The sequence below is a fragment of the Narcine bancroftii genome, chromosome 1, assembly GCF_036971445.1.
Source record: "Narcine bancroftii isolate sNarBan1 chromosome 1, sNarBan1.hap1, whole genome shotgun sequence".
Classification (NCBI taxonomy): domain Eukaryota; kingdom Metazoa; phylum Chordata; class Chondrichthyes; order Torpediniformes; family Narcinidae; genus Narcine; species Narcine bancroftii.
In genome coordinates this window covers 271,054,352-272,185,879 of record NC_091469.1, presented here as the reverse complement: position 1 = coordinate 272,185,879, position 1,131,528 = coordinate 271,054,352, and the positions used below count along the sequence as shown (strand labels likewise).

The 1,131,528-nt window shown below is 39.4% G+C and overlaps 2 protein-coding genes and 9 long non-coding RNA genes across 26 annotated transcripts in view; 6 read left to right on the top strand and 5 right to left on the bottom strand.

Moving 5' to 3' along the window:
- The window catches only part of dagla (diacylglycerol lipase, alpha), a 203,050-nt gene extending 32,225 nt beyond the window's left edge, over positions 1-170,825 (top strand). For 3 of the 6 annotated variants that reach the window (XM_069899054.1, XM_069899049.1, XM_069899062.1), the window contains exons 3-23: positions 24,081-24,126; positions 30,347-30,415; positions 43,429-43,564; positions 51,192-51,403; positions 55,050-55,151; positions 64,632-64,770; positions 70,469-70,556; positions 79,443-79,577; positions 82,787-82,864; positions 89,834-89,958; positions 91,066-91,225; positions 102,468-102,551; positions 107,741-107,818; positions 113,914-113,994; positions 118,561-118,703; positions 119,858-119,926; positions 122,518-122,590; positions 127,569-127,762; positions 131,701-131,830; positions 140,597-140,751; positions 160,007-170,825. In XM_069899054.1, the coding sequence (XP_069755155.1) occupies positions 43,470-43,564; positions 51,192-51,403; positions 55,050-55,151; positions 64,632-64,770; positions 70,469-70,556; positions 79,443-79,577; positions 82,787-82,864; positions 89,834-89,958; positions 91,066-91,225; positions 102,468-102,551; positions 107,741-107,818; positions 113,914-113,994; positions 118,561-118,703; positions 119,858-119,926; positions 122,518-122,590; positions 127,569-127,762; positions 131,701-131,830; positions 140,597-140,751; positions 160,007-160,970 (3,105 nt within the window). In that variant the 5' untranslated portion in view covers positions 24,081-24,126; positions 30,347-30,415; positions 43,429-43,469 and the 3' untranslated portion in view covers positions 160,971-170,825. Of the gene's footprint in view, positions 1-24,080; positions 24,127-24,928; positions 25,020-30,346; positions 30,416-43,428; positions 43,565-51,191; positions 51,404-55,049; positions 55,152-64,631; positions 64,771-70,468; positions 70,557-79,442; positions 79,578-82,786; positions 82,865-89,833; positions 89,959-91,065; positions 91,226-102,467; positions 102,552-107,740; positions 107,819-113,913; positions 113,995-118,560; positions 118,704-119,857; positions 119,927-122,517; positions 122,591-127,568; positions 127,763-131,700; positions 131,831-140,596; positions 140,752-160,006 lie in introns of all 6 variants that reach the window. The other 3 variants (XM_069899069.1, XM_069899082.1, XM_069899074.1) reach the window with 3 other exon arrangements.
- A 24,836-nt stretch (positions 170,826-195,661) lies between these two features.
- syt7a (synaptotagmin VIIa) lies at positions 195,662-714,951 on the bottom strand. Of its 2 annotated transcripts, XM_069899030.1 has the most exons (13): positions 714,774-714,951; positions 444,131-444,234; positions 316,371-316,450; positions 289,965-290,096; positions 289,264-289,467; positions 278,178-278,540; positions 257,503-257,625; positions 242,785-242,917; positions 221,800-222,064; positions 216,000-216,169; positions 210,523-210,637; positions 207,977-208,176; positions 195,662-204,616 (listed from the first exon to the last, which is right to left on the bottom strand). In XM_069899030.1, the coding sequence occupies exons 1-13, from the start codon at positions 714,793-714,795 to the stop codon at positions 204,512-204,514; spliced, it is 2,016 nt and encodes a 671-aa protein (XP_069755131.1). In that variant the 5' UTR covers positions 714,796-714,951; the 3' UTR covers positions 195,662-204,511. The 2 variants fall into 2 exon arrangements, with proteins under 2 accessions (XP_069755131.1, XP_069755134.1); XM_069899033.1 differs by lacking the exons at positions 257,503-257,625; positions 278,178-278,540; positions 289,264-289,467; positions 289,965-290,096.
- On the top strand, positions 236,912-241,974 carry LOC138751499 (uncharacterized). Its single transcript, XR_011349993.1, has 3 exons — positions 236,912-237,552; positions 241,133-241,197; positions 241,834-241,974. It is a non-coding gene; the product is annotated as an uncharacterized lncRNA (long non-coding RNA).
- Positions 253,704-259,831, top strand: LOC138743545 (uncharacterized). The gene is made up of 3 exons (XR_011344947.1): positions 253,704-253,830; positions 257,495-257,666; positions 259,767-259,831. It is a non-coding gene; the product is annotated as an uncharacterized lncRNA (long non-coding RNA).
- Positions 714,952-756,923: 41,972 nt separating the features above from the next.
- LOC138743516 (uncharacterized) lies at positions 756,924-851,154 on the bottom strand. Of its 6 annotated transcripts, XR_011344943.1 has the most exons (5): positions 850,811-851,154; positions 847,288-847,347; positions 834,848-834,962; positions 778,490-778,580; positions 756,924-757,303 (listed from the first exon to the last, which is right to left on the bottom strand). It is a non-coding gene; the product is annotated as an uncharacterized lncRNA (long non-coding RNA). The 6 variants fall into 6 exon arrangements; XR_011344942.1 differs by lacking the exons at positions 756,924-757,303; positions 778,490-778,580 and adding an exon at positions 821,734-823,072; XR_011344945.1 differs by lacking the exons at positions 756,924-757,303; positions 778,490-778,580 and adding an exon at positions 821,734-823,072 and having other exon boundaries at positions 834,852-834,962.
- Positions 851,155-851,218: 64 nt separating this feature from the next.
- LOC138751484 (uncharacterized) lies at positions 851,219-929,541 on the top strand. 4 transcript variants are annotated; one of them, XR_011349978.1, is made up of 6 exons: positions 851,219-851,528; positions 852,518-852,573; positions 853,217-853,335; positions 853,658-853,866; positions 855,005-855,115; positions 929,318-929,541. It is a non-coding gene; the product is annotated as an uncharacterized lncRNA (long non-coding RNA). The 4 variants fall into 4 exon arrangements; XR_011349977.1 differs by lacking the exon at positions 929,318-929,541 and having other exon boundaries at positions 855,005-855,289; XR_011349980.1 differs by lacking the exon at positions 929,318-929,541 and having other exon boundaries at positions 851,219-851,540; positions 855,005-855,289.
- LOC138751497 (uncharacterized) lies at positions 915,344-947,513 on the bottom strand. Of its 2 annotated transcripts, none has more exons than XR_011349987.1 (3): positions 947,365-947,513; positions 936,909-937,077; positions 915,344-915,938 (listed from the first exon to the last, which is right to left on the bottom strand). It is a non-coding gene; the product is annotated as an uncharacterized lncRNA (long non-coding RNA). The 2 variants fall into 2 exon arrangements; XR_011349988.1 differs by lacking the exon at positions 915,344-915,938 and adding an exon at positions 935,143-935,488.
- On the top strand, positions 944,968-960,906 carry LOC138751494 (uncharacterized). Its single transcript, XR_011349985.1, has 3 exons — positions 944,968-945,018; positions 945,559-945,655; positions 960,822-960,906. It is a non-coding gene; the product is annotated as an uncharacterized lncRNA (long non-coding RNA).
- Positions 960,907-978,793: 17,887 nt separating this feature from the next.
- Positions 978,794-980,598, bottom strand: LOC138751481 (uncharacterized). The gene is made up of 2 exons (XR_011349974.1): positions 980,417-980,598; positions 978,794-978,936 (listed from the first exon to the last, which is right to left on the bottom strand). It is a non-coding gene; the product is annotated as an uncharacterized lncRNA (long non-coding RNA).
- Positions 980,599-1,006,603: 26,005 nt separating this feature from the next.
- On the top strand, positions 1,006,604-1,011,316 carry LOC138751478 (uncharacterized). Its single transcript, XR_011349973.1, has 3 exons — positions 1,006,604-1,006,640; positions 1,009,664-1,009,744; positions 1,011,052-1,011,316. It is a non-coding gene; the product is annotated as an uncharacterized lncRNA (long non-coding RNA).
- Positions 1,011,317-1,052,801: 41,485 nt separating this feature from the next.
- LOC138743508 (uncharacterized) lies at positions 1,052,802-1,056,958 on the bottom strand. Its single transcript, XR_011344939.1, has 2 exons — positions 1,056,512-1,056,958; positions 1,052,802-1,052,925 (listed from the first exon to the last, which is right to left on the bottom strand). It is a non-coding gene; the product is annotated as an uncharacterized lncRNA (long non-coding RNA).
- Positions 1,056,959-1,131,528: the final 74,570 nt, after the last annotated feature.

Genomic DNA, 1,131,528 nt, shown 5'->3' with positions numbered 1-1,131,528 from the left:
AGCACCTCTTGGATGACTGAAACAAATGTCCCACATACGGTTCTGAATATAGAGCCTGTGGTAAAGCAAACTACTGGACCAAGATGTGTAAGTCTGGTATGAAGAAAATAGTAATTTCAGTGAAGAAAAAAGACAAGAAGAAGAAGAACCATCACAAAAAAGGAAATGACAATGAGGATTCCAACACCTAGATATTGGACTTGGAATCCATACACCTTCACGAGATGAAGAAGGAAGTGAGTTGCACACAAGGATCCAAATACAGAGGACAATCCAGAGCAAGCCTACGATACTTAACCTAAAGGTGAAGCTGGATAGGATCACATCCTTCCACTCAGACTACTGCCAGATGTTCCCAGAGAACATAATAAAAGGGTATCCAAAAGACGGTGCATTTGAACAGCAAATGTCACATTAACGGCCGATGATGGACTCATGATCAAGCAGCTAAGGAGAGCTAAGATCAATGGCTGCCATAAGGGAAAGAACATCCTCTGTACATTCTACATGGTAGATGCAGACAGACCAGCAATTCTAGGTCTGGATAGCTACCAGGAGTTGCAGTTGCTTTCTGTCAATTATGAGATCCAGATGAAGAAGATATCCAAAAACATCAATAGAAACACACAACAATACTTGCCAGGCCATGGCACACAGTGGGAGCAGACTTATTCACTGAGAATCAAGAGTGGTATTTAATAGTAGCCTGTAACTACTCTAAATTTCCATTTGTCAAAAGGATGAAAGACCTGAGAGTGTCAACTATCACCTCCGAAATGAGAGCAGTCTTTGCTGAACAAGGAATACCCGAGCAAGTAATAGGTGACAATGGAACACCGCTCTTGTCACAAGAATTCAGAAAGCTGGCTGCAGAGTATGGGTTTGTTATCACTACATCATCCCCATACTACCCCAAAGGTCATGGGTTAATTGAAAGACTAGCGCAAACTGTGAAACACACACTGGTTAAGTGTCGCGAAACAAAAGAAGACTCAGACCTAGCTCTTCTGTCATTATGAGCAACACCTTTAAGGACTGACATGAAGTCCTTGGCAGAACTTCTAAATGGCAGGAGATGTAAAACAATTCTGCCAAGCAAATTACACCCTCCAGAAGACCAGGAGGAAAGCAGAAGAAGACTGGCTGACACGCAAGAAGGACACCAGCATTATAACGAACATGCACAAACATTAGCAGAACTCTTCAAAGGGCAGTATGTGCATATTCAAGAACCGATATTGAAAACATGGACCCCAACAAAGGTCATCAGAGAAACTGAGACACTAAGATCATACATTGTCGAGACAGACTCTGGCAATCAGCTGAGGAGGAACAGAATTCGCATTTGGCTGACAGAAGATGTGTTGAAGCAGAAAGCTTTAATACCAGCAAAGCCTGCAACCTCAATATCAAGTGAGATATCAAGTGAAGACACTACAGCTACTAATACCGAAACATCAACACAGCAGTTGTCAGGTGAAGCACAAAAAGCTACATCACCTACACGTGTACCAGCAACACAGAGCCCAATGGTCGCAGCTAAATCCACAAGATGGTAAAGCAACATACTGCAGCCAGTGCGATATCAATAAGAACTATTTAAAAATTGTTGTGTAAATAAACTAGTGTACAAGTTCAGTTACTTAAGTTGCACTGGAAAGGAGGTGATAAAGAACACTACATTTTTCTTTATCTTGAGGAGGAATGTTATATAACATAACATAACATAACAATTACAGCACGGAAACAGGCCATTAGGCCCTTCTAGTCCACACCGAACCAAACACCCCTTTCTAGTCCCACCTCCCTGCACAATGCCCATAACCCTCCATCTTCTTCTCATCCATATACCTGTCCAACCTTTTCTTAAATAATACAATTGACTCCTCCGCCACTATTTCTCCCGGAAGCTCATTCCACACGGCTACCACTCTCTGAGTAAAGAAGTTCCCCCTCATGTTACCTCTAAACCTCTGCCCCTTAATTCTTAACTCATGTCCTCTTGTTTTAATCTTTTCTCCTCTTAACGGAAATAGTCTATCCACATCCACTCTGTCTATCCCTTTCATAATCTTAAATACTTCTATCAAATCCCCTCTCAACCTTCTACGCTCCAAAGAATAAAGACCTAATCTGTCCAATCTCTCCCTATACTCTAGATGCTTAAACCCAGGTAACATTCTGGTAAACCTTCTCTGCACTCTCTCCACTCTGTTTATAGAATCAGGATAATGTGAAATATTTTGTATCAACATAAGAATACACTGTACTGGTGCACACGAATATTTATATGTGAGTGTGTGAACAGTTTCCTGTGATGGTTGAAGACATCAGTAAGTAAAATCTCTTCTGATATTTGAATCCTGCATCTCTAGTTATTTAAGAAGCCTCCCAAGTAAAACACAGAGACATAACAGTAAATATTAGAAATATTGCTCTGTTGGTCAACTTCTAAATCTAGTTCTAAATTTCTGGATCAAAATACATTGTTTTATCTGAGTGAATAGAAAATTCTGCAGATTTGTAATAAAAAAAACAAAAATGATTTAAAAAATTTTTAATGGCAACCTTCCTTAAGGTTTGTTTGGATGACTGTAATGAAATATGAAATAATGGTAATGGCATCTGATGGAAGAATAATTTCTCTGACATAAAGAATTTTCACCTGTGATTTCTTTGTATATTAGAGGGGCTTTTAATCAAAGTAATCTAACATTTTGTAGATGAGTTGAACACCTTTTCCACCTTAGAGGAATTAGGGGATATGGGGAGAAGGCAGGTAGGTGGAGTTGGGTCATAAATGAGATCAGCCATGATCGTATTGAATGGTGGAGCAGGCCTGATGGGCCATTTTTGGCCTACTCCTATTCCTACTTCCTATGTTCCTTTCACTTTTTAGTGATGTGACTACATCCTCTTGAGTCCTCCTGTGCTCATGCTCCCCTTTCCTACTTAACCTTCCTTTCTGGAGTTAAAAACAGGAGTTTCTTATTACCCCAAATCTTTCTCTTTCTTTTTAGCCTCTTGTTTTATATATAAAATACAGTTTAGAATTGTAAACTGTATTTTGTAGGACATTGCATCATGAACTCTGTCCAATTAATTAAATTCCTCAATTAAAAATGTAAGCTTGGCATGAAAAAAATAATTAAGTTATGGGTTAACTGTGGTTTTGAATGAGAAGATAAATCTGTTTAATTTAAAATATATATCATTGGAATATTGATTTGAAATAACATTTAATTTAATGATAGAGGTGCTGTGTAAAAATTAATTGAGATGACTCCATGGATGGCATTTGCACACCAAAGCTTGGGTTTTGCACCAACCATGACCTGACGCCACCCACGCTCAACTTGCACTTGTTGGTCCATGTTGGTAATTAGTGGAACCCCAGGGAATCCTTATTTTATAGGTGACAGTGGAAAAACCAGACTCCAGTACCTCCAATTCAGCATAAACGGATGCCAATTTCATTGTAGACAGCTTGACACCTGGATGCCCCCCCATCCCATCTAGCACCATCACAAGCACCATGTCCAGCACCACCACAACCCCCCCCCCCCATCCAGTGACCGATTCAGGAGCTCAGATGGGTGATAGTTTGGGGTGAGGATTTGCAGTCGGGAGTTTGGATAGGTACACGGCTAGGGTGTCACGGGTTTAGATAGGTGGGCAGCCTGGATGTTGGGGGTTCATATGGGCAGCCGTCTGGCGTGAGGATCCACAGACGGGTGCTCAGATGGGTGGGCTGCTGGAGTGTTGGGAGCTCCAGTAAGCGAGCGGCTGGGGCGTTGGGGGCTATGGTCTTTGGATTGCTGGGGCAAGGGTCTGCTGTCAGGGTGTCGGGAGCTCGGATGGCAACCTCAAACACCCAATCGTCCAGTGCTGCTGCAAACGCCCTTGTCCAGCACCACCTCAGCTCACCCTACCGTTCCATCCAGCAACCCTTCTAGTTGGAGTGTGTCTTTGTTTTGTACAAATCTGAAATCAGTGCAATTACTTAAAGTTCTACCGTTATTGTTATTCTATTATCCAAAAAATTACGAATTCTGAAAAGTGTTTGGTCCCAAGAGTTTTGGATAAAGATTCTGTACCTATAGTATAAAAAGAATATTTTCTTTGGTTTGGCTTCGCGGACAAAGATTTATGGAGGAGTATGTCCACGTCTGCTGCAGGCTTGTTGGTGACTGACAATTCCGACGCGGGACAGGCAGGCACGGTTGCAGCGGTTGCAAGGGAAAATTGGTTGGTGGGGGTTGGGTGTTGGGTTTTTCCTCCTTTGTCTTTTGTCAGTGAGGTGGGTTCTGCGGTCTTCTTCAAAGGAGGTTGCTGCCCGCCAAACTGTGAGGTGCAAAGATGCACGGTTGGAGGCAATACCAGCCCACTGGCAGTGGTCAATGTGGCAGGTACCAAGAGATTTCTTTAAGCAGTCCTTGTACCTCTTCTTTGGTGTACCTCTGTCTCGGTGGCCAGTGGAGAGCTCGCCATATAACACGATCTTGGGAAGGCGATGGTCCTCCATTCTGGAGACATGATCCACCCAGCGCAGTTGGGTCTTCAGTTGGGTCTTCAGCAGCATGGATTCGATGCTTGCGGACTCTACCAGCTCGAGTACTTCGATGTTGGTGATGAAGTTATTCCAATGAATGTTGAGGATGGAGCGGAGACAGCGCTGATGTAAGCGTTCTAGGAGCCATAGGTGATGCTGGTAGAGGACCCATGATTTGGAGCTGAACAGGAGCATGGGTATGACAATGGCTCTGTACACGCTGATCTTTGTTTGTTCCTTCAGGTGGTTGTTTTTCCAGACTCTTTTGTGTAGTCTTCCAAAGGCGCTATTTGCCTTGGCGAGTTTGTTGTCTATCTCTTTGTCGATCCTTGCATCAGATGAAATAGTGCAGCCGAGGTAGGTAAACTGGTTGACCGTTTTTAGTTCTGTGTGCCCGATGGAGATGTGGGGAGCTGGCTGATGGAGGACTTCAGTTTTCTTCAGGCTGACTTCCAGGCCAAACATTTTGGCAGTTTCCGCAAAACAGGACATCATGTGCTGGAGACCTGGCTCTGAATGGGCAACTAAAGCGGCATCGTCTGCAAAGAGTAGTTCATGGACAAGTTGCTCTTGCGTCTTGGTGTGAGCTTGCAGGTGCCTCAGATTGAAGAGACTGCCATCCGTTCGGTACCAGATGTAAACAGTGTCTTCATTGTTGAGGTCTTTCATGGCTTGTTTCAGCATCATGCTGAAGAAGATAGTAAAGAGGGTTGGTGCGAGGACGCAGCCTTGCTTCACGCCGTTGTCAATGGAGAAGGGTTCAGAGAGCTCATTGCTGTATTTGATCCGACGTTGGTTTTCGTGCAGTTGGATAACCATGTTGAGGAACTTGGGGGGGCATCCGAGGCGCTCTAGTATTTGCCAAAGCCCTTTCCTGCTCACGGTCTCGAAGGCTTTGGTGAGGTCAACAAAGGTGATGTAGAGTCCTTTGTTTTGTTTTCTGCACTTTTCTTGAAGCTGTCTGAGGGCAAAGACCATGTCAGTAGTTCCTCTGTTTGCGCGAAAGCCGCACTGTGATTCTGGGAGAATATTCTCGGCGACATTAGGTATTATTCTATTTAGGAGAATCCTAGCGAAGATTTTGCCTGCAATGGAGAGCAGCGTGATTCCCCTGTAATTTGAGCAGTCTGATTTCTCGCCTTTGTTTTTGTACAGGGTGATGATGATGGCATCACGAAGGTCCTGAGGCAGCTTTCCTTGGTCCCAGCAGAGCATGAAAAACTCATGCAGTTTGGTATGCAGAGTTTTGCCGCCAGCCTTCCAGACCTCTGGGGGGAATTCCATCCATACCTGCTGCTTTGCCACTTTTCAGTTGTTCATTTGCCTTATATGTATTAGATTGAGAACAAATGCATAGATCTCATAAATATTTTGTTTGTACTTGTACACTTCCCCACATTTTTAGAGGAAATGGTAGAATCAGCGACAGCTGTCTAATTAACATTTCATTAATACAGGTATAGGTATAGGGATAGGAAAGGTTGAGTGTGGGGTTAAATGGGGCAAACATATCTTGGTTGGCATGGGTGGAAGGCCTGTTCCCCTGCTGTGGAACCCTTTGACTATTTTTTAAGTGCAGGTTTTTGCTCAAGAATTGAGCTGAATCTTAGTAAGAAGGGAATTTTCTGCATTCTATTGTTTGTTTAAATATTTAGCAACACCTTTATACATTTATTATTTTACAGAGCTGTGTATTAATGCATACAAACTTTTACTCGTTCAACTTGACTTGTGCTCAAAGTTAAATTTTAGAAAAATAACCTTTGGTTTAATTGTGAGCTTTTTGTAGAATTGGAAGATTCTGGAATAGAAATCCCACTAATTAGTTAGATGACAGACCTAATTATCAGTTAATATCAATTTTTACATTGTTAACTCATGAAAGATTTGAATGACATAATTAGGTGAATGATAGAAGGTAGATGGATTACAGTTAGGAGAGGGAGAGCAGCCCCCCCCCCCCCCCCACACCAGTGGGCATTCCTCTGTAAAAATAAGTATACCATTTTAGATACTGTTGAGGGGGATGACCTACCAGGTACAAGCCATGAGAATCAGGTCTCTGGCATAGAGTGTGGTGCTGTGGCTAAGAAAGGTAGAGGGAAAAAAGAAGCGAGCTGTATTGATAGGGGATTCTATAGTTAGGAAGACAAATGAGAGGTTCTGTGGATGATGGTACGTTGCCTCCCTGGTGTTAGGGTCTGGGATATCTCAGATCGAGTTCACGACATTCTTAGGTGGGAGGATGATCAGCCCGATGTCGTGTTCCATGCAGGGACCAATGACATAGGTAGGAAGGGTGAGGAGGTCCTGCAAGAGTTCAGGTAGTTAGGTGCTAGGTTGAAGAAGAGGACCTCCAGGATAGTGATCTCAGGATTACTTCCTGTACCACGTGCTGGAGAGGTTAGAAATAGGAGGATATGACAGATTAACATATGGCTGAGGATATGGTGTAGTAGGGAGAGCTTCAGGTTTCTAGATCTCTGGGCTCTGTTCCAAGGCAGGTGGGATCTGTACTGATGAGACGGATTGTATCTAAACTGGAAGGGAATTAATAACCTTGTGGTTTATTAGTCTTGCTCTGATGGATTTAACCGGGGGGAGGGGATCTAGAATGTTTCAGCAGTTAGAGAAGGAAGAAGAACTGCATATATAGACAGAAATCAAAGGTTTGTACATGATAGAAATTTTCTCAGGTATATTTATTTTAATGCAAAAAGTATTGTTGGAAAGGCGATGATCTTAGCACGTGGATTGACACGTGGGATTATGACATTATTGCTATTAGTGAAACTTGGTTGTAGGAGGGGCAGGATGGCAGCTTGATGTTCCTGGGTTCCATTGCTTCAGACATTATGGAGGGGGAGGGATGAAAGGGGGAGGAGTGGCATTGATAGGGAAAATATTTCAGCTGTGCGAAGTTAGGACAGCCAAGAAGGTTTGTCTACGAGGACATGTGGGTGGAGTTGAGGAACGGGAAAGGTGTGACCACACTGATAGGGTTGTATTTTCGACTGCCCAATAGTCAGAGAGAATTGGAGAGACAAATCTGTAGAGAGATAGCAGATCGATGTAAGAAGCAGAAAGTTGTAATAATAGGAGATTTTAACTTTACAAATATTGACTGGGGCTCCCATACTGTGAAAGGGCTGGATGGCTTGGACTTTGTGTAATGTGATCAGAATGTTTTCTAAATCAATATATAGAGATACCAATGAGAGAGGATGCAGTACTTCAACTCCTATTAGGGAACAAGGCAGGTCAGTTGACAAATGTATGTGTAGGTGAACATTTTGGGTCCAGTGACCATAATGTCATTAGCTTCCAGTTAATTATGGAAAAGGATAGGTCTGGTTCTTGTGTTGGGATTCTAAATTGGAGGGAGGCCCAGTATTTTAAAGGTGTCTTGAACATCTATTAAATTGTAGTTCAGAAGTGATCATGAAACCTCAAGTTCTTTTAAATTGTTGCTTAAAGTAGTTAACATTGATTCAGTCCTTAGACCGTTTCTAACTCACAAATCTTGTTGAGTTATTTCCCCAGGAAGAGATTTCTTCTTAAATTCTCACTCTGGTCATCTTCAACTCCCTCTTAGCTTCTTAAGAGTTCTGGAGCTCCTTCTCATGACGAGGCTTCCTTCTAGTAACAAAAAGAGACAGTCAGAAGTGGTCTGGCTTACTTTAAAACCACTTGGAACAGCACATCTGCCTTCTTCAGAGAATATTGTCAATCTTCTTTCCTTCTGGTTTCTTATTCTGGATTCTTCTTTTTCTGGTCCTTATGATGCCTCTGCCTTAGACAATTACATCACCATTGAGGTCAGTCTTAATTTCTTTGAAATTATGTGACCATTTACTGGAATCTTTAAAGCTGTTAGCAGCAGTTTATTGGAAATCATGTTATCTTTATACCTCTTGCTTGTAGACGTCATGACTCCAAAAGATGACATAATTTCTGAATGTATTGTATGGATGTCAAAATAAGCCTGTGCCAAACCCACTACATTTCTTGAAACATATTTATAAGAAATAAAGCTGAACCTTAACCAAGTATTAAGATTAACACAGACCCATTGCAGTCTATAGGAGAGAAAGATATATTGCTGACATTTCAGGTCTGAGCCGTTCTTCAAGTAATAAGCCAGAAGCAGGAAATCTCAGGAAGTCTCAGTGGTGCCGGAGTTCACCAGAATGCTGCTCTGGCATCTGATCAGGCTGCTTCTGGCTGCCCCAGCAGCTCGTGGCGACTGCTCAATGTGGGAGAAATGGCCGTCTTCATTACCCATAATCCCCCACGCAGCTGGAACTGTCAGCTTGCACCAGGGAAATGCAGAGCGGCTCCAACTGCGTGGAGGATTATGGGCAACAAAGACGGCCATTGATCCCACATTGAGCCATCATCTGCCACCAGTTTTGTTTTAACAAAATGTGTATGCAAGTTTTAACAGGGGAGGGGAGAGGAGGAGAGGGGGGTGCAATTTCAATGTAAGTGCAAAATGAGTAAGTAAGTTTTAAAGGGGGAAGGGGGAGAGCGTGCAATTTCAGTGCTTGCCATAGGTGCTATGTTCCTTAGATACACACTGGTAATTACTGAATATATAGAGATCTGAGAGAGCTAGCATCATTTTGTTAAGAATAATTAAGACTATATCAAATGTACCAAAACAGACATGCGGGGTCAGCGTCAAGAACTCTCTCGTGGGCTGGGGGGATCCATAGTCACTATTCCCCCTCATTGCACATGTGGCAGCTGGCACTATTTAGGTCCGCGCATGCGCAAGCCAGCACAAATCCTTAATCCGACACAGTCTTGATAAGTGGCAAAAAGAATCAATGGAAAGTTGATGGACGAGAGAAAATACAGACAAATAGCTAACTTAGCGTAGCCATTTAACCTGCCAATTTTGAAAGCTGGGAATAAGCCCAGAGCATTAGGTGGAAATCCAGAGTGCTATTGAGAACCAATGCCTTTATATAGGTACAGTAAAACCCCTGGTATTTAGTACCTTTGGGGATTGGTAGATGGCAGATAAGTGAATTTGCTGGTTGTTTGAGTTTGCATGTTGCGTGATTGGCAAACCTCCTGTTGGGGAAATCGATCTTAAACTTTCATATTTTTAACTTATTTATTTTCCATGATTTTTTTTTTTTGCTGGTTGCATGAGTTGCTGGTGGCTTTAATTCTGGATAACAGGGATTTTACTCTATAATGCATAAATGTGACACAGACAGAATTCAATTCAGGATTGAACATGATGCAGCAGCATCAACTTAGTCCTGTTGAATGGTTCAGGTCTGAAAATTGACAATTTTATTTACTCTCACTGATGCTGCTCGACCTGCTGAGTTCATCTAGCAGATTGTTTGTAGTTCCAGATTCCAGTGCTTGCAGTCTATAAAGTGTCTTTAGCAGGACTAACTGATGTACTACCATTCTGTACAATATTCAACATTGGATTGAAAAGTTTACATTAACACAACAGGCATAGAAATCTTATTTGGACTGAATTATTTTTAACCAAATTATCTTTAATATTCTAGTGTGTAAGAGTCAAAGAATTTGATCTTGATGTTAGTCCTTTCATTTTATAACACGAATGTACAGTAAAATAATATGGAGTTTATTTTGGAAATAGAAAATATGTAAAGAAGAAAGCACTCTCCCTTAACTTCTACCATAGAAATAAAGCATATACAGTAACTCTCCTGTTTCCTAAATTGAAGCAGCTGGTGTCCTCAAGCAACCAGCAAAAAATAAGACATTTTAAAAATTAAATTTGTAAAGTAAATGTTCTCTGAAGTAATACATAAACATTTGATGAAGATGGGAGCAGATATTCAGCCAGCAGATTGCCTTGGTTGTGCTTTGCTCGTAGCAGATGTTTGAATAAAGTTGTGTTTGAATAGAGCTGGTTGATGCCACTCACTGATGGCTGGCTGCTTAGTAAAAGTCTTCCTAAGAGGCTCGCTCCCTACTTCATAAGAGTCTTTACAAGTATATTAGTAAGGCTTTATCTGCACACTTGGGGGGGGGGGGGGGAGGAGGGAGTTAATTATCCATAATGTTATTTTTCGTTTTTCGAGTGGCTTTGTGGGGATGCAGTGAGAGTTAAGTGTTTTCAAAGAATGTGACTGAAAATAAAGTAAAATTCTTTAAGGTTTATATATTCATGCAAGTGATGTTTGTTCAGTGAATACAGTAGAATTTTTTTCTCTTTTATAATGCAGGTGTATTAGGTATTGTAAGAGTGAGTCTCACGTAACCAGGAAATTGCTTATCCAGCATCTACCAATCACTTGTAGGTGTCGTATTACCAGGGGTTTTATTGTATTTTGAAATAATGATCCATTAAAGATTTCTTCTTCAAAAAGTTGCCTTTACAAAATAGGTGGAATTTACATTTTTCAACTTAATTACAACACAGTTTGTACAATTTTAGCCACTTTCAAGCTAGCATATACAAATCCAACAGTTAAAAAAAAATGGATTAAAATAGCCAATGACTTTAAAAAAACATTTCATTTTAGGAAGGCAGCCAGATGGACTTTTCAAAACAATTTAGATACACTGTTTAATGTATCCCAGCCAGAGGAAATAGGAAATTTTATCAACCCTGTCGAGAATTTTTTTTAAGCAACAATTCAGCAGAAAGAGGAATGTATATTGCTTCAACGTTGTACCCATGTTAGTATTGAGACTCCAGCTTCTTTTTGGCCTTGGTGCTCCATCTGAATTGCTGGTTAGAGTTTTACCAGTTAGTGATGACATAGCTGAGGTTTTACTGTGCTACTTTCCAAGTTGTCTGTTATGACTTTCTTAATAATAGATTCCAGCAATTTTCCTACCTCTGTTTCCAATTTCACTGCTTTCTTAAATAGTGGGGTAATATTTGTTACATTTGCTGGGAACTGTTTCAGATATTTTGAATCTTCACTCCCCCCTGCATCATCTCCGTGGCCAGCTCCTTCAAAACCTTGGGAAGCAGGTGATCAGCTATTGGAAATACATTCCTTTTCAGGTTCCTTATTCATTTGATAACTGCAGCACTTTTTTTTTCTGTATGTCAAAACGTTTTTCCTCCTATTTTTTCCTATTCTGATGAAATGTCATGTTATCTCTTGTTTACTTCTTAATTTTCTGAGCATTTGCACCATTTTCTGATTTTTGTTTCACATTTCCAGCATCCACAGAATTTACTTTTGGAACAAAAACCTTTTCATTGTTGCCATGGAAGCCAGACTGCATCTCTGCCTATTTTACTGTGTTGCTTAGAATGTATGCTTTTCTTAAGGAGATGTTCAGTTCCTTCAATACTCCTTTTTAAAATGTAGACATTTCATAAATGGTAAAGCTGAATGCCTCTTTCTACACCCTTCTATTTTCTTTTACATGAATCAAAATTAGTATTGATTTTTTTTGTTAGATTAGAATTACTGGAGAAAGGCATATCAAAAGGGTAAAGATGTAGAATAGGCATGATATAATGAAGGTCCAGAATGGGGAAGAGACCCTTATCACCAAGGCTGGATGACGTATTTCAGCTTGAAATAGCGACCCCTCCTTTCCCCCACTAATGTTGCCGGGCCTGATGTGCTCTTTCAGCAAGTTGTGCTTTGTTTCAGTCTTGTGTATGTCACCATGCTGTAATGTTTTGACGCCCATTTCCCTTTGTTGTTTCAAACTGCTTATTGAAGATTTGACACCAGAGGGTGAATTGAATTTACTGAAGGATAGTATCTGTAATGGTAAGATTGTATTATAATTTATGATAATATTTTGTTGCAATTTGTGGAAATAAAGGGGAAGCATGGTTAGAGTATCAGTTACCACAACACTGTTACAGTGCCAGCGACTGGGGCTGGGATTCAAATCTTGTAAGGAGTTTGTACGTTCTCCCATATTCTGTGTGGGTTTTCACTGGGGCTCCGGTTTCATTCCCACCCTTCAAAATGTACCAGGGCCAAAACTTTTCCACTTTCTCACATCCCAAATTTTGGGAAGATCTAAACCAGGTATTAAATAAAATCACAAAAAGCAACATACCAAAAAAATCCAGAGATCTTTCTTCTAAGTAATATAAGAAGTGAAGAACTTGGACTCGATTTGGATGGAGCACAAAAAAGATTTATTATGATAGCCTTAGCTGTAGCAAAAAAATGTATTATGTCAACCTGGAAATTAGAAGATAGCCTGAGAATACAGCAATGGTACATAGAAATGAATAAACGTATTCCATTAGAAAAAATAACATATAATTTAAGAAATAACATCACAGTATTCGAACAAATTTGGGAACCGTACATTGAATACAACAGAGAAGTCCTACCGCGGACCTCCACCGCCTAAAATGACAGAAGGAGAAGAAGACGAAATGAACTGACCCAGTATGTAAAAGTAGAAGACACAAATTTCTTGTTTATTTTCATTGTGTGATGACATTGTTTAATGGGTTTAATGTATCATATAGGTTGAACATTGAGTGGCTAGGGAGGGGGGGTGAAGGAGGGAGGGAAGGGAGGGGGGAAAAAGGGGAGAAAATGACACTGTGTATATTCAAGAGGGAAATGTTTGTGTGTATTTTGGTTAGTATGATTCATAGTCTGAAAAATAAAAAAAAATTAAAAAAAATGTACCAGGGCCTATAGGTCAATTTAGTGTAAAGTGGGCGGTGTCACATTTGTGGCCCGAAATGTGAAGTTAATAAAATATTAAACACAAATTTTATCAGGTAAACTTCTGAGTGTCTTTATTCTCCGGTTTCCTTTGTTCTCTTGCTTGTGCTCTTATCTCTCTCTCATACCATGTGACTTGCGGGATATCTCATACATATTCATTATCATGACATCCCTCCTTTAATCAGAAATAAACTTTACCTTCAATTACCAATATCCCTCGGAAACATACAAACATCGTAACTAATGGTAATACTATAACTCAACTACATAAAGTTTACTTCCTACAGCACTCATACATGCACTTTATGATAAAAGATTAAATACTGTCCCAAAGTTCTTATTAAAACTATGGCACAAAGTCTTCGTATCGTTTGGGCACTTTCTGGTTTCGTTTCGGCCTGCCTGCGATATTGTCGTCGCTTCTCGGTTGTTTACTCTCGGCGTCGGCAATACTGCTCGCCTCAGCTTCGGGTGTTTCTGGCGCTCTAGTCACTTCATCAGGAGTGCTGGTAACTGCCTCTGGAACATCATCAGGTCTCTCAGTTTCAGCATTTCGTATTGGCCTTTCAACCTCTTCGCTCGATGTATCTCTGGACTGGTACCTTTTTACACTTGATATATTTCTCTTTTACAGGACTCCAGTCGGAGACTTGACTGTCACCATACTGCCACTTCTGGATACGACAGTATAGGGTTGATGGTAATAAGGTGTGTCTAGCTTACCACCAGTTTCATGCCTCACTAGAACATTATCTCCTGGCATGATGTCTGAGTACTTGGCTCCACGTTTCGAATCTGTGTACAGCTTTGCTGCACCTTTCTTTTCAGCATCGTGGTCCCTCATCTCCTGGTCGTCTCGGATTTCCTTTATTTCTGGTATTTTTGTGTGGATTTTTCTCCCAAAAAATGCTTCTGCAGGACTTTTTCCAGTGGTTGCATGAGGCGTTGCTCAATAGACAGCCACATAAGATAGCAATGCTTCTCGCCAATTTTGTCCTTCAGCGTGTGCAATCCTCAATCGTTTTTCAATGGACTGATTTTGTCTCTCTACTTCTCCGTTGGCTTGCGGCCATTTCGGAGTTACTTTATGATGGTGGATACCTGTGGTCCTCATGTATTCCGTAAATGTCTCTGAAATGAATTGTGGACCATTGTCAGAGTATAATGTAACAGGTAATCCATATCTTGCGAATATCTCTGCTAATGCTTGTATTGTTTTTTCAGTGGTTGCGGACTTCAACACCACGTACTCATAGTATCTGCTGTAGTAATCTATCACTACCATAATTGATTCACCCGTCGGTAAAGGACCAAGAAAATCAACAGCTACGTCGATCCATGGTCCTGTCGGAAGTTGCGTACTCCGGATCGGTTCTGGCGGATTACTCCTACTTGTGATTTGACATCCGTGACAAGTTTTAACAAATTTCTCGGCGTCTTTATCACAACTTGGCCACCATACCTTGGTTCTGAGGTTTTGCTTGGTACCAACAATGCCTAGGTGTCCTTCATGCGCTAAGGATACGATCTTCGGTCTCAATCTTTGTGGTATCACCAATCTGCAACCTCTTAATAGACACTGTCCGATGCAACAAAGTTCGTCTCTAATGGGAATGTAAACCTTGTGAGTACACTTGTCCCATTGTCCACTCTGTATGCATTCTCTTACTTCCATGAGTTCTGGATCAAGTTCAGATTCTCTCTCGACTTCCTTCGTAGTCACAGCTTTCGGTGTCGCCTGAATAGCTACGAAGCGTACAAAGCTCTCTGTTTCTGTTCCCAATTCTGACTTGGATTGTGGACCACCATACTTCACCAATCTGGACAGCGGATCAGCAATGTTTGCTTTCCCTGCAATGTGGATTACTTTATATTTGTAGGGTTGTAGTCTGAGTACCCATCTCTCTATTCTGGCACATGGTTTGGATCTAGGTGCATAGATCACCTCTAATGGCTTATGATCTGTGATGAGTTCAAATTCAATGCCGTATAAATATGCATGGAACCTCTCACAGGCCCATACAAGTCCGAGTGCTTCTTTCTCTGTCTGATAGTATCTTCTTTCCACATCTGATAACGATCTGCTGGCATAGGCAATGATTCTTGGTCCTCCATCATGCATCTGGACCAACACGGCTCCTAAACCAACCGGGCTGGCATCCGCTATGACTTTGGTTGATGCCACCGGATCGTAATATCCAAGAGTTTTTGCATCTGTCAGGCTTTGCTTCAGCGCTGTGAACGCTTTCTTCTGCTCAGATCCAAAATGAAATGGTACACCTTTCCTGGTTAGTTTCCTTAGTGGTTCTGCCACTGTAGCGAAATTAGGAATGAACTTTGCACAAAAAATAACCAATCCCAAGAAACTCCTCACCTCTGTTGCGTTCTGAGGTGCACGTGCCTCTGCAATAGCTTTCACCTTGGCCTCTGCAGGGTTTAGTCCTTCCCTTGTAAGTCTGTGTCCCATGAAGTCCATTTCTGACACACCGAACTGGCACTTGTTTCCATTCACGGTAAGGCCTGCCTCCTGTAGTCTAGATAGTACACACCTCAACCGTTTGTCATGCTCTTCCTTCGTTGGTACATGGACTATGATGTCGTCAGAAATGTTGGCAACTCCAGGAATGCCTTGAATCACTCGATGGATTTCATACTGATAGATCTGCGAAGCTGCATTAATTCCAAATGATAGTCTCTTGTAACGATACAATCCACAGTGAGTCACAAATGTAGTTACATCTCGGGAACCTGGATCCAGCTCTAATTGATAATAACCCCATTTCAGATCAATTTTTGAGAATACCTTGCTGGTAGTTAGTTCTTGACGTATTTCCTCCACTGTTGGTATAGGGTGTCGTTCTCTAATTATAGCTTCATTGGCCATTCTCATGTCAACACATAGTCTTATGTCACCCTTTGGTTTGGGCACAATCACTACTGGGCTGACCCATTGTGTTGAATGTTCCACCGGTTCAATAATGTTTTAAATGTTTCCCGAACTGAGGGTCCTGCAGTGAAAAGAAGTAACGCCCTTCTCTGCGCTTTTTGTTCAACCGTACCGGTATCTAGAAATAGGCCACGACTGTCGGCGTAGGATTCAAATTCTTCCAGCCATGCTTTCCACTTCACACTTACAGTGCTTGCATCACCCATTGGGTCAAAATGAGCAATTCCACTATGTGTTAGAAAGTCACAGTTTGCACCAGCCATGAGGAAATATTCCAGCCCCAAAAGTACTGAGACACAGAGAAAATTCTTATCACCTTGAAGTTGTCTGTAAACCTCTGTAATCTTGTTTAGTCTTTAATTTTCTTCAAGCTTCTTTCATCCTCGTCACCAATGTCACATTTGTGGCCCGAAATGTGAAGTTAATAAAACATTAAACACAAATTTTATCAGGTAAACTTCTGAGTGTCTTTATTCTCCGGTTTCCTTTGTTCTCTTGCTTGTGCTCTTATCTCTCTCTCATACCACGTGACTTCCGGTATATCTCATACATATTCATTATCATGACAGGCGGCACAGGCTCATGGGCTGAAAGGGCCTGTTACTGTGTCTACATTTTTTTAAAATTAAAAATTCTATTTGTATTCATATTCTTGATCCTCCATACTCATACAGGAATTTAGTCTCTGTTGTAAGAAGGGAATGGTAGAACCTTCCATTTAATTCACTATCTGAAATTAGTGTAAGACTAATTGCCCAGTCTTAGAAAGGACCTGAATGAAGAGCATGCAATGGAAAATAATGTTTTTTGGGGTAAACATATCCAATAACCTGTGCTGGTCCAATTCCTTGGATATAATGGCCAAGAAAATGCTCCAAGTCCTCTTCTTCCTCTGAAGCCCGAGGAAAAGTGTTATGTACTTATGCCCCTTAACAATTTCTACAAAACTATCCTGTCACAGAAAATCACTGCATGGAATGGACACTGCTCTTCCCAATACTGCAAAAAAAATGTAGACAGTTGTGAATGGAGTTTAGACCATCACACTTTACCCCCCCCCACCCCCCCCGCCCCCATTCAATTCCATCTACGCTTCCTGGTGCTGAAGAAAAGGAAGCAAAATATTTAAAAAAAAACATCCTCATTCCACCCAGCCACACTTTCCTCTCACTCTCCCCATCAAGAAGATTCTGCATTGTAAGATCATGCATTGCCAGATTCAAGGACTGTTTATTTCCCACTGGTATCAGGCTCCTGAACAAACCTCATACTAGAAAAGTAATGTTGCCTTTGCTTTGTCCTCATTGATTGCTTTCTGTAACTGCATTATGTACTGTGTATGGGTTGACTAGCTGGATTGCTCACAAAATGAACTTCCTCACTGTAGAACACGTTGAAAGAACCAAAGACTTGTTGATCAAAACCAAGGCTTTTATTAACTAAAAGACTGGAGCATATCACATGTAGGTTGACCAGTCCAGAATGACCTGGTCTGGCTAGGAACAATCCTTTAATACCTGCCAGTAGATGTGGCTATGCTCTCAGCCAATCACATTCATCCGACAGTACAATCTGAACATATACACATTGGTGATAGAATCTGTACTATCACACTCACTATACTTTGGTATATGTTACAATAAACTTGAACTTGAAAAATAAACAAAATCCTTTCTGATTAGCTATATTATTCATCTAATTTATCTGAAAACTGGCCTGTGAGTGCTGATGTTAGAAGTAGCTTCCTGAAATGCTCTTTTTACGGCATTAACATATGGCAAAAAATGGCAGTGTAATTTCTTTGTTCATTTTTGGCAATTTCAGTTTATGTAACAGTACACTTAAAAGATGCACTGCAGATTTGGTCACTTAACTAAATCTGCTTAACTGAGGAAATGGTACTGCAGCAGCTTGAAAATAAATTTTAATTAGTGATATCTAAAATGTTTTTAATTGTCTGTAGATTTACTGCACCCGGTAAAATATGCTGTCATCATGCAGCCGAAGGCCTTATTGCATCATGATATAAACAAACCATGCTTTTGCATCTTGCTAAGTAGGTTGTCATGGTGACAGTTCTCCTTTAAGAGTACATAACAGATTATGAAGTAGCCTGAATCAGTGCTTGGCATAGGATGCAACTCGTGTGGAGTCTTGAAATACTGTTTGTAGAAAGCATTCCACGAGGCCAGAGTTTGTACTTTGGTACTGTTAAAAGCTAATTGGAGTGAAATGCTGTTAGCTCAACATTCGATGAAATAGTTATCTGAAGAGTCCTCCAAGGAGCAAGATATTTTTCAATTTATATATCCAGCAGTTTGAAGATCCCTTCTACTCTGAAGTTATATCCAATAGCCAATGTTGGCAATATCGTCTGGAAATGCTGAAGTTATTCTTACAACTGAAATTCAAAATCTGATTGGTTGGAATATTATTGCTTTAAGTATCCTCAAAGAGGTCAAATGGTGAGATGTTATCCAGCAGTTTTTTCCTTGTTTTTTGATAGTTTCAATGTCCATGTAAACAATAAATTGGCCGTATTTTTTGGGGGGGGGGGTGGGTATTTGCATATGAAATTGTATCTTTGGAAGCATTGCTAGTGGATAAATAAGGAAGAATCTAGGATCCTGATTCTGTTCTACTGTACTGGAGTTGACTCTTTTGTTTACATGGAGCACTATAATCAATATAATTCTTCTGAAATTTTATTGATTCTGCATTTTCTTTTCAACAGTTTTAGTCCATGACATATAAATATTGTAGATTTTAAAATGTTATAGAAACTATCCAGGTTAAGATAACAAACATGTTGTTTTCTTTCATAAATGCCACAGGCATTATACCTTTGCATTGTCTTCTCACACCGCTCTGAAATTGATATTGTGATTATATAGAATATCAGCTAACTATTTTTATGCAATGTTATAAAAAGAGACAATTACTTAAATATAAAAGGTAAATGTGAATATATGGGAAAATATTTAAATTTAAAGATCCCTTCATTCTGATATTGCTGTACTATTTCCACGATTTCTTTCTGTTGGTTGCTGCTTTTGTTAATGTTACTATTTTCATTTGATCCTTCATTTAAACTTGAAGGAAGAAAAGATTAAAATGAAGGTATAAACTTTGCCATGGGAAAGTTGCAGTGGGGAGGAGAGAGATAGAGAGAGAAAATAAATAGCAATAGCGGACAATTTTTAAATAGCGTGGGAAAGTTGGTAGTGTTATAGCGCACAATTTATAAAGACGGTGGGGGGGAGGGGAAGAAAGCAATGGGAGACCTGACTTCCCAGAATACTGTGCAGCAGAGAAACCCCTCTGTGAATGCTCTGTGCATACAGCTGGACAAACAGCCCTTTCTCTGCTGCATGGAATTCTAGGAGGACAGGTCCGCCATAGCTTTTTCCCACTGTATTTATAAATTGTACGTGATAGTGCTACCAACTATCCCACACTATATAAATTGTGTGCTTATAGCACTACAAACTTTCCCACATTGTATAAATTGAGCCCTATAGCGCTACCAACTTTCCCAACCAGTTTAAAAATTGTCTGCTATTGTTATTCATTGTTCACACTTTCCCACAGTCCCTTTTAAAGGTTTATATGGGTCGACACAACAACAACAGGAGCTGAAGTATGTACATACTGTGCTGTACATAAATTATGTAATAATTATGCTGATTCCTTTTGTTCAAATATAAGATCATAATACATTGATCAGGATTTAGGGCAGGTCCACCATCACTCGATGCATCATGATGTCACCAATAGAATGTAGAACAGTCCTAACCCCAGGGATGGCTCCTTGCAAGTGTGAAAACATTCAGTGTCCCAGTTAGGAATGGTCAAGTGTGAAAAGCCAAACGCCCATTCCTATTCCAGGACACTGAATGGCCAATTTAATGCGATGCAAGTGTGAAAGGGGCTATTGATGTTTCTATCATTTTTATTTCCAGTGTCTTTCAACATACATATGCCCTTAAATTTCCCAGAATATCCCCTACAACTCCCTTCCATCCTACATTTTGTTAACTGTACATTTATAAATACCCAATTCCTCAGTCCTCGAAACAATTAACAATTCGATTTCTCAATCATTGCATCTTTGCCAACTATCTTTGCTAACAATAAAACTTGTATTTTTTTTATCTACTAATTTTCAGTTTTTCCTACTTTCCACGATGAGCTGCCTGAATATTTTGATACCTGTTTAACAGGTCTTGATGCTCGATTTAATTCCAGATTTACCGAAATAATTAAATTTAATTAGATCAACTGCAATGGGAATATACATTTTTATCTTGATCATGAGTACAGGCCTTTGGTTCATAGCTTGCTGTGCTAGATTAATTCTTTTCTTGGGAACTTTTCCCCTTTAACTTTCATGCCTCCAGTTCGCTCTCTTTGTAACACTGGGGCATACATGAGAGCAGACATCCCTCCTGCCCAATCAGCTCCTCATTCCACTTGATCACTTAGTCATCCCAAGTAATGTGGTTAAAGGCTATTAGCCCACTTGTCATCAATTATCTGTGCTCTCTTCACTGTTCATCCCCTTCAGAAATGTTTCCTTTCAAACTCAACACAATCATTTAATAAAATGTTATTCCTAGATTTTGTCGCTAGTGATGGACAAAAGCCAAAGTCTGTTCTTGGACATTCCATCTGCAATTGGCTGAAACTAGCAGTGATGCAATATTAATATCAGAACAATAGGGCCAAGCAACTAAATACCTGGAAATTAGGAATAGAATAATAAAGGTGGTGGTGCTGCCAGAGTTGCAAACCCGGGAGAGTGAAAACACAGTGCTGCTCCAAAAGGTTCAACTACTCTGTCCTAATGCCAGTGATTTTGTACAGGTTTCAAAGGAGCTTATGGTGTTTGTGGCCTCTCCTACATTACTGCATCGATAACAATACCTTCTCATCGGTGTCCCCTGTTTTCACTGAGTTTGCTACGCCATGGTGCAACAGAGTGTCCGGCAGTATAACTGGATGGGTAGGCTGGGCTCATTAGCCTTGTTTGGCAGCCAGCCTCAGAGAAGGAAAACTCTGATTTCAAACTCAGGCAGAAGGGGCTCATTAGCCTTGTCAGGCCATTCATCTAGGAGAAGGACACTCCCATGTAACACCTACGACCCGAGGACCTGGCTATCACCTTAACTTATTAGGCTGCAGCAGATAAACCCTGGGTGTAAAAGGTTTGTCCAGTACTGCACACACTGCATTCTACCTAAAAAATCCATTGTGCAGGCTCGAAGGACATGCCCATGTCTACCGTCCTTCCTACATCTTTGTTCGAAAAGTAAAGCCATAAGGGGTGTTTGTAAGAAAAATCTAGCATCTATGGAAATCTGTGCCTCAAAATGGCGGCTGCTACAAGGGGTTGCAGACTCGGGTAGTAGTGGACTAGTGCATGATACCAGAAACTGGAAGAACACCCCCCCCCCTTACCCCCCATTGAGAATGAGAAACAGAGCAGATGCCCTACAGAGGTGATGACCATGGCAACAAACCAGTAAATGGTTCAGTCGCTGGGGGACCCACACAGGCTGCGGGTGACTTGTAGCTGGGCAAAGGAGTTAAGGGTTATGGGGATAAGGCTGGAAAGGGGTACTGATGGTAGTGATCAGCCATGATCTGTAAAATGGTGGTGCTGGCTCGACGGGCTGAAGGGCCTACTCCAGCTCCTATTGTCTATTGTCTATTGATCCACAAGGGCTGCAAGCTGCTGGAGAACCAGATATCAGAGCCAGGATATGAGAGGGTATTGGGGGCAAGAAGGGCTCCTGAATGGCCTCTGGTGCTGAAGGCTTCCTGAGCTTTTGATTTGCAGTTTGGGTCGCTGATGAATCAAACAGAAGTCTGTGCGGCTACAGAGACTGCAAGTGCTGGAGGGGAATCCACGGACAGTCAGTGATTGAAGTAACTTTCTTTTGCTTCTCTCTCTCGCACTGTAAGTTGGTCGACAGTAATAGCGACTCTTTGTCAACCTCGCAGTGGGCAGAATGTTACATAATCTGTTTTATTACATGACAGTAAAGGAAATTTGATCACAAGATTTAAGAGCAGAAGGAGGCCAATCGGCCCATTGGTTCTACTCTGCCATTTAATCAAGCTGATCCTTATCACTCAGCCCCACCTCCTTGGCTTTCTCCCCATAACACTTGATGCACTAACTACCAGTAATCAAATACCTGTCAACTTTTGTTCTAAATACACGCAATGATCTTGATTCCACTGTGGCAACAAGTTCCACAGACTCACGACCCATCCTTCTGTACGCTAATGAGAACGGTCCTAGAGCTGACAAGCATTCCTCATATACTAACCCTTTCATTCCTGGTATCATTTTAGTACTTCTTCCCTGAACCCTCTCCAATGCTAGCACATCCTTTCTCAAATAAGGCACCCAAAATTGTACACAACACTCCAACTGAGGTCTCACCAGCGCCCTGTAGAGTCTCAATATTACATCCCTGCTCTTGTATGCTATTCCTCTAGAAATAAATGGTAATATTGCATTCACTTTCTTCACTACTGACTCGACCTGGAGGTTACCCTTTAGTGTATTCCCGCATTTGGCAGTCCAAGTACCTTTGGACCGCCAAATTTTGAATTTTCTGTCCATCTATTTCTTGTATCAAGGTGTATAACTGTGCACTTCTGAACATTGTATTTCATTTACTATCTATCTCTTTGACCATTCTTCTAATCTATCCAAGACTCTCTGCAGCCTTCTTGTGTCCTCAGCACCACCAGATCTACCACCTATTTTTGTGTCATCCGCAAATTTAGCCACAAAGCTATCTATTCCATTATCAAAATCATATATATATAACGCAAAACAATTGATTTCTTTAAATTCCTCTAATTTAATTTAAATGCTTTTAATTCTTTGGTGTCCACATTTCTGATGATCTCACTTGGTCCCGGAACTTCTCCATCCTTAACAAAATGATGCAACAGCAACTTTATTTTCCATGGAGCATGAAGAAAGTACACCTCTCTCCCAAGATATTGATGGATTTTTACTGCTGTACCTTTGAGAGCATACGTATCTATGGCATCTCAGTGTGGTATGGCAATTGCCCTGAATTGGACCGTAAGCATGTCAGCAGATTATCAGCATTCAATTGCTCATTATTGAGAACATTTATCAGGAATGATGCATGGGCAGGGCAAAGAGCACCATCAAGGATGCATCACACCCAAATTATGTATCACACCTAAATTATGGATTTTTAACTCTTCTCCCACCTGGTAGGGACTACAGGAGCCTTGCTCTTGAACCAGCAGACTCAAACAGGGCTTTTTTTCCCCCACCAAGGCTGCGATCTTGCTGAACCTTGCTCTCTCCTTCCTGCTCTCCCCTCTTTTCTCTCCCCCACCTTCCCCCTTTAACCCCACATACCCTTGCTTATGTTCCCACTGATACTCCTTCTTCTCCAACCCCCTTCTCCAAACAATTTAAAGATAGCTGAGCAGACACAGTGAGAAGACTTGCAGTTTGGTAGCTTGGCAACTGGGTCTATCAATGCATCATTAAAATGTTGTCTATTTCATATCCACAACGACGAATAAAAATATCCAGCTCGCTTTTGAGAGGGGCTATTGCATTTGGTTTGTGCTAGTTATTTGAATAAGCTATTAAAAAAAATGTTGTCCTTGCTGTTTTCACCCCATAGCATGGAGTTTTGATACATTGAAGGTCTTAAAAGATATGAAAGGCAAATCTCTTCACAATTCCAATACTGTAATACTATTCTGAATTTCATTGATTAATGTTACAATCTCATGTAAAATTTGTTAAGGCTATTTGATTTTTTTTTAGTTTTGCAAACAATATTGCTAAGAGGACAAAATAAAATTACTTATGGAAAATATTTATTTTGCACAGGATCCCTGGAAATAACAGATTGGATTGGAAAAGGAATTTTGAAAGTGTAAGTTTAATATCTCACCCACATTGCCACTTGAGCTTTTAAAATTTTTTGGGGTGTTTCTAAAGACATCCCTATCACTGGCATTTAAATCACAGTGCAATCATTCTATGGCTGCAGCTGGGATTGCTAAAACTTACTATTTAAGACCAATAATTCTGATGGAAGTTATACAAGTTATCATTTATTTAAGACATCGTCATATCTGATCTTTTCCATGTTTTGTAGTTTTTTTGCATTTAACTGTCGTAGTTCAAATTTCAAATTTACGGTCAGAGTTCATACATAACACCACATATAACTCTGAGGTTCCTTTTCCTGTGGGACAGTTAGAATGTCTACTTATCAGTAACTAAACTGACTCAAGAAGAAAGACATAGCAGAGAAAGAGAAATGTAAACAAGGAAATAAATGTAAACAAACTGGGCATTACAGAACAAAATCAGTAATAAATAATGTATAAAGTAAGTCTTTAAATGAATCTCTGATTGAGTCTGTTATTTTTATGTTTTATTTTTTTCCATAAATACACATTAAAGACTATATATGTATAACTTTTTCTTAAAAAACAAAACACAACAGCTCTTTCCCCACCCTTCTCACCCCTTCACATTATAAAAGCATACTCTGTCATGGCTTATAGTGGGTTAAAAAAAAAGAAAGTCTTCATTGGGGAGATCACTTATTTTTTTATCATAGCACCTTTTTTAAAATTTATACTTGGCCCCTATCTAATCCAAATATGGTTGCCATATTTTTAAAATACATCATATTTGTTCTTTAGATTGAGATTTTTTTTCCATAGGTATACAACTGTTCATCTCTGTCTTCCATCTCTGCTATCTGTAGAGGGGAGTTGGATTTCCAAGTAATTGCAATACATTTCCGAGCTACAGGTAAAACTATTTTCACAAATAAAATTTGGAATTTAGTTAGTTTGTTACTTATTTCAATAAAATTGCCCAAAAGGTGAAGGGTCATCCACGAAGGCCATCCCATTATCCTTGTTAGTATTTCAGTAATATCTTTCCAAAATAGTCTCACCTTCACATCTGTGGTATGAGGTATAATTGGTATATAAAATTTAATTGTAATAATCTGTGTCTTGCATTTATAATTGATGTTATACTATTCAAAAACCAATCAGACCAGTTACTACTGCAACTCCTAAATCTGACTTCCATCCCTCTCTTGAGATCTGTCATCCTGGTTTTGCACTTTCATTTTAGAGAGCAAAGGACATCTTAGATATGAATTTAGGTGTATTCCCCAGCCAAATCGATTGTTCCATCTCACTAATTTCAGGTGGGACCAAGTTTGGTCCAGATCTTTCTCTTAATAATGATCTTAACTGGAGAGAGAAAGCAAAATAATGTCCCATTAGCTATACCATACTTATTTCTTAATTGTTCAAAGACATTAAAGATCCTTCTATATAGCAATCATCAACATACCTTATTCCTTTGCCATACCATGAATTCAATATTTTGTTACCCAGATTCATAGGCACTAATACATAATGGTGTCCTCAGTGATATATCTGTTTTTCTTAATATATTAATTTATTTTTTGCCATATTCTAATGATGTGTATTAATGTAGGATTGTCCGTTTTTTGTTATTAACTTGATATTTCAAATAAATAAAGTCCTTCATTGTTTCCTCTTTTATTGAATTCAGTCCATTCAATCCATGAAGTGGGGCTGTTTTCCTCAAAGAAAGATGATAGAAATCTTGCTCGTGCTGATAGATAATACTCCTTAAAATCCTCCCTATTTATAGTCCTATGTTAACCTTTCCAGTGCAATTCTTGTACTTCATTATTTTGTAGGAATTGTCTTATACAATTAAGTAATAATTTAAAGAAATTTTTAGTTAGTGCAATAGGCAACAATTTAAAAATATACTGTAGACTTGGCATTAATTTCATTTTTATACAATTTACCCTTCCTATTAATCGGCAAATCTTTCCATTTCTGTAAATATGTTCTTTTTTTTTCTAATAAAGTGGTATAATTAAGATTATATTAATACTGTAAATTATTATCTGTCATTATTTCTAATTATTTAATTCCATCCTTCTTCCATTGAAATCTACTACCTTTTTGGTATCTTTCATAATCAAATATCCCAATATTCTTCCATCTTTTTCTAATATTGCTTGTAATGTTATCAATGATTCAGCTGGTTCATACATATATAATAGCACCTCATCAGCAAATAAACTGATTCTATATTCTTCCTGTCCAACTTTGAAGCCCTTAATATCAGATCTTTTCTTGTCATCTCTGCTAGAAATTCAATAGCTAGTATAAATGTGCTGGAGATAGGGGACACACCTGTCCACTCAAGGAGAAAATAGATGGCATTTGGTAATTAGTTATAATTTGAGCTTGTGTCTTATGATAGAGTTTTTATCCAATTTATAAATTTTCTACCTATACAGAATTTTTACGATGTTTTATAGAAGACCATTCTAGTCAGTCAAATGCCTTTTTTATATCTGAAGAAATAGTTATGTTTGGATTCAACCTTGGTTTTGCCATATGTATTATACTGAATAATCTACCTAGACTATTTGAAGGATGCCTTCCTTTAACAAATCCTACCTGATCTGGATGTATTAATTTTGGTAAATACTCACCCAATCTATTGGCTAGTACCTTTACTAGAATTTTATAATCTGCATTCAGGAATGATATTGGTCTGTATCATGAGAATTTTAATGGGTATCTACCTTTTTCAGTTGCGCTGTAATTGTAACAGTTGAAAAGGTTACTGGGAGGATGTGGGTTTCCAACACCATGTCTAACATATCCATTAACAGAGGCATCAACAAATCCTAAAATTGTGTATAGAACTCAGGAGGGAACTATTCTTCCCCTGGGGACTTACTAGATTGTAAAGGACCCAGATCTTTATCTATTTTTTTCCCCTTGTAAATGGTGTATGGCATTTTTTTTTTAACCTCTTGCTACTAGTTTAGCAAGTTCAACATTTGTTAAAAATTCTTCCATCTTGTTTTCATCTTCTGTTAATTCTGATTTGTATAGCGTCATATAGTATTGTCTAAATGTACTATTTCTTTCCTTTTGATTATATGTTATAGTTTCTGTTTCTATTGCAGTTATCATTCTGGATGACTCCTCTACTTTAACCTGCCAAGATAACATTTTATGTGTCAGTTTTTGTATTTCATAATATTTTTGTTTAGTTTTTAATACTTTTTCCATTCTATGTTTGTAGTGTGTTAAATTGTCTTATTCTTCTGTAATAATCTATATTTCTTGAGTTCCTAATATCTGATATTTTTTCAAATTTGTTATATCCTCTGCATATTCTCTTAAGATTTTTAGTGTGAGAAACAAATTGTCCCCTCAGATGAGCTTTAAGTGTATCCCATATTAGAAAACTGTTGTCAGTAGAAGGAATATTGTTTTCAAAAATATCTCTATCTGTTTCTTAATAAATTTGCAAAATTCCTTCCTTTTTAATAATGTAGCATTAAGGTGCCATCTGTACATACTTTCTTGCTTTTCCATTATCGAAACACAAATGGCAAGCAGTCTGATAAATGTCTTGCCAAGTACTCCATTTTTACCACTCTATGGTTGGGCAGACATTAAAAATAAGTCAATCCTTGTATGTGAATCATGTACCCTTGAATAGAATGAGTAGTCTCTTTTTAAGCAGTTGAGCTGCCTCCATATATCAATTTAAATCCTTCATAAATGACAATGTCGTTTTTGCAACTTTTACCCCTATTAAAATTCTCACTGATTGGAGTGAGAATATCCAATATTGGATATAAACAAAAATTGAAATCTCCTCCAATCAATATATTTTGTCTTCCCTCTGTGGTTTTTAAAAGATATCCTTCATAAAGACTTCTTCATAATTGTTTGGGGTATAAATATTCATGAACTTCCATGATTCTGCATAAATTTTACAGTGTACCATTACAAATCTTCCAGTTTGATTGGTTAAAGTCTCTTCTATCATTATTGGTATATTTTTATTAATTAAAATCAGTACACCTCTTGCTTTTGATTTAAATGAAGATGATTTTACTTTCCTCACCCATTGCCTTTTTAATTTTGCATGTTCCAATTTGGTAAGACGTGTTTCTTGTGGAGAAGAAAAACTATATTTTCCTTCAGTTTTTTTTAGATATGCCAAGACCTTTTTTCTCTTCACCATCTTGTTATTCCATTAATATTAAGACTAATAAATTTTAGTGGTCTCTCCATATTCTTCTTTAAAACAATATTTTTTCCTTCCCCCTTAAGAAAAACACACAATCTCCCTGCCCTGATGGTGACGTATGTGCAGAGCCCCATAAGCCTGTGGAATCTCTCAAGGAAGAAGAACCCCTCCCTTTGGCGCCGTATTTTTTTTCTACTCCTTTCCAGCCATCATTCTCCCACTTTGACTGAGTTTCCACCCTGATACCAGTCTTCCCAGATTTTTTTTTATTTTTTCTGAGCTCTCCATGAGGATTTCTGTGCACTTTTAAACAATAAATACAAGATGGTTTTCTAAAAATAAAAAAAACAACTTTTCCTTAGTTCCATTATAAATATTTTCAAAATCTTCTCCCTCAGCAACTTTGATTTTTTTTTCCTTTATGAACTTCACAGAAAGTCTTCCACCTTGTTCTTGTTTTTCTTCTTGAAAAATTGTCTGTTCCCTTCTGCTACTTCAACCCTCAAAATCATAGGATATCATTGAGTATTTCAAGTTTTTAGCACGTAGTTCTCTTTTCACATCTTCAGATTCTTTCTTTGCTTAATCAAGGTCGGGCTAAAGTCTTGGGAAAAAAAAGTACCTTTTCATGATCAACCTCGGATGGGCCATTATTCTGCTTAGAGTATGCTGCTCCCAGAATTATCTCCTGTTCTTGATATCTTAAAAGTCTCACCAGAACTGGTCTTGGTCTCTTTAGAAGTGTTTGGTGAGCTCTCTCTTTATAGTTTTTCTCCAAATTTGTTTTCTCCCAATCCTTGTGGGATCCATTTTTGAAATGGGTTTTTTCCCTCGATTCCTTCCGCTAGTCCAATAATTCGGACATTATTTCATTGACTAAAGTTCTCCATATGGTTAATTTTGTCAAGCAGTCCTTGTTTATCCGACCCCCTTTCTTTGGTCTTTTTTTCCAAAGCCGCAAGTTTTTCATGTGATTTCGTCAATTCAAACTCTGCTTGATCCAATCTCTCCATCAGATCTTCAACAATCTTTTTTATTTCAGTCATTTTCTCCATCATATCTCTCATCACTGTTTCAGCACTTATGAATCGGTTGCTCAAGTTCTCCATTTTTCCAGGATGATGCTCATTTCTTGACCAGACCCCAGTTTTACCAGGCTCTGCTGGTCCCGTTGCCATTTTTTCACCATTCCCTTTTTGGATTTTCACCTGATGTTCCCGGTTGAATAGGAGCTTTGTTCTCAGCTGCCTTGGCTTCTTTGAGCTAGTTTTATCCATTTTTGATTAAATAAATCTTGCTTTTCAAGTTTTAACGGTCTGTTTAGTACTCTTCAAAGAGAGCTAAACCAAAACACGTCTGTCTAAGTCCTTCACATGACCACACCCCCGAGTCCGTTATTTAAGTATCTGAGGGTGGAGAAGTAGGAATTGTTCGTGAACCTGGTGGAAAAGCCTTGTGGCACCTGTACCTCATTCCTGAGAAGAGAACATGTCCTGGTGGTGTGGATTGTTGATGATTGCTGCTGCTCTCCGACGGCAGCGTTCAATGTAGATTTCCTCTATGGTGGAAAAAGGTTTAACTGTGATGTACTGGGCTGTTTCCAGCTCCGAGTAATTAGTGCCCCAATGCCAGCCAGTCATCATGTCTGTAGAAGTTTGCTATGGTTTCCATTGTCATACTGAATCTCTGTTAACTCCTGAGGAAATAGAGGTGCTGATGTGCTTTCTTCATGATGCTATTTCTCTGCAAATAGATTATTTTTTGGAAATGTTATTGAAAATTTGCTAAATAAAACTTTATTTTTAGGAACCTCATGAACGATTAATATATTTTTATAAATGCTTTGTAATTTTTTTTCTAAAATTTGTAAATATTGTATAAGAGTTTGAAAGAATGACTGACCCATTGTCTGATATTTTGAATTTTTTTTACTGTGAAGCAATTTCGCTAGCATGTTTTGGAAATTTGTTCATCAGGTTGTCTGCTAATTTTTTTCAATTGTTAATCCTTCTCTACAGTTAAAGGAACATGAGACTCACAAACCTCTTTCAAGCTCATTTGTGAATAAAGTTGCAGAATATTTGCAGGTAGTTATCTGATGTTCTACTTGAATATGACTATCTTGTGTTTCTTTTCCTAATAATATTAACATAGAAATACTTTATCAATGTCTTTGGTTGAAGTGAATATTTGTTAGATAGTGAGAAAAATTGTAATATATTGTAATGAAGCTACTAATTTTAGTGCATTAATAGCTACAAATTATTAAAAAGGAAAGGATTTCAATTTAGAATCTTGTCCAATGGTGGATAAATAGGTCAGATTTTCTTCTTATTTTCAGTTAAATCTGTTGGACAAACAAGAATTCAGCAACATCTTTAAACTTGTGAGAGTTCAGCAGGGATTATCGGACCATATTGGATATTTAATGGGAGGATTTCCCTCTTTTCTGCCCTCAGGGAATTTTTACTTTCCAGGTGCAGTCAATAGGAAAAAGGTCCATTGAAATCCTCATTCCATTATAATCTGTTGCGAGTGTGAAAAAAGAAAAAAAATTGCATTGATACATTGTTTTTCAGGACTTAACAAAGTCCAAGTTAAAACATGCCTGATATTTCATTCTAGGCCTGCACCAGGAATGAATGTGCACAGAACCGTTCTGAGTACAATTGGATTAGTACCTAATATTATTATGGTTCAATAGTTGATTTGAATCCTACAATAGCAAATAGAAAGTGACTGCAGCATCTACAAATTCAGGAATTCATATTCCTAAATCTATGAAGTTGTGGCTATAACTAGTGAGTCATTAGCACGATTCAAATCGTTGTGTCTGTGAACTGACATAAAAATCTTTTCCAATATAAAACTTACTTAGCTAATGAAAGAGTATTCTTAATTTGATAACTTTTCAATGTCTGGAGATGTAATGGATGTAATTCAAGTATAATATGGATAATTAGTGTCTCAAATACCAGACAATGGATCTGTTCTTCGGCATTTGCTCTACTTGTTGAATGGACTCTCTGTATTAAAATTAATTATGATATTCTGAGGTCAATATGCTTCACTAAAATTTAACCAAACATTCTAGCTGTAAAGCCTTAGGGAAGTTGACTATCTAATTTTTGCTTTGAACACAAAAATGCTATCACCTCTGTTCTTTTGATTTTCTGTTTTAGTAACAGCAGCAGGTTCCAGCGGTGGGACTTACAGATTCCCATTGCTTTTGAATGTGTTCTGACATCATTTGCTTTATAAGTTTCAGTTCTGCCTGCTGCCAAGTTTAAACATTGTCCAGAGAAATTTGCAATATTGTTCAGATGTCTACTGTTCCAGTCAGACTTGACAGGTTTCTTTGCTGTTTGAATAATGTATGAAGCTAAAATGTTTCAGTTCTCCCAGCTATAATTGAGTTGACCTCATAACTATGGATAATTGGATTGAAAAGAAACCATGCAAAAGCAGAATGTGTCATAGGGTTTAGAACTGTAGATTTAAAGTATTTAATATAAGCAATATGCAGTCAATTTTTGAAGGAGATGCTGAATGACAACTGTACTTAACAAAGATTTTGAACTTTCTGAACAAATTTTTGAGACTGCACATGTAATACAGAAAGTCAAATCTATAGATTGTCATTCATTCTATTCATTAATAAATTGTGATCACTTTGCCTTCATTTATGATTTGGAGTGTTTTTCAGAAGCGAAAGTATCTTGGGAATTGTTCATTGTTTTGAAAGGGTGTGAAATTTTCTTGGCTCTGATACTCAGGTACAGAGTACAGTATCAAGAAAATTGGATCACATTGCCTTTAAAGAAACTCAAATTCATTTAAAATATAAGAAAAGTAATGCAGATTGCTTTTTAGAATTGCACTCAAATAGACTATTTCTGCCAGACACAGCTTTTAGATGTAGTATATTTTCATTGATCACCACCATTTTCTCCCTTGAAGATCTTAACTAAGTTTTTGGACAGATTTCTCAAAGTAAGTGATGACATTTGAGGCCATTAGGTTACCTAACCCACATCATCCTCTTTGATTCCATTCCCATTCCTGATCCCATTCCACCAATACCTACACTTTTCATCCAATGTATCCCCTTCCATTTCTATCTGGTCCTATCTCGTGCTACCATTATCATTATCAGATTCCAGCAGGGTTAGTCATTGTTCTCGCTGAATACCCTCCACCAACATCTCCTTGCTCTTCTTACCCCATCTAACCTTTTTTACTCCCTCTCTCCTCTCTTCCTCTACCCCCTTTCCAATCAGTCATCTGCTTCTGTATCCCAACTTCACCCCTCTTCCTCTCGATCTGTCCTTTGCTGTTTGTGTAATGTGTGAAGCTAAAATGTTTCAGTTCTCCCAGCTATAATTGAGTCCTTCACTCATCCCTAATTCACCAAACCCATACCAGCCTCTGTCTCACCTCTCCAACCTTCTTCTTGTATTAATTACCCTTTCCACACTCAGTCCTAATGTAAGGTACTAACCTGAAATAACAACAACTTTGCTTCTCCCCACAGGTGTTGCTCGACCTGATGAGATCACACCCACCAGATTTTTTTTTTTTGCTCCACATTTCAGTATCTGCAGTCTTTTGTGTCTCCAGGTTATTTAATATTTCTGCCTTCCTTGCTCTGAATGCCTGTCTATAGTCTCCCTCTGTTGCCTGCTCTCCCTCTCTCTTAGCTGAGACAGAATTAGTTTGCACTTGGTATATGCCTAGATTTTCAAAAAGGATTTGTGGATGGTAAACATGAGTATAAACACAAGTGTTTACAATTACCCTTGGCTCAATAATACTGCTACTTACATGAGATTATGTTGCACATTTCTATGGTTAAAGTTGGTACCTCCCTGGATGTTGTTACCACACTGCAAGATAAGGGTACCTGTTGTAACTCAGAAAAGTACTAATTAACTCCTGATGGTTTTAACCATTAAAACAGTGATTATACACTGGACAACAATTTTTTTCAAAAAGTTTGCTTCCTGAAATAAAATTTGGAATTATGATAGACAACTTCAAGTTGAATAGAAAAATAAGTTCAGATTTGCTGTATCATGTCGGAAGTTGGAAAAACATTAAATTAAATTTAGACATATATACAGCACGGTTACAGGCCCTTTCAGCCCATGAGCCTGTACCTCCCAGTTATGCGGAATTGACCTACAATCCTGGTCCATGTTTGAACAGTGGGAAACACCTGGAGGTAACCCACACAGACATGGGAGGAATGTACAAACTCCTTACAGACAGTGCTGGATTCGAACCTGGATCACTGGTGCTGTAAAAACGTTGCATTAACCACTACGCTAACCATGTCACCCTAATTGAACATTTATTGAATTTAGCATGTTTAATCACATAATGATCACAGGTGCAGCTTAAGGATGTGTGCTGAGCCCTCTGCTCTACTCAGTATACACCTATGACTGTGTGGCCAGGCACAATTCCAATGCTATCTACAAGTTTGCCGATGACACCACAGTTGGCAGAATCACAAATGGCAATGAGAAAGCATACAGGAGGGAGATAGATCAGTTCGTTGAATGGTGTCACGACAACAACCTTATTCTCAATGTCAGCAAAACCAAGGAGATGATTGTAGACTTCAGGAGAGGGTCAAGAACTTCAAATTCCTGGGTGTAACATCTCCAAGGATCTGTCCTGGAGCTTCCACGTTGATGTAATCACAAAGAAGGCTCACCAACAGCTATACTTTGTGAGGTGCCTGAGGAGATTGGGTACACCACCGAAGACTCTTGTAAATTTCTACAGGTGTACCTTGGGGAGCATTCTGGCTGGCTGCATCACTGCCTGGTATGGAGGTGCCAACTCTCAGGACAAGAATAAACTCCAGATAGTTGTTAACTCAGCCTGTAACATCACAGGCACCAGACTTCACTCCATCGAGGACATCTACATGAGATGGTGTCTTAAAAAAGCAACCTCTATCCTCAAAGACCCTCACCACCCAGGCCTCACCTTCTTCACTCTGCTACCATCAGGGAAAAAGGTACAGGAACCTAAAGACGAGCACTCAGCAGCACAAGGACAGTTCCCACTGCCATCAGATTCATGACAATAAATCCTGAATTTTTATGCTGACATATTGAGTTAGTTCAACTGACCTAAATGTTTTGCTACTGATTTTCATTTGTCCTCAGCATCTGATGCCTCTCGCATCAGTGTCCAACAATAGTCAGCCAGCATTGATGGATTCCAGTTGCGATAATGCTTTTCCATGGTTGCAATCTCCTGGTGAAACCTTTCACCCTGTTCATCTCTGACTGCACCAAGATCAGGAGGGAAGGAGTCAAAGTGCGAAAGCAGAAAATGAATTTTCAATGACATGTTGCACTTCATCATTTTGTATGCTTGAAGTAGACTTAAAATATGACAGGAAATCACAAAAAAGACGTTACATCTAAAAAATGGTATGTGATAGGAAAACATTAAGGTGATTTACATGATCAGCAGCCCAAAATCCATGAAGTCCACCTAGAAGTGTTCAGGAAACAAAATCTTCATTGTCCAGTGTAGTAGGAGCATCAATAAATGGGACAATTTTATTATGTCCTTGGTAAAATGTTCAAGAGCCATTTAATTTTTCTGCAAAATAATTCATCTACTATATTTGCACAGGTACTTTGGAAGTGTGTTGTTATTTTAATTGAAGTAGAATTTTCATTGTTTTTTGAATGGCAGTGTGTTGTGTAGGATGTTCACTATTGTGTGGAACAGATCGCATTACTTGAAGCACCCAATTATTTCCTAGTTCTCTTAGCAGAGTGGTCATTATTATTTTAGTAATGGTAAATCTGCAAGTGAACTATCTGTTGTGAAACCATTATTGTATATGTAAATTATATAACCTTTTATGTTTGACCCTGCTCTCTGGCCGGTTCATGATTCCTCCCCTTTCTCCCCCATAAAGGCTATCATGTCACAACCCTGCCCTCATTTTGAACCCGGGTCAGGGAGAACCAGCAACATAAGGAATGCTGCCCATCTCTTGCTAATAAAAGCTTTCAGTTCCACTAACTTTAGTCTTTGCATAATTGATCATGTCATGCATCAATTTTATTAGCAAGACTTTGTTTCTTCAGGACAGACAAGTACTTGATGCTGGACCGTCTAGAAATCAACCTGAAGCAGCCGACAAATTCGCTCTCTTGCACTGTTGTTTTGAACGATTTCTTGCAGCCTCTGAAGCTGCGATCTGGGACAATAAAATCATGCTCCATCTTCTATTTTCTTACATCAGTCTACCAGATGGTATGGGACTGCCAGACCTATGGAGATGCCATGGACACCCTGAAAGACCAGTAGAAGGTACAGGTGAACAAAGTCTGTGCACGGCATGTACTCCACTCATGTAGGCAGTGACTTGGGGGGACATTCAATGATCAGAGACGGCTGTGTAGCAGGCGTCTGCTCCAATTATGTGAGGCAGAGGCTTCTTGAGCAGAAAAGACTGATCCTATCTCAAACAATCGAGCTGGCAAACACTCTGGAAGTAGCCATCCACAACGCAAATCTTTTTCCAGTGAACACTCTTGGGGGACACAGGCTCTGCAATCTTTGGAGACTGGATTGCTAACCCCCCCCTCCCCACCCCAAACTACCTCTGCAGCAGTCAGCGACCACCCAAAGTGTTATTTCTGTGGGCAGGGCAGCATCCGAGGAAACGTTGCCCTGCCAAGCGTGCTGTCTGCTCCAACTGTTGGAAGAAGGGACATTTTGTGAAAGTCTGTAAGTCTAAGCAAACCCCTAAGCCCAGCAGTGCTGCATGCGAATGGGGGCTGCCATCTTATCGGACTGCTGGAAACCAATGGAAATTCTCAGACAATGAGCTGGAACTGGATCAATGTAGACCAGTCCAACTTTCCAGAGCCCTGATGGACATCCAGGTAAACGGTCACCCCACTATTTGCCTGGATCAATGTAGACCAGTCCAACTTTCCAGAGCCATGATGGACATCCAGGTAAACGGTCACTCCACTATTTGCCTATTCGACAGTGGGAGCATGGTGAGCTTCATTCACTCGAACACAGTACAGCATTACTCTCTTGTGGTGCAGCCCAAGAGGCAAAGCATCTCCCTAGCCTCCCAATCCAAATCTGCTAAAGTTCATGGCAGATCTACTGTGAACCTGACTATCCAAGGCATAGTATACCGTGATGCTAAGCTCCTAGTACTGCCTCAGCTCAGCACACCCATCTTATTTGGGTTAGACTTTCAGTGCATCTTAAAGAGCGTCACCATGGAGTACGATGGGCCCCACCCTCTCCTCGCAGTCTGTAACGAACAGTTTATGGACCGCTCGCCCTTCCCTCACCATGTGGTTGACCAGTATCCCCAACCACATGGGGCCAACCAACAGCCCCAAACCCATTCACCGCATTCGATATGTGGCCTCTCCATGCTCTGGATTTCCCCGCCCACCCCCCCACATTCGCTAACTTCACCCTAGATTGTAAGCCCATCGCCACTAAAAGTCAGCAATATAGTGTCGGCGACAGGGCGTTTATTAAGTCTGAGGTGAGATGCCTCCTTGCCGATAGGGTGATAGAGCAGAGAGCCCAAATTGTTGTAGTAAAAAGTGGGGAGAAACACCAGATGGTCATAGACTATTCCCAGACCATCAACAAGTTCACCCATTTTGATGCATACCCCCTACCCCACATATCCTACATGGTAAACTAGATCACCCAATACAGGGTGTTCTCGACCATAGACCTTATCGCTAGCTCCCCATTCGCCCTGAGGACCGGCAGTGCACTGCTTTCGAGGTGGATGGTCAACTGTACCACTTCCTGAGAGTCCCTTTTGGGGTCATGAATTGGGTGTCTGTTTTCTAAAGAGAGATGGATTGGATGGTGGATGAACATGGGCTGCGAGTCACTTTCCCATACCTTGATAATATCACTATCTGTGGCCATGACTAGCAGGACCATGACGAGAACCTCCAAAAAATCCTCCACACCATGAAATGCCTCAATCTGACGCACAGCACAGGGAAGTGTGTCTTCAGTACACATCACCTGGCTATACTAGACTGCATTGTGGCGAATGGGCCATCAGCCCCTATCCTGACCACATGCGCCCCCTGTTAGAACTTCCACTCCCTCACTGCCTCAAGGCCCTGAAAATGTGTCTGGGGGATTTTCTCTTATTACTCTCAGTGGGTTCCCAGCAATGCGGAGAAGGCCCGCCCCTCATCAAGGCCACCGTCTTCCCCCTGTCAGCAGAAGCCCGCGAGGCATTAAACTGTATCAAAGTCAATACGTAGTGGATGATTCCATCCCATTCCAGGTGGAGAGCGATGCATCAGAATTTGCCCTGGCCACCACACTTAACCAGGTGGGCAGGCCCGTGGTGTTTTTTTCGTGCACCCTCTAAGGCTCCAAGATCCAGCATTCCTCCATCGAGAAAGAGGTCCAGGCTATCATCAAAGCGGTACAGCACTGGAGGCATTATCTCGCTGGTAAGCATTTTACCATGCTGACTGACCAATGGGCAGTCGTTTTCATGTACAACAACCAGTAGCAGAGTAAAATCAAAAATGGCAAAATACTGAGGTCCTCAGATACCTACCCCCACCACTTCGGCCAACCCAGCAGCCGACACACACGCTCCCATCCCCCCGGCTCAACCAAGTACCCCAGCTGGGCCAACTGGATGGATCAGCCACAGCCGACGGAGACCACTTCAGATCCCCGGAAGGGGGCATGCCAGTCACAATGCCAAAGGAGGCCACCAGACAGACTGAATTTATGAGGTCCCTCTGCCCTCCAGGAGACTTCTTTTACAAGAGGGGGTGAATGTTGTAAAACCACTATTGTGTGTGTAAATGTCATGACCTTTTATGTTTGACCCTGCTCTCACTGGCGGGCTTGTGACTCCTCTCCTTTATCCCCCACAAAGGCTGTCATTCCACAATCCTGCCCCCAGTTCGAGCCCAGGTCAGGGAGAGCCAGCAACACAAAGATTGCTGTCCATCTCTTGCTAATAAAAGCCTTCAGTTCCAGTAACTTCAGTCTTTGTGTAAATGATCATGCATTACTCTCCAATAACACAGTTAATTGAGATTAATAGAAAGCTTTTCGAGAAAGACTCCCTTATGAAAGATTTTGTACGTAAACTTTATGCAAAGTACAAATTATGATTTTCAGAGAAGCTGGTGGTGGAGTACCGTTAAATTTATACTTTGCAACAGAGTACTTACGGATTTCTGCTTTTGAGACCGATTGCTCTGTACGAAAAATTGGGACTGTCTTTTCAAAAGACTTTGTTGCAATCTCAGAATCTAAAATGTAAAAATTACCTCAATACTAATAGTAAAAGTATGCTATCAGTACCATCAGAGGTAGTTGAGATTTATCATGGTGTTAAAAACATATTTTCCATGACATTTTCTGGCATGTTTACTATTGCAACTTGACACTGTGACAATTTTAAATGCTAAACCTCTCAAAAAGGTAATGTTGGAGTGAAGCATGTGTTGGATGGAAGCTTCTTCATTTTTCACATTTAACTACTTTTGGCAGATGTTGTGATTGAATTTTAGAACTTTTACAACACGGGCCATTTGCGTTCATGCCAGTTGAAAGGTTGCTGCCCTGCCTAATCTCATCTTCCAGCACTTGATCTGTATTCCTGCTGATCAAAACTCTGCATATTTACTTCTAAATATTTTTGTAATAGAATGGAATTTTCTGCTTCTAACTTCTCTTCTAGGCAGAGAGTTCCCTATCTTAAACCTTGTGGATGATGTTTTTCCTCATCTCCCCAGTAAGCTACGCTACCTATTCACTATGGGAAGTATGCCTTTCATCTTGCTCCATCCAGGTTCTTGATAAGTTGATGAAAATGTAAAAAAAAAATATAGGTGATGGAAATGTAAAATAAAACCTGATATACTGTACTGGAATACATTCAACAGATCAGGCAGCCTTTGAATTTCCAACTTCAGGCCAGTCTCTTTGGGCCTTTGTCAGAATTGGTGACTTTTTTTTCAAGGTTTAAATAAAGTAGTTTGAGAATTTTTATGGAAAGGAAAATTAGCAAGAGTAGTGATGCATAAATTGGCCTCGCAGTATGCTTTGGGAGGTTTGCAATTACCTAATTTTTAAAATTATTATGAAGCAGCTCAATTAAGATTTATTAATCATATGTTAGATATTTCGAACCCTCCTAGTTGGGCTAGGGTGGAATTGGCTGCTATAGTGGAACCTTGTCCCCATCAGTTTGTATTTAACTGGAATACTGTCTTACTACAGAAATATAATGTACCAATTTTGAAATATTTATTAGAAATTTGGACTAGAAGGAATATATTAATAGGATCAAAAGGTAGTTTATCAGTTCAAACCCCAATATATCAAAATAAATTGATTCTTTTTCATTGAATAATAGAGTTTTAGAAGATTGGTGGATTAAAGGAATAAAAAGATTGCAGGATTGTTTTGAAGAAGGTGAATGTTTATCATTTAATCAGCTTAAAGAGAAATTTGGGATTTTAGAGAATTCTCTGTTTATTATCAAATTAGGGCATTAATGAAATATAATTTTGAAAGAGAAATGAAAATTTCTAAGTTAACTAAATTTGAATTTATGGTTTAATATTTTTCAGATAAAGGTTTTATATCAGAAATGTATGCATTATTACAAGATACAATGGTTAAAAATAGATTTAGATACATCTAGGATTAAATGGGAGCATGATTTAAATTGTAAGGTAGTCAGGTGGATTGGTAAAATATGTGTTATGATGGGTGGACTAAATTAATTAATGTAAGATATAGTATGGTTAATTATAATTTTTTGCATCAGTTATATTTAACCCCTGAAAAATTGAAAAAATATGGGTTTAGTAATTCAGTTCTGTGTTTGGGGTGTGGATTATGTGTTGGAACATTTCTATATTCTGTCTGGTTTTGTGATAAAGTTCATCCTTTTCTGGTTTAAAATTAGGATTTTTCTTCAGTTTGTTTAAAATTCATTTTCCTTTAGATCCAAAACATTTTTTTGTTAGGTTATGTTACTCCATTAGTGGACTTGGGGTTGGATAAGTTTCAGACAGCGCTTATTTGTTTAACATTGACTGTTGCTCGTAAGTGTATTGCCATGACTTGGAAAGATGAACCAGAGTTAAATGTAGTTCGATGGCAGAACGAGTGGAAGTCGTGTATCTGTATGGAGAAAATAACATATAATTTATATAATAATTATGTTTTTTTTGTTAAGATGTGGACGCCATATATGAAGAATATGAATTTAGTAATACAGGTACATGATCCTTTATCCGGACACCTAAAATCCTGAAAACTCCAAAATCCGGCAAGTGGGAACTGGCGGTCGGGGGAGGCAGCCAAGGGACGGGCGGCCGAGGGGGAGGCGGCCGAGGGGGAGGCGGCCGAGGGGGAGGCGGCCGAGGGGGAGGCGGCCGAGGGGGAGGCGGCCGAGGGGGAGGCGGCCGAGGGGGAGGCGGCCGAGGGGGAGGCGGCCGAGGGGGAGGCGGCCGAGGGGGAGGCGGCCGAGGGGGAGGCGGCCGAGGGGGAGGCGGCCGAGGGGGAGGCGGCCGAGGGGGAGGCGGCCGAGGGGGAGGCGGCCGAGGGGGAGGCGGCCGAGGGGGAGGCGGCCGAGGGACGGGCGGTCAGGAGAGGCGGCCGAGGGACGGGCGGTCGGGGGAGGCGGCCGAGGGACTGGCGGTCGGGGGTGGCGGCCGAGGGCAGAGCGGTCGGGGGAGGCGGCCGAGGGACCGGCGGCCGGGGGAGCCGGCCGAGGGACCAGCGGTTGGAGGGGACTGCCTGGCGACTAGAAGGGGATGGGGGTGGATAGGCAGCACAATTCGGGTGGGCTTTCCGAAATCCGGAAAAATCCAAAATTCAGAACACACTGTCCCCTAAGGGTTCTGCATAAAGGATCGTGTACTTGTATTGTAAATTACTGAATGTTTTTGTTTATTTTTAATGCTTCCCTTCAGGGATCTGTTGTGGGAGAGGGGTGGGGATGGGTTTGTTTTCCTGTTTTATTATTAGACTACTTATTCTGTAAAAGTCTGTTTATTTTTATTGAAAAAATACTAAAGTTTAAAAAAAAGAATTGGTGACTTTTGCTAGATATCCATCTCTCTCCCCATAATATAGCCTGGCCTGTTGTCCTGTTATTAGCAACATAACACAGGCAAAGAGGCATTCCACCTGATAATTTAAGTTGTTTGATCTTTCTCCTTTGTTCGACTTGTTTCTTTCCAACTTTTCTGTTATTGAAAACGTACTTATTAGGTCTCTTTCCCCATCCTGACAAAGGACCATGAAACTGAATTGCTTCCTGACCTCCTGTTTTCCAGCATTTTACTCCGTTACTTCCAGCATGTTTTGATTATAGCCTCTTCATAATTTTATGCATCTTAATTCTGTTTTCCATGAACAGGCTTTGATTTAAAGGAAAAAAAAACGTAGGTTTTTAAAGTTTCCCTCATGGCCACAATTTTTCAGTGATGGCAACAATCGGTTTGACCTTCCTCAGCATCCACTCCAGTAAAATCACATCTTTGTTAGAGTATTATGCTGACCTAACTATACCCAATACTCAAACCATGGACAAACAAGTGTTGAATATAATTAAAACATGTCTGCTCTCACCTTCGATACCTTGATTAATGAAGGAAGGATTTCCATTGACCTTTTGGTCCTGTTGTTAATCTTTTCTTCTGCATTTAGGGATCTAAAAAAATACAGTGGAACCCTGATTTAACGTGACCCAATTTAATGTGAACCTGGATATAACACGATCCATTTTTTTCCTCTTTCTGAATTGAAATTGTTTTCATAGCAAAATAGAATGCTCAGTTAGAAGATGAAAATCTTTTTCGATGAAAGATGAGCTTCATGTACTTGTTGCGATCAAGAATAAAAGTAAAACCCAAGTTGTACACGACCTCCGCATACCTGAATCAACACTTGGTGGCTGTAAATCTCAGGAAGATGAGTTACACATGTTGCTTTCGAAAGTTGAAGAGGTGGGTCTGAAGACAGCTAAAGATGTCAGCCTCAGTGACTCCCTGTATTGAGTGATTCATTCAAGAATGCTCAGAAGACCTTCCAGTTTCCAGACTTATTTTCTAAGCACATGCCGAGAAGTTTAACCAGCTGATCAATAGAGAAACCTCAGTTCAAATCTAGCGATGGATGGCTAGACCAGTTTAAACACTGTCACAGGATTTCTCAAGTGTTAGGCAACTATTTGGTATTGAGAAATTCTATTCTAATTACTTCAAAATCAGGTTCTGTAAGTTGCACACTATCCTTCTTCTCAATGTCAAATTGTAGGGAATATTCTAAAGCATTGATGCCAGTAACTAAATTTGGAGTAATAAAGATGCAGGACCCACCTAAACCTAATCACTTTTGCTCATACCTGATTTTTGTTCTCTATTTTAGGTTGTGTTTTAAAATCTGCCTTTTTTGTTCATATAAATCAGTAAGTTCTCAACGCTTTTCTTTCCACTCACATACCACTTTAAGTAATGTCTATGCCATCGGTGCTCTGTGATTAGTAAGGGATTGATTAAGGTGGTATGTGAGTGAGAATCCTTGCTCTAGACCCAATTGTTACTGAAGTATTTTGCTTGACAAATATTGTCATTGGCCCATTTCCTTTGGAGTTATGAAACCATGCACATAATGAGTCAATTAGGTATGATTCAAACAGTGGTTTCCAAACTTTTTCTTTCCACTAAGCAATCACAGAGCACTGATGGCATGAATATTACTTAAAGTGGTATGTGAATGGAAAGAAAAAGGTTGAGAACCACTGATGTAATTATTCCAGATTCAGCTGGTTGACCACTGATATAATTATTCCAGCTTCAGTTGGTTGAATTGTACAAATAGGACATCGCCAACCTGTAAATATGCCTTGCAGTGAAGGTATTAAATAAACTTGTTCGGCTAATGAATAGTGTAAAGGTGATTCTGCAGTACCAGTAAGATGTTTTTGAAGTCATGAAAACGAATCTGGGATCTGGGAGTCCTCAATTTGTCTTTAAAGATAAGGTTGTTTTATTTCCCATAGGATTTTGGCATTAATGAACAAATTAACTGGTGGCCAGGACCATGCCAGGGATTGTGATCTTCAGGAGGCGCTGGTCAGTAGGGAGTGATGACTTGGTCCTGCCAGGAATCTTCCTTTTCCTCATTCACACTACCTGGTAAGAGCTGTTCTTTTAATTGTGATCAAATTGTTCTTCCTCCTCTAAATTACCTAATTTGTGGGCAGACAATGAAGATGGAACTTGCTTGGCAATTAAGACTTTAAGGAAATGTAATTGTCACAATTATTTGAATGCATCTGGAAGATAAAATAGGTATATTTTACCACAGTCTTCCAATTTGCACAAAACACAATAAAGCATAAACTTCTTCTCTCAGTTATATTGGGCTGTGGTGAGCCACAACTGGCATTCTCTGTAGTTTAAATTCATTTATTTATAATCCGATTTTACAAGTACAGCCTGATGAAACAGCGTTCTCCGGTCCTCAGTGTAAAACCATGGTAAAGCATATAGACGTAGCACACATGTGGACAAATGATACATAAGCACAGTTTGTATATGCAAAATGAAAATAAATAAATATTATTGTGTATGAACAGTTGTTCAGTAGTCTCACTGCCCATGGGAAAAAGGTGTTTCTCAGCTTGGTGGTTCTGGCTCTGATACTCTTGTCTCTCTTTCCCAACTGGAGTAGTTGGAAGATGCTATGTGCGGAGTGGTTGGGGTCCTCACTGATTTTGCGACCCCTCTTCAGACATTGATCCCAATAAATGATGTTGATGGGGGGGGGGTGGGTGGATGTGGTGGTAGGTGGGGAGATGAGCTCTCAGTATGAGAAGCCTTACTGTGACTAGACACCTGACACAAGTTGTCTTAAGAAGAAAGATTGGAAAGGCTAGGCTGTATCCACTGGGGTACAGCAAGAAGGGCCTAGACTGAAATGTGCAAGATTCTCTGGGATCTTGGTAGGGTGGAGGTCGAGAGAATTTATTTTCTCTTGTGGTAGAAGCTAGAACTAGGGGTCATCCATTTAAAGTAGAGACAAGAAAAAATATTTTCTCCCATTGGAAGGGCAGTGAAAGCAGAATCTTTGAACTGTTTTATTAGAGTAGAGATTAGAAATTTAATCATTATCTTTTTGAGGGGCAGAGCAAGGTTGAGCAGATGTGCTCTTGATTTGTATGTATGTCAGAATGTTCCTAAAGGAACCAATCTTTTATTTGTCATTTGCACATTTCAGCTCAATGGATGTGAACTGGGGAGTGCTGAACAATATCTACCAGCTTGAACCAGAATGTCAAGTTGATGGTGATTGGCCTTGCAAAGTTTTAATGTGTAGCACCTGTTAAATGTGTTTAAGATGAACTGCATGAAATTCAATAAAGTAAAATGCAGTGATTTTGTAGTCAGAATTAGCTGTACACAATAATGATCTGAATGACTACACAACCTATTCTTGCAATTTGTGGAGGATTGGTGTCGATCCTTGATCCAGGTTCTGGGATGAGGTCGCACTCAGCAGTTTACTCTCTTGAGGAATGAAGGACTCAGACTATTCTTCAGCCAATTACTTTTATTTGGAACATGAGCTTGTGGGAGGTCTGTCATCTCCGCAGTGGATCGAGCAGCTGTCCAAACATACAAATGCATGGGTTTAAATTCTCCAAAGCTATCTGGTATTAATCAGTCTCAAAACAGTCATCTCCCAGGCAGCACATATTATCTTATCTTCATTAAGCTATGCATTGTCCATCTGCATGATGCACCATATGTAGACCAATCACACAGATGTGTTCACCTCCCCTCAGGTACTTTTACAGTTTTGGTCTCCTAATTCTCATAAAGTCGCATGATTCTAGAGAGAAAGTGGACGGTTGGAAATTTATCAGTTGGTTGGTTTTACCCTGGAGCCTCTGGCTGTCCTTAGTCAAGGCTAGTGGAATTTCACCTTGGCAGTCGTTGCCAGGAAACACATATCTTGGGGCCCCCTCACTGTCCCTGGGTATCTGCACCTGTCTTAGCATAAGCATTAACCAAGTTGTATTTATGCACCTATATTTTGGTTAATTAATGTGCTAATGTATTTGATGTCAACATCAATCTAAACTAGAAAGACCCTTACAATATGGATTGAGGCAAAAATGTTGGTTAAGAATCAGGTGAATTTTCTGCTTTGCTTTCAATAGTTAATCATTTGACATTGGAATAAATAGATAGAATTAAACTCCAATATTGCATTTTAATTGCAAAATAAGATTATGTGCTCAGCTTTTAGTAGTGTGGCTTGAAAAACAGCTGCCTGATTCACAAGTGATGTGGCACCAAATGAAGAAACCCAACATCTAAAAATCAGTTGTAGTAGACTGGGGTAACAGAGTCAAGATAGTTTCACACTTCACTGGGTTATTGGAGGGATTAAAGCAGGATGTTTGCCATTAGTTTATACCACCCCCCACCCCCGCCCTCAGCATTATTTATTTTAATAATTCGTTGTTTCTCTAATTCTTTAAACTTTTTTTGGGGATCTCTAATAACACCAAACATTCTCCAGCAAATGGAGCTTCTATCTTCTCTCTCTATTGGATATGGTGCAGGTTAATTCTAATAGAATACTTAAACCATATTAAATGCCTTTATGACATGTCCAGTCTTACGAATGAAAGGGTATATGCTAAGTTTATGCAACCTGTCTGCTTAATTTAACTTTTTAACATTGGAATCTGTACTTTACAAACTCAAATTCCCAACTTGTGGTATGCAATTTTGGATAGGGTCCTCCAGATGATGACTGCCTGATTTTTGTAACAGAAATATACATTTCACCTATTTGTCTTCCTTTCCAACTGAGGTAATGATAACCTTTTGTACTTTTAAAACCAATTCTTTCAGGTCATTCGTTTACCTGGCTATTCAAATAGTTTACATTTCCATTTGCAATTTGAACAAAAAAAGCTCCAAAATTAGTCATCTCATACTTTCCAAAACATATTTTTGCACACTTGCTTAATCTATGTACATTGCAGTATTTAATACAGGAATATCAACACTTATTGGAAGAGTAACAGGGATGATCAGCATTGCCTGACTGTCCCCAACTGTCAGCATTCATTGTACAAGTCAGATTTGTTTCTTTTTCAATATGGTAACTAGAATATGTTCTCCTTCTCAGATGTGGGTTGGTCTCCCCGTTTTCTGGTGCCCTTCTCCACTCCTCTGCTCCCCTGGAGTCTGCAACCCCTCGTGGCTGATGCCGATCAGAGGTGCTCCTCTAATGGGCCATTCAAAACCTGTGTGGAGCTGATGGCAGTTGGACCCTGTGGGAGCATTGTATCTCCGCTCCTTGCTCCCTGCAGGTCTGCACCAGCGACAGAGCTGCAGTTACAGCAGCTCTGAAAGCGCCACCATAAGCACATACCTTTTTCAATATTTTTATTAATTTCATTGAGCAAATGTTACATGGGTAAATAAACATGAATAGAAAATGATCACATTTATATGATGCTAATAACAGTAATAATAAATCCTACGTTACATGTTAAAAAATAATATATGCAAAAATATATATTAAACTCCCTACCTACAGAGGCTGTTGGCAAAATACATAGTGAAAAGAAAATGAAACAATGCGGCCAAGAATCAAAAATTAGTTAAGCTTACATATTTGGGAAATAATTAAGAAAAGAACCCATAAAGAGATATTCACATTCATTACAGTGGTGGGGCATCTAATTTTTTCAAAAGACAAACATGCCATCACATCAGACAGCCATTTAGTGTGAGTGAGAGGGACAGCATCATTCCATTTCATTAGTATGTCCCTTCTGGCAACTACATGGGATTGTGAAGAATTCAATATCAGATCGATGGGCGCACAAACTCCAAAAGCACATTCCTTAAACCTGCTCTCCAGTGGGGAAATCACTCTGAGAGTCGGGACTTTGGTATTGGTCAAATTGTTTGCAGGAAAATACCAGACTTTGTAACAACCACCCCACTGAGGGTCACAGGATGTCTGGTTGTTAATGGTGTGGGGAAAAGATGGTTGGGGACCATGACCTCCTGGCCTCCCCAAAACAAGACACCAAAACCTACAGAGCTGACAGTTTCTCCCAATGGTCTCTTTAATGTCAAAATGGATCGATGTCAGTGATAGTCCTTCAGTGGTGTGGGCAAGAGTCCTTACACAGATCGAGCAGTGTGATTTCTTTATACCTTGATACCTTCATCATACCTTGATGAAGGACTCAAGTATGAAATGTTAGTTATAAATCTTCATCTTTGCTATATAAAGTACACCGTTTGATCTGTTGAGTTTCCCGAGCTTTGTGTTTTTACTTCAGTCACTGTGTCTGCAGACTTTCAAGTTTTACAGCATTCTGATTTGTTGGCTCTGCTGGCATATTGGTAAGCAACTCTAAGAAATGTGTTGTAGGGTCCCCATCACTTTTGCCAGTATCCACAGATGTGTCCTCCTGTAAAGGAAGACAAACTCACTCGCTCCAGGGTGTGTGTGTGTGTGTGTGTGTGTGTGTGTGTGTGTGTGTGTGTGTGTGTGTGTGTGTGTGTGTGTGTGTGTGTGTGTGTGTGTGTGTGTGTGTGTGTGTGTGGGGGGGGGTGGGGGGGGGAGGGGGGCGGGGGGCAGGTAATTCCTGGAACTCGTGCTACAACCTCTCCCCTTCTAGATGGAGATTATAGACCCCCTCAACCCCAATGGAAATCTGGGATTCCCGATATGTTGGGGTTGCATGGGATCATTGTGTGCTCAGCATTGGTGTGCACAAGTTGGATGTTCCTCTTTCCTCAGTGTATAGCCAATGGGATACAGAGCATCAGGTCTCCTGGTCAGGTCACCAAACAAATCGCCAGGTGACCTGGCCCAAATCCTATGGCTGTGGAGTGGAGGGTCACCATCCACTGCTTGATCTCTGATGACGCTGCATCTCTGCTGTCACTTCCTGCAAGGCTTTGATATCTGAACACGGACAATTTTGCCTGGGGGAGGAGCCGATGGCAGGCTGGGCAAACCTCTGCCTTTTGGGACAAATCCTCTCCTTTAATGGTCCTTTCTTCTCAACCCAAGCACATGCTCCCCTCTTCACACACTCCAACCCTTCTAGCACATGGGTAGTCTCTCTCATTGTCTTCCCAGATGCTGGGCTGATCAAAGACAGAACCATCCCTTTCAGTTGGGATGGGCAATGGCAACTAGATGTCTCACCAATGTGGGCCTATCCCTGAGACTCTGAGGAATCAAGGTTGTGGGGACCCTGTTACTGTCCTCCATTATACCTCAGTCTGCCTGGGACTGTAGATCCTACTCCTGCAAGGAGGGCTACCTCACCCGGACTGTGGGTACCATCTGGTCCCACAGGGATGCATTGCCCTTGATGGCTTCAGGTGACACCCACAGGATAATTCACCTATGTTACCTGCTTCCCTCTGGGACAGGTTCACACCAGTATTGCCCTCATCTCAGTTCTGGAGTAGCCACATGACCAGAGACTCACCCAGTTTCTGCTGGTAGTGATCTCCCAGACTAGTTAACTCTTTAGTGGACACTCCTGGTTCTAGGTGATCTTGCAAGGGCTTGGGGAATGACTACATGTGTCTTCCTGGCCATTCTCTACATTGCTATTTGTAAAGACCGACAGAGTGTCCCCATGTCTGGTACAGTATAGTGTGGTTACTGCTCTGATCTGCACTGCTTCGGGCACATAAGAGGGAGGACATTTGCAATACTGTTGCACATCCTCAATATCCTCGCTAACCATCCAGACGTCCCTATCCCCTCACCACGTCAGCCCCAGCCCCCAATCACATGTCTACATCATTCCCCCCTCAGCATCATAGCTCAGACCTTGACAAGGTCCGGCTGCCCAGCCAGCCTGGTGAGCCACTTTAGCAAATACATTTTGAAGAACCTGCATGTTGGTTCAGTGCTTTTATGTTTTAGTTCTCTGGCCTGACTATGTTTGATCTGGACCGCTTCTCTCATGGTGAAGCATTGCTGCTTTAGCCTCTCCACCTCACCTTTCAACTGGGTGTTCTCCTGTTCTTTTTTCCCCCAGTGTTTCGTGCTGGTGCCCAAGGATATCTGCTCTCAGCCAAAAGGCCTCTCTCTGTCTCCCCTTACTCCTGGGAACCCCGGTCTCTTGAGGAGTGACACAACATTGTGCCCAATCTTCTCCCCTGTGGGTCCAGACTGTCAAATGAATCACTGGTTTACCATGATTTACCAGCAGGCTGGTCAAGTTGCTGAACCCAGCACCATCATCAGTCCACCCGGGATTTTATCCACCCTACCTGTGGAGTCCTTCTTGGTGGCTCTCCTCCAAAACATCACAATTGTGCATTTGTCCAGTTGAAATACCTTAAATCCTGCTTGCAGTGACAATTGTGATGTTGAGAACAAGTTTGACGGGTTCAAGAAGCAACAAACAATGGTCTTTAATTACACTTGGAGGAATTCGTAATTGGGAACACACTCACAGACGCATGTAAAGCAATGACACACAAATCATGCACATCGGACACTGGTTAATCACTGTAAATGGCAATACTTGACTGTGATACAAGGGTTAAACAAATGATACCATCCACCCCCTCTACAACAAGCATGAGCAAAGGAACAAGTATAGTTACCATTTGTAATGGTGAGTCATGACAGTCTCTCCCAGGTGCATGCCACAAATAGCCCCACTCTTTACAGCCAAACACCTCACAACTGGTTCTCCAATATCATCCACAGCTAGCAACCTGGATTGGACTCCTCCCAATTGGTCTTCCAGCATCTCTCATGACTCACAACCTGAAGTGGAGCTTGGGGATCATACCAAGGGGAAAAGAGATCAAGTTGGTCCGTTTGTTGGGCTTAATACTTGAGCCAGCTAGGGGGTCCAGTTCAAGTGTGCCCACGTGACCTAATGTGTAGTGGAGAATCAATTGCGTGGCAGCCTCACCTGTGGCTCCAACCTTGAGTGGCAGATGAGGTGACTTCTGATCTGCTTCCTGCCAGAGAGGACAGGTGACCTTCCATATTATTACTAATGCTAGTATTATTTTCTTACCAGTCTTGTTCATCATGAACCTTTTGTATTACTAGATATACAGAACATGTGGTCAGTAACAGCTACATTTTCTCAAATGACAAAGTTTTAAAAGTTTTCATGCAGAAGTTATTGAATTGAAAAGGTAAAAAGAGTGGTCATATCCACAACATTAGGGCAAGGCCTATCGAACTTTAAGTAAAATAGTACCCAATTCAACATACTTCAAGTATGAATGTTCACGAATATGTCAAGCCACTCATATCCTTAATAATAATTTGTTCAGTGATTCTAATAGATGGAATATCAGAATAAACTGATTCAGCCTATCACATTGAATGGATAGGAACTTGCTGGCATGGGACCATTGCCTACTTTTGGCCACACTACATCCATAATTATTTGATTTACATGCCAAGGGCATCACTTGATTCAGAGCTACTGACCAATTTAAAAAATAGTAAGTGCAGCTCCAAGACCAACAGATGTGTTAATCATAGTTTTAATCATGTTGTTAAATAATCTCTTCCCCCTTATCCCCCCCTCATGTAATGGTCTTTCTCTCTCTCCACCATCTTCCCACTTTCTTGGACTCTCTCCCCCACTGTCCCACTTCCTTTATCTCCTTTCTCCTCCTTCCTCCCCATCCCTTCCCCTTCTCCATCCTCTTCTCTGACCCTATCTCTATTTTTTACCCCCACCTTCACTCTTCCATGGCATCTGTTTTGTGTTCACAGGTTTGTGGTGCTTGCTGTGGTTCTATTTGGCTTGACTTACAGCCCTCAAGAATCATGTTCACTCAACTTAGTAGACCATGGCAGAGGCTATTTAGGCATTCTTATTGCCTGTATGATATCCGAGGCTGCTATAATCTGGTTGAGCATGCGAGGAAGCATTCTTTATACAGAGCCACGTGATTCAATGCAGTACATTCTGTATATTCGAATGGGTAAGAAGTTATAAAATTTTATAGTGTGTTAAAAGTTGTTCTGAGATTTTAATGATAATTCATTGTGATAACAGCCAAATTGATATCTTGGTCCTACCTTGGTATTTGTAAGTTGCCCAAATTGAATTTGCAATTCTTTTCATTCTTACTGCTCCAAATTGTATCAATTTTAGAGCCAGAGTACAAATATCTTTCAAGTGCATGAAACCAGTCAACCATAAGAGTAAATTTAATTGGTTAAAACTTGGAACTGAGCCATCTAGTTCTATAAATGAGTCACTACAGGAAAGCCCTTGCAAGTGTTAATTTAATTTGCTATTAAATTTACCTCTATGTTCTTTATTATACACATTTAATTTGAATTTGCAACATTTTAAAATTATGGCAGGGAACACTTGCCATGAGAGAATGAAAATTAAATTTCTTTCTATATGTGTAAAATATTGGATGACTCGCAGTGATTTAAAGCTCCAGTATGTGCTTCAATAATCATTTTGGATAATGCCCATAATTTGTTGGACTCATTGTTAGGAAAGATCAAAGATGCATTCACGTTGAAATATGCTTCCAAAACACCCAGAGACTGGCTATATCATTGGTAGAGGTCGGAAAGGTTTGTCGGTCTGCTGAATCATGCATTATCTGAAATTGATTTTGTCTCCTCTTCTGAATACGTTTGTTCTCACTGTGTTATGAACTGCTTAATTTGCAAATGTCTTCTTCAGCTGTCCTTTGGGGTCACAGATGACTTGCTTCCACTTTAGTTCTATGGGTTTTAAGGTGACTGATAAGGTTAATACGGTTAGACTCTGTCACAGCTGGGTCAGATAATGTTTGACATGTTTTTTTTTAAATGATGGATTTCTGTGCTTCAGATGATTGGACGATATTCTCGATGCTGTTTCCAATGTACTTTTTCCATTTTATGGCTGGCATTCACATGTCCATGGAGATATTATCAAACAATACCAAGTCATGAGCTTTCAGCTTGTATCAGTGGTGAATGAAATTAATTAATGGAACATTTATGAACTTCAGGTTGAAAATCTTCCTTCATAATGCCTGAAATAAGATGAACAAAGTGAGGTTTGCTAGAGAGGTGTTTGAAAAATCAACATTAAGCTCTCAACTTAAATTTTGTTGTCTACTTAAATTGTAGTATAGAGCAACTATTTTGGTAATTTTTATCAACACGTACATGACATTCCTAAGGCTGTACATTACTTAGACTAATATCTTTCGGAAGATAATGGACTTCGCTTTCAATTTTTGAAGAACATGGTGATATGCATTTCTTACAACTTCAAAATTTTGCTATTTTGATCAACTGCTGGTGGAGGAACACAGTAAATGCTTAAGTTAACTTCATGTGTGACTAGAAGTGATAGTGTTTACAATGTTAGTGTAGTATTTGATTCAGAAGATGTTGGACTGTTGCAGTAATCTTTGATGTTTGACTGTAAGTGGTGGTCAAGTTCAATCGAAGGGTAGCTGATCAAACAGACTGATGGAGTCAGAGGTAGAGTGGAAGGGGGAGCAGTGAAATAGAAAGGGAATGTGGGATCTCACGATGAGTTGATTATTGGATTTTAAAGCCTCTGCATGTCTCTTAATATGACTGACCCAGTCAATGCAAGGAGTATAGCCAAGAGCTTAGAAGAGTAATGAGTGAATATGATTTTTCTTTATAATATGGACTTCTCTATTTGAATTATACTTTTCAGTTTTTAAACCAGAAGAAGTTTTAATAATAACACTGGGCAACAATTTTTTTCAAAAGGTTTGGTTCCTGAAAGAAAATTGTGGATTATGATAGATAACTTCAGACTAAACACAAAGATAATTTCAAATTTGCTGTATCATGTAGGAAGTTGGAGAAACATTAAATTAAGTTTTATTGAATTTAACATGTTTAATCACGTAATGATGCTGACATATTGTGTTAGTTCAACTAACCTAAAAATGTTTTGCTGCTGATTTTCATTTATACTCAGCATCTGATGCCTTTTAGTGTCAGTGTCCAACAATAGTTGGCCAGCATTGATGGATTCTAGTTGCCCTGACACTGCTTTTCCATGGTCGCAATGTCCTGGTGAAACCTTTCACCATGTTTATCATTAACTGTACCAAGATCAGCAGGGAAGTTGTCCAAATGTGGAAAATGAATTTTCAATGACATGTTGCATTTCATGGCTTTGTTCGCTTGAAGTAGACTTAAAATATGACATGAAATTTTAAAAAAATAGGTTATATCTAAATATAGTACATGATAGAAAAATGTTAAGGTGATTTTCATGATCAGCAGCCCAAAATCCATAAAATACCCCCAAACGTGTTCAGGAAGCAAAATTTCCATTTCCCATGTAATTATAATAATGATATGATGAATTTATTTCTTGAACATTGTACATATGCGTCAAAATTCTTACATGCTGCAGTCAAACAGGTATTTTGTTTTAAAAAAAATACAATAACATAAAAAGTTCAATTAAAGAGACAAAAGATGGATAATAAATATTCATAGATATCCAAGTACAAAATATGACTTTGCCAAAATGAGACAGTTCTTTTCTGGTGCCAGAGCAGTCCATTATTAGTGTAAAAACTGAAAGCACCTAAAAAAAAAATGCAGAAGCTGGAAATCTAAAATAAAAAGAGAAAAGATTTAAATTCTGAGCAGATGCAAAGTTTCCATAAGCCATAGGAGCAAAAGTAGGCTATTCAGCTCATCGAGTCTGCCCTTCCATTCAATCATGAGCTGATCCATTTCCCCACTAACTGGCCTTCTCCCCGTGACCTTTGATTACCTGCTAATCAAGAACCTATGAATCTCTCCCTTAAATAAGCCCAACAATTTGGCCTCCACAAGTGCCTGCAGCAAAAAATACCACAGATTTACCACCATTTAGCTAATGAAATTCCTCTGCATCTGTGGATTCCCTTTCATCTTGAAGTTGTGTCTTCTTGTTCTAGACTCTCCCACCATGGAAAACAACTTTTCTAAATCTACTCTGACCATTTGAAATGTTTCAATGAGATTCCCCTTCATGCTTAATTCCAACGAGTACAGGCCAAGAGCCATTAAACACTCCTCATGTGATAGTCCTTTCATTCCTAGAATCATCGTTGTCAACCTCCTCTGAATCCTCTATAACATCAGCACATTCTGTCTTAAATGAGGAACCCAAAACTGCACACATTACTCCAAGTGAGGTCTCACCAGTGACTTACAAAGTCTCAACTTGAACTGTTGACTCTTGTTTCTGTTCTCACAGATGTGGCCTGATCTATTGAACATTTCTAGCATTTTCAGTTTTTATTTAAGCTTTAAGTACACCAAATTTATGATATGGGCAAAGGAAAGGAACAATTCACAAATGTGAATTGAAATGGCAGTGAAAAATCTACAGAAGCAGGTTACTGGTAATTGATAACTTGTTTTGCAGTCTAATATTTAAGAATATCAGAGAATACTTGGACAACCAGGCCACTCATGAAATCCTGCTTGATTTTTAAAAATGAATTAATCCAGTCTTTTATTATCAATTAATCAACAGTACCTGCTCTATATGTCCTCTTAAATTTGATTCATCTGTTTGGAGCAAGAAACATTCTAACCATTGTACTGGGCTTTTTTTTCTTACAGCAATTGTGCTAATAGAATTTGCATATGCAATTATCGGAATTGTCTGGTTAGCACAATACTATCACTCATGCAATGACACCACTGCAAAGAATGTTACCTTGGGTAAGTAATATATGCAATTTAATTGTTAATATTTTGTTTGATTTATAGTTCATACATGGTTAGTGTAGATTTCTGATGATCAGTTCACATGATTAATTCCATCTGAAGTCATTAATACAGTTAGTCTGAGGATGTACAAGAACTTTCCTAGCTTGTGGAATAATGCATGGCATTTGTTATTTAATCTTCAATGTTGATAAGGACTAAGCCATTGCTTCATGATGAATTACAGGATTTATACAACTTTCCTCAAACTTCTGAACTGATATTACAAATGCCAGTCACCTCTGGGCACTTGTCATCATTTCCTACTGTCTTCTATATTTTAAACAACTCCTAAAGTCACCATTTGTTTCGCTGAGCTCCTTCACTCTGTCTGCATCAATGACAGGGTCGCTTCGCTGAGCATTTTCACTCTGATCGCAGAGAGGGAGACCCTCTCTCCCTTATCCACCTATTACATCCTGCTGTGGGACTGGGTTCCTCCCCATGCACCTTCCCCTCACCATTTTGTTCGGGCATCTGCCTACATTTTGCTCATACCTTGATGAAGGCTTCAAACCCAAAATGTTGGTTATGTCTCTTTATATTTGCAACATAAAGTACACTATTTGACTTGTTGAGTTTCTCCAGCATGGTGCTTTTACTTCAATCAAGGTATCTCCATTCTATTAATTATTACTTCACACATTATTTATTATTGAATATTTATTTTCTGTATTGCACAGTCAATTTGTTTGTACTTCCTTCTTTGTTTACATTTCTCTCTTTTGTATTCGATTCTTTTCTTGAGTACAGTTCTTTGAACTACTGATAAAGTAGAAATTCTGCCTGGCCCACAGGAAAAACAATCACAAGATGTTATGTATGTATTCTGACAATAAATTTGATCTTTGAACTTTGGTGTGATTTTAACGTGTCTCTCAATAAATAGAGTTCTGAATTGCCAGCCTAATAACCCAACCCTATGCTATTATATAGATATAGAATTGTTGAAATGATCACTTCACTGTCCTTGTACCTCGTCTTCAAGCAAAGAGTACCCTCCATGATGGTAGTTGAAGTTGGTACTACCGAGTTAAATGGAACAGATTCATTGCAGATATAGCAGTGCTATATGAATTGCAAGGAAACATCAACAGTGCTTTAGATCATACTCTCTACCTCACCACCTGGCACACTTTAACTCTACCATTACCTGAGTTTCTAATCTTGGAACAATTTACTCTCTTAATGAGGGGCTAACCTGAAGAAAATAAGCGGAAAACACAGATATGATTAATGCAGCTAGATTCAAGATTCCTTTATTATCATGTAATGGTACAGAACAATTAATATTACACAAAATTGCCTTCGCATGCCGTAAGGCAGACAGAGTCACCATTAACCCAGCAAAAGCGAGTCCCTTGAGAGTCACTGAATGACTGTGGATTTTCCTCCTGTGCTCCTACTGCAGCCACACAAACACTTGTTCGATTAGTTGGTAACCCGAACTCCAGATCTAAAACTCCAACACAATCCAGAAGCCTTCAGCCCCCAAGGTCCTTTGGATTCCCTTCTTGCCCTCAGCATCCTCTCAAATTCTGGCTCCCATAGCTGGTTCCCATGAGTCAGTCTCCAGCCCGTGTGGTTCCTTAGCCATTGATCCCCTCGATAGTTCGCTGCCATGGTCACCATCCTGCAGGATTGTGTCATCTGCCTTTTTGTATTAACGGGGTTGGAGGGGTTCTTCCCATTTCTGGCGTCCTGCACTGGTCCACTGCTTCTCCGGTGTCTCCAATCCTCGTGGCGTCTGCCTAGCCTAGGCACCACCATCTTGGGCACAGACCCTGCGGTTGTAGGATTTTAAAATAAAACATCATCGGCTCTTTTAACAAGTGATTTAAAATCCTTATTGAGCTGTTGGAATTAGAACCATGCGATTGAACCTTTCAGAGCAGTGCTGTATCTTTGTCCTCCTAGGTCTGCACCAGTGGCAGCACTGCTGATACAGTAGCTCTGAAAGCACCACTATTTTTATTTTCTAACCAATCCCATAAAATAGATGAAAGTTCTGCAGTCTTATCTCATTTAGTTATGCATGATAATGAACAATTAAACAAGAAGGAACCATTATTATTAATTCTAGCAATCATCGTACATAACAAATGCCAAGTAGATGATGCATCTCCACCTCCTCTGGGAAGCTACATTGTCATCCTCTATCAATTCAATAGATTTAATGGATTATCAAGAAATGATTTAATGAACAGGATACAGCAAAGGCCATGTGGCCCAACAACACTTCAGTTATTATTCCTGTAGACTTCTTGTCCAGCTGTATCAATACATTGGTATCTACCCAAGTTTTGGGAAAACTGCCTTGGCAGGTCTTGGCCATAAAATGCATAACAGATTCAGTCCAGCACATATCACCACGTAAATGTTTCCTCAATCATACTTGGAGCAAAGCAAGAAATCATCGAGAGTGTTTGTTGGGTATGACCTCCACCAGAAACATTCAGCTTCAGAACTCATTACAGCTGTGAAACTGGCTGATCAGTAATATATTTTCAGCAGTTTTATTGCAGACACTGGAAGCTTTGCTGTGCTCTCTAATATTTGACTACACTGGCACATTTCAAAATCTAGTATAACTGTCTTTAGATTACTAAGTCTGTTGGCCGACACTATTTTATGTCCTGATATCCTTGGGTAACAGCCAACATTATTGTTAATTACATTATTTGCAATTCAACAATATAGTCAAATCAAACAAAAAAAATACAATTTTTTGAAACAATGTAAACCAAAAACTTATGAACCTAATAATCTACAAATATACCAATAAAAAATACATATAAAACACCAAAGTCAATACAGTCTGCACTGGAAATGGGAACAGAGTTCACCTTTGCTGGATTTCTATCAGCTGCAAGCACTCAGATAACTCCTGGAAAAGAATCAGGCCCATGACAAAAATAAGTAGCAACCTCATTTCAGTATTTCTGTTAAATCCAACTACATTATGGTGAAAGCATACAGAATTTATCTGATTTCATACTAGATATGAAATACGGCATTTGTGTACCAAAATAAACCTGAGTGTAAGGGTTGCTTTTATTTCCCCTGATAGCAGAAATGTGTGGTTGATTTATTTATTTAAGCCTGCAATTTTTCAGCGGCTGATTGTGTCATGTACTGCAATCTGATCTCTGGACAAATTCCACATAAAGCACAAATATTATTGGGAATTACAATTGTAAAGGTCATTGCAGCTCACCACTTTACATCTGTATGCATTATCAACTACTTATTAGTCAGTTAGTCTATCCTCCACTGCATATTACCAGTCGTCAATAATAAAGATCCACAAGGAAAGCAGGAAAACATTGAGAAGCTGGAAATCACCTCCCAATAAAGGCAGATATCAATGACTAAATTTATCACTGCCTTCAGTAAGCCAGAAGAGCCACTGACTGCTTGAATATTCAAAAAAAATAGTGGACGAAAAGTAAGGCAGTGCCTTTGGTTCATTGATTATTCAGGAATCTGATGGCAGTAGGGAAGAAGCTGTCCTTGTGCCAATGAGTGCTCGTCTTTAGGCTCCTGTACCTTTTTCCTGATTGTAGCAGAGTGAAGAGGGCGTGGCCTGGGTGGTGGGGGACTTTGAGGATAGAGGCTGCTTTTTTTAAGACACCACCTCATGTAGATGTCGCAGGCTGAGTTAACAACCCTCTGGAGTTTATTTTTGTCCTGAGAGTTTGCGCCTCCATACCAGGCAGTGATGCAACCAGCCAGAATGCTCTCCATGGTACACTTGTCGAGGTTTACGAGAGTCTTCGGTGACATACCAAATCTCCTCAGACACCTCACAAAGTATAGCTGCTGGCGAGCCTTTATGATTGCATCAATGTGGAGGCTCCAGGACAGATCCTCAGAGACGTAGAAAGCCAGGAATTTGAAGTTCGTGACCCTCTCCACTTCTGAGCTCTCGATGAGGATTGTATCGTATTCCCCTGACTTTGTCCTGAAGTTCACAATCATCTCCTTGGTTTTGCTGATGTTAAGCACAAGGCTGTTTCTGTTACACCATTCAACAAGCTGATCTATGTCCCTCCTGTACGCTTCCTTATTGGCATTTGTGATTCTGCCGATAACTGTGGTGTCATCGACAAACTTGTAGATAGCATTGGAATTGTGCCTGTCTACATAGTCATGGGTATATAATGAGTAGAGCAGTGAGATAAGCACACATCCTTGCAATGTGCCTGTGTTGATAGTCAGTGTGGAGGAGATGTTGTTTCCAATTCATACTGACTGTAGTCTTTCGATGAGAAGTTCAAGGATCCAGTTGCAAGTGGGAGTACAGAAGCCTAGAATTTCTTAATGGTATTGATGGCTGAGACATAGTGGATGAAGAGCAGCTATATTTATGAATTGCTGTTTTCGAGGTGATCCAGACCTAAGTGAAGAGCCAGTGATATTACATCAGTTGTGAAGCGATTGTGATGATAGGTAAATTGCACTGGGTCCAGATCTTTGCTTAGGTACATGTTAATTTTGGCCCTGATCAACCTCTCAAAGTATTTAATCACAGTAGAAGTTAGTGCTACTGGACGGTAGTCATTGAGGCAACTCACACTACTCTTCTTGGATACCAGGATGATTGATGCCCTTTTGAAGAAGGTGGGAACCTCTGACTGTTGCAATGAGAGGTTGAAATGTCCATGTACACTCCCGTCTAGTTGGTTGGCGCAGATTTTCTGTATCCTGCCAGGTATGCCGTCAGGGCCTGATGCCTTGTGAGGGTTCACCCTCTTGAATGATGTTCTGATGTTGCCCTCAGAGACCGATATCACAGGGACCTCAGCCTTTTCAGGGATTCTAGTATTCAGTTCTTCTTAAAGCAGGCCTAGTAGACAACAAATCTATAATATTTGCCCTCGCTTTGTAGGCTGTAATGGCCTGGACTCCCTGCCATAGCTGGCATGCATCTGTCTCTGTCTCTAGCTTCCTCCAGAATTGCCACTTCAGAGATGGCCTTCCACAGGTCATACCTGGAGTTTTTGTAAAGATCCCGATCCTCGGCCTTAAGCACCCTTGTTGTCCCCCTCAGCAGGTTGCGAATTCTCTGATTCATCTAGGGCTTCTGGTTAGGGAACACCCTGTCTCTGCACATGGGCACACACTCATCCATGCAGGTCTTGATGAAGTCAGTGACATCTGTTGCATATTCATTCAAGTCTATGGATGAGTTCTTGAATATGTTCCAGTCCACTAATTTAAAGCAGTCCTGCAGATGCTCCTCCACCTCCCTCAACCATACTTTCACCATCTTCATCTCTGGTGCTGTGGCCTTCAGTCTCTGTTTGTATGCCAGGAGTAGAAGTGTAGCCAGGTGATCAGTCTTGCCAAAGTGCAGTCATAGTATGAACATGAAATAGTTCAGAAGAATATGGGTCCTTCAGCTCATGATGTGTTGACCTATATAATTCTACTCTATCATCAATCTAACCCTTCCCAACTTCACAGTCCATAGCCCCCCTTTTTCTTGCATCCATGTGCCTATATAAGTCTTTTAAATGTCCCTATTGTACCAGATCCATCATTGCCCCTGGCACTCATCATTCTCTGAGTCCAAATAAAAATAACCTTTGATGTCTCCTCTAAAATTTCCTCTGCTCACCTTAAACAGATGTTGTGTTGGCCATTGCTGCCCTGGGTAAAAGGTGCTGGCTGTCCAACTTGTCCAAGCCTCTCATAATCTCATTCACACCTATTAAGTTACCTCTCAGCTATATTGCCCTGAAGAGAAAATTCCTAGCTCTCTCAACCTTTCTTCACAAGACATGTTCTCCAATCCAAGTAACATCCTGGTAAATCTGCTCTCTACCCTCTCTCAAGCATCTTTATTATTCCTATAATGAGGCAGGCAGAACTGAACACAGTACCCTAAGTGTGGTCTCACCAGAATTTTATAGAGTTGCAACATTACCCCAGCAGCTCTTTAGTTCAACCCCCTAACTAATGAAGGCCAGCATACCATACACCTTCTTAACCTCCTTGAGGGATCAATGGACTTGGACCCCAAAATCCCTCTGAACCTCCACACTGTTAATAATATTGCCATTAATTATACTCCACCTTCAAGTTCAACCTTCGAAAGTGTATCACTTCACATTTTTCCAGATTAAACTTAATCTTCCACTTCTTCACTCAACTCTGCATCTTATCCATATCCCTTTGTAACCTATGACAACTTCCCACACTATTCACAACACTACCTACCTTTGTGTCATCTACAAACTTCCTGACCCACCCTTTACTTCTTCATCCAAGTCATTGATAAAAATTTCACAGAGCAGCAGTCCCAGAACAATCCCTGCAGATCACCTCTTGTCACAAACCTCCAGGCCGAATGTGCTCTGACTACTACCACCCTCTGCTTTCTCTGGGCAAGCCACTTTCAAATCCCTGTAACCAAGTTTCCATGGATCCCATGCTTCGTGGCTTTCTGGATGAACCTATCAGGGAAACCTTGTCGAATGCCTCCTCAAATCCATATACACCACATTTACCACCCTACCTTCATCCATTTCTTTTGCCACCTTCTCAAAAAGCTCAATTTTGATTCTGAGGCATGCCTGCCCCTCACAAAGCCATGCTAACTATCCCCAATAAAACTATGCTTCTCTAACTGTTTGTAAATCTTATCCCTAAGAATCCCTTCTAATAGTTTGCCCACTACTGAAATAATATTCACTGGTCTATAATTCCCAGTATTCTACCTATTACCGTTCTTGAACAAGGGAACTACATTTTTTATCCTCCAATCTCTGGTACCACTCCTGTGAGCAACGAGGATGCAAGGATGATCGCCAGTGCTCCAGCAATTTCTTCCCTCACTTCCCGATCTAACCCGGGGTGTATCCCATCTGGTCGGTGGGGGGGGCGCTTATCTATCTGAATGCTTTTCAGAAACTCCAGCATTTCCTCTATTTTAATCTCAACATGCACTTATGCCTGTTCTAAGCTGATCTCACATTCATCAAGGTTCCTTGCCCTGGTGAACACTGAAGCAAAATATTCATTGAGAAGCTCTCCTATATCTTCCAAATACGATAGCTTGTATTCCATTACTTTTCTCTATCTATAGAATATCACAATCAGTAATTGAGTAGTTAAAATCAATACACTTTTTAAAAAATTATGACTATTCATTGTTTTTGCATGCTTGCCAGAAAGTCAGCTCATACACAAGTACAGTAAATAATGTAGCACGGAGATTACAGAGAGCGATCCGTTAGCCCATACACAAGTACAGCAATTAATGTAGCACAGAGATTACAGAGAGCGATCTGTTATCCCATACACAAGTACAGCAAATGATGTAGCACGGAGATTACAGAGAGTGATCCGTTAGCCCATACACAAGTACAGCAAATAATGTAGCACAGAGATTACAGAGAGCGATCCATTAGCCCATACAAAAGTACAGCAAATAATGTAGCACGGAGATTACAGAGAGCGATCCATTAAAATTGAGCAACGTAACATTATTTTATGAGAATGAGATTCATTCAGGAGTCTGATGGTAACGGGAAATAAATTGTTCTTGAATCTGATTTCATACGTCAGAACTTTCTTCCCAACAGGAGGTGGGTGAAGAGAGTGTGGCCATAGTGTGATAAGTTCATTAATATGTTGGTTGCTTTTTCAAGGCAGATGAAGTTGATGGAGGGGAGAAAGGTTTGTGTATGGGTCTGATCAGTGTTCATAACTCTCTGCAATTTTTGGGGAACCTGGGCAAAGCAGATCCTGTACTGTAAAGAGATGGGGGTGTAGGGAAGCAGGACAAAGTAATAGAGAGGGCAGAGACAGAAAATCATAATTCTTAAAGGAAGGCTGAAAATTCTGCAGATTAATTAACTGTGAAGCAGGATCCTGTTGTATTATTTCAATGAGCAGTAAGAAAAGCCCATTAGGACAATAGACAGGCACACAAGTGGCAAACTCAGTCTGCAATGGAAGCAAGCAGTGCACTGGCAAGTGATCCACATTCTGGTACCAACCAGTGCACTGACAAATAACCCTCATTCTGGTACCAATCAATCTTGAAGTACCTGCAAGAATGAGATTCAAGATCTGCTTGGTTGCAATATTGCAGAAAATGCAAGAGTTTGAGAGTAGCATTCTTTGCCAGCAAGGAGAACAAAATAAGTGAATTTAATTTATATCATCCACTTCAGTCACTGTGTGAATCACAAAAGCTACAGATGTTGGAATCTTGAACAACTGGGTGTCTGCTTTGCCCAAACATCTATGCTCTATTTGTGGTCTAAACTTGAACTTCCTGTAGCCAACTGTTTCCATGTCTTCTTTACCTATTCCTGTTCTTTGTTTTTGATCTCTCTAACTTTTCTTCCCACAACTACCACTAGTAGTCTCTACTTCTCACACCTTCTGCCCCCTACCTTATCTCCTCAGGGTACCTTCTTGGCCTCTTTCCCTCTATGATATTTATTTTCATGAAGGGTCCCAGCGTGAAAATGCCTGACTGTATCTATCCATGGATATTATCTAAAGTCCTGAGTTCCCCCAGCAATTCTTGTTTATTTCAGTATGTGTGTTTGCTTCTGCATTAACATTAGCAAGTGTTCAACATGTTATTTCAGTGGCAATTCACAAATAGTGCCTTGTGTATTAACAGTAAAATTGATTGAATTTTCATGTTCACATGCAGATGACTAATGTGGTCAGAAATCTCAGCAATGAGCTTTAAGATAACACCTGTTTACTTGTATAATGAAAAGAGTTCACTCTTCATCTGGTGTTTAATTTGAGGCAGAGTACCAGTGATGTCTCTTGATGAAAAATTTCCCAGTAAATTATATTTATCATATGAAAACTTAGCACTTACAACATACATAATTAATGAGGAAGGAAGGTAGCTTTCCGTTTGTCATAATGGTTCAGAAAGTCCCTACATAATTGCAGAGGAAGCAATTTTTGTTTTCTTGGCAGTAAAATGTTGCTATTCCATTGTATTATTCAATGATTGGGGCAGCACAGTTCGCGCAATGCAGTGCCAGCGACCAGGGTTCAAATCTGGTGCCATCTGTAAGAAGTTTGTAAGTTCTCTCCGTGTCTGTGTGGATTTCCTCTGGGTGGTCTCGATTCCTACCTCCTTCCAGAGACTTGCAGGGTTAGTAGGTTAATTGTGTGTATTTTCTGGTGTGGCCTTGTAGAGCAGAAGGGCCAGTTACCATGTTGTATCTCTACAAAATTATACTTCACCAACAAAACTACATTGTCGGATGTGAACATAACTCTACACTTGGACAATGTAAATAGAAACAGAAACTTAAGCTAAAATGGATGAGTTATATACATCTATTCCAATTTTTAAATTTACATATACATAAGAACCCAAGTAAAAGAATAATTTTTAATTTCATCAATACTTACAGACATATTCTAACTTTCCTTTACTTCTAGGCATTGTAGCCTGTAATTGGGTTGTAATTCTTAGTGTCTGCATAACTGTAATGTGCGTCTTCGACCGAACAGGAAGAACATTTGTGAAACTTCGAGCAACCAAACGACGTCAGCGAAATCTCAGAACATATAATTTACGGTAAATTGCAGCAGTTTATAATCCTCTGAGATTACATTGTGATGTGGTGGTTAGGAAATTGTAATATAAATTGATTATATTTGTATTGAGGTTAAAGGGAACTGTTACTTTGAAACATATTCATATTATCTACTCTCTTACTAAGCTGTAAATCCATGTTACTTTTGTATTGGAAACTTTCCTACAAACCAGTCACTTCATTTCAATATAAAATATTGCATATGAATCACTTTATGGTCAACTGAAAGTCGTGTTTTCTAAATACCAGGTTATACTTTCTGGGAACACTAACTTGCATATTCTCCCCAATGTTGCTGTTATAACAAACTGAGTTGGATAGCTAAACATTATGTAATGCAACCAGAATCTTTTTTCCTGAGTATGCAAAATTCAATTTTTAATGGATTAATATATACTTTTATGACACAGGATATGCATTAAATAACCAATTTATGAAATGGCAGCTAATGTATTTTTTCTTAAATTGTATTCATCTCTGTCCTTTGAAATATTTATCTATGGTTTAAAGACTTAAATTTTGCAAGGGTAACTCATATTGATCAACTCACCATTCAAGGAATTGTTGATGTTGTAGCTTTCTGGGGAGTGTCATCTGCGAAGTGATTGATCGTGAACATTTCGAATACTGTACAATGAATAATATTTGCATTAATAGAGCAGTTTTAACAAAGATAAATGTGTCCTGTAATTTGGAAGACAGAATAACCAAAGGTAGGCAGCAGAATAGAAGAATATCAAGGGGGAGGGGGAGGTGAGGATGCAGAAGACATTAAGATTGAAATTTGAGAACCAAGAGTAGATTAATGGGCACCAGTGAAGTAATTTTCTGGAGCCAAGAAGAGAAGCCATTGCTGGATATGATATCAGTGTGAAAAGGTTAAACATGCAAAGGCACTGCATCTTGATATAGTGGAGGCACGAGGTGATCCTGTTACCTCAACAAAAGGCTAGAGTTGAAACAGTGGTATTAATGTCCACTACAAGAAGATGACCAATAATGTCTTTGGGGCAAATTCTTCCTTTCCCTAAACTAGAGGCATTGATTTTTTTTTCTAATATCTCTCTGACATTTTGACAGAGTCCTGTGTTGATAGCGTAGAATTAGATCACAAGACCTTCTTGATGTAGGAAGCATAGTACCATAGAAATATATGGCACATCAGGAGCCCATTCATGTTCAGCCTTGAAAGGACTAAAGTTACTTCCACATTGCAGCTCATGCATATTACAATTTTTCAAGTGGTTACCCAAGTACATTCCAGACGTGAAGGTTTCTGCCTCCACCCATCTTTTCTGTACTTGGTTTTACATCTCCACTGTCGATTTTTTTCTTCAAGTCTCCTCTAATCTTCTGACGGATTAAGTTCTCTTGTTATTGGTCCTATTAACTTTTATAGCTCAATTATATATTTTTTTCAGTGTCCAATGTTCCCTGTTGCAGCCGTCTAATTAGCCTCTCCTCATAACTATTATCCAGCTTAATCAGAATGGCTGGATGGTCGCTTTTTGCACAGTCAATCTTTGTGACTCTATGAACTCTCCAATCGAAAAGTGCTGATCATCTTATAAAAAGATGATGAATGAGGAACAGCGCCGAATACAGGAAACCTATCTTCAGAGTGCATTTTACATTTTGGTGGTTTCACTCAACCAGAAATGTACTTTTGCATGACAGTCATCATTATATAAGCCAATACGTATTTTTTTCCGAATAGCTCATTGTGCATCACAAACAACAAATGAGAGAAATCGAAAAAAATGTTTTTGATTCCTTGATATCTCACATATATTGATCAGGATATTATAGAATGCATCTTTTTAAACAAAAAACTGGGCCATGTGATCATGCATATCTATTTGAACAATCACTCAAGATCATGTTTAAGGTCAGCATCTCCCTTTTAACAGCTGCCTCTTAAACATACAGTTGTGTCAGTTGAAATTATCTGCCCATGCCTGTAGTGGAGCTTGAACCAGATTCATCTTACACCAGCTGAAACAAACTTAAAATAGCATTTTGACCTTTAAAGACAAGGAAATCCATATGCATAGCAGTAGAGTATATCATAAAGTAAGATCTGGGTTTTCCCTGAATAACTCATTCTGAGTTCATAAGCAAAATTACAAGATCACACAAAATAGTAGTTTGCAGTTTAGTAAAGTGAAAAGCAAAAGCTAAAGTAGAAAAAAATTCTCTGGCCAGAGTTAAGACATCTCCAGCTATGTTTAATTTGTACACTTAATTTAGTGCAATTCCTGTATCTTTCTTTTAAGCTAAACATATTCTCTCAGAAAGATAACTGGTTTGAAAATAAAACTGATGCATGGACAATTAATAATTTTAGATGGTCCAGAAAATCTAACCCCAGGAAGATTCAATAACATTTGTGATCTGATAATAGAACATGGTCAAAAAACAGTTTGCACCTGAGGAAATCCTCCTTGAGTCAAACAGATGGTTGTAACTAGAGCAGAACAAATTTTAGTGAGGAGTGATCAGATAACACCAGAAACCTTGACAATCAAAAGCATTTGGCAGCTGGATTCTGTCAATTTGTAGATGCGACATACAGTCCCCAATCCTGACCTGGGGACTTTGGAATCAACAAAATGTTCTTGGATTGGCATGAAAGGAGTGAGGATAACTGTGAAAACATCTGAGAATTTAGATTTTTGCCCAGTCTTGGGGTCCATGTAAGAGCTCGGCAAACAAGGACTTGAATAGAAGTGTCTGCAGGAACATGTTTACAACATCACTTTATTTGGATTCATCTTAACTGTCATTAATGAGGCTGAAGTGAGTATAAATGAGCAAGTTAGCAAAAAGGATTCCTAACAGTGTAGCAAATCTGGAGCTATTCCTGTTTAATGACAGGTAGCTCTAAACAACTGCTTGAACTTCCTAAAATTATGAGGGTGCATAACATGGTTTAGCTGGTGCCTCTGTGCTCAACAGCCAAGGAAATAATGAACATGAGTTATACAGCACAGAATTGGGCCCTTCAGCCCATCTTAATGGTCACTGACCATAGTGATCATTCACACCATTTCTATTTGCTGAATTTAGATCTATATCAGTGGTTCTTAACCTTTTTCTTTCCACTCATATACCACTTTAAGCATTCCCTATGCCATCGGTGCTCTGTGATTAGTAAGGAATTGCTTAAGGTGGTATGTGGGTGGAATGAAAAAGTTTGAAAACCACAGTTTTAATCATACTTCATTGACTTGTTATGTGCACAGTTTCATAACTCCAAAGGAAATGGGCCAATGACAATTTTCCTCAAGCAAAATATTTCAGTAACAATTGGGTCTAGAGCAGTGATTCTCAACCTTCCCTTCCCACTCACAAACCACCTTAAGCAATCCCTTACTAATCACAGAGCATCAATAGCATGGGGATTACTTAAAGTTGTATGTGAGTGGAAAGGAAAAGGTTGAGAACCACTGCTCTATATCCCTCTACTACGTTATTATCCAGGTACCTATCCAGTTGCTTTTAACATTGTGTCTGGCTCTGTCATTTTGTCTGGCAGCTCATTTCATATAACCACTACATTCTCTATGCAAAAGCTTTCTCCTCAAATCTCTTTCAAATTTTTCGTCTCTTAACTTAAACCCATGCCCTCTCATTTTTAACTCCCTCATCCAACAAAAAGGACTACTCCATCTATACTGCTCATAATTTCATAAACCTTGATATGTCAGACATTAGCTTTTGACTTTTCAGTGAGAATCAGCCTAGATTCTTCTTCTTTTAACTATAATATGGATGACTTATCCTAGAAAGTGGGTTTGGATTCCATAATCTACTTATCAATTTTATTTTCCCATTTGTTCACCAAATAGATAAATATTCCAAAATATAGCAAATGCTAGAACTCTAAAATAAAGATAGAAAATGATGGAAATGTTCAACAGAGTGGGCAGGGAAAAAGTGAGATAATGTGTTAGGGTGATGATTTTTAATCATTGAATTAGAATTGCCAATCTAGTACTCCAATCTAGATGACAAACCATATGCTTTTCTCTGAGGTTTACGATGCAACAGAAATCCTTTAATTAGCTATAAACATATCTGTTGCTTCTGTGTATTCGAAATCCTCTGTGAATAAATTTAGAACTACCAATATGTTTTTACACTAAACAGTGACTATCCCATTTGAAAAAATAACACAGGATTATGATATGGCTGTTTGGCTGTTTCATTACTTGAAATGAAGGTGGGTTGTCTCCTGTCAGCTATCATTAAAATAGGCTTTGCATCATATTTCAGATTTTTTTTTGTCAGTGTACATGACATCACATACAACTCTGAGATTCTTTTTCTTGCGGGCGAGTCAGAATTTACCCACATATTGATATTGCAAAAAAAAAACCTGAACAGCGTATACATATAAACGCAAACAGATGAATATGAACAATATGACTGCAATACAGAGAGAATTTTTAAATAATCCATAAAGTGCACAAGTAAGAGTCCTTAAATAACCCCCTGATTAAGTTTGTTGTTGAGGAGTTTGATGGTTCCTTGACCTGGTGGTTTGAGTCTATACCTCTTTTCTGATGGCAGCAGTGAGAATAGAGCATGTGCTGGGTGGTGTGGATCCTTGATGATTGCTGCTACTCTCCAATAGTCATGTTCCCTGTAGATGTTCTCGATAGTGGGGAGGGTTTTGTCTGTGATGTCCTGGGCTATGTCCAGTACCATTTGGAGGGCTTTATGCTCAGGGGTATTGGTGTTGCCATACTAAAGCATGATAGTCAAAAGGAAAAGGCTCTAAAAGAATCTTGAATCTTCTTTGTGAGGTTAGAACTCTTCAAGATGATCAATGATCAGATATCAGGAGATGTTTTGAGCCAATCAATCTGAAATCCCTATCCCACCTTCTTTGGTCTTCATTTGAACCAAATTTTAATTTGCTGGAATTGCAATTTAGATTTAAGCCAGATATCGTTCATTGGTCAGTAGCCTACTGCTCATTTATAAAAATGTTCACTTACTGAGACCAAAAGGGGGCCTGTGTCTTGTGTATCTGTAATAGTAATAATCCAGAGCAGAGAAGGAAAATGAGAGGAATATTTTGGTGAAAGTAAAAAGTGATAATTTTGTTGAATGAATTTGTAATTTTGAATGAACTCCACATCACTTTTTGAAACTCTTGACAATGGCATGTTTATTGTTGTATAGTAGAATTTGCCAGGATCATTGGGAGTGAAAGGCAATCCAGATAATCCATTTTTCTCTGAGATACTCTTATATTGTTTGCTTTGAGTTTGAAACTGGGGTGCCAGAGTGGTGTTGCTGTCACATGGCTCCAGTGATCTGGGTTCAACTCTGACCTTCAGTGCTCTGTTCGAGTTTTCACATTCTCACCATGGCAGCGTGAGCTCCTCTTCGGTGCTCTAGATTCCTTCCATGTTCCAAAGCCAAACCAATTGTTAGATAAATTGTCCTGAGTATGGGTGGGTGTTTGAAGAATTGTGAGGGGGAAGTTATTCATGGGCATGTGTAAGAAAATAGGTTATAGTGGAATAAATGGCATGGAATCAATAGAATTGTTCAAGGGCTAGCATCAATTCAATGGGCCTAAGGATTCCTATGTTATAAGGAAATATAATTCGAAAGACCTAGTGTATTAAACTTTAAGATTAAATATATGTTTTTTAACTATAGTCATCGTTTGGAAGAAGAACAGGCAAGTAGCTGGAGTCGACGATTGAAATTTTTTCTTTGTTGCACCCGCACACAGGACACCCAGAGTGTAAGTATCATTGATATACTCTGTAAATCAATCTGTGGTTACTACAGATGATTGTAGTTGATACCTGTCTGACATTAGGCCTTGTTTGTACCAAAGTTCTTTTCATTATTATTTAATGAATTTAAATACCTCTGCTAAATCCTTAGTGCAAAAAAAATCTAGATTGTAATGGGAAAGAGATGTGATGTTGAATATTTTGTTATTTAGATGAGACGGAATCTATTCCCTGAAAATTATTTTCACTCAAATGCTGAAACACACACTTTAAATGCAAAAATGAATTTGTTTTCACCAATCTTGCAGGCAGTGAGCTCCATAACTACTCTGCATAAAAGGTTTATCCTTACATCAGTAATAACTAAGATCTATATATCTAGTCTTTTCGCTGCCCACTGCAGGAATAGCTTCTCTTTATATACTGCATCTGACACAGTTATGATCCTTTATGTTCCCATCATCTCCTGAAACTTCATTGTTCCAAATAGAACTAAATGCTGTGTTTAAAAAATACTTGTAGCTGTACTAACTCTTTGAAAGAATTATCCTGTTGGTCAAAGATTAAATTTCTTTCTCCAAAGCCAGATTAATTACTCCTTTGCATGTGTGCACTCATAGAAATTATTATTTAGTTTGGCTCCAGCACTCCCTCAGGAAGTAATTTCTACTTGCAGATCCTTCTGAGTTCATGTCTTGCCCTTAACAAATCTCTTACCATTTTTGTTCAAGTAATTCTGTCATCTGATGATGTAGAAAAGCCCTGCCAGCACATATCATCTGGGCAGTGATTCTTTTCAGCAAATTGACAAAAGATGTGTTGAATTCACTACATAGAAGAGAATGACCAGCTTGCCGCTGCCAGAATTATATGAGTCAATTTTTAAAATAATTTCTGAACAAGTGAATGCAAGGTGTTGTCACCTGTAATTTCATCAACCTGTCTTTGAAGATGGGAGTTGCATATTCCATTTTCCAATGCTCTGAATTTGGCCTGGCTGAAGGAGAATTATTCAAGCCATTTCCCCACATGGAAAGATATAATTTTTAAGAGCCTCAACAACATGTATTTAAATATTTTCACATTATGTCTTGTGATTTAAACCATTTTCAGTATTTACTAGGCTCCATGCCGTAGCATCTCACTTTCACTCTTGTTTATGTGAGCACCAATTGGAGTAAATTCCCTGGCTTCAAAAATTAAAATGTGGAAATACTGGAAATATTCAGGGGACCAGGTAGCATTGGTTAAAAGAAAGAAATTGTTAATTTCTCAGGTGAATAGGCTTTTAGAATTGAAGGGAGGCTAGAGAAAGGAAAAGAACAAAAGGAAGTGAGATTCTGGTTTCTAGCAGAATGTGCAGTTCCTTTTGTTTTAATTATACCAGACATTCTTGATAATATCTTGTGGTGCGCTGTTAGACAGAATCAGACACACACAAGGTAAAGACTGAACAACAGGCTTTAATCCACAAAAACCTCCACAGAGCCAGGCTGGCTGTGGCTGCAGCAATTCAGTGTGAGGCCTCTGGAGGCCGGCACAGGCTTATATCCCAGAGGATGATTGGCTCCCGATCGGGTGGGGCTTGATCCATTCAGGCTGACTGATTGGCAGCCGGCCAGGTGTTGTCTTGTCCCCTTACACTTCTGCAGGTACAGAGATTGCCCCCTGCAGTAGGCTGGTAGTGTACCACCACATATCTTACTCTTTGATTTGCAATGATCTGGCAAATATGAGAAAAAGGAAACTTGTAAATCAAACAAAGCCCTTCAGAACGACAAATAGCTCATGATTTCATTATTCAAACCATAGTTTACAGGGCAAGATAGAAACTACATGGCATTCATAGCACAGTGACCTGCTATTGAATTTATTTGTAGAAATTTGTGACAAAGTTATGAAGGTCAAAATTGATTGGATAAATTGATTATTTTTTGTTTATTTGTCTTTAGAAGAAGTGTGCTGTTAAACCTATTTCTATTCCTACATTTGAAATCTCAAAATAGCATTTGTTGAGCATATAATAAATTAAAGCTCACATTGGTGCTTTTCACTGATGCACTAAATGACAATTAGGTGCAGACTTCCCTTTCTCGATCTCTCGTCTCCATCTTGGGAGACAAATAGTCTACAAACATTTTCTACACACCCACCAATGCCAAGTTACCTCAACTACACCTCTTCACATCCTGTCCTCTGTAAGGATGCCATTCCTTTCTCTCAATTTCTCCAACTCCATCACATCTGTTCCCAGGATGTTTTCCATTCCAGATCATCTGAGACGTCCTCCTTCAAAATATATGGCTTCCCCTTTACTGCCATCAACTCAGTCTGTTCTCGAATCTTCTCTATTTACTGCACATCTGCCCTGGCACCCTCCAGCCCCACGATGCATCAAGGACAGAATTCCTGTTGTCTTCACCTACCTCCCCACCAGCCACCACATCCAACCTATTAATCCTCTGCATTTCTGCCATCTACAATGTGATCCTACCACCAGGCATATCTTCCACTCTTCGCCTTCTGCAGAGACCATTCCCTTCGTGACTCCCTCAACCACTCATCCCTTCCCACTGCAGGAAATGCTACACCTGTGCCAACACCTCCTCCTTCACCATCAATGTGCTTCCAAACAGCCCATCCCAGTGATGAACTCTTCATTTGTGTATTAGGTGCTCCCATTGAGGCCTCTTCAACATCAGCGAGACTGGATGCAGATTTGGAGATTGTTTGGTTGAGTACCTTTGCTCTGTTGCTGCAATAGTGGGGACCACACAGTGGCCTAACATTTCATTTCTGCACTAACTTGTTTCTCCATGACCTCATGCACTGCCAAATTGAGGAAGAACGCCTAATATTCTGTCTAGGCACTCTCCAATCAGATGGCATGAATATTGATTTCTCCAGTTTCCATTAGGTCCCACCCCCGTCTTTCCTTTTCCCTCTGTGTTCTATCCTCCATCTCTCCACTCCCTTCCATCTCTATTCAGAGAGCTATTCTCTTCCCCTTTCACTTCCAGCCCTCCCACCCATATCCACCTATGACCTTTTGCCTATTGGCCTGTTTTCGTCCCCCTGCTCCCTCTTCACTCCTCTCCCCACCTTTTTATTCTGGGACCTGCCTACTTTCTGCACATACCTTGATGAAGGGCTCATGATCAAAATACTGGTCATATATCTTTGGTTTATTTGGCCTGTTGAGATTCACCAGCACTCTGTATTAAACTACATTCAGAGCGATGGCAGACTTTCTCGTTTAACTCATATACTGGAGCTCTGTGCAAAAGAAGTGTGTATTTATTTACAGTTACTAAAATATTGCATCTGTAGTGTACTACATCTGCTATGCAGGATAGGTGAGGTAGTCCTTTAGGGCTATATCTGCCCACCTAGTCTCTTGATGCACCGTGCCTGTTACTTAAGTCGTAGGTACCTCAAATTCTGGGCTCTGCAGGTTTGCCTCAGCTCCTGAAAATGTGTGGGGAGTAGGCGAAGGTTGCAGTTAAAGACCAATGAAAATCAATGGATTTCTATGATTCAGCACTTCTTCTCCCGGCCCACTTCCTACTCTATGTTCAGATCCTTAGGGATCACCCATTGCTGGCCAGCATACCCTACAGGGATTGGAGGCAAGAGGACAGGCTGATATGAACAGGAACCAGACTTTCTCACACCACGTCAAGTTTGGTCTGAGCTTTATTAGCTTAAATTCATATCCTGCTGTAGATCCAACTGCACTCTACCACTTGGTCATAGGACTGTGTCTGGGGTACTGCACTGGCCGACATGTTGCATCAAGGTGAAAGGCACATTGAAGATGTGGAAGATGGACCAGCATGGGGACAGTGACTGGAAAAGTGGGGATGCAACAGGTTTGTAGTGAGAAGAGCAGCAAAAGCTCAACTAAAAATATCAGATACTGGGAATGTAAACTTAAAAATCTGTTTCTTCTGAGTCACTTTTGAAGGGGTTTTGTTTGTAAATCTAATCTCTTGAAAAATAGTTATACTATCAGGTTAAAACAGGCAGATAAAAATATTTGTGGCTAGCACTCAAAATTGCAGGTATTCCTCATGGATTATCAACTGCAATGAGATGAAGCCCTCAAAATGTGAACTTTGCATCTACAATTGGTGAGACAGATCAGAGAACTTGAATATTCAGACTTTTGTTCTGTTTCTCATCCTGCTAAAGTGCCTCAATGAAGACTGAGAATTTGTTTGTAATGGGGTAGAACCGTCCAACAGCAGAGTGCTGTTGTATTAATGTGTTTTGAGCTACCCAGGAGCAGTAGAGTACCCTGGAAGATGCACTCATGGATCTGACATTTTTCCTGGCCTCTGGATTTTGCCTGTAGACTAAGGATGTTCTATATCTTCTGAGATGGGTATACTTTGCAATGGCCACTCAGATTGCAAAATATACATCAACTTTGCTGATGTATATAATGCAACCCAATCATTTGAGTGGAGTTGTTGTCATCAATAAAAGGTAACATTAATTATTTTTCTTTTAATTTCTCTGTAGATTTTTGTTTTTATTAGTTTAACATGGTTTCATGTGCAAAAAGAATACATATAAGAAAAATAGGAGCCCTTCAAGCTTGCCCCTCATTCAATATGAACATGTCTATTCTGATCTTCTCAACGCCTCTTCTGCGCTATAGTTGCCCAATCTTTCAATAATTCATTTGTCTTTTCTTTAAAGAACTTCAGGGACCTAGTTTCCACAACTCTCTAGGGAAGAGAATTACAGAGATTCATAACTAACAGTTAGAAGAAATTCTTGTACACCTGTCTTAAATAATTACTCCTTAAAGTATAACCATATCTCCTTGTTGAAAGCTCTCCCACTAGTTTTGATTTTTTTTGTTGTAATTCTTTATCGCACTATGAACCATATCAACCAATATATTTACAGATGCATCTCTTTAAATATTCACAGTGACATTTTCTCTTTTTTCCCTCCATCCCTCCCTTCCCCCTTCCCACCCCCTCCAAAAACAGTAAATATTGAACATATAAAATATAATAAAACAATATCTTTATACAAAAGGAATACAAACAAAAAAGACGTATCATCTACTTATTCACATTAAATCTGATCGTGTTTATCTTATCATTTTAGGTGCTGGTGGTCCTTGGCCTGCTCTTTCTGTTATGTTCCATATATGGTTCCCAGGTTTTTGCAATCATTGTAACTTTGTCTTTTAAATTATATGTGATTTTTTTTTTCCAATGGGATACACTTAAACTTGATTATATATTCCGTTAATGTTTGTAGTCAAATAGTCCAACGTGGCCATCTTATATCTTTATTTTCACTTCTTTTCCGTCTCTTCACCACCTCCATCCCTTTTTTCCATTACTGTTTTTTAAGTTTTCCTTTTTAATCTCAATATATGACAACGCACTTAAGACATGAAATACTCCAACAATCCCCACAACCCTTTAACCCCAAATGAACCTCTGCTCCTTGGATTGCCCCTTGTCCCTTGACGGCAACCACAACTCCTTTCCATTCGGTTGGCGAACTTACTCGCAAGCGTCAACTGATTTCACAGTGACCATTATTCTCCCCCCCCAGCCCCCCCCCAGAGAACACTATTTTCCTATACTTATAACAAAGCTCTCTCTCTCTTTTTTCCCTTCTTCCCCTACTCTTATCCATCTTTAAATCTTTATATATACATTATCTTTACTTTATATTTTTACATATTTTTGTATATTTTCTTGCCGGTCATCCTTCTTGTCACTCCTCTTCCTCCTCCTCTCTTCTCCTGTCCTGCAAATGTTCAGCAAATTCATGGGCTTTCTTTGGGTTCAAGAACAGTCTATTCCATTCCCCAGGAATGAATACTGTGAGTACTGCTGGATGTCTTAATATAAAGTTATACCCTTTCTTCCATAAAATTGTTTTCGCCATGTTGAATTCCTTCCTCTTCTTTAAAAATTCGAATCTTATGTCCGGGTAAAAAATATTTTTTGTCCCTTATATTCCAATGGCTTATTGTCTTCTCTAACCTTCTTTCTTGCCTGTTCCAGTATGTTTTCTCTTGTCGTATATCTTAGAAATTTTACCAATATGGATCTCGGTTTTTGTTGTGGTGGCGGTTTCGGTACTAGCGCTCTATGCACCCTTTCGATTTCTATTTCTTCATGTGAATCTGACCTTCCCAGCACCTTCGGGATCCATCCTTTTATTTATAAATTCCTTCATATCTGACCCCTTCTTTGCCTTCTTTCAGGCCCACTATTTTTATGTTGTTTCGCCCACTGTAGTTTTCCAATACATCAATTTTTCGTGACAATAAATCTTGTGTCTCTTTAATTTTTTTTTTGCTCTCTTCCAACTTCCCTCTGAAATCATTTATCTCCATTTCTACAACAGCTTCTTGTTCCTCCACATTATCTACTCTTTTCCCTATTTCAGTCATGACCAACTCTAAGCTTTGCATTCTGTCTTCACCTCTTTTCATTTTTCTTTTGATTGAACTAAATTCTAATGATAGCCATTCTTTTAATGACCTAATTTGTTCTTCAAAAAAGGCTTTATCTAAACTTTGTCCTTCTATTTTACCTTCTTCTTTCCTTTGAAATTCTTGGTCTTCTTCCTCTTCTTCTGTGTCTGTATCTATGTCTGTGTCATTTTCATCTCTTCTCTGTATCTGTGTATCTTCATCCTTCTCTGGTGAGCTGTTTCTGTATCTTTGTTCGGCCTCCAGCTGCTGTGTCTCCTGTTGTTGGGCCCCCTGCTGCAAGCCGACCCGCCGCTAGGCCCCGTGCTGCAGGCCGACCCACCGCTGGGCCCCGTGCTTCAGGCCGACCCGCCGCTGGGTCCCCTGCCGCAGGTCGTCTCCCTGCCGCAGGTCGTCTCCCTGCCGCAGGTCGTCTCCCTGCCGATCGCCCTGTTGCCGTTCACCCTCTTCCAGCCCTTCATTCTCTTTCTCACCAGTCTTTTTTTCTTGCTTGCTTCCCCCAGTCAAACGCCCCGATACTGGGCGTCTCTCAGCTGGCCGCACCTCAGCTGAGTCCCCCTCCCGCCAGCGTTAATCTTTTCTTTAACTTGTGCACTGCACGTGCGCAACTCTTCGCACATGCGCAGTTGCGCACCTCTTCTTGGCACCGAGAGCCATTTTTGGAGTCCGCCGGTCAGGAGGACACCGCTCCTCTGGGGACTCACCAACACCGGAGGTCGGCCGCTCCTCTCCACGGTGGCTCTCTGCTCCGACGTGCAGGTAAGGCCTTTTTTCTTCTCCAGTGATTTTCCTTCTTCCCTTTTCTCTGTTATTCTTTCTTTTTCTCTTTTGGGTGTCATCTTCTGTCTCTTCTCTGTGACTTTATCTTTCTCTTCCTGTATTTTATGTTTATTGAGCTCTGTTTTTTCCACACTTTTTTTTTCTTTTCTCTGGAGAGGGCTGTTTCCACCCAACCAGCCACTACTCCATCGCGTGACTCCCTCCCCACTAGTTTTGACTTTAATGTAATTTTTACATTTAATTTCATCTGTTTTTAAATGTCCGTGAATATATGACACCCTTAAAATCAACAATGACTGTACAAACACCAAAAGTAGAGCTGAGGCCTCAGGGTACATTGTCCAAAGGCTTTACCACCACTTATGGTCAATTCTACTCACAGAACAATAGAAAATGAGATTTTCTGATTATTGGCAGCAATGTTGCCAGATTAACAGGCTGGTGGGTTATATGGAATTCAATTTGACCCATTATCCTGGGCCTCTCTATCAGGTAAAACTATTTTCAACTAATGCATGGCAAGATGTTTTACTCAAGCTATTTAGCTCTAATACATTGGAGAATATTCCATAATGCATGCCCTAATATGATTTCCTCTACAGTGATAAGCATAAATAAATTAAAAATTGACATGTTGGTTTGAACCGTTAAGACAAAAACTCTATTAAGAGGTCTTCCTAATTCTCATTTCTTTTTAATATTATCTTTTACATTTTTGTTCCTTTTCTCTTTATATTTTAATTATTCTTCATAGTTATTGACTGAATTTTTTTTATTGTTTTCTTTTGCTAGATTACAAAAAAATGTGCCAGCCTTGGCTCATTGGTAACATTCTTGACTCTTGCACCAGATATTTGTGAATTCAAACTCCATTTCGGATATAAGCAAGGAACTTTATCTCTATGTGCAAATTGCAAGATATTACTGAAAAAGTGCAGGGATTTCTCTAAAAACAAAGATGGAAACTTTAGCATCTCACAGAAAGTACCCATCTTAAGGAATACCAGAAAAAATATATACTTAATGGGATTTACAATTCTGAAACTCAATTAAATCTCTTAGAGAACATTGCAATTGATTGTTTTACCACTACTTACAGGTGTATAATTTGTTGATCAAAAGCCAAATGGAGAATGACCAAACTAGCTTAGATCAGTGGCTCAAGAGACCTTGCTTAAGCACATGTTTTTTTCAGCAATTTTTCCTTGGCTAAGTTCTTTAATGATTTGGAGGTGCCTTTACAGCTCAGTCTGCAATCTTGAAGATGAGAGCTAAAGGTGACCCTGGGAGCAGTTTTACACTGACAGTCTTCAGATGGAAAAATCCAGAAAAATTTCAAGGTTCCTTTTATTGTATTTCTACTTGAGGATGTTCCTTTGAGGAGTTATAGCAGTTGAAAACTAACTGGAAGGTGTCATGCTTTGCATTGCTTTTGTGTAGGATATTTAAGATTATTAAAATTCTTTTGCTCATGAATTCAACATTGGAATAAATCTTTTCAAAATACATGATAATCTCAGAAGTGATGTGTTTGTAATAATTTGTTCCAGTTCTCAGAATAAATAATGTATTAAGCATAGTTTTAAATGAGAGCAGTATTTTGTTTAATCATTTGGCTTTTTCTGTTTTACAGGATGCCTACTCTGAAGTTGCTTTTCTTTTTGCTGAATTCTTCCGAGACTTGGACATTGTACCCTCTGACATAATTGCTGGTCTTGTATTGTTGCGCCAGAGACAGAGGGCTAAACGATTTGCTGTCTTAGATGAGGTAAACAATTTTTAATGAGTTTTGTACTGGAGGCTTTAAGTTCCATGTTTCGATGTAACACAACAACGTAAACAATCGTGTTGTTTTGCTGCAAGGGAGTGTGCAGCATTGTGAATGTGCATCAGATTGTGTTGCTGGTCATTTGGGTTATCTCTGGAAAGGCTTTCGACATGATTCTGAGGGATAGGATCAACTTGCATTTGGAAAGGCAAGAACTGATTAAGAACAGTCATCAGCATGGCTTTGTGTATGGGAAATCGTGCCTCATGAATTTAACAGTTTTTTTGAAGAGAAAACTAAGGAAATTGATGAAGCCAGTGTTAACAAAGGTGTTGATGCCAGATGATCAATGTCACAGCTCTCAGGAATACCATAATGGCAGTCCTTTTCAGTTAATACCTTGTATTCAGTGAATGTAAACTCCCAGCCAGCAGGAGCTGCAAACTTTTAATGGCTGCCCTGATATGTGCCATAATTGGCACCCGTGAAGAGACTGTGAAAGTCATGAGAGCTCACATTATCCCTGATGGAATTCTAAAACATATTAATGAATAGCTGCAGCCACAAATCCCACTATCTCCTCATGAAGAGAAGGGTACACGTCAGAGGGACCTCAGATATGCCATAATTGTGTCCATTTTCAATAATGCAGACCAATTGTGGTAACCTTAGAGGGAAAATTATTGCCAAGGTCCTCCTCAACTGGCTTCTCCCAGCTGCTCCTCCAAATCACAGTGTGGATTCCGTCCATCTTGTGGCTTTCACGGTGCAACGACTCCAAGAAAGATGCAGGTAGCAACCCTACCATTAAATGTGACCTCCTTTGACCTCACTGAAGACTCTCAATTCATCATTTTGGGAGGGATTGTGAAATAGCTTTATCACATTTGATTTCCCATAGAAATTTGTCTCTGTCTAAGATTTGTTCCAGAGCAGCATGAAATAAACTATGGATCTACAATAGAACCAATTTCGGTAGAGACTGAAGTCAAAAAATGCTGTATCATTGACCTAATACTTTTCTGAATCTTTCTTGCACCTCCAACAAACTACCTGTGAGCGTGAAACTAATCTTCGGAACTGACAGAAGACTGCTTAACTCACAATCACAACATTCCAGTCCCAAGGTCATTCAAACCTCAGAATAGAACTGCAGTAGGAAGACAGTGCTTTCATTTGTCCATGCTGAGTGGCCAAGATCCTAAACGATCGTGATTATGTGTGCAAGCATATGGAAGGATAATCCTTACACTCAACATTCACAAACCCAAGGCCCTCTTCTTCACCTTTACCTCCTCAGGAGTTTATGGAGGTTTGATATGACATTAGAAACCCTGATAAATTTCCACAGATGTTTGACTGCATCACGGTCTGATGTGGGAACACCAATACCCCTGAGCATAAAGCCTGGCAAAAGATAGTGGATACAGCCCAGGACATCACAAGCAAAACCCTCCCCACCTTCGAGAACATCTGCAGTGAACACTGCTGTCAGAGAGCAACAGCAATTATCAAGAATCCACATCACACAGCATGTGCTCTGTTCTCACTGCTACCATCAAGAAAGAGGTGTAGGTGCCATAAGACTCAGACCACCAGATTCAGGAACAGCTGCTACCCCTCCACCATCAGACTCCTCAACAAGAAATTCAATCAGGGACTCATTTAAGGAGTCTTACTTTTGCAATTTATTGATTTTTTTTGTTTATTATGTATTGCAGAGTCCATTTGTTTACATTTGGACTTCATGATTAACATAGCAGTTAGCACAATGTTTTTACAGCACCAGCGATTGGGATTGGGAATCAAATCCAGCTCTTATCTGTAAGTTCGTCCATTCTCCCCATGTCTGTATGATTTTCCTCAGTGGCCCCAGTTTCCTCCCACCATTCAAAACATACCAGGGGTGTAGGTTAATGTGGTGTAAATTGGATGGAATTAGCCTGTTACTGTGCTGCATGTCTAAATTTAAAAATGTAAAATTTAAATTTATTTATTTGTTTACATGTGTACATTGAATAGTTTTTTTTTGCACTATGAATAAATGGTAATATTGCATCATCGGGAAGAAGAATCTCAGGGTTGTATGTGATGTCATGTGTGTATTCTGTCAATAAATCTGAAAATCTGCAAATAAAATACCTTCGAATCTTCCCACACTGCCCTCAAGTCATAAATATGCATGTCAGAATCCTCAAACTTCATTCTCTTCCAACATCCTGGGAGCTATATCTTGAAGGCAACTGCCGATGGTGAAATCCATTACCACCTTCAGTGGTTGATTGATGCAAAGCTATTTGAAGATTTGTATCTCAAACTCGCCATGAAACTCACAGCCTAGCAGACAGCGATAATTCCTGCTTTTTACATGTTTTTTGGATTTGGACCCCACAGGAAAACAACACCAATGTTGTCTCTGCAACATCCTTCAAATTCTCTCAAATCAGTATCAGCATTCTCTTCCAAGGTAACCACCCTGGCAATAAGGTCTAAATTGCTTTCCATCAGTTATGTGGAGTAGGGAGATTACCAGCAAACTATCAGAAACTGGAGGAGCTCAGTGGATCAGGAAATGTCAATGCTGAGCAATGATGTCAATGTTTTGGGTCAGAATCCTTTCTGATTTTTAAGGGAGATTACTAGAAGATAGAGAAAAAGATTCAAAACACAAGAATGTGTTCCAAGCTTCCTTGAGGATGTGCAACATAGCCATTGACTATTGCAAGCCTTTGATCTGTGACTGCTTGAAATGGAGAAGGAGCATTTGGAATGGTAATAAGATATGAAGGCTGTATAAGATTAGAGGAAGTTGTGTGGATAAGAAGGGACAAATCAACATGAGGAATTTGAGTATGATGTGAATTCTGTTCTAGATCATTAGCGTTTATAAAGTCAAAATATTTTCCATTAAACTATTCAAGAATTTAGTGTGGTACTTAAAAGAAAAACTAAAACTTTTAAAATCAATTATAAAAAATAATTATGAATAAAGTAATATTTTGGTCAGAGGTCATAATAAGATTAGGAAGGCCAGACATTTCAAAATGTATTTGAAGTGCTGAAAGTGAAAGGTGGGTAATATTTTTTGTCCAGCCCTTCAATGGTACGGGGTAAAAGAAAAGACACAGGAACATAGGGAAAAACCCACAGTATTATAATATTCCAATTAAAACCAAAATCTTACAATTTTATTTTTTCCACACATCTAGGCAAACAATGACATTTTGGCCTTTTTATCGGGAATTCCAGTCACCAGAAATACCAAGTACCTTGACTTGAAGAACGCTGTGAGTGTTTTTTTTTCTTAAACATTATTTGAACACTGGAAGTTCTTGGCGCGGTGCTCGTATATAATTTGGCCAGAGCTAAAGTACGAACAACAAAATATGAGTACCAAGATACAATGATGAATGCCTTCATTCAAAGCATTAGTTCATTTATTAGATCTGCATAATATGTGCAATTTGGCTAAAAGAATGATGTGTTTACCATGAAAGGAGCATTATGAGAATTCACCAAATTGATTCCCAGGCTGTCATTATGAGGAGAGATTGGGGTTGACCAAGCCTGTACTCAATAGTGGTTAGAAGACTGAGAGGGCATCTCATTGAAATGTATTGAATTCTGACAGAGTTGGACAGACTGGATGCAGGGTGGATATCTAGAGCAAGGTTGGAGTTTCAGGATATGGGGTAAATCATTTAAGGACGGAGAGGAGAGGATTTCTTCATGCATAGTGTGGTGAATCTGGAATTCTCTGTATCTACAGAGAATTCACTGTATCTACTTAAGAACAGAGATAGAATTCAAGGGGTATTAGGAGAGAGCAGAAAGAGTACATTGATACTCCATTGATAGAGGTTCAGCCATGATTCCATTGAATGCATAATAGACAATCTTAATAACCTACTCCTGCTCCTGTTTTCATGTTCAAGTTTATTTATCATCTGATTGTACAAGTACAACCTGGTGAAACAGCATTCTCCGGTCCTTGGTGTAAAACACTGCAAATATACATACTGACATAACACATGTGCACAGTATGTATAACAAATATTAAAGTAAATAAATACATATTATTGTTTAAATAAGGAATAGAGTCATGGATAGTTTGTATGAGTTGTTTGTATCATCAGTCTTTAGCAGTTTCACTGCCCATAGGAAGAAGTTGTTTCTCAGCATTGTGGTTCTGGCTCATTCGTAATGGGAATGCTGAATTATGCTGTGTGCAGGGTGGTAAAGGTCCTCACTGATTTTGTGTGCCCTCTTTAGACAACAATCTTGGTAAATCCCATTAATGAAGGGAAGAGAGAGTCCCCATTGATCCTCTCTCCACTCTTATGGTCCTGTGGGTTGACCTCTGATCCAATATTCTATGGCAACCATACCACACTGTGATGTAGCCGTCCAGGACACTCTCGATAGAGCTACTGTAGATAGTTGACAGGATATTGGCCAGTGGCCTTGCCCACCTTAGTTTTCTCAGAAACTGCAGTCGCTGTTGTGCCTTCATGACAAGTGAGGTGTTGGTGGTGTTGATGTTCTACTACCATCCTGGATAGACAGTGGTCTTTCCATGAGGAAGAGCAGAATTCAGTTACAGAGAGGGGTGTTGAGCCCAAGAGAAGACAGCTTCTCCACCAGCCTCTGGGGTATGATCATATTAAACACTGATCTATTTGGGCAAATTCTTTCAATAAGTTAAACTGAAATCAAGCAAATTAGACATTTTGATCTAGGGCAACATTAAACTGTAATACAGAGATTATGCCTTATTTTATATTTCTTTGTATTTGAAGGAAATAATCATATATGTGGTGGTTTTCATAATCTCTTGACACCTGGAAATGCATTTACTTTTGAAATAAAGGAAACGTCGGAACCCCACTTAATCTGTAATTAAAATTAGTATTTCCTACTCAAGTATCATATGATATACTATAACAATTTTAAAGGACCAATTTGGTTTATCAGGGCCATGCTTTCTCCTGGAAAAGCAAACCCATTACCTGTAGTTCCATACAAACTCCTTATCTCCTTGTAACCCTTCGACTCCTCTCACACATGCTCAGCAATTTCCCTTTCAATAGTTTCTGCCATTAACAAATAGGGTAATTTATTGTGGTCAATTAAAAAAGACATTCCCAACAAAATTAACCAGTGTATCTGCCAATAACTCAAATTCAATAAGATTTACTAATTTCTTTCCCTGACCTCAGCCCTTTTCCACCTCATTCTGCTGAGACTAGTTGGAATATGAAAGTTGAGTAATTGGACATTTATTGTCATTTGTTTTCATACATTTTTGACTGCACTTGTCATTTCTATTGAAAATGTACATTGCATTAAAGTGGTATGGAACTGTTCATTCACTGATAGATCCCTAGCAATCTATCTTTATTTATAGATTGAACTCCTTTGATAAAATATATTCCAATTCCCTATTTCTTTCTGCCTCCATGCTGCATTGTAATGGTTGAAAGAACCTGCCAGATACATGTAATTGAAATAAATAAAACTGCTATAATTTTAACTGAGAGGAAGACTTTGTTTTAAATAATACTTTTGGTGTCAGCAGAATGATGTTTATTGAACCATTTCATTGCATTGACAAAATGGTGGATTCTTTATATCCATCAAAGTGGAAATATTTTAAATTATGAACAAAACATTGAACTGGAATTATAAATGCAGCCAAACAGTGCCCTCTGCTGGGAGAGAACAGCCCAGGGCAAAAAGATACACATTTGTTTATTAATTCTCTGGAGCAAACAAATGAAGTTATGGAAATTGTGCTGGCATTCCAAAGAAACTATCCAATTAATTCCCTTTCCCAGGGACCAAGTAAATTTTGACTTTATGGGCATGTTTCTAATGACATTTTGAATGATAGTTCAATCTGATTCCAGCTATCTTGTCAAGGAAAGCATTCTAAATCATTATAATTTGCCATATAATTGAATATCTCATCTCATCACACAAATTTGACCTTGGGTAATCAACCTTCTTACTTGGGAAAATAGTTTAAGAGGCACCATCTAAATTTTTCTTGTTCGCTTGACAGAAGTTTCTCAATCCTGTTACCATTCTAATTATGATATGAATGATTGTACTATTAGAATTTTTTAGCATCTCACTCACATCTTGCACTAAATCTTTTTGTTAACACCAGTCACAAGGAATTGCTTACCTGTTTCCTCCCCATGCCCATGCATACTTGATGTGGATGTGGAAGGCCTAGCTTGCTACTACCAAATACCCTGGATAATTGTGGTGGGGTATGTGAGGTAGTCAGCTCACCTTTTGTGCCCTGAGGAAGCACATGTCTCTTATGTGCTCTAAAACTCTTGACAGTTTTGCCGGCACTCAAAGTTGGAAGATCAGAGTACCGGTAATTTAGTGTTAGATTAAAAAAATTACAATAAAAACATACTTTTGAAAAATTACAAATTACACAACAGTACAATGTATAAAAGTAAAATTACAACAAAAACATACTTTTGAAAAATTACAAATTACACAACAGTACAATGTATAAAAATATAAAAGCCCTTCAAAACAAATAAAAATTGAAAAGTAAACCAAAATAATTTATGAAAATAAAATTGCTCTTTGCTGTGTAACCTCAGCTCTACAATCCCTATTTAAAGTAATGAGTTCAGATTAAATTGTGATCCATCTGGAATCCAACAGATAGCAAAATGATATGCAATCTACGTAATTTAATGGTAAATTCTAATTTATTCATTTTGTAAACATGCTCATAAATCCCAGGGTTGCTTTAATTCACTGGCAATATCTGGGCCAACAACTTATGTATATCAATAACATGCAAAATGAGAACAATGCATTGTGCATGGTCTCTATTCTTCATCCTTGTTGCTTCTATTATCCCCTCAATAGACCTTCCATAATCAGCCTTTCCTGGACCCGATCCACCAGCAGATCGAACGTGTGACAAGCTATAAATTGTTTTATTGCCACTATTACTTTCCCACACCTACTATAAATTGTGCGCGGTTTTTAAATTGTCGCTACTACGTTCCATAGCCTGCTATAAATTGTGTGTTGTTTATTACCGCTATTACTTTTCCACCCCGCTAAAAATTGTGCGCATTGTTATTGCCACTACTATTTCCCCATGCCCGCTATAAATTGTGCACGTTGTTTTATTGCTGCTACTACTTTCCCATGCCCGCTATAAATTGTGTGTGATGTTGATTGCTGCTAGCACTTTTCTATGCCTGCTATTGTTTATTACTGGTGTGACTTTCCCACGCCCACTACAAATTATGCATATTGTTTCAACATGTAAAAAAAAATTCTTGTATAGGCCGCACATGCATGTAACATGTGGTGGGTTACACGGTTTGAAAAAAAATGCATGTAATGCACGTGTTATATCCGTAAAATACATTGAATATTCTCTGCACTCTTTCAATTTATTGATATCTTTCCTAAAGTTGGGTGACAACTGCACATAATGCTTCAGATTTGTACCATTTTTAAAAGTATCTTGCTCAGTGACTAAGTATCCCAGTTGCAAATAAGTAATTTTAAATGAAATAGAATTGGTTGAGTGTGGATTTTGTTTTAACAGAATCTCTGCAACTTTATATAAATATTGCTATGTTCACTGCATATTCACCTTTTTAAATGACTTGCAATGTGGGATTATTTATGATTTAAATCCCAGCATAACCTCAAAATCTTAATGGTCTAAAATGTAAACATTTTAGAGACGAAAGAAAGTGATAATGCATGTTGTCTAAAAATTAGCTCTCTGCTCTACTATATAAAATTATGTTTATTCATTACCTTTGTGTTCACTGACCAATCAAGACTTAAATGTTCTCAATTTTCTTTTCAAACCCCTTCCTGGCCTTGTCTCAAACTGTCTCTGTAATCTTCTCCATCCTATCAATCCTTCATATTTCTGTGCTCCTCCAGTTGTGGCCATGTAAGGCCACAATAATATGCAAGACTTAGGAGTAGAATTAGGCTATTCAGTCCATGCAGGTACCCATGGCTACTCCTTTGATTTGGAGAAAGTGGGATGAGACAAAGGAGAAGTTATTGAGGGTGAGAACAAGTTCTTCCAGATGGAGGAGGGTAGTGGTGAAGGGGGACAGGTTCAGTCTGTTGTTAAGAAAGAAATGAGGGACTTTGAAACCTTCTGTATAATGAATGAAGGTGCAGAGAGATTGGGCATCCATGCTGAAAATGAGATGGTCAAGTTCAGGGAATTAGAAGTAATTGAAAAGATAGAAGGCATGTGAGGATTCGTGGATGTAGGTGGGAAGGACTGGACTAGGTGGGGAAAAAATGGAGTCAAGGAAAGAAGATACAAATTTGGTTGGCCACGAGCATGCGGAAACAATGGGTCTACATGGATAATTGGATTTGTGTATCTTCAGTAGGAGGCAAAACCAGGCAGTGCAGGGATTGGAACCAATGAGGTTGGAGGCAGTGGGAGGGAGATGACCAGAAGTGATGAGGTTAGAGATAGTACGTAAGACGGTGGCTTTATGTTTTTTGGTGAGGTCCTGTTGAAGCAGTTAGTAAGAGGGTGTGATTGAGATCTGTGATCTGGCTTCAGAAAAGTTGAGATCAGTGTGCCAGACCGCAAGAGCACCACTCTTGTTTGTGGGTTTGATAGTGAAACTGGGACTTGTGTGAAGAGAATGGAGGTCAGAACGTTCAGAGGTGCTGAGTTTAGAATAAGAAAAGTGAAGTTGAGATGGTTGATGTCTCAGCGGCAATTGGAAATATAAAGATCCAGGCTGCGGGCCAGGACAAGGTGTTGAAGAGGAAGAAAGGTCAAGGTAGGAGAAGGTATCTTTAGTGGGGATGGAAGAAGTGGGAATAGAGACGAAGACGACAGAAGAAGAATTCAACATCATGATGTGCTCGGAGTTCATTGAGGTGTGGACAAAGGGGGATGAAGGTGAGGCCTCTACTGGGGACACAGTGTTCCATCTCTGAGAGGGGAAAGTCAGAGGAGGTGGTAAAGATTAAGCAGGATCAGAGCCAGTGTGGTGGAAGGTGTTAGGGGGAGGAGGATGGGGGGATCGGGGGTGGAGGTGGAAGGTTGGGGATGCCATGGGGGGAGGTGGAAGGTTGGGGATGCCATGGGGGGAGGTGGCGTGTGGGGGAGGTCAGAGGGTAGAAGTGGAAGGTCTAGTAAATCATAGGGGTAAGTGGAAGTAAGGGGGAATCGGAGGGGTGTCACTGGTGAGTCAAAGGGAGATGAGAGAGTCTGAGGGTTAGAGGGTTTGCTGGCCAGAATCCAAAGGGTTAAACGTTCCATTATTTATGGAAATGCCTTCAGTTGTATGGGGACTAAGAGCTCAAAGATGAGGTTTGAATAGGAGGAGATATGAGGGGATTGGAAAGGGGGTGGTTTGAGCCTGTGGGGTTCAAGTTGTCAGCCTTGCAGAAGCTGAGGTTGGTGTGGTAACTGGAAAGGGAGTTGGCATGGGCATCGGAACGGCAGTGGTCGGGACCAAGATAGGTATCTGCATGTTTAGAGGTGATGGGAGCTGTGGTCTTTGGGCCAGTTTTGGAAATCCGCATTGAAGGCATCTGAAGCTCTGGCCTGTGGGTGGTAAGGGCCGAGGTGAGAGTTCGTGATTGATATTCCAAATGTGTCTGACCAATGCCTTGTAAAGCCTCAGCATTACCTCTTTGCCTTTATATTTTAGTCCTCTCGAAATGAAAGCTGACCTTGCCTATGCCTTCCTACTACTGATTCAACCTGCAAGATATGTACCTATCTGTGGTTTTAACCCTTTGGACTCTGTGACTCTGTTTTCAGGGACTACCAACAAACTTGTATACTCTGTGTCTCCATTTTCCATGACTGGTTTTATACCCAAGCACCAGATGGTTTGTAATCGTGTTCATACTGTAGTTTACACATGGACCCGATCCGGAGTATGGTATATATTAAGAAAGGTTAAAAATGGCCAGAATCCAAATGGTTAAATATTCTATTATTATGGAAATAGCTTCAGTTATATGGGCACTATGATCTTGAAACTATTTTGGACCTCTCAACATCTATGTCTTTCCTTCCTCCTCAAAACCCATGTCTTTGACCTTATATTTGTTAAGTGGGCCTTTCTTGAATTTTGTTTGATAATAATCTAGTGAAGCACTTTGGGATCATCTGCAATTATCCATACTATGCAAATATCTTGTTTACAAAAAGTGTTTTTAATCTTTGTGAAAGGAATTTTTATTTTTTTTTTTAGCAAGAAATGTACATGTATAAAGAGGTGTGCTACTACATGCATTTTGCACTGGCTGCCTACGGTTGGCCCTTGTACTTGATGCGAAACCCAACCTGTGGAATCTGCAAACTAGCCAGCTCTTGCTCGTGAGTAGCATTTGTTTTAGAAATATGGTGAAACTGGTTGAATACTTTGAGGTTTTGAAGCTGTTTAATGGTTATTCAAATAGCGTGAAGAAATGTGCTTAAATAACAAAAATGGTTATCTTTTATTATATCTCTTCATTTTGGATGAGGTATTCATCTTAAAAAAAAAGGCTAATAATTCTGAGACTAATTCTTTATTTACCTTCAATGTTCTATTTTCAATGCTACTGCCCTCCTTCCAGTCCTATTTAATTTGTCCTAATTATCCTCTCTTTTATTTTCTTTGCCAGGCCTATGTCCTCCTTCCATTGCTCTTTCCTGTGTCTACTATTTTTGACTCTGCTTACTGTCCCATTTTCTGTGTCAATGATTTACACACTGTTAATTTTGCAATTTCTCTCAACTCCATGGTGTATCTCATCCGCCGCCATGATCATTTTTGATAAATGGTTTTCCTCACAGTCAAGTGTCTTGACAGTTTAAGAAGAATAATGCAATTGAAAAAGGTGGGAAAGGTCCAAGAATTTAAGAAAAATTGTATGCAAGATGATACTTCAGAATAATGAGCATTATGAATATGAATTCAAACTGCTGATTAACTCACAATTTTGCTCCTTAATAACGTTCAAGATTGCTTGCACTTTAAGATCAATATTTTATTGCCATGTGACAAGCAGCAAATGCAAATTGTGAATATGCATGATGCATTGGGAATATGTGAATATTTATGTTTAGTTATTTTGGATGAATATCAGCATTATGGGTTGTGAACAAATACAATAGCCACCTGGTTTGAATATCAACCAATATGAGTGTGCTTGTTATTAAAAAAAGCTATGTGTGCCTGAGATTTTTTTTGCATGTACTAGTGGAGAACATCCAAAGCACAATGCTGCAGTGAGAAATCATTTACCATCTATTTTTAATTCTTAATTATTTGGGCATGCCTGTTCTAATACACACCATTGTAATCAGTGCACTTTGATTCCTCAGTGGGTGCTGACTGACAGTTTATTCTACAAGTTCAATAGCGTATATGCAACTGAAAAGTAGGTAAATCGTGCTTTATTTAATATTTTTCTTACATCATTTTTGTCCATTTGCCAGATGTTGCTGTTTCTGCCATCCTTTGCGTCCCAGGTATGTGCCAAGTGTGACAGTTGAAGAAGACAACTGTTGCAACTGCAATGTCATTGCCATCAAACGTCACTTTCTGGATGAGAATTTTTCATCAGTAGACATCGTATATACTTCTTGTCATGATGCGGTATGTTATTTAATAGTAATTATTAGGATTGGCCAGAAAATTACTTCTCATGATACTGTTGGATCTTTTGTTTCTCCCTGAGAAGCAAGTGGGACCTTGATTCAACATCCCATGCAAAACATGGCACCTTCGAGTGCAATTTTCCTTGATTACTGAACTGAAGTGACAATTTAGATTAGGTGCTCAAGACTCCTGATTAATTAGCCTTCTATGGAGAGAGAGATTACCTAAGATTTATTTCTTACTATGTGTTTCAAGTGTCTTGGGCATCTGTTACTTCTCTGTGACATAAGCATCTTCATTTGAGTGATTCATAATTTGCTCATTACAGATTATATACAAGGCTGAAATAATCATTCTCACCCAACTCTTTATATCAATCCATTCTTGGGATTTTATAGCATACCTGACAAGGCCATCTCTGATTGGTCATCCCTAATTTACCTTAAACTGAGTGGCTTGCCAGGCTAAATCAGAGAGCAATTAACCAAATTACTGTGCTTGTTGACCCAGGTGTAATGAGTCGAGGATCGTAATTTTTAAGATAATAGAACAGGAGCTGGAATTCTGGACAATTAATCTAGAGTTATGCCTTTGAATCCCTCAATAATGAAATTTAAATTTGAATAATTAAATCAAATCTGGATTTAAGGTAAAAAGGCAGCCTTAATAATTCTAGCCACAAAACTAACAGATTGTTTTTTGAGGGATTGTTGGGGATCTGATTCAGAAGAAGAGAAAGGTATATAGCAGGTATAGGCAACACGGAGAAAATGAGGTACTTGAGGAGTATAATAAATAAAAGAAAAAAACTCAAGAAAGAAATTAGGAAGGCTAAAAGAGGTTGCTTTGGCAGACAATATGAAGGAAAATTCTAAGGGTTTCTACAGGTTTATTAAGATTCCCCAACGGCGTTGTGGACAGTCTGGCCTGAGCTGGTGGGGTGGTGTTGGTCCCTCTGTTCGAGCACATGACCTGGGGGAGAAGGATTTGGGGGAGGTTGGGTTGGAAGCACTGCTGGGCCTGATCCGGCTTGGGTCCCTTACCGAGACTGTGTCCTCTCACCAGTCTGGGTACTCAATGTAAGCATAATGCGGGTTCGCATAGAGCAGAGTCACTTGGTCAACCAAAGGGTCGATGTTTAAGTACCGGATGTGGCGTCGCAGGAGGACCTGCCTGGGAAGCGTGAGTCACGCTGGTATGGTTGTTCCCGATTCGGATTTCTTCAGGAAAGAGAACATCCTTTCATGGGGGGTGGCATTGGTCGCAGTGTATAGGAGGGAGCAGATGGAGTGTAGGGCACTAGTGAGCACATCCTGCCAGCGAGAGGCGGGGAGATCTTTGGATTGGAGGGCAAGCGTGATCGCTTTCCACACGGTGGCATTTTCTTTTTCGACCTGCCCATTACCGCGTGGGTTCTGCTTGAAGCAATACCACGCTCCAGAAGGTTCTGCCGCAGCTCCGCGCTCATAAATCAGGACCCCCTGTCAATGTGGATATAACTGGGGTACCCGAAGATGGCGAAGATGCTGTGCAGGGCCTCTATGACTGAGGAGGCGGTCATAATCGAGCAGGGCACAGTGAATGGGAAGCGGGAGTACTCGTCGATGGCCGTAAGGATGTAGGTATTAAGGTTGGTTGACGGTAGGGGCCCCTTGAAGTTTATGCTGAGACGCTCAAAGGGGTGCGTGGCTTTGATGACATGGGTGTTCTCCGGATGGAAGAAGTGGGGCTTGCACTCAGCGCACACCGGGCAGGATCGGGTCATGGAGTGAATCTCCTCGACCACGTAGGGCAGGTTGCGAGCTTTGACAAACTGTGCGATCCTAGTGACCCCTGGATGACAGAGCTCCTCGTGGAGTCTCTGCTGCCTGTCCAGTTGTATGTTTGGCGCAAGTCCCCCTGGAGAGCGCATCTGGCGGGTCGTTGAGTTTACCAGGCCAATACAGTATGTGATAATTAAAGGTGGAGAGTTCGATTCTGCACCTGGCGATTTTGTCATTCTTGATCTTACCTTGTTAGGTATTGCTAAACATGAAGGAGACCACGCGTTGGTCTTAATAATTGTGTAAAGCGCCTGCCAGTGAGGTAGTGTCTCCAACGATGTACTGCTTCGAATATGGCCTGGGCCTCCTTCTCGTCAGAGGAGTATTGGCTCTCAGGACCCTGGAGGGTTCTGGAGAAGAAGGCTACCGGCTAGCCGGCCTGGTTCAAAGTGGCTACCAGTGCAAAGTCAGATGCATTACTCTCGACTTGGAAAGGGATGGACTCGTCGATGGCATGCAGCGTTGCAGCGACGATGTCCGATTTGATGTGATCGAAGGCCATTCTGGCTTCAGTTGATGGGGAAGGAGGTGGTCTTGATGAGTGGCCGTACCTTGTCGCCATAGTGTGGAACCCATTGGGCATAGTAGGAGAAGAATCCCAGGCAGCGTCTGAGTGCCTTCTGAGTGTGGAGGTGGCGGGGGCAAGCCCATGCGGTCAGGGTCTGGCATTACCACCCCGTTCTCCACCACGTAACCTAGAATTGCGAGCTAAGTGGTCCGGAAGACACACTTGTTGAAATTGTAGGTCAATTTCAGTCGAACTGCAGTCTGAAAAATCTTCTCGAGGTTGGCACCATGATCCTCCGTGTCATGGCCGCAGATGGTGACATTGTCCAGATACGGGAAAGTAGCTGTTAGCCCGTTCTGGTCCACCATCCGGTCCATTTCCCGCTGGAAGACCGTGACGCCATTCGTGACCCCAAAGGGTACTCTGAGGAATTGATACAGCCGCCCATTCGCTTCGAACGCCGTGAAAGGTTGGTCTTCTCGGTGGATTGGGAGCTGGTGATAGGCTTAACGTAAGTCAATGGTGGAGAACACGCGGTATTGGGCGATCTGATTCACCACATCCGTGATCCGTGGGAGGGGGTACGCATCCAGAAGCGTGAAGGGGTTGATTGTCTGGCTGTAGTTAACCACCATCCGGGGCTTCTCCCCGTCTTTAACAACCACCACCTGGGCCCTCCAGGGACTTGAGCTAGGTTTGATAATGCCCTCGTCCAGCAGTCTGTGCGCAGTCTTGTGATGCATTTCCTGTTTTCTTAACTATATTGCCGGCTTTTGGTGGCCACAGGCTTCCAGCCAGGGGTGAGGTTTGCAAAGAGCGCTGGCGGAGCAATTTGGAGGGTGGAGAGGCTACAGGTGAGGCCCTTGGGCGCGGGGGCAGGTGGCTCGGGCTGCCACTGGCAGGAGGCTTCCAAGGTGGTGTGGTTACAGACAGAGAGTGGAGCGTGAGGGCCCCCAAAGTGCAGGGAAATGGTCTGGAACTGGCACTGAAAATCCAGTCCCAGCAATACAGGTGTGCACAGTTGGGGAAGGACTAATAATTTGAAGTCTGTGAACGTGATGCCCTGGACTTTCAAGGTCACCACACAATACCCCTTTACCCCGGTCGAGTGCAGTCTGGTCACCAATGAAATCCTCTGGGCAGTGGGGAGAATAGTTAGTCCGCAACGGCGGGCCAGGTCTGGGCGGATAAAACTGTCAGTTGACCCCGAGTCAAATAAGCAATTGGTACAGTGTCCATGCACTTTAATCAGTTCCATTGCTTTTTTGAGGGGTTGGGGGCAGTTCTGGTCTAGGGCTACTGATGCAGTGACTTGTAATGGGGACAGTGGAGTTCTACGTGATGACGTCACTCAACGTGTGCATGGTGACGTCATGGAAGCAGTCGGGCCGGAGCAGTCAGCGTCAAGGAGTTGGTGCTGCTGCCTGCAGCCTGCTGGGGGTGTCAGCCAGCTAACACTAAGTGCTGGGAGTCGCTGCTTGCTGTCAGCAGTGGGGCAGTCATCGGCGGACGCAGCGGTGGGTACTGGGTCGGTAGCCTCGGTCGCGGTGGCGTGTCCCTGGTCATCAATGTCAGTAGTGGTAGTGGGTACCGGGTCAGTAGCGTTGGTCGCGGCGGTGGGTACCTGGTTTTCTGTCTCGGTGGTGGCGGGTCCCCGGTTAGCAGCGTCGGTAGTGGCGGCGGATGTGGCATGTCCTTGGTTGGCAGCGGCGGCGGGTCCCTGGTCGGCAGCGGCAGTGACCGTTGAAGTCAGGGCTGGGGCCTGGTCGGACATTGCTTCGTGAGGGAGGGTGAAGCAGGCCAACGTCATTGCGGTGAGGGTGAGTTGTACCTTCTGCGCTCAGCGTCTGCCCTGTGACGTCAGGTGCTGCCACGTGGTGGAGCCCTCGGTCTCATTAGATGAGAGCTCAGAGGAAGAAATGTTTGAATGGGAATGTGGCAGTTGGGCTTCACATGAGGCACTGTGTTTACGGTGGCCGTTTTAGAGCAACAGACTACAGCAAAGTGGCAATTTTTAAGGCACTTCTGGCACCTGGCTTTTCTTGCCGGGTACTGGGACCTGCTGTGCTTGTCCCTGCCCCAGAAATAACACTTCAGGGTTGTATCGGGCAGCATAGCGGCAGCTGACAGGCCGTCGGTGTGTCGGGGGGTAGTAGGGTTGAGGGACGGCATCCTACTCACATCATAGCATGGGGTCCAGCCCTGAGAGTACATGTCCATACTTAAGACCGCATCCTCCATTGTCTCTGCGATCTGGATCATGTCCTCTAGGTTTTCTCCCCCATGCTCTAGCAGGTGCTGCCTCACCTCATTCGATCGGACCTCGGCCACATAGGCATCCCGAATGAGATTGTTTGTGGTGTCCGCAGCAGTTCTGTCTGTGCAGGCACAGTCCCTGCCCATTGCCCTCAGTGCTTGAATATAAGCTCTACAGGACTCACCAGGCTTTTGCCTCCTTGTCGCTAGTTTGTACTGAGCATAGACCCTGTTCACCAGTCGCTCGTAGAGCCCTTTCAGCACCTTCATGGCTGCGGCGTAAGTGATCGCACCCTGGATGCTCTGGTAGACTCTTGGCGACACCATGGTCATCAATATTAGTAGTCGATGGCTGTCCTCTATCACGGCAGGGTCAGAGAGTTGTAAGTATGTTTCGAAGCACCTCACCCAGTGCTTAAAGTCATTCGAGGCTGTAGCTGACTGTGGGTCAATGTCAAGGCATTCCAGCCATAGCATACGTTCCATCCCTTCAAAACTTTCTAGTTAATAAAATTGTAGACTGCGTCGAAAGAATCAAAGGCTTTTTGATTCAAACCAAGGCTTTTATTAACTAGAAGACTGGAACGTATCACATGTAGGTCGACCAGTCCAGAATGACCTGGTGTGGCTGAGAGCAACCCTTTAAGACCTGGTAGTAGGCGTGGCTATGCACTCAGCCAATCACAATCATCCTACACTACAATCTGGTGAGAGAATCTGTACTATCACAGAAAGAAATTAGGAAGGCTAAAAGAGATTGCTTTGGCAGACAATGTGAAGGAAAATCCTAAGGGTTTCTACAGGTTTATTAAGAACAAAAGGATAGTAAAGAACAAAATTGGTCCCCTTGAAGATCAGAGGGGTCAGCTATGTATAGAGACAAAAGAAATGGGAGAGATTTTAATGGCTTTTTTTGTGTCAGTATTTACTTAGGAAGTTGGCACAGAATCCAGGGTAGTCAGGAAAACAAGCAATGAGGAGGGTATTCTTGCTGTGTTAAAGTAATTAAGGGTGAATAAATCCCCAGAACCTGACAAGATATTCCATTGGACCTTGAGGGAGGCTAGTGTAGAAATTTCAGGGGCTCTAGCAGAATTATTTAAAATGTCCTGAGCTACAGGTGTGAGGTGCTGGAGAATTGGAGGGGAGCTCACTTTGTTCCATTGTTAAAAAGGGCTTCAAAAGTAACCCTGGAAATTATAGGCCAGTGAGCCTGATGTGAGTTCTAGCTAACTTATTGGAAAGTGTTCTTAGAGATTGGATATTCAAGTATTTGGATAGACAGTGCCTGATTTGGGATAGTCAACATGGCTTTGTGTGTGGTAGGTCATGTTTAACCAATCTTAGAGTTTTTCTAGGAGGTTACCATGAAACGCTGATGAAGGAAAGGCTGTGAGTGTTGTCTACATGGACATTAGTTAGACCTTTGACAAGATCCCACATATGAAGTTAGTAAAAAAGGTTCAGAAGTTTGGTATTCATGGTGAGATAGTAAACTGGATTTGACATTGGCTATACAAATGAAGCCAGGGAGTGGTAGTGGATGATTGCTTCCCAGACTGGAGGCCTGTGATTAGTGGTGTGCCTTAGGGTTTGGTGCTGGGACCATTGTTGTTTGTCATCCATATTAATGATCTGAATGATAATGTGGCAAATTGGATCAGCAAGTTTGCAGATGACATAATGATTGGAGGTATTCTGGGCAGCAAGGAAGAGATTCTAAGCTTGCAGATGCATCTGGAAAATGGGCTGAAAAAATAGCAGTTGAAATTTAATGCAGACATGTATGAAATGTGGCATTTTGGGAGATCAAACCAAAAAAAAGGATTTATTCGGTAAATAGTCTACGCTGCTGAAGATCCAGCTGCGCTGGGTGGGTCACGTCTCCAGAATGGAGGACCATCGCCTTCCCAAGATCGTGTTATATGGCGAGCTCTCCACTGGCCACCGTGACAGAGGTGCACCAAAGAAGAGGTACAAGGACTGCCTAAAGAAATCTCTTGGTGCCTGCCACATTGACCACTGCCAGTGGGCTGATAGCGCCTCAAACCGTACATCTTGGCGCCTCACAGTTCAGCGGGCAGCAACCTCCTTTGAAGAAGACCGCAGAGCCCACCTCACTGACAAAAGACAAAGGAGGAAAAACCCAACATCCAACCCCACCAACCAATTTTCCCCTGCAACCGCTGCAACCGTGTCTGCTTGTCCCGCATCGGACTTGTCAGCCACAAACGAGCCTGCAGCTGACGTGGACATTTACCCCCTCCATAAATCTTCGTCCGCGAAGCCAAGCCAAAGAAAAAAAAGTAGGGCACTGAAGAGTGAGGAAGTACAAAGGGATCTGGGAATACTCCCTGAAAATGGGGTTATAAAGAGACCTTTTGGCATATTGGTCTTCATTAATCAAATTATTGAGTACAGGAGTTGAGATGTTATGATAAAATTGTATAAGACATTGGTGAGGCCAAATTTGGGGTATTGTCTGCAGTTTTGGTCACCTAACTACAGAAAAGATTTCATTAAGATGGAAAGAGTGCAAAGAAGATTTACTAGGATGTTTACTTGGAACTGAGTTACATGGACAGGTTAAACAGGTAAGGACTTAATTCCCTGGAGTGTAGAAGAATGAGGGGAGGTTTAATAGAGGTATTTAAAATTATGAGGGGTATAGACAGAGTAAATGTAGGTAGGCTTTTTTCACTGAGGATAAGTGAGATATAAACCAGAGGACATGTATTAAGAATGAAAGGGGAAAAGTTTAGGGGAAACTTCTTCACAGAGAGTGGTGGGAGTGTGGAATAAGCTGCCAGCTGAAATGGTGTGTGAGTTTAATTTTAATAGAAGAATATGGACAGGTACGTGGATGGGAGGGGTATGGAGGCCTATGGACTTGATGCAGGTCAATTCAATTAGGCGGAATAATTGTTCAGCATAGACTAGAAGGGCTGAAGGGCTTTTTTCTGGGTGCTGTAATGTTCTATGGTTCTCTGGTTCTGTTGTCATAAAAACCTATCTGGTTCACTAATATCTTTGAGGGAATGAAGTTTGCCACCTTTACTAGGTCTGATCTCTCAACTGCCTCTTTAGTTCAAATGCAGTTACAGCTAGGGTTCAAGTGCCTGTGTTGCCAGACGCATAAAGAACATGTTAAGAAATACTATAAAGGACATTAGTGAATTTTTGTAACAATCTTGTAGTTTCATTGTCATTATTGCTGAAAAGTCGTAGTGTACACAATTTTATTTGATCATATTTCTTGCTGTCACTTAGTTTGAGCTCTTGTCTTAAACATACAATACAGTCTTTGATGTCATATGCTTGTACTTCCTTCTATCACCATTACTTAGTTTGCTGATTAATTATTCCCAAGTGGGACACCAGCACATTTTGAAGGTGGACTTCAGTACCCATCCCTAAAAAGAAATAATCACCAGATATTGCACAGTAGAACAACAAATTGATTTTTATTTACTGCAGTAGGAGCACATCTTCAACAGGGAAGATTTTTACCCACCACTCAGCTGCATCAGGAAAATAAGTGCAGAAACCTGGTCTTCTTCAGATGGGGCTATCTTTACTGTCATATAATAATGGCAGAGATACTATGAAATATTTATCTGAATCACTTGTTTTTAATTCCTCCTTTCCTGATACTGCTGACTATTCTGGTCAATCTCCAAAATAAATTCCTAGCCCATAACCCAATAAACCAAACAAACAAACTGAACGTTTTCTCTGTAACTCATTGTACTTAAATAGAGCTCAACTTTCCTGGATAGCACTTTTAACAAGGTTTTTCATTGTATCTCAGTACACGTGACAATAAAAAAAAATTAATTTGGGGAAAAAAAACATGAGACGTCAGGAAAGAAAGGGTTCCTGCCACCCAGAAGCAGTGAAGTTGAAAGTAACTCAAGATATATCATAAATCGTCAGTCATCCTTTCTTTATTATCATAGGCCTCCCGCGTACAGTAAAACTTTGATAACCCATTCACTGATCACAGTGATCCATGCATTTCAGGGAAGTTGTTTTTGGAAAACAATCTGTAATCATGATTTTGCATAACCTGAAGCCTTATAACATGTGCGTGCATCAAGAAATGAGAGTTGAAAGTAAAAATATTTACCTCTTTCCCACATAGAAGTTTCCAAAGACCAAATTTTTATTCTGCATCCTATATGTTTGCTAGTGATTTGTGAATTCTGTCAGAGAAAACTTGTGATAATTTGAGGATCACCAGTATTTGGAAACGCATTGGTTTGGCACCTGGCTTACCTGGTAATTTTCATGTCCTGCATCTCCTTTCAACTCACCAGGTCTTCTGTCCTACTCCCCTTTAAACCTGTTGAGGCTCTGGTTCCTGCACCCTCTTTTAACTCATGTTTGTCCTAGTTCCTGAACTCCCTATCACTCATTGGAGCCTGATCTCTCATTCCTTTACACCTCACCTGGGCCCCATTTCCTGTGCTCTCTTGAAACACATAAGAACAAGAACGTTTATTCTTGCTGCAACCAATTAAGAAAAGTATACATAATTTGAATTAAACTGAGACAAATACAAAAGGTAGAGGATAAATACATGAGGACCCAATTTCTTGTGTTCCCTTTAATCTTACTGATTTCACTAGACAATTTATTATACAGTAAAACACTCAATATCAGGCACCTATGTGGATTTGGAGATGCCGGATAAGTGAATTTTCCAGCTGCTTGTGATTGCTTGTTGCGTGGATTAGCAAACTGACTGTTAGCCCCCCCCCACCCCACCAAATAATGGTCATTTCGCCAATTTACAACGTTCTTATTTTTTACCTATTTATTTTCCACAATTTGTTTGCCAGTTGCTTGAAACTGCTAGTTGCCTGAATGCTGGATAACGGGGATTTTACTGTAGTACTATGGTACATCTTAAAAGTAATTGAACGTGGTTTGGGATAATAATAGGAATTACAGGCAGAAAAACCTGCAGCCCCTGCACCAGTCCTTAATTTAATGGATTATCAGTGTTTTAATCTATTAAGATGTAACATCATTTCAGGTGGAAAACCTCCATATCCTGATTTCTTCTTCCAACCCAACTACGGCTTGCCACCATGCACATAAAAAGAATTGGGTCCAAAACCGTCACATTTAAATTTTTGTCTTATTGGGGAAAAATGTTGAAAGGCATTTAGTGCAGGACACAGGAAAAATTGGAGATAAAAATGTGTAGGTGAGATGTAACAGCAAGTATAATTGTCTGATCAAGCTTGGATTTAAATCTGTAGAAAAGATGCTGCTTCAGTGCAAAATAATGAATATCAAAGTTTTAGAAAAAGTAAGTTGTTTACAGGTAGCACTATTCAAGTCAGTGTATGAAATTTTATTACAGCACAGTACGGGCCCTTCAGCCCACATTTTGCCAAACTATATAAACCCTACTGAACCATCAAATTAACCCTTCCCAATATCGCAGCTCTGTTTTTATTACATCTGTTGGAAAGCATGGCAGCTAATTCACATACAGTCTGGTAAAACAAACAGCCATCAAATAAATCACCAGAAAGCTTTTTTTTGGGTGCTGTTCAGGTGGAAATGTGGGCCATAACACCAGAATACCTCACTGTTGCTCTTTAAGTACTATTGTGAGATATTTGACATCCATGACAAGAGGAATGTTTAATGTTTGATAATGTTGCACAGTGGTTCTCAACCATTTTCTTTCCACTCACATACCACTTTGAGTATTCCCTGTGCCATAGGTGCTCTGTGATTAGTAAGGTTTTGCTTAAGGTGATATGTGAGTGGAATGAAAAAGTTTGAAAACCACTGTTTTAATCGTACCTAATTGACTGGTTATGTGCACAGTTTCTTAACTCCGAAGGAAATGGGCCAAACACAATTTTTCTCAAGCAAACTATTTCAGTAATGGTTGTATCTAGAGCAGTGGTTTTCAACCTTCCCTCCCACTCACATACCACCTTAAGTCATCCCTTACTAATCACAGAGCACTGATGCCATAGGGATTACTTAAAGTGGTACGTGAGTGGAAAGAAAAAGGTTGTGTACCACTGATGCAGCACATCCTTAATTCTGCATGGAAGTATCAGCCTCAATACGTGCTAAGATTTGTAGTTATGCTTGAATGCACAAACTTGTATTGCAGACAAGGACATTAGTATGTGCCAAATTGAAAATCAGAATTATAACAGGAACCTGCAAGAAGATAATTTTAACATCATAAAGATGGATTAGTTGGAAAAACATGGAGAATATTTATTATATTAGAAAGGCCAGCATAGCACATTTAGAACAAGCAAAGATATTTTAATTGAAATAATTTTACTGCAAAGAAGATTCACTCCTGTTTTTAATGCAGGCTCACTTTATTTTTATATTATTGAATAAACTGGAAACTTTTATCCAAATCATTGTAATTAAAAGCCTTAAGAATGTGCAAAATGTAACTAGTTATTACAAATCTAATGAAAGGCGGAGGGTGGGTTACGAGCGGCGCGTTGGGGCTGTGGCCGGGGACAAAGAAAATAAAAATAAATTAAAAAAAATACAAATCTAATCTGGAGTCTTCTGGGAGAATTTCTCAGCTTCTTCCAGTTTTACTTAGAGAAATCAATGTTCATTGGTATTGTATTAATTTTATTCTCTTTAGGTGTTTCAGACACCATTTTATGTGGCTGTAGATCACATGAAGAAAAAAGTGGTGATCAGTATTCGGGGGACCCTTTCACCAAAGGTGAGAAATACTAAATATTTTAAGGACTAAAATATTTAGTCCTTAAGGACTAAAATTCTAACTGGCATCTCAAATTAATCTGCATCCCATCAGCAGCAAATAAATTGCCTGTCTTCCAACTTTCAATATATAGCTGATTTATTATTGTACAAAATCATCTCTTACTCCAAAATATTTTATTTGTGTTTTGTATATTTTTAAACTTTGTTACATGTGAAGCGTTTGTTCAGCCACAATAGGTGTGCACATTCAGGCTCCTAACATATATACACAAATGTGGGAACTCAGGAAGGCTGCCAGGATCCCTTTTGAGTATGTGTGCAAGAAGTGTGTCCAGCTGCAGTGCCTGACAGACCGCATGGAGCATTCGCGATACTGGGAATTTTGTGGACAACACGAGGCATGAGGTGGTTATACTGCAGTACAAGTGCCGAAGGAAAGCTTCCCAATTGGGAATGAGTGGCTGACAGATAGAGCAAGAGCAAGAAGGTTGTGCAAAAGTCTTTCATGGTAATTTCCCTCCAAAACAAATGTATTGTTTTGGATACTGTTTAGGGAGATGGTTCATCAGAGGAAGGCAGCCCTGGCCAAGATCATGGCATTATTTATAGCTCAGATGCATGTGAGGGCAGCAAAAGGAGTGGCAGATCTATCATGGAAGGTTATTCAGAGGTAAAGGAAATAGGCAAATGGAACTCCCAGTTGGTATGTTACCTTTCAGGTGCAAGGATCAGGGATATTTCAGAATGGCTGCAGGGAATTCTGCAGGTTGAAGATGAGCGTGTAGGTTCCACACTATTGGAAAACGCGGGATGAGGTCCTACAAGCGGAATTTAGGGAGCCAAGAGGTAAATTAAAAAAGTATGGCCTTAAAAGTAATAACCTTAGAGTTATTAAAGTTCCAAATGCTGTTCAGAGTAGGAATAGAAAAATAGATAGGATGGATAGTTATGATGAATTCGAGTCTTGTACAGGAGGGAGTGCTTCAGATTTCTGGGGCATTAGAACCAGTACTTTGAGTGGAGGTGAACTCCTGCTGCTCGTGGGTCCGAGGGATGTGTTCGGGCAATCTCGGTTCCGCGCCAACTCCAGGCTGGACGGTGAAGATGGTGTTATAATTTAAGCCCATAAACACTGTGAAATTGTCACGCAATTTTGTGTTATCACTGAGTAAACTGTTAGATTCCAGATGCAAAAGCAGAGGACATCTGTATGTGAGGGAAGGAAAGTTTAGTGGAGACTGTAAGGTAAAAACATCATGAGTTGGGACCGGAGAAGGAGTCATCCAGTACTAAGGAGTAACAGGATGCAGGTGTGACCTTGTACGCTCAAGATAAGTGTGGCAATAACGAGAATGATGTGCAGCAGACTAACAGAGAAGGGTAGCAACAACTTATTCATTGGGCAATGTAATGGTATGATAATTTACTAAGTGCGTGTCCTGGGGTTTAAAAAAAACACCACTTGCTGATATCGTTAGAATGCGCCTTCTCCAACTAACACTGTTAGTTGCAAGTGTTACAATCCGGTAATAAAGAACCTTGATTTCGACTCAGTCTGTTGTCTGACTCACTCATTCTCGAACAAAGCAGACCTAACAAGACGTCAGAGGCAAGTTTTTTTTTCTACACAGAATAGTGTGTGCTTAGAATACCAGGATGGTGGTGCAAGCTGGTACAATAGGGACCTTCAAAAGTCTCTTAGGCACATTGATGCAAGAAAAATAGAGGGTTATGTATGTGAGGTGGGGGATAATTTAGATTGTTGAGTAAGTCAGGACAACATTGTGGGCCAAAGGGCCTGCACTGTGCTGTAATGTTCTATAAAAAGGAAAACTTATAAGCCCTAGGTTGACAGACTTGGGTTTCTTATTAAGGCAACAAAAAAAAAGAACCAGTGCTTTCTTTGTGGCCTTCTTTACATCAGAGAGACCAGTTGCAAATTTGGAGATCACCTCGCTGAGCACCTCTTGCCCTCAGCACCTTCTCGAATCCCAACTCCAGCACCTGAATCCCATGAGCCAGTCCAGCACCTCTGCTCCCTCTGCTACAACAGAGACCTTCCAGTAGCCAACCATTTCAATTCTGAGTCACACTCCCATACTCACATGTCTGTCCATGGCCTTATGTACTGTCCCACCCTGACCATATCTAAATTTGTTGATGACACTAAATTGAGTGGAAAAGCAAATTGTTGAGAGGATGCAGAGAATCTTTAGAGAGATATAGAAAGGTTAAGTGAGTGGGCAAGGGTCTGGTAGATGGAGTACAATGTTGGTAAATGCAAGATCATCCAGTTTTGAAGGAAAACTAGATCATATTATTTACATGGTAAAAGATTGCAGCATTCTGTTGAGTAAATGAACTTGGGCGTGCTTGGGCACGAATTACAAAATGTTGGTTTTCAACTGCAGCAGTAATCAAGGATCCCAATGGAATGTTGGCCTTCACTGCTAGAGGGATTGAATTTAACAGAAGGGAAGTTCTGCTGTAATTGTATAGGATACTGTAAGGCTACACCTGGAGTATTGTGTGCAGTTATGGTTTCTTTACTTGAGAAAAGATATACTGGCCTTGGAGATGGCACAGAGGAGGTTTGTTAGGTTGATTCCAGAGATGAGGCGCTTAGTTTCTTAGGATAGATTGAATCACCTAGGAATATACTTGCTGGAATTCAGAAGAATGAGGGAATCTTAAAGAAACATTACAAATTATGAAAGGGATAGGTAAGATAGAAGAGGTAAAGTTGTTCCACTGGTAGGTGAGTCTAGAACAAGGGCACATAGTCCGGGGGAGTAAAATTTGGACAGGCACAAAGAGGAACTGCTTTTCCTAGAGTGCTGTGAATCTGTAGAATTCAAGCAAACAGAAGAGACTGCCTCATAAATTAAAGTCACAGTTGGATAGATTTTTGCATAGATGTGGAGTTGAGGGTTATGGGGAAATGGAAGATGGATGGAGTTGAATCCACAGCCAGATTAGTCATGACCTTGTTGAATGGCAGAGCAGCCTCAATGGGCACGTAGCCTATTACCTCTCCTTTCTTGCGTTTTTATGAATCTATTCCAATACATAATAAAAAAATATATTGGGTGGTTTAGAAAGAAACCTACTTAGGCATGACCTGAACAGGTGTACTGAGTTACATCTTTTCCAGTCAGATACATGAAAACTACTCCTTTTACGGATGACATTCTGCAAAGATAGTCAAGTACAGCCACGCATGTTTCTGATATGTCCCAGCATGTTTCCAGATGTTTGTCTTCAGTTATATATCATCAGACAAAGCTCACAGAGTTAACTAATATGCTCAAACATTTTTAGTTCAAGATACATTGACAATTTAGTCGCAATCTTTTGTGGAGTACAATGTTTAGTCTGTGATCAAATCCTCTTCTAAATGCATCTTGCACGGAGGACATAAAATATGAAGTGGTTGAGGCTGTTTCATTAAACATATTTAAAATTCACAGATAAATTTTTACATGATAGAGAAATTAGGGGATATTGGGAGAAGACAGGTAGGTGGAGTTAGGTCATAAATTAGATCAGCCGTGATCGTATTGAATGGCGGAGCAGGCTCGATGGGCCATTTTTGGCCTACTCCTGTTCCTACTTCCTATGTTCCTATGGACAGTATTTTTGAACAACATTAAAATTAGTCTGGATAAGAGTGAATATAATCCACACGTTATTTATTATCAGAAAATTATAGGGACTTGTGGTCTTTAGACCTGATCTTCAATTTATTTTTCTTTAATTACTCATTGTTAATTTCAAAATATTCTGATCTATCACAGCATAATGAATTTAATTTGGGTATCTGGGATTGCCATCTTGTGAAAGGCACTGTTGTCAGGCTGAAATATCTCAGATTTGAACTGTGGCTAATTGAATTTAATGAACCCTACTCTTGAGAATAATGTGGTTATTATTGACTGTAATATTCTCAAACTATAAGATTTGTTGATGATGATTTGTGGTTGAAACAGCATATATCATGACATGGGTCATAGGTGGGGAAGTAAAGGAATATTTAATACCTATGGTATCTTTAGATAGTGTCATCATAAATATATTAAGAAATAAGCTTACAATTTTGCTGCATGTGACCTCTTAACCATTTCTTCTCACCAAATGAGTAGGGAATCATGGTTATTGTAACACCTCTGGTAAGAAAACCTGCTGTTAAATTGTTGGGTTAACAACTACAGTATATCTCCTGGTATCCAGCACCTTTGGGGATTGGTTATGCCAAATAAGTGTATTTTCCGGTTGCTTGAGACTTAATCGAACAATGCCTAACTAATACACTTGCATTCAGAATAAACAGTTTAAAGGACAATAATAATGTACTGAACAAACTTCACTTGAATTAATATATAAACCTTAAAGCATTTTAATTTATTTTCAATCACATTTTTTTGAAAATGTTTAACTGTCGCTGGATCTGCAGGTTCCTCCCCCTCCACAGAACTGAACAAAAGACGAACCTAACATTGTGGAAAATTAACTGCTCCTCCAAGTTTACAGTAAAGCCTCTGACTGGGGCAACCCTTACTAAGCAGGCATAAGGAGACACTTTAAGAGAGTCACCCCTACAGCAAGCAGCATTAATGAGCTCTTCTTCCTGGGCTGTTTCGCACAACTTTATTCCAACAGTTGCTATGAGTAAAGCACGACCAAGGCGCTCTGCTGGTTGAATATTTCCTCTCATCTTCACCAAAGGTTTATGTGTTGCTTCAAAGAACATTTACTTTTAGAATTTTAAACTTGTGTATTTTTTACCTATTATTTTATTTTTATTTACTTTAATTTTTAAAATTTATTTTCCTCTTTTTTATACCAGTTACTTGAGGCTGCTGGTTGCTTGAATTCTGGATACCAGACATTTTACTGTAGTTTGATTACGTAAATTAATTGTGATCTATTTATATCAGTGGTTCTCAACATCTTTGCTCCCACTCAAATACCACCTTAAGTAATCCTTTACTAATCACAGAGCACCCATGGTACTCAAGGTGGTGTGTGAGTAGAAAAAAAGGTTGAGAACCACTGATTTATGCCTTTAACTATTCCCCAGAAAGTAAAAGAAAGAAAATAAATGGAGAGTGTAAACTGATTATTAAAAACAACAAAGATCTGCCTTTTATATTGATATGTTCTAAGATGTTTTAATTCTGCTGACAGGATGCTCTGACTGATTTAACTGGAGATGCTGAGCGATTACCAGTGGAAGGGCATCATGGAACTTGGCTTGGTCATAAGGTGAATACAGTTTTTATCTTATTCCTCATTTGAAATAGCCCTGAAGAAAGTACTTGATAACTGATCATTATTGAGTTTTAATGTCTGAACAATTAATTTTATTGAATAACTAAATTATATAGGCAGCACAGTTAGCGTAATGCTGTTACAGCGCCAGTGATGGGGTTAGAATCCGGCACTGACTGTAAGGAGTATGTTCATTCTTCCCCTGTCTGCGTGGGATTCCTCCAGGTGCTCTATGGGTTTCTTCCCACCATTCAAAGATGTACAGGGGTTGTAGGTTAATTGGGTGTAATTGGGCATCATGGGCTCATGGGCCAAAAGGACCTGTTACCATGCCCATAGCCTCTTTTCCCATGTAACCACATTTACTTTTTAACAAATATTGTTACACTGCAAGATTAATATTATTTACATCTTTATAAAATAAGATATGCTTTAATTTATTGTGAGCAATGTTGAAGACTGAGTAAATAGGCATTGTTTTAAGTTTGTGAATTCAATATTATTATAATTGGAACACACTCTAAAGTAGACACCCAATGCATCACATTCCTCAATCAGATACTTCAAACAAAATATGATATTCTCGTATAAGTAGCATTGATGGTATGACTTGTTATGCTGGTTCTTTCAAGAAGAATGACTTTACATGAGTTTAACACTTAACCGACTTTATTTTCCTTGAGCTGCTTCAACTGACTTCCAATGGCAACTCCTGCCATATATCACTTCTGGTTTAAGCCCAACCACATGCATTGCATGCTGGGAAATGTAGTTCTTATTTACATGCATAATAACACATCTTTCCCCTTAAAAAAAATAACAAAAACACAATACTATGTCTGCATAACAAAAGTATCTACATTCCATGGCCAGTCTCTTTCCACTCAGCAGCTTTCAATCTGTCTTTGAGGTTTAATAGTCCTTTTTGGTCTGTTATGTGTTTCCACCAGTGTACTGCTTATATTTGCTGTGTTAGACTTGATGTCTTTCTGTGACCTTGAGCCACATGTTATTTTTCTTCCTGTGCTGGATCCTTTTGTGTACTGACAGGTGACGGGTAATGACTATGGGTTGGAACTTTTGGTCGTAGAGCCATATGGTTCCTTCTCAAAGGTGTCCCTCCCTCTGTCTGGATCTGGTAGGAATGTGGATCTATTTCCTCTTGCACATATCCTGGCAAGGCCGATGTGCCAGAATTGTGATCTTGGATTTGCACTGGAACTCCAGACTTCAGGACTGGTCAGCTTTTCACAGTCTTGTCATGGTACTGTTTCTGTTTTACTTTCTCTTCCACTTTAGCCTGTTTGACCTTGTGTGCTCCTTTGGCATCAACAGATTTTTACGCATTGGAAGTCTGGTCTGTATACATCGACTCATCAGCATTTAGCCAGAAGAAAGGCTATTCTGTAGTGGCGCACTTCTGTGGATCATTGGACTTCTGTGGAAATCCTGTCATCCATCATGCACTTTCTTGATGATGCTCTTCACCACCTTGACAGAATTCTCTGCTAGACAATTAGACTTTGGGTGATCTGGGCATGAAGTTACATGCTAAAACCCCCAAGACTTAAATTCATTGCTCAAAAATTGTGGACCATTTTCTGATACTACTTCACAAGGAACTTCATGCCTTGCAAACACATTTTATGAAAGCAATGACTGCTTTGCTAGATGTTGACTGCAATGTTGTTACCTCTGGGTAATTGTAGAAATAGTCTGGTACTACTATATGACTCTTCCCATTACAGTCAAACAAATCTACCAACTTTGAAATACACCTGTCTGGTATAGGGTGAGGTGTAAGTTGTTCTGCTTGCTGCTTTGGTTTAAAAGTAAAGGATATTTCACTTGAAGCAGTAGTCCGGCTTATGTCTTGATTCATTCTTGGTAAACATCCAAGCCCCTCAAAGACATCTGTATTCTCTTCCATGAGTGTTGTATACTTATCTTCAGTCTGTGAAGCCACTATGAAAACTCTTTTCACCAGATTTAGGTCTTCATATGCACTCAGACCTAATATTGGCTCTGCTCTCCTTTCTAGAACCAGTAGCTGTGACTTTGGATGCCACTTTTTGTGTTTGAAGGTCACCATACGGCCTCTTTTTACTGGAACATTCTCTCCAGTGTAGCCTGTCACTTTTAATTTCACAGGATAAATCTTGCTATTTATTGTGAGGGTCTTGAAATCTTCCATAGATAACAGATTCACCTGGGCTCTGGTGTCAAGCTTAAATGGAATCACTGTCTCATTCACATTCACTGGAACGATCCATTCTCTTTTGCCAGCATCAGTCTGTAGTGAATCCACGAAGAATTCCTCCACTTCTTCATCCACTGTGTATACCTTTGCAACACTTTGCAAAATGATTCTTCCCACATTTATAGCAGAACTTTCCATAGGCAGGACATGCCTTTTGAATATGTTTACCTCTGCACCTGCTGTATTTGCTGTTTGAGCCTACCACTTTGCTTTGTTGCTTTGGGAAACTCCTGATGCTTTGCTTATCTGTTTTCATTGCATGTACTGCTGTGTCTATCTTGTACAGCACCTTAATTGTCTTGTCAATCTTGTGCAGCTCCTTAGCTTGTATTCGTGTAGTCTCTGCTGCCCTACACACATTCACAGCCTCTTCCAGAGTCAGATCTTTTTCATGCAACAGTCTTTTTCTTTCCATTATCTGGGATTCTGCAAACTATTCTGTCTTTAATGAGTGAATTTTTCAAATTTCTAAATTTACAGGACTTACTCAGTGTGTGAAGTTTAGCTAAGTATTTGTTGAAACTCATACCTTGTTTCTGGTCACAGGAGAAAAACTTGAATCTCTCAAATGATGTTTTTACTTGGAACAAAATATTCCTCAAATTTTGTCACCAGAGTATCCAATATGAAAACTGTATCACCAATTTGAAAACTGTTATGTTTCATGTGCTGAAGTGTAGATGCTTTCCATTTTTCATGGGTCTCTCCCATTCCACCAACTTCTAAATAAATGTTGAATCGCTGTTTGAAGCCTTTCCAGTTATCAGCTGGTAAACTGTATTGGTGTGGGAGAACTAAACTTATCCATGCTTTCAAATTATTGTATTCTCTTACTCACTCAGAATCTTCTGACACCAGGTTATGCTTGTTCTTTCATTAAGAATGACTTTACGTGGGTTTAACACTTAACTGACTTTATTTTCCTTGAGCTGCTTCAACCCACATCCAACGACAACCCCCTCACATGTCACTTCTGGTTTCCTCTCAACTGTGTGCATTGCATGCTGAGAAATGTAATTTTTATTTACACTATAATAAAACATGACTGAGAGGAACCTTTGGCTTAAAAATCTAATATATTGCACTGATTATTAATTTACTTTTGTAATGATAGGTACTTTATAATTGAGCAAGTTATTTTGCTTATTATAAATGCAATTCTTCTGGCTAATTTATTTTACATTTTAATGGTATAAAGCTTCTACCTGCATCATATCTGACAGAATATTTCAAATCTATATCCTTTGCAGACATTTCTTCATTATTGACTTCATCACTCTCCTTTCTCCATTTTGGTAATATAGTACGTTTACGATTATCTGAAACGCTCAGGACTGGATGTATATCGGCTAACTGCATTTTCCAGATAGCTGAGAAATGCCTTAAAGCAGCCTAATTTAAGCAGCAAAATACTGCCGATCCCGACCGTCACCAAACCTGCTCAGGCACCTGAGGTCTCCGCTTGGATCCCTGAAACCTCCTCATTGCCATCATGTAACCTGCCCAAGAGCCCAAGGTCACTGCTCTGACCCCAGACAGCTCCCCACGGCCATCAACAATCCTGCCCAGGCGCTCGAGGTCTCTGCTTGGATCCCCAACACCTTCCCACTGCCATCATGGAACCTGCCCTGGAGCCCGAAGTCCCCGCTCCTATCCCAGGAACCTCTCGCCTTCGTCATTTCTGCCCAGGTGCCTAAGGTGCCCACTCGAATCCCCGACACCTCCCCACCGCTGTTGTGGAACTTGCCCGAGATCCCCGCTCCAAACCCAGACACCTTCCCACTGCTGTCACCGATCTTGCCCAGGAGCCTGAGGTCCCCACTCCAATCCCAGCCCAGTTACATCAGAAAAGGATTTTCAAGAAAGAAATGAAGTTTAATTCTTACCTTGCGTACACGAGTGCTCTGTTGGATTCAAAATGGCACTAACAGTGTGTCAGAGTCCCACTTGAGTACACAAGAGCTCCGTTGGATTTAAAATGGCGCTAACAGCATGTGAGAGTTTCCCTTGAGCTTGCCAAGTTTTAAAAAAATCAACATTTTTTCCTGTCTCTACCAAACATTTTCGCAGATAACTGAGAATTTTGGACAAGTGGTTTTTGAATAATCGGAAATGTTCTGTGTACCTTTTTCTGCTGTTTGCTTTTTAGTGTATTTGATATCCCTACAATACAAACTTAAAATACTATTAATTTTTATTTACATTTCTTGATTTTCTATCCTTCATTCTCTTTACTTTTTAATGTGTTATTTTCTCTAGTTATTCCAGTTGGAAAAAAAAACACTTCCATTTACCATCTGTTGTACAGCAATTAATTTGAGAAACCAAGCAAGATTTCATGTTGGGTGTCTGGATCTATTAGCAGATTTGATGATAATCATAAAGATTATGCTTTCCTACAGAGTAACTTTTCACAGTTCCCAGCTCTTTTTGGTAAATTTGAACTCTTTCTTTCTTTGGCTTGGCTTTACAGATGAAGATTTATGGAGGGGTAATGTCCACGTCAGCTGCAGGCTCGTTTGTGGCTGACAAGTCCGATGCGGGACAGGCTGACATGGTTGCAGCGGTTGCAAGGGAAAATTGGTTGGTTGGGGTTGGGTGTTGGGTTTTTCCTCCTTTGTCTTTTGACAGTGAGGTGGGCTCTGCAGTCTTCTTCAAAGGAGGTTGGTGCCCGCCGAACTGTGAGGCGCCAAGATGCACGGTTTGAGGCGATATCAGCCCACTGGCGATGGTCAATGTGGCAGGCACCAAGAGCTTTCTTTAGGCAGTCCTTGTACCTCTTCTTTGGTGCACCTCTGTCTTGGTGGCCGGTGGAGAACTCGCCATATAACACGATCTTGGGAAGGCGATGGTCCTCCATTCTGGAGACGTGACCTACCCAGCGCAGTTTGATCTTCAGCAGCGTGGATTCGATGCTGTCGGCCTCTGCCATCTCGAGTACTTCGATGTTGGAGATGAAGTCGCTCCAATGAATGTTGAGGATGGAGCGGAGACAACGCTGGTGGAAGCGTTCTAGGAACTCTAATGCATTTCAAATGTATCCATTTGTAAGAATGTGGCTCTTCCCTAACCTCCATTTTCCTGAAAGAATAGTTAAACTGCATATTACAGAGTAACTTCTACCCACCACATCTCTGAATGCATAGCCCTTGTATTTCTACTGTGTAATATTTTAAATTTTGCATTTTTCTCTCTGCAGACAGTTTGACATGTTGAAAGTAAATATTGGAGATCAGCAATATGCTATGGAGGACAGTCAGTGGAGAGAGTGCCATCTATTTGTAGTTTTCTGTTATTATAAATGCGACCCAAGAGGCTGAAATAATCAGAATAACACGTTAAACTGTCAAAAAATGCATTATTAGTAAAATAAAATCGGTCATCGAGGTTGGTGCTGATTCATTCTAAATACATTTCAGGATGCTGGCTCACTAATGATAGGAGCTAGTAAGGCTCTGATCCCAACATGGCTTGTCAGAAGTTGAAGTCACTCTCCAAAAACCAAACAAGATATGTAAATATAAAATGCCTTGATATGACAGTAGTCCAAGTCAATGGGGCAGAATTATAAGCTATCATGAAGCATTCCCTTTCCTAACCATGTGCTGTGATGACAGGAACTCATCTATCCTTTACTAGAAATTTACTAGATGACAGTAAAATTGGGAAAGTTTCACTCGAGTCATTCAGCTTTGCGTTTGATTTTAATTGTTTATTTATTTTGATTTTAAACTCTTTCCAGGAGATCATAATCACTTGCTATTAACCAAATTAAAAGTATTTTGCTGTTTTACAATTTATTTTTACCTGAATTTTGCTCTCTTTGCAGGGGATGGTTCTATCTGCAGAATATATTAAAAAGAAACTGGAACAGGAAATGATTCTCTCACAAGCCTTTGGCCGTGACCTGGTATGACACAACTTGACTAGTAATATATGAAGAGAAATAAATACAATGAATAGTGCTATTCTGGAATAAAAGCAATGTGTGATTACAAAAGAGATAAGGGAAGAGTTATTAACAAATTTTAGTTTTAGTTGAATGTCAGATGTGAACCAATTTGAATTATTAAATTTATTCCTTTTCTTGGAACTGGATGATGAATTTCCAGCTACACATCTCCAAGGATTTTTCATTCAAGGCCCATTGCCTATATTCAGATCATAACTTGTGTCTATTAATTTTGTGAGCTTCTTTTACATTGGTCTGGGTAATGTTGGCATTGATTAACTACCCACAGAGTCACCCAGCATCTGGTCATTTGCCAGACTAAAATATCATGGAATTCAGCAAATCCCCTAGCAGTGGCAAGAAAAATTTGTGAAAAATTCCTGAATGCTTCTAAACAATTAAAAACATTAAACTAAACACAAATTGTTTAAATATTAATATATCCCCGCTTAACATACCAGATGTACCATTAGTTGGTGCCTACCAAGATGCAGAAGACTTTAGATCTGAGTATTACACTGAAATAAGAGAAAAGGCATCAACTTTTGTCAGAGCCTGACTACACATTCATGGAAGTCCCAAACCTTACTAGCATTTAGAACTGCAAGCACAGAAATGCAAAAAACCATAGATGCTGGAATATTGAACAAACAATGAGATGCTGGATGAACTCAGCAGGTCAGAGGGTATCCACAAGTAGGAATAGTGAACCTTTTGGGTCAGGACCATTTATCAAGACAAAAGTAAAAAGGGGGGGATATTTCTATATAAAGGGGGAAAGAAGCTGAGAAAGGGGCTGAGTTGATAGGGTATAAGGCAGAAGGTGGAAAGGCAGATAGCTGAAGAGACCACTGGGAAGGCAGGGGTGGGGAGCAGGAAGTTAGAGAGAAGAAAGGTACATGAGTAGGTAAAGATATTGAAACAAATGGAACCAAATGTAGGTGGGGAATTACCTAAAATTGGAAAAAAATGCATGTTTGTGCCATTAGTTTTAAGACGATTCAAGAAGAAAGTGATTTTTCTCAAATTGATGTTTGACCATGACCTGACAATGGATGAGGCCAAGGACAGATAAATCTGTGCAGGAATAGTTGGGAGAGTTGAAATGGTGGGCTATAGGAAGTTCAGTTTTGAACTCTCAGTGCTTCAGTGTTCAGTGAAGTGGTCACCAATCTGTGATTTGGTCTCACTGCTTAGAGAAAACCATACAGAGTGCGCCGAATATATCTCCTAATACACAAAAGTGCTTGATAACCTCAGTAGTTCACACTGAACCACTGTTAACCAGTTCTCTGCGTCCTTTTACACTCACCACTAGGCATCCCCGGGGGGATGGGTGCCTATTCTCACCGGTGACGTCTGAGTGATGCATCCAAATAATCTTGTATTTAAACAAAATTAATCATGCCTAATTCTAACATAATTCTCTTCAGCTCCTGTTGTTGTGCTGACCGATATAAATCTTGATGAATTAATAAAGGTCCAAAGGAAAGTGATACTGGCAATAAAACACATAGGTGCACAATTTATAAAGACCGTGGGAAAGTCGCAGAGAGAAAGAGAGTGATGATGGACCTGCCCTCCCAGAATTCTGTGCAGGAGAGAAAGTGCCGTATGCTTGGAGCATGGAGCACTGAACACTCATGGAGGGGTTTCTCTGCTGCACAGAATTCTGGGAGGGCAGGTCTGCCATCACGCGCTCTCTCTCTGTGACTTTCCCACAGTCTTTATATATTATGCACCTATGTGTTTTATTGTCTTCATAATTTTACATTTCTCTCTTTATGCATTAAATTTTTTAAAATACAAAATTAAGATTTAGTAAATTGAATACAAAGTTTATACCTTTTTAATCTTTTGTTTCCTTCACTTCTTGCACTCACTCAAAAACATTATCAATGCATCACTACTTTGTCCCTGGATAGTCCATGTCCCTTTCATATTGGACTAATTGGCACGTAGGCATCAGATGACCCCGGAGACGATGCATCCTATCTTGGCGGTCCATCCCCAGCGTGGTGTGATGCCTGTGTGCCAATTCCTGGTATTGGGCCGTTAACTACTAGGATAAGGTGCTAGTATGAAAGGGGTTTCAGCATCTATTGAAAGGAAAGGGATATAACCAATGTTTTGGGTCTGAGACTTTCATTGATGTATGAGCAGAAAGCAGGCAGGCACCTGAATATAAAGATGGGAGGAAGGAGGAAAGAGGCAGCAGAGAATCACAGGCCAACAGACAAAAGGTGGATAATGGTGGGAAGGCAGAGTGGGGAAAAAAGCTGAGAAGTGATAGACAGAGGAGGGTTTGCTCTCTTAATGGATAGGGAAGGGGGTGGTAGGGAGCTGGAGGAAAGGAGACAGAGGGATAGGGAAAGAGACAGAAGGATAGGTAGGAAGAGAGAGAGAGAGAGAGAGAGAGAGGCTATAATGGCCATCTGGTTGGAGAGTGCCCAGACAGAATATTAGGTGGTGTCCTCCAATTTTCAGATGGCCTCCATCTGGCAGTGCATGAGGCCGTGGATAAACATGTCAGCGTGGAAGTGGGGAGTGGAATTGAAATGGTGGCCACTGAGAGGTACCCATTATTGCTGTGGACATAGTGGAGGTGCTCAACGAAAGGATCTCCCAGTCTGCATCCAGTCTCTCCAATGGAGAGGAGACCACAATGGGAGCACTAGATACAGTAGATGACCCCTATAGATTCACAACTGAAGTGTTAAACTTAACTTTTCCAGTTTCCATAGGCCATTCCCCTGTCTCTCTCTTTCCCCATCCTGCTGTCACCATCCTCCAGCTCCCCACATCCTTTCCTCTCCAGAAAGCTACCCTTTCCCCATCACTTCAGCTTTTTTTTCTCTTCTGCTCTCCCACCCTTATCCACATTTGACCTCTTGCCTGTTGGCCTGAGCTCCTCCTCCTCCTCCTCCCATCTTTATATTCATGCAACTGCCTGCCTTCTGCTCATATCTTGATGAAGAGCTTGGGCCCAAAACGATGGTTTTATCTCTTTGCTTCCTATAGGCACTGCGTGATCTGCTGAGGTTCTCCAGTACTTTTATATATTGCACTACAGCAGCTGCAGACTTTCCTGTTTAATCCTGAATATATCTTCAGCCCTTTTTAATTTAATCACAATAAAAGTAAAAGCATTTATGGTTTTAAATAAAACTATTTCCATTTACCAGCAGAATTCAGTCCATTGCATTGTTGTTCTGATCTGTTACTCTATTCATGTCAAAAGAACCTAATTTCAGACTGGAGTTCTTTGCACAGCCTTTATCATATAGTTTGATCAAATATTAATTATTCCCTGGTTCTGATATGCTTTTCTTTAAGTATTGCCAGAAATGAAATGACTTAGTAAACACATGCTTTACTAATTATTGATACCATCTCTTTGAATTTTTAAAAATTAATTTCTGTTGTTTCTCAGTTGATAGCACCGCGTTGGATGGGCTGAGTTCAAGGTTTATCTCACAATTAAACTTATATGATTGGAACTTGATGGGAAGTCATTGCGATTTCACATGGAACTGTGGACAATCTAGGGTCCATACCATTTTGTATATTGAATAGAACATTATCATTTTGGATCTTTGAGTGAGTGTCATGTCCCCAGATTGCATGTCATTGTATTTGTGTGTTTCAGTGGTGAGTGTAGCCAATGGGTTACCCTCAGCAAGTTGCTGACCATCCTTCAGGCTGATGGTCAAGCATGATGGTAGGGTGAATGAAGGTCAGAGTTTTCTGCATGAAGAGAGCACCTTCAGGCATACTTGTCCATGCTAACCATGTTGTCCACCTCAAATAGTTCCATTTGCCTGTGTTTGTCCCATGTCCTGCTGAGTTTCTCCAATGCTTTTGTGGAATGCACTTAACTCCCAAATTTTTTTGTTTTGGTCCTTTTTATCTAACTCCAACTGTTCCCATTCACAGAATGACCAGATAACTTTGCTTATCCCCATGGTATCCCTGGTTTTACCCTATCAGAGACATCCCACTCCCATGTCCTTTCCGCAGTTTTACAGACTTCTTTTTATCTCCTTTATCTCCTTTTCCATTCCAGAGGCAATATTTTAGGTGTCCAACCTAAAACATTGCCTCTTCCCACAGATGTGACCTGATCTCATCCAGCATTTCTTGTTTTCGTTTCAGAAGCATTGAGTCAGTTCTGGTTCCTGCCCATTAAACTGAACTAGATCTTGGACCCATTGAAATTTCAAGACTTAATAACAGATAGGGGAAGCTAATTTGTGTCAGTAACTTGTATCCCAAATTCTCCTCAGAATCCAAAGGCAAGGTTTTAATATTTAGTGAATTAAGGAACTTCTTTACACTTGTTCCTCTTTTATATAAATAGAGAGTTGTGAGTGAATTATACAATTAAACAATTCAAATGAAATATGGCCTTTTTCTAAAATGAGAAAATTTACCATTTAGTTACCAGCCTTTTGTGCCCACAGGTTGACAGATGAAATAAAGAAGAAAAAAAATCAACTTTGCATTTCTCTTATGTACCCACAGGGTAAAGGGACAAAACATTATGGATTAGTTGTGGTTGGACATTCCTTAGGAGCTGGAACTGCTGCTATTCTTTCCTTTCTGCTCAGACCACGGTATCCTACTCTACACTGTTATGCTTATTCTCCACCTGGGGGTCTTTTGAGGTAAGTCGGAACAAGGATATTGTTCTGTTTCATACCATTCTTACCCAGTTTAAGATATAGAAAATGGCACCAAAAACATTAATTGTATGCACACATCTTCCTCCAAGCTAATATCTCTTGAACAAGTGGAATAACTGTTTACAAAATAATTTTAGTTTTAAGGGGACATAGCATTCCTGTGGGAACTCTGGACAGTTATATAAGTGCTACACTGGTGCAGCAAGGAGAGCCAGAGCCTTGACAGCATCAGTGACCCAGGTTCAATCCTGATCTCTGGTGCTGTCTGTGCAATTTGGATATTCTCCCTATAATTGTGTAGGATTCCTCCAGGTGCTCTGGTTTTCTTTCACATCCCACAACACATTGGTTGGTGAATTACTTGGCCATTGTAAATTGCCCCGGGGCTGGGGGTCAGAGTAGAGTCGGGGGAGAGTTGATGGGAATAATAAAGTGGGATCATTGTAAAATGAGTGCAGGGTGATGGACCAGACTTGGGAGCTGAAGAAATTGTGTCCAAGCCTTCATGATTCCATTACTCAGCCACTTTCAAAATCACATGCTTCAAACAATATAACATTATTGTTAGGGAAATTGTTACATAAATATTGTTGTCTACATCTGGCTGTTGTTAATTTCATCACAAGAATTTATTGATGATTCCAAATGCCTTCCAGAAGATGGTAAACCACCAAAGTCCTTGTGATGAAGCTGTTCTCACCGTGCAGTATGATGTAATATTATTGTAGACTACCATGCCCCCACTCTAGCCTTGGTTACATGTGCAGACATTCATCTTATATAGATTAGTAAACCTTCATCATAATTCTAATCCACAAAACGTACTAGAAAGTGTGGATATAATATTGATGTTTGCAGTGATTTCTCAAGACCACGTGGTCTGTTGACGCTCACAGTCCACCCTGAAATAATAAATTGAAGTTAACTGCTATGGAATTATATCACAGTATAAATACTTGCTTTCAAAATAGAGCTGAGGAAATGCATGCACATTAGGTCTCCATTTGGATTAATATAATTGTCTCTATTATTCAAACAGACTCCATCTTTTGACATCAAATGTCTTTGAATTATATATTAAAAAAAGCAAATTGAACTGTTGTTCTTATTAATCTCAAAAATCCAATTTCCTTTAGCTGTGATGCCATGGAATATTCCAAGGAGTTTGTGACATCTGTTATCTTGGGGAAGGATCTAGTGCCAAGGCAAGTTGAGAAATATTATTTGATTTCACTAATTGATTAATCTTTTTAATATATTCTCAAATTCTTTATCATTTGATATCTTAATATTCTCCCAAATTTGTTATAAAGTCCAATTTTGAAGAGTTGCAATTGCATGAATCCATTATATTTAATTTATTGTTTTACAGTTTTTCATTTAATGTTCCATATGTGTTATACCTGAAATAATTATTTACCTAGTCAAATGGAAATACTGCAAACATTGGAAATTTGTGGCAGAAGTGAAAATAATTATTCACAATGAAAGCAAAATGATGCCATTTGGGGCATCTAAATCAACTACAGGTGTTTATCCTTTTATCCGAGATCCTTGGGACCGGACACTTCTCGTTATTTGGATTACTCCAGATTATGGAATTAAAATGGCGGTGGTATAGATTCACACAAAACATAAGCCCTTTTTATGGAGCGATGCTGTAGTGAAGCCAGCTCAACAAGCAATGGCTGTCTTCGTTACCCATAATCCCCCGCTGGAACCACTCTGGGAAATGCAGAGCGGTTCCAACTGTGTGGGGGATTCTTCTTTGGCTTGGCTTCGCGGACGAAGATTTATGGAGGGGTAATGTCCACGTCAGCTGCAGGCTCGTTTGTGGCTGACAAGTCCGATGCGGGACAGGCAGACACGGTTGCAGCGGTTGCAAGGGAAAATTGGTTGGTTGGGGTTGGGTGTTGGGTTTTCCTCCTTTGTCTTTTGACAGTGAGGTGGACTCTGCGGTCTTCTTCAAAGGAAGTTGCTGCCTGCTGAACTGTGAGGCGCCAAGATGCATGGTTTGAGGCGATATCAGCCCACTGGCGATGGTCAATGTGGCAGGCACCAAGAGCTTTCTTTAGGCAGTCCTTGTACCTCTTCTTTTGTGCACCTCTGACATGATGGCCAGTGGAGAGCTCGCCATATAACACGATCTTGGGAAGGCGATGGTCCTCCATTCTGGAGACGTGCCCTACCCAGCGCAGTTTGATCTTCAGCAGCGTGGATTCGATGCTAACAAAAATGGCCATTGATCCCACATTAAAACAAGAAGAGGCTCACCCTGCCAGGCTCTGCCATGCCCTTGCCTGCCTTCTTCTGGCCTGGCTTGGCTGCCGTTGGGCTGCTTCCCATCATCTGATCCCTCTGCACTGGTTCAGCAGCTGGGGGCCTTTCTCTCACCTGCTCCACCTTCGGGCCTGGTTCTTGCTGTTGTTCAGGCTTGGCTGCTCCCCGGTATCCCTTTGGCTTCTCTCCCTCTGACACCTCCTTCTCCTTGGCATCAGCTTGCTTCTCTCCTGCTTCCTCCTTGGCCAAGAAACTCAGCACCAGGGTCCCTTCTCAGAGGCTCGGCAGGCTCTGACACCTTGGCTCTGCTGGGCCTCCAAGCTCTTCGAACCACATTCTCTCCCCGCTCGCCTGCCCTAGCCACATTCTCACCTTGTTCTCTCTTCGCTCTCTCTAGAACACCTGAAAATATACTGTACATGCAGTAAAAAAGTTTTGATTTTTGGAGGTTTTTTGGTTTTTGGAATCTTGGATAAAGGTGGTCCTATTTGTTAAAAAATTGAGATATTTCTCAGAAATAAATGGGAATCAAAACACAATTACAAAAAAAGTTACAATATAGAAAATGGGCATTTGATCTTATTAAAACATTTTACAAATTTATTTAGATTTCCCAACAATCATCCAAGTATTCAGATTCATGTTTAAGGATTTAGGCCAATGGAATGTAGTCCAGTAACTCAATTATGACGTTATCAACTTGAAACCCTCTTGTAATGCCAAACATTAATGTAATTTATAATTTATTATTATTACATTATTATATTTTTTAATTTATTTGTGAATGGATCATGCCAGCAGAATTTACAAATTACAAAATAAAATGAATGTGGCCACAGGAGGGATGAAAGAGCAAATAATAGAAATTAATGTGATTAAAATAATGTAGCTGGGAAGTTCTTGCTTTTTTAAAGAAGTATCAGTGTAACTTAGAGTTACGACTAAAAGTAATAAACTTTAAAAGGCAGTACATGGAGTTGGTGGGCCAAAGGATTTGTTTCTACACTGTACATAGAATTGGGCATTTCCACCCTTATCTATGCTTCTCAAAATTTTCTTTTATATCAGGCCTCTCTGCAACCTCTGATGCTTTGGAGAAAACAATTCAACTTTGTCCAACCTCTCTTGAGTTTTCTCCAATCCAAGGCACATCCTGGTTAACCTCTTCTGCACATCTCCTATGTCCTCACATCCTTCCTGCAGTGCAACCACCAGAACTTCACATATACAACACCTAATGGCACTGAGTAGTTAAGCCCAAAACCATTTATTATCCAAAATAGTACCTGCTGATGGAAAACACTTTCTCCTAAATCAACATGGGTTTTTGCTAAAAATCATCACATTGTTCCCATTATTTTGCCCTCCTAGGCCCCACAGTGATATGAAGCGAGCAAACTTACTTGTATGAGTTGCATTAACTCAGTTAATATGCCCATAATGCAAAAATTGTCCACCAATTCTTAAGAGTCAGTTTGAATAAGTTGCTCTTCAACATAATTCTTTGTCCCTGCAGACTTGGGCTATCTCAGCTGGAAGTCTTTCGTAGACACCTACTTGATGTGCTACAAAAGAGCAATAAACCAAAGGTGGGTTTTTCTGGTCATCTTGCTGACAGTTCCACAATTTAAAAAAAAAAAATTCCTGGTACAGTATTTATTATTTACTCATAACATTCAGAGTTTAAATTGATTCCCTTTTTGTCTAAAAAAAAAATGGGAGTATTGCAGATATTATATTGATTAAATGTGGGTTTATCCAGGAGGGATGGAGTAAATGGATTGTAAAATGAGTTAGGACATAGGAAAGAGTTTTGACTTGAATTCTTTCAAGTTACCCATTTTAAGCAAAGAACAAAATAGATCATTGACAGCTGACGTAACTGAAGTTTAAAAATTGCAATTAGTAAGCTTAAATTAAGCAAGTCACGAGGATCTGATGGATTTATGGAAGAGTGGCATAAAGAATTTAAAAATGAGTTAATTCTTGTTTTACTCCCACATTGTACTGGACTTTAAAAAAGGCACAAATGTCATCCAGTTGGAAGGAGGTGATAATCTCAGCTATACGAAAAGAAGGCAAAGATAAAATGAAATGTAGATCATGTAGACCAGTGGTTCCCAACCTTTTTCTTCCAACTCACATACCACTTTAAGTATTCCCTATGCCTTAGGTGTTTTGTGATTAGTAAGGGATTGCTTAAGGTGGGATGTGGGTGGAAAGAAATAAATTTGAAAACCACTGTTTTAATTGTGCCTAATTGACTTGTTATGTGCACGGTTTCATAACTCCAAAGGAAATGGACCAATGACCATTTTTCTCAAGCAAAATATTTTGGTAACAATTGGGTCTAGAGCAGTGGTTCTCAACCTTCCCTTCCCACTCACATACCACCTTAAGCAACCCTTACTAATCACAATGGCATAGAGAATACTTAAAGTGGTATGTTTGTTGGAAGATAAAGGTTGGGAACCACTGATATAGACTAATATCTGTTCTTATTATAGATTATAAATTATTTACCTCCATTATGGCCAAACAATTAAAAGAGTTTTTACCTATATTGATACATAATGATCAGACATGTTTTATACAGGAACTCCAAACACAAGACAATATATGAAGGACACTTCATATTATGGATTATATACAAAAAAATAAAGTAATAATAATAATTAGACACTGAAAAAGCATTGATTCAGTTAAATGGAATTTTCTTTACAGAGTTTCACATAGATTTGGTTTACATGATACTGCTAGGATTAAAATCAATGCAATTTATCAAATAATTTTATACTAGAAAGGGGTATGGGACAGGATTTTGCATGGTCACCACTACTCCGCATTATATTTGGAACCATTAGCTTAATACATCAGGAGGATAAATGGAGAATTACTATCGAAGGGACAGAGCATAAATTGGCCTGTTATGCAGATGACATTTTGATATATTGAGGGCAACCAACATACTGTTTACCTAAATTGATGCAATCCTTTGAACGATATGGTCAATAATCAGGATACAAGATTAACATAGATAAAACCCAATTATTTTCATATACTCTCTAACTATAACCCACCAAGAGAAATTGAAAGTAGATATCTCTGGGCATGGCAAACAGAATCTGTTAAGTATTTGGGCATTGTTGTGCCAAATGATTTGGCAAAATTATTTGAATGCAATTACTTGCCTATATTTAAAAAAAATTAAGGAAGATATTATAAGATGGAACCTAATTCTTTATTTTAATCTCAGTTCAAGGACTGAATACATTAAAATGAATATATTGCTTAGAGTATTATATCTCTTTCAGATCCTACCAATAGATATTAACCAAAACAAATTCAATGAATGGGTAAAATGTTATCAAGATATATATGCCAAGGTAAAAGGCCTAGAGTTAATCTCAAAACTTTACAATTAGCCAAGGAAAAGGGTGGATGGCACAGTTGAGAGCTGTGATACGCTGGTTTAAACTTTCATATGATGCACAATGGAAAAATATTAAGGAGAAGATACTTTCCATCACCATACAGCCAATTTTGGCTGATAACAACCTACAAAGAAAATAATATTGTTAACCCATGGGTGAAATGGACTCTTAAAAAATGGAAAATTTCTATAAAAGAATATAAATTACAGGGAGATATTACAATTCTTAAAGGTGTGCGTATGACTTGGATTTCACCCCAAATGATTTAGGACTGGATAGCTAAGCGAATAACAGTTCTTTCTAATATAATAAAAGAAGGAAGACTATTCAGTTTTGAAATGCTTAAAGAAAAACACATTACAAAAACAAGACTTTTATTGATATTTGCAGATGCGACATTATGTTAATAGGAGAGTTAAGAATGTAACTAAGACAAGTACTTGTTTGATAGAACTGTTTAGAAAAGCATATCATTCACATCATGGTAGTAAAATCATTTCAAGTATATAGATAGATAGATATATATAGCTTTGTCAAATCTTAAAACACACTCAACCATACATTAAAATAAAATGGGAAAATAAGGAGGGAAAACTATATCTGAGGAAGAATGGACAATAATATTGAGGTATCAATGGAAGTGACCAGTTCACAGAAATGGAGGGGGTTTGGGTGGAAAAACCTGATATTTTATTACATCCTCTCAGAAATCTCATTATATTAACCCCACTATTTGCCAGAGATATTGTGGAAATCAAATTGCAAACTATTACCATATTTTGTGGGTCTTCCCCATTATCAAAGATTATTGGAGTGGGATACATAATGCCCTACAAGACATTTTAAAATGTGAAACACCCTTGGAAAGTAAGACCATAGATTTTGGGTATATACCTCAAGAATGGTTGAAAAGAAATAAAAATTTAATGAATATACTGCTGGTGGCTGATAAAAAAGACTTATACCAAGAAATGGTTATCACAGGAGAGCCAACTTTAAATGCATGGAAGGCAATTATAATGGACATTTATAAAATGGAGAAGATAACAGCATCTGTTAATCATAAGTAAGAACAATTTGATTCATACTGGGAAAATGATTTAATTACATAATACTTCATAGACCTGACCTTATTCTTACTAATCAAAGATTATGTTGTTTAAAAAAAAATCACTCCCTAATTATATATAGTTTTCTCCTTTTTCTTGTTCTGTTTTCTTCTTCTCTCTCTAAGTGTACACCTCAGATAAATATTATGTGGAAAATTGTGGCAAATATGAATATATGATATATATGTATAATATCTGAAATGCATCTTACAGAAATGTTTGTTTAAACTTCAACAAATAAATAAATAAATAGATTGATGGAGAGAGTTTTGGGTGACTTTAAATTTAGTGAAGGTTTAATGATGTAGGGAGGTCAAGAGTGTGTTGGAATAGTCGAGTGGTTAGACAACAATGGCAAAGATGGGGGTTCAGCATTAGATATGTTGAGACAGTAAAGATTGAAATAATGTTATGGGAATGGAAATAGGTGGTCTTAGTTATTGCAGTGATATTTTGACCTAAATACACCAGAGCCAAATATAATAAGATTGCAAAGAGTTTAATTTAATTTCAGACACTTTCCTGGTTGAGGTGGTTTTACTGATAAGGGAACAAGGATTCAAGGCAGTATGGTAGGTTGGAGAAAACTTTTACTCATCAACATTGGACATCACAAAATTATAGTTTGGATTGCTGAGAGGACAAGGGAAGTCCTGGCTAGATGGAGCTGGATGTGGTCAGTGTACATGCAAAAACTGAAACAGTGGTTTTAGAGGATGGAGGGACCAATACATTTGAGTGGAAAACACTGCAAAAGATAGTGGACATAGCCCAGTACATCACAGGTAAAACTCACGCCACCATTGAGAAAATCTACATGGAAACGTACCATTGGAGAGCAGCAGCAATCATCAAGGTGCACACCACCCAGGAAATGTTCTGTTCTTGATGCTTTCAGGAAAGAGGTTTAGGTGCTACAAGATTTATACCACCAGGTTCGGGAACAGTTGCTATCTCTCCATCTTCAGACTCCTAAACTCAATCAGAGGCTCATTTAAGGACTCTTACTTTACACCTTATTTATTATTGAATATTTATTTTCTGTATTGCACAGTTTGTTTGCACTTCCTTCTTTGTTTACATTTCTCTCTTTTGTATGTATATCTTTTCTTGAATACATATTTTTTTACTAGCAGTAGTTAAATTCTGCTTCGCCTGCAGGATAAAGAATCTCAGGGTTGTATGTGATGTCATGTATGTATTCTGACAATAAATCTGAATCTTAAATTTGGATGGGGAGATGTGTGTGCATAGAAATGAACACTTGATTTTTAAATGACTTCTCTACTCACTGGATTGTCTCGTTTTATTTGATGGCAAGCACCTGACATACAGTCTATACTCTCAGTTTTGAGGTTGAAATATTCAAAAATTGTCTTCAGCGTGCCATTTTCAATTCTCCTTGTCATAGCAGCACACTTATTAAGTTCTCTAACAGCGTCTATAGTTACATAGAATGACATACAGGTGTATGCTGACCAGATTTTAAAATTAGATATAATGGGATGAGGTAGAATGGTGTAACTTGCTGCCCATGTTTACTCAAGTTTCTGACTTCTTAACATTAGGAAATTGCTGAAAGTATTAGAATGATAACATTGCACAAAAGACATTGAATATATGGAACTTATTGAAACAACCACAAAAAAAAGCATTTAAAAGGATCTTTGGAGAGGAAAAGGAAAGATCAGAGGGAAATTGAGCAAATGCAGGCATATTGGCCAACACACTATGTTAGAAATGTTCAATTTGTGGGTAAATTCATTATCTTTGTGAAAGCCTAAACAAGACTGAGAGCAGTACAAGGATTGTGTTGAGAAGGTAACATTTGGAGTAGAGGTTAAATTGAATCCAGAGCACTAATGTTTCAATGTTTTGTGAAATTTTGCACTCTTTTTGTGGTGAGAGTTTTTAAGATGGAACAGTTGATGATACATGGATAATCTGCTGCTTATTGTAGCCCTGTGTGGTTGATTCTAAAGATGCTCCCAGAGTCTAATGTTCTTTTTTAAATTTTCCCGTAGTGGAGAATTATCATGGGTGGCACTAGATGTATTCCTAAATCAGAACTGTTGGAGGATGAAATACCAACAGATGTTCAGAGCAACAGACTATGTGCCTATCCCAGTGACCTTACGATTGCACTTTCTGCCAGTGTCCCACTCTACCCTCCAGGCCGGATTATTCATGTGGTACACAACCATCCTGAGGAAAAGTGGTAAGTATACAAAAACTTTACTTTTTAAATTCTACCTGGAATTTGTTACTGTATTGAGCTCTAAGTTACCATAAAAAACACATGTTACTATTAGATATAAACAGCAGTGTCTGCAGATGCTGAGATTATAGTGCAACATACAAAAGTGCTGGAGAACCTCAGCAGATAATGCAGCATCTCAATGAAGTAAAGTGTAACCAACATTTTTGGGCCTGAGCCCTTTGTCAAGGTATGACAAAGGGGTCAGGCCTACTACCTATAGATGCTGCATTGCCTGCTGAATTTCTCCACCACTTTGATGTTACTATTACTTCACTTCATACATTTGAGTCAATGAATTAGATCATTTTCCCATACTATTTTGTGCCTCTGTATTGCTAGTCTATGTTCACTTTGATAGAAGAGCTTTTGAGAGGGTTCATCAAATCACTTCTGAATTTCCCTTCCTACTTTTGAATTTCTCTTCCTACTTTGGTGGGGAAACTGCTGCTCACCTAGTTGGCATGCTTCTTCTTGTTATTTCTATCCATGGCAAAGAGAAATGGGAGAGATGATATGCCATAGACCATCAGTCAAGTATCATTCCAATACTGGGCTGTTCCTTGTCTATGGCATATCAATTAACAGATGAAAAGCCACCTCTAAACTAGCCAGTGGGAAAAGGTTCTCCATCTGTTATAGCAGTAGGGTGGAATATCTCTACAGCCATAGCCAATAGCAAGCAGTCAATATAATACACCCCCCCCCCCATTACATCATCACAAATGAGTGTTCAGGTTTTCTTGATATGCCAGTCGGATAATAAAGCTAGTTAGGGGTTCATCTTGTTGGGCAGGTGGTAAAACAAGAAGCAGTACAAGGGGGAGCAAGAAGCCGTGAAGAGATATTTATTAAGGGGGTCAATTCAACGTGGGTAAATGCAAAGACAAAACCGTTTTTCCTATATAGTGAGAAACCATGGTCTGTAGAAGAACAAAGAAATGTAATCCAAATACACATCCATTAAACAGATGGAAAATTGTTATCTCAAGTGGTTTGGAATACCAAGGGAGAAAACGGAGCTTCAGGTTTATAGCAGCCTCTTGAAGAGTAAGTTTGGATGTCACCCCTTAGAAAGTGTAAGTTGGGTTTAAAGTTTGTGGAAAAGAAGTTAAATTAACTTAATTTGTTTCTTGTCGGATATTAAAACCAATTCTGTTCCTAAATAAAAGGAAGAGGGAAAAGATTTAAAAGAGACCTGAGGGACAACTTTTTCCACACAGAAGGTGGTGTGTGTATCGATAAAACTGTCAGAGGAAGCTACAGAAGCAACATTTAAAAGTACATTAATAGGGAAGATTTGGGGCAGTACAGTTGATACAGCAATTAGCACAATGCCTTTACAAAGTCAGGGATCGGGATCAGAGTTCGAATCCCTTACTGACTGTAAGGAGTTTGTTTGTTCTCCCCATGTTTGCGTGGGTTTCCTCCCCAGGAGCTCCAGTTTCCTCCCACCGTTCAAAAAAAAAGTACCAGAGGTGTAGGTTAATTGGGTGTAAATTGGGTAGCATGGCACAGACTCTTGGGCCAAAATTTAGAGGGATATGGGTCAAATGCAAGCAAATTAGTGATAGGCAACGTGGTTGGCATGGATGAGTTGGGATGAAGAGCCTGTTTCTCTGCTGTATTAATCTAATTGATGTGGTAGGAAAGATGCAGATAAATTACTTCTGCTCCAGTAGAAATCAGAAACAAAAAGGCATACATTTAAAATATAGAATTAGGCTATTTTAAGAAAACAAAAAAAACAGAGAAGCATATTTCTACACAAAAGATACAAATTTGGTAATTTTTATAGACAGGGATCATTCTAAATCTGCAAGTAGACATTTTTCTGCAGGAGTATTGATGGTCAAAGAACAAAGATGGAAAATTATGTAGAAGACTACATAATGCATGATGTGAGTGACTTAATTCATAGTGATTCTTTTGCCTGCTAGGTAACACAAACCGGTGCTTAAAAGTTAAGCTCTCTAACAGCATCTACAGTTACATAGAATGACATACAGGTGTATGCTGACCAGATTTTAAAATTAGATATTAATGGGATGAGGTAGAATGGTGTAACTTGCTGCCCATGTTTACTCAAGTTTCTGACTTCGTAATATTAGGAAATTGCTGAAAATATTAGAATGATAGCATTGCACAAAAGACATTGAATATATGGAACTTTTTGAAACAACCACAAAAAAAAGCATTTAAAAGGATCTTTGGAGAGGAAAAGGAAAGATTAGAGGGAAATTGAGCCAATGCAGGCATATTGAGCTACTCAAATGGCCAAATTAGTTGGCATGGACAAGTTGGGCAGAAGCACTTGGTTCCATGCTGTCAATGTTAGAAAGTAAGGAGGATGAGAGAGAGAGGGGGGGGGGGGAAATAAGAAGTAGAAAAAAGTATAGGGAAAAATAAAACTGAAGGGGCTGCATGATTGGGTGTAACACTATTTCAGTGCCAGTGACCCAGATTCAAAACCGTCGAGTTTGTATGTTCTACCTGTGAGCACGTGTGTTTCCACTGAGCATTCCGATTTTCTCCCATGCTCCAAAGACATATAGGCTGAGCAGGTCAGTGGGTCACTTGGGTATATTTGGCAGTGTAGGGTGTGTAGGAATAAGACTTTAGCAAAAAAACTGAAAAAATGAGGCTTCAACCTCAGGACAATTCATTTCCAATGCTAGTGATGTTAACTGGCAGCACTTAACATCTACCTTTCAGTTAAAAGGTATGGGGATTGAAATAAACTGAGTTTAATTTTCACTGATTACTTTTAAATGGTCATATGAGCACATCAGTTATTCAATTTGATATTCCCCTTTGTTGAAAGAGAGACTAGGGTGTCATTTTGGCAAAGTTGAACGATGGGAAATACAATCAGGACATCAGCTTTTGAATATTTTAATTTAACTAGATATTCCCACAGTATGAAGTTTCTTTTGCATTTTCACATAGCCAACTAAAAGCTTTAGTATTACTTGAACTTAAACGGTGGCTCAGTTTTTCAGTATCATTTATTTGATTAGAACTTTTTAAAATTCAGATGTCGAATGAGGGCTCATCACAAAGCTCAGCATGAGGTTTGAAAGGATTATCAGAAAAACAATCCCTTTAAATTAGACTGAATGTTTAATAGCCTGAAGATTTCTTGAGGCTAGAAAACTGAGGAAGGTGAATTTAGAGCAGAATAAGTTAGTTTTATGCATCTTGCATATGTTAATGCTAATAGTGGTTGGCTAATTGGCGCTTTTTTCATTATCATAGTGCTAAGAAGACATGAAAAGAAAAGTTGAGCAAGATTAACAAGCCAATCCATTTCACATCTTGATATCTTGTTTTATTGATTTTTTTGTCTTCCTTGATAAGAATGAAATAGAATGATTCCAGCCCTGTAGTATCTCATTAAATAGTGATTGATAGTATGATAAGGCAAATTTGTAAATCATGGGGCTCAGGGGATGAATGCAGATCAGCATAACACTTGTGGATACACCACAAGTGCGCTAACCAACAAAGACTGCCTTAACTCAGAGATTAAAACTGCAAGCATCAACTAGGAAATGCACATTCCTTCAAATCATGTGGAGTAGAGATTATAAATAGTTGTTTTTTTATTAATGATTATTGTGTTATTCATTCCCATGAATTTTAAAACACTACATTGTATATGGTGGAAATCAGGAATAAAAAGGAAAATCCTGGAAATAAATGACAGAGTATAGAGCTTTGACAAAAACAAAATACTCATTTGATGGCATCTAGGCGAATGCACCAACCATTTTGAACTCATTTATGATTTGTGTAGAAAGGATATGTGGTGTTGGAGTGGGTGGTTGTACCGTTGCATGGGATTCTTGGGTATTTTGATGTAATTCACTAATTCTCTCTAATCCACACTTGTTTAGTTGCTGTGGGCAGGAAGAGTCAACTTATTATGCTATTTGGAGTGACAACAAGACATTGGATGAGGTGATAATTTCTGCTGCCATGCTGAATGAGCACATGCCTCATATTGTCATGGATGGACTTCACAAGGTATTTTATTCCGACTAACTGACCAAACATAATTGGGATTGGTGAAGTGCTTTATATTTTTGATGTTAACTCTAATTTTAAATTTGAACAACGCAAATTGCAAAGGTGAAGATACATTTAGATGTGGTAGATTGGGAAATTAGATTCAAAAGGTATGATGATAAACAACTAATAATCAACATTTAAAGAATAAATGCACAATTTATGCAAAATATATTTGCCTTTAAACAAATGAAAATCACCAGGGAAATTCCAGCCTCGACTCTCCATATTAGTTCAAAGGAAAAGTTGCACTATTGTCAAAAAATTAAGCCAGAGAGTCTGGATTTTTCTTAGAATACAGAAAAGGAGGATTAAGGAAGAAATTGCTAAAGGAAAATAGAATACAAAATAAATCTAGCAAGTAACATAAAAGAAGATAGTAAAACTTTCTGTAGAGAAGTTAAGAAAAAGAGTAGTTTTTTTTACAGAATGAAATCAGAGAATTTATATTAGAAAATGATGAACTTTCATGGAAGAGAACATAGAAAAGTTCAAAATAGTGGAATTAAGAATGAATGAAGACCTCGATGAAATTTGTATGAGAAAAAAAAAGTATTGGTGAAATTGATAGGACTGAATAAAGGGTGTCATTTGGACAGGTAACTTGCATTCCAAAGCTTTGAAGGAGTTGGTTGTGGAGATTGTGGGTGCGCCGATTTATGTAAGCTAAAGTATGTTTGAGAAATCTTCTATTTCATTTTGAGATTATAATGAACAGAATATTAAGGGTGAACCAGTAAATATGGTTCAGAAAGCCTTCAATAATGTGATACAAGGGATGATTAAACATAATACGAGCACAGAAGATTGTGAGTAATATATTGCTGTGGATTGAGGGTTGGTTGGTGAACAAATGTTGCTTCAAATGGGTCCTTTACTGCCAGATGAATTGGTAAATGCTGACTCAATTTTGACATTTGAGAAAAATTTGGGGAGGTACCTGAACAGGAGGGGTATGGAGGGATATGATTCAGGTGCAGATCAGTGGTTAAGGCAGAAAAATATTTTTGCACAGACTAGAAGGACGCAAGGACCTGTTTCTGTGCAGCAATGTTCTATAGTTCTATTGTTTGGGAGGCTATGACCAGTAAGACACCCTGCAGATTGTTGTCAGGCTCCAGGATTTGGATCAAGTGTCATATAAGTGTAAAGTTTGCTGATGAATAAGATGGGATGCTCATATGGGATGTGTGGAGATGAAGAGAGGCTTCAGAGGGATATAGTTAGGAATAAGTGAATGGGTATGGACATGGAAAATCATGTATAAAAATGTGAGAGTGTTCACTTTGGTGGAAAATGGCAATTTTTTTAATGGTGGGAGATTGAAAAGGGCCTGAGAGTTCTTTTATGTTGAAATTCATCAACCAATTAGGGAGATAAACAATTTTATTGCTAGATTTCCATACATAAGTAAATGTCTCACTCCAATTATAAAGGGCCCTGATGAGATATATTTGAAATGTGACCAGGTCTAATGTCCTGATCAAAAGAGGAGGCTTGCAATAGAGGTTGTTCAAAGAAGATACACTAGATTGATAATTAAGATGGTAAGGGAGTTGGGTGACTGCCCTTTGGTGAGAAAAGAAGTAGTATGGGTTTATGCTGACAAGTTCAGAAGATGAGATTATCTAGTTGAAGCAAACAAAATTGAAACAGGGTTAGATCTCTGGATGATGTTTTCCCCAGATGGAGAGGTTAAAAATGAACAGTTGGCTATTCAAGATTGGGATGATAAGACATTTCTTCAATGGATAATCATGAATCTTTCACATTCTCTTCTCAAGAGGGCTGTGGACACTGATAACTGAATATAATGAGAGAGATTAATAGATTTTTGAATATTAAGGGCTCTTAGGGATAGTGTTAGTGTAGGAAAATGGCGCAAAAGTAAACCAACCCTCAACCACAAAGATAATACAGTTGATCAGATCAGCTAACAGTTCCATAGAAGAACAGGTACACAGGTCCTCACATATTTATTCCCTGTTTTTTGAGTTTTCATCTCTGAATTAAAACTGAGATTAGAATTATGGATTGGCAGTCTTGTCTCACTATTGGCCTCAATGAATTTGGGCAATTTCATCAGAAGATGTGTTTAAGAGTACCTCAAAATTTCAGCAGCGGGGCTAAAGCCAGAAAGATGGCTGAAGTGTGCAAAAGTAAAATCATATTTTCTTAGCCTAGTTCCTGAGGGAACCAAAAGTGACTTCACTCTATCACTACCATGTGCACTACCTTAAAGCATAATGTTGAATGATTCAAATTGTTGATGCTTGCTGACTGGTTGAATTCTGTGCTCCAGTGACAAAGTCGGCATTAAACCAATAAACTTTGGGCTTGAGAAAGCAATTAGTAACTGAATCAGGAGATGCTAGAGACTTCAGCTGCTGGAATTTGAAGCAAAAATAAAACAATCTGCCGGAGGAATTCAGCATGACCCAACGAAGGGTTCCAAACAGAAAACTGGCAATTCTTTTTCTCTGACTGATGTTGCTCACACTGTTGAGCTCCTTAAACAGATGGTTTTTTTCACTGTCGATAACTAAATTAAACTAATGCAACTATTTTAGTGTTTAAACCCTCTTGAAATGCACTGACCTCAAGTCAAAATTCTGGCCCACATCATTGAAGAACATTTCTCAAAGCATTTAAATATTCATGCCCAGGATGGTAACAAATGGATATCTAAGTCCTTTTTTAAAAAAAGATAAATCAGTATTACACAAGATTCGGAATGATATCTGTCTCATCATAAGACTCCGAAACATAGGAGCTATTTGGCCCATCCAGTCCACCCCACCATTCCATCATGGCTGATTTACTATCTTTTTCAACCCCATTTTCCTGCCTTCTCCCTGTGACCCTTGATTCCCTTCCTGGTCAAGAATGTACCTACCTCCACCTTAAATATCCCCAATAACTTGACTTCCACAGCCATCCGTGGCATCCATTTCCATAAATTCATCACCCTCTGGGTACAGAAATTCCTCCTCATCTCTGTTCTAAAGAGACACATTTGTATTCTGAGGCTGTTCCCTCTGGTCCCAGATGCCCCCACCATGGGAAAGATTCTCTCCACTTCCACTCTATCTAGGTCTTTCAGTATTTGATAGATTTCAATGAAATCCCCCCGCCCCCCCCATTCTTCTAAACTCTAGAGAATACTATCCCAAAGCCTTCAAATGCTCCTCATATGAAGACCTTTTCATTCTGGGGATCATCCTTGTAAACCTCCTCTGGAACCTCTCCAATATCAACACATCCATCCTTAGATATAAAACACCATGTTCCAAGGGTTCTGAAAGAAATGGCAGAAGTTATAGTTGTTGCATTGGTGGTCATATACCAAAATTCCTTGGATTCTGGGCAGGTCCCGGCAGACTGGAAGACAGCAAATTTCACGCCACTTTTTAAGAAGGGATGTAGGCAGAAGACTGGAAATTATCGGCCGATTAGCTTGACGTCTGTAGTTGGAAAAATGCTTGAAGCCATCATTAAAGATGAAATAGTGAAACTTTTGGAACGTAAGGGTTCAATCGGGCAGACGCAGCATGGTTTTAGAAAGGGAAGATCTTGTTTGACAAACTTGTTAGGATTCTTTGAGGATATAATGGGTGCGGTGGATAGAGGAGAACAGGTTGATGTTGTATATTTGGATTTCCAGAAAGCGTTTGATAAGGTGCCGCACAAGAAAATTATCAGTAAGTTACAGGAAAGTGGAGTCCGGGGAAGTATATTGGCATGGATTGAAAATTGGTTGTCTGACAGGAGGCAGAGAGTCGGGATAAGTGGGAGTTTTTCAGGTTGGCAGAGAGTGGTAAGTGGGGTGCCGCAGGGGTCGGTGCTAGGCCCACAACTGTTCATCATTTACATTGATGACTTGGAGGAGGGGACAAAATGTGGTGTAGCCAAGTTTGTGGATGACACCAAATTGAGTGGAAGAGCAAATTATAATGAGGATGTGGAGAGTCTGCAGAGGGATATAGTTAAGCTGGATGAGTGGGCAAAGGTCTGGCAGATGGAGTACAATGTTAGTAAGTGTGAGGTTATCCTCTTTGGCAAGAAAAATAAAAGAGCTGAATATTATTTAAAGGGTGAAAAACTACAGCATGCTGTTGTGCAGAGGGACTTGGGAGTGCTTGTGCATGAATCGCAAAAAGTTAGGTTGCAGGTGCAGCAGGTTATTAAGAAGGCAAATGGAATGTTGGCCTTCATCGCTAGAAGAATTGAATTCAGGAGTAGGGAAGTAATGTTGCAACTGTACAAGGTACTAGTGAGACCGCACCTGGAGTACTGTGTCAAGTTCTGGTCTCCATATTTGAGGAAGGATATACTGGGTTTGGAGACGGTCCAGAGGAGGTTTACTAGGTTGATCCCTGGGATGAAGGGGTTGACTTATGATGAAAGATTAAATCGTCTAGGATTGTATTCCCTCGAGTTCAGAAGAATGAGAGGAGATCTTATAGAAACATATAGGATTATGAAGGGTATGGATAGGATAGATGTAGGAAGGTTTTTTGAGCTGGCCGGGGAAACTAAAACCAGAGGACACAGTCTCAAGATTCGAGGGAGTAGATTTAGGACAGAGATGAGGAAAAATAGTTTTTCCAAGAGAGTAGTGAATGTTTGGAATTCTCTAACCGGGGAAGTAGTTGAGGCTGCCTCATTAAACATATTTAAAATTCAGTTAGATAAATTTTTACATGATAGAGGAATTAGGGGATATGGGGAGAAGGCAGGTAGGTGGAGTTAGGTCATAAATTAGATCAGCCATGATCGTATTGAATGGTGGAGCAGGCTCGATGGGCCATTTTTGGCCTACTCCTGTTCCTACTTCCTATGTTCCTATGTTAAGTGTGATCCTACCGATGCCCTTACAAAATCTCAACATCACATCCCTGCTTTTATATTCTATCCCTCACAAAGTGAATGCTAACATTCTATTTGCCTTCTTTACCACTGACTCTACATTTAAGTTGACCTTTTGGGAAGTCTTGGACAAGGACTCCCAAGTTTTTCTGCACCTCTGATTTCTGAACTTGTTTCCAGTTTATAAAATAATCTATACCTTTATTCCTTCCACCATAGTGCATATTCAGACACTTTTTTACACTGCACTCCAGCTGCCATTACTTTGCCCAATATCCTCATCTGCCTAGGTCCTTCTGCAGACTCATTGCTTCCTCAACACTACCTTCCCCTCCTCCAATCTTTGCATCATCTACAAACTTACCTAATCCATCATCCAAATCATTGATACATAATGTGAAAAGAAGTGGCCCCAACACCTTCTCCTTGGTAATACCAATTACACACACATCTGCCTGTTGACACTCTTGAACTTATGGCACACTGCCAGTGTCTTTCACAGTGAGAACAGATGTAAAATATTTAAGTTAAATCACCATATCTTTGCACCTCGTTGCTATTTCCCAGTTTCATTTTCCAGTGGTCCAATGTCCATCCTTGCCCCTCTTTTTCTCTTTCTGTACCTGAAGAAACTTTTCACATTATCTTTTATGTTGCTGGCCAGCTTACCTTTATATTTTATCTTTTCTCCCCTTATTTCTTGTTCAGTTGCCTTCAGTTAGCTTTTAAAAAATTTACCAATCCTCTTGCTTCTGTCCTCTCATTCTGATTCTCATCCCCCTGCTAAACTAGTTTAAACCCTCCCCACCAGCTCTAGCAAACCTGCCCACCAAGGTATTGGTTCGCCTTCAGTTTAGATGCAACCTGACCTTTTTGTACAGGTTGTACGTTCCCCAGAAGAGATCCTAATGATCTACAAATCTGAACCCCTGCCCCAACTCTTCAGCCATGCATTCATCTGCCATAACCTCATATTCTTGCCCTCACTGGCCTATGGCACAGGCAGGAATCCTGAGATCACCGCCCTTGAGGTCCTGCTTTTTAGCTTCCTTCCTGACCCCCCATACTTTCTCTTTAGGACTTCATCCCTTTACCTATCGATATTATTAGTACCAATGTGGACCACAACATCTGACTGCTCATCCTCCTGCTTGAGAATACTAGTGACTCGATCTAAGATGTTCCAAACCATGGCACCTGGGAGACAACATACCATCTGGGATTCTAGATCTTGTCCACAGAGCCTTTTTTCTGATTCCTTAATAATTAAATTCCCTATAATTACAACTCTCTTCTGCTCCCTCCTTCCCTTTTGAGTTGAAAGGCTTGACTGTGCTAGAGACCTGACCGCTATGCTTGTCTCTGGTAGATGGTCCCCCTTAACATTATCCAAAACAGTATATTTATTCCTGAGAGGAATGGCCACAGTGCTGCCCTGCAATGACTGCCTATTTCCCTTTCCTCACCTCAGAGTCACACAGTTAACTGCTTCTTGGCTTGTGGATGTGACTGTCTCCCTGTAGCTCCTCTCTATTACCCCATCTGCCTCCCAAATGATCCAGAGTTCATTCAGCTCTATCTCCAGTTCCCTAACATGGTCTCACCTTTGTGTGTCAAACTGAATATGTGATCAGTGCTGCTGAAATAGGTGAATGGACGCCAGGAAATGTTCAAACTGACAGCAGCCTTATTTGGAAAAATAATGGCCCCTCCTTGATAATATGCAAAAGCAGGAGATTTTGCACTGATGAATATCATCCAACTGAGCAGGTTATGACAATACTCAAAGGCATCCATGGAACTCTGCCAAAGGCAGCAGATAAATTATAAATTTTTAAACTTAGCCATACCTTTCAGCCTATGAGCCTGTGTTGTCCAATTACACACAATTGACCTACATTTTGAAGGCAGTAAGGAAGTAATCTGCAGGAAGATCTACACCCTAATGTGCTGCAGGTTCTTCAGTTTTACACAGGATAGTGTTAAGGGTGGGGTGGCGAAGCAAAACCTGAAAATTGATTATTTTATTCAACCACTTCAATCAAATTATATTTCATTACGTAAAAAATATTTTAGGTTACATGATAAGACTACCTGTAATCTAAAAGAGGGTGGAGGGGTGCATACATGCACCTCACAGTTAGGGTCTTTGCAGAGATTGAACGTGGAATATTGTTGACGAGAAAACTGTGGAATCAATGTGGATACAAAAAAAGTTGGGATGCTGATTCAAAGAAAAAATATTATTCATAGGTGGAAGGGAGTTAATGCTTAAAATGAGATCAAATATCAGGAAATCCAGACTAGAATGTACAATCGAAACACCTGAGAATAACAGCTGCTGGAGGAACTCAGCAGGTCAGGCAATAAGGAACAGTAACTGCATTTCCTGATAAGACTGAAGCTACAGGCAAAGCTACTAGCCACCCTCTGTAGCCAACCCTCTGTAGCAGCGGTTCCCAACCTTTTACTTTCCACTCACCTACCACTTTAAGTATTCCCTATGCCCTAAGTGCTCTGTGATTAACAAGGGATGGCTTAAGGTGATATGTGGGTGGAAAGAAAAAGTTTGAAAACCACTGTTTTAATCGTACCTAATGGACTCGCTATGTGCACGGTTTCACAACTCCAAAGGAAATGGGTCAATGACAATTTTTCTCAAGCAAAATATTTCAGTGATAATTGGGTCTAGAGCAGTGATGCTCAACCTTCCCTTCCCACTCACATACCACCTTAAGCAATCCCTTACTAATCACAGAACACTTATGGCATTGGGAATACTTAAAGTGGTATGTGAGTGGAAAGTAAAAAGTTGGGAACCACTGCTCTATAGGAACTCTATCGAGAGTGTCCTGGCTGGCTGCATCACAATGTGGTACGGTTGCTGCCGAGAAATGGATCGGAGGTCAATCCACAGGACAATAAGAATGGCAGAGGATCACTCAAGTCTCCCTATCGATGTGATCTACTGGGATCATTGTCTGGTAAGAGCGTCAAACCATTGAGGACCCCTTCCACCTCACACACAGCATCTTTCAGCTGATCCCATCAGAAAGAGATACAAGAGTATCAGAGCCTGGACCACAAGGATGAGGAACAGCTTCTTCCATGGACAATGAAAATGCTGAACGACCAAAGAAACTGCTCATGCTAACCATCTGAGACTCTTATATTTACAAAACTATTTCTTTACTTGTATATGTGAACACTTATCCTGCATATATGTTGTTTGTCTGTATGTGTGTTATTTCTGGATGTGTGTTTGCGTGTTTTGCATCGAGGACCAGAAAACACTGTATTGTTGAATTGTAATTGTGCAATCAGATGACAATAAACTTGACTATTTTGGGCAAAACCTTGCATCACAACCTGATATGTCAACTTTTTCTTCCTCCACAGATGTTCCTTCAACAGCTTGTATTTTTTTTTGCTCTCAAATATATACCATGGTTCCTGTTGTTGATAAAGATACCCTAAATCTGTACCTTCTTGAAGAAAATCTTTGTATCTCTTGGGTGCAGTTTTTTTTCTCAAACTGAAAATACGACAAAATTCAACAAATTGTGGAAATTCAATGACATACAAGTGTGCTTTGTTATGACATTTTCACTTTCCTATATCAGCTGTCCTTGTGGAATCACTCATTTTTTTTCTTATGTTATTCATGATCATAATAAAATTATATGGAACTTTCCCAATAGACTGATGGTATTTCAACCCACTCTTAGATTGATTTAAAACTCCAATTGCTAATTTGTTTCAGTTGTATTGTTCCAGAAAGGCTGAATTAAACCAGTGTGATCTATTCATTTAATCAGTGGTTCTTCAAAATAACTTGTTTCTTTCTTTAACCAGGTTCTCGAGAATTATAACAAGGGGAAAACAGCTTTACTTGGAGCAGCAAAGGTAATGGTCAGTCCAACAGAGGTGGATTTGAATCCTGATATGATTGTGCGGCAGCAGCCCCAACCAATGGAACATGGAGAGCAAAGGAGGAACAGCAATGTAAAGTAAGAGCACACTTTGGTATATGAGGTGCTAAAGCCACATCACAAGCCTGTTTGGATAGAGGGTACAAAAAGAGTTACTGTTCAATTTCTTATCTTTTGTTACGAGGTTAGAAGCTCAGAACTTTAAATTTGTGTCGCACTCTCATGTTTTGAAATGTTAAATGTTGTACTTTTTCTGTTCAGTTGTCTGTCATTCAAGAGCCATTTGAAAAACAGGACATATTGTCCAAAAGCAAAATGAACAAACAATATGAGATTGTCAGAACAGAGATATGATAGGAGATTGTCAGAACAGAGATATGACGGGAGATCGTCTGAACAGAGATACGACGGGAGATCGTCTGAACAGAGATACGATGGGAGATCGTCTGAACAGAGATACGACGGGAGATCGTCTGAACAGAGATACGACGGGAGATCGTCAGAGCGGAGATCCGACGGGAGATCGTCAGAGCGGAGATCCGACGGGAGATCGTCAGAGCGGAGATCCGACGGGAGATCGTCAGAGCGGAGATCCGACGGGAGATCGTCAGAGCGGAGATCCGACGGGAGATCGTCAGAGCGGAGATCCGACGGGAGATCGTCAGAGCGGAGATCCGACGGGAGATCGTCAGAGCGGAGATCCGACGGGAGATCGTCAGAGCGGAGATCCGACGGGAGATCGTCAGAGCGGAGATCCGACGGGAGATCGTCAGAGCGGAGATCCGACGGGAGATCGTCAGAGCGGAGATCCGACGGGAGATCGTCAGAGCGGAGATCCGACGGGAGATCGTCAGAGCGGAGATCCGACGGGAGATCGTCAGAGCGGAGATCCGACGGGAGATCGTCAGAGCGGAGATCCGACGGGAGATCGTCAGAGCGGAGATCCGACGGGAGATCGTCAGAGCGGAGATCCGACGGGAGATCGTCAGAGCGGAGATACAATTTGAATTTGCTTTGCATCTGGAGTGTATTTATTCAATTATAGCCATTTTTAAAGAATATCTTCCATTCTGCTTTCTTGCCTAGAAATTGGACCCATGCAAGTTGGACTGGGTTCCATTCATTTTAATGCATTTCATTTTCTCATTTTACACAATGGCATCAATCTGTGCAGCCCACTGTAATTTTTTAACTACAGAAATCAGATAATAAGATCACATTCTATAACAGTAGACAATAGGCGCAGGAGTATAATGTTTCAAATATCATCCAGCGGAATTTCTATTGGGAAACAAAATTAATGTCAGCGTGTTTGTTAAGGATGAAGAATTTTATGGACTGATACAGTCACAGGCCTCATAATCTGTCGACATGATGATTGCTTCTGATCACAGTCTTGGGGCCAACTATGATCACAGAGTGCCTTCGAGCTTGCTCAAGAGTCATCTTCTCCCATCTCCATGGAAGTCTGAGAGTAAATGATTTTGGTAGCAACTGTGTTTCTAGTGAGGAGGAGGTGATATTTCCAGTCCCCGCTGATTGGGGTCTGCTAATGAGGAGCAAGCAGAAAAGGGACAATTGAGTCCCAGATCGGAGTTTGATTATTTGTTTTGCTGGTATGATGGTGTTCAATGACATGCTACAGTCAACAACCTAATGTGGGTGTTCTTGCAGTTTAATTGACCTAATGCAGAGTGAAGGGCCAGCGAGATGGCATCCAGCATTTACTGTGTATGTTTTTACATTTATATTGATATACTATTAGCTATATCAGAACAGTTGTCCTGCTACTGGCACAAAAACAAGTATGACACAGCTAGAGGCAAGATGTTTTTCAAACTTAAAAAGAATATCCTTTTAAATCACTGTGGCATGTTTGGTTCAATCCAAGGCTTCCTGGGATTCACTACCTCTTTGCTCTAGGTTAGTACTGTATTATGAACATTTTTAACAGTGATATCATTCTTGAAGCATTGCATTTAGTCTGAAGTAGATTTATGAGACCAGCAAGGATTGGAGTCACCAATAACCATTGATTAGGGACAAATTCAATGCAGGGCATGCTTATCACTGCTGGGGCAGAAAAGAAAAAAGTAGTAGCAACTTATGAAGCTGGGTCTCCAAATCATCCTCTTGCCCCGGGATTTCACAGGTATGAGGAGAGTTTGCATTTTATAAAAATGCAGACAAAAGATAATCATAAATAAATGATGAGGTGCTAAAGTGAATTCTCCACCAAAAGAGGTCAGTGTTTGTCTTGGCTCGACAACCTCCTTACAATGGGGATATCAATGGAAAGCAGTGAACAAGGCAAGTCATTCTAACAAGGCAAATTAAAACTTTTCTTTTACTCTTCACAGAGTGATCTCACAATTTTAGGAGAATAGTCTATAAATGTTTAAGAAATTCTCACAAACTACAAAATGGATTATTGAAAAATGATACAGGTTCAAGACATTGACATCTGAAACTATGAAAACAGATTTAACATATATTTTAAAAAAAACAAGAATTAGACTGCAAATAGAGTGTGATTTGCATAAAAACCTACAAAATGGAAACATGCAAAGGCCATTCAGCTCCTCATGCTTTCCCAATCCTCAGGCTTTCTGTAAGTTTATAAGCCTAATTCTAACTTTAATCTTTCTTTATTCTTGTAATGCAGGTTTAATGCACTGCTAATAAAGGTTATATTCCATCACATTTATAGGTATGCACGAAATACAATTAACAATGGTGTTAAAAATACTAAAAGAGAAAATGGATACTGAAGCCAAAATGTTTTAATCTTCAATTCCCACCATCACTGCTTTCTCAGGAAAACTCTGATGCAAAGTTTAATTTGGCATTTTTATTCAGTATTTTGGAGCCCATATTTTTGCTTTTATTTATGTACTTTAGTCTATCCCTTCTCCCTATGAGTGATAAAGAACTGTTAAATGATGGTTGTATTGCCATCACATTTGATGTTTTTTAAGAGATTAAATATGTCACAAGTTGCACTATAAGGTTTTTGAGGATGTGAAATTTTTTTGAAAAGTTGTGTCTTGCAATTGCTTTCTTTCTTACAACTTTTTAAAGAAACGATATATTCTCAGAAATCAACAGGATATTTTTATTCTGCTTTACGCTGGATACAAAACGCAGTGATCAATTCCATTCCTTGATAATAGTCACAAAGGAGTGCAATTATTTTTTTTGTCTTAAAAAAACAAAGCTTTTTAAAATATGAATGAAAGTGTTTCAGGATACTGGGCACTTTCAAGGTAAGACATTTCTTGCTGAGGAGGTATATATTTGTAATTCAGAAATGTAAGCGAATGCCATTAATTCCAAGAAATATCTACTTAAGGTGCACTCAACCTATTTTTGCTGCATGGGTGTAGAAGACACACGGGAGAAAATTGGCTCCTAAGCGGCTTACGTTATTGTTGAAAATATAAAATATGCTGACTATGTATATTGCTCATGCTACTTAACATAACATTAGTTTCATTCTGCAGCAAAATGTCGGGGAACAACTTTCCTTCAATATGAATAAAGAAAGAAAACCTAAACGAAAAGGAGAAACTGAACAAGTGACAGGTTTGCGTAAACAGTATGGTAAAGACCAGCCTGGAATTTGCCCTTCTTTAGAGTATGAAGATTTACATCCAGCTGGAGAAAAATAATTGCTATACTTCCATAGGATAATGACCCCCAAATAAATCACACCTAAATACCTTGACTCAATGTAATCGGTAACATTCAAAAGTTCTAATTAAGTATGAGGTGGAAGAAAATATTGAAGTGAGGATATTGATATATTTTAAATTTATCAATACTAAATTCAAATGTTAATTCAAAATAAAAATCAGTTAATTCAATCACAAAAAAAAATTTGGCAACTTACATCAATGTAAAAGGTAAACAATATGTTTATCTAAGAGAAAGATTGATCAGCTGCAACAGTTCATTCAAGCTATGTCAATAATGTTTCATAGATTGTGATTAATAATCAAATAATCTATCAAATATTAACTTTCAGAGCTTCAAAACTGAAAATTATCCAGAATAATCTAAAAGTATACAGTGTATTTCAAAAAACTGTCAATTAAGAACAATTGAAGAAAAAGTTCAATAGTGGGCAACTTGCACTGTTATATGAATGCATCGGATAAAAAGTGAGATGTTGCATAATGGAGCAAAAACATTCAACAGAAATGCTAATTATTTGTGTATGCATTTTGACATCATCAAATCTGTACATAGCTATTATGAATGTCCAAAGTGTGGACATTATCCAGATATCTTCTCAATAAATGACTTGGAAAGTGCTTGAAGCAGTAGCTTTCCTGAGATTTATCAATACCAAGCAAAAGGAATTGTGTACAGTGAATCTTTTGCTTGATTATTTTTCCTTATTTATCAATAAGCAGGAAATCAGTTCTTGGGTATCTGAATGGGTTTCCAAGTTATGTTAACAAAAAAGGAAGACAAGTAAAGACCAAGTCAAATCAATGTTCAACAATTGAAAATACTTTTTTGATGATTAAAGATGAAGGCTGAGTTTTTTATTTTCAAACTTGATACAATAGTCTTAAAAAGAATAGAATGTAGGTGACCTTAAATTATTGTCATTTATGAGAAGGGTAAACAGCTACCATACAAAGTTCACGTATTTCAATAAAGATAAAAATGATTTATACAATGTGGGCCAGCTGGGAGTAATAATGAAGACTGAAAGGACACCAGACTGATTATGGAGCTCAAAGTAAATATTTGCACTGATTTTACTTAAATGAAGGGAGAATTTTGCACTCAAAAAAACAACTCACAGTAAATCAAATTGGAAGGTGACTTTTAAATTGAATAATTTAAAAATATCTAACTGGGATGCCACATGGAGGAATTGGAAACTGGTTCGTTATTGATGTTTTCCCTATTCTAGTTCAACAATACTGGTCTCTCACTGACCAATCAAAACACAGAAATGCTGGAGGAACTCAGTCGGTCTCACAGCATCCATAGGAAGTAGATATATTCCCGACATTTTACAGCATTTCTGTGAGACCAGCTGAGTTCTTCCAGCATTTCTGTGGGACGCTGCAAGACTGGCTGAGTTCCTCCCCCATTTCTGTGCATATATTTACCTCTCATTGATCCATACCTTTACATTTCACGAGATTTTCTTTTAATACCGCAAGCACTATATCTCACTTCTTCCAGCTGCGATCACTTATTCCTTTTTGAACAACAAAATCATCTGATGAATTTCTCAAATACTTTGCAATTCTCGTCTTGAATAAATCTTTCTTTCCAGTTTTTCATCTTAGATTTGGCTTAAAGTTGAACCTTAATTATGACTCAAAATTTTCATCAGGACCATAACTATCTCATCTCCAAGGTTACTTTCTCTCATAACTGCAGTTTTTTTTTTTTGCCACTGGATGATAATCCAGTTTTCTATCATTCTACTGCTGGACATTTTCAATTTACTCATCATTATTGCTCATGCACTGCAGATTATGCGATTATACTATTATGCCTTGCCTTATTTTCTCCGTTGCACCAATTTGTTATTATTCCTGGCCTCCTTGTATCCCAAATATTAGACTCTGTTCTCTCTCTTCATAATATGCTCTGGAGCTTTGCATCAGAATAAACCATCAGGTTTTCCTAGTGTAATCTTTTATTTCATTTCAATGTAAGTACTACTTCAGCTTGATAACTTGATTCATACTTAGAATCTAGGTTTGTATCTCCCTTCCTGCATTCAAGATGATTCTCTATTCATCACCTTCACTCTTATTCTTTGGCCAGCTCAACTTGCACTCACTTTCTCATTTTCTTCCCTAAGCTTAAATTTCATATTTTATCCAAAAATGTGTAAAATGTTGGATGGCAATATAAAAATGCAAGCTTTTATTCTTATAATAACAATAGCTGTTTGGGTACTGGAATGTTATGTATACTTTGTTAGGAATTTTATGCACAGAAGAACATTTCCAATGGCAAATGTAAGATTTGTCTCTCTAATATTCTTTGCGACTTAGGAAATATTCTGATTTTCATCAGGTCGGAATCTTTGCTGAAAAAAGATGGCACTTGAGGCCAAATCTATTTACAATCAAGCAAAGGAGCAGGCTTGGCAGAAACAGTAGCATCAACCAGAGAGAACAGGCTATTGTACGAAATTTGGACATTTTTCAAAAGCACCATCTAGAATGTACTTGTATAGAGGTAAAAGGAAAAATCAAAACAATCATGAACAAGAAACTTTGTACCTTTGCTCTGTTTGCTTCAACAGTAAGGACCTCTGCTTCATTTCTATACCCCATTCCCCCACTGACACATCTGTCCATGTACAGCTAAGTTCAGGCTGTCTGTAAATTGAAGGAAAAACGCCTTGTATTCATTCTCCACAATCTCCAACTAGCCACCATCAATAAAGACATCCAATTTCTGTTAACCACTTCCCTTGTCTCTCTCTTTCTTGTCATCCTTCTGACTCTATTCCTCCAGCTGCCCACTCCTTTCCTTCTATTTGAGAGCTATCTTTTTTAGCACTCTGCCCTCTCCCCATCTCTTAGAACAGAATATTGCAGCACAGTCCCTTCAGCTCACAATGTTATTCCACAACAATCTAATCCTTCACTGCCTCATGCTTATAACCCTCTTTTTTTTCTTACATCCCTGTGCTTATCTAAGAGTCTTTTAAGTGTCCCTATTGAACCAACCTCCACCACCCCCAACGATGTATTCTAGGCACTCACTTCACAGAGTAAAAAAAAATTACTTTGACCTATCTCCTAAACTTTCCTCCATTCACCTGAAACAGATGTCCTCTGGTATTTGGTATTCTCATCCTACTCACTCCGAAGAGAAAAGTCCCAGCTTGGTCATCCTTCCTTCATAAAGCATGTTCTCCATTGCAGGCAACATCCTGCAAAATCTCCTCTGCTCCTCCTCTAAAACATTTGCATCCTTCATGCAGAGAGGCAACCAGAACTGAACACCATAATTGTGGTCTAACTAGGTATTTATAGAGATGCAACATTGACTTAGCTTCTTTCTCTTCTTCATCCTCCCACCTGTCTTCTCTCCTTAATTCCCCTCCCCACTTTTTAATTTCAGGCTTTAGCTGATTTTTGGCACTCTTGAAAAAGATATGAGGCCTCTAACGTTGACTGCCTTTCGCTTTCAATAGATGCTTCATGAACTGCTGACATTTTCTAGCACTTATGCGCCCTGCTCAAAATAATTCTAGTCTTCGTTCCCACTTCAAAATACAACTCCCATGGACTCCAACTATGTGGGTGAACTTATGGGTAATAATCAGAATGCATTTAATAATGCTCATGTGAAATATGAGTAGTTATCTTTATGTTGATACATTCTTGGTTAGTATTTAACAGTTTTATAATGATGTCTTTGCATCTGGACAGGCAAGGAGGGATGAATGGACTTGTTGGGCCTAAAGATCATTATTTCCATTTGGAAAGTTATCTTTAGTTTTGAAGAAAGGATGACAAAATCCAATCAAATTAAATTTCCAATTGTTCATATGGTTCTTTGCAGGTTGTTGCTTCTGTAATCCTAAAAGCTCATTCTTTGCTAATGCAAACATATACCTTTTAATCTTTCTGGATGCAAATCAATTTGTTCTTCGGAAAATACGATTGACACAATTTGCTTGGGAAACATTTGTTTTGAAGGTCAGACTTACAGATGATCAAAGGAAACTTGATTTGCTTTTTAATGGCAATTTGAATGAATTTCCCAAATGGAACTTCGTCAAATTCTTTCCTCTTAAACACTCATACCAAGGTTAATAGCCACTGAGCCATGCTGATGAGAAAAAAAGGTTGTAGATGAACAGTATCTCTGCTAGGGCTTAGAAATGTAAAAATTATTCTTAGTGTTTTAGAATTAAAAAAATGTACATACAACTATTAGTTTACTTAATAACTGCTATCTTCTACTGCAATAGTTGGATCTTACTGTAATGGAGGATCTAGACTGAGAAAAAAGTGGTCAAACTTATGTAATGACAACAGCAATTCTCCAGCAACTTCATGCATTAGGGTGGGGATGTTCTGACTGTCAACGAGCCACACCAAGATTGAAACCAAGGTGAAGAGTGTCTTTTATTAACTGAATTAGCAGATATTTTATAGAACCTGCCCTTCTTGGAGATGGATTGCAGTACAATTAAATGTGAAAATGTTGTTTTTCAAAAGTGATTAAATACAATTTCAATGATTATATACATTAATTTTAACATTTTTGGTGTAGGCTGGAACTTTGTAGAACTGCATGTTGAAAATGGGAGTATCTTTTAACCAATAGGACACCTTTCTAAAAATTCAAATACAAATAGATGGTCAGATAAATAAAGCACTAGACAGACCTCCAACACCAAAAACCGTTATTTTGTTACAACCTTAAGGGATGGCTCCCTGAATATATAAACACTCAGAATATTAATTGTTGAAAGAAATAGATCTTGAACAATGTGCTAAGTGTTAGAGATATAGGTACATCTTTAATTCTGCATTATTACATAAATGCTCACTTAATAACAGCTTCTTTGATCTCAGCCTGGTAGTTGATTAACACAAATATTAATTTATTGTCTTCCTTTGCATACTGTATATACTCGTGTTATAGTAGAGTTTTGGTTACCAATTTTTATGGTAAAGTTTAGGGGGTTGACTATTATATGCAAACTACTTCTGACTGCGGGAAGTAGCTGCATCATTCAGGGAGTTGAGAGCTTTGATGGGCGGGAGGCCGAGGTGAGGATCAACGGTCGGTGCATCAGGAGTTCCGGTGGGTAGGCAAACCGGGCAAGGATCCGCGGTTAGGGCATCAGGAGCCCAGATGGGAAGGTACTGGGGCCTCGGCAAGAGATGGTGTTGGGAACTCTCATGGGTGGGCGACCGGAGCCGAGGCGTAAGTCTGCGCTTGAGGCATTAGGAGCTCCAGTCGACGGGTGGCTGTGGCCAAAAATGGAGGAGTCAACTTGTACACACAATACATGTAAAATAACAGATTTTTGGGCCAAAAACAGCGAGTCGACTTTTGCACTGTATCAACTATTACACATGCATTTCTGGTAATTAGTAGTGCCAAATCATAATGCCTGACACACAATGGCTAATTTCATTGCCCTTAAAGTATTAATGAATGCTACATTAGTAAACAGGTGTTTTTGAAGACTGGTTATCATTTATATTAACCAGGTACTACCCTAGTTCTGTAACTCCTGAAAGATGTCCCATGAAGAAATAAATCCCTCCAAAAAGAAAAGTTGGTGAATTGCTTTGGAACAAATTGAAAATTAAATAAGGACTGATCTTAAATAAGGGATATTTGTATTGCTCATTTGCTTTAGTGTTTAAAACTTCAATATTTTTAAAGATGTATTCTCAAAGGCAGATTACTTATTCCAGACTTTATTTTGTGTTCTGTAAAATGTGTAACACTTAAGCTCAAAATTCTGTTTCTCCCCCACCTGCTTTGTTGTGCTCAAATTGATGCAATTGATTGCACAGCCACTTTAAAGCTGTTGCAGTACATGATGATCACTTGAAAAACTGGTGCTTAGAACCATAGAACACAACAACAGTCAAGCAGGCCATTTGGCACATCTAGTCCATGCTGAACTCTTTATTCCATCTAGTCCCATTGACAGCAACCCCCTGTCCCACCTCCAATATGGCCCTCCATAACTCCCACCACCATACACTTGCCTATCTTATCTTTGGCTTGGCTTCGCGGATGAAGATTTATGGAGAGGTATGTCCACGTCTGCTGCAGGCTCATTGGTGACTGACAAGTCCGATGCGGGACAGGCAGGCACGGTTGCAAGGGAAAATTGGTTAGTTGGGGTTGGGTGTTGGGTTTTTCCTCCTTTGTCTTTTGTCAGTGAGGTGGGCTCTGTGGTCTTCTTCAAAGGAGGTTGCTGCCTGCCGAACTGTGAGGCGCCAAGATGCACGGTTGGAGGCGATATCAGCCCACTGGCGGTAGTCAATGTGGAAGGTTCTTAAATGTCATATTTAAACATATTCAGCTCTTCTGCAGCTTGCACGTTTCAATTTCTCACCACCCTTTGAGTGAAGATGTTCACCATAAACATTTCACCTTTAATCCATAAAAATAGGGCAATGAGTACAGGAGGGAGATTGAAAACTTGGCAGAATGGTGTGCCAACATCAACCTTGCAGTCACTGTCAACAAAACTAAGCTGATTGTTGACTTCAGGAAGGGAAAACCAGAGGAGTTCGATCCAGTGATCATTGGAGAATAAGAGGTGGATGGGGTGAGAAAATTTAAGTTAGAACCATTGAACAATTACAGCACAGAAACAGGCCACCTCGGCTCCTCAAGTCAATGCCGAACCATTTTGTGGGACCAAACACACTAATGGCCTTAGGAAAAAAATACGTATTTCCTCAGGAGTTTACAGAGGTTTGGTATGACATCAGAAACACTGGCAAATTTCTATAGATGTGTGGTGGAAAGTGCGCTGACCGGATGAATCATGGTCTGGTATGGGGACACCGATACCCCTGAGCATAAAGCCCTGCAAAAGGTGGTGGATGCCGCCTAGGACACCACAACCAAGCCCCCAACCATCCAGAACATTACAGGGAATATTGCTGTTGGAGAACAGCAGCAATCATCAAGGATCCACATCACCCAGCACACACTCTGTTTTCTTTACTACCATCAGGAAAGCGGTATAGGTGCCAGAAGGCTCGCACCACCAGGTTCAGGAACAGATACTAGCTCTCCACCATCAGACTCCTCAACAACAAACTCAATCAGGGACTCATTTAAGGACTCTTACTTGTGCACTTTATTGATTTTTTTTTTCTTTCTGCATTGCATAGTTTGTTTACATTTCTTTATTTGTTTACTTATGTATGTTGAATGCAGTTTTTTTTGGACTACCAATAAGTGGTAATTGTGCCTTGCCTATGGGAAAAAGAATCTCAGGGTTGTATTTTTTAAATTTTTTTAAATTTTTCACACTATGAACCATACTGACCAAAATACACACAAACATTTCCCTCTTGAATATACACAGTGTCATTTTCTCCCCTTTCTACCCTCCCTTCCCTCCCTCCTTAACCCCCCCCCCACTCACTCAACGTTCAACATATACAATACATCAAACCCATTAAACAATGTCATCACACAATGAAAATATACAAGAAATTTGTGTCTTCTACTTTTACATACTGGGTCGGTTCATTTCATCTTCTCCTTCTGTCATTTTAGGCGGTGGAGGTCCGTGGTAGGCCCTCTCTGTGTGTTCCATGTACAGTTCCCAAATTTGTTTGAATACTGTTATGTTGTTTCTTAAATTATATATTATTTTTTTTCAAATGGAATACATTTATTCATTTCTATGTACCATTGCTGTATTCCCAGGCTATCTTCAAATTTCCAGGTTGACATAATACATTTTTTTGCTACAGTTAAGGCTATCATAATAAATCTCTTTTGTGCTCCATCCAAATTGAGTCCAAGTTCTTTACTTCTTATATTACTTAGAAGAAAGATCTCTGGATTTTTTGGTATGTACTTTTTGTGATTTTATTTAATACCTGGTTTAGATCTTCCTAAAACTTTTCCACTTTCTCACATGCCCAAATTGTATGTACTGTTGTTCTTGTTTCCTTCTTACAGCGAAAACATCTGTCTGATACTGTTGGGTCCCATTTATTTAACTTTTTGGGCGTGGTGTATAGCCTGTGCAACCAATTATATTGTATCATGCGTAGCCTCGTGTTTATTGTATTTCTCATAGTTCCGGAGCATAGCTTTTCCCATGTTTCATTCTTTATCTTTATGTTTAGATCTTGTTCCCATTTTTGTTTGGGTTTACAGCTTGTTTCCTCATTCTCTTTCTCTTGCAGTTTGATCTACATGTTTGTTATAAATCTTTTAATTATCGTGTCTGTAATCACATATTCAAAATTACTTCCTTCTGGTAACCTCAGCCTGCTTCCCAATTCGTCCTTCAAGTAGGTTTTCAGTTGGTGATATGCAAACATTGTACCGTGAGTTATACCATATTTGTCCTTCATTTGTTCAAAAGATAATAATTTATTTCCCGAAAAACAATTTTCTATTCTTTTGATCCCTTTTCTCTTCCATTCTCTAAAGGAAAGATAATCTATTGTGAAAGGGATTAGTTGATTTTGCGTCAATATTAGTTTTGGTAGTTGATAATTTGTTTTATTCCTTTCTACGTGAATCTTCTTCCAAATGTTGAGCAGATGGTGCAGTACTGGTGAATTCTTATATTGCACCATCTTTTCATCCTACTTATATAGTATATGTTCAGGTACCTTCTCCCCTATTTTATCTAGCTCTAATCTGGTCCAATCTGGTTTTTCCCTTGTTTGATAAAAATCTGATAGGTATCTTAATTGTGCTGCTCTATAATAATTCTTAAAGTTTGATAGCTGTAAGCCCCCTTGTTTGTACCATTCTGTTAATTTATCTAGTGCTATCCTCGGTTTCTCCCTTTCCATAAGAATTTCCTTATTATTTTCTTTAGCTCCTTGAAGAATTTCTCTATTAGGTGAATTGGTAACGATTAAAATAGGTATTGTATCCTTGGGAAGATATTCATTTTAATACAATTTACCCTTCCTATCAGTGTTAGTGGTAAGTCTTTCCAATGTTCTAAGTCGTCTTGTAATTTCTTTATTAATGGCTGATAATTTAGTTTGTATAGATGGCCTAGATTATTATCTAGTTGTATACCTAGGTATCGAATTGCTTGTGTTTGCTATCTAAATGGTGATTCTTTCTTAAACTTTGTGAAATCCGGATTATTCATTGGCATTGCTTCACTTTTATTTGTGTTGATCTTGTACCCTGATACTTCTCCATATTCCTTCAATTTCTTATGTAATTCTTTTATTGATATTTCTGGTTCTGTTAAGTATACTATGACGTCATCTGCAAATAGACTGATTTTATATTCCTTCTCTTTTATTTTTGTCCCTCTTATTTTATTTTCTGTTCTTATCAGTTCTGCCAGTGGTTCTATAGCTAATGTGAACAGTGAGGGAGATAGTGGACATCCCTGCCTAGTTGATCTGCTTAATTTAAATTGGTTTGATATATATCCATTTACTGTCACCTCCGCGAATGGTCCCTTATATAATGCTTTAATCCAATTAATATATTTCTCTGGTAGGTTGAACCTCTGTAGTACTTTGAATAAATAATTCCATTCTACTCTGTCAAAGGCTTTCTCTGCGTCTAAGGCAACCGCCACTGTTGGGGTCTTGTTTCCTTGTACTGAATGGATTAAGTTAATGAACTTACAGATATTGTTCATTATTCATCTTTTCTTAATAAATCCAGTTTGATCTAGTTTTACTATTTTTGGTACACAGTCAGCCAATCTGTTTGCTAATAATTTAGCTATTATCTTATAATCTATGTTAAGTAGAGATATTAGTCTATACGATGCTGGTGTTGGTGGATCTTTCCCCGTCTTTGGTATTACTGTAATTATTGCTGTTAGCATGAATCTGGCAAGTTTTGTGTTTCTTCAATCTGGTTCATTACTTCCAGGAGTGGAGGAATTAATAAGTCTTTAAATGTTTTATAGAATTCTATTGGGAGTCCATCCTCTCCTGGCATTTTATTGTTCGGTAGTTTTTTTAATATATCCTGTATTTCCTCTATTTCAAATGATTTTATTAATTTATTTTGCTCCTCTTCTTGCAATTTTGGTAGTTAAATTTTAGCTAGAAACTCCTCTGTTTTGTCTTCTTTCCCTTCGTTCTCAGTTCGATATAGTTGCTCGTAGAATTCCTTGAAATTTTTATTGACCTCCATTGGGTTATATGCAATTTATTTGTCCTTTTTCCTTGATGCCAATACTGTTCTTTTAGTTTGTTCTGTCTTAAGCTGCCAAGCTAGTATTTTGTGTGTTTTTTCTCCTAGCTCATAATACTTCTGTTTTGTCTTCATTATGTTCTTCTCCACCTTGTATGTTTGTAGTGTTTCATATTTTATTTTTTTGTCCACCAATGCTCTTCTTTTTGTTGTATCTTCCCTTATTGCTAATTCTTTTTCTGTACTTGCTATTTCTCTTTCCAGCTGTTCTATTTCCCAATTGTAGTCCTTCTTCATCTTAGTACATAACTTATTATCTGCCCTCTGATGAACGCTGTCGTTGCATCCCATAGTATAAACTTATCTTTCACTGTTTCCGTATTTATTTCAAAGTACATTTTAATTTGTCGCTCAATGAATTCTCTAAAATCCTGTCTTTTAAGTAGCATGGAGTTTAATCTCCATCTATACGTTCTCGGTGGGATGTCCTCCAGCTCTATTGCTAATAACAGGGGTGAGTGATCCGATAACAATCTAGCTTTATATTCCGTTTTCCTAATTCTCCCTTGGATGTGGGCTGATAACAGGAACAGGTCAATCCTTGAGTATGTTTTCTGTCTATCCGAATAATATGAGCATTCCTTCTCCTTTGGGTGTTGTCTCCTCCATATATCCAAAAGTTGCATTTCCTGCATTGATTTAACCATAAATTTGGTTACTTTGTTCTTTCTGCTAGTCTGTTTTCCAGTTTTGTCCATCTTTGAGTCCAAATTAAGGTTAAAGTCCCCTCCTATCAGTATATTCCCCTGCATATCTGCAGTCTTCAAAAAGATATCTTGCATAAATTTTTGATCCTCTTCATTAGGTGCATATACATTGAGTAAATTCCAAAATTCTGAATATATCTGACACTTTATCATTACATACCTCCCTGCTGGATCTACTATTTCCTCCTCTATTTTGATTGGTACATTTTTATTGATTAATATAGCTACTCCTCTGGCTTTTGAATTATATGATGCTGCCGTTACGTGCCCTACCCAGTCTCTCCTTAATTTCTTGTGTTCCACTTCAGTTAGATGTGTTTCTTGCACAAATGCTATATCAATTTTTTCTTTCTTCAGTAAATTTAACAGCCTCTTCCTTTTGATTTGGTTATGTATTCCGTTAATATTTATAGTCATATAGTTCAACATGGCCATTTCATACTTTGTTTACCTTTCATTTCTGCTTTCTCATCACCACCTTTCCTCCTTATCCATTTCTGTTTTCTTTTTTTGAACACATTGTAAGACAACACTTCTAAACACAAAATATTTCCACTATTCCCACATCTAAAATTCCCTTAACCCCAAATGTCCCCCCCACCTCTCTGAGTTCCCCCTTGTCCCTTGCCGGGCAACCAATCTCATGGTTGTATTGATGTCATGTATGTACTCTGACATTAAATCTGAAATATCTTCTGGTTGTTGTCTCACCAACCTCAATGGAAAAAGCCTGTTTGCATTAACCCTATTTATATCACTAATCATTTTTTATACCTCTATCAAACCTCCCCTCATTCTCTGATGCTCCAAACTAACATCCTTGAAATTTTTTTCTCTGCAATCTTTCAATCTTATTGATACTTTTCTTATCAGTAAGTGACCAAAACTGCATATAATACATATTTGGCCTCACTAATGTCTTTTACCTTACTTCAAGATCAGCAATTACCATTACCACATCTGTTAATTTTACTTGCTCAGACTAACCACAAGGCTGGTTATTTCTTCATTAATTATCATAAACAGATTTTCCTTCATATTGATCTTTTTTTGCCAGAGGAATGCAGGAATGGTTGATCCATGAGTTGGAGATTGTTGATGAAATGTTGGCCAATTTTTAATGCCTAAATACCAGAAACTTATCATTCTTATATTTAAAAATCAGTGATATATCATGGACCAATTAGTTTTTGTGACTGATGAAAGCCAGCCTGCCAAATGTGGCCTTCACCTCTTCCAAAGTACTCCTAATTCTCTCTGTTCTACCACATGCCCCAGCACCCTACCATTTTCTCCAGGTCATAGTTTGACTTGCAACATTTTGCACTTATCAATTTTAATGTATATTCCATTGTGAGATATCACTGGATGCTTTGCATGGTTTGATACACTTATGTGATGCAAGTGACAAGGCACAAAAGCTCTTGTTCACTGCTAAATTATGCCAGTCATAACAAACTGATTGTTATAATTTATTTAAGTGAGATATAAAAATGCATTTCAGGCAAAATTTGTGAGAATGCAAGTGCGGATTGAACTGTGAAAAGAGTTTGAGATGGTTGGTGGTACTGTTAAGGAGCAGTTTGTATTTGCATTCCAGCATAACTGCAGTTTTGACAGAGAAGACATATTTCTGAGTGCCTTGGCAATAGCACTCTGCTAGATCTGATGACGAGTGTTTAACCACGAACCTAGGGAGTGGGGTTTTTATGTAGAGTTCACTAGAAGAGCAAGGGGTAGAACAATATGAGACACTTGAAAGAGGAGAAAACACCAGATTTGCAGGGGACTACCAAGGTCTGGTACTATATTAACTGTCACATTGGTACAGAGATGGTTTAGATAAGGTAGACAGCATAGCCACCGAAAGATGCTTCAGTAAAGGAAAGGATACATAAGGTTCATTATTTTCATTCAATAGTACAAGTACAACTGGATGAAACAGCATTCTTCGGTCCTCAGAGTAAAAACATGCAAATGCATGAAGACATAGTACACATATTTATAAGCAATTTATATGCTGCACATATAATAATAAATAAATAATGCGAAAATTAATAAGTCTTGTTAAATAAATAGTAGAGTCTTGAAGGGTTTGTATGAGCAGTTCATCAGTTATTCAGCAGTCTCACTGCCCATGGAAAAAAAGCTGTTTCTCAGCATGGTGTTTCTGGCTCTGATACTTCTGTATCTCTTTCCCAATGGGGGTAGCTAGAAGAAGCAGTGTGTGGGGCTCTCTTCAGACAACCATCCCAGTAGAACATGTCGATGGAGCTGGAGGTCATTGCAGAAATGAACACGTTTATAGTGGTTGATAAAATCAAGTGGAATATTTCAAAACTGCCTCTCAAATTGTCAGTTTTTAAAAAAAAAATTCTTACGCATTTGTGTGCGAGTGGATCAGGATTGAAGTTTGCTTTCTTGAAGAAAGATAACTTAGGGTAAAGTAGCTAATTGTGTGCTTTTAGAACCGACTTCTTCATGAAATTTGTCAGAATGAAAGGCCATAAACTTTAAACATTATTTCTGATCCTCTCTCTATGGATGTTGCTGAGTATTTCCAGGATTCTGTTTTTATTTAATTTTTTCCAGAATTTTAGTTTATCACAAAAAAGTTACCAGGTAAATCACCTCACGGATGTAGCAGAAACCATTAGCAATAACTGGAGTATAAATCATCAACGTTAAGATTGATGAATGTAATCAGATAATGAGGAAATCTGTTGTATAGAAAGAATTTTCTGAAATCTAATAGAACCAATTGAACTTCAATTGAATCACATTTTCGGCAAATATTTAGTCATTAAAACTATTTCATGTAATCAGAGAACCTTGCAAGATGTCTCTATTGTACTTTGAGCTCCCAACCTCACATGTACATTTATTTGATAGTCATTTCCATTACAGACAGATTCTCTTAGAAACTGAAATTTATGTTGAATTAATTGTTCACATGTTAATGTGCCTATGTTTAATAGTGTTAATTGACCAGTTCTTCGGGAATAAATAGATGCCGGTCAAATTGTGTTGTTTTGTACAAGGGTGAGAAATAAGTTGTTTTCCATTGATCACAAGTTCTTAAAGATTTAGAACTTTTGAGTAATCTGGTCTCTTCTGAGGATTGTTAAGATGGTGTACAACAATTTAATATTCACTATGTGTGATAGTACAGGATACTATCACCAATGTATATATTTGTATATAGTTGTAGCCATGTCTACTGGCAGGTCATAAAGGACTGCTCTTAACCAGACCCAGGTCAGTCTGGACTGGTCAACCTCGATGCACTACACTCTAGTCTTATGTTAATAAAAGCCTTGGTTTGAGTTAACAAGTCTTTGAGTCATTCAACGCACTACACTAAGAAAGTGTTGTGATTCTGCAGATTTAATTTATGGTACAGATGCAGTTTATTTTAAATAAAGATTTAGAGCTGTTGAGATATTCATATTTGGTGACAAATTCCTCACTGAAAAATATGGCATTTAGATATTTTCCCATGATGGATTGCAGACATTTGGTTAGATAATTCCTTTGAGTAGATCTGTTTTTTGGGACTGTATCTGGCAGTATTCATCAAACTTCTCTTTCATTTAACTGTTCAAAGGGAACCGATCTGTTTAGTATATTCAAAAATATACAAAGCATGTATTATTAATGTTTATAACTTCAAGTGGTCATAATTTTTGATTATACTTATGTCAGGACCTACAGTGTAAAATTTTTAAGTTGCTCTACATCCAAGCATGTAGTACTGAAGTTGCAAGTACAGGTTGTACTTTCATCCGGTGATGTTGGGATCTGGCCATTGCCGGACCACAGAAAATGCCAGAAAACATAAATTGACCCCTAAGTGATCCCTGTATGTAAATATATCAAAGATAGAACAAAGCTTTAAACAGGAAGTAATACTGTGGGGCGGTACAGTTAGCGTAGCAGTTAGCACAATATCTTTACAGCACCAGCAATTGGGAGTGGAGTTTGAGTCCTGCGCTGTCTGTAAGGAGTTTGTATGAACATTGGCAGATTCAAATGTGCCAGATCATGGGAGTTGCTGGACCACAGAGCGCCAGATAAGAGAGGTACAACCTGTGCTATGTGGCACAGTGATATCTCTTACTTTTCCACCCATCCAAATTCTACTAAATTAGCTACAATGTAAAAATTATTTTCATTGCCTTCAAGATTTATGCTATGTGTTATTATTAATGACACCTCAAAAATTGCTTCACTTCCATTTATCTGCCAGAACTAATGATAAAGCTACTTTTTCAGCCTTTGATTTGCCTTGCTCTCCCCCCACCCCATCTCTCATTCCCAATTTCATATGATTTTTGATTCACTTTTATCTAGTCCATAGATGTCTTATGCTGTATATACTGTGATTTCTTTGTTGTGAAAAAAAATCCATTGACTATGCTGCAGTGGGCATGCTTTTTGTAGAAGGGAGTTGTTTTCTAAACACATCTGAAGTGTTGAGACCTGCAAATTGTCATTTTCAAGTTCTTGTTGGTGGCTTTATAAGAGGGTATTATCACTTGGAACACGTGAATGTAATGTAGAGGGTTAATTTTAAAGCCATTTCTATTTATGTTAAGTAATGAGCAATCTAATATTCTTCTAGGTGATCAAGAGATGACATGATAAACATTTTAGTGGCGATTTAACTTAGTCTGAAATTTGTTTAACTGCTCTTTTTCTCTTTTTAGGAACAAGTCAAAATCTGAACCAAGCTTTGAAGACCTCTATCGGGCAAAAAAGAACATTCAGTGCCAAAATGATCCAGTTGAATTGCTACTGATGAATACAAAAGAGAGGCTGGTAACAGAAATAGAAGAACGTAGGGCCCCACTTGCCACCATGGAAAGTCTTTCTGACAACGAGTCTGTCTATAGTTTTGATTCACGTCGATCTTCTGGATTTCGTAGTATAAGAGGTTCTCCAAGTCTGCATGTTGTAATGGAGAAAGACGAGTCTCATTGCTTCTACATTGATCCAGCAATTCCAGAGGAAAATCCTTCCCTTAGTTCCCGGACTGAGTTACTTGCTGCAGATAGTTTATCTAAACATTCTCAGGAGGTGCAACCATTTGAAGCGCTGCAGAACAGTTGTTATTCTTTGCCTAGCCCCCTGCAAGTGGATTTTGGTGACCAGGAAAACAAGCAAACTGCAGAAGCAGAAGATGATAGTTTCTCAGATAAGTTGCCAATGGAAGATGAAAGTAAAGAATGGATTGGAGGTCTGCGCGAGGTGCCAAGTCCACAAGTGCTTGAATTTGCTGAGTTTATTGACAGTCTTTTCAATTTGGATGGGAAAAGTAGCTCCTTCCAAGATATTTATCATTTGGTACTCGATGATAACTTAGAAGAATATGATGAAATTCCCAAGTCAGTAAGTGAGCATGAGATCTTGATGCGGGCACAATTTGAACCCAATTTAGTGCCAAAACCACCCCGTCTGTTTGTCGGATCGGCAGATGCTGCGACCTCATCTGGGATTTCGATGTCTCCATCATTTCCATTCAGTTCATCAGGAGAATTGATGGACATTACTCCAACCTGCATTAGCAGCCAGGAGTGCCTGACTGTGGATACAAAGTTGAGAACTTCAACTCCAGCAGACAATCAATCCAACTCTAATAAGCCTGCAGAACTCATCATCTCAGCTCTATAGAACCCTAGTGAAATCCTAACAGAGCACACGCATGCTAATTTATAGTGGTGTTTTCCTTGAAGAGTAGGACTGTGAAATTTTAAACCTTTTGAGCCCACAGTAATATAACTGTGGAACTGACCCAATATAGAAGACCCTAGTAGAAAAAGTTGGATCTAACTAGCATGTTGAAGGATTTAAAATAATTAATCTGCACTTTCCCTGTACATTTTTAATCTCTAAAAGAGTCTCATTAATGACTGAGGAATGATCTAAAAACTCCAGTGAGATTAATAGTTTTGATTGACAATTAATTACCATGCAAGGGAGATATTTTTCATTAAATTTTGCGCTGTGGAAGTCTTTGGCAAGGCCACCCTTTATTGTCCATTTCCAATTGTGCAGGAAAAGGTGGTGATGAGCCACAACCTTAAAGCACTACATTCCTTTAATCAACATTATGAGACTGTGGGTTAAAGAATTTGATGACAAAGAAATGCCAGTACATTTCCAAGTCCAAATGTTGCACAAATTTAAGAGGAACTTGTACATGGCAATTTAAGTAAAAGTCAATCTTCTGGAGGAACTCAGTGGGTCAAGTAGCATCAGGCGGAGAGTTAAAAAAAATGGACAGCATTTCAGGCCAGAACCCTTAATCAAAATTGTGCAGAATCATGCTTGATGAAGGGTTCCAGCCCTAAACATTGACTTTTTTCTCCCATTGATTGCTGCTCAATCTGCTGAATTCCTTCATCTGATTGTTTTGCCACACCAGATTTGCACTTCTGTGGTCTTTTGTGTGTCTCTGGAGCAACCATTCTCAACCCTTTTTCTGGCTATTGTCCCCTAAGCAAAGTCCACTTTCCCTGTGAAGTGTCATGTTTTGGTTTCTTCTCTACTTGTCTCCTACATGAGAGTAAAATATTTATGTTATGAGAGTGAGAAGTGAAAAGAAAACAAAAGAGTTTTACTTAAATGTGCTGTGCCCACACCACTGGGGAGCGGATGGGTGTACCCCTGTTAAGTATCACTGCTCTAGAATGTGGTGTTGCTACCCTTGTTAGGTGATGGAAAGTGGAGGTTTGGCAAGATGCCATAATGCATTCTAAAGGCTGACACCAAACACAGTCAAGGTGCAGAGTGCTAGTCAAGCACATTACTTTGTACTGGATTCTGCAAAGCTTCTTGATTGGTTAAAAGGTCATTAGGGGAAAAAAAAATCAGGTGGAGGTGAGATTTTCACTATTCAATATCCAATTATGGAAGCCTCAGTGTGGCTGATTCAGTTAAATTTTGGTGCCTCCAAAATTTAGAAAAGATTTCCTTCAAGAATATGGTTTTATTTTTGAGTTTGATAAATTACACTATGGTACTTCAAAGTCTATATCGATTAGGTTCAGTATTGAAGGACTCTGTAAAATTAGTTGAACCATCTTCCAATGTGTGGTATCAATGCTGCAGTTACCAGTAGTAAAATTGTTAGTGTTTCCAGAATATTGGATATAAATAGAAAACAGTTGTGGAAATCTGATAAAAATTGAAATTCCCAGAAGTTTGGTTAAAATCCAAAAGGACAGAGGGAATCAGTATTTTTGGAGAGATCCTTGAAATTACTGGCTTTATAGTGTTTCAAGAACTAAAAATGCTGGAAATACTCAGAATGTCTGGTAGAATTCAAGGAAAGGTGCAACAGAGCATTTCCAACATCCGGTTTCATTTCAGAATTCCAGCATCTACAGTTTTTTTTATTTGCATCTTGTTCCAATATCAGGATTCCACCAAGATAATTTTTCATTCTGGAAATGATTAACTTGTTAATTTCTAGCATTTTTTCTTATAATTTACAATTATTTTCTTTGTACAGTGAGATATTCACATTTTAATCTAACAAAAATTGCTATTAGACGAGATATTTTGTTGGAAATAATCTTAGAAATTTTAGTTGCATTTTATAAATATTAACAGCTTTCATTTGCATTGCCCCTTGGTATTGAATATTCCAGTTCTTTATTAGAATATGCTCTTTGCTTTTTCTTACAAGATAATCCAAGCATAGAACTCACATTTGACTTTACACAGTCAACAAATGACTTATTTTCACAGAGTATATCAAGCCCAAAACATTGGTTACGTATTTTTTGTGACATAAAAATCACAGCGTCACCTGCTGAGTTTCTCCAGCACTTTTGTGTATTGCACTACATTCACAACATCTGCAGATTTTCTTGTTTAACCCAGTAGAAAAATGGTCGATGTTTCATCTCGATGAAGGATTTCTGCTTGAAACATCAACCAATCTTTTTCTCTCACTGATGTTGCTTGACCTGTAAAGTTCCTCTGACAGATTGTGTTGAGCTCCCTTAATTGATTAATCTATTTTGCACCTTTTCCAGTTTAATTTTCCATTTCAGAGACCTGTGTCCAAGCTTTGCTTCCATAACTTTTACTGATGGTTTTTAATTGTGATAGTGGAAGTAGAATTTAATAGTTGAAGAGGTTAGGCCACAAACATCTGTTATTTCTGAGAGTGGTTGGGCAATTCTAAAAAAAACCCTGCTCCAAAATGTATGTCTTTTCTGTCATGAAATTTCTGCCATCTGTTCTAGTAAAGTGCATCACAGTTTTGAAAAGAATTAGGATTTGAGCAATTTTGCAGAATGAAATTTTAGATGATTAGTAGCACTGTATCTTACTTTTGCCAAAATCTTCACTTAAGTGATACCATAACCAAATACTGATCTACGCACAAGCAGAAAATTCAGAGAACAAACAGTGGGCCATCTGCTAAAGAACCTTTATATGACCTTACCGTATTAAAGTAATGATTACATAGTCTTAGTTCCCACATCAATCCAGTTTCATCTATAAAAGTACTGATCTAGTGCTCAGATTTAGCTTTGGGAACACTAACGTTAAATTTTTTTTTAAGTTCTCCATTAAAAAAAATCTTTGGAGGATTGAATAAATGTAGTTATAGAAATACAAGATAGGCATGATTCACTTGAATTGAACTTAGAATCTCAGTTAATTTACAAGTAACATTCCCACTTGAAACCGTGAACAGACTCATTTCAGAATTCCAGCATCTACAGTTTGATTTTATTTGCATCATGTTCCAATATCAGGATTCCACCCTGCTTCTGTTCCTTTATCTTGTGAAATTACTGGTATAGAAAATGAAAGTCTGTGTGCTGGTACACTAGGTGAGGGTATCCTGCAGGTACTGATGTCTTCTGGTGGAATTTTTACTCTTCACCTATGAGGGTGCTTGAAATCAAAAATGTTTTATTATATGTAATTAGTGCAGGGATTCCATTATCTGGAAGAGCACCATATTTGAAACAAAGAATGAGTTGCTTATTGTAATAAGCTGAATTTGTTCTTTATTTTTATGCATGTGACAGTGAAAACAGAACCAGTAAATGTGAGTAGAGAACTGTTTATTATCTGTACCTTCAAAAGGGTAGTTAATTCTGCATTGGGTGCTTGATGAATTTCAATGTATCTTTCAAGCATATAGTTTCCCCTAAGTATAAAGCCTATATTGTTCATTTGGCACAGGTTACATTGACTGAATCACCTACACTAATGCATTTGAATAAATTTAAAAAAGCACGATAATCTTCACAACATTGCAAATTAGAATATTCTAAAGTTTAGATTATTTGAACAAGTAATGAACATCTCTGGAGTTCACCACCCACAAGATAGGAAATACTTATTGAAGGGCATAGCATGCAAAGAAACATGATTCTTAATGCTCTTTTGTTTTAAAGGTACAACTGAAATTATTGTGCAATGTAACACAGGAAGCAAAAGGGCATTGATTTTGGAAATGCCCACATGGTACAAAAAAATTCATCTCAAGCAGTTATTTGTGAGTTGTTTGATAATAGGAAAGGAATTGAGAATTCAATTTTTCTATTGTATGCACTTTCTTTATTAATGTGGCGTAAAAATATGTTTGCCCTCAAAAATAGATATGGTGAACATTTATTTTACTGAACAATTTCACAGGGGAGTTGGCAGTGTTTCCACTGGCTGTATAATTAGAGTACTCAGTGGGAGCATTCACTCTGCTAATTTCCAGAGTCAAGTAAGTGCAGAGAAATATAAAGTTGCTTGCAGCTTCCCAAGTTGTGTACTTTGATATGAGAATTTAATAGATTTTAAAAATAGGAAATATTATGTGACTAGACTAGGAGATGACAAAACCACAACTTGAATTGATTGGTTTAAGTCCAAGTAAGTCAACCCAAGTTTGTGCCAGTTTTTCCTCTCCCAGGGGGAAGTGCTGCTGTCTTTGAATTGTCATACCTGTACGTTGAATCTCCTCGAAAACAGTTTTCACAACTCATTTTTTTTTAAATGGACAGGGAAACAGTTGGACACCAAGAAACCACGAACAGTGGTTCTGAAGCCACATTATTTCATTCTTTTAACCTTTTGATTAAAAGTAGCAATTTGTTATCATGCATTGTTATTTCCACTTAGTGTTGAGCCCAGAATCAAAACTCCAGATACACTTGCAGTTAATGATCTGATAGCCTCTTAAAATATTTAAAGCTAAAGCATTAAGAGTTGTCATTTTTTGAAGTGCATCTGGGATACAATGCAGCCTTCTCAGTGGGGTTTTTAAGCAGAGGTTGATGGGCTCTTGATGAATGATGGTCCAAAGGATTATAGGGAGAAGGAATTGAAAGGAAAAATATATCAGCCATGATTTGAATGACAGACCAGACTGAATGCCCCACGTTTTACTCCTTATGGTTTTGCACATTTCGTAGCATTTAACAATTGGATCTTTTAAAGCACTTGTCAACATGCAGGCATTGTTGACTAGGTCAGTACTTATTACCTATCTCCAATTACCCTTAAAAAAATCTCATGGTGAGTCAACTTCTGGAGCTATTATAGGCCTTCTAGCAAGGTACTCCCAAAGTGCTGTCAGATAGGATATTGTAGGATCTCACCCTCGCCATGAAAAAAGGATCAGCCATATACTTCCAAGCAACTTGGAGGGAAAGTTGTTGGTAGCGTTAATGCCTACTGACATTTTTGTTCTTGATGGGGAAGGTCAGTAACAGACCCTGGGAGTTGTAATTAAAGTATTCAGCATGAGTAATATCAATTTTATAAAGTATAAACACTGCAGCGATGGTGCAACTCCAAGGTTGGGAATTAACGATGAGGGCGTTACACGATGGTTACTCCGTTCTACTGCATAGTTAAAAGATTTTTTATTTAATTCTCTAAAAAAATCTTTTTTTATTCCCAAGACTGATTTAGCTTCATTTGTACCTATATTACACTTCTCTGAGTTTTTGTATGCAAATGTGCATTTCTTAGCATTACTATTTGTTTAAATGCGAAAAAAAATGCTTTGTACCAGTGGGTTTAAAAAAAAAAGGCATCTTCTATGGCAATCTAGTAAAATGTGTAGCTTATGTGTAAAGAAAAATAATATCTACAAAGTTGCTGAATTTTGTTTTTATACCTCCATTATTTCTAATATTTGCAATTTTAGAGATTAGGATATTGGTTATTCTGAGAAGTTCTCTGCAGATAGCAGAGCTGTTCTAGTTCAGTATTGTTAGATCATGTAATAATTTATTTGTGGAATAGAATTGAGGCATCATTCATATTGTATATTTGTTTCCTGTTTATAATGAGTGTTGGATGATGCAGTCTGGAGTATGTGTCTGCCTTCAACCAAGGCTTGCACCATTCAACAAGACTCTGCAAAGTTTTATTGCACTAACACATCCTTCACCCTCAGCAATACAGGTTATCTGCATCTTAGCCATGACATTTGGGGCATTAAAGTGAATGGCAGCACTTTGAGAATCTTCTTCTCATGGCAGAGGCAACACATATTCCCAAGGTATGTTCCTAGGAGAATTTTATGGAACACATTGTTCAACTGAATTTTATTTCAAGGTAAATCTGAGCTCAAAGCTATGGTTTAAATTGGCAGCTCCTCTGCATCGGAAGACTACTGAGCAAGACAATCAAATTTTAATAGGAAATGCTGAGGTAGGGAGAGGCAAAGTGTTTAAAATCTCTGGTACAAATATCATTAAAAAAGTACCTTTACAATAATTAACCCTAAAAATCATGTGAAAGAATTCACTCTTTTAAGCCATCAGCCTGTAATGATTTTATTTATTTTCTCTCAAATAAGTAATTTTAAAACATTTTCTTTTGGAATATTAATCGAGTTTGCTAAAGTTACACCAACTCGAGTACCAATACTGAATTTCTGCTTTCATAGGTTGTAAGATTCTAAGTCTCAAGTTTGACTAAACCTCTTGTGACTCGTTTATATTATTGTTCAGTGCTTGTCCAATAGTTTTGGAGCTTTGTTTGGAGACATAAAAACTAGATGAGCTCATCAGTTAGCTAACAGTGTTTCTTTAAAATAAAATACAGTAAAATCCCCATTATCCAGGACTACAAGGATCACAGATATGCACATTTTCTGATTGACTGAGACCTTGTTCCTATGCCTAACTAATCCACTTGCATTAAGAATACACTGTTTAAAAGTCAAAAGACAGGGCAAAATATAAAGTAATTTGAAAAGTATCAGTATTGTAGACTTTAATCACGTAAAATTCACATTCAAATCCCGGTCGCTGGCCCTCTAACAGAGTTGCACCAGTGGTGAGTGGCATTGACTGGGTTTTCATCTTGGTGTCTCAGTCAAACCCTCGGCGCAACACGACTCACCTCCATGCAAGTCTCCCGGTCAAGTCCTTTGCGCAACACGACTCACCTCCATGCAAGTGTCCCGGTCAGGCCCTCGGCGCAACCCAACTCACCTCCATGTAAGGGGTAACAACCAAAAAAATGCACATGCATTGAGGGGCATTGCTCATTCAGTGGGGCAAACCTGCCTATGTTCAATGAAGTCTCAGCGCTCCCCAGCAGGGTTCATCTGCCCAGTCTTATTTATTTGAAAATTGATTAATTTCATTTTTTTTTTGCCAGTTGTTTGATTGAATGCTGGATAATGGGTATTTTACTTTTTGTTTATCATTGAGTGTGAGTATAAAAAGGATGCAGGATGATCCACAATATTGCTTTGTGAAATGCTCCTGGAATGATCGCAGACAAAATGCAAGATTGGCTGAGGTGAGAATTTGGACTCAACTTGTTTAAGAAAGATACTGAAGTGAATATTTCTGGATGAGTGATTTATTCACAAATTAATTTTCTTTGGCTCTCTTGGAAGAATTAGCAGAAATTATTGGAGCACTTTTAATTAATTGTCTCAGTTGGAGAATTGTTGTGGCCTTAAAATTTGAATTAGTGAAGAGAACACATCTGAAATTTTTAGCAGCATGAATTTGTTTTTAAGAGGTCTTGTCATGATTTGATTGTGAGCTTCTATTGCAATTTGTTCATTTAATGTTCAAGACAATCATCATGGTTTCAGCCAAAGATTGTTAACAGGATTGGTGACATAGGGTGCTGATGTTCATTGTCTGCATTTGTCATTAACTTTCCAACCAAATGTCGAATTTGTTATGAGTATATTACTTTAATGCTAATGTGCCTTATTTTTTTCAAGCTTTGCAGGTGGAGGAAGGTATAATAAATAGCTTGGAATTTCAATTCTGTTATCCCCTGAAGCTTGAGGGATTTGTTTCAATATGATCCTCAGAATTATTGAGCCAATAAACACGCAAGACCCACAGTCAGAGGCATTTTAAGGCATTAAAATGTTTACTCAACCCTTCACCTACCCTCTCACACTACTCCCAATTTTCCCATGAATTAATTAAGGAATTAGAGAAATGCATAAGATTTGATAATTAATATACTTTGACAAGTTCTATAACTTAAATTCATCCCTTAAGTGAACAAAACGTACAGAAAATAGGAAAACTATCACAAGAGATGAGAAAGAATCAGTTTTGATAAGGACTGAAGAAACTTTGATAAGGACTAAAGTGTACAAGAATATAATTTAAATTTTATAGCCAGGTAAATGCCCTCCATTACAATTTTTCTGGGATTCATCCAATTGTTTTTTAAAGTTCTGTATATAGTTTTTAAAATAGCCACGTTTTCTGATCTGCAGCATACCTCCAGCTTTTTGATGGTTTCATCAAATACTTGCATCTAATGCACCGACATGAAAAATTAGTCAAATGGTGAAACAATAAGCCATAATTTGCTTTAGTATGGCATCTGAATTAGTTAGACTTGTACATGAAAGGTTTTTTAAATTTTTTGTGGCAAGAGTACAAATAAAGGCAAGTGCAATATTAAACAGGAAAAGCAGAGGAGAAACAATATGGAGTAAAAGTAGTTTGTATTTAGATACACCTATTGTAACTTCACAGTTTTAGAGCATCTAAGCAGAGAAGCATGTTTAAGATAAACACTTTCATTTCTGCATCTAGATAGCAAAATTGGCACCTATTAGCCTGTTACTTAGATGGAAAATTATAGCCTTTTGCATTCAGACTGAACATAGGAAAGATAGTATTATGACTTATAAGGTGCATTCTTAATTCTATCAACTATGCTTGAATAGATTGGTGTTAATTTTCAAAACCTGTTGTGATAATGAGATGCTGTGACCATCAAATAGATTGGTGAACTGCAGCAATGAACATTTTTCTTCATATTCTGATTGGTGACATGATTAAAACTTGGTGGTTGTCCACAGTATAATATTCTCAGACAAAAGTGTCTGATACCTGCTGCAGCTTTGTGAAATTTGACATGTAAAGGTAGAGTTTTGCATAAATCACCCTATTGATAGGGCAAGAGCCAGTTGGTGAATAGATACATGTAAAAACAAATCATTTATTCCACTTATCATTTATCGTAAAGGAATGTTGGTTTTTCAAGAAGAATGGCTCTATAAAACACGTTACACGAGTTGGGTTTTCTACAGTCACAGTTCTGAAAACGTGTTTTCATGCCATTTTTGTATAGCTTGTAAAATCTGAATCACATTCAAAATTATGAAATTTAACTTACAATGTTACATTGTATAAAACCCTTTGCCATCTTCTGGCATTAAAGTGTTTTATAAAAGATACTCAAAGAATAGTTATTACTACTTTTTATTTACTTATTTCAAGATGTAGATTTTTTTTGCTGCCCCTTTCAGTACTGTTTTCTGATTGTGTACTATCTCCAGGATACATTTTTGTTAGTGATGAGAAGAATTTTGACATGGGTACAGTCATGGTGATTTTTTTATTACAATGGTGTCCTTGTTGATGAAGTAAGACTAACAGAATAATGGGTTGTGTTACCACCATATTCAATTCATATGACAGGTACTATACCTTATTTAATTTGTATTGTATGCAATAGTAAAACTTGCAAACAACCTAATGTTTATAGGAGGAATGAAGTGTGTCAAACAAGAATAGATTTTTTTTTAAAGAAACAAACCTGTCTGTTTACAGTTGAGGAAAGGGAATTATTTAATTGGAAGAAAATGTATTTGATATTGCAGTCAGGCAAAGTGTGAAAGTCCTTTTGGAATAGATTACCTGTGCTTCAGTGTAGTGCTGTTTTATTCAAACTTACTGTTTTGGGGTCTGTGCCAGTGAACCCAGATAAACTCTGCACTATTGTACCTGCAAAACTACTGATTGTGCAATGCCACTGTATCTTTGATGTATGTAATATGTTAATGTCATAAATAATATCACTATTAATATTCCTATAAGAAAAATCCAGATGAATATAACTTAATTATCAAGGCTTTTAAATAACTAGTGCAAAATATTGCAGATAAAATGTTTAATAGTACAGTTTTTAGCACTTTGTAATAATTTTATCCTGTGTAGATATTTACCTGAACAAAATGAAAAATAAACTGATTCATTTCTTGCTGAAACATTTAACTGCTCATAAAATTGACAGTTCTTGGAGTGTCCTGGTTTTTGACAAATAACATTAGCTATTGTAAGATTAAATTCACTGATCCCATGCTCCCACCTAATGTGGCAAATTTTACTAACAGACACTATCCAGTTATTGGTACATTAGTTTCCATCGTAGTAAATTCAATTTCACTGCATACATTTACTAACTGTATTTAAAAGCAGAATACAGAGGAAAAACTGGGGAATCCTTCTTCAGGCCTTAAAGTCGATGAAACAAGTGCCAAGAGACTCCAACAACTAGCGTTGCAAGCTAACCTCTCCTGCCTATTACAGTAAACCCCTGGTATCCGGCACCTAAGGGGATTGGTAGATGTGGGTAAGTGTATTTTCCGGTTGCTTGAGACTTACTCACACAATGCCTAAGAAATAAGTTTAAAAGACAAATAATACCATACTGTGCTTCCAATGAACAAACTTCATTTGCATGAATATATAAACCTTAAAGCATTTTACTTTATTTTCAGTCATATTCCTTGAAACCATATAACCTTCGTTGCATCTGAAGGTTTCTCTCCTTCCATGGAGCCGCCCAAAAAAATGAACAATAACATTATAGATAATTAATCCCCCTGCCCTAAGTTTACAGATAAAGCCTCTGACTGGGGCAGTTCTTACTAAGTAAGGATAAGAGGACACTTTAAGAGAATCACCCCAACGGTGAGTGGCGTTAACCACCTCTTCATCCTGGGTGATGCCATTGCTGTTTCACACACCTATTCAGACAGCTACTATAAGCAAAGTATGACCAAGGCACTCATCTGGCTGAATATTTGTTCCCATCTTCACCAAAGGTTTAGATGTTATTTCAGAGAACATTTACAATTTTAAACTAATGTATGTTTTTACTGAAGATCCAGCTGCGCTGGATGGGTCACGTCTCCAGAATGGAGGACCATCGCCTTCCCAAGATCGTGTTATATGGCGAGCTCTCCACTGGCCACCGTGACAGAGGTGCATCAAAGAAAAGGTACAAGGACTGCCTAAAGAAATCTCTTGGTGCCTGCCACATTGACCACCGCCAGTGGGCTGATAACGCCTCAAACCGTGCATCTTGGCGCCTCACAGTTTGGCAGGCAGCAACCTCCTTTGAAGAAGACCGCAGAGCCCACCTCACTGACAAAAGGCAAAGGAGGAAAAACCCAACACCCAACCCCAGCCAACCAATTTTCCCCTGCAACCGCTGCAATCGTGTCTGCCTGTCCCACATCGGACTTGTCAGCCACAAACGAGCCTGCAGCTGACGTGGACTTTTTACCCCCTCCATAAATCTTCGTCCGCGAAGCCAAGCCAAAGAAAGAAAGAAAGAATTTTTATAATTTATTTTCTTCATTTTTTTTGCCATTCGCTGGATTTCTGGATATCAGGGGTTTTACCGTACTACTTCAGTCTCTTGGGAGGAACCCATCTGGGTAGTTTTAGATCTAACAAATTAACCTATAGTCTGCCAGTTGATATCAGAAACATACCTACATTTTCATTATTCTGGTTTATTTTTTCAGTTATATAGAGAATATTTCTCATCTTACCACTATAAGAACATGTTTATCTCTGATTTTAAAGTTGTCAGTCTTTTCTCAAATATAAAATAATTTAGACTTCTCTGATAACAATGACTTAGATGCTACTCAAGAAAAGATGGTCCTCATCAGCTTGTAACATCAGGATGTTGAAAGTCATGTGACAACTACTTACTCTCGTTTGGAATGCTATTGACTAGAACTTGCTGTGCAACACATGTTCTCTGCAAGTTAATCCAACACTAATCATTATGACCCTTCTATTTTTAGGATGGCATGGATTAGTCTAGTGACAGAAAAATTGTGAATGGCCCCTTGAATCTTCACAGAAAAAAACTTACTCTCAACGTCATGCCTGAGGGAATGTTATTGAGGCAAGTAAAGACAGGCCACGTTTCACTGTAAAATCCTTATGGTACCCTGGTACAGCTTCCTCCTCATCCACAGAATTGGCAAGAATCTTACAATGTGCTGATGAAGTATCATTTCCTTCGGTTGAAATGGAATGATGAGAAGTGATATTTAAACAATTTTTTAAAGTAGCAGAAAACAACAAATACGATCCAAAGAAACTGCAAGGCAAACTACATCTTATGACAGCTTGCTACTTATGGATAACTGTTCCAATTCAGGATACAATTAATGAGTTTTTGACCAGAAATTAGTTGCAATAAGATTTTATAATCTTATCAATTGATTAAAATGTTTATTTGTATATTTACAAGTTGAGTTGAATCATACTTAGAATAATAAAGTAGTTACAGAAATCTTTCCACTGAAATGCTCCCAAGTCCCCAAACTACATTGATTTTCTAATTGATTTTTGAAATCTTGAGCTGATTTGTAGATATAATTTTCCTCAGAAGAAGAGATTGCTGATTTCAATTTTGGTAACAATTTGGAGCCACATTACAAATGCCAGGTAAATATTCTACATGTAGTGTCCAAGCATTGCAAATTTTAGAGGGAATGCTGTTCACTGTCAACACATGTTGCAAAGAGAGCAGGAGATTGCATGTTAATTTATCAGTGTTTGAGCAAACAACCCTGCAGGTCATCCCCAATCTCCTTACATCATGTTAATGTTTTTTTTTAAATCAGTTCAAGAAAATCCATCACATAACAACAAGGTAAGAAGGTGACAGAGTTCAGCTAGAAGTATTTAAAAATACTGAAGCACAAATCCATACTGGGTTGTTTAATAAACGATGATCCTTCTTGAATGCCACCTTTTCCATTTGAAAGGGAATCTCAGATCTGGTCATACAGTCTTGTATCACACCCAATGTTTAACGATCCATTAAATTAATCTTTGTTTGATCTGTTTAATTTTGCAGATGGTAGAAAGACAGAAATTAATAGTGTGTACCTTAAAAAAAATGATGGCACTTTTGTGTGAAGCTGTCAGATTTCCCCACAGGAGATGAGAGTCTCTCAAACGATTGAGCCCTAGCACTGGTGGAGTATCTGCTTTCTTAGGTTTTGAGGTGAGTGCTGGTTAGTTTTCCAAAGGAGACACCATCAGGAGAGAGGAAGAGCTGAGAAGATTTCAAAAACCAGTCAGAGGTCCCAGCAAGTATAGTCCCAGGCTACTCAGTCTCCTCATAGACTTACACTCTCCATCTCTGGAATCAACCTAGTGAACATCCTCTGCATTGCTTCCAAAGTCAGTACATCTTTTCCCAAGTAAGCATGCAATTCCCCAGACATGACCTCACCACCACCCTATACGGTTGTAGCAGAACCTCCCTGCTCTTAAATTCAATTCTTCTAGCAATGAAGGTCAACATTCCACTTGCCACCTTGAATCCCAATGCATCTGCAAATCAACTTTTTGTGAATCATACACAAGCAGGCCCACTTCACAACATACTGCAAACATCATTTAAATATTCTGATCTTATATTTTTCTTTCCAAAGTAGATGATCTCACATTAACTAACATTGTACTCCAGCTGCCAGACCCTTACCCACTCACTTTATTTGCATTGCTCTGCCACCTCTCTGCATTCTCTGAATTTTCTTTCCTACTCAATTTAACATCAGCAGCAAACATAGATGCACCACACTCTTTCCTACCCTCCTATTCAGCCGAGATACCCACAGAGCCATGATCTCGGCTATTGCAGCCTTCCCCTGATGAGCTCTATCATCTAAAAGTGTCCAAAGTGGCAAATGTTTAAGAGGAAGATGACCAAACTACTCTCCTGCTGTTGTTCTGCCAGTTGTTTGCCCATTCCTCATCTTTCCTTGGATTCTTGAACAACATACTGAACATATTACCCACAGCATCATGCATGGTCCAAAGTGAATCCATGCACAGCTTCATGAGCTACAACACGTCCTACAAATGTACGCACAGTCATGATCAATGGCCCAACACGCGAGTGCCGTAAATCACGTTCATGAATACCAGATGGATGTTCCAACTTCATCAGAGATCTCCTTCACCTTACTCAATGTAATTAAAAAGGAATAGCTTAAAGGGAAAAAGAGAAGTTAGTGACCAGATAACAACTTAAATATTTGCACCTCAAAATTAATTGTCCCTCAAGATAAACTTTCAGTGAGGGTATAATACTTGCATTTAACCTGACAAATGGAAAATTGCCCAGCCATAACCTGCCCATAGAAAGGACCACCAATCCATTCTGGCTAATTACTGCCAATCTATCCTCAACAGCAAACTGATGAAGGAGGTCAGTAATAATGGAATCAAGCAGCAATCACCAATAATCTACTCATTGATTGCCAGTTTTATCTTTTGCCAAGGTCATTTTTCTCCATTTCCAATTATAGCTTTTTCTTAGGGACTTGGAAGTAGTGACACTATTTAAAACCTTAAATGCAAGGATGAAATGTTTTGAGGTGGAGAAATTGTCAGAGTAGATCAGTAATGGCAGAGATGAGATCCTTAGTACTGAAAAAAAGGTGGACACCAAGAATTTGTTTGTATGATGTTTTTTGAATCACAGACCAGGTAAAATAGCATCAGAGAACTTGGATGGGAATAAAAGGAGGAACTTCGTAACTCAGAAGGTGCCAGCTTGGACTCCATTTTGACATTTAAGAAAAAATGGATAGATCTATGGATTGGAGGGGAATGGAGGATTATGGTCCAGATAGGCACAATAGTTTGATATGGATGAGATGAGATAAAGGGCCTGTTTTATGTGCTGTGTTCCATGGTTCTAGCATATCTAGTCTCTCCTTACAACTCAAACCCTCCAGCCCTGGCAAGATTCATTGCACCTTCTCTAACTTAATAACATCATTCTTGTAGCATGGCAATCAGAACTGCACACAGTTCTCCATGTGCAACATGACCAATGCCTTGTATAGCTGCAACATGATATCCTAGCTCTTGCAATCAATACCTGACCAATGAAAATAAACATACCAAACACTGTCTTTACCACTCTTTCAACCCATGTTGTTACTTTAAGGGAACTAAATACTTGTACAACCTGAGTTACCATTTTACTCTTAACACATTTGTAGAATATTTGGGACTCTCCTTTACCTTATTGATCAAGTGCATTTCAAGTCCCCATTTTGTTCTCTTAATTTCATTCTGCAGTATACTCCTGCATCCCTCTCACTCAGGAATCTCAGCTACCCAATATCTGATGCATGTCTCCTTTTGTCCTGAGCAGATCCTCAATATGACTTGTCAATCAGGGTTCCATAATGAATCCAGCCTTTTACTTCATTGACAGGAAGATGTTAACCCTTTCACTATTTTAAAAAGCCTCCCACCTGCCAGGTGTCCCTTTACCTACTAAAGACTCTCCCAACCAACTTTTGCAACTTCCTGGCTAATGCCATCAAAATTACCCTTGCCCAAATTTTGGATGGCAACTTATGAACCATTTCTTTATTTTTCTCAGAACTATTTTGAAACAAACAGAATTATGGTTACTAATTCCAAAATGATTTGCCTCTGATACTTTCCTACCCCCTTTTCTTAAGTGGGAATCGAGTGTAGCCCCCTTCTCTAAATAAAATGTTGCACATCTGGAATACTAAAGCAATCAGCTCTTCTTACACTGATGAATTGCATATCAAACATCAAGGAGGTGAATCGGGAGTTAAACACTAACATTAGAAATGTATAGGGTTTTTAATAGAAAAAAATTGCTTCCCTGACCCATGTTATATTAGAATTGTGTGCCCAATGTGTTCAATGCAGCTGCTGGCAGGTGACAATTGGATTCATTTTGGAATATTCACTGGGCCAGGATAAGTTATTAACAAGTTAGCAGTGAATTCATACATTCACATAATACTCAAGTTACGATTATTTGAGTGAGCAAACATTTTCCTTTCATCTCCATGTTTATCTTAAACGTAGAACCACAGAAAACAGACCATTCAGCTCTTCTAGTCTGTACTGAAACATTATTCCTCTAGTCCCACTGACCTGTATCCAGTCCATAACCCTCTAGATCTCTCCCATACATGTATCCATGCAAATCTTGAGTGAGTCTGCATTTACCACTTCAGATGGCAGCTTGCTCCAAACTCCCATCACTCTGTGAGTGAAGAAGTTCCCCTAAACCTTTCTCTTTCACCTTAAAGCCATGTCCTCTTGTATTTATCTTTCCAAATCTAAGTGGAAAGATCCTATTTGCATTTACTCTATTTCCCTCATAATTTTGTAAACACCTGTCAAATCTCCCCTCATTCTTCTATGCTCCAAGGAATGAAGTTCCAACCTATTTAATCTTTCCCTGTACTCAACTCTTGAAGACCCAGTATCAACCTAGTAAATCTTTTCTGCACTTTTTCAAACTTACTGATATCCTTCCTGTAGTTTGGTGACCAGAACTGCACACAATATTCCAAATTTGGCCTCACCAATGTCTTATACAACCTCACCATAACATCCCAACTCCTGTACTCAATACTTTGATTTATGAAGGCCAAGATGTCAAAAACTTTCTTTACAATCCTGTTTACCTATGATTCCACTTTCATGGAATTATGTATCTGTATACTCAGATTCTTTTGTTTATCTGCACCCCTCAGTGCTCTACCATTTACTATGTATGACCTACCTTGGTTTGTCCTTCCAAAATGTAACACCTCACCCTTGTCTGCATTCAATTCCATCTGCCATTTTTTTCAGTTGGTCCAGATCCCTCTGCAAGCTTTGAAAGCCTTCCTCACTGTCCACAATACCTCCAATCTTAGTGTCAACAACAAACTTGCTGATCCAATTTACCTCATTATCATTCAGATCATTGATATACACAACAAACAACAATGGTCCCAGCACTGATCCTTCAGGCACACCACTAATCACAGGCCTTCAGTTTGAGAAGCAATCATCCATTACCACTCTCTGTCTTCTCCCATTCAGCCAATTTCAAATCTATTTTTTAACCTCTCCATGGATACCTAGTGTCTGAACCTTCTGAACTAACCTCCCAAGAGGGACCTTGTCAAAGGTCTTACTAAAGTCCATGTAGACAACATCCACAGGCATTTAACTTCTTGGTAACCTCAAAAGATTCGTTATACATGACCTGCCATGGACAAAGCCATGCTGACTCTCTTTAATCGACCCTTGGGTGTCCAAATACTTGTATATCTGATCTCTCAGAACATCCTCCATATACCCACTATTAATGTCAGGATCACCAGCCTGTAACTTCCTGGTTTATGTTTGGAGCTATTTTTAAACAATGGAACAAAATGAAGTACCCCCCAATCCTCCATCACCTCACCTGCAATTCATGTCAGGCCCTGGGGATTTATCTTCCTTTATTTGCTGTAAGGCAGCAAGGACCTCCTTCTCTTTAATCTCTACATGTGCCATTGCCACTACTGCTTGTTTCCCTTGTACACCATGTCAGTTTCCTGAGTAAATACTGATGCAAAAACACTGTTTAGAATTTCCCCCAACCCATTAAACTCCACACATAAATGACCATTTTGATCTTCTAGGGGGCCTATTTTGTCCCTGACTATCCTTTTACCCTTAACATATTTGTAGAAACCCTTTGGTTTATCTTTACCTTATTTGCCAAAGCAACCTCATGTCTTCTTTTTACCTTCCTGATTTCCTTCTTAAGTATGTTCTTATATTTTCTATACTCTTCCAGTACCTCATTTTCTCCTTGTTTCTTTTACCTGCTATATTCCTCTCTCTTCCTCTTTAACAGATCACCAATATCCCTTGAAAAACAAGGTTCCCTATGCCTGTTAATTTTAATCCTGACAGGAACATGCAAACTCTGCACTCTCAACATTTCACCTTTGAAAGCCTTCAACTTACCAAACACATTCTTGCCAGAAAACAACTTATCCCAATCCACTCATTCTAGATCCTTTCTCATTTCCACAAAATTGGCCTTTCTCCAATTTAGAATCTCAACTCGAGGACCAGGTCTATCCTTATCCATAATTAACTTGAAACTAATGACATTATGGACACTGGATCCAAAATGTTCACCTATACTTACTTCTGACACTTGATCTGTCTGGTTCCCTAATAGGAGATCAAGTATTGCATCCTCTTGTTGGTATCTCTAAATATTGATTTAGAAAATTTTCCTGAACACATTTGACAAACTCCAAGCCATCCATCCCTTTTACTGTATGGGCGACCCAGTCAATATGATGAAAGTTAAAATCTCCTATGATCACAACTTTCTGTTTTTTATATCAGTCTTCTATCTTTCTACAGATTTGCCCCTCCAATTCTCTCTTTTGGACAGTCTAAAATACAACTCTATCAATGTGGACACACCTTTTCAGTTCCACATCTTCACTCATATGGCCTCTGTAGACTAACCCTCTGGGCTGTCCTAAGCACAACTGTGATATTTTCCCTGACTAGCAATGCCACGCCTCCCCCTTTCATCCCTCCCACTCTATCATGTCTCAAACCACGGAACATTGAGCTGCCAGTCCTGCCCATCCTACAACTGTCTCACTAATAGCAATAACGTTGTAGCTCTTCATGCCAATCCTTGCATTGAAATAAATACACCTGAGAAGATTTCTATCATGTACATACCTTTGATTCTATCTATACGTACAGTCCTCATATGAACTTTATACTCTACTATCTCACACTCTGGTACCCATCCCCCTGCCAATCAAGTATAAACCCCTCCGGAACAGCACTAGAAAGCCTACCTGCAAGGATTATCTTTGACTCATTGATCTGGAGAGACTTAATATTATTGCTGTGTAGCATCTGATTATTTTCAGATGTTTTGTCTTCAGGGTTGATTGGAAAGCTATTCCACAGTGATGACTATACAAAAAACAATGATTAGTTTTAAAAATACCTATCACAAAAGGTCTTCTACTTTTCATTCTTCAATTTAAATATTGTTAACTAGGTTACAATCATGCCTTTCCTCAGATCCTGAAAGTTTTGGATCAGCCTTGTGGCCCTTCTTTGCACTGAAATATTGTTGGCTGCTCAGAAACCAGGGAAAACAATATTCAACTGGATGTCAGAACAGATTGTTTTATCGTTTATCATCCTTAATTAACATATTCCATCAATGGTAATACCCATATTAAAATTTCCATATGTCGTGTTAAATTTCATGTATCCTATTGTGTACACTCTCATAGTCCCTTACTTTTACATGGTTTTTATCCGATAGAAGTCTGAAAATTGCTGAGAACATCTTTCTTCCTTTTAAACAGATTTGAAAATCTAGAAACTAAAATAAGCTTGACAATTTCTTGTCAATACCATTCATTATAAAACAAACATTCCAAAATCCAGATCTATGTGCAAGGAGCTCAAGATCCAAGTGAGTGCCTGTCCAAAATTCTAATTTTATAAATAATATTATACATTATAATGTCATATATAATTTTACAATAAATTTATCAATTATAATAAATTATGCTTCAAAATTGATTCAGTTACAATTTTTAGATTTTGTTAATCCAAACAAGGATTATCAAGCTTTGTGCACACCATTGATAATTTAATATTTTTGGAACAAAATATATATTAGCAATAGCTATTTCTTCACACTGTTGTGCAAATGTTCATTGTTAAACTTTTATTATGGATTTTTATAGTGGGTTAGCCTTATCACTAGCTCTAAAACTATAAACAATGCAGTTTATATATTTTTTAAAAATCTGCTGTGCCTATCTTTTAAAGTTTCTTTAAAATGACCTTGCAGTGGTGTTGCTGGAGAATTCTTCCTTCTTTTCTTCTCTTTTTTTCTTTAGCTTGGCTTCGCGGACGAAGATTTATGGAGGGGGTAAATGTCCACGTCAGCTGCAGGCTTGTTTGTGGCTGACAAGTCCGATGCGGGACAGGCAGACACGGTTGCAGCGATTGCAGGGGAAAATTGGTTGGTTGGGGTTGGGTGTTGGGTTTTTCCTCCGTTGTCTTTTATCTGTGAGGTGGGCTCTGCAGTCTTCTTCAAAGGAGGTTGCTGCCCGCCGAACTGTGAGGCGCCAAGATGCACGGTTTGAGGCGATATCAGCCCACTGGCGGTGGTCAATGTGGCAGGCACCAAGAGATTTCTTTAGGCAGTCCTTGTACCTCTTCTTTGGTGCACCTCTGACACGATGGCCAGTGGAGAGCTCACCATATAACACGATCTTGGGAAGGCGATGGTCCTCCATTCTGGAGACGTGACCTACCCAGCGCAGTTGGATCTTCAACAGCGTGGATTCGATGCTGTCGGCCTCTGCCATCTCGAGTACTTCGATGTTAGGGATGAAGTCACTCCAATGAATGTTAAGGATGGAGCGGAGACAACGCTGGTGGAAGCTTTTTAGGAGCCGTAGGTGATGCCGGTAGAGGACCCATGATTCAGATCCGAACAGGAGTGTGGGTATGACAACGGCTCTGTATACGCTTATCTTTGTGAGGTTTTACAGTTGGTTGTTTTTCCAGACTCTTTTGTGTAGTCTTCCAAAGGCGCTATTTGCCTTGGTGAGTCTGTTGTCTATCTCATTGTCGATCCTTGCATCTGATGAAATGGTGCAGCCGAGATAGGTAAACTGGTTGACCGTTTTGAGTTCTGTGTGCCCGATGGAGATGTGGGGGGCTGGTAGTCATGGTGGGGAGCTGGTTGATGGAGGACCTCAGTTTTCTTCAGGCTGACTTCCAGGCCAAACATTTTGGCAGTTTCCGCAAAACAGGACGTCAAGCGCTGGAGAGCTGGCTCTGAATGGGCAACTAAAGCGGCATCGTCTGCAAAGAGTAGTTCACGGACAAGTTGCTCTTGTGTCTTGGTGTGAGCTTGCAGGCGCCTCAGATTGAAGAAACTGCCATCCGTGCGGTACCGGATGTAAACAGCGTCTTCATTGTTGAGGTCTTTCATGGCTTGGTTCAGCATCATGCTGAAGAAGATTGAAAAGAGGGTTGGTGCGAGAACGCAGCCTTGCTTCACGCCATTGTTAATGGAGAAGGGTTCAGAGAGCTCATTGCTGTATCTGACCCGGCCTTGTTGGTTTTCGTGCAGTTGGATAACCATGTTGAGGAACTTTGGGGGGCATCCGATGCGCTCTAGTATTTGCCAAAGCCCTTTCCTGCTCACGGTGTCGAAGGCTTTGGTGAGGTCAACAAAGGTGATGTAGAGTCCTCTGTTTTGTTCTCTGCACTTGTCTTGGAGCTGTCTGAGGGAAAAGACCATGTCAGTAGTTCCTCTGTTTGCGCGAATGCCGCACTGTGATTCTGGGAGAACATTCTCGGCGACACTAGGTATTATTCTATTTAGGAGAATCCTAGCGAAGATTTTGCCTGCAATGGAGAGCAGCGTGATTCCCCTGTAGTTTGAGCAGTCTGATTTCTCGCCTTTGTTTTTTGTACAGGGTGATGATGATGGCATCACGAAGGTCCTGAGGCAGTTTTCCTTGGTCCCAACAAAGCTTGAAAAACTCATGCAGTTTGGCATGCAGAGTTTTGCCGCCAGCCTTCCAGACCTCTGGGGGGATTCCATCCATACCTGCTGCTTTGCCACTTTTCAGTTGTTGAATTGCCTTATATGTCTCTTCCCGGGTGAGGACCTCATCCAGCTCTAGCCTTAAGGGCTGTTGAGGGAGCTGGAGCAGGGCGGAATCTTGGACTGAGCGGTTGGCACTGAAAAGAGATTGGAAGTGTTCTGACCATCGGTTGAGAATGGAGATCTTGTCGCTGAGGAGGACTTTGCCGTCTGAGCTGCGCAGCGGGCTTTGGACTTGGGGTGAGGGGCCGAACACAGCCTTTAGAGCCTCTTAAAAACCCCTGAAGTCGCCAATGTCCGCGATGAGCTGGGTTCGTTTGGCGAGGCTAGTCCACCACTCATTTTGGATCTCCCGGAGTTTGCGCTGAAGATGGCTGCTTGCGCGACGGAAGGCTTGTTTCTTATCTGGCCAGGACGGCTTTGTAAGATGAGCCTGGTGGGCAGCTCACTTCTTTGCCAGCAGCTCCTGGATTTCCTGGCTGTTTTTGTCAAACCAGTCCTTGTTTTTCCTGGAGGAGAAGCCCAGTACCTCTTCAGTGGATTGCAGTATGGCAGTCTTCAGCTGATCCCAGAGAGTTTCAGGGGACGAGACCGTGAGGCGGATTGCATCCTCGAGCTTTGCTTTGAGGTTTGCCTGGAAGTTTCCTCTCACTTCGTCTGACTGCAGGTTTCCAACATTGAACCTCTTTCTGGGGGCTTTACTGTTCCTGGGCTTTGGCTTGAAGTGAAGGTTGAGCTTGCAGCGAACCAGCCAGTGGTCAGTGTGGAATTCACGCTGGGCATGACCCTGGTGTGGAGCACATCTCGTTTGTCTCTTTCTCGCACCAGGACGTAGTCCAGGAGGTGCCAGTGTTTGGATCGGGGATGCATCCAGGTAGTCTTCAGGCTGTCCCTCTGCTGAAAAAGGGTGTTTGTAATGACAAGCCACTGTTCTGCGCAGAGCTCCAACAGGAGGCACCCATTGTCGTTGCACTTGCCGACGCCATGCTTGCCCAGGATTCCTGGCCAGGTTTCTGAGTCTTTGCCGATGCGAGCGTTGAAGTCGCCAAGGATGACAACCTTGTCGGCTGTAGGGGTGCGTTGAATGAGGTTGCGCAGGTCAATGTAGAACTTGTCCTTTTCTGCTGGTTCCGCCTGGAGGGTTGGAGCATAGACACTGATGAGGGTGATGCGACGCTTATTTTGAAGGGGGAGTTGCATGGACATGATCCGGTCTGAGTGGCCTGTCGGGAGGTTTTCGAGTTTGGAGGCAATGGAGTTCTTGACCATGAAGCCTACACCAGATAGGCGTCGTTCATCCATAGGCTTGCCAGACCAGTAGAGTGTGTAGCCCGCGCCGCGTTCTTGGAGGCTGCCTACATCTGCCAGGCGGACTTCACTGAGAGCGGCTATGTCGATGTCAAGTCTGAGGAGTTCATGTGCAATGAGGGCAAACCGACGTTCAGGTCTGTCGGCCTGGTCTAGCATGGTTCTGATGTTCCAGCATGCTAGCTTGAGTTTGTGAGCATCTTTTGAGGGGGAGGACGTGGACCTGTCCTCAGGCCTGCACAAAGGAGCTTTTAGGTGGAGTGCAGTGCGCGCAGTACTGGGCCCACCCTTTACACCCATGGTTCGTGTGCCGTGGCCAAGCAAGCTGGGACGTGGCAGCGAGGTCCTTGGGTCGTAGGTTTTATATCAGAGTGGCCTTCTCCTATGCAGGTTTCTTACCCGGGCTGGAGGGGCCTGCCTCCCCTCCTAGGTCGGACCATACTGCCCGGACCGGGGCCGAGGCCGCCGCTGCTTTCCCTGTGCCCGGACTGGGGCCGCCGCCTCCTACTTTCTGCCCGGACCGGGGCCTCCGCCTGCCTCACTCGACCGAGGCTGGGGCTGCCGCCTACCCTCTGCCCGGACCGGGGCTGGGGCCGGGGCCGCCACCTTTGGTGAATTCATGGGATTTGTTTTTAATAAATAGTGTTGAGTTTCTGAGTTGCTATGATTGTAGTCATCATATTACATATTTTACAAGTTATATTGATACATGAAAGAATCTGAAGGGACAGGAACCAAATTATTAGTCAAAGTATACAGTCTACATTTTATGGTGTGGATCTGAAGAGTCCAGTTCAGCTTCCTGACAAGGACAGCTTTTAGAATATTGGAAACTTAGACAAACTTTATTATTATTGGTTTTTCTGCTCATGGATTTTAAACTGCCTTGGTGGCCTATGGCATAGATGTTAATCATGTTCTCTCATTGCCTCCTGTGGATTGCTTGAATATCTGAGTTGGAAATCAATTTGCACACTGTCAAATCATTCACAAGCAACCCCATTTCTGACCACCTTTTGGAAGGCTGCAAGCCCAAAATGCGTTCCATGTTCCCTCATCTAACAAATTGCATCTATTTGGCAATGAGATATATCATTACAATGTGTTGATTCAGAAAGATTAAATAATATTAATCTCCACCTTGAATTGGATGACAAATAAAACATTCATCCAGACTGAATGCCAGAAATTTTGGTGGAAAAATGTCAGTAACTATTGTGCATTCGGTGAAATTAATAGAGTAATATTTATATTTGGAACAAAATGCAAAGCATATTGGTCATCTAACAACCACTTAATTAAAATTAAGTGTGACATCTCTTTGGGACATCATCTGAATTTATTATTCTTTAGCCTAAAAAGACAACTTGTTCCACTGTAAATTAGGTATAGCATCCTATATCAGTTACATTCAAAAATAAAAGATGCTGATTAATTTGCTCTTGTGGAAACAAACCATGAATTAGTCCATTCCCCAGTAAGAGGGATATACACACTTCATAAACTTAAATGATTTCTGTTTATTCAATCAAGAATAGTACATACAGGTACACGATCCTTTATCTGGAACCCTTAGAGGACAGTGTGTTCCAAATTTTGGATTTTTCCGGATTTCAGAAAACCCACCCGAGTTGTGCTGCCGTATCCACCCCATTCCGGTCGCCAGGTCGCCTCTCTCCCCACTTACTGGATTTTGGAGCTGTCCGGATGGACATGTTCATCTAAGATTTTTCATATCTAATAGGGCATTTGGAAAAATACCAATGACTATGATAACCAAAATTTTTCCCACCTTTCCATTTCTGCCGCTTTGCATCCTCACTCATCTCTCACCCCAACACTACAAACCCTTCACTCACTTCATCGCACTCCCTTTTATCACACCATCACCTATGTCCTCTCACTCTGTTGATAGGCCCTTATTCTCACAGTCAAGTGCGAAAAGTCTTCTCAACAATAAAGAGAATAATTAGTTCAAAAATGTCAGTAGATTAAACAGAAGAATAACATTCCAGATGTAGGATATCTGTAAAAGAAAACTAAACTTACTGGAGCACAGAATACATCAAAGTACCATCATATTTAGTCATAGAATTCCAAATAGCTTTTAGCCCACTCATTTATTAAATATGCACATGGTGAGCCCAGAGAAATATTCAAAGATTTTGACCAACTGAAACACTTTAAATGGTCTTCAGGCTGATCCCCATAGAAATGATTGTCTGTGATAAAAACAATTCAATTGCTTACATTTAACAATTAATTCAGTGTCATATTAACCATTGTAATGGAGGATTTAAACCATGCTTATGCTAGGCTGAGTATCAGTAACGTACTTTGAGAATAATGTATGAATCAGCAGACATAAGCTAAATTCCACCATGGGGCCCAGAGATGCAGTCATCTGACAAAAAAGACATCTGGTACCAAGAACGTTTAATCTTCCTGCTTGTTAGCCGGTTGCTGTTTGAGATTGATGGGATTGTTGGTCACAGACTGTCAGGCAAGGCCTTGAAGCTAAGTAAGTCATTGTATTCAAAGTGATAAGCAATTTTTGGGTAATATAAGCTGTGGTGCCACTGCTGAAGTTTGAGACTCTCTGAGGGGTGGCAACGTCTCTCAGCAAGAAGAAGAACTTCTAGAGTCCAACCAACGTCCCGGTCGGGGGAGGTGGAGAAGCTGCTACTGGAGCCCCAACAACCTACTACAAGTGTGTGATCGTTGCCTCGCTTCAGCAGTTGGGACCAGTCCAGGTGTTGATAAGTATAATTGGGAAGGGCTTGCATATTGTAGTTTGAAATCAGCTTTAGATTTAGTAATAAAGATTTGTATAAACTGAAGTGCTCTCGGCGTGTGTCTCTGTTTTCTTTCGGTAGTTCAAATACTGTGACCAATCTAAAACGAACAAAGTGAGACGTACAAGTTTACCCAAGACAATTGGCGTAGTCGGCAGGATTGGTCTTGAGATGTTTTGCCGAAAGAAAGAGGTGAGCACTGAGCAGTTCTTGATTCCGGGATGGACTTCCAAAGATGATGGGTTTGGCATGTTGGCCAATACCCATTAGTTGGGATGAAAGGTTAGATCCATCAAGTGTGCCTCTGGGAGAGCGGGTTGCCACTCTCCTTCGAGAAAATAAATTTCCTGTTAAAAAGGGGACGCTGACGGACTGTTTTTGGCTGCTGGCCACAGCCTTATGCCATGCCGTTCAACGAGAAGTAGAATCCCAGCACAAGAGAGAGCAACTAGAGGAGGAGATAGAAGCCAATGTGAGAATGCTGTTCCATGATGAGTGAGATTGTTCGCACCAGTCAGGACTGAGCCAAAGAATAGGAGGATAAGCATGTCCAAACGATCTGCCATAATATTAAACTCCAGCAGCAGCTCTGTTCAGATAAGGAAAAGCAAGGGGTAGAACTCGATCCACATCGTATTCATATCATGAAAAGGAATGGTGACGATCCTGATGTAATTGATGATTTGGATGGGAATATTTGGAATGATGACAATGGTAATAATGCAGATACCCCTCAGCATGTGCCTGACATACTCCCCTCTCCACCCACTGTTCATGCCTGCCCTGCAAGGCAGCGGACTTCCCAAACAGACAGATGGAGAGGGGTGTGATGTAATGCTAGAGATTGAAGGGCTAGATGCCCCAGCCTCCCAAGCAGACCCAGGGAAAGGTACCTGAACCCCTGCTTATGCTCAATGGCCCCCCCTCTATGGGATGGCCTTCTCCCATCCACTGGGTAGAGGGCCCTGTGGGCCAAAGTGGGAACAGGGGTCGGGAGCAGTCAACGATACGTGACTTCTCCATAAAAGAGTTGGCCGCCATTGGAGATCGATTTAGGCAAAAGACGGGAGAAACTCTGGTGGCCTGGCTCCTGCATGTTTGGGAACAAGGAGGGGGTAATGTATATTTAACCCTTGAGGTATTGTTGGGATTAGGAATGTTGTCTACTGATATCAGGGTCACTGCTGAGGTACGTGGTAGAATGAGAGGGGTGGATTATTAACTTGCCACTCTAGGGGATGCCCTGTTACGAGTATACCCTTCACCAGTAGATTGGGATTTACATTTGCAGAACAATTGGGGCACCCCAGAGGAGGGTATAGCAGTAATTCGTCAGCAGGCCCTGGCCTCTACCTTGTATACAGGGGATTTGAGGCTGTGGGTATATGGTGGGAGCCCTGATGAAGAGATGTTCACGGCCGGAATGCATACCTGATTGTTTCGTTCCACCCAACCCACTGTACGGGGACTGGTTCTGTCCGTAACTAGTCCGCTAATTGGGCACCCTGTGTCTGAGGCAGTGCACACCTTATCTGGGTTTCGAGATTTAGAGTTGGGAGGTAAGATCCACTCACGTACAGCCCAGGTTACATCAGACAAGCAGGATGAAAGGAGAGGGGCTGCTGCTCATAACGGACCGACAAGACCGACAAGAAAGGACCTTTTTCTCACCTTGTTAAAGTTAGGTGTACCTAACAGTGATATTGATGGGAAACCTACCGCGGTCCTTTATAAGAGGAAGGAGGGGAACATCATCCTCAGCTGTTGAGTCCTCCTGGCCCAGCTTCTCTTGCTCCAGTTACCCATGATGAGATACAACAATTGGTTAAAAAGGCTCTTATGGATAATAGTATCATGTGGTCCTGGAAGCCCCTGAACCCTACTAAGGCATGAGGGTGCGGGCGGGATAACTGTGTCTACTCCATCGAGATACGGCAGATACACATAGGACCTGCAGCCCTACATACCGGTGACAATCCACTGGGGTGGGGGTAATGACCGCCAATATTTGGCCTTGGTCGAAACCAGTGCGGAGCACTCGGTGATTCCTGGTAACCCCGACCTCTGGACCGACATTTCGAATAGAGGGAATGGGAGGAGCAATCACCCTGGCGAAGTAAATAAAAGTCTGTGCCACGGTGGGTGATGGCCCTTCCCCTGTATGGTTACATGCCCTGGTGGCTGACGAGTGTATCCTGGGTATCAATATGTTGGCCAGTACGGCCCTTAATACTAGCCAAGGGGGATTTGCATTTGGAGTTCGGACTATTACAAAAAGACTAATGGTGGGTCAGGCTAAGTGGGATGCTGTGATGGTGCCTCCCCCCCCAAAACCAGTGTGCATTCCACAATATCGCCTCCCTGGAGGGCAGGAAGAGATTACTGCCACCATCGATGCTTTGCAAGAAGGGGTAGTGAGGCCCGCAACGTCACCCTTTAATAGCCCTGTTTGGCCGGTCCAGAAGCCGGATGGCTCCTGGATAATGACAGTTGATTATCGTTTCTTGAACAAACATGCCCCACCACTTGCTTCAGCAGTTCCAGACATTGTTACCCTTTTTGAAAACATTGCTACTGGGAACTCAGGAACATGGTATGCTGCCATTGATCTCGCTAACACCTTCTTCAGTATTCTTAAAGCTGAGGTCTCACAGGATCAGTTCGCCTTTACCTGGAAGGGGTGCCAGTATACCTTCACCCGCCTCCCTCAGGGCTATGTACACTCTCCCACTATTTGCCACAGCCTAATTGCCTGTGATTTGGAGGTGGTGCCAGTATCGCCTTCTCTCTCGATTCACTATTATATTGATGATGTGATGATCCAAGGGGCCACGGAAGATATGGTACAGGAAGGTATGGAGAGTGTCCAAGATACCCTGATGCAAAGAGGGTGGGCCATTAACCCTCCCAAGATGCAGGGCCCGTCCCAGACGGTTATTTTCCTTGGAATTCAGTGGCATGCTGGAGAACAGGGAGTTCCCGATAAAGTTCACAATAAGATCGCAGTCTTGGCCACTCCTACTAGTAAAAAGGAGACCCAGCGTTTACTAGGGTTATTGGGATACTGGCAATGCCATATTCCACACTTGGCATTGCTTTTACGTCCTCTATACAAGATTACCTGAAAGAAAACAGACTTTTTATGGGGTAATGATCAGGAAAGGGCGTTCCAGTTCACCAAGCAGGCTATTCTTCAGGCCCTGCCCATTTCTCCCCACATCCCAAATACCTCCTATGAACTACAGGTCTCCGTTACTGATCATGTGGCCTCCTGGAGCCTCTGGCAGAAACAAGAGGGCCACCGAGTCCCGCTGGGATTCTGGTCACGAACCATGCCAGAGGCTGCCCTCTCGTTATTCTGCTTTTGAACAACAGTTACTGGCTTGTTACTGGGCCATGCTGGAGACGGAAATAATGACAGGTGATGCAGATGTTCAGTTGCGACCTGCACTTCCATTAATGAACTGGGTCTTGGCTAATGACGCTAATCTAAAGATCGGGCGGGCTCAGCAGTCTTCTATTGTTAAATGGAAGTGGTATATTCAGAGTCGTGCGACCAGAGGGCTTGAAGTGGTGGGCCGCATACACGAACAGGTGGCTGATCTTCCGTCTCGTCATGTGGACATTGAACCCGCCTTGCCCCCTCCCCTAACCCCTTCACCAGTTCAGTGGGGTAAACCATATGATTCGCTCACTCCAGCAAAACAAAAGGATGCCTGGTTTACTGATGGTAGCAGCTGGTGGGTGCAAGGAAAACAGAAGTGGAAGGCGGTGGCTTACCGTCCCAGGTCGGGAACTCATTTATCGGAGAAGGGGGATGGTGGCTCCAGCCAGTATGCTGAGTTGAAGGCGGTCACTTTACCACTAGACCCCCATGATCACCCTCTTCGCCTGTTTACCGATTCCTGGGCTGTGGCTAATGGACTAGTGGTATGGATGCCTGATTGGCAAAAGAACGACTGGCTGATACATGACCGCCCAGTATGTGGCAAACAGTTGTGGCAGCTGTTGTGGGATGCTTCCCACCATCGTGAGATAACCATATATCACGTTGACACCCATACGACGACGAACATGGTACAACATAATGCAGTAGCAGATCAGCTTGCCACTATCAGCTGCGCCAATACCGTCCCCCTGGCTCGATGGGCACATGAACAGAGTGGCCATTTGGGGGAGAAGGGATCAGCTATGTGGGCCCATACACATGCCTTACCCATCCATCAGGATGATGTCCACATGGTCGTGCATACATGCCCAGTATGCCAGCTTGTGAAGCCCCGCACCATTCCTCCTGGCCCGCATGGCCGAATAAGATGGGGAGCTCACTCGGCTGTGGTCTGGAAAATTGATTACATAGGCCCCATGACAGATTGTATGGGTAAACGTTACGTCCTAGTAATGGTTGACACCTTTTCGGGCCTGGTTTTTTGCTTTTCCCACCAATACAGCTGACCAAGCTAGCACTATCCAAGGACTAAATCATTTAATTTCTCATTATGATGTACCAGAGGAAGTTCAGTCTGATAATGGCTCGTACTTCTCCGAGAAGGCAATCTGTGATTGGGCAACTGACAACAGTATCTTATGGGTCCACCATATTCCTTATTACCCGCTGGCTGCCAGATTTGTTGAACGAATGAATGGCTTACTGAAGGAACAAATTTGTTTATTAACACCACTGGGGACCCTGAAGGGGTGGTGCCATGTGCTGCAGCAGGGAGTCGACAATTTGAATCATCGCCCTTTGAAGGGAGGTACATCGTTCCACCGACTTCTTCACGCTTCTGAACTACAGCCTGTTCCAGGGGAAAAACAGTCATTGCCCCCCATTCCCAAGCCAGAGAATGCCAGACAAAAGGTATGGGTGGCACCACCAGGTAGTGGCCCTCCTGTAAAAGGGGAAATAGTGACACCTGCCCAGGGTAACACTCGGTGGGTAGCTATTGAGGGACAGGATGGTTTCGTTTGTTTAAATGCTGAACGCTTACGGCATTGTGAGTGACATATGTCAGGCTTCTTTGTTCCAGGTCCTCTGTCTAGCGCTCCTGCTGATCTGGCTTAACCGCTGTTTTGATGCCAGCAATAGGATTTGTAATGTCGAGGACGTTCCGAGGGAGTTGCCCATGGGGGACACGGCCCAATGTATCCACTAATATTTCTGATATTGTTCAGCATGTTTCAAAATCTGTTCGTGAGCTTCAGCGTCTAGGTATTGCGGCCCACAAGGATAGTTTGAGCCTTGATTGGAATCCTTTTTCATGGTTAAGTGGTACATTTGGGGGATTGGGCCACAATATTCTTCGTTGGTTGCTCACATTATTGCTTATTATTGTAGTTTTGGTTTCTCTTTTTCGCTCCTTCTATACTCAAATGCTTGTTAGGTCTCGTAAGTGACAGGCTGCGACCAAGGGGTGGAATGTAATGGAGGATGTAAACCGTGTTTCTTACATATGCAGCCTTTTGCAAGAACCTGCTTGTTGCATATGAATTAGTAGACATTATCTAAATTTACACTATGGGGCCCAGGGATGCATATGAATCAGTAGTCATTATCCAACTTCCACCATGAGGCCCAGAGATGCAGTTGTCTTTTGTTGGTCGCAGACTGTCAGGAGACCCTGAAGATAATTAAATCATTTGTTCAAAGAAATAAGATCTGAAGTAAACAACTTTTGGGTAATATAAGCCATGGTCCCACTGCTGAAGTTTGAGACTCTCCAAGAGGTGGCAACATCCCTCAGCAAGAAGAAGAACTTCTAGAGTCCAACCAACATCTCGGTCGAGAAAGGTGGAGAAGCTGCTACCGGCACCCAGACAACCTACTACAAGTGTGCTGTCGTTGCCTCGCTTCGGCAGTTGGGACCAGTCCAGGCGTTGATAAAGTATAATTGGGAGGGCTTGCATATTGTAGTTTGAAATCAGCTTTAGATTTAGTAATAAAGATTTGCATAAACTGAAGTGCTCTCGGCGTGTGTCTCTGTTCGTTTTAGATTGGTCACAGTGTTTGAGCTACCGAAAGAAAACAAAGTGCGAGGTACAAGTTTACCCAGGACAACCATCAAAACAAGTGTACCAGAAATAATCTCTTGCATAGTAGACCAGTTGCAATTGGCAAGATACTTTTACTTAAGTATATATTCAAATAGAAGAAATCAGTAATAAATGATCACAGAACAAAACTTCAAAGAAATATGGCAGTGGGTGGAAGCTAGAAACTGTTTCAGATTCACTTGTTAAATCATTTTGATGTTCTTCAATCTATATTTTAAACATTAACACTAGACGCACTTCAAAGCCACTTTTTTTAAAAAAACCTTGAGTTATTGATATTTTTAAAATGCCTTTTTTCAAAAAGGCAGGCAGAATCTAATGACAAAATATACCATTGGTTAATACTGATTTTTATCTCATCTAAAAACAAACAACCTAGCAAATTTTTTTAAGCTTTCATATTCAGAAATTTCCCTTTGCAGTATCCTGTTGTAACTTAAAACAAGTTATTACTGACACCACATTGATTACATTCTATATACTTATAATGGCAGTTAATTTTGGTATATCAGTCAGAGGTTTGCAAATTTCCACACATTGGCACATGATTTCACTTGCATTTTATTTTAGCTCATTTTCTTTTAACAAGGTGAATCTGGGTTCCCCACATTTCTGTTGTTCATTAGTTGGTTGGCTGCAGAGTTCCCTATTACAAATTTATTTTGACCCCTATCAATAAGGATCCATCCTTTATCTTGTCTTATGTTTCATCTTTGTGCTGTCTAAACAAGTTGGTGACAGTCATGTCGATCTCACCACCATATCTTTTATCCTTTGCGTTGTTTGTCCCATATCCAGTATTGGATGTGCTGAACTTTCCAAGAACTCACTTTGAGGAGACAGAAGCCACCATCTTGGGTTCCCATTCAGTTTCTAACCAGACTTCATCCCTCTCCCTTCCAATTTCTCAACTAAACCAGGCTACATGCAGCTTTGGTGTCCCCTGGTTCTGCTATTTCCCATTATAATGTCACCTATCTTAGTCTGTAAAGCAAAGTAACTTTTATTTTCTTTGCTATTGATCAATAGAAACAAAGTTTTTTTTTAATCTTCTTAAGTTACTTTTGTATTCTACTTTTCCTTAAAAATTTCTCAGTTTTTCTTTGCTGAATTCTAAAAGTTTTCCAGTCATAAGGCTTACAACTCTATATAGCCTTTCCCTCTTATTTTCAACTTCTCAAGGGAGCCACAGTGGACCACTTTTCCTACTGCCCTTTGTGCTTTAAAATAGAAATACTTCTATTTGTCTTAACTTAAGTTCCAACTTGTTATCTAATTTTTGCACCAATTGTTCACTGTTTAGAAAGACTACAAGATTAATAAAATGTAATTGTTGAACTAAATTAAACAAATATAAATCTGTATTGTACTTTCTGAAATCCTTGACTCAAAAGTCGTCACTCCATAGACATTGTAAAATGTAATCGGCCCTTCATTTGCAGTGGTGCACAAGTAGTCTGTTAGATAATTAGGTATCAAATTAGAGCTAGTTAAGACAATTGATTAAATGTGTGAGATTTAGGAGTGACTTGTGTGGTTTCAGCTGAGGCCCAAATTGTTTTACCAGATTTCCATCGATATTGCCTGCTGCGTGCACCATATATTGTGCTTGAACACACTGGGTCTTACTCCTACTTTTGTAATTTCCTCCTATCCTTTAACTTTTGGGTTCTTCAAAGCACTACTTAAACCAATCTATAGACCCAAAAAAATTCGAACGTAAAGGCAGAGATTCTCCCCCTCACATCAGAAAACTTACCTTCATGAATGCTCCCCGAACAGCTCCAAGGCGCTGATTCCAATCCTTCTCGGAGGTAGTGTCAGCGGCAGCGCGGACTGATCCACCACACATCATGAATGTACTGCCAGTGCAAGCTAGGAGTGGGCTGATGATGTCACATGGATGGCATCAGCCCGCGCCCCATCTCACTTTTCTCTCTTCCACTCACTCATCCTCTCCCTCGGGGCAGGCTGTAACACCTCACCGGGCCACTTCAGCCTTTGGGGCCGCTCGCTGGCACCAGTAATTTGATACGCAACAGAGTAATGGCCATCTACTCTACCCATAATCTCCCATGCAGCTGGAACCATTGTGGGAAACTCAGACCAGTTCCGGTTGTGTGGGGAATTATGGGTAACAAAGTCGGCCATTGCTCAGTGAGAATGTATGGCATCATGGCACCATTAGCCATGCCTCCTGAACACCGCATCAATGCCCCAGCCACCTCCATGTGACAAACGTTTGGTGATTTACCTTAATCGTTCATGATCAAAGGATCCCATCAAGTACTTTCAGTTTTTCCTTTTACCTGAAGTATGATTTCAATCCCCTGCTTTGCTCACCACCTCAGGACATTACAGAATTTATTTTTTAAAAAAATGCATAGCTGCATTACCTCTGTTCTGGACATTAAAAAGAAACATTCTACTTTACTATATTTAACACGAGACCTATGCTTATATAATCTTCAAAGCAAACATTCAATTTAATATAGCTTTAATGCTTCTGGCTTTCATTTCTCTGAGATAATTTATTATAAAGTATTGGACCAAAACTTGACCCCTATATTGTTAATAAAGACAAAATTCTGAATCTAAAAATACTTATAAGAATAAATCTTGGGAGAGACCAACTGTTGAACAAATGCTAACGAATTTGAGACATGCTTGGATAGTGAGGAAAATTGTCAAAAGGCACGGCAGGATAGAAACTAGTTGGAAAAGGCTTTGAATGATTGATTTGTATATTTTTTTTCAGATAAATGTTTGTTCTCTACAGAACTTGTGTTTCTATGATCAATGTTCCTGTGAACTGTTTTCAAGCTTAAAGATCATCTTAGCAGTTTTCATCCCCAGTCGTCTGAATGTTGACAGGTTGTATTGGATTTTTTAAATGCAAACAATAAGCCTGATTTTTAATAGCTGAATTATATTACTTTCTACTCACATGGTCTTATGATGCATCCTAATTGACAAGGTCTATTACTTTTAATCAATTTTTCATTAATAATAAATAAAACCTTGGAAGACACAACATGAACAATCTTCTATATGGCATCCATCGTCAATATTTAACCATTTTCTTGTTTAGATGGAGTCCCACATTTAAAAAAAAATGTCACAAAAATAAAATGGATGCTTTCCTACTGTTTATTAATCATAACTAGGACTTTTTCCACAAAAAAGAGTAAAATTTCAAAATATATAATCTCAGAAAGAAATACTCTACCATATACATAATATAGATGAAGTCATCTCATACAAAATAATTTACCTTCATGAAGTACATTAGCTACCAAACACAATAAAAATTACAATCTTTATCTATCAGTGTTGTTTGTTGAGGTACCATCTGCACGTTTAATCTGAAATGGGTCAGATTGTTGGGGAAAAAAGAACAGTACAGAGCAACTGGATGACTACAGAAGTTCAAAGACATCATCTACAAAGGCTGGCTGGAGACAGACACAATATCATTAGTAACAGATGGATGTGCTTCTGTATTCAAATATTGCTCAAACTATGAACAAGAATTTTTTTTATATTATGCTAGAGAACTTAAAAACTTTTTGAATCAGAAGTCAACAAGAATAAAGCTCTGTTATTATCCAGATAAAACACATCTGGCTTCAGCCAGTCTGAACTGTTTTTCTATCAATATACCACTTGGCAGCTAAACCTATGCATCATGAATATCCTGTACAAAGTTGGCAAAATGTTACATCGCAATTTGTGATAAAGAAGCCGTTGCAGTCTCTTTAATTCATCTTGTCCAAGAGCATAAAGACACCCAGTCCTCTTTTAAAGAAAGGACCAAAAATACAATAAATTCAGGACTGCATCACCTCATCACCTTGAATTAAGATTAAACAGTCTGTACACAGAATTGTAAAAACCTAACCATATATTCATTTATATGAAACTTCAATTACAGCCAAACTAGCATTCAATGTAAACATAAAATAAATCTGTTTTATGCTATCCTTACCCTGATTGCAGGGAATAGGATGCTTGCCAAGATTATTTATCCACAAAAACTAAGGCTTATGTTTAAAGCTGAGATCCTTTTTTGTTAACCTTTGTAACCTATTTTCAAATCTACCACAAATTATATTGCACATGTCTTTCTTATCTACCCCCTCTCTTCCTACCCCCAACATGCAGACACAAATGAAACAAAGTTACCCTCTAACCTCTCAAAGACCCATTTTGTTTTAGCCAAATTTTTTGGTTTCTCTTCCCTTAGTTACTTGCAGTCATTTTCTTTCAGCACCAACAATTTCTCCAAGAAGCCATGCCCTATTATTTCTACTTCTCATGGTTTGAAAGCTGCAAAAGGATTAATCCTAATTATGGAAATAGCACTCTGACAGTTGATGTACTGCCCAAAGTTTCATGATGATGAAAGTTGCTTGATGTTGTAATTATTACTCTTGGCATTTTCTTTCCAAATCAGAAATTCTTTCCTCTTATGCTTTTCCTAACATTCATTATAGCTTTGATTTGTTTTTTGCTTTTAAATCGTGATTTTTTTTTGCAAGCTGCTTTTTTTTTACATTAGCTGAACCTAGACCATCTTAAAAGAATTATACATCTGGCCCTGACTGTTGGAGTCAAGAGGTGATATGGTGTAATCACTCACGCCAATTAAACTTGCTAAGTGTGAGGTTTTTCCTACAAAATCACATTTGAAGAATTTTCATTTTCTTTCCATCTGTAGGATGCAATATTCCACTGAGCTTTGCTTCACCAATCTGGATATCCAATCAATTGGAGAGGGAGAGTTCAGTGTAAAACTTGATCCTTTTTTGTTTTATTTATTAATCCCACATTTTAGATCTCTTGATGATGAGAATTCTCTGGATATTTGATATGGTCACTTTGGAGGACTTTATAATTTGATTAATTTGCTCAATTAGTTGTCTAATCAGGGGATTAATTCAAGTAAAACATCTCCTGAGCCAGAGTAATGCAATAGCAATCCACTGGGTGGCCTGACCAAAAATGGGACACAGCAAACGGCAACAAATGAGTTTCTGACTTTCCTTTAAACCTCAGAGTGTAGCAGATCACACAACAGCATTGATTTTCAGCAGCTTTGAAAGTTAGACTAGGCAAAACAAAAAGGCATATTAACCATCAAAAATGCAATATCTGGTTTATACAGTGAATATCAACGAAACCATCTATACTGACCTTGCACAGCAACAGGGAGTCACATGTCAAACTTGTGATGCAGAATGAAGTGTCAGCAGAACACACTTGTAATTTAAAATCACACTATGCATTTTTGTTAAAGTAGCGGCCAAACACATTTTATACAAATATAGCTTAATCTGTATGCTGAATATCAGTTCGTATCAGATGATTCCATTGATGTTGAGGGCTCTAGCTACACAATAATCTTTCAGAATTTACTGAACATATATTTAGCACACAGTAATTAGGAATTTAGCAATTATAAAACAGCTAGAGTAACACACCTGAGATTGGTAAATTGGCATTTCACTTTTGTAAGATCATTGGGGTTATATAAGGAGGACCTTCCTCTCTGCATGGACAGAGAAGCCAAACTGTTGCTCAGTTAGGATGAGGAAGAGGGCCATGTGTCATTTAAAAGACAAGCATCTTTGAAGCATGCCATTCTTTTATGGGTGGAATCACTACAATTCCATTTGAAACATGAAAGTCTGCAGATGCTGTGATTATAGTAAAAACACACAGAAATGCTGGAGGAACTCAGGCGGTCTCGCAGCATCCATAGGAGGTAAAGATACATTATCAACGTTTCAGGCCTGAGCTCTTCTTCAATGAATAAGCAAAGAACATGAAGACACAAGAATAAAGAGACTGAACACTGGCTGGGGGAGGAGTCCAGGCTAATAAAAGGTGTTAATTGGACTTGATAAGAGGAGTGTGAGAATTGATTTTGGCTCTGTGAAAGAGAGGGAAAGGGTAGATAATGTTTTTGCTGGTGTGATCTCCACCCAGCCAGTCTCCAGTCTCTATTCTTGTGGCCTTCCTGTTCTTCAGTTATTCCTGAAAGGGGCACTGGCCCAAATTGTCGGTAATATATTTTTGCTTCCTATGGATGCTGAAAAACCAGCTGAGTTCCTCCAGTATTTTGGGTTTATTTTTACTATAATCCTAAGAGGTGTTGTTATGAAATGGTTGTAAAAAGGGTAAGGATATGTTTGTTACCTGGATCAACTGCAGGGTTATTTCTTTTATCTCCTGTCTGACAAGATCAAACCAATCAGTCCAAGACAAAATAGCTTCAAAGTCTTATCCTCCTCAACACCTGTGTGTACCTTATCTAATTGCAAAAACATAGATATAAGCCTGAATCAAAATCAATTATTCAGGGAATGAAAGAACATTCCTTGTTAGAATTACAGAGATCCAGTATGTAGATACATTGGTGTGAACTGAGAACAGAGCAAGAATTTTCCGTGTGATCCTTCATTCTTGTTGGGATATCAGCCGCCATTCAATGATGGCAAGTGTTCTGGACTGTTAGAGGTACCATCTAATCAGATGCTTTGTTGTTCCTATCAATTATAAAATATCTTATGACACTGTTAGAAGAGCAGTTCTGTAACCCAATCAATTTGAATGATCACTCCATCAATGCTGAAACAGACATGCAGATCAAATCTGTGCATTGATGTGAAGAGGAGCTTGTTGAGTGCAGTCTCCTATTTTCCCAAGATTACAACAGCACATTGCAAAAAGTAGTTCATTTAGATGTAAAGAACTTTTGGGATCCTGAGGTCAAGAAAGAAGTTAATACAAGTGCAAGTCTTTCTACTTTCTATCTGAGCAGCATTTTCAGACAACACAGTGGGTTGTGGGAGGTGTGACTGTTGTCTTAGTTACTTGGGCTACCTTCCAAGATTCCTGCTCATCCAGTGCAATTTAAAATCATGCGGAATGTGCAGAAACAGGTCATACTACACAGGTGGTCCATGCTCCAGTATATGCTGCAAGTGAACCTTATCCTATCCAACATCATATATCTCTGATGCAAAACCTTCTATTCATTTATCACATGTACTTGAGTTTTCCCTCAAATGCATTTTATGAAATATAATGCATGGGAAATACAAGTAATCTCTTGGCCAAGGTATTGGAGATCTATTTACAATAGTCTTTGCTCTTACATTTTTAGCATTTCTATTGATTAAAATATTTAACAATAAATAGTTAATAAACTAAATGCCTTAAACAGACAAAACGGTGCTCATACTAGCAACTATTTGGGGGAAAAACCATACTTCCATTTGCTAAATTGAACAGTTGCTAAAGGAGGCAGGTCCACAGTAATTATTGCTAGATTAAACCATGCTGTGATCAGCACAGCTGCAACTGTGGGTCAATGCTACATGCCTCGGCCACACTAAACCATTTTGAATTGAAAGCAATTTATAATTACGATGGAAAGAGAAAACAAAGAGGGAGAAGGGGAAAGAAAAGAGGAAATTGCCACTGGACAATCCTCCAGTGTTCTTTCAGTAATTCTTACCAACTAATTTCAATCACTGAAGCACCCGCTTGTGAGACCTGATAACTGAGCCAATGGCAAAAACTTAGTGTGAAAACAGTTGATTTAAGAGTCAAGACACAGGAGGATTAATCCTACAAGTAAAAACAGAAGATTTTGTTGGCAACAGAGGAAAAAGAAAATCATTTAAATATGAATTACCCTCAATTAAAAACTGTACACTGGATCTTAGCATAGCTACAATTGATTACAATTTTAAGTTATTTTATACATAATTCATATAATTTAGAAATAATTTTGGGAAACTTAAAACTAATGGAATAATTTCTTCAAACCACACATGAACAGTAAGAGGGTCAAAGAAAAACAAATGATCATAGGATTCAAAGGTGAAACCAGATTAAATGAATTCCTGGAAAGAAACATCAACCCTGATAAAAGATTTTTTTAAAAACTTGCAAATGACAAAGCCTGATTGAGTACAATGTAACAAGGGTAGAGAAGTTTCTCTTGACGACGTGCGATTCCCATGAAAGGAAGAATGTTACGTGGTCGGCTTGGAGGCTGGCTCAAGGTTAAGACAAACTATAGAACTGTTTTCACCTGCATTTTACAGAATCACAATATGTGTGCCTTGGCTCAGAATGAAGATAATATATTGTTAATTTTTTTGGAATTGGATTAATTACTCTGGGAACACAGCAAAAAAAAGTTACCAGAAAATTTGTTAATAATCTCCATAAGTTTCACTAATAGCCTTATATTTGAGAAGGAATAATTCTTTATGTGGATGATTTTTCCATTCTTTTGTGTATTAAATAATCTGACTCCTGATAACACTGAACAAATTCAGCTACAAGGAATAGACTTAATCAACCCTACGCTATATATCAGAGGAGACCATTAACGCTATTTAGTTCACACTGGCTCCCAAGGGAGCAATCGCAGTTCCTCTCTCATTTTCCTGATTTTTGTTTGCCACTAATCTACACCAAGGGTAACTAAGCTAACAGCATGACTTTAGGATGTGGGAGGAAATCCATGTCACATTAAGAGAATATACAGATTCAACACATATAGTACACAAGTCGGGATCCAATCTGAGTGTATGGAGCCCTCGAGACATCAGCATAATTGCTGTGTCACTCTGCCAGCCTGCTTTTCCTGATGTATAAATTGTATCCTTTAGCTTTAAGGTGGGAATTCAAGATTATTTTTGCAATTCAAAACAGGATTGTACTATTTTATCAAATGGGGACCAGGCACTGTAATAAATGGCAGCTACTTATTGGTTAAATTACTGTTGGCTCGTATCAGCATGAGAGCATAGAAAATTACGAATTAGCTTAAAGTATTAAATACCAGAACTTATGGCAATTAATCTATTATAATGCTCACAATATCTCTGATGAATTCCTGTATCTCCCTATAATCTTCAAAAGATGATTTAGCAGATATTAGAAATTTGGTAAAGATTCACCACTGAAAAAAGTTTTTATACTGCTGCCCAAGAAGATGTCTTAATTCTTAGATGATTGCTTTTCCAAATGGCTTATTACAATTTGTAAGTTAATTAGTCATTTTAAAGTTTCAATTCTTTTCATCATATTATCAAAACAAAATAATTATTAGAAATGAGAGCAGTAAGAATATATAGTTTTTCTCCTTGGAATTGGGACAGAGGGATCAGCTGGGGAGTGAGCTTTGAGAATGTTTGAATAACTTTGTATCCACAGCCAAGAGAGTCAATTACTGAAAAGGATTCAGTAATTTTTTTAGTAAGTATTTGAAATACAAGCTATATTTGCAAGGACCTGAGATCATAATTATAAAACAGTGAAAATACATTTAAAATGAATCACAGAAATATTTTCACACAAAAGACAATACAAGGTTGGAATTATTTATGGGGTAGTGTATTAGAATTGTTACCCTTGCAGTTATGTCGCTTTTTTTGTTGCATGGATGGAAGGATAATTTAGACAGAATAATATATTTTATGTTCCAACAATGTCCCCACTTCTTTGTATTCTGCCAGCAAGCGAGATTGAATGTCTTGTACTTTTACCATTGTGCTTTTCCTGAGCTTTCAATTAGTCTTGGTACTTTTCTCAGGGAATTTATTGACACTCAGGGATTGAAGAAAGCAAAGAGAAGGCCTATTTATTTAACAATGGTTTTTGTTTACTGCATAGCTCTTTTTCATCCCTGACTTTGTTGTGAATCTTCTTGGTATTTTTCGAATCTTTAACCTAGACCTTTGGTAGTATTTCTGAACAAATAGTGCCCTGCCCCTGAGTCTACTTTGTGTTGAAATGAGGAACATTAGAATGTCTCAGAATGGGGATGTGCTATTATAAAGCCAAGCTATTCTAAATCAGTAGTTCCTTCTTTCCTAAATGGACAGTTAAAGCACCTGTAATACAGTTCAATTGAGAGATGTTTGTAAGTACCTGGATGAAAATCAGAATGTGTGCTGAACATTTTACTAAGGACTTCTGTTTAATATAAAATCTGATATTTATCCATTGAAGAAATGGGGTTGCCTCATGAAGTTTTGCATGTTACTGCTTTCCTGAAGTGTGTTCAGAACAAATTGTGGAACCTTCTTGAATATGCAATGTGGAGGCTTAAAAGGGTTGGGTTGGGATAACTAACGCCATGTTTAAGGTGCCCACACTAAAGGGAGTATTTAGCATTCTGAAATCACGGAGCCTGTTTTCTAAGCATGCCCTGCAAATGTAGAACTTCACTCAGCAGGAGCCAACATAAACCAACATAAATTGTCAACATAAACCTCATGAATCTTTTATCCATCAAAAGGAATGAATATACAATCTGTTCTTTTTGCCCAATGCCCACTCCAATGAATAAATCTTCATCAGGAATGCAGAATTTGCAAACATACCCTTTCTCACTAGGATTCTGTTTCTTTGCACCAATGATCTACATTATTTAGCAGAAAATTCAAAATAGACTGGAAAAAGGATGAACAATCATTTTGATTTTCACTTAATTTTCCCTAACTGTTGGAAAAGTTACTTTGTTAGCAGACCTAATCGTAGCTAGAAATCAAGAGTAGGAAACCTCTTTGCCTTTCATCTCCTTATAAAAACATGTCTCAAATTGGTATCTCACTGTCTAAGGAAATGGAGGACGACTCCAAACCTCTTCAAATAATACTCTGATCTTAATATTCACTGTATTGAGAGGATATCTGCATTGTTTCTCTATGGCTTGCTTTGCAATGAACTATTTTTTGTCTAAGAATAAGATTCTCTGAAAACTGTATATCCAACCAAATCTCTCAGTCTACTGTGACAAGGAATGTAAATCAACAGATTAACTAAGACAGGGATTTTATTATTTTTTGTTAAGGAATCTGGATCTGTGTTCAATGCCTTTAAGGCACTCCCCAAACCCAGCCAATATGAATTCCTCCAAATAACCCAAATGAGGGAATTTTATTTTCCACCAGTATTATCTTTCATGCTCTTGATAATGCCAGAGTGCAAGAAAATGCATGGAAGTGATCTATGATGTTATTCTTCAGGACTTGCAGAGAATATGAAAACAATATTTTACAATCATTATCAGTTGCCTTTTGGAATGCTAGCCCAATACTGTATGCAACATTATAGGATTTTCTGCAGTTAATCCTTAAGGATTTTTGCTTTTTTTCCCCCTAGTATGTTAATTTTGTAAGCCCTGGATAAAGGAGAAGCAAGTTGAAATACTGTACAAACCAGACATTGCCCACTTAAAAACTGTCTTGAAAGTCCCCAAATTCATTCAGAACATTTTCTTATCACCAAATCTGTTCATTGTAAAAAGTGCAGAGAAAATACCCACGCATTAACGGCGTGGCTGAGTACTTCTGTGTGCACGAAAACACACTTTATATAGTTACAGACACACAACACACACAGAGACATACACAGATTTTAAGTTCCTGTTTTTCTCATGATTCCTCCCCTCACTACATTAATTGAGATAAATTTAAAAAAAGGTGTCTTTCGAACCATCAGTATCTACACCTGCACCAGAAAATTAAAATGCCATTTTAGTTTGGAAAAAAGCTACACATTTTTTCCCCAGTGCTATAGACTCCTTCATATGAGAAGAACAATTCACTTTTTTTTGTCACAGGAAAATTAAAACTAAAGTCTAAGCCATGTGACTATTGGTCACAGACACTGAATGAGTTTTGCCATGACCAAAATATGCAAATTTCTTCTGTTGGGGCACGAGGTTGGGGAAGGGGGTGAAGTGTGCGAGGTGGGTGATCATTGGTGAAGCACTAGGAGGGTATGACATTTTCACTTAAAAAATGTTACTGGCAGCTCAATGCTATAAAGTCCATGGCGTATGGATTGGCTGCTGGACTCCCAGAGTGTTGGCTGAGTAATCCATGACTTTAGTCCACGTGCTTCATTGTACATACTTAAAATGTCACGGCTAATTAGATGTTTTTTTCTTCTGTGTCTGTATTCCCCTCTCGTGGATTTGGTGAAAACTCATGCCTTGAGTTGGTGCCACTGAGCCACAGCATGTCGTGGCCTCCCAATCATATCTTTCCAATGCTTGACTTCACCCGGCCCACTCTTCCAAGACAAGTATATCTGAGGAAGACAAAGCCAACAAGACAATTACAATTTAAAAGGATGAGAGGGGATTTTATAGAAATGTATAAATTAAGATAGAGGTAGGCAAGTTGATGGGAGAGATTAGGACTAAGGGACATAGTCTCAAGATTCAGGGTGGAATAATTAGGATGGAGATGAGTGGTAAATCTAAGGAATTTGCTGGTGACCTCAGTAAATATATTTAAGACAAGGTTGGATAGATATTTTACATAGTAAGGGAATTAAGGGATATGGGGAAAAAGCACATAGGTGGAGATGAGCCTATCATCAGATTAGCCATGATCACATTGAATGGCAGAGCACGCTCGACAGGTCAAATGGCCTTCTCCTGCTCTTATTTCTTATGTTCTTGTACAGCATGCAATGTTATATCGATGTGTTCAAATATGATTGCATGTTTTTTTTCTCTCTCAAAATCTTTCCCAATCAGTTCCCATATGTAGGATGGTCAAACAATGAAATACCATAAGAATAGATAAGGTAAAAGCAGGAAGGTTCTTCCTACTGGCAGATGAAACTAGAACTATGGGACGCAGCCTCAAGTTTCAGGAGAAACAGCTTCTTCCAGAGAGTAGAGAATCTCTGCCTAATGAAGCAGTAGAGGTAACTTTATTCAATGTATTTAAGGCACAGAGAGATTTCTGAATAGTAGGGGAATTAAGTGTTGGGGGTATGGGCATCTTAGTGGAACTGAGTCCACAGCCAGTTCAGCAGGCATCCCTTCCTGCTCCTATTTCATGTACAACTGTCATCAGTGTTTCTTGATAGAAGAGAGGATCAGCATTAGCCCACTGAGTATTCTCTGATATTGCTCGACAATAAATTGTTCCATCATTTTGCCTTCCCAAAAGCCAGTGACAATGAGACACATTCAAAGGTCTTCAGGATGCTCATTTTGTAATGGGTCAGGACTTCTTTGCTCTAAAATGCTAATAGATCTTAGTATTCTTAGCATCTCCCAGTGGCCAATTCTGGTCCCCACTACTGCACAAACATGTCAGTCCATGGCCTCAAGTACTGCCAAACCAAGGCCACTCATAAATTGGAGGACCAACACCTAATATTCTGTCTGGGATATCTCCAACTGAATATCATTAATCTCAACTTCTCTGGTTTCTGTTAGGCCACTCCTGTCTCCCTCTCTTCCCTATCCCTCCATCTCATTTCCTCCAGCTCTCCATCCCATTCACTCTCCATTCAGAAATCTATCCCCTCATTTATCACTTCTCAGCCTATATCTCTTGTAGTCTCCAACCCAATTCACAAATGACCTCTTGCATGTGGGCCTGTGCTCCTCCCCCCACTATTTTATTCAGGCACCTTGCCTGCATTTTGCTCATACCTTGATGCAGATCTCAGACCCGAAACATTTGTTATGTATCTTTATCTTCGCTGCATAAAGAACACTGCGTGACCTGCTGAGTTGCTCCAGCATTTTTCTTCAAGCTGCATTGGTGGCCAACCTTTCAGGCAATTTGTAATGAAATTCGGAAGCAGAACACTAGTGCTGTGTGACCATGTGGTTCATCAAGCCCCAATGACAGGCTTTCAGGTTCAAGGCTAGAGGTCTCCAAAGTTGTTGATATTGACCCCCAGGGGGCTAATGAATGCCAGGGGGTCAATAACACCTGGTGGGGGGGGGGGGGGAGAATCAATAGTGTGGAGGGGGATTGATTTAAAATATCACCTCCCTTACCTCCCAGCCCGGTCCAGCACTGGCACTACTTACCTCCCCTCTCCCACCCCCCCCAAGAATGGTGGCAGGGGGAGGCTTACCTGCCATGAACCTTTGTGCGCCACTGTCACGTATCCTCCTCATTGTGCATGTGCCAGCCGGCACTTTGAGAGTCACCGTCACATTTCCCCCTCATCGCACATGGCCTGCAGACCCCGGGACGCTGCATTGAACAGGTAAGTGCCCTTTTTGTCCCTTAATTTGTCCTCCATTTTGGGGTGTAGGCCCTAACCCCCCAAATGGATGAAAAATTAATGTCCAGCTTGAGGTGGTGCCAGATGGAGGGCAGAGAGCTCAAAAGCTGAACTGTCCAGCCTAAAATCAGGCAAATGGCCACCCTTAACCAGCGCCCACCCAAGGGGTCGAATGTCTAAAAAGTTTGGGGATTCTTGGTCTAGGTAATTGACTTATGAATGTACTTACAGCCGTGATTGACTCAATCGGACGAGAGTTTCTGTACAGTGACTAATATTTAAATTGCAACCAATACTGGTGAAATACATTATTCAGTCATTCTTTCTTGGATTCTTGCATGCATTTTCTCTCCACAAACTGCTAAGTAATGTAGGGGATAAATCCTGATCAGTAGAAGTGTGAGAGAAAACATGGCAAGTTTTGTGGTTGCTCAGTTGTATCTACAATGGTAATTGGGACATGAAGGCTGAGATAAAGGCTGAGGATTTCTGTTGTACATGGGTTGAAACAGAAGTTGGCAGATTCTGGAGTATAAAGAACAAGGGTTCAGAAGATTTGCAGAACACGTGAGGGGGACTGGATTACTCTTCTCAGCGTTAAAATAAAGATAACAGTGACCCAAAAATTGTTGGGTATGTAACCTGGCAACACAGAGGCAGTGGAATAATCTAGAGAGATAACGTCCAAGATCCATGTGCAAAAGAGAAACCAGATTTTCAGGTGAAATTAAAAAAGCAACAGTATATTAATGAGGAAGAAGTGGGGAACAAGTCAGATTCCACATGAAGATGGAAGCAGAAGACTCTCCCTGGCTTTCTCAAACAACTACTCTTGGATTTGAACCAATGAGATTGAGGGTGGTGTGTGGTCAATAGAGTCAAAGTCTTCAAAGATGTCAAGGAGAACATGCAAGCAATTACTCAAAGGTCACTGTAACTTCAGTTGTGACAAGAATCTAAACTACATTGGAGGGAGTTAAAAGTGATATTGGGGAAGACAGTCACAGAATTTTAAGAGACAATACCTTAAAGGAAAGGAATGGATGTCTAGTGATCAGGAGATATGTTCTGGAGAATGGAATGATGATGTAGGTTTTGATGTTAGAAATAATAAGTATTTTGCGGGCTAAATTAAGGTTGTGAACAAAAGATGTTTTGCCATCATTCCATCCAGATCATCTCCAGTCAGAGGAAAAAAATATGTGAATTATTAAACTGTTGTCAAACTGTTCAGTAAAATTGGTCAAACTAGCTCAGAGACCTCAATAGCTTTCTCATTATGAGATGAGAAACAACTCATTGGATAAGATTCCCCTCGCGAGGTAAGGCCCAGCCTTTGCTGAGATACTTGGGTTATTGAGAGGGCAAATCCATAGTTAACATCAGGAGGAATATGAGTGTACCAACCTTTCCAATAACATCATTTCTACTCAGCTTGTCTTTATCCATCACAGTGATTATAATAGTTGTCTCTCTCAATATTTCTGTTGGTACATCGAACACAAAAGACTCATTAAAGATGGGGTTTAAACATCTCTTCATCACAACTGTTTTCTTCTTTTCCACTTTCTTGTCTTTGTACATGAGCCAAACTTTAACATAGGGATCTGTGAATAAGGCAAACCACAGAGATTACATTGCAGTTAGATCAAATTATTTGTTCCAGCACTGATCAATAACATGGCAGCCACACTGATTACAAACATTTCTTTCTTGATATGGTAAACGATGAAAACAAATAGGTACAAAAATAGTGCCTTCTCTACATTGCAGGCTAGAAAAGAGCCATCTTATTCAAATGGAAAAACTCTAGACCTCCAACAGTGTTTCAGTGGTCCTCTCATATTATGTCCTGTTTAAGTTTAGAAATTTGAAGATATATGGTGAGCTTTTATGCCTTATTTTCATTTGATGTAAATGTTATTAATGCGATTAGATGTACTCACCCTTCCAGATGAGATATGGTCATACTTTTGTTTTTTTGATTCACAGTATGAATCAAAAGCTACAAAATATATGTAACCCTCAGGATAAGCTGCTCAGATGTTTTTTTGGGTTCATTTTTTTAATAGAGTAAGTTAGGTGGGTTTATATAAAATAATAATAATTTTTTTTGGATGTTTCTTTCTGTCTTCATCCAGTGCACTGGAGGGGGAACCAAGTTTATACTGCTTGAAGTATTTTCTTATACACACATACATGATATTGTATTTTCATTTGCATTCTCTTTTTTCATTGTATTGCATTTATTATAAAAAAAGATTAAAAAGAAAAAAAAGTGCTGAGAAAGTTCTTGCAAATATGAGCAACCTGTTAGCTTGTAAGTGTACACAGGAGGATGCAAAAGATACCTTCTAATGGCACCTGGGCCCCTGCTTAAATCCAGTGGAGATTAATAAAAAAGAAATATCTTTGGCTAATTCGAACTGATCAATATCATTTGAATGGTTCAATAGCAATGTTTGGGCTACATGCAGTTTCAAATAACCACAAATGATAAGCAATTGTTCAAAAGTTAGTATTTGTTTCCACCAATATAAGATATAAACAAGAACTGCTCAATTTTCACCAGTCTAATGAAATGTAAACTTCCCTCGATGCCTCATCCAACATCCAATTAAAGTATTCCAAAATGTCTTCCTTTACTGCTTGAATTTTGTCCAACATCTATTAATAAACTCTCTGATTCTCTTTTATTTTTAAAAAAAGTCTCCGACCTGGTTACCCATTTCACATCTATCTTTTTATTTGTAGGAGGGTGAAAGAAAAAGTTGACAATTCCTCTCCTCCTCTCTCCACAGATGCTGCTCGACCTGCTGAGTTCCTCCAGCAGTTTGTTTTTTTCTCGTGATTCCAGCGTCGACATGCTCTTGTATCTCTTACCTTTTGATTCACCTATTTATACAACCCTCATACAAATACCATTTTTCAAGATCAAATAACCCAATTTTCTCAGAAAAGGGATTGCCTTCCTTGAGCCCTTTTGATGTACACATACATATCTGGTTTCTGTCTTCTCTATTCAGTTTGTTTGCAGTCAAAGTTAAGATTATGCAGCTCACATATCACAAAAGTTGAAAAGTAGCTAATTCTTATAATTAGGAGGTAACCATTCAATTCAAAGAAAGCCAAAGCACTCTCAATCTGATTCTGGATCGTTTATTTCAAATATTCCAGCACTCCATCCAGAAGACAATTGGGTTTGTATTCCTTGGAGTTTTGAAAAATGAAGGATAACTTTATTCAAACATATAAAATCCTTCAGGGGCTTGACAGAGTAGTAGATGTGAAATGTTTCCACTTGTGGGAGAGACACAAGCAAGGGTATAGCTGCAAAACAAGTGGCTGGCCATTTAACACAGAAATTGTCAAAATTTCTCTCAAATGGTAGGGGACTATTTGAAAGATTGAAGAAATGAGGGCTATGGGGAACTGGGACAGAAGAGGAGTTAAGACCAGCTGCGGTCACATTGAAGATGAGGACAGGTTTGAGGGGATTGCTCCCATTTCTTGTGTTCTCATATGGAAAGTATTGCAGCTTATGATCAAAACCAAGGAATTGCATATTACCCATACAGTACAAATGCTACTTTATACTTGAATAATTAATTCTCCATGCAAATGCATTTGGTGAAAGTTATTTATGTCCACAATAAACATGTTAATTTTTATAAATGGCATTCTCACCTTTATGTACAATAATTGTTGGTCATTTAATTACAATGGGTTTCCTTCTTGCATTTTTAAATGTTAAACCTTGTAACCTTGTTACCAATATCCTATTGGTAAATGTGCCCTCTGAACCCTTGCTGTTGATTTTTTGAACCAATGCAACTGGCTTGCATCTTAACTGACTACAAAAGCGAGAACACCTGGTGACAATGGAAAGATACATTCTTATTTATCGTTCAAACTTTGTATCTAATAATCAACAGGAATATTTCTGTTCCTACCTGATGTGCCTCCTATGTCCATGGCTTTCAGATTCCTTGCCTTAATAATGTTCACAGTGATTGTGTTGGCAGTTGGGTTATAGCACAATGACAAGAGAAGTTCTCCTCGACTTCCCTTCAATAAAAATCAAAAGAAACAATTTATTCACATTTCAAGTCATTAATTGTGAGATAATTGCTTCAAGTGATGAGAATGATTTTCCAGATGAAATGATTATGAGTGTGTTTTACCATGCAGTGAATACCGCACAAAACAGCATTGTATGGTGATGGGTGAGACACAGCAAGGGAGATGAAGACCTATTTTGTATTTTTATTTGGTACAAAATTTAATGTGTTCCCCCCCTCCCCCCAATTTCTATTAAAATCTGAGGAAATTAAAATCTATTCTTATGGGCAAAAAGATCAAAAGGATTAATTATCTGGTCATTCTGTTGCAGAAGAGGAGAGATAATAGAAGTGTTATCATTTCAATTATGTTAACCTATATTCACAGAAACCGATATGCAAATACAATTCTACGATGTCATGTTGCGGGCCCAGAATTGAGAAATTACATTTTGATGCAGATTAATAAGAACATTCTTGGATTTAATAGATCAAAACATCAAAAACATTTCCCTTGATTAATTATTTTAATAATGAACAACCATTATTTTGTGGTTGAGTATACCAACAAGGAACGACAAACGGAAATAAATTTAAGGAGCTATAATTATGATTTTTCAGGGAGTGGGGAGGTGGGGGGAGGGAAGGAATTAAATGATATCAATAAAGAATGGAATATTGCTGAAGACACGAAGGGAACATCTGCCTGAAGATCCAGGTACAGCACAAATTTAAAAATTCATTCCAAATTATAACATCTGCCAACAAAACACTCTTTCAGGGCTGCACCAAGCTTATATATTTTTAGGACTGATAGAAATCAGAAACAGAAACAATGCCACATTAGCAAACCTGCTTAGGAATTGGGCACTTAATTACAACTACATTGGAAGAATAATTGTTTTGTGGTTTGGTAGAAAGAATAAAAGGCCAGACTATTATTTGTATGGGGAGAAAATTCAAACTTCAGAGGTGCAAAGGGACTTGAGAATCCTCATGCAAGCTATCCTCCAGGTTGAGTCAGTGGTGAAGAAGGTGAATGCAATGTTAGCATTCATATCTAGAGGAACCTTTAATGGCTCTTGGAAAGTACTACCTGGAATTCAGAAGAATGGAGGGGGGGAGGGGGGAGAACCTCATAGAAGCATTTTGAATGTTGAAAAGCCTGTTCAGAGTAGATGTGGCAAAATTGTTTCCCATAGTAGATGAGTCTAAACCAAGAGGTCACAACTTCAGGAGTGAAAGGTGCCCATTTAAAACTGAGATGTGGAGAAATTCCTTTAGCCAGGGAGTGGTAAACCTTTGGAATTTGCTATCATGGGCAGCTGTGGAGGCCAGGTCGTTGGGTATATTTAAGGCAGAGATGGATAGGTATTTGAATAGTTATGGTATCAAAGGTTATGGCGAGAAGGCAGGGGAGTGGAGCTGAGTGGGAGAATGGATCAGCTCATAATGGAATGGGCCAAATTCCCTCCTTCTGCTCCTATATTTTATAGTACTGTGGTTCTGGTACTCTAATAAACCATAAAAAGCACATGCAACTCATCAAGGATTCAGTCATAGAGTCCCATTAGCACAGAACCAGGTCCACAATGATGTACTGTAAATTTAAAACCTGATTGTATTATTTTTCAGTCATCAATTTTCTCAAGGATTGTTTATTTTTGTTCATTCACTTCTGCCCTTTCCCCCCCACCTCCACCTTCCAATATTACTCTATTCCCAGCCTCAACCTGCTGACATTAAAAGTTAAAATAATTCAGTCTGTTGGTAGAATATTGGATTGTCTTGTTCAAGAGATATTTTACATGTTGCTAAAGGTGTGCTCAGTGATACAATGCTTGGGTAAAATAGTAGTTGATTGTGTAATGTAAAGAAGTAATTCATTTTCAAAACATACGGGGTGTAATTGGGGGTCAAGGGATTGTGGGCCGATAGGGCCTGTTACCATGCTTCATGTCTAAAAATTTTGTTTTTAGTGGAAAGAAATGCCAGAATCTATTATCATTGCAAGTAGAGGTATGAGAGACAGACATGGTTAATATCCTCTTTCAGCTAAGAATAATTTGATTATTTTCTTCACTCGATTCTTTAAAACTCAAACAGAATTCTCAATGTTAACATATTTGCATTCAATCTGTGAGCATCTCAACAGCAATGAATGTGACATAAAAGTCCCACTGAAAATATTTTTCTTAGCAATTCACTATTGAATTACATTTCACATTCCATACATTTTTCTTTCCTGAACTTAAAACCTCGACAGAAAGTTATTAAATATACATTCGCTAAAGATTTTTAAAATTCTACCTGCCTAAACCAATCAATAATCTGCACAATAACATCCATTGCAGAAGGACACAAGACTTGAATTTGGAGAATACTTGTCACTGAGAAAGTTTCTTAGACAATTAATGATTCTGCAAAAAAGTCTATTAATTAAGACAATACATAAAATTCAATTTTAATATTATTTGAAAACATGTACAAGTTTTAAAATTCACCTTTTTAAATATGGGAATGACCACTGAAGTTGCTTAAAGTAAATAGTTTGGGTAAATTGTTCAAAATATATAAGGCATTCTGAAAGTTTCAAGCAGCTCACAATGGTATTTTTAAATATTCACAAGCTTGCCTTTGCCTTGCTTACAATTACAAATCAAATGCAATGAAAAATTTGCATTGCCTGGGTTTTATGAATGTTTCTTTATAGTGGAACCTTGCTTTAACATGATCTTTTTTCCTGTGTCCACAGAATTTAGTTTTGGAAAATCTGACAAAAATATAACTTGGGACATTTATTGGATTTTTGAACTCTCCTTCTTGGTATGTCCAAATAACTATCTATCATAATATTTTATTCAAATACCTAGTATTGAGCTGAAATGACAAAATATTCAATACTATTCATTGCACTGTTTGGTAAACATTCTGCTCAGTTTAATATTTAAATATGCCTGGGCCTCCGGTGAGATTCTAAATTGGAGAAAGGGTAATTTTGATGAAATGAGAAAGGATCTAGAATGCGTGAATTTGGATAAGTTGTTTTTGGGTAAGGATGTGCGAGGTAAGTGGAAGAAATTCAAAAGTGAAATTTTGAGAGTACACAGTTTGTATGTTCCTATCAGGATTAAAGACAAGGTTAGCAGGTATAGGGAACCTTGGTTTTCAAGGGATGTTGGGGATCTGATTTGGAAGCAGGGTGAGGCAACATGGAGCAAATGAGGTTCTTCAGGAGTATACAAAATGCAAGAAAAACTAAGAAAGAAATCAGGAAGGCTAAAAGAAGATGAGATTGCTTTGGCAGACAACGTGAAGGAAAATTCTAAGGGTTTCTAGAGGTGTATTAAGAGCATAAGGATAGTAAGGGACAAAATTGTTGCACTTGAAGATCAGAATGGTCAGCTTTGTATGGAGCCAAAAGAGATGGGGGAGATCTTATTTTTTTTCCATCAGTACAGTATTCACTCAGGAAATGGGAATAGAGTTGTGGGAAGTAAGGAAAACAAACAGTGAGGTCATGGAACCTATAGAGATTAAAGAGAAGGAAGTGTTTGATATCTTAAAGCAAATAAGGGCGGGTAAATCCCCAGGGCCTGACAAGAGATTGGACTTTGAAGGAGGCTAGTGTAGAAATTGTGAGGTTTAGGAGAAATATTTAAAACAGCCTTAGCCATGGATGTAGTGCCGGAGGATTGGAGGGTAGCTCACATTGTTCTGTTGTTTAAAAAGGGCTCTAAAAATAACCCTGGAAATTATATGCCAGTGAGCCTGATGTCAGCAGTAGGTTAATTATAGGAAGCTGTTCTTAGAGATCAGATATACAATTATTTGGATAGCCATAAACTCATTAGGGATAGTCAACATGGACTTGTACGTGGTAGGTCATGTTTAACCAATCTTATAGAGTTTTCTGAGGAGGTTACCAGGAAAGTTGATGAGGAAAGGCTGTGGATGTTGTCTACATGGAGGTTAGTCAGGAAGGTTTATGCACAAGGTAATCATGATGAAGTGGTGAAATGGATTTGACAATGACTGGACAAGAGAATCCAGAGAGGAGTGGTGGATGATTGCTTCTCAGACTGGAGGCCTGTGTCTTTAAAAAAAATAATGTGGTAAATTAGATTAGCAATTTTGAAGTTGACACTGAGATTGGAGGTGTTTTGAACAACGAAGAAGGTTTTCAAAGCTTGCAGAGGTATCCAGACCAGCTTGAAAAATGGGGTGAAAAATGGCACAGATGAATTCAATGCAGGCAAGTGTGAGGTTTTGCATTTTGGAAGGACAAACCAAGGTTGGACAGACATGGTAAATGGTTGGGCACTGAGGAGTGTGATAGAACAGAGAGATCTGGGAATACAGATACATAATTCCCTGAAAGTAGCATCACAGGTGGATAGGGTTGTAAAGAGAGCTTTTGGTACTTTGGCCTTCATAAATCAAAGAATTGAGTATAGGAGTTGGGATATTATGGTAAAGTTGTAGAAGACATTGGTGAGGCCAAATTTGGAGTATTTTATGTAGTTTTGGTCACCTAACTACAGGATCAATAAGACAGAAAGAGCAATGTTGGCCAGATTTCAGGAACTGAGTAACAGGTTAGGTCTTTATTCCCTGGAGTGTAGAAGAATGAGGGGAGATTTAAATTTTAATTTAGACATACAGCACTTTAAGAGGCCATTTCACCCCATGTGTTGGTGCTGCCCAATTTATACCCCAGGTATGTTTTGAACAGTGGGAGGTAACCAGAGCTCCTGGAGAAAACTCACACAGAGAGGGGAAAATGTACAAACTCCTTACAGACAGCGTGGGATTTGAACCCTGGTCTGGTCCCAATCACTGGCCCTGTAAATGTGCTGTGCTAACCACTATGCCAACTGTGCCGCCCTTTGATAGAGGTATTTAAAATTATGAGAGGGGTAGACAGAATAAATGTAATTGGGCTTTTTGCACTAAGGGTAGGTGAGATGCACACCAGAGGACATGGGTTAAGGGTGAAAGAGGAAAAGTTTAGGGGAAACATGAGGGGGCACTTCTTCACACATGAGTGGTGGGAGTGTGGAACATGCTGCCAGATGAGGTGGTGAATGTGGGCTCAATTTTTAAATTGAAGAAGAATTTGGACAGGTACATGAATGGGAGAGGTATGGAGGGCTATGGACTGGGTACATGTCAGTGAGACTAGGCAAAAAAATGGTTCAGCACAGACCAGAAGGGCCGAAGGGGCCTGTTTCTGTGTTGTAGTGTTCTATGGTTCTAAGATGAGAAAGCCACAGAGTTACCTTCATTGGAGCAGTAATGCAGTTACACAACCACTGAGACAATGTGTGCTACAAGGCCAGCATGAAGGAAAACTGAGAGTTGCTTACACTTCCATCACTGCATGGCTTTAGTTCTTTCCAGAATGTTTGTGTTTGTGTCAAGTCCACCTTGTTTAGAGGTAATGATACCTCTCCAATTGGATCATTTCGACTGAAACGATCATAATCGAGGACTTGGAGGTAGAGCACTCTCTGCACCACTTTTTCATAAGGAAAACCTGAGGGTTGAAAATATAGGACAGCTGTATGAGAAGTGAGAATCAGAAACACTTAGTAGCGGTCACAGGCAATTCAGGAGTAATAATTCTTAAAGTACTGTATTGTATCGAGTTATCATGTTGCAAATGTACTTTTTAAATGGTTAAGCAAAAGCATGGACAATAAAGATTCTGTCCCCGGAGTTACAAGATTGTATGTATATCTCAAGGGTAACAGCATCTTGGGACAGGCTTTAGAAGCAACATTGGAGAGTAAAACTAACAATAACAAAGCACACATTATCCTCCGATTGATAGATTATTGGATATACTGGTTTTGATACAATGTGTCAAAATCAAAGCAACAATATACATACAACAGCTTGATTGCTTTCATACAAATTTTCATTGCCCCAATGACAACTGAAACAGACGGTCAAACACCCGAGAAACAACACAACAGAAAACTTGACACGAGTAGTTATTCTGTGGCCAGACAGAGTTTGATAAATTAAAATTTAAAAAAAACAATAGAGGGCAAAATAAATGGCAATAAAATGATTTAATGGCATGTTTTGTTGAGTCTATTGGTTCCATTTTCATAATTATATAAACATCCATCGAACAGCATGTATTCATTGCAAGAATGACAAGACTCCAGACAACTCAAGAGATTTAACATTATTGAAAATGGAGACAAGTTGGTCAGTTCACTCCAGTTTTAAATTACAGGGGATGATATAGCCAGCTTTAGTTTGTTTCAATATTTATGGGAGCATTTTGCAACAATTGCCTTTATAACTAATACTGGAAATGAAAGCTGTTACCAGATGTTTGACTTTACAACTATATATTGATGGATTTTATGATTTCTATTAAATGGGACGCAGAATAGGCGTGAGGGTATCTTTAAGAACCGAGTGTATCATGCAGTACTTTGAAACTAGTGGAGAGTTCCTGCCCTTAATTAAGGGTTTTCTGCTCATAAGTTAGTGTCTTCAATTAGGAATACAAAAGAACCTACAGACACCAATACTTGGTTTTAGATTCTCAAAGAGTTTTCATTGAAGTCCCAGGTGACCATCTGCTAAAAATAAACCACTAATTTGTCATTTGCAAGTCAGAGAATCTAGACCCTTTGAAGGCAGAATGTTCAGATTCCCATACATTACTTTGTCCACTATTTCCATGAAAGCAATAGACAGTTTAAAAGAAGATAATTAATGTTTCCATTAAAGTCCTTTTATTTCAACACTAATTACTGAATATCCTAAAGCTGTGAAGTAGGACAAGGAATGCAATTTACTCTACCCGTTCCAACCTTTTAAAGATATTTTGACATCTCGTACTGAAAAAGCAGGTGCCTGTGTAATTCTTATCACACATAATCAAGTGGGCAAAAAGCAAAATAAAAATTCAGTTGCTTTGGGACTGCATGCCCTATTAGAGACCAGGACCAGGCAGCAAAATTTTACTGAGTCGAGGTTTTCCCCCATGATAGACAACTGAGTGATACTGTCCAGGCTTAAACAGACTGAATGACTACATGGATCAGTGATTGGATCCTGCCAGCAAGTAATTAGATGTTCTGAAAAGGAGGAGAAAAAAACAGGTAGCATGATGGTCAACCTTTTCTTGTAATTGCCATATCAGAAAGGAACAAGTTTCAACCAGTGATTGACATTCTATTTAGAAAAGATGAATGTCTGGAAAATAATCTGTGCAGCATTAGTGGGCAGAGCATTTTTAAAAATGTTTTACAATTGCTATGGTACAATATGGCAAAATATTATTTTTGTTGATCAAACCTGAGGACTTGGTGCAGTATTCATGTATTGCCATTGGATGTCACTACCACATTAGATTTGGAACTCTTCAGAAGATAGAATAACCTGAAATCTGCACTGACCCTGAAAATTAGGCAGTGGAGCCTAAATTTCTGATCCCTCCAACTCTTTATAGATTGTCTAAAAACAGTAAAATCCACTACCATTTCAAAAACATACTCCTACTAATTACTGTTTCACACTAACCCATAAAATACAATAACAGTATTAAAAGGGCAACATTATTTATTCAAAATGTAATTGTTCAAATTCCTGCATGTAGAAACAGGCCATGCAGCCCAACTTGTCCATACCTACTGCCTTAACTCCATTACCTTGCACAGTTCATACCTCTTTATACTGAGACAATTCAAACACTCATCGAGACACTTGTTAAATGCATTCAGCAACCCTGCTTCAAGCACTCTTTCAGGCAGTGCACTCCAAGTCCTTAACATTCCCTGAGTGCAGAAAGCCCCCCCTTATATCCCCTTCTCAACAATTTCCTGCTTATTCTAAATCTATAAGCTTTTGCTTTCTGACAGGGCTAAGTGTTCTGCAGCCAACCCTATCTATGCTCATCATAATTTTGTCCATCTCTGTCATGTCCCTCCTTTACTATTCTTTGCTCCTAATCATCATGTGACACCAGCCTCCAGGATCTGTACTATGAGGTCCCTCTGTTCCTCAATACTCCCCAAGACATCACAATTCAAGATGAATGTCCTGGGCTCAGTAATGCTCCCAAATCCATCACCCATCATTTGTCTGGATTAAACTTCTTCAATCACTTTTCAGCCCATCACTATTGCTTTGCAGCTTAAATCCACTTTCTCCCAGCTTCATGTATGGTTAATCCCTATTCTTTTCCTCAGCATCTTCATTGTATAAAGTTCTGGTCACTCTCTTCAAAATGTTGCCCCTCTGACACTCTGTCCACTTATCTACATTTCCCAAGATAAGGTCCAGTAAAGCTCCATCCTTTGTCTATCTACATACTGCATCAAAATGTTCTCTAGGACACACCTCAAAAGACTTGACCTCCTCTGAGCCTTAAGGCAATCCCAGTTAATGTTCGAGAACTTGAAATCCCCTAGTATGATAATCCTATTTTCACAGCATCTCTCTGATATCTGCCTACGCATCTGTTCCTCTGTTAACTATCAGGAAGCCTGTACTGCACCCCCAGAAAAGTGATGACACCCTTTTTGTTTTTAACCTGTACTTCTACTTTCCCGCAATACTGAAGTAGCACAATCTTGACCAACGGTGCAATACATCCTCTGCTTTTATCTGTCTTGACTGAAAAACTTTATACCATGACACATGGAGTGCCAGTCCTGCCCAGAATTCAACCATGTCTCAGTGATGGGAACAATATTGTAGACTCCCTATTAACTCAAGATTCTTGAGCATCTACTTTCCTTGCATTAAAAAGGATGCACTTTAGCTTTGAATTAACTTGATGTTAATTTATTCATTTGATCTGTCTACATGACTTACTTTTTCTCCTCTGGTTGATTGCACTTTTCCATCTGAACAACTTCCCTGCCATTTCAGTTTAAATTTTCCTCAACAGCACCACCAAATCTCCCAGCAAGAATGTTGATCGCACTCTGGTTAAGGTGCAGTGTCTCTCACTTGGACAGGCCCGACATTCCCCAGAGATGGTCTTCATGATCCAGAAAACTAAACCCCATCCTCATGCACCATCCCTTCAGCCATGCATTCATCTGACCTCCCCTTCTACTCCTACAGGCACTTGTACCAGAAGCAATGCAGAAATTAAAACATTTGAGGCCCTGTTCTTTAAATAACCACCAGTTCCCTCAACTTACGATGCAGGTGTTCATCCCTTCCCCTGCCCATGCCATTGGTACAATCAAGTACCTCACTTGCAGGCTGTTCACCTCCCCTTTTGGAGTGTCCTGAACTAAGATGTCCTTTACTCTTGCATTAGGGAGGCAAAATACCAAGTTGGAGTCTTTTTGTTGCCACAGAAACATCAATCTGACACCCTTACAGAGAAAAAAAAAACTCCTGGCACCATCACTCTCCCAGTCTTGTTTTCCTACCCCTTTCTTTACAACAGTTACTACCATGATGCCAACTTTGCTCTCACCAATTGTAGCTGATGTGGTATATATTTTAACAAGAGAAATGGCCACAGGGAGCACCTGCACTGCCTGGTTGCTATTCCTAGTCATTCCTATCTCCTCTCTTTCTGTACATATGGAGTGACTCAATGTACGATCTACCACTCTCTAAATCATTTATAGTGAGTCCATCTGCAGCTCTGGATGGTCTGTTAAGAGCTTCAGCTGGACTCACCTCCTGTAGATGTAGTCATCAGGGACATTGGAAATATTCCTGATCTCCAATATCCTGCAGGAGAGCTGTAGCCCTGCTCCATCCTCCATAAATATTATGACAACTCCCTTGAAGACAGTAAGATAGAGAAAAAAACCTACCCTGTCACTCCTTACACGGTCGTTAAAGAACGATGTCTCCACAGTCCACACTTTGACTTCAACAGCAACACTTTCACCTCACAGATCCTCCCTCACTCCAAAATGCCCCCAAACTCTCTGAGTTGCTCTCCGAGTTAACAGTTTAATTGCAAGCCTCAGGTCATAAATCAGTATTGAAACCTTGACTACTCATCTGTGGAGAATTTGCCTGGCATTCTCAGCACAGATCCTGATGAATTAACTACCGGGGATGATAATCATTGACCTAATCAGGTTTCAAGAATCCAATGAGAATTTACTTCTCTAGCATCATAAGACATCAAATCTAGCAAAATTACAGAAATAGACTTTTGCATTCAGATAAATAAAATCTTAATCATTTACTATTGATAATGTTTTAAGGATTCGTGTTTTTAGGCAGCTATTATACTCAACAAGAATCTCATTTCCTCATTAAATCATTTCTGATTATTCAAACACCAATCTCACCAAATTATATTACCTTCTTGCAAAGATCATTAATGTAATTTTGGTCTTTCAAGTAGCTTTATTGGCCAACCATCTTTTTCTTTAAGTAAAAAATATGTCCCATCTCTGTGATTTACCAATATTTGTTCAATGGAGCATTGAAACCTTTCACCACTGTGAGCAATCTACAGTTTCAAACTCCTTTGGGTTCAATTGAGCTTGAATTCAGTTAATTTATGCTATTTTCCAATAAAGATCGGACCATGTTTTTGCATTATTGTCAGTAAAATGAGATTCATAATTAACTGTACCTCATTGGCTTTCTGTGTCTGTACCCTCTCTGGTAATAATCCTCACATGATTTAGTGCTTCGATCAGCTTCCAAACTTCCTATAGCTCAAACACTGCTGCCACATAACCTTGTGACTTGCTTCTTGTAGCTTTATACTTCAATATCTTAAGTATGACAGTATTAAAACATGGAATGCTGCCAACACTATCATTATAAAAACTACATGAACAGGAGTTAACACTACATGCTGCTTACATGAGATAGCATTTTGCTGAGATGTTCAAATGCAAATATAAATATCAGTATTTTTAAGTCGAAAGAAACTTGAAATTAATCTGCCTTACATATTCATTATATTCCGTGCATTCACTTGAGTCCTCTGATTATAATATATATTCTTGCTTGCTCATAGGTAATGAATTGCATGAGATTAAGCTAACCTGGTGTACATCCCATATACAGAACTTAGTCCAGATAGACTGGACCATCAATCGATTCCCATGTTCCACATAGCACTTTGTCATCCAGCCTAATAAATGGTAATGAACAATGAATTGAAAAGTACATCAACACATATCCACTAATTGGCCTCACCTTCGAAAAGAAACGTCTCGTTCCAATGTGGATTTAAATTCTTTCTTTTCACTTTAGTTTCCAGCTTGTGTTTTTTGTCAGGGAGCAGGTAGATTTTAACAAATGGATCACTGGTTCCACTGAAGTCCTTTGCTGGCAATTCCACAGCTTTCAATATTTTCACGGTGAAGGTGGACTCCTGGAAGTTGTACCCAACACTAAATTGAATCCGGCCAAGGTTCTCACGTGAACTTCCCTCATGGTCATCCTCAGAACCTGGTGACAGCTAAAACATTGAAAATACACAGTTTCCTGAAAATGAATTATTTAATAAATTCTTTTTGGAACTGTAGAATCATGATGGGTTTTTAATTTCTGGTATGATGTTATAGATATTCAAGTAAATCTGAATATTTACTTGAAGAGTTTATTTTTTTTAAATTTCCTTCCTGACCTCTTTGCTTAACTTGTCCACATAATCTTATGTTTATGTAGATCAATGTCAAATTTTATTTGATTAACTTCCACTGCACCATCTTGGAATGATTTACCACACACAACATACAATTGACAAGAGTCAATTGGAGAAAGGGTAAAAGGGCATTTTAAATGGATGAGCACAGCTTAGATTTGGGTAACCTTAAATCAAGCCTTGAAAAACAAAACAGTAATTGTATTACAGGAGGCCTTAATGTGGAGTTATTTCAGCTGCAGTCCAGGTACATTATTATGGGGAGAAGGATGGGTGGGAAAACTAAGAACAGAGCTCCTGATGGAAGTTCACAATAGAGTAAAACTGAGTATTATAGAAAAAGTTAATACCATTGTGAACTTCCATTCTCTTGGGGTTTTACCCAATTTTATTGCTCAATTTACTGCTTCATGGAATGCCTTAAGCATCACCATCTGCTGAAAGGAACTCAATGATTTTAAGCATGTTTCCAAATGACAACTGAAAGAATGGTGGCTGCTCAGATTTAGTTTGGATGAAGGGTGATTGAGGGAGGGGTGGAGTGATTGGGGGTGGGAAGCATCACATAAAAAAGAGGGAAAAGCTCAAAGTATTTTTTTTAGTTCGAAAGTGCCCTCCTGTAATGAAATGTGGAGACTTCTTCTATCCTTTTCTCTTACCTTGCAGAGTTACTATGGACATGGAACCACAACTGGGCATTTTCACTTTGAGTCTGCAGGTTTCAGTTCGAAGGTGGATTGTGTAATTACCAACTAAGCTTTCAGGATAATGGAGCTTCTTTCCAATTTCAGCAGGGAGAACCTGGTTGTGCACATTTACCTTTCACTGGCGAATGATTCTTTACATATTCGCCATATTTTGCATTGTCATTTTCAAAATTATTAGAATGCCACAGAGAATATTTCATATAAACACATTCTCACTTGTAAAAAAAGTTACACCTGTAAGCTTAAACTTAAGCATACAATTTTTACAAACATACAACTCTACTGTACATTTATAAAAATTGGGTCATTCAGTGACGAGCCCAGAATAAGGATTAAATGTGTTTGCTGATGGGTCAAGTAAAAAAAAAAGGAGATATTTTAATTTTTTTACTGAGGGCTGTACACTTCATTGGCGAGTCAACATTTGTTTAACTGGAAAGAGCACAGGACAGATTCATGAGACTGGAAGGCATGAATTCTAAAGAGAGACTAGGGCATTTAGAAAGGTACATGGACTGGAAAGATTTAGAGGGATATGAGCTGAATGCAAGCAAATGGGACTAGCTTGACAAGTGTGGGTCAAAATCCCTGCTCCCATGCAGTAGAACTCACTTCACATGAACATTTCAAGCAGATTGCGTAGAGATATCTAAGGCCTAATTTGTTGTAGAATGGAAAGGACTGGAGGGACAGAGGAGATGTGGGAGGCAGGGGAATATCAAACTGATATATCAGATGTGCTAAAAGTAGCAGGTACTCTAATTGAGCTGAATAGTCGGTTGCTAGTGCAGTACATTATATGCCCAGTGCCGTGGCTTTATTCTGGATACTCTGGTTCCATCATACTCCAGTCAATTCCAATTAAAGAAACTAGCATAATGGAAGGAAGGCACTGACGCTAAGATTGTTCAAGCAAGAGAAAAGTTTCAATTCCAAGAAACTTGCAAATCTTTAATTTTTAATTTGGCAAAAACTATGAATAAAGTGAGCTGTATTTAATTCAATAAATATTGACAGATTTAATCCTAAAGTTCCTTCACCACTATTTAAGGAATTGCTTTCTTTCAATGGTTGACAGATCACACTCTGGTCAATCACCAGATTGGTATTGGCAATGTTGCTTTCAGTGTTCAGATTTATTGTTAGAGTACATACATGACATCACATACAACACAGATTTTTTTCCCTGTTGTTAAGACAGAATTACCACTTATTGGTAGTGCAAAAAAAACTGTACACAATGAACACAAACAAATAAAGAACTCTAAACAGATAATGAGTGTAAACAAACTGTGCAATACAGAGAGAATTAAAAAAATCAATTAAGTGCAAAAGTAAGAGTCCTTAAATGAGTCCTCAGTGAGTGACTGGTGATAACCAGCAGAAGAAGTGTCACCTTACTGGCTGAGCAGTAATCTGACTGAAATTTGACAGGCAACAAATCAGGAAATTAAAAAATCCCAGAGTTGCAGAATTAATAGCATATACACTGAGAAGACTATACAATTAAGGTAGACAAATTAAATGCTAAGTCGGGAACAAAAAGGGAAGTGGAAAGGAATGGATTAATTGCAAAGAAAAAGAGAACCCAGTAAGAAAAGAAAATTTCCAAAAGAATGAAAATATGTTGTTCTCTTTGTAATTATTAATTTTAGTAGCAGGGTGACTGAGTGGCAGCAATGGAGGAGGAAAGACAATTTCAGCTTGATGAAATTTAATTTAAATTGTCTACCATTCTTATGATAAGCTATTGACTTGAAAGATTAATTTTGTTTCCCTCTCTATTGAGGCTTGCTGACTCAATATGTATTTTCAGCATTTTATTTCAGACTTCCAGCATCTGCAACACTTTGCTTTTGTTATAACCTTTGAACAAATTTGGTTCCTGTCTGCGGCACAAAATAGAGGTTTCAGATCGTTCAATGCATTTCAACAGAGGGTCATAAATGAAATTATATTGGACCAATGAAATTCAAACAGCAACCTGGAAATGTTTGAGTTTAGCCACACATTTATGAATTGCACACAACTCTTGCACCACTTGTCCATGAGGAACCCTACGCCCTATGGTATTTAACTGACTGGGCAAGTCAAGATATACAGTATTAACAAATGGTTTACTTGAAATTCATGAACTTTCAATTATGCTCTCATCTTTGATACAAGTTTCAAATCTTTGTGTGACCTTTTTTATTACTTCAATGGCTTAAACATAAAAAGATTGTGTGTCAATGTAATTGCATTTATTGGAACCTAATTCATCTCGAATGTCTGAGAAAAATATGCTCTTAATATTACCATTTTAAAGGCAGTATAATCCTATAAAGATTTATAAACACATTTTTAGACTATTTTCATTTTATTTTTGTTTGATTTATAACCATGACTTGGAACCCTGATCCATTATATAAAACACAGTTGAGCACTTAAGCAGAATTTCAAGTTTAAAAGTCACTGCAAGGAATTACTCTATAAATGAAACCCTATTAAATGTGAGACAGACATCAACATGACTTCAGCTGTGACCCACTTTTTCCCAGGTTTGTAAAAATGTTATGATCAGAATGTTGCCATGATTTAATAGATTAGTCTGGAATGAAATTCAAGATAGACAGAATACTGCCAACATTATGTTGCTTCAAAGAAAATAGTTGATCACAAGGAGCAAAATTTAGATTAAACTTATTCTTTCACTTTTTCTCCACCGAGTTTCTTCCTGGAAACAAATTGGAAACTCCCCCACTCCCCAGCACTGGAATTTTTGCCATTACGGATGATGGACAAACAGAACATGCTTGAAAATCTGATATACAGCCCTGATTTGGCATTTAATTAAGAGAGTTAAAACAACCATTATCTTGAACTAAAGTCAAATACTTGGCTCTAATTATTTCCTTCTGATACATGGAGTATCCCTTGCTGCTATTATTCATATTCTTGTTTGCTCACCAAAAGAGAATTATAAACCATTATTTTCTATTTTAATGGGGAATATTTAAAAGTTCAGTCACCAAATTAATTCTTTTTTTTGATGAGAGACAGAAAGGCAAGTGGAGCACGTGCCCACTTCTTAGCGCCAAAAGCAAATACAATCCAGGTGTGATGTAATAGGTGATGCTCTAATGGTTTTTTCTCTGGCCAACATATTTTTGCTAAAGGTTCTGTTGTGCATTGAAATATTAGTTTAATTTCCCAGTAAATCAATGTGATATTCAATTATATTGTGTTCATTTCCCCAGACTATGCTTGCAAGAATTATTACTACTTAACCTGGTCTAATTGCACTACTTGATCTGAAATGGGTATTCCCTTGTTAAATTCTCAAATGTAGGCTTCAGATAAGGCCAATTGCAAACTATGGGACAAACAGCACAGGTCCATGTCAGAGCAATAGCCAGTCTACACCAGTGTTTATAATCTATTCCAGTTTTCTTTTGAAATCTCTTGGGAAATAAATTGGTTTGTGTTTTAATAAAATTCAGAACAAAACTTTATTAGTGATCTTATCAATTACCTATGATAATAGATAAAAGTTTGAGCATTACTAATTCTAACGCAGTTGATTCACTAGATTTCTAAATTGAACAATAGCTTGTGTTTCTCAAAGTTAATTATTATAAACTGAACTGAACAAATTATTATATAAAATAAAGTCCAGTCCCTCCTCCCACCATCTTTGCTACTTAAAACTATCTTTCAGTCTTTCTCAGCTTTGTTCTGAAACATTATCCCTATTTTTTTTCCACAGACACTGCAGGACCTGCTGAATGCTTTGAGTATTTCCTGTTCCTATTTCACAATTTATTCCTCTCAGACCACATGTAATAATTCTTTTTATTCTGATATTGGTCAATTTTTCTTCAGTTCCTGCCTTCTCAGCACAAAGTTTTGCATACCATTTAAAAAATGTTCTTCCATTTTGGATTCACACACCAAAGAAGAGTTTCTCTGTCACTATTACTTCAAGTCCCTTTCTAAATTGCCATAAATATTTGTGTATAATGTGAAAAAATTTCCCCTCAAAAATAGGGAGGGGGGGGGGTGTCGCATTATACTCGAGAGTAAAATTTAAAAAAAAATTCTGTAGGCGAGCGGGCGAGCAGTAGACAGCAGCGCGAATTGGGTGGCCAGGCGGGCGAGCGGCAGCACGACTTGGGCAGCCGAGCAGCAGCGCGACTTGGGTGGCTGGGTGGGCGAGCAGATTAGTTAAGGAGCATCTCAAAGTAAGGAAAAAAAGTAAAAGAGATGGAGGAGTTTTTGGAGGAATTTCTGGAGCTTAAGATCTTGGCTGCTTGGCTCCTGATGTTGGGGTAATTAAATATGCAAAGGAGCAGAATTTGAGAAGTGCTGATATGTCAGGTAGTTACACAGCTTAAGGAATTCTAGAAACAAGGAGAGTGAAGGGTCATGAGAGACGGTAGCGCGACCCGGGTGGGTGGCCGGGGAGATGGCAGCACGACTCAGGATGGTGAGGATAGGGGGGGTAGTATTATACACAGGGGTAAAATTATTCCCCCTTTTTCACCTCAAAAATGGGGAGTCGCATTATACTTGGAACGCATTATACACGAATATTTATGGAAAATACTTTTACCAAGTTATGAAACCTGTACTTAAAATACACTTTACTAAATATTCGCACCTTCCTGGTGAATTTTATAACTAACAACAGCCCTGCACACTCACACTCAATAAATCATAGGATGATTTATTCATTCATTCATAACTTATATTTTTATATAAATTAATAAATCATTTTATGAACACAACTTTAGATACCCAGACATCTAATGCAACAACTAACACTTTTTGTTAATTACAATTAAATCTTAAAAGATGAGAGGAAGCTTAATAGAGCACAATTGCAGAATAAACTGCTGTGGTAATAAATTACTGAATGTGCACGGTATTTAACTGAAGACTATTGTCTCTGAGCTAATGTTAATAAAATACAGAAACATAATTTCCCCTCTGCCAGCTATTCATTATAAATATGACAATTATTATTTGAATTTGTCAGCACTTACAATACATTCATCTGTGCACATTTGGAGATCAGGCAGTCCCCGGGTTACAAACAAAATCCATTTCCAAGTCTGTCTTTAAGTCAAATTTGTAGGTAAGTCGGAATAGGTACATACCATTCATATTTAGTGGATTTATGCTTCGGAGGCATAGTTACGAGAGTAAATAAGAGAAAAGTTTAAGCCAAATACAAAGTTACACACTCAACACAGTGTTAACAGCAACGTGATCTGACTTAAAATGACAGACAGCGTTCTCCTACCTCAAGCCGAAAAACCACTGAAGCTGCACATAGTCTGTTTGTAAGTACGAGTTGTTCTTAATTCAGCGACTTACACTTCTGTGTGCAATCCTGGTCATGTAACTAAAGGAGGGATATCATTAAGGGTACAGCAAAAACACACCAGGATGTTCCCGGGGTTCCACGACTTAAGTTATAGGGAGGCTGGATATACTTTATTCCCTGGACTGTTGGAAGCTGAGGGGTGAAATTTGAAATAGTCAATAGGATTGATGATTTAGTCTAGTTCAAGATCGGAAGGGGGCAGCGCAATATATTTCATGTAATTTATTGAAATTTATTTGCCCCTAAGTTTTGAACCATAAAAATCAAATAAATTTCAAAAGGTAAATGTACAAAAACTTGGAAAGAAAAACATACTATGGTAAAGACACAGGCAGTGGGATTAATTGGGTAACCATTTCAAAGATCAAGTGCTGGTACAATAGACTGTGTGGCAATCAGTCACCTAATCTTAGTATTAGGTGGAATGAGAGACAGAGACCCAGTGAGATCCAGGAAGGAATTTACAGATATTTCACTAGGATTGGAAGAAATATGCAGAGGATCGGTAAACAAGTATGAGATGTTATGTAAAAGCTTCAAAGAAATGCTTAGTATTCTGCTTCTCATTCCACTTGAAAGATACTTTTAAAAACCCACTTCAATGACTAATTTGTCACAAGACACTGGAAGCTTTGAGTTGGATGATCGAAAGTTTACACTTGTAGAATGTAAGAGGCCGATGAGATGATCTTGGAATAATCAATACACAATACACCAAGAACCTCACACTGAGCATCCCCCCCCACCCCAACCACCATGGATTTGCCTTCAGCATTGCTGCAAGCCTCGCAGCCCAAGCTCCAGATCCAAACCTCCGACTCAATTATGAAGCCATCAGTGTCCTCGGCACCTTCTCACATTCTGGTTCCAATACCTGGCACCCCTGCAGCCAGTCTCCAGCCATCTGCCACCTGGTGTAAATTCCTCGACTGCAGTGGCCAGCAGCCTGCACGGGATCCTTGACTCAAGTCACCAACAGCTTACCTACCGCCTGTGTATTATTCAGCTGCAAAACACCTCACTGGTCCTCCATCATGGTCACCATCTGGTGGGTCGTCTCCTCTGCTTCTCCTTCTCAAACAGGGGTGGTCGTCTCCTCTGCTTCTCTGGAGTTTGCAACCCCACGTGGCCATTATTGGCTCAAACCCCACGGTTGCAGAATTTTAAAATAAAACTCCTGTTGGCTCCATTAACCGGCTATTTAAAGCCTGTACGGAGCTGATAGCAGTCGGTCTAGGTGGTTCGACTCAGCAGGAGCGCTGTGTCTCTGCTCCCCACTCTCTGCGGGTCTGCCCCAGCAGCAGTGTTGCCGTTAGAGCAGCTCAGGCAGTGCCGCCATATTGATGGTCTCATTTAACATGGTGTTAAAAGAGAAAAATGGGCATGGACTTGTATAGTAACAGCTTGGTGTCAAATTTGAGAGGAGATGTGGATTTGGAATGGGGTTTTATATTATAATGGTGGAGGATATCTATGTGGTCTCATGGACAAGACAACTTTGGAAAGTGGCACAAGAGGAGGTAGGAGACTATTTAAAATTGTTGGAGGAAACTTGGATTATGAAGGTCATATGAAAATATATGATTTGGGGTGGTGCGGTTGGCCTAGTGGTAAGTGCAACGCTGTTATGGCGCCAGCGATTGGGACTGGGGTTTGAATCCCACTCTGTCTGTAAGGAGTTTGTACGTTCTCCCCATGTCTGCGTGGGTTTTCCCTGGAGGCTCTGATTTCTTCCCACCGGAGGAGTAGGTTAATTGGGTGTAAATTGAGCGGCATGGGCTCATGGGCTGAAATGGCCTGTTACCGTGCTGTATATCCAAATGTAAATTTAGATGAAAAGGGTTGCCAGTTTTCAGATATTCAAAATGCACCGAAGTGGGGTGAAAGTTTGATCACTATGTACTGAAACAGAAAGTAAAAACAACAGGCAGCAAAGTAACAGGTTACAATTCTTATGAATCATTAAACTTAATACTGGGCTTTTTTTGCCAGCTCCAATTTTAGTTGGTGCAGAGGGGCTGAGTTTCTTATTGTGTTTTCAGGCACATGCTCTGCCCAAAGCTACCACAAAACTCATTTAGTGCACTTCACTAAATCCTGCCTCTACACTTTGCTAAAGCACATTAATGCTCTGGGTCTCTACTAAAGCTCGTAACGATGTCTGGAAATGCTTTGTCTTGAATACTTTCTTGGTAAAATGACAGAGAAAGAAGCCGGGAGAATAAGTTCCATCAGCAAAGTTTCAGGCAAATATCTCAGATGGAATGATGTTCTTCATCCAGGGTCACAGTGAAGTTAGCAGGAGATGGCCATGGAACCATCTCCATGCAGTGACACAATTACCACCGTTGAGTAGTGCCAGAGGAAATAGCGTGATATCCTAAAATTTGTTGAGGTCAAAGGCCTGACACCTGGAACTGCATCACATGTTCACTGCCTACAGCAGCTGTACTCAGACCACAGCTCAAAATCAGACAGACACACACACCAACACCCACACACCCCGACGTAGGCAGACACTCACATAATAACTGAAGGCTGTGAACTATGCAGAAATAAGTCATTGCTTCATGCTGAAATAATATGCTAGCTTTGCTGGTTAATGGAGACTATAACCACAGCTGTGCCCAATGAACCCAAACTTAGTTATGTGTGAAATATGCGTAAGAACCCATAGCAGATTTTCCTCATGGGACATGGTCATTTTTGTATTATAAGGAGGCTCTTTGTGCATTTCCATTTTTTCCTGCTCATTGTAGAGGAGCCAGAGTCATCTATACTTCTCAGTTAAAGATAGCCACTAGTCTCGTTCAGCCTCTTGCAAACTGGCTAAATATTTCTTGACAGGCAAAATTCAAATCTTTTAGTAGATGAATATAATTCAGTTAAATGAAAGCAAAGCTCTGCTTCAATGACTTCAGCAAGTTATGAGGGATGTCACCTGTAGGCTTGGCTGCTTGGGTCCAGATAGGAAAATCTTCACAACTGTTCACAGGTGAAGGTAAGAGGCTGGGGCTGCTTCCGTTGGAGATCCTGATTCATTGTCACCATTGGTATTGAAAGCCTTGGCTCTGGAGTGATTGATAGGTCTGTGGCACAACAGCTGGACCACCAGAGGAGCAGGAATGCTCAAGAGGTTTTACTGTGCAGGTGACGACAGTGAAGCTCACCTGAAGTCACCGCATCCACAAGGGGCAGGACTCAGTACCAGTATTCAGCCTGCTAACATTTGCACAAAAGGACTGTGCCCCTTTAAATCACACTGCTGCACAGAGAGAGCCACAGTAAGAAAAGATGCCTCTGCTCTGACGATGTGATCCTTTGTGGCCACGTACTAAAGGAAGTTTACACCATGAGTGCCGACACTTTGCGGCCATCCTCAATGGGCTTTGCAGCAGGTCTAATTTTCAAGGTTCCACGATACAGCCAGGAAAGTTCGATTTTCCAAAGCTTGCACGAGTATTGCTGCACCAATACATTTCCAGGAAAATAGTCTCGTACAAGAAAAACAACTCAACTTCTGACGGTTTAACATCTGTAATTATTAGAGCAACCTTCTTGCTTTTATAAACTTGAACTTCATAAGCATAATAAAACAAAAAAATAAGATTTATTTATTTGTGAACATTCTCAAGCATCTCCAAAAATGACCCCTAGATCAAGAGTAGGGAGACTCTTTAAAGCACTGCTGGGACCTCACTTGGAGTACTGTGTACAGTTTGGGGTTCCTGCTTTGTGAAAAAAAGACATGCTGCCATTGGAAAGGGTACAGAGAAGATTTACCAGATTGATACCAGGGATAGTATATGAGGAATGATTGTTGGCTCTTGGGACTGTAAAAACACACCAAAATGCTGACCTTTCGGGCCTGACACCTTGTTAATCCTTGAAGAAGGGCTCAGTCCAAAACATCAGCAATATATCTTTGTCTCCTATGGACAATGAAATACTGGCTGAGTTCCTCCAGCATTTGAATGAGTTTTTACTACAATCTCAGCGTTTGCAGAGTTTTGTGTTTCACTCAGCTCTTGGTCTGTGCTCGTTGGAGTACAGAAGGATGAGGAGGGGCCTCATAGAGGCATTTTGAATGCTGAAAGTCCTGAACAGAACAGATGTGGCAGGGATGTTTCCCGTGATAGGGGATTCTAGGGCATAAATTCAGGATGAAAGGGTGTCAATTTAAAAGAGAGACATGGAAAAAAAATCTTTAGTCAGATGGTCGTGAGTCTTGAACTTATTGCCACAAGTGGCTGTGGAATTGAGGTCGTTGGGTGTATTTAAGGCAGAGATTGACAGGTATTTGATTAGTCAGGGCATCAAGGATTATGGGCATAAAGCTGAGGAGTGGGGCTGAGTGGGAGGATGGATCAGCTCATGATTAGAATGAGGCAGCAGACTTGATGGGCCAATGGGCTCCTGTATCATGTGAACACACCCACTCAAGGCAATTCTTATTGAAGACAATCAGAGAAAGGGGAAGATTTGAAGTTGCCAACACACTCAGCTAACTTAGAGCAAACATTTAAAAAATAGATGAGTATAAACTTGGCTGAAATAAAGATATGAATAAAAAAAGTCAAGATAAAGATAAGCAGATGAGTTATAGCAAAACCTCCATCCAAATCAATAAAACATATCACATGCGACAACTCACATTGCTCTGCCCTCTTTGTAAATTCAAAAGCTAAATTCACGGGAAAATGTGTACCTGGTTGTGCAGATTAAACACAGCACATAATGAATTTATAAAGCTCATTGAAGTTGGCAACAGACCAAACCGCATTATTGTAATGACATTTTATTCCTGCCCAGTAATGCATCAGATTATGCAACTCATTGAACTAAATGTGTTGCATAATTCACACAGCTTTGGGCAAGGGCAAACTGGCTCTGATTAGTCAACCTTGACCAATCCAATATAAAGTGACCTACTGAGAATTACACTGGGATCAATTTACTCTCTCTCTCGCATAGAATATCAATGGCTTTCTCGATAGAGTGTGTGCTTTTCAAACATTAAACACAACAGCTCCATTCCCAATTGAGTGATTCCAAGTCCCCCTTTTATTTTAATGAGATAAAACACTGAACATCCTCTGCATCAACACAATTAGGGTTTAATTAGAAATTATGTAATTAACTGAACATGCCATGAGAATATATTCTGCTCAGTGAATGTGAATTTCAACTGTGACTGTTGCTCATTTCAAATCTATTTATCACTCTCAATTGTACACTGTAATGTACTTTTATAGCCTTGGTCGACGGAAACTGGCAGCTGATTTATCAGGCAGTATTTTCAATGCTATCAAATTCAAGCAAGTTAGAATGAGGACAGTCTTCGATATTACAGATTTTACTCCCCCTAGACTCGGGACAATTTCTGTTTTTGAAAAGAACAAATGGAGGAGGGAAATTAAATCTGCCCCCCCCCCCCCCACCTTCCTCAATTGATACCATTGCTCCATGCAGAAACAGATAATTCAGTACCATCCTCAATAGCTTCATGCTTCTCGAGTGCAGTACACAAAAGCGCTGGAAAAACTTGGGACGTCATGCAGCAGCCACTGGAAGTGAAAACGCATCTACATTTTGGCTTGAGCCTTTCATCAAGGGTGCTGAAAATCAGGAAGATACCGGAATACAAAGGTGGACAAGTGAAGGGGGAGGAACACAGGTTAAAAGGCGAGTGGTTATAGGAGGATACAGGTGGGATGCAGAAGAGAAAGATGCTGAGGAGAGATGGGGAGGGAAGGAAAGAAGGGATGGGAAGCTGGAAGAGTCCAAAGGATGAATGAGAAAGAGACCAGGGGAGGAGGTTGACAGAAATCAGAGACGTCAATATTGATGCTGTCTAGTCGTAGACGAGATAAAGGGAAAGTCCTTTAGGACTGAGATGAGGAAGAATTTTTTTCACTCAGAGGGTGGTGAATTTATGGAATTCTCTGCCACAGGAAGTGATTGAGGCCGGTACCATAGCTATATTTAAGAGGGAGTTAGATTTAATACTTGTGACTAGGGGGATCAGGGTGTATGGAGAGAGAGCAGGAGCAGGGGTACTGAGTGAATGATCAGCCATGATCAAAATGAATGGCGGTGTAGGCTTGAAGGGCCAAATGGCCTACTCCTACACCTATTTTCTATGTTTTTAATACAATATGTTGTTCTGCCAATTTGTGGCTGACCTCAATTTGGCAGCATATGAGGCAATAGACAGAAATGTCAGTGTGGCATTGGGATGTGGAATTCAAGTGAAGACCTCAGGTTTGGAACACTGCCTTTTACTTGCCGTGGATGCTGAGTTTCTCCAGTACCTTTGTGAACTGCGTTCGACCCCAGCCTCTGCAGATTTTATGGTTCACCTCAAAGCTTCATTCAAGCTTTCTGCTTTTCTTCCTCATCTAACTATCTCAGGCTGACACTCTTGTGCATTATTGAGATATTGCAACACCTTTTGGGTGAAATATTAAACCAAGGTTTTTTTTTCTAACAGAAAAGAAAGATCCCAGTGCAAAATTTGGAAAAGGAAAAGGAAGGTTGTCTTCATTTATACTTACCCCTCACGCTAGATGCCTGAGAATCAACATGAACATAGAGAGGCTGATGGCTCTCAATGAGTCAGGCAACATCCATGGAGAGATATGGTCAGTTAACATTTTGGGACCCTTTAGACTTCATAAAAGGTCCAGAATAAAATGTTGGATGACCATGTTGAGTCCCTTTTCTCTTAGTTCACTCAAGATTCCTATGTCTTCAAGTATTGTGTCCCCCATCTCAAACTACCATTTTGCTGGCTTGAAGATTTTCACCCATAAAACTCTCCTCACTCAATGGTCACTGAGTGCTTTTATGTAGAGAATCCAATCCCAAAGGGCAGGCTGGAAATCTTTACAAAACAGAATGACACAAGTGATCATAACCCAGAAAACACAAGAAAATTACCTGGAAGGTACTGGATATCTCTACAATGTTATTCACATCCCATTTACATGCTCCATCCTTTCTTGGATTAGAACTTTCCTGGTTCTAACTGCTGGGCTCCAGAAAATGGATGTTGAACTCAGGTAAGTCAGAAAGCCTGCAGTACCTTTTAGTCTTTTGATTATTTGTAATTCTGTGGGAAGTAGTGAATCCACAGTAGGAAAAAATAATCAATAATCATGTTAAATAGTATATCACATAAACTCAAACTAATTTGGTTTGCTGTCATGGAAAACCACTTAAATTGAATGAAATAACAGGTCTTTAATGATAAGTTTTTCTTTAAACTCAAGGGACAAGACAATCTGGATGTTTGCCTGGTCCTGCAAGAGAGATACTTAGCGCTTAATTTAACACTTCTGTAGGATACGGCATTTTCTCCTGCTATATCCAACAGACTACCATCACCTTGATTTTACACTTCTCCTGCTTCACCAGAGTTGCTTTACCAGATCATGGGATTTCAGTAAACTCTCCATTTGACAAAAAGCCAATGCAGTCTTCCTTCCCTTCACATTATTCTCATTTTTAGAGGTTGACAGTAATTTAAATTAAAAAATCAATATAACAGCAAGGGTTCTGAGATCGGCTATAAAATTTTCACTTCATCATTAATGAGGAATGTAGAGCTAGCGTGCTAGAAGTCCTCCCGACCACTAGAGGGAGTTAGAGACTAGATTGTTGCCGCCCTTGGTTGGATTCAAGATGGATGTCTCCACACAGTTGTGAATAAGTTCTTTATCTAATATAGTTATTTTAAAAGAACCCAAGTTTCTTTATTACAATAAAAGAAACAGTACAAGAAATACATTATATTTTCACCAATGGTAAGCCTGGTGTGGTTTACTACATTTTTCAAAGTACAAAAGACTAATCTATCACAATATTGAGACAGTATAGATAGTTTAGTGATAAAAATTATCACTGAGCTGTAAGGATATATCTTTCAGTAATATCATATAAAACATTTAATATTATTTTATGGTGATTATTTAAATAGGTGGAGGATCTGCTCCTTGCATTCAAATACAGACTTTTTTCTCTAGCAAGCTTAGGTCAATTTTCAAGTTGAACATAGTGCATTGATCAAAGTGAAATTATTAAGTTAACAGAGTGATTTGCAATTTGCTGAGACTATTCCAGTTATTTTCAATGGATGAGAGCCCTGGATCAATTTACTTACTCAGTAACAATCCAATATAATCAAACATAACCTGCATATTTAATTAAGGACTCCTTTTTTTTTCCAGGTAAATCTACCACCTGCTCAGAATTCCAGGTTACATTGAAATCCCATGGGATGACATCATGGTAGGGAATCCACTGAAGCATTTCGGAGAACAGAGACCTTCTGGAAGGCTGAGTTTTGTGCCAGATTGATGGTCTTTGAAGTACTAATTTCCTCAAATGAAGGCCATGATCAATTTCATCTTTGATATCTGCCTTCAGTGAGAGGTAGCTCCTTTGGCAATGACAACTGGCCCAAAAGGTGTCATCATGAACCTTCATTGTTGGTGGGCATTGTGATGCCACCTTGGCAAATAGGTGAAGGATATGTGATATTGAGTGTCATGCACTTTAATAATGAGTTGACAATGAAGGGGCGACCAACCTTCTAATTTTTAATTTAGACCTACAGCATGGTAGCAGGCCATTTTAGCTCATGAGTCCATGCCACCCAATTAACCTACACCCCTGGTATGTATTCTTGGCTGAAATGGCCTGTTAATGTGCTGTAGGTCTAAATTAAAAATTAAAAGGTTGGCCACCCCTGTATTACAGCTTAGCATCTGAGGACGTGCAATCACAAAAAAATACCAACCAATGCTGTTTTCACAAAATCCTCCAAATTCACTGGAAGAATAACCAAACCAACTCGCCCTGAAAAAAAAACCCTAGGCTTAAGTCGGGCAAGCCACATCATTTACAGGCCTGACATCAGTCTCCTGAAATGGGCATTTTCTGTTGAGCACCATCGTGTGAGGTGGACAGAGAACAAGTGCAAAGTTCCCTCAACTCCCGAGTACCTCTGGCTCACGGCTATACAAGGCTAGTTGATGTTGAGGGCTATTGGAGCACATGATGAACAGCTGAAGGATGCCCACCCATCCTCCTCAGTGGGTACCTCTGACTCATCCGAGGAAGAGACTGCAGTTCCCACATTGGACTCAGCAGCCACCACAAAACCTGCAAAATCTGAAGCAAATTATATTCAACCCTAAGGCACTGCATAAAGATAAGAGGTATTCCTACTTAGTGACTTTAGCTGTTTGCTTAAACATTAACCTCAATGATCCTAACCCTATGATTAAAGGTGATTTTCTTATCATCTTCTTGTCCCCAGGGGAACATTTTTTAGGATGCAGGAGGAGGCCAGATACCTGGAGGGTACACATGCAGTCACAGGGAGTAAATGCAATCTCTGCACAAACAGTGCAGGTGGTCAGGATTGAGCTCAAGTCACTGGAGCTATGCAGCAGTTCCATCTGCAGCAGAACTGTGCTGGCCTCCACATTCCCACTTTCTGGACGTACAATAGTTTGAGAGAAAAGCAATTTTCAGTCAACATCTTCATGTAGTGAACTGGACAGCAATATTGATATTTCATTGGTATCCATTGTTTAATGGTAAAACCCCAATGTGGGTTTCAGTGGTCCCACCATCTCTTTTTTTTTTTAAAAAGGATGAAGGCTGACCTTTAAAATGGCAGGGTACAACTTAAGGCCATGCAGATGATCATTTACTCAGAAATTAGATGAAGAATTCAGAAGTCGCTCTGTTACCCAAGCAGTAAGGACACTAACCTACCATCTCAGGGAGTAGTATGGACATGTTTAAGGAGTGGCATGGAAACTTATGAGAGAAAAGGGAAAAGAGGATTGGTTTGATAGAATTAGATAAGGAATTATGAGTTGAATTCCAAGAGGAACCAAAAAAAATAAGACAACATGGGCCACATGGGCTGATACTATTGCATTTATCACTTGTAATTTTTTTAATTAAAGGTGTATCAACATGATTTAGCCCAATTATTAATTAGACAAAAACGTGAAATTCCTGTAACTTTATTGCATTAAATGAATTAAGAGCAGGGGAGACCACTTGGCTCTCAAATCTGCTGCACCATCAAATCAGATTGTAACTGGACTGACTGTAACATCAGCTCTGAACTCCCCGAGGTAGCCTCACACTTCCTGATTATCCACTATCTATCTATATTTGCTTGGAAATTATATACAAACATAAAATGGTTAGCTGCATACAATCTAAGCCATAATCACTACTTGGCAAACTATTTGGTTTCAAAGATGAAATGTAATTCATTCCTATAAATATTTCAACAAACAGAAGATTTGAATCTAACTTTGGCTTATTCTTATTTTTCCCATGATATAGCAGCTTCTACCCTAATCATGTGTGTACTCCAATGTTTATTTAGGATGAGCATTATATGATATGACTGACTGTTGGATTCCACCACCATTTCTGGACTTCAGGGAGCTCTTTCAACTCTTGCTTCTCAGCAACAGAAATCACCAGGTGGTTGTGGGATCCCCTTCAGCCACAAATGAGACTGAGGTCAAACTAATAGATAAAGGAGGATTGTGGTGAAAGTATATGGATAGTATTCAGGATTCTGATCCATTGATAATAAGATGCAAGTTCAAATCCCACAGCTATGGGGCATTTAAATTAAATGCATCTGGATTTTAAAAAAAGGTGACATTATATCTCCATCATTGATTCGTGATTCATTAATATTTTTGAGGAAGGGAGTTTGCCATTCATATCCAGTCTGACCTTTAATGTCACTCTTAACCCAAGATACTTAACTGCCTCTATAAAAGCGTGAAAAGAGATAGGAATAAACACTGTGCTTGTTGGAAAAGTCCACATCCTATTAAAGAATAAAAAAAGTAGTATTCAAAATGTAGCCTGACATGAACATATTTCTGTCAATAAATGGCTAAAAAATTGTCAGTACCAGTGGGAATAAATAAATAAAATTACCAGTCATAAAGGACAATATTTCTTCAATATGTCTCTTGGTCTCAGACTGAAGCTGACAAATTAGTAATGAATTATGGATATCCAATTTTCCCAGCAAAGTACATACAGGTATTGTCGCTAGTTCATTAATGCATTTACGATTTAGTTAGTATTAGTCAATTGTAGAAAAAACAGCAAAATTTCAGTTTTAAAAACAAATATTACTTTTGGGCTTGGAGGGAAAGGCAAACCTTCGAGCCCCCTTTTGTCAACATTCAAAACCCACTCCTTCTGATTTACAGTTTCTCGAGACGTTAGTGACTTGCCAGTGACAAACCAGCTGATGGATTCCAGCGATTTCAGGTTTGAAATAAATGAGGCCTTCAGATGAGACCAAATCCCTTGATTCTTTCAAAGTGGAAGACAGGACAATTTTCTACCTGTCTATCTCCTATTGAATCCATTCTCGCCTCAGAAACACTTCACATCTGTTTGATTAGTCTTTATGGACTTTATCAAAGCATAATAAAACTATCTCATAACAAGGAATATCTCCCCCTGGACTTGCCAAGCCAATTCAGCATATTCAACACTCAATTCACACTATTTGAATTTTGAGCAATATAAAATATATATTTAACTAGGATATTCAGGAACATCAAGATAGCAGTAACTAAGAGATAATGCCAAGAAGAGAAAATCTAACCTGTGAACCACAAGCCACAAATTTCCTGACATAATTTCATATGCAAGCCCACTGAGAAAAAAATACTATATTTATCCTCATTGCCAAATGCTACATGGCAAGCAAAAGATACTTAATTATCTGCAGGCCCATTAGAACATCCAGAGATGAGAATGCAAACATTTCTTTTCTTCTGGTTATGTCAGAAGCCATGGGGATTCAAAGTGAATGTGAAATAGATAAGAAAGTATCTAAAGGGGAAAAGCAACGTGAATGTGTTGGAGAAGTGCGATCAGATGGAAAATCAGCAAGTGGAATACCTCAAGGCTCTGTATTAGAAAATAGTTATAAACAGCACCAAGTCATGTTGTCCCATAACCATATATAACCATATAACCGTTTACAGCACGGAAACAGGCCATGTCGGCCCTTCAAGTCCGTACCGGTTCACTTGAACAACTCCACTAGCTCCATCCTCAAACATCTCCAAGTAGAGCGGCTGGCGAGCCTTTGTGATTGCATCAACATGGAGGCTCCAGGATAGAACCTTGGAGATGTTGACACCCAGGAATTTGAAGTTCTTGAACAAAGCTTAGCTTGTCATTCAAAAGGATCATGACCAATCTTCCAGTTGAACTTACTCAAGACAACTTGCTCTATGCCTTGATTGTCTTGAGAAACACAAACTGCAGATGCTGGAATCTTGAGCAAACAATGATCAGCTGGAGGAACTCAATCAGCCGGGCAGCAGAATCCATGCGCAGAAATGGTCAGTCTTTCAGTTTGGAACCCTTTATCGAAGGGTTAATTACAGTTAAAAAAAAACCCTAGGTATTTGACATCTATGGGGATTGGTGGATGCCGGATAAATAAATTTTCCGTTTGCTTGAGATTGCGTGTTGCATGGATTGGCGAACTAACCACTGGGGTGGGGGTGCTGATTTTAAACCCCTATTTTTTACCTATTTATTTTCTGCAAATTTTTGCCAGTTGCTTGAATTCCCGATAATGGGGATTTTACTGTATTTATGTGTTTATCCCTGATGTTTATTCAATGTTTAATGTGAAATATATTTAAGAACCGTAATCTATTCTACCATCCTTGGTCCTCACTGCAGTTGAACTAACTTCCTTGGTCTCCTTCTCAGTTCTAAAGGATGGTCTTTGACCTGAAATGCTAGATCCCACCAAGCACGACCTGGTTATATGTTACGTAAGTTACCCAGTATTTGAGCTTTTGTTGGTTATCAGATCTTTCAGAGGAACTTCAGGGGTATGGATTCCTCACTTTGCTGAATTATCTGATGCTGTCTGGACCAAGCAGTTGGAGTCTGTGATGCTTAAGTCAGTGGGATCCATATTACAATCAAGTAATTATGTACTGGAAGTGGCAATTCTAGTTAGGGCAATTGAAGCATTAAAACTCTTAGCATTCAGTCAAATCATGACCTAATATTATCGATAGCCCCATTTTAGGGCCACTCATATATGTAATTTACAAGTGACCAGCTTTCAGAAATTCAGCAGTAAATGCAAAGATTATCAGATAATGCAATCCATTTCGGGCAGCATGTGAGAAGCCAACTGACAAATTACAGAACAATTTATCAAAATATCATTTGTAACTAGTTTTGAATCACTAAGAATGAAGGTGAAATAAACCTTGGAGGCTCCGTAATCTTGTACCTCAACATGACTAAACAATGTTGAATAACAATTCAAAAGAAACCAAAGAACATTTGATCATAAAATCAAAATAGTGTAAAATAAATTGGAGAAGGCTGCAGTCAAAATTAATACCACCTCTGCCTGATCTTTCCTTGAAAACTCTGCTGTTTCATTTGCAAAGGATTTCAAGCAGTGAAGACAGTGCAAAGATGACAATAAAACACTAATCCCCTTTATCGGATGTTAGAGATGTTCCAAAGCTGGAGGAGGTGAAGAGTTTCAAGGTGAAAATGTCCAGACATTCTGAAATGTTTTGATCTGAGGAGGTAAGACTGTCAAACGAATTTTTAAAAATGTGAACTTTAAATTGAATTTTGGAGTAAATCCTGGACCCCATTTCAAATTACTGTATGGAAATTTAGAATTGCTACCATCAAGTTCTTCTTCATATAACATGATCAATACATGGCAGGATTGTGTGGCGGAGGTGAAAAGCAGGTCATGAAATGTACTAGTCAGGAGAAGAAGAAGAATAACTTCTTTGTTTTTTCCATCTTCTATATTATTTTTATTGTGTAGATCACAGGAGGCCATCAATGCTCTCCAGCCCTCCTGTTTCTTTTCAAATGCCACCAGTGACACTGGAAACAGGTTTGGCTTTATCTTCTCCAATGAAGCTCCAGAAATCTAGGAGAAATATTTAAGTGTTATGGTGTGGTGTATTTTCCTTTTTTGGTGATCTTTGCATACTAGGAATTGGTGTTTGTTGAAAGAGATACTAGAAAATCATTCTTTTTAAATCAGAACTAATCAAAAGGTCTAAAATTCATGTCACATAGAATTTGAATGATTGTCTAATTATGAACAGCTTCATTACAGTTTTGATCAAGGCAAATCAAATTATATTTAATTACTGACATGTTATGACTATGGTATATCAAGTACAATTATCATAATAAATGGAGATTCAAAAATATTGCAGAAGTTTGTGTTGACAAAATATGTATTTCTTAATATGTGACGACGATTAAAAGTTAAAAACCAAGATCATGTTGCATCTCAAACCTGCAATGCCCAACCATCAAGGAGGAAAATGAAATTTGTGTACCAGCAGCAAGGCATGGTTACTCACCATTAGCATCTCACTTGTGAGGGAATTCACTAGGTCTGAGACTGAGGAACGAGGTTCTGTTCTGTCTGAGTCATCCTGAGGGACCTGACCTTGCACTGGAGTTGTATTCACTGATTTATTTCCAGTGGGTAACCTGTGAATGGAAATACTAGTTAACAATTTAACAACAAACCATGGAGAACTCGGGCGATATTTTGGGCTGTTCTATGAGCAAAGGAGATGGATTCCCATTTTTTTACCTTGCCAAACACGCAAAAGATCATGACACACCTGTTCTGAAACTCAGTTTTCTCAAAATACTCCATGTGGTTCATACAACAAAAATTTAATTTAAATATTAAGCATTTAATGATGACAAATAATTGTGTGATTTGTTACATGACTTTACAAACTGTTTGGAAATGTGAACAGGAAGCTAGATGGCACATAGATTTTTGGAGGATACTTTTTTTAATCTTGTGCCTATGGGGGAATCTCCAACAACACAATGAGCAAATTTGGGCTTTGAGTCTTTGGCAGTAGTGGTTAATGACAATAATTGAGATGAATACCACACACCACACTCCACTGACTGAAATTTATAAAAATAACACCATACATGCTTAATCCTTCAGCCTTCCATCCTGCCCCATGTCTTTGAAATAACAGTCCACTTACTTAAATTAGTTGTATTTGTTTATGTTTATTTCCCAGTTTTAAAATTGTTTTAATGTCCTTTATCAGCTGGGATATTTGAAATGACTGCTTTGCAGGTGTCTCCAAGAGGATAGGAATTTGCCACATTCCAACTTACCCATAGTAGTTTGCACTGTTAACAATCTTGGAAGATTATGCTCTATTCATGGTAAACGGTTATCATTTTAACATAACACCTTACCCATGCTAAGCACAGCAAAAGCACAGCTAATGAAAGAAATGACATTTGAAGCAAATATCTGATTGAAGACGAGCTAACTTCAAAATCCTATTTTCAACAGCCAGCCATTTGTAACTTTTTTTCAACTTACCAGACTTGAATTTAATAAGTGGTGGCAGATGATGTTGGAATCATTTTGCTCTTGCATTTATCACAGTTACTTGTATGTCACACAACAGGAAATAGGTATTTCGACCTACTCAGTCAGAATTAACTATTAATCACTCATCGACAATAATTTTGCATTAATCCATTTTTGATTCTGCCCCCATCAGAAACTGATCGACCACGCTGAAGGTATAATAGTGGGAGAGTCCTGAATTAGAGGGCACAGCCTCAGAATAAAATGACATGAGGATGAGGAGGAATTTCTTCAGCCAGAGAATGGTGGATCTGTGAAATTCATGGCAACAGATGGTGGTGGAGGCCAAGACATTGGGTGTATTTAAAGTTGAGGTTGATAGGCTCTTTATTAGTAAGGGTGTCAAAGGTTTTGGAGAGAAGGAAGGAGAATGAGGTTGAAAGGAAAAATGCTTCAGCCCTGATTTGAATGGCGAATGGATTCAATGGGATGAATGGTCGAATTCTACTCTCGCCTTGTTGCCTTTAGAATTGGAATGTTAGTGGTAATTTCATCATGAAAATATGTGATGGAATGACATATAAATTGTGTTTATAATACGGTAAAGTGGTTGAGTCAAGGACAGTGTGTGCTTTTAATTAATGGTGACAAATGGAAAAAATACCTTAGTTTATGCTTTAAATTTAAATATGTGGAGGTGTGAAAAGTCATCATCTGGTTTATACAGTCAGCAGATGATTGATTCTTGGCAGGCAAAGCTCTTCAGGAAATTTGTTGTCAACTTCATAACAGGCAATTCTGATTTGAAGACGTTGGTGTTTCATATAAGCATAAGGCATTCTGTATGTAGACACTAACTGGAAATTCAGAATAGCTGCATAATTTAGAGTTATTATAAATTGATGTTCTGGAGAGATGTATGCATTTAACATACTGACACATACAGTGGAATGATGGGGCTCATAACAAGCTTATGAAGTGATAATTATAATACAAATGCTACCAGATATCATTTATATATAAATTATCAGATGAAACAATGGGAATCAATCATCCTTGACATGGTCTTTTGCCAGCATTTCTGCCTATCATTCACTAGAAATGGTGGGCAAAAACCTCAAAACCTTTGCATAACATCAAGAGCTGGCAGCAGAATTCAGAGGCCCCCATCCCTAATCATCTAGTCCAGTGGTTTACAAACTGCCCTCCCTAAACTCGCATTCCACCTTAAGCAATACCTATACCATAAGTGCTCTGTGATTAGTAAGAGATTACTTAAGGTGGTATGTGAATAGGGTGTGGGGGGGGGGGGAAGGTTGAGAACCACTGATCTAGACCCAATTGTTACTGAAGTATTTTGCTTGAGAAAAAAATTGGCCCATTTCCTTTGGAGTTATGAAACCATGCACATGACGAGTTATTTAGGTACCATTAAAAAAAAGTGGTTTTCAAATCCTTTTCTTTCCACTCACATGCCACCTTAAGTCTTCTTTTCTTTGGCTTGGCTTCGCGGATGAAGATTTATGGAGGGGGTAAAAGTCCACGTCAGCTGCAGGCTCGATTGTGGCTGACAAGTCCGATGCGGGACAGGCAGACACGGTTGCAGCGGAAAATTGGTTGGTTGGGGTTGGCTGTTGGGTTTTTCCTCCTTTGTCTTTTGTCAGTGAGGTGGGCTCTGCGGTCTTCTTCAAAGGAGGTTGCTGCCCGCCGAACTGTGAGGCGTCAAGATGCACGGTTTGAGGCGATATCAGCCCACTGGCGGTGGTCAATGTGGCAGGCGCCAAGAAATTTCTTTAGGCAGTCCTTGTACCTCTTCTTTGGTGCACCTCTGTCACGGTGGCCAGTGGAGAGCTCGCCATATAACACGATCTTGGGAAGGCGATGGTCCTCCATTCTGGAGACGTGACCCACCCAGCGCAGCTGGATCTTCAGCAGCGTGGACTCAATACTGTCGGCCTCTGCCATCTCGAGTACTTCGATGTTAGGGATGAAGTCGCTTAAGTAATCCCTTACTAATCACAGAGCACTTATGGCACAGGGATTGCTTAAGGTGGAATGTCAGTCTCGTGGTGGGGGGGTGGGGGGCGATAATTTGAAAAACCACTGATTGAGACAGACAAAACAGTGGGGTGCAGGCTTGTTTTGTATTAAAGCTGTCGAAGATAACTTTCCACACAAATAATTGATTTAATACATTTTATTTTTTGAAACTTACATTAATCAAAATTCTCATTAATGCTTGGAGTAATTAAAAGTAAAATACGTAATTTAAAGAATAGTTGCCTTCCCTTTTATGACTAAACTCTCAGGCCTTGAATCACTAAGAAATCCAGAGGTTCTCTGTCCCCATGCAAGTCTGACTTGGCTTTGGACTGCAGAGTTGACTCCAGCAAGGGCTCTGCCATTAGATGCCACATGAAGCACAGTGTTAGGACCCTCATTGGACACTCAGTACAATTTGGATTTCCATGTTCAGCAGCACATGTAGTGAAGTTGGAAACTTTCTACAGCTTCTATAGCTAAAATACGATGGTTTCAGAACTGCCAAATGAGATTTGCTCCATTGTTTCCATTTGATTTGTGAGGTGAGTGTTTGGACTGATAAGTTGCTGCTTTAAGGCAAGGAAAACTTGGAGAAGACCTGCATGGTGACATACTACTGCTAATTCACTGTTCCATTAACTCAATTTGAAGCTGCAACTGGTTGTTGCCAGATATTGTCATCTGCTATGCAGTTTTGTAGCTTGTCACCTCATTAAAAAAAATGCCAATTAACAAGGGGCAGGCAAGCATGGAGGTGAAATTTTCAGAGAAAGGACAGAAAACATTGCATGTTTTAGAATTAACCAGCTAACTCAGCATGACAAACTAATGATAGCTTCAGGCAAGTTTGCACAATTGAATACAAGATTTTGTTATTTCCAAACTGTGTAATATTTCAAAAAGTTAAGAAGGTTACATTATTTCTTTAAAGTTGAACTAGTTACATAAAATAATAAATTCTTGTGACTTTCAATTTTCCTTCACTTCAAGAAGCAAAAGATAGACTGTTCAGAAATCTCTGTCTATTCACCACACTTCTGCAACAGTTTCCCATTTATTTTTTTAAGAAACATGAATACTGCTTGACTATCATATAATTCTCTGTGTAATCAATGGCTAGGCTAGCTTACAGAGACTACTTCATCCCAAGATGGCAGTTGGCACTGTTCAGGGTTCACTTGTCTACCCCCTTCCCTCCCCCCAAAATGCGTTGAGTTAGGCATCTTCTATGAATGGCTTGTCCTCATCCAAGCCACGTGGTTGATAGGATTCCCTCTGACTAATTAGCACACAAGACAATACGACTTCCCCGGCCTTGTCCAGGTGAGGTCTACTTCATCTTCTAATTATCTGGGTTATCTAATCTCCAATTGATTCACCTGAACTCAGGAGGATGTAAAATGCCTCAGTGAGACTTGTTGCTGCACATTTGCTGTCTGCATGACACAAGTTCAATTACTTGAAACTACTCCTGGGAACCTGTGCCTTAGCATTAACTACTTCAATTGGACACTCTCAAAAACAATATTTGTTCGACAAACACTGGCATAATTCTTATTACCTTCTTCAATGTGTCCAAATGTATTCAGATATGGTGGACCTTGAGTTCCACAACTACATTCCTCAGCCTTGTGTCTTTTTATTCTTGTCATCTCATTCTTAATCAGTTTCACTGATAGCTTTTTTTCATAAGGTTCACTATATTGACTGAAATTATCTTTATTACCCATCTTAATTGCAATACTTTGACCTACTGGACCATTTAACACTTCGCATACATGCTAAAACTTTTGGATTGCTTTTAACACTATTTAGCCAAAAGCAATAGTCATACATGCAATATGCTATTGATTCCTCTTGGATCCCAAAAGTCGGTTGTAAAGACGGTAGATCCCAATCCTTTTAGACTTGAGGAAATGTGTGTTACCTGAACTTCAGTTTACAGAATGGTAATTTAGACAATGTAATATAACATACCTTTTACTTACATGTGAATTCTTCAATCTTGTGTGAAGGAATCAAGAGGAATAGGAATAGACCAGAGATACAAAAATAATGCATGTGCTTTAAAATAACTTAAGTATATAAATAATTAACATACCTGAATTAGTTGCAACAACCAGATTCTTCTCGTAGTCAAAAAAAAATCACGAAACTACTTCACCTGCCACATAAAACTATTGTTATGGTTGACTTAAAACTATTTCAAGTTATACTGCATAAGCATCCAGTCCTAGCAAAAACTCACCCTGACATCTTTCTGCACAACACTTCTTCAAAAATGAATGCTGCCATGTTTGGAAAATAGAGGCAGAATCCATGGAAGGCCCAAACTAACCTGAACAGGCACGTGGAAAACAGTGACTACAAGGAGACATGTTCCTTGTTCAATATGCTGTCAGAAGTGCTCCAGAGCAAACAAAAGTGGTTCAGACAGTGAGGTCTCTATAAGAAGAAAGTCTGAATGAGTGCATTAGATGAATGGATGTACTCTGGGGAAGCCTGCTAAGGGCACAAATCTCTGCACCCTCCCTGTCTGCTTCTGGGGTCCAAAATGGATACAATCTCTTTCCTGGAGTAAGAAGTACATGCGATCTTAACAAAATCAACAGAGAGCACTGTGCTGGAGCATTCCTGAGAGTAGGAAACTGGAAGTGATCAAGATTTTCACCTGCAAAGGTAAAGCAGTTCAAGTACATGTATGAGGCTGTATTTGAAGTCATTTTGAGAACTCAAGCTTCTGAACACTGACTGGATAAGTAGGCCTGTTCCCACATGCTTCCCAGGTTTCTATGTTCACCTCCATGTCATCCAGTGAGACAGTGATAAGTGTGCAGAAGGCCCAACGGAAAGCAGTTAGGAATGTAGATCAATGATCAATCAAATGAAGAAAAAGGAAAGCTATGTAAGCAGCAAGACTGAAGTGCGCTGTTGAGCACCTTGACAATTTATGAATATTAAATGTTGGTCTGTTAAACAGTAGAGTTTCAGGGGATAAAGACTGGTAGTAGGTGGTTTTGTTATCAGTAAATGAAGACTGCTATTTTTCAGACCATTGAGTTTGAAAAATCAAAGTGAAGCTAATATTTATGTTGCTTGCTTATTGACACAATGGATAGGAGTTTTATTGTGAAATGGTGCTATCATTGCAAATGAAAGCCATGTCAGAAAGTCAGGGTCAAGTTTCCCACCGCATTTTATGAGGCCCAGAAATTAGCACAATATGACCAGATGAAGCTAGTTTCTCAAAGGCCTCCTTCTACAATGTGAATCCATTGTGAATTCATCCTGAGTACTTTGTAAAACAACAGTGCGATCACTGTGAGGGCTCTGTATTAATTCTGAACTGGTCTTGTGAGTCAAACAAAGTTTTTTTCAAATTATATTTAATATTTAGAAGCCAGTTCTTGACAGAAAGATACTTTATGACACAATTGCTAAATGAAATTTACTGTTCCAATCTTTGAGTGTTCTCAATATTCTACCATTCAATTAAATTCCCTATCGTCTCCCTTCTGACAGCAGAAGCAGACAATACCTCAGGAGCACCTACTAAGGACTTTTATGTTCTGACGAATAACCATGCTACATGCCAGAGTATTGAGGACCTCCTTATTTAGCATTATATACTCCTGTTCAGATTCTCGTACTAACATATACAAAGACATACATGGGTGCACGTGCACACATAGGCACACACACGTTTTCCAGCAAGGGAAGCTAACACATGACACAAAGGTTAGTAAATATTACAATTTATTCAAGTATGATGACTTAGAGGATGAGTGAAAACATACAATGAAGAGAAGGAAAAGAAGACAAGAGAGTCAGGCCGAAGGAGGACTGAATGGAGGAGGAGCTAGCATCAGATAATTAGCATCTATTAACAGACAATGGTGTAAAAAGGATTTGATGTTTGTCCATACAGCTTCTGTTAAGGCAGTGGAAAATCTAGGTCTGAGAGTACAGTCTGCAAGCAAAGCAAAGTGATTTTTTTTTGGAGGGCTGGGAGGTGGAATAAATATACAAAAATAGACACACATACTAGAAACTTGCAGAGTCTGAAACACGGACGAGACACAGACAGTTGCAGCCACACTGCAGCAGCATGTACTGGAAGCTAAGGAAGAGCTGACATTTAGTCACACTTATCACGGACAGCTGGAAGAAGCAGCTACAAATAAAAAGGCAGGATTGAGAAAAAGATTTAGCTTGCAGAATTTGAACAACAGCCAGACATACAGGTTTACAAACAGCTTGAGGGATAAACAAATATCATAACTCTGGACCTAGGACAACTGGAGGAAATGTTACTTTTAGACACAAGATATAAGCAGAACTTGACATTATGTCTGCTGATCAAAAGAATTAAAAATCTAAAAGCATCATTCAGCCTATAAGAAAGAAATAATTCAATAATAAATAAATGCTTGAAAGATAGATAATTACCAGACCAGAGATATTTAATCAGAGATTTAACGGTCTCTCAACCTATTTTTAAACTTACACGGAAATCTGTAGGGAGCAAACAGTGTGGGTCATCAGAAACAAACTGTACATAGCATATACAGCCTGCATTATTTATGTTTTGTAATAAAGCCAAAGTGAAGAACGTCACTTCAAGTAAGAAAATAATTAATTTCTTGTTATCTCTAAGTGTAGATAGCATCAACAGTAGAATCGATCTCACCCTTTGCATTTTTTTAGATCAAAGCAGTCCAAATAACGTAGGCATGAAATTCTTGCTCTCCTGCCTATGTTTCATAATGTTTTGACAATCAAATTGCTGTGTAAATGAGGAATGAACCACATCAACTGTGATACCATAATAGTAAATGTGCATAGAAAGAAACAATATCTCTGTATTGCCAGTCTATATGGTACAAACCATATGACACACATATGCTATCGCATTATGTTCTGGTGAAGAGAAGTGATATACAAATATTTATATAAATATACATATATTATATATTTATATCTCAAATACATGGGGCATAATGCAAGCAGGATGAAGGAAACATAAATGGTCATAAACATTACCAGGCAATAACATATAGAGTGTTAGATACATCAATAACCATTAAATGTTTATGGACACTTACTCCATTCTATGTACAGTATGTGTTATTTCTTACATTTCATGCACCAAGATTCATGAATTTTGTGGAAGTCTGCAGTGAAGGAAAGATGTTGTACAAACAACAGCAATGGGATTATATATCTGTGAAGTGCAACTGTACCACACAAAGCACACATTGTATTCCAACTGACTTTTAAAACAACAAGAATCTATTCCTAGGGCTAAGGAACCCTGGCAGTCTGGACAATAAAATCAGCCACTCTAGGCTCAGCACCCCAAGTCCTCTACTCTCCACTCAATCTTCACTTACCTAACTTTACCATCACACCTGCAGAGCAGGGAGGCACAGTTATGGTCTGGTGTACTGACCTCGCCGCTGCAGAGGTTAGACGTCATCTCTTGGAGACCTCTTAATCTCTACCCCTAGATCAGAATCCCATGATCCATCATATCATTTCCAAGGTCACCACCGACTTCATTACTTAAAACAATCTCCTTGCCTTCACCTCCAACCTGGTACTTCCTCAACCCTCATCGCTTGCTTCTATCTCCTATCCAAAATTCACAAGCATAACTGCCCTGGCAGACCCACTGTTTCTGTGTGTCCCTGCCTCAACAAACTCATCCACTCATACCTTGACACCATTTTGCCTGACTTTCCATCCCACTCATCCCCTCTACCTTTTTTGCAGAATTCTAATTCTCTTGTCCCAAGGTCTCTTCCTCACCATGGTCATACAATCCCTATATATATCCATTCCAAAAATAAGTCTTTCTAAAAAATGAGTCCTAATGGTAAGACTCAAATTCCTATGCAAAATGTACAGAAGTAAGATTTAAATATGTTTCATGTTTGCAGGATAAGGAAAATCAGTGGAGGTTCTTGATTAATCAATTATTTTAATTTGCTAGTAAAATTCAATGTTGGTGTTCAGGGGTTGCACAGAAAGTTTATATTTCTTATTCTCTCCCTTTTAAATAACAAAGATGAGTGTTACTCTAGTGGGACAGTTGTTGGAATAATGGACAGATAGTATGGCTTGTGCAATCACCAGATTACAGATCTCATAAAAATAATGATTTTTTTTAAGATTGAGAAGTGATGCAGAAAATTTATAATACTCTGCAATTAATGTATAATTATGATTGTTTTATTTCCACAGGCTGGCTCCTGTCAACTACCATTCACATGTGGATCTTTAAATCATTTCTGTGTGGAAATTAGCATTTTGTGGACTATACAGCAGTAACTTTTCTGCTTGTGATCTGTATTGTAAAATTCACATTTCATTTGCAGAATGATGTCATGGCACATTACCTGTGTTTGCTGATTAAATGGAGCTTATTTAAAAGAAGAAGATGTTCTCCCTCTTTGAAAATATTCTTGCAACATAGGAGTGATCTTTGTCTTTAGGCCGTGCAAGCTGTACTGTGGTTTGTCATTTCTAACACTGCCGTGTCTATGATGTGGCTGATCAGCAGGCCCAATTCTTGACTTGCAGGTGGTCTAGTGGAATTGTTGTTTGCTGAACTCAGGGAAAAGTAACAGCAAAGGGTGTGATCCAAGTCCATTGTAAGTAAATGATTTTTGTTGTGACTTCCTTCATAGCGACAAGACATTGCTCCTAATATGAGAGCAGTCAAAGTAACAACATGCTTGTGGTTCACCATCATACTAAATATGATTTTTTTCCCTCTTCCAGTCAGCTTGATCTCCCTAGCCTGACATGTTCATTAAGTTGCAAAATGGCACTCACACCTCCTCCTCTTCATTTTGTTCTTCACTTCAACCATGAAGATTCAAATTTCATTGCTATTAAGCAATTCCTAAAGATACTTGGACTGTATTTGTTAAGATAGCCACGAAAAAATAGTGTGGCAATGTTGTGCAACTTCAATTATTCCAACCTTGTCAGAATTAATAATGGAGTAAAGGGCAGGATAGGAGAGGACTTTACAGCATGTGTTCTCGAGATCTTCTGTGAACAGTTATTTCCAAACCAATGAAGAGGAAAATGCTGTTGAAGATGGGTGTGTAGAATGAGGTGTGCCAAACAGACGCAAGGTCAAGGGGAAAGCATTTGGGAAGCAGTGTTTATCTTATCATAAATTTAAAAAAGAAATAGGGAGAAATCCAAATTTGGATTCCAATTATAGGTGGGCTAACCTCAATAGAATGAGAAAGGGTTTGACTTGGATACTGCAGAACCCATTGCTAGTATATACAACTGTAGTGAACAACGTTTCAGGTGGAGAACAGCTGTGTTCCCACAAAGGGGAAGGGTCAATGTAGGAGAACCAAGGGCAGAGCTCCTACACTGGAGATGCAGAAGCTAGAGAAAGAAAAAAAGGGAGTAAGACATGTGCCAGAAAAATAACTGTGAGTGAGAGCCAAGGTGAATACAGAAAACTAAGGGAGGAAAGTGAGAAAGAAAAGAAAATGAACTAAGGGAGAATATGAATAGGGAAAGATAAGTAACTTAAAACAGAGACATTTTGAAGTGTAACAGGGTATAAAGAGGAGGGCTTTGGGGATTAGGAAGAAAGATGATGCAGCATCAGATGGTAAACCTGGAACATCAAATGAGTTTTTTATCAAGGACGAGAATATTGTTAAAATCTCAGTAAAAAAGGGAGATGTAAAGATAATGAATGGAGTTAAAAAAAAGGTGTGAACTATATTTAAAGTAAATAAGTTACCACATCTAGATGGAATACACCCTTAGTTGCTTTGTAAAGTGAAAATGAATGTTACCAAGAGGCTAACATAATTATCCTATCCTCTCTAGATGTAGACAGTACCTGAGGACTAGAAAATGACAAATGTAACACCTTTGATCAAAAAGTGAAGCACTTTGGCAGAAAGAATGAAAAACAATATATACTGAATGTCACAGTTCTAAAAAAATGTTCAGCGCAGAGGTGTGCATATGAAATATCTTTGAAAATGAAATAACATGTTGTGAGAGTGTAGTAAAATGCACAGGATCCTGGGATTCATATATAAATGTTAACTGTGAAATGCAGGGAAAACATAGTTGCACTTAACTGGTACAAAATATTAGTTTTTGAATTCTCGTTACCATTCTAGCAGGAAAATTGTGAAGATCCCAGAAGAGGCAGAGGAAGGATTTACAAAAACCTTTGATGAGAATTTTCAGCTATGAAATTTCTCTGACACAATAATGATTGTTCTGCTTTGAACAAAGGAGTTTGATTGAATCATGTCTGGGTTTCTTAGTAGAGATAAATTGTTCATATTAACAGATGGTTTAAGGTCCATGAACCATCAATAAATATTCAGATAAAAGATATAAAGGAAAGACTTTTATATTTTATGCAGAGGATAGTTTTAATGAAGAATTCATTGCCTGTAAGAGTGTTGGAAGGAGCAAATTTGTGCCTTCAAATGGGAATTCAATTAACTCTTGAGAGAATATAATTTGCAGGGCTCTAGCAAAAGAGCAAGGGAATGGAATTAATGCAGTTCTCATGGGAGCAGACTTAGACCAAGGACAAAACTGTCCTTTTCTCTGCTGCAGCCATTCTATCATTCTAAAGGGAAATCAACTCAAAGCCACAAGTTCTGCCACCCTCTCAGATGGTTGCAACATCCAGGAGGATTGCATCGAAAGAATAGGCAATTTTAGGCATACGCTTCATTGAGATTTGTAGGCCTTGAGGAGAGTAATGTTGCATCATTATAATTGCCCCAAGAAAGACTGTTCATGTTGTCGAAGTGGACCAACTTCATGAAATGGATGAATGGGTTTGCAAAGTCACCTTGTTCTGACTAACCCACTATGAGGGAAAGAGAAGAGGGAGAAAAGCTGCCCTTAGTCACATGGCTTAACAAGCTACATTGTTGCATACTAAAGCTGTAATTTACTCTAAATTATTGCATTTGTCATTCATGACTTGCCCCTAAAGAACTAACATGAAATGTTGAAAACAAAAAAATGCTGATGATGCAAATATGAAGTGGGAATCTCTCCACAGGACGCCGTCTGACATGCTGGATATGACGTCCTTGATTACTTTATTCATCAGTAAACAGGATATCAAATTACCAGTTCCGTGTACCAGTCATGGTAGACTAATTGGACCACTAATTCTTTCCCAACCCCTGGGATAAGGTATGTGATAAACTTATGGTCATACTGGACATAAAAAAAATCTCTAGCAACTTGGCCAATGCTTCAGACTTAATGGTGAATTACACAGATCAAAACGGAAAGCCTCTTTCTGTACTTCAAAGAGAGAAATAATCAATTCAATATACTTAGGACACTCCAAACTGCAAAGCCACAAAGAGCAGGACACCATGAAGGATTTAACTGATATATTCTACAGCAATTTCTGACCACTTTTCCATGAAAATCCATACCAGGAGGCCAATCTGAAAAATCAGAACGGAATGCAAGAAAAAATGTTGCGGGTAGCATTAGTTAAAAAAATGAACCACCACCAAACCAAGGCTTAATCATTTGGGGGAGAACTATAAATAGTTGCTGAGCTATTCATGAGGAAAATATCATGTTTAATAAAATGTCGACCAAAAAGAGTTATAAAGATGGACTGTGTAAAAATGTTGGAATAAGTGTAGATAAATCCACGATGGTTTCTTGCCAATTGAGAGCACCCTAATATTACTTCAGGGCTAGATATAAATTTGTGGTGTTATGGAGCACATTGTGAGCAGATAATTGTTAATAAATGATGGTTAAAGAAAATGTTTGCAATTGTTAGGGGTGGATGGAAAAGACATCAAGTTGTTGGGAAAGGCTATGACTTAGGTGAGGATATATCTTTGATAAAGATGGTGAAATTATGGGAATCAGCACAATTTCTCCAGCAGAATGTAGTGAAAAAAATGTAACGGATCAGAAGAGAAAAGCAGAAAAAGTGAATCAAAGATCAAGTTTCTTGGGAAGAGATTCATTTTAATTATCCCTATCAATGTTAGTGGTAATTCTTTATTTCAATCATTACCAATTCCCTTAACAGAGAAATTCTTTAATGAACTAAAAGAGAACAATAAGGAAATTCTTGTGGAAAGGGGGGAAACCGAGGGTAACGTTAGATAAATTAACAGAGAGGTACAATCAAGGTGGTTTGCAGTTACCAAACGTTAGAAATTAAGGTATTTATCACAATTAAGGTATTTATCAGACAAGGGAAAAACCAGACTGGACTAAGATAGAACTATATAAAATAGGGGAGAAGGTACTGGAACATACACTTTATAAGTGGGATGAAAAGCTGGTACAATATAAAAGCTCACCAGCATTGCATCATTTACTCAATATATGAAAGAAGATTCACTTAGAAAGGAAAAAAAAACAAATTACCAACTACCAAAATTATTATTGACGCAAAATCAGCTAATCCCTTTCACAATAGATAACCTTTCCTTTAGAGAATGGGAGAGAAAAGGAAGTAAAAGAATAGAAAATTGTTTTTTGGGAAATAATTTATTATCTTTTGAACAAATGAAGTACAAATATGGAATAACTCATGGTACAATGTTTGCATATCATCAACTGAAAGCCTACTTGAGGGATAAATTGGGAAACAAACTGAGATTAACAGAAGGAAGCAGCTTTTAAATGTGATTACAGAAACAATGATGTAAAAAGATTTATAACAAACATGTACATCAAGCTGCAAGAGAAAGAAAATGATGAAATAAGCTATAAATCCAAACAAAAGTGGGAAAAAGATGTAAACATAAAAGATAAAAAATGAAACATGGGAAAAGTTATGCTCTGGAATTATGAAGAATAAACACAAGGTAACATATGATACAGTATAACTGGTTACACAGGTTATATATCACACCCCAAGAGTTAAAAAAATGGGATCCAACATTATCAGATAGATGTTTTCGCTGTAAGAAGGAAATGGGAACAATAGAACATACAATTTGGGCATGTGAGAAAGTGAAAAAGTAGGTAGGGGGGAAAAAGGGGAGAAAATGCCACTGTGTAAATTTAAGAGGGAAATGTTTGTATGTATTTTGATTGATATGGTTCACAGTGTGAAAAATAAAAAAATGTAAAAAAAATATCAGGTTCCAAAAAAAATTAAATAGAACATAAAAAGTTAGCTTCCACCCCATTCAAGGTACAGTAGTTTTGCACTTCACAGACATGGTAAGTGAGAATTTTAATGTATAGGATTAGAATTATGGTTGTCTAAAAATTGTCATTTAATGGATTTTTGGGGCTATTTCCTAGATTGACGCAATTTCATTGTTTGTTTTTAAACTGAGCATTAGCTTCTACTTCAGACCTTTAGTAATGCAACTAATACTAATTCAAACCCAGAATGACCGTGTTTGGAAGTTAAAATACTGATCGTGTTTTTGTTTAACACATTTAAGAAAGTATAGACACATAGAACTGTTTCCACATTCTCAAGGCATCCGCACGTACTTCTCATATTACTTGTACCAAAGCTTGCTCTCACACCTATGCACATTCACTGTTTCTCCTTAATTTTCCGACAACACACTCTCATTTTTTTTTGGTTATATGATCGTTTCAATTTAGACTGCAATAATTTCTCTGCTCCTTTTTGTCAGATTCGTACCTTTTGTCTGACTGCGTGCCTTGGTTTTGTTGGCTGTTGCTGGTCTGCAGATCGGGAATATTTGCAAAGTCATCCTGTTCTGTCAAACCCATAACCAGGGAAAGGACCACCATCCGGCCTTCACTGAAGAAACCCATTCAGAGGAATAGGGCAGGGAGAGAAAGGTAGGTAAGACAGAAAGATTCCAATATACAACAGGTAGAGCTAAAACTCTGGTCTGGACATAATTGTACCAAAGGGAATTCGTTTGGAATTAGAATTGCAATGCAGATGAACAACATGGGGAACAGGAATTGGAAATAAGTGTGCATGCCATGAAAACAGTCGGTTGAAGGAATGTGGGCATCCTTTTTAGGCTTAGTTTAAAAAAACGAACATTGCCATTATAGTGCATTTTCAGATGCATGAAGTGACAAAATTAAAATTTTATTCATTGTTATTTTGAATGGATTTGTTCTGAAAATCTGCATGAAACTGCAAATGAAGGTTCTTTCAAATTTTTAAACAAAAAGTGTCTGGTCTCAGCTGGGATGGTAGTAAGGACACTACAATAGGCCTCAGTACCTTGAGCTAAGGAGGGTTCCTGCTTGATTGTTATCCAATAACTCCTGCTGGAAAGTGTGAATGGTTCAAGATCAGTCGAGGACAGAATTGGACTCAGCTGTGATGCTCCGCACAGTCGAATATCTGTCTGCCTCAAATGTCTTGTTTGTTTAAGTTGCAAAAGAATAAATTGCATGTTAGAGATAGATGGTAACTAGAAATAAAGACAATGTATAAAACATTTGGAATAAATAGAATAGGTAATAAAACTTATTGAATTTCTGCTCCCAAAACCTTATTCATTGACCTCTGATTATTGTCACTTGGATGCCTTTCATCAATTTCAGATCTTAAACCTTCAAGTTTATCTTTCCTTCCTTTATAGATGCTGACTTGATATCTGGTGTTTACCATACGCCTCATTCAAGTGCTCATGAGTTGCATGTGATCCTGGATGGTAAATGATGGGGGTGTGGGGTGCACTGCAGTTAAGTCTGATCCTGTCCCTGCACACACACGTTACAGCACGTTAGAGTTCATCAGCATGAACCTGAGATTAATTTTCCTCTTGGTAGCCTAAGGGTGCTGAGGCAAATTGGAGAACTAAAGCTGAGATCAGCCTGGGGATTGAATGTGGGACCTTCCTGATATGCATGACTCAGTTTAACACTTGTTCGTGGTCCTTTTAACTGAGACATCAGGGGAGCCCATCTTCAATTAATTTATTTCAAACTTACTGGGAAATTTATTTTAAAAAAATTCAGGCCCAGATTAAAACCAGGGAAGAATATTACAGGGAAACTTAATCTAGGTAAAAATCAAGAGACCAAATTTGAGGTGGCAAAGGATTTAACAAGCTGTTTTTCACACTCATTCACTTTATGTTCATTGGTTGCATCGATTTATTAGCACATTTAAGACAGGAAAGAAATGCTATAAATTATATTAGACCATCTCGAGGTACTGCTGAAAGAGATAATCAAATTCTCCAACATTCATTAAAAATGATAATCAGATGGGTTAACAATCTGTCAACTTTAAAATGAAATTGTTAAGGTAAACATATATTTTTCATGTTTGGCACAATAGCACAAAAAGTTGCTGAAAACAGGTGAAAGACATTTGTTAAATATTACTCCTTGGTCAGTTCAGTATCACAGAACATCCAGAATCAGGCATCATCAATTTTACAGGTCAAATAATATGGTGCCATTTGGGTTTTTAATGATTACTTTGGTTTTTTTAATATACCTCTTTTCAATATCCTTTTATCGATTTCTATTCTGCCAGTAACCCAGGAAAATTAAAATGGTGTTTTTCCATGAAACTGATGTGCTTCTATTTAAGTACATTTCAATTTTCCTTTTCCCCCCCAATTGAAGGAGAATTCCTCCCATGGGAAACAAAAACTTAATTTACAATCTGGAATTACAAAACTTCAAGGAGTTCAAAGTTGCTTTGAAAATGCTAATACAATAATAAAATATGAATACAGCACCTTAAATTGCAAACACCTCAGTCAGACAATGGTGGCATCACCAAAGTAAACATCTCACAGAATGAAAGGAGAAAGGTTGACCGATAGAGAAGACTGATTGGATGTTATGTGTACTGGCTTCTTGGGTTCACTAAATAATGGAGATTTGGACCAGGAGAAAGAAAAAAGTGATTACAAGTGCGTTCTCAAAAACAACATAAAACTTTTATCTATTACCAAACAGCTTACCCAAAGCTAAATGATATATTTGGACATCCTGGGAGAAAATAACCCTAACTTGATTGACAGGTATGTACTTCATTGCCAATTGTTTTGTCTGTTCTGCTTTTGGTGAAGGGGAGGAGGAATTCATTACAAATCCTGCATTAGTATGGTATAATTATTCACCCAAAAACTTGTTGCAAATAAGTGTATTGCAATTCATAATGTACCCTTGTCCTCTAGTGGAACTAAGAATCTGCTTTTTAGTAGTCTTTATCAGTCTGGAGAATGTCCGACATCTCAGCATTGGTCGTTCACGCGCAAACAACCAAAACTCTGAATCTTTTTTTCTTTACGTGAGTTTAGACAGCATACCATAAGTGCGGTAAGAGGCAGGACTTGCAACGCCACTGCGGAAACGTCCTATTCCCGTTGTTCACGGAACGCCTGCACTTTGCTTTAGACTGCAAGCATTCTGGGAAATTGACAAGGGGTCTAGAAGGTAAAATGTCAAAATGGGATCGGCACCCTCATTCACGTTCCGAGCTTTTTACACAGCATGTGTTCCGGGAAAATGGGAATCATTTCCTGAAACACAGCAGCTGTGTAAAAAAAAACTAACTTCTTCTTCCAGCTGGGAGATTCATGTGCAGTAAGCAGGCAACTCAGACAGTACTTAGATACAATATGAAGTAAAACCATGAATAATTTAGACATTTTTGGTCTCTTTCTCTTTTTAAAAATTTTTTGGACCTAGTTGGTGTCCATCATTTGGCCTCTAAATAGCCCAGTGAAATATTCTGTTAATATTGTTCATAAAACACATTTAGTGAAGGAACTTGACTGTACTACTGAGCCTGATCATATTCTTACTCAATGCCCTACACCCTTGCACTTCTCATACTTTGACTATTCAGCCATGTGATGCTTAGTCCAGTTGCAGAATTCCTACTGCTGGCCCAATAGAAACTTCCTAATTCACAGAGTCAAGCCTATGAACTTTCAGTTCAGTGATATTATGAAGAAATGTTCGAATTTCAAGAGTCCTCATGATCAAGAACTTCATTAAGATTTTCAGGAATACATTTAGGAAAGGAAAATGAATGAAGAAAGCTGGCACTTGTATCAGTATCAGGAAAGAAAGGAGAGTATATGCAAAAATAATTGAAGTGCAGGAATTGTACCACAAATGGTAAGGTGTTACTTGAAGTTATCAGGAAGAGGATTACATAGGAAGAACAAGAATCTTGGAACCTGATTTTTGAACAGGCATTAATTATGGTTTTCAGACTGCAATGTCAAGAAAATCACAGAAAAAAATAACATCATTACTGCCCATGTGATTGTTTATACTGGGCATCTTTTTAGACTGCAAGTACCTGAGTGCAACAGTCCCGGTGGTTGGACGTGCAGTAGAGTGGATAACCGTCAACAAATTTTTCCGGTACGATTTACACTGCAGGCTGCTTCCAAAAAGTTGTAGGGGTCCTGCAGGATAAATTGCAGTGCAGGAATTGACACAAAATTCCTGCACATTCCTTTTTTGACAGCCCATGGAGCAGCAAAATTCCTTGATTGTTCCATTATGTGCCTGCAGTCTAAAAAAACTATGATTGACTCTGTTTTTAATCCAGGGTGAATCTTAAAGAAAGCTTGACATCTCCTTGCTGACGTCCTGCTGTTTCACAGCACATCAAAAGGATCTGTGTCTGAGTGCAGTGGGCAACAGGAAGGCTCAATCTCACAAATGTGATGCAAGGCTTCAAGATCCTTAAAAATAAACATGTTCCATGAAATAGCCAACATGCATGTAGCTTTCCTTTCTATTTCAAGATGATAATAATAATAGTTAAATAGAAACAGAAGCAGTAATTAATAATCAGATAATATGCAGACATTTCCTGTAATGCTGAGATCCTTTAAGAAGTGGGAACAAGTTCCAGTTCTAGCTCTGGAAGGACTTGTTATGGTTTTGGTGTGAAATCACATTTACTCTCAACTAATTAACTACAATGTAATTAAAAATAGATGATTTAGTAGAATTTTGGCAGTTCAAAAGCTTTAAGGTTCAGAAGAATACAATAGTCTGCCCGAAGTATATCTAATGTTGTGGAAAATGCCAAGGCAATTCACAAAACAAATGGATTAGACACTAAGCAGAAGACAACTTGGAAAGATTGATTTTTGAGGATATATATTGATATATTGAGCTGACAAATGACACATACACAGTGGTGGGGAGGTGGAAGTTTAATTTTCAAAGGACAGAAATCTGATAGGAAAGAGTATGAGATAGAATGCAATCCCTGGAACTCTGGACCTTAAATTTTAGTCTTATGGGTCTCAGAACATTGATCTGACAAACTGAAAATGTTGAATCTGTAAATAACTATTACATAAGTTAGAAGCTTTAAAAAAGAGATAATCAGGCAGTGTCAGAGTTATGTTAAAAAGAAAAATGTTTAGAAGAGCAAATGCATTAGAGAATGCTGCACACATTTGAGTGCATTTATGCAGAGAAAACAAAAGTATAAATGGACTGGCTTTTCGGCAAACTACACACCCAGGGCACAGAAAACAGCAATTTGCTATAATTTGTAATTGTGCGAAGAGTATCATGGATTAAATGACAAAATGATGCTGTTGCAAGGCAAAATGAAGTAATGATGAAATCATTGAATCAAATAATGACCCCTGAGGCATCAAGGATAAAATGATATCAGGATCTGGGGGCTGGCAGGGAGAGGAAGCATGAAAGAGAAGTCTTCCTGGGATTGTAAGTGAGCTCAAAGAAAGTCCTCTGCTGAATGGACAGAAGCAGGGAACTCCCTTGTTATTTGTAGTAATAAACTGGAAATGAGACAAATCAACTGTACTGGGCAAGAAGAATCTAAGGCTATGCACCATCTTTATTAAAATCTGTGAGTGCATCTGTTGAAGTTTCAGCATTTCAAATGACAGCACAACTTCCACAGTAGAAGCAAGTGCAAAGGCTTTCATCTTGGTTATTTTAACACCATTTCTTGTCTCATCAAAAATTTGTGGGGACCAGTCGGCTAGCTAACACTAATACTGCCTCAAATGAGGATGGCAGATGAGATGTGCAGCTGAATATTCCAAGCATATAATTGCAAATTGACTCATCAGTGAAGGATAACAGCATCAAAGAACAACATTTCTAAGCAAAACAAGAGGCATCCATGACTGAGAAAGAACTGTGGGGCATACAAACCGACTGTGTCCATATGGGAAATGTGGATCATCTAGATGATTTTGCTAATTATATGGAGATTAAGGACTGCAATTACAAGAGGATTATAGTGACAAGAAGACCCAAGCCTTCAATTAATTAATGCAACTTCACTTTTGACCAACATTTTCTATCCATCAGCAATTAGTTTGAAGTTGTTGGTGAATCACAACTTTATTTGTTGAAGGCACTGCATTGGTTCTGCTAGACAGGCAATTGCAAGTTTTTGACCCAGCGGCAAGAAAGAAATGGCAGTGTACTTCCCGCTGCAATGTGCAAGATGGAGGAGAGCAAGTTAATGGCATTGTCACACATTTGTTTTTTTAGACCGTAGACTTATGAGCTACCGTTGTGGCCTGGATTTGAGTACTCCTCTTTTTTTTTCCTCATTGCAAACAACGTTCTTCCTTGAATGCTGATTCCTACGGTTTTCAAGATGCTGTATCCAGTCCAAAATCACATCTCTGCCTTACACCAATTTAGAACTTTAACTCCAGCCTAATTTCTCCTTAGTTTTGGGAAATCTAACAATCCTGATTGCTTCTTCCAAAAAGCTTTCCTACTCTTCTTCCTCCATGTCCAGTTTAAGTCTGGTACCGCTTTGTCCCTGATTGGGCATGGCTCATTCTGATTAGTTATGTTCTTTTATAACTATTTTATTAATTTTACACCTTCAAATGCTTTTATATTGTCACTGTCCCTGTTAATAATATTAAGTTAGCTGTAATCCTATTTCAGTGCCGAGTTACTTTTACATTTCCAAGAGACCTGCTGCATGTTTTTGCCCCAGCACAGTTTGTGTAATGATATTCCAGCACCAATGACCCAGGATAAAATTCAGCTCTGCCTGTACAGACTTTGTACGTTCTCCTGGTGCCAGTGTGGGTTTTCTCTGTGTGTTCCGGTTTCCACTCACCCTTCCAAACGTATGGTGGTTGTATCCTCATTGGGATATTTTGGAGGCATGAGCTTATTTTATAAATTTTTATATTTTATATTTTATACAAGCATGTGCTTGTTTTATTGTGCTGAATGTCTACATTTATAATATATATGCAGCGAATGTGATTTCCTTTACTTTTGTTCTTCATTTCAACCCATATGCTATGCCATCCCTCCTCACAGATATTAATGAATTCTGAAGCAACAGAGCCCTGTAATTTTTACCTGCCTCTCACTCATCTGCAAATCCTGCAACCAGAAGTGATAAGCAGCTATTCCTGCCCATCCTTGAATCTCATTGCAGTATTAGCCATGGTATCATGCACCCACATGCACATCTTCAACACTCAAACATTGTCTTTCATTTCATGGGTTTTTGCAACTATATAACAGTAAGCACCACAGAACTAATTTTGTTTCCTGTTCCAATTTTTGTTTTCTCTACGTTTACTAAACTCTGACCTTCTGCATCCATTTCTGCGGTCAATTTCTCACCTTGCTGCAATGAAAAACCAAATCTTTTCCAAAGGAATCAGTGTATTTTCCCTGAAGGATATTGATTTATACCTGTTTTGATGCCCTCCCAGAACTATCAAAGTCAAAATGTTTCAGGAATCTAAAATTCTCCCTCCTTCACCACTTTCAGCCACGCTTTTATCCACAATGTGCTTTATGGCACCAAGGTAATTGAGAGGTCATGACCTTTGAGCTCCTGTCTCAAATTCTCATTTACACTTCCCTGTAATCTGCTTTATACCAAGTAGTGCACCGTGAATCAAATTCAGTGGCGCGCTTGATTGTATTAGTTGGAGGAGGATTATTGGCTAAGATACTTCCTGGTCACCTTCAAGAAAAGCTACTGTATATTTTACATTGACTTGAACAGACCACGCTCTTGTATCTCATTGCTGAAATCATATATAATTGCAGGAGAAATTCAAAAAAACATTGACTTTTGTTTCATTTCAAATACGAAACCTGAAACTATCTTTTCTGACCTGTTTATGTGGATTCCTTTTCATGCAATAATCAGGAACTAACATTGTCTATACATTAGGGTTAGGGTTAGGCTTTTGCAAGAGCATGTTTGCTTTCCTTCTTCAGCCTATGTCCCTGAATTCCTTATTACTCTATCTCTAAACTCAACAAATGACCAACCTCAGCCATCTTAGATTACCAACCCTTGTTGGAGACGATAACCATCCTGGGCACTTAGCCTCTCAACATTTACTCTAACAAGATTTTTAAGAATTTTAGAAAGCAAAATTTCCACTGATTCTTTAAAAATTTGAGGGAAGATATTTACCGGTACATTATTCTGGCATGTCAGCCTCCTCACTCAAACATTGCACAGCTTAATTGCATAATTTTAAACCATGAATACAGCTCAATAATATGGTGATCAAATATATACTTAGTAGCATCCTTAATATCACCTTCATTATCCTTGTACCCCAAGCCACAGATTAAATTCTTAATTACGTCCCATCTAAATGTTAACTTTCTGTGATTCTTAAATAATATCAAGCGTCTCACATTTCTAAAAAAAAATTCTACATGCTGTACTTTAAAACACAGTGGCTAATTTCACTTCACCCTACATATTCAATTTGCCAATATCACAATAATCTGAGACATGTTCACAGTTTAATATCTCACCTTGCCTTGCATCATCAGAAAATCAAGACACATTATGCTCAGTTTCTCCCACCCATAACTTCACCACCATCAATATCTAGGCCTGTGGATGAATCTTTGAGATATCCTCCTAATTATTAATCGAGAGTTTGAAAATGACCCATAATTTTCTTCTACTAATAGATTCATGAACAACAGACTCATTCAGAGTCACATTTAAAGACTCTTACTTTGCTCCTTATTTATTACTGGAAATTTATTTTCTGTATTTGTAGTCAGTTTGTTTTTATTTCTTTCTTCTTGAATACAGTTTACAGTTAGAAATTCTGTTTAGCCTAAAGGAAGAAGAATCTCGGGGTTATATGTGATTTAAGTACTCTGACAATAAATTTGAACTTTGAACTAATTCCATGACTCTAATCTTAGTTTGATATTATCTTATATAATATCAGCAATGAAGGTTTTTTTTAGAAATGGAGGTAGCATTATTGTTATGTACTGGATATAAAGACATTTATTTCAAATACAGTATGTATAAATTATTACAAAAGAAAGCTTAGAAGGAAGGGATTCATAAATAAATAGATGGGAAGTAGATTTAAATAAGCAAATAGATGAATATAAATGGACTGAGATATGTAAAGAAAGGTTGAAAAGTACAATAAATGTGAGATATGGGCTAGTTCAGTATAATTTTATTTATCAGTTATATTTGACACCACAAAAGTTACATAAAATGAACCATACTTATTCAGATTTATGTCGTAGATGTGGAAAAGAAGTTGGTACATTTTTACATTCAACTTGCCAGTGTTCCACAGTTAAACCTTTTTGGTTTGAAATAGGTCATTTATAAAATTCGGTAAATTTTCCACAGGATCCAATACTATTTTTAGAGGGGTTAAACCTAAATTAAAATTGAATATGTATCAAGTGAAATTTGTTCAAATTGTTTTGGCAATGGCGAGAAAATGTATTGCTATAACTTGGAAGTCAGAAATTGACTTGGGAATGGATAGATGGCATGCGGATGTCTTGAGTTTATTCCATGAGAAAAATTACTTATAAGAGATAAATACCATATATTTTGGAAAAATATGGTGCTCATATTTACAAAATTTTGGTATTAATTTATATGAATTTAAAACACTTCCTTTCTCTTATAGGTCTCTCTCTCTCATACATAAAAAAAAATTAAAAGATACTGAAAAGTGAGTATTCCTGTTGTAGTTCTCGTGTCCCATTCTTTAACTCTTGCATTTGTAGGGGTTGGAGGGGGCAGGGTGGGCGGTAGAAGGTTTATTCTGTTTTATTTTATACACACACACACACACACACACACATGTATTTGGATTGAATTTGAAAGATTGTAAAATGTCTGTTTTGTGGTTTTAAATCTTAAATAAAGTGTATAAAAACACATTGAAGGTTTTTAGAAATTCTAAATGTTACAGAGTCTTGCAGCAGATAAATAGGCCATTCCGCCTACCTTGTCCTGACAATAGGACACCATCAATCATTATTGAACACTACAGTCCAGAAACAGGGCCTTCAGCCCAACTATTTATTCTGCCTGGTCCCATGAACCTTCCCCCTCACTATAGCCCTTGATAATTCTTCCATCCATATATCTATCCAATCTTCTCTCAAATATCAAAAGTGAACCCACATTCATCCCCTATGCTGACAGCTTGTTCTACGCTCTCACCACCCTCTCATCTTTCACACTTAACCCATGATCTCTATTTGGTGTCTCACCCAATCTCAGTGGGAAAAGCCTGTTTCCATTTATCCAACCTACAACCCTTATAATTTTGAATACCTTTATCAAATCTCCCCTCATTCTCTGATGCTCCAGTGAATAAAGCCCAAACCTATATAACTCAGCTCTTTGTCATGACAATATCCTTGTAAATTTTCTCTGCACTCTATCTATCTTATTGACATCTTTCCTCTAAGTAGTTGAGCAAAAATACACACAATACTTCAAACATGGGCTCACCAATATCTTACATAACTTCAACATAACATCCAACAGCTGTACTCAGTGCTTTGCTTTATGAAGATCAATGTGCCAAAATCTTTCTTGATGACCTTATCTACATGTCACTTTCATGGAATTATATATCTGTACCTCCAGATCCTTCTGCTTTGCTGCACTCTGCAGTTAACGACTCTTAATAGTGCAAGTCTTACCCTAGTTCATCCTCCCAAAATACAACACCTCACACTTGTTGCATGAAATTAAATCTGCCATTTTACACATAATTTCTCCAGATGGATTCTGCTGCAAACTTCTTTAATGTCCACTACACCCCCATTTTTAGTGTCATCTGCAAATTTCGTGATCTATTTCTTCTTCTTTGGCTTGGCTTCGCGGATGAAGATTTAGGGAGGGGGTAAATGTCCACGTCAGCTGCAGGCCCGTTTGTGGCTGACAAGTCCGATGCAGGACAGGCAGACACGGTTGCAGCGGTTGCAGGGGAAAATTTGTTGGTTGGGGTTGGGTGTTATGCACCCTCTATGAAAATAAATTTCTATGTATCTCAGTGTTAAACAACTGGTACTTTATCTTGAAGTTTGCTCAAGATTCTTCTATAGACATACTCTGCTTAGCTTTTCTTGATAGGATAATATTCTAATTTCAGTAATTAGCCTGGTGAACTTCCTTTGGGATTTTGAAGGCTTTACTGAAGTCCTCGTTGAAGATACCATCTGTAATGCATTCATCAATTCATTTTCACAGGTTTTTTGAAACATTCATCTTCTACTTTGTTAGCTGTTACCTCAGTTAACTCTAACAAATTCATCAAAAACTTTACCTTTCATACAATCATCTTTATTTTGTCTAATTGTATTTTAATTTGCACCCCTGTTCATGATCCTAATTTTCTCCCTCTCTTCCTCAAACAGCATGGTTTTATTTGAATTTACAATGACTTCTCCGAAAATAAAGGGCGGGGGTGGGGGGGGGGTTACAGATCAAAACCAATGATTGCATCATCTACACAGCAGTCTCTTTTGAAGTTCTAGGATGTAGGTCATTATATCCTGATGTTTATTTCCTCAATATTTTTTCTTCCTTTATATTAACTACTTTAAATTCCTCACTCTCCTTGATATGTTTATGTGGTATACACATATATGGAGAGAAAGAGAGAGAGAGAGAGAGAGGGAGAGAGAGGAAGAGAGAGAGAGATAATAGAACATCACAACACAGTATAGCCCCTTTGGCCCATGATGTTGTGTCGACCAATAGAAACCTGCTCTACAAATCTTCCCTACTGTATACCCATAACCTTTGATTTTCTTGTATCCATGTGCCTGTCTTTCAAATCTCCCTTTTGTACCAGCCTCCACCACTATCCCTGAAAACCATTCCAAGCACCCACTTCTCTCTGTGTAAAAGACTTACCCCTGATGTTTCCCCTTAATTTTCCTCCCCTCACCTTGTTCAGATGTCCTCTGGTGTTTGCTACTCTCATCCTGGGAAAAAGGTGCTTGCTGTCCACCCTATTTATGCCTCTCATAATTTTGTAGACCTTTATTAAGTCACCTCTCATCTTTCTTTGATCCAAAGAGAAAAACCCTAGCTCTGTTAACCTTGCCTCATGAGATACATTCTCCATTTCAGGCATCATCCTGCTAAGTCTCCTCTGTTCTGTCTCCATAGTTTTCACATCCATTCTGTAATGAGGCAACCAGATCTGAACATAATATTCCAAATGTGGTTGAACCAGAGTTTTATAGATCTGTTGCTTCAACTCAATCCAATGAAGGCCAGTATACCATAAGCCTTCTTAACTATCCAATCAACCTGTGAGACAAACTTGTGAGATCTTTGGATTTGGACACAAGGTCCCTCTGTTTGTCCACACCGTTAAGAATTCTGCCATCAACCTTTACTCTGCCTTCAGGTTTGACCTTCCAAAATGCATCACCTCACACTTATATGGATTTAACTCCATCTGGCACTTTGCTGCCCAACTTTGCATCCTGTAGTAACCAACAACAACCTTCTACACTAACTGCAACATCTCTAACCTCCGTGTCATCTGCAAACTTTCTGACCTATTCCTCTACTTCTTTGCCCAGGTGATTTATAAAAACCAAAAGAGCTGGGGTCCTTGAACAGATCACTGAAGAACTCCACTCATCATTGATTTCCTGGTATAATATGTTCCATCCACAAATACCCTCTGCTTTCTGCAGGAAAGCAAATTCTAAATCCATACAAACAAGGTTCCATGAATCCCATGCTTCATGACTTTCTGATGAGTCTACCATAGGGGACTTTGTCAAATCCCATACACACTACATATATCACCCTATCTTAAACAATTTATTTTATTACTTTTTCATTAAATTCAACTGGGATCATGAGACATACCCTTATAATACTGTGCTGACTATGGCCAAGAAGTCTATATTTCTTTAAATGCTCATAAATCTCATTCCTAAGAATCCTCTCCAATAGTTTTCCCACCACTGACGCAAGACTCACTGGTCTATAATTGCCAGGATTCTCCTTATTAACTTTTATAAACAAGGTGACAATATTTGTCATTCTCCAATCCTCCAGTACCTCCCATGTGGCAAGGGAGGAAGGAAAGATCATTGTTAAAAGCCCAGCAATCTTTTAACTCCTATAGTAACCTGGGGTATATAATGTCCAGTCCCGAGGACAACAATCCTAATGCTTTTAAGAAGATTCAACACTTCCTCCTTCTTAACCTCAACATGATCCAGCATATAAGTGGGCCTACCTTCAATCTCATCATTCTTCTACTCTTCACATATGCATAATTTATGTGAGTGTGTATACACACACACACACCCACACCACACACCCACCCACATCACACACCCACCCATACCACACACAATACACACTACCCACACACCCCATACCCCCCACACACAAAAACACAAACACCACACACACAAAAACACACACACACAACCACACACCACAAACCACACACACTACATACACACACAAAAATACACACACCACACACATGCACCACACACAAAACCACACACACACACACACATTTTGATTCCAACTTCCACAGATTTATGGAATTTTACAACCTTCACTCCTAAATCTTACTCCTGATTATTGTAGCAAGTACTTCAGATTTTGCTTCTGTATTATTTCTATTATCTCAACAGATTTATTCATCGACAACCATAAAATACCTGCCTTCTCCTCATAATAGTGATCGTTTTCCAAATACATTTAAAGCAATTCTTATTTAAAAGTGGTTACCTTTAATATTTACAGCCTGCAAATCAGCTTGATCAAAAATGATTTACAGGACACAATTAAATATAAATGTATGCACATCAATGCTTGTAAGAGGTTTTGTGCTACGGAAGCTCATTGATTGTCTCATGGGAAAATACTGCTAGCTGGAAGAATATAAATGTGAGGATTTCACACTGATAAATTAATTATAATTTATGATTGTGTGAAATTTAAATTCCAGCTAGTCTTCAGTGAATTCATGTATTAAAAAAGACAATATATAGTTGTGTGAGATTTTTTCACATTCCTTGTAATCTAATATTCCTTTTAACCTGTCAACTTAGTCAGGATTCTCCAACTAGGATGTAATACGTCATTCTGCAGTAATAATGGCTTAGGTCAAGCAAACTGTCAGGTTTATTTGCAGTAGACTAGTGAAGCAGACATGAAACATACTCATTGCATAATGCACAGATTCCAGCACAGTCTCATTTTGGGCTCAGGCAGAGATCAGAATTAAATCGCAAATGGTCTCTTCAGTGAAGTTAATTAACTTTAAATTGAGGTAAACAAGACAATCTGCAGTTGCTTGGGTCTCGTGCCGTACACAAAAATGCTGGAGAAATTGCAGGTCACGCACCATCCATTGAATTTAAAGTTCGTGGATGTTTTCCTTTCTTCAGGAGTGCTAAAGATAAGGCAGATACCTGAATAAAAAGGTGGGGGGGGGGTGAGTTTTGAGGAACAGAGGAACACAGGCTAACAGATAAATGGTAACGAGGCCTTCCATATTGGAGAAGCAACACCTTATGTCATGTCTCAGCAATGTCCAACCAGACAACATCAATATCAACTTCTCCAATTTCTGTTTACCACCTTTCCGTCTCTCCTTCATCCCATTATCTCCCTTCCTCCAGCTCCCTATCTTCTTCCCTTCCTTCTCCTATCAGAGCTACCCTATTGCATCTTTCCCTGTTTCATTCCCTCTCACCTGTCTACCTGTTATCTCTTACCTGTTTCCCTGTGCACCTCCTTATTCTCTTCCCATTTGGTAACTGACTCTTTGCTGACTTTTAAAAAAAAACATTAACATAGAGAATGTTCAAGTTTTAAAAAATCTTTAAATCTTGCATTTCTAAATTTTGCACAATATCATTTTGGGTCAATGCAAATACAAGTTTCCAATTCATTAAAAATTCTCTTGTATTCAACCCCTTTTCCAGTTCATTCTTTTCTGTGTGAACATATGCTGCATTGAATAATTCTGTTTAAAATATCCGACTATAAGATGACCTTCCCTTGGCTTTGTCAAAAAATATATCGTCATCAATTTTCTTCCTCTTCACTGTCCTTATTGCTATTTTACCTGGTATCCATTATCTCAATGAGCAATTTAATTAAACTTACTGCCAAGAGAAATTGCTGACAGGTACAATGAAGGGTTTACTATGATGGTACTTGATTAATATGTGACATAAGCTGGAGAAATAGCGAGAGAATGTCTACTGAATTTGTGGGTCTCAGTGGATTTGGCCTAAATTGAGAGATTTATTTGATTGTCAGTTTCAATGACAATTGCATGTTACACTAGTCTTTCAGGTGATGGGTGACGATCAGAGGTTCCATTTCTCATTGACATTTAGTGGTAACATGCTCATCATGGAGGCAATGGAAAGAGTAACCATGATTAAAGACACAAGAGACTGTAGTTGTTGAAATATGGACCAAATAGCAATTTGATGGAGGAATTTAGTAGATTTAGGTGCATCAGTTGAAGGAACTCAGTGGGCCATAACACAAAAAATTGGAGTAGGTATAGGCTTTTTGGCCCATTGAAAATTCACCGCCAATGACCATGGCTGATCTGACCATGAACTCAAATAGGTGCTGTGCCTTCAATATTTTTAATAAGGTAGCCTCAACTTCTTCCTTTGGCAGAGAATTTCACAAATCCTCTACTCTGTGAAAGGCATTTCCTCCATCCTTGTCTCACCTTCCAGTGGAATCAACTTTTCTGCATCTTTCTTATGGCAATCACATAAAATCTCATTGTTTTGAATTCCACCAAGTCTAGTCCCAGGAAACTCAATCTCTTCTCAGAGACTAACCTCTTCATCTCTGGAAGCAACTTGGTGAACGTCCTCTGCAGTGCCTCCAAAGCCAGAACATCTTTTCTCAAATAAGGATATCAGAACTGCCTGAAGTACTCCAGGTGCAGCTTCACCAGTACTCTGTAGAATTGCAGCAGGACCTCCCTGTTCTTAACTTCAATTCCTCCAGCAATGAAGGTCAACGCTTGATTTTCTTCTGTGATAACCAGTTATACCTGCAAGCCAACATTTTGTGATTCATGTACAAGCATTCTCAATTCCTTTTAACAACACCATGCAATTTTTCACCATTTACATAATAATCCAATCTTCTATTTTTCCTTCCAAAGTGGATGACCTTACATTTACGAACACTGTACTCCAGCAGCCTAACCCCATTTCTCTCTGCACACTCTCCACATCCACTGCACTATTTGCTATTTCACTCAATTTAGTGTCCTCAGCAAAATTAAATTCATTACACTCAGTCCCTGCTACCAAATCATTAATGTTTATCGTGAACAGTTGTGGATCAAGCACCGAGCCCTGCTCACCACTGACTGTTAATCAATTAAACAACCATGTATCATAACTTTTTGCCTTCAGATGGTTAACCAATCCTCTAGCATGCTAATGCATTAATTTTAACTCTTTGCATCCTTATTTTATGGATAGGTCTTTTATGCAGCACCTTATCAAATGCCTTCTGGAAATTCAAGTTAACAATATCTACCTCTTCTCCTCTATCCACTGCGCTCATTTTATCCTCAAGGAACTTGAGTAAATTTGCCAAACAGGACTTGCCCTTCCTGAATCCTTTCTGCATCTACCTGATGAAACAATTTGTATCCAGATGTCTTGCTATTTCTTTCTTATTAATAGTGTTAAGCATTTTGCCGACAACTGATGTGAAGCTAACTGGGTTATAGTTACCTGCTCTATGTTTATATCCTTTGTTAAACAGTGGCGTGATATTCATTGTCTTCCAATCTGCCAGGAGTCCACAGAAGTTTGGTAAATGATCACAAATGCCTCCAGGAAAACTTCCACCATTTCCTTCAGTATCCTACAATGCATTCCACTAGGACCAGGGGATAACTATCTTTTGGCCCTCTGCTTCCTCAGCACTAGTTCCTGCAATTGGATTGAGTACCTTGCCTCCCTTCATAATCTTATCATCTCTCTTTGGCCAAGCAGCATCAATGGGAGAAAAAGAATCGTCAACATTTCAGGTTGGACATCACTTGATTAAATTGCCCTTGAAAGTTGATAAGACCATCAATAGCTGGACTTAATTATGAAAATGGGTAGACAGGATGAATGATGGGAAAGATGTCAAAACAAAAGCAAGTAAAAGTTTTTCTTCTATTTACAGTTTCAATTTACATTTAAAACTACATTCAGTAAAATGCCAATATTTCAATACTTGGAGTTATTGACATCTGCAGGTTATTACACTATAACCAGGCATCGTTTCCTCAGAAAATATCTTATTTTTAAGGCATCTTGAATGTGTGGTTTTAAAAAATTCTTGTGCAGATTGATTGGTTTTTTTCATGGTCCTACCCCTGTTGAAGGAACAAAGAGTTATAAAATTGGTCTGATAAAATCATTGCTCCCTCAAATTTGCCTCTAATGCTATGCTTAAGATGAGGCGTCTCAAAGCTTTCTTTGCTTTTTCATTCATATAGCATTTTTTGCTCCTCACTGATCCACCATGTTTCACCAGTATCTTTAAATAAAAGGCCGTATTTTGGTCAATCCATTGGTTAGCAACACTTAATGGGTTTTAAACATAAATTATGAAGAATAACATTTTGATTTATTACTTTTACACCCTAAAAATATCTAAAAAATAGGTATTGGAGTTTGAATGCATCTTCACCAGAAGATTTGAAAGATTGCTCACCTCAAGGTGCTCCAAAAGAAGCGAGGAATTTAATGTAATTTATTGTTAGAGTTTCACAGTGCTCATGTTTGACCAATCTGATTGAATTTTTTGAAGAGGTGACTAGGAATGTGGATGAGGGTAGCGCAGTGAATGTTGTCTATATGGACTTCAGTAAGGCCTTCGATAAGGTACCACATGGAAGGTTAGTTAGGAAGGTGCAGTCTTTAGGTATAAATTTTAAGATAGTCAAATGGATTGAACATTGGCTGAAAGGGAGAGGCCAGAGAGTGGTAGTGGATAATTGTCTGTCAGGTTGGAGGCCGGTGACCAGTGGTGTGCCTCAAGGATCTGTATTGGGCCCATTGTTGTTCGTTATATACATTAATGATCTAGATGATGGGGTGGTGAATTGGATTAGTAAATATGCAGACGATACTAAGATAGGTGGAATAGTGGATAATGAAGAAGGTTTTCAAGGATTGCAGAGGGATTTGGGCTGCTTAGAAAAGTGGGCTGAAAAATGGCAGATGGAATTTAATGCTGATAAGTGTGAGGTGCTTCATTTTGGTAAGAAGAATCAGAATAGGACATATGTGGTAAATGGGAGAGCATTGAGGAATACAGAAGAGCAGAAAGATTTAGGAGTGACGGTACATCGTTCCCTGAAGGTAGAAACTCACGTGAATAGGGTGGTAAAGAAGGCTTTTAGTATGCTGGCCTTTATCAATCATTGCATGGAATATAGGAGTTGGGAGGTGATGTTGAGATTGTATAAGACGTTGGTGCGGCCTAATTTGGAGTTCTGTGTGCAGTTCTGGTCGCCTAATTATAGGAAGGATATAAACAGAGTGGAGAGAGTGCAGAGAAGGTTTACCAAAATGTTGCCTGGGTTTAAGCATCTGGAGTATGGGGAGAGATTGGACAGATTGGGTCTTTATTCTTTGGAGCGTAGAAGGTTGAGAGGGGATTTGATAGAAGTATTTAAGATTATGAAAGGGATAGACAGAGTGGATGTGGATAGACTATTTCCGTTAAGAGGAGGAAAGATTAAAACAAGAGGACATGAGTTAAGAATTAAGGGGCAGAGGTTTAGAGGTAACATGAGGGGGAACTTCTTTACTCAGAGAGTGGTAGCTGTGTGGAATGATCTTCCGGGAGAAATAGTGGCGGCGGAGTCAATTGTATTATTTAAGAAAAGGTTGGACAGGTATATGGATGAGAGGAAGATGGAGGGTTATGGGCATTGTGCAGGGAGGTGGGACTAGAAAGGGGTGTTTGGTTCGGTGCGGACTAGAAGGGCATAATGGCCTGTTTCCGTGCTGTAATTGTTATGTTATGTTAAGATAAAATATTTTCTTGCTTTCTAACTTTCAATTCTGATAAAGAATTCAACATTTCTGACATACTTTTTAAATATTAATCTCTTTTTTTTCAAATAATGGCATCAATAGATGTTTTGAAGACACTGATGCTGCCAGCAGAATTGCAAAGGAACCCATCAGATTCTCCTCCATTTTACTAAATGACAGGAAAATCAGATGGATTTTGTTGCAGAATAGATTTTAAACTATCTTGTTTCCCTATTTCCTCTTCTGATTGTTTTGGATGACACCCATCTCCTGCACACCTCAGTCCAGACATAACTTTCATTATTCACTGGAGACTTTCACTTCCTCTCTTCTATTTCTGCTGCAACATTAAATGTTTTCCAAAATGCCTCTCTTTTCCCAGTTCTGACAAACTCTCGCTGACCTAAAACTTCAAAACAATTTTTCTTCTACTGATGCTACCTGACCGGTGAGTATTTCAAGCATCTTATTTTTAAAAAAAAAACATACTTCTATGAATCCTTTATGAAATAACCCCAACGTGAAAATCAATTTACATTTTAACCCTGATAAATTTTGGGTTTATTCTTTCTAGCTTTAGTGTTATGCTAAAGAAAATACAAAGTATACTTTAGAGCTTAATGAGACTGTGCTCATATATGTGCATATATAAAACAAATTCACAAAAACAATGAGCAAATTCATCGGTTTACGTCATTAGGGGAAATGGAGGCTTTTGTCAAAATGATCACAGCAGATGATAACATTACAGTTCAGGACCACCTTAAGATATTTCTCTGAAACACACACCTACCACACTTTGCTCACTGGAGGAAAACAAATAGTCTGATTATTGTTTTAGTTCGATAATTGTGTCAAACACATGCTTCATTTTTAACTCCGAAAATTTACAAAAAGCCAAATAATTTTCAATTATTCCATATTTGATTCTGGAGATTTTGCCCTTGCATATGTTAAATACATTTGAACTGTTCAGGCGTGCAGATTGGCTTTATCATGACAGACAGTGGTACAACAACTTGTCAGTGAAATCGCACTTGATGCACACATTTTGCATTGCTGTGTGTGCATTAGCAAGACTGAATTTTCTTTTCCCCATTCATTATCTTTGCAATCATACAAATTTTAACAGGTTGCATTTGACACAACACCAGCTAATGTACTTGGAATATTGCACATGATTCTTTTTCTTGTGCTAAACAAAAGATGATTAAAATAGTAATTATTTAAAAATAATGACGGAAAACTTCAGCACTTAAGAGTCTCAGCTTCCAATACGTTCTTCAGAAACACCAATCACCAAAGATTTGAATTTCTATTTGCTGCAGTTATTTATTTTTAAAGGGAAATTAATTTGGGAAATGAACTGAAGGACGTCCACCATCCAGGGTTGCCTGGAAACAGAACATACTGTTCAAGCACATATGCTGTTTCTGTTTGAGTGGTTGTGAATTTATTTGATATACTGGGCTACATTTGTGATTCCAGGCAAGTTGTGCAGCCACACTTGCTTCCCAGCATTAATTATTTTAATGGAAGAGCTTGTAATAGGATGTCATCTCATCTGCAGGTGCAGTTTGCGATACATGCAGGTTATGATTGAGATCACAGTTTTATCTTTTGAATAATAACACCAAAAAATTTTGCATATTTGACTGAAACTCCTCTGACATTGACTGGCAAAAACAGAATCGGCACTTTATATCTGAGACTTGAACTGAAGTTCTCCATCGTTTTCAGTGCAGTTCTCTTCTTAAGATGATCAATACCAGCAGGCCCTGTAATTGAACATAAACCCTACTTCATTATCGACTTCCCTTGCACACACCTACGTTTCATGAATTTTGCACAAAATATGTCAAGCTATCGTGCTGTGGGTAAAGTTCCAGTACTTGATTGCGTATTGAAAGGAATTCTCATATCTTCACAACTTGCGACCAAATAAAATACAAATATTTATTAGAGGGGAGAGGGAAATAATTCTGCTTTGAAGGGAAAGGAGAAAGAATAAAGACTTACAGGAAAGACTTCATATCTAACCCTCGATTACGGAGCTGTCCCATGACGTAATCCCAGCTCCCTGGATTGGAACGACTGCGGCCACCAGCTGTGCGAGTGCGTGAGCCCGCTGTACTGCCTGCCCTGTGCTGGGCTCTGTAGGGAGACCTGCTGCCGGAGGTCGTCTGCTGTTGAAACTGAAGCTGCCCAAGACTCTGGCTGGTGGTGGGCTGGTGGTGGGCAGGTCTATGCTGCTGCAGTGGCTGCTGGAGGCTCTGCTGCCTCTGCAGCGTCCGAGGTCGCGGGCATTTCGGCTGTTGGTCGCCTGGCGGCGTGGATATGTGTTCTAACGTGGAGGCTGTTGACAAGGATGGCTCATCCAAGCTAACAGAACAGCGGGGCAGAAGAAGAGTGGAAAGATAGAGTAAAGAGAAAAAAAAACAAAAAAAAGCAAAGCAGAGTTAGCCAATCTGCAGTGAAGTCCAGCAATGTGTATTGAGTGTGTTGGACACCTGGCTTTGGGCTCATAGATCATTAACACATAGTTACTGACAAGTAATTATCATTCTCTTGTCTCCACACCATTACAACATCATATAATCAACTCTAATTTCATTTTAAGTTTTTCCTGCTCCAGCCCCCATTATGGTGCATTAGAATTGCACTGGTTGTTGGAACAACACGTGAGCAAGATCAAACAAAAATGCACGTTGAAGTAAATGGAACCCAGGATTACTAGAGAGAAAAAAAAACCTATTGGTAGGTAGTAGGAAGAAATTCCAGCATTAAGATCAACATTGTTAGGATGTTAGTTAGTTGAACCTCAGAGTCACAAACAATTGTCTGCAGAAATGACCTGTTAAAACGATTTTTCTACACAGGTTTGGCAATATGAATTAGTGTCTCACGAATCTTACTATTCCACATTATTGCCATTAAACACCTCAAACATGTGGCTTTTCTGTACAATAGAATGGCATCCGTGTTAATGTTACAGAAAATGAGAAAACCCATGAAATTAGGCCAAATTAAAGCATCTCATCTTAATATATTTAGTGTGGCTGTTCAAAGAAAGCAATCATAACATATATATTAGAGAGAAGATGGGAAGGGGTGGGGAAAGAGAGGGTTAAAGATAGAGTTAATATTGTTGTTTTTCGGAGGGTATTTGACCTTTAGTTCTCTACTAATGGAAATACTATTTGTTTACAAAGAAATTGTAGGTGCTTTAATTTTCAAAGGTCTTTTAATACCTGTGGAAGATATAAGGTTTTAAAAAGTCAATGTTTGAACTTGCAGTCTCATTCTTCTGTATGACCAATTCAAGTACTTATTAGAGAAGGTCTTTTGTTCATGAAGAGATTTATCTACAGGGCACTATCTTGTGCTAATGAATGCCACTGAGCTCGAAATGTTCTCTTCTGCTTGTTTGTTCACACAGATTAGTTAGGAAACACCATTATCATTATTGAAAAATGTTGATTGCCAAATTTTAACTCTGAATTACTTTGGCGACTTAGAGTGATGAGGAAAAAAAACACATACCTTTCTAAAACAGGGATGAGTGAAACATGTAAAATCCCAGTTCACTTGACAAGACAAGAACCATACATCAAGTTTAGTAGTAACTCTGGATTTTTAAAAACAGAGTTCAAACCCAGGCATTCTATTGTCACTGTGGTCAAGGATAAGAAATGAAACACTTTCCATTGTGCACTCTCAAATTTGGAGGAACTTTGTAACCTGCAAAGTGAAACTCAGTCAATAAAACCCAATTGCACAAGTGCATCTCCACTACATTAACCTTTTCACTTCTCTCATCAACCATTCTGCATTCTCCTTCAATTAGACCAGCAGCTAACGTTACATCAGGGCAAATCTATGCTAAGTTAATATCAACTGGCAAATAATTTCCAAGTATTGAAAGAAAACAGACAATGCTTCAGAGAAGGAAGACATCTTACCATCTTGAGCATGACTCAAACAAAGGCTTGACGTGGAATCAGTCCAATATGCTCCATCACCTATTTTATTTTTTTTAGTGCCTGTAGTGGCTCAACAGTGTAGGTGGGAACTGACAGGGTGGTTTCCATATTGGAAATATGAATATGTTAAACTAAAATAATGAAATACTGAATTTTAAAAAATCAAAAACTCGTTACACCATTGCTACAAATTGAAGAGGAAACAATCTACCATTTTATTCTGTAAGAAATGCAGACATTTTTGATATCAATTATTGATAATGAAATGTCTAATTCTGTAAAGTCTCTGCCAAACACAAATTTGCTTTTCAATTGTTCAAATCTTTCCTCATACATAAATACTGGTTTTTTAAATAAGATTGCACAATTTGGCGACACAATTTGTTGAAATCCTTCTTTCTTTTCATTTCCCAGAGCTCCTCAACTGCCTAACACCATTGGATAAGTTTAGAAGACATTAAAACATGTATTATCACATTCTTGCACCTTTATTATCACTTTTCATAAGGATGAGAAGGAAACAGTCTTTGAAGCTGTAGCTTGCAGCAAAGTATATTTGCTCAACAAGTGGTATGGGCTGCACAAGTACATAAGACCTCAAGGTGAAGATTACTTCATTTCCAACACACGATTTTAATAACGAGAGAACTGTAAAGTCATATTTCAGTTACATCTGCAGCTTAATGTATTTTCTTGTTTTAAGGTGCCTAATTTTGTCTGTGTTCATGAAGCTTCTTATAATTTCCGAGCCTCAAGGTGAAGTAAACTTCCCTGCCGCACTCCCAAACCAACACTTCATCCAGGGGATGCCCATCCTTCAAATGCTGGCTGTGAAATAGTGTACTGTACATTCATCAACTCAGGGAAAACTTGTTGGTTGCCAGAGCTGCTAAAAGCAGCACAGATAAGAGACAGCTGGGAACAAAGATCACCAAGATTTGTCAGGGGGTAAATGTGGCACTGAATAGTAATTATGCCCTTGGATTAGCTAAAAGGTTAAAAAAAAAATCAAACCCAGGGAACATACATTACATTTCAGACATTGTGTCTAAACATAGCAATAAATAGGTGAAATACTTGACACAAAATAGAAATTAGTGTGCTCGGGTCTTGTCTCAGGATCATATAAATTCACACAAACCCTCACATATCCCATGCACATCAACTTCTGGAGTGCAAAGTTGCTGCTCTTCGTGGTTCACTGCAGATTGCAAAGCTCTGTTTAAATATGCAAGGCCCCAACACAATTGAAAACCACCTTTCTTGCTATTAGAAGCCATTTAAAATATGAAAAAAAACCCCAAGGAAATATAATTCTCAGTGCATAAACTTTCAGGTCAAGACATGTGCAGAAACTAACATCCCAACTTTGAGACAGGTCCCAGGACAGTGTTTCAATCTGAAATAAATACTCCACAAAAGGCAAAGGGATCTCCACCTAATGCCTCAATTATTCATGCTTCCAAGATTATTATCTTTAGAGGGATACCTCACATTTCAATGCAAACCACCAACATTGAATGGATGCTCAAAGTTCTCACATCTTAATTTATCCTTTGAGATTGAATTTTGCATATTTCAAAAATACAGACAATAAAAAATGTGCATAAAGACATCATTAAAATAATCACTCAATCTACTTTTGCAATTTTTTTGGCTACACTATCAACTTGAACTTATTTTGTGTAAGTATCAAAATATGCCAAGGTTCTGAGAAGCAATAGATTTGAGAGATGAATACAAAAATGATTTCAGCAACAAGCTTTCAAAGAAAAAAAAACAAATACTCAGAGAGATGATCTGGAAATCTTACAGGGAATATAAAAATCACAGATCATGGTACCACTATATGATATAGTGACAGAAGGCAGAGAGATTGGAATACAAGGCTGGAGGATGGTGAAGAGAAAGATTCTGCTGAAGATTTGCAAGTATTGGTAAACCACAATATAGATTTTAAATGAGGTTGGTTGGAAGGTAGAAAGAGAATTGGTCCTGCAAGGTCAGTGACAATCGATGAAGATCATCATTCAGAGGGTAAGGAATTTATCGAAGAAGGAGCTTTAGACACTGATAAAAAGTGCATTGAGAAGTTAAAGATAACAAAAGCAGACATCAATAGCTGTAGCTTGAGCCAAGGTTGAATGTATCTCAAGTCACTGAGTTGGATGGAAATAATCTTGACACAGTGTGGAATTGAAGCTCAGCTTTAATAAGTAGGAAGCTCAGCACAATGGAATTGAGAAAAAGTGTGTTTGGAAGCAAAACATACCTTTATTTTTGTCAACATTCTTTCATGACTCAAATGCCAATGACTTATGTGGAGATGGGAGATATAGAGGGACTTATCAAAAAACATAAAGAAGCCTGAACCACATATTATTGATAACTCTGTTGATGGACAATTTGTCACATAAAGGAATAGATTTAAGAATAGAATTTTGGTAAGTTCCTAGATTACTACAGGTAAACACAAGTGTGTGGATGCAAATATATGCTGCATGCACACATTCTAAGAGAAAGGATTGCATCAAAATCAAATATAGAGAACAAACACATTACGATCGATCAGCAGTAAATATTGGCACGTACGCAACTGAATTCTCACAAATCAGCAACAATGGTTTGGAAGCACAAAAGCAGACAAAAACAATCAAGCAAAACCAGATGAACCACCAGAAATATCAAATCAAATCACAACTAGAATTGACGATGAATTTAAAAGGCAAAACTCTTCAAAGATAGAATTTTTTTTTTACTTTGGGCTGGTATGCGCAATGAGGTACGAAAACCCTGGAGGTCAAATTTGGGCCCATCGGATGTCTTGCTTGACCCAAGTCTGCGTTTGGTCAGATTGAGCTGAGGGTTTGAATGCACTTTGCAACAGGCTGACTTGAATGAGCTTGCTAAAATTCCTGAAAAAGAGAAGGGTAGTGGTTTGTTTTTACAAATTTAGTTCAATGGATAATTGTGCATTTAATTCACTTTCATCCTTTAAATGTGTTTTTCGAACGAATTGATCATTTGATCTGTTCATTAATGGTTTTCTTCACTTAATTTTTCTTTGATTTCATCCATTTCCTTGGCTCCCTCTGCTTTTGTCCCAGCAACTGCTGATGTGATCCACTTCACCTTATCGAATGGCCAAGGCAGGAATTCTGTAGCATTGAGAACTGCGCTGCAGTAAATGAATCAGTGGGAATCCATGAGGGATGGGCAGATCATATTCAGTCTAATTTAATCTTCAAGCAAATGCTTTAAGATTTTACTAAATTTTTAATAAAATGCTTTCTTTTGATAAGACAGTTTTAATTGATGAAAGCACTGTATCACTGTAACTTTTACTTCTTCTGTCCTCTAGCTCACTCAGTGGGCTATCTTCCCACTCTGTCTTTAAGCTCATTCCCCTTCTTATAGCACGAATACCTCTGTCCCCTTTCCATGCTTGATATCCTATGCACAGGGTTAAAATAACTTTCAGCCTCCGGCCAACACTTCTTTGTGTTCCAGAAAATGATATAAGCTTTGTTTTATACCTAATCATCTATTTCCCTTCTGTCCCTTTGTTCCTGATGATGAAATCAGGCGTGGAATTTTACATTCTGCGATTAATGAGTGCAAAAGCAACTGCAATCCATGAAACTGTAAATGCAATGGCAAACAAATGATTGCTCTGGCAGCACATTCATCATGCTAATTTGGTTCTGCAGCAATGAATACAAAACTGCCTCTAACAAATTTGAGTGAAATGATGGAATTGGAACTTACCGGACTGCAGTCAGCAGTTCTGACTGGAACCGTTGACTTACAGCCATTTAATTTGTCGCACAGAAGTCTGAATATTAGATGGATAAATTACACTGCGAGGATGAATACACTCTCCTACTGCATATGAATTTCATCACTGGAGTCTAATATTCTTCCTCAGACCTGGTCACAACAGAGTGGGTGCAGAAACGCTACTGATTTAAATATTTGACTTTATTATCAAATTCCATGCCAGCTTTAACAAAATGTAAAGCTTTGCTAACAGCTTCATCCTTCATCAAAGCCTTTCCAGGGAGACAGCTTCAAACTACACCAACTGAAGCCTATTTACTATTGAGACCTCACCACACAGCACAAAGAGTGAGGAATGCCGGAATTAAAATAGATGTTGTGACGAGGATATGGTGATTCTGCAATGGGATATAGATAGATTGACCGGGTGAAAACGTGGCCAATGGAGTTTAATGTGGGTAAGTATGAGGTCATGCAGTGTGGGAAGAGGAATCAATAGATGGATTCACTAGATGGAGAGAGAATGAGAATGTGTGAAGTTCAGAGGGACCTAGGTGTTCTAATACATAAAATGCACTAAGTTAGCAGGCAAGTCCAACAAATAGCTAGGAAGGAAACAGCTTGTGGTCTTTATTGCAAAGGGATTAGAATATAAAAACAGAGAGCTTCTATTACAGGTCTATCAGGGTGTCGATGAGATGTCACCTGGAATAACCCCTGCCAAAAAAGGATATCTTAACATCTGAGGCAGCTTAAAGGAAATTGATCAGGTGAATTCCTGGAATGAAAGGGGAGAGATTCAAGAATTTGTGCTTGTGTTCATTGGAGTTTGAAAGAATGGGTCACGACTTTCTTTAAACATTCAAAAAGAAGTTTCGACAGGATAGTTATTAAGATGTTTTCACCAGTGAAATTATCATAAATCAGGGAGTGCAGTTGTAACATAAGGAATTGGTCATTTAAAATGGATTTTTTTTCTGAGAGTAGTGAATCCTTTGAATTTTGGTTGAATGTATTTAAGGTAGAGCTCAATAAATATTTGAGAGATTGAGGAATGAAGAAATGACACAAAAGAGAAGTTATTACTGGTGCGGATCAGCCATGATCATTTGAATGGCAGGGCCAGCTTTTAAGGCCAGGTGACCTACTTCTGCTCCTGTTTTTGTAATTGGCCCTCCACATTGGGGCTGGGTGAGTTGGAGCATGAGCAGGAATAGAAAGTGGGAAGCCAGATCACAGACAATCTGCCACAATAAAGATGATGATCTTTTCTCATTTTCCAAATCAATGACTTATATTAAATCATCTTTATTCTGCATAGCTAAGCAGAAATAAGCTTCTGTTCTCTATAGTTAAGTAGAAATTTTACTCCTTCAAAATATAATTAAGCAACCTGTGGTTTTTTTTTGTTGGAATCAGATGTCATCTTCAGACTCTCGACTTTAAAGCTCACTTTGGCTTTTGTTTCAATTAAAATAAGTGTGAACTATTACAATGGCTAAAATACTGTGTAACAAAATGCAAAGTGTTTGCACTATTCCACGAGTTGCAGATGACTAAATTCAATACCTAAAACAGGACAGATATAATTTTTTTTAGTTCACTGTGAAAAATGCTTATTGTAGAAAAGAGAAATGAAGAATAAGTGAAGTGGGATTTCAACTGGGCTATTGGCACATTATAAAATATCTAAAAAAAAGCTACATGCTGTTGTAATGGATGCACATGCACAAGTTCACCTCATACAGTTAAAGAATCACTGTTGAGACCCACAAAAACCAGCAGATTTAAATTCTCCAAAATGTGTTTTCTGTAGAATTTAGTCACAACTTAAACCTAATAAACTAGATAAATAGTTTTTTTCTGATAACGAGAACTACACCAAGGAGCTGCATCTTTTATGCCAGACTTTGAGAATGCTTTGTCCCAAGAACCACTTCTAATTGTAATATGCCTTCAATTGCCAAAAAATATCAACCTTATTACCAATAAGAGATAATTTTAATGAAGTGCATTCAAAATGTAAACTTTTGAATTATAAGAATTATTTTGCTTAGTATTCAAATTCATCACCCTATTCTAACATGTGTATCTTGAATAAACTGATAATTTGAACCAAAATGTAAGGCTTCTGTTAAATATAGTGCTCACTCAGCAAGATGCTTCTGGAAAGTTAAGTGATGCAGAACTTCTCTTAACCAAATAAAGGAAAATTTTAACATCAGTATTTGACATCATAAAACAAATTAAATTCAATTTCCAGTGGTGTTTTAAGAGGTAAAAAATGACTGCAAACTCCCATATATCCAGGTGCAGTGTTGCCAGAGCTTACCAGAGCTCCGATCCGGCACCTCATGGGGCTGCTCCAGGCACCTCTTTGTCACTATTTTTGGTGAGCTTTGGCACCTGAAAAATTAGCAATACACCCCTGTATATACCGGTAATTTATGTCCTACAAGTGAATTACTTTAAAATTGCTCCAAACTTTTCCCAACCATGTTTGCTTCCCTGAGAAAACACATTGCAAGAGATAATTTGTCTTCATCAAGCCCACTCTTGATAAATATCACATATAACCAGATCTAAGGTCTGAATCATGTTATGAAGCCATGAATTTTCAAATTAGGATGGTGAGCCAGCTGGATGGGAACTTGAAAGCGGAATCACTCTTGTGTTTCTGTCTTCTGGGTGACAGAGGTCTGGTGGGAAATTTGCTCCTGTACATTTTGCAGAAAATGTATTCTGACTGAAGCTACAAGGTCTGGTGGATAAAATGCATGGTTAAGTTGATGATTAGAGCTGACATGGATATAAACTGTTTTGCACACTTCTTGAGTGTGCTTGGACCCACATTCTTCTATGTGGGTGTGAAATGTTCCATCATGTCACTGATATTTTTTGTTACTCCCATTAATACGGTATTGGACATCTGTGACAGACACATTGGTAAGTGCAAGGCCAAGTAAAGTTTGGTTCTCTTACTAAATACCGCTGGCCCAGTCTGGCTGTCGTGCCCATCAGCACTTGGCCAGCTCGGACAGTGACGATGGTGCTGAGATATACTTAACAACTGAGGTTCCTCCATACAGTTCCTCTACTCCTTCAAAACAGAAACTGGTGATCACCCAAGGGAAGGAATACTAGTGAGACAACATGTTGGAAGTTTGTGCACTTCAGATGCTAATTAAACATGCAGAATGCAGTCACAAGTGAGAACATCAAAATGGATTTGGACATCCAAGGTTCTGGCTGACGATGGCCTCTGTTTCAGGACAAAGCATTTTCTGATGAAACATACTCTAGGCAGCTTCCTTACATAAATAAATCAAATTGAATAACCTCTTCCTGCTGAATTCATACATGGCAGAGATGTTTTGTGTTTCTGCTCAGTGTAGTGTTGAACAATGCAGTGGCTAAAGAGGCATGGTGAGAGATTTAAGAATACCTGAACAGAGAAAGCTAGACAAAACGTGGAGGGAGTTATGATTTCATAATGATAATGTGGAGGACACCACCATCGCAATGGTCTGTTACTGAAGGAATCATCTGAATCACATGCTGGAATGAGGCTTAAAATGCAAATCAAAGACCTATGTTAACATATTACACCCTGTTTAACTGTTTACGATTTTCTTCCCTTCATTAGCTTGTGGTCTTATAAAATAAGAGTACAATATTGATTTTGCTTGTACATGTCTGGCCCAGAGAAACAGTTACCCCTCCAGGCTCTGTAAAAAAAAAAGTCCAGGACTTCATTACACTTCCAATCTGAAAAGAGACCAACACTGACTTCAAACTTTACTGTGTCCCTAATTCTTCCAGTACACTTACACACATTTACAGCTTCAAGTCACCAATTTTTCCTTCTTAAAGCTGAATGGTGTTTAATTTCTGACCAATTAACTCTGCAGCTAAAAGCCTGCTGAAAAATTCCACTGCAGTTTAAAGTCAACTCCATAACACGTTTACCAGGCATATTCCACTATTAATACATTTTATACATCTGGACCCAGGCTGTTTTAGGCCACTGGACGTACATTATTCACTTCAAGGATAAAACTGTCAAAATTCGAAGATGATGGTTTGTCTGCAGAATAAAAGTTCATAATTCATAACAAGGGAGTTTTTTGCCTCCTTTAATGAGAGGTTAATCTTTGTGTAAATTCTCACACAAAGATTCAGGAATATACAACAACAAAACAATCTATACAACAGGTTCCGCCTCACACACAATTCTTCCTTTGGTTAACCAATAGAGGGCAAGGAAAAGTGGACATATTCTCAATATTTTCCCACTGGGGATGAACAGGACACCAGAAATAAATGGACTTGAATGTCCATCTTCACACATTGTATAAATAACACACATGATCCTACTGTAGTGCATTTAGCCACAAATACCAGTCATTATCAAGTTGTAGCATCTAACAAACTTTTGAAAATATGCTGTTACAATGAACTTCTGTGTCAATTGCAAGAAGTTCACGTTAAAAAGGATACATTTCCCTTCAAATACATGACCTACCTTTACTTTCATAAAATATCTAATCCTAGAGTCGCCATATGTTGGTCTAAGCCATATTTTATGCTTATTTCAGTACACTTACTAAACAAAAATCAGGCAAGATTCAATGAACTTTCATATTTCTCCAAATGAAAATGTATTTTGCTGCTTTAAAATTTCTCTTGGCCAAAATCGATTTGATCAAATTTTCTGTTTCTTGTACAGGCTTTCAATTTCTCAAGGCCTTCATTTGAATAACTCAGTAAAAGTAGAAACAGACATTTTCTCCTGTTGAACCTAAATCAATATTGCTGTAAATGCTAATTGTTTTGTTGATAATACATAGCTGCTGCTTCTATTGATAGTAAAACTAGTGAAAGAATACCTGGATGTCAAACTTCATATTTGTTAATTTATTACAATCTGATCACAAAGCTGAACAAATCATTTGGCTTGTCCTTCTTAGCACTTTCCTAATGGAAAAAGAATACTTGTCTCCCACAAAGCAGTCAGTTACAGGGCGAACGTAGGTCCATAAAGTTGCAATGAACATCCATTACTTATTAGATTCACAGCATGCTAAATAAAGTGAGACTTTCAATGGTATTGTGGGCATGATAAGGCAAATGATTTTGATGTTAAGTGAATGAATATAGTCAAAAAGTTTAAATATTCTTAAAACACAAGTGTGAAGGACAAATGATGGGATCCAGTGCTGCGAGGGAGTCATGTTGTGAAGACACTTCTTAATTACCTGCAAAAATTATTTCATTATGAAAGACTGATTTCTTTGGCTGTCATAGTCTCAGTAAGTATGTAACTACTCAGTTAAACTCACTTAGCTTGGTTGAGCTTGCCCGATGCTAGGAGAGTCTGGACTGTGTGCCAGCGCCCACCTTTCCCAACCTTCCCATTGGCAGCTTCACCCCGATTACTGTTGGAAGATCCACTGCTCTTCATGCTGTTGCTGCGGGTTTGCTTCTCGGCCGTGCGTGTTTCTTTTTCAGCTACTGGAGCTTTGTTACCGGACATGAGAGAGCCACTAGTACGGACAGGAAGCAGAGTGGACAGAGAGTAAGTCACCCCAGATTGGAGTAAAGCAGATCTGCCGCTAAAGTGCACACCTATGCAGCCCTTTCTTCCAAAGCTCAAAAAAAAAACATCAACAGGGGATTAAGCAGCCAGAGAAATTCTATCAACACCATTAGACAGCCATTTTTTTTATAAGCAGCATTAAAGAAAAACAAGTTAGTTCTACTACACAGTGTAATGGAGAGAATATTTGTACAGGCCTCAACGAGCAACCCTCAGCTATCCCACACTTGGAAGATGGATCAGATGAGGAAGGATTTTCAGTTGTGAACTTCAAGCAAGGCACATGATCAGGAGGGTTGTTCGTCTCCATGGGGTCAAGTAATCCATGGGGTTGCAAAGGGTTTGGGAGTGGGCATGAGTAGGTGATTGGGTGGATGGGTTAAAAAAAATGGAGGAAGTAAGCTTTACATACCAAAGACAACCAAACCATTGAAAGAAACTCACTTGAGTGAAAGTCGTGGGTCACCATAAGGTGCATAAGGCGAAATGTTTAGAATGAACTCCTTTGGAGGGTAGGAACTCCATTTCTTTTGTACTGTGTTGTCATTATTATTCCAAAAGTCTTTGTCAAGATCACTAGAATAGCAGAGAGAGAAAAGAAGGAAAACACAACAGAAGCTGAAATATGAAAAAATTATGTTTGTTAAAGCTGGATTTATCACTGTTGGTGAATAGTGAGTCAGATGGTGATCAAATTCCCTGGCAGAGAAAACAACATTTCACAACTGGGTTTGACAGGAATCAACCGTTAAATGTTAATTCCCAAGTCTTTGGGAAAGTTATTTTTTTCTCTGTGAGGCTTATCTTAAAGAGAAAACAAGTTTGTTAGTTGAGGGACTTCAGGGTATGTACATCTTGCTGGGTAAAATACACTTCAGAGAGTAAAGTAGCTGAATTGTTAGTCAGGAACAACTGAAAATGGCATCCAACAAGGATTCTTTCAAAACATTCCCAGTTATTAAGTAAAAGCAAAACTGAATGAAGTCACGAGAGGTCAGCAGTACTTTGAATATATTATGTACACCAACCCATAAATCCCACTGCATGACATTTCTACTTCCTCAAGGCAAAGGTAAAGACTGAATGACATTCAGCTTATTTAAGCCGATTTTGAGACTATTCTGTCACTGTGCTTATAAACACCGCTTCTGCTGATCTTTCTTCTAATTTAATAAACAAGCCTTCTCCAACTCCCATTCAAATCAGAAGGAAAACTGGGAACTTCCATAAGGCTGCTTCATGGGTAATTTTTATTGTACATAAACTGCTCAAGTAAAGGAGATTCTTGGCCTAAGAACCTTTACAAGTATGTGAATAAAAGATAGTTAAAGAACTTGGCATAGAAGACCACATGTCCACCTTCTGGCAAATGGGTGTATAGATGGTTGGCATCCCAGTGGGCTGAAGGGTGTATCTCTATATTGGATGGCTCTATGACAATTTGGATTACTTCAAAATGCAGGAAGTCATGAGGGAATAATTGAGATTCTATTTTGCTTCCATTCTTTGACAGGAAAGTGAAAATGAGAGTCAAGGCTTGGTGGTTTAGTGCTGATTTGATGGGCTGAAGAAATTGTGGAAGAGCTTTAATATAGTTACCCGGTATTTTTTTAAAAATAGAAATAATTACAAGACAAAACATGAAATTTAAGAAAAGAAATAGATCTAGAAGTTGAGCTGTAGAGGTGCAATTCATAATTATAGAAATTATGGAACAGCCATTGCTAACTGAGTTATGGATACATTTTGAAACTTCAACTTTTATTTGCCTTTTAGCATTCAGGCACATCACTAGCACATTTAACATATGGCCCCAGTTGAAAAATAATACCTTCCCCTCTCCCAATCCAATCAAAGTCACATAAAGCTTCATTTCATATAGCATCTTCCCAACCTTTTGGATATTCCAAAGCATACCATAAAAAAAATGAGTACTTTAGAAACAAATTGGGTAATAGATTATCAAGCTCTTTCATGTCATTTGAACAATTATCCATGAAATATGATTTACCTCGATCTCATTTCTTTCGATATTTGCAGATTAGGAGTTTCTTAGTTTCGACTTTACCCTCTTTTCCCAATCGGGAGACTACGACTGTTTTAGAGGGTATACTATATTCAAAATTCCCTCCAAAAGGTGTGATATCTAAATTATATAATATAATTACAAAAATAAATTCTGGGACTTTTGAAAAGTTTAAAAATGATTGGGAAAGAGAACTCAACCTTCATATTTCTAATGAAAATTGGAATAAAATTCTGCGACTGGTAAACTCTTCTTCTCTATGTGCAAAACATTCACTAATACAGTTTAAAGTTGTTCATAGAGCTCATATGTCTAAAGATAAACTCCATCGCTTTTATTCTCATATCGATCCTATATGTGATAAATGTCAATTGGAAATAGCTTCCCTTACACATATGTTTTGGTCCTGTCCCTCTTTACAGAATTATTGGAAGGAAATTTTTTCCATTATATCTACTGTTTTGAATATTGATTTACAACCACATCCCATTACTGCAATTTTTGGATTACCTATGATAGATTTGACTTATTTATCTCTTCCTGCGGATCGTATGATTGCTTTTCTTACACTAATGGCTAGAAGATCTATACTATTAAATTGGAAAGAGGTAAATCCTCCCACTGTTTTCCAATGGTTTACCCAAACTATACTATGTTTAAATTTAGAGAAAATTAGAAACAAATTGGGTAATAGATTAAAGTTGGGTTTAGAATATAACCTTGTATATAACTTTATAGACTATAACTATAATAATAAAATTGAATATAGTATGACTTAGATTAATCAAAGCAATCAATGTGGATCTGCTGACCAATTTAATTGCACTTCTGTAAAGATGAAGATGTAGGGAAAATGAGAAAGCAGCAGGTTCTTGGTTGAATGCTTTATATCACCAGGATATCAGGCAATATGAAAAAAAAATTACGGGGTTAGTTAAAAAATAGAAAACAATAGTAAGGAAAGATGCTTTCTGAAGTGTGAAGATGAGAATAGAAATGGGTTCAGAGAACCCTTAATGATTTAACTTAGCAATAATAAAGCTTGATAATAGTTACAACTTTGCAAAAAGTAACATATAAGAAACAATATAGGAGACTGAGACTCAAAGAGTTTTGTGAACCAATACATAGAAAACATTGAGCAAGTGGTTTAGTGACGTGGAATATATGAGATTTTCTATTGCCAATTGCCATAACACGTCACCAAGAAATCTTCATCTCATCAGAGAACTTTGTAACTCAGATTTGGTAAATTTTATATAAAATTCTCAACAAAGTTGACACTCCATTTTCTCTGAAGTACAGGGCAATCCCAGTCCTCACATCAATCAGCCCGATGGAATCTGGAAAATCATTCTGGAGCATCACATTTGATAAAGATTGTCAGGATCTGGGAAATATGCACAAGAGATTTATTAGGAGGAGACATTTCAGTTAGAAAAGCTGGGAGTTGGTCCAAAATTAGAGCGAGGAAAAAACTGTCACGACAGAAGGGCTGACAGTTATATGATACATATTTAAAATCATTAAAAAACATTGAGGAATCTTATGAAAAGTGTTAATAAGGAAAACAGAAAATGTTGGAAACATCTTTCCTCTTTCCCAGTTTTGAGAAAAGGTCACATATCCAAATTGTTAACTATTTCTATCTCTATAGGTGTTGTCTGACCTGTTGAGTGTTTATACAATAAAACCCCCAGTATCCGGCACATGTAGGGTTTAGCAGATGCTAGGTAAGTGAATTTGCCAGTTGCTTGATACAGCATGTTGCATGAATTGCTAGGGTGTGCCAATTTTAAACTTTTGTATTTTTAACCTATTTATTATCCACAATTTTTATGCTATTTGCTTGAGGCTGATGGTTGCTTGAATTCCGATAATGGGGATTTCACTGTATTATCTTCCAGATTTTTATATATATTTCTTGCAAAAGCAATTTTCTGATTTTGCTTTAAAAATTATTATTAAAGGAATGCATTGCTGGAAAGGATGATGGAAAGATTTTCTAAAACATTGACCTTCAAGAGAAGGTAGAGAATCTATCGATGTTTAAAAAATATTTAGATTAAAGGGACTGAAGAAAGAGTAGGGAATTGGGATTAACTAATAACTTCTACTAAAAGGGTGATGCAAGAATAACTTCTGTTTTTATCATTTGACAATTATTACCATTAATTTGTACATCTCAATTAATTTTGGTCCAAGTTAAAACTTTGCATTTAGGATCTTCCTAGCCTCATGGGAAGAGATGGTTCTTTCTTTGCTTTATACTCATGACTTAGATCCCAGTGCAAATACACAACTGAAGTTCCCCTTTCCTTTGGACTATTAATGAACTCAAAGCCTTTGAAATAGGCAAGAAGCAGAACCTTGAGGATACCTTAAATTGTTTGCATTCAGTTAAACTTTTGAACACAGAAGCTAAGAACTCATTGGTGGAAAGGAAAAGGTGACATGAAAGAATATGAGGAATTAAGAATAAGTTATAAGAAATTTAAAAATAGGAAAATAATTGTATTTTTTAAACAGAAAAATGGAATTTATTGTGTCAAACTTCCAGAGGATTATGTTCTGGACTAACACAAGTCCACCATTAAAACACCAAAGGACTCATGCAGCAAATTAAAGCCAAATGACAAATAAAAACTGACTTTGCTGCAATAATTTCCAGGGAAACTAATGTTTCAATAGAAAGATTCAAAAAGACATTAAGATTGGAAGGGAGAAGATAAACCAATCTACTACATGGACTAATGATATTGAACATTTTGAAAATTGCAGACATATTGGAGTCACTGTTAATTAAACTAAAAAAAAATATTAATTGGGATTTTGATGGCAAATTGGCAAACCTTTCTTTTAAACGAGATAAGATTAGTGCAGATTACTTTGCAGTTAAAAAATCTAAGAAGTGAAAATGTAACTAAGTGTAGACAGCAAAGATTTTAAAAAAGGTTTGCTTTCTCAAACACTGCAATATCCGAAGAATGTTCTAAAAATGTCAGGGGATCAGCTGAACCAAAACATAATTTGCCAGAATGAGCACATAATTAAAACATTACATTTTTACACTAGAGTGCCCTTCTTAAGAAAGAAGCATTTTCTGTCTATTGAAAAAAGATTGATTGTTATTTATAAATTTGAATTTACAAATATCTACCTGGCAAGCTTCCTCAGGAAATTATCCTATGAATGCTCCAAATCTTTGGAAGTCCACTTTGAGGAGGAACTGTTATTTTAATCACTTACATTGTTTTTTTTTAACCTCCGAGAGCATCATATAATCTTTAAAAAGTGTGGTGCTGGGGTGTGAAAGAGGGGTAATACACTCTGAGTTTTCTGCATGGCTGAGTAATTATTAATAAAGATATTTCAACCACTTGACTTCATCTTTGCCTTCTCCCAAAGAATCACAGAATTTTGTAGTATATGCACGGAGAAATTATTTTTTATATTTATGTTTACACTGATATTCATACAAGTTAGTGACATTTCACACATGTTCAAATTTCATATTTCAAATATAAATCTTTAAAAAAATATACATTTATAGGTCTGTTTGTTCCTTTATATTTCTGGTATCCCACCAAATTTTCTAACAGTATTCCACCATCCTGTTTTTTCCTTTTGACTCTCATTCCATATCAAGTGGGGGAAAAAAAATCCTAATTTACTTGATCAAAAGCCATCCAAAGTTTGAAAACTAATGGGACATTAGTTCCTGGACTATCCCATATTAAATAGCGAAAAAAAAACATCTTTGTCAGTGACTTGTGGCCTCTCAATGTGGGAGTATGAGCCAGTGGTTCCTTTTATCCAGGCCAGAGTTATCATGTGGAATAATGTGCATGCATACAAATAACATTAAACTGCATATTATACTTTCAACATGAGCTCAAGCTCTCATTTCCTATCAATGTGAGAACAATCCAATGCTTTGCATATTCAGCTTTACAATCACAGCAAGCGTGGACTTCAAAAAAGCCTGTGTGACAGGGAAAATCAGAAGCAGGCACTGCCTCCTGCTGTGTGCTGGCATTCAGTTTACTTCTTTTCCTCCCAATAACAAAAGACAAACATCTCAACAGACCAAGGTACTCATAATCAGATACTAAAGCAATGCCTCATGGTAATATCTTTCTGGGATATTTTATATAAAATTATGTTAGGTGGAAGTGGAACTAATTCTGGATGAAGCAAGCTGCAGGAAATGTCGTGACAAATTACATTCTCTATCTATATTTTCAATTAAAAATGACCTTTTGGTTTTAATTCTATTCTATTAATTCTTGAGAAGTGTCAATTAAAATGAAACGTGTTCATGATTTTGCTATGCCCAGCTCCAATTTTAAATATTTGACTAAGTTTTACCTCCTATTCTTGTCAGTTCCCATTTTGATGTCATTACTCTTCCAGCTCAAACACAAAATATTTTCTGCTCTCCATGCACATTGTGATGGCACGGTTAGCAGAGGGTGGAACAGTTAGGTTAGCGGTTAGCGCACCGCTGTTACAGCACCAGCGACCGGGGTTCAAATCCAGTGCAGAGTGTGTACGTTCTCCCCATATCCTCGTGGGTTTTCTCCCAGTGCTCCAGTTTCCTCTCACCTTTCAAAAGGTACAGGGGTTGTAGATCAATTGGATGTAATTGAGCAGGATGGGCTCAAGGGCTGAAAGAGCCTGTTACCCTGCTGTACAGTATGTAAAGATTCAAACTTTAAAAAAAATTAATATTTCCCCTTCAATCTAATTATGAATGGTAGATCCTCTAAAAGAATAGTTTATTTGCAAAGGTTATGTCTAAATTTGTCATGCTTAGATTTTTGGCTGTATAATGACATAAATATTCCTTCACTAAGGGTGCTCCATAGAAGTTGCATATCTATCCATCAATGAATGACAATCTAAAGTTTCAGTTTAAGTCAGGTGAGATTTTTAAAAAGCATTTTCCAAACAGTTCCATAGTTAATGTGCCCTTTCACAATAACCCATTTGAAGCCCCAAATTTAATTACTTCTTCACGTGGTCTACTTTACCACAATGATCTTTGCTTGAACAATCTGTCCATGTTGTTTCAAAGATCTGGTCATAATGAAATAGAAACAATATCATTAAACATTTTCGGTTTTGATGAGGAGTCACTGAATATATTTCATTTAAGTGAAGGGGGGGCGTGGCAAGATGGCGTAAGGGTCAGACGTGCGCCTTCCAGTCCTCTCCTGACTCTATCTTATTGTTTTGTCTAAAAATGCCCGTTAAAATTCTTTAAAAGTTTAGATAACTTCAGTGCTGTTAATTTAACTTATGATGGTACAATTGGTGGAAAAGAGCAAAAAAAAACGACAACAGATCATCAAAAAACTACATTTTCCAAAAGTTCAAGTTTTGGAGCCTACCTACAGGAAAGACACCGGGACTCAGCGTGAAATGGATCCCAGGAGAGAGGTACAGTGTTCAGATGTAGAGCTCTATGTTACATCGGTAGAACCCCCTAAAGAGGGCGCCAAACAGCCTTTAGAACAAAGAGTTACTCAAAGGCATTTGTCATCTGTAGAGGTGGCACTGCAAACTACATCTCTTGAGATACAAGAACCTATACAACTTGATATACTGGGAGAATTTAATACATTATGGACTGGGGAAAACCCCGGCCAGCGTCCTCCAGTCATTGCTGGAGAGGCTGTGGCTGGGGTTTCCACAGACAGCCATACTACAAGGAAGGCAACCAGAATGAAGGAAGGAATAGAAGATCCTTTGGAGAAGAAGCAGGAATCTGTTGAGCCAAAATCTCTTCCAATTGAAAAGATTTTTGTGAATCTTGAATCTAAATTATCTTATACAATGCAGGGATTATTCAAGATTATGACTGAACTTGGTACTAGGTTTAATACTTTGGTGAGAATACATTCTCAACAGATGGCTGAGTTTGGAGCTTTTAAGCTTGAAGTGAGAGATAAATTTAATTCGTGTGAAGAAGATATAGACGAAATACGGGATCAAGTTTTTGATGTGACCAAAATGGTCGAAGACTTACAAACTCAAAATAAAAATTTGGTGAAAAAGATTGATTATTTGGAAAACCAATCCAGATGGAACAATATAAAGATTATTGGTTTGCCGGAAGGTATGGATGGACCAGACCCAAGAAAACTTTTTACTGAATGGATTCCGCAGGTGCTGGGTGTAGAGCTCGTCGAAAGAACCAAAGACTTGTTGATCCAAACCAAGGCTTTTATTAGCAAAAGACAGGAGCTCTTCACAGGTGGCCGACCAGTCCGGAATGATCCGACCTGGCTAGGGACACAACACTTTAAGGCCCAGTCAATAGGTGTGGCTTAGCTCTCAGCCAATCGCTGTAAGCACAATCTAGATACAGTAACTATATACACTATGTACATTGGTGATAGATCTGTACTATCACATTCACCCCTTCTTGGAGAACTGACCCTGGGAAAAAAAACAAAAACGAGGGAGAGAATGAAAGGAAGGGGTAGGTCAAGGACTGTAGCGGTCAGGGGGTCTGACCATCCGGCGTGACTGCCGTGGTGCCGGGATTGGGGTCGCTGGAGTGGTGTCGCCAGCGGGCTCGTCGGGTGCGACTGCTCCTTCGCTCAATTCTCGAGTCGTGTTGTCGGCAGGGTGGTCCGGGTCATTGGGGTGCTGTTGGTCCTTCTGTTGCGGCATGGGGCCTGGGGAATAAAGAGTTGGGGAAGGTTGGGTTGGGGGGTTTGCTGGATCTACCGCGTCCTGAGCTAGGTCCCGCACCGAAACAGTGTCCTCCCGCCCGTCTGGTAACTCAACGTAGGCGTAATGTGGGTTCGCGTGGAGTAGAGTCACTTGGTCGACCAAGGGGTCGTTCTTTGAGTGCCAGACGTGGCGTCGCAAAAGGACGGGGCCAGGGACGGTGAGCCGTGCCGGTACAGTGGTTCCTGATTCGGATTTCCTCGGGGGGTGGCATTTGTTGCAGCACATAGGAGGGAGCGGATGGAGTGTAAGGCACTAGTGAGAACCTCCAGCCAGTGAGAGGTGGGGAGACCTTTAGACCGGAGAGCCAGTGTAACCGCTCTCCATATGGTGGCATTCTCCCTCTCGACCTGGCCGTTACCGCGTGGGTTATAGCTTGTGGTCCTGCTTGAAGCAAAACCACACTCCAGAAGGTACTGTCGCAGCTCTGCGCTCATGAATGAGGACCCCCTATCACTGTGGATGGAATTGAGGTACCCGAAGATGGTGAAAATACTGTGAAGGGCCTGTATCACTGAGGTGGCAGTGGTGTCTGGGCAGGCCACAATGAATGGGAAGCGGGAGTACTCGTCGATGGCTGTAAGGATGTAGGTATTACGGTTGGTCGACGGTAGGGGCCCCTTAAAGTCTACGCTAAGATGCTCGAAGGGGCGGGTGGCTTTGATAACGTAGGAGTTATCCGGACGGAAGAAGTGGGGCTTGCATTCAGCGCACACCGAACAGGCTCGGGTCATGGAGCGGATCTCCTCGACTGTGTAGGGTAGGTTGCGCGCCTTGACAAAGTGAGCAAACCTAGTGACCCCTGGATGACAGAGCGCCTCATGGAGTTTCCGTAGTCTGTCCATCTGTATGCTGGCGCACGTCCCCCTGGAGAGCGCGTCAGGCGGGTCGTTGAGCTTACCAGGCCGGTACAGGATGTCATAGTTAAAGGTGGAGAGTTCGATTCTCTATCTGGCGATTTTGTCGTTTTTTATCTTACCACGCTGGGTGTTGCTGAACATGAAGGAGACCGCGCGTTGATCAGTCAACAGTGTAAAGCGCCTCCCAGCGAGGTAATGTCTCCAACGACGCACCGCTTCAACTATGGCCTGGGCCTCCTTCTTGATCGAGGAGTGTCTACTCTCCGGACCCTGGAGGGTTCTGGAGAAGAAGGCTACAGGCCGACTGGCCTGGTTCAAGGTGGCTGCCAGGGCGAAGTCGGATGCATTACTCTTGACTTGAAACGGGACAGACTCATCGATCGCGTGCAGTGTCGCAGCAGCGATGTCGGATTTGATTCAATCGAAAGCCGCTGTGGCTTCGGTCGAGAGGGGAAAGGAGGTGGTCTTGATAAGAGGATGTGCCTTGTCGGCGTAGTGTGGAACCCATTGGGTGTAATACGAGAAAAGGCCCAGGCAGCGTTTGAGAGCTTTCTGGGTATGTGGGGGGCGGGGGTAAGTCCATTAGGGGACGCATGCAGTCAGGATCTGGCATGACTATCCCGTTCTCCACCACACAACCTAGAATAGCGAGTCGTGTGGTCTGGAAGACACACTTGTCCAAATTGTAAGTCAGGTTCAGCCGACGGGCAGTTTGAAGAAATTTGTCTAGGTTGGCGTCGTGGTCCTGCATGTCGTGGCCACAGATGGTGATATTGTCCAGATACGGGAAGGTAGCGGTTAGCCCGTTCTGGTCCACCATCCTGTCCATTTCCCGCTGGAAGACCGCGACACCATTCGTGACTCCGAATGATACCCTGAGAAATTGATATAGCCGTCCATTTGCTTCAAAGGCCGTTAATGGTCGGTCCTCACAGCGGATCGGGAGCTGGTGGTAGGCCGAACGTAGGTCAACAGTGGAGAAAATGCGGTATTGGGCGATCTGGTTCACCACATCCGTGATGCGTGGCAGGGGGTACGCATCCAGGAGCGTGAAGCGGCTAATGGTCTGGCTATAGTCGACCACCATCTGTAGTTTTTCCCCGTTCTTGACAACCACCACCTGGGCTCTCCAGGGGCTTGAACTGGGTTCGATGATGCCCTCATCCAGCAATCTACGCACCTCACTCCTAATGAATTGCCTGTTTTCGTAACTATATTGCCGACTTTTGGTGGCCACAGGCTTCCAGCCAGGGGTGAGGTTTGCGAAGAGTGCTGGCGGGGCAATCCGGAGTGTGGAAAGGCCGCAGGATTGGCCCCGGGGCACGGGGGCGGGTTGCTCGGGTGCTTCGGGGGTGGGGCGATGGCAGACCGAGAGGGGGGCATGGGGTCCCCCAAAGTGTAGGGACACCATTTGGAACTGACACTGGAAGTCTAATCCCAGCAACACTGGGGCGCACAATTGGGGAAGGACGAATAATTTGAAGTGGGTGACCGTTACGCCCTGTACTTCCAGCGTGGCGATGCAATACCCCTTTATCCCAGTTGAGTGCGACCTCATCGCTAATGAGATCCTCTGGGTAGTGGGGATAATGTCAAGTCCCCAACGGAGAGCCAGATCTGGCTGGATAAAACTGTCAGTTGACCCAGAGACAAATAAGCAATTGGTGTAGTGTCCATGCACTTTAATCAGTTCCATTGCTCTGGTGAGGGGATGAGAGCATTGCTGGTTTAGTGTTATTGAAGCAGTTGACAGGGGAGTTTTGCGCGATGACATCATGCAACGGGATGACGTCACACAACTGGATGACGTAGTCAACGCTCGAGGAGCAGGTTGGAGGACCTCCCGGAAGTGCTGTTGTGGCGGCGTTGGCGGGTGAATGGTAAGTAGTGGGGTTTGTAGTTGCTCATGATTGGCGGTGGGTAGATCGTTGGTCGCGGCGGTCGGGCCCTGGCGGTCGTCGGCGATGGACGCTAGGGTGAGTACCTGGTTGGCCGCGGGGGTGGCTGTGGCGGCGGCAGCAGCGGCGGTTGCGTCGGCCCCGGGGGTGTCTGTGGCGGCGGCAGCAGCGGCGGTAGAAGCAGCGGCGGTAGCGGCGGTCCCGGGGGTTTCTGTGGCGGCGGCAGCAGCGGCTGTAGCGTTGAGTGTTCCGCACGGGGGCGAGAGGCGGGCCAACACCATGGTTGCGAGGGTGGGCTGCCCCTTCTGGGTTCGGCGTCTCCGTGATGTCAGGCATTGCCGTGCAGGGGAGCCCTCGCTCTCATTGGACGAGAGCTCCGGGGAAGAAGAGTTTGAATGGGATAGTGGCGATTGGGCTTCACACGAGGCACTGTGTTTGCTGGCGGCCATTTTAAACCTAAAGACTGCAGCAAAGTGGCCCTTTTTAAGGCACTTCTGGCATCTGGCTTTTCTTGCTGGGCACTGGGACCTGCTGTGCTTGTCCCTCCCGCAGAAATAATATTTTGGGTTCGCACGGGGCAGAGTAGCAGCAGCCGACAGGCCGTCAGTATCTCGGGGGGTGGTAGGGAAGAAGGGCACTCTACTCACATCAGAACGAGGGGTCCAGTCCCTAGAGAGCTCAGTGGACTTTAAGGCTGCATCCTCCATTGTGATCGCAATCCGGGCCACGTCCTCTAGTTTTTCTACCCCTTGTTCGAGCAAGCGCAGCCTCACTTCATTCGATCGGAGCCCGGCCACATAGGCATCCTGGACGAGATCATTTGTGATCTTGGCAGCAGTTTTGTCCACACAGTTACAGTCCTTGCCCAATGCCTTTAATACTTGTAAATATGTCCTGCTGGACTCGCCGGGCTGTTGCTTCCTCGAAGCAAGCACGAGCCGGGCATGAACTCTGTTCACCGGTTGATTATACAGTTCTTTCAGTACCTTTATGGCTGCGGTGTAAGTGGTCTCATCCTGGATGTTCTCGTAGACTCTCAAGGACACCATAGACAGCAATGCTGTTAGACGCTGGTTATCCTCCTCCACCTCAATGAATCTCAGGAAGTTTTCAAAGTTCAGCAGCCAGAAGTTAAAGGCTTTGAAGGCTGTAGCTGACTGTGGGTCGATATCAAGTTTTTCTGGCCGAGTTAAACGCTCCATCCCTTTCAAAAAAAATTCTTTTTTTGCTAATAAAATTGTAGAGCTCGTCGAAAGAACCAAAGACTTGTTGATCCAAACCAAGGCTTTTATTAGCAAAAGACAGGAGCTCTTCACAGGTGGCCGACCAGTCCGGAATGATCCGACATGGCTAGGGACACAACCCTTTAAGGCCCAGACAATAGGTGTGGCTTAGCTCTCAGCCAATCGCTGTAAGCACAGTCTAGATACAGCAACTATATACACTATGTACATTGGTGATAGATCTGTACTATCACACTGGGTCAAGAACATTTCCTGGAAGGTATAATACTGGAACGTGCTCACAGAGCCTTGCGTAGAAGACCTATTTCAGGTCAAAGTCCAAGACCTGTTTTGGTTCGTTGCTTGAATTATTACGACAGAGAAATAATTTTACGAGTGGCTATTAGAAATGCACAACAGAGAAAATCACCCTTGATGAATCAAAATAATCGAGTTTTCTTCTATGTGGATTTGAGTCAAGAAGTTATGTTCCAACGACGGGAATTCAATCCTGCTAAAGAGTTGTTGTGGAAGAAAGGTTGCAAGGCAACCTTTAGATATCCAGCTGTTTTGAAGGTTTTTCAAGATGGTTGCCAACCAAAGTTCTTTGATTCTCCAAAGGAAGCTATAGCATTTGCTCAAGAGCTGCCAATTACTCAGTTTCAACAGAGACATAGTCCGCCGCGATCTCAAAGGAGACAAGAGATGGAAGAAAAGAGCCGTGCTCCAAGAAGGAATGGTTGTAATGGTGACTCGGCAGTTGGAGCTGATTAAAAGAAGGGTTGTCCTTTTTTTTAAAAATGTTTTTTTTAAAAAAAAGGGATATTAAAAAATGAGGATGTTAGTTTAAGATGAAGTGAGAGTTGGGGGAGAGAACTGGATAGGCACTATTTCCTGAAAGTCATCTGCTACATGTGAGTTATCTCAAACCCATTTGTTTTTGGGAGTTACCACATTGCGTGGTTTAGACAGGAGGGGGTATTTTTAACCTCCTACCCGTTTTTTTTTCTTTTTTTTTGTATTATTAGATTAAAGAGTGAAGGGGTTTTTTTTTGTTTAAATATTAAAAAAAAGCATAAGAAAGTATTTGATTGTTTAAAAAACTAAAAATTGATGTGGTTTTTTTTGTAAAGTTTATTCAGTAGATAAGGAATATTTGAAATTTAAATGTGAATGGGATGGATAAGTTTTTTTAAATATTTTTTCTTTAACTTTAAGGTGAAAGGAGTGGTAATTCTGGTGTATATTATTTTGCTATTTTAGTTATAGAACAAAGGGAATAATGGTGAAAGTTATAAATTGAATTGTACAATTCTTAATGAGGCTTGAATTTTGTTTGTGGTTTATGCTCCATTTGTTGAAGATATAGATTTCGTTGTAGATGTGTTTTTATTATTTGGATATCTGAATTTTAACGTAATGATTGGGGATATTTAAATGTGGTATTGGAGCTTTTATTGGATAACTATTCAAGAGTAAAAGGGAAAAATAGTGGAAGAGTACTAAAATTGAATTGTACTTAATAAGGTTTGAATTTTGTTTTAAGATGGTGGTTTATGTGACTAATATGATGATAGATGTGAAGTTAGTTGATATTTGGTGAAGGTTTATCTCTATAGAGAAAGTTTATTTTTCATCTTTTTTTTCATGCTACAATTTTTTTTAAGAATTGATTATTGTTTAAGAATTTTTGATAGATAATGTTACTAACTTTACTAACTTTTTATATTAAGTTTGAGTTAAATATATGTTTCATCTTAACTCCGTTTGTTAAATATATGCATTTAAGTTTGATTTAAATATGTTTTTTAAGTCTGATATCTTAGTATTAATTACTTTTTTTTGTTAGTATTTTAATCGGTTATGTTTTTGTTTTTTTTTGTAAGTGGGTTTTTTTCTCACATATATTATTAACTTTATTAATTCTTCACTCTTTATTTTGGGGGGAAAGGGGGGGTTGGACTAATTTGAGTTGGGTTATTAATGTGTAATAATTATTGGGGAGGGTATAGTTTATTTAGATTACTGATATTGTATTGTAATTTTATTATTTTATTCTTAATTTTTTTTAAATGTAATCCTATATGTTATTCATGTTATAAAATCTTAAATAAAGTTAAAAAAAAAAGATCTATATAAGTGGTGCTCTCCACTTTTAGCAAAACAGTTGCCCCAATTTAATTGCACCTCTAAGCATTCACTCCATCCATTTTTCTAAGTGTTCCCTCTATTATTCAACGATGGCTACATTCAATATAGCACTTGCTAAGGTGACTCTGACAGGAGTTCCCAAAGTCTCATCCAACAAAGGAGGAGGGGCAGCACAGTTACTACAGTGCCACCAATCAGGACTGGGGTTTTAATCCATCATGGTCTGTAAGGAGTTTGTACTTCCTCCCCGTGTCTGTGTGAGTTTTCCCTGGGGACTCCGGTTTCCTCCTACCCTTCAAAACGTTGGTTGTAGGCCAATTGAGTGTAATTATGCAGGCATGGGCTCATCGGCCGAAAAGGCCTGTTACTGTGTTGTATGTCTAAAATTTAAGGGGAATCAGCCCTGATCCTTCAAGTCACACACAACACATACTATTGCCATTCCTTCATTATCACTGGATGTCAATCTTAAATCTTCCAACATTGTGGGAGTACTTTCACAAGAATGACAGTGGTTCAAGAAAGTGCCCATCAACACCTTATCAATGGGTGTTGACTGCTGTTCTCAGCAGCAACACTGACTTCCTCCAAACAAATACAGTGTCCTCCGTAATGTTTGGGACAAAAACATTTTTTTCCTTTATTTGCCCCTGTGCTTCAAAGTTTTAAATTTGTAATCAAACAAGTTAGGAGTGATTACGGTGCACATTCCAGATTTTATTAAAGGGTATTTGTGTACATTTTGGTTCGACCATATAGAAATACCAGCACTTTTATAGTCCTCTCATTTCAGGGCACCATGATATTTGGGACATTGCAATGGTATGTACATTAAAGTACTCATGTTTAGTACTTTGTTGCATGTTCCTTGCCTGCAATGACCCCTTTGTCTGTGATTAATAGTCACCACCAGGTGCTGAGTATCTTCTCTGGTGATGCTCTGCCAGGCCTCAACTGCAGCCATCTTCAGCTCCTGCTTGTTTTGGGGGATGGTCCCCTGAAGTTTTCTCTTCAGCATATAGAAGGCATGCTCAATTGGATTTAGATCAGGTGACTGACTTGGCCATTCAAGAATTTTCCAGTTTTTTGCTTTCTTGCTTCAGCAGTATGTTTAAGATCATTGCCTTCATGTACGATAAAGTGGCATCCAATGAGTTTGGAGGCATTTTCTTGATCTTGAGAGGATATTACGTTTCTATTACACCTCAGAATTAATTTTGTTACTGCCATCAGCATTACATCATGAATGAAGATAAGTGTGCCAGTACCTGTGGCAGCCATACATGCCCTGGCCATAACACCCCCACCACCACGTTTCAGAGATGAGGTGGTAGGCTATGGATCTTGGGCAGTTCCTTTATGGCTACATAATTTTCTCTTGGCATCACTCCAATACAGGTTAATCTTGCTAACATCTGTCCACAGGACCTTTATTCTTGAATTCTACAGGCTCTTTTAAATACTTCTTAGCAAATTGTTATCCAGTCATCCTGCTTCTCTGGTTAACTTGCAAGGTAGCCTCTGTATTTCTGTTCATGAAGTCTTCTGTGAACAGTAGTCTTTGACATGACTATGTTCATTCTTAAAGATGTTCTAAATAGTTGATTTTGGCAATTCTAAGGTTTGGGTGATGTCTCTTACTGTTTTATTCTTGTTTTATTTCAGCCATATAATGGCTTATTTCCGTTCATTGGCACAACTCTGGTCCTCGTGTTAAAAAATGGAAACTACAGACTCCAAAGGTGATCAAAAGCTTAGAAGCAAGCCTGGCTCTCTGATTCCTGCACCAATGAAGCAGTCAACATACCCGAGTACTCACAAACAGCTTTGAAGCCAAATATCATGCCTTGAAATAGGGGAACTATGAATAAAAAAAGCTGGAATTTCTACACGATGAACCATAAATCTGGAATGTACACTTTAATCATGTGAATTATTTGTTTACAAATTAAAAACTGTGGAGCACAGGAGTAAATAAAGGAAAAAAAAATGTCTGTCCCAAACATTATGACAGGCACTGTAAATTGATCAGTTTTCCAATAAAGGTTCAATTTTCTTAGAACAAATATCATAATTTTTCCCTCAATCTCTGTCTCACATCAAAGCATTTTCCACAATTTTCTGGTACCCCTGTCTTCTTCCATGGCAATGGAATCCTTCCATTCCCCCTCTTAGGCTATTGTTACTGGAATTCCTGTCACTAGTGTCTTGTTTTACTCCATAGTAACCTACCACTGTATTATGGAATTAACTGCCTAACCACCAATTAATATTCCACAATAATTATAGTGAAAAAATAATTGATAGCATTTGGGAACTTCTTGAATATAATTATAATCTGTGGCTGAATTTAAAAAAAATGCATGTCAAACAATGAGTTGGAGATGAGGCCACTCAGTCCAGGCTCAAAGCATACAATCCATTTTACAGCAAGCAGTCAATTTACTCTGAATTGTGCAAGTACAAGTGACAGGAATATCTCTCAATGAAAGCAGGACAATTTTCTGTGAAAGCTCAAAAAACAGGAGAATGAGATATAAAGTCTTATAGCAGTGTAGTCACCAGACTTGATTGAATTGCACAATCATTTCCTCCCTGGTTGGAAATAACCCTCGCAATATGTATGTGCATCTAATTTTTGAATGTAATTCAGTGTACAGAAAGAAAGTGTGATTAAAATATCCTTCATAAATAAAAGATCCCGTCTCTTTCTGGACTAATTCTAACAGAATCTGAATGTAATGCTGATAGAACAGTATTAACCAGTCCTGTTACACTATTTTTTCTGCTAGATTTCTTGTTTTAAATATTCTGTCCATCCACTCCTCCCAAAAAAAGTTAGCTCTGAGAAGTTCATGAATATGGTTTAATAATTTACTCTGTATTATCTCAGTCTTGAGAGTGAAACGTGGCTGAGGATCTGTAATGGAAGATTCTAACCTGTTTTTTTAAACTTGCAGCTCTGGGTTCTGCAAGGCTGAGAACCTGCTTGTGTTTTAGAATCAGCAGACATAAGCTAAATTCCACCAAGGGGCCAGAGATGCTGCTATCTGATGAAAGGACATCTGTGTACCAAGAACATTTAATCTTCCTGTTTGTTTTGGTAACAGACTGTCAGAGGCCTAGCCTTGATGCAAAATAAACCATTGTATTCAAAGTGATAAGCTGAAAATTATGTTATTTGTTAGAAGTCTAGCATGCTAGCTTGCTTGCTTATCTTTCTTGCTGTGCTGGGAATAGGTGCTTGGGTAAGCAGTTTTTGGGTAATATAAGTCATGGTCCCGCTGCTGAAGTTTGAGACTCTCCGAGAGGTGGCAACATTTCTCAGCAAGAAGAAGAACTTCTGGAGTCCAGCCAACATCCCGGTCAGGGGAGGTGGAGAAGCTGCTACCGGTGCCCTGACAACCAACTACAAGTGTGCAGTCGTTGCCTCACTTCGGCAGTTGGGACCAGTCCAAGCGTTGATAAGTATAGTTGGGAAGGGCTTGCATATTGTAGTGTGAAATCAGCTTTTGAATTTGTAATAAACATTTGTATAAACTGAACTGCTCTCGGTGTGTGTGTGTCTATTTTCTTTCGGTAGCTCAAACACTGTGACCAATCTAAAACGAACAAAATGAGAGGTATAAGTTTACCCAAGACAGGATCATACAAAAAAAAACTGGGTTGCAGGACAAAGCAGATGACGTTTTAACCTAGATTCAAACTGGTCCTGGGATGGTGATGAAATTTTCATTTAAACTGATATTGACAAGGCAAAGGGGCTTCATCCTGCACTAAATCATTATGAATTTCCTGTGGGACTTTAGACACTGGACTGAAAATGTTACATGCTTTCTATTCTCTAGCACTGACATCTATTTTTGGTTTAGTTATTTGAAAAGATTGATGCATCAAATAAGTTACTTGCACAAAAAATTCACTTTGTAGAGATCTTTTGTAACTTAATTGAAAATATTATTCCACTCTAATGACCTGAAAATATATCAACACCATACTTTTAGAAAATTACACTTTCAGATTGGCCTAAGGCTTGTGCACAGTTTTGTGCAAGAGGTGAATTGTTAAACATCAATTTTGACATTTTTATACTCTATTTACTCACTGATAAAAACATTTTTCAACTAATTATTTCCAGCTAAACGACTTTCTTTAATCATGAACGTTAGATTTAACTGCTGATTCCTCTCGTTCTTGCCTATAGGGAGTGAGATTTGATAATCAGCCACTTCTGTGATTTGGCACAGCTGAAAACGTCAACAAATCTAGAACATCAGAAATATAGAACATATTGTTCAATAGAAATGTAGGATGTGGCTTTATAATCGTGATCTCTGGTCAAATAACCATAGATCAGTTCCTACACTCTTTAAAGGATTTAATAATTAGTCCACTGAGCAATCTTGAGCTGGTGCTACAATTTATAAATGATTGACATCATAATTTATAAACACCTGTATGAATCTGTCAATCTCAATTTAGTTGATTAAGGACAATAAACTGAGCTCCTCCTAATATAGCCTAATTTAATGCAGACAGGCCTGGTCGCAGTTGTAGACCGGCTGGTGCTCTGCTGAAGAGGAAGAACTTTGATGAAAATCTCCATACTCTTCACCAACTGTGCTCATAAGAACATAATAAGTAGGAGCAGTCCATTGAGCCAATAAGATCATGGCCGATCTAATGATAGGCTCATCTCCAGCTACCTGCCTTTTCCCCATATCCCTTAATTCCCCTACAAACAAAGATCTATCCAATCTTGGGAAAAATATGTTCTCTGAAGTAGCCTCCACTGCTTCCATGGGGAGAGAATTCCATAGATTCACCACCCTCTGGGAAAAGGAGTTCCTCCTCATCGCCATCCTAAATCTACTATCCCGAATCTTGAGGGTAATCCCTCCCATTTCTTGTCTCAACTACCAGTGGGAAAAAAAACTACCTCTATTTTATTTATTTCTTTCATAATTATATATATTTCAAAAGATACTCTCTCATTCTTCTGAATTACTGGGAGTACAGTCCTCGATGATACAATCTCTTACCCCCTTATATCTGGAAACTATCTACTGAATCTCCTTCAAGGCCAGTATATCCTTCCTCACGTAAAGAGATCAGAACTGCCTGCAGTTCTCCAAAAAGAGCCTCACCAGTACCCTGTACAGTTGCAGCATAACCTCCTTGCTCCTAACATTAATCCCTCAAGCAATGAAGGCCAAGATTCCATTTGCCTTCTTGATAACCTGCTGCAACTGCAAACTAACTGTGGTAATATGGCTGTATGCACTGGCTGGCCCACCCTCCAGGGTCTCCCTTGATCCTGGGCCAAAAAGGTCGAGTCTCCTCTCCTTCCCACTCATTCTCCTAGCCTAGACCTGGGCCAACAGACTCTTGCTTAATAAAGCCTATCGTTCCCCTCAGTCTTTGACGGCATCATTATTGGGGCAACCGATAGTGCCCAACAAGAACCTTTTGTGATTCATGCACCAGTAGCTCCATATCCTTCTGCACTGCAGCTTGCTGTGCTTGCCATTTAAGTAATAGAATACTCTGGCCTTCCATTTTCCCTTCCAATATGAATAACCTCAAGTTTACCAACATTGTACAATGATATCCCCATTATCTGGTATTCAATCAACCGGAAACTTAAACAACAGGGAAAAAAAAAATCAAGAAAATAAATAAGTTTTTTTGAAAAATAAATAAGGTTTTAAATAAAAGTTTAAGATTGTAAAAGTAACTGTTCTTTCAAGCAACACACAACCCTTTGGAGCAAACATTCAGCCAGCGGAGTGCCATGGTCATTCTCTGACCTCAGCAGCAGTTTGAATAAAATGGTGGTGCCCAGGATAAAGAGCCAGCCAATGCCGCACGCTGCTGGTGTGACTTTCCCCAAAGTGTCTCCTTATCCCTGTTTGGTAAGGGTCTTTATCTTTATTTGTATTAGGTATATTAGTAAAGCTTTATTTGTAAACTTAAGGTGGGGGGGGGGGGTGTTAATTATGATGGCAGCATTGTAAGTATAGTGGTTAGCACAAAGCTGTTACAATGCCAGTGGCTGGGATTAGAATTTAAAGGCAGGTGCGCTGAGGCCCTGGGTCACTTGTGTGGACGCGAGTCGGGTTGCGCTGAGGGTCTGATTGGGACACTGATGTGGACGGGAGTGGGTTGCTCCAAGGGTCTGATTGGGACAGTGGTGTGGACGTGAGTGCCGGGTTGTGCCGAGTGTCTAACTGGGACACCAGAACGAAGAGCCAGTTGATGCTGCTCACTGCTGGGGGGACTCTCCCAAAGTGTTTCCCTATCCCTGCCTAGTTAGAGTCTATATATTTATTAGTATTAGTTATAGTAATAAACTTTATCTGTAAACTTGGGGGAGGGGAGGTTAATTATGATGGTGACACAGATAGCATAGAAACTGGCACAAAGCTGTTACATTGTCAGTGACCAGGGTTCAAATTTAAATTTTGTAATTTATGGAACTACTTGATTATAGTAAACTGTATCATTAAAGACCACAATACTGATTTTATTTTTCAAATTATTTCATATTTTGCACTGCCTTTTGTCTTTTTAACAGTGTATTCTTAATGCAGTTGATTTAATTAGGCATTGGTAGAGTGAGTCACAGTGTCAACTGCAACATTCGCATTTCTGGCATCTGTGATCCCCATAGATTCTGGATAATGGGATTTTGCTGTACTCCATTTTCCAGACCTTTGCCAACTCATTTAACATGTTCACAACTCTCTGCAGAATCTCCAATTCTCTAGAACATTATTGTGAAGGGTTGCAGGCCCAGAACCGATCCCTGTTGAACCAAACATTTACCACTGATTGCCAGCTAGAAAAGCATCCATGTAACCCAACTCTTATTGGTTAACCAATCCTCTATCCATGTTAATACATCACCCCTTCTCTATGCATCCTTATCTTATGGATCTTATTTGATGTGGCATCTTGTTGAACATCTTGATTAATGTGCCCTGAAATGAAAAACACACCGCTTCCCAGTACAAACATCTGTCACCTTGATGAGAGCAAAAAGAGCACTCCAGCCTAAGAATTATAAATTTGAGAGGTACAACCTCAAAGAAAATAAATAAGAAAATTCAAAGGCCCAATCAACTCCAGAGGATTTTACAAATTTCATGTATGTTACATTCTAAATGTAGTATTAATAGACAATAATGGAACCTTTACTTTTACGTTTTATGCTGTCATGTGGCCATTCAAAACAGACACAGATAGTCCGTAGTCCTTCTTGACAGAAGGAGTCAAATGTGTTAAGAGGTTTTCACTAATTTGATGGAGTCTACTTAGAGATTTGGGAAGTAGTTCTTTGGACGATGGTGGGCGTTAGGAGGAGGTCAGTTGATGATTGATTTAATCATTGTAGCAGACAAGAAACTTGGTCGATGAGCTGTTTCCATGCCATGTATCTCAATGAATTCATTGAATCAAGAAGAGCTCTGTAAATTTTGCAGTCAGTTTTGTCCCACTTTGTGTGCATGGTCACAACTATAGCATTCTAATATCCTTTTGCATGTCTTCCTTTCCCAAATACAGGAGGAGAGATTTTGAATTTGTGATTGAAATTCCTCTTTGACAAGTTTTAGAACTACAGCAAGAATAGTGGCTGCTCCCAAGGATTTGTTACTTTCCAGGCTGCATGTCAGATTTACAAGCCCAAGGTTCTTTTTCCTGCGGGCACGGCAGAATTACCACTTATTGGTCGTGCAAAAAAAACCGGTACACAGTATATACATGTAAACAAATATAGAACTAAAAACAGAAAATGAATATAAACAAACTGTCTGTACAGCACAGAGAGAATAAAAAGGAAAATCAATAAAGTGCACGTGAGAATCCTTAAATGAGTTCCTGATTGAGTTTGTTGTTGAGGAGTTGGATGGTGGAAGGGTAGCAGCTGTTCCTGAACCTGGTGGTGCAAGTCTTATGGCACCTAGACCTCTTTCCTGATGGCAACAGCGAGAACAGAGCATGTCCTGTGTGGTGTAGATCCTTGATAATTGTTGCTGCTCTCTGATTGTAGCGTTCCATGTAGACTTTCTCGATGGTGTTTTGCCTGTGATGTACTGGGATGTGTCTGTTACCTTTTGCAGTGCTTTCCACTCAGGAGAAATTAGTGTCCCTATACCAGACCCTGATGCAACTAGTCAGCACACTTTCCATGACACATCAGTAGAAGTTTGCCAAGGTTTTCATACTAAACCTCTGCAAACTCCTGAGGAAGTAGAGGCGCTTTCTTCATGATGGCATTATTATGTTGTCCAGGAGGGATCCTCTGAGATACTGACTCCCAAGAACTTAAATTTGTTCACCCTCTCCACCTCTGATCCCATAATTATCATTTGATTGTATACCTTTGGCTTTCCTTTCCTGAAATCAACAATCAACTCCTTAGTTTTGGTGTCCTTGAGTGCAAGGTTGTTGTTGATGCACCATTCAGCCAAGTTTTCCGTCTCCCTCCTGTATGCTGACTCATCCCTTCCTTTATACAACCCATTACCGTGGAATTGTCCACAAATTTGTAGATGGTGTTATTGTTGTACCAAGCCACGCTGACGTAGGTGTAAACTGAGTAGATTGGTTTTTCAATATCCTTTGTCAATCAGGAGTAGTGAGGAGGCTGAACGAAATCATTCTTTTATGTGATTGGTTCGAAGATACTCACATCAAGAACATAGTTATGGTTGAAGAGAAACATTCTGTCGAAAGCATTCTGATTATTTCCCTGTCCTTGGTAAATTCTTCTCTCTTCTTAGCAAAGTGGATGACCCTTAGATACTGGGCCATAGGTGGGCTTAACAATGCTGAAGAATTGGCATGCTTTCATCAACAATTCATTGGACCTCTTTCTTTCTTCTGTTTTCATTTGGACCTCAGCCTTTAGATGTCTGTTGATCTGAGATGATTGGCTTTAATTAGTTTCTTGATCTGCTGGTCATTCTCATCAATTGAGTCCTGGTATTTTTAATAGAAGAGGCAAGAGTCTCTCCAGATGTGTTAATTAAGGTAGATATCAAGTTAATTCATGCACTGCACACATCAAGGGTTCCCTTTGTTTGTCATGTTGTCTCAAAAGAGATTTCTTTGCAAGAGTCTTGAGATTCAAAATTTATTTTCTTGTAGTGAAGTTTTTATTCCCATGGTTATTTTGGGACAGGCCAATGGAGAGTGGATGTGGTAGTTGTCAGATCAAGCCATTAATGACCATCACACACAGGTGACAAACATATCCTTGCTGTCTCTCACTTAGTAATGTAACAGCTGCCAATGTTTGCAGATGGGGGCTGTTGCCATGAAATCATGAATTCATCTTCCTGATGTTTCATGACCAGACCCAATTGGAAATGGCTTTCTCTTCTTCCTTCTTGCCAAACATGCCTCACCAGATGCAGGGTGTTTTTTTAAACCAGGTATTAAGGTTGCCCAGGAGAATTCCTCATCCACAGCTCCTTGTCTGCACAGACATTCCCCCTGAGACAGCCCCACTCCTTCCTCATCTTTCAACCTTCCCTCTCCAGTCTCGAGTACATGACAAGTTCCTTCTCTGAGCATTGGCAACAGGCTAAGTGCCAGCTGACGAATGGGGAGAGGATTAACAATATGCAATTGTGGGTAATTTGGCATCAGAATCAAAATCAGTCAGAATTTATTATTATAAACAAGTCATGAGGTTCAGTGTTTTGCAGCAGCATCTGAGTGTAAACATTCATGTTATCACCATCTTATGACATTACTATATTTAAAAAAAAGGAAATTAAGAGAGGAGGTGTAGCCTGAGCAATGAGGTTGCCCTTTTGCCCGTTCTCTTCTCACATGCCCTTGTACCAATCCCTTTCTCATCCTAGCCCTCCCTCACATTCCAGTTGCCTATCGCCTAACACAGGTTCCCAGTCCTGAAGGCTGTTTCAGCAATGGGAAGACATCGGTAACTGGTCCAGACTATTCCAGGACTGCTGTCCCTGCACCTGGCTTCTCAAACATTTAATGGCAGGAAGCCTCTCAACTTAGATGTGGGGTAGAAACAAAAGTGTGAGGAATAAATATCAAGACCATCATATTTACAAATTATAGCCAGAAAGATGACTGGAAATATAAGGTTGACAGCAAATATAACACGAGGCAAAGATGTATTTTTTTCTTTAAGACCACAATTTACACTTCAATATATAGGTCAACAAATTGGATTTAAAATCAAGTGAGTTGCACAGTCATTAGTGAGGATCAGCTTGCTCGCGACTAACTTCTGTGGGCTATGCAAGTGGATTAACAATATTCGTGACACATGCTAGCTTACACGGTAGAACTCACACACACTGTCATCTGCCCTGTCAACAGTAATGTGGTACAGAGTGGAATGAAACAACTTTAAGTAATTTCTTTATTTATTCTGGACAAAATATCCTGCTGCATCTGTAAAGATAGAAATCCTCATATCATGGTTCAGAAATGTGATTATAACCATCAAGCATTTGACAAAGTTGATGAAGATCAGAGGGAAGCAACCCATTTCCCATTGATGCCATTCATTCCAAAAGGCTGAGTCCTATGTGAGTTCCAATGGATGTAAACAGGAGACTGTCATTATACTGTGATTATGGCTGGGAATATTTATACAGCAGACATTGAAGAAATGTATCAATAGGAGAAAATGTGGCCATTGGTGTTAGGCTGGATTGGGGGTTAGGTGGTGAGTGATGAAGCAGCGGGGGAGGGTGGGGTGGGCATGCTTGTGTGTGTGTGTGTGTGTGTGTGTGTGTGTGTGTGTGTGTGTGTATGAGAGATTGTGATTTCCGCATGCACTGATGCATGTCATTGACATTTCAATATAAACAAACTCAATGTGCACTCTTTTTATTTGCTAAAAAGCCAATCAATTATCGGGACCTGTGCCATGGTGGCATTACATAAAACCTATCCACAAATTTGTTGGATTGGTAATTTTGCCATTCAAATATCTGAGATTACAACAATGAAAAACAATGCAATAAGTGTTAAACCAGATGAAAAAGTAAGAGAGAAAATTGAGATTTAACACATTAAAAAAAAATCATAATTTACAATCCACATGCTCAGTTGATAATAACATTTCCAGAGACTTTGTCCTCTGAGCTAAATGAAACTATGAATCAATGAAACTATTTAGTGTGAATTTCAGACACTCGGCAGCATTATAACAAAGGAGTCAGCTTTAGTTTACTTCTCAACCTCAGCTAGAGGTACTTTCTTATGAGTTGCATTACAAACACAATGAAAAAAAGGAAATATTTCAACAGGTTAGAGTGATAGGTACAATTTCATCAAAAATGTCAACAACTCCTTTCTGGCTCCAGAGCTTAAAAAGGGGGAAATAAATGGTTATAATCTAAAAGCTGTGGTAAACACTTTGAAGCTAAAAGAACAAAAATATACTTCCAGCCAACATCATTCTCAAGAATAGTGCAGAGAAATCCTGCTGCCCCTTGTGTTCAACGTCATGCTACATTACAATTTATTCTTGTATTTCTTCTCTAAGTTCCTTCTTTTATGCAGGCTGCAGGAAAAAGTGTCTATTATTTCTGCAGGAGACAATTGCCTCACATACTTCTAATGCTGAGTTTTGTTCTCTACCTCAAATAGAAACACATACTCAGCTCATAAACAATGAAGGAATTAATATTTTCTGAGAATCTGGAAAGATTACATTTTATCTGATCAATATATCTGATGAGACATAGACTTCACGAGGAAAGAAAAGTTGTGAAGATACCATTAGAGTGAATAATATAATCAACATGTGAGACATTGGGAGCACCAATCACTTATTGCATGATCAGTTTAGTCTGAGTGATGTCAATGTAAGAGCTTTACTTTGAGAAATGATTGTGGCGCCAAATCTTAACCTTTCCAAACCCCTCTCATTTCCTGACCACGGCACCTACTTGATGGCTTTCTTCTCATTGCGGCCTCGATTAGAGTCTGGTGTGGTGACTGCTTCCAATGAGCTCTTGTGTCGTTTACCCTATAAAAGAGAGGGTCAAAAGATAGAAATTGTTTAATTACTTTGAAAGCTATTAGTTGCTTTACAGATGTGACAAAGTACAGTACAACTCTGATTATGCAAAATGGTCAGGACTGGGCTTAATTTGGATAAACAGTATTTTGGGATAACTGGTCATTTAAAAAAAAACAGCTCAGTAGCAACAACAAATCACTTGCAACATGTTTAAACAACAACAAACAACAAGGGAAGGATTTTAAAGCATGAAATAATGATTAATTCACACCAAAAAACAACCTGAACAAAATAAGATAAATCCAACACCAAAAACCCAAAATTATGTTCAGAGGTTTTTCCAAAATTCCAAATTTTTAATCAACCTGTGACATCAGTTCTACTCTGAAAAAAATTTGGATAACTGACTGTTATATAGTCAGGATAATGCAAACTATTTTGTATCCGTGTAAGAATACACTGTAGTAACTGTAGTGCACCACTGTGAGCCATATGTATATGAGTGTGCGTGAACTGTTTTCTGAGATTGTGGAAGGCATCAGTAAGTAAAGTCTCTACTGTTATTTGAATCTTGCACCTCTAATTTATTTAAGAAGCCTCCCAAGTAACTCAGAGACATAATATGGTTGCAGTGGTATAAGAGAACAAAAATAATGCCATATAATTGATTGTAAGTCACTGAAATACGAAGGGGAAGAAGAAAAACAAACATCACTGAAAAAAAATGGCTGGAGCAACAGCAGTTCACCCAATGATGGGAGGCTGAAGACATTGTTGAATCATTTAAAAAGTTTCAAAAGAAATGCAATTTAGCATTCAAAAGCTATTTAAAAATACAACAGCAGAGGATAAACTCAGTTATATACTTCTCTGGACAGGGGAGTGAGGCCTTGACTTTTTAAATAACTGGGAGCTTATTGAGGTGGAGAAAAAGGATCCAGAGCAGATATTGCAAAGTTTGCTTCTCACCTTGAATCCAGGTCTAATCATAGAATTAAACACTATGAATTTCAAGGCTTAATGCAAGACACTGATGAAACTGTTGATAACTTCTTCACTAGACTAAAAATTGTTGCTGCAAAATGCAGATTTAAGGCTATAGAGGAAAGATTAGTTGATCAATTAATATGGGGGAGTGTCCATCTTGAAGTGCAAAAGTCTCTTATAGGGAAGGATAGTTTGAAGCTGGCCAAAGCTGTAGACACAGCCAGAGCCTTCAATAGCACGAGGATGCAAATAAAATCCCTACCTATGCAGACCCACCCACAGCAAAGAAAAGGAATGGTTGATGCTATAAAGAACACAATCAGTGCAAGCCCCCAAGACCTGCAGGAAGTGCGGCAGACAACACCCCTTTGATGACCGAAACAAATGCCTCCCAAACGGTTTTGAATGTACAGCCTGTGGTAAAGCAAACCGCTGGGCGAAGATGTGCAAGTCTGGTATGAAGAAAACAGTAATATCAGTGAAGAAAAAAGACAAGGAGAAGATCCATCGCATAAAGGGAAACAGCAATGAGGACTCCGACACCCAGATACTGGACATAGAATACATACGCTTTCACAAGATATCAGGTGAGATGAAAGAAGGAAGCGAGTTACACACAAGGATCCAAATACAGAGGACAATCCATCACAAGCCTATGATACTTAACCTAAAAGTGAAGCTGGATCACAAAGCAACATCTTTCCACTCAGACTCTACCACCAGATGTTCCCAGAGAACATAATAAAAGGGTATCCAAAAGATGGTGCATTGGAAACAGCAAATGTCACATTAACCGCCTATGGTGGACCCATGATTAAGCAACTTTGGAGAGTTAAGATCAATGGCTGCCAAGAGGAAAAGAACATCCTCTGTATGTTCTATGTGGTAGATGCAGATGGACAAGCAATTCTAGGTCTGGATAGCTGCCAGGAGTTGTAATTGATCTCTGTCAATTATGAGATCCAGGTGAAGAAGATATCCAAAAGGATCAAGAGGCATTCCATTAGAGAATGAACCTCCAGTCACAAACAAGGCTGAGCTCATGAGCATGTACCCGGAATGCTTTGATGATTAAGTTGGATACTTTGGAGACTTAGATCAAAACTGCAAACTGGTAGTCCACGCTCCAAGGAACGTACCACTGGAGGTTAAGAAGAAGCTGGAGCAAGATCTAAAGGACACGGAAAGGATGCAAGTCAGAGCCAACGTGACTGAGCCGACTGACTGGGTAAATTCCATAGTGGTCAAAAAAAAACCAAATGGCCACTTGAGAATATGTCTGAATCCTAAAAACTTAAATCAGCAATAAAAAGGGGTCACTACCCAACACTGACACTAGAAGACATCAGCAAAACTACCAGGATCCAAAATCTTTAGCAAGGTATATGCTAAGAATGGATACTGGAATGTGAAACAAGATGAGGAGTCAACACTACCAACAATGTTCAAAACTCCATTTGGTTGTTACAAGTTCCTGAAACTACCTTTCAACCAAAAGGTGAACCGGACGGGTTCCAACAGAAGATCGATGAGACCTACATCGCAGATGACATCCAGGTTTTTGGCAGAGTTGGAAAAGCTCATGATCTTCATCTATGTGAGGCCATGGAGAGAACAAGAGGAGCTGGAATTAAACTTAATGCAGACAAATGCATTATAAAAGAGAAGGAATGCCAATTCTTCAGAATGGTGTATACTTCTGATGGGGTAAAGACAAGCCCAGAGAAGGTTAAAGCCATTGCCAAGATGGAGCACCCAAAGGACAAAAGGGAACTCAGAAGTTTCCTTTGATTGGTCCAGTACATGAGTTCCTTCATACCACATATGTCAGACTACACAGCAAACATCAGAGAGTTACTGGAATTCCAGTAGTCACCATCACAACAGAGAAGTTTTGATATGAAGAGAAGTGATAGAAAAAAAGCCCTCACTCTGCAAGTAGATGCATCTAACAGAGGCCTTGGTGCAGCATTAGTACAAGAATGAAAACCAATAGCTTTTGCCTCAAAAGCATTAACAATAGCAGAGACCAGATATACCAATATTGAGAGAGAGAGAGCTGTTCGGAGTCATATACAGATGCGAGAAATTTCACAAATTTCTGTATGGAAGAAAGTTTATAGTAGAAAGTGATCATCGCCCACTGGAACACATCCGGAGAAAGAACATAAACAAGGTACCAGCTAGACTGCAGAGATTACTTCTGCGACTACAATGCTATGACCTTGACTTAAAATACAGACCAGATAAAGAGATGATGCTTGCTGATACCTTGTCACGGCTTTCTCTGAATGAAAAATATGAAATGGAAGACATGGGGATCAAGATGCATCATCTCATCAGTGTGACCAGTAATAAATTAAAGCAGATCAGAGAAGAAACCAGTAAGGACAATGTATTGCAAATGCTTTCTCAATGAGTAATACATGAATGGACAGAGAGAATAAGCAGATACAGCTTTCAATAATTCAATATTGGTCTATCAGAGACGACATATCGTTGGTCAATGTGTTCTGCTGGTTGAATCAAAACTGATTATACCTGAAACAATGCAGAAAGTGATTCTTCAGAAAATACATGATGGTCACATGGGAATGGAAAAATGCAAACTCAGACTGGAGTCAGCCATGTACTGGAGTGGAATGTACAAAGACAATGAAAATATGGTGGCTACATGTCAAATATGCCAAAAGTACAAACACACACAACAAAAGGAGGAAATGATTTCCACAGGAGTGCCTGCCAGACCATGGCACACAGTGGGAGCAGACTTGTTCAATGAGAATCAAGAGTAGTATTTAATAGTAGCCTGTAACTACTCTGTTTCCATTCGTCAAATGGGTGAAAGACTTGAGAGCGTCAACTATCACCTCAGAAATGTTCTTTGCTGAACAAGGAATACTGAGTAAGTAATAGGTGACAATGGAACACAATTCACGTCACAAGAATTCAGAAAGCTGGCTGCAGAGTACGGGCTTGTTATCACTACATCATCCCTATTCTACCCCAAAGGTCATGGGTTCATTGAATGACAAGTGCAAACTGTGAAACACACATTAGTTAAGTGTCACGAAACAAAAGAAGACCCAGACCTAGCTCTTCTGTCATTATGAGCAACACCTTTAGGGCTGACATGAAGTCACCGGTAGAACTTCTAAATGGCAGGAGATATAAAACAACTCTGCAAAGCAAAATACATCCTCCAGAAGACCAGGAGGAAACCAGAAGACTGGCTGACATGCCAGAAGAATGCCAGCATTATAACAAACAGGCACAAACATTGCCAGTACTCTTCAGAGGGCAGCATGTGCATATTCAAGAACCAATATTGAAAACATGGATCCCAGCAAAGGTCACCAGAGAAGCTGAGACAACAAGATCGTACATTGTCGAGACAGACTCTGGCAGTCAGCTAAGGAGGAACAGAGTTCACATCTGGCCGACACAAGATGTGATGAGGCAGAAAGCTTTAATACCAGGAAAGCCTGCAACACCAATATCAAGCAAGAGAAGAGACCACAATCACTAATACCGAAACATCAACACAGCAGTTGTCAGGTGAAGCAATATCACCTACACGTGTACCAGCAATACAGAGTCCAATGATCACAGCTAAATCCACAAGATGGCGAAGCAACATACTGCCTCCAGTGCGATATCAATAAGAACTATTTAAAAATAGTTATGTAAATAAACTAGTGTACAAGTTCAGTTACTTAAGTTGCACTGGTAAGAAAGTGATAAAAAAACACTAATTTTTTCTTTATCTTGAGAAGGAGGGATGTTATATAGTCAGGATAATGTGAACTATTTTGTAATCACTTAAGAATACACCCTTCTCACCCTTCTAACTTTAGTGCAGCACTGTGGGGCGTATGTATATGTAGATGCGTGTGTGTGAACAGTTTCCTGAGATGGTGGAAGGCATCAGTAAGTAAAATCTCTTCTGCTATTTGAATCTTGCATCTCTAAGTGATTTAAGAAACCTCCCAAGTAACTCACTGAGGATTTCTGATTGTTTCGGTTATTCCTCATTTATCAAAATTTTTTAGATAAATGAAGATTTCTGATTTTTCTGAAATCCTCAATTATCCAAAACTTTTTTTTGGACCCAAACAGACATCACTTCCAGGTCCAAAATTTTTCAGATAACAAGATTTCAGCTAATTGGAGTTGTACTGTATTTCTTTTGATGGACTAAAATTGAGTGGAGAAAATGTAACAAATGCAAAGATTAAGATATAGTTCCTTACATTTTTTAAAAAATTATAGATTCTGTTGTTTGATTATGGTCAGGGAAGGTTGAGAACCCACATCAAAGATGCGTGGATAAATATTTAGCTCACTTGAGATTCATACTGGTACACCCAATACTTATTTCAGTGTTTGTGAAAATACAAAAACCATCTATGTCTCTATGACTGACTACAAGGATGAAGCTTAAATTGTCAGTGGGTATCAGTTATGTATTTATGCCTTCAAAACAACCACTCAGCCAGAATATCATTTCACAGCCTAAATGAATTCTTCTTATGCCTTAATTTCTATGGCAAGTCAGAAATGCAATAAAAGGCACACAAAAGTTTCCCAGAAAGGCAATTGAGCCATATTGTTATGATTGTACACCATGCTGCTTTGTAAACATTTACATAAATTTCACAAAGCCTCTCTTCTCTAATTCCTGACAATTTAAATACTTGTTTGAATTTCCAAGAATCATAAGGACATGGTTTAATGCAGAACTGTCAGATGCTGTCCTCATAGATCAGTCCATTTGACTCGTGTTCTTGTGTGTTGAAACTTGAAAGTCAGGGATAAGTTAAAATCTGACTTCCTCTAGTGGACATAGCACTGAAACTAATAGTGTAATGTAAATATTTGAACCGATGAAGAGTTGGACGCACTTTTCACCTGGCTCCTCTATTTTACCTTGAACAGAAAATAGTAAGAACAGTTAACAATTTTTTAACTTCTTGTTTTATGAATTTCTAGTCACTGAAGTATAAGTTTAATTATAATTTTATTTTAAAATATATGCAAACATTCATTTCCAACTGGTCTTTCTATAGCATTCCACTTTCATTTATCAAGTAATTTGTCAGTGAAGATATTATAAGAATCTACTCCAAGGATAGCTTGTGGCATTTTCTCTGCAGAGCGAAAAAGGGAGAGAAACAAATCTATCTTCATGGACTTGATAATATTGACAAACAGTAACTGTTATTCAAAATATAAATGTACATTGCCATCCACTTGTGGAGATCTTCTTCAGGTCTAAACATAGAAGGCACAACTCAATGAGCAAATTTTAAATTTACCATCGATGAATATCAAGAATTCCCTTTCTCAATTGCACAAGTGAGTTTCAAATAAATAAATGGGAGCTCTGTGCAATAGCACTCTCATACAGGCACCATTACTTCAAAGTAAAAGATATTTTTTTCTTTGCAGTGGAGAATATTGATGGATAATTGGAAGTTATACAATTGGAACTTAAGAACTGAGAATAGCAATATCCTAACAACATATTTTGCACTAATGATGGTTGTGTTTTTTGGGGAAAGAGACAATATTGGCAAATTCTTAATTTGTGTGATGCCCTATTTCCAGTAATTTCTGTTTTTATTTTAATTGTACCTTTTCCTTTCACACAAAAATTCTAACCATAATCAGTGAACAGTGGGCCACGTGAAAGATAGGGAGAGGGACAATGTTCAATGAACATTGAATAGTGGGACTGACTTGAGGCTCTTGCTATCTTAGTCAAAAGGGAGAGAAGGAAACCAGGTGATCCAGATTCTGAACTGTGGAGGGTTCTGAATAATAGGGGAATAGTTATCAGATAATTCCATTCAAAAGCATGAGCTCCATTGATGAATGACTTTCTGACAAGTTGCAAAACCATAATGAAATCAGATGATTATGAACTCAGTCTCTGGATTGGAGCATGAATTTGGAATTCAACAACTAGACCAATTCTGACCCTTTTAAGCCCTAACAATTTTCATGAATGAGGTGAGCAAGAACAGCACCAATGCATATCAATGAAATGGAAGGATATAGATTGGTGGTGCCTGCAATCAACCTTTGAGTGGATTTTGGAAGGGAACCAAGAAATAGCCAATGGTACGCACTAGGGATACTGAGAAAAGCACAGAAATAAAATTTCTGAAATATGAAAAATATGAATATGCAAACATTTAGTCACGGGACTTAATTAGAAATGAAATCATCTGTACTTGGTTTTTGATGTTAATTATACACCAAAAACATATTTCATCTATTTTGAAGAATTTCTGCCCATTTTACCAGCTATCAAAATATTGGATAGGCAACTTGTATCAATTGATCAAATCACATACATCTTTTCCCAGTGTATTTCATTTTTGTGATAATGTAATTATCTACAGAAATTAGGCAAAATTGTCACAACTCATGACCTTTACAGTTCACTCACAATAAATAAAAAGGAAAGCATGTAGGGGTCAGGAACTGTAAATGAACTGACATTTTTGCAAGACCATCATTTTTATTTTCACAGACTTTTATATTAATTTACCAGAACTTCTTTTGGCAGACAGGGCACTCTGATAATCAATAGAGTATTTGTTGAAGAGGTGCTATGATCTGTGGCTTTTATGATCTTGTGTGACAGAGGCCCAATTATTTACCCATTGTTCAGGGGATAGATATCATTACTTGACTCTGCAGCATTTATTCTTTCCTAGTCCTAATGCTTCCTCATCCTCCTGGGCTTTCCTTCCCCCCAGTTTCCCCCCTTTCTTTCTCAGTGTTTTACTCACTTCATGGCAGTCTGTGTTTCCAATACTTTTATCTGAGAGAGAAGCATGATAAAGTCTGCTCTCAGTGTGATTTATATTAGTTGAATAAGGTTTGTTTTTAATGGTGGTATCTGATTTTGCTTAATGAATTCTGGTAGTGGTCTTAAAGTGGACCAAATTCATTCTCTTAGCTCAAATATTAAAGTGGGCTTTGTGACTATCAGGTGTAGACAAGATTTGGAATAGAAATTTCTCTGCTGACCAAACTGCAGAGCAAAAGCAGCATTCACAGCCTATTCAATCTTTTCACCCGTTGAGAGGCAGCTGTGACCAAGTTGACATATTTAGCACAGAAATAGCCATTAATACCAACTTTTGGAATAACAGGCAAAAACAAAAACTGCACATGTTGGAATGTTGAGCAAACAAAATTATGCTGGGGGAATCACTGCATGATCAGAAATGGTCAGTCAACATTTGGAGACTAAATTGATTTACCAGGCTGTGGTGCAACCAGTCAGTATACTTCCCACAGCGGAAGCTTGACAGAGTATTCAATGACATGACAAATTTCATCAGACTTCTTAGAAAGTAAAGGCATGATTGTCTCATTGTGCTGGCTCCAGGAGAGGTATTCTGACAATGTGGACTCCCAGGGACATAGGTACTAACCCTCTCACCTCCGTCCCACCAGTGCAGGCAGATGGTCCTTCAGTCTCCCTTTCCTTAAATCAACCACAGGCTCCTTTGTCTTGGTGACCTTGGATGCAAGATTGTTGTTCTGGCACCACCCAACCAGATTCTTTATCTCCATCCTGTATTCTGATTCATCATTTCCAGTTATACAAAATTAGTGTCAATTATCGCACTTTGGTCTTCCAACTCTTTTGTCACTTGACTGGGAGTACAGCATTCAATGTTGGTTCACATTTTAGCTGTGACTTGCTTGGGCTTAAGTATCCTTTAATACAATTTAGACTGGATACTCTAAGACAGACAAAGGTAATCCAGATTGACATCTTAGAAATAAATGGAATATTACCAACAAAACTCTGATGTTAAATTTTAAGAAATTGAATAAAGATTTTAGTCATGGTCTTTGAAAAATACTTCACTAGTATTTTCAAAAATAATGAAGTGGAACAGTTGATGCAGACCTGCATTGTTACACAGAGCTTAAACTGAGTGTTTAAAAGAAGCAACAGGCCCAGTTAAAAATAATGAATGTAATCAATCAGCAGAATCCTCCATTAGTGGGGAAGTTGCAGTAGCTTTGATGCTGGAGATCTATTATCTGGGAACTTGAAAGAGGTGCCTCAAACTCCTTCCACATTCTTGTGCAATTTTAGCTTTAATTATTCCTGTCAAAATATCCACCAGGTGCAAAACTAAAACTATATTGAAGGTCATTTGAAACGGGTTATGAGAAGTATTTTCAACAAATTGACTTTATGATGAACAGCAACTCAATAAAATAATACAGCAGTGCCTATCCCACAATGTAAATCTTGTTGCAACATCCTCTGACCTGTAAACAAGATCATGATTGACTGTCTCCCAGACCTATTCACCCAGACTTGAACATTTTCACTAATATTTAATAATGTAGTAAATTAGACCAAATACTGTAGAATGATGAAGCAGTTAATACTGTAGAATGATGAAGCAGTTAATACTGTAGAATGATGAAGCAGTTAAGTCATAATGATAAAGACCCTTTCAAATCTTCTTTCTGACGATGATAGTAGATTTAATCATATGCATTCTGCATAGTAATAATTTTCTTACTGCAGAGGAATAGGTAATTCATTAAAAAAAAGACAATTGTGTGCATAATTCAATTAACAATTGTCAATATGTATAAAAAAAGAGATAATAAATAATTACAGATAGCCTAGTGCAAAAAAAGTGACTTTGCAATAATGCAGACAGTCCTTTTGTGGTCTTGGAGTAATCCATGATTGATGTAATAAAGGTATGTTTAAGAGCCAGATAGCTGTTGGAAAGAAACGGTCTTGAACCTAGAAGTGCTGGGCTTCAGGCATCTGCATCTACTCAAAGGAGCAGTGAGAAGATGTAGTGAACAGGGTGATAGGGTTTCTTTTATGATAATGGCTGCCTTCTTGAAGCAGTGCCTCATATGGATGGGAGGTTGCAGCCTGTGATGGATCTGATTCTGTTCGCCACCTTCTGCAGCCTTCTGTGTTTCTGGACATTTGTATTACCAAACCAAACAATATTCTGATGGCAGAAACTTGATTGATGGGATTCAAACATGACAGCCTTTCACTCAAGTATCTTGAATCTCAGAGACAACGACCTACAAGAGGATCTTTGGGAAGTGACATGAATGATAGACAAAGGATAGAAGAATTTATTAGTTGTGTTTTCTTTTAAAGGGAGCTAAAAGATTGTAACATGATTTGCAATGGTTGAACAACACATAGCTAGGGCAGGAAAGCTCTCTCAATAAAGCTACACCCTCTTGTATTGGAGATTTTTACCTTGGGAAAAAGACTTTGATCATCTACGTCTGATAATTTTATATGCTTCTATCCTCCCTCCAGTCGATGATGCTTCAGAACAGGGATGGCCAACCTTTTAATATTTAATTGAGACACATAACATGTAACAAGCCATTTCAGCCCAAGAATCTTTGCCTCCCAATTAACCTACATCTCCGGTATGTACTCATGGGTCAAAATGGCTTGTTACCATGCTGTATGTCTCAATTAAAAATTAAAAGGTTGGCCACCCCTGCTAAAGTAAACTATCCAAGCTTATCCAAACTCTCCTATGGCTAATATTTTCTAATCCAGGCAATGAAGCTGTTCTGCACCTTTCCCAGAATCTCCACATCATTCCTGCAAATTACCATAACTGCATACAATACTCCAAATGTGGCCTAACCAAACTTTATACAATTGAAACATGATTTTCCTACTTTTATATTTCACTCCCCGACTGATGGAAGGACAGCATGCTGCACGCTTAATTTTCCACTTGCGCAGCCATTTCCAGGGAGCTATAAAATTGCACACAGGATCATTGCTTATAATGATCCTGACATTTACTGTGGGCATTCCCTTTTCATTTGACCTCTCAAAGTGCAACAGCTCAGGTTTGTTGAATTGAACTCCATCTGACATTTTTTCTGCCCATATTTCCATCTGGACAATATTCTGCTAAAACTTCTGATAATCATCCTCACTACTCACTACACACTACTCTTGTGCAACGCCACTGGTCACAGATCTCCACGTGTCCATAAAGCTAAAAGAACCTGTAGTACATTACTTCAACAGATTCAATGTTTACAGAAGGAGGAGAATACAGATAAAAACCAATGATACTTATGCTACATGGTCATTCCATGGAATTTTCATTATTAAATATAATTTGAGAACAAATTACTGTTGATAAAATGAAGGTGAAGATAAATAAAAATGATGAATATATTCAGGCAGCATCTACGAAGACTGTTACGAATGAATAAATTTTGTTATGAGCTAACAAAGGAACAACAATAGAAAATTCATCAGACAATGGTAAATTCAAAATAGTTTTTATTGAACTATTAATAACACAACAGTTCTTACTTATCTTTAAAGTTAACTCTAACTTAATTCCCACTGTGTGTGTGTGTGTATGTGACATTTGGAGCTTGTCTGAAAAGTCCATTTAAACTTCAGCATCAAACATCTCGTGTTGCTTGAAGATTTTTAAAATCGCAGTTCAGAAGTAATTATGAAGCACTTTTTAACATCATGTCTTCAGATCTCTTTAAACTCACAAGTCTTTTGATGAATTGTCTTTCAGAGAGATATTCTTCATATGAGTGTGTCACAAGTTTCCCCGTATCTTGTTAGGGTTACAGAACTGTGATCGTGTGGTGGTCCACCACTGGCCTACTGCAGGGGGAAACCTCTGTACCTGCAGAAGAGCATGGGGACAAGACAACACCCGGCCGACTGTCAATCAGCTGACCTGATTGGGTGTCAGTCACCTTCTGGGATATAAGCCTGAGTCGGCCCTTCGAAGTCACTGTCAGAGCACACTCTCACAGCTGGCTCTGTGGAGTTTTATGTTGAATAAAGCCTGTTGTACAGTCTTTTGGTTTTGTGTGTTTGGTTCTGACCGACAGCGCACCACAGATGGTCATGGTGATTTCTTTCTTAATCAAGAGTGAAGTAGTCCTACTCATTTAAAGCCACTCATTTCAAGTCAAGTCACCTTCATTTGTTGTTCAGACCATCCTCACACAGTAAAGATGATACTGTTTCTCCAGGACCATGGAGCATATTTACATAAATATAGGTTAGAATTGAAGTTCAACACATTTAACATATTAAGACATACATCAAACCCCAAATGTTCTGGGAGTTCAGGAGTCTGGATGTAAGGGCCTGAGCACTTCAGTACCTCCAACCAGATGCAGAAAGGAAAACAGTTTACATGAGGGGTGTGTGGAGTCCTTCACAAAGTTTATTGCCTTTCACCTGCATCGAGTATTATAGATGTCCTTCATGGTAGGAAGAAAGCCCCCAATGATCTTTTCCACTGACTTCACTATCCTCTGTAGGGTCTTGTGGTCCAAGGAGATACAGCTTCCAAACTAGGTGGTGATGGAGTTACACAGGATGCTCTTGATACACCCTCCATAGAAATGTAGTGAGGAAGGAGGGTGGGAGATGGACTTCTTGTTGTCTTCACAGGAAGTAGAAGCGATGCTGGGTATGGAGCTGGTGTTAAGGGACCATGTGAGGTTCTCCACCAAGTGCACTGCAAGGAATTTGATACTTTTGATGACCTCAACAGTAGAGGCATCAATGATCAGCTGAGCGTGGTCCCCCCAAGGCCCTCTTGAAGTCAACAACTATCTCTTTTTTTGATGTTCAGATACAGGTTGTTGGCTGTGTACCAGTTCGTTAGTGACTGCACTTCATCTCTGTATGCTAACTCATCAATCTTACTGATTCAGCCCACCTACAGTTGTGTCTTTTGAGTATCTCCTATGATAAGGATAATACAATATAGAACAGCACCTCCATCTCTTTCTAGGGACTACTGTTTTACCCTTATATCTTTCACAGGATGGTCAATCTCCAGTCTGGTTTCAAAATGTCTCTCTCTGCTTTCAGTTATATATTTCCCTGAAATAACGTGACATGAGATCACCATTGTTTCAGTTTCATTTCTTCAAAACAAAAATCATGGTAAGTGACCGTTTGTCTTCCTTCACATTATCACTCCTCATCCATAAAAACATCTGACCTCATCTCTGTCCAAGAGATTGAAGTGGTTAAGAGTCTGCTAAGTCTGAGCATGTCATTTAAGGAAGAACTTGCTTAAATGACCAGCTGCAAGCAGAATGCTGTCTCTACATCCATTGTCCCTGGAATCAATTAAGACCCACTTTAGTTCCATTATGGTCTGCTTCTTCCAGATTCGGCAATTCTGAAATGAACTCTTTCTCTGAGTGAAATGGTGCCTCTGTAAGTACGATGTGACTTGGTGTGACCCTGTCCACCAGAATAACTTAACAAAGACATATATGAAATATAGTTTAACTTTAAAGCTCAACACAAATCCATTACAAAGACGAACACTTCTAATCAATGTTGTTGCACCATCAAAAGGTTCTGAATGCAGTGTCCATTAATCATTATAAGAATATTTAATTAAAAACGCAAGTATTTAGAAATGGAGGATATGGAAATCCAAAAGATTTTGTATGAACTTTATAAGTTGATGTTATGATCTTAATTGGAGCATTATGGATAAATCTGTATCCTATATTTCAGAAGACACAAAAGCCTTGGAGAATGAGAGGTGAATGAATGGGAATATAACAGGGGAGATGTTGTGTTTGGATGTTGGAAAATATACAGCTGTTTTCCTTGCAGTGATGAAATGTTGCAAAATGATGGGTGGTTTTAATGGACAAAATAAAGTAAGTCTCTGTTGAATGATTCAAACGAAAGACCAGAGATATAAAATCAATGACATATGTTAAAGAGGGGAGCTACTGGGATCTAAAATGATCTGTCTAAACAGATGTGAAAGATGATTCTACAATTTGTTATTAAAAGAGGACAGATGGGTGAAAAGTCTGGTCACAGACCAAAGTGAGCAAGTCGGACAAGGCACAAATCTATTTTTGACAATTTAGTATAGCCAACAGCTTCCTCTATTGAAAACCCATCAGAAATTACAAAAAAGTTATTGTATGTGTTTGAAAATACTGCACCATTTCAGTGGATTGATTTTTAATAGTTCCTTACAGACAATGCATAATGCATGACCTCTGGTATTTATTTCTAGAGCCAAATAAAGACAGAATTCATATCTTGAAAAATTATTTCAAAGAGAACATTTTCTGCCAAAGTATAGTATGCTTAGTACTAGTAAGAACTGAAATTTTTGAATTTGTTTATTTTAGTTCTCTTGTGAATTGTGACTTTTGCATTGTGGATTTCCTCAATTTAATCACTATGTACGAGTACTGTACTTGAAAACGCTCAAGAGAACATAAGAAAAAGGAGCATGAGCAGCTGACTCCTAAAACCTTTATTATTCAAGAAAATCATGACTGATCCAAATTGGCCTCAAAAACTGCTTTCCCTTTCCCATGCACTTTGATTCCATTGCAATTTAAATGTGTCACAATCTCTGTTCAATTAATATGCCTCCGCAAATCCCTGGGTGGAGAATTCCAAGCATCATCAAATCTTTTAAGAAGAAATTCGGTCTCATCTTCTGAATAGGTGACGATTCTTCCCAAAACTATACACCCTAACTCTCGATATCTTGTATGACAAACATCATTTTAGCACTTCACGCAAGAATTTTATTTGTTTCAATAAAATCACTACTTATTCCTTTGCACTCCATTAGGTATCAGGTCAATCTGCTCAATCTCTTCCATCAATCTCACTTCAACTGCAGTGCCCCCTTTGCCTGGTCCTCATTCCTTAACTATGGAAACCAAATTGCAAGCTGCACTTCAGGTATAGTTTCTCCAGCACCCTGTAAAATTACATCAAAATTTCGTAATGCTTATATACCTCACCTCTTGCTAAAGAGGCCAACATTTGATTAGCCTTACAATTAGTTACTGTACCTGTGTGATAACTTTTCCTGTTTCATGCACTGAACCCAAGATCCTTCTGTTTTGCATCATTTTGTAATAACTTGCTTTGTCTTTCTTCTTTGTATAGTGTGAGTAACTTCACATTTTCCCACATTATTTTGCAGTTGGCAACTTTTTGCCCACTTAACCTATCTAAATATCTTTTCAGGCTCTTTGTGTTATCATAATTCTCTTATTTTTGTACCATTTCTATCCAGTTTATTAATATCGATCAAATAGTTGAAGTATCAGCACCATTGTTCACAAGTTACTGATTTTCTCAAGTGAAAATGACCCAATTATCCCAACTTTGTGTTTTCAATTAGTTGCTTCTCTATCAAGGCTGATAAAACCCAACACTGTAAACTTGTTGGGTGATGATGTGATAACTTATCATGCCTTCTGGAAATCCAAATAATGTACATCTTTTGGTTCCTTTTTACTCACCTTGTGTGTTATATCCCCCCCAAAATCGCCAGAAAATTTGTCCAAAAAATTTCCCTTTCAAAAATGACAGTGACTTTGCTCAATTTTCTCATGCCTTTCTATTACCTCCTTAATAATGGATCCCAGCATTTTCCATTGAAATGGTTTGGGTCAGGTCCACAGCCAGGCAGTCTGGTTTGGATAAAATAGTATAAGAACTGTTGATTTTCATCTTTCAAGTTAGTTTGAAGTGTATATGAGGTGTTGGTGCAAGAAGGTAAAACAGGACAATTTTTATTGCAAGTTACAATCCTCAAGAAAATGGAATTAGAGAGCTCCACTGTTTATAATTGCAATTATATATATATATATATATATATATATATATATATATCTATGACTGTGAGTTTATAATGATCAAAGCCCATTAATCTTGACTTCTGGTCTGTCAGGTCTACTTGATAGCGTAACACTTTGAATAACCTAAAAAATATATGGAACCCTGATTGTTAAAAATTTTAATTAACTAAGCTACTGAGGGACTTTCTTGGGGAGAGGTGATCATTGTAAGGTAAAACATCATGAGATGGGAATGTGTAAGGAGTTACCCTGTACAGGGCTGTAACAAGATGTGAATGCATCCTTGTACTTACAAGATAAGAGAGACATTGATGGATTGAGAGGCAGGAAGCTAGCAGGGAAAGGATAGCAACAGTTTTAGTCATTGGACAAGTAATGATATGATGATGTTCTAAGCATGTATCCAAGGGTATAAAAAATCACCATTTTGCTGATAACGGCAGAATGCATTCTCCGACTAACATTGTTAGTCGCAAGTGTTACAATCCGGTAATAAAGAACAAAGAACCCTGATTTCGACTCAGTCTGGTGTTTGTCTCACTCATTCATGAACAAAGCAGACCTAACATCATGGAGGAAGCTATTAAACCATAGAACAATACAGAATGGAAGCAGGCCCTTTGGTGAATTGAATGCATTTGAAATACATTTCATTGTCTAGTGATATGAATCCTACACAATTCAATTTGATTCTCGCTGCACTCCTATCAACTCCCTCAGATTCCACCACCCACTTGTGGGAGGAAAATGGAGTACCCTGAGAGAACCCTGAAATCACTGGGAGAACACGTAAACACTATACAGTCACAACAGAGGATGGAACCAGGGTCACTGGAACAATGAGGCATTAGCTTTACTAGCCCCACCACTGTCCCACTTGGGAGGCTGGGAGTTTGCCAATTATCACTAGTCTTTTGTGTGAAGAAATATTTCCCACTACTTTTGTATATATTGGATTTAATGTCACTGGTGGGAAATGTTTCTCTTTCTCTACACCCATTTATCATTTTAAATATCTCAGATTTTATTGATTCAAGAGCATGCAACACAAACCTATTCAAACTTCTTTATTCCTGTGCTGAGCTCACACAGTGATAACTGGTGATGAGGCCAGTAATGTAATTATTATTGTTTCTATGTCATTAATATTTAGAAACACAGTTTGTTTTTTTGCTGCTGTGAGAGATGGGAAAACTGATCTAAAATTATGAACATGAAGGAAACTAAAATTCATACATCAGTTAATGGCTGTAACCAGTACAAACAGGATGAGCTTGGGGATTAGGATGCAGGAAAGCAGAGTCAGCACGATTAACATAAGAATCTTCTACTGTTTGTGACAAGAGCCACCATAAGACTAAGATAAGGAGTGGTAAGGAACAATAGAATGTAGGAAGTTGAGGTAGTCTGGATCAGATAAGGGTCTCCTAGCCCTGGACAGAAGTACCAAGTCCTACATATCTAATTAGCTAACCTTACACAGATTTATACATATTAAATTAGCCAACCCTAGACAGGATGAGCCAACTCTGCATACCAAGAGACTGTAGCCCCGAGAATCAGGAAGGTGTGAATAAGGACAATAACATGAAGGGACACCGACAGGATACCCCCTGGTCCTCCAAGTATACTGAAACTGCACATAGGCAGGAAGGATTGCCTAATGCCAAACCTCTCCAGCAGGAGGCAGAAGAATGTAAGGGGGAGGGTATTCCTATACTGAAATCAACTGTATAAAAGTTGGGTGAGCCCCAGTATATGTGTGTATTCCCAGGGTAAGGGGAAGCACCCAACTTTGCATTGTTGTTGTAATAAATGTTCTTTGTTCTCAATTTTTGTCTCGAGCAATTTCTTTAAAGGTACTTTAATTTCTAACACTGCTGTTATTGAAATGGCACCAACCAAAGTGGTGCAGCAATTTCACAAGGTGGGAAAATACTTGCACAAATTGGTAATCCCTGTTCAGAGAAAACTGCACAAAATCGGCTGGATCAGAAAATAAGGCACAAAACAATCTGCTTGAAAAACGTAGGCAACCAAGAAGCATCAGTGGGAGGGGGTGGGGGGTGGGGAGGGAATTGTCAACATTTTCATTTGAAACTCTTCATCAAGACGACTGATGCTGCTTGACCCGCCAAGTTCTTCCAGGAGACTGTTTTGCCTCAAATCCTAGCATCTGCAGTCTCTTGAGTCTCCAGATCAGAAAATAACTGGTCTTTGCTACCTTTGTTTCACAGAGATTGTCACAGAGCTGTACCATCTGCTGCAGACAGATCTGCAGATAATGCTTGGATTGTGAACAATTCTTCCTGTTGAAGTGAAGGTCATCACATAATTAAGCTGTCATGTGAACATTTGCAAAGCTGAACACAAATTGACTAACAGAAACAATCAACTTTGAACACTGGCACAAAGTGCCTGCAAGAACACTGACTGTCTGATGTTTTGGTACATTTGATTCCTTATAAATTTGTGGATAATATCCTTGTCTGAATTTAAAAATAAGCAGACAAAACAGTCTCAATCCTATTTTTACAAGTGATCTTCATGGAATAAAAATTCATTCAGCATGTTTTCATTAAATTACCAGGATAGTTGGAGAAGGGTCATCCACTGGATATCTAAGGAGGAATCAATGTTTAAACTAAGGCCGTACCAGCATGCAGTGACATAGAGACCCTTATTCGAAGGGGGAAACACACAGAAGTTCACCTCACCAATGTAGTTCTTGCTCCAAGCATAAGGACCTAAATCAGTTCTTCACAAATCAAGGCAGAGGTGGGAGTCAGACTTAGGAATAACAATTGATGAGTGGTGCTGGCCCGACTTGTGTCAGACTGGCATGACTGCAATTATTAATGTGTGATATAGGTTGGTACAATACAATTTCCTACACCAGCTGTACCTAATGCTGCAAAAATTGGACAGATCTAAATCAAAATGATCAGTCTAATGCGATAGGAACCTTTGTGCACATAACCTGGACATTTACCAAGATGCGACCCTTCTAGGTGGAACTGGGCCAAGCCCTGGAAAAAAAATCATGGTAAAGAATTCCCACAGGACCCAGAGTTGTCTCTGTTGGGAAACATAATGGACATAAGACTTACAATGAACCTGTCCAAATTTCAAATCCAATTCATAATGATCGCTTTGACAGTGGCCAGGAAGTGCATAGCGGCTCCCTAGAACTTCGACTCCTCGCCACCCTGCCTTCCCCGTCCACCCCTCAAATGCAGGGGGGGGGGGGGGGCGGTGGCCCATCCCATCCCAACAAGGAAAAAGTCAAGAAAAAGAAAGCAGCCTGAGCACTGGCGACTGTGATGTGACAAGCCCATAAACCCCCGATATATGTTTCATATCTTTGATGTAAACGTCCTTATTGATGTGTGTAACTGTGGATGTCCTTGTTTTTCCTGGAGGAGAAGCCCAGTACCTCTTCAGTGGATTGCAGTATGGTAGTCTTCAACTGATCCCAGAGGGTTTCAGGGGACGGGTCCGTGAGGCGGGTTGCAACGTCGAGCTTTGCTTTGAGGTTTGCCTGGAAGTTTCCTCTCGCTTGACGAAAACAGCCAGGAAATCCAGGAGCTGCTGGCAAAGAAGCGAGCTGCCCACCAGGCTCACCTTACAAAGCCGTCCTGTCCAGAGAAGAAACAAGCCTTCCGTCGCGCATGCAGCCATCTTCAGCGCAAACTCCGGGAGATCCAAAATGAGTGGTGGACTAGCCTCGCCAAACGAACACAGCTCAGCGCGGACATTGGCGACTTCAGGGGTTTCTACGAGGCTCTAAAGGCTGTGTACGGCCCCTCACCCCAAGTCCAAAGCCCGCTGCGCAGCTCAGACGGCAAAGTCCTCCTCAGCGACAAGATCTCCATCCTCAACCGATGGTCAGAACACTTCCAATCTCTTTTCAGTACCAACCGCTCAGTCCAAGATTCCGCCCTGCTCCAGCTCCCTCAACAGCCCCTAAGGCTAGAGCTGGATGAGGTTCCCACCCTGGATGAGACATATAAGGCAATCGAACAACTGAAAAGTGGCAAAGCAGCAGGTATGGATGGAATCCCCCCAGAAGTCTGGAAGGCTGGCGGCAAAACTCTGCATGCCAAACTGCATGAGTTTTTCAAGCTTTGTTGGGACCAAGGTAAACTGCCTCAGGATCTTCGTGATGCCACCATCATCACCCTGTACAAAAACAAAGGCGAGAAATCAGACTGCTCAAACTACAGGGGAATCACGTTGCTCTCCATTGCAGGCAAAATCTTCGCTAGGATTCTACTAAATAGAATAATACCTAGTGTCGCTGAGAATATTCTCCCAGAATCACAGTGCGGCTTTCGCGCTAACAGAGGAACCACTGACATGGTCTTTGCCCTCAGACAGCTCCAAGAAAAGTGTAGAGAACAAAACAAAGGACTCTACATCACCTTTGTTGACCTCACCAAAGCCTTCGACACCGTGAGCAGGAAAGGGCTTTGGCAAATACTAGAGCGCATCGGATGTCCCCCAAAGTTCCTCAACATGATTATCCAACTGCACGAAAACCAACAAGGTCGGGTCAGATACAGCAATGAGCTCTCTGAACCCTTCTCCATTAACAATGGCGTGAAGCAAGGCTGTGTTCTCGCACCAACCCTCTTTTCAATCTTCTTCAGCATGATGCTGAACCAAGCCATGAAAGACCCCAACAATGAAGACGCTGTTTACATCCGGTACCGCACGGATGGCAGTCTCTTCAATCTGAGGCGCCTGCAAGCTCACACCAAGACACAAGAGAAACTTGTCCGTGAACTACTCTTTGCAGATGATGCCGCTTTAGTTGCCCATTCAGAGCCAGCTCTTCAGCGCTTGACGTCCTGCTTTGCGGAAACTGCCAAAATGTTTGGCCTGGAAGTCAGCCTGAAGAAAACTGAGGTCCTCCATCAGCCAGCTCCCCACCATGACTACCAGCCCCCCCACATCTCCATCGGGCACACAAAACTCAAAACGGTCAACCAGTTTACCTATCTCGGCTGCACCATTTCATCAGATGCAAGGATCGACAATGAGATAGACAACAGACTCGCCAAGGCAAATAGCGCCTTTGGAAGACTACACAAAAGAGTCTGGAAAAACAACCAACTGAAAAACCTCACAAAGATAAGCGTATACAGAGCCGTTGTCATACCCACACTCCTGTTCGGCTCCGAATCATGGGTCCTCTACCGGCACCACCTACGGCTCCTAGAACGCTTCCACCAGCGTTGTCTCCACTCCATCCTCAACATCCATTGGAGCGCTCACACCCCTAACGTCGAGGTACTCGAGATGGCAGAGGTCGACAGCATCGAGTCCACGCTGCTGAAGATCCAGCTGCGCTGGATGGGTCACGTCTCCAGAATGGAGGACCATCGCCTTCCCAAGATCGTATTATATGGCGAGCTCTCCACTGGCCACCGTGACAGAGGTGCACCAAAGAAAAGGTACAAGGACTGCCTAAAGAAATCTCTTGGTGCCTGCCACATTGACCACCGCCAGTGGGCTGATAACGCCTCAAACCGTGCATCTTGGCGCCTCACAGTTTGGCGGGCAGCAGCCTCCTTTGAAGAAGACCGCAGAGCCCACCTCACTGACAAAAGGCAAAGGAGGAAAAACCCAACACCCAACCCCAACCAACCAATTTTCCCTTGCAACCGCTGCAATCGTGTCTGCCTGTCCCGCATCGGACTGGTCAGCCACAAACGAGCCTGCAGCTGACGTGGACTTTTCGCCCCCTCCATAAATCTTCGTCCGCGAAGCCAAGCCAAAGAAAAAGAACTGTGGATGGCTAAGTGTTAAATGTGAAGTGGTGGGGGATGGAGGGGGAGGGAAGGGGATAGTAAAAGTTTGAATAGAGAAAATCTTGTACAGTACAGAATTGATAATTGTAAAAAGTTATCAATGTTAATATTGTCAACATTAATATCAATAAAATTGATAACAGAGTTTGGAAAAATCAGAAATAAAATATTCAAAAAAAAGGAATCAATGTTCCCCATTAACTCTAGACTTGATGACCAAATATGAACTCCACCAACTTTTAGTGCTATTATATTTCAGAAAGATCATAACCTAAATCAGTGGTCACAACCGAAAATAATCATTACACATTTCTTAGATGTCAACTGGATAATTTTTATGCATTGCAAAATGTAATGCAGTGGCAGCACAATTTTCACCTCAAATCTACAGGGTGTTACTGATGGCAATGCTGAATTACTTGTCAGCATTTCTGTTACCACAGTGAAAGTAATTTATATGGCTTGGAGAAAATGGGTATTGGAGCTTTTGCAGAATAAAACTGAAAGACCGATGATGCTTTCCATGCTGGATCCAAGTTGCAGCTTTATCTCACCACTTACATTTGTGTCATAACTTATATTTACCCAGGCTTGCAACCTAAATTTCCAAATGCTTTCCCAATTCTGAGAGACACATTGCACACGTGCACGTCACTACCTGTGCTACATTCATGCAAACAGGTTAAACATACCTTGATGAAGGGCTCAAGCGGGAAATGTTGGTTATGTATTTTTATCTTGCTATATAAAGTCCACTGTTTGGCCTGCTGAGTTTCTCCAGCATTGTGTTTTTACCAAACCAGCTTAAACTCTTGCTTTCAAAAAAGGGGACAATCTTAACGTAGCTTGATATTTCTGCTCCATGTGTGGGCACATCCCTGGAAATTTATTTACAAAATTCTTTCTAATTAAGTTTTATTAAACATTAATTTATTATATTTATAAACTATTAAATATAAACAAATGCACTTCAAGCAACTCTCAAGCTAACAGACTTCATGCCTTATTTGGCCACTGTAAATTATTCTTAATATGGAGGCAAGTGGTAAAATCTGGGTGAGAAATCTAGGATTAATGTAGGATTCGTGCAAATGGGTGGCTTACAGTCAAGATGGATTTAATGGGTTGAAGAGCCTCTTTTTGTGCTGTACTTCATCATGCACCTGATAACTGCACTTAGGGACTTGGTATCAGATATCTCACACAAGAGCCCAATGGAATGGCTTGTGTGGTGGATGAGAGTCAGCAAGCACTGTAAAGAGGTCCTATCCAGAGAGGCTATAGAATCTCTCACAGGTGGTAAAACTGGTAAAGGAACTTTACCAACATTAAAGGTTGGAACTGATTTTACATTTTTATGTAAAATTTATTAACATTAAATAATTTATCAAATAATGAGAAACCAAACTATTTCAGTTTGGAAACTCATTTAGCTGAAGGCAGCACATCAGCAGAGCTATTTGGCACATTCAGATTTCAGAAAATGCCGAACTTCTGGAGTTACAAAAATTCAGGGTTAAGTTCAGTTTCAAAAGCTGAAAGCCAGTGTATTTGATCTGAAAAGTTCACACAAACTGGTCCAATGACAAAGGACAATGACAAACTATAATCTACAAAGCTTGCACTGATAAAACCTGCATTTAAAAGGAACCACTATGTCTTTCTGGGTTAAATTTATCTCTGAATAAGACAAATCTATTGGTTTTGTGGTTCTGGGGTGTGAATCATGCATAAAATTCATGAAATTAGTGTCTCCAAAATAGACACGCTGTCAAAATAATGATGAGTCTGAAGGTATTTGCCATTACACATGTGTAAATGGTGCAGTAACTTTTGACAAGTTAAATGACAACATTCACAAGTTGCTGTCTGTGGTGTGATTTTTTTAACTATAACGTTCACATAATGGTATCTTGCTATTTGCCTCAATATCAAGATCCATAGATTGACATGAAGCTGTGTAAATGCACAGCAGGAATGAAGATAAAACTCATCACCAAAGAATATTTTTACTTCAGAGATTAAGTAATAGTCGAATACAACCAACAAAGTTTTATTATACAGAATATAAAGAATAGAATTGTATTCCTGTGATATTACTTGTGATTGGAAAATTGGAAAGTGGTAATAGATGCCACAAGACTCACACCACCAAGTTCAGGAACAGCTGATAGCCCTCCATCAGGCACCTCAATAACAAACACAATCAGTAACTCATTTAAGGACTTAATTTTGCGCTTTATTGATTTTTTTTCACTCTATATTGCACCATCAGCTTTTTAAAAAACATTTCTTTATTTGTTTACATGTGTACATTGAATACCTCTTTTTTGCATTACGAGCAAGTGGTAATTCTGCCCCACCCACAAGATAAAGAATCTCACGGTTGGATGGGCAGAATTACCATGGAACCACTGCAATTCGCTGATCGTTGCAATCGCTCCACGGCAGATGGAATATCATTGGATCTCCACTCAGCTCTCGATCACCTTGAAAACAGCAATTCATACATACGGCTGATTTTCATTGACTACAGCTCAGCCTTCAATACCATTATTACCTCAATGCTAGTCAAAAAGCTACAATCTCTAGGCCTCTGTGCCCACCCCTGTAACTGGATCCTTGACTTTCTCATCGGAAGACCTCAGACAGTATGAATTAGAAACAATGTCTCCTCCTCACTGATCATCAACACAGGCACACTACCCAAGGATATGTGCTAAGCCCACTGCTCTACTCATTATACACCCACGACTGTGTGGCCAGGCACAATTCCAATGCCATCTACAAGTTAGCTGATGACACCACAGTTGTCAGCAGAATCACAGACACCAGTGAACAGAAGGGAGACAGATCACATCTTTGACCGGTGTAACGACAACAAGCATGGTCAACATCAGCAAAACCAAGGAGATGATTGTGGACTACAGGAGGAAATCAGAGGAATATGGGCCAGTCCTCATCAAGGGGTCAGCAGTGGAGAGGGTCAAGAACTTCAAATTCCTGGGTGTCAACATCCCTGAGGATCTGTCCTGGAGCCACCACGTTGATGCAATCACAAAGAAGGCTCGCCAGTGGCTATACATTGTGAGGTGTCTGAGGAGATTCGGTATGTCACCAAAGATTCTCATAAACTTCTACAGGTGTACAATGGAGAGCATCCTGGCTGGTTGCATCACTGCCTGGTATGGAGGTGCCAATTCTCAGGACAAGAATAATCTCCAGAGGGTTGTTAACTCGGTCTGCAACATCACAGGCACCAAACTTCACTCCATCAAGGACATCTACATGAGGCAGTGTCTTAAAAAAGCAGCCTCTATCCTTAAAAAACCCACTATGCAGACCATGCCCTCTTCACTCTGCTACCTTCAGGGAAAAGATGAGCACTCGGCAGCACAAGGACAGTTTCTTCCCCGCTGCCATTACATTCCTGAATAATCAATGATCCAAAGACACCCTCTTACTTTTCATGCACTATCATTATTATTATTATTTTATTTTTTATAGTAATGTCGTAAGAAGGTTATAATATGAATGTTTGCACCATGATGCTGTCGCAGAACATTGAATTTCATGATTTGTTCATGACAATAAGTCCTGATTCTGATGTCATAAATCAAAAATATTGACAATTAATAAAATCTTTTATTCTTCTAGTTCATTCCAAGTTCACTCCATTGCTTTTCTGTGCATTTGATATTGAATCACTCACTCAGTTTAATCTCAAGGTTAGTATGTTGCAATCCTTACATTTGCTTAGTGATGTGATTATACGAAGCTTATGATCTTGTTTTCTCGGATCTTGTTGCCCTGCATCCATCACTGAACTATTTTCAGAATTGGCCTTTCATCAACTTGAAACAAAAGGTTTTGAAACTTAATAGTGTATGAACAATTTCAACTGTAAATACTTTTACCGCATAATTTAGGCTACAGTATTATATACCTACATTCGATTCTAACCCCTCCTCAAAGCTGGAAAATTATATTCAAATTATGTATTTGAGTCATGTTGATTAGGCAGTCTTATTTATTTTGTGCTCCAGAAAGATGGAAGGCCAAGAGAATATTTATAATTTATATTCCTGTGCCAGTCTTCCACTGAAACAGTAAATTAACATTCATTTATATGAGTTGGTGAAGCATTGGTGATTTGCAATCACTATTACAAAGAGGGTAGTGTGGCAAACAATTAATACACACAAAAAAAAATTCCTAACAGCTTCAGAATGACCAGATTAGGGCTCAGAATAGTGAAAAAAAATAGCATGATGCTGAAAATCTGAAATAAAATCAGAAAATGCTATAAATACTCAGCAGGTCAGGCAATATCTGTGGGAAGAGAGACCGAGTTAATGTTTCAGAATGAAAACCTTGAGTCAGAACTGTCAATGCAGTCTCTCTTAGTCCCAATTCATCTATTACTTCCTAAAACAGTGGTGAGAATTTTACCAACTGAGTGATAGCTGACAAATCAACAATGGCTGGCTGAGTTTAACTTTACAGAGATTAACTGAAGACAGAAATATCTCTTTGCTGCCTTCTTGTACTTCCTGACTGGAAGTTGGTGTGGATGTCATCATGAAACGTAAGATACGGACTTGAGTTTTGGGATTAAGTCAAACAATGTGGCTGGAATTAGATTCATCAATTTGATAAAACTTGGAAGAAAGAAACTATTTTAAATGCAACACCAATGTATTTGAGTAATGTGTAAAATTCAATTGCATGAATTGATTGAAATATTAGTTGTAATCTGTTGATACAGGTTATTTATGTTTAACTTAATTAGATTAATTATTCAGAGATTAGGATTTTCATAATATTGGTGTATAAGATAATAGTGGAAAATTGAATTAATTTGCAATTTTCAAATACATAAGCAAATTAATTTGTTTGTCATTATCTATTACTGCAGCACCATGATGTATATTCATAAGAGAAACAGTCAAACAACCAATAAAAACGCAGTACAAATTATCAGTCCTGGAAAGGGGATTGACATCTTGAATAACAATTTTTAAAAAATTCTCACTGTACTCTGTCGCATGATCTCAATAGTGGAGGTTACAAGGGCAGCTCACTAGGTGCAAACTGTAAATTGGTCATTGGGACCATTTAATGGAGGTTAATTATGTACACCATTTGCGAAGTTCTCCATCCATGTCAACAGAGTTAAGTTTGGAATGGAGATGATGTATGTAGTGCGCGTCAAAAGAACCAAAGACTTGTTGATCCAAACCAAGGCTTTTATTAACTAAAAGACTGGAGTATATCACAAGTAGGTCGACCAGTCCAGAATGACCTGGTCTGGCTTGGAGCAATCCTTTATGACCTGCCAGTAGGTGTGGCTACACTCTCAGCCAATCGCAGTCATCCTACACTACCATCTGTACCTAGACACATTGGTGATAGAATGTGTACTCTCATAATGCACTATCTTTATTCTAAGTGCACATTTAGGATCAGCAATCATCACCAGGTTTCTACCCTATTTCATGTACTCTCAGACCACTTTCCTTCAGCTCCCTGTTTCTAGATATTATTTAATACAGCTTGCTTCTCCACAATAACATTCCAAAAGTAGTTTTTATTCATATTTGAAAAGTTATAGCATTATAGTAACTGCTCATCCACAAAATGGAGATCATGTCCCCTTCACATAATCCATATCTCAGAAGACCTTTCCTGGAGCCAACACGTTGAGGCAACTATAAAGAAGGCATAGCAACACCTCTTCAAAGACATTGGAAATTTGGCAAATCATCAGATACTCTTTCAAACTTTACAGCTGCATCATGGAAAGCATATGGGTTGTTTTCATCACAGCATTGTTTGGCACATAGAAGGCAGCAAACATGGCTAGATCTATCATAGGCTCTGACCTCCCATTCACTGCAGACATCTATGTGAGATGCTGCCTCAAATAGACAGCCAACATTGAAAAGAACCTGTATCACTCTGGTCGCAGCCTCTTCTCACTGCTGCCTTCAGGCAGAAGGTACAGAAGCCTGGTGACCAGCATCCTTAGGTTCAAGAAGAGTTTCTTTCCAAAAAGCTATCAGATTTTTGAGCATCTCCTTGGCAGACTAATCAAGGACTGTGTGCATTATTGTACTTTTTTTTGAAACACAACTTCAGTTTTAAAAATATACACAATTTATACTTGCACTTTTGACTGACCCTTGACATCGGAAAATCATGTATATGCTATTACCATCAAGACAATGAAGGGAAAGTCAAGTGGTACTTTCTGTCCCATCCCAATGGGATTTGAATAATTGAACCTTGAATCTTACATTTTGAAGCTCAAAGACTGACTGAATAAACCAACTGAACTCCTCAGGCTGAATGAAGATTAAATGAGAGAGAAGATCTTAGAAACAATGTCATTCTGCTTGCAAACTTATCATTGTTTGAGCTTGGTTAAAAAAGCAGTGTGCATAGAAATACAACATGCTCAAAACAAGTGTTTAAAAAAAAATTCAACTGCCATCATGTCTTCCCTCAAAAGCAAATATTCAGGCAAACTTTTTAAAATTAAAATTACATCAATCCATTATTATCATGCTTATAGGTTTCTTTATTAAGAAATATATTGGCTGGTAGATAGGTTAATCAGTTAGCCATACGTTTTCAGGCAGTATTCTCCATCTTTCTTTTCCACTCAGAGACCATGTCAAGTATTCCTTTACTTATTGCAGAGCACATGTAACCTTCATGGACCATCAGTGGGGACCAGAAGCCAGTGAGCTCAAGCCCCTTCCCAGACCTCCAACAGGACTTTTGCTCTGTTTTGGATAATTTTTTGAGAATTCCAAATTTTTGTCATCAAATTTATAAATTATTGTTGATTATTTGTGACATCTGCTTTTGCTGTAGACCACAGATAACATATGTTACAGCATGCTGATTTAATAGATCTATAAGGAGGCATGTTTCTTTTTTTAAACCAAACTCAATCACTATGCCTAGAGTACTAATCTGCACCAACCAAAATGCCTTGCAATCGTGACCATCGACAATCACTCCATACTCTATTGACTTTAATTTGAACATCTTCTTTCGTCAGCATTCTTTATCCAATTCCACTCTTGATTATGGTTACTTGATCTTTTGTGACGACCTTGTGTTTCAGGATCATTATTGCCAGAATCTTCCAGAATTTATCTTTGGATATATTAAAATTATTAAAAGCCATTATTAGTCTAAAAAAAACATTGGTCTTTTTTTCTTGCTGTTGTTTGCCAAGCCTACCAGCGAACATGATGTAATCTAGTTATGATATTCAGTGTTGGGCCTTCCATTACTTCTGTATTGATAGACAACTTGATTAACAACTATTCTAGAAGAGCTGAATAGTCTCCAATGCGAAGGCTGAGGCAGATCTAAACATGCCACAAAATTATTGCTCTTAGCTTTCATTGTGGAGAAACTCAGCAGGTCGAACAGCATCCAAAGGAAGAAAAGAATACCCAACATTTCAGGGTTGGCCCTTCATCGAGTATAAGAAATAAACAGGCAGATGCCTGAATAAAAAAGGGTGCGGGAGGAAAGAAGAGGAGAGAAGAAGGGAAAGGGGAGGTCCACAGGCTAACAGGTAATGGTAATTGATGGATACAGGTGGGAGTGCAGAAGAGAAAGAAGCTGAGAAGTGGGGGAGAGAGCAGAGAGTAGCTCTCTTATAGTAGAAGGAAGGTAAGGGGGTGGGGAATGGGAGGAAAAGAGACAGAGGGGTAGGGAAAGAGAGAGACATGGGCAAGGGGGTTAACAGAAATTGGAGGTTGATGTTAACGTCGTCTGGTTGGAGACTGCCGAGATGTTGTTTTTCCTCCAATTTGCAGGTGGCCATGGCTTGGCAGTGCTTAAGGGTCTGGAAAGACATGGTGTGTGGAATTAAAATGGTTGGCCACTGGGAGGTCCTTGCTGTTGCAGCAGACAGTATGGAGATGGTCAATGAATTAACCTTCCAGACTCCGTTCAGTGTCCCCAATGTAGTGGAGGTCATATGGAGAGCTCCAGATGCAGTAAGTGAATCCTACAGATTCACAAATGAGGTGTTGCTTCATTTGGAAGGACTGATTGAAGCTCCAAATGGTGGCGGGGAAGAGGTGTAAGCACAAGTGTAACATTTTATCCAGTCACAGGAGTAGGGACCAAGGAGGCAATTTGTTGGAAGTGATGAGTGGACAAAGGAATCTCAGACAGTGCAGTTCCTAAGAAAATTGGAGAAGAGAGGGGAGGGGAAGATGTGCCTGGTAATGGGATCATGTTGTACGTGGCAGAAATTGCAGAGGATAAGATGATAATACGGAGGCTGGTGAGGTAGAAGGTATTGTGGTGGAAGTGGAAGCACCTTACACTGGACAATGAAGATTTTGCTTCCTGAACACTTTTAGGTGTATTTTATGGATTTTGAGCTGCTGATCACAAAATTACCTAAGATTTTTGCTATTACGTACTGTACTATTTTTAGATATACTCTATTTTTGTGATTTCCTGTCATATTTTAAGTCTTCTAGTATATTGCCCACAAAGCAAGCTGCTTTGGTCAGTACAAGCATGCTTGGGCATCCACTCATTGCAGGTGCTATGCAAATATTGTCTTGGGCCTGGGCATGCTTAGTCAGAATATATGGAGATAGACTATAAAAGCTGCTCACATAGATAGATGTTATGCATTATGAAGCATGCAAAACCATGATGTGCATCATATCATTGGAACTTCATTTTCTGTATTTGCACTTCCCTTTGATCTTGGTGCAGTTAGTGATGAACATGGTGCAAGGTTCCACTGGGACAATGTGACCAAAGAAATGGGGCATCAGGGCAACTGGAATCCATCAATGCTGGCCGACTGTTGTTGGACACTGACACAAGAGGCATCAGATGCCGAGTACAAATGAAAATCAGCAGCAAAACATTTTTAAATCTGTTGAACTAACGCAACGTGTCAGCATCATTGCGCAATTAAACATGTTCAATTCAATAAAATTCGGAAATTATCTTGGTGCTCAGCTTGAAGTTGTCCGTCATAATTCTGAATGCTTTTTCAGGAAGCAAACCTTTTGAAAAAAATTGTTGTCCAGTGTTATCGTCACCTTCTGGAAATCCAAGAAGTCACCATTCACCTGTTCCCCTCTATCCACTGTACTTGTTATGTCCTAAAAGAACTGCAGTGAACTTGTCAAGCAGGACTTGTCCTTCCTGAATCCATGCTGTGCCTGACTGATGGAACAATTTATATCCAGATGTCTTGCCATTTCTTCCTTAATGATTGTTTCAAGCATTTTCCTGACTGCCGACATGAAACTAACTGGGCTGTAGTTTCCTGCCTTTTGCCAACATCCTTTTTTAAACAGTGGCATGGCATTTGCTCTCTTCCAATCTGCTTGGAAGTGCCCTGAGTCCAGAGAATTTGGGTAAATTAATCACAACCATCTCTACTATAAATTCCCCCATGTCTTTCCATTGCATCCTTTGGCCAGTATTCCACTGTGTAGACCAACACATAATAGTTGTTCAAGATCTCTGCCATTTCCGCATTACCCAATATTAATTTCCCCCTTCTAATCTTTCAGTGGTCAACCTTTCGATTTACTTTTGTTCACTGAAGTGTTGCTGAACTCCAAAAATATGCAGTATGTTACATTGTCCTCTTTAACCATCTGAACATTGAATGGGTTTTGATGCTTATAATTACAGTGGATAGAGGGGAACAGGTGATCTATCACTAACGGCATCACATCAATGGGAACATTCATGTTGTTTTGCCTTTTACCTTAATCGCTTGCTGTGATTTTTCAAATAATTTACAGAGGTGCTTATATTAAAAATTAGAGTAGATAAGCTCAGAGTTCAAATTCAAAAGCATAATTTTCCAAATTACTCCACAATATTTCATTTTGAACCTCACTTCTCTCCTTGGAAATCAGCCACTGGTGAGAACACTACAAATAAATCTGTGCTGCCAAAAGTGAGAAAACATTAGTCAACATACTTGTGGAGTCTCTTCTGCAAAGTAATTTTGCAAATGAGATCATCCTGTTTTTGGTTTGTTAGACTTTACAAAAATAGCCATGTGAGGATGTGTATAATTGCAAAATAAGTTATCAGCTTTTAAACTGAGAAATCGCATTCACTCTGCTTGAAATGTTTCCATTTTATTTTCAAAGCTGCTTCTCAGTGCCACCTACTCACCAGCTGTGCATGTACATGAACAATATTCAAAGAGCAGCACAAGATGCTTCACACACCTAAAATGTTAGCCTGAGTTGCAGTATAATTTGACAAAAATGGCAGGAGGGACTTATCTGAAAACTTGAGGAGAACAGCTATTACAAAGTTTGCAGAGATGATCAGGGCACCCAGGAATATTACCCAGATTCCACCAGACCCTGTCTCTGGCAACATTAATCGGATGGTTCTGAAATTGTGCCACAGGAACCCAACTATATTTCTGCTCAGGATTGTCAGAGATGTTGATCTAAGATTGACCATTTGATTGAAATAGTTAATGAGTTTCCAGAATTTGCCACGCACAAGCTGAAGATGAATTTACCTTCTCTCTTTCTGTGTACTTCTATCAGACAATATTGGCAGGATATTTTGCTCTACATTCTACTTAACTTTACTTGCATATTCTCCACAAGTTGTTATGCTAATGGAAAAATTATTTTGCTATGCTGCACTTGCTATTAGTACAGCACGGTTATCTGTAGCGGTTGGCATAAAACTATTACAGTACGAGCAATCCAGGTTCCAATGTGGCACTGCATGTAAGGAATTTGTACGTTCTCCCCATGATGGCGTGGGTTTCCTCCAGGTGCACCAGTTTCTTTCCACTCTTCAAAATGAATAGGGGTTGTAGGTTATTGGGGTACCTGGGTAGCATGGGCTCATGAATCGATAGGCCTGTTACTGTACTGTATGTGTAAATTTTTAAAAATTAAAAAAATTAAATAAAGGGAATCAGAGGAACAAAGAGCACAGTTGGACTGGGAATTGTATTTTATTTTTCAAGAGAATGACGTGGTTATGGATGCAGGACAGAAACAGACTCTTTACTCCACTATATTCACAATGGCCATCAACCATCTATCTTCCCTAGTTCTACATTCCCATTGTTATTATTCTCTTCGCATCAGCTCCTCTCAGATTCCACTGCTAACCTGCTCTTGAAAGGCAAATTTCAGTGGCCATTTAACCTCCCAAGCAGCACTCCTTTGGGATGTATGGGGGGAAACCAGAGTCCCTAGAGGAAACCCACCCACTTTGGGCGAGCACGTGCAAACTTTGGATTGAACCTGGGACTCTGGTTCTGTGATGCATTGGCTCAATGAGGTGGGTTATGGTGCCTTCCAACCCACCAGTTGAGATACCCCAAATAACAAAGCTTCAATATACTAAGCAATGATCTGGAATTTCAGATAGAGGAAGACTGGACAATGCCACTTCTGGCACTGATCAACACCCAATCAGGGTTTGAAGGTTAATTATTTTGTCTTGCAACCCCTTTACTTGTTCTGTGATGCTGGAGAATTACATTATTTCTGTGTCAATCTGGTGAATAGTGCAGATATGCATCTTCCAATAAACTAGTTCGTAACTGTGGGTAAACACATCATTGAACAAGAACCATTTGCTTGTTAATTATCCTCTGCAACCTACTCTCATTTCCCAAACAGTCACACAAACAACTGTAAACTCCACAAAGAAAACAGAAAACCTCCATGTGGTCAGGGATTTGGGATAGTGCTTCCATTTTGGATTTCTTGACTCAGAGTTGAAAGAGCTATCATTCAGCAAACACATTCTATGCAACCTGTTTATCTTCACCTCATTATTTTTTGCAGTTTTACAGTATTTGTTGTAAGATAGTTGCACCTTTTTTAAAACTAATCTCCCAACTGGGCAGGACAATAGCATGGTCAAGAGGAACTTGATCACTTTTCGAAGAGAAGAAATCAAAGCAAGTTCAAATGGAGGGAAATGATTTGAATGTTGTAGAGGGCAGAAAGAGACTTTTCTGAAAGATGGACCTTCCCACAGAGCATCAGCTCCATCTTTGGAGCAAATCCTTCAATATACACACTTGGATTTGGGACTCATTTAAGGACTCTTACTTTTGCACTTCATTGTTTGTTTTTCTCCTCTCTGTGTTGCACATTTATTTATTTGTTTACATGTGTTCATTAGGTACAGTTTTTTTTTGCACTTCCAATAATTGTTAATTCTTCCTGGCCCGCAGGAAAAAAAATCTCACGGTTGTATCCGATGTCATGCATGTACTCTGATAATAAATTGGAATATGAAATCTGAATGCAACTCTATTATAAATGAGCCATGGCTAGCAAAAGTGCTGTAACTGAAGGTGAGTTTTATGTTGAAAGTTATACTTCCCCACCTATTGATAAGTAACCACTAGATCTTTGGTTCGGTAGGAGAACATTTATATTTCCCCTCCTGATTGGTGCAGAAGACCACGTTGTGAATGCACCATAATAAGCTGAAAGGAGTTGAAATGAATTACTGTTCATCAGGAGGAATGGCTTGGTGTGCTGGAGGGGACATTTGTATCCCCACATTTGTATCTCCACTGTAGAGGACAGTGAATTTATGCACTTTTAGTTTAGGTTAAGTTTATTGGTCATAAAATACCAGGTACAATGAGAAGGGTTCTTCTGTGATTAGACTAATTGGCTATCTCTAACATTTATAGAGCCAGTAAGGAACAGAATCAGTGCTGGATTGCAGTGAAACGACCAATTAGCTAAAGCAGGGGTAGCATGATAGCACTGTTTTAGGGTTCATTCAGGATCCTGATGGCTGCAGGAAGAAACTATTGTTGCGTGCTTTCACACTCCTAAGAGAGGATGGGGAAGAGAGTGTCTCCAGATGTTTTGTAATGTGGTGTAATTGTCTTACAGGCTGGAACTTTCTCTTCATAAATGCTGTCCAGCTGATTTTTGTCTATTATCTGTTATGATCATCTGCTATATTCACCCTTTCTAATAACCTTCCTTGGATTGACATGAATAGAGTTACAATTAATGATTTGTAAAAATAATAGATTATTTGCTGTTACTATTGCGCTACACAAAACCAACAAGTGCTGGAAACTCTCAGCAGACCAGAGAGTTTCTATGGAAAAAGAAACAGTTAATGATTTGGGTCTGATCCTTTATTAGAACTTGATGGTCATTAGCCTCTGCATTTTTTGATTTGCAGGCTGATTTGCTTGTTGTATCTCTGGCAGAACCACAAATTCTTTTCCTTTTTCCTTTCCTTTTAAAGTCAAGTAATAGGTAATCCCTAATTGAAACAGACCAGGGAGGTCATCAAGTACAATAAACAAAATCTTCATCAACATTCAGATTATTGCATACCTGGCAACGCAAGATTAATCTTTACAATGGACGAGAGACATGCACATTTACAGAACCTTTTCACATCTCTCAGAAAAAGTCTGCAAGTATTTCTCAGGCAATGAAATCATTCTGAAGTTTAATGAATTTTATATATAATCGCACTTTTGACACTTTGGATTTTGTAAGAACTGACAAAAAGAAGGGAAATAAATGTCATTTCCTAAAATATGGTTCTTCATCTGTGTTAAGGAATTACTCGAATTAAGCAGGGTTTCCCATCTGAACTTGTTCTGTTTTTACCTGGAGAAGTTCACAGATTTTTTTTCAGAAATATAAAAGTTAAATATTTGTCATGTGAAATCTGCATATTGGAATAGACTAAACCCCAAATCTAGAAAGTTTCCATGGAATATTCAGGCAAATTGTATTCATATTTTCAGTGTCTATGGTGACACGGTTGCCATAGTGGTTAGTGCAATGCCTTACAGTGCTAGCGATCGGGATTGGACCAGGGTGCTAGTCCTGTGCTGTCTGTGAGGAGTTTGTGTTCTCCCCATATCTGCGTGGGCTCTGGTTTCTTCCTACAATTGAAAAACATACCGGGGTGTAGGTTAATGTGGTGTAAATTGGGCAGCATGGACTCGTGGGCCGAAATGGCCTGTTACTGTGCTAAATGTCTAAATTTAAAATGAAAAAAAAAATTAAATTTAGAACCAGAAAAAAGTATTGGCTCAGTCCACATGACTGGTCATTATTTAAGAATTTGTGCTGGAAAGCATCACTATACATGTTTAGCAAGCACTGAAGTGGAGCAGGTTTGATGGTTGTGCAAGACCAAATGGTTTCTTGTCACCATAAGGAAACATGCAAATATTCTGAGTTTCAGAATCCAAGGCATCTGGCAATCAAAGAGGTGAAGAAATAAGAATGGAGGAGGAAGAAAATTAAAAAAAGAGTGGTGATAATATATTAAAAACTAGCCATTAGGAAAGCTGAGCCACAGGAATATGATGATGTTTGTAATTTTATTATTTGTCGGTACATAAAAATTATACAAATTGTTGTAAATATTATGTACAATTATTGCTTCAGAGATAATAATATACATGGATCTTGTGCTGTGTGGTGGAGACAAACCAACAGCTGATAATATTATACCTTATTGGTCTATCTTAGTCTTATTAACATCCTGCTCCTAGTTACCAAAATATGAACTCCTTTTCCTCACTGTCATATCAGCAATATGGCACATCCATAAAACTGAAAATTAATACAAGTTTTGAAGTTGAAATTAAATTTACAAAAAGAACCATGATTTATTTCAGAATTGTATGGTTAAAATACTTGCAAATAACTGATGGTTGGAAATGTATAGGCAAAGTCAAGCTTTCATCTCTGATCTCTTGGCATAATCTTTAATATATTGGTATTGCACAGTATTTTACCATCACCTTCAAAAATTATAAAATCAATTCCCAATTTGTTAACTTTCTTGCTCAACCCACCCATGTTTTGGTAATATCTGGTTTGAGACAGGTACATCCATACAATTTACAAAGTGTGGTTCTGGCCAAAAGATGATCTGTTGGTCCATCAAAATTGCACCGAATAATTTGGTTTGGTACTTTTCTACTTTCATACACTTTATAACGGTAACATTGGTCCTGTCAAAAGTTATTCTCTCTTATCTTTCTTTATTAAATTTCAGCTATCAAGTGTCCTTATTAAGGTTACACTTTCCAAGTTGTAAATTAGCTGCAAATTTTAGAAATGTGCCCTTTCAATTCCAATCCAAAGCATTAGCTTTTAGCAACTACAAAAGGCATTCCTGGTACTGACCACTCCAGAACAAGATCTCTGCTGTCAGAAAAATTGAATCTCCCTTCTGGCTCACAATCATTGTGCCAGCTACAGTATAGCTAAAGCCCTGTATCGCAATGGTGAACCCAACATCAGCCTTCAAATGCAGCCATCTCACATCAAGCCATGGGTGCCAGTGAGGAGCAGGGTTCACACCTGTTCCTGGCACAACAATGGGCAGCGTGAGCGGTCGTGCTTTTTAAACTGCAGCAGTTTGTTTCCGTGACCATTTCATGCACTCTAACAGTGCTATGCAGAGTACCTGTGAATGTTATACTTTAATCATTTACTTTTTAAAGCCCACTAACATAATCTTAACTATTTCATCCTCATTCAGCCTGTTTTCACATTAGCAAAAACTTTAATCAAGTTGGTCAAATGTGATTTTATCTCTTCACAAATCCAGTTGGCACTCTTGTTAACCTATAACAATTCAAATTGTTGTTAATGCTTTTGTCCAAAATTATTGTAATTAAAAGCTATACCATGACAGATATTAAACCTCCTACTGTTAGTTTGCCTGATTTATTCTGTTCACCTTTAAACAAGAATTTGCATCAGTCAGATGTCACCATCCTTGTATCTACATATTGTGGCGAGCACCTCTGCAATTTGTGTCCCTATTTCCTCACCAGCTGAATCCATCCAGTCCTGGGAACTGTTCCACCTTGATTATTGTCATCTTCTATCTAGTTTTAGTTTAGATAATAACCTATCACCACAAAAACATTTTGCAAAGCTCTTTTTATTGATATTCTGAAAGAAATACGTGCATTTAGTGTTTTTGCTTTACCTGCAATCTCAATCAATACACCAACATTTTAATTCTGAGAATTTCTCATCTGCACATGATTTCTCCAATGCAGAGGAGACCCATTGTGAACACTCGACACACTAGATTGGAAGAACTGCAAATGCTGCTTCACCTTTTTTGCTATCGACTTTGCTTCAATTGTTAAAAATAGCAGCAGGTCATTATGATGTTTCTTTTTATTGTAATAAAGTTCTTTTAAAACATTTATACTTTATTAGCTATAGACTCATGTCCATGAGGAGGTATCCATTTTGAATACAATCCAAGCTGCTGCAAACTAGTTTCTGACTCCCTCGAGTGATCAGGAGGATCATTAGCATTCTATCATTACATCCCCTTTCCTTGATATATTTAAAATAACGACATGACACACTAATACAGCATTCCTTTTAATTTAAAGTTCAACACAAACGTCAACACAAACATCAGCAGCATAAATTTTTAAGTGTACAGTTCATTTTCTTTTAGAGATTCAGCCAGTCAGATGCCTTGATAACATGTGTGGATCTTCTTAACACAGGTGTTGGCTTGTGTTGGTTCTGCTGGTCCACTACTGTCTAGCACTGGTGGTATTTCCTCTCTTGCTGTGCAGGTTGGATTATCTGCATTTGATTATTCCTGCAGTGTGTTTTGCGTTTTCAGCAGGCTCTTTCGATTCCTCCCCAGTATTTGACCATTCTCTGTTCTGAAAGTGTAGGATCTGGGATTTACTTCCTACAGAACAGTAGCCTTTTTATCCCAAATGTTGGAATGTCTGAGTCTCACTGTGTCATGTTGTGCCAGTGGCCCTAAGCTTCTTGCTGACTTGTCATAATATGTTTTGTGTCTCCATTGCAGAAGCTTTTGTTCCTCTTTGACATCTCTTCTCTTGTTTCGGTCTGAAGTGTAGGGAAGCATGGTATGTAGTCTACGTCTCATCAGAAATTCAGCAGGTATTATGCCATGTTCAAGTGGTAAAGCTCTGTAACTCAATAGAGCAAGATATGGATCTGAGCCACTGTCTTGTGCATTCTTGAGCAACTGTTGAACTATGCGAACTCCTTTCCCTGCTTTACTGTTTGTCTGTGGATGCAGAGGACTTGAAGTCACATGTTTAAAATCATACTCGTGCAAAGTTCTGGAATTCTCTACAGCTGTCCATTGTCACTGTAGACAATTTGAGGAATTCCATGTCTTGCAAAGACATATATTTGGTCACACAAGCAGCAGAGATGTTAGGAAGCAGCACAATCTCTTAATAGTTTGATAGATAGTCAATAACCAACAAGCAATTCTTTCCATCCATGTGGAATAGATCAGTCTCAACTTTCTGCCATGATTCTGCTTGTACATCAGTTATTATTATGGGTTCCTTTGCCTGCTTTACATGGTGTTTCAAAAAGGTCTCACAGCTTGAAATCCTCTTGCATTTTACAATTCCAAGGTGCCCCTTGTGCACCCTTCTCAGCATCTCTTGTTGCAGTGATTGAGGAATGAGAATTCTGTTCTGTCTGCGTAGAAGTCCATCGACAACATTCCACTTAGCTCTGATATTGTAGTGTGGTTGACATTCACCTCTAGGCCATCTTTCATTCAAATTTTTGATGATCTTCCATAGAATTGTGTCTTTTTCTGTTTCAGCTGTGATCTGCTTGGATTTTATGTTAAATATAGAAAGTGATTCAGTGCTCACGCTCACGAGGAGGTTCACATCTGTCTTATTTTGTGCTTCATTCTGCATTGTTGCCATTGATAACGCATCAGCTAACACAATAGGTTTCCCTGGTGTGTAAACCCTCTTGACTAGGCTTAAGTTTTCACATGCTGTGTCACCCAGAAAAACTCACATCCATCTGGGACTACTGTGAACTTGAGATGGGGCTTTTTATCGTCAACTTTCACCTTGAGTTTACATGTACTTTTCATGTCAATACTCTGTTCATTGCAGGCTTACAGCTCTACACAATTTTCAAGGATGTATGCCTTTATCTTTATTGCCCTAATGTCACACTCACAGATCAAAGTGGCCTTTGACCTGTGTCCAGTTTGAAAGGCATATTTGTCCCATTTGAATGCAATGACACAGTCCCCTTATCTTGCTCAACTCTATTCATGCTTGGCTGTTCAGTGTCTGTTGGTTTATAGCCTTTCTGCCATTGAAGTGTGTATCACTGAGAGCAGTTTCTTCTATAGGGTGTACATTTTCACTTCTGTTTTGATTGCCTTCTGAAAATCATTGCTTTGCATAATGATTCTGTCCTTTGCACATTACAGATTTTTCCACAGGCTGGGAATTGTTTTGCTGCATGTTGAATGCCACATTGTTTAAAAATGAATGTCACTCCATCTTTTTGTTGTTTCCTATATCTCATTTGTTGTTTATGTGTGGACATCCCTTAGTTTTCACTGGGATTTTCCACTCTCACCAAACTTTTTCATGTGCTGCAGAACTAATTCACTGGTGTGGCATATTTTCGTAGCTCTGGCTAAGGTAAGCTTCGTCTCTTGTAGCAACCTCACTCTCACTTTCTTATTAATAGTCTCCAACACAATTTGATCATGGATCATTGAATCTTACAGCAATCCAAAATTGCATGTTCTTGTTTTCAATTTCAATTTCGTTAAAGATCAAAACTCTCTCCCTGCAGCTGCAAGTACGAGCAAAACATATATCTCTCAAACATTTCATTTTTCTTTGGTGAACAGCTTTAATCAAACATCTCGGTAACCTTGTCGAACTTTCCCTGGTCCTCTGCCTTGGCAAAAAGAAATGTATTGACGAACTCTAGTGCTTGAGGTTCCACCATGGAAAGTAACAGTGCAATCTTTCATGCATCAGGTTCGCCATCAATGGATTGCAGGTACAGTGTGAATCTTATGAACAATCCCCACTCATGCTTGATATTCCTAGTCCAATTTATAGCATCAGGATTCTTTATATTCTCCATATTTTCTGATGATATTGACTGATTCACACTCCTAGTACCATGTGATGTGTCTTTTTTTATTGTAATCAAGACACTTGGGTTATTTAAAAACAGCTACACTTTATTAGCTATATATTCAAGACAATTTGGGAGCAAACCAACTTGAATCCAACCCAAGCTGCCACAAACTCATCTCCACTCCCTCTAGTGGTCAGAATGATCACTCTATCATTAGTTACAAGTTATTTTGGAGGCAGAAAGGTTTTTTTTATTTTCATGTGAAATAATAAATTCATGATTAAAAATGTTGTTAGTCTTTCTGCATTGGTTAGCCTTGATGCAGTATAATGATTTGCCAAGGAAAGGATACATCATCTCTCTAGCTTGATTGTCCATTACAATAAATACAACCTCTGACCCTGTGTTGGAGGTTTGCAATGATTAATGTCTTGAAAACTGGTCTCTCCCACAAGGCTGACTACAATTACGTGATAAACGATAAGGGATGCTAACTCAGCACTGGTTCTATCCGTTCTGCAAAATGCATTAAATGCAGTGGCAAATGGACATACGGAAAGAGGAACTCCTGAACTCATTTAACTTTGACAGAAACATTGTTGTTCTAAATTGAGAAAAAAATAAAATGGGATGCACTTTTGAGATACATGTAAAAAAATCTGTTTTTCAATGATGATCAGGTTAGGTTTACCAAGTATCAAGGTCAATGAAGAATGGACACCAGAGATGAACCTAAAAAGAGTTTACAGAAAGTCATTAACAAGCTCAAATAGTTTATAATTAACAGGCTAGAATAGCCTAGATGATCCGCCCTTCTGAAAATCTGATGATTTATATTTGACAACTAGGTCACAGTGTCACACAAACTAAGTTCATATAATCACTGCAGTGACTCATGTGATGCAAGGTCATTATGATATGAATTAAATGGTTTGTCTCCTCTATGTAATTGAATATTGAGCTACTAGATGTACTCACTGTCACATATATTAATTTTCAACCAATTTTGGTCCCTTCATATGGAACCAATTCACGATTAAATGGAGATGTAGGAATTTAGATACTGGAATCTGAAACTAAATACAAACTGCTGGGGGACCTCCATGGGTTGGATAACTTCAGTCAAGGAAAATGAACAAAGTTTAGGTCTAGACCCCTCATGAAAGGTAAGGAAAAGGTCCCAAAAACTTCTCCACTGTGAGACTGAGAATTTGTGTTCAATGTACAGATGTGCTTTTAAGGATGCAGGGCTAGTGCAGTAAATTTAGTCACTAATGCTTGCTTTGAGTTTCACCAGGACCACATAGCATCAGTTCTTGTTAAAAGTTTGGATTTTAAAGACCTGGAATTTGGAGCTGAGGCAAGTCATTCTTCTGGATGTTAAGCCAGGATTTGATCAGGTTACACTGAGAGACGTTTGAAAAGCTGAAGTAAAATGGAGATTGGAAGGAAGATTCACTCATGTATTTATGAGCTCTCGTTTCATTTAATGTGAATATAATTTTAAGGGCTAGTACTGGCTGCAACTATTCACAGCTGTGGAGAGACTGGGTGGCAAAAACTAATGCAGACTATACCCAAAGTTGATACTCTGAAGATGAAGAGAAAGAACATTTGTTGCTTTATCCAGGGACACAGGTGGTTAGAGAGTTATGTGAGTGGAACACTGGAGGAAACAGTTTTCATTTTTGACCATAAGCCATCTAATGGAGCACTGAGGTAGAGTGACTCTGTGTGCAATGGACAATTCAGCTGATTCTCCTTATCATGGGAATTATTGAACCATATCATGACTAAAGCTACACTCACTTCAACTGACACGTATCTGGGTTGTCGGAATCGTGGAAGTCACACATTTTGTTTCCCTTATGCAAGGAAAAGGGGAGTTTTGACAACAGTTTGTCCAACAAGATATTTCCCAGCAAGAAACTTGACAAGGATTTGTGGGTTTTTGGCAGTCCAGTCACTCCCACCTCCTTTGAGATTACATCTGAGCATCAGTTTAAGAGTCTGCATTTCAACATAGGATTTCAAAGATTGAACTTGGGAATTACTTTCCAGAATTGTACCCAAGCTGTAATGGTTAGGGTATCTCTATCTGTCTTTCTCTCTCTCACACACACACACACACACACACACACACACACACACACACACACACAGAGTAAGTATATTCGTGCATAGTTGGGATTAATTTAATTAGTGTGTTATATTATTAGTAGTTATTAATAACTATATTGCTTTAAAAGAAAACAATAAGAATCTCCTGGTGAATTTCTATTGCAGCTGGTCTGCGATGTAACAAATGTAATACCCAGGATGGATCTAGTTATGAGTGTTGAAATCTGACATTCCTTATTTCAGGATTCACTGCAGGAATCTGTCAGGACTACAGTCCAGTGATTCTTCCAATGTTTCAATTACTTTCCTCCATCATGAGGTTAGAAGTGATCACTGTATTCTATACCATTCACATTTGTTTACATGGACCAACACACAACATGCTGGAAAAACTCAACGGGTCAGCAAGCATCCTTGGAAGGAAGGTTGTAACCTTTCATCAGGAACAACGGGAAATAGGGCAGAAGCTCGAATAAAAGGGTGTGAGGAGTGATAGGATCATGGGCTGGCAGATAATAGGTGAATGCACGTATGAGAGAGAAGAAATGGGGGAAAAAAGTAAATGCCATTTGTTGAAAGGAGAATCAGGCAGGGGGTTAAAGAACATGACCTCTGATGGAATGAAGGGAAGGGGTGGGGAGCTAAAGGAAGGAAGGTATGGGTGAACAGCTGGTAGAGAGAGTGAGGCAGGGGAAAGAGGAATGGGACCAGAGAGATTAGTGAAAGTAAATGGGGTGTGAGCCCATGTTGATGCTACCTGGTTGGAGACTGCCACGTCAGAATATTAGATGTTGCTCCGATTTGCCTATGGCCTGAACTCGGCAGTGCAGTAAAGGAGGCCATGGACAGACATATCAGTAAGGGAAAGGGAACTGTAATTAAAGTGGTTTGTCACTGGGAGATCCGGGTCGGTGTGGTGGATGAAGCGAAGGTGCTTATCTCTTCTCTCCATACAATGAATTGGTATCATGTTCATCAGCAGACTGGCCATCTCTATTAACTATAAACTCAAGCAGAACAGCGTCATAAAGGCTAGGGTGACCAGAAGTGTCAGACTGGAAACTTTTCATTATTTGCTCCTTGCAGGGTACACCATTATTATTACAAAGTAATTCCCTGCAGAGCTGTGATAAGGGCAGAATGATTATGAATGACTTGCTAGTTGGAAACAACAATCAAGCCGATCGGCACTGCCCAAGATCAAAAAGACATTATGTTTTGGATTCCATGTAAGCCTATCCTCACTCTGAGATTACTTTAACACTGCCTCCCAAATCTGAGAAATGTTCATCAAAATAATATCACTTCCACATCAGATACCACCCTGCTCCAAAAATATAATATTGCTCCTTTATCATTGCTGAGTTAGAATTCTGAATCTTTAGAGCTAACACCATAGTTGGAATTAACTGCAGCAGTTCAATGTCACCCTACCAATACTTTATTTGGGTAAATATAATTTAATAATAATTACTGGTTTTGTTCAAAACTAAAGGAAGGACCCTTCATTAAATATGTGTCATTAAATGCAGAGGCAATGATGAATGTTAGAATACCATACCATAAATATCTGTGTGATACCTGCGTGACTGAGGGAACTAATTATTGTTTTGAAATGTATAAAATTTGTATCCACTTTGAAAAGTTTGCTACAGAGAAAGAATGTTTTGTGGCAGTACACCACTAGGCAGGTATTCTTTCAGTAGCAGTGTAGCTGCTGCTACAGTTTAAGAGATTAAAACTTAATTAATTAATGCTAAATGCATTTGGAAAAGCATCAGGATATGATTCAAGAAATTTTGATTTGTATTTACACCCTCCACAGGGAACCTTAAAGGTTTTGTTAGTCTCTCTTATGATTTATTGGAGTTAAACTACATATAGCAGGGCTGAAAGATTTCCCTCCTGTTATAACATAGTTCTGAACCATTACATTTGTACACTGTGACAGCTAGTCCATGCATGAATGTCAGCAGAACTCTGAAGAGTTGGAGTAGGCTTACTGTTACAGGTATTGGATACCAGGCGATTGTGGTTGAGCATGCACACAATCACATATACCAGGAATCTGGCTGGACATGCACACAATCACAGGTACAAGGTGAACGTCAAATTTAAAATTTAAATTTAGACATACAGCATAGTAACAGGCCATTTCCACCCACGAGCCCATGCCACCCAATTACACCCAATTAATCTACAACCTTCGGTACATTTTAAATAGAGGGAGGAAACTGGAGCCTCCATGGAAAACCCATGGAGACATGGGAGAACATACAATCTCCCTACAGACAGCATGGGATTTGAAACCGTGTCTGGTTCTGATCACTGGCACTGTAAAGGCATTGCACTAACTGCTCTGCCAACTGTGTCACCCCTTGACATGCACTCAATCACAGGTTCCAAATAACTGTTACTGGATATATACACAATCGCAGGTATCTGGAGACTGGCTGGACATGCATACTGTCACAGGCTACAAGACAAAACCAGGCAGAGTAGCAAGCACAATGATTCCCTCTGAAATGTGCTCAATGAATTCAAAGCTCACTTTGAGCACAAGGACAGTGAGCCAGTGAAATACATCACATCAACCTCAAGTGCATCTGCACACACGGTCACCACCACAGACATCGGATTGACCTTCTGAGAGTGAACTGGTGGAAAGATGGAGATGGAGTCCCTGGTTGGGGCCTGCAAGCCAGCGCAGAACAACCACTGGGAGTGTTCACACATACCTTCACCCTCTGCATGCTATAGGAATTATATTCACCTGCTTCAAGATGGCCACTATCTTCCAAGTGGCAAATGAAGACAGAATGGTGAACTTTAATAACAACTGTCCGAAGGCACTGACATCTATCATAATGAAGGCTGGTCATGGTTCACATTTAAATTTAGATGTGCAGCTCTAGACTCCAAGCCAACCTCGATCGACTCCAATACAACTGCTGCAGCATCTCCCTGGCCCTGCACTCACCGCTGGGACATTTGTATAACATACAGATTCATTGACCTCAGCTCTGCCTTCAACACAACAGTCCCAGTCAAACTTATCCTTTGAGATCATGGCTTAGCACTCACCTCTGCAAATGGATCCAGGGATTGCTGCCCTGAAGACTGCAATCAATGAGGGATTGTGTCAACATCCCCTCTACATTCACCCTTAATGCTGGAGTCCTGCAAGGCTGTGTACTCAGCCCCCTAATGTACCCCTGCATATCCATGACTGTACATAAACTTGCAGATTACGCCACTGTTATAGGCTGGATCTTGAGTCAGAACATGGGAGAGAGATAGAGGGACTAGTGGATAACACCTGTCTCTCAATGACAGCTGGACAAAGGAGCTGGTCATAGACTTCCAGAAGTTGGGGATGGAAGTGGAGTTCACTCCCATCTGCCTCAATCATTCTGTGGTGGAGACAGTAGCTTTAAGTTCCTAGGAGTAAATATATCTAGGTTTATTTTTGAAAATTTTATGAGTATCTTTCATACATTCCAAATTAACTTGCAATATCATTACATAATAGATACTAAATAATTTTCAATTCCCCTCAAACCTCCCAGCATCCTTAATCCCTACAGATAGAAAAGATAGAAAAAAGGAAAAGAAAAAACATTAATCGTAGTAATTATAACTACATTAATAATTCCATAATACATCTCTGGATGAAAGTACCATATTTTCAAGGTGGGGGGGGGGTTGGATTAGAAGGTCTGGATTAATCAATATTCATAAATCTCATATATGGCTCCCAAATTTGACAAAATTTATCATAATCATCTCTCATATTATAATTATTTTTAAAATAATGGTAGATAATATTTTATTTCATTAAACCATTCTTCTATTTTTACTTTACTTTCCAAATTCCATGTTTTAGCTAAACACTTTCTTGGTACTGCTGATACTAGACTCAAAAATCTCTTTCTATATTTATCTAATTCCAACTTAATGTCTTCATCATATATATTATCCAACAAAAAAAATTATTGGATCTAATTTAACCTTCACTTTTAATATCTTCTCTAACATAACACACAATTCGTTCCAGAAATCTTTTACCTTTTCATACAACCATATTGAATGCAAAAAAATTACCAACGTCTTTTTTTACATCTAAAATGTTGAGTAGAAAAATTTAGATTAAATTTATTCAACTTATAGGTGTATAAAATATTATACATACTAGTTATAAATCTTCAAATAATTAAAGTATCTGTAATAACATATTCAAATTGACTATGCTCTGCAAGTCTTGTCCATTCCCATTTTCTTCTTCAAATATGATCATAATTGATAATATACAAATATTGTATTTTGTAATATCGTAAATATCTCTAGTGACCCACCCTGGTCCAACCACATGGTTATAATGGCTAAAAAAAATGGTGCAGCGATAACGCTACCTCTCAGAATTTGAGGAAATTCAGCAGATCACTTGCATCCCTCAACAATTTCTACAGATTGCCAAATGTAAGCATTCTGTCAGGGTGCATCAACTGAGCGGTGTGGGAACAGTTGTGAACGCAGCTCAGACTATCACACAAGCCCCTCTCCCATCCATCTGCACTCCTCACTACCTTGGAAAAAGAGGCCAACATATTAAAAGGCATCCCACCCCAGCCACACTCTCTTCAACCTTCCCTTCACACCTGTTATAATATCTCCTTATGGAGGTTGCTGTGAAATTTTATTTGAACTGCTTTGTGCCTTGGAACACCTAATATTGGCATATTAATGCATGTATTGTTATTCCATATAATTAGTCTCTGCTTTTATATTTTTCCTTTGGCAAAACTAGCTTTATTATTCATGGATGAATAACATACTCTAAGTAAAAAAATAATTGCTTTCATGTTACATCACTAAAGTCTATTTTTTCCCTCCCACACTAAATTATTCTAATTTTAATCAGGTAATTTCAAAGAATGATTATTCAACTCAAAGTGATACTTGTGGAAATCTGAAGGTATATTCTGTTCTAACCCTTTAATTCACTTATAGATGATGTTCCAAACATATCCAGCATTGTGGGTGTATCCACACCACAAAGGCTGTGGCAGTTCAAGGAGGCAGCTCAGGGTCATTGGGAATGGACGATTAAATGCTGGCTCAGCCTGTGAAGACTCTAACCCTTAAGGAATAAAGAACATCCAACTGTTCATCATCATCATGTAACAATGGGGTTATAAACCTATTAATATATAACCAGTGGGCAAGGGGTAAAATGGTGAGATATAAGATTTGTATCTCCATACATTATTCAAATTGCAATGGCATTCATAAGGAAACAATAAGCACATGATGTTCACAAGAGCAATGGGATCAATTGTAAAATAAGAAAATGCTGGAAATACTCAAATGGCCATACAGTCTTTGTAGAGGGAGAATTTTTCTTTGTGAAAGTAGACAAAGTTTAAAAAAAACACATTTTAAGATACCGTATGGTTGTATTTTAGGAAAAGGGGGAAAGCAATTAAGTGGCAATGGAGAAAAACTGAATGACACTGCTGGTGTTCATACCAGCTGTATCTCCTCCATACTTGTCACTGTCTGGAGCAGATACACATAGAAAGAGATAGATATGAAAAAAGGAAGATAAATAAGAAAATGTTGAAACTGCATGATGCAGATCACAGCAGTTGCCTAAATATTGAAATGAGAGAATGATGGAAATACCCATAAATTCAGGCAGCATCTATGAACAGAGTAATACTAATCTAATGTTACAGTTTTATAATTTTACATCAAAACATCACTTCTGACCAAAACTAGTGAAGTTGGTTATTATTATTAAGTCTTTTGGGCTTTTATGTGCCATGGTGGAAAATGAGATTTTGTCCCTTACTCTAACAATGGGCTTCACTAGAATGATGCAAGAGGCCAAGGTCAGGAAGGGTTGAGAATTAAAGCCAATAGCATCTGTCATTTTAGTTTCATCTATAGATTGAAAGTTGGCTCTGAAAATGAATTCGAGACCAAACAATGAGCACTAAATTTAGCATTTTAAATCATTGGATATAGCAGAAACAGAAAGAAATCAGCATAATGGTCTTCTCACTGCTACATTATCAATTGGTCTTACACCATCAGAGCTATTTTCTTTGTTTTATCCTTCACTCTCCTACATTCCCTTCATTCTTTAACCCCCCCCCCCACATTTGCCATGCAAAATTAGCTTGCTTTCCAACTCTCCCTTGTTCTCATGATTGGCTTTTATTTATTTTATTTTTATTTATTTAAGGATACAGCAATGTAACAGGCCATTTCCTCCCATGAGTCTGTGCCGCCTAGTTTACAGCCCCAGTACTTTTTGAGTGGTGGGTGGAAACCAGAGCCCCGAGAGAAAACTCACTCAGACATGGAAAGAATGTACAAAGTCCTCACAGATCGAGCTGGACTCAAACTCCAGTCCCAATCGATGTAAAGGTTTTGAGCTAACCGCTACGCTAACTATGCTATCCCTATTCTGCTGAATTAAATACTTCCTTCCTATTCAATGTTTTCTATTTTCAGCTCAATGCATTTTATTGCAGAGAAAAGTAAAAATAATTTGCCAGTAGTAATAAAACAATGGATGTAAAATTTGAGATTAGATTCAGTTTTTAAAGATATAATTTAATGAATATGCTAGAATTTATTAGAAACTACATTATCCCTAATGTTCCCTGATACAGTTGGAATATTTATCAAGCAGAAATCTAATTTGACGTGTCCAGTCATCAGGTACTGCAATGTGGTTCAATATACTATCTGCAGGACTCTGTAGGGTGAGGAAGTGGAAAGCAGAAATCTCTCCCAATCAGCTGGCACTAGCACAATGGGCTGAGTGACATCCTAAAATTAACAATAATACTCTTTTTTTGGGGTATGAAAAGCAAAGGCAATGCCTTGTCCTGGATTTGCAGAAGTCACAAGCAAAATTATTTGGATTAATTTTAGCACATCTCAACTGATCAACTTCAAGAAGCATTGACACAAGAAATCTCAGTTGAAGGATGATAAAGACAAAAGGATGACATGGAGAAAAATTATTTTCCTTTGAGTTTTTAATTATTCTATTGTCTGCTTTGTCAGTTATCTGAACTTTTATTTAACGTCTCATATTAATTATGCTATGGCATCAATGAAAACCATATGGCATAAATGAAAGAGTACCTTCCACTTTGAAAAATAAATCATCACTAATGTCAATAATTAAAAAGCTGGGCTTTGTCACCCTGGATAGGGTTCTTGAATAAAAATTGATGACTTTTCTATATCGCTGTGTTCCAATCTTTACCCAGCAAATCATTCTGTGTTCTCTCATGGTTGAAATGTGTTTTCATTGCTTCAAATTACATATTGAAAGTTAATGAGCCATCACAATTTGGGGACTGAGTGTTTACATATCATTTACAGGATGGATTATTTTTGGTAAATACTCTGCTGCCAGTCATTAAAATCGTGGTACTCTTACCATATAATTTGCTCCATTCAGTTGATTTTTATCTTTACACATTTCAGCTATGTCCACGCTGCTGAAGATCCAGCTGCGCTGGATGGGTCACGTCTCCAGAATGGAGGACCATCGCCTTCCCAAGATCGTGTTATATGGCGAGCTCTCCACTGGCCACCGTGACAGAGGTGCACCAAAGAAAAGGTACAAGGACTGCCTAAAGAAATCTCTTGGTGCCTGCCACATTGACCACCGCCAGTGGGCTGATAACGCCTCAAACCGTGCATCTTGGCGCCTCACAGTTTGGCAGGCAGCAACCTCCTTTGAAGAAGACCGCAGAGCCCACCTCACTGACAAAAGGCAAAGGAGGAAAAACCCAACACCCAACCCCAACCAACCAATTTTGCCCTGCAGCCGCTGCAACCGTGTCTGCCTGTCCCGCATCGGACTTGTCAGCCACAAACGAGCCTGCAGCTGACGTGGACTTTTTACCCCCTCCATAAATCTTCGTCCGCGAAGCCAAGCCAAAGAGACAGGCAAGCAATTTTTGGCTCTTCCTATCCCTCCACTCCAACACCATCATCTTTAGAATAAACAATTCTCGTTGATTCTTAACTTGGGGACAGAGAACTCACTTAAACTGCGAAAGGACCTTGCATGGATTTTCTGCAACATTCTTCTGCCTGACTCTTTTTCACACTTCATGCTTGGAGCTTTGAAAGATGTAACCTATCAGAAATTTCATTCACCCCTCCTTTCCCCAGGTTGCTACACTAATCTAAACTCAGTTTAGGTTAACCAACTGTCTCAAGAACATTGAAAGCACCAAGTCTGTAAAACAAGACTTGCATTGTAGTGGGTAATGAAATGCCCTTATGGGAGATGGTTGCTCAACATTTCAATAGCTCATTGCACAAATGTATTTACACTGGACAGCAAAGATTTTGCTTCCTGAACACGTTTGGGGGTATTTAATGGATTTTGGGCTGCTGATCATGAAAATCACCTTAATTTTTTCCTATACCATTTTTTAGATATAACCTGTTTTTGATGGCTCAAACTTTAGTTTCTTGAATCTTATTTTATTAGGTAAATGGTTCTGCAATAAATTTGCCTGATTTAACAGTCTCTCAATTCCATATAGAATTTTGATAAATCGCACTGAATTCATCTTATTCAGGGATCTCTCATACTGATGTTTGGCCTTTTGTTGTTAATGCGAGCAAACTGCACGATGACCTGGTGAATCTGCCCCAGCAACATCTTAAAGTCTGGCCATTCCATAATTTGGGGAAATATTCCCAGCAACTGTCATGATAATGAATATGTATGAGATTTACCGGAAGTCACATGGTATGAGAGAGAGATAAGAACACAAGCAGGAGAACAAAGGGAAACGGGAGAATAAAAAGCCACTGAGAGTTTACCTGATAAAACTTGTGTTTAATGTTTCATTAACTTCACATTTCGGGCCACAAATGTGACATTGGCGACGAGGATGAAAGAAGCTTGAAGAAAATTAAAGACTAAACAAGATTACAGAGAATTACAGACAACTTCAAGGTGATAAGAATTTTCTCTGTGACTCAGTACTTTTGGGGCTGGAATATTTCCTCATGGCTGGTGCAAACGGTGACTTTCTAACACATAGTGGAATTGCTCATTTTGACCCGATTGGTGATGCAAACACTGTAAGTGTGAAGTGGAAGGCATGGCTGGAAGAATTTGAATCCTACGCCGACACTCGTGGCATATTTCTAGATACCGGTACAGTTGAACAAAAAGCGCAGAGGAGGGCGTTACTTCTTTTCACTGCAGGACCCTCAGTTCGGGAAACATTTAAGACACTTTTGAATACTGGAAGAAAGGATGAGTACCGGAAAGCGGTAGATGCATTAAATGCACACTATGTAGTGACACCGAATGCTACATTTCAACGCCATTTGTTTCGGAGAACGAGACAAGAAGATGGCCAGACAATTGCTCAGTACGTGACGAGACTACGCCAGCTAGCTGTTGGATGCAATTACATGCCAGCTGATTTGGACAACCAATTATTGGATCAAGTCGTACAGCACTGCAGATCAGATAAACTCAGAAGACATCTACTGGAAAGAGGGAGTGAGTTGGAACTCACTGATGCTTTAACCATTGCTGCTGCATTAGAGGCTGTTGAAGGGCAATTTCATACCATGACCCTGAAAGAGAACTCAAGCCAGCAAATTAAGAGGCTCTCACATCGCCATAGCCAGCCAAGATATACGTCGACACAGGACGTGGAGTGTTATCGATGTGGAAACCGAGGTCACTTTGGAAAAGACCCATATTGCCCGGCCAAAGGCAAAGTTTGCAGAAAGTGTGGAGGTAAGGACCACTTTGCAAAGAAGTGCAAAAGCAAGTCCAATGCAGACCAGAAGAGGAAGAGTACAACTTCCAAAGGCAAAGCCTGGGGGAAAGGAAAGTATCCTGGAAAGAAAGACACCATTCGCCAGATAGACGGTGACGATGAAGATACCCAGGAGGGACAGAGTTGTTACCAATTCACGTTGAATGAAGTACATCATGAGAAGGTCCCAGTGATCATTGGTCATTGTAGACTCAGGCAGTGACAGTAATGTGATTGATCGACATTTATGGGAGAAGTTGAAAAGGAAAAAGATCATCTGTACCTCAAAGAAGTGTTCCAGGAAACTGTATCCATACACAGCAACCAAGCCATTGCAGACCATTGGATGTTTTACTGCAACTGTTGAAGCTGGAGATAAGTACACCGAAGCAGAGTTTATGGTCATAGAAGAGAGGGGAGAACCATTGCTGAGTAGAAGCACAGCGCAAGACCTGGCAATACTTCATATTGGAGCTTGTGTCAATTCATTTCAGTCATACGAGGATATGAAGCAAGAATTCCCCGCAGTCTTCCAAGGAGTAGGAAAGCTGAAAGGTCGACAATTGAAGCTAGCGGTAGATGAAACAGTCAAACCCAAGGCACAACCAATGCGCCGAACTCCGTTTGGACTTCGTGGGAAAGTCGAAGCCAAAATTAAAGAATTGATGGAACAAGACATTCTTGAACCGGTGGAACATTCGACACAATGGGTCAGTCCCATAGTGATTGTGCCCAAACCAAAGGGTGACATAAGAATATGTGTTGACATGAGAATGGCCAATGAAGCTATAATTAGAGAATGACACCCTATACCAACAGTGGAGTAAATACTTCAAGAACTAACTATCAGTAAGATATTCTCAAAAATTGATCTGAAGTGGGGCTATCATCAATTAGAGCTGGATCCAGGTTCCCGAGATGTAACTACATTTGTGACTCACTGTGGATTGTATCGTTACAAGAGACTATCATTTGGAATTAATGCAGCTTCGGAGATCTACCAGTATGAAATCCATCGAGTGATTCAAGGCATTCCTGGAGTTGCCAACATTTCTGACGACATCATAGTCCACGCACCAACGAAGGAAGAGCATGACAAACGGTTGAGGCGAGTACTATCTAGACTACAGGAGGCAGGCCTTACCGTGAATGGAAACAAGTGCCAGTTCGGTGTGTCAGAAATGGACTTCATGGGACACAGACTTACACGGGAAGGACTAAACCCTGCAGAGGCCAAGGTGAAAGCTATTGAAGAGGCACGTGCACCTCAGAACGCAACAGAGGTGAGAAGTTTCCTGGGATTGGTCAATTTTTGTGCAAAGTTCATTCCTAATTTCGCTACAGTGGCAGAACCACTAAGGAAACTAACCAGGAAAGGTGTATCATTTCATTTTGGATCGGAGCAGAAGAAAGCGTTCACAGCGCTGAAGCAAAGCCTGACAGATGCAAAAACTCTTGGATATTACGATCCGGCGGCATCAACTAAAGTCATAGCGGATGCCAGCCAGGTTGGTTTAGGAGCCGTGTTGGTCCAGATGCATGACGGAGGACCAAGAATCATTGCCTATGCCAGCAGATCGTTATCAGATGTGGAAAGAAGATACTCTCAGACAGAGAAAGAAGCACTCGGACTTGTATGGGCCTGTGAGAGGTTCGATGCATATTTATACGGCATTGAATTTGAACTCATCACAGATCATAAGCCATTGGAGGTGATCTATGCACCTAGATCCAAACCATGTGCCAGAATAGAGAGATGGGTACTCAGACTACAACCCTACAAATATAATGTAATCTACATTGCAGGGAAAGCAAACATTGCTGATCCGCTGTCCAGATTGGTGAAGGATGGAGGTCCACAATCCAAGTCAGAATTGGGAACAGAGACAGAGAGCTTTGTACGCTTCGTAGCTATTCAGTCGACACCGAATGCTGTGACTACGAAGGAGGTCCAGAGAGAATCCGAACGTGATCCAGAACTCATGGAAGTAAGAGAATGCATACAGGGTGGACAATGGGACAAGTGTACTCACAAGGCTTACATTCCCATCAGAGACGAACTTTGTTGCATCGGACAGTGTGTATTAAGAGGTTGCAGATTGGTGATACCGCAAAGATTGAGACCGAAGATCGTATCCTTAGCGCATGAAGGACACCTAGGTATTGTTGGTACCAAGCAAAACCTCAGAACCAAGGTATGGTGGCCAAGTTGTGATAAAGATGCAGAGAGATTTGTTAAAACTTGTCATGGATGTCAAATCACAAGTAGGAGTAATCCGCCAGAACCGATCCGGAGTACACAACTCCCGACAGGACCATGGATCGACGTAGCTGTTGATTTTCTTGGACCTTTACCGACGGGTGAATCATTTATGGTAGTGATGGATTACTACAGCAGATACTATGAGTACGTGGTGTTGAAGTCCACAACCACTGAAAAAACAATACAAGCGTTAGCAGAGATATTCGCAAGATATGGATTACCTGTTACATTATACTCTGACAATGGTCCACAATTCATTTCAGAGACATTTGCGGAATACATGAGGACTACAGGTATCCACCATCATAAAGTAACTCCGAAATGGCCGCAAGCCAACGGGGAAGTAGAGAGACAAAATCAATCCATTGAAAAACGATTGAGGATTGCACACGCAGAAGGACAAAATTGGCGAGAAGCATTGCTATCTTATGTGGCTGTCTATCGAGCAACACCTCATGCAACCACTGGAAAAAGTCCTGCAGAAGCATTTTTTGGGAGAAAAATCCGCACAAAAATGCCAGAAATAAAGGAAATCCGAGACGACCAGGAGATGAGGGACCACGATGCTGAAAAGAAAGGTGCAGCAAAGCTGTACACAGATTCGAAACGTGGAGCCAAGTACTCAGACATCATGCCTGGAGATAATGTTCTAGTGAAGCATGAAACTGGTGGTAAGCTAGACACACCTTATTACCATCAACCCTATACTGTCGTATCCAGAAGTGGCAGTATGGTGACAGTCAAGTCTCCGACTGGAGTCCTGTATAAGAGAAATGTATCAGGTGTAAAAAGGTACCAGTCCAGAGATACATCGAGCGAAGGGGTTGAAAGGCCAATACGAGATGCTGAAACTGAGAGACCTGATGATGTTCCAGAGGCAGTTACCAGCACTCCTGATGAAGTGACTAGAGCGCCAGAAACACCCGAAGCAGAGGCGAGCAGTATTTCCGACGCCGAGAGTGAACAACCGAGAAGCGACGATAATATCGCAGGCAGGCCGAAACGAAACCAGAAAGTGCCCAAACGATACGAAGACTTTGTGCCATAGTTTTAATAAGAACTTTGGGACAGTATATAATCTTATATCATAAAGTGCATGTATGAATGCTGTAGGAAGTAAATTTTATGTAGTTGAGTTATAGTATTACCATTAGTTATGAAGTTTGTATGTTTCCGAGGGATATTGGTAAGTGAAGGTAAAGTTTATTTCTGATTAAAGGAGGGATGTCATGATAATGAATATGTATGAGATGTACCGGAAGTCACGTGGTATGAGAGAGAGATAAGAACACAAGCAGGAGAACAAAGGAAGCTGTAGAATAAAGCCACTGAGAAAATTACCTGATAAAACTTGTGTTTAATGTTTCATTAACTTCACATTTCGGGCCACAAATGTGACAGCAACTACATCCAAAATTTTGTAGCTATAGTATGCTTTACATTTATGGGCTCTGGATTTGAAAATCCAAAGCAAAAGTGAGAAAATGTTGGAAACACATAGCAAGTCAAAAAACCACGAGGCAAACAGGAGTGGTTGGTCACCTGGTTCCTAAACCCTTCCCAACATTTAAACAATTAAAAGCAGATCTGCCTCAGGTCTCAACTCTTCTGTGCCAGATCTTCATAACCCTTATTAAATACCTTTATTGATCTCATCTCCAGAATCCCCCACAGCCGAGAATTTGAGACATTTACTGCTCTGTCAGAAGAAATTTCTATTCATTATGGTTTCTTTGTTGTAGAGGACACCACATGCAGTGCACTAAATTGGAAGAAGTGCAAGTAAATCACTGCTTCACCTGGAAAGAATGGGATTTTGGATGGTGGGAAGGGAAGAGGTGAAAGCAGATATTGAAAATTTGAACTAACTGTATTTTTAACTGACTTTGTCCTTTTTAATGTTCCTGCTTTTTTTCTAGATCATCCTCCAACACATATCACTTCCATTTGATTTCTAACATAATTTTTCAGTTTCTTTCCAGTGCTATCTTGGATGATACTACAGTAGTAGATTGTACAGAGAAAGGCGATGAGTCAGCATACAGGATGGAGATCCAAAACTTGGCTGAAAGGTGAACCAAAACCAAAGAGTTGATTGTTGACTTCAGGAAAGGAAAGCCAGAGGTCTACAAACAAATGATCATTAGGGGATCAGAGGTGGAGAGGGTAAGCAAATTTAAGTTCTTGGGAGTTATTATCTCGGAGATCTTTCTTGGACCCAACACACCAAATGGCATAGTGAAGGAAGCACGTCTCCTTTCTCAGGAGTTTGCAGAGGTTTGGTATGACACAAGAAACCCTGGCAACTTTCTACAGATGTGTGGTGAAAAGTGTGCTGACCAGCTGCATCATGATCTGATATAGGGACACCAATACCCCTGAGTGTAAAGCCCTCCAAAAGGCACTGGATACAGTCCAGGGCATTACAGGCAAAACCCTCCCCACTATTGAGAACATCAACAAGGAACGCTGCCGTCGGAGACCGGCAGCAATCATCAAGGATCCACACCACCCACCACGCGCTCTCTCCTCGCTGCTGCCATCAGGAAAGAGGTACAGGTGCCACAAGATTCACACAACCAGATTTAGGAATAGCTGCTACCCCCTACAATATCAGACTCCTCAACAAAACGCTCAAACAGGGACTCATTTAAGGTCTCTTACTGATACACCTTATTGATTTAAAAAAAAAATTCTCTGTATTGCACAGTCGTTACATTTGTTAACTGTTTACAGTTCTTTATTTGTTTACATATATAAGCTGATTACAAATTTTTTGCACTTCTACTAAGGGGTAATTATGCCGCATCCACAGGAAAAAGAACCTCGGTGTTGTATGTGAAGTCATGTTTGTACTCTGACAATAAATCTGCAATCTGAAATATGAAGGTGGAAGTTATTTGACTTTTTTTGAGACAATTATGCAGTATGGCAAACTGTTACCATTCACCAACTAATAAATTATATTTTAGTTATAAATCTGGATCAGTATCCTCTCTGTGATCAACATGGACTCATCACAGCAGTGGAGGCCATTTTGTTCATTTCATCAGTGACAATTCTGTGAAGTCGAAACATTTAATCCTCTCTTCAGCTGTTTTGCCAGAACAAGTGATTTATCCAATTGCTATTTAAAGCCACAACTAAAACAGTATTCACAATTTCAAGCTCAGCATTCCAGTCATGACAATCCATCAATCTTGTGACAACACTTAATTCCATTCCTTCCTTCTTTGGTCCCATTTTTTCCATTGTGATTGAATATCTAAAGATAGATGGAATGAGGTGAGGAATACCTTCTGTTGCCACTTACCTCAACAACAGATCAATCACATAATTTCTGCTCCAATGGAAGCAAAGATCAGCCAATGAGGCTTATTCTGAAGTTTGATCAATACTCAGCCATGAATCGTCTCGGGTCACACATATTTGTGTATGTATCTGTGTACATTTGTGAGCTGGGGTTGCTGAGTTAGGGGAAGGCACCATGGGATTTGCTCAAAATAGGTTTGATCTGTTTTGCTGAGTTTTGGATCTCAATTATAAAAATTTGAGTGGATTAGTGTTTTACACTGTTGTCAAAACTGTGATTACTTCATCATTCTAATGTGGGATTTAAGAGTTCAAAAAAGCATTTTATGATATCACTTAAATCAATATTATTTCAGTGTATAAAACTCAACTTAAGTCAGTCACTTTTGTTTTTATTCTAAATGCCCAAAGCATCCCATTTCTTCTAATGCTTTGACAGCATTTCTGTATAACAGGGTCTTGCTGCCCAATGATCAAATCACCTTCAACCTGCAAGATGCCCTTAGGGGTTTCACACAAAATAACTGCAATAATTTTTGGTACTTGTTGGCAAGGTCACACGCTTTACCAGTCACTGCATATTTCTGCTAGGATTTTATAAATGGATGGGTGTATGGCAAAAATAGAGCAATTTTTCATTTCTCTGTATCTTCAAAAGCAAATTCGGAATCTACTGCTTGGTTTCACCATCAGACACCACAGCTAACCTTTCTCCAGAACACTGTTGCATTTATTTGTAAACAGCATTGGATCTCATTTTGCTGTATTAACATCAGTAGTAACTTATTGTACATTCTCCTCCATAATCCAGAATGTGTCGTGCAAATGTCAGTATTATTCAGCAGGGCCAAGCCACATCATTCAGAATCCCAAAATTAGATTCCTCTGACTATTCTGAGATCTTTCACAGAAAATAGACAGATGAAATTATTTACAGTGATCTTAAGGCCTCCATGAAAATTGAAACTTGAGGCCAAATTAGTATTACCATTGATGTTTTAATCGAACTAATGCAGCATATTTTTCTTGATTTATATGCTGCCTGTGGCCACTTGTGAATACATAATTAAGGAAACTTTGAGTAATATGCCAAATGTAATGGTGATTGACTATGTAAGATTTTGCAATTTGAGTGTAAACAATGAAATTTTGCTTCTAGCTATAATTAATTGAGTAATTAATGCCTCTCCCCTTGTAAATCCTGTTTGGTAACAAATTGAAACAAAATTACTCCATATGACCAAATAGCTTACAGAAAGTCAGCACATCATAACGATTTCAAATAAAATATAGGTTGACGTGGAGTAGAGCGGCATTTATTTGTTCTCTCTACATTCTGCCTTCCTTACACAAGTGTGCTTTCTCGAGCTCGGTTGTAGCATTATGGCTGCTGGCTGCTGAGATCTGCTGATGAGACCTTGACATAGGGTGTTGGGCAATCTTCTATAGATTCCATACCTAATTACTTAATCTCACCCAGTCATATCTGCATTCCTGCATGGTTGTAGGTGTTTATAGGATTATCAACCTAGGCCAAAATTAACTTTTGTCAAATCATCTTGCAAATGCAATAAATCACTCAGAAAATGATTTGTTCAGAACCAATGATTTATTTTTATTTGAATAGGGAATAAATGCAGTATGAATATTATAATTAATTGTTCAAACTGCTTTGTTTTTAAATATAAACTCTTCACAATAATATAATTGATGTAATTGACCTCTTGCTTCCTTTGCATGTTTTACACAGAGATAAAGATGTGGTTTAAATTTGGATTGAGTACTGCACCAGCAATCTCTCACTGTTCTCAGTAATAACCAATGTACGGTATTACTGATAAGTGAGTCTGCTTCATGTTAATATTACATCTTTTTTATAAATACAGCTCAGAGTTCATGATCATGTTTAAAGTGCTCGAAGAGGCAGAAATAATATACTGTAGTATCAACAGAGCAAATAAACTTCATTTTCCTGGAATTCCAGCAACAATTTGATTCTGGTGAACGGTCGAGTGAGGCAGGCGGAAGCGAGGGGGAGGCGGTGGCCCCGGCCTTGGCAGAGCGAAGCAGGCGGAGGCCCTGGTCCGGGCAGAAAGGAGGCGGCGGCCCCGGTCCGGGCACAGGGAAAGCAGCGGCGGCCCCGGCCCCTGTCCGGGCAGTATGGTCTGACCTAGGAGGGGAGGCAGGCCCCTCCAGCCCGGTTAAGAAATCTGCATAGGAGAAGGCCACTCCGATATAAAACCTACGACCCAAGGACTTCGCTGCCACGTCCCAGCTTGCTTGGTCATGGCACACGAACCATGGGTGTAAAGGGTGGGGCCAGTTCTGCGCACACTGCACTCCACCTAAAAGCTCCTTTGCGCAGGCCCGAGGACATGTCCACGTCCTCCCCCTCCACATTCTCCCCCTCAAAAGATGCTCACAAACTCAAGCTAGCATGCTGGAACATCAGAACCATGCTAGACATGGCTGACAGCTACCGACCTGAACGTCGGTCTGCCCTCATCGCACATGAACTCCTCGGACTTGACATCGACATATCGCTCTCAGTGAAGTCCGCCTTGCAGATGTAGGCAGCCTCCAAGAACACGGCACTACTGGTCTGGCAAGCCTATCGATAACGACGCCTTTCTGGTGTAGGCTTTATGGTCAAGAACTCCATTGCCTCCAAACTCGAAAACCTCCCGACAGGCCACTCGGACCGGATCATGTCCATGCGACTCCCCCTTCAAAACAAGCATCGCATCACCCTCATCAGTGTCTATGCTCCAACCCTCCAGGCGGAACAATCAGAAAAGGACAAGTTCTACACTGATCTGCGCAACCTCATTCAATGCACCCCTACAGCCGACAAGGTTGTCATCCTTGGCGACTTCAACGCTCGTGTCGGCAAAGACTCTGAAAACTGGCCAGGAATCCTGGGCAAGCATGGTGTCGGCAAGTGCAACGACAACGGGCGCCTCCAGTTGGAGCTCTGCGCAGAACAGCGGCTTGTCATTACAAACACCCTTTTTCAGCAGAGGGACAGCCTGAAGACTACCTGGATGCATCCCCGATCGAAACACTGGCACCTCCTGGACTACGTCCTGGTGCGAGAAAGAGATAAACGAGATGTGCTCCACACCAGGGTCATGCCCAGCACGGAATGCCACACTGACCACCGGCTGGTTCGCTGCAATCTCAACCTTCACTTCAAGCCAAAGTCCAGGAACAGTAAAGCCCCCAGAAAGAGGTTCAATGTTGGAAACCTGCAGTCAGACGAAGTGAGAGGAAACTTTCAGGCAAACCTCAAAGCAAAGCTCGAGGATGCAATCCGCCTCACGGACTCGTCCCCTGAAAACCTCTGGGATCAGCTGAAGACTACCATACTGCAATCCACTGAAGAGGTATTGGGCTTCTCCTCCAGGAAAAACAAGGTCTGGTTCGACGAAAACAACCAGGAAATCCAGGAGCTGCTGGCAAAGAAGCGAGCTGCCCAGTAGGCTCACCTTGCAAAGCCGTCCTGGCCAGAGAAGAAACAAGCCTTCCGTCGCGCATGCAGCCATATTCAGCGCAAACTCCGGGAGATCCAAAATGAGTGGTGGACTAGCCTCGCCAAACGAACCCAGCTCAGCGCGGACATTGGCGACTTCAGGGGATTTTTCGAGGTTTTAAAGGCTGTGTACGGCCCCTCACCCCAGGTCCAAAGCCCGCTGCGCAGCTCAGACAGCAAAGTCCTCCTCAGCGACAAGATCTCCATCCTCAACCGAAGGTCAGAACACTTCCAATCTCTTTTCAGTGCCAACCGCTCAGTCCAAGAATCCACCCTGCTCCCTCAACAGCCCCTAAGGCTAGAGCTGGATGAGGTCCTCACCTTGGAAGAGACATATAAGGCAATTGAACAATTGAAAAGTGGTAAAGCAGCAGGTATGGATGGAATTCCCCCCCCACCCCCCCACCCCCAGAGGTCTGGAAGGCTGGCGGCAAAACTCTGCATGCCAAACTGCATGAGTTTTTCAAGCTCTGTTGGGACCAAGGAAAGCTGCCTCAGGACCTTCGTGATGCAGACTGTTCAAACTACAGGGGAATCACTCTGCTCTCCATTGCAGGAAAAATCTTCGCTAGGATTTTCCTAAATAGAATAATACCTAGTGTTGCCGAGAATGTTCTCCCAGAATCACAGTGCGGCTTTCGTGCAAACAGAGGAACTACTGACATGGTCTTTGCCCTCAGACAGCTCCAAGAAAAGTGCAGAGAACAAAACAAAGGACTCTACATCGCCTCTGTTGTCCTCACCAAAGCCTTCGACACCGTGAGCAGGAAAGGGCTTTGGCAAATACTAGAGCGCCTCGGATGCCCCCCAAAGTTCCTCAACATGGTTATCCAACTGCACGAAAACCAACAAGGTCGGGTCAGATACAGCAATGAGCTCTCTGAACCCTTCTCCATTAACAATGGCGTGAAGCAAGGCTGCGTTCTCGCACCAACCCTCTTTTCAATGTTCTTCAGCATGATGCTGAAACAAGCCATGAAAGACCTCAATAATGAAGATGCTGTTTACATCCAGTACCGCACGGATGGCAGTCTCTTCAATCTGAGGCGCCTGCAAGCTCACACCAAGACACAAGAGCAACTTGTCCGTGAACTACTCTTTGCAGACGATGCCGCTTTAGTTGCCCATCCAGAGCCAGCTCTCCAGCGCTTGACGTCCTGTTTTGCGGAAACTGCCAAAATGTTTGGCCTGGAAGTCAGCCTGAAGAAAACTGAGGTCCTCCATCAGCCAGCTCCCCACCATGACTACCAGCCCCCCCACATTTCCATCGGGCACACAAAACTCAAAACGGTCAACCAGTTTACCTATCTCGGTTGCACCATTTCATCAGATGCAAGGATCGACAACGAGATAGATAACAGACTCGCCAAGCCAAATAGCGCCTTTGGAAGACTACACAAAAGAGTCTGGAAAAACAACCAACTGAAAAACTTTACAAAGATTAGCGTATACAGAGCCGTTGTCATACCCACACTCCTGTTTGGCTCCGAATCATGGGTCCTCTACCGGCATCACCCACGGCTCCTAGAACGCTTCCACCAGCGTTGTCTCCGCTCCATCCTCAACATTCATTGGAATGACTTCATCCCTAACATCGAAGTACTCGAGATGGCAGAGACCGACAGCATCGAATCCACGCTGCTGAAGATCCAACTGCACTGGGTAGGTCACATCTCCAGAATGGAGGATCATCGCCTTCCCAAGATCGTGTTATATGGCGAGCTCTCCACTGGCCACCGAGACAGAGGTGCACCAAAGAAGAGGTACAAGGACTGCCTAAAGAAAGCTCTTGGTGCCTGCCACATTGACCACTGCCAGTGGGCTGATATCGCCTTAAACCGTGCATCTTGGCGCCTCACAGTTCGGCGGGCAGCAACCTCCTTTGAAGAAGACCGCAGAGCCCACCTCACTGACAAAAGACAAAGGAGGAAAAACCCAACACCCAACCAACCAATTTTCCCCTACAACCGCTGCAACCGTGTCTGCCTGTCCCGCATCGGACTTGTCAGCCACAAACAAGCCTGCAGCTGACGTGGACTTTTTACCCCCTCCATAAATCTTCGTCCGCGAAGCCAAGCCAAAGAAAAGAAGACAATGTGCAACTGAATAAATAGATTTATTAAGGTGCATGGAAAGGAACCTTTCACTGATAAATAAACAAACAAAAATATACCAATTAATACATTATCATTAGCTTTTACCCATGTAAGGATTTTGAAATTAAATTGGAAAGTAATAGAATTATTGCACTTAGCTGCTAAATATATACAAGGGCCCCAAAAAATGCAGACTGCTTCCCTCATCTCAGGAGCCACCTATCAGGTGAAGGCAGACATTCATGATGAAATTTACCAGTACAACCTTCAGCCATTTGAAGATGAACCCCAAACCTGTCATAAATGTACAATCTACCAGGCAATGATGATCTCTAACTGAAAACTGCAGACATCCTGAAAGAAGCATCTCAAAGCACTGAAGATGTACCAGCAATAATGTCTCAATACAATCCTATCATCTACTATCAGGATAAACCAATCACTGTCAGAGCCCTTAACCAAGCCAACGTGCCCAGAATTAAGGCTGAAATTACATTCAGCAGGGCAAACCCACATCATTCAGAATCCCAAAATTAGATTCCTCTGACTATTCTGAGATCTTTCACAGTAAATGGACAGATGAAATTATTTACAGTGATCTTAAGGCCTCCATGAAAATGAATAACATCAGAAGGTATGTTCTGAATGGCACTGATAATCTCAAATCTATTGATTGGGAGCGAGAGGAAGCCTTGCCTAAATTCCTGAAGCATTTAAACATCACAAAAAAAAACACCAGTGGTAGGTATTTAAGAGGTCTAAATTTTGCAGTTAAAAGTGGCAGTTGCCCTTACCTGAGACTTCTAAGGAAACTACATCCTCTGTGAGTTTGTCTGGTGTCACTTGAAGGAATAACTATGTTTAGTAATTCATCAGGACCTCTTAAATTGTGTTAATCGCTCTGTGGCACTGCATGACAGTTGTCGAGATTTGTAGAGATTTCAGAACACCAAAGGCTTAAGGCTATGGCATGACTGCATCAGGCATCAATACAGTCCAGTAATGAGGGCCAAGAACATTGGTAAGAAGGTCTTTGGATCAGAAAACTGGAAGGAGGCTTGGGACAAGGTAGGATTGTGATTATTGCTGATGGTTTGACATAGGCCCCAGATACAATATATGGCCATACTTTATACAAAAAGTATTCAAGTTCCGCAAACCTACATGAAAAAAGTGCATCTCCATTGTAAATTACATATTTAAATGTTATTTAACTTCTTTAATATATTATTTGAAATGTGGAGAGAAACTTTTAATAATGAGCAAAAGGTACAATGCTAATGCAATTGGATTAAATTGGCCACCGATCTAATCATAAAATCATATTCCTTCTTGTAAATCCTTGCAGTTAAAATTTCAAGGCTTCATTCAAGTTTTCCAGACACCTGAGCTAAATTATCCTGCCCCAAATTATCCAGTCTTTATCTCAGTGCAGGCTGTAGGACATTGTTTTCAAATAAAAGTCTGACATTTTTACTTATTTAACAAGTCACTGAATGACAGTTTATTGGCAGTTACTGTTACTACCATAAAATATTACCTTACTGCTGCCAAAAATGGACCCTGTAACCAAAGATGTTGTGCCAGAAAATTCAGCATCAAAATTGTATGCAAATCCTACCTCTATGCAGTTCTCTGGCAGGTTCAGGACTGGAACTACATCCTTTTCTATGCTTCTTTAAGACACTGCTGTCCTTTATTAGAAGAGCTTGTGAGAAAGTCACGGGTTTTAGCACTCAAAACTTGTGCCACAGAACAAAATGAAGTGAGGCAAGTATGCAAGGTTTCTATTTTAACAGGTACAAAAATAAAACTGCAAAAATGAAACTCATAAAAGCACAATCACTTTGAAATAGGGCCGTTGATTTTTGCACACTTTGTAAGTGCAGCTGAAGATTATAATTTCATGGTGTTAATAAGACATACAAAAATATGATGTAAAATGCTCTGCTTTAGAAAATCAGTATAGTCTCAAATTCATTGAGTGACCAACAATTGAATTCAGGAACAGGGAGACCACATGAACTGGCCTTGGTGCCCGTGGAAAAGGGAAATCAACCAGCGTTACTCTATAAATTTTAAATTTAAATTTAGACATACAGCATGGTTACAGACCATTTTGGCCCAGGAGTCCATGTCATCCAATTTACACCCCATTAACCTATACCCACAGTATGTTTTGAATGGTGGGAGGAAACCAGAGCCCCCGGAGAAAACCCATGCAGGCAAGAGGAGAACATACAAACTCCTTACTGGATTCAAACCCAGGTCAGGTCCTGATTACTAGCTGTAAAGACGCTGTGCTAACCACTAGGCCAACCGTGTCGACCTTTCAGTTCTATATTTCAAAGTTCCACATCTAATTCACAGTGTGAATTCCCTAATTCCCTGTCATTTAACCACAAATAAACTGACTAAACAAGAAAGCCAGAGGACAAGGATGACAGCAATGCAAGGTCAACTCAGGCTTTTCCATCTTCTTCATTGTAAAATCGATAACTGCTCAAATATTGCTGGATGAAGATTTAATTATTTTTCACCAAATAAAAGCTATACACCATTTGAAAAATGAACACACTATTAATTAAATTTAAATTTTATTCACAGCACAGTAGAACACAACCCAATTACACCCAAATTAATCTATAACGCTGAAACGTTTTGAAAGGTGGGAGGAAACCAGAGCATCCAGAGAAAACCCACATGGAAAGAATGTAGAAACCCCTTACAGACAATGTCTGATTCGAATCTGGGTCGCTGGCGCTGTCATAGCGCTGAGCTAACTGCTAGAGCAACCGTATTGCCCAAATAGGGTCAAATGTGGTTTTCCAACAATGTAAAAATGGATGTGCTCAAGTTACTTCAACAATATCTCCCAAAACCCTGGCACGAAGAAGAACGAGAACTTCAGGTGCACCCACTCCCTGTTTCTCACCATCAGGACACCATCCTGCTTTGGAAATACTCCTTTACAGTAATTTGGTCTGAATCCTGGAACTCTATAATCAGAAGCAGGAGTTCCTTCATGAAAAATAAATTGCAATGGTTCAAGAATACTGCTCACTATCACTTTCTCAAGGGCTAGTATGACATAAGCATTAAATGTTAACCTTGTCAGAAATGACCAGATTTCAAAAATGGAATTACATCATAGTGTGCTAATTGAATCTGAATTTTGCTTTATTAAGATTTCTGAATTCACAGACAAATTAATGTATCATTTATTCTTCATCAAGCCCTAATTAATGGCCAAATGACAGTGGTTAAATCAAAATTTTTTACATCCCAGTCTTCCATGAAATCCTTCAATATAAGCAGATGTCAAATCAGGATTCGAAAATCCAAATCAGATAGGGATGAAATATGGTTTCAAAACAAAGCTGTGGTACAAGTGAAAGATATTTACTGCTTAGCATTATGAATCTAGTAAATGTTGGAAACAGCAAACCAGGGAGTATCTGTGGAAAGAGAAATAATTCATCTGTCAGGTACAGTACCTTCATAAGATCTGATTTCTCAGTGATCTGGATGTTGGATATTATGTAATTAATTAACCAGATTCTTAAGTTATTCTCAGCAATTGCCTTCAGATGTGAGTTGGACTGTCATAATTAATTGAAATTATAACTAGTATGTCAAATGATTTTGCAATAAGTAAGACAGAGTACAATTATATTTTAAAGACATTTAAGCAGGTGTAGAGGAGTATGACCAAATGCAGTCAAATGTCATTAGCCAAAATATGTAAGCTGGGCTGGAGGGCATATTTCTATGCTCTATGAATTGATGATCTGCAGGTTTATTAATAATTTATTTTTAAGATATTTTTCGAAGCTTTAAGGTTCTGTTCATCAATGGATACTTTGCATCATTTGAACAGATTACTGCGAAATTTAACTTGCCCAAATTTCAATTCTTGCAAGTCCAGCATTTTCTTGAATCACAAGTTTCTAATTTTCCAAGAGAGTCTGAAACAAATTTTGTAGAGGAGTTATTTTTTAAGCTTAATGTCTTCTTGTGAATATTTTATATCTATTATTTATGAGAAATTATTATGTTTAAATCAGACTGTTAGTTAAAAACAGGGTTTAATTAATAATTTAAACATATATAATTTGAACCACATGGCACAGCTAATATTTGATCTGTTATATTTGGCTCGAGTATTTGAGGAAACTACTCCATTTTTAAACCTGTAAAAATATTCTGGTAAATACTTTCAACAGCTAAAATCCTAATATAAAAACATGAAACACTGGAATAAAGAACTGGGAAATCTTGGATATGTTTTAACAATTATTATTGCTAAGACCTACTTGTTTGCAAGCTTCTGTGCCCCAAGGCAGTCTGTCTGCTGCTGCCATCATGATTGTACCTTTTAAGTACTGCCAATCTTTTCCGAATGCTGCAAACTGAAGCAATGACAGGTGCTTTACAATGGCTCTATTCCTGTGAGGACTTGTGCAGGTTTCAACCACACCAACAGTCTACCACACTTGTTTTCAACAAATTTTGTAAAGTTCCCAGGAGACCCATTTTGAAGCGAATTGCCGCATGAAGGTTTAGTGTATTACAAAAGATGTAATCTAATTTCTTCACAGTAATTCTGAAATATCACAATTGTAGGCGTAAAAAAGGAGAGTGAAAGGAACTGAGAGGATGTGGGTTACCTAAAGTTGGAGAATTCAGTGTTGGTGTCATAACGTTATGGACTCTCGCTGTGGAACACAACTGGTTTACAGTTGACATCACTCAATTAGGGAGGAGTTTAAGCTGAAAGGGCTAGGGGGGAAACTAGGAGTAATATAAGAGGATGCTTCTTCACTCAGAGTGGTGGCTGAGTGGAATGACCTTCCGGAAGAGGTAGTTGAGGCAGGGTCAGTTCTGTCATTCAAGAGGAGGTTAGATGAGTACATCGATGTGAGGGGGTTGGAGGGTTATGGGCAAGGGAGTGGGTAGGTGGAACTAGTGGAGTTTCATGTAAATCGGGGCAGACTAGAAGGGCCGATATGGCCTGTTTCCCTACTGTAAATTGTTATACAGTTATATGGAAATGCAATTGGGAGCTCCAAATGGCCAAACTTACTTTGACCAGATAGCCTCCAGCAGTTGAAAAGATATACATTTAGGGAATTTGATGGGTGATAGAGTGGTAATGCAAAGAGGCAGCTGGTTCATTGCTCTAGTGGCCCTTGTTCTTTGCTGACCTTCAATGCAGTCTCGACTTTGTGGGTTTTCCTTAATCCAAAGATATGATGATGGCTATGTAAAAATTTCTGACAGTTGCTGCAACTTTCTTCAAAATAAGTAAGTTACGTTTATTGGCTACTGAAAGTCACCCTTATGGAGGAGATGAGGGGGAAGGATGTTAAATGGGTACATGTAAAATAATATGTTTCTGGGAAACAAGGGGAATGGGACTGATGGGATTGCTCCATGAGATAGCACAAACTCAATGGAATGAATGACCTTACAATTAGAAATAATCACAGCTGGAATTATGTATTTGGGGTTCAGAGCTCCAGCTGATGGCAGTGGTAACCTGGACTGGAGGTATTTGATGTGTTCATTCGAATTCAGATTTATTGTCAGAGTTCATCCATGACTTCAAATCCAACCCTAAGATTCCTTTTTCTGTGGACCAGGGAAAAGTTTTATTTAACAGTAGTGCAAAAAAAAACTGTACTCAAGAAATGATACATATACAAAACGGAGAAATATAATCAAAGAAAAAAATGCTAAACAAATTGATTGTGCAATACGGAAAATAAATATTTAATAATAAAGGTGCTAAGTTAAGAGCCCTTAAATGAGTCTCTGTTTGTTTAGGAGTCTGACGGTAGAGGGATTTTAACTGTTCCTGAACCTGGTGACGCGAGTCTCATGACACTTTTACCTCTTTCCTGATGGGAACAGTGAGAACAGAACATGTGCTGGATGATGTGGATACTCGATTGCTGTTGCTCTCTGACAGCAGTGTTCAACTTAGATTTTCTTGATGGTAGGGAGAGTTTTGCCTGTGATGTACTGGGCTGTGTCCACTAACATTTTCCGGGCTTTGTGATCAGATGTATTGGTGCCCCCTTTACCAGGTCAATCAGCACACTTTCCTTACACATGTGTAAAAGGTTTCCACGTCATACCGAATGTCTGCAAACTCTTAAGAAAGTAGAGGTGCTGATGTGCTTTCTTCACAATGTTCGTAACCCAGCAAATAGTTCTCAACTTTGGCAACATATAATAATCACCTGAGGTGTCCAAATTATTCACTATTACTTCAATTTAATTATGAATTTTGAATTTATTTGTCCTATCAAACAGAGACTAGAATCTAGCAAAATGTGGAGTTCTGGAGTGGAACAACATTAATGTCTGAATCAGTGGTGAACTCCTGGCATGAGCTAGCAATGAGGGGATGCAGGGTGTCATGTCACTGAGGAGGTGTGTTGGAAATTGCCCCATGGTTTACAACAATGCTTTGAAAACTTCTGACAACTGTTGCAACTTCATTGTCTGACAGGGAACCACATAAATAACCTAGTCAGTAATAGGGAAATTTAAAATTGAAAAAAATGTAATATGATAAAAAGAAAAGGAAATTGAATTAAGATAAGAAATTAGACTTATTCTTTTGCCTTGTAGCCCAAATTTAGAATATTGTGTTGCACATTCATATAGTGAGTTAATGGAGGCGGTGAGGAAGTGGCCGAGGGGAGGGAGGGGGCCGACAGGGGGGAGGGGGCCGGGGGGAGGGAGGGGGCCGGGGGGAGGGAGGGGGCCGGGGGGAGGGAGGGGGCCGGGGGGAGGGAGGGGGCCGGGGGGAGGGAGGGGGCCGGGGGGGAGGGAGGGGGCCGGGGGGGAGGGAGGGGGCCGGGGGAGGGGGCCGACGGGAGGGAGGGGGCCGACGGGAGGGAGGGGGCCGACGGGAGGGAGGGGGCCGACGGGAGGGAGGGGGCCGACGGGAGGGAGGGGGCCGACGGGAGGGAGGGGGCCGACGGGAGGGAGGGGGCCGACGGGAGGGAGGGGGCCGACGGGAGGGAGGGGGCCGACGGGAGGGAGGGGGCCGACGGGAGGGAGGGGGCCGACGGGAGGGAGGGGGCCGACGGGAGGGAGGGGGCCGACGGGAGGGAGGGGGCCGACGGGAGGGAGGGGGCCGACGGGAGGGAGGGGGCCGACGGGAGGGAGGGGGCTGACGGGAGGGAGGGGGCCGACGGGAGGGAGGGGGCCGACGGGAGGGAGGGGGCCGACGGGAGGGAGGGGGCTGACGAGAGGGAGGTGGCTAAAGAGAAGGAGGGGGTGAGGAGAGGGAATGGGTTGCATTGGCGGGAAATGTTTCAAGAACTCCATTTCACCACCTCTGACACCTTCACAAATTCCTAGCACACAAGGTCTGGTAGTTTTGATAAGAATTTGGAGACCCATGCTTATTTATAAAATTAATTAATGTGGCTGGCACAATGATGGTTTTCTATCTAGGTCGTTGGCAACAATAGCTCAAAATTACTCATGCCAGATCGACAAAATACTTCTTGTTCTATCTTCAAGTTAATTACAGACCTTGATATAGGTGTTTTTTCCAGGATATTTGAGGAAGCATGTTATTTTTGGTTCAGATTATCGCTTGTTCCAAATTGTTCGGAATTCAATTTCCATCCATCTCTGTCAGTGCTCAGATACTCACAGGAATAACTCGGAGGGGAATGCTGACATCTTTCCAGGTGAGCAGAATGGAACTGGGAAGTCACTCATTTCATGGATGATGACATAACTGCTATCAGAGCAGAACCTATAGGTTTATTAAATTATCACTAAACATGAAAGACCTTAGTTTTTTTATGCCTGTTGGTTTATAAAATATATTATTAATAGTGACCTTCCCTAACACACAAGAGAGGTGTTTTACTAGTTCTCATTTATAAAAAAGATGCCTGACTCATTTTTGTTTGAGGTTCAATATCTCAGATGTCAGCGTAAAGGACTGAAAACATACTGCAATGAGCAGACCATTGTAAATTTCAGAGAGAAAGGTTGGAGTCTTTATGGAAAGGTACCCTCTCCCTTGCTCAATATGAAAACAGGGAAGCACACATACTGCTGAACTTCTCTTGAGTGCGAGTAATTTTGGTTCTGTGGCAACATGATTGTATTTCTAAAGAAAGAACAATAACTGAAATGCACTCACTCCTTGATATTGACTATAACCATGTCTACAATGTTTCTTTGCTTTTTATATAGCACATATTTTGGCATTTGAGTCATGAAACCCTCCAAAAAAAATTTTTAAAAAAAGGGGGTTGACTTATACACCAGGTATACTTTTGAGATCTTAAATTCAGCTCAAAATCTACTCCGTGCTGATCTGGCATGTAAATCAACCCATGAAAAACGGATTCGGCGCATAAATTGACCCTTGAAAAACCGATTCAGCGGACAAGTTAAAAAAACTGCGACAGATTTTCGTTGAGATTTTATTGAAAACAACACATTTAGAACCCTTCAAAAATCACTCTCGCTTTCATTGTCTGATGACAGCAAGCACATCCATGGTCTCACTCTTTAAACAGTTATCACATGGGTCTCAGTCTGTATCCGACGAGGTGGTTTCAGATTTGTCGTCAGTGTCCCAGAATAAATAATCTTCCATGCCATACAAGAGATACCACACTTTTAAATGATCTTATCACAGTCTCCATTTTAACTTTGTTCCATGCCCTGAGCACGAAGTTACACAGCATAATAAGTGATACAGCATATATTGCCCTGCCTTTTGTAAACAATTTTTCTGCACTTGGCATTCATGTATTCCATTCCCCGCACACATGGTCTTTGAATGGCTTGTTCAAACAGACATTGAGAGGTTGCAATATAGATGTCAAACCACCCAGGATGACTGCCATATATGTATTATTTAGAGCTAATCTACTTTTAGTGTTCTCAGTTAAGAGGCTACAAAACATATCCCAGACCAGAAAACTCTGTTCTTTGTGTAAACTGCTTGGCTGCCTGTTCCACACATTGTCTATCCATAGTTTTACACTATTTTCATCTATCCAACCATTTTCATGAAAATGTAACAAAAAAACCTGCAGGGAATTTCATTTTCAGTTTAATTTTGCGCTTGAAGATTACCATGGGACTTAACTTTGTCCCGTCATCCATGCACGATAACACCACTGTAAACCTGGTCCTTTCGTGGCCTGTTTCTTCTGGTTTAACATCTTTCCATTCCACTGTTCTATTGCTTAGCATGCCAAAATTCATAGGGGTTTCATCCACGTTTCCGATATTTGCCAATGCAGACAGGTGGTCCAGTGTAATAAAAAGGTGAAAACTTACAACTTTATGATCAAGATTTTTTGGAAGTTTCTGTGAAATTTTTGTTTGTAATACCAGATTTTTCCTGTTCATGAAACGATTGTACCAGCCTTTTGGAGTCTCATTTGCACTCGACTTGGGCCGCTGCAGTGCAAATGTTGTTATTTTATTTCAGGTGATAATCTTGCCTCTGTTCAGGTACCCATTCTGCAACCTGATTTTTCATCTCTGGTCAACGAGTTATTCCTTTTCTCAAAGAACATTACATTTTTGGTATGCTTCTTAAAGTCTCTTATTTCTTTCTCCAATCTCTTACCAACTTCACATCAGATTTTCTTGCACAGCGCAGTTGTTGGTTTTCTTGGCCATTTCTATCACTTTCAACTTTAAGCTCCCTTCATATTTTCATCATGTGCTGTGTTGTGTCAATGGACCCTCCATGATACCAATCACCTCCAGCCAACACACCGCAGATCAATCCACGCAATCTAAGGGGGTGGGGGGGGGGGGCGGTTTGACATATACGCCGGTCAACCTGGCATCTCAGCCAGCCAGAAAATTGGGGTTGACTTATATGTCAGATATACCATAAAACCCTTAAAATTAGGCTGAAAATGGGAATGGGGGGGGGGGGGGAGTTTTGACATACATCAGTAGACTTATATGCCAAAATATACCATACCTGTCTAAAGAGACCCTCTATAACATACCAGTTTCTATCCTCCAGTCCATCCTGTCAAAAACAACTTCAACTCCAGAATATTTTAGAAACTTTTGATACACTGTCCTTGCAACACAGTGAACAGGCAAACATGTTTGATAAACAGAGAAAGACACAAGTTCAGATCCACAACAACCTGAATCCAGTGGGATCATCATACAATTCAAAGTTGAAGTCTTTCTCCAGAAGATACACCCTGGATATAATGTGTTGTAAAGCATCAATCTTCAATTAAGTGAAATATCAGCATCTTTACCTTGCCAACTTTTTGGGAGATCTACAAATGTCTTCTTCACTGGCCATTCAGGAAGAGTGTCTTACTACTTTTGAAAACACCCTTCTCTCCAGCAGCTTTCTAGCATATCTCCAATGCTACACAACTTGCCAATCGCAGACCAATCAGTACAAGTAGCCTTTGAAGAACAGGTGCTATGAAAGAGGTGGCATGCATGGCTTCTGGGTTGTTGAACATTACAGAGTACAGTAGCTGGTGATGGAAAATCTAATGGTAATTCAGAACACAGGTCTGTGACCAAGTTGCAAAATAATATCCTCACTTTACATTGGAATCAGCCAGAGATGTCAAGAGAATAATGTGGGCATGGTAAATGTTGGTGTATCATTTATAAAAGTTCATAAATGAACAGTGTTTATTCATCAATTCAGGACACATTTCTATGGTCAGGAATTAGTCATCGAGACAAAGAGCTAAAAGCATGGAAATAGGCCATTCAGACAGTCTCATCCATCTGATCAGGATGCCTAAGTTCATCCCATTTGCCTGCATTTGTGGCATAAGCTTTTGTATCCATTTTTCTTTCCAAATGTCTTTTAAATTTTGCCAGTGTACCCACCTATATCACTTCCTTTGGCAGCTTGTTCCATATGCCCACCACCCTCTGAAAAACTTGCCCCTCAGGTCTCCAATAAATCTTTCTTATTTCATCTTAAATCAACAGCCTCAAGTTTTAGACTCCTATTCCTGAGGGAAAAGGCTGTGACATTCCACCCAATCTATGCCCCTCAAGATTTTATGAATCTCTAACATGTCACCTTACAGCTTCCTTTGATGCATGGAAAATAGACCCAGCCTATCCAATCTCTCCTTATAACTTGAGACTTCCAATCCAGGAAATATTCATGTGAATCTTTTCTGCACCCTCTTAAGCATGATCACATTTTTCCTGTAGTGTAGTGACCAGAACACACACAACACACCACATGTGGTGTAATCAACATTTTTGTACAAAGGTAACATGGTCTCCCAACTCTTGTAACGAAAGCAAGTGTGTCATACATCCTCTTCACCACCCTGTTATCCTGTGTGGTCATTTACATGGAACTAAGCAAGTTCAAGTTTATTATTATCATCCAATTACACAAGTACAACTGGATGAAACATCATTCTTCGGTCTCTGGTGTAAAAAAAAATGCAAACACATCTATAGACATAGCACACATATTCATAAGCAATTTATGAGCAGTACATATATAAAATAAATAAATAATGTTAAATAAATGTAGAGCCGCACATGGATTGTATGAGCAATTCATCAATCATTCAGCAGCCTGACTGTCCGTGGGAAGAAGCTGTTTCTCAGCCTGGTGTTTTTGGCTCTGACACGTATGTATCTCTTACCCAATGGGAATAGCTGAAAGATGCTGTGTGCAGGGTGGTGGGGGTCCTTAACGATTTTGCAAGCTATTTTCAGACAACGATCCCAGTAGGTTACATCGATGAGGAGGGAGGGAGACCCCAATGATCGTCTCTGCTGCTCTTAATGTAATGTGGATTCACCTCTGATCCAATGCTCTACAGCAACCATACTGCACTTTGATGCAGCCAGCCAGGACGCTCTCGATATAGCTCCTATAGAAAGTGGACAGGATAATGGCCAGTTGCCTTGCTCATCTCAGTCTTCTCAAGAAGTACAGGTCTGTTCCATGATACTCCTCATTCACTGAGCAGGTTCTGTCCTGGTTCAACTTCTCAAAATATTTCAATTTGCACCTGGCTGAGTAGAATTCCATTGGAAATTGTACTTCAAAAAATGGAACACTTTATTTTAATACCTGTGGATCTCCTGAGGCACTTTCTTGATTGGCTTGATTTTTTTTGTAAGAATGTGCATGTTAACTCAGCTTTACACTTGAAACTGACAAGTGAACTGAATGCAACTTCTGGGAAAGGCAGCTCCATGCAGTAGTATAGGATCAAGCATAGTAAATTCACAGAAAGAAGATAGCACAGAAGGAGATCATAGTTCAAGAAGTGCCACATGGTCTTGGCAAGACCATTTCCTCACGTCACTTTTAATTTTTTTGGTAATTCTCTTTATTCTATGTGCTCCAATTCTTGAACCTTCCAGATCTGTCCAAATCTTATAAACTTCTATCAGATCATTTACATCGTTTCAAGAACATGACCAGCTTTTGCAATCTATCCACATTTTAAACATGACCAGCTTTTTGCAATCTATCCACATTTTAAAGGTCTCTTATTCTGAGAATCATTTTATTAAATCTCTTCTCATGCTTTGTTGGACTCAGTAGAATAGCCAGCAACTATCACAGATCTGGTAACTGATTATCAATAACTCCAAAAGAGTGAAGTTGAACAAAGTGATAGCTTTGGAACAAAAGCACATCCATACTGCATGACTGTTCTGCACTGGGCAAGGGGCTATGAAATGCAGGGGGAGCCACAGGCACAGTCGGCCAATGGGTGTGCCCATGCAGTCGGACATATACTTACAGTGGTTTACCAAAGTAATTAGCTGCAGAATGTTTGAAGAATCATCAAACAACTCTGTAGGTAAAAATAATGGGACTTGAAACATAGAGCAGGACATAAAGGAATACAATTTGAGGATTTAGATATTGTGAAGGACGAATGATCCCGAGGTGCAATTGAGTGGTGTGAGTGCTAAAAAATAAGTTCCCTCAGGCTATCAAACCTGAGCAGTTGGAGAAAATCCAGAGAATTCAGGTGCAAGCAATAAGTGCATCAGGCACTTCCTCTAGCAGACCTGTTCACTTTCTCTCTGATCACACTGCATTGCCGGGCATTGCACTCCCCATCCCTATTTCTTTTCAAATCAATGCCATTTAATTGTTCTAATGTAAGGTTTTTGAAACATATCTCTTTATTTTTCTTTCTGCTGATGCTGCCTGACCTGAGAAAGTTTCCAACATTTTCTGTTTTTATTTCTGATTTTCGACATTCTCATTTTTAAAAATCTCATAAGGAAATTGATGTTATAGCTTTGGGCAGCATGATGAGCATGGTGGATAGCGCAATGCTGTTACAGTGCCAGCGATCTGGGTTGAAATCCAATGCATTTTCTGCAAAGACTTTGTACATTCTCCCTGTACCTCTGTGGTTTCCTCCGGGTGCTCCAGTTTCTGCCCACCCTTCAATATGTTTGGGTCTTGTAGATCAATTGGGTGGCACAGTGCCATGGGCTGAAAGGGCCTGTTACTGTGCTTCATGTCTAAATTTACACACCATTGGCTTCTTAAATGTTGAAAAGTTAATGGCCCACTTTTTTTTAATTGGAAGTGAATTCTGAATATGGGTAAAAAAAAAACCCTTTGGTCTAGCATTGTTAGTGAGTCTACAAAACATTGCATTCTATAAAAAATATAAACTTACTTGAAGAAGATTCACAATTTATAAAAATATGTACATTTTCAAATTCCAATTCCTGCAAAATATAATATGGAGACAACATCTGCTAATTTCTCAATTAGTGTAATTCTCAGTTTTATTCAAATCTATCAACAGTGGTGACTTTTTGTTATGAATTACTGCAACATGTGACAGACTGCTTACATAAGACCACAGACACAGGAGCAGAAATAGACACTTCACCCCACCGAGACTGGCCCACTATTCAATCATGGGTTGATTTATTGCTGGCCTTCTCTCCATAACCTTTGATGCCCTGGCTAATCAAGAACATATCAATCTCTCCCTCAAACACATTGTCAATAGACTTTAAAAAAAAGGCCAAAAGCAAGCAATAAAGTCAGTGATTCATGATCAAAATTTGTTTATATTGGTTGAAAATACAATATATATAAAAAAAATTCACCTGGCCCAGTGCCTTACCTGAGGTGCTAAGGTAGCTTAAGAAGAAAATTATCACTCCCACATCGTAATAGAGCCATGTTGAAAAATGGGAGTAGAGGAATGAAGAAGACTTTATCTTGCATTATACATAACACCTACCAACTAATGTCCCCTGAAAATAGGATGTTGTTTGAAGGAATAGAAAGGCACAAAATGTTTAAATCCTACATGCAAATTTGAAATATCACTGGTGAAAATTTCTCATTAGGTGAGAAACAGATAGAGTGAAAAAAAAATCAATCAGCTCATAAGCTTATTTGCCAATATAGCCATTGATCATAAAAGCCTGATGTTACATGTGAAATGCTTGATAATAATGACACTATTAATTCATTAATTGATGTGTAGATATGATGCTTATTGGTGTTTTTGTTTGTAATATTCACGCAAACATTACTGATTATCATATACAAGGATAGCAAGCAACAATCTGCCAATTCTCTTCAAGACATAACTGTTGACAATTGTCGATCTGACCATCAATTTATCTGTCATTTAGTGGATTCCTTAGTACATGTTTGAAAAGATGGTGTACTATACAATTTATAACAAATATTTTTCAAATGAAACAGTACTTGAAAAGAACACTTCTTTAAAAGTATTAATTGAAGATTTAGTTTAACTCCTGCCACAGATAATGAAATGTTAATATGCTATCTGAGTGCAAGTGAGTCATCTGATATCACTCAAAGAGCCAAACTCATGAGTATTGGAAACAATTGAAGGCGGAGAGATTACGCAGTTATTTTGAAGTGAATCACAGATCTTTCTATATCGTTGAATATCTTTCAGCTGTAAAATAGAAGATTGGACGAACTCTCATGGGTTTGTAGAAGTTGTTCGTTTCCTAGCTACTTGTGCAAAAATACTTGACAACTTTCAAGTCTTAAAAAAGTCCAGGCATACCAGTTGCTTTAAATAAGCTTAAAACCCAAATAAGTGTGTCAAGTGTATTAATAATAAAAAACAATCTTTTGATAATGAAATTTGTTAAAATATAGATCACTAATTGTAACATTCAAAATGACAGCACGATCCTCTGAGAAAGAGTTACGCAAGAGTCAGACTTGCACTTGCTTGAAGAGGAGGATACTGATGCATTTGTGAACAGTGCCATCAGACTGTGTTAAAACGGTCTCTCCTGGGAGAAGGGATCAGTCTTGTCAGCGGTTCTTCTACCTAATAGCCTGAATACACCTGAGATTGTCTGATCTTGGAAACTAAGCAGGCTCAGGCCTGGTTAGTACTTGGAGGGGAGACCGCCTAGGAACACCAGCTGTAGGTTTCTGTGAAGGGCGCTGGACAAAGTGGCAACTCGCTGTCTTGTCTGCTTACATAATAAAAGTTAAACAATTTCATGTATGTTACATTCTAAATGTAACATTACGTGACAATACCTTTTATCTTTATTCTGTTATTGAATGGGCTTCTCTAATTGTGCTATCTGGCAAATCTAACCCAATGTGATTACAAAAAATATTTTCCCTGGCCTTTTCTTCCCCATCACAATTTCAGTGGCTATAAATGATCACCTTCTGTGCTGTCATTTTTAGATATAATCCAGTGCTTTGGATTTCTTTAAATTCTACAAATAGTCTTATTTAGGGATAGGCGGCATGGCTTTGTGTGGGGCAGGTCATGTCTTACAAGTATGATTAGGTTTTTTAGGAAGATGCAAGAGTAATTGATGAGGGTAGGGCAGTAAATATTGTTTGCATGGAACTTAGTAAGGTATTTGAGAAAAGTTTAGCTATGGTAGGATCATCCAGAAGATTAAGACGATTGAGATCCATGATAGATTGGATTCATAATTGGCTTGTTCAGAGGACAGAGGATAATGGTAGAAAGAGATTTCTCTATCTGGAGGTCAATGACCAGTGTATTCTAAGGGGGCTGGCAATCTGTGTGGCCTCTGTCATTTGTGATTATAAATAGACGAGCAAATTAATAAATTTGAAGTCATGAAAATTGATGAATTTGAGTAGCGAAGCTTAACAAAAGATACAGCAGCATATAGATCAGTTGGAGAAGCGGCAAAGAAATAGCAGATTAGATTGGGTTTAATCCAGGCAAGTGTGAGGTGTTGCACTGAACACAGAACAGTACTGGTCAGGAACAGGCTCCTTGCCCCACAAGATCCTCACTAAGCATGATGCCAAATTAAAGTAAAACTCTTCCGTCTGCAAATGATCAATATCCATCCTTCTGTTTTCATTATGCTCTTTGAGAATGGTCATACGAAAATGGAAAGAATATAGTAAATTGAAAGACTCTTCCAAGCATTGATGTGCAGAGGGATCCTATGGTGCAAGTCAATAGCTCATTGAAAGTGGCAACATAAGTAGATGGAGCAGTAAAGAAAATCTATGGAATGCATACCTTCCTTGTTAAAGATGTTGAGTATAAAAGTTGGCAAGTCATGTGGATGCTGTTAAAACTTTAGTTAGGCCACATTTAGAGCATTGTGCAGTTCTGTTTGCCACATGCCAGGAAGGTCATAGTGATCTTGGAGAAAGTGCAGAAGAGGGTCATTGGGAGATCATCTGGATTTGAGGTTATTAATGAAAGATTGGACAAAATCGGCCTGTTTTTCTGGAGTGTTAGAAGCTGAGGGGGCAACTGGATGGCAGTTGATAAAATGATGAGAATAATCGATCAGGTCGATAATCAGAGTCTTTTTCCCCAGTGGGATTGTGTGAAAAACCAGAGGACATAGCTTTAAGTGACAGGAGAAACTTTAAAGGAGATTTAGAAGTTAACTTTATTTTTTTACAGATAGGTGGTAAATGTCTGGAAAATATTTCTTGGGCAGGGTGGGAGGGGGGGAGATTGGGATAGTAGAAGCAGATACCATATGGAGGCATTCAGCACAGACCACATGGGGTGAACTGCTTATTTGTGTACTGCTTTATGCAAGTCTGTAGAAGACACGTACATTTAGGGATTCTGATCATTTTCAGGTGAGAGTGCAAGACTATGGGCCCTCATTGTTGCTGGAACCCTAGTTCCAGGGGCTGTTTGGAATACTTAGTGATGCTGAACACATTATTCTTGTTTGATATCGTTAGCACAACTTACTGAACATACAAGCCCACTAAAATCACAAGGTCTCAAACAAGGAAATTGGTCTGATCTAAATGGATGAGCTTACTTAGATTGTGGTTAGGAGGTCTAATGTCCATCTTCCTCATTTTCATGTCTTATTTAACTTTCTTCCTGCTTGCCTCTCTCCCCTCCCCTCTCATTGATGGCATATAATTCCATCATCTACTCAAGCGTACCCAATGGTCTCTCACATCCTTGTCATCTCCATTGTCCATAATGGTGGGAGATTGTAGAGGAAATTCAGTTAGCCAACTCCTGAAGGAGGGCTCGGGTGCAAAACTTTGATTGCTGTTTAATTCCTACGGATGTTGCATGACCTGCTGAATTTCTCCATCATGAGATCTCAGCATCTTCAGACTTAGTGTTTGCCTCTATCATCCTTGGATTTTGTCTATGCTGAGGAGACTGTAGACAAAGTCAGTTGTTTCCACAAACCAAATTCTGGCCAGTGGGAATAGTCTGGGGATACCCAAATTGGAATGGGTTTGGTTTAATTCCGGGTAGGGGTAAAATGTCCTGAATGATTATTGCAATCTGATCCAGTTTGTATTTTGTAGTTGACTGTAGAAATCAAGGATTATTGATAAAAATGGGATTATTTAATTCTACATCTGTGCAGCATTATATTAAAGTGCCACCTGGCATCAAGCCCATGTACCGCTACTACAAATTAGTCAAAACATTCCTTAACTGCAGAGAGAGAGAAAAAAATTATCACGCCTACTCTCCAAAATAAAAGAGGATACAAAAATTTACATTCAAATTTGTGTTCTATCAAAATTCCTAAATTATATCCATGTTGTGTAATGTTATGTTAATGTCATTCATCTTAAAATGCATCTAATTATTTCAGTTTACAACTCCCACGATCTGCAGACAAAATAATGCATCACTTTGCCAAATATTTTGAGGTAAACAAGAAAATCTGCAGATGCTGGAGCCTGAGGTAGTACACAAGAATGCTGGAGAAACTCGGCAAGTCATGGAGCATCCAAAGAAAGTAAAAGGCTGTCAATGTTTCTGGCCTTGGCCCAGAAAGTGAAAAGTGGACCAAGTTGGAGTGAAGAATGATGGACACTTGGATCCACCTGGGATGGTGGGTAAGCTGTAGAATTGGGAGACAGAGGCAGGTGAATGACAGATGGAAGCAGATAAATAAGGGGCAGAAAGAGGTGAAAGCTACCGGAGAGTGAAGGGTAGAAACACAAAGGCTCACACCTTCAAATGCTGCTGCAATCCACAAACAGTTTGGTTTTTGCTCTACATTCCTGTGCCTGCAGTCTTTCGTGTCTCCAAAGATTTACTCTGCTCTAGGTGAGCGAGTTTCTTTTCATTTCTGTCCTGAATGTTTTGTCTTTGAGTCTGTGGTTTCTGGTTCTTGGGGAACCAATACCTCTGCTTCTATCCTGCCTAGCTTGAAACGAATAGACTGCATTTCAATGAGATCACTTCTTATTTTCTTAAAAGACCAAGTCTGATTAACCTCTTGTTGTTTGACAAACCTGTCATCCCAAGGACGACATTTTGTCATTCTCTTGGAAACAAGTATATCTTTCCTTATATGGGAAGACCATACCTATACACAATAGAGGTGGTCTCACCAGGGCTTAATGTACACAAATATATATTTGCTTGGTTAAGAACAATAAGTGAGGTAGAAATATTAGAGCTGTACAGCATAGAAACAGGCCTTTCAGCCCAACTCCTCCATGCCTTCCTGAGATAGTCCCATTTGTCTGTATTTGGTCCATCCCCGTCTAAACCTCTCCTATCCACGAACATGTCCAAACATCCCTGAAAAATTGGAATTATGTCCAACTCTACCATCTTCTCTGTTAACATGTTCCCCGTAACTGACACCGTCTGTCTGAACATCTTGTCTCTCAGATCTCCTTTAAATCTTCCCCTCTCTTTCCTTAAACCTGGGCCTCTATCGTAGAAATACAGATGATATCTCATTATATCTTTACTACGAAGGATTTCATACACACAAATTTAAGGTTATTTCAGTACATTTTTCTCCAAGATTTTGCACAGGTTTGACAATCGGTTTTTATTTTCTACATTATACAGAAGGGCCCTGTGGGGTCTCCCCAAATACGTGCAGAAGGGAGGGCTGGCATAAGGCAAATACTTTCTTTCCTTGGCCACACTAAGGGAGTATGCTCACCTTGAGGAAGGGGAGTTCATTTGCTCCACTCATTGATGCACAGTCGTTGTTTGGAGAAAGCTGAGAAGTGTTGCCATAATTACATTCTACAGATTATTTCACTTGTCATTCACTTTCACAAGTTCTTTATATCAAGCCAAACATTTTTCTCATGCACACCAACTTTTATTACCTGGCATATTTCAAGATAAGATCATGTAGATTGGTGAGAAAAAATAGCAACTAAAGATGATAATTTCCTTATTCTGATGAAATTTAAGGTGTTTTACTTTGTATAGGTATTCCCGGGAATGATGCGACTGTCTTTGATGGACAGGATCTAAGGTAGGATGCACGTCTTGGTGGATCAGATGCACGCTGTCAATTCGATGCCTTTCTGATCATTCGATTTGGAAGTCTACCATTTAGCTGACTGATACCCTACAGTTGCATGGTGCTATTGGCATGTTTAACAGCGGTGTATTAATGCAGCACAGGTGGGTCATAGCTGACAATGATGTTGTTCAGGCTCCTCTGACAGCTACACCTGTGTAAAAGACTTAAGGTTGAAGTGATTATCGCTAAAATAGCACAGACAAGAGACTGATACAAGGATATTAATGTGCTATTTTTAAATTATGCCAATAATGAAACATAGCTCATAACTGCAAAAAAATGTGAAATATACTGTAAATAACAAATACAACCCAATAAATCAAATGATCACAAAAATGTATTGCGAATGTCATGTAATGATTGCATCTATTGTGTATAGATACAGTCTTTCTATGTTTGACTATCTTATTTTCAAATTATTTTAACTACTTTCCTTTGATGCCCTCAAGAAAAGATTTTTTGCTACATCTCTTCATGGTGCAACATTTAACACACAAAGCTTAAAGAGTAAAGAACTGCAAAAGCCACGAAGCTGCATAAAGAATCAACAGTTGATACCATGCACAATGTCTTCCTTTCTCTTGGTCCCATTTTTCATACCGAGATGCCCAGTTTCCCTTTTAGAAAATTATCAGGGTGCCAGAATGAAAACAGAAAGCTTCTGGTATGACAGCGAAATCCATAATCCTCAACAGTCCTTATTATGAATCAGGTATCAATATAAACATTCTTACATTCAATACAAATTAGTATTTGTGCTGGCAGATCCCTTGAGATCAAGAGCAGGTTGGGAGAAACACCAAACATTGCAAATTAGCAATAACAAAGGACCCAGAGGAATATATGTTTATTTCGAGCATTATACATCACTCAGAGAGTTAGTTGTTCTACTGTGGCAGTAAATTGGAATGTATTATCTTCTAAAAGTAGTGATAGGGCTTTTTGTTCTTTGTTTAAAGACTATGATTAGAAAATCTTCATTTTAGGAGCATATTTATTGTATTTAACATCAATTGGGGCTTCCAGAATAGTTAATTTTGGAACAAATGTGTGCAACTCCATGCAGATAGACTATGTAGTCTTGGGTCAGATGACCTCAGTGGAGCTGCAGAATGCTAAATACAGTAAAAACCCCTGATGTCCGGCACCTTTGGGGATTGGTAGATGCTGGATAACTGAATTTTCCGGTTGCTTGAGACTGCAAACAAAGGCGAAGTGTGCCAATTTTAAACTTTTGTATTTTTTACCTATTTATTTTCTGCAGCTTTTTTGACAGTCGCTTGAGAGTGCCGGTTGCTTGAATTCTGGACAACTGGGATTTTATTTATATGTCTCTCATATATTTTATATATAAACACACACACACACAGCTTTAACATACCTTGATTTAGAGCAGTGGTTCTCAACCTTTCTCTTTCCAGTCACATACAACTTTAATCCCTATGCCGTCAATGCTCTGTGATTAGTAAGGGATTGCTTAAGGTAGTATGTGAGTGGGAAGGGAAGGTTGAGAATTATTGCTCTAGCAATTGTTATTTTGCTTGAGAAAATTTGTCATTGGCCCATTTCCTTTGGAGTTATGAAACCATGCACATAATGAGTCAATTAGGTATGATTAAAACAGTGGTTTTCAAACTTTTTCTTTCCAACCATATACCACCTTAAGCAATCACTTACTAATCAAAGAACACCTATGGCATAGGGAATACTTAAAATGTGAGTGGAAAGAAAAAGGTTGAGAATCACTGATCTAGAGAATGAAACATCATCTCATCTTTGTGATCTTGCTTCTGACTGTACTTTACTGAGAAGTGTGTGTGTGTGTGTGTGTGTGTGTGTGTGTGTGTGTGTGTGTGTGTGTGTGTGTGTGTGTGTGTGTGTGTGTGTGTGTGTGTGCGCGCGCGCACATGCGCACATAATGACATCTACACTATGGCATTCTATATTATCTATGTGAAAGAATCAAGTCTTTTACTTTTATACCTTGATACAGCAACCATTTTGAGAGTAGAAGCTGAAAACAACACCCTCATGTAGAGTCATACAGTGTCTACAAACAAAAGCATTCACAGGTGATCCATGTTACTGGTGTTCCTTGAAAATGGTTCATACCATGATTTTCTGTAATGTGAAAGCATGAGAGAAGAAACACAAGTTGAAAAAAAAATGTTTATTCATTTACATTTTTTCCCCACAAATTCTGAAAGAGCAAATTTTATTCCATATATTTATTCCATATATTTTTTTATATTTTTGAACAGTGATTTGTGAATTCTGGAAGGGCAAATTTCCATAACTCAAATGGTTGAACCACAGAGGCTGCCTGTGATTCAACCACCCTTTGTGCATTGATGTAATGTGTGTACTAGGTGTAACATTAAACGAAGGCTGATTGAACTAGATACATTTAAATTTAAACTAAATTGTGTCATACAGCACGATAACAGGCCCTTTCAGCCCACGAGCCTATGCTGCACAATTATACCCAACCCTGGTACATTTTGAACAATGGGAGGAAACCAGAACTCCTGGAAGAAACCTACACAGACATGGGGAGAATGTACAAACTCCTTACAGACAGCGCCAGATTCTAAGCCCCATTGCTGGCACTGTAACAGCATTGTGTTAACCGCTACACTAACTGTGCTGCCCATATTTGTTTACAGATATTCCTCAAGTCTTAAGTAGCTTACAAACAGTTCCATTACCATCCTTCTGACCCACCACTGCCTCACACCCTCCATTGTATTATCCTACCTCTGAAGATCAATATTTATGAGAGATTCTTCAGCTGTTCATGTCTTCAGTTTTGCACACTGAGACAAGCTTTCAATTAATTGACTTTACCAATGAGCCACATTTTTTTTTCTGAAGACGTTACTGTGGCGGCACGCATCTAAAATGCAGCCAAACTGGATCTGCATTGATACAGCCGCAGAGCTGAGCAGTTGCGTCAAGATGGCGCTGCTGGGGTATGTCTTCTTCACCGATCAAGCAGGCCATCCAGCTGCAGCGTGACATCACCACCTGCACATGGGCGGGACTTACAGACAGCCTTATAAGGAGCAGCGCGGGCAGTTTGAATAAACCACTAGGAATGCAAGTGAACTTACTGAGTGTCAGTTTCGTTATTTCGACTCCCCTTGTAGCTACTGCTACATTACCATAAATGATCTTAGAGGGAAATTAACTGCATCTAACATGATGATGTTTTTCTTAAATACAAAATTGTGAAGGTCTCCAAACCAGGTTTTTCACTTTTTCCACTCGATCAATTACCATTATACGGTCCTCCTCCTCCTCCATGCAAATCCAATAACCAGTCACCACAACTGTGCTTTGTGCTCAGAGAGATCAAGGCCATAGCTTTCATTGTCAATTTTTGGCAACAAACACAACATGCAATACCTTCAAACGCTGATTTTCCATTTCATTACTGACAATTCTTGAGAGAATTAAACGTGGCTGTGATTGTACCCACATCACAACTGTAAATATGGATTTTTCCTCACAAAGCCATTCCAGAAGCAGCAATGTAGATAGGTGTTTTACCAATATATTCTGACAAAGCATCTATTGCAGTGCATTTTAATAATCAAAATCCACTGGGATAGAAGGACAAAGCATTGGAAAAACAGCATTTCTGATGAAAAATCATTGACCTTGAGCATGAGCTCTACTTCCCTTTCCATATACAATGTTTGATTCGCTGTGTTTCCAACATTTACTGCTTGTTAAAAAAAAAAATCTTTTTAAAGCATCTTTTTGCTTTTCAAGGACCATTTAGATTCTCTTTCTGTCTCTCACCCTGCCTCCTCCAGGAACTCAATTATACTGGACGCTGTTGATAATTCATTTTTTCTCCTTACATTCAAAACAAAATGCATTTTGAGAATTTCAATTATGTTTTTAGGAGAGCTCAAAACATGTGCCGATTTTAACATACTTGATCTTTCAGACATCTGACATAGCACGATAAGTTGAGCTATAATGGCCTGCATTTAATTAAATCACGGTTACCTTAACCCGGAGGAGAACAAATTGCTCATAACCAAAGCTCCTACAATCAGAACTTGCCTTTTCAGCAAGTTTAAATGTTTTTTTTTGCATAAGTATGAGCTATACCACTCAGGACTCTCATGAGTAAGAAGACCACCTCATCAGCTTGGGGCAATTCCCTTCCTTCTATTTTGAAACTCCAACAGGGTGAATACATTGGTGACACCGGGCAACCTTTCCATCTGCTGATCTTCCAACACTTGCCAAAACCAGTTCTCCTAATTCACTCAAAAGTGACACAGTAGTCAATCCCAGGCATTAAAATTGATTCGGAAAGCAAAAGAAAAATTCTGTTGATGTAGTCAATGGGTCAGGTTGCTTTTGTGGTGAGAAGAACAGTTCATGACTTTTCATTAAAACTCGGAAATGTTAGGAATCAAACATATTTAATTTGCAGAGAAGAAAAAGAGGAATGGAGGAAACAAAGGGATTGAATGTGATAATGAGGTGACTTTCATCAAAATGACACGAGTGGTGGTGTTGCCAGCTGGGAACCAGTAGCAATCTCTTGCTACCTTCAACAGCTGATCTGGTAGGCAGAGATACAAACAGAGGGTGATAATGAGAACAGAGGAAGAGGAAAAAGATACAGTATTGGAATCGCGAGATACAAAACACTGCACTTGCTTAAAATAGGAAATGAAGATACTGGAAATACCCAGGTGAGGTGGGGATAAAAGATACAGAGTTCATGTTATGGGTAGATGAAGTTTAATTTGAATGGGCTAGCCCTGATACCTGAATGGTTAATTGAAACTGTTGAATTGCAGGATCCAACATTATTCAGAGTTTAGGGAGGATGGAGTCAAAAATAAGGAAAATGGATGCGTCTTCAGATTAGTTAGGAATTGCAAATGGTGTCCCTAAAAATTTTCGCATGGTCTCAGCCATTCACAATCTTTATGGTTAACTAGAATGAAAGAGCAGAGAGCAATATCCTAGGCCCTTTAGCACTGCCCTTGAAAGACAATAATTAACTGCCTTTTAACCGCTTCACTTACCTGTGTGAATGCAAGGAATTAGGGATGGGGGGGGGGGTGGGTGGCATTTTCATCCCAGTCCTTACACTCCAAGGTAGGTAGTATCAGAGCTAATGCGTTTTGCATCGGCTCCTGTGTTAAAGGCTTACCTGCCTTCCTGGGATGCCAACATTGTAATGCTGTGGGTCTTGCCTCCTTTTGCACTGGGATGCTGGGTCCCTGTGTAAAAGGTTGCACTGAACCGACATTTCTTGATTCAATGCGAATGCTCCAATCCAACCTGACCTGGCTTTAAACACAAGTCATCGACACCAATTTAGTGGAATCTCAGTGTAAAAGAGGTTCCTGTGGGTTTGCACCCATTACTCCACTTTTCTCCTAAATCTCAAAGTTTCTGATTGGTTGGTTAATTGCATGTCGTGTAGGTGGTTGGCAGAAGAATCAGGGTGAAGTTGATGGAGATGTGAGAGAGTATGGGTTACAGTAAAATAACCAGTGGGGAATTGGATTGATGAGATTGTTCTGAGAACCAGCAGAAACTCAAAGGGCTAAATGTCATCATTTTATGTCTTGAGAATTTGTGAAATATTATGTGATTCAAAAATTAATCCCAGAGGTTTGTATGAAGCATCATTAATATTCAGAATAGGAACAGTATCCATTTTTCATATTAATACAGAGATACTGTACAGAAAATGTGCCAACCATTAACCACCCTTTTACACCAATCTTGCATTAATCCCACTTTTATTCTCTCTCAATTCATGTCAAGTCCTCTCAGATTCCACCATTTATCAACACCCTAGAGACAATTTACAGTGGCCAATTAACTGATGGACCTGCAGGGGCCTATCTTTGGCAGGGTTGGCCAATGCATCAAAATAAACAATGACAAGGAGGTCTCACAAGACCTGGCCTTGGTGGCTGCCATGTTGTATTTGGCATTGTATAATTGAGAGCAAATACTAGGATGAGGAAGAAGGATGAGTGTACGGAGCATAGAAGAAACAGGTGAGCGTTCCTTTTATATCTGGGGTGGTACTCCACCCATTCAAGTGATGCCTCCATTCAAGTGGCACCCTGGGCATGTGCCAAGCCTGATATACCTGAGATATGCTCCTGCTGACCTGCATGCATTTAGGATGTGGAATACTTGGAGGAAACTCCTGTGGTCACATGGAAAATGTCCAAATTTCATACGAATAGCACGATGTCAGAATTGAGCCCAGGTTGGTATTATTGTGAGGTTTTGGTTCCATAGCTGGACCATTTCCTCAAAGTTGATTTCACTGCTCTAGAAAGATGAAAGTCTCTCCCAGTTTTTTTTTAAAATATATACTACTTTCATCTCCATTCCCTAGATGATTGAACATATGATGATTTTATTCATGGGTACAGATGGTGAATGTTGGCAGCAATTCTGATAGTACTAAAATTTTAAGTGATATAAAATGCCATAAATTTTTAAATGGGACTTCACTTACTGTGTGCAGTTCCAGTGGTAAATCCATAAAAAGTGCATGGAAAAGCTAGAGAAAATGTAATGAAAATTTTACAGTGATGAAACCAGATTAAATAGTGAGATAGAAATTACTTGATTAGGTTAAAACTTTTCTCTTTTGAAAAGAATAACTGAATGTAAGTTTTCTTTACATTCCTAATGGATTGAACATGTGAGACACAACCAGTTATAATGCCTCTAGACGATCCCAGGTGGGAGTTAAAATGGTGCACATCAAGAACTTGACAAGTAACCTTTTAAGTAAATGTGATTGAAAAATGTTACACAGAGCACTCTCCATGGCAGACAAAACATTCCAGTATCTTTCAGAACAAATCGATGGTGATCTGAGTTATCATCGGTCTCTGAAAAATAAATAAATCCTTGCAAGTCAAGCCCTTTTCCTTAGCTTCGGAAATAGTTGAACTTTGATCCCGACAATGTCTTTTTTCAAGAAGAGCAACACCAGAATAGGTAAACATGAGAAATCAATCAAGGTTACAGACTCTTGTTTAAAGACATGAAATCAAGATCTGTATGAGAAACATCTAACATCTTAGTCGGGGGTGGTGGTTTCATGCTGGAATCATCTTATTAATTATTTGTAACTGTAGAGCTTAATTGATATAAAATAAATACACGATCGATTTGTTCTTTTGATGGAGGTTGTTCATCCCTCCAAGTCAATGCTGGTTTGCGGAACAATCCCATTTTGCCAGTTAATTTTCCTGACACATTTCTCTCCCTCCCTATTAATCTCACCACCCAGCGATGCCAGGGGCAATTTGTAGTTAGAAATTAACCTACCAACCAGCACGTCTTTCAAGATGTGGGAAGAAACTTGAGCACCCTTGACAATCACAGGGCAGGTGCAGATATTTCACACAGGCAGCATCCAAGTTCATGATGGAAAGCAGATTGCTGTAGCTGAGAAACTGCAGTCCTGCCAGTTGCAACACTGCATTGGTCTCTACCTGTGTTGTTGAGCAATGATACTGTTCACTCAAAGCTTTTTGCTCAAGAGATTGACAGAACAATCCCTTAAAGATAGAAAATTCCAGCGCATTGTACAACAAAGCTCGAATGAATTTTGGAGGAACATGAAGGACATTGTCAATGTAATTGAATAAGCAACAACCATATCTTTTACTAATATGTCAAATGCCTTACTCTCATTAACTGCAGAGAATTCTTGGGATTTTTCTCCCATATGATTATTATTGCATGGATGCTCCTGCTAAGTACAGCATTTGTCCAGGACAGAATGAAATAAGAAAGCTACTTAATTTGGTGATCTTCCTGCTAAAAATATGAGGATCAATTTTAGGCCTGAACTATGTTTGCAAAAGGCATCCAAGGCAGGTCAATAATAGGCCCATGCTCTATTTGAAAATACCATTCTTTAAATTGCAACAGAAGTTGCTTTATTTGATACTGAAGACATGCCATATTATTGAGAGGGACAAACACTGCTCATACTTCCAGGAAATTGTAATGTGATTTCAGCCTGCAGATTATAGTGCAGAAGGATTTTCTTATATAACAATGATTTTGCTTCTGACAGTTATTTTTTTAATTAAATAAACAGGGCAGACCTATTTTCTGCTGTGGTGTTCTGAAGAGGTGGGGGGTGGAAATGTCAAAGAACACATCACAAGTTGCAAGGAAATAGCCTTAAAAAGCTTCAATGTCACAAACAAACATTTTTTTTTAAAGCTGTTCGAATTAAGATAAAAACTAGTTGGGATGAAATGAACTAGTTGTAGAGTAACGTACCCAGCAACCAAAATAAAAATGGGGGCCTGAACTCAATAATCTGTACATAGAAAACAGAAACATAGCTAATACAGTGCAGGAGAAACTAACTGTTGCAGGCTTTAACAGTCAGAAATGGTAGAAAGGAACAAAGGTCAAAGTTAAGATTTGTCAGAGTGTACTATATATTATAGTGCACTCTATAATATTTGAGTCCAGCATCGAGTCCACGCTGCTGAAGATCCAGCTGCGCTGGATGGGTCACGTCTCCAGAATGGAGGACCATCGCCTTCCCAAGATCGTGTTATATGGCGAGCTCTCCACTGGCCACCGTGACAGAGGTGCACCAAAGAAAAGGTACAAGGTCTGCCTAAAGAAATCTCTTGGTGCCTGCCACATTGACCACCGCCAGTGGGCTGATAACGCCTCAAACCGTGCATCTTGGCGCCTCACAGTTTGGTGGGCAGCAACCTCCTTTGAAGAAGACCGCAGAGCCCACCTCACTGACAAAAGGCAAAGGAGGAAAAACCCAACACCCAACCCCAACCCACCAATTTTCCCCTGCAACCGCTGCAATCGTGTCTGCCTGTCCCGCATCGGACTTGTCAGCCACAAACGAGCCTGCAGCTGACGTGGACTTTTTACCCCCTCCATAAATCTTCGTCCGCGAAGCCAAGCCAAAGAAAAGAAAAAAAAAAATAATATTTGAGCAGACACTTTTTCCCCTTCATTTGACTCTATGCTCCATAGGTCTAAATTTCTAATCAAACAATTCACATGTGATTGAAGTGCATATTCAATATTTTATTCAAGGTTATTTGTATATATTTTGGTTTGATCATGTAGAAATTACAACACTTTTTATACATAGTCCTCTTATAACAGGGCACCATAATCTTTGGGACATAGCAATGGTATGTATATTGAAGTAGTCATGTTCAGTATTTTTGGTGCATATAACATAACATAACAATTACAGCACGGAAACAGGCCATTAGGCCCTTCTAGTCCGCACCGAACCAAACACCCCTTTCTAATCCCACCTCCCTGCACAATGCCCATAACCCTCCATCTTCCTCTCATCCATATACCTGTCCAACCTTTTCTTAAATAATACAATTGACTCCGCCGCCACTATTTCTCCCGGAAGATCATTCCACACAGCTACCACTCTCTGAGTAAAGAAGTTCCCCCTCATGTTACCTCTAAACCTCTGCCCCTTAATTCTTAACTCATGTCCTCTTGTTTTAATCTTTCCTCCTCTTAACGGAAATAGTCTATCCACATCCACTCTGTCTATCCCTTTCATAATCTTAAATACTTCTATCAAATCCCCTCTCAACCTTCTACGCTCCAAAGAATAAAGACCCAATCTGTCCAATCTCTCCCCATACTCCAGATGCTTAAACCCAGGCAACATTTTGGTAAACCTTCTCTGCACTCTCTCCACTCTGTTTATATCCTTCCTATAATTAGGCGACCAGAACTGCACACAGAACTCCAAATTAGGCCGCACCAACGTCTTATACAATCTCAACATCACCTCCCAACTCCTATATTCCATGCAATGATTGATAAAGGCCAGCATACTAAAAGCCTTCTTCACCACCCTATTCACGTGAGTTTCTACCTTCAGGGAACGATGTACCGTCACTCCTAAATCTTTCTGCTCTTCTGTATTCCTCAATGCTCTCCCATTTACCACATATGTCCTATTCTGATTCTTCTTACCAAAATGAAGCACCTCACACTTATCAGCATTAAATTCCATCTGCCATTTTTCAGCCCACTTTTCTAAGCAGCCCAAATCCCTCTGCAATCCTAGAAAACCTTCTTCATTATCCACTATTCCACCTATCTTAGTATCGTCTGCATATTTACTAATCCAATTCACCACCCCATCATCTAGATCATTAATGTATATAACGAACAACAATGGGCCCAATACAGATCCTTGAGGCACACCACTGGTCACCGGCCTCCAACCTGACAGACAATTATCCACTACCACTCTCTGGCCTCTCCCTTTCAGCCAATGTTCAATCCATTTGACTATCTCAAAATTTATACCTAAAGACTGCACCTTCCTAACTAACCTTCCATGTGGTACCTTATCGAAGGCCTTACTGAAGTCCATATAGACAACATCCACTGCGCTACCCTCATCCACATTCCTAGTCACCTCTTCAAATAATTCAATCAGATTGGTCAAACATGACCTTCCTCCCACAAATCCATGTTGAGTGCTCCTGATCAGACCCTGTCTATCCAGATGTTTATAAGTACTATCTCTAAGAATTTTCTCCATTAATTTACCTACCACAGACGTCAAACTTACAGGCCGATAGTTGCTAGGCTTCCTCCTTGAACCCTTTTTAAATAACGGAACCACATGCGCAATGCGCCAATCCTCCGGCACTATCCCCATATCTAATGACATTCGAAAAATTACCGCCAGAGCCTCTGCTATTTCCTCCTTCACTTCTCTCAATGTCCTGGGGAAGATCCCGTCTGGTCCCGGAGACTTATCCACCTTTATATTCTTCAAAAGCCTTAAAACTACACCTTTTGTAATCTCTATATTCCCCATATTTACCCAATTTGCTTTTTTTATCCCACATCTCCCAATATCCTTCTCCTTAGTGAATACCGAAGAAAAGAAACTGTTCAATATCTCCCCCATTTCTCTAGGTTCCACACACAGTTTTCCACTCTGATTTTCTAAGGGACCAATTTTGTCTCTAGCTTTCCTCTTACCATTAACATATTTGTAGAACTCTTTTGGATTAGTTTTCACCCTGCTTGCCATAGTTTTCTCGTACCTTCTTTTAGCTTTCCTAATTCCTCTCTTAAGATTCCTCTTACATTCAATGTATCTTTCAAACATCTCCTTAACTCCATGCTTCTTATATCTAATGTACGCCTCCCTTTTTCTTCGAACCAAGTTTCCAATATTCCTTGAAAACCACGGCTCTCTCAAACCTTTTGCCCCTCCTTTTAACCTAACAGGAACATAAAGCTTTTGCACTCTCAAAATCTGATCTTTAAAAGACTTCCATCTCTCTACTACATCCTGCCCATAAAACAAATTGTCCCAATCCACACCCTGCAAGTCCTTTCGCATCTCCTCAAATCTAGCTTTTCCCCAATCAAAAACCTCAATGACTGCATGAAGTCTATGATTCATAGACACCACCAGGTGCTGAGTATCTTGTCTGGTGATGCTCTGCTGGGCCTCTACTACAGCCATCTTCAGCTCCTGCTTGTTTCGGTGGATTGTCCCTTTAAATTTTCTCTTCACTATATGGAAGGCATGCTCAATTGGATTTAGATTAGCCATTCAATAACTTTCCAGTTTTTAAGATTTGAAAAACTCCTTTGTTAAGTTTATCAATATGTTTGGGATCATTGTCTTGCTGTGGGCTGAAGAGCTATTCAATGAGTTTGGAGGCACTTGCTCGAAATTGAACACAAGATGTTTCTGTACACCTCAAAATTAGTTTTGCTACTGCCCTCAGCAGTTACATCAATGAAGATAAATGCACCAGTACCTGTGGCAGCCATACATGCTCAAGCCACAACCACCCCACCACCACATTTCACAGATGAGGTGGTGTGCTTTGGATCCTGAGCTGTTCCTTTATGCCTCCAGACTTTCCTCTTGCCATCACTCAGATGCAGGTTAATCTTGGTCTCATCTGTCCACAAGACCTTGTTCCAGAATTCTGCAGACTCTTAAATATTTCTTGGCAAACTGTAATCTGGCCATCCTGTTTCTCTAACTAGCATTTTGCATCTTACAGTGTATCCTCTGTATTTCTATTCATGAATTCTTCTCTGGACAGTTGTCATTGACACATCCACATCTGCCTCCTGAAGAGTGTTTCTGATCTGTTAGACAGGCGGATGAGAATTTTTCTTCAATATGATAAGAATTCTTCCATCATTAGGCAGTGGTCTTCTTTGGAATTACCAGTCCCTTTATGTTCACTGAGCTCACCATTATGCTCTTTCTTTTTAATGATGTTCCAAACAGTTGATTTTGGTAATCCTAGCATTGTTTTAATCTTGCTTTACAGCCTCATCGTGGCTTCTTTGACTTTCATTGGCATAATTCTGGTTCTCAGGTTGAAAAATAGTAACTACAGACTCCAAAGGTGATCAAAAGTTTATGCCTAGCCCTCTTATACCTGCACCAATGAAGCAATTAAAAATACCTGAGTGATCACAAATGCCTGTGAAGACAAATATCCCAAATATGATGCCCTGAAATGGGGGAACTACATATCAAAAGTGATGCAAATTTCTACATGGTCAACCAAAATATTTACAAAATACCTTGAATAAAATCTGAAATGTGCACTTTAATCTCATTGATTACAAATTTAAAAATGTGGAGCAAATAAATAAAGCATCTTTGTCCCAAACATCATAGAGGATACAAGACATCACATATAACCCTGAAATTCTTTTTTCTGTGGACCAGGCAGAATAAAGTAAAACAAGGAGATACAATTAAAAAGATGAAAGCAGAATATATTTGTTGAACTAATACTAAAGAGGCAGAGTATTTAATATGTATGTAGATGTGTGAAATATTATTACCTGTAATCTGAGTAGGGAGTAGCAAAAGAACTGAATTTTTATAGAAAGGGCAAGACATTCCTTTGTATAAAAAGCAAAACTTTTGAATTCAATAATAGATATAAAAATGAACCAGACAATAGAAGGAAACATAAGGGTATACACCCCAATGATAAATATAGATTGACATCCAAGAGAAAGCTGAAACATGGAATCAAAATTGATGATTACAATTCAATAGTGGCAAGATAAAAGTTTTATTCACAAATTATCAGAATTCCAGAGGAAAGATTTAAATTCATTATCAATCATGACCAGGAGAATTATATCCCAAAATAAAAATTAGCATTGAAAATAGAGAAATAATGGTACAATTAAAACATGTCAAAAAAAAAAGCATTCAATAACTTCAACCAAGAACATAGAACACAGCACAGTACAGGCCCTTTGGCCCTCAATGTTGTACCGATCCATATATTCCTAAAAAAAATACTAAACCCTCCCCACACTGAGAAGATTTAGTATGTCACCGAAGACTCTTGAAAACCTCTACAGGTGTACTGTGGAGAGCAGTTTGGGTGGTTGCCTCACTGTCTGTTTTGGAGGTGCCAACTCTCTGGACAAGAAAAAACTCCAGAGGGTTGTTAACTCAGTCTGTGACATCACAGGCACCAGACTTCACTCCATCAAGGACATCTACAAGAGGCAGTGTCTTATAAAAAGCAGCCTCCATCCTCAAAGATCCCCACCACCCAGGCCATGCCCTCTTCACTCTGCTACCATCAGGGGAAAGGTACAGAAACTTAAAGACAAGTACTCAGTGGCAAAAAAAACAGCTTCTTCCCCGCTGCCGTCAGATTCCACAGACACTGTCTTACTTTATCGTGCATTTAAAAAAAATTGTTGTAAGGTGGTGTCAATGTACGTTTACCCTAAGATGCTGCTGCAAAACTCTGAATTTCGTGACTTGTTTATGACAATAAATTCTGATTCTGATTCCTCTATTTTTCTTCCATGCTTCTGTGTTTAAGATTCTCTTAAATGCCCCTAATGTTTCAGGTACTACCACCAAATTTAGCTTGTTCTGCTGAAGATGATAAAAAGAACCAATTAAGTTGAGGAAAGGATTATAAAAAAAGTGAAACTAAAAAATTAAATGATAAAGAAATACAAAATATATTGTCCATACATAAACAACAAAGGTAAAAACAGAAAAGATATAAAGTTAAATGATATATGGTACAAAATTGAAAATAGTGTGATAGAAATGACAGAAATCTTAAAGAAATTTCTTTGCCTCTATATTCACTAGTAGCATCGATATTTGGGGATGATGTCACAAATGATCAAAAACGATCAAATGGATAAAAGATAGAAAAAGAGAGAGGTACTTGATAAATCAATCAAGCCCCTTGTTGAGATGGATTGAATCCACTCTTCAGAAACACTAGGAGACCAAGAGCAGCAGTGATATTGTTTACATCTAAATATTTTAGGAAAGGGTAAGTGCCAGAGCACCAGCAAACTGCTCATAAAATTTGTATCCATTTAAAAAAGATGGAGCTTGAATAATTCCAGGTTAACATGGTATTTTATTCAAAACTAATTTTAAAATAAAAACAAACAAAAATATAATATAACCAGAATGGATTTCAAAAGAGAAGATTCTGTTGAACCATCGACTGAGTTTGTCATGACGATATTCCTTTATAATCATTTGCAGGAATTAGAATGTTGTTGTTGTTTATGACTTGTTCAAACAAATCTGTACTAAAGTTGTATCCATGGTTTATTAAACATTATTATCAGTTGCCATATAGGCAGTCCTCAGGTTGAAGATGTCCATTTAATGAACAACCCGTAGTTACAAAAGAGCAAGCTGATCAGAAGTAGAATGGCATCAACTTCCAGTTTGAGCGCGGTTGAGTATAATTTTAAATTCAAAAGTGATGCTTTCTCCCATCCGCTCCAATGCAGTCCCCCCCCCCCCCCCCGCTCACTTCAACGCAGCCGCCAACCCTGCCTGGTCTGATGCGGTCACCCTCCTCACACGCTCAAAAGTGGCCACCACCCTGCTCACTCCAACATAGTCGCTGTCCCCCCTACTGGATTGGACAACTTCTGAATCAGATGGAAAAATTGGCTCCAGTTTTCCATGTTGTAAATCACCTGAATAAAACTCTTATCTGCTAATTCTGGTAGCTAGCACCTTTATGAGAGATGAAAACTTGTAATCCAAACTAGCATTGTTAAAACTCAGTGATAGCATTTACTGGTGGTTCTTGCATTTTAAATGTTTTCCTCAGTTTTTTTCTGCTACCAGTGTGCCATTCCAAAAATACTGGCTGTCATCTATTAACTTACAAGGCTTGGATTGTTTTTTTTTAAATATGGTTAATACTAATCAGAATATGATCCTTATATACTCACTCTCCCATCCCCTTGCCAAAATAATCTTTTATAAAGTAGCTTCTAGCATTTAAGTGGGTGCTGATTTGCCAATAAAACTGATGTGATTTATTATTTTTACTTTATGTCATTGATATGGTCGACAAAGTTTAGCAATAGAACTCTAATCTGTAAATACTGCATCATTATGTATTTATTATGTTTAAGATGTTAGTGTTAGGAAGTTTTTTTACATGCATTGAAAGGTAAAATATGTACTAAATATGCTAAATAGTAAGAAACATTTGCCTAAATAATGCTAAATAAGGACTGTATGTAGTTGTTCCGACTTAAATACAAATTCGAGTTAAAGATAGATCTAGGAAATGGAACTTGTATTTAACCTGGGGACTGCCTGTGTACTGTTACAAGCTGTAAAACTTGGTTAGATGATGCTAAAACTTTGTTAAACAATCGTTGACCACAAAAATGGAAAGCAAAAGGTCAAAGTGAAAAGAGGTACTTACCCATTGAAAGGATAAGAAGTAATTGAACCATCCCAAAAGAAGTCATCAGTATACTTTACTAGAATATCCAGAAGCCTTTTTTCATAGAGTTGGAATATAATTTATTGTGACCAAAATAATTTCTCTGGCAAAATACTACTGATTGGTTTCATCATTCACATAGTGGATGATATGGTTTAGTTTTTAACTGTATCAGTGGCCTCTGGGCAGTTTCAAAAAGAGTGAGGTCCAAACAGTACTGCACCAGCGAAATACAGTCATAAGAGCCATAATTAATCTTGCATTCGTGAACAGGAATTTAGAAAAAAAAATCCAAGGCAGAAATGTAATCCTAGGGAGTCATGTGATGGAGTAGTGGCCGGTCGGGTAAAACCAGCCCTCTCCAGAAAAAAAGAAAAAACAGTCAAGACAAAGTTTAACAAATATAAAGGATAAGAAATAGAAGATAAAGTTGCAGAGAAGAGAAAGAAGATGGCATCCAAGAAGGAAAAAGTAAAAACAATGGGGAAAAAAGAAGAAAAGTCACTGGAAAAGAAAGAAGAAGCCCTTACCTGCACGAGGGAACAGGGAGCCGTGGTGGCGAAGAGTGCCTGATCTTCGAGGTTGGGGCTGGCCCAGCAGAGTCATGACCCCCTGACCAGTGGACTCCAAAAATGGCTCTCTGAGCCAAACAAAAGTGTGCAACTGCGCATGCGCGAGGAGTCGTGCGACCAGCTGAGGGACACCTGACACCAGGGCTCTCAGCTGGAAGATGAGGAAGCCAGCAGGAGAGGGAGTGAGGAACCAGACGAGGAAAAGAGTTGATGGGGTGAATGGCAAAAGGAGCAGCAGCAGGAGGCCCGACAGATGAGCAGCCCAGGAGGGGAGGATCAACAACAAGAGGCCCAGCCCAGAAGAAGGCCAACAAAGTGATACAAGCAACTCATCATAAAATCAGAAGGGACACAGATAGAAAGAAGAGAAGAAGTCACAAACACAGGTACAGACACAGAAGAAGAGGAAGACCACCAAGATCTTCACAGAGAAATAGAAGGTAAAACAGATGGACAGAATATAGATAAAGCCTTTTTGAAGAACAAATGAGAGCATTAAAAGAATGGTTGTCATGAGAATTTGGTGCAATTCTAAGAAAAATGAAAAGAACAGAAGATAAAATGCAAAGTTTAGAATGGGTCATGACAGAAATAGGGAAAAGAGTAGAGAATATGGAATAGCGGGAATGGGCTGTAGAAATGAAAGTAAATGATTTAAGAGGAAAATTGGAAGAAAGTGACAAAAAAAATTAAAGAGACACAAGAGTTGTTATCTCAGAAAATTGATATGTTGGAAAATTATAGTAGACGAAACAACATAAAAATAGTGGGCCTGAAGGAGGGTGAAGAAGGCACAGACATGAAGGAATTTATAAAAGGATGGATCTCGAAGGTCCTGGGAATGACAAAAATGCAGGAAGAAATGGAAATAGAAAGGGCACACAGAACACTAGCTCCGAAACCACAGACACATCAAAAACCAAGATCCATCTTAGTAAAATTTTTGAGATATACAAGAGAAAATATACTGGAGCAAGGAATAAAGTTAGAGAAGATAATAAACCATTGGAATACAAGGGTCAAAAAATATTTTTTACCCAGACATAAGTTTTGAACTCTTAAAGAAGAGGAAAGAGTTTAATAGAGCAAAATCGATTCTATGGAAAAAAAGGTTATAAATTCATGTTACGACATCCAGCTGTACTTAAAATATTTATACCCGGGGAGCAAAACAGACTGTTCTCGGATCCGGAGGAAGCACAAGGATTCGCAGAGCATTTGCAGGATAGAAGGAGAGATGAAAAGATGTAACAAGAATGAAGAACGGCGAAAAAGATATATAAAGATGTAAAAACAATGTATATGTAAAGAACTAAAGAGGGAAAAGAGGGGAAGGAAGGAAGAAGGGAAAAAAAGGGAGAGCTTTGTTATATGTGTAAAAAAGTGTTTTCTGGGGGGAAGTTGGGGGGGGTGAGAATAACGGTCACTGCGAAATCAGTTGACGCTTGCGAGCAAGATCGCAATCCAAATGGAAAGGGGAGTTGTGGTTGCCCGGCAAGGGATAAGGGGAAACTCAGAGAGGGGGGCATTTGGGGTTAAGGTCATAGTGGGTATAGGAATTGTTAGAGTATTTTCTGTTTTAAATGTGTTGTCATACATTGAGTTTAAAAAGGGAAAACTGTGAGATGAAAATGGGAAAAGGGGGATGGAGGTGGTGAGGAAGCAGAAAAGAGGTGTAAACAAGATATAAGATGGCCACATTGAACTATATGACTATAAACATTAATGGAATACATAACCAAATTAAAAGAAAGAGGCTATTAAATTTACTGAAAATTTAGAAAAATATATAGCATTTATGCAGGAAATGCATTTAACTGAAGTGGAACATCACAAATTAAAGAGAGACTGGGTAGGACACATAGTGGCAGCATCATACAATTCAAAAGCTAGAGGTGTAGCCATACTAGTTAACAAAAATGTACCAATCAAAATAGATGAGGAAATAATAGATCCAGCAGGGAGGTATGTAATGATAAAGTGTCAGATATACTCAGAATCATGGAATTTGCTCAATATATATGCACCTAATGAGGAGGATCAAAAGTTTATGCAGGATATTTTTTTGAAGATTGCAAGATACACAAGGAAATATATTGATAGAAGGGGATTTTAACCTTAATTTGGATCAAATGTTGGATATAACTGGACAAAAGACAAGCAAAAAGAATAAAGTAGCCAAATTTATGGTTAAATCAATGCAGGAAATGAATCTTATGGATATATGGAGGAGGCAACACCCAAGAGAGAAGAAATATTCATATTATTCGAGTAGGCATAAAACATACTCAAGGATTGATATGTTTTTGTTGTCAGCCCATATACAAGGGAGAGTTAGAAAAACTGAGTATAAAGCAAGACTACTATCTGATCATTCACCCTGTTATTAGTAATAGAACTGGAAGACATCCCACCAAGAACATATAGATAGAGGTTAAACTCCATGCTACTTAAAAGGCAGGAATTTAGAGAGTTTATTGAACACCAAATTAAAACATATTTTGAAATAAACATGGAATCAGTGAAAGTCAAATTTATATTATGGGATGCAATGAAAGTCTTCATTAGAGGGCAGATAATAAGTTATGTAACTAAGATGAAAAAGGACTACAATCAGGAAATAGAGCAGTTGGAAAGGGAGATAGTAAGTACAGAAAAGTAACTAGTAAAAAGGGATGATATAGTGAAAAAGAGAGAATTGGTGGACAAAAAATTACAAACATACAAGGTTGAGAAGAACATAATGAAAACAAAGCAAAAGTATTACGAACTGGGAGAAAAAACACATAAAATATTAGCCTGGTAACTTAAAACAGAACAAGCTAAAAGAACTGTATTGACATCAAGGAAAAAGAACAAACAAATTACATATAACCCAATAGAGATTAATGAAAACTTTAATGAATTTTATGAATAATTATACCAAACTGAAAACGAGGGGAAAGATGATAAAATAGAAGAATTTTTAGCTAAAATTGAACTGCCGAGATTGCAAGAAGAGGAACAAAACAAACAGATAAAAACATTTGAAATAAAGGAAGTACAGGAGATATTAAAAAAGCTGCTGAACAATAAAACACCAGGAGAGGATGGATTTCCAATAGAATTTTATAAAACATTTAAAGAGTTATTAATTCCTCCTCTCCAGGAAGTAATGAAGCAGACAGAAGAAACACAAAACTTGCCAGATTCATGTAAGACAGCAATAATTACAGTAATACCAAAGACGGGGAAGGATCCATTAACACCTGCATCATATAGACCAATATCTCTACTTAACTCCAACTATAAGATAACGGAATTATTAGCAAACAGATTGGCCGATTGTGTACCAAAAATAGTAAAACAAGATCAAATTGGATTTATTAAGAAAAGACGAACAGCGGATAATGTCTGTAAACTTATTAATCTAATTCGTGCAGTTCAAGGAAATAAGAAACCAATTGTGGCTGTTGTTTTTGATGCAGAAAAAGCCTTTGACAGAGTAGAGTGGAACTATTTATTTAAAGTATTACAGAGGTTCAATCTACCAGAAAAATATATTAATTGGATTAAAGCATTGTATAATGGACCACTGGCAAAGGTAACAGTAAATGGATATGTATTGAGTCAATTTAAATTAAGTAGGTCAACTAGACAGGGATGTCCATTATCCCTCTCATTGTTCGCCTTAGCAATAGAACCATTGGCAGAGCTGATAAGAACAGAAAATAAAATAAAAGGGATAAAAATAAAGTAGGAGTATAAAATCAGCTTATTTGTAGATGACATCATCATATACCTAACAGAACCAGAAATATCAATTAAAAAATTACATAAGAAATTGAAGGAATGTGGAGAAATATCGGGGTACAAGATCAACGCAAATAAAAGTGAAGTGATCCCAATGAGTAATGCGGATTATACAGAATTTAAGAAAGAATCATCATTTAAATGGCATACACAAGCAATCCGATACCTAGGGATCAGGTTAGATAATAACTTAAGCCACTTGTACAAACTAAATTATCAGCCACTAATAAAGAAATTGCAGGAAGACTTAGAACATTGGAAAGAATTACCACTAATGTTGATAGGGAGGGTAAATTGCATTAAAGTGAATGTCTTCCCAAGGATACAATACTTATTTCAATCATTACCAATTCCCTTAACAGAGTAATTCCTTAATGAACTAAAGAGAATAATAAGGAAATTCTTGTGGATAGCGGGGAAACCGAGGGTAGCGTTAGATAAATTAACAGAGAGGTATAACCAAGGTGGTTTGCAGTTGCCAAACTTTAAAAATAATTATAGAGCAGCACAATTAAGGTATTTATCAGACTTTTACCAGACAAGGGAAAAACCAGACTGAACTAAGATAGAAATAGATAAAATAGGGGAGAAGGTAATGGTACATATACTTTATAAGTGGGATGAAAAACTGGTGCAATATAAAAGCTCACCAATATTGTATCATTTACTTAATACATGGAAGAAGATCCACTTAGAAAGAAAAAAAATGAATTACCAAGTACCAAAATTATTATTGACGCAAAATCCACTAATCCCTTTTACAATAAATAACCTTTCCTTTAGAGAATGGGGGAGAAAAGGAATCAAAAGAATAGAAAATTGTTTTTTGGGAAATAATTTATTAACATTTGAACAGTTGAAGTACAAATATGGAATAACTCATGTTTGCATATCACCAACTGAAAGCTTATTTTAAAGGATAAATTGGGAAACAGCTTGAGATTACCTGAAGGAAGCAGCTTTGAGAGTACAGACACAATGATAATTAAAAGATTTATAATGAACATGTACATCAAGCTAGAAGAGAAGGAAAATGATGAAATAAGTTATAAACCTGAACAAAAGTGGGAAAAGGATTTAAACATAAAGATAAAAAAATGAAGCATGGGAAAAGTTATGTTCTGGAACTATGAAGAATACAATAAACACAAGGTTACGCATGATACAGTATAATTATTACACAGGCACTTCAACTGTTCAAATTGGGAAGGGGGTGGCAAGGTAGGGGGGGAAAAAAGGGAGAAAATGCCACTGTGTATATTTAATGAGAAACGTTTGTATATATTTTGGTTGATATGGTTCAAGTGTGAAAAATAAAAAAAATATTTAAAAAAAAGCAGCAATGTATTCTTATTTCTCTTCAAAGCCCCCAGGTTTCAACCTCATTTATATATTTCATCTGCAAGGATTTCAGCATAATCCCATCTGTGCCACAAAGCTGGTTAATTTCATCTGCAATTTGCATTTTTTTCCTCAATGATCTAAAATCCTAAATTATAACTTTGCTCCTCATTTATTAGAGGCACCAAAACTTTTGAGTTTGTTCCGCAACTCTTCAGTTGCCTTTGTTCCACTCAGAGTAATGTTTTGGCAACTGCTTTCACTTTGTGAGGAGAAACCGCTACTGCAATTTTTTGCAGAGATTCCTCACAAATTGTTCTTTGCTTTCTTCCACGCTTTCCTCATTGACTTTTAAAAAAATTCTCCTCCATACTAGGCTTCATTTCTATATTTTTCTAAAGAATACTTTGCTCAAAAGCTGAGATATCTCACTGCAAATTACCTCTATACTGACAAAATTATTTTGCTGGAGGTTTGAAATTTGATTGTGATATTTGTAAACCATAAACGCCGATAAATTGTATTCTCCTGGACCTTGTGTTAATTACCTACAAATCAAGATAATAATATACCTCATCTACCTCTCTTCCAGTTGAAGCAAGTGCATTAATACAACATATTGAAAAGATAAATCCAAAGTTGATGTATTCATCATGGTATTGAAATTATTTGTGGATGGAATAATCTATTAATATTTATTATTTTCATCACCTTTCTCAAAACGACTTCCTTTTTGTTCTGTTTCAAAGACATTGTATCTTTGCTCATAATAATACAACTCTGATTATCCAAAATCCTCAGTTATCTGAAATTTTTTTGGACTCAGAAGTGAGATCTGTTTGGCGCTGAAATTCTTTTCTCGCATAATTGAGTATTTCACAAAATCTGAAATTCTCATTTATCTGATAAATTTTGAAGCCGAAATGATGTAATTTCACCTCCGAAAAATTAAAAGGTTCCATTATTGTCACGTAATACTCAATTTAGAATGTAATATGCATGAAATTCTTTAAATTTGTCTACTGTAAGGAAGACAGAGTCACCACTTTGTCTCGCACCCTACACAGAAATGAGTCCTGAGCGAGAAATGAACTCGTTTTACAAGACCAGTGCTCTTTGGAGCCTCTAACTTTTGTCTACCGTAAGCCACTTTGTCGAGTGCCCCTCACGGAAACGTACAGCACCTAGTGTTCGTAGGCGATCTCCCACCCAAGTACTGACCAGGCCTGAACCTGCTCAACTTTTGAGATCAAACAATCTCGGGTATATTCAGACTTCTAAATTTGGGATAGATGAGGATAACCGAAACAATCAGAAATCCTTAATGATCCAAAAAATTTTTTGGAGCCGATCTGATATCACAGGTTGAAAATTTTATGGAATTTTCAAAAAACCTGAGTTGAATTTTGAGTTTTTGGTGTTGGATTTATCTTATTTTGGACAGGTTGTTGTTTTTTTTTTAGTGAGAATTAAACATTATTTCATGCTTAAAAAGTATTCCCTTGTTGTTTGTTGTTGTTTAAACATGTTCCAAGTGATTTGCTGTTGCTACTGCGTTGTTTTAAAAAAAAAGATCAGTTATCTGCAATAGGCCCGGTCCCAACCATCTCGAATAACTAGTGTGCTGTACCAAGTTACATCAAAATCATTTACTGATTTTCAATCATTCACTGATTATTGGTGTTCCATTTTGCTTTGAGGAATAGACTTGTCCCAGTGATGCAACTTAACAAGACAGAGATTCAAAATCTGAATTTAGAAATGTTATCTTGCTTTCTGTAAGAATGATTATAACAGAGAAAATCATGTATGATTTAAGGAAAAAATATGACATATTCGTGTAGCAAGCCTATTTGAAATTCATAGGTATACAGACATAATTTTCACCCCTTCGGAATAAAGGAAATGAAGTAACCCCTCCAAGCAGGGAAATGATTGGGATCAAAGTGGGACGTGGCACAGATGACATGCTCTTGTTTTTTTAAAATTTGTATAATTTATAACTTTATTCTCAGTTGTATTTTGGAAATGTGGGGGGAAATATGAAAAAAAGGACTCAATATGTTGTAAGAAAGTGTATTATTGCCTGAATTTATATGAGCCCTTGAATTCATTCTTAGTGATTCAAAACTAGTTACAAATGATATTTTGATAAATTGTTCTGTAATTTGTCAGTTGGCTTCTCACATGCTGCCCGAAATGGATTGGATTATCTGATAATCTTTGCATTTACTGCTGAATTTCTGAAAGCTGGTCACTTGTAAATTACATATATGAGTGGCCCTAAAATGGGGCTATCGATAATATTAGGTCATGATTTGACTGAATGCTAAGAGTTTTAATGCTTCAATTGCCCTAACTAGAATTGCCACTTCCAGTACATAATTACTTGATTGTAATATGGATCCCACTGACTTAAGCATCACAGACTCCAACTGCTTGGTCCAGACAGCATCAGATAATTCAGCAAAGTGAGGAATCCATACCCCTGAAGTTCCTCTGAAAGATCTGATAACCAACAAAAGCTCAAATACTGGGTAACTTACGTAACATATAACCAGGTCGTGCTTGGTGGGATCTAGCATTTCAGGTCAAAGACCATCCTTTAGAACTGAGAAGGAGACCAAGGAAGTTAGTTCAACTGCAGTGAGGACCAAGGATGGTAGAATAGATTACGGTTCTTAAATATATTTCACATTAAACATTGAATAAACATCAGGGATAAACACATAAATACAGTAAAATCCCCATTATCGGGAATTCAAGCAACTGGCAAAAATTTGCAGAAAATAAATAGGTAAAAAATAGGGGTTTAAAATCAGCACCCCCACCCCAGTGGTTAGTTCGCCAATCCATGCAACACGCAATCTCAAGCAAACGGAAAATTTATTTATCCGGCATCCACCAATCCCCATAGATTTCAAATACCTAGGGTTTTTTTTTAAACTGTAATTAACCCTTCGATAAAGGGTTCCAAACTGAAAGACTGACCATTTCTGCGCATGGATTCTGCTGCCCGGCTGATTGAGTTCCTCCAGCTGATCATTGTTTGCTCAAGATTCCAGCATCTGCAGTTTGTGTTTCTCAAGACAATCAAGGCATAGAGCAAGTTGCCTTGAGTAAATTCAACTGGAAGATTGGTCATGATCCTTTTGAATGACAAGCTAAGCTTTGTTCAAGAACTTCAAATTCTTGGGTGTCAACATCTCCAAGGTTCTATCCTGGAGGCTCCATGTTGATGCAATCACAAAGGCTCGCCATCCGCTGTACTTGGAGATGTTTGAGGATGGAGCTAGTGGAGTTGTTCAAGTGAACCGGTACGGACTTGAAGGGCCGACATGGCCTGTTTCCGTGCTGTAAACGGTTATATGGTTAAAATCAAAAATAAAATATTTTAAAAAAGAATGATTATAATATACCCTTCTATTGGATGACTTCCACTTTCGGAAATGTATCACATTCAGATATGTTCTCATGGGCTCTAGTAATTTTTTTTCCCCCAGAAGTTTTATTCAGAATTCCTTTTGAAATTCAAAATCTTCATTATAAGGAAGGCACCTGGATCTTTTTCAGAAAGCACCTTGCTTTTGCTTTCACTTTGTTGAGGAAGTAATATCATAAAACCCAAACCTAGCAGTTTCCTTAAGTACCAAGTGATCATCTTTACAATCTAATCCTCGTGTGGTTCAATTTCACAGGAAAATTACAACAATATAAACAAATTGTCTTTAATTTTCCACACTCACCAGTTGGCTTTTTTGTTTCATATACAGAAAACAATCATCCCACACTTTTATTTTTATCTACAACATTAAGCTCTAATTGTGATGCAAAAACTAGAGAAACTCAACAAGCCACGCTTTGTGACCTGCTGAGTTTCTCCAGCACTTTTGAGTATTGCACTACAATCACAGCATCTGCAGACTGTCCTGTTTAACTCTTGAGCTATTGTACCTGGACTATTGGAGTTATTAATTATATGATTAAATTCCATGCTACCCATGGAAGTACCATTTGTGATTTCTTTCTCAATTTTCTGCCCTTATAAAATATTAAATAGGGGTGCTCATTAGCTTTCATAGTTGGTGATAATTGATACTAAATTACATGTAGAAAATTAACATTACAAAAGTAATTCAGAAGAAGAGACAGAATGCATTCAATTCAGTGTCAAGGATATAAAACTTGCTGAGAAATTAAACTCCGAGGAAGCAGAGTCAGCCCTTTATACATTATTTCATATTTGTCCACTGTGGTACCTGGCTAAGATTACACAGTAAAAGTTGTCTAGATTAAATAAGCATTTAAAATTATTTTAAATTTCGCACCATTATTTCTTCTCTCTTAATTGACTTGAATTAATATTTGAACTGGCATATTAATCTTGCTGATTTACTATCCATCACTCTGGCTATGAACTGTGTCTCAACATTATTACAATCCATTTCTCGTTAATGGATGTACTGAATCAGAATACCAGTAATGTACAGGTATTGGTCTTGTTGCTACCATCTGCCTTCAGGTTATAAGCAGATACAATGAATCGTGGATTTGTCAACTCGGTGTCAGAGGAAAGTCTGATTTCAGGAAATGGTATAGCACAATATGCTTTCATTTGTGAAATGCTATTAAGGTGAAATGGGGCAGATGATTAAAGCTGGGAACTAATTTTTAAAGGCGAGTTCAGTTCAATTGGCATCAGAATAATTCAACACATATTGTTCTCTAATTTCAACATGATTGGCAGATTATAGCACAGCAATGATAACGTCGTAATGGAATTCCTTCATCTTGCCTGGTGCACTCCTGCCATTAGCCTTGTACGGCTTGGAGCAGCTGAGGTACAGAAAATAACTTATTTTTTTAGATATACACCACGGTATCAGAGCCTTCCGGCCCACAAGTCTGTGATGCCCAAATACCCCAATTAATCTACAACCCCTGTACATTTTGAAGAGTGGAAGTAAACTGGAGAGCCTGGAGAAAACCCATGCAGACACAGGAGAATTTAAACTCCTTACAGACACCACTGGATCTGACCCAGGTAGTTGGCGCTGTAATAGCATTGCGTTAACTGCAACGCTAAGTGTGCTGCCCTAAACTTTACAAAGAATAAGACAGCCAACGACTAGAATGCACAGAAGAAAAAAAATTCTGGAATGTGAATAATCAAGGGTTTTTCCTCCCCAAATATACAGATTTTATTAAAAGTATTTTTTCCCACATTTCCATTAAAAAAATTACACATTATGGAGCCACCTGAAGAAATACTTCTATGGCCAACACAATTAATTCCAACTGGATAAATTCCATTCTACCTACCTTTCAAAAGGAATAATTTATTGGTAAGATGCAACTATTAATTTGAATACAGAAGTCAATTATGTTATTTAATTAACAATGTACACACTGTTCTTTACATTGTTAATAACATTATGCACAAATAGTACTCATTCATGATTCACCAGGTAATTCTCAAATATTGGTAGAACACAAAAACCTGTAGACACTGTGGTTGAAGTAAAAATGCACAATGCTGGAGAAACTCAGCAGGTCAAACAGTGTTCTTTATTTAGTAAAGGTAAAAAGCTTGTCTCCATCTCGGGAGACAAGCTTTCCACCTACATCTATTACAAACCCACTAACTCCCACAACTACCTTGACTACGCTTCCTCACGCCCTGTCCCCCGCAATGATTTTATCCCCTTCTCTCAATTCATCTGTCTCTGCTGCATCTGTTCTTCTCCCTCCCTTCCCCCTCTATTTACCTGGCCTTCCCTCCTCCCCTTGATTGCTGCTGTCCCCTCCCTTCTCTACCTATCACCTCCAGCCTTTGCAACCACACCCGCCCCCCCCCCCCCCCCACAACCTTTCGCTTGGACACTAGCAGACATTTTTCTATACCTTGATGAGGGGCTCAGGCCCGAAATGTCAGTTATTTATTTTTACCTTTGCTATATAAATGGCACTGTTTGACCTGCTGAGTTTCTCCAGCATGCTCCAACATTAACCACAAACGTTATCATCAATTCTAAGGGACATATTTTTCAGCACCCAAGTTCAAAGGCAATATAGACGTGAAATTGTTATGGAAATACTGGCAAGTATTGAATATAATTTGTACAATAAATATTGCAGTAAGGCAAAATATGAGTAAGAGCCTGAGCAAACATAGCACTGTTGCAATATTGAAAAAGAGATCTCATCAGGCTCTGGATGGATGCGTGGATAGTTTCTGTTTGAGGAACAGTGGTTGTCAAATAAATAGGAAAATTATATGTGAGCTGTGTCGAACATACTTTCCCATTTAAGAAATTATCATTTAATAAAGCATTGACTCAGAAAAACACAGTTGTGGCAGGTGTATTTGATTGCATAAGGAATGACTTCAGTCTATAAATGTGTGTATTGGAGGATTTAAACCATGTTTTTTGCTCCTGCAAGGCTAAGAATCAGTAACCTGCTTGAGACTCAACAGACATAAGCTAAATTCCACCATGGGGCCCAGAGATGCAGTTATCTGATAAAAAGACATCTGTGTACCAAGGACATTTAATCTTCCTGCTTGTTTTGGTCACAGTCTTTCAGGCAGAGACCTAACCTTGACGCAAAATAAATCATTGTATTCAAAGTGATAAGCTGAAAGTTGTGTTATTCGATAGAAGCCTAGGCTGCTCGGTTATCTTTTTTTTTTGCGCAGGGAATAGGTGCTTGGGTAAGCAGTTTTTGGGTAATATAAGCATGGTCCCACTGCTGAAGTTTCAGACTCCCTGAGGGGTGGCAACGTCTCTCAGCAAGAAGAACTTCTCGAGCCCAACCAACGTCCCGGTCGGGAGAGGTGCAGAAGCTGTTACCGGTGCCCCGACAACCTACTACAAGTGTGCGGTCGTTGCCTCGCTTTGGCAGTTGGGACCAGTCCAGGCATTGATAAAGTATAATTGCATATTGTAGTTTGATATCAGCTTTAGAATTTGTAATAAAGATTTGTATAAACTGAAGTGCTCTCGGTGTGTATGTCTATTTTCTTTCGGTAGCTCAAACACTGTGACCAATCTAAAACGAACAAAGTGAGAGGTACAAGTTTACCCAGGACAATCTTTTGCTTGGCTTCGCGGACAAAGATTTATGGAGGGGGTAAAAAGTCCACGTCAGCTGCAGGCTCGTTTGTGGCTGACAAGTCCGATGCGGGACAGGCAGACACGATTGCAGCGGTTGCAAGGGAAAATTGGTTGGTTGGGGTTAGGTGTTGGGTTTTTCCTCCTTTGCCTTTTGTCAGTGAGGTGGGCTCTGCGGTCTTCTTCAAAGGAGGTTGCTGCCCGCCAAACTGTGAGGCGCCAAGATGCACGGTTTGAGGCGTTATCAGCCCACTTGCGGTGGTCAATGTGGCAGGCACCAAGAGATTTCTTTAGGCAGTCCTTGTACCTTTTCTTTGGTGCACCTCTGTCACGGTGGCCAGTGGAGAGCTCGCCATATAACACGATCTTGGGAAGGCGATGGTCCTCCATTCTGGAGACGTGACCCATCCAGCGCAGCTGGATCTTCAGCAGCGTGAACTCGATGCTGTCGACCTCTGCCATCTCGAGTACTTTGACGTTAGGGGTGTAAGCGCTCCAATGGATGTTGAGGATGGAGAGGAGACAACGCTGGTGGAAGCGTTCTAGGAGCCGTAGGTGGTGCCGGTAGAGGACCCATGATTCGGAGCCGAACAGGAGTGTGGGTATGACAACGGCTCTGTATACGCTTATCTTTGTGAGGTTTTTCAGTTGGTTGATTTTCCAGACTCTTTTGTGTAGTCTTCCAAAGGCGCTATTTGCCTTGGCGAGTCTGTTGTCTATCTCATTGTCGATCCTTGCATCTGATGAAATGGTGCAGCCGAGATAGGTAAACTGGTTGACCGTTTTGAGTTTTGTGTGCCCGATGGAGATGTTTACCCAGGACAATGTGATACTGACAAAAGAGTTCTGGACCAGAAATATTAACTTTGTTTAGCTTTCCAAAGAGCTGCTGAATGTTTTCTTCTGTACTTCTTGGTATCTGTCCTTAGAACATAGAACACTACAACACAGTACAGACCCTTCAGTCCTCGATAAGGACTAAAAAAAAAAATTCCTACCTCATAACCCTCTATTTTTCTTTCATCCATGTGCCTGTCCAGGAGTCTCTTCAATGCCCCTCATGTTCCAGCCTCCACCACCACCCTTGGCAAGGTATTCCAGGCACCCACAACTCTGTTTAAAAAAAACACCCCGATGTCTCTCCTAACTTTCCTTCCTTCACTTTGTTACTCCCACCTTGGGAAAAAGGTGCTGGCTGTCTTCCTTATCTATGCCTCTCAGAATCTTCTAGACCTCTATTAAGTCACCTCTCATCCTTCTATGATCCAAAGAGGAAAGCCCTAGCTCTGCTAACCTTCCCTCATATGACTTGTTTTCAAAGTCAGACAACATCCTGGTAAATTTCCTCTGCACCATCTCCATCATAGCTTCCACGTGCTTCCTATAATAAGGTGACCAGAGTTGAACAGTAAGTGTGATCTCATCAGAGATTTGTAGAACTACAACATGACGTCTCAACTCTTGAACTCAATCCTCCTATTAATGAAGCCCAGTATCCCATAGCTTTTCTTAAATAACCTATCAACCTGAACAGCAACCTTGAGAGATCTATAGATTTGAACTCTAAGGTCCCACTGTTGTTCCACATTGTTAAGTATCTGACTATTAACCCTGTACTCAGTCTTCAGTTTTGACCTTCCAAAATGCATTACCTCACAGATATCTGGATTGAACTCCAGTTGCCATTTTCCCTCCCAACTCTTCATTCTGTCCATATTCAGTTGTCACCTACAACAACCTTCGTATCATCTACAAACTTTCTGATCCATCCTTCTAGGTCATTTATAAAAATCACAAAGAGGAAGGGTCCCAGTACAGACCCCTGTGGAACTCCACGAGTCACTGACCTCTAGGCAGAATATTACTATTATAGAATGCACGACTACTTTCTGCTTCTACAAGCAAGCCAATTTTGAATCCACACAGCCAAGTTTCCATGGATCCCATGCCTCAGGTCTTTCTGACCAAGTCTCTCATGGGGGACCTTGTCAAATGCCTTACTCCTTGTTCCGTGATCACCCGCTTTTGGGTTATCCATCATTCTCTCTTTCACATTTTTTTCTCTTATTGTAGCTAGAGTCAGAGTCATACAGCACAGAAACATACTCTTTGCTCCACTGAGTCTGCGCCAATCAAACATCCATTATCACTAGTCCCTTGCTAATCTGATTTTATTCTCCTCATGCTCTCATCAATTCACCCCAGATTCTGCCATTCACTTTTACACCAGGACAAATGAATTTATCAACCTTCACTCTGTTTTCTTCCATATCCCAAAGAACAACCCAGATGAAACCCACACAATTACAAGCATGCAAACTCCACACAAACAGTACTTGGGGTTAGAATTATAACCAAGGTCATTTGAGCTGAGCAGCAACAGTTCTACTATCTGCACTACTCTTCTCCCCAAACTTCTTCCATATCATTGAAAATAAAGAGGAAAGAGGTAGGGGCCAGGTGGTGATTATGGACTGACAGGTAAAGGATGGCAGACAGAAGGAGCCACATGGTGAAGGGAAGGGTGGTTAGGAGACAGCGAGGTCTGATTGTTGGTTAAAAAAAAGAGAAAAGAGGGAGAGAGAGGGGAGGGGGAGTCATTTCATATCCACGATTCAGTTAAAATGCTAAAAAGTGACATGTATTCCATTCCATTCTCTCAATGTAAGATGAGGACTTCCATGCCAGATTATCAAGATGTCCTCCTTTTTCAAATAACGTGGCTTTCCTTCTACCACCATCAACTCGGCACTCATCCACATATCCTCTATTACCTCCATATCTGCCCTGGCCCCCTCCATCCCCACGCATAACAAGGACAGGATTCCTCTCATCTTCACCCGCCACCCCACCAGCACCCGCATCTGCCATTTCCCCCATCTACTACGTGATCCCACCACTAGACACTTGTTTTCCTTTCTGCCTTCCACTGGGAAGGCTCTCTCTGGGATTCCCTTGCCTACTCCTCCCTACCAATTGTCCCCTTGGAACCTACCCCTGTGACCACAGGAGATGTTCCACCTGTGCTCACACCTCCTCCATCACCACCATTCAGGGCCCTAAAAATTCCTTCCAAGTGAAGCAACATTTCACTTGTGAATCTGCAGGGATTATCTACTTCATCCAATGCTCCTGTTGTGGTCTCCTCGACATCTGAGAGACTTGATGCAGACTAGAAATCACTTTGTTGAGCACCTCGGCTCTGTCCGCCACAATAGTGTGGATCTCCTAGTGGGTGACCATTTCAATTCTCCATCCCATTCCCTTGCTGACATGTCTGTCCATGGTGTCATGTACTGCCAGAGTGAGACCACCCGTAAATTCGAGGAACAATACCTCATTTTCCAACTGGGCATCCTCCAACCAGATGGCATTAATATCAACTTCTCTGGCTTTTGTTCAACCACCCTCTCCCCAACTTCTTCCCCCATAGCCTTTCCCTTTCTGTCTCTCTATTCCACCTCCTTTTGAACAAACATGCTAAATTCTTACCTCATTCCTTATCATATCCAATTAACACCCTTTTGTTTCTAGTTTATTCTGCTTATTCCTTGAAGAAGGGCACAGGCCAGAAACATCTTTTGTCTCTTATAGATGCTGAAAAGACTGGCTGATTTTCTCCAGCCAGTGTTTCATACTCACATTATATTTCTACATAACTCTGTAGTTTTATTTTTAATTGGTCATAACTCTGCACTTCATCTTCTTGCTGTTATTAATTTCAAAATGTAATGGCTCATTTTGAATCACAAGTTGTGATAACCAAGTCTTGGTATATGTACACTTTTAAATATCGGTCTATCCCTTCCCAAAAAGAAACTTGGTATAATATACACTTTGTAGAAAATTACAAGAATAGAAATGTATCAACCTCTTGATGATTGTTTTCATCAACTGATGACTAAATTAACTGTAATTTCACAATTTTACTGAAATGAGTACACCATTTTAGATCTAGTAAATATTCAAAGACACAGTGGAAATAATAATTCTGGATTGTTAGTGCTCAAGTGTAATTCTATGATGATGTAAAGCTTGCAGTGTCCTCCAGTGGTTCAGTGTAAACACTGCAATATTAAAATCATAGGTTTTCCCACAGAACTTCAAATCAAGATTATCTTCAAATCTGAACCCACACGTTGGAAATCTCAAAAGTTAGAAATAATCACAAATGAACTCTTAGTTTTCAAATTATTTATCTAGTCAAATCTATAATTCTGTACAAAACTCAAGATAGTAATAGGTAGCATGGTGGGCATAGCAAAGCCTTTACAGTGCCAGTGATCGGGATCGGACCAGAGTTCAAGTCCCGCACTGTCTGTATGGAGTTTGTACATTCTCCCTGTGTCAGCGTGGGTTTTCCCTGGGGGTTCCAGTTTCCTCCCCCACCGATCTAAATGTACTGGGGATCTAGGTTAAGGGGGTTTAAATTGGCTGGCACGGATTCGTGGGCTGAAATGGACTGCTTCTGTGCTGTATGTCTAAATTTTAAAGATTTAAATTTAAATGTTTTTTTTTAAATTATAAGAAATTGGAACACCAGTAAGCCATTCAACCACTTACGCAGGTTCTGCTCTTAAAATTCCATCATGGCTGATATGTCTTTTTACCCAATTTACTTGCCCTTGCTCCATATACTTTGCAAGACCTCTTGAACAAAATTATACTGGTGATAGTCTTAAATTTGAATCATCATTAAAGAGCCATTTGGTGAAGACTAGTCTTGATATTGATTCATTTTAATTAATTTTTAATGTAGACATACAGCAATGGTAACAGGCCCTTGAGCACATGCCACCCAATTAACCTACAGCATCTGATATGTTATGAATGGTTGGAGGAAAGTGGAGCACCAGGAGGAAATCGACACAGACATGGGAAGAATGTACAAACTCCTTACAGACTGGGCCAGATTTGAACCTAAGTAGCTGGTGCTGTAACAGCATTGGATTAACTCTTATGCTAACCATGCGGTAACAGTCCTTTTCGGCCCACAAGTCCATGCTGTCCAATTATACCCAATTCCACCCAATGAAATGAATTAAAATTTTTATCTGTTAACAACCTAACTCCTATTTATTGAAGAGATCTTATTCCAAATTTCCCAGAGAATAATTTCAGTGTATTGGTGGTATAATGAGCTGTAAACCCTTATTCTAAGATTGGTCAAGCCATTAAAGCAAGCTATACAAGGCTGGGAGGGATTTGTTGTGAGATATTGACCAGTCTGCACCCTCTCCTTAACTTCCACATCCTTCCTATAACAAGGTAACCAGAACTGAACACTACATGTGACCTCAAACAATTTGTAGAGCTACAACATGACCTCTTGAACTCAATCCTCCTATGAATGAAGCCCAGTATCCCATAGCTTTTCTTAAGTATCCTATCAACCTGAACGGAAACTTTGAGAAATCTATGGATTTGAACTCCAGGGTCCCACTGTTGTTCCACACAGTTAAGTATCTGACCATTAACTCTGTACTCAGGGATTTGTTGTGATAGGTTGATCACCAGCTTCGCTCTGGTCAAACAAGGGGGTTGAAGCAACAGGACAATAGAACAACATATATTCTATGTATCTAACTGAATAATGGAATTGTTTGGATAGAAGGATAAGGAGTGGTAATATGATATAATATATGGTAACTTCAAGCCTATCTCCAAGATAAAGGGAACTCAAATATATTAGTCATCCTTGTAGACTCACAATTCCCATTAGCATACCATCATTTATGTCACAGAAGACAGAAAATAGCATTAAACCAAAGGTGATATTTGAACAAGAGACTAAAAGCTTCTCAGACAGGTTAATTTTGAAAAAAAAAAGTGAAAAGAGACAGAAGAATACAGGTTTTGGGTCAGAAATATACAAGAATGATGTATAAGAAACAAGGTCATTTTCTTAATATATATGTGCTAGATGCCAGCTATAAGACAAGACAATAGGATGCTGCTGGTACCTGCTACTTTGCTTTTCCATGTTATAAATGGGTTCATCTTATGGGCACAAGCACAATTTGTGGAGATAATCTCAGTTTTTTTTTTCAATTTTTTATTTTTCACACCATAAATCACATTAACCATGATACACACTTTTTCCTTTTCACACATATACAGTGCCATTTTCTCCCCCCCCCCTCCCATCCCACCCTCCCTACCTCCCCCCTCCCGTCCATTTACAGTACAAAATCTAGGATACATTAAACCAGTCAAACAATGTTGTCATTCAATAAAAATACACAAGAAATTCCACTGAGTCCATTCTTTTCATTTCCTTTTCCTTCCGTTAACTTAGGTAGGGATTGTCCCCGGTAGGTTTTCGCTATTGTGTTTCATGTAAGGCTCCATATTTGTTCGAATATTTCAATATTATTTCTTAAACTATATGTTATTTTTTCTAATGGAATACATTTATTCATTTCTATATTCCATTGTTGTATTTTCAAATTATCTTCCAATTTCCAGGTTGACATAATACATTTTTTTGCTACGGCTAGAGCTATCTTAACAAATCTTTTTTGTGCATCCTCCAAATCAATTCCAAATTCTTTGTTTTTTATGTTACTTAGGAGGAAGATCTCTGGATTCTTTGGTATATTGTTTTCTGTTATTTTATTTAATATCTGATTTAGATCTTCCCAAAATTTTTCTACTTTCTCACATGTCCAGATTGCATGAATTGTTGTTCCCATTTCTTTTTTTTTACATCGAAAACATCTATCAGATACTGTTGGGTCCCATTTATTTAACTTTTGAGGTGTAATGTATAGCCTGTGTATCCAGTTATATTGTATCATACGTAACCTCATATTTATTGTATTTCTCATCGTTCCAGAGCATAACTTCTCCCATGTTTCCTCTTTTATCTTTATATTTAAATCTTGTTCCCATTTTTGTTTAGTTTTACCATTTGTTTCCTCATTCTCCTTTTCTTGCAGTTTAATATACATATTTGTTATAAATCTTTTGATTATCATTGTATCTGTAATCACATATTCAAAGTTACTTCCCTCTGGCAAACTCAAACTGCTTCCTAATTTATCCTTCAAGTAGGATCTCAATTGGTAATATGCCAGCGCTGTATCTTGAGTTATATTGTATATATCTTTCATTTGTTCAAAGGATAATAATCTATTTCCTGAAAAACAATTTTCTATTCTTTTAATCCCTTTTTTCTCCCATTCTCTAAAGGAAAGGTTATCTATTATAAAAGGGAGTAACTTGTTTTGCGTCAATATTAGTTTTGGTAATTGATAATTTATTTTATTTCTTTCTACATGAATCTTCTTCCAAATATTGAGTAGATGATGTAATACTGGAGAACTTCTATGTTGTACCAATTTTTCATCCCATTTATATAATATGTGTTCAGGTATCTTTTCCCCTATTTTATCTAATTCTAATCTGGTCCAATCTGGCTTTTCCCTTGTTTGATAAAAATCTGATAGGTATCTTAATTGTGCGGCTCTATAATAATTTTTAAAGTTTGGCAGTTGTAAGCCTCCTTGTTTATACCATTCTGTTAATTTATCTAGTGCTATCCTCGGTTTCCCCCCTTTCCATAAAAATTTCCTTATTATTTTCTTTAACTCCTTGAAGAATTTCTCTGTCAGTTGTATTGGCAATGCCTGAAATAGGTGTAATATCCTTGGAAAAATGTTCATTTTAATACAGTTTATCCTTCCTATTAGTGTTAGTGGTAAATCTTTCCAATGCTCTAAATCGTCCTGTAATTTTTTCATTAGTGGATAATAATTGAGTTTATATAGTTGGCCGAGATTTTTATTTATTTGTACACCTAGGTATCTTATTGCTTGCATTTGCCATCTAAATGGTGATTCCTTCTTAAATTTTGAGAAATCCGCATTATTCATAGGCATTGCTTCACTTTTATTTACGTTGATCTTGTAACCTGACACTTCTCCATATTCCTTCAATTTCTTATATAATTCTCTTATTGATAGTTCTGGTTCTGTTAAGTATACTATAACATCATCCGCAAATAAACTGATTTTATATTCCTTGTCTTTTATTTTTATCCCTTTTATATTATTTTCTGTTCTTATCAATTCTGCTAGTGGTTCTATAGCTCTTCTTTGGCTTGGCTTCGCGGACGAAGATTTATGGAGGGGGTAAAAAGTCCACGTCAGCTGCAGGCTCGTTTGTGGCTGACCAGTCCGATGCGGGACAGGCAGACACGATTGCAGCGGTTGCAAGGGAAAATTGGTTGGTTGGGGTTGGGTGTTGGGTTTTTCCTCCTTTGCCTTTTGTCAGTGAGGTGGGCTCTGCGGTCTTCTTCAAAGGAGGCTGCTGCCCGCCAAACTGTGAGGCGCCAAAATGCACGGTTTGAGGCGTTATCAGCCCACTGGCGGTGGTCAATGTGGCAGGCACCAAGAGATTTCTTTAGGCAGTCCTTGTACCTTTTCTTTGGTGCACCTCTGTCACGGTGGCCAGTGGAGAGCTCGCCATATAATACGATCTTGGGAAGGCGATGGTCCTCCATTCTGGAGACGTGACCCATCCAGCGCAGCTGGATCTTCAGCAGCGTGGACTCGATGCTGTCGACCTCTGCCATCTCGAGTACCTCGACGTTAGGGGTGTGAGCGCTCCAATGGATGTTGAGGATGGAGCGGAGACAACACTGGTGGAAGCGTTCTAGGAGCCGTAGGTGGTGCCGGTAGAGGACCCATGATTCGGAGCCGAACAGGAGTGTGGGTATGACAACGGCTCTGTATACGCTTATCTTTGTGAGGTTTTTCAGTTGGTTGTTTTTCCAGACTCTTTTGTGTAGTCTTCCAAAGGCGCTATTTGCCTTGGCGAGTCTGTTGTCTATCTCATTGTCGATCCTTGCATCTGATGAAATGGTGCAGCCGAGATAGGTAAACTGGTTGACCGTTTTGAGTTTTGTGTGCCCGATGGAGATGTGGGGGGGCTGGTAGTCATGGTGGGGAGCTGGCTGATGGAGGACCTCAGTTTTCTTCAGGCTGACTTCCAGGCCAAACATTTTGGCAGTTTCCGCAAAGCAGGACGTCAAGCGCTGAAGAGCTGGCTCTGAATGGGCAACTAAAGCGGCATCATCTGCAAAGAGTAGTTCACGGACAAGTTTCTCTTGTGTCTTGGTGTGAGCTTGCAGGCGCCTCAGATTGAAGAGACTGCCATCCGTGCGGTACCGGATGTAAACAGCGTCTTCATTGTTGGGGTCTTTCATGGCTTGGTTCAGCATCATGCTGAAGAAGATTGAAAAGAGGGTTGGTGCGAGAACACAGCCTTGCTTCACGCCATTGTTAATGGAGAAGGGTTCAGAGAGCTCATTGCTGTATCTGACCCGACCTTGTTGGTTTTCGTGCAGTTGGATAATCATGTTGAGGAACTTTGGGGGACATCCGATGCGCTCTAGTATTTGCCAAAGCCCTTTCCTGCTCACGGTGTCGAAGGCTTTGGTGAGGTCAACAAAGGTGATGTAGCTAACGCGAACAATAAAGGTGATAGTGGGCATCCCTGCCGTGTTGACCTGCTTAAGTTAAATTGCTTTGATACATGTCCATTTACTGTCACTTTCGCTAATGGTCCCTTATATAATGCTTTAATCCAATTAATATACTTCTCCGGTAAACTGAATTTTTGCAATACTTTGAACAAATAATTCCATTCTACTCTGTCAAAGGCCTTCTCTGCGTCTAAAGCAACTGCTACTGTTGGCGCTTTATTCCCTTCTACTGCATGAATTAAGTTAATAAATTTACAAATATTGTCTGTTGTGCGTCTTTTTTTGATAAATCCAGTTTGGTCTAGATTTACCATTTTCGGTACATACTCTGCTAATCTGTTTGCTAATAGTTTAGCTATTATCTTATAATCTGTGTTAAGTAAAGATATTGGTCTATATGACGCTGGTGTGAGTGGATCTTTCCCTTGCTTTAGTAATACTGTAATTATTGCTGTTTTACATGAATCTGGTAAGCTTTGTGTTTTATCAATCTGGTTGATTACTTCCAGGAGGGGCGGAATTAATAAGTCTTTAAATGTTTTATAGAATTCTATTGGGAATCCATCCAATCCTGGTGTCTTATTATTTGGTAATTTTTTTTATTATCTCTTGTATTTCTACTATTCCAAATGGCTCTGTTAATTTATTTTGTTCCTCTATTTGTAGTTTTGGTAGTTCAATTTTAGTTAGAAATTCATCTATTTTCCCTTCTTTCCCTTCGTTTTCAGTTCGGTATAATTGTTCATAGATTTCTCTAAAGTTTTCCTTAATTTCTTTTGGATTATATGTAATTTGTTTGTCTTTTTTCCTTGATGCCAATACCATTTTCTTAGCTTGTTCTGTCTTAAGCTGCCATGCTAGGATTTTGTGCGTTTTTTCACCTAGTTCATAATATTTCTGTTTTGTCTTCATTATATTCTTCTCCACCTTATATGTTTGTAGTGTTTCATATTTTATTTTTTTATCTGCCAATTCTCTTCTTTTAGTTGTATCTTCCTTTATTGCTAATTCTTTTTCTATATTTACTATTTCCCTTTCCAACTGCTCTGTTTCCTGATTATAGTCCTTTTTCATCTTGGTTACATAACTTATTATTTGCCCTCTAATGAATACTTTCATTGCATCCCATAGTATAAACTTATCTTTCACTGATTTCGTATTTATTTCAAAATACATTTTAATTTGTCTTTCAATAAATTCTCTAAAATCCTGCCTTTTAAGTAACATGGGGTTTAATCTCCATCTATACATTCTTGGAGGGATGTCCTCTAACTTTATTGTCAATATTAAGGGTGAATGGTCCGATAGTATTCTAGCTTTATATTCTGTTTTTCTTACTCTATCTTGCATACGAGCTGATAACAAAAATAGGTCTATTCTTGAGTATGTTTTATGTCTAGCCGAGTAATATGAATATTCCTTTTCCTTTGGGTGTTGTTTCCTCCATATATCCAAAAGTTGCATTTCTTCCATCGATTTAATTATAAATTTGGTTACTTTGTTCTTTCTGTTAATTTTTTTCCCAGTTTTGTCCATATTTGAATCCAAATTCAAGTTGAAATCCCCTCCTATTAATATGTTCCCTTGCGTATCTGCTATCTTCAAAAAGATATCTTGCATAAACTTTCGATCTTCTTCGTTAGGTGAATATACATTGAGTAGATTCCAAAACTCCGAATATATCTGACATTTTATCATTGCATATCTCCCTGCTGGATCTATTATTTCCTCTTCTATTTTAAATGGCACATTTTTACTAATTAATATAGCCACTCCTCTTGCTTTTGAATTATACGATGCTGCTGTTACATGTCCTACCCAATCTCTCTTTAATTTCTTGTGCTCCAATTCAGTTAAATGTGTTTCTTGCACAAATGCTATATCAATTTTTTCTTTTTTCAGTAAATTTAGCAGTTTCTTCCTTTTAATTTGGTTATGTATTCCATTAATATTTAAAGTCATATAGTTCAACGTAGCCATTTTATACTTTGTTTATCTTCCCTTTCTGTTTCTCCATCATTACCTTTCCTTCTTATCCATTTCTGTTTTCTTGTTTTGAACCCTTTATAAGACAACATTCCTAAAACATCAAACATTTTCCTTATTCTCCTATTTAAAACTTCTTTACCCCCAATCTCCCCTTCCCCTCCTGAGTTGTCCTTTATCCCTTGTCGGACAACCACATCTCCCCTCTCCATTTGGATTTGCGAATTCACTCGCAAACGTCAGCTGATTTTGCAGTGACCGTAACTCCTCCCCACCCAGCCCCCCCAGAAAAGATTTCACTTTTCATATGTAACAAAGGTCACTCTTTTAATTCCCTCCTTATTCCCTTTCCTTCCCTTATTAATTCTTGTCTATTCTCTCTATATTTTCCTCTAAATATGGATACATTCATGTATGCACACTATACATATACACACATATACCTCTTTACCCACATCATATAAATTGTGGTCATTTTTACTCTTATTACATGTCTTCATCTCTCTGCTTGTTTTGTAGTTGTTCTGCAAATTTCCTTGCTTCCTCTGGAACCGAGAATAGTTTTTTTCCATAAGATCGTTTTCGCTATATTGAACTCCTTCTTCTTCAGGAGTTCAAAACTTATGTCTTTTTAGTTCACAGTCTTTTGTACTCTCGTTACACGTCTTCATCTCTCAGTCTATTTTGTAATTGTTCTGCAAATTTTCGTGCTTCCTCTGGATCCGAGAATAGTCTGTTTTGCTGTCCTGGAATAAATATTTTCAATACCGCTGGATGCTTTAGTATAAATTTATACCCTTTCTTCTATAAAATCGCCTTTGCTGTATTGAACTCCTTTCTCTTCTTCAGGAGTTCAAAACTTATATCTGGATAAATGAAGATTTTTCGCCCTTTGTACTCCAGTGGCTTGTTGTCCTCTCTTACTTTCTCCATTGTTTTCTCCAGTACCTTTTCTCTTGTAGTATATCTTAGGAATTTTACTAAAATAGATCTTGGCTTTTGTTGTGGTTGTGGTTTAAAGGCCAATGCTCTATGTGCCCTTTCTATTTCCATTTCTTGCTGTAGTTCTGGACATCCTAGGATCCTGGGGATCCAATCTTTTATAAACTCTCTCATATTCTTGCCCTCTTCATCTTCCTTAAGGCCCACTATCTTTATGTTATTTCTTCTGTTATAATTTTCCATTATATCTATTTTCTGAGCTAACAGCTCTTGTGTCTCTTTAACTTTTTTATTAGATTCCTCTAATTTCTTTTTTAAGTCCTCGACCTCCATTTCTACTGCTGCTTCTCGTTCTTCCACCTTGTCCATTCTTTTTCCCATTTCTGATAAGGTCATATCTATTTTATTCACTTTCTCTTCTGTATTGTTTATTCTTCTTCTTAAATCATTAAATTCTTGCGCTTGCCATTCTTTAAATGAATCCATGTATTCTTTAATAAGAGAAAGTATATCCTTTATCTTGCCTTTCCCTTCTTCTTCCATTTCACTGTACTCTTCCTCTTCCTCTTCTTCCTCTGGGTTGGCCATCTGTTGTTTCTTTGTTGTCTTTTTCTTCTCTTCTTTCTTGTTTTCGTTGTCTTCTATGTTCTCCTCTTGCTGTTGCTGTTCTGCAGCTGTCATTGCCGGCTGTGGATATCGACTCCCCAGCTGGTCGCCCCTCCCGTCGGTGTGTTTTTTTGCATGCGCGATGCGCATGCGCGAGGAGTCGCTCATGCGCGTTTACACACTTTTACTCGGCTCAGTGAGCCATTTTTGTAGTCCACTTTCTACCGACCTGAGGGAGCGGGTTTCTCTCTCCACCGCGGGCCTCTTCGAACAGGTAAGGCCTTCTCCTTCTTCTTCCGTTGTCTTTTCTTCCTCTCTTCTTACCGTTGGTTTCGATTTTTCTTTTTTCGTCGCCATCTTCTTTCCACCTTTATACTCACTTTACTTTAATTTTTATTTTTGTGCCTTTGTGTTTTCCTTTATTTTTTCCGACTTTTCTGGAGAGGGCTGGAGTTCACCGTCCGGCCACTACTCCATCACGTGACTCCTCCGCGAGATAATCTCAGTTTGATGTCCACAAACATGTTGTCATTATTTTATAGTTCCTGAAGTAGGCCAGGGTAACTTATTTCTTGCCTGATAAACAGGCATTAAGGTGACAGTTCCCCTTACAATCTTACATTGTGCTTGAGCAGCTTCCATTTCCTGATAATACGAATGTGGCAATGTACCTCTGGATTCATCAGGATGTGACTTCAGAGGTCAATATTCTGAATCCCTTAAGCAAAGATGACATATCCCACTTTGTCTTGTGTAAGTGTGAATGAGAGCTGCTGTGTATTTTGTTTTAAAATATGCCTACAAACTCTCTTCTACATGTTATATGGTTATTTATGGTTTTCTTTGAAAAAGTGAGATGGGCATGGAATGTATTTGGAGAAAGAAAAGACAAAGTATGTAATAATTGACCAATAAACAATTATAGCATATGTATATTGTCACCTCTTTACTGGCAGTCAAGATTATGATCATGCTGTTTAGGATTTTAGCCCGTTGAGAGTGCACTGCCCATCGAGCACTCATGTTACTAATCTCACACTGTGTGCATTTTATTCATCCCACATTCCCATCAACTCCCTCAGATTCTACCATACATCCATTATGCACAGGAGATAATGTATAATCAACCAACCAACCAACCTGCATGTCTTTGGAATGTAGGAGTAAATCCATGAGGTCTCGATGATTGTGAAAGATCAGGATTAAACCTGAGCCTCTGGTGCTGTGAGGCTGCAACTTTATCTGCTCTTCCACTCAAATCAAATATTTTGTCCAAAAGTTCTCAATCCAACTGGTTTTGTGACCAGGCAAAGCTAACATTAGCCTTTGATCAACCAGCAACAAGTAAACGAATTGTTGAATGGACTGGGATTTAGTCCAGTTTGCTGCAGTTGATGTTCTAAACTCAAAAAAAGTCACCTCTCTAATATTTTGTATGCATTTTCTTATATTTATTGCTTACAAGTTCGAATTCCAACATTGGACAACCAATCTGTTAATATTAAAATGCATACAGATTTATGGCAGCATTCACTTAATCTTCGGGATGTCTGCCATTCATCTATAAGTCCCACAAAGAACAAAGCATGGTCATTTGATCTAAACCAACAACCTCTCAGTAAAGGGATAAGCCACTGAAATGATGCTTAAGTCTAATCCATGGGCAAAGTGTCTGTTATCTTTTGCACAATAGATAGTCAGTAATCTAAGAATACATGATTACCAAAACAAATTTCAGCAATTGTCAGGCCTGTGTGATAGAGGTGGAAGGGTTTAATGATGGAAATGATAGGCACTGTTAAGTACGACTCCAAAATGTTGTGGGGACTAGAAGAGTTGAGTTTGAAAGAGATATGGTAGGGGGGCTGGGGCACATTTCCTCTGGAAAATAGAAGGCTGAGTGGAGAAAGAGGGGCATAGATTCAGTGGTGGCCAATTTTTTAATTTTTAATTTAGACATACACCAAAGTAACAGGCCCAATGCAGATAAATGGGACTAACTCAGGTAGGAATGGGGAAGTTGGGCCAAAAAGTCTGTTTCCCTATGGCTCTACCTATGAGCTAGAACATCAAGGAGAAACCAGAATACCCATCTTAGGCATGCCGTGTGTCATTTGTTTGGGTCATCTGTTTTAAATCATTTTATTCCCAACATCAGCATGTTTGCATGTTCTTTCAATTGATCAATTGAATTATTTTGATTGCAAACGCCTTTGGTTTGTCTTGTTAATTAAGTGGCCTAGATCAATGATAAAGCTCCTTTGCACATTGTCATAATCCATTTCTCTGAAATAACTCTGACTCTTGTCATGACATAAAAACAAATTTTTCACACCTGAACTATCTTCTATGATAATCACTGAGGAATAATCATCAAGAATGAAAGGTCTCCATCCAAAATTTGTCATTATTACTTATATAGCAATGGAGAGCAAGGAGTAGTTTTTATTGACTTTGCATTCTACTTGAAATGTAACAGTATGAAGAAAAATAATTGGCATTTTTCTCTCAACTATAAAAAGATATAACTGCCCAGGTGCAGGCACATTTGAACAGTGAAGAATCCAGAAGGTGAACTTACCAGCCTATGTTGACACCACTTGCAGATCCCACACATGGCGACCATTGCAGCAAGACAAATGATCACAGCTGTTGAAATGAGAGCCACATCCAGGGCAAATGAGTCTATAAGAGAACAAGAAGCAAGAGCCAGGGTCAAGACACATGTCCAAAATTTAGAGTGCAGATGAGCACTTTGCTTATTGCTTCTATTTAGCACTGACAATTTTATTTTTTCTTTTAACCAGTGGGAATCTTGCACATTTGCCTCTCAAATTAAATACGTTCACTTATTGTTTCAGTGATACACCAATTACACTTTTTGTTCTATTCTATTGCATTATTTTTTTTCTCAAGCTTGGTGACATTTAACTGTGGTAAATATATTACAGATTTTATATTTTGCAGCGACTCAATGGAGGAAAGTATCTCAGTACCAGTACTGGGTTATAATACCTAATTTGAACTACATGTTTCAATTTCAGTAAATCATTATGGATATTTATATGCAATCAGGAACTATACGTAGCCATGTGGAAAAGGTATTTTGATCTCTTTTATATTGGAGTGCATTTTAGTTGCTATTTTTGTAGCTGATCTGCGAACCAAAGCAATTTCAACACTTGCTGTTGAAATCATGTCTCAAAATGATTGAAAGTGTTATGTCACCACACTAGATTAAGGTATTTGAAGTTAAAGTTAACCCTTGAATTTACACAAAATTAGTTTTTTAAAAAATTTCATTGTACTGCAGAAAGTATATTTGTGAAGTATAAAGAACATGATAGGATAGAAACTTGCTACCATCAAACTTATTACCATATTGTAGTGGGCCAAGCGAATGCACGGGTTGACGCCACGTGCCAGCTAAGGGATCCCCCGTTTCTGTGTGGCACACCACCAGCCAAGGAGTGATGCAGCGATGTGCTGACATCACTTCTGGAAGCTGGCGCATATGTCTTTTGGTGTTTTGGCATATGGCTTTCCACAAATTCAAATAATAAAGTCAGTTTTTGGTTCACCCTCGTACTGTGTGGATGTCTCTTCATTTTGTAGTGCTGCCGCAGCAGTTGCTACAGTGGTGACCCCACGGTACTTAATCTCTTGAAACCAAAATCGAATGCATCAGAATGCAACAATCCACAACTACTGCAGTTGCAATGGCTGTGACCAATGCGGTGGGCATGTATTTACTGTCCTTCTGAGCAAACCAGCCCAGGAATTGGCTGCAACTGGCTGGACATCAGGGGAATTGTCTCAGAAGACACCAAGTTCTGGCACGTCGTCAGCGCTCAGGATGCCACTACCACTGCCAAAGTAAGCTCCTTCATGGAGAACCCACTAATGGAGCAGTTCCTTCTCGACTCTCTAGAACTCAACCGACACGAGCATGTCATTTGGATCTTAAACATGCAGGGCATGGGCGACAGGAATCCTTCTGAGCTCATGCACGAGATAGTGGCCCTAGCGGATAGGCATGCAGACTGTTTTCTCTTTGTGGCCTGTTCCTCTCCAAGCTGCCAATACACGTTTCCTCAGCAATTTTGGACACAAATTTCAGCACCCAGCACCCGGTAGCCAAGGAGGCAGACAGGCTCTTCTGCACCACACAGCAGAGCTCCCTCCACATGCAGCCCATCTATGTCATCATCACAACTAGCCAGCCGGAAACTCCAACAGTGGCCCATGGCATGGCAACAATGTGATGGGCGCACAGAGAAGCATGGTGAATATTGTTTCTAAAACCGTCGATGGAGCTGGAATGCCCGGAGGTGACCCCCATGCTCATTCCCCACTACCAAACCTAACGGCAACGGGAAATAGGCAATCCAGCTGCTGACAGTGGCCTTAGTGGTTGGAGCTCTGAAAGGCCTACTTTACCTCAGAGACCAACGAACAAAGAGGGATTTCCTAGTCAACACAGGAGCAGAAATCAGCCTCATCCAACTGACATATTTCAAGGCCAGAAACAGCCGACAGGTCTCCCTCTTCAAGCAGCCAATGGATCCTCCATCCTGAGCTATGGGACCTGCCTGGTCGCCATCCACGTCATAGACACGGTCTTCCAGTGGGAATGCATAATCACTGCTGTAAGACAGGCACTACTCGGAGCGGACATCTTGTCGACGCACAAACTGCTGGTGGAAGTGACGGGATGCCGGTTAGTGAATGCTACCATGTTCCATTTTATCCCCCTCACCCTGAGGCAACATTCTTTCCTGCCATTAGGGATCCATGCCCTGGACTGAGATGAGTACACCTGCCTACTGGCAAGGTACCCAGCCTTACTGGTCCCAAACTTCCATAACTCTAACCCGCCACATGGCGTGGAGCACCACATAAAGACCACTGGGCCCCCAGTGCACGCACAGGCCTGGTGCCTCCCGCAAGACAAGCTCCAACAAGTCAAGGCCAAGTTCACTGCCATGGAGGAGCTGGGGGTCATCCACTGTTCAAACAGCCTGTGGGCCTCTCCTCTCTAAATGGTGCAGAAGAGCTCCAGCAGTTGGCGCCCAAGCAGTGATTATTGACAGCTGAATGAGGCGAAGTCCCAGATCTCATCCCACATGTCCACATTTTTGCCACGAGGCTACAAGGCTGCCAAGTTTTCTCCAAGGTGGACCTCATCAAAGGATACCACCAGATCCCGGTACACCCCAGCGACATTCTGAAAACGGCAATCATCATACCCTTCGGCCTTTTTGAGTTCCTGCGGATGCCCTTCAGACTAAAAAACGCGGCCCAGATGTTCCAGTGACTAATGGATGTAGTCGGCAGGTACTTTGATTTCATCATTGTCTACTTAGATGGCATCTTTATTGCCAGCCCCGGTGCTAGCACTCCCAGGATGCATCTGATCCTCCTGTTCGATAGACTGCAGCAGTTTGGGCTCACGGTGAACCCAGCCAAGTACCAGTTTGGATTAGAGGCAATAGACTTCTTGTGACACCTCATTACCACAGAGAGAGCCATGCCACTGCCCGACAAGGTAGAGGCTATTCAAAATTTCCCCAAGCCGAGCACGACCAAAGGCCTGCAGGAGTTCCTGGGGATGGTTAACTTCTACTGTCACTTCCTTCTGGGAGTGGCTACCACCCTCCAGCCCCTGTTCAACCTCATCAAGCTCAGCAACAAGATTCTCCAGTAGATGCCGGATGCCACAGAAGCCTTCCACGCCACAAAAACGGCACTGGTGAGGGCCACAGTGCTGGGCCACCAGACTCAACCTCCCCCCGGCCCTTACAACAGTCAGAGCAGTGCTGGAGAAATGGGTCAATGAGCACTGGCGGTCCCTTGCTTTTTTCAGTAAGCACCTTCGAACACCAGAGCTAAATTACAACATGTTGGACCATGAACTGTTGGCCCTGTACCTGGCGATATGGCATTTCTGGTACATGCGAGAGGAAAGGTTTTTACTGTCTATGACCACAAACCGCTAACCTATGGACTCGGCAAGGTTTGGACCCGTGGTTGGTGAGACAACAGCGTCACCTCTTCTTCATCTCAGAGTATACCACAGACATTTGCCACGTTGCAGGCAAATCCAAAATGGTGGCCAGTGCGCTATCCAGACCCACGATTGCCACAGCCTCAGGAGGGCTTGACATCGCACAAGCCTACCAGATGGCCATCACCAGCCTGAAGGTCAGCGATTTCTGCCCTCACCAGGAGGACCGTTCCTGCTGTGTGACATCTTCACAAGTTTTCACAGACCTATCCTACCCGTGACTTGGCGACGGCGGGTTTTCACAGCCTATCCCATCTCTACATAAGGTCCATGGTCCACCTGCTGTCCGACAACTTCATGTGGCATGGCCTCCACCGAGATATGACCCTGTGGGCCCAATCCTGCTTACAGTGCTAGCATGCCGAGGTAAACCAGCACACAAAAGCCCCACTCCAGACATTTGAGCTGCCGCAATGCCAGTTCAAGCATGTCCACGTAGACATAATTGGCCCATTACCCTTGAACCAGGGATTGCGGTACTTGTTCACAATGATTGACCGTTTTACCCGCTGGCCGGAGGCAATACCTATGCCTGCGTGCGACATGGAGAAGAGTGCCAGGGCTTTCCTATCCTCCTGGGTCGTGCGCTTCAGAGTCCCAACCCACATCACCTTGGAATGATGAGCGCAGTTCACCTCCTCGCTCTGGTCCAACTTGACTAAATTTTGCAGCAGTCAAGTACACCACACCGTGGAGTACCACCCCCACACAAATAGCCTTGTCAAGTGTTTCCACCACCACCTGAAGGCCGCCTTGAAAGCCCAGTTGCATGGCCTGAACTGGGTGGACAAATTCCTGTGGGTACTCCTGTACATCAGCACAGCATCAAAGGAGAACCTCCCAGCCTCGTCCACTGAGATGGTGTACGGTTTCCACTCACCATTCCCGGGAACATCCATTTTAACCCCCACCCCAACCCCAGCCCACAGCCCAGCACCTTAGACGTCCTCCAGAAGTTGAGGGTGCAAGTGGGTGAATGACCTCCCCCCGCCACGGTCTCGACACGACTCGCCACCCAGTCACGTCCCCGCAGACCACACACTAGGTTTTGTAAGGAGAGGTCAGCGAGGAACACCCCTACAGTGCCTGTATGAAGGGGTCATATTTATACTGGACATTGGCAGCAGACCGGACAGATTCACAGTCAACCATCTAAAAGCCGTGCTCCTGGACTCTGACCTGCTGGCCCCGGAGCCCCAGGTCAGACACAGATGCTGACTTCTCAGAGACCAAGTTAAACCGCTCAGGGGACGGTGGTGATTCTTGGGGGGGGCTGGTGGGGGAGAGGGTGTGGTGTAGCGGGCCGAGCAAGTGGTTGGGCCAAATCGCCGCAACAGTTGGCCATCCGAAGATGGTACAGGCCCTCTTTCACAACCAAGAATCCCACAGTTGACATCACATGCCAGCTAAGGGAACCCCCCACTTCCATGTGGGGCTCTGCCGGCCAAGGAGTGACACAGCGGCGCGCTGGCATCACTTCCGGAAGCTGATGCATATGTGACCGGAAGCGGGCATTCTCCACGGGTCAACACGGCGAATTAAAATAATAAAATGAGCTTTTGTTTCACCCTCATACTGTGTGGACGTCTCTTTGTTTTGTCGAGCTGCCACAGCAGTCGCTATATATGGCACCTGTGAGATACGAATTACATAAAATTCACTTTGTGAAACAACTTCCAAAGACAAATCTTGACCCAAGTTGGGGATTTCCTGCATCTTTTCAGGTAAAGATAATGTGTGAACCACGATGTTCAACTAAAGTTAGCCCTCTGAAATCAGAACTTTTCCCTATAATGTGGCCACAACGTTACTCACTTCTGCTTCTATTGCAACTCATGCACCACTGCTATGCTGAACCACACCTTTGTCATTTTTGAACCTGCTATTCTAGCAATTACCTGCCTGCCCTCCCAGAATCTGTATTTGGTAACACAGTTGATATAATCTTTTTTCACTTGATTCTATGCCAATTTAATGCTGTAATTCCAAAAATTTCAACTATTTTAGGAGAAGTCTCATCAACACCTTCTTGACACCCACCACCTGACAGCAAATTAAAACAAAATCTCTCCTTCCTGTTGAAAATGCCACAGGAGAATTTTTACCAGATAGCTGTCTAATTTGTGCTCCCAACCCCGTAAGGTTCAGTCTCGAAAAACAAAATCATCTCAATTTCCACAGATTTATCATATGATGGCTTGTGATGTTTGAATTTAAAAAAAATGCTAGGTTATGCAGAAAAAGTCCCTTTTGTTCACAAATGGGATACAATTCTAATAATGCTAGATAGACTGCATAATGAGGAGGTGCTTCTCCTGGCTGAGTTGTCTAGAGTAAGAGTTTATCATCTCAGGATACAGGAAAAGAGACTTAGGATCAAGACGAGAAGTGATATCTTCACTCAGTGGGTGGTGAATTAACAGGATTTTGGCTATAATGAAGCACAAGAGAATTTCTCGAAGCTATGCAAATCTAAATCAGAAATGAGCTTTAGGTGTGGTGTGGAGATTGGAACCTTTATCCATTCAGCCTGGCTGTGTACAAAGGTGAGATCCTTCTGGGAGGATTTGGGGGGCAGTCTAGAAAAAATTACAAAGGTGGATTTTCCACAGGATCCAGAAGTGTACCTTCTGGGAGACCATGGGGATATGACTTTTAGACTGTCCAAAGATCAAATTCAGTTCATGAAGGTCGCCTCGTCAGTAGCCAGGAAGTGTATAGAGGTTACATGGAAGTCCGACTCCCAGCTAAATATCACACGATGGAATATGGAAATACAGTGTTGTATTCCCCCGGAGAAAATCACATACAATTTAAAGAGGAAATATGAAACATTTGTTAGAGTGTGGCAACCTTATCTGAAACACACATGAACACAGAAACAATTTCACCCCTTCGGAATAAAGGAAATGAAACCATCTGTCCCAGCAGGGAAACGATTGGGATTGAAGAAGTGGGATGTGGCAGAGATGATGTGCTCTTGCATTTTTTTGTCCCTTACCCCTTTTCATTTAAGTACTTGAGGTTTTTTCAGATTTTCACAAGGGTCATTGACCTCAATGGTATTTGTGTTCTTTTTTTATATTTGTATAATTTACATAACTTTATTTTTGATTATATTGGGGCATGGGGGGGGGGTAAGAGAGGGGAGGGGGAAAAACAGACATGTGTTGAAAGAAAGTGTATTGTGTCTAAATCTATTTGAGTATTTGAAAAAAAAATTAAAAAAATATTTTAAAAATTCTAGAGGCCGAAAAGACAAAGAGCATAAAGAGAAAGCAAAACTTTGATGATAATGGATCTGCCATGAATGTGTTGAATGGTGGAACAGGCTCAAATTACTGAATGATCAATTCTTTCTATTTCCTGTATTTCCAATCAATCCTAGGTCAGAAATCTAAGATTGGCTGGTAATGTACATAAATCAATGGGAACACAGATTATAATGAGATCTCTACAAACATGCTGGTGTAGCGGCGGCTACGCTGCTAACTGAAGGATCGCACAACCAGACGGGAAGAGTTCAGTGAGCAAAAACTGATTTATTGCAGGCTGCCTGGCTGGTCTTATACTCCCAACCCGGACCTGGCTGAGAACCGTGCTGGGGGGGCCCTCGACACTACCGGGGCGTCACGTGGGTCGGCAAGCATGGGCTTCTGAGCCTGGTGCCGGGGTCGGGAGGAAACACCTGACGGCCCCATTTTGGCCGGCTGCCCCGCCGCATGCTTGACAAGCGGGGTCGGTTTGCTTGCCTAATGGCGTACCGCTGCACTGGCATCAATTGCTGAGGTTGGCCTGGGCCCAGAGAAGAGTCATGGCAGGTAGTGCCTTACTCCATTGGTGCACTGACAAATGTGATTTCTTTGTTTATTAAGTTAAAAAGAAGCATCTGTTCAGGACGTCAAAGTTGCAAAGGCAACTCAATTTTTTTTTAATGTGAGATGAATTTGGTCAACTCTTTTTTTAAAAAAAAACAGATCCCAATTATTAACTGTCCATTGAGACACTGACATTCTACATTTATAATAATCAGGAAAATACAGTTTAATAATATTATTAGAAGTTACTGATGCTAAATTCCAAAAAATTTGAAAACTACTCCAAATATTTATTCTGCAATACATGCTATTAATGGCATGACTTCCTTTGTACTAGTGAAATTAAACATTGACTGGGTGACTACTTTGCTTAAAAAAAATTGTTTCAGTTCAGAAGTATGATCAAATTTAATTCTCCATCCCACTATCCTCACCTTCAACCACTAGAGATGCTCGAATGAAGCACTGTCCTCAATGATTTCAGATACCAATAATACCAGGTTTTGTATTTCACACTTACTGATTCACATTGGTGAAGAATAATTTCAGATCATTATTCTATTTCCCCAATTTACATATCCTCCAGTTTTATCTCTTTAATGCAGCTTTTCCTCTGCATCATTACCACTTGGTGGTGTAATTGCCTTGAGAGTTCAGACCTCTGTTCTCTCTGCCCCACCCCACATTTCTCAGCATCTTAAAAGTGCTTTTATCTTCAACTTTTCCTCATTTCAATGAAAAGTTATGGACCTGAAATATTAAATCAGATTGCTGTTCCACACATGTTGTCTGACATGTAGTATTTCTAGTACTTGGTTTTATTCCAGATGTTTAGATCCTGCAGTATTTTGCTTTCTGGAATTGCAGATTCAATCAGAGCAAACATTTCTTAGAGATTTGAAATGCTCAGATTCTCATGATAACAATTCCTTCAGGCTGTGACAGGTAACAACAACATTTCATTTTTTATTGTTATTTTGTCACACACAAATGTGAGAGAAATGAGCTTACCAATTATCAGAACAGACCCAATGTACCAATTAAAGATTCATGCCCATTTATATTAATTATACCCCTGGTAAACATCAATCAGCAATTACACTGTATTGATGAAAGGATAGGCTTTAATACAGCGAGCTTTGCTGAGGATGCAAAGCCAGGAGAAAAAGAAAGTTACTAAGACACTAAGATGGACTATTATTTGGAAAATGTGGAAAAGGAAAAAAGTTATATTTTTTTAATGGTTCAACTGTCAAGGAGTGCTTGTCTAGGAAATGTAGCCTGCTTACAAGAGGCTCAACAAACAATTAGAAAAGCAAATGGAATGATGGCCCTCATTACGACGACTTTTCAAAAGACTAAGGAAATACTTTTACTCTTAACAGAGGCACAGGCTCTAGCTAACAGATGTAAAGATGCTAAATACAACATTCTCCAGCAGGGAAAAAAAAACATCATGATCAGCAGTATATACTGTATCTTTAGAACATAATGGTGTGAGAACAGATGGTTTGATTTGGGCTAAGGAAATTTTTTGTTGTCTAATAAACAGTAGAAAGAACAAAATCAAGTAAATTATGAAAATGATAAATGAGTTTAATCATCTTGAAAAACTTAAATTTGACGGAGAAGAAACCAGCCAATATATTAAGAAAAATCAAGTATGACTGTAGACAATCTACAGGAAGTTTTCCAGCAGGAATTCATTAAATAGAAATTAGGGAAATCTTCCATGATACAGCAACTGCAATTAAAATGGAACTTTTTTAATGAATGAAAAAATAGAATTTATAAATATTAAATGAAAAATCTTGAATTCATATTACAAAAACAAATTGAGTAAAGAAATGAAGATTAAGCAAAATAGATATGTAGGGTGGGAGAGTGAGATGAGAGAAGGTAAAAGAGACTGAAGAAATAAAGGGTGTCAGTAAAAGACTATGCATGCAAGATAATATACAAGAATCAGAGCTCTGGCCAACTGGAAATAATAAAATTGTTTGGCGAGTAAAGGAAGAGAGGGAATATTAAATGAGTGCTTTGAAAACTTTTCAAGACTTGAAATTGAATTAGAATTCAATTCACTTTTCAAATACATTTTCCAAACACACTGTTGCTGGCACGGTCATCATTAATAAATCTTCCTAAAGTGTCTTGGAGAGGATGGTGGCAAGTTGTCCTCTTGGAATCTCCAAGGTGTCATTGGGTAATGGATCCCAGGATTTAGATTAAGCATGGATGATGGTTTCCAAGTTAGGATGGTACCTGCAAGTAGTGGTGTTCTCATAGACCTATGATTGGACTGCTCTGACCAGATGACAGGGAGCCATTTAAACACTAGATTCAAAATGGGCATGAGCTGTGAAACTGATGGTAATGTTATGCTGAGAATTTCAAGGAAATATGTGAGAACATTGAGCTTTTCAAAATAAACACCTGCTTATAAATATTTCAACACAAATATTTATAGATACATAGGTTGATAATAAAAATGATAAATCTTCTAAAAATAGTTCTAACAATAGAGAATGGAGCAATCAATACAAATATGGAACTGATCAGAAATCTATGATTGCATGAAATAGAGTTGCAAATGCAGAAACTAATAAATTAAGAATGGCACAGAGTGCAAAGACCAAAGAATTATGCTAGATTATATAAACTATAATAAAAGAATCTCCTGGAGAATTAGTTCCTGTTCTCGGCCACATCGTTCAGAAATGTGCAAAATATCGGAAATAATTATCAAAGATTAAGACTTCTATTGTACGAAACATATGGGCTGGTTGCAGTTAGAGAGAAAGAGGCAGATAGAGGGATGTAGAGAGGAAACAAACTTTGCACACTGACCATTCCCACCCATTTGCACTAAATCTACATGAATTGCATTTTTTTTTCTTAAACTTCCCTACAGAATCTATCATTCTCCTTTTCACTGGTTGCAATTTCCAGTGTTCAATGAACCAATAAACAGGCATATATTTGGGATTTGGGAGGAAATCATTATATCTGAAGGAAACCCATGTGGAAACGGAAACTATACAAATTCCAGACAGTTGAGGTCAGGATTGAATGCAGCTCGTCTGGCACTGAGGCAGCACCTTTATTACCTGTGCTCACTTTTTTTTGTAAGAGAGAAGGCTCAGACCAGTTTTGAGGCTTTAAGGTCACAAAGTGTTTAGATAAGAGTGAAAACAGTGTCCTATGGCTGAATTAAATGCGAACATCTGCAGACTCAGTGGTTGAAGTAACAACACAACGCTGGAAAAACCCAGTAGGTCAAACACTTTATTTTATATAGCAAAGATAAAGTAACCAACATTTCGGGCTTGAGCAGTTCATCAAGTACACTGTGTTTTTACTCCCATGGCTGAATGATGATTAATGAAAGAAACAGAAGGAACTCAAAATCTTTTTGAAAACATTTTTTTTCATCATTTTTTTCTATACTACCTAATTGTGCTGTAAAGACCAATTCAAATTGGTTTTCAAAAAGGAATTGTATAAAGACTTTGATTAATAAAAATACATGGGGATATCAGGAAGGACCTTTGTAGCGAGGTTAACTATTGATGTTTAGAAGAGCTGAAGCAAGTTCAGTAGGACAAGCGACTTCCTTCTGTTCTGCTTTATTCAATAAAAGATGTGACCCCTTTGAAGTGCAGATTCATGGATATGAAGGACCAAGAAGTCTTCCCAAGCTGCAATTATCCAGAAAGTATGTAAAGAAGGGGAAAATAGATGTTGCACCATTAGATAGGATAACTGAATGAAAAGTAGTGTAAAAATCAGTGGAGTATTGGAAATGAAAGTTTCAACAGAAGGTTAGAAAATTGCCAGTGGAACATAGTTCAATCTCTACAAATATTGTGAAGTAAATAACGCACGTTACTCTGTAAATTTCTACATTAAAATCAATTTTTGGAATTAACATACAATAGAAATGTAACAATGTAAAAGGTGGGGACGTATCATTTTCTTTGGGTCAATGGATGAGTCAAGAATTTCAAAATAGTTTTATATGATGGTGCTGCTTTTGAATAAATTAGTTAGACTGAGTGTCTTGACAAGCTGACACTTGATCAGAACAGTATCCAGGGTATAAGTAAAAAGTCAATGTATCTTAGCTAATAACAAAAATCTTCCCATCTCTTTCAGGAAGTGGAATATGGAGGGTCATGTGTCCCTTCTGGCAGAAGCCACCACATCTGCCAATTATGGTCAAGACTACCACAGTGAGTACACACCTTGCCATTGGCCTGTTTGAAAGAATACACACCATGCCACTGGTTCCTTTAATCACCTGCCCTATTTTGGGCATAACTGAGTTGGCCCTACTGGCTGGCTGGAGTTACACATGTATCTTTTTCCCTGGAAACGAACCCAAGTTCCATTCCAGGCCATGAGCTGTGGTGGATACTGGAGAGGCAATTACAAGGCATGTGCCAGTTAAGGATTGGGGCCTGATTGTGGTGCACACTTACAAATAAATCTTTATAAATTCTTCTCAGACCCACCAAACTTGTTGCTCACATCACAGGAGGGAGATGCTTTTGTGCATACATGTGCATGAAGATAATGTCTACAACGAGGAAATAATATACTTTGATTGGCTTATGGCAAAATATGCAGTATTGCCGCAGTCAAAAGGAGTAGCACAGATGGATCTGCTGTTTCAACAATCTGGGTTCTGTTCTGACCTCCAATGCTAACTCTGTAGAATTTGCACATTCTCTCTGTGTGACCATGCAGGTTTCTTTAGCATTCTCCATTTTTCTCACACATTCGCAAAATGTGTGTGTTGTTAGGTTAATTGCAACAATAAATTGTCCCGAGTGTGATGGCGATGATGGGTAGCCTTGGTGGTGGAAGACAATGGGGATACAGGTAGAACAAAATAAATCAGGTAGGATGATTGTCACAAGAGATGTTGGATAGTTGGCGCAGACCTGGCTGGCCAAAAAGGCTGTTTTCATTACACATCTTCAGTGACATATACTGATAACAGATGGCCTGTCTTTTATATTCTTTAGTTTTGATAAATTTTAATAAACTAATATGTACACTAAGAGGTTTTGTCTCTCTGCAAGACAAACCTGGAAGGCTAGACTGTACCTCTGGACTGCTTTATATACAAGGTCACTGGGATGACTCCTGGTGACCTAGTGCTGTAATTACATATCACCACAAAGGGATTGTGTTCCGCAAAGCCCCACTGAATCTGTTTATAATTGGCAATATTGCATGAAATATCAGACAAAATTAAGAAATATACATGTACATAGGACTAATTTCAACAAGTAGTAGATGTCACAACGCTAGAATAAATCATTCATTCCATTAAGTTCTCGAGCAATGGAGCAATCCAATCTGTTCCATTCTCTCTCCTGATATCCATGTACCCTTGCAACTTTTTCTTCTTCACATACCCATCAATTCAAATAATTACCAACTCTAAGGGGTAACTTATTGTAACCAATTAATCTACAAGCAATGGGAAAATAGAAACACAAGAGCTCCAGATGCAGGGATCTTGAGTGAGCAAAAATAAACTGGAGTGACTCAGCAGATCAGGTCCAGAGTGGGAAGGGAAGACAGCAAGAAAAGGAAAGGGAGGGGCTAGAGAAGGGGCTGGGAGGTGATAGGATACTCGACAGAAGGTAGGAGAGGTGTAAAGATAGATAGGGGAGGAGACCAAAGGGAAAAAGGAAAGGTTTGTGAGAAAATTGAGAACAGAAGGAGATATGAAAGCAATGTATCTGAGTAGGGCTGATGAGTACTTAAAATTGAAAACAAAAAAAAAATCAATGCTCATTTTGCTGAGCTGAAGACTACCAGGAGGAATATGATATGCTTTTTCTCACCCTCGCAATGGATAGACTGAGAATAACCATGTCTGTGTGGGATCAAGGAGAGAAATTATATGATCCAGGTTGCCAGCCATTTGTTTTTCCCGTTGGTGTCATGAGAATATTAGGGACAACAGTCCTAATTAGTCATAAATGTATCTCACTTTGTACATAAGAATTTGGAGGATGCCATCTTCAGTTGAATGAAATAGATTCTGCACCAAAAGAGTCTATAAATCCACAAATTTGTGTGAACCTTCTGCTTGCTTTGGAAATGAGCTATTTAAATCTGGACATATTAAAAAAATGTAATATTCTTAAACCTACTACCTGAGGTAATTACATTCTGTGGAAAAACTACAGTTGGAAATTCTGGATTTATTCTGTGTCTTTTTTTTCTGTAGTTTACTTCCCTGAGATGCTGAAGGTGCAAGTTGTGGCAGCTCCCCTGTGCTTCACTCAAGTTGTGGCACCTCTGCCTCTGTGAAGGCACACAATGAGTTAATGGACTTTGATAGAAATTCAATTTAATCACAAGAGAGAGAGAGAGAAAAACAGAAGTTGCTGATAATTAGGGGAACCGGTTCGCCATTGCGCCCTATTCTATAAATGGAATTACCTCAACCTGCGAAATGACGGCTCACTTTTATTGTGAGTCAGTATAACCTGTGTGGCTGGATTCAGAACACCATCCAAACAATTTCATAAGATTAATTGGAGGGCAACCAGATCTTTTCCTCTCTGCTCATACTTATCTGTTTGCAGAGTGAACTGAGGCAGAAAAGATCACATTTTGTGATGTGATTGGGGTAAGGAGGTCTAATTCTCTTTATATTTATCCATGAAATGTACTGTACCCTGCTGAGTAAGAACAAAGTCCTGCTTACAGGTGATAATATAAATGCACAAGATCATGGAAAATGGACAGAACAATAGTCCACAAAGGTTCTGACATTTATTTGCTTAATTTTTCTCAATGCTCCAGTCATTTTGCCAATAGCTTGGTAATTATTAGTTTGTATTGTGTGATAATTGTTAATGTAGGTCAAAAAATAAATTCAAAGCACCATGAACAGTTTTTTTTATTTGCAGCTTTTTTTTGTGATACCACTGAAATTTCTTCTTTCTTTGGCTTGGCTTCGCGGACGAAGATTTATGGAGGGGTATGTCCACGTCAGCTGCAGGCTCGTTGGTGGCTGACAAGTCCGACGCGGGACAGGCAGGCACGGTTGCAGCAGTTGCAAGGGAAAACTGGTGGGTTGGGGTTGGGTGTTGGGTTTTTCCTCCTTTGTCTTTTGTCAGTGAGGTGGGCTCTGCGGTCTTCTTCAAAGGAGGTTGCTGCCCGCTGAACTGTGAGGCGCCAAGATGCACGGTTGGAGGCGAGATCAGCCCACTGGCGGGGGTCAATGTGGCAGGCACCAAGAGATTTCTTTAGGCTGTCCTTGTACCTCTTCTTTGGTGCACCTCTGTCTCGGTGGCCAGTGGAGAGCTCGCCACTGAAATTTACAATTCTTTAAACACCTGTAGTCTTAAATGCCCACACACCCACCCCATTCAAATAGACCCTTTTGGATCCACCCCTGGCTCTTACTTATTTTTGGACAAACTCATTCACAAAATGAAGGCATCACTGACAATCTCAGCATCTATTGCCCTCCTCCAGCGTCTGTTGAGATACTGGTACTTGAGCTGTTATGTTTGACTGCTAGATTCCTTTTATTAAAGGTTCATAGTTTTGCTGTGTGTGAAATTCCAGAATTTAGACTTGATAATGATAAGGATGGGTTGTGTAATACAACTGCATATACAGATCATGATACAGAAATGTTTGGTAATAACCTCAGATCAGTCATTAGCATAAAGGTTAATCTTCAGCCTGCAGCCGACGTGGACATTTACCCCCTCCATAAATCTTCGTCCGCGAAGCCAAGCCAAAGAAGAAAGAGAAGAATCTTCACTATTAAAGGCTTGGTACAGAATCATATCAACCCATATCTCAGTCATAAATAACCATTAAAAAAATCATTGGTTTTGGGTACTGCTCTTGTCTTTTGCTACATACAAAGGGAAGCACTGGAAGGCCAGCAGAAAGCCAGATCTGAGGAGACGGGGGATGAATGAGGGAGAGAAGAGGAATGACAAACACAGACTCAGCAGCATTATGAAAAATTGGTTGTTGTTAGTTGGGAGTCTAATAGCAGGTAATACTTGACATAGCATAACAATTTCCAAAAAAATGTCAATATGTTGGCTGTGACTGCCATGGCAATTGCATCCTGTATACATGAGAATCTTATGTCTGGAAGTGGCTGGTTGAATTTAGAGATTGCTGCGATTTGCCCCAGAAATGAATCCAATTGTATTTTTACTTCATAAATAAGCAGTTTTTTTAAAAAATAGCCTTACAGGTTTGAGTTTCTAGTCCATTACTGTATATACAAATGGAAATCACAGGTTAAGTCATTCTAATTTCTGATGACAGTTCAAATCACAGAGGAGAAACTTCACATCTAAATATCTTCCTGATCTCTGAGATGCATAGAAGCTTGAAAAATACAGGATTGCTGCGCTGGGTGGGTCACGTCTCCAGAATGGAGGACCATCGCCTTCCCAAGATTGTGTTATATGGCGAGCTCTCCACTGGCCACCGTGACAGAGGTGCACCAAAGAAAAGGTACAAGGACTGCCTAAAGAAATCTCTTGGTGCCTGCCACATTGACCACCGCCAGTGGGCTGATATCGCCTCAAACCGTGCATCTTGGCGCCTCACAGTTTGGCGGGCAGCAACCTCCTTTGAAGAAGACCGCAGAGCCCACCTCACTGACAAAAGGCAAAGGAGGAAAAACCCAACACCCAACCCCAACCAACCAATTTTCCCCTGCAGCCACTGCAACAGTGTCTGCCTGTCCCGCATCGGACTTGTCAGCCACAAACGAGCCTGCAGCTGACGTGGACTTTTACCCCCTCCATAAATCTTCGTCCGCGAAGCCAAGCCAAAGAATATTTAGTTATTTTGGAAATTGAATGAAATTTCAAGGAGGCTTGATTGTGAATGTACAATATTCCATGCAATTGAAGTGCAAATGATCAACTTGATCATCACTGAAACTCCTGTCAGTGTTTCCTCTAAGCTGTGCAGAAAACAGATGCGCACCCACAAATGTCCGCTCACTGATTTCCTTTGCGCATGCACACACAGACTGTTTCTGTGCATGCGCACAGCTTAGAGGGATCAGGTCCATGTCCAAGGCACAAAGCCACAACTGTCCAGTCAGCACTTGCTGGGAAAGTTCACTCCAGGAATTTCAGACTTAACAATACTGATTTTGACAGACTTGAGATCACTTCAGCCTCTGCCCAACTCTCAGCAAGTCCTGCTCGCTCCCACATTTGAGATCAGTGTCATTCATTAGCTACCAGTTTAAAAAAAAAGAAAATTTCCAAGCCATTCACAAATATTTAAAACATGCTCCAGCTTTTCTACCAGTCATCTTCCTCAACTCTCGACCATCTGGCTTGATCCTCTTTTACTTTAGTTGTCCCTCCACTGTCAGTAGTAACATTGGCTTCCGAAGGCTCTTTAATTTCCTCACTAAATTTTTCTGCCTCCCTTGACTTCTTATATAACCATATAACAGTTTATGGGATGGAAACAGGCCATCTTGGCCCTACAAGTCCACGCCAGTTTACTCAAACAACTCTGCTAGCTCCCCCTGTCTATTCTCTGCCCATAACCCTCTAACCCCCTCTTATCCATGTATATATCCAGCCTCCTCTTAAACAAAAGAGTTGAGTCTGCCTCAACTATTTTCTCTGGAAGATTATTCCATTTAGCCACCACTCTCTGAGTGAAGAAGCATCCTCTAATGTTTCTCCTAAAATTTTGCCCCCTTACCCTCAACTTGTGTCCTCTTGTTTCAACCTCCCCTGCTCTTAGGGGGAAGTGTCTACTTCCATCTAGTCTATCTATTCACTTCATAATTTTAAACACCTCTATCAAATTCCCTCTCAACCATCTACGTTCCAAGGAATAAAGTCCTAACGTCTTCAATCTTTCTCTGTACTCTAGGTATTTTAAGCCAGAAACATCCTTGTAAATCTTCTCTGCACCCTTTCCACCTTATCTAGATCCTTCCTATAATTTGGAGACCAGAAATGAACAATACTCCAAACCTGGCCTCACCAATGCCTTAAATAGTCACAACATCACTTCCCAGCTCCTATACTCTATGCTATGATTGATGAAGGCCAGCATACCAAATGCCTTCTTAACCACTCTGCCAAAATGAGAATCCACCTTCAAGGAACCCTGCACCATAACTCCAAGATCTCTTTGTACTTGTGCATTCCCCAGTGTCCTCCCCTTTACTACACATGTCCTATTTTGATTATTTTTACCAAAATGAAACACCTCACACTTCTCTACATTAAATTCCATCTGCCATTTTTCAGCCCAATTCTCCAGACAAACTAAATCCCTATGTAATCCCTGAAAACCTTCCTCGCTATCCACCACTCCCCCTATTTTTGTATCGTCTGAGTATTTACTTACCCAGTTAACCATTCCATCATCCAAATCATTAATATTAATTATGAACAACAGGGGACCTAGCACCGATCCTTGAGGTACTGCACTTGTCACAGGCTTCCATCCTGACAGACAGTTGTTCACCATAACCCTCTGCTATCTCTCCTCCAGCCACCTCTGGACCCATCTTACTATTTCTCTATTAAAGTCTAGTGACTGAACCTTCCTGAACACAATCTATTCCTTTAGCCAGCAATTACATAAAATCTTGATTGAAAATAATCTCATGGAGCGACTTGACTGTTGTTTTTTTTTGGTAATTCTTTATTTATCGCACTATGAATGATATTAACTAATATATTTACAGATCTATCTCTTTAAATATTCACAGTGACATTTTCTCTTTTTTCCCCATCCCTCCCACACCCCTCCAAAAACAGTAAATTTTGAACATATAAAATACAATAAAACACTATCTTGAAACAAAAGGAATACAAACAAAAAAGACGTATCATCTTAAATCTGATCATGTTTATCTTATCATTTTAGGTGGTGGTGGTCCGAGGCCTGCTCTTTCTGTTATGTTCCATATATGGTTCCCAGGTTTTTTTCAAACATTGTAACTTTGTTATATGTGATTTTTTTTCCAATGGGAAAAACCCTTAAACTTGGTTATATATTCCATTAATGTTTATAGTCATATGGTCCAATGTGGCCATCTTATATATTTATTTTCACTTCTTTTCCACCTCTTCACCACCTCCATCCCCTTTTTTCCATTACTGTTTTTTAAGTTTTCCTTTTGAATCTCAATATATGACAACGCACTTAAGATTATGAAATACCCCAACAATCCCCACAAGCAATAACTCTTTAACCCCAAATGAACCTCCCCTCCCTGGATTGCCCCTTGTCCCTTGATGGCAATCACAACTCCCCTTTCCATTCGGTTGGCGAACTTACTCGCAAGTGTCAACCGATTTTGCAGTGACCATTATTCTCCCCCCCCAGCCCACCCCCAAGAGAACACTATTTTCCTATACATATAACAAAGTTCTCTCTTTTTTCCCTCCCTTCTTCCCCTTCTCTTATCCATCTTTAAATCTTTATATTTACATTATCCTTACTTTATATTTTTATTTTCTTGCCGGTCTTCCTTCCTTCCTCCTCTCTTCTCCTGTCCTGCAAATGTTAAGCAAATTCTTGGGCTTTCTTTGGGTCTGAGAACAGTCTATTCCGTTCCCCAGGAATAAATACTTTGAGTACTGCTGGATGTCTTAATATGAAGTTATAATCTTTCTTCCATAAGATTGTTTACGCCATGTTGAACTCATTTTAAAAGACCGAAGCTTATGTCCAGGTAAAAAAAAATAACTTTTGTCCCTTATATTCCAACGGCTTATTGTCTTCTCTAACCTTCTTTCTTGCCTGCTCCAGTATGTTTTCTCTTGTTGTATATCTTAGAAGTTTTACCAATGTGGATGTGGTGGCGGTTTCGGTACTAGTGCTCTATGTGCCCTTTCGATTTCTATTTCTTCCTGTGAATCTGTCGTTCCCAGCACCTTTGGGATCCATCCTTCATATCTGACCCTTCTTTTCCTTCTTTCAGGCCCACTATTTTTATGTTGTTTCACCTACTGTAGTTTTCAAATATGTCAATTTTTTGTGACAATAAATCTTGTGTCTCTTTAAATTTTTTTCGCTCTCTTCCAACTTCCCTCTTAAATCATTTATCTCAATTTCTACAGCAGCTTCTCGTTCCTCCACATTTTCTACTCTTTTCCCTATTTCGGTCATAACCAACTCTAAGCTTTGCATTCTATCTTTAGGTCTTTTCATTTTTCTTTTGAGTGAACTAAATTCTAATGATAGCCATTCTTTTAATGACCTCATTTGTTCTTCAAAAAAAAGGCTTTATCTAAATTTTGTCCTTCTATTTTACCTTCTTTCCTTTTAAATTCTTGGTCTTCTTCCTCCTCTTCTGTATCTATGCCTGTGTCATCTTCTTCTCTGCATCTGTGTTTCTTCATCCTTCTCTGGTGAGTTGCTTCTGTATCCTTGCTGTTGTGTCTCCTGCTGGTGGGCCTCCTGCTGCTGGTCGACCCGTTGTTGGGCCTCCCGCTGCTGGGCACCCTGCCGGTCGCCTCGTTGACGCTCACCCTCTTCCAGCCCTTCATTCTCTCTCACCACTCTTCCACCTCTTCTTGGCTCTGAGAGCCATTTTTGGAGTCCGCTGGTCGCGAGGACACTGCTCCTCTGGGGACTCTCACCAACATCGGAGATTGGCTGCTCCTCTCCACGGTGGCTCTCTGGTCCGATGTGTAGGTAAGGCCTTCTTCTTTCTTCTCCAGTGATTTTCCTTCTTCCCTTTTCTCTGTTATTCTTACTTTTTCTCTTTTGGGTGCCATCTTCTGTCTTTTCTCTGTAACTTTATCTTTCTCTTCCTGTATTTTATGTTTATTGAGCTCTGTTTTTTTCAAACTTTTTTTTTTCTTTTCAATTACCTCACTGTTGTTGATGGAAGTTTAACATTTTGCATATTATGACAGGGTAGCAGGTTATGACATTAAGCTGGTCATGCTCCTGCCTCACAATTCCACATACCTGACTTTGGACCATCACGGAGAATCTTTCCTGGATCCAACAACACACTGATGACATTGTGGAGAAAGCAAGTCGGTGCCTCTGCTTCCTCATGAGTTTGGTATGACATCGAAAACCCTGGCAAATATTTACAGCTGTGTGGTGCAAAGTTTGCTGAGCAGCTGCACCATGGTCAGGTACAGGAACACCAATACCAATGAGCATAAATCCCTGCAAAAAGTAGTGGACACAACCTAGGATATCACAGGCAAAACCCTCCCCACAATTGAGAACACCTACTGTCATGGGTGAGCAGCAGAAATGATCAAGGATCCACATCACCCAGCACATGCTCTATTCTCACTGCCACCATCAAGAAAGAGCTATAGTTGCCACAAGACTCACTCAACCTGGTTCACTATCAGATTCTTTAACAACAAACTCAATCAGGGACTCATTTAAAGACTTGCTTCTGTTCATTTTTCTCTCTGTTTTGCAGTTTGTTTACATTTCTTTATTTGTTTACATGTGTATCGAATCATAGAACACAACAACAAAACAGGACATTCAGCCCTTCTAGTCCATGCCAAAATATTATTCTGCTAGTCCCATTGACCTGCACCCAGTCCATAACCCTCCAGACCTCTCCAATTCAGGTATCTATCTAATTTACTTTTAAAATGTAAGAGTGAGCCCGCATTTATCATGTCAGATAGAAGCTCGATCCAAACTCCCACCGCTCTCTGAGTTCCCCCTTTCACCATAGTCATATCCTCTTATATTTAACTCTCCTAATCTAAGTGGAAAGAGCCTACTCACATTTACTCTGTCTATAGCCCTCATAATTTTGTAATCATATTTCCCCTCATTCTTCTACGCTCTAAGAAATTGTGATGATGTAATGGAGGGGGGGGGGGCTATTATATTGACTGCTTGTTATTGGTTTTGTCTGTAGAGATACTCCACCCTACTGGTATAACAGATGGAAATGCTTCACCACTGTTCAGTTAGAGGTGGTTTTCTTTCTTTGGCTTGGCTTCGCGGACGAAGATTTATGGAGGGGGTAAATGTCCACGTCAGCTGCAGGCTCGTTTGTGGCTGACAAGTCCGATGCGGGACAGGCAGACATGGTTGCAGCGGTTGCAGGGGAAAATTGGTGGGTTGGGGTTGGGTGTTGGGTTTTTCCTCCTTTGTCTTTTGTCAGTGAGGTGGGCTCTGCGGTCTTCTTCAAAGGAGGTTGCTGCCCACCGAACTGTGAGGCGCCAAGATGCACGGTTTGAGGCGATATCAGACCACTAATAAAAGCCCTGTATTAGTATAATACTTGACTGGTCCATGTCTATGGCATATCAGAAATAAAGTCCTAACCTATTTAATCTTTCCCTGTAACTCAGCTCCTCATGACCTGGCAGCCTCCTAGTAACTCTTTTCTGCATTCTTTCAATCTTACTGATATCCTTCTTGTAGTTTGGAGACCAGAACTTCCCAAAATACTCCAAATTTTGCCTCACCAATGTTTTATACAACATCGCCATAACATCCCAACTCCTTTACTCAATATGTTGATTTATGAAGGCCTAGATGTTAAAAGCTTTCTTTATAACCCTGGCTACCAGTGATGCCTCTTTCAGGGAATTATGTATCTATATTCCCAAATCCCTTTGTTCCTCCATAGTCCGCTACCATTTACTATGCATGTCCTACTTTGGTTTGTCCTTCTAAAATGCAACACCTGACATTTAACTGCATTAAATTCAATCTGCCATTTTCTGGCTCATTTCTCCAGTTGGTCCAGATCCCTATGCAAGCTTTGAAAGCCTTTCTCGCTGTCCACATTGCCTTTAATCTTGCTGATCTAATTTCCCACATTATCATCCAGATCATTGATATAGACAGCAAACAACAATGGTCCCAGCACTGATCCCTGAGGCACACCACTAATCATAGGCCTCCAGTCTGAGAAGCAATTATCCAGTACCACTCTCTGACTTCTCCCATACAGCAAATTTCAAATTCAATTTACAACCTCTCCTTGGATACCCAATGTCTAAACCTTCTGAACTAACCTCCCAAATGGGACCTTGTCAAAGGCCTTAGTAAAGTCCATGTAGACAACATCCACAGCCTTTCTTTCATCTACATTTTTAATAAGATTAATTGAACACGATCTACCACACACAAAGCCATGCTGAATATTCTTAATTATCCCTTGGCTATCCAAATACCTGTTTCTCCAATCTCTCAGAAAACCTTCCAATAATTTATTTACTACTGATGTCAGGCTCACCAGCCTATATTTTCTCGGTTTATTTTTGGAGGCTTTTTAAAAGAGTGGAACAATATGAGCCACCCATCAATCCTCCAGCCCCTCACCCATGTCTAAGGACATTTTAAATATTTCTGCCAGACCCCCTGCAATATCTATACTAGTCCTCAGAGGGAATATCATGTCAGGCCCATGGGCTATATCTTCCTCTTCTTGAATTTCTATATGTTCTATGACACTACTGCTTGTTTTCCTTCCTTCCTTATACACTATGCCATTTCCCTGAGTGCAAAAAAAACCTGTTTTAGATCTTCCCCATCTTGTGAGGCTCTACATAGATAACCACTCTGATCATCTAAGGGACCAATTTTGTCCTTTACTATCCTTTTACTCTTAACATATTTGTAGAAACTCTTTGGTTTATCTTTACCTTATTTGCCAAAGCAACTTCATCTTCTTTTTGCCTTCCTGATTTCTTCTTAAGTATTTTCTTACATTTTCTATACTCTTCAGTACCTCATTTACTCCTTGTTGCCTACATACATCTGCTATACATCTCTCTCTTCTTCTTAAGCAGATTGCCAACATCCCTTGAAAACCTTATGCCTATGCATGTTAACTTTGCCTTTAATTCTGACAGGAACATGAAAACTTAATGTTGAGCTCAGATTTTTTATGTACTTCCAATAAGTGGTAATTCTGCCTCGCCCGCAGGAAAAATAAAGAATCTTAGGATGGTATGTGATTGCAGTTGTGAGTAGACCACCCAGCACATGCTCAGATCTTGCTGCTGCCATCAGGAAAGGGGTATAGAAGACTCGGACCACCAGGATCAAGAACAGCTGCTACCCTTCCACCATCAGTCTCCTCAACAACAAACTCAATCAGAGATTCATTTAAGGACTCTTACTAGTGCACTTTATTGATTTTCTTTTTGTTTTCTCTATATTGCACAGTTTGTTTAGTCCTTTGTTGACATGTTTTATGCTGTTTACAATTTATTTTTTTGCACTACCAATTAGTGGCAATTCTGCTGCACCCGCAAGAAAAAGGAATCTCAGGGTTGTATGTGATGTTATGTATGTACCCTAACAATAAATTTGAAATCTAAATCCTTGCATTGTAGGATAGCCATCAATATAAACAGAACTGGCTAAAAGGATTAAAATGATGATGACCTCTTCTTGAACCTTCTGCTCAAGTTATCCTTTTGCTATTATATCAGTGAGTAATTCAAGTATTGTTTTCTCCTTGATGATTCCATTTCCTGTGATTCCTGGATTTAATTTCCTTTCAAAACTTATTGTTATTACACCAATAAATTCAAGACAAGGTTGGATCTCTTTTGACAAATAAAGCCACTTAGGGATAAGAAAGATTAAATGGTACAATTACAATTGCTTTCACCATTCTTCATCTACCCACATATTACAAGTGTAGATCCATGTCCGAAAATTAATCAGCACACTCTTATTAATTATTTGTGTCAAGATCAGCATTTCCATATTTAAGTGAAAAAAGATATTCATCGGGATTTAAATTTCCTTTGATTATCCAATGGATTCTGCATTTTAAGATCATAAGGACTACCTAAAACAACAATTATGTGGACTCTTTCCCAGATCTTCCTGATTCTCCCTATCCTGGTCCACTTGGTGAGTTGTACATGTTATTGGAGAATCATTGTTGCTTGTGAAATCAAACAAGGAAAACACTGCTAACACAGCAGTAAAGATATATCGGTATTTTCACCATGGTGAATTCAAAGTTTGTCAATTGTTTCACATAAAGGAAAAGGTAAAAATGGATCAATATCAGGGTATTGCTATAAATATTTTGTTGAAAGGAAATGGTGAGGCACAATTTAGCCAATTTGAGTCCAATGAGAAAAATAGAATCCTTGAGTAATTTAAAGCTCAAGGGAACACTTTGGAGAGCTGCTAAGAGCACTCATACACAGTACATCTTTACACAGCAATGAAGAAGAAACAAAGCTAAGTATGCTGGTTCGCTCTCTGGAATTTACAGGAGAAACAAGTGCAAGCAGCCAGGGAGTAGACTGATCTTTGACAGTGTGTGGGCAAGTGTGAAATTCAGAGCTTCCTTTGAAATGGTGAATTAAATGAGACAAACTGATATTTTGTTCATGTTTGATTTTTTTTTAGTGTCTTTGGATCAATAATGTTTTAGCCAGGTGAACGTACGTACAGGTAGCTGACAAAAAGAAGATGACTGCACCATGAAAGATTTTGAAAGGGTTCCACGAGATGATCATTTATTATAATAATCTATTTCTGTCCAACTTATATCATTTTGGTGTTCCTGTTGCCAGAATCAATATTCATTTCCAGCAGTGTTAGAACAATGAACCTTTGGATGAAACAATCTAAGAAATTTTAAGGACATGGAATCCAAAGAATATCAGATACATTTTTTGAAAATATCAGTAATTGAAGGGCCACAAACATATTGGTTGGTTGAGAGAGTATCATAACAAGGGGATAAAATATTTACATGTTCAACCTGTCAAGGTAATTTAAGCAGTTTATATTAGCTGAAATTAATGTTAATATTATGTGTCCCTACAAATCATTTCAATAAAATGTAAGTATGCTCTTATTCTATTTTAAGACTAAAAGCAATCTGGACATTAGAGTTTAATGAACATTGTAAACTGTGAAGAGATACTGGGGTCAATGCTCCATTCCACAATATCCTGATCACCATCAAGGGTCTAATTGCCTTCTACCTGTGGGAAAAGCTGAAGTATTTATGGAGTGGCCTGTTTGGCAAATGCAATAGCAGTTATACCAAATGTGCTGTTGCTATGGAAATTGGGTCTGAGACAGAAACCTAGTGGGCTAAATATTATCTATAACTATGAAATTACAAAACTTTGTTTGCTCTGTTAGTTTCAGAGGACCATTAATGTAAAAATGCATGAAATAATTCCAATATTTTAATGTTGCTGTGAAACTGGGTTGTTGTGGGCTGGTTACTGTCAGCTAAATAAAGATCCTTTGTTAAACGATGCTTACAGATAGAAACTGGAAAACATTTCAGGATCAGGCCTATCAGGGAAGGTAGATATTAATAAATGAAATACATTGTCACCCTTAGTGCAACAATATAGCCTTTGCACTTCTGAGATTATATAGTGTTTGAAGATGATGAGATCAAGTTGACCACAAAGCTTTATGGTCTTCTGGGCAGCAAGTGGGTAGTACATGCCTGCTTCTGAGATGGGACTACCTTCCTGAAAGCATGTGGAGGTACCACCAAAACTGACTTGGCTAAAGTTCTTCAAATCCAACATCAGCACCTTTTCCTAAGCCAAAATCCCAACAATGAGGTTCAAATTAAAGTCAACTGACTCAAACAGGAAAGCCACTTCGAACACAACCCCATCACCATTCTCATGACTTTAAGAGTGAAACAGGTGTTCACTACAATCACTGCATTTCCAGACTTTTGTGTCTCAACTACAATAACAATAAACTTAAGACTCTATCTAGTCTAAGTTATGTCCTGGCAAAAGGTTACTACCAGGAGGAGAGGGGAAATAATTCAAGGATATTCTCATAGAATCCTCAAAAAAATGTAGCATCCCCACTGACACATACCAAGCACTGGCGTGTGAGCGCTTAAAATGGAGAGAAAGGGTATTTGAAATTCCATTGAAAACCTCAAGTTTCCTCAATAAAAGCATGCAGAAGCTCAACAAAAACAGCATAAAGGGTGTACCGTCAGCTGCACACTCCATCAAAACCTACTTGACCTCCACATTGGTCACAAGATAAAGGAACAGAAGCAGGCCACTAGGCTCATCGAGTCTGTTGCGTGACTAAACTAAGCTGAACTATGCTTAGACCTAGTTTCAATTTCCAGCCTTTTCCCCATATCCCTTGATACTTATTTACTTAATTAGATACTTATCCATATCCTGTTTAAATTCTCCCAATGATCTGGCCTCCACTGTTGTACGTGGCAGTGATTTCCACAGATCCACGACCATCTGACTAAAGAAGTTCTTCCTCATCTCTGTTTTAAATGGATAACTTCTAATTTTAAGACTGTACTGACAATAACCACACCAGCAGTGCGACTATAAGACGGCTTTAATGAACTAATATGTACACTAAGAGGTCTTGTCTCTCTGCAAGACGAACCTGGAAGGCTAGACTGTAGCTCTGGACGGCTTTATAGACAAGGTCACCAGGATGACCCCTGGTGACCTAGTGGTGTAATTACATATCACCACAAAGACTGTGACAACATGTCCTTGATTTACCCGGCAAGCGATACATCTTATCTACATCTACTATTCTGTGAAAACCTTTCAAAATTCAAAATGTCTCTATGAGATCCCCTCTCATTCTTCTGCACTCCAATGAATACAATCCAAGAGCTGCCAAACATTCCTCACCTGTTAGCCCTTGCATTCCATGAATAATCCTAGTAAATCTTCTCTTGCACCCTCTCCAACAACATCACATCCTTTCTAAGATAGGGGGCCCAAAACTGCACACAGTTCTCCCAATGAGGTCTCCCCAGTGCCCCATAGAGCCTCATCAACACCTCTTTACACTTATACACTATTCGTATTGAAATGAAGGGCAACATAGCATTTGCTTTTTTCACTACTAATCCAACCTGGTCATTAACTTATAGGTTTCCCTGCACGAGGCTGCCCAGGTCCCTTTGAACTTCCAAGGTTTGAATTTTCTCCCCATCCAAATAGAACTCTGCCTGTTTATTTCCTTTGCCAAAATGTAGAACCGCACATTTCTCAACACTGTATCTCATCTGCTATATTTTTGCCCAGTCTCCTAATCTGTCATATCCTTCTGCCACTTTATGGTTACTTCAACACTTCCTTTTCCTTGGTGTCAACTGCAAATTTGGCCACAAAACCATTCATTCCATAATCCAAATTATTAATATAATTTGTAAACAGCAGCAGCCTCAAGGTCAACCCCTGCAGAACACTGCCTATTACAGGCAGCCATCCTAAACGGGATCCCTTAATTTCAACCCTTTGCTTCCTGCCTATTATCCAATTTTCTATCCAGTCTAATATCATCCCTGTAATTCCATGGGCCCTCATTTTATTTAGCAGCCCAACATGCAGCATCTTATCGAAAGCCTTTTGAAAATCCAAATATACAACATCTACAGCCTCCCCTTTGTCTATCTTACTTGAGATTTACTTGAGATTTCTTCAAAAAACTCTAATAGATTGGTTAGACAGGATCTACCTTTAAAAAAAACCATGCTAACTTGGACCTATCCTGTCATCTAGTTATTTCATAACCTCATCCTTGAGGATTGACTCTAACATTTTCCTCACCACTGCCATCTGACTAATAGGCCTATAGTTTCCTTTTTTCTGTCTCCCACCTTTCTTAAACAGTAGAACTACATTTGCATCCTTCCAATCCCCCGCTTTCCTGATTGTTCAAAAACCTACTGGGGTGTAGGTCAATTGGTGGTAAATTGGGCGGCATGGGCTCGTGGGCCGAGATGGCCTGTTACTGTGCTGAATGTCTAAATAAATAAATAATTATGCCTGACTCAGCCTTCTATCCTGATATATCAGCAAAACCACTCAGAGGGTGAAAAGGTTTTTCTTGCCTTCTGCGCAATCTTACTCTGCTATTTTCAAATTATGTATTTAAGCTAAACATTTTTAGGTCTTGAGCTTCTAATGAATAGATGCAAGAATTCCCCAATATTTTAGGAAATTCCATCAATGTTAGACACAAAATATTCTTTCATATTGTTTCAGTACAAGTACATTTGCAGAAAAAATGCTTCATTTTTCATATACAGAAACACATAACAAATCAATAATAACTTCATAAAACTTCCTGCAGCTAAAACTAAATGATTAAACCCATCAAGAATGCATCCTTCCCATTATATTACAATTCCCGTATAATATCAGTTATCATATCCTGACATGCAAATAGTGTTTGAATTTTGAGGAAACATTTTAAATATCATTTTATCAATTTAAGAAGTCATGCTTCATTGACCAGATTTCTACTTAAAAGCTGGCAGTCCATGTTACTTCAAAGATGGATTCATCATGGAGTCCTGCAATTGAGTGTAAACCTCTGCACTTTCTCAGCATTCATCTGCCTATTGAAGCTAGGGGAGGAGCAATCAACCATACAATATAAATGGGAAGGAATATAAATGAACTATACAATATAAATGAGAATCGAGCGAGTCGTACAGGGTCATGAATGGCCCAGATTTTCCATGTCAACACCAGCACTTAACCCAGGATTACCACGCTCCTGCAAAACCAAGTATTCATAGAGCTTTCCCCATCAGTAAGCTGTACTTGGGCAGACAAAAGTGTTGGGATCCAAATTCCCAGCAGACTACATCAGGTTACCCGAGAACAAACGGTATAGCACAGATCAGAATACTATTGTGGGGCAACAGGTTTTTCATGTTTTTTTTAATGAGTTCATTTAAAATTAACTTGATTCTGCTTTATAATGTTTTTGTATTATATTTGTGTTTATACAAATGTTTATATCTTTATTTTTAAATGACATGCTTAATTTTTATAACATTAGAGCGCAAAATTATTTCTGATTGACAACTTTTGACAGTAAGCAAACCTGCATGCTTGGCTGTCAAGGCATTTCTCTGAATGTGGCTTTGTTGAATGGCCCTACAGTGTACAGGATGGCAACGTTAAACCACTCCTTTTTCCCCTTTTTAACTTGATTCCTGTGCGAATGAGCTAGTCTTTGGTTGTTGTATGTGGGAGAGTTAAGGGTGCGAATTTAATATAAAGAATTCCATAATATTTTAGACAATTCCATCAATGTTAGACACAAAATATTCTTTCATATTTAACTTTGCGCATCCACCAACTGAACTCCAATATGTGAACCCTTTGTGCATGTGCCAATTGAAGACTCACGCATGTGCACAGGAATCACGATGGCTGTCCCCAGCCTATGGACCCTAGGACATCAACTAACAAATTAAGTATGCACAGTTTGGCTCCTACGTGCCTTGCATCCCTGTTAGAGTTTGTCAAATACAACATTTGATTAAAAAGTTTGCTTTAAGACATCGGTACTCCATGCACATGGAAAACATTTCAACATGTCCATTTTGAGATATGACCAATCCTTTGGTCCAAAATACGGTTGTAAATCAGGGAGTACCTGTATTAAATTGTTTTTTAAATTCTTTGCATCCATCTGGGCAATTCCTTTGTTAGTTTGGATGCCAAATTGCTGTTTAGTGTCATGTACAGCAGGTGGCTTTTATTTGCATGGATCTCATTTTATTTGGTATATTGGAGCACTTCCAAGTGATACCAGCAGTCTGACTTAGTGAGAGAAAATTAACCAGTCCTTGCATTTGCAATTGTTGATCTAGTAAACTCTATCAGATGGTGAGCATACAAATAACAACTCAAGGAACCAGCAGATCAGATAGAGTCAGTCAATGTTTCGGGATGGGACCTTATATTGGGGACCTTATATTGAGAACCTTCATGGTGTCTGACCTGCTGAGTTCCTCCAGCAGCTCACTGTTTGCTCAAGATGACAGTTTGCAGTTTTTGTGTTTCTCTAATAATGAGTGTGTTCATACTTTGAGTGATAGCATTAAAGATATTTTGAGGATTATCACACTGAAAGAAAAACTGATACAGTAAAATCCCTATTATCCAGAATTCAAGCATCCGGCAGCCTAAAGCAACCAGCAAAATAAATGCAGAAAATAAAATCCACACAACACACAATCTCAAGCAACCGGCAAATGCATTATCTGGCATCTACCATTCCCTATGGGTGCTGGATACTGGGGTTTTACTGTACGCATCAATGTGTTAAACAAGAAATTCTGCAGATGTCGAAGTTGAGTAAAATACAACTCAGCAAGTCACACAGAATCGCTAGAAAGTGAAAGCGATGTTCAAGAACCTCCATTGGAATCTCATGAGAGATTGCTGTATAAATGCAATCCTCATAATTTTTCAGTGATGACCTCAGATTGCATATCCATACCAAATGAATGTCAGTCTGCAGTGACTATACTGTTCGTTATCCACCATTGACAGTGAGAGCCTAAAAGGGTAAAGATTTCAAGTTTATATGTGCAGAATGCATATGATCTAAATATAATGCATTTTCTTTAAACTCGACAGGATGAATCATGATTTTAAACTGTATGAAGGAAGCATCAGCTATATATATCACACAAATTAATACACAACCTGGGCATAAAAGGATTGAACTGTAGACAGACTAACTTAGTCCAATGAGAAAATCCAGATTATTAACTGAAGGCTGTATATGAATCATTAATGTTTTTTAGACTGTAATGTCGGGAAAAATCGCTGAGAGAAAAAAAATGTTATTACAGCTTGTGTGACTGTTCACACTGAGTACCTTTTTAGACTGCAAGTACCTGAGTGCAACAGTCCCTGTGGTTGGATGTACAGTAGAGTGAATGAATGACAACACAATTTTCTGGTACGTTTTACACTGCAGGCTTCCTCCAAAAAGTTGTCAGGGTCCTGCAGGATAAATCGCGGTGCAGAAATTGACTCAAAATTCTACCCTGGAGTTGTTTGCTATGCTCTCATAGGCAATGGATATATTGCACATGCTAATCTGGATTAATACTTGTGGAAGCTTCTCACTCTCTCAGTTCCCTCAAAATCACATCCTTTGTTTCCTGAATCTGTGCTTTACTTCAGGATATTACTATATTCTACATAGAAAAACACAAATTAGAATCAGGACAAAGCTACTAAGCCCCTGTAATTTCCTTCTATTTTTCAGCTTCAATTTTTACTTTACTTGCAAAAACAGTCAATTCACATCCCCCCCCGCAACCCATTTGCAGCTCTTTGCCCATCTTAACATATCAATATTTTATAGCCTCCTTATATCTTCAGAAATTATTTACCTACTGTATGCATCTTGTATCATCAACAAGATATCTAACCAAGCTTTCAGTCCCTTCACTCAAGGCTACAATATAATTTTGTAAAAAATGGAATCATCAGTGCTGATTTCTGTGCCACAGCCCTCATTACATCTTATCAAGCAGATGCTTCTCTGTTTCTGGTTAATAATCCAATTTTCTTTTTGTGTCAATATGTTGCCTCCTGCAGTTTGAGCTATTATTTTCTGCAGTAACCTATGATGTGGCTCCTTATCAAACAGCTGATGGAAATCTAAGTATAGTGTATTTAGGTTATCCCCTTATCCACAGAAACACATTATTTCTTCAAAGTATTCTGATTGAACTTGGTAGATAAAGGCAAGGATTGAATTTTTGGACAGTTTGTGTGTTATAGTGCTGCCAACAGAAATTCAAGTTCTAAGACCCATGATTAAATTCAAGGTAGAGATATTTTTGTTCTGGACAGTCTCACCAAACACAAACTCTTAGATTCTGTAGACTGGAGATACCATAAGACCACAAGAGCACGAGAAATTGGAGCTGAAATAGGCATTGAATGTGCCCTGCTATTTAATCAAGAGTTGATCAATTTTATCACTCAGCCCCCCTGCCCAGCCTTCTGCCCATAACCTTTGATGCCCTGGCTAATCAATCTCTGCCTTAAATACACCCAATGACTTGGCCTCCACAAAAGCCTGTGGCAACAAATTCCACAGATTTATCACCCTCTGGTTAAAGAAATTCCTCCACATCTCTGTTCTTCAAATTTGAAGTTGTGTCCTCTTGTCCTAAACTCTCCTACCAAGGGAAACAAACTTTCTTCATTTACTCTCTCCATACCTTTCAACATTCTAAACGTTTTAATGAAATCCCCCTCATTCTCCCAAATTGTCGTAAGTACAAGCCAAGAACCGTGAAATGTTCATCAGATGATAACCCTTTAATTCCTGGAAACTTCTCTGAACCCTCTCTAACGTCAGCACATTCTTTCTAAACTAAGCCCAAAAGTGCTCACAATACTCCAAGGTACCAAAATCTTGTGAATTGGCATGAGAATAATAACCTAAGTCTCAATGTGGACAAGATAAAGGAGATGATTGTGGACTTTAGGAAGAATAGAGATGTTCACCCTCCACTGCACATTGGAGAGTGGAGAGAGTGAAGTTCCTCAGAGCCCAGTTAAGTAGTGACCTATCCTGGACATAGATCTTCTCACTTGTCAGGAAGGCACAACAAGGACTACACTTCCTGAGAATACGAAGGCAGGCAAGGCTACCAGCCACCATCCTTTCATCTTTCTACGGGAGCTACATTGAGATTGTCCTAAAGGATCACTGGGGTCTGATGCCTTCCCTCCATTGATGTGATCTACCAGGATCATTGTCTGAAATGGTCTCGCAAAATCATTAAGGATCCCTACCACCCTGCACAGAGCACCTTCCAGCTACTCCTAATGGGAAAGAGATACAAGAAGTATCACATCCAGAATCACAAGGCTGAGATACAGTTTTTTTTCCCCATGGGCAGTGTGAGTGGCTGAATGAATCCCAATACGCGAATCCACCAAAGGCTCGCCCATGCACCAACTGAACTCCAATATGCAAACCTACCATGCACGTGCAGTGGGTTCCCATATTGGAGTTCGGTTGGTGCATGCGCAAGAGTTAAGGATGCAATTTCAATATCATCAGAGCCCTCAATTCTTGCACGTGCACCAACCAAACTCCAATACGTGAACCCATCGAAAGCTTGTGCATGCGCTAACCGAAGACTTATACATGTGCACGTGCCCAGCCCCAGGACCATGGAACGCTGACTAACAAGTTAAACATCGCCTAGAAAATGGAAAGATTCGCCAAGGTTGATCGACATATTCAGGAATCTTTAAGGAGTTATCGTCAAAGGTACATGAAAAAAGATTTAATTAAAAAGTTAGCTTAAGACTTTGGTTCCATGCACATGGGCAGAATTCCAACATATATCCATTCCAAGACATGACCAATTCTTTGATCCCTATTACAGTCATAAGTCGGGGACTACCTGTTCTGCTATAATGGGATGATAATAAATCAACATAACTTAAGTGAGGTCTTAACAGTGCCTTATGAAGCCTCAATATTGCATCCCAGCTCTTACATTCTATGCTTCTTGAAATGAATGCCAGCATTGCATTTGCCTTCTTCCTCACTGACTCAAAATGCTAGTTTACTTTCAGGCTATCCTGCACGAAGACTCCTTTTGCATTTGGGAATTTTCAATTTTCTCCCCCATTAAAAAAATAGTCTGCCCGTTTATTTCTTCGACCAATGTGCACTTTCCAACTCTGTATTTCATTTGCCACTCTGTGCCCATTCTCCTAATCTAAGCCAATGACGCAGTCTTCCTCCTCCTCCTGCAAACTTGGCCACAAAGCCAATTATTATATAATCTAAATCACTGATATACAGGGTAAAAAGTGGCCGCAACACAGACCCCATGTGGAACACTACTAGCAATTGGCAGCCAACCAGAATATGATCCTTGTATTCTGACTCTCTACTTAATAATCAGCCTATGCTCTACCCACACTAGTACGTTTACTGTTATACCATTGGCTCTTGTCTTGTTAAATAGCCTCATGTGTGGCACTGAGCTCAACAGGCCACCCACCCCTCCCAAACTTCATTCAATTTGCTCAGGGGCTGTGCTCATCGAACAAAGACTCAGCATGGAGCCTGATCACCAAGGCCCAGTGCTCCCCTCAAAGAAAGATTGTCTGCTCTCCACAATGTAGGGCCTGGTGACAGACCTCTTCCTCCTGCCCTTGGGTCTCAGTGCACCTGTCAATTGGCATTTGCACAGTGGGGTGAAAGCGGTCTGAGCCTCGGTGTGCGGTGGATGTGTTGCTGCTGTTGTTCCTGTGCGAGGAGGCTTCAGCATCTCAGCTATGCAAAGCTGGAGGGTTTTCATCGAGGTGAGTGAAGGCACACACACACACACACACACACACACACACACACACACACACACACACACACAATCTACAAGGGGCTTTGCAGGAAGAATCCATTTGCTAACTTACCTATACCCACACTAAAAACAGGGGGGGGGGGGGGGAAAGAGGGTGGTGGGTCTTATCGGCCAGTGGGTCCTATCTGCCATCAAATACAGTACCTCTGCCCTGTGATGACACACTAGAAGCCTCTCCTTGCTGTCCTATTCGAGCTCTCTATCCACTATTACCCATGAACTAATGGAATGTCTCTTGTCCATATGATTTAGAAGTACTCAAGCTAAAATTTTTTTTTGGGCATTAGCACCTTAAAATGGATGCTAACTTCTCTAACCGACTGCAAGTTCTATTTTCCAGAATGAGGACAACAAGCCACCCTCTCCAGTAAAAAGAAAATCCTCTCAAAGTCACACTCCATGAACTAAGAAAAATATTTTTATGACAGAAAATGAAGATCATATACATTCATAGGCATATCTAGGATACGGTAGCTATGGCATGTGCCCTGGGCGCCACTTAAAGTGGGCACCACTGAGCAGTTCTCCTGGTCCCGGCTACCTCCAGCCACATGCACTGCAGGAGTCCTGCAAATGACCATGGCCCGTCCCCTCCACGCTCCCCTTTGGCCAGTCTGATGTTGAGCTCACTTTCCATCAGCTCGCTGCCCCGTCGATCGTCAGGTGACGCACATCTACTGTCAGGCTACGCCGCACACAGCTTGGGCAGAGCAGTGGGCGGGTGGCAGGGAAGAAGCAGCAGCAGCATGCACCATCATGATGCTTCTGGTACCCTCACTGCTCGGCATGGGGCTGCCGCTCGGCCCCACAAAATGACAGCCCAGCCTTAAAGTTAGATTGCGCCACTGAGGAGGGAAGGAGGAGGGGGGAACAGAGATGCAGGAAAGCTGTGGGGTCAGGTGTGCTGCCATCCCTAGAGGCGATGGAGGCATGGTGGCTGTGGAGTTGCACCGTTTGACGTTGATTGGTCCGGAAACAGTGGTGCTAAAGTGAGTCCATTGTGAAAGGGGATCCCCATACAGTTGGGAGTTGAGGAGCATGGGGGATGCTTCAAGCTCAAAGTATCAATCCAGGAAGTATGAAGGCAGTCACAGAGGGATCACCTTTCATTGTTGACCCTGTCCCCCAGACCCACTGGAAGTGGACCCCAGAACAATCCTCCATCTGAATTATCAGGCATCACTTTGGTGTGAAAATAGTAACCACATATGTTTAAATAAACCAAAATGAAGAGTTTGCTTTGATTAAACCCATAAACACTGCCAATTTAACGTACAGACAACTTGGATAGTGATTTGCTAAGAAAACTATATTGTTAACAACCTAATGACTCAAGAAATGATTGAGAATTATAGCATCCCCTTCAGACTTGAGGGCTTAGAGCAGGGGTGTCAAACTCAAATTCACGGAGGGCCAAAATTAAAAACTTGGACTAAGTCGAGGGCCGAACTAAATATTTATTGAAAATTTTCAACAACATCTGCATGTTTTCTCTTCTTTCAACATGTAATGTTAAACTTTTTCTTATTAAAATAAATGTTTAATAATAGTTTTGGATAAACTCTTTCCAGAAGCATTAACAAATGAGAAATAAAATATTCAATAAATAATATTTCTCTATAGAGGATTTGTCAAATGTTGCTAGCGTGCTGTTGAATAGTAAAATCTGAGGGCTATTGAGAATGTGGGAGAATAACATGATTCCTGAAACAATCAAATGGGTGTCTGGTTGTGGGCATGAACTCTAGCAGGGTTATTTGCCATGTCCTTTTTCCATTGGTACAGATATCCTTTGATTTACACACGAAAAGTTTTATGCCTAATGAGCTTATATCCAGGTGCAGGACCATTTTTAACCAGGAATATATTTATCACTGTGACATGAAACTATTGGAAGATCGTTTTATCCTGAGATTAAAGTTCATAATACTTACTCAGGCCTGTGTGCGGGAGGGCGGGGTTTGCGGGCGATCGGGTTGGACAACGACATTGCAGGGGCATCGGCTCTTGATGCAGGGCGGCATCTCGGCGGATCAGCGGCCCCGTCACCGTGAGTCGCGGGTCGGCCTGCGGCAGGGAGGGGGAGTGGGCAACGGTCCTGGTGAGGTCAGGCCCGAGGCCTCCGGTTCCGGGTGCTGGGAAGCAGCCTTGGCTTACCCTGATACCGGCCAGGCCCCAAAACCAGAGTCCACGGTGAGACCCTGCAACGTAAACAGAGGAGGTGGGGGCGATTAGCGGGCTAACGCCAATGCATTCTGGGATTTGTAGTATTAGCTGTGCATGCACTATTCTGGCACAGTGGCCAGCGGGCCGCCTCTAATACATTTTTGAAATGATCTTGCGGGCCAAATATAATTATTTTGCAGTCCAAATTTGGCCCGCGGGCCAGAGTTTGACATGTGTGGCTTAGAGAGTTGAATGTAATAATTGCATTGGATGTTTCAACAGGTTAAATAATTCATTCATAGATGACAAGCTACGCTGGTCTCAGCACCGATCCCTGCAGCACACCACAAGTCACAGGCCTCCAGTCTGAGAAGTAATTGTCCACGTCCACTCACTGGCTTCTCCCACACAGCCAATGTTTTTGAATATTTTGATATGAGATTTCACATCCAAAGTACAGAGTACCTATGGATAGATGTTAAAATTCTCAAAGATACACTACACTTAAAATCACCAATGCCTGAAGAGGGCGCACAAAATCAGTGAACCGGTGCGGACTCGAAAGCCCAACATGGCCTGTTTCCGCTCCGTAAATGGTTATATGGTTATGGTTATTAACGTGAGCCAACATTGAGTTCTTTGGTGCTAGGACCCAGAGGTAATTCCCACCGCACTCCCACACCGCACTCCCACCCTGCCACAACGTGAATGGCTCCCAGTCACTATCCTTTCCTCTTGAAACACAGCACGTGTAACAGGAACCCAGCTGCAGGAATGCCCTGCATTACTTAGGGTAGAGATGACACTCTCTGAACCTCTCCAGTGCTTGTCAACTAAACAGGGTCAGAAATGAATCAGAAGCAGATCTGGTGAGTTTCAAACATCTTCTACTTTAATGAGTCTGATTGCCCTTGTACTCTTACCAGGTCCTAGCAGCTTCGGATTCATACCGGGTGGAAAGAGAGGGAAACACTTGCAGTTTGTCTCTTTTTGTGTGTAATATTGATACAAATTGTTTTTAAATAAAATTATTCCATTTTAATACCACTTCAAACTTTGAATGTTGAGACATTTTTCAATCACTAACATACTCAACTTGGAACAAGTTTGAAAATGCAAATGCATAATTATTCTTATTTGGTCTCATTTAACTATCAATGATCTAAGCTTTGATTTGAGTTAGTTTTATTGGCAATTTGGAGTGACTATGTGTTAAAGTGCAGGGTCACAACCATTTTAAATTTGACGTATTCAAATCCTTACAATGAGTCATTGTAACAGTGCTTTGGCTTGTTTCAGTACATTTATTTGAACGTGAAGTTCCCCACACAGCACTAAAATATTTTTAAGTGTTTTAAGCCATAATTTGATGTTTAATATAACATTTAAACTTATAATTTTGAGCTGATATTATGGTCAAGTTATCTAAAAGATGGCTGCCATATGTTTGGACGGGTGAAATTTCATTGCTATTTTCTGTAGACACACCACTTTTGCCCATGTGCATGTTTATCCATCAGTTGATTTAAAGTTCTGTCTCTCTCTCAGATTGCCTTCACTATAAACACTGCAGATATTCAATAATTCGTCATATTCTCAAGAGTAATCAGAGAAGGAAAATAAACAATAGCTTTACCAATAAGCTCTATTTCCTATGAACAAATGAAAAAAAAACCTGTGATTTTCTCCAAAGCAGTATCCCAGCACACTCAGTTTAGTGTCCAATGCATTATTCTACCCCTTTTCCTTTTTTTTTGAACATTGTTTATTCTGGAGATTCCCCCCCAGCCCCAACAAAATGTCCAGTTTAAAAAAAAATCTCTTCACCTTTAAAAGACTCCCCAGACCCAAGTGTTCAATTTCATTTCCTTTAATATTTCTTTGAGTTCCAATTTGGTGTCCTTGAGTTTGTTAATTTTTTGATACATGGATTGATACATACATATCCTCCTTGATTTTGCAAAGAAAATACACGTAATACAATATATGATTACTAAGGATGGTACATAAAAAAAATACATAGGAGGTAAAGATATATTACTGATGTTTCAAGCCTGAGCCCTTCCTTAAGGTATGAGTAAAGAGCAGGCAGGCACTTGTAATAAAAGGTTAGGGAAAAGGGAAGAATGGAAGGGGGTACGAATACAGACCAACAGACAAAAGGTGTTAAATAATATGAAAGAAAAGAAAGGTGAGAAATGGCTTTCCCTCCATCATCATCAACTTAACACTCAGCTGCATATCCTTCATTTCCTGCACATCTTCTTTGGCCTCCTTTGCCCCCATGCACAACAAAATCAGGATTGCTCCTGTCCTCACCTACCATCTCACCAGCTTCCAGATACAACATAACATATGCCACCATTTCTGCCATCTAGTACATGATCCCATCACCTGACACATCTTCCCTTCTCCACCTTCATCAGGGACCACTCCTTCTGTGACTCCACTCCTTTCTTTCTATCAATCACCCAACCCCTGTGACCACAGGAGGTGCTTCACTTATGCCCACACCTCCTCCCTGACTACCTTTCAGGGCCCCCAAATAGTCCTTCCAAGTGAAGCAACACTTCATTTGTGAATCTGCAGCAATCATCTACTGCATCAGGTATTCTACTTTGGAGAGACTAGACCCAGACTGAGAGATCACTTTGTTGAGCACCTCTTCTTTCACCACCACAGCAGTATGGATCTCCTAGTGGCCACCCACTTCTATTCCCTGTCCTTTGCCAACATGTCTGTCCATGGTCTCGTACTGATACCACCAGCTAATTAGAGGAATATCTCATATTCATCCAACTGGAGGACAATAACATAGACCTCAGGTTTCTGTTCCTCCTTCACCATCATCCCTCACATCTTCCACCATGTCTCCTTTCCTCCAGTTGACTCTTTCTTCCCTTTTTCCTTTGTCTTCTTTCACAGAAACAACATTCCTTCCCAAACAAGTCTTACCTTTCCCCTCTCCTGACCATTTATTATATCCAATTAATACCTTTTGTGTGTTGGTCTGTATTCCTTCCCCTCCCATTCTTCTTTTTTCCCCAGTCTTTAATTACAGGCACCTGCCTGCTTTTTGCTCATACCTTGAAGAAGGACTCAGGCCCTAAACATTGGTAATTTTTGTTTTTACCTCTTATGGTCACTATGAGATCTGCTGAGTTCATCTGGCAATTCTGTATTTTTACAACAACCACATCATTAACATACTTTTGTGTTTCATGTAAATATATGGATTTAAACCCAAATACAATATACAGTGGTTTTTTTAAAACGTATTAGTAAATGTTCCATGTTTGAGCATTTATCTTTGCTTGTTTCCCCCAATTTGTTTTCATATCCTCTAAGAGCTGAAATTTGAGAATATTAATGATGTTTGATATCCTTAAGATGCTACCTTGATGGCAAGTAGCAGAAAAACTGCTCACATCAACCTGACTCAGTCACCAACAACCTAACAGAGATTCATGTTTGAGGTCAAGAAAGAAAAGTAGAAATCTACATCGATCCACACTGTTGCATTGGTATTTGGGGGATTAACTACATACTGTTGTTGTTAAACAACCTCCAAAATGATTATTACTATTTTTACAGGGTCAAATCCGGATAGTCTAAGATAATTGACTACAGATGGTTTACGATTACTTCCCCAGTGCCAAAATTACATGCTTGTATTACAGATGTTAACCTAATCAAGGGGTACCAACAGCATATTTAGAATAATAGATACCCATGAGTTAATTACAAACTGAGAACTATTCGAGGAGTCTGTTAGTTTGCATTTACAACATATTCCCAGAAGTAATTTTCCAGCAAGAAACTAATGAGGGATTAAATTCATCTCCAGCTATTAAAAATGAAATTGCCAAGATATCTCATTGTTCCAAGTCTCTGAAGCCTTGATATGACAGTGTGTACATAGGCTTCCCACCAGGAACGAGATATCACTTGACTTATTTTCAGATCCAATGGCCTCATGAATCAAAGGCACTCTCTTACCTGTGGATCTGAATAGTTTACACCAGGAATTAATGTATCAAATGAATAATATTCTAAAATAGTTTAATATCCAAATTCAACACCCATTAACTCAGAGTGAGAAGAAACTTGCCAGTATTCCCACACATTTTGTAACTTGAACACAGCCCAGGACATCACAGGCAAAATATTCAAGTTTAAAAAAATGTGATATCTACAGTGAATGGTGCCGTCAGAGAGTAGCAGCAATCATCAATGATCCTCATCACACACACTGTTCTCATGGCTGCCATATCAGGAAAGAGTATACAGTTGCGACAAGACTCGCACCACCAGTTTCAGGAACAGCTGCTACCCCTCCACCATCAGGCTCCTCAACGACAAACTCAATCAGGGACTCATTTAAGGACTCTCACTTGTGCACGTTGATTTTTTTTGTTTGTTCTCTCTAGATTTCACAGTTGTTTACATTTTGCTACCTCTTTACAGTTTTTTATTTGTTTACATGTGTACATGTTGTGTACAGTTTATTTTTGCACTACCAATAAGTGGTGATTCTGCCTTGCCTGCAAGAAAGGATCTCAGGGTTGTATATGATGTCATGTATGTACTCTGCCAAATAATGAACTCTCTTTCAGCGTGGGTTCATACAAGAAGAGAATAGTGAAGGCTTGAATTTCCCTGTCAATTGCAAAAATTGTATCATTTACCAATGACATCAGAACAAATCTGTTCATCAGTGTGCTTTATAGTAACTGTGGTGAAGCATTTTCAACAGGTTGAGGTTGCATTCAACAACAGTGATGTCATCAGCTCAGGAGCCAACTGGATTGTAGAATTCTGACAAACAACTCTCTGTGTCCTCTATCAGTTGTGGTTGACTCTGGTAGTCACTGTGAAGTGGCCTCTTCAGGGCACAAGCCAGGGCAGAGTTGATAAGGAGATCTGTCTGTGGTCCATTCAGTGGGACCCCCCTTTCTCAATGTCAACGACAGGTCTGAAGAAATGACAAAATTCAATACAGTTTGGTGCCACCAGCAGCATCGCATGAGATGACTTGCCGGTGCTGGGTACAGCAGTCAGCCGCCTTCAGGACTCCAACTCTGTATTTTTCCTTGGGGTTTATTCCCAAAGCCTTACTTGTGAGTGGGTATAGCCACAAGGCAATGGAAGTTTGAAATCAGAATTTTCCCTCTCCTAGATGAGTTACCATGCATGGTTAACGAGCTCTATCTGCCCGGATCAACTTGTTTCAAGGTGGCAATGGCCCACCTTTGCCCCTTTCCTGTCAGTGAGAACAGCTCCATCGGGCATAAGAACTATACCACATGTGAAGGCCAGGAATTGGACTTGGTTGTCAGAGGCTGTTTGAGTCACACGCCATGAAGAGCATTTGTGCAACATTGGGAGCTTGACCCCAATACCACCCTTCAGCTATGACTCAAATACGAAGCAAATAAATTGCTTTTTATGAATTTTAAAACATTCAGTAGAGAGCAAATTGAAATGGGATTTAGACCTTGTTCGTACAAATACAAAGTTAGAAATTGAAATATAAACCTTCAAAATTATATTAATTATTCATATCTATGGGATTTTGAAATAATTTCTTTCACATTTCACCTCCACAGATTTTTTTTAAGACTACAGAAATTGTTCAATGATTTTTATTGAAAAATATGGCTACTTATTCATGAGGGTGCAACAGTTACATTGTTTCTTTTTAAAAAGGACGAATTGGGGATCTAAGGTTGCACATGTCAAATCAATGGAGACTGCAATTGGATGCATTGTGCATTTAGTGAGGGGAATTAAAAATAATCCTGGATTTCCAGATTTAAAACTGTGCAAATGAAGCCATCAGATGATATTTGCAGTCTCATGAATAAATGGTATTTAAGACTGGGAGTTCCTTCCACAAAAATGAATTGAGCTAACAAGAATCACATCCCGTGCAGATGGAGAAATTAATTCTGAAACCATCAAAAGGAGCATTAATCACACCTGAGCACATTTCCACAACTTCCGAACAAATACAAAAGCTCATTTGGATCAAGATCCCACTACTTTCTTTGCCTCCACCTTCTCCCACTCCCCATCCTCCTCCCATCTTCCCTTCCCACCCTCTCCTCATCCACTCTCTTCTCCTCATGCTTTCCTCCTCCATTTTGTTTACCCCTCACTGATCCTCCTTCCCTCCCCGTTCCCATCGAGTTATCCTCTGATGACACAGTCCTTTAAACCAATGGAGGAAACCAAATTAAAATTCAAGAGTAGCTGCAGTACTTTCTGATGGTTTTGCCTGCCGGCTAACTATGCTATATTTGTAAGGAGCCTCATAGACTCTTGAATGCCATTGGGCACAGTACAATAGGAATTTGAATGATTGCTGGAAAATGACTTTCTACCCACGGTGAATGACAATTAATACCATGACAGTTTATTTCCTCAGGTCACATTTGTTAATTCTGACAGACAACTGTAATCACCAAGTTTGAGGAATATTTATCAAGGCAGCCTATAATCATTTGCTGAAACAAGGAGCTCCAGGAATAGCAAATGTTAAGACTTGCTGCTATAGCCAAGCACTGCACTCCACTTGGTGTTATTGGCTCTGCAGAGAACAGCTGCCTCCCACATATATACATAATTTATTCAGCTATTTTTATTTGCATCTTTCCCTCTGTACCTCTTTGATAAAGACTTTTTTTTTATTGTTACCCTGATTTAGATTGGCTAACTTAATAAAGACCAAAATCAAACTTGGGACTCTCTCATGTTTATTGTTTAATTAGATATTGTCTTTATTGACTGACTATCAACAATCCACTGAAGCGAAACCATAAGATAACACAAGATTAATTTGTCAAGGGAACAGATTCATTTATCTTACTTTTGTATGAAAAAAAAAAAATGGCATTGATCATTTGATGCAAATGATATAATAATAAACAAGCAAACAATGCCATTGAGTTTAGAAGGGAAATTTCAATTATTTTTAATATGTTGGACTTACAAAATGCATTTGTCCAATTGAAAGTGAAAGGCTTCAAATAAACCTCAACTCTGATGTCTTGAGGTAAAACAGTCAGAAGTAAAAGATGGTGAACAAGTTTGAAGTAATGAATATGCTCATTAAAGACAAAGAAAAAGTATTTGATAGAATGCCACAAGAATATTTCCTGGAGCTGCTTGTTTTATAATTTAATAATATCAACAAATGAATTCACATTATTAATGATATTTGATGAAATACATGCAGTATAAAGGTGGATAGTTGAACCTGTCCAGCTGACTGCATCCACAAAATTCTTGATTAATCTCTCGCTAAACACCAAACAGGAGGCACCTCCGCCAAGCGCCAAACCGGAGGCACCTCCGCCAAGCGCCAAACCGGAGGCACCTCCGCCAAGCGCCAAACCGGAGGCACCTCCGCCAAGCGCCAAACCGGAGGCACCTCCGCCAAGCGCCAAACCGGAGGCACCTCCGCCAAGCGCCAAACCGGAGGCACCTCCGCCAAGCGCCAAACCGGAGGCACCTCCGCCAAGCGCCAAACAGGAGGCACCTCCGCCAAGCGCCAAACAGGAGGCACCTCCGCCAAGCGCCAAACAGGAGGCACCTCCGCCAAGCGCCAAACAGGAGGCACCTCCGCCAAGCGCCAAACAGGAGGCACCTCCGCCAAGCGCCAAACAGGAGGCACCTCCGCCAAGCGCCAAACAGGAGGCACCTCCGCCAAGCGCCAAACAGGAGGCACCTCCGCCAAGCGCCAAACAGGAGGCACCTCCGCCAAGCGCCAAACAGGAGGCACCTCCGCCAAGCGCCAAACAGGAGGCACCTCCGCCAAGCGCCAAACAGGAGGCACAAATGACTGCAGATTCTGGATTCTGGCGCAAAAATCATTCTGCTAGAGGATCTCAGCATGTCAAGCAGTATAACCATATAATGAGAGGGGAGGGTGGAAGGAATTGTTAAACTCTCAGGTCAAGATTCTTGATGGGGTGATTGGTGAATAATGCTAATTGATAGTACTGTCAGTTATAATCCATCTAACATTAGTTATAATCCATCTAATAAAAATTATATGTGGAGAAAAAGGAAATGAGGTCTTGCAGGAAGATACTTTAGAGAGATGGAATTGCATTAGTGGCTAGGCTTCCACTCAGCAACTTGGGACGGTAACATGGTGGGAATGTTTGCACAGGTTGTTGGGAAGAGTTAAATCAAGATTGCCAGGGAAAGGGGAAGTTGAGAATTATTCCAGAAAAATGAAAGCCAATGTTGAATATGTAAGGCAGGAAATTAATGAGCCAAACTCTGCAAGTCCTGGCTCTGAAAAAAAAAGGAACCAATGAATTGGGTAGTGCATAACAGCAAATACTACAAAGCAAAGAGAGGTTATAAAACAAAGAACATGAACAGATGGCACCTTGCAACACACTGAAGTACAATATCAATCCTATTACTGGAACAGTAAAGAAAGGGATAAACGGAAGCTTAACCTTTCTAGTTGCAGAATTTCCACATGAGATACACAGGAAAAAATAAAAAAGGGCAAGGTGGTCACAGTATTGAGCAAATTGAAGGAATGATTTATTAAAATAAGTCCAGACAGATTTAAGCAGAAACAATAAGAGAATACATTATCAGGAATGTAATATCAATTCAAACCAGGAAAGAGAGGTGGAAGCAATGCCCTGACAAGTACCACTGATGACAGATAATCAATCTGAAACATTAATTTTGGTTTTTTTTGTTTACATATGCTTCCTGACCAGCTACTCCCAATATTTTCAACTTTTATTATGAATTTCGAAACCCAACATTTTGTAAAACAAAATGCATGCCTAGTAGAAGTGTAAGCTAAAGCAATGCTTGATGTAGTTTATATGGAATTCAGAAAGGATTTAGACACAGCCTAGCTAGCCAAAATAAACAAGGGATCCACAGGAGACATTGCATGGAAGCCACTAATGTGTTGGCTGTCACTTGGATCAAAGGAAGAATTGGTCCATGTGCAAATATTTTCATCTGAGTTCAAGAATATGGTGGCACAAACTTTAAAAATCATTATTGGGCACCCCAGATGAAATTTCTTACCTCCCTATTTGAGGGAGGAGATAAGTTTTCATGGGTGAAAATAGAATTGCATAAAGTGCGAGAGAGAATAGCCGAGGATTTCATATATAAATTGGACTCAAAATAAATATCTGGTGAGAAAGAAGCCCCCTTGTTAAAACATATAATATTTGGAGAAAAATACAGGATCAGATGTGGAGGGGTGGGCGGGGGGATCTTCAAAAACACCCCTGACTCAGAATAGACTTATTCCCTTAATAATGGGTAATAATATTTTGATACCTGGTCCCGGAAAGGGATCAGGTCTATCGAGGATTGTTCTGAGCAGGGGCAATTTATGTTATTTAAACAATTAAAAAATAAATACAATCTTCTGCTATTTTTAGCTAAGAGCATAACTAAAGCCCCTTTCACACTTGCATCCCACTAATTGCCCATTCAGTGTCTTGGGATAGGAATAGGAGTTTGGCTTTTCACACTTGACTACTCCTAACTGGGACACTGAACGCTTTCACACTTGCATGGAAACATTCCCAAGGTTAAGACTGTTCTACCTTCTCCCCTGACGTCATTACACATCGAACAATGGTGGCTCTGCCCAAAATCCTGATCAATGTATTATATATGATTTTATATTTGAACAAAATTTATCATGCATAATTATAACATAATTAAGCTTTATGTACAGCACAGTATAAGCCCTTTAGCCCCTGTTGTTGATGAGCCAACCTATATAAACTTCTATAAGGGACCGTGGGAAAGTGTGAGCAATAAATAGCGGACAATTTTTAAACAGCATAGGAAAGTTGGTAGCACTATAGGGCTCAATTTATACAGTGTGGGAAAGTTTGTGGAAGCTATAACACACAATTTATATAGTGTGGGAAAGTTGATAGCACTATCGCGTACAATTTATCAATACCATGGGAAAAAGCGATGGCGGACTTGCCCTCCCAGAATTCCATGTGGCAGAGCAAGGGCTGTAGGCCCAGCTGAATGCATGGAGCATTCATAGAGGGCTTTTTCTGCCGCACGACATTCTGGAAAGTCAGGTCTGCCATTGCTTCCCCCCACCCAATAGGGCACTATAGCGCTACCAATTTTTCTATGCTGTTTAAAAATTGTTTGCTATTGTTATTTATTGTTATTTCTTTTCTTCCTCTCTCCCCCTCCCCCCTGTTACTTTCCCATGGCAAAGTTTATACCTTCATTTTAATCTTTTCTTCCTGCACTCATGCAAAAACTTGGGTCATTTCAAACCCACAATGCAATTACCCGTTTCACACTTGCCCGATTGCAATGCTGGCATCTGCACTATGACCAAAGGATTGTACTAGGGATCGAGGCCATCAATACCCGATGTGAGATGACGTCACCTGAAGCCAGCACTGAGCTGATTTTGCTTTCACACCAGGCATTTTAAAGGACGATTGGCGGTTAATTCCTGGGATCACTCGCAAATGTGAAAGGGGCTTAAGAGATAAATTGGGCCCAACAATGATTTTATTAAAGTGCAGTGATGTGGAGACTCTGATTTGAAAGGGAAACACAAAGAAATTTACTTCAGCAGTTTATTTTTTTTTACTTCAAATGGGAACCCCTAAATGGGGGTAACACAAGTCTTGATGGGAATCAGACAAATATAAGAATTGCTGACCAAAGCTGGTCTGATTTATGTCAGAATAGTATGGCAAACACAATAAATGTAAGATACAGTCTGGTATAATAATATTTTGCTATATCTCACACTACAAAAAATAAATAAATTAAAATCAGACATCTTGGATCAATGCTTGAGGTGCAGTGAGGAGATAGGATTTTTTTTTTTAAACATTCAATTTGGTCATGTTCCAAAGTAAGCAATGTTTGGGTAAATCTGGGGAACTTCATAGAGAAAATATTAGGAATTCAGTTTCCGTAGAACCCAGAACTATTTTTACTGGGGAATATTGCTAATGTAACACCTAAAATGAAGTTGTCCGAACATCAAATAATATTTGTTAAGATTGCATTGACAGTGGCCAGGAAATGTTTAGCAGCTACTTGGAAGTCTGATTCACATCTAGGTATAGCTCATTGGAATGTGGAAATGCACAGTTGTGTTCCCCTTATGAAGATTACCTATAACCTAAGAAATAAGTATGAAACTTTCTTAAAAATATGGCAGCCATATCTACTAAATGTAGGTGTAAATCTTTAGCGGTGCCCCATGTTACCCACAAGACCTATACTAGTGTCCCCTCGGGATCCAGGTAAGTTATTGAAATGATAAGCATATGGGGTAGACAATGGATCTTTTTTTTTTCTTTTTACTCCTTTGGGATTTTCTTCTTTCTTATTAACTCTTTTTTCCCTTTCATGGGAGGATGGGGATTATAGCCATCATGCATCATAGATCATTATCTTTACATTGTACTTAATTTTTCTCTTCATTTTTTTTGATTGCATGTTTGGCTTTAAAAATGTAAATAAAATATTCAAAAAAAATGATGGTGAAGATGGGTTCTGGTCAAGTCAGAAGCAAAGGATTCTCAGCCATCTTGAAGGAGGATTTTGGAAGAGGGATGAATATCCATAGCAAAAATAAAGTTTTTAAGGCAAGGAAATCAATATTGGTTCAGTGCTGGAGGTGAAAGGACATTTTAAGGATGCAGGTGGGAAGAGACTGAATAAAGGGGATAAAGTTATGAAATAGTTTCCCTGAACAACAATTGGTTCAAACAATGGATCTATCAGAACAGTGAATTAAGGTGCTTGACCACCATTTATTTTGTTTTTCTATGAGGGATTAAGGTGCTTGACCACCATTTATTCTGTTTTTCTGAGGGATCACGGTCAAGAGGGAGGGATGCAAAGATGTGAAATAAATGGTTTTCTGATCTGCAAAGAAGCTGACTTGCAAACCAACATCAATACAGATCTTGTCAGCACATTTAATAACAATCATCAGTTTGGAGGTCATTGCAGGAATTTTAGAGGAAAATTGATTGCAGCAAGTGAACATAGTGGGAAAAATCAAATTTATTTCCTATTGTTATTTCTAGCTGTGTTAAAAAAATCACATCAATAAATTTATTGAAAAGAACAATTAATTAGGATTTCAGTACTAGGTGAATGTTATAAATTCTTTTGGATTCTCAGATTACTTGACACAAATTAAGAGATTTTAAATGAATTAATTATATATTAAGACATTGGGGTATGAACCACAACCTCCTCATTAGTCAGGAAGGCACAGAAGAGGCTACAGTTCCTTAGGAGGTTAAGGCTACTGGCCCCCATCTGGACAACATCCTACAGGATACAATTAAGAGTATCCTTTTAGGTTCCATCATTGTGCGGAATTATAGCTGCATAGCATTGAGTCATTACGGAGATTCATCAAAGTGGCTGAGATGATCATTGGGTTTCCCTTTCCTCTACTGATGACATTTATCATGAGTGTTGCTTAAAAGGGGTCAAAGAACTATTAAGGATCTTTTCCATCTTGCACATATCTTTTATCCACTACCATCAAGATGGAGGTATAAGACCATCAAAATCAGGATTGCCAGGCTGGGAGATAGATTCTTCCCGCAGGCTGTGAGATTAATGAACAGGATCCTGTAACTGAGTAGCTCAACTTAAAAAAAAATATGCACATGCACACACACACACTTTATTTATTATATATTTATATATGTATGTGATCATTAATTGCTATGTATAGTGTGTACACTGTCATCTGGAGAAATGTTTAGTTTGTACATGTACATTCAAAAGATAATAAACTTGAACATAGAAGAAGAGGCAGATGTTAGCTTTGCTTCATAAATTTACTGAAATAGATTATGATCAAGCAGCTATTTGAAGAATTTATTCAATCTGACATTAGGATATCAGTGTTTTGGCATGTGCTTGAGGGGAAGATTAATTCCACATGAACTTTGAATTTGTTATTTAAAGAACAATGTTAATGGCAGAGTATGTTTCACCATTTATTGCAGAATTAAGAAGGAAATAGAGATTGCTTCAGTTATTTTTCAAGGCTTGGGAAATGCAAGGCAACAAGGTTGGAATCTTACACATCCCATCATAGAAAAGTTAGATGGTCAAAGAAATTCATAACAAATCTAATGTAGGTTTAAAGATCAAAGTGCAATGTTCACCTTAAAGGTGCGCTGAACAATGGAAGCCATCTCTCTTCCTTAAATTTTCCAACTCATTAAAGTTTGACCTCTTTTCCTTGATTTACATTTTACCAATGTATTCAATATTCTCAACTTCTTCCGCCTGTATTGTTTGGGGCACTTTTCATTTTATTGTGTATATTTATGCACATTGCTTTTAATGCTTTTTTGTCATCATTTTAATTTGTTATTATTAAATATTTTTTTAAATTTTGTTTGCTATTTAAAATCTACTGTATCTTTCTTTTAGTAGGGGCATTATATTTTTTGTGAAGAAAGAAAATGCAAAAGTTTGTAAGGTACCTAAATAAAAGATCTTTGTGAGAAACAAATCCTATATTATGCCACAAAATAAAGATTTTTTTTATGAAATACCTTGTTTCACTGTCAGTTATTATCAATTTAATTTTGCAGTGATTAATTGGCAATAGAGCAATTTGGAATCTTGTAAAATGTTTTGAAATGCCTTGAAATGCCTGTTGCTTCCTTAAATCTCCTTCACCCTCTATCAGCCTGATGAAAAGGTTCAAGTATTCCAGCCATGAACATCAAGGAAAAGTGGACAGGTAAGTTCCAAGTCTGGTCAGTAACATTTCAGCAGTTGCCATCATCATAATCTTTGTGCACCATCACACAGGCAGATATCACATTTCATCATACTTTTAAAACAATAAAAATGTTGGATATGTCTGAAGCATAGGCAAAAATTATATGACATATTCTTTGATCAAAATATATTAAATTTTGGCATAGCAGTAATTATTACAGGTGAATACACGGATCAAAGATGGACTGACAGCAAGAAGACACATGATCAGAAAAATTGTTTTAATAATGTTCATTGAAGGATTATTTTTGGCTGGCATATTCCATGTTCTTGCAATCTAATCTACAAATAGTGCCAAGGGATCTTTTGCATCTCTACAGAAGCACAGAAACATCAATGTTAATTATATTTTCATATTTTAAGTGGACCTGAACCCACGAACCAAAAGGGAAGAAATAGTGACCCATGAAAGGGTACAGTTTCTTACATTTGAAGCAAACATACACCGGCCGGTTTGGATTGAACAGTCAGAATTGGCTTCAGAGTTTGCCACCATTTTTTAAAAGAAATAGTCAAAGGCTTTAAAGGTTAGTGATTTCCATATAAATTTGTCTACATTTAATTGCTTGCAATTTAGAATGGATGAGTTGGAAAGGAGGGAAGGAGGGAAAACAGTCACTCTTATTTTTACAAATGTAAAGATTAAATTAATTTCCATCCAACTATTTTATTCTACAAAATCACTTATATGGTGAAGTTTTAAAAAGTTTTAATCACAATTCTGAGTAATTTTTACACCACTTGATGCCTTCAATGTGCACAGATGGAAAAAATTTGAAAAGTAATTATCCAAATTGCTCTATTGCCAATTAATCACTGCAAAATTAAACCGATAACAACTGACAGTGAAACAAGGTATTTCATAAAAATCTGTATTTTGTTGCATAATATAGGATCTAATTTGTTTCTCACAAAGATCTTCTATTTAGGGACCTTACAAACTTTTGCATTTTCTTTCTTTCTTCAGAAAAATATAATACCCCTACTAAAAGAACGATACAGGTATCCTCAACTTATGACTGAAATTGGGACTGAAGGGTTGGTGGCAAGTTGGATTTACGTATCTTAACGAGGTATTAAAGCAATTTTTCAAAATTTCAACAAATGAAAAATCTTAGCCTATGTACAGTAATTAAAAAAAAATCAGTCAAATATGCAGGTGGACATAACTCATGTGGGTCACAAGTTAAGGTCTATCTGTAAATCCAAAGTATGCACACTGTTCCTTGCCCAGCCATATTTTAAAGCATAGGTCATAAAGAGAGTGAAGCAGCCATTGCCCTTCTAGTTTTTGCTTGGCAATGACTTAACTTTATCTGGATAACTAGTGTTACATTTGTAGAAAAAAAACTAGTTAGTTGTGAATTTCCTACTCACGGCGGCATATATAGTATGGAACTCCAGTCAATAATTCTGTCTCCAGACTGCTGGGTTAAAGTGAATTAATACCACCCTGTGTCACAAGTTCATGAAAAAAAACATGAGTCCCCTGGATCACTTGATCTCTATTGCCTAACCAGCTTCCTGCTGATCTGAGCTTTTCAAATCCAATCACCTGACTCCAATTGCCAGGTGCAGCTTTCAGATAAAATCCCTACTGAAGTCTGCTACAATGATCCCCCTCCAAGAACACTAAATGTGGGCACAAGTGATTGATAACAAAAAAAAGGAGCATTACAGATGTATAATACTGAGTTCCTTCAGGTGTTGAAATATTGTGCATAATGAGTTGGCCAGTGTACTCTTCTCCCAGACCTTGTTTTTACAGGTGGAGACGTGTTATCCGTGTCAGAGGTGGTAGTAGTGGTGTTTCTGCTTACTGGCATAACCAGTTCATTCCTGGTGATCAATGTTGCTAAAAACTCATCCTCCAAGTGAGTAACTTTAAGACGGTCAATGCTAACAGACTCCCTCTTGCCTTGTATATTGAGAATGAAATACTTGGGAGAACTGGGTATCACCTTATATGATCCAGTGTATGATGTCTGGAGGAGGTTGATGTACTGCATCACGTCTGACAAATACATAGGAACACAAACTGAGCTCAGCTGGTATGTGTGATACAACACTTTTGTCTTGGCAGTAGTGATATTTGTCATGAACTGCCGTAGTCGATGAACATAATTGGTTGTGTTTAGTATTGATGTAGTCAATCAGGTGCAACTATCTGTCCAGGTACTGTTAGTGTAGTTCCATACACTAGTGTGCAGCCTAGGTCTTTTACCATCATACAGATACCCAGTAGTAGATTGGCAAGTACTTATACCACTGGTTTGGGTTTTGCTGGGCTTTTAATGCTGCCTTGAGTTGACGATGAAAGCATTCAACAATGCCATTAGCTGCTGTCTTGGGCATATCATAAATAGGTATAGCACCAGCCCACCTGTTAAAATGGTCTATACAGGTGAGAAGATAGCTGTACACATTCGATAGAGGTAGAGGACCTACCAGATCAGTGTATCTGTTGAAATCTGATGTCTGGGGGAGCATATGTGTTAAGGGGAGCTCTAGTATGATGGTGAACTTTGGCTTTCTGACAGGCAATGCAGCTCCTGGCCTACTGCTTAACATCCTTACTCATGTCAGGCCATACAAAGCAAAATCTTATCAGCTTCTGTGTAGTCCTTATACCAGGATGCAACATACTGTGGAGAGCATTGAAAACAGACCACCAATGTTTCTTGGGAACATGGGATCATTCATATCCAGTAGATACATTATACCAGATATGACCATTACTTGCTAGCAAGGATTCACATTTATATGAGAGTGAGATTGAATGTTGAACAGTAGCTCAATTGTCATCGTCGTCCTTGGTCATAGGTGAGTTGCTGAAAATCAATGATAGTGAAATATGCAATGCATCTTCGTGCAGATGTGACAGTGCATCTGCTACTGTGCTTTCCTTCCCTCTGACATGATGAATATCAGAGGTGAACTACAGTATGTAATCCAAGTGATGGACTTCACGTGGGGAGTATCTGTCTGGCCTGGAACAAAGAGCGTATGTCAAAGGCTTGTGATTGGTGTGGTTGGTGAATGTGCGGTCCTTGAGTAGATGGCAAAAATTTTAGATGGCAAGGTAAACAGCCAGCAATTCATGACCAAATGTGCTATATTTGGTCTTAGCAGGTTGGAGTTGCTTAGAGAAAAAGAAAAGTGGTTGCCAGGTACTATCTACTATCTACTATCTCCACCTACTTCAACATCTGATGCATCAACAATGAGACATAATGGAATGTCATGTTGAGGATGAACCAGAATAGTCCCACCAGCCAGGTCGCTGTTAGCACAACAGAAGGCAGAAAGCTCCACCTCGTTGAGTGTGATGGACTGATTTTTTATCTCAGTCCTGTTCTTCAGCAAGTCAATAAATGGTTGGAGTATGTCTGCACAGTGCAAGATAAACTGTATTAAAAAAAAAAATCAGACCAAGAAAGTCCCTCAGCTTCATGGGCGACAAAGGAATGGAAAAATCACTGATGACCTTTACCTTGTCTTCATAATGGAGAATCCTGTATTCATCAACCGTATAGCCCAGGAAGGTGAATAATGGTACTCCAAACTGACGCTTAGCTAGGTTGACAACTATACCATATTCATGCAAATGCTTGAAAAGTAGACAGAGATTAATCTTGTGTTCGTTGTCTGTAGAACTGGTAATGAGCAGGTCATCTATGTAAACATGACAAAAGGAAAACCACAACGACATCATCTATCAGCCTCTGAAATGTCTGTGCCACGTTTCGTAAACCAAACTGTATCCACACCATTCAAGATCCAAAAGGAGTTGTGATGGCTGTCAGCAGGCTCCAGTAGGATTTGATGTATGCCAAATCAAATTGATCTTGGAGAAAATGTGACAACCATTAACAGATGACGAAAAATCCTAGAGATGTGGAATGTGGTTCCAATCAGGCACTGTACGGTCATTCAGGGCATGGTAGTCTCCACATGGACTCCAATCTCCCAGTGTCGTCTTGGGAACCTTGTGGAGGGGAGACAACTAGTTGCTGTCAGACTGTCAAATGATTCCCAGTTCCAGCATACGATCAAATTCAGCCTTAGCAATCTGCTGCTGATCGGGGGCAGTGAGGCTGAAACAGGAGGTCCACGTGTTTGGATACGGTGGGTGACAGAGTACTTGACCTCGGTATACTTGTAAACTTGGCAAATAATCTCCGGATACTCTTGAAGAAGGGCGTCAAAACGTGGAGTCAATGTCATGGTAGTAACAGATGGGCTGACATGTTGTGGATCGCTGATAATCCCCTGAACTGTGAGGGTGGTAGTGGAGTCGATAAATTTGTGGTGTTTAACATCCACCAGCAGTCCATTCTGCATGAGAAATCAGCTCTGAAGACGGGGATGAGTACATTGGCAATGATTAAAAATTCACCTAATAAAACACATCGCAGGTCAAGATTAAATGTGACTGATCTTTCTCCATACGTAGAAATGGGCGATTTATTGACAGCTAGTAGTTGAATGGTAGTGGAAGTACCACAGATATTCGATATCAATGGAGGGCGAATGCTAACTTCTGCTCCGGTGCCTACTAGAAAATGAATCACCTGCTGTCTCTACATTATCCATGGATGAAAATAGACATCTCCTGTGTAGATGGTAGAACAACAAAATGTACGTGAGTCAGCTGATCACGTCGGCGTCACCAAGGCAGAAAAAAAAAAGTTGGTTGTGAATTTCCTACTCACCGCTGCATGTACAGAGCGGAACTCAGGTCAACAGTTGCATTTCCAGACTGTTGAGTTGAAGTGAATTAATAGCACCTTGTGTCACAGGTTCATGGGAAAGAAAAATACAAGTCCCCTGATCACTTGATCTCTATTGGCCCAATCAGTTTCCTGCTGATCTGAGTTTTTTTTTCAAATCCAACTTCCTGAATCACCTGACTCCAATTGCCAGTGCAGCCTCCAGATAAATTCCCTGCTGAAGTCTGCTACACATTCATCTATAGTCAATAATAATAAAATCAAATGCGTGCATGTAATATCGATTAATGATATTTCACTTGGAGCATCTTCGGATGCTTTCCTGGTGAATCTGTTTTATGAATTCAAACGAACTCTGATTGGCTTCATTGAACAAAGACAACACAATGTCAGCATGAAATCTGCCCCAAAATTGGAGGCATTTTAATTCTGGTGTTTTAGCATAAATATGCAAACCCTTTTCATACCTTTACCAAATGTGTAATTCTAAATTTAACAGCCATCTTAAGGAGAGCTCGTCCCAGAGGCCCTAATGATCTTTGTGATGTGCTTCTTCATTTCCCTGACACTGGGGACTGTAAAGCATCCATTTTAGTGGATCCCTGGTGTCCAGAAAAAAAAAGAACTAATGCTATAAAACCCACTGAGCAGAAAATCACAATGGAGAATTCCCACAGTCAGGAACAATAAAGCACAACTTTCAAACTAACTGTTTAAAAATGTTACCAACTAAATAAATATTTGAACACAAATATTTGTGTGACCATATGTTTATGGTCAAAGCTGATTCACCAGAAAAGTAAAATCCTTACTTTCTGGAATTCAAGCAACTGGCCAAAGAAAAGGCGCAGAAAATAAATGGGAAAAAAAATATGAGAGTTTAAGATTGATGCCCCCTAGTGGTCAGTTCGTCAATCCACGCAACATGCAATCTCAAGCAACTGGTGAATTCACTTTTCTGGCATTTATCAATCCCATAGGTGCTGGATATCAGGGATTTTACAGTACTTCTTTAAAAAAAAGAAGTCATTTAAAAAAATTTGAGGAACTCGATTTTGTTTAGAACCCAAAGGAACGGTAAACCGATAATTACTGATGTTTACACCCCATGGAATAAAGCTTCAGAGTTGTCAATGGTGAGAATAGTTCCTGGATACTTGAAGTTCTCACCAATCCTCTGGAGAATTTCACTGAGGAACACAACAACATGATGCTCCCTATGGAGAAGTGGGCAATCATTGACACAGTTGTCTGGAGTTCCATTTTTAACCACACACGGCTATCAAAGCTGCTACTAGCTGGGCAGTGAAACCTCACTATACAAGACAAAAAGCAAGGAGTTGTGGTTTTCTTACATCGGAACATTTTGCTGGGATTAAGTCATGAGCTATTTATTCAAGACCAGCTTCCACTGCTTATCTAACTTTTATTCTCGAATTCACTTAACTAGTGACCTATCACAGACACACAACATATCCTCACTTGTCAGGAAGGCATTACAGTGACTACGCTTCCGAGAAGATTGAAGCGGGCAAAGCTACTGGTCATTATCACTGTCGATCTTCGACAGGAGCTCTATCCAGAGCGTCCTGACCAGCTGCATCACTATGGTTGCGGCAGAGAAAGGGTTTGGAGGTCAATCCACAGGACCATAAGAGTGGCAGAGAGGATCCCTGGAGTCTCCCTCCTCCCTTTTTGATGTGATTTACCAGGATCATTGTCTGAAATGGGCACGCAAAATCACTGGAGACCCCTTACGCCCTACGCACAGCATCTTTCGGAAAGTTTCAAATTGCCACCCCAGGTGGTCAATTCACCAAAGATGCAGCACGCAATCTCAAGCAACTGACACATTCACTTATCCGTCATTTACCAGGATATCGGGGCTATATATATACTGTATAAGAATACAATTCTGCCAGTTAATCCTCTTCTGAATAATGATCCTTCAATCATCACAGGATGTGTACAACTAAATACAAATTAAAATCAACATTTTGTGCAACTCACTCCATCTGTAAATAAACTGAATTACTTGATCATTTATAGGGTGTAGGTGACAGACTAAAATACCCAGAAATGTATCTCCATTCCTTCCTGGTTAGAGGTGATAATCATATTATCAGGGATCCTGCTTATTCTCTTCTGCTTCCAACCATTGAGTCCACTTGTTTCAGTAAATAGAACATGGAAAAAAATGTTCAGCCAGGAATTAATCTTTAGATATCATAATGACACTATTTAATTGATGGAGCAACTCAAACTACTGGTTCACCATGAAATAGTCCAACATTTGCTTGCTATGAAAGTTGCCATATGCTTGTATTACAAAGTTGCCCTCACTCATTATACAGTGCTACTGCAAACACAATATTCAGCTTCACTCCAACAATGGACAGAGATCAGAATGAACTACTTACTTTCTGGAATCTTATCTAGCATTTAAAAATTCTTTCAACGTATTATGTCCAATACTCATGGCACTATCTGAGGAATTTAAAGTACCAACTGTGGCACCATAATTTGAACTACAAAGAACATCACTGTTTACTACAGATGCGGGGCACTCTTTTGAACTGAAAGCTTCATTTGTGCACCTCATCACTTCGACAGAATCGAATGACAATTAGTCCACAAATCCCTCTAAAGTTTTAAAAAATGCTTTCTATATTTTCATATTTCTTCATATAGTCATTAAAGAGAGATTTTAATTAGAACTACTGTCAGTGCTTCTCAAAGCCTGTATAGACCTTTCCACCACTCATTCATTCTATGTCCCTCAAAGGAGGTCCACATCTGATTACACAGGTAATAGCTGCCCATTCCAGAGTTGAAATGAGATCTTGTCGGGCAAAAGATTATGGACAGAAAAATGAACCTTTTTATTCAATTATTCAGATTCTGATCTCTGCATTATGAATCTTTTTAACCATCAGCATATCCTAATTCTGCCTTGACTGACAAAATTTGGATCAAACCTAATCTTTTCTAATTGCATGATTTGTTCTTATACTGTGAGGTATTTTTCTACAATGATCTATCTTGTTCAGCAGTGGAAGCTGGTCTTGAATCAAACATAGAGCACAGTACAGGCCCTTTGGCTCATGGTGATGTGCCGACCCACATATACCTACCAAAAAAAATCTATACCTTCCCTGCCTCAAAACCCTCCATTTGTCTTTCATCCATATACCTGTCTAAGACGACACTGGCATCACTAGAGGGGTGCGGACTGCGCCGGGTGACACCATCAGAAGGGGTGACACCAAAATGACTGTCTATAAATTTTTTGTGCAGTGTTTCAGCAGAAATTTATTATTTTTTAAATAAAAATATCCCTGTAGTTAGCTATAACCACAAAAACATTTTTTGTAAGCCCAACATACATGTATCAAGTCAAGTCAACTTTATTTATCATTCATACCATGCTCACATGATATTCTCAGGACCTTGGAGCATATTTATTAGATGTAAGTTAGGAAAGTAGTTAACTCATTAAAATATTAAAGTACGAAGATGTATACACTGAAAATCCATGGCGCAGTATCCACATCAGTATTGGGAGTTCAGGAGCCTGATGGTTTGGGGGAAAAAGTTGTTTCCCATTCTGGATGTAAGGGTCCGAATGCTACGATGCCTCCTGCCCAATAGAAGGTATCAATATACCTACAAGGCTAAAAACTCTACGCTAATTTACTTTTTGAACCTTCTAATGAGCTCTGGTCAGAGCTGTCATTATTACCCAATTACAGTGATGCTTCAAATCACGTGGTTTCATCTGTAAGTGCTGCAAACCATGCTGTTGTTTTCATTGCTGTTGGAGTTTTTATAGTAGCTGTTTTTGTAAATTTTTCTGGTGTTTTAGGTACAATATTGTGGTAATTAGTGTTTGTGAACCTATATCAATATCTTTTTTTGAGAATTAGCTAGTAATTAAAGGAAAAAAGGCTTCTGCTCAGTTACTAATAATGTTGACACTAATAATATTGTAATTCAAAGTAGAAAGATTTTACAAAACAATTTTGTTTTTAGTATGCATATAATCTAAAAAAATTACATTTAAGCAATTTACAACTATACTTATCACATATTATTCTATATTTTTATCTATATATGGGTGGACAGAAGAGGGTGGACATATCCACCACTTCGTGGAAAAGTAACAACAGGCAGAAGAAATAAGGTGAGTTAAAAAAAAATCACAGATAGCACCTGATGAGGACTGCAAAATCAAGTTATTTGAAGTCGTGGAATTCAATATTAAATCCTGAAGGCTCAACATACCTAGACAGAAGATGGGGTGCTGCTCCTCAAGGTTGCTTTGGCCTTCACTGTAACAACACTAAGGACACAATCAGGACAGAGTGGAAACTGAGGAATAAAAGTGGCAGGCAGTGGGAGGTTCCGGGGTGCCCCTATAGATTGAATAAAGTTGATCCATAAAATGATCTCCCAATGCCATTTGGTTGAGCATCTGATATGGTGTGAAGGTGACTTGAAATTTGTAAGTTGAAAAATTGTAATTACAATAGCCATATTTTTCAGCACCTGTTGATTAAAAATAAGATGAGCTCTGTGTGATATTTGCAAGCCCTTACATTCTTAAATTCACTCAAACTAAAACATTTAATGATATTTTGAACAATTAAAATGTTAAGTATAAAGATTATCAATATTATACTGAAATGAACAGTCATAGAGGATGAACTAGATAAGATGAATGAATGTTTACACCTGGTTCTTTGTTTATCTCAACCACATTCCTTTTGTGGGTGATGTTCAATGCTCTGGGCTGGATTTCACAGTGTGCTTCACTTCCCCATAAGTGGCACTGTAACCATTTATCAATGGAAGTGAATTGACTGCAGCCAGGAACTCAAACAGCCAGGCTCCCTTTTGGTATGAGAACAGAATTCTGTTTTTTTAGTCCATTTTTCTATTGCGTGTTAAAAACACGGATTAATATCTACAAATGAATAAAGATCTTTTTATTTCAAACTTATGCCATTGCCACCCATTAATTTAACTGCCAAAAGTGCACAATATGGTAATGGAAAGTAAATCTAGGCCTCCAATGAAGCAAGTATTGTAATTTTTCCTGGCTTTCAAACACATCACTGCCTGCACAGCAAAGATGTGATTGCAACAATCATAGCAGTCAGCTGGGGACACAGAAAATGTGAATTCAGTCCTCAGAGATTAGGGCTTGGAAGTTGTTTTGCCCTCAGCTCCAATGCAAAACTCTAGGTTCAGTTAAAAATGGGCTTAATCTGGGACTGTGCAATTTTGTTTACATTTCTGGATACTTCAGTGCCTATGAGAATAGTGATCCTTGAGTTTTTGACAGGACTTCTGTTTGTCCGAAAACTTTTTATTCTAATGTAAATTGCCCGGTCATGTCAATAGATATGCAAAACTCAAAACTAGTTCAAAAAATGCTCCCATTAGCTCACTGAGCAAGAAGAGTGTACTGTTGAACCTCAACCTCCTGTAATTTAAAGTCCAAAGCTTTAAACTATATTCTCTGCTTTGTCTAAGATCTGTGACATACTGCGACTGAAAAAATAAAAACCTCTCACAAATGCCAAGACTGCTTTGCCAGTGGTGATCAAGGACACATTCACTCTCATTCCTAGCTCGGGATTTTTTTCAGGCTCATCTTTGCTACATCTTACATGTTCTTGCTCACTGTTGCATTAGAGATCACCCAAACTGCACATACACAAGGAAGATGACTGAATCTATTTTCCTTTCAGCCCACAGAAAAAAGTCATGGAAGATAAAAACCTGGGCTGCATTTACAAGCTCCTCCAAAGTGCATATATTCATAGATTGTATTTACATCTTACAGAAGCTTCTCTGGAATATTCTGGAGTCAGTCTCCTAACTAAACCCATCAATACAGCATCCATTTATTCAAAGCAATAATTGCCACTGGTTGGAAGAGTTCTGCTCATATTGTGGTTTATTCCCTTCATGAGTTTAATGCAAACACCACGCGTGTGAGGCTAAATTCTGGCAGCTGCAAGATCAAGGACAGATCAATAGAATATACAATGTTGAAACATTCAGTGAGGCATTACATGGGGATAATCTGAAAATGCAATTCTGTGAAACTCTCGGATGGAGCCTTTAACAGACGGGATTATGGTAACCCACACAGAAAATGGAATATCAATTGTTAACCACAATTGTCCTTGAAGGCTGTTGCATCTTGAAAGTTTGTGTTATGTGACTAGTTCTCTGGGTTGCAACAATATTTCATGGAATATTCCAGAGACAGTCTGCCAAGATTCCTTGAATGAGCTATGCATATTTTATTTAATCTTGTGTATTAGTCTGAACAGTTAACAATGAGATTGTTTATTGGGGTGAGGGAAATACTGAACACATTATATTGGCGATCAAGATGGTGGAAGTCCAATGTGTACTGCATATGTGTGGTCAAAGAGCTGATTATTTCTGAATCCAATTTACATTTGAAATTGAATGTTTGAATATGCAAGCAAAATAGCTAAAAATTTCTGGAAAAAAAAATCAAAGGAATTTTGGCTAAAGTGGAAACTTGGAGTAAATGCAAACAGGTGGAAAAAGTGGGAGCTGCAACATGTGATCATGAGCAGCTTGAAAAGTGGACCTGATATGAAGCTCTGCTGCCATTGGAATAGGGTTATTCAGAACCTGTGTTTTACCGTCAACCAGTAAGTATTTCAACTGTAGAAAGCCAAAGCATTTGAATATAAAGCTCAAAAGAGAACTCCAAGCCATGGCAGTCAAACAGCATCTCAATGGAAGGAAAATAGTTCAGTAAACATATCATGGAAGAGAAGTTTGAACAACACCGATATGAATACACAGTGAGAAGTGCATCTTGCATGGCAGAAACACAAGGGTCATAACAAGGATTCAAAGTTAGACTAAAAATTAATAAGAAATATATTTGAATGCTTGCATGTGTGTAACTGCTTTATCGTGAAGAGATAAAGCGACAAGCTTAGCAGCATGCTATTAGCCTGAAACAGATAAAATTGTAGAAATACTCAAGTGATACCTTGAGAATATTTGGGTAAATGGGATCTTTCGTGCTCTATAATGAGCAAGAGACCAAGGATTTAGTGTGACAAATTGTAAGAAAACTTCAAGAGCCAAATGAAAAGATATTTAAGGATTCATAGGAGTTGTCAGTGGCCTCAAAATTCACAAATGTTTAAAATAAAATGCAATGTCCATTTTCTTGAGATCAAGATCAGTATATTATGCTTTAAGAAGAGTCTGAATGGCATGGAGTATTGATCAAAATAATAATGAATGACTGGGCAGGATCCATTCTGGTGATGCTTAGGACCATCCAACCCTGTGAACATTATGACATGACCCCAAATAGATAATGACCAAAAACGCTGCCCATGTTGCAAGAGTTGTAGGCAGAGATGACAGAATCAAAAGTCTTTACTCATGTGAATCTGGTGGCTGCTGCTTTCTGACTTGCTATCAACTGAGAAAATCAACTTTAAAAATTAACACCAGATCAACAATGAATGAATTGCAACAGATCCAGTGTTTTTGTTGCTGTTGAGATGATGTTTCAATTGCAATAGCTCTCAAGGAAGAAAATGTTCTAGTACTTGAAAAAAATAGTCAAATGTGCTTTTGTCCACAAGGAAATAGTTTATTTAGCTTTCAGAACAGATGAAACAATCTTTGAATTGTTTTTAAATGTTGCAGTTTATCACCAAGGCCAGAAAATCTGGAAGTGTTACTGTCCTCCAGTCTTGCATAATGTTTCAACTAGACCCTACTTAGAATATGGGGTAAACAATGTGGAAGCTGATTACTTGTTTAAATTTGTGCAAATTCTAAGTAGATTAGATTAGTGTGTATGATTCTTATTAAATAAAATGAGATATGTTAGTACTGTATAGATAATATTGGTTGCAAACTTACTATTTTCAGGATTCTATTGTCTTGTCGAAAGTTTCAGTGACAGTCTGCTTTATCCCCTGTTCCCAAGTTCTTCATGTCTCCATATGTAAGTCTCTATATTCTTTGATGAACTTTGTTAGAAGCTAAGAATCCACTGAACACGTATACTTTTCAACCTTGAAAGATGTTCAATGTCATGAACATTATTCAGGAAGGTTTCAACGAGATTGGTAAGGGGATGAAGCAGATGAGAAGTTTGGGCAAAACTGAGGTCAAACAGCAAGTTTTGTAGACAGGACAGGATGGCAAAGAGAGAAGTGAAACCAATGACTTAAATTGCATTTATTTCAATGCAAGAGGCTTAATAAGCAAGGCAGATGAACTCAGGATGTGGGATGGTTCAGAGTACTGAGAGATCATAGCCAGAAGAGAATAGTGAAAGAGAATAGAGAAGGGCAAAATGAATAGCTCAATGCTCCAGGATACAGATGTTACAGGTGTGATAGAGATGAAGGTCAAGGAGAAGGTGGTTACTTTTTTGATGAAGCAAAGGATAACAACATTTATGAGAGACCATTTTCTTGGAGGATCATCTAATAAAGCTATTTAGGTTGAATTTAGAAACAAGAAGGGAATAATCACTTTGATAGGATTGTCTTCAAAGGAGGATTATTGGGAGCTGTAAGAATAATCAGATAGTATTGCTGGGAGATTTTAACTTCCCTGATACTGACTGAGTCACCCATGGATTAAACAAGATGGAATATGTTGTGTATCCAAGAAAGCTTCCTAAATTAATATTTTGAGGGCCCTTCTTGAGATGGCACAACACAGGACCTCTTCTAAGGGAACAAGATAGGATAAGTGACTGAATTGTCTATGGTGGAAGTACAATAGCCATCATTCTATTCTTTTTAAAATGGTTTTGGAGAAAGTTAAGATTGGTCCACGTTAAGGTCCTCAATTGTGGCATTATCCATGATCTCATTTTATTTAAGGTCAATTTTGGAGTCATAATCCAGAAATTGCAGATATTGATTAGGAGAGTATGTTTGCAGGAAAGGGGATGGCTGGAAAGTGAAAGAGTTTTCAAAGTGAGATAGCAAGAATTTAGGCATATCAAATTCCTGTTAGGGTGAAAGACAAGGCTGATAAGTTAAAATAACCCAAGTTTATGAGAGACATTGAGCGTCTGGTCAAGAAAATAAAGGAGGAATACATCAGATTTAAGCAGTCTGGATCAAGCCAATCCTCAATGAGTTTCAGAGAAGCAGGAGTTAGTTTACAAAGGAAATCAGGACAAAAAGAACAAACCAAATGGATCTGGTAAATCAACCAGGGAAGAACTTGCACAGTAAAGAGTAGGGCCCTAAAGAGTGTTGTAGAACAGAGAGACTTAGGTGGACAGGATAGTGATTTTTTTTTTCATGCTCACCTTAATTGGAAGAGTTGTACAAGGCATCAGTAAGACCATATTATGTGTTAAAGGATATCAATAAGTTGGAATTGATGCGGAGGTGATTCACAAGGATTTGCTGGAAGTAGAGGGCTTAAATTATAGGGAGAGGTTAGATAGACTAGGTTTTTAATTATTTTTTAGAGAATAGGAGGCTGACTGGTGCCTTATAGCTGGCTTAGAAAATCGCAAGGAGCATTGATAAAGTGAACACTCACAGTCTATTTCAGAGGGTAGACAATTCTAGAACTAAGGAGCATAGGTTTAAGGTGAAGAAATTTAAGAGTGATTTGAAGGGCACATTTCACATAGAAAGTGACCCATATATGGAAGAAGCTGCCATGGGGAACTGTAGAAGCAGGTATGATTACAACGTTCCAAAAGCATTTGGACAGATTTATGGATAGGAAGGGTTCAGAAGGACATGGACCAAATGCAAACAAATGAGACTTGTCCATAATATCAACTTGGTTGTCAGGGATAAATTAAGCCTAAGTTCCTGTTCCATGCTGTATGACTCCATGACTCTTGAACAGTAAAGCAATTTTAAACTCCATGAAATTATGTGATGAAGGAGGACCACGGTCAATCGAGTTTATGCTTCTATCACCCTGATAAATTTATAAGAATATTGCAGACTAATCATAGTTTTTAATCTCTATCACAGTTTGCACAGCGTCGTATTAGGGTGGTACAATGGTGATGTTACACAGCCCCAGCAACCTATGTTCTATTGACCCTGAGTGCTGTCTGTGTGGAGTTTTTTCTATGACCATTAAATTTAATTAAATGTTCCAGTCTTCATTCACATTGGAGTAATAAATATGTGCATGGGATGCTCTCAGAGCTCGCATTGACACAATGAGATGAACTGTCTCCTTCCACGGTATAATAAAATGAGAAATTGACAACAGTCTTAGAAATAAGGGAATAAAATCCAAACTTTCCCAGACTAATATTTGCAAAAAGATATGCAAGCACAACTCTCTTGGATTCCTAAACTTCCACACAACACTGCTGTTGGACAACATGCTCTACAGTTTATTTTTTTTGGTTTCCTGAAACAACCTGACATTGGCAGTCTCAAAATTAAAACTAACATTTCTAATCCTGGCAAGTTCACCAAGTGCTGAATTAATGAAGCAAAGAGTACAATATCACCATATTACTTGCTTGCTCTTGTGCAACTGAATCTACCAAAAAAAAACACTACTCTTTTTACCATTCTTCATCATTCAGGTGCCTTGCCGTTCAGCATGGGCGATCATATCTCTCCATCCATCATGATCTCTAACCCTCTGAACTGTAGTTGTTGCCTCCCCTGTTCTCCTTTGGAGAAGGCTTCATCTTTGAGCTGAAGTTGAGTTCATAATTATACAAGAGAAAAATACTGAAGTGGTTTCCCGTTGCCTTCTTCAGTTGCAGTGTCCTTACTGGATGGGTAACCCTGGCCATTGACCAGCAGATTCACCTGCCCAGCATTTTTAGTTTTACAACCATACATTCCAATTTGTAGAATCTGCTTGTAAAAACCATCAACCACCTGCAAACCATGGGTTCAAATTACCCTGATTGGGAGGCTAAACAGGGTCAAGGGTGATCTGTAGGCTATTGAATGGAAGGAGTGCCTTACACTTCCTTTTGCTGAGCAATTGTGCTGCACCAAAACCTTCCTTATATGAATTTATTTTGCCCGCTTGCTAATGGATTGTTATCTGAGCTAGTGTTTTGCTGTTAAGTAGATATGCTGCTTGCAATCACAATGTCCTATTTTGAAGTAAAATACATGGAACTATTGTGTAGCAGGTCATTTTTGGTCATTTAATAAGATTAAAATTGTATTTTTCAATGCAGTTTTAAGTTGATGGAATGAAACTACATTACAGCAAGGTCAGAAATTGCTTTTGAGTGCAGATTACTGACACCTTACCTATCTGGTGCATTAATAGGTTTATGAACCACTGGTCCATGATGTGTAATCGGTAAGCAGAATTTCACACACGAGTGCAATGAAGCTGGAAAGAGGATGCATCCACTTGTTGAGTGCCCATCTATTTACTTTATGTAAAAACACAATACTTAATGGTCAAAAATGTAAAATGATAAGGATAGTGTTACATTTTTGCAGGAGCTGACTCCACCAGATCTGTAATGGGAAGAATCCCTCGTATTTGGAAGACCGTGTAATACACCATTAGACTGCACCAATTGACATGGATTTTGATTTCACTCTAGAAATTGCAGATAACATCTTTTTTAAAATACAACCCCCCACCCCTCCCCCCCATTGCCATCAACAAGAGTGCATTTGGCATGTTCCTGCATCACTTAACACAGGATGTGATATTGGCTGCTAAAAATGATTTGGCCTGTCAGCAACATGTAACATTTGATCAGTGAAGGACAAGTTTAGTCATTATTTTCTCTTTTTTCCCCCTAAATTTTGATATACACCTTGTGGTCAAGTGTTATTTACATTTAAAACATTTACATATCTCATTATTAAGATGGTGACATAATAATGTCACTATGTTAGTTGTATTTAAAATTCTTTCCAATTTCAGATCTTTTCCATTTTGCATCCATCAATTTATCAGGCTTCTGTCTAATCTCATGCTTGTCCATCTTCCATTGTTCCCTGCAGCATACTGCACACATGGCACATATCTTTTCAGTACATGACAAACCCTCAGGAGCAGGCCATGTTACAGCTATTTATGGAAAGATGCAATGACTCTAGAGAAAACATGAAGCTTATGCATGATTTCTGTGAGACAAATCACAGTGAAAATTGCAGTCATGGCCCTGTTTATGAACTTACCTGATAATGAAACAGAAGGAGGCCATTCAGCCTACTGTCCCCATGGTATCTCCCAAGGGAGGAATCCCATCAGTGCTATTGCTTATTTCTCTGTACTCCTGTAACTTATTCTCTCTGATGCATGATCAATTTTCCTTTTATTTCTTTTTGTCATTCAGCTACAAGGAGTGTGAAATGAAACCAGAACACCCAGAGGAAATCCATATGGTCATGGAGAGCACATACAAATGCCTTGCTGGCAGTACTTGAGGTCAGCACTGAACATGACTCCCTGGATGCAAAGTAGCATCATTAATTGATGTGCCAATAAATATAAACAAAAGGACAACTATTCAAATTTCCCCACAAAAGTACTGCAGATGCTGGGACTTTTAAATTAGCATCATCCAGTGCAACCTTCAGTGCAACACTCAATTTATTGTAGTACAAAATTACTGAACTCAATGTCCTGGCTTTTTTCATAGAGCTGTAGAAATGATCCTGTTATTGCTATAGGTTTTCCCGCCCTAACTTTTGTTTAATTACATGTCACATTCCTTTTTTTGCATATGACCTCTCCAGCACAAGATGTCCCTTTTTGAAATCTGGGATGGAATGGTTGTGAGGAACAATTGAGCAGGTTGGGCACATTCTCATCTTAAAAATAAAAGGTATAGGATTATGAGAGGAATTGGCTATTTAGATGCCAAGAGGGTGTTTCACCTTGAGGAAAATCCAGAATTAGGGAGCACAGTTTTAGAACAAAGGCCACCCCCTGATGGAGATGAGGACCTTTGGAATCACTCATGCTTCCCCCTCCTCCCCCCTCATCCCAAAGAAATGTTGGGATGAAGACTTTTCTCAACACTATGATGGACTGGGTGGTTCTTAAACAACCACATTATTGAAATTTTTGCCTTATGATTCAAGTTGAACTTAAAAAAATATGAATCTTAAACAATTGATCATTTATTCATTTTTAAGATAAGGTGGGATTTTAATTTGGGTCTCTCAATCACAGCAGAGTGCCCTATTGAACCATGTACTGGGATTGGAGAGGAGGTTATTGGAGAGGGAATGCCTTTTGATAGCACTGTTGATCTCATGTTCCATCCCTATGTTGTTGATCCCTTCGCTGCTCCCATCAGGAAAGAGGTATAGGAGCCACAAGACTTGCCCCACAAGGTTGAGGAACAGCTGCTCCCCCTCCACCATCAGACTCTTCAACAACAAATTCAATCAGAGACTCATTTAAGGACCCTTACTTTTGCACTTTATTGATTTTTTTTCTCTCTGATTGGCTCAGCCAGTTTATTTATATTTCTTTACTTGTTTACATGAGTACGTGGAGTAGCTTTTTTTTTGGTGGTGATTCTGCTGCGCCTGCAGGATAAAGAATCTCAGGGTTATATGTCATGTCATGCATGTACTCCGACAATAAATCTGAAATCTGATCAAAAGCAGACTATTGAAGAATTAATTGGCTTGACTGGATTTTTTGCGATTTTTGTTAACCAATGCCCATGTCCACTTTCCATATTACTGGCTGAACATGATTTTTCAGCAAACAAATGCATCTGATGCTTTATGGAGATGGTTTCTTCTGTTAGCTGCTTAATTCTCCAGCATCTTTCACTAAATGTGATAACAATGAAGAGTTCTGATCTGGCATATTGATAGTTGATAATGTGGTTTTTGTTATTACATAATAACGAGTATATAATCTTCAACACATTGATACCTCACTTTTGTGTTTGTCCAATGTGTTCAACACTCTTCATTGAATGAGATTATAGAATCATAATGCACCATCCATACTGATTACCAAGTACAACTCTACATTAATCCTATTCACCAATAACTGGAAAGGCATGGTGAACTGGTGTAATTCAATGATGAGGCAGCTAAATAAAAGATAAAAACTTACAGATAATCAAATCATAAAGAGTAGGCAGTACAAAGAGTTAAGACCAGACAAATATAAACCTATGATTTGAGTATAAGACTTGGAAAAAAATAGGTCAAGATAATATTGTGCTAAATCTTAGTTAAGTCAAATTGTTAACAAACTTAAAACAATTTTATAGCAATAGATAGGCTTGATGCATCTGGGATGGTGGAAGTACAGGATTTGAAAATTTACAGCATTTTTCAATTTAGCTGAGACAGCCAAGGTAATCTAGGGGAAGTGTGAGATAATGAAGTTTTATTGCAAGGGATTTTTGATAGACTATTTTGTGGTCATCAAGGGCATATAGACTGTCATCAAAATCATGAAATGAATTAAAGTTATCATGAAGAGAATTGAAGCAGATCTTAAAATATTACTTATTATATGAGTGAAATGTGGAATTCAAGACCATAAATAATCACAGAAATGAAATTCATAAATTTTATAACGGTTTGGAATGCTATTTGGTTCTGTTACTGGACAAGCAATATAGAGATAAACTAAATCTTACTAAGCTAGCACTGGAATTTAATTTTAATTAATTCAATAAATTTGGAGCAAAATATTAATACCACTAATGATGATCACACACCATCAGATTGTCAAAAGTACCCATGAAATTTGAGGAAGGAAATATTTCACATGGTCAACACAGGATCTGGGCCCAAACAATAGAAGTGGTTCTAAAACAAAATTCCTAAAAAAAAATGACACATCATGCATTTGCAAAGGCAGCTCACCAATACCTTCTCAACTGCAACGAGGATGGACAATAAATGTTGTAGCTAACAAATCTGCATTTAATGATTTAATAAAAATATAATAGCCAATATTAAAGGACTTGGGATTAAGTGGGATCATGAAAGTAAAGTACTGGTTTGTGGGGAATGGATTTTGTCAGCTAAATAATGCAGAAAGTGATTTTATAATTGAATTCATAGCTAACAATAAAGGTTCCCAAGAAGCATAGTATTATCTCCTCATTCATCACATGTCACAAGCAGAGAAGGACTTCACAAGAACCAGACAATGATGTACTTCACAGTTCATAGCACAGCTTTCTTTATCCCTCTCTTTTGGGGAAATTACAAAGGAATATGCAAATTGAGAACCGAACTTGGTCATGTGCGCCTGCTCTGCCATTCAATAATATTGTGGCAGAGCTAACTATTATCTGTGTTCCTGCATAACTCAAGTAAATGTTTGTTCCTTGATCATTTGAAATACAAATATTCAAAGACTCAGTTCCCATGATCCTTAGGGGAAGCATGTTCCCAAGGTTGATGAGAAACAATATCACCTATCTGTCTTAAATGGGCCACATTTTCCATGTACTTTTAAACAATGACCCCTTGTTCTAGATCTCCCACACAAGAGGAAACATATTCTCCGTATCTATCTCATCAAATCATGCAATGTGCTGTGCGATGAATTATGAGCTGCTTTATTGTATGGTCATAGTGCGCTTTTCCTTGCTTGTGACATGCAGAAAACAAGGCAGAAAGCCATGATCAATTATATGCATGAATGCAACAGCAGCTGATGGTAACAATAAATGATGGAGAATTTGAAGATTGAAAGGATATCTTGACCCCAGATGACATATTGATCAGCAAATAAGAAGCATGCTTTTGAAAAATATATTTTTGGAATGTCACATATTAATATAACAGATAGAGTAAATCTGACTTGGCAGTGTTCTCAGTGTCAGCACCAAGGGGGGGCATCCACAGACATTGCACCCCACCAAGCGAGGTGCTGTGCCCCGCCCGCATCACGAGTGTGCGTCAAGCGTCACTAGCATCTAGCTTGATGCATGCTAATGACTCTCTACCCACCACAGGCCGCGTCACTAGTGACACTTGACATCATAAAAGCAGTGTTCTTGGCACCTACATCGGAAAGGTGTGGATGATGGTAGCAGCACCCACCCCCCAAGCGAATTTATGAGCTTTGCACCGTGCCACCCTCTTACATTTGTTCTGGTGCCAAAGCTAAGTGTTCTGATGTAGTGAAGCCTATTGAAGTGAATTAGGCCTACATGTAATTCCAGACCCAAAACAACAAGGGTGGCTCTCAATTGCCCTCCATAATGAAAAAACAAATCCCTCACCTCAAGAGCAATTTGGTATGGACAACAAACTGCCAGTAGCACAATGAACAAATAGAAAAACTCTAATTGTACAACCGCTGTAAAATCTTGAAACAATTCCTATGAAAGCTTCACCAGTTCACACAGTGCTTTGGAGCTCATCATCAATAATCTTCCTTTGCTGCAAGGTGACTTCCAAGAAATCGAAAGAAATTCCATTTCTCAGGGTCTTATGGAACTTCACTGTCAAGGTGCGATGTTGTTCAGTGGTTGAGTTTTTGTGGATCTTCAGCACAAGGCCAATCCTCTCATCAATGAGTGCCTGTGTACTCCAACTGACATTTTTGTCAATCCACTCACCATCCTCTTTTTGACAATATCACATGATAAAAGTAAACAGGATGACCTCTAAGTTTTTAATAGTTAGTCCCAGCCAGCAATGGCAAGTTCTTTGAATGCCAGCTCAATGATCTTATTTATCTGCTCTACTACCTTCAGAGATTCATAGAATGCGCCCCAAAATTTCCTGTCTTCCTCAATACCTATTACTATATAATCATTTACCATGTTCTCCCTCAACTTGTTTGCACTTCCTGTATATATTGACTCATATTTATACATATTGAATTCCATTTATTTCTTTCGTGCCCACCTCAATGTCTATTAATATTTTTCTGTAGCCTGGAGCTTCCTTTCTTATGATCACATACACCAATTTTGCTATTTTCACTGCAATTCTTAAGTTTGGTTGCATATCCCCTATTAGACCCAAATCTCATCTCTAACACCAGAGAAAGGACCCAGTATTATGGCCAATGGAATCACATTGCGAGTCTTCTTTTTTCTTTGGCTTGGCTTCGCGGACGAAGATTTATGGAGGGGGTAAAAAGTCCACGTCAGCTGCAGGCTCGTTTGTGGCTGACCAGTCCGATGCGGGACAGGCAGACACGATTGCAGCGGTTGCAAGGGAAAATTGGTTGGTTGGGGTTGGGTGTTGGGTTTTTCCTCCTTTGCCTTTTGTCAGTGAGGTGGGCTCTGCGGTCTTCTTCAAAGGAGGCTGCTGCCCGCCAAACTGTGAGGCGCCAAGATGCACGGTTTGAGGCGTTATCAGCCCACTGGCGGTGGTCAATGTGGCAGGCACCAAGAGATTTCTTTAGGCAGTCCTTGTACCTTTTCTTTGGTGCACCTCTGTCACGGTGGCCAGTGGAGAGCTCGCCATATAATACGATCTTGGGAAGGCGATGGTCCTCCATTCTGGAGACGTGACCCATCCAGCGCAGCTGGATCTTCAGCAGCGTGGACTCGATGCTGTCGACCTCTGCCATCTCGAGTACCTCGACGTTAGGGGTGTGGGCGCTCCAATGGATGTTGAGGATGGAGCGGAGACAACGCTGGTGGAAGCGTTCTAGGAGCCGTAGGTGGTGCCGGTAGAGGACCCATGATTCGGAGCCGAACAGGAGTGTGGGTATGACAACGGCTCTGTATACGCTTATCTTTGTGAGGTTTTTCAGTTGGTTGTTTTTCCAGACTCTTTTGTGTAGTCTTCCAAAGGCGCTATTTGCCTTGGCGAGTCTGTTGTCTATCTCATTGTCGATCCTTGCATCTGATGAAATGGTGCAGCCGAGATAGGTAAACTGGTTGACCGTTTTGAGTTTTGTGTGCCCGATGGAGATGTGGGGGGGCTGGTAGTCATGGTGGGGAGCTGGCTGATGGAGGACCTCAGTTTTCTTCAGGCTGACTTCCAGGCCAAACATTTTGGCAGTTTCCGCAAAGCGAGTAACGCGGCACTAAAATTCCCATTGGCCGCTGCTCTTTTGCTTTCTACCACTCAACAATTTTTGATCCAATTTGACATTGTTTCCTTGGGCATTCTTCTCTTGTGAGTCTTGAACAAGATCTGTCCATACCAAATCAAATCTTCTATTCTCATTGTTACTCCAAGTTTCCTCAAAAAAATCAATTAGCAGTCTATTAGCAAAACTACCTCTCAACGAAGCTTCTGTATTCTGACTTATTCAATTTGTGAGGCTTTTCCCCAACAATCTAACCTAAATTTACATCAGATTACAATGCAAAAAGTGCTGGAGAAACTCAGCAGGGCACTTTTGCATAGTGGCATTTGATCTAGCGTCTGCAGTCTTCCTTGTTTAATTTACATCAGATAACCGGCCTGTTGTCACTACGTCACAACAGTAATACATCAGAGATTTTGCATTCACTGGCACCTGGAACCAAAAAGCACTTGGTAGTTATGGTTTGATCTGATACTTTATCCTTGGGTTCTTTTAAGAACTTGGGATAAACTTTATCTGGGCCTAGTGATTTATCTATTTGTAAGGAAACTGGACCCCTCATTTTGTCCTCACTCTCTCTATCCTTTCTAATATGTAATGCTCTTGCTCCTTCATGTGAATTCTTGTCAGTGGTTAATGCAGAGAAAGAGGTTACATTATGAAAATGAGCTGGAATGGTGGATTGGAACTCAAAGCATCTATAGGGTTACCTTGGCAGTCTGAAAAATATATTTAAAATGCAGAATGCCAACAAAATTTAAGCAGCTGAACCTTTAGGCAGATGTACCTTTTGGCAGATGTTTTTTTTTGCATTCACCATCTGTCTGCTCAACTTAAAAATACATTGGCAAGATATGAAAAGGGGTAGAAGAGTTCTTTGTATCCAAGCAACCAATTATGTTTTATCCAATACTTTTGATAAATGTGCAAGTAATCTGTTATCTCCCTGCTCTTTGTTGAATGTCTTGCATACAAATTGCAATACAACATTAATTCATGGGCTAAAAGATATATGAAAATGCCTTAAGGACATGAAAGCTGGTGTATAAGCAGAATAATTTACTTGGATAGTTTATAGCCATACGTTACTCACTCCTTTCGCCTTCCTTACTCACATCGTGATAGAATTTCATGGAAGCCTGTGACTGCAAGTCACCTTTAAAGCATTCTAATAACCTATTACATTTCAAATGAACTGATTATTTTGCTGTTGGCTTTAACTTCAATTTTAAGTTAAGATTTATTTATGAGGAGCTAGTGTTTTCAGACACTGCTACTGAGCATCCACATAAACTCAAGTCAGTGCAGGTTTATTAAAACAAATGCAACTGGATAAAGGTACATGGAGTGTATGGGTAAAAACTTGGCAAATAAAATTTAATGTGGAAAAGTGTGAGGCTCAAGTTCAAGACGACTATTCTCTGACAGTATATATGCAACCTGGCAAAAGAGGATGTCACACACAATCAAAAACAGTGCCTCCATAATGTTTGGGACAAAGACACCTTTTTCCCCCATTTATTTGCCCCTGTGATCCACAGTTTTAAATTTGTAATCAAACAATTCACATGCTGTTAAAGTGCACATTCCAGATTTTACTCAAAGTCATTTGTAAACATTTTGGTTTGACAATGTAGAAATTACAACATTTTTTTAATACCTCATCCCCTCATTTCAGTGCAACATGATGTTTGGGACATTTGGCTTCACAGGTGTTTGTGATTACTCAGGTATGTTTAATTGCTTCAGTAGTGCAGATATAACAGAGCCAAGCTTGCTTCTAAATTTTTGATCACCTTTCGAGCCTGCAGTTGCCAGTTTTCAACCTGAGCACCAGATTTATAACAATGAAAGCCAAAGAATCCATTATGAGCTAGAAGAATGAAACAGTAAGAAACATCATTCAAACTTGAAGTTACCAAAATCAACTGCTTGGAACATCATTCAGAAGAGTACATTGGTGAGCTCAATAATTGTAATGGGACTGATTTTTCAAGGAAAACCTCCTCTGCTGATCACAGAATAATTCTCAGTATAATGAAGAAAAATTCCCTAACACCTGTCTGACAGATCAGAAATGCTCTTCAGGAGGCAGGTGCAGATGTGTCAATGGCTACTGTCCACAGAAGACTTCATGAACAGAAATACTGAGGCTGTACTGCAAGACGCAGGCCACTAGTTAGCCACAGAATGGACGGCCAGTTTGCCAAGAAGCATTTGAAAAGTGCTTGCAGAATTCTGGAAAAAAATTCTTGTGGGTAGATTAACATGCATTAGAAGGATGGCAAAGCACAGTGTGGAGATGAAAAGGAATTGCCCTAGATCCAAAGCACACAACCTTTGCCATGATTTGCATCTTGCAGTGTAGCCTCTGTATTTATGTTCATGAAGTCTTCTGCGGACAGTTGTCATTGACACATCCAGACTAAGAATCAAAATTTATTGACATGAACAAGTCACAAAATTCATTATTTTGTGGGAGCATCATGGAGCAAATTATGAATCATCTTACAAGAATAATATAAAAACAATAAAAATAACAGTGCACAAAAAGTAAGGCAATCTCTTTTGTTCATTGATTATTCAGGAATCTGATGGCAGAGGGGAAGAAGGTGTCCTTATGCTACTGAGTGCTCGTGTTTAGGCTCCTGCATCTTTTTCTCAATGGCAGCAGAGTGAAGAGGGCATGCCTGGGTGGAGGGTGTCTTTGAGGACAGAGACTGCTTTATTAAGACACTGCCTCTTGTAGATATCATCGATAAAATGAAGTCTGGTGCCTCTGGAGTTTATTTTTTGTGCTGAATTGGTGCCTCCATATCAGACAATGATGCAACCAGCCAGAATGATCTCCACAGTTCACCTGTAGAAGCTTTTGAGAGTCTTCGGTGATATACCCAATTTCCTCAGACACCTCAAAGTATAGCTGCTGGCAAGCCTACTTCATGATTACATCAACATGGAGGGTCCAGGACAGATCCTTGGAAATGTTAACACCCAGGAATTTGAGGACTGGGTCATGTTCCCCTGACTTCCTCCTGAAGTCTACAATCATCTTCTTGGTTTTGCTAATGTTGAGCACAAGATTGTTGGCATAACACTAATCAACGAGTTGATCTATCTCCCTCCTGTACACTTCCTCATTGCCTTTTGTAATTCTGGTGACAACTGTGGTGTCATTGGAAAATTTGTAGATAGCCATGGCCACTGGCCACACAGTCGTGGGTGTATAATGAGTAGAACAGTGGGATAAGCACACCTCTTTGAGGTGTGCGTGTGTTGACAATCAATGAGGAGGAGATATTGTTTCCAATTCATGACTGTGCTCTTCCAATGAGGAAGTCAAGGATCCAGTTACAGAGCAGGGTGCAGAGGCCCAGAGTTTGTACCTCCTTGACCTAAAGATGATCAAAACGTTAGAAGCAAGCCTAGCTCTCTTATACCTGCATCAATTAAGCAATTAAACATTCATGAATAATCATAAACACTTATGAAGCCAAATGTCCCAAACATTAGGTGCCCTGAAATGGGGCAACTATTTGTATATATATTTATATATTTATATATATATATTCGTGTGCCGTGGCCAAGCAAGCTGGGACGTGGCAGCGAGGTCCTTGGGTCGTAGGTTTTATATCGGAGTGGCCTTCTCCTATGCAGGTTTCTTACCCGGGCTGGAGGGGCCTGCCTCCCCTCCTAGGTCGGTCCATACTGCCCGGACCGGGGCCTCCGTCTGCCTCACTCGACCGAGGCCGGGGCCGCCGTCTCCCCCTTGCTCCTGCCCGTATCGGGGCCGCCGCCGTCTACCCTTCGCCCGGACCGGGGCCGGGGCCGCTGCTGCTCTCCCTGTGCCCGGACTGGGGCCGCCGTCTCCCCCTTGCTCCTGCCCGGATCGGGGCCGCCGCCGTCTACCCTTCGCCCGGACCGGGGCCGGGGCCGCTGCTGCTCTCCCTGTGCCCGGACTGGGGCCGCCGCCTCGCACTCCCTGTCCGGACCGGGGCCTCCGTCTGCCTCACTCGACCGAGGCCGGGGCCGCCGCCTCCCCCTTGCTCCTGCCCGTATCGGGGCCGCCGCCGTCTACCCTTCGCCCGGGCCGGGCGATCCACTGAAGAGGTACTGGGCTTCTCCTCCAGGAAAAACAAGGACTGGTTTGACGAAAACAGCCAGGAAATCCAGGAGCTGCTGGCAAAGAAGCGAGCTGCCCACCAGGCTCACCTTACAAAGCCGTCCTGTCCAGAGAAGAAACAAGCCTTCCGTCGCGCATGCAGCCATCTTCAGCGCAAACTCCGGGAGATCCAAAATGAGTGGTGGACTAGCCTCGCCAAACGAACACAGCTCAGCGCGGACATTGGCGACTTCAGGGGTTTCTACGAGGCTCTAAAGGCTGTGTACGGCCCCTCACCCCAAGTCCAAAGCCCGCTGCGCAGCTCAGACGGCAAAGTCCTCCTCAGCGACAAGATCTCCATCCTCAACCGATGGTCAGAACACTTCCAATCTCTTTTCAGTACCAACCGCTCAGTCCAAGATTCCGCCCTGCTCCAGCTCCCTCAACAGCCCCTAAGGCTAGAGCTGGATGAGGTTCCCACCCTGGATGAGACATATAAGGCAATCGAACAACTGAAAAGTGGCAAAGCAGCAGGTATGGATGGAATCCCCCCAGAAGTCTGGAAGGCTGGCGGCAAAACTCTGCATGCCAAACTGCATGAGTTTTTCAAGCTTTGTTGGGACCAAGGTAAACTGCCTCAGGATCTTCGTGATGCCACCATCATCACCCTGTACAAAAACAAAGGCGAGAAATCAGACTGCTCAAACTACAGGGGAATCACGTTGCTCTCCATTGCAGGCAAAATCTTCGCTAGGATTCTACTAAATAGAATAATACCTAGTGTCGCTGAGAATATTCTCCCAGAATCACAGTGCGGCTTTCGCGCTAACAGAGGAACCACTGACATGGTCTTTGCCCTCAGACAGCTCCAAGAAAAGTGTAGAGAACAAAACAAAGGACTCTACATCACCTTTGTTGACCTCACCAAAGCCTTCGACACCGTGAGCAGGAAAGGGCTTTGGCAAATACTAGAGCGCATCGGATGTCCCCCAAAGTTCCTCAACATGATTATCCAACTGCACGAAAACCAACAAGGTCGGGTCAGATACAGCAATGAGCTCTCTGAACCCTTCTCCATTAACAATGGCGTGAAGCAAGGCTGTGTTCTCGCACCAACCCTCTTTTCAATCTTCTTCAGCATGATGCTGAACCAAGCCATGAAAGACCCCAACAATGAAGACGCTGTTTACATCCGGTACCGCACGGATGGCAGTCTCTTCAATCTGAGGCGCCTGCAAGCTCACACCAAGACACAAGAGAAACTTGTCCGTGAACTACTCTTTGCAGATGATGCCGCTTTAGTTGCCCATTCAGAGCCAGCTCTTCAGCGCTTGACGTCCTGCTTTGCGGAAACTGCCAAAATGTTTGGCCTGGAAGTCAGCCTGAAGAAAACTGAGGTCCTCCATCAGCCAGCTCCCCACCATGACTACCAGCCCCCCCACATCTCCATCGGGCACACAAAACTCAAAACGGTCAACCAGTTTACCTATCTCGGCTGCACCATTTCATCAGATGCAAGGATCGACAATGAGATAGACAACAGACTCGCCAAGGCAAATAGCGCCTTTGGAAGACTACACAAAAGAGTCTGGAAAAACAACCAACTGAAAAACCTCACAAAGATAAGCGTATACAGAGCCGTTGTCATACCCACACTCCTGTTCGGCTCCGAATCATGGGTCCTCTACCGGCACCACCTACGGCTCCTAGAACGCTTCCACCAGCGTTGTCTCTGCTCCATCCTCAACATCCATTGGAGCGCTCACACCCCTAACGTCGAGGTACTCGAGATGGCAGAGGTCGACAGCATCGAGTCCACGCTGCTGAAGATCCAGCTGCGCTGGATGGGTCACGTCTCCAGAATGGAGGACCATCGCCTTCCCAAGATCGTATTATATGGCGAGCTCTCCACTGGCCACCGTGACAGAGGTGCACCAAAGAAAAGGTACAAGGACTGCCTAAAGAAATCTCTTGGTGCCTGCCACATTGACCACCGCCAGTGGGCTGATAACGCCTCAAACCGTGCATCTTGGCGCCTCACAGTTTGGCGGGCAGCAGCCTCCTTTGAAGAAGACCGCAGAGCCCACCTCACTGACAAAAGGCAAAGGAGGAAAAACCCAACACCCAACCCCAACCAACCAATTTTCCCTTGCAACCGCTGCAATCGTGTCTGCCTGTCCCGCATCGGACTGGTCAGCCACAAACGAGCCTGCAGCTGACGTGGACTTTTTACCCCCTCCATAAATCTTCGTCCGCGAAGCCAAGCCAAACGAACGAAACGATATATATAAAGTGTTGTACTTTCTACATGGTCAAACCAAATGTATTCTTATAACCTTAAATGAAATCTGGAATTTGCACTTTAATTACATGTGAATTGTTTGATTATAAATTTAAAAGTGAAGAACAGGGACAAGTAAATGAAAAAAGTGCTTTTGACCCAAACATTATGGAGGACACTGTATATACTCAGTTACAGGATAATGTTCATCAAACTTACAGTCTGTGGGAAGAAGCTACTTCTCAGTCCAGAAAGTCTAAATTTGGTGCTTCTATATCTTGTCCTTGATCGTAATAGGTCAAAAATAATGTCTGTTGAATGGAAAGTTTCTTCTATAATTCTTTGAGCCTTATTTAAGCAATGCTCCTGGTAAATGTCATTAATAGAGGAAAGTGAGACACCAGCTATCTTCTTGGCTGTTTTGAAGATCCTCTGCATTGACTTCCAGTCTGATACATTGCAGCTACCATATCACACAATGATGCAACCAGACAGGATACTCTCATTTGTGCTGCTGTGAAAGGTTTTCAAAATGGGGGCCAGTAGCCTTGCCCTCCTCAGCCTCCCTAAGGAATGTAGGTGCTGCTATGTCTTTCTAACTAATGAAGAGGTGTTGTGAGTCCAAGATAGGCTGTGCCTTGCATTGTAAGTTCAGATTTTTATAGTTTTATTTAAAATTTAGGGCTTTTTTTTGTTTTCTCTGTCCATTTTCACCTATTCTTTAACATGCTGAGTTTGGGCCATTTTCTTGTTTTTTTTCGTAATATTTTATTTATTATTTATTATTTTTAATATATTTAACAATCAACAGCCATACAAAATACAAAACATCAGGAAAACCTATCCCTCCACCCCTTCCCCCCTGTGTAAGTCCAATTAAACAGGGGGGAGGGGAAACAAAAAGAAAACAGAAAAATCCCATCGTCAGTGCATACAGTAAAACACAGAGAGACATGATGGTATCACAGTGTTAAATTCTTTACAAAGGTCTGCTGGCTTGTTAGTAATGGTTATAACCCTATGGCGGCACCAGTGAGATACCTATATGTTATAAATAAGGCTGCCAAATTTTTAGGAAGGCATTATTTCCCCTCCTTAGACTATATGTGACCTTTTCAAGTGGAATGAAGACCACCTATCAATGAGGAGATGGGAGTCAGATTTCCATGTTATTGCTATACATTTCCTGGCCACACATAAGGCAATTTATGCTAATTTAATTTGGAATTTAGTTAGCAATCTACTAACATTTATAAAATTCCCCAGAAGGCAAAGTTATGGGTCTACTGGGAAGGTGACTCCTGTGATCTTAGTTAGGATATCACACAGGTCCTACCAGAATGATCTCACCTTTGTGCAGATTCAGCTAGAGTGTAAGAAGGGAATCAACCTCTATCCTACACCTAAAGCATATTTCTGATAACTTGGGTTTATATTGGTGTAATTTCTGTGGGGTGAGGTGCAGCTGATGGAGAAAATTATAATGGACCAATCTATACCTTGCATTGATAGTAGCCAATAAACTTCTCTGACATAGATCTGTCTTTAAGGTATTTTCAGTGACCATCTTTGTTTCAGTCCAGAGCCTCCACAAGGTCTCACACCATATTCTAACCAAGTGTTTTAAAATGGGGTTGTCTGTCCCGTTGGGTATAATTCTGGAATTCCATTTCTAAATAAAATCATTGTACACCATCTCTTTTAGGGAGTGGAATCCAATTTGTACCCAGGAAGGGGCATCATCACCCTCAAAAAATGAAGAAATAAATCTCATATGAGTGGCCAAACAATATTGGTTTACAGTTCCAAATGAACTGCTTATTAAGGGTTTTAAAAAAGGTTCAGCGTAGTGGAATGGCCAAGGACTGGAAAAGATACTGTAGTCTCAGCAATATATTCATCTTCACAAAATTGACAATGACATTTAGAGTGATGGGCAAGTTCACCAACCTACTCAAACCTTCTTCAATTTTACTAAGTAATGGGAGGTAATTAAGTTCATATAAATTCTGAAGATCAATATCTACTATTATTTCAAGGTATTTAATGCCACCTGAGAGCCACTTGAATGGGCTTGTTTGTTGGTACTCAGTATAATCAAAATTTGTTAGTGGGATAATTCACTTTTTCTTTTCCATAAACATCACCATAAGCTTTTAATAATGTCTGTAGCTTAGTAAGGGAATTAACCGTATGTGATAGTACATAGAGTGATAGTGATTGGCTGAGAGCTGTAGCCATGCCTACTGGCAGGTCATAAAGGGCTGCTCCTAACCAGACCCAGGTCAGTCTGGACTGGTCGACCTTGATGTACTATGCTCTAGTCTTTTGTTAATAAAAGCCTTGGTTTGAGTCAACAGGTCTTTGAGTCATTCGACGCGCTACACCATATCAGTTAAGTACAGGATTACATCATCTGACATAAGATTAATTTTGTGATTTGTCTGATCCACTTTAAAACCCTTTATATCCGAGACCTTTCTAATTGCCTCTGCTAAGGGCTCAAGAGCCAAGACAAAAAGTCCTGGAGATAAGAGACAACCCTGTCGACTTGACCTGTTCAAAGGGAACATTGCCAAGATCAATTCATTAGTGGCAACCCTGGCTTTGGGTTTGTGATGAAGTTTTTAACTCAGTTAATAAACAGTTGCCCAAATCCAAACTTGGCCAAGACTATAAACAAATAAAGCCATTCCAGCCCGTCAAAGACTTTCTCAGCATCCAGAGTCACAGTGACACTTAGTTCAGGCTTAGACTTTGCATAATGAATAATATTAAAGAATCCACATAGGTTGTTGGCTGATCGGCATTTCAAAATAAAGTCACTCTGTTCTGGATTTATTAATTTTGGCAAGTATTCCAGCCTGTTAGCCAGTACCTTAGAAATCAATTTATAATCTGAGTTAAGTTATGAATTGAGCCAAAATGAAAAATATTTAAAGGGTCTTTTTAAAAAAAAATGAATCGCAGTAATTATGGCAGTAGAAAATGATTCAGGGAGAGTTTGGGTTTAAACACTTTATCAATTAGATCCATGATGAGGAGTATAAGTAAGTCCTTAAATTCTCTATAAAATTCTGGTGGGAAACTGTCCACCCCTAGTGATTAATGGTACTATAGTGAGCCTATGGCTTTTTCAATTTCTTTTGGAGTGAAGAGGAGGTCCAAATTTGCTTGATCTTCTTGGTCAAGTTTGGGGAGTTCAACAGTGGATAATCAATTTTGGTCAAGTCTTCTGGGGATTCTGATTCATATAAACTTGTAAAGAACTGTTTAAATGTGTCATTTTGATTTCTGTTTAATTATGAGACTGAGCTCACTTCAGTCTGAGTTGAATTAATTGTTCTTGCACTTTTCTCTGCTTTCAATTGCCAGGGCAAGAATTTATGTGCTTTCTCTCCCAATTCATATTATCTTTGTTTCATTCTTAGAATTTTTTTTTCAATTTTATAAGTGTGCAGTGTATTATACTTGAGTTTTTTTTACTCAAGTACTTTGCATACTTCCTTGGAGCCAGACTGTTGGAACTCCTTTATCAATTTAGAATTTCTGTTTCCAGTCATTCTATGTTTGCCATGTATTTCTTCTTAATATTTTTTGTATATGAGATTATCTGTCCCCTAATGTAGGCTTTTAATGTGTCCCATAAAATAAAACTATTGGAAGCAGGGGGACAGTTTATTTCATAGAATAGCTTTATCTGGTTTCTAATAAATATGTAAAATTCTGGTTTTTGAAGTAGAGTAGGATTCAGATCCCATCTGTATGTTATTCCGACATAAAAATAGAGAGGATCAAAGGTGAATGATTGACAGGGTTCTAGTTTGGTATTCAGACTCTAATGTTCTATGAATTAACCGTTGATTACAAAAAGAGGTCAATCCTGGTGTGTGAATCATAGGGGAGGAATAAAAGGAGTAGTTCCTGGTTCAAGAGTGTGTTTGCCTCTATATATCTGTCAAATTTAAATCTTTAATGAAAGCCGAAGTTGTCTTGGCTGCTTTTATTTTGATTACATTCTGCGCTGACTTATCCAGGACAAGATCTAAACAGAAATTGAAGTCACCACCTACAAGTATATTTTGTCGTCTTCCTGAAACCTTGAATAAAGGAGTCAACATTATAATTAAATGTGAATAAGTTTAAAAGTATCCAGGACTCTGAATAAAGCTGACAATTAACTAATACTATCTGCTTGATAGGTATTAATGATAATTTCTCCAATTGCTACTGGCATGTTTTTGTTCACAGGATGGCTAACCCTCTGACTTTGGAATTAAAAGATGATGATATTAAATGTCTTACCCATTCTGTCCTTCGTTTCTTCAGTTTTTGTGCAGTAAGGTGGGGTTCTTGCAGAAAAGCAATATCAGTTTGCATTTTTTTCAGGTGTGCCAGGACTTCTTTCCTTTTAACTTTACCATTCAGCCCTTTCACATTAAAGCTGACAAACTTCACTACCTTGTTTAAACACACAACCCAAAGCATTATAACCACTCTTAAATCTCTACACAAGCAAAAATATGTCTCCTGAAACAAAATAGTAAAAGATCAGATAAGGCACTGATGAAATTAATAAAATTTAAAATAAAAGTAAAAATATAAAACCTCCCTTCCCCACTCCCAATGCCAACTTCTGAATATTTGGCATTACCTTCCACATCAGACTGGGATGTGCATCCTGCACTCATTAAACACAGCATTTATAACTAATTCTTAAACATTTTGCCCCACCCAGGGTTCCTATCCAAAAGACATGTACTATTACACAAGATTATTCAATTATGAATACAACAATAGATTTAAAAATGCCCAACTCAGAAAAAATTACTGTGAAAGTCAGTTATGAAAGAAACTAATCAGTTTAAATTTGAAATTGTCTATCCATTGGAAGTGGAAAAGGTGACAACAGTATCCACGGCAGCTCGTGAGGACCAAAACTGCCTATCCAGTTTTTCTCCATCTGCTCTTGCACGCCATTTTATTCTTCTCCTGGCCAAACAGACAAGAATGTCATCACTTCCCCGGGCGTTTTGAAGAAGCTCCTCCCTCCATTAGGGGGTGTGACCCTTAATGTTGCAGGGTGAAGTAAGGCAAATGGAATGTTTTTTGATCAGAATTCTTTCTTTTCTTCATTGAACTACCTCCTTTGCTTCATTAAATTTGCACTTAGGTCAGGGTAAAATAGCACTGGCCTGTTGTTGTCCTTAATGGAGCCCTTGCCCTCTCTCAACCGCTGTGTGGTGACACACAAGATTTTTTTTCTTGGTCCTGTTACTTCAACAGACGTATCAGGACATGTCTTGGTCTCTGGCCTACAGATGGGCCCATTCAATTATTATCAATTCATTAAAGAGTTCTTGTCCCATAATGTCTGGGATCCAGCCAGTGAAGAATTCTACAGGGTCATTTCCTTCACAGCCTTCTTTCAAGTTAACAATACAGATATTATTATACTGGCTGTGTTTTTCTAGCTGATCACTTACCCTCCTTAACACACCAAAGGAGGAGTCCATCTCTATTAATGGATCTTCTGCCCTCCTAACGTGTTCTTCTGCTGCAGCCATGTGGGAATTCAGCTGGTTTAACAGTTTTAAGTCCTGAGATAGACTGATTAATCTCTTCAATTTTGGAGTCCATCTTATAAGAGATAGTTTCATTACCTCTTTTAATCTCCTGGAGGAGGACAAGAGAATCTCCCTCCTTCAGCAGTTGCTCTTGGGCTGGTCCCGTTCTAGGGATGGTTCCCTCCATAGAGCTCAAGGCTTTTGTGGCCACCAAGTTGCTGTTTTCCCGACAGCTTGTTGCTGTAATTAATTCTGCTGTAGAAGCTGGATTTTATTCGGTAAGTAAATTATCTGGTTTGTTTCTTTGTTTTTTTGCTCATATTCTAGCTATTCAGTTAGTTTAGAGGTGTTTCAGGGCACTTTTAATGGTATTACATTAGATTTTTCTGAGGAGTCTCAGCGCTCGCATCCTCCTATCTTTGCTGCACCACATGACCTCCACCCCCCACCACCATTTTCTTGTTTCTTGCTTGCCATCACCCACTCACAACCAGCCAGTCTCAGTTGGGTAATGAAAATAACCTGGTAAGCGTGAAGCAAGATCCAGTTGCAGGATAAAATACTGACTACTACCTCATTAAATACATTTCAGTCAGATTTTTGCATTTAAATGCGATTGGAAAAAAAAAAAGCAGGTGGATGGAGCTGAATTTGTGGCCAGATCTACCATGATCGAATTAAACAGTGAGACAGGATCAACAAACCAGATGGCCCACTTCTGCTCCCATTTTTTATGTTCTTTAACTTGATGGTGAAGGTCAGACCTGATCATTGAAGTTTTTAAAAAAATGATACAGCACTGTAGAAGGCATTTCCGGCCCATGAAACCTGTACCACACAATTCTTTTTTTCTTCTTTGGCTTGGCTTCGCGGACGAAGATTTATGGAGGGGGTAAAAGTCCACGTCAGCTGCAGGCTCGTTTGTGGCTGACAAGTCCGATGCGGGACAGGCAGACACGGTTGCAGCGGCTGCAGGGGAAAATTGGTTGGTTGGGGTTGGGTGTTGGGTTTTTCCTCCTTTGCCTTTTGTCAGTGAGGTGGGCTCTGCGGTCTTCTTCAAAGGAGGTTGCTGCCCGCCAAACTGTGAGGCGCCAAGATGCACGGTTTGAGGCGTTATCAGCCCACTGGCGGTGGTCAATGTGGCAGGCACCAAGAGATTTATTTAGGCAGTCCTTGTACCTTTTCTTTGGTGCACCTCTGTCACGGTGGCCAGTGGAGAGCTCGCCATATAACACGATCTTGGGAAGGCGATGGTCCTCCATTCTGGAGACGTGACCCATCCAGCGCAGCTGGATCTTCAGCAGCGTGGACTCGATGCTGTCGACCTCTGCCATCTCGAGTACTTCGACGTTAGGGATGAAAGCGCTCCAATGGATGTTGAGGATGGAGCGGAGACAACGCTGGTGGAAGCGTTCTAGGAGCCGTAGGTGGTGCCGGTAGAGGACCCATGATTCGGAGCCGAACAGTCAACCAGTTTACCTATCTCGGCTGCACCATTTCATCAGATGCAAGGATCAACAATGAGATAGACAACAGACTCGCCAAGGCAAATAGCGCCTTTGGAAGACTACACAAAAGAGTCTGGAAAAACAACCAACTGAAAAACCTCACAAAGATAAGCGTATACAGAGCCATTGTCATACCACACAATTACACCCAATTAAACTATCATATACATTTTGGAGTTTGGGAAGAAAATGGAGATACCTCAGAGATAACCTATGCAGGTCCACAGGGAGAATGTACTGACTGACAGTGCTGGATTTGAACTCAGGTTGGTCGAGCTATAATAGCACTGTGCTAAATGTGATGCCAACCTTCTCACCCCTTTGGAAAGGGGTCTCCCGTAGGAAGCTGTGATTGAAAGAAGTGTTGCATCAGATGACAATAATCAGACTGTAGAGAAAGATTTTCAGGAAACTTCTGATGGCAATGAGGATTGCATTAAAGTGGAGAATGTGAGGAGGAATGCACTGCCTTGACCCTAATCTGAACTTGTTGCTGCATTCACAATGGCTAGATAATAAGTTTGAATTTTAAAATATGTAGACATATAGCATGGTAACAGGCTGTTTCGGTACACAAGTCCAGCCATCCAATTAACCTACATCCCTGGTAATTTTTTTTATGGTGGGAGGAAACCTACGACACCAGAGAAAATTGACCCGGACATACAAACTTCTTACAGACAGCACAGGATTCCAACCCAGGTCCAGTCCCGATTGATGGCACTATAAAGACAATGCACTAACCACTATGCCTTGTGATAAAACAAGCCCCAATAACTGCAAGAAAATTTAATAGTTTTGCTGAGGGATAGCAAATTTTGCAGTTTAGAGAGCAGAGAGAGGTGGAGAGAGGGAGACAATTGCCAATATATTATGCTTAATAGCTCTTTATCAAATGGAATTTGCAGCCAAAGATTGACAACAGCACTTGAATTCTTGCTGCTAAATTTGCTTTGCCATCAGTAACACCTTCAACGTTGTTGAAAAAAAATTATGGTGAAAGGAATTGCAAGGTGATTTTCGCCCACGTTCAGATTGAAGTGACATCTTACAAAGTATTTTTTGCCCTTCATACATCCTCTACTCTTCCAAAATATTTTCCTCTCAAGTCCTGAAATGTTACTCTCACATTTTTACACCTCCTAAATGTATTCAAGCACATGATTTACTGTTCAGCTTTTTAAAACTATATCACAGCCTGAACCCTGCCATTTCTAAATCATGTGCTCCCAAAATTAATCTGCCTCAGAGGCACAATGAAATGATCCAGGCTATGAATTTCCATGAGTGTCCAGACAATATTTAAATTTGGTCACAAAGTGCAGAACTGTGATTTTACTGTTTGTGAAGGAGCTCTATCATGGAAAATATGAAATTGTAGGAAGATGCTTTGTAAATACTTCATCTCCTTTCTACTGCTGAAGTAGCAGCATAAATGATGACACCATCAGCTGCATGCATGTGATTACAAAAAAAAACTTACAGGTCAGCCTTATTTATGAAGAATTTTATGCACACACATTTGCTGCTGGCCAAGCCTGTTGATACACGGAGTTGTACAGTCTAACTCCCAGTGTACGATATATTTTTGTTGTGGGATAATTACCCTTTATTAACTCGCTACTATCTTTTTTCAGGCAAGATCTAAAATATTATAAAAACTTGTATTTTCTATTCGTGCCTGGAGAACAAATGTTTTGTGCCAAACTGTTGTGATTTCAAAGAACTGCCTAAAACCTTAACAACAATCTAAACAGGGCAATCAGCTACTAAAATAAACTGCAATTTGGACGTTGCATTTTGCACTGCACATCACATAAAGTATGCTTGCTGAGATATTTAAATTAAATTCAAGGTTCAACCGATAAGTTCCAGGTATATTACAATCAATGCAAATTAAATTCTTGAGCGTTCCTGCACCAGATTATTTATTCTGAAACAAATGAGGACTGTGCCAATTTACTTCAGTTCAAAGCACCAATATCTCCAGGTTACATAGGTATCAAGACAACCATTTTATTTAGGCTGGCATCCCACTGTTGGAGTCAAGATTTACAATCATGACCTCTAAGTGCTTGTTGTTACAGTTGCTACTACCCTCACATTCCTGCAGGAATGCACCATAAAGTTGTGGGGTGCGTGAAATTCGACTCAAAACAAACTGCTGGCTGCGTGCATTTGGTGTCAGAGACTTTCTTGGCTCCAAAGCTCTTCATGTTTGATTATTTGACAAGCACTCATGCATCGACTGCTGAGTAGACTAACAGTGGTCCATGAACTATACTGTGGGGGAAAGAGGCATCTCAAGAGAAACTAAATCTTGGCAGAAAAATCTGAACTTAAAAGATCTTCATTCTTAAACTGATTTCTACTTAATTTTTTATGGATCTGTAAACATAAATTAGCATTTAGATCACACAAACACTACAGAATTATTAATATTAAGGCTACAGGTGAAAAATAGTTCAGCACACACTAGAAAGGCTGAATGGCTTGTTTCTGTGCTGCAGAGTTCTATGGTTATTTTAATATGTAGTTATCCATTTTGTTCAATAAATTATGTTACAGCAGACACTGTACTTAATAAATTGAGATCCTAATAAACAAAGTGATTATGTTGCAGTGAGTACAAAGAAACAACTCTTGCCATTAAGCTTGTTTGCACCCCCAGCAAATGCCTGAACACGATTAGAAGACAGACCTGCAGTTGGTCACCTCCAACATATTTATAGCCCAGTCTAAGCTTTATAAAAATTTTGGTTTATATCTCTGGTGACACGGTTGATGTAGTGGTGGGTGCAATGCTTTTACAGTGCCAGCGATTGGGACCAGAGTTCGAATCCCTCGCTGTCTGTAAGGATTTTGTCTGATTTCCCTGTGTCTGCATGGGCTTCTCCTGGAGGCTCCAACTTCCTCCCACCTTTCAAAACGTACTGGTTAATTGGGTGTAAAAATTGGACCAAAATGGCCTGTTACTGTGATGTATGTCAAAAGTTATTTTAAAAATGTTCTCAAACCCCTTGTTAATTTAGCCCAAGATCTCATGGGTTGTGTTTCCTTCAAAAATCTGTTATCAGTGGTTCTCAACCTTTTTCATTCCACTCATATACCACCTTAAGTAATCCTTTACTAACCACCAATGCCATAGGTGCTCTGTGGTTAGTAAAGGATTACTTAAGGTGGTATATGAGTGGAAAAATAAAAATTGAGAACCACAGATCTATAGAGATGAACCCCTGATTCCTACTCTTGCATTATGTTCATATTGCCACTCCTAACACCATGCAAGAAGGTAAACCACTTCACACTTCCAACTATCACTTGTCTGTCCATCTTTGAGCCTATATCCTGTTAATTTCTAAATTATTTTCCACATCTCCAAGTCTGGTGATAACAGAAAAATTTAAAATTTGACTGCATTCTTGTATCCAAGTGACAGATAAAAAAAGTGCTCTTGTATTGACCCCAGGGGAATATCATAATCTGCCACCATCAAGACTGAAAAACAAGCATTTATCACAACTCAATATTTTGAGTGCTGGGTGTCTTTTTTGATGCATCTGATGGTGATAAATAGAAATTCTGCCTGATGCACAGGAAATAGAATCTCAGGGTTGTATGTGATGTCATGAATGTAACCTGACAATAAATTTGAATTTTGAACTTTTATCTTTCTCGTCCTTGAAGATCGATTTGGTTGATTTTTTTTGTCAAATACTTTGTCAAAATCCACATTGACAACATCCTTTTCATCCCCTCCTCTGATATCCAATTGGTTTGTCAAACTCTACACTCTGAGGACATCACCTTCTTTGTTATTATTGGCCCAAAACCATCTACATGAACAAAATGTTAAACCCATTGGAAAGATTTTTGGTTTCCTCTCACTTTAATTGTTTTCTATTTTCATTTTCTCTCTTTGCTAGCCTTATTTTCCTTTTCAGTTTCTCTATGAACAGGTTGAATTTAACTTTGTTCTTGCTTGAGAAATTTACCCAACATATACCCTATATCCTTTTTTTTTGTTTCATCATACACTTTCACTCTCATATCATCCAACCAACCCTCGCTTCAGTTCCCTGGAATGTACCTCATCTCTACCTTAAAAAATACTTACTGTTGTCACATATTTTTTCTGTTTACTTTTGATTACATTTAACTCTGGCTTAGACCCTACCTTTTCCCACTGAATTTTGCTTAGCTTCAGATCAGAGGTTATCTCAGCTGCATCATTTCATCGGATGCAAGGATCGACAACGAGATAGACAACAGACTTGCCAAGCCAAATAGCGTCTTTGGAAGACTACACAAAAGAGTCTGGAAAAACAACCAACTGAAAAACCTCACAAAGATTAGCGTATACAGAGCTGTTGTCATACACACTCTCCTGTTTGGCTCCGAATCATGGGTCCTTTACCGGCATCACCTACGGCTCCTAGAACACTTCCATCAGCATTGTCTCCACTCCATCCTCAACATTCATTGGAGCGACTTCATCTCCAACATCGAAGTACTCGAGATGGCAGAGGCCGACAGCATCGAATCCACGCTGCTGAAGATCAAACTGTGCTGGGTAGGTCACGTCTCCAGAATGGAGGACCATTGCCTTCACAAGATCGTGTTATATGGCGAGCTCTCCATTGGCCACTGAGACAGAGGTGCACCAAAGAAGAGGTACAAGGACTGCCTAAAGAAATCTCTTGGTGCCTGCCACATTGACCATCGCCAGTGGGCTGATATCGCCTCAAACCGTGCATCTTGGCGCCTCACAGTTCGGCGAGCAGCAACCTCCTTTGAAGAAGACCGCAGAGCCCATCTCACTGTCAAAAGACAAAGGAGGAAAAACCCAACACCCAACCCCAACCAACCAATTTTCCCTTGCAACCGCTGCAACTGTGTCTGTCTGTCCCGCATCGGACTTGTCAGCCACAAACGAGCCTGCAGCTGACGTGGACATTACCCCTCCATAAATCTTCATCCGCGAAGCCAAGTCAAAGAAGAAAAAGACATTACTTATCTAAATCTTAGAATGCAATGATTGACTTTTAGTAAGTGTTCACCCAAAGGCCTTTGGCCTATTTGATCATGTGTTTCCGAAACACCAGATATGAAAATACCTCTTTCCTAAACCATATACTGTATCAGTCAAGATCATTCTAATAGATATAATAAAGGAACTCCTGGTCTCCTAACCCTATATTCTGTGGCAGCTCACCTGCGCAAAAGGTGCACCACCTCATAGAGTCGCAGGCAAGTCCGTGACAAATCTGACTGTGAGAACTCCGGATGTGGGGCAAGCCCACAAACTGACAGTTGATGTAATTTTCCACCCCATGAGTCACAGGTGCTGCTGGGAGAGGGTTCTTAAGCCTGCACAGTTTTTTGAATCAGTAAAGCAGTTGGTTCAACTCACTTTCGACTCTGCATGGTTTTTTTTCGCTCGCTGCATTGCTAGCACAAATATAATTCCAACACTATCCCAGTCAGTGTTTGTGTTAATGAAGTCCCAAATATAATCTTTCAAGATTAGTCTATGTTAGTTGGAAAATTTCTCTCTCTCTCTCACACGCACACACACACATACACACACAATACACACAACACATCCAATTCATACTCAAGATAAAAACACAAATTTCAAACAACCCATCATCTCCTCCATGTCTTACTCATTCATCAAATTAGATCAAAGGTTTTCAAACTGCCCCTCTAAATCTTAAGGTGGTATGTGAGTGGGAAGGGAAGGTTGAGAATCACTGCTCTAGACCCATGTGTTTCTGAAATATTTTGCTTGAGAAAAATTGTCATTGCACCATTTCCTTTGGAGTTATGAAACCCTGCACATAAGGAGTCAAATAGGTATGATTAAAACAGTAGTTTTCAAACTTTTTCTTTCCACTCACATACCACCTTAAGCAATCCCTTACTAATCACAGAACACCTATGGTGTAGGGATTGGTTAGGGGGCAGTTTGAAAACCACTAAACTAGATCAAGGCCGAAAGTATTTTATGTTAGCATCTATTTGTATCACCATATTTTGACAGGATTGAAAAAGAACACAGACCCACCCTGCATAGCCTGATACATCACAAGAGACATTGAGGGACAATTTCAAATGAAGCGACAACAGAAAGTTTCTATTGAAAAATAAAATAAAACATTTCCACTGGTTTGAACAACAGAGAATACAAAAAATAAGGATAACACTGTTTATAACAATAATTAGGTGTTGAATAATTGATTAAGGCAAATAGAGGCAAAATTATACGGTCACATGTTCAGTGGTGACTTTCATATTTTATCGATGATTTTTTAAGGTTAAGAAGATTGGAGCATCAGTAAAAGAGATCTGGAATGAGAAATGAGAATGATAGAATGAGCTGCAAAGGATTAAAAAAAAGCAACCAAGGAAATATTCCAGCATAAAAAAAAACTGCTGGAGGCTCGGACAAGAATGTTCTATGATCAGCCGTTAGTCTATTATGCTGGATTTCTTCTGAGGAGCAGCAATTTCCCCTCCTCTTTTTCATTCTGTAGGGAAGAATGAAATGATGAAGGAAATAAATGATGTCGACAAATCAGCCAATAATAATTTCTTCATGGTGCCAGTAACACAAAACCAAAATGCTTTCCCCTAAATGATTTACCAGGCCATCAAAGAGAAGAAATTTGATATTAGAAATTTATTAGTTCTAGTTCACAAAGAACCTAACACTGGTGCAATAGTGCTGAACATCACCAAAGTAAACACAACAAAGAATGGATAATAACCATCATGACAGCAGTGAAAGTCAATTGAATTAAATAGGACACATGCAGAGTCAGTCCCCTCTGGCAGAGACCTGATGTGTCTACTTTATGGATATTTATGTTGAGCCTCATTGCTTCTGGACTGCCGTCATAAGCTCACTAAAAATATATTCACCTTTCATTTTTTAAAATTCCAAATGAAGGCACCATTCTCTACACAATTGTTCAGGCTTGGTACTTAATCTTTTGTTAAGAGGTGCGTGTAATTTTCTAATTAATCTTTTGAGGGGGAGGACGTGGACCTGTCCTCGGGCCTGCGCAAAGGAGGTTTTAGGTGGAGTGCAGTGTGCGCAGTACTGGCCCCACCCTTTACACCCATGGTTCATGTGCCGTGGCCAAGCAAGCTGGGATGTGGCAGCGAGGTCCTTGGGTCGTAGGTTTTATATCGGAGTGACCTTCTCCTATGCAGGTTGCCTAACCGGGCTGAAGATGTACTGCCTTACATAAAGTAATTTTTTCTTTAATAATATTCCTCCTGGGTTGAGTGGGGTTTGGTGAGACTGTGATTGTTTTTTGGCTTTAACCTGTAGCAGCCCAAATGCCCATCTCAACTGCACTGACATTTGCTGCATTATTTTACACTGATGGACATCTGGATCTTCCACTGTCATCTGGGTAAATCCCTGTCCACAAGCATTGAAATGACAACTGAAGTTTCAATATCAATGCCATGCTATTTGTGAATTATTGTAACATATTCTCTGAAATCTGACCCATGATGGACCCCAGAATACATGCAGCCTCAGGCCATGACCAGGAGTTGTTGTTCTGCAATATATATGTGACACAAGAAGAGCACGATCTTTATTGAAAGCTCTGAGTTTTGTTTCAACATTTCACAATGCTTGAAGGTAGAATTTTGGCATTGAGCTTATTGTTCAAATGTCCTTAGATTTCTAAAACCAAAATGACCATTGGCAAAACAGGTAAAAGACATTACCAAAAAAAGTCCAATCAGAACATGTTGAAAAATTATAAAGGGGCAATAAAAATCTCAAACATCATGCAGAAAAATGATATTAGCTCTTCAACAGCAAATACGTGCCAGATTTCAGACTCCTTATAGCATGGATGTTGAAACATTGCAAAGTGAAAATACTGAAAATTCAGTAGACATATTAATTCTATGGCTGGAGGCTTTTAAAATGACAATGGAATGACTAAACAGATCAGTCATCAAAAAAAAGTACATGAAAGCCCTGTATGTTTTGGTTGTGTACATGCCAAGCCACTGGTCATTAAAAAAAAGCATTATCTCACTAAATCTCATATTACTTAAAAAAATTCAAAGAAAAAAATCATTTTACAAGCAGTCCTTCTCAAATCATTGACTTACAGACATATCAAAAAAGAACAGACCCAAACAATAATGGGCAAATTAAAGTTGGAGAAGCATTAGATTTCAAGATATGATGTTGACATTTTAACTAATTTGAAGAGAGAAAGGTGTATTTTTCTTTTATTCTTGTCCAATTTGTAGCCCCAGTTATTTATAATGGATTGTAAACTGCTGTGGAGACACTACAAAGCATCATTTTGATAAATTAAGTTCATATTGATTACAAGTTACTGTCCTTTTATTGTGGTAATAGTGCGCTAGTGGTACTCCTGACCACTAGAAGGAGTCAGAAATGAATGCTGCAATTCAGGGTCTGATACAAAAAAAATGGCTGCACCATGAGGTTGTGACTTGTTAATAAAATATTATTAATATAAAAAAAAACTCAGTTTCTTTATTACTTAAAAGAAACATCACATGGTACCAGGAGTGTGTATTAGTCAGTATCAGAAGGATACACTGTGAATTGGACTGGGAATATTGACCATGGGTGGTGGTTGCTCAAACAAAGATTCATGCTCTATCTGCAAGCACTCGATAGCAAACAGGATGCATGAAAGATTGGACTGCTGCTTATCGTGGCGGGTTGTCAAGAACTAGAGCAGTGGTTCACAAACTTTATCTTTCCACTCACATACCACTTTAAGTAATTCCTATGCCATCGGTGCTCTGTGATTAGTAAGGGATTGCTTAAGGTGGTACTTGGGTGGAAAGTAAAAGTTTGAAAACCATTGTTTTAATTCATACCTAATTGACCTTTATGTGCACGGTTTCATAACTCCAAAGGAAATGGTGCAATGACAATTGTTCTCAAGCAAAATATTTCAGTAACAATTGGGTCTTGAGCAGTGATTCTCAACCTTCCCTTCCTACTCACATACGACCTCAAGCAATCCTGTATTAATCACAGAGCATCGATAGTATAGGGATTACTTAAAGTGGTATGTGAGTGGAAAGAAAAAGGTTAAGAACGACTGCACTAGAGATTTTCAACATATTTGTTCTGCTGAGGCAGATGATCAAGGCAAGTTCGATAAGCTTATCGGGATATTTGATAAACACTGCTCACCAAAGAAAAATGAAAATTCAAGAGGTATGTGTTTCACCCGCGCATGCAGCTACAGGGAGAGAGCTTTGATACTTTCTTAACAGACTTGAAACTAAAAGCAAGAACTTGCAATTTTAGATCACTGCAAGATTCAATAATTCGTAACGTTTGGAATTATTGATAAGAAAGTGAGAGAAACGTTGCTGTGAGAGACAGAACTTACCTTAGTTAGAGCTGTGAAGATATGCCATCCCAGTGAATTAGCTCCGCAGCACGCAAAAAAGTTCAGTGAGAGTGCAAGGGCACTCACACACAAGGTGCAAGGTCTTCACACACACATAAAAAGAGGATGAGACATAGGAAGCAACAAAAAGATTGTAAATGATGTGGCACTCAACATACACCAAAACAATGGCCCGCCGAAGGAAAAGTCTGTAACAAGTGCAAAGGCCAGAGTCACTATGCAGAGTCACTTAAATGCCAATATAAAGAGGAAACATTATCAAAACAGAAGTGAAAGTGTGCACACTATAGAAGAAACTTCCCTCAGTGATGCATTCTTTGTGGGCATGGTGGTGCAGGAAGGTTTCAAACCAACAGACACTGAACAGCCAAGCATGAACAGAGTTGAGCAGGACAAGTGGACTGTGTCATTTCATGCAAATGGAGCATATATTCCTTTCAAGCTTGACACAGGAGTATTGGCCAGTTTGGTTTGTGATTACAACATCAGGGCAATGAAGATAAAGCCGCACATTCATTTAAATTCTGTTCAGCTCAAGGCTACAATAGACAGTGCATTGACATGAAAGATACATGTCGACTAAAGGTGAACGTTTGCAGTAGTCCCAGATGGACATGACTTACTGCTTGGTGACAAAACATATGAAAACTTAGGCCTAGTGAAGGGAGTGTATTGCTTTAAGAGCAGCAATGCAGATAACAGCATAGAGGAAATACTGGATCAATTTCCAGATATATTCAAGGGGTTTGGAATTCTATCATTCACCAAAAGATACAGTTAAAGGAGTACACACAGCTGGTAGTGCATGTCTCAAGGTGGGTTCCAGCACCACTAAAAGACAAGCTCAAGAAGAAACTCAACCAAATGATTTCACTAGGGGTAACAAAGAAAGTGGGGGAACCTATAGAATGGATGAATTCAATGGCTTAAAATGAAGAATGGTGACCTATGCATGAACCTAAAAGACTTGAATGCCAATATAAAGAGGAAACATTATCAAATTCCACTCAGGGATGAAATTACAAGTGAGCTGGTCGGTGCAAAGTTTTTCACTAAATTGGATGAATCCCAGGGCTTCTGGCAATTGAAACTGCATGAAGATACCACAAAATACTGTACATTCAATACACTGTTTGCCCAATACTCCTGTTTAAGGATGCCTTTTGGAATTTTCTCAGTTCATGAAGTGTTCCACAGGCTGATAGAGCACATCATAGAAAGGGGATGCATGTACGTGGATGAGATAATTCTATGCGGATGCATACAGGATCAATACAACGAGAGGCTCATCAATGTGTTACAATGCATCCAGAAGTATGGATTAAAGCTAAACAGAGCAAAATGTTAGTTTGGTGTAAGGAAATCACCTTTCTGGGAGAAAAGCTGTCAGAGGCAGGTGTGGAGCTAGACAAGGACATGGTGAAAGTAATTCTAGAGATGCCCAGACCCACAGACAAAAAGGGCATATTGAGAGCGCTGAGAATGATCAGTTACAGTGGTAAATTCATTCCAAACCCGTCTTCTAAAACAATGTAACTGAGGAACTTGGTACATGACAAATGTGAATTCAACCATGAGGAAGAATGGGGATGATTGAAAACCATTCTAAATACAGAACCAAGGCTTTTGACATTCTTTGACCCATCCAGAAGGACGAACATATCTATGGACAGCTTCAAAGATAGAATGGGTGCCGTACTACTTCAGGCTGTGGAAGATTGGAGGCCAGTTGCATACGCAACAAGGACGATGGCCACATCTGAATGTCGATATGCACAGATCGAGAAAAAGTGCCTAGGTCTGGTCTATGGAGTTGAGAAATTCCACAGTTATGTGTAAGATCTACCAACATTCGAGGCAGAGACAGACTACAAGCCATTAATTGCCATAATCAAGAAACATCACAGTGAAATCTCACTGTGAGTTGTAAGATTGATGATGAAGCTACACTACAACATTTTGACTTTGAATTGGTGTACACACCAGAGAAACTTATTGCATTGGCTGATGTGTTGTACAGGGCAATGACACAGAATGAAGCACACAATGAGAGTTCCACAGAGACAGATGTGAATCTCTACATGAACCTGATCACTGAATCTCTTCCCGTATCTGACATGAAATCCAAGCAGGTCACACCTGAAACAAAAAAGGACAGTTTTACAGAAGGTCATCAAGAATCTGAATGAAGGATGCCCTAGAGGTGAATATCAGCAATACTACAACATCAGAGCAGAGCTGAGTTTTGTCAATGGGGTTCTACTCAGACAGAGCAGAATTATCACTCCTTAATCACTGCGACAAGATATGTTTAAAAGGTTGCATGAAGGGCACCTTGGAATTAAAAAATGCAAGAAGGGGGTCCACAACTGCTTTTTATTAGCCAGAGATAAATGCTGACATTAACAGAATAGTTTCAAGCTGAGAGACCTGTTTGAAACTTCACACGAAGCAGCAAAAGGAATCCATGATCATAACTGATTTACCAGAGGAGCCATGGCAGAAAGTTGAGACTGATCTTTTCCACCTAGATGGAAAGAATTACTTGCTGGTTACTGACTGTCTATCCAACTATCCTGAGATGGCATTACTGCTTGTGTGATCAAATATATGAAATCGATCTTTGCAAGACATGGAATTCCTCAAATCATCTCTAGTGACAATGGACCATGATACAGTTGTAGAGAATTCCATAACTTTGCCTAAGAGTATGATTTTCAACATGTGGCTTCAAGTCCTCTGCATCCCCAGTCAAACAGTAAAGCAGAGAAAGGAGTTTACTGTTGCTCAGGAAAGCACAGTGGCTTAGATTCTGATTTAGCTCTGTTGAGTTACTGAGCTTCACCATTTCAACATGACATGTCATCTCCTGAGCTTCTGAAGAGACATAGACTATGCACAACACTTCCCTACTCTGCAAACCCAAATAAGAACAGAGAAGTCAAACAGAAACAAAAGCATCTGCCAAGGAGACAAAAAGCAAACGGTAAGAAGTAAGCAAGAAGCTTAGGGCCACTGACACAACACGACACAGTGAGACTCAGAGATTCCAACATCTGGAACAAGGAGGTCACAGTTCTGGTGGAAGTAAATCCAAGATCCTACACTGTCAGAACAGAAGAAGGTCAAATACAGAGGAGGAATTTAAAGGGCCTGCTGCAAACGCAGGCTATGCCCAAGAACAGAAAAATGCATAACAACAGGGGAGCTTCCACCAGTGCTAGATAGTAGTGGACCAGCAGAGTCGACACATGCACGTGTATTGAGAAGATTCACACGCATTATCAAAGCACCTAAGAAGCTGAATATCTAAAAGAAAAAGAAATGCACACTTAAAATGTTTATGCTGCTGATACTTGTGTTTATGTTGGTTTTTAAACTTTAAATTGCAATGAACACTTTATTAGTGTGTAATGTTGCTAGATTGAACATCTTCAGGAAAGGGGATGTGGTGATAGAATGCTAGTGATACTCCTGACCACTAGAGAGGGAGTTGGCGATGAATCCTGCACCTCGGGGTTAGATACGAAAAATGGCTGCACCATGAGGTCGTGAGTTGTTAATAAATTATTGTTAATACAAAAGAACCCAAGTTTCTATATTACTTAAATTAAACATCACCCTTATGACAACATCTTGATTAATACTTTGAATACAATGTTGTCACTTTGATAGATAATACATTAAATGAGCCTTCTCACAACATTTAGAACAGTGGCTAAAGTTCAATTCCATGTTCAGACTCTGCAGAATCAAAACAAATTTTACTAGAAGTGCTTTTAAAAACAAATAATCTATTTTTGTGACCCAGTTACCTCCTGACAACATCACACCACAGGTTCTAAATTTATTTCAATAACATTCGTTTCAGATGCACTTCATGCATGTCAAAGATTTATCAATAATGCACATTAATCTAGGGTGATATTCCAGTCCAACCTATCCCAAAGTGTTCAAGCTTTCTTATGAAGATGTCAAGTTGATGCTTGTCTCTCATCTGAATAAGACAAATGGGTACAAGCAGTTCTATTCTCCTCAGAGCCCAGGCCAATATTTATCCTCAATCAAAGGGAGTAAAGAGGAGTCACGTGATGGAGTAGTGGTTGGTCAGGAAAAAAAGTTAGTAAAAAGCAAAGCATAACATACATATTTCTTGTATTCTAAGAAATAGAAGATAAAGATATTGAGAAGAGAAAGAAGATGGCTTCCAAGAAGGAAAAAGTAAGAACAGCTGGAAAAAAAAAAGTTAAAAAGTCACCGGAGAAGGCCTTACCTGCAGGAAGGAACAGGACGCTGTGGTGAGAAGGAGTGCCCAACCTTCGAGGTCAGTACTTGCCCTACAGAGTCGCGACCCACCAGCTGGTGCACTACAAAAATGGCTCTTGGAGCCAAACAAAAGTGCGCAATCAGAGGAGAAAGGGGACACTGGCGGGAGGGGGGCTCAGCAGAGGAGTGGACAGTCACAGACCAAGCAGCTGATAGATGCCCGACACCAGGGCTCTTAGCTGGAGGATAAGAAAGACTGCAGAAGAGGGTGCGTCGAAACAGACGTGGAAGACAGACAGAGGGAAGGTCGACAAGAAGACCATTGTCAAGAAGCACAACAGACGAGCACCCCAAGAGGGGAGGATCATCAACAAGAGGCCCAGCAAGAAGAGGCCCGACAAAGAGATACAAGCAGCTCATCAGGAAAAACAGAAGAGACACAGACACAAAGAAGAGAAGAAGACACAAACACAGATACAGACACAGAAGAAGAGGAAGAAGACGACCAAAGAAATAGAAGGTAAAACTGATAAACAGAATATAGATAAAGTATTTTGAAGAACAAATGAGATCATTAAAAGAATGGTTGTCATTAGAATTTAATGCAATTAAAAGGAAAATGAAAAGAACAGAAGATAAAATCCAAAGGTTGGAACTGGTAATGACAGAAATAGGGAAAAGAGTAGAGAGTGTGGAAGAGCGGGAAATGGCTGTAGAAATGGAAGTAAATGACTTAAGAGAAAAATTGGAAGAAAGTGACAAAAAAATTAGAGACACAAGAGTTGTTATCTCAGAAAATTGATACGTTGGAAAATTATAGTAGGCAAAACAACATAAAAATAGTGGGCCTGAAGGAGGGTGAAGAAGGCACAAATATGAAGGAATTTATAGAAGGATGGATCCCGAAGGTCCTGGAAAAGACAGAAATGCAGGAAGAAATGGAAATAGAAAGGGCACACAGAGCATTAGCTCCGAAATCACAGGCACATCAAAAACCAAGTTCCATCTTAGTAAAATTTTTGAGGTACATGACAAGAGAAAATTTTCTGGAGCGGGCAAGGAATAAAGTTAGAGAAGATGATAAACCATTGGAATACAAGGGTCAAAAAATATTTTTTACCCAGACATAAGTTTAGAACTCTTAAAGAGGAGGAAAGAATTTAATACAGTGAAATTAACTTTATGGAAAAAAGGTTACAAATTCATATTAAGACATCCAGCCGTGCTTAAAATATTTATACCCAGGGAGCAAAGCAGACTGTTCTCGGATCCAGAGAAAGCGCAAGAATTCGCAGAAAGTTTGCAGGACATGAGAAGAGATGAAGAGATGTAACAAGAATGAAGAATGGCGATAAAGTATATATAAAAATGTAAAAACAATGTATATGTAAAGAACTCAAGAGGGAAAAGAGAAAGGAAGGAAGGGAGTAAGGGGGTAAAAAAGAGAGCTTTGTTAAAAGTGTTTTCTGGAGAGGGCTGGGTGGAGGGGGAATAACCGTTACTACAAAATCAGTTGACCCTGCGAACAAGATCGCAACCCAAATGAAAAGGGGAGTTGTGGTTGCCTGGCAAGGGGTATGGGGCAACTCAGAGAGGGGGGGAACTTTTGGGGTTAAGGTATTAGTGGATGTGGGAACTGCGGGGGTACTTTATGTCTTAAATGTGTTGTCGCAAAGAGGAGGAAGAGATATATGCAAGATATAAGATGGTCATGTTGAACGATATGACTATAAACATTAATGGAATACATAACCAAATTAAAAGGAAGAGGCTACTAAATTTATTGAAGAAGGAAAAAATATAGCGTTTGTGCAGGAAACGCATCTAACTGAAGCGGAACATAACAAACTAAAGAGAGACTGGGTAGGACACGTAATGGCAGCATCCTATAATTCAAAAGCTAGAGGTGTAGCCATACTAGTTAACAAAAATGTACCAATTAAAATAGGAGGAAATAATAGATCCAGCAGGGAGGTATGCAATGATAAAGTTTCAGATTTACTCAGAATTTTGGAATTTGCTAAATATATACACACCTAACGAGGAGGATCAAAAGTTTATGCAGGATTTTTTTTGAAGATTGCAGATACACAAGGAAATATATTGATAGGAGGGGATTTTATGTTAGATAAAACTGGACAAAAGACAAGCAAAAAGAATAAAGTAGACAAATTTATGGATAAATCAATACAGGAAATGAAACTTATAGATATATGGAGGAGGCAACACCCAAGAGAGAAGGAATATTCATATTATTCAAGTAGGCATAAAACATACTCAAGGATTGATGTGCTTTTGTTGTCAGCCCATATTCAAGGGAGAGTTAGGGAAACTGAATATAAAGCTAGACCACTATTAGATCATTCACCCTTATTATTAGCAATAAAACTGGAGGACATCCCGCCAAGAACATATAGATGGAGGTTAAACTTCATGCTACTTAAAAGACATGAATTTAGGGAGTTTATTGAATGCCAAGTTAAAACATATTTCAAAATAAACACAGGATCAGTGAAACACAAATTTATATTATGGGACACAATGAAAGCCTTCATTAGAGGGCAGATATTAAGTTATGTGACTAAGATGAAAAAGGATTACAATTGGGAAATAGAGCAGTTGGAAAGGGAGATAGTAAGTACAGAAAAGGAATTAGTAAAAAGGGATGATATAACATAAAGGAGAGAATTGGCGGACAAAAAAATTAAATACGAAACATTACAAACGTACAAAGTGGAGAAGAACATAATGAAAACAAAGCAAAAGTATTATGAACTGGGAGAAAAAACACATAAAATATTAGCCTGGTAACTTAAAACAGAACAAGCTAAAACAATGATACTGGCATCAAGGAAAAAGGACAAACAAATTACATATAATCCAACAGAGATTAATGAAAATTTTAAGGAATTTTATGAACAATTATACCAAACTGAGAATGAAGGGAAAGATGATAAAATAGAGGAATTTTTAGCTAAAATTGAACTGCAGAAATTGCAAGAAGAGGAACAAAACAAACTAATAAAACCATTTGAAACAGAGGAAGTACAGAATATATTAAAAAAGCTGCTGAACAATAAAACACCAGGAGATGATGGATTTCCAATAAAATTTTACAAAACATTTAAAGAGTTATTAATTCCTCCTCTCCTGGAAGTAATGAAGCAGAAAGAAGAAACAAAAAACTTGCCAGATTCATGTCAGACAGCAATAATTACAGTAATACCAAAGACGGGGAAGGATCCATTAACACCAGCATCATATAGACCAATATCTCTACTTAACTCAGACTACAAGATAATACCAAAATTATTAGCAAACAGATTGGCCGATTGTGTACCTAAAATAATAAAACAAGATCAAACTGGATTTATTAAGAAAAGATGAACAGCAGACAATGTCTGCAAACTTATTAATCTAATCCACGCAGTTCAAGGAAATAAGAAACCAACAGTTGCTGTTGCTCTAGATGCAGAAAAATCCTTTGACAGAGTAGAGTAGAATTACTTACTTAAACTATTTCAGAAATTCAATCTACCAGAAAAATATATAAAATGAATTAAAGCATTGTATAATGGACCATTGGCTAAGGTAACAGTAAATGGATATGTATCGAGTCACTTTAAACTAAGTAGGTCAACTAGACAGGGATGTCCACTATCCCCCTCATTGTTTGCCTTAGCAATAGAACCTTTGGCAGAACTGATAAGAATAGAAAATAAAATAAAAGGGATAAAAATAAAGGTGAAGGAGTATAAAATCAGCTTATTTGCAGATGACATCGTAGTATACCTAATAGAACCAGAGGTATCAGTAAAAGAATTACAGAAGAAATTGAAGGAATATGGAGAAATATCGGTGTATAAGATCAATGCAAATAAAAGTGAAGTGATACCAATGAGTAACATGGATTATACAGAATTTAAAAAAGAATCATCATTTAAATGGCAAGCACAAGCAATCTGATACCAAGGGATCAGGTTAGATAATAACTTAAGCCACTTGTACAAACTAAATTATCAGCCACTAATAAAGAAATTGCAGGAAGACTTAGAACAATGGAAAGAATTACCGCTAATGTTGATAGGGAGGGTAAACTGCATTAAAATGAACGTGTTCCCAAGGATACAATACTTATTTCAAACATTACTAAATTCCCTTAACAGAAAAATTCTTCAAGGAACTAAAGAGAATAATAAGGAAATTCTTGTGGAAAGAGAGGAAACTGAGGGTACCGTTAGATAAATTAACAGAGAGCTATAGCCAAGGTGGTTTACAGTTACCAAACGTTAGAAATTATTATAGAGCAGCACAATTGAGGTATTTATCAGATTTTTACCAGACAAGGGAAAAAACCAGACTGGACTAAGTAGAACTAGATAATATAGGGGAAAAGGTACCTGAACATATACTTTATAAGTAGGATGAAAAGCTGTTATAATATAAAAACTCACCAGTACTGCATCATTTACTTAATACATGGAAGAAGATCCACTTAGAAAGGAAACAAAATGTGTTATCAAATACCAAAATTACTATTGACATAAAATTCGCTAATCCCTTTTACAATAGACAACCTTTCCTTTAGAGACTGGGAGAGAAAAGGAATCAAAAGAATAGAAAATTGTTTTTTGGGAAATAATTTATTAACATTTGAACAGTTGAAGTACAAATATGGAATAACTCATGGTACAATGTTTGCATATCATCAATTGAAAGCATATTTAAAGGATAAATTGGGAAACAGCTTGAGATTACCTGAAGGAAGCAGCTTTGAATACGTGATTACAGACACAATAATAATCAAAAGATTTATAACTAACATGTACATTAAGCTGCAAGATAAGGAAAATGAAATAAACTATAAACCTAAGCAGAAGTGGGAAAAGGATCTAAACATAAGGATAAAAAAATGAAGTATGGAAAAAGTTATGTTCTGGAACTATGAAGAATACATGGTTATGCATGATACAGTATAATTGGTAACACATGGTATATATTACTCCTCAAAAATTAAAAAAATGGAATTCAACATTATCAGATAGATGTTTTAGCTGTAAGGAGGAAATGGGAACAACATTACATGCAACTTGGGCATGTACAAAATTAAATACGTTTTGGGAAGAATTAAATCAGATACTAAATAAAATTACAAAAAATAACATACCAAAAAAACCAGAGATATTTCTTTTAAGTAACATAAGAAGTAGAGAATTAGGCCTCAAATTGGATAAAGTGCAAAAAAACTTCATTATGATAGCCTTAGCGAGTGCAAAAAAAAATGCATTAACGTCAACTTGGAAAATGGAAGAGAACCTGAGAATACAGCAATGGTACATGGAAATGAATAAATGTATTCCACTAGAAAAAAAAAACATATAATTAAAAAATTAAAGTCACAATGTTCGAACAAATTTGGGAACCGTACATGGAACACATCAGAGAGAGCTTGCCTATGACCTCCATCCCCTAAAATGATAAGAAGACAAAACTACTAGATTCAGTGTGTAATAAATAGATGACACATTTTTCTTGTTTATTTTTCCTTTGTGTGAAAATATTGTTTTATGGCTTTATTGTATTGTATATGTTGAATATTTATTGGTATTGGAGGGGGGTGGGTAGAGGGGAGGGAGGGAAGGGAGGGGGGAAGGGGAGGAAAGACCATTGTGTAAATTTAAAGAGATACGTTTGTACATATTTTGGTTGATATGGTTCACAGTGTGAAAAATAAAAAAAAATATTTAAAAAAAATCAAAAGATAGTAAACAGATGATTCTTTTCTCATTAGTAAACAAGAAGTCTGCAGACGCTGGATAATTGAAGCAACACACAAAGAAAGGGACTCAGCATGTGAGGCAGCATCCAAGGAAAGCTCAGTGGGTCAGGCTAAATACATGGAAAGCCTAACAAGTGCCCAGCATCCATGGAAATGTCAGCGGGTTAGGCAACAGCCATGGATGATTCCATGATCCCTGACCTGCTGAGTTCCTCAGTACTTTTTTTGTTTGTTGCTATTGTCTTGCATTGAGATTTTGCAGTGCACACTGTGTGATTGAGATTGAAGATAATGCTGTTTTTCCTGCCTCCTTCACCATTTATTATGACATTCCATGAACATGTCAAAATCTAGCTTTGTTAATTTCCCCCATATTCCAAAACCCATAAATGTCCATGTTCTAAAAAATTATCTCAGCCCTGAAAACACTTATTCACTCCATCACTGATCTATGAAGTAGGGAATTTCGAAGATTCATGCTCTTCTCAGAGAAGAAATTCCTCATCACCATCTTAAATAAGTAAACTTCTATACTGAAACTAAATTTACTAGTTCTAGATTATCCCATGAGGGGAACCATTTTCTTAGCAGCCAACTAAGAATTTTATGTTCTAATAAGATAATTTCTGATTTGCTTGGGCTCCATTGAGCATTGGACCAATTTTTTCCATCTCCATCAATCAATTTAGTAAACTTGACTGAACTGCCTCTGAAAGGATGGAGATGTATTCTAGCTTAAATAAAAGACCAAATTTTTACATAGTATTCCAGATATTGCTTTTATCAATACTTTTCATAATTCTACATTCCCTTTGCTGTAAAGTCCAACATTCTAATCATTCTAATTTCTTGCAGTATCTGCATGCCAACATTGTGCTGTTATATCGTGTCTAATGCCTGGCACTATCACATTTTTAAGTAAACACTGAAAATTTAGTGTGGGGTTTCAATACTCAATGGTGAGTCATTTAAATAAATAGTTCACTGGATCAGTGTCTGAAATAGAACATTCAGAAATGTATCAATTGATAATCCACCTGGTTTTGACATGACCACAGCAAAATACACAAGGTGGGTAGTGGAAACCTTATACAAGATCCAATAGGCCTGTTGCACAGATGTGAAATGGAGAGGCAAAACTTTTACCTTTATGTTGGCAACCACAGGAAATATTCTTGTCAGAATAATCCATTTCACACAATGCACTGCAGGAGGGTCCCTACCCGCCAGCCAACATGCTGAATAGAAAACACAATATTGACAAAATGTGGGTGAGTAAAATGTTGGTTTCCATCATGCTTGTGCCTTGAAAATGGATGGCTTATGGAATATTGTGTAAATATTGGCAGAACTGCAATGCAATTCAAACAGTCATGATAGTATGGTGAAAATAATGGAAGAGTTATTTCCTCTGTAACCACATGCTTCAATACACCTCCCATTAGTAGGATACCGTGCACTGTCAAATTGTACTTTTCTCTTTAACACTCTACCCTGCACTTTTCTGTTTTTTTGTAACACTATGTTTTTATTCTTGTGCTACTTGCTATGTGATGTAGAGGTTGATTTAACTAGACAGCATGCACAAAGTTTTCACTGTATATTGGTACACATGACAATTCAATGCTTTTTTTGTATACTAAGAGGCGCCATATGAATTACGGCATATTTCATTGTTGTTGGCAGTTTTAGTGATTTAAATTTAATGAATTAAATAATTTGGGGGGAAAATTCAAAAGGTAGCATCACTAACATTGAATGTGGAGTTATTGGATTGCTATTACCGCCCAGCTGATTCAGGAAAGGTTTAGACAAGTAATGTCAAGGAACATCCCGAGTTATACTCATAAAATCATCACCATGAATCAACTCCTCCCTTCCCACTGTTGGCCACTTCTAGCCTAACAAAATGTCTAACCCACCAGGACAGCAGTAAATAATCAGGAGGAAGCGAGAACAGGGGTCCTCAGCATTTGGCACTTTCAAGCAGGGAAAATACCCATCAAGTGGCAGAAAGGATCACTGAGTCTTCCTTCCCCTATCAATGTGATCTATCAGGATCATTGTCGGAAGAGGGTGCGCAAAATCATTGAGGACCCCTTCCATCCTGCACACAGCATCTTTCAGTTGCTCCCATCAGGGAAGAGATACAGGAGTATCAGAGTCAGTACCACCAGGCTGAGGAAAGTTTCTTTCCACGAGCAGTTAGAACGCTGAATGACCAAAGGAACTGCTCACACTAATCATCCGAGACTCTCATAATTACAGAACAATATTTATTTATTTGTATAGATAAACTACTTGTCCTGCTTGTGTATTGTTTGTCTGCATGTGTGTTATGTCAGACTGTGTGCTTGCTTGTTTTGCACTGAGGACTGGAGAACACTGGATTATACTTGTGCAATCAGATAATAATAAATTTGTCTTGATTTGTGTTTCTCAGTTGATTCAAAAGAAACAATAAGAGCTTTCACTTTCATGATTTCCTTTCATTTCCATGATTTCTGTTGGAGTGGTCTGAGTCAGAGTGGTAAGGCTTTGGTTCAACAGGCTTTGGCGAGAACCGGTAACAGGTGAAGGATAGCAGGAGTTGAAGTGAGAAAGGGCCACCCTATTCAAGGAACAAAAAGGATTCAGCCAGTAGGGACAGGTAAGGGCAGGTTTTAGATATCATATTTTCTCCACTAGTCATAAACAGTGGGAATGGCAGCCAAGGCAGGTCATTGCTCCTCTTGCAGGATGTGGGTTGTCAGGGAAACCAGCAGTATGGCTGATAACTTTATCTGCGAGAAGTGCATCCAGCTGCTGCCTCCTGACAAGCCGATTATGGAATTGCAGCTGGAGTTGGAAAACTCTGGATCATTTAAGAGGCAGAGGGGGCGATAGACAGGAGTTACAGGGACTATCACCCCTAGGAGGCAGGTATATGGGTGACAGTCAGGAGAGGGGAAGGGAACAGGCAGGCAGATTATTTTGGATACTCTTGGGAGGGGGCATCCTACCAAGGGACAAGCCATGGTGATCAGGTCTCTGGTATGGAGTCTGGTTCTGTGGCTAAGAAGGGAAGGGAGAAGGGGTGAGCTGTAGTGATAGGGGATTCCACAGTTGGGGGACAGGTAAGAGTTTCTGTAGAAGAGATCGAGTATCCCAGATAGTATGTTGCCTCGCTTGTGCCAGGGTCTGAAATATCTCAGATTGAGTTCATGGCATTCTCAGGAGGGATGGTGAGCAGCCAGATGCCATGGTCCGAAGAGGGACCAATGACATTGGTAAGAAGGGTGAGGAGGTTCTCCAAGGAGACTTCAGGGAGTTAAGCACTGGGTTGAAGGACAGGACCTCCAGGGTTGTGAACTCAGGATTTCTACCTGTCCCACGTGCTAGTGAGGTTAGGAATAGGAGGATAATGCAACTTAACATGCGGCTAAAGACATGGTGCAGAACAGAGGGCTTCAGGTTTCTGAATCATTGGGCTCTCTTCCAGGGAAAGTGGGACTTGTTCTGACAGAATGGGTTGCACCGAAACTGTAGGGAGGGTGGGGGGCTAATATCCTTGTGGAAAGGTTTGGTAATGCTGCTGCAGTTGGTTTAAACTAGGTTTGCAGAGGCAGGAGAACCAGAGGGTTAGAGCAAATAGAGAAGGGGAGAAGGGAAAAGTTGGTGAAAATTGCATGCACCATTGAAAATCAACAGGTAGAAATGTTCTCTGATGCATCTATTTCAATGTGTGGAGTAAGATAAGAAAGGCAGACAAGCTTAGAGTGTGATTGGCATGTGGAATTATGACATTGTGGCCATTAGTGAAACTTGGGTGCAGGAGGGGCAGGACTGGCAGCTCCATGTTCTGGACTTCCATGGTTTTAGACAGAATAGAATGGGGGGGGGTGGGGAATGAAAGGGGAAGGAGTGGCATTGCTCGTCAGGGAAAATATTACAGCCATATTCAGGCAGGGCAGACCTGAGGGCTCGTCTACTGAGGCTATATGGGTGGAGCTGACAAACAGGAAATGAATGACCACAGGCATTGGGTTGTATTATAGACTGCAATACTCAACGAGAATTGGAGGAAAAAAAATCTGTGGAGCGATGGCAGACAGCTGCAGGAAACATAAGGTTGTGATAGTAGATTTCAACATTCCACATAATGAATAGGACTTCCATACTGTAAAAGGGCTGGATGGCTTGGACTTTGTCAAATGTGTTCAGGAAAGTTTTCTAAATCAATATATAGAGGTATCAACTAGAGAGAGTGCAATACTGGATCTCCCTTTCGGGAACAAGACAGGACAGGTGAATGAAGAATGTGTAGGGGAACATTTTGCCAAAGTTGATCACAATGCCATTTTAGTTTCAAGATAATTAAGGAGAAGGATAGGTTTTGGCCTCAGGCTGAGATTCTAAATTTGAGAAATTTTGACGAAATGAGAAAGGATCTGGACTACGTGGATTGGGATAAGTTGTTTTGGGCAAGGATGTGCAAGATAAGTGGAAGAACTTCAAAGGTAAAATTTTGAGAGTGCTGAGTTTGTTTGCTCCTGTCAAGGATTAAAAGTAAAGTTAGTAGTTATGGGGAACCTTGGATTTTGAAGGATACAGGATATCGAGTTTGGAAGAAGAGAGATGTGTATAACAAGTATAGGCAACTTGGAGCAAATGAGGTACTTGAGGAGTATAAAAAATGTAAGAAAAACCTCATGAAAGAAATCAGAAAGTCAAAAAAAAGACATGACATTGTTTTGGCAGACAACATGAAGAAAAATTCTAAGGGTTTCTACAGGTATATTGAGCAAAAAGATAGTAAGGGATAAAATTGGTCCCCTTGTAGATTAGAGAGGTCGGCTTTGTATGGAGCCAAAAGAGATGGGGGAGATTTTAAATGTTTTTTTTTAAAAATCAGTATTCACTCAAGAAATTGGCACAGAGTTATGGGAGTAAGGAAAACAAGCAGTGAGGTCATGAAACCTATACAGATTAAAAAGGAGGAAGCATTTGCTATCTTAAAGCAAATAAGGGAGGCTAGAGTAGAAATTGCAGGGGCTCTAGCAGAACAGAAATATTTAAAATATCCTCAGCCATGGATGTGGTGCCAGAAGATTGGAGGGTAGCTCACGTTGTTCCATTGTTTAAAAAAAGGCTCCAAAAGTAACCCTGGAAATTATAGAACGGTGAGCCTGATATCAGTAATAGGTAAATTATCGGAAGGTGTTCTAAGTGATTGGATATACAACTATTTGGATAGTCAATGTGGCTTTGTGTGTGGTAGGTTGTGTTTAACCAATCTTAGAGTTTTTCTAGGAGGTTACCATGAAAGTAAACAAAGGAAAGGCTGTGGATGTGGACTCCATGGACTTTAGTAAGGCTTTTGACAAGGTCCCACATGGGAGATTAGTCAGGAAGGTTCAGATGGTGAAGTAGTGAACTGGATTTGACAATGACTGGACAAGAGAAACCAGAGAGTAGTGGTGGATGATTGCTACTCAGATGTAGACTTTTAACTAGTGGTGTGTCTCAGGAATTGGTATTGGGACTATTGTTGTTTTCCATCTATATCAATGATCTGGATGATAATGTGGTAAATGGTATCAGCAGGTTTGCAGATGACACTAGATTGGAGGTGTTGTGGACAGTGAAGAATGTTTTCAAAGCTTGCAGAGGGATCTGAACCAACTTGAAAAATTGGCTGAAAAATGGCAGATGGAATTCAATGCAGACAAGTTTGAGGTTATTCACTTTGGAAGGACAAACCAAGAAAAGACATACATGGTAAATGGTAGAGCACTGAGAGGGATCTGAAATACAGATACATAGTTCCCTGAAAGTGGCATCATAGGTGGTTAGGGTTTTAACGAGCACTCTTGGCAAATATGAAGAGATAAACGTGGGAGAGCGCACAATTAAATAAGGAGGAATATTGCCTAATCAATTCTGATGCTTTAAGTAGGTTTTAATAGGCATGGACATTTGAAAGATCTATGTGATGCAACATTATTTTTCAGAGATAATAAAATTGAATGGTTAAAGAAGTTCTGAAGCACATGGGTAATGCATTAAGATAGAGTTCAGAGGGTCAGGAAGATCTGAGCTTAATGAGGAAAGGCTGAGGAAACTTCAGCTAAAATGGTGTGAGAAATACATCCAGAACAAGAAGTGGTCAATGAGTCCTGTATGAGTAGGAAATTAGGGAAGGGTAGATTTGAGTAGGAAATTAGGGAAGGGTAGATTTGAGTAGGAAATTAGGGAAGGGTAGATTTGAGAAGCAAACAAGAATATTGGAAAAGAGGGCAGATGGCAACATTTCCACATTCCTTTTTGATGGCTTGTTCAGAAAATGTTTAATATTGAATGACCAAAGAGCAAAAACAATGTGCTGTTTGGCTCTGATTTTGACATAATTGCACAATAAAAGTCATTTTTTGAATCACAAGTAGAAGAAAGATTTGCAGAAGGGAAAGTGGAATTCAATCAATAATCTCTCCCGAGTTCTTAACAACAGTCCGAAGAAAATAAAGTAAATAACGATCTTGGAGAGGGACTTGAAATCATGGTCAACTTTTATAAAGACCATAATAATAAATCCTTACCTTCACTAATCTTTAGAAGCAACTAAACAGTTAATTTGCATCTGAAAATGACTATCCTTCAGCATCTTTATTTCTTCCTACATCCTTACTGTGAGATCGACTGTGTGCAAATACTGACATACTGACCAATAGCTAAATTGCTAAGTATTTCTTGCAGATCAGTATCAAAATGAGAGAGACAAGGCAAGATAATGTACTGTTCACCACATGTCCTTGAAACAGATTCCAAAAGGACATCAAATTGTTTCAAAATAAAGGTTAATGCACAACTTTCAAGCCAGATTTGTCATCTTGCTTAATCAACCAATGACAAATGAATTCTCTGCCCCCTCTGAATGAAACAGCTTGGTTCCTGATGGAGGTTTTCTTTTGCACCATCCTAACCACCTCAAGATGAGTAATGTTTTTGACAGGCAAAATGGGACCCTCAATTCAGCATCAGCTGATGTAATAAAAGAAAACAAAAATTGACTGATATGGTACAAAACATATTGCAGGCCAACTCAAGGCCCTGTAAATTGACCATGATACAAGTAGGTGTGCAAAGACACCATTATTCAACAATATGTCAACCAGCAACAGGGACAGTTAATAATCTGAAGCTTCCCTGGAAGCAACAAGATCAAAACATTTACCACTCCTTGTTCCATTTGTCCTCTTAATATCAGAGGTAACAGGACTTAATACAGGTACTCCCTGACTTGCGACCTATGCGACTTACGTTCATCTGCACAATATTTGTTGAAAAGATATAAAAATTTACACAGTGTATGTTGTATTTGACAAACTATAACAGGGATACAGGGCACATAAGATGCAAAATGTGCATACTTACCTTGTTAGTCGGCATCCCAGGGACTGTAAGCTGGGCGTGGTTATCTTGATTCCTGCGCGCATGCACGAGTCTTCAGTTGGCTCATGTGCCGTTTGCATATTGGAGTTCGGTTGGTGCATGCACGGGAGTTAAGGGTGCAAATTCAATGTTGTTAGGGTACCTAACTTTCGCGCATGCTCCAACCAAACTCCAATAATCTGAAGCTGTCCCTGATTATACAAGCCAAATTTTTAGTTCGACACAGTAATTTTGAGGAAAATTTTGCATGCATTGTAAACTCATTGATGACCTTGTCCTTTACTTCAGTTTTATCCTCACATCTGCTGTACATGTAGCTCTTCATGCTCAATAAAGGCATGTTGGCCTTTGTTGCAAGAAGATACTATAAAAATTGGTTATGTCACAATTTGCTCATTAACTTGATGGGATCAGCTTTTCTTTACTTACCCGATCTACCTGCTTAAAAAGAACATATTATACGCATGAAAAGCAAGGTCTCCTGCCTCACTGACTATTTGCCGGTGGCACTTGCGTCTACCGTGATGATATGCTTTGAGTGGTACATCATGCAGCACATCAGTTTCAATCACAAGAAGGACTAAGGCACACTTCAATACACTATTCATGACAACAGGTCAATGGCAGACACCATCTAACTGGGCCTCAACTGTGTTAGAACATCTAGATTTGAGCAACACTTATTTCAGGCTGTTGTTCATTGACAAAACCTTGGTGTTCAGCCGCATCAGAACAGCAAAACATGATCAAATTAAGGGATCTGGGACTATGTGGCCCCTCCACAACTAGATCCTTAACTCTCATTGGCAGACCCTAATGAGTGCTGATCAGCAACATCACATACTCCTTGCTCACCAGGAAAACAGGGGCAACCCAAGGCTGTGTGCTTGGTCCTCTGCTCTGTTCCCTGTACATCATGACTGTGTAGCCAAATTCAGTTCCAATGAAATCAATAAATTCACTGACAGCACCACTGTTGGCCAAATAGCAGGAAATGACATAGAATATTGGATTGAGATTGAGAATTTGAGTCGATGGTGCCAGAACACAATCTTGCTCTCAACATCCACAAGACCAAGGAGCTTATTGTGGATTTTAGGAAAGGGAGGCCAAGGGCCCACACACCTGTTTCCACTGATGGAACAATGGTGCACATACACTGTGGAAAGTATACTGACTAGTTGCATCACAACCTGATTTGGTAATTCGAATCCCCAGGAATGCAGAGAGCTGAAGATGGTAGCAAACAAAGCCAAGTAAATTGTAGGCTCCAACCTCCCATCCACTGAAGACATCTATGTGAAGCACTGCCTTTAGGAACCACCTAACATCATAAAACATCCCTATCACAACAACTTCTTGCTGCTACCTTTGGGCAGAAGATATAGAAGCCTGAAGTCCAGCACCCCAAATTTCAAGAAGTTCCTTTCCAATGACAATCAGACTCTAATTATAATCTACTCCGACACCACAAAAAGGCCTGTCTGCACTATTATAACATCACTTTATTTCTTGCACTATGTACCACTATAGTCACAATATTGAACAATGGATCAAAACTAATTCAGCAACTCAAAAATGGCACTGACACTCAAATTCATATTCCAGAATGATTTATCTTCACAGTGGAACAGAACTAAAACTCAATTTATTTCAATGTGGGAAACATGTTTAGTATTTACTTCAATGTTATTGTCCCATAAGAAAATGAAAACTCAATTTAAAAAGAGCAATATAACCTAATGTCAATATATCTGAAATCTAATTATGTTCCACTTTGAGCAAAGGAGAAAGCAATCAATAAAATGTTCTGAATAAGTGCCAATCTGAATATGAACATACATTTACTGTTTTATCAAAGCTACCTCCCAGAAAAAAGATAAACAATGCACACATATCGAAAACAACACAACTGAGAGTAGATAATCTAAATTATATCATTTGGAGCCGTTGAGATTATAGCATTAATGTGGAGTACAGACATGGCTATCAGCGTATTAGCCTTTTTGTTCTGCTATATATATGCTACTTTGTACATCATTTCAGTCTCATGAAATCTAACAAATACTTTAAAGATGTTGTGTGCTGGTGTGATGCTTTAGACATTTTTGAAAGGGGGCATGAGCATGACGCTTGTAATAGTACAGACCTATCACCAATGTATATAGTTACAGTATCTAGAGTATGTAATGACTGTGCTTATAGCGATTGGCTGAGAGTTTAGCCACGCCTAATGTCTGGGCCTTAAAGGGTTGTGTCTCTAGCCAGGTCGGATCATTCCGGACTGGTCAGCCACCTGTGAAGAGCTCCTGTCTTTTGCTAATAAAAGCTTTGGTTTGGATCAACAAGTCTTTGGTTCTTTCGACGAGCTCTACAGCGCTTCAATGTCGCAGAAATATGCAGCATAAAACAACCCCTTTGGCCCAACTTGTCCATGCCAGTCAAGCGGGTCCTATTTGCCTGCATTTGGCCCATATTCATCTAAATCTTTCCTTTCCATCAATGTCTAAATGTCTTTTAAAAATTAGAATGGTTTCCACCCCCATTTCCTTTGCCATCTTGTCTCTCTGTGTAATCAAGGTGCCCCTCAGGTCTCTTTTAAATCTTTCCCCACCTCATCTTAAATTTATGCTCTCTCATTTCAGATTTCTCACCCAAGAAAAAAAGACCTTACCCATGTTCTTCATGACTTTATAAACCTCTAATTTTCACCCCTCTGCCTGGCAATCCTGATAACATTTTCATAATCTTTTTCTGTACCCTTTCTAGTTTAATGATATCTTCTGCATTGCTGTATGAGCATAATTGCTCATAATAAAAGCAAGTGCAGTCTCATCAATGTCTTGTAATATGATGTCCATGCACCTCTACTCAATGGCCTCACTACTCCGTGTGCCTGTTTCACCATATTCATGGAATAATGTATCTGTACCCCCAAGTCTCTCTGTTCTATAACATTCACCAGGGACTTACCATCAACTATGCAAATATTTCAATGGTATACCCTCACACTTGTCAGAGTTGAATTTTATCTGCTATTCCTTGACCCACTTTCTCACTTCATTCTTGATTTCATTGTACTATTAGATACCTTTCTTCACTGTTCACTATACCACCAATTTTGGTGTCATTTAAAAACATACCAACTCTGCAAGCTACATGATCATTCAAGTCATTAATATAGATGACAAGCAACATAGTTTCTTTTAGTCCAAAGATCATTTACTCTGATAAGGTTATAGACATAAACTATGAAAATAGAATTTAAAAGGGTCAGTGATCATTTCTTTCAAATTAAACAGCAGATAATAATTTTAGTAGTTTTATAATCTAATATAATAAAACTAAAGTTTTAGGACACTATTGTTGGGAATACTTTTGAAACTAGGACATCTGACTCGTACTACTAACACTATTTTCCTTGAGCATTTGTGCTAAAGTGAAAATAAATCTAAAGCATGTAAATGTTGCTTTTGATCTATCAAAAAATGAAAAAGATGAATCGACAGCTAACAAAGATACTGGAATCTGGAGAATAAAAACAATCTGCTGGAGGAACTTAGTGGATCAAGCAGCATTTATAGATGGAAGTTGACGTTTTGAGCCAAGCCCCAGCATAAGGACTGAGAGTGGAGAAGGAAGGTAGTAGAGAGGAGAGTGGAGGGGGTAAGAAAGGGTCAGTAGGTGATAGGTGGATGGATATGGGGTTAAAGGAGGAGCTGAGATGGAGTTGGGAGGTAGAAACAGGGAGCTGACAGATGGAGGCAGACCAAATACAAGGGGTAAATGGAGCTAGGTTGTGGAAGGGTAGGGTGAAGATGGAAAGAGCTGATGGGTGCTTACAAATGGAAATAAAAAGGTAATCACTAATGGAATCTGATAAGTAAGAAAGGTAATAATGGGAAACATTAGGAGAGGGTTGAAGGGGAGCTGAAACCAGATGGGGGAGGGGATCTGGTGGATGAAATATGTGAATGGAAGCAGAAGAGAAGGGAGATTAAAATGGGTGAAGAGGTGGGCATAAGAAAGCAGACAAAGATGAGGACTGAAGGTAGATTGGGAGGATAAAGAAAGAAAGAGAGAGAGAAAGATGGGAACACCAGAGGTAAGGATAACTTCAAGGTTCATGTTATTGGGTTGTAGACTGATAAGGTGGAATGTGATCTAGCTAGCAATTGAGCATTAGTTCCTGAGAAGTTACTCAAATTCTTCATGAGAAGTGGAGTGAATAAGCATTCAGACAAATAAAAATGATTAAAAAATGGCATCATGGATCTGTGAAGAGTCAGGACAACTCAGTTAAATGTAGTCACTGTTGAACCCTTAAGTTATAAAGTTTCTGCAATAGTCTTAGGCACAAAATATGTTAACCTTTTGCCACAATGTTTCTTTGAGCAAAGTGACCTCATTTAAAGTAATTATCTGTAATTGACCAAATTATGGCTTGATTATTTATAAATACATTCATTATAAAATTCAACCATGAACACACAGACATTGCCAGAGTTATTTCTCAGAAATCAACTCAGTTTACATTTGGTTTTGTTTCAATCTACCACCTAACTTGTCTGCTTCATGTCAATTCCCATTCCATCATTCAAGAGACTTGAATGGAGCTCACCGGTCGCTGTTCCACCTTTCTAAAGGATCTTATTGCTTCCGACAACCATGGCATCTAAATGAATGGAATGCTTAATGGTAACATATTGACATGCTTAAACAATTTTAAATGCTGTTATATTAAAATCCTGTTCATTAGCATGTATGAGTCAGGCAGACTTCAAATAAAGGACTTGGAGCAAATATAGCGGCAAGTCATGGGGAGGGTGACCTAAAAACTGCCATGATACTGCTGTAACAAAATGAGATACAAGTTGGATAATACCAAACACAACTTTAGAGACAGCAGCACATGAAATATTTTTTGAAGTAGATTCAGTACAAGGCCCAAAAAATATCAGTGGAAGAGAAATGCAAATGCAATGTTGCTTGCAGTCACGATATTATCTGTCATACCGTTCTTGATATCATCTCAAAAAATTCTATTGTCAGTCAGTTACAACCTACTCTCAATAATATTTGCTATTCTTCATCAATCTGTGGGTTTCCAAAATAAAGTTATATTGAAGCATCTTTGGGGAATGTTATCTTCCTTTTTAAATGTCATAAATTGGAAAACAATGACGATCAGATGACTGCATCATTAATAAGAGATATTTGGCTGTATACAATAGGGGAAGCACAATTTACAATAGATAATGCAATGGAAGCTTTTTAATGGTTACGCTTGAGTTAGGAACGCTCTTTGTATCAAATAGTCAACAAAAGATAATGACTATATTTTGCAGAATGTTTTCTGAATAACAAATAATCAGAGAGAATATAGGATGGAGATCAAGAATCTTGATCTCCATTTTAAATTCTCTCTTATCATTTCCTGTTTTACTCAGAAAGCATTCACCTATTTTCTATGTTCCTGTTGTTGAATATTTTTACAAATTTCTACCAGTGTACTGTAGAAAGTATACTGACTGGTTGCATCATGGCCTGGTTTGGAAACTCAGGTGCCCTGGAATGCAGAAGGGTGCAGAAAGTGGCACATCTAATAAAATCCATCATGGGCCTCACCCCTGGTCCATTGAAAATATCAACATGAGATCCTGTCTCAAGAAGGCTGTCAACATCGTAATTGATTTCCACCATCCGTATCACAATCTCTTACTGTTGCATTGAGGCAGGAAAGAATCAGAAACCTGAAGTCCAGCCCCTCTGACTTAAAGAATAGCTTTTATACACCAGCCATCAAGCTCTTGAACCTCACTGTACCACCCTGAAACGAACTGTAAAATTCCAAAATTCAGTATGTAGTTCAGTTCAGTTTTATTGCCATAATCTTTACATGCTCAACTGAAGAGTTCCAACTCAACAGAACAAGAGGAAAATTAAGAGTGAAACAAATATTGTACCAAAGTGTTATTCTATTTCCAGTATTCTCAGAAAAATGAAATAATTTTTTTAAAATTTGACTGATTTGTTCCTCTAATTTGTTCCCAACTTCTTGCCCATGTATTAAAAGAATACAATTCACACTCATGTTCAGTCTACAGGTAAGGAGGACCTTCTAATAACAACAAAATTATTATTGAAGAACTCTACTCTCTAATTCACATAGTCATGCCTTTACCACTCACTTGTCTTGCTCTGCAAATATTCAGCATTTCACATTAAACTTTTAGTATCATAAAATTTAACTCTGACCTGAACTCTGTTCTGAATTGTTAAACTGGGGATCCCTCTACTTTTTCAGCTGTGATTCCTTTCTTTTTCAATCTTTTTATTATTATTATAATTTATAAACACATACAGTTCAAAGAGATATAAAAAATACATAGTAAGTAATGAATTGATACAGAGATATTAAACAATAATATTACAGAATAAAAATATATCATAAAAAAAATTTTTGATCAGTTCAGGGTGTGAACTAACTCTAAAAAAAACTATCTCTGTGATTCCTAATGTTACAAGAATAGGTGGAAAATATTCTTCTGACACCCTGAATGATTGACATTCATGTCTCAACTAATATCAAAGATATGATCTGGATATTGTTAAATTGTTCTTTGCGATATAATTCTGCATGTAAATTAGCTATCATCTTGCCCTCTAAAACAACAGTTTGAAAGTACTTAATTGGCTGTGAAGTGTAATGCTTTGAAATACATTGACATAGTGGGAGGTACAATATTAATTCCCTTATCGCACATGCAATTCAGATATAAAGAAAAATGTCACCTTTTCACAAAGTTGAAACATAGCATCTCATGGTTAGTGTAGCACAACACTGGGACAGTGGCAGCAATGTGGGTTCGAATCCAGCAGTGTCTGTAAGTTTTTATGTTCTCGTCGTATCTGTGTGGTTTCCTCCAGATGCTATGATTTTCCCCCACATTCAAATCACCTACCTTATTGGTAAGTCAATGGGTCATATGGATGTATTTGGGCACCATGGACTCATGGACCAGAAGGCCCTGTTATTGTGCTGTATAGCTAAATTTAAAAAAAAAATCTTTGAATATACTTGGAAAAAAAAACTCTGCGATATAGGGAAATAAAATACATTGAAGTAAATTGTGAGTGGGCTCATACATTTAACATTCAGGAGGTAAAGTGCACTGAGTGACCGGAATAATTGGAAAACAAATAAAACTGCAATTGCTGGCATTTGGAACAAAATGAGAGATCATTGAAGCAGCAGGAATTCTTGCAAGTAGAATAGGAGGAAGAGTGTGAGAATTTAATTCACAAAGAAGAGCAAGGGTGAAGAGTGAGGTGCAAAACAAAGTTGATATGGATGAAAGTTGATAAGGAGTACATACACTGACCTTTAAGAAGACATTTTAAAGAAACAGGCATGAATGATGAGAAAAAATTGAGTGAACTGTTATCTGAAATTAGAGAACTCTGTGTTCGTTCCAGAAGTTGCAAACTACTAATATGGAAGATGTTGCTCTTCTGGATTGTGTTGGGCCTCATTAAAGCATCAATAAAGTGACAGAAAGACAGGTCAAAATGGGAGTGGGATTGAGAATTAAAGTAGAGAATTAAATATCTCTGTGCACCCAGATGAGCTGCTCCGCAAAACTATGCATGGATTGTCCAGCAAAGAAGAGCCCATACTGTGAACACCACATGCAGTAGGCTCAATTGGACGAAGTGCAAGTGAATCATTACTTCTCTTGGATAAACCATCAGTCAACATTTATAAAACAGATAATCTTATTTCCACATGGCCATTGGCTGATGAATTTATTTGATGACAAGAACATACAAAAAAATCTCACCAGCTATAACATGCTCAAGGATATCCTAAAGGGGGTGAGTGATAAAGATATATTATAAACATAATTTTTTTTATAACAAGACAAGCCAAGATTCACTCATATTCATTTAGTATTCCCAACTTCAAAGTGATTTGTCTTGTATCATTACACAGAAAAATTGCTATAGTTTGTAATTTTGGTCAAAGCAACCAGAATATACTTTAATCACTGCTGCAGAATTAAAATTTAACAGCATGTTTGGTTTGTTCTCACCTGCAAAGAAGTTCAATTCCAAATGTGCCACGATCCTGGTCTAAAACACCCCTTCAGGCAAATTTCCATCCCTCAATCTCATTACTCTTTTAGACCATAGGAAGGATATGCTTTGAACTTAATTTAACTTAGACCTCCAGAATGGTAACAGACCCTTTTAGGCCATGAGACCATACCACCCAATTGACTTCCAACCCCGGTGTGTTTTGAACAGTGGGAGGAAACTAGAGCACCCGGAGGAAACCCAAGCAGACACGGGGAAGGCATACAAGCTCTTTACAGACAGCATTTGATTCAAACCCCGGTTTCTGGCACCATTACAGCTTTGTACTAACCGTTACACCAACCATGGAAGTGGTCGGATTTTGATATTCTTCAGTTTCTCAAAGATGTAGTGTTTTAAAATTAACTGTGATGATAATTATCCTCTCAACAGCTTCTGGCATTTTACTCTACAATTGTGCACTTTGGAATATGCTTGTACAAATATAGTGGGATTGGATGACTGCAATAGAGTTTGGATTTTGAATTTTTGCTTTTTGGCATTCGACTTGAATACAGCCACAGAAAATGTCTCGAATTCTCACATCCAAGGCTATAAAGCTCTTAGGTAAAATTAATTTTTTACTTATAGAGTGGAGCCAGACTGCAAAATTATGGAGGTCACACAATGCTTGGAGTCAGTGAGTAGAACACTTCACTCCATTCCAACAAAATTGGTTATCTGTTATATGATTGTAGTAACACATATAAAGCCTTATATTGCATAAGGTTCATGTTGTCTTTTACGCTGCATTGTTTGATACTGTTGTTTTGTGATCAAAATATAAAATTTCCTACTTCTCAGGGCTAATCATCCTCGACTTAGATGAGCACATGCTGTAATGATAGTGATCCTCCTGACCACTAGAGGGAGTCAGAGACTAGTTTGTTGCAGCTAAGGATGATTCAACATGGATGCCTCCACATGGTTGTGATAAAGCTAAAAGTATAGTTGTTTTAAAAGAACCCATTTCTTTATTACAATAAAACACCACAAACACTTAAGCAAATAAAGGCAAATCATTGAGATACCAATATACATGACTATCTTCTCTCAAAATGTAAATCTTATCCATACTATTGCTGTGCACTTCACTCCACTCACAAATACCTTATTTACAAGAAGGAAGTAGAAACTTCACATCAACAAAGTATATGCCAATGCTGCAGAAATTAGCCCCATATATCTTTTAGGATTGAATCTATTATAATTGCAATGCTAAACCAGTAATGAAAATCATACGATATTTAGCTTATTTTCTATGAAAAGCAAGTTTTGTCTTTCCTTACAGCATGGGAGGCCACTTGACTAATCAGCTCTATGCCAGCTCTCAGCATTAGTATTTGTCCCATTCCTGCCTCTTACTTCCCTGTAACCCATTCACTTTAATATGTCATTGATTTCCACAATTCTTCTATCAGAAATATAAATACATCTATAACTTACTGTGGTGGTACACCACTGGCCTACTGAAGGGGGCAATCTCTGTACCTGCAGAACAGCATGGGGACAACATCTGGCCGGCTGTCATTCAGCCGACTTGAATGGACCAAGCCCCACCCGATCGGGTGTCAATCATCCTCTGGGATATAAACCTTCACCAGCCCCTCAAGGTCACACTCTCAGAGCTCACAGCAATCAGCAGCACACTCACACAGCTGGCTCTGTGGAATTTTATGTCGAATAAAGCCTGTTGTACAGTCTTTTGGTTTTGTGTGTTTGCTTCTGACTGACAGCGCACCACACTTACATCATCAAGTTTCTAAAAGATTCAAGACAATCTTTAAAGATATGCAACAGGCAGAAACAAGAATTTATCATTATGAGTTGATTAAAAAAAAAGGATGTTTTCTGATCGGTAAGGCATCACCTTGTTCTGTCGCATTTATACATCCCTCCATAATGTTTGAGGAAAATACACTTTTTTCCTTTATTTGTCATCAAGGTCCACAGTTTTAAATTTGCAATCAAAAAATTCACACGTGATTAAAATGCAGATTCCAGGTTTTATCCAAGGGTATTTGTTAACATTTTGGTTTAACCATGTAGAAATTAGAGCACTTTTTATTACATAGTCCCCTCATTTCAAGATTCCATATATTTGAGACATAACAATGCTATGTATATTAAAGAAGTTATGTTTAGCACCTTGGTGCATATTCCTTGTCTACATTGACTGGCTGAAGTCTGTGATTCAGAGACATTACTAGGTGCTGAGTATCTTCTCTGGTGATGATCTACCAGGTCAGCCACTTTTAGCTCCTGCTTGTTTAAGGGGATTGTCCCCTTAGGCTTTCTCTTCAGTATATAGAAGGCATGTTCAATTGAATATACATTGGGTAACGAACTTGGCCATTCAAGAACTTTCCTGTTTTTAAGCTTTGAAAAACTCCTTTGTTGCTTTAGCAGTATGTTTGGGGTCATTGGCTTGCTGTAGGATTAAATGCCATCCAATGAGTTTGAAGGCATTTGCTTGAAATTGAGCAGATAAGATATTTCTATACACCTCAGAATTAATTTTGCTACTGCCATCAGCATCAACACCATCAATGAAGATAAGTGTGACAGCCATACGTGCCCAGGCCATAACACCTCCACAACAACGTTTCACAGATGAGTGGTATGCTTTGGATCTCGGGCAGTTCCTTTACGCCTCCACACTTTGCTCTTGCCATCACTCTGATGCAGGTTAATCGGTCTCATCTGTTCACAAGACCTTTATTCCTGAATTCTGCAGGCAATTTTAAATACTTCTTGACATCCTTCTTCTGTGGCTAATTAGTGGTTTGCATCTTGCAGTGTAGTCTTTGTATTTCTGTTCATGAAATCTTCTGGAACAGCAGTCATTGACACAACCATACCAGCCTCCTGAAGAGTATTTCTGACCTGTCAGACAGGCGTTTGGCTATTTTTCTTCATTACGATGAGATTTCTTCTCTCATGAGCAGTGGAGTACTTCCTTGGCCTACCAGTCCCTGTGCAATTACTGAGCTCATCAGTATGCTCTTTCTTCTTAATATTCCAAACAATTGATTTTGGTAATCCTAAAGCTTGGGTAATGTTCCTTATTTTTTTTTTAATTTTTGTTTCTCAGCTTCACAATGGTTTCTTTGATTTTCTTTGCTACAACTCTGATTTTCATGTTGAAAAATGGCAACTACAGACTCCAAAGGTGATCAAAAGCTTAGAAGCAAGCCTAGCTCTCTTATATCTGCACCAATGAAGCAATAAATCATACCTGAGTAATCACAAAGAAACCAAATTTCCCAAACATTAAGGTGCCCTGAAATGTGGGAACTATGCATAAAAAGTGCTATAATTTCTACATGGTCAAACAAAATATATACAAATAACCTTGAATAAAATCTGGAATGTGCATTTTAATCACAGGTGAATTGTTTGATTACAAATTTAAAACTGTGGAGCACAGAGACAAATGCAAAAATAGTGTCTTTGTTCCAAACATTATGGAGGGCACTGTATGAGGGCATCAGGAGAATGTGGGGAACAGATTCTTTGCCCATGAATGAAATGCAAGTTGATGCTTATAATATGGGTAGGAGCGGGGCCAAGGAAAAGAGCCAATCCTTCAATCTCCAATGATCACATTAATTATTTTCCGTAAATGACCTAGACAGGAATTGCATACTTTCAAGGAGATGAGTAGGTGATAGTATGACCATTCCCAATCTCTGGCAGAGATGAATTGGAAATCTGCTGGCAGACAACAGTCATTTTCTTTTGGACATCTGAAGCCCATAGTATCAAAATACCCTGCATGAAATTCCAGGGACATTGCATTTCTTTAGATTGCTTTAAACCTTAGGATAACAGACAGTCCATGACACAAAGTGCACCCAGAGCTTGGCTCTCGTTAAACCTAAACTACATCAATGTTGCCACGTGTTGGCAGTATTGATTTCACTGACAGGTTTTGTTTAGTGCATGTCTTTCTGATTCTTCCGGTACTACATTCTTTCACTGTTCACTTCACTTCTGTCAAATTGTATTAGGACTGTGTGAGCGTTTTGCAAGACATCTGGTCCAAAGGTTTACAAGAAAGTAAAAGCAGAATGGTGAAGTCAGCCTTCAGCATTTTGATCTTAGTTCATTTCTGTTCCTCCTTTCAATACTTGGAGCACCTTTACCTTTTTTGGCCTCCAAATTAACTGACCACTTTGTTGTTAGACATACAATGAGAATCTGGTTTCAATTTAGGAAACACTTTGCATACCATAGATTCTTATTAATTAGTCCTGTTTTATGTAATTCCTCCTTTTTACCTTTGGTTCAAGATATCAGTTACCATCATTGGTCAAATTTAGGTATCCGATCCTCTTTTAGATATTTTAACTGATCAAAATCTTGCCACTTTTGAACAATTATCTACCAAATTTACAATACCAAGACATAACTTTTTTCATTATTTACAGTTTAGGAGCTTATTGAATTCTTTAATTTTGAAGCTCCCTGAAGACCTGGAACCTAATATGACAAGGATGATTTATAATTTTTTAACCTAATTATAAAGGGGTGGTCCCTGGCCTTTATGAATTACTTCTAAATTCGAGAGATATTTCCCTGGACAGAATTAAAAAAACTATGGGAAGAGGATTTTCAACAGATACTTTCTGAAACTACATGAAATTCTATTTTGAAATGAATGTATTCATCCTCTCTTTGTGCTCAACACTCACTATTACAATTTAAGGTAGTACACTGGGCCCACTATCCCAAAGTCCAATTGGCTAAATTCTATTCTAATCTCTCATCTATATATGATAAATGTATAACTGAAGAAGGTACACCATATCATATATTCTGGTTCTGACCTTCTCTTTCCAATTTAGTTCTTTGAACTTTCTTTTCCAATTTAGTTCTTAATATTACTTTGAGTCCAAATCCTTTCCTTGCTCACTTTGGAATAAGTGGGCCAACAGATTTGATATTGACTGTTTCACAATCCCATGTAGTTGCTCTCACCTCCTTTATCACATGAAGGCCCATTTTAATAAGATGGAAAGATGCTGTCCCTTCCTCTCACACTCAATGGTTGTTTGATATGATAGGAAAAAAATTAGATGTTCCACTACTGAAATGAATTTTTGTTTCTTTATGAGGTTTCTTTCTTAATTATTTTCAAAATTTGTAAGACTAACTAGTTTATGGGTTTTGATCCCAATGTTTACCTTCTTTTTATTTATTTTCAGTAGTGGGCTGATTGTGTAAGCCAGTTGCCTCCGAAGGGAGGGGATTGATAATTAGATAATTAGCATAGTGTTTGTTTTTGGGTTTTTTTTCAACTTCTCTTCAATGTAAAGTAGGTTTCAATACCAATAAGATTTGTCAATATTTTATTGTCATGTACCTATGTAACATTTATTTGATGAAACCAATAAAAATATTGAAAAAGAATTTCTACTTTTTCACCCCATTTGACATTCCTTTCACTTATTCATCTTCTGATGGTCACCAGTCTAAGAACGTTAACACCATTATTAGTGCAGACAGTAATGAGATAAGTAAAAGAAGCCTTTCGGTGTTAAAGTGAAGAAACGACCAAGACCATTTTCTTCTTTTTGACACCGAACAAAATAGATTATGAAAAAAAAGGCATTTTGTGATTTTGTTATCAATAAACATTGAGGAATCACTATTTATGATCACACAAGAGAGTTGTAGAAACTCAGCAGGCCACACAGCATCTACAAGAAGTAAAGGGCAACCAATGATTTGGACCTGAGTCCTTCATTAAGGTTTGAGCAATAAACAGATAGGTTCCTGAATGCAATGGTGGGGGAGGGGGTAGGAGAGGACAGGAAGGAGTAAGGGACAGGGGGAGGAGAACTGGCTAACAAGTAAGAAGTCATAGGCAGATGGTGGGTGGGTAGAAGAGACATAAATATGAGAAGTGATGGGAGAGTTTTTTCCTCTCTGAATGTAGAGGGAAGGGAAGGAGATGGGGAGGAAGGGAACAGAGAGATAGGGACAGAGAGACTCAGGGTGGGGTATAAAGGAAACAAGAGAAGTTGATGTTAAATCTGTCTGATTGGAGAGTGCCCAATTGGAATTCAGGATTCAAGATTCGCCATCAGCACAAATTGTCCAGCACCCCTTACAGTCAGAAAAAAGAGAGGCAAAGCAGAGTTCCCCTAGAGTTACTGAGTGTCCATGGATTCACCTCCAGCCCTCCTGCAGTCTCTGCAATCACAATCTTTAGTCCTAACCATTGGTTTCCTGAGCACCAGATCCAAACGTCTGACATAATCAGGAAGTCCTCAGCACCAATGGCACCTTCCTGTATCTCGGTTCCAGTACATGGTGCCCTTCAGCCTATTTTGAGTCAGTCTCCAGCAGTCTGCAGCCTTGTGCAAGTCCTTTGATGGCAGTTACCAGCAGCCCACAGCCTGTATGGGTTCCATGCTTCAGCCTCAGAGCCCCTTGGTGGTCTGCCACAGTGGTCACCATCCCATGGGATGTCTCCTCTGCTTCTGCTTCTCAAACAGGGGTGGAGGGGGTGTAGTCTCCCTGTTTCCCAATTTTCTGGTGCCATGCATCAGTCCTCTGCTTCCCTGGTGTCTGCAAACCCTCATGGCTGTTGCCGATCACTGGCGCCGCTATCTTGGGCCCAGATGCCACGGTCCCGGGATTTTAAAATAAACCATCTGCTCCTTTAACAGGTCATTTAAAACCTTTACAGAGCTGACGACAGTTGGGCTGGGTTGTTAGACCCCACAAGGGAGTGCTTTGTCTCCACTCCCTGGTCCACACCAGCAGCAGTACTGCCATTGCAGTACCGCCATTTTTAAAAATTAGGTGTTTTTCCTGCAACTTGTGGCTAACCTCGGTTTGGCAGGTGCATGAAATTATGGATAAACATGTCCATTTGGGAACGGTGGAATTAAAATGTTTGGCCACTGGGACGTCCTTGTTGTTCCAGTGGACAGAGTGAAGATGGCCCACGGTGTCAAGGAGAGACTGATCTCTGTGAAAGGTGGATAAGGGTGCGGAGGAGATGCTGCTGCCAGATATAGGATCAGTTTGAGGACAAAGGAGACTCTGTTCTTGCTTTGTGGGTTGAGAGCAGAAGTCAGAGAGGAGATGCCGGCAAGTCCAATGACACCAGAGGAAAGCTGCATTTCTTAGAGGAAAAAAAAGAGGAATTTTGGATGATCTGGAGTAGAAAGTCTCATCCTGGGGATAGATGTGGTGGAGGTGGAGGAGTTGGGAGAAAAGGATAGCATCCTTACAGGTGAGAAAAGGCACAGTCAAAGTAGCATTTATTACAGCTGGTAAGTAGTAGTCTGTGTTTGCATGTATGGACCTGCTTCCTTTCAAGTTTTCATTTGGATTAGTGGTGGAGGGGGAGTGGTGGTTTTCTTTATTAATTTATACATGGAATAATGGTACCTAAGGCATGAATGTATCATTCTTTGAGCACCACTAGCACTGAAAAAGTAATTTGTCGACAAGGGAAGCTAATTTTTAAATTTTAGATACAGTGCAGTTACAGGCCATCTTGGCCCACAGGTCCATGCTGTCCAATTTATCCCCAATTAACCAACACCCCAGTACATTTTTGAATGGTGGGAGGAAACCAGAGCCCCTGGGAAATACATGCTGACACACGGAGAACGTATAAACTCCTTACAGATGGCGCAGGATTTGAACCCCGGTCTGGTCCCAATCACTGGTGCACTAACTGTTATGCCAACTGTGTTGCCTTTGTTTGTGTGGTGCATAGTCTACATCCATGAGACATCTTCAAAATACTACTTTCAATGAGGCACATGATCTCTATATTATCAGATGAGAGACAGACTACTTCAATACAAAAGCTTTAATACAAGACACAAGCTTCCAGAGAAGTGGTCTTAGTCCAATCCATTATCTTTAAAATGAACACTGCAGTTACAAAGAAATGATCCTAATTTGACTGAAGCCAAGTGACGGAAAACACCCTTGATTTAGATTCAAATCGTGACTTTGGCCCCACTTCAGGCCTGAAGCAAATATTCCAGGCTGATAATATATTGCAATGCTAAAATGTAATTGCAGTGGATCCACTACATTTCTCATGAAAGACCAATATTTCACACCAGGTAGATGCAACTGAGCTCACAGAAATATTGCAGTGCAAGAACTGTAATAATCTGTCACTGTCCAGATAAATATTTATCCCACAGGAGAGGTATTTGTCCCATCACTTTAATACAGTGACTTCACAGAGGTGCAGCAAGGAAATAGACCTTTCAGCCCACTGAGTGCTCACTGACAATCAACCATACATTAACGCTAATTGAATATTATTTCTATTTTATTTTCCCCACGTCATTAGCAAACGTACCAGTCACTTGCATACTGGGGATAATATACAGTGAGCAATTAACCAACCAACCTAAACATCTTTGGGATATGGGAGGAAACTAGAGCATCCCGGGGTCACAGTAAAAAATATAGAAACTTCACAAACGTCACTCAAGGTTAAGATATACCGAGGTCACTGGTGCTGTGAGGCAGTAGCTATACTGTGCAAATGTTCTGCCCACTGCTCAGTTGCTTTCAGTGAGATGATCAGAAAAATAACAAATTTTTAATTGTTGTAAATTACTATTTAATTCCTTTGAATTTGGATCACCAGGATATCAAAATATTATATCTTAATTTTGTATTTATTAAAAAAACAATTACAGGTCACATCAAATCACTAATCACAACCTTTAAAATTATACCAACTGGTAGATAAACAAGAATATTTGCAGATACTTGGGTATGGTGCAGTGTACAAAAATGTTGGAGAAACTCAACAGGTGGTCTTGAAGAAGGGTTTAAGCCTGAAACATAGACTGCCTTTTACTTTCTTTGGATCTCCATAACCTGCTGAGTTTCTCCAGCACGTTGTGTACTGCACCAACTGGAAGATGATAGATTACACCTTCTTATAGTATTCATGAGCAAAAATATAGCCAGTTAATAAATAACACAAGCAAAGGTATGCATGTAAAATGAAGTAATTTAAAAGTGCATTTTAGTTTCTGAAATGTTACAATACATTTTGATGTTCCTCAAAGATGGGCTTTAACAGATGGTAAAATTCTATCACTAGCTGTCAAAAGTGATTGGACATATTCTAGGAATGGTGCTCCACACTAGATTGTCCAGCTGCTATGTGGATCTTCATCAACTTAATGGCAAGAAAGGCCAGGAAGATCAGGTCTCCTCATCCAATCCAAATGCATGAGAGCAGTTAGAAACTAGGGATGCGACTCCATGTAAAAAAAATCAGGTTCAAAGAAATCTGGCCCATTAATGGTTTCCCCACATTAAGATCAAGGGTTTACGTTTATTTTACAACACCCAAAAGGTATTAAAATGGAATTGTACGTCTCCCTAATGCCTTTGGATGTCCCAGGAATGGCACATTCTTCATCTGAAACACTCTTAACACAGCCAGTTTCAGAGTACATCAGTTAATAACAAGTTTTTCAAGTGGTATTCTCAGCTGCTGGCTTTTAAAGGGTCATTCAACAAGAAATGTAGCACTCATCCAGCTACTGGAGGGCATTGCTTCACCATCAATGAATGCTCTAATTATGGGAGGAGTGGCATGAGACTGTTCTCAGGGAAGAATATGGACCAGGACAGTCTGAGGGATGATATTAAAGAAGATATCTTACTTCATGCAGATCATTTTTATCATCCCCTGTCAAAGCTTGTCAGGGCATTTCAAGGATGTGGCTCGACACCAGTGGTTCTCAATCTTTTTCTTTCCACTCACATATCACTTTATGTATTCCCTATGCCATAGGTGTTCTATGATCAGTTAGGGATTGCTTAAGGTGGTATGTGGATGGAAAGAAAAAGTTTGAAAACCACTGTTTTAAGTGTACCTCATTGACTTGTTATGTGCACGGTTTCATAACTCTAAAGGAAATGGGCCAATGACGATTTTTCTCAAGCAAAATATGTCAGTAATAATTGGGTCAAGAGCAGTGATTCTCAACCTTCCCTTCCCACTCATATACCACCTTAAGCAATCCCTTACTAATCAAAGAGCATTGATGGCCTAGGGATTACTTAAAGTGGAAAGAAACAGTTGAGAGCCACTGCTCTACACCATGCCATCTAAGGTCTTGCTATCAGATACTCCTGGTTGGATATTATCAAGGAGGTTTCTGAAGTAAATAATGTTACTTGAGAGCTGTCTATGAATGCCTGCACTTTCGGAAAGCATGCACAGAAGCCAAATCTCTGGGCACACTTTTTCAGCTCCTGTGAAATAAGTAGAGTTCTCTCCAATAATATAATGGAGTAGTGAACACTAGATTGCATGTTGCTCTGGAAATCTGAAGAAATAGCTAAGAATGAAAAGGCTGAGAGTGACATTGCTCTTCAACAAATAAGCAATGAGTCCAGGCACATGTATGGAACAAGTTGGCCCTTTTACAAAGCAAAGTTTCATGTTTGATATATGCTTGAATGAAAATGTATGCACATAGTTCACATTCAAGCCCTTATTTGGAAACTCTTGACGATACCAACCATTCAAGTGCTCCAAGATACATAAAAAATAGGCCTCCAACCTCTAGTTTTGTAATATATATTTTCCAGAACAGCTTTCATTTCTTTTTATTTAGATTTTTGTGATGTGAGAGGATACCTACACTGATACGGGGAAACCTGCTCAGGTTGGCACCCAGGTCATTGGGGCGACGAGGAAGCAGCTCTACGAACTGTTTCATTGTTCCATCCACTGTCTCAAGTTCAAATCAGTTCCTCACTTATTTGATCAACAAATTATTTCAAAACAAACCATGTTTCTCAAGGAAAAGCAGCTCATCACCTCCTTCTCAAGGGAAATTAGAGATGGGCAATTAAATGTTGGCTCAGCCTGTGAAGCTCTCATCCCTTGAATGAATGAGAAAATGCCAAATTTTGACAATTTTCTTTTCATATTCCAACCTCTAAGTCAGGGGTGTCAAACTCAAATTCACGGAGGGCCAAAATTAAAAACTTGGACTAAGTCAAGGGCCGAACTAAATATTTATTGAAATTTTTCAACAACATCTGCTTGTTTTCTCTTCTTTCAACATATGTAATGTTAAACTTTAGGATATAACTTTAGGAGGATAATGTTACAGGTCAGGAGTAGGTAGCTCAAGTTCACCCTTTGCTTGACCCGAGGGAAACATATTTGGTCCCTGTGGAGATGTAGTCAGCATTCACAGGCTGTGTCCATTTTGGCCTGCATCAGGACTCAGCATTTCCTGCTCACTCCTCAGGCTCTAGGCCTCTATTCACCCTCGACCCACCATCCCTCTACCTGACCAGTCCTTTACCCAACCTCTACTCACCCCTCACTCCACTCGCTCTGCCTCTACCCACCCCATCCTATACACGCCCCTCTACTGCCTCTCCCCTCAACCTGTTCCTCCCTCTACCTGTCTCTCACCCTCTAATCACCCCTCCCCTATTCGCCCTGCCCCTCCCCTTTTACCTCTTCCCTATCCACCCCTCCTTCTACTCATCCCTCCCTCTAACTGCCCCTCACACCACCATAACTTCCCCTGCCCATTACTCCTCACCTACACCCTCTGCTCACCCCTGCTTACCCACCCACTCAGGCCCAGCGCGCTGCCGATCAGCCTTTGCGCACAGCCACCATCTCTCTTCACGTGCAGGGCCGAACCAGCCGTCCCTGGGGTCCGCGCGGGTGCAAGCGCTGAAGGCCGTGGCGACCGGGAGAAGTGCGGTCGCGCTGTGGAAGGGCCGTCCGGTGCCAGTCGCGCAGGGCTCGCGCTGCCTGGGGGCCGTGCGCAGCCTGCCATGTCCGTCGCGCCGACAGGCAATCACAGGCGCTCGCCCATCCGCCGCACCGCTCGACAGGTGGGAGAAGTGACTGGTTGTGGGGGGAGCCTTCCAACCTGCTTGCCGGCTGATGACATCGACAGACTTCTCGTGTTAGAATTTCTCGTGTTACAATGGGGAAGGATGTGCAATGAAGGGGGAGGATGGTGGGGGTGACATTACCAAAAAACAGCATCGGCTCTCGCTGCAGGGCGGGGCACCTCTAATACATTTTTTAAATGATCTTGCGGGCCAAATATAATTATATCACGGGCCAAATTTGGCCCGCAGGCCAGAGTTTGACATGTGTGCTCTAAGTAATAGTTCAATGTTAAAGATTTTAATGTTTAAATGTATTTACCAAATAGCCTAAATTATGTACGAGTTCAAATTTTAGCTTGTTTTCCTAATTAAGCTTTTACAACTAATTTGATACCTGTCAAACACCAAACAAGAAGTATTTCTGATAAATTGCATGTTCCAAAATGGTTTAAGGTAATAAGCGGTTTTTGTTTATTTGGAGTGGAATTGTAATTCCTACTCCTTGTTAGAAACCCTGATAAAATTCATTTTGACTGTTTTATTCCAGCTTCTGATCCATGAACTCAAGATTCAAAACGAGTAAATCAGCTCCAATGTACTCCCACAGTCTCAACATGAGCAATGATTGCAAAGAGTATGGGTCAATGCTGGCAAGGCAAGAACAGGGATTTAATTCAAATTCTATCAACCTGATCTCCTTCACACATGGTTCTCTTTTGGGAGAACGAGCATAAAATTTACTCTTAAAGTACTGGACTCAAAACATGGTGAGAATGAAAAAGACACATTTCAAATTCTTGGTGTATCAACACACAGTGGCTATAGTGTCATCACTTCAACCACTTGATGTGAACAAGTCTGCATTGAGAGGTCACGTGGATGTGGTTAAGCTGCCTGCTGCAGTCATCCATGCCTCGAAAGTGCAGAGAAAAGTGGGCATGACAACAGTACGATACACCTTCAGCTTTAGGCTGATTCATTTTCATTCCCAATGTACTTCAGTCTTCCAAGAACAGAGCTGGTTTTTGCTCACCTGTTGTTGATTCATTATCAGTGTCGCTTTAGTTGCCCATTCAGAGCCAGCTCTTCAGCGCTTGACGTCCTGCTTTGCGGAAACTGCCAAAATGTTTGGCCTGGAAGTCAGCCTGAAGAAAACTGAGGTCCTCCATCAGCCAGCTCCCCACCATGTCTACCAGCCCCCCCACATCTCCATCGGGCACACAAAACTCAAAATGGTCAACCAGTTTACCTATCTCGGCTGCACCATTTCATCAGATGCAAGGATCGACAACGAGATAGACAACAGACTCGCCAAGGCAAATAGCGCCTTTGGAAGACTACACAAAAGAGTCTGGAAAAACAACCAACTGAAAAACCTCACAAGGATAAGTGTATACAGAGCCGTTGTCATACCCACACTCCTGTTCGGCTCCAAATCATGGGTCCCCTACCGGCATCACCTACGACTCCTAGAACGCTTCCACCAGCGTTGTCTCCGCTCCATCCTCAACATTCTTTGGAGCGCTTTCATCCCTAACGTCGAAGTACTCGAGATGGCAGAGGTCGACAGCATCGAGTCCACGCTGCTGAAGATCCAGCTGCGCTGGGTGGGTCACGTCTCCAGAATGGAGGACCATCGCCTTCCCAAGATCGTGTTATATGGCGAGCTCTCCACTGGCCACCGTGACAGAGGTGCACCAAACAAAAGGTACAAGGACTGCCTAAAGAAATCTCTTGGTGCCTGCCACATTGACCACCGCCAGTGGGCTGATATCGCCTCAAACCGTGCATCTTGGCGCCTCACAGTTTGGCGGGCAGCAACCTCCTTTGAAGAAGACCGCAGAGCCCACCTCACTGACAAAAGGCAAAGGAGGAAAAACCCAACACCCAACCCCAACCAACCAATTTTCCCCTGGAACCGTTGCAACCGTGTCTGCCTGTCCCACATCGGACTTGTCAGCCACAAACGAGCCTGCAGCTGACGTGGACATTTACCCCCCTCCATAAATCTTCGCGAAGCAAGGCAAAGAGAGATCAGTGTCTAGAGAGAGTGCTGCCAAGGTTTGTGAACTTGTCAACCACTGAAAGTCTTTAAGCATTGACAAGGAAATTTAATTCTGTGTCATGTTAAGTGTCATTGGTACACAACTTTTGTTTGTACTGACTTGCTGTAGCCTCTGGCAAATCCCTGGATATCAGCTTTTGAGCTTACACTGAGTACACACTAACAAGGAAAGGTGGCTTCTTGTACTTTGGTTTTGGCTGAGAATCTTCTGAAAAGAGCATGGTCAGCTCTGTATCCAAAGTTGAGACCATCCTCTTAATCAGAGTTGGCAGGAAATAATTGCAGAGAACATCATACAAAACAATTTGGAGGAAAATAGACGGTGTTGCTCACCATTGGTGACCAAAATGGATCGGAAGACTCTATCATCCATAACTTTAGCCATCATACGGTCATGGAATTGTCAGACAATTGTGATTATAAATGTATTTTGTAATGCAATTGCAATGCTTGTAGTTTTCACATGACTTATTTTTATTTAAAAAGTTTTAATTTGAAGAATTGAATCTGATTAGATGAAATAGTTGTGATTGACCTATAATCGATAATCTGAGGCATTGTATGGTTGTGTGCATTAGGTTTGTCGGGTGGAACTATATTGAGTCCAAATAAAATTCGTCATATTATATTCTATTTTAAAAATGTACAAGTCATATAGTCCTTTTGTGAATACTACCATTGCACAAAAAAGTAAACATTAAGTATGCACAGTGGCTTCACAGCAGAGAGCTGAGTTCAATTCTGACCTTGGGTTCTCTCTGCATATCCTCTCTGCGGCCAACCTTCTTCCAGGTGCCTGATTTCCTCCCACATCCCAAAGGCATGCAGTTTGGCAGGCTAATTGACCACCGTAAATTGCTACTAGCGTGTACATAGTGGTAGAATCTGGAGTTATGGTGACAGGAATGTGGGGAAAATAAAATGGATTAGGATTTGATTAGAGTAAAAATGGATGCTTGATGACTGCACAGACTTGGTAGGATGAAGGGTCTCTCTGTTCTGCATCTCTCCATGACTCTATAGTGACTTTCACACTGTCAACCCTCCTAGGAAGTGGGAAAACTTACCGGGCCTGCTGCATTCGGGAGCCTTTCCCACTACGCCGTGATTTATCTGGTTAATCGACAACCTGGAATTTTAAGGGGGGGGGGATCACGCTTCCTGCAGTGACAGTGCGAGAGCAAGTTGTGCTTTCACACCGCCATAAGCAATTAGTGAGTTAGCTTGGCTGGGCTCTGTCACTTGCTCCCACCAAGTGTCAGAGCGTGGTTGAATTTAACTCGCCCTGCCTGGTTGGGACATTTCACACTGCATGATTACTGGATATGGACTTGCTAAATTAGCCAGTTAACCCACATAGAATCAGCAGTGTGAAAAGGGCAATTGGTTCTAATTAGTGTGTGCTTGAGATGGTGATGGTGACAGGCAGCATCTTGGGTGAATCTGGTTAATAAAATACAATTGATCATCAACTGAGATTATCAGCTCAAATCCTTGGAAATATGTTTGCAAAACACATCTTTCAATTTGAACAAATGATTTATAATCTGTAGCTGGTTGGTAGTACAATGGTTTCCAAAGCACAATGTGATTTCATCATTAAATTATGTTGAGATAACTACTTTTCTTCTATATGTAACTGGTTGAAAAGAAAATCAAACAAAATTAAAGCAGCTTTAAGTTAATTTTCCAATTCAGTATTTCTTAAGGTGTGATCATGGTCACTGGTGGTATGTGGGTTTGCTCTAGGTGGTCCACAATGTGTGGCAAAGATGTGTATATACCTGTAATAACTTAATAATATGCAAAACAAGATTGTAAATTTGATTCTTAAAATATTTTTCACACCAAAACAGAAATCCAGTTGGTGGTCTGGGAAGGGGCTTCAAACTCATTCACTGTCCCATGGATGGTCATGGATTTGTTAAAGCTGATCTGTAGTAAGTATAGGAAATATTTAAGGTCATCTGTGGTTGAAATAAGTTTGTGAACCATTGTCTAATTTATAAAACATTTTAAATTGAAATCTCAGGCTTTCTTTCCTCACACACAGGGTTGAGACCTGCACAGAACACATCGAGATCTAATGTCAGGTTATGCCTTCTAATTCTCTCAGGAATTTTAATATTTAGGTGAAGCACACGACAGTCCAGAATGACAAGTATAATTCTATATGTAGAAATAAAATCACTATATTGGGAATTGTAAATGCTGTAGAGGTTTCAGTTGCTCTTTCTCTGTTTGTCAAGATGTTCAGGCAGGAACTATGCATCCTCAGTTAATCATTAATATTAATATTAAGTAGCCAAATGGAAACATTGCACAATTGGCTTATGCACTCTGAAGACAGTTTAAGTAATTAGACATGCATAATTCATTTTACTGAATTAAAGTATGACAATCCAAAAATGGAGATCAAATTGATGCCTGAGCCATTAAAACTTTTCGACTATTACAACATCTATCATCAGTATGCAGACTAAATCAGGTGTCCCCAAGCCAGAGATCCATTTATTTGGTTATGTGGCACATTGATAATAATCTTCTTTCTACATTGACAGGTATCACTCACTGAACAGCCAGTTCATAGTTACCAGCTTTAGTATTCTTAAGGTCAAAGGAAACCGGTACAATCAAGTATGACAATCACAGTCAGTTTGAAACAAAAATCTTCTGTTGAAAACATACCATTCATGCAGAGAATGGGAACAGGGTGAGGTTTGAAATAGGAAGGGCTAATTTTCCTTATGGGAATAGTTTTCAGCATTTTGTGATGTCTTCAGTCTTAAATCTGTCTTACATTCTCCCCAGAGAACATGTTCATATCTGCAACATTAAAATGAGTCTAAATCCTGCAATCATACAGCTCCAAAGAATGTTCAAGTAGAAAGTCCCAAGTGGCTAGCATGACTTGCACAAAGGCCTGTTTCACAATGGAAATGAAAGGCAATAGATAGCATGGCATAAAGCAAGACAATTCACTGATCAAAACCATGGCACTGAGCAAATTTGTTTGCTGCTTCATTAAGCAGCATCACACAATGTCACACTGAAGCTAAAACAAATTTCCACATAATTTTTGAGTTATTGTTGAACATACTTAAAAAGGTAAATTGATTTCTAGACAAAAATGTATCAATGGGTAAAGGCAGAATATGAGATAAAGGATCAGCCATTATTATGCTAATTGGCAGAGCAAGCTTAAAGGCTGAATGGTCTACCCCTGCTCCTTTTTACTGTGTTCCTTATAGAAATGCATCATTTTGTGTGAATCAGCACCTCGTTTCAGATTTTAATTAATATTTATGCTCTGCTTCATTATTATGCTTTCAAACCACCAGCCTTTTAATATTTAACCTTCATATAATTTTATGAAACTTCTACATTTAAATTGGATTAATCCATTTACATTTTTTCCATTATGTCATCATATACATATTTGTTCTCCACTTGCATTCTGCTCTAGTCTGCATGCAACTTTTTTCTTATCAGCAATTATGCTTTAGAGAAAATGGGGTATGGGCAGATCCTGTCTAAAAATTTGACCAAAAGTATTTCTGTTCTTTTTATTCTTAAATTAATTCAATTTATTTTTCAAAACTGCCCATATTTGGCATTTGAAAGCTTACATTTCATCATGACTTGTAAAGAAAGTAGCTGAAATGAAGGCACGTACCAATACTCTAGAAACTGGCTATTAACCTTAGTGCCGGAAATATCAGCAGTCTCCCTCGTGAATTCTCACTGGAAACTAGAGTGGACCAGAACCATTAACACTTGCCTTGTTGAGATATCACTCAACTATGCAAAATTTTGTATTAAGCCCTCAAGTCTGCCTGAACATCAACTCTTCCATCCATTCAATACAGCTGTGGCAGGGTCAAATGACATAACCTGCTACAAACCAAAATCTGGTGCACGAGGAGACAGCAAAGCTTCACTCTCAGATGAACTCAATGCCTTCCTATGCCCAATTTGACTACAAGTAAAAACCACCAATGCATACCCACCATTGATCCTCTCCTGTCTGTTTCAGTGGATGACATGCTGGCTGCCTTCAGGAGAGCGGATCTGAGGAAAGCATCCAGTCCAGATGGAGAACCCAGCTGAGTATTAAAAATCTGTGGTTACCAACTTGCCAATATATTCATAGATATCTTCAAAATCTCATTCCTGTGTGATACCCACCTGTTTCAAACAGGCGTCAATCGTATCAGTGCCAAATAAGAGTGTGATAACCTGTCTAAATGATTATCGACCTGTGGCACTCACATTAAGAGTGATGAAGTGTTTTGAAAGGCTGGTGTTGAAGCATATCAGCTTCTGTCTGAGCAGTGACATGGATCCATTCCAATTTGCCTATCGAAGCAACAGGTCTTCGGCAGATGCCACCTCACTGGCTCTATACAAAAAGCCCTGAAACACATGGACACCAAAGATTCATACTTCAGGATGCTCTTTATCGACTACAGTTCAGTATTTAACACCATCATCCCCTCAAAATTGATCAGCAAACTCCATGATCTGGAACTCAACACTCCACTGTGTAATTTGATCCTAGATTTCCTAACCTCCAGACCACAATCAGTGAGGATTGATAAGAACATCTCCTCCACAATCTCCATCAGCACCGGAGTACCAAGCTGTTGCGCTCTTAGCCCCCACTCTACTCATTATAAACCTTGACTATGTGGCTCAATACAACAACACCATCTACAATTCATTGATGATACCTCAGTAGTAAGTTGTATAGAAAGGGGCAATAGGTCAACATACAGTAGAGAGATTGAAAACATGACTGAATGGTGCACCAATAACAAACTTGTACTCAATGTTACCAAAACCAAGCAGCTGATTGATGACCAAGAAAGGAAAGCCAGGGGTATATGATCCAATGATCATTAGGGAATCAGAGGTAGAAAGGGTGAGCAAATTTAAGTTCACAGGAGTCACTATCTAGGTGGATCTTTCCTGGACCCAACACACTAATGGCATTGTGAAGAAAGCACGCCAGTGCCTCTACTTCTTTAGGAGATTGTGGAGATTTGCACGAAATTGGAAACCCTGGCAAATTTCTATGGATGTGTAGTGGAAAATGTGCTGAACAGCTGCATCATGGTCTGATATGAGGTCACCGATATCTCTGAGTGCAAAGCCCTGTAAAAGGTAGTGGATACAGCCCAGGACATCACAGGTAAAACCCTCCCCTCCATCAAGAACATCTACAGGGATCTCTGCTGTTGGACAGCAGAAGCAATCATCAAGCATCCACTCCACCCAGCACATGTCATGTTCCACTGCTACCATCAGGAAAGAGGTATAGGTGCCACAAGATTTGCACCACCAAGTTCAGGAACAGTTGTTAGCCCTCCACCATCAGATTCCTCAACAACAAATTCAATCAGGAACTCATTTAAGGGGTCTTACTTTTGCAATTTATTGATTTTTTTTCTCTGTATTGGAGTTTATTTACATTTCTTTATTTGTTTACATGTGTACATTGAATACAGTTTTTTTTTTGCACTACCAATAGGTGGTAATCCTGCCTCACCCACAAAAGAAATCTCAGGGTTGGATGTGATGTTATGCATGTACTCTGACAATAAATCTGAAATCTCAAAATAGCAATCTCTGAGATTTAAAAAAAATCAATAACAAATATTTATTCATTCACCATGATTTATTCATATCTTTAATGATCAAAATTTCAACTCTGAAATCAAATGGAGGTCATAAAAAGATACAACCAAACATCTTCTGATAAATAAAACACAAAATACTTTTACCTCCCATGCCACTTCTGGGCAAGAGTAAATGCTAAAGAAACAATGGATTCTTGATTCCTTAAGGATGCAAAGACAACCAGAAGTATGTAGAAAATTTTCAAAGGACTTGTGTAAAACAATTGCTAGTATAATCTGTTATATAGTAACATATCAGTATATCATCCAGAAATCAAGCAACCGGAAACCTCAAGCAACCGGCAAAAATAAAGAGGAAACAAATAAATAAAAATAAAAGTTTAAAATTGTAAAAAGTAAATGTTCTCTGAAGTAACACATAAACCTTTGGTGAAGGTAGAAGCAAATACTCAGTCGGTGAAGTGCCTTTTACTCGAAGCAGCTGTTTGAATGAAGTCTGATTAAAGTTGTGTTGCCCAGCACAAAGAGCTGGTTGATGCCACTCGCTGTTGGGGTGACCCTCTTAAAGTGTCTCCTTATCCCTGTTTAGTAAGAGCTTTTATCTTTATTAGTATATTATTAAATATAATAGTGAGGCTTTTATCTGCAAACTTGGGGGAGGGGTTATTAATTGTGATGTAATTGCTCGTCTTTCTGCTGGCTCCCTGTTGGTGGAGGAACCTAGAGATGCTATGACAGTTAAATGTTTTCAAAACATGTGACTGAAAATTGAAGTAAAAATCTTTAAAGTTTCGATATTCAAGTTTGCTCAGTTTAGTGTATTTGTCTTTTAAACTTAATGCAGGTGTATTGGTTAGGCATTGTAAGAGTGAATCTCAATCAACCAGAAAATTTGCTTATCCAGCATCTATCAATTCCTGCAGGTGCCGGATAACAGGGTTTTAGTGTAAGGGGGAAAAAAAATCTGCAGTTGATGTATGGCAGAAATAAAACCAGAAACAGCTTTATCCAAAGCTGGTTGTGAAACATCTTGGGATGGAAATTTGCCTCACAGTGTCTGAAGTTGGAAGTTGGAAGTTTTTGGGTTTAAATGCCACTCTGAATTCTTGAGCACATGATCTGCATCTGCTAAAATTTTGAATATCAGGGAAAGTATGATGCATTATTTTGGTGAATGTTAAATGAAGACATGGCTAACCTTACCTCTTACTGTAACAATGTCAAATACTGTGATTCAAATAAGAAAAGGTTTTATTTCCTGGTATAATGTTCTTTAAATAACGTCACAAAAATCAAATTATAGGAGCTCAGCACTTTCCAGTTTTTGATATACTAATGGTATGCACTTGGAACTTGCCTGGCATGTAATTTTCTATGAAGTATTTTGTACATTAAATTTTATTCAATATTTTGTTAGCTTCCTTTGATCTGATTGGTTAATATGTTAATGCTGCTAAATGTCACTCAATGGAAATTACAAGTTGATCAACTTTCCGCCCCCCCCCCCCCCCCCCCCACCATCTACATTTTTTTCCCCCTGGATTTCTAATCTCTTCACAATTGCTTGGCTCTTCTGTTCTGATCCTTTTCTACTTGCTTTAGAGATTTTGAAATGTAACCTGAACAATGTAAACCTAACATCAGAACAGTTGGTTTGAATGGCAAACGTTTATGCAGAGAAAGTTCAACAAAGGTTAATTTGTACCAATATCATCAACAACTCATTAGGTTATAGAATTAAGGCTATTTCCAAGAAAAAGAAATCATTCTCATGCCTGATATTCCAGATTATTATTGAAAGATATGGTGAGCAACATTGCAGTTCGAACGAGATGTTAAATCAAAAGACTTTTTTTCGGTACATGTGCAACTTTTCAAGAAGTCCATAATATTATCTGAAGAGTAGAGTTCTCTTAGTCATGACCAACAAAAGTCCTTCTCTAAGACCAGTCTATCAAGACACTGGTGGAATTTCTGCTCGAGGCATTTTGCTTTCCTAATAATAGTTGACACCTTTATGCTGAAAACCAATTAATTTTACATAAAGCATTTACATGCAACTCTCCAAAGTCAACATATCCTTCCTTAGATATGGAGCGCAAAACTGCATAGTTTCCTTCTGCAAATTATTTTGTGTAAAGAAAAACTACAATGCTAAAAGTAAATAGAGAGAGTACAAGATTATACAATCATTGACTTTTCAGTAAATTAGAGGGTTAATTAGCCGCAATTGAGTCCAAGCCCTCATCTCTTCCAACTCAGAGTCTACTCTAAATTTTCATTCTGAGTAGATATACAGAATGACAACCTGACGGTAGAAGCACATCGAGTTTCATTATCTACCTTCAACAAATGTCCTTGTTCTGAAACTCAGAGAATTTTAGGCATTTTTCTTCATTATTCATTTCCTTGATACACCTTTCAAAAATGTCCCAGGGAACTTCAGTGGAATGTGACCACTTTTTTTTAAGGTGCTACAGAAGGCTCATGGGATGCTTGTATTCTATGCCATGGCCAATGAACCATGAGGTCATGTTTAATCTTTATAAAATGTTGGTCAGACTACTACTGGAGAATTTATACATGATGTGTATAAAATTACGAAGGGTCTAGATCGGATAGTTATATTTTTCTCTCTCTGCTGTCTAAGACAAGAAGGCATTAGTTTAAGATGAGAGTTAGAATGCTTAGAGGTCATGTGAGGAGGCTTTCTTCACCACACAGAGTGCAGTTGGAGAGTGCATTGTGCTACTTGAAGAGGTGACGGAAATAGATATCCAAACTATATTTAAGAAGCATTCAAACATATACTTAAATCAACAAGGAATAGAAGCCATAACCTAATGTGTGAAAATGGGATTAGTGCAGACAAATATAACCAGTAGCATGGACATGATGGATTAAAGGGCCCATTTCTCTACTCTATGACTCCATAAAGCTTTCTTTTATGAACCTCAAATGCTAACTTATTGAACATATATTTGAATTTTATCTTCCTAAACATACTTATATGATTTAATTAAGGAAATTAGTAGTCACCTTGTTTTCTATTTTGGATGAAAGCTTTTGCCTACACCATCCTGAATTACTGGAAGTGGCACAATACATCTTCAGAAGTATATTTCAAAGGGAATATTTAAATGACCAGCAAGTCATCTTCTGTCTTTCTAATACTACTTTGAGATATCATTACTTTAACATGTGCACACTAATGAATTCTTTTTTGTGGGATGGGCTTGACAGTTTCCTCAAAACCATGACTGTGTATTGTTAAATTTTACTCTCAGTTTATGTTGAAAAGCGTCATGAAAGTTCATTGACCCAAGATGCTGACTTTGTTTCACTGCATATGTTGTTTGACCTGATGAGTATTCTCAGCATTCTCTGGTTTAAATCTCTGTACTGGTACTAGAATCTGCAAGGAACAGTTAACTGTGCAAATTCCTTGCACCAATAAAATCAATAACCAAGGTGTGATAGTACAGATCTATCACCAATGTACATAGTGTATATAGTTACTGTATCTAGACTGTGCTTACAGCGATTGGCTGAGAGCTAAGCCACGCCTATTGTCTGGGCCTTAAAGGGTTGTGTCCCTAGCCAGGTCGGATCGTTCCGGACTGGTCGGCCACCTGTGAAGAGCTCCGGTCTTTTGCTAATAAAAGCCTTGGTTTGGATCAACAAGTCTTTGGTTCTTTCGACGAGCTCTACACAAGGGTCAATGACCCATTATTGTAAGTTTATCATTCAACTTGCTGCAGCTGTTCTCTCATCCCAAACTAAAGTCCCGAGCTTCTCTTATTACTCTGTGAATGGGAAGCTTTGGTTGGGACATAAAATGGCAAGGATAGGAATTTTCACTTTTGAGAAGAAGGCAAGAAAATGTAAATTATTGTTGTATTTTAAATGCAGGAATGAGCTTTGGTGTCTTTTATAGAGGTTGGCAATTGGGGAGAATCGTAGTTAATTTCTTTTCACATGAAAATTATTTAAAAACAGAATCCAAAAAGCTGCTGAATACATGGCCTTACATCCAAGTAACCATAATCCTCTTTCCAGCATCATGTCTTCTAATTGAGAACTTATGTCGTGATGAGAGGAGGGTTAAAATATAATACGAGTGAATGAATGACTGTACTTGGCTGTGTTCTTCCTTAACACAATGACTAAGCTTCACTCAATGTGAACAGAGACAAGGAAGATCTTGCTTCCTGAATGCTTTCAGATTTTCACTTACAAATAGCTATTTGCTCATTCCAAGTGGAAAACATTGTGAGAAAATTTCTAAAGTCAATCCAAAGTTATCTTGTTGCTTGAACTATTTGATCTAATTAAATAATTTCATTCACAAAATATTTTGGTCTAAGAAATAAATTGAGGGCCTATTTACAGTTGACCTGTACCAATTGATTAGACAAACATTTTAATTATAGTCGTTGCATTTACCTTGCACTTGAGTGCATCTCTGAAATACTTCAAAATAGCTTATAACGGAGAGGTACGTAGGCAATTGAGACAGAGCAAATCCTCAAATACCCCTTTTACGCAGAGACCCCACTTAATTAGCATGTGAATGACCTGTGTTTAAAGCCAGGTCAGGTCGTTCACACTGAAACAAGAAAAGCCAGGTCAGTGCAACCCGGCATCCCAGGGTAAAAGGAGCCAGGACCTGCAACATTACAGTATCGCAATCGTGTTGATGTATGATGTACACACCGGGAAGTGACCTCTTCATGACCTCGTTACTGCCATTTCAAGTTTGAATCTCTCGCTGGTAAGTTGCATGCATTCAACATAATCAATGCGTCACAACCTTTGACCGTCCTAGACCTGGGAAGGTGGGTCAGCCTTTCAGACAGGAGCCGATGCAAAATACTATCTACCTTGGCGGGTAATACATGGGATGAAAAGGACTCCCCATCCCGTGTTCATTGCATTAATACAGGTAAGTGAAGCAGTTAAAAGGCTGTTAATTCCAGTCTTTTTAATGGCTGTGTAAGAGGGGGGTAATAGAGCAATGAAATGAACAATCAATTGTGATGCTGTCATTTCATGAGAAACATTAGGCACATCTAATTCTTGAAATAATTCCAGAAGAAAACTCTATCAACAATACCCTGATTTAAAGGCCAAGGTATAACCTCAGAGAAAGAGAATACAAGCCCATAAGTAAAATCAAAACAAGCATTAAAATGTGAACAACCCAAATTATGTGACTAAAATGAGTTTCAGACAACTGAACCAAATTAAATGCTTAATACCACAGCACAGTAATTTTGCCTTGTGGACAGGCATTAATACGGAAGGAAAATTGAAATATTTGGATCTAGTCCAATTTTGATTTCCATACAACTGAGGGATTGTTACAGAAAAAAAGTAATTTGCATCATTATTTAATTTTAGAGACCGACATCACCTCAAATGCCTCACTAACTTGCAATTAAGACCCCAATGTATTCAAACAGTTTAAAATTTAAAAAACAAGAAACTACCTTCATCACTGTATGGAGAAATGTCGGCAGGCTCAAGCCCGAAACGTCGGTTATGTATTTTTACCATTGCTAGATAAAGGAAACTGTTTCTCCAGAATTGTGTTTTTTTACCTAAATGTAGTCACATAAAACCTCACTGATGTCTAAAACTATCTAAAAAAGAAACATTCATAAAGTAGTTATCAATTGGAAGTTTTGTTCAATTTATTAGAATTAAATTAACAATTTAATGATTACTTGGCACATAAAACAATCATTCAAAACTCTGATGGATTTGGCATAAAAATCAGTGCAGCATAAGCCTCTCTTTATCAACTTCAGTTGGACAGAAAGAACAATTTGTATTGAATACATCATATCTTGGGATTCTTCATAAAACCCAACATGAGAAATTGAGACAGGGGACTGAAAGCTTGGACAAAATGCCAAACTGTCAGGAACATCTTTAAGGGGATGAGAGAAGTCAAGTGGGAGAATCCAGGACCTTGGCAAATGAAGATGCAGTGGACCAATTAAAATTAACGATGCAAAATGTTTGGTGTTGGGATCACACAGTTATTTTGAGGATGTTTTCATGAATTAAATGCTGGCTGAGTGTAATTTGTAAAAGCCTGGTGGTTGCGAGGGATCAGTGGTTTTCAAACTGCTCCCCTAAACTCACATTCCACCTTAAACAAGCCCTATGCCATCGGTGCTCTGTGATTAGTAAGGGATTGCTTAAGGTGGGATGTGAGTGGAAAGAAAAAGTTGAGCATTACCATTTTAATAATGCCTAATTGACTCGATATGTGCACAATTTCATTACTCCAAATAAAATGGGCCAATGACAATTTTTCTCAAGCAAAATATTTCAGTAACAACTGGGTCCAGAGCAGAGGTTCTCAACCTTCCCTTCCCAGAGGGATTGCTTAAGGTGGTAATGTGAGTCTAGGAGGCCAGTTTGAAAACCACTGATTTACATGAAGAGAGGCAACTTAAAAAAATATTTTCTGCACAACTATTCTGTTAATTCCATTGAAAGTTTAATGGAACATAAAAATGTGTTTATTTGTTAAAATTCTCAAATTTAAATCCATCGGACCAAGGACAAAGCAGACTAGAAAGCACTGCTTTTTTCTCTGGTGCTATATTGCCTCAAAGTAATTGACTCCTGGGTAGAATGTGATGGCAGTCATTTCTTATATGAACAGTACCATTCTGGAAACTCATTTGGGTTCTGCCACCTACTATTCACTTGTACAAAGTTCAAATTTATTGTCAGAGTCCACACATGATATCACATACAACTCTGAGTTTCTTTTCTTGTGAGCCAGTCAGAATTTGGCATGGTTGGTGTAGCGGCTAGCACAACACTAGCGATTGGGTCCGGGGTTCAAATCCTGTAAGAAGTTGATATGTTCTCCCTGTGTCTGTGTGGGTTTTCCCCAAAGGGCTCCATTTTCCTCTTACCATCCAAAACCCTCCGGGGGTCTAGGTTAATTGGGTGTGAATTGGGCAGCACAGACTCATGGGCTGAAATGGCCTGTTATCATGCTATTTGTCTAAATTTCTATTTAATGGTGGTGCAAAAACCTGTACTCAAGATACATTTACAAAGGAGAAAATATAAACAAAGATGAAAATGCAAACAATCTTACTGTGAAATACAAAAAAATTAATATTCAATAATGGTTTGCGTCGTAAGCATTCTGAAAGGAGTCTGATTGAGTTTATTGTTTAAGAGTCTGATGATGTAGGGGTAACTACTGTTTCTGAACCTCGTGGTACTTTTTTCCTGATGACAGAGCATGTCCTGGGTGGTGTGGATCCATGATGACTGCTGCTGCTCTCTGGTAGCAATATTCCATGTCAATTTTCTTGATGGTGGGGTGAGTTTTGCCTGTGACATACTAAATCTTGCAGGGCTTTCCATTGAGAGGTACTGGTGCAGTGATGCAACTGGTCAGCACACTTTCTACTACACATCTGTTGATGTTTGCCAAGGTTTTCATTGTCATACCAAACCTCCACAAACTCCAGAGGAAGTAGAAGCACTGATGTGCCCTACTCATGATGACATTTGCATGCTGGGACTGAATAGTTACTCCAAGATAACTCCCAGGAATTTAAATTTGCTCACCTTTTCTCCCTCTGATCTCGCAATAATCCACAATCAGCTCTTTGGTTTTGGTGACATTGAGTGCAAGATTGTTGTTAGTACACCATTCAGCCAAACTTTCAATTTTCCTCCTGTATGCTGACTCATTGCCCCTTTTTGTACAGCCCACTACTGTGGTATTATCAACAAATTTGTAGATGCTGTTATTGTTGTTCCGAGCCACAGAGTTATAGGTGCAAAGCGAGTAGAGCAGAGGGATATGTACAGAGCCCTGTGGTGCTCCAGTACTGATGGAGATTGTGGATGAGATGTTCTTACCAATCCTCACTGATTGGAGTCTGGAGGGAGGAAATCCAAGATTCAATTACACAGTTGAGTATTGAGGCCCAGGTCTTGGAGTTTACTGATCAACTTTGAGGGGATGATGATGTGAATGCCAAACTGTAGTCGATAGAGAACATTCTGTTGTTTGCGTCTTTGCTGGTCAGGTGTTCCAGGGCATTGTGGGGAGTCAGTGAGATGGCATCTGCTATAGACCTGTTGTTGTGGTAGGCAATTTGGAATGGACCCACATCTGTGCTCAGACAGGAGCTAATATGCTTCAACTCCAGCCTCTCAAAACTCTTCATCCCAGTGGCTGCAAGTGCCACTGGTTGGTAGTTATTTAGACAGGTAACCACACTCTTAGAAGTACAATTGAGGCCTGTTTGAAGCAGGTGGATACCACACCCCTCAGAGGTGAGATGTTGAAAGTATTCGTGAATACATTAGCAAGTTGATCAGCACAGGTTTTTAGTACTCAGCCGAGTACCTGCATGGAATTTAGTGTCAGTCACACAAAGGTGCTGTCATTTCGCAGGCATTACTATAAAGATTGGGAGTGGCTATTGTTGTTCACCTCAAAGCAATCACAGAGCTGTCAAAAGAGGCTCTCTGGAGCAAACCACAGCTGCCAATCCCACCAGGTTAGTCATCTTCAAATGCCTGAAAGTTTCAATTTACCTGTTCTCAAGTGGAAGCCCTTCTCTGACCAATCCACCTCCCCATTCCTCTCCCATACACAAATCCATACAAACAGACTGCACCATCTCCCTTGCATCTCCTGGTCCTGATCAGGGCTTTGACCACTTGTATCATCCCTCTCCCAACCCAGTGGACCTACATTTGGGACAGAACATGTCCTGTGAATTTAGAGTATATGACTCTCTGGGTCTATTGTTGAAAGAAAGGGTGAACACCAGGATTTTGTTATGGCCTGGTTCCATATTGAATTCCTCAGTGTTAGGGTCACAGCTAAGAGTCATTGGCATACTATTAATGTGCACTTGAGATCATATCAAAGTTTAAGTCACTCTCTTCTCTACATGCTCAGAACATTTCCCTCCACCCCCCACCCCCATCCCCGAGATGAATGGTTACATTACTCCCTTATAGCAGGAAAGTAAGAATGAAAAAATAGATTAGTTGATTGTATCGATTGAAGGAAGTTCATTATCGATTACTGTGGGAATGACTTGGAAATTATTGTAGCTGTTTGTATCACACAAATAGCCTTACAACAAAAGGATATTAGAGTGGAAGCCCTATTCCACTAGCTGAGTGACTATCCTCACTGGTTCCATGGAAACTACCTCCGAAGCAACAACCAGTAGAATAATCTTGGGGTTCAAGCAATTAGATTATTGGACTTTTAAATTCAGAATTTGAATTTGTATTGAAAACCAAACTGTTGGAGGAGCACAGAGAGTCAGACAGCATTTCTGAAAGGAAAGAGACAGTCGGCATTTCGGGTTAATAATCCTGCATCAGGACTAAGGTGGATCTACATCAGGGGTGGGCAAACTTTTAAAAAAAAAGAAAACTCACATTAAAACTACAGTTTTAATCATCCCTAATTGACTTGTTATGTGCAGAGTTTCATAACTTGAGAGAAAATGGGCCAATGACAATTTTTCTCAAGCAAAATATTTCAGTCACCATTGGGTCTAGAGCAGTGATTCTCAATCTTCCCTTCCCACTTACATGCCACTTTAAGCAATCCCTTACTAATCACAGAGCAGTTACGGTAAGGGATTACTTAAAGTGGAATGTGAGTTTTAAAAAAAGATTGCTCACAAATCACCCCTGATCTAGATGTGGAGGGTTTGATGAGTAGATGGGAAAGGAATGGGGGGAAATACAAAGGGCTCCAGAGTAGGCAATCTGATAAGAAAGGAGGGTTTGTGCATCCAGTTATGGGAGGGATGGGGGGGGGGGGAGGGTGCAGAAATGCAAGCAGTTGGGAGGAAAAGAGAGAAAGGGGGAGGGAACTAGTGAAAGGAATTTGTTGGAGCCGGGCAAATGGAGCCATGTGGAGGAGGGGAAAAGAAACTAGCTAACAGGGTTGGGAAGGTAGTTGGAAAGAAAAAGATGTGTGATAGGACCTGGATAAATCAGAAGGAAAGGAGGAGGAGCTGAAAGCATGTGGATTATTTGAAATAGGAAAATTATAATTCATGCTGTTGGGCTGTAGACAACCCAAGCAAAAATATGTAGAGCTGTTTCTCGAGGTTGTGTTTGGCCTCCTTGCAATTGAAGATGACAAAAAATTGATGTGGGAAAGGATTTAAAATGGTTCTCAGCAGGGAGTTCAAAGATGGATATTGCAAATAAAATGTAGATGCTCAGTGAAGCAGTCTCCTAGTCTGCTCTCAGCCTCATCAAGCCCAGATCAAGAGCAACAAATGCAATAGCTGGGGTTGGAGTTGGTGCGTGTAAATCTCTCCCTCACCTGGAAGGGCTGTTTAGGCACTTGGATGGATGTAAGGGAGGAGGTGTCAGAACAGGCAGTGCAAGTCCTTTGGCTCTCGAGGAAAGTTCCTGGAGACAGGGTGAGATGAATAATGAGGAATGCGAGTCATGGAATGAATAGTCCCTGCAGTAACAGAAACTGGTGGGGAGGGCACGAGGTGATGAGTGGTGTGGTTGTGTTGAAGAAGGCAGAAGGATGAGGAGTTTAGCAAGAAAATCTGCAGATGCTCCAGCACTTTTGTGTACTGCTGGATGAGGAGGCTGGTAACATGAAAGGTGAAGACCAAAGCGCTCTTCCTTTGTTTTGCTCCATGTTCCAGCATCTTGTTTCTCTGTAAATGTATCTTTATCAATAAAACAAGCCCACTGCTGTAGAATGAGCAGGTCATTTACAATGATCAAACACTTAACAGATATAGGTTAATTGGGTGTAAAATGGGTGGCACAGACTCGTGGGCCAAAATGGCCTGTTACCATGCTGTATGTCTAAATTTAAAATTTGAAAGATTTAAAATTTCTATGTGTGAATTGCCTGTGTCCTTGTGGGTGTCACAACAGATCATAAATACTGCAGCAAGGAAGGGAAGGGCGTACTCAGAACCACTCAGGTCAGATGTGCACTGGTGGCAAGGGTTTCGTGGGAAGATGGATGAGACAACATAGAAAAAAAATGAAGGGTGGGAGGCAAGAAAGCAAGGGGAGGGGGAGTCACCTTGGTCCAAGATAATCCAAATTAAAACCATGCATTTTTGCACAAAATATTGATTCTTCTGAAAGTATACCTCCCAGACTTGTGGTGTATATATTTTGATTTGTGGTTTGTTCTTTTCTCCTTGAATCCCTTTTGCACAGCTATTTCGTAGTGACATTCTGCATCCTTCATTATGTCAGTGAGACAACCACAGGTTCCTGATATTCATAATAGCTGTCATTAACTTGATGTGAGGGACCAAGCTTTATTCTATTCAATATTGAGGTGGATTAAAAAAAAAAATAAACCTTATATTTGTTTTAATATAATTCATTTTGAGCTAAAAATTGCATGTAAGCTTTGCTATTTGTTTGAAAATTTTCACCAATACAAATCTTAATTTGTACATTGTTTGAAGGTTACATGTACAATAGTAATTTCTCAGCAAAGTAGCTCAAAACATTTTAAATGCAATTAACTAGCTTAATGTGCATTTATTGCATGGTGAAGCCAAATCACAAGAAATGTCACTGACGACAATTGTTTTACTGTAATACTCATTATAACAAGAACAAACTGTCCTTTCTCAATTAATTAAATCTTTAATAATTGGCCTGGTTGTAATATGTATTTGCACAATACATATTTAATAATGCAGTGTATTAATTCTGGTAATGCTTTGAGCGCAGAGAATGGTAAACAGGTTAATAATTTTCCAGGGTTGAGCACTGATCGATAATGTGAGATCTTCTCCAAAAGGGTCTTCAGTGAAAATGTATCATATTGCACAAAGGACAACTTCCAATCTTTTCAGCATTTAGAACTAGGTTTCCATGACATTCAATGCGATCATGACTGATCGACCCAAGGCAGCAATTCTTCTTCTGTGCAATATCCCTATTGTCTTTAATTCCTCAGTCATCCAAAAATACATCTACCTTCTCTTTAAATTCCTCCAATAATCCAACCTGAATATCCTTTGAGGATACCTTCAAGAAGAAATTCCTATATACGTTAGTTTTAGATGACCGTCTTCTTAACAATGTCCTTTTTTTGAGCAACTGGAAACATTTCAATCTCTACTCTGTCATGCCTCCCTCAGATTTCAATGAGATTAGAACTTCATTCTTCTAAACTCAAGATAATCTAACTTTTTTTTGCTGTTTGCAATAAGAGAATCACCTCATCCAGGAATTGGCCTCCTGCACAACAGCATCATTTTAAAAGAAGGTTCTAAAACTATACACTGTATTCTAAGTGTGGTCTCATCAGCAGTCTATATTTCACTATTTTTAAAAACTTGAACCCTGTACAAATATAGGCTATTATGCTATTTGCCTTCTCAATTACTTGCTGCACCTATTTACCTTTTCTTTTTGCACTTCAGGGAAAAAAAAACAAAATTCCTCAGTACTCCATACATTTTCATTGACTCCATTAGGATCATATTTGCCTTTTAATCTCTCCTACCAAAGTGCATGTTATATTAAAATGAATTTCTGAGTATTTCAAGCAGAAGGGGTCAAATGGGCTTTTCTCTGGAGGGGTGGGGGGGGGGGGGGGAAGAGAGAGAGAGAGAAAGAGAGAGAGAGAATTCAGTTCTATAGTTCCACAGTTAGCAGCAGCTGGGACTGGAACAGGACAAGCTGGCAAGCTTGTGGAAAGAAAACCATTTTGAAGATGGGCTGTGATTGCTTAGTTCAGCTTGGTCAAAGCCCTTGTGGTCCATACAAGAGGAGAGGACTGGTTGCCTAGCGTTTCACTTGAAATAAGAAAAGAAAAAGGAACTCTGTGGTGATCTGAAAGAAAGAGGTTATCATCTGGAAAACACTGATGGGGCAGGTTTCTTTGGCAAGACACTGATGTGGCTGATTAGAAGGAATCAGCTTGTGTTCAGTGAACAACAAATCTCTCTCTGAAAACCGACAAGTGCTTTCCTGAGCGGTAACCACTTACCTTTCAAGCACCAAAGCCTGATGAACTTCATAAATGTTTAATTCTGTGCACAGTATAAGAATTGCCTGCAACCAGTGAACTTGGATGAATGAGGAGTGAGATTGGACTGTGAATTAAAGAACTTTTCTAAACTTACATGCACGTTACATACACATGCGCTTAAGTTAGGTTAAACAAGTTAATAGTAATAAATTAGAGTTTGATCCTGTTTTCATGTTTGAAGATAATTAAAAGCAACTTTTGTTTAAATAACCATTTGTCTTGGTGAATTTCTGATGCTGCTGGGTTTTGGGGTACTCTGGGCTCATAACACCTCCGAGTCAGCAAAATTAGTTTATTCTGACTTTGTCTTCCCAGCCTCACTCCCTGGTGGCCCCACACTTACCGTGTCAAAGATCCATATAATCTGCAGAAGATGTTTTGATATTATTTGTCATTTTCCCCTCCCTGATTGATTTTAGTTTCCCATGCTGGTTCATGAAGCAATCCCAGCCTATCTTTACCTCTGAATCTTGGCATTTCTCAACTTTCTTTGCAAATCACAATTCATCTTTCTCATTGGTGAACGTATCTGTTTGGGATACATTTCTGCTGAGAATTATGAAATGCTTGTTTAAAGAGCTGTCATTGTCCCTTCCTTCAGCCAATGTTCCCAGTCCACCCTTGACAACTCTTCCTTGACATCTTTGTGATTACCTTTATTTAAGAGGAGAACTCTGCCTGAGATTTTCCTCTCAAGCTGTATGTATAATTCTACTACAGAAAACTCCCGATATCCGGCACCTACAGGGATTGGTAGATGCTGGATAACTGAGTGTTCTAGTTGCTTAAGATTCACTTTTACAATGCCTAATCTTAATGTATTAAGAATAAACAGTTTAAAAGACACATACTATACTGTACTTACACTGAACAAACTTTACTTGCATGAAAATATAAACCTTAAAGCATTTTACTTTATTTTCAGTCACATTCTATGAAAACATTTAACCATCGCTACATCTGCAGGTTCCTTCCCCTCCAAAGAGTTGCCCAAAAGACAAAAAGTAACATTATGGGTAATTACACCCTCCCCCAAGTTTACAGATAAAGCCTCTGACTGGAATGACTCTTACTAAGCAGGGATAATGAATCACCCCAACGGTGAGTGGCATCAACTGTCATGAGCAATGCCATTTTATTGAAACACAACTTTGGTCAAACAGCTGCTGCAAACATAGCATGACTATAACACTCCACTGACTGAATATTTGCTCCCATCTTCACCAAAAGTTTACTTTTAAACTTTTATTATTTTTTTAATTTATTCTTATTCATTTTAATGCTTATTTATTTTATGGGTTTTTTTGCCAGGTGTTTGGGTTGCCGGTTACTTGAATTCTGTAAAACAGGGGTTTTACTGTATATTGTGATCACTACTCCCAAGAAAATCCTGAACTCCGAGATTTTTCATTAATTACATCTCTTTATACATGATTAAATAAAATAGCCAGGTAGGATGTGTGACATTTTGCTCTTCGAAACAACTCCTATGGTTGGTTCACAAATTCCTGTTAAAACATCTTAAACAATGCAGATTAGAATCTCCCAAAATTTCCAGTCCCTTCCTTTATGCCTTTAATAGGTGATGCTAACCAAACTCCAATCTGAATTTATATTCACCAATATAAATAGCATTACTCTGTTCAATTCAGATAACAAAGAGGCAGCCTTGAAAAGCAATCCAAGAGTTAGGATTTCCAAAGGTCTATTCCCGTCAAACAAATGTTCCTTTTTTTCTGTATTTTACTCATTCTACTGCCTACGATTCAGATAAAGTCAGAAAACTTACTTATCTCAGATCGACTCTTCCCATACCCATTGTGCAGGTCATGAAATGAAAAATAAATTGGTATTTCATCATGTGCTTCAGAGCCTGGATGTCAAGAAAGCAACCGCATTGCTGAAAACATTTTGATGCGAGGAAGGATCACAAGATCAACATATTTTTTTCAAAAAAGTTTGGTTGACCTAGTTTATTCTAATTTACTTCCTTCACTTCTAGATAGGAATTACATAACTGGAATGGCTCGAGTGTTTTCTTTAAGTGTTAGCTGACTTTTGGCTTATGGCTGCAGAAGACTCATTGTTAATAAAACACCAACTGAGCTGTCAATTCAATCACAACACATTAATAGCAAACCACCTCCATGAAATTAATTAAATAATTGGAGAGTTCAGTTGAAAAGCATGTGGGAAATAAAGTCAAAGACATATGAGCTAATTCAGCTCCCTGTGATGTCAGAATTTACCATGAGAATTTCATTGTATTATGCAAATGAAGAATTTGAGTACCCATTAAAACTTCTGATCTGCTCAAAGGAAGATTTACTTTTTGAAAAACATTGGACTGAAGTACAAATTAATGACTTTGTTAGTTTTGGTGGTAATTAAGCCAGTAGATCGGAGGCAGGACTGAAAATCTCTGTGGTTAATAATTTCAGCTTGGAGACAGCAGTTTGTGTGTGTTCCAATAAAAAGTACAATGTGTTCAGCTCTCTGTGGTTTAAGGTCTAGCAAACAAACCTCCATCAGTTCACAATTTCAACATTTACAACAAACTTACTCCAATAAGTTCCAAATCAAATGTAGTCTAAAACTTGGAAAGGTGGGCTTCAAGCAACACCAGCTTTCCACCAGCTGTCCAAGACTATATAGGCTGAACATTTCTTCACAATGAATTGCATTAAGCACAGAATGGTGGCTAAATTAAATTTAGATAGCACAAAGGAAAAAAAAAACTTTTCTATTTAGAGGGTAAATTGTCCAAGGTCATAATTCACATTGGTAAAATAATATTAATAAAATGAGAGCTAACAAGATGTACCCTAATCTTGTTATGGAGTAATCCTATCTGATGAATTTGATGTCTTTTTAGAAGGAGACAGGGCATCAGTGGAAGGTATTGACGGGTTATTAGCCCCAGCTTTTCTAGCTATAGAAGATGAAATTTATTTTTAATTCATTTTAAATATCTCTGACATTCGGAGTGAAGTTGAGTGGTCCAAATCTCTAGATTTGGGACTCCATTGTTTTATGGCTTGTGTACAGAAGTCCAGAACTCACCACATTTATCCAACCAAACACCATCAGTTCCATTCAGAACCTCTGAAATTAATCAATGTGATCTTACTCTGTACTCCTCAATCTGAAACTTTCAAGTTAAATCTTATAAATAACCCAGTAGGTATCCAAGAATCCCTGAGACTCTGAAAGGAAAAAAAAATCAACGACTCTCTTAAATTCACTGGCTTATAAAACCAACATTTCCACTTTCAAAGCACAATCTATTTAGAGAGCATCTGGGAGCTCAAAGAGGTTGCTGCTTTGAGACAGCATAGGATGTTATTAATAACTATAGTTCCAGTCTATTTTATGGAATAAAAGCATCTCACACAAAAGTCACAGTCTAGTACCCAGAGGACATGGGGTCAATGCAAATACTGTCTCTAATTTGACACGTGGTTGTTAATCTCACTCAGAAATGCCATTCAGTGGCAAGAGTAGGCATAGAGTGGTGCAATACCTGTTATCTCAAGTTTGTAATTATTGATTTTACAAGGTGACATTGGGACATTTATTATTAAGTGCATAAAGGATACAAAAGCACTGCTGTCACAGGGAATAGTGACATGTCATGTTGTTGTGCCATACTTAATGACCATGCTGTTATGGTCAGCCCTAAAAGTGCAACAGTCATCACTAATCTCAAAGAAAAGTGCCTACAAAGGTTTATTTTTGAGTTTCACTATCGAATGCCAGTTTCAATTTAACACCAGTAATAGAAGGCAGCTGGTTGGCTGATCAGCTAATCAAATTTCATCACTTTTATAGCTAGCAGAGAAGGAAGGGAAAAAAAAAGCATAAAATGCAATTTGCATTTCGATAGAAAGTAAAGGAATGGATTTAAGCATGCTCAATTGTTTGAATTAAAACATATATTTTGTCTGGTACTTATCTGCTTTGTGTTTTGTTTAACTACATAGATAATCAGCGCTGTCCAGTTTTGTTCAAGCTACATTTTCAAACTCGATTAGATATTATTGGGAAGAGGCAGGGCAAGCTGAATCTTACTGAAAAAAAAATGCACATGCTACCATTAAATTTGAGGGTTGCAAGGCCTTAGAACATGCGGTTGATCAATGGAAGTCGACCTTTTACTTTGCATTTTATTCTGAGCTTCTGATTATTTAGTTTAAAATAAATTTCTGGATTTTCTCACTAACTGGAGACTGACACTACCAATCAATTTGTCCAAATTTTAAACAATTTAGCATTACTTACCTCACTCTTGCCTTTGATAGTTTTTAAAAGGGTCATTATATTAACTTTAACCCTTTTTCTATTGTTTCTTTGTTCATCAAAACTTTCCTTCATTTCTCCTGCAGCTGACATGGCCCAAACTGGGTCAGGAGCCAACATCCTTGGAAAATTAAAATGGTATCTGGGAATATTTCTGGATGGAAGGAACAGTTAGTTTAGAGAGCTGTGCCAGCTGTTGATTACTAACAGAGACAAACAGCAGACTGAGCAGGTAGTAATGCAAAATATCTATTAAAAGTACAGTATTTCTGTCCCTGTGGATTCAGTCTCAAGTCATAATCAATAGAAGATACAATATGATTAGATTAATTTCATGCTAACATTGCATCATTTTGACTGGAAAAAAACTCAGCCCCATACTGAGATCTGATGCAGACATTTTGAAAACAGGAACATGAGAAAAGATTACAATTTATACCACATTTATTAGTAATTCTAAATAATATTCTTACCTTTGATCATTAAGATAAAGAGAAAATAGGTTTTCACCATTTATGGAAAGTGAAATGCCAAAATACAAGGAGAAAAAAAAGGAAATGGAAATAAAGATTTAGTTTTTCAATGGTTTGGATAATAAATTAAAGTTACAACTGCATGAACAGGTGTGAGTGGTATGAGAAATGCAACAAGGCTAAAGTACAGACAGAGAGGCAGAGACACATTTCTCTTTTGTTTTAATGGTTGTACAATTTGGCCTTTGCTTGCTGCTGCAACAGAGACATTTCACTCAAGATTTGACTGAAGTTCTCTTCACTATTTGGGGGGGGGGAGGGCTGGACTAATTTTAAGTTAGATTACTAATATTGTGTTACAATTAACGGGGGGAGGGGGTTATTTTGTGTAGTTTTCTGATGTAATATTGTAATCATACCATTTTAATTTTTTAAAGTTTTTTCTTTAAATGTAATTCTCTATTGTATTCATGTTATAACATTTTAAATAAAGTCTTCAAAAAAAGATTTGACTGAAGTTGACAATGTATGAACTGGCTGGAGGGTTTGGGGAAGGAGACTGGCCAGGATACCATTAGGTAAGAGAGTTGCACTTGCTATAAGTCCCTCCTGAAAAGAGGGAGTTCTAAGTCTATTAAGACAATTCATGTCTTTGCAAATATTAACAAGTCACCACCAACAGGAAGACTCTGAATTTAATTGTCAGGTAATACTTACAAGTAATAATAAGTAAAAGTAATATTAGATCCAAGGAAAAGGATTATAATTTTGCCTATAAAGTTGCAAGAGAGTGTAGTTTGAAAGATCCAAAGTCCTCTTTGACACAAATAACTCTTAACAGAGAGCTAAATCAAGCAATTAATGTAAATAGTTTGTTAGTCATTATTGCAATAGAATCCAAATACACAAGTAAAGATATCTTCTCTTAAATTATAGGGTCCTGGTGAGAGCAGACCTGCAATGAGGATTCAGGTCTCAACACTCACTTGAAGAACTGTACACATGTATTTTACAGAGTGCAACATCTGTTCATGTGATTGACTGCAAGGATGGAGGGTTTTTATCTGGGTAGAATGAATGGACTGACTGGGGATATATGGTCTTATTTTAAAGAATGAACAATGATAAGATTGAAACACAGAAAAATATTATGGAACTTAACTTGTTAAATTTATTTCTCCTCACTGGGGTATCCAGAACTAGGAGCTCACAGTCCCAAAGAATTTGGCAATTCAGAATGGAATTGGGAAATCATAACTTCATTTACAAGAAAGAAAATCTTTGGAATTCTCCACCCAAGTGGATTATGATGGCACATTTGCTGGGCAACATATGGAGAAAAGATTGATACATTTTTACATACTGAGCCTTGTCCCTTCACTCTGTCTGAATCCACCTGGAGAATGGCGCATCATATGCCAGGCTGCTGCTCATAGACTTTAGCTCAGTGTTTAATACAATCATTCCTCAGAGGCTAAAGGAAAAGCTGTCCTTGCTGAGACTCAACACCCCTCTCTGTAATTGGATTCTGGACTTCCTAATGGAAAGACCACAGTTTGTTCGGGTCAGGAGCAGAACGTCAAGCATCATTACTTTGAGCATTGGTGCATCTTAGGGTGCTCAGCTTGCTCCTGTTCACATAATTTACTCACTACAGGATTGCCAGATCCAGCTACAACAGTATCAACAAGTTTGCAGATGACACAACAGTAGTACAAGAGCAACAACCTGAGTCTCAATGTGGACAAGATGAAGGAGATGACCGCAGACTTCAGGAGGACCAGGACTGACCACCCTCCATTACACATCAATAACTCTAGTGGAGAGCACCATTACTTGGAGTTCGCTTAACTGGAGACCTATCGTGGACACTCAACATCTCACTTGTCAGGAAGGCGTGACTGCACTTCCTGAGAAGACTGAAGTGGCCAAGGCTACTAAGCATCATTATGTTAACCTTCTACAGGTGCTCTACTGTTAGCATCCTGGTCAGTCGAATCACGTGCGGTATGGTTGCTGCAGAAGTCGATACACAAGACCTTAAAAGCAGCAGAGAGGATCACTGCAGTCTCCCTCCCCCACTTGATGGGATTGTTGTCAGAAGAAGGTGTGCAAAGTCATCGAGGATCCCTTCCATTCCGCACATAGCATCTTTCAGCTACTCATTGGGAAAGAGATACAGGAGTATCAGAGCCAGCACCACCAGGCTGAGGAACAGCTTCTTCCCATTGGCAGTGAGAATGCAAAACAATGAAAGGAACTGCTCACATTATCCATCCAAGTCTCTCCTAATCATGCAACAATATTTATTCATTTGTAGATATGTATACTTGTCCTGCATGTGTATTTTTGACTGTATGTGTATTATGTCTGTTTGTGTCTGTGTGTGTTTACCAGAGGATCAGATAACACTATTTTGTCGGATTGTACTATGCAATCAGACGATGATAAACGACCTGACTAGTGGAGGAAAATAGTGGTGTGAAAAAAAATGCCCCGAAGCAGGGCCAAAGGTCAAAATTGACTACTTCTGTCTGTTTTTTATTTAATTTAGCAAATATAACATGGACAAAGGTGTGAAAAAAATTGAAGTTGTGCCTATATTATTCAACAAGATTTGCATTAATAAAAATTCAATGACAGCCATCTGCATGTCCCTGTTCTTCTGTATGCATTTATTATCAACTCCAGTACACTACTTCAGTTTGTCATTGATTGGATGAATCTGAAGTCTGTGAGTACCATCATAAACGGCTACTTGTTGAACATATTGAAGCAAGCATGGTCTCTTCATGAAGTTAATTTGCATTGCCAATAACCAGTTCTCATTCATGTATTACATAATTAGAGAAAACTAATTACGGCACCAAAGGAAATGTGATGGTGTGTCTTTCAATCATCTTAAAACTCTACAAGCCTTTAGATGTACATACTGCAGCATAACTTCCTCTTTAAACGCTGATGGGGTCATAGCTTTTAAAGCTTTAATAAATACATTTTTTGCTGCTTATCAAGTCTATAATTTCTTTCATGTGCAGCTGAATACTTAAAAAGCTTTTACTCACAAAAGTGGCTCAACTGTATGTTCCAACTAATCCAATTGGTATGCACATTTCAATAGAATTGAATTGCTGCTCAGTCAGCTCTGTTCCACCAATAGTTTGGATATAATTGATGACCATGATATTAAATTTAGAATTTTGTTTTTTTCCTTTGGGCATATGTGCGCGCACACGATCACATGCATGCGCTCCCTTTGGATGAAAAACTGCAAAAGTGAGTTGAAGTGTTTGGTTTCTGCCTTGTATATTTTGAGCCAAGGGATTTGTATGATTAAACCTTGCTGGATCTATTATTTTCCAGATAAACAACTTACATGTCAACTCAAAGAATAATTTAGTAATTATGCTCATATAACATTATGATTGTTTAAGATTTTTGTACCATCACACAAGAAACAGTGGGTTAATTTCAGAAGCATATCTAATGCACATGAAACGTGCCCTGAAATTCTTGACAATAAAAGCATCAAAATAGCACACCACTGCTTCTAGGCGATTAAATCCCTATTAATGTGTCCTCAGAAATTTGCTGCATTTTCAACTTGCCCATTCATTGATTTGCACCAACAAAGCATGCTTAGGATCCATTTGCAGTTCATCAATTCATTTTTTTTTTAGGTTCACAATTTATTGCCCTCTAAACTTGAAACTTGTTTGAAGGAAGTGTCATGAGAGAAACAAATGAATGGATCGGGGGCATTTCCAGCGGAGACAAAAGTGGGCCAATTATAAAACTGGTACGAGGGAGAGGGAAGAGGAAATTTAGCTCATCTTCCTACTTCCATGCATTTAAACAATGCTTTTTGATGATTATGGTCTCTGGAATGAGGCCTATCAATGTGATGTTCCCCTAGCTTTTCAATAGTAAACTTCCAGGATAATGTGAATAAAAAAAACCTTATTTTGCCACAATCAACTGGATTGCTATCAATAACTCGAAAGACTGGAGTTACAGAACAATAGGATTTTATTTTACAATAAACTTTAAGATCATCCAGTGCTGTGACCCAGGCTTTCTGGGGAGGGGTTATGATGTTGGAGGGTCAAAAGGGAGGAGCCACGGGTACAGTAACAGAGGGGGGGCAGAGTCAGATAAATGAGTATACTGCAGTTCATCACACAACTTTTAATTCACATCATAAAGGAAGTCTTTGAAAACCAACAAAATAATGTTAAAGGCAATACACTACCTGGAAATATTATGCCACTTGCATCATCTTAATTTCCTGATACATAATATCCTAATTAGCTGAGCACAGAAACTCAATGAGGCATGGGAAATGGGGAAATAGCATTACACCGTGAGCAGGAAAGGGCTTTGGCAAATACTAGACCGCCTCGGATGCCCCCCAAAGTTCCTCAACATGGTTATCCAACTGCACGAAAACCAACAAGGTCGGGTCAGATACAGCAATGAGCTCTCTGAACACTTCTCCATTAACAATGGTGTGAAGCAAGGCTGCGTTCTCGCACCAACCCTCTTTTCAATCTTCTTCAGCATGATGCTGAACCAAGCCATGAAAGACCTCAACAATGAAGACGCTGTTTACATTCGGTACTGCACGGATGGCAGTCTCTTCAATCTGAGGCGCCTGCAAGCTCACACCAAGACACAAGAGCAACGTGTCCGTGAACTACTCTTTGCAGACAATGCCGCTTTAGTTGCCCATTCAGAGCCAGCTCTTCAGCGCTTGACGTCCTGTTTTGCGGAAACTGCCAAACCGTTTGGCTTGGAAGTCAGCCTGAAGAAAACTGAGGTCCTCCATCAGCCAGCTCCCCACCATGTCTACCAGCCCCCCCCCCCACATCTCCATCAGGCACACAAAACTCAAAACGGTCAACCAGTTTACCTATCTCGGCTGCACCATTTCACCAGATGCAAGGATCGACAACGAGATAGACAACAGACTCGCCAAAGCAAATAGCACCTTTGGAAGACTACACAAAAGAGTCTGGAAAAACAAGCAACTGAAAAACCTCACAAAGATTAGCGTATACAGAGCCGTTGTCATACCCACACTCCTGTTCGGCTCCAAATCATGGGTCATCTACCGGCATCACCTATGGCTCCTAGAAGGCTTCCATCAGCGTTGTCTCTGCTCCATCCTCAACATTCATTGGAGCGACTTCATCCCTAACATCGAAGTACTCGAGATGGCAGAGGCCGACAGCATCGAATCCACGCTGCTGAAGATCCAACTGCGCTGGGTAGGTCACGCCTCCAGAATGGAGAACCATCACCTTCCCAAGATCGTGTTATATGGCGAGCTCTCCACTGGCCACCGTGACAGAGGTGCACCAAAGAAGAGGTACAAGGACTGCCTAAAGAAATCTCTTGGTGCCTGCCACATTGACCACCGCCAGTGGGCTGATATCGCCTCAAACCGTGCATCTTGGTGCCTCACAGTTCGGCAGGCAGCAACCTCCTTTGAAGAAGACTGCAGAGCCCACCTCACTGACAAAATACAAAGGAGGAAAAATGAAACACCCAACCCCAATCAACCAATTTTCCCCTGCAACCGCTGCAACCGTGTCTGCCTGTCCCGCATCGGACTTGTCAGCCACAAACGAGCCTGCAGCTGACGTGGACATTTTACCCCTCCATAAATCTTCATCCGCGAAGCCAAGCCAAAGAAAAGATGTACTAACTCTGTTATTCGCAAAAACCAGAGCAAATAAGATTTGCTTCTTTGATGGAACCTCCATAATGGTGTCAGAAACATCCTTGGCCTAACTCAATCTGTTACTGAAACCCTGGTCCATGGTTTCATTACCTTTCCATCTGGTCATTCCAATGCACACCCATCTAGCTTACTTCTATTAATTCTCTGTAAATATGGTAGGCTGTAACTCTTCTACCCAAATCCGAACCTGTACAACATTCTCTCCATTCATCCCCACAATGATTGCTGATTGACAAAGGCTCATCTTAAATTTTTTCATTGTTACTTTCATGTCCCTCCATGGGTTTGTAAGCTTTCTGAAGTTTTTAAGTGATCTTCTTGAGTTCTCGGATTCTCCTAGGTATCTATGATCTCAAATTTTAGATTAAGCATCTCCAAATTTCTCAATTTTGACTGCCATTGGCTACGTTCCCTAAAATTCTTATTCTCTCTGCCTTTCTTTATTTAAGGCAAAACACACCACATTGTTTGGGTGCCTGCCCACATTTTGTTCCTTGATGAAGGGATCAAGCCTGAAATGTTGGTTACTTATCTTTTATAATTATGACTATTTATATAAAGAAACAGTTTGACCAAATGAGTTTCTCTAGCATTGTGTTTACACTATTTCAATCAAGCCTTTGGTCAGCTAGCCTAATATCAACTTAGAGACTGCAGATGCTAAAATCTGGGGAAGAAAATTCTGCTGGAGGAGTTCCATGGGTTGGGCAGCATCAGATGGGGAAAGGGAATGGTCAGTTTTTTGGTCAGAACCCTTCAACAAGGCTCGACCCACAGAATTTCTCCAGAAGATTTTTTTTTTTGCTGCCCTTATATGGCCTGATATTGAGTATTGAAGTCTTGACAAATGAATTGGAGCTTTTAACTACATTGAAAACATTTTATTAGTGAGTTAATATTATTGTTAAAATTTGTTTCCAGTGTATATCAAGTGCAAATAGACAGAATCCCTTTCTAAAGCAAAAGATCTTGAATTAGCAGTGTCAAGAACACCAGGATATGTTTTACAGTAAAATTAATGTTTTCATTCCCACCCACATAACACAATGGTGAAGCACATCTAAGCTTTGTATTGTTAACGATATTAAACAAAATTTCTCTCAAGGGTATCATTCAGGTACTCTCCAGTTGGATTCTTGATTTCCTGTCAGGGAAACCTCAGGCCGTCCATATGGGTAACAGCACCTCCAAGACCATCACACTGAGCTCGGGGGCCCCCAGGGCAGCGTGCTTAGTCTACTGCTGTTGTCTCTGCTGACCCACGACTGTGCAGCTAAACACAGCTCGAAACGTCATCAATTTTACTGACAACACGAGCGTGGTGGGCCTGATCAGAAGAATGACAAGTCAGTGTACAGAGATGAGGTGCAGTCACTAATAGACCACTGCAGAGGCAACAACCTGTATCTGAATGTTAAAAAAAACAAAAGAGATGGTTGTTGACTTCAGGAGGGCCCGGGGGGAATGACACTCCACTGACTATTGATGGCTCCACCATTGAGGTTGCCAAGACTATCAAGTTCCTTGGTGTGCACTTGATGGAGAATCACACCTGGTCCCTTAACACCAGCTCCATAGCCAAGAAAGCCCAGCAGCACTTCTACTTCCTGCAAAGGCTGAGGGATGTCTATCTCCCACCCTCCATCCTCACTACAGTCTACGGAGGATGCATTGAGAGCATCGTGTGCAACTGCATCACCACCTGATTTGCAAGCTGCACCTCCTCAGATTGCAATACCTTGCAGAGGATCGTGAAGTCAGCGGAAAAGATCATTGGGGGCTCTCTTCCTACCATGAAGGTCATCTACAACACTCGATGCAGGCGAAAGGCAATAAATATTGTGAAGGTCTTCATGCACCCCTCACGTAAACGGTTCTCCCTTCTGCCATCTGGTAGGAGGTATCTTAGCACTCAGGTCATTACGTCCAGATTGGGCAACATTTTTTCCCCAAAGCCATCAGGTTCCTGAATTCCCAGAACATATGTGGATAGTGTACTATGGACTTTTACTGCAAATGTCTTAATACTTTTATTTTTCAATGCTTAACTTCTATTCTAACTTATAAATATGCTCCGTGGTCCTGGTGAAGTGCTATCTCATCTTTACCGTGCGACCATGGTATGAACAATAAATTGGACTTGAATAGACAACAGCTCCTTCAACATCTGATAATTTCAGTGGAAAAACATCCCACCCAGTTCATATGTCTTTGCAGATAAGGCTGAATTTATTCCTAACCCACTTGATAAATTGCAGATCATGCAGGGCATATTCTATTGCATGTACCACATTCAGAATAGCAATTAACACTAAAAACAGCTATCATGTCATTGAGCACCAACATCCCACCCAAAATCTACATCGATTATTAAGTTCTGAACAAAATAGACAATTTCTCAACTCTTATCAGGTCACTAAGTTTTGACAGACAAAGCAAAAACCTTTTTTTCCATCTTTAGCAAACTTGCTTTGTCACTGAAAAAACCAAGCTGATAGAAACACACCATTGTCTTCAGGCTATCATCCTGCAATCTCAGTTACATTTTTTTAATGTTGCCATAGCTAGATGGCAAAAGCAAAGTTTCACCTTGTATGTCTCCAAAAATTCCTCAATCTCAATGGCTCCCATAACTTGGAGTTCCCCAGAATGTGCTGCCGATGCACAAGGCTTCATTGCCTTGTTCAAATATGGCATGTGTCTCTAGGTTGTCTGCAGAAAACTATTCTATTCTTAACACACAAAAAAAGTCCTCAGTAGCAAGGAAAAGCAATAGCCTGCATAGAAACATGACACTTAAATTCTATATTTCACTTCACATGCACAAAGCTGCCTTTAATTGGTATGACATTGGAAACAGATGTATGGTGGAAAATGTGCTCACTGGTTGCATCACGGTCTGGTATGGGGACATCAATATCCTTGAGTGTAAACCCCTGCAAAAGATAGTGGACACAGCCCGGATATCACAGGCAAAACCCTCCCCACCATCAAGAAAATCTGCAGAGCATGCTGTCATTGGAGAGCAGCAGAAATCATCAAGGACCACATCCACCCAGCACGTGCTCTAATGTCGCTGCTACCATCAGGATAAACAAAGGATCATAACTTATGGACCATCATGCTTTATCACAGTCCTTTTCCATAAAGTACTGGTATGAACTCACCTGCCTGTTAGTTAACATTGCTCTAAATTGCTGTTATACAATTAATTCCAGTTGCAAAGACAAGATTTGTGCCAGAAAATCACTGTTTCAGTGATTTCCTTTTGTGTATAAAGATCAGAATCAGAATTTATTGTCATGAACAAGTCATGAAATTCAGTATGTGCGGCAGCATCACAGTGTAAACATTCATATTATAAACAACATTACTATAAAAAAAATTAAAATAATAGTACACGAAAAGTAAGGCAGTGTCATTGCTTCATTGATTATTCAGAAATTTGATGGCAGAGGGGAAGAAACTGTACCTGTGGTGCTGAGTGCTCGCCTTTGGGCTCTTGGACCTTTTTCCCCAATGGTAGCAGAATGAAAATGGCATGGCCTGTGTGATGGGGTGGGCGGGGGTCATTGAGGATAGAGGCTGGTTTTTTAAGTCACCGCCTCTTGTAGATGTCCTTGATGGAGTGAAGTCTGGTGCCTGGTGCCTGTGCTGAGTTAACAACCATCTGGAGTTTATTCTTGTCCTGAGAGTTGGCGCCTCCATACCAGGCAGTGATGCAACCAGCCAGAATGCTCTCCACGGTAAACCTGCAGAGGTTTATGAGAGTCTTCAGTGACGTACCGAATCTCCTCAGACACCTCAGAAAATATAGCCATAGGCATGCCTTCTTTGTGATCGCATCAACATGAAGGCTCCAGAGCAGATCCTCGGAGATGTTGACACCCAAGAATTTGAAGTTCTTGACTCTCTTCACTACCGACCCCATCGATGAGGACTGGGTCATGTTCCCATGACTTCCTTCTGAAGTCCACAATTATTTCCTTGGTTTTGCTAACATTGAGCGCAAGTTGGTTTGCTAATGTTAAGCACCTACAGATGTGGTTTATATGAAGTGGATCATTTAAAACTTGTATAGACACCAGACTAGGTATAATATAATCATGTCAAACAAGTGATCTGTCTTTAGTAACCAAGAAGGAGTTGCATACTTAAAATTAAAAAAAAATAAAGGGCACATCATCACCAGTAACTGCTTATGTACTTTTAGTGTCTGCTACAGATAATCTAAATGCCCATCTGAATGTTTATTTTTTTTAATAATTGAAAATTATAGCAGAAGAGGACTAATTGTCAGTTAATTAAATTAATACCTTACACAAATGCATTTATATAAAATGATTGAAGGAGAACATTTTTCAAAAGGGTCTCAAAAAAAATACAGGGGGAAAATGGGCACAAATCTAAGAGCTTTAAAGGGATGATCAAAAAGATTTTTTTTAAATATACCTCTCTTCCCAAAAGCAGAGTGGAGGAGAGGCAGAAAGAGACATTGACAAAAAATCCAAGTAGGATTGCTTTTTTCAAAAAAAAAAGCAATGTATTTAAAAATTAAGGAATGTCAGAAGTGCCTCGCAAACAGAGTATGTTGTTTATTGGTGGTTTGTGGGGATACAAAAGGTAGGGACAGCAATAGGCCTATTGTAGATTTCAGCATTGCATGAAATTACAGAGGTACAGCTGAATGACCTTATCAAATCCTTCACTAATTCTGACCCTTGGTCATAGAACCACATAGCACAGAGAAAGGCCCTTTTGCCTTGCAAACTCCCAAGATCCATAAAACATCCATTTACACCAGTCCAACACATCACATTTTATTCTCTCCAGTTACTATTCCTAAATAGATTTTGGTTGCACAGCAAATAGACATTACTATTTATTCCAAAATTGGTTAAATTAAGGTAAAGTGCTCAATGAAGTGCAATCTGCTGGGAACTTGGTCTTCACTGGTGTTTAGGAAACCACTGCAGAATTTGCTAGTGAATGCAAGAGCTTCATAATGCAAGCTTCATTTAAGAAGAAATCCAACAGATGAATCCAAAGTTAGTACATTTGGAGGAAACTATTGGAATCTCCAATATATCCAAATAAAATTCTTGACGAGAATTTCAACTCTCTAAACTTAACTGTTTTTTTTGCCCAGAACAGTTGATGATGAAATAAAACTAGTTTCAGATGCAAGGCATGGTTTGTCATCTGATGAGCAGCCTGTCTTGTCAAAGCTTTTAGTTTGAATTCTATTTAATTCTACCATGTGGCTCATTCTGAATTAACCTGATCAGTTAGGCTCAGAGAAAGCAGATTCCTGTGGGAGGAATGTCATAATAAAATGTTAATTGGTATGAATTTCTATCAATGACACATGATAATTTTGTCCCTTTTCATATCAGAGCTCCAATTACTCTCATGAACATGAAAAGGAATTTTGGGTACTTTGAAAGATTTTGAATCTTTACAAAATTAGCAGACAAAAATGAATCTTCGACCTTCAATTTGCTTTCAAGATATTGAATTATGTTGATGCACATTTCCTCGATTATCCAAATCACCATGATGGAATGTTCGAGTCACAAATTGGAAAAGATACCAATGTTCACCTGAACCCTACTCTCTTTTGAGCATTTTCCTCTCTCTCCCTTTTGAAAGGTCAGGTTTGGAAGTTAAAATTGAGAAGTTGGGACAATGCATAATTCTCTTAGTAATTTCTCAGATAGGGAATGTAAACACAGTGGAGTAAATCCTGTAGGGTAGGATTTATATACATTCGGAAAGGCAGGAGCTAATCAGGCACAGTGAGCATGTCTTTGTTCAAGGAAAATCATCTCTCACTAATTTGATTGAGTGTTTTGAGAAATTAACGAAGAAAATTTATGAAAGTAGAATGTTAGACATAGAACTGTCTATTTGCACCTGAGCAAGGTGATTTATATGTTGTGCATGACCAATAGGTTAAGACTCATGGCATCCATGGCAAGCTGGCTAATTGAATACAAAATTGGCTTGGTGATAGGAGTCACAGGGTAATGGGGGAAGGAGGCCTTTTTCTCAGAATTTAGTGACCCAATAGTGTACAGAAGGTTTAGTGCAGGGACATTTGTTGTTTGTGATATATATTATTGTAGAGTGGATTGTGGAGGGTCATGTGGCCTCTCTGTCTGGAACCTGGTGGGAATGTGGATTGTGAAGAGTCATGTGACTGCAGCCAAGTTAAAAGTCACCTCACCTGCCAGTCAAGGGTTATATCTGCCCACAAGTGAGGCTGATGTATGATTGGTCCGTGCAGGTCACGTGGATTGGTCTTACATTTGAAAATCTGACCACATGCACTCTCTGCTTTCTCTCTTTTGTTTCTGCTATTGTATGGAGAGCATCACTGAACTCCAGGCTGTAGGCCACAGGCAGCTCTGGAGTGCTGAATGCAATGGGCTCATCCTAGATCCAGAGCTGTGGGCAATTTTGGAGAACAGGTATACTTGTTAGTGTAATTAATTTACTATTTGTTAGTATGCTGTGACTGCTAGAGATAGAGAGAGAGTTGATGGTACTGTGAGTTTAACCCTTGCATTCCCGATTTGGGAGTTGAGAATGTTGAGTAATGATTTATTTGCACCTTATATGTAGTTATTTGTGTCTTAATCCCTTTTGGTCTGTGTAAGTGTGTGTTCTTTTGTGAATTTCCCTTTGTGTAATTAAAGCCCATTGTTGACAACACGTATCCAGTCTTAATTCTCTTGAACCCATTGAACCTATTCTTGAATGCAACCATTATTGACATGGATGCAAGCTTAGGAGATATTATTGCACAAAGGTTGTCTGCATTTTGGTTCACGAGATTTGTAAAAGGCTACAAAAGAATATGGATCAGATGGAAAGTTGAATAGAGTACTGGGAGATGGAATTTAATCCTGATAAGTGTGACATGATGCATTTTGGCAAGTCGCATAGGACAGAAACAGTATGTGGTAAGGCGAGCTCATGAACCGAGGGAGTTCAGGGTTGAAGTCCATAGATTCCAAAAAGCGGTAATATTGGGTGGTGAAGAAGGTACATGACACACTTGCCTTCATTGGCTCGACACGGAACATAAAAGTTGGGATATTACATTGCAACTTTACAAATCACTGATTGGAAATTATTGTGTGCTTTTTTGATCACCATACATGTATCTTGTGGATGATCTGTAAACACACAGACAAGTTTCGCCTATGTGTTACCTTGAATGAAAGACTAACGAGCAGGAAATGTTTGATCGGCATGGATTGTTTTCCCAAAGTGAAGAGGCTGAGGGATGACCTGACAGATTTATATAAAGTTATAAAAGCATAAATAGAGTGGAGGGTCAGAATCATTTCTTTTCCTTAGCATGTTTGTCAAAAACAAGAGGGGACATATTCATGGTGAGAAGAATGTTTAAAGGAGGTTTCAGGGAAATTTTGTGAAGTGGCTGATGTTTGGAAATTGGGATCAGATACAGTCATGACATTTAAAACTTATTAAAACAGGCACTTATATAGACAAAGCAGAGGATATAAACCAAATGCAGGCAAATTTGATTTGTCTGGATGGGCAACATTTGGAGTAGACATAGTGGACAAAAGGCCCACTTCTGTACTATGCAATGTGATGAACCCAAAATGTTGAATGTAATTCAACACCTTCAACTTGTGTTCACTCCACTGTACAGTTTGAAAGTCTTCATAGTTCAATAAAACTGAACAACATATTTGACTGACCAAGGCCTCATGCACAGCCATATCAAGTTTACCTAATTTTCTGTCTGGGCACTCTCCCACCAGATGGCATTAACAATGACTTCTCTTTTCTGTTAGACCATTCCCCCTCTCCTCCCTATCCATTCTGTCTCCTTTCCTTCAACTCTCCACCCCTTTGCTCTCCATTCACAGAGCCATCCCATCTCCCTGTTTTCTTTTGTGCCCTCCCTTCCTTTTCCCCCTCTACCTCTTGCCTGTGCTCTTTTGCCTTCCCTCCTTTTACTCCCGATTTCCCCCCTCCCCATTTTATTTAAGCATCTGCCTATATTTTTCTCGCCTAAAATGTTGGTTATGTATCTTTATCTTTACTAGATAAAGTACACTGTTTGACTTGTTGAGTTTCTCCTTGTGTTTTTAACATCAAAACATTTCACTGGTTTCTTTACAGGCATTTGCAACTATTAACCATTGTTTTTTTTTAAATATAGTGAGTTCATCACCTTAAAAATACTAGAATCTACCATCTAAGGCACCATCTGGGTGCAATGAAATTAGCTTATTTGGAAGTATAATGACAATTGTCTGAACAGAAACAATGTTGCTTAATTTTACAATTTTAAACCAGGAGTGAACCAACGATCCAACAACAAATCATAAAAATTAATTTAGCTCATGTTTAATGCCAATACTTCTGGGAACATATTAAAACAGACGTGGGGAGGAAAATGAGTTGATTTTCATTGCCACAATTTTATCATGTGTAAAATTCATGAAAATTAAATCAGTTGGAGCAATACAGCAATATCAAATTTAGTGATGATGTTTTGATTAGATGGTATTTATGAAATAAATGGGCTAAGAGAAGTGCAATAATTGCATTACTTAAGCAATCAATTTCTTCAAACTAATTCAATGTTAAACACCATCATACAAGTATTCTACATCATACTATCTTTTTCAAGGAAGCTGGACAGATCATGTATAAAATGTGGAAAATTGAATAAATGTGAAAATGTTGTTCTTCCGTTATAGTCAGTTTAATACATTGGAACACAAGAGCACGTTCCACTATTAAATATCATGACTGACCCCTGACTATACATCCTTATGATTTGTTAGTTATCAATAATCTGCTGGATGCAGATTTTAAAATTACTCAACAAGTCACCCTTTGCATGTTGAATCATTTACTAACTTCACTCCTGAAAGGCTTGGTTCTCGTATTTAGTCTTTCCTGTCGTTAATCCTAGCTTTTCCCACCAGCACAAATTGTGTATCACTCTGTAGCCTGTCAGTTGCTCTCTTAATTTGAAATTTATTGGTAACATTATGTGAAAGAACTTGTGTAATAGAAGCCAAGATTATTCATCCAAAAATGTAAATTGAAATCCCTTCCCTGCATCTGGAGAAGTTGGGAGAAAAGATAAATGAGCATAAGTAATTATGAGAATAAGTAATTATGACCATGAAGAATTGTCTATTATTAAACTCTCATCTTCTTCACTTTGGCTGTGGAGAGATGAAAATCTCTCAGTCTTGCTTACTCCAAATAATACACAACTCCAGACTCAGAATGACGTGGCTAACTCTCATTTGCTTTCAGAAATGGTCCAGCAAGTCATCCTGTTGTCACCATGTAGATTACATTCATCTTCATAATTGAGTTCAGGAATACATGCTGACCTTGCAGTATCAAAATAAAAACAGTACAGAAGGCTTAACCCAGTGGTTTTCAACCTTTTTCTTTCTACTCACATACAACTTTAATATTCCCTCTGCCATAGGTGCTCTGTAATTAGTAAGGGATTGCTTAAGGTGGTATGTGGGTGGAAAGAAAAAGGTTGAAAACCATAGTTTTAATCGTATTTAATTGATGCATTGTGTGCACGGTTTCATAATTCCATTGGAAATAGGCCAATGACAATTTTTCTCAAGCAAAATATTTCAGTCACCATTGGGTCTAGAACAATGATTCTCAACCTTCCCTTCCGACTCACATACCACCTTAAGCAATCCCTTACTAATCACAGAGCACTGATGGCATAGGGAATACTTAAAATGGTATGTGAGTGGAAAGAAGATTGAGAACCACTGGACCTATTAAAGTGAATATAATCCTATTTTATCCAATCTCTACTCCTGGAGACCAGGTTGCCAGAAAAGTCTCCACTGGTCTCTTCCAAGAGATGCCAAGAACTAGTCTGAATACGAAAGTAGTGGCTTATCAGAGGTATTTACATCTATGGCCTTGTATTCTGGTCATTTAGACAATTACAAGTATTTAATTTGCCAATTTTTGACTCCTGTTGCATCTTATTTCTTAATTAGGTCAAAAGTATCTTTTGCGTCTTTCATGTTGTCAATACACATTTTAATCTCAGCTCACATGAAACTGTCAAATGTCTCCTATAGATCTGTGGCCTGGATTTTCATCGAAAATTCTGCAAGGAATAGCTGGCAATTACCTGAGTGGGTCTCAGCAAATTTGAGATTTCAACATGTGCATTCTAAAGATCACAAATCCTGAATCTTCTGACAGCAATATTCCATGTTTTTAATGATCATTTTTCATCAATGGGTTCAACGATTGACTTAGTTCTTCAGTACTGGAATGCATACGCTGGAATACATCATCCCTTTTATGTTAATATCAGCTTTCTCTGAAGTAAACATATCAAGTTGAATACAGGAGAAAATCTTCTACTGGGAGCCAAACAAATCACCATCTTCTACTCAACAGAACATCAGTTTGGGGATATTTGCACCGTCATTGTTGCTAACTAAAATGACCCCTAGTGTAGGTAAGTGGCAAAATAATCAAAGGGAATTTGACCATCTGCCACGAGAGTACAAGATGCAGGGTTACAGCAAAGTTTAAAAAAGGGAATGGGATTGATGATGTTATATTAGATGGACTGAATGGTCTACTTCCACATCAACAGCTGTTAAAGTCAATCTGGAAGCTCATGATCACTTGTGCTAAAAGAGGCTCAGTGCTAGACTAATGAACTGACCTCACTGTGGAACACACTGGGAGCAATCCTCATCTATAGCTTTCATTACTGATGATTCAGAGCAGCAGTGTTTCACTGATTTACCGAAAACAACAAGGTTGCTTATAAAAATGTAAATAACAATAGAACGACAGAGCTTTCAAGCAGAAAATGAATAGATGAGCACCATTAAGGTAGAAATTTTACTACCATCATTCTAAATTCCAAGAAGAATGATTGCTAGGAAGTTTCACAATTATCTGGGTATGCTGCTGCTCCAATAATAGAATTGGAGTAAATTCATTCCGTTGTAATCAAAGAATGATAAGTAGAATTGGCGTGGGAAAAGGAACATTGTTATCTAAGAGGAGGAAAGTCAGTGTTGATGATCATTTAGCAAAGCAATTTTCTGCTATCTTGTTTTTCATCAATATTCCCTTCAAAAATTAAGAGTCATTGAAATATATTTCAGGGTTACAGAGAACTCAGGCAGAGAATCGGTCAGAAGGGGTAGTTCTGTTGGGAAGTTAGCAAGGACCCAATGGGCAAAATGTCCTCTTCCTTTGTTGAAGCAAGTAAGCAGATCATAAGTTGTTTAAAACCTGTTGTGCTGTACTATTCTTACTTGTGTCTGTACTGTGCAGGAGGAGTATTGTCAACCAACTTCCATCAAGGTTCATGTGGTCAATTGCTGACAAAATTAGACGCTGTTAGTCTAGTTGTCAGCACAATACGATTACAGTGGCAGTGAACTGAGTTCGAACCCAGTACCATCTGTAAGGAGGTTGTATGTTCTCTCCATCTTTGTGTGGGTTTCATCCACATGCTCTGGTTTCCTCCCACATTCCAAAGACATATGGAGTTAGTAGGTTAATTAATCACATGGATTTATTTGGTTCGTGTTAGCTTATGGGCTGGGGGGTTTGTTACTGATTCTCTCAATTAAAAAAAAACATGGTTTTATGTTGGGGAATTGAATGCTGGGTAATTATTTGTTGTAGGCAAGTAACCAATTACTAGCCAGTACTGAGATCAAATACTGAAGTTCTCTTAATTAAAAAAAAATAAACATGGTTTTATGTTGGGGAATTGAATGCTGGGTAATTATTTGTTGTAGGCTAGTAACCAATTACTAGCCAGTACTGAGATCAAATACTGAAGTTATAATAATACCACAGGTTGATCTTAGTCCAAAGCAGCAAATCAATAGAATATTTAATCAGGTTCCATCACGTGGCCTTACTTGTGGATTTCATCTTGGCCTGCTGCTTGCAAATCTAAAAACTTTTCTTCTGATGAATTTGGCATCAATCCAGATTAGATATGTCAGAATTGCATGACAATATTGATAACGAAGATTCCACAGTGAATGTATGCATAACATTTTCACAAGTCACAATAAAAGCAGCACCCTACTTGCAGAATCACAAGTAAAAACTAAGTTCCTGCTCTGAAACATCAACTCTTCCAGTGAGACTGTTCACTGAATACACTCCATTTGTGGCACCCCCTTGGATTTTGCTATTCAGTAGTACAATGTAAAATAATTGCAGGAATGCTGAATGAATTCATACTTTATTCCTTTCAAATAATTTACCATTTTTAAGAAACACATTGGAGTTAATTCATCTGCAGTGATGTATTAAGGGATTAGCAGAGGGGGGGAGTGGGGGGGGGGGGGGGTTGGAGAGAATGAGGAAAAAAGTAAAAGATGTTACAGGTGGTGGGATCTCACTGAAGCTGATGAAAGATGTGTAAACTAGTGGGGTACAAATTAAGGACCAGGGGACCTCTAGTTCTGTTCCTTCTAGAGGGCTGTGGTGAAAATGGAGGAAATGCATGTGAGGCATCTATCAAATAGAATGGGGGGGAAGCCATTTTTCCTGAAGGAGGAGAACATTTCAGAAATACTAGAGAAGAAAGCATTATCCTGAGAATAGGTACAGCAGGCAGCAAGAAAATGAAAAGAGAACAAAGTGGGAGAAGGTGAAATTGAGGTAACTGAAAGTCTGTAGGTTTATAGCAGATTTCAGTGAATAGATTATTTCTGAGTTGGAGATAGAAAAGATCTAGAAGAAAGATAAGTGTCATAAATAGTTCAGGAGAATCTGAGGGCAGAGTGGAAGTTGGTGACAAAGGTGATAAAATTGACCAGTTGCACACAAGTACACAGAGCAGATCAGATAGTTAACAAAAAGTCAGGTATTGCTGGGGTCCATGCAAATGCCATGGCTGTACCTTTGCTTTGTAGAAGAAATGAAAAAGAAGTTACTGAGGGGGAGAACATGTTCACTCAGGTGGCTGAGAGTGTTAGTGGAAAAATGGGTTAGATCTTTGTTCCAGGAAGAGGCAGAGGGCCCAAGACCTTTCTGATGGGGGAATGGAGGTATGTTAAAAAAAAACCTGGATGGACTAGGTAAAGATGAGGCACTTGGAACCAAGAAATTGGAAATTGTCAAAATGACAGGGAGCACTTAAGGTGCTCTGGATGTGGGTGGGAAAAAGAAGAGACAGATGGAATCAAGATTTGAAGCAATACATTTGGTGGGTAACAGCAGGTAAAAACAATGGGTACTGAACAAGAGGAGACAGATGGAATCAAGATTTGAAGCAATACATTTGGTTGGGTAACAGCAGGTAAAAACAATGGGTCTGCCAGAGCAATCCTGTTTCTGGATGTTAGGCAAGAGATTAAAGCAGGTGGAGGCCGTAGATGGGAGATCTCCTGATGCGATGAAATCTTAATGATCCAGGAGACAGTGGCCTGCTCTTCATTAGTGGGATCAAGGTTCAGTGGAAAGTGGTGATAATTGTATTTTTGATGAAATAGCTTCCAATACTTCCTTGGAAATTTTGTTTGAAGATTTAAATATGAATGTCAAAAATCAATAAATAGCACATTTACATTTAACTCTCCTGCTCTAGAACTACAGTGAAAAGCACACCAACCAAACTAATTTTTATATATAATGAATCTAATAAATTTCTCTTTTACTGAGGGTTGTGTTAATTTGGTATGATCTGTACTTTATTTTACTACCTTGGCTTGCAACTTAATCAATTACATTTTCATACAATTTATCAGCATGAGATTCATATAGTTTGTCTGGGAAATCTAAATTGTTAAGGTTCATAAGGTACTTTTATACACACAAACACAAAGACTTACAAAAAAGTTGATCAAAGAATAAGGAAAATGAGAAACCTGGCATTATATTCATTCTATATATTCACCAATGAGTCATTTCTTGATCAAAAAAGACTTCAGATCTCTCAAGAGATCTCAGAATTCAATTTGTGAAATTATGCTATAATGATAGACCAGTTTATCAACATAATTCTGAAACAATAGAAACAACACTGCAATTAGACTGGTAATTAAATCACTCTGGAATAACTCATTTTACATGTTGTGTTAGCAAGTTATAAGCTGGTGAAAGATGGCTAGGTTTAAAACCATAATATAAATTCATTTTGAATTATTGGGAACACTATGATTAAATGTGAATTTTATAGTGAAAAGTAGAGAAATACCAGAGTAACCTTTCTTTACATAGCCACCAAAAATATCCTTTTCATGCTTATGAATTCAAAACACAAAAGCAAGGTATCAAGAATTAATGGCTGTGTCACAGGATATATAACATATACATACATAAATATACACACATACATATCTATACATGTATGTGTATACCTGTATATACACACACACACACACAAACATTTATACACACATACACATTTATGTGTGTGTAGAGATGAAATGGATATAGAAATATACAGTAAACAAACAGATGAGAAATATTATTTCCAATGTAATGCATGTCTTTCCTTAAGAGAATTGAAAATGTCTGATTGATAATCAATCATGTTTTTAGTCTGGGTTGGACATCTGCATGACTCAACTGCATGACCTCACAGGCCCCTACCCCATTTACAGACATTACAAGCTTAATCTTCCTCTGGATATTTAAAGTTTCTGGTTAACAGATCAACATGCATTATCTAACCTGGAGCTTTCAAGGTTTAGAACCATAATTTTTGAGATTAAAAAGGCATGAAGAATATCAAAAATGTATTGTTCTTGATCAGCAGACATTTCTATGCAAAGCAACAAATTCCATCAAAAGACTCTGCAGGTATTAACCAAAATGTGATAACCAAATACTCTTAAATGTATGCAAATACAGTCCATGAGAAACACTCTTCATCCTTTGCACAGGTACAGGAGCTTCAGTCCCAACATGAAAGAACCATCTACAACTTTTCAAATCCTCATTACATCAACATCTAATGGAAGTGTCCAACTCAAATACATTATAGGACAAATGGACTCAACACACCAATTATCACTCTTCTGAAACATATAGGTGTTTTTCATAGCAAGTATTTAAAGGTTTTCCTGGGTCCAACTATATATTTGGACAAAATTTTTAAAAAAACTTGCCTCATACCCATTATTGTCTTCCATTGAATACCTTCTGAAAGGATACACAATTCTCATACAAATAGAAAATAAATAAACTGATGCAATATTAAGTATAGAAACCTGGAAATTTTTAGCAGTAACAGAGGGTCCATGACTATTTAGTTGCTGGTCCTCTTCTTAAAATGAATTGGCTTCAGTGTTCTGGAACTGAGCAGTCATTGGCACCTAAGTACTAAAGATTTGCTGCAGCACTTTGGGGGAGTGCAGAGGGAATGAAGGTGGCAGGTGACCTTGGGTTATTAGGAAAGGATAATGGAACCAGCAGGACTTCAGCTAGGGAGTTGGAAAGCCTGTGTACAAGGGAAAGGCATTATTGGTATGGAAGGAGAGTCAATGCATGAAGCAAAGTGATTAACCATCCAGGTAAATTCCTTCGTCAGCAAAGAATAACATAGCCTCAATATTCAGCATAGTAGATTTAGAACAGAGATGAAGAGGAACTACTTTTCCCTAAAGGGTGGTGAATTTATGGAAATCTCTGCCCATTGAAACAACCTTGGTAAATATATTTAAGATAGATTGTTACGTAGTAGGGGAATTAAGGGATACTGTATGGGGGGGGGGGGGGGCGTGGGAAAGTAGGTAGGTGGAGATGAGTCTATCATCAGATCAGCCATGATCTCATTGAATGGTGGAGCAGGCTCTGTAGGCTGGATGGCCGACTCCTGCTCCTATTTATTATGTTAACTGGGCAGAGCCCATAGTGCAGGAGTGTACAGTAATGTGTGCTCCCCGATCAAAGCCATGTAAGTTTTAGCCTCATCACCAACAATGATGAGACACACTACAGAGAAGAGGTGGAAAATTTTGTGATATGGTACAAGAGTAACAACCTGAATCTTGATGTGGACAAGATGAGGGAGATGATCATGGACTTCAGGAAGACCAGGAATGACTACCCTCCACTATCTATCCATAACTCTGTAGTGGAAAGAGTGGAGAGCACAAGTTATTTGGAGTTCACTTAACTAGTAACCTATCATGAACATACAAGATCCCCTCACTTATTAGGAAGGCACAATAGTGACTGCACTTCCTGAGAAGACTGAAGTGGACAAGGCTACCAGCAACCATTATGTCAACCTTCTATAGGAGCTCTATTAAGAGCGTCATTGGCGGCTGCATCATAGGTATGGTTTCTGCAGAAAAATGGACTGGAGGTCAATCCACATGACCTTGAGTGGCAGAGAGGATCATTCGCATCTCCTTCCCCCCCCCCATTATAACCTCCCCCCCAACTGCTCCCCATTGACTGTACTCTCCCTTCCTCCCCCAATGATGTGATCTACCAGGATTGTTGTCTGAAGAAGGTGTGAAAAATCATTGAGGACTCATCCACACTGCACACATCATCTTTCAGCTGCTCCGGTTGGGGAAGAGATACAGGAGTATCAGAGCCAGCACCACCAGGCTGAGGAACAGTTTCTTCCAACAGGCAATGAGAATGCTGAACAGCCAAGGAAACTGCTCACACTAACCATCCGAGACTCTCATTTTCATGAAACAATACTTGTTTATTTGTACAGTTAAAAAACTTGTCAGGTATATGTATTGTTTGTCTGTAATGTATGTGTGTAATAACTGGTTATGTGTCTGCATGTTTTGCACCGAACATTGGAGAATGCTATTTCATCGGAGTATATCTGCACAATCAGATGCCAATAAACTTGATGACTTAACAAATACACCTTCAAGGCCTCAAAAATTATTGCACTGGATAGATAACCACAAACCTGTTATTGTGACAAAGATCACAAGAAAATCACCATGCCCAGAAGTACCCGATTGAAATGAGAGTGACACCAACAAACTAGAAATGACTGTGACTGCAGTATATTCAGGAAAATAGACATATTTTAGGCTGTAAAATGTAAAAAAAACAATCCTTGCTGTACAGGTAACTTTCTTAGCAACACTGGAAAGTCCTATTTTTGATCACAAAATGTGTAAGACATTACACCAGACCACAATGTGATACAACACTGTACATCAATTACAGCATTGTCCAGGTTCTGAAATGAGTGGTCTCTGAATATCTTTCCCTGCAGTAGGTCCAACACCAACTGGTGAAGCATTTTCTTCAATTATCATCAATTTCACTAGTGTTTCTCATTACCATACATTGTCAAATGCCACCTTGAGATTAGGAGCAGGCCACTCTTCTTAACTTACCTTTCTACATGATTGGGACAAGGGTAATAATGAAGTGTTGAACCAAAAGGTCTTGAAGAAGGTAAAATGAAATCTGGAATTGAATGAATTTGGAAGAAACCAAACTGAGCATCAGTGAGTTGATCAGTAATCTTGAATATCTTGAATATTTGCTCTCTCTTCAGCACCTTTCACCACTTTTGAATGACTGAAGCAATGAGGAGCTATGAGCTGGATTAGATTTTTGTTGTCAGGATTCACTGTACCAATTGTCACATTGATGCTGAAAGCACAAGCCTGGATGCACATCTGGTGGCCATGGGTTTCCTTCTGCCTGAGGTGCTTTGGGTTAGGCCTCCTGGCATCTACTGCACCTTCTGACTGTGTGCTCGATATCTTCCTCTTTGGAAGGCCTCAAACATAACAAATGCCACTACATGCCACTCGATCAACATTACTGGGGATGTGACTATTTTAGAGCACAGAAATTTTTTTTTAGTGCATAATTCATCTGTTGGTTGCAAATGCTTCAGATTTGACTTTGACTTGCATTCTTAGTTCTACCATCATTAAGGAAAGAAATACTCATTGAACCTGCTTTTCGCAAATGTTTAATTGTTCATTACTTTCTAAAATTTGATTTGGAATTAATGGAGTATGATCTGATCCTTGGATTGTGGATCAATTTGACTCTGTCTATTTCATGTCACCTCTGCTGTTTGGCTCTATTATCAGGAGCACTTGGTATGTCCTTAACTTGGGAGGATACCAGTTCATGGCTCTTTGTTGTTGATTTAGTGCCATATCGTGTCAGAGGTGCACCAAAGAAGAGGTACAAGGACTGCCTAAAGAAATCTCTTGGTACCTGCCACATTGAAAACCGCCAGTGAGCTGATATCACCTCAAACCGTGCATCTTGGCACCTCACAGTTGGGCGGGCAGCAACCTCCTTTGAAGAAGACCGCAGAGCCCACCTCACTGACAAAAGACAAAGGAGGAAAAACCCAACACCCAACCCCAACCAACAAATTTTCCCCTGCAACTGCTGCAACCGTGTCTGCCTGTCCCGCATCGGACTTGTCAGCCACAAACGAGCCTGCAGCTGACGTGGACATTTACCCTCTCCATAAATCTTCGTCCGTGAAGCCAAGCCAAAGAAAGAAAGAAGAAATTTCATGTCACCTCTGCTGTTTGGCTCTATTATCAGGAGCACTGGTATGTCCTTAACTTGGGAGGATACCAGTTCATGGCTCTTTGTTGTTGATTCAGTGCCATATTTTTAGGTTTACCCTATGGTTCTCCTAGCATTTTTTTAAAAATCTTTCATATTCAATCATGTTTTGTCCACTAATGGAGAACAAATTCTGGGATAGTGCAATTCTGTTGCTGGGTATGATGGGCCATTTTTGGCCTACTCCTGTTCCTACTTCCTATGTTCCTATATATGGATACATGGTTTCTTTTCCTGATTCATCAGTTATCAAGATATTTCACACCGTGACAGTGCCACGCCATCAAATGTAGAATGTCTTCAGTATGAAGTTGGAACTTTTTCACTGTGTTCACTCACACATATACATTCGTGGACAGAGAGATCGGGAATAAGTAGAACAGGCTCAGAGAGGATATCTCCCTTTACCTACAACTGATGATGGCTGCTTAACTCCCCATCCAGCCTGCGTTCATTTGCTGTTTCATCTATCAGTGCTTCTTGCTATTCATGGTGGAGTACTGATTGATTTACCAATTCAGGGAGGGTAGAAACTGGTGATCACCTGGATTTGAAGCTTTGTGGAATTACCAGACCCATTTCCTCCTGATTGTGTATCATAATGCTGCAAACTCTAGTAGGTCTGTCCTTCCAGTAGAACAATACATGATGAAACACGAGTTTTGGACATGGTTAAACAGTATGTTTCTGTGAACATGAATTTCTGGGTATTACTGAACTGGTATCCTCCCAAGTTAAGGACATACCAAGTGCTCCTGATAATAGACCTGCTCTTGGTGCTGCAGCTTTCAGCAAATCTGCCTCTTTGTATTGTAATCAGGTAAATTTAGAGATGGAAAAGATATTTTTAGTGATTGGAGTCAAGCAGGATCTGGCACACACTTACTGATTCTTTTTCATCAGTCTTTTGAAATCCTGACAGTGCCTTGGGATCCCTCTGTACCAGAATTTAATGTAGCTCAACACAATCTTTTCAAGGTCAATTAGGAGCGGTTATAAACATCACCCTTGGCACAGATATCCATTACCAAAACAAAATTAAAAAAGCATTTAGACAGTAATAGCAAAATTATTAACCTATCATCTCTTTTCAAATACAGATGTTTTATTGTTTACCTCTTCCTAATTTAGTATTGCCAGCAATTGCACCATTTTCAGCCTTACAACTGCATTTTATAGCTCAAAAGTTTACATTTCAAAATGAAATATGATAATATTCAAAAGTTGAGTTTTGCTGGAACCACAAAGCTTCTGGTTGCATCTATATTAATGCACCACATTATTGTGAATCATTCTCTGCAGTTTTTAATGCTCAATTTTTGTTTAAGCAGAAGGGGGGAAAAAAAAGAGTGAAATTAGTTTCTAAATTTAGCAGAGCAAAATTGCAAAATCCTTAAGGTGCTGGAGACTAATTTTTATGCTTTTTGCATTTGGATCCAGCTGGCTGTTGAGCTAAAAAACTGATCAGGTTGAAAATGGGATTTTAATTCCCCTCCCCCCCCCCCCATTAAGCAATAAGTAATGCAAAATGAACAGAAACACCTGAAAGTTAATGAAAAGCTGCTACTTGTCATAGCTAGATGAGAATCAGTTCAATTTTCCAGACTGCACTGGTCCACACCAACTTTTCATACAAGTACTATTGCTCTGTTCAGACAGGGATGTCACAATAATTCATCGTCTGCATCACACTGAAAAGAAGCTGGTAGAAAATCATGAAATGAATACCAATGACTCAGCAGCATTGCCTGAATGCTTGATACCCAATGAGTCATCACATGCAGCCTAAACGTGGATCCCCTGTAGTTTGCCATTTATATGGCAAAGTGGTATCCCCAGTGACTCATCCATTATAATTGTGAGTGGATTCCTGATGTAAAATCAGCAATGGCCTGACTCAGTTGAAATCCTCATCAGTCTAGCTCTGCACTGCACAACTTGCAATTGTTGGATAGATATTTTTAATGATGAAACAGCTTTACCTCAAAACGATATATAAAAATGTATTTAAAGCTTGGACATTATTTTTGAGTTTCAGTGGTTATTCATGTTTCTCCATATCTCACTTTAACAATATTTATAGATGTAAAATGTATCAGAATACTGTACAGTAAAACCTGTTATCTGGAATTCAAGCAATCGGCACCCTCAAGCAAACCGCAAAAAAAAATCACAGAAAATACAAAGTAAAAAAAATACAGAAGTTTAAAACTGGTGTGCCTCGTCGTTAGTTGCCAATCACGCGATACGCAATCTCAAGCATCCGTAAACTTCTCTCATCTGGCATCTACCAATTCCCATAGGTGTTGGATATCAGGGCTTTTACTCCATTTCCAAATACCAGAGCAATGAGCAATCTGCTATAAGAACTCAGCGCAGCATGCAGCAACAGTGGGAGAAAAAGAGTGGCCGGGGTTTGGATTGGAACCCTCAAGACTCCACCTTCCAGCATCCACAGTCTCATGCGTCTCCTGTTACTGAAATGCTAATACCCACATTTTTGTTCTCATTCACTTTGCCTTTAGTCATTCACCTATCATCTCTCTACCCAAGGAAATAAACTTGCCTCAAAATACCTTCCAACCTTTAAATGCTGATGACTGTTCCATGATCTCCCAAAACTTGAAATCACACCGTGGTGAATTCGCATGCAGATTGCTTAAAAAAAAAAATTTCAGGATCAATAAAAGGCCAGCACTTATTCGCCATCCCAAATTGCTCTTGAGAAGGTGGTCACGAGTCACCTCCTCAGACAACTACAGTCCTTAAGGTGACATAACACAGATTGTGCTGTTGGATGGGAATTCCAGGATTCAGACTCTGTCAATAATGAAGGGCATGCAACATATTTTTGGTTGGATTTCATGGACCTCGTTGTTTGCTACATTAATGGACAATTTCCTGGTTAATTTATTTGGCATCTCCCAGAATAGTAAAGCAAAGCCATATAAGTCAGTCAACATCTCCATAGAATAATTCATGCATAACTATTGATTGACTGTGTTTCTAGGTGGATGCATAATTGAGATTTTGATTTAGTTCCAATAGAGTTCCCCTTCCATCAATTATCACTTTGGAGAAACTTGCTTGAAAGCATAGTTATTGAAATCAAAACAACAAGAAATTTTATTTAAAAAAAACATCAGAAGTTGGAAATCATTACCATATATTTTGGCATACAAGTTGACCTTCAGATAAGTTAGGTCCCCATTTTCATGGTTTTAATCGCATATCAAGCATACAAGTTGACCCCCAAAAACTGCGATGACCAAACTGTTGATGTTGGTTGAGGGTGGTTTTTATTATGGAGGCTCCAGCAAAATAAATGCAAGATTGCTACATAGTCATGTGAAATAAAATAAGAACATTTGCACTGAAGTGGACAAAGTCGCAGCCAGAATGGAGTAAAGAATTTGATGCAACAGTCCGGCTGGTCCAACAGTTTCGTGAACAAAAAAATCTGGTATTTTGACAAAAAACAAAAATTGCTCAGAAACTACCTAAAGATCTTGATCATAAAGTTAAGTTTTCACCAGTTTATTATACGCAACCAGCATAAACACCAGTTTGCATTGGCAAATATTTGAAAAATGGACAAAACCCCCATGAATTTCCACATGATAGGTAACAGAACACTGGAATGTATAGGTGTAAAAACTGTGCAAACCAGAAGTACAGGCCATGAAAGGGCTAGATTTATGGTAGTATTATTGTGCATGGCCAACATGATGAAGTTAAGACCCATGGTAATCTTCAAGCACAAACTTAAACCTTATTAAAATTCCCAACAAGCAATTTTGTGCATTTTCATGAAAAAGGATGAATAAAAATGGTGTAAAACTATGGATAGATAATGTGTGGAACAGGCGGCCAAGATGTTTACGCAAGGAATGGAGTTTTCTGGTCTGGCATACGTTTCGTAGCCACTTAACTGAACTCTAAAAAGATTGGCACAAAATAATAGTTATTTTGCAGTTATCCCAGGTGGTTTGACCTCTCTAATGCAACCTCGAGATGTCTGCTTAAACAGGCCATTCAAACACCATCTGCATCATGAATGGAATACTTGAATGTTGAGTACAAAAAAAAATTCATTCACAAAAGGCAGGGGAATGCATGCTGCATAACTTGATGTGCTGTGTGACTTTGTGCTCAAAGCATGGGATAAAATGAAAGTAGAGACAGTAATAAAAGTTTTTAAAAAGCTGCACCTCGTGTAATGGATGGTATGGAAGATGATTCATAGTGGGACACTGACAATGAAGCTGAAGCTACCTCATCAGATACAGACTGAGACCCATATGATGACTGTTTAAACAGTGAAATTATGGATGTGCTTGCCACGATCTTTGCCTCAGACAATGAAAGTGATATTGAAGAATTCTAAATGTGTTTTTTTTTCCCTGATAAAAATTTTGTTCTAATATACTGGTAGCACAAAAATTTGTTGAAGATGTTTTTTGTTTGGTTTTTAAACAGTCAACTTATACACCAAATCAGCACTGAGCGGCTTTTTGAGTTGAATTTAAGGTCTCAAAAGTGTATCTGGCATATGTCGACTCCCCATTTTTCAGTGATTTTTAAGGGTTTCAAGGCTCGAGTTATACACTGAAATATATGGTAATTGCATTTTTCAATTGTGCTTTCTAAAGTGAATACTTGCAGCAGTGAAACTCCCCTTCCATGTTTAAGGCCTATGCTATTAGCATTTGCTTTTGCTGTCCAAACTGAACACAGAATTGCACTGGAGAATACTGGATGTGATAAAACTCATGATTAGAGCACACATTCCTTTTACCATTCTCTTCCCTAATCCAGGATATACAGACATTTATTGCGCTCCCATCATGACTCAACTAATTTTGGATGCCATAAATAAAATTTGGCAAAGTGCATGCTTTGTTCTTTTACACATCAAATCTATTTATTTCTCAAAACCATTGGTAAATATAATATGTTAAGTCTCCTCCCTTGTGAAGCAGTCAAGTCTCTCCTACTGACTACATTAAAAAAACATTAAAAATGTTATGTGAGGTGAAATGAAACAAGGGTTTTACTTAAATGTGCAGTGGACCCTCCGTTGAGAATGGCTGGATTAGATGTTCCAGTTATTATAAGCAAATCTGATCCCAACCCCCATGATGATCAGCCATTGATGCAGAAGCCCTGGATGCTGTGAATCGCAAAAGGGCAGGGGCTGTGATTTTCAGAGATTGCAAAGTAAGCATTCAGGAAACAAAATTATTTTCTACTTTTAATCAATTTGCTTTGACTTTATAGATTTAATTATTTTTTAAAATTTGTTTTTTATTATATATATTTTATTTTAAAGACTATATTCTATACATATACACACACATGCAAAGATGACTCCATGAATGTACCTATGAATATATACATACAAAAAATATCCTTAAAATGCACATTAAGCTTGGAGATTTTAATTATTGATAATATTTTGTGAAATTGTTTTAAAATGAGTCATTCAGCTTTTAAATTATTTATTTTAATTGTAATAGTTTTTACAGATAACAAGCCTCAGATTAAAATCAATCACTCTTCCACTTGGCAAAACTCCATCCCCAGCTTTGTTGCATTTCAGATCCAGTACAGAGCTAAGGAATCCACAGTGCTGTTTGAGCCCTTGTTGCCATTGAAGTGACATGACTGGTGTTTGGAGAGCTGAAGGTTTCAACATCTGGATCAGTAAGAGGATTCTCCATAACTGGCCCAGCAGAGTGAAAATGCAGGTGGCAATTCTTAACAATTGACAAATGGTGAGTATGCTCCAGCCTACATTTCCTTTCCTTATCTATAACCAAATTAAGAGGCATCTGTTAAAGATATTGAATGAGTAAAGCACATTGGGATCTGGAATTAATGCAGATTAGTGAATTTTTAGAATTGAGACATTCAGCACAGTAAAAAAGCCCTTTTAGTTCACAAGCTGTGGCGCCCAATTACACCCAAATGACCTACAACCCCATATGTTTTTGAAGGGTGGGAGGAAATGGAGCACCCGGAGGAAACACACACAGACACAGGGAGATCATACAAACTTCTTGCAGACAGCACCGAATTCGAAACCCGGTCACTGGCACTATAACGGCGTGTGCTAACCACTACCCATGCCATCCAAGTGGAAGTAGTAAAGATAGACATGATGGTCCGCAAATATGTGTTGGCAGAAGGGCCTGGGATATACAACTCTACTAAATATCTATTCTTCATTAATATTGAAACTATTTCAATTTAAATTAAACATCAATATTCTTAAACCAAAAATTGTACTGTTTTATACTCCCGTATGACTAACAAATAAAAACATGAAAAATACTACATTATTAGGACCTGTGTGCATTCATGTCAATAAGACATATGCTAAGAGGGTGCACAGTTTTGACATTAACTGATGTGATACAATCATTCTATGTACTTTGTTAGGATTGAACTTAAGCAAATATTCTTCTGTGTGCTAAGTTATTGCAGGTAGAACTCCAACAGTATTCAATTCAACATACTTCCAAAGATGTGTAATAATTGGTGATGGTGACAGGAAAAGTTTTAAAAAAATCAGTAAGTAAAATGAACATCTTGACCTTTAGTGTAATTTTCTTACCTCATGAATTCTGTGAAAACTCAGCAGCTACAAAAAGAAAAATGTCAACGTACTGACTTATTTTCAAGGTAAAATTATGGCAGTACGAGAATGCATATCAGCAAAAACTAGAAAAAGCTGAGAATAAAGGTACAAAGACACAAGAGGTTTGAGTTTTGCTGGGGAAAGAAAATAAATAGTTTCTGGAGCACAAGCTGGCTCCATGTCCCTGGGAGAATATAACAAAACTTGAAAATCATTTGCATCCTAAATGGAAATGATCCTATGGCCAATAATACTCTTCAATCAGAACATAAGTGATAAAGCTCAAGCACTGACTGCTGAACTGAGGGAATGTTAGAAAACAATACACATGTCAGACGAGTACGTGGAAGTGACCTGCAAAACAAAATGCAAATCAAAGCATAAAAATGAAAGCTTGAATGCAACATCAGCATAAAGAGAACTGGTTTCTTAGAAGAAGAAAAATCATCTGCACAATACTACAACTGCTGCAGTTGATTCATCTTTCATATTGTACATGCAACTGCGATGTGAAACACCAGGACTTTTATGTCACAGAGATGTAGTCATGAGAGATGGTGAATTGCTCCATGAAGCAAAAGAGCACAGACGAGTAATTCAGTCACTTCCTCTGAGAAAAACACAGGTTAGTCCAAATACTCATTCAAGATATGTTTTGAAAGTCATTGGGCATTGTATCATATGAATTAGTTTATTGTGAGATATACATGTGCAGATCCAGTTAAAGTTTTCCTTGTTGCAGCTTCCCAGGTACACAACCAACTACTATTTAACTATAATTAACATACAAAAGAAAAAAAATACAAAAGGAAGAGTAAAATAACAAACATTCACCATACAATACGGTGGTGAATGTCATGAGATACCCAGAGCAACTTGCACAACTAATGTTAATAAATGGAAACAGGTTAATAAGACTGGAATATAACTGGACAAAAGAGTATACTGCTCAAGCACATACTCTGTCCTGATGTTGAATAAAATAAACATCCTTGTTTAAAGCTCCTGTGCCCAGTATAAAATATTTTAACTGGAACTCTAGCAATAGCCAAGGGCCACTGCAATTCACAGCCTTTATGGGTTTCGATTTTGATCAATTTCCTCCTGCTCATTTGATAGAAATGTTTGGAACAATAGCAAGCAGGTTCTCCCAGAGAAATAATGTAGGAGTCACATACTCCAAACATTCTTTGGCTTAACTTATAACAATGAAAATTTACTCTCAGTGAATAGCCAGTTTACTGGCAGATTCATGAATAATTCCTGGTGCCCACTCTTCAGGAAGATGAGAAATTTCTAGTGAACATTGCAGAAAAATTTCCACTTAGATGAATCTGTTTTGACACAATGATTCCAAATTACAAGCCACATATTGTTAAAAGATTTTGTTTTCAATACATTCCAGATCTTTGCATCTTAAAATAGTGTTTTTGCATCATTTATTTTCAATCCCATGCAACTAGGGAGGAAGTAGAAATCCACTGGGGTTCTTGTTTCTCATGGAAACTCTGAGTGCTGCTGTGAAATATATTTCTAACACTCCCCTAATTAAAGATAGCTTGTTAGTCTAGAATTAAATTTCAAAAACAACCATGCAAAAAAAAAACATGGGAAGTGAGCACCATTGACAATTCCATCATTTACTGCCCATCCTTTCTTGGTATTGAAGTGAACCTGTTGAAAGTGCTCCTGGAGGGCTGTTTGGTACAGTGTTCAAACCTAATCCCACAATAGAAGCAATGATAAGACATTTCAACATTCAGATGATTTGTGATTTAAGAAACACACATGATGGAGGTAATAACCTAGTTAGTTTGTTGGCCTTATCTTTATTGGTGGTAGAGTTGTAGGTTTGGAGATGATGCCAAAGACATTTTAGCAAATATTTCCATGCACTTTATAAATGGCATGCTCTGCAGACACTTTGAAGTTAGAGGTAATGAATGTTTAGCAAAGTGGGTAGATGCTAATTGAGTCGGCATGGTTGTCTTAAATGGTATTAAGCACTCATCCACACTGTGGCAAGTATTTTGATGCAATCCTGCCATTATTATGGATGGTGGAAAGGAATTCTGGACTTGGGAATAGTGACCCTCACCAGGATACCCAAGCTCTGAGCTGTGCTCGTGACCTTGTATCTTTGTTGCTGCTCTAAATGAGTTTACTCACCAATAAATATTTTGTTGGTGATGGAGCCCTGGTAATGCCAATGTCTCTGCCAAAGTAGGGTAGAATAATTAATCTCTCTTTTGGAGATTATCAGTGATTGACATTTAATTAGCTAATGCCATTTGTGTTACACATCTGGAGAACCTTGAATTTTGTCCAGGTTTTGTTGCTTGCAAAAATGAACTGTTTCATTATCAAAGGCACTATAAATGTAATGCTATGTTATACAATCAGCAACAAATATTCATGCTCTTCAACTTATGACGAAGGGAAGGTCACTGAAGAAGTAGCTGAAAATAATTAAGCTAAAAAGTGTGCAGGATACTTTGAGGATAGGTATTATAGCTTCTAATAGTCATAATTATTTCCCTGTATAACTAGGTATTATTTCCATTTAGTGGGATTCATTGATGTCTCAACTAAAGTATGGCTTGAAAAAAAAAGACACTCACTTTACCTCAAAAATTCAATTAATTGGGCCATGTTTAGAACAGAACATCAGTTGGTTCTGGAGCCATGTTCTTTTTGTGGAATCCAAATTGAAATTTGGTGAAGAGATGAAGACTGCTTGAATACAAAGTTTTCAGACTGGTCACTCAATTGATTAATTATGAGAGCCAACCTTGCCGAAGTCATACTGGCTAGAAATGCATGGCTCGATTGTCTTCAATCCTCATGCACACACCAACACGCATGTGCACACATGAAAGAAATGGACAAGAATGCCAAATAATGCTCAGTGCATGATCTGCAGAAGATCTTAATTGATTAAAAGAATGAACTTAAATTTATATCAACTCCTGTATAGTCAATATAAACAAACTGCAGGGGCCACATGAGTGATTTTTGATGACTGTTAAAGTAACATCTAGTTTAACCTTCAGTTCTAGTTAATTGTTCTGAACCACCCAACCCAAAACAAGCTGAAATTAATTCTAAACACCAAAAAATAATGGATTCTATCTTAAGAATTTATAAATGAGAAGGAAAGGAATGCTAGCAATAGTATCAGATATAAAGATACCACATGAACACCGACATCCTGTTGGAAAATTACACATCAGCCTTGGATTAGAATACTACTAGATCATCTATAATGGCCCTCCTAGAATTTTAGCAACCAATTACAGAAGAAGCCCTTGGGTGAAGTACGAGGTTACTAAGCTCAGAGCGAAAATCCAACATGAATCAGCAGACATATGAAACAAAATGAACAAAATGAATTTAAATATTTTGTGTGAACTTTTTTTGATCCTCAGTACTGTGTTTTCTGATCACTTTACAAACATCTGATCAAAATAAGTTGAAAGAAATAAATTTACAGTAACAGCCCAAAACTGCTGGACGAACTCAGTATGTCTTGCAGTGTTCTTCAAGCTCAGGACTAAAATGTCGGTTATATAGCTTTACCTCCCAAGGACACTGCAAGACCTGTTGAGTTCCTCCAGCATTTTTGTGCTTTTACTACAATCACAGTGCCTGCAGACATTTTTGTTTATGTAGATTTTTTTTTAAATTGTATTTTGGAAATTTGTGGGATATAAATGGTTGTGCATTCGTTAAGAGGTAATGTATAAATTTACCAACTTCAGGTCAAATATTTCTATCAAGTGCATTTAGGGTGCCATACTGCCATTTTGAGTCAAGGATTTTTACATGTCTGGGTTAAATTCATGATAGACCCAAGTCACTGCAATGAACCAGCCACAGTATGCTTGATCATTTTAAAACATAGTGTTTGAATGTCATGGCCTAGTCAAATACTTGATTAGCAACAAAAGCATCATCAGTCTCAGTTGCAAGGCTGTTCATTAATCCATAATGGCAGTCAAAGACAAGCGATGCACTTTTTTCATCATTTTGCCAGATGGTCTGATAAAATGCACATTAGTAACAATGCAATCAACCATAGATGAATGGGAGACAAGGGTACAAATTGCCCTGTTTGTTCCAGTCTCTCACAGAAGAGCTGTTTTCAGCAATACTAACTTCCTGAAGTATAGTATTTCATAGCACCTCAACTTCAACTTAATTGAATATCTTATATTTTTAAGACTTCAACATCGTGTGGCCTGTACCTGAAACAATCTTTCTCCAGGCAATTCAGAGTCTAGGAGTATTTTGGAAACAAAATAAATTTTGACAATGATGTCTACCTAAATTATTTTCATGTACTTTAATCTGTCCTCTGTCCCAAAATAAATCCAACAATTGCTGAAATAGATTTTCTTGTCAGCCTGGCTTTGAGTTTCTTTAATTTTCCAAGGATATTTCATTGGATTTCCTGTGTATTGCAGAATAGGAATTCTCTGATATAATTGTTGGTTCAAATTTTCTTTAAAGAGAAACAGACATTTCATTTAAAAATGACAAAAATTATTAGACTATCCTAATGATCACCATTTGTATTGTAAAATGTTATGATTGTACAATTTATTCTTCAGTTCAGAAGTTCCAACAACTACTGATCATACTTGCTGCTTCGGCGAGAATCACCCTTGGAAAATTAAAGAAACTCAAAGCCAGGCTGACCAGAAAATCTATTTCAGTACTGACTTATGTTTGGAGATATGAGAAAATTGCAATATGTTCTAAAGAATTGTGTCTGTCAAAAGTCCAGGAAATAAGATAAATTTTTAAAAATAGAAAAGAGCAGTGGTCAGCCTTTCAGCTCCTAGAGTCCATTCCACTCTTCAATATAATCAATCATGGTTGATATTCTATCTCAATACCTCTCTCGTCCCATCATTCCCCTCCTTCCCTCTCTCCTCCTAAATACTTTTGTTTGAACAGCAATCTGTTATGAGCTCAGAGGACCCCAAAACCCAGCAGCAATAGATATTCACCAAGACAAATGGTTACTTAAACAAAAGTTCCTTTTAATTATCTTTAAAAATGAAAACAGGATCAAACTTTATCTTATTACTATTAACTTACTTAACCCCCTTCTAATTCTAAGGGCATGTATATGTAATATGTGTGTAAGTTGAGAAAAGTTCTTTGATTCACAGTCCAATATCACTTCTCATTCCTTCAAGTTTACTGGTTGCAGGCAATTTTTATACTGTGCACAGAATTTAACATTTATGAAGTTCACCAAACTTTGGTGTTTGAAAGGTAAATGGTTACTGCTCAGGAAGGTTCTTGTCAGTTTTCAGAGAGAGATTTCTTGTTCGCTGGACACAAATGGATTCCTTTTAATCAGCCACGTTAGTGTCTTGCCGAAGAAACTTGTCCCATCAGGGTTTTCCAGCTGATAGCCTCTTTCTTTCAGGTCACCCCAGAGTCCCTTTTTGTTTCTCTTATTTCAAGTGAAACATTAGGCAACGTGTCCTCTCCAATTGTATGGACCACAAAGGCTTTAACCAGGTTGAACTAAGCACTCACAACCCATCCTCCAAATGGGGCTTTTTCACAAGCTTGCCAGCTTGTCATGTTCCAGTCCCAGCTACTGGTGCTGAACTCTAGCACTGTAGAGCTAAATTCTCTCTCTCATCCCCTCTCTCTCACCCACCCAAAGAAAAGCCAAATTTGACTCTCTCTGCTTGCAAAACCACATGACCCTCTTAGAACAGCAAACTGCATTCAGATAGCTTGCGGCTCTAAACCTAATCTTCTGAGTTCCTTCATGTGTTGCTTTGCAAAACAACAATCCATTAGTGAAGTCTTTTGGGCACTCTTCAATTTTTTTGCAAAGGCACTCAGAGCCTGACCTGTTAGGCTTGAGCAGAGCTCCAGTATTTTAAATGAGATCTGTTCTGACCTACACTAAAAACCTGCCCCAATTTATCTCCTTTAAAACATATCTATATACAATATAAAATACAACATAATCTGTCACACATTCCCAAATTCTGATTCCATCGAGTCATGAGACAAACAAGAATGATACAAACTATTTTTGCTCATTTATTGAGAAAGAACCTCCAGTGCCCTCCCTCAAAGTTACAAAAACTGCCCTACTATTTCAGAATCCAGTGATCTTTTAACAAGTTCAGAACTTTTCTTCTTCAGACATGAGCAAATGCAATCAATTCAGGAAAAATGTTACCATTATAAGCAATTTGTATTGTAGATTCATGTATCTGATCTACATTACCAATTCAATTTATAATTTTATACATCTTTATATAATGAAGCTCAATGCAGAAAACATCACACAAGCTAAATATCACGTCCACAATTGCCATTTTTCATCACATGGAAACCAAACTAAATGTTGGCTTTCTCCAGCATTCTTTTTGCATTCATTCCAAATTCTTGTTCTGTTCTTGGCTTGTCATTTTAAATCATATCAAAATGAACTTTTTAATTTCATAATGAATCAGGTATTGCTAAAATAACTGTACATCCAATTTAAAAAAAATCCAATCCTTCATTTTTCTCCTTCAGAAACAAATTTTGTAACTCAAACAGCTAATATTACCATCCTTTCACACTGTTTCACAGGCTTCTAAAGCATTGTTATTCCTGCTGTCCATAAACTGTGGCAACTTGAGGCAAGTAGTGCCAATTACTGTGAGTAGCTTCCCAGTTACCATTGTTAGACAACTTAGTTCCTCTTCAAAACTAGATTTCCTGGCACAAAACAATAAATATTTTCCAATATTACTTTTTAGATTTTACATGCAGCATATCAATTATTCATACAAAGGCATGCAGACTGCAGGATAAAATTTTAAATTATTTTGAAGAGGTACATGACAAGTTTTATTACACAAATTGTTGTATGTTAACACATGTATTATATTTTTTCATATAGATATAGAAATAAAAGTGCTTTTATTAAATGTATGATGAAGCATCCCATGCTCAATACTGGGTGAAGTTTTGGATGTCAAGTTCTTAATTAACTACTGAAATAAAGAACTTTTAGTAGAGAGTCCAAAGAAGATCAAGCTTTTACTCCCAAAAATGTTTTGGGAGTTTTAGAACATAAAACATAGCAGCACCGTACAGCCTTTCAGCCCATGATGTTGTGCCAACCTATGTAAACCTGCTTTACAACAATCTCATTTTTCCCCATCTCACATCCATAATCTTCTATTTTTCTTATATCCATGTGCCTAGGTAAGAGTCTTTTGAATGACATTATTGAACCAGCCTCCACCACTACCGCCAGCAATGCATTCCAGGCACACACCATTCTCGGAGTCAAAAAAACCTTCCCACTCAACTGAAACCAATGTCCTTTGGCATTTCCTGTGTTACCCTAGGTAAAAGGTGCTGGCTGTCCAATCCATCCAAGTCCCTCATAATCTTAAACACCTCAAATTAAGTCACCTCTCATCCTTTGTTGCCTTCTGATATTGTTTCAAAATATGGAAGATTGAGATGGCGTAGATAAGGAAAAGCTCTTTCCACAGTAAACTGAGAATTTAGATTAAAGATAATTGACAAAAAAAAAATATGACCTGAAATTCCATTGCCTTAATGAGTAATGGGAGCAGCATTCAATCGGGAATTAATATTAGCCATATAACCATTTACGGCAGAAAGAAAATCTTGCAAAGCTCAGATGAAATTGTGGGAGAGTGGGTGTAATTGGATGACTCTTTATAAGAGATAGCATGTGTAATAGGACAAATCGTCTTCTCTATATTACATGTATATTTCCATGAAAAGTGCATCATTTAATTATTATCTGTTGTGAAACAACAAGTTTTCATAATCTATTAAAATAAACACAATTGAGATTGTAGGGAGAAATCAATCAATCCCAAATTTCCAGTGCTAAATGCATCCACTTTGAGCCAAGAATGCACAAAATTAGAGCTACTGATGAGGCTTTTACAGGTTTTTGTGTTATCATGTGCTATTGAACTATCAAAAGGTCAAATTCTCAAAGGGTAATTCATAAAATGTTCACATATATTGGTGAAAATCTAGATGTTGTCTATATACAGCAAATCTTCAAATTAAATCGAATTATCCACTCATGAAGAATAAAATTGCTTGAAGCTTTTTTGGTTTGCAATTCTACTCCATTATATATTTTAGTGTGTCTCAGTCAAGTTCTGTTCTCATTCTGTCAGAAGAGAATAGGAAACACAAAAAAGATTTATCACCTGAAATCTGGGGAAAAAATTATCACCATTTTTATGCATTCTTTTCATGTACATGGTAATGTAATTTTAGATCATTTCAAGTTTCTTGTAGTCCACTGCATTCCAGCTGCTGAAATGGGGATATACATCTGTTGCAGAAATATTGAAGAATTATAATGCAACAATTGATCTATTTTGAGGTTTTAAATTTATTTGAATTACTGGGGTGGTTATATTTCATATACTGACCATTCCCTAGTAATTATATACAGCAGATACATTTTCTGACAATGTCAAGATGAAGTGAAATAATTTTGATTTAAAAAAAACTTTCAATTTTTTTCCCCAGTCATCAAAAATGCATTAGAGTGAGAAGATGAAATGCAAAATTCTCCTGTCCAACTTAAAGTCAATTAGGAGTCTGTTCCCAGGTCAACTCAAACTTTGATTAAAAGTGTCAAGTTCACATCTCTTATCTTTGACCACTAGATGGTGCAAAATGAAGCGAAGTACGTGACAGCTCACCAGGGAGCTGATCTGAAACTGTACTTTTCACTGTTTATTAGTGACTCTGTTGAATGTAAAGTACTGGGTTAGTGAAGTCAGAAAACAGTGCAGCTGGGAGCAGAAAGTTGCAAAGAAATTGTCAATATAAATGTTTGGACAAAACTGTGTCAAATGGAGTTGACTGCGAGAAGTGTGAGGTTACCACTTTTGATGCACAAAAGATAAATCAGAGCACTTCACATATTCAAATAACACAAAGCTGTTGAGAAAGAATGGTGCTTGTAGCCAGGTCATAAAACAATAAAAAATGCTTTAAATTATGGATTTTGATGCAGGAATTTAGAAAAATATACTGGTAAATTGAGGCTGATTTTTTGTAAATACATCTTGCCATGAATGTAGGTGATCGGAATAAAGCTATTTAAATTGCATAAAAGATTTGATATGTAGATAAGGGGAAATTGCAATATTGGGTGGAGGAATCAAGAACAGAAAATAAAATATGAAACACACTGCAAAGGCCCCACATTAAAGGGTGATGGAGATTTGGGGGCATATCAGTGACAGGCCATGGGACTAAGGTCAATTGGAGTAATTAAGACAGGTTTTTGTTAGATAAGGATATGAAGCACAGACGGGCAAACCCAGTCAGAGCTGTGATCTAATTGAAAGGTAGAGCAGATTTGACAAGCTACGTGGCTTATCCCTGTTCAGAAGATTAAATTCATGTTTATTCCCTCTCGTATCCCTCCAGGAAACTATTTTCAAAGTCAAGTAAACACCATCTGCAAACAAGTTTGACCAGATTTTCAAATGTTCACAAAATGAAGTTTCATCTATGTGCAGCTTCAAATTCTGTTTATTGTATTCCTCCATTCAAGTACATTTTTGCCATTCTTATATTTAATTTATTGTTCTATTTGCTCAACATTTCAACCAATCTCTCCTGAGCTGACTTCATAATTTTATTCCTGGGGAAGATCATTTTTAGTTAGTCATCATTCTTGCATAATTTGAATTTATAACTTTACCTTCCCAGTTGTAGACGTAGGCCATTAAAGGCCTACGTCATTGGGTCCAATTGACCTTAGTCCCACAGCCTGTCACTGATATGCCCCCAAATCTCCATCACCCTTTAATGTGGGGCCTTTGCAGTGTGTTTCATATTTTATTTTATGTTCTTGATTCCTCCACCCAATATTGCAATTTCCCCTTATCTATATATCAAATCTTTTATGCAATTTAAATAGCTTTATTCCGATCACCTATATTCATGGCAAGATGTATTTACAAAAAAATCAGCCCCAATTTATTTACCAGTATATTTTTCTAAATTCCTGCATCAAAATCCATAATTTAAAGCATTTTTTTTATTGTTTTATGACCTGGCTACAAGCACCATTCTTTCTTTCTCAACAGCTCTGTGTTATTTGAATTTGTGAAATGCTCTGATTTATCTTTTGTGCATCAAAAGTTTACCTTTTGACTTCAGCAATATTTTGAAAGAGAATACATTTAAATTGCAATATTTATTTCTGTTTGAGATGTACACTTTATGCCCCAAGTGGGATCAGCAATTATTCTGACAATGTAAAGAAATAGCCAGGAATGCAATGATAATCACAGTGGAAATATTTTATTTTTAATACTTTGAATAACCTTCCCTTTTCCAATTATTGGCCTCGAAATAATAAAAGGTTTTGTAAAACATCGAAACTCAATTTTTCAAACTTTTATCAAGAAAGTTTTAATGAAATGCAGCTTACCCAATGCAATCATATTTGAACTCTACATTGTGCTTCAAATAATTTGAGGTTGGTTAATGATTAAATATAAACGTAAACATCAGTGCAGATTTAATGAATGTTTGTCTCCAAGGGTTATTTGCTTCAGTGGTTCTTTGTGGATAATTCAGGGAATCTTTGGCATTTCTAAAGTTGAAAAATGGCAAACACCTTTGCCATCCCATTGTTTTCCCTTACCCACCTAATCCAGTTTCAAATATGATCAAGGAAGAAGCACATGTGTAAATTACAAGACGGCTTTGTGGTTTAGGTCATTTTGGAAGAAGGAAATGCTGGAAATACTATTGGTAAGGACCAACATGGACAGTTGATCAAGAAGTGTTTTGGGCCATGGGATCTAGGGCAGATTGGCAAACTGGATTCAAAACTGGGTTGGGAAAAGACAACACAAAATGGTAAAGTGTTGTTTCTGTGACTGGGTGCTTGAGACTAGTCACATTCCACACAGACTGTGCTGGTGTCCTCACAGCAATGCCCTAACTGATGTGGAAAGGGATGTTAGTGGCTTTACAAGTAAGTTTGTAGATGACACAAAGACTGGTGGAGTTGGCGACAGTCTTGGGCCATTGGGTAATGTCTGGGTGTTGGTGAAATGAACTCAAAAATGACAGATGAATCACAATCTATTGTCATGAACAGGTCACAAAACTTGTTGTTTGTAGCAGTGTTGCAAGTGAAGGTATTGCTACAAATTAAATTTAAAAAAAAACCAAATAAATTAGTGCACAAAGAAGAGAAAGTAAAATAGTATCTAGGTTCATTGTCCATTAAAAATGTGATAGCTGAGAGGAAGAAGCAGTTTTTTTACTGATGGATGTTCATCTTCAGGCCCCTGTGCCTCCTTCCTGGTAGTAGCAGTGTGACATGAGCATGGACTGTGTCCTTGAGAATAGAGGTTATTTCCTTAAGACACTGCCTCTTGTAGATCTTCTTGATGAAGTGAAGATTAATGCATTTAATGGTGCTGGCTGCAGTGAACCTGGGATTCACCAGTAGTGTGCTGTGCTGATGGATGGCTCCACCCCATCAGCTCATTTTATAACCTTGGTTTCCTCCCTAAACCCCAAACCCTTCTGAAGACTACTGTGAGACCCTACCCATAATTATAAGCTAATAAAAGTATTTGTTCTCCCTCCAGTCATGAGAGCTTTTATTCGTGCTAAAATTTTATTAGCTTATTCCCTAAATGATGGAAGCACTACTCATGCCAGGCATGCTGCTGATAGACCATCTGTCCTCCGACGCAACTGAGTTTGCATACTGGCTAGACTGCTTCCAGGCCTATCTGAATGTGACGAGAGACGTCTTCCACACTGACAAACTCAGGAGGTCTGCACTCATTTCAAGGGTAGGAATGAAATGGTATGCAGTCATCAGGGACTGCACTACATATGAAGGCTCGATACCCGAAATTGCAAAACGAGGTCCTAGAAAAGCACCAACTCGCTCTACATCACCAGCAGCCAGGAGAGACCATCGTTGACTACCTGCTGGATCTATGGACGTTTACCAAGAAGTGCAGGTATGAAGCGGCTATGGGCCGCTGTCGTGAAGAACAGATGCGGGACACCCTAGTTGTAGGGGTCTGCTCGAGGTACATGAGTCAGTGACTGCTTGTGTTGGGTAAGGAGGAGCTGGCTAGCCACATTGAACAGGCCAAGCTCAAGAACGACGACCTCAAAGCCAGCGAGCTCACTCACCCAGGTGACCCTTTCCAAGGACCGGCTGTTCCCACTACCCCAGCCCTATCCGCTGCCACTTCCTGTGCTAGGGAGTGCTTTCTCTGCAGCAAGAGCCAGCATCCCCGATCTCGTTGCCCAGCTAAAGACTCAGTGTGTTCCAGCTGTGGCAAGAAAGGGCATTGGATGAGGGTTTGTTGTGCGAGGGGCCTGCACCGCTCCTGGATCTGATTCCAGCCCCAAGCCGTCTGCCCAGAATTCACCCGAACCCACTTGCTGCTCTATACGCCAACGGAGGATGGCAGTGAGAAAATGGTGCGAAAAGACTCAGTGACCATCTTGCCGCAACCCAAATTCAAACTCTGTGCCATCATTGTCAGAGGGGGAAGGAAGGTGGCCATCTTGCCGCGCCACAAGGTAAATACCATCTTACCCACGCAGGGAAACCCAGGATGGTGGGGGCCACTCGAGTGAGGAGTATGGAGTCTCCAGGGTCCTAGCCTCAATGGCCCTAGATCAGGACAGACCTCACCAGCTCAGCAATTATATAGTGACTGCAAAGGTAAACAGACATTCCACTAAATACCTAATTGACACCGGCTCTACTGAAAGCTTCGTAGACTTAGGGAATGTGCAAGAGTAGAACCTAAAGATGATATCCTTCCAATTATTGCATATTCTTTGCATCTCAGTCACATTCTATGAGTATTCAACAACATTTTATAGTACATCTTTCATTTGAAGGGGGTGAATTCTGTAAGATTCTGCTGTATGTACTTGATGAATTGTATGCTCCGGTGTTGTTGGGTCTGGACTTCCTGTGTCACCTTAAAATCATGACTTGAGTTTTCTGGTTCCCCTCCCACCGTGCGGTTCGAAATGGAGACCCCTAAAATCAGAATCCACATGCAGCATCTCCACACTGAATATCTACCCCTACCTCCCTTCCAGAAACTGTTCTCGGACTGCAAATCTATTGCTACCAAGAGCAGGAGGTACAGCACAGCAGACCGAGAGTTTATAAAGTCTGTTTGACGAAGGTATCATCAAAACATGCACCAGCCCATGTAGAGTGCAAGTGGTAGTGGTAAAAGGGGAAAACAAGTCCAGGCTAGTAATTGACTTAAACCAAACTATTAATTGGTATACACTCCTGGATGCATACTCCTCCCTCAAATTTCAGACACGATGAATGATATTACGCAGTATTGGGTCTATTCGACCATTGACCTGAATGTGGCTTATCACCAGCTGCCAATGAGGCTAACAGTCATCTCCATCAATTCCGGAGAGCCCTTTCAATATTACTAACGGGTTTCTATCTTCCAGAGGCAGATGGACGGAATGGTGGATGTGAATGGGTTGAAGGCTACCTTCCCCTACCTCAATAACGTCACCATCTGTGGCCATACCTTGGAAGATCATGACACCAACCTTCAGAGTTTTCTCCACCAGGCTTTGTTGGGCCATTATCTCTTCTTTTTTCTATCTCCTGGTCTGCCAAGTGTTTCCAGCAATGTACTTGTTAAAGATTGCCAATATCTTCTGTTTAATTTTAATTGGGTGGCACAGTTATCGTAGAGATTATTGCAATGCTATTACTGTGTCTGCAACCTGGGTTCCAATCTGGCATTGCCTATAAGGAGTTTGTACATTCTCCCCAAGTTTCTTCCAGTTCTCTAATTTCCTCCCACCCTTCAAAAATATGAGGGGGCTTGAAGATTCATTTGTATACTTTGGTGGCATGGCCTTATGGGCCAGACGGGCCTGTTATTGTGTTGTTTGTCTAAATGTAAACATTTAAATCCCTGGCTAGCTTTGATGCAATTTGGTTTTTCTCTCTCCAGAAATACAGTTCATCGGTTGGACTTCCCCAGGATTCTCCTTTCATTTCTCTTAGTTGCCAATCTATTGCAAATATTCCTTTGGTTTTCCCTAACCTTCCTCTTCCCTTCAGTGATAGTACTAAACGTACCCACAAGCTGATGAAGATCAGCTTTCAACCTTTCATGCAATGTCCTTCCCACAATCCAAGGTTAACATGTAATAGTTTTCCTTTATTAGTCTTATGGTGATACACCACTGGCCTACTGCAGGGGGCAACCTCTGTACCTGCAGGAGTGTAAGGGGACAGGACAACACCTGGCCGGCTGCCAATTAGTCGGCCTGAATGGATCAAGCCCCACCTAGTCAGGTGTCAATCACCCTCCAGGATATAAGCCTGTGCCGGCCTCCCGAAGCCTCACGCAGAGTTGCTGCAGCCACGGCCAGCCTGGCTCTGTGGAAGTCTTTGTGGATTAAAGCCTGTTGCACAGTCTTTACCTTGTGTGTCTGATTCTGTCTAACGGCGCACCACATAGTCTCTATTATCACTTACCTCACCATACTTGAAAAAGAAAGAGACAATACCATACACATGGTGCTGATCATCTAAATAATCTGCATCATCAACCCTATCAATATAAATTTGCTGAAGTAGTTCAGTCACATCTTCCCTTTATGTGGATTGAAGTTTTCAATAGTCATCTCAGAAAACTCATGATCACTCCTCATTTGTGCACAGGCGCTGCTTTTTTTTTTAAAACTGCTTTGGAAAATGCTCAAAAGATCTTGCTGTAGAAATAAAGTAGATTCATAACCATCAGCTTTGATCCACAGCACCTCATTCACGAATACTGCGTTTCTCTCTCCAGGTGTTGGTGGCTCTTGAAAATCTGCACTATGTCCATCAGTCCAATGTTTGCTAAGTCTCTTTCAAGTGGCTTTTGCAATTGCATTATGACACAGGCCAAATGAAGCAGGAACATTTCCATCTCAAGATGAAGTTTTTGGCTTTTGAAAAAAAAATGCTCGTTTACCCCCATGTGGTTGAAACAAGCATTTCTGTTCTACGCAACATATACTTTGACACCATCCACTTTGTATTTTATGCTCTCTTCTTTGAAATCATTATCAAAACTGCATTTTTTTGTTTTGCAGATGAATAATTCCAACCTTTGATCATATTATTGTTGAGCTCTTCTCAAGTCCATAATAAACCTTTCATGCCATCTGGCATCCTGAATTGCTCAGTGATAATGACGCCTCCCTTCCTGACAGGTTGAAGACCTTCTATGCCCATCACGTGACCAAAGGCAGCCATCCTACAAAGCAGCAGCTGGAGTGAGGAGGACCCTATCCAGGGTGAACCCATACAAAGCAGGACCAGATAACATACCTGGTTGGGTGCTGAGGGACTATGTGGACCACTGACTGAGGTCCTAACAGACATCTTAAATATCTTGCTCAGCAGTTCATTGTCCCTGCAGGTTTCAAGGCCACCTTTATCATCCTGGTGCCCAAGAGTGCAACAATAACGGGACTAAATGACTACTATCCAGTACCACTGACTTTCGTGATCATGACGTGCTTTGAGTGATTGGTAATGGAGTGCGTCGCAGTGCACCAACCAGTGGCAATGGATTGGTTCCATTTTGCCTACTGGCCTAACCAATCTACAGATGATGCAATGACCCTGACCCACCTAGAGAACAATGCCTCATATGCCAGGCTGTGGTACATTGATTTCTGCTCAGGATTCAATGCAATCATACCTCAAAGGCTGGTAGATAAACTGTCCTGCAACTCTCACTGCAACTGGATCCTGGATGGAAAGACCATGGTCTGTCTGGGTTCAAAACAAAACCTCAAGCTTCATCATGCTGAACACTGGAACACCCCAGGACTGCATGCTCAGTCCTCTGCTGTTTATACTGCTAACTTGCAATTGCACGGAGGGTTCAGCTCTAACAGAACCATTAAGTTTGCAGATGATCCAGCAGTAGTTTACCTCATTGGCAACACTGATGAATCAGCTTACAGGGAGGGGGTTGAAAGGATTGTACAATGGTGCAAGAGAAAATAACCGAGTCTCAAAGTGGACAAGACAAAGGAGATGCTTGTGGATTTCAGAAGGATGAAGGATCACTCCCAAATGCAAATCAATGGCTCTGTTGTAGAGTGGGGAGAACCATGTTCCTTGGTGTATATTTCAAAGGACCCCCAACACCTCCTCAATAGTCAGGAAGGTGCAGCAGTGCCTACATTTCCTAAGGAATTTGAGGAGGGCAAGGCTACCAGCCACCATCCTAACAACATTCTACGGGAGCACAGAAGAGAATGTCCTGGCTGGCTACATCATGGTGTGTTATGGTAGCTCTGAAGCATCCTTTCAGAGGCACTGTGGAGGGTGATTAAAACTCCTGAGATCACTGGGGTTTCCCTTTCCTCTAATGAAAACATCTACAGGGAGCAATGTTTACAATGGGCTCCGAATCAAAGTATCCTTTTACCATCCAACCAGCGCCACCTTTAAGGAAGAGGTACAGGAGCATAAAAACCAGGACTGATAAGCTGGAAAACAGCTTCTTCCCACAGATGGTGAGACTGTGGAAGAAACCCACAAGTTAGTTTGATGTAAATTTACTTTGGAATAACTACATATAGTGTCCTCCGTCACGTTTGGGACAAGGACACTTTTTCCTTTATTTGCTTCTGTGTTTTAAATTTGTAATCAAAGAATTCACATGTAATTAAAGCGCACATTCTAGATTTTATTCAAGGTTATTGTATACATTTTGGTTCAACCATGTAGAAATTACAGTACTTTTTATACATCATCTCTCACTTCAGTGGACTATAATATTTAGGCTATTTGGCTTCACAGGTGTTTGAGAGTACTCAAGTATGTTTAATTGCTTCATTGGTGCAGGTATCAGAAAACAAGGCTTGCTTCTCATCTTTAGATCAGCTTTGGAGACTGTAGTTGCCATTTTTCATTATGAGGACCAGAGTTGTGCCAATGAAAGACAAAGAAGTCATTACGAGTTTGAAAAACAAGAATAAAACAACAAGAGACATCCTCCAAACCTCAGGATTACAAAATCAACAGTTTGGAACATCATTAAGAAGAGAGCATACTGGTGAGCTCAGTCATCGCAAAGGGACTGATGATGACAGATGAATTCTCATCATAATGAATAAAAATCCCCAAATGCATCTTCAACAGATCAAAAATACTCTTCAGAAGGCAGATATAGATATGTCAATGACTAATGACCACAAAAGACCATGAAAAGAAAGAGGTCACACTACAAGATGTAAACCATTGCAAAGGTGAATTGCTTTGGATCTTGGACAGTCCCTTTACATCTCCACACTTTCCTCTTGCCATCGTTCAGATACAGGTTAATCTTGGTTTTACCTGTCCACAAAACCTTTTTCCAGAATTCTGCAGGCTCTTAAATTCTTGGCAAACTGTAATCTGTCCATCCTTTCTGTGGCAAGATAGTGTTTTGCATCTTGCAATGTAGATTGTTTATTTCTTTTCATTAAGTCTTCTGCAGACAGTAGTCATTCCCATAATGGCTTCTTTATCCCCTTTCACACTGACAACCCTACTAGGCAGCAGCTAAACCTATTGGACATGCTACATTCGGGAGCCTTTCCCACTGCACCAAGTTAATCGGTAATCCAACATTTTAAGGGTGATCCTGCCTCCAGCAGTGACAATGTGAGAGTAGGTTGTGCTTTCACACTGCCAGAAGGTGATTAGTGGGTTAACTTGGTCGGGCTCTGACACTTGCCTCCATCAAATGTGAGAGAGACTGGTTGAATTTAACTTGCCCTGCCAGGTTGGGTTGTTTCAAACCATGCAATTACTGGTAACAGACCCACAAAATTATCCAGTTAACCCACATGGAATTGGCGGTGTGAAAGGGGCTTTTGACTTTCACTGTCGCCATTCTTGTCCTCATGTTGAAAAATGGCAACTGCAGACTCCAAAAGTGATCAAAAGCTTAGAATCAAGCCTAGTTCTCTTATACCTGCACCAATGGAGCAAATCAACATACCTGAGTAATCACAACATCTGTTAAGCCAAATGTCCTAAACATTATGATGCCCTGCAACAAGGGGACTAAGTATAAAATGTGCTGCAGTTTCTACAAGGTCAAACCAAATATATACAAATAATCTTAAATAAAATCTGGAATGTGCAGTTTAATTATATGTGAATTGTTTGATAACAAGTTTAAAGCAGTGGACCACAGAGACAAATAAAGGAAAAATGTATCTTTGTCCCAAACATTATGGAAGGCACTATATACATGTCGCTTGTGTGTAGGATGCACTGTTTGTCTGTATACTATGGTCTGGAGATAGTTGTTTCAACGGGTTATATATGTACAATCAGATGACAATAAACTTGAACATTGGAAATTTCTGATCTCAAAGGTCAAACTTGCAAATATACATCTGCCAAAAAGATGATAAATTGTGTGCAGCTTTAATGATTACATCCGATTGTACTCGTCACTCCCACAATTTACTTTATATAGGTTTACCATATCTTAGACACATTATTTTCTCAAAGATTTTAAAAGTTATCTTCTAATGGTTCATTTCAAGAAATATATTCTTACTTAGTGAATGTTTAATCGACATCTCACTGATGCATTCTTGATTCCATTATTTCAATGTTTTCCTGTTCTAAGCATGCATCACAGGGTTCAATTGTCACTTCCCCTGGAGAATTTACATGTTGAGCAGCTGGCTGGTTGTTTGTTCTGGGTTCCTGTCACAAGACTCATTACTTCAAGCATATCAATATTCAAGTCAACACTGCACTCCATTACTGATCACAAAATTACTTTTAGAAAAAATTGATCGGAACAGTCGGCATAAAAACAGAAAATGCTAGAACTCCTCATCAGGTTGAGCACCATCTGCAGAACATAAGTAAATAGTTGCTCACCTGACACAGGATCTTTTTAAAATAATTTTCATCAATGCTAGCTGACTTGCTGAGTGTTTGTTGCAATTTGTTTTAAATTTCATTTCTGATTGTTTGCATCTGCAATACTCCGAGTTCAAATAAATAATATTCTGGAAATGCAAGAACTGAATTCATTTCACCAACTCTGAATTAAGGATTTATTTTCACATGGCCATCTTTTTTCTTATCAACTTAATACTTTGAACTGAACTTTGGCAATCTAAATTACCAAACGTTTTGAAATTCATAGTGTTAATAATATTTTCATTGTATGAAGTAGCATTACCAACTCAACGGTTATTATTGTTTGAACTGCTAATATTAGAGTAATGCCATTTCTTGTTACTTTGCTAATAATCTCTCGACATGAGCACTTTTTGTACCATTGCTCTGACATGACATTTCTAGACTGGACAGGTCAGCCAGGTCTCATTAAACCGGTGTTGAAGCAAAGGATTGATTGAGAATGGAAACCTTTGAACTGAATTGATAAGGAGGCTGTTCTACTTTAATTGATTTGTCATCTTCTGTATGGTTTTGACCAATTTCTTCACACACAATGCCCCCAAAATGAGAGGTTTATTGAAATCCATGAGTACATTATAGATTACTAGATTCCTTTTCACAAAACCAGTAACAGAAATGTTGTACCTTTCCATGCTGATTGAATGAAAATTTGAATGATTTATAGTAAATAAGTTATTCTTTCCAGTTAGATTTTTAATGTTGTCATGCATTACTTCATCTCTCTTGATGGATGAAGGTTTGTAGATACTTTAATAGTTCATGAAAGATGCATGTGAATTCAATAGAGTATACACAAATAAGTTTCATCTAATTTTGTGTTTGTCTGCTATCAGTTTTAAAAATATTTAGTGGTCAACTAGGGTACTTTTGCCAACATTTATTGTCGTGTTTTTGTGGTAATAAAGCTTATGTGGTCCTGAGATCGGGAGAGTGATGCTGTCTAACAGTCATGGTCCTGGGTAGGGCCACCCACAGTGGTAAGGTCAAGGATTAAATCTCTGACAAAGAACAATCCAACCAAGACCTCAGCGGAGGAACAGGCGGACAAAGTGACTCAAAATTCAATGGCTTGTGAAGGCAGATGAAGGCTGCAATAAAAAAAAAATCCACTAGCTCCAATTATCGTGGTTTTCATGCCATTAGAATTAGTTGGTTGATTTGTGAAGTATCGTGTGCTTCTTGGAGTGCAGCATTAAGTCTTTCTTTGGCTTGGCTTCGCGGACGAAGATTTATGGAGGGGGTAAAAAGTCCACGTCAGCTGCAGGCTCGTTTGTGGCTGACAAGTCCGATGCGGGACAGGCAGACACGATTGCAGCGGTTGCAAGGGAAAATTGGTTGGTTGGGGTTGGGTGTTGGGTTTTTCCTCCTTTGCCTTTTGTCAGTGAGGTGGGCTCTGCGGTCTTCTTCAAAGGAGGTTGCTGCCCGCCAAACTGTGAGGCGCCAAGATGCACGGTTTGAGGTGTTATCAGCCCACTGGCGGTGGTCAATGTGGCAGGCACCAAGAGATTTCTTTAGGCAGTCCTTGTACCTTTTCTTTGGTGCACCTCTGTCACGGTGGCCAGTGGAGAGCTCGCCATATAACAGGATTTTGGGAAGGCGATGGTCCTCCATTCTGGAGACGTGACCCATCCAGCGCAGCTGGATCTTCAGCAGCGTGGACTCGATGCTGTCGACCTCTGCCATCTCGAGTACTTCGACGTTAGGGGTGTAAGCGCTCCAATGGATGTTGAGGATGGAGTGGAGACAACGCTGATGGAAGCGTTCTAGGAGCCGTAGGTGGTGCCGGTAGATGACCCATGATTCGGAGCCGAACAGGAGTGTGGGTATGACAACGGCTCTGTATACGCTTATCTTTGTGAGGTTTTTCAGTTGGTTGTTTTTCCAGACTCTTTTGTGTAGTCTTCCAAAGGCGCTATTTGCCTTGGCGAGTCTGTTGTCTATCTCATTGTCGATCCTTGCATCTGATGAAATGGTGCAGCCGAGATAGGTAAACTAGTTGACCGTTTTGAGTTTTGTGTGCCCGATGGAGATGTGGGGGGGCTGGTAGTCATGGTGGGGAGCTGGCTGATGGAGGACCTCAGTTTTCTTCAGGCTGACTTCCAGGCCAAACATTTTGGCAGTTTCCGCAAAGCAGGACGTCAAGCGCTGAAGAGCTGGCTCTGAATGGGCAACTAAAGCGGCATCATCTGCAAAGAGTAGTTCACGGACAAGTTTCTCTTGTGTCTTGGTGTGAGCTTGCAGGCGCCTCAGATTGAAGAGACTGCCATCCGTGCGGTACCGGATGTAAACAGCGTCTTCATTGTTGGTTTCTTTTCAATCTTCTTCAGCATGATGCTGAACCAAGCCATGAAAGACCCCAACAATGAAGCATTAAGTACATGCTAAACAAATACATGCATAGGCTTCTTCACTCAGTGGGCCACTTTCCAAGATTGGACTCGCAAGCCATTTGGGAGCCCATAGGAACAAAGACAATCATCCTCGACCTCAAGGGATAGCCATGACGATGAAGAGATAGGTGAAACTAACCTTGATCCTAAACTCATCTTTCAATGCCAATGCTTTTTCATGAACTCCTATACATAAAATTGTCCAGCTAGAAACTTGGTGTTACAGGCATTAAGTTGGGAAGCTAGAAACTTGGTGTTACAGGCATTAAGTTGGGAAGCTAGAAACTTGGTGTTACAGGCATTAAGTTGGGAACATTATTTGTCAGCTTTATGTTTAAGAAAATTAGAAATCTTATTTTCTATTTTGTTATACCTATGCCCCTGACAGCACGATAACATTATTTTCTTCGAAGTTTTATTTTAATTTACAATACATTGTTGATAAGATATTGACTGGGAGTACTTCAGAATTCTTCTTTTAAAGAGATCTTTGTAATGGTATCATGGCAAACATTTCAGTTAATGAATATCATCCCAACTCTAATTATCTTAAATCAAATGGTGGACATTTGATACACGACAAGATATTACAATTGGTCAGAAGATCAAGCAACGTCAGTGAAGAACCAAAAGTTAATATTTTGGATCAATTACTCCATTTCTCTCGCCACAGATTTTACTTTCATGCAACCTTAGAAGATACTCCCTAAATTAGTTAGGATTGTCATTTAAAATTAATCTCCATAGAAGTTCATTAAACATATGCATCATTATGTGAATATTGGATGATTGGGGCAAATTATGTTTAGATATTTTTATTGACAGGTTATTTGTTTCTAGTGAGGATTGAATGGGTTAGTTGGAAAGGATAAATGGTAAAGTGTGATCAAATAAGAGTCTGTGTTGTTGGACCTAGTTTGTACAATTCATTGTTAAAAAGTACTGAAGCAGGATTGTCTTGATTGTTAATTGGTAAACGCTGGTCAACTATATGGGATAATGAAGAATAAAACAATCATAAAAAGATAGATCATTATAGTTGAAAAATATTCAGAGAAACATTATGAGTGCTCATGGAATTTTGATAAAGATGCACAAATGCATTACTACTAGTGCTGCTTCAACAGGCGTCTCCAAACAAATTCTTGTCATTTGCAGGGATTTCCAATCTTGTGATTGGATTCCACATGTACAGGGCATCTGCTGGTCTTCTGTGCCATAATAGGACGACATCACATTACTTTTTCCAAAAATGTCGATTCCCTTTCGTTCATCATCTGCACACTTCCCGTGGACATCCAACAAATGGGACGTGCCTCCCTCACCACCACCCCTCCCCCACAGGTTTGTTCAAATTTAAGGCCTTAAAAATAAAACTAAATAACTTAATATCTACTTATAGAATAAATCATTTGACCAAGAAAGTAAACAAGTGGTCTGGATATCCAACCATCTGAGCCAATTGAATGAAAATTATATCATCACCTTTTAGTGCTTATTACTATCCACATAAAAGTTCAGAAAAATGCAACATACCTTGATGCAAAAATCCTATTAATTTAATAAAATTTATCAGATAATAATCATGTACAAGAATTTAAATTGAACATTAGACTTAATGTTTTTTTATAGATATTACTACTTTCATGTTGCCATTTATATATTAATACTCATCACATTCACTGGAATATTCAATTTTATGAATTTTCAGTTCTTATCTAATTGTTATTAATGATATTTCTGGAATTTAAAAATAATTGCATTCCATATGGCACAACCAGGCCAATTTATTCATTCATACATTTCCAGACTACCGATTATCCTTTTCATGTAGAATCCTGCCAATTCTCTCTAAATAAATGAACTACTTAACTGATAACCAATCCATCAAAACACACAGTGGAAAAAATGTGCACAGATATCCCTTGGCCCATTTTCAGATGGGCAGAAGTGATGACCACCATGATCTATTGGGAGTAAAATTGTTTGTGTGTGAATTGCACCTGTAAAATAAGTGCCAAATGATCCAACTTCCAGGCATGCATCTACAATTGAGAAATCAAATAAATGCAAATGGCCAGTCAACAATTTGAATTTTGCACTCCTAATAAAGCCATTGACCTTCATTTATCATCAATAATTTGAAACCCATTTTACCAATTATATTTACTTGCCTGAAGCAGTTGATCAATTTCTTATTTCCCATTTGTTCTCCTTCTTCTAATATTCTGCTTTCAAGCAATTACCCAATCCACTTGTAAAATTATTTTATTGATATTATTTCAATAAGATGTGATAAAAGAAATATCTATCACAGCAAAATGTTTTTTTTTTCCGATGAATTATGAGAATCTTCCAAAGGACCAAACTCAAAGGTAAATTCACAAATGTATACTTGGATTTCAGTGATTGTAATAAGTGAAGACTGCATGGAAAATACTGACTTATTTTTTATTGCTTGCAACTCATTATTATCATGTTTGATCACCAGCATGCACTTTATTTTTTAAAAATCTTATGCAAGGACTGTAATACTGCATCCTAGAGAGGACTCCATGACCATTTGACCACCATCTTAATAAAATATTTCAAATTAAAAATAAAAATAGCAGATTTTCAATTGAAATAGATTGTAATGACTTATTCAAACATTGTCACGCTACCAATTAAAAAAAATCACCATCTCAGTGACAGTATTTCATTGGTCCAAACTGCACACAAGGATGCAAACTAACGCAGCACATGAATGTTATGGGAGCCAAAACATTTTGGGATGAAAATATTAAGCTGAGGTTGCATTATTTACATCTACTGATGCCGAACAATTGATGATATTATTTAAAAGAAAGTAAGGGGTGCTCTCAGCATCCTGGCCAGTATTAATCTTTCTTCCAAATTAATTAAATCAGCTCATATCTAGTCATTCCACTTGCTGCTTTATGGAACCTTGTGCAAATTAGTTGTAGGGTTCCTTACATTAGGACAAGAATTATATTTCAAGGATTCTTTATTGCTTGGAAAGCATTCCAGAATGAAAATTGTGAAAGGCAGAATATTAAAGCAAGTTCATTTGACCTTTTAATAAAGCCAAGTATGATGCAATTCCAAGTAATTCATTCTAACCACTTTATTCTGATTATCAGTGAGTTTATTAAATTTGTTTGATAAAAAGTATAATTGGATTACAACAAATGACATACAAGACATTTAAGTATAAATTAGCTCTCAGTGTTGAGTATTTTTGTAGGTAAATGTTATGAAGAAACTGGTTTCTGAAATTGCTTCTCTCTGCAACTGCACAAGATTTCCAGTTCTAAACTGTTGATTTTGATTCAACTTCAATCAACTATAATTCACTTCAAACATAGGCAGATGATTGGAACTGACTTCTTTATAGAATACTCAATCTGCATGACATTGAGAGTCAATAATAGCCCTGCGTGCGGCCACCCCATGCACTACCGCAATAGCCCTGCGTGCGGCCACCCCATGCACTACCGCAATAGCCCTGCGTGCGGCCACCCCATGCACTACCGCAATAGCCCTGCGTGCGGCCACCCCATGCACTACCGCAATAGCCCTGCGTGCGGCCACCCCATGCACTACCGCAATAGCCCTGCGTGCGGCCACCCCATGCACTACCGCAATAGCCCTGCGTGCGGCCACCCCATGCACTACCGCAATAGCCCTGCGTGCGGCCACCCCATGCACTACCGCAATAGCCCTGCGTGCGGCCACCCCATGCACTACCGCAATAGCCCTGCGTGCGGCCACCCCATGCACTACCGCAATAGCCCTGCGTGCGGCCACCCCATGCACTACCGCAATAGCCCTGCGTGCGGCCACCCCATGCACTACCGCAATAGCCCTGCGTGCGGCCACCCCATGCACTACCGCAATAGCCCTGCGTGCGGCCACCCCATGCACTACCGCAATAGCCCTGCGTGCGGCCACCCCATGCACTACCGCAATAGCCCTGCGTGCGGCCACCCCATGCACTACCGCAATAGCCCTGCGTGCGGCCACCCCATGCACTACCGCAATAGCCCTGCGTGCGGCCACCCCATGCACTACCGCAATAGCCCTGCGTGCGGCCACCCCATGCACTACCGCAATAGCCCTGCGTGCGGCCACCCCATGCACTACCGCAATAGCCCTGCACTACAGGATGTGAAAAGGCAAGATATACTTTACAGTAATCAAGGAAAATTAGATGCGGTTCATAAAACTCCAAAGAATCTCAAAGAGTGGGATACGTCAGGGTAAAGAATTCACAACAATTGAATATATAAAGAGAGACAGAGACAAAATGGAAGCAGCTATGAAATTTATGATGGCACCAAAAATACACAAAGAGTGATATCGGTCACAAAGGATGGCCTATTTGCACTAAGGAAGACTGCAATAAAGTAGAAGTATTAGAAAATGGACATTTCAGCCACATTGGCAAAGAAATGAAATGATTATAGTTAATGATATGGAGGAGTTAAAAAAAACATTCTCATCCACACATACACATGGATTGTGTTGTCCAAATCTTTTAATTTTATGGAGTAAGTTCATTAGAGAGAATGAGAGCAGACATGCACAAAGAGGGCAGATGGGATAAAGCAAACAGGTAGGAATGCTACCAGATGAATCAGTAAAGGTGCAGGCAGGCAAACAAATGCACTTGGGTGGGCATAAAGATCAGGCAGTATCATGATGGTTGGGTAAAGAATGCGAGTGGGCTAAATCAGAAGCATTGTATTATGAACCACATACTCATTCCAAGTATCCTTGATGCATATTCTATTCTTTGGCTTGGCTTCATGGACGAAGGTTTATGGAGGGGTATGTCCACGTCTGCTGCAGGCTCGTTGGTGACTGACAAGTTCGATGCGGGACAGGCAGACACGGTTGCAGCGGTTGCAAGGGGAAATTGGTTGGTTGGGGTTGGGTGTTGGGTTTTTCCTCCTTTGTCTTTTGTCAGTGAGGTGGGCTCTGCGGTCTTCTTCAAAGGAGGTTGCTGCCCGCCAAACTATGAGGCGCCAAGATGTACGGTTGGAGGCGAGATAAGCCCACTGGTGGTGGTCAATGTGGCAGGCACCAAGAGATTTCCTTAAGCAGTCCTTGTACCTCTTCTTTGGTGCACCTCTGTCTCGGTGGCCAGTGGAGAGCTCGCCATAGAACACGATCTTGGGAAGGCGATGGTCCTCCATTCTGGAGACGTGTCCCACCCAGCGCAGTTAGGTCTTCAGCAGCATGGATTCGATGCTTGCGGACTCTGCCAGCTCGAGTACTTCTATGTTGGTGATGAAGTCATTCCAATGAATGTTAAGGATGGAGCGGAGACAGCGCTGATGGAAGCGTTCTAGGAGCTGTAGGTGATGCCGGTAGAGGACCCATGATTCGGAGCCGAACAAGAGTGTGGGTATGACAATGGCTCTGTACACACTGATCTTTGTGTGTTTCTTCAGGTGGTTGTTTTTTCAGACTCTTTTGTGTAGTCTTCCAAAGGCGCTATTTGCCTTGGCTAGTCTGTTGTCTATCTCTTTGTCAATCCTTGCATCAGATGAAATGGTGCAGCTGAGGTAGGTAAACTGGTTGACCGTTTTGAGTTCTGTGTGCCCGATGGAGATGTGGGGGGGGGGGGGCTGGTGGGGAGCTGACTAATGGAGGACCTCAGTTTTCTTCAGGCTGACTTCCAGGCCAAACATTTTGGCAGTTTCCGCAAAACAGGACGTCATGCGCTGGAGAGCTGGCTTTTAATGGGCAACTAAAGCGGCATCATCTGCAAACTACAGGGGAATCACGCTGCTCTCCATTGCAGGCAAAATCTTCACTAATATTCTCCTTAATAGACTAATACCTAGTGTCGCCGAAAATGTCCTCCCAGAATCACAGTGTGGCTCGCGCAAACAGAGGAACTACTGACATGGTCTTTGCCCTCAGACAGCTCCAAGTGCAGAGAACAAAACAAAGGACACTATATCACCTTTGTTGACCTCACCAAAGCCTTTGACACTGTGAGCAGGAAAGGGCTTTGGCAAATACTAGAGCGCCTCGAATGCCCCCCCAAGTTCCTTAACATGGTTATCCAACTGCACGAAAACCAACAAGGTTGGGTCAGATACAGCAATGAGCTCTCCGAACCCTTCTCCATTGACAACGGCGTGAAGCAAGGCTGCGTCCTCGCACCAACCCTCTTTACTATCTTCTTCACCATGATGCTGAAACAAGCCATGAAAGACCTCAACAATGAAGACGGTGTTAACATCCGGTACCGCACGGATGGCAGTCTCTTCAATCTGAGGCACCTGCAAGCTCACACCAAGACACAAGAGCAACGTCCATGAACTACTCTTTGCATATTCTATTAAGCAATACCTGTTTTAATTATTTTTCTTTCTAATCATGTAGATTCCCAGTGAAATTCCATAAATGATGGATTTTAAATGATTATATAACCTAGTGAGAGAAATGCAACACAACTGAAACATGTATAATATAAACTCAGACGAATAGCCACGCCCGTGTTACTTTTCTCAAAAATACCAGACTAGGACTCATTTTTGCATGACTGCATATTGAATGTTATACCCATAACCCAAATATTTTGCAACCAAACAATATTTGATAATTTAAAAAGATGAAAGAAACATTTGATGTTCCTGAGAATGGCAAATTAAAAGAAATGCTCCAATTGCCATTTAATTAAATCTTGTGAATTGCTTTTAATAAACAAAAATTAATTTAAAATTAAAAGGGGAATGACAGTAGAATTTTCTCTGGATCATAAATTGAAAAAGATCAACTGGGCCATCAAACCTATTCCACAATGTTAGTTGCAATAGAATACAATTACCTTCTGTATTGCCAGGTGGATCATCGGGAACTGTATATTCTCCTGAAGAAAAACCCACTCAATGACAGTTCTCAGTATGTTTTTGAACTATGAATGCATTTTATTTCATCACAAAAAAATAGCTTTTGAACTGTTTCTATACTTCAGCCTGTAGGTTTTATTAGATTCATTCAGACTAATTTGGTGAGACACCATCTAATTGTGCAAGTTTCTTTTTTTTCTTCCTATATATAACTTCAAACAAAAATAATCTGATGAGATTTGTTATAAATGGGTGAATTGGGTCAATTTGTTCTAAATGATATGATTATTGTTTCCAGGCTAATGCTGCACATGATTATCTATGATTCACTAGATTGGCAGATCTCCGGTTCACAAAATTAACTACTCTGGCAGATGCAAGTAAAACAAAATATTTATTTATTTAGTATTACAAGTAATTTATTTTGGATATGGTATTAAAAGAAAGGCCCATGTTAAAAATGAAGATACACAATGTGGCTTGAGAAACTCGTTTCACCCATCATCCAATTCCCATTATTCTTGCTCCCTGTGCATCCAATTGGTAATGGAACAATCCTGAAGAATGGTATTCATTCTAATGGTTAGCTGCATAGTAAACAATAACTTTCACTAAATATTCCTAATAAATGTCCACGGAGGACTTCAGCAACTTTGACAGTTCATTGGTGGGTAGCATTTATGAAAAATATAATGGATTAGGAGAGAAAGGGAGGATAGGAAAATGGCTTGTTAAAAAACAAATGCTGATAACCTGCTTTGTTTCTTCCAACCCCCCCCCCCCCCCCCAAACAAAGCAGCTCATCAGCATCTCATTTAAAAAAAAACACAAAACCATTTCCTCCTCTGGACACTCTCCAATGCCAACACATCCTTCCTTCGATATGGGGTCCAAAACTGCTCACAGTACTTAAAATGTGGTTTGACCAAAGTCTTGTGAAGCCTTGGCATTACATCCTTGGTTGTATAATCCAGTCCTGTCAAAATATGATGTAGAAATTAAAGGGAAAATTGGTAGATAATGAAGGGTGTTATGCTCATGCCATTTTGGTCAATGGGCAATAATTTTACCTTTAACACTGTTGACAGCTTTGAGTCACATAGTTTTTGGGAATCTAAGGAGAATGTTAGAGAGAAAGCAACTACAAAGGACATCCTCTGGTTCTGTAAATGGTTTCATAAAAGGACATTGATCACATTCAAAGAACAATTTCCAGAGTCTCAGGGAAGGAGTGAATAATGGAGATAGCAAATCAAGTTCAACTTTTATTTAAAAAAATCAATCAGCTTTTTTTTTGTTGTTTTGAATCAACTAAACAAGCTACAAAAAGAAATTATAGAACCAGACATGTGATTTTCAACAGGTTAAAAGAAAAACTGAAAACCACAAAAAGAAAACCTCCTTAGGGCTGCTATTCCAGGAAACAGATTCTCCTCGTTTAAAGCAAATACTTTAAGCTTTTCAGGACAAAGTATAATTGATGTAGAATTCTTTATTAAATAGCATTTTTACATTGACTTTAAAACTTCTGGTTGGCATATTTTTGTTAGTTAAATTCCTTATGAACCACTAAATTTCTGTTACCTTTGCTCAAAGTAATTTTTGCATATCTGCATCTCATTGATCATTCATGGAATTCATTTTTGGAAAAAAAACATCACAACTATGGCAGAAACATGATAGAAACCCAAATTTAGAAAAATTATCATCAAACATACTATGAAAAAGGTTGTTAAAGACAATTATTTTTCATTATTTTCCCCTCACATTCTTCTGGCCACATGGTCTTTGCCAAGAATTAAAAAGTTAGAATACCAAAGCAATTATAGCTAGTTTTAAAGAATCTGTGTTTGGGTTGAGAGCACAAGTACCAGGGATCCTAAGCAGGTCTAAACTGGGAGGAGGCATAGAAACAAAACCAGAAGCCACCTGGCACAAGATGGTGGTGGGGAGAAGTAGCCATGAAGGACTCATGGCTGTGGAAGAGAGTATAGGAATCTACAATGAGCCTCCAGTTTAAAGAATCTGATTATGTTGTAATGAATCCAAGTAGTATTTTCTTTTCTGGGAAGAGATAGAGCTGACTATATATACACTGGACAAAGATGGATTATAAATACAGGTGCTGAACACACAAAACTATCCCTCTCACATCAAATATTACTGATAATAGTTGTATTCCAGAACTAGCTCCCAGACAGTGTCTGTATGTCATTTTGAAAGGCAGAGATAACTATATTTGTGATTTTGAAGACTTGGTAAGGATTCAAATTCCTGGGTGTCAACACCACATATCAATAGTACAGAACATGTAATATTACACAAAATTATCTTCTGCCTGACCCAAGTCCAGCAAGGAGTCGCCATTAGAGTTGACCTGCACCCCATACAATACAAGAGAAAGAGAAGCTAAAGTCCCTTCAGAGGTACTGTTCCGTAGATTTGTTGCCATCGCTCCTGCAGCCACAGAGACTCGTGTTCGTATCATCAACAACTGGAACTCCAGATCAAAACTTCCAACATAATCAGGAAGCCTTCAGTGTCCGAGGGGCTTTGGGAGCCCTTCTTGCCCTCAGTAACCTCTTGAATCCTGGATCCAGTACTTGATTCCCACAAAATAGTCTCCAGCAGCCTGCAGCCTATGCGGGTGCCCCAACCACAAGTTGCCCATAATCTGTGTGGGGGGTCGCTCAGCCACTGACCCCATTGCTGGCCTGCTGTTTGGTCATCGTCCTGTATGGATATCTCTTCTGCTTCTTCACAACAGAGGTTATCCTTCATTGGCCAGCTACTCTCCAGAGACTGCAACCCCTCAATGCTGCTGTGAGCACAGACACCGTCATCTTGTGCACAGACCCACATTTGCAGGATTTTATTTACAAGTACTGTCAGCTCCTTTAACAGACCATTTAAAGCTTGTAGGAAGCTGCCAGCATTGGGACCAGGTGGGTTAAATCCTTTGGAGGAGCACTGATGTCTCTGCTTTCCGCTTTCCCCAATCTAGCCTAAAGATCTATCCTCGGGCCTCCAAGTCGATGCAATCACAAAGAAGGCTTGTCAGCAGCTAAACTTCATGAGGCATTTGAGGAGATTTGGTATGTCACCAAAGACTCTTAACATTTTTACAGGTGTCCTATGGAGATTTTTCTGACTGTTTGTATCACCCTCTGGTTTGGAGGTGCCAATGCAGAAGACAAGAAAAGTCGACAAAGAGTTGTAAACTCGGCCTGTGCATCAGTCTACACTCCACTAAGGACACCCACAAGAGGCAGTGTCTCAAGAAACCAGCATTAATCCTCAAGGACCCTCACCACCCAGACCGTGCCCTCTTCTCACTGCATCATGAAGGAGGAGCAGGAGCCTGAAGACCAACATCCAATGGTACAAAAACAGCTTCTTCCCCTCTGCCATCAGATTTTGAAATGGACAAGGAGCCACAAACACTACCTCACTTCCTCTTTTGACTAATTTATCTTTTTAAATAAAACAATCAATATAGTGACATTCATGACAATAAATTCTGATTCCAAAAATTCTGATTGCATGTTTTCTATATCCTGAAAGACATGAGTGGACCTGTTGGGATTTTCTCATGACAATCTAAGTTACTCCAACTTTATCGTTTGAAGTTAAATACCTCAGTTGCTTTGATCAGATTTTATATAATATTCACAGATCAATTGCTTAAGCCTCCATTACTGGTCTAATAACTTAGCTACTGGTGAAACAACATGCACATTCTGCTGAGGATGCTCTAAAGCAGTGGTTTTTAGCCTTTTTATTGCCACTTCCACTCACATATCACTTTAAGTATACAAACTTGCTTAACATAAGAGCCGCATACCATAAACTTCAGATATTTGAGAGCAGTAGCAATCACGCAATCACAATCCACACCCACTAACACTATTGTTAGTCCCTTTCAGGTGGCTAGAATACCCGAATGAAAAGCCGCCTAAAATACCCAAATGCGGCTGTCGTAAGGCCACCTGAAAACGGAGAACCCGTCCCTGAGGTGTGCTTGCTCAACCCACCTCGGAGAAGTATATTCTCCACTTCCGAGTGCTCCCCGGCACCTGAAAGCAGCACCCTGAAAGTGGCTAGCAGCTTTCAAGTACCTAGCAGGGGCCGGGCTGATGACAATCAGCTGGCGACCCAACTCCCCGCTGCCTGACAGCCCCCCGGTGTGGGACATCAGTGCTGGGGTGGCCAATGTGGGACTACGGGACTGGGACAGCCAGTGCAGGAGGTTGCCCACCCTGGTATGATTTTGTTGGGAAAGTATTTTCCAATCCTTGTCTTGCGAATCATCCATTTGCAAAATACTGATACACTGCAGACAGTGAAGAAGCATGGTTTCAAAGGGAGCAATTTTGCAAAATATTTTTTTCTAATCAAGTCTACACACCAAACATTTCCCCTAGGCACCTGAAAGCAGCAAGGGCTAGCAGCTTTCAGGTGCCTAGCAGCAGGCAGGCTGTTGACAGTCAGCTGGTGACCCGCTGACAGCCACCCTCCCCTCTGTGGACAGTTTGGCCACCCCTACCCTAAGCCATCAGTTCTCTGCAATAAGTAAGGGATTGCTTAAGGTGGTATGTGAGAGGGAAGGGAAGGTTGAGAATCACTGCTCTAGACCCAGTTACTGAAATATTTTGCTTGAGAAAAATGGTCATTGGCCCATTTCTTTTGGAATCATGAAACTGTGCAGAAGAGTCAATTTAGCAATCCCTTCTAAATCACAGAGCACTTATGGGATAGGGATTACTTAAAGTGCTATGTGAGTGGAAGAAAAGGTTTGAAAACTTCTGCTCTAAAGTGTGAGAGACAATCAAAACAGCCATCTAACTTGTCAAAAATCATGCATCAAACCAGGAACTTCAGGTATGAATTGGTTGCCACATTTGACAAATGTCCTTGCAAAACAGCATCTACTGCCAATCTGTTACACCCATTCTGGGAAATAAATCATGCGGATTGATTCACTTACCATGCCATTTCCTTAAACCACTCTTTTTAAATGTACTTTGTTTTTAAGGATTTGGGCATCAATGGCAAGTATTTATAACCTACCCCTAAATGCCATTGAGGAGGTGGTGATGGACCATTTTCTTAAATCAACAACAGCTTTCTGGTGAAGGTACTCCCACAAAGCTGTGGGGAAAAAATTTAAAGATTCGAGTTTAATGACAAAGACAATTGCTGCAATCCTTCTGATAATAGTATTGCACAGTGTTGTTGAATTACAAGTTTCAAGATTTTAATCCAGTGGTAAAGAAAAACTGTTGATATATTGCCAAATCAATATGGCATGCAACCTGGAGGAGAATCTAGAAGGTCAAATTTTTTAATTTATAATTTAAATTAAACTTTAAATTTAGACATAGAGGTGATTTCATCCCACTAGTCCATGGCGCCCAATTTACACCCAATTAACCTACAACCCCGGTACATTTTGAACAGTAGGAGGATAACAGAGCCCTCAGGGAAAACCCATGCAGTCACAGGGAGAAGGTACAAATTTCTTACAGCAGCATGGGATTCGAACCCGAGTCCCGATCACTGGCACTGTAAAGGCGTTGTGCTAGCAGCTATGCCTACCATGCCACCCAAGGGAAGTGAAACACAAGAACTTCAGGTGGTGAAATCTTCCATGAACAGAAAAGCTTACGCGACTCAGCAGGTCAGGCAGTATCCATGGAAAGAAATGTTCAACCAACTTTTTGGGTCAGAACATTGTCAGCACTAAGTTGGGAAGAGGAGATAACAAGCATGTAAAGGGGAATGGTCAAGAGGTGATGGGTTACAGGACAAGTGAAGGTGAATGAAGTGGAGAGACATATGGGAAGAGACCAGTGGTGGCGTATGCAAGAGAAAATGAGATCATTTCATCTGACACCTGCATTCTGTCCTTTGATGCAAACTGACCCTCCAAGGTGGCTGATTATTTTGTTTCCCCTTCACCAGTTTCCCATACAAACATGCCTGTTTTCTGCCTCATCCATTGCCAGAGAAAGCCAAAACAAATTTGAGGAGTTATATTCCTCCTGTGTAGACCACAAACCACTGGCATGAACTTCAGATAACTCCGACCCGGATTCTGTTCCAATGTTTTAACCTGTCCTTTATCTGCCCTAGGTCTCACTTTTCTCTTAATGCCTTCTCCCCTCCCTCCTCCAGTAGCCTCCTCCCCTATTGATTTCTCCACGACTCCTACTTTTATGTGTCCAGTATCCTGCCACCTTTACACATCCCTGACCCTTTTCCCATCTTTGTTTGCTTTTTTAACCTTCCCACTTGACAAAGGGAAAAAAACATTAACCATCCATGGAAGCTACCCGATTCCTCCCCCCCACCCCCCTCCCCACCACCACCAAGTCCCTCCATCTTCTCTCTCTGTTCACTCAAAAAAACCTCCAGCTTTTTGTGTTCTAATGCCCTGGCTGTTCTTATCCTTCTATATGATGGAGGTTGCAAGAATGCAAGAATAGCCAAGTGAAGTAACCATGAATTTTGTAGATATCATACACTTATATTACAGTTGCGCAGGTAAGTAAGGGAATAAATGTTCAGGGTGGTGATTTAGATCGAGTGGTGAAGAGACTGTTGATATATTGCCAAATCCATATGCCATGCAACTTGGAGAATCCACAAGGATGAGAAAGTGAAACAAGATGGCATCCCTGCGGATGTTCTGTGAACAAAGAGGAACTGCTCTGACTCAGCATCCACTGAGAGAAATATTTAGCCTGTAGCGGCGGCAACACTGCTCCTGCAATAACACATGCAACCAGATGGGTTGAGCTCAGTGAGCAGACTAGTTTATTGCAGGCTGCTGAGCTGCACTTATACGCCCAGCACAGACCTGGCTGAGAACCGCATCCTGGGCGCTGATGTCATCCGGCCCTCACATGGTCCCCAAGCATGGGTTTCTGAGCCACGAGCTGGAAGGAAGGGAAACCCCTGATGGCACCATTTTGGCCGACTGCCCCACCGCGTGGCTTACAAGTGGGGCCAGTTTGCCTACCATGTGGTGAGCCGCCATACAGACCCCCCCCACCCCCCAAGAACTGGCGTCAATGTCTTTTTTTTGCCAGGCGGCCTTGCTTCTTGGGCTGAGCAATGAGGACTGGCTCGGTGGGATCGAGATGCGCTGGCTTCAGCCTGCCAATGGTAAACAGCTTATGCCTACCGCTTAAGTCCAGTGTGAACGACGACCCGGAATGCTGTATAACCCTGTTCGCCCCCTCGTACGGTCATTGCAGAGGTGCCGCGGTCAGGCCCCGCCGAACGAAAATGAACTCCGTGGAAAGCAGCTCGCCAGGAACGCAAGTCGGGCGGGTGCCATGCCTGGGCAGTGGTGGGGGTTTGAAGGAGTCTAAGTGTGCCCTGAGGTGAGGTAGTAGTTCACGTGGCGACCACTGGAGATTGTAAGGTGCATTGATGAACTCACCAGGTAGTGCCAGCGGCGCAACGTAGACCAGCTCAGCTGATGACGCCTGCGGATCTTCCTTGGGAGTGGAGCGGATGCCCAGGAGCACCCAAGGCAGTTTTTCCATCCAGTCGGGACCAGTGAGAAGGGCCACGAGCACTGATTTAAGGTGGTGGTGCAGACGTTCGACCAGTCCATTGGCCTGCGAGTGGTAGGCCTTGGTGCAGTGTAGCTGTATCCCCAACCTGTTGGCGAGTTGTGCCCAGAGCGTAGATGTGAACTGTGCGCCCCGATCATTGGGGAGGTGAGCCGGGACGCTGAATCGGGTGACCCAACCATGCAACAGGTCTCGGGAGCAGGAGTCAGTGGAGGCGTCTGGCATCGGGATCATCTCAGGCCAGCGAGTGGTGCAGTCCACCACCGTAAACAGGTAACGGTTGCCCCGGGAAATGGGCAAGGGCCCGACGATGTCCATGTGAATATGGAGGAACTGTTCCTGGACGTGCCCGATCTCCTGTACGGGCACCCTGGTGTGCCTGTGCACCTTGGACGTCTGGCAATGGGTGCAAGTTCTGGCCCAGCCTGCAATCTGCTTCCACAGCCTATGCCATATGAACCGTTCTGCCACCATCCAGACCGTGGACCTGATGGATGGATGCGAAAGGTCATGGATGTGATGGAAGACCTGCCTTCACCACTGCTGCAGAACCACTGGCCGCGGGGTGCCCAAGGAGGTATCGCACAGGATAATGCCTTCGCTACTCGGAGTCGGGGGGTCTCAGAACTGCAGGCCAGTGATTGCGGTCTTGAAGGCTCTCGTCTCCTCATCAGCTTCCTGGTCCCGGGCGAGCTGGTCGAAGTCTAGGCCGGGCATCAGCACGCAGATGGCTGGTCGCAAGAGTGCATCGGCAACCACATTGTCCTTCCCCGCCATGTGCCGAATGTCTGTGGTAAACTCAGACACAAAGGAGAGGTGATGCTGCTGGCGGGCCAACCAGGAATCCTTTGCCATCACGAGTGCCTGGGTGAGGGGTTAGTGGTTGGCGAAGATGGTAAAAGTCCTACCCTCCAAAAAATAGTGGAAATGCCGTACCGCCAGGTACATGCCCAGTAAACTCGTGGTCGAAGGCACTATCCTTGCATTCCGGCGGGCAGAGCAGGTGGCTTCCAATGCCGATTCACCTGCTGCTCCAGGACGGCACTGATAGCTGTGGCAGAGGAATCGACAGAGAGTGCCATATGTAGGTCGGTGTGCGGGTGGGCGAGCATGGCAGCCTTCGCAAGGAGGTCCTTGGTGGCCTCGAATGCGGTGCAGGTTTCTGGGTTCCAAGCGAGTGTCTTGTGCTTGGCTACGATGAGGGCAAACAGTGGCTGCATGATGCACACAGCTCCCGGGATGAAGCAGTTGTAAAAGTTGACCATACTCACGAACTCCTGCAGTCCCTTGAGACTGTTTGGGCATGGGAACTCCCTGATGGCAGCAACCTTTGCAACTGTGGGCATGGCTCTTTTGGCCATGATGTTATGGCCCAGGAACTGCATGGACTCTTTCCTGAACGGACACTTGGCCGGGTTGATGGCAAGGCCAAAGTCGGCCAGCCAGGAGAAAAGGGCACGTAGGTGGGCCTTGTGTTGCGCCCGGTCTTTGCTGGTGACAAGGATGTTGTCCAAATAAATAAAGACAAAATCCAAGTCCTTGCCCACTGAGTCCATGATGCGCTGGAAGGTCTGAGCGGCGTCCTTGAGCCCGAACAGCATACGCAGGAATTCGAACAGGCCAAAGGGTGTGATGATGGCCGTCTTGGGTACGTCCTCAGAGTGCACTGGGATCTGGTGATATCCACGCACCAAGTCAACCTTGGCAAAGACCCTCGGGCCGTGCAGGTTGGCCGTAAAGTCCTGGATGTGAGGGAAGGCGTAATGGTTGCCTCGTTGAGCCATCGATAGTCTCCACAGGGATGCCAGCGGCTTTCGGGACCAGGTGGAATGGCGAGGCCCACGGGCTGTCGGATTGCCAAATGATCTCTTGGTCCAACAGGTGAGAAAACTCCTCCTTCGCCACCTGGAGCTCGTCAGGCAGGAGCCGGCGTGCCTTGGCATGAACCAGCGGGCCCCGAGTAGGGATGTGGTGAACACCCCATGGCATGGCGATGCAGCAGAGAACTGTGGCTTGAGGAGTATCGTGAACTCGTCCAGAATCTGCTGGAACTAGTCTCTGGGCATGCTGATCGTGGCCATCTGCGGTTGCTCTGAGTGGGAGGCGTCGAGGCGAACAGCCTGGAAAGTACGGGCATCCACCAGGCACCTACCTCATATGTCCACCAGAAGCCCATGTGTGAGGAAATCTGTACCCAGGATGGCAGTCGGGAGGGACAAGACAGTGAACCTCCACGTGAAATTCTGTTGGCCGATCTGGAAGTTTCATCAGGGACCTGTCCCCCAGGGCGTCGAGGTGCAGCACCCAAGCAGCATGCTGGTGTCTGGATAGTCCGAGGGACCCGGTAAGCACTCGCTTGATGGTCTCGTACTTGTCCATAGCTGGAAGGCAGGGAAAATCCCGAAGGCGCCATTTTGACCGGCTGCCCCGCCGCGTGGCTTACAAGCAGGGCCAGTTTTCCTGCCTTGTGGTGAGCCAGCACAAGCCAACCTTTTGGCTCAGAATTCTGTCTGGACTAACCCAAGAGGAGATAACAAGCATGAAAAGGGGAAGGGCCAAGAGGTGATGGAATATGGGACAAGTGAACAAGCATTCTGCATTGTCCTGGATGGAGTCAAGCTTCTTGAAAGTTATAGTGGCTACAATTATCCAGGCAAATAAAAAGTATTCTATTCCTGTGTCTTTTTGAAATGGTACAAAGACTTGAGACTATGAGTGGGCAATTGACTCATTAAAGGATTTGCAACCCTGACCTACGTGGCAGCCATAGTATTCATACGATTGGTGAGTGACACACCTAGGATGTCAGTGAGTTGGGCTCCAACACAGAATGATCAAGAAATGAGAAATGTTAATGTGTAATTTGCTATACATTCTATAATGTACAAGCCAAATATCCAGTCCATTGCAGAAACTGGAATCTGGAGTAACAAGCAATCTGCTACAGGAACTTAATAAGTCAAGCTGCATCAGAGGGAGAAAAATAAGTCAATGTTTCAGGCTGGAACTATTTATCAAGGCTGTGTGTTATTATGCATGTATGATAAAAACTAAATTTCCCAAATGGCAATGCACGTGGGTGAGTGTGGGAACAATGCTACCAAGTTGAGTGCATTGTTGGTTCAAGCAGCTCAAAAAATAAAGTTGTTTAAGCATTAAACCCTCGCAAAGTTGTTCTTCAAGGAACAAGCATAACATGGTGTCCGAAGTCTGTGAGTAAGTAAGAAAAGACGATAGTTCCCGTCATGGATAAGTCCTCCTGCAAAGATGCAGTCTACCAGCAATCTAGCCGATAATTAGAAACCCTTCAAACAGCGATAAAAAAATTTATTTAGAGGCTGGCAGAACAGGAGAGACTGATGAAAAACAAAGCGTCAACATGTCTACACTTGATGGGTAAAGATGCCTTGGACATCAATAACAGTTTTCAAATTGATAAGACAGCTTTCACGTTGGACACTCTGATGACAAAATTGGAGGAATGTTGTGTTCCAAGTGAAAATGACACATTCAAGAGATTCATGTTTTCTCTTGTGACAGAAACAAGGTACAAGCTTCGACCAATACTTATTTAAGCTTCACACACAGAGAAAGTCCTGTGAATTTGGAAGGATGAAAAATTTGCTCATTAGAGGCAAAATAGTTTGTGGAATCCCATATAAGATATGCGTGAAAAAGATTTGACACTGAAAAAGACTGTGAATAAGGAGTCTGCACAGGATAAACACAACAGTGCATGCAGTGAAAACAGAAAGGCAGAGCACCAGGAGTTTTCCAAAGCTACAGCAAAGAGGTGGGCTCAAGGGCTCAAACAACAAATGCAACAGGTGCGGAGGTGGACATATTCCAAAGCTATGTCCTGCCTATGGAAGGTCCTGCTCTAAATATGGGAAGAATCATTTTGCAAAGTGCTACAAAGCAGGGGCTACCAAGAGAAAGGTGCACACAATGGGTGAATAAATGAAGGAATTCTTCATGGATTTATTACAGACAACTTCTGCTGGTAAAACTGAATGGATTGTTCCAGTGACTGTGAATGAGACAGTAATTCCATTTAAGCTCAACACCAGAGCCCAGGTGAATCTATTGTTGATTACAAGACCTTCATCGTAAAGATTGAGATTTTTCTAGTGAAATTAAAAGTGACAGGTTGCACTGGAGAGAACATTCCAATAAAAAGGGGTTGTATGGTGATCTTCAGAGCTACTGATTATAGAAAAGAGAGTACAGCCAATATTAGGTCTGATTGCATATGAAGACTTCAACCTGGTGAAAAAAAAGTGGCTTCACAGACTGAAGATGAGCACATAACACTCAAGGAAGAGTATGCAGATGTCTTTGAGGGGCCTGGGTGTTTACTTGGCGTACACAAGATCCACATAGATGAAACAGAGGCTCCTGTTCATGCATGTAGGAAAATTCCATTTCTACTTAAAGACAAACTTAAACAAGAACAAGCATGCATGGAATGGATGAAAGTCGTATAGAAAATTGAAGAATCTACAGATTGGGTCAACTCACTTGTCATTGTGCAAAATAAAAATGGAGCATTGCGTATATATTAGGACCCAAGAGATCTCAATAAAGCCATCAAGAGAGCCAACACGGGAAGAAATCATGTTCCAGTTTGCAGGTGTCATGTGGTTTAGCAAGCTCTAAACGTCATCGGGGTTTTGGCAGATGAAGCTCAGTGAGGCAAGTTCAAGATTATGCACTTTCAATATGCCACGAGGAAGATACCGCTTTCTTAAGCTACCATATGGGATCTTGTCCTCACCAGATCATTTCTTAGGGATGGTGATGTACCTGGCAAAGTTCATCCCTCGTCTGTCGACTGTGTCAGCCCCACTAGGTCACTCCTCAAGCAGAAAAATTAGTGGATATAGTTGCTCGAGCAAGAAGAGTGCTTCCATGCTCTCAAAAAAGTCCTAACATAAGAGCCTGTTCTGAACTTTTATGATCGGGATAGGCGCACCAGGATCTCGGCTGATGCATTCTGACATGGCCCTGAAACAGAAATCTGTGGCCCATGCATCAAGGGCTTTAACAAATGCAGAAGCCAACTATTCACAGGGAGAGAAGGAGCTTCTTGTCAGCACTGATGCATGCAAAAGGTTCCATGAATACATTTATGGACAAGCTCTTGAAGTGGAGAGAGACCATAAATCATTAGTTTTAGAATGACTGTCCCATGAGAATACAACGCATGTTGCTAAGGCGGCAGAAATACGATATGAAAATGATCTACATGCCAAGAAAATACACGTTTGCAGCTGATGCATCATCTCGAGCAGTTGACAAGAAAGAGCGACCAAAAGGTTAATGTGGAGAAACAGGCCTATGCTGACATGATTATCACCTCATTTCCAGTTTCCCAGGATAGAACAAAGAAAATCATGAAATAAAGAGACAGATAAAACAATGAAAGGGCTCAAAGAAACAATACAGGAAAGATGGCCAGCAGCTAAGAATGATTGTCCAATGGGTATTTGGGATTATTGGGCATGCAGAGATGATCTGTTAATTGTGAAATATATGGTCTTCAAAGGGGATAGTTTGTGATTCCAGTATTGCTTATGCAAAGAAATGCTCCAGAGAGACACGAAGGACATCTTGGTGAAGAAAAATGCATAGAACTTGAGAGGTGATGTACGGACAAGATTGAACCACAACGTAAGCCAGACCACTGCTTCAAGTGAAATATCCCTTACTTATAGACCAAAGCAACAAGCAGAACTGCTTACACCACATCCTGTACCAGACAAGTTGGTGTAGATTTGTTTGACTGTAATGAGGAGAGTCACATAGTAGTACCAGACTACTTTTCCAGTTACCCAGAGGTAACAACACTGCAGTCAACATCCAGCAAAGCAATTATCACTTTCATGAAAAGTGTGTTTGTGAGACATGGAGTTCCTTGTGAAGTGGTATCAGATAATGGTCCACAATTTTCAAGCAGTGAATTTGAGGTCCTTTCCCAATACTTGGGGGGTTTGGACATACAACTTCAAGCCCACATCACCCAAAGTCTAATGGGCTAGCACAGAATTCTGTCAAGGTGATGGGTGCATGAATAAAATGCATGATAGACGAGAGGATTTCCACAGAAGTCTAATGATTCACAGAGTGTGCCTCTACAGAATGGCCTTTCTCTTGCCCAAATGCTGGTGCATACAGACCAAACTTTCGATGTGTGAAAATCTGTTGACACCCAAAGGAGTACACAAGGTCCAACAGGCTAAAGTGGAAGAGAAAGTAAAACAGAAACAGTACCAAAAGCCGACCAGTCCTGAAGCCTGGAGATCAAGTGTGAATCTGAGATTATGTCTGGCACATGCTCCATACAAGGAGATGTGCAAGAGGAAATAAATCCACATTCCTACCTGATCCAGACAGGAGGAGGTACATCTCTGAGAAGGAACATCATGGATCTATGACCACAAGCTCCAGTCCATGGTCATGACCCATTACTTGTCATTACACAAAAGGGGCCAGCACATGTAGAAAAGGAACATGTTGTTCAGAGTTCACAGAAAGACACAAATACTCATGCAGCAAATGCAAGCAATACACCGGTGGAAACATCTACTGCACCAAAAGGACTGCTAAACCACCTCAAACACTGATTATAAGCTGCCGAGTAGAAAGACTTTCCACGGAATGTAGATACCCTTGTTTTTTTTTTCCTTTTTTAAAAAGGGGCAAGATGTGCTACTATTTGTGTATAATAGAAGTACATTTCACAGTAGGCAATGAGCACAGGTGATGATGGAAACAAAAGTAGACTACAAAAGAAGTTGTGTGTGCCGTTAGTTTAAACAGCTCAAAAAATAAAGTTGCTTAAGCGTTAAAACCACACAAGGTTATTCTTCTTCAAGAAACAAACATAACAGCCAATATAATGTGGACAATGAGGGAGGAGAGCAACAGGACACAGTGGGGATTCCTCAAAGTCAGTATGCCTTGAAGAGACATGCATTTTTCTTTTATAAATATTACATTCACTATTGTGGTGTTAATATTTTTATTTTCCAAACTAATGCTGTCAGTTGACTGCTCTACTGCTATATGAACACATGCAGAGTGGACAATTATCCAAGCTCTGTATCGACTTTTCTCAATCCAACAAAAAAAAACTCGATGTTTAAAGTTTAATGAAAATAAATGCAAACATAGAATAAATATTTACAACATGACAGACAGATAAAGGTCAAACACTACAGGGGACAATTCCAGCTCTTAAAATTCACAGCTTTTCCTAAAACTGAAAAAATAGATAATTCTTCAAACATGGTTACGATGATTTTACACAAAGGTTTATGCTCAATGGTTTTTCGGCTTTCAGTTTTGCTGAAATAACTACTCGCAGTATATGCATCTGTCATGCACATTAAAACATCATTCATCTTCGGAGAGATTAAGAGAATTAATCACCTTTGCCTAAACTGAAAGCTCCTGATCCAGTTAGTAACTAATCTTTTCAAGACTCTAACCTATTTGTACAAAATCCCATCAACCACAAAAACCAGGCTGCATCAGTGGTCCCCAATTCCATCTCTTCCCTCCTCAATCTCTGCTGTCTGAAGTGTCCAACGTATTAATAAAGAAGGAAATACAATTAGAATCAGAAGCTTGCTTTAATTTGAACAGCAGTACACAAGAAACACCATTGCTTTTTCTGTAGCCTGTCTATGCAGAAAAAGAGGATACCGAATTAAATCTACAAGAAGATGAACAAAGGGTTTTTTTTAAAAAAAAAGCAGATGCACAGAGGAAGTGTCATGTGAAAGAATAAAGGGCTCAGGTAATGCTAAGCTTACCGTTTTTCAAATAGGAAAAAAGCTGGTTAGAACATATGTGGTTTCCACCCCTAACGGCAAATCCACACTTTACATTAGTACGTTGTAGACCCTCATCTTCCATTGGTGTATTTTCTCAAAACCAGCATTATGCCTGCAGCCACCCTTCTTTTTTCCAATTCTACTTTAATAATTTTTGCACTATAATCCTTCATTAAATGCAGGGGTAACCAGGCCCAGGGGTAACCAGGCCCAGGGGTAACCAGGCCCAGGGGTAACCAGGCCCAGGGGTAACCAGGCCCAGGGGTAACCAGGCCCAGGGGTAACCAGGCCCAGGGGTAACCAGGCCCAGGGGTAACCAGGCCCAGGGGTAACCAGGCCCAGGGGTAACCAGGCCCAGGGGTAACCAGGCCCAGGGGTAACCAGGCCCAGGGGTAACCAGGCCCAGGGGTAACCAGGCCCAGGGGTAACCAGGCCCAGGGGTAACCAGGCCCAGGGGTAACCAGGCCCAGGGGTAACCAGGCCCAGGGGTAACCAGGCCCAGGGGTAACCAGGCCCAGGGGTAACCAGGCCCAGGGGTAACCAGGCCCAGGGGTAACCAGGCCCAGGGGTAACCAGGCCCAGGGGTAACCAGGCCCAGGGGTAACCAGGCCCAGGGGTAACCAGGCCCAGGGGTAACCAGGCCCAGGGGTAACCAGGCCCAGGGGTAACCAGGCCCAGGGGTAACCAGGCCCAGGGGTAACCAGGCCCAGGGGTAACCAGGCCCAGGGGTAACCAGGCCCAGGGGTAACCAGGCCCAGGGGTAACCAGGCCCAGGGGTAACCAGGCCCAGGGGTAACCAGGCCCAGGGGTAACCAGGCCCAGGGGTAACCAGGCCCAGGGGTAACCAGGCCCAGGGGTAACCAGGCCCAGGGGTAACCAGGCCCAGGGGTAACCAGGCCCAGGGGTAACCAGGCCCAGGGGTAACCAGGCCCAGGGGTAACCAGGCCCAGGGGTAACCAGGCCCAGGGGTAACCAGGCCCAGGGGTAACCAGGCCCAGGGGTAACCAGGCCCAGGGGTAACCAGGCCCAGGGGTAACCAGGCCCAGGGGTAACCAGGCCCAGGGGTAACCAGGCCCAGGGGTAACCAGGCCCAGGGGTAACCAGGCCCAGGGGTAACCAGGCCCAGGGGTAACCAGGCCCAGGGGTAACCAGGCCCAGGGGTAACCAGGCCCAGGGGTAACCAGGCCCAGGGGTAACCAGGCCCAGGGGTAACCAGGCCCAGGGGTAACCAGGCCCAGGGGTAACCAGGCCCAGGGGTAACCAGGCCCAGGGGTAACCAGGCCCAGGGGTAACCAGGCCCAGGGGTAACCAGGCCCAGGGGTAACCAGGCCCAGGGGTAACCAGGCCCAGGGGTAACCAGGCCCAGGGGTAACCAGGCCCAGGGGTAACCAGGCCCAGGGGTAACCAGGCCCAGGGGTAACCAGGCCCAGGGGTAACCAGGCCCAGGGGTAACCAGGCCCAGGGGTAACCAGGCCCAGGGGTAACCAGGCCCAGGGGTAACCAGGCCCAGGGGTAACCAGGCCCAGGGGTAACCAGGCCCAGGGGTAACCAGGCCCAGGGGTAACCAGGCCCAGGGGTAACCAGGCCCAGGGGTAACCAGGCCCAGGGGTAACCAGGCCCAGGGGTAACCAGGCCCAGGGGTAACCAGGCCCAGGGGTAACCAGGCCCAGGGGTAACCAGGCCCAGGGGTAACCAGGCCCAGGGGTAACCAGGCCCAGGGGTAACCAGGCCCAGGGGTAACCAGGCCCAGGGGTAACCAGGCCCAGGGGTAACCAGGCCCAGGGGTAACCAGGCCCAGGGGTAACCAGGCCCAGGGGTAACCAGGCCCAGGGGTAACCAGGCCCAGGGGTAACCAGGCCCAGGGGTAACCAGGCCCAGGGGTAACCAGGCCCAGGGGTAACCAGGCCCAGGGGTAACCAGGCCCAGGGGTAACCAGGCCCAGGGGTAACCAGGCCCAGGGGTAACCAGGCCCAGGGGTAACCAGGCCCAGGGGTAACCAGGCCCAGGGGTAACCAGGCCCAGGGGTAACCAGGCCCAGGGGTAACCAGGCCCAGGGGTAACCAGGCCCAGGGGTAACCAGGCCCAGGGGTAACCAGGCCCAGGGGTAACCAGGCCCAGGGGTAACCAGGCCCAGGGGTAACCAGGCCCAGGGGTAACCAGGCCCAGGGGTAACCAGGCCCAGGGGTAACCAGGCCCAGGGGTAACCAGGCCCAGGGGTAACCAGGCCCAGGGGTAACCAGGCCCAGGGGTAACCAGGCCCAGGGGTAACCAGGCCCAGGGGTAACCAGGCCCAGGGGTAACCAGGCCCAGGGGTAACCAGGCCCAGGGGTAACCAGGCCCAGGGGTAACCAGGCCCAGGGGTAACCAGGCCCAGGGGTAACCAGGCCCAGGGGTAACCAGGCCCAGGGGTAACCAGGCCCAGGGGTAACCAGGCCCAGGGGTAACCAGGCCCAGGGGTAACCGGGCCCAGGGGTAACCGGGCCCAGGGGTAACCGGGCCCAGGGGTAACCGGGCCCAGGGGTAACCGGGCCCAGGGGTAACCGGGCCCAGGGGTAACCGGGCCCAGGGGTAACCGGGCCCAGGGGTAACCGGGCCCAGGGGTAACCGGGCCCAGGGGTAACCGGGCCCAGGGGTAACCGGGCCCAGGGGTAACCGGGCCCAGGGGTAACCGGGCCCAGGGGTAACCGGGCCCAGGGGTAACCGGGCCCAGGGGTAACCGGGCCCAGGGGTAACCGGGCCCAGGGGTAACCGGGCCCAGGGGTAACCGGGCCCAGGGGTAACCGGGCCCAGGGGTAACCGGGCCCAGGGGTAACCGGGCCCAGGGGTAACCGGGCCCAGGGGTAACCGGGCCCAGGGGTAACCGGGCCCAGGGGTAACCAGGCCCAGGGGTAACCAGGCCCAGGGGTAACCAGGCCCAGGGGTAACCAGGCCCAGGGGTAACCAGGCCCAGGGGTAACCAGGCCCAGGGATAACCAGGCCCAGGGATAACCAGGCCCAGGGATAATAATTTGTGCCTTCTATTCTAATATTTCTCATCTGCAAGTGCCTCCGTGATCATTAATCAACAAAGTCTTCAACAAAATTAGGTGCACCAAAGATCCATCACCAACTTGAGTACCAATTATATTCTTGATTTTAACTTAGTGCCTGGTTTTCCAAGCATGTGATATGAAGAGCGATATGATACAAACTTCTTAATTTTCATACAAAAATTACCAGCTCAGATGTGCACAGAACTTAACTTACACATGAAGGAATCCCACAAAATAAATGGTCACTTCCTTAAGCAACCAATTGCTCAGTAGATGGCTGATGGCAATTTTCCCTCCAAATCAAACAAATCTGTGGCAGTAACAAAAGTGTTCAAATGATCACCTCTGATATAGAAGCACACCCACATATTCTGCACAGAATATTGTTTCTGGTGTACACGTTTCCAAATTTTGAGGAGTGCTTTAAGATGCAGCCAGATTTACACATTATGCCTATTTTGCTCATCCTAGTACACTCAATATAGTGTTACAGTGGGAACAAAGATTTCAGGAGTTTCCTCTACCAAATTGTACTCATTCAAACAGTTGTGTGCTATTTAGAACTAGACTCGCATACTAACAATGCTTGAATCTCAAAACTTCCAGTCAACACCTTCGTCACCTAATGTTCTCCATTTTTTTGGGGGTGATGGGGGAAGTATAATTCTGGCTAATTATAAAGGTAATTAATGGCACAGCCAGAAGGATTGAAAGCTGCTTCTCAATCAGAGTATAGAGTAGAAGCTATTCTACGAGATGGCTTATTTTGATTGGGAACAGGGTTGGGTTTTACAATTTGGTTGTGTTACAATTCTACTTAAGTTATTTAGATCACAAATTAGCAAAGCTACATGGCATTCAAATTCAGCAGATTAAGAACAATTAAATTTGTTCCAAAAGACTGGTGAAAATGGAAGACATTTATTACAATTTGACTTTTGACACAATTACTCAACTCAAGTCTTCAGCCTGAAACGTTAACTGTTCAGACAATCACATTTTTTCCCCCAGGGTGAAAATGTCACAGACAAAAGGCTATCTGTTTAAAGTCAGGGGGTGGGTGGAAGGATTTTAACAAGGTGTGGGGCAAGCTTTTTAAAAAAAAAATACAGATAGATTGATGGTTAGCTGAAATTAGCTGCTGGAGTAGATATTGTAGTCATGTTAAGGAGTCTTCTAGATGGACAAGTGTACATGTGGTTAATAGAGGACTAGGTATCGTGTGCAAACAGCAGAGTTTTAGTTAAATTTGGGCATCGTGTTTGGCACAGAAATTGTGCACTGAAATTCCAGTTTAGGTGCTGTCCTGTTTATGATCTCTTGCCACAGATCAATTTGAACTTCTGAGTCCTAATAAAGAGACAACGTTTAATGTAGAACTACACATGGCTAGCCAGCAATAACAGCTTGCCACAGAAAGAGTAAAGTGACTGCATGCCACAGAAAGAGTAAAGTGACTGCATGCCACAGAAAGAGTAAAGTGACTGCATGCCACAGAAAGAGTAAAGTGACTGCATGCCACAGAAAGAGAAAAGTGACTGCATGCCACAGAAAGAGAAAAGTGACTGCATGCCACAGAAAGAGAAAAGTGACTGCATATCAAATAGCCAGGCTTTATCCAGTCAAAAGTGGTGGTGAGCAATAACTAATGAGAGGAGATTTTAATGAATTGCTCCTTGCTCAACCATGTTTGAGCTCAGCCCAAAAATGCAAAAGACAAGGCTGAACATTTACATGCACCTCCAGCCAGAAGCACTGGATACATTGAATTAATTTGGATTTTTTTTTGATGGAAGGAATCTTGGATGCACTGGGTTATGGTAAGAAACTGCTGCCTATCTCAATGCAAAGGAAATAGAGTCAACAATATCCAGAGTATAAATGCTGAAGACATATTTAGACATGCTGTTCCTCTGCAACAACACTAGGGGCAAAAAAAAGCAGAATTACTCCTCTCAGTCAGCCTAAACTTACACAAGAATGAATTTTCCACATGATCATCAAGCACCACTTGCAAACTCTCAACATCCTCACTGAGGTGCCGTGTGGACCCTGCTGGATGACTCAACTACCAACCTTTTAAAGCCTTGATATCCAACAAAAAGACAAAAAGTATCATATTCCAAAATGTGAGTCATGTGAGACTGTCAAAGCATTATTTAATATTAAATAAAAAGCACTATTAAGAATCAAGTCAGTAGAAATTGAAGGAAAACTCTTCATTGACATGTAGCATAAATGACATAGACAACCACAGAACCCAAGGAACTATAATTGGAATTTTCAAAAATATTTTATTTAAAATTTTCTACATACATGCAGTAGTCAGAATTAATACAGATTGCAAAAAAAAACAAATCAAAAGTTACATACATGATGGTATTAATCTCCCTTCCAAAGCCCCTCCCTCAAAATAGTCAATATACAAAATATAATATAGCTATATAAATGGAGAAAGAAATTAAAGAAAAATTTCAGGATTGCACTGAGATGCCATCTAACACATAAATAAACATTCTTCATTACAACTCAGGAGGATGTCACAGGTCCATAGGAACAGAAAAGACATTATTACAAATTTAAGCCTAATATTTGGCTATATGGGTGCCAAATTGCAAAAACATAGAATATTTATTTCTCAAGTTATAAGCTATTTTTCCCCCAAAGGAATACAACTTTGAATTTCTGCATTCCATCTTGGCATTCTTAAAAATATCTGATTTCCAAATAACTGCCTCACCATCACTAATGCTACTTACAATTTGTTTTAATTTAGGCCTTGTTCCTTCAATATTTCCTAATAAAAATAAGTCTGGATTTTGTGGAAAAGAAATTCTTGTAGCTTGTTCCAAAAACATTTGTAAATCTAGCCAAAAAGTTGTTACATTAGGACAAGACCAAGTTGAATGCAAGTTCCGACATCTTCACCATATCTAAAACATTAATTTGATATATCTGATTTGATTCTATTCCATTTCTGTGGTGTAAAATATAACTGATGTAAAATAAATTATACTGAATCAATCTATATCTTACATTAATAGTATTAGTTGGAAATCATAAGGAGCGACATCCCAGACCTGATCAATTTCAGATGCTTTGTCAATGAACTTTCCTTCATGAAATCAGACTGGAATTGTTCAAATGCATAGTATTCACTTCCATTTGCCCTATACATCTCCCTTACTCTTACATCCCCCTCACCTTAAATGCATTTCCTTTTGTATGTAATCATTAAGACCATGAACACTCAATTGAAACTTGTATGGGCAAACTGAGCAAATATGATTGCAAAAGCATTTAGGAACTGGAGTTTGTGGCAACTGACTTAACCCCGACTTCCTCAATCATTCCCTCCCTCTACAAAATGTAGATGTTAGGAATGCTCTCCAGTTATCTGGGTGTGTACAGTTTTAGAAGAGTCAAGAAGCTGCATCATCCAGAAGAAAGCACGCTGCTTGATCAGTACACCACGTCACACAAAAACTCAGTCTAATCATCAACTACTTGGTGCTGTAGTTATACACCATCTGCAAGATGCACTGTACTCCTCTACTGGCTAGAAAAGGCAAGACGAATATTAGGACTTGAACAAGTCTCACGTCAATCTGACAAGCGTTATTTTACCTGTTAATTCATCATCACAGGATTCAAGTCATTGTTCACCACACAGTGTGCAGCAGTCCAAGGAAACAGTTCAGAAACCATAGGCCAGCAGTAAGCTTTGCCAATGACATGAAAAATATTTATACAAAAACCAAACTTTATCTTGAAATGATATAGAATATTCCATTAGATTATAATGATAAATTTCCTTATAGTCAGCAAATAAAACTTGCACTTTTTAAACCAGAAAAAAATAAAAGGTATACAGGGAAATAAACAAATCCATTAAGCATAATCGTCAATCATGCTCTCGCAATCTTGGAGGGTTCAAAATGATGCACCATAATTCTGTTTTTTTGTCTGATATACAACTTTTAATGAAAAATATGTACCTTTATTATTTTATGTTTTGTTATCTACTGTTCATTTTTAAGCATTATTTCAGAATTTTAACTGATGACGATTTCTTTGAACACATTATCCTGGATATCTGATAATAATATCATGCCCCAGGAATTTCATTACATGGCAGGATTGTTTTTTTAACACTATAGAATAGTAAATGCAATTTTACCAAGAATAAGGAAACCCTCATTTAAAAGAGATTAATTGTCTTGGAAATTTCTGGTCTCAATTTCTCAGAAAGAACAGGATGAAAAATTGGATAAGATGTAATATGTAAATACTTCAAAAAGAGCACCAACATGATATAATGCAACTCATTCAACAGATCATTTTTCTACAGTTTTAGCAGCTCAAGAACATAGGTCCTATCTGATTGGATATGGTTTTCAAGATTTAAAATCAAATTCTACATGGCTTATACCAGAAAAGTCCACCCTTCATATTACCCAAGTTTCCCAGCAATCCCAGCTATCAGATTTCAATCACAATCAGAATCAGAACCAGGATTTATGGCCATGAACAAGTCATGAAATTCAGTGTTTTGAGCAAACATTCATATTTTAACCATGTTTTTATCCTAACGTGTATCAGTTTTGTAATGCACACAAACCAAATAACAACTTTAAAAATAACTGACAGTCTAAAAAAAAATCAACTTTATGACTCAAACTTGTGGAATTAAACTAGAAGAGAAACATGATTTACCATAAAGCACATATAATTTTTACCGCAAATAAACTAGAAATCACTAGAACAAATGCTGCACAACTAGAACATTGAACATTACAGCATAGTATAGGCCCTTCAGCCCACAATGTTGTGCTGTCCTCATCCTGAATTCTCAACAATCTAATTTTTTTCTGACTCACAACCATAACCCTTTATTTTTCTTACATTCATGTAAGATTCTTTTGAATGTTGCAATTGTGTCAGTCTCCATCACCACCCCCAACAATGCATTCTAGGCACCCACTACTCTCTGTGCAAACAAAAAAATTCACCTCTGACACTTACCCCAAAATTTCCTCGACTCATCTTAAATTAATGTTCTTTGGTATTTGCTACTGTACCCAGGGAAAAAAAGTGCTAGCTGTCCACCCTATCTGAGCCTTTTATAATCTTCTATACTTCTGTTAAGCCAGCTTTCATCCTTTGACACCAAATAGAAAAGCCTCAGCGCTGTCAATCTTGCTTCATCGGACATGATCACCAATTCGAGAAACATCCTGGTGAATTTCCACACCTTCTCCAAAGCTTCAACATCCTAATGAGATGAACAGAACTGAGCACAATACTCCAGGTGCAGAGTAAATGCAACATTACAGCTCTTGAACTCAATCCCCCTATGAGAACCATTACTGTACACCATACGTCTTCTTAACCATCCAATCATCTTGTATGGCAAAGTGCCCCAAGATTTTGGTTTCTCCACATTGTTAAGAATTCTACCATTAAGCACTTACTAAATGGATCGTGAGAAAATATTGGAAGAAAGTGGCCAGACCTAGACACGCAGAGTTAGCTTCAAAGGGGCTGGGCACAATGGAGTTTTAGGAAACGTCAAAATAAATTTCCATCCTCGGGATGTTTGCAGGGTCAGCATATAGGATGGAGAGTGAAAACTTAGCTGAATGATGCACCAATAACAACCTTGCTCCCAATGTCACCAAAACTAAGGAGCGGATTGTTGACTTCAGGAAAGAAAAGCCAGAGGTGTCTGATCCAGTGATCATTGGGGATCAGAGGTGGAGCACATTTTGGTTCTTGGGAGTCAGATCTAGGAAAAATTTCCCATAGATAGTAACACACCAATGACATTGTGATGAAAACATGACACCGCTTCTACTTCCTCAGGAGTTTGCGGAGGCTTGGTATGACATCAGGAATCCTAGTAAATTTCTACAGATGTATGGTGGAAAAATGTGCTGACCAGCTGCATCATGGACTGGTATGGGAATACCAAGACCCCTGAGCATAAATCCCTCTAAAAGGTAGTGGATGCAGCCCAAGATATTACAGGCAAAACCCTCCCCACTATAGAGAACATCTACAGGGAACACTGCCGTTGGAGGGCAGCAGCAATCATCAAAGACCCACACCAACCAGCACACGCTCTTTCTTGCTGCTGCCATCAGGAAGAAGGTAATAGGTGCCATAAGACTCACACCACCAGGTTCAGGAACAGCTGTTCCCCCTCCACCATCAGACTCCTCAACAACAGACTCAATCAGGGACTAATTTAAGGACTTTTACTTGTGCACTGCATTGATTTTCTTTGCTCTCCCTGTATTGCACAGTCAGTTTTTTACATTTGTTATATGATTGCAGTTCTTTTGATTGTTTACATCTTCATGCGATGTGCAGTTTATTTTTTGCACTAACAATTAGTGGTGATTTTGCTGCGCCTGCAGGAAAAAGGAATCTCAGGGTTGTATGTGATGTCATGTATGTACTCTGACAATAAATCTGAAATCGGTTTCCTGGAACTAGTAATAATTCTGACCAGCCAAAAAGTGAAATGGAATGGAATATTTTAAGTTTAAATAATAGGGAGAGGACAAACTTCAGCCTAAATTTGCAAGATCTGACTTTTATTTCCAGGAGCATAATAATGAGGAATTAAAACTTTGCACATGTACTGAACATATCAATTAGTAATTCATTCATAAAATGAAACTCCTTCAATTTCAGTTCCAATCTTACTTCACAGTCAAAATGTCTGGATTAAATGCATATTTATTTTTAAAAAAATCATAATACACTATGTGGAAGGGTCACATTTACCCAATTTTTTTTTCCCAGTAAATCAACTTATTTCTGTGCTTAAATCTCCAGGATAATAAAAAGTCATTGCAGTCGCCCAATAAATGCATAGATCCATTTAAAATGAGCATATTAATGCCATTGTAAAAAAAAAAATCAGTGGGAAGACGAATAGTGCCCATACTTCTCAACTTTGATAATTTCATGCTCACCTTGCTCATTTGACCTTCAAGAGATTTTATTTCCACTACTAAAAATAAAATCAATGCATACTGCAGTTGCTAAAAATGCACAAAATACAGCTTGTAAGAATAATCAAGCAGAGCAAATTTTGTGTTCCCCTTGACCCCATCACTGTCTCCAATCGAGAATGATAGCTACAATATATTAGTCATTCATTTGATACAACTCCTCATTTTCCTGATGATGTTCATGGCATCCAATATTTAACATTTTCTCATGATTCTGTCATCAATGCACTTTCTCCCACCATTTCATTTTCAGAGATTTCAGTATATTTTAAAAAACCAAGCATTCCAACAATGGTGAGGGAACCCCTATAATTCTTTGTGAAAGCCCTATTAATATAGAGATTCTGAAACTGAAAGCTTCATAAACAATCTAGTGGAATTTCTCTCATACCATGCTAGATCAGTTTCCATTAGACAAATAAGGCATCCTCTCAGCAAATGTGATCCCCTTGCTAATCATAGACCAGTGAGTCTTACATCAGTGGTGGGCAAACGACTGGAGATGATTCTTAAGGATTTATGAGCATTTAGAGAAGTTCAGTCTTCTTAGTAATAGCCAGCATGGCCTCGTGAGGGGATTATCATGCCTCATGAACCTAATTGAGTTATTTGAGGAAGGTAGGGTGGTAGATGTGGTGGAAATAAGAGTTTAGCAAGGAATCTGACAAGGTCCCTAGTAGGAGACTCATTCAGAAAGTCATGATGCATTGGAATTAATGGAACCTTGGTGATTTGGATTAGAATTGGCTTACCTGTCAAGAGCAGAGTGGGTAGTGGATGTAAAGTATTCTGCTAGGAGGTCAGTGATTAGTCGAGTTCAGCAGGGATCTGTTCTGGGACCCCTGCTCTATGATTTTTATAAATGACCTGAACGAAAAAGTTGAAAGATGGGTCAGTAAGTTTGCAGATGATACAAAGGTTGAAGGTGTAGCGGACAGTGTTATAGGTTAACAGGATGCAGAGCTGTGTGGAAAAGTGCCAGCTGGAGTTCAATCCGGAAAAAAGGCAAGGTGATGCATTTCGGAAGGTCGAACTTGAAGGCAGAATACATGGTTAATGGTAATATACTAAATAGTGTGGAAGAACAGAAGGACCTTGGGTCCAAATCCATAGATCTCTCAAGGTTGCCATGCAGGTTGATAAGATAGTTAAGAAGTTAAAATATAGAAATATTGGAGGAATTCAGCCGGACACACAGCATTCATAGGAGGGTAAAGATATATTACTGATTTTTTGGGCCTGAGCCTTTCCTCAAGGTAAGAGTTTAAAAAAAAACAAAAAGGAAAAACAACAGGTGCCTGAATTACAGGCTGGGGATAGAAAAGGGGGAAGAATGGGAGTGTAGACTAACAGACAAAAAGTGTTAATTGGATATGATGAGGAAAGGTGAGCATTGCTTTTGGCTCTGTGAAAGACAGAAGGAAAAGAGAAAAGAGAGAGAAAAATAGAGGCAAGGAAACAGATGAAAAAGGGGAGGGGGGATGTTTCTATTGGAAAGCAGAGAAGTCAATGTGAATGCCATCTGGTTACAGTGTGCCCAGATGGAATATGAAGCATCATTCCTCTAATTTGCAACTAGTCTCAGTGTGACAGTGCACAAGACCATGGACAGTCATGACAGCAAGGGAATGAGGTGGGGAATTGAAATGGGTGGCCACTGGGAGATCCATGGTATTGCAGCGGACAGAGCCAAGATGCTCAATGAAGCCATCACCCAGTCTGCATCCAGTCTCTCCAATGCAGTAGATGACCCCTGCAGATTCACGTGATGTGTTGCTTCACTTGGATAGACTGTTTGGGGTCCCGAATGGTGGGGAGGGAGGATCTAGATGCAAAGGGCACCTCCTGCGGTCACAGGGGTAGGTACCAAGGGGGCAATTGGTGGGAAGGGAGGAATGGATGAGGGAATCATGGAGGGAGCAGTCCCTGAGAAAGACAGAGAGGGGACTATGTTTCAGGTGGTGGGATCACAAAGTAGGTGGCAGAAATGGTGGAGGAGTACATGTTGAAACAGGAGGCTGTTGGGGTGGTAGGTTTGGACTAGGGGAATCCTGTCCTTGTTGTGCATAGGGCAGAGGGGACTAGAGAATGGAGGATATGCGAGCGATGGCAGAGTTGATGGTGGTAGAGGGGAAGCCATGTTGTTTGAATAAGGACACGGAAATAGTTAAGACTGGCTGGGCTTCATGAGTTGTGAGGTACTAATACAATTCTACAAATGTCTGGTGACACCACAGAATATTGTGTTGAGTTCTATCTCTCATTACAGGAAGGATATGGAAGCTATGAAGAGGGTGCAGAGGAGATTTACCAGGATATTTCCTGGATTAGGAAACATGTCTAAGACAAGGTTAGCAGAGCTCAGGCTTTTCTCTTTGGAGTAAAGATGATTAGAAGTGACAATAAAAGTGTACAAGATTCTGAGAGGCAGAGATAGCCAGCACATTGTTCCCAGGGCAGTAGTTGCAAACACGAGAGCACAATAGTACTAAGTGAAGGGTGGAAAGATTTGGGAAAAATTAGGGACAAGTTTGTTTTACACAGAGAATTGTGCATCGACAGGGGTGGTGGTAATAAGGGTATTTAAGAGACTCTTAGGCAAGCACATGGATGAAAGAAGAATAAGAGGATTATGAAGTAGGGAGGGATTAGGGTTTTTTTGGTAGGTATATTTAGGTCAAACCAACATTGTGGGTCCACGAGGTCGGTTCTCATGATTGTGATTTTGGCAGGGAGCCTTTAGATTTAGAAGGTGCTGCCAAAAGGCAAACAACACTTATGAATTATTGACAAGCTTTGCTACTTAAATGAATGAAACGTCCAATTATGGGAGGGGGATGTAAGAAAGCTCTCCATAAGATTAAGGTGGACATGGTAAGTTGTTGTAAAAGAGGCTGAAGTAGTCATGTTTCTTGTAAAAAAAGGGCCAATGGAAATCACCAACTCCCCCCCCCCCCCCTCATTTAAGGTTAGGATCTCAGAAAGGTCCCAGAAATAAGTAACACTATCCTGTAAAATTCATGCAGCCACTCTGCCTGCTCCTGTAAACTGAAAGAAAACTCTGTTCTTTCCATTTGAACGTGAAGTTCATCTGATTTTCCTCATGCTATCGAGACGAACAAACAATACAAAATGGCAGAGGCACACAGCCAATATGGGGAATGAACCCAATTCTTGGAAGCCAAGGCTGACTATGACCCTGGCCTCCATCGCAATGAACTCCAGGCAGACACAAGATAACATGAGCCATAAATCTTCAAGGGCAAGAATATATGGTTGGGGTATTTATTCTTTCAATAGTACTTTTTTGAGCCAATAATAGGCAAGTAAAAGACTGTGTTAAACAAGAAAATCCGCCAACACTGTGATTGTGAATCTGTGGGGATTATCTACTACATCCGGTGCCCCCGTTGTTGCCTTCTCTACATCAAAAAGGCTGGAAGATCGTTTCATTGAGCCCCATTGCTTTGTGCACAGCAATGGCAGGGATTTCCAAGTGGCAACCCATTTTAATTCAACACCCCACTCCAGCACTGACATGTTTGTCCGCACTTTAAGCTCTGCCAAAAAGAGCTCTGGTGCCAGCATGTCTGTCCATGGCCCTCATGCACTGCAAACCAAAGCCAGTAGTAAATGGGAGAAGTATCACCTAATAATCCATCTAGGCACTCTCCAACTGTATGGCACTAACATCTACTTCTCTGGTTTCTGTTTGGCTATTCCCCGGTCTTCCCCTCTTCCCCATTCACGTGTCTCCAACCCCTCCCTCTCCAATTCAGAGCACCATTCACTCCCCAACTTTTTTTCCCCCTCTTTGTGCCCTCCCACCCATATCCATCTATGGCCTTGCCTGTGGGCACTGTTCCCTCTAAGCTGCGCACACGCACGTTTTTCAACCAGCACATAAAGGAAATTAATGAGCCCACAAAAGGTTAGTTACCTAAAAATAATGTAGTAATTAATAATTGTACTTATTGAAAATAATCTCTTAGCTAACTGTTTCTGTTAACTAGTTGGTCAGTTTTGCAAATACTACATTTACAATCATACTTGTATTATATTAAAACATGCCAATACAATTTTATTTTGGCTGTGCCAAAATGATCCTGAAACAATTTTGTTTACATTTGCACAAGCATTCAGTGCACACATACTTTTGTCACAGGAAAAAAATTTGCACAACAAGGTTTTTGCACACACTGACTACTAAAAATAAGAGAAAACAGCCTGTGGGCCTCTCCCCCCCCCCCCACCACCATTTTATTCAGGAGCTTGTCTACTCTTCGATCATATATTGATGAAGTGTTCAGACTTGAAACATTGGCTATGTATAATTATCTTTGCTAATATAAAGAATGCTGTATGACTTGCTGAGTTTCTCTAGCAATTTTGTGTTTTAAAAAAAATGATGGTGTTTTCCAGTGAATAAGAGATACCATTTTACGAAAAATTTTTGAAATTGTTTGCAGTTTATTCTGCTCAGTATACAAGCTTCATGTTTTCTTAAATTTTGTAACCTTGAAATTCTCTTGCTCAACTCCATAATAAGTGTTGTATGGTTGAAAATGTGCTTCACCCAGGGAACCCAATATTCCTGGGTGTTATCGCTTCCACTGAAAAATTCCACCCCTAACATTGCATCCATCTTTTTATTTGCTCCAGCAGTTTTCTGGTGTAAAATTTCCCAAAGTAATATCAACTCTAATGCAAAATTTATCTCCAACATGTTTTTTTTCCCCCCCCAAACCTCTAGCTCAGACAAAATGCTGCCTGCCAATTAAAACAAAGCAAACCAAATGACCCCAAAAACAACAAGAACTTATGGATGGAAAGCAACAATTAAATATGCATGAAGTACAAAGATCATTGCAATTTTACATCTCCGATGAGAGATTATTGAGTGAAACCATTAGTCCCCCCACCTCTCTCCCACCACTTTCCTTTGTCCCTACAGGTTCAATACGACAAGTTGAGCATTTCATTTTTCCTGTATTTCTACTTCAGATTTGCAACATCAAAAGAAATGTTTTTTTTTTATATATATGATAATAGTCCAGAACTTTGAATACTGAAGTACACCTGAAGTGAACTGGGATTCACTAGAGGTGTGCTGAACTGACAACTGGTCCCACCTCCGGCTCCTCCCCCGGGGCCTGTATATAACCCTGGTTTCCTGCCTAAACCCAGAACCTCTCTGAAGCCTGTTCGTGACCCCTAACTGTCTTGCAAGCTAATAAAGCGTTTGTTCTCCCTCCAGTCGAGTGTGAGCTTTTATTTACGCTACAACACCCACACATTTAATTTCTAATATATGAATAAGATATAGAATACTATTCATTCATGAACTAGTTTCTACAATGCTGGCCTGAATACATGGTCAGGTTGTGCCCATACAGTAAGACCCCTTAACTCAAGGTAATCGTTCTCCAAAAGCAAACGGTCACCTTTTCTTAATAAAAAGCTCCACCAAGATTCTTTCCCCCTCTCCCCCCCCCCCCAATTTCTTTACTTGTTCTAATGATCACATTGCCTTGTATCACCATTAATTTTGTCATGTTATTACCAGTGCCTTATATTTCCCATTTGCTGTCTCTTTTCCCAATCTTCTCTTCCTGTTTCTGTCCTCTGACTCTAGACATCCTGGTTTAAAAAATATGCAACTTCCAATTACAGTTAAACAAGCCCAAAACAAACTATTTTTTTTCAGTCCTAAGCATTTCCAACCCATTTTTGCTCCATTTCATGCTTCCTACATGTGCAGAATTTAGATTTTATCACAACCTATCTGATGACTTGGCTACAGTACTGAACAGATTATTCAATAAAAAGCTTTTGAGAAAGGTTGTAGTTGTGCATTCTAGCAGGTTTTTGAAATTTGGAATTGGAGTGCAAAGAGAACAGATTACAGCACCAACACATTGCATCGGTGGGCTGCAGGTCATTGCAAGCAATTTTTGAAAAGTTCAAGATGCTTGTTTCATCTTTATTTGTAGGAAGCACAAAAGGAAAATGGCAGATGAATAACTAAAAGGGAGAGCATCATCAGGAAGATCCAAATCTACACTGCCCTTGTGCAACATCAAACACCATCAGGTCATAATTTTCACAAATTCATCCTGTGGAAAGATACAAAGAAAAAAATCTATGCAAGAGGACCCTCACTGAAAAGAAAATTGAATAAGTGGCAGAAATCAAGAAAAACTGAGGGCAGAAAAGACAGATGGGCTGCAATGAATAAACAAAATTTTTAAAAAAACAAACCCTAAAGTAAAGATGGAGTTGCATCAGAAATGTGAAAAGATTGAAGATTTCATTCAAAGGTCACATAAACTCACATGTTAATATATTAGTTGGACTAACGTCAATATCATTCACACCCAAGCTTTGGTGTGTAGGAATGTGTATAATTCAGGATCACTGTATCTAGCAGACACTTCAGGGATACCTCATTTACTATTTTTGAATAAAATTACATGCATACACAAAATCAAGCAGATTCACCATCTGTTTGGAAAATAGCACCTTCAGATCACACCAACTATTTTGGCAAATTTTGCTCAGGATATTCATTTGTTGGCCTATGTAAGGCAGGAGTCTGAGAAACCAAAATGTAATTTTCTCAGACTGATGTGATTTAAAAAAAAATACATGATGCTTTTCTATAGTTCTTTTATGTTCTTAGATTATGTTTATAACCAATTCTATATTGGAAAATTATACAAGAAAATACATACATAAACACTTCAAGCTGCAATCTTGTCTAAATTGAACAAAAATAGCCCAAATCAACTTCAACCCTTGCTCAAAAGGCTCATGCTTTTTTTCCATCTTGCCTATTAGAGGAGTATGTCAACATTAGCCAGCAGTCTATAGACCACTGTCATAAGGATGAGCTCAATGAGCCTTGGGGCAATCAGTGTGGTGCACACACAAGAGAGGAGCAAAAACCAGAAAACCGCAAACTGCCCAAATTCATCCAACTAAACATTAGCACACGAGTTTACCAACGATTTTGCTTTTGGTTTGAGGATTACTTTTTAATGATGAAAATGGGTCTCCATACATGATTGAGAAAGAGGGTTTCTGATGTTACTGAAGTTGTGCCCACTGCTCTCTCACCAAAAAAAAACACCTATTTACAGATGGGGATATTTATAAAAAACAAAAATGAAGGTCAAAAGCATGTTTCTGTCATGTCATTGTTAGCTTAAATCAAATAATTTACATAGTTGTCTAACCAAAAATAAATTTAGAACTGTCAAGGCTACAGGTAATACAATGCAATTTTTATCAGTGCAAAACTTGCTGCCATTTTTATGGGTGTTGCATAAATGCAAAATGAGTAATGAATAGGTTAAAACAATTCAAAAATCAATGTAGCAATGATTGGTGGGTGTAATTTGCTAACCAAAGCAATCCTGCACGATTTTTTTTTGTGCGTAAAGATCTTAAAATGGAAAAGTATATTGGGTATATGGATAAAGTTCATACATTTATTTTCTACAATAATTATGCCCCAAAGCCCCAGCTAATTATATCTGACATCAGTTCCAACATGCATAACAGCACTTGTACTGCTGTTAAGAAGCTATCTTTAAAAAAGACAAAAAAGGTAAAACCACACACATGCGCCTGGAGGCATGCAGATATCACGCATTGAGAATAATTTGAAGTGAATAATTTATTGAAAGCATTCAGTACAGCATCCACTAATATTTAACAGAACAAAAGCAAGGTGAAAAGCTTTTGAACTCAATAAAGGCATGTACATTCATTTAACAACAGGGAAAAGAATTGATTTCACTGAAGGTCATACAAATTTCCCTTGAATTATGTACTGGTAACTTTCTATGGTTATTATCAGATCAAACAGAATTTTGCTTTTATTCCAAAAATGGGTAAGGCAAGATCAAATAAATTAAACCACATTTCACATTATTTGTTCAGTTATGCCTAGTGCCAGGTTTGGGTTGTGTTGTACTGACATATTATCTTTACTTCTGTGCAGACTGGATAGAGGTCTGTTCTGCAGTTTTAAGCTTTATCTCACTGGTTCAGAACCAGAATTTTATACCCCCTCATTCAACCTCAGTAGGTCAGAGCACTTAATCCCACCTGACACTGCAGAACAATGTTGATGACATGATCTCTTGGGACACTTTATAAACTAAGATTCCATCCTCCCCATAGATGGACATAAAGATTCCATACCTAGCCAATGTAGTTCCTTTAACCAACATCATAGAAAACTAGATTTCCCTGGTTATAGTTGTTTCAACATTACTAAATAAATGACATTTCAAAGCTGGGCAACATTAAGGCATTGTGAGACACTAAGATGCAACATACAAATGGATTCTCTCATTCTTAGAGTAATTGATTTGGTTTTAGGAGTTCTGGGACACGAACAAGTGTGTCCAATGGTTTCTAATTAGTTTCCATTTTAGAAGAATTACTTTTAAATACAGTTTTGAAACTGTACATCACCAAACAAATGGTGTAACTAATGATGCAGATCAAGGGATTCTGAAATTATCAGCACAGGTCTGAACAAGGAAATGCAATTTAGAATGGCAAATTCAACTCCAAATTAGGTACAAAAAGAGAAACAAGAAAATAAATGGTAGTATGACTTTTAAATACATTGACGGAGAAGGCAGGTTCATGAACAAAAGTTTTAAACCTCCAACATTTAAAACCCAATCCCTATGAGAAGACATATTTGTTATTAATTTCAATTGACAGCATATTTGATGAGAAGTTGAACTTCAAGCTTATTTGTAATCTGATTATACCCGAAAAACCTGAGAAAACAGCATTCTCTGGTCCATAAGACACATTCAGACAAACATGTTCAAATTTCAAAGTTCAGATATATTGTCAGATACAACCCTGAGATTCCTTTTTCCTGTGGGAGAGGCAGAATATTGACTTAATCGGAGTGCAAAAAATTGTACTCAAGTAGATACGTATACAGTAAACAAATAAGAAACTGACAGTGTAGTACAGAGAGAAAAAAAAATCAATAAAGTGCTAAGGTAAGAGTAAATAAATAAGTTCCTGAATGAGTTTGTTGTTGAGGAGTCTGATGGTGGAGGGGTGTCAGCTGTTCCTGAACCTGGTGGTAGGAGTCTTGTGGCATCTAGTTCTCTTTCCTGATGATAGCAGTGAGAACACAGTGTGTGCTGAGTGGTGTGGATCCTTGATAATTGCTGCTGCTCTATGACATCAGCATTCCCTGTAGATGTTCTCAATGGCGAGGAGTCTTTAGCATATGATGTCCTAGGCTGTGTGCTCTACCTTTTGCAGGGCTTTTCATTCAAGGGTATTGGTTTCCCAACACCAGACCACGATGCAGTCAGTCAACACACTTTGTAGAAATTTGCCAGGATTTGCACATATGTGCATATGCAGATATAGTAGAGTTACAGTGAGTTGTAGCCAGGAGACAGCATATCCTGATGCCTTTCAGATCATTGCAGCAGACTTCATTGAGGCCAACCTGAAGAAGTCTGACAAACTATCACCAACATGCCACATGCAAGACCAGGGGAGCCAACACACTCAACCACTGCTACACCACCATGAAGAATGCCTACTGAGCCATACCATGAACATATATTGATAAATCTGATCAAAGTACTTCTCCACCCAGAGTACCAGCAGAGACTGAGGACCACATCACCAGTAGTGAAGACAGCAAAAATATGGTCAAGGGAGGTACAGAAGCATCTGCAGGACTGCTTTGATGGACTGTAACATATTCAAGAACTCATCCATAGATTTGAATGAATATGTAACAGATGTTACCAACTTCATCAATACCGATGTAGATGAGCGTGTGTCCATACTGGGTGTTCCCCAACCAGAAGCCTTGTAGGAATCAGAGGATTTGCAACCGGTGGAGAGCAAGATCAAAGGTATTTAAGGCCGGGGAATCTAGATCTCTACAAGAAGTCCAGTTATGACCTGTGGAAAGCCATCTCTGATGGCAATTCCAGAGGAAGCGAGAGACAGAGACAGATACACACTAGCTTTGGCAGGGATTTCAGGCCATTACATCCTACAAAGTGAGGACAAACACTATAGACAGCTGCGATGCTTCACAACTCAATGAGCTGAACACTTTTTATGCCTGCTTTGAGAATGAGAACCAGTGTCTATTAGAATCCCTGAAAATGCTGAGAACTTGTGACGAGCACTCAGCGGCACAAGGACAGCTTCTTCCCCGCTGCCATCAAATCCTTGAAAAATCAATGAACCAAAGAAACTGCCTTTCTTTTCATGGACTTTTTTATTTATTTATCGTTGGAAGGTGGTGTATATGTACGTTTACACTATGATACTGGCATAAAACACTGAATTTCACGACGTTGGTGACAATAAATTCAGATTCTGAGTTGTTTTAGCAGTAGAGCTGCAGTGAATTGTTTTAGCAGTCATTCAGTAGTCTCATTGCCCATGGGAAAAAGCTGTTCTTCACCCTGGTGGCTTTGACTCTGATAGTTAGTTCTTCATAGTTTTCCCAATGGGAGCTGCTGAAAGATTGCTGCATGAAGGGAGGTAGGGTCCTCCTGGTAAATATCATCTTTTTTTGGAGGGAGGGGGTGGAAGTGGAGAGGATAGTAAGCAACACAATCTTAGTGAAGTGTACCTACTTTAAAATGATATAATCTCTTCTTTTATGACAAGGATTATTATATATCTGTAGAGCGCGTCAAAAGAACCAAAGACTTGTTGATCCAAACCAAGGCTTTTATTAACTAAAAGACTGGAGCATATCACAAGTAGATCGACCAGTCCAGAATGACCTGGTCTGGCTAGGAGCAATCCTTTAAGACCTGCCAGTAGGTGTGGCTATGCTCTCAGCCAATCACATTCATCATACATGACCATCTGTATATACACATTGGTGATAGAATCTGTACTATCACAATATCCTTGTGTGAATATAGGATTTTAACATTAATCAACATATGTACAGGGAACTCCAGACAGCAAGATACTGTTTTTATGAAGCTCACAAGGAAGCAATGACTTTGAGTAGAAGCTTCTCAATTTCTACATTTAGTCCTGATCGGTCCTCGCCAGTAATTGCTGTGGCATTTGTATCTTAATATCAGACTATTATCCTTTTATGATTTTTTATCAGCAATCAATGCATTAATTTTAAGAAATAAATACATCTGACCAATACAACTGTCTATAAATATTTCAACATGTTTGTTTCAAATTATTGGTTGCTTGCAAAACAAATGATGACTTTTTTTAAAAAAAACAAAATCTCTTAAAGTGTTGACTGACCTCATTTGGTACATTATCCACATGATCAATTCAAGCACCTTATTTAGGAAAATTCCATTAAAAAAAATCTATAACAAGGTCAGTAACCTGTAATGCACTCTTCAGTAATGGCAGAGATTTAGATACGTGTCCAGTTACTTGGTATCAAGAATTATACATGCAACCAAACAATTATATTGTACACCAATGACTGCACAGGTCATTACTTGTACATTGATGACAGCATACAATTTAGGTCATATTGCACATTAATGACACTATATTTTGTTTTTTGGGATATGTTATATTGCTCATCCAGAAGCATCTTTTGCAGTGACTGACTAGAGATGGCTCTGTATCCTGTAAGCTACTGCTCATGTCAGAATCTTGTAACACTGTCGCAAGAGGCAGTTAAAAGTACAAAAGAACACATACTCCAGCACAGTATTTTCCACTCTTCCAAACTTAGAACTAGGAAAAGTCCAAGTTAATTAACTGCAGCAGTTCCTATTCCCAATATTTTATTCCATTAATTAAAGGTAAAAGTTAACCTGATACAGCATTTCACATCACTGATGAATTAATAATGATTAATAGGAATATATTATTTCTAGATTACTAACATTCTACTGGTGAGTGTGTACATCCATAAAGAGATTTCAAAAGTATGATTATTCCCTCTGTGCAGGTCAAAAAGCAACAAACTCTAGGCCTCTGTACCCCACCTCAGCAACTAGATCCTTGACTTTCTCATTGGAAGACCACAGTCAGTACAGATTCGAAACAAAAATCGCCTCCTCACTGATTATCAACATAGGCGCATCTCGAGGATGCTTAGCCCACTGCTCTACTCATGACTGTGTGGCCAGGCCCAATTCCAATGCTATCCACAAATTTGCTGATGATGCCACAGTTGTTGGCAGATTCGCAAACGGCAATGAGGAAATGTACAGGAGGAAGATAGTTCAGCTTGTTGAATGGTGTAATGAGAACAATGTTGCGCTCAATGTCGGCAAAACCAAAAAGATGACTGGAGACTTCAGGAGGAAGTCAGGGAAACATGACCCAATCTTCATCAAGGGCTCAGTAGTAGAGAAGGTCAAGAACTTCATATTCTTGGGTGTCAACATCTCTGAGGATCTCTCCTGGACCCTCCATGTTGATGCAATCACAAAGAAGTCTCACCAGCTGCCATACTTTGTGAAGTGCCTGAGGAGATTTGGTATGTCACCAAAGACTCTCGTAAACTTCTACAGGGGTATCATGGAGAGCATTGTGGCTGGTTGCATCACTGCCTGGTATGAAGACGCCAACTCCCAGAACAAGAATAAACTCCAGAGGATTATTAACGCAGCCTGCAACATCACCAGCACCAGACTATTCCATCAAGGACTTTAAAAAACACTCCATCTTCACCCAAGCTATGCCCTCTTCACTCGACTACCATCAGGAAAAAAGGTACTGCAACCAAAGCATGAGCACTAGGACAGCTTCTTCCCCACTACCATCAAATCCCTGAATAATCAAAGAAACTGCCTTATTTTTGTGCACTATTTTTTTTTAAAATATAAGTAATGTTATAAGATGGTTATAATATGAATGTTTGCTCTATGACGCTGCCGCAAAACACTGAATTTCATGACTTGTTCGTGACAATAAATTCTGATACTGATCTTATACACAAAAGGAAATCACTGAAACAATTTTTCTGGCACAAATCTCACCTTTCTGACTGGAATTAATTGTTTAACAACAACAATTTAGCATAATGTTAACGAGCAGGCAATCCTTGTGGAAAAGAATTGTGGTAAAACATGATGATCCAAATGTTACGGTCTATTTTTTTCCTTGCCCCTGCCAATTACCATTACGCTCCTCTAAATAAAAGACAGTTTTAAAACAATTTTAAACACAAAAACAAAAAAAAAACTTATAAGATCTGTGGAAGCAAAGTGACGGTTGTTACCCTGAATCTGGACCAGTACAAACTCCCCTCCATTCACAGTATAGGTGAAGCAGAAAATAAATACCAGTACTTGATAGAGTGGGGCAAGAGGTCAGATGTAGAAACTTCTCAGTCGATATTTGCAACCCTTCTAATCCCACACATGCCATCATCATTTCCACTGTCCAGCAGCAACATTTCTTAATGCATGGTAAAGTCATGACATTTGAATTACATTATAGGACACATGCACAGCCATTTCAGCTATAAAAACTGTAGGCATGAAGAGAACCAGCACTGCTGGTATACCCATAGAAAGTTGTAAACAAAAGGTATATTTCTTATGGATCTGCTGAGTTTCTCAGTTTCTTCCCCAACCAATTTATTAAAAAATAAAATTGAACAAAGAAGACCTATTTTGATGAAGCAGAACCCTATTTCAACACTAATTTTGAAATTCCCCATTGTGCCAATTGAGAAAAAGAGGATTCAATTTTGCACACACAAGCAAATTCATTCACAAAAGCCAAGCATCTGTTTGACAGGTAAAATTTCATTTAGCTCTCAATGTGACAGATGACATTGAAGGAACCATATCCAAGTTCTGTGATGATAGTAAGTTGGATGGAAGTATAAATTGTAAAGATGATGCAGAGAAACCAGAGGGATTTTTGGCAGGTCAAAGGAATAGAACATGGAAATATGTATTTGAAAAAAAAAACCACAATTGTAGGAGGAACTCAGGTCTTGCAGCATCCACAGGAAGTAAAGATATATAACCAACATTTTAGACCAAAGCCCTTCTTCAAGATAGGATGCATCTTTATGAATAATGTATAGTCATCTTCTGGGTGTGGAACACAGGAAATCCATTTTTATTACATAGGGAGAGGCCAAAAGGTTTGGTGTCCTAGTATGAATCTCTAAAAGTTAACACGTAGATATCGCAAGTAATTTGGATGACAATTGATTTCTTGGCTTTTATTGCAAGAGGATTTATAGATGATTCTACAAACTCCATCATGTTCCAACTTGGTGAGATCTTATCTGGCCCTCAGTGTACAAATCTGATCTCCTACTAAAGGAGGGAATACAGCAAGATCTCACCAGATTGATTTCTAGGTTGGAAGGTTTACCTTAGAGCTGAGATTAAGATGACTGGATTGTTGCTTTTTAAAAAAAAAATTAGTAGAGCGAGAAGTGATTCCATTGAAATCTACAAAATTCTCACAGGGCTCAACAAGGTAGATGCAGTGTGTTAAAATGTTTTAAAATCTCCAAGTATCTATTACTTCAATGTAACACAAGCTGATGAATGGATTAGTACAGACTAAATAGAATAAATGACTAAAATAACTGGTGAAAAGGTAGGTCAAGATGAAGAAGGAGCAGGTAGAGAGGTTAAAGGCAAGAATTTCAGAGGTTTTGGAGAAACTGAATTAGCTGAAATCATGGTCAGGAATGGGGATCCAATAAAATTAGGAAGGAAGAACATCTCCTCCACAATCTCCAGCACCACAGGGCTGTGTTCTCAGCCCCCTGCTCCACTTGCTTTACACTAATGTCTTTGTAGTTCAGTACAACAATAACACCATCTACAAATTTGCTGACAAAATACCATGATAGTGGGTTGCTTGAAAGAGGTGATGAGTCTTTGAAAACCTGGTTGAATGGTGCACTAACAACCACCTCACATTCAATGTCACCAAAACCAAAGAGCTGATTGTGGACTTCAGGAGGGGAAAATCAAAGGCATTAAATCCAGTGATTATTGGAGAAAAATCAGAGGTGGAGACAGTGAGGAAATTAAATTTCTGGGAGTTACCATATTGGAGGTCTTTCCTGATCCAACACACAAATGTAATTGTGAAGAAAGCATTTTGCTTTCTCAGGAGTTTGTGGAGGTTTGGTATGACATCAAACATCTTGGCAAACTTCTACATGTGTGTAGTGGAGGTTGTGCTGACCGTTTGCATCACTGCCTGGTTTGGGGACACAAATTCCTGAGTGGAAAGACCTGCAAAAAATTAGTGGACAAAGCCCAGTTCATCACAGGCAAATCTCTCCCAACTATTAAGAAAATCTACACCAAACACGGTCATCAGAGAGAAGCAGCAATCATCAAGGATCTGCACCACTCAAGACATGCTCGCTCTCACTGCTTCCATCAGGAAAGAGATATAGGTGCCATAAGACTTGAAAACCAGGTTCAGGAACAGTTGCTACCCCTCCATCGTTAGGCTCCTGAGCAATAAACTCAGACTCGGTTAAGATCTCTTACTTTGCACATTATTTATTATTATTTTTTTTTATTTTCTGTATTACACAGTCTGTTTGCACTTTGCGCACATTTCTCCTTTTTGTATACATATCTTTTCTTGACTACAGTTTTCTGCACTCCCGTTAAGTAAAATTCTGCCTGGCCCACAGGATAAAGAATCTCAGGGTTGTATGTGATGTCATGCCCATGTACTCTGACAATAAATTTGAACTTTGAAGACAGAATCAAAGGCCAGAAATCTTGGACTGAAGAAATGCAGAAAACAAGAGAGATGAAAAGAAATAATGTTTTAAATTCCCATCCCCAAGTCAAAGTCAGTCAGAATATGCACTGGAAGCGTGAATGGAATTTAATTCTCATTTCAGTGTCTGGAGGACAGAAGGAGGAACAAAGAACACCACTAGGAACAGATGTTAAAAATAAGCGTGAACTGTGGCAGGGACAGAACTAGACATCATCATGGTGGAGGAATCCAGAAATCTTGGCAATAAAATGGAAAATGTGCCTTGAAAGCTTATTTCTGTGTAAACAATCATGACATGAATTCTACGACTAGAAGAAGAGTACAGGGCAAACTGGGTCAACGATCATGAATATTGTGCATGGGACCTGAGCAGAGATGCTTTGTTTGTATTTTCAGCTAGGGCTAAGCAGGGTTGGCGGTTTACCAGAAATTAAATAAAGCAAAACTGCAACTCTAATTAACTGATGTGTTACAAGATCTCCCCTGTAAGGCATAATTGATTTGTTTGCCTAATTTGGCTTGTTAAGGGACAATGACATTTTATTTAAAAAAGCACAATAAGGAGAAGGAAATAGAAATGTCAGTAAAAAAAAACTTAAATTGAGACAGGAGATAGAGGAACATCTTGGTAGGCATCAAAAAACAATATTTTTCTTCTTTGCTGGTCTTTTTTTTTTAAAAGGAAAACTACCCACAGAGACTGAGCAAACTTCATTGGGTGGATTTTGAATTTCTCAATGTTGATGCTCATCAGGTGGTTTATCCAAGGATTTCTGGTGTTCAGCAGCAGTGATCGCATCAGACAATCTGAGCAGCCAATCACATTGAATATTTTTCACCAAATTCTCACAGAATATTAAAAAAAACAGAACTATTAAGCAAACAGTAGAAAACATCAAATTCATTATCCAGTATATGACAATCTACACTGGTAGCTAACCTGCAATTACATTTCAATAAGCAATGAAAAGCTCACTCGTACTTCCTGCAATAAAATACAAAATATTTCTATTTTCTTTGAAGAAAGTTGTGTGAACTCTTCACAAGTGCTCTTAAGCATACATTGTTTACCAATTCACAAATCACAATCGGAAAATGGCAAGAAAAAATGCACAAAAAATTCAGAGGAGGATGAAGAAAAACAAGAGAATGCAGATGCTAGAATGCAGAAGAGAACAAGAATACTGGAAGAATTCAATGAGTGAAGCAGCATCTGTGGAGCCAAAAGGTACAAGTCAATGTTTCAGGACTGATGCAAGGTCTCAACCAGAAACATCATCTTGCACTTATGCCTCCACAAATGCTGCTTGATCTTTTGAAATCTTCCAGTGTCCTCATCATTTGAATGTCTCCTTTCTATACCTCTGTATTGCAATTGAAGTTGCTTGCAATTTTATGGCATAAATGGTGCTGAAAAATCTCGGCTGTTACAAGAGGTTAAAGAAATTAACCACGAGAAACCTGGTATCTGAATGATTAAAAAGAGACCAGGTGGTGAAATTTCCTTTTGCTGGAGCGGTTGTCATTGTGGCTTATATATATGCCAGAATTTCTTGGAATAATTCCAGGTCATAGATTAAAATTTAAGAAGGGGCTTCTTGGATTCCAGACTCCTAAATACCTGGTGCAAATTCAAGCCGAGACTTTCAGATGAAAATTTCCTAGTAAAGACGTCCTTTTAGTCAACTTCATCATCTCCTCAAATGAATTCTGTGACCAATTGAAAAATTAAATTAAACCTTGTAGATGCCCAAATTTTTTGAAGATTATGATCTCTCCCAATTTTTTATTATATATAAATAAAAGAATTTGAACATCCAGGCTGTTGTTGCAGATCTTATTACTGGTTTGGAGCTTAATCTCTGAACACGTGCAAACAAAAGCATCATCTGCTCAACGTGGTTCAGATACAGATTCTCAGGTGGCCTAGGTGTTGAAGTTATCTTCGTAGGTTGACACACTTTCAATTAATTCTGAAGATTAGCTCCACTCCCATTGGCAAGGTTATTGGAAGTGAAAATGCAACATTGCGGCAATAAAGATTGAGTAAAGTTTGAAACTCAACCTCATTAAGATTTGCATTTCTGCAGGTCTTTCGTTAACTTCATCACTTGCAAGCCAGAGAACAGACTTCCAAAAAACAAACACTATTCTAAACCCTGTATTGGATCGAAAAAAGGATTCAAGGAAATGCTCAATGCCTCATTAACTCTTGGAACTACACAAGGTGATGAAGGGGCATTCAAGTTAGCATTAAAAATCTGGAGTCCATGCAGCAGGAACACAAAGGCCTCTCACAAGCTGCTCAAGGGGGGCAATGGCTCACAAATGATCTATTTGCCTATCTATTAAGAACATTGTGCCCCAACTGTGGATGAGTGCAATACCCACAGTGGCTACCTCAGGACCCACAAAACTGGAGTGAAGTAAATCATCCTCAATTCCAAAGGACTGACCAAGGTGGTGCATAAGAGCCAAAAGCAGTGATATATTAGAGAGAACATTGTTACAGAGAGAAATCCATCATTGCTGTTCTGAGATCCTTGCAAATGAAGATACCCCTGTTTATTGAATTAAACAAAAACATTGGTTTGAATCTTTGCCATGCACATTTTATTGTCCTTTTGAAAATCTGGCATTCCTTCAAACATTTCCACTTCTCACATTTTTAAACTATGGCATCTTTCCTCTGGGACAGTACCCATTTTTTTTTGTCCTCATACACTTTTGCAGAGCAGCATTCATTTCCACATACCCAAGAAGTTACATTTAGGAATTTATATTGTTCAGATGTCAAGAAATAATAGCATCCCATTCAATCACAAACTCCATTGAAGCCAACTCTCTTTTTTCATTTGCACAGAGATTTCTGAAAGGGAACAAGTTCATGTTGTGAAAGCTAGAAATCTGAAATTAGACAAATACAGGAAATCTCCGCAGTTATACCTTTGTCTGAAGAAATAAAAGGTATCATCACTTTGCATGGAGACAACGACCTTTTATAATGCTCTAGAAAACTCTGGAAGAGAATGTTTGGAATGCTTGGCTCAGTGACCACTGAATACAAGTGTTGGGACATCATAATAAAATTGTACAAAATGTTGGTGAGGCTACACTGAAAATAACGTGCCATATTAAAAAGTCAGAAAGGGGCAGAAGAGGTTTATAAGTTTGTCGTCATAATTAGGGTAGTGGAGATCGTGAGAGACTGGAAAAACAAGGCCTATTTTCCTTCAGGCATTGGAGGTTGAGAGAGAATATTATTGAGGTCTATAAAATAATGTAGTAAGGTGAATAGTTACTGTCTGTTTCCTAGAGTCCAACTGTAACTGTACTAGAGTAAAGCATAAATGCTTGGACAAGCTCTGTTAATTACAATTATAAAGCACACATTTGACACGAGGTGTTACAAATCTACAAGGTGAACTTTGATTTAAAAAATTCTGAAATGGGCTGAAAATGAGAATTAATGACTGCAACACCAATATCATACACATTACTCCTGCTCCTTCTCTTTTCTTTGGCTTGGCTTCGCGGACGAAGATTTATGGAGGGGGGTAAAAGTCCACGTCAGCTGCAGGCTCGTTTGTGGCTGACAAGTCCGATGCGGGACAGGCAGACACGGATGCAGCGGCTGCAGGGCAAAATTGGTTGGTTGGGGTTGGGTGTTGGGTTTTTCCTCCTTTGCCTTTTGTCAGTGAGGTGAAGCCATTATAATTCCATGTGTGGACTGCTTGATCAATGGAGTGGGTACATGCCAGGTATAAAGCTGCATGGCCATCGGTGATGTTCTTACATCCCTACCTTTTTCCCCAACCATGCTAAGCTCTTGATTTTCAGTCCTTCATTCTCCCACCTTCATTGTCACCTACCTTAAAATGTGAAGAACACAGGTAGAATTTACTATTGTTATTCGTGTACCAGCATTGATTAAGTTAATAAAAACAATTAATTTCAAAGCAACTAAAACACCATCTCTGAAAGAGAATTCTAGGCTTTTTATTTAAACAGCAGAAATTTGTTCCCTCTGTGTCATTCCAAACTGCTTTGTTAAACTCTCACCTTGAGACTTTTTCATTATTTGTTTTTCTTTGGTACTGAACATGAAGCATACTTTCGCTGAAGGTCTCAAAGAGATTACACAACAACCATGGTATAAACATATGCGGTCTGGTGTGGATTATTCTGATTTAATATCAATCCTTTTCTTTGAAGCTCAGCCCAAAATTTGACGGTTGCTTTCAATATACATATTCTTCAATCTGTCGCAATTAATGACTACTAACTATGCGTGAAAAAACGTTATTTTCTACCACTGCTTTAAAACACCTCTATCTTATTAGTTTATGTGAGAAGCATAAAAAACTTCAAAAATAGACAAATGAAAAACCTATTAATCATGAATATTGAAAACCAAACAGGAAGCATTAGAAATAGCATCTGCATATTTTCTGACAGACAATGTGGAAGGGGTGGGGTGTCACACTGAAAGCAACCAGTCATTTATCCAAGATGCTGACAAATGCTACTGTATTGGCAGAAATTTTGATTTTCCGACCAGCTTACCACTTGATTTCAGTTGCTGGGTAACAGAGTTACCCTTTGAACTAATGCATGATAATGAAAAATACAGGAAAATGCTTTCATTGCAGAACTTCATTTTTCTTGAAAGAACCATAAATATGCATGTAATAGTGGTATAGATTGGGCATTAAATGTTTTAAAGATTTATTTGTTGAGGGGACTCTCATTTCCTTTGAGCAACCTTCAGTTAAATACAGTCTACCAAATACTCACTTTTTCCTCCCATTATTTAGAGATTTTTATGATCTCAATTACATACATTTCTTAATTTTTAATTTATAACCTATCTATCTATAATGGTTCAATATCTAACATTGATGACATGTTGTTGGGAATAAGAGAGGCTCCCTCAGATAAAATTTTTAAAAGCCTATGAACAGGATCAACAGCTTTTAATTTCTGAAGAAACTTAGAATTTATTTTTCAAATTGGTGAATACCTCTTCTTTATGTGCTCACCACTCTCTCCTACATTTTAAAGTGGTCTATAGGGCTCACATGTCCAAAGTCAAACCATCTTATTTTTATGAGAATGTATCTCCTCAGTGTGATAAATGCAACAATAGAGATGCTTCATCAAATTCATATGCTCTGGACATGTCAGAGCCTTGAGAAATATTGGAACAAAGTATTTCAAACTTTCTCTGCTCTTTTCAAAATTTAATTTTAAACTTAACCCCTTAACTGCTTTATTTGATATTGTTGGAGAGAGTGACATAACTTTAAGGCATTTTAAAGTTTTATTTTATTCTCTTATGAGAATAAAATGAGCAGGTGGTGCTGCTCAGATGCAGGGACATTACCTGACCTAATCATGATCAATGGCTAATGTCATGTTATGTTTAAATTTGGAGAAGATTAGATGTTCAATTTCTGATTTGAATTCACATTTTCAAACACTGTGGGGATTTTTTTGGAGTTAGTTTTATAATCTTTGATTTGTTATGAAGGTAGAACTGTTGATTAATGAGGTAATTAATCATTCTGATAATACTGACTTTTTTTGATCAAACAGCTTCTTGGTAATAGATTTAGATTTTCCTTTTAAAAAATGTGGGGTGCCTTGGATGAAATTATATTATTTAAGTGCAATGTATCTTCTTGACTTTTAACATATTTCATATGTACTCTGTATTTTTGGATGTGAAACTTCAATGCAAGTAAAAATATTGAAAATGGTGGAACTTTGTGGACCAATTTTTAGGGTAAAATTTAGGGGGTCAACTATCCAGGGTATCAAGAGCTGGGATCGATGGGCAGTCAGTAGCTCTGATGGGAGAGTGGTCGGGGTGTCAGGAGCTTAGATAGGAGGGCAGCCAGGGTGCAGGTAAGATCTGTGGTCGGGACGACAGGAGCTCCAGTGTGCAGACGGCCAGGCGCAGGCAAGAATCCACAGTCGAGGCGCTAGGAGCTTGGATGGGCGGTAGGCTGAGGCCTGGGCCAGTGTCCCGATTCAAGAACTCCAACTACAGATGGGGCCAAAAATAGGGGGTGGGTTGACTTTTACATGCAAAATGTCAAATGCTAGATTTTTGGGGTCAGAAATAAGGTGTTTTTTTTTAAAAAAAAACACTTGATATTGACTTCTTTGAAGAATTTTCACCACAGAATTTATCTATTGATGCAAGGGCATTAGCAAATATCACAATCCTTCCAAAAGAAATTCAAGGCCACAATACAATCATGACTGATTGGAAATCTGGTACTGAGATAAAGACCCTCTCTCTGTCCCCTGATGCACTTTTGTATTCAAGAAATCACTTTTTAAAATACATCACCTTTCTGAGATGGAAAATTCCTCACGATCACACAGAATGAAAACATTTCTCCTCATCTCACTCCTAAACGCCTGGTTTTGCACTGAGTATTCATTGAATGGTTTTAAATATCCTAGTCGGGGAAAACATCCTTCATGTATCCAGCCTCAAATGTTTCAACAAGATGATGATCCAACTTTGTTGAAATGCATATTCTTTGGAAGTGGTACATATACTTTTTAAACCTTGCCGCCTTTGGCTTTGATTTCCTTTTTTTTTATCAAACAGCTAAAAATCAAACCCTAAAATCTCGAAGATTTACTTTCTTTAAACTCCACCAGCAAATTCAATTGAATAATGAAATGTCCCTTAGACTAACCTGGCTGTCCCTGTGACTAACTAAGGAAGAGGATGAAAGAATGATCAGTCACTTATCAGGTAATTTGTTTTCCTCTTACGACCCACAAACGTGCGCAATATATTAAGTGTTATCCACAAGTTACAAAACATGTTTTGGGAAATGTAATATACAGCTACAATCGCCAGATGGCTCTAATAAAGAAAAACTGCTCGTTCAGGACATCTAATGGCAGTACAACAGTACTGCGCAGTTTCTATGTACATAACTGTAATAAGAAGCTTGCACTTCTCATGAGACAAATCCCATTCATTGTATCACAAAGGTCCATAAAGACAGAATATATTTACAAACAAAAATATTCTTATCAATTGGATGCTTTCAATAGAAGAAAAAGCTGAGAATTGATAGGGGAGGTGGTAAAAGTTTCAACACCCTATTCGTTGCGTCGAAGGTTTACACTCGAACTTCCAACACATCAACTTGAGCTAAATGTAGAAAACTAGAAAGGAGTTATCTAAAATACACAGAGAAATTTTAAAAAAAAGTTACCCCGTTTATTTACTTCCTTATCATTCCAAAGAAGTTTTGGTCTATGCTAACAATAGAGCGAAAATTAGATGTTAAACCTGAATCTAAACTTGATCATGTAGAATTTCTAGGTTTTTTGTTTACACTAATTAGTGTAAAATTGGAGATCAAATCGACAAAATTGTCCAAAAAATAATCGTGTTTTCTAATGGTAGTTTACAAATGTTTGCAACTTTTCAAAACTCGAACATAAAGGGGTGGGTGATAATAGATTGAAATTATAATCATGAGTTTCGTTACATACTTGTTGCTTTTATTAAAAAGGTGCTTAAGGGCATATTATCAACGAGCTTCATTTCCTCCCCCCCAACCCCAACCAAAACACAAACTACGACCAGACATACAATTTGATTTAGCACTTTCCAAGTACAATAATCTATACAATACACACCATATTTCCATCAATTTCTGCAATTGTCGTATAATTCTATTATGTTAACAGATGGTCTGTGGTTGTTGAGTTATTTTAGATCTGCACGTGCAACAATTCGCATATAGGACGAATCTAAATTAATTCATACTCATGTTTTCTTCTTGACCAAGCTTTTTTAATTCTCACTTCCAATGTTGGCAGGGAAATAAAGCAGGGCTAATTCCCCCCAAAATCCTTGATGTCTCTGAATTTTCCTTTTGCAACTTTGATAAATACTGCAGACAATTCAATTCAAATGTGATTAAATGGTTTAACATCACAGTCATCTTGTTCTAACAAGATCTTCTATATGTTCATTGGTTTTTTCATATCGACACGGTGACTGAATTATCCGCATTCATTCCATTTTCAAGGTAAGGAGTTCAACAAATGTAGTCTGTCATCTCAGCAGGTTAGGTTCAAAACCTCTGGGAGTAAAGTATCCAACAAATAGTCATTGGAAAAGGCACACCTGGCTGTCCCGTCTACAATTCGCAAACAGATGACCAAAAAAAAGGAAATCAAAGCCAAAGGCGGCAAGGTTTCGATGCTCAAAGATCCGCCCAAATTACTTTCAAAGTACATTCAGCAGGTGGCGGATCAGCAATCACATTTAAACGTCAGGTGAAGTCACTTTCCTTTATTAAAAAAAGATTTTGTGGAAATGCGTAATTAAGAATATAACTTTAATAGTGTAACCTCAACGTTGAAAATATACCACGCCCAAACAAGTCTAGGTGTGAACAGACAAGTCTGTCTCGTTTCTCTCCAGGCTACAACAGAATTTCAACAGGGACCTACCCCCCAATAACGATTACAGAAGAGCTCAAACTATATTTGTAGTGATGAGAATTTTTTTTAAGCTGGAAAGTGATGGGAGAGGCTGGCGTTCACTACTACCTTAGAGCGGATATCACACAATATGGTTTTCATATGTGCTTTAATACATGCAATTAGTTCAGCACTATTGAAATTGTGCTTGTTTGTGAATTAGCCTTCATGGTTGAAGGTCAGTGCGTGCAATATTAAACCAGATACGACGCCCGTCTTTCGTCGCTACTCATTTTGTACAAAAGGGACTGTCAGCTGTCTGACAACCAGGCGGTTTACCCTCATCGGCTGCCAAACAAGACTGAATGCTAATTTGCGGCAATAAAGTGCATGGACCCTCTGGCTACCTGTCCTTGAATGCTGTGTCCTGAATGGAAAACGTCATCAAGCCCAGGAACATCTTTCCATATTTTCTAATTGTCATTGCAACAAACTAGAATGACGACAACTTGTTTAAAAACACTTTGAAAACTCGCAATTCTCTCCCCCCCCTCCCCACCCCACCCCACCCCACCCCCACACGCTGTCACTCCCATTCACTGTTCATGTTGCGTTTGCCCGTCGGAGAGGGACTTCTTCCTTATTAATACGTTACACAAAACAGGGACCCACACGTACATAACATGGAGAACAGATTCATTGCCTATAAACATATTATACATGAACACAAGCGACACCACGGGCGGCTCCTGGCACACGGGGGATCTGGGGACTAAACAGGTGATCAAACAAAGGAACAGGTGCCCGGGCCCTCAAGACCTTGAATCACCTTTCAACACCATAATTAGTAAAACCAACACGTTTTATTGAAGATCCAAGGCAACCGGGGAGAACAAGGTGTGAGAACTGCTGCTTTAAACGAGCATCGGGATGATACGATCATCCATCTGAAATCCTTGCAATGATTGAATTTTAAAGGAACCAACCTGCTGAGAGAAGCGGCTGCAGGAAGCACATTGGGTTTGTCGATCAAAATACCCTCCGAGGCACGCGTGTGTAAGCTGTTCCGATAAGAGCAATTTGACTAATCCATTTGGACTGCCTCAGCAACCTACTTAAAACGGTTTTAAATAAACAAGTGGTCTAGTGTTTTGGAGAGGTGTGAAGTATGGTTAATATTAGTGGTTGTTAATGAAATTTAATGTCACCGGTGGCAAATTTTATTGCAGGCTATTAATTGTATCGGAGGCATTGTGAATACTAGCCACGTGGATGAAGGCGCTGATAAACCGACGAGGTTGTGCATGCACTTTTACCTTGTGCACCTCTCGTTTACAATGTACCCGCTTGAATAACACAATCCAACCCGCTTGACTAACACAATCCAACCCGTAGTAAGTTCTCATTCTCGATCTGTTCGCGTGAGTCCAGGGGTTGGTTGATAGTCTCAGCTGCAATCGAAGCCTTTAGACAATCGGATACAATTTTTTTTGCGGCATTAGGTTCTAACTACAGACCACCCGAGCAGTAATGATGTTATTTTTTTTGTCAGGGACATTGCAGTCTGAAGAACATTATACACACGAAGAGGTGCGGTGTGTATTCGCTGCTAAAGCTCACTCCCTCGAGCAATTAGGATGAGCAAAAAATTTTAAACTTTTATTGGGCAAAACAAATATATATTGCAGGAACTCTTTCCCAAGAACCCCCCACAGAAACCAAGGGAAGAGAATGTGGAACCAAAACCCAGGCACCACCTTTTGACCGGTCCGTTAGAACCGAGATGTGAAAAGGAAATATTGCTCCCGTCCTTCCAACTGAAGCTGTACAGCAACTGAAGACGTGGACCTTAAAGGTTGGCTGGGACTGACGATTTATACATTCAAAGAGTCTTGCAAAAATCGGCAAGGGTGACATACTCCTGCGAAACACATCAGTTAAAACGCAGCATCACAAGATGCACGGGGAAACCTTCACATTCCCGCTACACAGGACAGAGCCACACAATAGGCACTTGAAGCAACGTGCAACACTCAGAAGTCCACACACAGGGAGTGACATAAAACAATCCCAGGCACTCTTTTAACCAATGTCACCCTTTCCTCCTTCTGTATCACCAAACACTAACTGTTAGCCGCGATGTCTCTCCACAAGGCTTGTGCCGAGACGAATGTGGCAGCGTCAGTTCAGGCACTCCTGGATATTTTTTTTTCATTAAACTTACTGAATTAAAGCGTACACATTCTTCCCCCACCCCAATAGATAAACAACACCCGAACGAAATACAATAAAGAAAGGCGTCAGGCGAAGCGGGGGACCTGACAGACTTTGGAGCACGACAGGTTGACTGAGGCGATAGCTGCAGCAACAAAATAACGAAGAAAATGCCAGTCCCATTGTTAACCAAAATGCAAAGCGAACCAATGCAAGCTTTTCACGGAAATACTTAATTGTCCACTCCTTACCTTTCGAAGTGTCCTTCAACATTTTTATTTCGCGGCGGGAGTAAGTGTCCGGGGATGGTTTTGTTTCTGGAATCAGAAAGCGGCGTGTTGCATTTTTTTTTGTGTGTGTGGTTCAATTGAGAGGCGGCGGGCGAGCGAGAGGAGCCTCCGCCAAACACTTGCACTGACTCCGTGTCTCGCTTCCAGAGCGCTGATAACACTCAGGCAGCCTGCGCGTGGCCGCCACCCCACACACGGGCGGGGGGCGGGCGTGCACGCTCGCAGGTGGCGCGGCAGCGCACGCGACCCGGCCCTGGGGAAGGCAGGCGGCGGCAACAGCGAGGTGGGCGCGTTTGAAACGATTCTTTTCACCTTATGATTTACATCCTTGCCACATGTAGTTCGAAGGCAACGAATATAATCAGGTTTCAGTGCGAGTCGGAGAGGAGAGAGCACGAGTCGGCCCTTCTAGCCCACTTTCCCATTCAGTAAGCCGAGTCAACAGTTGGATGCCATTTCCCAGCAGAATTCCGTCCCTCTCTGCAGTAAGTAGCCTGATATATAGGTCTCCATTTTGAATTAACCCAATGATTGAGCCTTCACCCTCCCTAGATTTGTGGCAAGAGAGGTTATTTCTCCCCATCCTGGTCTCACCAAGCCCAACCAGGTCACCCGAAGAGGTGTTGTCTTGAAACTGGTTTGGGCAGGGTCTCCCCAAACTGACCAGGGACTTCCTCTCTCTCTCTTTTCTCTTCCCCCCCCCCCCCCCCCCAAAGCTTACCTGCACCTGTCTATGTACTCATAGCCCCATTTTCTGTGCTCCTCTGAAATTCACCAGAGGTTTTGGTTTCCATGTTCTCCTGACACTTATCAAGGCCCTGTTTCACCCCAAGACTCAGTCTTCATGGGTGTTGGGTTTCACAGGGGAATATTGTCTACAATCTTCCAAAAAATGAATTAAAAGTATGTTTGGGATATCCTACAAAACTTGTCAGACTGACACAACCAAGGATCGGAGAATATTAGTGTTCTTGTTTAAAAAAAAATGCCATGGCTAATCTGATTGTAACTTTAACTGGATTCTTGTCTATTGATTGTAACATTTCACTCCCTTGTATTAAAAATGTTAAGTTCCTCTGCTTCCCCTGTCTTTTGAAGAAGAGCATTCACCTCTGATTCTTCTTAACTCTTAAGAATGTAGGCCTCATCTACTCCATCTTTTTCTATATGGCAAAGTAGGAAACAGTCTGATGAATCTGTGCCTGCACTTCTTCCATGAAAAGAATATCCTTAAAATAAATGGAGATCAAAAAGTCCAGGTGTGTTTGCCAAGGCAGGAAGACATCTTTACTCCTGTACATGAATTCTCCTGGTCTAAACAGGGGTGACCAACCTTTTAATTTTTAAATTTAGACATATACCACGGTAACAGGCCATTTCAGCTCAAGTCCATGCTGCCCAGTTAACCTACACCCCTGGTATGTACTCATGGGCTGAAATGACCTGTTACCTTGGTGTATGTCTAAATTAAAAATTAAAAGGTTTGCCACCCCTGGTCTAAAAGCTGGTATTGATCAAAATGTTAATGTTGTACATTAGGTCTCAAAATTACATCTGATACTGTGTGTTATGGATGTAATTAATACAAGGGTGAAATGAATGCATTTATCTGATGAGTATGTACAATGTTGTAGCTTTTTATTTTTTCATTGTTTCGTGATGTGAGCATTACAGGCAAGGCCACCATTTATAGCCCATCCCAAATTGGACTTGAGAAAAAAGTGTAATGCTAGTTTTTTTTTAAACCATGGTCAACCTTTTGGTAAGCTAATTCTTCCTAATAAGTTGTCAGCTGGGTGATGACACTTGCCTGTCAGTAGTTTAAAGTCTCACTTTAAGAACTTGAGCACAAATTTGATGCTGATCTTGCAATGCATCACTGAGTAACTGCTATTGTCGAGGAGGTGCTGTTTGTGAACAAGACTGAGGCTCATGATTCAACTCTCTATTTTATGGAAGAGCAAGGAAACCCTCCTGATATTTGTCCCTTAACCAGTACTAGGAAAATACAACTTGATTGGTTATTACTATAACTACTCTCTAGCTTGTTGGATCTAAATCTTCAAATTGGCTATTGCAAAAGTGATTACAGTTCAAATGTTTTTCATAAATTGTAAAGCACCTTGAAACATCTGAGATTAAGAAAGAAGCAACCTAGTCTTTCTTTAATGCTTCATCTTTTTGTTTCATTTCATTTTAACTCAATGAACTTTCTGCCAATAAGAATTGTAAACAGTGTTTCCTCCTCACTGATTATCAACACAGGCACACCTCAAGTGCTTACTCCACTGCTCTACTCACTATACATTCATGACTGTGTGGTCAAGCCCAATTCCAATGCTAACTACAAATTTGCTGATGATGCCACAGTTGTTGGCAGATTCGCAAACAGCATTGAGGAAGTCTACAGGAGAGAGAACAACTTGCTGAGTGCTCTTACACCAAAAAATTTGCCCTCAACGTTAGCAAAACCAAGGAGATGATTGTGGACTTCAGAAGGAAAGCAGGAGAACATGAACTCGTCCTCATTGAGGGCACAGTAGTGGAGGGGGGTCAAGAACTTTGTACTGGAGCCTCCATATCAATGCAATCATGAAGAAGGCTCCTCGACGGCTATACTTTGTGAGGCGTTTGAAGACATTTGGTATGTCACTGAAGACTCATAAACTTCTACAGGTGTACCGTGGAGAGCATTCTGGTTGATTGCATCATTGCCCGGTACAGAGGCACCAACTCTCTGGTCAAGAATAAAGAATAAACTCTAGAGGGTTGTTAACTTGGCCTGTGACATCACAGGCACCAGACTTCACTCCATCAAGGACATCTACATGAGGCAGTATCTTAAGAATGCTTCTTTTTAAATCTGTGTATCATGGTCTTTCAACCATTCAAAAGAAGCTGCATCAGTTTACCCTTTCTAAACTTTCTTTGGTCAAAGGATAATAACGCTATCTTAACCTTGAAGCCTTAATTCACTGATATAGTAATGACGATGTGTTCATCTTCCATAAAATGGAATGAATTTTTGAACTGGAGTGTATTTCACTGAAGTGACTACTACATGATTAGTGAAAAGTTTCACATTCATGAAGAACAATATATTCCTCAAATTTATGGTATCTATGAAGTAATTTATCTTAAGCACTCCATTTTCTTCCATTGATCCCCATACAATTTATTTGTTCTCATCAATATAATGCATATTTTCTCCTTGTTGAATAAAGTTTTCTGTTCTCTAACTTAAAATATATTTTTTGTGGCCAGAAAATAATATTTTATTGGTTTAGCAACTTGACCAGTGTTGAGAGATGCTTACAAATGAGTTAACTGAAGCAGCTAAAGAACACAATATATATTTAATGTGTAACAACACAGTTTTGGATAACAATATAAAATTTAACCCTCGTGCTTTTAACAAGGCTTCATATAAAATCCATTGAAGCCATGAATTATAGTTATGTTTACAAATGTAATTGTAATTTGTTTAAACCTTTTTTTTGGTGTGAGAAATTTGATCAATTTACCTGTGTATTCATGGATATCTTCAATATCTCATTCCTGCAGGGCATGGTACCCACCTGTTTCAAACAGGCGTCAATCATTCTGGTGCTCAAGAAGAGTGTAGTAACCTGCCTTAATGACTGTCAATCAGTAGCACTTATATGATCAGTGATGAAGGCTTTTGAAAGGCTGGGGTTGAAGCATATCAGCTCCTGTCTGAACGGAGACATGGATACGTTTCCGTTTGCCTATCGTAGCAACAGGTCTATGGCAGATGCCATATCACTGGCTCTACATAAAGCTCTGGAGCACCTGGACAGTGAAGATGCATTCATCAGGATGCTCTTTATCACCTACAGTTTGGCATTTAACACCATCATCCCTAAAAACTGATCAGCAAATTCCAAGACCTGGGACTCAGCACCCTACTGTGTAATTAGATCATGGATTTCCTCACCTCCAAACCACAATGAGTGGGAATTGGTAAGAACATCTGCACAATTTCCATTGGTACCAGAGGGCTGCATCCTTACACCCCCCCCCCCCCTGATTTACTCACTTTACACCAATGACTGTGTAGCTCAGTATGACAATAACACTGCCTTCAAATTTGCCAGCCATACCATGGTAGTAGGTTGTATAAAGAAAGGTGATGAGTCAGCATACAGGAGCGAGATTGACTATTTGGCTGAATGGTGCAACAACAAATGTCACCAAAACTAATTGATGACTTCAGGAAGGGAAATCCAGATGTATGCAACCCAGTGATCATTGGGAGATCAGTGGTGGAGAGGGTGAGCACATTCAAGCTCGTGATAGTAGCTATCTTGGAGGATCTTTCCTGGACCCAAAACACTAATGGCATCAAGAAGAAAGCATTTCAGCGTCTACTTCCTCAGGAGTTTGTGGAGGTTTGGTATGACACCAATAACCCTGGCAGACTTCTACAGAGGTGTGGTGGAAAGTGTACTACCACTGAGAGAAAAGCCCTCTAAAAATTATTGTACCCAGCCCAGGACATCATAGGCAAAACAGGGAACACTACTGTCAGAGAGCAGCAGCAATCATCAAGGATCTATACCACACAGCACACACTCTATTTTCACTACTGCCATCAGGACAGAAGTATAGGTGCCACAAGGCACACATCTCCAGGTTCACAAACTGCTGTTACCCCTCCACCATCAGACTCCTCAACAACAAACTCAATCAGGACTCATTTGAGAAATCTTACTTGTGCACTTTTTGATTTAAAAAAAAATTCTGTCTGTATTACATAGTCAGTTTGTATATGTTACCTGTTTGCAGTTCTTTATTTGTTTACATGTATTCACTATGTACAGTTTTTTTTGCACTAGCAATAAGTGGTAATTCTGCCTCAACTCTCAGGATTGTATGTGATGTTATGTATGTACTCTGACAATAAATCTGAAATCTATCATAAAATTATACATAGAACATAAAACATGCAACACTGCACCCCAGTATAAGCCCTTCGACCCTTGAGGTTTTGCCAACCCATATATTCTTTAAAAAAATGTACTAAACCCTCCCTACCCCCAAACTCTCTATTTTTCTTTAATCCAGACGCCTGTCTAAGAGTCTCTTAAATGCCCCTAATTTTTCAGCCTCCACCACTATATCTGGCAAGGCATTCCAGGCACCCACAACTCTCCATATATTAAGAAAAATATACCCCTGATGTCTCCCCTAAACTTCCATCCCTTAACTTTGTACACATATCCTCTGGTGATTGCTATTCCTGCCCTGGGAAACAGTTGCTGGTTGTCTACCCTTCCTTTAATAATCTTGTAGACTTCTATCAAGTCTCCTCTCATCCTTCTAAGCTCCATAGAGAAAAGTTCCAGCTTTGCTAACCTTGCTTCGTAAGGCTTATTTTCGAATCCAGGCAACATCCTGATAAATCTCCTCTCCATAGCTTCCACATCCTTCCTATCATGAGGTGACCAAAACTGAACATAATATTCTTACTAGAGATTTATAGAGTTGCAACATGACCTTTCCTGAACACTATCTACCTATTAAATAAAGCCCAGCATCCTATAAGCCTTCTTAACTATCCTATCAACCTGTGTGGTGAGCTTGAGGGTCATATGGATTTGAACCCCTAGGTCCCTCTGTTCATTCACACTCTTAAGTAACCGACCATTAACCTTGTACTCAGTCTTGTGAGAGTAATAATTTGTGAGAGTCCAGTTACCAGATTGCATTATAGAATGTGTACATAATATACATGAGCATTGACATTTATAAAGTAAAAAATAAGAGAGCAAGTCATGAGATAAGCACATTATCTATGATCCACTCAGATATAAGATTTTAATGAAATAAATTTATCTTATTTTCCTATATATTCTGGATTCATCCTGTCCATCCAAAATATAAATTTGTAAGGAATGCCTAATAATGCCCTTTTGGTATTTTTAAATAGAATGCAGCTTGCAAGATAAGTTAGATGCTAAGTAAACATCCAGTTTCTTGGGGAACAAGTGCTGCTCTGAAGATAAGTAGAGATGGGATGCCAAACCATCATAATATTATCTATTTCCACATCAGCTTTGCGGCCTCTCTGAGAGAGATTTATTGCTGAATTATCTGTCTACCTGGGCACTGCTGCTAGTAACTAGATTGAGGCTAGCCAGATGAAAAGTAGTTACTGGGATCAGGTATTAGAGGGCTGAATGCACTTGTGAGGCATGAAATGTAGACAGACAATAAACTTTAAAAAATATTCTGAAGCATCCGTTTGCATTTGGGTGTTAGTGTTGGTAAAGACTCTTCATAGGTTCAACTTAAAATTAAGCTTTCTTTTTAATCTTTATCATGCCTAAAAGACATAAAACAGAACTGTTTCTGAGCAGTTTAAAGCTACCATGAAATATATTTGGACTGTGTTATGAAGTGGGAATCATGGTAGTCAGATTGCCCAGAGTAATAGCTAAGATAAAGCAATAAATAAAATAAATTGCTTGGTAATCAAGAATGCTGGGGTGGATTCAGTTATGGTTGCTCAAATGGAAACTGACATAATACTTGAAAGAAATATGCTGTGGGAGAGGGTGGGGGAGTGAGAGTAGCAGGCTTGCTCTTGCATGGAACTGAATTGATGAGCCCACAGGCTTCTTTCTGTGTTCAAAGCTTTCTGTAATTCTATAATCTATTTTGATTGTTATGGATATACTGACCTGCAGACCAGGAAAATAATTTTGTTTTATCTGAATGGTATTTTCTACATTCATTTCAAGATGGGGTCTCCGAAGTCAGCATCCCTGACAGTTCATGACTCCTTTAATGTTGTTCATGTAAGGTTTAATTATTTGTTCAAATCCTTTTAGTTAAGTTTGAACCTTCTGATTCGGTGGTGGAAGAACTAGCACTAAGAGATAGTTGTCATTAACAGCTTTTAATGCCGGGGGAGGGGGTGGAGGTTGGGGGTGTGTTTGTGTGTGTGTGTGTGTGTGTGTGTGTGTGTGTGTGTGTTTATGTGTGTGTGTGTGTATGTGTGTTTTCCCACTGAGATATGTTACACCTTGCATGACAACAATTCTTAGTTTAGTAAAATACTAAAGGTGCCATTCATGTTTGATGAACATTATGTAATATTCTTGGAATCCAAATAAAATGATCACTATATCAGCTATTTCCTTATGTTACTAATCATATGTCTGTAAAGCGAATACTAGAACAAATAGAATAGTGTATATACAAATGCAATGCTATTTGACCCAGTGAGGTGGTTATTTTTACTGTTGCTGCATAGTATTTTCTCCCACAGTGGAGCTGTCAATCTTTGCAAAAGAGTGTGGGTACTATCGAATGTATTTTGAAGAAAAAAAATGACAATGACATTTCTTGAGTTTCATGCTCCAACAATTCTAGTCAATTGGGGCTGTGACGGTGACATATCTGTATTTTGTCAGTTTTCACCTGCAGAGTACTGAAGATGAATTAGGGCAAGATATCTCTTGTTAGAAATAGATTTGGCTAGTTGTTATTTGTACCATTGTGTTAATTGTTCAGGCAAAGCCTGTGGCATTTTGGAACTGTCAAACTAAGAACATCTTTGGTAGGAGGAGGTCATCTGGCCCATCAAGCCTTCTCTGCTATTTAATAAAGATCATGGCTGATCTGGCTGTGAACTCAGCTCCATCTACTTGCCTTTTACCCATAATTCTTCAACTATTGTGACAGATTATGTTGTGTTTGTATTATAGATATATATATATTTTTTGGGAGATAAATTGGGGCAATTTTTTTTTAAGAGTAGGTCACATATAAACACTTCAAAACCGATCTCATTTAAAATACTGGAGCTCTGCACAAACCAGACAGGGCAGCTCCTGGGGGCCTTTGCAAGAACTTTGGGGAATGCCCAAGAGACTTAACTAATGGATTGTTGTTTTGAAAAGCCAACAGATGAAAGAGATCGGAGGAGTAGTTCGGAGCCACAGGCTGTCTGGGAGTGCAGCTTGCTGTTCCAAGAGGGTCATGTGGTTTTTACAAGCAGAGAGAGTTGAACAGCTTTGTCTCAGAGAGAGAGAGAGAGAGAGAGAGAGAGAGATCAGTTTTGCAGTGCTACAGTTCAGCAGCAGCAGCTGGACTGGAACAGGACAAGCTGGAAAACATGGAAAAAAACCATTTGGAAGACTGGTTGTGAGTGCTTAGTTGAGCCTGGTCAAAGCCCTTGTGGTTCATTCAAGAGGAGAGGACTGGCTGCCTAATGCTTCACTTGAAATAAGTTAAACAATAAGGAACTCTGTGGTGACCTGAAAGAAAGAGATTATCACCTGGAAAATCCTGATGGGGCAGGTTTCTTCGGCAAGACACTGGTGTAGCTGATTAAAAGGGATCAATTTGTGTATGTCCAGGAACAACAAATCTCTCTGAAAACCGACAAGGACCTTCCTGAGTGGTAACCATTTACCTTTCAAGCACCAAAGCCTGGTGAAATTCATAAATATTATATTCTGTGCACAGTATAAGAATTGCCTGCAACCAGTAAACTTGGAGGAATGAGAAGTGAGATTGGACTGTGAATCAAAGAACTTTACCAAACCCTACATTCTCAATCAAACAAATTACACTGTATTAATATTTTATTATGTTTTAAAAAATCTAAACCCACTGCCCAAAAGGAAGCTGTTTGGCATAAAAAAAAGACAGAATTCTTATCAGTGTTATAAATTACCTTATTAGTCAACACTTCTACCTTCATATCACATCAGAAATTATGAAAGTAATTCAAAACGGGCCCCCACAGTGTTTGAAATTTTGAATTTAAAACTGAAATTAAACATTTAGTCTTCTCTAAATTTAAACATGACATGATGTCATGTACCATTGAGCATAAGTTGGCGGAGCAACTTCCCACCTTCTGAGCCTAGCCATAAGAGAAATGAAAGCTAATACATACAATCTGACGCCATTAAAGTTATGCCATTCTCTCCAATAAAACCAAGTAAGGCAGTTAAGGGATTAGGTTTAAAATTAACTTTAAAAAGCACAGAGAAAGTTTGAAATACTTCGTTCCAGTATTTCTCAAGACTGACATGTCAAAAACATATGAATTTATGAAGCATCTCCAACTGTATCTTAAATATGTTTAATGAGGTAACTTCAGCTGCTTTTTTTTTGGGCAGAGAATTCCATGGATTCATTACTGTCTGAGAAAAGCAGTTTCTCCTCATCTCTGTTCTAAATCTACTCCCCTAAATCTTGAGGCTATTTTCCAACTTCTGATATAGCCTTTTTTATAAATAGAATTAGGAATTCTTAGGAATTTTCTGAAATGTCAGTTATTTACGTACTAATTTTGACAGTGAATTCTATCTTGCTGTTCTTCCAAGGAAACATAAGATTCAAAATTAATCTTCTCAAGATTCTGTGGTAGGGATGAGGTGAAAAAACTATGGTGTACAAGGGATGTAGAAAATCCAGTTAAGAAGGAGAAAAAAGCTTATAAGATAGAAACTGATAGAGCTCTAGAGCAGTGGTTCTTAACCTTTTTCTTTCCACTTACATACCACTTTAAGTAATCCCTATGCCATTGGTGCTCTGTGATTAGTAAGGGACTGCTTAAAGTGGTATGTGAATGGGAAAAGAAGGTTGAGAATCACTGCTCTGGACCCAATTGTTACTGAAATATTTTGCTTGAGAAAAATTGTCATTAGCCCATTTCCTTTGGAGTTATGAAACCGTGCACATAACGAGACAACTAGGTACGATTAAAGCAGTGGTTTTCAACTTTTTTTCTTTCCACCCACATGCAACCTTAAGCAATCCCTTGCTAATCACAGAGGGATTACTTAAAGTGGTGTGTAAGTGGAAAGAAAAAGGTTGAGAACCACGGCTAGAGAATTACAAGATTGCCAGGAAAGAGATGAAGAAAAAACAGGATATTTAGAAGGGGCCATCCATAAAAAGGTCAAGATAAACAGGATTAAGAATAACCCCAAGGCATTCTACAAGTATGTGAAGAACAAGAGGATGGGTGGTAAGAGAATAAGATCCTTAGGGGTGATAGTGGAAACGAATGCATGGAGTTGGAAGAGGTAGTAGAGGACATTAATGAATACTTTGCTTCAGTATTCACCAGAGAAAAGGAACTTGGCTATTGTGAGGATGATTTAAAGTGGACTTAAATGTTTGAGTATATTGACATTAATAAAGAGGATGCCTTTGAGCTTTTGAAAAGCATGAAATTAGATAAATTGCCAAGATCAGACAAGATTTAGCCAAGGCTACTGTGGGAAGTGAGAGAGGATGTTGTTGAGCCACTCGGAACAGGGTTGCAAATGGTGTTCCCCTGTTCAAGAAAGTGAGTAAAGATAACTGAGGAAATGTTAGACCAATGAGTTTTGATGTACAAGCTGTTGGAGAAGATCCTGAGAGACAGGATTTACAAGCATTGAGAGAAGCATAATCTGATTAGAGATAGTCAGCATGGCTTCATCAGGGGAAGTGTCTCATGAGCCTGATTCAATTCTTTGAGGATATAACAAAGCACATTGATGAAGGTAGAGTGGTGTATGTAATGTATATGGATTCAGTAAGACATTTGATATGATTCCCCATGCAAGGTTCATTCAGAAAGTGAGGAGCCATGGAATCCAAGGTGCCCTCTCTGGATATTAGTATGGATACAGTATTAGCTTGCCCAGAGAAGACAGAGGGTTGGCTTAGATGGTTTGTATTCTGCATGGAGGACAAGGACCAGAGATGTTCCATAGGGGTCTGTTCTGGGACCCATCCTCATAAATTACGTTGATGAGGAAGTGGAAGGGTGGGTAGGTAATGTTAACAGTGTTTTGGATAGTCTTGAGGGCTGCCAAAGGTTACAGAGGGAAATTGAAAGGATGCAGAGCTGGGCTGAGAAGCAGCAGATAGAGTTTAACCTAGCAGGTGTGAGGACAAACTGAGAGATCTTGAGGTCCATTTCCGCAGGAACCTGCTGCACAGGTTGACAGTGTTTTTAAGAAGGCATGTGGTGTGTTAGCCCTCATTAACCATGGGATCGAGTTCAAGAGCCATGAGGTAATGTTGCAGCTATGTAACACCAGAGTCAGACCGCACTTGGAATAGTATATTTATTTCTGGTATCCTCACTACAGGAAGGATGTGGATGCTATAGAGAGAATGCAGAGGAGATTTTCAAGAATGTAGCTTGGATTGGAGACCATTCCTTATGAGGATAGGTTGAGTGAACTTGGTCTTTTTTCCTTGGAATGACAGAGCATGATGGATGTATATAAGATGATGAGAGGTGTTGATCATGTGGAGGCTTTTTCTCAGGCTGAAATGGCTAACATGAGGGAGCATAATTTTATGGTGCTTGGGAATCAGTACAGGGAGAGGTGTAAGGGATGTTTTTCCTACAGACAGTGAACGGTGTATGAAATGTGGTTCTAGCAATGGTGGTGGAGATCTTTTAAGAGACCACTAGATACATGATTACCTGCACCCAGTAAATGTTCATTATTTCAGGCGTGCAATTTTTCTGCTCTCTTCTGACCATAAGCTTTGACATATTTTACCTGGAGATGGTTGAAAATACTGTGTATTTGCCTTTCCATTTCCATTGAGTTTTGCAATGCTGTATCTCGGGTCAGATCCAAAAGGCATCTTTTATAGTGTGGACTAAATTTATCAATTAACAGATTTGCAAATTAGTCCAGCAATGAGAATTCAATGAGGTTTCAAAGTATGGATAATGTTATTGACTCTCTCTAGGTCTTTGGTTCATTGTGAAAAATGTTTATTTCTGTGGTTTCAAATGAGTCTGAATTGAAATAATTCTTCAATTTCTTCATTACCACTTTGAATGGAACACATTTAGCTTTATGTGGGGCTGCCAAATTAATGCAAAATATCTCAGAATCTATTCCAAACATCAGAATAGACCTCTATGCTCTGCTGAGGCAATATTCAATGACTTTACATTTCTAAGGCTGTCCTCTACTTTGAGAATATTGTTATCCATAAAGAACATTTCCATCCTGTCAGTGAAGAGCTCACATTTGATCATACATGTCAAGGCAACCTACATCGTTGTTTATGCTTAAGCTACTATTTTTACTCATTTCCTACCAGAACAGTGTCACTGCTGTATTCAAGCTGCCCCTACAGTTATCTGTAGCTCATTTACATATCTGCATCCTGGCCTCACTTTTTTCTTGGCAAGATGATGGCATTGTGTGCAATTGTATACATTAGACATTTTGTGTTTGTGCAAGTTTCCTGCTAACATTTTCATTGATGAATTTCATGTCTTTGCCTCAGTTTATACTGGCACCTAAGGATGTTAGCTTGTAATTACGCAGCTCTCATCATGGAGGCAGTACAGTAACATTACTGAAAAGAAGATCTAATAATAATAATATATCATTTTTATATCAGTAATAATATTTAAAATGTGAAACTAGGAGTGCCTAATAGAAAATAAAATATATATATACATATTTAGGAAAGTTTGCTTGTATGACTTAATTATTCTTGGGCTTGGGATTCAGGAATCCTGAATCAATGATTTACTGTTAAACAACATATGTGCTTGAATAGCTACCTTGTGCTATGTCACAGAAGATGAACTGGTATTAAAGGAATCTTTCAAAAATCTCTATTTCTATAAATAGCACCTTTAGTGATTAATTTCTTCTTATCTATTTTCTTATTCAGATTTAAATACTGGATCAGAATTACATGCATCGAATTTTAGCATGTTTACCATCAGCATTTACTTGCACTTTTAATGCGAGACATTGAGCTGGCAAGTACTAACATATTGCATTTATGGTATGTTGATTCACATCTTTTAAAATTGTACTAATTCACCAATTTACTGCCTAATGCTTTTTGTACTTGGTTTGATGCACTTGGGAATGGAGATGGTTGATAACGTGTTAACCAATGATTACCAAATGGAAGATTGAATTAAAGTATTTTTGGAGACCTCTCAAGGAACTTTGTGGTGAAGTAATGATGTTGTAGGGGTAATATATAAAGGCCATTAACACACATAATGGAGTGAGTAATATAAATAAATAATGATTGAATTTTTAATTTGGTACATGTTTCTCATTGAACAAGTCCTCACATCATTAAGAAATAATTCCATTGATAAAAAAGGAAAGATAATAAGCCATCAAATTAGGACCTAATTTGTATCAGTCATAAGTTCCGAAGCATGTAACAAATAACAAAGGTAAAGTAAGGAGATGAACGAATTGAAAAAGCAGCAAAGTTTCATGTCATAATGCAAAGAAAGCAATACGCAAAGTTCGTCAATGTCATTTAAGAAACAATTGCAAGGTCAAATGCAAAACAAATATGGAATTAGAAAACTCTTTTTCAAATTGTAGCAATTCTAGCTAAATGCACAGTGGAAATCAGGATTTAATATCGAGTCAGATAACTACATTTTGTCTAGTGCAACTGTGGTGAAGGAAAAGGAAGGAGAATGAAACAGAATAAGGAAAGGATGCAAAAGAAAAAGCAGACAATACTCATGGCAATGAGGAGGGAGATTATTAAAATTAAGAAGATAACCAAGGATACAAGAAATGGCAGAAGAGATTAGAAAATAATAGGAATGATAGTAAGAGGAAGGTTATATTCATTGTATCGGTGTCATGTGGTAAGGAACCAGGTCTTTTGGCCTATACTGTGTCCATGCTGATTATCAAATCTACTTGCACTATTCCATGACTGGTCTTATTTGTATTCTCCCTACTTCTGCATCAAATTTCTCCCCTTCTCAAATTTTAAACCTCACCTACACTGAAGGTGCCATTTACACTGGATAGTTAACCTGCCAACCAGCAAGTCTTGCTTTGTGGTAGTGCCTGAAGGAAACTCATGCAGTCACAGAGAGAAAATTTAAACTTCACATTTAATGATCCACAAGATCATGATCAGAGCAAGTTGTCAGCATTGGAAGAAAGGAAGTCAATGGAAGATGATGAAAATTTGAAGGAGGTTCATTGTGGAATACTACAATACATCTTTATTGCTGAATGATTACAAAATCCCCAAACACTGTACTTAGATATTTATCTATAACCATGATTCAGAACCTACTGTTGTGATAAATAATAGGAAAGTGGAGGGTTATATTTCAGTGTAGTTATTATTGGTAATAGTTATATACATGAACAAATAGGTACTGAGTTTTCTTCCTAGTTACCTGGTTAGGGTAGGTTCTTGCTGATTTAGAAGTCTCTGCTCATCAAAACTCTACTTCAAAGAATGGGTAAGTTTTGCAGACTATGTAGTTTTATTTAGTAATATATTTTGAGCTTTACACAAGGAGCAAATAACAGTCCTGCGCCACAGCAGGGAGATAGGCACTAACTTTTTAACCTTAATGTCTTTGGTGACAAGTGGTTCCATACCAGTGATGTTTCATCCCATTTTATCTGCAAACTCTGGCAGTGTTATTTTTGGAGGGTTCAAGTGTCCCAGGTGTATTTGCAAGGATCAAGTCTCATCAACTTTGGCAGCAATATATTTTACCTTGTTATACCAGTGAACCTTTTGTAGAATGCCCCAGGAGAGTTATATTTATATTGGATTGGAAGTAAACTTCTCTAAAATATAAATAAAGGAAAGTTGTAAACAGAAGGGATTTACTTTTCAGCTGCATCTGTAAAACATGTCACAATATAACTTTCTTAGATTCAACTGCACAATTAAATAAATTTGAGAGCAGAACACCTATTTTTGTGAATGAAAAGAAATGAGAAATATTCAAGAGTTCATGAAATGTGTGGAAAGAGAAATAAAATTACCTTCTTGGCCCAAGACATTTATTTTGAGATGTTTATTTTAATGAATAATGATCAAAGTGTTTGCTGTTCAACTATAAAGTTTATCACCATTTTACACACACACACAATTGTATGACGTAAAATATTCAAAGATTTTCTTAGATACTTTTGATCAGAATCAGAATTTACGGTCAAGAATAAATCATGAAATTTGGTGTTTTGTGGCAAAGACGATCACTATTGTCACACATAAATTCAGATTTGCTTTCCATATCTTGTCTTAAAGCATCCAACCAACAGCATATTGGAAATCTGATACGTTTATATCTGATATTCATGAGGATGGATAGATTATAAGACTGAAAATATGCCAATCATTCAAGGAGGGTGTTCTGAAAAATTGGAAATGTGCAGCTCTAGGTGACTGAAAAGAAAGAGAGTAAAGGAAACAGCAATAATTTTGTTTTCAATTCAAGCACACTATTGACCTGGAAAAGCTAACTAATGGAGCATAGACATCCACTGCAGATTAGAAGGAATCTGCATCCAATTATCTCAATTGTAAACATGATCTTGGCTTTGGAGAGTAATCACTGTAGTTTGAATAGTTTCTTGGAGGTGAGGGATGGCCTTGTGGTATGAAAGATTGGGAAAACAAATTTTGGGATAATGTCATAGCCTTTTTCTCTGAAATTGGCTGTTAGGATAATTGTTTCAATTTCTGTGAACATCTGATTTGAGGAGAATGTTTCATATTGCCTCAGTTGATGCAATCAAAGGCCTTAGTGAGTTGGACAAAATCTTCAGTGATTGGTTGGTGCAGCACCCTGTATTTCTTTTGAAGTTCTTGTGTGATGAACTCTTACACTGTACTCCTTGGAGTTTGGAATAATGAGGGGGTTCCTCAGAGAAGCATTTCAAATGTTGAAAGGCCTAGATAGAATAGATGTGGCAATATTGTTTCTCATAGTAGGGGAGTCAAGGACAATTTCAGGACTGAAGGGTACATTTAAAAAAGAGAGGCGGACAAATTTATTTAACCAGAGAATGGTGGACCACTGGAATTTGCTACCACAGACATCTGTGGAGGCCAGGTATTTAAAATAGAAATTGATAGGTGTCTGAATAGTCAGGGAATCAAAGGTTATGGGGAGAAGGAAGTGGAGTGGGGGTGAATGGGAGAATAGATCAGTTCATAATGGAAAGGCAGAGTGACTCAATGGGCCAAATTGCTCCTCAATCTTACGGTCTTATGAAGATCATGTGAACAACCACAAGACATCAATTCAGGGACCTCGATGACCTCAGATGCAAGCTGAAACTTGTAGTTTACAGCAATTTTACCATGTCTCCCCATTCCCAGACAGATCTGCCTGTCCTTGGCCTCATCCATTGGCTGAAAAAGGCCCAATGTAAATTTGAAGAAGAGCATATTTTGATGAGATAGCCCTAAATTAAACAGCATGAACATTCAATTTTCCATTTTCAGGTACCCACCACCCTAGATACAGATCCAATGTTTCCATCTGCTTGTTCTCATTTTACTGTAGTACCACCTTTGTCTGAACTGGTTACGTTCTGAGGACCATAGTTGCCACAGGTGATGAGTGAACCTACAAGACCACTTCCTCATTAAATTCCCTGTTTGAACTGCAGCATTGATCATATTGATAGATTACTTTTCATTGTCCTGCATTCAGATAGTGGTACCCTCCAACTCTATTATCATAAGAAAGATTGCAGTTATTCACTACGAACTTCTCAACGGCATTTATGGCCGAGTAATAATATTAGCTTTGCCCATGATGTCTTTGGCCAAAGTGAATAAAAGTAACTGTGAAAATCCCAGTGCTCAGTAGGAAATTATGCCATGCATGGTTGTTGGTAATATGTAAAGATGCGACGTTCATTCACACTGCTATCATGCAGAATGAAAACTGTGGAGATAGACAGCAGTAGCATGATTTATATGTTTATTGAAGAGGACTGCAGTTCGGGTATCTTCTATTTCAGGTACTTCATTTTCCACATTGTGCTCACACATCAATTGAAAGAGAAACTCTTCATTCATTATCAGAAATGGAATCACGGTTCAAATTAGCAAATTTCTAAACACTAATTGAGACCTATCATTACCTTGTGATAAACATTAAGATACTGGAATCACTTGATTGCTATTGAATTTAACACTTCAGTCGTTCCCACCTTAACAAAGAAGTCACATCGGTAACATGATTTGAATCAATCATTTGTGTATCATTATGTGCTTTCCATTTGACACGTAACAAATGTTCATTCAAACAAAAAAATGTTAACTTGTGTTACGTTAATTAGAATTGTATCCAGTGACTCACCCAGTAAACTAGCTTTTCCAAAGTATAATTGAATAATGAATGATAACAGAATAATGATAGCTTGTAAATATTGCAATTTCAGTGTATTATAGATTCAAATTTGCTTTTTCTCTAAATTTGCTAATGACACAACAGTTGTTGATAGAATCACAGTTGGCAATAAGGAAATGTACTGGAGGGAGATAGATCACCTGGTTGAGTGGTGCCACAACAACAACCTTGCATGTAAAGTTAGCAAAACCAAGGAGATGATTGTGGACTTCAGGAAGATCAGCAGTGGAGAAGGTAGAGAACTTCAAATTCCCCTCTGCTATCTGATTCCTGAATGAACAAAGAACCACAGATATGGCCTAACTGTGACTTTTTTCTTTCTCTTGCACTATTTTTATTTATTTTGTAAGGTGGTTATGATGTGATGGAGGGAGTGGTGTTGCATTGCTTGTCAGAGGAAAATATTACAGTGATGCTTAGGCAGGATAGATTAGAGGGGTCATCCAGGGAGGCTATTTGGGTGGAATTGAGTAATAGGAAAGGGGTAGTTGCACTTACAGGAGTGTATTACATACCACCTAATGGGGATCAAAAACTAGAGGAGCAAATTTATAGGGAGATACCTGATATTTGTAATAAGCACAGGGTTGTATTGGTGGGAGATTTTAACTTTCCACATAAAGATTGGGAAACCCAATCTGTGAAAGGGCTGGATGGGTTGGAGTTTGTAAATTGTGTGCAGGATAGTTTTATACAGCAATACGTAGAGTTATCATCTAGAGAAGGGGCAGTGTTGATCTACTATTGGGAAATGAGATAGGTCAGGTGATGGAGGTATATGTTGGGGAGCACTGGGTCCAGTGATCATAGTGCCATTAGTTTCAAAATAATTATGGAAAGGAATAGGACAGGGCCTAGGGTTGAGATTTTCACTGGGGGGGGGGGGGAGCTAGATTTGAGGAGATGTGAAAGGATTTACAAGGAGTGGATTGGGACGATTTGGTTTATGGGCAGGATGTAGTAGAGAAATGGAAATCTTTTCAAGGTGACATTTTGAGGGGGGCGTGACAAGATGGCGTAGGGAACAGACATGCCTTCCAGACCTCTCCTGACTCTGATTTATTGTTTTGTCTTTAAGTGCCTGTTAAAGTTCTTTTAAAAGTTTATAAATAATAAGAGGTGTTGGATTAGTGCCTAATGGTTTATATGCAAAAAAAAAGGTAAAAGAAAACATCAACAGACTGTTAAAAAACTACATTTTCCGAAATTGTCTGAGCCTACTTGTTTACAAGAAGCCAGGACTCAGCGTAGAATGGATCCAGAGGAAGACGTACAGAGTTCGGCATTGAAACTCCGTTTTAAGCCGGTGAGGCTCTTTGAAGGTCGCATTCAACAGCTTTCAGACCAAAGAGCTGGACGGGTGCCAGTATTTCACACAACGGCCACTGTGAGTGCTGTTACTCAGACTTTGACAGTTGAATCAGCTGGGGCGCCACCAGCTGGAGTGTTAAAGAGCTGTCATTCGACTGCTACAGTGGTGGCGCTGCAAAATGCATCTTCAATTACAACGGTTTTTCCAGACATCGATTCAGTGAAGATGATTAAAGAGTTTTGGCTTAAAGATAACTCTGATCTTCAGTCTCCTGGTATTGCTGGGGGGACTTTGAGAGGGATTTTTATACAAAGTCAAACTGCTAGAAAATATACTAAATTAAGGGAAGGGACAGAAGATCCCGTGGTCTCTAAGGAACAGCAAGACCCCATTATGCCTGAATCTACTTCTGTTGAAATGTCTGTTAAGGATCTTGAAGATAAGATATATTCTGTATCGAGTCACTTAGCTAATTTTGTGAACCTGTTTATTTCCAAGGTTAATGCGATGGCGGAAGTCATTAATGAAGCTTTTAAGCTTGAAACCATTGAAAGATTTGAAATGTGTGATCAAGGTTTAGTTAATGCACAGGATCAACTGCAAGATGAAAATAGAATAATTGAAACATTGCAGATCCAAGATAAAAATTTAGCAAAAAAGGTTGATTATTTGGAGAATCAATCTAGACAGAACAACGTGAAAATTGTTGGTTTGCCAGAAGGCATAGAAGGACCAGATCCAAGAAAATTTTTTACTGAATGGATTCCACGAGTGATAGGACAGGATAAATTCCCTGAAGGTTTAATACTGGAACGTGCTTATAGAGTTTTAAGAAGAAAATCTTTTTCAGGACAGAATCCAAGATCTGTTTTGATCCGTTGTTTAAATTATTGTGACAGAGAGACAATTTTACGTACGGCTATTAGAAATGCTTAGCAAAATAGATCTCCTTTGATGGTTCAGAATAATCCTGTTTTCTTCTATCAAGATTTGAGTCAAGAAATTATGTTTCAACGACGCGAATTTAATTCTGTGAAAGAACGGTTGTGGAAAAAAAGACATAAGGCAACATTCAGGTATTCTGCAGTACTGAAGATTTTTTAGGATGGAAATTAGCCAAAGTTCTTTGACAATCCTAAAGAGGTTATGGACTTTGCTCAGTCTCTACCAATCATGCAGTTTCAGGAACGATGTAGTCCTTCAAGGTCTCCAAAGAGAGTAGAGATGTAAGGTGGGATCCAGATTTTTAAAAGAAATGGAAGCAATGGTGACCGAAATGGTAACGTTGATTTAAAAAAATAAATCTTTTATCTTTTTTTTGAGAAGAGTTTAAATAGTTTAAATATTGATGATAGTTTAATGAAATGGGAGTTGGGAGAGGGAACTGGGTGGGCACTAGTTTCCAGAAGTCGTCAGCTACCTGTGAGTTATCTCACACCCAATATTTTGGGCGAGTTACCGCTTTAGCAGTTTAAACAGGAGGAGGTAGTTGTGACCTCCGACCTGTTTTTTTTTTCTTTTTAATTTTTGGGTTAAGAAGTGAAGGTCTTTTTTTATTATTTTTTTTAAATAAATAATTTTTTTTAACTCTTTTTGTTTTCTGATTGTAATTGAGAGGGAATTAGGAGGTTTTTTTCTCCTTTTTTTTCTCTTTTTTTGGGGGGGTTTTTCTTTTTTCTTTCTTTTTTAAGAGGATGATGTCACAGAAGATAATAAGTCAAAAATTGAGGATGTTGAATTAGATGAAGAGGAAGATGAGGGGAAAGGTGATAAGAAGAAAAAGAAGAAAATTAAGTAGAAATACATTGAGGGAGAAGAGTTTAATAAAATTAAGTTAATTTCGATAGAGAATTTTGAAGATGTTATAAATGAAGAATATGGAGAATTGAATTTTTTTTTCTTTTTTTATATAAGGGGAGGGGAAGGGAATAAAAAGTTTATCTGATTGTTTTTCTAAGGGATGTTTTTGTTCTCTCGATGAATTATAAAGGAAACTTGGTATTAATGGAAATTTTGTATTTATGTATTATTAATTATGATTTTTTGTATAACAGATATGTGGTTGATATATGATTTTAATATTTGAACTTAGTTTTAAGGTGGATTTCATTTGTTAAATACATGTATTATGTTTGATTTAAATATATGTTTAAGGGTATTATTTTAGTATTGATATTTTTTTGTTGTTAGTAATTTTTTTTGTTGTTAAGTTTTATCCTTTTTTTTGTAAGTGGGGTTTTTTCTATTTTATTTACAACATTGTTAATTAATTCTTCACTCTTTATTTTGGGGGGAGGGTTAGACTAATTTTAAATTAGATGATTAATGTTGTGTTATAATTATTGGGGGGTTTAATTTGTGTAGTTTAATGATGTTGTATTCTAATTTTTATTATCTTATTTTTTATTATTTCTTTAAATGTAATTTTTATTTTATTCATGTCATAAAATTTTAAATAAAGTTTAAAAAAAAGGTGACATTTTGAGGATACAAAGTCTTTATGTTCCTGTTAGGTTGAAAGGTAGAGTCAAGTTTGACAGAACCACGGTTTTCAAGGGATATTAGAAAATTGATTCAAAAAAAGAGGAGAAACCTACAATAAATATGAGAAACAAGGAATAAAGGAAATGCTTGGAGAATACATTGAATGTAAAAAAAATCTAAAAGAAATTAGAGAAAGTAAAAGAAGGTATGAGGTGTCTATAGCAAGTAGGGTGAAAATAAATCCAAAGGGTTTCTACAAATATGTTGATAGTAAAAAGGGAGTGAGGGATATAATTGGTCCCTTAGAGAATCAGAGCGGACAACTGTGTGTGGAGCCAAAAGAGATGGGAGAGATCTTGCGCAATTTCTTTTCTTCAGTATTCTCTAAGGAGAAGGATATTGAATTGTTGAGGGTAAAGGAAGCAAAGAGGGTAATTATGGAGAGTATAGTGATTAAGAAAGAGGAAGTACTAGAACCTTTGAAGCATATAGAGGAGGATAATTCTTCTGGTCCCAATGGGACTTTTCCCAGGACCTTGAGAGAAGTTAGTAAGGAAATAGCAGAGGCTCTGAGAGTGATTTTTCAAATGTCATTAGAGATGGGTATAGTGCCGGAGGATTGGCATATTGTGCATGTGGTTCTGTTGTTTAAAAAGGGTTTGAGGAAATAGCCTAGCAATTATCAGCCTGTAAATTTGACATCTGTGGTAGGGAAATTAATGGAAAGCGTTCTTAGAGATAGTGTATATAATTAAGTATCTGGAGAAACCGGGTCCGATCAAGAACACTCAACACAAATTTGTGCATGGAAGGTCATATTTGACCAATCATGTTGAATTTTTTGAAGAGGTCACTAGGAATGTTGACGAGGTTAGAGCAGTGAGTGTTATCGATATGGACTTCAGTAAGGTTCCGTATAGAAGGTTAGTTAGGAATTAATTTTGAGATAATCAAATGGATTCAACAGGGGCTGAAAGGGAAGTGTCAGAGAGTTGTAGTGGATAACTGTCAGATTGTAGGCCGGTGACAAGCAGTATGGCTCAGGGATCTATATTGGGTCCATTGTTGTTTGTCATATACATTAATGACCTGGATGCTAGATTAGTAAATTGGATTAGTGAATATACAAATGATACTAAAGTAGGTGGATATTTGGATAATGAAGGTTTTCAAAGATTGCAGAAGGATTTGGACTGCTTCGAAGAGTGGGATGAAAGATGGCAGATGGAGTTTAATGCTGATAAGTGTGAAGTGCTTCATTTCTGTAGGAATAATCAAAACAGGACATACATAGTAAATGGGAGGGCATTGAAGAATGCAATGGAGCAGAAAGATCTAGGAATAATGGTGCATTGTTCCCTGAAAGAAGAATCTCATGTGGATAGGGTGGTGAAGAAGGCTTTTAGTATGCTGGCCTTTATCAATCAATGCATAGAATACAGGAGTTGGGAAGTGATGTTGAGACTGTTCAAGGCATTGGTGAGGCCAAATTTAGAGTACTGTGTGCAGTTCTGGTCACCGAATTATAGGAAGGATATCAACAAGGTAGAGAGAGTGCAGAGAAGATTTATGAAAATGTTAACTGGGTTTCAGCATCTTGATTACAAAGCAAGGTTGAGCAAATTGGTTCTTTATTCTTTGGAGGGTAGAAGTTTCAGAGGGGATTTGATAGAGGTACTTAACATTATGAGAGGGATAGATAGAGTGGATATGGATAGGCTTTTTCCATTGAGAGTAGAAGAGATTGAAGCAAGAGGTCATGAGTTGAGAGTTAAGGGGCAGAAGTTTAGAAGTAACATGAGGGGGAACTTGTTTACTCGGAGAATGGTGGCTGAGGGGAATGGAGGGTTATGGCCAGGATGCAGGTAGATGGGACTAGAGGAGAGTACTTGGTTCAGTGCGGACTAGAAGGGCCAAAATTGTCTGTTTCCTTATATAAATGTTTCCGCTGTGATGCTGCCACAAATCAATGAATTTCTTGACATGTTCAAGATAATAAATTATGACTCTGATATTAAGTTCAATACAGGGGGCATTGTAAAATATATCTTTGAAGTGAGTTGTTCAATCAAGGGCCCATCTGCCTTTTCACTTGTGTGTAAAATTTCATGAAGAGCTGAGAAGTTTTCCCTATTACCTTGCACAATATGTTTTTCAACATAATGTTACAGAAATAGATTAGCCAGCCATGTTTCTGTTTGTGAGACTTCGATATTTTGTGCTGGGTTTGCTTTATTGCAATAGTAGTTACACTTACAAAACTCATCTGTAAAGTTTGGGACCCCTTAACATTACAAAATTGCAATTTTTATATCCATTTAATTCCATTGGAAAGCTTGATAAGGAAACCTGCTGAAAGCTCCTAATTACATATCAAAGACATAGATTTAATATAAATCACTGAAATATTGTTATTTGTAAAATTAAAAACATCCTGAAAATGTTGGTGCTATCAAGAGGATAGATTGTGTTTAATTTGGCCTGTGCCTTCTGATTGGTCCCTCTCACTATAATCACAATCACAATTCCATTTGCCTCTTGTGCCCCTTGAAAACAAATTTATGAAGTAGTAACATTTATTACTTTCCAGTTCACTGGCATTAACCCCACATTAAAAGTTCATTGAAGGATAATGGTTCGTGCTCTTGCAATTTCCTCCTCTAAATCGTAAAACACATCATTTGCTCAATGAAGTTACTACTGTGGAACTCCTTGCCTGCCATCTGTTATCCACAAAAATAATTAATTTACTGATGATGGAAAGCAAAAAAAAAACATACTGTTGCATCTTATTGACATTTTCTTAACCCCTGGTAGATATTTGTTTTCTCTAAATTGCCAATACATTCATCTGGGAAGTACATGGGATTCTTTAATTTATTTGATCCATTTTTATTGCCGTAGGTATACTTGTGATGGTTTTAAAATATTTTCAGTGAACTCTGCTTCAGTGAGAATTAGACAGGATGGAAACAGGCCCTTTGCCCAATTCCTCCACGCTGACCACATTGTATCAATGAGCTAGTCCTATTTGCATGTGTTTGGCCTCTATCCCTCTCACCATCAATTCATTGCCTGTCTAAATGTCTTTAAACATTTGTGATAGTACAGATCTATCACCAATGTACATGGTGTATATAGTTACTGTATCTAGACTGTGCTTACAGCGATTGGCTGAGAGCTAAGCCACACCTATTGCCTGGGCCTTAAAGGGTTGTGTCCCTAGCCAGGTCGGATCATACCGGACTGGTTGGCCACCTGTGATTCGACGAGCTCTACAACATTGTAATTGTACTCACCTCTACAGTTTCCTTTCACAGTTTCATGTACCCACCATCCTCTGTGTGGAAAAAAGCTGCCTCTCAGGGGTCCATTTTAAATCTTTACTCTCTCACCTTATGCTCTCTGGTTTTAAACTCCTCTACCTTAGAAAAATATTGTGATTATTCATCTATCTATACCCCTCATAATTTTATATACAGTAAAATCTCTGGTATCCAGCACCTATGGGGATTGGTAGATGCTGGATAAGCAAGTTTTCTGGTTGCTTGAGACTGTGTTGCGTGAATTGAGATCTAACAAGAATCTGCGCCATTTTTAAACTTCTATACTTTTTACCCATTTATTTTTTGCATTTTATTTTGACGATTGCTTGAATTCTGGATAACTGGGATTTTTCTGCACTTCTTTAAGGTTAAATTCTGGATAACTGGGATTTTTCTGTACTTCTTTAAGGTTAAATTCTGGATAACTGGGATTTTTCTGCACTTCTTTAAGGTTAAATTCTGGATAACTGGGATTTTTCTGCACTTCTTTAAGGTTACTCCTCAGCTTCTGCTGCTCCAGAGAGAAAAATCGCAGCATATCCAATCTCCCTTTATAACACAAACCCTTCAGTCCAATCAACAGCATTGTGAATCATTTCCAAATTCATGACATCCTTCCAATAACTGGAAACCAGAAATGCACACAATACTTCAAATGAAATTTCACAAACATTTTGTAACAGCATGGTTAGCATAGCGGTTTATGCAATGCTGTTCGAGCACCAGCAGCTGGGTTTCGACTGGGATTCGAATCCACCTCTCTCTATAAGGGCTTTGTACATTCTCCTTATGTCTACATGGGTTTCCTCTGGGTGCTCCAGTTTCCTCCCATCCTTCAAAATGTACTGGGGGTTTAGATTAATTGGGTGTAATTGGGCAGCATGGGCCGAAAGGGCCTGTTACTGTGCTGTATGTCCAAATGTAAATATTAAAAATTTAAATTTATAATACCCTTATTCTTGTACTCATTGCCCTGACTGTCTTCTTCCCCATTCTGTCTCTGTGTGGCCAGTTTCTGTGAACAATACATATTACCTGGTCTCCTGTTCTGTAACACTCTCCAGAGGTCTGCCATTTACTGTGCAAGGTTCTTCCCCATTTCATTCTCCAAATTGCAGCACTTGGCCCTTATCTTAGTTAAATCCCATCTGTGATTCACTAAGTTCACAATTTCAAATAGCCCTGCCTGAATTCAGTCTATACACTAACTAATGCAACAGCACATAATCCAAAATATTGGTGGCGTGGTTGGCGTAGTGGTTAGTGCAATGCCTTTTAGAGTGCCAGCTATCGGGACCATGCTGTCTGTACGGAGTTTGTATGTTCTCCCCTTGACTGCATGGGTTTTCCCCAGGGGCTCTGATTTCCTCCCATCTTTCTAAATGTACTGGTGTGTAGGTTAATGGGGTGTAAAATGGGCAGCCTCGACCTGTAGGGCTGAAATGGCCTGTTACAGTGTTTTATGTCTAATTTAAATTTAATTTAAAATGTCTTGAAATAACAACATTTTGTCAATTTACTTTGATCTGATCACATGGTCACTTCTAGTCTCTGGTTGAATGTATCTAATAAATTCACAAGGATATTTTCATTGTTGGTACTAGTACATGTATGACCACATTGCTGGGCTACCTGGGAATCTCAATAATACCATTTGATTTTAGAAAATTTTCCACCCATTATGTCTATAGAATGGTTGTGATTCCTCGTATAGTTCCTGTTCATTAACAAAACCTATTGCAATTACTGTGATTCCTGGAGAATCTTGTTCTCTTTCACACCATTCTTGATTATTACATTGATGGTTCTTCAGGTGACAACTTCCCAAATTGTTTGCTAATTAGCTCTGAATTGTTGATCAACAAAGCAATATCAAAGTTAGAGCCACCAGCAAAATATCTTTAATTGAAGACAAACAAAACCAAGTTGACTGTGATGGCAGGGACAGCAATATATCAAATCATACTACATGGTTCCTACAGATATACAATATGTGTTAAATGATAAATATTTTCACTTCATTACTACATTTGTTGTGGTGGATCTAGAAGTGAAGGAAACCATCATATAAAGAATTCCTTCCTTTCTTCCAAAGATAATTGTTTTAATTAATAGCATCCATGTTGCCATGTAATACCAATGATCAACTCTGAATAAATATGGGTGACTTTGATTGCTGAATAGTACAATGGATTACAGTGAACTTTGTCATAGGTTATGGAACTTTTATTTGGAGTAGTCCATGATGTAATACTTTTCAAATGGCCTTGATGCAATAAATTCCAGGAAAACCAGTCTCCAAATATCTGTTCAAGTGAAATGGCCACTTCTTCATTGGGAACATTTCCTCTTTTGCAGCTTGTTGAGCAGTTAGTGACATGATAAAATTCACAAAGTTGAGACAGCATTAAAGCAGCATTTTATCCAAAAACTAATATTATAAAATACATACATATATCTTTCATACCAGATATTTATTATTATAAAACTTAAAGATGCAATCTGAAACACTGTATTCTTGTAAATGCTAATCTTGTATTTCTTCATGTTTGTTTAAAGGCATTGCATCCACTTCAGGATATCCACACCTCTCTCCCATTAATTCATCCCATACCATCATCTTCCCTTCCAGCATCGTGATATTTTTCACTTTCAAAGCAAAATGGAATTTGTGCATGAGTGATTTGGCCTTTCCTTAACTCAGTTATTGAAAAAATATAATGATCTCTTGAATGAGATTTTTGACATATTGGGTGCTCTGCAGTCAGCTAAGGGTTCTAAAGTGGTCACCAAATTAAAGGAAAATGAGGGAACATGAGAAGTCCATGGGTTGACTTTCTGTCAGCTTCAGTAATCTTAATTCCAGAGGACATAAAATTCAGTCCATTGTTAAATAAGACTTGCCTATTGTGTGGCATAGTGTATCAGTATTTTGTGCACCTTTACACCCAGTGGATGCAAGTAGAATTTCCAACTAACATTTATAATGTTCAGGCAGGCGCATGTTCAAATAGTTGTGCAATTGAAGCCACTAAAAAAAAAATTGCAACTTTTAACCAGAATTTAAAGTCGGCTAACCTGAAAGATTTTGTACTTGGTAAAAATATATTTCATGTTTGTCATTATAACATAAAACTGACAGGTTCATACCAATCACAATAAAAAATATAAGAGATGAGAAGAAAATGTCACTCTTCATAGTAACAGAAATCAAAATGACAAATGCAGTCCCTATTAAAACGCAATATTTCCACATTGCATTGAAAGGAGGGAAAATTTTATTTCTGTTTCCATATGGAGAAAAATATTAAACTGATGTATGAGGGTCTAGCCAATGCATTATCTAGAATTGTGTTCTTTGGGGCAGTATTCCAGCATGGCATCCTCCCCTTTGAATAACCATTAAGTTCAAGCCATTTCTTTGGGTCAGATGTCAGCAATGAAAGAATTGCCAAATATTGCCATGGGAGTTTCAGAATTGTAATCTCACTTGAGGTTGGGGTATTTATCATTTAATTGATTCAGCCTGGACTGAAGAAGGCCTTCAACTACTGAGGAAAGACCACATTTATATGTATCTCTTAACTTTGTAGCATGCTGTAGTTTTCATGAAATTACAAGTGGTAGAATAGAGAATTGATAGGAAATAAAGAATCCTGAGACATACTCCACACTTTGAGTTGCATGTAAACCATTGGAGAAGCAGCAGCCAGTTTGTCGACTCAGCATCACACACAAATTTAGTTGGTAGTGATGTTACATCTGTGATTTTTTTTTTCTCTCTCTTATTTGATGATGCAAAACTTTTTCCAGATTAGTATGATAAACATTCTTAAAATAAATATTTTAAACACTTGACATCTTGAAATGGAATAGAAACACAAAATTAATAACACTTTTAATATCTGAAAAGACAAAAAAAATTGTCAGAGAAGGCTGCCAAAACAATGCTCCCAATAATTTATTTTGGAGGGTTTAAATAATCTAGTCTTGTTCATATTATTTTCCCCATGCCCATGGGTAACACATTATTGGTGCTTGGAAAATATTTATGAATATTTTCTTTCCACATTCAATTGAAATGTACATACTTTCAATTGAAATGTACAGTAATAGTTTAACTCTGGTAATGCACTGATGAATATGTTTCATTTACGATCTGTTACAATTCATTTAGCCAATGTGTCAAAATGGAACTCAGTAACAGTTCATGCATGTACATTGATTAGTGTGCTATCTTGGAATTTCTCTCTTGAAATGCTGTGTTTATTGGAAGCCCAGATTCTTTTGCACAACATTGTAATGTGAATGAACTTCCTGATGCATTTCCAGTGGCTGTATTTCAGAAAACATAAGCTTTGCTTGTTGTGATAGAGGCTATATTTTTTTCTTTACAAACAGCAGTTTTTTTTTGTTGTTGTTGTCTTTCCATTTACACAATGAAATATTTCAAATTTTCACCTGCGAAGTCCTTCCTTGGGGATGATGGATAGTTTGCCAGCCAGGAATGAAATTGTAAATTCTCCAAATCTCTTGTTAATGTTTTATCGTTGTGTCATTGTCTTGCGCTTTACAATCTACTTTTACTACAACTGAATATCACAACACACCATTTTGCCTTTTCAGGTTCTGATGGATACAATTTTGCAAATAAATAGCCGTGTTGAGAAAAACAGATTCAGTAACAATATGTGGATGAATCTCTTTAATTTACATGAAGACAACTTTAACCTGGGGTTAAGTCTGTAGGATAATTTGATTTCCTTATGAATTGCACACATCACAAGCACTGGATCAGTAATAAAGACAAAGTAGAGAATCAAGGATTTCGCTCACCAGTGTAAATTAGGAAATTTTTCTTCTTAATATCCTGGTGTGAAAGGAATCCAATATCATTAGATGGAAATGCTTAGCCCCTCATGAATTGGGAGGGGTCAGGGGAAAAATAATATTCAGTGTGAGAGCTCTATCTGGCTCGTAATGGGTCTGCTTTTCCTAGATTCATTAAATATGAGTTCAGACGTGACAAATGGGAGACTTCCTGATTAGATGTAAGGGATTAATTGAGCTGGTTTTCAATTGATTTTAACTTGCTCCCAAATTGTACTTGAGCATGGCATGGGTCTCCAGGATTTTGGAAAACTGACCAGAAAAGCAGACACACACAAATTTATGCAACACTTAATTTGTGTATAATCAACCTCTGTGTTAGGGCCATGTTAATAATTGAAATGTGCCCTGCAGAGTTTACAAATCACAACCCAGAAACAAATAAAATTTGCTCCCATAGAATTCATGTAACAAATAAAGACATGAACAAAGATTTTCTTTCAGCTTTTGTTTTATGGCCCAATGCTACTTCACAATATGGAAAATTGTGATATAGATTATTTCTAGGTACACAATCCCTTGCCCCCCTCCCCACCATGAACCTTCAGCTGAATTTGTCATTGTCCTATTTGAATTAAGGTTTACTTTTTGCAACTATTATTTCATTTCCTTCTGATAAAGTCTTGGAAAGGATTGTTTCAAGGCATCAATTTAACAGAAATAAGATTTTTTGACAGCATGAAGAAAAGCTGAGCTATCAAAATATGACATATTTGGTGGGGCAAGAACACATTGAAGGGACATAGACAGGAGTGAGACTATAGTTGACCCATTCTCAATGTTTTTTTCAGCTTCTGCCCCCCAAGTCTCTGCTCAAGTTTTATCGGCTCCCTTTACTGTAAAGCAGTCACATTTTGGTTTCTTCTGCACTTCTCTCCTACCGACTACATTAAAAAAAAATAAAATATTGTTACGTGAGGTGAAAAAAAAAACAAAGGAAAAGGATTAGCAGCTCAGTGTTCCAAGCTTCCAGTGTTTAAGATGGGAGAGAACAGGGATAATGAAAGGGGGAGGAGTGCCATTGGTCATCAGGGTAAACAGGACAGACCTGAGGGCTTGTCTACTGAGGCTTTATGGGTGGAGCTGAGGAATGAGAAAGGTATGACCACACTCTTGGTGTTGTGTTATAGACCACGCAATGAGAATTGAGGGAGCAAATCTGCAGAGAGATAGCAGACAGCTGCAGGAAACATAAGGTTGTGATAGTAAAGATTTAAACTCTCCAAATATTGACTGGCGCTCCCATACTGTAAAAGAGTTGGATGGCTTGGAGTTTGTCAAATGTGTGCAAGAAAGTTTTCTAAATCAATATAGAGAGAGACCAATGAGAGAGAATGCAGTACAGGATCTCCTATGAGGGAAGTAGATAGGACAGATGACAAAATTATACGGAGGGAAATATTTTGGGTCCAGTGATCATAATGCCATTAGTTACAAGTTAATTATGGAGAAGGATAGGTCTGGTCCTCAAGAGATGCTCAAAAAAGATAAAAGGTTTCATTATTATCACATAATACTACATTTAGAATGTAACATTTAAAAAGAATTTGCACAGGTGCATGGATGGGACTAGGCATAAAAATAGATTGGCACAGACTAGAATGTAACATACATGAAATTCTTTAACTTTTGTCTCCGTGAGGCTATGTGAGGAGTATAAAAAATGCAAGAAAAACCTCAAGAAATAAATCAGGAAGGCTAAAAGAAGACAATGAGGTTGCTTTGGCAGATAATGTGAAGGGAGGCTTTATACTGGTATATTGGGAGCAAAAGGAAAGTAAGGAACAAAATTAGTCCTCTTGAAGATCAGAGTGGTAGGCTGTGTATGGAACGAAAAGAGATGGGGAGATTTTAAATGGGTTTTTTACATCAGTATTCACTCAGGAAACTGGGACAGAGCCAAGGAAAGTTAGGAAGCTGGGAAATCAAGCAGGGACACAATGGAGCCTATATACATTTAAGAGGAGGAGGAGGAGCTTGCTGTCTTAAAGCAAATAAAGATGGCAAGATATTCCCCCAGACCTTTTGGGAGGCTAATATAGAAATTTCAGGGACTCTGGCAAAAATATTTAAAATGTCTTTAGTTACAAGTGTGGAACAAAGCTCATATTGTTCCATTTTTAAAAAAAAAGGCACTAAAAGTAACCCTGGAAATTATAGGCCTGACATCAGTAGTCGGTATGTTATTTGAAGGTGTTCAAAGAGCTAGAATATGCACACATTTTGATAGCCAAAGACTTATTAGGGATAGTCAACATGGCTTTGTGCGTGATAGGTCATGTTTTTACCATTCAGAGTTTTTCGAGGAGGTAAACATAAAAGTTGATGAAAGAAAGGCAGTGGATGTTGTCTACATGGACTTCAGTAAGGCCTTTGACAAGGTCCCACAGGGACATTAGTCAGGAAGGTTCAGGTGCTCAGTATTCATAGTGAAGTAGATTTGACATTGGCTAGATGGAAGTAGACAGAGAGTGGTGATAGGTGATTGCCTCTCTGACTGGAGACCTGCAAATAGTGGTGTGCCTCTGGGACCAGTGCTGGGACTTGTTTGTTTAGCATCCAGATCATAGATATGGATGACAATGTGATAAATTGAATTAACAGATGACACAAAGCTTGGGAGCATTGTGGACAATGAGCAAGGTTTTCAAAGCTTGCAGAGGGATCTGGACCAGCTGGAAAAATGGACTGAAAAATGGCAGTTGGCATTTAATGCAGACAAATGTGAGGTATTGCATTTTGGAAGGGCAAACCAAGAAAAGACATACATGATAGATGGTGGGTTACTGAGGGGTGCTGGACAACAGAGGGATCTGGGAATACAGATGCATAGTTCCCTGAATGTGGCATCACAAGTAGATAAGGTTGTAAAGAGAGCTTTTGACATGTGCTTTCATAAATCAAAGTATTGAGCATAGGTGTTGGGATGTTATGATAAAATTGTATAAGACATCGGAGAGACCAAATTTGGAGTATTGTGTGCAATTTTGATCACCTATCTACAAGAAAGATATCATCAGATTGAAAGAGTGCAGGGAAAATTTATGCCACAGTATGTGCCCTGGACTTCTGAAACTGAGTTACAGGGAAAGGTTAAAAAGGTTAGGACTTTATTGCCTGGAGTGCAGAAGAAAGAGGAGATTTGATCAAGGTATTTAAAATTATGAAGATTATATACAGAGTAAAGAGTAAATGTAGGTAGGCTTTTTCCACTGAGAGTAGGTGAGATACAAACCAGAGGACATAGGTTAAGGATGAAAGGCGAAAAGTTTAGGGGGAACTCCTTTGTAGAGAGAGTGGTGGGAGTTTGGAATGAGCTGCCAGTTAAAATAGTGATTGTGGACTCAAGTTTAACATTTAAGAAGAATTTGCATAGGTGCATGGATGGAACTAGGCAGAAAAATAGATTGGCACAGACTAGAAAGGCTGAAGGGCTTGTTTCTGCACTTTAATGTTCTATGATTCTTTGAAAAATTAAATAGATTACTGAGGTTTCTCACCTCCACCATACTCCCTCCCCCAGCCCATCAGTGTGATTTTCCATGATTGTTGTTGAGAATTCACAAAATCTGTACGGACCCCTACCAACCTGCACATAGCATCTTCCAACTGCTGTCCTCAGAAGACTTAATGGAAAAAAAATACAGAGGCTACACTGTAAGATGCAAACCTCTAGTTAGCCACAGAAAAGATGGCCATATTACAATTTGTCAGGAGCCTCAGAATTCTGGAAAAAAAAGTCTTGTGGACAGATGAGACCAAGATTAACCTGTATCCGAGTGATAGCAAGAGCAAAGTGTGGAGGCATAAAGGAACTGGCCAAGATCTAAAGCTACCATCTTTCCCATGGTTTAGAATAACCTCTGTATTTCTCTTCATGAAGACTTCTGCGGAGAGTAGTCATTGACATATCTACACCTACATCCTGATGAGTGTTTCTGATCTGAGATACATACGCTTGGGGATTTTTCTTCATTATGATGAGAATTCTTTTGTCAGCAGCAATGGAGATCTTCCTTGGAATTGCAGTCCTTCTGCGACGACTGAGCTCACCAGTCCGCGTTTTCTTAATGATGTTCCAAAATGTTGATTCTGGTAATCCTAAGGTTGGGCAATGTCTTTTATTGTTTTGCAGCCTCTTTGTGGATTTTTTGACTTTTATTGGCACAACTGTGGTGCTCATGTTGAAAAATAGCAGCTACAGACTCTAAAGGTGATCAAAAGCTTGAAGGCAAGCCTTGCTCTCTTATACCTACACCAATGAGGCAATTAAACATACATGAGCACTGTGAAGCCAAATGTCCCAAACATTATGGTTCCCTGAAATGAGGGGCCTGTGTATAAAATGTGCTGTAATTTCTACGTGGTCAAATCAAAATATATACAAATAGCTGTCTGTAAAGAGTTTGTACGTTCTCCCCATGCCTACGTGCGTTTTTTCTGGGGGCTCTGGTTTCCTCCTGCTGTTCGTAACATACCCGGGTTGTAGGTCAATTGGGCAACATGGGCTCATGGACTGTAAGGGCCTATTACTGCACTATATGTCTAAAAAATGTTTTAAAATTAAAATTAAAATTAAGGCCTTGAATAAAATCTGGAATGTGAACTTTAATTACATGTGAATTGTATAATTACAAATTTAAAATTGTGGAGCACAAGGACAAATAAATGAAAAAGGTGTCTTTGTTCTAAACATTATAGCAGCCACTGTGTATCTATGTATAGTTTGCCTGTATGTGGGTTATTTCTGTACACTGTATGTGTGTACACTGTTTTAGAATGGGTTGTAAATTTATCAGATGATAAATAAACTTGAACAAACTCTACCAGAGCACATTAATTAGATTGCTCCACCATTTGTTTTCTCATCTAGTGACAGACACAAAAGTCACAGATATCCGATGCCTTCTGCCTTCTAAGAGCGGGGTGTAGGTTAATGAGGTGTAATTTGGGCAGCGTGAACTCGTAGGGCCGAAGTGGCCTGTTACAGTGCTGTATATCTAATTTTAATAAATAAATAAATAATTGTGGTGCAATTTGCACAGGATCTGTTAACAAAAATAAGGAGGCATGCTATTTCTCCAACAAAATAAGGACCATTTCCTACATGCTGTATCTTTACCCTGAAGGAAGAGTAACCTGCTAAATTACTGTATCTCTACACAGAATTCTTAGCTACTCATGTGCATGAACTCCTTGTTGCTGGAGAACTGTGAGCTGTATCCTTAGTGGGATCTTATTGCTGACTGAAGACATCTAGCTGCTACTTGATGGCATATCACTCTTTCTAAAGAGCTGCTGCATATGACAAAGACCAGACTTCTCACTAGATTGAGATAACAATACACCAAAGCAGCAAGGCCATATATGCATTCTTAGTTTCTGGTCTTACATAAGTGCTTGGGCTATATACTTTTAAAGATTTCAGCATTATCCAACTTTTCCAATATCTTTAAAAAAATAATTTTGTTATATTGTGGCAGAAGCATTGCTGAATGAAATTAAGTTTAGGCTCTCTGTTGGTGTCATGTACTGGGAGATGGTGAACTCTAGTTTCAAATAAAATCGTACATCATTGAGCGAATAAAGACAACAAAACTACAAGGTTTTCAGACAAGAAATCTGTGTTGAGAATACAGATAACGGGGAGATGCTATGGAGCTTGCTAAGATAGGTATACCAGAACAATTAAGAGTAATGATGCCATAGTGTTTCCTTATCCACAAGATACCATACCACAAAATCCTCCATCTCTGGAGTGCTGGGCACTACCAGTTGCCCCAATAATTACAAAGACAAAGACTGAGGGGAATGATAGGCTTTATCGTACAGAAGACGAGCTGGCCCGGATCCAAGCTAGGGAAGTGCAGGGAAGGAAGTGGTGGCTCGACCTTTATGGCCTAGGCCACAGGGGAGGAGTCCAGGGGAGAGTGTCATCAGGGGGTGGGTCAGCTCATCCCTTTACAGGCCATATACAATCCATACCATTACATTGGAGAATGCATAAAATGCATTGCCAAACACTACAACTTGCTTAGAAGCTACACAATCAATCATTACTTGTTCAGAAAAAGAATTTCTGGAAGAACTCAGCATGTGACAGCATCCACAAGTAAAGGGCCAGGGCCCTTTAAGGAGAACCAGGCAAAAATTTGAAATTGCATATTTATGGAGGAAAAGAAGCTGGGAGAGGGTGCAGAAGTGATAGGATATTGAACAGAAGGTGTGGGAGGTGCAGAGAGTAATAGGAATTGTTACTTCTTTCTTTTCTGGTAATAATGAATGGATAATTACAGTTTTAGAGGCCATATAAGAGAGTGAAATAATTATGGAATCTGGGAGTCTGGCCAGGGGTACAGCTACTGCATAAGACAGATTTAAAGAAAAGCAGGTGGTTGACGTGTATTTAAAAACCATGGAGGATGTTGAACAGAAGGAAGCACATGCAATAAAACATGAGAGAAGGGGCAGATCAGGGAAGTACAACCAAGCAGATCTTCATGGCACAATAAGCATATGAGTAAAATTTAATTTAATTTTTAATTTAGAGATACAGTATGGTAACAGGCTCTTCCGGCCCATGAACCTATGCCACCCAAATACACTTACATGACCAATTAATCTACCATCCCCGAATATCTTTGAAACATGGGAGGAAACTGGAGCACCTGGAGGAGATCCATATGGATAAGGGGAGAATAGACGAGCTCCTTATAGTCAGCTTCTGGATTTGAACCCAGATTGCTGGGGCTATAATGGCATAGTGGTAACTGCTATGATTACTGTCCTGCTCTTAAAAAAAAAAATTCCCATGTTTTGAGAAATATATGTGATGTGGATTGAAAATTTTTTTCTATAAAAAAAGTGTGAATGAAAAAGACCATGTAATCATTGCAAGAAAAGAGACAGATTCAAATTCAGAGTACCATTGAAAACAATGCTCCTGGTGTCAAAAGAGGTTCCTTCTATAAAAGGATCATCCAATACATGTATTTTCACCAGCATACTGCTGCAAGCTCCACAGGCGATGTCACAACTCCGAGCACGCTGCAATGTTTTTCCAAAGTTTATCAAAGTTGAAATAAATAAGACTTGAATTACTGATGCAAGCCAAAACTAAACTGAAACCAGCAGGTTAATTCTCTCTGAGGATAAGTCCTCTGCAAAGGCTGAGGGAAGTTCATCTCCCACCCTCTTTCCTCACTACATTATCTCGAGCAGGGGTTTCAAACTCAAATTCACAGAGGGCCAAAATTAAAAACTTGGATGAAGTCGTGGGCCAAACTAAATATTTATTGAAAATTTTCAACAACATCTGCATGTTTTCTCTTCTTTCAACATATATAATGTTAAACTTATTAAAATAAATGTTTAATAATAGTTTTGGTTAAACTCTTTCCAGAAGAAGCATTAACAAATGAGAAATAAAATATTCAATAAATAATATTTCTCTATAGCCTTTAAGCTCCTTTTAAATGTATTTTTTTCACAAGCCAACAAGTAAAAAAAAATAACAACTTGCTTCAATGAAAATCCAATCTTTCAACTATGAACAGTCGAAAGTTAACCGAAGAAAATATTAATCCAAGCTTAACTTGCTACACTGTGATTTACTCTGATGCACCTGGGTGTAAACCAGATACTTGGCATCTCTTCTTAGATGCAAGTTCATCAAACTCTGGGGTCAGAGTTTGCCTCCCTCCTGTCTTGAAAGGTCCTGTTTTCTGTCTTTCGTTTGGCCATTTTTCATAAGGGGTTTATTACATGTGAGTTGGGCGACAGGTCGCAGATGCTAATGAAAGTCAAGAGAGGAGGTGGGGGCGATTAGCGGGCTGACGGGGCATTTGCAAAGCATTCTGGGATTTGTAGTATTAGCTGTGCATGTGCTATACTGGCGCGGCGGCCAGCGGGCCAGCTCTAATACATATTTGATATGATCTTGGAGGCCAAATATAATTATATCACGGGCCAAATTTGGCCCGCAGGCCTGAGTTTGACATGTGTGCTCTAGAGGATGTATTAAGAGCATTCTGAGCAATTGCAGCACCACCTGGTTTGGATGCTGCACTGCCTCGGACAGTAAGACCCTACAGAAGATAGTGAAGTCAGCAGAAAGGGTCATTGGGTGCTCTCTTCCTACCATGACTAACATCTACAACACACAACACCTGGAAAGCAATAAACCTCGTGAAGAACTTCACACACCCCTCATGTAATCTTTTCTCCTTTTTGCCATCTGGTAGGAGGTACGGTAGCACTCAGGCCCTTACATCCAGATTGGGCAACAGTTTTTTCCCCAAGCCATCAGGCTCGTGAATTCCCAGAACATTTGTCAAGAGTGTACCATGGACTTTTATTAACTATGCCTTAATATCTTAACTTCTATTTTATCTTGTATTTATGTAAATCTGCTCCATGGTCCTGTGGAAATACTATCTCAGCTTTACTGTGCAATGCATGGTATGAATGACAAATAAAGGTAACCCAAAGAATCAAGAGAGATCTATGATGTGATTGAATTGTTGTAGACCAGAAATATTAGAACATTTAGGGGACTAATAATAAACTACGATAGGATCAAAAACCTTGTTTAATCTACTTGAGAAATAATTTTAGTCATACCACCCAAAAATGGGCTTGGATGTTTTTTTTTCCCTGAAATAAGAAAAACAGGAAGCAGATACTATCAATTGAAAGGAAATAGTTGGCAGTAAACCCAGTAAGATATGTTTGAATGATTCTTGATTACAAATATCAAATCAATTGAGAGAAGTTGACAGTGAGAGATAATAATCCCAGTGGACAAATCTAAACTATGGGTTGTGGCCTGTTTAGTTTTCCCTAAACTTTTACAGAGGACTGATGAGGAAATCAGCAAAATTTTTGGTATACTGAATGTGGTGGTACACTACTGGCCTACTGCAGGGAGCAACCTCTGTACCTGTAGGAGAGTATGGAGGACAAGACAACACCTGGCCAGCTGTCAATCAGCCGACCTGAATGGATCAAGCCCCACCTCTGGGATATAAGCCTGAGCCAACCCTCCAAAGATTCACTCAGAGCTTACAGCAGTACAGCCAGCCTTGCTCTGTGGATGTCTTTGCCGATTAAAACCCTTTGTACAGTCTCTTCAGTTTTGTGTGTTTGCTTCTGTCTAACAGGGCACCACATTGAATGCAAATAATATGGTTCTTGCTGAGGAGAGCTCATATTTAGTATGTCTGAACTTATTAGCTGATTCTGTTGGAAGAAAGCACCATTTGCAAATCAGCTGTGCAGAGGAATTTCAGTGATATCTGTGTACACTATTCAAAGATTTTAGTGGACCATAGCTAGTGACATATTGGTTCTTGGAGAAGGGGCAATGTTTGATGGTGACCAGAACTGAAAATCCTGATGAGCAATGCAATTAAATAAGCAAATGAAGGAAGTTGCAGAGATTATATGAACACAGAGGCATCGATAGTCAAGGTTGTAAACGAGATGCCAAGCATCCTGTTACAGGAGTATATATTTTAGTCAGCTGCTGGAGTAACTCCCTCTAAGTGAGTTATGTGAGCCACTCAGCTGACCATGAAGGATGTGAAATATTGGTGATTGTATGTTCATGAACAAGAGATGAAACACATTGAGGAGACAATTACAGCAGAGCATCTGGTGCTATAATTTGAGGATGAGAATGAGCTGTCACTACAGGCAAATGTCCTAGAAAAGGGATGTGTTATAACATTTTATCAGTTTCACATACTATTTGTGTTTGGACAGACATATGTTATGACCCCAAAACCCAGCAGCAACAGATATTTACCAAGTCAAATGGTTACTTAAACAAAAGTTGCTTTTAATGATCTTTTAACATGAAAACCGGATCAAACTCTAACTTATTACTATTAACTTACTTCACCTAACATAACCCCCTCCTAATCCTAAGTGCACATATATGTAATGTGTGAGTAAGTTTAGAAAATTTCTTTAATTCACAGTCCAATCAGTCCATTCACAGTCTCACTCCGAGTTTACTGGTTGCAGGCTATTCTTGTACAGTGCACAGAATTTAACATTTATGAAGTTCACCAGGCTTTGGTGCTTGAAAGGTAAAGGTTACTGCTCAGGCAGATTCTTGTTGGTTTTCAGAAAGAGATTTGTTGTTCGCTGGATATAAACTGATTCCTTCTAATCAGCCAAGTCAGTGTTTTGCCGAAGAAATTTGCCCCATCATGGTTTTCCAGATGATAACCTCTTTCTTTCAGGTCACCACAGAGTTCCTTTTTGTTTCACTTATTTCAAGTAAAACATTAGGTACCCAGTCCTCTCCTCAAGGACTTTGACCAGGCTGAATTAAGAACTTACAATCTGTCTTCAAAATGGGGTTTTTCCACAAGCTTACCAGCTTGTCATGTTCTAGTCCCAGCTGCTGCTGCTTACTGTAGAATTGAATTCTCTTCCCCCCCCCCCCCCCTCAGAGAAAAGCCTGTTTTTTTCTCTCTGCTTGCAAAACCACATGACCCTCTTAGAACAGCAAGTGGCGGCTCTGGACCTAATCCTCCAAGTTCTTTCATCTGTTGCATTTCAAAACAACAATCCATTAGTGAAGCCTCTATTGCACTCCCCAAAGCTTTCGCAAAGGCACTCAGAGCCAGCCTGTCTAGCTTGAGCAGAGCTCCAGTATTTTAAATGAGATCTGTTTGAAGTGTTTGTATGTGACCTACACTTAAAAATAACCTGCTCCAATTTATCTCCCAAAAGCATATCTATATACAATTTAAAACACAACCTCATCTGTCACACATAGCAATGTTTTAATTATCAGCGACCTTTTGTTAACTTTGATTCAGATAAGTTTTATCAATATGTATGTGTACAGGGATCAAAAGCCACTCAAATTGCTGTTGAAGCCCTCCATAGAACACCAAACAGGCTGTGGCAAATGTTTGTAAGAATGCAGGCATGTAACATAAAGATGTTTTCTGGGTGAAGGCAAGTGTGTGTAGTTGACATACTTAGCCAAGGACACTGTGGATTATGAGATTTATTCCAATTTCTCAACCATTGTAGCATGAATTCAAGAAAACTACCAAACACAATGCCTGAAATAAGTGAATCAAATAGCTAGAAGGGCAACATAGTCTAAAAGTTGAGCTTGTCAGTACAAAAATGTGAGAAATTAAGGATTTTCTCTTGGTAAATGAACTAAGACATGAAAGTATGACATTTACAAATATATTCGTAGCACTTACCACAATGCTATTACAGCATCAGAGACCAGAGTTCAAATCCGTTCCTGTCTATAAAGAGTTTGTTAATTCTCCCTGTGCCTGGTTGGGTTTTTTTTTAACAGGTATAGTGCGCATCGAAAGAACCAAAGACTTATTGATCCAAACCAAGGCTTTTATTAACTAAAAGACTGGAGCATATCACAAGTAGGTCGACCAGTCCAGAACGACCTGGTCTAGCTAGGAGCAATCCTTTAAGACCTGCCAGTAGGTATGGCTACACTCTCAGCCAATCGCAGTCATCCTACACTATCATCTGTACATGTACACATTGGTGATAGAATCTGTACTATCACAACAGGCACTCCAGTTCCCTCCGCACTTTCCAAATATGTATGGGATTAGTAGGTTAATTGGTCACAGTTGTATTTGGGTGGCGAGGGCTGGTTACCATGCTCTATCTTTAAATTCATTTTTTACATTCATGAGTGACTACTGCTTAGAGATAAATGGAAAGATGAGATATGATATGCAGAAGTACATATAAAAAGGAACTTATCAAAGGAAATATTTCAAGTCATCAATGGATCTTGGACAAAACTCAGGCCAGATGTGTTTCATTGAGAGGGGAAAATGCTTCCACCGACAATTGAAGAATAATTGGAAAAAAAAGCAATGGACTTCTTTGAAAAGATTAATTCTTTAATGTAAATTCCAAAAGCAAAGGACAGTTTGCCAAATATGGTATCTCTCAAGTGCTGATCATGGATAAAGGACTGCAATTGATAGCAGACAACTTTGAGGTTCTCAAAACACTGTTGGAAAGTGTTTGAGGACTGAAATACAAGTGATATTAAGCAGACCTGAGTAGAGGCTTGTATGTAATCACTGTTGAATTCTTATTACAGCAATGGAAAGTTGGGTAGATCTAGCAATGCAAAATAAATTTCGGAAGATATCTGTCAGCAGCTAGAAGAAGACAAGTGGATGACTACATCAGAGTTGTAAACCCTGCACCATCAGAGTTGGGGATTGAGTGAGGATGAAGTCCAAAGTTGACTCATACCAGATGTGGTAGAAGCTAGTGATGATTCAACACAAGCCAGCCTGAGATCACATGAGGCTAAGATAGAGAAGGGCATTCCATTTCAAAGTAATGTCCTATTTCAAGAAAACTTCCAAAGTGAATGACTTGACAGAAACAAATGAAAGGATACCAGAAGTGCAGAAGGAGTAAAAACACCATAAATCAATGTGGAAGAAATACAACCAGATGGGTCAGATCAGGAAGAATAGTCCAATGGAAGGATTAGGGTTAGGCATAGGTGAATCTGATGCACTTACTGCCAAGTTAGAGACAAGGTGGCTGGCAATTATTTTGGGTGTCTACCAGTTTATCTATTTATTTATTTTGCTTTATTGAAGAATAGATTCAAAATATGTGGCTGAAGTAGTTGCAGGTGTGTATTACAGCTCAGAAACAATGGCTCTCTTTATATTGGTGTAATGTTTAGGGAGGAGTTTCTGGACTATTGATCCAGATACATTAATTTGAATCTGATAATAACAGCCAAAGAATTTAAATTCAAGATCTGAAATAAATTTAATGAAAGACTTGGTAACATGACCCTAAAATTACTGGATTGTTGTAAAAACCCAACAATAATTTACTTCAACAAAGGAATCTGCCATCCTTACACTAAATGCGACTCTTTAATTGCCTTATAAATTTAGGGACAACTAGGGATAGTATTGACAATGATGTCTATATCCCACGAAGTAAAAATCCCACAGTAATCTTTCATTTACATTCACTGCAGTAATATGAATGATTGGAATTCATGTCTCAATCTCCATCTCTTGTTTATGCACCACCAGATTACATGGGCTTGTACTTTCTCTTTCCCTTGTGTATTTCCTGTGGCATCCATTTCAAGAAATTAGTCTGTCCATACATTGCACTGACAGTCACAGTGGTGGTGTCCTGGACATTAGATGTAGTGATGAAAAGATTATTCCTTCATGATCTCCATTGTTCCCCCTGTTCCTCCCACACGTTGCTTTCCCATCTCCTCCTGGGAAGAAGGAAACAGGTAGTTTATCTTGATGCCATGTAAGGAGAAAGCAGAAGATAATTCCAGTAATGAATTGTGATCAAAATGAGACATTGATTTCATTAGTTCAAGGATGATCTCTGTTAGAGTTGTGCACTGTATTTGCCAAGGTTCCTTGTGTAGTTTTTTTTTTGCCTCTATGGAACTAATCAGTAATAAAGGACATTTGAGTGATATTTCTTTTGAGTCTTCACTTGCACAGGAGAGTGAGTGAGGAAGGGAGCAAGCATGCATGTGTGGGTGAGAGAGAGTGGGTCATTGGTCTTAAGCATATCTGGACACATCTTGTAAGATTATAACATTTATTTTATAGAATCTAAACCTGGCTAAAACTATCCCTACCAGGCACTTGTGATTTTAAAAATAATAAAATAAAATACTGGAAAAACAATTTGTTACTTCTGAAATCTGTAATGAATCCAATTCAGACACACCTTCATGATCAAATTATTCATATCCAGACTAGATTCTGTTTTCTGGCCAAATATCATTTGATCTACATGAACGCTCTGGATTTTGATAGTAATTTCAACCAAATGCAATGTATCCAGGTTCTGCAAATCTTTCCTTTGATTTTTGTTTTTGCCTTCAGCTTCTCTCATAGCTTCCCTTGAGACTAAGAACATGAAGACATTTATTTTGAATAATGTCTCCATACTCAACTGCTTCTTTCAATCAAGGTGAATAATCAAGGCTTCTTGCAATTAGTTAAACAGGAAAGTCTTATAATTCTTGAAATTACTTTCTTACTGATTATTTTTGTGTGTTCTTTGTGAACATCAGCCAAAGTTCTCTATTCATTTAAAACACATCCTCATGCCAGAAGCATTAACCATCTTTAAGTAATTGATGGACTCTGAGTTGATGTCTCTGAATTCAGACCTAATATTGCAAATAATTGCAGGTTCCTGAGGTTTATCACTTCCTGGCACCAATAACTTAACATATCTTATGTCAACTTCAACTTGATTGTAGTGCCATAATGAAAAAGAAGATCTTGCTGAGATTTTATTTACATTTATCAGTCTGCAGCATTTCATTTCTTGTTCTACCTATGATTCATATGGATATGGATCACAACTTTTGACCTTTATCCTCTCCTTTACAGAGTATTTTACTGCCACTCAATTATATCCTTGGCTCTAACAATAGGGAAGTAGAACAAAGTTCAGGAATAAAGACTGCAACTTGAAATGCTGGCCTATTTTTCTAAGGACAGAATCCTTGATAACTATTGCTCTGTTGAAAGATTTCCTCCAACCAATCCACCCATGGTACCACAGCATTGTCTGGCAGTTCTTTCTAGTGCACTTCTGAACCTCCTACCTACTCAATTTTATGGGAGTGGTAGTTGCCCAGTTCTTTGCTGCCAGAAATCACTTGATCATCTCATGAACACACAGTAAACATGAGACATGCTCGCAAATGAACTGCAGTAAGGTCAGCTCATGCTTCAAAGCTAAAGGATGGAAATCCTCAAACTGATTTCTGTATTCTTTCCTTCTGGGTGATTGTCCAGATCATGGAAACTCTCCTGGAGTTCACAAATGGCCAGAATGTATATTCTGCTCTCTGAAGTACTCTACCATGCATCATTTATTAACAACAGAGAATGTTTATTCTATGTTCAATATAGGCAATGGTGCAAGTAGAAAAAGGGATGTTATAGACTAAGGAACTCAAGATTCGAAATCTCTAAGCTACCTTTAGCAACCCTACAAACACTTTCTTCCTTGAGCTGACCTCAGCCAGTTCCTCACTTCCTTAATTATCTTTGATGTTACAATTCAATTTCTAAACACTTTTTTCATTATTTCCTTTTATTTTAAACTTCACTGCTGTAACCCCCCCAATGTCAATTCGCTCTCTGCCTGCCTCAAGCTGCTCCCCAATTTTTAACACAGCAGACTAATACCACTTCCTACTTTGCAGAATGTCTTCATTCATCTTAATCCCATGCCTTGTACCATAAAAAAAACATGGAATTTGATGTTATGCCAATTGCAATCTATTCTTTAGTCAAATGTTCTCTATTTCCATCAATAAATGTATTGCATGTATATATCTGTACCTATTATAATTGCATTTAATATAATAAATGTATTGGGTACATACTTTGGAAGATTAAGAAAGGTTTACAGTAATGGCAGGATCTTTGGAATTATTGATGTCCAGAGGAATCTTGAGGTGCAAGTCCATAGCTCCCTGAAAGAGCAGCACAAGTGCGGCAAAGAAGCTATATGGCATACATATAGGAGGGAGATGGATCAGCTTGTTGAATGGTATAATGACAACAACCTTGTACTTGATGTCAACAAAACAAAAAAAAAATGATTGTGAATTTCAGGAGGAAGTCAGGGGAACATGACCCAGTCCTCATCAAGAAATGGAGAGGGTCAAGAAGTTCAAATTCCTGGGTGTCAAAATCTCCGAAGATATGTCCTGGAGCCTCCAAGTTGATACAATCACAAAGAAGGTTCACCAGTGGTTATAGTTTGTGCAGTGTCTGAGGAAATTTGGTATGTCACTGAAGACTCTCAAAAACTTTTCAGGTGTACCATGGAGAGCATTCTGGTTGGTTTCCTGGCATGGAGGCACCAACTCTTAGGACAGAATAAACTCCAGAGGGTTGTTAACTCTGCCCGCGACATCACAGATACCAGACCACTCCATCAAGGACATCTACATGAGGTGGTGTCTTAGAAAAGCAGCCTCTATCCTCAAAGACCCCCACCACCCAGGCCATGCCATCTTCACACTGCTACCATCAGGGAAAATGTACAGGAACCTAAAGGTGAGCACTCAACAGCAAAAGGACAGCTTCTTCCCCGCTGCCCTCAGATTCTTGAATAATCAATGCACCGAAGACACTGCCTTACTTTTTGTGCACTATTATTTTTAATAGTAATGTTGTAAGATAGTTATAATGTGAATGTTTGCTCTATGACGCTGCCGCAAAATTAAAAAAAAGGAATTTCGTGACTTGTTCATGACAATAAATTTTGATTCTCATTCTGATTAGTTGGGGCATTGAATATAAAAATTGGCAAATCATGCTGTTTAAAATGTTGGTTAAGCTGCACTTTGTGGACAGTATACAATATTACAGAAAGGATGTGCATGCTTTGGAGAAGGTGCAAAAGAGTTCACCAAGATTTGACTGCTTAGAGAGTATTAGCTGTAAGGTGAGGTTGGATTCACATTGATTGTTTCCTATGGTGGATTGGAGGTTGAAGGGAGGCCTTACAGATGTTTATAAAATTGTGAGAGGCATAGATGGGGGAAGATAAAATATGAGAGGGATGAGAGATTTAAAGTGAGATGGGAAAGGTTAAAGAAGAATTCTGAGGCACGATTTTTGCATCGAAAGTGGTAGGTGCAAATTAATGTGGAGATTTGAATTGGGAGGTTTACACCTTCCAAATTTTGAATATTATTGACAAGCAGCCCTTTTTTTTGAGGAAGGAGAAAATGTGGCTTGGTTTACTATAGAAATGAATAAGATAGGTGAAAGAGAGACTGAGGAATTTTTATATAAATGGAATGAGACATTATTAACGAAAGAAGTGGGTACACCAATATTAAGACATTTGGTTAGAGTGTGGCATAAGGTGCATATGTTGATGGGTTTTAAGAGGTATGGATTAGGGAGGATGCCACTGGTGCAAAATAAATTGATCCCATTCATGTTGAATAATATAAATTTTATTAATTGTTCTCAAAAAGCAAAAAAGTTTATTAAAAATTGTTATCAAGATAGATATTTAATGACATTTGACCACTTGAAAATTAAATATGGAATACAAAATAATACAATATTTGAATATTATCAACTAAAAGTTTATTAACAAGAAAGATTAACTGCCTCTTATTTATTGTTAAAATATGATGAAATAGAAACAATAATGTCAAATCCAAATATAAAAAAGTTTATATCTGTGATGTATTTATTATTTTTAAGGGGGGGGGTAAAGAAGAAAAATTTATATAAATTGAAGGTGGGAAAAGATTTGGGTATGGACATAACTGATAGAAAATGGACACAAATATGTTATAGTATGAAAAATACAATAAATGTCAGATTTAGAAATGATACGATACAATTTTATACAGCTCAAAATCTTAATAGATTAAATTCAGACATTTTGGATAAGTGTTTCCAATGTAAACAGGATATAGGTACTTTTTCACATTTTACATGGACATGTCCCAAATTAAACTCTTTTTGGTCTAATTTAATAGACTTTCTTCAACAGGAAATGGGTGTTAGATTCCCAAGAAATCCTATGTTATTTCTTTTGGGGGTTATTTCATGGATTAATTCAAATTTAAAGTTGGATTGGTTTCAAAAGGAATTTTTAAAGATTGTGCTGGCAGTTGTCAGAAAAAGTGTAGCTGTTTCATGGAAATTGGACACGGAATTAGTATGAGATAGATGGCATGGTGAAATGAGAAGTTGTATACCTTTGCAAAAGATTACGTATAATTTAAAGAATAAATATGAACATTTTTTGATAATTTGGTTTCCATATATGCAAAAAATTGGTGTTATAACTTTATAAATTAAGTGAATTAGTACATGATGGTTCAAGATTTGTCACTCCCTGGTCTTACCTCACCTTAATTTTTTTTAAATTGTTGTCCAATTTTTTTCTATGTATTTTTTATATATACTTAGATTTTGACAAAGTATATGGTGGTGATTTAATTCATTATATATTTTATATAAAGCGGTTATATTTATAGTTTGTAGAATTTAGCATAATTAGATCATAATTTAGTTATATGATAATATCCAGTATTGTTTAGACAATTAATCTATTTTTTTCTTTTTCTGTTCTTTATTCTTTTTTCTTGGGGGGGGGGTTTCTCTGAAGGAGGGAGGGAGTGGATGGAGGAGGGAGAAAAAAAATGATAATATAGCATATATTGATTTTGATCTATGGCATTTTACATATGCCAATAAAATAACTTTTTTTTTAAAAAGTGGTAGGTGCCTGGAATATGCTGTGATGAGGGGTGGTTAAAGCTGATATGATGTAACATTTAAGGGGCATTTAGACAGGCAAATGAACAGGTCAGGGATGGAAGAGTAGAGACCATGTGGAAATGGATGGGATTTATTTAAATTGTTCAGCAAAGATATCAAGGCTAAATAGGGTGCACATGTGCAGCATTCTTCCATGTTTTAAGAATGGCTTTTTAGGCTATTTCAGAGAACAGTTAAGGGTCAACTTGGAGTCACTGCAGGCAGAGTTCCTTCCCTGTAGCATATTAATGAACCAGATAAGATTTTAATTATCATTATTGTAACCAAATTATTCAATTAACTTAAATTTAAAAACAACCGATGCAGTGAGGAATTTAAACTCATTTTTAAATCATTGGGGCAGATCTCAGGGTTATTTGTCCAGTAACTTAACCATTATTCCTCCCACTATTCCCATTGGCAACTTCTGCTCTGGAAGAAAATGTTCAAATATTTAAATAAGCCAGAAAAAAATTAATGTATCAACATTTTATTGTCTATCATGATTAAGCATTGCATATTGTGTGTTCCACTATTCAAAAAGCTTGAGAGCTACCTGAAATCGAGGCGCTAAATCCTGCAGGAAAGCCGATTTTCAATTGAAATAGAGTAAAACTCTGAAATGGTCAGCACCGGGCCTATTTTGGATAAACAATATTTTCTGATAACTGGCCATTTTAAAAAAAAACACCATCTCAGTAGCAACAGCAAATCACTTGTAATGGTGTTTAAATAACAACAAACAACAAGGGAAGGCTTTTTAAGCATGAAATAACATTTAATTCTCAAATTAAACATGAACACGCATGAGCACGCTAGGTTTAAAAATTTTTCAACTTGTGACATCAATTTGGCTACGGAAAGATCGGACAACTGAGGATTTCTGATTGTTTTAGATATCCTCGTTTATCTGAATTTCTTTCAGAGGCAAAAGGACATCATTTCAGCTTCAAAATTTTTCAGTTGGTCCAGATCCCTCTGCAAGCTTTGATAGCCTTCCTCACTAACCACTGTGCCTCCAATCTTAGTGTCATCTGCAAACTTCCTGATCCAGTTTCCCACATTATTATCTAGATCATTGATATGGATGACAAACAACAAAAAGACCCGACGCCGATCCTTAAGGCAGATTATTAGTCACAAGGCACTTTCAGCTGACCAATTGCCCCGCTTGTAAAGCTGCATATTTTGGAAATATGCGGCTGTCGGGAGGCCACATGAATGCTCAGGAGGCGCCTGCGAGGTGAACTTTGTAACCCTCCTCCAAGAGGGACAATCTCCACAGCACAGTGGCCTCCCCAGCCATCTGAATGCAGCCGTCTGAAAGCGAAAAAGAAAGGAGTGGTGAGGTGCTTACAGTATTTGTGATCAATAACTGATATTGAAATATCGCAGTCCTGTTGCTAACTTGGCACTGTGATTTGCTGTGGCAAAGAGAAGTTAGCATAAACCTGGTTTCTATAATGATGTCATAGCCCCACACAGGAGTGAACACTTGAATTGATATAACTCAGAATATTTGATGCATTCACAGCTAGATTTAGCATTACAGAGGCCCCAAACAAAATAGTCCTCTCTCTTCATCCATTGCAGCTTTGGTTTTTCCAAACATTTTTATAACTAAACCTTGGACATAATGAACACCCAATGCATGGACCCTCTAAGTTCCAGATTCTAGCATCTGCACTCTCTTGTCCCTTTATGACTTGCCAGTCCATACCACAGTATTTAATGCAACAAAACACTTGAAACCACCCTTGAGTGGGCACTGCATGATCTTTTACAGGGAACATCACTCTGAAGTGGATGTAAAGGTAACGGACGCTTTCCTCCTTGCCCCACCATCCAACATCTTACCTGTTCATCTCAGTCCATCTCAGTCTCTACAGTTGGTGGACCCTGTCTGTCTACAATCATGGCCTGCCAGAGAAACATGTTTGGTCACCAGGGTTTTGGACTATCACGACTCTATCAATGTATGCAACCCTTTCTTCTTGTGCTCCATAACAGTGAATTTATTATAAATGAGGCCAAATTAAGTTATCTCTTAATGTTTATAAATCAATACAGCCGGTGACCCATTGAGGCCGGAGTCCTTGTTCTGCGGCAATCTGATCAACAGTCTGCTGGAGGAACTCAGCAGATCGAGTGGCAGCCAGCTCTTACAGCAGCAATCCCAAATCTGACAACCCAAGGGACAGGAGTCGGAGTGCGCTCAGATGCACATTCCAGTGCAGCTGTCCCTTCGGGTGGCCAACGTTGCGCTTTTAGCACTACCACCTGAACGACAATTCAAAGGGCCGCTTCCTCTTCTTCAGGCACATTCTTAGCAGAGAATCCACCTGAAGAACCCTACAGACTTCTAGTCAGAGAGACAATCATCCACCACCACTCTGGCTTCTCCTACAAAACCATTGTCAAATCGATTTTACTACTTCAACATGAAAACTGAGCAAATGAGTCTCCTGACTAGCCTCCTATCAAAGACCTTACTAAAGTTGATGTAGACAACATCCACAGCCTTTCCTTCATCAATGGTTAACTTTCCTGATACTCCTCGAAAAACTCTATCAGATTGGTAAAGCATGATCTGCCACACATAAAGCTATGTTGACTATCTCTAATCAGTCTTTGAATGTCCAAATATTTTTTATATCCTATCTCTTAGAACATCTTACAATAACTTACCTATTAATGACATTAGGCTCACTGGCCTATAATCTCCTGGGTTATTTTTAGAACAAATGAACAATAGCAGCTTTCCTCCAATCTTTTGGCACCTCACCTGTGGCTAAGGATGTTTTAAATATATCTGCCAAGCCCCCTGCAATTTCTGTACTAGCTTCCCTGATTGACCAAGGGAATACCTTGTCATGTCCTTGGGATTTAATCACCTTTATTCACTTTAAGACAGCAAACACCACCTGCTCTTTAATCCCTAAACTTCAGGATCTTGCTACATGTTTTGCCTTGCTTCCCAAGAATCTGTTAGTTTCCTGACTACAGATGGAATTTTTTTTAAGATCTCCCCCATTTCTTTTGGCTCAATAAATCACCAGCCATTCTGATCTTCAAGAGAACCAATTTTGACCCTTACTATCTTTTTTTGCTCTTAGATTTTCCATCACCTTGTCTGCCAAAGCAATTTCGTGTCTTCTTTTAGACTCCTGATTTCCCTCTCAAGTTTTTTTTCCTGCATTTTTTATACTCCTCAAGTACCTGGTTTGCTCCTTGTTGTCTATTCCTGCTTTACACCTCTTCTTCTTAACCAGAATCCCAATATCTCTTGAAAACCAAGAATCCTTATGCCCTGTAACTTTACTGTTTTATCCTGACAGGAACATTAAAAACTTTATACTCTCAAAGTTTTATCTTTGAAGGCTTTCCACTTACCGAGTATATCCTTGCCAAAAATCAGCCTAGCCCAATCTGTGCTTTGTAGATTGTTTCTGAATTGCTCAAATTTGGTCTTTCTTCATTTTAGAAGACCCAAAGAACAGACCTATCCTTATCCATAATTATCTTGAAACAACAGTATCTAAAATGGTATATATGTTATAGAGGGGAATGGCCACAGGAGTACTCTGCACTGCCTGCCTTTTCCCTTTCCTTGACTGTCACCGAGCTACCTTCCTCCTGCTTCAGGTCTGATTGTATCTCTGTGACTCCTGTCTATCACCACCCCCCCCACCCCAGCCTCCCAAATGATCCAAAGTTCATCCAACTTCAGTTCCAATTTCCTAGCATGGTTTGTATGGTGCTGTATTGGATGGCATTTGCTTCTCTGACTATCCACATTATGCAAGAGGAGCATGCTGCTGCCCTGATTGCATTCTTGCTTGAGAAAAATTTTTTTAGAAAAACCTGACCTTACCTGTGCCCTCTTGCTGAATCTTTTTGTTCCTCAAGAAAATTGTTTGTTTGTTTTAAAATGTTTAGACATACAGCACGGTAAAAGGACCAGGTCTGTTCCCCTAATTTACACCCAATTAACCTACACCCCCAGTGCATCTTGAGTGGTACGAAGAAACGGAACCCATGCAGACACAGGGAGAATGTATAAACTCTTTACAGACAGCATGTGATTCAAACACAAATCCTGATTGCTGGCCCTGTAAAGGCATTGCACAGCCACCTCAGCCTCTGCTCGTCAAAATCTCTCAAGCCAAAGCCTCAAAATCCCATTCTTATCCCCCAATGAATGTCTTCTCTTCCCATAATTATCCTATAGTGAGGATTCAATAGTAGGTCTCCATGTAACCACATGTTAATTGATAATTTTCCCTTGAGGAATCGAAGTCTTCTAATTTTAGTAAGTTGTTAATGCTCTCTAGGTGTCAGCTATTGTTTTAGGAGTGCCTGCACAATTTTTCACTTATCAGCTGTCTAGAATTATCCAAAAATGAATTAATACTCAGAGGAAAAACAACCTTTGATAGACTATAAGATATAATTTAAAACGCGCTAGATAGAGATAACTTTTAAAAGAGTGGCCTGACATTTGTGTTATGTTGGAGCTTAGTCTATGTTTCCACAATTGTAGGTGGCTTTGAATCTTGCATGATGCTGAGCAGTTTTGACATTCCCCTACTTTATCCTCTGAGCACAGTTTTTATTAAATAATCTATTATTAGTCCTTTATGCATGCATCCATAGTTAATGAAGAGTGAATGATTAGAACTTCTATTCCACTCAGATTTTAGCCCATTATATTTTAATGGAAAGAAATAATGATATAGATGAAAAAAATAGCAATCCACTGTATCCTGTCCCAATTGCATAAATTAACAGTACTAATTTTTGGTCTGACTTTCTACAAAACTTCGTGCACAACGCTGTTACAGTGCAAGTGACCCATGTTCAAATTTGGCGCAGTCTGTTAGGGGCTTGTATGTTCTTCCCTTGTCTGCATGGGTTTCCTCCGGGTGCTCCAGTTTCCTCCCACACTTCAAAACATACGGGGATTGTAAATTAATTGGGGTATTTTGGCTCTTGGGCCAGAAGGGCCTGTAACTGTGCTGCATGTCAAAATTTAAATTTAAAATCTTAAATATATTTTTAAAAAAAATATTATTGACTCTAACAATATGATCATAACAAATATATCTTTTGATTTAGCTAAGACCTTAATTTTAATGACGTGTATCCATTAAAGAAGAATGAAAATTGGTTATTTTTCTTCACAGTTGTCTCCTTCTTTGGTTTATGATTGTAATTATGTATATTATAAATATTCAATACAGAACCATAATCCCTAATATTTCAATCCTTTGCATATTTGACTGGGTGAACGGGAGTTGCAGCAAGAGCAGCCTTGTTCAAATAGGTGAGAGATATCAGCAGAGCGGCCATTGTGTGAGTGGGCTAGAGTTAGAGTGGTGAGTTCAAGCTTTGACTCAGACTTTGGTGAGAGGACGCTGACGTGCTGCTGAAGTAAGGACAACCTAACAGAAGAACAAAAAAATTCAGCAAGAAGGCACAGGTAAGGGTAGGTTTTTCCTGTTTCTTTCTCTCTATTTCAGAGGGAATGGAAATGGCAGCCAGAGCAGGGGCATGCAACTCTTGCAGAATGTAGATAGTCAGGGAAGTCATCAGTGTCCCTGATGATGTCATCTGTGAGCAGTGCATCCAGCTGCAGCTCCTTACATATCACATTAAAGAATGGTGTTTGAGTTGGATGAACTCCAGATCATTTGGGAGGCTCAAGTGGTGATAGGCAGGAGTTACAGGGATGCAATCACACCTCGAATGCAGGAGGAAGGTAGCTGGTTGACAGTCAGGAAAGGGAAAGAGAACAGGCAGTCACTGCAGAGCACCATTGTGGCCATTCCCCTCAATAATATATATACCATTTTGAATACTGTTAGGGGGAAAATACCTACCTGCAACAAGCCAAGGTGGTCAGGTTTCAAGTTACTACAGGAGGTGAGAAAAGAGATTGCTGGGGCTTTTGCAATAATCTCTGTGTCCTCCCTAGCCACAGAGGAGCTACTGTAGAATTGGAGAATGGCAAATGAGGTTGCCTTGTTTAAAAAAGGTAATAGGAAGAATCCTGGGAATTGTAGACACGAGTCATGCATCAGTGGTGGGAAAACTATTGGAGAGTATTCTTAGGGACGGGGGTATTGTCTTCTCAGAGGTAGTGAGCATGGCTTTCTGAAGGGTAGGTCATGCCTCAAGAGCCTAACTGAGTTTTTTGAGGAAGTATCAAAAGAAATTGATGAAGGTAGGGTGGTAGATGTGGTGTATATGAATTTTAGTGAGGCACTTGATAAGGTCTCCCATTGTAGACTCATACAGAAAGTCATGAGGCATAGATTCCATGGGACCATGGCTGTGTGGATTCAGCAATGGCTTGCCTGCAGAAAACAGAGGGTAGTAATAAAATGAACATGTTCTGCCTGAATGTCAATGACTAGTGGAGTTTTGCATGGATTTTTTTCTGGCACCTCTTCTGTTTGGAATTTTTATAAATGACTTAGACAAAAAAGTAAAGGGATGGGTGTGTGGTTAGAGAAATTGTGAATAATGTAGAAGATTGTCAAAGGATACAATGGAATATAGTTGGGTGGAAAAGTGGCAGATGGATTTCAATCTGGATAAGTGTGAGGTGATGCATTTTGGAAGGTAAAACTTGAAGAAGTACAGGGTTAATGGCACAATTCTTAACAGGGTGTAAAAACAGAAGGACCTTTGGGTCCAAATCCATAGATGTTGCCATGCAGGTTAATAAGCTTATGATGTGCTGGATTTCATTAGTTGGGTGACTCAGTTCAACAGCTGTGAGGTAATGTTGCAGCTCTTTAAAATCCTGGTTAGACCACACTTGGAATATTGTGTTCAGTTCTGGTTGTCTCAGTACAGAAAAGACATGGAAGCTATGGAGAGAGTGTAGAGGAGGTTTACCAAGATATTGCCTGGATTTGAGAACATGTCTTATGCGATAAGGTAAGCAGAACTAAGGATTTTCTCTTTGGAGCGCAGAAGGATGAGGGGTTACTTAATTGAGGTCTACAAGATTATGAGAGGTATAGATAGAGTGGCAGCCAACAGCAGAGGATACTATTACAAGTTTAGGGGAGACACCAGGGGTATGTTATTTTACATGGAGAGTAGTGAGTTCCTGGAGAGTAGGTGGGGTTGCAGAGGCTGGTACAAAAGGGGCATTTAACAGATTCTTAGGCAAATGGATGAAAGAAAAATAGAGGGTTGAGGGTGTGAGTTAGGGAAGGTTTAGTTTGTTGAGTTTGTTATGTAGGCACAACATTGTGGACTGAAGGGCCTGTACTATGCTGTAATGTTCTATGATTATAATCTGGATAGTGATCCATTGGTTCTATGAACTTGTGGCGGTGCACTCTCATGGTGAACCGGCCCCGCGTGTAACACCATGTGGCGGGCCAGCCATGGGAAGATGGCGCTGTCAGGGTTTCTCCCTGCCTCAAGTCTCCTGCCCAGCATGCGCCTGGGGCAGTGATTATGATGTCACAGTGCACAAGGTGACTGAGCTCATGCTGCTCTTAAAAGGCCGCATGCTGAATTTGGATAAAAACAGTCATTAACGACTTTCAATGTGGTGGCTGAGTCTTTCTTGACTGTGTCCAGCACTACAAACTGTTTATTTCCCAATTGCCTTAAAGTGTTAGCTATATTTCAAATGCTTCAAAACTTTTTTGGAACTAATCTAGTTTTTATTTTTGATTGAATTAAAAAGTCTCTGCCAAAATCTTCTATCCCATCATTTCTCATTAAAAATAATACTGCCTTTATATTTTGTGTGTGAATGGACATATACATGTGCTACATGAATTACTAAATAGTGTTTCTTTCATTTTCTGAAGCAGAAGCACAAATGAAGACTCTCCTGGACCCACATTTTCATACCCTTTCCTCTTCTGAGCCCTTCCTCCTCTACCCACAGTTTCAACCACCAAATCCCATCACCCATTTGGTTTCATCTGGCCCCATCAGTCCTTCACCTCTCCCCTATTAAAACAATTATCATTCATTAAACTTTTTAGATTCCACATTGGCAGGTTTTGTCTTTCTTATCACCCTCCATCAGCTGTCTCCATCTTCACTATCTCCTTACTCACCTTGCTCCACCCATCCATACCTTTCTAAACTTTTGCTACCATAAATCTATCCAAGTGTCATTTGAATGTTGCAATTATACCCACTTCTATAGTTCCTCTGGCAATTTGTTCCAGATGCAGACCCTATGAATGAAAATGTTGCCCATCGAGTTCCTTTTAATTCTTTCACCTTAAACCTATGCCACCTAGATCTTGAATTGTCAACCTGGGGGGTGGGGGGGGACTTTTGAGAATTAATTTTATTCAAGCTCTTCATGATTTAATATCCCTCTATAAAATCACTTCTCAGCCTTCTATCCTCCAAGGATCCAGCCTATCCAACCTCTTCCCATAACAAAAGCTCTCTGCTTCTGGCAATGTTATGGAGCTGGATGACCAGAACTATTTATAATCCTCCAACTGTGGTCTCACCAATGCCTTGTATTGCAGTATCATAAGGCCTCGCCTTCTTTACCCAATACCCCACTAATGAAGGCAAATGCACCAAATGCCTTTAAGATTTTATCCATTTGAGTCACCACTTTCAGGGAAGCATTTATCTGTACACCAAGGTGTCCTACAACACTCTCCAGGACTTCCATTACTCTATGAGTCCTGAATTGGCTGACTTACTCAAGTGCAGTATCATACACTTGCCAGAAGTTAAAAATCCATTTGTTGGCCCAAATTTCCAATTGATCTTTAATCTATTATAAATTTAGGTATTTTTGCTCACTGACCACAACAGCACCAATTTTGGTGTCATCTGCAGATTTACTAATCATATTAATTACCTTGCCATTCAAATTGTTCAAATGGATAATAAACAACAGTGGACCCAACATTGATTCCTGCAGCAAAACAACCCTCCACAACTACCCCCTGACTTCTTCCACCTGGTCAAGTTTTGAATCCAATTGGTTATCTCCCTTTGGATCCCATGTGATCTCACCTTCCAGACTTAACATGCCATTTGAGACCTTGTCAAAGACTTTGCTGAATTCCACATATACAATGTTCACCATCCTGGCTTCGTCACTCATCTTGGTCTCCTCTTCAAAAAGTTGTTTCAGATTCATGAGATAAGATGTCCCATGCACAAATCCAAGCTCACAACCACTAATCAGTCTCAACCTATCTAAATGCTGGTAAATACTGTTGCTCAAAATTTCCACCAACAAATTTCCTACAACTGAAGTCGGGCTCACTGGCCTGCAATTCCCTGTCTTGTCCCTATGGCCCTTTATAATTAATGGTACAACATTAATTATGCCAGCCCACAACAATACAGGTGAAACAGTAATTGGTTAATTTCTGTGTAATTATGTTTAGCTTTAAAACAATTGCTTCAATATTTCAAAAATAACTTGTGAATACTTGAGGAACCTAGAACAAATATGATCAATTGGTATGTAACTTGCAAGACTCATTATTTCAGATTGTATTCATTGCTTTGGCTCTTTTTCCAGGTAAATCATAAATACACGTTGATGCACTCTAATTTCCATTGATAGTTCAATTGTAACATGCTATTAAAGATAGCTATTGTATCATTAAATATAATTTCCTAGACATGCAAATAAAAATATGCATTATTGTTTATCACAACACATCACTGAATGTGCAAACCTAATGGTACACACAGTCACAAAAATTGTATCTATTTAGGTAAACATTGAAGTGTAGATAAACCTTGAAAAGAATTAACTTTTAAATGATCAGGAATTGGAATAAGCCATTCAGGTTGTGAAGTTGTTTGTCATTCAAAGAGATTGTGGCTGATCTGAGCTCTACCTACCTGTCTTTGCATGTAAACCAATTACTATTTAAATTAAATTGATTTCAGATTTAAAAACAACTATTGATTTGACATCAATTACCATTTGTAGAAGGGAGTTCAAAACCCTCAACAGACTGTCCATTAATCCATGACTACACTCTTAATTCACCTCCTGCTCCCCAACTCAACAAATATTGGCCCTCCCTCTTGAAAACTTTTCAATTCTTGACCAAAACTCTATGGAATTTAAATCTTGTTTATGTAACCTTCGGAGTCCAGATGTTATTCCAATAAATCTATATTGCATTCATTTCAAAACCTACCTTTGATGCGCTGAACAGAACTCCCCATTCCTTTCAAATGAAGTTTGATTAAATGCAGAATCCAGAACTCACTCAACTTTAGTACATTCTGTTGTTGAACAAGACATTATAATGGCCTATCCACTTGATCCTGAAGTTCCTTTGATTCTCCACAGATTTTACCCATTAATTTTCAAGAAAAGAAGAGAATATCATGTTGGCTACATGATAATTAAGGATGGGAAATCTATCTCGATTCATTTATCTGTTATCACCTTGTTATATCCTAACCTTGATTTGTATCCTAAAAAGTGCTTTTCTAGTTCTCACCCAAGATTGATAGAGAATTATTTTCAGAGACACTTAGTATATTTTTAAACTGTGATTTAATTACACTTCCAAGTTGGTGGATATGTTTTTTTTTGTCTCATCTCACACTTAGGATCTTATCATCAGTATTCACAAAATGCTGGAGGAACTCAACAGTTTGGCAACATCCATGGAAAACAATGGACAGGTAACATTTTGGGCTGTAACCCTTCATTGGGATTCCAGAAATGGTGATTGTGTATTGCCTTCCATGGATGCTGCCTGACCTGTAGAGTTCTTCCAGCATATTTTGAGTTTCTCCAGTTTTCAAGCATCTGTAGCCTTTCTTATTTGCTTCTGGTCATCATTATCGTGGCTTTCCCCTAAGATGTTTACTTGACAGTGAAAATTTGAAGCAGTGTTAAAGTTATGATCTGATGAGCATAATAACCAGGTGCATTATATTTTGGCTGTGCATTTCTGTATCCGATAGACCTTGTTGATTTCTGCTCTCTCTGGTGGTTTGACATGATTAAAATTGAATCTCATAGTCTCAGTTGTTTCTACCTTTATCCATTTTAAAATCAATATTGTCTTTAATTTTTCTTCTTATGTGCCACATGCGATATTCATTTTATTGGAAGGGTAGCATTGTGCTTATTGCACAGAACAAATAATCCAAAAGTCTGAATTATTGATCCGAAGAATTGGCTTCTTTCTCACATAGATGATGGGGAATTTATGTGCAGTTAATGAAGTGGACAAAGACAACAAAATAGTATCAATAATGAAACTGTGGTTCAAAAAACACACCTGGCTCACTAAAATAACTTCAAGAAGAAAGTCCGCCTTCCTTAGTTGGTCTGATTATGACACCAGATTCCCAGTAAATAAACTGGGAACTCATAAACAATTTGGTGGGATCAAAACAGGCATCAATCTTGGCACCAGATCAGAATGCAACAAAAATAGATCATGCAAAGACCTGTGTGAAGATGTGCGGAAAAGCAGGAAGAATTCTCAAACATGTTGCATGTTCCTTCATCGTAATCCCTGGGGTTGACTCTCATTGTGAAAGATCACACAAGACCAAAGAAAATTTAGCATCAGCATTCTCTCTCAGTCAAATAACCAGAACTCTTCCATGTTGAACAATACTTCAAAGTGGTGCTATGAATAGAACAATAAATTGAAGCCGAGCAGGTTCTTTGTCCTTTGTTCATTTTGTAACTCAGGAACACTTCATTGCTGATAAATACGTTATCAATTTGTGCCTGTCATTCCTTGATTCAGTTCAGATACATCAGGAACATATCAATGATAAGTTGGCTCACATTTTTCCCCAATGTAAACCCTACTTGTAATAGGTGCAGAATTCTGGTAGTCACGTGTTCTGGTAATGTTCAAAAATTTCTGGAAAGCTGTCTTTGAAACCCTAACAAAAGTTCTAGGATTAGAAATGCAACCAAATCTATTTTTGGAATCATACCAGCGGAGACTGGACATGTTCTTATTTCCGCACAGCGAATAATTGTCTTTTCAACAGTAATGGCTAGAAAAGCCATATTACTTAAATGGAAGGATCCTAATCCACCTCCTCTACTTCAATGACTCTTTGCTGACATGTCATGTTGAAGTTTGGAGAAAATTAGAGTTGGACATTTGATACATAGTTTAAATTTGAAGAAGTTTGGTGACTGTTTATTTAATATTTTCATATAGTTTAAAAATCATAATTTTACAGTTCCTGATAGTAAATTTGTTTTCCTATGTTACACCATTTGGTTAGAATGACAGAATTTCACTGATTACTGTTCAATTCTTAGACATGTTCACAGTTCCACAGAGAATGAAGCCATCTGAATCAGCACACATCATTCAGATGTGGGATATGTTGCTGGTAACATTTGTGCCACCAACAACAATGTCTCTTCTTGACAGGATAGACTCAATCATCATTGAACAAACTTCAGCTCCATCAAACGATGACAACAATAATGATCATTCTGATATTCTGGAGTGAAGGGGACTCAACTGTTGTCATATCTCTTTAACCACCTAAGGGCATGAATATATTTGATTATTTTTCACTTATCCTGAGTGCAATTTCAACAACATCCAAACCCAGGTGAAACTTGTCATATTTAGTCCAGCGATACAGAAATGACCACTTTGAACTTTGAAGAACATCTATAACAGATAGATGGACAAAATATAAGCATCCTTTCCTATCTGGTTTGTATTTTCACCCCATCTTTTCAACGTACTTGAAATTTTTGGAATTTAAATACTTTTACAATGATTATCTTTGATCTATTCAATTTTCCAGGAGTAAAATGTGAAAGTCTGCAGGCACCATGATTGAAATAAAACCACAATCCTGGAGAAACTCAACAGGTAGAACAGTGTATTTTATCTATTCATTTTGTTGTTGTTTTATATTTGAAATCAGGTAATCATGCATGGATTACATATTAATGTTTTAATTTTATTGGCAAATGTATTTTCATTAATGCCATGATAATAGTATATTACTCTTGAATCAATCTATTAATATTTATTAATCGACAAGTAAATGTAATATGCTATCAAATTTTGCTTGTTTATGCTGATTTATAGATGGATATGCACGTGGCTAAAATGTTCAACAAATTTGGAAAATCAGAGCAATTTCAGATGCAATCTGCTATTTTTTGACTGCTTCCAAAACAGAAATACAGTGATAATTTCCTTTATCCTTCCCAACATTTATTTTGGATGATACAAGTTATCATCTTCATACAAGGATGCATAAATCCACAGGTTTTCAGGGTATGTAACTTCAGATTTATTGTCAGAGTACACACATGACGTTACAAAAATCTCTGAGATTCTTTTTCCGACAAGCGAGGCAGAATTACCACTTGTTGATATGGAAAAAAACTGTACACAATGTACACATGTAAATAAATAAAAAAATATAAAGAAAAACAAACAATAAAATGCAAAAGTAAGAGTCCTTAAATGAGTCCTTGATCGAGTCCCAGAGAATGAGTCTCCATCAACACCACTTCATATATTTAAATAGGTTTGAAATTCTTCTTGCATTTGCAAAACTCATTATTCTTAAACTACCACGGTTGCTACTCAAATTTGAGCCCCAGATGATTACAGACAAGTTTGTTTTAATTACCTCCATCACCAAACTGGTTCTGCCCATGAGGCATACATGTGTAGTGTCTGCTACAGCAGCATTATGGAATCAAATGACGTCCACAAGGCGTGAGGGTGAACTAGTAACTGATTTTATTGTTTGACATCCTCGCGCTGCACACAGGGAAACACCCACATCTGTGACTTGTGCACCAGCTTCCGAAGGTGACATCAGCATGTCACGGCATCTCTCCCTGACTGGTGGTGCGCCACTCAGAAGTGGTGATATCCCATAGGCAACACGTGTCGTTAGCTGTGGGCTTCTCCTCGGGAGTGAAGGGGACCTGCACCATTTTGAGTCTGATGACTGGGGTGGCAATTTGGCCTGTCTAACCACACGGTCACTTTGCCCACTACACCACCACCAAACCCCCCCCAGAATCTCTGCCATGCTCTGAGTAGGTTACTGTACAATCTTTGGGTAGGGTCCTGGTCAGGCTTGCCTGAGTCCAGATGCACTGCCTTGAGGTGGTTGATCGTCAACCTGTCCTATCGCCCACCAATGTCCAGTGTAAAAACGACACTGTCCCGCTGCAACACCTTGAATGGGCCCTCGTTTAGGCACTGTAGGGGTGTTCCTTGTTGTCCTTTCCACACGAAAACATAGTCAGTGGACTGAAGGTCTGAGGGGATGTGGCAGGGTGGAGAGCCATGTCAGGAAGCTGGCGGGTCTTCTGTTTCTCCACTTACACCCTCAGTTGCTGGAGGGTCTAGGGTGCTAGGCTGCAGGCTGGGGTGGTGAAGGGAGGTGTTGAAGTGAATGTCCCCAGGGGTGGTAAGTGGGAAGCCGTACACCATCTTAGAGGATGTGGTTGGTAGGTCTTCCTTTGGTGCTGCGCAGATATGGGGGGGGGGGGTGGGTGGGAGGAAGGCAAAGGCAGGAGATGATAGGTAGAGAAGGGAGGGAGGGGACAGCACCAATCAGGGGGAGGAGGGATGGCTGGGTGAGTGGAGAGGGAAGGGAGGGGAAGAACTGGAAAAACGAAAGGAAGAGGGGAAAAAATGGCGAGCTGGTTAGCAGAAAGCAGAGAAATTGATGCTGGAAAGTGGCAAGACAGAAAATAAGGTGTTGATCCTCCAATTTGTGGGTGGTTAGGGTGGTAAGGCCATGGACAGACCTGTAAGTATGGGAGTGTGATTCAAAATTGTAATTGTTGGCTACTGGGAGGTCTCTGTTGTACCAGAGGGAGCAGAAGTGCTCAGTGAAGCAAATTCCCAATTTGCAACTAGTCCCTCTGATATAGAGAAGGCCACAAAGGGAGCACCTTTTGCTTTGTTCTCCCTTTGTGGCCTTCTCTACTTCAGAGAGACCGGTCTTAAATTGGGAGTTGGCTTCACTGATTACCTCAGTACTCACTTTGTGGCCTTCTCTACATCAGAGGGACTAGTTGCAAATTGGGAATTTGCTTCATTGAGCACCTCCGCTCCCTCCACTGCAACAGGGACCTCCCAGTACCTAACCTTTTCAATTCTGAGTTACATCCCCAAATCTTTGTTTGGTCTCACCAAAGCAGAGGAAATTATGTTGGGGGCAGCAAATGCAGTAGATGAGGTCAGAGGAAGGTCGTATGAATCTTTGCCTCACAAGGAGGGGCTGTTTTGGATTTTGGATGGTGGTGAGGGAAGGGGTGTAAAGAGCATGCATTTCAATTCCTGTGGTTGCAGGGGAAAGTGGTAATGGAGAGGTGATAGGGAAGGGATGAAAGGAATCACAGAAAGAGTCATCCCCATAGAAGATAGAAAGGTATCGATGTCTCTGGTGGTAGGATCTAGTTACAGCTGGCAGAAATGACAGAGTTGTAAATTGAAGGTTAATCAGGGGTGAAAAAGTGATGATCCCTGTTCTGTTTGGAGGGAGGATGGGTAAGAGTGAAACTCTGAGAGGAGTAGGCAATGCAGAAGATGGCTCTATCAATGACATAGAGGAGAAGCTGCATTGCTTGATAAAGGAGGACATTGCAGATGTCCTGGAATGGAGGGCCTCAGCTTGAGATCAGATGTGATGCTTCCGTATATCACATTCCACTCTGTCTCCTGTAGCAATGCCATTTCTATCCCCCAAATTCTCTGCTTTTTTAGCTTCTGTGAATAAATGTTGGATGAGTATAAATGGGTGGTAGATGAACATCACAGACTCAGTGGGATGAATGGCCTGTTTTCTTGCTGTATCTTTACATGTCTCTGATTCTATGATTCCTGGTGCTTATACCAAGAAAAGAAATTGCTGGTCAATTACGATCAAGGAAGGATCATGCTGTCTGGAAGCCACCCACTTAAAACCAGTGGGAAGTAGGCAGGAAGCCAAAGCAGCAGAAATTCAAGTTGACTCTTATAGCCTCGAAAAGCACTTGTAATCTTTCTAGCCACACCAACGTAAATATAAAACATTCTTCACTGGGGGTCTACCACCTCTCCAAAACATTACACAGCTTAGAGAAAATATAATAAAAATGCTTTCACCTTATTCAAGTCAGCAAACGGTGGCAGGAATGGGAAATAAGTATTTCAACTTGAGGTGCATTGCTCCATCATATCCATTGGAATAGCTTACCTAAAGACACGTCAAAGAGTACAGAAAATAGGATTATATAAGCATAGCAGAGTATTGTCAAATGTAACCCGGAAGAACAGCACCTCATTTTCTGCCTCTAAGTGTTATAGCCTCCTGGACTACAATGACAGGTAACTCATTTTCTCTGTTTGTATCAGCCACCCATCTGTGACAGAGCTCAGCTTGTTCATTATTTTTTTTGGAAGTGGAAAATTTGCTCCACCTGATCAATCAATCGTTCATTGTTTTCTCACCCCACATTTTGAAACGTCTGCATTCTTTTGTCCACGTTCTCATTCCTTTACTGCTCCAATTCATTCACTGCCCAAATAGCATTGCTTCTTGCTGTGGTCACCCTGATTTTACCAAATCAGGTACATTCCTCCTTCCCCACTGCCACTGCACAGCAACAAGCATCTCTTCTCTCTTTATCCTGACAAGTGAACTGTGTTTCTCTTTCGACTGATGAAGCCTGAACTTTGAGTTTTTCAGCATTTATAGTTTTAATTTTAGCAGTTCTTGAAGTAAAGGTCCTCCCACTTTTCCCCTTAGTCAGCAATATCAGCATTTTAAATTGCAAAAAAAAATGAAGGAGCAGTGATACATTTCTAAATTTGGATAATGGGTCAAGAGTTTGCTTTTCGAGTGAAATACTCTTATGCTAAAGATGTAACTAGAAAACAAAACTTTTGGTGTCTGTAGTGAAACACAAAAATCTGCAGATACTGTGATTGTAGTAAAAGTATAATTCTCACAGCATCTGTTATGGAACATGTGTGTGGTGTCAGATAACAGATTTGTATTGTGTGACAGAGGAGAACCAGTTTAGATAAGTAAAGAACATAAAGGATAAACCACATCTCGTGTGAATGTGTTCTACATTGAAAGGAATATTCAACAAATTGGTGGTGATGAGGATAAAAACAGATGTTATCCCTCACCTCAAATGTCAGAAGTGGAGAACACAAAAATTTAAACTTAAACTACAACGTCCTTGAGCTGCCGAAGCTTATTCATGTGAAACAAAGGAGAAGCCAAAATGGCAGGATGGTTTGAAGAGTACAAGGAATCAGAAAACTTGGATGAGTATGTCGAAAGATTCAATTTATTCTGTACAGCCTGGGGAATAAGTGATACAGAGGGCAATTTAAGAAAACAGGCAACATTTCTAAGTAAGGTGGGAACCAGAACATATAACCTGATAAAATCCCTCGTGGTACCCGCAAGCCCAGATTCTATGTTGTATACTGCTATGAGTGCCCTAGTGGGAAGAAATTTGTGCCCAAGACCAATAGTGACAGCAGAAAGATACCAGTTTTGAATTAGAAAGAAGAAACCAGGCAAAACCATGAACCAACATATGGCTGAATTGCATAGGCTAACGAAAACCTGTGAGTTTGGAGTATTCTTAAAGGAAGTCTTAAAAGACATGCTGGTCATTGATTTGGCTGACCTCAACGCTCAATAACAAGTACTGAGTAAAAGACGACTACACATTGACGCTGCACGTGAAATAGCACTGAGTTTCAAAATGGCCAACCACAATCAGGGTATTATACAAGGAGAGCAGCAGGAACATCAAATAAAGAAAATGGAATGTCGAGAATGTTTCCTCTGGGGAGAAAGTAATCACAGTCTAGATAAATGCTTCTTCAAAAAAGTCAAATGTTACCTACGCTACAAAGATGGGCACATTAAGTCCAGAGCCCAAATGAAAGCCCTCAGAATAAGCAAAAAGAGGATCACCCCAAGAAGGGAAATCTGAAGTCGAGAAATAAAACATGCAAGGTGAGGAACCTAAGGAGGAAAGTTCCGACAAAAGTCGGAGCAATGACCTAAGTTAGTCTGAAGAGGACAAGGCGATGGAAATAATGACTGTTAATAATGTGACAAACCGCAATTTGGAAATCTTGATTCCCGTTAACATTAACAATGAACCATTTCCTTAATGCCAGAGTTTTAAAAACAAGAGTATTACCTAATCTCAAGGTGGAACAATCCGATATGGTGTTGAAAACAGGCACCGGAGAAAAAAATCAAAGTTCTGGGAAAATGCAAGGTACACGTCGAATATAAGGGACAGCCATCTAAAAGATGACATCTTTACATAGTAGACACAAAGGGACCTGCTTTGTTTGGAACAGATTGGATGTCACAAATCCAATTGGATTGGAAGGACATTTGGGCAATAAAAAATGTACAGACTGAGCAAGAACAAAAATTAAAACTGGAGCAAATGCCCCGAAAGAACCAGATTGTATTTGGAAAACATCTGGGGAAAATCCAGGGCATCCAGGCCAGACTGCACTTGAAACCAGAGGCCAACCCCAAATTTTTCAAACCATCGACGGTTCCTTTTGTGATGAAGAAGGGAATCAAAGCTGAACTCAACAGACTGGAAATCGAAGGAATAATTGAAACATTGCAATATAGCGATTGGGCCGCCTGATAGTTCCTGTTAGAAAATCCAATGGGGAAATTCAAATTTGTGGTGACGATAAGGTCACCATTAATCAAGCTCTGCAAGTACCCCAACATCCAATTCCCAGAAGAGAAGACTTGTTTCAAACATTAAATGGTGATAAGAAGTTCACAAAATTGAATTTATCGCAAGCACATTAGCAGTTGAATTGGATTCTGAGTCAAGAAAATGTGTGGCAATCAATACTCACTTAGGATTTTTCACGTATATCAGAATACTGTATAGAATATCAGCAGCACCTGTGATATTTCAATCGATAATTGATGTTGTTGTATGGAGTAAATGTGGGATGTTACCTAGATGACATTATCATTACTGGTGGCGATGATGTGGAGCACTTGGCAAACCTGGAGAAAATACTAACCCAACTGACTACATCAAGACAAATGTGTGTTTTTGGTACTCACAGGAACATATTTGAGATTTACAATTGACAGTGAAGGAGTCCGGATGAGCATAGCAGGTACCAAAGTCATCGGTAGGGCACCTTGCCCAACAAATCGAGCAGAATTACAGTCATTGTTAGGTTTGGTGAACCATTATCAACAACACATCCCCAACATGTCCACATTGTGCAACCCACTTAACAATCTACTAAAGAAGGGTCAACAATGGTGTTGGACTACAAAAAGAGAGAAAACGTTCAAGTAATTGAAGAAAATCTAGAAGATAATGTTCTTATTCGCTATGACCCCGGCAAAGAAGTGACCCTGGCAGTCGATGTGTCACCAGTGGGTTTAGGAGCAGTATTGTCACAGGTCGCAGAAAAGGAGAACAACCTGTAGTTTACACTTCTTGCTCTTTAACACCTTGTGAACAGAATTATGCACATAGGAAAAGGAAGGACTGCCATAATTTTTGGTGTTTCATCAAAACCTATATGGTAGAAAGTTCACCTTAATGATAGAAAACAACCTGACGAGTTGAGCTCAAAGAAAGGCATTCCGGTACTATCTGCCACAAGAATTCAAAGATGGGCAATATAGCTCGCAGCATATGATTACAATTTAAAACATAATCCAGGGAAGGAAAATTACCATGCAGATGCTTTGTTGCACCTACCTGTACCAGAGACAGAACAAATAAATAGATTGATCAACTGGACAGCAGAGGCCTCATCTATTAATCAAGAGCAACTTCAACATCTGCCAATTACAGCAAAAGCTATCAGTAAAGAGGTACAAAATGAGATGACTCTCTCAAAGATCCTGTACTTCACGTTAAATGGATGGCCCAAAGCCGAGAGGATTAGGCCCAAATGAAAACCTTATATGCAATGCAACAAGATAGCGATTGCAGAGGGTTGTTTATTGTAGGAGTGGTGATCAATCATTCTGAAGAAATGTCAAGCAACCATATTAGATGAACTCCACAACAATCATCCAGGGATAGTTTGAATGAAGTCCTTAGCACGCATGCATGTCTGGTGGCCATCAGTAGGCATGCACATTGAACAGACCATGAGATACATTTGCCAAGAAATGCACCCTTGGCACCAAATTCACATTGATTTCACTGATTTATTTATGGATGAAAACATTCTGATTTTGGTGGATACACACTCCAAACAGCCTATGGTATCCCAATTGTGGACAAAAACAACAGAAAAATAGGAAGTATTTTTGCAATGTACGGTTTGCTAAAGAACTGGTCTCCGACAATAGACCATAATTTGTGTCTGATACTTTCAACCAATTCCTGAACCCTATCATCCAATTACCAATGGAGAAGCAAAACATTTTATACAGACTTTAAAAAAAAAGCCATGAAGTCTCAGAACTCTTGAACATAATGTGACATTACAGGATCATGAATTCTGTTATCATACAGGACAACCCTCCACTCTACAACAAATACATGCAGGCAGAACTGATGTTTGGACGCAACTTGAGAACCGTACTCTCTGCAGTACACCCAAACATGGGGCTTCATATCCAGCAATCAACATCTCTTGGTGAACCAACCAGAACTCGAGAAGTTGGGCAACAAGTATTGGCGAGAGCTAACCGAGAGAATAAAGAAATATGGATGAGAGGAGTGTTTCTGAAAAAAATTAAGCCTATGTTTATATTCTGTACTGGTGAGAGAAATTATATGGCAAAGATAGATCGACCAATTGAGAGCAATAGATACTCCAGTGTCTGTTTCTGAGGTTTATGATCTCTTTGACACACCAGATCCAGAATGGGTTTATGCCAATGAGGACTAGTTCCAGATATACCCTTGCCGTTGCATCCAAGGGTCTGCCACTGGATATCCCATCAGTAACTACCCAATCTCTAGAGTCAGCCAATGAGGAAATGGTACTTTCTCCTGCAAGACCGAAAGTTTCCCTGGAAAGGCCTAAGGGTTCTCCTGCGAAGTCAAAAAGCCCTCCAAGTCTTCCATCGCCGAGGAGATCTAAAGTCGAGAAATGTCTTCTGTTATATGTCCCATGATTGATTGAGAAGTACCATGCTTAGTAATTTAGTTCTTGCCACTGAATTATATTGTTGTTCTTAATTTAGTTTTAGTTTTAGTTTTTTTCAGGGGGAAGAGTGCTATGGAACATATGTGTGTGACATCAGATAATAGCTTTGTATTGTGGGACACAGTAGAATTATTTTAGATTAAATAAAGGAAAAGATAAATCACGTTTCATATGAGTATATTCTACAGTGGGAGGAATATACAACAGCATCCATAGGAAGTAAAGATATATTACCAACATTTAGGCATTGAGTTCTTTGTTAAGGTATGAGCAAAAATCAGTCAGACTCTTGAATAAAAAGGCTGGGGGAGGAGGAGCACCAGGCAAACAGGAAAATGTATAGGAGGACAGGAGAGGAAAGATGAGGATTGATCCCGTGATGGTGTGGCTCTGTGAATACAGGAATGGAGGAAAGGTGAAAGAGGAGAAGTGGGAGAGAAAGAGAGAGACAGAGACAGACCTAGAGGGAAGGAGACATAGGGATAGGGAAAGAGAGAGACGGGGCTAATGGAAATCGGAGAAGTTGATGTTAATGCCCTCTGTTTGGAGGGTGCCCAGACAAAATATCATGTGTTGTTCTTCCAATTTGCACATGGTCTCAATCTGGCAGTGCATGAGACACTGGATAGTGAAGTCAGCATGGAAATGGGACAGGGAATTGAAAAGGGTTTCCACTGGGAGATCCTCGCTCTAGTGGTGGACAGAGTGAAGGCTTTCACGAAAGCGATATGTCACTCTGCTTCCAATCTCTCTGATGTAGAGGAGGCCACTTTGTAAACACTGGAGAATGTAGATGATCTCTGCAGATTCACAAGTGAAATGTTTGCTTCACTTGAAAAGACTGTTTGGGGCCTGAATGGTGGTGAGGGAGGAGAAGTGAGTGTAAGTGAAGCATTTCCTGCGATCTCAGATTTAAATGCCAAGGAGTGCACAAGGGAGTCATGGAGGGAGCGGCCCCTGCGGAAGGCAGAGGAGAGGAGAGATTTGTCCAGTTCCATGTTACATGCAGTTGCTAATAAAATGTATCAATCTAGTAATGAAGTGGCAAAGGGAGGAAATTTGGTGATGGTTGTTGATTGCATTTTATTGAGATACCTCAGGTATTGAAATTACGTATAATTTATTTGTATTGTACCAATGTTAATATGTTGTAGCACCTCAGGCTCTGTGGAGCTAAATCCACCAGATCGTTTTCAATCAGATTTCATATTTAATGTCAGAGTATAGATATGACATCACATACAACCATGAGATTCTTCTTCCTGTGGACAAGGTAGAATTACTACGTATTGTCAGTGCAAATTAAAACTGACTCAATGTACACATAAACAACTAAAGAAATATAAACACACTGTGCAATACAGAGAGAAAATAAAAAAATAATGTTCATTAAGTCCCTGATTGAGTTTGTTGTTGAGAAGTCTGATGGTGGAGGGGTATCAGGTGTTCCTGAATGTGGTGGAGTGAGTCTTTAGAATCAGAATTAGAATCAGAATTTATTATCATGAATAAGTCACAAAATTTGGTGGTTTGCAGCAGAATCCTAGTGCAAACATTCATATAAACCACCTTGCAAGAATCAATTAAAAAATAGTGTACAAAAAGTAAGGCAGTGTCTGTGGTTCATTGATTATTCAGGAATCTGATGGCAGTGGGGAAGAAGCTGTCCTTGTGCCATTGAGTGCTTGTCTTTAGGCTCCTGTACTTTTTTTCCGATGGGAACAGAGTTAAGAGGGCATGGCCTGAGTGGTAGGGGTCTTTGAGGATAGAGGCTACTTTTTTAAGACACCGCCTCATTTAGCTGTCCTTAATGGAGTAAAGTCTGGTGCCTGTGATGTCAAAGGCTGAGTCAACAACCCACTGGAGATTTTTCTTGTCCTGAGAGTTGGTGCCTCCATACCAAACAGTGTTGCAACCAGCCAGAATGCTCTCCGCGGTACCCATGTAGATGTTTTGTGGCACTTGTACCTCTTTCCTGATGGTAACAGTGAGAATAGAGGATGTGCTGATTGCTGCTGCTCTCTGATGGCAGTGTACCCTTTGGATGTTCTCATTGGTGGGGAGGATTTCACCTGTGATGACCTGGGATGTGTCCACTACCTTTTGCAGGACCTCACACTCAGGGGCATTGGTGTCCTCACACCAGATTGTGATGCAGCTGGTCAGCACACTTTCCACCACACAAATGTAGAAATATGCCAGGGTTTCCAATGCATGCCAAACCTCAGCAGACTCCTGAGGAAGTAGAGGCGCTGATGTGTCTTCTTCACGAGGCCATTTTGTGTTGAGTTGGAGGAAAGATCCTCCAAGATGGTAACTCCCAAGAGCATAAATCTGCTCACCCTCTCCACCTCTGATCCTCAATTGTACACCTCTGGTTTTCCCTTCCTGCAGTCAACAATCAATTTCATTTAGGTGACAATGATTGTGAGGTTTTTGTTGCTCCATTATCTACATGAACTCCATAGACTTATTTGGATTTAATTTTCACTCTCCCATTGCTCCTTACACTTGATTCTTCTTGGCCTTTGTGCTGATATGCCAAATCCTCGCTCCATATTACTAACATCTGAGAACATTTTATGACTCCAAAAGAACCAGAGTCAACTATATGCTTCACAAACTGCTCCGGCAACCAATGTATGTCTGCAGCAGTCTCTGAATCCAGGCTGATCTTATGCTGTCTACAGTTAGATAGTTGGCCACTTCCCAGAGATAGAACAAAGATAAACAATGACTATGTCACCAGCAGGCATCCTGGGTTGGTGGGTTTGCAAGAGGATTGCTGCTGCCCAGAATACTAAGAGATGAAATGAGATTAACTCTGCATTTATAATGCTAAATACAAATCTGACAAAGAAGCAGGAGAAAATTATGTCAAACTAACGCTGATGGCAGTGATTGAAGGAGAGTATAATCCCAGAGGGAACAGAAACTGAAAGGTGCTGTAGCCAGATGACAAGCAGATAAGTCTGAGTATAGTCAGGAATAATAAGAGAAGGAAGTAATGGCCCTGGCTTTAATGGATGTTAATATAATACTCTACTTTCATTTTGTTAATTGAATCAGAATTTGTTGTATTCAGTGCCTTAATGCTACAATGTCTAATTATAATCACTATGTGATTCCCTGCAAGTCAAAATTTGCTGGATTATAGTCTCAGCAATATCCTGAGCATTCTATAAAATGAAGGAATTTAATATACTTTTTTTATAGTATGCCATGGTTAGCACAACACTACAACAGCAACCCAGATTCGAATTTGACACTGTCTATATGGAGTTTGTATATTCTCCCCACGACCTGCATTCTCCATTTCTTCAATAAACGTATGGGATTAGTACATTAATTGGGTGTAATTGGGCTGCTTGGGCTGGAAGGGCCTTCTACTGAACTGTCTTATAAATTTTTTTAAAAACTGAGTCTTCTTTGCTTTTGATGCTTCAAGGAATCTTTCTCTTTGAAGTGAAAAGCTTTGAATAGGTAAATTGAACTCCAGTGCATGGATATTACAAGTACAGTGCCCTCCCTAATGATTGGGATAAAGTTTTTTTTTATTTGCCACTGTGCTCCACAGATTAAAATTTGTAGTCAAATAATTCACTTGTAATTAAAGTGCTTATTCCAGATTTTATAAAAGGGTATTTGTGTATATTTTGGTTTGCCAATGTAGAAATTACATCACTTTTCATATATAGTCTCCTCATTTCAGGGCACCATAATATTTGGGATACAGCAATTAGTCATATTTAGTACTTTGTTGCTTATCCCTTGCATGCAATGACTGCTTGAAGTCTGTGATTCATAGACATCACCAGGTGCTGAGTATCTTCTCTGATGATGCCCTGCCAGGCCTCCACTGCAGCCATCTTCAGCTCCTGTTTGTTTCTCTTCAGCATATGGAATGCATTCTCAATTGAATTTAGATCAGGCAACTAACCTGGCCATCGAAGCTTTTAGCTTTGAAAAGCTCTTTTGTTGCTTCAGCAGTATGTTTGGGATCATTGTAGCACAGTGGTTCTCAACTTTTTTCTTTCCATGTACATACCACTTTAAGTAATCCCTATGCCATAAATGCTCTGCGTTTAGTAAAGGATTGCTTAAGGTGGTATGTGAGTGGGGAGGGAAGGTCGAGAATCACTGATCTAATTGTTACTGAAATATTCTGCTTGAGTAAAATTGTCATTTCTTTTGGAGCTATGAAACTGTGCACATAAGTCAATTAGGTACAACTGAAACAGCGGTTTTCAAACTTTTTCTTTTCACCCACATACCACCTTAAACAATTCCTTATCTAGTAAAGACCACCTATGACATAGGGAATTCTCAAAGTGGTTTGTGAGTGGAAAGAAAAAAGTTGTGAACCACTGCTGTAGGATGAAGTGCCATCCAAAGAGTTTGGAGGCATTTGCTCAAACTTAAGCCAATAAAATATTTCTGTACATCTCAGAATTTATTTTGGTATTGCTAGGTAAAGTGTGCCATCATTATCAGTGGCAGCCAGACATGCCCAGTCCATAACACCCCCACTACTCTCTTTCACAGATGAGGTGGTATGTGCTTTGGATCTTGGGCAGTTCTTTACACCTCCACACTTTGCTCTTGCTATCACTCTGATGCAGGTTAATCTTGGTCTCATCTATCCACAAGCCCTTTTTTCCAGAATCCTGCAGCCTCTTTCAAATACTTCTTGGCAAACCTTAACCTGGCCATCCTGTTTCTGGGGCTAACTAGTGGTTTGCATCTTGCAGTGTAATCTCTGTATTTCTATTCATGAAGCCTTCTGTGGACAGTAGTCATTGATACATCCACACTCTTTTTTTTTCAGCCTCATCGTGGCTTCTTTGACGTTCATTGGCATAACTCTGGTCCTCATGTTGAAAAATGGCAACTACAGACTCCAAGGGTGATCAAATGCCAAGAAGCAAGCCTAGCTCTCTTATACCTGCACCAGTGAAGCAATTAAACATACCTGAGTAATCACAAATACCTGTGAAGCCAAATGTCACAAACATAATGGTACCCTGAAATGGGGGACTATGTAATTTCTACATGGTCGAACCAAAATGTATACAAATAAGTTTTAATAACATCTGGAACGTGCACTTTAATCACATGTGAATTGTTTGATTACAAATTTAAAACTGTGGAGTACTGGGGAAAATAAAGGAAAAAAATGTCCGTCACAAACATTATGGAGGGCACTGTATGTAACAGATCATATAAATAAGATAGTTAAGAATTTGAACAGGATAGATATATTTACTGCCTACAGGTAGAATTCAAGAGCAGGATGATCATGCCAGAACTAAATAAATCCTGCTTAGGCCACATTAAAATACTGTGTATAGATCTTGTCACCACATAATGTGAATGGACTAGAGTCCAGCAGCAACTGGTTTGGTGTATTATAATTAGAAAGTAATAAATTGACTAATTCTTTTTTTTTAAAAAAAACAAAGAAAATATATAATTGATTTGTATAACAGAGAAAATAGAATGAACAGGACAGTTCTACTTCTCTAAGCAAGGAGGCCAATAAAAGTTTACATTATTTAGTAGATGGGTTATAAAAGAGTTGAGGAAAGATCTTTTCATCCAACAAGTATATTTTTTAACCAACTAAAAGTTCTGATGTGTATTTTTAAATGCATTTTCATTCAGTCAAAGGCAGTGGCTTTAGTGCCTACATAAATTAAGTCATTAGCGACTGCATGCACATTTTAGGCTGCTATCTGGTATACACTAGGGTTTTGTGGAAATAGTTATAGCATCACAGAGTCGTACAATTTTGAGCAAGCCCTTCAACCCATCTACTCATGCCAATGGAAAACATTCCACTCACATTCATTCCAACTGTCTGCGTTTGGCCCACATCCCATATCCCTAAGCCTATCAGCTCCTGTCTGAGTAGCATCCTGGATTCTTTCCAATTTGCATACTGTGGCAACAGGTCTACGGTGGATGCCATCTCACTGGCTCTACACAAAACCCTAAAATACTTGAACAGCAAAAATGCATATATCAGGATGTTCTTTATTGACTACTGTTTAGCATTCAACATCATCCCCTCAAAACTAATCTGCAAATCCTTAAGACCTGAGCCTCACTCAATACTCCACTGTGTAATTGGATCCTGGATTTCGTCATCTTAAGACCCCAATCAGTGTGGATTGGCAAGAACATCTTCTGCACAAACTGCATTAGCACTGGTGCACCACAGAGCTGCCTACTTACTCCCTCCTCTACTCAATTTACCCCTACAACTGAGTAGCTTTGTATGACAACAGTATTTACAAATTTGCTGACAAATAACACAGTCTGCATAAAAAAAGGGCAATGATTCAGCATACAGGAGGGAGATTGAAAACTTGGCTGAATGGTGTACTAACAAAAACAAGGAGTTGATTATAGACTTTAGGAGGGAAAAACCAGAGGTTTATAATCCAGTGATCATTAGGGATCAGATGTGGAGAGGGTGAGAAAATTTAAATTCGTGGGAGTCACTATCTCAGTGTACTAGACCAGTATATTAATGTTATTGTGAAGAAAGGACATCAGGTCCTCTATTTCCTCAGGAAGCTGGCTTGGTAATCTCCTCTGCGTAAAAGGACCACCACCATGATGAGGAATATATGCACCGGGAAGTGAAAGTGCCCTATTCACAGCAATGATGAATGAGGGGCAGGTACGAGCATTAGTAGAGATCTGTTCGACTTGCATTAGAACTCAGGCAGATCTCCTGCGCATCATTATCTCCTTTTCCACAGATGGGTACTTTAAAATTCACGGTCTTGGGTCACGGGCTGATGATGTCACCGCAATGTCATCAGCCCTTCCTCCTTTCAGTTACAGTCTTTTTATGCAGGAGGTGAAGTGATCGCTCCACCTCTGACACTACCATACTTTGTGGTGGGAACCTGGATCATGTTGGACCCACCAATCCACGTTTGGACCTTTTATGCAGGTAAGTGGAATGTTTTAATGGCAGAGGAAACCTGTCTTTATAATTTTATAAATTTCACTATAAAAGGGCTTAAGAAAGTTGTCCCTCAAGACATGCATGGTTAGCATAGAGTTTAGCACAACGCTATTACAGTGCCAGTGACCTGGGTATGAATCCCACTCTGTAAGGAGTTTGTACATTTTCCCCGTGTCTGTGTGGGTTTCCTCCCACCCTTCAAAAATGTTCAAGGTTGTTGAAGGTTAATTGGGGTATTTGAGCAGTAGGGACTTGTGGGCCAGAAGGGGCCTGCTACCATGCAATATGTCTGAATGTCTAAATTTAAAAATGTGATTATCTGCCTCCTCACCGTAAAACTATATCCTCAGGTTCTTGATTCTGCTATGGGCGAAAGACTCTATGCATTTACCCGATTTATTCCTCTCATTATTTTGTACACCTCTATGAGATAACTGCTCATCCTCACAAAAATTGCAAGATCATAAGCCTTAGCCTGCTCAACCTTTCCTTAAAGCTCAGGCCTCAGAGTCCCTGACAACATCCTCGTAAATCTGCCTGGCACCCTCTTTAGCTTGACATCATCTTTTCTATAGCAGAGTGACCAAAACTGAACACAGCACTCCAATGTGGTCTGACCAGGGTCCTATACAATTATAACATGACCTCCCAATATTCTGACTGATGAGGCCATTGTGTTGAAAGCCTTTCTGACCACCCTATTTACCTGTGACATCACTTTCAAGATACTATGTACTGTACTGCTAGATTCCTCTGAACTACAACACTCCCTAGATCCGTTCCATTCACTATGTAGTCCCTACCCATGTTAGACCTCTCAAAATGCAACCCTTTATATTTTTCTGTAATAAATTCCATCATCACCCCTCTGCCTACTTGCCTAACTGGTCAAAATCCTGTTAGAATTATTTACAACTGTCTTCATTATCTACAATACCAGCCCTTTTAGTATAATCTTCAGACTTGCTAATCATGCCATGTTTGTTTTAATCTAAATCACTGATATATCCCAAGAAACAATCTTTCACCATCACTCTCTGCTTTTTTCATTGATGGCAATTTTCTTTCCTTTTTTGAAAATTTTATTTAAAGATTTTATAAGACTATAAACATAACAAAAAAAATACAACATACAAAAAAAAAACAAAACTCCCCTTCTCCTCCCCCCCCCTCATCTAACCTATCCCCTCACATTCCACCCCCCCCCCACCACCTCCCTTGGAGCCTTCAAAAATGATTTTTTTTAATCTGGATATTTAATATTAACTGTTTGGTATGCCAACTCTGTACATATCATTTACTTAAGATCTATGGCCATATGCTCAAAATATAAGCTCCACATTTTAACAAAAGAAAAATAATTATTTCACAAATTATAAGTTTTTTTTTCCAAATATAACACAATTGTAATTCATTATGCTATCTTTGTCTATTCAACTCTACATCATTTTTCCATGTAATAGCTATACATTTTCTTGCTACTGCCATCCCTAATCGTATGAAAGCCAGTTGTAGTTTGTCCGACCGCAACCTCGCAATTAATACATTCATATAACCTAATAAACAAACACATAATTGAATCCAATTGCAAATCAATTTTAAATAAATCTCTGGAAAAACTTCGAATTTTTCCCAAAAAGGTTTAACTTTTCCACATGTCCAAACAGATTTCATAAAAGTACCTATCTGTTCCCCACATCTAAAACACAAATCTGACAAACTAAACCCATATTTCTTCAACATTGATCAAGCTGGCTTTATTAAAGGCAGATATCCTGCAGATAATATTACTAAATTGATTTCAATAATTAATGTTGCAAGGCAACCAATGATAGTAGCATTAGATGCGGAAAAAGCTTTTGCTCAGGTTGAATGGAATTTTTTTGTTTAAGATGTTAGAAATATTTAATTTTGGCCTGCTTTTTACTGGCTGGGTTAAAGCTTTGTATACTAGTCCTTCTACAAGAGTAATGATAAATAGGCAGATTTCATTGGCATTTAATTTGTCTCGATCAACTAGACAGGGTTGTCCTCTTTCACCAGCTTTGTTTGCTTTGATAATAGAACCTCTGGCTCAAGCTATAAGACATGATCCTATATTAAAGGAATTATAATAGGGGAACAAGAGTGCAAAATTAATTTATTCGCAGATGATGTGTTGATATATCTGACATACCCTAAAGATTCTTTAGAATCTTTGCAAAATTTGTTAAATTGATATGGTATGTTATCAGGTTATAAAATTAATTGGGGAAAAAAGTGAAATATTAACTATATCAGATGAAGATTTTACAGATTGTAAATTAATTACTTGGATGGTCTAATAAAATTAACTATTTAGGAATTATAGTGAATAGAGAGTATCAAGATTTATATAGTTTAAATTATATACTGTTGTTAAATAAGATTAAAGCTGATCTACATAGATGGAAAGATTTACCATTGACTTTAATTGGGAGAGTTAATTGTATAAAAGTGAATATATATCCCTGCATACAACATTGTTATCAGTATATTCCAAGTGTAATACCAAAGAAATTTTTTAAAGGAATTAAATAATGTAATTTGATTATTTTTGTGGAAAGGTAAATTGTCAAGAGTTTCTATGCAAAAATTAACATGGTGGTATGAATGGGGTGGACTTCAATGACCACATTTTCAAAATTATTATGAGGTGGCACAATTGAAATTTATTAATAGGTTATTTGATACTGAACAACTACCTATATGGGCAAAAGTTGAATTGGATCAGATATTTGAAAATAAAATTAGTAATTTTATTTAAATGGAACCCGTTATTGTTACAAAAATACAAATTATCTGTATTGCAAAATATAATGGATATTTGGTACAAGTGAGACCAACTTATAGGATCTAAATGAAAAATTTCAGTAAAATCACCATTGTATCAGAATAAATTAATTCCTTTTTCTTTAAATAATCCTTATTTGAAAAATTGGGAAATGAAAGGGATAAGTATGATACAAGATTGTTTTGGGGCAGGCAGATTTTCTACATTTAATAGATTACGAGAGAAGTTTGGTATTTCACCAAATTCTTTTTTTGCTTATTATCAAGTTCGAGATTCTTTATAAACAAATTTTGGATGGGATTTAGATTTACCAGGTCAAACGAGATTTGAGATGTTAATCGCAGATAAAGGAAATAAGGGGTTTATTTCAGATATCTATAGGTTGTTGCAATAAAAAAAAATGGAATAAAGTTGATGTATATAAAATGAAGGAGAAATGGGAGAAGGATTTAGATTTTGTTTAGTCTTGGGAAGAATGGTCAAATATGTGTATTGACAGTGTTACAAAATTACTTAATGTGAGATATAATATGGTTAATTATAATTTTATCCATCAATTGTATTTAACTTCTGAAAAGTTGAAGCCAATTTTCTATCCATTGAGTTATATATCATTTGATCCCATGTGATCTAGACCTCAGGCAGAGTAGAATGTTACCAAATGCCTTGCTGAAATCCATATATATCTAAAACATCTACAGATCTGCCCTTAAACTTTTTAGACACATCTTCAAAAAAACTTGATTAGATTTGTGACACTTACAAAACCATATCAACTATTCTGTGTCCAACTGAGTGCATTTTTATCTTCCCCCTTAGAATAATTTCTGATAATCTACCAATCACAGATATTAGGCTTACTGTCCTATGGTTCCCAGGATTTTACCTGGAGCCCTTCTTGAGCAGGGGCACATTTGTGTCCCTCCAGTCTTCTGAGACCTCACCTATACTTAATGACGAATCATAAATCTCAGCCATGACACCTACAATTTCCTCTCTAGCTTTCCATTGTATCCTTGGATATATCTGACAGGCCAAGGAGATTTGATTACCTTCATGTGCATCAGGACCTCCTTAAACATAATATTGATGATTCTCACAACACTACCATTAACTATCCCACATTCCATAGTCCTCATGTATTACTCCACAGTAAAAACAGAGGAGAAATACTCATTGAGGATCTTGCCCATCTCTTCTGTGGCTGCACACAGAGTTGACCATATTAATTCCTGAAGGGTCCTCTTTTTTTTCCCCCTTTATATAATTATAAAATCTCTTGGGATTATCCTTAATGTTATATGCAAGAGATTTCTTCTATCCCCTTCCGCCCCCCCCCCCCCCCCTCAGTTCCCTTTTTAATTTGCTCCTCTGTTCCAGAACTCCTCCAGAAATACACTTGATCCCGGCTACTTTTATCTGCCCCAATCTTCCAGATCCTGAATTTCACTCACCATTCAAGCTTCTCTGCAATTGTACATCTTTCCCTTCACTCCAATAGGAATGTACATGTACAAGACTCTTGTTGAAATATTTAAAAAAAAATCATTTTCCAAATGTTTCTCTTCCTTCAAACAATCTGTTCCAATTAACTTGAGCAAGTTGCTGTCTTGAACCGTCAAAGTTCTCCTTGCCTCAATTTCTTGCCTTGTTGCTCTCCATAACTATCTTAAGCCTAATAGAACAGTGGTTGCTGGTCTTCAAAGGCTCATCGATGAACATTTCATCCACTTGCCCACCCAATTTTTCAAGACGAAATCAAGCGTTGCCTTCTCCTGTGTGGGACCCTCTACATATTTCTGGAGGAAACTTTCCTGAAGACGTTTGACAAATTTGATTAATTCAACCGTTTCTAAACATTTGTCACTCTGACTTTCCCCAGTTGATATTCTGAAATCCTCTAAAATGGCAATATTACTGCAGAGGAAAATTGTTTCAATAATGATGTAAAGATGTTAAAGAATTTCACAGCAACATGGGGAAACATTTTTACAGGTATTCTTCGATTTACGACCATAAGTGGGACTGAGGGATTGGTCATAACTTAAATTAGTCGAAAGTCAGATTGGCATGTCTTAATGAGGTATTAAAGCAATTTTTCAAGAGCTTTCAACAAATTAACTTTTAATGAATAGTATTTTTTTTATAAATTCGGTTGTTTGTGTGGGTGGATGTAACTCACATAGGTCGTAAATTGAGGACTACCTGTATTCTTCATAGAATTTTATGATGAGCAGAGTACCCTGCAAAATATGAATTAATCTTCTGAACATTCATATCTTAATAACCAGTCTTTTAATTGGAGATGACATTGTTCAATGTGAATATTACAAGATCTGGGAAACAAAAACATGCATTGGATTCTGCTGATTCTTAAAAAAATTGAAAAACAGGAAAAATAGATGCAGATGATTAACTCGAAATACCTAAAATAGAACTGGGTGTTAAACTACAATGAGGTTGTTGATCATTATTACTCAAGGAAACTATGTTGTTTGAAAACCACTGTTACTTTTGGCATTGTTGACATCTTGCTCATCTTTGGTTTCAGTTCAATTTGAATTGAAATGTTTATTGTCATGTGTACTGAGATGCTTAGTTTTAGTACTATCCAAACAAGTTTATCCCATCCATCTAGAAATTAATCAGCGTACAGTGTAAAATTAATGCTCATTATGATTCAAATTCATAAATGATTTTAAATTACATAAAATAAATTTTCCAGTGGGAAGAAATAACTTTAGAGAAAATAATTTTGAATGAAGTAAAAGACAGTGCAGGCATTGGTTTTACAGTTTAAGGAGAATAATGGTTGGTGTTGGTGCAACGCAATTACTCAGCAAAAGGAGGTGTAAAGCACTCTTTCTGTCTGATAACTTACAGGTCATCCTTGGGCAAGGTGTAGTAGCTGTTTAGTCTCCCAATCTGGGTCAAGTGAAGCCATGGATTGCAGATGGTGGATGGTTTTCACAAGCAGATTCTACAAATTGGAATTTATGGTTATAAAACTAAAAATGCTGGGCAGATGAATCTGTTGGTCATTGGCCAGGGTTACCTGTCCAGTATGGACACTGCAACTGAAGAAGGCAATGGGCAACCACTTCAGTATTTTTTCCCTTGTATAATCATGACCTCAACATTGACTATGGTCTCAACGAAGAAGAACAGGGGAGGCAACAACTACATTTTGGAGGGTCAGAAATCATGATTAATGGAGAGACATGATCGCCAACTCTGAACAGCAAGGCACCTGAATGAATGAATGAATAGTTTTATTTTCCCAAATTAACATTAAAACTTTATAAGCATTGACACTTTTTAAAATAGATCTCATTTACTTGAGAAAATTATGAGGTTTTAATTTAAATTAGAGCTGAATTAAGGTTTTAAAATGCTGATTTAATTATTTCAGCAATTATGTCAATAGAAGGTCATATTCTACAGTGGACTTCAGGAAGCAGATCTCTCTGTTACTCAGATGGGAATGATGCAAGATGACTTTGAATTTCATGAGCTACTGGATATTCTCACCAAGATATACCCCATGCTCTAGCAAAAACTCCAAACGACAAAAACAATTTAGCCAGTGGGTGTAAAGGTTATTCCGCTTGGTACATGACTTATTCTATTTTGTGCTTGTATCTGCATGTGAGTGAGTGTGTCTGGATCTGTTTTGTGGTTCATGTGTGGTAAGCTGTGAGAATGCTGCAATTGCATCTGTTTGGAAGCTTCAAAGCATCAACCTTGACACAATTGATGAGTTAAGGAGTTTCTGCTTGACCTAGTTGTTGGTGACAGGTGAATAATTTCTGGCGATGATTTCTGAATGCAGTATCCATTGCTTCTATTGCATACTTGTTCAGATAACCTTTAAAGCATTTTTTTGGAAAACTTTATTTTTAATTTTAAAATACATAAATAAAAAAACAAAGTAAACTAAAATAAAATAACATAAACAAACCCCCCCTCCCCTCTCCCACAAAAAAACCCTCAAAGGGAGTGAAAAACATAGTTCAGTTAAGTACTTAAATATTCTATGTGATATTACAAACTTACAATATATAGAAAATAAATTAAGATACTTCTAAACCCATAATTTCCAAATAAGGCGACCACATATGAACAAAAAAAATAATAAAATTTACATGCAAATTATATGTTATTTTCTCCATATATATACATGATCTCAACACTATGCCAACGGACTATATTTAACTCCTCATTATCTTTCCAAGTAATCGCAATACATTTCCACTCTACTGCCAATGCTAAATGAATAAACACCATCTGAAACTTGTCCAACCCTAAACCAGTCAAAGATGCAGCATAACCCAGCAAAAAAATCAACAGATCTAATGGTAATTTAATCTTAAATAATTTTTCCAAAAATGGTTAAAGCATTTTTCAATTATCTGTGTATGGCAATTGAAAATAAGAGAAGAGCTGAGTTTGTACTGAAACCATAAAATGCTGGATATATTCGGCAATTCATGCAGCATTCATGAAGAAAGAAACAGATATTGCCTAATCAATCTCAGTCATTTTCTGTTTTTATTTCAGATTTACAGCATCTTTAGTTTTTCATTTCTGTCATTCTGATGCTTGGAAAGGAAATTGGTAAAACTGAGAAATTTCTGGGCTGTTAGTTTAAATTTAAAGTTTAGCAAATTATTGGGATCATTTATAGAGGACAGTAAAATATTTGTGTTCTTGAAGGCAGGTCTAATTTGATTGTTTTTTTGAAGAGATATCAATAAATAAGAGATTATTATAACCCACAAGGAGGTCATTTGGCCTAACAATAATTCCCACCTGAGAAATTCCATCTGTCCAACTTTTGTTAAGTGCAGTAGAGATGCAGCATATTTTCTCTCTTGTGCCCATCAACTCTTTGATTCTTAGGTTATTTTGTCACTTACTTATAAGGGATCATTTGTAGCCAGTTAATTAATCAGCAAATCTTTGATATGTGGAAGGAAGCCAGAGTGGCAAACAGAAACCCACAGGGTCATTAAAAAAAAAACTTTCAAAACCTACACAGATTGAACCCAGGACAATAGATGGCTGAGTTAGCAGTAGTAAATGTGAAATGTAGTAAAAGGTAATTGTAAAAGCCACTGGCCCCTGGATTCATGAGGCAGCTCTGCCACAATGTCAAGGACTATTTAATGCAGAATGTTTGATATAGGCTCCCTTTTAGCAAGAATCCAAATGGCAGGCTGGTTTTAAAAATATGAAAGTTTGCAGAATTTAAAACAACTCAATGGTAGGAGTAATAGGCTTATTGCTGTTCTCAATGGGGTTGCACAGGCTCAATATCTTGAGAAATATAATGTTATTTAGATAAAATAATGTTACAACTGATATAAAAACTAGCCATGTGGTATACAAGGTTGGTCTGGATAGCTGGGCAGCATAATGAGTAATGAGATTTATTGTATATAAGTACAATGAACTGCTGCACTGAAATGTTTACTTGATAGGCAGGTACATAAGATGCATCAACAAATTGAACATAATCTAGAGATATCTGAGGTAGTGTATTTGAGGGAGGCGTACAAGGCAAGGGAACTAGAATGAAATGGAATATGCTGGTAAGGGTGAAGAAACAAAAAGGTCTTATTTGAAGATCACAGGACAGAAGACAAATTGTGGTGTGGGTGCTTTTTGTTTGTATTAACTACAGTACTGAATAGGTTATCTTAAACAGTTGCAAGTCATCCATCCAACCCTATTAATTACTGCATTGATAGATCATATGGAAACATATTTATGTTTAAGATGTATCCAGTGAATTTCATCTTCTTGCTGCTCATTATTTGGAAAGTATGTATTTCCCCATCCCCATGAACCACAGCAAAACAGAATGTAACATGAAATATAAAATAACATTGATCCAAGATTCAATGCTCAAGATTCCATTTATTGAGATGTACCCAAAAATCTTTTTCCCCAAAGCAGCCTGGTGAGGTCTTTGGCCACTGAGCCCTGAGTTGGATCCTGGTCCACTCCTGTGCTCATCTATTCTGTAGGATTCTCTCCAAGGCTTTTCCTTCCCAGTGGGCTGGTGTTCTCCTGCTCTGGAACCCTGAAACAATTTGTTGCTTCCTTGGACCCACAGCTCTTGAAGTCTGGACTGCTGAATTTCACAAACTCCAAGTACATCAACATAAAATCTGCCACTGTACCTAGATAGCTGAAGGCAGATTTAATGCTGTATAAAACTATGTTTCATTTCCGAGTGAAATATTTTTGGACCTTGTTCTTCATTCTACTGGTTATCTTTAACATGTAACATGTTAGGAAACTGAAAGAGCATCTGGTCAATTTTAAAAAAAATGGTATTGTGCAGTGAAAACCCATCCTTGCAGTCAAAGAACTATCATAATGGATTGTATTATAATTTTATGTCCTAATGCTCCATCATAATTATCCCAATGCATAAAATTGTGCTGTTTGTTATTTTAACAGCATTTAAAGACATACTTCAAAAAAACATAAATGATCATTCCTTTTAATTTGCAAATAAATAAAATTCACCCATGGAATGAAAAATCCTTTCATTCTTCTACCACGAAGGAGATACAGTACTTATTTTTAATTTTCTTTATATCACAATAGATGCTTCTTTAAGTCCACTTGTTTGTATTAATATTATTAACATTTGGCAATTATTAAGCGTGAAAGCATTGCCATGCATCAGAATGTAAAATTGGTCAAAAGTTATTACCATTGAAGTAAATTATTGAAACTTAGTCATCACAAATTGCAGCTTGAAGGATCATTTTTATTGCAGTCTAGAAACTGGCTGCTGGAAGTAATTCTATTATTTTTAATAATAATTTAATCAATATTTGTCATGAGTATTAGTTGTCATCATTGATCTTATTCCTGGAAGGAAACCCAGTTTTCTGTGAAGATTGTAGTTTAGCCAAAATACATCACTTATAAGTGCGAAGGAAGCTATTCAACTCTTCACATTCATGCTGCTTCCTGCCAGAGAAATTCAAAGCAAACCCAGAACCTTTTTTGAATATCCTTTGCAGATTAAAACATTTCTCTACTCTCAGGCACTCCATCAGTATCAATAGCAAGTATACATAAAGTACCAACCACTGTGTAAAGAATTGTTTTGTACTTTCTTCTCTCTCCTGATTATTTTTAATTCATGACACCTTGCTATTAATTTACCCAGATGGAAGAAACAGATTCACACATTCACTCAATCAAAATGTAAAGAATCTAAAAGCATTTCTGAATTCACTTTTTTTACTGCAGTGGAAATTAGTACTGGTTTAAATCTCCTCATCCATTTAGGAAAGAGGTAATCTTTAAAATATCCTTTGTTGCCCCAGTTTAAACCATTCATTGCAATTCAGTGCAATTGCAATTCAATTGTATCAATGGAATCCTGTTAACATTTTAGTTTTGGCCAAAGAGGGGAAACCATTATAACCTTCCCTTCCATAACTTGACAGTTATTAAAAGAGATGGAGAACCTCCAAGATAATCAAGCCACTTTTCTCCCTATGTTGGGGACACCCAACTGCATCTTTTAAGACTTCTCAACTTGCAAAGAACTGCATTCTTTGTCATCTCTGAACCATCTATTTACTTTTTATCTTCTTCTTCATAGTGCCTTAAGACATAAATTACAGAGTAGGCATACTACAAACTGAAATTATTCCTAATGAAGAATTTTTATTGTAAAATAATTGAGAACTATACAGTTTAGCCTCAACCATTCTTCAAGTTGCAAGAAAAAATGTTGATAGGATTGTCGGGCGATCATTGTCATAAACCTCCATCAGAAAATCTCTAAATGAGATGAACAAAGTGGAATTCAAAAAAATGCTTCACAATATCTTCACAATAGCATAAAAAGCCTCTGAGAAATATTGGAGAACTAGTGGTCCAATGCAAATGAAGAATTAAAAGAAATTAGTGTTGGATAAATATATTTTGAGACACATTAATAAACCTTATAAATAATACTTCCCAAGAACTTAAAAGCAATTGTTATCATAGAAATACAAAATAGCAGCAGGAGCAGGCCATTCAGTCCATTGAGTGTGCTCTACCATTTAATAAGACCATGACTGATCTAGCCATGGATTCATCTCCACCTTCCTGCCTTTGACCCAAAATGCTTTATTCCTCTTCTTTGCAAAAAATCTTTCTGTGTTTTAATCTATTAAATGACACAGTGCCTATACTGCCTCCTTGGCAGAGAATTCCACTGATTCACCACTCTCTGAGAAAAGCAGTTCATCCACATCCCTGTCCTAAATACTCCCTCAAATCTTGAGGCTATGACCTGTAGTTTTAGACTCACCTACCAGTGGAAACAGCTTTCCAACCTTATTTCTTTCCTAATTTAATAAGATTCCCTTTTATTCTTCTGAATTCCAGCACATGTAGTCCCAGGCAACTCAATCTCTCCTCATCAACTAACCTTCTCATCTCACTTTCCTCTTCCAAATTATCAATATATGTCGTGAACAGATGTACGCCCAGCACTGATCCCTGTGACACTCTGCTCACCACTGATTACCAAGCAGAGAAACATCCATTTATGAAATACGCACATTGCTGGAGGAACTCATCGGGTCAGCAATAGTGGAAGGTAAAGATAAAGTTACATCATTGTCTCATAATACTACATTTAGAATGTAACATACAGGAATTTTTTTAAACTTTTGTCTTCTGTAAGGCAGACAGAGTGTTGCCACTTTGTCCAGCGCCCCTCACAGAAACCTAGAGCCCCTGTTGTTCTGAAACTGTCTCCCCTTCAAGTACTGATCAAGGCTAAACCTGCTTAGCTTATGAGAACAGACAATCTCAGGTGTATTCAGGCTATTAGGCAATAGATGGTTAATATTTAATTAGGAATAGCAAAAAAAAAAGGCAGAAGCCTGAATTAAAGAGTGGACGGGGAGGGAAGGGCAGGAGCAGTGAAAAAGGCTCAAACAGCTCCTGTCAAAGAGAGGAGAAATCTGCTGGGTTGGAATAACTCAGAGATTTTGTAGTAGGACAACAAAATGTAGGCAAACAGGAAAGACTGCAGATGCTTGAAAAAAACTGGATCCCAAATCTCTGCCTTCTGATGGTTGACCAATACACTGTCCATGCTAATACATTACCCCAACTCCATGCATCCTTATCTTTTATGCAGCACCTTGTCGAACACCTTCTAGAAATCCTGCAACAGCACATCCATCTCTGCTCTTTATGGACTGTGCCCATTATATCCTCTAAGAACTTCAGTAAGTTTGTCAAACAGGTCCTACCTTTCCTGACTCCATGCTGCATCTGTCTGGTGGAACCATTTCTATCCAGATATCCTGAAAAATCTTCCTTAATGATAACAATAAGGATTTTCTTAACTGCAGGTGCTAAGCTGACTGTCAGATAGTTACCTGCTTTTACCTACAAAGTTTTTCTTAGGCGTTTGTGTGACATCTGCTGCATATCTATCTGCCAGGACCTGCACCACATCCCAAGAATTTTGGTAAATTATCACCAATGACTCTATGATAACTTTTGCCTTTTCTTTCATCATTATCTTTCATTAGATTCCAGAATTTTTCCATTTGCTGATGCCAGGCTGATAATTTTTTAAAATTTCTTTCTACCTTCTTAAATAGTGGGCTCACAATTGCTTCTTTCCAATTTGAAGGAACTATTTGAGAGTCTGTAGAATTCTAAAAGTATGTAAGCAAAGTTTCAAGAAAATACATTTAGCTAATGTATTAGAACTTTGATTTTTTTGGAGACAGATGAGAGGGAACAAGTAGATGTGATCCATTTGGATTTTTGAGAAAGCTTTCAATGATGTTCCACATTGGAGATTGGTGAAAAAGATTAAAGTATGGCAGAATTTGGGGATAGTGTGGGTGTGGATTGGGGAGAGTCAATTAACTTGAAGGGTACAGAGTAGAAATAAATGAATCTTTCTTAATGGATAGGCTATGACTATAGGAGTATTGCAAATGTCAGTGCTTGAGCTCCAATTATTCACAATCCATTTGGAGGATGAGGTGAAAATGCACATTTTTCCCTGATATGAAGTTAAATGGGGACATGATGATTGAAGAGGATACCAAGAAGATATAAGTGTGCAAAAAGATTGGGCAACAATATGGAAGATGGTGTAGAATTTTAAAAAAAATTATTTACATGGGTTAAAAGCCGAACTGTTGCGTATTTTTCAAATGGTGAGGAGGCAACATACAATGTAGCAAAGTATTGCAAAAAGATGAGTGCAAAAGTGAATATAGCTTACTGAAATTTTTTAAACTTTGTGCCATTGCCTCTGCAGGCCCCTTTAACCAAAAATAAAATGCTTTAAGTAAAGAAAGTGCAGCAAAGATTCACCAGACTGGTTCCTGGAATGGTTGTATTGAAACACAGAAGTCTGCACATGCTATGATTATAGCAAAATGCTGGAGGAACTCTGCCAGTCTCACAGCTTCCATAGGAGGTAAAGATGCATTACCGATGTTTTGAACCTGAGCCCTTCTTCAAGGTATAAGCAAAAAGCAGGCAGGCATTTGAATGAAGACTAAAGACAGAAAGGGTGAAGAATGGGAGGGGGAGGAGTCCAGACCAACAGGCAAAAGGTGTTACTTGGATGTGATGAGAGGAAAGGTGAGAATTGCTTTTGGCTCTGTGAAAGGAGACAAAGCGAAAAGAGAGAGAGGGAGAACTAGAAGAAATGAGACAGGGTGACAAAAATGGGAGGGTGGGGTTTTTAATGGGAGGTTGATGTTAATATCATTTGGTTGGAGTGTGTCTAGACAGAAGATGAGGTGTTGTTCCTCCAATTTGCAGGAATTCTCAGACTGGCACAAGGACCAGGAATTGAAATGGGTGGCCACTGGGAGATCCTCACTATTGTGGTGGACAGAACAGAGGGGTTCAATGAAGTGATCTCCCAGTATGCGCCCAGCCTCTCCCATGTAGAGGAGACCACAGCAGTAGCACTGGATGCAGTAGATGAGCCCTGCAGATTCACTTGGAAGGATTGTTTGAGACCTCAAATGGTGGTGAAGGAGGAATTGTGGGTGCAAGTAAAGCATCTTCTGTGGTCACAGAGGTAGGTGCCAAGGGGACAATTGTTGGGGAGGGAGGAGTGGACATGGGAGTCACAGAATGATTGGTCCTTGGAGAAGGTGGAGATGGGAATATTTTTCTGGTGGTGGGATCACGTCGTAGGTGGCAGAAATGGCAGAGGAGGATACGTTGGATACGTCGGCTGGTGGGGTGGAAGGTGAGGACAAAGGGTATCCTGACCTTGTTGCAGAGGGGGCTAGGGCAGATGTATGGGTAACGGAGGATATGTGGGTGAGGGATGAGTTGATGGTGGTGTAGGGAATGTCACGTTATTTGAAAAAGGAGGATGTTTCTGATGAGCTGGCATGGAATACCCCTTCCTGGGAGCAGTTGCAATGGAGACAGAGGAATTAAGATAAAAGAATTAAATCCTTACAGGCAACAGGGTGTGAATAAGTGTAGTTCTGGTATCATAAAAAAATTAATAGGCTAGGCCTTGATTATCTGTGTTTAGAAAAATGAGAGGTGACCTTGATGAAATATATAAAATTGCTTTATGAAAGAAACAAGGAGGATTCTTCTGTAGCTGAGGAGTCCAGAATTGGAATCACAGACTCAATGTAAGGTACTGGAGAAATCTCTGCATTCAGAGGCCCGTGAATCTTTGCAATCCTCAAAGCTTGAGGACAGTGGTTGGTGAATCATTAATTGCAACTAAAATAGATAGCAATAAACTTCTGGATATTCGACCATTGTGGGAATTGAGCAGAAAAATGATTTTGAAGTTGAACATCATATATTATCTTGATAAATGTCCTCCTGTTTCTGATGTTAAACAAAAGATGGACACTGTTGATGCTTGATGCTCCTGTTTCTTATGTTTGTATTTTCTTTTGTCATCAAAACAGTCAAGCAAAAAAATGATAATATTGTTTTCCTTGAGTGCCCAATAAACAAATTTCAGCAGCAAATTCTCCAAAAGTTTGTAACAGTGCAGATGCCATTAATCAACATGTGTCTATGCACATGGAAGTGTGGGATTGACTTTTGTAATTCTTATGGTAATAGTTATGTTTTTCCATTCATGCCATAAGCATCGAGATTGTATCGAGCAGCACCAAAAACACCATGCTGCATGTTCCAAATGTGGGATGAATAATGATTCAGAACTTGTTGAAGGAGAGGAATAAATAGATTGCAATTTAGATTGATATTAGTGCTTGACTGATTATTATTGCTGCATCTTTTTAGAATGAAGCTTTACATGATGACGATCGAACATAATTCCACTTGGCTGATTTGATCTCTCCTTTCATATTCCATTTCATATTAACTTTCATTTGCTTGATACCAAACCTTGTTTTAGATTTATAAAGAATATGGAAAATGATATTAAAAACTTTAACTTCCATACATTTTATTCAAATAACCAGATAAATCTGCTTCACTGAATATCTGTGTTAGTTTCCATGACTTTATCTTGATAAACCTCTCCTTCCTGCCATGTCTTTTCCTATCCTTTTGATCTTCTCCTTGATACCATCTCTCCATTCTTACAACTCCATTAAAATTTTGGTTGTTCTGCAATTTTTACCTTGGCTACCCTCCACTTACCCCACATTATCTTCTCTTAACAACCCCTGTGGCTGTGATCTTGTCTAAAACCCATCCTTGATCCTTCACACAGACCTCTGCAAATATCTACACCATTTCAGAATTATTATTTAATCACCTACCTTATTATTCAATGCCCCAACTTGGCCCCCATCAAGATCATCTTGCACCTTGATGATACCAAGCATCTTCAAATCTTCTCCAAGCTGCATCCCTCTCTTTCCCCATCATTGGTCTATTTTTACCTACCTATGTTTCACTCTCCAGTTTCACTTTGATGTGAAAGGCTGCTCTATTGTTTAATTAGTAGGCTGTGGCCAAGAAACAGATTCTAAAAATAGCAATCACATCCTGCCATGAAGTTTGATGGGAATTGAAGGTAACCCTTGCTTTTCACTTGCCTCATAACCAAACCTCATTTCCATCCTGCTCTTCATTGCATGTGTCATGCTTCTAGATTTGGTAGAGTTCTAAAATATCAATGACTTTAGACATTGCAATGAAAATGTGTTATTGATTGGCAAATATTGTATCTCTCTAAATGAGGGGCTGTACCTAGAAAATAATCCACATTACTGAAAAATGCTGACCATTGAAACAACAGAAAGAATGCTGTAGTAAAGTTAGAATCCAAAATGAAAAGCTTGAACAATGAACGAATGCATGACAGCAAAAAGTCAATCAATTTTTTTCCTCAGGAATGTAATAAGACATTTGCTTAAATTTAGACCAATTAATAAACTGTGTGAAATGTGAACCTTGAAATATGAGCCAAGAATAATCAGGAGAGGTGTGTAATAGTAATACAAAGACTGATTTTGAAGAGAAATAATCGTAGGTTAGTCACTTGGGGATGGAAACCAAATGAGAACCCAAATTTGTCGTTCCACACCAGACAGTTGAACAAGTGATCCTTAAATTTACGAAAATGGATATCTAACAAAATAAATTAAAAGCTTGCTGACCTATTCAATGTCACTTCATCAAAAGTAAAATGCTTAATTGGAGAAGAGATCATTTCAGTGATTTAAGAAGGAACCTGGCACAGATGGATTGGAAGGCATTCAAGAAAACTATTATTCAAGTACAAACTAGTATTGTCCTATGTAAGGCAGGGTAAAATATCCACTGCCACAATGCTTTGATGTCAAATTTAAAGATGGAAAAAGGTCAAGTGTTTAAAACAAGATTTAGTTAAGAACTGGAAGGAGTTGTGAATTTAATGGAGGCAAGATTCACATGTAATGCTAAATTAACCCCTATAAATACAGGTCCTCTCTCTTTGCCCTCCTTCCCCCCACTCCCCCCCCCCCCCCAATTACATGTATTCAGGTCACAGAATTTCCACTTTATAAAATTTACCAATCATGCCCCAAAAATTTGAGGTACAGAATAAAATTCACTTCCACATAATTTTGTATAAAATCTAAATGAGAAATGTAAATAAATAAATAGATTTTTAGTAACCTGCTTCTCTTGACAGACAAACAATTGACTCAGCTTTGAGTTATGGAAAATAATAACACGGGGGATTTTAGGCAGCGTCGCTCCTGAATTAATTCTGACCTGATCTGAAGTACAGCCATAGCGAGGCTCAAGACATGACCTGGTTAAGGTTTTAAGGTGGTGAAGGTAAATTATTTTCTTCAGCCTATGAGTCAATAACAGATTTCAGAGGAGTGAGAAAGGATCCAGAAAGGTGATCAGTGCTTTCATTTTTGTTCACTTATTTGAATCTTCGAGGATTTGGCTGAGAAGGAGAAGTTGACACCAGTTTTAAATGTAAAAATACATGATGAGGAACTTGCATGGTTTCAGATTAATAGTGGACAATTGGGTTTAACCATATTTTACCCCACCAGCCTCTCCAACCAATGCATTATCTTCCACGATTTCCATCACCTAAAAAATGATCTCCCCACCAGACACATCCATGCTCCATCCATGACTCCCTCGTCCAATTATCCCTTCCCACCAATCATCCTCTTGGCCCCTTCTGCATCTGCAGGAAGTGCCACACTTGTGCCCACATTTCCTCCCTCACCACCATGCAGGGCCCCAAAAGTTCACTTGTGAATCTGCAAGAGGGTGGCCTTCTCTACATCGGAGATACTGGACGCAAACAGGGAGATTGCTTCGCTGAGCACCTTCACTCTGTCTACATCAATGTGGCCAACCATTTCAATTTTGTGCCCCACTCCCGTGCTGACATGTCTGTCCATGGCCTCCTGTTCTGTCAAACCTGTAAATTGGAGGAGCAACACTTAATATTCAATCGGCGCACTCTGCAGCCAGATGTCATTCACATAGACTTCTATGGTTTCTGCCAGCCCATTCCCCATTCTCCCTTTCTTCCCCATCTCTCTGTCTTCTTTTCTCTAGCTCTCCACCCCTTTCCCTCTTTATTCATAGAGCCATTCCCCCTACCCATGTTTGCTAGTGTGCCCTCCATCCCGTATCCACCTATTACCCCCTGCTTGTCGGAGTGTGGTTCATCCCCTGCCCCTTCCCCCCAACATTTTGTTTGGGCACCTGCAGGCATTTTTCTCTTACCTTGATGAAGGGATCAAGCCTGAAACAATGGTTAAGTACCTTTATTTTTGCTGTACAATGTACCCTGTTTGACCTGCTGAGTTTCTCCAACATTGTGTTTTTATTTTAAACATTTTTTAAAATGTTTGATAGGCAATAACAGATCAACAAAATTGATTTGAAGGATTTCTGTTACCATCAACTATCACCACTGATCATCCAGATTCGGAAGACCTTGAGACTGACACTACCAAACATATGCACACCGTTTGCCAGAATCAATGTCTTTATGAGTTCTTAAGTAATGATGTTAAATTGAATTTCAGTCACCTAGAAATATTAAGTGGTTGGTTTTCATATCACCAGGGATAGGGTTGTGAGATGGAGCTGCAGTTCATGCAGGAACAGTTTTCCCTCAGTTACCAGAAATACATTAGTTTTCACTGTAAGGCCATAAACACAGATATGTGCCCTCCATTTACCAATCTATTGCTATAATGAAAAGCAAACCACTTTCCGCACTGAGAAACACGCTGTACCAAAATATTTGATTTATAAAATGTTCGTTCACCAATGTTTTTTCCAGGAAATCAAGGATATGTGTATTTAAGTTTATGGTTGTTCATCTAAATAAAGGATGATATATTCCATCCAGAATTACTGTTCCTTTTGGTAAAGAATGGTTCTGTAGTTAAAGTCTTTTGAAGCACTTCAAACTAACAGGATCAATTTCAGAGTTCAATATGAGGAAGAACCTGTAATATACAGATCAACAAAGATGTTCTCTAATGTGTCAGCAGATTCAAAAGAAAGCAGTCGATTGGAGAGAGGTATTAGATTCACAATCCCTAGCAATGCAATTACCGTAGCTTGCTGCAGTCAAGTGGAGGAGTAGGGGTGGGTGGGCAGGCGGTCAGGATTGAAGAAGGTATTCTCATGCACCATTTGTTTATCATCAATAATGTTTTCCTGGAATGCTGCAATTTTGAAGCCACAGACATCTTCTATCTGCAGTACTTCTCAGGTAATGTGTATTTTGATGCTACCTTTGGAACTTTTACAAGATGTCTAAAGCTACAGAAAGCCTTTTAGGTAAAGGGGAAAGAGCACCATTGCCCCCCTTTGAAGACAGAGGTCCTGTTTACCCTTCAAGAACAGACAATGACAGTGCACATACTCAGCCCCAATGTCCCTGTGCTGAAAGAGAGGAATGTACCCAATGTTGCCCTCATACTGAAGGCCACCTTTATGTGTGGTTGTATCAAGGTGTGGATGGAGCCTGGGAACATAAATACCCAGTGTCATTCTGGGCTCAGGTTCTATCTGTTGGATTTATTCCTCAGAAAAAAATACTAGAATGACAGCATACATTGTGGAAACAGAAAAAGTTTAATTTAAAACAGAAAAATAATTTATTCATGCTTAGCCTGTAAAAGGCATGGTCCATTCAAGACTGGTGATGTCTGCTTCTCCAATTTAAAAGACTACTAGCCTGTCCTGGTTTTTTGCCATTGATTCCAGTATATGGAAATTCCTGCAGGTATTTTCTCTCAAATTTTGATTTACCAGTCCTTTGTGTTTCTTTACGTGTCAACGCAAAATTAAACAATTTATGAGTATTTTTATATATATATTAAAGGAACCTTGACCCTACTCCCACAACCTTTCTTCAGATTTATTCTTTGGCTTCTGACCCAAATGCAACCTTTTTTTTTGTCCCTCAATTCCAATTCCTGATTTTCTTATTTCCTCCCACCGACTTCGGACTGAGGGTCAGAGCAGAATATACACACTGCATTCACCACTCCATATTTCTCTTGACTGCTGCCTCAAACACAATGACATAAACCCCACTATCTTTCTGTTGGGCATTTCCAGCTAAGATCATGTCTCATTTTGATATTCATAACTTTTGTGTTAGTTAGGTTGATTTATACCTTAAATTAAAAGAAAAATAAGTAGAGAAAATAAATGTGTGAAGGGAAAGAATGTCAAAATGGCTTGAAACCCAGAACTATAGAAATTCCAACCAAGACTCTGGATCTCAAATATTGGCCTTTTCTTTCCCTTTTTTCACATCAGTAAATATGTTGTGTATTTCCATGTCTTTCCATGTTTTATGTTTCAAGCAAAGCATTATTCAATATATAGATTTAGAATCTTTGCTACTTATCCCATTGTCTTGTCATATTAAACACCTTTTTGAAAATTTTATCACTACAGGTATTTATGTGGGTCATTTCATAAATGATTGCACTGGGATATGGATCACAAGTTTATGGGAATAATCGTAGGATGACATTTTCATACAGTACCAAGGGATCACACTGCATTTTCAGAAGTCTTAGCCATCAGTATGTTGAGTATGAGATGGTATCTGCCTGATTTGATGGTACTAGTGAATAATAAATCTTTCATGACATTGTTAGTACAAAGGAAAAAAATTCTCTTTTTGTAACATTGAATTTTAACTCAAAGTATTGCATGGTCAATGGTTTATACTGAAATAAAAGTCCTGTGTTACTTTGGCAAACAGAGTCTATATGTTTATTGTAGGGTCTCATAAAAATAAAATAAATTATTTCATAATTTGTTTTTGATGATGTGCATTGAATAAAGAAATCAGTGAAACACGAAGGTTTGCAGACTCTGATTATTGTAAAAACCAGACATTTTGAGCAAAAGCCCTTTGCAAGCTATGAGTAAAAAGCAGGCAGGTGTCTGAATGAAGGGCTGGGAAGGGAAGGATGGGAAGGGAAGGAGTACAGACCAACAGATAATAGGTGTTAATTGGACACAGGACAGAAGGCAAGAATGGACTAGTGGAGGGAGATTGTTTGGGCATCTGTGGAAGCAGAGCTATGAGAAAGGAGCAGAGTGAAAAAGAGAGAGGGACAGAGCTAGAGGAAAGGAGACATAGGGAAGATGGGGAGGGGCTAACAGAAACTAGAGAAGTTGATGTTATTGCCAACCAGTTGGAGGGTGCCCAGATGGAATATGAAGTGTTATCCCTTCAATTTTTGGATGGTTTCAGTCTGGCAGTGCATGAGACCATGAACAGACATTGGAAAAGGAACAGGGTGGGGAATTCAAATGGGTGGCCACTGGGAGATCCCTGCTTTTGGATGGACAGAGTTGAAGTGCTCAATGAAGCAATCTCCCTGTCGGTGTCCAGTCTCCAATGTAGAGAAGACCACAGCAGGAGTACTGGAATCAGTAAATGACCCTTGCAGATTCACAAGGGAAGTGTTGCTTCACTTGGAAGGACTGTTTGGGGCCTAAATGGTGGTGATGGAGAAAGTGTGGGCTGCAATCTGAGGGATGGTGTGCTAAGAGGGTAATGGTGAGAAGGGAGGAGAGTATGATGGAGACACAGAGGGAGTGGTCCATGTAGAAGGTGAAGAGAAGAGGAAAAGATGTGTCTGGTGATGGGTCATATAGTAGGTGGCAGAAATAGTGGAGGATGATATGCTGAATGCAGAAGCTGGTAGGCATTGAGTGAGGACAAGGGGAATCCTGTCCTTGTTCCTCATGTGAGCAAAGGGGGACAGAGCAGATATGTAGGTATTGGAGGATATGTGGTTGAGGGCTAAGTTGATGGTGGTAATGGTTAAGCCACATTGTTTGAAAAAAGACAGATACAATACGGTCAGAAAAATTGAGGGAAAAGAACAGAATCCTTACAGGGGCAAAGGTGTGAAGAGGAGTAGTCGAGTTAGCTGTGGGAGTTGGTGGATTTGTAGAGAGTTTCTTTCCCAAGATGGGGACAAAGATATTGAGAAAGGGGGCAGAGTTGCTTGAGATGAACCAAGTGAATTTGATGTTGGAGTGGAAGTTTGTTTCAAAGTGGATAAAGTCGACGAGCTCAGCCTGAGTACATGAGGCAGCACTAAAATGATCATCAGTGTACCGGTAGAAGAGTCGAGATGCCTTGCCAACATAGGCTTGTTGTATGGACAGCTCTATGTAGCCAATAAAAAGGGCAGGCATAGCTGGGTCCTAGCAGATAACCATGGCTACCCCTTTGACTTGGAGAAATTGGGATGCCAAAGGTGGTTATTGAGGGTGAAGACAAATTCTGCCATCAAGAGGAGCTGCTGTTGGGTCTGTTGTCGAGAAAGAAAGAAATAGCTTTGACACCTTCGGTATGGAGGATTGGATGTCCATGGTAAAGAGGAAGTGGTCAAGTTCAGGGAACTGGAAGTTGTTGAAGTTATGGAGGGCATGTAAAGGATCCTGGATGTAGGTGGGGAGGGACTGGACAAGGGGGACAAAATGAAGTCAATGTTATCAGATACCAGTTCAGTAGGGCAGGAGCAACTGTTCCTCTGCTACATTGATGACAATTGTGAATGAAGAAATTAGGCAAGGTTAGTGAGAGAGAAACAGTCCAGTTTTCAAGCATCTGCAAATTCTGTTGTTTTCTAAGATTACTAAGTGAACCAATGTTTAAAGAGTTTGCTAAGCATATAGATGTACAGAAATATGAATTTTTAGGGAGCCTCAACATCCTTACTGATTGCAGGTGGGGAATATCTGGCATGAAGTTGCTCTATCCACTCCTCCTTATGTACACATTTGGACATAGAACATAGAAAACTTACAGCACAATATTGGCCCTTCGGCCCACAAAGTTGTGCTGAACACATCCCTATCTTAGAAATTACTAGGCTTTCCCATAACCGTCTATTTTTCTAAGCTCCATGTACCTATCCAAAATTCTCTTAAAGAACCATAATGTATCCACCTCCATTACTATTGCTGGCAGCCCATTCAATACACTCACTACTCTCTGCATAAAAACCTTACCCCTGACATCTCTGTACCTACTCCCCAGCAACTTAAACCCATGTCCTCTTGTGGCAACCATTTCAGCCCAGGGAAAATACCTCTCATCATCTTAAACACCTCTATCAGGTCACCTCTCATCCTCCACTGCTTCAAGGAGAAAAGGCCAAGTTCACTCAACCTGTTTCCAAAAGGTATGTTCCAAAAACCAGGCAACGTCCTTGTTGATCTCCTCTACATCCTCTCTATGGCTTCCACATCCTTCTGCTAATGAGGTGACCAGAACTGCACATAGTACTCTCAGCTCCTAAATTCAGTTCCACTAAACCATTGAATCAACACGCATCTGCTTTGAGCGTCCTATGGACTCAAAACCCATGATCCCTGTGACCCTCCACACTGCCAAGAGTCTTACCATTAGTACTATATTCTGCCATCATATTTGACCTATCAAAATGAACCATTTCATGCTTATCTGTGTTGAACTACAAAACTAAATTTGGTGCAAGAGAAGACAGTGAAGCTTCACTCCCAGATGAGTCCAATGCCTTCTATGCTTGATTTAACCACTAGAACAAGAAAGAACCACCAAGCATAGCCACACACCCTGATGATCCACTACTGTCAGGAGAGTGAATCCAAGGAAAGCATCCTGTCTGGTTGGAGTAACTGCCTGAGTACTTAAAACCTGGCAAGAACAACTCCTCAACAATCTTCATCAGAACCTGAGTACCACTGGTTAGCCCCTGATATATACTCTCCACCTTTGACTCTGTGGCTTGGTGTAGCAAAAACACCATCTACAAATTCACTGATGATACCACAGTAGTGAGCTGTCTATGAGTCAGCATACAGGAGGAAGATTGAAAACTCGGCTGAATGGTGCACTAATAACAATCTCTCACTCAATCTCACCAAAACCAAGGAGCTGATTGTAAACTTTAAGAGGGGTAAACCACAGGTGTATGATCCAGTGATCTTTGGGGGATCCACACCACCCAGGACTCATTGCTGCCATCAGGAAAGAGGTATAGATGTCACAATACTCCAACCACCAGGTTCAGGAACAGCTGCTTCCCCTCCATCATCAGGTTCCTCAACAGCAAACCCAACCAGAGACTCATTTAAGGACTCTTATTTTGAATGTTATTTATTACTGAACATATTACTGAATATCTTTTTCTTTGGCTTGGCTTCGCGGACGAAGATTTATGGAGGGGGTAAAAAGTCCACGTCAGCTGCAGGCTCGTTTGTGGCTGACAAGTCCGATGCGGGACAGGCAGACACGATTGCAGCGGTTGCAAGGGAAAATTGGTTGGTTGGGGTTGGGTGTTGGGTTTTTCCTCCTTTGCCTTTTGTCAGTGAGGTGGGCTCTGCGGTCTTCTTCAAAGGAGGCTGCTGCCCGCCAAACTGTGAGGCGCCAAGATGCACGGTTTGAGGCGTTATCAGCCCACTGGCGGTGGTCAATGTGGCAGGCACCAAGAGATTTCTTTAGGCAGTCCTTGTACCTTTTCTTTGGTGCACCTCTGTCACGGTGGCCAGTGGAGAGCTCGCCATATAATACGATCTTGGGAAGGCGATGGTCCTCCATTCTGGAGACGTGACCCATCCAGCGCAGCTGGATCTTCAGCAGCGTGGACTCGATGCTGTCGACCTCTGCCATCTCCAGTACCTCGACGTTAGGGGTGTAAGCGCTCCAATGGATGTTGAGGATGGAGCGGAGACAACGCTGGTGGAAGCGTTCTAGGAGCCGTAGGTGGTGCCGGTAGAGGACCCATGATTCGGAGCCGAACAGGAGTGTGGGTATGACAACGGCTCTGTATACGCTTATCTTTGTGAGGTTTTTCAGTTGGTTGTTTTTCCAGAATCTTTTGTGTAGTCTTCCAAAGGCGCTATTTGCCTTGGTGAGTCTGTTGTCTATCTCATTGTCGATCCTTGCATCTGATGAAATGGTGCAGCCGAGATAGGTAAACTGGTTGACTGTTTTGAGTTTTGAGTGCCCGATGGAGATGTGGGGGGGCTGGTAGTCATGGTGGGGAGCTGGCTGATGGAGGACCTCAGTTTTCTTCAGGCTGACTTCCAGGCCAAACATTTTGGCAGTTTCCGCAAAGCAGGACGTCAAGCGCTGAAGAGCTGGCTCTGAATGGGCAACTAAAGCGGCATCATCTGCAAAGAGTAGTTCACGGACAAGTTTCTCTTGTGTCTTGGTGTGAGCTTGCAGGCGCCTCAGATTGAAGAGACTGCCATCCGTGCGGTACCGGATGTAAACAGCGTCTTCATTGTTGGGGTCTTTCATGGCTTGGTTCAGCATCATGCTGAAGAAGATTGAAAAGAGGGTTGGTGCGAGAACACAGCCTTGCTTCACGCCATTGTTAATGGAGAAGGGTTCAGAGAGCTCATTGCTGTATCTGACCCGACCTTGTTGGTTTTCGTGCAGTTGGATAATCATGTTGAGGAACTTTGGGGGACATCCGATGCGCTCTAGTATTTGCCAAAGCCCTTTCCTGCTCACGGTGTCGAAGGCTTTGGTGAGGTCAACAAAGGTGATGTAGAGTCCTTTGTTTTGTTCTCTGCACTTTTCTTGGAGCTGTCTGAGGGCAAAGACCATGTCAGTGGTTCCTCCTTCTGTATTTGCATAGTTTGTTTATATTTATCTCTCTTGAACATGTATCCTTCTTCTTGTGTCCATGTTATAGGTGCTGATGTAGAAATTCTGCCTAGCCTACAGGAAAAGGAATCTCAGGGTTGTAAGTGATATCATATATGTACTCTGACAATATGTTTGAACTTTCATTTATTTTCATCCAATTTCATTCTTATCTACCAATACAATTGCTATGCCCTTCTCACTGTTCATTGACTCATACTCAGTTTCCTAATTTCACCAACACCAACATTTCCTATAAAACATGTCTTGTCACTGGCACTTACATCATGTGTGTTTTGCACCACTACAGGGGAAACCACACTTGTAGGCAAAAGGCAGGTAACTATAGGCCAGTTAGTTTAACATCTGCAGTTGGGAAATGCTTGAAGCTATCATTAAAGAAGAAATAGTGAGGCATCTGGAACAAAATGGATCCATCCAATAGACACAACATGGATTCAGCAAAGACAGGTCCTGTTTATCAAACGTACTGGAGTTTTTTGAGGATATAACATGCCGAGGAGAGCAGATAGACGTTACTTGGATTTCCAAAATGTTTTCTATAAGGTGCCACATAAAAGACATACATAAGTAAAGATGCATAGAGTTTGGGGTGATGTGTTAGCATGGACAATGTATTGGTTAACCAATAAAAGCAGAGAGTCAGGATACAGGGCTGTTTTTCTGGCTGGCTATCAATGGTGAGTAGGGTTCCACAGGGGTTTGTACTTGTTATATGTGGATTGTGAAGAAACACATGGCCTTCCTGCCTGTCTGGAATATTGTGGATTTCAGGTAATCACCTGTAAATTAAGGTTGAACTCTGGCCACCCATTAGTGCACACCTTGCCATTGGCTAATTTAAATCACCTAGCATCATTATTGGCTGGATGCCCAGATCAGAACTGTATAAAACATCAATTCAGATTTCAGATTTATTGTAAGAATACATACATGACATCACATACAACCCTAAGATTCGTTTTTTTCTGCGGCCATTGCAGAATTATCACTTTTGGTTGTGAAAAATATAAATTGTACAGTGTAAATATGTAAACAAACAAAGAACTGTAAACAGATAACAAATGCGAACAAACTGACTGTGCAATGCAGAGAGAACAAAAAGAAAATCAATAAAGTGCCCTTAAATGATGCTCTGATTGAGTCTGATGGTGGAGAGGTAGCAAGTGTTCTTGAACCTGGTGATGTGAGCTTTGTGGAACCTATACCTCTTTCCTGATGACAGCAGTGAGAACAGAGCATGTGCTAGGTTATGGGTCTTTGATGATTGCTGATGCTCTCCGGTGGCAGCATTCCCTGTAGACGTACTCAATAGTGAGGATGGTTTTGCCTATGATGTACTGGGCTACGTCCACTACCTTTTGGAGGGATTTATGCTCAGGGATATTGGTGTTTCCATACCAGACCATGATGCAGTCAGTCAGCACACTTTCCATTACACATCTGTAGAAATTTTCCAGTGTGTCTGGTGTCATACTAAACCTTTGTAAACTTCTGAGAAAGTAGAGGTGATGCATAGCATATCATTTCTTTCTGCCTCATGGTCAAGCCCCAGATGTCGCTCCATGTCAGGTCACTACTGTGGACGTTCTTGGAAGTGACACAGGTAAGGTGTTCACTACACTTAAGCTGAGCTGTAGAACTGCTAAAGGTCAGTACCTGCAGAGAGCTGCACTCCCATTGGAAAAGGAACTGGGAGTCTGTGTGAAAGTCCCTGTAGAATGGGTTAGCGTATAGAATATAGGTGGCCACTGGTATTGGAGTCCAACCTGGGTCCAATCTGAATGTTTATATTTCTTCTTCTTCTTTGGCTTGGCTTCGCGGACGAAGATTTATGGAGGGGGTAAAAATCCACGTCAGCTGCAGGCTCGATTGTGGCTGACAAGTCCGATGTGGGACAGGCAGACACGGTTGCAGCGGTTGCAGGGGAAAATTGGTTGGTTGGGGTTGGGTGCTGGGTTTTTCCTCCTTTGCCTTTTGTCAGTGAGGTGGGCTCTGCGGTCTTCTTCAAAGGAGGTTGCTGCCCGCCAAACTGTGAGGCGCCAAGATGCACGGTTTGAGGCGATATCAGCCCACTGGCGGTGGTCAATATGGCAGGCACCAAGAGATTTCTTTAGGCAGTCCTTGTACCTTTTCTTTGGTGCACCTCTGTCACGGTGGCCAGTGGAGAGCTCGCCATATAAAACAATCTTGGGAAGGCGATGGTCCTCCATTCTGGAGATGTGACCCACCCAGCGCAGCTGGATCTTCAGCAGCGTGGACTCGATGCTGTCGGCCTCTGCCATCTCAAGTACTTTGATGTTAGGGATGAAGTCACTCCAATTAATTTTGAGGATGGAGCGGAGACAACGCTGGTGGAAGCGTTCTAGGAGCCATAGGTGATGCCGGTAGAGGACCCATGATTCGGAGCCAAACAGGAGTGTGGGTATGACAATGGCTCTGTATACGCTAATCTTTGTGAGGTTTTTCAGTTGGTTGTTTTTCCAGACTCTTTTGTGTAGTCTTCCAAAGGCGCTATTTGCCTTGGAGAGCCTGTTGTCTATCTCGTTGTCGATCCTTGCATCTGATGAAATGGTGCATCCAAGATAGGTAAACTGGTTGACCGTTTTGAGTTTTGTGTGCCCGATGGAGATGTGGGGGGGGCTGGTAGTCATGGTGGGGAGCTGGCTGATGGAGGACCTCAGTTTTCTTCAGGCTGACTTCCAGGCCAAACATTTTGGCAGTTTCCGCAAAGCAGGACGTCAAGCGCTGAAGAACTGGCTCTGAATGGGCAACTAAAGCGGCATCGTCTGCAAAGAGTAGTTCACGGACAAGTTTCTCTTGTGTCTTTGTGAGAGCTTGCAGGCGCCTCAGATTGAAGAGACTGCCATCCGTGCGGTACCGGATGTAAACAGCGTCTTCATTGTTGAGGTCTTTCATGGCTTGGTTCAGCATCATGCTGAAGAAGATTGAAAAGAGGGTTGGTGCGAGAACACAGCCTTGCTTCACGCCATTGTTAATGGAGAAGGGTTCAGAGAGCTCATTGCTGTATCTGACCCGACCTTGTTGGTTTTCGTGCAGTTGGATAACCATGTTGAGGAACTTTGGGGGGCATCCGATGCGCTCTAGTATTTGCCAAAGCCCTTTCTTGCTCACGGTGTCGAAGGCTTTGGTGAGGTCAACAAAGGTGATGTAGAGTCCTTTTTTATGTTCTCTGTATATATTGTTGTTTAGTCATATAGTAAAGGAGTATCATTTGAAATTTTCCTTTGTTTTTCTCCTGTGTGTTCATTAAAGTTATCTGTGATTGGAACATTTGTGTCCAGACTTGTCTCTCTATGAACCCACTGAACCTGATACTCTTCTGAACACAAATGGCGCTGTGAGCTAGGTTCAAAGAGTTTTGGCTGGACACATATGGTGTACTAACATCTAGAAGATCATATTAATGAGTGTGTGTGTGTGTGTGTGTGTGTGTGTGTGTGTGTGTGTGTGTGTGTGTGTGTGTGTGTGTGTGTGTGTGTGTGTGTGTGTGTGTGTGTGTGTGTGTGTGTGTGTGTGGATACCCTGATAGGTGCATGTGTTATTGTGTACCTGCTCACAACAGGGGTAGCGGGAGGTGACCCACAGGTAGGAAAGGAACCCTAGGGTCAGAATATAAAATCCCTGGGTGGACTGATGATCATCAGGGTACAAGCCATTTGGTGGCATGGCTGGGAAGCCACACCATGCTGATTGACTAGATCGACAGGCTGGACCCCCACGGAGAGAAGATAGGGCACCACGTGTTCTCCCTCCTGGAGTAATTAGTGTTTCCTGAGGTCAGGAGGAGTCAAGGGGGAACCCTATGGTTACTGATATCCCTACTTAGGTGCCAGTGGGGTATCACATCCGATTTAAGTAATCAGGGATCCCAGAAAGGTAGGAAGGTAGAATCCCTGTAGCATCACTGTTGTGTACTGCAGGAGTCAATGCAGATGGCCCAAGTGCAGGCAACCAACCTAGAAATGAAAGTCATGGAGGCAGCTCCCAAGCTGATGGAAAGGCAGCAGCTGCAAGCAGCTCGCTTGTCTGCTGGCAGCTTGTCCCAGGCAAAGTCTGAGCCATTGTCCAGTGCAGAGAGGGGATTGACACATGGTTGGGGGATGGGTATGTGTGGATGGATGGTGATGATCACGAGGGAGCTAAGTTCTATAGCACATATCCATAGGAGCAGAGAGATAATGCTGCGACTATACAAGGTATAGGTTGCACTGCATCTTGAGTAATGCTTGCAGTTCTGGTCTTACTTAAGGAAGGATGTACTGGCTCTGGAGACTGTGCAGAGGAGGTTCACCAGGTTCATTTTAGAGATGTGGGTTAGGGAAGATTAAGTCATCTGGGACAGTACTCACTGGAATTTAGAAGAATGTGAGGGGATCTTATAGATCTTATAGAATGTTTGAAATTATGAAAAGTATAGATAAGATTGAGGTAGGTAAGTTGCTGGGGAGTCTAGAACTTGGGGACATAGCCTCAAGATAGAGGGTAGTAGATTTAAGATGGAGATGAGGAAGAACTGCTTTTCCCAGATGGTTGTGAATCAATGGAATTTGCAGCTCTTTGAAGCAGTGGAGACAACCTCAGTAAATATATTTTTACATAGTAGGGAAATTAAGGAATATGGGGAAAAGGTAGGGAGCCTATAATCAGATCAGCCATGATCTCATTGAATGGCGGAGTAGGGAAATTAAGGAATATGGGAAAAGGCAGGGAGCCTATCATCAGATCAGCCATGATCTCATTGAATGGTGGAGCAGGCTTGATGGGTCAGATGGCCTACTCCTGCTCCTATTTCTTAAGTTCACATGAGATACTACCTTTTTGATGAGATGTTAAACAAGTTAACCAAGTTTGGACAAAGCTTAATTCTTATTCCATTATACAAAGAACAGCAAAAAAAATGTTCAGGAAAATATTTCTTCCTGAACTTAGACTAAATCCTAAACAGAATAATTTTCTGGCTACCTCATTTGAGGCTTGCAGATAAATTTCCTTATGGCTATTTTCATTTCTCTCACCCCACCCCCAAATTTTTTTTTAACTATGAGTAATACTGCAAAGCAATGCATTAATAATGCAGGAAAAATGTTTCATCTGTTCATATTTTCCACCCATTAATGCACACTTGCTGTCATACTTTGACATTGCACTTAACTATAAGCAGAAACCTGGACACATTTCTGCTTTGCCTGGTGATGATTGGCAGATATTCAAATTTCTTTATGCTGGTTATCGCCGAACAAACTTCAGTTGCTATTTTGGTTTCCTTAGTAACAACTAAATGCATACACTTCTGCAAATGATCTCTTTCATAATTAGATTTTTCACAATATTATATTAACTGAATTGTCTTTTGCACCTTTATGTTGGTTCATTAATGCATTTATTGACAGTAGTAGCCTCCAGAAAAACATCAGGGTTGATTTTCTCAGTTTGAATGTGAATATTATAATTGAAAAAGCAACTTAAAATTTTCCGCCAATCCTGCTGCCTAGAATTGTAACATGTCAGAATTTTAACACATATAGTGAAGAATTCCCAACATTCATCAAAGTGATTCTCAGTGCAAATTACAACATGAAATAGTTTTTCTTCAGATTATAGCAATAATTATGATTTTTGTAAATATACAAAATCTTTGAAAAGCATATATTTTTGATTTTTTTACAGAAGAAAAACAATATATGAAATTAAAGCAGAAAAAGTTGGAAATGCATATTAGCCACCATCTGAAAAGTGAAAAAGTTAATGTTTCAAAATTGATACTTCGTCAGAATGAAGGAGAATAAACAACTGTTCTGATGGAGAGTTGGGCCTGAAATGTTAACTCTTTCCACAGATGTTTCCTCACCTAGTGACTACTACACCATCAATAACTCCAAAAGACTGAAGTTAAATGAACTTTTATTAGCTTCAGAACAGAGCACATCCATGAAGCTCAACTGTACTGCACTGGGAAGGAGACTGTGGAACATTCTGGAACCTGTGGGAGGAGCCATAGGCACAGTCAGCCAATGGGTGTGCCCAAACAGACAAATATATACATACAGTGGTTTACCACAGTGACTTAATACTTTATTGTTGATTAGGAAAGAGAGGTGGAGGGACCACACACCTGTCTGCATTAATGAGATGGAGGTGGAGAAGATTAGAACCTTCAAGTTCATTGGAGTTATATTTCAGAAGACCTTTCCTGGAGCCAGAACATCAAGGCAACTGTGAAGAAAGCACACCAATACCAGGGGATTTGGCATGTGGGCAAGTGCACTATGGAAAGTATACTGACTGGTTGCATCATAACTGTGTTTGGTAATTAAAGTGCTCAGGAACACAGAAGACTGCAGAAGGTAGCCAAATCCATCAAATATTCTGACCACTCGGTCATTACAGATATCTTTCTGAGACGCTGTCTGAAGAAGGCAGCCAACATCATAAAGCACCCCTACCACCCTGGTTAGAATCCCTTGTCACTGCAACCTTCAGTCAGAGGTACAGAAGCTTGAAAACCAGCATCTCTAGGTTGAAGAATATTTCCTTTCTAACAGCTATCAGACTCTTGAACCTCCCCTTGCTACAATAATCATGGACTTCTCTGTCAGTACAAAACATCCGTTTGAACTATTGCATCATTTATTTGCACAAGAATTAGTGGGAATATTTATTATAAATCTTACATACTTATTCTCTTTTTTAATTCAATTAAGTTTACTGTTCTAGTGTTTTTAACAAGTAACTGTTCAGTTGTAGCAAGAATTACAGTGCTTATGTATATGTTGCGTGATGTATATGAAAATAAATTCATGTTTTCAGCATGTTCTTTTCTTTATTTCAGATTTTCAACATCAACAGTTTTTGTTTTATTTTCACAAACAATGAATTAAGTTTGTCTGCTTATAAGAAAATGACATAATTTAGATTCTGTCCTTGAATTTGAAGTGTTGGACATGATCCTTTCCAAATTGAGACAACACTTAGACATGAGCCATGAGATATTGAACTGTTTGAGTATGTCTTGGAACAAATAAGGTCCTGCAGGCCACTGGATTTCCAGGCGAGTAACCTGTTGAACTAATAGAGATGGCAGAAGCAAGAATTTATTATCTATATTGAGTTGGCGTTTACTGAGCAATCAGAACAGATTGAAGTTAAGATGTCAAACACAGAAATGCTGGAAGAACTCAGCCATTCTTGCAGCAATCATAGGAGGTAAAGATATATTACCAGGTTTCAGGCTATACTCTTCCTCAAGGTATGAGTGAAGAAACATAACATCTAAATTAAAGGCTGTGGGAAGAAAAAGGGGAGAATGGAAGAGGGAGGAGTATAGACCAACAGACAAAAGTTGTTAATTGGATATGATGAGGAAAGGTGAGAATTGATTTTGGCTCTGTAAAAGTAGACAGAGAAAAAGGAAGAGAGAGAAAGCGAGAGAGAGAGAGAGAGAGAGAAGGGGAGAGGGAAAGAAAAGAGATGGGGAAGATGGGAGAGGGGTTTTTATGGAAACCGGAGAAGCCGAAGCCAACATGCAGTTGAAGGGTGCCCACAAATTGGAGGAATAACGCCTCACCTGGGCACCCTCCAACCATATGGCATTGGCATTGGCTTCACTGGTTTCTATTAATCTGCCCTCTCCCAACTTCTTCCCCATCACCATTCCTCCAGCTCTGTCTCTCTCTCTATTGTCTTTTCCCTCTGACTCCTTTCACAGACCCAACATCAATTCTCACCTTATCATATCTAATTAACACCTCCTCCTCCCATTCTTCCCCCTTACCCCAGCCTTTAATTCTGGATAAAGTGTTCCTTCACTCATACCTTGAGGAAGGGCTCAGCCCAGAAACGTTAGTATTATAGGGGCAGCGCAGTTGGTGTAGCGGTTAGCACAACGCTTTTACAGCACCAGCAATCGGGACCAGGGTTTGAATCCCATGCCATCTATAAGGAGTTTGTACTTTCTCCCTGTGTCTGCATAGGTTTTCTCTGGGAGCTCCAGTTTCTTCCCACCATTCAAAACATACCAAGGGTTGAAGGTTAATTGTGTGTAAATTGGTGGCATGGACTCTTGGGCAGAAATGGCCTGTTACCATGCTGAATCTCTAAATATAAAATTTATATCATTACTTCCTATGAACACTATGAGATGGGCTGTTTTGACTACAATCATAGTGTTTACAGACTTTAGTGTTTTAGAACTTGATGTTATTTTACCTCAGTGGTCACAAGGAAAGGGAATTGTACCATACCATAAAGCTGTGAAATGAACTCCAGAAGATTCTTTTGATGTATTACATTGCAAGAAGCCTTGAAATGGAAAAGTTAGCGACAGATGGTACACTAATGAGGAGGAGATCAAAAGTCTTTGGAGTGGATGACAGAGTTGAAGTTAGAAGAATAATTTATTCAGTATGATGTTAAGTTGAAAAACAATTTTACAATAACTTATTTTGAAATTGTTTTTCTTGCTATTAAAAACAAATCTTAAAGTTGGAACAGATCCAAGGACTCTTTTTGTATCATGAGCTTATAAAAAGCTGCCATCTCATGCAGAGGTTTTTCAAGAAGTGAATTACATATTTCACTGACCTCTTAATAAAACAGCATCATGGCTTCTGCCTGAAGGGCCAGTTGTTTGCCTTTAAGAATCATCATCTCCTACTTTTGTTTTTCCAACCAGAAAAAAACAATAGATCTAGCATTTAATTTCAAACAGCATTTTTAAAAGTATTCAACTTGTTCCACACCTGAACAAAATTAGGAATACAATTTGGTGTTATTGGTGGATTAAGAACAATGCCTAACACCATTTTGAGAGAATCTTCCTCATCTGAATCTTCCAAAAGATCTTTAGGAATGGTCCATAAATGCAGGCCTCATCACTGATGCCCTTGTTCCACAAGTATTGGTTCAGATATGCAGTCAATAATGTTAAAAACTTTGATTTTCTCCAGATTTACTCCTTGAATTATTGATTATTTCCAGTACCATCTCTTTAATATTTTGATGTATAGTGCCACTGGCTGCTGCAGTGTATATGAATTCTGTTGAACAGAAATCAGAATACTGTAAAAGTTATATTACAGTACTTGTTCTTTATTGCTGCAGACCTGGATGCAATATCAAGCTAAAAGCCAGATTCAGATCTCCCATTGTTCATGTGGTTTCATCCAGTGCTCCATTTCCTGTAGTGGTAGAATCTGGTGGTTGGGGTGGGGATGGTGGGGTCAAGTTGATTGACTGGAATGTGAGAAGAATAAAATACATTTGAGAAACAATGCATGTTTGATGGTTAACGTGGATTCAGTGTATCAAAGAGCCAGTTTCTGTACTATCTATGAATCTATTTTCAGCATTAGCTGCCTTTTATTTAATTTTTTTATAACATATGAATTAAGGTTGAAAGTAAATAAAGTTGACACTAGAATACTGAGTATAGATTTGAAGTAATTAATTAGGAAGATTTATCTTCCTTTGAGAGAAATGACAATTCTCTGGATTTAGTCCTGTGATGAGAATCTGGTAAACTGGAAACAATCAAAATAAAATATAAAAAAACCATAACATTGCTAAACCATTTCAAGGAAGGTGTTGAGAGACTATTTCTTTTAGTTGGTGAGTCCAGGAGTCAAGGATGATAGGCCATTGAGGACTGAGATAAGGAAATAGTTTATTGGTCAAAGTATTGTGAATATTTGGTATTCTCTTTTGCAGATGGTTGTGTATGCTCTGTTGTCAATAGAATTTAATATGAAAAGCTAATCAAGGAATACAGTAAAATGTTGTAAAGTAAAATTGTTAAGAGAACCTGAATGATCTTATTGTTCACAGACCAGCCATCTATTTCATATTCTTGTGTAAAAAAAATGTTCAGCGAAGAGATTTCTTTCAACTTCTCCTTTAAATCATGCATCGACTAACATGAAATATTTATTATTGTTGCTTTTGGATTGTTGTGTTTGTGTCCCAGATTTTTCAACCCACTACTGATATTTGAATATTATTACTACATGCAATACAGTGATAAAAGGCCTGCTAAAAAATATCTTTGTGGGATAATAAATGCAGACATGTATCTTAACCTGGAAACAAATTTTAGAAAGATTTTAGAGGCTCACTGTTTTCACTATCCGTTTTTCACAAATAATGGCTGGGATTAACCAATTACATGCAATTTTTGAAAACGGGACAAAAGGTTGCAAGGGAAAGTGATGTCCAACTTCCAAGAGAAAGTATAAAATAAAACCAAAATATTCATTCTCTGAAAACACTTTTAATATGTGGATCATTAAAAGCATATTGGAAGCTCAAGAGGTACATAACTACTGTGGCTCAATTAAAATTAAATTTTTAAAAATATATGCACTTCTGTCATTGTATATTAACTAAAAACCAAGACAATGATACAATTCAAGATGAATTCAACTGAAGGGATGCAGGTCTTTTATCTGAAGTGCTGTTTACTTTAAGAGATCAAAGATAGGGAATTGCTATTAAAATTATTATTGACTTAACATTTTTAAGGCACTCTGATTAATAACAGGATGACTGCATCTCATTGTATCTGCATTTTCCAAAATAACACATTAAAAATGCAGGAGGCCCTTTTGATAACTTGTTTTACTTTTAAATTATTTCTTTTCATGATTAATTCAAAATTGACCCATTGGCTGCTTTCCAAAGATCATGGAATATCTTTTTTTATAGACTTGTGAATGTTTGTATTTTAATTCCCATTGCTTGTCTATGTAGTTCAGATTTCTATTCCAACAACTTACTCTATAGTTCCAGATGTGCTTTTTTATTGTTAAATCTTGCAAAGTGAATCTTGAGCAAAATGTATTGCTTGTCCCTAATCCCACATGAAGGCAAACTGAGATTCATTTATAAACTTCTGTTTTCACTGCTATGATAATATTACCACATTTCAGGATTTTGATCTAACATCAATATATGTCTAAGTCGGAAAGACATTTTGAAGTGGCAGTATTTGCATTATCTTCTGTTCATGTATTCAAAGTGGAGACCAATGCTACAAAAGTGCTGTCAAAGAAACTTTGGAGATGTCATGTTGATAGTTACCATTGCAGCCATCCTGCACTGGATTCGATGGGATGGGGTGATGAAGGTATTTGTTTTCTGCGGCATCAACCAAATAGTCTACTTTGTCTGGTTAATGTTTATGGTTGTTAATAATATCTTGCAGCTGAACTCATCCAACTAAGTGAAAGAAATACCATCACAATCCCATCCTGTCCGTTAAGTGGCAGGGAGGGATTGGCTGAATTTTGAGGTCGATATTGCATGCTTCTGACCATGAAGAAAGTTGATGAAAAAAATTAGCTATCTGTGGGAGGGATGACCACCTTTTGCCATCAGTTTTTGTCTGCCGTCAGCTGGACTGAATCTCTACCAGGGAGCAACAATGATTCCTCAAGATAGCAGAGCAACCAATTGCATTAAATAATTCCTACATAAAACAAACAGTGAAGCTAAAAGAAATTCAGCTGAATGATCTGCTGAATGTTATATAAAGACTAGTATATCCATCAAGATTAAGGAGAAAGCTTAAAAATCATAAACAAGCTACTTATGATTCTGCGCGGATAAAATTGCTTGGTAAATTCAGAGAAGTTGGGTTCACTACCAATTCTGAGTTTCTCATCTATTAGAAGAACACATATCTCACGCAGCAAAGCATAATATTTTACAGCACTGATCGTTCCTAAATACTATTTCTTATCAATGATTTTTGGTCTACTGTGCTGAAAATGGTTGGTTGACATGGAACCAATGAGCAATTTGCATTTCTACCATTAAACATGCTGTTCAGAATTCTCGTGCCTCTCATGGTGTAACACTGACACTTTTTTCATCAAACTTTGATCCTAAGAGTCATACTGGAGGACACCCTTATGATTTATTTTACTTTCCATGATATTTGCAAGGTTAGACGAGTGCATTTATGATCAATGAGGTTGACGATGTAGGCAATGGGGTACACCCTCTGATGCTTCCAGCAGTTCTTTTGAAATCTCATGAAACTCTGGTTGGTCGCATAGCTAGCTTGTGAAAGAGTGAGAAATGTCAAGCCATGTGTTTATAAATTCTGCTGTTACAAATGACCTTCATACTTTTAAAATTATAGCCTGTTTTTCACCCATGACATTATACACATCAATCATCTCGTAGGATCATGTGAAAGTGAATGTAGATATTGGTCTCCACCAAGAATGGAGCAATTAATCAACTCAGTCTCTTTGTATAGAATTGTATTTGTATCATGTACGTTGCATGTTTGCACAAGATAAAGACATTATTCCTTCCTTTTGGTTCTCACAACTGTGATCCAACAGTTGTCTGGGATTGTGACCAGCAGACAACTACCATGACACTCTTGGTAATGCATTCAATTGCCATCTCTCAGAGTAATTTTTACACTCGTCCGTCCTTCAATATATCTTCCAACTTGCATGAACCATGGTGTGCTGATCAGCTGAAGGACAACAAGTAATATACATAGAGTAATTTATTTTACTACAAATGAGGCATCATGGGGTCAGTTAATACAGAGTAATCCCATGTCACTTCCTTTCAAGTGAATACCATTGCACCTACTGTGGCTGAGGGGGCAGTGACAGGGAAGGAACCAGTCTATACCCATGGCGGTGCTTAGTGGGTTGAGAAATTGATTGAATATACATGATTATTTGTTGTTAAATATGTGAGCAATTAAACGAGTAGTTTGTGGATCAGGTCTGTCAGCTGCACTTTCAGTCACGTTTGCAGGGTTGATTAGGGAATTTGTTTCTTTATTCTAAAATGTTCAATGGACTGAATACTCTCTTCAGTTTTTATCTTATTTTCACCTCTTTTTTGGTCATTTGATACAATTAAGAGGCATTCTTTGTAGTAGATGATGTAATTAGATTATGTAATTTTGTATGTGGGATGGGGGAGGGGTGTTCGAATTGTTTACCAAATCATTTGTGGACCAGTTGGGTTCTTTTGATGAATAGTTAGGTTCTGTTTCTCATTCTACAATTCTATAAAATCTCTTCCACTGATCTTATCCTCGAGAAAATATGAATGCTAGTTTTGTTTAAAAAAGAGGAGGAAAATATATTTCTATCATTTAAAATAATAATATTTAGCAAGTTGTTCTGAAAATGTAAATTTTACATATCCTTATCAATTTCTGGAGTTTCTGACAAATCTTCCAACAAGGCAAAAGTATAATAACAGACTGTCTAAGGAAATTCAGTGCTCAATGTCTGCAAAGAAAATTCTTTTTTTCTTTGGCTTAGCTTTGCGGACGAATATTTATGGAGGGATATGTCCACGTCTGCTGCAGGCTCGTTGGTGACTGACAAGTCCGATGTGGGACAGGCAGGCACAGTTGCAGCGGTTGCAAGGGAAAATTGGTTGGTTGGGGTTGGGTGTTGGGTTTTTCCTCCTTTGTCTTTTGACAGTGAGGTGGGCTCAGTGGTCTTCTTCAAAGGAGGTTGCTGCCCGCCGAAATGGCGATGGTCCTCCATTCTGGAGACGTGACCCACCCAGCACAGGTGGGTCTTCAGCAGCATGGATTCGATGCTTGCGGACTCTGCCAGCTCAAGTACTTCGATGTTGGTGATGAAGTCATTCCAATGAATGTTGAGAATGGAGCGGAGACAACGCTGATGGAAGCATTGTAGGAGCCGTAGGTGATGCCGGTAGAGGACCCATGATTCGGAGCTGAACAGGAGCGTGGGTATGACAACGGCTCTGTACACGCTGATCTTTGTGTGTTTCTTCAGGTGGTTGTTTTTCCAGACTCTTTTGTGTAGTCTTTCAAAGGCGCTATTTGCCTTGACCACTCTGTTGTCTATCTCTTTGTCGATCCTTGCATCAGATGAAATGGTGCAGCCGAGGTAGGTAAACTGGTTGACCGTTTTAAGTTCTGTGTGCCCGATGGAGATGTGGGGGTCTGGTAGTCATGGTGGGGAGCTGGCTGATGGAGGACCTCAGTTTTCTTCAGGCTGACTTCCAGGCCAAACACTCTTTGTAAATGTAGCTAGTTTAGAAACTGCTACAGTATTGAGCATAGCAATTTCTGGTCACTAAAACTACTTTGATATTTGAGTTACTTCAGCACTGAAATGAACAAGAGGGTCACTGTTTAAATAAACTTCTTACCTCACACATCAAAGTAAATGGGGATCACAGAAGGAAGACAAGCAGAGATAAATGATGTAAAGTTGACTTTGGCATATTTTGGCTGTGAGCAATAGTGACAGGTCATCTATTTCAATTTACAATATAAGAGAAAATTGGCTCATTTAATATGATTCTACAGAGTAATCATATATTACATTGAAGCCAAAAGAGCTAGTTGATAGAGAACTGAATTGTATAAATCTCAGAAGGAAAATGACCAGCATGGTATCTCTATCCAAGCAGTTTATATGGACTCTCTTGTAAGAACAAAGAACTATACCTTGCAAAAACCTGAATAGTTCTGAGATTCAAATCAAGCAGTAAAATTTATTGTTGGGAATTTACCATCCATTTTGTTAATAAATAGTTACAATGATATGATTTGTGAAGCTCTTGGAATATGTCAGCAGACCATGACTTTCAATCATATTTGTTTGAAAAAAAACAAGTCTGAGATGAAATGAATGTTAAGACTTCGTAGATATTTGTGATGACTGAGTGGAATAAGTGAAACAGACTGACAACTAACTCTTAGTGGCTTGCAAACTTGGGTAATTATTATGGTCCATGGGATTTTTTGATAGATATATTTTTCTAGGCTTCTCAATAAATTCTATCTGCTCCCCAGATGTGTTGGTAATTTAAGCAAAATTAAGGCTGACTGCTACTCCCCTCTTATTATATTCCGCTGTCTTGTGGAGAGGACAGTTTGTAACAAATAGAGTAATTTTCATGGATCTATTTCCTGTCACATTACATTGCTCTACTTTACTGATATGTGTCATTCTGATTTGATCAACTTCGAGCCAATTTCATAATATTCACAAATGATTGCTATGCTAGGCTCTAATTTTACAGCTATGATATCCAGTGAGGATATAACAGATCCTTTTCAATTCCACTGATTGTACAGATCATTGAAAATGCATGTAATTATTAAACACACAGGATGCTTTTGCTTTTTGCTTTTCCTCCTCACTGATTAGCAACACAGGCACACCCCAAAGATGCATGATTAGCCCACTGTTCTATTCATTATACACCCATGACTGTGCAGCCAGGCACAATTCCAATGCTATCTGCAGGTTTTCCAATGACACCAGAGTTGTCAGCGGAATCACAAACAGCAATAAGGAGGTGTACAGGAGGGAGATAGATCAGCACGTTGAATACTGTAACGACAACTACCTTTTGGTCAACATCAGCAAAACCAAGGAGATGATTGTAGACTTCAGAAGGAAGTCAGGGGAACATGATGCAGTCATCATCGAGGGCTCAGTAGTGGAGAGGGCCAAGCACTTCAAAATTCCTGGATATCAACATCTCCGAGGATCTGTCCTGCAACCTCCATGTTGATGCAATCACTAAGAAGGCTCACCAGTGGCTATACTTTGTGAGATGTCTGAGGAGGTTCGGTTTGTCACCAAAGTCTCTCATAAACTTCTACAGATGTACTGTGGAGAGCATTCTGGCTGGTTGCATCACTGCCTGTTATGGAGGCGCCAACTCTCAGGACAAGAATAAACTCCAGAGGAGTCATGGGCACCAAACTTCCCTCCATCAAGGACATCTACAAAAGGCAGTGTCTTAGGTTAGGTGAGATACAAACCAGAGGATATCTGTTAAGAGTGAAAGTGGAAATGTTTAGGGGCAACTTCTTCACACAGAGAATGGTGTGAGTGCGTAACGAGCTCACTTTTAATATTTAAGAAGAATTTGGACAGATGTATGGAGGGCTATGGAATGGGTGGAGGTCGGTGGGAATAGGTAAAAAAAATAGTTTGGCATAGTCTAGAATGTTTGAAGGGGTCTGTTTCTGTGTTGTGATATTCTATGGTTCTATGCTTCTAAAGAGACACATGAGAACTGCTGACATACTGGAAGAGTCCATTTAGCTAATAAGGTCCATGCTGGCTCCAACTGAACAATCCTATCTGTCCCATTACCCCCACCTTATTTCCCTTTAGTCCTATATCTCTCATACGTGCCTAAACCCTTTTATGATTTCCCTCAACCTGCACTAAGAGATATGAGAGGAGCATTCAGCTGAATGCTGCACAAATCAGAGAGAATGTTTAAATGCAGCACGAAGCATTCAGTCAGGATCAAACGAGCTCCAGGAGCTGTGAGACTGCAGACTAACCTCTTTGCCTGCATTACACCCATTTAAAATGCTAGTTAGGCAACAGTTGGAAAAGCACATGCAATTCTGCTCACTAAACTTTCTGATCGTATCAGAAGTTCGTAACTAGGAGCTCGGATTCACCACTAGAAAGGTCAGGAGACCATGTGGCTGCAGAGGTTATGAGACAGCAGGAGGCTCAGTGTCTCTGAAGGGATTCCCTTTTACTTCTCTCTCCCTCTCTCTCTCTCTCTCTCTCTCTCTCTCTCTCCCTCTCTCTCTCTCTCTCTCATTGATGGGCGTAACAGGCTAGTGGCACCTATTTGTGGCAAACAAAAGTTAATTAGGTTTTGTAGAAAAGTGCAGAGAACAAAACAAAGGACTCTACATCACTTTTGTTTACCTCACCAAAGCCTTCGACACCGTGAGCAGGAAAGGGCTTTGGCAAATACTAGAGCGCATCGGATGTCCCCCAAAGTTCCTCAACATGATTATCCAACTGCACGAAAACCAACAAGGTCGGGTCAGATACAGCAATGAGCTCTCTGAACCCTTCTCCATTAACAATGGCGTGAAGCAAGGCTGTGTTCTCGCACCAACCCTCTTTTCAATCTTCTTCAGCATGATGCTGAACCAAGCCATGAAAGACCACAACAATGAAGACGCTGTTTACATTCGGTACCGCACGGATGGCAGTCTCTTCAATCTGAGGCGCCTGCAAGCTCACACCAAGACACAAGAGAAACTTGTCCGTGAACTACTCTTTGCAGACGATGCCGCTTTAGTTGCCCATTCAGAGCCAGCTCTTCAGCGCTTGACGTCCTGTTTTGCGGAAACTGCCAAAATGTTTGGCCTGGAAGTCAGCATGAAGAAAACTGAGGTCCTCCATCAGCCAGCTCCCCACCATGACTACCAGCCCCACCACATCTCCATCGGGCACACAAAACTCAAAACGGTCAACCAGTTTACCTATCTCGGCTGCACCATTTCATCTGATGCAAGGATTGACAATGAGATAGACAACATACTCGCCAAGGCAAATAGCGCCTTTGGAAGACTACACAAAAGAGTCTGGAAAAACAACCAACTGAAAAACCTCACAAAGATAAGCGTATACAGAACCATTGTCATACCCACACTCCTGTTTGGCTCCGAATCATGGGTCCTCTACCGGCATCACCTACGGCTCCTAGAACGCTTCCACCAGCGTTGTCTCCGCTCCATCCTCAACATTCATTGGAGCGCTTTCATCCCTAACGTCGAAGTACTCGAGATGGCAGAGGTCGACAGCATCAAGTCCACGCTGCTGAAGATCCAGCTGCGCTGGGTGGGTCACGTCTCCAGAATGGAGGACCATCGCCTTCCCAAGATTGTGTTATATGGCGAGCTCTCCACTGGCCACCGTGACAGAGGTGCACCAAAGAAAAGGTACAAGGACTGCCTAAAGAAATCTCTTGGTGCCTGCCACATTGACCACCGCCAGTGGGCTGATATCGCCTCAAACCGTGCATCTTGGCGCCTCACAGTTTGGCGGGCAGCAACCTCCTTTGAAGAAGACCGCAGAGCCCACCTCACTGACAAAAGGCAAAGGAGGAAAAACCCAGCACCCAACCCCAACCAACCAATTTTCCCCTGCAACCGCTGCAACCCGTGTCTGCCTGTCCCGCATCGGACTTGTCAGCCACAAATGAGCCTGCAGCTGACGTGGACATTTACCCCCTCCATAAATCTTCGTCCGCGAAGCCAAGCCAAAGAAGAAAGAAAGGAACCTTAACCTTGAGGTGCCACCTGACCCACTGAGTCTCTCCAGCAACTTTTTTTTCCTCGAGTTTCCAGTGTCTCCTGTATACTATTCTATGATTTTATTTATGGATGTTTGGGTGACTGAAAAATCTAATCCCTAAATCTTATGCAGATTTGCAGACATTACCGGTGGAGTCAAAAGGCAGGTTTAGGTCATGATGCCTCTTTCATCTGTCTTTAATGGCATTAAAAAAAAAGTAAATTTAGATGATTTTCCTCAAAGGTTGTCACTCTGCCTGATATGTCTCTGCCGAATAGCCTTATGCTAAACTATGGATCGCAGCATGTGATGTCACTGCCATATGTCAGAGGTTTCTTGAGACTGTCTTTAAAGTGTTCTTTTTGATTGCTTTTCTTGACTCCATTGTGAATTTTCCAAAGTATTTGCTGCTGACATTTCAGCTTTTTTCAGATGTTCACTGTCATTCACCCAATTCTTACGATGGAAGAAAATTAAGATTAATACTACCATGTAAACTACAATCTATGGTTATCGAATGTACAATGAGGCAGTCTGCTAAAGCAAAGCTGGCCCAATGAATTGAATGAATAAATTAATAAAGAGTTTGTTGTCATATACAATAGTCAGATGCAATGAAAGTTGTGCTTCAGCTTCCCAGGTACATAAAACACACTAGCAACAATTTGAATATAACTAGCATATCACAAAGATAAAATCAAATTATAAATATAAAAGTACGAGTAAAAAAGAATAAATAAATACTTACTCACAGTTGGCCAGTCATGCAATAATGTGTCATATCAGGAATGCAGGCAGACCTTCGGTTGTCTTGGGAGTAATGTTCTGTTTGGGGAGCACATGGAGATTTAAAAGCCTGATGGCTGTTGAGAGAAAATTTTTCTTGAATTTAGAGGTTCCAGACTTCTGTATCTTCTGCAATATTTTGTGTGCTGAAAATTTATAGATTGAAGATCATCTTGGCCACTTAAGACAGAGTGTCATGGTGGGGTATGTTTTGACTGGGGGTCTGTGAAAATGTTTCAAAATGTAACTCTTTTCAATATTGATCAATGTTTGAATGGCTAGTTTTTAATTGGATTTCATATTTAGGCTATTTTTCTTATATATCTTATGATTGATCGGTAGAATATTTAATGCACAGTTCTTTCAAATGTATCATTCAGATCTGCAGGCTTGAATAGACATTGCATTCAAGTCATCTGGTCTTGCAATTGGAAAATGGGGTGGCAGAGGGATTGGGGAAGAAGAAGTCTTGGAGATTATAGTTGATGAAAGAAGTGAGAAGAACCAAAAATGATTGTACAAAATAATAATAAATAAAAGTAAGTGAATATTCTCTTAAACTATCAAGTAGAATATTGGAAAAAAATGTATGGATAGAAAATTAAATTTAAATTGCACTGAAGATTAATGAAAAAGAAAGCAATCACATGTGAATCACATAACTAAGATTGTGTGTGTTTTCCCCAGGGGGCTTCAGTTTCCTCCCACCCCCTCCCGGGGGTGGATATTAAATGGGTGGAAATTGAGTGGCACGGACTCGTGGGCCAAAATGGCTGTTACTGACTGTGTGTCTAAATTTATAATTTATAAATTTACAAATCAGTACAAATGGATTATGATTTAGTGGCCATTTCAGAAACTTGATTGCAGGCTAGAGAGGATTGGGAATCAAATAGCCAAGAATATCAGATAATACGGAAAGATAGACAGGAAGGTAAGGGAGATGGGGTATCATACTTAGTTAAGGATGAGATCAGGGCAATAGTGAGATATAAAATCAAAGGATCAAAATATTGAATCCATCTGTGTGGAGATTAGGAATGGTAAAGGAAAAAAAGATCACTGGTGGGAGTTCTCCAAGGGCCATGCAATAATAACATTACAGTGGCAAAGGCAAAAATATTGGAGGCAAGTTAGAATGGAACAGTAGTTATCATGGGGAACTTTAACATGCACATAGACTGGTTGAGGCAACCTTGAAGAACTTCATACAATGCATCCTTAATAGCTTTCTTGAAGAGCAGGTTACTGAACCTATAAAGGAGCATGCTATCTTGAATCTGGTCCTGTGCAATGCCACAAGTATAATGAACGATGCTGAAGGTAGAATCCTCTTGGAAAGAGTGATCACAATGAACTTCTTAAACAAATGGTGAAAAAGTCTGGTTTAAAAGTAGTTTATTATGCCTAAACAAGGGAAACCTCAAGGGGATGATGGAGGAGTTGGCCTGTGTAGACTAGGAATGCAGGCTACATGGCAGGTCTGTTGAGGAACAGTGGAAGAGTATTTTTCAAATATATATTACATATATATATATATAAGTATACACACACACACACACACACACACACACACACACACACACACACACACACACACACACACACACACACACACACACACACACACACACACACACACACACACACACAAAATATATTTAAAAGCAAGGACAGTAAGGATGGGGGTGCCTAATCTTGGATAACTAAGAATATAAATGAAGACATCAAACTAAAAGTTCGTGGGTACAAAGTCACCAAGATCAGTGGGAAACTAGAAAATTGTAAAAACTTTAGAAATCAAGAAATAACTATGAAGCAAGTAATAAAGAAAAGGAAGGTAGATTATGAAAAAAAGATTAGCACAAAATATAAAAAAAGGACAGTAAAAGTTTTTATAATTCTTTTCTACCTTTCTTTTCTTTGGCTTGGCTTCGCGGACGAAGATTTATGGAGGGGTAAAGTCCACGTCAGCTGCAGGCTCGTTTGTGGCTGACAAGTCCGATGCGGGACAGGCAGACACGGTTGCAGCGGTTGCAAGGGAAAATTGGTTGGTTGGGGTTGGGTGTTGGGTTTTTCCTCCTTTGTCTTTTGACAGTGAGGTGGGCTCTGCGGTCTTCTTCAAAGGAGGTTGCTGCCCGCCGAAATGTGAGGCGCCAAGATGCACGGTTTGAGGCGATATCAGCCCACTGGCGGTGGTCAATGTGGCAGGCACCAAGAGCTTTCTTTAGGCAGTCCTTGTACCTCTTCTTTGGTGCACCTCTGTCTCAGTGGCCAGTGGAGAACTCACCATATAACACGATCTTGGGAAGGCGATGGTCCTCCATTCTGGAGACGTGACCTACCCAGCGCAGTTTGATCTTCAGCAGCATGGATTCGATGCTGTCGGCCTCTGCCATCTCGAGTACTTCAATGTTGGAAATGAAGTCGCTCCAATGAATGTTGAGGATGGAGCGGAGACAACGCTGGTGGAAGGGTTCTAGGAGCCGTAGGTGATGCCGGTAAAGGACCCATGATTCAGAGCCGAACAGGAGTGTGGGTATGACAATGGTTCTGTATAAGCTAATCTTTGTGAGGTTTTTCAGTTGGTTGTTTTTCCATACTCTTTTGTGTAGTCTTCCGAAGGTGCTATTTGCCTTGGCAAGTCTGTTGTCTATCTCGTTGTCGATCCTTGCATCCTATGAAACTGGTTGACCGTTTTGAGTTTTGTGTGGTCGATGGAGATGTGGGGGGGGGGGTGCTGGTAGTCATGGTGGGGAGCTGGCTGATGGAGGACCTCAGTTTTCTTCAGGCTGACTTCCAGGCCAAACATTTTGGCAGTTTCCGCAAAACAGGTCGTCAAGCGCTGAAGAGCTGGCTCTGAATGGGCAACTAAAGCAGCATCGTCTGCAAAGAGTAGTTCGCGGACAAGTTGCTCTTGTGTCTTGGTGTGAGCTTGCAGGCGCCTCAGATTGAAGAGACTGCCATCCGTGCGGTACCTGAAGTAAACAGCGTCTTCATTGTTGAGGTCTTTCATGGCTTTTTTCAGCATCATGCTGAAGAAGATTGAAAAGAGGGTTGGTGTGAGAACGCAGCCTTGCTTCACGCCATTGTTAATGGAGAAGGGTTCAGAGAGCTGACCTTGTTGGTTTTCGTGTAGTCGGATAACCATGTTGAGGAACTTTGGGGGGCATCCGAGGCGCTCTACAATTTGCCAAAGCCCTTTCCTACTCACGGTGTCGAAGGCTTTGGTGAGGACAACAAAGGTGATGTAGAGTCCTTTGTTTTGTTCTCTGCACTTTTCTTGGAGCTGTCTGAGGGCAAAGACCATGTCAGTAGTTCCTCTGTTTTCACGAAAGCCGCACTGTGATTCTGGGAGAACATTTTCGGCGACACTAGGTATTATTCTATTTAGGAGAATCCTAGCAAAGATTTTTCTTGCAAAGGAGAGCAGCGTGATTCCCCTGTAGTTTGAGCAGTCTGATTTCTCGAATTTGTTTTTGTGCAGGGTGATGATGATGGCATCACGCAAAGCTCAGACACCTGGCCAGGAATCCTGGGCAAGCATGGTGTCGGCAAGTGCAGTGACAATGGGCGCCTCCTGTTGGAGCTCTGCGCAGAACAACGGCTTGTCATTACAAACACCCTTTTTGAGCAGAGGGACAGCCTGAAGACTACCTGGATGCATCCCCGATCCAAACACTGGCACCTCCTGGACTACGTCCTGGTGCGAGAAAGAGACAAACGAGATGTGCTCCACACCAGGGTCATGCCCAGCGCGGAATGCCACACTGACCACTGGCTGGTTCGCTGCAAGCTCAACCTTCACTTCAAGCCAAAGTCCGGGAACAGTAAAACCCCCAGAACGAGGTTCAATGTTGGAAACTTGCAGTCAGACGAATTGAGAGGAAACTTTCAGGCAAACCTCAAAGCAAAGCTCAAGGATGCAATCCGCCTCACGGACTTGTCCCCTGAAACCCTCTGGGATCAGCTGAAGACTGCCATACTGCAATCCACTGAAGAGGTACTGGGTTTCTCGTCCAGGAAAAACAAGGACTGGTTCGACGAAAACAACCAGGAAATCCAGGAGCTGCTGGCAAAGAAGCGAGCTGCCCACCAGTCTCACCTTGCAAAGCTGTCCTGGCCAGAGAAGAAATGAGCCTTCCGTCGCGCATGCAGCCATCTTCAGCGCAAACTCCGGGAGATCCAAACTGAGTGGTGGACTATCCTTGCCAAACGAACCCAGCTCAGCGCGGACATTGACGACTTCAAGGGTTTTTTACGAGGCTCTAAAGGCTGTGTACGGCCCCTCACCCCGTCCAAAGCCCGCTGCGCAGCTCAGACGGCAAAGTCCTCCTCAGCGACAAAATCTCCATCCTCAACTGATCGTCAGAACACTTCCAATCTCTTTTCAGTGCCAACCGCTCAGTCCAAGAATCCGCCCTGCTCCAGCTCCCTCAACAGCCCTTAAGGCTAGAGCTGGATGAGGTCCTCACCTGGGAAGAGACATATAAGTCAATTAAACAACTGAAAAGTGGCAAAGCAGCAGGTATGGATGGAATCCCCCAGAGGTCTGGAAGGCTGGCGGCAAAACTCTGCATGCCAAACTGCATGAGTTTTTCAAGCTCTGCTGGGACCAAGGAAAGCTGCCTCAGGACCTTCGTGATGCCATCATCATCACCCTGTACAAAAACAAATTATATAAAGTGGAAAAGGGTGGCTAAAGTGAAGGATGGTCCCTTGGAGGATGAGAGAGGAGAATTAATATTGGGTAATGAGGAAATGGTTGAGATTTTGAATTACTATTTTGTGTTGGTCTTCACAGTGGAAGATACAACAACATCCCAAAGACAAAGGTTATGGATGAGATGTAGGTGAGGGCCTCGATACAACAGCTATCATTGAAAGAGGTAGTGCTAAGAAAAATTGCGGCCCTAAAGATAGATAAGTCTACTGGTCCTAATGGAATGTGTCCCAGGGTCTTGAAGGATATTGTAACAGAGGCTTTTCTGATGATTTACCTAAATTCTCTGGTCTCTGGGCAGGTCTCAGTGGATTGTAAGGTGGCGAATGTCACGCCAATGTTCAAAAAAGGATGTAATCCGCTGTAATTCACTATAGGCCAGTTAATTTAACATCTGTAATTGTGAAAATGATTGAGGCTATCATTAAAGAAGAAACAACAAGGCATCTGGAACAAGATGGATCTATTCAGCAGACACAACATGGAAAGTTTAACAAACTTACTAGAGTTCTTTGAGAATATAACAAGCGCAGAAGAAAGATGGAAATAGATGAACGCTGTTTTCTTGGATTTCCTGATAAGGTGCCACATAAAAGATGTATCCATAAGAAAAGGGTACATAGAGTTGGGCATTATGTATTAACATAATCAATAGAAAGCAGAGAGTTAGGATATATGGGTGTTTTTCAGGTTGGGAATTATTGGTAAAGGGTGTGCTGGTGGGTTGGTGTTGGGCCCGCAATTGCTCATGATGCACATTAACGATCTGGAAGAGGGAACAGAGTGTAGTGTATCTAGGTTTGTTGATGACACCAAATTGAGTGGAAAAGCAAATCGTGCAGAGGATATGGAGAGTTTGCAGAAAGATATTGATAGGTTAAGTGAGTGGGCAAGGGTTTGGCAGATGAAGCACATTGTTGGTAAATGTGAGGTTATCCACTGGAAGGAAAACAGGAAGATCTGGTTATTATTTAAATGGAAAATGATTGCAAATGCTTCTATGCAGAAGGAATTGGGAATGCTTGTGCATGAATCACAAACAGTTTGTTTGCAGGTGCAGAAGACTATCAAGAAGGCAATATTGGCCTTCATTGCTAGATTTAATTTAGGAGCAGGGAATGTATGCTGCAACTGTACAGAGATCTGAGGAGGCTGCCTCTGGAGTACTGCATGTAGTTCTAGTCTTCTGACTTCAGGAAGGATATCCCAGTTTTGGAGACAGTACAGAGGAGGCTCATCAGGTTGATTCCAAAGATGAGAGGGTTAGCCTGGTGTAGGAGGTGTCATTCTCCAGGTGGGTCAGGTTGGAGTGAATGGACAAGACTATAGCTTCACTCAATGATCAATAACTTTGTTTATATCTTATTCTCTGGTTTTACCGTATCAGAGACATCTTCTTCCCCTATTCTCACTGGAGTTTAATAAACTTATTTTGTCTTTTTCCTTGTAACAGGAAGTTTGTTTCTCTTCCCACAGAGGTGGCCTGAACTGGTGAGCAATTTCAACATTACAGCTTTCATTGTAGATTTTCATTTCCGTTAGTATTCACATAATCAGAAATATTGTTTTTTAAAAACATGACCAACGCATGCTCATTAAAAATATATTTTATTTCTTCATTCATCCTAATAACACACTTCACCTTTCATAACATCTATTGTCTAACTTTTGTCTAAACAAAAATACCCAACAAAATAAAATAAACAACCCAACAAGAATATCAGAAGAGATAGAGGTAAAGGACACAGATCCTGGAGTGGACTCAGAAGAAGAGGAGGGAGAACATTAAACTCTACACAGAGAAATGGAAGATGAAGGGAAGGGACAGTATATGGATAAAAAAAATATAAAGAATATATGGAAACATTAAAAGAATGGCTGACACAAGAATTCAGTGAAATAAAAATAAGAATAAAAGGTACAGAAGAAAAAGTGAATAGATTAGAGATGGTCATGACAGAAATAGGAAAAAGAGTAGACAAGGTGGAAGAATGAGAAACAGCCGTAGAAATGGAGGTAGATGACTTAAAAAAGAAATTAGAAGAATCTGATAAAAAAGTTAAAGAAACACAGGAGCTGTTAGCTCAGAAGATAGATATAATGGAAAATTATAATAGAACAATATAAAGATAGTGGGCCTTAAGGAAGATGAAGAAGGCAAAATTGTGAAAGAATTTATAAAAGAATTGATCCCAAGGGTTCTAGGAATGCCAGAATTACAGGAAGGAATGGAAATAGAAAGGGCACACAGAACATTAGCTCCTAAACCACAGCCACAACAAAAACCAAGATCCATTCTAGTAAAATTCCTAAGATATACGACAAGAGAAAATATATTGGAGAAGGCAAAGAAAAAAATAAGAGAAGACAAAAAAACCACTGGAATACAAAGGTCAAAAATTTTTTTTCTACCCAGACATAAGTTTTGAACTCCTGAAGAAAAGGAAGGAGTTTAACGCAGTAAAATCAACCCTATGGAAAAAAGGTTATAAATTTATGTTAAAATATCCAGCGGTGCTTAAAATAGTTTCCCCGAGGCAGCAAACTGTTCTCGGATCCGGAAAAAGCACGAAAATTTGCACAACACCTACAAAACAGACAGAGAGATGAAGAAATGTAACAAGAACAAAAATGACAACAAACTATATATAAAGAAGAAGAAGAAAGTATAAGTAAGAACTAAGAAGGGAAAGAAAGGGAAGAAAGGAAGTAGGAGGAAATTAAGAGAGTGAACTTTGTTATATGTGAAGCTTAAAATCTTTTCTGGGGGGCTGGGTGGGGAAGAATAACGGTCACTGTGAAATCAGTTGACACTTGAGAGCAGGTTCACAATCCAAATGGAGAGGGGAGATGTGGTTGCCCGACAAGGGATAAAGGGCAACTCAGAGAGAGGAGGGACTATTGAGGTTAAAGGAAGTTTAGATATGGGAATAGTGGAAATATATTATGTTTTAGAAATGTTGTCTTACAATACATAAATGGATAAGAAGGGAAGGTGGTGAGGAGGAAACGGAAAGGAAAGATAAACAAAGTATGAAATGGCCATGTTGAACTATATGACTTTAAATATTAATGGAATACATAACCAAATCAAAAGGAAGAAGCTGTTAAATTTACTGAAGAAAGAAAAAATTGATATAACATTCGTGCAAGAAACACATCTAACTGAAGTGGAACACAAGAAATTAAAGAGAGATTGGATAGGGCATGTAACAGCAGCATCATATAATTCAAAAGCCAGAGGAGTAGCTATATTAATCAATAAAAATGCACCAATCAAAATAGAAGAGGAAATAATAGATCCAGCAGGGAGGTATGTAATGATAAAATGTCAGATATATTCAGAATTTTGGAATTTACTCAATGTATACGTACCAAATGAAGAAGATCAAAAATTTATGCAAGATATCTTTTTTGAAGATCGCAGATACGCAAGGGAATATACTAATAGGAGGGGATTTTAACCTTAATTTGGACTCAAACATGGATAAAACTGGAAAAAAGACTAACGGAAAGAACAAAGTAACCAAATTTATAATTAAATCGATGCAGGAAATGCAACTTTTGGATATATGGAGGAAACAACACGCAAAGGAATAGGAATAGGAATATTATTTGGGTAGACATAAAACATACTCAAGGATAGACCTATTCCTGTTATCAGCCCACATTCAAGGAAGAGTTAAGAAAATGGAATATAAAGCTAGATTGTTATCGGTTCACTCACCCCTGTTATTGGCAATAGAGCTGGAGGACATCCTACTGAGAATGTATAGATGGCATTTAAACTCCATGCTACTTAAAAGACAGGATTTTAGAGAATTCATTGAGTGACAAATTAAAATGTACTTTGACATAAATACGGAATCAGTGAAAGATAAGTTTATACTGTGGGACGCAATGAAAGCATTCATCAGAGGACAGATAATAAGTTATGTAACTAAGATGAAGAAGGACTACAATCGGGAAATAGAACAGTTGGAAAGGGAAATAACAAATACAGAAAAAGAACTAGCAATATAGGAAGATACAACTAAAAGAAGAGAATTGGCAGACAAAAAAATAAAATATGAAACACTACAAACATATAAGGTGGAGAAGAACATAATGAAGACAAAACAGAAGTATTATGAGCTAGGAGAAAAAACACTCAAAATACTAGCTTGGCAGCTTAAAACAGAACAAGCTAAAAGAACTGTATTGGCATCAAGGAAAAAGGACAAACAAATTACATATAACCCAACAGAGATCAACAAAAGCTTCAGGGAATTCTAAGAACAACTATATCAAACTGAAACGAAGGGAAAGAAGACAAAATAGATGAATTTCTAACTAAAATTGAACTACCAAAATTGCAAACAGAGGAGCAAAATAAATTTATAAAACCATTTGAAATAGAAAATATTAAAAAAGCTACCGAACAATAAAACACCGGGAGAGGATGGACTCCCAATAGAATTCTATAAAACATTTAAAGACTTATTAATTCCTCCTCTCCTGGAAGTAATGAACCAGATTGAAAAAACACAAAACATACCAGATTCATGCAAAACAGCAATAATTACAGTAATACCAAAGACGGGGAAAGATCCACTAACACCAGCATCGTATAGACCAATATCTCTATTTCACACAGATTATAAGATAATAGCTAAACTATTAGCAAACAGATTGGCCGACTGTGTACAAAAAATAGTAAAACTAGACCAAACTGGATTTATTAAAAAAAAATGAACAGTGGACAATATCTGTAAATTCATTAACTTAATCCATGCAGTACAAGGAAATAAAACTCCAATAGTGGCGGTTGCTTTAGACGCAGAAAAAGCCTTTGACAGAGTAGAATGGAATTATTTATTCAAAGTACTACAAAAATTCAACCTACCAGAGAAATATAATAATTGGATTATAGCATTATATAAGGGCCCATTGGCGAAAGTGACAGTAAATGGATATATATCAAACCAATTTAAATTAAGCAGATCAACAAGGCAGGGATGTCCACTATCTCCCTCACTGTTCGTGTTAGCTATAGAACCACTAGCAGAACAGATAAGAACAGAAAATAAAATAAGAGGGATAAAAATAAAAGAGAAGGAATAGAAAATCAGTCTATTTGCAGATGACATTATAATATACTTATCAGAACCAGAAATATCAATAAAAGAATTACAAAAGAAATTGAAGGAATATGGAGAAGTATCAGGGTACAAGATCAACGCAAATAAAAGTGAGGCAATGCCAATGAATAATGCGGATTTCACAAAGTTTAAGAAAGAATCAGCATTTAGATGGCAAACACAAGCAATTTGATACCTAGGTATGCAACTAAATAATAATCTCGGCCATCTATACAAACTAAATTATCAGCCATTAATGAAAAAATTACAAGACGACTTAGAGCACGGGAAAGACTTACCACTAACACTGATAGGAAGGATAAACTGTATTAAAATGAACATCTTTCCAAGGATACAATACCTATTTCAATCATTACCAATTCACCTAACAGAGAAATTCTTCAAGGAGCTAAAGAAAATAATAAGGAAATTCTTATGGAAAGGGGGAAAACTGAGGATAGCACTAGATAAATTAATAGAATGGTACAAACAAGGAGGCTTACAACTACCAAACTTTAAGAATTATTATAGAGCAGTACAATTAAGATACCTATCAGATTTTTATCAAACAAGGGAAAAACCAGATTGGACCAGATTAGATCTAGATAAAATAGGGGAGAAGATACCTGAACATATACTCTATAAGTGGGATGAAAAATTGGTGCAACATAGGAATTCACCAGTATTGCACCATCTGCTCAACATTTGGAAGAAGATTCACGTAGAAAGGAATAAATAAATTATCAACTACAAAAATTAATATTGACACAAAATCAACTAATCCCTTTCACAATAGATAACCTTTCCTTCAGAGAATGGGAGAGAAAAGGGTTCAAAAGAATAGAAAATTGTTTTTCGGGAAATAAATTATTATCTTTTGAACAAATGAAGGACAAACATAATATAACTCACGATACAATGTTTGCATACCACCAACTGAAAACCTACTTGAAGGACAAATTGGGAAACAGTCTGAGGTTACCAGAAGGAAGCAATTTTGAATATGTGATTACAGACACAATGATAATTTAAAAAATTATAACAAACATGTACATCAAACTGCAAAAAAAAAGAGAATGAGGAAACAAACTGTAAACCTAAACAAAAATGGGAACAAGATCTAAACATAAAGATAAAGAATGAAACATGGGAAAAGCTATGCTCCAGAACTATGAGAAATACAATAAATACGAGGTTACGCATGAATAAATATAATTTGTTACACAAGCTATACATCACACCCCAAAAGTTAAATAAATGGGACCCAACAGTATCAGACAGATGTTTTCGCTGTTAAAAGGAAACAGGAACAACAATACATGCAATTTGGGCATGTGAGAAAGTGGAAAAGTTTTGGGAAGATCTAAATCAGGTATTAAATAAAATCACAAAAGCAATATACCAAAAATCCCAGAGATCTTCCTTCTAAGTAATATAAGAAATAAAGAATTTGGACTCGATTTGGATAGAGCACAAAAAAGATTTATTATGATAGCCTTAGCTGTAGCAAAAAAATGCATTATGTCAACCTGGAAATTAGAAGACAACTTGAGAATACAACAATGGTACATAGAAATAAATAAATGTATTCCATTAGAAAAATTAACATATAATTTAAGAAATAACATCACAATATTCGAACAAATATGGGAACCATACATGGAACACAATAGAGAAATCCTACCACAGACCTCCACCACCTAAAATGACAGAAGGAGAAGACAACGAAATGAACTGATGCAGTATGTAAAAGTAAAAGACGAAAATTTCTTATTTATTTTTATTAAGTGACAACATTGTTTAATGGGTTTAATGTATCATATAGATTGAACTTTGAATAAATGGGAAGCAGGGGTGAGGGAGGGAGGGAAGGGAGGGGGAAAAGGGGAGAAAATGACACTGTATATATTCAAGAGAAAAATGTCTGTATGTATTTTGGTCAGTATGGTTCATAGTGTGAAAAATAAGAAAATTTAAAAAAAAGAAATACCAAACACACTACACTGCTCTCCTTTCACCTAAACGTTGCACATACATACAAGTCAGAGCATGGTGGATGCCTGGAATACATTACTGGGGACGGTGGTGGAGGCTTTTACAGTAGAGATGTTAAAAACTCTTAGATAGGCAGATGGATATAAGGAAAATAGCTGGTAATGGGCTCAATATAGGGAAGGATTAGATTGTTGTGGAGTAGGTTGGCATAGGTCAGCCCAATATCGTAGCCCAAAAGGCGTGTACTGCGTTGCAATGTTCTATACACTCCTTATGCATTAACTAATTTCAACTACAATATAGATCTTATTCTCAGGAACATCAGCAGTAACAGTGTGACAAATATCTCATGCCCATTCTGAATACTGATTGATCATTCCTTTCAAGATTCAGTAATCTTATAATCTTTCACACGTTCTCTTTCATTATTTCATCAGCATTTTCCTCAGTAAATATTCTTTTCTGGCACATTTTGTAGATTTGGATGCAGTTTGACATTAATTCACTAATCTTGGGAATAATGTACAAGTGACAAATGATCGACATTAACCTTCCTGAACTTACCATTGACCTTCAAGTTGGATTTAGTTCTGTAAAGGAATCCTTTGTAACGATAATGATGTCCTGAGTGGAACATAAGAAATCGGAGCAACAGTAAGGAATCTGGCCCATCAATAATGAGATCATGGCTGGTCTGGCTATGGACTCAGCTCTATTTACCCACCAGTTCCCCATAACTCTTCATAACCCTACTATTCAAAATCTGTGTCTTAAATCCATTTCAATGAGCAGCTTCAAACACTTTCTTGCGAAGAGATTCTATGGACTCATTATTCTCTGGGAGAAGCAGCTTCTCCTTATCTCTGTTTTAAATCTACTTCCTCAAATCTTGAAACTATGTCCGCTAGTTCTGGTCTCACCTGCTAGAGGAAACAACCTCCCTGTTTTTATGTATCTATTTCTTTAATATTTGTACATTTCCATTAGATCTCATCTCATTCTTCGAAACTCCAGTGAATATAGTCCCTCTTAATCTCCTAATAAGAATCAACGTTCAATGTTCATTTTATTGTTATGTTTTAATACATTAAAATGTAATCTACATGATATACTTCAACTTTTGTCTGCTGTAAGGCAGGTAAAGAGTTACCATGAGCAATTGCCCGGCACCACTAACAATTCAGAGAAAGAAGCAAAAGAGGGGCCCTTCAGAAGTACTGAATGTCTGTGGATTCACCTTCAGTGCTCCCACAGCTGTTGTAGCTGCACAGACTCCTGTACAAATAATTGGCAGCTCAAGCTCAACATCCAGACCACTGTTAAGATCAGAAATCCCTAAGTCCCCTTGTCCTCAGCACCCTCTTAAGTCCCAGTTGCAATACCCGGTTCCCATAAGACATTCTCTAGCAGCCCACACCCTGTGTGAGTCCTTCGACTGCAAGTCACCCGCAGCTTGTGTGAGCCCCTTGCTGGTCACCTTCCTGTATGCTTCTCACCTTCAAGGGTGGGAGAGAGGTCTCTTATTTTCTGGTGCCAGGTGCGGGTTCATGGTCATCTGGAGTCTGCAGCCCTGTGGTGCACTGCCAGCACAGATGCCACCATCTTGGCCACAGACCTCCATGGTTACAAGATTTTAAAATAAAACACACATTGGTTCCTTTAACAGGCCATTTAAAGCCTGTACTGAGCTGTTGGCAACATGGCCAGGCAGTAGGACCCTGCAGAGCAGCTCCCTGCTGTATTGGGTCCACTCCAGTGGAGGCACTGCTGTTCCTGCAGCTCTGGCAATGCCACCACTTTTTTAAAAGCAGCCTAGTGAACCTCCTCCACAGCACCTCCAAATCTTTTCTCATTGAGAGACCACAACGGCACATAATACTCCACGTACTTTGCCTCACAAGTATAAAGTACAATTGCAGCAGAACCACCCTGCTTTTAAATTCAATAGCAATGAAGGGCAGCGTTGGACTTGCTTTGATTTCCTGAAACACCTACATGCTAGCTTTTTGAAATTCCTGTACAAGACTCCTCAGTTTTTCTGCACAATAAGGGCTGCGATCATTCACTAATTAACAAAATGGTTTTCAATGTTGACAAAGTGAATTATGTTAATCTGGACTTTAATATCTTGCCAAAGAGCTGGACATGAATTTCATGTAAAATTCACCCTTGAAGTGCCTTCCAGTGAATACACCTGTCCGCCACATAACACACTTGACTTGGTGGTAGAAAAGTGATAATAAAGGGAATGCCCATGGTGATAAAGTCAACAAATTTGTTTCAACAAGACAGGTTCAATCCATGTCCCTCCCTTTGAATTGCCAGATGAGAAATTGCTTAAGCCAAGAAGTGTTTTGCTGTGATTGCATATCTGCATCCAGTTAAGTTGAAATTATCTCTTGCAAAAGCAAACATTAGCGGTTTGTGGTCAGTAAAAACCGTGAAGTCCCTGCCTTCCAAAAATTAGCACAAGTGTCTATGATCAGTGCCAGCAGTTTCCTATCGAATGTGCTGTATTTTGTTCCCAAACGGTGGAGGTACCTACTAAAAAACTAGAGGCTTCCATTGTCCATTGGTGTGCTGTTCCAAGACCCTGCCTACTGCCGCGTCAGACGCGTCTATTGTCAAGGCGGTTGGTGCATCCATTTGTGGATGGACCAGCAATGTTGCCTTTACTTGGGCATCTTTGGTATGCTGGAATGCCACCGTCGTCTCCTTTGTCCACTCGAGTTCTTTGGGACCGCTGGACATGAGGTCAAAGAGGGGTTTCATAATATGAGCTGCAGAGGATAGAAAGCTGTGATAGAAATTGACCATACACACAAATTCCTGCAGTCCTTTGATTGCATTAGGCCTCAGGAATTTGAGAATGGCTTCCACTTTGCTAGGCAATGGAATGACACCCCGGTTGCTGATCCGATGTCCCAAGAACTCGATACAAGACTGCCAAATTTGCACGGCAGGATTTAGTTAGCCTGAACTGTGCAGGCGGCGGCAGAGTAAATGCGGATGCTGTAGGTGCTCTTTGTGGGAGTGGCTGGTGATGAGTATATGAAAATGAAGTCCATGCCATGCCCCACTGCATCCATCCATTGCTAAAATGTTTGTGCAGCATTTTTGAGCACAAAAGGCATTCTCAAAAATTTGAAGAGAGTGAACGGTGTTATGATGACGGTCTTGGGCACATCCTCTGGGTTCCCATGCACCATCAATTATAGAAAATATCCTGGCCCCATGAAGATTAGCTGTAAAGTCCGGTATATGGAGTACAAGCTAATAGTCATTGAGATGCCTGTAATCCCCACAAGATCCCAACTTCCTGTGGCTTTGGGCACCATATATAGTGGGGAAGCCCATGGGTTATCAGACCCATGATTTGAAGTTCCTCCATTTTGTGGAACTCTTGTTTTGCAAGCTACAACTTGTCGGGCAGCAGGCATCAGGCTTGGGCGCGTAGAGGAGGTACTTGGGTGAGGATGTGGTGTGCGATGCTATGTTTGGATGTGGCCGTGGAGAACTTGGGAGTGACAATGTCCAGAAACTTCTCAAGAAGTTTGGCAAATTTTTTGTTTGAGTACTCCAGGGTGTCTAGGTGTGGGGCAGGTAGTTTGGCTTTTCCAAGGCGGAGAGTCTGGAACGTTGTGGTGTTCACCACTGCTGATCCCCTTACAGTTTTCTGGGAAAATGCCATGGCCAGTTGTTGCTAATGTCTACAGAGGCTGGCCACAAAAACAGCTTACTCTACGTCTGGGACGAACTCTACCAATGCAAATTTCTAGTTGGCACAGGGAAGTTCATTCTTGCTGCTGCTGTGTCCCAGCCGTTTCTGGGTGCTGACTTCTTTAGAGCCCACTCACTAATGGGAGACTTAAAAGGTTTATCAAATACCTCGTCAACCAACGTGAGGGGGACGTCTTCTGGCATATGATCTAAAAGCAACTACTTGAGGAGCAAGCAAGGCCTACGGCCATCTGCCAATGCCAAAGGGGCACGGTCCCTCCATTAATATGGAGGAGCCATGCATCTCACTCGCGCCGTGAGAGTCCATAAATCAGGAGAAGGAGGGCTTTTAGCGTTTTGTACTTGCCGAGAGCTGATGGGTCCTGAAGGAAATCCACTACTCGACCGGCTGTGTCCTGGTCAAGGGTGCTTACCACACGATAGTACTTAGTGGTGTCCACTTCTATCTTGCGAATGTGGAACTATCTCTCAGCCTGCCTGAACCAAACTTCAGGTTGAGTGGTTTAAAAGGCAAGCAGTTTGAGTGAAACCACTGCATTGTCCATGTTGGGTCTAAAATCCGTTTGTGTCCATTGGGGACATCCATGTAGCAACTGTGTCTCAGTGCGAAATGAAGAACGAGAAAATGATCAGACACAGTCGAGTCGAAGTTTTGGAAAGGTCGTTTACTCCATCAGTCACCTGCAGCTTTTGAAAAACCCCCCGCGTTCCAAATGACGTCATCGCATTGTGATGTCACTCGGAACCTCCCAAGTCTGCTCAATTAAGCCTCCAGTGACCCATTACACTGTACAGGATTTACTTCAACTTGTGCCTCCAAATAATGGAAACAAAAAGTTGCCATGAACATTGCCCAGCACCTCTAACAACAGGAGAAAGTGTGCCCCTTCAGAAACTCTGAGTGTCCATGGATTTGGCTCTAGCGCTCCTGCAACTGCACAGACTCCAGTTCAAGCCATCGATGACTCAAGCTCCAGATCCAAACTTCCAATATGATCAGGAAGCCCTCAGCTCCAATGGCCATTTTGGAGTCCTTCTTGCCCTGAACACCCTCCCGAATCCTGGTATTGACTAAGGTGTTGTGAGATGATGGTTATCAATTGTTATTGAAGTGTAGATGAGAAATTAAGAGAAAGAAATGAAAATAGCAGTGAATTAATTGTGTAATTCAGAGCAAAAGGTTCAAATGAAATTACTGAGACTTGCAACTGGAGTGTGGTAACTGAATAAGATAGCTAAATTGGGTAAATTAATTTAAAGTTAAAACAGCAGAAATTAATGTTATTGATCGGCTCAAAAGGACTTGGCTATTGAAGAATAATTCATGGATTAATGAAGATGGTTCTTGTATTAGCAGACATTCCTATGCTGTTGATAAAGGAATACTTCCTTAAATTTATAATTTAAATCAGTCTGAAAAAGATTAAAGATTGTAAAAGCTTTGATTTTAGAAGTCTTAAATTGAAAGTTTATTTGCCCCATACTCATTATCTAATTGTCTACATTCCAGCTCTGATTTTATTGATTAATTTTGAAGTAATCAAGTTGGATAAATTGAGGCATTTTATTTTATGGAATGCAGGATACAATATAAGTAAGGTGATTAAAGTATTATGAAAATATATAGAATTTAAACATAAATGTGCTTTCTGTTTATGTATTTGCAATTCAAGGTAAAGGATAGATGATTAACAATTATTCTGCTTTAACAAAGAAAAGGATTAAAAGGTTGCAATAGTGCCTGATCCCATTTCTTCTGGATTTTCTCTGGGTTTTTTGTTTGAGAAATTGTAGGCCTCAGAAGAATCATCAGATGATCCTTCAGCCAGCATTTCACCCTGCTGATTGGATATATCACAATTAGTTGCAAACCAAGTCTTCCACAGTTCTACCTCAGAAACCATCCTTTTTCTTGTACCCATTCTATGATCCACAATCTAATAATATTCTGAATTAAATTGGGTACGTTTGAGCTTGCGCTTATGAGTAAAATGATTCTGACAGCTGACATTTAACATAAAATCATAGCCTTCTCTCTTAAATTTTGTTACAGGATCAACAATCCACCAAATGTGACTGGAAAATTCCACATTGCACTTCAGTTCAGCAGTAAGTAGTGTTGAGCATAACTTTTGGGAATTGTTACTTAAAATAATGATAAACTGGGGCTAAACAACTATCTTATAAATTAAAAGCCCTAAACAGCAAGATTTGACTGGAGTGGAGAGTTATTTTTTTCTGGGATTCAAATTTAGTTCAAAAGTTAAATGGGTATTCAAGAGTTATTTGCATAAATTGCATTGTCTCGCTTGTTTTATTTATTCATATTCTATGGAAGCTTTAACATTTATTTGAAATTATATTGGGAATTTTACTTGTTAACTGTTTTTGTAATTTGTCTGTTAAACAATCAGATAAACATTCTGTTCAGGGTCGTGAACTATCAGCAGGTATTATATACTCCTTCAAGGGTTGGGGAAAATCTATAGCTAATGCATGAGCAAGTAATTCAGTCATGTTGAACAGTGAAAGGAGTGTCAGATTTTTAATAGAATCAAAGGACTGGTTCATGCAAGCTAGACCTGTGATACGGCTAGACCTGAGAAAGTGTGATTTCTATTCCTTCCTCTGAATAATTCCTCTTCCACCTTTTGATGCTAAAAGGTAATTGTTCTGAAACCTTCTTCCATGTTTGGCCTGCTGATGTTTCCAGCATTTTCTGGTTTAATTTGTTTCCTGTTGGTTCTCTGAGATTTTTCAGATTGAAACATAAGAATACTGAATAATCTCAAATCTGTACAACATTATGGAACAGAAGACATGATATCACATTTGCTTCATCCAACTTGATTCCATACAGAAAAAAATATGGTGAGCTAAACTGGAAATGAAAATGTGTGTGTATTGTGATAATACATGCTATTGGGTGAAGTATACTGAGTGCACTTTTTAAAAAATAAATGCACCTCTGTGATTATAGTTGGAGGCAGAGTAATGTTGTTTAATTACTTTTTCAAACACGCAGGCAACATATTGTGTCCTTTTGCAGGTCAATTGTGTACCACTTTCCAGTTGTTGGAGATTATTTATTATGGATCTATGATGTTTTTAAAATGGATGGAATATTTCACATTTTTGTTCATACTCAGAGTTGTAGCATTTGTGACAAGGTGGATTATGTCTCTGTTGACAGTTATTACATTGTTATTGAAGCGAATTTGAAGATGGCCATCTTTGCACACTTGGCTTGGAACTTCAGGAAAAGTTGATTAGCTGCCCTTTTGGAATTGACATAATTGATCAGTTTCGATTGGATGTGCCTTATCGTTGTGAAAAATAAACCTTGTCAACTGAGGCTCTAAAAATTACCTCCTTCTGGATTATCAGTTGCCAACTGGACTGGTAACTTCCACTTTATTTGAAATCTTTGGTAGTCAAATTTATTTCTATAATAGTTGTCAAATTATCTAGTCAATGATTTCTATATGATATGCAAATATTTATATCAGACATATAACAACTATCTCTTATTGTAAGAGATATAAAGAATTCAAATTTGCATTGTGCGCAAGATTTTTGTATTTATTTCTCTAATTGGAAACTAAATTAAATGATCCACAACATTGATATTAACCATCTCCTTCAAAGTTTTAGTTTGTGCACTGATCAAATCATTATTTAGTTAGTGCAGATTAATCACTGTACCTCATTACATTTCCTTACGTAAATGATGTTTTTAAAAGCCAAGACATGATTGATACTCTTTCCTAAAATTTAGTTTTATGTTTTACCTGGCAGGATTTAAAATCATATTTTCACTTCCACACTTAATTTTTTTTTACCCCCTCCCGTGAAGATATTGATACAATGCCTAACTCATTTTAATAGTGAATTTTAACATGGTGGAGCTTTGGTGTTTGCAAGAGTAGATAATGGGGTAAAAAATAAAATACGTCATTTGCTACATAAGCCTTTTGCTAAGTAAGTCCTTCCCAAATGTTCCTTCCCCCCCCCCCCCTCCCTTAAATGGTAATGAACCAGGGTATGGTGGTATGTATATACTGTTCTGTGTATTAGTGGCTGGCCTGCTCACTGATGACTTGATCCCCTGTAACCTGGCCATAAAGGTTGTCCATCCTACCCCCTGCCATTCATTCGAGCACATAGAGTTGGGTCAGCTGAAATCTAATGTGTATTAAAGCCTATTGTTCCTCACTCAGCCTTTGGAGTCATTGATAGTGCGTAACACAGGGATTCCCACAAGGGAATGAGAATTTGGCACTTTTGAGATCATCCTTCAGTTTCTTTCTGTGTCCACTTCGTAATTTCGGAGCTTGGATTGGAATATCTATTTTAAATTTACCTGGCCTGTTCAATGGCGTCCATTGACTGTTATTAGGGCTTGGTGCTGGGTATCTTAGTCTGGGAGTAGTCATTAATTTTGGTTTATTTATCCTTCCAGTGTATATGGAAAATTTTACAGTTGATTTATTGATGGTATACTTACAATGCTTTGATGGGCCTTCTGTTTATAATCCAGGTGTCAGAAGCATGCAGGAGGACAGGGATAACTGCTAACCAGTGGACTATGAGTAAACTAAATCCAAAGCCTTGATCTTAAAACAGCAGAATTGTGTCTTGCTTACCACTTGTGAGTTTTAGAATTTAAGTGTAATCCTCGGAATATATTATTTCTCATTTGGTTACTGTCTTTTTAACTTCCTTTTTGTAAGGATTGGCAGGAAGGCAATAAATTGCAAGTGGATGAAGTAAAGACTGATTAATAGTTTGGGAGGTCTTCAGAATGTTCCCGCCAGGAACAATTTACTGCCTCTCCTATTCCTGATTAGTTCACCTCCATTCTTGGATGTCAGTAGGAGTGGGGCTTGTTTGTTTGGGCTGTTACTGGCCTTGGCATTCCTGAAATTCCCTTAAATGTCAGAGTGTTTTACATTTTTAAAAAAAATTAGACTTTAAAAAAATTAACAGGCCATTTCGGTCCATGAGCCCGTGTCGCCCAATTTACACCAAGTTAACCTACACCCCCGGTACATTTCAAACAGTGGGAGGAAACTGGAGCCCCTGGGGAAAACCCACACAGACACAGGGAGAATGTACAATCTCCTTACAGCACTGAAAAGGTGTTGAGCTAACTGCTCCACCAACCATGCTGCCCTGTTGCTGAGCTTCTTGCATTCTTTCTGTTTGCTCCATCAGATAAGTTTTTAGTTGGATCTCTGTTTTGCAAGGTCTCTAGGCACTTTTCTTTTTGCTTTAAGACTGAGGAAGCTCCCAATCAAGCAATACCACACATGGGCAATTAATCAGCTCATTGACCTTCTGGTTACTTTCATCAAACCAGCCTTAGTTCTTCTTGGGAGAGAAGCCAAAACTGTCTCCACAGTTACTAAAATGCTGGCAGCTAATTCCATTCCAATCACTGTTATTTCCTGAAGTATAATTAGGCACAGGCCAGCATGCCCACATGCCCCCTACTTCTGCAACATTTTTTTTACAAAATGCGTGGAGAATCACCTCCAATTTGCTCCCCCTTCTATATATTTGGTGCTCTCTTATTTTCACTTCTTGTTTGTTAAATTGCTTCTTCCACTAAGGCCAAGAGTGTGGGATTAGAGTCATAGAGTTATGCACCATGATGACAAGCCCTTGGGCCCAACTTATTTATGATCACCATGCTGCCTTCCTGATTTGATTGCATTTCCCTGCATTTGGCCCATATTCTCCAACTCTTTCCTATCTCTAAACCCTTTCAAGTGTCTTTTAAGCGTTGTAAATATACCTGTCCCCACCACTTCCTCTGGCAGCTTACTCTTTTTACCCGTCATCAGTTGTGTCAAAAAATTGGGTCCCTTTTAAATTTTTCCTGTTTTATCTTAAACCTCTTACCCACTCTAGTTTTAGATTCTATATCCTGGAAAAAGGACTGTGGCTCCTTTTTTTTCTATCTCTCAGCTTCCTATGCTTTAAAAAAAACAATTCCAGCTTATCCATTCTCTCTCATTGTCCAGTCCCAGCAATATCCTTGTGAAATTATTCTGCATCCTTTAAATGTTGATCACATCCTTTTTGTTGTATAGCGACCAGAACTGGACCCTATTTTAGTTCCACTGTTGATCTATTCTCCCATTGCCACATAATGCACATGATATTTGGTTGGGGTGGGGAGGGTGGTAGGAAGGGGTGTATATCTCTGATAACCATGTGGAATCTTTGGTGTTTCATTTAGAAATGATGATGTGCTGTGCATACACAATTCACTTTTCTCCATTCTGGATTTGAACTTTCAACTCTGACTTGGGATAATCTGCCCATTGAACATCTGTCAGTTTTGCACTATTGTAGGAAGAGTAATTACATTCATTTTGAATGAAGAGGAATGGCAAGGAGGCATACTTGTAATTATCGCATTAGCCAGCTTGCTTGATACAGTCATAGAGTTCTACTCGCAGACAGAGGTTCTTTGGTCCAATCTGTCCATACCCACCAAGCAAGTCCCATTTGCCTGTGTTCAACCTATATCCCTGTAAACTATTCAATGGGTTGATTGGAAAAAATAAAACTGCTGCTTTATCTAGTGATAGGGTACTTTGCAACTGAACTTACAAATTCAGAAGAATGGGGAAACTGAATGGTGGTTGCTTGGAAGGTGGCATAAAGGATGGGAAGAATGAGAGATCATGGTGAGGTTGGTGTCATGGTTGGGTTAAAGATAGTTTTGTATGAAGCTTTGTGAAAATAATTCCTGGTTCAATTTGCACACCATCTTAACTCGCATATGTGGCAGCTCCCTTTAGCCATTGAGTTTCTTAGGTTCTGGGGAACCTGTTGGTAGATGCTACATTTAGATGTTATAACCTTCGGAATGTTATGTTGGAAATCACCCAGAATATTTTTTTACAAGCATTTTAAAATTTGCCTTGGACAAATAAAAAATAATGTGTTTTTGGTGAATTAGGAATATGCTTCCAGTATCTTATGTTTTGCAGAAAGGAATAGTGGAGAGACTGGAATGATATTCATGAAGATAAATAAGTAATAAAGCACTGATTGGTGTAACTCAAAATGATAAGACTACCAAACATTCAGAACATGTCTACAGTGTGGTGATATGTAATTACACCACTAGGTCACCAGGGGTCATCCCAGTGACCTTGTATATAAAGCAGTCCAGAGCTACAGTCTCACCTTCCAGGTTTGTCTTGCAGAGAGACAAGACCTCTTAGTGTACATATTAGTTGATTAAAGCCGTCTTATACTCGCACTGCTGTTGTGGTTATTGTCAGTACATACAGTACATAAGTAAACAATCTTATATAGAGAAAAAAGTTAGATTTCTTTCCCTTGATGCGCTGATAATGCCAAACATTTAGCTCAGAAGCAAATTGTTCATGTCATAAATTTGGATCTCCACCTTTTCTGAACATATTACTCTACAGAAATGACGTTTTTTTGGAATTAGCATGAACTCCAAAGAGAGTTGCATTGTTTTTGAGAAACAAATAGTAATAATTTCCTTCTTTATAATGAACTTAGAAGATTTTGGGTATAAATTGTTGGGAACCATGGAAATCTGAGAAACAGGCGGAACCTCTCAAAGCTGTTCCACCATTTAATGCCCAGTTGATCTATGTCTTCAGTACATATGACTCATTTTGTTCCACTTGAATATGTGGGTAAACAAAATAAATGCATAGAGAGAGGACAGTTGGTAGAAATGTTTATCAGTGAAATGAAGGAGATGAGGAAATAGTAGAAAATAGTGAAGTGAACAGATGATGTAAGAGAAATAAGCAGTAATCCAGGAATAAGGAATGGCAGAAAAGCTGTGTCTGGTACTTTTTTTTTGGAGGGGGAAGGGAGAGGAGCACTGAATTACAATTTAGATGAATAAGAGTTCCAATATTATCTGAATGGGTGGGTCTGCAGAAACTGGAGGCAAGAATGAGAGTCACCTTGGAAAAAAAATTACTATCTTTATTGGGTTGAAGGGAAATGGCGAAGTGAAGCTGTTTCTCTATATTAGCACAGAAAGGGAAGAGGGTGCTGGCACAACAAGGAAGTGAGAAGAAATGTGTAAAATAGTAGAAATTTGTAAAGGGTAAAGAACTTCACTGTTTAAGGAGTCAAAGGTGTGGGGGTTGGTGGTAGTGGGTGGTGTGGCTGAGTTTCAAATTATTCAATGATTGGTATGGTGAAAAAAATTGATGAGTTACCTATTCAACAAACGTTGGGTTGGTTGGTTTACTGAAACGTCTCCATGGTCCTGAATTTCCTCAATGCCAGTTTAACATTGTGGCATAGTCATTGATCTAGAAAATGTTGTAATTTGTTACATACATTAAATGCAAGATAACAACCAGCAAATCCTATCCCTTCTCCAGCCTGCCTCGACACCCTTCCTTAGGAATCGTGCGTGTGCGATTTCCACCTTTTCTGAAGTTATATTTGTGGCAGGAACTCTGGATCATATGATAATCTGCTAACTCAAACTTCCCTTGCAATTTTAACCAAATCATAACCAAACTTGTTTAAGAGGTAGGAGTGTTCTATGAACCCCATCAGAACAACAGATGAAAAGACGTACAAGATTTAATTAAAAAAATTCCTGCTGAAACTGAAAATCTCTTGCACTTTCTCATGTTCTTGAAGTTCTATATCCACTCAATTTAATATTTTAGAGGTGAATTCTTGTCACCAGCACTGTTCTCCAAATAGAGCGCCAGCTTCCATAAACGGTAATATCTAATTCCAAACGTTTAATCCTGTTAATATTCTTGGATTTTCAGCTTTCAAATCAGAATTCTCACCTATTCTTCATCCAATATGATATACCATGAACAATTCACAGAAGGCAGAGTAGTGAAACAATCAGTCTTTTAATAGCTAAAGACCGAAACACTATCAACCATCCACCTCCTTGACTGATCAGGGCAAAAGGAAAGGGGTAGCCTGCAAGGGGCTATAGGTAGGATCAGTGTTGGGAGGCATGTCCGGTTGATGGCAGCCAATTTTGGTGTAACAGAGGTTTACCACATGATACCTTTACCCTTCCAAGCTTCCTTATAGTTGCTTCAACGTCATATGGTAAGGTAAATCAAAAGAGATATAGCTGCACTACTCCCACTCCAGTTGAACAAGCAATGAGTTATCCAACTGATTTTCCTCAGTAATGCATCACAATCTGATTTGTGCCACAGATAACATGATTATTTTCAGAAATGATACCTTCTTTGTTTTGCATTGCCTCATTTATACCTTTCTTAAGTGATTTGGTTTCTGAGGTCATTCTTTTAGTTTAGAACCTGGAATTTCATAAACAGAGGTTTGTATGCATTTAATACATAAAAAAGAAAATGCTTGAAGATCTCAGCATTTGTTATTTTCATGTATGTGTCTTTAAACTTTTTGGCTAGGAAAATAAGTCCTGTAAAATGTGTTTTCTTAAAAAGATTGAAGCAAAGTACATACAGCTATTAATGCAAATTAATCCATGTTTGGTAAATTATTTAGTTCAATAATGACGCAAAAATAATGCAAATGATGAATGCGCCATATAAGTAAGACCCATAGTTACTATGGTGAAGGAAATTGTGGAATTATGAAAGTTACAATGCTTAAATGAATCTAAGGGCATAACTGTAGATATTAAATTTTCTTTTTTTTACAGAAATATAATCTTCCCCCAAATAATTCACCACTGTTTTGGCAATTTAATCATTAAATTTTAATATTTCTGTATATTTTTATGCAGTCTTCTTCTTTGCATTACAATTGTACTGTGTAGCTGCACCTCAGATTAAGAAGCTTCTGCACCTATTTACTTACATCAGGACATTCTTACATTTGTCAGCTTTGTGATGCATTTGTAAATTTTTAAGTTGCATTTTGTTTCCATTTCTGGTGTGACAAATAAGAAGGCTTAAAATATTTATGGGGGTCAGATGTGGAATACATCTTTGAAAAATGTAGCTGTGTTTTTGTGATAATCTAAAATAAAAATGTATACACTTCATCCAATGAATAATGTTGCTGCTGTAGCTAATCATAAACTCTTCAAAATGGAAAGAATACTGCCTTTGCAGTTATAGACATTTAATTTACATTAAAACTTGCAAACTGGTTACAGATGCCAAAATAAAAGTAGCTACCATGTAATATTTTCAGGGCAAATGGAAACTTTTTGCTAAAATTAAAACAATATTTTTGTTCTGAGCTGTTCCATTAAGATCAGACAATGCAAGAGTAATTTTAATTTCCAAAATAAACAAACACAGGGGCACACTCACTTCCCTGCCTTCCCCTGCAGTTATTTTAAAATGTCTGAAATACAGGCATTGTTTCATGATCAGAAACTCTCCTGGCGAGAATCTTGACAGCAATGCTCAAATAAATAAACTGGGATTAAAATGTTAAAGCTACAATATGAACTGAAACTGAACATCCCTCAAGTGCACCTCAACCATGAGTGTAAGGTGAACAAGTGTACAACATTAAAGCAAGACATGGACATTATATGCAAATTGTACATATCAAGTTTGCAGATTTCAGCTTGATGCACAACAGTGCACCCACCAGCTGATAGTGATGCACTAGCTTTTCTAACCCCTCTGGCTAAATTGTATGCTCCCTCCTGTCCATTCCTTCCTGCAGGTATATTTGCACAGATTTTCAGCAACTCAGATACTGGCCCTTGGAAATCATTGTGAAAATAACTAGAAGGCTAGATGTGCAGTAATTATTGCAATAATGATACATTAACAAGCCAATGAAGATCAAAACATCAATAGACTTGTTAATGAAGGGAAATTTCAAAACTTTCTCATTCACTGAATGAAGCCATTTTTCCTTATCTCAGCCCTAAACAAGCCTATCCTTTTCCTCAAACTCTACTCCTAGCTCTAGATTCCTCAGTCAGGCTAAACTTCCTGCAATTAGCCAATCAACTTCAAGGAATTTTGTTCGTTTTCCTCACATTCATCTAACCTTAAGAGCATACAGTCCTTGACTGTATCTTGTATGGCAAAGCTGCCACCCTGAAACCAATCTAATGGATCTTTACTGCAATCCTTCTAAAGCAGTCTAAGGAAAGGAGTCTAAAATGGTATACAATACTCTAGGTGCAGTTTGTCCAGGGCTGTATAGAAATAATCAAATCCTTTCATTGTAATTAAACCACTTAACCTCCGAATAAAAGCTGCATCTGTTTTGTTCATCAGAGTCAAACAGCATTGAACAGGCCCTTCGACCCAATTTGTTCAAGCTGACCAAGTTGGCATTCTGGACCATTTCCAATTAGATCCATATCCTCTTTAGCCATTTCTCTCCAGGTAACTGTCCAAGCTTAGAAATTATAGATTCAATATTATTTTCCTGAACCCTGACATCTCTCTCTCTCTCAAATAGTGGAGGCACTTTTGTTATCATTCAATGTGCAGGAACAATCTCAGAATCTATACGACCTTGAAAGCTGAAAACCAGAACATCCATAATCTTTAAAACAACCTCCTTCATATCCCTGGGTTGTAAATCAACAGTTCTTTTGGATTTATGGCTTCTCTCATGATTTTTTGCCTATTATTTATTTTCCAGTTGTCATTGGACTCATGGATTTGTGATGCATCTGGTAGGTATGGTATACCTTCTTTTATGAAAAGTTTTTATTTAACTTCTCTGCCATTTCCTTATTCCCTGTTATAATTCACCCATTTCTTTTTCATGTACCAGAAAAACCCTTCCAGTCAATTTTTCGCCTCTTACTCTCATTTGCTATCAAACAACATCTTCATGGATGCTGGTAGGATTTTTGGTGCTAAATCCAGTTTTACCCCTCTTAAGAGATGGCTCCATATCCGATGAAGTCTATATACTGCCGCTTGCTTAATGAAACCAGATTTAGCAGCAGAAGCAAAAGACTCACAGATGCTTTTTCCCCCAGAATAAAAATCTATTTAGTAATGTTTTTATAGGGCAAGTGATAACCTTCTGTAAAGATTTCTTTTAAAAAGGTTGTGTTTTTTGGAGAACTAACTTCCTTACTTGACACAGCTCAATCTATCAGTTAGCTTAGCTTCTGATTATAAATTTTTATTTTTTTTTAAATTGTGGTTCAGCAAACTCATATGGATAGGACAGGAATAAAATAGTGTTACTTTGCTGGGATTACATTTTAAGCTTCCCAATAATCAGAAAAAAATTAATGGAACAGGTTGTAAGCAAATTGCAGAAATGTGCAAAAGAAATAACATTATTATTGTTGGGGTATTAACTTTCCCAATATTAAATCTGTGTGCTTGAGTGCAAGGGGCTTAGATGAGGTAGCATTGATGAAGTGCATTCAAGAAAGTTTTGGTGATATTATGGAGAGAGTCAAGTAAGAGACACTTTAGTATCAGTCATTACCTTAAGAAAATAAACTGGGCAGGTGATGGAAGAGTTTGTGGGAGAACACTTTGGGAAGTGACCAAAATTCTGTAAATTTTTAAGTAATTTTGGAAAAGAATAAAGTTGATTCTCAAGTTCAGGCTTCGCATTGGGTTCAGGCTGATTCCAATGGCAGAAAAGAGGACCTGGTGAAAATAGATTGGCAATCGTTGTTTGAACGTTAAACAAAAGCTGATGAGTTGAAGACTTTTAAGAAAATTGATAAGAGTTCAGCACCAGCTTGTCCTGTAAAGGTGAAAGACAAAAATGGCAAGATTAGTGACCTTCAATAATGAAGAATATTGAAAGTTCGATCAAGAGAGAAAAGAGGAAATGAGTGGCAGGTATAAACAACTGAGATCCCGAGGCTGAAGGATAGCTGATATTGTTCTTTTTTATAAGAAAAAAATAAGGGACAAAATAGCCAAATACATCAATGGTATGAAAATTATTGGAGAACATCCTTAATGTTAATCCCTGTGGAACTGACCACCATTATGAAATGCTTCGAGCATCTGGTGATGGAATGCTTCAAAGCACACCTTCCAGAGACACTGGACCCATTTCAATTTGTCCACAAATGATACTATAGCCTTGTCCCTTCATTTCTGCCATGACCCAGCTGGAGAACGATGCCTCATAAGCCAGGCTGTTGCTCATTGATTTATGCTTGGCGTAAAATATGATCATTCACCAGAGGTTGCTGAGAAGCTGTGCTTGATGGGACTTTACAACCCTCTCTGTAACTGGATTCTGGACATCCTAACAGAAAGAGCACTGTCTGTCCAGGTCGGTAGGAGAATGTCGAGCTCTGTCATGCTGAGTACTGGCACTCCTCACGGCTGTGTATTCAGCCACTCCACGTTACTGACCCATGACTGCATCATCAGTTCTAACTCCAACAGTATCATCAAGTTTGCAGATGACACAATAGTTTTTGGCTTCATCAGCAACAACGATGAATTACACTACAAACAAGAGGTAGAAAATTTCGTGGTATGGTGCGAATGCAAAAACCCAAGTCTCAGCGAGGACAAGACAAAGGAGATGATTGTGGATTTGTAAGGATCAGGGCTGTCCATCCTCCACTACACATCAATAACAGTAGTGGAGAGAGTGGAGAACACCAAATACCTTGGAGTTCACTTAACTAGTGACCTATTGTGGACATGTATCTCCTCACATCAGGAAGGCACAACTCCAGACTGAGGCAGGCAAGGCTACTGGCCACCATCATGTTAACCTTCTTCATTGAGAGCATCTTGGCCAAGCTGGATCACAGTTTGGTAGAGAAATGGATCGGAGGTCAATCCACAGGACCATGAGAGTGGCAGAGAGGATGACTAGAGTCTTTCTCGCCCCCCCCCCCCCCCCCACCCATTGACATGATCTACTGGGATTATTGTCTTAAGAGCCTATGCAAAATCTTCGAGGACCTCTTCCACCCCATACAGAGCCTCTTTCAGCTGCTCATATTGGGAAAGAGATTCAGGAGTATCAGAGCCAGCACCAACAGTCTGAGAAGCAGATTCTTCCCATAGGCAGTGAGAATGCTGAACCACCAAAGGAACTGATCTAATTATCCAACACTCTCATATTTAGCACATTATTTATTTACTTGTATATATGAATACTTGTTATGCATATATATTGTCTGCGTGCTAGATCTAGTCGTGTGTGTAAGTGTTTTGCACTGAAGAATTTGATGGGTTGTACTGGTGCAATCAGATGATAATAAGCTTGACAATGACTTGACTTGACTTGATATTTGAAAAGGCAGAGGGTGATCATAGTCACCATGGCTTTGAGTGGGAGAAATCCTACCTCTCTAATTTGAGTTTTTTAGGAGATGTTTGAAGATTGGTGAAGGTATTGTCTATATGCACTACCCGATCTATCTTCAAAGCTATCAAATTCCGCTCCTTTTTGTTTCCCTGTACGCCTGCGTATGACTCCTTACAAGGTACCAAGTGAATGTAAAAAGTACTTTAATGATTTATTGAAGAGAATGAATCATTGTTTTCTATTAGTAATCAAACTGAATAAAGGTCCAGACAGGAGGTTTGTAATTTGTATCATTAGAGAGCAGATGCTGACTGGCTGGTTTCAAACTGCAAACAGGATAATTAACAATAGAATGTGCAAGGAAATATTCAGAATGAAGATACCCTTGAAAGGTGTGAAAAGGTTTTCCTTGGCACAGATTTCTATTAAAAGTTCAAAAAGGCATTTTTAGAGCAGTTGACAGAAGTGCCATCTGGTATATATGGAATAATCATGCTTATATTATTTCGTTTTTTTTAATTTAGAATCAGAATTTATTGACATGAATAATCATGAAATTCGATGTTTTTCTGCAACAGCATAATGCAAACATTCATATAAATCACTTTTACAACAATAAATAAAAAAAAAAGACAAAATAATAGTGCTCAAAAAGTAAGGCAGTGCCTTTGGTTCATTGATCATTCAGGAATCTGATGGCAGTGGGGAAGAAGCTGTCCTTGTGCCATTGAGTGCTCACTTTTAGGCTCCTGTACCTTTTTCCTGATGATAGCAGAGTGAAGAGAGCATGGCCTAGGAGGTAGGAGTCTTTGAGAATAGAGGATGCTTTTTTAAGACACTGTGTCATATAAATGTCCTTGATGGAGTGAAGTCTGGTGCCTGTGATGTTGAAGGCCGACTTAACAACCCTCAGGAGTTTTGCACTACAGCGCTTGTGCAATCATGGTATATTTCTCTCTGTGGTAATAATGAGGGAAGCATTTGAGGTAGAAATTCAATGTTCTGACTTTATCAACTGTGGGAAGTTGCAATATCACAACTTAGAACTATTCTAAAGAATTGCAGGCTCCCCTTAAAGTTACAAGCTCCTCAAGTTTCTCCTGCCATTCAATCTAATTATGTGCTGTGAAGACATTTACCTTCATCCTGGTATCCAATGATCAGCCACTTGTATTGAGATCATATTAGATAATTATGTACTAAGGCTCTTGCCTTCTATCCTGCCAGTCCTTTTCGTATTCTTGCGTGTCTTCTGAGGTCACCTTTAGTTCACCAATTATCGAGTGAATTCTGCAGTCCATTAGAGAATCCATTCATCCAAGAAATCTATCATCCTGAACCTATGCTGTATTAACCCCAAGGCAAGTATATTCTTCAGTGTGAAAATCAAAACTGTATTCAGAACTCCACATATAATCCCAGTAAAGCCCTATACAATTTCAATAAAGATTCACTGCTAAAAACAAACTGCTGAAAGAACTTTGTGGATCAAACAGCCTCAACTGCTACTACTTGATCAAATGAGTTGCTCCAGTAGTTTAAACACAGAAATACTGGAGGAACTCAGCCATTCTCGCTATGTCCATAGGAGATAAAGATATATTACTGACATTTTGGGCCTAAGCCCTTCCTCATACCTTCAGGCCTGAAATGTCAGTAATATATCTTTGCCTCCCATGGATGCTGCAAGACTGGCTGAGTTCCTCCAGTATTTCTGTGTTTTTACCACAATCACAGCACCTGCAGATTTTTATGTTTCACTCCTCTAATAGATTTTTTTTATGCTTCTGATTTATGCAATCATTTATATCTCTTCCATTCCAAATCTTTGACAAAACGTTTACATGCTTGCTTAGTATTTGCTTGTCTCCTTGCATATCTGCTTTTTACAGTAGATCTACAATCAGTAAACTAAAATTTCTCTGTGCACCATGATTTTCTGGCTTCTCACATTTCTGGCTTCTATTTTTCTGTCCATCTCATGACAACACATTTTCATACACTGTACTCCATACACAATTGTCTTTCCCTCTCACTTAACTTGATTCCATAAGCATTTGTCGCTTTATTACCTTGCTTTGTTCCATCAACAAACTTGAATGTGTTACCATAGTGATTGTAAGCCTTTTACTTCTGGAATTTTAATTAACTGGTACAAACTAATTACAAAATCTTCCCCCAAACTATTAACTAAAAAGTGTTTGAATCATGTCATTGTTTCAAGAGGGCAAATCATTGCCCAAACGATGCCTTTGAACATAAACCAGTGCTGCTTTGGAACAGACCTTTAGCCTTAAATGTATGTGCTGCTTTGATTTAGGCTATTCATAATGGATTGTCTTTTACTGACTATCTCCCCTAAAGTTCCCTCCCTTCACTTTGTTCTCATATCCTCTGGTGTTTGCTATTACTGCCCTGGGAAACAGGTGCCTCTCTTAAACTTGTAGACCTCTATTAAGTCTCCTCTCGCCCTTCCACAGTCCAAAGAAAAGAGTCCCAGTTCTCGTAACCTTGCTTCATAAGACTTATTTTCCAATCCTGATTAAATTTCCTCTGCACCCTCTCCATAGGTTCCACATCCTTCCTGTAATGAGGTGACCAGAAATGAACACAATACTCTGAGTGGTCAATGTAAAATAACCTTATTACTCTTGAAATCAATCCCCCTATTAATGAAGCCCAACATCCTATCAACCTGTGTGATGACCTTGAGGGATGCATGGATTTGGACCCCAAGGTCCTTCTGTTCATTCACACTCTTAAGTAACCAACGATTAACCCCGTTCTCAGCCTTCTCTGGATTGAACTCCATTTGCCACTTTTCCACCCAACTCTATATCCTTTTGGAATCTTTGACCACCTTCAGCTCCATCCACAACTCCTCCAACATTTATATCATCAGCAAACTTATTGGCCCATCCTTCTACCTCTTCATCCATATCACTTATAAAAGTCACTAAGAGCAGGGGAGTCCCAGGACAGATCCAGTACTCCACTATACACTGACCTCCAGGAAATATAATTTCCTTCTACTACTACGCTCTGCTTTCTACCTGCAAGCCCATTTTTTATCCACACATCCAAGGTTCTATTGATCCCATGCCTCATGGCTGTCTGAACATCTCTTATAGAGAATCTTGTCAAATGTCTTATTAAAATCCATGTAGACCACATTACCGCGTTACCTTAAATCAATTTCTTTCGAAACCTTCTCAAAAAAACTCAATTAGGCTCATGAGGCATGACCTTCACTGCACAAAGCCTTGCTGACTGTCCTCGAGTAAACTGTACTTCTCCAAATGTCATAGATGCTATCCTTAAGAATCCTCTCCAATAATTTTCACACCACTGTTGTAATACTCACCTGTCTATAATTTGCAGGATTCTCCCTATTACCTTTTTTTAAACAAAGGGGCTACATTTGTCATTCTCCAATCCTCCTGCACCTCCCTTATAGCCAAAAAGGACTCAAAGACCATAGCTACTGCTGCAGGTATCTCTTCCCTCACTTCCCAGAGCAACCTGGGTATATCATGTCTGGCTCCAGGGACTTACCAATCTTAATGTTTTTAAGAAGATCCAACACTTCCTTAATCTCAAAAAATCTAAAAAAAATACTGTCCAGCACAGTAGCCTGTACTACTCCAACGTCACCCTGAGGCAAAGTATTAATTTAGGACTCCACAATCTCTTCTGCCACCAAAAACATATTGCCTCCTTTATTCTTTAGTGGCCCCACCTTCATTCTCATCTGTTTTTCACATATATATAGAATGCCTTTGGGTTCTCCTTAATCCTACATGGCAAGGCCTTTTCAAGCCTCTTTTGAGATCTCCTAAATCTTTTCTTAAGCTCCTTCCTGGTTACCACATATTTCTTATGACACCTACCTGTTTCCTGCTTCCTTCTGCCTATTTTCTAGCTGCCTCATCTGTTTCGTAAATCTTGTTCACTTTTTCTACCCTTACTTCTGTACTTTCTCCCTTGAACATCTGTTTCCAGTTTACTCTCTCTAGTTGCTGCCTCATCCCATCATAATTAGCCCTTCTCCAATTAAGCACTTTCCTATTTTGTCTTTTTTTAATCCTTTTCCATAGCTATGCTAAACTCAGGGAGTTGTGATCACTCTCACCAAAATGCTCCCCCACCGAGAAGTCCACCACCTGACCATATTCATTACCCAGAATTAGATCCAGTATGGCCTCTCTTCTTGCCAGCTGATCCACCTACTGACACAGTATGTGGACCACCTGATAAATTCTGCCCCATCTATCCTTCTTGCATGAAGGAGGTGCCAGTCAATATTGAAGAAGTTGAAATCACCCATAAGTACCACCCTGTATATCCTGCACCATTTCAAAATTTGCCTGCTTATCTGCTATGGTGTCCCGTAAGCTACTCCCAGCACAGTGATTGCTCCCTTCCTATTTCTCACTTCCATCCACAGAGACTCAGTGGACACTTCCTCTACAGCCTCCTCCCTTTCTATAGTCGTGATGCTATTCCCGACCAGTAATACTACTCCCCCACCCCCACACCTCCTATCCTATTCCTTTTAAAACACCTAAACCCCTTAATTAGATAACATCTCTACTGCTGGCACATCTCTTCCCAGCTTGATTGCTTGTTTAAAAGTATAGCTCTCCTTTCTGTGAGAGATGGGAAAATTGATCTAAAATTATGAACATGGAAGAAACTAAAGTTCATCAGTAAAATGGCTGTAACCAGTTCAAACAGGATAAGCTTGGGGCTTAGGATGCAGGAAAGCAGAGTCAGCACGATTAACATAAGAATCTTCTAGTCTTTGTGACAAGACCATAGGACTAAGATAAGGAATGGTAAGGTACAATAGAATGTAGGAAGTTGAGGTAGTCTGGATCAGATAAGGGTCTCCTAGCCCTGGACAGAAGTACCAAGTCCTACATTTCTAATTAGCTAACCATACACAGATTTATACATATGAAATTAGCCAACCCTAGATAGAATGAGTCAACTCTGCATATCAAGAGACTGTAGCCCCGAGAATCAGGAAGGTGTGAATAAGGACAATGACATGATGGGGCACCCACAGGATACCCCCTGGTCCTCCAAGTGTACCGAAACTGCACGTAGGCAGGAAGGATTACCTATGCCAAACCCATCCAGGGGGCAGAAGAATGTAAGGGGGAGGGCACTCTGATACTGAAATTGACTGTATAAAAGTTGGGTGAGCCCCAGTGTGTGTGTGTATTCCCAGGGTAAGGGGAAGCACCCAACTTTGCATTGTTGTAGTAATAAATGTTCTTTGTTCTCAATTTTTGTCTCGAGCAATTTCTTTAAAGGTACTTTAATTTCTAACATTTCTGATGAAATTTCACATTACTTATCAAATGAATTATCAAGTTCAATCAGCAGTCCATTGCAACCTGCACTTTGATCATCACATCTTCTCCCATATGAGAACTATTTACATTTCTGCATTAACATTCCAAGCAATAGTGATCTACTTGGTGGTATCTTAGACATCAAATATGCATTTTTTTTGCCAACTACTTCAGTGAAATTTCAAAGTATATCACTGGTCTGTCAGTATTCTTTGACAGGGTAGTCCTTTGAATCTGACCAATGGTCATCTGACCAATTATCTTTATGTTCAATTCCATCCTGACCATGAGACATCTGCCTTCACTGGCAGCTCAAAAGTTCATCCGACTAATAAACCAAGAAGATCCATTTATATATAAACCCAAAATTAAAATTTGCTCTCAGTGGAAAATGAGAGAGGTATTACATATATTGGCTATGACAAACTATCTGACACAGAGTTGATGCACATATTGATTCCTCAGTCAGTAATGTTATCCTATTGTTCTCTATGGTGTTCAAAAGGTTTCATTTAGCATTCCTGTTTCTACTATTTCATTATCCAATATTACGATGTATTGAACCCCAGTGAAACAAATTCATCATCAAGCCCTTTTGCATTTGCAGCTGGCTTAATCAGCAGTTATTTTCTTTGGAGATATGAACCTCCATGCAATAGACACTATTTTATTAAAAATATAACATCATCCTACTTAGTATGTGCATTCTGAGGCCAGATGATTCCCACAGAATTCATGCCAAGGCTTTTTTTTCTTTTGGTCCCACATGACTTGTGGCCTTGTCTCATTTTGCATGAATCCAACCTATTAATTTTCCTCCAAACACATGGACCTTCCACATGAATCTACTGTAAAGAACATGACAATATCATTATCATTTTCAGTGAGTCTGTTCAGTGCCAACTGTGGTGATATGTAATTACACCACTAGGTCACTAGGGGCATCCCGGTGACCTTGTATATAAAGCAGTCCAGAGCTACAGTCTAGCCTTCCAGGTTCTTCTTGCAGAGATACAAGACCTCTTAGTGTACATGTTAGTTTATTAAAGCTGTCTTATACTCGCACTGCTGGTGTGGTTATTGTCAGTACACTTACAGTTGAGAATCATGCCCTGAATGAATCTGACAATTATTTTGAATTTTGCACTTGAAAAATGATTTCCAACATATCAAATAGTTTGGCCTGATTTATGGCTTTCCCTCTGCTCATGTTAACAAAGCCCTTGACTCTATTTTATCCTTTTCACACACCTCTGCTCTTATTCCCTCTCCTCTGGGACAGAACAAGGATAGAGTTCCCTTGATCCTTCCCATTGATTCAACAGAATAATCTTTGCAATTTCTGTCACCTTCAAAGAAATTGCCCCACCCCTTTTCCCTCCTCTCCTTTCTGAAGTTCATAGAGACTGATCCCTTTGCAATTCCCTAATCCTTTTTCTTTTTCACCAACTACCCACTTCTTACAGAACTTTCCTTTGTCCTTTCACATATTCCCTTCCAACATTTAAGCACCAAAACAGTCTTTCTTGGTGAAGCAGCAATTTACTTGCTCTTCCAATCTTGCGCTGTATTTAATATTTACAATGTTATCTCTGACACTTTGGAGAAACCAAACACAGATTGGGTGACCACATTGTGGAACACTTTAGCGTAGTTTGTAAAAGCGATGCACAATTTCCTGTTGTTGCCAAGTTAATTCTCTGTCTCCCTCCTGCTTTAACTTAATCAGTCTGTGGCTTCCTGCACAGTTACCGTGAAGCCCAATGCCAATATGATGAACAGAATCTCATCTTCTGTCTGGGCACATTGCACCCTCTGGATTTAATATTGTATTCTACACTGGAGGTAATGTGATTTCTCTGTATCAATCATCCATATGTGATATTGAATCAATGTGTTTTTTTTTTAAATCATTTTTTGTTCTCTCTGAGGTTGGGGGGCATGCCCAGACAATCTGAGCTGCTAGACATTGTGCATTTTGCAACTCCAAAATTCTTTTGTCTGTTCCTGTGTCTATGTTCTCACTCTCTAACTCCAATTTATTCAGTGACCAGATAATCTTATTTACAATGTATTCCCATGTCATTCAGTTTTACCCTATTTTTCCCTCACCTCCCTTCCCTGCAGCTTAACATGCTTATTTTCTGTCCTTCCCAGTTCTGATGAAGAGTCTTTTACCTGAAATGCTAACTCTGTTTCTCTTCCTTTGATCTGAGTATTCGCAATATTTTCTGTTTTTATTTCCCCAAAAGTATCTATTATAGCTGCTTTCACACTAAGAAATACCATAACCCAAACAAAAACGGTTTAGAGATTGCACATTTTTAATCAATGTCTTCAACATTGTTAGAAATTAAAGTACCTTTAAAGGAATTGCTCGAGACAAAAATTGAGAACAAAGAACATTTATTACTACAACAATGCAAAGTTGGGTGCTTCCCCTTACCCTGGGAATACACACACACACTGGGGCTCACCCAACTTTTATACAGTCAATTTCAGTATCAGAATGCCCTCCCCCTTACATTCTTCTGCCCCCCTGGATGGGTTTGGCATAGGTAATCCTTCCTGCCTACGTGCAGTTTCAGTACACTTGGAGGACCAGGGGGTATCCTGTGGGTGCCCCATCATGTCATTGTCCTTATTCACACCTTCCTGATTCTCTGGGCTACAGTCTCTTGATATGCAGAGTTGACTCATTCTATCTAGGGTTGGCTAATTTCATATGTATAAATCTGTGTATGGTTAGCTAATTAGAAATGTATGACTTGGTACTTCTGTCCAGGGCTAGGAGACCCTTATCTGATCCAGACTACCTCAACTTCCTACATTCTATTGTACCTTACCATTCCTTATCTTAGTCCTATGGTCTTGTCACAAAGACTAGAAGATTCTTATGTTAATCGTGCTGACTCTGCTTTCCTGCATCCTAAGCCCCAAGCTTATCCTGTTTGAACTGGTTACAGCCATTTTACTGATGAACTTTAGTTTCTTCCATGTTCATAATTTTAGATCAATTTTCCCATCTCTCACAACATGACATCATATTCACTAACTATTTAGTCTATGGTGACAAATTGTAGCTCTCACCCACTCATTCTCAGTGGTTGAGGGATATTATGTCCAGTTTAAATCTAGAAAAGATTTGTTATTCTGTTAGTGACTCGTACATACGGTTTTAAAACTTATGGGGACCTTCTCTGTGCCACTTTCAGAACCTTTAGTTTTATTATAAAGCCTGTCTTTCCAACATTTTATTATATTACTTCAGGTACAAGGCATACTTTAATTATAGGACTTTGATTTGGTATTGGGCTCAAGACTTGGGAAGAAAATAAAAATATACCAGTCAGGATAAAATTGTTAAGTTTTTATACTTTATAGATAAAATACATCTGTAATTTATATTATAAATTAGATAACTGTTGATTTCTTTACATTTGACATCTCAGTTGTGTATTTTACAAATTTTCTGTATATATTGGCTTATTTATGTAACATTCAAAATTAAATAAAAATATTTACAAAGAAAAAGGAATTGTAGCTCTCAAATCTTTCAAAGTAGCAGCTTATTATTCCTGCAAAGTCATTAATATGTGTCCTTGCCTGTAGTTTTGTGGCACTGGAAGATTCACCAATGACTGGTATGTCTCTGGCTTTACCACCAGCAAAAGCATTGTTTGTCTCTTGTCAAAATAGTTCTTTTTTTTCTATTCTGTCTTCCCTTGAGGCAGCAATGGTATTGTTTGCCAACTGAAACATTTCCAGTGGTTTCACATACAGTTCAAATAAGCAGTCTCATGCTTTTCAAGTTTAACAACATTTCTAACATATTTACTCCATGCCATTGTACTGATGACTGTTAGGAGTCTGCTGTTACTCCTTCAACCAATAGCATCTAATCTTCATCTCCAAAGTAGTGTCTGTAAACTCTTGAAAGTTTCAGCTTGCAAAGGCAAATACCACAGGTAGAGCTGCCAACAGAACATCTATTATTGAAGGTCCTAAACACGCAATCAAAGTTCAGATTTATTGTCAGAGTACATAAATGGCATCATATAGATTCCTGAAATTCTTTTTCATGGTAGTTATGGTAAAATGTTGTATCAGCATTTATACATGATCATGAAAGAAATAGGAAAAAGAGTAGGTGGAAGAACGAGAAACAGCCATAGAAATGGAGGTAGATGACTTAAAAAAGAAATTAGAAGAATCTGATAAAAAAAAGTTAAAGAAACAAAGGAGCTGTTAGCTCAGAAGATAGATATAATTGAAAACTATAATAGAAGAAACAATATAAAGATAGTGGGCCTTAAGGATGATGAAGAAGGCAAAAATATGAAAGAATTTATAAAAGAATGGATCTCCAGAGTCCGAGGAAGGCCAGAATTACAGGAAGGAATGGAAATAGAAAGGGCACACAGAACATTAGCCCCTAAACCACAACCACAACAAAAACCAAAATCCATTCTAGTAAAATTCCTAAGTTATACGACAAGAGAAAATATATCGGAGAAAGCAATGAAAAAAATAAGAGAATTCAAAAAGCCACTGGAATACAAAGGTCAAATTTAAAAAAAAAAATCCAGATATAAGTTTTGAACTCCTGAAGAAGAGGAAGGAGTTTAATGCAGCAAAAATGACCCTATGGAAAAAAGGTTATAAATTTATGTTAAAATATCTAGTGGTGCTTAAAATAGTTATCCCGGGGCAGCAAAGCAAACTGTTCTCGGATCCGGGAAAAGCACGAAAATTTGCAGAACACCTACAAAACAGACAGAGAGATGAAGAGATATAACAAGAACAAAAATGACAACAAACTATATATGAAGAAGAATAAAGTATAAGTAAGAACTAAGAAGAGAAAGAAAGGGAAGAAAGGAAGTAAGGAGGGAATTAAGAGAGTGAGCTTTGTTACATATGAAGATTAAAATCTTTTCTGGGGGGCTGGGTGGGGAAGAATAACAGTCACTGTGAAATCAGTTGACGCTTGCGAGCGGGTTCGCAAATCCAAATGAAGAGGGGAGAGGCAGTTGCCCGACAAGGGACAAAGGGCAACTCAGAGGGGGAAGGGACTATTGGGGTTAAAGGAATTTTAGATATGGGAATAGTGGAAATATTTTATGTTTTAGAAATGTTGTCTTACAATGTGTTTAAAAAAAAAACAGAAATGGATAAGAAGGGAAGGTGGTGATGAGGAAACGGAAAGGAAATATAAACAAAGTATGAAATGGCCATGTTGAACTATATGACTTTAAATATTAATAGAATACATAACCAAATCAAAAGGAATAAGCTGTTAAATTTACTGAAGAAAGAAAAAATTGATATAGCGTTCGTGCAAGAAACACATCTAACTGAAGTGGAACACAAGAAATTAAAGAGAGATTGGATAGGACATGTAACAGCAGCATCATATAATTCAAAAGCCAGAGGAGTAGCTGTATTAATCAATAAAAATGTACCAATCAAAATAGAAGAGGAAATAATAGATCCAGCAGGGAGGTATGTAATGATAAAATGTCAGATATATTCAGAATTTTGGAATTTACTCAATGTATACGCACCAAATGAAGAAGATCAAAAATTTATGCAAGATATCTTTTTGAAGATCGCAGATACGCAAGGGAATATACTAATAGGAGGGGATTTTAACCTTAATTTGGACTCAAACATGGATAAAACTGGAAAAAAGACTAACAGAAAGAACAAAGTAACCAAATTTATAATTAAGTCGATGCAGGAAATGCAACTTTTTGATATATGGAGGAAACAACACCCAAAGGAAAAGGAATATTCATATTGTTCGAGTAGACATAAAACATACTCAAGGATAGACCTATTCCTGCTATCAGCCCACATTCAAGGAAGAGTTAAGAAAACGGAATATAAAGCAAGATTGTTATTGGATCACTCACACATGTTATTGGCAATAGAGCTAGAGGACATCCCACCAAGAATGTATAGATGGAGATTAAACTCCATGCTACTGAAAAGACAGGATTTTAGAGAATTCATTAAGCACCAAATTAAAATGTACTTTGATATAAATACGGAATCAGTGAAAAATAAATTTATACTATGGGACGCAATGAAAGCATTCATCAGTGGACAGATAATAAGTTATGTAACTAAGATGAAGAAGGACTACAATCGAGAAATAGAACAGTTGGAAAGGGAAATAACAAATACAGAAAAAGAATTAGCAATATAGGAAGATACAACTAAAAGAAGAGAATTGACAGACAAGAAAATAAAAAAATTAAAGACTACAAACATATAAGGTGGAGAAGAACATAATGAAGACAAAACAGAAATATTATGAGCTAGGAGAAAAAATGCACAAAATACTAGCGTGGCAGCTTAAGACAGAACAAACTAAAAGAACGGTATTGGTATCAAGGAAAAAGGACAAACAAATTACATATAACCCAACGGAGATCAACGAAAACTTCAGGGAATTCTATGAACAATTATATCAAACTGAAAACGAAGGGAAAGAAGACAAAATAGATAAATTTTTAACTAAAATTGAACTACCGAAATTACAAACAGAGGAGCAAAATAAATTAATAAAATCATTTGAAATAGATTGAAAAAACACAAAACATACCAGATTCATGCAAAACAGCAATAATTACAGTAATACCAAAGACGGGGAAAGATCCACTAACACCAGCATCGTATAGACCAATATCTCTACTTAACACAGATTATAAGATAATAGCTAAACTATTAGCAAACAGATTGGCCGACTGTGTACCAAAAATAGTAAAACTAGACTAAACTGGATTTATTAAAAAAAGACGAACAATGGACAATATCTGTAAATTCATTAACTTAATCCATGCAGTACAAGGAAACAAAACTCCAACAATAGCGGTTGCTTTAGACGCAGAGAAAGCCTTTGACAGAGTAGAATGGAATTATTTATTCAAAGTACTACAAAAATTCAACCTACCAGAGAAATATATTAATTGGATTAAAGCATTATATAAGGGACCATTGGGGAAAGTGATAGTAAATTGGTATATATCAAACCAATTTAAATTAAGCAGATCAACAAGGCAGGGATGTTCACTATCTCACTCACTGTTCGTGTTACCTATAGAACCACTAGCAGAACTGATAAGAACTGAAAATAAAATACAAGGGATAAAAATAAAAGAGAAGGAATATCAAATCAGTCTATTTGTAGATGATGTTATAATATACTTAACAGAACCAGAAATATCAATAAAAGAATTACATAAGAAATTGAAGGAATATGGAGAATTATCGGGGTACAAGATCAACGCAAATAAAAGTGAGGCAATGCCAATGAATAATGCGGATTTCACAAAGTTTAAGGAAGAATCACCATTTAGATGGCAAACACAAGCAATTCGATACCTAGGTATACAACTAAATAATAATCTCGGCCATCTATATAAACTAAATTATCAGCCATTAATGAAAAAATTACAAGACGACTTAGAGCACTGGAAAGACTTACCACTAACACTGATAGGAAGGATAAACTGTATTAAAATGAACATCTTCTCAAGCATACAATACCTATTTCAATCATTACCAATTCACCTAACAGAGAAATTCTTCAAGGAGCTAAAGAAAATAATAAGGAAATTCTTATCGAAAGGGGGGAAACCGAGGAGAGCACTAGATAAATTAACAGAATGGTACAAACAAGGAGGCTTACAACTACCAAACTTTAAGAATTATTATAGAGCAGCACAATTAAGATACCTATCAGATTTTTATCAAACAAGGGAAAAACCAGATTGGACCATATTAGAGCTAGATAAAATAGGGGAGAAGGTACCTGAACATATACTATACAAGTGGGATGATAAATTGGTGCAATGTAGGAATTCACCAGTATTGCACCATCTGCTAAACATTTGGAAGAAGATTCACATAGAAAGGAATAAAATAAATGATCAACTACCAAAATTAATATTGACAGAAAATCAACTAATCCCTTTCACAATAAATAACCTTTCCTTTAGAGAATGGGAGAGAAAAGGGATCAAAAAATAGAAAATTGTTTTTTGGGAAATAAATTATTATCTTTTGGACAAATGAAGGACAAATATAATATAAATCATGTTACAATGTTTGCATACCACCAACTGAAAACCTCTTGAAGGACAAATTGGGAAACTGTCTGAGGTTACGAGAAGGAAGCAATTTTGAAAACGTGATTAGAGACACAATGATAATTAAAAAATTTGTAACAAACATGTACATCAAACTGCAAGAAGAGGAGAACAAGGAAACTAACTGGAAACCTAAAGAAAAATGGGAACAAGATCTAAACATAAAGATAAAGAATGAAACATGTGAAAAGCTATGCTCCGGAACTATGAGAAATACAATAAACACGAGGTTACGCATGATACAATATAATTGGTTATACAGGCTATACATCACACCCCAAAAGTTAAATAAATGGGACCCAACAGTATCAGACAGATGTTTTCGCTGTAAAAAGGAAACGGGAACAACAATACATGCAATTTGGACATGAGAGAAAGTGGAAAAAATTTGGGACGATCTATACCAGATATTAAATTTAATCACAAAAAGCAATATACCAAAAAACCCAGAGATCTTCCTTCCAAGTAATATAAGAAATAAAGAATTTGGACTCGATTTAGATGGAGCACAGAAAAGATTTATTATGATAGCCCTAGCTGTAGCAAAAAAATGTATCATGTCAACCTGGAAATTAGAAGACAACTTGAGAATACAACAATGGTATATAGAAATAAATAAATGTATTCCATTAGAAAAAATAACATATAATTTAAGAAATAACATCACAATATTCGAACAAATATGGGAACCATACATGAAATACAATAGAGAAATCCTACCATGAACCTCCACCACCTAAAATGACAGAAGGAGAAGACAACAAAATGAACTGACTCAGTATATAAAAGTAAAAGATAAAAATTTCTTGTTTATTTTATTAAGTGACAACATTGTTTAATGGATTTAATGTATCTTATAGATTGAACTTTGAATAAATGGGAAGCGGGGAGAGGGAGGGAGAGAAGGGAGGGGGGAAAAGGGGAGAAAATGACACTGTATATATTCAAGAGAAAAATGTCTGTATGTATTTTGGTCAATATGGTTTATTGTGTAAAAAATAAAAAATTAAAAAAAAACATTTATACATGATATATTTCTCAAAGATGCGGTTACACATATTTTTCATACAGTTGCACTGTCTTTTCATGCAAGTTGTTAAATAATTTGTGAAAGAATGCAAGAATAGTGGCATCCTAATGATAATAGTTTGAAGAAGAGAGAGAGACCAGTGTCTTATTAATAAACTACCAGCAACTCTTTGAGCCAAACTTTATATAACAAACCTACATTTTATCAGGACGTCAAGCGCTGAAGAGTTGGCTCTGAATGGGCAACTAAAACGGCATCGTCTGCAAAGAGTAGTTCACGGACAAGTTGCTCTTGTGTCTTGGTGTGAGCTTGCAGGCGCCTCAGATTGAAGAGACTGCCATCCGTGCGGTACCGGATGTAAACAGCGTCTTCATTGTTGAGGTCTTTCATGGCTTGTTTCAGCATCATGCTGAAGAAGATTGAAAAGAGGGTTGGTGCGAGAATGCAGCCTTGCTTCACGCCATTGTTAATGGAGAAGGGTTCAGAGAGCTCATTGCTGTATCTGACCCAACCTTGTTGGTTTTCGTGCAGTTGGATAAACATGTTGAGGAACTTTGGGGGGCATCCGAGGCGCTCTAGTATTTGCCAAAGCCCTTTCCTACTCACAGTGTCGAAGGCTTTGGTGAGGTCAACAAAGATGATGTAGAGTCCTTTGTTTTGTTCTCTGCACTTTTCTTGGAGCTGTCTGAGGGCAAAGACCATGTTTTGTGGAAACTGCCAAAATGTTTGGCCTGGAAGTCATCCTGAAGAAAACTGAGGTCCTCCATCAGCCAGCTCCCCACCATGACTACCAGCCCCCCCCACATCTCCATTGGGCACACAAAACTCAAAACGGTCAACCAGTTTACCTATCTCGGCTGCACCATTTCATTGGATGCAAGGATTGACAACGAGATAGGCAACAGACTCGCCAAGGCAAATAGCGCCTTTGGAAGACTACACAAAAAAGTCTGGAAAAACAACCAACTGAAAAACCTCACAAAGATTAGCGTATACACTCTTGTTTGGCTCCGAATCATGGGTCCTCTACCGGCATCACCTATGGCTCCTAAAACGCTTCCACCAGCGTTGTCTCTGCTCCATCCTCAACATTCATTGGAGCGATTTCATTTCCAGCATCGAAGTACTCGAGATGGCAGAGGCCGACAGCATCGAATCCATGCTGCTGAAGATCAAACTGCGCTGGGTAGGTCATGTCTCCAGAATGGAGGACCATCGCCTTCCCAAGATCGTGTTCTATGGCGAGCTCTCCACTGGCTACCGAGACAGAGGTGCACCAAAGAAGAGGTACAAGGACTGCCTAAAGAAATCTCTTGGTGCCTGCCACATTGACCACCGCCAGTGGGCTGATATCGCCTCCAACCGTGCATCTTGGCGCCTTACAGTTTGGCGGGCAGCAATCTCCCTTGAAGAAGACCGCAAAGCCCACCTCACTGACAAAAGACAAAGGAGGAAAAGCCCAACACCCAACCCTAACCAACCAATTTTCCCTTGCAACCGCTGCAACCGTGTCTGCCTGTCCCGCTTCGGACTTTTCTGCCACAAACGAGCCTGCAGCTGATGTGGACATTACCCCTCCATTAATCTTCGTCCACGAAGCCAAGCCAAAGAAAGGACATTTTATCAAAGGCCTTTTAAAAGCCACATATATAAAATCTGTTGGTTTTTTTCCTTATCTACACTGCTACATTGAGAAAAGAGACTATTCCCATCATGAAAAGAGTGTGCCCTGCATTTTATCCTTAACAATGGATTTTACATTTTGCTGGCAGATGACAAACCAAACTCCCCTTCCCAACCACAGTTTTCCTGTTTTCATCTTTTTTTAAATAGTTCAAATTCAAGTTTATTCATCATCCGATTGTACAAGTATAACCTGATAAAATGGCGTTCTCTGGTCCTCAGTGCAACACACTGCAAACATGCATGCAGACGTAGCACACGTGCAGACAAATTATATATATATGCACAGTACTTACAGGTAAACCCCTACTTCTGATGGGGTTCCATTCTGGGAGGTTGACATCCCCAATGCTGTCGGTCTTGGAAGCCGATGTCCCGGCTCCTGTTGGGAGTCCGAGATGGCGCTGGGTAACTTGGGATAGTGGCATCAACTCACAAGCTATGTTGTCATTTGAAACACATACACAGATTGCCATCACTCGCTCTCCTCCTTCAGTCTCCCTCTCCCTCCCCAGCTACGGCATTCTATGCACGTGTTCCAAATCACATTTTTTTTTAAAAAGGCATTGAGTCAGTCAAGGCATGATACAGGGGGACCCCGACTTACCTTTATTCAAAACAGATTCTGATTATTATAACTTTGAAATATTGTAAGTCAGACATCGTAAGTCGTGGTTTATCTGTGTATATATAAATACAAAAATAAATAAAATTATTGTTAAATCAAAAGTTGAGTCATGGAGGCCTTGTATTAGCTGTTCTTGAGTGTTAAGCAGTCACATTGTCTAAGGAAAGAAGCCTTGTTCTCAGCCGTGATTCTGGCTCTGATACTCTTCCATCCCTTTCCCAATGAGAGTAGATGAAGCATGCTGTGTGTGAGATGGTAGGATTTTGAGACCCATCTTTAGACAGTGATTGAGATAAATTCCAATGGTGGGGACAGTGATCTTCTCTGCTGCTCTCAAGATAGGATACTTCTTAAGTGGAACCTGAAGAACTTGGTGCTTTGTACTCTCTTCTGAGCTATTAATGTGTAGTGGAGGGTGGTCAACCCTGGTCCTCCTGAATTTCACAATCATCTCCTTCCTCTTGTTCATGTTGATACACAGGTTGTTATTCTTGCACTATTTTACAAGATTTTCCACCTCTTTTCTGTGGTCTGACTTACTTTTGTTGCTGTGGAGACTAAATACTGTTGTGTCATCTGCAAACTTGATGATTCTGTTGGAGCTGGACTGGTGTTGTGGTCGTGGGACAGTAATGTAAACAAGAGAAAATTGAATACATGGCCCTGTAGTGGACCAATGCTCAGAGTGCTGGTGCTTGACATTTTCTGACAACCCAGATAGACTGTGGCCTTTCCTTTAGGAAGTTGAGAATCAAGTTACAGAGAGGGATGTTGAGTCTTAGCAAGGACAGGTTCTTCGCTAACCTTTAGGGATTGACCCAACTGCGCTGGGTGGGTCATGTCTCCAGAATGGAGGACCATCGCCTTCCCAAGATTGTGTTATATGGCGAGCTCTCCACTGGCCACTGAGACAGAGGTGCACCAAAGAAGAGGTACAAGGACTGCTTAAAGAAATCTCTTGGTGCTTGCCACATTGACCACCACCAGTAGGCTGATATTGCATCCAACCGTGCATCTTGGTGCCTCACAGTTCGGCAGGCAGCAACCCCCTTTGAAGAAGACTGCAGAGCCCACCTCACTGACAAAAGACAAAGGAGGAAAAACCCAACACCCAACCCCAACCAACCAGTTTTCCCTTGCAACCGCTGCAACCGTGCCTGCCTGTCCCACATCGGACTTGTCAGTCACCAACGAGCCTGCAGCAGACGTAGACATACCCCTCCATAAATCTTCGTCCGCTAAGCCAAGCCAAAGAAGAAACACTGCACTGAATAACAGACTGGCATATGAAGCATCATTCTCCAGGTGAGACAGGATGGAGTGGAGGGACAAGGCTATATCATCATCAGTGGAACATTTCTGTTGGATAATACTAATTAAGGCCTGTTACTGTCTTTGGTACCAGGATAATGGCGACTGTCTTAAAATCCACGGGGATGATGGACTGTTGCAGTGACGTATCGAAGATGTCTGTAAGGACCTCCATCTGTTGGTCTGTGGGTTCATGCTGGATAGAGTTCTCCTCACCTCAGCCGAGGCTATGCAAAGGGTCAGTTCATTGGGGGAGGTGTAGTATTCTTTGGCATCAGTCTGTTTTTGTTCATAGAAGGTGTTTAGTCTGTCTGGAAGGAAGGTGTTGTTGTCTTTAACTTGCAAAGTTGTCTTATGGTCTGTTATGGTCTTGAACCTTAGCCACGTGCACCTAATGTTGCTGGTGTCACACAGTTGACTATGGATCTTTGGTGTGTACTCATGCTTTGCCTTCCAGATTGTACGGGAGAGTTCAGCCTTGGCTGATCTTAGTGCCATCTTGTCTCCTGCCCAGAAGGCTGCATCAAAGCTCTGAGAAGTGCATTGACTTTTGGGTCCAATTATAGCTTGTCGTTAGCCCTGTTTGTGTAGTATTTGATCTCCATGACGTCCTCAATGCATTTGCTAATGTAGTCAGTTACTGAGCCATTGTAGGTGGCTGCCTCCCTGAAAATGGTCCAATCCATAGTCTCATAATCCTGTATCACTCTATGGCTCCCCCCTCCCTTCCCTCCAGCCATACCCTGATCTTCCTACGAGCTTGCCTTGTTCATTGTGCAAGCAGTCTGTATGCGATGGTTTGATTCTCAGCCTTCCCTTCCCACTCACATATCACCTTAATTAATCCCTTACTCATCACAGAGCACCGATGGCATAGGGATTACTTAAAGTGGTATGTGAGTGGAAAGAAAAAGGTTGAGAACCACTGGTTTATCACATGAAAGACAGAGTTTGAATAAATGAGTCTCTGGCTAGAAGACCAAAAGTAGTGGGGCTCCCCAAAGGCCAGTGTTTGATTCTCAGTTATTTACTATCTTTCTGAATGTGTTGGAGAAGGGAGCAGATGGTAAGGAATATGAGTTTACTGATGACATGTACATATGTGGGAGGATATGCCATAAGGTTACAGATGCAACAGAATATAGATGAGTGAACAGACAAAAACTTAGCAAATAGAGTTTAATGTGAGATATGCACTTCTGGACGAGGGAATCAAAAATGTATTTTGTCTCTGAGATACTGCAAATAGGTGGAGTGAAGCACAAAACATTAGCTTGAAGTGAAGCAGGTAATTTAAGAAAGCAAATTAAATTTTTTTTAACCAAGGATTCAAGTTTAAAAGTAGAATAATATTGTTACCACTGTACAGTGTGTTGAGAACCTGGAGAAAAGTGTACAATGTTCCCTTATTTAGTAAAGGATATACTCACAGTGAAAGCAGTCCTGAAGAGATTAACTAGAGTAATTCCTGTGATGGAAAGATTGTCCATCACAGATTCTTTGATGAGGGATGACCTGATTGAAACATATGATACTCAGGAGGCATGAAAAGGTAGATGTTGAGATGTTTCCACTAGTGAAAGAGTTTTCGATGAGTTACATAGATGAGGAGACAGTCATTTCAAACGAAGATGCTTGGGAATGTTTTGTAGCAGAGGGTGGTGAATGCCTGAAGATTCTTTAGCTAAAATGTTATAGAAGTTACAAACCCGCTGTATGTTACTTCAATCATCTTGGAATTCAGTTACCACAATTTGGAAAACTTCGACCATTTCCTGTTTTATGTATGTAATTATTCAGTTACCACGAGGTCTTTGTGGAAATTTCTGGAAAACTTGAGTTACAAGTAGACTGTGTGAATGGTCCTAAATAAAATATGGACAAATGAAAGTGGAACACAATCATATCACAGTATCTGATAAGGAAGTTGAACCTCCTGGGACTAAATAACTTCCTCTGCAATTGGATTCCCGACTACCTGTCAGGGAGACCCAGGCCGTCCAGTTTGGAAACAATTCCAAGACCATCACACTGAACACGGGGGTTCCCCACAGGGTTCTGTACTGTTCTCCTGCTGTTCACTCTGCTGACTCACGTCTGTGCCACTAAACACAGCTCAAACCGCATCCTCAAGTTCGCTGACAACATGACCGTGGTGGGCCTGATCAGTAAGAATGATAAGTCAGCAAACACAGATGAGGTGCAATTGCTAACGCACTGATGCAGAACCACCAATCTGTAACTGAATGTTTTTAAAAAAAACAAAAGAAATGGTTGTCAACTTCAGGAGGGCCTGGAGGACCACACTCCCCTGACTACTGATGGCTCCACCGTTGAGGGCGTCAAGAATGTCAAGTTCCTTTGAATGCACTTGGCAGAGAATCTCACCAGGTCCCTTAACACCAGCTCCATAGCCAAGAAACACCAGCAGCACCTCTACTTCCTGTGAATGCTGAGGAAAGTTCAGTTCCCACACTAATAACATTAGTTTTAAACCATTCTTGCTGTTAGAAAATGCTCCAGGGCATTCTACTTCATTGGGAGATTTGAATGAAAATGTTAAAGTTGAGTTCCTACCACCAAATACAACATAATTATTGCAACCGATGGACCAAGGAACTCTTGCACCATTCAAAGCATATTATCTTCGAACGACTTTTACACAAACACTTCTAGCAACATCAGAAGAAAATGGAATTTCGTGTACAGAAAATTGGAAAAAATACAATATAAAGTAGGCCATTGAAAACATTAAACTTTTGTAGCAAGAGGTTACTTCCAGCAATATGCGAGCAGTTTGGGAATATCTTTTGACCCTTTGTTCAAATCATTTTCTTGGCTTTAGTCCCATAGACAAATTATTGAAGAGATAACTGCTAATGGAAGCAACTGGTATCAACATGGATAGAGAAAACATGCAAGAATTGCTTGATTCATGTGCAAAAGAATGTCCGTATTTTACAGTCAATAAGACCACCCTTTTTTTTCTCAAAAAATCACCCATAACCCCCCCCCCCAGGTTTTGTACATGAAGGGGTAATTTTGGAGAGCATGGTATTGCCGCCTGGCCCTGGTATCAGGGAGGGATTGAGTCCCCTGCTGTCTACCCAATATTGCTGCCAGGGAGGGATTCCCCCCAGGGCCTGGGGTGCCAATGGAAGGCCTGCCTCAAGCACCACTGCCACCACCCCTAACCCTAAACCCCCCCCCAAGCCCCTAACCATAACCTTCCCCCCTCACCCCAAGAGCCACCGCTGCTGTTGCTGCCACTATCCCAAACACAGAAGGTACACTGATCTGTTTGGCTCAATGAAACAGTGCCAAATAAAACATGGTGGCCACCAAGGCCATGTCTTGCGAGACCCTGCCTATCCGTAAATACACTAAAATGGATCTGCTTACCTGTAAGTACACTAAAGTATGTATGTTAATTTTTAAAAAATTCTTACAAATTCTTAATATTCCCTGCTGAAATGGGGGAGGGGGAAATCTTATATGCTATGGATCTTGTATGCTGTCAAGTATGTAAGCAAAAATGATCTTCTTCAACTTGATGAGCAACATGTATTTGAAGAAGCTGAAGATAGAGGTTGAAACAGCTGAAAATACGGCTAAAGAAATCAGTATAAAAGATCTTGACAGTTTGCAATCTAACCCATTGACTGCTCTTTTTGGAATTATAGTTCCAGAAGTGGGATGAGTTCCCAGTTCCACATATTGCGTTGTAGCCTTTTCTACATTGTTGGCTGGAAGAACTATTTTATTTAAATGGGAAGATTTTAATCCACCTAGTTTGACTCAATGGTTCTCTCAAATTATGTCATGTTTAAGTTTAGAGAAAATTAAGATACTTGTATCATTTGATACTTCTATTAAATTTGAAGAGACTTGGTGACCTTTTATAAATTATTTCCACATGACTTAGTATAATTATTTTCCCTTCCAACCTACATTTAATTTTATTTTTTTTCACTTTGTTGGTGAAGACCAGATGATTAATTTTTATTAATGAATTCTCAGGGTAGGCTGCCCAGTCATTTTTTTCCCCTTGTTTTTCTTCTTAGATTAGGTGGATTTTTATATAATTGTTTCCTTTTTTTGAAGATTGCAGTTTGAGGAGATGAGAACATATTTGTTAATTATGGTGTAAATGCAATATGTTATTTCATATGATTTGTTTCTAGTGTTTTTTTTATTGTTTACCTATAATATGATTAATAAAAAAAGAATGAAAAATAAAGAAATAGCTTGAAGGATTTGAACTTGTTGAAGCTGCCAAGGATTTTTATCTTAATGTTGATCCTAACGTTGAAAGAAACATGGAAGTCTGCAGCAGTTTAGGAAAAGCGATCGCTGGCTATAGGAAATTGTATAATGAGGAAAAAAAAACTTTGGACAAATATTTTTCTATGAAGTCGTTTCATTATGATATAATTATAAATAAATGAAAAATATCATAATTATTTTAATAACCTTAACAGTTTTGACATTATATACAGCTAAAAGTTGTTTTAAAATAACAAAGTCTTGATGGATTCATTGTAATTATTCCCATTGATTCTATTAATTGCTTAATGCAAATTCATCTTTAAGCAAGTAAAAATTGGGACAAATTAATTGTGTAAAGCAGGGTTTGCCTGCATTTAATGAGGAGTTAGATTTTTTGTGAAAAATTTGGAAATTAAAGTCTGCTGAACTGGCATGTTAAATAAGAAGGCGAGTTTGAGACCTTATTGTTATGTGTATTATTTTCTCTCTATTCTCCACATTTGCTATTTGCTTTGCTTTTCACAAAGTTATAGACTATGTCTAATTATTGTCTACATTTCTTGCTAATTTACTCTCTTGTTCCATTTTTCTTAGTTTATTCATTCTTTGCTGTTCCTTAAAGCTCTCACAATCTCCCTGGTGATAATGTAAATGTATTCATTTAATCTAATATATCCTCATCATGGTAACAGGCTATTTCGGCCCACAAATCCGTGCCACCCAATTAACTGACACCCCCGGTAAATTTTGAACAGTGGGAGGAAACCAGAGCCCCCTGGAAAAACCCATGCAGACACGGGGAGAACATACAAACTCTTACAAACAGCATGTGATTCAAATCCTAGTCCTGATCGCTGGCGCTGTAACAATGCTGCACTAACCACTATGCCAACCGTACTATGCAAATGTGTATGCCAATCTCTGTGTCAACCCATTCCATCCCTTCACCCTCAATGTTTATTCACACAAATCTATTTAACAAAGGCACAGTGCTATGGTAGATATGTTAATGAACTTGCCTGCTTTTGTTTTCTTGTGGAGTGGAAATAATAGACAATTTGTTCCATTCTTTTAGCAATCCATAAATATCTGTTGTGTTGGGACTCTCTGGATATTTTGTCAGCCAGAAAGAATGAGAAATAAAACAGAAAAAAAAGTGAGTTGAAGGTGGAGCAAAGGCAATGAATCACTTAGAAATCCACTGGCCTTGTTACATCTGGTATGTACCAGTGGAGACCCAGCTAGAGCATGCTGAATTAATGGAATTATTACATGAGCCAATTTGGTTTTGCCTGGTCAGGTCAGAAATAAAAGTGCCAATTGACCGAAAGTGTGAAAGCTTGCTGGGATCAGCTCAGTACCAATGGACTTTGATCTTTGTGGTCTCATTTTAAGCATTTGTGATAAATTAAGAATGCATAATTTTCATGCAAGTTTTATTTTCATAATTTTCATATTTTCATGCTTGAATATTGTTGAATAATACTCAATGAAGCCTTGATATTGAGGTGCATTAGACCTGTGGAATTCATGATGCACTAATACTGCCAGGCATATTAGCTCTTCTGGACCAATCATGAGTCAGGGTATCCAGCCTTTGTGTCCCCATTGGAAATATATGTTTCATTGCTGAAGGTTGTAGATAGCAGAGTTAAGCAAAACCAAGGTAGGTTGATGTACACTTACTATACTTAATAGGAAGGGCTGAAATATTGTCACACCATTATAGTGAGTTGGCTAATTAGAGAAACTTTTTTTATTTTGTTAATTTTTTGTTATATTTCATATTTTGTTATATTTCATCACCTCTTTTATTCTGGTTTTCTCCTCTATCCACCACCACCCTATTACTGGAGAATTCTCATTTGCCCTGAAATAAGTTTATAAAGACAGTAAAAGAACCAGGGTATCAGGCATTTGCCTTTGCTACTCTGGAGGTGAAATTGTAGAACCCTCATAAAATAGACACAGGTATGGATAGATAGATAGAGAGAGAGGGGGGAGTAGGGGAGAGTGGATATGGCAGCCAAGGCAAGGGAATGCTGGATCTCATATTAGGGAAAGAGACAGGATCGGTAACAGAAGTATGTGTAGGGGAACATTTTGGGTCCAGTGATCATAATACCATTAGTTTCAAGTTAATTGTGGAGAAGGATAGGTCTGGACCTCAGGTTGAGCTTCCAAATTGGAGAAAGGTCAACTTTAAGGAAATGAGAAGGGATCTAGAATGTATGGATTGTAATTTGGCAAGGATGTGTGAGGTAAGTGGAGGACCTTCAAAGGTGAAATTTTGAGAGTATAGTTAGTATGTTTCTGTCAGATTTAAAAGCAAAGTTAGAAAGTACAGGCATCCTTGGTTTTTGAGGGATATTGAGAATCTGGTTCGGAAAAAGAGAGAGATGTATGATAGGATAGGCAACATGGAGCAAATGGGCAACTTGAGGAGTATAAAAAATGCAAGAAAAATGTCAAGAAAGAAATAAGGAAGGCTGAAAGAAGAAATGAGGTGGCTTTGGCAGATAATGTGAAGGAAAATCCTAGGGGTTTCTATAGGTATATTAAGAGCTAAAGGATAGTAAGATACAAAATTGAAGATCTGAGTGATCAGCTTTGTATGGAGCCAAAAGAGATGATGAGATCTTAATTTTTTTTTCCATTGGTATTTACTTGGGAAATGGGAACAGAGTTGTGGGAAGTAAGGAAAATAAGCAATGAGGTCATGGAACCTATATAGATTAAAGAGGAGGAGGTGCTTGCCATCTTAAAGCAAATAAGGATGGATAAATCTCCAGGTCCTGACAAGATATTCCCTCAGACCTTGAGGGAGGCTAGTGCAGGAATTGTAGAGGCTCTGGCAGAAATATTTAAAATGTCCTTAGCCCTGGGTGTGGTGCCAAAGGTTTGGAGGGATGCGCATGTTGTTCCATTATTTAAAAAAGGCTTCAAATGCAATTCTGGAAATTGTAGGACAATGAGTCTGATGTCAGTGGTATGTAAATTATTGGAAGGTGTTATAAGAGATCAGATATACAATTATTTGGATAGCCAGTGACTGATTAGGGGTAATCAACTTGACTTTCTGCATGGTAGGTCATGTTTAACTAACGTTATAGAGTTTTTTTGAGGATGTTACCAGGAAAGTTGATGAGGAAAGACTGTGGATGTTGTCTACATGGACTTTAGTAAGGCCTTTGACAAGGTCCCATATGGGAGGTTAGTCAGGGACATTAGTCAGGCTAGGTATTCATGGTGAAGCAATGAATGGATTTGACAGTGGCTGGATGGAAGAAGCCAGAGAGTAGTGGTGGAAGATTGCTTCTCACATTGGAGGCCTGTGCCTATTGGTGTGCCTCAGTGATCAGAACTGAGACCATTGTTGTTTGTCATAAATATATCAATGATCTGGGTGATAATATAGTAAATTGGATCAGAAAGTTCGCATATGACACTAAATTTGGAGGTGATGTGGAGAGTGAAGAAGGTTTTCAAATTTGCAGATGGATCTGGACTAGCTGGTAAAATGGGCTGAAAATGACAGATGGAGTTTAATGCAGACAAATATGAGGTGTTGCATTTTGGAAGGACAGACCAAGAAAGGTATATGGTAGAGCACTGAGGAGTATGATGGAACAAAGTTATCTGGGATTACAGATACATAATTCCCTGAAAATGGTGTCACAGGTAGATAAGATTGTAAAGAGACCTTTTGGCATAATGACCTTCATATATCAAACTATTGAGCACTGGATTTGGGAAGTTATGTTAAAGTTGTATAAGACATCGGTGAGACCAAATTTGGAGTAGTGTGTGCAGTTTTGGTCATCTAATTACATGAAAGATATCAATGAGATCGAAGGAGTGCAGAGAAGATTTACTAGGATGTTGCCCAGACTACAGGAATTGAGTTACAGGGACTTTATTCCCTGTAGCATAGAAGAATGAGGGGAGATTTGATAGAAGTATTTAAAAGTATGAGGGGGATAGACAAAGTAAATGTAGATGGGCTTTTTCCACTGAGGGTAGGTGAGATATAAACTAGAGGACATGGGTTAAGGGTGAAAGGGGAAAAGTTTAGGAGGAACATGAGGGGGATTTTCTTTACACAGAGAGTGGTGGGAGTGTGGAATGAGATTCTTGTTGAAGTCGTAAATGCGGGCACAATTTTAACATTTAAGAAGAATTTGGATGGGTACATGTATGGGAGAGGTATGGAGGGCTATGGATGCGGTGCAGGTCTGTTGGACTAGGAAAATAAATGGTTGGGCCAGTCCAGAGGGGCTAAGGTGGTTTGTTATTGTTCTATGGTTCTATGGATGGCAATGAATCCTCATCTGCTTGCATTAATGTAGATGTCATAGCTGATTAAATAAATGTCATGGTATTGCCCACATCCATACAAGTATGAAAAAGATGGACACTGAATTTTATGATCTTATTCATGTACTTCAGTTGAATTGCATGATAAAACTATCTGGAACCTATTAACTATGTGGAAAACTGATCAAAGGGAACATGCATATTAAATAAGTGGTCAATTCAATTCTGCCAGGCTGTTAGGTTAAGACGGCTCCTTTGTTTCTGCACATTGCATTGCACATAATATTGACTTTGCATTTAGAATGATTGTATAACAGAACTCCATTTGAATTTTCTTGGCTAAAATCCCAGTCTGGCTGTGCTGCTTGAAAAAATATGCTTGATTTTTCTTTGCACTTCCCCATTTCTTAGTCTCAAGTTTGAGAACTAATAATTAAAGACAGCTTCAGAATAACAACAAGCTGAATCTTCAGATTTGTTTTGTTGCCCCTGCAAGAGAGTATCATTTCCTTTGAATCAAATCATTACTTTAATTGGGTGATTTGTGAGTGAGCTTTGTTGCCGCTCAAGTTGCCTCAAGAGGACTTTGACTAACTGTACCTCTTTCAAACATGTTTAGACCATAAGACAGAGGAACAGAAATAGCCTATTCAGCTCATCAAGTTTGCCCAGCCATTTAATTGTTAGCTGCTCCATTTCCCCACTCAGCCCCACTGCCGGCCTTCTCCCCATAACCTTGGATGCCCTGGCTCATCAAGAACATTTCAATCTCTACCTTAAATACACCCAATGACTTGGCCTGCACAACTGCCTGTTGCAACAAATTCCATGGATTTACCACCCTCTAGCTAAAGAATTTTCTCTGCATCTCTGTTCTAAGCAGATGCCATTCAATCCTGAAGATGACTGGAAACTCCACAAGACTAATTTGCAAACATATTACCTCGCTGTAGAAATTATAATAAATATTCAAATGAATTAAATAATACTCAATTTTCCTTACCTTTTTGATGCAAGTTAGCACCAGCTATAGGATCCCATAATAGAATCATAAATCATAAAGAAGCATACTGTACAGCCCATTTTGTTCACACAATCATCATCTACCTATCCATACTTAACATTTTATCAGAACATGTTTTGTAGCCTTTGTGCCTTGGTGCTTTAAATCTTTGCCCAGATAAATGCTATGCAAGTACCTGGCTCTATCCCTTCAGATTCCAAACACTCTCAAGATGAAAATGTTCTTCCTCAGATTCCCATCAAAACTTACTCCTCACCTTAAACCAATCCTCCCTGCTTTTAGATATGTGAAGATATTTCCTACCATCCACTTTGAGCCTGTGATTTCTAGTTTCAGCTGCTTCCTCTCTATGGTTTTTGTCTTCAGCTCAGGACATTATGGAATTCTCAGTAGTGAGTTCAGGAATTGATCAACATGTCACATGGACCCTCATCCAAACTCCTGTTTTCCATACATTTGTGCTGTGTGTATAATCTGGCCATTAAGGTTCTCAAGGATAATTATGATAAAGTTAAACAAGAATGTCTGCAGATCCTGAGGTCAATTGCAATACACAAATGTGTGGGAGAAACTCAGCAGGTCATATTGATAAGATAGATGGTGAAGGGGTCATGGATGTTTTCTTCTGCCTAGAGTCCTGGACTGTACACTTGTCAATAGAGCTGGTAGAATACTGAGAATACAACAAAGATGTCATGGGGGGGGGGGGTCATCAATTTTGTTGCATGGATAATTTGGGCCTGTTTCATTCTAAATGATGAGAGCACAGCTATTGAACATTGTGCAGCAATGGAAAGAAATGGGAGGAGAAGAAAGGTGAATCCCTCCTCCCCATCAGTGTGATCGTTGTCTGAAAAGGGCACCCAAAATCATTGAGGATACCTTCCACCATGCACACAGCATCTTATTGCTCTCCTGTCAGGGAAGAGATACAGGAGGATCAGAGCCAGCACCACCAGGCTGAGGAGCAGCTTCTTTCCACAGGCAGTGAGAAGGCTGAATGACCAATGGAACTGCTCACACTCACCATCTGAGAATTTCATTTGCACAAAACAACATAGATCAATTTATTTATTTATTTATTTTATGACTATGATACTTGTCCTGCATATGTATTATTTGTCTTATTGTGTGATGTCTGGTTGTGTGTTTACATGTTTTTTCACTGAGGACTGGAGAACGCTGTTTCATCAGTTTGTACTCGTAGAATCAGATGACAATAAAGATGACTTGACTTGATTTGATTTGACTTGAATACAGCAAATAGCAACAAAGAGAGGTCTCTGTGTATTATATAAGAACTTAACTTTCACCATTGAGGCTCAGACAAGGTTCAATCAGCACATGACTCACACAGAGAATGCTTGAATGCAGGTTCCATTATGATGTGGAATGTTGGGTGGCGAATTGACTTCAATCCACACCTGGATTTGGTAATAACCATGTAATATAAATGTCAAGACTTGGTGACTTAGCAAATTATTTTTCCTTTTATTATTTTGAATTTATGAGAACCTCAGTATTTGCCTTACCTTGTCTGCTTTTTGATTTTGATTCATTTAATCTTTCTTTCCAACCCAGAACTCAGAAGAACATGAGATCTCATGCTCACAGCACAATTGAAGCCATCTGTTTATTAGTGTTGTTTTTTTTCCCCCTTTGATTCAGTTAATCTTTGAAACTAGTAACTCCTGATCAAATAATAACCTTCTGATGTGATTAACCTTTGGTGATTCAGTACATTTCAGCTGTTTTTCTTCCGCATGTTTCAATAATTGTTGTTTAGTTTTGTTGGATTAATTTGGAATTTGCAACCGCAACATAGGTGTCCAATTCGAACCATTGCTATTGTTAATGAGTAGCAATCTCTATATTCTGAAGATATCAGTTAGTCGTCTCTATGAAGATGCATAAAACATGTCATGCATTGGAGAAGCACAAAAGCGGCAGATGCTGGAATCTTGAGCAGACAAAAAATTATCAGAAAGGCCCAGCAGATCACAGAGCATCCATGAGTAGAAGTGGTCAGTCAATATTTTTGATTTGGATCCTTTGTCAAGGGTTTGATAAAGGGTCCAGTCTTGAAACATTGACCATTTCTACTGTTTTGACTTGCTGAGTTCCTCCAGCAATTCTTTATTTGCTTAAGTTATATGCATTGTTTTGTAGTTCTAAAAACTTTTTCATCTTCACTATTGATATCACTTATTATCATGCCAAGGCTATGAATTCTATTATCATGTGGCAGGAGGTTGCAAGGCGAAAATTCTCCGTATGTTGATGTTCATGTATTAAGGGTGCAACAAGGGAAATATTCACTATCTTGGATGATGCTATGGTTTTTCTTTCATTTCAAGGATACCGTTGTCAGCCAAAAGGCCTGCTGTTGCAGTGAGGCATCTCCTTGGAAACTAGAATAAAATAGTGTCTTCTTGCAAATTAGACTTATTCTCTACAACAGCAACTACTGATTACAGTGTATTTTGACATGACCTCGGTCAACAGCATCATAATACATGTATAAAACATAGCTACAAGCAGCCAAAAATCAAACTGAAGGCATATTATATTTAATCTTTCAGGAATTTATGAAACTCTGTAAGACTATAAAACATCACTGTCTGGTATGGAGACACCAATACCCCTGAGCGAAATGCCCTTCAAAAGGTAATGGACACAGTCCAGGACATCACAGGCAAAACTCTCCGCACCATTGAGTATATCTACAGGAAACAGTACCAGCAAAGAGCAGAGCAATCATCAGAGACCCTCACCACCCCCCACCCACTCTGTTCTCACTGCTGCCATCAGGAAAGAAGTATATGTGCCACAAGGTTTGCACCACCAGGTTCAGGAACATCTGCTCCCCCTCCACCATCAGGCACCTCAACAACAAACTCAACCAGAGACTTATTTAAGGATTCTTACTTGTGCACTTTATTGATTTTCTTTTTGTCCTCTCTGTGTTGCACAGTTTGTTTATAATTGTTATCAATTTACAGTTCTTTGTTTACATGTTTACGCTGTGTACAGTTTTTTTCTTGCACTACCAATAAGTGGTAGTTCTACTACACTTGCAGAAAAAAGGAATCTCAGGGTTGTATGATGTCATATGTGTGCACTCCGACAATAAATCTGAAATCAGAATCTGTAAGAATAATATGAATTGTAAAAGTAGGAGAGTTCACTTTCCCTTTTATTGTCCTGAACCTCCATAGTGCAAAGGGGTTGGATGGAGTGGAGTTTGTTAAGAGCTGATGAAAGTTTTCTTAAACAATATTTAGAAGGCCCAAATTGAGACAGGGCAACACCACACCTCTTTTGGGAAATGAGGCAGAGTAAGTGATAGAAGTGTCAGTGGAGAAGGACTTTAGGACCAAATCCCTAATTAATTTCAAACGAGTTGTGGAAAAAGATGGGACCAGACCTCAAGTAAACATCCGAAATCAGGAGAAGGCTATTTTTGATAGTACCAAACATGAACACTCAAAAGCTGATTTGGAGAAGTTGTTCACAGGTAAAGGAACATCTGTCATGAGATAGGGAGAGAATAGTGAGGACCTGGAACACATCAGTGTTACAGAAGAATAGGTACTGGAGGTCTTAAAGTTCAAAGAGATACCCAGGGCCCTTACTCACTGTTTCCTAGAACATTGCGGGAAGCTAGGATCCCTGGCATATTTGCATCAGCATTAGTCACAGGTGAGGTACAAGAAGATTAGAGGGTGACTAATACTGTGGCTTTGTTTAGGAAGAGCTACAAGGACAAGCCAGTGAATTGCAGGCTATAAGTGTGATCTCACTTGAGTCTGACATCAGGGGTGGGAAGTAAACACGAAGTCTGCAGATGCCAGGGAATGTGTACAATGCACAAAAATGCTGGAGGAACTCAACAGGTCATGCAGAATCTTTGGAAAGCAATAGGCTGTTAATATTTTGGCCTGAGCCCTTCTTCAGGTATGGAGGGAAAGTTGCTGGTGGGCATTCTGGAGTGTAAGATCAATCAGCATTTGGAACAGCTAGGTCTGATTTTGGGATAGTCAGCATTAACTGTGTGTGTTGTAAGCCTTTTTTTTAGGGTAACACTAGATTGAAAAGAACAGAATGTTAGATATTGTCTACATGAAATTTAGCAAGGCCTTTGGCAAGGTGCAACAGCAAAGATCTCTCAGTGGCCAGCACTGCATTGCCATACTGACAAGTGTGAAGTGTTGTATCTTGGTAGGTTAAATCAGGGCAGGACTTGCATAGTAAATGGCCGGGGGCTCTGAAGAATGTTGTAGAACAGAGTCCAAGGGGTACACAATTCCTTGAAAAAGTGACAACAGAAGTGGACAGGGTGAAAGAGGCATTTGGCATGCTTGTCTTTATCAGTCAGGGCACTGAATACAGGAGTTGGAACATGAGGTTAGTGAGATCACACTTATAGTATGCAGTTTTTGTTGCCTAGCTATAGGAAAGATTTGTTCTTCTTGAAAGGATACAAGATTCACAAGAATGTTACCACGACTTGTGGGCTGGAGTTCTAAAACTGGATTGGATGGGATTCTTTACCTTGGAGAGTAAAGGGCTGAGGGTGACCTTGTAGAGGTAGATTTAAGGTGAAATGGGAATGTTTAAAAGGACCAGAGCATCAACATTTTTACAGAGAGGGTAGTAGGTATATTTTGTTATTAAATGAGTTATGTATCATAATCATTCAATAATTATCAATCAATTAATTATATTTCTTGACATTGCCATTCAGATATTAATTCCAGCTAAGACTCTGCACTAGCACTTCACAGCAGATTGTCTCACTCAACAAACTTTTATTTTTTTCTGCCAGCATTTTATCAACTGAATTTTACATGGGTGTACAAACTAAACATTGTAAAAAAAAAAACACAAAAAACAACTAGATTTGTCAATAATGTCAATTACAGTAGCAGGTTCACAGAAGTTCTCCTTTGAAATCTGTGATTTGAGTTCAAGTTTACAAGTGTACAATGATAATCATGTGGATCTTGAAAAAAGTAGCATGTCGCAAAATAACACAGAAGCCAGGACAGATGATAAATTCCAAAATGTAACTTGCATCAAATGGACAGGCTGCCACACCAGTGGTACGTTAGCTGGAATAACAGGAAGCAAGCAAAGAGTTTTGTCGTGGAAACCAAGATCTGAAACAATAAGTTAGTGACGATCAACATTAGAGCTTTTAAAAAAAAAAGGTCCCTTTGAAAAAGGCCACCACAGAGCTGATATCAACAAGAAAATCTCCTTTGACCAGAATGCAGAATTTGGAAGTGATTGCACATTATACCTGAGGCAAAAAAATGTCGAAGAGGAAAAAAAGCAGTTAGATACTCAGCACTGCATTCCACTAGAGAGTGCAGAAGTGATCCAATAGTTAAATCTGAGGTAATTCAATACTATATCCATGTGATTAGATTCTCGATGATCACATCCTTAAATGTAACATGATCAGAATGTTTCAGAGAGTGACCAAAACTTGTATGAAGAATATGTCAATACTGAATCCAAAAAATGAAATCTATCATTAGCCATTTTTAGACATTTACCTGCCATTGTTGCTAACAAAATAAAACATTAAAACATTAGCTTATATTTATGTAACTTCAAAGTTACATAAATAGTTGTTTATTATACCTTGTCAAGTGTTTCTGTTACTTTTCTTTCATATTTCTCAATTTACATTTTCTTGCTTAAGAGTTATTTGGTTTACTTAGTTTTTTAAAAATCTTTTTATTTTTCACACTATGAACCATATTAACCAAAATACACACAAACATTTCCCTCTTGAATATACACAGTGTCATTTTCTCCCCTTTCCCCCACCCTCCCTACCCTCCCTCCTTCCCACTCCCCTCCCAACCCATTAAACATTCAACATATACAATACAATAAACCCATTAAACAATGTCATCACACAATGAAAATAAACAAGAAGATTGTGTCATCTACTTTTACTCACTGGGTCAGTTCATTTCGTCTTCTTCTCATTCTATCATTTTAGGGGGATGAGGTTCGCAGTAGGCCCTCTCTGTTGTGTTCCATGTACGGTTCCCAAATTTGTTCGAATAATGTGACTTTATTTTTAAATTATATGTTATTTTTTCCAATGGAAAACATTTATTCATTTCTATGTACAATTTCTGTACTCTCAGGCTCTCTTCTGATTTCCAGGTTGACATTATACATTTTTTTGCTACAGCTAAGGCTATCATAATAAATCTTTTTTTGTACTTCATCCGGTTTGAGGCCTAGTTCTTTACTTCTTATATTACTTGGAAGAAAGATCTCTGGATTTTTTGGTATGTTGCTTTTTGTGATTTTATTTAATATCTGATTTAGATCTTCCCAAAATTTTTTCACTTTCTCACATGCCCAAATTGCATGTACTGTTCCCATTTCCTTCTTACAGAGAAAACGTCTGTCTGACACTGTTGGGTCCTATTTATTTAACTTTTGGGGTGTGATATATAGCCTGTGTAACCAATTATATTGTATCATATGTAACCTCATATTTATTATATTTCTCATAGTTCCAGGGCATAACTTTTCCCATATTTCATTTTTTATCTTTATGTTTAGATCTTGTTCCCACTTGTGTTTGGTTTTACAGCTTATTTCATCATTTTCTTTCTCTTGCAGCTTGATGTACATGTTTGTTATAAATCTTTTTATTATCTTTGTGTCTGTAATCACATAATCAAACCTGCTTCCTTCTGGTAATCTCAGTCTGCTTCCCAATTTGTCGTTTAAGTAGGTTTTCAGTTGATGGTATGCAAACATTGTCCCATGAGTTATTCCATATCTGTACTTAATTTGTTCAAATGATAATAAATTATTTCCCAAAAAACAATTTTCTATTCTTTTGATTCCTTTTCTCTCCCATTCTCTAAAGGAAAGTTTATCTATTGTGAAAAGGATTAGTTGATTTTGTGTCAATAATAATTTTGGTAGTTGGTAATTTGTTTTTTTTTCCCTTTCTATGTGAATCTCCTTCCAAATGTTGAGTAAATGGTGCAGTACTGGTGAACTTCTATATTGTACCAGTTTTTCATCCCACTTATAAAATATGTTCTGGTACCTTCTCCCCTATTTTATCTAGCTCTGTCTTGGTCCAATCTGGTTTTTCCCTTGTTTGATAAAGATCTGATAGATATCTTAATTGTGCAGCTCTATAATAATTTTTAAAGTTTGGTAACTGCAAACCACCTTGTTTGTACCATTCTGTTAATTTATGTAGCGCTATCCTCGCTTTCCCCCCTTTCCATAAGAATTACCTTATTATTCTCTTTAGTTCATTGAAGAATTTCTCTGTTAAGGGAATTGGTAACAATTGAAATAGGTATTGTATCCTTGGGAAGATATTCATTTTAATGCAATTTACCCTTCCTATCAGTGTTAGTGGTAAATCTTTCCAATGTTCTAAGTCATCTTGTAATTTCTTCATTAATGGCTGATAATTTAATTTGTATAGTTGGCCTAAATTTTTATCTAATCTAATACCTAGGTATCAGATTGCTTGTGCTTGCCATTTAAATGGCGATTCTTTTCTAAACTCTGTGTAATCCGCATTATTCAGTGGCATCGCTTCACTTTTATTTGCGTTGATCTTGTACCCCAATATTTCTCCATATTCCTTCAATTTCTTATGTAGTTCTTTTATTGATATTTCTGGTTCTGTTAAATATTCTATGATGTTATTTGGAAATAAACTGATTTTATATTCCTTCTCTTTTATTTTTATCCCTTTTATTTTCTGTTCTTATCAGTTCTGCCAATGGTTCTATTGCTAAAGCAAACAGTGAGGGAGATAGTGGACATCTCTGCCTAGTTGACCTGCTTAATTTAAATTGGTTCGATATATATCCATTTAATGTCTCCTTCACCATTGGTCCCTTATATAATGCTTATTCCAATTAATATATTTCTCTTGTAGGTTGAACCTCTGTAATACTTTGAATAAATAATTACATTCTACCCTGTCAAAGGCTTTCTCTGCATCTAAAGCAACACCCACTGTTGATATCTTATTTCCTTGTACTGCATGGATTAAGTTAATGAACTTATAGACATTATCCATGGTTCATATTTTCTTAATAAATCCAGTTTGATCTAGTTTTACTATTTTTGGTACACAGTCGGCCAATCTGTTTGTTAATAGTTTTGCTATTGTGTTATAATGTGAGTTAAGTAGAGATATTGGTCTATACGATGATGGTATTAGTGGATCTTTCCCCGTCTTTGGTATTACTGTAATTATTGCTGTTTTACATGAATCTGGCATGTTTTGTGTTTCTTCAATCTGGTTCATTACTTCCAGGAGAGGAGGAATTAATAACTCTTTAAATGTTTTATAGAATTCTATTGGAAGTCTGTCCTCTCCAGGCATTTTATTGTTCGGTAACTTTTTTAATATATCCTGTATTTCCTCCATTTCAAATGGTTTTATCAATTTGTTTTGTTCCTCTTCTTGCAATTTCGGTCGTTCAATTTTAGCCAGAAGCTCATCTATTTTGTCTTCTTTCCCTTCATTCTCAGTTCAGTCTCATTGCTCGTAGAATTCTTTGAAGTTTTCATTGATCTTTGTTGGGTTATATGTAATTTGTTTGTCCTTTTTCCTTGATGCCAATACCATTCTTTTAGCTTGTTGTGTTTTAAGCTGCCAGGCTAGTATGTTGTGTGTTTTTTTTCTCCTAGCTCATAATACTTCTGCTTTATCTTCATTGTGTTCTTCTCCACCTTATACATTTGTAGTATTTTGTATTTTATTTTATTGTCCGCCAATTCTCTTTTTGTTGTATCTTCCCTTGTTGCTAGTTCTTTTTCTGTACTTATTATTTTCCTTTCCAACTTTTCTATTTCCCAATTGTAGTCCTTCTTCATCTTAGTTACATAACTTATTATTAGCCCTCTGATGTAGGCTTTCATTGCATCCCATAATATAAATTTGTCTTTCACTGATTCTGTATTTATTTTGAAGTACATTTTAATTTTGCGCTCAATAAATTCTCTGAATTCCTGTCTTTTAAGTAGCATGGAGTTTAATCTCCATCTATATGTTCTTGGTGGAATGTCCTCCAGTTCTATTGCTAATAACAGGGGTGAGTGATCCGAAAACAATCCAGCTTTATATTCCATTTTCCTAACTCTCCCTTGGATATGGGCTGACAACAGGAACAGGTCAATCCTTGAGTATGTTTTATGTCTACTCGAGTGATATGAGTATTCCTTCTCCTTTGGGTTGTCTCCTCCATATATCCGAAAGGTGCTTTTCCTGCATTGATTTAACCATAAATTTGGCTACTTTGTTCTTTCTGCTAGTCTTTTGTCGAGTTTTATCCATTTTTGAATCCAAATTAAGGTTAAAGTCCCCTCCTATCAATATATTCCCCTGCGTATCTACAATTTTCAAAAAAAATATCTCGCATAAACTTTTGATCATCTTCATTAGGTGCATATATATTGACCAAATTCCAGAGTTCTGAATATATCTGACACTTTATCATTACATATCTCCCTGCTGGATCTATTATTTCCTCCTCTATTTTGATTGGTATATTTTTATTGATTAATATAGCTACACCTCTGGTTTTTGAATTATATTATGCTGCCGTTACGTGCCCTACCCTGTCTCTCCTTAATTTATTGTGTTCCACTTCAGTTAGATGCATTTCCTGCACGAATGCTATATCTATTTTTTCTTTTTTTCAGTAAATTTAATAGCCTCTTCCTTTAGATTTGATTATGTATTCCATTAATATTTATAGTCATATAGTTCAACATGGCCATCTCCTACTCTGTTTACATCTCATTTCCTCTTCCTCACCACCATCTTTCCCCTTTTCCTCATTTTTATTTCTCAGTTTTCCTTTTTTGAACTCGATGTATGACAACACTTCTAAAACATAAAATACTTCAACTACTCCCACATCTTAAATTCCCTTAACCCCAAGTGTCCCCACCCACCCCCCCCCCCCTTTGAGTTGCCCCTTGTCCCTTGCCGGGCAACCACAACTCCCCTCTCCATTCGGACTGCGAACCCGTTCGTAAGTGCCAACTGATTTCGCAGTGACTACTATTCTTTCCCACCCAACCCCTTCCAGAAAAGACTTTTATCTTCACATTAAAACAAAGCTCCCCCTCTTTTCTTCTCTTTCTTTTTTCCCCCTCCTCTTTTCCCCCCTTCTCCCTTACTTCCCTCCTTTCGTTCTTACTTATACATTATTTTTACATCTAGATATGTAGTTTGTCATCATTCTTCGATCTTGTTGCATCTCTTCATGTCTCTTTCTGTCCTGCAGGCATTCTACAAATTCTCGTGCTTTCTCCGGATCCAAGAACAGTCTTTTTTGCTCACCCGGGATAACTATTTTAAGCACTGCTGGATATCTTAACTTAAATTTATAGCCTTTTTTCCATAGGATCAATTTTGCTGTGTTAAACTCCTTCCTCTTCTTTAGGAGCTCAAAACTTGTGTCTGGGTAGAAAATTTTTTTTTGACCTTTGTACACCAGTGGTTTTTTGTCTTCTCTAATTTTTTTCATTGCCTTCTCCAATATATTTTCTCTTGCCATGTATCTCAGAAATTTTACTAAAACAGATCTTGGTTTTTGTTGTGACTGGTTTCGGGGCTATTGTTCTGTGTGCCCTTTCTATTTCCATTCCTTCCTGCATTTCTGGCATTCCCAGGACTTTTGGGATCCATTCTTTTATAAATTCTTTCATAACTTTGCCTTCTTCATCTTCCTTTAGGCCCACTATCTTTATATTGTTTTGCTTACTATAGTTTTCCATTATATCCATCTTCTGAGTTAACAACTCTTGTGTTTCTTTACTTTTTTTGTCACTTTCTTCCAATTTTCTTTTTAAGTCGTTCACTTCCATTTCTACTGCCATTACACGTTCTTCCACATTTTTTAATCCTTTCCCTACATCTGTTATGACCAGCTCTATTCTACTCACTTTTTCTTCTGTACTTTTCATTTCTCTAAATTCTAGTGTCAACCATTCTTTTAATGCTTTCATTTGTTCTTGAAATTTTTTTAAATCTATGTCCTATCCATTCATTTTACCTCCTATTCCTCTGTGCAGAGCTTGGTGTTCTTCTTCTTCTTCTGTGTCTGCTCTTGGGTTTGTGTCTTCTACTTCTCTTCCTTGTAACTGTGTCTCTTCTGACTTTCTTGTTGAGCTGCTTGTCTCAGTTTGTTGGGTTTTTTTTTCATGGTTTCTTGATGTTGGTCTTCTTCTTCTGGGCTGGTTATCTGTTGGGCCTCCTGCTTCTGTTTTTCTTTCTCATCCCTCCCTTTCCCATTGCTTTCCTTTTCTTCCAGCTGGGAGCCCTCCTGTCAGGCATCTCTCAGCTGTTTGTGCTGTGTAGGTTCACTCCACAGCTGGTCACCCCTCCCATCGATGTTCTCCTTTTCCTTGTTGTGCGCAGCTGCGCACCTCTGTTTGGCTTAGTGAGCCATTTTTGCAGTCCCACGGTCAGGAGGTTGTGACCCTGCAGGGTCTCCACTAACCTCAGGGAGCAGGCTCCTCTGTCCACGGTGGGTCCCTGCTTCTTCATGCAGGTAAGGCCTTCTCCTTTCTCTTCCGGCGTCTTTCATTCTTTTTTTCTCATTGTTTTTGGTTTTTCTTTCTTGGGTGCCATTTTCTTTCTTTTCTCCACACCTTTATCTTTTATTTGTTGTGTTTTGTGTATCTGGGGCTTTGCTTTTCCTTCACTTTTTTCCTCTTTTCTGGAGAGGGTTGGTATCTCCTACCGGCCACTACTCCATCACGTGACTCCTCCCATCTGATTACTTAGTGACATCAAAATATTTTGCTATATAAAATGCAAACAAAAATGGTCCACAGTAATTTGGGCCTCAAATGCTGCTTTCTTCTTATTATTGAGAAATTACTCTCATTCGCCTGGAAATGGTCCAAAAGGTAATTAATGGTCACTTCTCTGCATTGGATTTCACCAATTCCTTAGATCTAACTTTGTCTCATCCTGTTTTTACACCACACTGGCCACACTACTAAGTATGCTGCCTTTGTGACATTGGAAAAACTTTAAAAAATATTTTGAAGATATTTATCCTTTGATGACTATAGAAATCCAAGATATGATAAGCAGAGGCAGTATTTTGAAATGTAATGTTTCACTGACAGTACAGAGACTGAACATTAAATAAACCAAGAACATGAAAAATAAAACAGAATCCTTGAATTCTCTTTTTTCCAATCACTGGCTCAGAATTGGCACCAACTAGTCTGAACTTGCCATATACATGATATATTTTCTGATAAGGAATATTGACAGAGAAACATACATTCTCAGCTAATCATTAACTTAATTGCCATTTGATGTTTTGAAACATTTTTGCAGCAAATGTCTCCATGGCTCTCAGAAAATTTACTGTCTTGAAACTAGAGATCCCAATTTTGATTCACAATGTGTGGTAAACTCCACCAGGATTGCAACAGAGGTATTACAGGTGAAATTAGAAAGGAGAAAATGGCATGGGCTCCTGATTTTGACTGCCAGTGACTCCTCCCTAAAGTTAAAATGTTGGTTGTAACATAAGTCAGGATAAAGCTCTGCTTGATAATCCAGACCTCATCAACATGTAACAATAATTGCATTGAATGTTAATTAACAGCGTCACGTTAATGACAGCTGCATCACAAAAGTAATGGCATTTACTGTCATTTACTTTTGTAAAAGTCAACCCCCTCCCCCCTATTTTTTTTGGACTATAAATTGTGTATTTTTCATATATCCTGTGTAAAATGTGACCCCCTCCCCCTATTTTTGGCCATCCGAACTACCGATCCCACTCCGACCATAGATCCTCACCCTGGCTGCCCGCTCATCCGAGCTTCTGACGCCCTGACCGTGGACTTGCCACTCACACCCAGCCAGCCAAGCTCCTAACACCTTGAACAATGTAGGTATCTAGCATGGTCAAAGGCAGTATCCATGTAAAAGTTGACCCCAAATTTGCCCAGAAAAATTGGTCCTCAAAACTCGACTGTTACACAAGTATATGTGGTGTTAGCCATAGTCAAAGAGAATCAAATAAAGAGTACCTTCAGGGGAATTATTATGGGGTAACAGGAATCAAGTGTTTTCCATCTGTCTTCACAGCAAAAGCCACAAAAAGCATTGCAGAATAATAGGAAATAAATGCACTAAAAAGGGAGAGGAGCTCAAAGTTTAACATCAGTAGAGAAAAAAAGTAACTAAAAAATAAACTGGATAACCAGCTTGCATGTTCCTGGTCCTGACATGACTGTAAAATGATGGAAATTTCTGATGCAAGAGATTGTGATGCACCGTGAGTTTTTATTCATGGCCATATTCTTCTCTGGCAATTTTATACATTCCAGGGATTGAGTCTTAGAGCTCAACATATTATCTGTGTTTGATGTATTGCTTTGTGATTTGTGCTGTGGTATCTGAAAACCTCTAACTCTACATTTGTATTTCAAATGGAAAAATTGACACTTCATCAGACCTAGAAAAGATAGGAGTCTGTGACAATGAAGGCTAGTTAATTATATTAACATGGTAGGGGTATTGTAAGGTTGTGCTTATCTATACATTTTTGTTGCTCTATTTTATTTATTTTAAAATGTAGTTTATAGAAATGTTTGCACTGTGATTCTGTCACAAAACAACAATTTTTTTGATGTTCATGTCAATAAATTCTGATTCTGAAAAATAGCTTTTACTTTTCTTGGAAATTTACATCCATCCCAGCTTCCTCTTTACAGTCATATAGCCTGCATAATTCTACTATGTTGGTGTACAAATTAATCAAGGCCAGTTGGGAAATTTCCAAGGTCTGATAAAGCTTTGAAAGAGTCTTCATTCTGATATGCTAACGTGCAGTGACATTTGGGGTTTTTGTAAGGCCTTTTGTGATCTTAGATTTTACTGTGTCCTGATTCCACATTGGAAACTTGGGATGAAATTAATGCTGTTGATTGTTGGCCTGTGTCTCAGCAAATTACCTTGAAGGTAAATGTCTCCAACCTTTTTCTGCAGTGGTGAGTTGATAATGAAGTTCAATTCACATAATAAAACATATAGTTTATTTGAAATGTAGTTTATTTATGTAATTTTTTGTTTCCTGTGCAGAAAAGCATTTTGTGTCCTGTCAATGGTTTTGGAGGATTTCTATTGTAATCACTGGTGATTTGAAGGCCTACTATAGGTCACCTAAGTCTCAGAGGCATTCAAGTCTAATGGCAAAATGATCCACTTTGCCATGCCAACTGTGATATCTATTTGCATTAAATCCATTTGGTGACATTGGACTTGATTTCTCTAAATTGTTTCTTGTCCAAGTACCTTTTAAACACTGTTATTTTATTTGCTTATACCACTTAATCTGCTTGTTTTTTCCATTTAGCCGCCACCCACTCTGTGAAAAACTTGCCTCACAGATATCCTTTATGCATATTTTCCATCAACACTGAGCAGTGTTGAGGGCCTGATGATAAAACAAATATTGTAGTTGCATTTTTAGCAGAGCAACACAATTTTCTCAATGTTTTCGTATCAACAAAACATTCACTGGCAAAATTATTGTTCCATTGACGTCTGCAAATAAGCTTGGAGAATCTATTGCATAACAGTGAACAATTCCCTCACAACTGGTATCGGAAGGTAAAACTTCTTGCTGCTGAAGTATGTGTTGAGAGGTTTGAAACATGGGTGAATTAACTCTTTCACAAATTTCTGGCACTTTCTGTTGAATACTGTTCACAGCTCTCGTATCTGAACCATTGATGGACAAGTCTTTGTGCTGAAAGCATACCCTTGTATTTCAACTGCTCATCCAAATTTGCCCTACTTATGGATGCATGTGATAGAAATGGAAGAAGCACTGCTGATAACAAAGGGTGCTGAGCCTCCAATCTGTCCTGAGACTCCAGCGATCCTCTCTGCCACCCTTATGGTCCTGTGGATTGACTTCTAATCTATTTCTCTGCACCAAGCGTACTACATTGTGATCTAACCAGCCAGGACCTTCTCCACAGAGCTCCTGTAGAAGGTCGACAGAATGGTGGCTGGTTGCTTTCCTGGTTCAGTCTTCTCAGGAAGTGCAGTCGCTGTTGCATCTTTCAGGCAATTAATTCTTGTCTCCACTCACTAAAGTAGTCCATACTTTTAAATGTAGACATATTATGTAATGCTAGTTTTTATTTAACCCTTTGCAGAACTGTGCATTAAAAACAGGCATTGTCTATTATGCAGACACAATTTCTTGGATGAAAACACCACAAATGCTTACAGTTCCTATAGTTCTTGTCCCTTCGCCCATCTTGACACAATACGAAAAAATAAGGATGCTGGTCTTCAGTGTAAAGTTGTTTGCTTGATACCTACTTGAAGTTAAATAACAAAGGTGATCCCTTCCCACAGGACTAATTTAGTCTGACACCAAGAATCATGGTACAAAAGAGTCTAGCGTATTGATATTCATCGCTGTTGGAGACCCTTGTCTCTTTGATTTGAGAATGGCTTATTTCTGCTCCAGTTCAGTGGGTCCGGAGGTGATTAATAAATCCAATGCAGGAGCTATAGCTAGTTCCCAGTCACATTACTGGGAGATTAGGCGCTCCTTTCATTATTTGTGCAAGGCTTCTGTTTGCTCTCAACACATGTATTCACATGCTCTTTTTCCACTTTGGTCAAACATGAGCAAGGGGCTGCCAAGTGTTAATGGGAATGTTGTTCTTAAAGATGGTTTTGAGATCATCCTTGAATCACTTTCCTTTGTCTAGCCCATAATTTCTCGTCTGATGATTCTTGGAAAAGAATATCTACATATTTTAGGACCTACTGCCAAACATGAGTCTAATGTCCAGTGTGATCTCCATAAAAGCACCAACTGAAAGTAATGAGGCTCTGAATGGTAAGCATGTTGACTTGGGTGAGGATGCTTACTTTGCTTCATCTATCCTATTAATGGATTTGGAGGATTTCTATGGTAATCATTCATGACCTTTACAGTGATTTGAAGGCCCAGAATAGGTAACCTGAGTCTCAGAGGAATATGTCTAATGGCAAAATAGTCCACTTTGTCCATGCCAACTTCGATGCCTACTTGTATTAAATATTGGTGGCATTGGGCTTGATTTCTCTAAATCATTTCTTATCCAAGTATCTGTTCAAAAACCTTTTAAGCAGTTTTATTATATCTGTCTTTACTACTTAATCTGCATGTTCTTTCCATCTAGCCATCACCCACTATGTGAAAAATATGTCTCACAGTTATTCTTGAAATATCTCCTCTCTTATCATAAACCTATGTCCATACTAGGAAAAAAGACAAATTGCCCTGCCTTTGCCTCCATTATGAAATTCTATAAACCTCAATTAGGTGACCCCTTCAGCCTCCAAAGTTCCAGTGAGAATAAAACCATTCTATCCAATTGCTCATAAGGAAAGCCTTCCACTCTAGGAACAGGTCTAAAGAGCCATGGTTAAAACTGAGTTGCTGGACTTTATGTGAAAGAGCAAGAGACTGTAACTCTGTTTGGATCAGCCATGCCATGACTGATAAATTACTACCAAGGAGTTTGCTCTGTTCTCTCCATCATCCTGGTTCAAAGATGACACCAGAAAAACAGCCGCAAAAAAAAACTCTACATTAAATTTCTCAAATTTTTCTTAATCAGTACCTTGGAGAACATCCTTTATCTAAGTCTCTGGAGGACTTTCTGGTGATATAAACCATATAGATACTAGATGCTTCTTTCAGATATGTTTTTTTGTCATTATTCAAAGATTTATAGAACAGTATATCAGGTTGTTAGGTTTCATTACTGTTTTAAGTCTAAATCGTTTTGTGTTGTCACAACAATGGCAGAATTGTTGGAATCTATATTTTTCAGTGGAAGAAAGTCAATACAAGTGTACCCCGCTTTACAAAACTAGTGATTCCTATGGAACCTTTTGTAAGCCAAAATGATGTAAAATGAAAGAGCAATTACCATTGATTTATATGGGAAATTTTTTTGAGCATATCCAGACCTAAAAAATAACCTGCCAGATCAAACTAAATACGTAAATGCTAAAATAACACTAACATTTATTAAAAGCAAGAATAATATAATAAATACACAGCCTATAACGTATGTATAGTGTAGTTAGGCTGAGTCTTCAGAGATTGGGATGGTGAGAGGTACAGGAGACTGGGATGTAGGAGAGAGAGGAAGAGGGTCATCTATTGACATCTCATCGTAGTTCCCGGGAAAGAAGCTGCTTGGGGTGCGCGCAGAGCTTCTATAAAGGCTCAGTGCTTTCACCACATTTTTTTCGTAAATGCAAAAAACTTTTCGTAAAAGCAATCACAGGTTTCTTCATTTAAAAAAAAACAAATTTGCATAAAGCGAGTATTCGTATAGCAGGATATACGTGTATAAGAAAAAAGTGTTAAGACATTCTAAACTTTAATTCAGTCAAATACCTTTTGCTGTTGCTTTGAATTAGCAACCATTAATTTGGAGTGAGAAACTAAGGCATACAGATCACATTACTTAAAAACCTCGAGTTTCATAGAGCCATAGAGTTTTACAGCATGGAAAATGTCCCTTCACTCTAACTCTTCATGTCAAAGGAAGTCCAATTTGTTTGCTTTAAGTCCATATCCATTTCAACCCTTTTTATCTATGTACCTGCCTAAATATCTTTTAAACATTGCTATTTTACCCATCTCCAAACTTCCATATACCCAGCTTGTTCCATATACCAACTACTTTCTGTTTGGAAAAAGGTGCCACTTAAATCCTTTTGAAATCTTTCCCCACTCACTTGAAATATGTACCCTCCAGTCTCAGACTCCCCTATCCAGGGATAAAGAAAATGCCTGTTTACCTTATTTTTATTACATGATTTTATTTACCTTAGCCCCTTAGGATCCAGGGAGAAAAGTTCCAATCTATCCTTGAAACTCAAGCCTGCCAGTCCTTGTAACATTCTTGTGAATCTTTTCTGCACCCAGTCCAGCTCAATGAGAGGTTTAAGAATATTTTTAAAAAATACTTATATTTATCCTTCCCATTAAATTAATAGGTAAATCTTTCCATTTAATCAAATCAGTTTTAATTTTTTTTATTAATGGAGCATAATTTAATTTATATAAAGATTGATAATTAACATTCAAAATTATACCCAGATATTTAATTCGATCAGTCCACTTCAAATTAATAATATTCTTATAAACTGAATAATCTCCTTCACTTATCGGTAATATTTCACTTTTTTCCCAATTTACTTTATATCCGGAAAGACATCCATATTGTATTAATCATTCCTTCAAATGAAAAAGTGACTGAGCTGGATTTGTTAAATACACCAATTCGTCATGAGCAAATAAATTAATTTTATACTCCTCATCTAAAACTTTCATACCTTGTATCTGAATATTTTGTCTTATGAACTGTGCTAGAGGTTCAATCACTAACGCAAACAAAGCTGGTGATAAAGGACAACCTTGACAAGTTGATCGAGTTAACTTAAAAGATTCTGAAATCAAACCATTTGTCAATGCTCTAGCTACCGGTTTATTATATAGAGCCCTAATCCAACCAATTAAAGAAGGACCAAACTTACATTTCACCAAAACTTTAAACAGAAAATTCCATTCAACTCTATCAAATACTTTTTCTGCATCTAAGGATATCACCATCGGATGATCTAAAGATTGTCGAAATCTATTAATCAAACTAATCACTCACAAAATATTATCTGAAGCATATCTATTCTTTATAAAACCTGTTTGATCAATATGAATCAACTTTGGTAAAAATTTAGCCAATCTATTCACTAATTCTTTAGCTATTATTTTATAATCTACATTTAACAACGAAATTAGTCTATATGAAAATACCTTCAAAGAATCTCTATCTTATTTCCAGCATAGCCATTTTAATTTCTGAATCAGTAAATGGTTCTTCTAACTCCTGTATATCTCCATCCTCTAATATCGGTAAATTCAACTGTGATTTTTAAAAATCAATCGATCCAGTTTCCTGTTTTGGAGGATTTCTATGGTAATCATTCATGACCTTTAAAGTGATTTGAAGGCCCAGAATAGGTAACCTTAGTCTCAGAGGAATATGTCTAATGGAAAAATGGTCCACTTTGTCCATGCCATTAATTTCACGAAGTTTATAAGTAATAAGAGAATTCCGTCTAACAGCATTAATAGTCCTCAATAATTGTTCTTTCTTTAATTGCCACGCCAATACCTTGTGTGCTTACTCTTCCCATTCATAATACTGTTGTTTAGTCCTATTAATCACACATTCAAATTGATAAGATTGCAAAGTATTCTATTTCTATTTCAGCCTAGATAATTCTATTTTCTGTTCTTCTGTAGCATCTTTCTGAAATTCCTTTTCTAACTCATTGATCTGTTTCTCTAATTCAAGACTCTGATTTAATTGATTCTTTTTTTTTTATTTTAGAAGTATAACTAATTATTTGTCCTCTCAAATAGGCTTTCATAGCATCCCATAATACAAACTTACTTTGAACAGAATTTTCTTTCAAAAAAAATTTTGTTTTTTCAAAAGATTATAAATTCCATATTTTTTTTAACAACATTGTATTAAATCTCCAACAATAAGCTATTTGAATTTTCTCAGAAGTTTCATATGTAAAATATAACAGAGAATGATCTGAAATCATCCTATTTTTATATTCCGCTTGTTGTATTTTCCCATGTAAATGTGCCGATACTAAAAAGAAGTCAATCCTTGAAAACGATTCATGTCTAGATGAATAAAAGGAAAAATCTTTCTCTGTCAGATTAAGATGTTTCCAAATATCTACTAAATTAAGATCTTTCATCAACGCTTGGACCTGGATTGCCATCTTGGATTTTTTAATTTTCTTCAGAGATTTATCTAATAAAGGTTCCAAAACACAATTAAAATCACCACCAACTAAAATATTATCATTAGCTTGACACAAACATAAAAATGCATCCAAAATAAATACTTCATCATCTGCATTTGGAGCATAAATATTAATTAAAGTCCAAAATTCACTAAAAATCTTACAATTCAATTTAAGAATACAACCTGCCTTTTCTCCATTGATTGTAATTCAAAAGATAAATTTTTATGTATCAAAATTGCTACACCTTTATCTCTAGAATGAAATGAAGAAGAATATACATGCCCAACCCAATCCCTTTTTAATTTCGCACTTTCCTTCACATTCAAATTAAGATGAATATCTTTCCGCGTATACAATATTTGTTTCAATCTATTCCGTATTTACTTGATAAATTTTTTTTTCGAGATTTAAATAAAATGGTTAGGGAGTTTTTATGTAGGGGTAAATTTTCGAGAGTAGCTTTGATTAAATTAACTTGGAAATATGAGTTAGGGGATTACATTTACCGCATTTTCAAAATTATTATGAGGCACCCCAACTTAAATTTATTAGTTCATTGATGGATTTGGTACGGCCTCCTAGTTGGGCTAAAATTGAGATGGCAAGTATTTCTGAATTTGAAATACATCAATTTTTGTTTAGGTGGAATATGAATTTGTTACAACAATATAATGTGCCTATACTAAAACATTTAATGAAGTTATGGATAAATAAAAATAAAATGATAGTTTCTAAATTATTGGCTTTGACAATGTTGTATAATAATCAACTTATTTCTTTTTCAATACATAATCAAAGTTTATTGCATTGGAGATTTAAAGGTGTGAAAAATTTGGGAGATTGTTTTAAAGAGGGTAAGTTTTTATCTTTTAATCAGATGAGGGAAGATTTTGGTATTGATAAGAATTCTTTATTTCTTTATTATCAAATTCAATCTTTGGTAAAATGTATGTTTGGTAGAGATATGATTTTACCTAAAATGACTAAATTTGAGACTTTTCTTATGAAGGTACCAGAGAAGCGTTATATTTCATTTATGTATCAAATATTACAGGATGGTATGGATAAAAAGGGTTGGGATAGATCTAAAATTAAATGGGAAGCGGATATTGGTTTTATTTTTTCTGAAGAGGATTGGTTAGATATCTGTTATGATAGTGTAACTAGATTGATAAATGCACATTATGCAATGATTAATTACAATTTTTTACATCAATTATATTTGACACCTGAAAAATTAAAATAATATTGTTTTAATGAATCAGATTTGTGTTTTAGATGTGGTGATATGGTTGGAACTTTTTTAATGCTGTTTGGTCATGTATACATATACAATCTTTTTGGAAGAAAATTCAGTCGTTTTTAGAATATCTGTATAAGATTAAAATAGTTTTAGATCCAACAGTATTTTTATTGGGTAGTTTGCAACCTCTGAAAGGCTTGGGATTAGATAAGTTTCAGCTTGCTTTTGTATATTTAGCTTTATCCGCAGCAAAAAAATGTATTGCTAGTACGTGGAAAGATAAATATGATTGATATTAATAGATGGCATAATGAGATGAAATATTGTTTAATAATGGAAAAAAATACATAGGTCTCGCATGATAATTATAATTTTTTTATTAATAAGTGGCTGTTATACTTGGAATATTTACATTTCAATTTATATTGATTAGATTTTAATATGTATATTTAACTTTTTTAAAAATATTATTTTCTTTTTTTATGGCTCTCCTTAGGAGAGTTGGCTGAAGGGGGGGGGGGGTCTTTTTTTTATAAAAAATGTTCATGTTTAATTGCTGTATATGTCATATTTTATTTTTTGAATGAATAAATAAAATTAAAAAAAATACTTGTAGCTGAATTTTGGAACAGATCATGGTTTTGTTTATTAATGTTATTTAAAATAAAGATACTTTTTGTGCAACTGTTATCAAGATGCTTTGCCAGCATGCAACTTTTTTTCAAAATTATGGAGGACATGCATGCTGATGTCTTTGCAATGACCATTTTGCTTTTTACAAAGAATTTAGATGGTTAAAGGGTACAGAGTATTTGCTTACATATGAGTGGACTGTATGTGGGTGTACTATCTACCATTATTAGAATAATGTTCTGAGCTGTCAGTGTGAGTGACATTATTCCAAACGACTAGCAGCAATAAAGGAATCTTCTGAAATGTTCTTTTCACGTTTGGTTTGGGCAAAGATATTGTGGTCAGTTTCCAAAAGCACAGCTAAATTCAGATGATCAGAGAGCTTCAATCAACTATATACCATGCTGCAAAAACATGGAGATATATTTCACTGTGAAGGCCCCTACACTTACTGGTTCATTTCTTAATCAGTTCAGTGATATGACATCATATCGAAAGTCTTAATATAAAATTTGGCGGCTAAAGTCAACCCAAGATAAATATGTAAATGGATGTCTTTAAAATATATTTGGAGAATGAGATTGTTGAGTCCTGGCTCTGTAGCCAATAATTTGTAGATATCCTTACTTTGTACCTTCATTTAGTTTGTGGCTCTTTGTAATTATAATGAATGTTATTCTGGAATATGCTTCTAGGTTTTTTTATTGAAATTTGATTGTCCTCTTGGTTTGATCATGATGAAGGAATGCAACGGTACAGTTATAATAATTTATGATATAGATCGCTAGTATTCTGCTGTGATGCAAAGAAACCTAGATTTGAAGGCAAGACATTTGTTTGAAACATACTGGGGGTGCAGGTAAATTGGTTGGCATGGACTTGAAGGTCAAAAATGGCCTATATGTGCTGTATGTCTAAATTTAAAAAAAAATAGAATATGTTCTAAAAACTTCTATCAAAGCCATTATTTGGAGTGAATAGTATGGTGAGGATGAGATCAACTTAACATTCCATTTATTACAACTGACCAGACATTGCATTGTTATTAAGGAAATGGCACAGGCATGTCCTCACTAAACATAATCTACAACAGCCATTCTCAACCTTTATTGCTATGGCCTCTTGAGGACTCTGCTCAAAGTTTGTGGGCCCCATTCCCTGTGCATCGGTTGTTTTGATTTCTTCTGTACTTCTAGTGACTGTTGAGAATGGCTGATCTAGAATAAGGACATTGAATCATAATGTATCAAGCAATGGCAATTTTCAAAAGGAGACTACATGCTGCAGAGAGGATTGCCTCTTCAGGATATTTTACGGATAGGATCGATATTGTTTGAGCCTAACGCTACAGAGGATTAAATAAGCCAAAAATATATCTGCTGGAGAAACTCAGTGAGTGGAATAAAAAGAATGGCCAATATTTTGGGTACTCTTCAAATGTGTTGACCATATCTGTAAAGATTCCTATGGCATGTATTGTCTCTTGATTAAGATTGCCATTACTTGATAAGCTGCACTCTCTGTGATGATGAAAGGTTTTGATCTGAAATGCTGGCCATTCTTTTTCTCCTGTACATTCTGCTGAACCCACTTGACCTCCTCCAATGGATTGTATTTTGCTCCAGATTCCATCATCTGTGGTCTCTTTCATGTCTCTTGTTACTCTTTGGATGTGTATGACGTATCATGTGGAATGAAATTAGAGAACATATTTAATCAGGCAAGAGTCAGAACAAAATCAAAGAAGAATTTATATTGTTTATATTGATAACAGGAAATTAATAGAGCTGTGGGGAATGAGATCATACTATTTCAAATATTATTTATAAGGTTGTCTATGATATCCAGTTATTATTGGAGGATCAGAGGTAGAGAGAGTGAGGAAATTTAAATTCTTAGGAGTCTGTCTCCTGGAGGATCTTTCCTGGATCCAACACACTAATGTCAACATGAAGAAAGCATGTCAGTGCCTCTACTTCCTCAGGAGTTTGTGCAAAGGATTGGTATGACATCAGGAATCCTGGCAAATTTCTACAGATGTTGTATGGCGGAAAGTGTGCTGACTGGCTGCATAATGGTTTCATTATGGGGACACGAACACCCCTAAGCCTAAAGCCCTGGAAAAGGTAATGGACACAGCCAGGACATCACTGGCAAAATCCTCCCCATCATTGAGAACATCTTCAGAGAACGCTGTCATTGGAGAGCAGCAGCAATCATTAATGATTTGCATCATCCAGTACACACTCTGTTCTTGCTGCTACTATCAAGAAAGAAGTATAGATGCCACAAGAGCCCTCCACCATCAGGCTCCTATACAAAAACTCAATCAGAGACCAATTTAAAGACCTTTACTTTTGCATTTTATTGATTTTTTTTCTCTGTATTATACAGTCAGTTTGTTTATATTTGTTTATGTTCTCTACATGTGCACGTTGAGTACAGTAATTTTTGCACTACCAATAAGTAGTAACTTTGCCTCGCCTGCAGGAAAGGAATCTCAAGGTTGTGTGATGTCACGTATGTACTCTGACAATAAATCTGAACTTTTGAACTTTGAATGGACAGATAAACCAATGGCTGAACATCTTCGAATACCTTCTTCCATCTTCTCAATGATGATTGTAAAATAGCTGGTAAAAGTTGATGCAAAAATGAGAAATTAGATTGGATTCCAGGAGACCTGTAAGAAAAGATGAGGTCAGCTGTTTAAGATGGAAGAAAAATATAACCCACGTGTCTGCAGTCTAGTTGGATTTATTTTCTACATTGATTGATAAGGTAGAGACTAAGGGAAACAGCCAGTAGTGTTGGAATAATATGGAAAAATACAATACAAGAAATAAATTTGGATTGAAGAAAAATACTTGCGAGAATCACAAGAAAATCATAGAATCTAACAATGGCCTTGATAGAGAAATGATTAAAAGGTGGATAATGTCATAAAAAGAAAAATAATTAAAAAATTTGAATTGAAGATTACGATGAAAAAGTTGATTTATCAATTATGATCAAAAAATGGTAGTCATATTTAAGAAGTAGGTTGAAATGTTTTTGCAAAACAAAATTATATTGGAGAGGAGATGATTCGTGAATTTGAGGCAGTATGCATTACTATTTGTATTTCAAATTTCCACCCTCCACAGCGTTTCTTTTAGTTAATTTCTCTCACCATTTAAACCAAACTTTATTTGTCCAATAACCACTACTTTCACCTTCCTTCACTTTTCACTTTTAACCCATTTTAAATGAATCTTTCCTGCCATCCACCTTTTCAGATTTCCATTATTCCCCATGTCACATTCTCTGCAACATAAAATCTGTTCATCTTAATATTATTGCCATTCTGACTAAAGATTATAAAGAGCAGAGGCCCCAGAAGAGGTCCCAGCAAAACACCATCACTCCCTGACCTCGAAGTAGAGTATGTGCCATCTACTTCCACCTTCTGCCTTCTGTGGGCTAGCCAATTCCAAATCCATGCAGGCAAGTTTCTACGCACCCTATGCCTCATAACTTTCTGGATGAACCTTCCATGATGAGCTTTGTCAAACATCTTCTTTTCTTTGGCTTGGCTTCGCGGACGAAGATTTATGGAGGGGGTAAAAAGTCCACGTCAGCTGCAGGCTCGTTTGTGGCTGACAAGTCCGATGCGGGACAGGCAGACACGGTTGCAGGGGAAAATTGGTGGGTTGGGGTTGGGTGTTGGGTTTTTCCTCCTTTGTCTTTTGTCAGTGAGGTGGGCTCTGCGGTCTTACTAAAATCATATACATTCACCTCCTCAAAAAACTTTAAATTGTTTTCTAAACTTTTACATTTAATTTTTTTTAATTATAAATTTTGACATACAATATGATAAAAGGCCCTTTCAGCCCAAGGGCTTGAGCTACCTAATTAACCTACATACCCAGTACGTTTCGAACAGTGGGAGATAACCAAGTCCCCAGAGGAAACCCAGTCCCCAGAGGAAACCCACGCAGACATGGGGAGAATGTATGCACTCCTTACAGCGCAAGATTCAAACCCTGGTCCCACTCACTGACACTATAATGTTGTTGCGCTAACTACTATGCCAATTGGGCCACCCTAACTTAATTAGGTTTGTGAGGCATGGCCTGCCCCTCACAAAGCCATGCTGACTGTCGCCAATAACACTATGTTTCTTCAAATGCTTGAAAGTTCTGCCCTGTTAATCCTCTCCAATAGTTTGTTTTACCACTGGCATTCATCTCTTACAATTAACTCAATGCCACTTGTTCACTAGTTTATCGTGAATGTTACTAAGGCAAATATCCACAGCTGGAATTTTCCAAATGATGACTTCGATCTAAAATATTGGATTTATAACTAACTTTCCTAAAGAGCCCTGGCATGTGATAATAGACTATTATCAAAATTATTTTCATACCTTTGTGAAACTCAATGCATATAAAATTCCAATGGTTGTGAAATCTTTTTAATCAAACATTTAAAATGCAAAATTTTCAAGATCCAACTTTAATCTGCTTCCTTCAAGTATTTATGAATTTGCTTTAGTCTAAAATGCTTTGTGCAAAGGGATTGGCTCTATTAGAGGTAACATTAATTAGCTATACATACTGGTGCTAGAAACATTTCATATTTGCCAATATCATACATAAATTGATTCCATTAAAGTCACACAAAGGAACAATAAATAAATGCACTAAACAGAGAGCTCACATGTGAAATGAAGGAAGTGTAAAGAAATCTAATTGTCTTAATTTCTATTTAGTTTCTGGAAGTTTCAATTCAAAAATATCTATTGCATGAAGTGCCTGAAATTAACCAAATGTTATATAGAAATGTAATTAAATACAAGGCGTGCAAGTGGATCACTATTGGATGATAGCAGATTCATACATTGAGCAATTAGATCCCATGTGAAGCATTTTTAATGGGGCAAATATATGTGAGGCCATGAGTGAAATAATATTTCAGGGTAGATTTTCAGGTACATAATCATCTGAAGGGAGAGGTCAAACAATTTTACATCTATAAAGAGTAATAGACAACCATTATAAGTGGCTGACCAATATGCATTCTTCCATGTGTTGCCACTTCCCATATTTGACTCATTAAATCTGTTCTGATGTTGCACTGCTTTTCAGATTTTGGATTTATGGTCAGAGAATATACATGACATCACATTCAACCCTGAGATTCTTTTTCTGTGAGCGAAGCAGATTATCATTTATTGATAATGCAAAACTGTACACAACTTTTCAATGTCAACAAATAAAGAACTATAAACAAAGAATGAATGTAAACAAACTGACTGCAACACCAAGAGAATTTTAAAAAATCAATAAAGTGCAAAAGTAAGAGTTCATAAATAAGTCCCTGATTGAGTTTGTTATTGAGGAGTCTAATGGTGGAGAGGTAGCAGCTGTTCCTAACCTGGTGATGCGAGTCTTGTGACACCTATACCTCTTTCCTGATGGCAGCTGTAAGAATGGAGCATGTGCTGGGTGGAGTGGATGCTTGATGATTGCTGCTGTATTTCAATAGCAGCATTCCCTGTGGATGTTCTCGATGATGAGGAGGGTCTTTTGGGTGATGTCCTGGGCTGTGTCCACTATCTTTTGCAGGGCATTAGGCTCAGGGGTATTGGTGACCCCATACTCGACTGTGATGCAGCCCGACAGTACACTTTAAAACAGACATCCGTAGAAATTTGCCAGTCTTTCTGATGTCATACCAAACCTCCACAAACTCCTGAGGAAGTAGAGGTGCTGATGTGCTTTCTTCATGATGCCTTTAGTGTATTGGATACAGGGAAGATCCTCCAAGATAATGACTCCCAAGACTTACCCTCTCCACTTGTGATCCCTCAATGATGTGGCTTTCTCTTCTAGAAGTCAACAATCAGCTCCTTAGGTTTGGTGAGATTGAATAGCAGGTTGATATTGTTGGTGCACCATTCTGTCAAGTTTTCAGTCTTCCTCTTGTATGCTGACTCATCACCTTTCTTTATACAACCTACTACCATGATATTGTTGGCAAATTTGTAAATGATGTGATTGTCATACCGAACCATAAGTGTAAAATGAGTAGATCAAGGGGCTAAGAATGCAGTTCCGGTACTGATGGAGATTGTGGAGGAGATGATCTTACCATTCCTCACTGATTGGATCATGGATTTCCTCACCCGCAGACCACAATTACACAGTGGGTGCTGAGCCCCAGGTTTTGGTGTTTGCTGATCAGTTTTGATTCATTAAGAACCTCTGCTATTTTGCCCAGTTCCAAACACACTTTCCCACTGTCACACTTAATAGGTCCTATTCTTTCATGTTTTATCCTCATGCTCTTCACATACTTTTAGAATGCATTCTTAACCCTGCCCACCAAGGCCTTCTCATGACCCCTTCTTGCTCTCCTAATTTCCTTTTAAAGCTTCTTTTTAAAAATAATCTTCCAGATCTCTAACACTAGCAAGCTCTCTGATCCTTTTGTAAGCTTTTCTTCTTGACTAGATTTATTACAGCCTTTGTATATCATGATTCCTGTACCCTATCATAACTTCCCTGCCTACCTATGAAGAACTTCACACAAATATCCCCTGAAGATTTGCCACATTTCTTCCGTACTTTTCCCTGAGAACATCTGTTCCCAATTTAAGCATCCAATTTCATGCCTGATAGCCTCATAATTCCCCTTACTCTAATTAAACATTTTTCTAACTTGTCTGTTCCTATCTCTCTCCAATGCTATTGTAAAGGAGATTGAATTATGATCATTATCTCCAAAATGCTCACCCACTGAGAGATTTGACGCCTGACCAGATTCATTTCCCAATGCCAAATCAAGTACATAGACTCTTCTTTTGTAGGCTTACCTACATACTGTGTAAAGTAACCTTCCTGAACACACCTAACAAACTCCACCCAATTTAAACCCCTTGCTCTAGGGAGATGCCAATTGATATTTGGGAAATTAAAAGCTGACAACCCTGTTATTGCTGCCCCTTTCCAGAATCTGTTTCCCAATCTTCTCCTCGATATCCCTGTTCATATTCATAAAAACACACCCAGTAAAGTTATTGACACTTTCCTCTTCCTAACCTCCACTCTCAGAAACTCCATACACAATCCTTCCATGAAATCCAGCTTTTCTGCAACCATGACACTATCTCAGTGATCAACAATGTCACATTCCTATCTCTTCTGCCTCCCCCTGTCCTTTCTGAAACATCTAAAATTCAGCATTTGAAGTAACCAATCCTGTCCCTGAGCCATCCAAGTCTCTGTAATGGTCACCACAGCATATCTCCAAGTATTAGTCCATGCTCTAAGCTCATCTGCTTTGTTCACAATAATCCTTGCATTAAAATAGACACATTTCAAACAATCCATCTGAGCACTTCCTTTCTCTGTCACCTGCCTATCCTCCCTCATACACGGTCTACAAGCTTTCTCCATTTGTGAGCCAATTTCCTCTTCCCCAGTCTCTTCATTTCGGTTCCCATCCTCTAAAAATTCTAGTTTAAGCTCCCCAGTAGCTTACTAAACTCACCACTAGGATATTGGTCACCCTGGGATTCAAGTGCAACCTGTCCTTTTTGAACAGGTCCAACCTACCCCAAAATAGTTCCCAATGGTCCATAAATCTGAATCCCTGGCCCCTGCTCTAATCCCTCAACCATGTGTTTATCCTCCACCCCATTCTATTCCTATGCTCACTATCTCTTTTGTGTTGTGTATTGGCCTATGTGTTGTGTGGTTTTATGTTAAAAAGTGACAGTTTGCCTTAGAGAGCCAAGATGAAGGTGGACTGCTGAGAGAGTGGGAGACAGACTGAGCATGTGCAGAAAATGCTCTAAAAATTTCTGGACATGGACGATAAACCACCATTGGGTGGTGCTGTGGAGTGGAAGAAGGCCAAGAGCATGAGTCATGGTCTGGAGGACAATTTAGAATGTTGGGATTTCAAAAGGCATGAACATTCCAAAGGCAGCCAGAAGGATCCGGTCCAAGCCAGTGGTTTCTCTCTCTGCAAGCAACACAAGAAAACAACTTCGAATTCTGTGCTCTCTCTTTTGGCTTCAGTTTACCAAACAAACTGAATTTTGTTTATGATCTTTGCTTCAGTTGAGATCGAAGTTTAGTGAGTTTTGTGTTTGTTTGCATTCTCAACAGGAGCCACAGCACATTTAATGGTTGGGGAGTGGGGGCACAGACTGAAATCATGAAATATTTTTTTGTTTTTTTATGTTGTCTGTATGAGGGAAGTATGCAAGAAACCTACTAAATGTTATTGCTTCACAGGGAAGGGGGCCCATAAACTTTGAGCAGAGTCCTTATGGGTCAATAGCCAAAATAAAAAAGTTGAGAATGGCTGATTTAGAGAAACCAAATTGAATAGCTGAACTGTTATGACCTGAAATCTCTGAGCTGCAGAGTCTGAAAGGTTACTGTAAGATGATTCAATTCATTTCCTCAAGGGAATGTGATAAATAGATTCATGAAGTCATATAGCACACTGTTTCCATGCTGGTCATTGACTACCTATCTGCACTAATCCCATTTTTCAATACTTGCTGCATAGCTTTCCATGCCATCATGTTTCAAGTGTTCATTTAAATACTAATATGTGGATAAAAAAAGTTGTGACCTATGGGATTACAATACTGTGTATGCTTGTAGAAAGTGTCCAGCCAAATAACCTTGCCTTATCTTCATCAGATCATTCAAATTCTTCCAATATTGATCAGCAGAACTGATGCATAGAGTGGTTTGATTTATTTCCACCTTCGTCAGCATGGCATGAAAGAAAGATGATAATAAACATATTCTTTGGCTTGGCTTCGCGGACGAAGATTTATGGAGGGGTAATGTCCACGTCAGCTGCAGGCTCGTTTGTGGCTGACAAGTCCGATGTGGGACAGGCAGACACGGTTCCAGCGGTTGCAAGGGAAAATTGGTTGGTTGGGGTTGACAATTATTGATTCCATAATTAATAAGTATTTTCCAAGCAGTAGCCTTAAAAATAATATTGTCAAAGGACAATGAGCCCAGATATTCATAATTTGTCCTATTCCAACTCCATAATGACTCATATCCAAGGAGGTTGATAAAAGGCATAGTCACTAGCCCCTTTTCCACTGGCAACTCAGTTAATTGGCTGTGCAGTGTCCCAGGATAGGAACCGATTGGTGCCTTTTCCACTGGGCCACCCTTAACTGGGACACAACTCATCCCCGTGGATCGGAGTGTTCTACCTTCAACTAGAAATGAGTGACTTTCTGCTGTTCCTCTTCCACTGTTTTTATCAGCACGCTGTCATCAACAAACCCTGAGGATATGAGTAGGGGTTGAGGTGGTTCATCCCCAGTGTGAAATGATGTCATATGACACTGGTGTGCGGACAGCTTTCTTTTTCCACTGGCCCCTGTCCAAGTTAATTCCTGGGACAAAGTGCCACTGGAAAAGAGGGTACTATTTATATAGACAGAACACAAATACTGTTGATTTAAGATTGAATATAGCTGCTCAAATATTCAAATTGTTTGCTGGCCACAGCTTCCTGCACAGTTCTGACCTCTCAGGACTGTACTAATGAAAATTCTAAAGACCTCAGAATAATAATTTATAACCAAGCTTAAATCAGGAAATTCAAATTAGTAGAATATGTTATGTGGAATATCACAAGTCCTTCTTCCAAACTAAGTGTACCTGTATTTTTATTATTCCTATATGAGAGGAAATTGAGACTGAGAATGCAGCAGTAGCAATGATGATTGAAAGTAGAATGATAAAAAAGAATGAGTTCAAGAGCGAGAAAAGGTTGATTCTGAAATTGCAGGAAAATATTGCTGATTTCAGAATATGTTACCATTAGCACTGCATTGTCAAAACTTCTTCCACTGCTGCAGAAAACATAAGTCAATACCTGATCTATGTTCATATTCTTCCAAACTGTTTGACTTGGGTTGTTAAAATTGTTTGTTTTTAAACATCGATATTAATTGAGGTGCTTCCACCCAATCATTAGATTGCCACCTGATACCTTTGGCAACCAAAAAAAAACATACTTTCATTATTGTTACAGTTTTCAGTCACATACATTTCAGGTATCAAGCCACCGCCATCAATTACTTAGCTCTTTCAGTTATGGGGCTATTCGAGATAATCCTCTACACTTGACTGACAGAGTAGGCTCTGTAGTAAAGAAGTATGCGACCATGTTGAGAAATCTCCATAGAGTGAAAAAATGACAGGGCATACCTATAAGGTGAGAGGGGTAGATTTAGAAGGGACATTCTTCAGTCAGGGGATGGTGGGCACGGGGAATGAGCCGCTAAAATAGTAGAGACAGATACATTAAATTCCTTTAACACTTGGATAAACCATGGTTGAGAGGGGCTTGGAGGAGTATGGGCCTATTGCAGGCAAATGGGATTAAAGTAGGAGGACATATTGCTTGACATAATAAGATGGGTCTATGAGCTTGTTTCCATGCTATAACACTCTAAGATTACTTGACAACCTTTGATCTTTCAATGTGTTGTGTTTTTGAACTGTTATTAAATGAATCTGGACATTTAAAATGTCTTAAAAATTAATTCAAAAATATAAAACAAAAATAAAGGTAAAATATAGGTAAAAATAAATTTAAATGACACATGAATCTTAACAATAATACTGGACAACAATTTTTTTTCCTGAAAAAAAATTGGGGATTATGATAGACAACTTCAAGTTGAGCGTAAAGGTAATTTCAGATTTGCTGCATCACATAGGAAGTTGGAGACATATTAAATTAACTTTTATTGAATTTAGCATGTTTAATTATATAATACTGATGACACATTGCATTAGTACAAAGGACCCAATAATGTTTTTCCACTGATCTTCTCTTGCACTTAACATCTGAGCCCTCTTGTGCCAGTGTCCAACAATGGTCAGCCAGCATTGATGGATTTCAATTGCCCTGATACCACTTTTCCACGGTCGCAATGTCCTGGTGAATCTTTCACCATGTTCGTCACTGACTGCACCAAGATAAGCAGGGAAGATGTCCAAGTGGGAATGCAAAAATGAATTTTCAATGACATGTTGCACTTCGTGGTTTTGTACGCTTAAATAATGTTAAAAATATGACAAGAAATCATAAAAATAGGTTATATCTAAAAACAGTACATGATAAGGAAACATTTAAGGTCATTTTTGTGATCAGCAGCCCAAAATCCATAAAATGCTCCCCAAAGAGTTCAGAAAGCAAAATCTTGGTTGTCCAAAGAGGTAAAATAAAGTGAAACAACTCAAAACATTTCTTCACAGGGTCGATGACCACATCACATGAATGGGGCCATAGTTTTTATGCCATCAAACCCATTCTAGGCACATCACACTATATTGATCAGGATTGCTTAAGGTGGTATATGAGTGGAAATAAAAATTTTGAAAACCACCGTTTTAATTGCTATTAATAGACGTGTTCTGTGTATGGTCTCATAACTCCAAAGGAAATGGACCAATGACAATTTTTGCCAAGCAAAATATTTTGATAACAATTGGGTCTAGAGCAGTGGTTCTCAACATTCCTTTCCCACCCACCTACCAGCTTAAGCAATCCCTTACTCATCACAGAGCACCGATGGCATAGGGATTGCTTAAGTTGGAATGTGAGTTTAGGGGGGCAGTTTGAAAACCACTCTTCCAGAAGCTGAGAACTTTGACATGATAGTGACTTTCATCGTTGGATAATGCAGTTCTGGAGAAAGTATTTCCCTGGAGAAGTGGCTGCAGAGGACAACAGGTTTTTCTCACCACTATCTTCAAAATACGAGTCATGAAATAAAGTGGGAATACAAAGGGTAAGAGAATGTAGACACTCAGTTGAAAGCATCTAGGGAATGAGCCTGTCTGCTTCCCTTCACTCTATATATTTTGACATGTCTGCTTTCTCAGTAGAGACTTAATTAGCCAAAATGGGCTCCTTCTGGTCATATGGAAAGATGATATATGGAAATAGCTCCCTGTGAGGGCTTGCAATATTTCAGAATTTCAGAAGGGTCGTTTAAAAGGACATTGATGGGGATTGATATTGACTATACTTTGTGCTGAGTGCCAGCCTGTCTATTGGCTAGAATTTCAAACTCCAGAAAGGATTCCATTTGGTCACATATGAACAATATTCATGGAAAAATGGAGAAATTCAATCATAATTTTGCATACACAACAGAATATTTTGTCCAGAGAGTGGATGTATGTGATAACAATTCATCTGTAGTAACTCGCCTGCACACACGATGGTAAAACTGTACAGGAAGGTCAATGCTTGACCTACTCTAGCACGGTTAGGTGATGAGAACAGGTTGTGGGGAACAGATCAGCTGTCAGAACAGTGGTGCGGAATATTGAGAATTAAAACAGTCTTCACAAATGGCAATGAGGAGAGAATATCAATAAAAAAAATAGAGATATTTTTGTTGAATTCTGCAAGCGACATTATGACCAGGGAAAGGTTTTGTTATCATGCCAATGATGTGACTGGTAGAATAAATATCCAAGTATTTTAAAGTTTATTCATGACTTTTCCAGGTCACCTGTTTAATGGAACCTCTACATTTTTCTTACATGTTCCCTCTAAATTGTCACTTGTCAGGTCAGACATTCACAGACAGCAAGACATTGCCATTTTACATTTTAATGGGCTTTGTCATTTCTGCTTTTGATATATATTTCAGTGAAAAATATAATAGAAGCTTTCAGAGAACTAAATAGTTTCTCATGAAACACTTGCAGATGATAGAGGTGGCTGATAGGTGTAGTATAAGAGCAAATTTACGTATAGATTTATAATAATTGGACTGTTTAGAACACATTAAAGAATTTATAAGTTTGACATTTACTTTGGCTGTATTATTCACGTTCAGAATAAAATATGACCATGTTGGAGATGTATAGTTAACAATTGCCTGTAAAAGTGAAAATACTAGATTTGACAGTAAAGCCTATGTTTAATGGATGGGAGCTCATCTCTTTACATCACATACAGATTATTTTGAAAAGTTTTGCTGATCCCTGAGATGCCTGACAGAAGCAGAATTTTGTGAAAAGGCAGTTCAGATATTTTAACCATTCAGACAAGGTCATTTTCCATCCTCACCCAAAATCCATGAGTCTAAACTTACAGCATAAATAGCAATCAGAATCCTGTCCTCCCTATCTTAGAGATGATACCATTTGCAGCCTCCAAATTTCTATAACTGGTATGACTGAAGAATATTATTTGCTCCCGAGGTCTGGTAATTTTTAGATGGCATCATGCTTTTAATTTAAATTGGTCAAGAATTGCAGCAATACTGGGTTCAATCAAATGTGAAATAGATTATAGAGTCAATGGCACTCATTTCAAGGACAGATTCACAGTTGAGGAGTGATCCTCCAAAGTACTTCTTCCAGAAGACATTTTCATTATCCCTCTGTAGCGCGTCGAATGACTCAAAGACTTGTTGACTCGAACCAAGGCTTTTATTAACAAAAGACTGGAGCATAGTACATCAAGGTCGACCAGTCCAGACTGATCTGGGTCTGGTTAGGAGCAGCCCTTTATGACCTGCCAGTAGGTGGGGCTATGGCTCTCAGCCAATCATTATTACTATATGTAAATATATACAAATATATACATTGGTGATAGTATCCTGTACTATCACACTCTCATAAGTTCACCTCTCTTTCTGGCTTTCTGTGGCTTTGGACTGTTGAAGCTGAAGAATCTGTGTGTGTCATGGTTGCGAATGAGTTTCTAGGCCTTCACCATTCTTTCCACCCACCATCTGTTCTTTAGGTTGTGGGTTTTATGGCAGTTTTTGTGCTTTAGGTGCCAATAGGCCTGTTTCTCTTTCCTTAATGGATGGTGGAGACTTCAACAAGCTTCCCACTTGAGTAGAATTAATCTACATGACTAATGGAAAACTTCAGTCAATGTTATCTCCACTTCTGAAGCAAGGTCATCACAATCTCAATAGTTAAGTTGCAGTATGAAGAAAGAAGACACTCATGTTTCAGAGACTGAGCTCTGAAAACTATAAATCCACTGGGAGGTGGTGATCCATGCCATCCAACATGTTTCTGAGACTATGAGTCATTTCAGCAAGTACCATGAAACACTGAAGAGATATCACCCACCCACCCGACTGCCCCACTATCTTCACAAAATTCTCCAACGCTATGATAAGAATAAATTAACCCAGGCCAACATCCCCAGCACTGAAGCCCGAGCTATATTCTGGTGGCTTCATTGGGCTGACGTCTATTACTTGTCCAAAATATCACCTCCAAACTGATTCTATATCATGGGAAGACATTATCATGCAGACAGAGGAAAATATTTGAGGATATCCTTAAAATCTCCTTTGAAAAGATGCAACATCCCCACTGGCCCTTGGCGATTCCATGGCCCATGTCTGCTCAAAATGTAGAAGGAACATTTGGGATAGCATTGAGCACCTAAAGGCCCAGCTACCAAAGGAGGACACCCATCACAAATGAGCTTTTTGGTTGCCATGTGTCAAGAACATCTGCTTTGTCTACGTAGACTCATCATTCATTCCAGAATCCACAGAACTGGAATTGAAACTGGTCATCTCAATCTCTGGTGAGAACCCCAACTAGAATGAGACATCCACTCCATAAAACATTTAGTAATTAAGCACAGATTTGCAACTTCCTGGTAAGTCAGTCTCAAAAATCGAGAGATAAAATTGCAGGTCTATTTGGGAAGATTTTCTGTTTTGGTTATTGAGGGTATGCAAGGGTTCTGGCTACCAGTTGTATACAGATTTTGTGTTTGTTTTCAAATGCAAGTGAATATGCCAAGATAAGAAAATGGAAAGAGAAAACTAATAAGGAAACATTTGTTGCCTCTAAATAATTACAAAAGAAGTTATATTAAGGATAAAACCAAATATTATGAAAAGACAGATCTGTTTCAGAACTTTATATCTGAGTAAGATACAATGTAAAGAATATGTCAATAGAGAGCCAACAAGTGCATTCTTACTTTTGTGTTGCAGCTCACAGGCTAGTTAATGACATGATGAAGAACAACCCACCACAGCAGAAAGGTCCCTCGGTCTTGAAGCTGGGGTGTTCTGTTATTCCACTTGGACCACCATTTGTACTTGCAAGAAAACCTCATTTCTTCATTGTAAAAGAATGTGTGGACTAAAAACAGAGGAAACTGCCTTGTCAGCAAGAGTTACTTGAGGTTAGTGTGTAGTAGGAAAGCATGGGCAGAGTGATAGCAGTACAAATATAAATGTTTTCAACGAACCATCCACTCTCAAAACCTGAAACAATGGTTCTTGGAATCAAGATGGCACCAATCAGAAAATGTAGGACACAAGATCAATCTTCTATTTTAGAGTACAATTTTACAATCGCATCACCCAAGGAATGAAGTAGTTCACAGATGACTTTTCTGTCTAGTTGATAAGACTAACCATCGGCATTGCTGCACCATAGCGTTCTTACCCCCTGCTCTACTAGGTATACATCTGCGACTGTGAGGCTTGGTATCACTACAAAACTATTTAAAAATTCGCTAATGATATCTCGGTAGTGGATTGTATAAAAAGTGGACAATGAGTCAGCATACAGGAGGGAGATTGAAAACTTGAGAGAATGGTGGACGAACAACAACCATCAAACCAAGAGGTTGATTATTGACTTTAGGAAGGGAAAGCCAGAGGTATATGATCCAATGTACTGGGGGATCAGAGGTGGAGTGGGTGAGCAAATTTAAATTCTTGGGTGTCACTATCTCAGAGGATCTCTCCTGGACTCAACACCCTAATGGCGTTGTAAAGAAACCATGTCAATGCCTCTACTTCTGCAGGAGTTTGTGGAGGTTTGGTATGACATCGGAAACTGGAAAATTTCTACAGATGTGTGGTGGAAAGTGTGCTGACCAGCTGCATCACAGTCTGGTATGGGAACACCTGTATCTCCTAGTGGAAAGCCCTCCGAGTGAACACAGCCTGGTACATCCCTCCCCATCATTGAGAACATCCACAGGGAATGCTGCCGTCGGAGAGCAGCAGCAATTATCAAGGATCCACTCCACCCAGCACATGCTCTGTTCTTGCTGCCACTATCAGGAAAGAGTTAGAGATGCCACAAGACTCCCACCACCAGGTTCAGGAACAGCTGCTCCCCCTCCACCATCAGACTCCTCAACAACAAACTTAATCAGGACCTTATTTAAGGACTCTTACTTGTGCACTTTATTGATTTTATTCTCTTTGTATTTCTCATTCAGTTTGTTTACATTTTCTTCTGCATACCATCTTGAGTTTTTTTTGCACTATCAATAAATGGTAATTCTGCCTCACCCACAGGAAAAAGTATCTCAGGGTTGTATGTAATGCCATATGTATACTCTGGCAATAAATCTAAATCAATAAATATTAGTGACTCTTTCCTCAACTCTTCATACTGTCTATCCACTGATCAGACTTTGTTGTGAATCATCTTAAAACTACTTTGAGCATTTTCACCAATTTAGATTATATCGCACAATTAGGGGATAGTCAAATAATTCACGTACCATTTACAGTTGGAGGAAACTGCTTATTTTCATGGCTTAAATGTGACAAAATATTTTTTAATTTTCACAGTACATTTCCTTGAAATGAAAGGATTTCTTAAACAGCATGTAAGAATATAAATGCACTTAGGAGATCTCAACCACAATGAATAAAGAGTTCTCCAAATAACTATGGCTTGAAACACAGAGCTGGAGAAATTCAGCAGACCAAGCAGTGTCCTTTACATAGCTGACATTTTGGGCTCAAGGTATGGAAAAATGTCAGCAGGCATCCAAAAAAAAGAGTGGGGGACTGGTGGTTAGAAAAGCAGGAGGTTAAAGGTGGAGAAGAGAGGGAGGGAGGGGACAGCAGCAATCAAGGGGTGAAGGGAGGGTGGAGAACTGGAAAGGGGAAGAGGTGAACAAATGAGCAGAAACTGGAAAAGTCGATGTTAATGCCATCTGGCTGGAGAGTGTGCAAATGGAAAATTAGGTGTTGTTCACCCAACTGGCACTCTGCAGCCAAATGGCATCAACTTTTTTGATTTCTGCTAACCTGGTCTCCTCTTGCCCTCCCCCTTTATAATTCTCCTCCCTCCTATCACCCTCCCTTCACCAAGCCATTCCTCCTCCCCTTGATCTCTGCTGTCCCCTTCCTCCCTTCTCCACCTTTCACCTCCTGCCTTTGCAATCACCCCTCCCCCCATTCTTTTGTTTGTACGCCTGCCGACATTTATCCACGTCAATCCCGAAATGTCAGTTATGTATTTTTACCTTTGCTATATAAAGGACTCTGCTTGACCTGCTGAGTTGCTCCAGGTTTGTGTATTTTACTTCAACAATGGTGTCTGCAGATTTTTGTGTTTTACTACTAATGGCTTGATTTCTTGCAGCTGATGCTCTGATTGTTGGCTGCTTTCTGGAGATTTTAGTGTTGTTAAGGTAATTCACACTAAGATCTTCTGGGAGTGGTGTGGCAGATGTGAAGTGCTATTTAGTTCATTGGTAGAAATGGACGTGGGTTATGTTCAGGTGCCTATTTTGGGAAGTAATCAATTTAACTTTGTTATAAATGAAAATTATGTCAGTCAATACATTTAACAAGGAATTAGGAAATTATGAGAATTTTAACAATGATTAGTCTTTGAACAAAACTAATTGGATTCAAGCCTATTGAAAACATCATTTCACAACATTGAACGGTTCAAGTTGAAATATCGAGTTACTTTCCTGACAGCTCTCCTCTCCCTGAGTCAACCATTAATTTGGAGGTGGTAGTCAAAGGCTGTGGTAATGAGAACAGTAGAAATAGGGTGGCATAGTTAGCATAACGGTTAACAGAATGGTGTTACAGTGTCACCCTGGAAAAAGACAAAATGCTTTGGAGTTTTGTGTGTGGTTATGAGTGTATTGGATAACTACTTTTATATTTATAAATATATGGGATATTGCTCAGCTGCTGGCAGCCCCTATTTTGTTCACAGCTGAATACTTGAACCAGAGAGAACATCTTCAGTTGTTCCTTCATGTCTAAAACTCACATGTTAGGATTATGACATGAGCAACACACCCACTAATTTTTTGCAGGATGATTGTTGAGTATGCAGTTCTAATCAAATTTCAAGGTAACTCTCTTCCTTTCTCTTTACAAAGTTACCAGACCTGTTGATTTGATTATTATTTTTAGCTTTCAATTTAATTTTCCAGTAACTTAAAGTTCCTTGCTTTTGTACCAGGTTGCATGTTTACAGTTTTTAATGATGAAAGCTAAATGGATAATTAACTTGAATCTTGATCAAGGTTTCTGAACCAAAATGTTGATTGACCATTTCCATCTCTGGATGCTCCCAGTCCCACCGAGTTCCTCCATATTTTTCATTGTTCACTGAAAAATTCATTCATCTGCTGTTTTTATATTTCTATGTACTAAATAGTTACATAAATAAGAATGGGCCTAGATTATAGGGATAGCCATGGATTGTACTGCAAATACTCCATCAAGGCACATAACTCTATATGCTCTTATAATGGTGGACATTGCCTGGGTTCACTGGTGAAAATGTGGAGATGTATTACTCTTATAAAACTGTGCTCAATCACAGTTTATAAAGAGATACTTGGATCAGATTGAACAGGCAAAGCCCGTAGTCAACTTTGTTGCTTTCGGAAGATTCAGCTAGATTTATTTTGTCTTTCTTTAGATTACAGGAAGGATCATAAAGGTTTTGATTTAAATTGCAGTTTGGGATTAAGTCTGAATCATAGCTTAATGAAGTCAATCTCCAATGTGATCAAAGCCTCAATGAAAAATAATGTATCAATTACTTAAAACTTACTGATGCACCATCAATTACTCGAAAGACTATTGTAGAGAAACCAATAGGCTTTCATTCCCTTAAGAACACAAGCACATCCCTACTGCTCAGTTGTCCTGAAATGAGCTGCAGGAGGCTGTGGAACAGTCACCTTTATACAAGATCCTGTGGGGAGGGGCCACAGGTACAACCAGCCAATAGGTGTGCCTGACCAGACAATTATAAATACAATGTTTTACCACATTCACCTCTTGTTTTTAAAAAAAGAGTCCAACAGGGTGAAGTAGAACTTACAAGTTCAATCTTTCAGGTGGTTGTTTATTCACTGGGACAGTGGTAGCACAGGTTGTAGCTGCGGTGTCGCGGTGGGGTCCTGGATGGTCTCAGGTGCCTGTACATATTCATCAGTATTCTGCTGGTGGGTAGGTACCAATGAGTCCAGTAAAACCTCCCTCAGGACAGAGGCAGGGTACCAGGGGTCAGGTGCATCGTATTTTATCCACAGTGAGGGAGATATAGGGGGGACTGCCGAGGCCTCCAGGGCCCCTGAGAGAGTCAAGTCCCTGACAGAGACAGTGTCATCGAGTCCATCCGGGTATGCCATGAAAGGATATTGGGGGTTGGCGTGGACGAGGTGGACCCTTTTACCTAGGGGGTCAGACTTATGGCTCCAGAGTAGGACAGGACTTGGGAACGTCAGCCACATTGGTAATGTGGTCTCAGATGCAGATTTCCTGGGAAAGGAAAACATACATTCATATGGGGTGGCATTTATGGCTGTACATAGCAGGGACCTGATGGAATGGCATGCCTCTGGGAGGACCTCTTGCCAGTGGGAGATTGAGAGGCCCTTAGACTGCAATGCTAGAAGGACTGCCTTTCAAACTGTAGCGTTCTCCCTCACCATTTGCCTTTTTCCCTGGAGGTTGAATCTCGTGGACCTGCCTGTAACAATGCCTCTGGCAAACAGGTACTGGCATAGCTCATCACTCATAAAAGATAGCCCCCAGTCGCAGAGTGAAGAGTCTGTACAGGCCCTTGATGACTGTGGCAACATTCATGTCAGAGCAGGAGATGATAAATGGAAAATGGGAGCATTCATTGATGATGCTCAGAAAATACACATTGCGGTCTGTGGAGGGCAGGGGTACTTTAAAATCAATACTGAGTCACTCAAAGGGGCAGGTGGCTTTAATCAATTGTGCCCTGCCTGACTGGTAGAAGTGCAGCTTGCACTCAGCACAGTGGTTCAGCAATATCCTCCCTTGCTTCCCATAGTAGCCTTGGGTAAGTCTAGTCTTCATCGAACTTCATGCTTCTCAAAAGTTCCAACATATCCTCTTTCTTAATGTCAATATACCCAAGAACTTCAGTTCACTTTAAATCATCCTCACAATTGCCAAGATCCTTTTTTCTGGTGAATACTGAGGGACGGTATTCCGTAAGGATTTTCGTTACTTCCTCCAACTACATGCACACATTTCCACTAATACCCCTGATTGGTCCTATCCTCACACAACTCATTTTCTTGCTTTTCATGTACCTGTGGAATGCCTTGGGGCTTTTCTCATTCCTGCTAGCCAAGGCCTTCTCATAGCTCCTTCTACCTGCCCTAAATCCTTTCTTAATTCTCTTTCCTGCTAATCTTGTAATTCTCCAGAGGTCTATCAGTTCCTATCTTCTTAAATCTCTCAAATGCTTTTTTTTTAAATTTAACTAGATTTTCTACATTCCTTGTACACCATGGTTCTTTCACCTTACCATCCTTTCTTTGCCCCAATCGAATAAATATGTGCAAAGCGCCATGCAACTGTTCATTGGCCACATTTCTGCCATACATTTCACTGAGCACAGCTGCTCCCAATTTACCGAAAAGCTTCAGTTCCCCAAATTGCCATAAATGCATTTATTGATTAGATAGATAGATTAGATTCAACTTTATTCTCATTGAACCAAATAAAATACAAAGCCAATGAAATACAATTAGCATCCCACCAGAAGTTAAAATATACAAGTAAATATGTGCAAATAAAAACAAAGACATTCAGCAAGAAAACAATTATAAAACTATTGATAGTATAATGTGAGTGCAGTACCACTCAGCACTGTGAGTTAAGGTTCATCAGGGTTACAGCTTGAGGGGGAAAAGCTCTGTTTGAGTCTGCTGGTTCACGAGTAAAGGCTCCTGTAGTGCCGACTGGATGGAAAAAGAGTAAAAATTCTGTTGTTTGGGTGTGATGCATCCTTGCTGATATTCTTCGCCTGCCCAGACAGTGTTCCTGATAGATGATCTCAAAGGTGGGCAATTGAATGCTTATAATCTTCTGGGATAGATTATTGATCTAAGGTTGTCAGAATATAGAAACAAATAAGAGAATATTTCCTAATATGTGCTCAGTTAAGAAATTCCAAAAATTAAAAATGAACATTAAAAAATTTGTTCTGGGAATTAGTTGAGTTAAAACATGTTTAGTATATTTTACACATTAGGCAATGAGGACATCTGATCACTGCCAAACATCTCGGGAACGCTTTACCACAGAAAACTGAAGTCATTATATTTATGGTAATTTTCATATTCACTGTTATCAGGATGTTATAATTACTTGAGAAAATATAGACTATTATTTACCAAGCACATCCACAAGATTCCAACTTCTGAGATAATGTAATCTGTAAGGTATCCTCAAATGGATCCAATTAAATAAGATTGTCCATTTGTGTTCTCAGCATGGACAGCATCGTCATATGTGTGAAGGCAGTAAATTGGCTTCCTAATGTGCAACTTTTCATGTAGCTCAAACATGTTTATCCTTCAGTTTGAAAAAGTACTCATCAAATTTGTTCCGATTTTGAGGTAAATTCAGACTGATTCAGAATCAAGTCTGAGCTGGCTTACAGAAAAAGGGGAAGAAATTAGGCTTCTCCTGGACCCTTTGAAAACTGCTGATCAGGAGCCATGAAGCCTGGAATGATGGTAATATGTGGAATGTACACAATCAATTGCAATTGGAATTCTCTTAACTGTTTGTACATGGACAGCCTGCCCTTCAGCTCTCGATGTCGTACCGACCTATATATTCCTACCAAAAAAATCCCTTCCTGCCTCTTTCATCCAAGTGCCTGTCCAAGAGTCTCTTAAATGCCCCTAATGTTTCAGCCTCCACCAGCATCCGTGGCAAGGCATTCCAGAAGCCCTCAACTCTCTGTATAAAAAAACAACATACCCCTGGGAAAATGCCACTGGCTGTCCACCTCTCACAATCTTGTAGACCTCTAAATCTCCTCTCATCCTTCTTTGCGCCAAAGAGAAAAGTCCCAGTTCTGCTAACCTCGCCATATAAGAATGATTTTCCAATCCATACAACATCCTGGTAAATCTCCTTTGTATCCTCTCCATAAGTTCAACATCATTCCTATAATGAGGTGACCAGAAATGAACACAATACTCTTAAGTGTGGTCTTACCAGAGATTTATAGAGTTGCAACATGACCTCTCAACTCTTGAACTCGATCCCCCATAAATGAAGCCCAATATCTCACATCTTGAAGGTGCATTCATCAGGGACAATCTCTCCCAGATTTCCCACATCCTTCATTCAGAGCATTCCACTGCTCCATAACCTATTCTTCATTAGTATCCAAAGATCTTACCTGACCTTAGCTCATCCTTAGCCTCTTCTCACCAAAGCCTCTCAAGCCAGTCTCAAACTCCTACACTACCTACTCACATACTGGCCACTACATTACATGGATCCTTACCTATTTGCTGATGCTTCACTTGAACTCTTCATCATGTGGTTGCCACTTCTCCAATTGCTTGCTTGCCAGTCATTGGCAGGATCACCACAAAAGTCCTTGCTCAAAGTTCTATCAGTTGAACCTTGGATATAATGGAGAACTTCCCCATTAATTCTTAATTGCTGGATTCCTGTTTTTCAGGTGAGAAATGAGACATCAGATGTTGACAGTTGCACCATTTATTTTCCAGTTGGAGTCATAGAGCGATACAGCACGTAAACAGGCTCTTCAGCCCAACTTGCCTGTACCAACTAAGTTGTTAATCTGAGCTCATCCCTTTGGCCATGCCCCTCTAAACCTCCGCTACACATTCACCTGTGCAAATATCTTTTGAATGGTGTAATTATACACACCTCTACACCTTCTTCTGGCAGTTCAAGATAGGAACCAGCCCCTATATGGAAAATTTCCCCCCCAGGTCCCTTTTAAATCTTTCCTCTCTCACCTTACATCTATGCCCCTCAATTTTTAACTCACCTTCCCTAGGGTAAAGATGTTGATTAATCACCTTAGGATCCCCTCATGATCTTATATAGATCCATAAGGTCATCCCTTAGGATGTGATCATATATGCTCCAGGGGAAAAAAAATTGTCTTTCCTAATTCAAGCCCACCAGCGCTGGTAATATCTTTGTGATTATTTTTTGGTCCCTTTCCACTTTAATTACATTCCTTATGCAATAACTATTTGCAAAACTCTGCAGCACCTATGGGAGTCGAGTGTGGTGCGTGCCACCACTGATGATGCAACCAAAGCCAAGCACAGGAGTAATAGTGCCCAAGCGCGGGTGTGCTAAGCGTCAGTATACAGGTGATGGATCTTGGATGCAGGAGGAGGAGAGTTAGAGGGTCAGGGTCACACATGTGGCAGTGAACCAATGAGAAAGTCAGAAAGGTTTAGCTGGGTGGTGTTGGGGGAGTTGAAGAATGCAATGTTGTGTCTGAAGAGAATAAATAAAGTTGACTCCATTGTGTTCTGAAAGAAACAATTCTTTGTAAATTGGGGTTAATCAGTGGCTCCCCTTTCCTACCTATGTAAACTAATTAAAAAGAAAGGATGCTATATTTATGCAGTACTTTATCTTACAAAAGCAAAGCAACCTCATTCACCCACTAGTGTATTGACTTGTTTTGGTGGCCAAAGCAGCCATTTGGTACAGCAGCAAGAAAAGTGAGGGACTGACTATTTTACTTTTTGTTATGCCAGTTGAAGCAGAAATATTGACCAAGGCAAAGGGAGAGCTGCCTACTCCTCTTCAAATAGTGCCTTGGGAAATTCAACAACTCTGTGAATCATTGGAGCTGAATGTAACTCAATTTAACATTTCAGCCAAAGGGCATTAAATCTGGCAATGTAGCCTGACTTTCAAACAGCATTTGATGTTTTCAAGCCCAAAGGTAAATTTAAGCATATACTTCACAATTTTCACTGCTCTTGTTTCATCCTCCTGTATAATAAGGAGACTAAACATTCCCCATCATACTCCCACTCTCACTTTTCAGCCCCTGGTGTCCTGCGCAATTTTTAGTGAAAGACAGTGCAGGCTTGATTATGTTTTATTTACTCCTCTCAGCACAGCATCACTTTCATCTCTTCTTGTTATTTCACCTCTGTTGTCAATTCTATCACAGATTTTTAGTTTTATCTTTTGTCTTCAACCTTTCTCGGCATCTTAAAAATTATTGGCTAGACATGATATGGCTGGGGCGTGGCAAGATGGCGTAAGGATCAGACGTGCCTTCCAGTCCTCTCCTGACTCTATCTTATTGTTTTGTCTAGAAATGCCCGTTAAAATTCTTTAAAAGTTTAGATCATTTCAGTGCTGTTAATTTAACTTATGATGGTACAATTGGTGAAAAAGAGCAAAAAAAAAACGACAACAGATCATCAAAAAACTACATTTTCCAAAAGTTCAAGTTTTGGAGCCTACCTACAGAAAAAACATCGGGTCTCAGCCTGAAATGGATCCCAGGAGAGAGGTACAGCTTTCGGATGTAGAGATCAATGTTACATCGGTAGAGCCCCCTAAAGAGGGCGCCAAACAGCCTTTAGAACAAAGAGTTACTCAGGTTCGCACATTTGCAGTCGCATCTGACGGTAATGTTATGAATGAACCACTTGTAGTAACATCAGTTGAAGTACCGGCTGGGGAAAGGCATTTGTCAACTGTAGCGGTGGCACTGCAAACTGCACCTCTTGAGATAAAAGAACCTATACAACTTGATGTACTGGGAGAAATTAATACACTATGGACTGGGGAAAATCCCGGCCAGCGTCCTCCAGTCACTGCTGGAGAGGCTGTGGCTGGGGTTTCCACACGCAGTTATACTACAAGGAAGGCAACTAGAATGAAGGAAGCAACAGAAGACTCTTTGGTTATGCAGAAGAAGCAGGAATCTGTTGAGCCAGAATTTCTTCCAATTGAAAAGATTCTTGTGAATCTTGAATCTAAATTATCTTATACAATGCAGGGATTATCTAAGATTATGACTGAACTTGGTACTAGGTTCGATACTCTGATGGAAATAAATTCTCAACAGATGGCTGAGTTTGGAGCTTTTAAGCTTGAAGTGAGAGATAAATTTAATTCGTGTGAAGAAGATATAGACGAAATACGAGATCAAATTTCAGATGTGACCAAAATGGTCGAAGACTTACAAATTCAAAATAAAAATTTGGTGAAAAAGATTGATTATTTGGAAAACCAATCCAGACAGAACAATATAAAGATTATTGGTTTGCCGGAAGGAATGGAGGGACCAGACCCAAGAAAATTTTTTACTGAATGGATTCCGCAGGTGCTGGGTCAAGAACGTTTCCCGGAAGGTATAATACTGGAACGTGCTCGCAGAGCCTTGCGTAGAAGACCTATTTCAGGCCAAAGTCCAAGACCTGTTTTGGTTCGTTGCTTGAATTATTACGACAGAGAAATAATTTTACGAGTGGTTATTAGAAATGCACAACAGAGAAAATCACCCTTGATGATTCAAAATAATCGAGTTTTCTTCTATGCGGATTTGAGTCAAGAAATTATGTCCCAACGACGGGAATTCAACCCTGCTAAAGAGTTGTTGTGGAAGAAAGGTTATAAGGCAACCTTTAGATATCCAGCTGTTTTGAAGGTTTTTCAAGATGGTTACCAACCAAAGTTCTTTGATTCTCCAAAGGAAGCTATAGCATTTGCTCAAGAGCTACCAATCACTCAGTTTCAACAGAGACATAGTCCGCCGCGATCTCCAAGGAGACAAGAGATGAAAAAACAGAGCCGTGCTCCAAGAAGGAATGGTCGTAACAGTGACTCGGCAGTTAGAGCTGATTAAAAGAAGAGTTCTTTTTGTTTCTAATGCTTTTTTTTTTAAAAAAGGGATATTAAATAATGATGATGTTAGTTTAAGATGAAGTGAGAGTTGGGGGAGAGAACTGGATAGGCACTATTTTCTGAAAGTCATCTGCTACGTGTGAGTTATCCCACATCCATTTTTTTTGGGAGTTACCGCATTGCGCGGTTTAGACGGGAGGGGGTATTTTTAACCTCCTACCCGTTTTTTTCTTTTTTTTTGTATTATTAGATTAAAGAGTGAAGGGTTTTTTTTTGTTAAATATAAAAGAAAATTTTAATTTTTTTTCTCTCTTTTCCTTTTTTTTCTCCTCTTTCTTTTTTTTTTCTTTTTTTATTGTATTAAGAGAGGGTAAGGGGGTAAGAGTTTGGGTTTTTTTTCCTAATTGTTGTAAGACATGTCGAAATTTAAATTTGCTTCTCTTAATGTTCAGGGTTTGAATAATCCTATAAAGCGTAAGAAAGTACTTGCTTATTTTAAAAAATTTAAATAGATGTGGCCTTTTTACAGGAAACTCATTTGACAGATAAAGAACACTTGAAACTTAAGCGGGACTGGGTTGGACAAGTCTTCTATTCTTCATTTAATTCAAAGGCAAAAGGAGTTGCGGTTTTGGTACATAAGAATTTACCGTTTCAATTGCAAGATGAGGAGAAAAATGGAGGAAGACTACTTAAGTTGAATTGTATGATTTCTAATGAAGCCTGGACTTTCATTGATGTTTATGCTCCAAATGTTGAAGACACTGCTTTTATTACAGAAATATCTTTATTATTGGGACAAGCTAATTCCAATGTGATGATTGGGGGGGATTTAAATATGGTATTAGAACTGTTATTGGATAAATATCCAAAGGTAATTAAGAAATCTAAGATGGCGATACATATGGCTAATATGATGAAAGATTTGAATTTAGTTGATATTTGGCGTAGATTTAACCCTACACAGAAAGACTTTTCTTTTTATTCTTCTCGACATAATTCTTTTTCAAGACTTGATTATTTTTTAATTTCGGCACATTTACAGGATAAAGTTATATCTGTGGATTATAAGGCGAGGTTAGTTTCGGATCATTCATTGTTATTATTGGAATATCAAAGTTCTCAAGTTACACAACATATTTTAAGATGGAGATTTAATGCTATGTTATTACAAAAGCCAGAATTTATTGTTTATTTGAGAAAACAAATTGAGGATTTCATTGCTAATAACGTTCACTCTGTTTCTGATCAGTTTGTTTTGTGGGACACAATGAAAGCTTTTTTACGAGGTCAAATTATCAGTTATGCATCTAAACTGAAGAAAGAGAGAGTTAGAGAAATTGAGGATTTAGAGAAGAAAATAACAATCTGCGAAAAAGAATTTCAAAAGAAAGCTACTGAATTCCAAAAGATCCAAATAACTAATTTAAAGTTGAAGTATAATAAGTTACAGTCATATCGATTTGAATGTTTGTTGAATCGTTCAAAAAATAAATTTTATGAATGGGGTGAGAAAACTCATAAAGTATTAGCTTGGCAGTTAAAAAAAGAACAGTTATCTAGGATTATACCAGCTATTAGAAATAAATCGGGTATTACTTTTAGTCAAAAAGAAATTAACGATGAATTTTGTAATTTTTACAAAAAAACTTTATTTGATTGAATGTAAAGAGATAAAAGAAGATGCAATAGACTCTTTTTTGAAAAATATTAATTTACCACAGTTATCTCAAGAAGATAGACAAGAGTTAGATAAACCTTTTACGGATAGTGAAATTGAAATGGCTATAAAAGATATGCCAAATGGAAAAGTGCCTGGTGGAGATGGTTTTTCTATTGAGTTTTACAAGACTTTTTATGTTGATATATCTTCTTTATTTAAGAATGTAATACAACAATTTTATGATACTTTTCAATTACCTGAGTCTTGTTCTAATGCTATAATTACAGTTACACCAAAAAAAGATAAAGATCCTTTACAGGTAGCTTCTTATCGTCCTATATCTTTGTTAAATGTAGATTATAAAATAGTGGCTAAAGTTATGGCTAATAGGTTGGCTCAGTATTTACCAAAGATAATACATCGTGATCAAACAGGTTTTATAAAAAATAGGTAGGCTTTGGATAATATTCTATGATTAATTACTTTGATAAATAGATCTAAATCTCAGAAGAATTATCCAATGGTGGTTTCATTGGATGCAGAAAAGGCATTCGATAGAGTAGAATGGAAGTTTTTATTTAAAGTACTTGAAAAGTTTTCATTTGGTCTCTCATTTATTGGTATGATTAGGGCTTTGTATAATGGTCCGAAAGCTAGAGTTGTTACTAATGGTTTGCTTTCAGAATCCTTTAATTTAACAAGATCTACTAGACAAGGATGTCCATTATCACCTGCCTTGTTTGCTTTAGTTATTGAACCTTTAGCACAATTAATACGTCAGAATGATAGTATCAAAGGTATGAGAGACTTGAATGAAGTTTATAAAATAAATTTACTTGCGGATGATGTTATGCTGTATTTGGTGGATCCCGATGTTTCTCTGCCAGCACTTCAAGATTCCTTAGAGATTTATGGTCAATTATCTGGTTATAAGGTTAATTGGACTAAAAGTGAAATTTTATCAATTAGTAAAGATGATTATTCAATGTTTAGAAATATTACGAATTTGAAGTGGACAAAACAAATTAAATATTTGGGAATTAATGTTAATACTGACTACCAAAATTTATATTCACTTAATTATCTTCCTTTAATGAAGAAGATTAAGGCAGATTTAGTTAAATGGAAAGATTTACCTTTGGGTTTATTAGGAAGAATTAATACTATAAAAATGAATATTTTTCCTCGTATACAATATTTATTTCAATCAATTCCCTATTGTTTACAAAAAAGATTTTTTAAGGATCTATATAAAGTAATTAGGGATTTTTTGTGGAAAGGAAAATTTCCTAGGGTGGCGTTGAAAAAAATGATGTGGGATTTTCAATTTGGAGGGTTATGGCTACCTAATTTTCAATTTTATTATGAAACAGCTCAATTTAGATTTCTTAGCGCATTAATGGCCACACAAGATACGCCTAGTTGGGCACAGATAGAATTGGCAGTTATTTCTGAAAATTTTTCGAATGAATTTTTATTTCGATGGAATAAAAATTTGTTACGAACTTATGATGTACCAATATTGAAACATTTAATGAACTTATGGACAAGTAAATTACACAAAATGGGATTGAAAAATAAGTGGTTGGGAAGATTACCATTATATAATAATCAACTTGTTCCTTTCACGGTATCTAATACTATTTTGAAACAATGGGAGGAGAAAGGAATACATAATTTATCTGACTGTTTTCTAGAAGATCATTTTTGTTCTTTTGTAGAATTGCAAAAGAGATTTGATATAAGTCGTCATTCTATATTTGTGTATTATCAGTTAAGATCTTTTGTAAAACAGGTATGCGGTCGTCAAATGAATTTACTGTCTGAAACTGATTTTGAGAAATGCGTGTTCTCATTTCCATAAAAGGGTTATATATCAGGTTTGTATCGTATTTTGTTGGAAAGTGAAAGTAAAATAGATTGGGATAAAGATAAAATGAAATGGGAAAAAGATTTAAATTTAACAATAACTAAAGAAGATTGGTCTGAAATTTGCCGTAATAGTGTTCGAAAATTGATTAATGCTAGATTGGCGATGATTAATTATAGTTTTATACATCAATTATATTTAACACCCGAAAAATTTTAAAAAATTGGTTTTAGTAAGTCAGATCTTTGTTTTCGTTGTGATCAGGTTTCTGGTACTTTTTTACATGCTGTTTGGTTGTGTGATCGGTTACAACAATTTTGGAAAGGTATTCAATCTGTATTTAATAATCTATATAATCTTCATATTGTATTAGACTCTGATATATTTTTATTAGGGAATATGCAACCGTTGATTGATTTAGAATTAGATAATTACCAGATCTCTTTTATTTACTTAGTGCTGGCAGTGGCCAAGAAATGTATAGCGATTACTTGGAAGAATAGAATGGTAGGTGGTATTCAAAGATGAAGTTTTGTTTGGTTATGGAAAGAATATCTTTTTCTGTACAAGATAAGATGTCTTTTTATGAGTTAAAGTCGATCCCATTTATTGATTATATACAATTTAAATAAGTTTGAATTAATTATTTTCATTTAAGTTCTTTTTGTTTTTGTTTTTTCATATATATTTTTATATAATAAAAATTTTTTGGATTAATAATTAATACTTAATTAATACCTTTTTTTGTTTGCTTTTATATATATATTGATCTTTTTTTAAGATATATATTTTTTATTTTTTATTATTATTATACTAATAGTATTAATTCTTCACTCTTTATCGTGGGGGTGGGAGGGGGTTTAGGGGTTAAAAATAGTTTTTTTTCTTAGTCTTAGTTTTTAGTTGTTAGGGGGAGTTGCCGAGATTGGTATTGTATTAACTATGTTATTTTATACTTGTATTACTTTATTTTGTATTTTTTCTGTACGTGTATTACTTACTTTCTTTATATGTTAAAATTAATAAATAAAGTTTTGAAAAAAAAAAGACATGATATGGCTTTTGTAAATATATGTTAATTGGCCAGCAAATATTTTCATTAAAGATCTTTCTGCAAAAACTGTGGAGCACCTGAAGCACAAGACACTACAGAATACATCTTGAAACATTGTGTGCTCGTGGGCTTTTGATTTATCCATCCAAACTGCATGAAACCAGGTAGATAGTCCATCCAGGAGTGGGATGTGGGATCCTTGTAGGATTAAGGCCTGGAAGTTTGCAACCATAAGTGGTAGGGAATACGCAAGGTGTAGCAATCCATCTCTGGGTTACAGATTGGTAGCAGTCAGTATTACAATCACAGGAATGTTGGGGGAGGTAAGGTTGAGCCAAAAATACTGCAGCAAGGGATGAGAGAATGAGAATCTGGAGATAAGTCTAAATCACAATGTCAGTGGGGAGAAGTGTTTGAGGGAAAGAGTCATGAAACAAATATTTTCCTTCAGGAAAATAAGGCTAGGATTCAGCTTTGAATCCCACGAAGAGTGATTTTGATAATTATACATGAGGGTGAATATACAGTACATCCTGAATGAACAATGAAACATGGGCACTGCCTTACTTTGACTATTTCATTCACTATTTTGTTTTCAATTTATTTTGTGAAGTGGTTTATAGTAACGTTTCCATTATGATAATGACGCTGCTGCAAATCAATGAATTTCGTGACATGTTCATGACGATAAATTCTGATTCTAGGATAAACAATAATGAAAATTGCAAAAATGGGATCAAATGGTTTGGACATTATCACGTCTGGATACTTCTATGGATGAACTCATCAAATGTTAAGAGGGTAAGATTGTGCCTCAAAGTAAGTCTTATAAGTGTGCATGGATTTATGAAAGGAAAACCACTTTTGTCTAATCTACTGGAGTACTTTGAGAACATGCTTCTTATAAGATCCCTTGATTGAGAACTAGTTATTGGACAGAAAGCAAGGAGAAGGAATAAACAAGTGACATACAAGAACTGCAGATGTTGCAACCTTGAGCAAGCACCAAGAGGCTGGAGGGCCTCAGGCAGCATCAGTAGAGAGAAGCGGTTAGTCAATTTTGCAAATCAGGACCCTTTCTCAAGACTGAAAAGAGTTTTGTAGAACTTGAGGAGGTTTCATTGAAATCTAAAGTAGGCTGGATCAGGGAAGATTTTCTGTTTGGCCTATGAACCAAGTATCAAGGGTTACACTCTCAGCATGAGGGGTAGGCCATTTTGGACTTAGACTTGGAGAAATTTCTTCAGAAGATGGTGATGAATCTTTTGATCCACCTGCCCTGGAGTATTGCAGTCACTAATTTGAAGCAGAGCCATATACATTTCTAGAAAGTGGGAAAATCAAGGGATAAAGAGATAACGCAGGAAAATATGGTTGAGATAGATCATGGACAAAAAAAAAATGGACTGTTAAGATAATTGATGCATTTCCTTGAACTTATCAAAGTATACAAGATTCTGGAAAGTTTCCATCAATTTAGAAAATAGTAACAATAATTTGTTTTACATAAAAAGATGAAGGAGATAGAAGGAAAGAAAGAAAGAAACTACAGGCGAGTCAGTTTAAAAAAATTTCAGAAGGAAAACATTTGAAATTGTTATTAAGCTCATTATAATATGTATAATGTTTTCTATAATTCATGATGGAAAATAGAAGGCAATCAGCAGTTAACATGGCTTGGCAAAAAGGAAATTATGGCGAACCTTTGTATTCTTTGAAGAAGTAATAAAGTTGAATCAGCAAATATACTGTATTTATACTTCCAAAGGCATTGATGAGGACAGCATTAAGGATTATTGCAAAAAAAATCTCATGATGTGGAATGTAACATATTGGCATGGATGGAAGATTTGCTTGTCAACAGGAAATTAAAGTAGGCAAAAATGTGCCTTTTTTTGTTGCAAATGTAATAAGTTCAGGGCTTGCACCTTTTGAAACCTTCACTTATCATCCTCCAATCTCTGCCCCTTGTTGTACCCTCTCTTGTGCCTTTTTTCTTACTTTTTTAAAATTAAAAAAAGTATACATAATCTTCAATATCACAATATAGTATTTTTTTTCTTACAAATAGCAACAAACAACAAAAACAAATCAGTCCCTCCCTCCCCATTTCCATACATACAGATCCGCACACCGTCAGAGCTTGCATGTCTTTTAAATATATGGAAGACAATTGGGAAAAATCATGTTTAGGTATGTATAATAGTAACTTTTATAGTCCATATTTTATTACTGTATTTTGGCCCATCCGTGATCCAAGTATGGCTGCCAGATCATAACAAAAGTGTCATATTTATTCTTTAAGTTGTATGTGATTTTTTTTATATAGGTATACAGCTGTTCATTTCCACAGTCCACTGTGCTATAAATAGAGGGGAGTCAGACTTCCTAGTGATTGTGATACATTTTTTTTGCTGCTACCAATGCTATTTTTATAAATGAGATTTGATAGTTATTCAATTTTTTGCTTATTTCCATAAAATTACCTAGTAGATATAACTCTGGGTCACCTGCAAAGGCCACTCCTGATATCCTGATTAATTTTCTGTGATGTCTGCCCAAAATGGCCTCATCTTTACACAAGAGCACGTAGCATGTAGAAAAGTTCCTGTATCTGTTCCACATCTGAAACACACCTTTGATATTTCTGCTTTTGATCTTTGAGACTTCTGTGGGGAAAGATATAATTGATGTAAAAATGATGTTGAACCAATCCATATCTTGCATTTATAATTGATGTCATACTGTCCTTACACCAATCTGACCAGCTTCTTTCTGAAATCACAAACCTAATTTCAATTCCCATCTTTCCCTTGATCTCTGCAACCCTGGTTTTGCACTTTCGCTCTAGAGAGAATAATACATTTTTGTTATAAATTTGGGTGTTTTCCCCATCCAAGCCGTTCATTCCATTTCACTGATTTCAGGTGGGGTCAATGTTGGACCCCATCTTTCTCTTAAGAATAATCTAAGCTGGAGAAAACAAAATAAGGTCCCATTTGCCACTCTGTATTTGTGTTTTAGTTGTTCAAAGGATATAAGAGTTCTTTCCGTGTAGCAGTCTTTAATACCATAATTCAAACCACGATTTTCAAATTCCATTGCCTATGTTCATAGGCAATAACACATTTTTACACAATGGTGTTTTTATTGATATCCCTACTTTTTGTCGTATACATTCATTAATTTCTTGCCATGTTCCACATTCTGAGATTTGACATTTGACACAACATTTATAGATAAAATCCTTTGCTTCCCTCTCCCCCTTTGAGTGCATTCCCATCTGAATCCAAGGGGGTAGAGCTGTCTTCCACAAATAAGGCTGTGAGAAATCTAGCCTGTGCAGCTAGGTAGTATTTTTGAAAATCTGGAAGTCCTCCTAGCCCATAGTCCCATGTCAGTTTTTCCAGTGCAATTCTTGGAATCTTATTATTCCATAGGAACTGTCCAATAAGATTGTTTAATAATTTAAAGGAATTTTTGGGTAACAGAATAGACAGCAATTGAAAAAGATACTGCAGTCTTGGCATTAGATTCATTTGGGCACAATTAACCCTTCCCATTAGAATAATTGGTAAATCTCTATTTCTGCAGGCCTTCTTCTATCTTCCTCAAAAGAGGAACATAATTTAGTTTACACAGATTTTGTAAATTATTGTCAGTTGCTATTCCAAGATATTTTATTCCATCCTTTTTCTTTTTTTTTTGAAACTTTATTTAAAGATTTTATTACATGAATAAAACAAAGAAATTACATTTAAAGAAAAAATAAAAATGAAGTAATTATTGCAACACAACATTAATAACCTAACTTAAATCAATCTAACCCCCCCACATTTAAACGACCACTAAAAAAACTATATATAAAAAAACCCACCCTTCCCCCCAAAATAAAGAGTGAATTAATAAAGTTAGTAATATTATATATATAAAAAAACACTCACAAACAAAAGAAAATAACAAGTAAAAATATTAATTAAAAAAGTTATCAAATCTAAAATATCACACATAAAACATATTTAAATCAAACTTAATTGCATGTACTTCACAAATGGAGTCCACTTCATCTTATAAAAAGACATCTTATCTTGAATTGAAAAAGATATCTTTTCCATAATTAAACAAGACTTCATCTCTAAATACCAGCTATCTAAGGTTAGTATATTTTTATCTTTCCAAGTAAGCGCTATACATTTCTTAGCCATTGCTAAGGCTAAATAGATAAAGGAAATCTGATAATCATTTAAGCCTAAATCGATTAATGATTGCATATTCCCTAATAAAAATATATCAGGATCTAATACAATATAGATATTATATAAACTATTAAATATAGATTGAATACCTTTCAAAAACTGTTGCAATCGATCACAAAACCAAACTGTATGTAAAAAAGTATTAGCCATCTGATCACAATGAAAACAACAATCTACTTTACTAAGACCAAACTTTTTTTAATTTCTCTGGTGTTAAATATAATTGATGTATAAAATTATAATTAATCATCGCTAATCTAACATTAATCAATTTCCGAATACTATTCTGACAAATTTCCATCCAAGCTTCTTCAGCTATTATAGAACCTAAATCTTTTTCCCATTTCAACTTATCTTTATCCCAATCTGCCTTATTTTCATTTTCCTGTAAAATACAATACAAATCAGATATATACCCCTTTTTTGGTATAGAAAGTACATATTTCTCAAAACTAGTTTCAGGCAATAAAATCATATGTCGGCCACATACCTGTTTTACAAATGATCTTAACTGATAATATACAAATACAGAATTTCCACTAATACCAAATTTCCTTTGTAATTCCTCAAAAGAACAAAAACATCCTTCAAAAAAACAATCTGATAATTTTTTTATTCCTTTCCTTTCCCATTGTTTCAAAGTAATATTGGAGACTGTAAAAGGAACAAGTTGATTATTATATAATGGCAATCGCCCAGACCATTTATTTTTAAGCCCCAATTTATTAAGTTTACTTGTCCATAAATTCAATAAATGTTTCAATATTGGTACATCATAAGTTCGTAATAATTTTTTATTCCATCGAAACAAAAACTCATGTGGAAATTTTTCTGAAATAACTGCCATTTCTATCTTTGCCCAACTAGGTGGGTCCTCTGTATTTATTAATGCACTAAGAAATTTAAATTGAGCTGCCTCATAATAATATTGAAAATTCGGTAATCTCAAACCTCCAAATTGAAAATCCCACATCAACTTTCTCATTGCTACCCTCAGAAATTTTCCCTTCCATAAAAAATCTCTAACTGCTTTATATAAATCCTTTAAAAAACTTTTTTTTTAAAATAAGGAATTGATTGAAACAAATACTGTATCCGAGGAAAAATATTCATTTTTATAGTGTTAATCCTCCCCAATAAACCTAAAGGTAAATCCTTCCACCTAATCAAATCTAACTTAATCTTTTTTTATTAAAGGAAGATAATTAATTGAATATAAATCTTGATATTCTGTATTAACATTAATTCCTAAATATTTAATTTGTTTAGTCCACTTCAAATTTATAATATTTTTATATATTGAATAATCATCTTTACAAATTGACAAAATTTCACTTTTAGCCCAGTTTACCTTATAACCAGATAATTGACCATACTTTTCTAAAGATTCTTGAATTGCTGGTAAAGAAATCCACCAAATATAATAAAACATCATCAGCAAATAAATTAATCTTATATTCCTCATTCAAAACTCTCATACCCTTAACATTTTCATTTTGATGTATTAATTGTGCCAAAGGTTCAATAACTATAGCGAATAAAGCAGGTGACAATGGACATCCTTGCCTAGTAGACCTTGTTAAATCAAAGGATTCTGAAATCTGCCCATTGGTAGCAACTCTAGCCTTCGGACTATTATATAAAGCCTTTATCAATCCAATAAATGAGGAACCAAAACAAAATTTTTCAAGTACTTTAAATAAAAACTTCCACTCCACTCTATCAAAAGTCTTTTCTGCATCCAACGAAACCACTATTGGATAATTCATTTGAGATTTAGATTTGTTTATCAAAGTTATTAAATGCAAAATATTATCAGATGCATATCTATTTTTTATAAATCCTGTTTGGTCTTTATGTATTATTTTAGGTAAATATTGAGCTAATCTATTAGCCATAACTTTAGCTACAATTTTATAATCCACATTTAACAACGATATTGGTCGATAAGAAGAAACCTGTAAAGGATCTTTATCTTTTTTTGGTATAACTGTAATTATAGCATTAGAACAAGATTCAGGTAATTGAAAACTTTTATAAATTTGCTGTATCACATCCTTATAAATAGAAGATATATCAACATAAAAAGTTTTATAAAACTCTATAGAAAACCCATCTTCACCAGGTGCCTTTCCATTTGGCATATCTCTTATTGCCATTTCAATTTCATTTTCTGTAAAAGATTTATCCAACTCTTGTCTATCTTCTTGATTCAATTGTGGCAATTTAATATTTTTCAAAAAAGAATCTATTGCATCTTCAGCTACATCTTTACATTCTGAAGTATATAATTTTTTATAAAAATTACAAAATTCCTCATTAATTTCTTTTTGTCTAAAAGTAATACCCGATTTCTTTCTAATTGCTGGTATAATCCTAGATAATTGTTCTTTTTTCAACTGCCATGAAAGAACTTTATGAGCTTTCTCACCCCATTCATAAAACTTATGTTTAGTTCGATTCATTAAACATTCAAACCGATATGTTTGTAATTCATTATATTTAAATTTTAAATTAGTTAACTGATTCTTTTGCATTTCAGTAGGATTTTTTTGAAATTTTTTTTCACTAACAGTTATCTTTTTCTCTAAATCTTCAATCTCTCTAATTCTCTCTTTCTTTACTTTAGAAGCATAACTAATAATTTGACCTCGTAAAAAAGCTTTCATTGCATCCCATAAAACAAAATGACTAGAAACAGAATTTATATTATTACTAATAAAAACCTCAATTTGTTTTTTTAAATAACTAATAAATTCTGGTTTTTGTAATAGCATAGTATTAAATCTCCATCTTGGGGTTCTCTGAACATCTTGCGAACTCTGATATTCTAATAATAGTAATGAATGATCTGAAACCAACCTTGCCTTATAATCCACAGATATAACTCTATCTTGCAAATGCGTTGAAATTAAAAAATAATCAATTCTTGAAAAAGAATGATCTTTCTCTGCAGGATTAAATCTTCGCCAAATATCAACTAAATTCAAATCTGTCATCATATTAGTCACTTTCACTGCCATTTTAGATTTCTTAATTGCTCTTGGATACTTGTCCAATAAAGGCTCCAATACCACATTTAAATCTCCCCCAATCATCACATTAGAATTTGCTTGTCCAAGAAATAAAGACATATCCACAACAAAAGCTGTATCCTCAACATTTGGAGCATAAACATCAAGCAAAGTCCAAACCTCGTTAAAGATTGTACAATTGAATTTTAATAATCTTCCACCATTTTTCTCTTCATTCTGTAACTGAAATGGTAGATTCTTGTGCACCAAAATTGCCACTCCTTTTGCCTTTGAATTAAATGAAGAATAAAAAACTTGTCCAACCCATTCACGTTTAAGTTTCAAATGTTCCTTATCCGTTAAATGAGTTTCCTGCAAAAAGGCCACATCAACTTTTAGTTTTTTCTAAGTAAGCAAGTACTTTCTTACGCTTAATAGGATTATTTAAACCCTGAACATTAAGAGAAGCAAACTTTAATTTAGACATTTCTTACAACAACAGAACAAGAAAAAAAAAGAAAAAAAACCAAGAAAAAAAGAGGAAAGAAACAAAAACCCTCCCCTTATCCCCTCTTAAAACTACAACAAAAAAAATTTAAAAAAAAAGAAAATATTTAAAAAAAAATAATAAAAAGAAACTTCACTCCTTAATCCAAAAATTAATTAAAAAAAACAGGTAAGAGGTTACGACTACCTCCTCCTGTCTAAACCACACAATGCGGTAACTCCCACAAAATATTGGGTGTGAGATAACTCATACGTAGCTGATGACTTCTGGAAAATAATGTTCCCTTTCCTAACTCCCATTTCACATAAAACTATCATCATTATCTAAATCTTCTCGAGAATTTTTTTTTAAATTTAATCAGCTTTGTCACTTTGACCACCATTGCTTCCATTTCTTCTTGAAATTCGATTCCCATCTTGCGTCTCCACTCTCTTCGGAGACCGTGGAGGACTACGTCGTTCCTGGAATTGTGTAATTGGTAACAATTGAGCAAAGTCCATAGCTTCTTTAGGATTGTCCAGACATTTTGGTTGATATCCATCCTGAAAAATCTTCAATACTGCAGGGTATCTAAATGTTGCTTTATATCCTTTTTTCCATAACACTTCTTTCACAGGATTAAATTCACGTCGTTGAGACATAATTTCCTGACTCAAATCCAGATAAAAAAAAAACACGATTGTTCTGGACCATCAAAGGAGATCTGTTTTGTTGAGCATTTCTAATAGCCGCACGCAAAATTGTCTCTCTATCATAATAGTTTAGACAACGGACCAGAACAGGTCTTGAGTTCTGTCCTGAAAAAGGTTTTCTTCTCAAAGCTTGATGAGCACGTTCCAGTATTAAACCATCCGGGAACTTATCTTGTCCTAAAACTTGAGGGATTCAATCAGTAAAGAATTTTCTTGGATCTGGTCCTTCTATATCTTCTGGCAGACCAATAATTTTTATGTTGTTTCGTCCAGACTGATTCTCCAAATAATCAACCTTTTTCGCTAAATTTTTATTCTGAATTTGTAAAGTTTCAATTGTTTTATTTACATCTTGTATTTGGTCTTGTACCTCAACTATACCTTGGTCACAAACATCAAGTCTTTCATTTGTTTCAAGCTTAAAAGCTCCATAATCAACCATCTGTTGAGTATTAATATCCACCAAGGTATTAAGCTTGGGGTTAACTAGAACCAAAGATTTACCTAACTCTTTGATTGAAGAAGATAACTTAAATTCAAGATTCTTGATAAGCATTTCAACTGGAATAGATTCAGGCAAAATAGGATCCTGCTGTTTCTGAGCAACCAGAGGGTCTTCTAATCCTTCCCTTAGTTTAACTGCTTTTCTTGCAGTCTGACTCCATGTAGAAACCCCTGCCACAACCTCCTCAGCAATATCAGGAGACTGGTATTCAGGGTTATCCTTAACCCATATTACATCAAGAGCCTTCATTACATCGGGATCAGTTGAAGTCTTCATAACTGGTGGTGCATTTCGCAGCGCCACCGCTACATCAATCAGTGAACGTCTCTTTAAAGTCAGGTCTTCAGCTGGTGGCGTCCCAGCTGTTTCAGCTATCAAAAGTTCAGTGACAGCACTCATAATGGGCGTTGATTGAAATACACGTGCCTGGCTAGCCCTTTGTTCCAAAGGCTGCCGGGCGCCATCTTTAAAGAGCCCTACCGGTACAGCGCAGAGCTCCTTTGCCGAATCCTGCACTTCTCCTCTTGGATCCATTTCTCGCTGAGTCCTGGCTTCTTGTAAACAGGTAGGCTCAGATAACTTCGGGAAATGTAATTTCTTAGCGATCTGTTTCCGTTTTCTTTTACTTTTTTTCAGCAATGGTACCATTAGAAGCTAGTTTAACACCTCTAACTACTTATAAACTTTTTAAAAAGTTTCAACGGGCACTTATAGACAAAACAATAACAAAGAGTCAGGAGAGGACTGGAAGGCACGTCTGTTCCTTACGCCATCTTGCCACGCCCCCCATTCCATCCTTTTTCTATTTAAATTTACTTCCTTTTTGGTATCTTCCATATTAAAAATGTGCCAATGGCATTATCTCACTTTTGTCCATATTTATTTTATAACAAGAGAACCCTCCATATTTTTCTAGTATTCCTTGCAATTTTTCAATTATTTAGCTGGGTATAGTATAGTATAATAGCACATCTTTGGCAAATAGACTAATTTTGTGTTCTCCTTGTCCAACTTTGAAGCCATTTATATCCAGATCACTTCTTATTATCACCACATGCTGTTCAATTGCTAAAATAAAAAGTGCTGGGAATAGGGGGCATCCCTGTCTACTCAATGTATACAAGGGGAACGCTGCTGACATCTGATTATTGTCTATAATTTTAGCTTGTGGTTTATGATATAATGTTTTTATCCAGTTAATAAATGTTCTGACAATTTTTTCCACTATTTTAAATAGAAACAACCATTCCAAATGGTTAAATGCTTTTTCCGTGTCCATGGAGACTCCATTGCTTGGAATCTGTTTGAATTTTGCCATGTGTATTATATTAAATAATCTGCCTAGACTATTTGAGAAATGTCTTCCTTTAACAAATCCTACCCGGTCTGTATGTATCAATTTATTGGTAGATATTGTCCTAATCTATTAGCTAATGCTTTTGCTAGTATATTATAATCAGCATTTAACAGTGATTCGTCTACATGACAAAGTTTTTAATGGGTCCCTTTTTTTGTAACACTAAAAATTGTGGTTGAGAATGATTCTGGGAGGGTCTGAGTTTCTATTGCTTGGTCCAGAACATCCATTAACAGGGGTATTAATAATTCATTAATTGTCTGTAAAACCTATGTGGGGGAATCCATCCTCTCCTAGTGATTTATTAGCCTGTAGGGTCCCCAGGGCTTTTTTAAAATTTCTTCTCTTGTAAAGTGAGTGTCTACTTTTATCCTTTCTCTCTCTTCTAGTTTTGGAAGTTCAGCATTCATCAAAAATTCTTGCATTTCATTCTTTTTTTTTATATGCAAGAGGGTCTGTCTCCTTTTTTATAATGTTTATCATTCTTGATTACTCCTCTGCTTTAATTTGCTAAGATCAGGCTTTATGTGCCTATTCACCTAACTCATAATATTTTTGTTTAGTTTTTATGTTCTATATGTTTATATTGTATTATATCTTAGCTTTTTATTCTCCAGTAATCTGTATTCTTCTTGTAATCTTGTTCTTTGAGGGTTTTTTTTTCTAATTCTATAATGTCATTCTCCAAACTGTTTATTTCTGTCATATATTCTATCTTAATATTCTTTGTGTGGGATATAATTTGTCCCCTCAAATATGCTCTGAGCATGTCACATCAAAAAACTATTATTTGTTTCACAAAATATTTATATCTTTCTCTTTATAAACTCATTGAAGTCTGTTCTTTTAAGTAGCGTGGTATTAAGATGCCGTCTGTATACATTTTCTTGCTTTTCCATTATTGTAATAGTTAATGTGAGTGGTGAATGGTCTGATATTCTGTTTTTATCACTATTTTTAAACTGGGCAGACATTAAAAATAAATCAATACTTGTATGTGAATCATGCACCCTTGAGTAAAAGGAGTAGTCTCTCTCTCTTTGGAATTTAATTGCCTCCATATATCGATAAGATTTTCATCATTCATAAACAAAATTGTGTTTTTTTTGCCGCTTTCACCTTTGTTACTTTTCTTGCTGATTTATCTAGTATTAGGTCCAAGCAAAAATTAAAATTTCTTCCAGCCAGTCTATTTTGTCTACCATCTGTTGTTGTTAAGAAGATTTCATTCATAAAGGCTTCATCATCATAATTTAGGGCATAAATATTCATAAATATCCATGCTTCTCCATAAATTTTAAAATGTGCCATTACATACCTTCCAGCTTGGTAAATCAATGTATCTTCTATTGATACTGGTGTATTTTAATTAATTAGAATTGCTACCCCTCTTGCCTTTGAACCAAAGGAAGATAATAATTATAATTTATCATGTTCCAATTTGGTAAGATGCGTTTCCTGCAGAAAAATTAGATCCACTTTTAATTTCTTTAGGTATTTTGCTTTTCTTCATCCTGTTTAACCCATTAATATTAAGACTAATATATTTTGTGTTTCATCCATACCATTTTTCAAACAAATATTGTATAACAATAAAATATTACCAATTTTTAAAATAAGACTGTAATATTTCCCTTTTACGAAACATTTTCTTTTTAAGAAACATACGCATTTCCCCTTTAAGAAACACACACGCATCCTTAGCTCTGACATTGATGAAAATAGTAGAACCCAGAAGCCTGCAAAAAAAGCTCACTGAAAATTCTGAAGAAGAACTCCTCCCTTTATCTCCATCTTTTAAAACCGCTCCTCTCCCGGCACCCTTTGTCCTCTTTCCTCACCACCTGCCACTTTCCTCACCACCTTCATTTTTTTCCAGAGCTCTCCTTGTATATTACAATGATTTTTCTTTTAACAGCAAAACCAAGACTGCTCAGTACTTTTTCTTTGGCTTGGCTTCGCGGACGAAGATTTATGGAGGGGGTAAATGTCCATGTCAGCTGCAGGCTCGTTTGTGGCTGACAAGTCCGATGCTGGACAGGCAGACACGGTTGCAGCGGTTGCAGGGGAAAATTGGTTGGTTGGGGTTGGGTGTTGGGTTTTTCCTCCTTTGCCTTTTGTCAGTGAGGTGGGCTCTGCGATCTTCTTCAAAGGAGGTTGCTGCCCGCCAAACTGTGAGGCGCCAAGATGCACGGTTTGAGGCGATATCAGCCCACTGGCGGTGGTCAATGTGGCAGGCACCAAGAGATTTCTTTAGGCAGTCCTTGTACCTTTTCTTTGGTGCACCTCTGTCACGGTGGCCAATGGAGAGTTCGCCATATAACACGATCTTGGGAAGGCGATGGTCCTCCATTCTGGAGACGTGACCCACCCAGCACAGCTGGATCTTCAGCAGCGTGGACTCGATGCTGTCGACCTCTGCCATCTCGAGTACTTTGACGTTAGGGATGAAAGCGCTCCAATGAATGTTGAGGATGGAGTGGAGACAACGCTGGTGGAAGCTTTCTAGGAGCCGTAGGTGATGCCAGTAGAGGACCCCAGAATTCGGAGCCTACAAAATACTACAAAATAGGAAAAAGGATGCTTCCTTCAGATAGTCCCATTCCAAAATGGTCCTTTCCATCTTCTTATCTTGGAGCTCAAATCTCTTCACAACTTTCGTAAAAATTCTTCCACTTCTTTATTCTTGAAAATTTGTCGATTACTCTCTGGGGCATAAACCCTCAGCATTGCTAGGTAAATCACTGAATATTTTAAGTTTTTGGATTGCATTTGTCTCTTTACCTCATCAAAGTTTTTTTCATGACAAAGGCAGGGCTGAAGTCCTTAAAAAAAAACTTTTTCATTGTCCACCACTAATGGGCTATTGTTATTTTTTGAATAGTCATATGCTGCTCCCAAGATCGCATCCTGCTCTCGGTAACTTAAAAGTTTTACCAGTACTGGCCATGGTCGCTGTATGCTGGTTCTTCTGGGTCCGAGGATCCAGTGAGCCCTTTCAATTTGCAAATTTGCATTTAATTTGTTTTGTCCCAGCATTTGTGGGATCCATGTTTCCAAAAAAACTCAGTGGGTCTTTCCCTCTATTCCTGCTCTCAGTCCAATGATTCTTACATTGTTAAATCTGCTAAAATTTATCGATCATGTCCATCATTCCTTTTCTGTCTGTGTCCCATGTTTTTTGCTTTTTTTTCTTGAGCCTGTCTTTTGTTTTGTCCAACTCAGCCTCCACTTGAGTCATTTGTTCCGTTAAGTCTTTTACGATTTCTTTAATTTCCAATATCTTTTCTGATATGTCCCTTATCACTGATTCTATGCTTGTAAAATGAGTGCACAAAGTTTCCATCTTATTTAGGATGTTGGTTCTATCTTGGGTCGACCCCGCCAGTTCTGCTGGGTTCAGCCGTTCACAAGGCCCCTCCTGTGCTGCTCCTCATTGGGCTTTCACTTGATGTTCCTGGCTGAGCCGTTGCTTCCTTCAGTTTTTGCTTTTGGTTGCCTTGGTCAATTAGGACTAGTTTTATTCATTTTTTGCTGATGAAATTCTGATTTTTGAGCTTTCAAACTCTTTTTAATACATTTTTTAATGGAGAGCTCTTTCAAAACACATCTGCTCAGATCCTCTGCATGGCTTCTTCTGCCCTATTTTCGTCCTTGTCTGTTTCCACCTATCAGCTAGTCTGTGTCTCCCAACTCCACCCCATCCTTCCCCATAGGTTTATCTACCCGTAATCACTCATCATCTTGGTTCACCAATCAACTACTGGTCCCTGTTTTACGTCTTCCCTCTCCCATTTATTACTGGCCATCCTCCCTCTATGCTCTCAGTCCTGATGCAGGGTCTCAAACATAAGATATCAACCATTCCTTTCCCTCCCATATGTTCCTCTCGCAGTTCAGGAGACAGCATCTGCAGTCTCTTGTGTCTTCAGAATACCTTGAAAGGGTAACTCTTCTTCAGATAAAAAGTTAAAGCTTGCATTCACTGAAGTTTAGAAGAATGAAAGGACACTTGATTGAATCCTTCTTGACCAGTGGATTCTTCCTGTCTGAAAATATCTAGAAACTAAGAGTCACTAAAACTGAGAGGTCACCCATTTAATATAGAGTTGAAGTGAAACTTTTCCTCTCAGGGGGTTGTGAAGCTTAGGAACTCTTATTTGTAAAGGGGTGTGGAAATAGATTCTGAATATTTTTAAGACAAAGTAAATGATTGCAGAATAGATTGTAGTTGCTGGAATCTCGAGCAAAAAATTAAAATGCTGAACGAACTTAGTGGGTCAAGCAGTCAGAGAATGAAATAGATTGTTGACATTTCAATTCAAATCCCTGTTTCAAGATGAATGGTTGGTGTGGTTGGACAGAAATGTTGAGTTGATGTTATAATCAGGTTAGCCATGATCTGCAGACAGCTTGAGATGGTCATTTCCTCCTCATTCATCCTTTAGTCTATTTGTACATCTCTACCATGTTGTATGAATTATTTTACCATATTACCATTGGTTGAGTTTTGTGTTTTCATTAAAGAATATTCTTTTAAGAACTCTAACATTATAGATTGCTTTGTGAAGAAGTATCAATGAAGTGACAACACCTTTAACGGTCCTGGATCCCTAATTTTCACCTTTGCCACCAGGAGAGACTGCACAAATGTGGATAGTGAATTTGACAGAACTAAATATCATTACCTCATTTTAAAAAAAATTGAATTCTGTAATCCGCCAAACATTGGTAATAGCACCTTAGTATAGTAAAAGTGCACCTCCGTGGTACATATAATGAAATTCTTACCAGTGCTCGACCTTAAATATCCCTCAAATTCCTCCATTGTCAATCATTATCACCCATCTCCCAAATAACACAAATTTCATTAATGTGTCCAATTGTAAGTTTACTCTCTAAATTTTAGGAAAGCAGGTTTCATTTCAATTAATCCTCTGCACAACAATATTAAAGTTATAGAAAATTAATAATATGAGAACCATAGAGGAAAGGAAGGCCCCATGAGTTAATCATCAGGTAATTTACATAATTATTATGCAAAAGGATGTGGCAGTAAGAATTCTCAATCATTGAAACAATTAAAATTTAACTTTGGAATTACTGGGCATCCAAGATGAGTAATCTTTGACCACAGGCAGAGAAGCTGTGTGTTGAAAAAGAAAGAATGTAAATGAATATAAAGGTAGCTGTGATCTGAAAAATGTGTGAAATTAGAACAATTTAGAGCTAGTAGCCTTCATCAGTCAGCAATTGAGTACAGGAGCTGAGATGTCAAGTTACATCTGTACAAGGCATCCAGTCTGACTGTGGTTCCAATCACAGTCCCGTAACTATCCTGGTTCCAGTTTGGTACCGGCTCTCTCCTCATCATTGGATTTTCGGTACTTGAGCCTTAGCCCACAGCACCTTTGACTGGGTCTCTTGGAGTATTGTGTGCAGTTCTGATCACACAGTGAATGAAGCTGGAAACAAGTGCAGAAAAGATTTGTGTGAATTTCACTTGGGCAGGTAGCCTTGAATTATAAGGATAAGCAAGGGCTTTTCCCCCTGGGGCACAGGAAGTTAACGTGTGGCCCTTATAGAGGATCATGAAATCATGAGGGGTAGTCATAAGTTTTTTTTTATCCCCCAGGAGGTCTAAAACTATCAGATACACATTTGAAGTGAAAGGGAAAAGATTTTGAAAGTACCTGAGGGCTCCATCTTAACACAGAGGGTGGTGAGTACATCGAAGAAAACGTGGTAGAGGTCATGGTAATTGAAATGTTTGAAAGATATTCAGACAAGTACAGTAAAATCCCCATTCAAACAATTGGCAAGAGAAAAAAAAAAATCAGTGAAATAAATAGATAGATAGATAAATAAATAGCTAAAAAAAAGAAGAAATAAAAAGTTTAAAATTGTAAAAGTAAATGTTCTCCAAAGCAACACACAAATTATTGGTGACAATGAAAGCAGACAGAGCACCCTGGTCATGTCCCGTCTGCAGGAGCAGTTTGAATCAAGCTGTATTTGAATAAAATGTAAAATGGCATCTCCCACGACAAAGAGCCAGCCATTACCACTCGCTGCTGGGGTGACTCTTCCAAAGACTCTAGACTCTGCCTAGTAAGTGTCTTTATCTTTATTAGTGTATTAGTAAGGCTTTATCCGTAAACTTAGGGGAGGGGGATTAATTATAATGGGGAATGGTTAGTGTTGCATTTAGTGCAACACTGTCACAGTGCCAGCAACAGGGATTCGAATTTAAATTTTGTAAATTATGGGAATTACATGATTGAAGTCAACTTTACATAATTAAGGACTACAATACTGATTTTTACATTTTGCACTGTCTTTTGTCTTTTAAACTGTTTATTCTTAATGCTGGTGTCTTAGTTAGGCATTGTAAAAGTGCATCTCAAGCAACTGGAAGATTTGTATATCCGGCATCTGTGAATTCCATAGATGTTGGATACTGGAGGTTTACTGTATATGGACAGGAAAAATTGAGAGGGATATAGACCAACTGCAGGCAGATAGGACTAGCTTGGAGTGGGCTGAAGGTCTTGTTTCCCTGCTATAAAACTCCACGACACTAATTTCTCTTCATTGAACCTGATTTTTATAAGTTGCTTCCTTGAATGCGATTGGCCTTAGCTGTCACTATTTAGGAAAGAAAGCAATATGGAATAAAAGATATCACCAATCAGCAATCAATATATACGTAGATAGATCAACTATTACTGAAAAACAGATGAACATTTTACATTTGATATTGTAAGCAACCACAATATAATATTGATGGCAACACCATGTTGCATGCTTTTGTTATGCAGCTTGCCATATTGTCCAAGCACACTTGCAAAGAAGGTGCCTTCATAAGAAAATAACTGCTTATTTCAATGTGAAGTGTCAAATTATTATTTAATTAGAACTTTTTCAGTGCAAAATTTGCAGGTAGAGCAGAGTTAAAACTATCAACAATTTCTGAATATGTTAATTTTAAATTTAATGAATGTTCTTTTCTTCTCGATTAATTTGGTAAAAATGAGCCAGATGGGATTTCAATTTAAATGGCAATAATATCCTGGGAGATAAAATGTTCTGAAGAACATCAAATGTCCAAAGATAAGACACACAATTTGTTTATTCAAAAGTCATTTAAAGCTGAATTAGATTTGCTTTGTAACAGAAAATTACTGTTCCTAAATGCTGACTCACAACCCCAGGAATTGAGTCCTATTCTGACGTCAGGTTCCAGCTGTGTGGAGTTTAAATGTTCTCCCTGTGGTCACATGAATTGCCCCCAGGTGCTCAGGTTTTCTCCCATATCCCAAAGGTGTACTGGCTAGAACACACATGTCAAACTCTGGCCCGTGGGCCAAATTTGGCCCGCGATATAATTATATAGATAGATAGATAAATAAATAACTAAAAAAAAGAAGAAATAAAAAGTTTAAAATTGTAAAAGTAAATGTTCTCCAAAGCAACACACAAATTATTGAGCGTCATCTGTGGGCGGGTGCTGCTGGGCATTGGACTTACCGCTGGGGTGGAGGTCGCGGACGAGTTCCACCGCTCTCACGGTATTCTCGGTGAGATGGCGAGACCAGCGGGGACTCCTTGGGTTGTTGGCAGCGGGTGCGGCAGGCGGAGGTGGGGGCGGAGGAGGGAGAGGGGGCGGGGGGGGAATGCCGCTCGGGTTTGCTGGCTGGGCTGGGGAGGGCTCCCTGCAGACCTCTGCTCCCTGGCATGCTTCCCGGCAACGTGCGATCCTTGGCTTAAAGGCTAGAAAGAAATACTATTTATTGAATATTTTATTTCTTATTTGTTAATGCTTCTTCTGGAAAGAGTTTAACCAAAACTATTATTAAACATTTATTTTAATAAGAAAAAGTTTAACATTACATATGTTGAGAGAAAACATGCAGATGTTGTTGAAAATTTTCAATAAATATTTAGTTCGGCCCTCGACTTAGTCCAAGTTTTTAATTTTGGCCCTCTGTGAATTTGAGTTTGACACCCCTGGGCTAGAAGATTGACTGGGCTATTCTAACTTTCCTTTTATATGAGTCACTAGTGGGGAGAATCAGGATGAAGTTGATGGGCATGTGAGAGAAGTTGCTGTGAAATAAGTAGAGGAATGGAATTACTCTGATAGTTGATGTAGATTCTATGGGCTGAATTATCATCTTCTATGGCATGAGAAATATGAATCCTGATTCAAAGATTATCAACTGTTGCACGTGCTAAAGCTTCTAAAAAGTACATTGGCCATAGTTTAAACATTCATGATCAAAAGTAAGAACTTTTGAGCAGGCTGAGTTGGAAGTTATTGCAGGGAATCTTTGTTTCATATAGGAAGGCAATGAGTTAAAATAAAGAGAATGATCAAAGATTCCTCCACAGATGTCCAATAAAACAGTTATGAACAAGCAATTTGCCTAATTTAAATTTGTTATTAAATCATTTATAAAATATGGTAATATAGTATTTTATTATATCTAGAATCTGATTTCTCTGTAATTTCAGTGAATCGGAATAAAATTGAACCATCGGATTTCTCACATATGTAGAGCATATTTTACTTGGTAGATCTGAATTAAGCTGCTTTCTTACAATTCATCATAATTTGTTCCACAGGAAATCATAAATTGACATTAGAAAATCAAGATGTCAAAATTGCCAATTACATCCTCACCAGAAATTACAATGTGTGTTTGGTGATTTGAGCTTGTGATGCCACGCTTGTCGCTATCCTTGATTATAAGTCAGAAACTCGGGCGGTTGCATGGCCAGTCCCGGTTCCGGTGAATTAACTAACAGGCAGGGCTCTTGGCCGCTCTTTACCTGCTCCAGCATACTTCTGTCCCCCTCGTAGTCCACGGTTGCTGGGTGAGTCCTTCTCTCCACCGCAATTTCGGTCCTACAGCTCTCCGTCTGGTCCGTACTTGGTTGCACGAGTCATACTCAATATGAAATCTCAAATTGAGTAAAAAGATACTCTTCAGCTGAAAGAGCTCTTAAGCAGCACAATTTTATCAAAGAATGGGAAGGAATGCTAAGTTTCATATTTGATGGTTAATGCCAGGAATATGACTCCAGGAATGTGGGTGTAATGCTGCAAGAACCTTTAACTTGAGGAAATGGGTGAAGATCAGTGGATGGATTTTAAAAATGCTACTTTTTAAAAATAATTTGGGCCACTGGTTTTGGCCACAGATCCTTTCATCACAACTAAACATTACCATAATTTTTGTTCATCAGGATTAACACCAAACATTCAAGTTCATTTATCATTTGATTGTAACAGTACAACCCAATGAAACCACATTCTCCGGTCCAAGGTGCCAGTACACAAGACATAACACACATACAGACAAACAATGCATGTACACAGAACCATTATACATGTCTTACATACATTTATTAAAAATAAATAGTATTAAATAATAGTAGAGTCTTAGGGAGTGTTATAGCAGTTCAACAGTCATTCAGCAGTCTCACTGCCCATGAGAAGCTGTTCCTCAGCCTGATGGATCAGTCTCTAATACTTCTGTAGCTCTTTGCTAACTGGAGTATCTGGAAGATGTTGTAGATGGGGTGATAGGGGTCCTTACAGATTTTGTGAGCTTTCTTTAAACAATAATCCCAGTAAATCACATCAGTGGAGGGGAAGGAGGCCTTAGAGATCAGATTCTCCTCACCTCGCCCATGGCTATGCAAGGGGCCTGTTTTTTGGGGAGAGACAGAATTTTCTTTGGATCAGCCTGTTCTTATCGAACCGTGCATAGATGTTCTGGAAGGGAGGCATCATCATTATTGACTTGCAAGGTGGTTTAGTGATCTTTATTGTTTTGATGCCTTGCCACATCCACCTCATGTTTACCAGTATTGCTCAGCTGTCTATAGACCCTTCTATCTGCCCAGGGAACTCGCGACCATGCTGATTACTGTGGTTTCCTTTCCGCCTTTGGTGAATGAAGGTGAAACAATTAAGGAGATTTATGATGCCATCTGTAAAGACTGGTGCCCCTTATGGTGGTGAAGGAGGAGATGTGGACAGAAGTGTAGTATTTAGTAACAATTATTCAACTTTTACAGATAGTCAGCCTTTACAACATAATCTGTCATGGCTCTCCCTAGGGTTGAGAATGAAGGGCATAATTCCGACAGAGTGAAGATGCCTGTGTGTGTATTTGTTTAAAGTGTACTTTTTAAAAAAAAATATATTTTTCACACTATGAACCATACAGACCAAAATACACACAGACATTTCTCTCTTGAATATACAGTGTTATTTTCTCCCCTGTTCCCCCCTCCCTTCCCTTCCTCCTTCACGCCCCCCCACCCCACTCAACGCTCAACATATGTGATACATTAAACCCATTAAATAATGTCATCACACAATGAAAATAAACAAGAAATTTGTGTCATCTACTTTTACATACTGGGTCAGTTCATTTCGTCTTCTTCTCCTTCTGTCGTTTTAGGGGGTGGAGGTCCACGGTAGGACTTCTCTATTGTGTTCCATGTACGGTTCCCAAATTTGTTCGAATACTGTGATGTTATTTCTTAAATTATGTTATTTTTTTCCAATGGAATACATTTATTAATTTCTATGTACCATTGATGTTGAACTCCAAGAAGCACACAATACTTCACAAATCAACCAACTAATTCCAATGGCATGAAAGCCACGACGATTGGAGCTGATGGATTTGTTGCAGTTTCATCTGCCTTCACAGCAGTTGAGTTCAGATTACCTTTGACTGCCTGTTCCACCATTGAGGACTTGTTTGGATTGTTCTTTGTCAGGGACCTTACCCTCGACCTTACCACCATGGGTGACCCTACCAGGAGCACAGCTCCAGATGGACTTGCTCTCAGGACCACACAAGTTTCTCCACCATGACAAGGTGACAATCCATGGAAAAGACAATATAATAAAACACCATGCACAAGTCTTCTAATATAGTTCTCTCTCTCTCTCTCTCTCTCTCTCTCTCTCTCTCTCTCTATCTCTCTCTCTCTCTCTCTATCTTTGTAAGACAAGTTGGCAAACTCTAAGGAGCTAACCATAAGATTATCTGCCTGCTGGTACCTGACCTCTCTGGTGGGAACCTGATCAGAAGTCACCTCACCTGCCAATAAAGGTTAGATTCCCACACCTGCCAATAAAGATTTCCCTCGACACCTTAGCTCACGTGCGCACACCTAATCCTGCCCTCCAATAAGCTGCAGAATAATGCCCACCACATGGAGTAATTCTTTCTTTTTTCTCCTTGGAACAAGCCCGAGTTCCATTCCAAGTTGTGAGCTGTTGGCATCGCTGGAGAACCAATTGCGTACCAATTAAGGGGAGGGGGCTGTTATGGCACATAGCTGAGAGAGACTATAGCATCTCACTTGTTGTTGTTAACAGTAAGTTGCTCCTTTTAGTTAAATGGGTTGCTGTACATGCTGTGGGTGAGGGTGGCTGATATTTTAAAGTTAACCCTCACATTTGAGATTTCAGATCTATTGCCTGAGAACATACATGACATCATATACAACTCTAAGATTATTTTACCTGTGGGCGAGGCAGAATTACCACTTATTGATAGAAAAAAAATAAACTGTACACATGTACATATGTAAACACATAAAGAATTGTAAATAACTGATTGTGCAGTACCAAGATGAAAAAAAAAACAATAAAGTACAAAAGAATCCTTAGATGAGTCTGTGATTGAATTTATTGTTGAAAAGTCTGATGGTGGAGGGGTAGCAGCTGTTCCTGAACCTGGTGGTGGGTGTCTTGTGGCACCTATAACTCTTCCCTGGTGACAGCAGTGAGAACAGAGCATGTGCTGGTGGTGAGATCCTTGATGATTGCTGCTGCTCTGCTAGTAGAGTTCCCTGTAGATGTTCTCAATGATGGGTAGGGTTTTGCCTGTGATATCCTGCGCTATGTTCACTACATTTTACACTTAGGAGAATTAGTGTCCCCATACCAGACTATGATGCAGACAGTCAGCACACGTTCCACCATACATCTGTAGAAATTTGCCAGAGTTTCTGATGTCATATCAAACCTCAGCAAACTCCCGAGGCAGTAGAGGCACTGACATGCTTTAATTATGATGTCATTAGTGTGTTGGATCTAGGAAAGATAGTGAGTCCCAAGAACTTAAATTTTCTCACCCTCTCCACCTCTGATTTCCCACTTATCAATGGATCATACACCTCTTGTTTTCCCTTCCTGAAGTCCTTAGATTTTGTGACATTGATCGTGAGGTTGTTAGTGTGCCATTCAGCCAAATTTTTTATCTCCTTCTAATCCTCATTACCTCTTTTAATCCAACACACTACCGTAGTACTGTCAGTGCATTTGTAGATGATGTTGTTGTCGTACCAGGCCATATAGTTATAAGTGTATAGCAAGAAGAGCAAGGGGCTAAGAAAGCAGCACTGATGGAGATTGTGGAGGAGATATTCTTGCCAATTGTCACTAATTGTGGTCTGAAGGTGAGACCTTCAAGGATCCAATTACTGTATATAGTGGGATGTTAAGTCCCAGATCTTCGAGTTTGCTGTTCAGGAATGAGGAGAGGATTGTGTTAAAAGCTGAACTGTCTTCGATAAAGAGCATTCTGATATATGTATCATTGCTGTCCAGATGTTCCAGGGCTTTGTGTAGGGCCAGTGAGATGCTATCCACTGTAGACCTGTTGCTATGCTAGGCAAATTGGAACAGATCCATGTCACCACATAGACAGTAGCTGATATATTTCAACTACAGTCTTTCAAAACAATTCATTACTGTATATGTGAGTGCCCCTGGTCAATAGTCACTTAGGCAGGTTACCACCCTCTTCTTGGGCACTGGTATGATTGATGCCTATTTGAAACAGGTGGGTACCATGCCCTGCCAGAATGAGATATCCATGAATACTTTGGCAAGTTGGACAGCACAGATTTTTAATACTCTGTCCTGTACTCCGCCGGACTGAATGCTTTCCTGGATTCACTCTCCTGAAGGCAGCCTGCACATCGTCCTCAGATATTGACAGGAGAGGATCATCAGGGAACATGGGGGTGTACAGTGGTGGTTCTTCCTTGTTCCTTTGGTTGAATCAGGTGTAGGAGTAGACTTTGGTGTTGCAACTATTGGTGATTTATTTGCATCTAATGCATATGAATTAGTGAGGTCAACAAAGGTGATGTAGAGTCCTTTGTTTTGTTCTCTGCACTTTTCTTGGAGCTGTCTGAGGGCAAAGACCATGTCAGTAGTTCCTCTGTTTGCGCGAAAGCCGCACTGTGATTCTGGGAGAATATTCTCGGCGACACTAGGTATTATTCTATTTAGTAGAATCCTAGCGAAGATTTTGCCTGCAATGGAGAGCAACGTGATTCCCCTGTAGTTTGAGCAGTCTGATTTCTCGCCTTTGTTTTTGTACAGGGTGATGATGGTGGCATCACGAAGATCCTGAGGCAGTTTTCCTTGGTCCCAACAAAGCTTGAAAAACTCATGCAGTTTGGCATGCAGAGTTTTGCCGCCAGCCTTCCAGACCTCTGGGGGGATTCCATCCATACCTGCTGCTTTGCCACTTTTCAGTTGTTCGATTGCCTTATATGTCTCATCCAGGGTGAGGACCTCATCCAGCTCTAGCCTTAGGGGCTGTTGAGGGAGCTGGAGCAGGGCGGAATCTTGGACTGAGCGGTTGGCACTGAAAAGAGATTGGAAGTGTTCTGACCATCGGTTGAGGATGGAGATCTTGTCGCTGAGGAGGACTTTGCCGTCTGAGCTGTGCAGCGGGCTTTGGACTTGGGGTGAGGGGCCGTACACAGCCTTTAGAGCCTCGTAGAAACCCCTGAAGTCGCCAATGTCGGCGCTGAGCTGGGTTCGTTTGGCGAGGCTAGTCCACCACTCATTTTTGTTGACCTCACCAAAGCCTTCGACACCGTGAGCAGGAAAGGGCTTTGGCAAATACTAGAGCGCATCGGATGCCCCCCAAAGTTCCTCAACATGATTATCCAACTGCACGAAAACCAACAAGGTCGGGTCAGATACAGCAATGAGCTCTCTGAACCCTTCTCCATTAACAATGGCGTGAAGCAAGGCTGTGTTCTCGCACCAACCCTCTTTTCAATCTTCTTCAGCATGATGCTGAACCAAGCCATGAAAGACCCCAACAATGAAGACGCTGTTTACATCCGGTACCGCACGGATGGCAGTCTCTTCAATCTGAGGCGCCTGCAAGCTCACACCAAGACACAAGAGAAACTTGTCCGTGAACTACTCTTTGCAGACGATGCCGCTTTAGTTGCCCATTCAGAGCCAGCTCTTCAGCGCTTGACGTCCTGCTTTGTGGAAACTGCCAAAATGTTTGGCCTGGAAGTCAGCCTGAAGAAAACTGAGGTCCTCCATCAGCCAGCTCCCCACCATGACTACCAGCCCCCCCACATCTCCATCGGGCACACAAAACTCAAAACGGTCAACCAGTTTACCTATCTCGGCTGCACCATTTCATCAGATGCAAGGATCGACAATGAGATAGACAACAGACTCGCCAAGGCAAATAGTGCCTTTGGAAGACTACACAAAAGAGTCTGGAAAAACAACCAACTGAAAAACCTCACAAAGATAAGCGTATACAGAGCCGTTGTCATACCCACACTCCTGTTCGGCTCCGAATCATGGGTCCTCTACCGGCATCACCTACGGCTCCTAGAACGCTTCCACCAGCGTTGTCTCCGCTCCATCCTCAACATCCATTGGAGCGCTTTCATCCCTAACGTCGAAGTACTCGAGATGGCAGAGGTCGACAGCATCGAGTCCACGCTGCTGAAGATCCAGCTGAGCTGGATGGGTCACGTCTCCAGAATGGAGGACCATCACCTTCCCAAGATCGTGTTATATGGCGAGCTCTCCACTGGCCACCGTGACAGAGGTGCACCAAAGAAAAGGTACAAGGACTCCCTAAAGAAATCTCTTGGTGCCTGCCACATTGACCACCGCCAGTGGGCTGATATCGCCTCAAACCGTGCATCTTGGCGCCTCACAGTTTGGCGGGCAGCAACCTCCTTTGAAGAAGACCGCAGAGCCCACCTCACTGACAAAAGGCAAAGGAGGAAAAACCCAACACCCAACCCCAACCAACCAATTTTCCCCTGCATCCGCTGCAACCGTGTCTGCCTGTCCCGCATCGGACTTGTCAGCCACAAACGAGCCTGCAGCTGACGTGGACTTTTACCCCCTCCATAAATCTTCGTCCGTGAAGCCAAGCCAAAGAAAAAAAAGAAAGAATGCATATGAATTAGGTGTAGTTGGTTTTTTGTGTGTGTGTGTGTGTGTGTGTGTGTGTGTGTGTGTGTGTGTGTGTGTGTGTGTGTGTGTGTGTGTGTGTGTGTGTGTGTGTGTGTGTGTGTGTGTGTGTGTGTGTGTGTGTGTGTGTGTGTGTGTTCCTTGTTGCACATTCTCCCATAAATATGGACCATTGATTGTTACTAAATCGTGTACAGACTTCTTACTTCATGGTTGCTCCAAACTTGTTTACACCATTACAATTAGTGCTGTGAGCAGGGTTAAAGGAGTTTTGACTGGAGACACATGTGGTCGCAATATTCTGAATAGGGCCAGTATGAAGGGCTCTGCAGATAGTAAGGATAGCATCCTGTGGTGGTCTGAGACAGTGCAGGGTTTGTCAGCGTGGCCAGCCTACTGGCAGACCATGGCAAACCAGTAGACTGGTCTGACAGTCTGCACCCACAAGGGGAGAAAATTGGGTACCGTATTGTGTCCTTCCTCAAGAGATCAGAGTTCCCAGGAATAGGTGAAGCCAGAGAAGTGCCTTTTAGCTGCTAGTTCACCCAGTTACAAGGTGAGGTGGAAAGGCTGCAGCTGCATTGCTCCACCATGAGGGAGGTGGACTGGGCTGCGCAAGCCCAAGCTAGAGAGTGAGAAAATAAGGGAACTGAACTCCCATGCAGGCTAGTTAAAATACAGCAAGTAGAACGATCCACTGGACTGACTGGCAGGCAGACCTAGTCAAGGTCTGAACTATGATGATGCAGAGGGATGGTCCCGACATGTGGTCAGGAGATGGGGTCATGTGGATTGGACAAGGACCCAAACAGTACAGCACAATTTCCCCCATGTGCAGGCCAGGCCAAGCCAATGACCACACAGTTCCAGACCAGAAATGGGGGCCCTCCGCAGACCTTTGCAAAAGGGAATGTAGAGGAGGGCTAGGGAGCTTTATGTAGCCATGCCCAAGGCCCCTGCAAGACCACGGAGACCTGGGAGTACTTGGCTAAAGAGTTGACCGGGCTGGGGAAATCACTACTGACAAAAGCCTGGTGAATACCTGGCCACGTGGCTGCTCCAGATCTGGGACAAAGGTAGCACCAGTGTGAGCCTGTCCCATTAGGAAGCAGCCATCCTGGGGTAACTGTCCAGACAGCAATAATGGCTGCAGACACAGTCTGAGGCTGTCATAGAAAATATGTCGTTATGAGCCCATGTGGTAGCCACATCCAAGTGAGGTACCCTTCGTTGCTGGAGTGGGACCTATAGTCCCAGGCAGAGTGGAACACTGGAGAGAATGGGATGATGGCCAAGAGGGAATGAGTTCTAGTTACGGGGCTCTACAAGGGCACCCACCACTGCGACTTCCCGAAGAACTCCAGGGATACCCCTGTACTTGTGGGGCACCTGGTAGCCATTGCCTTTCCTGACCTGAAAGGGGAGGTTCTGTGCTTGATTGCCCGGAAACAGACAGTGAGGGAAACCATCCATTTGCTGGAAGGGTTGGAGGATAGCACTTATTCTGGTTGGAAACGAGAAAAAAAGGCAGAGGACAGGGGATCCCATATGACCCACAAGGGCTTGCGCTGTTGCCAGCTAGTTAGGGACCGGATCACGGAAATCCTGTGTGGCTCATGTAAAAGAAGGATGGCACATGTAGAGTACTGAATAAATATGTAGCCCCACCCCACCACAGCAGTCCCAGACATGGGTCGAGGACGTAGGGGGCTGGGAGGGGAAACACTGGTATGCAGTTGTGGTCCTGGCCAATACCTTCTTCTCCATTTCCCTGAGTTCTGAATCACAGCACCAGTTTGCTTTCACATGGGAAGGACATCAGTATACAATTCCCCATCATCCTCAGGGGTACATTCACAGCCCCAAGCTGTTCCCCAAGCTGATAGCTAGGGATTTACAGGGGTTACAGCTCGATCTATATCAACGTGACACACAGAAGTCTGTCAATGCTGGGACTGTAGTAAAATCACACAGAAATGCGAGAGAAACTCAGCTGGTCTTGCATCATTCATGGGATGTAAAGATATATTTCCAAAGTTTCGGGCCTGAGCTATTCTTCAAATTTAAGCAAAGAACAGGAGCAAGTTAGATTAAAGACTGAAGACTGCCGGAGGAAGAGTCCAGACCAACAAAAGGTGTTAATGGGATATAATGAGGTAAGTGTTGACTTTGGCTCTGTAAAAGGAGACAGAGGGAAAAGCAGAGAGAGAAAGAAAAAGAAAAACTGGGAGAAAGGCAACAGGGGGGGAGTAGAAGAAATAGTGTGGGGGGGGGGGGTGGAGGGAAGAGCTTAACAGAAACCAGAGAAGTCAATGTTAATGACATCCAGTTGGAAGGTGCCCAGAGAGAAAATGAAGTGTTGTTCCTCCAATCTGCAGGTGGTCTCAGTCTGGCATTGCATGAGACCACAGACAAAAATATCAGCATACGAATGGGGTGGGGGAATTGAAATGGGTGGCCACTGGGAAATCACACTATTGTGGCAGACAGATCCAAAAAGTGATTTTCCAGTCTGTGACCAGTCTCTCCGATGTAGAGGAGACCACAATGGGAGCACTGGATGCAGTAGATGGCCACTGTAAATTAACAAGTGAAATGTTGCTTCACTTAGAAGGACTGTTTGGGGCCCCAAATGGAGGTGAGGGAGGAGGTGTGGTCATAAGTGTAGTATCTCCTGTAGTCACAGGGATAGGGTCAAGGGGATCATTGGTGCTGTTGGAGGAGTGGATAAGGGATTCACAGTGGCAGGGTCCAATCCACCAAAGTTGAAAGAGGTGGAATTAACAGAGGAGTTGGGGAAAGTATGGGTGCAGGAGCTGCTGAGAAGGGGAGAGATTTTAGGCCATGGACTGGAAGACATGCAATTGGTTGCGTCCCAGTGCCAACTCATTTCAGTTCCCCACCCCGTTCCCTTGCCGACATTTCTGTCCATGATCTCATCCACTGCCAGACTGAGACCACTCACAAATTGGTGGAACAACAACAACTCATATTTTGTCTAGGCACCATTCAATCGAATTACATTAACTTCTCTGGTTTCTTTTAGGCCACCCCCACCCTCTATATTTTCTTTGTCTCCTTTCCTCCAGTTCTCTCTCTTTCTCTTCCCCTTTTCCCTGTGTCACTTTTTACAGAGTGTGAAAGTACAGATTCTATCACCAATGTGTATATGTACAGATTGTAGTGTAGGATGACTGTGATTGGCTGAGAGTGTAGCCACACCTACTGGCAGGTCTTAAAGGATTGCTCCAAGCCAGACCAGGTCATTCTGGACTGGTCAACCTACTTGTGATATGCTCTAGTCTTTTAGTTAATAAAAACCTTGGTTTGGATCAACAAGTCTTTGGTTCTTTTGACGCGCACTACACAGAGCAAAAAACTCCCCCCTCCCCTATCACTTCTCACTTTTAAGAGGTCAGGAGAGGGGAAAGGTGAGAAGTGATAGGGGAGGGGGGAGTTTTTCCCTTTTCATCAGCTTTTAAAATATAGGCTCCTTGCCTGCTTTTTGCCCATACATTGAGGAAGGGCGCTGGGGCAAAAACGTCAGTAATATACTTCCTATAGATGCCGTGAGACTCGCTGAGTTCCACCAGCATTTCTCTGTTTTTACTACAATCGCAGCATCTGCAGACTTTCGTGTTTTACTGAATTACTGGGGGAATCGAGAATGACACTGACTAACCCAGAGAGAGTGAGATTCCCCTCCTCCTTCGCAGGATGACACAACTGTGGATGCTGGCAGTAGTAATAGTGGTGTGGGTCAGCACTGGGAAACCCTACAATGTCTTCCTCCAAGTGGCGTACGAACAAGTCAGACTGCTGGATTTGTTTGAGGACTCCTGTCCATGCCGCAGACACCGATTTGTTTCAGCACCAAAGGAAGAGACTGTTGGGGGAAACTGTCCAGCTCCACCGGCTTTGTTGTCTTGTTTGTCCCTAACCAACTTCGCCCCACACAGTCAGCAATCTCACCTCCAGTGACCCTCAGCGGATGGGTGTTTCAAGGGCTGCATATCATTTTGCTGATGCCTAGGTCTCGACTCAGAGTGATTTCCCAAGTGGAGAGCAGGGCTAAAGAATATTGGTGCTAAACTTTGCCCAACAACAGCTTGGTATTTTTGAAATGCCAGCAGTTACCTATTGGGTTCATTCATTGGCCTTGCTGGAGTTTAGAGAACAGTATAATGAACCTCATTGTTATTGTTTGCTGTTTTCTTTTCAGATCCCAACAGCTGTCTGTCAAATTCTGTTGCATCTAACCATAGTTCAAGAGCTTTGGACCTCAAATGCTGACCAAAGGATAAGAGAAAAGAAAAGCTTGTTGCAGGGTCCAGATTCTATCACCAAACATGTCCCTCTGACACTCCCTAAAAGGTAAATAATTCCACGATGATTAGGCATTAAAGCAGTTAGAGAAGAATCCAACAAATTATTAATTAGTTGAGAACTTGAACAGTGCTGTATGTATAAATATAGATTTGCCTGACCTCTAATGAACAATGTAGGCGGGTATTTGACAAGTATCCGGAGAATGGCTCATGGTGCTTTCACAGTTTGACATTTTGCTGCACTCGGTGAGATTTCCTATTGTGAAGAGTTTCCTTTGTGAGTCCCATTGTGCACATATTGACTCACTTTTTGTTTTGTATTCTAGAAATCAGTTCAACAGGTTTTAAAGGTATTATATTGGCTTTCAACCAATACAACTGTAAAATTTCAGAATGTTATAACAATTACAAGGAATTATTCTATTGTGGATTGTTTCCATATTATCATACTTCATCCAGACATCTATCCTTTTTCACCTTCTTTAGTGACTGTGAATTTTCCATCATTCCCATTGTGTCTTTTGCCTCTGTGTTTTCTAGTGGCATTCTTCTCTCGATTTGCCTCAGCCTCAGTTAGAATATATTGTTTTATTCCAGCATGGTTTACATGGATACTCCCTCTATATTTTATCTTCCCCACCATCCACCATTATCGACATTGGAACTCCCTCTACTCTTTCTCTTCCCGATTCAGCCTTCTATTTTCATTTTTGTTTTCCATATCACTCCCACAACCCCAACTAACACCTCCCCCTACCCATGCTCTCCCAATCACACATTTTCAGCCCCTTCCTGCAACTGGTTCAATCTACCTACTACCCACAATTTCAGCCATTGGATCCCCTCAGCTGTCTGGTTCCATCTGACCTTTGTCTCATCCCTAATGGTTCCCATTACTATCTTCTTTGCAGATTAGATTCCAGCAATGGTGACCTCTGAGCTTGTGCTTATAATCTTCCTGCTTTCCACTCAACCTTCATCATCCCCCTCCTCCAACCACCTCAATTGTTTTATTTTTCTCTTTGTGCCTGACTATCACTCTTTTGATTTTGTCTACCAACTCCACCACTGTCCTTCCCCCATGGTGCATCAATCATATTCTGAACCCTGCCGCACCCCTTCCCCTCTTCTGTTAACACTGCACCAATTGTTCTTTCCTCTGTTAACTAAAAGATATAACATGCAATATCTATAATGAAACTGGGCTACTCCAAACCAGCTGTGCACTTCAAGACTAATAGAGACAGTGGATTGTCATTCTCTGGTAGCCAGTGGAATTTTAATGAGAAGGGTTCTGGTCCTGGGGTAGGTTATTTGCTTTTTTTCCCAAAATTTACACATACGGCATGATAACAGGCCTTTTCAACCCACGAGCCCGTGCCACCCATAAATGAAGTAGTGGATTTTAGCTACTTGCGGTCAATCTTTGACTGGAAGTATAGAATCCTTTGAGATTAGGAGGAATACATTAAAGATCCAGTCTCAAAGAGATGTAGGATACTTTCAATGGCATTATCGCTCAATATGACTCTAAAATGGCAGTGTAGCCCATTGAATGACTCGCATGAGGTTCAGGTATAATGAGGAATAAAATAGAGAGAGAGAGAGAGAGACTCAGTCTATGGTTATAGAAACATGAACAGAAGGTTGAGAATCACTGCTCTAAACCTAATTGTTACTGAAATATTTTGCTTGAGAAAAATTGTCATTGGCCCATTTCCTTTGGAGTTGTGAAACCATGCACATAATGAGTCAATTAGATACGATTAAAGTAGTAGTTTTCAAACTTTTTCTTTCCACCCACATACCACCTTAAGCAATCCTTTACTAATCACAGAGCACTTATGACATAGGGATTAATTAAAGTGGTATGTGAGAGGAAAGATAAAGGATGAGAACCATTGCTCTAATCAGAGACACTTTTTTGGATATTGGTGGATTTAATTACTCTTATGCATGTTTCATTGTCTTTATTTATAATCTTGTTCATGAGCACAGCTGCTAACCAATTTTGTGACAAGCTAGTGATATATTAAAACACCAACTTTGCATTTGATTTAATCATTGCTTTGGTAGAAGTGTAAGTGGATAAGTAAGCACCTGAAAAAGGCAGTATTGCTTTTCAACCTTAGACTAAGAGGGCAATCAGTAATATGAATGATACCTGCTAGAATAAGTGCATTGTGTAAGATTAAATTGTCTTTTGAGACAGCTGGCTATATTAGCACTTTGTTTTCTGTCTGTAAATATTTGTGTATCTGGAAATTTTATTCTGTCTATATTGTGAGAATTGAGCTAGCATTCAATTTCTATTGGGGCACATCACATTTTTTTTAAATTTTGGTTTAGTTTTATTTCCCTGATTTGAAAAAAAAAACTCTTTTACATTACTAATTGTAATGCATTTAAAATGGCTTACTGCTCTGAACAAAGCTTCATTGTTTGGGGTCTTGCTTACAAGTCAGAAGCTTTTAAGCCTCATTCTTGAGAAGTTAGCACAAATATTTGGGCTGACACTGAGAGAAAGATACACTGTTAGTGGAGCTGCCTTTCTGATGTCAAAGTACGTCCACATTTGTTTATATAGTGGAACCAGAGCCTCATAAATAGTGATGTTACAGAAATTATTGATCCCATACTTTCAGGCCCCTGTCACAATGGAGAATCTAGAGTTTGCAGATGCTGGAATCTAGAGCAAAAAAAAACAAGACTGAATGAACTCATTGCATCAAACAGTGCCAAGGGAAGATAACAAGTATAGAGGTGAGAAGGGAGCAGTGAGACAGCGGCTGGTAGGTGATAGGTGGAAACTGAGAAGGGAGGGATGATAGCAGGTGGAACCTGGGAGGAAAGGGGATAGCAAAGATGAAACAAAGGAGAAGAAACCCAAGTAAACATGGATGATGGACTGACAGAACCAGGGAAGGGAGTATGATGAGACTCGGTGATTGGTGGAGGAGGATGGAAAAGGTGAACAAAGGGGGACATATCGTGGGTGACTTAGGGGAGTGGGTTACCAAAAAATGGAAAATTAATTGTTCATGCCAATGGGCTGTTCTTCTTATTTGCATTTGGCCTTGCTTTAGCAGTGGAGAATGCTGAGGACAAATAGATCAGTGTGGGAGTGGAAAAGGAGAATGAAATGATATGCAACCAGAATCTCAAGACGTCCAGAGCAAACCAAAACATATGCTTGGCAAAGTGGCAGCTTTGGTATGCCAAATGAAGAAGAGACCATATTGCAAACACTGAAAGCAATAAACCAGGGTGGAAAAATGTGCATATGAATCCCTGGATGGTGTTGAGGGAGGAGGTGCAGAGATGTGTTGCACCCCCAAGAGTTGCAGAGGACAGGGATGGGTGGGTGGGAAGGGATGAGTGGATCCCTTTGTTTTTCTTGCCTTGCCAGAGGTAGATTAACTACCACCTGGACCCCTAAGCTAAGCTTTAGTAAGGCCCCGCTAACATTTCCCCACCCCACCATTCATTGAATAGAATAAAGTGACATTGTTATGTGAAATAACATATTAGGGTTTTCCAAAGTTGTTGATATCGACCCCTGGGGGTCGATGGGGCTATCTAAGGATTTGAAAAATACCGGGTGGGTCAAAAGGAGGTCAATAAATGCCAGGGGTCAACTGAACATTTGGGGCTGAAAGTATTGTAGACCCAAGGTCCCTGCTCCTGCCGGGAGCCTGAGGCCCCCTGCTCCTGGAGGGAGCCCGACGTTCCTGCTCCTGCCGTGCCCCACTCCCTTTCGGGACCCTAGGTTTAAGCCCACTAACCCTAAAAATTAATCTGCCACTGTGTCTTGCTCTCCTTTTTCTGGCATCTGATAATCGATTACCTCTGTTCTTCATGTTTCATCTCTAACTGGTTTATTTATCCCACATGTGGCACCTGTTCCACCCCTCCCACCCTGCCCTCTACACTAGCTTCTGCTTTCCATGTCCCCAGTCTAGATATAGAGTTTTAGCCCAAAACTTTGACCATTCCTTTTCTTCCTCTGATGCTGCATGACAACTTAGTTCCTTCAGTTGATTGTGTTTAGCTTCCTATTCCAGCATCTGTGGTCTTCTGTGTGTCTTCGGCAATATAATGTCAGGCTTTCCAGCAACACTCGTATCCTGAGTGTAAAAATAGCATCTCATCACTTCATGGGAGGTGAAAATAAATATAATTTTGCACTGACTTAATTCAGCCTTTGCAATTATATCATATCAAATATTAATGATTGAATAATTATCCAAAAATACATAAACATTATTATTTTACAATGTAATCCCTCCTTTAAAATGAGCAGGAACACTTCACTATAATGTTTCTTTAAATAAACTACTCAAAACAATTTTTTAATTATTCTGAAATACTATAATGTATCACACACAGATTAACAGAGCATTTCAAGCAGTATTAACTCATAAATAGGAAGCAGAAAGGAGTTATTTGGTTGTAAAATGAACCCAAGTATGCAGTGCTCCCAGTTCATTTTTGTTTGAGTGGAACTGTCACTTTAAGAGCTAACAAATCAAGCTGCAAACCCTGCAAACTTTGAGAATTGACTGTGGGCTGATAGACTGGGGACAGGGTGTTCTCAAATTGACTACTTCTGAAGAGAGATGAAGTGGCCCTGGAAAACACGGGTGCAGAGACTATGTGATCAACATGTTAAAGAAATAGTACTCGGTTTGATCGGGGCCCATTTTAAGGAAGCAGCACTTGGAGAAGCATATCTTTGAAGGGATACTGTGCTGAAGGAGAGCCTTGTGTGGTAATAGACAATTTGTCTGATTTCTCTCTGTAAGGAGAATGAATATACTCCACCGTGGCCAAAGAACAGTCACTTTTGAAGGCGGGGAAATTAGTGTGCCACACTGTGACCAAAAAGGAACATTTTGGGTGACCCACTAAAGGGTTCTGGAAGATTTATGAAACTACTCACTTAGTGCCCCCTACACAAAGAAAAGGTGAGTTCTGATTGCCACTTGTCTGAAAAGGACATTTCTTTGGAAGCATCTCAACAAGGATTTCACGAGTTTACCACAGTCTGTCACCCTGGTCTCTCCCATCTACTCCATGATTACTTTTTTGATTAACTTAAAGCCTGTGTGTGTGAACACTGGATTTTCTGAGACTGGACTTTGAACTAACATTCCAGAATTGGCCTGAACTGTAATGGTTTGGGATATTTACACAAAGAATCTCTCTCTCACTCACACACACACACACACACACACACACACACACACACACACACACACACACACACACACACACACACACACACACACACACACACACACACACACACATATGCACACGTATATTTGCTAATAGTTGGGATATAAGTTTAGATAAATTTAGACAAGTAAATATAAGTTTAGATAAGTTGGATAAGGTGCTACATTATTGGTACTTAAAAATAATTATAACAACACAATTTGGGCTAATTTCTACTGCTGCTGTATGAGTATGTAACACTGAGCATCAATTATCCTCTGACACCTCACGGTTAGATGAAACTATTCACTGGCAACCTTTTCCTAAAATTATTTTAATTAATTTGTCCAACATTTATGTGAATTCAAAGGAACAGAAATTAAATACCACGTAGCAGGAGTAATAAGTACTGTGGTAGACCGAGTGGCCGCACAGCTGGACAGGCAGAATCGCCACACCAAGTGGTGAGCACAGAATGGTGCGGGCCCGCGTTTGCAGACCTGAGTGGGTTGACGGTGCACGTTCCTTCCCTGCTGGCATGTTGCCAGAGAGACAATGACTGCAGTACACTAACTTCACTCCCCTTTATGAGGTGCTCTGATATCACTCCCCTTTATGAGGCGCACGATTGTTTAAAATAAAAATCAGTTCGTAGTTGACTCTTCTGTGGTAGCTGTTGTTTCTTGAGCTCTGCATTTAGTGCCATTATATTGGTGACACCGATGGGTGCTCAATGTCTTTTGAGCCCCAACAGTGAAACAAAGTGAGAAAGCTTATAGAATGGATGCCACTATTACACTGCACACAATAGCTGTGAAACTGCCCAACTTCTGGCCTCACAGATCATGTCCTTGGTCCCAGTAGGATGAGGCTCATTTCCACACATTAGGAACATAAATGAAGCCACCAAATTCTGGCATATAGTCACCTCATTAGATGAAGATTCTACTGCCAAGGTAGATGATTTTATCAACAACCTGTCCGAGGAGGAGCAATACAGTGCTTTTAAGGTACATCTCCTCGCAACTTTCAGCATGTCTGACTTGGAAAGTGGCACACATTTACTCCACCTCAACAATTTGGGGGACAGAAGGCTGACAGAACTGATGAATGAAATGCTTGCAGATGGCCATTTCAACTCCTTAATGTTCAAGGCAGCCATCTTGGAATGGCTCCTTCATGACATCTCTATGCTACTCTCTTCTGCTGACCTCCAAAACAAGGAAAGTGGTGAGGAAAGCAGACAGACTTCACAGGGTACTGCAGCCTCCCATGGCAAAGTTTCAACAGGTTACCTTGGACAATCATATGAATGCAGCCGCCATTTCTACAGCACTCCACAATCTACCGAGGAAGAAAGAGCCATTGGAGAACAGTGAGTGGTGTTTTTACCATAGAAAGTAGGGCAGGAATGCACACCGCTATGTGCTACCATGCAGTTACATGATTGACTCCCAGGGAAACAACAACGCCAACCGCCACTGATGGCCTTGATGATTGGCGACCAGACCAGCCTGTTATATGCCACTGATCAGCACATGGGATGCAAACTGCTAGTCGACATCAGAGCTCATCTTAGTATCTTCCCACCATCCTCTTACAAATGGGAATCTCGAGTGCCTCAAGCCATCTTGCATGCCATCAATGGCACTACTATTACAAGTCCAGAGGGTCCCAAAATGTCCTATGGAATGTTGCAGGGGAATTTTTCATGCCAAAAGGTAACACATTATACTCATATAAACCAGATGGAGTTACAAAATCTGAAATAATCTTTCCTCTCTCAGTTAGAGGCACACACCAGTAACTCTTCAACAAATCCAACTTAGTAAGAAATTTAGCTTTCCCAATTTTATCAATACAGTATTCTATTCTCTGAATAGAATAAGCATCTGTTTTAGATATTGAATCAACCTTCCTGTAATCTGTACAGAACCTAACAGTTCCATGTGGTTTAGGTACCAGAACACAAGGAGAACCAATCGGAGTTCGAAGGTCTAATAATACCATTTTTCAACATATATTCAATATGTTGAATATACTCCTGATCCATGATTTTACTCTTCTGAATGTTTATTCTATATGGGTGTTATTTCATGGGGCTTTCCTCTCCCACATCTACATCATGATAAATCACTGATGTCCTTTTCGGCACATCAGGAAATAAATTTGTATATTTCAAAATTCATTCTTTCAACTGCATTTGTTCTTGTGGCTTAAGATGGCCTAACTTTTCCTCCAGATTTTCCAAAATTGCTGAGTTAGACAGGCGCACAGGAACCATTGTTTCTTTAAGGTTACCCTCACAAGATTCTGTTTCCATAATCTTATGATCCATACAATTAACAATTCACCCATCAAGTAATATCCACAAGCCATTTCTTTAATCTTCTATTCACTTACTGCTTTGTCCCATAGGTCAATAAGATCTGTATCTATTTTCTGTTGCTGAATTAACTCTTTCCTTGACAAAGAGAAATCCTCACTCTCACAATTAACCTGCTCTTTCAAGACTATTTCAGAAGCACTGGGCAAGACTCTATCTTCCTCTGCTCTCATCACTTTCTTAGACAATGACCTTGTTACAACACATGCAGGATACATCTCACATTAGTCCTTAACATCATCCTTACTAGGCCAATTTGTTAATCTCAAAACTGACCCAACTTTATGCTTTGCCAAATCATTCACTAATAGAAATGAGACTCCCTGCATGGGTAACTTTTAAATTACTCTTACTACAACAGGTCCTTTATGTAGTTCTGAATTCAGCACTATGTTGTGAAGAGATATTGACTCTACCTCACCTCCAACATTTTTAATGAAAGTTATTTCCTCTGTGTCAGTCTTTTGATCAAGAGTTAAAACATTTTTCAATAACGGTGACTGTGCAGCTCCAATATCTCTAAGAATTTTAACTGAAACCTGTGATTCTCCCTCCTTTATTGAAACCAAGCCCTCTGACACAAAAGGTTTGAAAATATCCATATCACTCTTACGAGGTTTGGAACATCTGCTTTCCTTAAATTCAACTGTCTGAATACATGATTCTGGTAAAGGCTCCTTTCCTCATCTCTTTTTAAACACTAAACAATTTGCAATATCATGACCAGGTTTCTTTCAAAATTGTCATACAAATCCAGAAGTTCTGTCCTTTCCCACCTTACCTTCATCTTTTTTCTTAACATTCTTCCCAGACTTCAGACTTACTAGTCTGCCCCACATTAACCTTCTGAACAGGGTTACTAATCTGTTCCACATTAACCCCCTGAAAAGGCTCACTATTTTGGAATTTGTTTTTGTGAATCAGGGAATATTCATCCACTAACCTAACTGTTTGCTGCCACATCCCCACATTGCTCTCATCCAGGTATAATTTAATATCATTTTGAACACACCTTTTAATTTCCTCAATTAATATCAGTTCTCTCAATTTGTCTGAATCATTATTTATTCCTTTTGTGGCACACCAACAGTCAAAACATACAGATTTTCCCAGAGCAAAATCCATGTAAGATTGGTTCCATGTTTTCACCAAACTCCTAAATTTTTGTCTATATGCTTCTGGAACCAATTCATAAGCTTTCAATATTGCTTGTTTAACAGTATCATAATTTGCCACATGCTCTGCAGACAAGCCAGAGAATGCAATTTGTGATTTTCCCGTCAACACACTTTGGAGCATGAGAGGCTATTTTTCTTTTGGCCTTCTCAAGCTCTCAGCAACCTTTTCAAAAAGGTGTAAATATGTATCTGCATCTCCCTCCTCAAAAGGAGGAACTAGATTTACTTCTCTACTAGCCAAAAAACCTCTTCCAGGAATTACAGCCTCAATTCTCGTGCTTCCCTCCATCAATTTTTAACTTCTCTAATTGAAACCGTCTATCCCTTTCAATTTCCTCCCTCCATTTTTCAGCTACCTCTAACCCATATATCCTCCATTTTTCAGCTTCCTTTCTTTGTTTTTCAGCTTCTTCTCTGTTTTTCATCTTGGTCTGCCTCATTGTTGTCTCTGCAACTCAAAGATCAGTTTCTCTCATTTTTCTTCCACTCACAATTTCTCCTCCAATTCCAATTTCAATTCAACAGATCTGTCCTCCGGAAAATTATTTAAGTCTTTCCTCAATAAATTTTCCCTTACCTATATAATATTTTGCTATAATCCTCTGTATTTGTACTTTCCTCATCCAATGTTTGACTTCAGTCAACTTTAATCATTAGAAATAACCATCGGTTCCTCTTTTCTCTTGCTCTGCAACTCCACAGGTGATGGTTATGACAAAAAAAATGTATTAACATCCATTGCTGCTGTTTTTCCACATACACACACACACAAGCTTTAAATTAGCTTGGAAAAACAAATTAACTAAAAAATTACAAAAACTCCAAAAGTTTAAAATCCCAAAACTCCAATTTTTAATCCGAAAAGATGAGCCCCCAAAATATTACGAGTCTGGAGAACCCCAAAACCCAGTAGCAACAGAAATTCACCAAGACAAATGGTTACTTAAATAAAAGTTACTTTTAATTATATTTAAACATGAAAACAGGATCACACTTTAACTTATTACTATTAATTTAGCCACCTTCTAATTCTAAGTACATATGTATACAATGTGTATGTAAGTTCAGAAGTTTTCCTTGATTCACAGTCCAATCTCACTTCTCATTCCTCCAATTTTACTGGTTGCAGACAATTCTTATTCTGTGCACGGAATTTAATATTTATGAATTTTGCCAGGCTTTGGTGCTTGAAAGGTAAATGGTTACTGCTCAGGAAGGTTCTTGTCTGTTTCAGAGAGAGATTTATCATTTGCTGGACACAAACTGATCCCTTCTAATCAGCCACATCAGAGTCTTGCTGAAAAAACTTGCCCCATCAGGGATTTCCAGATGATAACCTCTTTCTTTCAGGTCACCACAGAGTTCATTTTTGTTACTCTTATTTCAAGTGAAACATTAGACAGCCAGTCCTCTCCTCTTGTATAGACCACAAGGGCTTTGACCAAGGTGAACTAAGCAGTCACATCCCGTCTTCAAAAGTTTTTCAACAAACTTGCCATGTTCCAGTCCCTCTCTCTCCCTCTCCCTCTCTCTCTCTCTCTCTCTCACTCTCTCTCTCTCTCTCTCTCTCTCTCTCTCTCTCTCTCTCTCTCTCTCTCTCTCTCTCAGAGAAAAACCTGTTTTTCTCTATCTTCTTGTAAAACCACATTACCCTCTTATAACAGGCAACTGCACTCAGACAGACTGTGGCTCTGAACCTAATCCTTCGAGTTCTTTCATCTGTTGCTTTCCAAAGCAACAATCTATTTGTGAAGTCCTTATAGGCACTCTTCAAATTTTTGCAAAGGCACTCAAAACTGGTCTGTCTGGCTTGAGCAGAGCTCCAGTATTTTAAATGAGATCTGTTTGAACAGTTTGTATGTGACCTACACTTAAAAAAAACTGCCACAATTTATCTTCTTTAAAACATATCTATATACAATACAAAATACAACATAATTTGTCACACTACGATTAGCAATTATTATACCAATTCGATACAACTGATATTAGGGGACATACCTTACCACTGGACTTACACGCTAATGGCCGTAGAATAGCCCATTTTGGGAGCAGACTTCCTGAGGATACATGACTTGTTGGTAGATATGAAAGGGCGCCTTTTGGTCCATGCCTCCACATTGCACACATGCCCACTTTCTTCAGATTGTCGACTGGCAACACTGCTATGTGTGTAAATACTCACCACAGATGATTTTGTGAACTTAATACCAGAGTTTCCTGAATTATGTACACCAGATTTCCATTTACTCTCCCCATGTCAAGAAGTTCAGCACTATTTAACCACCATCGGCCCTCCCCTACATTCCAAGGCATGCAGACTTCCCCCTGATTGGCTACTACAGGCCAAAAAAAAGTTCAAAACTATGGTGAAACTAGGCATCATCCGAAGGTCCAATAGTTCTTGGGTATCACCACTCCATGTAGTGACAAAAGCATCCGACAGCCTATGTCCTTGTGAAGGTTACCGATGCTTCAACGATGCAACTGTGCTGGATAGGTATCCAATACCATACATTCAAGATTCTGCTGCCAATCTTCATGGCAAACATATCTTCACGAAGGTAGACAGTAAAAGGTCATCACCAAATCCCAGAGGACATCCCTAAAACAGCCATTATTACTCCATTTGGTTTATTTGAGTTTCTGACGATACCCTTCGGCCTGAAGAGCATGGGTCAGACATTCCAACATTTAATGGACGTCGTCACAAAAGATTTCTCTTTCCTTTTCGTCTACCTCGATGACATCTTAATGGCCACCGCATCAATATGGAGCACAGACAACGTCTGCGACATTTGTTCCAGAGGCTTCGAGATTTTGGCCTTTCTATAAACTTTGTGAAGTTTGCATTTGGCAAACACAATTGACTTTTTGGGACACAGGATTTCGAACGCAGGTGCAACCCCACTTCCAGACAAAATACCAGCCATTCGGGCCTTCCCAAAGCCCACTACAGTTAAAGGGCTACAAGAATTCCTGGGAGTGGTTAACTTTTATAACAGGTTCCTCCCAGCAGCTGCCAGGATCATGAAGCCCTTGTTCCACATCCTCACCAGCAAACCTAAAAAACTGCTCTGGACTGCAAAGGCCACAGAAGCATTTGACAAAGCAAAAGAGGCGCTTTCAAAGGTAACCACGTTGGCCAACCCCCAAATGCATGTCCAGCTTGTGCTCATGTCAGATGCATCAGACATGACTGCGGGGGAGGTTCTAGAACAGAAAATCAGCAGTCACTGGCAACCCCTGGCGTTTTTCAGCTGCCACCTACACCCGCCCGAATTAAAGTACAGTGTTTTCGACCGGGAGCTGTTAGCACTTTATTTGGTCATCGAACATTTCAGATATTTTCTCAAGGGCAGGCATTTTACTGAGATAATGGCTATAAGCCTCTAACATTTGCCCTTGCCAAGATTACGGATCCCTGGTCAGCGCATCAACAGAGACATCTAGCCTATATTTCTGAATTTACCTCTGATGTGCAGCATTTGTCCAGTAAAGACAATGTTGTAGCTGATGCCTTGTCTAGAACAGAGATAAAATGATTACATGAAGGCCAGATCTCCATGCTCTCTCAATAGCCCAACAAGAGGACCAGGAGGTACAAGGTTTCCATACAGCTATTACAGACCTGCTCTTAGCCGATGTTCCATTGGGCCCCAACCAGGTGAACTTATTTTGTGATACTTCAACCGGCCACCCATGACCAATCATCCCACTGTCTTGGCAGAAGAAACTTTTCAACCACATTCACGGCCTGTTCCATCCATCTGTTTGCACAACCGTCAAGCCTATGTCCTCAAAATATGTCTGGCATGGATTAAGGAAGCAGGTCACTCACTGGGCACAAACATGCCTACTGCCAGGCAGCTAAGGTCCAATGGCACACCCGAGCACCGCTTCAATAATTTCAGTCAATGACTCAAAAGTTTCAGCATAGACACTGTGGGCCTGCTGCCCATGTCCAGAGGTCAACGATATATATTATCAATGGTTGACTGTTTTACCCACTGGCCGGAAGCTACACCAATGATGGATTTCACGGCTGAAACGTGTGCTCAGACCTTTCTCTCGACCTGGGTTTCTCGTTTTGGAGTACCAGTCCATCTAACCTCTGACAGGGGAACTCAGTTTACTTCAACATTGTGGGCAAGCCTGGCGAGACTTTGTGGTACGCAATTACACCATACTATGGCGTACCACCTGCAGACTTATGGACTAGTGGAATGTTTCCATCGGCATCTGAAACAAGCCTTGCAGGCAAGACTTAACGGGCCTCAGTGGGCAGATGTGTTACCGTGGGTCCTGATGGGTATTAGAGCGGTACCTAAAGATGACCTGGAGACCTCTTCAGTAGAATTAGTTTAAGGCGCTCCAGTCCTAGTACCAGCAGGCATCACTCCTTCTCCAGCCAAAGATAGATCCTCAGTTACAGAGGAATTACAAGAACTAAGAAACACGATGGGTTCCCTGGCTCCAGTTCTAGCAACTCATCATGGATCATTGCCTGCACACATTCCTGCTGCTCTTGACTCTATTTCTTATGTCTTTGTTCATTGCCCATCCCACATTGCACTCCTGCTGCAACCTTATGAGGAGCCTTATAAAGTGCTGTAGCCCAATGGATCTACGGTGCTATTGGACATTGGTGGTTGACCAGAACTTTTTACATGAGACAGACTGAAGCCTGCACACATGGACATTGCTGAACCTGTACATGTCCTCCTCCCAAATGCCAGGGACACCCTCCTAAAATACCAAAAGTTGTGACATTGCAGTCATGTAACGATTCTGGGGAGGGGGATGATGTGGCAGACTCAGCGGCCGCACAGCTGGACAGGCAGAATCGCTGCACCGAGCGGTCGGCACAGAATGGTGCGGGCTCCCCTTCTTTGACCAGGAGAAGCCCACGTTTGCAGACCCCTGTGGGTTGACGGAGCATGTTGCTTCCCTGCTGGAATATGTTACCAGAGCGACAATGACTCTGCAGCACGCTGACATCACTCCCCTTTGTGGAGGGGTGCGATTGTTTAAAATAAAAACGTTGGTAGTTTACTCTTCTTTGGTAGCTATTGTTTCTTTAGCTGTGCAGTTAGTACCACTAAAGTACCTTCTTTGGCTTGGCTTCGCGGACGAAGATTTATGGAGGGGGTAAATGTCCACGTCAGCTGCAGGCTCGTTTGTGGCTGACAAGTCCGATGCGGGACAGGCAGACACGGTTGCAGCGGTTGCAGGGGAAAATTGGTGGGTTGGGATTGGGTGTTGGGTTTTTCCTCCTTTGCCTTTTGTCAGTGAGGTGGGCTCTGCGGTCTTCTTCAAAGGAGGTTGCTGCCCGCCGAACTGTGAGGCGCCAAGATGCACAGTTTGAGGCGATATCAGCCCACTGGCGGTGGTCAATGTGGCAGGCACCAAGAGATTTCTTTAGGCAGTCCTTGTACCTTTTCTTTGATGCACCTCTGTCACGGTGGCCAGTGGAGAGCTCGCCATATAACACGATCTTGGGAAGGCGATGGTCCTCCATTCTGGAGACGTGACCCACCCAGCGCAGTTGGATCTTCAGCAGCGTGGACTCGATGCTGTCGACCTCTGCCATCTCGAGTACTTCGACGTTAGGGATGAAAGCACTTCAATGAATGTTGAGGATGGAGCGGAGACAACGCTGGTGGAAGCGTTCTAGAAGCCGTAGGTGATGCCGGTAGAGGACCCATGATTCGGAGCCGAACAGGAGTGTGGGTATGACAACGGCTCTGTATACACTTATCTTTGTGAGGTTTTCCAGTTGGTTGTTTTTCCAGACTCTTTTGTGTAGTCTTCCAAAGGCGCTATTTGCCTTGGCGAGTCTGTTGTCTATCTCGTTGTCGATCCTTGCATCTGATGAAATGGTGCAGCCGAGATAGGTAAACTGGTTGACCGTTTTGAGTTTTGTGTGCCCAATGGAGATGTGGGGGGGCTGGTAGTCATGGTGGGGAGCTGGCTGATGGAGGACCTCAGTTTTCTTCAGGCTGACTTCCAGGCCAAACATTTTGGCAGTTTCCGCAAAACAGGACATCAAGTGCTAAAGAGCTGGCTCTGAATGGGCAACTAAAGCGGCATTGTCTACAAAGAGTAGTTCACGGACAAGTTTCTCTTGTGTCTTGGTGTGAGCTTGCAGGCGCATCAGATTGAAGAGACTGCCATCCGTGCGGTACCGGATGTAAACAGCGTCTTCATTGTTGGGGTCTTTCATGGCTTGGTTCAGCATCATGCTGAAGAAGATTGAAAGCTCCAATAGTTCAATCAATGTACACCTTGATATTTCATTATTTCTTCTTAGCTTCTAAAGCAATTGACTACGTTTGGATATGATTTAACAGTTCCAAATCGCCTATTTGCTGTTCACTCATAGTATTGATCATCATGAGTGACTGTCACCACATTGGAATGTGAAATTTTTTTGCCAACTTTTACTTTTTCCCAAATTATATTTTTCACATTTCCTACAATATTGAAATAAGTAATTTGGCCCCTCAAATCGATGCTAACACAGAGAACATGCGCTTCGTTTCCTTTCCTTTTGTTTCCCTGTAACATATTCTCTCTCTCATATCCATAAACTCCCACACTTTTCCTGCTCACCCCCCCCCCTCACTCTGGTCCCTCCCTCTCCCCCCCCCCCCCCGCCCCACATCCCTCTACACAAACTGGATGATGATCACCATAATCTAAAGCTCTCTTCACCTTGAAGTATTCATATGGTTCTCTGGTTGAAAATCATGCCCAAATTCATACAGAGTATGAAATGTCACATTTTTCTGATGTACATATTTGCTAACTTGGTGGATACCTTACTTAAGAGCAAATAGCTATTCTAAATCATGATGAAGTTACTTATGAAACTAACCCACTGAAAGTACAGCTGTCCACACTGTAACATAATTTAACAATTACCCTTGAACTAAAGGGAATACAAGTTTGGATCTCTTTACCACCAAAGACTGTGAATACTGGAACAGTTAATCCTTTCAGAATGAAAATGTTAAACTTTGATTCACAAGAGTTTACCTGGGATGTGAACCAAAGACAGACAAATAGAGGTGAGGTGTGGATCAGTATGACCTAATGAATGGAGGAACATGCATTTGAATAATCTTCACTTTCTAATTTACTATTCTGCTCTGTTTATTAAAGCTCCAATAGTTCAATCAATGTACACCTTGATATTTCATTATTTCTTCTTAGCTTCTAAAGCAATTGACTACGTTTTGATATGATTTAACAGTTCCAAATCGCCTATTTGCTGTTCACTCATAGTATTGATCATCATGAGTGACTGTCACCACATTGGAATTTGAAATTTTTTTGCCAACTTTTACTTTTTCCCAAATTATATTTTTCACATTTCCTACAATATTGAAATAAGTAATTTGGCCCCTCAAATCGATGCTAACACAGAGAACATGCTCTTCGTTTCCTTTCCTTTTGTTTCCCTGTAACATATTCTCTCTCTCATATCCATAAACTCCCACACTTTTCCTGCTCACCCCCCCCCCCCCTCACTCTGGTCTCTCCCTCTCCTCCCCCCCCCCCCCACATCCCTCTACACAAACTGGATGATGATCACCATAATCTAAAGCTCTCTTCACCTTGAAGTATTCATATGGTTCTGTAGTTGAAAATCATGCCCAAATTCATACAGAGTATGAAATGTCACATTTTTCTGATGTACATATTTGCTAACTTGGTGGGTTAGGCTTCAAAAAAAAATTATTGAACAGGTTTTCTTTCAAACTGGTCTGCAATATGAAAAATATTTTTGGACGCAGATAGTTCTGTGAAAGGGCCCAACCCTTTCACTTAATCTGTCGAACTTAATCTCAGTTAAAAGAAATTCTGAAATGTGAATCATTTCTCTTTGACATCATCAGTTTTCTCTGATTTTTGTGCCTGTTGACCATTTTGAGCTGCAGCAACATCATCTGTTCTGAAGATCTGCATCAATAAAGTCAAGTTTTCATCACACTACAAAATAAATATTTGTGGATTTATTTACATTATTTGAAGTTGGAATCAGTAATGAAAAATTATTGTGTTAGTCACAAAATGCATGAATTCAGAATTATTGATAACTTATATGGATATTGATGTTTACAATATTATATTATGCCACTAATAAAAAATGCTGTGCTGGAAATGTACCAGATTTAAAGATTCTTACAAAGCACTCTAAATATTGTCTTATAATTATCAGGAGAAAATAATACAGGCACTGTGCCCAATGTCAAAAGTTTTTTTAATATTAGACAATTAATCATTTGTGACACAACAACATGCAAATTATGTTTGGAAACAATGAGTCCGCCATCAACTCTACCTATCTCATTCAGGTCATACTAGGTTATGTCATTGCACTAACCTTTCTCTCATGCTTTTTAATGAAACATTGCACCTTATCACCTCTCCTGGAATGGAGCTGATTTACAGGATGTACAGTAAACTGTCCAACCATCACCTCTAATGTAGAATTAAGTCTTTGATTTACAGGGGAGGGACAACGTTTGTGCACATTTGTAGCCAGCTTGAGCTCAAAGTCATTGTTGATTTTTTTTTTAACTAAAATGCATGAGAGTTTGGTATTATTACCAAACATCCAGAAAACAAAGTTCTTCTATTGAACAAGCCTCCTGAACAATACTTCCCCTCGACAATCAAAGACTACAGTGAGACTCTGTAAAACTTTTCATATCCTGAGACTCTCCTCTCACAAAGGGGAACATCAGCCATCTAAAGAACCAAATATTTCAAGACCCAGAACTCAAACCCAGTTCAAGTTCTTAGTTCTCTGAGCTGAAGTGAACATCTCCCCCTTAATGCTTTGAAGACATAAACAATCCACAATGTGAGCATCATGTCATATAAAATTATACCAATGGTGGTCTGCAAAATGTCCCGAATTGATGGGTTCATCCATTTGTCAGTCAGTGTCCTCCCTCAGCCATCATTCTTACAATGACACTCTGATTTTGTGTAACCCGGTTAGCCACATCATCCCCATGAGAGAAATTGGATTCCAGAAGCAACACTTTATTCTGAGATGTTCAATTGTAGCAGGAAGGTAAACAAAATGCGTCAAGGATGTTTTCTCCTCAAAAAGTAATTTCCTCATTTGCTCATGTACTTATATTGACACCACCACAAAAATCAGAAAAGAAGGTGATGAAAGAAAAGCTTGATTCACATTTCAGAAATGCTTACAACTGAGCATAAGCCTACTCCTTTCACGGATATATATATATATATATATATATACCTGCTGAAATATGTTCATATTTTATTTGAACTTGAATGAAAACCTACTCAAAGTAAAAATGCATAATAAAGAAGTTTGCAGATGGTGCAATTAATGGCTTTGTGGTTGACATGAAGGGAGAAAAGCTTAGACTGCATGAAGATGTAGATCAGGGGTGTCAAACTCAAATTCACGGAGGGCCAAAAATAAAAACTTGGACTAAGTCGAGGGCCAAACTAAATTTTTATTGAAAATTTTCAACAACATCTGCTTGTTTTCTCTTCTTTCAACATATGTAATGTTAAACTTTAGGATATAACTTTAGGAGGATAATGTTACAGGTCAGGAGTAGGTAGCTCAAGTTCACCCTTTACTTGACCTGAGGGAAACATATTTGGTACCTGTGGAGATGTAGTCAGCATTCACAGGCTGTGTCCATTTTGGCCTGCATCAGGACTCAGCATTTCCTGCTCACTCCTCAGGCTCTAGGCCTCTATTCACCCTCGGCCCACCATCCCTCTACCTGACCAGTCCTTTACCCAGCCTCTACTCACCCCTCACTCCATTCACTCTGCCTCTACCCACCCCATCCTATACACGCCCCTCTACTGCCTCTCCCCTCAACCTGTTCCTCCCTCTACCTGTCTCTCACCCTCTAATCACCCCTCCCCTACTCGCCCTGCCCCTCCCCTTTTACCTCTTCCCTATCCACCCCTCCTTCTACTCATCCCTCCCTCTAACTGCCCCTCACACCACCATAACTTCCCCTGCCCATTACTCCTCACCTACACCCTCTGCCCACCCCTGCTTACCCACCCACTCAGGCCCAGCGCACTGCCGATTAGCCTTTGTGGAACAGTGGGGGCTGTGCGCAGCCTGCCATGTCTGTCGCGCTGACAGGAAATCACAGGCGCGTCCTGTGGATCTGATGCCGGGTGTTGTTAGGATTCCCAGCAGAAGGTTTGTGGAACTTTACCATTCTGGATTCCTTTTTGAGAATATTCTGGCCATCTTTTAAGGGGGGTGGTTTTAGGGGGGAGGGGATAGTTAGGGGGTGGGGAAGGATGTGCATTGAAGGGGGAGGATGGTGGGAGTGACATTACCAAAAAACAGCATCGGCTCTCGCTGCAGGGCGGGCCACCTCTAATACATTTTTGAAATGATCTTGCGGGCCAAATATAATTATATTTGGCCCGCGGGCCAGAGTTTGACATGTGTGATGTAGATGATCTGGTCAATTAAGCTGAAGAGTCGAATGGAATTTAAACCAGAAGAGCTGTGGCCTGATCTGGTATTGGAATTCAGAATTTTTCTGGGCAGCTCTTTTTCAAAGGTACAATAGGCATGTACCTCCTCCCATGTTGGAAATGTTCTTTAATTCTGGACTCAAAATAAAGGAGGAGCATCTAGGGCAGATTACCTCAAATTTCTACAAAAGGACCACGCAGATGCCAAGCACGAATTGTGAATCCTCTGCAAAACATCACAGACAAGGCATGCATCCAACCATCAAGCAACTCTTGCCCCAACTTGGCAGAGTCCATGGAATACAGATTGTACTCTTCAGCTTCCTATAATTTAAATTATTGTTTATTTTTTTAAGATACAGCACTGTAACAGACCAATTTGGCCCTACGAGTTCATGCTGCCCAATTTACACTCCATTACACAGCCAAGCCAAAGAAGAACCTACACCCTGGTACATTTTGAAGGATGGGAGGAAACACACGCAGACATGGAGAGAATGTACAAAATCCTTACAGACAGTGGGGGATTCGAACCCAGGTTCAGTCCAAATTGCTGGCACTGTAAAGGCATTGTGCTAACTGCCACTCCAACCGTGCCACCCATGCATGGAACTAAAGTGGAATCAAGTCACGCTGCAGGTTATGGAGCTGCTTAAGAAGAGGTTGTAAAAGTGTAGGTTGCAAATTTGAATCTGAATCTTTCCAGAAAATTGTAACTTGTACCATTCTGAATGGCTATATCACTAAGATTACTTTAGGAGGATGTCACCTACTATTTCAAATATAGTACATTATAGTCCTTGCAGCACTCTTCCATTTTTATAATTTCTTGGTGTACCTGCTCCCAATTACACTTGGCATTGAATTTCTGAGTGTATATTTTCTGGCCATCCTAGTCAATTTGTATTCGTCTTGTAATCTTACCATTACTTCTACTCTGAATGCAATAATACTGTGATAAAGTTAAACAGAGCATAACATTTGCAGAAGGATGTTCAAAAAAGTGAAAAAGAAATTTCAAATTGATGTCATGAGGTTTTCTACAATAGGATACAAGTAGCATTTGAAGTCAGTGCAATTTGATTAGTTTGGACTGATTTCTTGAATAGATAGTAATGTTCTAAGGTACAAATAAAATGGGTCTATATTGAAAACTCCATGATTGCTCAAAGCTCATTCACCTTTGCTTCCAAAAAGTGTAATTACTTAGATAATGAGACAACCATAGAACACAACAGTAATTTGGTCCGTCTGATCCATGTTGAACTATTTTTATGTTTTGTCCCATCAACTTGCATGAGACCATAGCACTCCATACCTCTCCCACCCATGTATCTATTCAAATTTCTCTGAAATGTTGAAATTGAACCCGCATCCACTATTTCCATTGGCAGCTTGTTCCACGTTCACCACATTCTGAGTGAAGAAGTTTCCCCTCACCAATGTTCCCCTTAAACAATACACCTTTCACCCTTAACCCATGTTTTCTTGTTCTTGTCTCACTCAGGCTCAGTGGAAAAGCCTGTTTGTTATTACCCTATTTATACTTCTCATAATTTTGTACATCTCCATCAAATCTTTGGCATCTGGTTGGAGAGTGCCCAGATGGAATATTAGGTGTTGTTCCTCCAATTTGCGGGTAGCTTCAGTTTGGCAGTATGTGTCAATAGATAAACATGTTGGTGTAGGAATATTGTGTTAAATTAAAATGGTACCCCACTGTGATGGCAAAAAACAATGGACCCAGCACCAGTCCCTGAGATACACCATGAGTCACAGGCCTCCAGCCACAAGCAATCATCCACTACGCTCTGGCTTCTCCTACAAAGCCAATGTCTATCCAATTATTAACTTATCCTGCATATTAAGTCACTGAACCTTCTTAACCAATCTCCTAACACCCAAACACATAAATAATGAGTTTATGGTCAAACACATAAGTGCACCCTAATTCTTGCTTGATGCAGCCAAGCAGGTACTTAGTAAAAGACAGCTCCAATTGTAAACATTACATTGCTATACAGAAAGAGACATAAATATAAAAGATAGATGGATGATAAACATTCACAGTTACAGTAGAGCAAGAAAAAAAGTGGAGTTTGAATCGTCTGTTACAATATAACTCATTCAAGGGACACTGCTAATCTACGTTTCTTATCTGGGCTCCATTTTAATCAAACACTGGCATGATAATGATCTCTTTTCCAGCCTGAGATTTAAATCATAGAGATAAAAGAAGACTTTCTGGCATTGTTGGACCTGTCAATGTTGCAAGATGTTACGAGTAAGATTGATTATCACAAGGGTGGAAATGAATCACAAAATGCATTTTAGCAGGCCTGGTGAATGTTGGCATTAATACAAAGTGAATTTCACTCTTGTCAACACTGAGTTACATTGGGGAATGAAGTTTTACATTAAAGCCCTGCAAGGGTTGTAGAGCGCGTCGAAAGAACCAAAGACTTGTTGATCCAAACCAAAGCTTTTATTAACTAAAAGACTGGAGCATATCACAAGTAGGTCGACCAGTCCAGAATGACCTGGTCTGGCTAGGAGCAATCCTTTAAGACCTGTCAGTAGATGTGACTATGCTCTCAGCCAATCACAGTCATCCTACACTACAATCTGTACATAAACACATTGGTGATAGAATCTGTACTATCACATTCAACACCTTCTTTGAGAACTGACCCCGGGTGGATGGAGGTTAGGGGCTGTACTGGTCAGGGGGCCCGACCATCCAGCATGACCGCCATGGTGCCGGGATTGGGGTCGCCGGAGTCATGTCGCCAGCAGGCTCTTAGGGTGCGGCCACTGCTTCGCTCAATTCTCCAATGGCATTGTTGACAGTCTGGCCTGAGCTGTTGGGATGGTGCTGGTCCCTCTGTTTAAGCACATGACCTAAGGGAGAAGGAATAGGGGGAGGTTGGGTTAAAGGCACTGCTGCGCCTGATCCGGCTTGGGCTAGGACCCTTACTGAGACTGTGTCCTTCCGCCTGTCCGGGTACTCAACATAGGCATAATGCAGGTTCGCATGGAGCAGAGTCACTCGGTCAACCAAGGGGTCGTTCTTTGAGTACCGGATGTGGTGTCATAGGAGGACCGGCCTGGGAACCGTGTGCCACACCGGTATGGTCGTTCCCGATTAGGATTTCCTCGGGATAGAGAAAATCCTTTCATGGGGGGTGGCATTGGTCGCGGTGCATAGGAGGGAGCAGATGGAGTGTAGGGCTCTAGTGAGCACGTCCTGCCAGCGAGAAGTGGGGAGACCTTTGGATCGGAAGGCAAGCGTAACCACTTTCTAGACGGTGGCATTCTCTCTTTCGACTTATAGCTGGTGGTCCTGCTTGAAGCAATACCATGCTCCAGAAGGTACTGCCGCAGCTCTGCGCTCATAAACGAGGAACCCCTGTCACTGTGGATGTAACTGGGATACCAGAAGATGACGGAGGTGCTGTGCAGGGCCTCTATGACTGAGGAGGCAATCATCTCCAAGCAGGACACAGTGAACGGGAAGCGGGAGTACTCGTTGATGGCTGTAAGATGTTATGGTTGGTTGATGGTAGGGGCCCCTTGAAGTCTATGCTGAGACACTCAAAGGGGTAGGTGGCTTTGATGACATAGATGTTCTCCGGGCGGAAGAAGTGGGGCTTGCACTCAACGCACACCGGATAGGCTTGGGTCATGGAGCGAATCTCCTCGACCGTGTAGGGCAGGTTGCAAGCTTTGACAAAGTGCACGAACCTAGTGACCCCTGGATGACAGAGCTCCTCGTGGAGTCTCTGCCTGTCCAGATGTATGTTGGTGCAAGTCCCCCTGGAGAGCGCATCTGGCGGGTCGTTGAGTTTACCAGGCCGATACAGTATGTCATAATTAAAGGTGGAGTGCTTGATTCTCCACCTGGCGATTTTGTCATTCTTGATCTTACCCCGCTGGGTATTGCTAAACTTGAAGGAGACCACACATTAGTCGGTCAGCAGTGTAAAGCGCCTGCCAGTGAGGTAGTGTCTCCAACAACATACTGCTTCGACTACGGCCTGGGCCTCCTTCTCGACAGAGGAGTGTCGGCTCTCAGGACCCTGGAGGGTTCTGGAGAAGAAGGCTACCGGCCGGCCGGCCTGGTTCAAAGTGGCTGCCAGTGCACTTTAATCAGTTCCATTGCTTTTGTGCGGGGATGGGGGAAGTCCTGGTCGAGGATTACTGGTGCAGAGATTTGTAATATGGACAGTGGAGTCCTGCATGATGACGTCACGCCAACAGTTGGGCCTGAATAGACAGCATCGAGGAGTTGGTGTTGCTGCCTGCAGCCTGTTTGGGGTGTCAGCCAGCTAATGGTAAGTGTTGGGGATCGCTGCTTGCTGTTGGCGGTGGGGCAGTCAGTCGGGTGTTTGGCGGTGGAGCGTTGGTGGGTACCAGGTCAGTAGCGTCGGTCGCAGCTGCGTGTACCTAGTCAGTTGCCACGCAATGGAGCCCTCACTCTCTTTGGATGAGAGCTCTGAGGAAGAAGTTTTTAAATGGGAGGGTGGCGATTGGGCTTCACACGAGGCACTGTGTTTGACGGTGGCCATTTTGGAGCGACAGACTATAGCAAAGAGGCCATTTTTAAGGCACTTCTGGGACATGGCTTTTCTCGCTGGACACTGGGACCTGCTGTGCTTGTTCCTCCCGTAGAAATAACACTTTGGGGTTGCATCAGGCAGCGTAGCCGCAGCCGACAGGCCATCGGTGTGCCGGGGGTAGTAGGGTAGAGGGAGGGCATCCATCGTCTCTGTGATCCGGATCATGTCCTCTAGGTTTTCTCCCCCGTGCTCTAGCAGGCGCTGCCTCACCTCATTTGATCGAATCCCGGCCACATAGTATCCCGAACGAGATCGTCTATGGTCTCCGCAGCAATTCTGTCTGTGCAGGCACAGTCCCTGTCCATTCCCCTTAGTGCATGAATATAAACTTTACAGGACTCTGTTGCCTCCTTGTAGCGAGTTTGTACTGAGCATAGACCCTGTTCACTGGTCACTCGTGAGCCTTTTCAACACTTTCATGACTGTGGCATAAGTGGTCGCGTCCTGGACACTCTGGTAGACTCTTGGGGACACCATAGTCATCAATATTAGTAGTCGATGGCTGTCCTCTATCACGGCAGGGTCAGAGAGCTGTAAGTATGTTTTGAAGCATCTCACCCAGTACTTAAAGTCATTCGAAGCTGAAGCTGACTGTGGGTCGATGTCGAGGCGTTCCAGCCGTAGCATACGCTCCATCCCTTCAAAACTTTTTAGTTAATAAAATTGTAGAGCGTGTTGAAAGAACCAAATACTTGTTGATCCAAACTAAGGCTTTTATTAACTAAAAGACTGGAGCATATCACAAGTTGGTCAACCAGTCCAGAATGACCTGGTCTGGCTTGGAGCAATCTGCCAGTAGGTGTGGCTACACTTTCAGCCAATCACAGTCATCTTACACTGCAATCTGTACATATACACATTGGTAATAGAATCTGTACTATCACAAGGGTGTCTTAATCCCAATAAATAAAATGGCTTGGATCTGGATACTCACAGTTGATGTGATAGTTTTTGTTGATAGGTTTTTTTAAAACATGTGAAATATAGAACTTTCTTACCTCAAATCAGTATTTTTCACTAGTTATCTAAAGGAGCAAGGTTAAAGTCAATTATAGGCAACCAACAGCTCCTCCAGAAAAATCAATATTAAGCACAGCGTTGCTGTATAGAGTCACACTGAGTGTGGCTATGGCCAACGTTGACTTTCTTTTATTGAGATAATGATCGAAATGAAATAATTCTGTCAAATGTATGCAAAGCAATTTGGTATTGGGTGAGAATTTAATTCTCTTCAGCCCTTGAAGAATGTTATTGGTAATCAAAAATCTTTAATATTTAATAATGAAAGTGACAATTTAAAAATGAACAATTGACAGGTAACCTTTTAAAGAACTGCCAAAATAAAATTCTTTAAATACCTGTGGGAGGAATGAAAAATTAAGTTTGGAACATTACAGGGTCATGTCTGAATCTTCCAGGACAGTTATTTTGTTGCTTGCCAACCTAGAGCTTGTAAATTTAAATACCATGAGATCAATTAAAAGATTGAAACAATTAAGATAATTAAGGAAGTTCCAAAGCTATTTTGTGTCAGGGAAACACTTTGACTATGAACCGTTTTAAAGTTGCTTCTACTTTCATCCTTCCTTCTGAGAATGACCTGCTAATTGTGAAATTATTGTGCAACATTGTGCTCAGTATATGATCACATAATCAAAGTGAAACACAAAACTCTACAGACACTGTGATTGTAGTAAAAACAAACTGAAATGCTGGAGGAACTCAGCCCGTCTTTTCAGCGTCCATCAAAAGCAAAGATGTATTATTCCTAGAAGAAGGGCTCAGGCTGAAACATTAGCAATATATCTTTGCTTTTGATGGATGTTGAAAAGACGGGCTGAGTTCCTCCAGCATTTTGGTGCTTTTTTCCTTCAATAATCAAAGACTTGGCAAGAATCTTTAGCATTAGTGTGAAATGGCTCGGCTGTTCATTTAAATACCAATGGTGTAATTCATTTTGAATCAATAAATTAGGTAAAAAGATATTGTTTTCCTAATTCAACCAGTACAATCAAGTACAGAGGCCAGTTACTAGTTTGAGTGGGAATTCCAAGCTCATATGACACAAGACCAGAGGAAAACTCAGTAAAGTACGAAGATGTTTTAAGATTCAACTCCAAATAAAGATATTTTTGAAAAATGTTGTCTAGAATGTCCTCAGTCAAAGGATAATAAAATAAAACATCAGTGAGCAATCCCATGAATTTCACTGTGATTTTTGAAGAGGCAATTGAGAAGATTGATGAGGACAGGATGGTAGAGTTGTCTGCAAGGATTTTAACATGACCTTGTACAAAATCCTGTGTGGTGGGATAGTCAAGGTGGTAATGCATGATTGGATTCAAAATTGCCTTGGTAGTAGGAGGCAGAAAGTGGTGGTGGAAGGATTCTTTGCAGATTGGAAGTCTGGGCAGTACTGATAAGTATTGGGACCCTTGTTGTTTATGATATGTACTAATGACTTGAATGAGAATGTAGGAGATATTACTGGTATGTTTGTATTTGGCAGGAAAGTTGGTGGTGTTGTAGATTGCAAGGAAGGTTGACAAAGGCTACTACATATGAAATTTTGAGTGGACATTGGCTGATGAAATTAATCCCTACAAGTGCTAGGGATCACTTAGGGAATTTAAACAAGGGTCAATGGAAGGGTGCTAAGGAACACTGATATTCAAGTCTGTAGTTCTCTCAAAATGGAAATACAGATAAATAGGATGGTGAAGGAGGCCTTATGACCTGCTTTCCTTTATCATACATGGAGTAGAATATAAGAGTTAGGGTCTCATATTACAAATTTACAAAATACCATTCAAGCTGAACTTGGAACATTTCTCCTGACAATATCTAGGCAAAGATGTGACTGCAAAAGTGCTTTAACAGGATGCTGCCCAGACTTGAGATTTAGATAATAAGGAGAGATTGGACAGGCAGGGTGTGTTTATTCTGGAGCAAAGTAACTTAGGGGCGAACTGATCGAGTTAAATAAAATCATGCAAGGCATAGATTTAAAACCTTTTTATTCCCTTGGTTAGGCATGCCTAAAGCAAAAGAACATATGTTTAAGATGAGAGGTAAAAGGTTTAGATGGGTTTCATATAATATTGATGCAGGATCCTCAAGCAGAAAAGCATTAATGAGCATTGAAATGTACAGGGAATTTCTTAGCTATTTTTAGCCTATCGGGTTGACTGCTTTTAATCTAATGTCATGGTTATTCAGATTCCATATCATAATGATCAGCTTTAGCTTCTGTGATGTTAGTTAATTTGGCTGAGCCAAACTGGCCAATATCCATTTGCAGAGTTTTGAAATTTGTTTCCCAGATAAATATTGATTTACTTCTAAAAATCTCTCACTTGCACTGGTATGCTCTTGGGTATCCTGCAAAACAATCAAACATTCTTCCAAATATTGGCTTCCCTCCAATTCACCTCTTCAAATATTGACATACACCTCAGGGCTCCCTGTAAACACAGACCCAACCATACTGACTTCTTGCAATATTACCTACCTGAAGAAAAAAATAATACAATAAAATTAAAAATGCTGTCTATTCTTACAAAGAAACTGACATACTAATAAGCCAGAAAATTCTGAGAAAAAAATTGAAACATTACTGTAGCTGTGGTGTATTGAATGTTGTACTATGTGATCATTCACTCAGTCTAGTCCCATCCAAGAAGAATTATTGTGGCAGTTAATATTCAACTGAACTAAAGTGTGGCACATAAAATCTTACATTGTTACTTGTCAGCTAATATACATGATTCCCAATTATTCATGTGCCACACTTCTTTCTCCTTTATAAAAGAACAATTAACACTGAGCATAATGATGGCAAGAATGTTTATTCAAATAAACTAATACATTTCTGTCATAAACCGGTGTCTTGCTGCATTCAAGTACTTATCTACTCATGTACACATGAAGGAATCCAGGCAAAGCATAGGTTTCTAAAACCACTGAGACCTTCTCAACAGTGCAGATATGAGTAGCATTTCTACATACTTGCTCTTGGTTAGGCGAGGCTGGTGAAAGTTCTTCCCAGTACCTCTAATGGCAAATCTTTGATTTGGTACATTTATTTCACTCTGATTTATCCAGCAATGACTGCAAAGCCTTAGTTCCAACTGTAAGGACAACTCCTTCAGGATCCTCCTGCAATTGCTTCATTTAATTATCAACAATTATATATCTTCATTGATATGCTGGCAGAAATACTTGTTCCTTTTGGGAAAAACTGCACAATAAATGCATTCCTTTACCTTTCCAAATTACAGAATTCACTTCAATACTCCAAGGTGTATTCACCCCAACTCCTCTTGGTAAAGGTTTAAGAGTTGTCTGATCCCCTTTGAAGGTTTGACCTGTGGATTCCATCTCTACCTTCTCTTTAGAGACATACACCAGATCACTTTGGGAATAATTCTTCCATGCGTGAGCATTGATTTGCTGAGGAGACACCAGCCTCCATGTCTTTGAAAAGAAAATGCCAAGAACTCTTTTGCAGCTTGTTCTATTGGTTAATCCCACTAGAAATATCCATAATTAGCAATAACCAGGTGAAACTCAGATACCCGACCAATTAATCAACAGCTTTGAGGAAAATGCTGTATTTGTACTTTAATTTTGAATATGGCTTCATTTAATCTTGCCTTTAAGGTTAATCATTTAACCTTTCTATGGATTCTATTTCCTATATCTAAGTTTATATTTTTCCAGTTTGACTGACATTACTACACCTCCCATACATTGCCAACCTCGATCTTGTCTCTTCAAATTAAGGAGATTCCATGAATGAGCTCTTCTCCTTCGCCTCATCCTAGATTCATTTACTGGGGAGAACGTGAAGTGGAGACACAGCACTCACCAGTGGAATTTAACTGCTGTCAGCTCCGTACCGGCTATAAACAGCCTGTTAAATGAGCTGACAATGTTTTATTTAAAATCTTGTGACCGTGGGGTCTGGGCCCAAAATGGCACACCTGTGTGCAGCATCAGCCTTGAGGGATTGCAGACTCTAGGCAGCAGTGGACTGGCACAAAGCACCAGTAACTGGGAGTACTGCCCATGTTGAGAAGGAGAACCAGAGGAGACAACTCCAAGGATGGTGGTCTCAGTGGCGGGCCAGCAAGGGGCTCAGCGGCTGAAGGATGCACATAGGTGGTGAGCTGTTAGTGACTTGCGAGCGAGGAACTTATGCAGGCTGCTGGTGACGAGGTCAAAGGACTTACACCAGGCTGAGGGCTGCTGCAGACTAGTGGATGAGAATCAGGTATCAGAATCAGGATTCAAAGAGGATGCTGAGGGCAAGGAGAGCTCTTGAAAGGCCCTGGGTGTTGAAGGCTTCTTCATTGTGCTCAGGTTGCCGATGGTTTGAACTGAACTGGAGTCCTATGCGGCTTCATAGGCTGTGGGAACTCTGGAGGCAAATCTTTGGATACTTGGTGATGCTGGGGAGGACTCTCGTTTGCTTTTCTTTCTTTGTCTGTTAGGGGCCCCAGGCAATGCTAATGCAAATGGACAATGTTTGTCTGCCTTATGGCAATCTAAATTCAACTTTGTATAATACATTTCTGTTTTGCTACCTGACAATAAATAATATCTGAACTGAGAATTCTCTGAAAGATACTATCTGGAAGTCTCAGTTCCAATTATTGGAAATGGACTATTGTTCAAATCATGATTCCAATTTGGATTTTCAATGAAAGATTTCCACTTGTTTCATGACCTTCACTCATACTTTAACATACCCATTCTCAGGTCACATATCTTGCTCATTCCGATTTCATCTTTCAATAGCTGTGACCGCTAAACTCAAACACCTTCTCAAATTGCATAGACATAACAGACTTTCTTTCTGATGCAATTCATCCAATTTTGACATCAATGCCTTTGTTCCAGAGTAGTTTCTCAATATTTTCTTTAAAGCACTAAATTTTTGAATCTTCACTCTCTGTCCAGATTGCCAAGTAAACAATGGGAAACTATAACTGTTACAATCTTCCCAGAAATAGTGCTTTAAGTTATCTGCCATTATCAACCAATCCTTGAAATCATCCAGTAATTTTATGCTTCATATTTGGGCCTCCTTTTCCCTCAGGTGCTGGTGGAGTGTTCAGTAATACTTGTTCTTGCAGTTCTACAGTTGCTTCATTATGTCCAGGTACATGTCTCTGAGAACTTTTCATTGTTCTTATATTATGCAATTACTTTGTGAACATAACCTTTCTTTGCATAGCCATATGGTGTTTCTTTTAGGAACCACAGGCCCTTCCAAGTTTGCAATTCATCATAAGCAGAACATTTGATTATGGAGAGAAATGTGCCTCATATTTCTGTTCCTCATCTTCCACATGAGGTGTGATGCTCAGTATGTGCTTGTCCTTGGTGGTCTGATCCAGCCACTGCCCTGTATTGTCAGTTTTAAGGTGCAGTCCATTCTGATTTTGGCAAACCACTGTGTTCACTATAATGTATTTCATCCCTTTCAGCTTGCACAGACTCCTTATGTCAGTAATCTATTGTTCCTCAAAGTGGGTCTTGGCTCTGATGCTTCATCTCACACAGAATTATCATCCAATCCTGTGACCCATTGTGCCTTTTCCAAACATTGAGTACCTGTGAAATCTCAACCCATTTCCTAGCATTCAACTCATAGCTTTCTCTGACGCAGTTACCTATATATTTCTGGTGTTGCGAGAGTGCCAGACATCCACTGCCCTCTCAAATGATTTCCATATATCAATCACCCTCGAGGTGAAAAATACTTTCTCTAAACCCTCTGCATCTTCTTTTGGGCATTGACACCCTTCCCGAGGGGAAAAATTCTACACTTTCTACCCCGTCTAACCCCTTCAATTTTGTTTATTTCTCTCAGTTCACTCCCCTTCTATCTCTGCTCCAGAATACTTGTGGAGTGAACTGTGTCACAATTCTTCACAGATTTAAAACACATCATAATAGGTACTGAACATCTGAGATCTGAGCTGAGGAGGGGCAAGAAAACGTTCAACAGCAATATCAGAATCAGAATTTATTGTCATGAACAAGTCATAACATTCAATGTTTTGCAGCACCATCAAAGTCCAAACATTCATATAAACCACCTTACAACAATAAATAAAAATAGTGCACAAAAAATCAAAGCAAGGCAGTATCTTTGGTTCATTGCTCATTCAGGAATCTGATGGCAATGGGGAAGAAACTCTCCTTGTGCTGTTTAGTGCTCTTCTTTAGGCTTCTATATCTTTTGCCCAGTGGTAGCAGAGCGAAGAGGGCATGGCCTGGGTGGTGGGGGACCTTGAAGATAGAGGCTGCTTTCTTGAGACCTCGCCTCATGTAGATTTGCACTATGGAGTGAAGCCTGGTGCCTGTGATCTCTCAGGCTAAGTTAACAACCGTCTGGAGTTTTTTACTTGCCCTGAGTGTTGGCACCTCCATACCAGAAAGAGATGCAAGCAGTCAGGATGCTCTTCACAGAACACCTGTAGAAGTTTTCGAGAGTGCCATACCAAATCTCCTCTAACACCTCACAAAATATAGCCACTGGCAAGCCTTCTTCTTAATTGGATTGACATGGAGGCTCCAGGGCAGATCCTTGGAGATGATGACACCCAGGGAATTTGAAGTTTTTGCCCTCTCCACTACTGAGCCCTCGATGAGATCTGGGTCATGTTCCCCGATTTCCTCCTGAAGTCCACAATCATCTCCTTGGTTTTGGTCATGTTGAGTGCAAGGTTGTTGATGTGACACCACTCAACAAGCTGATCTACCTCCCTCCTGTACGCTTCCTCATTGCCGTTTGTGATTTTGCCAACAATTGTGGTGTCATTGGCAAATTTGTAGATAGCATTGTGCCACATAGTCATTGGTGTATAGTGAGTAGACCAGTGAGCTAATCATGCTTCCTTGAGGTGAGCGTGAGTTGATAGTTGGTAAGGAGGAGACGTTTCCAATTCATACTGACTGTGGTCTTCGATGAAGAAAGTCAAGTTGCAGACAGGGGTACAGAGGCCCAGGGTTTAGAGCTTCTTGACCAGCCCTGAGGGAATAATGGTGTTGAAGGCTTAGATGAAGTCTATGAAGAGCAGCTGTATGTATGAGTTGCTGTTTTCAAGGTGATCCAGAGCTGAGTGGAAAGCCAGCAAAATTGCATCTGCTATGGAGCGATGTGACGATAGAAGAATTGCAGTAGGTCCAGATATTTGCTTAGGAACATGTTAATTCTGGACATGAGTATATGTTAATGCTACTGAGTGACAATTGATACAATATTCACTGACTGTGGAGAGATGTATCAATGGTGAGCAGAGAGACAATTAACAAAAGATTCACTGGACACACAACCTCTGTAATTGGTGTTTGGCAAATTTTCTTAATATCTCCAATGACCAATGGCTGGAGAAATTGAGGATCTCATGTTAATTAGCGACAGGCATCAGAAATATCCTTCAGGAAGGACCTCAATCTGAGACCCAGTGACCATATGCTACTTGTGTCTCGCAGGTGATCACCTAACAGTTGTGACTTGGAATGCCTATAGAATACATATCCAGGATATGCTAGTAGAGTGCATAAAATGTGCCAGCACTAACAATTGTGCCATTTCCATTTTAGAAGCCACTTGTCAGAAGGAGCATGGGCAAAGATTTGAATTTCTTTTGGGCTTCTAATGCTTACCTAGTATTATTGACTGTACATTCATAGCATCTAGGTTCCTTCATATTATCCAGGAGTATCTGTAAACTGCAAAGACTACCATCAGAAAAATACAGCTCATGATAGATAGTAACTGACATTGGGGAGTCAATCCCCATTTTTTAATCATCCCTTACATATTACCTTCTCCCCCCCCCACCAACCTTCAAAAGAGTTTGCTGCAGATTAGTGATGAACGTAAGCCTAAGGCAGGTGTCCATTATTTTATTTAATACATCAAACTTTTTGGCTTCCAGAGCCTGTGTTAACTTATTCAGTGGGTATGACTCTACAGAATGTCACGCATTCAATCCATAAAAAGAAAGAAACATCTCAATGCCCTGTGACATCATAGTTGATGTAAAGTCTATTGTTCTTTCTGTACTTGTGGACAATGTGTATGCATGGCACGCTTAACAATATACCACAGAAATACTGCTGTCCCACAGTGAATCTGCTGTTCACCAGTTGCCAAGGAGTTCAATTTCAGTTGAATATCTGGCTGAGCAGAGTTCAGAGAAAGCTACACTTTCTGCTGAAAATTCCCTAAATCTGTGCCCACCACAAACAATCTGCTTCAGCTCACTTGTGAATTGTGGATCAGAAGGCAAAATTGTGTCCATCTGTCTAACTAGAAAATAAATATTTCTGTGGGTCATGCTGAATACTAGTCATGTCAGAGTGCACTTGCAAACAAAAGATGTCATCTAAGGATTCTTTATTCATGGTATCCCATGAAAATTCCAGTGGAGAAAATGAAATAAATTACTTTGGACGAAAATACAAAATTGGGCAGGGCTAGTTATAATTAGGAAGGAATTGGGAAAGTAGATTGGGTGCAGATATTTAGATTTCAGATTTATTGTCAGAGTACATACATGGCATCACATACAATTCTGAGATTCTTTTTCCTGTGGGCCATGCAGAATTACCACTCATTTATGGGTACATCCACATATGATATTAGGAAGACTTTTAAAGGCCAGTTAGTTAAGTTTTAGGACAAGCAGGTTTCTTTGAGGGAGAAAGATAAGGGTGGCAAGGTTTGGAATCTTCGATGACAAGAGATATTTACACTTGAAAGAATTTAAACAGGCGGGCTAAAGGGGACAATGAAAAATCTTTGGCAAGCAGGCTAAAGCAGAAGCTTATACACACCCACCCACCTACACACACACCCACCCACACACACACTCACACACACACTCACACACACCCACCCACCCACACACACACACTCACACACACATTAACACACCCACCCACATTAACACACACACACACTCACACCCACCCACACACACACTCACACACACACCCACACACACACTCACACACACCTACATACACACACACACTCACACACACCCACCCACACACACACACATACTCACACACACCCACCCACCCACACACACACTCTCACACACATTCCCACACACACACCTACCCACACAAACACATTAACACACCTACCCACATTAACACACACACACACACACACACACACACACACACACACACACACACACACACACACACACACACACACACACACACACACACACACACACACACACCAAATAAAGTAGATCAATGACAAAATAGTGAGCCAGAGGAAATGGGTGAGCTCCTAACTTCCAAAGTGAATAAAGTAAAATTCTTATTATCAGGAATTCACGAGCCAGCAAAATAATTGCAGAAAATAAATAGGTAAAAACAATGGAAGTTTAATGTTGAACTGTCATCGATAAAGAGCATCCTGATGTATTCATTTTTGTTGTCCAGGTGTTCCAGGGCTTTGTGTGAGGCCAGTGAGATGATATCCGCTGTAGATCTGTTGCTATGATAGGCAAATTGGAATGGCCTCTCATTGTGAATAGTGTGCAAGGCTGTGAAAGGATAGAGGATAATAGATATATTCAGAGAATTTGGGTGGTGAAATGGCAGGTAGAGTTGAATCCAAACAAGTGTGAGGTGATGCATTTTGGTCAAATGTCAGTGGAACGTATACAGTAAATGGCACAACCCTTAGGATCAGAGATGTACAGACAGATTTTATGGTGCAAGTCTATAGATGCCTGAAAGTAGCCGCACAAGTGGACAGGGTTGGACTAGATTAAAATACAATATGCTTATTTTAAATTTGTTAGGGTATTAAGTATAACATTTGGGAAGTCATGTTGCAGATTTACAAAATTTGGTTCAGCAGATTTTGAGTATCGTGTGCAATTCACAGGTAAAAAGATTTTGAGAAGATGCAGAAGAGGTTCACCAGGAAATTATTGGCCAGCTTGGAATATATCAACTTTAAGAAGAGGTTGGACAAACTTGAATTGTTTTTGTTGGAGTGAGAATTCCAGAGATTCTCTGTCCTAAATAACCTCTGGTTCTATACACCCCTGTCAGAAGTATTACTGCAGCTTTCTTACATATTCTGTTAAAATTATGCATATTCTATGAGATCACCTCTCATTCTTCTAAAATAACAAGAGTCTAGGGATAGACTAATCTCAATGAACATAGTAAACTGACCAAGAAACCAATCTAGTGCAGCCTTCATGCAAAACAAGTATATACTTCCATCTTTGAGGAGATCAGACCTGTACATAATAGTTCACATATGGTTTCACTTTTGCTCTACAATTGCAGCGAAGTATCTGCAGTGTTCTAAATTTCTTGCAATATAGGCTTGTTATACTACTTGTTTTCCTAATTACTTGCTGTACTGCCATGTTAACTCTGTGACTTTTATACAGGGAGACCCAAATCTCATAAAACACCGACATCCTTCAGTTTCTCACCGTTCAAAGATACTTACCTTTCTTTTTCTATCAAAAGTGATGCTCCACCAATTCACATAACCCACCTATATTCCCTTATATTTCCCTCACATATTTCACTGCCACCCAGTCGTGTTTGATCAGTAAACCTTTTATCCCTCATCCAAATCAGTGATATAGATTATGAACAGTGTGATTCCTGCAGCAGCTCCTTGATCACAGATTCCCAAAGCTGTAAACTCCAACTAAGCCCACCAAACCCTCCCCCTTTATTGATGTCCTCAAGCACCCATATCTTCCCATTCCTTTCTCTCATTCCACTCATCATGTTGCTCACTCCCTTTAATGATCTCCTCAGCAATATGCCACATCTGTCATCTTCTAGACATGAACTCCCTATTCATCCCTCTCCCCTTCTCTCAATCCCATTTGATCTTCCCCACCCCCTCCCACCTATTTCTCTATACTCACTGCCATCCTGTTTCCAAAACATTACCTGGTGTTCATCCTACCTGAACGCCCACCTCAACCCACTACCCACTGCACTTCACACTTGCTTCACAATCTCCACTCAGAAATGACAGAAGAAATGCGTCTGTTCACTTTGCATTAAAAAAAAACATGTGGAGATATCTCTAAAGAGGAAACATTAAATTAATGGTAACCTTTCTTTCTGAGTGATGATGCAATAGGTTAAAAACTGAAGAATGTTGATCTAAAGGTGATCCACTGGTTATATTTCATTAAAATGTCATTCTGTACTAATTTTCAAATTGAACATGAACATAGTCTTTCCGAGGGCAAACATTTCTTAGAAACTCACTAATTCTCACTTACTTTGCAGTGCGGCTTCTCTTCAGCAAGCTGCCCAGCCCAAGGGCCCGGCGTCTCCACTGGCAATCCGTGGGTGCATTCAATGTGTAGGAAGCTTTGAGTCTCATGTACAATGGAACAGAAAAAGCAGGAGGCCCTGCCCAAAACTTCCATGATTCTCCCATGTACAGCCTCTTTAATTCATAATTCCACAGATTAAAATCAAACAGGTTGTCCCAGATGATGCACAATATAGTATGTATATTAACCCATGAGGCATCTGGTAATAAGGAAATATCATTTTGGCTGTGAGCAGTATTATAGCCTTGTAATGTATTGTGATTATTTTGCTTGTTCATTTTCCAAAAATAAGCACATTGGAAACATGTGAAAGTGTGTATTTTTGACAATGTGATAATTAAGGGGAAGAAGTCTCTTAGCCTTGCTTTTCTCAGCACATGTTGTTCTGCAGATGGTTGATTTTGCTTATCCTATTCCTAAAATAATGTTTTGATTTATTGGATGTGTTGGACTATTTCATAAGGGATAGAAGCTTATAGTCAAATAAAGAGAGGCTCAGAAATAGTAAGAAACTATCCTGTTTTAATTATATCTGGCTCTCTGGAGTAATTGTGGACCAAACACACTTGCCCTAAATTACAGATCCCTTTGTAGCCAATGCAGTACAACATGAAACAGGTGGAGTGAAACACAAAAGTCTGCAGACACTGTGATTTTAGTAAAGACACAGAAATGTTGGAGGAACTCAGCAGGTTTTGCAGCTTCCATAAAAGGTAAAGATATATTATCAACATTTCAGGAGGGAATTCTTCCAGTATTTCTGTGTTTTAACAGGAAGGGGGTTCCTTTGCTCATTTTACAGATGTATTACTGGTGGTGTTAGCTAAAAAATCTTTGTTGTGCCCTCCATGGTCTTGAATACATAAATGAGTTGCAGTTTGTTAATGATTGACATTGCAGCTGCAACAGTCAAGTTCTACAGATGCTCCAATTATATTGAGGATTCACATTTTGCACCACTTATATGGAGGGAGATGAGGAATATTGTCAGAAAATCAAGTAATCAAGTCAAATTTATTCTTATCTGATTGTACAAGTACAACCTGACTAGGATTGCTGAGAAAATATCAATATCACGGAAAGAAATTATATAGTTTTATTCTTTTTCAATTGCTAAGCACATCATATTAAATTTAGCATCGTCAAATGATAGGTAGGTGCACAGATTTTACCATTCTGTGTTATTATCAATTCATATCCATTGTGTATTGGCAATGGTTCCAGTTGTTCATTTGCAAGGTGGATGAAATTTGTTTTGTTATCAGGTGCAAACCTATGGGTTAAAAGCAGAATGATACATCAGCATCATTATTTGTACCAGGAATATGTGCCAAATTAGGAAGAATATGCTTTACTTTCTTGTACATATATTTTGTTTACCCTTGAAGGAGAAATATCAGCACTTTTTTGAGAACTTTTTTTTCCACAAATTCCTTGAGGAAGCACAACAGGTTGGTCAGTAGTTCCTTTATTTCTATAAGCTGCCATAAAACTACATATTCACACTGCTACACAAAGGCAGATCGTTCAGCTGAGGATCTTCAGACATCTTATGGGAAACCATATGCTCAAGGGAGGTGAAAGGAACACCACTGCCCTTTAATTTGAAGTCAAGAATAAATTTAAAAAATAAGAATTCCTTTCTATTATTTATCAACAAACAATTGAATTTCAATAGAAGTTCAAAATGGCATGTAGTTGTATTACACCATGTTTGTACTGTGTAGAAAACAATAATAAACTGGTACCCTTCAGAAAAGATTTTTTTTCAGTAGTTCTATATGGATGTTAAATTACAGATAGCACTTCTCTTTTTTTAAAAAAAAAGACTATTTGGTGACCGTGCTTTAGCCATCCTAAATGCAGATGATTAGTTCATTGTAAATCAAACTTGGAGCCAAAGGCTCCTGCAAATTATGGAATTAATTTTATACACCTAATTTAAATGTGACAATCCTTCAATTGCTACATTTTTCTCTTGAAATTGCCTTCCTCTCAATGAAAGAATTTGGTGTGGTTTGTCTCCTCTGCTATTTAAATTATATGTTCATTGAGTAAAGCTACTGTTTTTAATTCAGCAAAGTATTTGCTGTGAGTTGATCATCCATCCCACCACCAATTTACACTGTGACCATTATGCACTGTTGAGGAAAAGAGAAAAATTTCAACTGACCTGACTGTCACAAAGTAGGACATCCTACATAAAGCATGTGGAGATATCTCTAAAGAGGAAACATTAAATTAATGGTAACCTTTCTTTCTGAGTGATGATGCAATAGGTTAAAAACTGAAGAATGTTGGTCTAAAGGTGATCCACTGGTTATATTTCATTAAAATGTCATTCTGTACTAATTTTCAAATTGAACATGAACATAGTCTTTCCGAGGGCAAAAATTTCTTAGAAACTCATTAATTCTCACTCACTCTGCAGTGCGGCTTCTCTTCAGCAAGCTGCCCAGCCCAAGGGCCCGGGGTCTCCACTGGCAATCCGTGGGTGTTTGCGATGTTGACTAACTGGTTCCTCCTGCGCCTCTTCTCCTGCTGACAGGGGCTTCTGTGGTCTGCCTTCTCACCGGGGGAAGTGAGCGGTGACAGTGGCTCCGAAAAGCACAGGCTACTCAAGGGAAGGTGGCCCATGAAGCTGTGGCCCCGCTTCCTGGATTGCTGCGTCACCTCTGCGGGTTTCTTGAAACTGGGTGAGTAGCCAGCGACCTGCTCAGGGGGCATTGCATCAAGGCCAAGTGGACAGTGGGGGAATCCCTCCCTCCTTGAAACCAAGGCCAGGCAGCAATACTGGGTGGACAGCGGGGTATCCCTCCCTGATACCGTGGCCAGACAGCAAAACTGGATGGACAGTGGGGAGTAATGCTAATTTCAACTTTACATACAAGACTTGGGGGATATTCTTGAGCCAATTTTCAGGGAACAAAGTGGGTCTTATATGCCATCAAATATGATATATCTTAAAATGATATACATTTACATGGATTATCGTATACCTGATGAAATGTTTAAATTTATAAAAACTTGTAAAAGAAAATGTTTATGTGAATTAATATCATGTATGAAAAGACACTTGAAATTCACAGTAATTCCAGCCTTGTCTTAAAAGTAACACCAAAGCAAAATACTGTAGATTTTGGAAATGTGAAGTAAAATTGCTTCCCCATAGGGTAATAGACAAGCAACATCTTGTTGATTTTCTACCCTCAACAATAATAATTAGTAAGGCACCGAGAGAATCTGTATTAACTAACAAGTACCTAAAGTGATTCAGTTAACAACCACATCATCAAGCCTATAAATCATACAAAACTAACCATCTGTTTGCACATCCACCGAGGTTTCTCTGACGTTTCCCCATTTCTGATGTCACCTCCACAATGGTTGGTTTCTTTAGAATTGTCTCTTCCTTCTCCCAAATTCCCCATTCTTATACTTTTCTCTTATCAGATGTAGTGTTGTGATTTACTTTTGTTGGCCCAGTGTTATCTGGGCCATTCTGTCTAAATATATCATTGTCTCTGGTCCAAGGCTACAAAATTTCATTACTCTCAAATCCCTCAGGTGGTAACTTTATTACCCTCATAGCAGCCCAACTGCTTGTTCCTTTGTTCTGGTCCTAAGTCATACCAGTTCAAACCAGACCAGCAAAATACTACTTTCAAGTTACTCCAGATCACAAAATCATGGCTGCAAGAATGGTCTGACAAAATGACATCCTTCATTCCTTCAAGCACATAGGCAAAGAACAAAGACAATGTGCCAGTGAAGGTTGAGTATTTCCAGCATTTTACATTGTTATTCTACAATTATAATATTTGCTATGAATTTGCTGCCATTTCTCATCTAATGTCCATCTTGAAGTTGTTTGTGTCTTCTATTTAACAATATTGTTATATTCTATATATTAAAAAATTGTCAGGCTGCATTGCATTCCTAAATTCTTTCCCTCATGAATAAATAAAATTTATCACAAAACCATATGCATAGAAAATGGATCAGAAAAGCAAATATGCCTCATATGTAAACATACTTTGAAATCCCATCATGGAGAATCTGGACAGGAAAGTTTTGTTGCAATTCACCCAAATCTTGATTTGAATTGTGCATATAACGATGTACTCATTAGGCACAACACCCATTATTTATTTAGTGACAGATGTCGGATCAAAAAGACACGATTGTTGGTCCCAATAAAATGAAGAGCACCTCATGCTGAAAGAAGTTAATTTTGCAAGATTTAAAGTGTTCCTGCAGAGATATCAAATTTATATTTCATGAGTTTCTCTCTACACCTTCCTCCCCATCTCCTGTCATTTTAGTACATTAAACTTTTCTTTGCCAGGAGTCCTGATCACAGCTCACAGATACCGGCATCTTCCTGCTATTACACCAGTGATCCCCTTTTTTCACCTCTGCTATAACTTCTATCCCCACCACTTTTCCCAGGTCTCAATGGCAGATTATTGATAACATAGCAGCTCCCTTCTTAATCATGTAAGTTAGGTTTTACCTCTTCCCAAAGGTAGGAAATCAATTTCTTCAGTCAAGATTTTCTGAATTCACAAATCTTGGTATGACACCCAATTTGTCATTAGAGGAAGACAGGGTATCAATTCAATGCACAAAAAAAGAAGCAAAATCACATTTTATGCTCAAGCATTTAATATGAACACTTTTAGTCCAATTGATTTTATTCCATTGTTATATTGATGTTTTTATATTTGTTAAAAGAGTTAGTTTGATCATAATTGCCTGGATTTGATGCTTAGACCGGTTAAATTGGCTGATCTTAGTTTACAGTGGGAAGATGTGGGACTAAAACTGTTAGAAGGGTTGCAATAGGATCCAGCAGAAATCAGGAAATGAAAATTAGCTTTCCATTAACGGATGGCGAAAATGTAGTTTTCATAGAGGGTCTGCAATATGTTGAGTTTTTGGTGCCTCGGCAGAGCTGAAAGTTTTGCCAAGACTTGCCGTCCAAGAACATATATGAAGCGGCGTGCAGCCAGATGGAGAGTCTACCCCCTCAGAAGAAAATGTTGGGCTTTCAAATTATAAATGTGGAAGTTGAGGACTGATGGATGCAAAGACCTCACAGTTGGAAACAAGCATTGCAAAAGAATTGTGTTTGCTATTGGCAGCATTTGATGTTGTCCATGACCAGGCAGAAGTGATCTCAGGGTCAATGAAAATATAACCCAGTGGAGTAGGAGCATCTCTAGAGTCCATTTATCTGTTTTAGGAAATAATAGGGTAATATTTCCAGATTTCAAAGTTTCCTAGATTAAAGTTCTAACATTGGTGAGAGATCAATCGAAACCCTGCAAAAATGTTATAAAGCAGCTAATGGAGGTCTTATGATGGGAAATAGGAAGAAATTATCAAGATATTGGCTTATTATAATTATTAAAACAGGGACATTGCTTTAGTGAGATCATTCTTACTTCAGGAGAGATTTTGGGTTAACTTGTGTGGAGCTCTGGATAATCCCAATTTATTTTCATTTTTATAATGGAATCAAGAATCACATTGATCGAACAAAAAAAAAGTTCAGGCCGAAGATCAGATCAGCTAAGGTCTTACTGATCAATAGGTTGATCTCTTCCCTATTTTTATGTTACTATGACAGAATTATTTCTTCCCTTGGTGTAATCAGTTCATTCAGCAAGGGTTTGTTCACTGCCTTTAGGAAGCACAGCTGCTGAAAGCTGTCATTTCGGAGATAGAATTCTGCTATTTATTTTTTTTCATAAAAAGGTCAGACAGTGATTTTGCCGACACAAAAAATAATATTCAGAGGGAAAATGCAAAAGTTACATAAATCATTTTCATGGCATCTTAGTGAAAAATCGAATAAGCTTTCCACAATTGGAACATAATGTCTGACAAACCTGTTCAGACAAAATCACCAATTTAAATTGTGGCCAGAGTCAAAAGTTGCACAGAGAGCAGACTTAAGAAGGTTGATGGAAATCCTTGGAGATTTCTGTAAGTACAGTAGATCCTTTGATCATTTATCAAAATAGCTTTGAACTTCATTATTGGCTATGAGCAGACTGTGGAGATGGCAGTGGCATTTATGTTCAAAGATATCCAATCTGGCCTCATGCTGTGTTCAGCAAGCCGAGCATTGACACGATTGTGTGTGCCTCAATATGCAACATTTCCTCAACCAGCTTACTCCACTTATGGCTGAGCTTATAGAACTATGACAATATGTTTATGTGTGTGTGGTGATCATTTTGTGGATTAAAAACAGTGCTGGGATGAGGATTATTTTTCTGCTTCACTTTCACTGATGGCATTAAATCTTGTATCTTGTGCAATGTGCAGAAAGAAAGCAAGATCTATATAAAAATATACATTTAGCCACATATGCATCATAACATTTACCCTTGGTCTCAATGGGGGTAACTTTGGGACATTTTACTTTCATTTTGAAGAAAACTGCATGGGCTAAATTCATTAGCCCTTAAAAACATGTTATTTTACTCTAATCCCAACTCATGCAATGAATCTTGCTTGACAGCTGCGCGTTATATGTTAATTATAATAATTTTAGCTCATAGGCAGTGCTGTCTTAACTGTTCAAGCTTCGGACATTTCAACGGAAGACTAATACCTTGAATGGTTTGCACCATTAAATTATTTTGTTACTTTAGCAAATGTTGGCAGGCATTCAATAAATGAAGAGTAAATGTAAAGAACGTCACAACTCATGCCCAACACCCACCACATATTTAGCATTGTGTAAGACTCACCTGCATATCTCAAAGATTGGATGGGTTCTCAAATCTTGCTCATTACGCCACTTCCTTCAAACTCAAGGCCTTTCTCTCACTTATATACTTCCTTTAATCTTGAAGGAAAAGTTGGCATTCAGACAAATACTGCAGGAGATTACATGGACATGGACGTGATGCCAGCATAATTGGATCTGCCACTGATGAGGACTGAAGAGCTTCACAGATGAAACCAATTATGATGAAAGTTTCCATACACCTTGTCCTTCACCCACTAACTTTTCTCATAGAGCTTTAGCTTTTATAATTTTACAAACATGTCAATGTGAGAAAACACTTCTTAATTTTATCTATCTACTCACACCAACTCCTAACTTAAAACTACCATCTCTTATGCTTTAGAGAACCCAGATGAAAATTTTAATGTGACAGTTTACAGAGCAAGACTAAATGATAAGCATAATTAAATGCCTGCTACATTTTTAAGCATGCAAAACTGAGCCAAATTACAGTGATGACCAACCAATGGTTTCATTATGAAGTGCAGGGTAGTTGCAGTGAGCCTGTGTTCAGTAGGACATATGTATGGAATATGCTGAAGTCATTTGGTGGCATATAGCTGCTCTCTGTCCATTGTATACTTTCAACACCAAGGATCTTATAATCTAACAATCTATCCTGGCACATCTTACTAAAATTACATAAAGGCCAGCTTTTGGAACAACAATGTTTCCATGAAGCACAGATCTGCAGAAGGCTATATTCATTCTCTCCTGGCACTCTACCAATGGCCTTGCTAGCCTGGTCTTCAATATAGTACAGTATGAAGCTGACTTTTTGGCCCCAGAATAGTTCTCCAGTGCTTTTTCTCCATAGTGAGGTCGTATTGTGCAGGAGAAGTGACCTGATGTGGATCTAGTTCAATAAATCAATCGAGTAATTACAGGCTAGTCATCCTCATTCTAGAAGTGGGCAATTTATTGGACAAACTTCTGATGGCCAGTTTAAATTTACTGGAGATTTTCTGCTTTGTTTCTATATATCACAAAATATTTTTTAAACTATAGTCAGTTAAAACAATTTAACCATTTTGAAAACAGCAAAACCCTCAAATTAGAGATAAGATAAATGACCAAGTTGTTTTTGCTGGTGTAATGTTGATTGTGTAAGGACTGTTGGCCAAGAATCCAGAAGGACTTTGACAACATGTATGTTTATCACATTAGCAATAGATTACTAGTAATGTAGGTCTTCAGGTATATATTCTATGAATTTGCATTTGTGTGTTTTGCTGGATGATTTAGGAGTGCTCCACAAATAACAATATTAAAAAAAAGTGACTGACACAGGCAGCTGGGGCCATGTGTTGAGAACCTCATTGAAAGGAAGAACATTTGAGAACATGGCACTTCTTTTGTCCAGTGCTGAAATGCTAATGCAGTACTTGAGTCCTGTTGGAAAGTTTGAAGCAGTTAACTTAAAGGAACATAAACTTTGCATTATTTTCTCATTGGCTATGTTCATCGATTGCTTTCCAGGAATGCAATAAAGGATATTTAACAAATAATCTGAAAAAATCCTCCCAAAAATGGAAATCTGTGAATATTGGTGAAAGGAAACCTCACAACAGTTAATGAATTGTCGGTCCTTCCAATATCCTTGTCAAATCATGTAGAAATATAAAACTGAAAATTACATCACACATGTCACATCAACCACTTAGCACATCAACAGTTCTAGATATTGATTATAATATCAATGAAATAATTTCATGTATTTTTCTTATAAAAGGAAAGAGAAACAGTGTGCTGAAATAGCTATGTTTACACTGCCCCCATGCAATTAAAGGTATTATTTTACATTGTTAATTAATTTCCTATCATCTACCCCAATTTAGAATATTATCATTCCTTGGACCCAGTAAGGATATCATTTGTCTGAACATGAATCACAAAATAAACCATTGGAAGATATATAATTGGAAATGTGGATAATGAGAAATAAATAATTCAAGTGGAAGAAGGAAGTGGCAGTGTGTCTGCAGCTTTTCAAACATTTGGTAAATACTGAATGTTGAAAGGGATGGGATATCAGATTCAGCTAGTCTCCAGTGTATCCAGCTATTCATGGAAATGATCACATGATACTTTTTCCATATTAGCATTAATACTTAAAGCTGTGTAAATGCATCTTATGGGAAAGCAATGAGCCTTATTTAAATAGGAAGTGGCTGGATTGCTCTGTTTCTGCACTCTATTTAAAGGTTAATTTGCACTGTCTTTTCTAATCCCACTCAAATGAATCACTTTGCATTCCTTTCATAAATTTCATGTGCCACTATCTGCCCTATTTCTTTTATTTGTGTTCTGCTAATTTCTGTTACTTTCTGTTTTCAATATTTTTAGAATTATGTGCTGTGCTCAAACTGAAGTTGTGTCTTTTGGACATGTGCACCCACAAAAAAAAATGCAGCATCATCAATTGTTCCCTGGGGATATCCATTGTTTATTCTCATCTGAAAATTATGATGCAGAACCCTATTTTATGATTGTATCCATGAGCCCTTTAAGTCAAATAGTTTTTCTTTAGCTCACAAACTCCTAAAATATTTTAATTTAAAGATGTTCTAAACATCAGCTGCAATCGTCCTCTCCATAATTTCATCTCGGTACTTAATCTTTTGACAAATACAATTAGATTTTCATTTATTATCGCAATAGTAGTCCAAAAATCCAAATTGATTGTAGATTTTTGGATTTTACGGATTCTTGAGCAGTACTTTTAAAATTCAAATTTATGCAGGAATAAAGAAGAAATGAACTGGTCATTATTTATATTTTTTACACAGCTGCTGCATTCCAGGAAATTACTGCCATTTTCCCAGAACTCATGCTGTGTAAAAAGGTTAGAACAGGAATGAGGGTGCTGATATTTTATCTCCTAGATCCCTAGTAAATTTCCCGGAATGCCTGCAGTCCAAAGTTAACTGCTGGTATTCAGTGAACAGCGGGCTAATGAACAGCACGTATCAATGAGTAGCATTGCGAGTCCCGGCTCTTTAATACCGCACTTCCAGTATGCTGTCTAAACTCGCATAGGAAACAGAGATTTTGAGTTTTGGTCGTTCATGTGTGAACAACCAATGCTGAGACATCGGACGTTCTTCAGACTAGTAAAATCACTCATATTCTATCTAAAAAAGTTATCTGATAGTTTAGGCATTAGCAAATACAGCATGCTTCATTTATCAAAATGAGCAGTTTTAAATAAAAATCAAGTTGATACTTGTTGACGTTGTGCATCGGTGGAGCTTAAACATGCACACAAAAGCCCACTAAATTTTAAAAGGTTGAGAGATTTTGAAAAGTCTGGATTCTCAGGTGGTCCGTATTTCTGGCATTCAGATTTTTGGACGTAATGAATCTGGATTTTGCCTCTCAAAGTGTATTCCCCCCATGAGCATTAAGCTGATTAGCCATTGATTATTCTTTTTCCTTCACTGAACAAGAGTGTAGGATTTGCAGCCCATTAGTCTCTGGCAGCATGTCCATTTCTAAGTATGTTTATAGTTAACAGTTTCCACCTTTACTTCTCACAGCAATGGAGGATGCATTCCAGCTGGATCTAGTTACTGTTCTACTGTGTGTGCTGCTAATCTTTTAGACTCTTTATCAATTTTCATCCTATCCAGTCATATATTATGTTGTTGTTATGCTTTAGAACCATTTTTCTTGATGAGGATAGATGCATGATAAACACTCTGCTTCCGAAACAAACAAAATTAACTCAGCCCTTACCCACATTTCCTCCATTTCCTGCACATCTGCCCTGGCCCCCTCTGCCCCTAGATGCAACAAAGACAGGAGTCCTTCTCCTCACTTACCACCCAGCATCTTCAGCATATTATCCTCCATAATTTCCTCCACCTACAACATGATCCCACCACCAGACAAATATTCCCCTCTCCAGCTTCTGTAGGAACTGCTCCCTCTGTGACTCCCTCATCCCCTCATCCCTTCGCACTCACCATCCCCTTGGCATCTTCCCCTATGACCGAAGAAAGAGCCACACTTGCAGTCACATTCTCCTCCCTCCCCACCATTTGGGGCCCCAAACAGTCCTTCCAAGTGAAGCAACACTTCATGTGAATCTGTGGGAGTTATCTGCTGCATCAGGTGCTCCCATTGTGGCCTTCTCTACATCAGAGAGATTGGACACAGACTGGGAGATCTCTTTGCTGAGCATCTTCGCTCTGGCCGCATCAATGACAGAAATTTCCCAGCAGTCAACCATTTCAATTTTGCACCCCAGTCCTTCACTGACATGTCTATCCATGGGCTTATGTATAACCAAACCACAGCCACCTGTAAATTGGAGGAGTAACATTTAATATTCTGTCTTGGAACTCTCCAGCCCATTGTCACTAGCATCGACTTCTCTGGTTTCTGCTAGACCACTCCACATTCTTCCTCTCTTCCCTACCCCTCTGTCTCCTTTCTTCTAGGATTCCACCCCTTCATTCTCCATTCACAGAGCCATCCCCTTGCCCTCCTACTCCCCCCCCCCAATTACTGTTGTGCCCTCCATCCTTTATCACCTATTAGCTCTTGCCTGTGTGCCTGTGCTCATCCCCCATACTTTATTGAACTCCATCTTCAAATATAGATATTTAAAAATAAGCCTCACACTGGGTCAGAACTGGGGAAGAGAGAGAGAGAGATGAAAATGAGTTTTCAGTCAAAAAGAAGATAGGAAAGGGGTGCATAGGAGTGTCTGTGACAGAGTGAATAGAAATGGTGTAACGACATACGTTTCCAATTGGGTAGAGACTATGTTATTGAGTTGTTGATCGACAGGCTAGACTAAAATGAGATGAGTAATAAAAATTGGGGCATTGTGTTATAAAAACAGAACATGGAAATTGCTGGAAGACCTAAGCAGGTCAAGTAATAGCCATGAAAAGAGAAAGAGAATGTTTTAGACGAGGGGCCCTTCATTGGACCTGAAAAGTGAGAAATAAGTTAGTCCACACACCAGCAAACTATGGATGGAAAAAGGGAATTTCTCTAAACAATTAAAGACCCGAGGTGGGTGGTGTGAGGTTAAGTTACAATGGCTGTGGAATTTGTTGCTGATTTGGTCCTGGCATATTGGGACTTGCCCAGCAGGCCAGACTATGTATAGAGAAGAAGAAATAAAAGGTGGGCTGAAATTGACCCAGATCAACAGGAAAAAAAAACAGCGTGTTATCTAAAGTTATAGAATTCATTATCAATTCTGGAAGGCCACCAAGTATCCAGACATTGTCCAAAGTCAAAGCTGATCAGCAGGTGAGCTTTGAAGCTGTCCACTAGTTTCAATTAAACAAAGGCCCATGCTGAACACTCGGGAAGACCCACTCTGTTATTACGGTGATAACTGCTTGTCTGAGGCCAGCAAATTTCTCTGCCAAATTCCTGACAGAGAAGGCTTGTTAGACAGATGTTGATTATGACTGGTTTGGTTTACAGAAGTCATTGAACAATTGGCTGGATCATGGCGATAATTCTCTGCAGTGTTGTGGAGAACCACCTGCAGTGAGTGGATCAAAAATGTATGAAATCAGACCACTCTGTTGCTAATTCCAGACCATGAGATGCAAGAAATGACATAGCTGGCCCATCCATTTGAATATAGTCACTAATCTGACTGGTTAGAGTAAATGGCACATAGGCTTTTTAATGTTAATTCATATTGTTTTTGATTTACAACAGATGTTCAAATACACTTAATATCTATTTTTAAAAAAATGTATTTCAAATAATAAATTTGTTTCACCTGTTTTTAAATGCTTCTGATGAGCATACAAACACCAAAACATGGTGCATTCTCGAGTAGGGCTTTAGATGCTATTGCCTTATGTCTTGTCGCTATTGAAAGGCCACTCAGTTCATCTTCATTCAGATAGTGGTCTTGGTAGTGTGGTCTTGACTTTTTTGGAACTAGCCCAGCTATAAAAGGTGAATGCAGTCACAAGAATAACACAGGGGTGAACATTCCATTACACACGCATTTTGATCATTATGAAAATGTTTCAGTGGTTATTGAGTGCATTAGTACCTTATTATTAGTATTACCTCGAAGGTTGGAGTGCAGAGGGTCTGATATATAGCTCTTCAACACTAAACTCATTACTATCCTAAATGACTTCAGAGCTAATGCCCTAAAAGGGAAGTATGCATGAAGGTGAAATACTGGTGGGTTCATATCCATGCATGGTTGATACTCCAATAGATGCTTTAAAAGAGAAAGAGAAAATCATGTTCACACATTTCTTAATGCACGGCCTCAAAATTAAGTCCTTGAGGTGGAACACAAGAGATATGACCTTTGTGGCAAGATGACTCCCCAGATCAGAGATTGATGCAAGTGGTCACAGGTGGCCAAAGAGAACACACACAGGATTGGTATGCACAGAACCTGAATACAAGACCTCCACTGAATTATAAAACTTTAGCCTCAAGAAGGATGAGATGTGACATAATAGAGGTCTACAAGATTCTCTGAGGCATATATAAGATAGACAGCTGCAACTCTTTCCCAGAGTGGGAGCAAACACCAGAGGACATCTGTACAAAATGAAGGGAGAAAAGTTTAGGGGAGACATCAGGGGTAAGTTTTTTTTTAATACAGAGTTTTAGGTGCCTGAAATGCCTTTCCACAGGTGGTGGTGAAGGCTGAAACCATTGGGTATTAAGAGACAGATACATGGATGAAAGAAAAGTAGGTTATGAGGTAGGAAGGCTTTAGTTGTTTTTTTTTGGTAGGAATATATAGGTTGGCACAACATTGAAGGACTGAAGGGCCTGTACTGTTCTGTAATGTTCTATGTTCCATGTACCTCTGAGCTGTTATGATTGTTATTCTGGAAAACAGTTCAAACAATCACTCTGCTCTCGAAATATACTGCAATGAAACAACTAGAATAAGCAAACAGTGCTGCTTTGGGAAAACTTTTCAGGCTGCACTCTCTCCATTGATGTTTAATTTCTCGTAGTTTTCCAGGTTGGCTTCAGTTGTACACAGTCTAAAAGTGCTTCATTAGGTGCACAACAAAGAACAGTACTTTGTTATTTACAAAACATCACAGAATGCTGAGCACTATTGTAAAGTAAGATCAGTCAGACTCTGTGTAAAGAAATCTATCCACATTTCATTCCTCAAAATAACAAGCAGAGGAAGAAGTATTGAGTATACTCCATTCAATGATCACATTGTAGTCACATCTATTTGGTGAAATCAAATAGATGGAGAGACTGCTTTGCAAAGGACCTGAGTTCAGTCTGCAAGGATGACTCTGAGTTTCTAGTTATTAATTACTTTAATTGTCAATCACACTCTTAGACTAACATCATTGAATTTTCCTTTCACATTGTTCCACTGAATGAAAGCTCAATGACAAGAATCTGATCTTGTATTAGGCATTTTTCTACCCTTTGGACTCGCATAAAATTCAACAATTTATCGTAACTAGCCTTTCCAATTTTTAATCATAAGTGGCAGGTTTTGATGAAGAAACATCAACTGCTATCTAACTCAATTTTTGTTTCTTGATACATTGCCAAACCTGTTTATTTTTCTTTCCAGCAGTTTTCTTCAATTCAGATTTTCATCATCTGCAGAGTTTTATATCTCACAGTCCAGCCTTTCCCCCTCTCCTCTCATTTATTGACTTATTTTAAATATTTTAATCATCATATCAGGTGGTCATTAACAAGCTGCCAGCTAGTACCACTGCCATTCAATTGCACTTCACATGCATTCCCTTTGATCTCTCCACCCTAGAAAGAATAGGTTTCAAGCTTTGCAGACATCGCTCTTTCCTTCTGATGCTCTTTGAAAACATGCAGTTACTATCTGGCAATATTCCCAATGGAGCAAGCTTTTTATTTATCATTCCCATCAACTTTCTTCAGTAAGCTGTTCCATAAAAATCCTCCCCTGAGCCTTCTGTAAGGTTGCTCGTGAACAATCTCAGCCTCTGGCATGCTGTAAACTATGCTATATTTGTCCCAGGCCCTGTGGCTCACCTGTGTGGATTCTAGCTCAATTATCCACAGTAAGGATGTGATCACACAGCTGTAAGGGTGCAATAGGTACCACCCATGTGTGATTGTTCTTACACTGCCTGATCAGGTTAAATTTTCCAGGGCCCTGTCATTGACTATGAATGGCCTTCCAAAAACTTAACTTCCAAAAATGCAAAGCCTAACATTTGTCCAAATCAAATTCCATCTGTGATTCCTTGGCTCATTTTCCCAGTTGATCTAGATCCTGTCATAATCTCAGATAACCTTTACTGTCCAATAATACCAGCAATTATTGTGTCATCTCAAACTTACTAACTATACTGATTACATTCTCGTCTAAATTGAGTCTTAAACAAGAGTATATAGGTTTAAGGTAAGAGAGTGGTTTAGAGGGGATCAGCAGAGTATCTTTTTCTGGATATCTGGAGCAGATACAATCACAGAATTTAAGAAGCACTTGATAGGCAAGGCATAGAATACAACAGATCTAATGCAGATAAATGGAATGAGTAAACATAATTAGTTGGCATGGATATGTTGGGTGAAGGACACCTTTCAGTTTTGTATGATTCCTGACTCTATGAGGGATTCAAGAAAACATTTTGAAAAGCAGGTGAAATCAGTGGAATGAAAGTAAAGTTAATGACAAGAATCAAATAGATTGACCTGAAAATCTTGAGAAACATAATGTTAGTCACATCTTAAAGATGTTTGTGGACTAAAGGAAGTTGTACTGGGATTAATCCATTGCTTTATAGATAGTGATTGAATTCACAATGTAAGTAGAGTAATAAGAACTCAGATGCTTATTGTCCTATTGTAAACTTAATTGATTTAATTATCACAAACAATTGTTTTAACAAGTTTTAATTTGATTAAGGACTTTGAAACATTATCCATGGATTTTCTGAATTATTAGTTGAGGTTTGTAAACATTGCACAATGTATGGTAACAATATATGGGTTTTGTTAACACTGTAGGTGGTTGTTAACAGTTAATCTTATGGTAGATTCAGTGATTTATTGGAATTTTCATTCCTTGTCAAGACTTTCTGCAATCCATCAGCCCATTTCAGAATTTTTTTGCTGTCAGCAAGATTCAAGGCACCCTCCACGATTTATTAAAATTGTTTGGGATTCATTGGCATCTTCTGCGTTGATTATTCTTATCTGAGACATCTTAATCCCTCTGTGTTTGGTAGATATTTTGTGGGTAGATAAGGTTGTGTTTAGTCTCTTTATATATTTTCAAATTCATTAATAGTACAAGATTTATTTTGATATTAGTGAATGTGACATTATCCAAACCCCACCTTGATTTGTCTCATATCCTTTTATCTCTTGGCTCTTCCTTAGCCCCTCTCCCTTTCTTTATTTGCTTGCCCTCTCCATTTCCCACCTCATTTCCAAAGAAGTGACCCAACCCAAAACAATTGATTGTCTATTTCTCTCCATGGATGCTACCTGATCTCCTGAGACCAACTAGTTCCTCTTCGTTTACTTGTGTTATGGGGTGAGATGATGAAATCCTTGCATTCACCAATATTTTACCTGTAAAATATTGTGAATTGATAGTGGAGTTATGACTGCATGGATGACAGAGGAGTCGGTGGCAAGGATAGTTTACAGTAGAAGTTTAAGTAGAAATCTGCCTTGCCTGCAGGAATAAACAGTTTTAGGATTGTATGTGATAGAATGTATGTACCACATTGATAATTCCATCAATTTCAATGGTGGCAGGTTGGTGGATGGTTTAAGAGCCTTGAATACTGATATTCGAGATGAAATTAAATTTTAAGATACAGAAATTGGGAAAAAATACAAAATGACAAAGAATAACCCATCTTTTCTAATAGATCTAATCCTCTAAGGTCTCATCCCAACTGGCCCTGGTGACTGCTTAATTTTAGTCTTCTCTATGCCTGTAAAAATTCCAGAAAATTCGACTGATTTGGAGAAAAGTTGAAACTTGTACTCTCAGTAAAATTATGAGAAAGATGTTATTCAATGGTCGGATAAATGACAATTTAATAGCACATATGATACCCCCGAGAGTTGTTGAGTGCAATTACCATGGAAATGTGTATCAAGTTTTGCAATATCAGATTTAAATTTAACTTTAATGCTTCTGCAAAATTGTAGGCTGTCAATTTTGAGATCCTTTGTTAGCCATTGGAAAGAAAATACTTTTATTGATTCAGATTCATGTGAAATAACTGATTTTTTTCATTTATTTTTTAATCTATCAGGCTGATTTTTTTCACCATTTATTGTTACTCTGCTCTCCTAAAGATGCAGAAATAGGAAGTCATTGCCACATAGTCAAGTAAGGCCACTCTAGGAAGGTCAGTGTTTCCATGTTCTTGTGACAATTAGTAGAATGAGTGATGTTGGTGGAGAAGTGCTGGTCAGTAATGAGGGAGGTAGGGAAATCAGGAAAGGTCCATGCTTAATCCTGACATTCTTTTCAGCCCATCAGAGTTTCTACCTAATGGCAGATGTGTGAGCATAATATACCATATATATATTGGTGTATAAGATGGTATTTGAACCTTAAAAATATCACCCCAAAACCATGCATCATCTTATAGGCTACGTATAAAATCCAAACTTTAATATCCACTGGTTTAGAATGTTCCCCATGATGATAGAGAACAACAGAAAACACTCAAGTAACTCCTAAGATCCTACCATTAAATATTTTTCTGCTGAAATTTATGTTTGGGAAGCTGGATTAATAGTAATATCATATTAAAACAATAAAATGTATTATAACCCTGTCTAACATATCTTAAAATAACAGCACTGTGAACAAAACTAACATCATATATCAGTTGCAATTTGCAACAGCTGATGAACAGCAAAGTCTCAGGGCTTTAACCCAAAGGGGTCCATCTGCCCAGTCTGACTGCTATCGGCTCTCTACAGACTTCAAGTGGCCTGTTAAAAGAGACAAAGGTGGGTTATCTTAAAATATGCTAATAAAATATAAAGCTTTACTTGGCTTTTAAAATATTGTGACAGTGGTCAATGGGATGGTTGGTAAGGGACTACTGGAGCAATAAAGGTAAGTGCCAGACCTGGGGTTTTCTTATACAGCAAGTATAGCTCAAAACCTACATTTTCAGTGGAAATTCTCGGGGGGGGGGGGGGGAGGGGCGGGGTACTCTTGTATACTGGTTATCTTATAAGTTGTATACTGGGGGGTGTATACTGTGTATACAGTATACTGTGTATATTGGGGGGTTTATACTGTATAAGCTGTATACTGGGGTTGTATACTGTGTATACAAAAGAGTCTGGAAAAACAACCAACTGAAAAACCTCACAAAGATAAGCGTATACAGAGCCGTTGTCATACCCACACTCCTGTTCGGCTCCGAATCATGGGTCCTCTACCGGCACCACCTACGGCTCCTAGAACGCTTCCACCAGCGTTGTCTCCGCTCCATCCTCAACATTCTTTGGAGCGCTTTCATCCCTAACGTCGAAGTACTCGAGATGGCAGAGGTCGACAGCATCGAGTCCACGCTGCTGAAGATCCAGCTGCGCTGGATGGGTCACATCTCCAGAATGGAGGACCATCGCCTTCCCAAGATCGTGTTATATGGCGAGCTCTCCACTGGCCACCGTGACAGAGGTGCACCAAAGAAAAGGTACAAGGACTGCCTAAAGAAATCTCTTGGTGCCTGCCACATTGACCACCGCCAGTGGGGTGATAACGCCTCAAACCGTGCATCTTGGTGCCTCACAGTTTGGCGGGCAGCAACCTCCTTTGAAGAAGACCGCAGAGCCCACCTCACTGACAAAAGGCAAAGGAGGAAAAACCCAACACCCAACCCCAACCAACCAATTTTCCCCTACAACCACTGCAACCGTGTCTGCCTGTCCCGCATCGGACTTGTCAGCCACAAACGAGCCTGCAGCTGACGTGGACTTTTTACCCCCTCCATAAATCTTCGTCCGCGAAGCCAAGCCAAAGAAGATACTGTGTATACAGTATACTGTGTATATTGGGGGGTTTATACTGGGGGAGTGTATACTGTGTATACAGTATATTGTGTATACTGGGGGTGTATACTGTATACAGTATACAGTGTTTAGTGGGGGGTGTATACTGTGGTGTGTATACTGTTATACTGGGGGGTGTATACTGGGTGGGGGTGTATACTGTATAATTTGTATACTGGGGGGACTCTTGTATACTGGTTGTCTTGTAAGTTTACATATACAGAATTTTGTTACATTTTCAAAAGCAATTAAACATATAATGTATTTCTCTTCATTTATTCTCCAGTAATTTAACTTTTAAAAATTAATTATTAAATTGGTTTGTGTAATTTTACATACATCTGACCCTCAGGAATTTATAAATAAGCCTTTGACAGTGGCAAGCTGCTAAAGACTGTCAAGTCTCTCCTGGCCAGAATTTCAGCATTTTGATCTGTATGGCCATGTGTCCATTCCACCTCAAAGGACAGCTGAGATGTGGAGAGTCAGATTGCTTAATTATTTGATCCAAGAGCATCAGTGTGAGAGATCAGGCAAAGAGGGAGGACAAAACCCAGCACAAACTTGCCAAAAAAGTGGCAAGTACTGAGTGAGAGCAAAATCTGAACCTCCAATAGTACTACATCTGTGTAGCTCAAAATTATTCCACCTTCAAGGACAACTTGCTTGGATAATCTGTTGGCTGTGCTTAAATTTATCACTGGATGGGTTATGAGGAAACTGTTGCCACAGGAGAAAAAAGTAAAATGCAAAATGATGTCCTGCCATATAGAAGGGCAGCAGAGTTAATTTACAGGTAATTGTTCAAGTTAATATTTTTTTAAAAATTGAATCAATGAAATAAATGAAATATTGCATGGTGGTGACAATGAAAGAACTGTTGGCCAAGTGGAACAAATGGAAGTTTGTAAGAGATTGTGATCCTTGACAGATAATATTGCCAAGAGATGATTGCTGCATAATGAGTTCCATTCATAGTTACTAATTATGGAACCTGCGGGGCAGATCTGTGGGGTGTGAAGTGTGTGAAGAAGTACTTGGACACTTTAATCGCGGGGTGGTGGTGTCAGATGCTTTAAACTAGTTAGTGTTATATGTCAGTAACAGATGAGAATGGTTACGTCAGGCAGCTTGATAATCTCCAGAGGAGCATCTTATTCCTTATTCCACAGGAACACATTTTTGGGACAAATTATCCTGGAATCTATCTGGTGATACCACCTGTGTTGCCTTTCCTCCAACACTTGACTTTTCCAGATCTCGAGAAACAAGCAAGATGGTCCTCCATTGGGAGCTATGCTATGATCAGCTTGATCCAATCTATGGGGAACACCCACCATTGAGTAAATCTACATGTTACATTGTCATTGGAGAGCAGGAGTAATCATCAAGGATCCACACCACCCAGGACATTGTTCTCACTGGTGTCTCAAGACTTGTACCAACAAATTCAAGAACAGTTGTTACCCCTCCACCATCACTCCTAAACAAACTCAATCAAAGACTCATTTAAGGACACTTACATTTCACATTATCGATTACTGTGTAGGGTTCATGCTACGTGGATGTGGAGAAGAATGACACATACACGAAAGCCTTGATGTCAAGACTTGTTTATTGCATTGGCCGTCGCATTTATATGGGGCCCAGGCACTGACGTCAGGGCCATCCTGGGATTGGCTGGGGCACCTGCCACAGTTTGCTGTCTTTCCGCCAGGACCGCATGGTCGCCACGTTCGTCAGCCATTTTGTTGTCTCTGTGCATGGGCTACAACAACTGAATATTTATTGCACAGTCAGTTAGCTTATGCTTCTTTCTTTGTTTACATTTTTCTCTTTTGCATCCATATCCTTTTCCTTGAGTACAGTTTACAGTAGAAGTTTAAGTAGAAATTCTGCCTTGCCTGCAGAAATAAACAGTTTTAGGATTGTATGTGATAGAATGTATATACCACATTGATAATTCCATCAATTTCAATGGTGGCAGGTTGGTGGGTGGTTTAAGAGCCTTGAATACTGATATTTGAGATGAAATTAAATTTTAAGATAAAGAAATTGGGAAAAAATACAAAATGCAAGAGGAACTCAGTGGTTGAGCAGCGTCAGTGGGAGAAAAAGAATGGTCAACATCTCAAGCCAGAACCCTTCATCAAGATTTGATCAAGACCTGATTAAGAATTGACTTGAAAGTTGACCATTCTTTTTCTCCCATTCATGTTGCTCGACCAGCTGAGTTCCTCCAGCAGATTGTATTTTGTACCTAATCTATTGTTATTTGTGAGAATGACGGGAAAGTTGCAGGTTGGGTGAGTGAAACTGTCCTGTGGCATCATGATCCAGGAAAATACTGAATTGAAAGGAATAAGAAGGAATGCAGCAGTGGTAGGGAAGTTTTAGTCAGGACTATAAGGAGTCCCTGCAGGCATAACTGACATGAAGCAGGCAATCAAGCCAAAGTTCTTCTCGATATGGGTGAGAGCATTGTGGCCAGTCAAAGAATCAACAGAATTTATAAGATCTGGAATTAAGTTTTGTTCTGAAAGTTGAGAGACTAGAAGAACGTTACAGGTAAAATATTGTGAATTGATACTGGAGTTATGACTGCATGGATGACAGAGGGGTCAGTGGCAAGGACTTTGATTTGCAAAGCTTTGGTGTCAATTTTGGTACATAAGAGCTGTTATGTTTTGAAAAAAAAAATCGCTTTATTAGTTTTGGGCTGGTGATCAGCCAATCCTGAAATGGAATTGTAAATTATTCTTCCACAAGTATGTCATACCAGCAATATAATGAATCATTGAGAAATAGAGAATAGCAGGACATAGGCATGCTGCTCTTATAAATGATGACATGAAAAAAATCTCAATTATTCAGAAGTCCACTCTCTAAATGGATCCAAGATATTTTCTTTCTATTAATTTGGAGACTCTATCTATGCTTATTAAGAGATTATTATTCCACCTCACATTCACATTAATCAACGTGTACATTTTGAAAAGATCCTCTTGGCTATTCCCAGATGTTTAAAGGCATTTTCACAGACTTGACGGCAATCTTTTGGAAAGCAGAACATTTGTCTGTAAAATATTCCACATTATCCAATCCAGGTCAATAAGGGTGGCATGGTTGACGTAACAGTTAGCGCAATGCCTTTACAATGCCAGCGATTGCGACCAAACCTGGGTTAAAATCCCATGCAGTTGTAACACAATATATGTTTTGGGGAGATAAATTGGGAAAGGTTTGTTAGAGTAATTTATGTACAAACACTTTAAAACATTTAAAACATTATCTTATTTGAAATATTGGAGCTCTGCTAATGCTAGGCATATCATTTCCACAGCCTTTGCAAATGCTTTGGAGAGTGCCCAAGAGACTTCACTAATGAATTGTTGTTTACAAAAAGGCAACAAATGAAATTACTTGTCGGAGCTGCCTTCTGTCTGGAAAAGAACTTGCTGTTCAAGGAGGGTAATGTGGTTTTGCAAGCAGAGGGAGTAAATCAGGCTTTCTCACACACACACACACACACACACACACACACACACACACACACACACACACACACACACACATCAGTTCTACAGTTTTACAGTCAGCAGGAGCAACTGAAACTTGAACAGGACAAGCTGGCAAACTTGTGGAAAACCCCATTTTGGAAGACGGGTTGTGAGTGCTTTGTTCAGCCAGGTCAAAACCCTTGTAAACATAGAAACATAGAAGATAGGAGCAGGAGTAGGTCATTCGACCCTTCGAGCCTGCTCCGCCATTCAATGAGATCATGGCTGATCTTAAAGTTCAGTACCCCATCCCCGCCTTCTCTCCGTAACCTTTAATATCCTTATACTGAAGAAATATATCTAATTCCCTCTTAAATATATTTAATGAACCTGCCTCCAATGCCCTCTGTGCCAATGAATTCCACAGATTCACCACCCTCTGGGTATAGAAATTCCTCCTCATCTCGGTCCTAAATGGTTTGCCTATTATGCTCAAACCATGGCCCCGGGTTCTGGATTTTCCCATCATTGGAAACATCCCATCTGCATCCACTCTGTCCAGTCCTGCCAGAATTTTATATGTCTCTATGAGATCCCCTCTCAATCTTCTAAACTCCAGGGAGTACAATCCCAATTTGCGCAATCTTTCCTCATAAGTCATTCCTGGCATTCCAGGTATCAGCCTGGTGAATCGCCTCTGCACTCTCTCCATTGCAAGAACATCCTTCCTTCGATAAGGTGACCAAAACTGCACACAATACTCCAGGTGTGGTCTCACCAAGGCCCAGAACAGCTGCAGTAAGGTATCCTTGTTCCTATACTCAAACCCTCTTGATATGAAGGCCAACATACCATTTGCCTTTTTAACCGCCTGCTGTACCTGCATGCTCGCCTTCAGAGACTGATGTACAAGTACCCCTAGGTCTCTCTGCACTTCCCCATCTCTTAATCTATTGCCATTCAAATAGTAATCTGCCCTCCGGTTTGTATTACCAAAGTGGATAACCTCGCATTTATCCACATTGTAGTGCATTTGCCATGTATCTGCCCAGTCCCTCAATTTATCCAAATCACACTGGAGCTTCCTGACCTCCTCTTCCGTGCACACAACCCCACCTAGCTTAGTGTCATCTGCAAATTTGGAGATATTAATCCAATCCCCTCATCCAGATCATTAATGTAAATTGTGAACAGCTGGGGTCCCAGTACAGATCCCTGTGGTACCCCACTGGTCACCGCCTGCCACTCAGAAAATGAGCCATTTATCCCAACTCTCTGTCTTCTACCTGCCAGCCAGTTCTCAATCCACATCAATACTTTGCCCCCAATCCCATGAGCCTTGATTTTGGAAGCCAGTCGTTTATGCGGGACCTTATCGAAGGCCTTTTGGAAGTCCAGGTACACCACATCCACTGGCTCTCCCCCATCTATTTTACCTGCCACCATCTCAAAGAATTCCAATAGATTTGTCAAGCACGATTTACCTTTTGTAAATCCATGTTGACTCCGTCCGATCCCTTCTCTGCTATCGGCTCACAGGCCGATCATTCCCCGCTTTTTCTCTACCCTCCTTTTAAATAATGGGGTAACATTAGCTACCCTCCAATCCATTGGTACTGATCCTGAGTCTATCGAGTTCTGGAAAATAATTCTTAAAGCATCTGCTATCTGAATGGCCACTTCCTTGAGTACCCTAGGATGTAGATTATCAGGCCCTTGGGATTTATCTGCCTTCAATCCCATCAATTTCCCCATGACCATGTCCTTAGAGATACTGATTTCTTTCAGTTCCTCCCTTGCATTAGTCTCTATGTTTCCCAACATCCTTGGGAGGTTATTTGTATCCTCTCTTGTAAAAACACAACTAAAGTAAGAATTTAATTGGTCTGCCATTTTCTTATTCCCCATTATATATTCCCCTGATTCCGACTGCAAAGGACCTACTCTGGATTTCACCAATCTTTTCCTCTTGACATATTTATAAAAACTTTTGCAGTCAGTTTTTATATTTGCCGCAAGCTTACTTTTTTAATTTATTTTTGCTCTCTTGGTTAATCCCTTTGTCCTCCTTTTCTGCATCTTGAACTGCTCCCAGTCTTCGGTTGCGGTACTTTTTTAGGCCAATTGATAAGCTCTCTCTTTGGACCCAATGCTGTCTCTAATTTCCCTTGTTATCCATGGTTGAGTCACCTTTTATGGTTTATTTTTATGCCAAACCGGTATAAATGATTTTTGCAATTTCTCCATTAGATCTGTGAATGCTTTCCATTGTCTATCCACAGTCAACTCCCCCATAAACACCACCCAATCAATCTTACTCAACTCCCATCTCATACCATCATAATTCCCTTTATTTAAATTCAGGACCTTAGTTTCGGTTTTAATTTCATCACTCTCCATGTCGAATGAGAATTCGATCATATTGTAATCACTCCTACCCAAAGGGCCTCGCACAACAAGATTACTGATTAGTCCCTTATCATTGCATAATACCCAATCTAAAATGGCCTGCTCCCGAGTTGGTTCCTCGACATATTGGTCTAGATAACCATCCCGTAAACATTCAAGGAATTCCTCCTCCTCTGTATTTTTACCAATTTGACTAGTCCAATCTATATGCAAATTAAAGTCTCCCATGATGACAGCTGTTCCCTTATTGTACGCTTTTCTAATTTCTCTTTTAATGCCTTCCCTCACCTCTACACTACTATTTGGAGGCCTATATACCACCCCCACTAACGTTTTCTGCCCCTTGCTATTCCTCAGTTCTACCCATATAGATTCCGCATCTTCTGAGTTAATATCCTTCCTGTCAATCGTGTCGGTCCCTTCTCTCACCATCAATACTACCCCACCCCCTTTTGTTTCTCCTAAATATCGTATACCCCGGGATGTTAAGTTCCCAGGCTTGCCCACCCTGCAGCCATATTTCTGTAATCCCAATCAAATCATAATTGTTTATCTCAATTTCCACAGCTAATTCATCTACCTTGTTCCGAATGCTTCTTGCATTAAGATATAAAGCCTTCAGATTTGCTTTTTTCACCCTCCTTGCTCTTTCTGATTTTTTTACTTTCGCTGCCTAACCTAACTTTTCCTGTTTTATCTTTTCTGTCCTTTGCCCTATCATACAGGTTCCCACCCCCCCCCTGCCAAATTAGTTTAAACCGCACCCGACGGCTGTACCAAACCTAGCTGCCAATATATTGACCCCTTTTGGGTTTAGGTGTAACCCATCCTTCTTGTAGAGGTCATGCCTTCCCCAAAAGAGATCCCAATGATCCAAGAAGCACTGTTCATGCAAGAGGAGAGGACTGGCTGTCTAATGTTTCACTTGAAATAAGTGAAACAAAAACGCACTCTGTGGTGACCTGAAAGAAAGAGGTTATCATCTGGAGAACCCTGAGGGGGAAAGTTTCATCAGCAAGACACTGAAGTGGCTGTTGGAAGTAAATTAGTTGTGGATGTCCTGGAACAATAAATCTCTCTCTGAAAACCAACAAGAACCTTCCTGAGTGGTAACCATTTACCTTTCAAGCACCAAAGCCTGGTGAACTTTTTAAATGTTAAATTCTGTGCACAGTTTAAGAATTGCCTGCAACCAATGAACTTGGAGGAATGAGAAGTGAGATTGGACTGTGCATCAAAGAACTTTTCTGAATTTACACACACATTACATACACGTGTGCTTAGAATTAGAAGGGGGTTAAGTTAGGTTAGTTAAGTCAATATTGATAAGTTAAAGTGTGATTCTGTTTTCATGTTTATGGATAATTAAAAGCAACTTTTGTTTAAGTAATCATTTGTCTTGGTGAATATCTATTGCTGCTGGGTTCATGGGTCCTCTGAGCTTGTAACGCTGTCTGTAAGGAGTTTGTACATTCTCCCCATATCTATGTGGGTTTTCTCCAGGGGCTCTGGTTTCCTCCCATCCTTCAAAAATGTGCCAGGCTGTAGGTTAATGGGGTGTAAATTGGGCAACACAGAGTCGTGGGGCTGAAATGGCCTGTTACAGAGCTGTATGTCTAAATTTTTTCAAAAATTTAAAAGTCACACAAAACCATGGCATGTGTTTTGCTAATATGCCAGAATATACAGTGTTACAAGCATAGTATTATACCAAGCATAAAATGATGCCGGTTCTGCAGCAGTTTTCAAGTTTAATTGCCTTAACTACAATGCCTCACATTTTGACTGGTTGCAATCCATTTGCCCCTACTCCGGAACCAAAATGAAATGCTTATTTCTGTACAAATGCACACTTTTTTTGAGCTTTGCACTATATTTGAATAGCTGCCTTAATATTTCTGATTCTTACCTTGTAGTATCTTGTCCATGGTAGCTGGAGAGCTTTTTTGATTTATGTTTGTAAATGATCAAATATTTCTGACATTTTCCATTTGCAGCCAAACATTGCTGATACCTTTTGCTCCTGCCAAGACTGCATATTGTTTCTTGTGAAGGAAGTTACAGGTACTGCTTGTTATTAGCTTCTTGGTTCAACATCACACTGGATTCATCACGATTAAACAGTTTTTGCCTTTTTTTTGGTGATGTGACATTTGCTGTTCCCAGTCCCTCTGCTTTATCTTTATAAGAATTCAATTTCATACCAATTAATCAAATTGTTCCACTCGCTTGTTCCAGAAAACATTTGCGATAGGTCAAAGTTCAATAGATGGGTTTTACACCTAGCTTGAAATATTGCAGCTTCAATACCCATCTGATTAGCTTTTATTATTGTTCTATATTCTGCTAATTGTGTATCTGAAAGAGATTTGGATTGTTCTGTTCAGTTTAACTTCAACTTTCTGAGCGAGAATTGCATCAGTGTTGGATGACAAGAGAAAATAGCTACAACATTGTAAGTATTAAGAGCTGCTTTTACTGTGATTCAACAAACATTTCATTTGGTTTCAAGACTCCAGTGTTTTGCATGATTACAGTTTTCAGTTCATTGTACTCTTCACAAGTAATAACTTGTTTGAATTGTGTCAAATGAATAACCTTACCCATGACTGAGCAATCACTTGAAATGACAAAGCCCTTGTTGATGCATTAACGATTTCTATCATTAATTTGTTCTGCTCTCTATATTTCACTGGTAGTACAAATAGCAGCTAAGCTCAATTGTCCATTATTTACTGTTGTGCAGACATTCTTTCCTATGAAGAAAGTACATTTGATAAAGCAGGTTTGGTTAACTATTATGGCTTTAGATAAGCTCAGTAGACTGAGTAAGTGTCTCAAATACATAATATAACATATTCACGGCAATTATTTTAAAATTTGAACATACAGCATGGTATCAGGCCCTTCTAGTCCATGTGCCTTTGCTAGCCAACTACCCCAATTAAGCGACAACCTCCATACGTTTTGAAGGGTAAGAGGAAACCGGAGCATCCAACAGAAACCCATACAAACACGAGGAGAACATACAAATTCCTTACAGATAGCACAGGATTTGAACTTGGGTCATTGGCACTGAAAAACTGTTGTGCTATCCACTGTGCTAACTGTGCCTCCCAATAACATTTCAAAATACTATCTTAATTCTATGATTTGAAAATACCACAGAATATTGTACACTGATGTGACATGTATTTCAACAAATTTACACAACTTAAATCCTTAAGTCTGGTGCCTTAGCTAGTGATCTATCATGGACACTCAACATCTCCTCACTTAACAGGAAGGCACAACTGCAACTGCACTTCCTGAGAAGACTGAAGCGAGCATGATTATGTCAACCTTCTATAGGAGCTCCATTGAGACCATCCTGGCTGGCTGCATCACAGTGACGTATGGTTGCTGAAGAGAAATGGATCTAATGTCAATGCACAGAACCATAAGAGTGGTAGAGAGGATCACTGGAGTCTCCCTCCCCACCCACCCACCCCCCCCCCCCAATTGACTTGATCTATTGGGATCGTTGTCTGAAAAGAATGTGCAAAATCATTGAGGACCCCTTCCACACTGCACACAGCATCATTCAGCTTCTCCCATTAGGAAAGAAATTCAGGCGTATCAGAGCCAGCACCACCAGGCTGAGGAACAGCTTTTTCCCACGGGCAGTGAAAATGCTGAACGACCAAAGAAACTGCTCTCACTAAACATCCGAGGTTCTCATTTGTACAAAACAATATTTATTTATTTTTAGAGATCTAATACTTGTCCTGCATATGTATTATTTGTCTGCATGTGTGTTGTATCTGGTTGTATGATTTTGCTCCGAGGACCAGAGAACACTGTTGTGTCTTATTGGACTTGTACAATCGGATGACAATAAACTAAACTTAACTTTACTGGATGCCATCAAATGTTTTTTCTCTCCATTTCTTACTTTGACCTTAAACTGGCACAGACTATCACAAAATGAAACTGCTCTCACTGTATAGTTGCCTTGATAACTGCTGCTCAACTTTAAATATCACTCATTCTTGCTGATTTTGAAAACAAGTCATCCCAGACGTTACATGAAAGAATGTTCACCTGTGTACAGGGGATTAATGCAATCCATAGCTTCTTGTAAGCTGCTCCTTTTTCCTGAAATCTTCTTACTTTATAATATTAAAATCAAATCAGTGAAAATTGAATTGATAAATCTCTCTCCTCTGATCATACCTTTCTTACCCATTTATTGAACTAGAAACGGCATTTGGTTTCTCTGCTTAAAATGTTTAAAACACTTGATGTTGAGACATTAACACAACAAAAACATTTTTGTTAGAAAGAGTTTTCATCTGAGTTTATTAGCATTCTGATATTTGCTCACTCAAAGGTGGCTGAGACCATGGTTATTGTATGTATGTTGACAATCTAACGTGGGTACAGGGAAGGGTGCAGATGGTTAAGGCGCAGCTGCATCTTGCTGCATTTGAATGAACAGCTTCTTTAGTGTTTCAGATTTCAGATTTATTATCAGAGTACATAGATGGCATCACATATAATGCTGAATTTTCTTTTTCCTGCAGGTGAGGCAGAATTACCACTTACTGGTAGTGCAAAAAAAACTGTACAAGTAAACAAATAAAGAACTGTAAACAGAAAAAAAATGTAAACAAACTGACTGTAACACAGAGAAAATGAAAAAATCAATTAAGTGCACAGGTAAGAGTCCGTGATTGAGTTTGTGGTTGAGGAGTCTGATGGTGGAGGGGTAGCAGCTGTTCCTGAACCTTGTGGTGCGAGTCTTGTGACACCTAGACCTCTTTCCTGATGGGAGCAATGAGAACAGAACATGTGCTGGGTGGTGTGGATCCTTGATGATTGCTGCTCCCCTCTGAAGGCATCGTTCCCTATAGATGTTCTCGATGGCAGATAGGGTTTTGCCCATGATATTCTGGGCTGTGTTCACTAACCTTTTGGAGGGTTTTATGTTCAAGAGTATAGGTGTCTCCATACCAGACTGTGATGTAACCAGTCAGCACACTTTCCAACACACATCTGTGGAAATTTTCCAGGGTTTCTGGTATCATACCAAATCTCCACAAACTACTGAGGAAGTAGAGGGACTGACATGTTTTGTCACTGTAATGGAGGATTTAGACCAGCTTATGCAAGAAGGGATGCAGTTGCATCAGAAGACATAATCTAAATTCCACCATGAGACCCAGGATGCATATTTAGTAGACATTATCTAAATTTACACTATGGGGCCCAGGGATGCATATGAATCAATAGACATTATCCAACTTCCACCATGAGGCTCAGAGATGCAGTTGTCTTTTGTTGGTCGCAGACTGTCAGGAGACCTTGAAGATAATTAATAATTTGTTCAACGAGATAAGATCTGAAGTAAACGACTTTTGAGTAATATAAGCCATGGTCCCACTGCTGAAGTTTGAGACTCTCCAAGAGGTGGCAACATCTCTCAGCAAGAAGAAGAACTTCAAGATTCCAACCAACGTCCCGGTCCAGGGAGGTGGAGAAGCTGCTACCGGCGCCCAGACAACCTACTACAAGTTTGCAGTCATCGCCTCGCTTTGGCAGTTGGGACCAGTCCAGGCATTGATAGGTATAATTGGGAAGGGCTTGCATATTGTAGTGTGAATTCAGCATTAGATTTAGTAATAAAGACTTGTATAAACTGAACTGCTCTCGGTGTGTGTGTCTATTTTCTTTCAGTAGCTCAAACACTGTGACCAATCTAAAATGAACAAAATGAGAGGTATAAGTTTACCCAAGACAATTGGCGCAGTGAGCATGGTTGGTCTCAAGGTGTTTCGCCGAAAGAAAGAGGTGAGCCCTGAGCAGTTCTTGATTCCGGCATGGACTTCCAAAGACGATGTATTTGGCATGTTGGCCAATACCCTGTCTTTGTTGGGACCACCCATTAGTTGGGATGAGAAGTTATATCCATCAAGTGCACCTCTGGGAGAGCGGGTTGCCACTCTCCTTTGAGAAAGTAAATTTCCTGGTAAAAAGGGTATGTTGACGGACGGTTTTTGGCTGCTGGCCACAGCCTTATGCCACTCCGTTCAGCGTGGAGCAGAATTAGTTCAAAGAAAAGTAGAATCAGCGTAAGAGAGAGCAACTAGAGGAGGAGCTAGAAGCCCTGCGACAACGCTGTTCCATGATGAGTGAGATTGTTTGCACCAGTCAGGACCGAGCCAAAGAATGGGAGGATAAGCATGTCCAAACGATCTGCTGAAATATTAAACTCCGGCAGCAGCTCTGTGCAGATAAAGAAAGGCATGGAGTAGAACCCGATCCACATCGTATTCGTGCCATGATAAGGAATGGCGACGATCCTGATGTAATTGATGAATGGGACGGGAATATCTGGAAAAATGACCATGGTAATAATGCAGATACTCCTCAGCATGTGCCTAACATACTACCCTCTCCACCCGCTGTTCACGCCCGCCCCATAAGACAGCAGACATCCCAAACAGACAGAGAAGGAGAGGGGTGGAATGTAACTGACGAGATTGAAGAGGTAGATGATCCCCTGATCTCTCAAGAGGACCCAGGGGAAAATACCCGGACTCCTGCTTATGCTCAATGGCCCACCCCCTCTACGGGATGGCCTAGGCCTCGTCCCGTCCACTGGGCAAAGGACCCTGTGGGCCAAAGTGGGAGCAGAGGTCGGAAACAGTCAATGATACGTGACTTCTCTGTAAAAGAGCTGGCTGCCATTGGAGATCGATTTAGGCAAAAGGCGGGAGAAACTCTGGCAGCCTGGCTCCTGCGTGTTTGGGAGCAAGTAGGGTGTAATGTATATTTAACCCCTGAGAAATTGTTGGGATTAGGAACATTGTCTACTGATATCCGGGTCACTGCTGAGCTGTGGGGTAGAGGAAGAGAGGTGGATTACTTACTTACTACTCTAGGAGATGCCCTGCTACGAGTATACCTATCACTAGTAGATTGGGAGTTACATTTGGAGAACAATTGGGGCACCCCAGAGGAGGATATAGCAGTAATTCGTCAGCAGGCCTTGGCCTCTGCCTTGTATGCAGGGTGTTTGAGGCTGTGGGTACATGGGGGGAGCCCTGATGAAGAGATATTCACAGCTGGAATGCATACCAGATTGGTTCGTTCCACCCAACCCACTGTACGGGGACTGGTTCTGTCCGTAACTAGTCTGCTAATTGGGCACCCTGTGTCTGAGGTGGTGCACGCCTTATCTGGGCTTAGAGAATTAGAGTTGGGAGGTAAAATCCACTCACGTACAGCCCAGGTTAAATCAGACAAGCAGGATGAAAAGAGAGGGCCTGCTGCTAATAACTGACCGACAAGAAAGGACCTTTTTCTAACCTTGTTAAAGTTAGGCGTACCTAAAAGTGATATTGATGGGAAACCTACTGCGGTCCTTTATACCCTTTATAAGAGGAAGGCAGGGGAACATCCTCTCCAACTGTTGAGTCCTCCTGGCACAGCTGTGCCTTCTGCTCCCTCTGCTGCTCCCACTGAGCCAGCTTCTCTTGCTCCAGTTATCCGTGATGAGATACAACAAATGGTTAAAAAGGCTCTTATGGATAATAGTGGCATGTGGGCCTGGAAGCCCCCAAACCCTACTAAAGCATGAGGGTGTGGGCAGGACCCCCGTGTCTACTCCATTGAGATACGGCGGATACACGGGGACCCACGGCGCTGCCTACCATTAACAGTCCATTGGGGTGGGGGTAATGACCGCCAAAATTTGGCCTTGGTCGATACCGGTGCGGAGGACTCGGTGATTCCGGTAACCCTGACCTCTGGACTGGACCGACATTTCGAATAGAGGGGATGGGAGGAGCGATCACCCTGGCGAAGGAAATAAAAGTCCGCGCCACGGTGGGTGATGGCCCTTCCCCTATATGGTTACATGCCCTTGTGGCTGCCACTGACAAGTGTATCCTGGGTATTAATATGTTGGCCGGTAAGGCCCTTAATACTAGCCAAGGGGGATTTGCATTTGGAATTCGGACTATTACAAAAAGACTAGTGGTGGGTTGGGCTAAGTGGGATCCTGTGATGGTGCCCCCCCCCCCCCGAAACCAGTATGCATTCCACAATATCGCTTCCCTGGGGGGCAGGAAGAGATTACTGCCACCATCAATGCTTTGCAAGAAGAAGGGGTAGTGAGGACCGCAACATCGCCCTTTAATAGCCCTGTTTGGCCGGTCCAGAAGCCGGATGGCTCCTGGAGAATGACAGTTGACTATCGTTTTTTGAACAAACATGCCCCACCACTTGCTTCGGCAGTTCCAGACATTGTTACCCTTATTGAAAACATTGCTACTGGGAACTCAGGAACATGATATGCTGTCATTGTTCTCGCTAATGCCTTCTTCAGTATTCTTATAGCTGAGGTCTCACAGGATCAGTTCGCCTTTACCTGGAAGGGGCGTCAGTATACCTTCACCTGCCTCCTTCACGGCTATGTACACTCTCCCACTATTTGCCACAACCTAATTGCCCGTGATTTGGAGATGGTGCCAGTATCGCCTTCCCTCTCAATTCACCATTATATTGATGATGTGATGATCCAAGGGGCCACGGAAGAGATGGTACAGAAAGCAGAACAAGAGGACACCTAGTTTACTGATGATAGCAGCCTATGGGTGCAAGGAAAGCAGAAGTGGAAGGCGGTGGCTTACCATCCCAGGTCAGGAACTCACATTGGAGGAGGGGGATGGTGGCTCCAGTCAGCATGCTGAGTTGAAGGTGGTCACTTTACCACTAGACCCCCATGATCACACTCTTCACTTGTTTACTGATTCCTGGGCTGTGGCTAATGGACTAGTGGTATGGATACCTGATTGGCAAAAGAATGACTGGCTGGTACATGACCACCCAGTATGGGGCAAACAGTTGTGGCAGCTGTTGCGGGATGCTTCCCATCATCGTGAGATAACCGTATATCATGTTGACGCCCATACCAATGCGACGATGAACATGGCACAACATAATGCAGTAGCAGATCAGCTTGCCACTATCAGCCATGCCGATACCGCCCCCCTGGCTCGATGGGCACACGAACAGAGTGGCCATTTGGGGGAGAAAGGATCAGCTATGTGGGCCCGTACACATGCCTTACTTGTCCATCAGGGCGATGTCCGCATGGTCGTGCATACATGCCCAGCATGTCAGCTTGTGAAGTCCCGCACTGTTCCTCCTGGTCCACATGGCCGAATAAGATGGGGAGATCGCTATGCCAGACTGTATGGGTAAACGTTACGTCCTAGTAATGGTTGACACCTTTTCGGGCCTGGTTTTTGCTTTTCCCACCAAGACGGCTGACCAAGCTAGCACTATCCAAGGACTAAACTATTTAATTTCTCGTTATGATGTACCAGAAGAAATTCAGTCTGATAATGGCTCACACTTCTCCAAGAAGGCAATCTGTGATTGGGCAGCTGACAACAGTATTTTATGGGTCCACCATATTCCTTATTACCCACAGGCTGCCGGGTTAGTTGAATGAATGAATGGCTTACTGAAGGAACAAATTTGTTTGTTAACACCACTGGGTTCCCTGAAGGGGTGGTGCCATGTGCTGCATCAGGCAGTCGACAATTTGAATCATCGTCCTTTGAAGGGAGATACACCTTTCCACCGACTTCTTTATGCTTCTGAACTACAGCCTATTCCAGAGGAAAAACTATCATTGCCCCCCATTCCCAAGCCAGAGAATGCCGGACAAAAGGTATGGGTGGCACCAACAGGTAGTGGCTCTCCTGTAAAAGGGGAAATAGTGACACTTGCCCAGGGTAACACTCAGTGGGTAGCTATTGAGGGACAGGATAGTTTAGATTGTTTAAATACTGAACGCTTATGGCATCGTGAGTGACATAAGTCAAGCTTCTTTGTTCCAGGTCCTCCATCTTGTGCTCCTGCTGATCTGGCTTAACCGCTGCTTTGATGCCAGCAATTTGATTTGTAATGTCGAGGATGTTCCGAGAGAGTTGCCTGTGGGGGGAACGCCCCGATGTATCCACTAATATATCTGATATTGTTAAGCATGTTTCAAAATCTGTTCGTGAGCTTCAGTGTCTGTGTATTGTGGCCCACAAGGATAGTTTGAATACTTTTTCATGGTTAAATGGTATATTTGGGGGATTGGACCACAATATTCTCCATTGGTTGCTCGCATTATTATTTATTTTTGTGCTTATTATAGTTTTAGTTTCTCTTTTTCGCTCCTTCTGTACTCAAATGCTTGTTAGGTCTCGTAAGTGACAGGGTGCAACCAAGGGGTGGAATGTAATGGAGGATTTAGACCAGCTTATGCAAGAAGGGATGCAGTTGCATCAGAAGACATAATCTAAATTCCACCATGGGGCCCAGGATGCAGTTGAATAGGAAGACAAATAATCTAATTTACACTATGGGGCCCAGGGATGCATATGAATCAGTAGACATTATCCAACTTCCACCATGAGGCCCAGAGATGCAGTTGTCTTTTGTTGGTCGCAGACTGTCAGGAGACCATGAAGATAATTAAATCATTTGTTCAAAGAAATAAGATCTGAAGTAAACAACTTTTGGGTAATATAAGCCATGATCTCACTGCTGAAGTTTGAGACTCTCCAAGAGGTGGCAACATCTCTCAGCAAGAAGAACTTCAAGATTCCAAACAACGTTCTGGTCGAGGGAGGTGGAGAAGCTGCTACCGGCGCCCAGACAACCTATACAAGTGTGCAGTTGTTGCCTTGCTTCGGCAGTTGGGACCAGTCCAGGCGTTGATAAGTATGATTGGGAAGGGCTTGCATATTGTAGTGTGAATTCAGCTTTAGATTTAGTAATAAAGCCTTGTATAAACTGAACTGTTCTCGGTGTGTCTATTTTCTTTCGGTAGCTCAAACACTGTGACCAATCTAAAACGAACAAAATGAGAGGTATAAGTTTACCCAAGACAATTTATTATCCAAAAGTTGTTTACTTCAGATCTTATCTCTTTGAACAAATGATTTAATTATCTTCAAGGTCTCCTGACAGTCTACGACCAACAAAAGACAACTGCACCTCTGGGCCTCATGGTGGAAGTTGGATAATGTCTACTGACATATGCATCCCTGGGCCCCATAGTGTAAATTAGATTTATGTCTTCTGATGCAACTGCATCCCTTCTTGCATAAGCTGGTCTAAATCCTCCATTACAGTCACAATGCCATTAGTGTTTTGGGTCCAGGAAAATCCTATGAGACAGTGACTCCCAAGAAGTTAAATTTATTCATCCTCTCCACCTCTGATCCCCCAATGATCACTGGATAATATACCTCTAGCATTTCTTTCCTGAAATCAACAATCAGCTCCTTAGTTTTCATGACATGAGTGCAAGATTGTTGTGGCACCATTCAGCCAAATTTTCAATCTCCCTCCTGTTTGCTGACTCATCACCTTTCTTTATACAACTCACTACCATGGTATTGTCAGCAAATTTATAGATGGTGTTATTGTCGTACCGATCCACATTGTCATAGGTGTAAAGTGAATAGAACAGGGGGCTAAGAATACAGCCCTGTGGCGCTCCAGTACGGCTGGAGATTGTGGAGGAGATGTTCTTACCAATCGTCACTGATTGTACTCTGGAGGTGAGGAAATCCATAATCTAATTACACAGTGGGGTGTTGTCTTGGAATTTGCTGATCAGTTTTGAAGGGATTATGGTGTTAAATATCAAACTGTGATTAATAAAGGGCATTCTAATGAGGACATCTTTATTGTCCAGGTGTTCCAGGGCTTTGAGTAGAGCCAATGAGCTGTCATTCACTGTAGACCTGTTGCTACGATAGGCGAACTGGATGTATCCATGTCACCACTCAGACAGGGCCTTTCGAAACCCTTCATCCCTGTTGATATAAGTGGTACTCGTTGATAGTCATTAAGGCAGGATACTACACTCTTCTTGGGCACCAGTATGACTGATGCCTATTTGAAATAGGTGGGTATTCGTGAATATATTGATAAGTTTGTCAACATAGATTTTTGATACTTGGCCAGGTACTCCATTTGGGCTGGATGATTTCCTTGGATTCACTTTTCTGAAGTCAGCAAATACATCATCCTCAGATCTGGTCAGAATGGGATCATCAGAGAATATGCGGGTGCAGAGGGGTTGTTCTTCACTGTTACTGTTTCACTGTTTCCCTTCAGCTTTCTAAAGCCATGCTGGAATGGAAATTTCCATCAAATTTTACTCCATCATCAAACTTAGACTGAGCTTCACTTGTATCTTTTTTTTCATTGCTTCTTACCATTGGTAGTGACTCCATAAATCTGTTCTTGGGTTGAAGCATTTCTGTTCCATGTTCCAACTAATTAATTGCTGTCATTTAAATTTCATCCTTACATAATTTTCCACACCTATTGATTGTATTCTGTGACCACCAAAAAAATTGCCCCAGGATCTATGCATAGTTAACTATGCATAGTTAAATGCTGAATTTGGAACAAGAAAAAGAGCGGAGTTGTGATAGCAATTCATAAATATGTAACTTCAGGTCAGCAAGGCATTTGATTTAAGCTTTTGTCCATGAGATATACCATTAATCGACAATGAATAGCATTCAGATTCTGTCCTCATCACAAACATGTAATTAATATGGTCAGATGCCCTAATAATCACTGCATCCGTGGCAGCCTATTCTTACTGTCAATTGCATCATTGAACAGTTCATTAAACTATATGGAATACTTAAAAGAGAAAAGACAATCAGAACATAACTTTCAGAAACTGCAGGACAGTTGGGCATTAGTTCAGGCTTTTGAAGTTCATGGACTGATATTGCAGAATTTGAAAAGCAGTGTATAAAGAATAGTTAATACCAAAATATGTGACTAATTCAATAACATTGGAACACTGTGAAAAGAATGCAAGAAAACAGATAAATTAATTCAATTAAAAAGATTCGGAAACTAAAGATATTCATAATGAGCTGCTCCTTGATTTAATTCACAGACAGAGAAAATTTATGTCCCAAGAGCAGGCCAATTAGAATTGGCTTTGGGGCTGGATTCTGAAACTAAAGATATTGATAATGAGCTGTTCCTTAGTTTAAATGTAGCAATCACAATACAGTTTTAAGTCCCAAGTGAATTAGAATTGGTTTAGGGGCAAAATATGAGGTTTGGCATGAGAGTTCAGCCTATTTCCAAAGAGGTGACATTTGAGTTTCATGAGATGCATTTGGATGCCACCGGCATTCCAACATGTTGAAGTCAGATTTCCTAATTACTTGTGGGTGGATACTTCCTGCTGCAATTAACCTGCTTGGGAGACGTTAATGAGATATTTTTTAATTGTTTTTAATTTAGATCCACATTTTACTTGAGCATGGGTTTATTAGAGATTGAGCCAACTGGCCATGTAAATGGAAGCAATTCGGGGGGTATTTAAACATCATTGCTCAATTTTTTTAAAGCTTTACGCATTGCAACTGTGGCATCAGTTCATGCTTCCAAATTTTTTTTTAAAAAAGTAAATTTTTTAGTGTTACAGTAAAACCCTTATGACACCTATGTGGATTGGTAGATGCTGGATAAGTGTATTTTCTGGTTCCTTGAAACTTGCTCTTACAATACCAAACTAATACACCTGCAAGAAGAATAAACAGTTTTAAAGACAAAAATCCTATACTGTACTTGCACTGAACAAACTTCACTTACATGAAAATATAAACCTCAAAGCATTTTACTTTATTTTCATTCTTTGAAAATATTCAACCATCACATCTGCAGGTTCCTCCCCCTCCATTGAGTCACTCGAAAAATGAACAATAACATGATAAATAATTAACTCCCCCCTTCCCCTACCCCAGGTTTACAGATAAAGCATCTGACCGGAGTGACTCTTACTAAGCAGGGATAAGGATTCACTTTAAGAGCATCACCCCAAAAATGAGTGCATTAACCAGCTCTTCATCCTGGGTGACACCATTTTATTCAAACACAACTTTATTCAAATTGCTGCTATGAGTAAAGCACAACCAAGGCCCACCACTGATTGAATATTTGTTCCAACTTCACCAAAGGTTGGTCTTTTTTAAAGTTTTTTAAAATTATTTTTTACATAAGAAATACAATACAATGAACAAAATGGGACAAATCATCGAAGGTTTATGTGTTACTTCAGAGAACGTTTACTTTTAAAATTTTAAACTTACATTTTTTACCTATTATTTTGTTTTTATTTACGTTAATTTTCCCCCCCCCCTCATTTTAAATTGCCAGTAGTTTGAGGCTGCCAGTGGATTGAATTCCAGATACCATGTGTTTTTCTGCATTATGTTTGATTCTGTCTGGCTTCAGTAGAGGTGGATACAGGGCTACAGTGTAAGCCACCCTGACTTCTTTTTATGAGAGCCCCATCCACATCTGATCTACAGCTTCAATGCAAGTGCTGAGGGATGGGACAAGTTGAGAAATGGAAGCAATTTGTGTTGACTTTTCCATTCAATTTTTGCTGCTGATCCTCCTATGGACTGGAACTATGTCATTCTGATACCAGTACTGTAGGCAAGTTTTATGAAGATAGATTAACTCTCTTTCACTATATCCAAACCCTTCCCATTTGTTCAGGCCTCCCCTCTATTTACTACATCCAATCCCTTCCCATATCCCTCCCCTTTGTTCAGCCCCCTCAGAGTAATTCCCTTCTGTTCACTTCCACCTTATTATCTGCAAAAGGTGCAAGAGTTGAGTACCGGGTAAGATTAAATAGGTTAGGACTATACTCCTTGGAACAAAGAAGAATGAGGGGAGACTTGATAGAGGGTTATAAGAATATGAGGGGTATAGTCAGAGTAGATGTGAGTAGGATGCTTCTACTTAAATTGGGGGAGATAAATACAAGAGGTTTAAGCTGAAAGGGGATACCTCGTACCCCTTCAGCCAGTTTCAAGCCAGTCTCCAGCAGTCCCTGACAGGAGTCTCCACTCCAGCAGCCCACTGCCTCTGTGGGTTCCTCGCCTCGAGTTCCAGCAGCCCACCACATACGTGGGTCTTTCGGCTGCAGAGATCCCTCACTTGTCTGCCACCGTGGTCGCCATCCCATGGGTCACCTCCTCTGCTTTTCCATCTCAGATGGGGTGGTCTCCCCGTTTTCCGGTGCCCTGAGCCAGTCCTCCGCCTCCCTGAAGTCTGCAACCCCTCATGGCTGCTGACCAGGCTTCTTAATTCTCTGTCTATCTGCTGAGAGTCCTTCTGATTTCCAGAGATACTGAGACACCGCCATTGACTTCCCTGCCTGTGGCTGTGCAAGAACATTCTCTGGCATTGGTATAGAAACCATATTGAATATTGGCTGTGGTGTGGTTGATGTCTGATGAGTAACTGGGAGCTGTTTGATTCTCCATTTTTCCATCAACCCTCTTTGTGTCAGCATCATATTAGATCTACCATTCTCCAGCAGCCCATCTTGGCGAAGTGCAGAAATGCTTCGGATAGATATTTATTATCCTGTTTAAAGGAGCAGGCAAGGTGTCTGCAGGCCATTTCAGAGAGTCCAAAAGTTGAGATGTAAAGACGGAGAAACTACGCCAAAATGCATAATCATTCTAAATGTGCGGAGACGGTCTCTAAGCCGCATATTCCAAGCCCTCTCCGAGAGGGATAATCTCCGCAGCGCAGCCCTCTGCCGATTAATCTAAATGTACAGCCGCGCTGTTCAGGGGTGGGCTGATGATGGTGTCAGCCCGTGACCCATCTCCCCAATCACGGGGACTGTCGGGCCAGCGGGGGCTGTTAGCGAGGACTATCGGGGCAGTGGGGGCTGTCAGCAAGCTCTGTTGGGGCAGCAGGAACCGTTGGGGCAGCGGGAACCAGCAGGGACTATCAGGGCAGTGGGAGCTCTCAGCGTAAACCATCAGGGCAACAGGGGCTGTCAGTGGGGGCTGTCAGGGCAGTGGGGACCATCGAGGCAGTGGGAGCTGTCAGCGGGGGCTGTCAGTGAGGACCATCGGGGCAGCAAGAGCTGTTGGGGGTACCGTTGGAGCAGTGGGAGCTGTCAGTGGGAGCCGTCGGGGCAGCGGGAACCGGCGGGGCAGTGGGAGCTCTCAGTGGGGACTGTTAGGACAGTGGGAGCTGTCAGCAAGGAACGTCAGGGGCAGCAGGTGCTGTCAGTGAGGACCTTCGGGGCAGCGAGAGCTGTTGGGGGGACCGTTGGAGCAGCGGGAGCTGTCAGTGGGAGCCGTCGGGGCAGCGGGAGCCGGCGGGGCAGTGGAAGTTGACAGGGGGCAGTCTTCAGGGCCGCTCTCTGTGGCTCAAAATGTGGCAGAGCAATGGCCATCTTCCCTATTCATAATCCTCCATGCAGCTGGCTGTTCTGGGAACCATAGAGTGGCTTCAGCTGCGTGGGGGAAAATGGGTAGGGAAGACAGCCATTGCTCTGCCACGTATTTATGATGGGTGGCATTACGGCACCCATCGCCCCACCTCCATCAGATCTGGAGGGCACTATGAGGCAGCTCTGGATATAAATGGGTTGCTGGAGCAGCCTTTTAGGGCTGATGTCTGAAAGGTAAATTCCCATTTTTACATCCGCTCCGTAGCCGTTCTCAAGGTGGAGGCCGACATGAAATGGCCTTGTGATAATGTTTGCATGGATTCATTTGAGAGGCTTGTTTGAAGTTCCATGAGCTGGCATTCCTCTCACAGCAGGTATTCTTTCAATTTCCTTCACTGAATCTTCATTAATGTTGGCTTCTGATTTTTTTACTCTAGGAATGTATGGTGTAGCAAGCTTCTCATGTGCTCATACTGTTAATGATGCACTCTGAGTTTTCTCTTTCACAATGAAGTGCAGCCTCTGTGGCTGGCCCAGCTGAACTAGTGCCACCTGATGTGAAGTATCCAAAGCTAACCTTATTCCAAATCTGCTTGTGCTCAATTTTGCATTTTAAATTACCCAGGTGGAAAAAATATACAACTAACTCTTTAAAGTTCTCACTGAAGAGTGCATATCTAAGCTGCTGCATGTTTTAAGTTCTTGTGATGGAGCAATTCAGAATGAAAAGGCTCTGAAAGGAATTACCCATGAGATGTCCTGGATGTAAACTTGAAGGGCCTGGAGGAGAAAAAAAATAGGATTTAATTTAGTTGTGGGAAAGTTACAGTCATATTCACTCTTGAAATGAGGGCAGCAAATTCATATCAGAGAAGTTTGTAACAGTCAGCAGGTTCTTGTTTAGCCAGGGCATCAAATGTTATGGGGAGAAGGTCAGGCAGTGGGGCTATGGGAAAGTAGATCTGCTCAAGAATGAATAGGTGGTCAGACTCAATGGCCTGAATAGCCTATTTCTGCTCCTGTGCCTTTTGGTTTTATAGGCATCTATAGGCTCCCTATCTTTCAAACTCCATTTGAAAGGGATAAAGCTCTTGTATCCCAGCATCCCCTCAGTTTATGTATGATAAGATAGTTGTGAGAAACAATCTCCAATTCACTTCTCCCTTATCTTGTGCTCACTCTAAAATGAATGAGGAAACACATCTGTGGGTTGGTTAAAGTGATCTTCGCACATAATGTTTACTGTGAAGTAAAATAACAAAATTTAGAAGGAGGAATAATCTAATCGTTCAGTCCTCATGGCAGTTTCACATTCAATACCTGCCCAATTGCCTTTCTCTTGATTCCCTTAATATCTAAATATCTATTGACCTTTGTTTTGAATATTCGTAGTAACTGAGGCTCTACATGTGTGTGAGAATTGAGCTGTCTGAATAAATATTTTCTCAATTCAGTCCTGAAATACCACCTACTCCTTACTTAGAGACTGTGATCTTTCTTCTCAAGACTTGAGCTAGGGGAAGCATCTCCATTGTCAAGCACTGTAAGACTCTTTTTGTGTTTCAATGAAATCATCTCACATTCTACTTAATTTGGGAGAATATAGGCTCAGTCTCTCATGTGTCAAACCTGTCATCCTAGGGATCTCTGCAAACCTTCTTGTGCATGTTTATTAGATCGGGAGACAATACCTTTGACACTATGCGATCTCATTATTAGTATCAGAGCAAGGTGGCTCTCTTTTAATTAAATTCTCTTTCCACAAGAAATAGGAATATAGTAAACAAACAGCCCTTAGCGAATGCTCTGCCATTAATTAAGATAATGGTTAATCTTCAAGCTCAGTCCCTTTTCCATAACCCTTTATTCACTTCATGCTCATACATTACTTTCAAGCTCTGGTAGTTGGTTTGTGGTGGAAATTTTCAATAGCTCAACACCCTCTGAGTTAAGAATTTTCTCCTCACTGCAACTGGCCAGTCCCCAGTTCTCTGAATATGCTACTTGATCCTGACCTCCTCAATCTGAGGAAACATCTTTGCTGCATCTAGCCTGTTAAGCCTTTTAACTCTTTTATAAAGTTCAATGACCACCCAACTCAACCTTCTAATCTCTGGAGAATATAGTCCAAATCTATCTACTAGATCTATCTTTAAAAGGAAAACCTGCCATCTCTGAATCAGTCTAGCTCCACCCTGTCTTTGGCCTTTATTAAGAAGGCCAAAAGCATACATAAGGTTCCAGATAGTCTCGTCAAGACATAAATGATTTGAATAAGACTTTCTTAGTCCTGTTATCAAACCAACTCATTAAAAAAGAGTAATATAACATTTACTTTTGTAATCAAAGTTTCACTTGCATGCTGGCTTCAGTGATCTCAATCAATGTTAACACATTACTGCAAAATGCCAACACACCATTGCTTTTTGGTTGCTTCTGTATCTTAATGTTAACATCCACTGATTTATGTGCAAGGACCCAGAGGTCCTTATGAAAATCAACATATTTCAGTGCTTTAGTCTTAATAAAAGCACTTCGCCTTTTTTTAGTTACAAAAAAAGATGGCCTCACACTTTTCCACATTAATGTTCCACCTGCCTTATCAACTTATATAAACTGCCTTTTATATCATTGAAGCCTCTCTGCAGCCTCCTCATGGCCCTACAGTGTTGCATTAACATTTTGAGATATTATCAGAGGTGGATAAATGAAATGGACAGGAAGTGAAGGCTTGAAGTGTTGACTGAGTATCAGGACTGATGTAATGGAGTAAAAAAGGTTTTAAAATATTTAGAAAAAGGTTGGGACTTCCCATCCTCTGATTAGTGAATCCATTAATTTCTACTAACCTTATGGCATTAAATCAGCCTCAAGCACTGTATTCAAACCTTAGCTCCAAGCTCCTGTTTCCTATGTCCTCAGATCCTTCCAAGCTCAGCTTGTTGAAAGCAGTCTTTGATCCAGTGCTGGAAAACTTTATTTTGACTAGCATTAATTCCAGTGATGTGTCCTTAAATCTAGCATGCACTTGATCCATTATTTCCACAAAACTCATATTTCCTTTGAATATAGATGGGACTTCAGTGTGATTTTTCCAGGACCACTATGTAACTTTGTCATGCAAACCTTGGAAGTGAAAACTGACAAAATTCAAGATTTGAGATTCCTTTATTGGCATGTAATAGTATAGAATATGTAATATTATAGAAAATTGCCTTCTGCATTCTGAAAGCAGACATAAGATCACCATTAGTGTTGTCTGGTGCCCCTTCCATAGAAATGTCTGTGGATTCGCCCCCCAGCACTCCCACAGCCTCTGCAACCACACAGACCCCTGTCTGATCCATTGGCATCATGAGGCACCTGATGCTCTTCAGGAGTCAAATCCCAGCTCCATAACCTGGTTCCATGAGCCAGAGTCCAGTAGCCCACAGACCATGCAGATCCCCTGACTGCGAGTTGCCCACAGCTTCTGTGCATCCCTCAGCTGCTGAGCACCTGGCTGGTCCACCACCATGGTCACCATCCTCCAGGGTTAACTCTGCATCTCTTTCTTGACCAAGAGAAGGGTGTTCTCGTCATTGCGCCAGTCCAAAGCTCCCTGAAGTCTGCAGCTGGATCGGACCTTTCACAATCGATCTTCTAGTGTCACCTGTGGTCCGCAACTTGGAGTGGAGCTCAGGGATGTGAGAATACGGAATTGATGTTCATTTGATTGCCAGGATTTTTTCAGACAATTCTATTCACCCACATGGAACCTGCCTTTTAGATTAATTTGCCAGAATGTTTCTTCTATAATAACAGAAGCCTGAAATCCAGCACCTCAAGGTTCAGGAACATTTTTATGAATAGATATCGACTTGAATTTCTCTAAACTACCATAGCCCTAACCATTATGTACTCTGCGACCAGCAAAAGATCTGTTTGCACAATTGAAATGCCATTTTTATCCTGACAATCACTATAAATATGAATATTTATCTATCAATCCTTTTATATTTATGATCTCTTTTTCTCTCTTGCCACATTGTGGTAATTTATTCTATACTATTTTAGTTAGTGTACTTTGTGCCCCTGTTTGGTTGCAACAAGAAAAACTTTTGGTGTAACTACATTGTGCTTGTGTATGACATAAACCCTTATGACTGGGGGGTATGGCAAGATGGCGTAGAAGAAAGACGTGTATTCCACCTTTCCCCAGCTGGATCACTAAATACTCGGTTTTAAAAAACCATAAAAGTGGTTAAAAATAATATTTTCATTTGTTTAAATAACAGTGATTTATGATGGCATCTAATGTGAAAAGATTTAAACCTCAACTTCAGAAAAAATTACTATACAAACGTATGGAAGAATTGAGGCCTACCTGCATAGCTGAATCCACGGAATCATCGTTGGGAGTATCCAAGCTTTAGAGAACTCCAGCCCGTTCGAGTTTGACTCCAGCGCAGATCCTGCCTCCGTAAGATGACGCCGACACCTTGCTGAGATCAGCCGTTGCCGACCCACGTTCACGTGAAGTCGTGCGCGTGGGCGTCATGGCCAATAAGGGGACCCATGAACCTGCGACTTTGCTGGGTGGCCTGGGGTCACGCAGTTTTTATGTCGGAGGAAACTCCTGCGTGTCCGCCAGCTTTGCCTGACTTGCGTGGGGTATCCCAGGTCTGAGAATTGCTGGACAAAGTATGGGCTGTAGAGGAGCCCGAACACTGGGATCCCAAAGAGGTCGGGGTACCGGCGTTAGGTGTCATTCAGCTAAAGGATCTATGGTGACCGAGGAAGAAGAGGAATTTACCTTATTGGAATTCGTCCAGGAGGAGGAGCCTGTAGTTAAAGGAGGTAGACCTCAAAAAGTGGAGGTGGAATCTGGAATGGATTCAGTGTTTACTGTTTTGGAAGGGATTGCTTGTCAAATGCACAATAAGTCAAAACAAATATCAACTCAGGTGAATCAAGTATTTATGGAAATGAAAATAAAAATTATTTCTCTGTGTAATGAAATGTCAACTGTGAAACAGGAAATGACTGTAGTTAAGAGTGATATTAATAGATGTATAAACTCAGTTGATACTGTGCAAGATAATTTTAATAAAATTGCAACAGCCTTTCCTGAGTGTCAAAATCAGGTGGAACGTAATAGAGAAAAAATGGAAAAAGTGGAAGGTTCTTTTGTAGATTGAGAAATTCAAAAAAGAGATTTAATGAAGAAGATTTATTCATTGGAAAATCAAAGCTGATGGAATAATGTGAAAATAGTTGGTCTTCTAGAGGATATTGAAGGTTCCAATCCTATAAAAAAATTGAAGTATTGGATCCCAGATGTGCCAGGTAAAGAGCTTTTTCCTGAAGGTTTGGAATTGGATCGGGTTCACAGAGCTCTGAGAAGAAAACCACTCCCAGGACAAATTCCAAGAGCAGTCTTGGTTCATTGTTTAACATACCAAGATAAAGAAATGATTCTACGTATGGCAGTACAGAAAGCACGGCAGAATCAGTCTCCATTAATGGTTCAAAATAATAGTTCTTTTATGCTGATTTGAGCCAAGAGGTTATTAGAAGATGATGAGAATTTAATATGGCCAAAGATGTTTTGTGGTGAAAAGACTACAAGTTTGCTTTTCGCTATCCTGCAATTTTGAAGGTTTTTATGGAAATTTTCAATCTCAACTCTTTGAGAATGATCATGATGCTTTCGTTTTTGCTAATTCTTTGCTGGAACTGCGAAGAAATGGGCAATCTTCTCCATTGTCTCCTAAGAGGAGGGTAAATGGAAATGGAAATGGACATGGGTATGGAAAGAATGGAAAGAAAGAAGAGTTGACACAAAGTCTTCTTGATGTTGATGATCCGGAGCAGTCGTTGGGCTTGGAATCATTGGGCTGAATATATGGACTATGTTTTGTTGTGTTTAATTAAATAATAAATATGTATCTGGCTGGGGGGTGGGGGTGAATGACACTGAAAGCTTTGATAGTCATCTGCCGCTAGTGGGTTTACCACACACAGAATTTTAGGGTATTACTACCTTTGGGTGGTTTTCTTTTGTATTTTTCAAAAAAAATTTGTGAGGGTTTTTTTTGAAGAATTATAGAGGGGAGCATTATTTTATAGTGTGTAAATATATTAGTAGTTAAAAATGATGTCTAAATTGAATTTTGCAACTTTTAATGTTCAGGGATTAAATAATCCAATTAAGAGAAAGAGAATATTGGCTTCTATAAAAAAATGAAAATTGATATTGCTTTTTTACAAGAAACACATTTGACTGAAAAAGAACATTTGAAATTGAAAAGAGATTGGGTTGGTCATATTTTTCTTCTTTTAATTCTAAGGCAAAGGGAGTAGCGATTTTGATTCATAAAAATTTACCATTTGAATCGGAATCTTCAGAGGGGTATGCTGGCAGAGTATTAAGAGTGAACTGTACATTTTTTGCTGAATCTTGGACTTTGCTAAATCTTTGTGTCCCTAATATAGATGATGAGCGGTTTATTTCAGAAGCTTTTTTACTGTTAACTCAAGCTAATGAAAATGTCTTAGTTGGTGGTGATTTTAATTGTGTTTTGGAACCTTTACTAGACAGAAATCCAAAAAGTATAAGGAAAACAAAGATGGCAACACAAATTAAATTTGGTGGATATTTGGTGGATATTTGGAGAAAAGTTAATCCTACAGGGAAAGATTTTTCTTTTTTTCTTCATGACATGATTCATTTTCTAGAATTGATTTATTTTTGGTATCAGCACATTTACAAGGTAGAGTATTAAGAGCTGAATATAAAAGTAGAGTTACAATTACCACATTTTCAAAACTATTATGAAGCCGCCGAGTTGAAGTTTATTAGTAGATTGATGGATTTAGATCAGCCTCCTAGCTGGGCTAAAGTGGAGATGGTGTGTATTTCTACGGTTGAGATACATGAATTTATAGTTCATTGGAATTTGATTTTGTTACAGCAATATGATATGCTGATATTGAAACATTTGTTAAAGATTTGGATTTAAAAAAACAGGGTATTAGGGTCGAAAGATAAATTATCAATAATCAGCTTATTCCTTTTTCAATGTTTAATAATCATTTAAAGATTTGGGATTCTAAAAGTATAAAGACAATACAAGATTGTTTTGTAGAGGGGCAATTTCTTTCTTTTAATCAATTGAGAGAAAGATTTGATATACCTATAAATTCTTTGTTTGCGTATTATCAACTTTGAGCTTTGATAAAAGATAATTATGGTAGAGAGGTGATTTTACCTACTTTGTCGAGATTTGAATCTTTGAATTCCTCTATACCAAAAAAGGGTTATATTTCAGTTATGTATAATTTGTTACAAGATTGTATGGATAAGTCCGATTGGGACAAATCTAAACTTAAATGGGAGAGTGATTTAGTATTTATTTTTCCCGAAAATGATTGGGCAAATATGTGTCAGGGCATGTAATTAAATTGACTAATATAAGATATGGAATGGTTAATTATAATTTTTTACATCAATTATATTTGACCTCAGAAAAGCTAAAATAAAATATGGGTTTAGTCATTTGGATTCTTGTTTTAGATGTGGCTCATGTATTGGAACTTTTCTACATGCTGTTTGGACTTGTGTTAAAGTTCAATCATTTTGGCAAGGAATTAAAGTAGTTTTGGAAGATCCAATGATTTTTTTGTTGGGAAATTTATATTCGTTAAGGGGAATGGGATTGGACAAAATTCAAATTGCTTTTGTACGTTTGATGTTATCAGTAGTGAATACATGTGTTGCTAGTACTTGGAAAGATGATACTGAGATTAATATATCATGTTGGCATAATGAATTGAAAGTATGTATTGTCATGGAAAAAATTACTTATAGTTTACATGATGATTATTCTTCTTTTGTTAGAAAATGGGCTCCTATTTGAAATATATGCATTTAGATATACTTTGAAGTGTTATTAACATTTATAATATTTTCTTTTTATATAGATAAAATCTATATTTTTTTTGTTGCTCCCCTTAAGGGAGTTGGCTGTAGGGGTGGGAGGGTGGAATGGGTGTTAATATAAAATCTTTTTTTTTTCTTGATTATTTCTATTCTGTATGTTATTTTTTTTACTATCTTTTAAAAAAAGTTTGAAAAAATCCCTTATGACTCGTTACCTTCTATTTATGAGGTGAATTTGATCTTACTGTTCTGGATGCTAAAGTTCTTCACAGAGACGTTAAGAGAAATATCAGAAAAAGTGGTCTGTACATTTAATGTAGGGTAACATAGACAGTTTCTCTTCTCTCTCCTAAAGGAAGTAAACATTGTTTTCCCTGTTCTGGCTGCCAGATATATTGCAGTCAATCTGTGGTTTATTAAAGGACTGCTGAGTTTTCACTGCAGTTGGCAGACACAGGATCCGCTTTCGTATCTTCTGCACAACAGTTTGATATTGTTATTGAATGGAACAATTGCTTGCAATGAATGAAAACCTAAGGGAATCTTCATTGTGCTTTAATTTGAAGATTTTCAAAACCCAAAATACAATTGGAATAAAAAGGATTTGAAGGATCTACTCTTTAAGGAATATTGTCAGAAGTAAGACACATCTGCCACATTATTTTGGGTCTGTTTGTTCAGTATCTCTAGCAATATTGATATTATTAAAAAGTAGTGCTTTTACTGTTTTTAAAGTATTTTCTAAGGTTCATGCACTGCAATAAAATGAAATGGTTAACAGATCAAAATTTGCCTAAATTAAAATAGGCTAGATTGGTGGTTCATATGATGCCATAGGTGCTCTGTGGTTAGTAAGGGATTAGTTAAGGTGATATATAAGTGGAAAGAAAAAGGTTGAGAGCCACTGGGTTGGATGATCTGATTGATATTGCTAACACAGATAAGAGATGAAAAATTGTTTAAATCTCCATTGACAATAACCTAGGCTGGTTTCTTTCTATTAAGAATTCTTCTTTCAATTATTTTGTTTGTAATCCATGACTTTATAAAACTGGAGGTGTTTTAAATTTGGGTTTATCTGTCACAAAAAAACCTAGTACAGTATTCTTCTAGAAACAGACAAGCATCAGTAATATTTCATACAGATGTGTAAAAAAACATAATTTGCAGAGTAGAAGATTACAAATGACAGGGAGATCAATTAATGCCAAGCAAAGGCAGCATGAGAGCACTGTTATGGGGTTCATGTAGGAGCTTGATGGTTCCAGGGAAGAAGCTATCTTTTAGCCTGTTGGTGTGGGCTTTCACACATTTCCTTTTCCCCAGTTGGAGAAGGGAAGGGAGAAGAAAATGTTTCTGCTGTGTGACTGGTCTTTGAGTATGTTTGCTACCTTTCTTAGGCAGTGGGAGATGCAGGCGATGTTGGGAGTTTTGAGAATGAATGAAGGTAGATACATCCCTGAGCTTGACCATGTTCACTTTGAGACTTCTTGGAGGTGTGAAGAAATTGCAGGAACCCTGGCAGAGAGTTTTGTCTTCCTAAAGCCACAACTTAGACTAGAAAATGGCAGATGGTGTGCCTTTTTTTTATAAGAAGGCCTAAACAGTTATATATGGCTCTTAGGAAAAGCCAGTAAGCCTAACATCTGTGGTGGGAATATGATGTAGCGGAAACTGAGAGACAAGATCTACCTGAATTAGGAAAGGCAAGGACAGATTTGGGATAATCAGCATAGCTTTGTTTTTGGGAAATTGTATCTTATGAATGTAATTAATTTCTTGGCGAGGGAACTAAAATGATTGACAATGGCAGAGTGGTAGATGTCTTCATGGAATTTAGAAAGTTTTTGGACAAGATTCCACTTTGTAGATTGTTCTTGAAAGTTTGAACACATGGGATCTAAGGTGAGATCATCAATCAGTTAAAAAATTGGCTTGGTAGAAGGAGCCAGAGGGTAATAGTGGAGGGTTGTTTATCAGATTAGAGGCCAGTGGTGTGCCACATGGATTAATGCTGGGTCCCCTGTGTTTTCCATGTATATCAGTGATTTGGATGAGAATGTAGGTGACATTATTAGTCAATTTGTGGATGATACCAAAATTAGTGAACAGTGATGAAGGTTGCCTCATGTTTCAACAGAATTTATATCATCTGGGAAAGTGGACCAACAAAGATAGAATTCAAATCAGATAAGTGAAAAAATTATGCATTTTTTTCCTCAATGACACATTTGAAAGTTGTGGTTATTTTATTTGGAGGAATAAGTCAGGATGTGCAAGGCAATTAGATTAGAATGTAAATGTAAATTTAAATTTTATAAATGCATTTAGATTTAAATTCTAATTATTTATTTACTTGTTTCAATTTTAAATTTAGAAATACAGTATGGTAACAGGCCACTTCGGCCCACAAGTCCGAGCCACCCAATTAACCTGCACCCCTAGTATATTTCAAATAGTGGAGGAAACCAGAGCCCCTGAGACATGGGGAGAACATATACACTCCTTATTCAAACCCTGGTCCTGATCGCTGGTACTATAAAGGCATTGCACTAACCATGCAAAACTTGGAAACATTTTGCAATCTCTGCATTGTTGCTCAATGTATACAGTTAAACACTCCACACTACAATGCTGCGAGGAAATCTTCACCACAAATGCTATGGACCAAGTTCTGGAAGTGACATCAGAGTAGACTTCCATGTAATGTTTGCCTAAGACACAGTGGGGTAAAGATACTAGTTTTGTGCAGTTTGTCTATGATTCTGCAAAAGTTCAACAAAATGGTTCATCATAATGTCCTAAAACCCAATTAGGAATGGATAATAAATGTGGGTTTTGACAGGAATGCTTGTATCACATCAAATAATAATTTAGAAGTTTCAGAGTAAACTGGAACAGATCATTGGGAGTTCTTGGACTGCATTTTGGGTGTTTGCTTTTTCAGCTGCTCACCTGTTAAGAAATGTTGATAATTATTTGATTTGGCTGCATCTCTATTAATCTTGGATCATGGACTCGTTACAGAACCTGCCCAATTTTAATGGCGTGTGAAAATCAGGCAAATTTTTAGTTGGGAAGATGGTTCACTTCATCAGATTTAGAGCCATTTAATCAAGTTGAACTCCTGATTTTCTATATTTATATTTATATTTTACTTGAACTGTTGTATTATTTCTTTAAAAAGTGAGAGACTACTCATTAATGCAGATACTCATTAAAGATAGGTGTGCAAAATAAATATACTGGAAGTCTAAATTTATCTGCGTGGCTTCATTAAATGCATCATCATTTTGAATATGAGACTGGCTTCAAAACCATGAAGCATTTAATGCAATAATGAAAGTTACTGGGCAAACATTCATTCTTTACAATGACTTTACTTATAATAAGCATGCTAAAAATAACTGATGATCCCCAGATGGCATGGAACTGATTACCTTGGTTCAAAGAATTTTATTTTTAAATTGTGGTGTTGATCTCTTGGTATTTTTCTCCCTTTTTACCTGAAACCTAATGGAACAATCTTCAAAGAAGTTCTAAAGAAGCTGAAACCATATTCTATTGCTGGACATCCACTCACAGTCTATCAGGAAACTAGAAATATTTTCATGGATTTGTTGAGGCACAATCAAAAAGTGTTGAAAACTAAGGACAAATGTCAGCTTGCAAATACACTGCACATTTACTTTGACATTTATCATGAACTGCCTATGCTACATGTTATGGGTGAAGAAATCCCTTCAACATGATGGTCTTGTCTTCCCTTTACATTGGGGCATGCATGTCAGCCTAAATTTGAGGGGTAGATTATTAAATACCACCTGAAAAATATGTTCCAGAAGTCCGCAATATAATCCATCACCTGCTATGTAAAAGTAATGGGAAAATTACTCAATTAAGATTATAATTCTGTAAGACTTTCATTGTTTCCCTGTTGTTATACTGACCAATCCTTAACATTTTTGCCAAATTAATATAAAACATTACATCCATTCCACTTTGGGCATTTGAGATCATTTAAAAGCAAAAGGAATAAAAACAAAAAAAATACTGGAAATACTCAGAAGATTGTGCAGCATCTTTGGAAAGATAAATTGAATTAGCAACTGGCCAGTTCTAATACAAATAGGAAAGAAAGGCAAGTTATCTTAAATTGTTGAATTGCATGTTAAGTCCCAACAAGCCCAGACGGAAGATGGGGTGAACATTGAGCTTTGTGAGAAGCCAAGATCAAAAGAGGTCACAGTGGGGACAGGAAAAGATAGTGGGGTTAAAACTGCAGATATTGTCATTGAGAATGTGAAAGGATGGGGATGCCAGAAGGAACAGAAATTCTGTGGAGATGGAACAATTGAGAAGTGTGCCATTGGAGTCAGAAGATGTATATTTGAATGTTGGAAGGGTTTGGGGAAGTTGTAAGTCTATGTAATAGTTGGGGTTCTGTGTGGTGATAGCTTGGGGAGGAAACAGAAACATTGGATCCAGTAGATTGGTGGAGTGGAACAAGGACCACTCATCTCGATCTTCAATTAGAACATAGAACACTACAGCTGACCTATATATTCCTACCAAAAAGAAAGCGAAACCCTCCCTAACTCATAACCCTCTTTTTTTAGTTCATCCATGTGCCTGTCTTGGAGTCTCTTAAATGCCCCTAATATTCAAGCTTCTATCACCACTCCTGGTAATTAGTTGTTTGGCTTTCCAAGGTACAGTGGACACGGTTAGGCAGTGTGAAATTTAAAGTTAATCCATCTTCTGCCCTCATAATAACCTGTTTTGTGAGAGCAGATTTGTGGCCTATTCCCCATTGGACCCCTTTTGAAACTGGCTGATGGCCTCATTGTCAGCAAATATAGAATTTTTAATGTCGCTTATTCCTCCTGGACCAAAACCACCCAAATTATCGGGTTGAACATTAGGAGGAAAATTGAAAAATATTCTAAATATATAGAAAATGTTACAACTAAAGGACAGGAAGAGAATAAGTGGAAAGAGGCAAAGATCAAGTCACAATATGATGCCTCCAGCAAATAAAAGTGGTAATGCATTTGCTGAGATGATCAGACAAAGAGTGAGGGTGGGGGAGAAGGGCAGCTGGCACTCTGTTTTTTTAACTCATATAAGGAAGGCTTTAAATACAAAACAAATTAAACTATGATGAGAACCTTAATGTGCAGGTCGCTAGGTTGTAGGGGTTTATGATGTGCGTGAGTGAAGGTGAAACACTTCCAGTTTGCTGTTTATCTGAAGATACTGTTGATGCCCTATTTTGCAGTGTAGAAAGGCGTCATGAACTCGTACAATAAGCCTGGCAAATTATTTTAATTCAGAAAGCAAATAGAATGCAGCACATGTACAGTGACATAGATATGAAACTGTGAGATTGAGGTCATTCCAACTGTTTATGTTGCCGGCTGAGATAGGTAATAGGTAAACTTGCTTCTTTTTAATGGATATAATTAGAACATCAGATCGATAAGAAATACAATATATGGAAGAATTTTTAGTTTAATGTCAGGATTTTTCAAAGTGTATGTGTGTGTTTTCTCTGAACTCTAATCCTAGAATGCTTCCACCAGCGTTGTCTCCGCTCCATCCTCAACATCCATTGGAGCGCTTACATCCCTAACGTCGAAGTACTCGAGATGGCAGAGGTCGACAGCATCGAGTCCACGCTGCTGAAGATCCAGCTGCGCTGGATGGGTCACATCTCCAGAATGGAGGACCATCGCCTTCCCAAGATCGTGTTATATGGCGAGCTCTCCACTGGCCACCGTGACAGAGGTGCACCAAAGAAAAGGTACAAGGACTGCCTAAAGAAATCTCTTGCTGCCTGCCCCATTGGCCACCGCCAGTGGGCTGATATCGCCTCAAACCGTGCATCTTGGCGCCTCACAGTTTGGCGGGCATCAACCTCCTTTGAAGAAGACCGCAGAGCCCACCTCACTGACAAAAGGCAAAGGAGGAAAAACCCAACACCCAACCCCAACCAACCAATTTTCCCCTGCAACCGCTGCAACCGTGTCTGCCTGTCCCGCATAGGACTGGTCAGCCACAAACGAGCCTGCAGCTGACGTGGACTTTTACCCCCTCCATAAATCTTCGTCCGCGAAGCCAAGCCAAAGAAGAAGAAGAAGAAGAAGAATCCTTAATGACAATCAGGTTGGTTGTGATTTTGTTCTGAAAGTTGTTCTTTAATTTTTTTTCAAGTAGCTACAGATCTGCAGTAAATGAATAATAACGGGGCTCTTAGAAACACTCCATTTTTCTGAAAAGGGTTTTACATTAGGCAAAGAAAAGCAATAATTATATCTTACTGAGTGAGTCCTGAGAATTAGATTGTATTTCCTGTGATTGTCATGAAGTAGCTGGAATGCTTACTCTTTTCACATCAGCAACCCCTGGTGGGCAGACATCTCCATGTCGGGTACAAGTGTTGCTCCCTGTCCCGTGTCAGAAAGTGAACTTCTGGAGAGGAAAGATCGATAAGTATGTCAAGGCTGCCTCCCACCTTGTTTGGAATCTTGAAAATAATAGGCAATTGAAAACAACTGATTATTTGGCTCTGAGGTCCATGATCCCAAGTTAACAAAATCAATTGCTCTACTTAAATTTTCCAACAGGACTATCAGGAACTCTACCTCATCCATTTAATTCATCAGAGCAATGTTTTGAATAAAGCTCCTTTCATTGCCTTCACCAATAGTCCCAAGACTCTGCAGTTATGCCTCATATGAATTCCACTCATCATTGACTTCTAACCTCCACCACCTCCCGTTCTCCAACTATTATGTCTTTTCGACTGCAATGATGGGAAAATAGCAGGAAAAAAATAATATAATTACTGCTTGTGTGGTCGTTCACAATCGGCACCTTTTTAGACAACAGTCTCAGTGGTTGGACGTGCAGTGGAGTGGATGACCGTCAATGAATTTTTCTGGTACAATTTACACTGCAGGCTTTCTCCAAAATGTTGTAGGAGTCCTGCAGGATAATTTGTGGTACAGGAATTGACTCCAAATTCCTGCACGTTCCTTTTTAGAGTGCCCGTTGAGCGGCAAAATTCCTTAATTGTGCCGTTACATGCCTGCAGTCTAAAAAGCATACATGTTAAGTTTAAGATTCTTATTGCAAGCAAATATCCTATTTGCCTGCTGCTTTTTAGATGCATTTACAATTCCTCCTGAAAATTCTAATCTCCCATAAAAGCTCCTTTATAATAACTCCTCATGAGCTTCTTTAGTCTTTGTTTGGTTGGGAATTCTGAAGACTCATTACTTTCTGGGTGAAACATATTTGCAATGATTTTCTTCGTTTCTGTCGGCTAAACCTATTCTCGCTTTGAAAATCCCTTGGAGGTGATGTTTTCCATGACCTCTTTGAATATCTCATTTGTAGTTTGATATGTATTGCAATAATCTACATCAATGTTGAGTTGGCTGGGAACATCTTTCATTTAAAAGAATATAAGCAGTTGTAGATTTTAACATTATAAGGAGACACCAAATTCTCAGAACATCTAGTCTGCTGTTTGTAAATGAAGAAAAAAACCACATGTCATACAAATGGAAAGAGAGAAATGGTGGAGAGGAGAGGACTGGAGGGGTATGGACCGGGTGCTGGTCAGTGGGACTAGGAAAGTGGGGATTTGTTACGGCATGGACTAGTAGGGCCGAACTGGCCTGTTCTGTGTTGGAAGTGGTGATATGGTTATATGGTTGTTTGGATTAAGTATTGCAAATGCCCCTGTGCATTAATACATCTAAACAATGAATTACAATGGAAAACTATTGATTCAGACTTGGAAAAAAAATGGACATACTTTTACTTGTATTGACTTTGATATTTCATCAAGATCTCTTTCTGTTCTGATACTGTTTTTAATTTTGCCTTAAAAGAGAGCAATGACTATCTTATATCCCGTTATCAATGCTGACAGTCTACAATCAACCCTAAAGAAATGAAGAACTCATGTCAGTGTTTACTTATTAAAAATGACAGGGTTGTCATTTTTTGGTTGTCTTCGTCTTGATTTGAGCTTTTCAACATAACTGCATCTACCTATTATAATTAACGAACACAACACAATTTAGAAATTATTGCTTAGCTATTTATGCATTTGTGGATTAAATAATCTATTTTAATTTTTGTCCAGAATAAGTGTGGTAATGTCAGATACAGGAGATTCCCATTTCTGTGCCTTGTGCTGAAGTGGTGACACAGAAATGCTGAAATCAGAGACAGCCCAGTTCATTAAACTTTTGGGTTAGCATCAATACATTTTGTATTGCAAGATTTCATCAGAAATTAAATTAACTAATTTATAAATTGACCAATGATTTATATAATGAAAGTGATGCCACTACTCAAGGAGGAACCGTATAATCACATTCACACAAAGTGTATAAGGATAAGAAAAAGAAGGAGGTTCCTACTGCCTGTTCTGCCTTCAATGGCTGATATTCTTCCTCAATATCACTTCAATGTACTGACATTGATTTCCTCAATATTAAAAAAATCTATCTATCCCTGTCATGCGACTGAGCTTCTTTAGTCTTCTTTTGGTTGGGAATTCTGAAGATTCATTACTTTCTGGGTGAAGACATGTCTTCATCACTCAGTCCCTAGTGGGCAGTCTCTTATTTGAAATGTAATCCCCAGTTCAAAACACAAGCCCATCAACAATTGTTTGTTTTATTGAAATATGCCTCATTCAACAAAACTCTAGAGAATATAGATCCAGTTTGTGTCATCCTTCCACAGAGGAGTACCCTCCCATATTTTTGGAATCAATCTCGTAAACCTTCACTGCATTCCTTCTTTCACTGGTATCCTTTACTAGGTAGAGAGACCGGACCTACATACAGTATTCCATTTCTAATTTCACCAATGCCTAGCCTAATTCCAATGGGATGTTTTCGTTTGTGTTACTAAACAAGAGGTTTTCCTTCCTAATTGTTTAGGGTTTCTGCAAATTAACACTCAGATTCATGGAGGAATGTTGTGAATGGAGTTTTTCAATTTTTGCTTCTCATTTAATTCATGGTGCATGGTTAAGTTATTGGACAGAAGCCTGGATTAGGAACCTCACCAAATTCCACCAGAGGAGTGGTGGAATTTGGCCCAGATTCTTTTTTTTTTGTAATGGATGAAACAGGACGATTTGATTTCCATAAAAACCTATCTACATTGATGAAACCTGCTGTGGTCACAATTAGCCAAACTATTTTTCAAAAACAATTCTGTGTCATCAACATCATCGTTGCACAATCCCACATCATGCATTTGATTTTAGAAAAAAGATTTACAATGATCATTTCATCATGCCTCAAAGATTTCTGAAAGCATTTTGTAATTATTTCAAGAATAATTTCTGCTGTAATATCAGCAAAGATTGTCGCAGGACCCCACTAATAGCGATGAGAAGATTAATTGAACTAATTAATTTATTTTAACTGGTAATGACTGAGGAAAATATGATGTTCAGAACATCAGGAAAATTCAATATTCTTCTTTGACATTTAGAGAGGGATTTGCATCAATCATACTTCTCAGGTTATTGGTTACTCCCCTGAATGTCAGAATATCCTGCAATGGTCAAACAGTGTGCATTTACAGTTTTTTTTAAAAAGTACGTAAGATGGGAAATTAATTACTATAACACTCCTGAGGCAGATATGTACCTTCCAAGAAACGGACATAAGGATAAACAGAGAACTTGGGGATTGGTTGGGAAAATAGCAAAGTGTGTGACCAAATATGATTTTATTTAATGGCAGTGCAGGATCGAGGGGAATTGTTGGCCACTCCTGGTCCTATTTTTTATGTGCTTACATTAGCTATGATAAACAACAAACAAAAAAACAATCTGCTGGTGGAATATCTGTCCCGAAACAATGACCATTCTTTTTCTCCCACAAATGGCACTCAACCCAATGAATTCATTCATCAGGTTGTTTTTTGCTCCAGATTCCAGTATCTGCAGTATTTCATATGTCAAAAGTTCAATCAGCTTGTTTTAAACTTGGCATGAAATCAGGCAAGTGTTGTTGCATGCTGTTTGATATCACAAATCATATCTGGCTGTATACCTTCAAACATAGTACATGTTGTTCTGTCTTGGACATGTGGTACGTCTGCTTTGCAACATCTAAACACTGTCACAGACTGCGGAGAAAAATTAAGTTTGCACCATGATCTAAAGGTCACAACATGTGCTGATTTTTGATAGAGCTCTACCTATATGTCATGGCCTATGGCAAAGTGCATTCATGAAGAGAGTACAAATTGGTCATGAGGCTAATAGTTAGTAACTATGCAGTGATTCAGCGAGTTAGGAGGACAAACCAGATTTTTCAGTGGCATGGTTTGCCTAGTAGTTAATACATATCTGGTTAGAATCCACTGCTGTCTTTAAGGAGTTTGTATGTTCTGCCCATGTCCATGTGCATTTCCTCAGGATGCTCCAGTTTCCTCTCATGTTCCAAAGACAGATCTTGGTCATGTGGGGGTTATTGGGTGGCATGGGTTCATGAGCGGAAGGGCCTGTTACTGTGCTAATTTTCTGAATTAATTTTTTTTAAAATGATCCCAGCCAGCAGAACCAAGGCCAAGTAGTTCACAAGAGCAATTTGGAACAGCAAGGGAAAGGACATTCTCATTGGTTGGAAATGTATTCAGACAAGAAGGAACCAGAGACACAAGTGATCTTCTTGGTCTCTTCTTATTTACTTCTGTTCTGCCGTCTTTATTTCCCTCCTCCATTTTAGTCCCCATTCCCACTCACCCCATTCAGATCCCATCCATTCTTCTATACCTTCATCTTCCACTCTTCTTCATTCTACTCACATTTCACCAACATGTTTCTCCTGCCCCACCTCTTTGGTTTAATCTCATCCAATTTGTCATTCATCTCCCTCCATTACAATTTTTACCTTCTCTACATCATAGTCCAACACTTTTCCACTTCTTACTCCCCCCCCCCCCAATCTAGCTGTCTATAGCTTAACCCTGTATGATTAATCTTGCTTTACCTGACCCTCTTTATTTTCTCATGCCTCTCTCTGCCATCATCCATCACCCCTAGTCAATTCACCAATGAAAACCCACCAGCTCCACGCCCACCTGGGATCCATTAAGGATTGCAAGTTCACCTCCCTAGACACTGCAGTCTCTGTGACCCTCAATACAGGTTCCCATCTTGACCCCAGCTGCCTGGCCCCCAAAGCTCCCTACATCTCTGCCGCTGATTCCAGGCAGTTCCCCAGCCATCCAGTCATTGGATCTCCCTCATCTTTGGCCACCAACTCCAACCCTGGTTGCAGGTGCCTACTAACTGGAACTCCAAATGCATTGGCCACTGAATCCAGCCCTGGCCCTAGCCACCTACTTACTGGATCTCCCAACGCCTTGGCTGTCAACTCCAACCCTGGCCTGGGCCACCTACTTTCCGGAGCTCCCAATGCTTCAGTCACTGACTGGAACCCTGGCCCCTGATACCTACCCACTGGATTTCCTGATGCATTGATCACCAAATGGAACCCTGGCCCCAGCTGCCTACTCACAGGAGGTGCCTCACTTGCACCCACACCTCCTTCCTCCCCACAGTCCAGGGCCCCGAACAGGCCTTTCAAGTGAAGCAACACTTCACGTGTATCTGCAGGACTGATTTAGTGCATCTGATACTCGCTTTGTAACCTTCTCTATATCAGAGAGACTGGGTCCAGACGGTGATTCCTTCACTGAGCACCTTTGCTGTGGCTGCATCAGTGACAGGGCCAACTATTTCAGTTCTGTGTCACACTCCCACCCTCATATGTCTGTCCATGGCCTTATGTATAATCCCACCAAGAACACTCGTAAATTGGAGGAACAACACCTGATTTTCTGGATGGCATTAACATTGACTTATTTGGCTTTTTCTAACCTGCTCCCCTCTTCACTCTCCCCATTCCCTTCCCCTTGTCTTCTTTCCCTCAGGTCTCCACCCCCTTCCCATTCTATTCACCTAGCCATCCCTTCTCCCCTTGCTTGCTGCTGTGCACTCTCTCCCTTCTCCACCTTTTGCCTTCCACCTTTGCGATTACACCTCCCCTCTTACCTTTTTAATTGGATGCCTGCCTACATTTTTCCATACACTGATGAAGGGCTCAGGCCTGAAATATTGGTTATATATTTTTATCTTTGCTATATAAAGGACATTATTTGACCTGCTGAGTTTCATCAGCATTGTGTTTTGACTTCAACCACAGTGTCTGCAGACTTTTGTGTTTTTCTCCCAATCTGCTTCTGGCCTCGTTGCAACCCCTCACACCTTGCCCTCATTATATTGTTTATCTCCCCTTGACTATCTTGATTCAGGGCTCTGACTTGAAATGTGAACTATTTTTGCAAACTAAAAATAAAGCCAAATTTCGCTTGTTAATCTACTGCATCAAATTGTAATCTCCTCTACATTGAAGAGACTGGATGCAGGTTGGGAGATCACTTTGTTGAGCACATCGGCTCCATCCACCACCGCAACTATGTGGATCTCCCAGTGGCCACCCATTTCAATTCCCCATCCTATTCCTTTCCTGATATGTCTGTCCATGGTTTTATGCATTGCCAGTCTGAGAACATCCTCATATTGGAGGAACAGCACCTCATCTTCCGACTGGGCACGCTCCAACCGGATGGCATTTATATAAACTTCTCTGCCTTTTGTTATAACCTCCCCCCCTCACTTCTTCCCTCGCCCACATCCCCACCCCACCCCCCGCCATTGCCTTTCTACAGCCCTCTCTCTCTCTCTCTCTCTCTCTCTCTCTCTCTCTCTCTCTCACTCTCTCCCCTTTTTCCTTGTCTCCTTTCACACAAACATGATAAATTCTTACCTGGATCCTTATTATATGCAATTAATACCTTTTGTTAGTCTGGGTTCTTCCCCCAGCCAGCATTGACTGAATTCTGAGACTTATTCCTTGAAGAAGGCTCAGGCCCAAATCATCAGTAATATATCTTTGCTTTTTTGAACGCTAAAAAGTCCGTCTGAGTTCCTCCAGCATTTCAGTGCATTTTTTCTAATTTTCTCTCACTGACCTGCTAAATTCCTGGAGAAGATAGTTTTTGCTTGATCAAGGGCCTGGAATTGAATGGTATCAAATCGTAATGTGATAACAGAAAACAAATGCTGAATAACGATCAATGTATTAAAATGCAAATTGATTCCACTGCAAATTGTTCAAAGACTTAAGGTGGTTACTGTAACAGATTCTGCAAAAACACCAAAATGCTGAAGGAACTCAGCCAGTCTTTCAACGTCCATAAAAGACAGAATTATATTGCCAACATATTGGGCCTGCACCCTTCTTCAAAGAATAAGTAGAATGAGCCAAAAGCAAGAAATCACAGCCTTCAAAAGGTGTTGATTGGATATGATCAGGGGAGGGTGAGAAAGGAGACAGGAAAGGGAAACATGGAGCTGGGAAAGGTGAGGGCGGGTGAGTGGGGTGCGGGTGGGTGGGGATGGGAATGGGAGAAACGTGAGGGGGGTGGACGGGGGTGGGGTATTTTAATGAAAGCCAGAAAAGTCAATATTCATGCCATCTGGTTTGAGGATACCCAGTCAGAAGATGAGGTGTTGTTCCCCTAACTTGCGAGTGGTCTCAGTCTGGCATGAGACCATGGATAGACATGTCATCAAAGGAATGGGTTGGGGAATTGAAATGGTTGGCCACTGGGAGATCCATGCTATTGTGGTGGACAGAACCAACAAAACAATCTCCCAATCTGCACCCAGTCTCTTCGATTTAGAAGAGACCGCAACAGGATCACCGGATTCAGTAGATGACCCCTGCTGGATCACAAATGAAATGTTGCTTCACTTGAAAGGACTATTTGGGGCCCTGAATGGTGGTGAGGGAGCAGAGTCAGGCTGATACCATTGACAGAAACACCGCCACATTGAATATTTGGTCTGCTGAGGTTTTATTTATAAAAGGGAACATGGAGACTTTTTCATTGGGGCCTTTGGTTTTGACAATAGTATGCTCCCAATCTGTTTTCATGGGTTCTGCGGTTGCCAATGAAGTGAGGAGAAGAACCACAAGCTCTTCCACAGATGGGGAAGAAAATAGTTGATAGGCAAGTGGGTGGTATGCTACTTCCAAAACTTATTCTGGACTTCTCTGTGTTCCCAAATCACAGCCTAGTGATTCTCAGTGCCATCCAGAATCCACCTTTGGATTCCCAGGAATCAGTCAGAATGTGGATTTCTTCATGAAAATACTGACTACATCTTCGAACCTTTTTTCCTTGTGCTGGGACAGAACAACGAACAGGGTGTTTGTTTTAATGATCTAGTCTACTGCAATTGATGTTTACAATATCACCTCCTCTTTAATGGAGAAATGAAATATAGTTTTAGTGATTAATCTGCAGAGTATCTACATTTCACCTGCAGGATTGACTGAGCTTCCAGTTGCCTGCTTTTTTAATTCACCATCCCACTTCCACTCGGAACTTTCTATCTGTGCCCCCTCCCTTTATTGTTACCATGAACCCCAATAGAAACTTGAGATCAACACCTCACCTTCTTTCAGAGTACATTGCAGCCTACTGCACTTGATATCGAGTTCTACTGCAGATTAACATGCTTCCTCGTTCTCTCTGTATCAGCATGGCCATTCCTCCCCAATTCCATTTGTTCAGATTTTTTTCTATTTTTAGATGGTCTGGCTTGCTGTGCATGCCCCACAGTCTTATCATCTGCAACATATTATACAGACAATGGAGTTTACTCTGGATTAATTACCTCATGATCAAGATTCAATTTATAGTCATGTAATAAAACAGTGTCATATTACATAAAACTGCTTTTGCCAGCTTTAAAATAGACAGATTCTCCATCAGCAGAAATTGTTTAAAGTGCCTCCTACAGTCAGAGAAAGAGTAGCAAAAGAGAGTGTCCCCCCCCCCACCCCCAGAGTCACCGAGTGTCTGTAGATTCACCTCCAGAACTTCTGCAGTCTCTACAGCCACACCATTGTCAACCTGAAGTCCAGATATGAACCTCCAACACAAACAGCAAACCTTCAGTTCGCTTGGCATCCCCTCAAATCCCTGTTCCTCCTTCAGTCAGTTTCCAGCCAGTCACCAGCAGTCCGCAGCCTGGCATGAGTCCCCTGACAGCAGTCTCTAGCAGTCCTCGACCTCTGTGGGTTCCTCACCTTGAGTCACCTGCAGCCCGCCATATGCATGCGTCTTTCAGCCACAGAGCCACCTCACTAGTCCGGCGCTATGGTCACCGTCCTTTGGGTCGTCTCCTCTGCTTCTCCTTCTCAGGAAGGGGTTGGTTTCCCTGTTTTCTGGTGGCATGCACCAGCCCTCCACTTCCCTGGAGACTGCAACTCCTTGTGGCTGCTGCCGATCATAGGCAAGACCCTGCAGTCGTGGGATTTTAAATAAAACTACCACCAGCTCCTTCAACGAGCCATTCAATGCATGTGCCAAGATGATGACAGTTGACTGGGCAGTTGGACCCCGCAGGAGAGTTGTATCACCTCTCCTCACTCTCTGTGGGTCCGCACCAGCGGCAACGTTGCCATTACAGTAGCTTCAGCAGCGCCGCCGTTACTTAGTGAAAGTCTGAAAATCCAAGTTCATCTTGTCTATTCTACAAGTCAAGTTCTTACAGAACTCCAATTAATTTGTTGAACATAGTTTCATAAATCTGTCCAGATCCTGCTCATTCCTATTACTCCTTTCAAAGTGTTCCATCATGATACCCTTCATTATAGATTCCATCATTTTCCCTGCCATTAATGTCAGGCAAACTGGTTGATAGTTCCCTGTTTTCTCTCTCTTCCTTCCAGCCTGAAAATAAAATACAGAGCTTTAGAGGATGATAATCTGAGCGTTAACTATCTGTAGCCTAAAACCATCCTTTCTCCACTACTTCAACCACAGAGTCTACAGATTTTTGTGTTTTACCTTCTCTGTGGGACAACACTCATTGGGTACTTGAGATTTATTGGCTTTTAGTCTAACCAACATCTGATGTATATTTTCACTAAACCTATTTATTTTAGTTCACTCTGTCACAATGGAAATTTTAGGGTAAAAATCTTTGGAAGAAGATTAGTTTGCTTTTCTTTTTTTTCATATTATTCAGGGGTTTGAAATAGTTTTATTATATAATTTTACAGTTTAAGGATCTAATTAATTTTTATATTACCTTTTTCAGTTTGATTTAATCCTAAATATCTCTCCATGTCAGACATTGAACATATCTTAAAATGAGCAGCTTTCACAATCAGCTGTGAATGGTATTTCAGGGCTAGAGTATCTGTAGGTCAGAGTCTGAACCCTAGACAGCATTCAAGTTATGTTCCAGGCTGCAGAAGGACAAGGAAATGTCAATGCAGACAGAGTCAGGCTGAAGGTAACAATTCTGTGTGGAGGAGGCTCAGTCATCTCGAAAGTTCAATGTTCAAATTTATTGTCAGACATTAATACAACCCTGAGATTCTTTTACCTGTGGGCCAGACAGAATTTCTATTTAACAGTAGAGCAAAACAATTTACTCAAGAAAAGATAAGAATACAAAATAGAGAAATGTAAATAAAGAAATTCAAATAAACTGACTGTGCAATATAGAAGATTAATGTTCAGTAAATAATCTGCAAAGTAAGGGTCCTTGAATAGCTTTTTGATTGAGTTTGTTGTTCAGGAGTCTGATGGTAGAGGGGTTGCAACTGTTCCTGAACCTGGTAGTATGAATCCTGTGGCTCCTATACCACTTCTCCTGATGGCACCAGAGAGAACAGAGCATATCCTGGGTGGAGTGGATTCCTGATGATTGCTGCTGCTCTCCAATGGCAGCGTTCCATATAGATTTTCTCGATGGTGGGGAGAGTTTTGCCTGTGATGTAAAGAACTGTGTCCACTACCTTTTGCAGGGTTTTCCATTCAGAGGTGTTAGTGTCCCATACCAGGACATGATACAGTTGGTCAGCTCACTTTCCACGACGCATGTAGAAGTTTGCCAATGTGTTTGATGTCATATCAATCCTCTGTAAACTCCTGAGAAAGTAGAGGCGCTAACATGCTTTCTTCACAATGAGCTTTATGTGTTAGGTCCTGGAAAGGTCCTCCAGAAGAGTGACTCCCAAGAATTTAAATTTGCTCACCCTCTTCACTTTTAATCCCCCAATGATCACTGGATTGTACATCTCTGTTTTCTCCTCCTAAAGTCCACAATTAGGTCCTTCGTTTTGGTGACATTGAGTGCAAGATTGTTGTTAGTCCACCATTCAGCCAAGTTTTCATCTCTCTCCTGTAAGGTGACTCATCACCCCCTTTCATCCTTTCATACAGCCCTCTACCATGGTAGTATCAGCAAATTTGTAAAGTGTTGTTGTCATACTGAGCCACACAGTCATGGGTAGAAAGCAAGAAGAGCAGGATCTTAGTACACAGCCCTGTGTTGCTCTGGTTTTGATGGAGATTATGAAGGAGATGTTCTTACCAATCCTCACTGATGGTGGTCTAAAGGCGAGGAGATCCAGCATCCAAATGTACATTGGGGTACTGAGGCTCAGTTCTTGGAGTTTGCTGTTCAGTTTCGAGGGGATGATGATGTTGAATGCCAAACTGTAGTCAATAAAGAGCATCCTGATGTATGCATTTTGCTGGCCAGGTGTCCAGGGCTTATGCAGAACCAGTGAGATGGCTTCATTTGTAGGCCTATTACTGCAGTAGGCAAACTGGAACGGATCCATGTTGTCGTTCAGACAGGAGTTGATATGCTTCAACATCAGCCTCTCAAAATATTTCATCACAGTGGATGTGAGTGGGACTTGTCAGTTGTCATTTATTCAGATTACCACACTTTTCTTGAGCACAGGTACAATTGAGGCCTGTTTGAAACAGATGGGTACCACAACCTGCTGGAGTGAGATACTGAAAATATTCATAATACTTTGCAAATTTGTCAACAGTTGACCCATATATACCTCCCCAAAAAAAACACTAAAGCCTCCCTACCTCATAAACCCTCTATTTTTCTTTCATCCATGCATCTGTCTGAGTTATTGTTCCAATCTCCATCAGCAACCCTGGCAATGCATTCCTGGCATCCACAACTCACTATGTATTTACAAAAAACTAACCGTTCATGTCTCCCTTAAACATTCCTTCCCTCAATTTGTACAAATGTCCTCTGGTGATTGCTATTCCTGCCCTGGGAAAAAGGTGCTGACTATCTACTTTATTTATGCCTCTTATTACCTTGTAGACCACTATTAAATCACCTCTCATCTCTCCGAAGAGAAAAGCCCGAGCTCTGCTAAACTTGCCTCATAGGACAGATTTTCCAAACCAGGCAACATCCTGGTAAATCTCCTCTGCACCTTCTCCATAGCTTCAACATCCTTCCTATAATGAGGTGACCAGAACTGAACACAAAATTTTAAGAGTGGTCTCACCAGAGATTTATAGAGCTGCAACATTACAACTCTTGAACTCAATCCTTCGATTAATGAAACCCAGCACACCATGGACCTTTCTTAGCTCTTCTATCAACCTGTGTGATGACATTGAAAGATCAATGGATTTGGATCCTAAGGTCCCTCTGTTCTTCCACACCATTAAGCATCTTACCATTAACCGTATACTCGGCCTTGAAGTTTGACCTACCAAAATGCATCACTCATCAGGATCGAACGCCATCTGCCTCTTTTCCACCCAACTCTACAAACACTATCCACAACACCTCAACCTTTCATATCATCTGCAAACATTCTGTCCCATCTCTCTACTTCTTCAACCAAGTCATTTAAAAAAACCCGCAAATAGCAGGGCTCCCACTAGTCACTGACCTCCAGGCAGAATACTTTCCGTCCACTCCTACTCTCTGCTTTCTATAGTGAAGCCAATTCTGAATCCATACAGCCAAGGCTCCATGGAGTCTCCCATGGGAAGTTTGTCAGATGCCTTACTAAAATCCATTTACACCACATCCACTGCCTTACCTTCATCAATTTCTTTTGTTACTTCCTGAAAGTCTCAATCAGGCTCGTAAGGCACTACATTCTCCTCATAAAACCACTCTGACTAATCCTGAGAAGACAGTACTTCTCTAAATGCTCATGAATCCTGTCCTTAAGAATATTCTCCAATAGTTTGTCCATCACTGATGTAAAACTCACCAGTATATCATTCCCTGGATTCTCCCTGTTACCTTTTTCAAACAAGAGACCACATTTGCCATTCTCCAATCTTCTGGCACATCCCCTGCGGCCAAGGAGGATGCAAAGATCACTGCCAACATCCAGTCCTAGGCGCTTATCATTCCTAATGTTTTAAAGAAGATCCAGCACTTCCTCTTTCTTAATTTCAACATGATTCAGCACATAAGCTTGTCTATTCTGACCTCACCTTGACCAAGGTCCTTTTCTCTGGTGAATACTGAAGTAAAGTATTAATTTGTTACCTCCCCAATCTCTTCCACCTCCAGGTACGTTACCTCCTTTATCCTTAAGAGGCCCATCCTTCGTGCTCATCATCCTTCTGTTCTTGAACACTGCCCGATCTCTTGGCTCAGGGAAGTCCTGTAATCTTCCATGACTGTCTTCATCTCTGGAGTCTCTCCTTATAGCTTCTGCCTGCTTGAAGGAAGATGGAACACTGTTAGGTAATCCGACTTGCCAAAATATGGTCTCAGGAAAGAACGGTAGGCCTTGTTTATCTTGTTGAGCAGTGATCAAGTATGCTGGGACCTCTGGTACAGCTGGTTACATGCAGATGGTAATTGGGCAGGGTTTTCTTGAGACAGGTCTGGTTCAGGTCACTGACTATGATTTGTAGTGTGTTGGGGTAGGCCATCTCTTGTTTACTGACCACATCATGCAACTCTGCAAGTGCCTGTATTCAGCATTGGGAGGGTCATAAACAAATTGCTAATGAAAGCTCTTGAGATAGATAAAAGGTTCTGCATTTAATTGAGATTAGTTCCAAGGCAGCAGAGCACAAGGTTGACGTGACTCCAATGTCCATACACCAGCCGCATCTAATCCATCATACTGACTTCTATGTATTCAGATTTACAATGTTTGACATCTTGGTTTGTATATTAAATCCAGCTGCTTTGAAATCCTTTTCAAAACCCAAGCTCCGAATGATCTAAACTTCACATTTCTTCTTTATCATTTATTATTTCTGGAGAAAATATTGTGTGAAGAGACCAAATCAATTGCAGGTATGATTGATCTTCTTTCCATGTTGCAGGAATCATTTTACCTGTTCTTTTTCATCCCATCCACGACAAATGGAAGATCATTGCTTCCAACAATCAATATTTATGTGAAACATTTGGCACAAATTCAGAGGAGAATATTCAAATAAGGTTGTCCTGGGCACAAGGTTAGATATTTCATTAGTCAATTTCAGTTGTCTAATTCTCAAAGATCATTTATTGTGCAACAGGTTCATTGTTTAAATAGATCAATGGCAATATCAAAATATAGTAAAATAAAGTTGTTAATTTAAATAATTTATTTTAAAACCAATTACAGTAAAATCTCTGGTATCCAGAATTCAAGCATCCAGCAGCCTCACGCATCCAACAAAAAAATTGCAGAAAATAGAGACAGGTCATGTAGACAGCAATAATGTGACTTTTCAATGTAAAGAGAGCCATATTCTCTTCCTCAGTGTTTTTTTTAAATTTTCTTCCTGAAATGCTGCCTAATTATGGAGAAGCTGCAATATCATCTCTCTGTAAGAGGTTTAAACTTTCTTCTTCCTCTGTAATAAATACCTTCAGAGATTATGTGGAGGATCATGGATGCCGCATCCCCCAAGATTTATGCCCATTACTGAACTGTTCACAAGTTATTCCTATTAGTATTGCTGAGTGTGAGAGTGGATTCAGTCACATGAACTTGATAACAACCACACACTCAAGAATTCTCATAAATCATGTATCAGTACTTGTGTTTGTTAAACTACACGGACCTCCTCTAGCACAGATCAACAGATGACACCAGGACAAGAATTGCTTCAGACCACCAAAAACATTACACCTGACGCTTTGTGGAACTTATTGTGAAACTTCTCAGTGGTGGGTGGCATTTGGTAAGTAGGTAATTAGTTTTAAATTGGTAAAATACATGATTGTTGTCTTTTTCTTTACTTGTTTGTAATTACATTTTATGATAATTAGTGAGTGCAACCATGCAGTACTTTGTCATATTATTAAATTAGATATTATATGTTTTATTGCACCAGTTTTACACAGAAATGTAGTCTGAGGCTATAATCGTTAATGTCTTAACTATCACTATATTTCTGTTGAGCTCTGGAATTCATATATTTCTTTCATTTGGTTTGGTGCTTGACATTATAAGAAGCCCTCTTCATACACACATACATATATATATATATATATATATATATATATAAATTGTGGATCTCCCAGTGGCCATCCATTTCAATTCCCCACCCCATTTCCTTGCTGACATGTCTTTCCATGGACTCTCGCACTGCCAGACTGAGGCCACCTACAAATTGAAGGAACAACACCTCATCTTCCCTCTGGGCACTCTCCAACCAGATAGCATTAACATTGACTTCTCCACTTCCCATGAGACAACCATTGTCTTACCCCTGTCTCCTTTCCTCTAACTCTGTCTCTCTCTCTTTCTCTCTCTCTTCCCCTTTCCCTCTGTCTCCTTTCACAGAGCCAAAATCAATTCTCACCATTCCTCATCACATCCAATTCACACCTTTTGTCTGTTGATCTGCACTCCTCCAACTCCCATTCTTCTCCCTTTTTATCCTCAGCCTTTAATTCAGATGATGTATTGTGAAGGGTCGTGGCTATCACAATGCAGCACTACCTGGTCAGAAGAGACCACCTGCCAAACAAGGTTTGGCCCCACTCCACCCATTAGTGCACACCTTGCCACTGGCTAATTTAAATTTCTTTGTTCTTGGCCTTAGGCCATTGGCCTTTGTAATCGACTTAACCTTGCTGGCTTTGAGATATTGTAACCCTGTCCAGCCCTCCAGCACATGTGCTAGGCTTGCCCTCTTTGCCATCTATGAGGGACCATCCTGCTTCACTCCAGGCTGAGAACCATGGAATAGTGCTGGAGAAATTGTTGGTAAGATGTGGACTGTTATAGAGTTGGGAGCATTTTAGTTATTCTTCCTAGTAGTACAGGCATCATGCCTGCACTAAGTCAATGGGTGGCAGATATTGTATTGTTTTCTTCTTGATTGTGTGTGTACCCAGTTCATTTTGTGTGTGTGTGTATTTTATTCCCAGTGTGATTTTCCCACATTTGTCTGTAAAGTGTTCACTCATGTATTTTATTCTCGTTGCCATTTTCCCATTCTTGTCTATAAATTGTGCACATATGTGTTAGTCCTGTTACCATTTTCCCACACTTGTCTTTTGAAAATAAAATGATTTACTACCAGGTGGTGTTCAGAGTCCTTGCTTTCGAGACCCATCAAATCTGTTTTCTCATTCACTCTTAACTCAAGGAAGGGCTCAGGCCTAAAACGTCGGTAATATATCTTTACCTCCTATCTTTGGCTTGGCTTCGCGGACGAAGATTTATGGAGGGGGTAAAAAGTCCACGTCAGCTGCAGGCTCGTTTGTGGCTGACAAGTCCGATGCGGGACAGGCAGACACGATTGCAGCGGTTGCAGGGGAAAATTGGTTGGTTGGGGTTGGATGTTGGGTTTTTCCTCCTTTGCCTTTTGTCAGTGAGGTGGGCTCTGCGGTCTTCTTCAAAGGAGGTTGCTGCCCGCCAAACTGTGAGGCGCCAAGATGCACGGTTTGAGGCGTTATCAGCCCACTGGCGGTGGTCAATGTGGCAGGCACCAAGAGATTTCTTTAGGCAGTCCTTGTACCTTTTCTTTGGTGCACCTCTGTCACGGTGGCAAGTGGAGAGCTCGCCATATAACACGATCTTGGGAAGGCGATGGTCCTCCATTCTGGAGACGTGACCCACCCAGCGCAGCTGGATCTTCAGCAGCGTGGACTCGATGCTGTCGACCTCTGCCATCTCGAGTACTTCGACGTTAGGGATGTAAGCGCTCCAATGGATGTTGAGGATGGAGCGGAGACAACGCTGGTGGAAGCGTTCTAGGAGCCGTAGGTGGTGCCGGTAGAGGACCCATGATTCGGAGCCGAACAGGAGTGTGGGTATGACAACGGCTCTGTATACGCTTATCTTTGTGAGGTTTTGCAGTTGGTTGTTTTTCCAGACTCTTTTGTGTAGTCTTCCAAAGGCGCTATTTGCCTTGGCGAGTCTGTTGTCTATCTCATTGTCGATCCTTGCATCTGATGAAATGGTGCAGCCGAGATAGGTAAACTGGTTGACCGTTTTGAGTTTTGTGTGCCCGATGGAGATGTGGGGGGGCTGGTAGTCATGGTGGGGAGCTGGCTGATGGAGGACCTCAGTTTTCTTCAGGCTGACTTCCAGGCCAAACATTTTGGCAGTTTCCGCAAAGCAGGACGTCAAGCGCTGAAGAGCTTTGCCTCCTATAGATGCTCCAAGACTAACCGAGTTCCTCCATTATTTCCGTGTTTTTAAAAAATACCCAGATTAGTGTCTCATTTTCTTCTATAAAGCACACTTAAGAATCATTTGGGTTTTACTACAAGGCAACGGCTTTGTTATCAACATTTGCTAATGTCAGCTTACCATTCCCAGTATTGCAAAGTATACAAATTATCTATGTAGCCACCACACAGGAATTGCAGCTATTTTTTCCATGGGCTACTAACCAAATAAATTTACTACGATGCCTTTCAGCTACTGCCATGACCAAGCATTCAAACCTTTACCTATAGCACTCCCAGGATGCAGTGTCAGTGACTGCCTTAGAATTGAGAATTTTCACCATCCCTCACCATTAATAATGAACCCCCGAACTTCCTGTCATCCATTCTTCTGAAGATGCCAATACTCTAACTGATTGGAAAACATCTGTATCAAATTGTTCAACATACCCTGGACATTTATATTGGTATGGGATAAATGTAAAATGTGTAAAGACATTTATAAACAATAAGATTACTCAGTTAACCATTAAAGTTATTCATTTTGCATTTATGTTCACCGTAGATCAAAGGTCCAAAAGTACATGGTGTGATACATAAAAGCCAAGACAATGAAAGAGATGGAGCTTAATTACATTTGTAATCATTTTCAATTATGTCAATGGTGAAATTGAACCAGCACTTCTAGTTGTGACCCATGCTGGTGTACTAATATCAACCAAGCTCCTGATACATTCTCTTAATACTCAGTTGCAAATCCCTTAATAACCCAGTTCTTTTATAAACAAGAAAGGATCTGTTCTTCAGTTTGCAGGGTAACAGGAAGAATTTGAGAACCATAGAACACAACAGCACAAAAGCAGGGTCTTTTGCGCATCTAGTCTATGCCAAACTATTTGTCCGCCTTATCCCGTCAACCTATGTGATAGTACATATCTATCACCAATGTACATAGTGTATATAGTAGTGTATATAGTTACTGTATCTAGACTGTGCTTATAGCGATTGGCTGAGAGCTAAGCCACACCCATTACCTGGGCCTTAAAGGGCTGTGTCCCTAGCCAGGTCGGATCATTCCGGACTGGTCGGCCACCTGTGAAGAGCTCCGGTCTTTTGCTAATAAAATTGTAGAGCTCGTCGAAAGAACCAAAGACTTGTTGATCCAAACCAAGGCTTTTATTAGCAAAAGACCGGAGCTCTTCACAGGTGGCCGACCAGTCCGGAATGATCCGACCTGGCTAGGGACACAGCCCTTTAAGGCCCAGGTAATGGGTGTGGCTTAGCTCTCAGCCAATCGCTATAAGCACAGTCTAGATACAGTAACTATATACACTACTATATACACTATGTACATTGGTGATAGATATGTACTATCACAACCTACACCTGGACCATTACCCTCCATATCCGTCACATCCAAGCGCCCTGACGAATTTTTATTAAATGTTGAAATTGAACCCACATCCATCATTTCTGCTGCCAGCTCATTCCACTCTCTGATCACCCTTCTCAGTGAAGAAGTTCCCCTGAAATATTTCACTTTCATCCTTAACCCATGTCCTCTAGTTCTTGTCTCTCCCAACCTCAGTTGAAAAAGCTTGTACCCCTCATAATTTTACATCAAATCTCTCCTCGTATACCGACACCTCAGGAATAAAATCCTAACCTGTTTAAATTTTCGCTGCACTCTTTCAATCTTAATACCCTTCCTGTAAGTAGGTGACCAAAACAGTACAAAATACTCTAAATATGGCCTCATCAATGTCTTTTACAACTTCATACCATCCCAACTACTGTACTCAATACATTTTATTGGAAAATGTGATTTATCTCATATCAATACCAAATAGTTATTCAATAATATATAGACAATACAATATTATTCAATACAAGATTATACAAAACACTTTACATTTTTCATCCCAAACCTGCCTCCCCTTCCCCCCAAGGAGGAAAAGAAAAAAGAAAACACCTAGACTATATATTAATCATTAACCATATTCTCTTGATATAACTGTTGTATCTCCTGATTATTGTTTGAGAGGAGTGGGTGATGTGGATGATATGGATGCGTTTTTATTAACAAATTCCATATATGGTTCCAAAATCCTATAAAAATTCCCAATCTGATTCCTTAAATTATGTCATTTTTTCTAATGGTATACAATTTTGTATTTCAGTCTTCCATCTGTCCTTCATTATAAAATTTTCTGTTTTCCACGTCACTGCTACATATTTTTTGCTACCACTATTGCTGTATTAAGAATTTTTTCTTGTTATTTATCCAACTTCAATTTCACATCTTTTCATGTATATTACAAAGTAAAAATATTCTCAGATCCTTTTGTATTTTTATCTTCATAATTTGTTCTAATAATATACTCAAATCTTTCCAAAATGTTTCCTCTTTACCACAGGGCCAAACTGAGTATACAAAGGTCCCTACTTCTTTATTACATCTAAAACATTTATCAGAATAATTTGAGTTAAATTCTTTTAATTTATATGGAGTAATAATACAATTGATGTAGAAACAAATACTGTACCATTTGATATCTAACATTAATTGTATTTGTTACACTCTCTGGGCACAATCTTGACCAAACTTCTTCTCGAATTTGTATTTAGATCTTTTGCCCATCTTTGTTTTGATTTATATAGTTCTTTTTTTCCTATAGTTTCTTGTAATTTTCTATACATATTTGTAATAAATTTCTCATTAAATGTATCAGTAATTAAGTATTCAAATTAGCTCTGTTCCTGCAGTCCTAAACTCACACCTATTTTCCCTTTTAAATATGTTTTAAGTTGATAGTATGAAAAAATTGAATTATTTGGTATTTCATATTTCTCTTTCATTTTTTAAAAGTCATAAAAAAGGAACCTAAAAAGCAATCTTTCATTCTCTGTGACCTCTACTATACCAAATATTTTAAAAAAAGGGTTATTCAAAGTAAAAAGAATAAGATGATTTTGTTTTAACATCTTTGGTGTTTGATAATTTTTAATTTCTTTTTTTTATGTACTGGTACTTTTTTTTACATGCATAATTTTAAATTTCTCTTTCCATATGAATTCCATCCATACCTTAAGCAAAAGCTTTAATATCGGTCCTTCTGTTTTCTTTCACAATAACTCATTAATCCATTTTATTCATTTCAATATGAACTCACGTTGCTTTTTCTCCAGTTTGATAACAGAAGGACAATAGTCATAATTGAGATACTTTGTAATAATTTTTAAAATTTGGTCATCTTAATCCTCCTTGTTCAAATTTTCAAGTCAGTCTTTCCAGAGCTACTCTTGGCATTTTATCTCTCCAAATAAATGTCCTTATATTTTTATTTAGCTCTTCTGTACTCAATACATTGATTTATGAAATCTAATGATTATAATGTTATTTACCTGTGATGCCACTGTCACCCTCTGTACTACCTCACTCCGCCATGCCAAACCATTTACAGTGGAAGTCCTACCCTGCCTTGTTCTCCTTAAGTGCAACATCTCACACTTGTGCATATTAAGTTCCAACTGCCATTTTGCAAACCCATTTTTCCATCTGGCCCAGATCCCACCGAAAGGTTTTAGAGTCTTCCTAGCTGTTAACTATGCTCCCAATCTTAGGGCTATCGGCAAATTTGCTGATCCATTTTACCACGTTATCATCCAGATCTTTGATATAGATGACAAACAACAATCAGTCATACCACTAATCACAAGCCACCAGTTAGAGAGACATTAATCGGCTACCACTCTCTGGTTTCTCCCACAAAGCAACTATCTGATCTAATTAGTACCTCATCTGAATGCCGAGTGATTGAACCTTTTGTCCAACCTCCCATTCATGACCTTGTCAAAGTCCTTACAAAAGTTCATGAACACTATATCCACTGCCTTATCTTCATCTACCTTTTTGGTAACCTCCTCATAAAAACTCTAAGTATGTTTAGACTTGACCTCTCAGGTGCAAACCCATGTTGACTATCCCTAATCAGTCCTTGTCTATCCAAGTGGTTATATATCTGTTCTCTTAAAATACCTCCCAATAACTTGACCACCACTAACGTGAGGCTCACTGACCTATAATTACTTGCATTATTCTTCAAGTCTTTCTTAAACAACAGAAAACTCCAGCACCTGACACTTGGCTAAGGATATTTTAAACGCCTCTGCAATTTATGTACAGCCTCTGAGTGAATATCTTGTCAGAAGTGCCTTTCTCTGCTTTCTTCTCTGTATTATCAATTATGTTCTTCATCACTTATTATCAAGTAAGACCATGACATGCAGTCTTTTGTATACAAACATGGCTGATTCAATCCACCTGGGCTCAAAAATTCCTTTCACACTGATGAGAGAGATTTGTTGTATTAATGGTCCTTGATTTTTGAGATTATTAACTTCGCTTCCTTCATTCAAGCTGCTTTGTGTTCATGAGTACCATAATTTGTTGAGATGCCAAACAAGATAATCTAAAGCTTGTTGACTAGCAATAAAGAACATCAATAATCAGGTACAAGCACCTCTACTTCCTCAGGATTTGCGACGGTTTGGTCTAACATTGGAAACCCTGGTAAATTTCTACAGATATGTGGTGAAAAGTGTGCTGAACAGCTCCATCATGGACTGGGCTGGTCACATCAATACCCCTGGGCATAAATACCTGCAGAAGGTGGTGGACACAGCCCAGGACATCACAGACAAAACCTCCCCACCATCAAGAACATCTACTGGGATTGCTGGTGTTGAAGAGAAACAGCAATCATCAAGGATCCACATCACTCAAAACACACTCTGTTCTCTCTGTCAGGAAAGAGGTGACACAAGACTCACATCCCCAGGTTCAGGAACACCGCTACCCCTCTACCATCAGACTCTTCAACATCAAACCCAGTCAGGGACTCATTCAACTGTTCATTTATTTTCTCTGTACTGTTTACATGTGTATATGGTGTAGGGTTTTATTTTGCACTAACAGTAAGTCAGAATTTTGCCTCACGTTCTAGGAAAAATATATTCACAGTTGTATGTGATGTCATGTATATACTCTGACAATAAATCTGAACTAGAGAAGCCCATATTACCCCATTACCAATACAAGTGCCAGGATTTACCTAAATATTCTGCCATACATTGTACAATAAAACCCCTGGTATCTGGAATTCAAGCAACTGGCAGCCTCAAGCAACCAGCAAAAAAAAAAATTTGAGGGAAGTAGGTAAAAATTAGCTAACTTTAAAATTGATGCACCTCGCCATTAGACTGCCAAACCATGCAACCACACAATCTCAAGCAACTGTAAAATACACTTATCCAACATTTACCCAACCCATAGGTGCTGGATACCAGGGATTTTGCTGTACAATGAAAAATTCTTACTTTCTACAATTAAAGAGGTACTTCCTGAAAAATACAATAGTTTTCATTAAATTAAAAAGATAATAAATACAAAAAAGGTAGTTAATAAATATTCACAGCAACAAGGTGCAAGAGAAAAATACTATTTATTGTCTTATAATAAACTATAAATGTAACATTACACAAAACTGCCATCAGGAGGACAGCCTCTGGAACTGTACAAGACTCCAGTTCAGTTCAATCCATCGGCACTCCGAACCCAGATCCAAACCTCCAAAATGATGAGGAAGCCTTTGGAGCCCAGAACACTTCAGGAGCCCTCCAAGCCCTCAGCATCCTCTTGAATCACCACTGATACCTGATTATCATGAGTCTTCAGCAGCCTGGTGTGAGTCCTTTGATCTCAAGTTGCCGGCAACCCACAGCCTGTGTGAGTTCCTTGCCTGCCCACAAGTCGCTAACAGCTCACCACCTATATCTGACTTTCAGCTGCAGAGTCCCTCACTGGTCCTCCATAGTTGCACAGTGCTTCGGATCATCTCCTCTGCTCGTCCTCAGTGGGGATATGTTCTCTCCATTACTGGTGCCCAGCACCAGTCTGTTGCCCCTCTGGAATCTGCAATCCTTCGAATCCACTGCCGAGCGCAGGCACTGCCATCTTGGTCCCAGACCCCAGGATCACAGGATTTTAAATAAAACACCATTAGCTCTTTTATCAGGCCATTTACACCCTGCACAGTGACGTCGGCATTAGAACTGGGAAGGTGGAACCCTTAGGGGAGCTTTGCTCCCCACTCTCCTGGATCCACACGAGTGGCAAAGCCGCTGTCACAGCAACTCTGACAACGCTGCTAATTTTATTAGGGCATCAACTAAATCAGTGGTTTTCAAACTCCCCCCCTAAACTCACCTTCCACCTTAAGCAACCCCTATGCTATAGGTGCTCTGTGATTAGTAAGGGATTGCTTAATGTGGTATGTGAGTGGAAAGAAACAAGTTTGAAAACCACTGTTTTAATTGTACCTAATTGCTTCGTTATGTGCATGGTTTTATAACTCCAAAGGAAATGGGCCATAACAATTGGGTCTAGGGCAGTAATTCCCAACCTTCCCTCTCCATGACCCTAGTTGTCTGCTTGTGTTGAAAGTAAAAGTGTCTGCGGACACTTGCTGAGTCAGTCCTTGTGCTGCAGTGAGCATGTTGAAACGTGGAGGGTAGGGTTCTAAGCTGAAAATGGTACTGTGCGCTGTTCTACCTCATTCCTGTGGCACAATAACCTTCCCCATTTATCCCTCAGATGTTGCTACACAGTCCCACCTGCACTTACGATAACACATCAATGAATGAATCCCTGATTCAATCATTTAAACGGTTTACATTTCTGTTCCAAGTGGTTTGCAGCTCAGCCCGATGTAACTTGTGAAGCACAGAGGAAACATGGAGAGTTATCTCCTACCCTGACCTTTTGGTAGATTGGGTGGATTTTGTGATTCCTCTGGCATACTGGACCTCCCTCTTGGTATGTATCTTGTTCACTGGGACTTCCATGGCCTTTTGAATGAATCACCAATCACAACTAAAAAGGGATAAATTCAACCTCTGGACAAAATTCTCTCTTATGATGCATTGTTTCTTAATCACTGTGATCAAGTGAAGTAAACGATGGAAAAATTTAGTACAGCATCCTTCTCCTGCAAGTAGTATTTACCTCCTGTGACACTTTCCCAATCACCGGCAGTGAATCATCCAATAATGAGGAGGTTGGTCAAGAATGAATATCCCTTCTGAATCCATGCTGACTTTTGCTAACTGATGTTTAGAATATCTAAGTTACACTTGAGAATTAATTACACTACTTTATGTGAAGATGGTAAAGACCTGGCCACTCAAAACCATAGAACACTATAGGCCCTCTAGTCTGTGCCAAAATATTATACTGCCTCATACCACTGACCTATATCTGGACCATATCCCTCCATACCTCTTCCATCTATATACCTCTACATTGTTCTAAAATGTCCAAATTGATTATTCTCGTGACATAATTAATATAAAACATGGATATACTGTAATTTTTGTATCTTCTTAAAAATATACCATATTAGCTTGCTTCTAGTCCACTGAAGCCACCTCATTGTAACAGTCAGTGGCAAGACTCCCTAATATCCCTTTCAATAATGCATTGGTTGGGATTAATTTCTTCTAAGCCATTTTAGCTTATCTGAGCCTTCCATCTCATCAATATGGAAGTAATTGATTTTACCAAGATTATTTCTGCTTGAGAACACAAGACTTTGTGGTTATTTGGAAGAAATAAACCTTTTGAAAACTTTTTTTTTGTTTATCCTTTGACTTAAACCTGTTTGTATTTGTGAGGCTCCTTTCCTGTCACTGATTTTTCAGCGCAGACATTTAGAAGGCATCTTAAAGAATCTTAGAAGTATGCACAGTACGGTTGCCACAAACACTTTGGCCCTGATACTGCTCGATCTTGCTCAGTCTGCTCATTTAAACAGCCATTGATATCTGCTTGTGGTGATAAAACAAATCTCAAGTGCAGGCTTTGCTAAAGGGCAAAAAGTTAAAGGAATTGTCTGGGGTACAGGAAGCAAGTATAACTTTTGTCAGATTGTGTTTATTATCTCTTACGGTCATAAGAGATTGTGCTACACTTTTAAATCAGCTTGTTAGAAGCAGCCCAAAAGCAAATCGAGTGTTGTAGAGAAATCCCCAGGTCACCGATCAGCAATGGAACTTGATGTTGGCAAACCTATATTTAATATCAATTTAAATCTCTAAATTATCAGTAGGAAAACTTTTATCATAATTTTATCTTTATATTATCACTGGAAAATAAATAATACTTTAAAGAAAACTAGTATATATTGTCCAGAGTCAAGTAGAAAACTTTCTGTTGTTAGCTTACTCCTTTTATAGATTAAAAAGACACTTATGGCTTGAGCTACTGAAAGTAAAATTACTCACCTTGTAGACACTGGAGAATGCAGCCTTTGAGGATAGTTTAAGTAATTCTCAGGAAACAGCCATTGTCATCAGACTCCTCAACAATAAACTCAATCAGGCCTCTAAGATCTTTTCAATCTGCCATGTAAAATGGGGTTGACGCCCCAGTTACGCGGCAGTTAGAAAGGATTTGACCCAGTCAACCCTGTTCAAATCCAACCGGGTCCCTGATCTACCTCAGAGGTAGTCAGGGAACCCAGTTAAACTTACCTAGGTCACGTCCACAGGCCATTTGAAAATGAAAATGAAAATGGCCGACCCACTTATTCCGGTGATGTCATCATTTGCATGTGTGCATCACCAGGCAGCCAGCATCCGAACATCTGGCAGTACTTCCACCTTCAATAGGGACTGTTCTCTCCATGATTCCCTCATCCACTCATCCCTTCACAGTAATCGCCACCTTAGCACCTTCCCCTGTAATCACAGGAAATGCCACACTTACACCCACACCTCTTACCTCACCGTTATTTGGGGCCTCAAACAGACGTTCCAAGAGAAGCAAAACTTCACTTGTGCATCTGCTAGAGTTATCTACTGCATCTGGTGCTCCTGATGTGGCCTTCTCTACATTGGATGCTGACTGGGAGATCGTTTCTCTGAGCATCTTCGCTCTGTCTGAATCAATAACACATTTTTCCAGAGGTCAACCATTTCAATTCTGCACCCCAATCCCATGATGACATCTCTGTCTGTGGCCTCATGCACTGCCACACCAAGGCAATCAGTTAATTGGGGGAGCACACCTAATATTCCATCTGGACACTCTCCAACTGGATGGCATTTACACCAACTCCTCCAGTTTCTATGAGACCACTTCCCATTCTCCCTCTCTTCCCCAACACCCCCATGTTCTTTCCTCCAGTTCTCCAGCCCTGTTCCTCTCCATTCACAGAGCTACCCCCCTCCATCTTTTTGCCCTCCCTCCATCATCCACCTATAACCACTTGCCTGAGGGTCTGCGCTCCTCTCACTGCCCCTCCCTCCACAATTTTATTCAGGTGCCTGTTTCCATTTTGCTCATACCTTGATAAAGGGTTCAGGCCTGAAATGTTGGTTATATATCTTCATCTTTGCTATATAAAGTACATTGTTTGACTTGCTGAGTTTCTCCAGCGTTGTGTTTTTACCTTGATGATATGATTTTTGATTTGTCGATATCAGATTCCATTATTAAAAGACAAATATCAGCCTAACTGGCCTCTAACTTCCTACATCCTCATTCCCATCATTCTTGATTGCAAGTACTGCATAACATTCCAGTAGTTTTCAATAATCTATTGAATTTTTACAGGCACTTCTTTTGCAATCTTGGAGGGTGGCCATGAATGCTGAAGACCTGTTATCCTTTTGTCCCATAAATTTGTGTCATACTTTTCTTCATGAATGTTACTGTGTTTATTTCCTCCTTTCTTTTAGCTTTTGGATTTTGATCTGTTATAGGGTGCTTTTTAGCTTCAAAAGGGATAAAATAATGTTCAAGCTTTCTCAACTGGTTCAATGGATATTTGATTGATAGTTCCACTGGTAAACTAGTAAATGACCATTTTTAACCTTGTATATGTGTGAGTGTGATTTTATTTTTGTTTCCAATGCAAAGTTAGAATATATTGTTCCTTTTAAAAGTAAAAAAAATCTCCAATGGTTTGCATTGTGAACACTCAACTCACGTACAACAATGACAAGATGTTAATGTCAGACATTTCTTCCGATCTTCTATCTGTGAACAAGGCAATGATTAATCACTCCCTTGTTCTCTCATCAAGTGCTGATGAATTGGTAGAGATTGAAGAATACATTAATTTTAAGGTGCTCCATGGCTCGGCTGCACAGCAATACAAAAAATAAATGTAGCTTCAGCACTGTAGCTGCACACAATCTGGGTTAATGCTACGAGGTCTCCACGTTGATAGATCTATTTTTCACTTTCAATGTATGAACAGTAAACTGGCAAAGGGCATAGCTTGCCTATAACAATTCAGCATTTCCATTGAGATTGGGAAAATGAAACCACTGATGTGAAATTAGCAATAAGTGATCTGTTATTCTGCTTATTTTTGTTTCATAACATAACAATTACAGCACGGAAACAGGCCCTTCTAGTCCGCACCGAACCAAAACCCCTCTCTAGTCCCACCTCCCTGCACAATGCCCATAACCCTCCATCTTCTTCTCATCCATATACCTGTCCAACCTTTTCTTAAATAATACAATTGACTCCGCCACCACTATTTCTCCCGGAAGCTCATTCCACTCGGCCACCACTCTCTGAGTAAAGAAGCTCCCCCTCATGTTACCTTTAAACCTCTGCCCCTTAATTCTTAACTCATGTCCTCTTGTTTTAATCTTTCCTCCTCTTAACGGAAATAGTCTATCCACATCCACATCCTGACTGATTTTTTTTTGAGAACATTGTTATTGAGATGGGAGATGTGAATTCATAGCTTTTCCATTCTTAAACAGTCAGAGATCCAGAATGCCTCACAAGGAGCAAGTATGATAATGAAAAGCCAGGTCCTGAGCGAAGTGGAGATTCTGGACCAAAAAATGGAAACAACAAAGGATAATCGTCAGCTGTGGCAGGGCCTAAATGACATAACCTGCTGCACAACCAAATCCGGTGCTGTAAGGATACAGGAAAGCTTCACTCCCAGATGAACTCAAGGCCTTCTAACCCAGGCTGAAGCACCACAACAAGGATGAGCCACTGTGCACCCCCATATCTGCTGATGATCTTCTGCTGTCAGTATCCCAGGATGATGTGAGGGCAGCCTTCAGAGAGTGAATCTAAGGAAAGCATCCAGTCTGTGATCAAGTACTGAAAACCTTTGCTGACAAACTTGGCAGTGTATTCACAGATATTTTCAACATCTCACTCCAGCAGGTTCAGGAACAGTTGCTACCCCATCTGTTTCAAACAGGCCTCAAATATGCCTGTGCCCAAGAAATATGTGATAACCTACCTAAATGATTACTAACCAGTGGCCCTCTCGTCCACAGAAATAAAGTGTTTTGAGAGGCATCAGCTGTCTGAGCAGCAGCAAGGATCTTTTCTACTTTGCCTACAATAGCAACAAACCTACGGCAGATATCATCTCACTGGCTCTATACAGAGCCCTGGAACACCTGAGCAGCAAAGATGCAGACATCGGAATGCTCTTTATTGACTACATTTTGGCATCCAACACCATCATTCCCCCAAACTAATCGGCAAACTCTAAGACCTGGGCCTCAGTACCCCACGGTGCAATCAAGACCACAACCAGTGAGGATTGGCAAGAACATCTCTTCCATCATCTCCATCAGTATCGGAGCACCTCAGGGCTAAGATCTTAGCCCCCTGCTCTACTTACTTTATGCCTATGACTGTGTGCCTTGGTATGATAATAACACCATCTACAAATTTGCTGACAAATGCACATTAGTGGGTTGTATAAAAGGGGCATTGAATCAGCATACAGGAAAGAGATTGAAAATTTGGGTGAAAGATGTACTAACAAAAGTATCACACTTAATGTCACCAAAACCAAGGAGCTGATTGTGGACTTTCAGAGTGGGAAACCAGAAATGTGTGATTCAGTGATCATTGGGGAAATCAGAGGTGGAGAGGGTGATCAAATTTAAATTCCTAGGAGTCACTATTTTGAAGGACCTTTCCTGAACCCAACACACAAATGTCCTCATGAAGAAAGCACGTCAGCACCTCTTACTTTCTTAGGAGTTTGCAGAAATTTGGTATAACATTGAAAATTTTGGCAAACCTCTGCAGATGTGTAGTGGAATGTGTGTTGACCAGCTGCATCACAGCCTGGGCTAGGGGCACCAATACCTCTGAGCGGAAAGTCCTGCAAAAGTTAGTGACACAGCCCAGCACATCACAGGCAAAACTCTCCCCACCATCACAAAAACTAACATGGAATGCAGAAGCAATCCTCAAAGATCAATTCCACCCAGAACATGCTCTGCTCTTGTACCACCAGGTTCAAGAACAGTTGCTACCCCTCCACCATCAAACTCCTCAACAACAAACTCAATCAGAGATTCATTTAAGGACACTTACTTTGCACATTATTTATTATTGAATATTTATTTTTCTGCATTGCACAGTAAGTTTGCTTGCACTTCCTTCTGGTTTACATTTCTCTCTTTTGTATTTTTGCCTTTTCTTGAGTACAGCTTTTACATAACAAAAATTCTGCCAGGCCTGCAGGAAAAAGAATCTCAGGGTTGCATGTGGTGTCATGCATGTACTCTAACAATAAATTTGAGCTTGAGAACTCTGACTCCATTTCAGCTTCTAAAATGGAAGAATATCACTTAGCATTGTCTGAAACCCTACATATAAATATATCTTCACTGATGGGATTGAATAATTCCTAGTTTTAAAGCTAATTATTATTCATCCTTGTCTAGGTTAAATGTAGCAGAGAAAGCCATTCTCCACTGCCTCAGCGGATAATTGGACATAACAGAACAGCTCCACGCCTTTGTATGAGCATAGATGAAAGCCAAAATAGCCATGTGTAAATACATCATGATCTTTATTCACAAAATATATTTTATTGGAAGGGTTTTATTCCATGCACCAGCTGTAGAAAAAAAAATGTTTTTAATCAAAATTTGTTTTTTTTTAATAAAGATTTTGTTACACTTTGAAAAAGTAGGAATCTTTACATGTAAATTGTTTACATCATTGAAGTATTGATATCTCCATGCAATAAACATTTCTCAAAGCTCAGTGCATCCTTAATCCTAAACCCAGGTCTTATTTTTTGATATTTTTACATTCAAACAATTCTTATATGATTTTACAACATGGATTTGCACTGCAGTCAACAACCCAGTCAGTAATTTCATCCACTTTGTGCCTACAATATGTACATTCTACGTCTAGTACTGCAACTAATCAAGACATATTTTTCAGCACCTAACAAAATCCATAAACCTGACCATGTAGAAGGACAAAGTCAGGAGGCAAATTGGAACGGAATAATATGAACATTTCCCTTCATGTGACACACCGTTCAGGCCTGAAAATTCAGTGCAGTTCTTTAATTGCCACAGTGTCGTAAAACTCCTATTGTAACAGAGCTGAGGTAGTATATTCACCTAAAAGATGACACAATTCAATAGGACAATGCAACAATATCTTATCAAGGATAATTAGGGACTGAGATTAAATGGTAATTTTACCATCAAAAGACTAGTTTTCAGGAATATTAATAAATAACAAGATATAATGTATTAATATACAACTTTCATAAATGGATCTTGTGTTCTATTATATAGGAGTTATTTTAAAAAATGGCAGAGCTGCTGTAGCAACAACGGTGCTGCTGGTGCGGACCTGAGAAGAGCGGGAGGTGGAGTCACAGCGCTCCCCCGAAAGGTCCTCCCACCCAATCCAACTACCAATGGCTCCGTACAATTAAATGAGCCGTTGGTGTTTTTTATTTAACATCCTGCAATGGCAGCGTCTGGAAAGATTGCAGTGCCTGTGTTCGCCAGTGGCCTTGAGAGTTTGCATATTCCAGGGGAGCAGCAGTCTGGTGCAGGGCACCAGTAATGGGAAGACCATCCCCTGTTAAGAAGGAGAAGCGGAAGAGATAACCCTGAGGATGATGACCATGGTGGCAGACAAGTGAGAGGCTCTGCGGCTGAACCATGGAAGGATACACACAGGCGATGGGCTGTTAGCGATTGGTGGGTGAGGAACCCGCATAGGATGCGGGCTGCTGGCAATAAGGTCAAATGACTCACACCAGGCTGTGGGCTGCTATGGCTCATGAGAACCAGGTATCAGAACCCAGATTTGAGAAGGTTCTGAGGGCAAGAAGGGCTCCCGAAGAGACTTGGGTCTGAAGGCTTACTCATCTTGTCAGAGGTTTGGATTTGTATTTGTGTTGGCGATATTTTGATCCAAACTGAAATCTTGTAAAACTGCAGAGGCTATGGGAGCAGTGGAGGCTAATCCCGAGGTCACAGGGACTCTGAGGAGACTGTCTTTTGCTTCTTTTTCTCTGACCCCAATGGGTGCTGGGTAATATTAATGGTGAATCTTTGTCGGCCTTATGGCAGACTAAAGGCATTTATTTGTAATATGATCTTATTATTTCATGTCCACATCCACCTGAAACACATTCACTGCAGAAATCCTGGTGGAATTAAAATTTGTCATAAAATCACCTGTCATTACTTGTATAGACATCCACATCATTGTGTATGTTTCATTTGGCATTAGAGTTTGTCCAAACCTATAATCATGAAACTGGGTTTGAAATCAAAAGTAGCTAGGTTCTGTTTCAGTTAAAGAGAACACTATTGAATTTATGTATACAGTGCTAATTCCCTTTACTTAAAGAAAGAAAGAAAACGTCAGAGAAGGTGAGTCAGACTAATACATGGAGTGGACGAGTTGCCCAGTGAGGAAAGATTAGACAGGCAGTGCTTGTACCTATTGGAAATTAGAAGAATGAGAAGTGACTCCACTGAATCATGAAACCTTGAGAAGTCCTGAAAAGGTGGATGTGGAGAGGATAATTTCTCTTGTTGGAAAATCTAGAACTTGTGGGGTGGCAGAGAGAGGTCTGTCAATACAGACAGAGCTTAAAATGAGAGGTTCAAAAAGAGGCGATGAGTCAGCGCACAGGAGAGAGATTGAAAACTTGGCTGAATTGTGCACCAACAATAACGTTGCACTGAATGTCACCAAAACCAAGGAGCTTATTGTTGACTTCAGGAAGGGAAAACCAGAGGTGGACGATCCAGTGATCATTCGAGAATTAGAAATAGGGAGAGTGAGCAAATTTAAGATCTTGGGAGTCATTACCTCGGCGGATTTTTCATGGACCAACACACAAATAGCTTCGTGAAGAAAGCTTGTCAGCACCTCGACTTCCTCAGGAGCTTGGCATGACATCGGAAACCTTGGCAAATTTCTATAGATGTGTGATAGAAATTTTGCTGACCAGCTGCATCACCGACTGGTATGGGGACTCTAATACTCCTGAGCATAAAGCCTTGTAAAATTTAGTGGAGACATCCTAGAAAATCACAGGCAAAACCCTCCCCATCATCAAAAACATCAACAGGGAATGCTGCCTTCAGGGAGCAGCAATAATAAGGATCCATACCACCCACCAGATGCTCTATTCTCGTTGCCACCGTCAGACCCCTCAACAATGAACTCAATCAGGGACTCACTTAAGGACTCGTACTTTTGCACGTTATTGATTATTTTTCTCTGTGTGTTGCACAGTCAGTTTGTTTACATTTCTTGATTTGTTTACATGTGTACTTGGAATACAGTTTTTTTACACTACCCATAAGTGGTAATTCTGCCTCACCCATGGGAAAAGTATTTCGGGGTTGTATGGGATGTCATGTAAGCGCTCTGATACTAAATCTGAAATCTGAATGTTCTCTTTTTAAAAACAAGGATTTGTCCATTTAGAGCAAAGGTGGAGATTTTTTTTCTCTCAGAAGACTTGGAAAGGCTGTTGGAATAAATGTTTTTGAGGCAGAGGCAGGAAGAGTATTGATAAAGGGTGAAAGATTACTATTGGTGGACAAAAATTGTTTCACATATAAATCAACTATCATCTAATGAACATATGGCAAATTTGATGAATTGTGGTCTAATTCATATATTCATCTCTTAATGCTCATGCAGAGTTATATGATCTTCCATATTAGCAATTATCTTATCTGTAAGGTCTCTACATCACCTTTGTTGACCTCACCAAAGCCTTCGACTCCGTGAGCAGGAAAGGGCTTTGGCAAATACTAGATGCCCCCCAAAGTTCCTTAACATGGTTATCCAACTGCACGAAAACCAACAAAGTCGGGTCAGATACAGCAATGAGCTCTCTGAACCCTTCTCCATTAACAATGGCGTGAAGCAAGGCTGTGTTCTCGCAACAACCCTCTTTTCAATCTTCTTCAGCATGATGCTGAAACAAGCCATGAAAAACTTCAACAATAAAGATGCTGTTTACATCTGGTACCGCATGGATGGCAGTCTCTTCAATCTGAGGCGCCTGCAAACTCACACCAAGACACAAGAGAAACTTGTCCGTGAACTACTCTTTGCAGACGATGCCGCTTTAGTTGCCCATTCAGAACCAGCTCTTCAGCGCTTGATGTCCTGTTTTGCGGAAACTGCCAAAATGTTTGGCCTGGAAGTCAACCTGAAGAAAACTGAGGTCCTCCATCAGCCAGCTCCCCACCTTGACTACCAGCCCCCCCACATCTCCATCGGGCACACAAAACTCAAAACGGTCAACCAGTTTACCTATCTCGACTGCACCATTTCATCAGATGCAAGGATCGACAACGAGATAGACAACAGACTCGGCAAACAGCGCCTTTGGAAGACTACGCAAAAGAGTCTGGAAAAACAACCAACTGTAAAACCTCACAAAGATTAGCGTATACAGAGCCGTTGTCATACCCACACTCCTGTTCGGCTCCGAATCATGGGTCCTCTACCGGCATCACCTACGGCTCCTAGAACGCTTCCACCAGCGTTGTCTCCGCTCCATCCTCAACATTCATTGGAGTGCCTTCATCCCTAACATTGAAGTACTCGAGATGGCAGAGGCCGACAGCATCGAGTTCACACTGCTGAAGATCCAGCTGCGCTGGGTGGGTCACGTCTCCAGAATGGAGGACCATCGCCTTCCCAAGATTGTGTTATATGGCGAGCTCGCCACTGGCCACCGTGACAGAGGTGCACCAAAGAAGAGGTACAAGGACTGCCTAAAGAAATCTCTTGGTGCCTGCCACATTGACCACCGCCAGTGGGCTGAGATCACCTCAAACCGTACATCTTGGCGCCTCACAGTTCGGCGGGCAGCAACCTCCTTTGAAGAAGACCGCAGAGCCCACCTCACTGATAAAAGACAAAGGAGGAAAAACCCAACACCCAACCCCAACCCACCAATTTTCCCCTGCAACCGCTGCAACCGTGTCTGCCTGTCCCGCATCGGACTTGTCAGCCACAAACGAGCCTGCAGCTGACGTGGACATTTACCCCCTCCATAAATCTTCGTCCGCGAAGCCAAGCCAAAGAAAGAATTAACTGAGTTTAAAAAGATTTGATAAAATATAATACCCTTTCTTGCAAAGATTAAAAATGGGTTTGTTAATCTCGTATTTAAACAATAAGATTATCAAGATTTCAGCATTGCCAAATTGCCATCATTTATCTAAATAATTTGAGAATGCTTAATTCCAAATCTGATGAGTAAAATGTTTTATTTAGAATGATTTAAAACTATCAAAATATGGCAATGAAAAAGGGATGAATGCATCCATAATTTTGGAACAGAAAAAATATGAATGAAATTCCAAACAGTGCTGACTTTGAGATTGTTTGCCACATACACACACAGTCAGTGATGACCTGCATTAACCACAAAGCAAATAGTTTGATTGTGTATTTATCACATGTGAAAGGTACTTTGTCTTGGAACATAATTGTTAGCATAACCTCGAAAACATTTTTGAGATCAGCTGCTTCCTGTGAACTGTGAGGCTATAAACTGGTTGTAGCTATAGTTGCACTATGCTTGAACAGATGGTCATTAAAGCTGTTTCTCTTGTCCTTGACAAGATGGACTCAGGATGAATCTGAAGTGCATTTGTCAAGACCTGAATGACTGCTTTAACATTCCATTCTGTTGAAACTAAAAACCGGATAGTTATTGGAACATCAAATCTGTAAAAGGATTCTGGGAGTGTGATTTTCAGTTGTGAGAATGACAAATGTTACATTGCAAAGAACTTCCAGGAGAAATTTATATTTATTTATATTTTGGGGTTGTTTTGTATTCTTGATCCCTCCCCCCCCCTCCCCCCACCCCCCATCCCCCATTCTCCACTGTTTGTCTTTCCATTACAATCGATTTGTGGTTGGATTCAAGCTTCATTTAGTTTTGTTGGACACATGTATAGCTTTATACAGGTTTGTTATGATGGCTGTGTCTATATTACATTGTTGCTTTCAAGAGGAATTCAATCAGAATGTCCACAAGATATGTTTTGGAAGAAAATTGTGATTCAAATGTAAATCATAGTCATTAATATTTTTTTTAATCAAATTAAGGAATATTGAAACATCTGTTAATGTAACATTTTAACTTTGAAGTGGGACTTTTATTTGTTAAATCTTCCCTGCAACACAAGTAAATGTAATTGAGACATACACAGGTTATAAGAAAAGATTTAGCACTGAGTTTTAGTTTAATAAAGTTAGTTCGATAATATAAAATGGACAAAACAGAAACTGAATTTTGAAGACAACAAATGGCTAATTCAGCTGTTTTTTTTCCCCCTGTAATCAATTGAGTTAACAGTAGATCTTGATGATTGATGAAGGAAAGTTTTCAAGAATGGGGGATTTTCATCTGTGAATCTGTAATGTTATATGCCTACTTAAAATATTTTGGTGTGAAGTGAAACCTTTGATATTGAACTGATCACTTCCATTTGCAAGCTGCTGTGTTCCTTGCCACAAAGATGTGACTTGGCTGACAAAAAACAATACTTACCCATGTCTAATTGTTTTTTAGTTTCCCATCATTTAGCCCACAGTAGATGTCTGCTTGTCTGCCCGAGGGGTATAAATAATCCAGTGTACAATGACACTTAGATAAGCAAGTGATGTTGAGCTACTCTATCTGCCAGTGGCAAAATGAATGATCTTTCCTGATTATCCAACAAGTGAAGTGACATAGTGTTTTACAGGTTGATAAATATTGGTAATAACTGAAAGTGACAGCATGAAGCACAGTGGTTTGTTTTGATTGTAAGAAAATTAAGGATTTTTTTTATTCTAATGTCATCAACAGCAGAATGGTTTGGATAGAATTATTTCACCCATCACATCCTGAAAAGCTAGTAGATATTTTGATTTCAAATACTTATGTTTGTTTTACACAGCCACTGTGTTCTGGGAAATTATTCTCAATTTCCCAGAACATAGTCTGTGTAAAAAGATCAGAACAGGAATAAGGGACTCATCCCTGATCTGAAATTTTACCTCCTGGACCCCTAGTAAATTTTCTGGAATACCTGCAGTCTAAACTGAACTGCAGGCATTTTGGAAACAACAGGTTAATGAATAGGACATATTTGCAGGTCCCACCTCTTTACTTACCGCACTTCAGGTATTCAGTGTGAACTCGTGGAAGAAAAATATCACATCCTTACTTAAGAGCACTCCCCCATCTTTCTTACTTTCTTTCCTAGCCTTCCAAATTATCTGATACCTTTCCATATTTAATTCACAATCATCTCCACCCTGGAACCATGTTTCTGTAATTATTGCTTTGAACTGATTTGTTTAAAATTCTATGAACATTCAGATAAAGTGCTCTTGTCCTTTCAGAATCTTGAAATCTTTCTATCTTTTGCATTTGACTCCACTCTTAATTTTCTCTTTTCCAACTTTTGCTTTGGTCTCTGATTTGCTTCCCTCTGTCATTTTAATTTAAACTCTCCACAACAACACCACAAGCAATCTCCCAAGACACTGAACCTGGTCTGAGGACGAGGTGTAAACCGTGCATTTTGATTTTGTACCATCTAACCCAGAACTGTTTTGAATGCCCCATGAATCAGAAACACTCCTGCTAAAGCCATGTATTTAGAACCATGGAGCCATATAACACTGCAGCACAGAAAACAGGCCTTTCAACCCCTCTGGTCTGTGCCAACCATCATCTCCCTAGTCCCACTGACTTGCACCCATTCCATAACCCTCCAGTCATCTTACATCCATGTACCTATCCAATTTACTCTTAAAACACATGATGGAGCCCACATTCACCACATCATATTGCAGTTCATTCCACACTCCCACCAGCTTTTGAGTGAAAAATTTTCCCTAATGTTCCCCCAAAATCTCTCCCCTTCAGTTGAAAACTATGACCTATCGTATTTATCTCTCCAGTCTAAGTATAAAAAGTCTATTTGCATCCTCTCATAATCATATAAACCTTAATCATATCTCCCCTCATTCTTCTTCCCAAGTCCTAACCTGTCCAATCTTTCCCTGTAATTCAACCCTGAAGATCTGACAACATTCTAGTTAATCTCCTTTGCACTCTTTCAAATCTTATTGATATCATTCCTGTAGTCAGGCCCCCAGAACTGCACACAATATTCCAAATTTGGCCTTACCAATGTCTTAAATAACTTCAACATAACATCCAAATTCCTATACACAATACTTTGATTTTTAACGCTAAGATGCCAAAAGCTTTCTTTACCACCCTGTCCACATGCAACATCACCTTCAGGGAACAATGTATCTGCACTTCTAGATCCTTCTGATCCTCTGCACTCCTTAGCATCTTATCATTTTCTGCATATCTCCTTCCTTAAGCCACTTTCAGGTGGCCTGAATACCTGACTGTAAAGCTGCCTATTCCTCCCCAATGTGGCTTTTGGTAGGACACCTGAAAATGGAGAACCTGACCAGGAGGAACACTTACCTAACCCTCCTCCTGTAGATATAATCTCTGGCTCTAAGAATCCCCCATTGCACCTGAAAGCAGCAGTGGGACTATGGCCACAGTCCACAGGAGCCGGTTTGGACGTGGCTCTCCTTCAGCTGGCACGTTCAGGTGACAGAAAGGTGTCTTCTCTGAGGCCACCTGAACGTCCCAGCTGTACTCCTCCAGCCATGTCTGCCGGCGCATTATCTGTGTCTGAGCACCTGAAAGTGGCTTTAGTTTGCCCTTCCAAAATGCATCATTTCACACTTGTCTGCATTAAACTCATCTGCCACTTTCTGGCCCATTCTCCTAGCTAGTCCAGATTCCTCTGCAAGTTTTGAAAATTTTCCTCGCTGTCCACAACGCCTCTTATCTTTGTGTCATCAGCAAACTTGCTGATCAAATTTATCACATTATCATCCAGATAATTGATATGGACAACAAACAACAATCGTCCCAACACAGATCCCTGAGGCACACCACTAGTCACAGGTCTCCAGTCTGAGAAGCAACCAACCACTACAACTCATTGTTTTCTCCATAAAGCCAATTATGAATCTAGTTTACAACCTCTTGATGAATACCTAGTGTCATAACCTTCTGAAAAACCTCCCATGTGGGACCTTGTCAAAGGGTTTACTAAAGTCCATGTAGACAACATCCACAGCTTTTTCATCATCTACCTTCTTGGTAACCTCCTTGAAAAACTCTACAAGGTTCACTAAACATGACCTACCACACACAAAGCCAGGCTAGCTGCCCTTAATCAGCCCATGGCTGTCCAAATACCTATATATCCTATCTCTCAGAGCTCCTTCCAATAATTTACCTACTACTGACGTCAGGCCCACCAACCTATTATTACCTGGTTTATTTTTGGAGTCTTTTTTAAACAATGGGACAACATAAGCTACCCTCCAATTCTCTGGCACCTCATCCTTGGCTAAAGACATTTTGAATATATCAGCCAGGGTTCCTACAATTTCTACACTAGTCTCCCTCAAGGTCTGAGGGAATATCATACCTGGCCAAGGTGATTTATCTATCTTTATTCGCTGTAAGGCAGAAAGCACCTCTTCCTCTTTAATCACCATATGTTCCATGACCCTTCTGTTTGTTTCTCTTCCTTCCTTATGCACTATGCCACTTTCCTGAGAAAATTACATGAGGCTCCACACACAGTTGACCACTCTGATCCTCTAGGGGACCAATTTTGTCCTCTAGGGGACCAATTTTGTCCCTTCAAATCTTTTTACTCTTAATATATTTAAAGAAACCCTTTGGGTTTTCCTTCACATTATCTGCCAGAACATCTCAACTCTTTGCCTCCTGATTTATTTCTTGAGGTTTTTCTTGCATTTTTTATACTCTTCAAATACCTCACTAGCTCCTTGTTGCCTATAATTGCTATACACCTCTCTCCTCTTCGTAACCAGATCGCCAATATTCCTTGAAAACAAGGGTTCCCTTTGCCTGCTAACTTTGCCTTTAATCCTGACAGCAACATGCAAACTCTGCACTCTCCAGATTTTGCCTTTGAAGGCCATCCACTTACATAGCACATTCTTGCCAGAAAAAACATATCCCAATCCACTCTTCCTAGATCCTTTCCCATTTCCAGAAAATTTTCCTCCCTCCATTTTAGAATCCCAACATGAGAACTAGACTTATCCTTTTCCATAATTAACTTGAAGCTAATGACATTATGGTCACTGGACCCAAAATGTTCACCTACACATACATCTGTCACCTGATCAAGTACTGCATCCTCTCTCATTAGTATCTAGATATATTGATTTAGAAAATTTTCCTGAACACATTTTACGAACTCCAAGCCATCCAGCCCTTTTAGAGTATGGGCGTCCCAGTCAATATTTGGAAAGTTAAAATCTCCTACTATCACAACTTTCTGTTCCTTACATCGGTCTGCTATCTCCCTACAGATTTGTACCTCCAATTCCTTCTGACTGTTGGGTGGTCTATAATACAACCCTATCAGTATGGTCACACCTTTCCTGTTCCTCAACTCCACCCATATGGCCTCTGTAGAGAAACCCTCCTGACTGTCCTGACTTTGCACACTGAAATATTTTCCCTGATGAGCAATGCCACTTCTCCCCCTTTATCACATTTGAAGCAACGGAACCCTGGAACATTAAGATGCCAGTCTTTCCCCTTCTGCAACCAAGTGTCACTAATAACAATAATGTCATAATCCCACCTGTCAATCCATACCATAAGCTTGTCAGCCTTTCCGACAATACTCCTTGTATTAAAATAAATACATCTGAGGAAATTTCTATCGTAATGAAGTGCCAGTTGATGAAGTAGACAAAGATGATGTGGTCAAACAATAATCATGGCTTTTATTAGCAGAAACTCATGGTACAATAATGAAAGACAATAGGTGCATATACAGTTATATCCAAGGGGAGTGTCCTTAACAGTAGAAATAATGCACAGCCAATGTTAATACAGCAAGGCTCACCAGAGGAGGGGGGGGGGGGGGGGGGAGACAGGCAGCTTGGCAGATATTCACCACACATACAAACCTTTGATTTCTGTCTATACATGCAGTTCTTGCATGACCTTTATCCTCCTCCTTCTCACTAACTGCTCTAACATACTGGTTCCCCCCACTCCCCCACCCTGGAAATCTAGTTTAAACCCATTGGGACAAGACTTAACAAACCTACCTGCAAGGATATTAATCCTCTTCCAGTTCAGATCCCATCTTCCCTGGAACAGAGCCCAGTGATCTAGAAACCTGAAGCCCTCCCTACATGTTAAGCAGCCTTATCCTCCTATTTCTATCCTCTCCAGCACATGGTACAGGAAGCAATCCTGAGATCACTATCCTAGAGGTCCTCATCTTCAACTTAGCACCTAACTCCATGAACTCTCCTTGCAGGACCTCCTTATCCTTCCTACCAATGTCATTGGTCCCTACATGGATCACGACAACTGGGTGATCACCCTCCCACCTAAGAATATCATGAACTCGATCCGAGATATCCCATATCCTGGCACCAGGGAGGCAACATACCATGAGGGAGTCATGATTTTCTCCACAGAACCTCTTATCTATCTTCCAAACTATGGAATCCATTATCAGCGCAACTCACCTCTTTTCCCCCTTGCCTTCTTAGCCACAGCACCAGACTCTGTGCCAGAGACCTGATTGCCATGAATTATACCCAGTAGGTCTTCCCCTTAACAGTATCCAAAATGGTATACTTGTTTATCAGGGGGACACGCATTGTGGAATCCTGCTCTGACTGCCTGTGCCATCTCCCTATCCTAACTGTAACCCATCTGCCTTCTTCCTGTCTCCTGGGTGTAATAGTGTCCCTGTAACTCCTATCTATCACCACTACACTACCACATTCTGCCTATTATGCTGCAGTGTCTCTCCTGCGGGAGATGAAAAACCAAAGAAAAAATCTGCGGCTAACTTCAGGAAAGAAAACTTTGGAAAATTTTTCCCGACTCTCTAGTGGCAATTGAGCAAAGCTCCAGGAAACCACTGAAAATAGTGATAACAAAAAGAAAGAAAATTGATCCTCCCTTCGCCACTTCTCCCTCTGGGTTTCGCTGGACTGGACTTCTCTCCGCCTTTGCCGCTGCTCCACTGGGCCTCGCTGGGCCTGGGCTCTGCACCATTGCTTGTTTGATCTCGCCAGGTCTGGGATTCTTGTTGGGCCTCTTAACTTACTAATCCTCTTTCTCTTACTCGTCCTCCTGTGTTTGGACCTCTTATCCTCATCAAAATCTCCTCTGGTCACACCTACCATTCACCTCCACCTCATCCACTCACTGGAACTCCCGTCTTGTCCACTCGCTGGAACTCGAACCTTTCAGAATACCCTGCAGCTGCTCCAAAGACTTCCATGACCGTTGCACCCGAGAGACAACATACCAACTAGGAGTCTAGTTCATAGGAACAGAACATGTGACTGGTACTACTTGGAGCTTAATAAATCAAAATGGTATTCACTGGATCTTGGTGTAGCATGTTTATTCCATAGGTCCCTCGTGTAATTTTAGAGGATATACTAAAATGTACAAATAAATCTCACTTAAGCTGATGTGCAAAATTAGTCCATTAAATTAAATTAGATCATGTTCAATACATATGTTGCCTGTTGTGTATTGCTTAAGACAGTCCAACAGGAAATGATGAGTTCCTGATATTTAATCATTTGCATTTTGGTGAGACTGCTCTGGGATCTATTTGCTGTCAATCATATTATGTAAATATTTCCAATGCAAATAAATGAGTAGGTTACTTCACCTGGACTTATGCTGATCAGTAATTTTTTAACAAAAATTACACCTGACACAAACTCAGGAAAACCACTCAACAAAAATCAAAACAAATAATAGATATTACATTATGACATGCACCCACAAGTTAAAATATGCCATATATACTTGTGTAATAGTTGAGTTTTTTGGACCAATTTTTTGGGTCAAATTTGGGGGGGGGGGGTGTCGACTTTTACTCAGGTGATACTTATGACTGCAGTATGTACCTGCGTTGTTCAAGGTGTCGAGAGCTTAGATGGTCAAGACTGGGTGGCAAATCCACATATGGGGCATCAGGAGCTCAGATGGGTGGGCGGCTGAGGCGAGGATCCACGGATGGGGCATCAGGAGCTCTGGTGGGTGGGCAGCCAACACCAAAAATAGGGGGGGGGTCAACTTTTACACTGGTCATATGGAAAACACACAGAAGTGGGGGGGTCAACTATTACACAAGATTGACTATTGCACGATTATATATGGTATATATCCTTTGTGTATGGTGCATTATCGACACCAATAGTATTTATGAAGTAATTCTATATCTCCTTGGCAAACACATCTCATGAAATTCTAAGGAAGAATACCGAAGTGGTTTCTTCTTCACAGTTTGTATTTTCCAGGTTCTCAAGAGGCAAGGCTAAAGACCACATACCATTCCTCAACGGGACCTCTTGGAAATCAGTACTGTTGCTAGCCATCGATCTATTATTTAAAGGTGGTGCCCTGGTCTTAGATCATTAGAGGGCTCAACTCTTCTGATAGAACTGGACATAGTCTTCTATCTATTACGAGACTAATGTTCCCTCAGAGGATGTCAAATCAGTATCTAGTGACCATATTTCAGTCTCTGGTTCTAGGGGGTTGCTGCACTCAGACTTGTATCATTCATCTTGTGACTCAGAGGCAGGAATGATATCTAAGCCAAAGGCTCATTCCCTTGGTACCACAATAAGTGCTATCATTAGATTTGTGGTTCGTAATTCTTTTAAACCCAAGACAATATTTGACAACTTTCTTTACTTCAGATAACCATGCCACTTGGCAGATGGCCTTGCATGGTTCAATATTCTTTCCAGTGGTCACATAATATTTACCATAAGTAAAATTCCCTGCACAAAAGACAAATTATGCCTACATTACTAATGATTTATTTATTTTTTTTAACACATCCATTCAACTTATTTTGAAATAATTTATTACAGAATGAGTATCAGATGAGTTAGTCAAGTTATTTTGCAAGAAATATTACCATTTCACAGAGTAAACCAAGCATACTTCTGAAAAAAATACTCATTAAAACAGTTAAATAGATCAAGCATTCACTATCCCAAACTGTAATAATAAATGATTTGTCAACTGTCAGCCATTATATTGACCTTATCAGAGTTGTCACCAATAAATAAAGCAGCAATAGCTGCTCTCTAAACCTCCAGTAAAATGGGTTCAATCCTGATTTTCAGTACTGTTTCTACAGAATTTGCATGTTTCCCCTAGAAGCATTTGAGTTTCCCTGGTGCATGCTCCACATTCTGCATTCCAAGTTGGTAGGTTAATTGATCACCGAAAATTGTCCCTTTTGTGTAGGTGAATGGTAGAATTTTATGGGATAGTGGGGAGAGAAGATGGAGGAGGGATTGATGGAAATGTGAACAGAATAAAATAGTTAGTTCGTGATTGGCGTAAATGGATGCTTGATGGACTTGGATGGCTTGAAGAGCCTGTTTCTTTGTTTTTTTGACTCCATAGGTCTAAGAGTTTGCAGTCAGAGCCATAACTTTCATGTGTCCTCACTGCTATCATTAAGAAAGCATAGAACCCTATATGTGCATAGCTCGCTCGCACAGATAGCAATATAACAATATAAAATGCCTTTGGAGCTTACATTAAAATATCATATTTCAAAACATTTCTCTTCTTTGCAAGAAAATTAAAATCTTTTGTTTCTGTTGACAGTTCTCAGTACCAGAGAGTGGAATATTTTCATCATTATGGGAAGTTGGGCTGAAGGGCCTGTCTCCACGTTCTATGACTTGATGTATTATTTATTTTGCTGATGCTCTTGCAACAATGTTAGCAATTGTTAAGTTTTTATCATCTTGTTTTATTAAATTAAAGTGAAAAATGTGCAGAATTTCTATCATGAGAATAATATCCCTTTAAAAGTATTGGAATTATTTTAACTCAGTGAATATCATTATTTGGTAGAATCTGTTCGATTCCCTCAGCTGTTCCATGGTCTTTATTTTAACATGCATCTATCTGCTTTCTCTTTCTCTTCAGACAGTATCTGGCACTTGCCTGAAGGTCAATGAATAAAATGACGAAGAGGTGTCATCCTTCTCCTGCAGTGCTCCCCATCTGCTATTTATATTTCTGGAACTGACCAACCTCTAAGATTTAATACTATATTCAAACACACAGTGTCTCCCTGAAAGTACACTGTCTGATGCACAAGATTATACAGAGCAGATTGTCTGTTTCTTAATTTAAAACTTTCAGGTGCTTTGCTCAATGCTGACGTATGGCAAGATCTGCTTGAAATTGCCTTTGCCTTTGCATTAGGTTGAATGGTTTCCCCAGATAATTCTAGTTGTGTATTTATGTAGATGAACCCGCTTCTTCTGTCCTGTATTGAGAAAATACCACTGTCATGTAGATATTTTATCCAGTTGAATGGATGAAGGAAGCAACACTTATTACAACAGCTTCCTGTCCAGGGGCTTGTCCTGAGATGTTAGGAAAAATGTGAAGAACCTTCAGAGACAGTATGATCATAAATCAAGCTTTGATTGCATTTTTAATGTAGGAGCAAGGATTTATTAGAGTGTAAAATCTTGCTCTGAAGTTAAAGTACCTCTCCTATCTAGCATGTTGATGAAGAGCCCATCATTGAATCAAACCATGTAGTCCTTTTGGATAATGTGCATGACCTTCAATGCCAAAGCCAAGACATTTTGTTCTTGGGGTATAACTGCACTACTTCTTGATTCAAGTATCCATTTCTAATGCCAGAATGTCCCATCAACCATGGCACCATATCAGTATCTCCCATGTACCATTGAAAAATTCCAAACTGGTCTCACTGCTGGAAAAAAAATCAGTTCTTGCCATGAACTTTAGATGTAAACCCAGTGGCCAAGATGAGAGCTGTTGCTGGAAAGATTTAGCTCAACTTTACAAATTACATGCTTTTCTCTGCAATCACACAGAAGATCCAGGATCTGCAGTACATAAGCACATAAATAATAAACTGAGCATCCTGTGGTGAGTGACCCACTTCCTGATATCTCAAAGACCATTTAGACATTAAGGCATACATACAGAATGGTAACAGGCCCTTTTGGCCCATGAATTCGTACTGCTCAATTACCCCTAATTGACCTACATCCCCCCCCCCCCGATACATTTCAAATTGTAGGAGGAAACCAAAGCCCCCGGCTTATCTTTACAGACAGCACAGGATTTGAACACACAGTCCCAATTGCTGGCGCTGTGAAGGAGTTGCGCTAAGTGTTTCCAACCATATCACTGCAACAAGGCACAAACCAAGAATTTGATGTATAACAGTCCTTTGTATAAGTGCAACAATATTTGAGAAACTTGTACTATCCAGGACAATGTATAACTCTAACCCTAACCCAAACACCAGCCTAAACATTCATATCCCCAGCAATTGGCTGTACTGTGTACTGTCCACAAACTGTGCTAATATCTTGTGGGCCTACAACTTTGAGAGACGCTAAGGGTGAACAGTATATGACGACTATGCTAAAGGTGTTACTATCTTATAAATGAATTTTAAACATATGAATTACTGCCTATATTGTATACAAGTACAATTGATCTGCTATAATGCTGCACTGTTAGCACTTCCCTGTTCTGCACCATTGTGGCATGCATTTTCAAGAAGGCAATAAATTAGACACATAATTTTCTAAATTCTTCCTAAAGAACAAAAACATGCCAACATAAAAAGATGTGCTGGAAAATTGACCCAAAAACCTGATGTAAGATCCACACAGACTAATGAGCCTGCAGGCTGCATGGAAGCCTGGCTTTGAAGCACATTGTCCATGTTACCCAACACCTCAGTTCACTCAGCACCGATTACAGAGTGGTGAAGAGAGATAAAGCCACTCCATTGGCTGATTGCCTATTTCAAGAACATCCTCTCTGTCCAGATCACTGTATTGTCCAGCTTCACCGTGTGTGGTGGCACTTTGCTGCCACCCTGTGTTGTGCCTAATGATAGAGCATCTCAGCCCTCTGAGATATGGGAAATCCAAGAATTTAAAGTTGGTCAAAAACTGTAGCTTATTCTTCTGTTCCCTGAGCAAATCTATTATTTCCCTCCCATTTTTACTGACATCACATTGGATGAATATTATGAAATAAACCCCGTGCGTGTAACCTTAGCCAAACTCTGACCGTAGCTGCTCCGATGATTATTCACTATCCACAAATACATCTTGTCTATGGTGTGGTGTTAACCATTGGCCACTTAAAATATTTGCCCTGTTTTGCTATCAGAGGGAAATAAATGCCATGAAACATTTAGATTGTCCTGGGAGTTCCAAATCATTATTTTGAATTTTGTGAATCTCTTAATTTTCAGCTCACAACCTTGAAACTCCTCTCACTGGTGACCCAGCAGCCCCACAGAAGAGTAAGGTTGTTTCCAGGGAATACCCACCTTGTGTATGGTTGCTGGACCACTACTGCACCTGAGTCTACTCACATATACAGTAAGGAAATCAGGAATTTGCCAGACTGTGAATTAAGAGGGCACAAAGTGCAAATTAGAGATTTTCACTTTTTTTTTTAACCTTGCACCTAATTCATTAGGAGCATTGTTGTGGAAAAAATCTGGCCTGGAATATTTAACGAATAGAAGTTATATTGTATGAGGAAAGGTTATATTTTCCTCAGATTCCTCCCTTTTGAGCATTCCTTGGCCAAGTGCCTGACACACTTGGTCGCTCATCTTCTAAAGATTATATCATTAAAAGCTCTGACCTACTAAATTACATTCTTTTAATTTAAAGGCTTTGCGAATGTTTGAATGGCCTTCATGGCACCGGATGAGATGACATCAAATAAGAACTTCTTGACACAGTAAGAGGGGAGTTTTGATCATAATTAGACAGGTTTGAATAGGTGCTCACCAGGTCCATTTTCCTTTGAACTGTCTCTTTTTCTATTATCTGTGATCTCTCCCACCTTTTTGATATTTCCCTTGATTGCCTTTCTCCCTGATCTCTTCCACTTTTCTCCTCTCTTCTTTTTTCTCACTCTCTTATCCTCACCTTTTTTTCCTTTATCTTAACTTTAATTTTTCAAAACATTTTACACTTTCATAAGAAACAATGGCCTGGAATTTATTTTTGATTACCTGCTGTATTCTGGCTGGTTGCCCTGGATCAGCTCACCATTCCTTTTCTAGCTATGACGTGCATTGTTCTTTCTCTCCTTTCCAAGCTCCCATTAGAATTTGGCAGCTCGTTTTGAGTGTTGCCAACACCAGTCAATGGAGATCATGTGGCCAGCCCTTTCTTGCATTGGAGCCATCAAACTCGAAGGTACATCTTAAAACTACATACATGGCGGCGGCGGCGGCAGCTCACATTTTTATATAAAAGACAGAAATCACCATAAGCGACTCCTTGAAGTACGAGTTTTCATAATGCAAATCTTTGCTTGCCCTCAGATGAAGTTTACCTTGAGTGGAGATAGCCTGTGCTGAAGCATACCCATCAATACAAGCAACTATATATGTCAACTCACTTCAGGACAAAAACCTCATTTGTCCAGATAAAGGCAAATGTAATGATCACACAGAAGCAAACTACCAGCCAGAAGATACCTGCGCCATCCACATCTCTCCTTAAATATCTAACATCTTTCCTTGGATGTTTTGAATACTGAAGCCACTTCAGAGACACCAATTCAATGTTCGTGTAAACTAAATCCTTGGTCCGGTATGCGTAGAAATAATACAATTTCAGACATGTGTCAGGGACACTTTATATTGAAGCAGACATGCTTTTGCTATCAGGCGATGGCTTTCAAGTTTAAATTTATTGTCACATTGTCAAAGATACTGTGATAGAGGTTGTTTTGGAAGCAGACCATCAAGATAATACATAGTACAACATGTAAAAATCAGTACAGAAATGCAAGGAAAGAAAAGATGGGAAAGAGCAAAGGCAGCTTTATGTGCTGGCTACTTTTTCAAGCTCTCAGGAAGAAAGGATAGAGTTGATGAGGGGGAGCGGACAATGTGCGATGACCTGAACACTCATTCACAACATTCTGCAGTTCCCGTACCACACATGGTGTCTCATTGGATTTGAAAAAAAATGCTTCATTGTTCATATTTAAGTCATAAACATGTAGATTGAATTTTTTTTAATGTTTTTTTTTATATAACAGAACTCATATGAGTTCATTAAAGTTCATTAGTAAATTGCAATTTGTTTTCACGATTTGAGAGAGAGAAATATTAGGGTTGGTCGAAATTCTGCTGGCAGAGGAATCCAGTGCTACCGGAACAGGAGCAGTCCTGTCAGGCAGGAATCCATAAAGAACTTCCCCAGGCTGAGTGTTATAAAAATGCAACTTTGGAAAATGATAATTGATGCAAGATCGATAGTTAATTTTAAATTTGAAATCAATAGATATTTATTTTCTTTCTTTTTAAAACATTTTTATTAATTTGATGGAGAGAATTATTACATGTATATATTGTTTAGGTATGAACTAATTATATAGCTTATATAATGCAATACAGAATGAATCACATTAGGGTTAGGGTTAAGGATGAGCGGGTTTGCCTGTCAAGAAATATTGAACAATTTGAGTTTGTATTCCTTAAAGTTTAGAAGAATGAAGTATAAGATCTGAAGAGGGCTTGACAAGTTAGATGATGATACCTTTGCTACAGTGGGAGAGTCACAAAAGGGGGAAGTGATTTACATTTGAGTTGCATTGAAACTTGTTTCCTTTGAGGGTGGTGAATCTCTGGAATTCTCTCTCCCAGAGTTTTGTGGAGGCCAGATCATTAGATACATTTAAAGTGGAGATCATCAAATATTTGAAAGATAAAGGAATTGATGGCTCTAGTAAGCTAACGTACAAGAAGCTTTGCAGACAGCATAGGTTGTCCATGATTACATCATGAGATGGGAAAGATCACCTGTTCCTGTTCTTATTCACTTTCATTCTTGAGTATTTTCCAGAGAACAAGTCAATTCCCTTCACATCCATTCTGTTGATGTTATTTCATAAATGTTAATACTGCTTGAACTGGCAGAAAGTTATCCCAGAGGGAAGAGTATTGGGAATTTGTGGTGACATACTGGCTCTAAAGAAGCTCATTGATACATGAGAGATCAAATTGATTGAGCAAAGGGTTTCTTTACAATATGCATTTGGTTGACAAACTAATCCTCCTCCAACACCTTCTTACCATCATTTATCAAGTGTAGGCAATACTTGACAACCATCAAGCCAGTTTCATCATGGATTCCCCTTTGATTCATTGATTCATAGAGTTATACAGCACAGAATTAAGCCCTACTGCCCAACTCATCCTTACTGACCAAGATATCTATCTGTTTGGCATAATACTCTAACCATTTCCATTCTATTTATCTGTCCAAATGTATTTTTTAACAATATAATTGTACCTGCCTCCACAAATAGCCTTTTCCAGCTCCTTCCATATATCCAGAACCTTCCGTGTGAAAAATTTGCCTCAGGCCCTTTTTAAATCTTTCCCTTCTCACCTTAACCTTTGCTCTGGGGAATAGACGACCTGGGAAAGAGGCTGTGACTGTCTGTCTCCCATATCTATGCCCCTCATAGTTTTCAAAATCTGTCAGGTTACTCCCCAGCCTACTTCACTCCAAGGAAAAGACCCCGAACACTTCAATTCCTCTGTATAGGTCATGCAACTTCTTAGACCTTCACCTCTATACTTGTCTCTTTATTTCCTGCTCCCTACATGCTGGCCATTGGCAACATCACTTGAAAACACAGCAATGGGTTCCACAGGTACAAAATAATGTCCAACTATATCTCACCATCTCTTCTGAGTGTGGGCAGATAATAGTCCGACTGTTGGTCTCCAAATTATTACACTGCTTGTCCAATCCCATGTTGCAAGAGCAAATCTGTAGTTTGGATTGCATTGATATTGGTCTACCATCCATACTTATTTCCCCCATTGCCAGTTCTCCTGCTTTATCTGATTTTTTTCCTGATTTTCTTGGAGACAAACCAGTGATGCCAATGCTGGAATCTGGAACAAAATGCAATCTACTGGAAGAACTCAATGAATCGAGCACCAACAATGGGAAAAAAAAAGAATGGTCATCATTTTGGGTCAGAACCCTTCATCAAGACTCGACTTTTTGCTCTACATGTTCCTGGGGTTGAGAGCTTACTGATGAGGCCCACAGCCTATCAGTTAGAATGAGGTGGATGTTATGCCCACAAATTCTTCTTGAGTTCTCAGACAGAGTCTCCTTCCACCTTTGCCAGCTGTCAGAGATGTTATGCTAACATTCAGAACCATTCAAAACATTAAACAGAAAAATATATTGACCTCTTCAGTGAGCCTGAGAACAGAAGTGACCTCACCTGTCAATCAAAGTTAGTTCTGCCCACCTGTGAGGCTGACATATGATTGGTCCTCTGGATGTCAATCAATCGTTAGATCTGCTGACAGGTGAGGCTGATGTGCGATTGGTCTGAACAGATCACGTGAATGGGCCCCACATTGAAAAGCCATGCATGGAGCCTGTTCGGTCCCTTTATGTTGCTGCCTTGAGTCTACTGCTGGCCACGGGCAGGCACCAGAGGGCCGAATGCAATGGGACTGTCCTGGATCCTGTCCCATGGTCAATGCTGGAAGCCAGGTTCATTTGACATACTTGTTAGTTTTAGTAAGTTACTGTTCATTGATGTGCTGTTCCTGTGGGTCCATTGGAAATTGTGTGTTTAACCACTGCATTCCCAGGAGGGAGTTAAGAATGTTTAGCAGTTATTTATTTGCACCCTATATGTAGTTATTTATGTATTATTCTGGGTTAGTTTGTGTGAGTGCATGCCCTTTTGTGAATTCCTGTGTGTAAATAAAGACCACTGTCTGTTGAAGAAACATGTCCGGCCTTTGAACCTGTCGAACCTATTCTGAACACCAGAATGAAGGGGATGTTTTGCCCACAAATTCTTCTCACGTTCTCAGCCAGTCTTCCACCTTTGCCAGCTGTCAAAGATGTTCTGTTAACACTCAGAACCATTCAAAACCTATTAAGCAGAAAAAAATTATTGCTCTTGTATTGCCATTTCTTCTCTTTATCCTGGAAATCCCCATTGAAATGATTGGGTCCATAAATATTGTGTAAAATTAGAAGGTAGATTCCCAAGTATAAATGCTGGAGGATGTAATATAAGAATAATACAAGCAGGAGAAGGCAATCTGGCTTCTTGAGCCTGCTCTGACATAAAATAAGATCATGGCTAGATTCCGCTCCACCTCCCATAACCCTTAATTTCCCCCAGTGTGCAAAATTCTTTCAACTCTATCTTAAATATAATTGATGAGGTAGCCTATACTGCTTCCTTTGGCAGAAAATGCCACAAAAACAATCTCAGCAAACAACTCTTCTATCAATGCTCGACCAGAGGACTCCTTGAGGAGACTCATAGCCAAGTCAAGAAATGGCTTGGAGATTTTGTCCTGGACGTTCAAGTTTCTTATATTCATTGACCTGCTCCTGTGCTGTGAAATGTTAAACTTATGCATAGCTTTTGGTATCTTTTGAATTTGTTATGCTTTGTCCACTGACCTTAGTGGCTATCTGAAACCAAACCAGACTGTTCGCATACTTGGATCCCAATCTGAATCCAATCACCACACCACTAAGGCCACCATTTTCCACCTACCAACCATCATCGTCATTATCTCAGCTCATTTGTTGCCTCTAAATTTGTCTGAATGAACTTATGACTGGTCTTTCCCCTCCCACTCTACATGTACTGTTCCTGCAACAAACCTCATTCATGCATTACATTTCTCCAGAATTCCCATCCTTTAAATTACCTGTGCACTACTACTTCTGACCCATCATTGATTTTACTCATCCACCATTCATGGCTCATATATTCATCGGTCAAGGTTCCCACTTTTTAAATACCATCTAGGAAAATATCCTTCTCTTCCCCTTGGTCTTCTTCTCAAAAATCCTTCTTACAATCTACTGTTTTATCAAGTCTGCACTAATATGTCTCCTTAGTTGCTTTGCATTAAACTTTATTTGATAATGCTCTTTTGCAGTGCCTTGAGACTTTTTACTATGCCAAAAGAGTACATTTTATGCAAGTTGATATCGTTACAGCCGAAATAAAAGGATGCATTAGAAGCAATGACAGTTTAAGCATTAGATTTCCTGAAGGAAATCAATTGATCCTGCCACAGTCATTCAAGGTCCTACTTTATCCAACACATCAGCTGGAGTCAGAAACACAACCCTCTGATGGTGGCCAACTTGTTTTCCTCCAAGGAGACGCAAGCGTCTGCCATTATTCTCATATGCTGTTAATGAATCCACTGCTGTGAAAATAATTCAGGAAACCATAGAAGCTGTTGAACTAGGAAGGATGTGGTCATCTGGATGCAGCCACATTGTAACAGATCCCAAAATTTGCTTTTTCAGGAGGTACAAGATAAAGTTTTCAGTGAAGATTGGACAAATTAGAGGGTGGCATGGTTAGTGCAACATTGTTACAGCGTCAGCAACTGGGGTTCGAATGTGGCGGTGTCTCTAAGAAGTTTATGTTCTCCCCATGTCTGCGTGGGTTTCCTCCAACCGTTCAAAATGAACCAGGGTTGTAGGTCTATTCGATGTAATTGGACGGCACGGGCTTGTGGGCTGAAATGTCCTGTTACCGAGCTGTAATCACTCTGAGAATGGCACTGTCTATCATTTCAGATAGATATAAGTGTTTGAATTTTTCAGCTATAACTGAACAGAAACAAAAAATATATCCTGAATAGTCAATTTGGAAAAATAAGGGTTATTTTCATCATTATAAATTGATCATGGGAATTCATCTGGGGGTTACATTTTTTTATTTTACAAGATTTAAAGGAAAGCTTTTGCTGATAACTCTTACCTCTAATAAGCTTTGAATGGTCTACCTTTTGCTTGTGCTGTTTGATGTTCTTTGGCTGTTGTCAGACTTTAAAAAAAATTAATTTAGACATTCAGCATGGTAACGGGCCATTTCAACCCACGTGTCCATGCTGTCCAATTTACACCCAATTAATCTATACCCCTGGTACATTTTTGAAGGACGGGAGGAAACTTGAACCCCCGGGGAAAACCCACGCAGGCACGGGGAGAAAGTACAAATTCCTTACAAACAGAGTGGGATTTGAACCCCAGGCCCGATTGCTGGCACAGTAAAGGTGTTGCGCTAACTGCTACACCAACTGTGCTGCCTTGTTTGTTGTTCTACCAAATGTTGTCTTGTCATTTTGGATACATGTACATTTACTTACCATCAGTGTGAAGCCAGAGTTACACAGCAGAAGGTAATCATTTTTTCATTAATATTGCTGGCATGGAAATTATTTTACATTATACAAAATAACATGATATTGAATAAAATATGCTTTCATGGGAAGAGTAATTTTTTTCTTACTCATTATGACTGGTTGCACAGGTTTTTTGGTGTCTCACAGATGTTGAAGGAAATGCGGCAATATGTGGAAGAGCACTCGCCTCTTGCAATTAATGACTATGTCAGGAGTAAGGTCTTACTTAGCAATATGGATGGGTTAGTGTCAACATCACAGGTTCTGCTGTGAGCAATACATATGTCTGCAACCATACTAATTGTGCAACTTTAGGTAAGGCATAAATCTTTGGCAACAATAAATATTCTGCCTTATATTAGCGTCTCTTCTTCATATTATTATCAAGAAAATTATCTGTTCTTAAGCTACCTCATGTTGTGTCTAGCAAAAGGGTAGCATTATCCAAGATAAATGTACCACATGGATCATTAATAGAGCAATATCTGTAAATGAAAGTTTTTTTCTTCTGCTCACACCTTTATAATGAGTACAAACTAATCAGTGCAAGTACCCATTTCTACTCATTTAATGCTCCATGTAATCTTTAATCTCATTGTTGTACTGATGACAAAAGCAGCCTTCAACTTGTGCTTTCTTCAGCTATTTGCATATTTTCCAGGACTTCGGGTGGAGAGAGTGCTTACCAGCTACCTTGATAACTTAAAATGGTTGCTTTTCTCCATTGTTTCAAGGAGCTTATTGCATTATCTTTAGAGAATGCTAAGGTTATGGACCTCCTTTTTAGATTTTTGTTTCAGTGGTCTGCTTGATCAGTAAGTGGTTTATGAAATATGATTTTATTTGGCTAAATTTAGAATTTTACACTCTACAATGAGATTGGCTTTAAGAAGGTCCTTGACACTCACATTGTGGAGAAATTTAGAGACTGAAAAATAATTGGACATGCCAGAAGCAAAGTGCACCTCCCCACCAGCACTCTAGGATTCAAAGGTGTGCCAGCCTGGCAGTGATGTACACAACTGAACATGCCAACTTTTTTTTAGAATATCAGAAAAACAGAATATATAAACAATCTTGTACAACAGTAGACTTTTTTCCCAATAAATGTCACCCTAACCCTTCTTAATTGTGTAACATATGTAGCTGAAAAAAAAATTTGTTATTTATCACTTAAATGTACCACGTCGCACTTACCCCTCTAACTGGATTCTGATTTTCTTACAAAGAGACGACAGTCTGTCTGGGTCAGTAGCAGATTATGGAGCACTGGCACACCTGAGGGCTGTGTGCTCAGGCCACTCCTGTTCATGCTACTGACCACGAGAGTACCATAATCCAGTTCCAAAAGTGCCATCGAATGTGCAGATGACACACACCAGTAGTCGGCCTCATCAGCCACCATGATCAGTTGCACTACAGAGAAGAGGTGGAAAATCTCATGGTATGGTGCGAGAGTAATAACCCAAGTCTCAACGTGGACAAGACGAAGGAGATGATCATGGACTTCAGGAGGACCAGGAACAACTACCCTCTACTGTACATCAACAACTCCATAGAGGATCTCACTTAACAATGGACCTATTGTGGACAAATAACATTTCCTCACTTTTCAGGAAAGTGCAACAGTGACTGCATCTTTTGATAAGACTGAGGCAGTAAAGGCCACCGGCCATCATTATGTCATTCTTCTGCAGGAGAGTGTCCTGGCCGGCTGCATCACAGTGTGGTATGGTTGCTGCAGAGAAATGGATCGGAGGGCAATCCACAGGACCATAGGTGTTGCAGGGAAGATCAATGGAGTCTCCTCCCCCAATAGATATGATCTATCAGGATTGTTGCTTGAAGAGGGCACGCAAAATCATTGGGGACCCTTTCCATCCCGCACACAGCATCTTTCAGCTGCTCCTGTCAGGGAAGAAATATAGGAATATCAGAGCCAGCTGAGGAACATCTTCTTTCCATGGGTGGTGAGAACACTGAACGACCAAAGGAACTGCTTACACTGACCATCCGAAACTCTCATATTCACGAAATGATATTTATTTATTTATATGAATACTTGTCCTGCATCAGTGTTGTCTGTATGTGAGTTATGTCTGGTGGTGTGTCTGTGTGTTTTGCACCGAGAACCGGAGAATGCTGTTTAATCGGGTTGTACAATGAAGACGCTGTTTACATCCGGTACCGCACGGATGGCAGTCTCTTCAATCTGAGGCGCCTGCAAGCTCACACCAAGACACAAGAGAAACTTGTCCGTGAACTACTCTTTGCAGATGATGCCGCTTTAGTTGCCCATTCAGAGCCAGCTCTTCAGCGCTTGACGTCCTGCTTTGCGGAAACTGCCAAAATGTTTGGCCTGGAAGTCAGCCTGAAGAAAACTGAGGTCCTCCATCAGCCAGCTCCCCACCATGACTACCAGCCCCCCCACATCTCCATCGGGCACACAAAACTCAAAACGGTCAACCAGTTTACCTATCTCGGCTGCACCATTTCATCAGATGCAAGGATCGACAATGAGATAGACAACAGACTCGCCAAGGCAAATAGCGCCTTTGGAAGACTACACAAAAGAGTCTGGAAAAACAACCAACTGAAAAACCTCACAAAGATAAGCGTATACAGAGCCGTTGTCATACCCACACTCCTGTTCGGCTCCGAATCATGGGTCCTCTACCGGCACCACCTACGGTTCCTAGAACGCTTCCACCAGCGTTGTCTCCGCTCCATCCTCAACATCCATTGGAGCGCTCACACCCCTAACGTCGAGGTACTCGAGATGGCAGAGGTCGACAGCATCGAGTCCACGCTGCTGAAGATCCAGCTGCGCTGGATGGGTCACGTCTCCAGAATGGAGGACCATCGCCTTCCCAAGATCGTATTATATGGCGAGCTCTCCACTGGCCACCGTGACAGAGGTGCACCAAAGAAAAGGTACAAGGACTGCCTAAAGAAATCTCTTGGTGCCTGCCACATTGACCACCGCCAGTGGGCTGATAACGCCTCAAACCGTGCATCTTGGCGCCTCACAGTTTGGCGGGCAGCAGCCTCCTTTGAAGAAGACCGCAGAGCCCACCTCACTGACAAAAGGCAAAGGAGGAAAAACCCAACACCCAACCCCAACCAACCAATTTTCCCTTGCAACCGCTGCAATCGTGTCTGCCTGTCCCGCATCGGACTGGTCAGCCACAAACGAGCCTGCAGCTGACGTGGACTTTTTACCCCCTCCATAAATCTTCGTCCGCGAAGCCAAGCCAAAGAAGAAGACTTGTGCAATCAGATGACAATAAACTTGACTTGACATGAAAGTGCTTCAAGTATTTTGCCACCAATGCTTCGTTTAAAAGTGTTCAGAGGCTGCCTAATTTCAGAAACTGCCACTTTAAAATGTGTAGCTCTGAACAATGTAATATATTTCATGAGTGAAATATGTATACTTAATTTACTGTGCTTGCTCCAGTATCCTGAGACGAAGTTGAGGGAAGATTATAAAGCATCCACCTATGTCAGAAGCTGAGTAGAAAAGTAAATGCTCATGGAATTCAAGATAAAGTGGCACTGGATCTAAAATCGGATCAGTGGTGAGAACAAGGAGCATAAGGTACATAAGCAGGCCCTTCAGTTCAATGTGTCTATGCTTACTATCAAGTAACCATCTATTTCAATGTTTAAAATTAAATTTAGACATACAGCATAGTAAAGGCCCTTTTGGCACATGAGCCCCTGCTCCCAAATTACAGTCTACAACACTGGTACGTTTTTGAACGGTGGGAGGAAACTGGAGCACCCAGAGGAAACCCATACAAACACAGGGAGAACGTACAGACTCCTTACAGACACCACCTGATTTGATCCTGGGTTGCTGACATAGTAACAACTTTGTGCTAACCGCTGCACTAACCATGGCGCTCCTAATCAAGGTATAGAAAGAAACCGCAAAGAATTAAATGTTAAATAACTTGAACATAGAGATAAAATGTGAATGGGAACAATGAGGATGGAATTTAATTGGTAGCCATGTGGAAGAAATCAGAATCAGGGGTATTTACCAAATAAAAATCAATTGATGGATAGCCTGATAATGTTTTAAATTTTGAATTGTCACTTAATGTAACTGCAAATGTAGTAGATACCAGGATTACAGCACTTTTCTGATTTTAAAATAGATCCTTTTAAGGGAGTGGACTGTAAAATCTAAGTAATGGAACTGTTTGAAATGACATGCAAAATACAATTTTAGAATCAGGCACAATCTCAGGTAAGTATGATTTATAGAAAAAATAAGCTCTGCCAATTTTGAAATAAGCAGCCATCCTCGCTCTAATCTTGGCATCATAGAGATATTTGCTGTCTGTGAGGTCTATTGGGGAATGGCTAAAATGAAGTAGATTAACTAGAACACTTTCTATCTTCATAAAATGTGATTGCCAGTTGGTTACGGAAATGGCAACTTGAGTTTGAAAGGTTGGGGCTCTACTGGATAAAGTTCACAAATAAAAGATAGAATCAAATCATGCATTAAAGGTTAAAGGCAGCATCATTTTTTTTAGTTTATTTTTACTCCACAAGTACATTAATCAGACTGAAAATTTCTTCTGTTAGAAAAGAACACAATAATGAGTCATGGAGACAGCACTTTATTTGCAATAAACCTGATAAGTCCAAGATCAATATATTAAATGCGAAAGGTGTTAAAAAGAATTCCAGTGATAATTGGTTCAGTAAGATGAAGCATCATAACCACTTTGAACAAATGCTTGGTTTCATATAAAAGGTTATTTAATGGAAAATGAGAAGTATTAGGTACAAAATGTTTCACTGCATCATTAAATTTTCTCCAAGCCCTTCAAATCTTTTGGAGTAACTCATTGTCAATCCACCCAATATCTCGATTCCTTCTGGTATGAGGCAAATTGTAAGTTTGACTAAATTCTTCATTGAACAAGATTGAAACAAATAAAATAAAAACTATGTTCACTGAAATATAGCAGATGATTGAGGGAGGTAGAATCAATAGGTATTTTCATTATTAAATGAGGGACTAAAAAGATAAATATTTTCCATTGATTGATAATCACCAGCAAGATGCCATAAATGTAGTGTTTTACTAGAACTGAAAATATATGGGGAATAAAAGGAGGAAATAAAAATCCTAGAAAATCTCAGCAGGTCAGTCGCCATCTGTGGGAAGAGAATCAATTAACATTTTGGGTCAAGGCCCATTCATCATTTTCATAAAGGAGAAGATAGTTGTTTTGGTGGTTATTCATTGTCCATCCTAATATTTAAAAGAAAATTACAGCTACTTGTATAGCCTTTTATACTCTCGAGGGTATTCCAAAATGCTATGCTGAGAACAGGTGAAATCAATGAGCCACTGAAGGAAGTACAGCAGCCAAATGAACAAAGAGAAGTCCTACAAAGAGAGTACTGAGAAGCATATGTAATTTAGTGATGTAGCCTTGGGCTAGGCCACTACTCTGCTTTTTTTTGTGGTCCTCTGGGATTTTTACATCCAGCTGAAAACAGAAATGAACTTGGTTTAACCTCCCGTCAACATCTTCCCCATATTAACTGGAATATTGACTTTGACTTTCAACTTGTGTCTGAAGACCAACAACATTTTCAGTCAAGAGGTAAATGTACTTCCAGAGACATCCATAAACTTCATAACAATTGAAAGGAGGTAACAGCAAATAATCAACCAGGTTAGGAACCTGAGTTAGAATGCAGGAAGTAGAGAGCAAAATTAATGGCAGGTTCTTCAGCTGACAGATCTATTTTGGATTTGCACTGTATTTGTTAATTTAGATGATGGGTTAGAAAGCCACATCATCCTAGTTTTCCAAATGCACAGTGATTAGTGGTAAAATAGAAGAGCAATATTACATTGGATTATGAATATTAAGCAAATGGGAACATTTACAACCAGAATCAAAACCAACATGACTGGACATGTTTGATTAAGAATGCTCTCCTGTCATGAAATTGTAAATATATCTCCTTCATTATTCCTCCCTTCAGAGTTCTGTTTATCTTTCAGGGACAGTAATAACCATAACCATTGTAGAGATCGTCGAAAGAACCAAAGACTTGTTGATCCAAACCAAGGCTTTTATTAGCAAAAGACAGGAACTCTTGACAGGTGGCCGACCAGTCCGGAATGATCCGACCTGGCTAGGGACACAACCTTTTAAGGCCCAGACAGTAGGTGTGGCTAAGCTCTCAGCCAATCGCTGTAAGCACAGTCATTACATACTCTAGATACTGTAACTATATACATTGGTGATAGGTCTGTACTATCACAACCATTTACAGAGCGGAAACAGGCCATGTCGGCCTTTCGAGTCCGCACCGGTTCACTAGAACAACTCCACTAGCTCAATCCTCCTACTCTCCACCAATAACCCTCCAACCCCCTCACCTCCATGTACACATCCAACCTTCTCTTAAGGGACCCTGCGGCAACTATCTGTATCTTTATTTTTGTTGTCTGCCTCATTTGCCAACATTTTTGCCTGCCTATCTTTTCAATTTTGAACTTGGAAATAACTTTTACAGCTCACTCTCTTTTCTTGAACTTCAAATCATTCCAGCAGAGTCAGGGTCAGGACCCTCCATTAAATCCTTTCTGTTTATTAATGTAACACAATCCTTTCTTAACATTGCCACATCCCTTTCTCTTTTTCCTTCTCCATCATGCCTTAGTACTGAGTAACCAAAAATATTATTCCTTGTTTGAGCTCATCCTCTATTAATGCAGTCAAAACTTTGAGGAAATTTGTGTTTTATGCTTATCTACCTAAGCATTCATGCTGCAGAATTTCACATTCATGCAGTTCTATACCTTATTAGTCTCTTTTAATATTTTTGTTAAACTGCTCCCTGGAAATTGTGAAATACATAATTTTACAGCTATTTGTCCTCTCTGATATCATTTCTGTCTACTTCTGTTTTCTCTGGTTTACTTACTCCTGCTAAATTTATTGAAGCACTCCCTAACAGTAACGTTTATGCTCTCAGCAAGAACTTTAACTCGTCCGCAACCAGTCCTTTGGGTACAATAATCCTATGTCATGGAGCAATAGCTGGACCCAATGTCTTAAGAATCTCTTTAATGATTTAATCTTTTGGTGCTCACTCAGGAATAATCCTGACATTATTAAATTCCAGTCTATTCATATTCTCTAGGTTCCTGAAACTGCCTGACATTTCTTCCATCTGTCACTTGCCACAATTTGGCCATTATATTCCTCTTACGGAATGCTTTGTCTCCCTTTACCCTGCACCAAGAAGCAGGTAAGCTACACAGGTAAGCTCCTCTTGTAATCACAACTATAACTCGTGCATTTCTACTCTTTCTTTTGCCCTTGTGCAATACTGAATTTCCCATGTAATCATGTTATAATTCTTATTGTATTGTGGCAAGAAATCATAACCTGTCTGGAACTTGTAGTTGATAACTGAGTGCAATTGGCTGGAGTGTTTCTGTGCTTTCATGTTCATCCAGTCCCTCTCCCCTATACTTCTGTGGTAGTGGAGTGATGAAGTTTTGTCCTGAACATACTACAGCAATTTCTAGGACTCTGAACCTTTCATCTCACTCTCATATAATGTAATTTTAGTGTGGTTACTTCCCCTTAGCCATCAGCATATTAGAATTCTGGTACATCTGTACATTGTACTTGTGTGATGTCAATAAAGCTCTTCTGTTTAAGTGATCTTTCTCATTTCTCATGATTGAGGAGATTGTTGTCATTCATGCTTAGGCTGATTCTAAGAGTGCCATCCCTGCCATTATTTTCCTCTCACCTATTTTGTCTCGTATGTCCATTCTCTCACCCCTTATTCTCCTTCCCAGCAACTACATTACAGTTAGGGTAATTACAGGTGTCGATTCACCTATCACCCCATCTTTGGAATGTTGGAGGAAGTTGGACTTTGTCAGAAACTTTTATGTTGTGATAGTACAGATTCTATCACCAATGTGTACATATGTACAGATGGTAATGTAGGATGACTGTGATTGGCTGAGAGTGTAGCCACACCTACTGGGAGGTCTTAAAGGATTGCTCCTAGCCAGACCAGGTCATTCTGGACTGGTTGACCTACTTGTGATATGCTCCAGTCTTTTAGTTAATAAAAGCCTTGGTTTGGATCAACAAGTCTTTGGTTCTTTCGACGCGCATTACACATGTGCAATTCACCTTCCCTTTGGAAAAAAATCTTGTTGCTGTTCTCAGCACTGCCAGTTCCCTTATTTATTTCTCATCTCACGTTTCTCTGCTTTCCATTTCTCTCCATTCTTTAACATGCTGACTGAATCATCCCCCTCACTCCCCCCCACCCCCCCACGAAGCAGTCTGTAGGCTGCCAAAATAAAATAATTTTCAGTCCGGAAGGAGATGATTTTCTTTCATCAATTCAATATTTTTGCATCAAACCAGCCTCCACCCTATCCTGAGATTTCCAGACGAATCCCAGAGTCAATTAAATTCTATCTCGGCTTCATAATTTGCATTTCAAAACTTGAGATTTATGTCCTACTTTTAGAATAAGGCGAATGCCACAAGTCTCCAAAAAAAACATTGAAATTGTCAGCTCATTGCTTCCTTGTCAAATACCTTGGCATTATGCCTCCACTTTTTTCACAGATGCTGGTCCATCATTTCACAGTGCTTGAATTTTTTTTTTAAACCCTGCAGTTGCTGGAAAGACACAACCTATTTTCCTATGACATTCTTTGCATGTTCTAAATAGCTTGTGTAGGAATGCTTCAACTAGAATCACTGCCAAGCCAAAAGATATCCCTTGCCCAGAGCTAATTGTATTCATCTGTGGCAGGAAGTGAGGAGCCAGCGGTCTGAGCCCAGGGCACAATAAGATTAAATGGTTGACACCACATGAATCTGAAGTAAATGAAATGAAGTAAATGAAGTGTTGAGAACCAAAACTGGAAAATGTGACATTGTTATATTTTGTATTGTACATAGATAAGTTTTGAAGGAGATAAATTGTGGCAGGCTTGTTTAGTTTAGGTCACAAAAAGATACAAACACTTCAAAACGGATCTCATTTAAATGCCAGAGCTCTGCTCAAGCCAGACAGTCCAGGCTCTGGGTGCCTTTGCACGAACTTTGAAGAATGCCTAGAAGGACTTCACAAGTAAGTGTGAATTGGACATGCTGTGGAGTAATGGATTATTGTTTTGAAAGCAATAGATGAACAACTCAGAAGATTAGGTCCAGAGCCGCAGTCCGTCTGAGTGCAGTTGGCTGTCTAAGAAGGTCAGGTGGTTTTCTGTGCGTGTGAGAGAGAGAGAGAGAATTCAGTTCTACAGTTTAGCAGCAGCAGCTGGAACTGAAACATAACAAGCTGGCAAACTTGTGGAAAACCCCATTTTGGAAGATGGGTTGTGAGTTCTGACTTCAACCTATTCAAAGCCCTTGTGGTCTATACAAGAGGAGATGGCTGGCTGTATAATGTTTCACTTGAAATAAGGGAAATGAAAAGGAACTCTGTGGTGACCTGAAAGAAAAAGTTATCATTTGGAAAACCCTGATGCGGGAAGTTTCTTCAGCAAGACACTAATGTGGCTGATCGGAAGGGATCAGTTGTGTGTGTCCAACGAGCAACAAATCTCTCTCTGAAAACCGACAAGAACCTTACTGAGTGGTAACCATTTACCTTTCAAGCACCAAAGCCCGGTGAAATTCATAAATGTTCAATTTTGTGCACAGTGTAAGAATTGCCTGATACCAGTGAACTTGGAGGAGTGAGAAGTGAGATTGGACTGTGAATCAAATAACTTCTCTGAACTGATACACCCATTACATACACGTGTACTTAGAATTAGAAGGGGGTTAAGTTAATAGTAATAAGTTAGTTTGATCCTGTTTTCATGGTTAAAGATCATTAAAAGCAACTTTTGTTTAAGTAATCATTTGTTTTGATGAATTTCATTTGCTGCTGTGTTTTGGGATCCTCTGGGCTCATATCAAAAGACAAAGGGACATAACCTTTGGTGTCTGTTTTCATAAATAATGACATGAGAATTTGTTAAAAACTTTTGCAAGCTGTGGAGGGAGAGTTTTTTTTGGAGACTTGTAAAGGAGAGTAGTAGAGAAAATCAGTTTTTGCATGAACTATGAAGGTACGACTCCCTATCAGTCAAAGATGATGATAGCCAGAGATAGAGAGGTAAATTAATCTTTCTCCTAAACCCCCTGTAGAAGGATTCAGTGACAGGTGGTTGGCCACTGGAATACAATTAAAATGACAAATTCTTTCCATGTCAGTGATTAATCAGGATTGAGCTTGCACAGGAAGTTTATATTTACAACAAATGTAGCAGAGACCACCGAGGCCCCATGGGAGGAATGTAGAAATGGAGACAGGGTAGCCCTGGTAGAGCACTCAATCCTGGCAGGATAACATATTCCCACAGGTCCTAGTAGAGGTAGGAGGCCACAAGGACAGTGATGTCAGCAACAATCGATCATGAACACACTGCCACCTGATTGGATCAGTGCTTTGTTATTAAAAAATGTTGTAACATGTTCATATTATCTGTAAAACTATTACTTCATACTTGCACATCTGCGAAGAAAGCAGAAACTATCTTTCCCACTTACAAGTGTAAGATCAAATGAATTTTTAATACTTCTATTGGTCCTGAAGAATGAGTCAACATAACACCACACTGGCTCTTTGCCACACCACTATCACTTTGCCAGGTTCAACTAATTTTGGAATTTCTACACTGAAATAAAAGGCACATTGCATCTCCATCATTTCAGTGCATGAAATAGTTGAGTGTGCAGCCAAGTCAAGCATAAGTGCATTCAATATCATTGTGATTGATTGAACTTGCCTGATGCATTAATGTTAATGAGTAGAACAGTTCATACTTGCTTGTTGGACACAGAGGTAAGAAGAATACTTTGCTGCTGGGTGTTTCCAAATTGAGAAGCAACAATCTCTGCACCCTCTCACCACCCCTCTCCAAACTTGATCTTCAGATGTCTTCTCAATTGATTTCAGTGGAAAGAAGCAGGAGATGTCTCAACGCACACATCATTCTGTCCAGCGACAT

Coding starts and splice junctions, on each gene's coding strand:
- syt7a (XM_069899030.1), bottom strand. CDS start 714,795: ATGTTGAAGGACACTTCGAAAG. Junction 444,235..714,773: donor GTTGAAGGACACTTCGAAAG/GTAAGGAGTGGA, acceptor GTTCTCTTATAG/ACTCATTTGCCCTGGATGTG. Junction 204,617..207,976: donor GAAATGATGTTATTGGAAAG/GTTGGTACACTC, acceptor TGTCTTCCTCAG/ATATACTTGTCTTGGAAGAG.